This window comes from Toxorhynchites rutilus, chromosome 3 (genome assembly GCF_029784135.1).
Source record: "Toxorhynchites rutilus septentrionalis strain SRP chromosome 3, ASM2978413v1, whole genome shotgun sequence".
Lineage (NCBI taxonomy): Eukaryota > Metazoa > Arthropoda > Insecta > Diptera > Culicidae > Toxorhynchites > Toxorhynchites rutilus.
The window spans coordinates 282,277,811-283,420,669 of record NC_073746.1 but is presented as its reverse complement, the minus strand read 5'-3'; the positions used below and the strand labels follow the sequence as shown (position 1 = coordinate 283,420,669).

Here is a 1,142,859-nt window from a genome sequence, read left to right as displayed (position 1 = left end):
ACTTGGATGGTTTTTGGTAAACAAGTATTACGAGTCTGGGATCATGCCAGCTGTAAAGACAAGGAAAAATGTCAATAGTGTTGTAATGTATAAAATATAACTGATGTTTATCCTTGGCGAGAATATGAAAATAGTTTCCCGACCGACGTGACTGATGTAATGATGTAAAAAAAACGAAAACTTATCTCCGATTTGTTTATGACGAATGATTGTACTGCATATAATTTTAAGGCCAACTAAAAAAGAAAAAAATGGTATTAGGTCAATTATGTTAATATGGATCAAAATTTCTTGTGATATTTTCCCCGCCGAAAATATGAAAACAAATTCTCGGGGGAGATGAATACATAATTGAATTCAATAAAAACAAAGTGCTTACCTCCGAATCGCTTCGTTTCCAAAAGACAAAAGACAAAGTGCGCACATCACAGTTGTTAGGTATGACAATAAAAACAAACTTACTAATGGTATGAAGTAAAATATACGAATTCCTGGTAGGAATATTCATTGCGTCTGACATCTTTTTTACGCAATTTTAGTAATATTTACAAAAAATGTGTATATTTAACCAATGTTTTTGCTACTAAAGATTTGGTAGCTGCTTTTACTAAACTATTTCTCCAGTGTAGGTCTTCGAAATAAGAACATGTCTTTGCATCTGGCATCTCTGCTGTGATGTCTCCAGCAAGGCGCCTAGAAGTATATCCTAAGGTGGGCCAACTTGCTAAAAGCACTCTGCAGCCATCTTGGAAGGCTACTGTGTTTTGTTTGTAAACAAAAAACAATACGCTAGTGCCGAAGCTCGATCCTGATCAGTCTGTCTCTTTCACGCTTCAAGGAAATAATTCCCCTTCTGCTTTCTTCCGTACTGTTTTCATATACCGCTCCCCTAACCAACTTAGTGACGAAACGGCCTCACCTAGTACCATAGACCCGTCTTGGTCTCCAGCAAGATAGCTCTACACTGAGAGAAATAATTAGTAAATATAACGAATTTTTTGGTAAATACTACCAATCTATAGTCATTTTCGACCGTACTAATAAACACATATGTCAAGCAGAACCATGATTCGGAAGCCCAATATCGGCTACATTTTCTCGCCGAAAATGCACGTATCAGAATTATATCCTTATTATACCTCCGTATTGCCTTATGGGAACAATGAAAATGGTTAATACGCGCTTTTTTCACCAATTTTCAGATATGACAATATCCAAGCTTACTAATGTTATCGACTACAATATACTAATCTCTGGTAGGGATGCGGGTTTGTTGACAATTTGTACAAAAAATTTGTACATTCTACTAATTTTGCATTACCAAATGTATTTAGTAGTTTTCGACCGAGGATTTTTCTAAGGGTATGTTTAAAGGTTCAGCCGTTTGCGCACTGTATTAGTAGAGCGACATATGACCAGCGTTGCCAATGTTCCAGTTTAAACTGAATTTTTCCAGTTTTTTTCTCTCGATCCAGTCATCCAGTTGAACCCTAAAATCTTCCAGTTTTTTGGAATATCATCCAGTTTTATCCAGTTTTTTCATATGGGTGCCCTAGTTTTATCCATTTTATGTAAAATAAATTTACAATGATAAATATTAGGCTGTCAAAAAAGTCCTGCGGTATTTTTTTTGAATTTTCATTTGTTCATAAAATTAGTTACAATCATCTGTTTTAAGTCAAATATGCGCCGTTTTGTTCGATGACTTGTTCCCAACGATCCAGTCATCCAGTTGAACCCTAAAATCTTCCAGTTTTTTGGAATATCATCCAGTTTTATCCAGTTTTTTCATATGGGTGCCCTAGTTTTATCCATTTTATGTAAAATAAATTTACAATGATAAATATTAGGCTGTCAAAAAAGTCCTGCGGTATTTTTTTTGAATTTTCATTTGTTCATAAAATTAGTTACAATCATCTGTTTTAAGTCAAATATGCGCCGTTTTGTTCGATGACTTGTTCCCAACGAGATGCCAACTTCATAATACCCCTGTTATAAAAGCTCGCTTCCTTATTGGCAAAAAACTCAGATAGCCAATTTTCACCGGCCTCTTTTGTGGCTTCTTTTTTTTTGGCCTTTCTTTGTGACTTCTGACTACCTAGCTCGTTCGCCATGGACAAAAACAGGTGGTAGTCACTTGGTGCAAGGTCCGGACTATACGGCGGATGCAAAAGAACCTCCCATCCGAGCTCCCTGAGCTTCTGGCGCGTCACCAAAGGAGTGGGTGGCCTGGCGTTGTCCTGATGGAAGACAATGCGGCCTCTGTTTATCAAAGATGGCCTCTTCTTCATGAGTGCTACCTTCAAGCTGCCCAGTTGTAGGCAGTTCAGGTCCGAATTGAGCGTTTGGCCATAGGGAAGCAGCTCATACTAGATTATTCCTTGACAATCCCACCAAACACACAGCAGAACCTTCCTGGCCGTTAATGAGGGCTTGGCCACCGTCTGAGCCGCTTCAGCGGGCATCGACCACGACCGTTTGCGCTTCACGTTGTCGTAAGTGACCCACTTTTCATCGCCAGTCACCATCAGCTTCAGAAACAGGTCGATTTTGTTGCGATTCAGCAGCGATTCACATGCGTCGATACGGTCAAAGATGTTTTTTTTTGCGTCAACGTGTGTGGCACCCATACATCGAGCTTCTTTGTGAATCCAAGCATCTTCAAATGGTTAATAACGGTTTGATGACTTATCCCCAGCTCTTGGCCGATGCTACGGCTGCTACTATGCCGGTCTTTCTCGGCTAATTCAGCGATTTTGTCGCAATTTTCGACGACAGGCCTTCCGGAGCGTGGCGCATCTTCGACGACCTCTACACCAGAACGAAAACGTTGAAACCATCGTTGTGCGGTGGAAATGGAAACTGTATCGGGTCCATAAACTGCACAAATTTTATTGACAGCTTGAGATGCTTTTTTGCCTTTGTCATAATAGTACAGTGAAATATGTCGGATTTTCTCTTTATTTTGCTCCATATTTGCGACACTATAACTCACGAACGACTTAACCAACCAAAACACTGTCAAGGACTATATTATAGCGCGCAAGACCTTTCCAACAAGCTATAGTATGACTCGATACAATGAATACAACTAGAATTACGCGCTTACAACGACACCTCGCGGAAATACCGCAGGACTTTTTTGACAGCCTAATATTATCTGTCCCTCCCTCTTCCTATCCCTTATGTAATTTTATTTTCTTACATTTATCATTCGACCTTAGATCGATCTCTCTTAACTACGACAGGCGATGGTGTAATTCGGGTTTTCCCATTTTGTTCAATCGCTCGGTGTTTTGTCGAAAATTCCAAAACGAAGAGCTTTCCCGAATGGTGGAAACTTATCAAACTAATTTAAAAACAGGGTATCACTCAATTGTTAATTTTATTTAACAGCCTACCCAAGAATCAATGTGCTACACTGTGTTTCAATTTATATAAATATCGGATGTTCCAAACCATTCTGAAGTTCAGACCAATTGATCTACCATTCCACTCGCGACTGGTACAATGTCCATAGAAAGAAAACTTACCCAAAATAGTTCATGGAATCCGCGAGCTATGCAGGAGTTTATATAAACATCAGATGTTATAGATCCTCAAAAACATTCTGAAGTTCAGAAGGTCATAGAGAAAATGGTTTCCACTGACTTGAATTGATATAAATATATAACCTAAGTATCCTTGCTTTCGTTTACAACAAATGTATATTAGTTTCTCATAGTCACTCAAAGGAGTTTTAGTTCTAAATATAATTAATTTAATTAATGCAAACAAACTCCCCTAAATAGCTGATAGCTAACATGCATAAAATGCATGTGAACCATAGTGTAAAATATACACAAGGAAGCAAGGAAGCAAGGAAGCATACTATGCATATTTTTTCAAAAGTACTTTCTCGAGCTAGAGGAAATATTTAAGGGTCCCTCATATTGATCTTGATACCGAAATTAGGTTTGTACAACCCAAATATGAGATGTAAATTAGCAATGAATAATACAAAAAAAAAATGAGAAAGATAGCTTCTTAATACCAAAATTTGATAATTTCAATACCAAAGTAATACTTGAGCAACGTTGTTTGTGGTTTGATTTTTGACACAACATTATGAGAAGTTGTTTATGGTATTTTTTTTGGTATTTTACCACGTATCTCATGCTGATCCGTGCCTTTTTGAGGTATCGAACTATACGCTACGCTCTTCTATCAGCGATTTTATGGATTTTATGAAGCGATAAATACGAAACTCTTCAAGTTTTGCCGAAATAAAACCATCCCTCAATTATTGTTTCACAGTAATTACAGTTGCAGTTTTATGAACTACATATAAACACTATCTACTTGAATGGCTTAACCGTTCCCTGTGGAACTTTTGCCGTCTCAACGTATGCATTAACTAGCGTAATTTATGCGGTTTTATTCTAGTCTAAAAATTTCGAAAAAAAATCGAATTATCCATATTTCTGAAGTTTGGAAGGACGTTCAAGTTAAGCACGTTCAATTTCTAATTCACAATTCATCTATTTGACTACACTACTACACTAACTACATTTTTAAATAAGATAATTTAATATAAATGATGGCAAGATGAGTGACAGCTGCACTGCTGCTAAAAACCAAACAAAACAATATAGAGTCAACTACACTGCACATCTACACTGATCCCTTTTATATTGGAAGGGGGGGGGGGAGGTGGTTGGTGCCGGAAATCAGATTTGCGGCAAACATCGATACGGTGTAACTGTGCATTCAATGCCCAGCACAGTAAGCATTCTGTTTACTGCCTTTACTACAGTTGAATACGGTTGATGCTTGAATTATTCATTCGTCGTACACGAACAGCATGGATTATACTTTTTGACGTAGAACTACGTCTTCCAGGAAGGGTGCCAAATCAGAAAACAGGTCACGTTTTTATGAAATAAAGTTAACGTTAAGAACTATTTCCACTGTGGACAAATTCTAAAAATTTGCATACTAATCGAATCGAAAATTCTCTAAGATTTGTTTGATATGCTATACATTACAATTAACTAATCTCTAAACGGTTTAAATTCATGAAAACTGGAGGAACTTTCTTTTAACAGATCGGAAAGATGTTTGCATCAATTGATAGGAATTATTTGTACGCGTCTATCACAATTAATAAAATGTTATTTTTCATGAGATGAACAATTGAATAACTGTAAAATGTCAAGCGTTTCCTAAAAGCCCTAACTGCCAAGTTTTGATTGGCCCGATTCACGGTTTCCCCAACACAGACTTCAAAATCGATGTACCTGTGGAAATTCGCTTTGCAAATATACATGCAAGTAAGGGGTCTTTTTTTGTTCTCACCGAGCTGTGTTTCCCCAACATGGACTTCAAAATCAATGTGCCTGGGTGATTCCGCTTTGTCAAAACATGCAAGTCGGAGGTATTTTTGTTCTCACCGAGCTGTGCTTCCCTAACACAGACTTCAAAATCAATGTGCCTGAGGCAATCCGCTTTGTCAAAACATGCAAGTCGAGGGTATTTTTTGGTGTTTAGTACTTTTGTACTCGTAAACACAATTTTCAATTTCAAGCGGCCGTTATTTAGTTTAAAAATTTAGTTTGTTTTTTTTTGTTACGGGTAACCAGAAGGCAATTAGCAATCCAAGCTTCAACATACAAAAAAACTTTTTTATAACATGAACATCAACATGAAACTAATATCGATTCTTATTTATATCACTGCTGCGAAGTTCGTCTTTGTTTGGAAAATTTCAATACTGTTAACTATTACCGGAGCCCTTGATTTCATTGTCAATTTCTTTGGAAACTCAAACAACTAACATCGTTTTCTTATGAAAATATCTAAGAGTGAATCTAATACAGCCTCATTAGTTGAGTGGGAAGCATCAATACAAAGTGAATGGAATCTAGAAGAAACCAAAGAATTTAGAATTAACCGTTACTATGAAGCTAACATTTTTATCAATAAAACCATATAATAGAAAATAGAATCAAACATAAAATGGAATTTAAGCGCAAATCAATTGTTTTCTTTTTTTTCCAACAAATGGAGAATATTCACATGGACAACAAGGGGAGGGGTATAAGAAACATCCACGTTTTTTCTGTCCAAGTGATATGTGGACAGCCCCTTAGGAGAATATTATACATACAGCCATTCCATGACCGAAAATGACTTTTTAAAAAAAATCATAACTTTTGAAATACTGAACTGATTTTGATGATCGACATATCAAATTGGAGCCAATGAGCAACGATTCTCTTATTATAACCCTATTGAAAAAATAAGAATACGGGTCTATTGCAGGGTGGCCAACTATAATTTTGAAAAATCAGGAAGAATGATAATAAAAATCAGGAAGCAATCAGGATACCTGATATTGGATTGTCTGGAAAGTTCATGATGATTTTTGAGCAAACAAAGGCATAATTCATATAGGCAGACCTACATTTATTCAATTTTATATGCACAGTTTTATTTCACAATCTTTTGCCATCTTTCAGGCAGCTTGAAAATTATATCCTCTCAGAACACGTTTGCCTTCTCGTCGAAAACTATCGAAATATCCTGTTAGTTTAGCTGATGGGATAGCACATCCCAGCCATACTCCAGAAATTTGAAAAGTCGTTCCATAGACGCAATGGGGGTGCAATCCATTGAAGTTTTTTCGGTCAAATTGTGACACTGCCACAATTACAAATGAAACACAAAATGCCATACATGCCATACAAATGAAACACAAATTTCTGCTTTACACGAGAATTAATCAAGCAAATGAAACCAAATTAGGCATATAGAGGTTTTAGGGTGCAATAAATGTTTCTATGATGGTTAGACTCTTCACCCCCCTTTCTAAGGGTGAGCTGCCATACAAATGAAATTCAAATTTCTGCATTACTCGAGAATTAATCAAGCAAATGAAACCAAATTAGGCATATGGAGGTTTTAGGGTGCAATATATCTTTCTATGGTAGTTAAACTCTCCACCCCCCCTCTCTAAGGCGGGGCTACCATACAAATGAAACACAAATTTCTGCTTTACACGAGAATTAATCAAGCAAATGGAACCAAATTTTGCATGTGGAGGTTTTAGGGTGCAATAAGTGATTCTATGATGGTTAGATACTCCTCCTCCTCTCTTAGGTGGGGCTGCCATAAAAATGAAACACAAATTTCTGCATAACTCGAGAATTAATCAAGCAAATGAAACCAAATTTGGCATATGGAGGTTTTAGGGTACAATCAATATTTTTATGGTGGTTTGACACCAGTAGTGAGGAATTAGGGAGATTCCTGCCGTGAAGCACGTGACCGACTGTTGCTTATCGGTCCTCCCCCAACAGCTCCCGCAGATCAGTGTGTACACGATTCGGCCGATAGTGGTCTGGCTGACACAATGTAGTTATGAAAACTCTGAAGGAAAAAGGGAAAATTCGGAAAATTAAATTCCCATATGTTTTATAATTACATAGTGACAAGTGCTGTTAGTCCATTTCATGTTTGCGCTAGCGAAATTGATTCGAAACTGGAAATGGATTTTAATGTGATGAAACGCACTCCAATATCTTCTTCTGACTATACCACTAAAAAGTATCGCCGAATAACAGAACTCGAGGAAGTAATTATCCGATTTAGGGCTGTCTTTATTATATCATATTTTCTGTATAAAACATTTATTCCATGTAACGGAGAAACATGTTATTTGCAAGTGGTTGAGAAATCTTGAACGAGAATTGTGTCTGAAAATAATCCGATATTCATTACAATAGCAAATGGAATCAATAAATAAACAGTTCTGCGATTGGACCCATGAATTTGCTCATAGTAAGAAAACGTGAATGTTTGAAGGTATTGATAACAAAAAAAAAATTGGGCGGGACGAAGTTTGCCGGGTCAGCTAGTGCATTATAAACTTGATTGTTTCTATCAACAAAATTGAAGCTCTTCAACCATTCTACAATTTATCCCTTTGAAACCACAATGTTGTTCCTATTGTTATCTTCCCCTATTTAAAATGTTTCACAACAGAATGTTGTTGCTTTCTTTCAAATGAATGCAATTGAATCATACTAGAAGCGCACTTTTGAATTGGGGTCAACTTAAGGCAAAAAAATCAGTGCTCCCTTGGCCGAGTGGTTAGCGTCATAACTAACATGCCGGGTGTTCGGGTTCGATTCCCGTTCTGGTCGGGGGATTTTTTCGTCAAAGAAATTTCCTCCGACTTGCACTGTGATCACGCGTATTCTAGAGCTTGCCACTCAGAATGCATTCAAGGCGTGTTATTTGGCATAGAAATCTCAACTAAGTACTAATAAAAATGACGCAAGTAATACTACGTTGAGACGGCGAAGGTCCTCTAGGAACGTTAGTGCCATTGAAGAAGAAGAAGAAGAAGAAGAAGGCAAAAAATAGGTCTCAAGAAATGTTCAATAATTCTTTCATAGTTGTGATTTGAGATTGATTTCATAGTTAGGAATCAATGAATCGTGAGTTGTCTGATGTAATTTTTCCCCGTTAGTTCTTTGAAAGTCATCTAGACACTCAATGCAGAATAATCGATAAGGATTTGAAAAAATTAAATATTTTAATACGCTTTTAATACCCTCTGAAAATTCTCCGAACTATCGCGGAAAAGGTTTCGTATTGCGCTACTGACGAAAGGTGAATCGGAAATCCAGGGTGAAGATGAATCGGCATTTGCTGTGATCGATCATATTCCAAGCAATAAAGCAATATAGCAAGAAATGGATCTTGTATAGAACATTTTAAAGTTTTCACAACTTGCTGCGTGATCGTTATGTCATGAAATCATAATCATAATCCAATAATCCAAATAATCATAATCCAAAATGAAGGGATATTTTTTCATTCGATCGAGAATATCTCTGTAAAACAGATCCTAGTCGAATTTCATATAAATCAAATGGAAACGAATTAATCAGGTTGATTGGATTATTACGGGCGAGGAAGTCAATGGATTTTCAGATGGAATAAGTACACTTTTAAGTACACTTTTGAAACAAAGCTGTGAACTTAATTTAACATTATCGTATCAAATATGTATTTTATGTGATATCAGCACATTTTTTTGCAACTGTTTGAAAAATCGTGAATTAAAATTGTAATTGTAATTATAAATTCATTCATTTTTCTTCGATTAGCAAACGCCAACAATTAGTAAAGCTCAAGATTAATCTTTAAAGTAGTGTAATTTATATTCAGAGACGGATTGTTCCTCAACTGGTCAACTGTACTTTACTTGTTTTTAAACCAGATAGCCTTTATAACTTCGCTGATAATGGGAAAACAAAAAAATATATATTATATTTGTGTGCATATAATATATATATTTTCAAAATTAAACAAAAATGGGCCACAGTATAGCTGATACAGCAGGGTACAGCAATTATTTTAATTAAAAAAGTAAAAATGTCCAAGTGGACAAAGGGGGGTAGGGGCATGAAAATGTCCACGCTTGTCTACGAAGTGGGAGGAGGGAGTCTAAAATCGTGCTTTTTCTGTCCACGTGGTATGTGGCCAGCCCCTTAGGAATAGATAGATAATAAGCGAAAGAAAGATTGAAGATTATTCAAGTGTGGACCAGAGAGTTTTTCTTATGAAGCCTATTATGACTGTTGTCATTTCCAACCAGAAAAACTTTGTATATTTATAAAAGATAGTATTTATTCAGATAAAGTGAAATATACAAAAATCAGGAAAAATCTGGAACATTTCAGAAAAATTAGGAAACATTGAATGTTTGTCAGGATATTAGAGAACGTGCCGAAAAGTCTGGGAAGGTCCGAAAAATCCGGAAAGTGGATGCAGTGGTTCAAATGGTATAAGGAAATTTCAATGATTGCACGTGTCTGCAGATTGAAAAAAAAATGATATAGCATCCTGCATTTAAACCAAGCACAAGAATATAAAACAATCGAGTATTTGAGGTAATATTTTTTCCATCACTGTATATTGGTCATTCTTACCCCTCACTAATAATATTGATTCGATCATGGTGCTTCATCGTTTCGTTTTTCATCGTTTGGGCAGCCATATTTGCTTCTCTCTGTTTACCAACAAGTGTTCCCCAACGCTCACCAATACTGAGCCAATAATACCTTGCATTTGTTTGGGGTCATCTGTTTTCAGATGATGGGAATTCTTCGTTTACAAAAACTTTCTCGAATGATTACTGAATAATATTTCAGGATTTCTTATTCTCCGACAGCAATGATATGTTAGAATGGTTTTTTCTATCTCCCAGTTGCGTTACCTCGGAAACATCTAACACGTGAACTCTTGGCACTGAGATCACTATGCCACCCTTGCCGTTCTCGCTTCTCCCCAGATGGGGATCCCAACGCAAAACAGATGTCGCTCACGAGAGGCAAAGGCAGAACTCAGTAGCGGGAGCGAAAGAATACTGGTCCGCATATAGGCGGCCACTTTAGTCGCGATGGTGAACGCATTCGAGGTACATTCGTATTTCCGTTGCTAGTAGCGTTGAGTGAATCGCAGTTCGTCGGCATCTCTTTTGTCGCGCGTTCCAGTGTCACGCGTAATCACGCCGCCCCGACTGTGTGGTATTTTTGCGGTTACATGCGGTGACGCGGTGTCCTCTATTGTGTCGCTATTAGCCGCCAATCGGCGGCTGCTAAAGCTCGGTAGTAGTGTACGAGGGGTGTGTTGACAGTGACGGCACCGCGGTGCTTTCCGGTGCGAGTGAACGACCAAGTATCAGATAGTGCGAATTTTCCGCGAAGTTTTATTCCCGTACGGTACCGATTGTTATGCAAATGCGCAAAAGTGTGTCTTCTTGAGTACTGGCGGCCGCTTACAGCTTCTTTCGTCCTCGCTCCTTCTTCGTCACGACCCTCGTGCGAGGGGGCAATCAAGTGGTGAAGTGTGAATATTTTATTTATTTTCCCTGTGTGTGCAGTCTTTCGTCACGACATTCTACGAGCGTTGTGAGTGATTTTGGAGCCCCCTTGGCAGAATGTGAGAGGTGATAATCGCTTAACAAATCGTAGCTAATCGGGCTGTGTTTCACTTTATTGCAAAATGAGGCGCACATTTGTGGTGTTGTGGTCGGCATGATCGCTTGCGTCTATTGTTCTAATACGTGAATGTGTGCGTGCTACAAGTGGACGTCGAGAGGCAAACTAAAGTAAGTTTTGATACTTTCTTATTTGGTGAGGTAGGACACAGACTCCCATTTTCCCCTCAATTAGTTGCTTAGTTTGTGTATTGTGGTTTTGATCTTTCCACACGATATGCTTTTGGTGTGAACTTTGGCATTTCACCAAATCGAATAATTGATTGATCTGAGCAGCGTGAAATGTGCATCTGACAGAAAACAGCCAGTTGAAAAAAGAAGAAAAATCGCCGAGGCGTCAAACCAGCTATTTCGTTTTCATTTCTGAAATTCTTCTCGATCGACGAGTGGGGAGAAGTGAAAAAATAATCCACATGTTTTGGCGGTGGTTTGCGGAACGGAGGATGCCAACGAGTGATGGAAGGATTCGGCACACTTGAGTGTGAAACGAAACATGACTTCTCGAAAGTACACACCACTAGGAGAGTTTGGACGTTGTGGGGGAGGAATTAGAAACGAGCGGCACTCAGATGCTCTGTGTTAAATGAACTGGCGCTAAGTGAGTAAGTGTTATGGCGGTTTTAAGTGGGCGAGAGGGAGATAGCAAGGTGATCGTTGTGGTTCTCGAGAAGAGGGTGGGAGCAGTTACGCCTTTATCTTTGCAACTATGGTGAATCTAATTGATTGATTGAACGATACCGGAAAACATGTTTATTATTGTAGGAGATACGTTGAAAGTTATTTATCGGTATTAATTAAGAGTGGGAAACTGAAAAAGTGAAAAACGATTTATAGAATTGTTCGATCATCAACCCATTTCTGTCTGACATTCGATAATTTGCGACGTAGAACTACATCTTTCAGTAATGGTGTCAAATCTGAAAACATGTCACGTTTTTGTGGAACAGTATCCGCGTTGACGACATTGAGTTTCGTATTACGAAATGAGGGAGTAGGCTAATCAGAACTATATGTAAATGAAAATCACTTTTGATTGCAAGTAGTGCAAAAATATTATATAATGTCTAAAGATAATTCTATATTATAATGGTATGTTTTGGTGAGAATATCTAATAATTCATAAAAAATAGTTTAAATTGGGGACAGACCCCCCCCCCCGGCAAATTATGAAAATGGCGCCTCAAACAAATATCATATTATTGGGGATGTCGACTACCTTGAAAAACTTTGAAAATGAAAATTAATTTCAACAAACTTCTTGTGTCCGCGAGCTGCAACTGGACTTTCCAAATAGAGAAGAAAATCTCTTGAATTTTTGTAGCTTCGGATTGCACATTCGCACGGTTCATCGAAGGATTTGTTTATTCCATTTGTTTATTTATTTAGGCTCGTTAGCGTTTCAGATGCTACAGAACCGGATTTAATCGTGTACATGTTACATATTTATCGTATCTATTAATTGTAGATACACAATAGCAATTAAGGCATAAGAGTATTCCTTCTGATTCATTGTTCAGTTAGACCGGACAACGGAGACAGTTTGTATGGTCATTGTTGCGTTAATAGCCCGATCTCCATCGCTGATGATAGTTGGATGGGCGTAGTTACAAAGGATTGATGGAATAAAAAAAACTCGTCAAAGTTTTACAAAAATTTAAAAATATTGAAATTTTGTCAGGGATGCGAAGCACTGGTTTTAAATCTTATGAAGCATTGATGTATCATCTTTCCGTCATTGATTCCGATAAAAAAAATGGCTGGAAAACGATCAGAGAAGTATTTGACTATTGAATATTTTGATGTTTGACGAATTTTGGAGGTATCAGTGGAGTTCCAGCAAACACTGGCACTGGAACAATATTGCTAGAAACAAAAGCAACAAGTTTGCTCACTATGATCCGAAAAAATGAACGACTGGAGCATTTTTAGGAAGGATAGGTTTACAGAACTATTTACCAAAAATGGTCTTCTGTCTGTCGTGTGGAAACCCTAACGTTGGGAGGGTTTTTCCAATAACACCGGATGTTTATATGAAAACCTAGGTGAGGAAACGGTTGTGCTATGTGACAAGTTTATCAGCTATGCTTCACTTTGTGTGGATTGCATCAATAAAAATGTTGATAATACTTTTAATATTAATATTGTAGACTATTAACATTGTATATAAGGATTGTACCGCTCATAACAACTCTACACGAGCTGATGATTGAGCCGGCTAGTGACCATTCTATCCTGGATTCCTCGAGTCGAGAAAGACGCACTACGCTAGATATGGGGTACAGACTAGGGGGAGCATGGCTGATTAATGGTCAGCTGGATCCCAATAAGAAGTATCCAGTGTCGGGCACACGTACAGATCATTCCAAACTGCAACTTTCTAATTATGAGAACACTTGTAATACTAACCTCGAGCCAACCGCGAGCAATCGGTTACATATTACTAATATAGTTGGAAGGCAAACATTGCCGAAATATTGAACTCCCGGCCCTGTCAGGCTGACGCCATATGAGCCTTAATAAAAATATATATTTTGAAAAAAAAACATTGTATACAGTTAGGGTGCGGACAGCCCCCAGGTGCACTGTTTTAGGGGTACATAGTGAACCGAACTCATATGAAGAAATTGGATGAATATGAGTTATTTCATTTCTGGCGGGGGTGGGGGTGCAAATCAACTCTTCCGTCAACTCGACGCCACTGTTCAGAAGACAAAGAAATTTGAAAACCATTCATTTCTATTCGATTCAGTAGAACTTCAGCCCCGTACACGGTGGCACTGTTGTGTTTGTTTGAATTTGTTGAATCAGTGAGAACAAAAAAGACGGAACAAATTAATTTCAACGCTAATGCCGCTCGCCGTTTGAAATAGGGGACGTGGGGGTATAGTGGTCACCCTGAGGAATATGCCGATTTCCAGCGCCCACATACTGATTTAATTCCCGTTTCTCGAAGAATATTATAGTTCAACTTATTGTTCTTCAAGATAGCAAACGGCTTTTACTATAAAAATTCAAAATAGTACAGTTTTCATCATTAGAAAAAAGGTGAAAAATCGAACTTTTTTTTTTGTTTGGTGGTAAAGTGGTCACCCGCCCATATCAAGCTAAATGGGATAGATTTATGCGTTTTTTCGTCCAAATTTGTTATTCACCTAGAGTCTCAATTTAGATTTTCTCTTGCATTTTTTTTTATTTATTTTGTCTTAACGTCTTTACAACATGGCCTGATTCACAATTTTTCTTGTGTTTCGTTCGTTGCTTGGTGTTTTAGTGGTGCGGCTTGCAAGGCCTGCGACCAACCCCACTATCTCGCAGGAGAACCATCGTGATACTGCTGCTTTACGTCCCGAGTACCACCAGGACTGAGTGTAGACGCTTATAGCGACGTCAATTCGCTTTTAGGAGCTGTTTCCGGGTTTTTGTGGCTTTTCTTGGGGACTGGCAATGCCCAATGCTCATCCCAACACGTCTGTTCCCCTTTACCAGTGCAAGCCAGAAAAACTATGACGATAGAGTTTAGATAAAAAAATATTAATAATTTTTATTTTATTTAGATAAAAAAATATTTCTAATTTATTGTCTTTTTTATAGTAAATAATCCCTTTTAAAATGTTTGTCGTGTTATACCGTCATGTTCATGAAATTTTATGAATCTGCTTATAATTTCCAACAACTTTTCCAAATACATCATCATGGTTCATTTTTTGACTCAAGCGTAACTTTTGAAAAGGTCGTATCGATTTGAGTAAGAGAAATCTTTGATAATTTATATCTCAAAAAATATGAGTATAATATTTTTTTAAATATTTCGAGAATGGCTACATTTAGAAGGAGATTGATAATAACCTTTTTTGTTTTAAATCACATCAGGATTCATAATTTGTGGCTTAAAATGATTGTTAACAAACAAAAATTGGATGTTTCGAAAATTTCTAAAAATTCGATGTTCCACAAAGTTCGTCAAAAATAGTGTTATCATCTTGGGCCCATTTTTTTAATTTTCTGCATGACTTCTATTTTGTATGAAAACATTAAAAAATAAAATAAAAAAATATGTATTTTGGATATTGCAAATTGAATTTTTATTTTGTAATTAAAAAAGAATACTATTTTTTTTCTCAGTGTACATTTTTTTCATTTTCAACAATCAATACTCTATAACTCTTTCTAAGACACTATTTCGGTACGACTCATAGTTTTTGAGATATAAATTATCAAAGATTTCTCTTAATAAAATCGATACGCCCTTTTCAAAAGTTACGCTTGAGTCAAAAAATTCTCAATTTCTGTGGAAAGCTCTTATTTCCTCTAACCCAAACAGAATACACACTTTCATTCGAATCAAAAATACTCATGTTTTGTCATTTGTCGATTTCATTTGGAATTACTCTTATGTATTGAATTTTCTCGTCTTTCAAATGGAAGCAACAGAATCCCCTTTAAGGTGAATAGAGCCCGAAACAAAAAAAAACATGAGGGGTTGTATCCGAGACACGACCGCGTAGGACTATGCAATCTTGTTTTTGGAATTTGTTGGTTTATCATTTCGGATATTATTTGCGAATACGTTGAAATTTCATAAATAACTCTTTAGTAGAAAGCCCCGGGACCTTGAAAAGGTTTGATGGCTTGCGATGAATTTCATGCCAACTCGACTGGCCATTGGCAGCACCATCTCAAATAGCAGTGAAACGTTGTGGGTGTAAAGACATGGGTCATTTAAACAACTTTGCATACTTGAAATATTCGAAAAATAATTAGACTACTTTTTGGAAAAAGACAAATTTTTTTCTTAAATTTTTACAAAAATTTATAACTTAAAAACTATGATACCTATAAAATACTTGTCAAAGGATGAAAAGTAGGAAATTTTTTAAATTTTCACAAAAAAAATCTTGCATGGTTTTGTAGAATCCAGTGTTGTAAACGGTCGACATTTCTCTCAACCATCACATACTGCCCTTGCTCAAGAGTTACGGCTCAATATGTATTGCGAATGTAACCAAGAATGCATTGCTCGGTTCTAACAGTCACATCAGAAACAAACGCACAGCCGAAAACACGACTATAAATTGAACGTTTATATGTTTTGTCTTTCTGTCGACCGTACCCAGAAGAGCGATGAAAATATGCTATTTACATTCTACCATTCGTGCTCATAACCATCCCTCAATTCCGGCTAATATGACTGTAGTTTTAATGTCATTTGACATTAAAACTGCAGTGGTGTGCATTCTTTTTCTACCTTTATTCTGCATTCAAGCGTAGCTGCACATATACATCCACCTGCTCACTCACACATCCATACACGATGGATGGTATTCAGACGGATTGCTATATCAAAGCAACCGTCGAACTCTCCCCTATCAAGTGCGAATATGTTGAATGAACGTTTTCAGTGGTGAGCGTTCCCCGTGAACACTGTTGTTTAATTACGGGGCGATGGATATCTAATGTATAGGACGAAAAAAAGCCGAAATGTCATATGACATTTTTAGTTCGACGGTTGTTTGACTGTTCATTTTATGATGTTCATTAATGACACAGCACATACGTCTCCATGAACAGTCATACGATGGTGACCATTAGCAACACTGGTAGAATCATTTCGAGAAGAAACGATTCTTTCTTGCCTTTGCGAGAACAGTACACTAATTGGTCATATGTCTCAATTTGTTTCTTTATATCAATACATTCATCGCAGTGAGTATTTAACGAGAGGCATCTTCGGTGCATCGTCATTCCAAAAGCATCAAACACGTGTCTTACAGATGTACACAGATGCCTCGATAAAAATGAAACATCGCGAGGATGACCGTTTATGAAAAATCTCGACTCTCGGTCAAAACCGTCAACAAAGATAGGAGCTTGTTGCATCTGAACAGAGCCGATGCGCACGAGAGCAAATACTTATGGCAACTAAAAGTATCGAAGGTGTGGTATTCACTTGTACAGGAAATCAACAAGCTCTAAGTTTCACGCAACGAAAAGAAGCAACACACACAAAACCAAACAATGATGGCTTGATGCGACCTATAATCATAAGCACTCTTTTCTTTTGTCGCCTGCTTTGCCATGGCTGAAATGATTGTGTTAATTCCAATGCCAGAATCTTTCACATGAAGTGCCATGTAAAAGATTCGCTAGCGTTCACAGCTCGAGGGAAAACATAAAACACAAAACGAGCAGAATAAGCGACCTTTGTTGTTTCGGACACAGAAAGATTCTGAGAATTTTCCTCAGAGGAGATGCAACACTTATACGCTAGCGACAGCTTACTTACTATGCAAGGGTGGAGTTTACTTTGTAAATATTCTCTTTTCGCTATCTCCCTTCGTTATTTCTATTCTAGCGACTGCATAAGTTGCTCGTTATTGACAGCTCTGTTCGGGAGAGCACACAAATGGACAGAACAAATGTATGGGAAAATGGGAATGCTTCCAATTTTTATCAATTCAAACCATATACAGACTATGGGATTGTAATGTATCAATGCATACCGAACAAATCTTAGAAAATTTCCCATTCGATTGGTATGCAAGTCGTTAAAGTCGTTAGTTATTAACATGAACTTTATTTCATAAAAACGTGACCTGTTTTCTGATTTCGCACCGTAGTCCTACGTCAAAAAAGAAAACACAAAATATTCATTCTCTTAAAAACACTTTATTCCACATACGACAAAAACTACAAACACTTGACACTAAATACACAACACGAAATTAACATAAACAGGCCTGGATCCGCACCTGGAAATGGAGAATTGTTAGTATAGATATAGATCAAATAAATCAGGTGCACCGTCCTTTTGCTATCAAAAAAATCATAAAATGTTTTGAACCAAATTTTGAACGGGACCCACAAGAATAAAATTAATTTGAAGAAATGCACTTTAGGAATGCTCGAAATGGCCCGACAGAGGCTTCAGGAGGGAGTCTTGAAGCGTTGGATTGCGGCAGTCCTCAGTGTTTCTGACAGGCAGGAAATCATTGGGCTTCTAGCTTCATGAGACAACATCGTATGTCTCTTCGAACCCCACAACAGCGCTCCAGGGCAAAGCGTCGAATTTCTCAGAACCGAAATCCAAGATGAGAAAAAAAAAACAAATGCCTAAAATTAATTGAATAATAAATGAAAAATGTTTTTATTTTCAATTCAATAACGGTTATGTTTCGTTTATGTTCATGTTTTCACAAAGAACTTCAAATAAATATTTTTTTTTAACAATGAGTTTCAAATAAATCAGGTGAAAGTAACTATGTATTTATAAACTTGATTTGGTAATAAAAAGAATTCTGTTTCAAATGTTAGACATCTTCAGATATATTATATTGTCAGTCCCTTCCGAAAATCCACGTGGTATGTGGATGGCCCGTTATCAGATTTCTTGGTGCCAAGCATCAATCAACACATATCAAAATCATGTTCGACCATAACAACCACCCTTCTCCACCCCTCTGGATGGTGCCTACACACTCTAGTAATGATGCTTCTCCCGCTAATGATAAGGCATTCATTTTTGTTACAAGTTATCTCAGAAGTTCAATTCAACAAGTGCGCACTTTTGCCCCGTACGGTGCGAACTTTTGCTCCCACTATAGGGCAAAAGTTCGCATTTGTCATTTTGTATTAAAATAGGTATTTGTCCAACTACAAACAAAACTCGAGAGATTCTTGTACTACATTTCAAAGGTAATATAGTAATATAGGGGTAATATATTAAGTAATATAGATAATAGAGTAATAATAAGGAGTAATATACGAGTACCGGTAAGTTTCTTACTTTTTTTCCAAAAATTAATGCTTTATTCTGCAAAAATGATTAAATTTAATATTCAAAGTATAGCCTATCGCTAGTCACAACTTTTTTTTGGCAATTCACAGATCCATTTGTGGGAATAATCGGCCGGTTTGTTGGCTAACCACGAATCGATCCAATTTTTTTATTTCATCAAAATTGGAGAAGTGCTGGTCAACCAGGCCATGTTGCATCGATCGAAAAAGGTAGTAATCGGACGGAGCAATGTCTGGAGAATACGGCGGGTGGGATAGGACCTCCCATTTCAGTGTTTCCAAGTATGTTTTGACCGATTTCGCGACATGCGGCCGGGCATTGTCGTGCTGCCAAATAACTTCATCGTGTTTTTGCTCGTATTGTGGCCGTTTTTCCTTCAGTGCACGGCTCAAACTCATCAATTGTCATTGGTAGAGGTCTCCCGTAATGGTTTCATTCGGTTCTAGCAGCTCATAGTACACCACACCCAGCTGGTCCTGCCAAATAGACAGCAGAACCTTCTGGCCCTGAATATTCCGCGCGGTCATCGATCTCGATGCATGGCCGCGGTATCCATACGTTGCCCGACGTTTAGGATTGTCGTGATGGACCCACTTTTCATCGCCAGTAACGATTCGATGCAAAAAATCCTTTCTTTTATGCCGTTGGAGCAGTTGTTCGCACGTGAAAAAACGGCGTTCGACGTCTCGTGGCTTCAATTCATACGGCACCCAATGTCCTATCTTTCGGACCATTCCCATTGCTTTCAAACGATTGGATATGGTTTGCTGAGCTACTCCAAGTGTATCTGAAAGTTCTTGTTGCGTTTGTGATGGATCTTGATCGAGTAAAGTCTCCAATTTTTCATCTTCGATTTTTTTGGCGGTTCGGAATGTTCTTCGTCTTCCAAGTCAAAATTAACACTTTTAAACCGTGCAAACCACGTCTGACACGTTCGCTCAGTTGGAGCATGGTCACGGTCATAATCTTCCACCAAATCGCGATGAATTTCCGCAGCTTTTTTCTTCATATTGAAGTGATGAAGTAACACTCCCCGCAAAAACACTCTCGTTGGTACGAAATTCGACATTCGAAGTGGCAAAAAACTATGTTGTTTACGCTTCAACTTTTTGACATCTACTGAAAAAGACGCGCAATGAGAGTACCTTTCCAACGAGTTTCTGGAAATTTGATTCACTGGAATAATAATCAAGTTACGCCATCTGTTGTAAAACCGAAGGAAACTAACCGGTCCACCTAATATATAGTTACAATTTGATAAGCAAACTGAATTTTATTTGCTTTTATTTCAAGAATTATTGGACGACAACAGTTAGGTGCGCACCTTTGCCCCGCACTAATCTAAATTTTGCACTCACAAATGAATTTATTTTTCCGTACATACCTAATATCGCTTCTCTGTTAACTTACAAACCGAAATATAACCATCATCGGCGAATTGAATTTTGAAATTAAACCACTCAAAATGCTCAATATCGAAGCCGCAAAAATTACTGTATGTTTCCAGTTGGTGTTTCGGCTTTTCCACTTTTGATCAGTATCATTGTCATGGCGTTTAAATATCAGAGAATTACATGTAGAAGAGGTTCTCATTAATTTGAAATTAGGTACATTATAAATTTCAAATTAATGAGAAATCAACACCCCGTCCATATTACCCCTACTGTCCTTCTTACCCGCACCTCCTCTATGTGGTATGTTTTAGGATCCCATGATCACATAATTCGGTCCTCTGTGCCCTCACAGTTTGTTTGAGATCACAGTTGAGATGGAATAACTATTTTAAAAATCATACATAATCAACCCGAAATTAGCAGAAACCCAATCAATCTAATGTCTCTTTTTTGGCTTCTCTAATTTCAGATTGCACCAGCTGTATCATCTGCTCAACATCAACATAAACATCCGGGCGACCGAATCACGCCGTCATCGGAAGTCGATAGTGTGCACGAAATTAGCTTCGATCTCATAAACCTCGTCTTCTCCTCTTCACCATACATCCTCTCATCCTCAAGCCTCTTGTTTCCTCGCCACGTCCGTAGGTCCAGAATAGCCACCATTTGACAGTGATCAGAGCTATCCGCCGGTTCGTCGTGAAACAGCGTGTGTTCGTAATTAATTGGCCAGCTTCCGTCATCCTCCAGCCCTCGTTTCAGCAAAAAGCAAGCGCGCGCGCTCTCTGGTTGGAGTGTCAACGGATAAAAAGTCATAATAAATTATTAATTAATTCGGTGCCACTTCTGCTGCAACTACTGTTGGTGCTGCTTAATTTGCACTTGCGTCGCCTGTCGTTCGTTGGGGCGGAAATCGAGTGGAATCGGGTTGTGTGAATGTGTTTTTGTTGCTCTCGAAAGCCCAGATAGGAGAATAATATCAATTATACGCGAATCTGCCAGTGTTACATGAAGAAGAAAAAGAGGTAGGAAAGTGAAGCGCAGTTATACTACCTTGCAAGGGAATGTGTAGAAGAAAAAAATGGTCGGAGACAGACTAAATAAGTGGCTTGAATAGAGGAGAGCGAAGACGAAGAAGATACGGAGCAAGAAAAGGAGTAGTAAACGAAGAGATTCGAGCAGCTAGCGGGGAACCGGTGAACAAAAGGGAGTGGAAATTGTCCGTTTTACGTTTAGTTCTGCTCGTATTCTCGTGGCCAGTTTCTGCGTTTCTTCTTGTGCTATTGAAACCTTGGAAAAACGGGAATCGGTTTGGTGGGGGAAGAAATCCCCATTTGTTATTGAAATTTAGTTGAACGTAATTTTGAAAGAAAGCAGAAAAAGTGGCACGCAAAAGTCGAATGCGCCTAATAAGAAATAATCGATGTATTCACTAGCAATGCTGAACCAAAAAAAGGTAAAAATCGAATTGAAAAATTGAAAAAAAAGTTATCGGTGAACTGTAAGTGGAAAGCTTTTCATTAATAAATTGATTTATAGTGAAGTGGTTTATGATGCGAATGGGTTTTCATCGTGAAGTAATTAATTGCTACACAATAATCGATAAATGAGGTGACGGTGGGGGAACGGAGGTTTTCCAGAAGGTGCAGAAATTATCTTTCAATTTGCTTCGGCAGATTGTTGTTTTCGGATTCGTTTCTTCTGGAAGAGTATGATGCTGTGAAACCGGTTCCTAGTGCGAGAGAAAGTGGGTGGGGAGAAGTTCACAGGAGTGAAGTAGAAAGCCATTTGGTAGTGTTTGGTACTGAGCTAAGCAACGTTACGTCGTGAAGGAAAGGAATATAAATCTGAAGAAGTGGAGGAACGAAGAGACGTTGACATCAGTGGCGCAACTATACTGTCATATTTTAGAAGGAGTAATATAGTTTCCGCACAATGTATCCTGCCCCGGCAAGACATCCTTCTGTTGCGGTAAGTTAAACTAACATAGTTAAATAATTAGATAACGTATGGGTAGATATAAGGCTCCGATTAGCGTAAATATTCGGGGGATTTTAGTTTTCGTTTAATTTGTCATTTCATCATGAATAGACTGACATTTGAACAGCACCTGCGAGTTGCACAGATTTTGTAGGAAACCATGGTTTAGCTCGAAAAACTTATCGCGGTCTTTGTCCGTTTCACGGTCAACATAATTGCCCAACAGACCAATTAATTCGAACAACTATGGATTGTTTGCGCACTACCTTTACTCTAAATTACTAATTGATAAATTCCGCATCTTCAGAGATGTCAATGGGCGGTGCGCTATATGGGCCGGTTGAATCATTTGTTCATTTCTCGTCAATAATTATGCAGGTTTGAACGTAGCAGTTAATGATGACCGATACAGGACCATGGTCACAGGCTTTTTTGTTCCACAATTGAGTGCCTCTAATGCGGCAGAGCTGTGGATTTAAAAAGTTGGTGCGGCATGCCACAATTGATTCATTGAAAGTAGCGTTCAGCTTCTTATTCCATGAATTGGTCTTATGCGATTGTGTTACCGTCGGACTGAGGCTATGTAAAGTCACGCAGACGATTGACGCCTTTGGAGACAACATTCTCCACGTTGTCACTGATATGCGGTCACCATTGCTGTAAAAAGCAATTGAAACTTGGACTTTCTCCGAGTCAGCCGTTGTTCTAACGAAAAACAGTGAAAAATCCGAGACATGACCGCATATTTGACGTAGGATTACTTTACGATATTTGTTGCATGATGATTCGCGCGACGCGACAGTCGCAGTCGACTATGTGACAGCAAAACGCATTGCGGTCAATACAAATGTATAGGAAATTAGAAGCTCTCATTTCGACCCCATTTTAACATAATTGCAATAAGTTGTTAGGGAGTGTTAAAATCGAATTGGACAATAATCTCGTAAATCCATCAAGTAACAACTGAGTAATAAACGCTCTCCCGATTTTTTGATATGTGTATAATGGGTGATTCTCCCATAAGCTGATGCAGTTAATGGTTCGTTCACCTACTCCACGTCCCATCGTCTATTCACAATCCATTATAGATGGCACGCAACACCTTTACGTGCAATGATGTCAATGTCATCGCTGTAGCCAGGAAAAAGTTGATAAAGCGAGGTATTTACACTCGAAAATTGACCTTCCCGTACAGCTTGTGTATATTCCGCCTACTTCAAGCAAGTGTCCCATTTTGTTATCGATGCTTATATTTAATCATGACACAAATACAAGCAACGGCATACTCCGACGAATAACATTATCAAAATGAAGCAAACTTTTTCGTTCTCATGCTATGTTCACTCCATTCAACAGTTTGTTCTATTTAGTTGTTTTTAATTTCGACAAAATTTCCAATTTCTTAATGAAAAAATAAAGAACAAAACCGGTATAAATATATTTTTGTAGGTTTTTATTAAGCTGTAGGTGAAACATATTCCGCTTTAATTTTCCGGTGAATATCTGTCATCATGTTTTGAACTGTGTTTTTTCACAACAACAAAAATCGAGAAAACAGTGGATCTCGACGTTTCTTGCAATTTGAAGACATTTTGCATTTTTTTAAATCCCAATTGTCAAAACGCGATTATTATTTCAACTTTTGTTTTTGGTTTTTCATGAAGATGAGTAGTGGTTGTGCATTTCTTGGATGCTGTTGTCCATTTTTTTCCAGAATCCCTCCATGGTTTGGGAAACTGTTCCCTCCTTCTTGAAGATATTTTTCACAATCGCCCAGTAACGTTCAATTGTTCGGAGCTCTGGACAATTTGGTGGATTGATGTTTTTTCTCAACGAAGTGGATATGATTGTCTGAGAGCCACTGTAATACTGGCTTAGTGTAATATGCAAATGCCAAATCCGGCCAAAAGTGAGGGGGAGACTGATGTTTTTTTAAAGAAGGCCATTCTGTGAGAGCCTTCTGTGAAGAAAATACAAGACCGCAGACCACAAGTTCAAAAAGCTTGCTATATTAGAACCCTCTCTCCAATTTTTTCCAGCGCAATCGTGCATTCAGCATCGTCCACCTCCTCCTCCGCCGATCTCGTGTAGAATTGTGTCCCTGGAAGCGTTCTTGAATTCTGTTTGTCGGATATTTTGTCGTCCATCAGGATGGACTGATTGCTGGTGTCCAGTAGCCGGTTATACAGTTTTCGTACCCTTGTTTTGGCTCGAGATTGTTGTTCTGCGGTGTTCCGCTTTTTTGCGCTTTTTGTATGTCTTCAAGGAGTTTCTCTGTTCGCTTACTAAGCGATCGATCGTGAGTTCAAACTCAGGGCCCTCAATTGACCATCTTTGTGTTATTATAGAATAACTACGTCCACGCAACCATCATCAGCGATGGAGATCGATCCACGGTCGAAATAAGATCGATTCATCCATACAACTGCTCTGCTCTGCAAGAAACATCGGGCTGCTGTTCTATAAATAACCCAACAATGATCAATACCAACTGTCTCCGCTGTCCGGTCTGCTGAACAATGGAAGAACAGATAGAATACCCTTACGCCTAAATGGCAGTGTAATTTACCATAATGTAATGGAACAGAAAAACCTAACGCCTAAATGGCTACTACTACTACTGTGTAATTTACAATTTATAGAAACATTAACATGTACATGTACACGATAAAAACTCGGCTCTGTTACAGATAAAATGCTAATGAGCCTAATAAATAAATAAAAGGGATAAAAAAAGGAGTTTCTGGCCTTGATTCTTTGAATCATTCCAATGCTGGCTTTAAACTTTTTGGCCAAACCACGCGTTGATACCGATCGGTGTCGTTTGATGTTAGTCACTACTGTACGATCCATCAGGGCTGACTGGAACTAGTTTTTCTACCGGATCTAGGCATATCATTCACGGAGAACTCGTTGTCATACTTGTGGATGATATTCTTCACAACTTGTGTTGTGCACTTTAAACCGTTTTGCGATTTGGTTGAAGGTAGCACCAAGTGTGCAAAATTTTGTCTCTTGTCACAAGATCAATTCTAGTCATAGCGAAAACGAACACCTTAAACGGAATGAATCGATTGCACAAACTTTTGTTGACATGCAAACAAACTTTTGCTGCATGCACACTAAAACAAGTTCACCTCTTTTTGAGTAGAATCATTATAAAAGTTGCTAATAACTTTTCGATGCAGTTCTAAGTATTTTCCGTTCGCAATTTGTAGCGGTTTAAGGTATGTTACTGTAGTTTATTGTAAAGCGATGGAAGATCTTAATTATTCGATAAAGCATTGTTAGTATTATGACCAGCGGCGTCGAGTGGAGCGCTTGCACCCGATGCAGAAGTTGTTATGAATCCAAAAAAGGATTTAAAAAAATCAGTATCATTAAAAACATTACAAATTATTTCAAATTTACCCAAATTAATTACAAGCATATGAGAAATGTAAATGTGTGATTGAAGCAAAATAATTATTAACTTCTTCAGAATCGATAGCTTTTGTTGATTCATTTTCAACTAACACAATCGACAAACTGTTCAGATTGCGACATCTCAAATCACGAATAGTTCTTAATGAGCTCAACCTTCAAAAAGCTCCTTTTATTAGATGCAAACGATATACATATCGTTAGAAACAGTTTTAGAGAAAGAGAGAGAGAGAGACCCACTCCACGATTAAATCAAGTCCTTTGCTGTTATTCCTGTAGCGATCACATGTTTTCGGACCTATTGCGAATCGTTGGAATTTTATAGACCTTCCCAAAACAAAAGTGGCTATTGCTATTTTGCTTTGATCATGGCTTTCACATTATCTGATCACTAGTGTACACGACCTTACGGGGGTATAGTTTAATGTTTTTTCATTTATAACATATATTTTTCGGGCTTGAATATTTTTTTGGTGTTTGTATCTCATGTTCGGTATTTTATTGAGTAATTCATTTCAACGGATAGCTCTTAGTATTTCTAACAGAGGGAAAGACCCAAAAGCGTCGTCGTAGAATGAACACAGTTTTCGAGCTAATTGTTCCAGTTGTTGTTCATCCACCAGAATTAGATTTTTTCTTTGAATAGCTGTAAAAAGTCTCATAACCGCATCGATGCCTTCCTCACCAGTGATAAGTTCTGAGAATTAAATAAATAAGATACAGGGCCCGAAATCTTCGAAGATGAGAAATGAAAATCGACTCTCCTATCTGCAGCTTCGCTTCGACTAGGACTACTTCGGCATTAGCCGTCAACATAATTAAAATTGACTAGAAAATGAATTGACGAACGTTGAGAGCGAGGGTGAGAGATGAATTATTCTAGTCAATGGTTATTCTAATTGACGTGACTAATGAATACAAATCTGCCTCTTCATCCAACCTAAATTCAACCCGCACTTCTATTCCCCCTGACATGAATCTTGTTACACGCGTACTCAATCTTATTTTTACGTCCATATAAAGTGAAACAAAACATGATTTCTGTTGCAAAAAAGTAGTTAGAGTAGAATTATGGACGGTTTATTGTCTATCCACCGTGAACTCAAACCAACGAACTTAGACAGTTGTCAGGAATGCTATAAAGGTTTTCGCGTTAGTATAAATAAATAGCGTTCAAAATGGTGTGCAGTCTAGGAAGAATTCTAAACAAAACTTTAGTTCAGTTTGTCTCCGAGTTCAATTTTCTGAAAAAAGACATACAGAAAAACGGGTTTATATCAACAAAAATCTCAAATTTGTCAGGGTTTCTGAACACAACCCTGCACGCTATTTTATATGTGTGAGTAGTTTTCTTGTACGATACAAAAAAATCTAGCTCACCTTTAGTATATGTCAAGCCCCGGTGAACTCCAACATCGATACATACATACGTAATACATGAGAGAGAGGAACGAATTCAATTCTGGGGGAGTCACGTCAATATGCATTGAAGTCCATTTGACGGGGATGAATGAAATGCAATAGTAGAAATGCAATAATAAGTCATCTATCAATTTAAGGCTGTTTTTATCTAGGAAGAGTTCAGAGCTGTGGATGAGTCCTTGGGCGGTAACTCATATTCTCTGTTAGATCACAAAGAAGCAGTAGAGCTTCAATCGTGCCATCAAAGCTATCTGTATATGATGTATGCCGAATGGTGAAGTATTTTTCAATGTAGAGGTGTTTCAGAAAATTTTCGATTGACTTTTTTGGATCCTTTTGCACTTCCTCAAACTAGAATTTACAGATTTCCTTAAAATTACTTTCCAATTTTAGTCATGACTTAATGACTTATGTCTTTGATTTCTATATAGGGGGGTCACTCTACGAAAAATGTAACGATTTATTAAGAGTTTTCAAACCCATATTACTCAAAATGGTTATTGCGACATATGTTGTGTTATATATCATTAGACGGAAAATTTATCCAGATTTTTTTTGCTTGAAACATGAAACAACAGTGAATATAGTAAAAAAAGTTAACAATTTGAAGATTTAATTGGGTATGTTTTCTTTCGATTGCACTATCCACTCGCTTCCTCCCCGACGTAATGAGCAATCTTTTTGCCTAAATTCGGGCGTTATCTCATAATGTGAGTTGCTTAAAATGAATTATTCTCCATTTACCGACAATAGGCATTAATTTTATATTATACTAGCTGACCCGGCAAACTTCGTCCCGCCCAAAATTTATTTTTCGTTATCACATTCACGTTTTTTTTACTGAGCGCACGTTCATAGGTCCAATCGCAGAACTGTTCATTGATTGATTTTCTAATCTACCCTTTAAAATTGCCTTTTACTATAAAATTCCTAGTACTTCTATCAAAACTCGAAAACTTATATAGATAGAAGAAGATATAGGAGTGCGTAAAATCATTTGTCATGTTTGGTTGAAATATGTGTATTATTTTTACGGGACCCCCTCTCCATTTCAGAGGAGGGAGGGATGTCATACCATCATAGAAACATTTCTCATATTCAAAAACTTCCACATGCCAAATTTGGCTCCATTTGATTGATTAGTTTTTGAGTTATGCAGAAATTTGCGTTTCATTTGTATGGTAGTCTCCGCTTAGAGAGGAGGGAGGAGTGTCGAACCACCATAGAAACATTTACCGATCCCTAAAACCTCTATATGCTAAGTTCAATTCCATTTGTTTGATTAGTTCTCGAGTTGTTCAGCACCCTCCCCTCCTCCTCTTAAGAGAGGAAAAAGGAGTGTCAAACCACCATAGAAACATTTATTGCTCCCTAAAATCTCCATATGCCAAATTTGGTTCCATTTGCTTTATTAGTTCTCGAGTTATGCAGAATTTTATGTTCCATTTCTATGGCAGCCCTCCCTTAGAGAGGTGGGAGGAGTGTTAAAACACCTTAGAAATGTTTCTTGCTCCCTTAAAACCTCCACGTGCCAAATTCGGCTTCGCTCACTTGATTAGTTTTCGAGTTAGGCAGAAATTTGTGTTTCATTTGTATGGCAGCCCCCCCCCCTTAGAGAGAGGAGAAGTGTCGATTCACTATAGAAACGTTTCGTGTCCCCTAAAACCTCCATATGCCTAATTTGGTTTTACTTGCTTGACTAATTCTCGAGTAATGCAGAAATTTGTGTTTCGTTTGTATGGCAGCTCCCCCTCAAAGAGGGGGGTGGAGTGTCTAACCACCGGAAAACATTTATTGCGTTCTAAAATCTCCACATGCCAAAATTGGTTTCATTTACTTGAATAATTCTCGAGTAATGCAGAAATTTGTGTTTCATTTGTATGATTGAATAAACAAATAAAAAGGGTAGTAATGGCTGCAATGGTATTTTTGTGTACATTTTTGAATAGAATGCGGTACCGAATTCTACCACGTTATGTCATCTAACCCGTTTGAAGGATACAAGTACATACAGGAAACGGTTTTTCCATCTATTTGATGTATCAAAAGAGAAAAAAATACAGATTTTGAACAATGAAAAACTCAATTTAAATGCAATTACTACACACAATCACAGTCCTATGTCAAGATCCCGTCAGACTCATCAACTTTTTTTAGTGCGGTTTCCATTCATTCTAGCGTTCGAGTTAATTCGAATTCAGACATTTTTTCAAAAGAAGACGAGATTTTTAAAAAGTTACTCTTACCCTGAAGAGATTATTTCATAGCAATTTTGTTTACCTAATTCATGCGTTAACAGCTATCCATAACCTGGTGACAGTATAAACTTCCATGGCAATTAAATTAAGCAGATTATTTATTTATTTTGCAAGTGCAAGAACAAACTCAAGAATCAACAAATAAACACAGATATAAACCCGGTATGGATTGGATAAAACATATGAATGGTTCGACGAGTCTATCAAAAAACTTTTTCATGTTGTGGATTGTAATGTTGCTGAGGATGATCTTCAGTTGATGTAAAGCTAGGCTGACCAATTAGTTCCGGGCAAAAAATGGGACAAATAAGCAAAAAAAAACCAAACCCCTTTTTTTGAAGAATTTTATTGAGTGAATGAAACCGAGACTAATGTGCTCCCGTGGCCGAGTGTTTAGCGTCTCACATTATAATACCGGGACTTCGGGTTCAATTCCCGTTCTGGCCGGGGGATTTTTCGTCAAAGAAATTTCTTCCGACTTGCACTGTGGAAATCTCAACAAAGTGCTACTAATAATGTGCCATCCAAGAAGAAGAAGCGAGAATAAAACCAAACAATTGAACGTTCTTATGCAACTATTCCATGCCAAACCGTTATAGTGGTTCTCAGATTTTCGTTAAAATTTGTTGTTTTGTTCCTTATCGCAAAATATTAGCTTACTGGAATGGCTGCATATGTACCCGCTTTGTTCTCTACCAGAAAAAAATATTTAGATAATTATGATTTTCGGAAATTTTCACATAAATTTTATCACAATCCAGATAGAAGATTTATTTGACAATTATTTAGGATTTCAATATTGAGTCATGACTTTTCCGTTGTTCACATAATGTTCATCATGGAAAAATCATTCCAACTGATGCGGTATTACTAGACATACATAAAGTATAATAAGTGAACTAAGTTACACTATAGAAATTCATTTTCCATGTCTGAGAATATATGCACCCAGCGATCTCCAACTGGCAAGGATTATTAGTTCCACCAATACCTTAACTCATCAATTTCAATTACTTTAGTTATTGTGTACTCATCAAACAACATGTTCCAATTTATCTGAATAAGAAGATTTTTACTAATGCTACTTTGAATGGGCAGTTAGGAATGGACTTTAAGAAAATACATGTATACTGTTGTTTTAATTTTCAAAGTTTTGATTTTTTGATCCTCGAAAATCTTCCCAGGGGGGAGTAAAGGAAGTTTGGAAAATCGATTTTTTTTTGATGTCAAATGACTTCCAAATGCATGAAACGTCGAGATCTGGTGTCATTTCGAAGAAAAAAAATTTTGGCCGAAAATCGACCTTTTGGGACTCTGAGAGGCAATGAAAGTATGAAAAAATATAATTATTAAATTTAAAGAATCAACCATGTATATTTTGTTCATTGCCCAAAAAAAAGGATCTGTGCAAAATTTCAGCTCAATCGGAGATGATTTAGGGGTGCCTCAAAGCTCTCAATATTTTGATTTTCAACTTTTCTACACGAATCGGGCAAATATGAAGATATTCATGAGGTTTTACAACGGAACTTTCAATATCGGTTGCATTTTGAAGCAAATGCAACAATGTAAATCCCAATTCATTCATCAGATGTTTATTCGAATAAAATTATGGAAAATAATTATAGAGGAATATTAAGGAATATAAGACTTTTCTGTATACTCAAAATACGGTACAAATTGATAAAAAGACGAGACAATCAAAATCGGCCGAAAAAACGGTACGTTTGGTCAGCCTATGTGAAGCGAGTTTCTTTCATAGACAAATGACTCCATTTCTCCAAGAGAAAATATCGGAAGACACTCTGTAGAGCAAATTCCGGATTAAATTTCCCGTTAAAATGCAATAAATTGTTGTTTTTGTAGTGTCTTTTGTTGCACAAAAGCTACTGTCGGGTTCTATTTCGACTACCGTGTTCTATTCCAAAAACAACCGGAATAACAGAAGAAAACAACACAAAGTGGTTTTCCTTGATGACAATGTCCCGTCACACCAAGCACGATCGGCCAGAGAAACTCCTCGAGCTACTCAATTAGAATCAACTACTGCATGCGGCTAATTCGCCAGACTTGGCTCCTTCCGATGATTTGTTTCCATCGATGGGACATGCACTCGCGAAAGAGCACTTAAATTCTTGCAAAAATCGCAAAAAGCGGACATTGTTGAATTGCCTGAAAGAAAGGAGAAATGAGTAGTTTCCAATGGCTATTAGTTTGAATAAAATATTTTGAACCACTCAGGAATAATAAACGAGCATTTTGAAAGGAATAAGAAATCATATGCAAACATCTGGTATGTATCCGAATGCAGGAAATAACATGCAACGTAGAGCAAGAAATTTTCCCCTCAGGAATGTAGAGTCGTAGTAGATGCTCAATTCATGAGGGTATTGAAAACTACACAAATAATTGTTTTGCCCATCTGGCGACATGATTGGTACTTGGGAAACAACGAATTCCAAAGGACACTTGAATCAAATAAGGTACTCCCTTGATGCCTCATGTACCCTGGTGACTATCATTAAGGGAACGTTAGGGCTCATTAAAACTCCAGCTTGGGTGGTGGTCATCCATACATAGAGTACAGACTCCCGACTCGAACAGAATATACCAGGAATGAACACAGCGTAGGTATTTCTCTAATTATCATTGCCTCTAATTGCTGCAGCAGTGACGACAAATTGTGTTCGATCTGTATCAAGCAGCAAAAATGTCGACATTTCAATCCATCCTACTTCGACTAATTTGGCGTGTTTTGACAACAGTAAGTGGTGTAATTAATTACCGTTGATAACCTGCATTTTGATTGGTACAAGTTGCCGTGACTTTCAATTTCATTTTTGACATATAGAAAACAATGCGCCGACATAGAGAGATTCCATCCAGTCGCAATCTGTGATTCGTTTTCTATCAGTTGGACGCTGATAGCGCTGGAAATGCTTTTTATTGTTTCACTTATCACCCCTCTCACGCACGCAAATTGAACCGCAATAAATTTAAATCTCTTTTCGGTTGTGTTCTCGAAGATTGCTAATTTATAACGACAAACTCTCAGATAGACCCTGGTTCGTCCGTGGGCTGCAAAGAACTCAGTGGTTTTCCCATGTTCGTTTTGTACCGGCCGAGCACAACAAAAAAAAAAAACGCAAAAAAACGGGACATGTCCAACATCTCGTAAATTCATATAAATTAATTTAAATCGCTGCGCCTCTCGGCACAACCGACAATTAAGTAATTTGCATGTATGTGGAATGCCGGGTCGGAGTCGGGCACCGAGTTGAATCTAGTGCGCTCGTGGGACCAGACCATCGACACGGGCATGAAAATACACACGAGCAAGCTCGGCGAGGACACACGATCGGAAGAAGGGAATATTTCAGTAATGATGATGCGATGAATAATCAACTCTGGCAGTCAAGCGGCACCATCGTTGGTGTGGTGACTTTCGATGGGGGAGCACTAGGGTGGTTCTTCATTTGCCACCAACAGAGTTCCTACGGCCAAAGGATGCACGAACCATTCCGGTGCGATGTGAAAAACGAATATAATACGCAATCTTGGTATGATACGACGCTCCTCGTCGTTGTCGTCTTCGTTTAATGACTCAATGGTAGTAAGTTATTTTGGCGATCCGCTTGGTTAGGTTTTATGGTGGCAACAGCAGTAATGGCGCTGAGCAAACAAATGGCTTTGAATTTCGTACATTCGCAAAGGTGTTAGGTGGCGCTGCTCACTATCGTTTGTCAGTGAACGCGTCCGCTGCGGTCGGCAAGCGGAAAATAACATCGATATCTTGTTTGACGTGTGCACTGAGGTGGGGCGGGAGAGTGAGTAAAACCGGTGGAACTGACGCCACTACCTGATGCGGCGACAATCGTGAACTGTTATCGCTGATGTACACGTTATTATAGATACTGCCGTTGAAAGTGACAATCATCGCGAGTGGTTGACTCTCCGGCATGCCCTCCCCCCACAATTTGTCGCTTCAACGTAATGTGTCCGCTCAACAGGCCCTCGCCGTCCAGATTTTGTGATTGATAACGTGCTTACGCTCGCTCTAGCATCGAGTGTCTAATTAAGTTGATTTTATCTGGTTGGTTTTACATTTCTGTTTCATTTGGGGTACAGTTTACGGACAAATGCATGGGAAAGCGATTGTGCAATTTTGTAGGGACTAGTGACTCGCTTAAAATGTTGAGCTTCATTACTGTTATCATCGGTAGCAATTGTTCAGTAGATTTTCGACTCAATTACTTAAATTCACCTTTCTATATTTTTTTTTTACATTTGAGCTCTATCTTTGATATACTTTTTTGGCACATATACAAAATGTGGAGGGGATATTCAAAAGAAATGTTTTAATGCCAATAACGTCATAGAAAGTTGAGCGTTCGCTTACTAAGCGATCGACCGTGAGTTCAAAACTCAGGGCCCTCGATAGAGCATCTTTGTGATGTTATAGAAAATAAAAAAAAGTAAAAAAAAACTTTTTTAATTTAACGGTTTAATGTACTAAAAGCTAAAAACTAATTAGGCAAGTTGCAGTTAGTAGTTATCACATCCCTTCCTTCATTAATCTAGGGCAATGATGAGACTAAAACAAAATCGTGGGGCATATGATGAAACAACTAACTGTGGATAATGCAAATCCGACAAAAAAATACATACACATTTTTGAATTTATGTTGTTCATAATGTAGTGTGTTCTTCAAGTCAAGCCATTCAGCCATTTTTTAGCGGCGACCAAATTGAATTTCTAATTTTGACGTAGGACTACGTCTAACCGGAAGATATAGGGGGTGAAATGGAAATCTAGGCACTGAACAAATAGGAAAAAATGCAAGATTTGGAACGCTTATAACTCGAGCATTTCTCAATAGATCGCAAAGGTTTTTGCATCAATTGATAGGAAATATATCTACGCATCTATCATAACGAATAACATTTCATTTTTCTTTAGATAAATAATTGAATAATTGTCAAATATCAAGCATTGTCAAAATGCACTATGTGCCCATTTTTGATTGGTCCATTTTGTGCTCCTCATATCGTACCGACCAAAACGGGCAACCAGAGCAGCAGCGAAATAGAATGAAGCACGATTGGAAAGGAAAAAGAAAAAAAAAGAACGAAACATTGGTCGCAGTCTCACACATGCGTAATTCTCGAGCCAGCCAGTCAGCTTAAAAATCCCCGCTCCGCTGCCGTAACGATCATTCTCATTCAAACCGTACACCACATCAGTTCGCATCACAACACATCAACAAACCAAACCAAGCAGCCAAATCTGGACATGGCAAAGGAGGAAAAATTAAGGGAAAGGCAAACCCGCTCGAATCGTGTCGGTCTGGAGTTCCCCGCAAGGGTAGCTAGGCCGAGCGCATTAGTACCAGTGCACCAGTCCACCAAGCCGGCGTTATATAGTTTCGGCCGCCGAAGTGATCGAGTTAGCTGCCAAAGCTGCTCGCGCCGAAAACAAAACCCGCATTCGGAACAGAACACATTTGGTTCGGTGGACATCAAGTCAACTGGCAGTTGCAGCGAGTGGTGAGTGGCAAACGCAATCGCAAAACGGCAGCTGGTAGCAGAAGAAAATAGTTTGTTCTTTATACAATCTGCTTCGGTGGCAAATCCAGAACAAGGCGGCATCGAGGGCGTTCGAAATGGTTTTTTTCAAAACCACGAGTACAAAGTTTTCTAAATTGGAACCATTCCATAAAACAAGGCGCTTATCAGGGCCATTAAACCTTTCAAAAAAGAGTTTACGAAATATAGTTCAATGCTTTCTAAAATAATATCCAAAATAATAATAAAAAACAATTTGATTTTTTCATAATTTGTTTGCCAGGATCTGCTGAGTATGTGAATTTGGCAGTTGTTCTGAGCTTATTGATAGTTGGGGACTTTCCTGATTATTCAATTTACACCAATTCTTAAATTGTTTCCAGATTGAAAGTACAGTAATTAACAATTAGTTCGACATTTAGCTAATTGGACGGACATGTAATGCGACATAATTAGTTGGACATTTTTGTAAACATAGAGATCCAAATTATGACCCCACATTGAAAGTCGACACTGTACCACTGTCATCGCAAATGTTCAATTACAGGTTAAAATCGCCTCCAATGCGACACTGAGTGGTGCTTCGGCACGTCGCATTGAATGTAATTTACTGTACAACATGTCACAAAGCTGGATGGGAAGAAATTTTCCAACTGTGAAAGCTGTGGCGAGTGGCAACAAATCGCTAAACAGGAAGGTTTAGCCGAACAAGATGGGGATATCGAGTGATAACAAAACAATAAACTCTTTAGAATGAAGATAATTTTGTGATCCTGAAAAGGACCCTTTTTAGCCTGCATGTGAATCCAACGAGCGAACAAATCGTAATGAATGTATTTTTTTGCCATCGCTGCCTTTTAACGCTCATTCGTTCGTCTCGTTGGACTCGTCCCTTTGGCTGAGTCTGCCGATTTGTCTCTATCCTGTGAGCGTGTACCGCTAGAGTATAAAGTGCGTGGATCCAAAAAAATATCTCATTTTCTTTCAAACCGTAAACCAGTGTGGTTGTACGGCATCGTTTAGCATCGCATCGCATCACATCATAAAAAGAAAACAAGCAGCAACGTGGACGTGTTGACGTAACAAAGGAGGACAAGTTAAGGGAAAGGCAAAGTCTCACTCGAACCGTGCATGTTTCCAGTTCCCTGTTGGTCGCATTCATTGATTGCTCCGCAAGGGTAACTAGGCCGAACGGATTGGTGCCGGAGCACCAGTATACCTAACAGCGGTTATAGAGTTTCGACCGTCGGAGTGCTCGAGTTGGCTTGCAAAGCTGCTCACGACAATCAGAAAACATGATCAAGAACAGAGCAGCTTCGGTTCGGCGCTCGTCAAGGCAACAACTAGTTTCAGCGAGTGGCAAACGCAATCGCAAAACGGCAGCAGGTAGAAGAAAGACAAAGTTTGTTTATACAGACCGCTTTGGTGGCAAAACCAGCCACCGTAAAACACGGCGCTTTACAGGGCCATTAAACCATTCAAAAAAGAGTTATTAAAAGTTTTTCACAATACCAATGCATTCTAAAGTGACATAATATGACATATAATATAAACTGTTTTGTTTTGTTTATGCTTGTTCTTGAACAGGTTGGGGTTTTTTAAATTGATTATTCAGTTTTCACAAACCCATGTATAGTTTCCGAATTAAAAGTGGCTTCAAATTACAACACATTGTATGCAGGATGGCATTAACGAATTTTCTCGGTAGCAAGAACTGCTTTCTTTGGTTGACTGACTGACGTTACATCTGCATTGTATAGGAAAATAACTAAGGAGCAACATGATGAGCTATGTATTTCCTGCTGCTCTGTTCTTATTTTAAGTTCTTATAGTTCGTTTATTTTTCAACAGATCGTCTCCAAAACCTCAGTTCTTTTTTATTTTTATTTACTTTGTTTACGGATACTACAAATCTTACAATTCATTCGTCTCCGAAACCACAGTTTAAGGTACGGTAATGTGCTCAATAATGAAATATATGATAGTGAATGAGTTGATGACTACCTATGCATTCCCTATCACAGCCATCATTTTGATTGTACGATATATGCATACGCCGAAAGATGCCCGGCGTTGAGCATTTAATAAGTACAAAGCCTTTAGAAAAAAATCAAGAATCAAGTTTGTAAAAAAAACGCAAAAACACAACACCAAAGGTTCTTTTCAGAACCCCCAACATGTTCATAAAAAGTAAACAGTAAAGTAATTCATTTTTCAGGTAGATAGGTAGGTAGAAGAAAATAAAACAATATAATTAAAATATATATTTAGCAAAAGCTGTCCCCTTTGTATAGTCCTACGTCACTCCGGTTATGTCCCCGACATTACCCACCCGTCTTTTTATTAATGTGGGACAACCTTACAAACACACAAACAGGTCAAGTTGCATGAAACCGTTTAAAAAAGTTATTGGCTATTTTGTTACAGCGGCCATTTTGGATGTGAATTTTTCATAAATATGCAACGTACCGAGCGGACCAAGGCACTTTTCAAATTTTCTAAGAATACCTTCTTACTTTGGGCTATGAATCAAGACTTCTTTTTATTTTTCGAGCGTCTCTTCTTGAAACTTTAATCTATCTTATTTTCTACCAACTGAGCCCCGGAGGCGGAGCTTACCAATTGTATTATCTACTCTCTATTTTTTCTTCTACCTTCTCCATTCCTTCCCTTCCTCCTTTCATTCGTATTGGAAAATCCTTGGTTGGATTTTCCCCTATCTCTAGTAGGAGTCTTTCCCATTAAAATCATAAATTCTTATTGAAACGATTTCCTAAGGCACGCTTCGTCCGTAAAAATTGAGGTCACTACAAATAGCTGTGATCTACTAGTCAATCCCTTTCATTTGATACCCATATGGATGGGGTTTTAATAAATCATGTAATTCCCCATTTTGTGGTGGCGGCCATTTTGGATTTGCATTCCTCATGAATATCTGTGTTCTACTAGCCCTTTCATTTGATACCCATATTGATTGAGTTTTGGAAAAAAAAATATCGCCATCTTGGATTTGCTTTTTTCACGTATAACTGTGTTCTACTAGTCAAGTCCTTTCATTCGATACCCATATTGATGGGGTTTTGAGAAAATATGTAATCCGCCATTTTGTAGTAGGGGCCATTTTGGATTTACATTTTTCATAAATAACTGTGTTCTACTAATCAATCCCTTTCATTTGATACCCATATTGATGGGGTTTTGAGAAAATATGTAATTCGCCATTTTGTAGCGGCCGCTATCTTGGATTTTTAAAATCAAGAAATACGCAGTTTTATAATGACTTCCAATTTCGGTCAACAAAAGGGGTTCAATTTTCTATTAATTTGGTAGAGCGGTACAGACAAACATACAAATTACAGGGCAAGTTAACTAAAACCGTTTGAAAAACTACGTCCACGCAACAATCATCAGTAATGGCGATCGATTCACGGTCGGAGTTCTGGCCTCTCTCCATCCATACAAGCTCTGCTTGCAACAAGGAACATCGGTCTGTTATGCTATCAATAACATAACAATGATCATATAAACTGTCTCCGCTGTCTAGTTAGCTGAACAATGCAACAGAAGGAATACTCTTACGCCTAAATGGCTACTGTGTAATTTACCATATGGTAAATTAGAATCGGTTGAAAATGAATATAGTACTAGATGATGAAACAAAGTTTAAAGTAAAAGAAAAACATAGATAATACTAATGAATATTTTATGAAAATCATTTTATCAAACGAAATTAACTAATTGACATAATTAAAGAAAACATTGTTTAAATAATTTTTTGATTTAAAGAAATTTGTGTTTCATTTGTATAACAGCCCCCCTTAGAGAGGGGGGTGGAGAGTCTACCCATCATAGAATCATTTATTGCATCTTAAAACCTCCATATGCCAAATGTCGTTTCATTTGCTTGATTAATTCCAGAGTAATGTAGAATTTTGTGTTTAATTTGTATGGCAGCCCCTTCTTAAAGAGGGGAGAGGGGAACCAAACTATCACGAAAACCTTCCCCGGGCCTAAAACCCCTACATACCAATTTTCATGTTGATCGGTACAGTAGTTTCCAAGTCCATAAGAATCAGACAGACAGACAGACAGAAATCCATTTATATATATATATATATATATATATATATATATATATATATATATATATATATATATATATATATATAGATATGCATAGTCAATTTTTTCGAATTTTTCTAATAATCTCAAATATTTTCCAAAAAATGTAATTTGGGTGAAGATAAACTCGCAAAATATACGAATGACGCAGATCTGATCAGCCGTTCTCCCGTGATGATATTTTACATGTACGTGAGAAAATCCTTCTTTTATATATAAAGATCTTACGGAAAAACACAAAAAAACATATAGTTTGTACCCAGCTTTTGAAAAAAAACATCGAGCTCAATCGGCCCATGTTGATATTCTATTTATAACTGTCCCACCATGTATTTTTTGTATAGCCATATCGAATAAATCGGTTCAGGTACAAGAATTTCATGTCACACTTTCAGCATGACTAATGCACTCATTTCTGGTTTGGAAGAACGAACTAATTCTCAAACAAATAAGAAAAAGTTTAACAGAATACGTGTACACCTTGCTAGCGGATGTCTAATAACAATGAGATTCATATTCTGCGAAGGTGTTGCAGATCACTCATTTCTTCATAAAACGGTGTTTCTATGCATAATCTTTCGGAAAAATATTGTTTGTTCCCAGTATATCAAAAAACAACATCAAGTTCAATTGTCCCATGTTGATATTCTAGGCATAACAGTCTCACTATGAATTTTTAAACCCTTTATCAAGCTTGATTGATTCAGTGAGGGGATCTCATCACATTTCATTAAATAATAGTATAGTGCTTATAAAAAACTCAGTTTATTGCTAAATTGAGATGCTTAAAGGTTTTGGTAGACAAATATGCGAGAAAACTTTGATTGCGTTTTTCTCAGTTGCTGATTTTGGATTTTGGAACATGGGACAACTATGCGTAGAACGGCAGTATACACAGTCACAGATCGGGTCAGACGAAATGTTGTCAATGTTACAATAGTCAGAACTCTTCGAAGAATAAACCTATTCATGTTCAATTTGTTGCATTTGGTAGGTAAATTTATATAGTCTTAATAACCTATTTCTGATTTTGGCGTGGTCATTGAAGACCGGAGATGTTCCAAATTTGAAGCTGCATTTTTTTATCGCCCTTATTTTTCACTAGTTTAAGATGTGATTGACATTTCTAATTTTTTCCAGAATATTGAACTAATTATGAGTTTGAAGCTAGCTGGAGAGACATGCTCCCCAAAAAATAATGAAGAATAGTACATTTGCATTTCCATACGATTAAACTAGAGCGGGAGTAAAAGAGAGATGACAGTATGTAATAACTAAATTTTAAGTTTTTTACTTCTGAAATCATACCTAATTTCACAAATTTATTTTTTCTTAACTGCATTCTGTATGAAATCACATTTCTCGCGTAACTTTTGAAAAGGTCCTATGTAACAAATGTAAACAAATCGAGTTAATGGATGCACGCTATTAGTTTTCAATCATTGAATGTATTACAAAAACAACCGTTCACGTATCTATCTTCTTCATCTTTTTATCGCCGATACAAAAAATATCCAATGTACAGATTCGGATTTTATGCGCCCGGCTGTTACTTCGGACGCCTCTTTTCTCCGACGCCCGAAACGTCCGAAGTAACAAAGCAGTCAAAACAATACGAAGTCGTACTTCGGTCGTTTTGAGTTTTTGTTTCTTACATGTGTTGTTACCGATTTTAGTGCAATTCGACGAGTGATAACAATAATAATCTGCCTTTAGAATGAAAAGCTGTTATTTGGATTGTTGTTTAGTAATTAGTTTCAAATTCTTATCGTGCAACGTAATATATCCAATGTGCAAATGCGGGCAGCCAAAAGGTCCAATGTAACATTCTTCGCTCCTAGTCTTCAACTTTAATCTCAAATCACGGAACAACAGATACGATTGGTTTTTCAGAGTTATTCTTGACTGCTAGTGGTGAAAGTAGCGATAAAGATCGAAAGCTTTTAAGACAATTCGCGGGATAATGTATAGGTATTCAACTTCGTTTTTCTCGAGTTGACGAAAATGTTACATTGGACCTTTTCAAAAGTTACGCGAGATTTCATCTTCCAAAAGACAGTTTAGACAGTTTTAACTCTATCATGGTTGAGATTTGACTATATGCGTAGAATGTGTTTTTTTTTCGTTAAATATGATCCTGTATCACCTCCTGAAATATTCCGGGTCAGCTACATCACACCCCGTATATTGATCGTGTTTAACGGATCTTTCTGTGGTGGCCAGATGACTCGTTATGAGGGTTGCCATAACTACAGAATAATTCTTATTTCTACAGATTTTTCAGACTTCTCAAAACCAAGAATCTTCAGGTACATTAGGGTGGCAGCGAAAATGGCCATGTCAAATTTCAAAAACCGACCATGTACATTTTGTTTATTGGCCCAAAAAAATGACCTGTGCAAATTTCAGCTCAATCGGACATGAATTAGGGGTGCCTCAAGGCGCTCAAAGTTTAGATTTTTTGATCCTCCAAAATCTTCGAAAGGAAATTTGGAAAATCGAAATTTAGTTTTCGATCCCAAATGACTCAAAAATGCATGAAACGTCGAGATCTGGTGTCATCTCGAAAAAAACTTTTTTGGCCGAAAATCGACCTTTTGGAAATTTTGAGAGCTTTGAAGCACCCCTAAATCATGTCCAATTGAGCTGGCATTTTGCACAGTTAAATTTTTTGGGTCAATAAACAAAATGTACATGGTCGATTCTTTAATGTCAATAATTATTTTTTTCCATACCTCCATGCCTCTCAGTCCTAAAATTTTTTTTAGATTTTCGGTCAAAATTTTTTTTCGAGATGACACCAGATCTCGACGTTTAATGCATTTTTAAATCATTTGGCATCGAAAACAAAATTTCGATTTTTCGAATTTCCTTTAGACTTTCGATAAGATTTTCGAGGATCAAAAAATCTAAACTTTGACCGCTTTGAGGCACCCCTAAATCATGTCCGATTGAGCTGAAATTGTGCACAGGTCATTTTTTTTGGGCCAATAAACAAAATGTACATGGTCGGTTTTTGAAATACGATGATGAATTTTTTCCCATACATCCATTGCCACCCTAAGGTACATATTACAGTTACATATTTGTTGTTTTACACAGAATTCACATATTTTTTTAGATGCTTAAAATGAATTAATGATATTATTTTCAGTTTTTTCCAGCTCCAGTTTTCTCGTTATTTTAGTTCCCGTTTTCTCGCTTATTTAACTCGTCTGTTCAAACGCATAACTCACCAGTTTATTCATTAGAATGTCGATCAGCACAATTTATCTGATTCAGAATTAAGACCAGAAAGAAACATTTCTATCGGAAACTATCCATACCCCGCCAATGACTTCAGAGCAATTTCATCTTATATTTTTTTCACCAGAAATATATCACGATAAAAGCACTCAAGTAGAGATCAACAAAAAAAAATGCACAAAGAACACACTGAATGGCGCTTGGGAGTAGCAAACCATTCTCATTGTGCAAGTATCGGTGATTCGAACTTTAAATAGTCAATCACGACGCAGGCCACGTCCTTATAGTCACCAGGGGGAAGGGAAGGAATGTTAGTATGATATTCGCGGCCAGAAGGTTCGCCCCTATAACGTGGTTCCCTTGTGATTATCATAGAAGGGATAGTTGTTAGTGGTAAGAGGTAAGCATCAGGATTAGCTGAGGCAAGTGATGTGAAACGCGAACTATCTACCGGACGACGAATCCAAAAACTGTACAATTAATTGGACCGGCTATATATCCAATTATTTATCGCATCTTTTATTTATTCAAATCCAATCGCAACGGCGAAGATTTAACTGTAAGAAACCTGAGAAGCTAACCGAGTAAACTGCGCCTCAATCAATCGAACCGACGATATATTTTGTTATTCAATGTGCGCCAACTTTACTCAACCCCAAATCGCACTGACGTAGGGTTAATTTTGAGAAAAATGAGAAGGTGACTGAAAGAACTGTTCTAAAGCCAATCGGATCTGTGATGTATTCCGTTATTTATCGCGCGTACACTTTCTAAAACTTCAATCGCGACGGCGAAGATCTTTGGGAATCCTGAAGGTTGGAAAACGCCCTTTCAAAAAATCAGTCCTAATTCAAATTGGTCGTATGATAATGAAAATTGTGATTTTAGGTAGTTTCCATCATAAGTACCATATACCAAGAAAAAAATGGAGAGGGTTGGGTCAGCGGCCGGCTGATTTGGCGTGGAATTGCTCCATAGCGTTATGAAATGGAAAGTAAACTTTCTGAAAATCAACGTTATTGCGGAAAACATCTTAAAGATCGATGCTGACATAATGAAATGTTTCAATTTTGTATACATGGTATTTGCTTGTACTCCATGCTTAGGATAGCCGTCTAACCCCATCGTCCCATACAATATGCGACCACTGAAGTACGACTTCACGATCAATGGTATTGATAAATAATTTATCTGAATCTAAACTCAATTATATCTAATGCTCTGTAACGGTTTTTGAAATAAATTTTAATTTTGATGAAAATTAAGAGTTTATTTTAAAAATTTTCCGAAAATGTGGCTTTCATTTGTTCATTTTTGATAGGAGCGAAATTGAGCATAATAAACAGGTCTTTTTCACAGATAATTAATTATTGCTATGCTAGCTGCCAAGTCCAACAAGACTACTCTGCGAATAGTTTGTCCGTTCGTATGTACAAATACATAGTTTCGGGTTTCGTTCATCAATCAGCAATCTTTCTGCTGGCAAAACAAACTCCAAATCAAATCTTTATTCGTTTTCTACCCGATTTACAGATAATTACAGCTCAGTTTAAAAGTAGATACTTTATATATAATTTTACTTAGCATCGCCCCGGGCGCACCATGGCAACCGTAACAACATCTGAGCTGAGTCGACTCCTCGAATTCACCCATCACAAGCAGAAGGTGTTTGTGGAAGCCTCAATCAGAAGGTAATGACAAATAAACAGCGTAACATCCTAAGAACAGCATGCACAGTGTTGGTTGGGGGAGCTTTTGCGAAATAGGTATATAGTTCAAGTCTAGTGACAATTCCGAAGTGTGCACTTGGCTATTATTTCACAGTTAACAGCCCTTGTGAATAGCTTCGCTCGTAAATGATATAAGACGTACCATCACTTCATCGCACCAGAGTAACCGAGGCTTCGGTTTGTATCAGAGTACTCTTCGTTTGAAACAAGACATGATTGGTAGGCATTCCTCCAGGGTCGGCGCGTAGGACCTAATGCCATAATTGCTTGATGATACAGTGAGAGAGCGTACGCCGATATACATCCCTGGCCACGGCTAATGATGGTCACTGCCACGACTGAAAGACAACAGTCATCATCATTGGCTGCTGCGAGTCGGTCTCTGCTGAGCGGGGCTGGCCAAGTGATATTTACGCTCCTCACTGTTTATCCAAGCTATTTACATTCCCTGGTTCTAACAAAATAATCATAAAGATGTGTCAATATTTGCACACTCGGCAAAGGCAGGCAGTTGGGAGGTCGAGACGTGTTTTCTTCACACACTCCTCCACATCAACGGAACGAGCTCTGTGAAGATGATGACGCCGTGTTTGGTTTGATACACTTGTTGTGAGAGACCCTCGATTGGGTAATATCACTGAAACCTGCAGCACATCTGAATCATTCGAAATCATCTTGCTATTTCGCCACAGACGAATAAACTAATCAATTGATTTTTTCTTTTTTTTTTTTGCAACAAAGTCACGCGCGTTCATCTTCTTGTTCTGACAGTTCAGCAAACCACTCTGGCAAAGAAGCAATGCTCTGAGATTCCGAATGTTTTCTTCATACGTCAACGCTTATTTGCTTCTACGCTGTGTAGGGAAGGTCGTTGACGGGAAGTTGTGGGATGTAGTAGGATGTCGCCTCGAGTTCTATTTATCGTGTGGATTAGGACAATGGATTCGTTTCTGCATATATAAACTTTTTGTTGAGTCGTTTCCGTACATCATCATAATTGTCATTTGATCAAGTCTAGTTTGTTCGCTGTTGAGCCAGCAAATTAGTGTGATTCTACATCATTTGCCCGAGTTCTATTGATTTAATTCCATTTACCTCAAAATAACATTCACCCGAATGTAACATTGGTAGTCTTCATAAAACATAGGTAAAGTGGTGGGGGTAAGACGGACAGGTTAAGAAGAACTCAAAAAGATTGAAGATTGTATCTTATCTTATGTTTCGCAAAACGTAAACGCAGGTTATTGATGTTCAATAAACTATACTATTTTTCGATTTAATTGGTCAAATGTTTCACAAAATGTGTTTGTCGATGTTTTTACTGAAATTAAAACCCATTAACGATCAGTTCGAAATTATCATAGGATTGTGATATTGTGCATTTCTCATGCCACAGAACATGTTTATCCCATATCTTCAAACCTGTCAAGTGATTTTTCCTTTTGGCGATTTGATTTCCGCTTATAGACGTGAGAAATTCTATATAAATCGAAAAAAACAGATGTTTCAAGATGCTTAGTATCGAAGCCGCAAACATTACACTCGCACTTAAAATCAATTATGATTTTCTGTTTCCCACTTCTAACAGATAATCAAATATCATAGAATAAAGTATAGGAGGTGTATACTTTAACATTAATATAACATTCAAAATGTAACTATTCAAGCCAACCGCATATTTCTTTGACCTCTACTGTCCGTTTTATCCGTACTTCCCTCACAGTGTTGCTCCTGAGATCGGATTTCATCAGCGTGCGTGTCATAAATAACCTGAGAGATGTAAGACTACACTAAGGGTTGTTCATTTAAATAACCTATGAAACGTCATTTCTGAAGAAATAATCCACAAATTACCATGCAGCTCCTTCCACAGAACGACAGCGAATCCTTCCTATGGAGGCGGTGGCGCCGACAGCAACCGATGCGGAACGAATTTTCTTCAGTTTTAAAACGAAGAACACAGCTATCACGGCAGTAAAACACCATTCTCCGCATCCGGCATAAAACGTGTTGCACATTGAGCAATTTCAAGCTAAATCGGCAAAAAAACAGTCAATTTAGACACGACTCTCTCCAATTTTTCCGAATCTTCGTACTTACGATGAAAGCTACTTAAAATACCATTTTTTATTGTAATACGACCAATTTAAATTACGATTGATTTTTGAAGAGAGCGTAACCAAAAATCATTGATATTTCTTTCAAAAAATCGTTACTCAAAATCCAGATGTCTGATCAAAATAAAATGTTTGACAAAGTTATTGAAAATTCGATTAGCTATTCAGGAAAAATAACATTTAAAACACCCTCTTAAAAATCTTACTCAAAAATTGAATATACTTTTAAAAACTTTTGTATCCCAAAGCACCCCTCTTCCATATTTTTTTTGTATATTTTTATTGACAAACTTTTGGAGATATGAATTTTTGAAAATTTCGTTCATGCTAAGTGTGTTTTCGTTCGCTTACGATGAAGGTTGCGGAGTTTACAGAGTTGCAGAGATTTCTCCGAGAAGGCGTCTTTCGGATGCTTGGTCAGCATACGAAATCGGAGATTGATATACGAAGAACTGTTTGCCAAAAATGGTTGCTTTTTTAAAAAGCTCGATAATAATGAAGATATTGTGGTCCGAACCTAGCTTCGTACCATTACAAAAAGTTCGCTCTGGATTGGTTGACTGTCCATAACATACCGTTTGTACATGAAAGAGACTGAATAATGAAAAGCTTTATCATAATGGTTGGCAGAAGGAAAACTGAATAATGAAACATTTGTTCTTATTAGAATTTACTAGCTGACCCGGTAAACGTTGTTCTGCCATATTTCTAGTGAATATTTTGGGTGTTGAATGAAACATATATAATGTATTGTAAACGTGTTTGAATGTTTCAACGATCTATACAATTAATCGAATGTGGTCAAAAAAACAGAACGAATGAAAACGGAAAACGGAAATGTGTATAATGTTTCTTGACTCAATGTATTTCATTAATGTAACTGTTATGTTTCATCTCTTAAAAGTTAAACATGAGGTGAAAAAAGTAATATATTTTTGTCGTAAAGTAGAAAAATGAAATGAAGGAAAACAATATCAATTTCGTTCTATTGTTGTCTTGGTTGAAAACACGCGCTTTCCGTTTTCAAGATGGACTGTTCATGAAATGGGAACAACAATACGTCAGACAACTTTAATGTGTACAGTTCCGACGTTATCATTGCTGCTTCCGTGTACTCTGACGAGATTCAAACTATGGGCAGCACAGGGAACGGAACGAGCTAGATTGTTAACCAGGAGTATAAGATTGAGTAAGATTGCCCACGACAGTCTGTTATATTCAATCCATTTTCTTTCAGCTTTTGTAGAACATCATTAGCTAATCCTGAGTCAGTTTTTCCGTCGTGTCTATAAAACATTCCCTGACCTGACACTTGCCTTTAGACCTTTGGACAAATCTAAGAAACTGGTTACCTGTGTGAAGAATTGAAGAAACATTAGCTAGTGCTATAACAGTTCGGCTGAAAAGTTTATAAGGTTGACGTCTAGATGGCGCCTGTTGCAAAAATGTACTTGACTATCACAAAGCTCCATCTTTCAATGGATACGTGTCAAAATTTGACAGCAATCGGTCGATTGGTTCGTATGTTACAGCATTGGGAGTGAAGCAACTTTTGTTATTGTGCAAAAAATGGAAAAATCCGAATTTCGTGTATTGATTGTAAAATTGCATGAATTGGACTTCGAATTGCTTCCACATCCACCGTATTCTCCAGATCTGACCCCCATCGACTATTTGCTGTTCGCAGACCTGAAGAGAATGCTCGCTGGCAAGAAATTTAATACCGATGATGAAGTGATTACCTAAACTGAGGTCTATTTTGAGGAAACCCCGAAAGAGTACTATAAAAATGGTACCGAAAAGTTGCAAGATCGCTATAATCACTGTATCGTCCTCGAAGGCAATTATGTTGAATAATAAAATTGAATTTTGCAAAAAAAATAGTCTTGCTGTGTTACCTTATAAACTTTTCAGCCGAACTGTTGTATTCGTTTTTGGCGAATTACCTGACTCAATTGTTCGATGGATAACTACTTGGCTTACTTTACTTTTGGCAAGATCCTACTTTTGAGGGAGGTATCCTTTATCTTGATAAACTCGTATTGAATATCGGGCGAAAAATAACTCTTATGCTCTCGAACATACGACATATGAGCATCCAGTTGGGGATGATAATGACTGATCAATTCCAATGTGCTCATAAAAACACCTCCGCCGGCGTCTTTGCCCCACAACGACAAATTATTGCGACCTCAAAACAGAATAACGTCGACATCAATTTTCAAGATTGCACGTTATTTTTATGTATCTTTTTGTAACCCACCCAAAAAGTCAGCATCGATCGTTTTTCCTGAGAACATCGTCTTCTCATAATCTTTGCACATAACGTAACATTCTCTGCGATTTGATTAATTTTCGTGAGTTCGAATAGCTGGATCCGAAAAAAATGGTTCTAAGCATTTTTTGCGCCAAGAAGCAAACAGGGGTGCGTTTAATGGCACACTTTATAACATCCACTATGATTTTAGCAACGCTTGCACATTGAATTTACACACGTGCTCTCAAGCAGGTGTTTTACCAGGATTGATGACAATACAGGTAAACTTCGATATAACGCACATTTCACTTTCAAAATTGTACGTTGTATCGAATTGTACGTTATATCGAAGCATAATAAAGTACTCACAAACGTAGTCTATAATACATTATTGTGTTGCTGCTTTAGTAAAGTTAATGAATAACTTCAATCAGAAGACGAAGCCAGCCTTTCTCATGATGTTTTCCTTCGTACTGTTGATTAAAGTAATTTAGAATCCGGAATCACAAAACCAACTGTACTTCGGGATTTATTGAAAGTACAAAACTTGTTTTAGCATCACAATACAGGTAATTCATTGTTCTATCAGAAAAAAAATATTGAAAAAAAATTCCTTTACACTTTGGAAATGTGTACGTTATATCGAGGTAAAATGTACGTTATATCGTGTGACGTTATATAGAGGGTACGTTATATCGAAGTTTCCATGTATTGTGATTGTCATTTTGTGAACAGAGCAATCATGATTTGGAGTATTTAAATAATTCGTTGTGCTCATTCAAAAAACACTTCCAGCTCACCGGCGATATGCCTGGCTCCAAACGAAGTGAGGTTACTTGCGAATGTGTGAATGAAAGCTCGATGTAGCGGGCATAGCGCCATCTGTCATTCAACAACATAAATAAATTCGTTCTGTTTGAAAAATGAAGGACGGTTAAATTATTTGAATATTGTTTATACAAAAATACTAAAATCACAATTAAAAATAGAGTATGGGGGTTTAAATTTGTGATTATATAAATTATTTAAAGCCAAATTTAAAAGAAAAAAATGTAAGGGGTTGTACCTAGGACACGGCCGCATTTTCGACGTAGAACTACGCAATTATATTATGCAATCCACTTGTTTACCACATCGAATATTATTTTCAAATGCATCGAAATTTTTGTAATAGATTATGTTTTTCGTTCCAAGTAAATTTGATGAACATCCTTTTACGTTTGATATGATGCCAACGACTACCAAAATATGTGAACGGAATAATTGTCAAACGATCATTGTATTTTACATCTCCCTCTGAAATTATTGCACATCTCATGTTTACGTAGTTCTCGAATCGCGAAAGTTCATTCACCTCTAGTATCTGGAGTCACTATTTTCCAAGGCTTCTCAGTTTAAAAGTACGTTTAAGGGAAACATATTCCGGTCTGCACAATGGCAAACGAGTTCAAAAGTACTCAACACAAAAAAATACCCCCGACTTGCATGTATTTGCAAAGCGGCTTCTCTCAGGCACATTGATTTTGAAGTTCGTGTTAGGGAAACACAGCTCGGTGGGAACAAAAATACCTCCGACTTGCATGTAGGGTAACACGGGGTGATTTGGACATATGGGGTGATTTGGACCACCCCTTTATCTCAAAGATTACGGCTCAACTTGGATTTTCTATAATGTCATTTCCTTCTATTGTTGAACCGTATGTACCTAAAGTAAAAAAACTTTGGTAAAACTTCACAAGTAGAGGGAAACGGTATATTTATATACAGCAAGTACTTTGAGCGTCAAAAAATGTGAGTTTTCCGATCGGTTTTTCCAGCTGATTGAACAAACTTTTCGTGTATTGTGCAGTAAAGTTTTGTTCGCCTACAGAAGAGGAACAATTTGATGTAGCGAAACTGTAAGTTTGATAACAATAAAGGAAATTAACTGCATTTTAATTTTTGCATGTTGTGTGGGGTGACATGGACACGTTTCTGTGGGGTGAATTGGTCCTACAGGTTTGAGACTTTTCTTTGGTCTAATTGATTCCAGATGCCGCTGAATTACAAGAAGAGGATGGACAGACAAATAATAAAATTTTAGTTTTTATTATTTGAACAATTGAATAACTGTAAAATGTCAATCGTTATCTGAACGCCCTAACTGGCAAGTTTTGATTGGCCCGATTCACGGTTTCCCCAACACAGACTTCCGAATCGATGTACCTTTGGAAATCCGCTTTGCGCAATTCCAACGTTGGAAGAAGGAGGAGCTTGAAAGAGCAACGCAGGCCATCGAGAACGGATTTTCTTTGACCAAGCATCAAAAGTGTTTGAAAATGCTCGACCAACAGTGAAAAGATTCATGCAGAATTCGAGATGGTGCCAATCCAACTTTTCTGGTCTGGAATCTGACCAAGACACCTGGTATCGATCCCAAAACATTGTTACTGATTGTAACATTATCCCAAAATACTTAACATAAACATAAGTATATTTTTTTCGATGAAACACACTGGACCAAATCACCCCACAAACGGTCCAAATCACCCCGCATCAAATTTTAATGTCCAAAAATCATCTCTTTTATTTTATGATATATTTGGTAGATTGAAGCTTTATATAATGATTAAACATTATTTATTGAGAGAAAACAAGTGTAGCTCAGTATACAATGTGACATTTTTTATTTAGACCGTATTGGTTTGAAAATATTAGGCGATTTGCTTAGGTGGTCCAAATTCCCCCCTTTTCCCCTATATGCGCAAAGCGGATTTCCAAAGGTACATCGATTCGGAAGTCTGTGTTGGGGAAACCGTGAATCGGGCCAATCAAAACTTGCCAGTTAGGGCGTTCAGATAACGATTGACATTTTACAGTTATTCAATTGTTCAAATAATAAAAACTAAAATTTTATTATTTGTGATAGACGCGTAAAAATATTTCCTATTAATTGATGCAAACATCTTTCCGATCTGTTAAGAAATGTTCGAGTTATAAGCATTCGAAATACGGGTAGGTTTAGCAAACCTATATCGGGAGAACAAATGTATGGGAAAAATGAAATTCTTCCAGTTTTCATGAATTTAAACCTTTTAGAGATTAGTGAATTGTAATGTATAGCATATCAAACAAATCTTAGGGAATTTCCGACTCGATTGGTATGCAAATCATGTGAATTCGTCCACAGTGAAAATAGTAATTAACGTTAACTTTATTTCATAAAAACGTGACCTGTTTTCTGATTTGGCACCTTTCCTGAAAGACGTAGTTCTACGTCAAAAAATATTCAGTTTTTTTTTCTGCATAGAATTGAATATATAGTAATCGGTATCCTAGCGATGTCGTATATAGTCTACAACCTATTCTTAAGCCTACCAAGTTTTTTTGGGCATAATTTCATCAAAACCGGTCGAGCCGTTTTGGAGGAGTTCGACCACGAACATCGTGACGCTAGATTTTAATATATTAACCCTTTGCGGTCGGAATTAATTTCCCTTGTGATAGATCCTGTTATCTTTCTATGCTAATGATCTTTTGTTTACATCGAGTACCGTTATCCACTATCCATAGAAATCGCGTATCAATTTTTGAGCAAGTTCACTAGACATTAGAATTTTTAATGTTTAAAACGTGTAAACTACTACATATGGTTGGATAAAGTATTTAGTATGATTCTTTCCTGTGGTGGCTGAGAGCAGACATACGACCGCAAAGGGTTATAGGTTGGGGAAAAAGTTATCCATTATTTGCTTGGTCCTATAAGTTTGAGGCTTTTCTTTGGTCTAATTGATTCCAGATGCCGCTGAATTATAAAAAGAAAATAAGCAGGCAACGTTGGAAGAAGGAGGAGCTTGAAAGAACAACGCAGGCCATCAAGAGCGGATTTTCTTTGACCAAGCATCGAAAGTGTTTGAAAATGCTCGAACAACAGAGAAAATATCCATATAAAATTCGAGATGGTCGCAATCCAATTTTTCTGGTCTGTAATCTGGCCAACACACCTGGTATCGATCCCAGAACACTGTTACTGATTTAAACATTTTCCCAAATTACTTTACATAAACATAAGTATTTTTTTTCGATGAAACACACAGTGGTCCAAAACACCCCGCATCAAGTTTTAATGTCCAAAAATCATCTCTTTTATATTATGATATATTTGGTAGTTTGAAGCTTGGTGAAACATTATTGATTGAGATAAAACAAGTGTAGCTCAGAGTTCAAGGTGTTTTTTTTATTTAGACCGTATTGGTTTGGAAATATTAGGCGATTTGCTTAGGTGGTCCAAATTCCCCCCTTTTCCCCTATATGGTGGCGATACTGCAACAGTAAAATATGTGTCCTAAGTCCTAAATTGAGATCTCTACTGTCAACAAATGGACCGTTTGAAGCTAGCGATTGACCAGAAACGTTCAAAACTGACTAACAGAAGAGGTTTTGTGTTCTATTAGGACAACGCAAGGCCACAGATTTCCGAGAGCTTGATTGGGATGTTTTTATGCATCCACCATATAGTCCGGATCCGGCATCAAGCGATTACCACCTTTTCCTTGCATTGTAAAATTTCCAGAGTGATAAGAAATTGGGATGAAGAGAAGATTGTAAAAATCTATTGCTAGAGTTTATTGCCAACAAGGACCAAGACCTCATTGATAGAAGCATTATAAAGCTACCTTTATCGGACAATTCGAAGCATATTAAAAATAGTTTTGAATTTCAAGCAGAAATAATGGATTACTTTTTCCACAACCTAATATATAGATGTTGGTGCTATTCAAGCAATAATTATATGTGAAAGAAAATAAAAGAAAATACCGCTTGTTTATTACGCTTTGTTTCATGACAATACCTTCGCTCTTCACTTGACTCCACATCAAATCACGCCCCACATCATCCAATCTTAACGAATTCCATCTTACCTAAATCCGTTCATAGTCCGCTCAATGGCCTCATCATAAGCAATCGTTGGCCGTTGCTCATTTTTCATGTTGTATTCTTTTGAATTTATTTTCTACTGCTCTCCCCGCAGTTTGCAGCCTCTTCCACAACAAAAACCAGTGGCGAAATGGTGTCGAAATCCCTTAACGCCGTCGTAAGTCAAACGGGGAGCTGCATTTTTTTCCGCTTGGGAAACCTCTAGAGCGCTTTAAAGAACACCACCCGCATTCCTGCTGCTTTTCCTCCCAACCATTCAAACTCATCGTGTGTATCCTAATTGGGCGTGAGAGGCGGAGATTCCGCTGCACGCAATGGTGGGTGCTCGAATGATTATCATTAACTGCAATATGCAATGCAATGCTGCAATTTCATGAGTGGTGTAGCTCTGTCTGACTGGTTCTATAAATCAGCGGTCAGTGAGCAATATTTTCTTTATTGATTTCGATAATCATTTCAAAACAGATTGTCATAAAATGTGAATGTAATAATTTTCGCTGTCGATTGCTTGTCCACAAATCACATTTTATGAAATTTTTCTCACCATCGAATAACACCGAAATATCCGTAAACATTATCATCCTCAATAAATTATCCAACATAATACAATAGGGCTCGAAAAATGAATCAGCCAATCCGAAAAAGGAAACCGAGAAGTTACATCAAAGATACGCCGCTGAAATGCGTGGTGAGGAAAAAAAAACAGCCACTGATCACTGTCCAGTCCGTTGTATGGCCCCAGGCTCGGCCGTGGATGTTGGCTGGAAACAGGCCGTAAAAAGCGTCGCTTTTGCATAACTTACGAGCAGCAGCCACTGATCTTTCAACATCTTAATGTTTTCTTTTGCATCGCTCGGCCGTTTCTCCCCTTGTAAACTTTTGACCGACTGGAAAACTGACTCGACTCAGGCAGAATTAATTATTTAGTTTGGTTGTAGATATTTGTGTTTTTATGGTCTAACCTCGTGAATGTGGGCTAATTTGCTGTGGTGTTCAGTATTTGCACTGATCTCGTTTGGTTCGCTGTCCGCCCCCACCACCGCCTAATCGGTACCACTTTATGAATCATCCCAGGCGGTGTAATATACAGACACCAGACATTCCGGCGCAGCGCCCAAGTGGCTGCTAAGAGGAGGAAAACCTGTGTCAGTATGCAAATAAAATTACCACCGGAATTTATCTTTTCCGCTTCTGCCACTATCAACATCCGTCGTCTGAATCCGGAAAAACATCACCCAAAGCCAGCATCCCGGAGAATCAAACGTACCCCATGGCGAAGAAAGTTTCTCCATTCTCTGAGCGTGACCTGTTTCCCCTTCAGGTCGTACCCCTGCTCCCACGTCAATTCCGTACCATCGCCACAAGAACGAACAGGACAGAAGCTCGAGCACGTCAATATGGCTGGCAGTTTCCTCCCGGCATGCCGAATCTCATCTCCTCACGTCACGACGCCCTGTCTTTCGTGTACTTTTAGAGAAAACTCAATTTTACTCAATACATCATCGCTTAACTTTTTGCCACATCACACTTTCTCTCACTTTGGCCCAGTCTACTGGCTACAGCTGCTCACCATCATCGCACCCCCGTCATCCGTGTTAGTTTTATTTAAACGCCTCTCGGTTTCCGACCCAACGCGATAGGCGCTTTCCGCCAACCAATTCACCATCCTTCCCAGGCGCTATGTTTCGAAAAACGTTAAGTGACTATCGGTACTTGTCGACTCGATATGAATAACTGTTCTGCTTGTTGGCTTCTGTGGCTTTGCGGGACGCAGCAGTTGGCGCGGGGATTCTTCTAACGTTTACACGGGTTTCGGCCGGGTTGCCAATCTACATAAAGTAGCGACAACATCAAAGTTTTTAGTTTTTTATGAAATGTTTCTTCTGCTTCAGATTTTGAGCGTTAATACCTCTTTGCCAGTTGAACGGAGAGGTATGATAATCACTGCATTCGAAATATCCAGAACTAGAAACTTGTTTCGATAGCTAAAAAAATGCTTTCTTTTACGAAATATTTCTCGACTTGAACATGTATCGAATCCGAAGCCCCCTACAAGATATGTGTGACGATGACGACAGGTTGTAATTTATCGAAGAATGTGAACTCTAATCTGCCGGTGACATCTCCTTCTTCCGAGGCTAGATAGAAAATTTGACTAGAAAGCTGTTCCGACACGCTGCATGGGAAGCGGCCACCACCGGGAGAGGACAATTTTATACACAACCTGCTGTCGAAAAATCCTAACAATTCTCGCGTTAGATCAGACCAAAACAAAGTTAAGTATTTCTGTTTCTTTAGAAAATTTCTTTCGATTCGAAGCTTCTTAGCAATTAATCGATAAGAAGCTTCCGGATTCTCAAGTAAGTGCTCAACTTTCTTTGCTGGTGATATGCTACTTCGACGATATGATTGTAAGCAGGGATGCCAGCCTTCCTGATTTTTCAGGATTTCCCAGACTTTTTGGCTCGTATCCTGACATCCTGACAAACACTCGATTTTGCCTGATTTTTCTAAAGTGATCCTGATTTTCCTGATTTTTTAGTCTTTTATTTTATCACAATAAAAAGGATCCTGCTTGGACATGAGAACTACCTACCTAGCCTACATAAAAAGGTCTCCGCTCTTTGCTCTTTCTTTTTATTATTCATTAATTTGAGGATAATTTTGCGAGATCTTTTTCTCTCTCTCTGTCTCTCTTTCTCTCTCTCTGTCTCTCTTTCTCTCTCTCTGTCTCTCTGTCTCTCTTTCTCTCTCTCTGTCTCTCTTTCTTTCTCTCTCTGTCTCTCTTTCTCTCTCTCTGTCTCTCTTTCTCTCTCTCTGTCTCTCTGTCTCTCTGTCTCTCTTTCTCTCTCTCTGTCTCTCTGTCTCTCTTTCTCTCTCTCTGTCTCTCTTTCTCTCTCTGTCTCTCTTTCTCTCTCTCTGTCTCTCTTTCTCTCTTTCTCTCTCTCTGTCTCTCTTTCTCTCTTTCTCTCTCTCTCTGTCTGTCTCTCTTTCTCTCTCTCTCTCTGTCTGTCTCTCTTTCTCTCTCTGTCTGTCTCCCTTTCTCTCTCTCTGTCTGTCTCTCTTTCTCTCTCTCTATGTCTGTCTCTCTTTCTCTCTCTGTCTCTCTGTCTCTCTCTCTGTCTCTCTGTCTCTCTCTGTCTCTCTGTCTCTCTCTCTGTCTCTCTGTCTCTCTTTCTCTCTCTGTTTCTCTCTGTCTCTCTTTCTCTCTCTTTCTTTTTCTCTCACTCTCTCTCTTTCTCTCTCTGCAGAATCCTATGTCAAGGATTTGAGAGTTAAGGATATTTAGTAGTTTTTTTGTAAAGTATATAATTATAAATTATTCAAAAACTGTAAAAATGTACGACTTTTATTGTCGTAGTCATAGTATCACGAACCACAATACTAATAACGCATTGTTGTGGAAATGCCTAAAAAAGACAAGTGGAAGTTCGCTCAAGTAAGGCTCAGGTCTCTACAAAATTCATTCAAGGACAAGAACTTCGATTCTATGGGCAGCATAAAAAATAACTTGAACAGTTTTCGACGAGAAAGCGAACATGATCTGATAGGATAGAATTTTAAGGCTGTATGAAACATGGCGAAAGATTGTGTAACAAAACTGTGCACATAAAATTGAACAAAAGTATGTCTGCCTATAAAGATGATGCCTTCGTTCTCCTAAAAATCGGCACGAACTTTTCGGACATCCCAAAATGAGCTATCCTGATTTATGCTGATTTTTATTTTCATTTTCCCTGATTTTTGAAAATTATAGTTGGCAACCCTGATTGTAAGTTCATCAAGATCAATGAATCATGGCAACAGCGGCTTGAGATTGGCAGCACGTTCACCAAATCAGAACCCAATCGATAACTTTGGGGATTTATCGTACGAAAAGTTTTGCAGGCAGACGCTGAATAGGTCTTTGAAATTATTGAGAACAATTAAGCACGTATGTATCATAACATGCTGTAATTCGTGCGAAACTTATGTAAATAAATCTCCATCTGCTATTTGACGCAGGATTACGTCTTTTGGGAACATATTGGAGTACAAATTGAAAAACGAAAATCGATCGAATCGTGAAAAATGTCCAATTACAAACGCTTATTCCTCAGTCATTTCATGATGGATTGATGAGATTTTTGCGTCAATTGATTTCGGCACTCCATAACAATTTTTTACATTGAATATAACAATATATGTGATTGAACTAATAATCGAACAATTTAAAAATCTCAACTTTTATCCAAACGGAAATACCGCGTTCTGAATAGTCGAAATCGAAGATGCGAGCTACATGTTGTACTTACAATTATTGCTCAGTCATTTCCTGATAGATTTAAGGGACTTTTGCATCAATCGATTTGGGCACTCCATAACAATTCATTAACCCTCCTATACTCGCGCATACAGTCTGATAGACCGAGAATCAATGAGTTGGCTGAATTGGTTAAATTAAATGAATTTAAACTGAATGAAGTCAAAGAAAAAATATTTCCTGGAGTTTTTTTCATTCAATTATATATTTTTCTTTGAATAAATGCCACTAAAGCCTAAAATACACAATAGCAATATTACAGAGACGCGCACAGTCTGTGAGTACACGAGTTACGACTTTTCGCTCGAGTACAGGAGTGTTTAAGTAAAAATGAATAAAAAAAATTCTATGAAACCAAGGTGCCACTAATCACCATTCTTCTGTCACAAATAATACTCAACAACCAAACAAAACAGCTTTTTTCAGGTTCGCCATATCATTATCAAGAGATTCACGATGTAATTTTTCAAACATATCCAAAATCTGCATACAATAGATAGCCCAATGGAATCCTACGTCAACTATAGAGTTTCAAGATGGCTGCAGAGCGGTTTTGTGGTATTGACCTTCTTGACAGTTTACTTCCAAGCGCCATGGTTATTTAGCTTTGCAAGGTTGTTAAGGCTGTAACAAATAGTATCGATTTTTTTGTGGAACTACTCTTTGAATAAATTGAGAGAACAAATTGTTCTCAGACATATGAATAAAAACTCTTTGGAATTGATTCCTATGAATTTCTTCGATTATAATTTCTGAAAAACGAAACTAAATTTGGTTTGTTTGATTGGGATAACTTCCTTTTGCTCAAGACACAGTTAAATAAGTCGTGCGAGGTAGCTGCTGCTTGATAATCCAAACAACATGAGTTTGAATCCCATCGGAACAAATTTTCTTTTCCAACACCACCATTCATTCTAAATATTTATACCCCTCTCCCACTAAAAGTTAATTGAATAATTCTTATTTCTAGAAACATAACTGTTGTCATATATACAAATGGCGGTTCGCGAGGTTAAAAAAATAATTATGACCTCACGAACATTTTCCGCCATTGTTTTTTTTTGTTTGCCTGTAGTAAATCGTATATGCGTATGACAATAGTCGTACTAGATACGTGCGTAAGTCGTATGTTAATCCAATTCGCAAGCAATTGTCATGTATGTATAGTTACACGATTTAATGTTTGCTGGGTTGTGAGATTAAAATTTTATTTTCCAATTCACCTATAACCACTGCTGCACTCGAAGCTGGCATCACTGTGCCCCGTTTGGGTGTTAAGCACTCCCTGTGGTATACAATGCGAACATCGTTCACCTCTTCTTAACCTCAATGGATGATATTTTCCCCGTCTTGTGTCATGCGACTGATATTTTTATTGGCCCATCTCATTCTTGTCGTCTCTCAAGGGGCGAAGCTTCACAGCGGCAATCCAGCCCGCCTTTGTCACAATAGTGGAGCCGTGTGAGCCATTTCGAGTGGAGCGCCGTTTGCGCCCTATTCCCAATCTCGGAGCGCCGCAAACATGGCAGACAATATTAATACAGACATATTTGCAAACGAGCGAAAAACATACTACGTGATTGCTCTCTTGATCCTGCTAGCTTTTTCTGTTGAACACAACAGACCTTTGCCGCAACCATCGCCGCTACCCTCCGCAATCTCTATTGTACATGCTGACTTAGCTCCGGAGATTTAGGGGGTGACGATTGTGTCGTCTTGCCTCGCTGTGATGCACGCGTCTACCTCGCCCTTGTGATGGGCCTCTCTTTCTCTCGCTGTCTCTTTGTAACTGGTTTCGGTTCAGGGTCAGCCCTACGATGATTCGGATGCCGATTGTATACACCAGAGTGCGAGAGATAGAGAGGGCTTGTAGATCCATGGTGTGAGACATGCGCCTTAAGGTTATAAGCAATGGTTGCACGTAGTAATGGAACCGTCTGAATTTTCACGGAGTACGATGGTGGCGTTCAAAATCAGTGGATGCCCGAGCTTCGGTTGGCTCGCATCGAGTTATATCTTCAAGGCATCGCAAGTGACAGCGTAATAATATTATTGGTTTCTGGAGTCAGTACCACCGATACGTGTCATTGCTGGAGAACTAAGATTAATATAGACTCCATCTATAATGGTAGAATTTCAGACGGAGGGGCCAAGGCGCGGGCTATCTCAGTTATCACCCCCGACAATCGTGATTTTCGAATGGTGCTTGATTGATTAACAGCCATAAAAAATAAATTCTCCACCGCCGGGTGCAATAAAATAGCGAAGAACAAATTGGATCACCGCAAATTTTCCGACGGCAACGAGCATAGTGACGGTGACGATGAAGATGATGACGATGATGGGGCAAAAACTTGAATGACCCGATGATGTGATGAGAGGACGGATGAAATCGATACATTAGGGTCTATTATTTCAGCTCATTGATGGCAAAAATATGGTGTAGGGTTAAGAATGGAACGCTTGAGGAAGAAAAAGAAAAAAAAACTAGTCGATAGGGTAGCATCACAATTCGTGTTGATGACATTGACGGTCCGTCTCCCAATTTGTGAGGCGAAAAAAATTATGGCCTTTCTGGTAGAATAAACGCACTTTTAATATAAAAATTATGAATGACTATGAATTAACTTTTCCGTATCAAATTTGTATTCTATATGATAGAGCAATAGATTTTTTTTTGCAAACTCTGACAAAATATCAAATTTGGATGTATCTGATAACGACTTCATATTATAATGATGTGTTTTAGGGGAAATATCGGAAAATGTATATACACATGGTTAAGCAAGAGTCAGGCCACCAGTAATCGATTAGCATGAAATGAAAGATTCCATTCAAATTTTAACATTTGAAAACTGCTTTTGGGCCTGTTAGTCTGATAATGATTAATTTGCCGTACTAAACGGATATCGCCTTCAGATGGCGATACTGTAACGTTGTCATCTTGGGTTGGGGATAGGCTGCGATGGAGAAAACATTTCATTTTGATAATTTGAAAGATACTTTAAAGACAGATTCAATGGTTTATATATTTGAGAATATTTCGTGGTACACTATCCGTTCGATTTCGGCAAGATTCCCTAAAATTTGAGGTTCTTAAAAATTCCGAGGCACCGAAAACTCCCCGTGTCTATGCTTTGGAGGGTCATCCCATGGTTCGTTGGAGGCCATATTGGGGTAAAAAAATGAGTTTAAGAATTGCACGTTTAATTATGGCGCTGTTCGAAAATTTCAAGTTGCCAAAAACGAACTGTGCCACATTTTAGGAACGTTTTAAACGTGCGATAAAAGAGAGGTTCAAGACTGTTTAGAAACTGTGACAGTTAAACGGTCGTATGATCAACTCTGATTACATGTTTATAAGCCATGTATCATTAAAGTAAATATCAATAATTTGATGCACTAGAGCCTATGAATGAGGGATAAACAGTAAATAAAAGATGGATCAGGAACAACTTGGACCTTCAATTCGTTTAAAAGAAGTGAAGACGTGTCTGGTAAATTCAATAGGGAGTTCGATATTGAAGAGAATTCGTTTTGTTTATATTCAAACAAAAAATAATGATATTGCACTACGGTGGGTTAGTTTTGAGTCCAATCTAAAATTTTAACTACATTTTAAGTATTTTTGGTGAACCAGAATCCATGACACGTAAATATTTTATTTACATTTCTCTCGTGATGTGTCATTGAATCTTGTAATAGTCATTACATCTTGTTTGTGCTAATTTTTAGCTAATATCAGTGTGATACATATAAGGGAGTGTGTAGGCGAAGTATTCAGGTCGGATTTGATTATATACAGACCCGAATATATACGGTTTGAATAGTTTTGTTTTTACATTTAAAATTTGTCTTATTTAAAAAATATATTTCAATGTTAACCCTTTCATCTACAAAAATAGAGTTATTATGTATTTTTGTAAACAAAATTCGAGGGGTTGTATCCGAGACACGACCGCTTAGGACGTAGGACTACGCAATATTTTTTTTTCAAATTTTTTGGTTTATCATTTCGGAGATTATTTGCGAATACGTCGAAATTTCATAAATAACTTTTTAGTGAAAAGTTTCGGGGACCCTGAAAAGGTTTAATGGCTTGCGTGGTTTTGTAGAATCACTTCGAGAAGTAACGATTCTTTCTTGCCTTTGCGAGAACAATACACTTATTGGTCATATGTCTCAATTTGTTTCTTTATATCAATGCACACATTGCACTGAATATTTAACACTAGATTGCCCAAGCAAGTCACTTCGACTGCTTTTCAATTTCAATTGGAAAAATAAATAAGACACAATTTCTTAAAAAATTGTAACTTTTTGTGCAACTTATTAATAAACGTATTACAAAAAGTCACAACCTTTCAAGAAATTGTGTCATAAAGTGCCATAATTATTGTCCTAATTGAAATTTAAAAGCGACCTTTGTTGTTTCGAGGAGATGCAATACTTATATGCTAGCGACAGCTTAATTACTATGCAAGGGTGGAGTTTACTTCGGAATTATTCTCTGTTCGCCATCCCCCTTCGTTGTTTCTTTTCTAGCGACTACATAAGTTGCCCGTTATTGACAGCTATGTTCGGGAAAGCACACGATTGGACAGAACGAACGTTTCGAGAAATGGGATGCTTCCAATTTTCATCAATTCAAACCATATACAGACTATGGGTTTGTAATGTATAGCATATCAAACAACAAATCCTTGAAAATTTCCTATTCGATTGGTATGCAAATCGATAAAAACCGTTCGCAGCAAAAATAGTTATTAACGTTAACTTTATTTCATAAAAACGTGACCTGTTTTCTGATTTGGCACCCTTAATGTAGGGCGTAGTCCTACGTCAAATATTTAAAAAAACGCTTTAGAAACCACTAACTTTCAAGTTTTTCACTTCTAAAATTTTCCGTAAATCCACGAATTTCAATGCTTCACAACTATGTTCTGTGCCAAATTGCAAATTTTGACACGACCCGTTTCGATTTTATTGAAACTTGGTACATACGATGGAAGCTACCCAAAATTATATTTTTTTTACAATTTTGTTACAATACGTGGTCATTACGACTATTTTTAAAAAGAACGTATTCCAAATCATTGATCTTCCTTTCAAAAAATCGTAACTAAAAATCCAGATGTCTCATTGAAATCTGAGGGAGAGAGGAGCGAGCTCGAATTTAATGTGATCAGCCTTATGTCAGCGCGAACCAGTCACGGTGAACCAAGGGGACATGACATGTTTTTTCAAGACTTTTTATGTAAAAATAATGTTGACGTCGGACTACGTCTTTCATTTCTATACTGGGGTGTAAGTTCAAAGTTTCGAGAACGAGAGAGTTACATTGGAAAAACAAGATTTTGAGCATTAATACCTTTTTGCCGGTTGAAACAGATGATATGATAACCGCTTCACTCGAATGATGAAATTTCTACACGTTATATGTTTGTTACTTATTGATCCAAAAACATGTTTCAATAGCTCAAAAATAGCTTTGAAAGCAAGCTATTGAAATCACAAAAATCTGTATATAAGCAGGTGTCAGGTCGAAAATGCATTGGAGCATGTTATCGCTGCTCAAGATTAATGTGGCGAAACTAACTTCGTTCATCAAGAAAGCGCTGATGAACAGAGTCACCACCAAGATCTTGTTTGTGGGAACGAAGGGCACTGGTGCGGTGTGTTTGTTCAAGCTCCCCCCTAAGGCCGAAAAGGAGTCCACCGGAGAGAAGAATGGTACCGCTAAGAAGGCGACCAAGAAAGCGCCAGCATCGAAAAAGACCATCGTTTCCGGGAATAAGAGCAGGGCACAGAAGACATCCGCCGAGAAGAATCCGAAAAATATCATCGCTGCTGGCAAATAATCTGTCGCTGCTACCGGGGGAGATAAAACAGCAACAGCTGCAAAAAAAACCCAAACTTGCTGCTGTGAAGAAGGCAACCAGCAAGAAGAAAACTGCTGCTACTGCTGGTGCGGCTGCCTGAAAGCAAAAGTCAAATAAATCCTCAAAAATCGCTGCATTCGACAACGCCGTAGCTAGAAATCAGCAGCAGTTTTGAAAAAAGTTACCGTCGCCACACATCACGCACTACACGATAGATATTGTTGTGTTTTCAGCAAATCAAATCCAGTTCTTTTCAGAACTCCAAATTGCCTGGAAGCGAAGGAGTTTATCAAATACTGCGATCAAATGCATTATTTTTGTAATTTCTTCGATCAAGTGCGATCAACGTAAGATTACATCTTTCGAAAACTTATTAGGAGTACAATGAATCTTGAGAAAGATAATTAATTCCCACTCGATACTCACAAAAACGATGTTCACTAAACAATTTCTCAAACGGGAAATGGGAGTTGTGGGGAAGGGCAGAGTGAGCGCAACATTTATGTAGACTGATTGGAAGCGACATATATTTTTTTCTATTGCATCTGTGAGAAACCAATGTTGACTCTTCTCATTAGGGGATTAGCTCTTATTTTATGTATTCCACATAAGCTGCATATTCACTTTGCATCGGAGAGCATCCAATCATCGCCATTATTGCAAGAATCGATACACTTAGTTTGCAAAAATAAATCAACCTGGAACCGGTGAAATTATATATTGGGGTGAGTTTTCTTGATCCTGCCATATCGCCTCACCTGGCACCTCATCTTCGCTGTACCGAATCGCGAAAGGCAAACACTAATCGAAACTGCCTAATCAATACATGAAAAGATGGTTAATGTCGGGAACATAACCGAAGAAACGTTGGACTACGACAAAGGTTGTCAAAAATATGAATATTGCTTAATTTTCATTCGTTCGAATTTTGGTCAAGTTATTCCACTTCAGAAAAACAAGATGAAAATACATATTTCATTGTTTGACTTCTTATTCATATTAAAATACAGTGTAGATGTAGTGTAGACAAACTTAATGCGCAAGTAGTCTACAAAAGTTTGATCGTTGCGAGCCTGGCATAGATATATATATATATATATATAACTTACGTTTTTAAATTAAAGGAGAGCGTTTTTAAAAAAAGAACTACACTTGTTCACTGTAAGATTAAGACTAACTTTATTATCGCTTCCAGTTTACTTGACTTATGATTTATGCCTACTCAATGAGCCGAAGGGAATTTGATACCTACATTCTCGAGTTGCGTACCGTTGCCTGTTATGCTGATTCGTGTTGTGGTGTCTACGTTGAATATGTTATTTCAGTGAAGATGAGACGTTTGGCCAAAAGTGATGATGCCGCTGTTTAGGTTGTTCGAGCTGGTGCATGGCTGGTGTTGCCGTTTGGAATTGACGGTAACTGCTCCCTCATGAAGTTCGAACCGTCCCGGTTCGATTTTAGCGGATGTTGGTTTCTCTGAATTTTCCTTCTTCTCTGGTAATGTTCTGCGGGGTTCTGGGAATGGATGCTGGCCAATTTTAAATACGTTACTAGTGCGTTTGTTGATTTTCGTTATGGCTATTACTATTCCAGAAATTATAATTATCGAAAATATTCCGATATTTGTTGAGATATGGATTGCAAATGATTCTTCTATTGAATCCATTCGTTCACGGTTGCGGATGTTTAATTCTTGTAGTTTTTCTATAGTTATATTCTCCTCGAGAGCGCCTTTTTCTATTTGTAGACCATCTAGCGATATTGCCAGTGGTGTTTGTTTGTTGTGTCTTTCTCGATTGTCAAACTTTGTGCCATTGATGATTACTGCACAGTTTGAGAAGTATATTAGAAAACTACCTGATAGTGTTCTGTTTGTCAGTTTGCAATCCGTTTGTATGAATACTTTTTGAACGTCCTTCAGCACGATATGGAAATCAGTTAGCCGCTTGACGCCTGAATTGGCATCGTGATCCACGAAGCTGCACTTTCCGGAAAATCCTCGTAGGATTTTGGAATAACATGCGTCGTTGGAAACGTCTATCAGATTGTTCTGATCGCACATGGTATTTTGTCCCACAGGTTGGCATCGCCCGTTGAGAAGATAAGTTGATTGGCTTCCTACTATTGCTGTCCTTGATGGTAGTTTTAGAGATGTTCCGTTGATTGGTAATGGTTCCAGCAGCAACTCGTTAAATATTTCCGTTTTAACAAATGGCACTGAGATAACAAAATATAATTTGCTGTTCTTAAAGACTATTTTTATACTTATAAATTCATAAGCCTGTTCTGAATTAAGCAATGTAATGTTCTGTTTTTCTAACTGATGCACTATGACTTTTAATTCCTCCGGTTCTAGGAAGTTCCTCGAAATCACATTTACGCGAGCTAATTGAATGGTTTCGAATACGGTGTCTAGGTGGTTTCGTATTTGGTCTAGGTGAAATGAAACTCTGATTACTTTGCTGAGGGCCGTGAAATTTTGGTTTACATTGTTGGGATCTAATATAGCTTGTCTATTTGAAATAATTTGTTTTACCAACTTACTTTGTTGGTCATTAATGGATTGGATTATTTTATTTATTCTATTTTGTAGTTTTTCATTGATTGTTGCTTGTAAATTGTTTTCATTAATTAACTGTCGATTTCCTGCCTTGAGATGTTCAATCTCCGTGTTAATTCTGTCTAAATCTTCTTGGTCTAGGTTTCCTGTAATTAATTTTATTGTAGACCCTAAAAAATTGAAGGCTCCTCTTCTGTGTCTCTCCTTAGGGGAAAGGATTCTGTATAAGTTTGTAATTTCATGCATTTTACTACGCAACATTCTTGTGATTTCTCTGATGTTAGGAAAGGTTTCTAATCCGGTGATTATGGTGTTGAGTTGGTTAAGTATAGGTTGGTATAGGTCGAGGTCTACTTCGTGATAAACGTGAATATGTCCGTTTTTGATGAATGTTGATTCCATTCGTATGGTCAATAGTCCGGGGTTTGTTGAAATGTCTTGAATTTGAATGATTTGTCCAAAATAAAGTTGCATTTGCAGAACAAGAAGGATCAACAGACAAAGTGCCATCTGAAAGAAAAAATATTATTAGTTATTATTTATTCTTTTTATATTATTTTTGTGTAATCTACGATTCGAGTCGTCAATAAAGCTTTTCAATCTGTCTTCGACAACTTGAACCGTTGAATATCGTTTTCTCGTTTTATTCCGAATTCCCTGCACTTTATGTAACACTTGCTGATCTGGGACCAATTTTGGTTCGTCTTCCAGATGCCGGTTGTGTTGTTTATGTGTGTTCCTTTGTGTTTTGGTCAGTGTTAATACGACTTCGTCATATAATTTATCTCTTTTTGCCAATATTTCTTCGGCGTCCAGAGGTCTTTCATCTTGGTCCTTGATACCTAAAAAGATTTCTCGGGGTTTCATGTTAGTTGCAGAATGTATGGTTTCATTATATAAAGTGCAAGAAATTCTGTATAATTCTTTGTTGGATAGTGATTCATACTTATGCCTATTACAACGATAAATCTCGGCGAGTGTACTGTGGAATCTTTCCACTATTCCGTTGGTCTCGCTATGATTTGTCGGTGTAAAATATATTTGTATGCATAGGTCATCGAGGAGTCCTCGAACCTCAATAGATCTCATGGATGGCACGTTATCGCATACAATAAGTTGAGGTTTCCCATGAGTGCTAAAGAACTTCAGAAGGGCTCTTCTTATATCTTGTATTGTTCTGGACTTGATACTTACTAAAACTCCGAACCTAGAGAATTTATCTACAATGGATAAGAACATATCCGGTTGAGATATGAATATGTCCACATGGATAATCTCTAGTGGCCGTTTTGGGATGGGGGTCTGTCCTAGTTTGATTTTGTAAGGTGCTCTATCATATTTGGCTTTATTGCATTGATCGCATAATCTTATGTACGTTCTGATTTTTCTTTTCATGCTAGGGAAATAGTATGTTCGAGAGATTTGCTGAAGATTTTCCTGAATACCTCTGTGGGCGAAATCGTGTTGTCCTCGTATGATTTCGTTCTGGCGTTCTTCGGTAGTGACGTCTTCTAAGGTGATTTGGGATATTCTCATTCTAAAAGTTTTATTTCGGCTAAAATAGTTTTTGTAGACTATTTGAAGAGAAGGTAGGACGGTCTCTGGACAATTGATGCAATTTAATTTTTTTGGATTTGTGTAATCACGTAGTATTCTTAGAAGGGTCGGAACTCCGAAATGTAATTTTGTTATCGTTTTTCTGAACACGCGTGGAAAAATCTCTTCGACTTCTTCACTGTCTGTCTGTCCAATTTTTAAAACTATTTGATTTGAAAATGCATTCAGTGGTTTTAGTGTCATAGGTATGAATTCCGAGTCATCCGTGTCTGCCGAATGAACGGTTGCGTCGTCGGTATCGTTTTCGTCTTCGTTATTATCTGTGTCTTCGTTGAGATTGATCTCTAGGGGAATCCGAGATAGGGAGTCGGCAACAGTGTTTTGTTTGCCTGGTCGGTATTTAATGTCATAGTCGTATTCTTCAAGATCTAATCTCCAGCGGATCAATTTACTGTTGGAGGTTTTCAAATTTAAACCGTAAGTCAAGGGCTGGTGGTCAGTGTATAGTGTGAATTTGCGGCCAAATAAATATGGTCGAAAGTATTTACAGCCCCACCAAATGGCTAGTAATTCCTTTTCGATCGTTGAGAGATTTTCTTCGGATTTGGTTAGAGTTCTCGAGGCGAACGCTACTGGTTTGTCTCGACCTATTATGCCTTGGGATAATACGGCTCCAATCGCGTGGTTAGAGGCGTCTGTGGTTAAGATGAAGTCTCGTGTAAAGTCGGGGTATTGCAGTATGTCGCTACTTGTTAATATATTTTTACATTTGTGAAAAGCTTCAATAAATTCCTCTGAATGATGGACTTCCTCACCTTTCCTCAAACAGTTTGTTAGGGGCTTTGCGATTTTCGCAAAGTCTCTAATGAACTTCCTATAATATCCTAACACGCCGAGGAACCCACGGAGTTGTTTCTCATTCTTAGGTAAAGGCCACTCTTTTAAGTCTATCGAAAATTTTACAAAGGCTTTCAATGTGTTCTTGAAGACTGGTGGAGAAAATTATAATGTCATCCATATACACAAGGCATATGGTGCCAATATAATCTCTAAGGACATTATCTATCACGCGTTGAAACGTGGATGGAGCATTCCGAAGACCAAATGGCATCCTAAGGAATTCATAGTGCCCATGCTCCACGCTGAAGGCGGTTTTTGGTATGTCCCGATCTTGAATTTCAATTTGGTGAAACCCACTAGCTAAGTCCAATGTAGAGAAATAGTGACAACGTCCCAGTTTGTCCAATATTTCATTTATATTGGGTATAGGGTACTTGTCTTCGATAGTCTTTTGGTTCAATTTTCTATAGTCTATCACTAGACGCCATTTTCGCTTCCCTGATGCGTCCTCTTTCTTGGGGACAATCCACACCGGGGAAGACCAAGGGCTGCTCGAGTGACGAATAATACCCTGATCGAGCATTTTGCTTATTTGCTGTTGCACTTCAGCTTTATGGCAATAAGGGTATCTATAGGATTTCGAGTGTACCGGTATTTCATCTTTGGTGTTAATTTCGTGTTTAATAGCACTTGTGAAGGTCAAGTTTAGTCCTTCTTGATGAAATATATCGCTGTATTTCTTTATTATTTTGAACAGATTTTGGCGTTCTTCTGAGTTTAGGTGGTCTGAGCGGATTTGTTTCAGCAGTTCTTGAGGGTTATTATTCATTGAATCAGGAGGTGAGACTTCGTCAAAATTGTTTAATTCGGAAAAAATAGGTCTGTTTGAATTAACTTTCACCGGACAATGGCTAGTATTTCTAATCATGACAGTAGCTTTATTATCGGTTGATCGATAGAGTCCTGGAAGGATATTCACGTCGTTTGTTAAGGAGTAAAGTTCTGGAATATAGAAGTCACCGTTCTGTATGTCTATTGGAAGTTTTATAGGAACCTCTTCATTTGCATTCAAGTTGATGTCGTAGGAATTAGGATATTTCCTACTCATCTGGATGGTATAGTCTGGAAATTTAAGTGTGTTAGAAGAAGTGATTATGTCGGCTTCAAGTTCAGTCAATGTTTGATAGCCAATAAGTCCGTCAAAGTAGGGATGAAATTTGAACAAAAAGAATGTGATAGGAGGTTTTCCATCGAAGGGAGAAAATTCAACGGATTCGCTAATGGAATGGGTGCCGTTGATATTTCTGACGAAAGAATGATTTAGTTTGGAAATTTTTAGATTTGCAATTTTCGCAGGATTGATGTAATTTTTGTTAGCGCCACTGTCTATCAAAAATTTCATCTCTCCTATTTTCGTGTTTAATTTTACATATGGGATAAAATTTGTTATCTCCCGTTTGAACTGTCTGAATCCGGTTGAAAATTTAAATCATCTACATTTCCTTCTGTGTTCTCAGATGTCTCATTGGTTTCGATGTTTCCTCCGAAAATGTTTGGATCATTTTCTGAATAGATGTTGTTATGGGGGTCATAGTCTGGGTAATTTCCCTCAACCTTCGCTAAGGCATAATTGTCATTTTCAGCATGTCCATAATCGGGCAAATATGTTTCTTCACAATGTTCGAAATGATAGTTGGGACTTGGGTGAAAAGGATTTAAATTCTGGCGTGGTTTAAAATGGTTATTATTGTTTCTATTCATGTAATTTACGTTCCTACTTCGGATCGAGTGATCCACCTCCATAGGGACTGGTTTGGGAAAATTATTTTGATGGTTTTGTCCAAACTGATTGCGGGGAAAATTAGGATTTGGTTGCTGGGTGAAATTATTTCTGAAAATTGGGGGTCTCTGAATTGGGTTTGGAGAGAAATTAGGTTGCCAATTGATTGGTTTGGGGTTCGGTGGAAAACGGGGTACGTTCACAGGACCATTGTATGGTGCTGAAAATTTAAAAGGATTCACTGGCCGGGTAGGTATGTTTGGAGGAATAGGAGCTCTTGGATGATTAAATGGTTTCGGTGGTAGCATTGGTTTATATGATTTTACATAATTATAGTTTTGCTCCTCCATACAAAGTCGGAGAGCGTCTTTCATTGTAGTGGGGCATTGGGCTCTAATGATTGGTCCTAGCGGCTCTCTTAAGCCAGCGAGGAAAACTTTTAGCCCTATGTCCTGGAAAAATTCTTTCTTTGCTTGTTTCACGGCTGCATTTTGTTCTGTTATGCTCAGATTATTTGTGAGCAGTGAAACGATGTGCGATACCTTGGAGTAAAATTCTTCCACGTTTCCGATTTGGTTCAATTTGAAGAGGTCTCTGGTGAGGGAGACCTCGTCACGCCTGTCGCTGTAATGTGTGATTAGGGTTTGTTTTATCTCGGCCCACGTTAGGTTGGTGCCGTATAGTTCGAGTACGTTGTCAGCGTCCCCAATTACTTTTGTGCGGATCGCTTGAATCCACACTCTATAGACGTTAGTATTCTGTGCCTCATTCAGCAGAGGGATTATATTATCAATCCCCTTTAAAAATGAGTTTAATTTTAACGGGTTTCCGTCGAAACACGGAAGATCCCGAATAATTTGGGGCGTCTGTAACGATTTTAGTATCGATTCCGTTCTTTGCTCCGGCACTTGAATCACCTGCACGGGGTTCGCTTGCCTGTTGGCAGCCAGTTGGGCGGCAAGTGATTGAGCATTTCGCTCACCTTGCGCTGCTTGGATTTGTAATTGAGCGATCTGCTCATCCTTCTCGGCCAGACGGCTGGCCAGTTGTTCCAAACTCGCTTGGAGAAGTTCGAGCTGGTTCTCTGCCATGTCTCGGCCTCGATTGAAATTTCTAAATCGCTTAATTTTGGAAATTAAAATTTCCTTGTTTAAAAAAGTATTTTACTTGGTACCGGTTATAAAAATTCACCTTTTTATTCGTTATTAAATCACTAAATATTAAATCACTACACCTAGTCTCTAGGAAATTAAAATATCTTTTTATAAAGTTTTTCACTTGGTACCGGTTATAAAAAAAATCACCTTTTTATTCGTTATTAAATCACTAAATATTAAATCACTATACCTAGTCTCTTTTTGCTTACCTTAATTTTTGCGATATTCCTTCGCTGGTTCTGATCGCTTGGTTTTGTTAGTTGTCCTTGGGGTGCCACTACAATCGATAAGCCGTCGATTCGGTCACACACGCGAACTTCTAACTAAAACCGCAATCCGCACGACTGCGCCACTTACGTTTTTAAATTAAAGGAGAGAGTTTTTAAAAAAAGAACTACACTTGTTCACTGTAAGATTAAGACTAACTTTATTATCGCTTCCAGTTTACATGACTTATGATTTATGCCTACTCAATGAGCCGAAGGGAATTTGATACCTACATTCTCGAGTTGCGTACCGTTGCCTGTTATGCTGATTCGTGTTGTGGTGTCTACGTTGAATATGTTATTTCAGTGAAGATGAGACGTTTGGCCAAAAGTGATGATGCCGCTGTTTAGGTTGTTCGAGCTGGTGCATGGCTGGTGTTGCCGTTTGGAATTGACGGTAACTTATATATATATATATATATATATATATATATATATATATATATATATATATATATATATATATATATATATATATATATATATATAAAGGATATTAAATTGAAAGTTTTTTAAGTGCCGGTCTAGGAATTTTTCGTAAAGGAAATTTTCTCGATTTCTCTGAATGAGGATATTCATAGTCAATCCAAAACAAGACAGGCGGTCTTGTGCTCTGGAGGACCACTTGGATGCAAGAGCCTCGTCGGGACCGTATCGGCTCTGCGGCGGACATGACTGAGTATTGACTTGTCTTATGACATTGCAACTTTTTTGAACTTATATCTGAGAATAAAATCAGTGCGTTTTTTTTGTGTTAGCTAAACTGATGTCAATGCTGAGAAAAATAAATTATCTTTTAGATAACTCGTTTTACTGAAACCTCTGTAGGGAAAGGAGGCGGGGCCATCATCATCATAATATAGCCGATCGGTACTTTTAGCTGATTGAAACATTTCAGGAGATATGTTTATCGATTCGTGTTTCTTGTACCTGAATTCATTTAATTATTTTTTAATAAAAAGGTACATGTGGAAAAGAAATGTACGGATTGTTTTGTATTACAGTTCACAACAATTTCCTTTGTGAAATACGCCTACCTTCAACCTTAAACTTCCAGCGTATCTTTGCGTATCTTTGAACAAGAACACAATTCAGAGAAAATTCCATTTGGAGATAAAGTAAGTCAAACATAGAAATCATAAAATAAATATTGATACTAGCGATGAAAAGGATATCCGGTCTGTCCGACCAACATTTGCTAGCGGCCGGATTCCGTATATTGGAATAAATCAACACAACATGAATCATAACAAAATAGCTCATTAGCTAGCTAGCATAGCATAGCAAAATAATATTTCCATAACTAAAAATAAGGTTTGATTACTGGAATGCCAGATTTTTTTAAAATTAAATTAATTATTACTCATAACATTAATTTATGGAAAGTATTAAATTATGATGAATAAATAATACATTTTCAGAAGTTGACGATGACAACCACTTACGCTATGTTTTCGCTGTAATACTACTGCAAGGAGCTCTAGCAATACTTGCCCTCGATGAACAGCTTAGATTTTTTCGCTCCGAACATCAAATGTAAGGAGCGTGATTGCGATCGATTCTAAATCATAAGCTCAGAATGAAAGGGGTGTAAGTGACTTGATCGAATTCTCTTCATCAACTTTTTCTCAACTTTTTCTTTAGTTAATAAGTCAACTGCAGAAACGTTCCAATTTATGTTTGCTATAGACTCCGATAGATGTGGCTCTGACATGTGTTCCACATTGTCATATACAGCTGGGAATGTGTTTGCAGCTAAGTTATGACCTAAAGAGAGTGTCGATGTCGAGAAATCGATGATGTCACTTACACCCCTTTCATTTTACCCCCTCAAATGTTTTCACATTTCGTCGATTACGTTAGCAACGGAATTTTTTTTCCCCAACACGATGCTAACTATTATTTTCGTTTGTCACTTCGTTGAAACAGTCCCAATGGTGTGTCGTGTGTTTCGTGTATAAGGTTTGATTCAGTTTCGTCTCTTTTGTTTCATTTACAGGTCTTGAAGATGACGTTGATCGATTAATCGAATACTTACTACAGAAATCGAATATTAATCGAACGAATACTGCGCAACCAATAATCGAAGCGAACGAATAATTTACGACGATTAATCGATCCAAACCCAGAGAAAAAAAACGTACGGCCGCTGCAGTTTTATCCTGAAAATCAATCATCATCTTAATGCCGTCAACGCGAATTGAGCTTAATTAAGATAATAATTGATTTTCAGGCGGGATGAACGCTTTTTTGATTCTAGATGACTTTCTAGCAAATGAGAAATATTAGTCTAACGAATAATTTCTCTCAATGTGACGTTTAATCAATAAATCGATTGTTTGGGGCGATTAATCGTATCGAATAACAAACTGCTGTAAAGTATTCGATTAGCTGATGAACGATTAATTTCAAAAATTGGGGATCACTAGTTGAAACTTTATCAGAAAAAAAAACCCGTTGAAGATTCCTTGCAGAAAACATGATACTCAATTAAGGGATATCCATTCGAAATGGAAAATTTATTCATGGTTCAATATTTTTATGTAAAAATGTGTTTATTTCTTCTAAAATGTAATCCTTCATTCGCTTCATGCACACATTCAGTGTCTTCCAGTTTTGTATTCGCAACTAAAAAGCCGAATATTCGGCTGCCGGATATCCGGCTATCCGCCCTTGAAACTTGTCGGATATCCTACTATCTACTATCCTTTTCATCACTAAATGATACAAATTTGACTTCAATTTTTTCAAACTTTTTCCTCTACTTGAAACTGATCACGTTTGTCTACAAACATTATCTCAAATGGGTATAAGAAAGGTTCATTAATACTGCAGGGTGATAGAAAATTAGCTTTTGCGCATTTTTGAATAATCATGAACAGCTTCGCAGCAATCAAAAAAAGTTTTTTTTTGCTTAGATATAACGTAACGAGAAAAGAAAGTTGCCTTATATCGAGGTATAACTGTATTTGAACTTTATTGTTGTGTTCTGGCGCGAAGCATTCAAAAAATTAAAATTCCACTGTTTCATAACTATAGAACCAGATGGAAAAACTCTCACTCTTCTACAAAATTAACGTCAATTGCACATGATTTACAATTAGTTTCTAATTCAGCTTGTTTACCACATCAAAGCAGTATGAGTGATCCGAAGAGCTTAAACGAGCAGTATCCTCTGCGTAGAACGAGATACACACTACAACATGGCGCAGTTTGGGTGAAACCACCCTGAATGGGTTATTTGAACTGATTGAGAACTAAAGATGACCTATGAATTTGAAAGTTAATTCATGTGAAATTGACGTGAATTTTTGAAAGGAGTGAGAGTTTTTCCATCTGGTTTTATAGTTACGAAACACTGGAATTTTAGTTTTTTTGAATTTTTCGCGCTTAGACGCAACAATAAAGTTCAAATGGCCAATCTTATAAATGAAGATAGTTATTGTATCCTACACTATATATTTTAATTCAATCGACTTCTTACATATCTCTGAAAACTCAGAAAAAAATGAGTGGTTCTATAGTTGTGAAACGCAATGTATAAGCATTTTTTTAGTGAAAATAATGCTAGTGAAATTTCTATACGATGTCGAAATCCATGCAACTTAAAAAAAGTGCTTTATCGGTTATATTAAAAGATAGAAAAAAAAATTTGTTCTACAAAGTTGATTAAAATAACTTGGGCCACATCATTGTCGACCCATGTAAACCTCTTCAAAGTTAAGTAAGTAAAGTTAAGAGATTTTGATTTTCGATTCCACCTAGAATGTTGGTCACCCTATTTTTGACAGCATGAAAATGAGCGGTCCATCATATGAACATTGCGTGCGAGAGACCACCGCTTCCGACGGCGGGTCGAGGGTCGATCTGGATTGCGTCATCTTGGCGGCTTGGGCCGCCTAGATTTCTTTCTCAAGATTAATTGTACTCCTAATAAGTTCTCGAAAGATGCAATCTTGCAAAAATAATGCATTTGATCGCAGTATTTGATAAACTCCTTCGCTTCCAGGCAATTTGGAGTTCTGAAAAGAACTAGATTTGATTTTTTGAAAACACAACAAAATCTATCGTGTAGTGCGTGATGTGTGGCGACGGTAGCTTTTTTCGAAACTGCCACTTGCCAGGAAAAAAAGACCTATTTTACAGGTTACGCGGACCGCCATCTTGGTGACGAAAGATTTCTACGATCAGTACGCACCAAGCTGTGGCGGTGGAGTCCTTATTTCTCTTACTTTTCTCACTATCACTAGTTAAAATGTGCGCTGCTCTAGAAAATCCCACCACTTGTGGAATACGTTCAATGATTAAGCAATCGTCGGAAGTTTCAAAATCAATGCATTGTTCATTGATATTCAAATGACTGTAGCAAACCGCATTTTAATCAGATAGCTGTATTCTTCGTTAAGATTTATAGAAAAAAGGTCGTTGATTGTGGATACGTCCTTATAACAAATCAGAATAAAATTGGTCATATGATAATGAAAATTGTAAATTTAAAGTTAAAGAAATATGGAAAGGATCGGAACAGTGGTCGGTTGATTTGGCGTGTAATTGCCCCATAATAGTGAAAATACTAGTATATTGTTTGCAAATAGTTGAGTGAGGCTCGGAACCACGTGTTTTATCGTGTAACTCGTGTTGTTTCATTCAAATATTTACAATTTAAAACTGTCTTCAGGTGGGCTAATCTGAAAAAGGGTATTTTGCTCCACTGCAACTTCCTTCTTTTGTAGATGTCGTTACGCCCAGCACATTCGTTGTGTGGTTGTGTGTGTGTGTATTTATAGTCTCATTCGCTCCCGATTCGATCCCCAATTATCACCGCTGTTGAATAATTGGTGGGAAGAGGATATGAGACAGCTTGCCAAGCTCCACGTTCGGTGGGCGAAAAACGAACGGCGAATACAAAAACGTGAATGAGTGAGAAAAACAAATAGCTCTCGCTGATAATAATCATTATCATCGTCGGTTGCCTCAGCGCCATATCCTAGTGAAGGTGTAGGTGAAGATGAAGGTGGGAGAATACTGGAAAGTGGTCGAGGGCGAACGTGAGCAATTCGCCGGGCAGCGCCATAACACGAAAAGCAAACCAATCAACGGAATATATTAGCTCGAAAATCATCGAATTAATTTATCAATAAAGGCTTATTAAAACGGTAGGTGGCCAGGGATGTGGGAGCGTTGGATGAAATGTATCGGGAAGGCTGGTGCTGATAATCGTCCCTCGCTGAGTGAGCGGCTATGGGTTGAGCGTATTGGTCGATTATCGCGGGTCGGTCTGTTGGAATGCACTCTCAAGCGGTGAATGTGTTCGTGGTGACCAGGATGGTCGGATGTTTCGGTGGGTAGAGTGGCAACGCGTTATAAAAAAGGGAATCATGATTTTATGTGAGAGATAAAAACGAGAACGAAATATTAGGTTGAGGAGTAATACCGTTCTGAATCATATTTCGGACACTTTGTTCTAATATCTTGATATGCCTTATGCACTGATGATATAACTATCAAATTAATATCACAATTGCTTTATTAGAGTTATTTCTTGGTTTCACTATCATTTCACATGAGAACTACACTTAAATTATAACATAATCGACAGAAATCTTACAGCACAACTCATTATCGTTTGTTTTTGACGTTTCCTTAGCGTATGCACGTAGAATTTACCCGTTCATCAATATTTAAATTTCTCCCGTGTTTCATCAGTTCACATAATTGTTAACAGTTTACTGTGATTGCTTGGTAAGTGTTTCGCAGTTGACTTTAAAATATAATCAAGTGTAATGTAATTTTCGTCCAAAAAAATACAAAATAAAGTGTCCGAAATTTGAATTCAATCTGTTTGATTTAGTGTCCGAAGTTTGATTCTTATTCGCTTCATTTGAAAAGCATTTTATTCGATGATTTTTTTATGTTTTCAATCAAATGGGTACCGAAGTAGAAAGCCTAAAAGCATATTGAACTAATTTATTAAAAATATCAACCAAATAATACCTGTGCATAAAGTTTAGATCTGTTTTCTGCATCATATGCCTTAAGCGTCCGAAATATGATTCAGAACGGTACATTATTTCCTCCGGTAGATGGCTGAAAATGTAAAACTTTTTTTTTCTGTTTTGACGTAGGATTCCGTATTTTGGGAAGATATTGAGGGCACGAATTGAAATACTAAACGTCGGTCGCGTCACGAAAATTGTCCAATTTAGACCACTTGGTATGAGCGCATTCGATTTGGACACTACACCTAAACTAGCATTGCTATAAAGCATTTCATTTTCGGCAGATACCATGTCTTTTCAGTTTTGTAGCGTGAAATCCATATATATAAAAATAAAGTGATGTCTGTCTGTCTTTCTGTCTGTCTGATTCTTATGGACTCGGAAACTACTGAACCGATCGACATGAAAATTGGTATGTAGGGGTTTTTGGGGTCGGGGAAGGTTCTTATGATGGTTCTAGATATCTCCCCCCCCTCTATAAGGGGGTTGGGGGGAGAGGGTTGCTGCCATAGAAATGAAACACATTAAACAAACGAAACCAGATTTCGCATGTGGAGGTTTTAAGGGGGCAATAAATGCTTCTATGGTAGTTAGACACCAAATGAAACACAAAATATCTGCACTACTCGGAAATTAGTCAAGCAAACGAAACCAAAGTTGGCAGTTATGGTAGTTAGATACCAAATGAAACACAAAATATTTGCACTACTCGGAAATTAGTCAAGCAAACGAAACCAAAGTTGGCATGTGAAGGTTATAGGGTGCATCAAATGTTTCTATGGTGGTTAGAAATTCCTCACCCCTCTCAAAGGGGGGCTGCCGAACTAATGAAGCAAAAATATCTGCGTAACTCAATAACTAATCAAGCGAACAAAACCAGAGTAAGCATGTGAAGGTTTTAGGGTACATAGAATATTTCTATGGTGGATAGACACTCTTCCCCCTTTTCAAGGGGGGGGGGGTCTGCCATACAAATAAAACACAAATTTCCGTATAACTCGAAAACTAATCAAGTAAATGGAACCGAATTTGGCATGAGAAGGTTTTAGGGGGCACGAAATGCTTCTATGGTGAATAGACACTCCTCCCCTCTCTCTAAGGGGTGGCTGCTATACAAATAAAACACAAACTTCTGCATAACTCGAGATATAATCAAGCAAATTGAGCCAAATTTGGGATATGAGGGTTTTTGGGTACGAGAAATGTTTCTATGATGGTATGACACCCCTCCCTCCTTTTGGAATGAAGAGGGGGTCCCATAAAAAATAAAAATAATACACATATTTCAACCAAACATGACAATTGAAAATTTTCGGAAAACTCTGTAAAACAAATTGGAAAAGTTCGAAAAATTCAATTCGCATATGTTCTACAATTACATATTGACGAGCGTTATTAGTCCATTTGATGTTTGCGCTAACGAAATTGATCTTTGTTCGAGAAAACGTGGATGTGATAACGAAAAATAAATTTTGGGCGAGACGAAATTTGTCGGGTCAGCTAGTGAGTAAATAAATTCATCTCTTCCATAACGGTTTCCAATGTTTGTATGTATGATTCTTTTTTCTTTTTTGAGATTGCACCAAAAAAAAGGTCCAAACGATGTCAACGGAGATCGAACCAAGGCCGGCTGGAATGCAAGACTGTTTTACACGACCACGCTATCCACATAGCTAATGATGCTATTGCGTAAATGCGTGATAATATTACATCTCATATTACATAAATTTATGTTGGGAAATGTTTTCTAATTTTACTCTCAGAAAACACTTTCCACAGATCACAGATCTATATCCATCTCGGTCTGGTGAGAGTACATGTGTGGCAAAGTAATGCGTGCTTATTTGAAACGTGTCTCTTGTTTCGCTCGCTCGTATTAATCTAATATTGCGTACCATATATATCATACCAATGCTTACCAGTATTTGAGAGTCATGACATTTTCTGTTATTCTTACGCTCATTTAATGTAATAAATCGGGATGACAAAAACATGAGCTAAAAATCAATTTTGTGTGTACCTTGCATTCTATTGCAGCACAGATAATTATAAAATTTTCAATAGTAAATATGTTAAAATAGGGTTGGTTCCAATTTCCCATATTTTTGCATAGACCGCTAGGCGTATCCATAACATGTGGTTGACTGTAATTGTGATTTATTTATCCATAACTTAATATATATTATTAATTCATGAGGGCCGACACAGCGATGAATTGTAGTGAGAGATGGAGGAATTCTACGAGGATGTAACCTAAAAATCCCGAAAATTAGGAAACGGTAAGACAGAACTATTCACCCGCGCAAATTGGAGCAAAGCATTCGCTCCAAGGATTGACGATTCTCCATTCACTCCACGCCACTGGTGTTAACGAGATTTGAGCAGATTTTTGTTCAATGTGAGAAATGATGAAACATGACCAACAATAAATTACCTTCCGTGGGCATACAAAAGCTTGCCAACCACGTCTGTTTCATGCTCGGGTAAATGGCGATTAACTGCTCGCTGCTTGCAACAATGTAACTGTTGCTGTTGTCGATGTTGGCGGTTGGAAGACAGGAGAGAGGCGTTGTTCGTAATTGGTACGACATGAACGGTAAGCTTTTCAACGCTCGATCAAAAGAAGCGCTTCATTGCTTTGTGGTTTCTCCATATACTACCGTAGATGAATAGTATGTTATTTCTGTACATTGAGGCGGATATGAATCATACAATGAAGAATGATTAATATAAGATTTCATATGTGAAGAAAAGAATGAATATGAGAGAATGTAATGGTAAATTCTTTGAGCTTACCGAAACACCACTATTTTCCATAAAACATTAACGTCCCGTGGGTTCAGATATGCATACACCATGGTTTTTTACGCGGTTTTTTGCGGGGTTTTTTTACGAGGTTTTTTTTATGCGGATTTTCCAATTAACGCTTTTTTTTTACGCGAATTTCCCAGTTAACGCGTTTTTTACGCGGATTTTCGAATTAACGAGTTTTTTTTACGCGGATTTTCCAATTAACGCGGTTTTTTTACGAGATACATATCCCCCGTATAAAAAAACCTGGGTGTATTTGCACGATTTGTTCTATATTCGATTAGTTCAATAGGATACGACGTAACCACTGATATTTATAATCATCATAAACTTGTTCAGAGCTTTTTATAATTCGAATACGAATGATTTATTATGATTTTTGGTAAGCATTATCAAGACACCAGCTTAGGGGAGGATGACTCTCACCCGATCCCCTAAATTGCAACGGCCATTCATCACAAAAAAATCTTGTAGTTTATCAGTTTCGGCATTGAAATGTATACTATAACTCTTTAACTATGTTTTCTACTAGTCAGTGTGGTTCATATCGTGCGCTCCCATGCTCGTACTAACCTTGCCAGCGACGAGAGAAACTGTGTTTGTTTGTTTATGTCGTATTATGTTATTGTATGTTCAGAAAATTTTGTTAAGATTGTATAGATTATTGTTCAAATCCTACGGTGAAGTTCGTTGTCGATAGTAATTTAGTTAAAATAAGCAAAGAAAGTTCTGATTTAATTATATACAGAAAGGTGAGATTGAAATGAAGTCTGAAACAAATCAGCGATAAAAGTAAATAATTTCAGATATTTTCAAATTCAAAATTGCGATAGTTCAAGTGCGTTGCTAGTATCACGGTTTAGCGTAGGGAGGTATTACGATTCGCTGAAGTAACCACACATTCCTTATTCATTAGTAAATATTAATGAGATGGTTACGTAAATAGCTCAGGGTGATCATCTTGCTACGATTGGCCGAAAGGTGCACAGGAAAAAAAGGAGAACACTATACGTGAGTTCTGTGAAATTAGTAAAATATATAACGCTTATGTATGTTTCATCCGTAGGTTTTAAAAATTGCTAATCAAATAAAGCTATTGAAAAAAACAGGGAAGCTTCGATATAACGTACATTTTACTTTCAAAATTGTACGTTGTATTGAATTGTACGTTATATCGAATCATAATAAAGAACTCTGAAACTTAGCTTATATTACTTTATTGTGTTGCTGTTTGAGTAAGGTTAATGAATAAATTCAATTGGAAGACGAAGCCAACCATTCTCATGTTGTATTGTTGATTAAAGATTGATTCATTTAGAATCCGAAATCAGAAAACAGTTGTATTTCGGGATTGGCAAAATGTACAAAACAAGCTTTAGTATAAAAAAAAAAGAATATTCAAAAATTATTTCTTTGGATCTTGAAAATGAGTACCATATATCGAGGTAAAATGTACGTTATAACGAGGGTACGTTATATCAAATTTCCCCTGTACCGTGCAAATTGGAGGAATTGCCTTGGGAAATTGGAGAATGGGACATTGGCCAGATTAAGACAACCTCATGTAACCTCCATAAAAGTGCCGCTTGTGGTGGATCAGGTAGATAAAATAAACAAAAATGTGAGTTATGAATGAAGCAGTTCTAGTCTAGTTCTCACAGCACAAACATCGTTTTATTCATATTCCAGCGCCTTGAGCTCTTAACTTACTACCTTTATATTTTATACTCGACCATCTCTTGATAGATCTCAAAGATGTTTTCGTCAATTGATTGGAAATATTTTACGAATCTATCAACAAACAATTGAATAATTGTAATGGAACAAGCAGAATAAAATTTCAATACATCAATATCACTGCAAAAACAATCGTAGCTAACCACCGGGCATATCATTCTACCCAAGGAAAATGAGAAAGATAAGAAAATGAAGCCTTCATATAAATATTGACCTCACTGTATCTATTATACCTCAGTTTCGTACCAGCTAACGAGCAGACAGTGGTCCACTGTTCATTTCTTGAAGAGAAGCGAAATATTCCGTCATAAGTCCCACATCCTGATTCTCCTGCCAGTCAGTATACATAAAAAAATCTGTCACAATGCGATGTTATCTGTCATTTTTCAACCGTGACGTCATCAACATCATCTTTTGGAAGAACCCAAAAAGAAGCGGGATAAGAACCCAAAAAGAAGCGGGAGAACCCAAAAAGAAGCGGGAACCCAAAAAGAAGCGGGAGAAACAACCTCAGCAGCAACAACATCGTCAGCTGCAGCAATACTAGCAACAGCGAACGAGCTTCAAAACGTGCTCTATTCCACCATTTATCAAGAAGAAGAAGCTAATTTATTAGTTCTTTTCAGAACTATTTTTCCAAAAAAGTTTCCGCTCCGGACTCGCAAATTCAATGAACCGTCCAGAGGCACGTTACCATCGGAGAACCGTTTTCGTGCTATCGATTCAGCACACAGTAATGTAATTTTGTACAGTTGGGGCACCGCATCGATTTTGGTTCCGTCTGGTAGAGAGTGATTCTATATTTTTGCATCATGCGGACACATTAATGTTCTTTTCATGCGTTACCAAAGATAGATTGAGGTGGCCCAAAAATGTGGAATGATGCTGGTGCCGGTGGAACAAAATATTATTGCCTCATTCACGATTCATTAGTCATCCAGCTAGCGAACGGATAATAGATCATATTTCGTCATATAACCTGCTTGCGTATTGTTCTAGCGAGAACAGGAAAGAATCGTGAAATATCCACCTTCAGCTGATTAAAACCCTTCACTGGGTCATCAATACTTTCACTATAGGGTTATTTTGAAAAGTTCGATGCATTTTTAAGTAATATCCGAAATAATAAAAACCAAATTCATTTTTATATATTTTTATTTGGATTTAGGAGTTTTTTTTGGACTTATTGGTGATTTTTTCCGATAAATCATTCAATTTTCGGGAACTCGTGCATTGTTTCCGTGTTAAAAATGACGTCCAAGTGTAGCACATTTCAAGCGGTATGTAAAGAATCCGGCGAGAGTCGTGTTCTTCGGTAGAAAACAGAAAGTGAAAATTGTTCCGCTACGGTTGTCATCGTCACACAACCGATTCTGTACGGGTTTTCTGTTGCCGTTTTGCGAAAGTATGATTTGTGGATTATTTCATTGAGTATGATGCTTTTGAGAGCGTTGGATATGTGATAGAGAGAAGAGATGCTGTTGCTAAAAGATACAGAAAAACAACATGGGTATTCTATAAGTGAGTAATCCCAAATGAAATCGACAAATGACAAAACATGAGTATTTTTGATTCGAATGAAAGTGTGTATTCTGTTTGGGTTAGAGGAAATATGAGTTTTCCATAGCAATTGGGAATTTTTTGACTCAAGCGTAACTTTTGAAAAGGACATATCGATTTGAATAAGAGAAATCTTTGGTAATTTATGTCTCAAAAACTATGAGTCGTACCGAAATAGTGTCTTAGAAAGAGTTAGATAGAGATAGAGTATTGATGGTTGAATATGAAAAAAATGTACACTGAGAAAAAATTTTTTTTTCTTTACAAAATAAAAATTTAATTAGCAATATCCAAAATATTTATTTTTTAATTTTATGAATTTTATGAATTTGCTTAAAGTTCTTGAAAATTATAAGCGAATTCATAAAATCTCATGAACATGATGGTATAACACGATAAACAAGGGCCTATTTACTATTAAAAAGAAAATAAATTACAAATAATTTTTTAAATATCTCGAGAATGGCTACATTCAAAAGGAGATTTATAATAACCTTTTTTGTTTTAAATAACATCAGGATTCATAATTTGTGATTAAAAATGACTGCCAACATACAAAAACTCGAAGTTTCGAAAATTCCTAAAAATTCGATGTTGCACAAAGTTCGTCAAAAATAGTTTTACCATCTTGGGCCCATTTTTTAAATTTTCTACATGACTTCTATTTTATATGAAAAAATTAAAAAAAATATAAAAAAATACATATTTTTTGATATCGCAAATTAAAATTTTATTTTGTAAATTAAAAAAAGAGTACTAATTTTTCTTCTCAATGTATATTTTTTTCAAATTAAGCCATCAATACTCTATAACTTTTTCTAACACACTATTTCGGTACGACTCATATTTTTTGAGATATAAATTATCAAAGATTTCTCTTATTCAATTCGATACGCCCTTTTCAAAAGTTACGCTTGAGTCAAAAAATGAACCATGATGATGTATTTGGAAAAGTTGTTGGAAATTATAAGCAAATTCATAAAATTTCATGAACATGACGGTATAACACGACAAACATATTAAAAGGGATTGTTTACTATAAAAAAGACAATAAATTAGAAATATTTTTTTAAATATTTCGAGAATGGCTACATTTAGAAGGAGATTGATAATAACTTTTTTTGTTTTAAATCACATCAGGATTCATAATTTGTGGCTAAAAATGATTGTTAGCATACAAAAATTCGATGTTTCGAAAATTCCTAAAAATTCGATGTTCCACAAAGTTCGTCAAAAATAGTTTTACCATCTTGGGTCCATTTTTAAAATTTTCTGCATGGCTTCTATTTTGTATGAAAAAAAATGTATTTTGAATATTGCAAATTGAATTTTTATTTTGTAAAAAAAAAGAAGAGTACTATTTTTTTTCTCAGTGTACATTTTTTTCATATTCAACCATAGAGTATTGACTCTTTCTAAGACACTATTTCGGTGTAACTCATTGTTTTTAAGATATAAATTATCAAAGATTTCTCTTATTCAAATCGATACGCCCTTTCCAAAAGTTACGCTTACGTCAAAAAATTCCCAATTGCTGTGACAAACTCATATTTCCTCCTACCCAAACGGAATACACACTTTCATTGGAATCGAAAATACAAGTTTTTAAAATCTGCATTTTTAGGACGATTTCATTTGGAATTGTCAGAATTTGGTATAGTCCTACGCTTCGACTTTATCCCCTACCTTACCTACCCGTCGAAACGGGTTCTCGAAGGCCTTCTCAGGATACTATTTGATATCCTTCATCGCCGTCTATTGAACAATATCCGATTATCGGGTTTCGTTCCGTGGTTAAAAGTCCTCGTGAATTCCGCGTGAAAGTGAATTTCAGTTTGAGTTGCCATTTCAAATCGAAGATCTAGATTGTGATTCTCGTTTTCAGAATCCGTATACCAGATTTTCCATAAAACGCAGTAAAATCCCTAATTCACCCGACACGAGTCAATTCGAAACCGCCTGAAACACTATTCCGATGTCTTCTCGCACATTAGTGTCTACACCGGATGGGTAAGCCTGCGAGCACCCGATTACAACAAATCGTTGTCTGTAATTTTATGGTCCGACCTGTTTCGTCTTGGAAAACGCTGAGAAGGTCTCAAATTAGGCGTGGAATGCGAGGAAGAGTGAAAAAGAGCGCGAGCTCTTCATTGCCGCCTGTCGGGAAGGGTCGTAAATGTTAATGGCTTTTTAATGCTTAATACTATAATATCCAATTTTCCTGTGGCGTATCATGGATTCCTCCAAGTCAATGTTCCTTGGTCAATGTTCCATGGCTTGTATTTAAGGGATATATTGTTTTGGCATAAAAACAAGAGGGTGATTCAATTAGTACTCGAAGTGTAAACTCTTTAATTGCTTATGATTAAAGTGAATATGAATTGAAAATTTGACTAGGTTATTTTATTTTGCGCCTTTTTATAACTTCCGAGTGATCCATGCGAAGTCATCCATGGAACATCAAACCTGCGAAGCATACATTATCGTTCATCGTATGTGGCACACAGCAATTTTCGATAATAATGACTCTCGAAACCGCACTCTCTGACCGACATCACAGGAAAGCATGCCTCAGCAAAGAGAGACAAGAGCCTTGTGCCACAAGGGGCAACCCCTTCTACCTCAGTCGGGGAGTGGACACAGCCACCACAAAAAATGAAGCGCACATACGACAACGCTACACATAAAGTCGTCGCCCGTTGGGTTCGGGTTGTCCGGTATTGCTAAAACATCTCAGTCTCAGGCCACCTTTCCGCTATCGTCGCATCCTCAATGTATGAAAATACGGACCAACAATGCAAAGATGCTGGAATTCTACTGGATCTGTTGTGAGTTCACTTTGCCGCCTCGAGTGAGCAAGAAGTAGGGTGGCCCATGCAACTTCAAGGCACCATTTGCCATCCAATTGCCTCAATAAACCCACCCGAACCACCGGGCGCAGATGCTATGTGTGCGCGTTGACTTCAATATCTGAACTCCACGTGGAGTCGTTGGAGTCTCTGAATCACTCGTACTGGTTTGTGGTGGTCATTTTTGCCGTGCGGTGCCCAAGCGGGTGACCCGTCGGGCAGAATTACACACATTTCTCTCCGCTTATCCGCTCTTTGCCATTTAGACACGGCCATGTCTTGGGTACAGTTTTGCTTGAGTTCTTCTCTGAGTTCTGTTTGTGTTGTATGCGGGGCAGTTTTTTTTTTGTTGCTGCTCTTCTCCGCTTTCGCCCCGTGGTCAGTTGTTGTTGATGAGTGTTATTATCACTATTTTGTTTTGGTCAACTATAAAGGCGAGCGCTCTTGATGAGTTCCCTGCATTCGTCAGCACCGTCCAGTAGTCAGCTTCGGGAAGTTAGTCGGAATGCGAGGGAAGTGATTATTGATTATAGTTAATTTGTTTTTTTTTTCTTGTATACTTCCAGGTAAGTTATTCACCAAACCGCAGTGACCAGCCCCTGGTTGTTAATTAAAATTTGAATTACAACTGTACTGTGGAGCTATCGCTAACATTCCAACAGTCAATAAACACCCAACCACTCAGCGTGACGTATCTGCAATTGGGGTGGTCTAGCGGAAGCAGGGCGATCCCGGTGGTCAGAATAGTGCTATACAAGACAATAATGTATGTAAATTGAATGTTAATTGATATTGATATGACACACCAGATATAGTTAATTGGGCGTAGAAAATTGCACCACTCAATCGCCATTGAGCTACAGGCGCACACAAAACGATGGCTTTGTATATTTGATCGCTCTGTGGTTCATCGTAAATGGTTGTTATTTTTTGTTGTCCGTCTGCCGGGTTAGCATGAGTCGCGAATGAGCTGTTTAGAATCGATTGTTTGGATGTGTGGTAATGTCACAATCGGGTGGAGTAGAATAATTTATACTTTATATTAGCCTTCTAGCCTTTCTTCCTCCATCACAATTTTTGCGTTTTTATTTACTGCTAATTACGTCCCTTTTATTTGACAACTCATGGCGTTTGATTTCAGGTATCTGAAATATACAGTAGAACCTGAATTATCCGCGAGCGGATGATCCGCGGTTCGGGTCATTAACGAAATCGCAAATCGATTCTTCCGCCCCGGGTGTGAATATTGCGACTTTTCTCGCGTGGGGTGCAAATCAACTTTTCCGCCCCGGGTGCGAAAGCTTCACTCAGCGCCACTGTCTATAAGCTTTATTGAAACTTGTCAGTGAGTGGTAGGCTCTTGCATTGTTGTCTTGGTCATGGCTTCCTCATTGTCTAACCACTGGTGTACACGACTTTACGGATGGATACTTGGTTGATTTCTATATTCAACCATTCCATGTCACACCCATAAGAGGTTCTCAGATTTTCGTGAAAAGTTGTAGTTTTTTTCCTTATCGCAGAATATTAGACCCGTATTTTCTAATTCTTTCATAAGGATGCCCATTTCCATTAAGGGTGGTGTTACGGACGGAAATGTCAAATCAGGGCCGGTGGTAAAATTTGTTTACGATCTAGGGATAATAAAAGAAATATGTGTTTCCCTATCTCGAGCAACGGCGAGAATAGGAGAAACTGAATTATGAAACACATGTTTTCCCCGTATCTCGTATAGGAGCGAGAAAGGGAGAAAACAACTAGAAAATAGGTACTGAGAATGACGTAGGCAAAAAGAGTTTGGCACCAAGGCAAAAGAGAAGTAATGAATACCCTTGCGCACCAACAGGCAGTTATTATTGTGATAAGATGTTCAGGTAGCTTATCGCTATGTGTGGTGAGGGTAGAATTAAGAACTGGGGAGATAGTTTTAGTATAAAAACTGTAGAAATCACAGAAATAAATTACTCTCGATTCGTCCACGGAAGAAGCGTTTTCTTTGTGAGTAGAATCCGAACCAGCTAGTCAAATTACTAGCATCTAGGGAATTTTGACATTCCCTAGATTAACAATGGTGGCTCCAGAGAGGAACAATTGAACTCACGCAACTTACTCACATTGAAGATGAACTTTTCTGAACGAATCTGAGCAGTCCTGTTTAAATTTGATTTGCGCCCATCGGAGTACGGAGTGGTTCGGTATTGTAAAGACGAACAAGGTGAGGCTGTCATGAGGACACCACCTAAAAGCCAAGAGGCATAATAGCGCATATCTCAGAAAACAGTAGATCGGTCCTGCAAGACGGACAGATCGCCAGGAAAGGCAACACATAAAAGTAATTGGTCCTGCAAGACGGACAAATACCAAGTTGAGCAATAAAATCATATAGCGGCGGAGACAACCAGGCGTCTCGCCAATAATTAAAAACCCGGCACCAGGGCCGGTCAGATAGGCGTAGGCAACTAGGTGCCACGCTCGAAGGGGACGAAGGCATCCAGGCGCCTCATCAAGAATTAAGGTAACAAAAATGGCATCCAATGAAATTAAAATATGTTTATCCGTTGAACTAGCTCGTTCATCCATCGAACTCCTGAGACTTCTGGATAACGAGTGTCAAGCCGAAAAAGTCGCTCTGTATGCCAGCTGGGAACTGCATGACAAAGAGTTTGCGGCAAGAATTGAGCGAGGATGGACGGCCGAAGATGATAAGTGGGAAGCCGAAGTGGAAACACGAGAGATCGCAAAGCTGGAAGAACTCGAAGAACGAAGCTCCAGATACAAGGCTTCCATCAACAACATAGCAGCGGCCCATGGTATACAGCTTCCTCAGATCAGAATGTATTGAGTGAAGGAACCATTACAACCCGCCAGGAATGCATTAGCTACTGAGACAGCTGAGTGCAAAGATCCAGAATCTGCTGTTAAGTGCGATACAGTGAAGGCACCGAGCGAATCATCTGGTAATGGAATTGTGGTAAAAGAAAATCGCGCATGTGGGGAAAGTGAGCAAACAGAACCGGATCTCCCAGTCGAAAATTCGGTTGCTGAAAACAAAAGCTCTATTGCAACACCAATCGCTGCACAGAAAGCTGAAGTTGAACAAATGCCACTGACTGAATCAAATGAAGAAATTTCCGAGCAGCTTAATAAAGCAGATAATAAAAGAAATATGTGTTTCCCTATCTCGAGCAACGGCGAGAATAGGAGAAACTGAATTATGAAACACATGTTTTCCCCGTATCTCGTATAGGAGCGAGAAAGGGAGAAAACAACTAGAAAATAGGTACTTAGAATGACGTAGGCAAAAAGAGTTTGGCACCAAGGCAAAAGAGAAGTAATGAATACCCTTGCGCACCAACAGGCAGTTATTATTGTGATAAGATGTTCAGGTAGCTTATCGCTATGTGTGGTGAGGGTAGAATTAAGAACTGGGGAGATAGTTTTAGTATAAAAACTGTAGAAATCACAGAAATAAATTACTTTCGATTCGTCCACGGAAGAAGCGTTTTCTTTGTCAGTAGAATCCGAACCAGCTAGTCAAATTACTAGCATCTAGGGAATTTTGACATTCCCTAGATTAACAGGTGGTTCAAAAATCAATTTTTTCCCCTTTTTTACAAAAATTACTTTTTTTTAAATATAATATTAGAACCATCGTCTCAGATGATCGACATATCAAATTGAAGCCAATAATTCTTGTTTGAATAGGGTAAATTATGTTGGTTTGTCCGATTGTGGATGTGTTCATGCAACTAGAACAGGCAAACCTTTTTTTGTGCGGGGGATAAAGACCGCACAAAAAAAATCGTGCAAAACTTCACCAGCAGCTTTAAAAAATCGTATTCGGTACACATTTTGAAAAAAACTTTTTTTTGTGCGGTAGATAGGGACCGCATAAAAAAAATTTTCCCCAAGAAAATAACTGAAATCCACGCCATTCACCGTTCAATTTCCTTTTGTTTCCCTGCTTCGCGATGGGACACTTTGCCTTTTCGGTTGCGCGTGGCTGTTTTGTGCTTTTAGTTGCATGTCGAAACGTATTGCTGTTAGAAATTATGTCATGCAAAAACATAGGAAAACTTAGAGCATTTGATGAGAGGAGGGGAATGATTTCAGTAGTGGATAATTGAGACGCAAATATGCTTTTTTTTCGCACTGAAATGCATATAAACCATCGAAAAAAAGTAAATGGACGATAACTTCGTCAAACATGCTTCTTTTCATACACCGCACAAAAACAGGTTCAATTGTAAATGCAGATCGAATTTTCTTCATGGAAATCACATGTTATCAAGACGAGTTTGAGTTTGTTGAAAGAGATGCATTAATTTCATGATTTAGATACGTAAATCTGATACAAATGGTGTGCAAACGTGATGTTTACAATATTTGTAAGTAAATGGACGATAACTTCGTCAAATATGCTTCTTTTCATACACCGCATAAAAAAATCAGCAAAAAACGCACAAGAACAGAAAACCGCACAAAAAAAAACGCATAAAAAACTTCTCACAAAAAACCGCACAAAAACAGGTTTTATTGTAAATGCAGATCGATTTTTCTTCATGGGAATCACATGTAATCAAGACGAGTTTGAGTTTGTTGAAAGAGATGCATTAATTTCATGATTTAGATACGTAAATATGATACAAATGGTGTGCAAACGTGATGTTTACAATATTTGTAAGTAAATGGACGATAACTTCGTCAAATATGTTTCTTTTCATACACCGCATAAAAAAATCGCAAAAAACGCACGAGAACAGAAAACCGCACAAAAAAAATTCGAACAAAAACAGGTTTTATTGTAAATGCAGATCGATTTTTCTTCATGAAAATCACATGTAATCAAGACGAGTTTTAGTTTGTTGAAAGAGATGCATTAATTTCATGATTTAGATACGTAAATCTGATACAAATGGTGTGCAAACGTGATGTTTACAATATTTGTAAGTGTTATAATCCAGAAAAGGTCTGAATACGTACCAAATAATCATCTGTTATATAAAAAAAAGTAAGAAATGTAAAGCACCTTTACAAAATGTTTCAAAATTAGGGGCGCTTAATCCCTTCTCACTTACAGATCTTGAAATAATCTTGAAGAGATTATTCTCAAGCATTAGTTCCGTTTTATCATGTATTTATTTTACTGTGATGTATTAATTTTGTACTTTTATTATTATTATTTTTTATCTGCATTGCGTTACTTAAGACTGATACCGTTTTTAATGTTACAATGATTATATCCTAGTGCGACGGACAAATGGTACAATGACAAAACATTACGAAATACTATTTAATTAAAATGCTCTATACATCATCTCTTAAATGTCGTGAATGAATTTACATTTGATAGATTAAAAGAAAAAAAAAAGAATTCCAATGAACTACACCTCGAACGAAAAATGAGCTTCCGTACTTTTATGTGCGATGCAATATGAACATAAGGAACCGATTACTTTGCATAGTTTGTAATTTCGTGTAAAAATAACTAGGCTGGCAGCAACGTAATTTGCTAAAATTCTCCAAAGGACATCCTATTAGGCGGTTCTGCATGTTAAAGACATGGGAACATCAGTGTAAGTTGAACACGTAGCGCACAAACGGATTCAAAGCAACCTTCAACTTATGAAAAGTGAAAGCAAATATATCATCCGGTATGAAATCGCAAGAAAATCAAGTAAATAAGGGGCACGCGCGGACAACAATATAATTTTATAAACCTTTAAAACATGTGAATCCGTAAAAATATCCTATAAAACTACTATCAATCTTAAAAAGGACAATTTTATTTATATGATTGGAAACATTTGACTATCTCATTTGACAAAAGTGCACTAAACTAGAGCATTTGAAAAAGTGAACAAACCAAGATTTTTATACATCATTTACCTTATTACTTATTAGATTTTTTTCTCGTTATTATCGGTTATATTTGTTTTCTATATATTTCTACTATATATTTCTAGTATACAATAGAGTTACAATGGATGTATGGGAAAAAAATTAAAGCGAACTTGATTAATAATGTTGATTCCCATGAAAAACTAAGGTAAAGATGTTGGTTGGTCCAGTTGAAAATACGATCACGGTTTGTCCACTTATTTGAAAGCTCTAATTCAGCGCACCTGTGTCAAATCTGATATTCAAATATTTCAAAAAATATAAATAAAATTGTCTTTTTCATGATTCACAGACGTTTTATAGGATACTAGCTGACCCGGCAAACGATGTTCTGCCATATACAGTAGAACCCCGATTATCCGCGAAATAGTCGTGCCAGGTCATCGCGTGTGGCGAAAATCGCGGATAACGCAATATAGGACTAAAAACGAGGTACAAACACGAAAAAAAGATATTTTAGCATGGAAACTATGTTTCATCAATACAGAAATAATTGATCTATCAATCTGTAAGGTCGTGTACATCAGTGATCAGATAATGTGAAAGCCATGACCAAAACAAATAAGTAAGACTCTAGCACTCACTGACAAATTTCGGGAAGGTTTATAGAATTACTAGGAAACTCACTTTCGCGGATAATCCGCTCCGTGGATCAATCGCTCGCGGATAATCGAGGTTCTACTGTAATTTATTTCTAGAGAATATTTTGATTGGTAAACTTAACGAATACATTTCAAGAGAGTTTGTATGTTATCGTTCAGATCTGTAAAATTAATCTAAATGATGTCTTTAACAGTAAAACATAAATATGTGCACTTCTTTTTTTTTAATTTTCCCTTTTTTTAAATATCGTTATTCTATATATAAGATATGCATAATCCTTCATTCGAATTTCCCTATTCATCTCAAATATCCTCCAAAGTATTCTATCATCCTAACTTGGGTGAAGACAAACTCAAAAAATATATGCAATGCCACACAGTTCTGATCGGCCGTTCTCCCGTGATGAGGAGTTATACGTGCGTGGGAAAAACTCACTTGTAATATATAAAGATGTGCATAGTCAATTTTTTCGATTTTTTCTAATAATCTCAAATATTTTCCAAAGTACTCTATCATTCTAATTTGGGTGAAGACAAACTCACAAAATATATGGACGACGTAGATCTGATCAGCAGTTCTTCCGTGATGATGAGTTATACGTACGTGGGAAAAACTCTCTTTTACATATAAAGATTTTTACGGATTCACATGTTTTAAAGGTTTATAAACTTCACCTTCTGTTGGTGTAAATACGCCACTCATTTGAGCTAATTTTTCATTAACCACCAGATGATTATTTGGTACGTATTCAGACCGTTTCTGGATTATAACACTTACAAATATTGTAAACATCATGCTTGCACACCATTTGTATCAAATTTGTATATCTAAACCATGTTATTAATGGATCTCGATGATCCCAATTCTGATCATGGATTGTACGACTCGCTGATGTCGGTTTGTCCACATGATTGCCATGGCAACTGCTTGACGCGCTGTTGTTTGTTTGTTTTGTTATCCATCGCGCGAAGCAGCAATAAAGTTTCTCTGTGTTGAGTTCTGTTCACCTTTAAAATGCCCAAGAAAACGCAATATTCTGAGGAAAACCTGAATCATTGATGGTTCAATATGATGACAGTAAACTCAAGCAATGAGAAATGCAACATCTACTTGAAAATTCCAATTTCTTCATTCAAAAATAGTGATTTCTAAAACCAGACAAATCATGCTCATTTTTTGGACAAACCATGATCTTGATTTCTTTTTGAAGAAAGTCGTTAAAAAACATAAAAAGTTGAATAATTTGAACGTCTAATGGTATTATCAGCAAGTAGAGATCTTGGACTTTTTAACAAATCCAAACTCGTCTTGATTATATGTGATTTTCATGAAGAAAAATTGATTTGCATTTCCTAGTTGCGTGAAAACACCCTAAATCGGACAAACCAAAATCATTCACCCTACTGCAAAATATCAGCTCAATCGGACTTCATTTACTAGGGCCGCACAACCGTCAAAGTTTGAGTTTTTTGAAAAACGAAAAATCACCCAAGGGGAAGTAGAGAAAACCGGGGTTTTTGAAATAAAAAAAATGATGCCAAATGTCTTGTCAAACTGTTAAATGTCTTCAATTTTGTTTTGTCAAAAATCGACACTCTGGGACTCTCCGAATACGAGGCAAAACGCAGGTTTAGAGTGCCAATGAAAATCGTCATATCGATTTTTCATACGGTACTCCCTGTGAAATGTTGATTTGCACGATAAAATACCCTATGCAAAATATTAGTTCATTCGGACTTCATTTACTACTGTCGTAAATTTCAAAATTTAAGTTTTCTGAAAAAATCTCAGAATTTGTTTTTTATTTTTTCGTTAGGGTGTATTTCCACTTTTTCCCAAAAAATCCTTTTTTCAAAAATTCATAACTTTTGAACCACTGAACCGACTAAGATGATCGACATATCAAATTGAAGCCAATGCGCTAACCTTTTATTAAAAAGTATTGAACTTGCAAAAGAAATCGATTTCATATCGTAATTATTGATTGTAGTCGTTTTTTATTGTTTTCATGGCTTTGGATTAGAGGGCGCTATATGTTTCTATATTTTTTCTTGAAAGCTGAGGATTTTTCACATAAGTTAAATAAGTTATCCGAAAATAATTTTTCCCTTCTTATATAAAAATGACTTTTTGCAAAAATTCATAACATTTGAATTAGTGAACCTGTTTAGATGATCGACATATTAAATTAAAGCTAATAAACTAACCTTCCTTGAAAAAATATTACACTTGCGGGAAGATTGGATTCTAGTCGCATATGTCTAGTCTAGTCACATAGGAATATTGATCATGTTCAATTTGCAAAATAATAACTCAAAAACAAAAAATAAGACCACTCTGATTTTTTGATATATTGTGTACAAAAATCTGAGCTTTCAAAAAAATATATATATAAAAATATAGCGCCCTCTATCTTTAACTGAGAAAACTATGAAAAACTAATTCAATCAATTTTTCGCAATAGTAATATTTTTTCAAAGAAAATTTAATTCAAATTGAAATTAATTAAAATTTATTTTTCGGACCATCCTAAAGCACCCTAATAAAAAAGAAACAAAATTAGGATTTAATGTTTTTGTGTAAAAAAATCTGAGCTTTCAAAAAAATATATATAAAAATATAGCGCCCTCTATCTTTAACTGAGAAAACTATAAAAAACTAATTCAATCAATGATTACAGAAACAAAAATCCAATTGTTTCGCAATAGTAATATTGTTTCAAAGAAAATTTAATTTAAATTAAAATCAATTAAAATTTATTTTTCAGACCATCCTAAGGCACCCTAATAAAAAAAAATTACGGATCTAATGTTTTGCGATAAAGAACTAAATTACCACTTTTGACGGAAATATGAGAACCACTATATCGGTTTGGCATGGAATGGCTGTATAGTTACATGGTTTCGGGAGTGAGGGCGCTATATATTTTTTATATTTTTTCTTTTTTTTTTTATTAAATCGTTTATTTTTACAGGCTCAGTTACATAAGTTTAAAGGAGCCAAACTCCTATCTGTATTGTTACAAGTATATATAAACATTTTTCATTAATTCTAGTGTTAATGAAGTAGAGAACCGATTACTCGCGGTTTGCTCGAGTTTAGAAGGGTGACATTTTTTTCAGGAAAAGGAAGGCATATAAGGATATGTTGACAATGTTCACACTCACATTCGCACTCACATTCATCATACTCAATTCTTAAGCCTATCTTATATCTAATACGTATTTACATTTCACCTTATTCTATTGTTAGTAAGAAGGGATTTGCTTTCTCGCGAAGGAAAAGGAAAAGGAGAATATAAGGATATAAGGACAATCACACACGAAGATCGATAACTTTTAGGAAGACATATATTTGGGACATGTAATCAAGGTCTAACCGAGCCAACACAACTCTCACCGGCACATTGGGCTGTCTTCCTCTGGCCCGAAGAGAGTTTTCTAAATTCGATCTGGCAACAAGATACACCTCGCACGACCAAACAACGTGTTCGATGTCGTGGTAACCTTGGCCACAAGCACAGATATTGCCATCGGCAAGATTAAAACGAAAGAGTAGCGCGTCTAACGAACAGTGATTGGACATGAGTCGAGAGAAGGTGCGAATAAAGTCCCGACTCAAGTCCAGACTTTTGAACCATGGTTTGAGGCTAACCTTAGGGATAATCGAGTGAAGCCACCGACCCAATTCATTTTCGTTCCACTTACGTTGCCAGTTAGCGATGGTATTTTTACGGACTAAAGAATAAAATTCATTGAAGGCGATTTGACGCTGATAAATATCGCCTTCAATTGCACCTACCTTTGCCAATGAGTAAGCCCTCTCATTACCCGGAATTGAGCAATGTGAAGGGACCCAGACAAAGGTAATGACATAACAGCGTCTGGATAAAGCACTCAAAATTTCTCGTATTCTCTCAAGGAAGTACGGCGAGTGCTCTTCCGGCCTCACTGAACGGATAGCTTCGACAGAGCTAAGACTATCCGTTATAATGTAATAGTGTTCAACAGGTCGTGAGGCGACGCTGTCCAGCGCCCAGTGTATTGCTGCCAATTCAGCAATATACACTGAGTAAGGATTCTGAAGACTGTGGGAGGTGCTAAAAATTTCGTTGAACACTCCAAATCCTGTGGACTCATTCATAGAGGACCCATCAGTAAAGTACATATTATCTCAATTGATACCCCCATACTTTTCATCGAAGATCGTTGGAGCGATCCTCGATCGTTGGTAATCTGAATATCCATGAATATCTTGCTTCATGGACAGATCAAAATGCACAGAGGAATTGATGTAGTCAGGAAAACAACCACGGTTGGGAATATACGAAGAAGGATCAACCTGCATGGAGATGAATTCATGATATGAAGTCATGAATCCAGAATGAAAATTTAGCCCGATCAGCTGCTCAAAATTTCCGATCACCAATGGGTTCATAACCTTACACCGAATGAAGAACCGAAGAGATAATAAATTGAAGCGATCTTTTAGTGGGAGTACGCCTGCCAAAACCTCGAGACTCATGGTATGCGTTGAGGGCATACATCCCAACGCAATACGGAGACAAAGATACTGAATTCGCTCGAGTTTAATGAGATGTGTTTTGGCAGCTGATTGAAAACAGAAACTGCCATACTCCATCACTGAGAGAATAGTTGTTCGATACAACATTATAAGATCTTCGGGATGGGCTAGCCACCAGGTGCCGGTAATTGTACGGAGAAAGTTTATTCTTTGTTGGCATTTTTTACTCAGATACCTTATATGGACCCCCCAAGTACATTTGGAGTCGAACCATACCCCAAGATACTTGAATGACATAGCATGAGTGATCGGTTTACCCAAAAGTTGAAGCTTTGGTTTTGCTGGTCTATGCTTCCTAGAAAAAACCACCATCTCTGTTTTCTCCGTGGAGAATTCGATCCCTAGCCCAATGGCCCAGGTTGAAAAATTGTTCAATGTATCTTGTAAGGGTTCTTGCAGGTCGGATTCGTTTGATCCTACGACAGACACTACTCCATCATCTGCAAGTTGTCTTAAGCTGCAATTTTGTGTAAGGCAATTGTCAATGTCGCTTACATAGAAGTTGTACAAAAGAGGGCTTAAACAGGAGCCCTGAGGGAGGCCCATGTAAGAGACCCGACTCACTGCCGAATCTCCGTGAGAAAAATTCAAATGTTTCTCACAAAGCAAGTTATATAACATATTATTCAATAGAGGCGGTAGACCCCGAGAGTGTAATTTGTCTGACAAAACCTCTATTGAAACAGAATCGAAGGTCCCCTTTATGTCCAAGAATACTGAAGCCATTTGTTTTTTTTCGGCGTAAGCCATTTGAATTTCTGAAGAAAGCAACGCAAGACAATCATTCGTCCCCTTGCCCCTGCGGAACCCATATTGTGTATCTGAGAGTAAGCCATTCGTTTCAACCCAACGATCAAGGCGAAACAAGATCATTTTCTCCAACAATTTCCGTATACAAGACAGCATTGCTATTGGGCGGTACGAATTGAAGTCGGACGCGGGTTTTCCGGGTTTTTGAATAGCTATAATTCTCACTTGTCTCCAATCATCTGAAACAATATTATGCTCCAGAATCCGATTGAATAAATTCAACAAGCGATGTTTCGCCACATCAGGGAGGTGTTTCAACAAGTTGAACTTAATTCTATCCGTTCCTGGAGCCGAATTGTTACAAGAAAGGAGAGCAAGAGAAATTCTACCATCGAAAACTCGGAATCAAGATCGCACCTATCTTGTGGTATATCTCGAACAATTTTTTGCACAGGAACGGAATCGGGACAAACCTTCCGTGCAAAATTAAAAATCCATCGATGTGAATATTCTTCGCTTTCATTCGATGAAGAGCGATTTCTCATGTTTCGAGCCACTTTCCATAATTTTTTCATTGACGTTTCTCGTGACAAACCTCCCACGAAAGTTCGCCAATAAGCACGTTTTCTCCCTTTGATCAAGTTTTTAAATTGATTTTCAAGGTCCAAATACGTTTGAAAATTCTCAATGGTTCCACGTTTTCGAAAAGCTTTAAATGCGTTCGATTTATCCTGATAAAGCTTGGAACATTGGCTATCCCACCATGGATTGGGAGGCCTTCGACGAATAGTGGAACCTGGGATGGGTTTCGTTTGAGCGCGAACCGCGCTGTCATAGATCAAACGAGAAATGAAGTTATACTCCTCCAATGGAGGCAAACCATCTCTGGAATTGATGGCTAGAGCAATCGCGTCCGCATATTTTTTCCAGTCAATGTGTCTTGTGAGGTCATATGCCATATTATAGATTCAGAAGAATTCGACCCAATGGTGATGGAAATTTTGATTGGCAAGTGATCACTACCGTTGGGGTCCTGGATTACAGGTCAAGAGCACTTGGGTTAGCAGGAGGTTTAGGTACACGTGTTGTTTCCCCAGTATTCAAAACGGTCATATTGAAGCTGTTACAAAGGTCATATATCAACGATAAACGATTGTCGTCGTACTGTTCCCCCCAGGCAGTTCCGTGAGAGTTGAAGTCTCCCAAGATCAATCGTGGCTCAGAAAGGAGTGAGCACATGTCAACAAGTTGATTGCGGCTAACCGCAGCTCTCGGAGGCCAATACAAGCTGACAATACAGAGGTCTTTGCCTCTGATGGTTGCATGACAAGCAACAGCTTCGATCCCTCCAATAGGTGGAAGTTCAATTCTAAAAAATGGGTGGCACTTATTAATCCCCAATAGTACCCCCTCCGTATCTGTCATCGCGGTCCAAGCGTATTATATTAAAATCGTGGAAAGAGAGATCATTTTGAGAATAGAGCCAGGTTTCGGACAGAGCAAAAACATCACAATTGAATTTATGAATTAGAAATTTGAAAGTATCCAATTTAGGGATAAGACTACGACAATTCCACTGTAAAACAGTGATATCTCCAACCTCTCTATTTAAATTAGACATCAAGAGAGATAATCATTGCAAGGAAGGGCCATGTTTGCATCAATTGCTGCAAAATTGTCTTTAACACTGGAAGCATTGAAACGACAATGGTTCTGATGGAGTCGGAAACGTTAAAACACGTGAAGATTTGATCCACAAGGTCAGTCAACTTTATAAATCTCGATTGGGAAGTTGAACTGGACGGAAAAACAAGGGTTGGGCCAGGGGATCCCCCGCAGTATGGACACTTATGCTCAGTCGCACTACAGGATTCCCCCACATATTGCTCTGCGCAAGTTGCACAGCGCTCCTTGTTGGCACAGTAATCTGAAGTGTGACCAACTGACTTGCATTTGTTGCAAGTCATGGGCTTTGGCACGAAGAGTCGCACAGGCAGTCTCAATTTGTCCACCATAACGTAGTCAGGGAGGGCCGAACCAGCAAAAGTTACACGAAACGAGTCTGACGGCGTGAATTTCGTTTTCCCTCTTCTTGGGATACTTTACCTAGTTGGTGACTGTCCAAAATTTTAACGCCCACCAAAGGGAGTCTTTTGAATTTACCAACTCCTTCTTTTATCAATTGGCACGTCAGACCCGTTTCAGTTACCACCCCTGAGATTTCTACGTCATGGGAGGGCACGTAGACACGATACTCTAGGGTGAACCTCTCGTCGATCACAATTGCATTTGCGTGTTTCCGATCACTCACGACAACACGCAGTTTGTTCGGCCTAACCTTAGAGATTTCGACCACGGAGGAATTTTTTTTTCCCTTGTTGGGTGTGAACCACTGCGTCCATTAGTTTGAACTATTAGTTTGAACAAACCATTTTTTGTAATACGCTTCAAGCTTCTCTACTGCTTATTGATGAAGAAGTAGACTGAAAGCTATAGCGAGATAGGTGCCAATCAGGAATAATCTGTTTGATAAAAACTTCATTGTTCTCATTTCAGTTTGGTAGATTTTATGATTGGATGGGAGCCCACATTTGACCACGGAGGAATAATATCTTGCCAGATCTTTCGAAACCTGAATTACATTAATAGACTTTCCTTTTGGTTTGGGCTGGAAAAAAACAACCCATGGACCAGCTCCAGATGCGCCGAGCGGGAGCGGGAGATTGAGGGGGCGAAGAGGAAAAGTTTGCCAATTTTCTTGAGGGGGGGCTTGTTGAGGTTAATCAACTCTTTCTCTGAAGAAACATCTTCTGAGGGGGGAACGCGTTTTGAGCGACTTCCCAGCCCCCGTTGTAGCTAGTGAGGAGGAAACAGTAGTTTCAATCTCCATTTCAACATGACCTTCTGCCATTACGGCAGATATTAAATAATACAATTTTGAATTCTTCTATCTTCCTAGACCTAATATATATATATATATATATATATATATATATATATATATATATATATATATATATATATATATATATATATATATATATATATATTATATATATATATATATATATATATATATATATATATATATATATATATATATATATATATATATATATATATATATATATATTATATATATATCTATATATATATATATATATATATATATATATATATATATATATATATATAATATAAATATATGTATATATATATATATATATATATATATATATATATATATATATATATATATATATATATATATATATATAATATATATATATATATATATATATATATATATATATATATATATATATATATATACATATATATATATAATCTAAATCGCACACCAATGCGAATGAAATGAAACGGTGTCCCAATCGAACCGCGTGGCAATCGCTCGGTACAGCTGCAACGGTAAATCGCACCACGACACGATGATGGAATCGATGACGATGATAAAGCACACACAGCGATGATACGGCACACGTACCGCGCCCGCTGTGGAGGACTTCTTCCTCACGCTGGTTGTGATTGCTCTTCTCACTCGCGCAATAAAGAGAACCCCGTTAGGGCGAAATAACTTCACCAGCCACGAACTGATAACGGTATAATCTCCACTATATGATAGACGCGAACAAATTTGCGACCGATGTCTTCGGACTGCGCGAGCTGAATGAATGATATTTTTTCTTGAAAGCTGAGAATTGCCTTCAGTTCACGCGGCGAATTCGTTTTTATGTCTTCAATGCTGTCAAAACTGGTCCCACGAGGCGGTATATTGAGTTCTGAAACGTTGGATGAATGTGGGATCAAAATTTGATCGATCAAGCATATCTTCAGCCACTTGATTGCGATGATTTTTTTTTAAAGAAAATTGAGCTTTTTTTTGTAGTGCTGCGACTTTTCTCATGGCCAAATATCAACCAAAATATGACGAACGGCCTCGTGAGAGATATTTAATTCACGGGCTAGCTCTCTCAAACATTCTTAGCATTCTTTTTATTTTGTCGATGTTTTCACCAGTTGAAGAGGATGATGGTCGTCCCTGACGTGGCAAATCGTTCATCTCATCTCGGCAATCTTTGAATGCCTTATACCATCCATGCATCCGTGTTTTCGACATAGTTGAGTCATCAAATGTGTTCTGCAATATTTGCAATATTTCGGCTCAACAAATTTTGTTTGCAACACAAAATTTCACACAGAATACAATACAATATCAAAAATCATCGAGTAGAAAAAAGTGAACTTCTTCTTAATGACGCTGTAAACAAACTAAATGGCAGATCGTATTCAAAATTGACATGAAGACCACTAACAGCTAAAAAAAAAATGAAAAATGTTCAGCGGGAAGATTACAACTTATGGCGGCCATCCATGATTTCAGGTATTTAAAATATAATGTCAGAGAATGAACCTTGAGTAATGACATTGGGCGGGAGTCTTGGTGTACTTGCATATCAAAGGGTGCACAAACATTCAGCAAAGAAGTAAGATACAGTCAACTCTCCCTAACTCGATGTTCTGTATCTCGATATTTTCCCTAACTCGATGGGTTTCATGGCACCTTCGATTTTACAAGCGTTCTTCTCTCCATAACACGATACCTCCCTAACTCGATGCCTCTCTTACTCGATGTGTTTTGATTCATTTTTCTATGGATTTTCACCTCCCTAACTCGATTGATTTTCGCGTACATGTTTTTGTGCGTTATTACCTCAGATTTCAATTGCCCTTGAAAGTGAAGACGGAGTGTTCGTGTCATCAAACAATTTCTTTTCAAGTATGGAAAACCACGAGAAACCTTTCAAGCGAACAATCAAAACGCTAACCATTGCGCAAGGTTTGAGCATCATCGAGCAGGTCGAAAAATATGGACGGAAGGGGTCTGAAGCTGCAAATAATTTCAGTATTGCACAAAGTGCGGTATCAACACTACTCAAACTAAAGTAAAAATGGAATCGGAATGGAAAATTGTATCTAGACCAAAAGCATATAAGGTTGGTCAGAATCGAGAAGCTGGAGCGGTCAATGAATTTTTGTCTTGTCAATCTAGACAGAATAATTTACCCCTCTTCTATTCTTCGGGATATGGCTTGAGAATTTGTCCAGAAACTGAGAAAAACGCCGATGATAGTAGTTCTATTGAGATGTTAATTCGAACGTTTAATCAAACCTGAAGAATATGTCCGGAATATTGAAATCAACTGAAAATGTTCCTGTGAAACTATTCGAACATTTCTTTGTGATTGAACAGTTCCTGCGTGATCGTTACAATTCAGTTTGAATAACATACTTAATCAATATTTTCTTTGTTAACCTAGTGCCTCATGCAAGTTGGACTCGATTATATACAAACTCGATTATATATGATTCGATTATGTAAAATTTAGGACTCGATTGTATACAGTTTAAAAAAAAAGTTTATTTTTATAATTCAAATATGAATAATTTCAAGAAAAAAAAAACCTTTCAGCATTAAGGTGAAATTTAAGTGGCTTTCATAAGTACAGTGGGTTAAAAATCGCGATTTTTGAAGATTTTGATTGAATCTTCATCAGGAATTGTTTATATCGATATTGCAGCGAAATTAAGAGAGATAGAAGTTGGGCGTCAAAGAACAAATTGTAGAGAGGTTAGAGAGCTTTAATTTAATTGATAGAAACAATCAAGTTTAGTATGAATTTTTAGGATAAAATTAATAATTACAAATAAAAAAAAACTTTTAAATTTTCCACTTCAAAAATGTTTAATCCACTAATTTAGATGTTCCACTACTATATCATGTACTAAATTTTCTCATCTTTCAAATGAAAGCAACAAAATCGGATTACGTAGCATACTTTTCAATGTAGAGTCAGTTTGAGCCAACAGAATCCGAAACAAAGAAAAAGTTCTATAAGTCTGTCATCGTTGAAATTCTAACATATGTGTAGAAGGATTTTTTTCGTGAAATATAACCGTCTATCACCTCCTGAAAGATTCTGGAAAAAATATTTTTTTTATATGAGAAAGGTGTCTTTTCACTTTAAGGGAATGAATCAAAGATTCGAATTCATACCATAATTGGGACACTTACCCTAATATATGACAATTTGAGACATAAAAAAAATTAGAAAAAAATGTTCTGTATCTCGATACCTCCCTAACTCGATGGTCCCTTTGGATATCGAGTTAGGGAGAGTTGACTGTAGTAAGATTGTAGGATTTGAATGATGTTGTGTTTCACATGAGTAATTCCGAATGAAATCGACAAATGACAAAACATGAGTATTTTTTATTCGTATGAAAGTGTGTATTCCGTTTGGGTTAGAGGAAATATGAGTTTTCCACAGCAATTGGGAATTTTTTTGACTCAAGCGTAACTTTTGAAAAGAGCGTATCGATTTGAATAAAAAAAATCTTTGATAATTTATATCTCAAAAACTATGAGTCATATCGAAATAGTGTCTTAGAAAGAGTTATAGAGTATTGATGGATGAATATGAAAAAAATGTACACTGAGAAAAAAAATAGTACTCTTTTTTTTTATTTACAAAACAAAAATTCAATTTGCAATATCCTAAATTCCTAAAAATTCGATGTTCCACAAAGTTCGTCAAAAATAGTTTTACCATCTTGGGCCCATTTTTTAAATTTTCTGCATAACTTCTATTTTGTATGAAAAAATTAAAAAAAAAATTAAAAAATGTGTATTTTGGATATTGCAAATTGAATTTTTATTTTGTAAATAAAAAAATAGTACTAATTTTTTTGTACATTGTACATTTGTACATTTTTTTTCATTTTCAACCGTCAATACTCTATAACTCTTTCTAAGACACTATTTCGGTACGACTCATAGTTTTTGAGATATAAATTACCAAAGATTTCTCTTACTAAAATCGATACGCCCTTTTCAAAAGTTACGCTTGAATCAAAAAATTCTCAATTGCTGTGAAAAACTCATATTTCCTCCAACCCAAACGGAATACACACTTTCATTGGAATCAAAAATACAAGTTTTTAAAATCTGCATTTTTAGGACAATTTCATTTGGAATTGCTGACATGTCAACAATAAGATTGTCACATGCCATATGCAAAAAACATCTTAATTGCACTGAAAAAGCTTCAAACAGCTTTCCGAGTCGTTGACGCTTGGTGCTGATGGAATTCAAAAAGGATAATGAAATGAGAAAAACTACCCCAGCAAATACCTCCAGTTACATCTAGGTAAGTCGAATTTTTCGAATAATTATAATCATTCAGACATTTACAAAATCCTACTGTTTCTACTGATTAAAATATATTTTTTATTCAATGTCGAAAATGCACAGACATATTTCAGAAGGATGTTTATAGAAAGCACTATATTTATATCTTTATCTATACCATCTACATCACTTTGTCTATATTGTCGTTTTCAACCTTCGCTTACAAGATACATACATAATCGTTATCAGAATAGATGGAACCATAAATTTCGCTCGCGTGACAGTTATACATAAAAAGCGAACTCCCCCTTGTCAAACACACGACGACTCGTTTATCGTCGTTACGATATAATAATAATCTTCCACAGCAAGGCAGCGCATCAAATGCCGTAACGCCTTCGCACTGATGTTGAACATCTTTTTCGCCGGCACAATGGGAGGAAGAGCAGAGGTAATTCCGTGGCATTTCCGAGGCACCCCGCCAACATGCTCCCTAACCCTCTTCCGATCGTCGGGCGTTGCGTCACCACTACAATGCCCACGAGTCATTCTACGGGCTCTGTCTTCAATCGACACAACTGTATTTAGGGGAACTGTGGGTAAGACAAACAGGCAGTTGATTTGAATAGTATAAAAATAGTAGATGTAGAATAAAATAGTATATTGAATTAAAAATGTTTGTTGATGAACGAGAACATGAATTTCCAATGATACTATAGAAGTTTTTTATAGCCTGTTCGGCTTACACCCCTGTTCCCCTACCGGGGATGTGAGTAGAGGAAACCGCGTGTGACTCGACAAATGTTTTGATGCCTCGCCAACGCCACCACAATAGTGCCCGTTGGTCTTCCTCTCCCCCGGACATGCACATTTCCCGCGAAACTGTTCTCGTTTACTGGAAATGGCTAATGGCTGGCTGGTGGAGAAAATGAATTAATTTTATTGGGTATTGTTCGAGCGGTTCGCCCCGGTTTTTCTCCCCGGCAACATTTGTTCCAGTGGTAATTGGCTAGTCGACGGAGCGAATCGAATCTCCGATCGATACGGAAGATTGCGTAGAATTTCTTATTTTGTTATGTCGATTGGTGCGTATAAAAGATTCCATAAAGAAAACCAGCTCATTGCCTCTTATTGCTTGTGTGTTTTACGGGGATCATTGAAACATAACGAACCTAATCAAATTTACGATAACGAATTACGCTTCCCTCGAAACGGAATCCGTACGCTCGATATGTTTGCTCGATAATCGCACATGGCAGTGCAAATATTTCATGATTACACCCATCGCCATCATCATCACCGTTATCAAATAATGTACATCGAGAATTCGTTAGCATGTAGAGCTCACAAATGATACATTATGGTGAAATTGTACACCGGCTGTTTACCTCACCGGCCGGCAGCAAACAATATCATCAGAGGCATCCGACTTAACGTCACTCGTCGATAAGTGTTTATTTCGCTAATTTGTATCATTATCGACTGTTTACACTTGCCGGACCCAGTCAATAGATAACGTGAGTTTGTGTTAGATTTATTGGTGTGTATCTTTTTTGAGCGTATTTTTAATAGAGAATGGAAGATTTATATGTAGATAAAAATAGAAGTTGAAAAGGTGATGCAAATATTGTTTCATATGCCTTCTACATAAGAGAGAGGACTCTGTCTCATCAGATAACCTTTATGATGAAAATGATGGTATACCTGTTTTTAGGACTTGAATATGGATAAACAGCATTTCAAAATAAAATCTGTCGAAAAATCAAAAATCTTGCATGACTTTCTCCACTCTGAATGAAGTTTCCAACATGCCAACATGTTTTTTTCTAAAAGAAAATCATTACTCGTTAACTGTTGACTTTAGCGGAATAATGTTAGGGAGAAAGTGTTGAAGAATCGATCGTATATATATTTTTCCCAAAATATCCTAAACAAAGATTTAAAATGAAATTCAATATTTTCTTCAAGTGCGCTGACCCGGCAAGCTTCGTCCCGTCCAAAATTTATTTTTCGTTATCACATTCACGTTTTCTTACTAAGCGCTCGATCATGAATCCAATCGCAGAACTGTTCATTGATTAATCTTCTAATCCACCCTTTAGAATTACCTTTCACAATAAAACTCCTAATACTTCTACATCAGAAATCAAGTTTTCGTTTCACTTTACATGGACGTTAAAATAAGATCGTGTACGCGAATAACGAGATTCATGTCAGGGGGAGTAGTAGTGTGGATTGAAGTCAGGTTGAATGAAAAAGCAGATTTGTATTTATTAGTTACGTCAAGTAGAATAAAAAAAAATAATGATGGTCCTACCTTATTCCCCTACAAAGGTTTGAGCTGGACGAGTTATCTTAAAGATAATTAAATGTTAGAATTTTCCTTTGTAGCATCAAACTGAACCAGTAAGCAAGATAATAAAAATATAAAAGAACGGACTGGTTTTGTCACAGACATAGAAATTTTACCAAATGAACATTTTGAGGCATTGCGTGAGCGCATTTCATCCATGGCATGTCAAGAAAATTCCGGTTGGGCTATCCCCAGCGAGTATTCCGGTTGGGCTATCCCCAGCATCATCCCAGCTTCTTCATTAGACCCTTCAAATGAGTTTTACTAACGCTTCAGGTTCTACATAATTTAGGGACAAACGTGTTTATCGGAATCTGCAATCAGATCTGCCACAACCTTGAAAAATCTCGATGTAACCCTCTACTACACAGAAGAGTTTACGAGTATTCAGGTTTGGCTATCCCCAGCTTGATTCCAATTTTCACATTGGACCCTTCTAAATGAAGTTCATTACTCTTGGAAGTTAATTTTCTTTTGCATTTGTTCAATCTCAATTTTCTATGCCTGTCAACGCGCGCGATGCTCAAACTTTTGTAGACTTCACAATATTTTCAAATTAACTAATAACTAAAAAAAACTAAAAGTAAACTAAATATCATCATTATTTTAGTCAGACAAAAAAACAAAAACACATGCACAAACAAATACAAAAGTAAGATTCTATCCGTCATTACTTCGTCAATTTACACAATAACACTGACTATCGAACAGGCCACAATTCCAAATCATTCTTTAAAAACTCCTTACAAATATTTCGGAATATTCTGAGGTTTGTTGTTATTTTTGCTTCACGGGGCAGTGTATTATACAATCGGTACCCTTTATAAAAATTTGAGTTTTGGGTGCAAGACATCCGGAAGTTCATAGTACTGAGGTCACTAGCTTGTCTTGTATTGCATTGGTGTATATCTCTTCCGATTGTGTCACATTTACCCGAAACCCACACACCCGAATGACAGTTACACATTAGTATTTTTCGTGGGAAGTACAATTCGAGAAATACTGGCATTCAATAAAATCCTTTTCAAAATAATTAAAAGTGAAAGAATGCAGTTTTATAACGTATTATTCGGTCCATCCATTCTTATGGATGACGCGGCCCGTTTACGAGCGTCGGACGCCATACGTTTATCTGGTGCATGCAACCAGGCAATCAAAATGCATGACATGCATAATTAACCGGGCAAACGTAATGCACCAGGTAAACGTATGCAGTCCTGACTAAAGGATCGTCTCCTATGTTTCAAACAAACCGGGCAATCGGTGGAACACAGGTTTGCTTGCGAGAGGCTGCCGCCTCCGACGGCGGGTCGGCGGCCTACTCGGATTGCGTCACCTCGGCGGCTTGGTGCCGCCTTGATTCCTTATCCTCGTTAAATGGGGACTTCGCCCTCATTACATTGATTTCAAAATAAATTTCATCACGAAATAATAAACTCATGATAAAAATTGCGCTGCGGCGGCAAATACGTAAGTACCATTTTTTCTATTCTTTTCACATTTTCATTAAAAAAAATTATGTTAAAGTTTTTTTCGGAATATTTCATAACCCATGCTCATTTCTGAATGATCTCTTGGTCTTGAAGAGCAATACGGAAAGGAAAGAAGACAGCATGTCAATTGTGCCTACACTAATTCCTAAAAATAACACAGCGAAGTCTTCAACATCTTTTTCGAATTTCCTCATTACAATTTCTCAGTTTACTTCGTAACTTCCTAACAGCAGATTCGACAAAACTCATAAACTGATTTGTCGGAATTTTTCCTTCTTCATTCGGGTAAACATCCCATTCGGGTAAATGTCGCATTCGGGTAAACGTTGCATTCGAGTAAATGTTCATTCGGGTATATGTTGCATTCGGGTATTTGTTACATTCGGGTATGCGTTACATTCGGGCACAATGTGCTTCGGGTAAACGTGTTTTGGGTGAATGGGACAAAACCATCTCTTCCATATGTTATAGTGTTCTGTAAATAAATTCGTCATTTTAAATATAAACGTAGATGTGCAATATTTTATTCTCTAACCTATTGACATCCATTGTAGGCATTCTAACATAATTCTCCGTGGAGTTCGCCGATCACATTTTAATATCAAGCGCATAGCTTTGTTTTGTAGCATTTGCATTCGTTGCATTTGTCTCTTGTTTGCAAGGAACAAACCGATGCACAATAATCAAAATGCGGAGCAATCAATGCTTTGTAGATCGTCATCGTCATAACTATTTACTAGAATAGTTCATCAGTCATCCTTGCTCTAGTCAATTCAAGTCATGTTGACTCATAAGGCAGAAAATATTCTCTGGATCAAATGACTGAGGTAGAATGTGAGCTCTGGGATATGAATGAAACGACGTTTGTACTGTGAGAACTAGACTGGAATTGTCTTATTTCGATTCACAACGGCTTTTCCGTGTTTATTTCCTATCATGCTGGTGAGGCACATTGACTGCAAAAGTTCTATACCTGTTGCACGGTGGACCTGGATGTAGGGATCATAACTGCAATATTCGCGCGAATGAATCATGTAAAACTAATAATATGTATTGGATATAAAAAATATTCGCAGTTTACAGCTTGTAATTTGACTAGTTATCGTAAATCATAAGCTGAAATAAACTAAATTGTATGAAAACTTTCTGATCGCATGCTATAAAAATCCGTTTTCTATCATTCTTTTACAGCTTTTTAATTTGAATAGAATCTTTTATCCTGAAGTAACCTTTTACACTTGATAAACTGATAAAATTCAGAACCTTACACACTAATTAGCGTTGGCAGAAAAGATATCGATCTTGCCTGAAGAGAAACTTTTTCTTGTGTTACAAATGAAACACAAATTTCTACATTACTCGTGAATTAATCAAGCAAACTTAACCAAATTAGGTATATGGGGGTTTTAGGGCGCAATTAATGTTTTCACGGTGATTCGACACTCCTCCCCCCTCTCTAAGGGGGTCTCCCATACAAATGAAACACAAATTTCTGTATAACTCGAGAACTAATCAAGTAAACGAAACCAAATTTGGCATGTGGAGGTTTAAGGATGCAATAAATGTTAGATACTCCTCCATCTCTCTTAGAGTAGGCTCTCATACAACTGAAAAACAAATTTCTGCATAACTCGAAAACTATTCAAGCAAATGGAGCCAAATTTGGCATGTGAAGATTTTAGGAGGCACGAAACGTTTCTATGGTAAATAGACACTCCTCTCTAAGGGGTGAAGAGGGGAGGGGTCTGTCTTTATTCTATCGGATTTTCTGTATCAAACATTTATTCCATGTAACGGAGAAACATGTTATTTGCATATGGTTGAACAATCTTGAATGAGAATTGTGTCTGAAAATAATCTGATATTATAATGATGAGTTTTGGTAGAAGTACTAGGAATTTTATAGTAAAAGGTAAATTCAACGGGGTCGATTAGAAGATCAATCAATGAACAGTTCTGCGATTGGATTCATGAACTTGCGCTTAGTAAGAAAACGTTTGAAGGTATTGATAACAAAAAACTAATTTTGGGCGGAACGAAGTTTGCCGGGCTAGTATTGAATAAAACTTTTAAGTTCATTTGAAGTAATGTAAGAGGATGTCAAAAAATGTGCTAATTTTTATTTTGGGTGTAGTTCAGAAAAACTTAGTAGTTTACCTAGAATCGTCCGTGAGAACGTTTAAAATTCCCAAGAAAGTAAAATAATATTTTTTCCAGTTATTTGTTAATTTTGACAACACTTCCAAAAACTTCTCGTAGTCAAAATCGCCCGGTGATAACATGAAAACTGTTTCGTTTTATCTGTTTCAAATGTAACGGGTAGTGTAGCTATGAATGAAGCAAAATTACTCGACTCAATAATGAAGAAGCTCGACCTATATTTCGGATCCAAAGACCAGATCAGAAAAACCAACTCTTACGGCCTGAGCTCGTGAACAAAAACAGACTCCGTGATGATTAATTTATTTGACTAGACAGTGATGCGACTAACTGGACGGTTTCAGGTAAGATAGCAGTGGACTCCTCGCATAAACTCGCACAGCATTTGAGTAGAAGCCGAAACCACAAAAAAATAATTACCAATTATACAGATTTTGCCTTTCGCGAGACTGCCTGCGGTTGGCACAGAAATCATCGAGAACGTCCGATGTCATCATCATCATTATCTGATGAAGCAAAATATACGTCGGGCTGAATGAGGGTGGTCCTACTTCACCATGACTTACTTATGCAGGGCATTTTACAATGTTTTGAGTGGCGTTCAACTTCAGTTTCGAGGTACACAACGCAGTGAATAAATAAATAATTCATTTAAAACGAGAACGAACAACCCGCTTTAATATGAGATCCACACGACCATCTAAACGAAGTGGAGTGTTCTGACAGGTCCCAGCTGACCAAATGGGCAGATTAATTAAGGGCGAAAAGAAGCGAATGATTGTTTTTTGCCGAATGGAAATTATATTCAATTTATTATGTAAACGGTAGCGCTGCGATAATTATAAGGCAAATTTTGCGTCACAGCTGAAACGGAAATTGCAACTGGGGTATTAGAATTTCAACGATCGGCCGGATCGCGATTAGTGCTGCCACATCCGGCGTATCCAGCGCGGGTCCAAATATGTGTTTCGGACTTATGTTCATATCATTTATACGCCCCGAAAAACTCACCTAACAAGCGGAACGGCTTTCGACGCGTTCCACTACCAATGTTTACATGAAAGTTAATTAGGGATTCATAAAGCAAATTTTCACTATAACCAATTTCACCCACACACGACTACTCCCTGAGTCTCGCTACTGACGTGACCCCCCTATTTGTGTACTCGTATTCCTAACAACTTCGTAATGATTCCCTACTCCCTTCTCTGTCAGTACCAAACTGACGCAACCATCCTAATTTGTATGGTTAATTTCACCTCGATCGCTTCACTGGTCGTCGTCGAATTTTGCATAACAACAGCAATGTCGTCGAATGTTGTTTCGCTGCTTGCGAAAGCGTAGTGCAATAGCGACCTCCCCCCTCTAGAACACCGTAGAAACTCACCGGAGGAATACAAAAACCATCCAAGTACCCCGCACCGGAACCGCACCGTCATCACATTCACCCACTTACTCCCCCTTCATGTTTAGAAGGAGGATTTCGAGGGAGGAAATATGCCACGGTTTCAGCAACATTTAGACACATCACCCAACCTTTTGCCAAAGCTAATAGGCAGCGCTGCGCTATGCATACCGTTGATCGCCCCACTTGGAACTCCCGCCCCTCAGAACAACCACATTTTCCACATTATCCGAACTGACGACGTCGACTTTCGGCAGTTTTAATGGGAGGAGTTAAAGGAGCTTGCATTTATACAGGAACTGAACTCGGTTGGCTTTGCTCCCACGGAAAACGATTAAATATTCAAAGCTTGTTGTTTGGTTTCGTTTCACGCTTTAAATTCTTTCGACCTTGTGTGGTGATGGGTCAACTTCAGCGACCTCGTCTGCGAGAAGGGATTGATTAAATTGGGATGATTTTAATTTAAAAATCCCCATTCTTCGTGAGGACACCGACTGGACAACATCGTTGCTGAACGAGCTGGACGGCGAGGGATCGAGTGCCTTTCTCAAGGCAATTAGGGTGGAGGAGTAATGCAGGAAAAGTAAAGTTTTTCAAAGGCCTTTCTCAAGGCTAGAGACGAATGAACTGAAAAAGTTTAGAGTCTCTATAATACAAAACCTGAACATGAACCCCTAAAATCCCCGTTGTTTCGACTATAACTTTTGTTGAAGGAAGAACAATAAAGTGGCAATAGAGTAGAGCAGCGCTCCGAGTTGCCCGCTTTTTATTGTTTTGCCAACAATATTTTCCAAAGTACTCCTCTTTCAATGGCGATAATTTAGTTACTAACCATTTTGTATTCAAAAAGTTTTGGACACCTACTATGAATAGCTGCCAAGCATAGTGAAATTGTTAAAATTTCCAAATCTATTTTGTACAAATCTTTGTACTCGGAAGAATCGTCAAAATCTGTTTTTTAACCCTTCCACTACGGCAGTGTGCGCTGGTGTAATCGATGTACAGTATCATCCTGATGTCGTCTATAAACGACGCTCATTCACACAGAGCATCGCGCGGATGACGTCTATAGACGACGCTCGTAGCGAGAGGGGTTAAATATAAAAATCCCTGAGCCATGGTATGCAATTCTAACCGACACTTCCCGAAACCCCATTGAGCCATTGAAAAACGCTGTAGAAATTCGCCCAGTAGACCGATCCTTTTGAAAATTTTAGACAGTAAAATAAAAACTATTAAACAACTTTTGGCATTTTCTTTTTATTCGACTTCGAGCCCAAGCCCGTATGCTCGCACCTTCCTCTTTACCCCGTCCATAAGGTTCTGTACAACGTTAGGTTGTAGTTTTTTTTGAACAGAAATCCATTTTCTCTTGAAGTCCGCCTCCGATTTGACAACTTTTGGGTTCTTCCGGAGGGTCTGCTTCATAATCGCCCAATATTTCTCTTTTGGGCGAAGCTCCGGCGCGTTGGGCGGGTTCATTTCCTTTGGCACGAAGGTGACCCCGTTGGCTTCGTACCACTCCAACACGTCCTTTGAATAGTGGCACGAAGCGAGATCCGGCCAGAAGATGGTCGGGCCCTCGTGCTGCTTCAATAGTGGTAGTAAGCGCTTCTGTAGGCACTCCTTAAGGTAAACCTGCCCGTTTACCGTGCCGGTCATCACGAAGGGGGCGCTCCGCTTTCCGCAAGAGCAGATCGCTTGCCACACCATGTACTTTTTGGCAAACTTGGATAGTTTCTGCTTGTGAATCTCCTCCGGAACGCTGAATTTGTCCTCTGCGGAGAAGAACAACAGGCCCGGCAGCTGACGAAAGTCCGCTTTGACGTAGGTTTCGTCGTCCATTACCAGGCAATGCGGCTTCGTCAGCATTTCGGTGTACAGCTTCCGGGCTCGCGTCTTCCTCACCATGTTTTGCCTTTCGTCGCGGTTAGGAGCCTTCTGAACCTTGTATGTACGCAGGCCCTCCCGCTGCTTGGTCCGCTGGACGAATAAACTTGACAAATTCAGCTTATTGGCGACATCCCGGACCGAACTTCTCGGATCACGTCTAAACTGCTTAACTACGCGCTTGTGATCTTTTTCACTGACGGAGCATCCATTTTTGCCGTTCTTCACCTTCCGGTCGATGGTTAGGTTCTCGAAGTATCGTTTTAGTACTCTGCTGACCGTGGATTGGACGATTCCCAGCATCTTACCGATGTCCCGATGTGACAACTCCGGATTCTCGAAATGAGTGCGCAGGATTAATTCACGACGCTCTTTTTCGTTCGACGACATTTTTCCAAATTTACGAAAAATTGACAGTGGAGCATGGCCAACGTGATCTATACACTCTTATCTGATTATAAGCGAAAGCTGAAGATATAATTCCTAAAAATTTAATTTCTACAGCGTTTTTTCCGTGATGCAATTTGATGTGACACACCCTTTATGAAGCTAATCGGTCGGCGATTGCGACACAAAGAACCATCCGTCGACATTTTAACAATTCACGCCTAGATTCTGAAACGATTCGAATATCGTTAACCTGTGTGACTGCCACAGGTAGCACATTACTAAGGTGCACGACGACATAGGAGTTTTGTTCCATAATCTACCATCTCTACAAAATAATGTCGGCTCAAGAATTTCATAGACGTGATCATGCAAGTCATAAGAGGCTTTGTAAAGAAATGCTTCAGACAATCGTTCCACACCCAAGAGTAGCGATCAGATTTACTTTCTCCTGAGCGGGGATGAAGAGAAGCAGTATTGACCGGCTGCGAATTCAAGAGACTCCAATGAACGACTTCACACACTCCTAAGCTTAGAGTATACTGATTTTGAAGGCGCGAACATTAAATCAAAGTGAAGAATTTCGTTTTCATAAATGGCCATTTGACCAAACCATTATAACCACTGAAAAAGGGGTAGCAAAATAAATACAGCGGCATGGTAGACCGTTTTGAACCACCCTGTGTAAAGGATTGTGTATCATTTACCCGAAAGACATTCACCCGTGTGTAAGATTTACTCAAACGCAACATTTACCCCAATACGACATTTACCAGAAAAACATTAACTCTGATAAGTGTAACACTCACTGGATTGTACTGTTATATTCGGACTTCGTAATCACAAGTCTATACTCAATGAAGGTTGAAAACATTTTGTCTTTGTTGCATTCTTTTAAAAGTTACAGTCTCCTACTGGAGACACTTGAAGCACCGATATATAAATTTCTATGTACCTGATCACCAATCAGCGATCGTTGTACATGCGAAAGAGAGAGAGATAGCATATCCCTAAAAATCCATGACTGTACTCTTGGCACGGCTTACAGAGACAAGGCTAGTTCTTTAGCCGGAGTAGCTAGCCTTGTCTCTGTAAGCCGTGTACTCTTGGTAACCGTCATGGTTCATTAAATCAGTAATGCGACACTTCTGTTTGTCGCCATAAATGCCAGGCATTCAACTGAAGGTTCGATGTCGCGTAGAAATATCCTTCTCAGCATGTTCCCACTGGTGTGGTCTGCTAGAAGTGCATTATTAAAAGAATGAGGAGAATGACATGTGAGATGCACATGTCACAGTACTAATTGTAACTATCTTGATAAGAAGGTTTTCTATATTTAATTTTGTTAAGCGCTATTAAAGTTATCGCATTTGTATTTTAACTACTATCCAAAAACTTCTCCTATATTGCGTAGATAGAACAGAAACGAGACATTCATATTAATTAAATTGATAGTTTTATATAAATAATTGACTTTCAAATTCGATCAAAAACTTTATCCAGTCATTTGGACCACGTAGCCCATACACATAAAAGAAAGCTATCGTCATACTATTCATAGAATGATATATTGAAATCTGGTTGAAATACATCCTGAAAGACAGATAATATAGTGGAAGGATGATATTTCGAACGATAAAGCACGCAACCGGTACTATTACTTCTGTAAATTAGAGTGACTTACATTCTCAAATTTCAATAGTCGACACAGCGAGATTTTTGAGCATTTACAAGTTCACTCGAATACTATTTATCCAAATAGAACATTTACACCAACTCTAAATAATCCCGAATGAGAAAGAGTGGAATATTCAAGAAACATGACAATTTCGTTAATTAATTCTGATTATAAATAAAAAGTTGAACACCACGTGACAGAGAAGCTTTGTAATTATTTAATTTGGACATTTATATTTGGTAAATTCAATTAAAATATTTGGAAGCAAAAAATAAACATGAAATAACAGCTCATGTTTAAAGAAGGAAAAAAATCTATGAAGGTGATATACTTTTGTTTTCGTGCCAATTAATTACGCATTTTCCAGAAATTTGTGCTTTATATGTTTTTTTATCTTGAAATTACATGCTACATTTCAGAAAAAATGTTCCAATGCCTGCGTAATTTATAAGTGATCACTCAACCTCAACAAGTAATACGAAAGGTGAAGGAGAAGGAATATTGATACTACCTACACTAACTTCTAAAAATGAATCAGAGAAGTCTCCCGCATCATTTTCAAATTCCTCATTAGAAGTTTCTATTTTACTTCGTATTTTTGTTGCTCTCTCATGTTGTATTGATTCAATCAGGAGATTCTAAACCGCATAACCATAACTTGATTTGTCGTTTTTTTCCTTCTTCATTCGAGTAAACGTTACATTCGGGCAAATGTCGGATTCAGTGCTATGTTCCTTACTAGTACAGCGTTTACTCAAGCGAGAGATCGGTGTTGGTGTTAAGTCAGACCAGACTTAGTAAGAAAACAAGAAAAAATGAGTGATAGTGGCAAACAACCAAGACTTACACTATTGTTGCAAATAGCCAGGTTTATGGCATAATTTTATTTTGAATGACCAGCGAAAACTGGTAATAGTATGCTGTCAGAGTGGACCAAGTGCTTACGACCATAGCGACTAGAGAGAAGCCACGTTCCTCTGACAACCAGAAAATAGAAAAAAAAATCAAAGGAAATATTCGATTTCTCCGCATTGGAAGATTCTTCCCTTCGTTCTTTAATGAACACGGAGAAGTAACACGTATTGAAATACAATGTATACGCTTTTCAGACAATTCATAATTATTGAAAAGTTGATCGAATATATTAGGCTGTCAAAAAAGTCCTGCGGTATTTCCGCGAGGTGTCGTTGTAAGCGCGTAGTTCTAGTTGTATTCATTGTATCGAGTCATACTATAGCTTGTTGGAACAGTATTGACAGTATTTTGTTTGGTTAAGTCGTTCGTGAGTTATAGTGTCGCAAATATGGAGCAAAATAAAGAGAAAATCCGACATATTTTACAGTACTACTATGACAAAGGCAAAAATGCATCTCAAGCTGCCAATAAAATTTGTGCAGTTTATGGACCCGATACAGTTTCCATGTCCACCGCACAACAATGGTTTCAACGTTTTCGTTCTGGTGTAGAGGTCCTCGAAGATGCGCCACGCTCCGGAAGGCCTGTCGTCGAAAATTGCGACAAAATCGCTGAATTAGCCGAGAAAGACCGGCATAGTAGCAGCCGTAGCATCGGCCAAGAGCTGGGGATAAGTCATCAAACCGTTATTAACCATTTGAAGAAGCTTGGATTCACAAAGAAGCGCGATGTATGGGTGCCACACACGTTGACGCAAAAAAACATCTTTGACCGTATCGACGCATGTGAATCGCTGCTGAATCGCAACAAAATCGACCCGTTTCTGAAGCGGATGGTGACTGGCGATGAAACGTGGGTCACTTACGACAACGTGAAGCGCAAACGGTCGTGGTCGAAGCCCGCTGAAGCGGCTCAGACGGTGGCCAAGCCCTCATTAACTGCCAGGAAGGTTCTGCTGTGTGTTTGGTGGGATTGTCAAGGAATAATCTATTATGAGCTGCTTCCCTATAGCCAAACGCTCAATTCGGACCTGTACTGCCAACAACTGGACCGCTTGAAGGTAGCACTCATGAAGAAGAGGCCATCTTTGATAAACAGAGGCCGCATTGTCTTCCATCAGGACAACGCCAGGCCACACACTTCTTTGGTGACGCGCCAGAAGCTCCGGGAGCTCGGATGAGAGGTTCTTTTGCATCCACCGTATAGTCCGGACCATGCACCAAGTGACTACCACCTGTTTTTGTCCATGGCGAACGAGCTAGGTAGTCAGAAGTTAGCCACAAAAGAAGCCTGTGAAAATTGGCTATCCGAGTTTTTTGCCAATAAGGAAGCGAGCTTCTATAACAGGGGTATTATGAAGTTGGCTTCTCGTTGGGAACAAGTCATCGAACAAAACGGCGCATATTTGACTTAAAACAGATGATTGTAACTAATTTTATGAACAAATGGAAATTCAAAAAAAAATACCGCAGGACTTTTTTGACTGCCTAATATTATTAGATCTTGTTCAGGCAGAGTGAATCAAGTGTCAGAAACTAGAAAACTGTAATTACTAAGTTTTTCATGATCGATTTTAAACCCAACCGTGGTCTTTCATTGACTGCAAGTACTCTTTTTCAAAATCACCCTAACCCGTTTGTCGTTGAAATATTTTTCTCTCAGAAAATCAAGAATAGTACTTGGTTCACTCTAACTGAACGCATTATAGAAAATTGTTAATCTTCGAAATCATAACTGTCACTGTCAAAATTATGTTACTTAGTCCGGTCTGACTGAACACCGACCATATCTCATAGCAATATAAGAGCAATATGAGATTGCAAAATGAGAGACACTTTGCAAAAAAAGCACGCATCAAAGGTAAAGAAAAGTTGTTTGCGCTCTCCGTTTTACTCTCAGCACAGAAACTCTCTTCCATGTATACTTATAAGATCCAATATCATTTCATAATATGGTGGAATATACTCTTGCACTAGTATACAGCACCAGTGGTTATGTGGAGAGCGTGGTTGTGTAGAACAGGATTTTTCCATTGTATATATGGGAAGTGGGGGCATAGTGGTCACCCTAAGGAATATGTCCATTTTCAGCGTCCACAAACCGCTGCAATTACCGTTTTACTAAGATTATTATAGTTCAACTCATTGTTGTTCAAGATAGCATACGGCTTTTACTATAAAAATTCAAAATAGTACATTTCCCATCATTAGAAAAAAAAGTGAAAATCGACCTTTTTTTTTGCTTGGAGGTAAAGTGGTCACCTAGTGGGGGCAAAGTGGCCACTCGTACATATCGAGCTAAATGGGATAGATTCATGCGTTTTTTTCGTTGAAATCATATTCGGTTCAGTAGGTAAATGAGTATGAAATGAGCTTGGTCTATTCACCTAGAATCTCAAATTAAATTTTCTCATGCATACAAAAACGTTGTAAGAAACACATAACGTTCCGCATAATGAGGCATGGTTTAATTGGAGTGGCATATTTTTCCAGAGTCAAAGCCACAAAAGGCACCACTTCAAGAGCAAAATGTGATGAGGTATATTAGCTTTAGTAAACAGAACATTGTAAGTCGTTATGCTCCTATCACCACTTTGCCCCCAAACATCAAAGTAATTTCTATGCTAATTAATCAAATATCTGTTCACCTCTCCTAGAATATGTGAACAGTTGTTCAAACTGATGATTTGTCCAATATATCAGTTTGAGTAAACTAAATTTCACGAGAAATTCCTTATATACCATGCGCACAGAACTACGGCCGAATGGCTATCGAGAGAGCAATTTCTGTTTTTATTTATATTTCGACAAGCGAAAGTGGTACTGAAGTTGTTGCCCCACTACCCCTAAGTCTATATCAGAAAACTATCTAACACCTTATTTTTACTTATTATTATTTTCAACTTGGACACCTCCCTCTTCCGACAACGTTCCATGCCTATCTTCCATTGTTGGAATCTTTGTTGAAATTCCCTTTTGTCATCTCCCTCAAGATGCTTCTATTTTTGGTGACAGTGTAACGACTCTAAAAAGCCATCTTGGATTTGCATTTTTCATAAATAACTGTGTTGTACTAGTCAAGCCCTGTAATTTGATACCCATATTAATGGGGTTTTGACATAATATGGAGTCCGCCATTTGGTAGGATTTTGATGGATTTGAATTTTTCATAATTAACGGTGTTCTACTAGTCAAGCCCTTTCATTTTATACCCATATTGATGGGGTTTTGGAAAACTCACATCGATGAGTTTTTGAGAAAATATGTGATCCGCCATTTTGTAGCGGACGCCATCTTGGATTTTAAAGATCATGAAATACGCAGTTTTATAATGACTACAGAGATAAAGGTGTGTTCCTAAGTTCAGATCAATCGGTCAACAGAAAGGGGGTCAAACTTCTATTAATGTGGGTCAGCGCTACAGACAAAAATGTTACAATAATACAAACATACAATAGGGAATATAGGGATTAGGGATTCGGAAAAATTACTTAATTTTTCTAATTTGATAATTTGATAATTTGATACCTTATACAAATTTTCCACAGTGCTGGTCACAAGATTTGGAGGCACTTTTCATGAACATGTGAATACAATCTATAGAAATCTCGTGTCACGGTGTTTGTTACCGAACTCCTCCGAAACGGCTCGACCGATTTTGATGAAATTATACTCAAAATACTTGGTAGGTATGAGAATAAATTGTAAACTATATATGATACCGGTAGGATACCGATAACCATACATTTAATACCGAATAGGGTGGCTCTATGCAGAAAAAAGATCTGGATATTTTTTTTTTTCGAAAATTTGACTTCATACCATACATATAACCTTAAATTTTGACCCCGATTCCCTATTTTTAATTGCGATTTTATTATTTTTGTGTCAAAAATATTCTAATAATTTAACCGTTGTTGGTTTTTTCAACAGAACGAATTCATTTAAGTTGTTCAATGACTGATGGCGTAACGCCCCCTTCATTGAACATCCATCTAAAAATACACAAGGAACATCAATTCATCTAAAGCAGGGAGCATCTCCGACGCGCTGGAAGCCTTTTTGAATGAGCACAATGAGTTATCGAAATTCTTCAAATCACATTTGCTCGGATTACAAAATGACAATCACGCTATTGCCATCAACCCTAATAAAACATCAGCTGGAGAGCACGTGTGTAGATCCAAAGCACAAGCGCTGCTGGAATCATGATAGCACGGTGACACGAGAAATTTAATGCGAAGAAAAAACAATAATCTGGAATTCATCGTTGACACACACCGTTCATACGACCCTCGCTATGTTCTTCTTCAATGGCACTAACGTTCCCAAGGTTTGCCTTCTCAACGTAGTACTACTTGCGTCATTTTTATTAGCAAATAGTTGAGATTTCTATGACGAACAATACGCCTTGAATGTATTCTGGAGTGGCAAGCTCAAGAATACGCGTGACTACAGTGCAAGTCAGAAGGGTTTCTTTAACGAAAAATCTCTTGCATAAACATTAGACCAACGAGACCCCGTCACAGATACTTAATTCATTATGAACATCATTTCTCATTTTGATTTAATATTTATGAACATGCGACGAAACAAACAGAGGGCGCGCTCGAAGGATTTTTATGTTTATCATATGGTGATTTGACATGGTCAAGAAACGCCAATTCAAGATATCGTAACCAACTGTGCCAACAATTTATGGTCGACATATACGCGAAGGTACTTACTACACAATCAACAAAAGCGGTGCGAGGAATAATACATTCACTTGCGAGACACTATCATGAGCAATGCCGACACAGCTTTAGTTATAGCCAGGCCAAAGCGCAATGCATTGTCATGACATTGCGCGTGTGTTCAAACACAAAATGAAGTTCGATCGTTTTCGTCCCCACATATTGTTGGTTGTAGTCTGTTGAATGGAAAAAGTGCAATTTTTGCATTCTGTTCAAGCTCAAGTTCAATCGAGTTGAGCAAATGTGACAACCTTGCCACGCAATTCGACGTAAACTACATTGGTCTCCATGTTCCATTTCTATGAAGCAAAAGTAGTAATGGTTTTTCGGGTGGAATAAACTCGCAAAATTTAGCATTCAAACACATTCAAAACAAATTTAGCATCCAAACGAAATCGAATAATAATTTTCATTCAAATTTCAACAATTTAGAATTATTTCCGGAATTATGCCGATCAGATAGAGAGTAAATTGAACCACAAATACGGATGACTTATTTTGACCATTGTTTCGCGACAAGGCGAACGAATTTAAGAGTGTAAAAGTCGATTTCGATTGAATTGTAAAATCCGATCACTCATATGCATATATGAATATTGAGTTCTACAAATCGGTGAAGAGTAATAAAAACATCCATGAATAAAGGAAGCAATATGGCTGTGTTTCAAACTTAGATTACCGATGTGAATGCTCCTCGATTGAATGACAACGATAAAATAACGCGATTCCAAACAGGCCGATTAATCAGCTCCCTTGAAGTTAGCTGGCGTATCGCTGTTTTCCAATTTATGAACGAGACCAAGCTGTTATAAACTAAGCCATGTTGAAAATCACATGCACGTATTTTCTAACAAGGAGACAGCAATAAATATTGATTTTCTATATTTCATTTTTTCTACTTTACGATGAACTTATATTACTTTTTTCAGTTGACGTTTAACTTTTAAGAAATGAAACATGTCAGTTACGTTAATGAAATACACCAAGAAACATCATATAACCTTTCGTTCAAATCATTTAATTCGTATTTTTATCGGTCACATTCGATTTATTTTAAAGATCGTTAAAATATTCAAACACACTTACAATACATTAGTGTGTTTTATTCAACACCCAAAATATTCACTAGAAATAATTTATTTGGCAAAACAACGTTTGCCTGGTCAGCTAGTACAGTTATAAATTTTACGATAATAACAAAATATTAGAAAATGAACAAAATATCGAGCCCGAAACCGGTCGACTAAAAAGGTAAATTTACCAATCTTTTAAAATGTTCCTAGAACCATAATTGATGCGTCCGCGCAGTTATCAACATTTTCTGAAAAAAAATCACGAATATCAAAAAACGCTTACGAACTTATTTAAATAAAAAATTAAACCAGTACTAATTCTTAAAATTAAACAAAATATATCAAAATTTTATAAATATATATTTTTTGTATCGTGCAACACTGTTAAAATTCTGAAAAAAAACACACATATCTAGAAAAGACGTAGAAATAGATTCAAATACGAATTAAAGTAGTAGTGAATATCTAAATCTTCCGAACAATTTTTAAATATTTCAAAATTTTTTTCTGTACTTTAATTTTTGATGAACATTTTTTTTAAATATATCTCGATACGCCGTAGTAAGATGCACTTTCAGTATTTTTCAAAATTTTTATCTCGAAGCTTTTAAAAATGGCGTGCAAAAAATTGAAAAGTCCGTTTTTTACCATAGATCCTATGTTGAACCTCATAGGGGTCAACATTTCTTATTTAGTACCCTATACAATATTTTCCATAGAGCGGGTGATTTGGTTTGGGGGCCTTTTTTACTTCCATACTCGGCCAGGCCCTTTGTAGATAGTTTTCGTATTCAGCGTTCCAATGTGACTCTTTGGTTGCACCTGGACATAATCCACAATTGTAGTCTCGGCGAGGGGTTACATTTTTGGAGACAGTTAATTTTGAATATGAGTTTTTTTTACGAATTCCTTGTTTTTATGAACAGTTTTAATTATCGTGTAAGTCCCACATTCTTCAACTTGAATTTGTGCTGGTGTGCAGCTAGTTACATCATACTGAGTTATGGTTGTGCATGTTTTTTTTCTGACGGATCTCCTCGAAATTATAATGAAAACCGCTCCATGGATCCGTGGAACCATCCCATCCATCGAATGCCATCTCCCGGACGCCAAACAAACCTTTTCACAAATTTTCCGCATATTCTGGGTTTTTTCTATTTAGACGCAGCATTTCAACCTCTTATTGCCTATCAATCCGTATTTCTCCGCATGATTGGAACCTAATCATTAGCCCTACATCCAATCGCGTCATGAGTGCATATATAACGGTTTCTCTGGTCCTCATCCAAACGTCTCTCTCCATCCGGATACTCGTGCTCTGGTGATTAATTGGAATTTTCCTGCGAATATTTACGCACCCTGACGATCATCATCATCATCGTTCACTCACTCACAACGCCCGACCAAATTACCTTCCAAATTTCCGTGGCTGGCGAACCGAATAAAAAAGAACCTAGCACTCATCGCGTGTGTGTGTCTGCTAGCTGTGCGATGATAATTTCCAGCGGAATATTTATAATCCCAAATAAACATGCTTCAATTGTTGTTGGTCAGGCCGTCTGTGTGATGCGCCCGGGAGTGAAATGAGTAGGGTCATTTGTCTCGCCAAGTGGCAAACCCATTCCTCCTCGAAGCACCGATCGCGTGTCCAATCTGTATGCGCTTGCCACAATCACACACACACATGAACATTTGCTCCTCTTCCCTGCGGCTGGATGAGGCAAATGCACATTTCTGGTTTTGTCTGTTTGTTTATTTCCAATTTTGTTCCCACCAACCCCTCCCACTCACTCCGTTCGACGAATTCTCCAGTTCGCAATCGTTGCTTGTTTGTTGATTCGGGATCAAGCGAAAGGGGTGGTGGAAAGTCGGTGGAAACACATGCTCGAATTTTCATGTATAGCTACTCGTTTCATGCCTCGGCGCGCAATCATAAATTCATTTATTTTTGTTGCTTTCGCATACTCACACTTCAGGGGCTTCTGGATTTACGCTCGCTCCTCTGTTCCTGTCATCCGGAGGGCCGGAGGGCCGGAGGGGTGGTTCAGATTAGTGATGATGTCGTTCGAGCGCTGGTGTTGTTGTTCCGCAAGGGGAGATTTTCCACCATTTGAACAAATTCTGCGGCTGCCATTGGTATGTGCGTTCCGATTCAATCAGCTTCTTAGCAAGTGCAGGCGATCATATTTATTTGTTCGGATTCTATCAGATTTTATCGTACAATCGGGTTGAACAGATTGGAGTGATATAGAATATTTTTGGTAATTCAACAGACATACATCCAACCGATCATAGTTATGGAGAATCAGAAACAATGTCGCTGACAAACAAATGAAAACATCTGTCATTCCCGCGGGCCAATCCTTGCTATAATTAGCCGAAAACGAAGACACCCCCGCCCTCGGACGCTCAGAAAAAAGTCAAACAGGCAAAACGAGAGCCACTCAACCGACAAACGAACAGCACTGAACCATAAATACATTCACCCGGACCAAAGCCAGTCCGTAAACACCATCCGCAAAAAAATATTCCCACCCACTCTCGACCCACGGCGTGCTTCGGCACACTCCCATTAGCAGCAAGTTTCCCCTGCAGCAAATCATTCCAAATTTGCTCCACTGTTCCGATTCTGTTTCTACGTTTTTTTTATTATCCCACTTCCAACAGCTTATCTTAATGCCAAAGATTTCCGCACAATTTTCCCCTTGTCGGGACTCGCTTTTCTCGGGCTCGGAAATCCTTCGTCATCATCATCATCGTCAGGAAAATTTCTCTCACCCTCTGGACGCCCACCGCCCCATCATCATCAGTGGACGCCGCTCCACAACTCTCTCTCTCTCTCGACCCTAAACCCCTGGAAAAAGTCCGATGCCAACAGCAAAAGAGGAAGGCAACGTCATTGAAACTCTACTGAAGTCCTTGATGAGAGCCGATGTGGAAGCCAACAGAAGTAGAAAACTGAAAAATAATAAACGAATTTTTTTTCCCACCAAAACTAAAATAAAATCAAAGCTAATAATTTTAATAAATGAGGCTCATATTATCATATTATTAAATTTTTGAAATGGTTTGACATGCGAAAACCAACCGAACATTTTTCTTGGTGCAGTAATGTTCCCCACGTTCCACCCTGGCGGTCTGATTTCCGAGCCGCAGACTTTACGAGAGTGATTTTCCACTTCCAGCCAGGCGTCGGTTGAATGTGAAAATGTTTGCTTTATTGCTTAAGTATCTTGGCTTGTTATTTGGGGATCATTTTCTCCTTGCTCTGGTAATGATGGTGCTGGTGGTGGTGGAGCTGCCGTTGGAATGCTCTGGCTGGCTTTGTATTAGGAGATGTTGAATGTTGGTAATGAAGAACGGTGCGCGGAGAGAGGGAAATGCGGTGTCGACAACATTTTGTGGGATTTAGCTTGGGTTAGCTCCCGTAGCGATTAGGAAGCGTAATAAGAAAAATGCACAGGCACAAGCATTCATACATACCCACACAAAAACGAATTCACGGAATCAACTGGACGTAGGAATTGCGATCGAGCCGAATCTTTTAAACAAATTCATTCGATTATTCTGGTTCCAACGATAATATGCAATGGAAAATCTGAAGAAACAAATAAACAAGTACATGGGAGGCAACATGATGAGATAAGGACATAAACGAGCAGTTTCATAAAAAGATAAAATAGAATAGAGTAGTATATTCACCAACAAACCTTTAATCGCCGATCCGATAACTGGTGAAATTAACCCATGTTTCTCCCTTTATTTACTTGATTTGGACCAAGAAAGCCTTAATCAATATCTACAAATGTGTGACGCAATTTGCCTTATATTAGGTTAAGGAAAAATAAAATAATGAGAATGGTCCGATTCAAGTCAAATGGGTACCGTTTAGTTCTTGATTCTGTTTTGAACATTATCGGGAACATATTGGAGTGAAAAATGGACAGTCGTTCGCATCGCGAAAATTGGTCAATTTCGAACGGTTCTTGCTCAGTCTGATGAATTTACGAGTTTTTTTGCATCAATCGATTTGTGCTCTCCAGAACAGTTAATTCTACGAAAAAAGTTATATATTTCATGAAACCAACTATCGAACAATTGAAAAATGTTAAGCTTTATCTAAACGAAAATCCTACGTTTTGATTGGTCGATTAGTACAAGCAATCTCTGTTCTGCTCTGCCCAGTTGCTCATTCAATAAGAGTACGGGCTTGTGCAATGAAATATGCGTTTGTTATTGATTTTCTGCTGAAGTGCCACACGCACATCACATGTTTCTGGAGGCCGAGAGTTTAGTTTACATTGTTGTTTTTTGACGTATAACTACGTCTTTCAGGAAGCGATTTGAAACCAAACCTACACCCAAACTAGCGTTGTCAGAAAGCATTTCATTTTCGACAGAAAACATGTCATTTCGTGGCTTGAAGCGTCCAATAAGCAAATAATGTCATATGTCCCCCAACGCTTTAAAATGCTTGTATGTATGGAAGCAAAAATTTCTTTCTTTTTTCTTCTTTCATCTTTTTTGGGATTGCACCCAAAAAAAAAGTCCAAACGACGTCAACGGTAACCGAACCAAGACCGGCTGGAATGCAAGACTGTTTTACATGATCACGCTATCCACGTAGCTAAAGATACTGTTGGGAGGAGCGTGATAATATTACATCTCACTACAAATTGAAGTTGGAAAGTGTTTTCTAATTTTACTCCTAGAAAACACTTACCAGCATAAAGAAGATCTATATCCATCTCGGTCTGGGCCGTGGCCAAGTAATGCATGCTTATTTGAAACGTGTCTCTTGTTTCATTCGCTCGTATTAATCTTATATTGCCGTACCATATATATTATACAAATACTTACTAGTACTTGTCATTTTTACGCTCATTTAATGTAATAAATCGGGATGACAAAACATGAGATAAAAATTTTGGGTGTAGGGACGAATTACCTTCGGGTTAAAGTCCCTCAAAAACAAGAACTGAACTGAACTGAACTAAAACCACACCAATTCTCTTTTGGTGGTCATTGAAGCAACATCTTTGCCGGCGAGCGTCGAGCGGAAATGGATTGTTTTTATTAGGACAGGTGAGCGAGGAGTATGGAGTAGAGTTTCTTTCCACGAGGGCACTTCTCAGGGCTGGATGTGAATGAACTGAAGAAGTTTAAAACCAAATATGTAATGGAATGGAATGAAACAACAGTTGTGAACAGGCTAGCAAGCACAACACAACGAGCGGACATCATGCATGCCTAATGTTGATTTCCACAATCACTACACAACCTTGAAGAAGAGAAAGCTCTCTGTATGTATGCGGATATGGAAAAATATACACGGCAGAGTTGCCAAGAGTTCTTCAGTATAGTCTGGATGCGGGTGAATGAAAAGTCTGAATTTGTCTGGATATTTATAAAATAGATGTTTTTTATTTTTTTATGGTGTGAATTGCGGTTTTTAATGATTTTTAATATTTTGTATATACATACACTGAAACATTGTATTTGAAAACATCTGTTACCGTTCGAGAATGTCGTGAAATGCCACACCCAAAGTTTATTTTTAGCACATGTTATGGCATCCCGATTTATTACATTAAGAGGGTATTCTAGTGTAGAGACATGAATTTTCAACGTTCTATCCATTATATCAGTTTTTGATCATCTTTCTTTTAACAATGAAACAAAAATTTTACGGAGAAAACTTATTCATAACTAGAATAGTTAAGAGCTGATGAAGTGAGAGAATTCAAAAAAAAAGTTGTGCCATGGCGTACACGATCCCGGTCTTTCTGGTTATCTAAAACAAAAAAATTGAACAGATTCTGAATCAATAAAGTTGCCTCTATCGCATGAACCTCGGACAAGTCAAAAACATCTTTTTTGACAAAATGGCGGCCGTTTGAAAAACAAAATGCGGTTTAACACGTTTTTTCACTTTTTCTGATTTAAAAAATATATTTTTTCAGAGGTTCATGCGTAAGAGAGATGTCTGCAGATTGTATCCATATAAATTCGACATGATCGGTTCAGAAGATCTTGAGATATCGTGAACGCCAGTTTGAAAAAACTAGTTTCGAGGAAAACGCGTTTAAAGTTCATTGTTATGGCCGTATCAGTTTAGATACCGCATAACTGAAATGGCTCTAATTCGGTAAAAAATAGGATTTTCGATAAGTCCTCTCTAGGGTATATTCTTGAATGCCTAATCTACAGTAATATGAAGGAAAAAAATTTATTTGTTTTCAAATTTCTAGACTAGAATACTGCACGAATGAGCCGAAAAATAACAGAAAATGTATATCATTTGTATAATATATATGCTAGAGCCAATATGCGCGAGCGAAACAGGAGACACATTCAAATGAAAGCATATGAAAGCTTTTCGTATAGTTTGCCAAATACATGGCCAAAACAGAGAAAGATATATTCTCGTTCATGTTCTATCCTCACTTTATCACACTTTCCAACTTCATTTCATGATGAGGTGTAATATTATCACGCTTTTTTATAACAGCACTGGCAGGTATATGGATAGCGTGATCGTGTGAAATAGCTTTGCATTCCAGCCGGCCCTGGTTCGATCCCCATTGACGTCGTATGGAATTTTTTTTTGGCATAATCCCAAAAGAAATGAGAAGAAAACAGAAAGAGATGTCTGCTCGCATACATACAAACCTATTTTTAAGCTTTTAAAACAGCTCATTATTTGCGCATTTGACCCTGCAGCACACGCAATGGCATTATTTCTGCCAAAGATGAAATGTTTTCAGCCAACGCTAGTTTAGGTGTAGAATGTAGAGCTTGTAACTTCAAAGGCCTACCTTGCAAGAGCTTGTTCGTTTTATACACCAGTTTGAGGATATATGACATATAAGTCTGAAGGAGCTAATAAAAGTTGAAGCCAGCCAGAAGAGTGACGTTAGATTATTGCGATTAATCTGGAGAAATCTGGACGGATCATAAAAAGTTTGGACTGGACAAAGGACAATCTGGATGTCTGGATAATCCGTAATTTCTCGATAGTTCGTAGAGATATTTGGGAATATTCGATTGAATATGAAATATTTCTACTCGCGCAGCTCAGTGCAAACATTCTGTGCAAAAGTTGATAGTTGCTGAATGGTTTACTATGAATTATGTTGTACACAGAGAACAAACACGATTTTATCATCAGACGCGTACCGGTTCGAGCTGTCAAATGACAAAGCGGATTTTCAGTACGGATCTGCAACACAGACAGAGCGGTGATATTTGTTTTTGGAGCGAGAATTAAATTCGCGTTGATGACATTGGCCTTCGTATCACAAGTTTGGGAAGCGACAATGACTGTAATAGAATGAACACACTTTCAAGATCAAAAATAATGAATGAAACATAAATTTTCTAAATCTAATACGTAATATTTTATATAACCAATATGTTCTATACCTGATATGTCTATATCTAAAAAGTAGATCTAGAGTGTCGACATCCGGTAGCGATATACATTTTGGGAGGCATGTTATTCTCTATTAATTTACCAGACCCGGAGGCAGTCTTAAAAATGACTAAATAACTAAAAAGATATTTTAACAAGCGCGGTTCAATCGAGAGAATTTTGAAATACATTTGCGTATATCGCTAGGTGTTCATTTCCTGAAGTGAAGCGAGACCCCACTCGTGATCGTCGTAAGAGTGAATCATCTTCTGCAGATTTTACAAAGCCATACCTCTTTCCACACCACCGAAACTTACTGCCCAAGACCTTTTTAAAAAAATCGATCCAATCTGAAAAATTTCAAATTGTGCAACGTAAATTATTGAAAGTTACTCGTGAAGTTTCGAACGATTTTTTCATGCGAAGGATAGAGCTCGCCCAAAAATAGGTTATAATATACACGAAACATTCATAGAACTGGGCTTGCATTGACCGGCAGTAGTAAAATAGAGAAATAATGTTTTGCTAGAAAAATATTAAATAGCACATACCGCGTCGGTTCTCATACCGTTAGATGGAGAGTATTCGTGTATGGTTGAACAACGCATAAGCATAGCAGATTTCTGGCGTTGTCAAATGTAGATGATGGTGGTGGTGAAAAAAATATAGAAACGTATATGGCGGTTATGGGTGTCTAGAAGAAGCGATGTATACTGGCAATAATGACACAATTCTCGTGTATTATTGTCTCGAGAACAAGAATGAATCATGTACCATTTTCAGTTGGTTTTTCAAAACCACGTAGACCCCATCGAACCTTTTCAGGACTATTCAAAAAGCTACTACTGAAGAGTTGTTTAAAAAAAGTGCATTCTAAAATAATATCCTAGGTAATAAATGACGAATTGATGTTTTTAATTTTAATGCTTATGTTTATTTAGGTGTGTGTTCGGACTTATTGGTGATGATGATGTTTTGGATTATAGTGGTTTTAAACTTTCTCAGTTCAATTTTTAAACTAAACTAAACTGTAGGCTTTGTGAAATGCCATTTCGAATGACATTCGTGAATGACTTACTGGTTATTACTTTTTTTCGTTCGATCATTCAATTTTCATGAACTCCAGCATTGCTTCCGGATAAAAGTGTTCTCGTTGTGCGAAAGGCGCTGCTAAGCATATTTTGTAGTTCATATCTTTTGAGAAATGGTGTTTTAGGAACTTGAAAGATGTAATTTTGCTAAACTACTTAGACAACTGAATATGTCTTGTTGATAAGAGTGGCACGGAGACGGAGGAGTAGCTAGCGGTCGGAAAATGTTTATTCAATTTAGTCCATTGTTTTAGTGTTGATCTAGATCAAGGGTTCTCAAACTATTTTGAGCAAGAGACCCATTTTCCAGAATAATGTCATGCCTCAGACCCTTATAGACAAATTTCTTTGAAAATCCTATTGACGTAGGACTACGTCTTACATTAAGGGTGCCAAATCAGAAAACAGGTCACGTTTTCATGAAATAAAGTTAACGTTAATAACTATTTTCGTTGCGAACGGATTTTAACGATTTGCATACCAATCGAATCGGAAATTTTCTAAGATTTGTTTAATATGCTATACATTACAATCCCATAGTCTGTATATCCGGTGGATTTCCGGTCTCTAATTTTCGCAGCAGTTTTGTTTGTAACAGCTCAAAACTGTAAATAGTTTTATTTTAAATAAATCGATTCAGTACAAATAGAATGTCACTTACATTTTTTGGTATAGTAACTCGAAAATCAAACAAATTTCTAGCTCAACTAATTCAAATCGTTTAGCTCCTTTCCACTAATTCTAATTTAAATTTTATTTCTTTTTCAATTTCCTATTATAGTTTCTACTCCCTATAACTTTAGTCCTTTTGATTCAACTGTAGTTTAACTTCCTTTCGCTTTCAGATCTCAACCAACTATAGTTTCCTGCTCAATGCACTGTATAGACCCTTTTCTTCTATAATTCAAATACTTTTTATCTCCTCCTTCATTCGATTATTCTTCAGTTTTTCATCTGTCTCTATCTATGTGCTATAAACAGTTTCCTATTGCTTCACGCGCAGCATCTTGGTCCATTCTAACTCCGACAACTCCGATAAGGGGAATCGGTGCATGGCGGGCTAACAGCTTAAATTGATGAAAATTGGAAGCATTCCCATTTCCCCATACATTTGTTCTGTTCATTTGTGTGCTTTCCCGAACAGAGCTGTCTACTTATGCAGCCGCTAAAGTAGAAACAACGAAGGGGGATAGCGAAAAGAGTATATTTGAAAGGCGATGCACGGAAGATGCATATCGCTAAATACTTAGTGCAATATGTGCATTGATAAAAAGAAACAAATTGCGACAAATGACCAATTAGTGTATTGTTCTCGCAAAGGCAAGAAATAATCGTTGCTTCTCGAAATGATTCTACAAAACCACGCAAACCATTAAACCTTTTCAGGGTCCCCGAAAATTTTTACTAAAGAGTTATGTATGAAATTTCGACGTATTCGCAAATAATATCCGAAATGATAAAGTAACTAATTAAAAAAAAAAAAAGATTGCGTAGTCCTTCGTCCTAAGCGGTCGTGTCTCGGATACAACCCCTCGAATTTTTTTCTTATTAAATCATCAATATAGAAACATTGCAGTTATTTCAATGAGTAAACTTGACATTATTTTCTCATCAAATTTAACAAAATAAATAGACATAAAATTGAGTATATATCAAGTGCAATTAACACGTTGAGTGCCACGTTTTGATAGCGATTGGATGGACATTTTTAACCCTTTTTTGAGCTTATATGCCTATATTATTTACATTTATTATCATATGTTATACTGTCAGTCACCGGTAACTGACGCGGCCTGATCCAAAACTCAGTGTCAGTCACCGGTGACAGACGTGGCAGTCAACGTGATAATAATTATTTATACAAATTTCTCACAAACTGTAAAACATTTAAATCGCAAACCAATCCGTCCGCAACTATCAAAATATCAAAAAAATACGGTTCAATATGCGGTTTCGGGTTGTTTGTAACCACACTGAAGCCTTTTTCGACAGGATACCGAGAAGATATTTTTCAGCAAATGTGTTTCAAAGCTGCGTTGTAACCAGAAATTATGACAACTTTGGTTGTACTCCTGCTTGAGCTCCTCATCTGTGCTGATGATAAACAACTTTTCTTGCATTATCACCTTGGCTCATTCCATGGCTGTGATATAGTACGGATTAATTATCCATTGAAGAATTTGAAAATATTGAATAACTTGAATCATCTTAGCAAAATCTTGAAGCTTTTGTGATAATTCTGACAAACGCGGAAGCTATGATTATCCTTTTCTGCTTAAATTTTGTTTTTAAAGTTTTGCCAGAAAGACCGATATTATTGATATAGTTCTAATCAAGTTGGAATCGTGCCCTGCACCTGAAACACAAATTCAAAAAAACTGAAAATCTTGCTAAGCAAGAACCTCTTGATGATCAACGAGCTCCAGCGTGTAGAAGTAACCAAGTAAAGATTTCGTCGTTTTTCTAATAAAGCTGAACAAATAATCGAGAGTTCAAAGAATTGTTTCGAAGCATATTGATAGCACTTATAACATATTGTAAAGACTGATGCGATCTAGGGCCAAGATTTTTTACTACTGAATGCTGTCTGTGAATCACGCAGTGAATGACCAGTACCTCACGCAGTTGTAACTTTGAATAAGCCGTAAAACCACGATGACGACCAACCATAGATGGTGCACCGTCAGTCATAATGTTCTTCCATGGAATAGCTTTGTCGGTAAAAGAAAACCATTCCACGGCCTGAAAGATCGATTCTCCTCTGGCATCAGTCTTCATATACAGTGATGTCTCGATTATATCACTGTGTGTTTTTATCACGTCTCGTTTATATCACTCTCGAATTTATCATTGATTTTTTTCGCTTGAATCACATATCTCGAAACATAAGAGATAATATGAAAAGTTCGATTCCTTGTCAAATTATTGAACAAAACATGAGAACTAAGCAGAAAAAATATGTTTAAGCATTCGTGCCAATTGTAGCCGTATCCACGGTGATTACAGAAAATTTTCTTACTGCGTAATTTATAGTGTATAACACCTATTTAAATTGAAAGGTTCGAATATTACTTTCATATGTTTTGAATCAACAAATATGGGTTATTCCGAGCGACTTTCTTTTTCATTGTGTGAAATTATATGCCAAATATACCTGAAATTTGGAGATAATTGCTTTAATTATAAGAATTCTAATTTGTTAGCATTACGAAAAATCATTTTCAAGAAACTAAAATACAGTGACTTATTGAAAGCTCGAAGAAAATCGCAAAAATGCTAAAGGCGATGATAAAAATTGCGAACACTATAAATACAAAATATGCTGATTTAGGTAGAATTCTATATTTTACTTTAAAGGAAAATACAGTCAGCTGTATAAATCGCCTCTTTTTTTGTATCTGTGTCGTTTAAGTTAAGTTAATTTTCAAAAAGAGGTTAGATCTTCAAAAACGTGAGATATAATTCGTGGAGAGAAGTCGGTAGACTTTCGAACAATGGATAGTTTCAAGATCTGAAAATTATGATTTGAGCATTAATCAAGTATTTTAAAACATGTAAACCTGAAAGATGTAGTATCTTCCTGACAGCACATTTTTTTAACCACAATCATCAAATTTTGAAGGCAAATAGGTGTGGTGCCGAACAATTGTTTAGTTTAAGCATGTAAAATTTCTCTGTCAACCTTGTTTATGATTCCGAACTCGAACCCCCGGTATGATAATGTGTGACGTTAACCAATCGGCCACGGGAGCACATTATGTGGTCATGTGATAAACAATTTAATAAATATTGTTCAATACATTTTGCATGCCGCATGAAAAATAATGTTGAAAGAATAAATATTGGAGGAGAAAAACAGAATTTTCCTTAGAAGAGAAGATCTATTTCGAATATACCACGTTTCAATTATATCACGCAAATTTTTTTATTTGAGCGTTATATAATCGAGACGTTATTGTTTGCATCAAAAATCATTTTTTGGTACATGTTTTTATCTTTAATATTTCGAACATACCCTAACAACAAAGCTTCATTGCTGGTTAATGTAGACTCGTTCTGAGTCTACAGAAAATCTGTTGGTTTGAAAATAATTGAATAACATTTTTCCCTATTAGCCACCCATCTCAAGTTTCCTGAAATTATTTAATTTTATTTTGAATTTGAATTTAGTGATGACTTCCTACGTGAACCTGTCATCGTGATCTTATTTCGTGAAATCGAGAACCTTTTTTTTACTTGCCGAATTTTTCGCATCTTTTAATCTTGCGTACACGCTCATCGTGTTGTTTAGTTTTTAAAATGTACAGTAATAATATTTTCCAATAAAATATTAGTCATTCTTATAATAGGGTGCTTCACACAACTTATGCAGCATTTTGAAAGTTTCAAATAAGAATTTGTGTTATTTGATAGGGGTCGATTTTCAGACTTCGTCAACCCCCAAAATCAATTTTCGTTCATATCGAACTGAAATCGACCCCAGGGGTCGAAACCCTGATCTAGATACTGTTCAATCAATATTACATGGTAATGCAGAGAGCTACAAAAATTGTTTTTTTTATCGCTTTGAAAATCGTTCGCTCCCCTCACTCAGTGCAAGCATTCATTCATCGGTTGTTCCTTGTCAGTGCTACAAAATATTTACTGAAATTATAAAGTTCTATAATTTTTGTTCTCGTCGGCAATATCTTCGTAGCCCTACGTTAACAGTGCGTTTGTGTCTTGGACACTACCCACCACTTCTTTTTTTAAGGTTTGTTATGGTGATGCAGAATTTTACGCATCGATTTTGCTACTGATTCCGAATGATACGTCAATAAGTACTAACATATCCAAATCCATCCATTCCTCGGGAAGCTCGTTATCTATCCGATCCACTCGAACGCAACACTGAAAATACACACCAAATAAAACAGAACGGCGAATCAGGGAGAGATACAGAGAGGGAGCCTGAATTTCTCTTCCAAAAAGATAGGAAAACGTGATTCGGAAAGCAACCTAAAATCGAGAGTCACCACTTCCATATCCACCCGCCATCACATTGTTTAGCGTTATCCATGACAGTGAGAGGAAAATAGAAACAACACAAGAATACAAATATATGCATAATGTAGGGAACAAAATGTTGGGGAAAATAAAGAAATCAAGAGCAAAGGAAGAGGCATCAAGTGAAATCACTGACGCTCAATCACCCTGCCTCCTTACATTCGGAACGACGAACAGTTTTGTGTGTGGGATGGAATGTCCCCCATTCCGGAAATCAAATCGACGTTGCATATTGAGTGGAAAAGAGCAAAGCAAACCAGCAGACTTTGGTCGGGTTGGGGGAGGATGAGCGTATGTATAAGGCGCTTTGTTATGCTCCGTTGAATGGTTGGAGAAAAGATCCACATTTTCTCCCGACAATGGTGGCCCGATTTCCGTCTATCGGAAAACATGATCCTCCAGCGTTGCTGTTCGCCAGTTGTCTTGTTGATAAGAGTGGCACGGAGACGGAGGGGTAGCTAGCGGTCGGAAAATTCTCATTCAATTTAGCTTTTTTCTCATTTTTCTTTTCCACCTCAGTGATTGAGGATTCTACTGGAACCGTGAAGCTCAATACAGATCCATTTTTTATAATATGATAATGTAAGCCGAATATTTTGTAATGGCAAGTTGTGCGAGAAGAGATTGCTTCTTTCTCGGGAAGTGACGCACGCCCGGTTAGAACTTGCGGGTAGGAGTAGTTTACACTCGAACGAATCGCCTTAAGAAGCCAGCTCTGTCGTCATTGATTGGGATTTTCATTGCTGCAGTGTTTATTATGAAAATATTGTGATGATTATAAAAGCAGAGGGATGGAATGTCGGAACGTTAATATGTTTGATTTTATATTGAGAAATTCATGATGATAACTGATGCAATCATGATGAGCAAAATGCAAACATAATGGTTGGTACCTGTCAAAACGATCGATTACACAGATAATAATGTTAGCTTGGAGTAGAATCTGAAAAAAAACACCCCAATTTGAACGTCACTTTTCAAAGCTCTCACACCAATTTTGCTCACATGGATAATTACTTTTCTGATTACATTTCCGACGAATTTATATTCATTAAGGCCACCTCCCCTTACCGAGAAGTCTCGTAAATATTGCTATCGTGGTGTTATAAATGATTACGAAACTTTCCATCTTTTGATCATTTTCACACCCGCTTCCACTTTCTTCGTCTCGGTATTTCGAATTTATTCTCCAATCCCAACTTAACAGAAGCAAATTTCCTGTCCCCCCCGCACGAGTTGCTTTCATGATCCCGACCTTGCGAACTTGCGGAGCATTTCATCTCTCAATTATAAAATCATTAAAGCGAAGAAAATCTTATTCCAACTCCGCTGATTTTCCACAGTAATAAACCGAGAAAATAAGCGCACAGGGTTGTATCGCTGGCAATGATAGATACACACACCGCTATGGAAACTTTTCAACAACTCCAAGAGACATATAATCGTATACTTAGACACCCCTTTTCCCGGCTTCGCTCGGGAAATACCATTGAATACGCGCTCCGGGAAATGCTCCCATCTCCGTCTCGAAAGAAGGGAATCACAAAACGGAAAGCAAACACACCGAGAAACAAGTTTGAGTCAACATAGGAAAACGGCACTTTACGCTCTTCCGTCCCACCAACGTTCCACGTTCCATAGAAGGGATCAAATCGTTTCAAAGCCCCATCCCCACCCACAGACATACTTTTCAAATCGCTCGCTATGCTATGTTGGCGACTCGTGTTGGGAAGAGAAAAAGCAGCAACTGGATCATCGAAATCCTGAGACATTTTCAATGTGGGAATGCTGCAAGGATTGCTTTTTTTTTCTTTGTTTTTGGGTGGCAGTGGGGTTTTGGCTTTTTTGAAGGAAATTTTTATGTTATGGAAAATCAGAAGTCAATTCCCTGTGGGAGAAACATCCTATCATATATTGGGTAGAACAGAGAAACGGAGCAAAAAGTTTAAGAGATGGTGAGAATCTTCTGGCTTGACTGCTTGACTCATTTTACTGTTCTGATTCATATATGAATGGAGATTTATTTGGGTTATTATTTTTATACCATTGGTGGTTTGACATTTGTCTTGGTATGTTTCATTCATTTCTATTGCAGATCCTCGGAAATTAATTGAAAGGAGAAGGTAGATTTTCTAATCCACCATTGCTAGTATGTCCACCAATGATTCTCTACTTCAAGTTTTGAACTGAAAAGAATCATTTGCTGTCGATTTTAAATCATTGCTTTAGTCAAAAAAATAAAATCCCACTGTTGGATTCATATGTTGGCCGCAAAATCATCAAAAGTTGCTTGCCTACTAGCATAAACCACACCGAACCGTGAGTTTTTGTGGGTATAATGGTGGTTCATGAATTACATGAAAGAAAACTCCAGTGCACTTTTCACGATAACGCTCGTTATTCACGGTCATTCTCAGCTTTAAAAAAATATGGCCAGACGATACCGCCATACAAAACATATAAAAGGATTAATGGATTTGGACTCGTTAGTTTTTGTACGTGTAATGGTGATTTATTTATCACAATCGGTTTTACTCACAACAGTAACGCCAATGCCCCTTATCCGAGAACACGATTTTCGAATAAAATCGGAATCGCTTTCCATCTTTTCCAAAGTCTAGAGCTATAAATTCATACAAGCTCTCTTCCGGCAGAAAATTATCACTTCGGATATTACTTCAGAATGCATCGACATTTATGAAATAAATCCTTAGTCGAATCTTTTGGTAATCCTGAAAAGGGCCGTTTTATGGAAGCAACTGAAGATGGTTGATTCAAAATTCATTCTTGTTCTCGCGAGAACAATACACAAGCTGACCACATGTCGAGATTTGTATCCTTATGTCATCGCATTGTATTGAGTATTCATCGCGAAAACGGTGAACATGGAATATGGAAAAGAAAAGAATTTGATATTGGGCAAATCAGTCATGCGGCACATCAAACCATCCCACAATTCAATTACTAGTTCGATGGAATCTAGGTCCTAGTTTCGAGCTTGCCACCTTCAACAAAACGTGATCATGTAATGTGGACCTGGGGATTCCAATGGCTTGGAACTGTGTTTTACAGAAACTCCACCAAGGATAGCCTCTTTTACAAGGGTGAGGTTCTCCTGAGATACACTCTTACAATTGGATTTCCTTAGGAGCGGTTAGGCATCTGAAATAGATGGAAAATATGTCCCAATAACTTTCAACTATCTGGAAATTCACTCCCCTCAAAGAGTGACGGTCTTACCCCAACAGCACAAATTTTTTAAGGAGACTATTTGTATTATTTTTTACTTTAACTTAACTCGACTCGAATCCCAGAGATAGTTGACAATCCAGGGTACAAACTTATAACAACGAAAAAGGATTTGAAACCTCGTTCAAGAATGAAAGCTCAAATCCCACTACCGAAAAATTATATCCGGTTGCACATAATCGGCACTCAGGTTTTTTTTTATTAATATTTCAACATTTGATGAACCACGGTGGGTTGGATTTGATTTAAAAAGTCTAAAATAATAAATACTAACATGTGTAGTGTTCAAAAACATAGTTAATTAGAGTTTTCTAGTAAAACTCAAGGGGTACCGGTCTTACCCTCAGATCCCCTACATAGTACATCCATTGCATGATCTTCCAGTCGCCAGTAGCCCACTTCCACCCAAACTCTTATATATATCAGGTTGTCAAAAAAGTACTGCGGTATTTCCGCGAGGTGTCGTTGTAAGCGCGTAGTTCTAGTTGTATTCATTGTATCGAGTCATACTATAGCTTGTTGGAAAGGTATTTTTGTGCGCTATAATATAGCCCTTGACAGTATTTTGTTTGGTTAAGTCGTTCGTGAGTTATAGTGTCGCAAATATGGAGCAAAATAAAGAGAAAATCCGACATATTTTACAGTACTACTGTGACAAAGGCAAAAATGCATCTCAAGCTGCCAATAAAATTTGTGCAGTTTATAGACCCGATACAGTTTCCATTTCCATCGCACAACGATGGTTGCAACGTTTTCATTCTGGTGTAAAGGTCGTCGAAGATGCGCCACGCTCCGGAAGGCCTGTCGTCGAAAATTGCGACAAAATCGCTGAATTAGCCGAGAAAGACCGGCATAGTAGCAGCCGTAGCATCGGCCAAGAGCTGGGGATAAGTCATAAAACCGTTATTAACCATTTGAAGAAGCTTGGATTCACAAAGAAGCTCGATGTATGGGTGCCACACACGTTGACGCAAAAAAACATCTTAGACCGTATCGACGCATGTGAATCGCTGCTGAATCGCAACAAAATCGACCCGTTTCTGAAGCGGATGATGACTGGCGATGAAAAGTGGGTCACTTACGACAACGTGAAGCGCAAACGGTCGTGGTCGAAGCCCGCTGAAGCGGCTCAGACGGTGGCCAAGCCCTCATTAACGGCCAGGAAGGTTCTGCTGTGTGTTTGGTGGGATTGTCAAGGAATAATCTATTATGAGCTGCTTCCCTATGGCCAAACGCTCAATTCGGACCTGTACTGCCAACAACTGGACCGCTTGAAGGTAGCACTCATGAAGAAGAGGCCATCTTTGATAAACAGAGGCCGCATTGTCTTCCATCAGGACAACGCCAGGCCACACACTTCTTTGGTGACGCGCCAGAAACTCCGGGAGCTCGGATGGGAGGTTATTTTGCATCCGCCGTATAGTCCGGACCTTGCACCAAGTGACTACCACCTGTTTTTGTCCATGACGAACGAGCTAGGTAGTCAGAAGTTAGCCACAAAAGAGGCCTGTGAAAATTGGCTATCCGAGTTTTTTGCCAATAAGGAAGCGAGCTTCTATAACAGGGGTATTATGAAGTTGGCATCTCGTTGGGAACAAGTCATCGAACAAAACGGCGCATATTTGACTTAAAACAGATGATTGTAACTAATTTTATAAACAAATGAAAATTCAAAAAAAATACCGCAGGACTTTTTTTGACAGCCTAATATATTATGGACTTGGAAACTACTGAACCGATCGGCGGCCATATAAATGAAACACAAATTTCTGCATAACTCAAGAATTCATCAAGCAAACGGAACCAAATTTGACATGTGGAAGTTTCAGGGAGCAAAAAATGTTTTTATTGTGGTTCGAGACCCCTCCATTCTTTCTTTTTTGCCATCTGGGGGTTCTAGGGGACAAGAAATGTTTTCATACTCTCCCGCCTCTCTAAGGGGGGCTGCGATACAAATGAAACACAAATTTGATGCATAACTCGAGAACTGATCAAGCAAAGGGGTAGGGTAAAACTTGAGAAAGGAATCGTCCGATTTCAGACGTCATCATTTTATTATATTTTCTGTATCAAACCAAGTCCTAGAAAAAAAGGTAATGAAGATGGTCGAGTTTCGAGCGACATAGCATGCGCTGCCATAACTATTTCGCAAATAGTGACGTCAGTCGTTGTGTTTATCTTTGATTGTCCACCGCATTCATGCAAAAATGCTATTTTCAGGAAGTAATTTATCAATTAAAAACGTACATTTTTGTAGAGCTCCCGCTGAATGTGAGCCTAATGTGACAGCGTGGAGTGAAAATTTGTGAAACCCCGTCGAAAAAGACGGATAAAAGTGATATTTCCATGTGACATTTTCACTCCCCCACGTTCATAGAAACAAACGAAGTTTCATTATTTTACCGTTATGAAGTTAATGTTTCGAAGGCTCTCAGTGTCGGTGTGTATGTTGTGAGATAATAATCGCTAATTAATCAAAATTTCACCGAAAATATTACTGCTTTCGAGAACTAAGCATACGACTGCTCTCTGGACCTTTTTACCCCATGAATATTCGAAATATGCCAAGATACCATTGTCATCTGTTAAAAAAACAACCAGTTGAATGATTTCTTGAGAATTTTGGCTCAAATTAGCATGCAACCGTGAGTGCTCTCAACATTGTTTGTTTCTTTCATATACATTCCATATTGAATGCAAATAATTACGACACGTTATTTTGCCTGCCAATACAGCAGAGATCGAAATTCTCGCTCGGCTGCGCGATAAATATTCATTCAATTAATCTAGTTTTCGATGAACCGTGTATTGTTGATATTTTCGTCTCTTCCTTTTCACCGAAAATTATTTTTCAGAGAGAAAGAGATGTTGAAAATCTCTATCTCGGAAGTTTAACGAGAATGCTTTTTCGTCTCTCAATTGGTACTGAAAATATGGAGCGAAAAATCAAAGCTAACTTTACCAACATTAGTCTGTTAGAGCAGCGTCCAAACCATCTGCATTTGGACAGCGTATGAATTGTACAAATATTAATTCATCTCATGTTCACTTCACGATGAAACCCAATATTGCCGCATGTTTTCAGCTGTGCTGAAGAAGTGAAAAACTATTATCGGCATCGAGGAGTCACTGAAAACGAAACCATTTTTCGGCAATCATAACTCACCGAAAAATAAAAATCGGCTTTGCGTTTCTCGCGAGAATCGAAGTGAGCGTATAATATTCTCTCGCCTCCTATATTTTTAGCTATGTTTCTATGTGGGTGAAAATGGATGTTTTTCGTCTCAAATCGGCGAGAATTTCGATCTCTGCAATACAGATACACTTCGCCTACTGCTCCACCTCATTGGTATCAAACATGTATCCCATGTAAGGGAGAAACATGTTATTTGCAAGTAATTGAAAAATCTTGAACGAGAATTGGGTCTGAAAATAATTTGATATTATAATGACGAGTTCTGGTAGAAGAACTAGGAAATTTATAGTAAAAGGAATTCTTAAAGGGTCAAAATTAATCAATGAACAGTTCTGCGATTGAACCCATGAACTTCGCTTAGTAAGAAAACGTGAATGTTTGAAAGTTTTTATAACAAAAAACCATTTTGGGCGAGACAAAGTTTGCAGGTCAGTTAGTACTGAATATAATGACGCAACTAATACTATGTTGAGATGGCGAAGTTTCTCTAGGAACTTTAGTGCCAAGGATGAGGAAGAAGATGATGATGAACATTCAAAAAGAGGTTTAGTTCGTAAAATTGGATAGTATTGAAAATAACCCAGTACGAGGGTCACTATTTATATTTCGGGAATAGGAACAAAAACAAATAGTTAAGCTGCGAATATATTTTTATTGTTTTTCAAAGTACTCGCCACGATGATCGATACACTTTTGCATGCGCTTAAACCAATTTTCAAAGCATTTATTCCAATCGACACGAGCCTTTTTTTTTTGAGCGATTGTCAAATTATGTGGGATCCAACGTGAACATAATTTTTGCACAACTAAGTGTTCATGTAAAATCGCATATATGCTGGTGGAACTAATGCTTAGGGATGCCTCAATCTCACAATAGGTTACATGACGATCTTGCTTAATCATTTCGTGCACAACATCGATGTTTTCTGGCACTACAGTCGATTTTGGACGACCTTCACGAAACTCGTCAGACAGCGAACTACGACCACGATTGAATTCACTATACCAGCGATACACAGTGGTTTTTGATGGAGCTTCATCGCCAAAAGTCAAATTAAGTTGATTGACGCACTCTTGTTGTGATAATCCACGTCGAAAGTCGTAAAAAATCATCGCACGAAAATATTCACGATTCAGTTCCATTTTTTTGCCGAGACCAAACTTTCAACTAAATATAAAATAAACAAATAGCGTCAGTATGACAAAATGTTCTGAGTACGTATATCGTCAAAAATGTCAAACTTTACGATGGAACCGTCAGATGGACTCACATGACATCAGTGTTGCCAATTCCCGAAATATAAATAGTGACCCTCGTACCAACTATACTATATTAACTAATATTAACTATACCAACAATGTGCACAATCCTAATACTACTCCCTATACTATACTAAATTATTATATTACTCAATTACATTTCCTTCACAGGTGAGTTCAAATGCTAGAATAGCATTCCACCCGATCCCCTCTTTATATTGATCCTGGTAAGTTGTTGAATCATTCATCAGTCCAGTTTGGCACAAACAAACATTTCGACACCACAAATAATTTAAAAAAATGATCTCCAGAGCTTCAATTTAATATTGATATCAAATCAGCAACGAGTTTGCCTAAGCCGCAGCCAATGCCAATGCAAACAAACCGCAGAGGAGATTAGATTCGATAGAAAAACAACTCGAAACAAACTTCCCCCAAACTATCGCCGCCAGCATCAAGTATCAATTTCCTCCGGCAGCTGTGTCATCTCACCCTTCCTCCCGTGTGCTGCTTCTCTCCGCATCACGTCCGGATAAACCCAATGTACAACCCCATCAGTTCTGCTAATCAATAAATGTTTTAATCGCATCGGATGAATCTTTGAATAATATTTGCATTCTGTGTGCTCCGCTTCTCACTTCTCGGTCGAAGTCGTTCCCTGTCTCAAACACACACCCACATCCATAAATACACATTTGTATCACTTTCCGGGGAAAAGGATCGTTTCGAAACCATACCAATCCAGAGATGCAGGAAATGCATCGTATCACCTCTCGCCTCGCTCTATCGGAAGCCAATGGCTTAGCCGCCGTAGCCGGTGGGGGAGGATGAAGTTTTACACTCGAATCCATAGGCACCATCTGGCAGAGGTTGAATCTATTCCAGCCCTGGCAACCACTCCGCTCTCCGTAGTAGCGTTCATGGACGGCACTAGAGATAGAAGGAGAGCGGCAGCGTATCGGAACTCTGTTGCCGATGATGATGGTTTCATCCATATGCGCCTCATGTCTTATTCATTGTATGTTTAACTAACTTTTCATTCGATCAAATAATCGTTCCTTGCCAACAGCAGCTTCATGTATCCCCGCTCTTATCCCCAATCAACTAAGTCGGGCTACAGCTCTGAGGTTACTTTCCGGTTGACTCGTTTCGAAACGGTATGTAAAGAGTTGAATATCGGCTTCTTCACAGACGGTGACTAAGATTTCTCGTCTCGGTCGATGAAATTATTTCTGATGTTGTGTTTCCGAGGCAATCTTCCTTCGGGAAGACGGCAGTTGGAAGGTATATAGGTAACCTTTTCGTGTCCCGTAAACAAATTTGTGGTAATTATCGGAGGATCGACAGAATTTGATTGTTGCATGTGCTTTATTGAAGTAGCCTTCATATTACAAATGCACCATTTTAGCTTCTTTAATTTTTTTCATGTGTATAATATTTCGAAGAAGTCTCTAGCTTCTTTGGGCCCCTCGTCCTAACTTATTCACTTTTATGTGCCGATTATAAACTTTAACACACTGCCACCCTCTTCCCTGAGCCCTGGTCCACTGAATATCCTCTGCAAATTGCTTCAAATCTCTCTACTCTATCTGTGGAAACTGAACACCTCGGTTCAAGGGATAGAGCTAGGGGATCTTTTAAATGATGGCAGCACTTGTATCTGCTTTAATAGAATACTGTTCCCAGCCGACAGATATCATCATTGCCCATAACCCACCCAAAGCATGTGTCTCATATACTCCACTTGTGTTCGGTTGTGTCTTTCTCATGTTTGCAAACCTCTGGCACCTGTTTTTACGACGATGGAGAAGGTGCAGTTGGCCATCGGGATTACGGCAGGGTGGAGTGAAAACAGGATAGAGCTGTATATATTAGAAGCGACTTGGAAATTAGTTAGAAGATTAAGTAACTCTGTTGCCCTGGGAAGGACGAAATTAGGAAGACCAACTTTGCCTTACTTAGCTCTCCGGCTATCCGGCGTTTGATAGTTTCCTTTTCTGTGCCGGTTCGGTGTGGGTTTCAGCTTTTGGTTCAGAAGAGCAAAAGTTGCATCCTTCGGAATGTGCTCAGGGGCACTCTCGTGTGTTATAACGATATGTTGTAAGTGATTGTTGATGTTGATGCTTCATTATCGAGGGTGTTTCCCAACGATATCGGCTTGGCCCCCACAGTGCAGTCTTGGGCTGGACAATATTGTGTGTAATTTAATTCAATTCAGGGTTTACGTTTCGGATGGGTTGGTTTTCGTATCGACAACTTAGCACACAACCATTCGAAGATACGCCTCTATTGTGAGTTTAAATGAAGTTGCTCTTCACTCCTTATTAGGCAAATAACTACTCAGTGCATCAGGATGAGTATAGAACCTTTTGCGTATGCATTGTAACGAAATTACGGTTTTTACTTGACCTCCGTAAAAAACTATTTTGATGGATTGGATTTTTTCTTGAAAAAATCATCCTCTTTCCCACCACAACTGTTCTCACGCTGTTGCCGGCGGTACGTTTGGTAGCGCTTAGCATCCAACAAAAAACGACAGTTCTGATCCGAGCACAAATCGCATTTGGTTCATGTTTTGAAACTGTGCTTCGATCGTATCCATGGAAATGTTAAAGGACAACATTTTTATGCACATGCATTCGTTCCCATGTGTTATTATTCGCATTTACCTGCTCGTCACCTAGCTGCACTATGTGTTGGCGTCGTCGGTGGGTTTTTCCCATTTGAATCAACGTCAGCCGCTCTTCTGGGACCGCCGGATGATGGCTGCAGCTTGTGGAGAACACAAAGCGCACGAGCGTCATGGAGCGAAAAAAGTTGATACGTTTCCCTCTGATGGAAGGATGCCGTGGGACTTGCCGAGGATCAACCATGGTTGAAAAGTGTGATCGTGATTCACTTTCCAAATAGAGCTCCCCTATAATACAGTAGCAAGCATTCGTTAAGCCGCACTTTATTTTTCCTCTTTTCTTTATGAAAAATTAAAATAACCTATTGCTAATTTTCGCCTTTTCTGTCATTACCTATGTTCCTTCAAATTCCAATGAAAGAAACGAATTTTGTTCTTAAAATTTCGAAACCAACCCAAAGCTGATAGCTAGTATGATTGCCTCCCTTTTTGGATAAGTTTGGAAACTCAATGAAGCATAAATGCTGAACACGAAAAAATCCGGACTTAATAACAAGAAATTTTTGAAATATATTTTTTTTTTCAAATTTTCACTGAATCAAACTAAGAGTGAACAACAGGTATTGTTCATCAGGATACGTTCATTTGTTTACATTATGGCTTCACCGGAGCAAGCGCGTCGCGATTCGATCCTGCGCGCTTGAAACGAAAATTCCGATCTATCCACCCGAGAGTTAGCAAAACTGTTTCGCAATAATTTCCGAAAAACACCAAAAAACTTATTGTTTGTTCCCAGTATTTCAGAAAACAACATTAAGTTCAATTGTCCCATGTTGTTATTCTAGGCATAACTGTCCCACCATGTATTTTAAAATCGTAATCAAGCTTGATTGATTGAAGTGAGGCAATCTTTTCACATTTCGTTAAACTATAGTTTACTGTTCATAAAAAAAAACCCGGTGTATTGCCAAACTAAAATGCTTGAAGCTTCTGGTTGCTATTATAAAATATTTGTATAACGCTTAACGCTGTATAACGCTCTCAACTACTAGTCAAAAGGAGTATGTTTATAGAATCATTGACCACTAGTATGGTAGATCTGCCGTGGTACTTTGAATTTTTAATGGCGAAATCCTCAATGACATAAAAATAATTATTATTCCAGAGAGTCGTGCAAACAGTCGATCAAAAATTCTCAGTGGCATGTTTGTGCGAGAAACAAATAACCTTAGAGAATATTACAGCCATCGCGTGACTGTGGATCGCGTTTGCGCTTTCAGAAGCGGCGGTCTCTCGCACGGAAACCTGTGTTCCACTGATTGCCCGGTTAGTTTGAAACATAGAATATATCGCAGATATCGCAATAAAGGACTAAAATGAGATGCAAACACAAAAAAAATTAAATTTCAACAAAAAAATCTATGTTATAACAATACAGAAATAAATATGTGAGGTATAAATTAGTGTGGCAGCGAAAATGGTCATGTCAAATTTCAAAAACCGACCATGTACATTTTGTTTACTGGCCCAAAAAAATGATCTGTGCAAAGATTCAGCTCAATCGGACATGATATGAGGGTGCCTCAAAGCGTTCAAAGTTTTGATTTTTTGTCCTCGCAAATCTTCCAAGGAAATTTGGAAAATCGATATTTTTTTCGATGCCAAATTACTTAAAAATGCATGAAACGTCAAGATCTGGTGTCATCTCAAAAAAAAAATGTTGGCCGAAAATCGACCTTTTGGGACTGAGGGGCCAAAAAATCAAAACTTTGAGTGCTTTGAGGCACCCCTAAATCATGACCGATTGAGCTGAAATTTTACACAGGTAATTTTTTTGGACCAATGAACAAAATGTTCATGGTCGGTTCTTTAAATTCGACATTTTTTTTATACCTTCATTGCCTCTCAGGCCTCTCAGTCCGAAAAGGTTGATTTTCGAAAAAAAAAATTTTTCGAGATAACACAAGATCTCGACGTTTCATTTTTTTTCCATTTAATTTTTAAGTCATTTGGCATCGAAAAAAAATTTCGATTTTTAAATTTCCTTTACTCCTCCCTTGGAAGATTTTCAAGAATCAATAAATCAAAGTTTTGAGCGCTTTGAGGCTCCCCTAAATCATGTCCGATTGAGTTGAAATTTTGCACAGATCACTTTTTTGGACCAATAAACGAAATGTACATGGTCGGTTTTTGAAATTCTATGATGAAATTTTTCCCATACATCCATTGTCACCTACTATATCAAATATGATTTGAACAAATTAGGACGAAAAAAAACGCATAAATCTATCTCATTTAGCTTGATATGTGCGAGTGACCACTTTACCCCCAAGTAGAAATAAAGTTCGATTTTTCTTCTTTTTTTTGGTAATGATGAAAAGTGTACTATTTTAAATTTTTATAGTAAAAGCCGTTCGCTATCTTGAGCAACAATGAGTTGAACTATAACATTCTTCGAGAAACGGGAACTCGGGAACTTCCCCTACATGCGATAAATAATAGAATATGTAATCGGTCCAATTCATTTTACAGGTTTTCCTTCTCAGGATACCTAAATATAATTTCGTTTCGTTCCGTCGAGTGGTCGATAGTTCGCGTTTTGTAATCACATCATTTACCGCAATGAATCCCGATACCGATAACCATTCCCACTAACAACTATCCCTTCTATAATACACGCTAGGGAACCACGCTTTAGAGGCGACCCTTCTGGCCTTCGTGCGGCGAATATCATATACGTAATACTAACATTCCTTTCCTTCCCCTGGTGACTGTAAGGACGTGGCCGACGTCGTTATTGACTATTTAAAGCTCGAATTACCGAAAATTGCACAACGAGAATGATTTGCTAGTCCCAAGCGTCATTATGTGTGTTCCTTGTGCAATTTGGTTGGTTCAGGTCAATCACGGAGAGCAACTACGAATTGTACAGTCTACCCAAGCTCAAGCAAGCCCATGCTTAATCAATGCATCCTTCGTTGTACAGAACGCTTTTACAGAGCGAGGTGAGTAATGGATACGGCAACATTCCCAAATAAACTCTCAATGTCAACACATCAAGCTGATCGGAGCGTGAATGAATATTGTATTTCCACTCTTCTCTTATATATGCATCTCGTAACGTGATTCTCTATATGGGAATATTATTGATATGCCCGCTCAGAGAATCATGTTGCATCGAAGAGCGATGCATATATAAGAAAAGAGCGGAAGATACAACATTCAGTCACACCCCGACCATCTTGATGTGTTGACGTTGAGAGTTTATTTGGGAATGTTGTTGTTGTGTCCGTTTTCGCGCCGCGCAACTCCCAACACTCATCATGCTGGTCGGGATTTGACTGAATGTTGTATCTTTCGCCCATCACTTATATACAGGTAAACTTCGATAAAACGTACATTTCACTTTCAAAATTGTACGTTGTATCGAATTGTACGTTATATCGAAGCATAATAAAGTACTCACAAACGTAGTCTATAATACATTCTTGTGTTGCTGTTTTAGTAAAGTTTATGAATAACTTCAATCAAAAGACAAAACCAGCCTTTCTCATGATGTTTTCCTTCGTACTGTTGATGGAAGCTTGATTTATTTAGAATCCGGAATCACAAAACCAGCTGTATTTCGGGATTGATTTAAGGTACAAAACTTGTTTTAGCATCACAATACAGATAATTCATTGTTCTATCAGGAAAAAAATGTTGAAAAAAAATTTCCTTTACACTTTGGAAATGTGTACGTTATATCGAGGTAAAATGTACGTTATATCGAGTGACGTTATATCGAGGGTACGTTATAACGAGGGTACGTTATATCGAAGTTTCCCTGTATGAATCGCGCTTCGATGAAACGAGATTCTCCGAGCGGCGCATAGCAACAATATTCCCAGATGCCATGCCATGCAAGCTTACTCTTGAATTGAAAGGAATGGAGGAATGCTGCTTGTTGCAATAGAAAGCATATACGAGTAAAATACACCTCTTTTATCATTACATTGTTCACTTGTTTTACTATATCCTCTTAATTCGTGTGTTCGGAATCAAAATTCATCCGTCAATTGAAGAGATATTAACGTTCAAAATATTTCACTTTTTCCACCCGAAACTTTAAAATAGGCCCCTATATTGAAAGGTTATACGTAGTCCCACGTCAAAATCACAGAGTTTTTTTTTTCGATTTTGAGTTATGGTTTTTCAAAGTTACCATGTTTCGGTTGCCCAGATTGCTTAACAGATGAAATCATTTTATTCCAAAATTGAGTCAAGTCTCTACGTATAACATGTTAGTCTAGAATTGGAAATTATAATGAGTATCGATAATATAACCATGTTAGAATCGCTATAGATCATTGTAGGCGCTTGTCAGTCTAATCGCATAGGAATATTGAACGAAGACTGAAAACATGTTAACTTCCAAAAATCATAACTCAAAAATGAAAAAAACGCCTCTCTGATTTTTCGATATGTTATGTAAAAACCTCACCTTCAAAAAAAATATACACAAATATAACTCTAGTCTAAAGTCATGTAGACAAATCAATAATTTCGAAACCAAATCCATTTTTTTTTCGCAAGTGTAATATTTTTTCAAAGAAGGCTATCTCATTATAGTTTTATATGTCGATCATCTGAATCGGTCCACTAGTTCAAAAGTTATGAAATTTAAAAAAAAAAAGTTATTTTTAGAAATAGGAGGAAAAATTTGTTTTTCGGACCACCCTATGGCATCCTAATAAAAAAATTAAAAAATGAGGGTCTCATGTTTTGTGATAAGGATCAAAACTACCACTTTTCACGAAATTCAAGAACCACTATATCGGTTTGGGATGGAATGGCTGATATGTAGAGTTTCATATATACCCTTAACCGTTTGACTACAGAGGGAGCGCGATGGCGCTCCTCTTGTTGTATGCGAAAAGTGCGGGGAGCGCGATAGCGCTCTTCTTGTTCTATGTTATTATTTTTGACTTAGCACATCTTAACGTAGGATTTCGTCTTTCGGGGACATTTTTTAAAGGGAACTTCACGCGCTTTGTGCAGCAAACCATAATTTTGATTGAAATTGTTTAAATATTATTTTTCATTATTAAAAAAAAAAATTATGTATAAATAAGGGAGTTTATGTTAGTAAATTTTATAAACCTCACTTTTTATGTGTTTTTTCCTATTAATACAACTTTTGTAACCTAATCAGTTATCTAAGCTCATCTAAGCTAAGTATTTTTTTAAATATACCCAAACTCATCCGCATTTTTGGCATATGCTAACAAAATTTGCTCCGCACTCAAACGGTTAAAGTTTTAGGTTTTTAGTTACTTGAAACCTTTGGTTGCATTAAAAGGACATTTTTCATTACGGGTCATTCGAGTGGCTTCAACGTTGAATTCCATTACTGAAAATGACAAATAGCATTCAACCCGCCGTATTCTCCAGATCTGGTCCGGTCACCTTATAATTTCAATGGGACATGTATTTGGAGAGCAGCGCTTCGCCGAATATAAAGATGTCGAAAAATTGGCCGACGAAGGGTTTTTGTCGAAACAAAATAGTTCTATTGGAAAGAAATCCACAATTTGTCTGAGACAAAATGTGTTGACTCAAACGGGGATTACTGCGAATTAAAATATTTTGGGTTTTTTTTTGAAAATTAGGTGTTGTCTTCGTTCGGAAAAACCGGACAATTTCCACTTGCGCACCTGGTAAAGCAGAAACGGTCGTTGCATTATATGTTTTTATAAGAATTTTTCAATAGTAGTACCAGTATGTGTTGAAACACTGTTTAATAATCAGCGAGCACAATATTATTTTCAAAATACAATGAGTTTTGCTATTTTCCCCATCGATTATCGCTTGTTGCTGCCGTGGCATACAAATATCAATTCAAATACTCTGCAAATGTCAAAAAAGCGTTTCTTCAAAACGTTCATTGATGACGAGATACTGTCAGCTGGAACAAAATTACTGACTGTCTTTTATAACGGTGTAGGACAAATCACATATTCAGTTGCTCAGATTCGTCCAGCATTTCAAGATACTTAAGAAGTGCAGTGAAACGATAGCAGATCTTCAAAAGTTTCAAATAGTCCGTATCCGTCACACTCGTTTCTACATACACACACACATACCGCGAAAATGTGCACATAAGCCAAATATGCTTCGTCATAACAACCGCAGAAGAGCAGCAGCACTTGGTAGAATTCACATCTCTGCTGCTGCGGTGGAAACTGCAAACCCAAGAATAGTCTCTTTTCCTCTCGTCCTCGGCTCAATTTGCTGCGAAATGCTTGGAGCTATTTGTTGGATGCCAGAATGAGCGGAAGGGGGTGTTGTTTGTGGGTTGCAGAGACGGTGGCGGTGAGTGTTTTTCAAGAAACTTCCATTCAACAGCCGTTTTCTGAAACGGCAGCAGACTGTGACGGGGTGGCAGTGCAGCGGGGGAGAAGAAACAGAGGGCTCCACAAGGGTTGTTATGTGTGTTGAGAATACAAGCACGATATCCGCTGCCGGAAAGCAGCTTCATAGGGGTGTGAGGACCCATCATATGGAATGGGAAACAGTTCTCGAGAAGAGTGAGGGACTTCCGTATCGTCAACATCACTTACCAAGTTTTCCCGCTTTGTTGCCGGCTTTCGGGATACTGTCTGTAGAGAAATCGTTGAAAAGTGGCGAGCAGCGCACGGAAAACTCAGACAACAATGATGATAGTGACGGTTGAGGATTTTCCCTGTTTCTTAACAAGCACTGCCCACTCCCCTTTTGGGACATAGACTGTATTATTTTATTATAGTCCTATTGTAGTGCGGGAAAACGATGCTTTTCAAAGGCTTGAACTTGATACGGAGTAGAAAGTGACATGCTGTCCGTCCTGTAGGAGCAACGTTCGCACTAGAGAGTAGGTCGAATGCCGGAATGGGGCGAACAAAGGGTTATTATTCATGTAGAGTAATTCCACGCCATATTAGCCCAAGTGCAGCCGATTCTTGCGCGACCCTTCCCGATTTTTTTGAACCTCGTACATATGGTAGAGGTGACAAAAAAATTAGCATTATCATGTAGCCAATTTCAATTATGATTGATTTTATTATGAAATTTTTTTTTCAAAAAATCTTTGCTTGAAATTATCCTGTATGATTGAAATTTGAAAAATAAAAAAAAACTATTTAGGAAAAATATCATATACAGTTAAAAATATTACTCAAGACTTTAATATTAAAACATTTTGTATCACATAGAATTTCATGTCAACTCGACTGGCCATTGGCAGCACCATCTCATTTAAGCAACTTTGCATGCTTAAAATCTACAAAGGATTAGACTAATTTTTCAAAAGGGCCAATGTTTTTTCCTTATTTTTGTCCGAAAATTTCCAACATAATTTTTTTTTTATTTTGGACGAAAATTTAAATGTAGGAAATAAAAAAAAAATCATAAAAAAATGCAAAAAAAACATTTAAAACATTTAAAAAGAACAAAGAAAAAGAACTAGAACATTTAAAAATATGTAATTCTTTTTTTCTCGAACATTTTTTTTCAATTTTCATAAAAATTCAACTAATTCCTAATTTTTTTTAAAGTCCAGATAACGATTTAGTGTATCCGACAAAGTTTAAAACTTTATTAAAATATGAACTTTTGTCGAAGACATGAACTTTTTACCTTCTATAGTTTCAGGAATATATTTCTAGTAATATTTCAAAGAAAACATGAAAATGTTAGATAAACGTTTTACCTGTATCTGTGCTCTTCTTCCGATGCATGGAGCATGGAGTAATTTTAAGGACTATTCATATAACTTTTTTAAGAATTCAATACATTTTTGAGAAAAACGAATTTAATTTTTGTCAAATATTTTTTTTCAGTGCAATTTTTTTAATGTTCGGTATTTTTTTATGAAAATTTAAGCAAATTCTTACATTGAATTTTTTCACCAATGTTTTGCGATATTATAATTTTTAGTTAGATTTTTTTTGTAAAAAATTAAGAAAAGCTTTGGCCCTTTTCAAAAAGTAGTCTAATTTTTTTTTTAAGATTTCAAGTATGCAAAGTTCCTCGAATGACCAATGCCTTTACATTCACAACGCTCACTGCTATCTGAGATGGTGCTCCCAACTCCTAAGATGAGTTGGCATGAAATTTGTCATTTGTACATTATCCCGCAAAAAGTCGGTCCATCGCCAACATTCGGCATTCCTGACCTTTTTTGATATTCATAACTTTTGAACTGCTAGGAGGCGTAAACAATACGTTATGCTAAAAATATGGATATTTTAAATTCCATTCAAATTCAGACAATCTAGTAAAACTAATGCAAGACCTGTGATATGTGATATGCATTAGGGCGGCAATGGATGTATGCAAAAAAATTCATCATCGAATTTCAAAAACCGACCATGTACAATTTGTTTATTGGCCCAAAAAATGACCTATGCAAAATTTCAGCTCAATCGGACATGATTCAGGGGTGCCGCAAAGCGCTCAAAGTTTTGATTTTTTGAACCTCGAAAATATAAAGGAAATTTGGAAAATCTATTTTTTTTCGATGCCAAATGACCTAAAATGCATGAAATGTCGAGATCTGGTGTCATACCGAAAAAAATTTTTGGCCGAAAATCGACCTTTTGGGACTGAGCCTGAGAGGCAATGAAGGTATGGAAAAAAATAATTATCGAATTTAAAGAACCGACCATGTACTTTTTGTTTATTGGCCCAAAAAAATTACCTGTGCAAAATTTCAGCTCAATCGGACAGGATGCTTCAAAGCAAAGTCCCAAAAGGTCGGTTTCAGCCAAAAGTTTTTTTTCTAGATGACACCAGATCTCAACGTTTCATACATTTTTAAGTCATTTGGCCTCGAAAAAAAAAACGATTTTCCAAATTTCCTTTACTTTCCCCTCGGATGATTTTCGAGGCTCAAAAAATCAAAACTTTGAGCGCTTTGAGGCACCCCTAAATCATGTCCGATTGAGCTGAAACTTTGCACGGGTCATTTTTTTGGGCCAATAAACAAAATTGTACATGGTCGGTTTTTGAAATTTGACATGACCATTTTCGCTGCCACCCTAATATACATATTTCAGAAACTGCATTAGTACCTTTATCGTCCGTACAAGAGTTGAGCTAATTTATAAAATAAAATGAAAATCAGATGCAGAGAGAATGTGAGAATGTATTGTGAGAACCATAATATGTATTATGTCGATTCCGGTTGGATAGTTTTCATGGCTGTTCGTAACAAAAAATTATAAAAGTCACTTTTTCAAAGAAAATCATTCTTCCAACAGGATTGTCCTGCGACAAAATGATAAATATGAGATAATATTCAATATAATTTACGATAGTTCTTCTTATTCAATGTTTTATAGATTTCTTTTGTACACTTATCTCAGAGACTTCAGTGAACGAAGACAAAAAAAAGTTTCAATTGTGGAAAAAGTCACACGGGAATATTCTCTTAAGGGAGTATTCTAGTCTAGAAATTTAAAAAAAGAAAACAATTTTTTTCCTTCATATTTCTGTACTTCAGGCACTCAAGAATATACTCTAGAAAGGACTTATCGAAAATCCTATTACTAACCGAATTACAGCCATTTTAGTGATGCGATATCTAACCTAATACGGCCATAACAATGAACGTCAAACGCGTTTTTCTCGAAACTAGTTTTTTCAAACTGGTGTACACGATATGTCAAATTTCAGGGCCCTCATTGACCATCTTTGTGTTGTTACAGAATAGCTACGTCCACGCAACAATCATCAGCGATGGAGATCGATCCACGGTCGAAATAAGATCGATTCATCCATACAACTGCTCTGCTCTGCCAGACACATCGGGCTATTGTTCTATAAATAACTCAACAATGATCAAACAACTGTCTCCGCTGTCCGGTGGTCCAACTGGATAATGGAAGAACAGAAAGAATACCCTTACGCCTAAATGGCTACTGTGTGAATGTACCATATGTAATGGTATAGAACGAATACTGGCGAATGGCAACTGTGTAATGTGCTAATTATAGATATGATAACCATGTGACATGTACACGATTAAAATTCGGCTCTGTTACAGCTAAAATGCTAATGAGCCTTAAATAAATAAATGGGATAAAAAAAAAATATGTCAAATTCTACTGAACCGATTCATGACGAATATATATGGATACAGACTGCAGACATCTCTCTATCGCATGAACCTCTAAAAAATGATATTTTTGAAATTTTACTATTTTAAAAAAATCGGGTAACGTAAGAAAAAACGATTTAAATCGCATTTTGTCATTTTTTTTTCAAAAAACATATTTTTGTCTTGTCCGAGGTTCATGCGATAGCGGCATCCTTACTGATTCAGAATCTGTTTGATTTTTTTTTGTATAATGATATAATGGATAGTAAAAATAGTCTTACTTTTATTTTTGCGAAGCTCGACAAAAAGGCCCGAAATTCGTTTCTCTACACTAGAATACCCCCTTAAGTGAAATAAACAATAACAAAAAAATGGAAACGTTACTGAATAAATTTATTATTCCTTTCCAATAAACCACATAGCCATTATTTGAGTGTACAAAACAAAATAAATTCAGAATGAATATAAAGCGATCCCACGCCAATATAGCATAAAAAAAGTCGATTTAGACCTGTTTTTTTTCAATCTTCATACACACGGTGGCAATTACCCAAAATTGCAATTTTCATTACCATATGTGAAATTTTAATTACGACGACGTAACCTTAATCAATAACATGATACCACTATATGTCTAATTTTGTTGAATTGAAACTCTATTCTAATAAAAATACATTCAACAACAAAAAATTCAGAGGAACAAAGTGCGAAATTGAATTTTTGAGTGATTTTTGAAATGTTGTAACATCCATCATTGCGAAGCTTCAACTTTCATGTTTTGGAATATTCTACGGAAAAAAATCATTTTGATGTGTGTAGATGTAGCGGGCAAACATACCGGGAAGTCATAAAAAATTTATTTCTTCCTGTTTTGTCAAACTTTTTTGTAGACTAACACAAATTTTTACTAACTATGTCAATAGCGTACCCAATTAACCTTATGAAAGCTGTTTATTTCATTTCATTCCTAGAACGTTCCTGTAGGACCTTTGCATACAGAGATGTTTCTGTTTGAATGAAAAATTACCTCTTCGTTTTGTTGAAGACTAATTTAATAAATAATGTTCGCAGCGCAAACCGAAAAAAAGGAAAGGTAGTTTTGAAAAACTCAATAAATTCTGTACAAGGATAATGTGTTGCTTTGACGAAAAAAAAAATTATTTTTTTTGCATCGGTTTTAAAAAAGGACCAAAAACAGTTTTAGAAGGTTTTGCAGTAGGTTGCAGTAGGTTCAAATATTTCAAACTTAAGGTGCTATCAAAGTTGAAGCTTCAGAATGATACATATCTCATTTTCATGCGTTCATTTTTTACGAAGTTACAGTCAAAAATCAGTTACAAATTTCAACTTCACACTCTGTTCTTCTATATATTTTTTGTCAATTGTATGTAGAATTATCTATGGGTGGATATTCTTCTTGAATAGCGTGAACGTTCCCTGTGGAACTTTTCCTGTCTCAAAGTATGTTATTTTTCCCATAAAGTTAATAGACTTTCCAACAATTTTGTAAAACTCCATATTTATAGATGGATTTAGAGTTATGATTTTTTTAAATGAAAGTAGAAAGATATGTGGATAGAGATACGGACGGGCACTAGACTCTGAAGACAATTGCTTTTGTAACTTTTTTAGAAATCCGTAAATTCACTCATTCAAAACTCCACATGGTGGCTCTAGAAAAACTTTTTGTTTTATGAACTGAACTCCAAATGTTGAGACTCTACCTAGATTCCACCAAAGTTCATATTTAATAATTGTTCAATCAGAGAAAAAAATCCGTATCGACGAACCGAACTTTTGATTTTCAGGAAAACGATAAAACGTACACAAAAAAGGTCATACAATGGTTTCAAAGCAACTAAAAAACATTTTTTGAATTTGATTTCCCACAATAAGATTATTTGTTTATCCAATTGTTATAGCTTTTGTTTATTTGTTTATCCATGAATTGTTACAGCTTCCTTCAGATTTTTATGGTAAACAGAATGTATATAAATATTACAAAAGAATTGCCGAGAATCAAATTTAATTGCAATGATGAAACCAATCCTACTTTCAAATTCAAAATTTAGCATACATTAACAAAATAAGTCACGTTACATACATTTTGCCTTTGAATGACAATGTCTTAATCTTTTTTAGTTTTACCCAAGTGTTTTTTTTATCTTCATCCGATCCGTTCTACGCACTCGGATTTCCACATGTATTCAGTTCAGCTGCACATCATTCGTTCCCAAACAGTTCGCTCGCAATTCGCTTTTTTAAAGAGCGTTCGTTCGTTCGTTCAACTTTTTTGCGAACTAGTCCTTCCGTATCTTTCGTGAACGGTTTGCCCATCTTCACCATGGAGTCTAACGCCCGAATTGTATGCGATCATGTTGTTTGTTTCTCTTCCCCCACAGCGCAAGCAGCGAGTAAAATCTAAAATACGTACCTACTTCATTCGTTTGTTTGTTTACGTTTTCGTGTTCACCGTTTATGTTATAATTGATTAAAAAATTGGTGAATAAGTTTCCTATATAATGGTACATAGCATAAAATATATCGCAATAACGATTTTGCGTAATATGCATTTGAAATCTTTCAATTTTCCGTTACTTTTTTCGTAGATTGACCTTCCCTATATAGAAATCAAAGACGTAGTCCCTCGTCAAAAAACGTCGAATTGGTCATAGGATAATGAACATTGTAATTCCGGGTAATGACCACCTTATGCACTATGTTTAGAAAACAACTAGATGGTCGGTTTTGAAAACAAATACAGTTTTTCTGGTGTTGATCAAATCTGTTCTTCGCATAATAACTATGGGCATAAGCAACTTTTCGCAACTGTGGTTCTGATTGTACATTCTAGCTATCATTGCTTCCACCTTTGACATCCTTCCCGTTCTTGTCTCCAAAATCACAACTCGCTGGTGAGGTGAATACTGATGGCGGTGTTTCGTTCTACTTGCCGCGACTCCTGTGGAATAAATAAATGGTGATGAATGTGTGTACTCACGGCTCATCCCCATCCGAAGGCCCAAATACGAGTCAGAAAAGCAAAAAATAAAACCGTTGCGAAACTCTGATATACATCACCAACTCAGCGCTTCGTCGTGTCTTTTCCGCTACCATCAGGTTGTGGTGGGTGGAGATTAATCCATAGTGATGCTGTACTTGCTCTATTCCTCCTCTCGTAGATAGAAAATGAATACGCCGCCGCTGAGGCTGAAATGAGCACCAGAAAAAAAATATATCACAGGTCCTCCCGGAGGTGAGCGTTTCTTTATATGGGTGGGAAAATAATTTTCTCCAACGGAGGAAGTCAACAAAGTAACTGGTGCAGCATCATCGTGTGCCACAGTGAGCGCTATTAATTTTGATCGACAAGTAGGGGTAATTCTGTGGAAAATCTCCCCAAAAAAGACATCCTATTATTCAACAAACTTTTCTCTGTCACCATCCTACTAATTACAATTTTCCCGACTAACGTTTGCCCATTTTTAACATAAATTATACCACTATCAGGACGAGCGACGACGCTTCTACCCATCGCTTCAACAGTCAGCGAATAACCTGTTTTCCACCCCCACTCTCGCGTTATACCCTTGCCGCATGCGTTCCGTCAGTGGTGTGGATAACCGCACTGAGAGACCCTTTTTCCACGCTAATTCTGTTCCTTTCCTGTGTCCCCCTCACAGATATTTCTCCGTGGTGATGACGGAGGAGGAGGACATCGGAGGTTTCTGTGTTAATTTTGTGTTTTCGTGATAAATAAAAAATGTGGAAAGGATTCGAGTTGGGTGGAAGGTGGTGGCGGTAAATCGCCTCCCTCTCCCCTGTGCTTTTCTTTTTTTGTTTGCTGAAATCCGGAGGTACCATTAAACAGTGGAGAAAGTGAAACGGGTGGGTGGAATTGAACAGGGAAAAGGAGGTGTGTGGTGAAAGCCCGTTTTTTTTTCGGCGGAACTGTTAGTACTCTCATCTGGTTGGCATTTTTACTGTTGTTGAACCTGAAACCAGCTCTCTACTTCTACTCCCGCATGGGAGAGAATTTGACAGGAAACAAGCGCGGCAGCAGAGGGAGTAGAAAAAAGTTTATGTACATTTATAAGGGACTTTTTTGCTGCTGCTGGTAAGCTTTCGCCATCAAAGAGCGAGTTCCGTTGGAGGTGGGTTGGGATGGGTTCGAAGCCGATGGTGTGGTACATAAAAAGGAAATAATACGACAACATTTCAAGGGGATTGATTTACAAAATTCCGTCGGCTCTTTTTTTCTGCCCTTCGAGGTGGTTTGTTTTTGCTAACTTATTGTCTTCTCTCTGGTTGAGGGAACTTTCCTTAGTCTTTAATAAGTGTAGCAATTTGATTTTTATTACAATTGTTGACTTGCAGACAGAAAAAATGTTCTCAAGTACGCCCCCCTACATGGCGTTTTGTTAACATAGAAAAATCCTCTCTAGCCGTAGGTTCAACCATTATGCCTCGTGCCAAAGTTTTCACATATTATAACGCTAACAACCGTTGGATGGTGTGAGTTTCTACTACTGATGTGCATTTGAGAAAAGGTGAATGTGTTGATGCTATGTTTTCTACGATTTTTTTATAAAACTAAAATCCAAATTCAAGCAAACGAAGTACGGAAAATCCAGGAGAATCATGGGTCTCGATAGATGAATGTCTAGATTACGAACAACAATTTGAAATGTTGAATGAATTGTGTGAAATGTTGTACTAAAACATTTTTGAATCGATAAACTAAACTATGGATGAAACGAATAACAGTTTGGCCAGAATCTGGGTATCAAATATTCTGTAGCTTTTCACAAGGCTATCACAAATCTCTTACTTCTTTTCAAATCATCGTGTGTAGAACAATGGATAACCGCTGTAAACTATATCCTGTTTTGGATGACTCCCTTTTTCACACTTATCATTATCATTATCTCTCTATTGTACATACAATCAAAGCTCTCCATAGCGCCAGATCTCTCCGTAACGATCGTAGATTCAAACCAAATTTTCGAAAAAGCTGGACAAATTCGAGAAAAAAAATGGAAAATGCTGGGAGAATCGTCAATTTCAATTTTGTCCAAATCTACACATATAAAAATGGAGTGATGTCTGTCTGTCTCTCTGTCTTTCTGCCTGTCTGATTCTTATGGACTCCGAAGCTACTGAACCAATCGACATGAAAATTGGTATGTAGGGGGTTTTGGGGCCGGGGAAGGTTTTCATGATAGTTTGAGACCCTTCCCCTCTCTCTAAGGGGGGGGGGGGGGGCTGCCATATAAATGAAACACAAATTTCTGCATTACTCGAGAATTAATCAAGCAAATAAAACCAAATGTGGCATATGGAGGTTTTTTTTTATTATCTGTATTAAAGTGACTTTCAACTCATTTGGCTGGTTCGTCACTTTTACTTCCATTTTTGGAAGAATGTCGGGAGTGAGAATTAAACTCGTGACCTTTAGCGTGAGAGGCATGGATGTTACCACTACGCCAGATCGCCTCCTATGTGGAGGTTTTAGGGTGCAATAAATGTTAAATGTAGTTAGACACTCTACTCCCCTCTTTAAGGGGGAGCTGCTTACAAACGAAACACAAATTTCTCCATTACTCGAGAATTAATCAAGCAAGTACAACCAAATCAGGCATATGGAGTTTTTAGGGGACACGAAACGTTTCTATGGCGAATCGACACTTCTCCTCCCTCTCTAAGGGGGGCTGCCATACAAATGAAAAACAAATTTCTGCCTAACTCGAATGGAGCCGAATTTGGCATATGGAGATTTTAGGGAGCAATAAATTTTTATAGACACAGGGTACTGAACAACTCGAGAACTGATTAAACAAATGAAATTGAACTTAGCATATAGAGGTTTTAGGGATCGATAAACGTTTCTATGATGGTTCGACACTCCTCCCTCCTCTCTAAGGGGAGGCTACCATACAAGAAACGCAAATTGCATATCTCTAAAACTAATCAATCAAATGGAGCCAAATTTGACATGTGAAGGTTTTTGAATAAGAGGAATGTTTCTATGATGGTATGACAACCCTCCCTCCTCGGAAATGGAGAGAGGGTCCCTTAAAAATAAAACACATATTCCAACCAAACATGACCATTGAATTTTTTTTTAATGTGATCAAATGCACTCCTATATCTTCTTCTATCTATATAAATAAAAATGGAATTGTCCGATTCAGGGCTGCCTTTATTCTATCATATTTTCTGTATCAAATATGTATTCCACGTAACGGAGAAACATGTTATTTGCAAGTGGTTGAAAAATCTTGAACGAGGATTGTGTCTGAAAATAATTTGATATTATAATGACGAGTTTTGGAAGAAGTACTAGAAATTTTATAGTAAAAGGTAATTTTGAAGGGCAGATTTTCTAATCAATAAACAGCGATTGGACCTATGAACGTGCGCTTAGTAAAAAAAACGTGAATGTGATAACGAAAAATAAATTTTGGGCGGAACGAAGTTTGCCGGGTCAGCCAGTTAGCTATAAAAACTACGATATGCAGTGACTGGGTCAGCGAGTAGAATTTTTCATTTTACTGTTTGTGATCATACAATTGAACATTATAGTTCTGTTTTACATTTAGTGTCATTCTATTTGATACTGACATTGCTTTATTTCTCTCCATTTCTACATAATTTTTGAAAACTAGAATTCCTCGCATAATTCTTGTTCCTGTTGTACTTCCTAGTTTTGATTTGTTCAAATTGTATACTGAAAATTGAGAAATGCGGCGGAATCAAGAATGTTGAAATAATTTGTTGTCCCAAAATACAGTATCGATTTCCTGGATATAATTTCAAAACGCATAGAGATTCTTTTCTCTATTACGACATTTCTCTACATCGACTTTTCCCTGTAACGATACAATATCGCTATGACAATTGTCAAAATTACTCCATTCACAGTGTCTATGTGTCAGTGTCAGAGACTATGTTTGAAAGAAGTCTATGTTGTGTATCGGGAACATTAACCAACGGTGAACATCTGTTCGTGCGCAACTGATTTAAATTTTCGGTTACCACAAAATATAAATTTTAAGGAACATAAATTTAAATATGAAACCCGGTACACAACGTGTTGATACTGGCAGCTCTGCTGGTAACGATCCTGTGACGAGTGGATCGGTCTGACATGTAGGTTGTCAAGGTGACAGTCCAGTCGGGAAAAAGCAATGCATTTTACAAGATCCGCTCATTACCATTCGAAAACCCATAAGCACATATAGTGAATTCGAACAGTGAATTATATTAAAACATTAATTTCTAAAACAAATAGAATTAAGGCTTATAGCTAGTAAAACTTAAGTCTAAAAACATAGCTAAAATTATATAGGCATAATATTTTGTAAGTAATTCCTTCATTTGTAAAAACTTAACCTAATAAAAATATGAATGCAGATTCCGCGTTTGAATGCCTATAAAAAGGTTAGAATCGTGTGCTGTTCCATCCATGCAACCGATTTTTGTGAGTACAGAATATAAAATATGTGAATTAAAATTAACTGTAATAAAATTTGCAGCAAAAGCTACATTACAACTAAATCGTATTTTGTAATTTGCTCGACGAAATCGAGCAAAGGATCGCGCCTAACCTAACTATCGCAACATAACGTGAATACATATTCAGATGCGAAAGTGTAGAGTAGAGTAGAGTAGAGTAGAGATGAAATGTATATCCGGTATCCGGCAGTCACCAGGAGAAGCGAAATAATGTTAGTATAATAAATAATGTTAGTATAATACAACCATCCTCCTTAGGCGCTTTGGGCCCACTGCCCTGGTTCTCAATAGTTTCCGGTTCTTTTTTGGACACGGTTCTAGATCCGTCATTCACAGGTGAAGTTCTAAACGTTCTCATCAATCGATTGCAGAAACAAAACCATGTCTAAGTTAGAACTGAGCAATCAGTTTCTTTGTTCAGTCACGATCTGCCTTGCTTTTGAAATAGAACTTCTGAAGAACGGATGTAGGACTATGAAATTATTATTTCACTCAATAAGGTTGTTTATCATTTCAGAAGTTATTTTAGAATGCATCGAAATGTTTAAATACATAACTCTTAGTTACTAAAAGCAATTAGTTTTTTTATATTTCTTTCCAACTAGGATTGCGTCTTTCGGGAACATATTGAGGGTACAAATTGGAAGACTAACTATCGATCGCGCTCGGTAATAGGTCAATTTTTGAGCAATTTTGGGCGCTTAAAGTTCTTGCAAAACAGCGCGGACTCGATTATATACAGTCTCCGATTTCTTTTCACTGTATATAATCGAGTCAAAAAATAAATTTTATTTGACGTAGGACTACATCTTACATTAAGGGTGCCAAATCAGAAAACAGGTCACATTTTTATGAAATAAAGTTAACTTTAATAGATATTTTTGCTGCGAACGGATTTTAACGATTTGCATACCAATCGAAACGGAAATTTTCTAAGATTTGTTTAATATGCTATACATTACAATCCCGTAATCTGTATATGGTTTTAATTGGTGAAAATTAAAACATTCCCATTTTCCATACATTTGTTCTATCCATTTGTGTGCTTTCCCGAACAGGACTGTCAATAACGGCAAACTTATGCAGCCGCTAGAATAGAAACAACGAAGGGGGAAATCGAAAAGAGAATAAGCTGTCGCTCTGAGGAAAATTCTCAGAATCTTTCTGTGCCCGAAACAACGAAGGTCGCTTATTCTGCTCGTTTTGTGTTTTATGTTTCCCCTCGAGATGTGAACGCTAGCGAATATTGCACTTGAAGTGCATCTGGCATTGCAATTAACTCAACCAACCGAGCCATGGCAAAACAGGCGAAAAAAGAGAAGAGCTCAAATGATTATAGGTCGCTTCTAGCCATCAGTGTTTGGCTTTGTTTGTGTTGCTTGTTTCTTAGAACTTGTTCAATTCCTGTACATTTGAATAGCACATCTTCAATACTTTTAGTTGCCATTCGTATTATCTCGCATCGGCTCTTTTCTGATGCAACAAGCTCCTAGCTTTGTTGACGGTTTTGACCGAGAGTCGAGAAACGATTTTTCATAAACGGTCATTCTCGCGATGTTTCATTTTTATCGCTGCAACTGTGTGCACAATCGCTGTACCTGTACCGACCTATTTTACCGCTGTACATGGCTACAGTTGTACTGTGCGCAGCGCCATAGACGGTTAGTGGTGGGTAGCATGAACAAAACGAATCAAAACATTTGGTATACATTCTTTTCATTGACTTTCTCTTGAGTTAATAACTTAGATTGGAAGCATATTTGTTGTGTTCGATAGTTTAGACGCTAAATAAAAACCTTTTTCATTGAAATATTGGTGAAAATACAATGCAATAAATTCAAACTTCTGATTGTCAGTCTGACATGCGGTACAATGTATAACCAAAGTATGTGTGTCATGCTATCGTGGTACTTGTACAACGCTGTACACGTACAGCGCTAGTACAGTTGTATGTCTGTCCATGGTATTAGCTTAGCAATCATTCGTTTGTATTGATTAAATTCTTGATTGAATGAAACAGTTTCCAAATTCAATTGAGTTCAATATATTTGCTCTGTGAGTGAAAAAAATGAAGAAATGCCATGTAAAGTCAATTCATTTATTGTGATTGATTGTTCTTCGTTACAAGTAAATTTAATGACGGACCTTTTACGTGTGGTATGATGACTAGAACAAAATATATGTACGGAAGAATTATCAAACGTTTGATGAACCAGCCTAAGGCTGAAAATCTTTCCAATAAAGACAAAAAAAAATTATCAAACGATTATTTTATTTTACATTTCCCTCTGAAGTTTACATCCCAAAAGTGTACATACTTCTCGAATCTCAAATTTGCTTGAAACTGGGAAGTTCATTCGCTTCTAGTGTCTGCACGATTTTCCCAGGTTCCTAAGTTCAGAAGATCATGTTAGGACAGACATATTCCACTCTGCACAAAGGCAAGCGAGGACAAAAGTACTCGCAGTTTGCATTTATTTGCAGAGCCGATTTCCCCAGAAACCTCGGTTTTGAAGTCTGTGTTAGGGAAACACATTTCAATCGGAACAAAAATACCCCCGATTTGTATGAATTCGCAATGCCGATTTCCCCACGCTCCATGGATTTGAAGTCTGTGTTAGGGAAACACATTCCAGTCGGAACAAAAATACCCCCGACTTGCATGAATTTGAAATACCGATCTCCAGGCACCTTGGTTTAGAAATCTCTATTAGGGAACACATTTTGGTGGGAACAAAAGCCCCTACTTTCGTGTGTTCTTCTTCTTCTTTTTGGCTTTAAGAGGGTTTAAACTTTTCAGTTCATTCGCCTCTAGGCTCTTTCGTGTGTTTGCAATGCCGATTTCGCTGCTTGGTTTTAAAGTCTGTGTTAGGGAACATTTTTCGATGAGAACAAAAGTCCCCCTACTTTCATGTATTTGCAATGCCGATTTCCTCAAGGCTGCTTGGTTTTGATGGCTGTGTTAGGGAAACCGTAAATCGGGCCAATCAAAACGATGCAGTTAGGGCGTTTAGATAACGCCTAATATTTTACAGTTATTCAATTGTTTATCTAATGAAAAACAACATTTTGTTAGTTGTGATAGATGCGTAGAAATATTCCCTATCAAGTGATGCAAACATCTCTCCTATCCAGTACGAAATGTTCGAGCTATAAGCATTCGAAATCTTTCATTTTTCCTGAATGTTCTGTGTTTAGGTTTTCATTTTACCCTCCATATATTCCGGTTAGACGTAGTCCCACGTCAAAAAGGAATTTAATTTTTGATTCATCCCCTTAAAGTCAGAAAACACCTTTCTCACACGAAAGAAAAATTTTACTAGAATATCTCAGGAGGTGATAGATGATCATATCTGATGAAAAATCCTTCTACGTATACGTTTCGGGCTCTGTTGTCGCAAACTGTCTCTACACTAATAAGTATGCTACATAAGCCAATTCTGTTGCTTCCATTTGAAAGATGAGAAAATTTAGTACAGTATATAGTAGTGGAACATCTAAATAAGTGCATTTAAATAACATTTTGGAAGTGAAAAACCTAAAAGTTAGTAATTTTTAATGCGTAATTATTAATCTTATCCCAAAAATTTATATTAAACTTGATTGTTTCTATCAATCAAATCTCTCAAGCCACTCTTCAATTTGTTCTTTGAAGCCCAACTTCTATCTTTCTTAATTTCGCTGCTATATCGATATAAACGATTCAAGCAAAATCTTCTAAAATTGCGATTTTTACCCCACTCTACTTATAATAGCCACTTGAATTTCACCTTAACGTTGAAAGGTTTCATTTTTTCTTGAAATAAGTCATATTTGAACTATAAAAAAATATTTTTTTTTTCAAACTGTATATAATCGAGTCCAAAATTGTATATAATCGAATCACATATAATCGAGCCTGTATATAACCGAGTCCGACCTGTATAGATAATTGAAAATGCTACTTGAAATAGAATGACTTTAAAAGTATTTATGAAGAACACGTTCTGTATTCATGTTTTTTAGACCTATTGTATAAGCGATAAAGGGAAAACACATCTCTAATCTATGTATTTACAGCACAGTCTTCATTAGATAAAACCAAGATAAAGCAAAGTGAGAGAATTCCAAACCTCCGCCACTGAACGGTACTTGCATTTTTCTACGTTGGGTTCTCTGTCATGCGAGGAGCATATTTGGAGAAGCAGAATCATTTAGTCCCTATTCTACTAGGACGATAAAAAAGAGCACCAACAGCAGCAGCACAGCAAGGACCACAAGGACCACAAGGACGATGCGAGTGAAAGCAACGAGTATTGCACGCACCAACATCGTCATCATCGCTTCACTTTTTGGTTCGTTTCTCTTCCAAAAAAAGACTTAGCGAAAAAAAAAGAAAAAAAAGTGTTATGGTGCTAATTTTTTGCCCTCCAGGATTTTCTGTTTGTATATGGTCCTTCCACTGAGGCTAGTGCTACTGCTGATGATACCCTTGTGCCACGCCACGACTCAATGATGATGATGATTGTGCCCTTTTTGCCATGCTTCTTCGTGACTTCCATTCATCCCGTATCATGCTCTGCACAAGATTGACTGACTCGTTAATGCTGGTCTGCATGGCTGTGTGTGTATGTGTATACTCTAGCCATGTTTGTACAGCAATCAGCAGTCAGAGGAAAGATACACACATTCCCTGGTATCCCATTTGCTTGGCTGCCTCTCTCACGTGTTTCTTCCTCACCCGGAGAGTTACCAGTTGGAGGGAACCTCAAACCACACTATTTTGTCCTTTGCTGAACGCGACACAGCAAAAACATGCACAAACACACGCATGACTAAAAACCGCGTGAGCGAGAGTTGTTCGGTTGTGCTGAACGGAGACGAAAGGACATAGCGCGGGAGTGTATACATTTCAACAACTTTCATTCATGAGCAGCGAATTTGCTACTGATTTTGACTCGTGAGATGGCAGGCAAGGAAGAGGCATTCGAGGCTTCAAGAGAGATGCCAGAGAGAACGGTTGTTTGCGCAAGGAGGCTCTCTAAGTGTTGCCAAACTTTGACTTTGTGTGTTCTGGGCTACTGAAAGTGTCTATTTATTTACAATTATATTATGCTATGTGAAAAAAGCATAAAGTGATAAAGTGTTTCAATTTCGATGGCTGAAAAAATTGAACACCAGGGTTTCCCCTTTCAGGAGTACATTTCTACGTTACTAACAGTTTAGGACGCCATTTGTATCCAGCCGATGTTAGTTCTGTTCTGTTCTGACGTAGACGACATCTGTGAAGTGCCTATCATCGAACAGAACGTAGTTAATTTTCTTCCCGTTTGTTGTGTGTGTAAAAATATTGGAGATTTTGCTGGGAAAATGTTCAGTTAATTTTTGACAACCGCTTTGTTGCACGTGAGATGATTGAGCTTTGGTTACCACGCCGTAACCATAAACCCATGATCCATTATCAGTTATGACTCTCTGAAGAAAATTTGGGTCGTCGCGAACAGAGTCCAACAGCTCCTTGGCCATGTTAATCCGATGATGTTTTTGGTCGACATTGAGCAATTTTGGTACAAATTTTACCGCAACTCGTCTCATGCCCAAATAATTGGTAATAATTGAATGGCACGTGCCAATCGATATATTTAGGTTCATAGAAACCTCTCTAACAGTGATTCGACGGTTCGCTAATATTGGCCAAAACTTTCGCCATTGCTGTCGAAAACATATTGTTAGCATGTTTTTCAGTTCTTTCTTGAATTTATTTATTAATACCTCCTCCGTTTTAGCTACGAAATTGTTGGAGTAGACCCTCCGCTCCAGGTTTGCCCAGAAGTTCTCGATGAGACGCAGCTGGGGGACGTTTGGAGGCTTGGTGGACTCCAGACACCCCTTTTCAAGCGGTTCATCTTCTCCAGCGGCTTCGCGTAATGGGTGTAGGTCCGGCCAAAACATCACATCTTCGACCGGATGATATTTTTGGATGAAGGAAGAAACTTCCGACAGGCACTATATGCTGTAGATCTTTCCGTTTGCTAAAAGTCTCGAATGGGAGAGGAGCGGTCTTTTCGCTTCCGCAGTTCAACCGCAGTTCCGCAGTTCAACTGATAGTGCTGTCGAATTTAGTCTGAATACTTATAGGTTATTGTGATTGACGATGGATAAATGGTCTATTAACCAGTTGTTAACGTGAACGGATGAAAAAATGGTAAAATTTGTTCATTTTGTTCAATGCAAACGGTACGATCTTCGTCACTTCATTAATGTTTTCGTCTTTTGTTGACGTGCTCAGGCATCCAAAACGTTTTTCGTCGTTCATATCTTCTCGGCCCTGTGAGAGCATTTTGAACCACAGATAAACGTTGCTTCAGTCCAAGATAGCTTTATCGTATGACACAGTCAACATTCGGAGTGCGTCCGCGCACTTAATTTTGTTTTTCACACAAAATTTGATATCGATTTTTTGATCCATTCTTTGGATCAGGTAAAAATGGAAGACGAACAAAAACACGTGGATGCAAAGCAGCTGTTCAAAATTTATTGAACAGACATGGATACCAAAATAACACAACAAAAAGAACTCGAATATACGTGACACGCGGAAATTGAAAATTCGATACAGACCACTTTTTACTCTTTTAACAAACCTCGTATTAACCTCGATCAATGAACGATTTCACTTTTTCTTGTATGTTTGAGGATTATGTCTAATCTTTCAATATATGGAACCATTTCAATGTTTCGGATGGAAAAGGTATATAGCTTTTGAACGTGCATAGCTCTTCAGTTAACCCTTTCAGGACCATGAGATGTCCAAGACTAAATATGCCAATACATACTTTTTTTACACACTTATCTCACTTCTTAACTAGGCGAACCTAGCCAGAATTTTCACCTGCCCCCGGGCTTCTGAATGCCAAAGGGGGACTAGGCTCTGCGGAATGCACGTTTCTGCATGCTCGTGCTGTTTCAGTCCTGACCGAGAAATTGTCGGACAATCGCGCAGGTGCTAAGGATGACCGACTTTTGGATGCCGGCCAATTCCTTCTCCATGTTCAACACCTTTAGCGCTTCCAGAAGTGTCTTCGGGACAATTCCAGTTCCAGAGAGAACGACTGGAACAATTCTTGGGACCTCCCTTAGCCCCCACAGTTCCTTGAGCTCCACGGCCAATGGTCGGTACTTGCAGATTTTGCGACCGTGGGTCTCCTCCAGATTCTGGTTCAGTGGAATAGCGACATCGATGATGGTGACTTTGCGGTCGCTCTTGTCGTAAACCATTATATCTGGCCGGTTGTGGTGGATCGAGAGGTCGGTCAGAACAGTGCGATCCCAGTACAGCTTGAAACGGTCATTTTCCAGGACAGGTGCAGGCAGGTACCGGTAGTTTGGTACATACTTTTTTTTGCTTCATACTTCATACTTTTTTTTTGGCAGACTTATCTCACTTCTTAACTAGGCGAACCTAGCCAGAATTTTCACCTGCCCCCGGGCTTCTGAATGCCAAAGGGGGACTAGGCTCTGCGGAATGCACGTATCTGCATGCTCGTGCTGTTTTAGTCCTGACCGAGGAATTGTCGGACAATCGCGCAGGTGCTAAGGATGACCGACTTTTGGATGCCGGCCAATTCCTTCTCGATGTTCAACACCTTTAGCGCTTCCAGAAGTGTCTTCGGGATAATTCCAGTTCCAGAGAGAACGACTGGAACAATTCTTGGGACCTCCCTTAGCCCCCACAGTTCCTTGAGCTCCACGGCCAATGGTCGGTACTTGCAGATTTTGCGACCGTGGGTCTCCTCCAGATTCTGGTTCAGTGGAATAGCGACATCGATGATGGTGACTTTGCGGTCGCTCTTGTCGTAAACCATTATATCTGGCCGGTTGTGGTGGATCGAGAGGTCGGTCAGAACAGTGCGATCCCAGTACAGCTTGAAACGGTCATTTTCCAGGACAGGTGCAGGCAGGTACCGGTAGTTTGGTACGTTGTCTTCCAGTAGAACACATTGGAGCGCCAGTTGTCGATGAACAATACGGGCCACGTTGTTGTGGCGCTCGGTGTAGGCTGCGTTGGCCAAAACGGGACAGCCTCCCATAATGTGCTCTATGTTTTCACCTGGTTGATGGCACATCCGGCAAATGTCATCAACGTCTTGATGCCAGACGTACCGCCTGCAGTTTCTCGTCGGCATTATCCTGTCCTGGATGGCTATCATGTCGGCTTCTACTACTGAAGAGAGTTCACCACGCGTTAGCCACAGATTAGATGCGGCCTTGTCGACGTGTGGCCGGTCCAGTTGATGGGGGTGGGCACCATGCACTGCCTTCTGCTTCCAAGCTGCAATCTTCTCCTCCACTGTCTGCAGATTGCAGTTGAGTTACTTTTAGTTACATACTTTTAGCAGACTTATCTCACTTCTTAACTAGGCGAACCTAGCCAGAATTTTCACCTGCCCCCGGGCTTCTGAATGCCAAAGGGGGACTAGGCTCTGCGGAATGCACGTATCTGCATGCTCGTGCTGTTTTAGTCCTGACCGAGGAATTGTCGGACAATCGCGCAGGTGCTAAGGATGACCGACTTTTGGATGCCGGCCAATTCCTTCTCGATGTTCAACACCTTTAGCGCTTCCAGAAGTGTCTTCGGGATAATTCCAGTTCCAGAGAGAACGACTGGAACAATTCTTGGGACCTCCCTTAGCCCCCACAGTTCCTTGAGCTCCACGGCCAATGGTCGGTACTTGCAGATTTTGCGACCGTGGGTCTCCTCCAGATTCTGGTTCAGTGGAATAGCGACATCGATGATGGTGACTTTGCGGTCGCTCTTGTCGTAAACCATTATATCTGGGCGGTTGTGGTGGATCGAGAGGTCGGTCAGAACAGTGCGATCCCAGTACAGCTTGAAACGGTCATTTTCCAGGACAGGTGCAGGCAGGTACCGGTAGTTTGGTACGTTGTCTTCCAGTAGAGCACATTGGAGCGCCAGTTGTCGATGAACAATACGGGCCACGTTGTTGTGGCGCTCGGTGTAGGCTGCGTTGGCCAAAACGGGACAGCCTCCCATAATGTGCTCTATGTTTTCACCTGGTTGATGGCACATCCGGCAAATGTCATCAACGTCTTGATGCCAGACGTACCGCCTGCAGTTTCTCGTCGGCATTATCCTGTCCTGGATGGCTATCATGTCGGCTTCTACTACTGAAGAGAGTTCACCACGCGTTAGCCACAGATTAGATGCGGCCTTGTCGACGTGTGGCCGGTCCAGTTGATGGGGGTGGGCACCATGCACTGCCTTCTGCTTCCAAGCTGCAATCTTCTCCTCCACTGTCTGCAGATTGCAGTTGAGTTGGTACTCCGCTTGCGCCAAGTGCAGAGCGCTGTATCCTCTGTCGGCGGCGCAGACAGCCCGGTATAGCGCGTTTTGGTTGGCGCGTTCTGCGAAGTACTCGCGCAGTTGTCGTACCTGGGCAACACACAGTGCAGAAATGTCGACGATTCCAAGTCCCCCTTCTTTGCGTGGTAGTGAAACTCTCTCCAGTGCCGATTGAGGATGGTGCATTCCGGCCTCTTTGAATGCTTTCCTCATCCTCCTCTCAAGGTCCTCTAGGTTAGTTTTGCTCCATTTGACTACACCAAAACTGAAGGTCAGCAGGGGAACCGCGAATGTGTTGATCGCGCGTACCTTGTTCCCCGCGTTGAGGAAAGTCCTCAGGACACAGTTCACTCGACTCAAGAACTTGTCTCGCAGCTCCGTCTTGATGTCGGAGTGGCGAATCCCGGTGAGCTGTCGGAATCCAAGATATTTATAGGATTCGCCACGAACCATGTCTCTTATAAACTCGCCGTCATAGACCTCGTAGCCTCCGGATTCGGTAAGTTGTCCTTTCAGCAGGTGGACACAGCGACACTTGTCGAGGCCGAACTCCATACAGATGTCCCTGCTTATGTCTTCGACAACCCGGATAGCTACACCTAGACGCTGACGTGAATCAGCGTAGACCTTGAGATCGTCCATGTAAAAGGTATGGGTCACTTCTTCGTGGGCGCCGTCGCCATACCTTATTTTATAGCCATGACCTCCAGATTCAGTGGAATAGCGACATCGATGATGGTGACTTTGCGGTCGCTCTTGTCGTAAACCATTATATCTGGCCGGTTGTGGTGGATCGAGAGGTCGGTCAGAACAGTGCGATCCCAGTACAGCTTGAAACGGTCATTTTCCAGGACAGGTGCAGGCAGGTACCGGTAGTTTGGTACGTTGTCTTCCAGTAGAACACATTGGAGCGCCAGTTGTCGATGAACAATACGGGCCACGTTGTTGTGGCGCTCGGTGTAGGCTGCGTTGGCCAAAACGGGACAGCCTCCCATAATGTGCTCTATGTTTTCACCTGGTTGATGGCACATCCGGCAAATGTCATCAACGTCTTGATGCCAGACGTACCGCCTGCAGTTTCTCGTCGGCATTATCCTGTCCTGGATGGCTATCATGTCGGCTTCTACTACTGAAGAGAGTTCACCACGCGTTAGCCACAGATTAGATGCGGCCTTGTCGACGTGTGGCCGGTCCAGTTGATGGGGGTGGGCACCATGCACTGCCTTCTGCTTCCAAGCTGCAATCTTCTCCTCCACTGTCTGCAGATTGCAGTTGAGTTACTTTTAGTTACATACTTTTAGCAGACTTATCTCACTTCTTAACTAGGCGAACCTAGCCAGAATTTTCATACATACTTTTTTTAGTATGTAGAATTTTAGTAGAATTTTAGTTTTTTAGTTTAGAACTAAAAACTAGACTTTTTTTTTTTTTTTTTTTTTTTTCTGTATTATAGTGGCTTTCAACGCTTCTGGCTGGTTCGTCACTTTTACCTTCCATTTTGGAAGAATGTCGGGAGTGAGAATTGAACTCGTGATCTTGAGCGTGAGAAGTATGGATGTTACCTCCACGCCAGATCGGCTCCCATACAATACACTATTTTAGCTATTGTGGGTGTAAAGTGAGAGAATATCACCATAAAAACAAAGCAGAGTGTATAGGATTCCCATAATTTCATGGGAAATATTTTTCCCTATGTACCATAAAAGTTAACAAACGAAGAGTTTGGTATTTGAACATTGGTATTTTATTTGTTGCTTTGTAATAGATAAAAAAATAATAAAAAATATCAGAAAAGTAAAATGAATAGTTAGTTATGATATTCTATGATACAATTTCGTTCACTTGTGAAGCACAAGTGGACATTGTACTTACCGCATTTATTATGTGGTCGGTGTTAAGTCAGACCGGACCATGTTTGACAGTTCTTTTTTTATTCGTACAGAAACACATTTACTGCCTTGGACATACGTTTTATTTTGACATTCAGTTAAAAAATATCGATTCAATAATAATTGAACTATCGGTAACGGTTTTTGTAGAAGGGAAAAATATTTCCCTTGTGCGTGAAAGGGTTAATGAATGGATTTTGAATTCAAATATATAAGTAAAATATGACATGCTCTCACAATACAAGTAACAAGTACATTTAGCATGTAATTCGGGCGTTAGCTTTCATGGCTTCATGGTCATAGTTTTCTACGATGTCACGTTATATCCAGCGAAAGGTATATATTTTGCTCTGTAGTTAGAAGTACAGATTTTTAGTTTCACTCTAGACAGCGATCAGCCGCACCATGTGTGACAATTGAGAGTTGATTTAAAAACATTGTTGCTATGTCGATTGCTCATGCCACACTGTGAAAATATTTTGTGCAATGAAATATGTGCTTCGAACGAACAAAATCAAGGACTGTGCTATGGAATATGTGTGTTGTTCCTTTTACTGATTTGAGATTCGATTCCGCACATGTCTCATTGCATCGAGCGAGAGGTATTAATTTTGCTGCCCTGTGATTTCAATTGTTAGTTTCACTCTAGACAGCGATCAGCCAACACTATGTTTTAAAGCTGAAAGTTAATTTGGAAATATTGCTGCTGTCCAGTTGATTAATTATTTAATCAATTAATAGTTATTTTATATGTGCTTCAGTTTTACCAATTTTCTGTAAACTAAATTTACAACGTATGAATATTATCCGTCATTTCACCATTCTATTCCTTGACCAATTTTGTTTTTTGACATCTATCGTTCGATCGATCCAAGGCGTGGATCGATCTTTTGTTCTCCTGCACACTCAACTCAGTGTTATTCTTTTTCTGGTTACATTTCCGATTTAAATACGGCTAGCGCATTGTGTGTGATGAAAATATACTGTTTTTCAGTCGTGTTTCATCTGCCTCATGGACTTTTGTGACAAACGAGGCGAGTTGTTATTTATTCCCATTTATTCCAATTAATCGAAAATGCCAGCTATCATAAAAAATAAAAAAAATTAATGGTTTTTTTTAGCCAATTACAACATCCCCAACTCTACTTGTTCGTTCCCCTTTCCCTTCCCTATAGATAAGCGGCACCCGTTGGGATCAGTTTACTACAGGAGGCACACAAACTTCATGGTCATAGCTATCCAGGTCATAGGATATCACCTGGTGATATCATTATTGCGACCAGAGGCAAGCTATCTATTTAAACTTAAGTTTGATGATGATGACGTCTTATCATATCGAGCTAAATTAAATAAACAAAAGAAATCAAGCGAACGATCAGTATGTTTTTTTTGTAGGGATGATTTAATTAACAGTGATTTTCATTTATACAACCATTCCATTCCAAACCGATGTAGTGGTTCTCAGATTTTCGTCAAAAGTGGTTATTTAGTTCTTTATTGCAAAACATCTGACCCGAATTTTTGTATTTTTCTTTATTAGGGTACCCTATTTTTTATATTTTAAAAAGATTTCAAGAAAAAACATAACAAAATATAGCGCACTCTAGTCCAATGCCATTAAAACAATAAAAAACGACTACAACAATAATTACGTTGACGGCGCCAGTGGTTGTGTGGTTATCGTAACAGCCTCACAATCCGATCGGCCTGGGTTCAGTCCCAGCTGGCGTCGTTGGGATTTTCTGAGGTGAAAAATCTCTGGTTACATTTATTGCACCCTAAAACCTTCACATGCCAAATTTGGTTTCATTTGCTTGATTAATTCTCGAGTAATGCAGAAATTTGTGTTTCATTTGTATGGCAGCCCCCCCTTATAGAGAGGGGTGGATAGTCTAACGATCGTAAAAACATTTATTGCACCCTAAAGCCTTCACATGCCAAATTTGGTTTCATTTGCTTTATTAATTCAGAAAGAAATTTGTGTTTCATTTGTACGACAGCAACCAAACCCCCCCACCCCCCAAATGAAGAGACAAAACTTGATCAAACCTTGTACACGAATCTCACGGCATCTTTTGGGGCTGTTTCAACAAAGTGGCAAATGAAAATAATAGTTAGCGTCGCGTTCAGGAAAAAATTGAGTACTGTTCATAAATTAATGTTATGAGTAAATAATAATTTCATTTTGACAAAAAATAGCATTTCAGTAATCAATCATCAAATATCCGGTATTCGACCGGATAGTTGCCGGATATCCGTTTCATCTCTAATATTTATTAACTTTGGTATAAGAAAACCTGAGAATATCTGTAATGTTTTAGGTAATTGTGAAATCTATCTGATTTTGTTCAGTTCACTTCATATAATAAAAGATTTTTCCAATGCCACCATTTAGAGTATTGAATGAACTAAAAAAAGAGTTGAAAATAAAATTCAAAAGTTCTACGTCAAGCTTCCGTCCGTGCTTCTAGACATACACCATTCAACTTCTTTTTAACCAGAATCAATTCTGAATGGATCGATGGACATAAATCTGTAGATCTCTCTTCCTACTTGGTAGTATGCCATACAATTTTTTATGGTGAACTACAACATAGAAAGAGAGTCGAACTCACTGATAACGATCCATTATCGCGATTGCGATTGTCAACCTAGTCCGAAAATCTAAGCCTTTGAGTTTTGCGAAGATGATTTTTTCAACACTGAACAGGATCCAATTTTTTTTAAAGGATTTCTTGATAAATATTATTGGCAACCCTGATCACAGCTGTATCGCGCAAATCGAAGAGAGAGCAAAGCACGATACTGACGTTTGTGAGAGTGTGAATGGAAGAAAGTGAGAAACATTTAGGAGAGAGCGTTATCCTTTTGCATGCGACTTGCAATACGTCATTTGTGTACCATCTGCCGTGCTAAACGGTTCCCTGAGTTGCCTAGCTCCCGATTATTGCCATGCCGTGTGGCACAACCAATAATAGCGATATCAATAACAATAGCAGCAGTAGTAACCGCGGCTGTATTGTTTAGCTTTGCGAACCGAGATATTTTTTCCGTGTGTGCTATCCGCAAATTGCGCGCGTACTTGTGTTTGTGTCAGTGTTCCAACGAATAGTGTGTGTAGAGAAGGACGACGCGCTACAGCCAAACGAGAAGAAGAAAAAGAAACAGAACGAAGGGGTGCCGCAAGCAGAAGGATACGCATGCAAACGTCACTTGCAGGATTTGTGGATTATGGTCAAACTTTGCGGCGGTGTAATTTGACGGAAAAATTGTTTCCCAAATTGGATTAATATCGTTCGTAATTGAATTGGTGGAGTGCCACTGTTCCAACGTGCGCGCCCTGAGGGAGAAGTTGTGTTCCAGTGGGGCCGGATGTGTGCGGTAACGGCGCAGGAGGAATTCACGTCAATAAAAAGCAAGAGTGTGAAAAGTGCCAATTGTTGACGAACCGATCTTCTGCGTTCCCATTCCGCCGGAAACAGGGACGGATTGTGGTTGTGGCGTGGTGTGCTTTGGGCGGCGATTGCCAATCGTTACCGAGAGTGAGAGTATTTTACTCCATTCGACCGCACGTCGCTAACCTCTCTTTGTGCTCCCTGGGAGGGAAATCCGAGGATACATAATAATTTAATCATTTATTAAACATATTAAATAATCACATTAAAAACAGTTACCATCGGTTCATCGTGTTTTCGCGCGCGTGTTGTTGTGTACGTGTGTTTGTGCGTGCGCCCGTGTGTTTGTTTCGGTGAGTCCCGCCGTGCGTGTGACCGAGTGGCACGGACGAGCCATCTGCCATCGTTTTGCGCTGGACCCCCCGACGGGCAGCGGGGACATGAATAAACCATCAATATTACGATAATAAAATAAAGCACTTTTTCCGTCGAATGAATTAATCAGTTTAATTATACTCCATGGGTAGACGGGCAATGATGAAGTTGGTGGCGGCGATTCAGTGATTCAAAGTGTCAACTAGTGGAAACAATCGAACAGAGAGCATATCTATGCTTCGAGGGGTGCTTTTTGGGGTGGAAAGTGATTAATTTTAATTGCGAACCGTCATCGTTCTCGAGCAAAGTTCCACCTGTTTCAACCACCTATCCACAGCAGGACGGGGAAGGTTTACACCCACTCCCTCTCCCAACCACCGTATACAGTGTTAGACAAACAAAGTGTTAATATGACTGCCAATCTGAAGGTGCTTTGCCATTTCATGCTTGTATTTAATTTGGGCTCGTGAATGTTTCATACCGATTGCGGGTGTGAACAAAAAAAAAGGACCAATTGATTGCACGAGAGTGAGAGAAATGATATGATGATGAGGAAGAGTGATCGAGAGAGCGTGAGCATGGAAAAGAGAGTGGGAGGGAAACGTGTCACGATGATCATCTCCCGTGAAATCGACACCAACCCTCCCCCGCTTGTTGTTTCAATGAATATCATTATAATTAGTTCGATAAACTATAATTTACATTTGAATAGCGACGGGAATCGATGGATTAGGGGAGCAGCAAAACAAATACATTTGATTCTGGGCTGGGCTGCTTGCTAATCATCATCTGATTGATCGCTAATTAGTGATTTATATAAACTAACCTTGTTTTCTTCTCTTTCTCTCTTTGTTTTTGTTCTTCCAAACATCGCAGGGCCCACCCCCACAGGGACGACAATTCACAATTGCGGAAACGCTCGAGCGTATAAAGGAGGAGTTCAACTTTCTCCAGGCACAGTATCATTCGTGAGTATTGGCATTACTTGGTTTCTCATGCGGATGTTCTTTTGGTTGAGTTTAGACTGGCGAAGAATGCGTTGAGCGGAAAAATGAGTCAGTTGCATATATGTGTGTGTGTAAATTGCATTTGGAGAGATTCGAACACCGGGTTACGAATCAAGCAGTCACTACATTTTTTTAGTGGATAAGTTGTTCCATCAATCATCAATTTTCAGGTTTTTCTAATATGTTGTTCCAAAAACATTATACTTTGTTTCAGAAAATTTATTATGAAATATATTTCTATTCTATTTTAACTCAGCTATAATCGGTATGATCTCCAACTATTTATACCAAGACTCGTCACGATAACTAAAACCATTAAAGCGGAATTTACGGGTTCCGAATAGGACTATTAGTACAGATCTAAGAGCTGTAACTAGTGAATACCATCGAAGCGCAATCAGTATGAAATCTATTTGTAATGTAATAAGGCGAAAAATGCAACTTGTGCAAAGTACAATCTGAGAAAACAAAATGAAGATATTTGTACGGAGTGATAAACCTACTACTATAAACCTACGTCCTTTCTTTACAGTACAGCAATTCGGCATACGAACGGTGCATGAATCGGTTGTTCGCGACCGAACTGAAATTGTATGAGTCAGTACAAAAGTTAATCCTGGAACACTATATCGGTCGGTGTCAATTACTGTCCAAGATTTTCATTTATGTTTACCCTTGAAATTTATTTTTACCCTGAAATTACTTTTACGCGGATCATTTCCGGTGTCCGCTAGTCACCCTAATGTCAGAAGCGGGCTGTAACTAAATGAAAATATATTTTTCGAAATTTTTGCACGTATAGGGTATTTTATGTAATGCAAAAATCAAAAAGTGAGTTTCCCACATTCTTCCAGATGCTCCTGAAATTAAAAACTATTGGAATCTATAAGCCGAATTAGTTTCGGGATGGTATCGCAACTGGCACGGACGACGTCTAGTGGCATTGTTTCCAAATGACTTTTTTTTATCCCTTTTGTTTATTTTAGGCTCATTATCATTTTAGCTGTAACAGAGCCAAATTTCAATCGTGTACATGTCACATGTTCTTTCGTCAAATAAATTTCCTTCGACTTGCACTGTTGTCACGCGTATTCTAGAGCTTGCCCCTCGGAATACATTCAAGGCGTGTTATTAGGCTAAAGAAATCTCAACTAAGTATTACTAAATGACGCTACTTAATGCATACGTTGAGACGGCAAAAGTCCCACAGGTAACGTGAACGCCATTCAAGAAGATGTCACATGTTTATCATATCTATAATTAGCACATTTCACAGTTGCCATTTTTCGGCGTTAGAGTATTCCCTTCTATACCATTGCATATGGTACATTTTACACAGTAGCCATTTAGGCGTAAGAGTTTTCCTTCTGTTCTTTCATTATCCAGTTAGACCGGACAGCGGAGACAGTTGATTGATAATAGTTGAGTTATTTATAGAATAGCAGCCCGATGTGTCTTGCAGTGCAGAGCAGTTGTATGAATGAATTGAACTTATTTCGACCGTGGATCGATCTCCATCGCTGATGATTGTTGCGTGGACGTAGTTATTCTGTAACCAAACTAAGATGGTCAATGAGGGCCCTGAGTTTTGAGCTCACGATCGACTGCTTACTAAGCGGACGTGCAACCAATGTGGCTACGGAGACCCCCTCCAAATGATTTAAAAACGCATAAAACGTCGTGATCTAGTGTTATCTCGAAAAACATTTTTTGATGGAAACAATTTGGATAATTTTTGGCCAAAAAATCAAAACTTTGAGTGCTTTGGGGCACCCCTAAACCATGTCCGATTGAGAGCGGTCGGTCGGTTCTTTAACACTTTAACGGCCATGGTGTTTCGGCCAAAAAGTTCATAAAAAACTGGAGCGTCCAATGGTTGATTCTTATACTAGATGGTGCCAGGAACCCATCTAGCATAAAATTTCATCCCCATCTGCCATATAAGGGTAAAAACTACCCGTGTGTAGTACTGCACACGCGGCCTCAACTCAAGGTAAACGAGATCATTATAAACCAAGTTATTTTTTCGAAATTACATTTTTTATAACATTATTTCAAACTCGTAAAAAGCCTTCTATTAAAACAATTCAGACTTAAAATTTTTTTCGGAGCATTTCAGGCAGTGATAAATTGTAATTGGTAGAAGAATACAAGCAGTGATGCCAGACTATGAAATCGAAATGTCCTACTGTGTATTGAGGCCAGTAGAAAACGAAAAGCGCATTAGTTCTAACATAAAACGTGTCCTGTAGCGCACACGTTTGAAATTTTGAAAGATTTCGCGTGTGCAGTGCTGCACTCATGGCCCCAGCGGAATAATTTTTGACTGCAGTACGGCACTCATGGCCGCCAAAGTGTTAAATTCGATAATTATTTTTTTCCATACCTTCATTGCCAGTCAGGCAGTTACGAAAGTTACGAATTGTTCTTCAGAGAGTCGCTTAAGTCGCGGCTAGATAAAACGCCTGAACGTATCAATATGAAACGTTCACAGATGTTTAGGGAATATACTAGGCTAAAAATTTGTCTGCAAACATTAGAACTTACTGCGATATTTGCAGAATTACAGTGGATTTTGTAAAACAGTATAGAAATCTTGTTTTTGACACCTTTCGAAATCTATGCGAAAAATTTGTATATTTTTTTCCCGTCAAAGTAACAAATTATCCTTGTGCAGAATTTATTGGAGTTTCGAAAACTACCTTTCGATTTGCGGTGCGATGGTTGTTCATCGAATTATTCATCATCAAAGATGAAGGGATAATTTTTCATTCAAACTGGAATATCTCTGTATTGGAAGGTTTCTAGGAACCAAATGAAAGCTGGTTGATTAGGTTATTTGAATTTACTGTTGAGTTGGTTAGAAAAAATTGTGTTAGTCCAGAAAATCTTTGAAAAAACAGAGGAAAATCGATTTTTCATTTCATCCCGGTATAGTTGCCCACTACACCTACACACACACACCAAGATAAAAATATGTACGTGAAATATTATAACACCTGAAAGTTATAGCTTCAAAATGATGTGCATCTCATCGATATGCGTTGATTTTTCACGAACTTACAGCATGTCGAAAATCACTCCAAATTCCCGACTTTGCACCATTTTGATTCGTGCACAGGTTCACTGGACATTGATATTCGTCTAAAAAACTGTATCAGTTTACATTGTTCAATAAAGTATAAGTATAAGAATATCTTTGTCGGTACGGTAAAAAAAGTTTGATGGCTGAGAGCAGACATACGACCGCAAATAGTTAACATAGAACTTCGTGATTTTAACATTGGGTTCAATGAATAGGAGCGGTAGTTTCCAATTTTTGAAAAACATCCAAAAACAATCACTTGGTAGACATTTGAAGTCTTGGAGAGCCAAATTAGTCCGGGGAAACTTTCAAAGCTGTGCTGCATACACTCGATTATTCTGCTGGTTATGTTGATCTTGTAGCGAAAACATTTTCTGTTTGTTTAAACTGGCTTCCATTCAAGAAGTGCGCAAATTAGAACGACTATGTTGCTTCCATTTGAAAGAAACATTTAAATTAGTTGAGTTAAGTAACATTTTAGAAGTGAAAAAATCGAAGGTTAGTGTTTTCTTAATCGTTTTTGTCAATTTTATCCCAAACAATAGTTTTTAACGTAGGACTTTTACAGGAAGGTAAAGGGGTCAAATAAAAAAACTAAATCTAATTATACATGTAACTAAACAATGAAAGAGTTTGAATGCTTATAACTCCACCATTTCTCGATAGATCGCAAAGATGTTTGGATCAATCGGCTGGACATATTTTAACGCATCTATTACAGTAAAGGCAGTCTTCAGAATGCAACACGGTGCTGATGTGTAACAATTTTCCTGTACTCAGTTGAGCTCTCATTTCTTGTATACGCCTGCGCTATGACGAATGAGCACGCTCCGAAATACAGATCAAATGTTTTGTTGTCAGCACCGTTTCTGCACCGAGTTTTGCACTGTGTTTTGCGCCGTATTTCACACCGTTTTTTTATGCCTGATTTACACCGCGCTTGAATCTGGTTTGCGTTCTCTGTTGAGTTATTTTTCTTCACACAAGAGTATACGGTTGGTATGGAGGCGCGCTGTTTTTTTTTGCTTTGCTTAGAACGAGCGAAGACAAAATAGGCGCTTGAATTTGATGTGTGTATGTGTATAGATGAGGCACGCATCACACAAGTGAGAAGCGATGTTAAGTGTCTGAATTCTTCGCTGTGTTCATTCGGCGCTCTCGTGTTTGAGAATTTGGCACATTTCGTACCACGAGAGAATATGTGTTTGTTATGAACTCGCGCTGATGAAAATTAAACTGTATGTTTTGGAAACAAACTATTGCATAGTTGAAAGTATTATCAAAACGAAAATCCCACGTTTTGATTGGTCCATTGGTATCAAATTAAATAAGGTTGCCACGATATTTTGTGCGCGATAGTTGGATTGGCAGAAATTTAAGGGTCTGTAATACGTAATAACACCAAAAATCTCACCCCACTTCAGACGAACGGACTATCAACTTGAACGATAATTTATTTTCAGTCAGCACTGCTCTGGCAGACGATTGATTTTTCTTAGTTTTAAGAGAAGGGATTTCCCTCATTCTTTTAGCCATAGTAATTATTATTTAGCCATGGAGTAATTCCAAATGAAATCAACAAATGACAAAACATGAGTATTTTTGATTCGAATCAAAGTGTGTATTCCGTTTGGGTTAGAGGAAATATGAGTTTTCCACAGCAATTGGAAATTTTTTGACTCAAGCGTAACTTCTGAAAAGGGCGTATCGATTTGAGTAAGAGAAATCTTTGATAATTTATATCTCCAAAACTATGAGTCGTACCGAAATAGTGCCTTAGAAAGAGTTATAGAGTATTGATGGTTGAATATGAAAAAAAAGTACACTGAGAAAAAAAATTAGTACTCTTTGTTTTATTTACAAAATAAAAAAATACATATTTTTTATTTTTTTTATTTTTTCATACAAAAGCCATGCAGAAAATTTAAAAAATGGGCCCAAGATGGTAAAACTATTTTTGACGAACTTTGTGGAACATTGAATTTTTAGGAATTTTCGAAACTTCGAATTTTTGTATGTTAACAATGATTTTTAGCCACAAATTATGAATCCTGGTGTGATTTAAAACAAAAAAAGTTATTATCAATCTCCTTCTAAATGTAGCCATTCTCGAAATATTTAAAAAAATATTTCTAATTTATTGTCTTTTTTATAGTAAATAATCCCTTTTAATATGTTTGTCGTGTTATACCGTCATGTTAATGAAATTTTATGAATTTGATTATAATTTCCAACAACTTTTAATAAGGTTGCCTACTTCAGTTTTTGACTCAAGCGTAACTTTTGAAAAGGTCGTATCGATTTGAGTAAGAGAAATCTTTGATAATTTATATCTCAAAAAATATGAGTCGTACCGAAATTGTGTGTTAGATAGAGTTATAGAATATTGTTGGCTTAATTTGAAAAAAAATATACACTGAGAAGAAAAATTAGTAATCTTTTTTTATTTACAAAATAAAATTTTGATTTGCGATATCAAAAAATATGTATTTTTTTATATTTTTTTCATTTTTTTCATATAAAATAGAAGTCATGTAGAAAATTTAAAAAATGGGCCCAAGATGGTAAAACTATTTTTGACGAAATTTGTGAAAATTACCGATAGCATTCAAATATTCTGTCATAGCCCGGGTTGATGGCGGTATAACTGCCCGAATATGCATGATTGACGTAAGCGCCAACTATGTTTTTTCAAATGAATCAGAATAGCAAAATCATAAAACTCTTCCAGCACACAATCACCGTTAATATTTATAAAATAGAGACATGATACTCTATATAAAATGTTCACAGGCATGATTCTTCATCTGAAAACAAGAAAAAAAAATCTTGCCACAGAGTGGTGTTGGTGGTTGTGTCAACCATGCATTTTTAGGTAGATACGTTCAGATTGAATAATTTGATATGCTGAAGCTTTAATGTGGTGTGGAATAATTGATCTGACCTCGATATTCATGCCAGAGTTCATTTATTATCAGCATCGTTTTCGCTTCAAATTCTTTTTTCCCAGTGTCTTAATTGTAGTAATTGACAGTAGTGTTTAAGAACGGTGTCACAAAGCTGACAATTTGGTTGAATGGTAACATTTTTGCTGACCCCTACATTCTACAGCTATAGCATCATATGGTCCAGTTTCAGCATGGTCGGATCAAGCTCTTCCTCCCCTATTTATAATGAATATAGCGATAATTGATTCGAAGTGTTCATTTCGTGCATTATTTTTTCCTCAACCAATACTCGATGTCGTTTGTACGCTAGTTCAATTGCCCTCAACTATCCCAATAATCGGGGAATGGTAACATGCAATCCAAAAGAACCCTTCTTTTCGCACAGCATATTTCCTCAATTCGCTTCATCATCACCACCATCATTCCACAAGGGCCGACCAAAATAAAGTCACGTTCCGTCTTGAGTGCTAAGACTTAATCCAATGGAAAGAAATCAACAAACAATAATACCGTTGAACCTAGCGCAGACTCGATATCAATCCTATTCATCCGTCCCTTCACTGGTGAACCAACTGCGTTAGCCGGCGAGGACGAGACCCAGCTAGTCATCAGAGGAAATGGAACGAGTCGGAAAGTCCACATTAAAGAGCACATCCACATCCGAACACAGGATGACGGGGCTCGTTTCAACAACGACAAAGAAGACAAGGGTGAGATATGATTATCGAGGACTAAATGAGTGGAATTTGGTTTAATAGAATAGAATCTTGGTGCGAGTGGCGGAAACGGTGCAAGACGAACGAGGAAAATTAGGCACTGGATCTCTACAGTCGTTTCGATTTCATCAGCGCGAAACGGAGGATGAAAAACACGCGCGCATCGATGACTTCAGGGTTCAAGTCCTGCGATTAGGGTATTGCTATTGCCGGCTCTTCGGCGTCATTTCGCGTTTAATATCGTCCCTCTTCCGATTTGTTTTATTCGTTCTTCAGCGAAGACGGAATGATACCAATCAGCTTGTTGTGCGTTTAGGATGATGATGATGGTGAAACGATAAGGGATAAGCAGATCTGCTGCTGAATCGAGTGTGTGATGTATTTATTGACCAAATAACGCCAACAATGCCTGAGAAAAATGGGAATTAAAAATATGGATGAGAAACAATCAATTTTCCAGTGCACATACAGAAAGAAAAACACCAACACATACGTATCCGCAATTCGTTTGATCCGAAAGAGAAATCTGTAGAGGGGTGCAAAATCACGCGAGTTAATAGGGGTTGCTGCTTTGCTTTTATGAATAAGTTTGCTGTGAATAAGGATAACCACCGCCACCGGTGGCAGACGAGGGAAAATAAAATGGAAAACAATAATGGTTTCGAGCTTGACGAAGTACAACACGCGACGAAGGCTATGGACTGGAAGGAAGACAAAAAAAAGGTAACAATTTTGAGCGCCAATGTTACCAAATAATAGATTCTTGTCCGTAGTCGTCGCAGTTTTGTTGATTCGCTGGCAATGGCTATTAAATGGTGTGAAATAAAACCTGAAGGGTGGCGAATGCGTCGAGGAGGGAGCGGCGAGGAATTTGTAATTGAAATATAAATAGTGAGCGTGGAAGCAGGTAAACATAGATCACAATTAGGCGATTAAGGATGATTTGGATATTCGTTTTTTGTCCCTTCTCATCCTGCTTTTTGAAGGCTTTGTGTTGCCGTAATTCCAGTTTGTAACATTTGATTTCCTGTTTTGCTTCGTTTGCTTCCATATCGGCTTATTCGATTGTTTGCATGTCTATACCCGGGCGAATATAGCAATAACTGTAGCAACAGATGGTACAAATTGATGACGAGGGTGATGAAAGCAATGCCATAATTAGGTTCGGTGCATCTGTTTGCTCTTTCCTGAGGACTCTGGATGATTTTATTGTAATCAAACACATTTCATTTTACACTTTACCTCGCTGATACTTTTCTTGAAAAACAAAATGAGTAGATGCGGATTACGAAGCTAATCCGTCGATAAAGTGGTCGACAAGTTTATTGCCTCTCATCCTGTGAACGCATACGAACAATTTTCGTCAAGAGCAGTAAGCACGCGTTTATATTTTGTATACACGCACAGCATGTAGTCGTTAATTTCATCATTATTATGAGCCAGTTTCCGGAACTTTCCGCACCTTAACCCCAATTACTGTACCGAAAATGAAGGGCCGCCGCTAGTCGACGAGAGAGCGGGGAGTCAATTGAAAATGAAAACGTGGGATGAAATGGCGATAAAATTGATATGGGCTCGGAAACCCCGAATGCTGCCGAATGTGTGCATGCATGCTTATTATATGGATGTATAAACACATACGCACGCCCACACACGAACAACCATGTTCGCTTACGCACAGACAGTACGTATCTCACCACTTAATACCGTAATGATCATGATGAGCAGTGATGATGTCCTGGAGTGTGAATTATGGCGCACAGCAAACATGCACATATACATTCACCGAGGGCAAACAATAATGGGGCAGAGATTTCAATAAACTTCAGTTTATTATACTGATTGAGGGCTAATTAAAATTACGTTCATACTAGAAATGGGAAACGGTGGTGAAAGATTGCGGTACTTTCTTTGGGAACGGCGTAGAACTTATTCACCACACAGTTTGATTTTTTCTGTCTATAAAATCGAATTACAATAAATTGAACACTGGTTCAATTGATTGTATTCGTTTTTTCTGTTTTCATAGTCTCGGGACCGAAGGCGCTACAGTTTTTTCTATTTTTTCTGGAAAGCTGAGGATTTTTCACACCACATATCTCGGAACCAGGGAAGCGTTTTTTTCGTTTTTGAGTTATGATTTTTCAAAGTTAGCCGATGGTCCAAAAAATAATTTTTTCCCATTTTTTCCACTACAAAAAAAATCATAACTTTTGATCTATTGGACCGATTCAGATAATCGACATATCAAATAAAAGCCAATGAGCTAGTCTTGTTTGAAAAATATTACACTCTAAATAAAAATGGATTTTATTTTCGTAATTATTGATTATATTTTTTTTTTATTACTTACATAATTTCGGGACCAAGGGCGCCATATTTTTTATATTTTTTCCTGAAAGCTTAGTTTTTTCACATAATATATCCGAATACCAGAGAGGTGTTATTTTTCGTTTTGACGTAGGACTACGTCTAACCGGAAGATATAGGGGGTGAAATGGAAATCTAGGCACTGAACAAGTAGGAAAAAATGCAAGATTTGGAACGCTTATAACTCGAGCATTTCTCAATAGATCGCAAAGGTTTTTGCATCAATTGATAGGAAATATATCTACGCATCTATCATAACGAATAACATTTCATTTTTCTTGAGATAAATGATTGAATAATTGTGAAATATCAAGCATTGTCCAAATACACTATGTGCCCATTTTTGATTGGTCCATTTTGTGCTCCTCAAATCGTACCGACCAAAACGGGCAACCAGAGCAGCAGCGAAATAGAATGAAGCACGATTGGAAAGGAAAAAGAAAAAAATGAGGGAAACATTGGTCGCAGTCTCACACATGCGTAATTCTCGAGCCAGCCAGTCAGCTTAAAAATCCCCTCTCCGCTTCCGTAACGATCATTCTCATCCGAACCGTACACCACATCGTTTCGCATCACCTCACATCAACAAACCAACACAAGCAGCCATGGTTGGATATGGCAACGGAGGAAAAGTGAAGGGAAAGGCAAAATCCCGCTCGAACCTTGATCTGGAGTTCCCGCTCGTGTTGATCTGGAGTTCCCCGCAAGGGTAGCTAGGTAGCTAGGTGCACCAGTCCACCTAGCCGGCGTTATATAGCTTCGGCCGCCGAAGTGATCGAGTTAGCTGGCAAAGCTGCTCGCGACGATAAGAAAACCTGCATTCGGAACAGAACACATTCGGTTCGGCGGACATCAAGACAACAGGCAGTTGCAGCGAATGGCGAGTGGCAAACGCAATCGCAAAACGGCATCAGGTAGCAGAAGAAAAAAGTTTGTTCTTTATACAAACTGCTTTGGCGGCAAATCCAGAACAAGGCGGCATCGAGGGCGTTCGAAATGGTTTTTTTCAAAACCACGAGTACTAAGTTTTCTAAATTGGAACCATTCCATAAAACAAGGCGCTTTTCAGGGCCATTAAACCTTCCAAAAAAGAGTTTAGGAAATAAAGTTCAATGCTTTCTAAAACATTATCCAAAATAATAATAAAACACAAATTGATGTTTTCATAATTTGTTTGCCAGGATTTGATGAGTATGTGAATTTGGCAGTTGTTCTGAGCTTATTGATAGTTAGGGACTTTCCTGATTATTCAATTTTCACCAATTCTTAAATTGTTTCCAGATTTAAAGTACAGTAATCTATAATTAGTTCGACAATTAGCTAATTGGACGGACATGTAATGCGACTTATTTAGTTGGACATTTTTGTAAACATAGAGATCCAAATTATGACCCCACATTGAAAGTCGACACTGTACCACTGTCATCGCAAATGTTCAATTACAGGTTAAAATTACCTCCAATCCGGCACTGAGTGGTGGTAATGCGACGTGCCATTGAATGTAATTTACTGTAAAATATGTCACAAGCTGGATGGGAAGAAATTTTCCAACTGTGAAAGCTGTGGCGAGTGACAACAAATCGCTAAACAGGAAGGTTTAGCCGAACAAGATGGGGATATCGAGTGATAACAAAACAATAAACTCTTTAGACTTTTTGTGATCCTGAAAAGGACCCTTTTTAGTCTGTATGTGAATCCAACGAGCGAACAAATCGTAATGAATGTATTTTTTTGCCATCGCTCCCTTTTAACGCTCATTCGTTCGTCTCGTTGGACCCGCCCCTTTGGCTGAGTCTGCCGATTTGTCTCTATCCTGTGAGTGTGTACCGCTAGAGTATAAAACACGCGGACCCCAAAAAAATATCTTATTTTCTTTCAAACCGTAAACCGGTGTGGTTGTACGGCATCGGCATCGTGTACTCAACAAAGGAGGAAAAGAGAAGGGAAAGGCAAAATCCCGCTCGAACCGTGGTGGTCTGCAATTTCCCGTAGTTGTATCCGCCAATTGCACCGGAAAAGGTTGCTAGGTCGAGCGCGTTAGTACCTGTGTACCAGTCCACCTAGCCGGCGTTATATAGTTTCGGCCGCCGGAGTGATCGAGTTAGCTGGCTTAGGTGCTCGCGACGATAAGAAAACCTGCATTCGGAACAGAACACATTCGGTTCGGCGGACATCAAGACAACAGGCAGTTGCAGCGAATGGCGAGTGGCAAACGCAATCGCAAAACGGCATCAGGTAGCAGAAGAAAAAAGTTTGTTCTTTATACAAACTGCTTTGGCGGCAAATCCAGAACAAGGCGGCATCGAGGGCGTTCGAAATGGTTTTTTTCAAAACCACGAGTACTAAGTTTTCTAAATTGGAACCATTCCATAAAACAAGGCGCTTTTCAGGGCCATTAAACCTTCCAAAAAAGAGTTTAGGAAATAAAGTTCAATGCTTTCTAAAACATTATCCAAAATAATAATAAAACACAAATTGATGTTTTCATAATTTGTTTGCCAGGATTTGATGAGTATGTGAATTTGGCAGTTGTTCTGAGCTTATTGATAGTTAGGGACTTTCCTGATTATTCAATTTTCACCAATTCTTAAATTGTTTCAAGATTTTAAGTACAGTAATCTATAATTAGTTCGACATTTAGCTAATTGGACGGACATGTAATGCGACTTATTTAGTTGGACATTTTTGTAAACATAGAGATCCAAATTATGACCCCACATTGAAAGTCGACACTGTACCACTGTCATCGCAAATGTTCAATTACAGGTTAAAATTACCTCCAATCCGGCACTGAGTGGTGGTAATGCGACGTGCCATTGAATGTAATTTACTGTAAAATATGTCACAAGCTGGATGGGAAGAAATTTTCCAACTGTGAAAGCTGTGGCGAGTGACAACAAATCGCTAAACAGGAAGGTTTAGCCGAACAAGATGGGGATATCGAGTGATAACAAAACAATAAACTCTTTAGACTTTTTGTGATCCTGAAAAGGACCCTTTTTAGTCTGTATGTGAATCCAACGAGCGAACAAATCGTAATGAATGTATTTTTTTGCCATCGCTCCCTTTTAACGCTCATTCGTTCGTCTCGTTGGACCCGCCCCTTTGGCTGAGTCTGCCGATTTGTCTCTATCCTGTGAGTGTGTACTGCTAGAGTATAAAAGCTGTCCCCTTTGTATAGTCCTACGTCACTCCGGTTATGTCCCCGACATTACCCACCCGTCTTTTTTTGAGTTAAGATTTTTCAAAGTTAACATGTTTTCAGTTCTCTTTCAACATTTCTATGCGATTAGACTGGATGTATGTGATTATAATTCAATTAATTGGCAAATGTGTTATTTTTCCAAAAAAAGCTAGCTAGCACTTTAATTTGATATGTCGATCATCTGAATCGGTCCAGTAGTTCAAAAGAAATAAATTTATGAAGAAAGTCATTTTTGGGAAAAAAGAGTAAAATGATTTTTTGGACCATCGGGTAACTTTGAAAAATCATAACTCAAAAACGAAAACAAAAACGACTCCCTGGTTTCGAGATATGTTATGTGAAAAATCCTCAGCTTTCCAGAAAAAATATAAAAAACTATAGCGCCTTTGGTCCCGAGACCATCAAAACAATATAAACGAATACAATCAATAATAACGAGAGCAGAATTCAAATTTTCTGCAGGTATAGTATTTGAAGACCAGGTGATTGGCTTTAATTTGATATGTCGATCATCTGAATCGGTCTAATACTTCAAAATTTATGAATTTTTGAAAAAAGTCATTTTTGGCAAAAATGCGAAAAAATGGTTTTTTTTGGACCACCCTAAAATGGAAATGGTCACCCTAACAAAAAAAAAAAAAATACAGCTCTCATAATTTGCGATAAAGAACAAAACTACCACTTTTGACGAAAATCTGAGAACCACTATATCGGTTTGGCATGGAATGGCTGTATAATTCTAAAGAGATCTTTTCAAATCATTCTGTGAATGATTTTTTGATTCTTTCATAATTTTGCGTTAATTTTATTTTAAAAAAACCTTTTTGTTCCTTTCCCTATTATTTAATTCGGTCTCGCATCGGAACAGGAACATTTTTCTCAAATAGGTAATCAATCCAGCATTTAGGTTCAGAGAGTTTCCAGAGATTTAACACTAAACCTACCGATGTTTCATGTATACCTATTCCTATCACAGCGGGTCAATTGACCCTTTATGAATAGTTAGTGAATAACGACTCGATTTATATAGTTTTGTTGAGATTCGTGGCATACCATATTCCTCCTGTATATTTCGACATTTTTAGGATAAAAATTATTAGCAAAATAATGAAATTACAATTTTTGACACACAAAATAGCACTGTCGCTTGGAATGGTTACTGTTAGCTCGCTTGGATAGTCAGCAATACAAATAATTCTAATCATTCACTATTCATTCACAAATACAACAAAATATATAAAGTAATAGCGAAAATGTGTAATGCAATGGTTTTGTATCACAACCACACATACAAATCTTTCTAATATTACATGAATGTTTGCTAGGGTCAAATGACCCGTTGTAGGCAAATCATGTTGTGACAATGTAATTTGCAAGAAAATTTTGACTAAAACTTGAAAATGAGTCATTTGACCACTCGTGGTAGGTTTAGTGTTAAAACACTTAAAACAAGTAGTTTAACGCATACTTTAAAAAAACACTAACAACATGAACCATATTAGATTGAAATGATTCTATAGTATTTATCCCAATTGCATTCACTCGAATTCCACTCACTAAAATGTAACATTTACTCGAATGTACTATTTACTACCTTTTTTCCATGAGAAAGCTATAGAGGAAATATATATATTTCTATATTTTGGATTGGAATTGTTGACAAGATAAAGCAATTTCATGAAAGAAACATGCACCAAAAAAAAAATTACCTCTGATATTGCTTAAACCTCTCACATTTGCACTCTATCGAGAAATTTTAGACGCGTATTTGTTTTTTGTTTTGCCCTTAGGGTATATAATATAGAATTAGGATCATCTGAAAAATTGGCTATTTTGTCAATACGCGCATTTTTGATAGTTTATATCTTTTGAACCACTCAACCGATCTACGATTTTTTAAATGTAAATTGAATGTACTTTAGTAGACTTTTCCGAAAAAATAGTCTATGGCGAATCAAATGCTTACTATTAAACGAAAAAGCTTCTAATTTTCGAAAAAAGTCACTTGTTCTTAATGACGCTGTAAACAAACTAAATTACGGATTGCGCTCAAAATTGACATTAATGCCACTGACAGTAGTACCAACTTAAAACAAATAAATTGGAGAATGTTCAGCGAGATGTTCTTCTTCTTCTTGAATGGCGTTAACGTTCCGTGTGGAACTTTTGCCGTCTCAACGTATGCATTACTTAGCGCCATTTATTAATACTCAGTTGAGATTTCTTAAGCCAAATAACACGTCTTGAATGTATTCCGAGGGGCAAGCTCTTGAATACGCGTGACCACAGTGCAAGTCGAAGGAAATTTCTTTGACGAAAAATCCTCCGGCCAGAACGGGAATCGAACCCGAACACTCGGCATGACAATGTGAGACGCTAACCACTCGACCACGGGTGCACTCAGCGAGATGTTAAAAATTACAAATTTCCGATATATATTCGACTTATTGCGGTTGATTTTCATTCTGATAAAGTAGAAACCAGCAAAAATCATGCAAAAACGAGTGCTTGTCAGGATATCAGGGATCATGCCAAATAGTCTGGAAAATCTTAAGAAATCAGGGAGGTTGGCATTACTGGTCGTAATTTAGAATGGTTATATGGTAATGAAAAATGTGATTTTGGAAAGCTGCCACCCTAATCGCGGCGCCTCGGTCGCCTCAAAATCAGCTCTTTCGAACCTGATTTGCTGTGGAATCGATCCATTATCAAGTATAACGATTAGTACGAAGTAGCATTTTCAACGAGTTCAACTGTGTTGTTGTCTAAGATTAGTGATGGTTTCAAATGATTATGAGAAATACTATTCGATATATAAATTGCATTTGCTTTCGAGAAATTTAAAGGGATATTTTTAGTGGACCAATCTAAAACCTTCTTCAAATCATCATTATTTTTCCTAGATATTTGGACAACAGAGGAACTATTTCAATCAAAATATAATTGTACATCGTCAGCAAAAATATGAATCTTGCCACAAAATAGATCCCAGAATAGACACCAGATGGTACAGGAAGAAACTAAAATTCCACCGCTAAATACAGCCTGTGTTCGCGTGATATTATTAGGTTGGGGAAAAAGTAATCCATCGTTTTCTCGGTAGCTGGCTTTAGTGATCAATATCTCGCGTAATATCCATCATACAATGTCAAATTTAGGCTCGTCATAAAGGTGACATTTCACACCAATAAAAATGATTTTGCTGCTATTTTTTTGTTCCATTCAGTTATGAGTTACAGGATGTTAACAATAGAAGTCAACACAGAGAAAATTTGGTACATTTCAAACTTTTTCTTTCATAAAGGCGAAAATGCAAGCCAGTTCGCTGAATTGTGAGTAGCGTTTATGGTACCGATACTGTTACAGTAAAATACGAGCAGTTTTTCGATTTAATTTTTTTTCTAATTTGAATTTTTTGTGCAATACAATAAATTCGAATCTTTACTGTCAAAAAATGGACCGTTTGAAGCTAACGATTGACCAGAAACGTTCAGAAATGGCCAACAGAAAAAGTGTTGTGTTCCTTCAGGACAACGCATGGCCACACAACTCCGGAAGCTTGATTGGGATGTTTTAATTCATTCACCATATAGTCCGGACCTGACACCAAGCGATTACTACCTTTTTCTCGCCAAGATTTCTATGAGAGAGGAATTATGAAGCTACCTTTAGAATGGTAGCAATACGGTGCATATTTGACCCAAATCGGACCACTCGAAGCATATTAGAAAAAGGTTTGAACTTAACCCAATAGGAGGAGAGCGTAATCGTGAATCTATATGCTTTTTTGTCTGGGCCGTGTATGTGACAAAGTATGCGAAAAGCTCGAAAGTGTGTTTATTTGCAATTTGTCTCTTGTTTCGCTCGCGTATGTTGCTCTTCTATTGCTATAGCATATATATTATATAATAGCTATACCAGTATGGGAGAGTATCACATTTTCCGTTATTTTTAAGCTCATTTAATGTAATAAATCGAAATAATAAGTAAGGTTTATTTTCGTTTTTTAAAATAAGAATCGGAGCGTGAGTGTTTAATCTGAATAACTCTGTATTTCAAAAGTTATTATTTTTCATGTTATGGAAAAAGGGGAAAATGACTTTTTGGACCATCGGTGAATTTGAAAAATCATAACTCAAAAACAAAAAAAAACACCTCTCAAATTTTTGGATATCTTATGTAAGGTAAGGTTTAGGGTTTAGTGAGGATTTTACCTCAGCTTTCAAAAAAACATATAAAAAAATATGGCGCTCTTGGTCCCGAGACTATGTGAACTGTAAAAAACAAATAAAATCCATAATTATGGAAACAAAATCTATTTTTATTGCAGGCACAGGTCGGACTCGATTATATACAGACTAGATTATATATGATTCGATTATATACAATTTTGGACTCGATTATATACAGTTTGGAAAAGAAATATTCCTTTAATATGTCAAATATGACTTATTTCGAGAAAAATGTAATTTTTCATCGTTAAAGTTAAATTTAAATGGCTATTATAAAGTATAGTTGGGTAAAAATCGCGATTTTTGTAGATTTTGCTTGAATTTTCACCAGGAATTGTTTATATCGATATTTCAGCGAAGTTAAGAAAGATAGAAGTTGGGTGTCAAAGAACAAATTGTAGAGTAGTTTGAGAGCTTTAATGTGGTTGATAGAAACAATCAAGTTTAAAATGATGAAAAAAAACTACACATTAAAAATTACTTATAAATTTTTCACTTCCAAAATGTTATTTGAATCCTCTAATTCAGATGTCCCACTACTATATTCTGCACTAAATTTTCTCATTTTTCAAATTAAATCAACAGAATTGGCTTACGTAGCGTACTTTTTAATGAAGAGCCAGTCTGAAACGATCCCAAAAAAAAGTTCTATAACTTTGTCATTGTTGAAATTCGAACATATGCGTAAAAGGATTTTTTAATCAAATATGATCATCTATTCTTGAGAAAAATATTTTTTTCATGTGAAAAAAGTGTTTTCTGACTCTAATGGGATGAATCAAAAATTGAATTCTTCTTTTATTTTCAATAAACGAAAAATATATGCATAAAAAACGAATAAAAGAAAATTTTTTTTTGACTCGATTATATACAGGATTCGATCACATACAGAGAAAAGAAATCGGAGACTGTGTATAAACGAGTGCGCGCTGTATGATATGTGAGGGGCTTAGAAGGAAAGAGGTGTAAGTGACTTGATCGATTTCTCTTCATCAACTTTTGACGTAGAACTACGTCTTTCATTAATGGTGCCAAATCAGAAAACAGGTCACGTTTTTATGAAATAAAGTTAACGTTAAAAACTATTTTTGCCGCGAACGGATTTTGGTGATTTACATACCAAACGAATCTGAAATTCCCTAAGATTTGTTTGATATGCCTATACATTACAATCCCATAGTCTGTATATGGTTTAAATTGATGAAAATTGGAAGCATTCCCATTTCCTCATACATTTGTTCTGTCCATTTGTGTGCTTTCCCGAACAAAGCTGTCTATAACGAGCAACTTATCGACGAGCAATGAAGGGGAAATCGTAAGATGTTAAGTCTCCGCGAACAAGCGAAAAGAAGAAGAACGAAGGGGAATATTTGCCTAGAGTATAAACAGTGGATCTCGCTGAGGCAAACTTTCATTCTTCGTGAGGAAATCGACTGAACAACATCGTTACTGGGCAAACTGGACGGCGAGGGATCGAATGCCTTTCTCAAGGCAATGGGGTGGAGGAGTAATATTATGGATAAAGTAAAGTGTTTTTTTTCCAAGGGCCTGAGATTAAAGACGAATGAACTGAAGAAGTTTAAAGTCTCAAGCAAGGTAGGAAGGCAAACATTCAGTATCGTTCTAGATACGAAACAATGAACATCGCTTGCTCTTCCTTGTTTTGCGTCATCACATTTCTTCCTTTCGAATTGAGCTGTGGGCGCGACCAAATTACTCACTCGCTGATGTCTCTGGCATTGAAATCATTACATCAAACTGACGACATTGCATTAAGGTTCACAATTGTGTGGGGAGTCATCAAGCTAGGCTATTGTCAGCTCACCAAGAAAATAAATGTTCTGGAATTTGGTCAGTGATTTGGTTTCGCATGACGATAGAAAAACTCTCTCCACAAAGGATGACAGCTAAGCTAATCTAGACTGACAATATTAACAGAAAGGGCTTAAGAGATAAGTGTGTATATATTTAGTTTCTTCAATCCAACGATATATGAATATTTGTGTGCATCTTCGCTACGCTGAAACCCCATTTGTATCTGCTCTCGTGCGCATTGGTCCTGTAACGATGCAACAATCGCCTAATTTTTTATGCTATGATTGACGATTGTTTGGTGTTGCAAATTATGCAGTCGTAATGATAAGAAAAACAAGGAGGGGAGATAGCGGGAGGGAAATATTTACACTATGAATCTCTGCTGAGGCAAATATTCAGCCTTTTTCCAAGCAGTTAACATTGTTTGTTTTCTGTCATCATTTCTGTTGGTGCCTTTGACATTGCATCAATGCATTGAACTGACGCTATGGTGAAGCAGGTGTTAAGGTTGTGCACCAAAAAATATTTGGGGAATACCAAATTATCAAATAAGTTATATTAAGTTATTAATTTATTTGGGCTCGCTTGCCAGTCGCAAAACTGCTTTCAACGATCATAATTAAGCAGTGCTACTCTTTTCGAGGTTGTTGAGATTAACAAGAAAAGTTTAATTCGATTATTTAGTCACCAAGAAAGTAAATGTCGTTCTGGAATTTTGTATGTGATTTGGTTTCGCTTGCCAGTAGCAAAACTTTCTCCACTAAGGATGACAGCTGCGCTTATCTCGAGTATGTATTGTTCTGCGAGCACAAGAATGAATCATCAAACATTTATCGTCAAATAATTCTACAATAAAAAAAAACATTTCAGGGCGACCAAACTGGTAGAATGGTTATTTCAAAGTTTTCGTAGCATTATGAAATAATATCCGTAGTTGTAAACAAGCGACTTGAATTAAACTACAACGTAGTTCTACGTCAACAATACGGTCGTGTCTTGAACACAACCTCCTATAATTTTTTCTTTCGCGAAAAACTCGGCACACAAAAACGTTCCAATTCGATTTTGCTATAGAAACCGATAATTGAAGTTCTGACATATCGTCCACATTGTCAAATAAGCTAGGAATGTGTTTGCGGTTAATTTATGATCAAAAGAGAAAGCCGATGAAGAGAAATCGATCAAGTCACTTACATCCCTTGCATACTAAGCCCCTCATGTATATTTTTCAAAAAAGAATAGTCCATTGCCATAGTCTATAGTCCATATGTCGATCATTTGAATCGGTTCACTAGTTCGAAAGTTATAAATTTTTGAAAAAAGTGGAAAAAAATATTTTTTGCGACCATCCTAAAATGGAAATGGTCATCCTAATAAAAAAAAACCTGTCTAATGTTTTGCAATAAACAAAATTACATCTTTTCACGAAAGTCTGAGAAGCACTATATCGGTTTGGCATGAAATGGCTGGTACAGTAAATCACGATTTATGATAGCTCTGCTAGAAATATAGCTCTGATAGAAAAAGTACGGGTAGGAACAGATTTAGCATGAAGAAAAGTTAAAACATTAATGAGGAATTCTAGTTGCAGATTTCATTCATTCACACTAGAAAAAGTACTCCAATCAACAGGATTCAAACAAATCAATTTGCTTGGCTTTGTTATCACGATATTTGATTGACTTTGAAGGAAACTGAAACCAAGGGACATAGAGCTGCGTAACAAATTTGAAAACCAGGATGTCTTGGATTTCTACTCCAAATTTGTTCCAGAAGCGCGATTTCCAGAACTAATAAAACATGCTCATTTTATTATTTCTTTGTTTGAATGAGCAATTGTTTCAGTTATGAAGAAGGGAAATCAAAGTCAAGGTACAAAATCACTGACAGTCATTTGGAAAAAACGCTTCGGATCGCTATCTCTCACATTCAAGCTGATTTAGATAAAATGGCTCAATAAAGGTAGTTCGAGTGTGTTGGTATTTAAGGATTTTCCATATTGAAACAAAAATATTGTAGAAAATTTTTGATGCTTAAAAGTACGTCCAATTTAATCGTGATACCGTATTCACATTATCAAGTATAGCCATAACTCTGTCAGTGAAATCACGACTTCTCTCAGCAGAGAAATTTGGAGCGAAGAAAAGTGGTAACACTGCAGTCGTGTAGTTCGATGCAACTCTCCACTCTCACCGCGTTGCGTGGTCCCATCAGTACTTGTTCGTTTTCCAAGTAACAATAAAGTTCGGTCTGTACGAAAAGCGTGTGGAAACTGTCACGTTATTTAAGTGCGGGAAAACGGCGAAACTGATCTACGAGCTGCTCAAACCGTTTTCTATCAATGAACGGCTGCACAATGTTATCTATGCTGTTCATGAACGCGTTCGACGCAATCCTCTTCGGAAACAAAAGCGTTCATCAGTTGAAATGAATTGGATAAATTAATTGGTGCGTACATTGATGTGTGAGTCATTTATTGACGCCCATATTGAAGCGAATGTATTTGACACAAAAAACTTCTAGAATGGTTAAAAAACGAGACAAGCAACAAATGATTGCCCATCTGCCAATTCATCGGATTATTCACTTTGGGTCAAGTTGTAGGAGCGTACCTGTGGACGTTCTCATTGGAATTACCCGTCGTTAAAGAATTCTATCGAGAAACTGCAGCGATTGACGATTAGCCTTAGCGTTTTTGACTCTGCGTGAAGAAGAGATTAATATATAAATAATTTTGTCATAAATATTAATTCTGGATACTTTTATACCTTGAATAATAGTTTTGGGTTTATATTTCATCTTGTTCTCGAGTTATGAATTTTACAGGTATAGATGAATGCTTTCTAATTCGAAATAAAAAGTGAGTCAAAAAAGTACCAGTTAAAAACGTATATTTTACATTTCATCATGAAAAGTAGTGAGAAAAAAATCTTTGCGGCTCGCGGCTATAATGAAAATTCTAATCCATGTCTATACCTGGCCACCACTGACCTACACAATATAAGGAATGAGTATTAGGGTGCCAATGAAAATGGTCATCTCTGATTTCAAAAAGTTACCTCATAAAAAATGTTCACCATCTCGAGAAAACACCCTATGCCAAATATCAGCTCAATCGGACTTAAGGGAGAGTGGCGTAAAGCGGTTAAAGTTTCAGTTTTTTGAAAACCGAAAAATCACCCAAGGGGATTAAAGAAAATCGGGGTTTTCGAAAATTTATTTTGATGCCAGATATCTTAAAATTGCATGAAACGTCGAGATTTAGTGTCATCTCGAAGAAAAAAAAATTGTCAACAATTGACACGCTGTGACTTAGTTTTTTCTCGGGATACAAGACGAAAGTATGGTTTTGGGTACCAATAAAAATAGTTATCTCGATTTTTCATTCGGAACTTTTATCAGTGTCATAGACGTTAAAATTTGAGTTTTTTTGAAAACAAAATTTTTTTTTGAGATAATTGTAAATCTCTACGTGTCATACAATTTTAAAACATTTGGCATAAAACTTTTTTTTTTGAAACCCTGATTTTCGGTGATATTGCAGTTTTCAAAAAACGCAAATTTTAACGTCTGCAACACTAATAAATGAAGTTCGAATGAGCTAATATTTTGCCTAGGGTATATTATCGTGCAAATCAAAATTTCGCAACATGTTCCGAATGAAGAATCGAGATAACTATAAGTCCCAGAGTCCCATTCCCAGAGTGTCGATTTTTGACAAAAACAATTCTAGATGACACTAGATCTCGACGTTTCATGCAATTTTAAGACATTTGGCATCAATTTTTTTTTCGAAAACCCCGATTTCCTTTACTCCTTCCCCCTTGGGTGATTTTTCGGTTTTCAAAAAACTCAAACTTTGACCGCTTTGCGCCACTCTCCCTTAAGTCCGATTGAGCTGATATTTGGCATAGGATGTTTTTTTCGAGGTGTAAACATTTTTTATGAGGTAACTTTTTGAAATTTTAGGGTCGATTTTTTCACATATATTCATTGGCACCCTAATGAGTATCCATGCGACTGCAAAGCCTAGCACATTTGGGTGCACCGGTGTTCAACATATTAGTGCTGAACAAAGCACAAGAAAAAATGTTTGTAAGTAAAACCATACGAAGAGAATAAATTTTCTACAGGACGTGGCCGGTGTCGTTATTGACCATTTAAAACTCGAATCACCGAAAATTGCACAACGAGAATGATTTGCTAGTCCCAAGCGTCATTCTGTGTGTTCTTTGTGCAATTTGGTTGGTTCAGGTCAATCACGGAGAGCAACTACGAATTGTACAGTCTATCCAAGCTCAAGCTCACGAAGAGAAAAAAAAAATTCTACTGTATCTGAACAGTCCATTCCTGGAGGGTTATACAAAGCTGTAATCATAAGTTTTTCATTTTGTACAATATTGTCATGAATTCTGTACTAGTTACTCCTGTATCATTATTCGACTTTGAAATAACATTGAAGACGAAATCATTCTTCAAATAAAAACATGCACCTCATTTAGTCGTCCAACACATTTTACGTTTTGTTCGATAACTCGTTACTATATTATTTCTTCTATAAAAACCGAAGCGAAAGTGAATATTATGCCCGTAATCTTAACTTACGACTAATATTCTTTCAATCTACGCCCCCTACACACTCACTTAACATTAATCGATTTTTTCTGGTCTTCGTCCCCTTTTTTCCACCCCCGTTTTATCTCCCACCCTCATCGTGCGGTGCGCTTTGTTTTATCGCTTCCATCCATCCACCCACCCCCTCAACTCATCCTTCTGTGCGCTGCCTGCCATTTTACGCCGCCAGTGTCTGTAGAGCAGCAAGCTGCCGACGGTCGAGATTTTTCACCGCATGACTCGTGAGGCTCGCTCGCTCGCGTAGTCTAGTAGCCCTCGGGGGTTGTTGGCTTTCACGGTTCCAGCAGAGTACCAGGGCGCGGCAGGGACGGTGGCGAATCATCGGCAAATATTTGCTCAAATGTGCTAAATTAAATATTCAACAGATTTTATACGTTTCGTTTGGCGCATTTTTGCCCCCGAATGGGGTGTGAATTTTTCCATTTTCATTTTCGTGCTACTGGCGCTGGTGTGGGGAGGTGGAGGCTGACTGCTATTCATTTTTATTTTATTTTGATTCACTGAGCGGAATAGGAGGGGGTGGTATAGGTTTCAGTTATTTAGCGCAGATAATCGAGTGAAACAGTGTATTTGAAAGATTCTGCTTTTTTCGTTTCGCTTTTTTTCGTGCAAATGATGCTTTAAGCGGATTAAACTTTCGACTAAAATGTTGTTTTGCAAGTTTGGGATTTAATTAAATTTGGAATGGTCGACACCGACGAGCTCATTTTTTTGGTGCCTTTTCTCATCGTGTGTTTGTAAACTTGTTCCGTTTGGGTGGGTTGGCACAATCTCATTTCGAGTTCTCGGCATCGAGGACTGTGAATGCTCGCTCGTTCGTGACATCCGTTCTATCTATTTTATCATCAAACAATGACTGCCTAGAGGGCACTATCTCACGGGTTGGCCTTCGCACCACTAGAGCATCGTTATCCTTTCATTACAATTTGATCCGCTGCTCTGGTGTCCATGACGACATCGGCAGAAGCATCATCGTCTGATATGACCATTTTCCGAGCTCCGATCTTGCAGAACGCACAAACTCTCTGGCGGCTTCATTCGCAGCGTTTCACCACTGCCAACCAACTACTCACTTATTCTATTACAGCTGAGCAGCGGCAACAACAGCGATAGCGGTGGTAGCGATGATACAATGGACATTATGATATCGGAGATGGGGGAGCTATAGCGGATAGCCACTATTTCGGTTCGTCGGAACGGGACTCCAAGTTGTCTTGCCACAGAACACTGCATTAGGTATCATCATAATTCAACGCGAAAGGACAAACGGCTGCGCTTACCCACACTGCGACACGTTGGAAACAATCGTCCTCCCGACGGAGTCAAGCTACGGTCATCAGCAGCAGAACGTCGTCATCGTCCGGCGTTGAGCTGCGCTTGGTTCGTGCAGAACGTTCGAGTTTACGGAAGGCGGCTGTGTAAATACATATTACGGAAGTAATAACAAGAAAAGGTTCTCGCGATGCGTCCGTCCGGACAGTGGAGTTGAAGTCTTTGTCAAATTCAGAGCGACCTGTCCGTGTGCAGCTGATAGTTTAAGCTTCGATCGATATGCAAATCGATTTCTCAACTGAACTTAACGAACTGCTAATGGAACGAACCGTCCCACAACCAAACAAACAAACTGAAATCAAGAAAACCATTCACGTTCACGAAGGGGAGTCTGAGGAACAACCGAGCACTACCCACACCTTTGTCAGTCATTTTCACAGCCGCGGGAAGGGCGAAACAAAAGAGCAAATTCAATAAATTACTTATTTCTTTATCGCTTCATTGAGCCCGGAACGAGCCAGCGAATGCTTCCGAACGACAGCGACCGCAAGCACCGTTTCTGTATCAATTTTTGTTGTATTTACGTGAGTTGTTCGGTGTCGCCGTCCTCCCTTCTCTCGTCTCCCCTAGTGAACAGGAAGCACACAGTCCGGAGGTGAAATAACTGCAGAAACAGTCTCTCCCCTCCAGGCAATCTAAACGAGAATCGCCAGAATCGATTCCCTCCCACCGAAAGCACCAATTTCCCTGGGAGCTATTTTTCCGACACACCGCAGTGGGTGCGCCGAAGAGAGGAATGAAATAGATGGAACGTATCCGAAACGAAACAAACGTCTGTCGTTTCGGTACCAAGAGCATTGGGGAGGGGTGATGGAGCTTAGCAAACTGCTAGTACTAAACTCAAACAATCAACTCCTACCAGCCGAGTGTGCCAACCGAGGGTTCCAAGTATAGCCGGCCACCTCCGCATCCTCACCCAGACAATGGTTTCTCTGTTCAAACATGCCGCTCGGGTGTCTCTAGCAAAACCACCAGCCCACCCAAGCCGCCGCTATCCTCTGCCATCACTCACCCAGGGATGGAAAATTTACACCGAAAACAGTTTTAAATACGAAAATGCGGTAAACGGTTGCGGTCAGGAGATTGGGTGTACATTTTCACATTATTGTTATTGGCCTGGTCCTGCCGGCTCCTGTGAGGGTGACTGTTTCAGGTGGAAGATGAGTCCTCGATCGGTACTGCACGAGCGGCAAACAATAAAGTTGTGGGTGATGGCGACAGGAGGGGGCGAATGGAAGTGCGAGAGGTTGTTTAGGAACTTTGGCAAGTTTCGATTGAAAGGAGGCAGGATTAAAACTGTACGCTATAATTGAGACAAAATTGCGACACGATTGGGAACAAGGCTGTGTCGGCGTGTTCGGTGTGGATCACAGTGGGTAAAAAGAGCTGAGCATATACACATTGGATAGTACGAAAATTTGCAAATTTGCGCTAACGATGAATGAAGAATTTTTATTTGAAGTATAGTTCAACTACACCCAAAATTAACTTTTAGCACAAGTTTTGACATCCCGATTTATTACACTACATGAGCCTCAAAATAACAGAAAAAGTGATACTTTCAAATACTGGTATAGCATCTTTATATATAAAAGAAAGTTTTTCCCACGTACGTATAACTCATTATCACGGGAGAACGGATGATCAGATCTACGTCGTCCATATATTTTGTGAGTTTGTCTTCACCCAAATTAGAATTAAAGCTTGATCGATTTTAATGAAATTTTACTCAAAAAACTTGGTATACATGAGAATAGGTCGTAAACTATATATGATCCCGCTAAGATACCGATTACTTTATATTTAATACCGATTAGGGTGTTCCTATGAAAAAAATATGAATAATTCAGTTTTTTTATTTTTTGAATAAATTTGCCTTGAAGAACTACATACCCAAAATATATAACCAATTTTCACCCCTATGTCCTTTTTTTAATCGCGATATTTGTATTTTTTTTATAAACAATACCAAATAATTGATCCGTCGTTCGTTTTTCAAACAGGTCGAAATTATTTACGTTGTTAAATGCCGGAGGGCACTTTGTCCTCTCTAACGAACCCTCACCCCACACATACGCAAGCAACCTCAGTCCGACTAAAGCTAGGCGCCTGGCCGGCGAGCTGGAAGTCTTTTTGGATGAGCACGATGATTTATTGAAATTATTCTAATCACAAACATGCTCGAAATGCAAAATTACAATCACGCTATTGTCGTCAATCCTGATTAAAAAAAAAAGGCTGGAGAAATTGTGCGTAAATCCAATGCCCTACAGTTATTTCAATCATTGAGAGCATCATTACTCATTTTGAATTAATATTTTTGAACACGTTGTTGGAGGAGACGAAACAATCATGAGAGTGTGCTCGAAGGATACTTATGTGTGTCGTTTGATTAATTGACAACGTCATTCTACGATGTCTTGACCTGTGCCAATAACCCATGATCAACATATACGCAAAGGTAGAGAGCGACCAACTGCGATTCCTATAACACAATCAACAGAAGCGGTTTGAGGAAGAATACATTCCCTTGCGAGATGCTATCATGAGCTACACCGACACACCCTTTGTTCAGACAACAGCCCGTGTATACGAATAAAAAATGAAGAGCTCCATTACAAAATTACACGTATTCCGTCCAACATGTAGCTGGATGTATTCGGATGAATGACAAAAGTGAATTGAACAGCCAAAATATTCACTAGAAATAATTTATATGGCAGAACAACGTTTGCCGGGTCAGCATAAATAGTCTTTATATATAAAAGAGAGTTTTTCCCACGTATACTCATCATCACGGAAGAACGGCTGATCAGCTCCACGTCGTCCATATATTTTGTGAGTTTGTCTTAACCCAAATTAGAATGATAGAGTACTTTGGAAAACACTTGAGATGATTTGAAAAATTCGAAAAAAAAGGCTATGTATATCTTTATATATAAGCAGGATATTTAAAATAAAAAGGGAAAATTCGAAAATAAGAGGTACGCATATGTATGTTTCGCTGTGAAAATCGACATTTAGATCAATTTTACAGATCTGAACGATAACATACAAACTCTCTTGAAATATATTCGTTATTTTTACCAACCAAAATATTCTCTAGAAATACATTACATGGCAGAACAACGTTTGCCGGGTCAGCTAGTTTGTATAATATATATGCTATAGCGATATGAGCGAGCGAAACAAGAGACACATTGCAAATAAGCGCTCATTAAAGCTTTTCGCATACTTTGCCACATATCCATTCCAACATTCCAATTTTTTTTCCAAGACCTGACACAGACCAAAACACATAAAACGGTGAAAGAATCATTAAAATCCGTTGACCCATTCTCGAGTAAAATCGTGACATACGGGCACCAAGTAATTTTTATTTATATAGATAAAAAGTAAATTTAACTTTCTTCGGTACAAGTTTATGACCAGTACCTTGTTATTGGAACTATACCTGTTGTTTCAAGAAAACAGTGAGAGCTTTTGGAGACACACTTTAAGATGAATGCCTGGTTGTGCCGCTACTAGAGATCGCTTGCCGAATCAAATATTTTTTCGGAAAATCAACATTTTTCTATGACATCGAACCTACCTCGTTAAAAGTCAAGTCAACTTTGACATACAAGGTCTTTCAGAATCAACGCTCACGCAAAAACAGGAAGTGGGTTATATCTATGGTATAACCGCAAGGGCGACGTAGGACTATCGTTGATTTAGAGATCATTTGTATGAAGTTGAATCTGAATTCATTCTGAATGAATGAATATTTGGAGAACTTCGAAAACGAGAGCGTTACGTTGGAGGCACAAGGTTTTATGCATCCAATATTGGATACGGAAATATCCTACTGATGGGGAAGAATAATCTTCAGAAGCTATCCTGTTGATTGCGATTGATTGAAAAATCACAAAACCTAATGTATTTGGTCACAGTTTTACATGGATAGAAAACATTAAAATAAACTCTTTCATATGAATGTAATTTTAAATTCCCAGAGGAACTGGCAGATTATTTTCAGTAACGATTAGATATTTCCACATTTTCCTCGATACTGGAAGCCCACCAGTGGTTAATGCTAACTCGATAACCATCTGTTAATAGCACTTGATTGAAACATATTTGGTCACAGTGTTACATGGATAGAAAACATTCAAATAAACTCTTTCACATGAATGTATTTTTAAATTCCTAGAGGAACTGGCAGATTATTTTCCGGATCTTTCTCGATGCTGAACGGCATCCAAACGGAAAGAATTCCGTGCGTGTATGTGTGTGTGTGTGTGTAGCGGCTGCTTCGAGATCTTCCCGGGGAACCGTTTGTAGCATCACTCTCCTCCTGATGGATTCCCTTCTGGCCTAAGGTGCACAAACAGGCTCTTGGTGACACCGTTCATCCGCGCTTTCATGATAAATGAAGAGCTTCACCACAACAGCGACAACATGCTCCAATCGCTGTTCAATTAGAACTGAGTGGATTTCCGAGCGGCGCTCGCTTATATACCGATTGGTGATTTCAATAGCCTATTTTGAAAGCAAATTTAAGACTATTGAAACAAGTTTTTGGATCAGAAAGTAACAAGTATAGAACGCGTTGACATTTTATCTTTCGAATGAAGTGTTTATCATACCATTTCGTTCAGTTGTTTAGGAACTATTAACACTCAAAATCTCGGTCTCCGGCGTAACGCTTTCGTTTTCGAAACTTTGATTTTACACCCCGGTATAGAAATGAAAGACGTAGTCCTACGTCAAAAAAACGAATAGCTCCTTATAATTTTTTTTTCGCTCCGTCGATGGGAACACTGCATTCCCCACCTCGGGACGATAATATTCGGCTACTCATTCAGTCTAATCGGATGGTTTTTAGTGTCACGATGTACAATTTACAAGAACGTGTATTTTTAGTGAAATCGTATTACTCGAGCAACCGAAGCCTTAATGAAACTTTGTCCTTTTATGCTAAGAAATTCAACATTTCTTGTCGTCGATTACTTCCTCTTGAGACACGTGAAGGACCGTTGCTATGTTAATAAGCCACAAAATTTTGAGGAACTTAAAGAAGAAATAACTCGGATTTTCAACAGCATCGAAGTCGTAATGTTAGATTTGTGCATGAAGAATGTTGTTATCGAAGAATATTGCATTATTCAAAAAAGGGGTGGTCACATCGAAAATGTCCTAAAGTAAGCTTTATTTTAGTTTTTTATAAATAAAAATCGGTTCACTTTTGTAGAAGTTATTAAAATTTGTTGAGTGAGCGTTTAATCTGAAAGACGTTTCGACATTCATTACAAACTATTACGATTTCGTCAGAATCTCAATTACAAGTGAAAAAGCATTGTATGAATCTGCCATATGTTCAACCAACACCCTTCTCCATACATACTGTTGCACCGTTCCGAACCATATTGCAGAAACTCTGTAATAATAACTTGAAATGCTTAATGCCCTGATGATATAACTAAAGGGTTACTCTAAAGAATCAATTGGGATATTAATTTTATAGTTATATCATCAGGGCATTAAGCATTTCAAGTTATTATTAGAGAGTGTCCGAAATATGATTCTGAACGGTGCAATCATGATCCGTTCCAGAGATACCTTTAACCCTTTGCGGTCGTTTGTCTGCTCTCAGCCACCACAGCAAGGAATCTTCCTAAAAACCTTATTCAATGATGTAATAGCTTACATTTTTTCTAAACGAATTTAAATGTCTAGTGTCCTTTTCACGCATGCATACGAAGTTTCTGTGAACAATAGGTAACGGTCAGTAACGATAACAGTTTGGACTGGATTCAGAGCCGAACTGCGGACTGGCCACCAAAGTATTCAAACTTTCCGAGATTTTAACTAATATTTCGTAATTGATTTGATGTGGATATTAGCGTTGTCATGTTGGTTTTTTTTTCAATAATTATGGCGTCGATATTTCGCTTTGAATGACCCCAAAGTGTTAAAAACTTCAATGTAATCCTCCTCCGAAAATTCGAGTAGAGACGTACTCTTGATCTTTTCATAGATCTCGCCAATAGTCTCGTCAATATCTCGTCGATAGTAAATAAATCGGGGTCTCCAAATTAAACTTTTGTTTCTCAATAAGAAAAGATTAATGTATCGCGGAAAAACAAACATTAAATTGATTGAAAAATGAATATAATTTCATTGCGATAGTTTGTAAGGAAAAACCTTCAAAGCCTTAAATATTTTACCGTGTTCCACAGCCATGTTATGTTGAGCTTGGCGAAATCCAAGCGTTTTTTTTTTGTTGTACTTAGGACACGTGTTAGTCATGATGTCGCGAGGCGCAAAAAATAAAATAAAGGAGGATGGTGTTCAAGACACGATCACATTATTAAGGTAGGATTACGGAATTATAACTGGCGAAAAACAAACATTATAGAAATTTAAGGATGGAACTCTTTAGAAAAATATACTTGGTAGCACTGATAAGGACCGATGAATGAATAGTTTCACTAAGTTAGAGGCGCGAACGTTTCGCGAAGCAATATAATCTTTTAATTAGTGCTGATTTCCTAATTAACATTTATACCCAAATAAACGTTGGCAGAAAACATCATATTCGGCAGAAAAATGCTCTTTCGTGTGCTGAAGTTGAAATAAACAATTAAATGCACCCTTTTCAAAAGTTTTAAAATGTTTGTATGTATGGGAGGGGACATCTTTTTCTGAAGGTCAGCTTGTGATTGTATCGAAAAAAAGTCTAAACGATATCAAGGGGGAGATCGAACCAGAGCTGGCTTGAATGCAGGGCTGTTTACACGACCACGGGTTTTTTAAGAGCAAAAAAGAGAGCATAAACGTGAACCTATATCCTTTTCGGTCTGATCCCAGTATGTGGCAAAGTATGCGAAAAGGTTTGATGCGTGCTGATTTGCAATGTGGCTCTTGTTTTGCTCGCTCATATTGCTCTTATATTGTTGTACTAGTATGGGAGAGTAGCACATTTTCTGTTATTTTAAGCTCATTTAATTCAATTTAATTTAATCATTAAAGCAATCAGTATACCAAAACATGTGCTAAAATTATAGATCCACATGCTAATTATAGATATGATAAACATGTGACATGTACACAATTAAAATTCGGCTCTGTTGGAGCTAAAATGCTAATGAGCCTAAAATAAACCAAAGGGGATACAAAAAGAACACTTAGAACGGCAACAGAAAATTCGAACCATTCTGGCTATGTGATGGGGTGGCGGAGTCGACAGCAGACGCTACGGAACAAATTTTTCACCTTCAGTTTTCCAGCGAAGGATGCAGCTTTCATCGCTGAAAAATACCATCTTCACATCTGGTTTGAAATTGGCTACTCTTTGATTCCACTTTCAACCCGGAAACAATGCTCGAATTCACGAAAATCAATTGATCGATCGTCGAAAGTCGACAATAAGTCATTTACGATTTATGAATCATTCCACTAGCGACCAGGTGGCAGCGGCAACGAGGCTTTCCGAACGTTTAGTTTTCCTAATTAGCCTTTTTTAAGGCTAGAAGCGAAGCAGGGCAAGCACAATATTTATAGTGTTTCATTAGATTTTTGTGATTTCAATAGTTCGCTTTCAAAGCAGTTTTTGAGCAATGAAAAAATGTTTTTGGGTCTGGTCGCTGATTGGATTATTGAAGAATGCATTCGCGATTGTGGAATCGCGAATAGCTTGTTTATACTCAATAAATTAAAAACCGGCTTGTTTAGAATATATGAAAAATTGAAAACTTTATCCACATTGTCCGTAGAACAAACGTTGCATTCGCTATTTCTGATTGATTAATTGATTTTTGATATTTTAGGTTAAACCCCCTTCAAAGTTCATTCGCCTGTAGTCTTGAAAAAGGCCAATAGAAGATATTTTGATGAAACTCGAACTCAATTTCATAATGAATCGTTTAGTTTTCGTTGGAAACTTCGATTTTTTGTCCATTCCATAGTTTTCTGGATCCTCCAAGTAGTTTCTTAACTTTTATTCAATCTCATGAACCTACATTCGATTTCCCGGTTTGATACATTTTTCTTCTTATAGGCTTCAGTCATTCCCTTTTATCCCACTCGATACATTTAATTTTTTGCTTTTGAAGCTGTTTGAATGAGTAAAATTTCAAAAATCAACTTAACCGAATAAAATGTGACAAAACACTCCGTACGGCTATGGCAAATGTACATCCGATTCATTTAAAACAAATGTTTCTGACAGACGCAACGAATACACGATCACAGTTACTCCTGGAAAACCTATGTTGCACTAATACTGACGTTTACACATTGGTTATGTATATTCATTTTACAGTAAACAAATCGTTACGAATGTGATAACGAGGTACGACTATTGAAACTAGCCACGGTGTATATTGCACTGGATTCACAACAATTCGCGATGATTCGCAGAATATATTGGAGATAATTGTTTTTCTTAATATCCCTATTTTCTTCCAAAATGTTCAATTTTCTCTCGACCATCAATTTTTCTATGGCCGGAGACGGGCGCAACAGAATAGGAAAATATATTTACGAAACGTTCGTAACTTTGTTCAATATATTTAAAAATTACTGAAATGATATTACAGTATTGAACACTCTTAACCCTTTCACGCCCAAGGGAAATATTTTTTCTTTCTACAGAAATTGTTATCGATTGTTCAATTAATATTGAATCGATATCGATATAAAATACCGATATAATAAACCTTACTCTTTATTTATTTACTTTTTTGTTCCATAGGGAAACATATTTCCTATGAAACTATAGGAAACCTATACACTCTGCTTCGTTTTTCTTGTGATATTCTCTTACTTTACACCCACAATAGCTAAAATATTGTGTTGTATTGGCATATTTAGTTTTGGACATCTTATGGTCCTGAAAGGGTTGAAGAACCCTGGAATGTATGAATATAAAATACGGTGAAACGTTACATTTGACCGATTGTCACAGTCGACCAAACATCACATTCGACCAAGCGAGCTAATATACGAAGCTAATATACATGCTAGGGGGAAGTTTCTCATTTGTTTTAATTAGCAGGAATAATTAATAACAGAAGCGTTATTCCCCCATGTTCGTATCATCCCTGAAGCCGAATTGGAGACCCTGGCGAACTGTTCACTTAATTCGCCACCCTAACAACGTCGAACAAATTAAATTTCAAATCATTCCTGCCAAAGTTTCCAACTTTGCAACCCTTCTCGAAAACAAGCACATAAATCTTAATTAATTCGCCCCATTTTCCGCTTCTATGCCATGCCATTTGCCTCGTATTTTTTGCTCACTCTCTCTCTCACTCACTCACATCCTTTTCTCTCTTCCACAGATTGAAACTAGAATGTGATAAACTCGCCAGCGAGAAAACTGAAATGCAGCGACATTATGTCATGGTAAGTCTAAGTTTGTAATTGTTCTTCTTCGCAAAATCCACCGTCGGAAGTTGGGCGGACTGAGTCGTGCTGGGCGGCAAAAAAATACCTCTACTCCTTCGTCTCCGGCCGTTGATTGCCAGTTCAGTTTCATTTCTAGCGACCACCCACGAGACCGCCCGACATCACCCACCGTTCAGCCCTGTGGAAAACGAACGGTCCTAATACCGAAACATTTATACGACTCATTCTTCTCAATTGCTTTATTTTATTAGTCTCCTCTTTTGCCGCCTTTCAACAACAACAATGGAACATCCGAAAGGACCCGACCGCAATCGCTCACCCCTTGCCATTGCGTTGGCAGCTGCCTGCCTGCCAGCCAGCCAGCTTGTTCAAGTTCCTCTGCCACATTTCCAATCTCAACACAGAATCCAACCCGATAAACTCCCATCGCCACCCACACTCATACCCTGCATAGCATTAACTGACTGACTGCTGCTGACGATGACAATGATGACGATCCGACTTAAGAGTGATTGGAGAGCAGGATAAAACTCTCTGTCTGTTTGCTCGCCATCATCCCTCGTTTCGACCGAAACCATTACCATCGGCAAGCGACCACCGTTTCCATATCCTCGTCCTCTCCAGCCTCATCCCCATAAAAGCTGTTCTTTGACAAACTCAATTAGATCAAGTTTGCTCCTTCCTCCTCACTCATCCCGGTTGTTGATGTTGTTGCTGCTGCTCGGCTTCTTGCATTTCCATCGCAATCTTGTACGACGGCAGTCAGTGTGCGTTGGCATTCTCAATCAACAGACTCTCAGTCGATCTGCTCTCTCGTTTTCTCCGCCATTCATCTATCCCTTTCTCAGTCTCGCACACTGCCAAACACAGAAATTGACACAAATAGTTATACAGCACTGCTACGAGTTTTCTTCCCACCCTTTAATCGCTCCCTCGCCCACCCCATGCTCACACCGTAAAACGCGCGCGGTAATTGGTATTCCAATCTTTCGCTTTCCCTTTTCCGCTGCGTCGTCTGTTAGGGCAAACAATTTCGTTTTATTATTTTATATTTATTATCAATTAGGAAGCACATCCATATCATCAAGTGCGATCGGCAAGAGCAGGAGGAGAAAGCTGACGGCCATTTCCGATGGAAGGAAGTGGTTGCTTGTTACAATTGAAATTCGAACTGCGACAAATGGCTTTTTTTCTGATTTTGGTGCTGCTGTGGTTGTCGGGGACCATTTGAGGGAACACAAGAGATCGATATCTCTCGTAATATCAATCATACAATTCCAAGTTTATGCTCGTTGTAAAGGTGACATTTCACACTTAAAAAAGTGTTTAATGTTTTTTGTCATTAGCCAGACCGCTGAAATTGTGGATGGTGTTTATGGCGCCGGTACTGTGACAGCTAAATACGAGAAATCTGTTTTTTTTATTTTAATTATTTTTTTTTTAGTACAATACACTAAATTCGGGTCTCTACTGTCAAAAACGTTTGAAGCTAGCGATTGACCAGAAACGGCCAGAATTGGCCAACAGAAGAAGTGTTGTGTTCATCATGACAATGCAAGGCCATACATGTCTATAGTGACTCGTCGGAAACTCCAGGAGCTCGATAAATATTTGGTAGCACTGGCAAGGCCCGATAAACGAACGCTTGCACTGAAGAGCGCAAACGAGATCGAAGACCAATGAAATATCAATTAGAGCAAATTGTGAAATTAACTCTAAGCATTAACATGTACCGTTGGTCACTACACTTATTGACATCAGAGTAGTTTTTCAGTATATCTTAGCGAAATTCTTCTTCTTCTTGGATGGCAATAACGTTCCCAGTGGAACTTTTGCCTCCTCAACGTAGATAATAGTTGCGTCATTTCAATGAGTAGTACCTTGTTGAGATTTCTATGCCGGATAACACGCCTTGAATGATCACAGTGCAAGTCGGAGGAAATTTCTTTGACGAAAAATCCCCCGGCCAGAACGGAAATCGAACCCGAACCCTCGGCATGATAATGTGGGACGCTAACCACTCGACCACGGGAGCACAAGTGAAATAACATTTGAAAAATTCTCACTAGAAAATTTTTGAAACTTAAATAACTGCTTCGCATCCGGCTTGAAATGCGCTGCACTTTGAGACTACTTTTAACACGGGAGAAATGCGCGATTTCACGAAAACGAATAGAAAGTTAAAGTTACCAATAAGCCCAAACGTACTCCAAAATTTACACAAGCACTTTCCCAGCGAAAAAAAATAAGAATCAATTCGCTTTTTATTACTTTGGATATTATAATGCTTTTAGAATGCAACAAATTTTGTTACATAACTTTTTAGTACGGCCATCAAGACCTTGAAAAGGGCCGATGGTTTACGTGGTTTCATGGAAGCGAGTTAAGTATGATTAATCCATGGTTCAATCTTGTCCTCGCAAGAACAATACACAAGCTAGCCATACGTTGCATTAGAAAAAATAGTTATTAACCCTATCAATCTATATAAATGAAAATGAATCGCCAATTGTGTTGCTAAGCGCGAAACCCGAGGAAGGAATCGTCAGATTTAAGCCTGGAGAAGTTTGGAAAATTGAATTCTCATACGATATCGTTGTTAGTCAAATTGGATTTCGCGTTTGTAGCGCTATAGCGCTAAGCTTCGTGTTCCGTTAGTTTGAAGCGAAAATGGTATGGATTCTAAATTGGAATGAAGCGCTTTGAAAATCAAAATTATGAAAGCAAATCTATCTGTATGAAAAATATGTATTTTTCTGTATGAAATATATGTATTCCATGTATTCCATATGTGTAACAGAGTAACATATTTTTTTATATTTCTATAGAAGGTTAATCAATAAAGAGTTCTGCGATTGACCCACAAACGTTCGCTTAGAAAGTATTCATATCAAAAAATCGATTTTGGGCGCCGGGTCAGCTAGTATTTTATAAAAACGTGACCTGTTTTCTGATTTAGTATCATCAGTGAAGGACGAAACTCGTATAAAAAATGGATCTCAACATCTGAAGCAGTTTTCAATTTTTCATAGAAAGAATTCAACCTTTTTCTTTCAAGAATTCAAATACCTGTCATTTATCGTGAAAAGATGAAAAATCGGTCAAGCGGTTACATTTTTTTAATGAGTATATTTCGCGAAATCAGTAATAGAAAATAGAAAAACAGAAAAAAATGCATCTAAAAAACGAAAAAACCAAATGTGAAACATAATAGAGGATTATTTCCGAGACACGACTGCATTGTTGGCACAGGACTACGAAATAATGATATCCAATTCGCTTGTTTATCGCTTCGGGTGTGAGAATGCATCGAAATTTTATAAATATTTTTTAGAGGAAAGTGTTACTGACGGAGGATCCGATGTTATGCATGGTTTAGTATAAGCAGTTGGAGACGGTTGATTTATGATTCATTTTCGCTCTCGCGAGAACAATAAATAAGCTGACGATTTGTGTCGTATGTTGTGTCATGCCTCAATTTTTTCTTATGTCAATATACACATTGCACTGAGTATTCATGGCGAGTGCTATTGCGGCTGTCTTTTTCGCAGTTGAAACACTTGGACAAGGTATAAAAACAGCAACAATGTGTGTGTGTGATGCAAAAATACAGAAGTAATCTCCACCAGACGGCTCATGGAAATCGACGCGGTGCCTCAGCGACAACATTTTTATATATCCCATTACCATCTTATCCCCCACCGTATATCCGTTTCACCTGCATCATAAACTTTTCGGTCTGTCTCAATTTCAGTTAAACAACATTGGGAAAACACTGTTTTTGTGAAACATTTCACCGATCAATTTGAAAAACAGTATGATAAGCTGCAAAAAACTGCAATACATTACAATTGAAGTTCTTCCTAGCATGTCCGTCTTACCACCAATTTACCTACGTGGTATTACTCCTGACTATTGACGAATTTCATGACAACTCGTCTTAGGAGCTGCCACTAGAACTTCGTATTGCAGTGAAACGTTGTGGACAGTGTTGCCACATTTTCATCTGTACCGGAAGGGGTAAACATCTTTTTCATTTGCACTTTTTCTTCAAAAAATCTGTACCATCGAAAATATTCTTTATGAAGAAAAATCTATTTTATTAGCATGGAAAAATATTCATTTATTTTGTACAAAATATTACATTTTACTTACTAACTTCATATATTCATTTACTCACTACATATACTATATTTGCTGTAAATGTACATTATCATTTGCAAGCCTCGAATCACTCGTGCGTTTGATGATGCTCGTACATAGTACAGGGCGGACTCGATTATAACAGTTTCTGATTTCTTTTCACTGTATATAATCGAGTCAAAAAAAATTTTTTTTTCCTTTTTTTGCATGTATTTTTCGTTTTTTTGAATATAAAAGAGGAATTTGATTTTTGATTCATCTCCTTAAAGTCAGAAATCACTTTTCTCACATCAAAAAAAATTATCCAGATTCTCTCAGGAGGTGATAGACGATAATATTTGATGAAAAGAATCCTTCTACGCATATGCTCGAATTTCAACAATGACAGAGTTATAGAACTTTTTTTTTTTTTGTTTCGGGGTCTGTTGCCTCAAAGTAGCTCTATATCAAAAAGTACGCTACGGAAGACGATTCTGATGCTTTCATTTAAAAGATGAGAAAATTTAGTACAGGATATAGTAGTGGAACAACTCAATTAGTGGGTTTTAATAACATTTTGGAGGTGAAAAACTTAAAAGTTAATAATTTTTGATGTGTTATTATTAATTTTACCCTAAAAATTTGTTTCTATCAATTAAATTGAAGCTCACTAACCGCTCTACAATTTCTTCTTTGGCAGCCAACTTCTATCCTTCTTAATTTGGCTGCAATATCGATATTAACAATTCCTGGTGAAAATTCAAGCAAAATCTTCAAAAATCACGATTTTTACCCTACTGTACATTTGTCACCTAAATTTCACCTTAACGTTGAAAGGTTACATTTCTCCTTGAAATAAGTCACATTTGAAATATTAAAAAAAAAATTTTTTTTCAAACTGCATATAATCGAGTCCAAAATTGTATATAATCGAATCACATATAATCAAGGCTGTATATAATCGAATCTGTATATAATCGAGTCCGACCTGTATTTTTAAATTTAAATCACATACAGTCATTCAATAAAATTTTTGATCGGCAATTCAAACCTTTTGATCTTGAAATAGCATCTTATCGATGCTGAACCGATTTCGAAGCTTATTCATGTTACGATTATATTCAGAAAAAACGTATGCCGAGAAGTGAGGCATAGTGAGATCGTTAGAAACAAGGCATCGAAGCGCCGGAAATGTGAACGAACCTTTAATTCTTTCAGACATTCAATTTTTGTCCACCAATTCCGCAAATGTTGGTTTTCTAACACGGAAAATTGTTTGGAAAATCTGTTGGAAAAATGGTACTCAAGACTCAAATTACTAAGTTGGATGATTGGCGTTCACACTCTTACTAAACATTGAGTTATTAAAAGTTTCAAGTTTCCCTATGTTGCTTGATCAAATGTTTAGAATTCCAGATTTTTATCATCGTATCGTTGCTTTGTCGATTTAGATGTTTAGTTTGGTTATTTTTAAATTAGGAAAAAAAATCAATCGACAGTTTATGCATAGTAAAAATTTTAAAACGCAAACGAACTGTCATTTCTTTTCAGGCAACCGATTTTTGCCCAACAAAGATTTCTTTACGGAACAATCTCACATTGAGGCACGGTATTCACTCCCCATCACAAAAACCTGAAAACGCTTCTAATACTTTTTTGATGCTTGTCAGATTGGAAATGTTTCTGGGATTAAACACTGCAGAAGCCTTTAGGGTCCAATCATCAAAATTAAATTTTTGCCTCGCCAGATTTACCAACTTCACGTGTTATCTGTACCAAAAAATCGAAAAAATCTGTACCTTTCCAGATAAATCTGTACGTGTGGCAACACTGGTTGCGGATGTAAAGACATCTGATCATCTGAGCAACTTTGGAAATCTCAGTACAAAATTAGACTACTTTCTTTTTTTCTTTAATTTTTACAAAAAATTCTAACTCAAAAACTAAAAGACCTACAAAATTTTCAAAGAAGGATATGTAGTATATTTTTGAATTGTCTTGAAAAATATTTCAAAAAATTCGAATTTACACCTATAAAAATGTTACTAAAAATTTAAATTAATTTTTCTCCAAAAATATGAATATTCCACGAAATATACAACAAGTCATCCATACATCAAAATATGGGCACTTCTACAGCGGAGAAGTTTTGATATTATTGATAATTTAATCTGATTTTTTTCACCTGAATTCGATGAAATATCATTTGCGTGATTGTAATTCGACATCTTTAACTTCTAAAATATTTATTTGCTTGAGAATAATTTTTTGTTCAAGAATCTTTGAAGAAAGACTGTAAATGCTCTGATTTTACTCCGCACACACGTTTCACGAACGATGGAGAATCTTGTTCGGTGTCCTCCCACGCGAGAAGTGAGATATACAGCCATTTTTCTTCACGCAAACTTCCGCTAAACATTGCCAGATCTCAACTAGAGTTGTGTTGAGTGATACACATACTTTGGCTCGTTTCCGCTGGCTTCCTGTCACTACCGACTCCTGGGAAACTTATCTGCGACGAGTTGGAAAAGAGTAACGCCATACCGTGACTTTGTGCGGAACAAAAGCCGCGAACAGTGATTTGCCTTTCCGGATCATTGAATACTGGCGGTTGGTTCTTGATGGAACGAGAAGACATCCCACTGGAACGGAGTAAAATCTTGTTTCATTGAAGTTTTTGCCGATCCGTAGGACTTCGGTAATCTAAAATAATTGCGGTCTCTCCTTCGTTTTGTTTTTCATGAGGCGAGGATAAGATGGCACAAGTGTATCCGATTTTTTATCCGCATCGGAAAATCATCGCTCTGGAGCACGTTGTACTTTAGCTTTCATTTGTTCAGCGTATTCCATAACTTCGTTCGTTCCCATCAAGAGAGTGTATCCACTCTGCCATAGATCTAGATATACGAATGGAGGTTGCGAGAAAAAAATATACTTTACAGCTCTACAGCGCTACTCTTCGTAAAGTTCACTTCTCAGTCCATCGCGTCAGCAGCCGGTAACGGCCCAGCTCAGGAACATAACTCATAGTTGTACTCTGAAAATTCGTTTTTTCCTCTCTTTCTGCTTCTTTGCTTTGCCTGCTCGACTTGTATTTGTTCAGCACTTTCCATGCGTTGAACATTCCCACGTCGATACCAGCGCTGTTATTATTCCTCATGCACTATAGTTTGCATCTATGTGCAACACTAGACCCACTCAGCCTCTTTGGGGCCTTATGGGTGTGAGCAACTGCGAAAGGATGAAAAATGTAAGTACCATTCCAAAAGGGGCTTTCGATTGTGCACCGCACACATCCTGGCATGCATCATCATCGCCGCCACCATCGTCAGCATCATGATCATCATCAACGTCATCATGGAGTGATCATCGCGTTGTACGCCGTGTTGAAAGAGAAAGAGGCACCCATCAGCTTCGTTTGAAACCCACTAAAAAGTGGCACTATAACAGTTGCCCCCGTAGCACTTCACCGCTGCTCCGCACACTGTTCAACGAACCGCAAAAATCCGTTACGGGCCGCCGTTACTCGATGATAGTTGTGTGGAAGTGCTGTGTTGGGCTGTGTCCTGTCAGTTGGATATAGGGGAGCATCAAGAGCAAAAAAATGGCACACCGGCGAGGAAGCTAGCTAGTGAATATTTACCAAGTTATATACTACTTCTACTGCTGGGAGCTGCTGTTGCTGTTGCGACATCATATGTTCCATGAACTGGTTGAAAATAATCGGAAAGGGGACTGACGTGACCGCCGCCAGTTCACTCTTACAACGACACCAGACTCCCACTGTGGGTCCCCTTCCGACTGTTTGGAGAAGTGGGAAGAGAACGCTCTTCCATGGGCTCGCCGTACAGAGAGCGTTCGTGGGAATAGAAACTATACGGTGCGAGAAAAAAAAAATCTTAGTCGGGCATATCGACGGACTCTCGTTCTGATATTAAATGCAACAAATTTATTATTATGAATGTGAATATTTATGGCAAGCGTACCGCGTGCGTGCACCAAGTAATGTTTTATGTCCCTGTGAGCGTGATGTAGTGCGGTGTACCGAAACTCACTGCTGTGTATCTGCCGGAGAGAACTTACCCAGTGGATCGTTTTAAGCGTAGAGGATGATGCGTCTCCATGGAAAAAACATGTTACTGTGCGTCTCCATTAGAGTGTATCAAGTTATCATGAAAATATTCCTTTTTTTCTTACCACCTTCTAACCTGTTGGACCTATATTATCACAGCAAACATAAATTCATTGTTTGACTGCTTATTTGACAAAAATATTGTGTGCCTTTGTTCGTCATTTTCTATTGAGTGCCTTAAGGCAGTATTCTAGTCTAGAAATTTGAAAAAAATATTTTTTTTCGTTCATATTTCTGTAGTTTAGGCATTCCAGAATATACCCTAGAAAGGACTTTTCGAAAATCCTTCTATTTACCGAGTTAGAGCCATTTTAGTGATGCGGTATTTAACCTGGTACGGCCATAACAACTAACCTTAAACGCGTTTTTCTCGAAACTAGTTTTTTCAAACTGGCGTACACGATATCTCAAGTTCTACTAAACCGATTCTTGTCGAATTTATATGGATACAGTCTACAGGCATCTCTTTATCGGATGAACCTCGAAAAAATGATATTATTAAAATGTTGCTATTTTAAAAAAATCGGGAAACGTAAGAAAAAACGCATATTGCTTTCAAACGGCCGCCATTCTCTCAAAAAAGATGTTTTTGACTTGTCCGAGGTTCATGCGATAGCGGCATCTTTACTGATTTAGAATCTGTTCGTTTTTGTTTGTTTCAGATAACCAGACAAGCTGGAATCGTGTACGCCATGGCACAACTTTTTTTTTTAATGAACCCTCTCTCTTCATCAGCTCTTAACGCTTTCATTACGGCAGTGTGCTCCGCCGAAGTGCTACCCCTATACGGAGCACTGCGCCGATAAGTGTGCACATCGCGCGGGTGTGATCGAAGAGCAGTATGAATTTCATGTCGTCTAAAGACGACGCTCGTACACACAGCTCGTCGCGCGGATGTCGTCTATAGACGACGCTCGTAACGAAAGGGTTAACTATTCTAGTTATGCATATATTTTCTCCGATCAATTTTTGTTTTATTGTTGAATGATAGATGAACAAATAATGATATAACGGATAGTAAAAATATTCTTTGTTTTATTTTGACGGAGCTCGAAAAAACGTCCGAAATTCGTTACTCTACACTAGAATACCCTCTTAATGGATAAAGATCGTCGAAAATAGCACTTTCGGTAACAAGTCTCCGGAGACAATCTGAGAACTCAAATTGAATGTTTCTCATAGATTTCCTTTTCATGGAGGAATTCCACACCAAATTAGTCGAAAAACAAAAATTGATTTTAATATTAAAAACTTATAAATCAAAACACTCATTTTTCGATCTATTTAATCTATTTTTATTTGAATACTGTTTCACTTTATCAACTTTGTCTTATTTGTTTTTCAACATTTTTTTCAATCATCTCAATATCTTCATTGTGCATCATATTTCAATCGGACATCTGGTTTTCGGGTTACAATTTTTGGTAAAAAAGGTCAATGATTGTGGATACGTTCTTATGAAAAACAGTCGTAATTAAAATTGGTCATCTGATAATGACAATTGTTGGTTTAACTGCCCCCATATGAACAAAGTTTCAAAAAAACGGAGAGGGTCAGCAGATTTGGCATGGAATCGCTCCATAGTGAAAAATTGACAAATAGAGTACCCGCCAAATATTTCTTTGTTTTTTTTTTGCTAAACGCAAAAGTCTTATACCGTTTTGTCTCATATTCCGAACACTTAAGCTTTGATAGGCATTGAACAGTGTCTCATTACTCAAAATGGTACTTTTTTCCCGAATTGTTGGGTACAATAGAGCCTTCTTTTTCACTTGACTGCAATAAAATTCATTTACAAATACATATTCATGGTAGAAAACTAAAAAATGTTCAACCACATTTGTTTCAAATTCCGAACACCTCTTTTGCCTCTGACTCATATTTCGAACACTTTTGTTTCAAATTCCGAACAGCGAAAATGCCTTTAAAAAAAATCATAACTTTTGAACTACTGAACGGATTCATTTGATCGATATATCAAATTCAAGCCAATTAACTAGCCTTTTGCTATGCTATACTCACAAAAATTTGCATTTTGTTTTTGTAATTATTGATTTTACTTGCTTTTTTTTGAGAAAATAACGATGCTAATTTTTTCGGAATCTACTAACGCAAACATTTTAGTCACATTTTTTTGCAAATGCTTAGTATCATGAATTATACGCTGTATCGATACCTGTAATTGATGTTAAAATGAAGGCTATAACCCAAAGAATGTCGGTATTTTGATTATTCAATGATTTATAACATTAAAGTTCAGTAAATTTACATTTGAAAATGAAGTGTTCGGAATTCGAATCAAGCGTAGAAACTTGATTCATATTCCGAACAATACTTCAATACTAATTTTAATGAAGATTTCTGCATAAAATATCATTTTTTTCATCTATTTATTGTAGATTCTTACATTCTCTAGCACTTAACATGAAAACAGCAAACAAAATAATTGAAACGACTACGAAAACTGAAATATGAATTATGCTTGTTTTTTACGGAATTTGCTAACGCAAACATTTTATCTTTGGTTTAGACTGTCACTTTTTTGCAAATGTTTAATATTATACATTATAGGCTGTATCGATACCTGTAAATGATGTCAAAATCTAGCCTATATCCCAAAGAATGTCTGTGTTTTTATTATTCAATTATTTATAACATAAAAGTTTAGTAAATTTACATTTAAAAATGAAGTGTTCGGAATTTGAGACTGTTCGGAATATGAGACAAAACAGTAACACCAAACGCAATAATTCATCGAACACTACTTTATTCCAACCTATGACGATCGAACATAGTATTCTTTTTAAATGAGAAACAAACTTTTTTTCTTGTATGCAATCGTTGTGGAGATGTAACGAGTGATGTCTCGTCATGTTCACACCTGTTAAGGTCGAAATGAATAAGTACCTCGCAATTGGATGATTCATCTGATAATTTTGATGTCAGGCCTGACGAATGAGAGTGGGGAAAGTACGCGAATTTGATAGCGCTTATATGCTTTAACAAATAATAAAATGAATATCCGTTATTTTGTGTTTGTAGTAAAGAAAATCTCACAATTGATCGATGGCATTTGCGTTCAGATTTAAAAGCTTCAAGTCATCACGATTAATTTTGTTTCAAAGTAGTTGTACTTGAGGGAATCCGCGAACCGAAAATTAATTTTGGACACACCCACCTCGAAAATTCGACGTCTGGTCCAGGTTTAAAAAGCGGTTGTCGTTGTCATTCAAAGGCGAATTCGTTGAAATTGGCTAAACCGTGTGCAGCGTTCTCAAACAATTCCGTGAACGGCATACTATCAATCGGTAGGACCGTAGCAATCGTTTTAGTGAAACTAAGGATCAAAAGTCGCATTTGAAGTTGTTATCAACGATAAGGGTGAACCTAGGGCTGTCGAATTATGATATCGACAAGAAATTCAATGCCAGTGGAAGCACCGTCACAAGGATTCGTCTGCGAGAATGATTTCGTTCTTTTCGGGCCTGTAAGCAACCAAACAGACCACTGAAGAATCTAGTGGCCAGAAGACGTGCCCGGAAGTTGTACCATCGGGTTCTTACGATACGTGCGAAGTACGAAGGATGCATTCTCATGGACGACGAAAGACGAAAGACGAAATACTGATTATGGGTATCTTCCCGGACAAAAGTTTCCGGTCGTGTTGATGTCCCTAACAAGTTCGAATTCGTTTTTGCCGATAAATTCGCAAGAAAGCCTATGATCTGTCAAGGTATTTGCAGCTGCGGACAAACATCCCAGGTTTCGACTATGGATTCTTAAATGTACAAGCAGAAGTGCTTGAAAAAACATATTAATCCGTACATCAAAGCTCACAATGGGCCTGTAATGTTTTGGCCTGATTTGGCAAGCTGCCATTACAGCGAAAAAGTGCTACGAGAAAACGGGATGGATTTCATCGCCAACAGAGCCAACAACCAATGATGAATGGTTTTCGAAGAAAAGTTCGAGATTTCTTCAAAACCAAGTCGAAATAATTTTTTTGCTATTTTTCCTTCAAAGTGCAATAAGTGACCTTTATTTTGAGTACTCAACATTTTTATTTCATTTACATGGTTTCGAGACAGATCCGTTTTTTCCGTACAGATATTAAATGACTCGAGCTTAAGAATTAGCATCAAACAAGTTGCACAATATTGTAAAATAAGTAGAATTTCTTAGATAAAGGCATACTCTCTCCAAAAGTTCAATTGTCACGTCCTTCCAACTGCTTAGGAAAGAGAAGTAATGCTAGTTATACATTTACTCAAGAGAGGTGTAGATAACTCTATTGTGTTGGTAGGGAAGTTAAGCCATAGGATAAACTCAATCGGTTTATTGACGTAGATAAAACAATTTTACTTAGTGCAAACGGTATCTGCTGAGAGAAATGATTAGTGAAAATTACATGATACTAAATCGAAGAATGTTATAAGTGCATTCCGGCCTTCCGATCGTTGTCACATCACCAGCTGTATGAAAATAATTGGTTTGTTGAATTTTGGTTTTATTTTTACTGATGATGGGGAAATCCTGCGGGAGTAAAAGTGCTTTACCTATCTCTCCTAACACGCAAACACAAATACTCTATATCTCTTTATCATAACAATTGGTGTTCAAATCTAGACTTATCTCGACTTGGTGTTCAAAAGGTTTTTATATCCTCTAAAATCAGACAAAAATCAGTCAGTTCAATTAAATGATTTTTTTCACAGTGCTATACGAATAATTCAAGACAAGTGTGAAGTTGGATATGAAGAAATAGGGTTGCAGCTAGAGGTAGGCAAAGCGGTTCATTTCAGTGAGCGGCTCAGAGCCGTTCATTTATTAAATTTGAGCCGTTCATTTATTTTTTGAGCCGAGACTCTTTTGAATCGCGGCTTTTTTTTTGGCCGAGAATCTTTCAAAAAGTGGCTCTTTTTGAGCCGAGACTCTTTCAAAGAGCGGCTCTTTTTTTAACCGCGGCTTACTTGAACCGCGACATTTTTTGAGCCGAGACTCTCTCGAAAAGCGGCTCTTTTTTGAACCGCGGCTCATTTCTAAAGAACCGTGGATCGTACGCTCGTTCAGTCGAACCGGCTCAAATGAGCGGCTCGTGAGCGCTCGCCCATCTCTAGTTGCAGCTGATAAAACCAGAATCTCATTTCTTTTCAGATCGTTACTTAAGGTTCAACATAAAAGCTAATATACACCCAAACTAGTGTAGGCAGAAAAGTTGTTTTTTCTTATGTTAAAGCGTCAAATGCACAAATAAGCACCTCTTCATAGAGTGTTAAAATATTTATATGTATGGAGCAGACCTCTCATTCTCTCAGACTGAATGTCAGCTTGGAATTGTACCCAAAAAATCTCCAATCGATGCCAAGCTAGGATCTAACCAAGGTGAGCTCAGTTTGTAAAGCTATTCCCCACAACCAAGCTATCCACATAACCACTGGTGCTGTTACTCCAATGCACAAAAATATTACACCACATTATAAAATGGAATTAGATCTTACAAGTAAACACAAAAAGAGCTTTTTTGCTAAGAGTAAAACGAAGAGCGTGAACAACGTGATACCTTTAACCCTTTCGCGACGGCACACCTGTGTCATACTTTGCCACTTTCCACGATGGCATTATTAACCATTCTGTGTCATCTCACTTACAATAAACCCTGCCGATGCAAACCGTTAGGTGACTGCGGTATCGAGACGGCATTAACCGCTGGAAACTGATGAATAACTGCCGTGTATAAGCGAAGTCAACCTCTGTGGACCAAAAAATGGATGTCGTATATAGACGGCGTCAGCCGCTGTGATGCACCAAGTGACTGCCATAGAGTAGTGCGGGGTAAAGGTGGGCACCTAATTGTTGTCGCTCAATAACTGTTAGAATAAAAGCATATAAAATGCAGTTTGCTTACCAAACTGTAACTATATATATATTACCTTCGAAACGTAGTACAAGAATTTCTCGAGTTTTGTTTGTAGTTGGACAAATACCAATTTTGATACAAATGACAAATACGAACTTTTGCCCCATAGTGAGGGCAAACTGCTGGTGTAATAATGTGTCAAACATATACTCTGTTGCCGAATTTTTATGCTCGTTTGTTTCAAAAAGGCCAATGCGCACTTTTGCCCCTGCGCACCTTCGCCCCGCAATGTGGCATATATATTATACACAAACTCGCCTCTCTCTTAAATAAATGCTGTATCATTATGGGCGGAAAGCACATTTTTGTAATTTTCAAGCTAATTGAATGTAATGTATAAGGATGTCAAAAAATGTGCAGAAAATTTATTTTGGGTGTATATTTCTGTGATAAGTTGTTCAGTTACAGCAGAGAAGTTTATTCATATCTGTTCAATTCAAGCAGAATATTTCAGAATATCTCGAATTTTCAAATGGAATTTTCTTAAAAACGTTGATATCCTCGAAAAACTATCCTTTGCAAAATATTAGCTCAATCGGACTTCATTTACTAGTGTCGCAGACGCCAAAATTTGAGTTTTTTGAAAACCGAAAAATCACCCAAACGAGAAGGAGTACATGGAATCGCGGTGTTTCAAAAAACTTTTTTTTCGATGCCAAATGTCCTAAAATTACATAAAACGTCGAGATTTGCAGTTATCTCGAGTTATTTCTCCGTCAAAAATTACCTTTTTGTCATGATTTGACTAGGTCAGGACAACGTCTTTCTAAGATGTCGTGAGCTGTGCCAACAATTCATGGTCGACATTTATGCAAAGGTCCATCGACCATAATTCCTACGACACAATCAACAGAAGCGGCGTGAGGAGAATACATTCACCTGCGAGACGCTATCATGAGCAACACCGACACAGCCTTTGCTATTGACAGACCAAAACGCATGCATTGTCATGAGATTACAGCACGTGCGTTCAAACCTCATTTTGTCTTTAACCCGTTGAGCCTCGACCTAAATAGGGGTCTGACAATGAACTTTTCGCGTCGGTCCCAGCGAATCGATAGTAGACTTTTCTAAACATCATTTTGTAACTTTGTTGTTGTCGTTCCCAATGCCGACACTATCCGAACGAAAGGTCTACTCTCGGCCCGGTGAGATCGGCGCAAAACGGACGGAAAATTCAGTGTCAGTCCCCAGGGACCGATGCGACATATTATCTACAATTGACATATCTACAATCTTGAACGAAAATTGTCTCTGATAATGATTTTATGTTATGGATTAAGTTTTGACAGAAATACAAGGAGATTTATAGAAAACGAGCTAAGTTAGGGTCAGGGCTATGTCTTCTAAGTATTTAAACAACATTCCGAAACGTATTGAAGGTTCCATAACCTGGAAAACGCTATGTTCAGATCGTTGAGTATGTAAATATAGTAGCGTTCCATAGAGGCAATATTCGCTTTCCAAGCGTGCTGATACTTGTAGGGGAAATGGGGGTAAGACGGACATGTTAAGAAGAACTTCAATTGTAACTTTGGAAACTCATGTTTTCCAAAACATAAAAGCAGTTTCTTACAGTTCAATATACTGGTTCTAGAAATAATTGGTCAAATGTTCCATAATAATGTGTTTTTCCATGTTTTTTACTGAAATTAAAACAAGCCGAAAAGTAGAACATTTTTATCGATGCCGGTATAATGGACATGTAGTGGGGGGGAATATGGATGGGTTAATAATACACGAAGCGTAAAAGTTTATCGCTCGCGAGAGGAATAATTTCACTCTCTCTCTCTCGGTGTTTGTGTGTCCAGTAACTGAAATAGAACAAACAGAGAAAGCAATAGAAAAAAGAGTTGAATATTCTTCCCTTCACTTTCCCTCATGCGTTGGATGTGACTGTCCATTTCAACCCCACCAGCGCAATTATTTCAATAATTTAAATTTATCACTTACGAATAAATTTGCTTATCCGTACATTCCTAATATCGCTTCTCTGTCAACTCACAAACCGAAATATAACCATCAGCGAATTCATATTTGCAATTAAACCACTCAAAATGTTCAATATCGAAGCCGCCAAAATTACATCCTCACGCGGAATCATGTTTGATTTTCAGTTTTTGTTTCCCTATTCCACTTTTGATCAGTATTCATTGTCATAGGATGGTTTAAATATTATAGAATAGCATGTAGAAGAGTTTCCCATCAACAGAAATTTGAAATTCACAATGCAACTATACAAATCAACCACCTGTCCATTATACCCCCACTGTCCGTCCTACCTGCGGTTCCCCTATTACTTTACATTTTTGTTAATGTTGTGCTTTTGAATGGAAACCATTCTCAAAGAGAATCTTGAATATAATGCGAGTAGTAGCAGTATAAAATCTTTTCGATTCCTGAGCTCAGATATATGAGTGTCGCACTTCCCAAAATTACTCATGATTGTATTCTTTGTTAACTAGAAGGGAAATAGAATTATGAAAAAACACCTCAAACACTGATATAAATGAAATTTTTACGAGGCAATCTCTAGAGGAAAGCCGTATGTATATTTTCCCTCGAGTTTGAAAGCGATTTTTTGTCTCCACCGCAGATAGTACTTCGCACTGTAGTATGCTCGCATACCATATATCGATAGCGGTATTTTTTTGCTTCCTACTGCTGTTGTTGGCACACTGCTAACAATGTTGCACCACACCATCCCTAAAAACGTGTAACGCATTCATGACACCGTCGAAACCCGCGCAAAAACCCATCTCGATGTGGGAGTGGGGAAGTAGTGGGGCTGAGCCGTGTATATAGTTCATCCATCTGTTCAATCTGGTGCGGTCCTCTGTCCCATTTTATGAACACAGCTATGGGATTTTCTAACAGAACCACCAAAAGGATAGATGGTAGAATTTCCATTTTTTTGTCAGACCTGACCAACCAAACGCTGCCGCTGCTGTTGCTCCGTTAAGGCCGGTCAGCAAACATCATCCTTCCACTTGCGAAACATGTATTGAAAACCTTTTTTTTCTGTTTTGCTATCAGTGAGTTTTTTTTCGCGCAGTTCCGTAGCAATGGGAGACTTCCTATCGAACATGGCCAGTCACCGTCAGCTCAGCCAACGATGACTGGGGACCGAATGGACAATGTGTTTCGGAAACGAGTCAAGCAGTCTCCTGTCATGCGACAAAAATAAAATAAAGGGCAGAGGTTTCGAACGTTGAAAAGTATTTTTTCTTGACGGGGTTGGATCGAAGTTTTGATTCCACCTGTTTTGTATTGATGTTTTGCAACATCTGCCGCACATTTATGGAGAAATGAAAGCTCATTTCTGTTCCTGATCTTTGGAATGAAAGAACTCATGAACTACTTCAGGATTGATTGGGTTAATCTCTGAAAACTATCAGTTAACCATCGTATTTTGGCACGGTGTCGTCTTGGTCCTTGCCACCATTTCCCAAGTGCGCGCATATTAATATTTATGAGTCTACGTGGCCTATTCATTGTATTGAAAAATGGGGACCCTTTATCTGCTTCATGCTTTTTGTTTTTTTCCGCCCAATTTTCAAGATGACGGCATTTTCCCCCATAAAAGATGAGGGAAAGTATGTCTTTCACTTGTTTTATTTTGGTGAATCTTTTTACATGCGAGTCCATGTTACGGGAATTTTTCAAGCTGTCATGGAAATCGCGCATTGGTGGAGACGCATGGTTAATTCAGAATTTAAAGAACTTATTAAGATGATGTGTGAAATTCATATATTTCTATGGCTTTTTTAAACCAAATTTCATCTCGATTTGAATTTGGGATGACTCAAAATTAACACACAGAACACACTTAATTCCGCACAAACTTCCATAATAACACACCCACAGTCCCCGGGGATATTCTTAAGTGTGCGACTTTACGCTTTCCAACGCGAAGGCACATTCCCGTCGACCCAGTCGGCAATAAAACGCAAACCGGCGGCACAGGGTAACCGACGACACGGGAAAATAGCTATGTCAGAAAACGACTCACCCTCTCTACTGCAAAGTTGTCCTTCTGGTAGCTAGAAATTGGCGACCGCTTTGGCAGAAGCACCACGACACGACTTCGGCCACGATTTTTTTTTGCGTCTTTGGTTGGGAGGAAAAAAAAAGGGAGGGAAAATCACATAAAATAATAATAACTTTATATGAGCTCGGAATCCGAGTACTTTTTTGCTTGAAAAGCCGCCCCTCTCCATGTTTCCAGCGACAGTTGGTGAATATTTTCGCAATCATTCTCGCATGAAGCGCCAAAGTTGGTGAAAATGAGTGTTCTTCGGGTGTACGATGCGGCGGAGCGCTTAAATTTGCATAAAATATAAAAAAACTGAAATTTCCAAGTGCCAAGTGTTGAGCAGTAATGAAGTTTATGAGGCACACTTCGTGCTAAAGTTGAAAACTGCGGGAAGCGGAAATCTTCTAAAGCTGACTGGCATTTGAATTCCGGAAGAACGGATGGTTTGGAAACTATACTTCGTACTCGTGTCAGAACAGCGGCGTATGAATATCGATTCCAGTTAGATCCCTTACAGTTCGCCCGGTTTATACAACAATTTTCAAACATCGTTCCACCTGCGAAACGAAAACAGCAATTCAATCCGAAGCGATAAAAGCGGAAACTTCTCGTGTCCTCTTCCATCCCTCTACCAGCACGTCTCAACAGCTAGATCTGTCAATTCGATTTCCATCCTTACTCACATTTTCACTAACTCTCCTACACCCGGTATGCGCTCGGTTGAAGCTTAACCAACACGAAAAAAAGAACACCGGAGATCCAATCGATTCTGAAGCGAATCATGTAACAAAAACTGGAATCAACAAAACCATCCATCATGTCATCCACCTAACCACCACCGCTGCCCGGTCATCTCCCTCAGGGGAGTAAAATCAGCTACTTTCGTGTCTCCCCGCAACTCTCTGTCATCGTGTTCCCCGGAACAGTCACTCAGTGAAAGGATTTATCGCCTTTCACACCCCTCCCTCGCACTCACAGGAGTGAGGGGAAACAGGGCAGGATCATTTCCACCAACTTTTGGGGGTGTATCGATGTATCTCCATTGAACTCAATTTACACCGGTTTTAGCCGAATTTCTCTCTCACACACACACCCTTTCCTACATCCCTTCCGTTTCTCAATTTTCCACGAGTTTATTTTATTGTTGTCGGTGAAATTGGTTCGATGTGCAAAATCAACAACCACGTCACGAGTTGTTAGAGCAGCGGAAGGCAATTCATCCATCGTGGAGTAACTCAATTAAAATAAAATGATAAAGAAGAAAGGATGAAAACCTGAGGCGACAATCGATCTTTTCTCGCGCAAATTAAGGGAAGCGATGTGTGGATTTTTTGAACTTCATTCGTGTTTCCAACTACTTGCCTTTTTGTACTCTCTGAACTGATGTGTTAGGAAGTGTCTTGGTATGCAATGTTTTACTACTGGAATATAGAATCAAATATTTGGCAACTAAAGTTTGCGATCTGAAATTTGGAATTGAAAAATTGGAAAATTGTCCGAGTGACGAACCAGTAAATAATGCTGAAAAACACAATAATACAGCAAAGAAAATAGAGTCGAATGAACTTTGTAGTTCATTGGTTCAAAGCCTCTATATTAGAGAAAATCAATCAATCAACAATTAATTCAAAGCCTCTTCAATACGAAAAAGCAAAGCGAAAGCGAAAGAGCAAAAATAAGTTTAATTTACACGCGCCCTAATATTTTGTACCAACAAAAGGGCCTTACAAATTCTCTTTCTACCTTTTCAATTTGCAGCTTACTCACGCGTATTGATTTATTGAGCAAATTTCTGCTCTCTTTTCACGCTCTATAAAGTATCTATCCTTTCTCTCTGTGCACGCTTCTTCCGCTTCACATTCATTCGTTTCATTCTTCACACTGAGGTTTACATTCGTCAGCTTCAAAGTACATCGAAACAGTAATTTATTTGAGCAGTTTACATTCAAATGAAAGTTTTGTTATTGTGTCTACTCATTGGAACTAATGGAAGCGGCGAAAGGTTTTACAGTAGGCCAGCATGAGTAATCAGTTGCCGACGCCGGTAGTGTAATGGTAAGCGTGACTGCATTGTCGTCGTATGCCTCTTTCAATACTACTTTTTGGGCTTTATTTTTTTCCATCTTGGTATAATAAAACGGGTGAAACTTTCAATTGAAAGCTGCGAGCGTTCTTTTCGCATGTGAAATGAAACTTTTTGAAACTTTTGAAAATTCATCAATGATAGCTTCTGCTTTCCAAGTTCAAACGAAAAGAAAAAAAAATTAACGAAATAGCAAAGTAAATGTTTCAGTATGTGTAGTAAATATAAGAACACAGCTGTCCTTCTTCACATACGGCTGGGAATGCGCTGCACTTACACGCTCGCAATACACCAATCATCGAAAATTGAATGATCGATCGGGAAAAGTCACCAATAATCCCAAAAACACAATTTACACAAACTGTTTCCCGACAAAAAAAAATAATACTAAAATCAATTTGTTTTTTATTATTTCGGATATTACTTGAAAACTTTTTGAAATAATATTAGGCTGTCAAAAAAGTCCTGCGGTATTTTTTTTTTGAATTTTCATTTGTTCATAAAATTAGTTACAATCATCTGTTTTAAGTCAAATAAGCGCTGTTTTGTTCGATGACTTGTTCCCAACGAGATGCCAACTTCATAATACCCCTGTTATAGAAGCTCGCTTCCTTATTGGCAAAAAACTCGGATAGCCAATTTTCACATGCCTCTTTTGTGGCTAACTTCTGACTACCTAGCTCGTTCGCCATGGACAAAAACAGGTGGTAGTCACTTGGTGCAAGGTCCGGACTATACGGCGGATGCAAAAGAACCTCCCATCCGAGCTCCCGGAACTTCTGGCGCGTCGCCAAAGAAGTGTGTGGCCTGGCGTTGTCCTGATGGAAGACAATGCGGCCTCTGTTTATCAAAGATGGCCTCTTCTTCAAGCGGTCCAGTTGTTGGCAGTACAGGTCCGAATTGAGCGTTTGGCCATAGGGAAGCAGCTCATAATAGATTATTCCTTGACAATCCCACCAAACACACATCAGAACCTTCCTGGCCGTTAATGAGGGCTTGGCCACCGTCTGAGCCGCTTTAGCGGGCTTCGACCACGACCGTTTGCGCTTCACGTTGTCGTAAGTGACCCACTTTTCATCGCCAGTCACCATCCGCTTCAGAAACGGGTCGATTTTGTTGCGATTCAGCAGCGATTCACATGCGTCGATACGGTCAAAAATGTTTTTTGCGTCAACGTGTGTGGCACCCATACATCGAGCTTCTTTGTGAATCCAAGCTTCTTCAAATGGTTAATAACGGTTTGATTCTCGGCTAATTCAGCGATTTTGTCGCAATTTTCGACGACAGGCCTTCCGGAGCGTGGCGCATCTTCGACGACCTCTACACCAGAACGAAAACGTTGAAACCATCGTTGTGCGGTGGAAATGGAAACTGTATCGGGTCCATAAACTGCACAAAATTTATGGTTTTTGCTAAAATTTCAGTTGGGCCCCTATGATTTTGAACGCTAGCATTGATTTAAGAAAAAATACTAATTTGTTCATTTCATCTGCTTATTTTTACTTTTAATAACAACACTTTTCCTATGTAGTGGACTATTATAAGAAAAGTAACATACATAAACAAATCTGTGACGTCACAGATTTCAAAAATCTTCCCACCTTTCATTTTCCATCTCGCTATATTTGTACCACCAACACCATTGACAGCTGATAAAATCGAAAAATACTTCCGATGGAAAAACCGACGCGAGGTATCTTTTCATCGAGTTTGAGAACAAAAATTAAAATAAGAATTGCAATGTTGTTCGAAATCTTCCATTCACCACTCTTCCTTCGAAGCGATTCCGGGTCGAGAAAAACCTCGCAAATTATTTTTATAACTCTTTTCTGCTTTAAAGGGTGTGTCACATCAAATTGCATCACGGAAAACGCTGTAGAAATTCGCCCAGTAGACCGATCCTTTTGAAAATTTTAGACAGTAAAATAAAAACTATTAAACAACTTTTGGCATTTTCTTTTTATTCATACTTCGAGCCCAAGCCCGTCAGCTCGCACCGTCCTCTTTACCCCGTCTATAAGGTTCTGTACAACGTCAGGTTGTAGTTTTTTTTAACAGAAATCCATTTTCTCTTGAAGTCCGCCTCCTATTTGACAACTTTTGGGTTCTTCCGGAGGGCCTGCTTCATAATCGCCCAATATTTCTCTATTGGGCGAAGCTCCGGCGCGTTGGGCGGGTTCATTTCCTTTGGCACGAAGGTGACCCCGTTGGCTTCGTACCACTCCAACACGTCCTTTGAATAGTGGCACGAAGCGAGATCCGGTCAGAAGATGGTCGGGCCCTCGTGCTGCTTCAATAGTGGTAGTAATCGCTTCTGTAGGTACTCCTTAAGGTAAACCTGCCCGTTTACCGTGCCGGTCATCACGAAGGGGTCGCTTCGCTTTCCGCAAGAGCAGATCGCTTGCCACACCATGTGCTTTTTGGCAAACTTGGATAGTTTCTGCTTGCGAATCTCCTCCGGAACGCTGAATTTGTCCTCTGCGGAAAAGAACAACAGGCCCGGCAGCTGACGAAAGTCCGCTTTGACGTAGGTTTCGTCGTCCATTACCAGGCAATGCGGCTTCGTCAGCATTTCGGTGTACAGCTTCCGGGCTCGCGTCTTCCCCAACATGTTTTGCCTTTCGTCGCGGTTAGGAGCCTTCTGAACCTTGTATGTACGCAGGCCCTCCCGCTGCTTGGTCCGCTGGACGAATGAACTTGACAAATTCAGCTTATTGGCGCGTCCCGGACCGAACTTCTCGGATCACGTCTAAACTGCTTAACTACGCGCTTGTGATCTTTTTCACTGACGGAGCATCCATTTTAGCCGTTCTTCACCTTCCGGTCGATGGTTAGGTTCTCGAAGTATCGTTTTAGTACTCTGCTGACCGTGGATTGGACGATTCCCAGCATCTTACCGATGTCCCGATGTGACAACTCCGGATTCTCGAAATGAGTGCACAGGATTAATTCACGACGCTCTTTTTCGTTCGACGACATTTTTCCAAATTTACGAAAAATTGACAGTGAAGCATGGCCAACGTGATCTATACACTCTTATCTGATTATAAGCGAAAGCTGAAGATATAATTCCTAAAAATTCAATTTCTACAGCGTTTTTTCCGTGATGCAATTTGATGTGACACACCCTTTACTTCTGCGCGTCATTATGCATGCTTCTGATTGCATTATGCATATTCTGAGTATGCTATCTGAAGCAACAATAAAACATTCACGTCCGTTCCACACGGAAACAATACAGAAACTAAGCATGACTTTTTTTTTTTTTATTAAATCGTTTATTTTTACAGGCTCAGTTACATAAGTTTAAAGGAGCCAAACTCCTATTTGTATAGTTACAAGTATATATAAACATTTTTTATTAATTCTAATGTTAATGAAGTAGAGAACCGATTACTCGCGGCTTGCTCGAGTTTAGAAGGGTGACATTTTGTTTCAGGAAAAGGATGGGATATAAGGATATGTTGACACTGTTCACACTCACATTCGCACTCACATTCATCATACTCAATTCTTAAGCCTATCTTATATCTAACATGTATTTACATTTCACCTTATTCTATTGTTAGTAAGAAGGGATTTGATTTCTCGCGAAGGGAAAGAAAAGGAGAATATAAGGATATAAGGACAATCACACACGAAGATTGATAGCTTTTAGGAAGACATATATTTGGGACATGTAATCAAGGTCTAAACCAGCTAACACATCTCTCACCGGCACATTGGGCTGCCTTCCTCTAGCCCGAAGAGAGTTTTCTAAATTCGATCTGGCAACAAGATACTCCTCGCACGACCAAACAACGTGTTCGATGTCGTGGTAACCTTGGCCACAAGCACAGATATTGCCATCGGCAAGATTAAAACGAAAGAGTAGCGCGTCTAACGAACAGTGATTGGACATGAGTCGAGAGAAGGTGCGAATAAAGTCCCGACTTAAGTCCAGACTTTTGAACCATGGTTTGAGGCTAACCTTAGGGATAATCGAGTGAAACCACCGGCCCAATTCATCTTCGTTCCATTTACGTTGCCAGTTAGCGATGGTATTTTTACGGACTAAAGAATAAAATTCATTGAAAGCGATTTGACGCTGATAAATATCGCCTTCAATTGCACCTACCTTTGCCAATGAGTCAGCCCTCTCGTTACCCGGAATTGAACAATGTGAAGGGACCCAGACAAAGGTAATGACATAACAGCGTCTGGATAAAGCACTCAAAATTTCTCGTATTCTCTCAAGGAAGTACGGCGAGTGCTTTTCCGGCCTCACTGAACGGATAGCTTCGACAGAGCTAAGACTATCCGTTACAATGTAATAGTGTTCAACAGGTCGTGAGGCGACGCTGTCCAGCGCCCAATGTATTGCTGCCAATTCAGCAATATACACAGAGCAAGGATTCTGAAGACTGTGGGAGGTGCTAAAAATTTCGTTGAACACTCCAAATCCTGTGGACTCATTCATAGAGGACCCATCAGTAAAGTACATATTATCACAATTGACACGCCCATACTTTGCATTGAAGATCGTAGGAATGATCCCCGATCGATGATAATCTGGAATTCCATGGATTTTCTCCTTCATGAACAGATCAAAATGTACAGAGGAATTGATGTAGTCAGGAAAACAAACACGGTTGGGAGTATACGAAGAAGGATCAACCTGCATGGAGATGAATTCATGATATGAACTCATGAATCCTGAATGAAAATTTAGCTCGATAAGCTGCTCAAAATTTCCGATCACCAATGGGTTCATAACCTTACACCGGATGAGGAACCGAAGAGATAATAAATTGAAGCGATCTTTTAGTGGGAGTACGCCTGCCAAAACCTCGAGACTCATGGTATGCGTTGAGGGCATACATCCCAACGCAATACGGAGACAAAGATACTGAATTCGCTCGAGTTTAATGAGATGTGTTTTGGCAGCTGATTGAAAACAGAAACTGCCATACTCCATCACTGAGAGAATAGTTGTTCGATACAACATTATAAGATCTTCGGGATGGGCTCCCCACCATGTGCCGGTAATTGTACGGAGAAAGTTTATTCTTTGTTGGCATTTTTTACTCAGATACCTAATATGGGCCCCCCAAGTACATTTGGAGTCGAACCAGACCCCAAGATACTTGAATGACATAGCATGAGTGATCGGTTTACCCAAAAGTTGAAGCTTTGGTTTTGCTGGTCTATGCTTCCTAGAAAAAACCATCATCTCTGTTTTCTCCGTGGAGAATTCGATCCCTAGACCAATGGCCCAGGCTGAAAAATTGTTCAAAGTATCTTGTAAGGATTCTTGCAGGTCGGATTCGTTTGATCCTACGACAGACACCACTCCATCATCTGCAAGTTGTCTTAGGCTGCAATTTTGTGTAAGGCAATTGTCAATGTCGCTTACGTAGAAGTTGTACAAAAGGGGGCTTAAACATGAGCCCTGGGGGAGTCCCATGTAAGAGACCCGACTTACTGCCGAATCTCCGTGAGAAAAGTTCAAATGTTTCTCACAAAGCAAGTTATATAACATATTATTCAACAGAGGCGGCAGACCCCGAGAGTGTAATTTGTCTGACAAAACCTCTATTGAAACAGAATCAAAGGCCCCCTTTATGTCCAAGAATACTGAAGGCATTTGTTTTTTTTCGGCGTAAGCCATTTGAATTTCTGAAGAAAGCAACGCAAGACAATCATTCGTCCCCTTGCCCCTGCGGAACCCATATTGTGTATCTGAGAGTAAGCCATTCGTTTCAACCCAATGATCAAGGCGAAACAAGATCATTTTCTCCAACAATTTCCGTATACAAGACAGCATTGCTATTGGGCGGTACGAATTGAAGTCGGACGCGGGTTTTCCGGGTTTTTGAATAGCTATAATTCGCACTTGTCTCCAATCATCTGGAACAATATTATGCTCCAGAAACCGATTGAATAAATTCAACAAGCGATGTTTCGCCACATCAGGGAGGTTTTTTAACAAGTTGAACTTAATTCTATCCGTTCCTGGAGCAGAATTGTTACATGAAAGGAGAGCAAGAGAGAATTCTACCATCGAAAACTCAGAATCAAGATCGCACCTATCTTGTGGTATATCTCGAACAATTTTCTGCACGGGAGCGGAATCGGGACAAACCTTCCGTGCAAAATTAAAAATCCATCGATGTGAATATTCTTCGCTTTCATTCGTTGAAGAGCGATTTCTCATGTTTCGAGCCACTTTCCATAATTTTTTCATTGACGTTTCTCGTGACAAACCTCCCACGAAATTTCGCCAATAAGCACGTTTTTTCCCTTTGATTAAGTTTTTAAATTGATCTTCAAGGGCTAAATACGTTTGAAAATTTTCAGGGGTTCCACGTTTCCGAAAAGCTTTAAATGCATTCGATTTTTCTACATAAAGCTTGGAACATTGGCTATCCCACCATAGATTGGGAGGCCTTCGGGAAATGGTGGAACCTGGGATGGGTTTCGTTTGAGCGCGAACCGCGCTGTCATAGATCAAACGAGAAAGGAAGTTATACTCCTCCAATGGAGGTAAACCATCTCTGGAATTGATGGCTAGAGCAATCGCGTCCGCATATTTTTTCCAGTCAATGTGTCTTGTGAGGTCATATGCCATGTTTATAGATTCGGAAGAATTCGACCCAATGGTGATGGAAATTTTGATTGGCAAGTGATCACTACCGTTGGGGTTCTGGATTACATTCCACTTGCAATCTAACGATAGTGAATTCGAGCAAAGCGAGAGGTCAAGAGCACTTGGGTTAGCAGGAGGTTTAGGTACACGTGTTGTTTCCCCAGTGTTCAAAACGGTCATATTGAAGCTGTTACAAAGGTCATATATCAACAATGAACGATTGTCGTCGTACTGTTCCCCCCAGGCAGTTCCGTGAGAGTTGAAGTCTCCCAAGATCAATCGTGGCTCAGGAAGGAGTGAGCACATGTCATCAAGTTGTTTGCGGCTAACCGCAGCTCTCGGAGGCCAATACAAGCTGACAATACAGAGGTCTTTGCCTCTGATGTTTGCATGACAAGCAACAGCTTCGATCCCTCCAATAGGTGGAAGTTCAATTCTAAAAAATGGGTGGCACTTATTAATCCCCAATAGTACCCCTCCGTATCTGTCATCACGGTCCAAGCGTATGATATTAAAATTGTGGAAAGAGAGATCATCTCGCGAAGAAAGCCAAGTTTCGGACAGAGCAAAAACATCACAATTGAACTTATGAATTAAAAATTTTAATGTATCCAATTTAGGGATAAGACTACGACAATTCCACTGTAAAACAGTGATATCTCCGACCTCTCTATTTAAATTAGACATCAAGAGAGATAATCATTGCAAGGAGGGGCCATGTTTGCATCAATTGTTGCAAAATTGTCTTTAATACTGGAAGCATTGAAATGACAATGGTTCTGATGGAGTCGGAAACATTAAAACACTTGAAGATTTGGTCCAAAAGGTCAGACAACTTTATAAATCCCGATTGGGAAGTTGAACTGGACGGAAAAACAGGGACAGTTGGGGTTTTTGATGTCCCCTCGAGTGCTGGGTCGTTCGAAGGTGAACTATTCCCACGGAAGCCAGGAGGAACCTGATTTTGCTTGTCCGCGGCACTCGATTTTTTAGGCATGCTAACAGGGGGTATCACCGGAGGGGCTTGTCCTTGAACTTTGGGAGTGGTCACATTTTTGCGCCGGGGATTCCCTTGGAAAATGAACGGTGTGCCCCCGTTAGCTGTGTCCGCTTCTATTTCGTCAACGGGCAACGTGGCGAAGACATTTTGTGTGTTGATTGGTTGTTGTTGTTGGGCCAGTGGCGAAGCGCCCTTTAAAATATCCGCAAAAGTGCGTTTCGAGCGTTCCTTCGAAGAGCGCTTCTGTTTCTCCCAGCGACTCTTGTAAGTTTCACAAACTGAGAGCTCGTGTGGGGATCCCCCGCAATATGGACATTTATGCTCAGTCGCACTGCAGGATTTCCCCTCATGTTGCTCTCCGCAAGTGGCACAGCGCTCCTTGTTGGCACAATAATCTGAAGTGTGACCAACAGACTTGCATTTTTGGCAAGTCATGGGCTTTGGCACGAAGAGTCGCACAGGCAATCTCAATTTGCCCACCATGACGTAGTCAGGTAGAGCGGAACCAGCAAAAGTTACTCGAAACGAGTCTGACGGCGTGAATTTAGTTTTTCCCTCTTCTTGGGATACTTTTCCTAGTTGGCGGCTGTCCAAAATTTTAACACCCAGCAACGGGAGTCTTTTAAATTTACCAACTCCTTCTTTTATCATTTCGCACGTCAGACCAGTTTCAGTTACCACCCCCGAGATTTCTACGTCATGGGAGGGCACGTAGACGCGATACTCTAGGGAGAATCTCTCGTCGATCACAATTGCATTCGCGTGTTTCCGATCACTCACGACAACACGCAGTTTGTTCGGTCTAACCTTAGAGATTTCGACCACGGAGGAATATAATCTTGCCAGATCTTTCGAAACCTGAATGACATTAATTGCCTTTCCTTTTGGTTTAGGCCGGAAAAAAACAACCCATGGACCAGCTCCAAGTGCATCGTCTGGATAGACCTTGACACGAGGAGAGGAAACAACTGAGGGGGAGGACGAGGTCGATTGTTGAACGGGAGCGGTATCAGTAGGGCTGGGAGGCAAGTTCGGTAGTAGAGCGGAAGCGGGAGCGGGAGATTGAGGGGGCGAAGAGGAAAAGTTTGCCAATTTTCTTGAGGGGGGCTTGTTAAGGTAGATTACCTCTTTCTCTGAAGAGACATCTTCTGAGGGGGGAACGCGTTTAAGCGACTTCCCAGCCCCCGTTGTAGCTAGTGAGGAGGAAACAGTAGTTTCAATCTCCATGTCAACATGACCTTCTGCCATTACGGCAGATATAAAATAATATAATTCTTATTTTTTTTGTATTTCTAAACCTAATATATATTATACCTAAATCGCCCACCAATGCGAATGAAATGAAGCGGTGTCTCAATCGAACCGCGTGGCAATCGCTCGGCACAGATGCAACGGTATATCGCACCAAAACACGATGATGGAATCGATGACGATGCTAAAGCACACACAGCGATGATACGGCACACGCACCGCGTCCGCCGTGGAGGACTTCTTCCTCACGCTGGTAGTGATTGCTGCTCTCCTCACTCGCGCAATAAAGAGAACCCCGTTAGGGCGAAATAACTTCACCAGCCACGAACTGATAACGGTATAATCTCCACTTTATAATAGACGCGAACAAATTTGCGACCGATGTCTTCGGACTGCGCGAGCTGAATGAGCATGACTTTTGTTTATTTCTTTTATCTCTATAAACATTCTGAGTTCATTCACCTCTAGCCTTGAGAAAGGCCAATTTGAAAAACTTAAACTAAACATTTGGCCTTGAGAAAGGATAACCTAGGAAAGCCTCTGAAAGACTGAAAACACCTAGAAAAGTCTCGATGCCGTTGCCGCCTGGTCGCTAGCTGGTGACTGATGAATCATGAATGAGCGAAGCAGAAACAAACGTGTTGTTTTTTTTTGTCGATATTGTTACTACTGCTGATGTTGTTGCTACTTTGTTACCGCTCCATTTGCTGATGTTGGATTTGATTACTGTGCTTCTCTATTTCCTTTTCGTTGACGGTGATAGCTACTTTACGGATAGAAAATGACTGATCAGTTCGCTGCGAGGCAGCTATTTTTCTACATACTGGCTAGCAGGCTAATAGCATAGGGTGGGAATAGCACTGCAATGTTTTACTTTCCTTCTTGAGATGCAATGTTTCGCTTTGCCACTACTCCTTCCATTCTTTCTTTGTATCGAACAGAACCGTAGTGTAATATCAGCATTGCAAAAGACTGTTTACTGCTTACAAGACAACTGACGTGCAACGTTAATGGCTGATCTTGTTCAAATGGCGATTGACGAAGTACTATCCAACACGATGCCTGTTGCTGAGCTTCGTCAATATGCTTTGACCGATGATTTTTAGTCGATCGTTCAAAGCTTAGAGTAAATTAGAGGAGCACTTAATCGATAAATGTACCAGTAGTATAAAATTCTTCGGGTACTCGCGGAATGAACGAATCGTAACTATCGTTTTCATGCGTTCCTGGGTAAGGTTGTTGGTATATTGACTAAAGTGAGCACAATTTTTGTAAGGTGGTTTCTTTTTCGTATTTCCCTTGGATAAAATGATATACACGGTGGATAGCTATGCTTGTTTTCGCAGTGATATTGATGTATATAAATTGTATATCATACTTCAGTCGCTCCTTATGGTCGCTACAAATCGAGGAGCACAAATTCGACCAATCAAAACGTAGGTTGACGATTTACAACGATTTTTTTTCAAAAAAGTATAATTTTCTATATTGATACGTAGATACGTAGAAATATTAGCAATCAATTGATGCTATTGCTATGTAATTGATATTTATTTCTTTTTGAATAACATTAGACAAGTTTTTTTCATATTTTGCGCTTAGAGAACATAATTGAGAATTAGAGTGGTCTGAAAAATCGGCTGTTTTGCTAATACGCACATTTTTGAAAATTTTTAGCTTTCGAACTGATTTACGATTTCTGAAGTGCAAATGAGAGGTCCTTTAGTAGAATTTTCAGAAAACAAAAATTATTCAACAATCCAATTGCCTACTTTCAGGTAGACCCTACCAAGAAGATTTGGTTTCATCATGATCATAGTGAAGCAATGCAACTCTTCTCGAGGTTATTGAGATTAACAAACAGAATTTATTTCAGTTATTTAGTCACCAAGAAAGTAAATGTTGTCTAGAATTTTGCATGTGATTGGGCTTCGCTTACTAGTAGCAAAACTTTCTCCACTAAGGATAACAGCTGCGCTTATCTCGAACATGAGGAAATAATGCAACGTTTTCGAGGCCAGTAATATTAGCAGAAGCTTTTCTTTTGAGAATAGCGCAAAATACTGAGAATTGTTCATATTCCTAGTCGCTTCGAGCCGTCAACGTATGGCTTTGTATGTATGCTATGTATGACGCTTGTTTGGTGTTGGTTGGTTTACGTTGTACGAACGATGTCTAGAGGTACGATTCGACTGAGGCAATACCAAATATCATGTGGCATGATATTTTAGGGGCTTAGAATAAAAGGGGTGTAAGTGATTTGATCGATTTCTCTACAGCGACTCTCTCTTCTGGTCATAACTTAGCTGCAAATACATTCCCAGTTGTATTTGACAATGTGGAAGATAGGTCAGAACCTCATCTATCGGATTCTATAGCGAACCTAAATTGGAACTTTTTTCAGTTGAGTTATTAACTAAAGAAAAAGTTGATGAAGAGAAATCGATCAAGTCACTTACACCCCTTGCATTCTGATCCCCTCATTTATATTAAATCAATGGAGATTCCTTTTTTCCTGCCTAAACTTCGTTCGTAGACACTTTTACTGTACAACAAATGATTTCCGATCTTTAAGGGGGGACCCCTGTCTGGAAGGTCGAAAAATAATGAACTTTCGTGATTTTTTTCGGATGTTAGGAATAAATTGAAGTCTACGGGTAGTTTGGTTATTGTTTAAGGTATATTGGAAGATGTATTTTCCATTTTTTGAGTGTACGAAAAATGATTATTAGGCTGTTGACAGCTTGATGCGTAGAAACTTTCTGGAAATTGGTACCTAGCTAGTGGTATCGGTTCTGAAGCAACGGGGTGGTGAATATTTCGAAACTTTAGGAAAATACCTAAACCGTTACATAGGGGTTTTCGAAAATTCGAAAAAATGCCACAATGGCGGCCATTTCTGTAAAAAATTAGTTATTTTTCGTGAAAAATCGCCGTTTTAAAGCTCATAAAAAATCGAAAAAAATGAGATATCAAAAAACGGATATGTAACGTAATAATTCATTTTAACATGCTGATAAACAATTTCAGCCAAATCGGTCGAGTAGATCCTGAGGTATCGATAACACCAGTTGAAAAAAATGTTTTCGAGGAAATTGCGTTTGAAAATTCGTACAGCAATATATATCCCTTGAGGTGACTTTATACTTTTGGTAACCTTTCAACGAAATCAAATATCGAAAAATGATTTTAGGACAACATTTCTGAGGGTATAAGCTTCCCAAAAATGTAAAAAACAAAAATTCGATTTTTTCGATTTTCCAGACCGGTGTTATTTGGGTTATTTGGATTGGTTATTGGTTTAGTTAGGAAACCGTTTTCTTCATCTTGAAAGAAGCTTTGAAAAGTTGAAAAACCACTTTATTTCCCGGTATTTATATACAATTTGCCCTTTGCATTTGTTTAAGCATAATACATAACAGTTCATTTTGCGGTTCAAGCAAATGTGGTTATTCCTTTCCAGATAAGTCTCAATATCGTTCAGGGCCGTCATTTCGCACTGAATGCTGAAACCCACACAAGTCTACAAGAACTTAAAGATGCAGATCCCTTATACACATCCCATCTTTGCTACCTAAATGAGTAAGTGATATGAAAATATCATGTAATCCAGACAAATTTCGCTTCATTTTTTCCTTTCCACTCGTAAGGTTGTATCAAACGAGTATCTCCCAGAGCGTCCTTATTTCCCCCCATGTTTCCACTCTCTAATTCTATCCGCTCTTATACCTTCCCGTAATGCGATGATTGACATCCCAAGAGTTCAGGGTATAAAAAATGATTATCGACAAGCTCGGATACAACACCACACCATTCACAAACCCACCCACAACCGGAGGAAGTGGGCGAACAGCCCTATCTTCATCATGATCAGCTTCGTTTGCCTGCCGGTGGTGGATCTTTGTCATCTCGTAAATACATTCATCTTTCTTTATTTTCCCCATCTCCCGACTCTTTACCTCCCTGAGCTGCAAAGAGCCTGCAGGGATCGGCTTCCGATGCGAAAGGGGGATGCGCTCAAATATTTATTCAATCTGTACGTCCCCGCCGCCCTTACCTCTTCCATTCGGGGAAATGTGTTTCGGGTTTTCGCCCAACCTGGTTCCACCACTTTCGCGCACACACAAACATCTTCCGACACATGCAGCCCCTTGTTTCCTCCTCTACGCCACCATCTTTCGACATGAGAACGATGATGAAGAGCTACCCGAGCAGAAGGAAGAATGTTACCTATTTTCCCTCGAGCATAACGAACACGATTGGTTCCGGGCGCGGGGGTGGACGGTCCCGAGGAAAGTTCAAGAACAGCCAGAGAGAGAGGGACGTAATTCTTGTGAACAGACTCGACTTTTGTGTTGCAGTATGTGAAAACATACCATTTCCATCCCAAACATCATTCCTCCCTAAACCGAAATGATATATGTAAATAGAGATAAGTTGTAAATTCATATAAAATTCATAAACTCACACCGCCTTCCTTTCCGTCCCCCGCTTTCCACTATTCAGCGCCTCCTCCCCCCCATCAATGCATTGCTTCCGTCCAGTCCAATATACTGCTTCCGCTCGACGCGTACGAGCTTGATGAAGAAAAATGGAAGAAACGATTCTTACATTTTCATTTCTACCAAAGCCGCCTTCCCCCGTCGTGCTCTTGGCAGCAATTTCACCGCTCTCTGGTTGCCGCCGCCGTCGCCACCCCTTCGAGGCAATTTGCTGTTTCCCTTTTTAAATAAAATAAATTGTATTTGCTCTTTCGTCTTTTCCGCCTTGGAAATTGTCCCTAGAACCGCATTCCGAGGAAGTTTTCATTCTTGCAGCACTCACTGCTCCCCACTGCTCCGGGGGGTGATCAAATCCTTCCATCTTTTCGCACTTGAAACATGGTAATGGAGGAACGGTTGGCATCCGGTATGAGGGGAGCAGCAAGTTGGGCGAACGGAATCCTCATGGGATAACTTTTCGGTTTTGCAACTGTTTGAAAAAAAAACGAAGGAACGGAGATTTGCGCTGGACGTGATACACATATGTGAAAAAGGTCTTCGCGTTTGTGAGAGGGCAAAAAGACCCGACCAGATTTCTGCCCGGATAGTGAACTTTGTTGTTTATTTTCCGCTTTTTCGATAGACGATTGTTTCATTTGCTTTGCCAAAATCGAAACCCTGACCCAGGTTGATCTCTAGGGATAAATGTGTTTGGAGAATTATTTCACTGCGGAATTTTTGCATAGCAAAACTAAAATAGAAAAATCTAGGTTGACATTGATATACTCTTGAATGGGGGATTTCTGCTCATCTCGCGCTAGAATACAATTTCTGAATACATTCAATCAAACGACGTTTTTTATTCCTATATGGAAACGAATCCTAGTACAGACTCAGGAGCTTTCCCAGAATTTTGTCGGTGTTGCTTTGTTTGCGATTGCCAGATGTAGAGCGAAACGTTCGTGCACTGCAATAGTTGGAGAAGACTCTAAACACTACCCCAACCAAACGCATCCATGGCGTACATAAATTCCCCAACTTCGCTCGCTGTGATATTGATTGTGAGGAGCGTTTTGTTTTTTTTTTACGGCGACACATTCAACAACGGCAAGTTTGAAAAATAAGCAAAAAAAAAAGGAACGGTATAACGAAACTCAACGCTGGAAATAACTCCCGCAGAATATCCCATGATGGACAACGACATGAAGTCATCGGTGTATAGATGAACAGCAGCAAGTGTACGAATCGGATTCGCACGAGAGAACAGCGCAGAACACCCGCATATCAAAACAATTGAATTCTACAATTCTACTATTTCAAATCCAAATAATTCTTTGCTCCGGTGGATTCCCCATTTCTATCAAATGCGTGCACACACATTCACGCTCGCTTGCCTGCAGAGGAAAATCTCCCGAAAACCACAGCACTTCGAACAAAATTGAAATTCAGCCAAATTTTTCCAATCGTTCGAATAGTTTTGCAAATTTGCATTCGGTGCGTTCGCATTCGGTGGGAAGCGCGCCGTGCGTGACCTCAATTTGAATAATAATAACAATAATAATTTCCGCTCCCGAAAGGCCTCTTATATTTATCGTATGCCGTGAACGCTTCTGAGATTTCATCCCGAAAACTGCAACTTGGTTTGTATCACCCCGTGCACCACCGACATCCTTTTGGTTTGTCTTTCTCGCGGGCTCTCCGTTCGATAAATATTATTCGCAATTATTCAAGCCTGCGGTTGTGGAGAGTGCAACTGATTGGATTCTGCCTACCACCTCCGGCCGCCGCGCTGGTGGCTCGAAATTTCGCTGCTAGCTCTCAAACTGAGCGTTGACGTTGATTTCTAATATTGGCAGCATTGACTGTACGTGTTTCAGTAGCTTACACTTTTTCCGGGAAGTAACAGGCTGGGACACTTGCAGCTTCAGAGCCTCTGCCATCGATCGAACCGCGGTTTGTCCATGTGTAATGATCATCGTCTGGAGTGGTTATTCGCAATGATTCCGCAAGATATCAAGCAGACGAATTGTATGCTTGTGACATTACCGCTAATAAACCCAGAACCTAATTCGTTACCAACTGCTTGACTGAGACGGGAAAGTTATTGTGTGCTGGGTGTACTGTGCAATGCCATTCAACCTCAGCCAGGCTCTGTCCAGTATGCGTGGTATAAATTTATAATTAATATTGTATAAATGAATAAATGGCGCTACATCATCGCCGCATCGTCAGAACCATGGATGTGTTGCGGTGAGTCTGGTGTTAAACAGTGAGTCTAGCCATTAGAAAGGCAGGGATGTCATATTATGTGACGAGCGGTAAATGATGTGTCGGGGAAGAGAGTTTTGTCATAACTTGAATTGTACTATTGTAACCGTCCAAGTTTTCGAACAACGAACCAACTTATATAATCTGGGTTTTAAAAAAAAATTTTTTGATGCCAAATGTCTCAAAATTGCATGAAACGAGATCGAGGTTTACTGTTATCTCGAGAAAAAAAATTTCGTCAAAAATCGATTTTTCAGACAAAAACGACGAAAGTGCCGAAAAGTAAATTTTTGACAAAAAAAACTATTCAAGGTAACATTAAATCTCAACGTTTCATGCAATTCTAAGACATTTGGCATCAAAAAACTTTTTTTGAAAACCCAGATTTCCTTTACTCCCCTCTTGGGTGATTTTTCAATTTTCAGAAAACTAAAATTTTGAGATCTGCGACAATAGTAAATGAAGTCCGTATAAGATATTATTTTGCAGAGGGTATTTCATCGTGCAAACAAACATTTTGAAGGGAGTCCCGTATGAAAAATCCATATGACGATTTTCATTGGCACCCTAAACCATACATTTTACCTCGTATTCTGGAAAAACAGTCCCAGAGTGTCGATTTTTGACAAAAAAAAATTTCACGATGACAGTAGAACTTGACGTTTCATGCAATTTGAAGACATTTGACATAAAAAAAAAATTCGAAAGCCGCAATTTCTTTTACTCCCCCCTTGGGTGATTTTTCGGTTATCAAAATGAAGTCCGATCGAGCTGATATTTTGCATAGGGTAGTTTTTCATGGGAAACAACATTTTTAGTCAAATTCGCTTTGAAAATTCGAGGGTCACTTTTTTCCCATACATCCATTGGCACTCTAAATATACAGCTATTCCATGCCAAACCGATACACTGGTTCTCAGATTTCCGTGAAAAGTGGTAATTTTGTTTATTACCGCAAAACAGAGCCGTATTTTTCTATTTTTTCTTTGGGGTGACCATTTCCAGTTTAGGGTGGTCCGAAAAATCAACTTTTTCCCCTTTTTTCCAAAAATGACTTTTTTTTCAAAAATTCATAACTTTTGAAGTACTGGACCGATTCTGATGTTCGACATATCAGCCCTAAGCCCCCTCTTGTACAGTTTTTACGTCAATGATATAGATGATTGTCCAACTAGAGACTGCACGCTGAGACAACTTGCAGACGATGGAGTTATTTCCATCACGGGTACTAATCCCGCCGTTCTGCAAAAATCCTTGCAAGATACCCTGAACAATCTGTTCACGTGGGCTCTCAAGCTGGGTATCGAATTCTCTACGGAGAAAACCGAAATGGTCGTTTTTTCTAGGAAGCACGAACCCGCCCAATTCCAGCTTCACTTATCCGGCAAAACGATCAAGCACTCGATGTTTTTCAAATACCTTGGAGTATATTTTGACTCTAAATGTACCTGGGGAATACACATTGCGTATTTGAAACAGAAATGCCAGCAAAGAATCAATTTTCTCCAAACAATAACCGGAACATGGTGGGGTGCCCATCCAGGAGACCTCATTCAGTTATACAAAACAACGATATTATCAGTGTTAGAATATGGCAGTTTTTGCTTCCGATCAGCTGCCAGGATTCATATTCTCAAGCTGGAGAGAATACAATATCGTTGCTTGCGTATAGCCATGGGGTGTTTGCATTCGACACATACGATGAGTCTCGAAGTTTTGGCAGGAGTACCCCCGCTTACTCTTCGGTCACAGAATTATCCTACAGATTTCTCATCCGTTGCAAGATCATGAATCCATTGGTGATTGATAACTTCGAAAATCTACTCCAGCTGACTCCTCAGTCAAGTTTAATGTCTTTATACCATGAGTACCTTACCCACGACGTGCACCCTTCACCAGGCATCTCCAACCAAGTTTGCTTCCCATACTTTTGCAATTCCTCTGTCATTTTTGATCTGTCCATGCGACAAAAAATCCATGGAATCCCAGATCATCTACGCTCAGATTCTATTCCGCCGATATTTTCGGCAGAATATGGGGGCATAGTTAGATCTGATAAAATGTTCTTTACTGACGGTTCATTCATAAACGGGTCCACTGGTTTTGGCATCTTCAATGAAAATTCCAGTGCCTCTTTCAAACTCAAAGATCCTTGTTCCGTGTATGTTGCTGAACTGGGTGCGATATACTACGCACTGGGGATCATTGAAACATTGCCCATCGACCACTATTTTATTTTTTCAGACAGTCTCAGCTCATTAGAGGCAATCCGCTCAATGAAGGTTGATAAACGCTCATCTTATTTCCTAACAAGAATAAGACAACTATTGAGTGTTTTGGTCGAAAAATTATTCAAGATTACCTTAGCATGAGTTCCCTCTCATTGCTCGATTCCGGGGAATGAGAAAGCGGACTCGCTAGCTAAGGGGGGCGCTTTAGAAGGCACTCTTTTTGAAAGGCAAATTGCTTATAATGAATTTTTCCACATTCCTCGTCAGTATACGCTCGTAAGTTGGCAGTGCATGTGGAGTGGTGATGAGTTCGGTCGTTGGTTACACACGATTATCCCTAAGGTCTCGACGAGGGCATGGTTCAAGGGATTGAATGTAGGTCGTGATTTCATTCGCGTGATATCTCGGCTTATGTCCAATCACTACAACCTAAACGCGCATCTCTATCGCATTGGGCTCGCAGCAAACAATCTTTGTGATTGTGGCGATGGCTACCGCGACATCGAGCATATTGTCTGGTCGTGTATCCGGTTCCATGCTGCTCGCTCTCAGCTCTCTAGAGCACTAAGAGCACAAGGCAGACAATCGGATATCCCCGTCCGGGATATCTTAGGTAGCCGTGATCCTGATCTTCTGCTTCATCTATACCTGTTCCTCAGAAACGCCGATGTCAACGTTTAATGATGTTTCCTTCGTTGTGTCCCCGTTTCATATCCCTCCTATCCGATCGATAAACTTTTACTTAGTCGCGGCAATACATACACACACTCTTTACAGACACACGGGCCAAAGGTTGTGCAGTCCACTGATCATTCAACAAGAGCCAAAGGTTGTACCGCTCATGACAACTCTACACGAACTGATGATTGCGCCGGCTAGTGACCATTCTATCCTGGATTCCTCGAGTCGAGAAAGACGCACCACGCTAGATATGAGGTACAGACTAGGGGGGCGTTGCTGATTAATGGTCAGCTGCATCCCAATAGGAAGTATCCCGTGTCGGGCACACGTACAGAGCATTGGAGACAGCAACATCCCAATTACGAAAACACTTGTAATACTAACCTCGAGCCAACCGCGAGTAATCGGTTACATATTACTAACATAGATAATAAGAAAAATTGTATTGAACTCCCGGCCCCGTGAGGCTAACGCCATATGAGCCTTTATAAAAATATATATTTTGGAAAAAAAAAAATCAAATTAAAGGCAATGAATTCGGATGTTGTTTTCATAATTATTGATTGCGTTTATTTTTTTATTGCTTACATGGTCTCGTGACCAAGGGCGCTATATTCATTTATATTTTTTCTTGAATGCTAAGTTTTTTTTTACATAACATATCCAAAAATCAGAGAGGCGTTATTTTTTGTTCTTAAGTTATGATTTTTAAAATTAACCGATGGCCAGAAAAATTTTAACCCTTTTTTCACTACAAAAATTCATAACTTTTGAGCGACTGGCACTTGGTCGTTTTTTCGCCTGAAAAATCGATTTTTGACAAAAATTGTTTTTGAGATAATCTCGACGTGTCATGTAATTTTAAGAAATTTGGCATAATTTTTTTTTAAAACCTCGATTTCCGGTGATTTTTGGTTTTCAAAAAAACTCAAATTTTAACGTCAGCGACACAAAAAAATGAAGTCCGATTGAGCTAATATTTTGCATTGGGTATGTTATCGTGCAAATCAACATTTCGCAGCAAGTTCTGAATGAAAAATCGAGATAACTATTTTTATTGGCACCCAAAACCATACTTTTCGTTTCGTACTCCAAAAAAAAAAACCAAAAAAAATTCCCAGAGTGTCGATTTTTGACAAAAAAAATTTAGAGACGACACTAAATCTCGACGTTTCATGCAATTTGAAGACATTTGGCATCAAAAATTTTTTTTCGAAAACATCGGTTTCCCCCCTTGGCTGATTTTTCGGTTTTCAAAAAACTCGAACTTTTACCGCTGTGCGACAATAGTAAATGAAGTCCGATTGAGATAATATTTTGCATAGGGTAGTTTTTCGTGGGAATCAATATTTTTAAGCAAGTTCGCTTTGAAAATTCGAGGGTCACTTTTTTCTCATATATTCATTGGCAGACCAACTCATTTGTTTCAAATTATATAGATCATTTGAATCGGCCCAATAGTTGAAAAGTTATGATTTTTTGTCATTTCTGGAGAAAGGGGGAAGAATGATTTTTCGTACCATCGGTTAATTTGAAAAAAAAAACAAAACTCAAGAACAAAAAAACGTCTCTCTGAATTTTGGATATGTTATGTAAAAAAAATCTCAGCTTCCAGGGAAAATTATAAAAAAATATAGCGCTCTTGGTCCCGAGACCATGTAAACAAGGAAAAACAAAAACAATCAATAATAACAAAAATAATATCCAATTTTTTCGCAGGTATTATATTTTTCCAAAGAAGACTAGAAGACTAATTGGCTTCAATTTGATATGTTGGTCATCGGAATCGGTCCAGTTATGAATTTTTGAAAAAAATGATTTCCGGAAAGAGGAGAAATACCGATCTTTTTGGACCACAATAAAATGGAAATGGACACCCTAATAAAAAAAATAGAAAAATATGGGTCTAACATTTTGCGATAAGGAACAAAAGTACCGCTTTTCAAGAAAATCTGACAACCACTAGATCGGTTTGGCATGGAATGGCTGTATAGGTAGGCACAAAAATGCACAAAACAAAAGCATTTCTGTGCTTTCTGGGCTATACTTATTGTCGATAACGAGCAACAAATATATCAACGAGGTAAAATGTTTATATACCACTGCGAAATAAATGCAAATGCATTTAATGCAAATGTTCGTCCTACGGATAATGTAAAGAGAGGAAATATTGCAATTTATGCGCTGTTCGCTTTCAACTTATTAGTGGGCACATATAACTAAGCCTCTCGCGATTTCATCAAAAAGTAAGAGTAATCAAATCCAACATCAGGAATAGTACCAACATCAGTGGCAACAACAACATCGGCAGCATCAGCACTAAATGAGTTTCAATTTTGCTGTCACCACCAGGGTTGCCAACTATATTTTCAAAAATCAGGGTGAATGAAATTAAAAATCAGGAGAAATCAGGATGCTCATATTGTGTTGTGTGTAAAGTTCGAACCAATTTTTGGAAACACAAATGCATGATTTTTATAGGCAGACATACATTTATTCATATTTATGTGCACAGTTTTGTTCCACGATTTTTCGCCATCGTTCACACAACTTGAACATTTTATCCTCCCAGAATATGTTTGCTTTCTCGTTGAAAACTGTTTTATATATAAAAGAAAGATATTTTCTATTCTGTCCATAGTGTCCAAGCTCGTGTGTTTGAGAGAATTTCGCAGGGACCTTAACCTGTGATGATCTGAAGGTGCGATATCCGAAAAGTTTGGCTGGTGGGATAGCACAGTCCAGCCAGATTCCAAAATAAATTGTCATGTTGTCAAAGAGACATGAAGTTTGGCGTTGCTCTGATGGAACACGATGACGGCTATTGCATTGACTAATTTCGGAAGATCCTTTAGCTTGTTGCGAGCAGTAGTTGTTGGAATTTTTCGAATGTTTGATTCTACTAACTCATAATGGAACTTCGAGAATAATGAATAAGTTCAGCTTCGAGATCAATTTAGAAAGATTATGCTACTGATGTTGAGTTTTTTGTGAAAATATCAGGAAATTTATTGACACAGTTGTGAAGTAACAATGAGAACTACGTGATTTAAGTATTCAAATAACAACAAGTATTTACTTTCATTCAATAATCTGATTGAGTATCTTTTTTTCACGTCAATTTCAACTTCAAGCAATGTCGACAGGGCATCTTCGATAAAGCGAATCGCTTCGGAACATATAGATAATAAACAAAAAAAATAAAACCATATACAAGTGCGAACTTGAGCCCTTTTTTATATAGGCTATTATGACAATTCTCATTTCCAACTAGGAAAACTTCTAATATAATTCTTATAAAGTAAAAACACAAAATCAGGGAAAATCAGGATCATTTCAGAAAAATCAGGCAAAATTTAATGTTTGTCAGGATATCAGGGAACGTGTCCAAAAGTCTGGGAAATCCTAAAAAATCAGGAAGGTTGGCATCTCTAGTCACAACCTGAACAACAATACAACGTATATGTTTATACTTTGCTCCTGTCGGAATGAGTTTCATTAAACCGTTTATCAAGCAGAAGGAGTTCATTTACCCGACCAAAGCCTCTGTTCTCGTGCTATCCATCCAACACACATGGTGATGTAATTTTGTTCGGTGGACGTGGACAGATTTTTATTACGTCTAACGAAGAGTGCTTCTGTGTTTTTGCATCATACGCACACATTGTTGTTTTCATGATTGTGTCACATTTACCCGAAACCCACACACCCGAAAGACATTCACCCGAATGTAACAAATACCCGAATGCGACAGCTACTCTCGAATGTAACATCTACCGAACCGACACTTTACCCGAATGCAACAATCACCCGAATGTAACAGAATGCGAAAGTTGCCACAATGTGACAGTTACCCGAATGTAACATCTACCCGAATGTGACAATTACCCGAATGTAACATCTACCCGAATTTTACACTTACCCGAAAGAAAGATATATTCGAATAATACACAAATTTTATTATTAGGAAGTATTTGTATGCATATTTCTGATGAGTGTTATATGAAGAATATTTCCATTCAAAAATTATTTTTCGTGGGTAGTGCAATCGTGCACCCGTGGCCGAGTGGTTAGCGTCTCACATTATCATGCCGGGTATTCGAGTTCGATTCCCGTTCCGGCCGGGGGATTTTTCGTCAAAGAAATTTCCTTCGACTTGCACTGTGGTCACGCGTATTCAAGAGCTTGCCCCTCGGAATACATTCAAGGCGTGTTATTTGGCTTAAGAAATCTCAACCAAGTGTTAATAAATGACGCTAGTTAATACATACGTTGAGACGGCAAAAGTTCCACAAGGGAACGTTAACGCCATTCAAGAAGAAGGGTAGTGCAATTTGAAAAATAGCAGCGTTTGATAAAATCCTTTTCAAAATAAAGAAAAGTGAAAGAATGCAGGTTTATAACGTATAACGTGACCCGTTTACTTAAAAGATAACTGACAATATTCGTACATACGTATTATGGCACTGAAGTGCAATTTCGACTATGAATTTCTTTTTTCGTAATAAAATTTATTCTGAGATCACTATAATGAGGGCGAATTCTCCGCGGTTAGTTTGAAACATAGGAGACGACCCTCTAGAGAGGTGCATCACGTTTGTAACCAGACAATCAAAATGCATGACATGCATAATTAATCGGGCAAATGTAATGCACCAGGTAAACGTATGCCGAACCTATCTAAAGGATCGTCTCCTATGCTTCAAACAAACCGCACATCCTCGTTAAATGGGGACTTCGCCCACATTACATTGACCTCAGAATAAATTTCATCGTGAAATAATAAATTCATGATAAAATCTGCGCTGCGGTGGTAAATATGTAAATACTATTTTTTTTTCTTATCAATTCTTTTCACAATTTCCAAAGCATTTATGCTTTATATTTTCTATGTTAAAATAAATTATTGAATTTTTATATTGAGTTTTTCTTTCTTCATTTGGGTAAACATTCCATTCGGGTATTGTTACATTCGGGTAAATGTAACATTCGGATGTTTGTTGAATTGGGGTAAATGTCCATCTTTTTTATGTTGTTTGCATGCTTAAAACACGTCGAAACACGCGTTCTACCTTAATCAATTTCATTTCAATTTCCACTTTTGAACAAAGATCAGTTTCGTTAGCGCAAACATCGAATGGACTAACAACGCTTAGCATGATGTAATTGTAGAACATATGGGAATTCAACTTTCCGAATTTTCCAACCTTTCTTCAGAGTTTTTCGAAAATTTTCCGATTTTTCTATTCGCTATATTGATCTACGAGAAGGGACGAATACAACAAGATAAAAACGGCTCAAATCGAACCATTCTTTCCTCGAGTTTTGCGCTTACCAACCCATTTGACCTTCCATTTGGCTTTTTATTTATATAGATTCTTGTTCAATCTTCAAGCTTTGCAAACAATCTGAAAAAATTATTTCAAAGTAAAGATCCAGACGTTACTATCTTGCATTCGAAAATTTCTAGATTATTGAAAATCATTTTCGATAGTCTTTTTAAAGGTTGTTCAGCCTTCAAAAAGACTATCGAAAATTATTCAACTAGTTCAAACAACGTTCAGTTCGTTCAGGAAAACTATTATGGGATGGATAAGATTTATATTGGAGAATCTGAAAAAATGTTGATCAATGATTACTCACAGCCCCGGTGAACTTCGTTCCGATCACAATCGATTTCTTTTATGAATCAGTAGACCGAAAAATCCAATCTGAACAAAATTCGCTAAATAAATAACGCTTTTTTTCGCTAGAATTTTTAAATATTGGTACCTTTTTTCCGATCTGATAAAAAGATAAAAAATTGGCTTGATATTTGGATCAACTCAAACACTCCCAGCGAGGAATTCGTGTATTGTCTTTATCGAGTAAACTTGACGAAACGAGGGAAAAATTAGAAGTGTCAGAATACACGTATACCAATGTAAGTCGGAATATATTTTCTATGGCAAAAAATCTCCCGACCACTGACTTTTTAATTATTATGTATACTACTTCAGGAGAAGTTCCAGCAGAAGAAGGCCAAACTTGCCAAGAAGTTCTTGGTGTGGCAAGGGTGCGGAAAATTCAGTAAGCCACACACAACGACCGGCACCATCTACGGTCAAATATATAAAGACCGCCCTCTCTAAGCACTCCTTATTTCATCCTGATTTGTATTTTCATTCTTCCTGATTTCTAGAAATTATAGTTTGCAACTCTGGTTACAATAGATTCGACCTCAAAGTCAATGTCTTTGTCATTTTGTTTCTTTCTAATGTATCAATTGTCATAAGACATGATTTGAAATAATTGATCTTCTGAAGTGTTTGAACCAATTTGAATCGTTTCTGCGTCTTCTGTGAAGCTCTCATATATTTTTCCGTGATCAAATTACAAAGTCTAATATTTAATTCACAGACCCATGTGGCAATCGTCGTGTCAAATGTTACCATTATTGATTTTGCGATAAACCTCCCGTTTGCACGTTTCCACTGATCCCATTACTCGTCAATCAATAATAATCTCACAAACACCCAACCCTCCCTCTCTCGTGGTTATCGGAATTTGATGCTAGGCCCCATCATTATTGATGCGATTATCATAAATTCTTTTGATGCTTGTTTTCCCCCTTTTGCCCCATATCCAATATCAATCACAATCCTCTCCGCCCCTATCTCAGCGCACAGCATTCCAAAAGAAACGTGCGCTAAAAAAAAACTCGACCAGATGAAGGGACCATAATTTACGGTTCAACGAATTACGAACCGAAATCTAAGCGGATCGCAGAGTGATTTTTACGTCGCTATCTAAATTCCACCATCTCTTTACCGGGTTTCATATTACCACCCACTACAGAGAGCGCGAGCAGCTTCATCGTTTTCGTCATCGTCATCATCATTTTGCTTTCGCTGCCGCTTTGGTTGGGATTACCAGCTTCGATTCGGTGGGATGTGATTTATTGATTTTTTTTTGTTTCGACTGCTGCCAATTCTTTTTTTTTTCGTGGCAGATTGAAATTATTCGAGAAAAAAAAGACGATGAGGGTGACGTGTGTCAGCATTCAAAGCGGCAAAAGCCTTTCATCTCAATGAAAATTATGATGAGCGAGGAGACAGATTTCGATATTTTGTTTTTATCATGGCGTAATGGAGAATTTGGATTGTTTTTGTATCAGAATGATGGTTCTAATTAAAATAACTTTTATCTAATTCACCGTATCAGTATTCATTGTATCACAACGCCTCCTCCCCGTTCCTTCGTCGTATTTCCTTATTAAGCCTCATCAGGGCAATTACCGCGACAATTATTACTCTGCTCTGGAGCACTCAGAGCCACGGGTAGAATGGTAATCACGTTCTCCAGCATTTAATACGCTTGGGTTCACTGGTTTTGGTATTCATACATGCCATCGTTGCGCCGTAATGGAACAATTTGTTCTCGACACGATAGAAGAGACATTTTCCGCCCCGTCGCCCAGGGCTGTCTTGCTCGCTTACACCAAAAGGGGCGGAACAATGGGTCTGTGATGGGAAAATGCTACGCGGAAGTAACCCACAAACATAAATCATGTTTTGTCACCTCAAATAACCAACTCAATATTGAATGTCTTTTATACTATATCAGTCATGAAAATCTTACTATTGTCTTTCTTATTTCATTGCAGTATTACGAAATGTCGTACGGTTTGAACGTGGAAATGCACAAACAGGTAGGTCAGATCCAAAACATCGATGTAACAATCAATCGTCTAATTCGATAAGTCGTTAACCACCCTTGTCGAAGGATTTAATCAACGACCCACGAATCACAAACTGCCAAAATGGTTTCGTCATTATTCTGTTATAAATAAGTTAATCACCCAAAATTAAATAAATGTCAGGGCAAAATACTATGATTCTCGTGAAAAGCGGTGCCAGCAAACCGCCCAAAAACTACTCACCCGCACGTTCTCCCCTTTTTGGATTTAGTATGTAACTCCAAGGAATCCTAGAAAAAAAGGAACCAAGCCCGGTGGTCAGTGCTTGAGAGTGCCTTTTGAGTGAATTAAATTCACCATATCAATGCAGCTGGAACCACTGGCTTGAACCGGAAGCCGGAGGCGAAGAACAGCTATGAAACTGGGACCCATTCAATGACACTCTGGTGTGAGCGCTGGGTAGAAGATAGAGCTCTTTTTGCTGCCACCAAAGCGTCGAAAGCTCTTCCGCTGCTCTGCTTAAGTGGGTGAGAGAGAGAGAGAGTGAAGAGACGTCGATGAGCGCCCGGAACGGGAAAGAAAGCAAACCTTGGTGGTGGTGGTGGGTGTGTACGGTGAGGGTTATTAAATTAAAATAACAGTAATAGCTGTGAAAGCATGAAAAGTGGGAAAATCATGAACTCGTTGGAGTTTGTCTCGACCCAACAGCAGCCACCCACCATCCTTCCCCGGACCGTTGATCCCGGCATGGTAAGTGAACCATGAGTCCTGTTTGTCTTTTCTCTCTTCTTCTCTCGGGGCCGAACGCTATACCGACGGTGCGGAAAAATGAGTATAACGAGGTTGGTCCGGGTTTGAGGTTGGTGTGGAATGTATTTTCTTAATTGCGCTCGTTTCGACGACGATGACGATGGCATGATGCTCCGGAACCGACTGCAAATTTTCCCTTACTGAATTGTGTGTGGCTATTGAAGAAGCGACGGGAGAAGAAGAAACGGCGGAAGGAAAATTAGTGTTTGTGCGCAACAAAACCGATTTCCCGAGAAGTTGTGTACTTTCTCGCTTCTCGATGCTAGTTCTAGCCGGGTGGTAATCTTCCGGTGTTGTTTCCACTTTTCGACTCTGTGGAACGCCGGCTGCCAAGTGGTGGTCGGATGAGTCACGTTGGGTCTGCTAGACGGATATTATACGTAAATTAATCGGAACTGGGAAAGGCGGTTTATGCGACGTCAGGTTAGAGTTGTACTGATACTATTTTAAATATCTCAAAGCTTAAACTTTGAATTTTCAGATTTTCTAGAACAAGTCATTATTGACACAGGTACATTAAGAGTAGAAATACATACCAGGTTATTTGAGAAGTTGAATGAAACTGTCCTGAAACATTTACAAATTTTCACATTTGTAGATGCCCATAGAAGGCGACATGATATCCATCCAGAACAGGATAATGCCGACTGCAGGTGGTCGGCTCAACACGCGTTAGCCACAGATTAGATGCGGCCTTGTCGACGTGTGGCCGGTCCAGTTGATGGGGGTGGCCACCATGCACTGTCTTCTGCTTCCAAGCTGCAATCTTCTCCTCCACTGTCTGCAGATCGCAGTTGAGTTGATGCTCCGCTTGCGTCGAGTGCAGAGCGCTGTATTGTCTGTCAGCGGCGCAGACAGGTTGACGCGTTCTGCGAACTCGCGCAGTTATCGTACTGTGTGTTACCCCACTGTCCAGAAATCCAAGTTCCCTTCTTTGCGTGGTAGTGTTACTCTCTCCAGTGCCGATTGAGTGCATTCCAGTCTCTCTGAATGCTTTCTTCATCTCAAGGTTTTCTAGGTCTGTATTGAACCATTGGACTACTCCAAAACTGAGGGTCAGCAGGAGAACCGCAAATGTGTCGATCGCGCGGACTCTGTTCCCCGCGTTCAGGAAAGTCTTTAGGACATAGTTTACTCGACTCAAAAATTTTTCCTCCTAACTGGCTTTTTATTGCTTAACGCTTCATTTGTTCGAATTCCACGAATGAGATCGTTTCCTTCGATGTGGATGAGACGAAGGCGAGTCATCGGTAGACCTTGTTAGATTTTTGGCAAACCAAGGATTTAACCATGAAGTGTAGAAAACACGGGTTATTTTGTGATCCATCCGTACCGGACGAAACGCAAAACACGAGAACACTCGTGAGCGGTTCTTAATGTGTTAATTCGCCAAGGGTATCGAATTTAGGCGGGTTGTGTGGATCACGTAGAATCACTCAGTTATCTTTTGATGTAGTACGGTCAGCTTCTTGTGCCAGAAGCTCTGAACACCATAGGGGCCCGGTGCTGCCCAAATCCTCAGGAGGTACCTCGAGGCTACGCAGACATCGTTCTATCCAACGATGATGGTTGTCATCTCTCTAATTTCACCACACCTCTTCTCCCGTCCTAATCACATTTGCCTGTTGCTATGTCGTAGTAGGATCTCCCAAACATCGGCCCAGAAGTTCGTCACATTGCTGATATCTGGCAAACCTTCGCTGTAGTTGGCTTTCTCCTCGGTGGTCGAAGAACTTTTTCTCGTTTTCCTGAACGTCCGATTTTGTTCTTGGTGCTTTGCGGAGTCAACCGTTTTGATAGTTTACATTTTCATTTTTCGTTTTTCATTTTTAAATTTTTCATTTTTTATTTTTCATTTTTCATTTTTCATTTTTCATTTTTCATTTTAATCAACTTTCAAAATGTTCACAGTTCCGTAAACCGGTACTCCGGATTACGATTTTCGGAAAAACGTAAATATTTCCAAAATTTTCCGAAGTTCCGTTTTTTACCCACTTATTTTTAAAACCAGTACTGGTTCTAAGGTGATACAACATCATGAAATGTTTTGTTTAGAAAAATCCTTAAACGTTAGTTAAGAAATTTATCAGCTTTGGGGTGAAATTGATCAATCTATTTTTTCATTATTTTCTAAGGTAATATAATAATGAAAATAAGGTAATCTAAGGTAATTTCGGGTAATATGCCCGAAAATTTGATTCATTTGCGTATGGTAATTTAAATGATAACTAAAGGGTTTAAGGATACAAAATCTTATTGAAAGCACTTGGAGGTATAATCGTGCCATCTAATCTAATATTTGATCTACTGGTCATCCGGAGACTATTCGGGTTATCAGTGGCCAAAAACTTCTGGAATGATCACCAATGTGCTAGTTTTGACGAGTCATGAAGTTCGATATGTCGCATGATGGGGTTTGTTTCTAGTCATACAGTAGTCACTTCCCTCGGAAACCAGATCCGAAACATATCCGGGTTACATCAATGAGGTCATATAGGCTTGAAGTCGTCACAAATAAGCTATCTTTGAAAAAGTTTTAAGTATGATACCCCAAAAACGCATCATGTTTTGTGTTGTTGTTTTTGGTTCTGGAATCTATGGTCCCTACTAGGGATTGCATTACCGTGCCAAAATTTCAATAACCGGTTATTCGGTAATGAAAATTTCTTTACCGGTAAAACCGGTAAATTACCGGTGAAAAAATACTTTGAAATAAACCATTTTCTTGAACAAATGATAATATTTAGTTTACAAGAAAACATTCTTCAAGTTTTTGCTACTTAGTAGCTACTTTGCTACTACTTAGGGACACAAATAATGTTAATTTTGTCGTTTTCTGATTTTAATCGGATCTCATGAACGAAATTTCCAGGGGAGAAAAACGCATGTTCATAGTTCGATGATGTTGGGCGTACAGTACGAAAAGCATCGAATATCATTGTCATGTGTTTGCCTCTGATGCCCTCTGTTAATACCTTTGATTGCTGCAATCGTCGTTCAAGTTTTCTCTTGATGCTCAACTATACTGCAGGTTCTGCATCGTCCAGTGGTTTTTTCCCTCTTGTTGTCCAGCTACTGCAGTCTGAAGTCACGAACGATATCAAATGCCTGTTTGATCAATGCATTCCATGACGTTTGATAGAAGACGCCGAAGTCAGCGTAGGGATCGATCCACTGATTAAATCGGTACCAAAAGTCGATCTTTGAAAAACCAAATTATTTTTTACAATTTCTTTATTTACTCTATATGAGAGCCGTTTCACGTCAATTAATCAAATAAATTAATTGAAAATTATTACTACAACTTCAACAAATGATATTTGTTCAGAACCCAGCTAGCAAACATCCCATGAAATCCGTCCGTGCTACACTGAAAAACAAATCTATAAAAAGTTTTTCTAAAATCGAAAAAATCGGAAGAAAAAGTTCGATTTTCGCGATTTTTTCGAGTACAAAGAATCGATCCAAAAAATCGAAATGGAAAAGATCGATCTTCTATAAATCGATCCAAGATCGGCCAATCCTAGTCACGACCACGAACAGAATTATGATGATGATGGCTCACTTTATACCCCTACAAGGGTTTGAGCAGGACGATTTATCTTATAGATAATACTTATTTTCAAACATATCAAGAAGCCAGTATTTTGAAAACAAAAACAAAGCGAACTGGCTCTGTTGCAGGCATAAATATCTATCAATAGAACATTAGAAATAGGCATGAACTGCGAAAAAAAAACAAACAATGTTCCTATCCATATTGACATAGTCATAGTCTCAATTTCAGGCCCAAAGTTTTTTCCGAGGCATGTCAAGAAAATTTCCAACTCGGGAAGATCCTTGACTGATTGGGAATTGAACCCAATATCCAAAAGATTCAACGTAGAACATAAAAGAGATCTGCTACAATCAGAAATAATCGATATAACCATCTGATGAAAGATAGTTTACGACAATTCTGAATGAGCTATAATTCCAGTTTCCACTTCGGACCCTACATAAAATTTCATTGTGTGTCAGTTTTCTGCCAGTGTTCATTATTAACATCAGTCCAGGCCCACCAAACGCGCGCGAGGCTCAAACTGCCGTAGACAACGCTCGTTTTTCTTTTTCTTTTTTAATAATCTACAATACAATAAAAAAACATCATCTCCATCAGTACGAACATGGCAGTTTGAGACATCTGTAACATTTCAGCATACCGTTTAAAATTTTAAAGATGAACACCATTGTCAAATAATAAATTCTTTGCTTCGCAGATAGCCACCTTAGTGCGTCCAACATCAAATTAGAGGAAGTGTATCTATTACATCTTAAAATCAAACGCATGACCTTATTTTGTAAACGCTGCAATCTCGTTAATTGTGTATTGTTTGCAAGGAACAGGATCGACGAGCAAAAGTCTATAAGTGGTTAGATCAATGATTTATATAATTTAATTTTACTATTTATTGCCAACTCTTTCTTCAAACGACACAAAACGCCGTACTTTTTGGCAATCTTCTTGATAACATTATTAAAATGAGACTTGAAAGTTAAATTGTCATCAATGATTATTTCTTAAGTATTTGATTTCTTTCACGCGTTCTAGTGTCTCACCATCTATTTTAAAATTAATGTCAACACTGGAGTTTGCTGAAGAAATTAGCATGTATTTTGTTTTGCCAACATTCAATTACAATGGTTTGAATTTAAGCCAATGAGCCAGAGCAAATCTTCGCTTATGTGTTCCTTGGTTTCTTTTATATCCTTAGCTACGATGAACAGGACAGTATCATCCGTGAACAAATTAATGTCACGATTTCGTAAAAACCGTCGTAGATCATTTATATATCTATCTATCTATCTATATATATATATATATATATATATATATATATATATATATATATATATATATATATATATATATATATATATATATATATATATATATATATATATATATATATATATATATATATATATATATATATATATATATATATATATATATATATATATATATATATATATATATATATATATATATATATATATATATATATATATATATATATATATATATATATATATATATATATATATATATATATATATATATATATATATATATAAATGAAGTGATGTCTGTCTGTCTGTCTGATTCTTATAGACTCGGAAACTACTGAACCGATCGACATGAAAATTGGTATGTAGGGGTTTTTGGGGCCGGGGAAGGTTTTCGTGATATTTTGAGACCCCTCCCCCTTCTCTAAGGGGGGGCTGCCATACAAATGAAACACAAATTTCTGCATTACTCGGAAATTAACCAAGCAAACGAAACCAAAGTTGGCATATGAAAGTTTTAGGGTGCAATAAATGTTTCTATGATGGTTAGACAGTCCTTCCCCCACTCAAAGGGGGGGCTGCCATACAAATGAAACACAAATTTCTGCATTACTCGAGAATTAATCAAGCAAATGAAACCAAATTTGGCATGTGGAGGTTTTAGGATGCAATAAATGTTTCTATGGTGATAAGATACTCCTTCCCCCTCTCTTAGAGGGGGCTGCCATACAAATGAAACACAATTTTTTGCATTACTCGGAAATTAATCAATCAAACGAAACCAAAGTTGGCATGTGAAAGTTTTAGGGTGCAATAAATGTTTCTATGATAGTTAGACAGTCCTTCCCCCACTCAAAGGGGGGGCTGCCATACAAATGAAACACAAATTTCTGCATTACTCGAGAATTAATCAAGCAAATGAAACCAAATTTGGCATGTGGAGGTTTTAGGATGCAATAAATGTTTCTATGGTGTTAAGATACTCCTTCCCCCTCTCTTAGAGGGGGCTGCCGTACAAATGAAACACAAATTTTTGCATTACCCGAGAATTAATCAAGCAAATTAAACCAAATTAGGCATATGGAAACTTTAGGGTGCAATGAATGTTTCTATGGTGGTTAGATACCCCTCCCCCCTCTCTTAGGGGTGGCTGCCATACAAATAAAACACAAATTTCTGCATTACTCGATAATTAATCAAGTAAATGGGCGGGACGAAGTTTGCCGGGTTAGCTAGTAAAATATATAAAAACAAAATGGGCCCTAAGACATTCCCCTGCGGCACCCCGAGTGAGTTGCCGATGGGATCGGAAAAAGAATCATTAAAACGAGTGTTTTGAGTTCTGTCGCACAAATAGCTTTCGAACGAATTGTACGACATTCATACAATTCCACTGCGCTCCAATGTTTGTAACAATAAGGGCCTAGAAATTGCTTCAAAAGCGCGTTCAAGATCCAGAAATTTCGCCTCGATATTCTCTTTCCATTTTGCTAACACCAGATTCAGAGTGATTTCACAAGAGTGTCCCTCTCGATATCCCGACTGCTCCGGTATAAGCAAATTGTTGTTATCAGCTGGACTTCACAACAAGTTCTAACATTTTTTCTAATCTGTGCAACATGTTAATAGGGCGGTACTCTTCGGCTTTATCCGTCCCATTAACTTTGGGGATCAGAATCATAAGAGATTCCTTCCAAACCAGCTTCAGATCGAGCAGCTCTGAAGCTGAAGCTCGGAGGTCCTAAAATCGGCGCAACACTACCAGTTGTGTTTTTTCGATCTTATTTTGATTCTCGAGTAATATTTCGAAGCAGCATGAAGGCAAATATTGTTGTAAAAATTATATTACCGAAATTACCGGTTATTGATTGTAAAATTACCGGTGATTCGGTAATTGAAAATGACTCAGTATTACCGGTAAAACCGGTTAACAATCCCTAATCCCTACACTTGTTCCTGCCATTTTTGCGGAACCCGTGGAACGACTTTAAAAGATTCCTCCAAATGGAAATTTTTGTGTCCAATTCGGTTCAGTTTAATGAGATAATAGCTTAAAAATTTGATCATATAAATTATACCGTTGTCTTACGACAACAAAAAATGCGCTCGAATTATACTATAAAGAATACGAGGGTGACGAGCGAGACAAAATCGCATTGTTAACGTAGGACTACGGAATTATTGCCGACGAGAACAAACATTATAGAAATTCATGAATGAAAAAAAAGGTTTGGTAGCACTGACAAGGGCCGATGAATGAATGCTTGCTCTGAGTGAGGCTCGCGAACGTTTCGCAAAGCAATAAAAAAAAACAAATTAACTCTCAGCATCAACATGTACTGTTGATTGCTCGCTCTCTAGACTGACACTGAAAAACTGAATTGAATGGATGAATGTCCAAGTAGCGTTTCAGTCTCCGGTAGTGGTTGCGGCAGCGACAGCAACTGATGCAAATACATTTTCATCTTCAACATCGAAGAACACAGCTTCCACCGATGGAAAAAAAAAACTTTCTTCACATCCGGCTTGAAATGTGCTTTTTGCACTTATAAGCCATTTTTTAACCCGGAATCAATACATAATTCACGAAAATTGAATGATCGATCGGAGAAAAGTCAACAATAGGTTATTCACGATTCATGAGCCATCCAGCTAGCAAACAGGCGGCAGCAGCAGCAGCGAAGCTTTCTAAATTGTCTTTCCGAAGGCCGGGAATACTTTCTAGGTTCATTTGCCGCCTTCAATTAATTGAAAACATCAGCATAACCAATTAGTCCGAACACATCTAAATTACCACTCTTCTGACGAAAAAAACTTATGAAAAACAATTCGTTTTGTATCAGTTAAGATATTTCATAATGCATCGATATTTTTAAAATAACTCTTTAGTAGAATACAGGTCGGACTCGATTATATATAATCGCAATTTCACTTTCAACGTTAATTTTCGAATCCAATACATAATCGAATCACAAAAAAGATATTTTTTCTATTAATGTTTGACATTCATATATTAATGAAAAAATTGTTTTCTTGAGATTCGATTATGTATAGGATTTGAAAATAATTATTGAAAAAAAATGGTCGACTATATATAATCGATTCCGACCTCTATTTTGGTGGGACTGAAAAGGACCGATGGGTTTTGCGTGGTATTGTAGACGCAGATGTTCTGTTCTTGTTTCGGTGTTCATTCTTGTTCTCGGGAAAACAAGACACGAAATTTGTGTTGTTATTGCCAGGATCCCTTCTTTTGAACACTTACTGCAGCCACAAGCGCTTCAATATTTGTCCCACCATCACCATTACCTACCTTTGCTTCCTCTGTTGAAGCAACACGAGGGTCCTACGATCCTCTCTGGATTTAGCTTCGTGCCACTATCAAAGGATGTCCTGGAGTGGTACGAAGCCAACAGGGTCACTTTCGTACCCAAGGACATGAAAAAAATTATATTTAAAAACAAATTTGAAAATTAAAATCCATTTTTTAAAAAACGTATTTTTTAAAAATTTCATTTCAATGGCCCATCCAATAACCTACAGGTCATCCATACATCGGAAGATGGGTACTTCCACACAGAAAACATTTTTTGAACAATAACTTTTTTATGTTTTCCCATCTTTCGATGACTTGTTGGTTTTTGTATGGGCTATTCATATATTTTTTTGATAATTTAAAAAAAAATCAGTTCAAGTTCTGGAATATTTTTTATTGCAGTGTATTTTTTTTAATTTTATAAGAAATGAAACTCTTTCCTGCATTTCTCTCTTTGATCAAAAGTGTAGGTCTTATAGTTTTCGAGTAAGAAAATTTTGTAAAAGTTTGAGAAAAAAAAATTTGACCCTTTTCAAAAAGTAGTCTAATGGTTTTTTTGATATTTCAAGTATGAAAAGTATGAAAAGACCAATGCCATTCAGGCTACGGAGACCCACAGTGCATGCAAATACATGCGGGTACAAAAGTGCCCCCGGCTTCAATTTACTTGCAATGGTGATTTTCCCAGGCTCCTCGGTATTGTAGTCCATGTTAGGGAAACACATTCCGGTCCGCACAAAAGCAGCAGTTTGCATGTGACATTGTACCTTAACGATGCGTAATTTGAACTTGATTGACAGCACGAGTAGGAAAGCACACAAATAGTCGAAACAAATGTATGGGAAAATGAGAATGCCTTCTATTTCCATTATCTTAAACGGATTGGGGAATCATAATGTATAACATATCAAACAGATCTTAGAGAATTGCGAATTCGATTGATATGCAAATCATCAAAATTCGATCGTAGCGAAAATAGTTATTAACGCTATCATTATTTCATTAAATCGTGAACTGTGAATCCTGTTTTCTCATTCAGCGTCCTCACTGAAAGACGTAATCCTACGTCAATAAGAAATGAACAATCAATGATCGATAGATTATTCAAAATATGCGATGATCATTATAAAAATTAACGACGACATATAAAAATAGTTTGGGAATACTATACAAAACATAAACGCAGTGAACATTGATGATAGAATAGTGCAATTTTACAATTAATGTCATTTTGGCATGAAAATGGTGAAATATCTTTTACATTTGTAATTGTTCACACAAATGTAAAAGATATTTCACCATATTTTTTGAATGTCCTAAATCTCAATTCGAAGTTTTCAAGATATAATCTTCCAAGGACAAATGTCACTAATAACTTTCAGTATGCCTTCATAAGAAATGTGCCATCTACAACGAGCAATATCGAAATAAAAAAATAAATTTAGACAGCCGACAATATCGTGAATGCTCCAAGCGAAATCGACAAAACATAAATTTGAATCAGTTTCCAAACAAAAAATGTTTCAATTAATTTATCACAAAGATTTCCACCCCATAAACCCACCGTCATCACTTAAGAGCTCCCACTTCAGCCACTGAGGAAAGATCCCTAACTTGATTATAATTTTCGTAGCATTCTCGCTTTCACAAAACACTCTCGGTTATTTCACTCGCCGTACGACGTGTTCCGCCTTTCATCGTTTCCGCGTTTCTCAACATATAACCCCACCAGCCTTCTCTCCGCCACCGCTATCCATCACCGCTTCATTTCGGAATCTGGTGCCAGGACGACAAAACCCCCTTCCTCCTTCCCGAGAAACGATGATGGCTAAAGTTGGCGATAAGAGGGCATGGGGTGAAAACCCTTGATTCTCTTTTTCGAACCCCCAGACCACAAGATGACAACGAGGAACGACGAGGAACGCGCGGCAGTCAACCATCAACGACCGCACCGGCGAAGCGTTTGATGGGTTGGTGACGACGACGACGACGACGACGACGATGACGATGATGATACTCCGATGCGGCGAAGAAGTGTGCTCGAGCGAAGTGAGTTGAAAGTTGGAATAATCAACTCGAGGAAGTTATTTGCCGCGTGTACAGACTGACACACACACTAACACATTCTTATGTCATTCGACAAGGAAGCAGAACAAGACGGAATACATTATCCTGTTGCCACCACCGAGATCCCCCGCTCCATCCGTGTCTTCGCAGTGAATATTTACTGCTGCTGCTAACCAATGTTGTTTTTCAAGCCGCAAGGATTCACAGTCTGTTAAGGGTGGCGGCGTGGTAATGGCGTGCGGTTTCTGGATATGGGTTGTACGTGAGATTGTGTCACTCTGAGAAGACTGCTTTCGTATGGACTTAGAAAGCTAGAGAGAAAGAGAGAGAGAGAGAGAGAGAGAGAGAGAGACAGCGTGTGGGTGTGTGTATTAAGCAATAATAATCGTATTAGACAGAGAATCAGATTAATGTGAGAAGGAACCGAGAAATTGAGCTCTATTCCGTTGGGAGTTCGAGGTTCGTTCGAGGGGAAGAGGTAGCGTTAATGTTGTGGCTGTATGTCAATGGGAGGAGGCAACGAAACTTGTAAATAATTTGATTAGAATGTTGTACGTTAAATTGCTAACTCGAAATTATGCAATCTTACTGGTGGCAGCATGCAAATTGGGGTTGTGAGCACGGGATGCTAATTGGTATGATGGAATGCTTGGGTGAGAATTGATTATTAAAAGGGTGCCATGCATGTTATTCGGATACCTTTCCTAGCTGAAATGGGTTGATATCTTTGTTCATTTTAATTTATGATTTTGAAATCAGGATTTCAATTTTTAATTTTCAATTTTCAATTTTCAGTTTTAAATTTTCAATTTTCAAGTTTCAATTTGCTATTTTTAATTATCAATTTTTGAATTCTCAGTTTTTGATTTTATATTTTCTATCATTCTGTTTTTAAATCAGTTTCCAAAAACATCTGAATGAATAGTCCGCTGAAATATGCCAACTTTTTCCAAACTCGTTTCCTCAGCAACAGTTGTTCTGCGTTCAAAAATATGCGCGCACATTCCGTTATGTATCCCACCTACATCGGATATGGAGCAACTTTCTCTGCAACTCACGTTCCACACCCAGGATTAGGCCGTTTTAACAAGCATAAAATCGTGCACAACGTGGTGGAACTGCAAAATGATTTTGATCCTGCCACCTAGGGAGAATGAGAGCACGTAGAAGGAGCAGGATGAGGGAGAAAAACTCATCCTTGTGCTGCTATCACTGTCGTTGTCGATGGCGTATCACAAGTGGCTTGTGCCTTCAGCCGCTGGAGACAACACCGGAGATGGGCGGCACACAAGACTCTATTCATTTCCCGTTTTGTCTGTTCTCGTGCGCTATGCCCCTGCATACATTCAATGGTACTTATTCACACTTCTTCCACACCCTGCGTTCCCACTCTTGAGGTCACAATGCCGGATGTTTCGCGAAGTACTTTCTTTTTCTTTTTTCTTCCACCGTGAAAAGCTGAATGACGCACTCCGGCTAGCCGCGCGCGACTTTGATTCTGCACTTCGTGAAGCATCAACGACCCGGAGGGGGAATCACAAACAAGTCCTTCCCGAGCGGCTTCCGAGAGTTTCTCCCACCGGGTTGTATGAGTTGCGCGAGGATGAGTGCTATAAAAATTCATACATTTTTTTTGTGCTCGCTTCGAGGGTCGCCACATTCACAACAAACTCCGTGCCTTGGCGTAGGATGGAGTGGGGTGACACAAGGTTCTCTAGCTTTGCCGCTATGTTTACTGTTTCTCGTCACTCACCACGACGAGAAGCGCTTCTTCAGGGACAGTAAGGAGGCATTATTCATGGCGAGAGTTTTGATGGGGAGGTATTCGTTATAATAAAGCATATTTATTGCAATCATTGTCGTCCAAACAATGATAAATTATAAATTTGCGAATACGGAGTTTGATCTTTGATCAGGAATAGAGATATCGGGGAGGTACGAAACTTCAAATGTGTGTACAAACAATGAAATTAGGAAGAACTCAAAATAATGCGATGGAAAACATAAAATAAAACACAATGCTCGAATGCAAAAGTGACTACAATAATAAAATTTTTATTTTTTTCCATATTATAAAATTTTTCTATTTCCAAATCTTCGTAATTCCATTATCATTTCTCATACTTTAAACGTAAACATATTTACATAGTTACGACTTTGATAGTTTTTGTTCCAACAGTTTTCAGTGTCAGTGTCATTACTACTATCACTGCTATCAATATTCGATCTACAACACTTTGTCAAATGGCAGTATAGGATGCCAGTTCTCACTTTTTCATAACACGAAATTTCAATCTTTTGGTAAATTTGGAATTTTTTTAATATTTTCAAATTTTGATTTCTTCGACCAATAGACATTTGAATTGAATACGAATTAGAAAATGAATAAACCAATTACAGCGCGGACTCGATTATATACAGTCTCCGATGTCTTAAAAAAAATTTTTTTATTCGTTTTCTATGCATATATTTTTCGTTTATTAAAAATGAAACATGAAAAAAAATTAAATATTTTTTTCCATAATCTCTCAGAAGGTGATAGATGGATGGATAGATGGTGATCATATTTGATGAAAAATCCTTCTACACATATGTTCGAATTTCAACAATGACATAGTTATTGAACTTTTTTTTTGTTTCGGACTCTGTTGCCTCAAACTGGCTCTACGCAAAAAAGTGTGCTGCCTAAGCCAATTCTGTTGCCTTCATTTGAAAGATGAGAAAATTTAGTACAGAATATAGTAGTGGAACATCCAAATTAGTGGATTTAAATAACTGGAAGTGAAAATTGCAATGTTAATAATTTTTATTGTGTGGTTAATTATTTTATCCCAAAAATTCATATTGAACTTCATTGTTTCTATCAATCAAATTATTGTTCTTAAACCACTCTCCAATTTGTTCTTTGACACCCAACTTCTTGCTTGATTTCGCTGCAATATCGATATGAACAATTCCTGGTGAAAATTCAAGCAAAATCTTCAAAAATCACGATTTTAAACCCACTTTACATATGAAAGTCACTTAAATTCCACCTTAACGTTCAAATGTTACGTTTTTTCTTGAAACAAGTCATATTCGAAATGTAAAAAAATAATTTTTTTTCAAACTGTATATAATCGAGTCCAAAATTGTATATAATAATCACATATAATCGCGTCCGCCCTGTATATTGTTGAACTACATAAATAATAAAAAGTATACAAAAAAAAATATTGAAAAAAATATATAAAAAAAGGGTTGAAGGACGAAAAAACACAAAAACGAAGAACCAGCTAGACGTAAACAGAAGAAAAGTGATTAAAAGGAAAATGCTATTGAAAGTCCCTCAAAAGTGATGCCCATCCTTCGTTGTTGTCCTCATGAGAATGCCACATGTTATCGAAAAAGACGAGTGATTTTCGGAAGGGGCAATAACTGCTGTATCTAGGAGCAAAGAGGCGTAGATAGACTCAAAAGGAACGATCGAAAAATACTAGACATACTACAGTTCAAACCGAAAAATAGATAAAAGTCGAGATAAAAACACTAAAACACATATAAACGACAGATGAAAAACAAACAAAACAATACAGAAACGATGAATTGGTTAGAAGAAAACAATGAAAAGGGAAATAGCGTTCAGAATAAAGGATGGAATGATCAATAGTAAAGTGAGGAAACGTCAAAAAACGAGAACATAGGAATATAAAAAATGAAGAGATAAAAACAAGAATAACGAACACAAGATGACAACAATATAGAAAAACATATAGGGTATAGCTGCGTTAGTATAGAAAACATTAGGAAAAAGAAAAATACATAACGACAGTAATACATATCAAAATACGATACAATACAGAGATAAACGAATAAAAATGGAAAGAAAGAATAACGTGAAGATAAAGAAAAAGGCAATATAATATTGAGAGCCTCGTGAAAAATGATGTCTGTTCTCCGTCATTCTCATAGGAAGATCATATGTTTTCAATAGGGATGAATGATTTTTGAAAAGGGCGGATGAATATGGCGAACAGATAGTTCTCCTCGTCTAAGAGTTTCCAAGTAGGTTTTGTCGGCTTTCCAATATGTTACCGAAATTTGTCACGAGACTGTGACAGAGAAATTACATACATTAAAATTTAAGGTTGCGTCTAGTAGTCCTGTAACGCCACTTGCTTGGAGACAGCAGAAACTTGTTCAAGGTAACAATACAAAAAGACAACAACACACAAGGAATGATAAAAAAATGGAATTGAATAACGATTGGTAGTTGAAGCAGATACATATAAAAAATGAAATGAAAAAATGATCAAGAGAAGGAATGGTAAATATAGGGAATACTAAAAAGGTCAAACATTGCTCACACATTTGATTTACGCGACTAAGTATTTTTCACGAGTGGAACGTTATTGTTTTCGAATGAAAGGAAAATTTAAAAAATATTTTCTAAGCATTATCCTAGAAATGTGATCAAAATTTCGGCTATGGCTTCGAGTTTTGACACACCCCTTATGAAGGAAATGAAAAGAATGGTTTTTGAATTATTCAAAATTTAGTGTTATTTTTCAATTTTTTACGTAGGAATACGTCTTTCAGTAAGTTTATTTGCCGACTAATTTACTAATTTACAAAAATTGAAACGTCGCGTTTCTACGAAACGGTTTTAACAGGAACAACTATTTTTGATGCGAACGGTTGAGATTTGTTTGATATACTATAAATTACAACTCTCAAATCCGCAAATAGTTTAAATTGATGGAATTTAGAAGCATTTTCCCATACATTTTATCTGCTCAGTAATTCGCAGTTTTTTTTCATTATGTTTTCACGCGTTCTACGATCAACGTCGAGAGTAAATAAACAACTTGATTTTGTTTGCAACTTAAAATCCAAGGAGAAACTCGATGAGATGATACAAAGCGTCGGTTTTCACGCCGTCCGATGGAGAGTGCTCGTGTATCTTTGCATCACACGCACACGTTGTTTTTGTTTTTATGCGAAAAGTTGTTTGAAGTTGTTGTAACAGTTTTGTTGATCGGAAATGTGCAGTAATGGTGGTGGTGGTGGATCCAAAATAATCGCCTGTGACCGAGTATATGTCAACTGAGAAAACGGCAGTCACAATAGTTATTATTGATACACCACAACAAAACCTTCAATGAATTATGCATCAACCATCCTCTGCTGATACTACTGAACCACACAATCCATCGGTCCTTCTTAGGACCACCAAAATATTCTACTTAAGAGCTATTCTGCTATTTCAAGGCATTCTAAAATAATTTCGTGGTCTTACGTCAACAATGCGGCCGTGTATTTACACAACTCTCTAGAAGAATTTTTCTCAGTGTTTTCAGTTTCAGATAGCCCCATTAGATCCCCACAACTCATTCTTAGACACTTTTTCATTTGAAGTTTACGTTAAAATGCATACGTCCTTTTCAAAAACTGCTCTTGAGTGGAAAAAAAATACCTCTACTCAATACCGTGAGCAAAGCGTGTACAACGTTAGATTCAGGGAAGGATGCTGATTGAAATTTGGTACATTCTCAGGTTATTCCATAAGGACGAAATTCCTTCCAAGGATCGTCTGAATGGATTCGCGTCGGACGGTGCGATGAATGTTTTGCCCCAGCTGAAAGATTTTTATTTGATCATTCTCACTAATATCTGCGAGGAATCTTACGTTGTTTCAATGTCCAATGCTATTAAATATGAAACTCATTTGAAAAGCGACAAGAATTTTAGGTTGGAATAGCAGCAGAAGAAATTATCAGAACAATGGACAGCGGAAGGCAGATCATTTCAAAGGATATTTGCCGCAGTTTTTTCGTGCAGCTGATCAAACAAATGAGAAAAAGATTCGATTTTGATGATTGGACGCTCAAGTTAACGGTAATGTTAAATCCCAGAAAATTTTCCAATTTGACTACCATTAACGTTGTTTTAGAATCGTTTCCAGGATTCTACAATGCGAATATACAAGTTGTGGAGAATTGATTTTGTAGTCTAAAGATAAAATTACTCCGCAAAGAAATCACAATTTAAGAAAACGAACGTGTGCAGGATTGGTGGACAAAAAATGGATGCCTGACGGTTCGATGCCTTGTTTGGCTGTCGAGCTTTTTTCTGAATATAATCAGAACAAAATAAGCTTTGAAATCGGCTCAGCAACGATACTATGAACGCTGTGGGGGGTCAAAGGATTTGGTCAAACATCGTGGTGGCAGCTCGAAAATTATAAAAAATGATAGTATGCAATCTAGATTCAAAAAAGCTATGTATAAACATCATCAAACACACGAATGTCTAGCAAATGTAAATGTAGTATTTGAGTAAATAAATGATAATCATGAAAAAATTGTCATAAATATTTTTTTTTCTCTACAACGAATATTCTCGATGGTACAGATTTTTGGAAAAAAAAGTACATATGAAGATTTTTGACCCCTCTGGTACCGATTCAAATGTGGCAACACTGATACCGACTATTAAACATAAATAATTTGTACGTCCTCAAAATTTCAATTTCACAATAATTATGTCCTTCTACGGGTTTCGGTGATTTCGTCATCTCCTAAATAAAGCTGCGCAATGAGAGGGTGCGTGAGAGCTTGTGGTAATCGAGCGGTCGAAAAAACTTTGATTGAGTGGGGAAGGTGGGTGATGCATTTTTGCCACTGGCGGGTGGAAATAAAAATTCCACTGCTCCATATTAGAGGCAAATGTTCCGCTCCCATCCCATCTTCTCACACCTACGGTGCCGAAGGAGAAGGTTCAAGTGGATGGTTGTTGGGAGCTGAGATCCCTAGCTTTGGGGCAGCTTCCTTGTGGCTCTTGAAAAGAAGATGAAAGTGGATTCTTTTGTGCTATAAACACTGTGGATCGTTAGCAGCAGTGGCGGGACGAAGCTAAATAATCCGAGCAGTGAAATTTTCCCATTCCTGGCACCTTATTTTTTCTCGCTGCGGTGGATGATGCTCGACCTAGCTCATCAACCAGCACTAGCCACTTTCGGCTGATGTAGAATGCACAAAGTGAAAGTCATCCTGAGTTTACTCTTCTGAAGCGTCCTCTTTGTGTGCGCCTTTCAATGACAGAATGTGACGACAAAAGCGGGAAGGCTGCGTTTGCAATTTGTCGCTTTTGTCATTGAAGTCAAACTTTTTCTTTTGGATGGTTTCCACATTTTTAACCTCAAGCGGCCAGTCGAATCATTTTCAGAATATATTTTTCAACGATTGTACGATTCGATAATTATGGTACAATTCTCTATTGAATTTAGAAGGGGGTTGATGGTAGACATGAATCTTTTACTGAAGAAAATCACGTCCGTCGGACATGGAAAATTAATAAAAATTAACTCTGCTTGCCGCCCTAACCTTGATAATTTGTTGACCGGGAAAAAAGGCAAACTTCGCCCTTCGGGCCGCACAAGAAGATATTAATCTCAATCAACTGTTTTACCCTTTTCTCATTATTCCTTCGCTCACCCTCGATGACTCTGTTTTTCTTTGCGTCGATTCTTAGGTAGGATTAAAGTAAATGAATTCATCATCCGAGACATTTTAGAGGGAAAAACACAGGGAGACATGTACCATGGGAAGGAGACCGCATTTTGTTTCTAATGATTAAACAAAGGCTAGAGTTATGATAAACCATTTGAATTTGCTCTATTTCGTTAGTTGTTCACAAGAAATAAATTCAAGAATTTAGAGTTTAAATTACAACCCTGTGTCCTTCCTATCCACAGCAGTAAATATACAACAAAGTTTAGTCAACCAACTGGCAATAAGGTGAGCTAATAAATCGAAGAACGGATAAAGAAAAGTTAATCCCTTTCGCTTCGCACTTCGCACAACCATCTTTACCCCCTGGAGACCATCGTTCGCCCACAAAAGAGGACAAAACAACTTTCGTTCCTGTGGCTGTAATGATTTTTTTCCTTACCTCCCGTCAATATTTCTTTCCGCCAGTAACCTGTCCTCGCCTTTTTCGGTCTCCTTTATGCATCCTTTCCTCCCTCGCTCATCCACCCTTCAGCCAACAACTTTTGTATTTACTTACTTTCGCTTGGATCGCTCCAACAAATAAGCATCGCTTCTCAACCCCTAATTGTACACACCTTTCCACAGAACCTACCCAGCACCACCCACCGCTGGCCAGGGAGAACAAAACGAGTGCGAAAAAGTGGCGCTTCCTTGTATTTGTGGGGTTTCCACCGACCTCAAGCCTTCACTCGGAAGCACGGTAGTTTATCGTTTTAGTTCTTACTTCTCTGGAACTCGAAGCCCAGAAGACGGAAGATGACAGGCACTGTGAAAAAAAAAACCTGAAAACACGCTGCATAATTTCCCGAAATTAAACATTCAAAATTGGCGTGGGCAGATTTCCCATTCGAAGGTTTTCCGCCCTGAACAAATTTTATTGGTGCAATTGTGTGTGTGTTCTTCTATTCGGAGAGGGGGAGATGTAACGAACAGGGAGAGTGAAGTAGCGCTTGTGTTTGTGTTCGCAGCGAGCTGTTTGTGTGATTTCACTTTACTATTTCTGCCACCCACTTTCTCGAGCGATGGGAGGCTGTCGGCACTGTTTATGATGTTGTGTGTAATGTTAAGTGAAAGCAAACCGAAAAGACGGATAAAAGTTGGTGTTGAAATTGTTATGGCCTTGCTCCCCGGTCTCTTTGCCACTGTTTTGTCCCCGACCGTCACCACTGCTTGTATTTGCGCGCCCGAGTGGATGGCGTTGGTGGGATAGGACCCCCACTGGGACAGTGGGTTCGGTATTTACTGATTGGGTCGTTTAGTTGAACTTACGGATGGCCAGAGGAATTAGATGTTATCAGCTAATTGAGTTTGGTACTAAATAGATTTGAGATTGAGGCTTTACGCAGTCGTTGCTCTATTGCTTCTCTTTTCATGTTTTATTTTTATTTTGAAGAGAAAGCACATGTCTTCGATCAAACATTTTGTTAATATCGAATGTCCAGGTTCCAAAAACCGCTGATGAAAACTTTATTTGTTCATTACTAGTAACTGCTTAGATAACGAATCCCTAATTAACAATACTACAAGCTACCTCTAAGTATCCGCCGAATAGTAGCCGTTTTTTTTATTTCTCAAATATCTGAATCTAATACGATATGAAAAATTTTTAAATATCACTAGCTGACCCGGTAAACTTCGTCCCGCCCAGCTTTTGTTTTTTTAATATCAATACCATCAAACATTACGTTTTCTTACTATGAAAAAGTTCATGGGTCCAATCGCAGAACTGGTCATTGATTGATCTTTTAATTGACCCCGTTGAATTTACCTTTTACTATAAAATTCCTATATAAATTATATATCAGATTATTTTCAGACTATTTTCGTTCAAGATTTTTCAACCACTAGGAAACAACATGTTTCTCCGTTACATGGAATAAATGTTTTATACAGAAAATATGATAGAATAAAGACAGCCCTAAAACGGACAATTTCTTCCTCGAGTTTTGCTCATATCAACACATCCGGCGATCCTTTTTTCGGTATAGATAGAAGAAGATATAGGAGTGCGTTTCATCACATTAAAATTCATTTCCAGTTTCGAACAAAGATCTATTTCGCTAGCGCAAACATCAAATGGACTAACAGCACTTGTCATTATGTAATTGTAGAACATATGGGAATAAAAATTTTCCGAATTTTCCCTTTTTCCTTCAGAGTTTTCCTAAAATTTTCAATTGTGATGTTTGGGGGGGTGTCATACCATCATAGAAACATTTCTCAGACCCAAAAACCCTCACATCCCAAATTGTGCTTGATTAGTTCTCGAGTTATGCAGAAATTTGTGTTTCATTTGTATGGCAGCCCCCCCTTAGAAAGGGGGGCGAATACTCCAACCACCATAGAATCATTTATTGCACCCTAAAACCTCCATAAAACCTCCAAACCTCCAAGGCCGGAAGGCCTGTCGTCGAAAATTGCGACAAAATCGCTGAATTAGCAGAGAAAGATCGGCATAGTAACAGCCGTAGCATCGGCCAAGAGCTGGGGATAAGTCATCAAACCGTTATTAACCATTTGAAGAAGCTTGGATTCACAAAGAAGCTCAATGTATGGGTGCCACACACGTTGACGCAAAAAAACATCTTTGACCGTATCGACGCATGTGAATCGCAACAAAATCGACCCGTTTCTGAAGCGGATGGTGACTGGCGATGAAAAGTGGGTCACTTACAACAACGTGAAGCGCAAACGGACGTGGTCGAAGCCCTCTGAAGCGGCTCAGACGGTGGCCAAGCCCTCATTAACGGCCAGGAAGGTCCTGCTGTGTGTTTGGTGGGATTGTCAAGGAATAATCTATTATGAGCTGCTTCCCTATGGCCAAACGCTCAATTCGGACCTGTACTGCCAACAACTGGACCGCTTGAAGGTAGCACTCATGAAGAAGAGGCCATCTGGTGACGCGCCAGAAGCTCCGGGAGCTCGGATGGGAGGTTCTTTTGCATCCGCCGTATAGTCCGGACCTTGCACCAAGTGACTACCACCTGTTTTTGTCCATGGTGAACGAGCTAGGTAGTCAGAAGTTAGCAACAAAAGAGGCCTGTGAAAATTGGCTATCCGAGTTTTTTGCCAATAAGGAAGCGAGCTTCTATAACAGGGGTATTATGAAGTTGGCATCTCGTTGGGAACAAGTCATCGAACAAAACGGCGCATATTTGACTTAAAACAGATGATTGTAACTAATTTTATGAACAAATGAAAGTTCAAAAAAAATACCGCAGGACTTTTTTGACAGCCTAATATATAAATGTGTGAGTGTTGGGAAATATTAGTTGTTAATGGTGACTTTAGCCGATAAGCTGGTAGAGGCTTTCGCTAGTAAACAGGATAAATTGATAGGCTCGAATGTTTGTCTTTCATTTGATTTGAATGCTGTTTGCAATATAGTGTGAAATGTGACAGACATTCGGTCGCAGAAACAAAAAACTTTTACAAACTGTCGTCCATCACTGTAAACTGTAGGGTCGCCATGGCCCCCAGATATTTCCAATATTCATGTTCAGCCCAGAATACCATGACATCGACTTTTTTTAGCTACCGTATGCATTTGCACCAAAACGAAAAGGTTCCCGTTTCACCTGTGCATGCAATGCTTTGGTTTTCTTTGCATGCACGTAAGCTATTGGGAGTACAAGTTTCAAGCGTTTTTTTGAAAAGTTCAACGTTTTATCATAAAAAGAAGAGTAGTCACAGATTATTCAAAGTACTGTCCATCGCTAGCTGCAACCTTCTCCCATATTTCTGGTAGCATACGAATTCCACGCTGAAAGAAGGACTGGTCTTTTGATGCAATCCAATCATCGACCCATTTTTTGGTATCATCATAGGAGGAAAGTCGCTGCTCAGCCAGGCCATGTGTCATCGACAAATACAAATGGTAATCGGTGGGAGCGATGTGAATATGGCGGGTGGGGAAGATTTCCCATTTGATGGTTTGAGTTTTTGCAACATGGGGCCGAGCGTTGTCATGTTGCAGAATCACCTTGTAGTGTCTATCGGCGTATTGCGACCTCTTGTCCTTCAGGGCTCGGCTCAAACGCATCAATTGTTGTCGGTAACGCTCTCCTGTGACAGTTTCATTTGTTTTGAGTAGCTCATAATAAATGACTCCGAGCTGATCCCACCAGATACACAGCATAAGCTTGGAACCATTAATATTCGGTTTTGCGGTTGATGTTGATAGCTGGCTGGGCTTAACCCAAGCTTTTTTCCACTTACGACTGTCGTATCGTATCCACGAAGAAACCGAACTCTGCATGTTGGTTCCGATAGAGCATGCTTGCCGTAACTTTTCACAAGAATCTGATGTGTCTCAGCTGTTGTCTTCTTTTGTTTGCAGTAATGCAAAAGAATTCCCGCAAAAACAGCTTTGTTGGAACGAAAAGTGATGGGAAAAATATTGTTTTGAATTTGAGGATTCAATACGCACTGATACTTCAAGCCTCAACCCTTATCTTCATAATAAAGATTTGTTCAGTGCTGTCCGATTTGTATGTTTGAAATGGTAAACCTATTGAGTCAAACGATTGGGACTTAATTGTACACCCAATATAATTCGTATCATAATAGGTTGTGGGTGAAAGAAGCTGATTTGCAACAAAGTGGCAGCGTATTCATGAATTGTCCCACACGCAAATATCGCAAAAAGACATTTCAACGGCCGTGGGAGTGTCCCGGTGGACTGTGAAAAGGGTCTTAGACCGAGGGGGCCACAGGTCGTCCGAGGTCAGCTCGGATTCCGTGGGTTATCGCTGCCATTAAACTGAAGATTCGGGCGAATCCAATGCGTCCAATGAGGAAAATGGCGAAGGAACACGGGATCAGCGACTTAACGGTACAAAAGATGGTAAAAGATAATTGCGGGGTGAAGTCGTGCGCATGGAAAAAAAACTCACATGATTATTAACCGCATCCGCGAGCCACGAGTCGAGCGATGTAAGAAAACCTTAAACTACCTAATGCGAAAAAATCCGGTGATCCTGTTCACCGACGAAAGCATGTTTACCGTCGATACCGTATCATATTCCAGAACCGATCACCATATTAGTTCCCTTCTTGTTCTTCTTCGATGGCACAAACGTTTCTAGAGGAACTTCGCCGTCTCAACGTAGTATTACTTGCGTCATTTTTATTAGTACTTAGTTTAGATTTCTATGCCAAATAACACGCCTTGAATGCATTATGAGTGGCAAGCTCTAGAATACGCGTGACCACAGTGCAAGTCGGAGGCAATTTCTTTGACGAAAAATCCCCGACCAGAACGGGAATCTAACCCGAATACCCGGCATGTTAGTTGTGACGCTAACCACTCGGCCACGGGAGCACAATATTAGTTTCCTATATTAGACAATTACCTTCGAAGAGCAAATTCTTGCTGCTCATTTCTACCATTTAAATTGAATCTATCGATTGACATTGGTCCTCCCAGAGTATCCAACAGAACATCATTTTGTTAGGAAGAGAGAGGATTCATTGTTTGACAAAGTTTCTAGCAGTTCGCCATCTGTTCAGTACATGATGAATCACGTTCGCTTAATTTCCATCTCTGATTTGAATGGCTTTTGGTAATTGTATCAACTCTTGTTTCCTAAGATTCGAAAAGTTCCACTTGTTTATCATGATTCTAGTGTATTGATCAACATTATTGTACTGTTTTCGGTGAAAGAAAATTTTTAGGTAAACCCAAAATACATATTTATCATAGTTCTTGACATCTTCATACATTACTTTAAATGAGCCTCAAAATATCATTGAAAGTGTTATTCACCCATATTGATACAGCATATACTCAAACGGGAGGCGATTTTGTGTACAATATAAGGTCTCAGGTGTTCACGCTCTCTATTTTACTCTTAGCAAACACTTTCCGTGTATACTTCTATGATTCAATTCCATTTTATAATGTGGTGAACTATTCTCGTGCATTGGTACGGCGGCACCAATGGTCGCATTGGTTCAATCCCTGTTTGACATTGTTTGTGATTTTTTTGGGTACAATTCCAAGCTTGACATTCAGTCTAAGAGAATGAGAAGTCTGCTCCACACAGGTGCTTTTATTTGTGCATTTCACGCCAATGATTATATCTTTTCTGCCAACGCTAGTTTGAGTGTAATTTAAAATGGTGTAAATTTATGCCAGAAAACTGTGATGCTCATGCTGGGTCTTCGATAAACTGTACACTTCGTGGTTACTCTCCGTGATTGAGTCGGATCAGCGAAGTCTTGAGCTTGGGCTTGAGCTTGGGTAGACTGTACAATTCGTAGTTGCTCTCCGTGATTGACCTGAACCAACCAAATTGCGCAAAGAACACACAGAATGACGCTTGGGACTAGCAAATCATTCTCGTTGTGCAATTTTCGGTGATTCGAGCTTTAAATGGTCAATAACGACGCCACGTCCTTACAGTCACCAGGGGAAGGGAAGGAATGTTAGTATGATATTCGCCGCCCGAAGGCCAGAAGCGTCGCCTCTATAGCGTGGTTCCCTAGCGTTTATCATGGAAGGTATAGTTGTTAGTAGGGAGAGGTAAGAATTAGGATTCACTGTGGTAAGTGATGTGATTATATATAGGCGAACTATCGACCACTCGACGAACCAAAATTCTGAAAATCATAACACGCGGCAGAGATTATCTTTAGGTATTCTAAAAAGGAAAACCTGTTAGTATGATTGGACTGGCTATATATTTTGTTATTTTATCGTACGTACGTATCTAAATTCAATCATGACGACGAAGAGTCTCTTTGGGGTACCTGAAAAGGTAACCGAGGGAATTCCTATGGAACCAATAAGACGGGCGATATATTTCGTTATTCATCCCGCGTATTCTGTATCGAACTCTAATAACGATGGCAGGGAGTTATGTTTCGGAGTCGGATCAGCGAAGTCTCTCAAAAAACAAATTGAATGGCGCAAGCGGCTAGTTTTAAATACTCATTATACAAGCTCTAAATAATCAATAATGACGTCCGGTCACGTCCTTACATTCACTATATAAAGGGAAGAAATGTTAGTATGGAATTCGCGCCCTGAGAGGTCGCCTCTGAAGCGTGGTTCCACCGGAAATATCATGAAAGATAGGAGTGGGTTAATCAGGATTCACTGAGACCAGTAAGGTATTTCAGTAAACACGGACTCTTAAATACTCGACGAAACGAAATCCCCAAAATGGAATATATTTCAAAAGGGGGAGGAGAGAATTCCTCTACAGAGAATCGGACGGACGGAAACCATAACAAGCTCGAAAAGCTTCACGCCCGCAGAAATTATATTGGCCCGCAGGATTGAACAAAAATAATACAATGCAGAACGCTATTTTGATGCTATAAATGAACAGGCAAGCATAAACTTACTGTGTGTTAGAGATTGGAATAGCGTTTTTTAAAGATACGTAATTTGTGCACCACGCCTTTTAGTTGGCGAAAAATTATGAAAAAAAACCTTTTTTGGGGGTCTGTTCATGAAAAAAGCTATATGAATAGAATTCACCTCTGTAGTAAACGGGGTGCCGTTATTTGAAAAAAAATATAGTGGCCCTAAACTGATTCTCTGTTTTTGCATCGTAATTATTTAACACGTTCCCCTCAGACGCTTGTCATCAATGGCTCGCACGAGCCTGGCTTATCGAGCGGCGTTCACTGCCGGGAAACGCATTTGATTGTGTTATAATTCTCGTATTTTCGTCTGTGTGTGTGCATGTGCAGGTACCTGTGCGTGCGCATTTGAGTTTGCGTGTTGAGTGTTTAGCGTTGACCAATGACCGTTAACCGGGGTGTATGTCATTTCCGGCCAATTGGGAGTAGATTCTCTACAAAAAAATAGAGGGTCGGTTTAGAACCTATCATTCTCCCCTTTCCCATTTTCCCCTTCCCCATTTTCCCCATGAGTGATAACATGAACCACACTGACCAGTAGAAAACATAGTTAAGAATTATAGTATATATTTCAATGTCGAATTCGCTAAAAAGTGCAAAAGTCTGTGCGAACGGGAACATGGCGTAGGACTTTGAGGACAATTGCTTTTGAATTGAGTTTTCAATAACTGTTCAGAAATCCATGAATTTAACTCATTCAGTAAACCAAATGAAATTGAAATTATTCAGAAATCCTAGAAAACCCGTCTTTTATAAGAACTGAACTGAACTTTAAACGGGTTGTAGTATTCGGAACCCGAAACCATTGATTATAAATACCTATTTTCCTATTTTTAATATATTCCTATTTTCAGTAGTAAACTGTTGAAAAAAATTAAATGGATATTCCAACATTAACGGGAAATACACGACATTCTCTGGTTTTCTTGTATCGATGCTCATGAATGTACATAAAAATCTTTATTCATAAAACAGTCCCTGCGCAAACATCAATCGATCGGAGATTTTTTGTTTATTCAGTTAATGATTTTTTTCTGCTTCCTCCGGGTTACTTCTGATGAACAGAAAGTATATAAATATTATACATGAAAAAAAAAACAACGCATTAAATTAAAAATGTACAGCTTTGCAGAGAGTAATATCTAGAAGAAAAAAAAACTAATTAATTTACTCCTTTAATTGTTTGCTTGTTTTACTATTTTCACTGTTTGTATTTTATAGAAAAAAGATGCTGAGTAAATTTCCCATCTAAAGGTATGACCTGCACAAAGTTTTGGCTCAATCGGACATGATTAAGGGATGCCTCAAAGCGCTCATAGTTTCGATTTTTTTATCCTTGAAAATCTTCCAAGGGGGGAGTAAAGAAAATTTGGAAAATCGAAATGTTTTTTGATGCCAAATGACATAAAAATGCACAAAACGTCGAGATTTCTGGCAGACCTTCTGGGACTTAGTCTGAGTGGCCAAAAAATCAAAACTTTGAATGATTTGAGGCACCCCTAAATCATATCCGATTAAGCTGAAACATTGCACAGGTCATATTTTTGGGCCAATATACAAAATGTACATGGTCGGTTCTTCAAATTCGACTTTTTTTTTTCCATACCTTCATTGTTACTCAGGCTAAGTCCCAAAAGGTCGATTTTTTTTCTTCGATTTTCCAAATTTCCTTTAATCCCCCATCCATACATCCATTGCCACTCTAATGACCCCCATATATAGAAATCGAAGTAATAGTCCTACGTCAAAAACTTTTAAGTGATGAATGGGCGTTACAATTTTGGGAGGCGGTTCAAGGCCACCATCCTCTACATACAAACGAAATTCTTCGATCCATTTCTTTTAACAAACGCACCATTATTTCGCCACTGATAATGTAAATATAGTGAATAATGGTTTTTTTCATGTTATCATTACGTTAATTTTCAAAGTTTAACAAAGCACATCAGAAACGAGTATGCAAAATAAAACGGACTGGTTCTGTTGCAGACATAAATTGCTATCATAAGAACATTAAACAAAAGACGGAAACCGAAAAATAAAAATATAATCCCAAGGCATGTCAAGCAAATTTCCAACCCGTGAAGATCCTTGACTGATCGGGAATCGAACCCGATATCCTCAAGTTTCCACTAGATATTTACACTGATATGAGATGATTGAAGAATTTTAATCCTTTATACAATAGTGAATTTTGGGACCTACCAAATAAAAAATTTGGAGTTCGTGCTTCATCGCGTTCCTTGTATTATATCTATGCAACTCACTTCCTCTTTCAATTCGATCACACAAATAGCGAGGCAGCATGTCATTCAAAATTTTAAAGATGAACACAGTTGTCAAGTAATAAATCCTTTGCTTCACAGATAACCACTGTAGCGCGTCCAACATTATGACAACATTATCGCATGATTTTATTTTGTAACCGCTGCAATCGCAATAGCAATAACTACCCCCAGATATTTCATTTCTTTAACCCGCTTAATAGTCTCACCATTGATTTCAAAATTACCGTTATGTCTGGAGTTTGCTGAAGAATAAGCATGTATATTGTCTTATTAACATTTAACTTTAATCTTCGTTCAAGTGCTCCGCGATTACATTTAACTCCTTAGCTGCGATGAACAGAACAGTGTCATCCGCGAACAAGTTGATATCACAAAAACGTAAAACCCGCCGCATATCATTAATATATAAAATGAATAAAATGGGCCCTAACACACCTCCCTGTGGTACACCAAGTATGTTATCAATGGGAGTAGAAAGAAAATCGTTGAAACGAGTCTTTCGAGTTCTATCACACAAGTAGCTTTCAAACCATGATGTCCCTACAATTCCAAAGCGCTTCAATGTTTGCAACAATAAGGCCCTATAAATTGTTTCAAATCCAATAACACCGCAAAAAATAGTTTCTTAAGCCTCGATATTCTGTTTCCATTTTGCCAACACCAGATTCAGTGCGGTCTCACAAGAGTGTCCCTCTCGATATCCCGACTGTTCCGGTATCAGCAAACTGTTATTGTCAATAAATTTCATCAACTGGCCTTTCACAACAAGTTCTATTTTTTTTTCTAATTTGTGCAACATGTTAATAGGGCGGAACTCCTCGGCTTTATCCGTCCCATTAACTTTGGGGATGGGAACCACAACATAATCCTTCCAAACCTCAGGCACGTGCCCAGTTTGCAATGCAAGTACTTAGGGAAACACCAAACTGTCGTCTCATAATCAGTAAACTTGAACTCGCGGTGTGTAAAACAGTTTTTGATCAAGTTTTGAACAGTATACTGAACATCAAATGAATGAAAATAATTAGTTTGTTGGAGGAACGATTATGGTCTAGAGAGGATTTTCTTTAAATGAGTAACTTTGTATTTCCTGGACCTACACCATGAACAATTTCGAGAACTTCTGCGAGCTTCAGGAGACGTTTTGGTTGTCTATTTAGAGGACCCACGTTTCGCGACAGAATCTCATTTGCTGAAGTGAACATCAAAAATCAGATTCATTTTAAAGGAAACCCTATAAATGAAGATAGTGCGTTGGTGGGTCCATCCCAAAGCGGAATTGCGAATGTAACAACAAGGGATTCATTCGTTAGTGAAAAATTGTTGTTTGTTGAAAAAGTTGTTCTGATGGGTTGAAATGGACAGCTGCTAGGCTGGGTAAGACGGACAGCGAAAAATTGTGATGGATTGGTTTATTTTATTGCAATAGTTTTAATTTTAAAAATTAATTTGTCTCATGCGGTTCTCACGACTCTAACCACTTGGGCATGAGAATGAATTTGATCAAAATTGGTTCATGGGCTTCGGAGATATATGGTAGAAACAAGCTCCGTGTCGTGGTATGAGAAATGCACTATTACTCAATTGTTAGATCCGGGAAATATAAAAACTGAAGAAAAAGTACGATACCAAAAACAAAAGCCAGAAGAAAATTGTTGCCAAAACAACAATGTGGACATATATAAATACATACATACATATTACACTAAGTAATTTGACTTAATAATGCTATCGATCTATCTTCGAATAATCTCATTTCACCCACAAATTCCTCAACGACAACCCACAGTGTATGTGCGCGCTTGTGGGACACCCCTCAATCACCAGGGCCCGACAGAGCAAGAAGAGAATGTAGAAAACCTCCCAGGCGAAGAGCCAACACAAAGTCATGCATAGGTAGCACAATAATCCTCGCCCCATCTTGTCGGCATTCCATGCTGCCGTTGTCGTGCTTGATGTTTTCCAGTCCTCCCCCACTTGCCGAGTGCGCGTTATTGTGCGGTTGTTGACGAGGTAAGGTAAGCGGAAGTGCCACGTGCTCACCGTGTTCTACCTGGTCTACCTTCTCCCCTAGCATTGCCCGCAAACTTCGGAGCAGCGTTGGGATTTGGTTAGTTCCGACAGTTATATGTGGGCGCGGAAGGCTGACAGTGGGCGGCTGAGGCGGGGATCATGTTTATGAAATTAAATATAAAAGAAGAGAAAATGATATGAAAAGGATGGAGAGGGACCGCTTCTGAGCTCGACCGGAGTGGAATAAAGCGAAGTGAGGGCTGTGTGTGTGTTATTGTGTTGTATTATCAGATGGTGGAAAGCGCAAGCAGCACTAAGTGGGCGGTGGGTGGTTTTGGTGTGAGTAGCTCCGAGTGTTTACGCTGTTGGAGGTTTATCCTAAGCGGAAAACAGAAGGTCCTTCTTCCTCGCTCTCGTGAGCGTCAACCTCGATGCGCTGTGGTGGCTGTGCTGGCGCTACTGATGATGACGACGATGATGCCGATGATTGTGGGCGGCAGGATGAGGTTTATTTGCTGAAGACGAGGGACTCTGAATTTCAACGATGTCAGATTGAGTCGAGATAGGAATGTGTACGGCGGTTTTACTCTCTCCTCCATCCACATCGTCAGGCTGGCTTCCCTGGAGTCGAACCATAGACTTATAGAGCTAACGCTTCCAACTCATCCGCCCGACGGTTGGGCGCACCATTTCGGGTCGGTCGGCATGGCTCTGCGGCTTTTCGGTCTTATGTAGGTGAACTTGGTTGGAATAGGAAATGTATATTATCTAATCTTCATCACAATTTGACACTGTTTTATTTACACAGCGATTCGCAACTTTCTCGCTTTTCTCGCTGTGGCAGGCAGGGGCGGGATGAGATCTGCCGCCCGCTCGGACGGGGGAATACATTAAATTAGTAAGGGGAGAAAAGATAAGGCTCAGGTCAGGTTCTCGGGTCCGTGCCTGCCGGGACCGAGGTGAAAGTAAATTATATAAAATTTATGCTGCTCGTCCCGTGTCTGGCCATTTTGGTTTTTTTTGTTGTACAAGCAAACGACTTGGGGCGGGATAAGGTGGAAAAGAGGGTGGCATAGATTTTCAACGCTTTTTTACCGCTGCTGGCAGCAGCAGAAGCACAGCAATGTGCTTGATGCTGTGAACAGAGGGAGTCCCCTCGGTGTTATCGCTGCCTAAGTGAGTGAACTCAGGAAACGTGAAAAGTGGGAAATTTAATTTGTTTTTGTTGGTCGTTCCTCTGTGCCCCCGGGGCGAACCCCCGGATCGGGAGGAGGATAATTTAATGCGTTTTCCGCTGGAATTATAAACTTGTTTGTAGTTTTCTTTCTCCCACCGAAGGGATGCGCTGTTCTTGATTAATTGATGGAAACGCTTTGTACATATTTGTTGAATTTTTAATTCGGCGCGCGTTACCGGGAACAATTGGGATTCCCAGATTAGTTTGAGCGGTTGAATATTCATGAGTTATGAATGATTATCCGTCCCGGGGTGATGAATTATTGAGAAAGTTTATTGAAGTCTAGTGGCGATGGGGTAATGATATTGTGGTGATGTGATGAACGTTTCGCGTCAAGTGTTCTAAGCTCGATAAGACAAACTCAGAGCTATATACAAATGTTGGATCTCTTCAACGTTTCTCTCTGCTATATTCTCATCTAGCAATGAATGAACAAGGAGTTTTTTTACACATGCACAATTTGAGAATGAAACTCTCCCTAAAGCGTTTATGAATGACATAAAAGTTTCTCGAAGGTTACCGAAGAAAATATCCGTTAAGAAAGAGAGCTTTAAGAGGAAGACAGACACCTAATCGCACCATAGATGGACGATTTATTGTTTTATTAGAATCAAGTCTCGACTGCATGCTGATCACTCCAAAACAAAATATTGTAGTTTCCAAGGAACTGTTCAGCAGAACACTGTACATTGTACCCTGCAAGGAAAATCCTACTGAAACAGTACTATTATTTCATTTCGTAGTTTGCAATATGTAGTCAGTTTCAATACAAGAAAATAAAATGCAAGGGAGTATTTCTGGTGTCATAAAACTAGCGTCATTGTTGTTCACATTAGTACAACATCCCATTCGAATAGTGTTTCTCAACTAGCTCAGTCTATAGCTGCAGCTCCCGATCCGTTCTCTAATTCTCGCCAAGCCCGCCTGATCAATTCTCCTCGCTCTCCTTCTCATGGCTATCGGTATCAAGAACACCAAGCGCCTGTGAGGGGTATCAGTTGTGACCCAAAATAATGCATATGAGAATCTAGTGCCCTTCCAGCCTCCAAAGATGCTGAAAAATCGCTTGAGATTCGCTCATCGTTCACCGCTTTCTGGATAACACTTTCGTAAACTGGTAAACTTTCGTGCAAAATCGTGGTGAACTTATTGCAAAGTTGTACTCGTCTATGAGTATTTATCGTTTGCCATACCGTGCTCAGTATTGCAGTTGATGAGCTGTACAAACCAGCTGTACATCATTTTTTCATACATTCGCTTTGTCCATTTATGTACTTACCTACCCGTACCGTCAAAAACGAGCAACTTATGCATCGGCGAGAGACATTTTCTATGATCGCAAAATCGCAAAGAAAATAATAGCAACGAAAACAACCGCAGAGAAAAAAGCATAATGTTACAAAAGCCCACTAGAAATATGCTCACGTGAAAAAAATCTTCCCTGATTTTTCAGGATTTCCCAGACTTTTTGGCACTTTACCTGATATCTTGACAAACACTCAATTTTGCGTGATTTTCTAAAAATTATCCTGGTTTTTATCGATTTTTGTGCGTTTCACTTCAACTGATTGAAAATTATCTGTAATAATTATACAAAGTTTTCCTGGTTGGAAATGACAACTGTTATAACAGCCTTCATGAGAAAAACTCTCCGGTCCGCACTTGAATAATATTTCATATTTCTTTCACTTAGTGTCTATCTATTCCGAAGCAATTCGAGATTTTGAAGATACACTGCCGACATTTAAAACAGCTTTAATTTGGCGTGAAAGAAAAATACTCTATCAGATTGGAGGCAATCTGGCGTAGTAGATCACGAGTTCTATTCTCACTCCCGACATTCTTCCAAAAATGAAAATGAGAATGAGAAAAAAAAACTCTATCAGATTACAACGCCCGAAGGCAGTTTCTAGTCGTTATATTAGGTTAGGTAATCCATTATTTTTGGGTGAAATTCAAAACTATTTTTAATATGCTTCGTATCAGAGATGGCAACCTTTCGGATTTTTCAGGATTTCCCAGACTTTTTGGCACGCTTCCTGATATCCTGATGAACATTTGATTTTTTTACTTCATTTAAATAAATCCGTTATATATATCCGTTACAAATACAGTGGGATACCTGTAAAAAGGTGTCATCCTCGAAGTAAGAAGTGATAGAAAAAAATCTCGCGACACTATCTTTGGTATATTTCATATGCATAAAACATAAGCCTTGATTTCAAAACTGGGTCCCTACAAAGTTCTCTCAAGGGAAAAAAAAACTTCGATCCTATGGACAGCATAAAAAACCTTCGACGAAATAGCAATTATCCTTTGGGATGAAAAAAAATATATGCTGAGTGGAAGATGGCGAATGATTGTAGAATAAAACTGTGCACAAAAATTGGAAACAAAAACAAAAATATTGCTTTTGTTTTCCCAAAAATCCGCACGAACATTCCGGACAACCCAATAATAATTATCCTGATTTCTTCTGATTTTTATTTTCATTCTTCCTGATTTTTAAAAAATTTAGTTGGCAACTCTGCTTCGCATTGTCCGATTTGGGTCAAATATACACCGTTTTGTTGGAAATTTTGTTGCCATTCTAAAGGTAGCTTCATAATGTCTCTATCATAGACGTCTTGGTCCTTATCAAGGATGGAAAACAAGGGAGCATGATGTGATTTACGATTAATCGCAAACTGCACAGATCGCAATCTGTGCAAACTGCGACTAACTATTAATCCTCACCCATCATAACCAAATGATTTTCTCTTGGTAACTCTGAGTTGACCAAAGCATTGCTAGACTGAAACTAGTTCGAATAATTGAGTTACTCTCCGTCCCCGTTTTCTTTACAACTCCTAACAAGAATTTGCTCCATGGGAATGAGTGTCTCTATGACGTACGCTTTACGATTCTCGCTCTCTCGTCCGGGCGTTCAATTTTCCTTTCCGAGTGCGTTTACTTCGATGAAACTGGGTAAAATAAAAAAAATGCGCTACAGCAGATAGGACGACTTTCATGTTTAATGTTTCACAGAGGATTTCTCAGATGGTGTTTGAATTAATCTACAAGAGACTACAAACTCATACAACTCAAATTGATAATGATTCTCTGCTATCACAAAGCTGAGAATTTTTTTGTGTTTTACTATTGATTCATTCAAAAAAAAGCTTTATTTTTAAATGTTTTCTTATCCTGAGACTGGCTCACCATATTGCACTGCTACTAAAACCGTAGGCTAGCTTCAAGGATATTTTTTATTCATTTTCGGCGAATAATCAATAGAGTGCCGTGTTATGAAACATAATAGCAAAAACAATATTACGATCATAAGATGTTGGACAGGTTATTCCAGACGACATTGGAATATATTCCATCTGATCATCTTTAGAAAGGTTAATGACCTTCAAAGGATAAATTTATCTTGGGCACATTGAATTGATGTTCATGACTTCCAGTCGGATGTTTATCAGCTCTGATAATAATTGTGTGGTCCTCACAAAGCATATATCCCAATGCCGTCAGTTCACTGAAATTCTTCGCATACCGTTTGATGATAAGGTAGGATGTTGATAATCATTTGCTGCGATACCTATTGTTCCAACAGTATTCATTCGACAAAATGAAGACTGAATACCTGAAATTAACCAGATTTAACCATGCAAATCTGCGGTCAAAGCAGTATGTACACTTGAGAGATGCAACATGTTTGAAGGGATATAAAAAAACATTAGTCGTTCGATAAATCTACTGCCAGATATGTCGGAAGTCCACGATATATGAATAAAATACGTCCATACTAATTCATTACATTTATTCGCAACGAAGAACGTAACCACACAGAATTGAATTAATCAAATATGTGATCCGTTTTATCTACAAAATAAAAAAGGGTCTGAAATTCAATCGATTTCGAAAGGTGTTTCGTGAAGTCACTAATTGAATTACTATTGGAAAAATTATTTGGAGAAAACTGTGAATGTTCAGAATTATTGGTATATAAAAAACGATTTTGGGCGGGATGAGATTCGCCCAAATCTGCTGGTAATAAAATTAATAAATTGCATCCATTACCCGTCTGCTGTTTATCGGGCGGGAGACCACAGCAAAATAAAATCGACACGAGACTGAGTCAGCCACTCACTGCGGACAATGCAAAGAGAATTAAAAATCCCTCGACGAGTGTCGTAAGATTTCAGTTGATCGTCTCTTGTAACACTTTCCGATCAAGAACTCATCATCCGCTCTATGGATTGGGATTAACCGTTTGTGGCTTGCACTCACGATAAAACTTGAGTAGTAGAAGTAATGCTTCGAGAGTGCAAGCAGTGGGGATTCCGCTTTCATATTGCTTTTTTGAGATCTTGGTAGCTCACCGTTCCAAGTATTCTCTCTGTGTACATATGATGAATAAAAGAGCATCGCCTGCTGGGGGTGATTTAAAAATATCTGACTAGAGGGATATACTTATTCATTGATCGTTGAATGTGATTTTTTACCATCCCTGGTCCTTATTGGCGAAAAACCATAGCAATAGATTTTTACAATCTTCTCTTGATTCCAATTTCTTATCACTCTGGAAATTTTACAATGCGAGAAAAAAGTGATAATCGTTTGATGGCAGGTCCGAACTATATGGTGGATGCTTTAAAACATCCCTAGCAAGTTCTCGGAATTGTGTGGCCTTGCGTTGTCCTGATGGAACACAACACCTCTTCTGTTGCCCAGCTCTGAACGTTTCTGGTCAATCGCTATCTTAAAACGGTCCATTTGTTGACAGTAGAGATCATAATTTAGTGTATTGCACTGAAAAAACTATATCTAAAAAAAAATTTAAAAAAAATTGAAAAAATTTAGTGAAAAAAACTTTGAAAATTTTTGAAAATATATTAAATTGCACGTATTTTACTGTTGCAGTATCGGCACCATAAACATCAATCACAATTTCAGCAGCCTGACTTGCATTTTCGCATTTATAAAATAAAAAGTGTAAAATGTATCGATTTTTTTCTTCGTTGACCTCAATTGTTGACAGTTGTGTAACTCACAATTGAATAGAACAAACGAAACACAGCAAAACATTTTTTTCAGTGTGAAATGTCACCTTTACAACGAGCATAAACTTGAAATTGTATGGTCGATATTACGCGAGATATTAATCACTAAAGCCAGTTACCGAGAAAATAATGGATTACTTTTTCCCCAACCTAATATATTAGGCTGTCAAAAAAGTCCTGCGGTATTTCCGCGAGGTGTCATTGTAAGCGCGTAGTTCTAGTTGTATTCATTGTATCGAGTCATACTATAGCTTGTTGGAAAGGTATTTTTGCTATAATATAGTCCTTGACAGTGTTTTGTTTGGTTAAGTCGTTCGTGAGTTATAGTGTTGCAAATATGGAGCAAAATAAAGAGAAAATCCGACTTATTTTACAATACTACTATGACAAAGGCAAAAATGCATATCAAGCTGCCAATAAAATTTGTGCAGTTTATGGACCCGATACAGTTTCCATTTCCACCGCACAACGATGGTTTCAACGTTTTCGTTCTGGTGTAGAGGTCGTCGAAGATGCGCCACGCTCCGGAAGGCCTGTCGTCGAAAATTGCGACAAAATCGCTGAATTAGCCGAGAAAGACCGGCATAGTAGCAGCCGTAGCATCGGCCAAGAGCTGGGGATAAGTCATCAAACCGTTATTAACCATTTGAAGAAGCTTGGATTCACAAAGAAGCTCGATGTATGGGTGCCACACACGTTGACGCAAAAAAACATCTTTGACCGTATCGACGCATGTTAATCGCTGCTGAATCGCAACAAAATCGACCCGTTTCTGAAGCGGATGGTGACTAGCGATGAAAAGTGGGTCACTTACGACAACGTGAAGCGCAAACGGTCGTGGTCGAAGCCCGCTGAAGCGGCTCAGACGGTGGCCAAGCCCTCATTAACGGCCAGGAAGGTTCTGCTGTGTGTTTGGTGGGATTGTCAAGGAATAATCTATTATGAGCTGCTTCCCTATGGCCAAACGCTCAATTCGGACCTGTACTGCCAACAACTGGACCGCTTGAAGGTAGCACTTATGAAGAAGAGGCCATCTTTGATAAACAGAGGCCGCATTGTCTTCCATCAGGACAACGCCAGGCACACACTTCTTTGGTGACGCGCCAGAAGCTCCGGGAGCTCGGATGGGAGGTTCTTTTGCATCCGCCGTATAGTCCGGACCTTGCACCAAGTGACTACCACCTGTTTTTGTCCATGGCGAACGAGCTAGGTAGTCAGAAGTTAGCCACAAAAGAGGCCTGTGAAAATTGGCTATCCGAGTTTTTTGCCAATAAGGAAGCGAGCTTCTATAACAGGGGTATTATGAAGTTGGCATCTCGTTGGGAACAAATCATCGAACAAAACGGCGCATATTTGACTTAAAACAGATGATTGTAACTAATTTTATGAACAAATGAAAATTCAAAAAAAAAATACCGGAAGACTTTTTTGACAGCCTAATATATATGATATTTATTCTCGCCGGCAAAAATTTCGTAATCCTACGTTAACAATGCGATCGTGGACACCATCCTTCTTGTTAATGAAGTTGGACAACGTCTTTCAGTAAGGGTTCCAAATCTAAAAACAGGTCACATTTTTATGAAATAATGTTAGGATTTGTTTGACAACCTACACGATTCCCTACGCTGTGAATGATTCAAAGTAACGAAAATTTGAAGATAAGGATTGAGGAATCAGAAAATCCTAGTCTTAACTCTGAAGTTGGAATTAGAAATCTGTTCGATAACAGGACAGTCTCTGTGTTGATCATTGGGTTTTGAAAATGAAACAAAACATTATACTAAAGAGTTATTTGAAAAATTTCGATGCATTCTAAAATAATATCCGAAGCGATAAACAAACGAACTGAGTAAAATGATCTCGTATTCCTACGTCAACAATGCGGTCATGTCTTGGACATAACCTATTATAATTTTTAACTTTTTTTTCTCTCTCTCTATTATAGTGACTTTCAACACATTTCGGCTGGTTCGTCACTTTTACTTCCATTTTTGGAAGAATGTCGGGAGTAAGAATTGAACTCGTGGTCTCTGCGTGAGAGGTATGAGTGTTACCACAACGCCAGATCGCCTCCACATTTTTAACTTTTTGTATACACTAGAGAATACCGAAAATTTCAATATACAATATCATATGACCAATTTTCATAGAATTTTAGAAAGGACATATGCATAATCATTGATCATTTTTCAGATAATCAACCAACAGTTGGATTTAAATATGATGTTCAACAAAGTTGTTGGGAAATCAATTAACATTCTTAGGAACATAAAACAATATTTACGCTATTCGTTTCTCTCTCTTATTTACAAATTGTAGATGAGTTCACGGTAAGTAAACGATGAAGCCATCCATTATGGGTGTACTTCCTTTTTTGCATCAGAAATCATGTTTTCGTTTCACTTTATATGGACGTTAAAATACGGTTATATACACCTAAGACAAGACGTGACAACTGGCTTCTTACTCTTACTCTTTGACCAAGTGTGAGCAACAGGGATGCCGAACCACTCGAGATGCAAGTTTCCTACTACTTTTTCACGTCCCCAACATATTTTTTCGTATCATATATGAAACACATTTGGATGATGTAAAGCAAAATTGTTGCGTAGTTCACAACAAATTGTATTTTTCTGTTATACTTTATCATGAAAACTAGTGTGAGAGTACATACCATGAGTACATTATGTAGAAGTGTATTTTGAAAGATTGAAAGATTGGCAACCCTTTAGAATTGATCAATCAACAGCTGGTCTGAAAACTGGTCCGAAATCGACCCCCTATTGTCTGGTCTTGTCTTAGATATACACAGGCAACAAAGTTTATTGTCGAGTTGAAGTAGTAGTCAAATTGAATGAAGAAGCAGATTTATACACATTCGCCAAACAACTATTTGCTTCAAATAAAACAAATTGACGAACGTTACTAATGGACTGATGAACGAGTCATGTTTGGAAGCGAATGCATTAATTGTGACTCAATAACAAGTGAGAGGAAGACGTTAATGGAAATGAACCTGCTCGAAACGAAGCGACTGAGAGAAAAGTTAATTTTCATGTTTCGGTTTCGAAAATGTTGGACTCTGATTGTAGCTAACAAGCAGTATGAGAGTTTTAAAGAGCTTAAACGAGCAGTATTCCCTGCGTGGAACGAGACTTAGACTTCAACCTGTCGCAGCTTTGTTTAAACCACGTGAATAGGTTGTTTTAGGAATTGATTAAGAACTTAGATGACCTACGAGTTAGAAACTTATTGTTATTAATTCTAAATTGATATTAATTTTGTAAAGGATGGATAGTTTTCTATCTGGATCTATAGTTATAAAAAACTGGTGGTTTGGCATTTTGAATGGTTCGTGTCCGAACAAAATAATAAAGTTTAGATGACCAATCTTGTGAACCAAGTTGTTATACCTACTAACAACATTAAAAAAACATTTAATAATTTTAACGTTATGAACATAGTGTATTATACTCAACAATTCGCAAGGATTCGCGTTCGATTTGAATGAAAGCATGCTAATATCGGTCAAACTTCAATCGCAAAAAACACGATTCCAAACATGCAAATTCCCGGGAAAAAATATAATCCAAACAAAAACAACACGTGCGAAGTTAAAACGGAATCAAACTACCAATCACCCCATATATAGATCGGTATTAACTCAACCGGCGGCGGTTTTCATTTTATTCCAAAACTCCTGCTCCAATTTTTGCGCTCAATTTCAATCCACGGCTTACCACCCACCGAACCAATCATGCCTTGTTGAGCGCGAAATAAAAACAAATTATTGCAAGTGAAACAAATTAATATAAAAATTGAAAATCAATGTTCAGTCAGCCGACGGACGGGGTGACGCTTTCAAACGTCGAACACCGGCCTTCCAATCCCTTCCGCCGCTGGACATACAAACAGGTACATCAACCGGAGGGAAGTCGAGAATGTGGAGGGATAAGAACATAGCGCAAAAAATGGATGATAAATAAACGTGGAACGTTTGTTTGCATGCTGGCTGAAATTAATAACAATGGAATAATTGAAATATTAAAACAATATCGAATGACTGGCAGCATAGGTACGGCGCGGGGAAAAGATGAATGTAATGAAATGAAATGAAAAATTGATTCATGAAAAAACAGTACTAATGGATTCAACTGGGAGAGACTAGGGCGGTTTGCAAATGGTGGTTCTTGTCAATGGTGAAGCTATTTGAATACAATAAGCCAATGGCCAAACGAACCGCCGAACCTGTTGAACCCGCAATAGTTAGCACAAGAAACGGGGATTGCTTTTCAATGAAGTGAGAGACACGAATGCCACCGCAACATATTATTTATTAGGTGGAATGTAAATCGACTGGTGGAGCACTAGTCCCACAGTTGGTTGCGCAGTCCATGCCAGGGATGAGGGGGGCTATCGTATGACACGGCACTGAATGCACGAACAATTCGCGTCCCATTACCCATAAACCAACCTCATTACATTACATATGTATGGGGAGATTTGCACCGCTCAACCCCGGTTGGTATGGTTCTGTGACCGAGTGCAATCAGTCATCAGCCCGGAACTGGCGCAGCTTAGAATAATAACCACTCGCCGCAGGTGGAAGTTCGTTCTGTCATAGATGTGTTTGCATACCAACAAACTCTCACACCACACATTTGCTCCCCCTCTTTCAACACGGGAGACTTCATGTTGAACATTAACATAACATGTAATTACCAATTAATTAAAATAAACCGTGTGACAACATAAAACAAACACGCGAAATAGCGACATCCCACCGAAAGTACACATAAAGCGCCACCCTCCCATATTGGGCCACAAACAGCGCAGCGGAGGGTCGGCCGGTAATCAGTGATTATAAATCAAATTGGTGGAAATTGGTCACGCCGAACTCCAGCCGCCATGCAAATGGCGAAAATTTCACGTGGGTAAAAAAAAGCGACACGCAACAAAATGTGCCAAATTTACCACACTGTTTCCTTCATTGCCAGCCAGGGTAAGGCACAACACCATTCTCTCCGCTGATCTTCCATTGAACCACATTTCTCAGTTTTCCACTGGGACTGGAAACCGGGCGTTAATCGATTTCAGTGAAGCACGTGGAATGGGATGGAATTAATTCCATCAGCGATAAGTACACAACAAACCCGCGGACGACAATCACGTAACCGTTCTTTCCACTCACCAGCGCCGGCAATCAAGCAAAACGGATGTCCTGAGATGGCCGCAGATGTGTGCAGCGAAAATTTATACAAGCGAAACCAACCCTCGCGGGGATTCCCTCCGCATTCCACTTACCATGAATGGCAGCTGATAATTGTTAATGATAATAAATAGTTGTATCAATTAAATTCGGTTTGATTTATAATTATTCCTGTGGCGCTGGTGGATGACGTTGTGACCGCTGCTCCCCCTGCTGGGACCAAAAGGAAATTGGAAGCTAATGAGGTGGTTTTATTTATTTTTAATTTTTACCGCTTCACACTTTGCTTGCGCCTGTCTCTCCTCCGCCGGCTGTTTTCAAATTGCGGTTAGCGAATTACTGACTCTCGGCGTTGTGGGGTCGATTTAATCAATTGAGTGTGTGGCACATTTCGACGGAGTTTAATTTATTTTCGCCGATTAAACGCGTTACAAAGCGGCTGCGGGTGGTTTGTCACCGCATGTGTGAATTTTTCGTTTTAATTAACTTTTTCCTTCGTTAAGTGATCGGTTTATTTGTTGTTCGAAATTCGACGCTCGGTTTGAGGGACTGGATCTATATTGGATCGAACTTAATAAGCACCAAGCATAGAAACAGGTCCTGACGAGTAGTTGTCTTCGATTAACCTCCGCTTTGTGTCGAAATCAATACTAATTTGCTAACAACTGCAACTTGATTATCTTCTAAGTGCCATGAACCAGCGGACCAAAATAGCAACAAAAAACGCCTCTAAAATATTTTTTCTTTATTTTATCTAAAATCCATCATCGTGGCTTGGAGTATATCTATATAAGAGTGTTGAAAATGTTTGCAAACCGTGAAAAATGTCAAACTTATTAATTTTTTTCAACATCGTTAAAAGATCCAGAATATAGAAGAGATATTCGCTATCTAAGATTTCTTGTATATTATCATATTCATAAACATATTATCCGATCAAACACGTTTTCGTTGGAAGAATACTCAGAGTCATATTTTGCCGCCGAAACGAAATTCTGTTTAGAAACGAATGTTCGTTAACGTTATACATAATTATTATTCACGTTGGCGACGGAAGGTTACCTTCGCATGATCGCATCACTCACCGCATTGATTACTGACATTTACCATTTCCTCAACAACTATGTTCCACCTCATATTTTTCAAAACTTTGTGCACACGGTGACAGCTACTCCAAATTCCTATTTCAACATATGTTATCATACGACCAATATGTACTTATCATGAGAGCGTATAAAAAATCATCGACCTTTCATTCAAAAAATCATCATGCAAAAACGATAAAAATTACATTCCTGATTCTTGGATATTATGTAAAAAATCTCAACTTTCAAGAAAAAAATATCAAAAAATACAGCGGAGATGATCCCGAAACCATGTAAATTATAAAAAACAAATACAATCAATAATTACGAGAACAAAATAATTGTTTGACGTAGGATTACCTATTTCGGAAACATATCGGGGTACAAATTGAAAATCGAAAATACATCGTGAAAATTGTCCAATTTCAATCGTTTATTGCTCAATCATTTCATGATGGATTGATGAAACTTTTGCGTCAATCGATTTCGGCATTCCATAACATTTTTTTATATTAAAGAAAATAATGTATGTCATGAAACTAACTATCGAACAATTGAAAAATCTCATACCCTATCCTAACGGAAATAACCACTTCTGATTGGTCGAAATTGACGACACATGCGGCGGGTCCCTAACAGAGACGTCAAAACCAAGCTGCCTGGGGGAAATTGGCATTGCAAATACATGAAAGCAGGGGGAACTTTTGTTCCTACCGAAATGTATTCCCTAACGGAGACATCTAAACCAAGCTGCCTGGGGTAAACTGGCATTGCAAATATATGTAAGTCGAGGGTTGCTTCGTGGAATTTCATATCAATGACCGATCGTTTATTGTGAAAAATTTAGCACAAGTGTAAGTGTAAAATTGTATATGGTAGCAGTTGTGTTAAAAATGACTTGATATATGAAACGATTTAATTTAATTTCCTAAAATTAAAAACCAAGGTGTGTTCCCGCTCGAGAACAGGTCGTTTGGTTTAAGCTGTCTTGTTGTGTTCATTTTCACATAAGGGAAGTTTATACGGCGAGAAAAATTGGAAAAGTGAAGAAATATTAGAAAAAGTGATTTCCCATATCCTCTACATGTAGTATTAGGTGTTGTTAGTCCAACTAAAATTCGCATTGAGTTGAATAAACACTCAGAAAGTAAAAATTATAAAACTAAATTACCTGTTCCATTTCAAATATGTTTTCTCTATATTAAAGTAACATGTTTTTACTGATGAGAAAAAAACACAATCGAACACAATCGGTATTGGTAATTATCTTATATTACATTGGTGAGTTTGTTTTCTTTATTTCATCCATGCATATCACAGGAGGCATCTCGTCTAGGATCACAAAGGGCGATTTTCATCATATCTCGTTCGATACCGAATCTTTTATCTGATACGCACCATCCAACGACTGTTTACCATCCTTCTGTAATCATCACTCGGTAATCACTGGTGGAGTTAACATACAATACCCAACAACCAAACAAAACGTCTCTTTTCAGGGCCACTAAATCATTATCAAAGAGTTTAACGATGTAATTCTTCAAACAAATTCAAAATCAACAGATAGTCTAACGGAATCCTACGTCAACTATGCGGTCGTGTCTCGGACACAACCCTCCTGTGACTTTTTACCTATTTTTTATATATCTCAGTACGACATGATTTTTTTCCCGTTATTCTTATCGGAAACCATTTTCAGAAGTTGGTACACTGGAGCACCGGAAAATGGGTGGGATCAAGAAACGAAACATATTCAACCGAAAAATTATGATTCTTTTCGCTTTTCCAACTTTTTTTTTTTGTTCAGAGTCGATAGGAGACAACGGATGAAAACTCATCATCCCACTCCATCTCTCACCTGTCTGAATTGCTTTTCACAATCCAGTTGTCCTGCCGTGCTTCCACGGCCATTTTAACCCTTCCTCCACCCACTGCCAGAAAAAACAATCCGGTCACCACTTTTCGTTTTATTATTTTTCAATCAAGCTTACCCCCGGCCACGGGGAGTTCCCACTTAATTTCACTCGGAATCGTGAGACGAGGACATAAAAAATAAAAAAAAACATCGAACAGAAAATCTGTCCTTCCAATAAAAGCCAAACAGTTGCCCACCCTGGGAGGGGTTGGGTGGTGAAGGATGGCGTTTTCGAATCAGTACACAAACAAGAGAAAACAAGCTGTGTGAGGGAAGCGACGAAAAAAAAGTAAATAAAGGAACGAAAAAAAGCAACCGGAAAATCTTTTCGACTCAACCCCCGAAACGAAAACAGTACGACGCAGGGAAGCAGAAGGAAGCATCCTTCCCCGAACTGGCGGCGGAAGCATGCAGAAGCGAGTAAATAAAATAAGAATCGATTTTAAGGACTATAAAGTTGCTGCTAAGAGTCAGCTCCTCGCTTCGTTCCACCACCTCGGAAGGAATTCAACTGTTACATGCTGGCGGGAAGAAGGGACTGTCGAGGAGACAGTGCGGAGAAGTCTGGAGGGGAATAATTTTTTTCTCATCTCGTTGCTCCCGGGTGAGACCAAACATGGTCTCCTTTCCTGTTCTTTTCGACTTCTTTATGTACAGTGTGTCAAAGTGATGGAGGAGGGGTTTTCTTTGAGCACATTGTGAACACATTTTTATATTATCCTTTCCTGTGGACCACTTGTGGGTTGCAGATTTTTAACACTAGCTGAATAGAACTGTGAAAGTGTGCTTGGGATCGAATGGTTGCGCTTTCAGAAAAATGAAAATGGATATTCCGGGAAGGGATGGACGAGGAAAGTTTTCGGAACAGATTATTCACATTTCACATTCAGTGGTTCAGGCTGTTTGGAGATTCAAAATTACGTTCAATGTCCGTTTTGACTCGTTTCTTTGCTGATCGCGAAAGTCGAGCGGACAAATCCGCTTGTCATATTCGAATGCCCGTTGCTCTGGGAATACAGCAAATCTCACAGGGGCAATTTGTCAGGATGCAAGAACGATGGTGGGTAAATTTGCACGGCTAGCCAAAATAGCAGCGATGTTTTGATATGCTTTATTCTCGTTTCGGGGCATGGCACTGATATAGCATCGCTGTCTGAACATAACTGTGTTTTCCAGCTTCAGCTGGGAAAGCGAAAAGAAAGATTTTTCACCCCTAAATGCAATGCACTATCATTATCATCATCGTCATCGTGACCATCATCACACATTCTGGTGCCTAAATGACATCGGTTAGTTTCACAACCGGACCAAGAAACCGCATCATCATTACCGTGATGATGACCTCGGTTTTGTGTTCACTATCTGCGTTGCTCCGGGAACTAAGGCAACACATACACAACCCATATGAGGGGAAGGTTCTCATCCCCCACCTTCTCGCCATCACAATCGAAAGTGCAGTTTGCGGTTTGGCAACAAGAACCCACTCCAAAAAGCGAACTTTCATAAAAGGATTTCAAGTCTGCCATCGATGCCTGCGAACGATAAAATCGAATGATGGAGTGTGTGCTGAGGTTTGGGCAGATCTTTACTCCGCCGGACTCTGCTCGGACAAGTGGCTGTATCTGCTGCGATATTGCCGAATCGATTGCCTGGTAGCCATTTGGACGCTAAATTGGTCTCCCAGTGTGCCCTGGCTTCCCCTGCACCCATCCTGGGCCAAAAATTGTGAAGTGGTGGAAGTGCAAAGCGGCCCCAATCTATGTGCACATATTCGATATTAGCCCAGGCTCTCATCCAGAATCAACACGAAGGACGGATAAACGATCCAACGAGAACGGGAAGCCAAACATGAATCCAATCAAGTGGGGAAAGGGGGGCTTTCGGGGTTAAACAGAACAACGAACCAGTCGAGAACGAGCCGCTTCAGCTGCTACCGATGTCTGGGGTTCGGGGACCAAAAGGGCAGGAATTTTTGCCAATTAGAAGATACTTGTAAAGTCATGATCTATGACGGCAGGCAGCAATTTTCGGGAGGACCAAAGTGGACCCTGGTTCTCGAATGTGAAAGCATTCTTGTAGGACAATTCAGATTGCAGTTTCGAAGTTCGCATTTCATTCAGCACAACTTACAATATGTACAAAAACCTTATCTACTCTTTATGAAATAATCTACCAAATTAATAAAATATATTCTATTGATGTTAAGTTTATTTCTTTATCGATTAAAAAAGAATAATAATAAGTGCTCTGACGTTTCCTATCGCAATTCCAAATCGGGATTTAATGCATCCATAAAAAAAGAACTAATTGTAGCGATTTTTCATGCTACCCCTGCCACCTGGTAAAATTGGTGAGATTAACTCTCTCTTCTAGTTTTCAGTACACTTCCTGAGGGTCTACGTCGCTAATTATGTTGCGAGTCCACCCACTATGCGAACAATCGTGGGTTTAATCCCAGAAATCACCATTGCCAATATTCCAAATGATCTTTTCAAGGTTAGAAGTGAATGAACTTGAAAATTTAAAGATAGAAAGAAAAATCGCCAACTCGAGCATAGGAGGAACACGTCTAAATACACTTCAAAATAGTGCACCCAAATTAACATTGGACGAATTTCATGCCAACTCGACTGACCGTTGGCAGCATCATCTCAGATAGCAGCGAAACGTTGTGGGTGTAAACACATAGGTCTTTTAAACAGCTTTGCATACTTGAAATATTCAAAAACAAACTAGACTACTTTTTGAAAGAGCCAAAAAAATTTTGTTGATTTTTTACAAAAAAAATATAACTCAAAAACTGTAATACCTACAAAATTCAAATCAAAGGATGAAATGTAGGAAATTGTTTAAATTTTCATAAAAAAATACCAAAATTTGAAAAAAAAATTGCTAAAAATATTTTTAAAAATCAAATTCATTTTTCTCAAAAACGTTTTTTTTATTTCTCAAAAAAAATATATATGAATAGCCCTCACAATTTCCACCAAGTCGTCCATACATCGGAAGATGGGCACTTTTACAGGGAAAAAGTTTTTCTAACAACAACTTTTTCATATTTTTCTTTGAAAAATTACTATTAATGTATAAATCATTGCGATTTACATGTTTCTATTTAGAAAGATGTCAAGAACATGTTAAACGCGAGAATTTACACACAAAAATGTAACGAGTAAAACATTATTTTTTCAGGGGTTTCCATACAAAAATGCCCTATATTCTAGAAACTATAAAAGATATAAAGCTGACGTCTTCGACAAAAGTTCATATTTTAATAAGTTCTAAAGCTTCGTCGAATACACTATATTGCTATTGCTATGAATTATTAGTTGTAATTTAAAAAAAACATTAGAAAAACTTTTCCCCTGTAAAAGTGTCCATCTTCCGATGTATGGACAACTTGTTGGAACTTGTAAGAGCTATTCATATAATTTTTTTGAGAATTTAAAAAAATACGTTTTTGAGAAAAAAATACTTTAATTTTTCAAATAATTTTTTTAGGGAAATTTTTTTTAGAAAAAATTTTGGTATTTTTTATGAAAATATAAATAATTTCCTACATTTCATCCTTTAACCATTATTTTGTAGATATTGTAAAATATCAAGAAAATTTTTTGATTTTGTTTTTTTTTGAATATTTCATGTATGCAAAGTTGCTTAAAAGACCCATGTGTTTACACCCACAACGTTTCGCTGCCAACTCCTAAGACGAGTTGGCATGAAATTCGTCATTGGCAGAAAAGATGATTTTTTTTTTGTGTTAAGGCGTCAAACGCACAAATAAAAGCATTTTTTTAAGAGTGAAAAATTGTTGTTATGTATGGAGCAGACCGCTCATTCTCTCAGACTGAATATCAGCTTAGAATTGTACCCAAAAAACTAGGGGTGAATTATATCTTAAAAAAGTATCGCGACTTTCGAATTTACGTGGGTTACGTTTATTCGATTCTAGATTTTTTTGTGGAATTATACTAGTACACCCATACCTCGCTATACGGCCGCTCTTTATACGGCATTTCGCCATAACGGCCCTTTTCAATTAGGGCACGTTTTCGATTTACGACCTAAAATGTTTCGCCATAACGGCAAAAAAAAATTTCGATGTCGATATTAATACATAATTCATGGAACATGGAGTTGTTTCATTTTTGTTTATAGATTATTGTTGATTTTTGGAACAGAAGAGAGCCTTTTTGTCGGGAGTAAGACGGAGAGCGTAAACAACTTTTTTTTTACCTTTGATGCGTGCTTATTTGCAAAGTGTCTCTTATTTTGCTCTCTTATTGCTATGACATATATATTAGGTACAAACTCGCCTCTCGCTTGGGTAAATGCTGTTCCAGTATGGGTGGATAGCACATTCAATGGAACTTTTAGGCTCATTCAATGTGATGAATGAGCATGTCAAAAAATACGCTCAATATTTATTTTGGGTGTATTAACACTTTGACAGAATTATTTAAACTTTTCGTCGACGTATATTGATGAAAGCTTCATTAAATGTAATTGATGTGGCAGATTATTATTTTTATTTCTTTATTGGTGAAATAAATGAAGGTCCAGACACGATCAACTTAAAGTGAACTTGTTCTTTTATATAATTTTTGGGCATTCAATGTTAAGATAATGAGTTATGGTGGAAATTTCCACAATTATACAAAGAATAATCGAAAATTCGTAAATAATGTAGCACAACATTTTTCAAGTGAAAAAACGAGACTCCGGTTGACAACCACTAGCAGATTGAAATCACAAAAATGTGCCTCCAGCCGTCAAAGTATTAAGGAGGTATTCTAGTGTAGAGACACGAATTTCGGACGTTTTTTCGAATTCCGTAAAAATAAAACAAAAAGTATTTTTGCGATCCATTATATCATTATTCGTTCATTCTATCTTTTGACAATAAAACAAAAATTGAACGGAGAAAAAATATTTATAACTAGAATAGTTACAAGCTAATGAAGTGAGAGGGTTCAAAAAAAGTTGTGCCATGGCTTACACGATTCCAGCCCTTCTGGTTATCTAAAACAAAAAAATCGAACAGATTCTAAATCAGTAAAGATGCTGCTATCGCATGAACCTCGGACTAGTCCAAAACTTCTTTTTTGACAAAATTGAAAAACAAAATACGGCTTAAAATTTTTTTTCTTACATTTCCCGATTTTAAAAAAAAGTAAAATTTCAAAAATATAATTTCTTAGAGGTTCATGCTATAGAGAGATACATGCAGATTATATTCACATAATTTCGACATGAATCGGTTCAGTAGAACTTGAGATATCGTGTACGCCAGTTTAAAAAAAAACTAGTTTCGAGAAAAACGCGTTTGAAATTCATTGTTATGACCTCACCCGTTTAGATACCGCATCACTAAAATGGCTCTAACTCGGTAAATAAAAAGATTTCCGATAAGTCCTTTCTAGGGTATATTCTTCAATGCCTAAACTACAGAAACATGAAGAAAAAAAAATTGATTTTTTCCAAATTTCTAGACTAGAATACTGCCTTAAGCATATTTGAGTGGCAATGTTTATTTTTCCTTCTCGCCTTTTTCCAAACTCCCAATAATTTTGTTAATTATAATGACATAAAAATTAGCTTCTCTCAAACGTGATAACGATACGCATCGTCGCTTCCAGGACTAATGAGCATTTCCATGTTACCTTACATTTCCCCCAAGATTATTTCCCGAAAGAACACCCCTGCAACTGTTGCTGTTCGCGTTTGAATGAATAATTGTTCAATTAGAGTGGATATTTACTGGGGATTGATAGGAATGGATCTTTCACCACAACTCTCTAGATAGTGAAGGCCCAGTTACGACTGCAATTCGTCTTCAAAGCGTCAAACGCGGTGAACTCACTGTGTTGTGGTCGCCAAGAAAAAAAAAGTCCTGCAACAAAAAAAACGGACGCGCATCCCTTACCCAACCCTCCAATCAATTTACTTCACGTTTCCACTCGGAGAAACGAGAGAAATTCAAACAATTATCCCAAACACACCCTCCTCCATTTAACCACCCACTAGCGGCGGGGACCTTTTTCCGACATTGCTGTTGAAATTACAACAGGGAGCGAGAATGAATTGGAGAGCACAATAACAGGAAAAAAAAACGAAGTGCGAGGAAGAATTGCGCTTTTCTATGTGCTCCCCCTTCCCACCAGGTCGCCATTTCATTTCACGCTTCGTCGGTGTGAGTGTGTTCGGGGGAAGGGGAGAAGAACATTGTATTTAACAAACCACCCTCCCCGTTTACATTGGCCCCTTCCACTTAACCAATCTGCTTGTGCGCTTGCAAAAGTTGTACTGGAAAACAACGAATTAGGCACTGCTACTCCAACTTCCGACCCGAACCCAAGCTAGAATGTGTTCGAGCAAATCGAGGGAAAAACACGGACACGGACCTAGCCAACAGCGAAACGCGAAAGAAACCAGGCAATTGGAAATGAAATTGAGTTTATTAGTAAATTAATTAAGATAAAAACAGAAATCGTTAAGTTGTTAGGTACGTGCCTGGCGGGGTTTGATGATGGGGAGGCGGTCACAACAACGGTGGGATGGATGCCTACCATGGATTTCCACCGTTTCAGGTTTTTTCTCCGATGTTTTATTTTTGCCATGGCAATTGGCGGGAAATGCTAAAACAGAGCTTCAGTAACAGCGGAAGATACAGACACGGGTTTGAGCAGAGGTGTATCGCGAAGGTGAATCATTTACTTGTAGTATGGTAGACAGTGAGAATGAAATTAGAGGAAAACGTGAGGATGGCTTAATTGGACTGTAATGATATGTGGGATCGTAACTGCTGGGCTGATGCGCGTCGGATGAAGTGCGGAGAATTTGTCGTGGGATGGAAAGATTAATTAAATGTGTTTTCCTTCGTTCGTACTGAAATGTTTTCTAGGTGGCAGTAATCTTTCGGTGTTTTACGGATCATTTCAATGAGAGACTTCAACTTCATTGTTAGATTCTTTTTCCGTAATCATCTTTAGATAAACATTCCTACCTTTATGAAATATGATCGACTCCATACTGAATATGACTATTCATCAGAGATGAAAGAAAAAAAACTAGAACAAGCGCCCGGTAATGGAAAAGGAAATTATGATAACAATATCGATTACAGATGGTTTCTATTCATCAGAGAAGGCACGTATGATGTTCAGTAGTCGCCATGAAGCCTCTGTTATTATCATGGAAGAGATAATTGATAATGAGGAATAGATATAAGGATCCACAGCGGTTAGTTATGAGATCTTGAAAACTCGAACGTTGAACGAAACGAAATTCTTAAAACCCCGTAAAAATTACGAACCAGTAGTGTATGTACGTTGTGGCTAATTGCATGAAATTATTTCAAAATCTATTATTTATTTCAATAATAGATCCAGCGTGAATGGTCCTTAGGTAATCTGGAAAAGATACCGAGAAAGCCGATACACTTTTACGCAGAGTTGTCGAGTCGAACAGCCCTCGGTACAAGATACGTAAATTAGCAGACTTACTACAGATATCTAAAACCATTATTCATGAGCATCTGGTGAAGCTTGGTTACGTAAATTGGTTTAACGCACATTTGGATGACATCTCCATCTGCGACTCGCTCTATGAACGCAACGAAAACCGCCGTTTTGAATCAATTGTCGAAACGGGTAATGAAAACTGGTCATTGTGTAAATTGAGTGAAAATAATCTTAGGATAAGCAAAATCAATCACCGTCAGTTACCTCCAAAGCCCATTTTCATCCGAAAAAAGTTTAGTTAAGTTGATTAGTTAGCGATTAATCATAAAAGGGGCTGTCCACATACGACGTGGACAATTTTAGGGGGGTAGGGGGTATGAAAATGTCCACGCTTATCTACGGATAGGAGGGAGGAGGTATAGACTATGTCCACGTGGACACGAAAAATAAATATTTTTTCAAATATAGACCGATACATTCTACATTAAATAAAAACTGATCCATATTCAAGAATTTTAAAACTTTCCACCCATCCTGAGTATTCCATATTTATTAATAAACGGATTGAGCTGTCTGAGAGTGCTTCATATATTTTTACTAATATCATTGAACTTGTTCACTGAAATCTATATTCTGAAAATAACTCATGTAAACTGCGAGCGACTGAACCTATTTTGTATGATCCTATAATTTCATAGTTTCGGGCTATGCATAGACGTACATAGCCCAAACCTATAATAAATAAACGATTCCATAATGGTTAAGTTTTCATGATATTACACATATGGTTTTTTCATCAAATATAATTTTCTATAGATTTTGTTCTATCTCGAGAACAGTTATTATTATTATTATTATTTATTCATCATTTAACATCAAGGTCTTTATGAAACTTACTACATAAATTAAAATGGACACGCGGAAAATAAACGTTGACGAAATGTACAAGTAGACACATTAAAATCAAACAAATTGTATGCTACATGAAGACGTCTACAAACAAAATTAATTGGATCGTGTGAGCCATATCGGGTATTCCTGCGTGTAGCTTGGATAATTTGCCTAGATCGCAGAACTCGTTCAGGTGCATATATGCGCATGCGACCCAGTAGCTCAGAACTGTCAATTTCAGCCCGTAGGATCTTCGCTCCGAATACAGCTTGATTGATAGCACGCCGAATTTGAAGGGGTTCAATATGCAACAGCGCGCATCGATCCTCATAAGGTGGGAGATTCATCGGGTCACGCCAAGGCAGGTTATTCAGTGCCCGCCTCACAAATCTCCTTTGAACGGACTCAATTCTCGCAATCCACACTGCTTCAAATGGACACCAAACGACAGATGCATACTCCAGAATTGGCCTGACTAGCGAACAGTAGAGAGCACGCAAACACAAGGGATCAACAAAACCTTCGGCGACTTTTAAGGTAAACCCCTTATTGACGATTGGCTTTATCAATTATAGCTGTGTATTGCAGTTTGAAAGAGAGTCGATAATCCAATAACACTCCAAGATCCTTAACTTTCTCGATGCGTTCAAGTAGTTCTCCACGAATGGTGTAGTTGTATATGATAGGCCTTTTACATCTCCGGAAGGTTATAATCGAACATTTAGCGACACTCACTTCGAGAAAGTTTATAGTGCACCAATACACAAAACGATCCAAGAGCTCCTGCAGCTCTCTGCAGTCAGCTTCATTTTGAACAATTAGTCTTAGTCTTAGGATAATAATGTCTGTATAATTTTTCATGCAGAATTTCGTGTAAAATTATTTTCTCGCATTACTTTTCTCGAAAAGGTAGAATTTTTCAAAGTATTGGAATTCCGTCAATTTCTAGGAATCAATATTTACATTTGCGTGAAATGATCCATGCACCACTAGTCTTCAAACTTGAATCAGTTGACCCAACATTCTTTTTTTTCAAAAAATTTCGCATAAAATACAGTTGTAAAACATTTGAATTGATGGATTGAAGTACCTTTTAGAAGTTAAAAAATACTTAAAATTTATCGTATTTCAAGTTTTTTTTTTATTTTTTATAAATATTATAAAAATAAACTTGATTGTTTCTATCAATAAAATTAAAGCTCTCCAACCCTTCTACAATTCCTTCCTCGACACCACAATGTTATTCCTATTGTTATCTTTCTCTATTTGAAATGTTCCACAACAGAAAATTTCTCATCTTTCAAATGAAGGCAATTAAATTCTTCTAGGTAGGGTAATTTTGAATTGGGGTCAATTTAGAGCAAAAAATGAGTCTCAAGAAAAAATCAACTTTCATAGTTGAGATTTGAGCTTCATTCCATAGTTGGGAATCAATGTATCGTGAGTTGTCTGATGTCATTATTTCCCGCAAGCACTTTGAAAGTCATCTAGACACTCAATGCAGAATGGCCCATAAGGATTTAAAAAAATATAAATTATTTTAAAACGCCTTCAATACCCTCTGAAAATTCTCCGAACTATGGCGGAAAAGGTTTTGACTTGCGCTACCGACTAAAGGTGAATCGGAAATCCAGATTGAATATGAATCGGCATTTACTGTGATCGATCATATTCCGGAGTGGGCAAAGATTTGTTTCATCTAAAATTTCAAGTAACACTGTAACACTGTAACTCTGTTATAAAACAATGCATTTGTCAAAGCAATAACTGGATCTTGTATAGAACATTTTCAAGTTTCCATAATTGCCCTTCGATTTGCTGTGCGATCGTTATGTCATTAAATATTCATAATCCAAAATGAAAGGGGAACTTTTCATTCGATCGAGAATATCTCTGTAGTAAAAGTTCTACTGGAATTCCATATGAATCAAATGAAAGCGAAATAATCAAGTTGACTAGATTATTACTAGATATCAATCTATAAACAAGTGATAACTCATAAGTGTTTCAAAATTGAACTCACAAGAAGCATATGCTTTGTTATGCCACTCATTTCATTACCATACAAGAACAATGGGCCACAACAAAGCAGGTACAGGGTACAGCAAGTAAAATTTGAAATAAAAACAACTTAAATGGAATTAAAATGAAATTTAGGTGCAAATCAGTTATTTCCTTAATTATTTCAATTTGAAAAGGAAAAATGTCCACGTGGACAAAGGGGGGGGGGGGGGTGGTGGTATGAAAATGTCCATGCTTGTCCACGGAGGGGGAGGGGGGAGTCTAAAATCGTGCTTTTTCTGTCCACGTTGTATGTGGACAGCCCCAAAGATATCGTCGGTCCGATTTATTGGAGAGGAGTTCTCTCGGTCGCCTATTCAGGTTACCCGACGATATTCTTCGTAGGTATTGAAATAAAGTAAATTTTCTGTCACCGCGTATTGAATTGAAAGAAAACTACGTCCGATAAGACACAAAAGATATCGTCGGTTTATTGGGTGCGGTGCGACCATTGTTTTTCGACTCATTCATCATTGAAAACGACAGAAATGTAAAATGTATATCTGTATAGAAAGGTCCTATAGGATCGTTCTAAGATCCAAATGAAAGCTGGTTGATAAGGTTAATTGGATTTGCTATCGGGTTGGTTAGCGAAAAGTTATGTTAGTCCACAAAATCTTTGAAAAACAGAAAGAAATCGATTTTTTATTTCTTCCCGATATTGTTGTCCTCTACGCCTGTACACCAAAATAAAAATGTGTTCGTGAAATATTCTAGTACTTGAAAGAAAGCTTTAAAATGTCACATATCCCATCTAAAGGGTGTGTTACATCAAATTGCATCACGGAAAAAACGCTGTAGAAATTCAATTTTTAGGAATTATATCTTCAGCTTTCGCTTATAATCAGATAAGAGTGTATAGATCACGTTGGCCATGCTTCACTGTCAATTTTTCGTAAATTTGGAAAAACGTCGTCGAACGAAAAAGAGCGTCGTGAATTAATCCTGTGCACTCATTTCGAGAATCCGGAGTTGTCACATCGGGACATCAGTAAGATGCTGGGAATCGTCCAATCCACGGTCAGCAGAGTACTAAAACGATACTTCGAGAACCTAACCATCGACCGGAAGGTGAAGAACGGCAAAAATTGATGCTCCGTCAGTGAAAAAGATCACAAGCGCGTAGTTAAGCAGTTTAGACGTGATCCGAGAAGTTCGGTCGGGGATGTCGCCAATAAGCTGAATTTGTTAAGTTCATTCGTCCAGCGGACCAAGCAGCGAGAGGGCCTGCGTACATACAAAGTTCAGAATGCTCCTAACCGCGACGAAAGGCAAAACATGGTGGGGAAGACGCGAGCCTGGAAGCTGTACACCGAAATGCTGACGAAGCCGCATTGTCTGGTAAAGGACGACGAAACCTACGTCAAAGCGGACTTTCGTCAGCTGCCGGGCCTGTTGTTCTTTTCCGCGGAGGACAAATTCAGCGTTCCGGAGGAGATTCGCAAGCAGAAACTATCCAAGTTTGCCAAAAAGTACATGGTGTGGCAAGCGATCTGCTCTTGCGGAAAGCGGAGCGCCCCCTTCGTGATGACCGACACGGTAAACGGGCAGGTTTACCTCAAGGAGTGCCTACAGAAGCGCTTACTACCACTATTGAAGCAGCACGAGGGCCCGACCATCTTCTGGACGGATCTCGCTTCGTGCCACTATTCAAAGGACGTGTTGGAGTGGTACGAAGCCAACGGGGTCACCTTCGTGCCAAAGGAAATGAAACCGCCCAACGCGCCGGAGCTTCGCCCAATAGAGAAATATTGGGCGATTATGAAGCAGGCCCTCCGGAAGAACCCAAAAGTTGTCAAATCGGAGGCGGACTTCAAGAGAAAATGGATTTCTGTTCAAAAAAAACTACAACCTGACGTTGTACAGAACCTTATGGACGGGGTAAAGAGGAAGGTGCGAGCATACGGGCTTGGGCTCGAAGTATGAATAAAAAGAAAATGCCAAAAGTTGTTTAATAGTTTTTATTTTACTGTCTAAAATTTTCAAAAGGATCGGTATACTGGGCGAATTTCTACAGCGTTTTTTCCGTGATGCAATTTGATGTGACACACCCTTTATGTGTGTTGATTTTTTTCCGAAGTAACAGTATGTTAAAAATCAATTAAAAAAGTCGACCTCAACTCTTTACCTCTATTTTTTGTTGAGTGTATATCATTATACGGATCTATCAGAAATGAGTTATCTCGGTTCATGTCTTAGTTAACTTCCGATATCCTCCGTCACCGCGTGTTGAAATAAATGAATACTACTAGCGATTAGTCTCAAAATATACCGTCGCTCCGATTTATTGGAGAGGATTTCCCTCGGTTTCATTCTCAGGATACCAGTTATTTCACCATTCATTTAAATTTGAATGATCGAACCGTGAAACAGTTCGGTTTCTCTGAAACACACAAAATATATCATTGGCCAAATCCATTGGTGATGAATTTTCTCGGTTGTGTTCTTAGGCTTACCTTTTCCATGGGTTACTGTGATCGTGTGTTCGTTGCATCTGTCAAAAATACGTGTTTCAAATAGAATTAGGATAAGATCAGACAATAGGGGGTCTTTTACGGACCAAATTTCTGTCAGTCGCTCATTGGCTGATTTCAATCAATTTTGTAAACAAAGTCGATTTTTTCAGTGTTGCCAATAAAAATAAATAGCGTTGGATATGTATTGAATTTAGAAATAGTGAATTTAATGAATATTACGATATCTAGTTTATAAAAAATGTGAAGGAATTATATACAAGTTTATGTATGTGTTTTTTTCAGAATGGAATAAAATGACGGTAAAACACTCATTTGTCAATTTAGCTTCGTTAGGTCCCTAATGAGATTTCATATTTCGGAATATAATTTCCATTGCCAAGAAGAAATGGAAAGTCTCATCATTCACTATGACGATGGGATAGTTGTTAGCTCTAGCTCGTAAATATGAAAAAAGAGATGGTTGATACAACTGTTTTGCTGACTACCAATCTCTTGTTACACCGCTGACATGTTCTTTCCCGCTGACTTATTTTGATGATGTAACCAGCTTATATAGAACAACTAATTTTGTTCTGTTCTGTCAAGGAAAGTTTTCGCTTCATCGACGGTGTACTCAAAGTCGAATTCAATATTCATGTCATCCACATTCTCACTAAAATTAGATGAAGCTGAAATTCGATATGATGTCGATGCTGCTTCACTGTCCGTCAATTTCTGGGCTGAACATTCTTCTCGTCGTTTTGATAGCAAGTCCATCAATCCAACAAGATGTTCTTGTGTATCGACTGTATGCGAAGCATTCGGTACTACGGTCATGTTTTATGAAATAATCACAATTTTCAAGTTGTTCCTGAATTGCAATGAAGTTGAGCGCCGTTGTTTTGCACGAATCAACGAGAAAGGACTCTCCAGACAATCGTGGACGAGTTTCTATGGATATCATTATTATATTATAGATATGGGTATTTAAAAGACTTATTTTATCCTTTTAAAACATATTTTTGAGATTGCCTAATTGAAAATATGCCAAATCATTATATTCGCACCAACCAAATGTTACGATTCATAAAAACAGAAATTAGAAAAATCCGAAGTTTTATAATATTTGCAACTCTCGCTTCTTCATGTAGTGGCTTCATTTTTGGACGACAAAGAAGAGTAAGAAGCCAGTTGTCTGATCTTAGCAATAGCCGCACGGAGTGTTTTTCCGCGTTGTTGGTTGGATTTTGAAATTTTACTGGATCAAACAGCTTAAAATGCCTAATAGAAGAGTTCTGAGTGATGGGGGAAAAGGAATGGATGATGGCTATAAGAAGAAAGGTGTATCAATTGGAAGGATGCAGAACTATGCAACACTCGAACGAAAGTCAAAGAAAAATCGAATTTGTCAGCGAAAGGGAAACGATCCATTGTGAAAAAATCCCACCATCTCTCTATCGAAGACTAAAGCTACACTGAAAGATTGTGTAACATTCTTCGCAGATGTCGCATTCCAGTATTTGTTACATTCGGGTGAATTTTGCATTCGGGTAATTTTTGCATTTAGGTATTTGTTACCCTCGCGTAGATGTTACATTTTGGTATTTGTTACATTCGGGTAAACTTCATGCTTCGGGTAAACGTGTTTCGGCTGGATGGTATTCGGGTAAATGGTACAGAACCCACTGAAACTACCAGTTAGTAAGGAAACATTACTTAAGATTTTTCACACCAGCCCCAATATTGTTCGATCTAAAATGATAAACGTATGAAATCCATGGAGCTTATCATGACACGCCAGTGGGATATGGTAAAGTGTTTGTGATGAGTTTTCAAACCGTACTTCACGAGTGCTCCGCGCACATGACAAAATCATAGATCATAGACCCATAGACAAACGTATGTTTTCCTTTAAGGGGGTAGTACACTATGGAAACTTGAAAAGAAATAAATAAAAAATTTGGCCTAGAATGTTCTCTGGGATGTCACTTTACTGTAATTTTTGCTCCAAGTTTGTCCTATACTCCGTTCCGAAGTTACAAGCCAATTAGTGGACCTAAGTCTTCGCGTAAGTAGCGTGGATCCCAAATTTAAAACGCGTTTTTCGTGTTTTGCAAACTGGTGGGAGTTCTACCTCCGGAACGGTCCATCCGATTTTGATGCAATTGTTTTTCCCAAATTCTCCACTAAATTTCCTGTCATCGTACGTAGGATTTTTTTGGTACTTCGAAAAATAAAATTTTGGTGAATGTTTTTGTCTAGATTTTTGAGGTAAAAACGCAATTTTTTTACAAATTTCGTCAAAAATCAATATTTTGAAAAAGTCCTACGTACGATGACAGGAAATATATCCAAGATAAAATGAAAAAATCATTGCTTGAAATCGGTGCACTAGAAAAACTTGTAGAACTCCCACCAGTTTACATGATTTTGGCTGCAAGGGTTCAACAAACCGGTTAAGGCTTTTCAGGGGACAGTCCAATTGACACAAATTTTTTGTTTATTTGTTAAGTAATATACCTAATAAAACTGTGATATCAGATTAATCATAGTAATTCATTCTTTCGTTGATAAAAATCGCGAAAATCTCTTACTTTTTATGGTGTTCATAGTGTACTACCCTCTTAAGTGTATATTCTTCCATATACTGACGGAATTTTGATAAAAAATAACTCGATGTATAATTTTTTTCTGTATTGACATTAAAAAGAGCTCCACTCAAAGATCAGAAAACTCCTGATCTAATCAGTTTCTTTCTAAATTTTCTAATCAGTTTCCAATAATTTTGATGTTTGTTTCTCCACTATAGATTATCTTTTCTGATGAAAAAAATTAGTTTAGATGGACCTAATGGATTTACGGGCTATTGGAGAGATCTACGAACTGGGATATTGAAGTCATTCTCCGATGAATTTACGAGATTTTTGCATCAATCGATTTGGGCACTCCATTACAATTAATTGCACTGACGAAAATGATATATTTTATGAAACTAACTATCGAACAATTGAAAAATGTCATGCATTATCTAAACGAAAATCCCGCGTTCTGATTGGTCGTTTGCAAACTCCACTCTCCCAGTTGCTCATTCAATATGAATACGGGCATGAGCAATGAAATATGCGCATGTGATTGATTTTCTGCTGATATGCATCACGCATGTCACATGTTTCTGAAGGCCGAGAATTTAGTTACAGTTGTTGTTTTTGTTTGATTTCTGGAGGCTTCGAACTCGGAGAGTTCATTCGCCTCTCAGCAGATCCAATTTCATGGAAATGCAGATTTTAGAAACATACTTTTTCGATTTGTATGAGAGTTTGTACTTGCTTTGGACTAGAGGAAATATCAATTTTCTACAGGAATTGGGACCATTTTGACTCAAGAGTAACTTTTCAAAATGGTCTTAATAAGTAAGGTAAGGTAATTCTTTAATAAATTCTATCTCTATTAGTCGTACCGAAACGGTGTCTTAGAAGAAGTTGTAGAGAATCAACGTTTAAACGTGGAAAAAATATGCACTAAGAAGAACAATTAGTAGAAAATGAAAAAAAAATCTTTTTTTTTATTTGCGAAAGAAAAATTGATTTGCAATATCTGCAATACATGGTTTGATTTTTTTTATTTTTCCATGGAAAATAAAAGTGTTTTTTGAAAGTTTTACCAAAAATGTGAGATGGTAAAATTATTTTTTAAAATTATTTTTGAAACTTTGTAAAACAAAGATTTTTTATGAACTTCTGAAACTTTGGCATACTAACAATAAGTTTTGACCGCAAAGTAAAGTTTAAATGCAGTAATTCTCAAGATATTTAAATGGCAATGGCAAATGAGGCATGTAACGAATGTTTAAGAGATTTTAAAAACATATTACGCGGCATTGTTGCTGTGATGTTTGACATACAATATACCATTAGACGTGGATTTTATCTAGCAATTTGTTTTTGTCCAAGGCACAAATAATGATCATAGTTGAACAATAAAACAATTTGACGAATGAAATTGTTTTAATTTTTATTTTTACTTGTGACTCGAATAATCGCATAAGGTAATATTTTTGCATACAATTCTGGCGTTATGATATGTCTTTTTTCTTCGTTTGATTATTTTTATTTTTTTGACAAAGCAAATCAATGCGTATTACGAATTTTTGTTCGTTTGACGATAGCAGGTTTTTATCAAACGACATGATCGATCGAACGGAAATGATCTTAGAAGATGGTTATAACCTAATAACCAAAGTGTCGACGTGAGCATTGTTTAACTCTATCGTATATTTGTTCACAAATCAAAACGGTGCTCCTATGATTTACAGATGACGGTACTCAGTATAAACAAAAGTTGTCACTCTTGTTTGAGAAAAGGATGGAGTTTTTTTGTATTGCGGCACTGTGTAGATGAAAAAGCAAGGATTGTTTTGTATTTCAAACAGAAAGATGAAAGTCAACTAAACTAATTATTTTTGCGATACATGTAGTTGAAAACCGGAACTGAACAGTTTCAAAAGATGTTACACGAAGGAAAATTATGAATTTATTAAGTTTTTTTCTCATAAAATCATCATATTAGAACCGGTGCTTGGAAATATCTGTTTCACATCAATCTTTTCAGTTTAATTTCATGACCACATTCTATCATGACACCATTGCAATCGGGATATTGAAAATAAACCAACGCACGGTATCACAATCACAGCAAGCCACTCACAGATGATTCATTCAGTTTCGTTCATTCTCTCTTTCGTTCTTCTCTGCGTTCACGGAATGAAAGCAAAAGGAAAAATCCATAGTTTTCACATTCATTGACATTAATATACCAGCTCTTTCAATATCAACATCGTTCTCGGACAGTGATGGAACGGTGAAATTCGTTAAAGAAGATTAGGAAGTACAGAAAATTCATAATAGTGGCAACAAATTAGGCTAGCGTTGCGAAGTGTGATGAAGGCGACAATGTAAGCCGTGGACGAGGCGTTTTTAAATTGTTCAAGCAAGCAAGGTTTCCGTCTCAATAAAAATGCATTCATTTTACACAGTGAATATGAAATTCCGATTTCACTTATCAGAAATGCTTCAAAAGACTTCAATTTCGATGTGAAAAAGTAACGTTTTGACTCAAATTTCGAACACTTCATTTTTTACTCAAATTCCGAACACTACATTTTAAAAAGTAAGTTTACTGAACATCAATGTTCTTTCGATACCTGTAAATGTTATTAATCTGAAGGGTATATCCTAAAGAGTATCGGGGTTTTCATTATTCAATTATTTATAGCATTAATGTTCAATAAATTTAGTTTTTGAAATGAAGTGTTCGGAATTTGATTCTGTTCGGAATATGAGTCAAAACGGTATAGGTATGTTTTGCCGTCAACCAAATTAATGCTTTCTAGCCGTCCAAGCCTATGGAATCCTTAACCCTTAGTAAATCTTTTGTTTGCATTTTCGCTTGCACCACTGATATGAGTTGCCATTTCGGAGTAACTTAAAAAATAACTGAATAAGCAAGGCACTGTCTCAATGAGAAAATCACACACTTATCGAGATATTGAAAATGAACAGTCACAACATTCCTGACAATTCAATGGTAATGAATAAATGTGAATTGATTCTCATGACTCGATCTTTAACGAAAGCTCAGATAGCACAGAATGAATATGAATGAACATAGTTGTGAATCTGTTGGACGACGAATGAATGACAGCAACATCGACAAGTAGAATAAACGCGTTACACTGATAAAAATCAATTTTCAAGATTACTTAAAAAGCTCAATGTGTTCAAGCCCTGATTAGAACACATTGTTCAGTTCACAAAAAAAAACAAATAAATCTTGTTTCAATTTCATGATCTTACAAGTTATGCTTCACTGTTTTATCAAGGAAAATAGTTCCGAGTTTTTTTTTACAAAAAAATACCGAAATTTTTTTTTCCAAAAAATTCGCTGACATAAAAGTTATTTTAAAAATGAAAATCAATTTTTCCCAGAAACGTACTTTTTTTAAAACTCCCAAAAAAAAATATATATATATATGAATAGCCCTCAAAATTTCCAACAAGTCGTCCATACATCGGAAGATAGACAATTTTACAGGGAAAATTTTTTTCTAACAATAACTTCTCATATTTTCTTTGAAAAAAATACAACTAATCCTAATTTTGTTTAAAGTCAAGATAGCGGTATAGTGTATTCGACAAAGTTTTAGATCTTATTGAAATGTGAACTTTTGTTGAATACGTTAACTTTCTATCTGTTATAGTTTTTGGAATATAAGTCATTTTTGTATGAAGACTCCTAAAAAAAAAAATGTTTTGCTCGTAACATTTTTGTGTGTAAATTCTAACGTTTGACATGTTTCCAAACAGAGAAAAGTTAGCAGAGCATGTAAATTGCGATAATTTATTCATACAAATGTTACGAATTAAACATTAATAGTATTTTTTCAAAGAAATAAATGAAAAAGTTGTTGTTCGAAAAACTTTTTCCATGTAAATGTGTCCATCGTCCGATGTATGGAAAACATGTTGGAAATTTTAAGGGCTATTTATATCTATTTCTTAGAATTTTGAAAGCATATGTTTTCAAGAAAAATGAATTTTAATTTTCAAAATATAAAATATTTGTAAAATTTTTATGTATGAATTATCGGAATTTACATGCTCTGCTAACTTTTCTCTATTTAGAAACATGTCAAACGTGAGAATTTACACACAAAAATGTTTCGAGCAAAACATTTTTTTTTTTCAGGAGTCTTCATACAAAAATGGCTTATATTCCAAAAACTATAAAAGATGGAAAGTTGATGTCTTCGACAAAAGTTTATATTTTAACAAAATCTAAAACTATGTCGAATACAGTATATCACTAACTTGACTTTGAACAAAATTAGGATAAGCTGTATTTTTTCAAAGAAAACATGAAAAAGTTGTTGTTCGAAAAACTTTTTCCCTGTAAAATTGTCCATCTTCCGATGTATAAATAACTTGTTGGAAATTGTAAGGGTTATTCATATATATATTTTTGAGAATTTCTAAAAAATACGTTTTTGAGAAAATGAATTTTAAATTTTAAAATAACTTTTTTGTCAGCGAAATTTTTGTGAAAATTTAAATATTTTCCTACATTTCATCCTTTGACAAGAATTTTGTAGGTATCATAGTTGTTAAGTTATACATTTTTGTAAAAAATTAAGAAACAAAATTTGGCTTTCCAAAAAGTAGTCTGATTATTTTTCGAATATTTCAAGTATGCAAAGTTGCTTAAATGACCCATGCCTTACACCCACAACGTTTCACTGCTATCTGAGATGGTGCTGCCAACGGCTAGTCGAGTTAGCATGAAATTCGTCTTATATAATAATGCGAACAGATAATAATGGCGATGATAGTAGATGATGATGTGTTATGGCTGCGAAGAAATGTTGACGATAGATGGGTGTGGTTTTACGATCTGTTCTTTCGAGTATTTCTGATGTATTTCAAAATTATTGTTCTGCTATATATTCATAACATTTCTGTTTTGTATCTCTCCTTTCAGACGGAAATCGCCAAACGCTTAAATGCCCTCATCGGGCAGCTGCTCCCCTTTCTGGCTACGGAACATCAGCAGCAAGTCGCACAGGCCGTGGAACGGGCGAAACAAGTCACAATGCCAGAGCTGAATGCCATCATCGGGGTAAGCGCAAGCGCCGCACTGGTTTAGTTCTCTAGTGTTCATTTTCGTTTCCTGGAATGTTAGGCTCGTTTGATTTAGTTTTCCGTTGTGAATTCCGTAGTTTGAGTTTCGAAGCTTTCGGTTTCTCCACCATGAAAAACGTCACCGCCTCAGAAAATCCTGTTCTTTTCGATGCGTTAAACGGAAACCTTTTCTTTCTCTTCTCCATGATCATTTGAAATAACCCCCGCCAAAAACGAACGACCCCGTGTTTCTTCAACCAAGCAGCAACATCAACAGCAGGGAATTCAGCAACTCCTAGTAAGTGTTGGAATCAACTTTTTGGAACCCATCAAAGCACCATTCATTGTTTCGTTGTTGCCGCATTTTAACCACACCCAAGCTCGCAAGTTTTGTTAATCGTTGTTGTTTTTTGTCACCAATTTATAACTGTCATATTTATCCATCAAGATTTTTCCCAGTTTTGCTCGCGTGTTCCTACAACACTCCGTGAAGCATAAAAGCTGGTCAAAGGTTTCGTTTCAAATTAATCAGCCAAGTGCTTTCACTTTCCGGCTTACACATGCGCTGTCTCGGGCCTGGTACCTATTTTATACTCATTATTTTCATTAATTGATCGTATCGCTGCCGCCCTCTGGGGTTTATTTTGGTTATCGCCCTCCGGAAACACTCCCTCTTATGCCACTCACACTTTAAACGGATTATTTCACGCTCCACACAAAACGACAATCAACATTGTGTGTATCAGCGCACACCATCCATCGCCCCACACAATCAAAGGCGAAAAACATTTCCATTCTCCCCAGCCGCCACCATCGTTCGCCCAAAATTCCAACAACAACCGGCTCACCGAGGATTAAATTGTATCAATAGTACAACGTCGGTATCAACCGCAGGCTCGACGAAACCGCTAAATACATAATGAAGTGGAACGAGGGGCGCGAAACGCGTTTATAAGCGAACAATCGACTCATCAGCGGGGCTTCTCATTATCAATCAACACGTGGCTTATTGGAGTTTAATTAACCATCTGACATTCAACTGGCTCGTGCCTTCTCGCCCACCCCCACACGAGTTGGTGGGAAGGCAGCAATTCACCCCATCGGTAATGAGACGGCAATATCATGCTTCTCGATGTCACGCTTCGGCGGTTTCCCAATCAGTTCGATATTAAACTCGTTTCGCCCCAAAGTACCATGTCACGGAATCGGTAAAGTAATTTGCTTATGGTTATCGCCCCAGAGCTGCTGATCCCTATCTCGGTTCGACCATTCCCTTCCACCCATCTGGCACAATTTTCTTAACCCCAATAAAAGCACCCCCATTTCAGTCTGGTCCGCATTCAACATTTAATTAACAACATCATCACGTTTCATAAGTTTCTCTATTATGCTTCCCGCGCTATGTTTGCAAACCATCCCAAATCCCTTTCTTTCATCGTGGAAAACCACCACCACCATGGTAACGAACGAGCTCCGTCCGAAAAACACATAATCATTCGCTTCCACTCTCGTGTCCTCCACGCCCGCCCGGATCCACATCCGTATGTTTCGAAACACCATGACGGCGGCAGCTTCTACTCGACACTCAAGAACATGAAACGGTTCGCTTTTATGGCTCACTTCAGCAGCCGGATCACCACCAGGCAAAAGTCTTGAAATCACTTTATCCTCATCAGAAGCAGAAATCGTAGCACACAATGTTTGCACGATAGCTCCTCTGGCGGTTAGTGGGCAGCTTACACTCTAATGATGAGGATGGTGTAGTCTCCTCTCATTCTATCTCTTTTTCTTTCTCTTTTCGTCTCTCTCTTGGGCTCCATTGACTTACTGCCGGAGAGTTGTAACCACTTTTGCGCCAGGAAGACACTGATTCTCGGGCGTCTATCAGCGATCCTTGTACGGAGAGTGGTGTTTCCTTTGAGCTTTCACCAGCAGCAGGGCTGGGATGGTCAAAGATAAAGTGGGCAACCACATCAAAAAGAAGCTCTCCCAGTCTAACAGTGGAACATTTTCCAATGAGCGGCGGCGTTCTCCTAGACAAATTCAGCACGGCCTTCACAGATTGGAAGACTCGAATTGTAATACCTAATTGTAGGGGAAATGCGAATGAAATGAACGTGGGTGGTAAAATGAACCGGTGCTTAAATTTCGATAATTTAACTAAAAAACAATTGATACTTCTTGACCACCCTAATTTTAAAACATATTAAACTATTCGAAGCATCCTGTTATGCTCAAAACTGTACAATGTAGAAATTAACACGTTGAACCCAAAATTTTGCATGCTCCACTTTCCATTCAGCCCGCATCAAGGGCGTTTGCATAGTATCAGTGTCGGTTCCGACTCCCAAATAAACTAATTGTATAAGTGCAATTCCAAATGAAATCGTCAAAAAAATGCAGATTTTAAAAACATGTATTTTTTATTCGAATGAAAGTTTGTATTCCGTTTGTGTTGGAGGAAATATGAGTTTTCCACAGCAATTGGGATTTTTTTGACTCAAGCGTAACTTTTGAAAAGAGCGTATCGATTTTAGTAGAAGAAGTCTTTGATAATTTATATCTAAAAAACTATGAGTCGTACCGAAATAGTGTCTTAGAAAGAGTTATAGACTATTGATGTCTAAACATGAAAAAAGTATACACTGAGAAAAAAATTAGTACTCTTTGTTTTATATTTACAAAAAAAACTTTAATTTGCAATATCCAAAATACATACTTTTTAATTTTTTTTTTAAATTTTTTCATATAAAATAGAAGTCATGTAGAAAATTAAAAAAATGGGTCCAAGATGGTAAAACTATTTTTGACGAACTTTGTGGAACATCTAATTTTTATGGATTTCCGAAACTTCAAATTTTTGTATGTTAACAATCATTTTTAGCCACAAATTATGATTTCTGATGTGATTTAAAACAAAAAAAAGCTCATTATAAATCTCCTTCTAAATGTAGCCATTCTCGAGATATTTAAAAAAATATTTTTAATTTATTGTCTTTTTTATAGTAAATATTCCCTTTTAATATGTTTGTCGTGTTATACCGTCATCTTCATGAAATTTTATGAATTTGCTTATAATTTCCAACAACTTTTCCAAATTCATCATTATGGTAAAAATATATGTTTAGGAGTTACGTTGAAAAACATTTGAAGATATGTAGGTTAACACGAAACGTAGCGATATTAAAAAATCTTTTTTTATCTTTTAACTTTTAACATATTATTCGTGTTACACAATCAAAACACGAACAGTACAATCGAAATCCCAACAACAAATACACCTTGTTGATTCAACCGGACGTTATGGGTACAGATATAATTAACTTGTTTACGTTATGCCTAGATTATACCTGAAGTCAGGTATCTCTAAGCTACCTCTGTATAGGTATATAAAATCAGGTACCTTTTAGGTACCTCTATAATGTATATAAAGTTACTCATATTCAAACATCGTTCATCAGTCGAACAATCTTCCTTATAAAGTGAATAACAGTATACCACAATGGACTACAAAAATTTTTTTCGTGTTGTAGACCGTTTCCTGAAAACGGTAAGAAATGTTCATCTGAATAACGTTTCTTAACCGTGTCAATGATTGAGAAACTTAAGTCAATGGGATGCAATATCCTTTTAGATACATCTTAAAAAAAAATTGCGAATCATGCCGTTTATCTGTATACTCTTCCAAACCAAAGCAGTGTAATACTGTAATACTTTAGGAGAAGTACCATCAATAGTTTCAGTCGTTTCAGCATCTTCGCAAGATTTCCAAAACAGCAATATACCAGAGTGTTCCCGAGCGTACAACATTGAGCTATTCAACAAGGGAATCGCTGGTATTAACGTTTCACCAATAATGACGAACAGACTTGGACAGGCTAGTTACCCCGAACAAAAATTCAAAGAATTTTCTAAAGGTATTAAAAAAATCTATTTTCCTTTTCACATGAAGAAGACGAAGAGTCGAACTTTAAACAAAAGGCAAAAGAGTTGATGAGATTATCAATCAGCTCATCATAAATCATAAATACAGATGGCAACTAAAAGTAGCGAAGATGTGCTATACATACAAATAGGAACATATTAAAATATGAACAAATATATGATATGAACAAATTGAAAATTTCACACAACGAAAACAAGTAAAAAACACAAAACCAAACACTGGTGGCTTGAAGCGACTTAATATAAACACTCATTTTGCACTCTTCTCCAAAAAAAAGGCTTTTGTTAGTATTATTGGCCTCGAAAAGAGACGATTGCTTGGTGAGGCGCAGTTGCAGTTGTATTGCGTAGATGTCATCCTTGACTTGTTTTTTCCCTACATATTGTACCGAAAACATGATTACGCCTACTTTGCCATGACTCGGTTCGATGTGTTGATTGCAATGCCAGATGTACAGCGAGTGAAATAGTCGCGTCCACAGCAGGAAGGGAAATGAAAATGACAGAAAACAAGCAGAATAAGTCATGTTCGTTGTTTTGAGTATAGAAAGAGACAAAAAATGGCTGCATAAGTTGCCCGTTATTGGCAACACGGTTAGGTGAGCACACAAATGAATTTAAACCATTTACAGACTATGGGATTGTATTGTATAGCATAGAAAATAAATGTTAGAGAATTTCCGGTTCGATTGGTATGAAAATCGTCAAAATCTGTCGGCAGCAAAAATAGTCATTAACGTTAACTTAACTTCATAGAAAAATGACCAGTTTTCTTATTTGGCACCCTTAATGAAAGACGTAATCCCACGTGAAAAAAAAAACAAACCATTTAATGTATTTCGACTGCAAACAAAAGCTTTTCAAGGTTTTTTGAACCCCACAGGTCTCGCTGCTGATGTAGGTTCGCGGAACGAATGGAGTTTCGCAATTTCGGTCTAGAAATTTCGGCCAGCACTTATCTGTTTCATATTGAAAGGGTGTTTCAAGTTGTGTTTTGGCCAATTCAAAAGCCAGACGACGGATATCGATAATAAGGGGTTCATTTTTTTGGACCAATAAACAAATGTACATGGTCGGTTCTTTAAACTCGATAATTTTTTTCCATACCTTCATTGCCTCTCAGGCAAAGTCCCAAAAGGTCGATTTTCGGCAAAAAATTTTTTTTCGAGATGACACCAGATATCGACGTTTCCATGCGTTTTTAAGTCATTTGGCATCGAAAAAAATCGATTTTTTCAAATTCCCTTTACTCCCCCCCTTGGAGGATTTTCGAGGATCAAAAAATCAAAACATAGAACGCTTTGAGGTACACCTAAATCATGTACGATCGAGCTGAAACTTTGCACAGATTATTTTTTGGGCCAATAAACAAAATGTACATGGTCGGTTTTTGAATTTTGATATGAACATTTTCTTTGCCACCCTAGTGAGCATCCACCGGAGAAGTGGCCGATGAGCGTTGATTGAAGGGATATCTGGCATGACTGCCTTTTTTGTTGACATGCTCTACTCCACGTTGGCTTTGAATGTTTTCATCTGTATCGCATATGTCCGGCTCTGCCGTTTTGTAACATGAAAAACATAAACATGAGGCATCTACAAAAAATAAGAACACATTTTTCCAGTCAGAGAGACCTGCGCGTTGGTTTTACCCTGACTGAAGGTGTCGATTTTACTCCAAATGGACCTGAAATTTCAAAACGAAACTTTTGGGCATCTACAGGCAACTTAACACCCCGCTGTCTCATATAAAACACTGAATAATGATCTAAGATGAATTACGCTCACAAAAAGTATCGAGTTTTACCAAATCTTCCGACTTTAACACTAAAATTCACTAGCGAAATTTTACAAGGACTGTTTCCAGTTTACCGATCGGTTTTGTTTTGTTGCTTGTTTTGACAGAAACGCGACTTCAACAGCTGTAGGGTGACTCAAAACGTAAGAAATAGCAAGTGTTTATATAGGGCATCGGGAAATTCACAAAAAAATAGCATTGAAATGAAAATCAGAGGGTGTCGGTTTTGGCCACAATGTCGGTTTTACCCTGATTTCCCCTATGTCAAATCGGAGGAATGCATACAACCCTGCTATCATCAACCGGACAAAATTTCAACTCACACACCTGGTATAATATGAAAATTGACTTTTACAAACCGAAAAAAAAGGGATTAATTTATGTTCTCACAATTCTCTCCGGTATTTTCGTAAATGTGGATACTCAAACCAAATTTTATCTGTATCAAATGTCTAAGCTTGAGAATCTGCTGTCATCTTTAACACGTTGAGCCCCGTAACGTTGAATTTTCATTAGAAACTGGAATCTTCAGTTACAAAATAAGTAAATATGAAAAAAAATGTTTGTGTTCAGATGTTTTTCAAATCGCATTAAGAAAGCGAGAGTGCACTGAACGGGGAGCGCTTGCACAATATCTAAGACTGCTACAAGATGAAAAAAATATAGTAGGTTGTATCCAAGACACGACCGCATTGTTGACGTACAACTACGCTGTAGTTTAATTTAAGTCGCTTGTTTATAATTGCGAATATTATTTTATAGTGCAAATTTGCAAATTTAAGAAATAACCATTCTACCAGTTTGATAGTTATGAAATATTTTTTTTCTTGTGAGATCATTTGACGATTATTGTTTGATGATTCATTCTTGTTCTCGCAGAACAATACATGCTCGAGATTAGTGCAGTTACCATCCTTAGTGGAGAAAGTTTTGCTACTGACAAGCGAAACCAAATCACACAAAAAATCCCAAATGCCCTTTTTGTTAATATTGCCAGTCTAGATTAACTTAGCTGTCATCCTTTGTGAAGAGAGTTTTACTACCGTCATGCGACACCAAATCACAGACAAAATTCCAGAACATTTATTTTCTTGGTGAACTGACGATAGCTTAGCTTGATGATTCCCCATACAATTGTGTAGCTCAGAACCTTAATACAATGGCGTCAGTTTGATGCAATGATTGCAATGCTAGAGACAGTAATTTTATCGCGTCCACAGCTCAATCCGAAACTAAGACATGTGAGACTTTAAACTTTTCCAGTTCATTCGTCTCTAACCTTCAAAACGGCCCTTGAAAAACTTTACTTTTTCCTCGTATTACTCCATTGGATCCCTCACCGTCCAGCTCGCCCAGCAACGATGTTGTTCAGTCGGTTTCCTCGCGAATAATGAAAGTTTGCCTCAGCGAAATCGACTGTTTATACTCTAGGCAAATATTCCCCTTCATTCTTCTTCTTTTCCTTTGTTCACGGAGACTTTAAATCTTTCGATTTCGCCTTCGTTGCACGTCGATAAGTTGCTCGTTGTTGACAGCTCTGTTCGGGAAAGCACACAAATGGACAGAACAAATTTATGAGAAAAAGGAAACGCTTATAGTTTGCATAAATTTTCACCATTTACACACCATGGGATTGTAATGTAAAGCATATCAAACAAATCATAGGAAATTTCTGATTCGTTTGGTATGTAAATCGCAAAAATTCGTTCGCGGCAAAAATAGTTATTAACGTTAATTTTATTTCATAAAAACGTGACCTGTTTTCTGATTTGGCACCCTTAATGAAAGACGTAGTTCTACGTCAAAAATTAGATAGTCCGAAACTTGACAAAAAAAGTAGAAAAGTTTTGTAATGCATCCGAATATAAACCATTTGTATATATATTTTTTTCTTACTTCATAACTGTCGGTCCCAGTGACCAACGCTCTTCTAACACACAGTACAAAAAGTTTCAGATGTTGTTAGGTATATTTGATGGTTTTAGTTCAGGCCACAATGCGAGAAATTCTTATTAATGCATATATTCTTTAACAGCTGGGACTCGATTCAAAAAGATACCTATAGCATTTGGTAGATGATTTCAATATAATGTTTATTTTATTATAAGACACCCCAATCCCATTCTCAATAACTACACCCAAAATAGATTTTTAGCTCATGTTTTGTCGTCCCGATCTATTACATTAAATGAGACATAACAAAACAGAAAATGTCATGGCTCTCAAATACTGGTAAGCATTTGTATAATATTCATGGTACAGCAATATGAGATTAATACGAGCGAGAGAAACAAAAGACAAATAAGCTTTCTGCATACTTTGCCGCATGCACGGCCCAGACCGAGATAGATATTGCTCTTCTTCATGCGCTCCTTTTTTATTCTTAGAAAACATTTTCCAACTTCATTTTATAATCAGGTGCAATATTATTACGCATTTGCTGAACAGTATCATTAGCCATGTGGATAGCGTGGTCGTGTAAAACAGCCTTGCGTCCTAGCCGGCTTTGGTTCGATCCCCGTTGTTGTCGTTTGAACTTTTTATTGAGTGCAATCCCAAAAAAGATGAAAAAAGAAAAAAAACAAAGAGATGTCTGCTTCCGTAATACAAACATCTTAATGCGCTAGGGACAGATGACATTATTTGCCTATGCCATAGAGATAAACCAGCCTTTGGCTGAAAATCTCTTTAATAAAGAAAGAAAAAAAAATTGACGCTTCAAGGCACGAAATTATATGTTTTCTGTCGAAAATTAAATGCTTTCTGACAACGCTAATTTGGGTGTATGTTAAATAACGAAAATACATTTTTCAGGTATAAATTCCTGTTAACCCCCCTTTTTCGATGTAACGATTATAACGATTCAAACAAGCAAACTGTAAAAGTTGATATTTGGTAGGTTCACCAAATAGGAGAATCTCAAAAAATCGGTTCGGCACTGAACTAATCGAGTCATCCAAGATTGTTTGTGTAATTTTGTTTCATTTGTCCCTTTGCTGAACTGATCCAAACTATCAGCCGCCACTGTAGACACACAATTTTCTTTCGACATCGTGCGTTAACGACACACCGTCATGCTGATTGTGGTACATCCTCGTACTTTAACAGCCGCATCACAGTGTTATGACAGAAAGTCACGATGTCCGTTACATGGGTGGATTTGTTATTGAGATTCCAGCTGCGCAGCTGCGAATTTCGCACCAAAAAATGAAAATCTCATGCTAAAAATTAGTAAGAACTCTAATACCATTGGACCATTGAAAAAAAAACATGAATATGGTAAACAAAAACGTCACCAATGATTAAATCTAACTTAGTTCGGCTGTTTCGAAAGTATTCCGGAAGAGAACTGTGCGCTTATAAAATCATATAAGACTGCAAGCGATTCCTCAGATTTCTAGTAAACACATTCAATGTTTTGTGTTTTCAAGTCTTGTAAAAATTTAAAACCAAAACTATTTGTGAGATTATTAGGGTTTAATGGCATTTGCTCTTCAGATTCTCAGAAATATTTTTCTGAAACTGAATAAATTATGATAGCGATTGTCTAATGAACTGACGAATCGGAAGCTAAGCGATGCCGAGCCTGATCCGCATAGCACAGAAAAACATCCACGCTCGAGAAACCGGTATATGAAAAATCCATACAAAACCACTCCAAGAACGAATTAATGAGTGCATCTTTCTAGACGAGGACGATGTTTTTAGGGTGCGAAGTCGAACATAAGCTTGCTTGTTTTTCGCCCAAGATGTCGTTCAACCGCTCATTTTTCCTCGCGAGCACCTAAACCCACGGCTTATTTTTCTTGATTTCCACAATTGACCGAGCCATCAGAATCATGAGACAATCCACAACGAAATACGTTCACGCTACCGTGTCCCCAGAATGAAGACGGCGCACAGGTGGAAGCGCAGGGTGTGCTAAAAATGCATGAATGACCAAGCGTCTCCGCTTATAAATTGTTAAGTTTTACTAATCTCATCGTTTGTATTCATAAGTTCTCAACTCTGTTCCCCTACTTTCATGATATTTCGAAGATATACATACGTAAATATTACAAACCTGTCCATATTCCGCCCACTATAAGGCCATGCGGGTAATTATCGAAAAAAGTTCAACTTTTCGGTCTGTTTTAATTTCAGTATAAACATTGAAATATATTCGGCCGATCGATTCGAAAAAAGTACATTGAAATGCAAGAAACTGCATTTAACCCTTTGCGATCGTTTGTCTGCTGTCAGCCACCACAGCAAGGAATCATACTAAATATTTTTAAATACGAATGCTAAAGTGCTGGTGCCGGCCATTGAGATACTATGCGCACGTAACCAATGTGGTGTCGCCGGACGCCAAAGTGTTAATAGATCTATTTCTGAAGAGACATTGACAAATTTTGGCCTATTCCTTCTTTCCTAACCACTGTTAACTTGTTAAGTTATGCCAAAAGATTCGCCGATCTACAATTACAAGTAACAAAATAAATCGTTAGTTTGAATCTTTTGACCAAGCACGCGTCCGTTCCATCACTGCGGTTTCCAAATCGTCAGTGTCACACTTCAACAAACGAATACAAGAAGCTTCGCAGTTCAGCTATACAATGCCCGAATTGATATAACGCCCACGCCTCCTGATGGTGAAGGAAAAAAATACATCGACGATGTGTTTGTGAATAAGAAACCATCAACAGGCTCTCCTCCTCCGGGCTCGCAAAAGTGTCATAAACGGAAGCAAGTGCTATTAGTTGCTGCCAACGTCTACTCTCTCCCTCTCCTTGTGCCCGGAAGCTCTGGCAAGTGGGGGACCATGGGCTATAAACTAAATTGCTGGCATAATTATAATCGTATAACCACATTTTAATATAATCATCCAATTTAATTTCACTCACCCGGCTTTTTGCCCTCCTCTCTCTCGGTTCACTCAGCCAGCGGTTGTTATGTATTTACTTGCATACACACATCCACACTCATGTAACTCACTCGAACGAATTACCGCCGGGTTTGAGGTTCCTCCAGGGATCCCTTCTCACCCCATTATGGCAGCAAAGGATTGTGTCTCCCATTCCGCCATGCCCGTAGAGAGAATAGCGCGCGTTTGTTTTGCTTCGCTTGTATGAACGATTTGCTTTCTTGTTTGTGTTTTTTATTTACGCAATGTCCCCTCTCTCTCTTGCATAATTTCCTAGTGTGAATGAATGTATGTGGCATGTGTTGTGTGTTACCATCCCCTCCCACTAATTCACTATCCAATTTAACTGAAACATTACGAGGATTATGTGTGTGTGGTTTTGTTTGTGTTGTTCTATACGTGTTTTGTTTTTTGTGTGTTTCATTGTCTAGTCTCATTATATTGTTTATTGAATTTAATATAGCACACATGGTTTAATACACTCATCGTTACTTTTTATGTATTTTATTGTTTTTAAGACTTTGAACTACCGTCGATGGGGGTGAAATTAGGTCAAAAATGGAGAAAGTTACTATTAGTAATATCTTGACAAATATTGCGAATATTTTTGAAAGCTGTGAGCCGTTTAATAAAGGGTGTGTCACATCAAATTGCATCACGGAAAAAACGCTGTAGAAATTCGCCCAGTAGACCGATCCTTTTGAAAATTTTAGACAGTAAAATAAAAACTATTAAACAACTTTTGGCATTTTCTTTTTATTCATACTTCGAGCCCAAGCCCGTATGCTCGCACCTTCCTCTTTACCCCGTCCATAAGGTACTGTACAACGTCAGGTTGTAGTTTTTTTTTGAACAGAAATCCATTTTCTCTTGAAGTGCGCCTCCGATTTGACAACTTTTGGGTTCTTCCGGAGGGCCTGCTACATAATCGCCCAATATTTCTCTATTGGGCGAAGCTCCGGCGCGTTGGGCGGGTTCATTTCCTTTGGCACGAAGGTGACCCCGTTGGCTTCATACCACTCCAACACGTCCTTTGAATAGTGGCCCGAAGCGAGATCCGGCTTCAATAGTGGTAGTAAGCGCTTCTGTAGGCACTCCTTAAGGTAAACCTGCCCGTTTACCGTGCCGGTCATCACGAAGGGGGCGCTCCGCTTTCCGCAAGAGCAGATCGCTTGCCACACCATGTACTTTTTGGCAAACTTGGATAGTTTCTGCTTGCGAATCTCCTCCGGAACGCTGAATGTGTCCTCTGCGGAGAAGAACAACAGGCCCGGCAGCTAACGAAAGTCCGCTTTGGTTTCGTCGTCCATTACCAGGCAATGCGGCTTTGTCAGCATTTCGGTGTACAGCTTCCGGGCTCGCGTCTTCCCCACCATGTTTTGCCTTTCGTCGCGGTTAGGAGCCTTCTGAACCTTGTATGTACGCAGGCCCTCCCGCTGCTTGGTCCGCTAGACGAATGAACTTGACAAATTCAGCTTATTGGCGACATCCCGGACCGAACTTCTCGGATCACGTCTAAACTTCTTAACTACGCGCTTGTGATCTTTTTCACTGACGGAGCATCCATTTTTGCCGTTCTTCACCTTCCGGTCAATGGTTAGGTTCTCGAAGTATCGTTTTAGTACTCTGCTGACCGTGGATTGGACGATTCCCAGCATCTTACCGATGTCCCGATGTGACAACTCCGGATTCGCGAAATGAGTGCACAGGATTAATTCACGACGCTCTTTTTCGTTCGACGACATTTTTCCAAATTTACGAAAAATTGACAGTGAAGCATGGCTAACGTGATCTATACACTCTTATCTGATTATAAGCGAAAGCTGAAGATATAATTCCTAAAAATTAAATTTCTACAGCCTTTTTTCCGTGATGCAATTTGATGTGACACACCCTTTATTCGGTTAATCGAGCGAATATTTTTTTCTTGTAATAATCACGTATCATGTTGTCATTCTGGTCGCGTGGTCTATCAGGTTGTCGATGTTCCATTATTGGATAAAAAAATTATATAGCCTAATTCTTAACCTAAAAATGCATTAATCTTGAGAAAAATGCCTTCTTTCATTAATCGCGATTACAGTGACAATTATTCGTTGTATTCATAATTTGATTTGAAATTATTCGATACAAAATTACTCGAATTAATCGAACGATTAACCGACGCCTCTATTTGTGTTTCGGTGAATTGTTTTAGGTGAATTAAATTCGCGGAAGAAACCAGTCCAGTTCTGTCTTAGGAAGCCATGTGCCTTTCAATTGTCCTGTTCCTGTATATTATTAGTGTCATCTGTACTGGGGAAGGCACCAGAAGGAAACCTTCCCCAGCCCAGATGGCACTTCTCTGGGGTTTCCACGCATTGTCGCACATCTTGAGTCATTGAAAAACTATCCAGTGTTTTTTTTTTTGTTTAATTTGGTAATGTTTTTTTCTTTATTGAGAATCTATTTTATTGAAGTATATATTACCTAGATTAAAGATAACAACTTTTGCAATTTTTCGGATAATTTTCAATTCCATCCGTATAGAACTTCTGTGGTTTACCGGTGAATCAAGTGAGTTTCGTCAGCTCATACGTCAGTAAATTTTTTTTTCATCGAGTGAGTTCGATATTTATAGAGAGTCACTCTGTTGATTCTTAGTGCATAGGCATGCATGCCGATCTCGTTCGACCAGTTACAAAATTTCATCGTCTTTTTCATCGCCTCTGCATGTTTCTGTAGGTATAATTTTATAGGGAAAGGGTGATGTAATTATGTAAAGGAAGACTCCAAATCATTTGATGAAACGAGATTCCGAATACCGAATGTAGTTCGATTCGCGACGGTGGAGGATACCCAAGGAGAACTTGAGAAGGACACCGGGGGTCCTACTTACATAAAATCGGACCGATACCAAATTTTGTGCAATTATGTGGTTCTGACAGAACTGACTCAAAAATATACAAATAGTCTCATGAAACCTGTGCGGCGCATCATTTCATCGAGTTGGTGCCGCGGCTTCGAAGCCGATGTGTATGACATTTCTCTTGCTTATCACACTATCGAGGAGACGCTGCGGGTTTTTTTCGTGGTTACCCGCATGAACAAAACCGCTAAGTCTATCATGGGTTAAAATCAAATATGCCAGAGGAGGTAATATGTCTTCATCTTGAAGACATTTTTGTTTGGTTGTTTGGTTGCGGACCTTTGTGAGCTTGAATAAACGGAAGAAGACGTTTCTGTAGGCGCTCTTCCCTATACATTTTCGGGTCCATTGTCTCGTTGGTGACGAGAACCTTGATTTTCTGTCCACAAATCCTCTGCCAAATCAAGAACTTTCTGGCAAATTTATCAGCGAAAACGTACTTAGATTTCCTGGGAACATCTTTCTCTTCCGCAATGGTCTTATAGAATATCAGGCCTGGGAGCCATCCAAAATCCATCTTCACGTACGTTTCTTCATCTATCAGCATGCATCCTTCGTACTTCGTCAAAACCTTGTTGTACAACTTTCGAGCGTCTTTTTTGCGTGTTGTAGTCCGAGAGTCCTGGATTTGCGTTAATTGTTCTCAACACCGATCGTAAGTCCCATTACGACGCATCCTCTGATCTATCCGAACAAAAGCTGTACGATCACGGAAATGTTTCAGCACATCATCTACGCTCGATTTAACCACTTTCAGCGATTTCGCGATTTTTAATGTGAGGGTCCAAACCAAATTTCTTCTCTCGACTTCCATTCTACACAACATTTGCAAAACAAAACGGATCAACGTGAATTTTCTACCGTCAAAAGATACGAGTTTTCCAACCAATTTACTGTCAAAAAATTTCAGATACGCCTACTACGACCGCTGCTTCAAAATAAACAGTGATTCCGAATTATAAATGTTTCAAGCTTTACAATATACCATTAGACGGAGAATTCATCCAGCATTTTTGTCCAAGATACAAAATATGGTAATAGATGAACAAAAAAACAATTTAACGAATGAAATAGGTATGTATTTCAATTTTATTTGCCACTCGCATTTGCCCGGATAATCGATGCATATTACGAATTATTCTCCGTCTGCCGACAGCAGACTCCTACCAGATCGCAGAGACGAAAATACCAGTTCGTGATATCTCAGCGAGTTGCGATCCTAATCTTATTTTCCCCATATATGTCTTCCTTAAAAATACAATGTGAAGATTTGCATAAAACCTAGGTTTTTGTATGATTGCTGTCGTTGTTATGAATTGCACTACGAATTGGGAATATATCCTTTCTCTTCGTAAATGGCACTAACTTTCCTAGAGGAACTTCTTCGTCTCTTCGTAATAAGAATTGCGTCATTTTTATTAGTAGTTTAGTACCAAGCTCTAGAACACGCGGGACCACCCGATGTGCACCAGAAGAACTGCGATTCGCGTTATTGTGAAACATTTTCCCATGCCGCGTGAAGAATTTGAATGTGACAAAAATTTTGACAATTCAGTAGATTATTGCCAGAATATAGAATTGTCGTTGCTCCCAGAACAACATATAATATCAAATAAATTGAAGTGCCTAATGCCGTCTCCAAATCACTTTACACCGACAGCAGTAAATCACCGAAGCATTCCGCCAAAATTACGCCGGACAAATATATATTGTCTCGTGGTCAAAGCGACTAATAAAATCGTTCCAAATTTTCGACCAAATTTGCGTAAAACAACCGAAAACATTTCATCACTCATAAGCGTCCAATGTGCGCTCCTGGTTTTCGTCGCGGCCTGTCGTAAAATTATCAGTCTCATTCGACTTTTACGAGCCACCCCGCGGGAGTTTCCTCGTCCTTTTCCGATGATTATGATGGCGCTATTGTGAGTGCAAATGTTCAAACATATACACAAAACCATAAAAATATACACGATCCCCTTCCTCCTACTCTCCCAAATTGCTTCCAATTCCCCGACCAATGCTCGAAATAATGGAAAATATTTTCTGTAACCAATCGTCCGCAAAAGTGTAGCAAACAACGCGAAACACCGAAAGCACCAACATCTAACCAACAACCCCTCTCCCACCAAAACAAACCCTGGGAGCGAGCATCCTCCACCACCGAAACTATTATAGCTGTGAATAACCGATCCCGGGTACAGCTTGTATTAGGCGGAGATGGAGTGGTAAATCCCCAAAACTGGAAGCATCCGGCGCACAATCATGTGAGTGATTCTCGCAACAAATGCAGTGTTGCCAGTAAAGAGGATGAGGATCCATTGTGACATCACTATAAATGATTCTTGGTGAAGACGACGCCCACAAACTCCCTTCTTTCCAATAACACTTCTCCCAGTGGGGCGACAACGAAACTTTCCTGGGAGCAAATGTAGTGAATGTGTGCGGTTCGGTTCGGTTCGGTTGACTGGCAGCCGGCTGACCGACCGGAGCGAGATTGGTTTGGGGAGCGAAACTTTTGTTTTATGATTACCTCCAATAACCTCCAATACCTCCAATAACCCGCCCAAAATACCACAATCACCAACAACAGCAGCAGCGGAAAGACCAAAACTCGAACCCGTCAACCGATAAATAGTGGAGAGCTGCCGGTTGGCGTGTTTTATATTGCTTTATCACCGCCACCAGAGGCGGCGTAAGCGTGGATGGAGCAGGGGGTGACAGTGGTGACACCCCAACCCACTGCTGGAGGGATCAAACTCGCCCACTCTCCTCCCCCAGACACACACACACATATATATTTAGAAATAGTGGCGCACGGGTCGCAAAGGTCGGAGAAATATGTGTGGCAGTAAAATATAATGTAATGAAATAAAACCTCGTTTATAACATTTTCCGTGATGGGTTTTTCCCGAACTGTTGGCTGCGACCGTTCCCTCTGCCCTAACCGTACCGACGTCAGTCCCGCGGCGTCTTTGGGTAGTGGGTGGGCTAAGTTTTGCGAGAGTAAAGGGTGGATAAAATGGGGATGGGTGGAAAGGAAACTGTTTGACTCAGTCGGATCCGAAATTGCTGTATAGATTATGATACGTTGGATGTGACGAGCATTATTATCGAGCCGGAGGGTTGAAAAATTTCAGACTGATGTGTTTGCCTTTGAGTGAATTTCCGATTTTTCGTTGGTTCTGTTGGTTTATTTTTGTGTGGTTGTTGGCGTTCTGCTGGTTTTGTATTGACAAGTGTAATCAATAAAGGCAATAACTGTATTTCATACGGAATTATCCAAAGAATTTTTATTTCATTGAATGAGGTCTACCCGGGGGTTATTTATGGTTGAATCCAGGGTGATTGTAACGTCGATTGTAGCACCAGAATGTGAGAGAGGCTTTAGCATGTTAAACATGAGTTTCAATGTCGTAAAACTAAAAATCGGATGTAATAATTTCCGAACCGCGGATGTAACCACCAACACAATTCCATTCGAGGGCGGCGGGGGTGGTGTGGTGAAAATGAATTATGAACTTTCTTGAAAAGCTCACTTCGGTAGGGGTTGTTGTTACGATATGAAGCCGCACACCGGTGCCACTGTTGTAAACCGTCGCGTTTATCGCGCACGAGAAAATGGTAACCCATTTCCGAATGGTGCTTTGGTTGTGCTCATATTTCCGCTCAGTTATACAACGTTTCAAAAGGGGGCGAGGGTGTGTTCGATACAGCTGTAGGGTTTGTTTATTTGTTTAGGCATTAGTTGAATTGATCAGAATAAATTGCTAGCGCAATTGTGTTTTCGAGAGAGATCGAGAAGGATTTCAATTGAAATTATGTCACATTTGCGTCGATCAGAACATTAGCCCCCGACGAAAGAAGTGAAGCTCATTTCAAATGGAACGCATTTTATGATTTTTCTACACATCCTAAATTTATAATTTGGTGCCGTTTCGATCAAATTCGGTTTGAACATCCTATTCAGTTTGAGCGAGGAAAGTGTCACCTATATCTGGGTGACGAGGCGACGAACGTGTTAATGAATAAATTTCCTGAAAGTGTTCAATTCCAGCCATCACATAACAACTAGCTAACCAATGCAATTAACTCACCACAATAACGAGTGAAAAATTCAAACCTGGCAAACGAGCCACAATGGTTACCCCCCTCAAACCACTTGAAATGAATAAGTGTCTCGCTGTGTCATACTCATCATCAATCAATTAACCACCCATCGTCAGCGAGAGGGTGAGAGCACCGTTTAATCAAATCACCATATTCATGTGGGCGGAAAACCACTGGCAAAACCACCCACCGCCTCCAAACTCCGCCGTATTTATTTGTATACGCGTTAAATTGTCTGAATATATGTGTGTAAAGTGTGTTTAAGCGTACTATTTGTATTTATGAGTCATTATTTAAATGAACAATTTAATCGCTGCCATCCATATTTAACATGTCACACCCTTTGATGTAGCGTTCACCAAACATTTCCCCCTAGGATCCCGCACGGGTGGTCTACTCCACTCGATCCTGCATGGCTAGTTTGTGTGTGATAAAGACACGCACGCTTTTGCTCCTCTCTCCTCCCGTTAATGTGGATAGCATCCATAAGCGCATAATAATTGTCACAACAATGCAATTAAATCATTTATACATTATAATTATCCGTTACCGTCCACTTGCACTCTATTATTTCCACGCTATTGCTGCTGCTGCTGCTTCCGGAGCCGTCTCGAGCCAAAACGATGGCCGCGGTGGCGGTGCAGTATCAACATCAACAGCAGTGTGACACAATATTACTAATTAATTTCCGATTACCAATTGTGTTTCGTTTGTTTGTTCTCTTTTTTCTCTTCCCTTCCTACCCTCTTGCTTTGCGCTCTTTCACACGTAGCAACAGATTCACGCACAACAGATTCCCGGAGGACCACCCCAACCGATCCCAGGGCTGGGAGCGCTCGCTGGCCCTCTGACAGCGTTCGGTGGCCCCATGGGACTGCCACACGGGGCGCCCCAAAGTCTACTCAAAGCACCGCCCGACCTGCACCGGGAGGACCTCAAGGTGCCCCTCGGAGGACCGTCCGTCGAGGAACGAATGGTGAGTGTGTTAATGCGTTTATTTATTTTTCAACAGTCTATGTTAAGAAAGGTTGCTTTAAAATCAAGAAAAGAGTTTGGAATAAAGTGACCAGATGGTCAGAGGTCTAACGCGGGACACAAAAAACAAAACGTTATGTATATACGTTATGTTAATATAAACCATAGTTTAGCGAGTCTAAACTGATCTTTCTTTTCTATGTATCGGCACTCAGTTGCAAGCACGATTCAAATTCTACAATTTTCTTCAAATTACCGAACGGAATGCTCGAAAATTCCAATTCATTTTTCATCGATTTTAGTGTTAACGTATGCGTTCAAAAAAATAGACCAATTTCGGATGGCGATGGAAGATAATTTAATGGAACAACTTTTCCTCAAATCTTACGTTTATAAGGCCTACAACAAAAATGATTCAAGGCTGTTGTTTCGCAGGTGCAGCACTGTCAAGCAACTTTATGAGTTTTGACGTAGAACTACGTCTTTCAGGAAGGGTGACAGGTCACGTTTTTATGAAATAAAGTTAACGTTAATAATTATTTTCACTATGAACAGATTCTCATGATTTGCATACCAATCGGAATCGGAAATTCTCTAAGATTTGTTTGATATGCAATACATTACAATTCGCTAATCTCTCAACGGTTTAAATTCATGAAAACTGGAAGAACTTCCTTATTTCCCATACATTTGTTCTGCCGATTTGTGCCTACCCGTATTTCGAATGCTTATAACTCGAACAACTCGAAGCTTATAGCGGAGAATCCAAATATTCAGTTTATATGCGATGAATGTTTGTCGAACCAAAAGTGTGGCGTGCAAGATGGTGTTTTGGACGTTAGTGGAATGCAAAGGGAGATGGAAAAAATCTCCCTTTCTTTCACAAATATGCGTGAAAACATCAACGAGCAAATAAACATTGCGCTGGAAAAGGAAAGAGAAAAGCTTATCAAATGTTTCAACGAGCTTCTAGAAGAGAAGATGGCAAGCTTAGAAAACAGTGTGGCCAAAAAGTTGGAAAATTTGAAAAGCTTGTTTAGTGAAAAAAATTATTTAGATAAGGAAACAGCTATTATGAACAGGAAGCGTCATGTTAGTCCAAGCACAATAAGTGTTAACTTGGACACTCCAAGTAAAAAAATGATGCTAATAAATAAACATAATGAATCGATGCAGGGATATTTGTCAAGAAATTTTTTTATGAATAATTACAATAATAATAATATTGAAAGTTACGCGAATGTCGTGGCTCGTAAGGCTCGCCCAGTCATTGTGGTGAAACCAGTCGAGTCTAATGAAAAAAGTGATGATACTAGAAAAATTTTAAAAACTAAATTGGATCCAAAAATACACAAAATAGCCAATTTTAGAAACGGTGAAGATGGCTCGATTATTGTTGAGTGTGCGGCAGGGGATGATATTGAAAACGTAAAAAATGGAATTGAAAACAATCTTGGAGAAAGTTTTAGCACATTCGTACCAAAACCAATGAAGCTAAGATTGAAAATTATTGGGATGAGTGATCGATATTCCTCTGATGTTTTCATTGATTATTTGAAGAGTCAAAATGAAAACATTTCGATGAAAGATGTTAGAGTTGTTGTAGAATATGAAAATCCACGCTTGAAGTATAACAAATATAATACAATCATTGAAGTTGACCATGATACTTACGTCAACCTGATGACTGCTCAAAAAGTATGCATCGGGTGGGATAGATGTAACGTGGTTGAGGCCTTTCATATTTTACGTTGTTTCAAATGTGGGGAATACGGACATAAAAGTAAAGTTTGCAACAAAGAACAAATATGTTCTAGATGTACTGAGAAACATAAAACATCTGAGTGCTCATCAACCGAATGGAAATGCATCAACTGTTGTAAAGTAAATAAAGAACAAAAATTGAATTTGGATGAAAATCATCCAGCTTACAGTACACAGTGTCCTGTGTATCGGAGACTTTTGGAGAAGAAAAAAAGCAACATTTTTCAAACAACTAAAAAGCAATTTAGGAAAAGTACACGTGAAGGTAAGTTAACAATAATCAATTTGAGCATAGCTGGGCTTTCTACAAATTACGCAGAAATGCGATTACTTGTAGGAAACATGCGACCTCAAATGGTATTTCTTGCTGAAACTCACATAGTTAATGAAGATTCATTTGACCAGTACATACCGGGTTATAAAGTTGCTTTTTGCTTGTCCACTCCAAACACACTGGATGTGTTGCAATTTATGCAAAAGAATCAGTTAAATTCAATATCCGGTTAAACGAATCTGTTGTAAATAATTGGTTCTTGGCTGTTTCAGTTGAAAGAGGCATGCAGATGGGAAATTATGGAATTGTATACCATTCCCCTAGTTCCAGTGACCAGCGTTTTATTGAAATTTTGGAGAACTGGTGGAAAAATGTCGTTGATTGCAGTAAATTAAATGTAATTGCTGGTGATTTTAACATTGATTGGCTTAATGTACGAAATTCGAATCAGTTGAAACAATTATCGCATTATTTTAACTTAAAACAAACGGTTATCGAAGCTACTAGAATTTCTAAACATAGTAGAACTTTAATTGATCACGTCTTTTCAAATTTTGCTACTGTTCATTCTTCGACAGAGGCCAAATTCAAAATAACTGACCATGAGACAACTTTTGTTAACATTGAGAATGGACAGAAGGACTGTGATAGAAACAAAGTAAAGATCAAATGCTGGAAACAATATTCTCGGGAAGCTATGTCTCAACTTGTGTCGGCAAGCCTGGATTTTGAAGCAACTACTGGACATCTGGATGATAAAGCAGCTGTTCTAACTAATACTTTGAAAGAGTGTACGAACAAATTAGTAATTGAAAAATATATTGATTTAAGTAATTCGAACAGCTGGTACTCTTTGGATCTGCTGCGCCTCAATTGCAAAAGAGACAAAAAGTACAGAAAGTTTGTAAGAACTAATTTAGAAAATGACTGGAATATGTACACTTTGGCGCGAAACATATATTCACAGGCCTTGAAAAAGACTAGATGTGAATATATACAGAAACAGATAATCGATGAACATCAAAATAATAGCAAAGGACTATGGAGAATATTGAAAACGTTATTAAATTCTAAAAATAGTATACCGCGTTCCATAGTTTTCGGAGGGTCAGAAAAACAGTCAGACCAAATTATTGCAGATAAATTTAACAGTTATTTCGTTAATAGTGTTCTACTGATCAACCAAAGCATTGAGTTGGTGAGTGAACCTGTCGAAATAATACAGCCGACTATTATCAATTGCAGACTAGACAATTTGCTAATACCAGAACAGTCGGGATATCGAGAGGGACACTCTTGTGAAACCGCACTGAACCTGGTGTTAGCAAAATGGAAAGAGATCATCGAGGCGAAAGAGACTTTATGTGCGGTATTTCTGGATCTTAAACGCGCTTTTGAAACAATTTCTAGGCCCTTGTTGTTACAAACATTGAAGCGCATTGGAATTGTAGGAATGTCGTACAAATGGTTTGAAAGCTATTTGTGCGACAGAACTCAAAAGACTCGTTTCAACGATTCTGTTTCCGATCCCATTGGTAACTCACTCGGGGTGCCACAGGGAAGTGTTTAGGGCCCATTTTGTTCATTGTATATTAGGCTGTCAAAAAAGTCCTGCGGTATTTCCGCGAAGTGTCGTTGTAAGCGCGTAGTTCTAGTTGTATTCATTGTATCGAGTCATACTATAGCTTGTTGGAAAGGTATTTTTGCGCGCTATAATATAGTCCTTGACAGTTTTGTTTGGTTAAGTCGTTCGTGGGTTATAGTGTCGCAAATATGGAGCAAAATAAAGAGAAAATCCGACACTACTATGACAAAGGCAAAAATGCATTTCAAGGTGCCAATAAAATTTGTGCAGTTTATGGACCCGATACAGTTTCCATTTCCACCGCACAACGATGGTTTCAACGTTTTCGTTCTGGTGTAGAGGTCGTCGAAGATGCGCCACGCTCCGGAAGGCCTGTCGTCGAAAATTGCGACAAAATCGCTGAATTAGCCGAGAAAGACCGGCATAGTAGCAGCCGTAACATCGGCCAAGAGCTGGGGATAAGTCATCAAACCGTTATTAACCATTTGAAGAAGCTTGGATTCACAAAGAAGCTCGATGTATGAGTGCCACACACGTTGACGCAAAAAAACATCTTTGACCGTATCGACGCATGTGAATCGCTGCTGAATCGCAACAAAATCGACCCGTTTCTGAAGCGGATGGTGACTGGCGATGAAAAGTGGGTCACTTACGACAACGTGAAGCGCAAACGGTCGTGGTCGAAGCCCGCTGAAGCGGCTCAGACGGTGGCCAAGCCCTCATTAACGGCCAGGAAGGTTCTGCTGTGTGTTTGCTGGGATTGTCAAGGAATAATCTATTATGAGCTGCTTCCCTATGACCAAACGCTCAATTCGGACCTGTACTGCCAACAACTGGACCGCTTGAAGGTAGCACTCATGAAGATGAGGCTATCTTTGATAAACAGAGGCCGCATTGTCTTCCATCAGGACAACGCTAGGCCACACACTTCTTTGGTGACGCGCCAGAAGCTCCGGGAGCTCGGATGGGAGGTTCTTTTGCATCCGCCGTATAGTCCGGACCTTGCACCAAGTGACTACCGCCTGTTTTTGTCCATGGCGAACGAGCTAGGTAGTCAGAAGTTAGCCACAAAAGGGGCCTGTGAAAATTGGTTATCCGAGTTTTTTGCCAATAACAGGGGTATTATGAAGTTGGCATCTCGTTGGGAACAAGTCATCGAACAAAACGGCGCATATTTGACTTAAAACAGTAGTCAAATGATTGTAACTAATTTTATGAACAAATGAAAATTCAAAAAAATACCGCAGGACTTTTCTGACAGCCTGATATATAAATGATATGCGACGGGTTTTACGATATTGTGACATTAATTTGTTCGCGGATGATACTGTCCTCTTCATCGCAGCTAAGGAGATAAAAGAAACCACGGAGCACATAGACGAAGATTTGCATTCTCTGGCTAAATGGCTCAAATTTAAGCAATTGAAGTTAAATGTTGGCAAAACTAAATACATGCTCATTTCTGCAGCAAACTCCAGTATTGACGTAATTTTTTAATTAGACGGTGAGACATTAGAACGCGTGAAAGATATAAAATACTTAATAGTTATCATTGATGACAATTTAAGTTTTAAGTCTCACATTAACAATGTCATCAAGAAGGTTGCCAAGAAGTACGGCGTTTTGTGTCGTTTGAAGAAAGAGCTGACAGTAAGCAGTAAAATTAATTTGTAAAAATCTTTGATTTCACCGCATATAGATTTTTGCTCGTCGATCCTATTCCTTGCAAACAATACACAATTAACGAGATTGCAGCGTTTGCAAAATAAGGTAATGCGTTTGATTTTAAGATGTAGTAGATACACTTCCTCTAGTTTGATGTTGGACGCGCTACAGTGGCTATCTGTGAAGCAAAGAATTTATTATTTGACAATGGTGTTCATCTTTAAAAATTTAAATGGTATGCTGCCTCGATATTTGTGTGATCGAATTGAAAGAGCAAGTGATGTTCATAGGTACAATACAAGAAACGCGAATGATGCAAGAACACCAAACTTTATGTTTAGTAGGTCACAGAATTCGTTGTTGTATAAAGGTATAAATGTTTTCAATTCGATGCCCAGAGAAGTAAAACGTGCGGCAACAATGGCAGAGTTTAAGAAAATGTGTATTTCACACGTAAAATCTCTTTTGTAAACAGGTTTCCATAAAATTTTTGCTTAATAACTTATTTATGTTTATAATTGATTGACATTTACAAAATTCATTTACAGGTAAAACTACCATGTTCGTACTGATGATGATGATGTTTTTTTTTCTTTGTTGTTAATGTATATTGTAAAAAATAATAACGAGCGTTGTCTACGAAAGTTTGAGCCTCGCGCGCGTTTGGTAGGTCTGGACTATGTTAATAGTGAACACTGGCAGAATACTGATACACAATGAAATTTTATATGGGGTCTGAAGTGGAAACTGGAATGGGGATACCTCATTCAGAATTGTCGTAAGCTATCTTATCATAAGATGGTTATATCGAGTATTTCTGAATAGTGGCAGATCTCTAATATGTTCTTAGTTGACACTTTTAGATATTTGGTTAAATTCCCAATCAGTCAAGGATCTTCCCGGGTTGGAAATTTTATTGACAGGCCTTATGAAAGCTTTGGATCTGAAGTTGAGACTATGATTATGTCAATGTCGATACGGATAGAAACATTGTTTTTTTTACAGTTTTCGCCAATTTATAATGTTCGATTAATAGAAATTCATGCCTGCAACAGAGTCAGTTCGTTTTTGTTTTTGCTCTATAATGCTGGTCTCTTAAATATTATGCAAACATACATACTATCTATAAGATATATCGACCTGTTCAAACCTTTGTAGGGGTATGAGGTGGGTCATCATCATCATTTATCATTTAACATTTCTTAACAGATCGGAAAGAAGTTTGCATCAATTGATAGGAAATATTTCTACGCGTCTATCACAATTAATAAAATGTTATTTTTCATGAGATGAACAATTGAATAACTGTAAAATGTCAAGCGTTATCTAAACGCCCTAACTGTCAAGTTTTGATTAGCCCGATTTACGGTTTCCCCAACACAGACTTCAAAATCGGTGTACCTGTGGAAATCCGCTTTGCAAATATACATGCAAGTCGGGGGTGTTTTTGTTCCCATCGAGCTGTGTTTCCCTAACACGGACTTCTAAATCAATATGCCTGGGGAATCCGCTTCGTCAAAACAAACAAGTCGGGGGTATCTTTTTCCCACTGAGCTGTGTTTCCCTAAAACGGACTCCTAAATAAACGTACCTGGGGGAATCCGCTTTGTAAATACATACAAGTCGGGGGTAATTTTTGATGTGGAGTACTTTTGTACTCGCTTTGTACTGAGAAGCTTGGGAAAATCGTCATTTCAGATACTAGAGGTGAATGAACTCTCGCGATTCGAGAACTACGTAAACATGAGGTGTGCAATATTTTCAGAGGGAAATGTAACTCAATGATCGTTTGACAATTTTTCCGCTCAAATATTTTGGTAGTCCTAGGCATCATATCAGACGTAAAAGGACGTTCATCAAATTGATTTGTAACGAAGAACATAACCTATTACTGAAATTTCTATGTATTCTAAAATAATATTCGATGTGGTAAACAAGTGGATTCCATAATATAATTTCGTAGTTCTATGTTGAAAATATGCGATCGTGTCCAAGATACAACCCCTTACAATTTTTTCATACTGCAAGCTCCACCCCACAGTGAAGGAGTTGGACATCCTGAGGCACTTTGTGTCCGCCAGATTTAGCCGATCTGGTATTTACAACATCATCTCCCTGCCGCTCCTTATGCCGGGAGATCGAAGCAACCGGCCAAATGGTTAAGGAGAATCTTGCCAAAATAGACATTGGGCCTGATCACGAACGTCACTTCACGGTGAAAACGAAATGAAGGGCATACAAATTGCAAACAAATCATCTCGTTTTCACCGTGAAGTGACGTTCGTGATCAGGCCCATTTTATGCGGAAGCGTCAGACGAGACCGGCCGTATCTGAGCAGCAGGCAATCACCCAGAAGGAGTAGCTTGAGGTGCTGGTGAAAAACTTCTTTCCGGCGAAAGAAACGAAAAACTTGTGAAAAACTTCTTTTTCACTGGTGAAAAACTTCTATTCGTGCTCATAATGAAAGACGAGACGTACTTGATGCTAGAGTTCAACTAATGGCAGGGGATGGGGACTTTACGTTCCTTAGGTAAGCGATGATGTCGAATATATCATCCACATCAAGTTTTCGAAGAAGGTCCTTCTCTGACAGGCGTGAAGAGAATGTCCGAGCCGCTTTTCTTTCGAGTCCTATGGTGAACGGGGAGATATATAGAACAAAGTGCTTGCCGGAAGTTGCGAAGGTGATGCGATCTTTATGCCGAACCTGGGATAAGCCCATTATGCCAGAAGATCACTGGAGGATGGATCGGCTGGAGATAAACATTGTCGCGAGGCCACCAACCTTCCCAACATTCCCCAGCTGCGCCCGATAGAAAACTTTGGGCGAATTGCCAAAATAGAGAGACATACGACCCACTAAGCCACAAAAGGTAAAATAACACACCGATATACATCTTTTCATCGGTCATGGTTCAGGTTCCGGCTAACTTCCGTAAGACCGCCCAGCGCTTCATTTACGATACTTCATCAAACAATTCTGCCTCTTCCTTTCGAGTATACACTAGTTCTTCCGGATTATTTAAAACGTTAAGCCCTGACCGAGCTAGGGGACCAAAGATGAACTTTTCGTCTGACTCACGTTGGTCCCTGTGGATCAATAGGGGACTTTTATAAAAATCATTTTCCAATTTTGTTGCTGTCGCTTCCAGTTGACACTCTCTAAACAAAAAGCCCAATGTCGGTGCGATGAAACCAGCTCAACGTAATTATATTTGGATGCATTAGAAGTGCTCTTGAACAGTCTGCCAAATAAAAGTTTTTTTTGAGGTTCATCAATTTAAGAAAATCAACATGATCAAATTGTGATATTGAAATATATTGATATCGCGGGACATTTACGTGCCAAATGCGGGACGTTTCGCGGGACGGAATCTTACGCGGGACATTTTGTTGAAATGCGGAACTGTGCCGCGTAACGCGGGACGTCTGGTCAGTTTAGTTATGTATCAAAAATAGATGTTATCTTCAATTTGAAGTATTGCTTTTGCTGTTTTGCAGTTCAGCAGCGAGTAAAATTCGATAATTGTATTGATTGTCCGGCCCAATTGACGAACGATCACTGTATGGGTGACACTTTCCTCGTTGCTATGATGAAATCGTGCATGAAATTTGAGTGATGTATGAAATCTTGCATCTGATTACTTCAACATGTTTACATTCGAAAAAGGTCTTGCTAATTGGTTTGGTAGAACGAATTATTGCAAACAATTTTGTGTTGCATACAACGTTCATGGGAACGAAGTTGAAAGAAAGAATGCATAATACATGATTTACCTTCGCATCCGCTCGCAAAACATACCTCTTTTATTTGTTATATTGCTCACTTGTTTTTATTATTTCCACTGTTGATGTCTCAGACGAAAAAAATGCTGGATAAATTTGCCGTCTAATGGTATATGTTATAACATATATCGTTAGAACGATTATACGTAATATGCTTTTGAAAACGCTTAATAAACGGTATATTTTTCGTAGAGTGAGCCCCCTATATAGAAATCAAAGACGTAGACCTACGTCAAAAGTTTCTAATGATAGATTCAACTTTCGAGTAAGATTTTTCAACAAAACATTTGAAATGTTATTTTTCCTAAATGGTTCATATTTTTTTCGGTTGATTTGGCGTGGAATTGTTCTATACCAAAACGACAGTGTAATAAGGACTGAAGCCGAAAGGATGTATAACTTTAAACAGCTGTAACTCCTAAACCAATGGAGTTCTAAACAAAATCTAAACGAAAATGGAAAAGGAAATTTAATTTCTGATTAAACTGATAGTGATAGAATTTACACATTTTATTTTTTGCAAAACTCTTCTATCTTCAGAGGTATGCCTTCCATTAGGGACTTCACTGTAGTTTCGGATACCTTCCTTGTCATGATGACATGAAGCCAAATCTGTCTTTCCCTATGAATGCCAATAGCAGCTTTTGTAGGCACTCTCAATATCAATTTCAAATTTACTTCCGGTGGTCACAACTACAAACCAGAAATGTCTTTGAGAACTTCGACTTCTTTTTTGTTTTAAATTTTTCGTTGACATCTTCTCGTTTCATCGCCGAATAAGATTCCTGGCCAGGGAGTTGAGCGAAGTCACACAATGCATAAGTTTCGTCGCCCATAATACAACTTTTTTTTCTAAAAAAATCTGATTTTAACTTTCTTGTCCGTTGTTTAGCGTTGTAACGTTTCGATCAGGAGCTGTCTGAACTTTGAATGTCTTCAGGCACTGCCTTTCATACATTTCAGTTTTACCGCTATTTTACAACTAGGGTACATGATTTCTCTGTATACAAGCTTCTACTTTCTTCACAGTTTCAGGATATTTAAATCCTTTTTTGTGACCGGAACCAGCTATCCTGTTAACATATAAGTTGTGTTTGGACGTTTTAATCACTCTTGATACAGTACTTTGGTTCACTTCAGTTTTATTGGCGATTGTTTGTTGGGACCACCACTGATTTTGTTGAAATAATCGAATTATAAATTCGCCATTTTTCACTTCTAATGAGATTTTGCTACTAACTGCTCACATATTGACATATGAGAGATTATTAGAAATTCTCTAAAGAACAAATCTCTTCTATCCGCTCTCAATTCGTTCTCATATTTTTCGAGAGAAAGGCTTTGAAGTTATGCTTTTTTTCTACCTCAGTCCTTAGTTGTGCACGGGCAGAGTGTAAATCGCAAATATTCTCTTCTCATTATCTTCCTTCGCTGTTTACATTATCATCGCGACATTAGTTGCTAGTTGTCGATGGCATGGGTAACTAAACAAAGAAACGAATATGTGAAAAAATGGGAATTCTTCATGTTCGTCCATTCAAACCATATTTGGACTTCCGATTCGATTGCGAAAATAGTTAAACACCAACTTTTTTTTCATGAACATGTGACAAGTTTTCTGATTTCAAACCCTTACTGAAAGACGTAGTTTTTCTTCAATAATCATGAATATATGAAGTTTATCGTGTCTTAAAATGCTAATCCTTGCATTGTATTACAGCGCAGCTCCGTGTCCCCTGCTGAACGAGAAAAATACCGGGCTAGGTCACCCCTCGATCTGGACAATGAAGTCAAGCGACGGAAAGAGGAGAAACTTAACCATGTAAGTTGTGAAATTTTTATCTACTCGAACTCGGCCCCTTTTCTGAATCCCTAGAAAGCATCCGCACTTTCTGGATGTTGACCACTATCCTGTCCTCTCCTGTACCGATGCGCTATATGAGCTTTTCCATCAAACTACCATTTCGGGCGGGATGCTTACATTCTCTAGAGTCTAGACACCGTCTCAACACACACTACTACTACACCCACCAGTCAGTTTTGTGTTTGCTGTCTTGTTTGATTTAAAAATTTCTCTCGTACAATTTTATAGTGACATCTGATGAGCACCTCTGCCACCAACGGCGTTAGTACTATAGGCAAAACTCTCGAAATAGAGAACACGAAACAATACAATTTCGCGCTAGCAACCGACAGAGCGAGCGTCTATACCAAAAAAAAAATGAATAGAAATGAACAGTTGTAGTGTGTGGCGTTGGAAGGGTTCAGGTCGAAGTTAAAGTTTAATAAAAACAAAAAGTTGAAAAACTGACAGATTACAAACACGGCCGCTTGTTTTTTCGATGAAGATGATGACGAAATGATGACAACTTGAACAACTGTTCCTCTCCGTAGGAGTCCTTTTCTCCACAATCCTCTATCTTCCAGCTAAAACACGGTGAAACCCTCCTAGTGTTATTCTCAGTTTTTTTTATATTTTAGTATTTTGAAACTGTGCACGAAAAATCAGATCACTTGGCAATAGATTCAGATTGATTAGACGACAACGACGACGACTTTCTGCGATTGGACGTAAGATTGAGCGACAGTATTCCGCTTCTGATGTTTTCGTGTGCAGCCTTTAAAGTACGGTATATCCGTTTATTATTTTTGCAGGAAAATGATGGCGACAAGGGTGAGCAGGATTTAATAGTGGACGTCGCGAACGAAACGGTAAGGGTTGCCCTTAAAAACCAACGAATACATGACCTCTCATAGTTGATAGTTTGGTATGGTTCCCTCTTTTCGTTGCTCTTACGTTCCATTCCTAGCGTAATTGGGTTTCGGTTGTTCTTCCTGAACCCTTCCTCAGTTCACTAGCCACCACTATCGGCCAAAGTAAGCTCGCTCTGTTGTTGTGTATGCGCACTTCTAGATGAGTTAGCCTAGAGAAGTCTGTAGTTTTCGCGCCAGTAAAGCTCTGGTAGTAAATCAAGCAATAACGATTCTTAAAAATGGATATCATTTTGTCACCAGGGAACCCCATCACCACGACCAAACGGCGATCATGCGTCGTTGGAAAGCAGAGATCGGGATAGTGTTGGTTTAAACGGTGATAAAGCCGGGTCCAGTAGTCTGAAAGGTGCAAATGATCGACCTCCTTCGCGATCCGGTTCCAGCTCCTCCCGCTCGACACCAAGCCTTAAAACGAAAGATGTAAGTAATCGAAAATGGGATAAGCTTAGAGGAAAGTACTGATCGTTCGATGTGTTGTGTGTCCTTTAGCTCGATAAACCAGGAACTCCCGGTGCGAAAGCACGAGTTCCAACGCCTAACTCATCGACCCCAGGCGTACCCAAAGCAGTAGTACCTCCGACAGCGGCCGGCTATCCGGCGTCACCATATCAGCGACCGTCAGATCCATACGCGCGACCACCACCGGATCCCTATGGCCGGGGTCCGATGTCATTCGATCCTCACGCCCAGCTGCGAACTAACGGAATCCCTTTACCCGTCTCGAGTGGTAAACCGTGAGTAGCTTTCGCCAACGATCCTTACTTTCAAATCCTGCGAGCAATTCCAAACTAACCTCTAATTTTTCCATTCCGTGTTCTTTTTTGTAGTGCATATTCGTTTCACGTGAACGGTGAAGGAGGGCCCCAACCTGTGCCGTTTCCTGCGGATGCTTTAACCGGTCCAGGTATCCCACGCCACGCTCGCCAAATCAATACCCTCTCGCATGGTGAAGTGGTTTGTGCTGTCACCATTTCCAACCCAACCAAATACGTGTACACCGGTGGTAAGGGATGCGTCAAAGTTTGGGATATTTCCCAGCCGGGGAGCAAGAGTCCCGTCAGTCAGCTGGATTGCTTGGTAAGTTTACGAACATATTTCCCATAAAACCATACTTTTCCAACATCGCACTTGTAGCAACGTGACAACTACATCCGCTCGGTAAAACTTCTACCCGACGGACGGACACTGATCGTGGGCGGAGAAGCATCGAATCTCTCCATCTGGGATTTGGCGAGTCCGACGCCAAGAATCAAGGCTGAACTAACCTCGGCGGCGCCGGCCTGCTACGCCTTAGCCATCAGTCCCGACTCCAAGGTGTGTTTCTCGTGCTGCAGCGATGGACACATTGCCGTATGGGATTTGCACAACCAAACGCTGGTGAGGCAGTTCCAAGGTCACACCGACGGTGCGTCCTGCATCGACATCAGTCCCGATGGGGTGCGCTTGTGGACCGGTGGGCTGGATAATACTGTCCGGTCGTGGGATCTGCGCGAGGGACGACAGCTGCAGCAACATGACTTCAGCTCGCAGATCTTCTCACTGGGATATTGTCCGACAGGTGGGTTACTGTACTCAGATTGTGTCAAATTTTGGAAATCTAACGTAATAACCATTCATCCATCCCATAGGTGATTGGCTCGCCGTCGGAATGGAGAACTCACAGGTGGAGGTGCTACATGCAACCAAGCAGGATAAGTACCAGCTGCATCTACACGAAAGCTGCGTGTTGTCGCTACGGTTTGCCGCCTGCGGAAAATGGTTCGTTTCGACGGGCAAAGATAACCTGCTCAATGCTTGGCGTACACCGTACGGCGCTAGCATATTTCAGGTAGGTTTCAGCTTTAGGACCATTTGATTCGAATTTTAGTATTGGATGGTTAAACTTCTGTTAATACTGAAAAGTCCCGAAATTCTGCAACTCATAGTGCATGAAGTTATGTTCATTCGCAAATCCTCTAACTCAAAATCATCACTCATGATTGAGGTTCACTATGGAACCTTTCCGGCTATATATGTTCTGGTAGCTGGTTCCCTGCCAGTCGTTGCCATCCAGTTCATGCAGTTTTGCAATACGAACTAGATTTCTAGTTCGTTTCTGTGAAAAAGTACGTCTACAAAGTCTACAAAAAACTGTCTGTACACAAAGTCAAAGTCGTTAGAAAAATTTTCAGCTTTTCAAGTACAGGTCGGACTCGATTATATATAGTCAACCATTTTTTTTCAATAATTATTTTCAAGTCCTATACATAATCGAATCTCAAGAAAACAATTTTTTCATTAATGTATGAATGTCAAACATTGATAGAAAAATAGCTTTTTTGTGATTCGATTATGTGTTGGATTTGAAAATTAACGTTGAAAGTGGAATTGCGATTATATATAATCGAGTCCGACCTGTAATGAGAATATCAACGTAATAAAATCAAATATCTGCCCAGGTCGGAGTCAAATGTTCATACAGAAGTTTCTCATATGCAAATAGTGACTTCGCAAGAACTTTCGGCAAGTTCATAGAATCTGGACAAACAGAGACGGAAAATTAATGCTCACATACAGTCAACTATAATTTTCAAAAATCAAGAAGGATGAAAAGAATAATCAAAAAGAAATCAGGATGACCCATATTGGGTTGTCGCGCCGATTTTTGGGAAAACAAAATCATCATTCTTATAGGCAGACTTACTATTTTTCAAAATTCCATTCTACATTCTTCTTGTTTCGTTCTACAGCCTTACGTCATCTTTCGTACAGCTCAGAAATTCTATCCTCGTATTTTTTATGCTGACCAGTTGTAGTTCTTGCCATTGAGCGAATTTTGTAGAGATCCTTTGATTGTTTATATTTTTTTCCTAAAACCTACAGCATCAGCACAGTGATTTTCTGAGAAATCAATATTCAGAATTTCTTTGAATTCATCGTCCATACTTTGGAATGAATCTTTATTCATTAAAAGAAAAAATCCGATCGACAGTGGATGAATTTTTTTAAAACTTTGATGTTATTTAACTCAATTGCACACACTTAAAGTTGATTCTACTTTGAATCTGCCGAGCGAATGTTATAAAAAATCTTATTACACTGACTATAAATTCAATTCATATCTACACATCTTACAAGGTAATGTTGTTCCTCGAACATAATCTCATTATCATTTCTTAGATTTCTCAAATATTCTGGTTATATGAAATTATATAGCACGGTTTTGAAAAGCCTTGAAATATTTGTGCGTTGTGAAAATAATTCGGAACTTCCATTCTGAAAAATCTGAAATGTAACCGACTGAATAGATTTGCAACGATCATACATATTAATAAATAAGTATGGTAGAGTTTTGGTGCTCCCGTGGCCGAGTGGTTAGCGTCATAACTAACATGCCGGGTGTTCGGGTTCGATTCCCGTTCTGGTCGGGGGAATTTTTCGTCAAAGAAATTTCCTCCGACTTGCACTGTGATCACGCGTATTCTAGAGCTTGCCGTTCAGAATGCATTCAAGGCGTGTTATTTGGCATAGAAATCTCAACTAAGTACTAATAAAAAATGACGCAAGTAATACTACGCTTTTAGAGGCGAATGAACTGAAAAGTTTAAAGCCTCTTTAATCCAATCATCATCATCATCTAATACTACGCTGAGACGGCGAAGTTCCTCTAGGAACGTTAGTGCCATTGAAGAAGAAGAAGAAGAGTTTTGTATTAGTAGAATTTAATTTAATGTAAGCAATATACATGTGCAGTTGACAGTTCTCATTTCGAACCGGGAAAACTTTTTTTATTCTGATAAAGTAAAAAGTACAAAAATCAGGAGAAATCAAGATCATTTCTTAAAAATCAGGCAAAATTTAGTATTTATCAGGATATCAGGAAACGTGCCAAAGAGTCTTGAAAATCCAGAAAAATCAGAAAGGTTGCATATCTGCTCACATCTGTTGGAATTGGTGCTTCCAAAACATCTAGTGTTTAACTGAAGGAAACATGGGCTGGTTTGAATTGATGTTGATTTACACAATAGTAACTAATCCTTCGTTCAATGCCGCAGTTCCTGTCGTTACATTCCACCACTTGCAAAGGGTCTGGGGATGTCCTTACGTGACGAGCAAACCACTCGTCTTAATATCGGATCAATATAATCTGCTTTGACGGGATATCCGTCGATTGCTAGGTTATTCCACTAATCAGCTAACTATTCCCCTGCATACTCAAAATGTTTTGTTTCCAGTTCTGGGTCCCTTGTTTTGAGTTTTTAATTCAAGTGAGATCCCTTATGATTATGGGGAAGTATTGAACCTGTTAACTCCCGGGAAAGAGAGGCAATCTGACGTTCAACTCAGTTGAAAGCACTGCGTGCTCGAGCATCTGTAGGAACTAATATTGCATCAAGATTCAACAGATTAAAATGATAAATCTAGAAATTCTATGACCTTTTCAAGGGTTTTCGTCTGGTCCTCCATCTAGATTAATTCTGATTACTGGCTTGATTATTCCTTGATACCGAATAACCTGACAATTGACGGATCACGGTGGGTTCGATGTGATTGAAGATGTCTAAAATAATAAGTACTAACATGTAGAGTATTCAAAAACGTAGTTAACCAGAGTTTTCTAGTAAAAATCAGGGGGTGTCGGTCTTATCCTCAGTGGCGGGCTTACCCTCCCTTCCCCTAACAACTATCTTCATTTAAAAGACTCTAGATTAATTCTGATTACTGGCTTGATTATTCCTTGATACCGGATAACCTCGAATTCAGAAAGGTTGCACTCCTTGTCAATCTTTTTAAAAATAAATCCATGAGAAAATGCGTTCGGAGAACAGTGCCTTCCCGAACGAATCGCAACGTACATTGGACCACTGTATTGAACTGCTTCAGCATTACCGAGATGCCCTAGCTTTATGTTTAGCTACCAAGACAAAATCATGATTCGGTAGATTAAGGCGATATTCGAAATGCATTAATCGGAGCCTGCATACTGCCCATTACAACACGTACTTAATCATTTTGGCTCAGCTGCTCAAGCATATAGGAGCGCGTGAATTTATTTAGGAATAAAAAAAATGGAATTTTGTTACGTAACGATCATGGCTACCCCCTCCCCCCTATGTCACATTAAGTAACGAAATCTCGTTACTTAACTTACTTAACTTAACCTTCCCCCCCCCCCTACTCGCGTTACGTAATTTGTGCACGACGCCTTAGAAGGAATTATTTTTTTCTCTGCATTAAAAGCAACGAAGAGCAATGAAATACTGCGACAACGGGTGGTATGTTTTGTACATGATGTATTTGAATTATAAACACCATGTTTGTTTATGACGCGAGAAACGCGTGTAACTCAAACATGTTTGTGTTTGTGTATCATTGGACGTGTTTGGAGTAAACATTGAACACTAGCGAAAAGTATGTTCGTGTTTAAACACAAACATGTAATTTGAACATCCACGGCATGTGTAAAACTAGCTATAGGTTTAGGAAGAAATCCATTATTTTGAATGTCGATAAAATCACAGAAATAATAAGAAATAAGAAATAGTAGTCGTAGCATCGCCCAGGAGCTAAAGATCGACCATAAAACAGTTTAAAAACCATTTGCATAAAGCTGGATTTAAAAAAAAAAGATGTTTTGGGTGCAACACCAATTAATACCAAAAAAACACGATTGATCGAATTTCCATCGGCGAAGCATTGGCCAAACGGAATGAAATCGACTCATTTCTTGAACGGATGGTGAGTCGGAATAAGAAATGGGTCACATACGACAATATTAAAAATTTCATAAAACGAAACGCTTTTCCCAATAGGTACTTTAGGATTATCGCCTACGATTTTTATAAACTCGTACAGCGAATATCAAATCAAATGGATTTTCATGCTTCCAGATGGCAGCTGGCCAAAAAGCTCTCGCGAGAGACACTTCAATATAATTTTGCAGCCTATGCGAAAACATATCTTTGTTGTTGACCTAATCGAGGTATACACTGCGTTTCACAATTATAGAACCACTCATTTTTGTGAGTCTCCAGAGATATGTAAGAAGTCGGTTGAATTGAAGTATATAGTGTAGGATATACGGGAATGGGGAGTATGCCCGACCCCCTAAGGAAAAGTATTGTTTTGTTAGATCTGCGGGCACATATTGATATGTTTCCTCCACAGAATCATTGTTTAATTTATTTGCCATGAGATATAAGGAATATCAGTACATTTAAACGGTAATTTTCTCAAGTAATAGTCAATTTAAAAAACTGCCATAAAAATAAAGATCATCAACCAGTGCGGGTGAAACCGGCACCTCATGGAGGTAACACCGGTACCCTATGGGGTAAGACCGTCATCTCAATTTCTCAATATATATACTTGGCAACAGATGAACCAGTTTGAATGTGACAGTCGGAAAATAGAAGGTATTCTAATTCTAAATGTCGCTGTCGAGTATGGTTCGAATCGCTCAACCGATTCCGGAGATATGGTCGGAACAAGTTCCGATGAACATGGAATATGGACAAGAAATCACCAGACCACACTACAATTCAATTATAAGTTTAATGGAATCTAGGACCACATTGAACACTTACCGGTGGTCAGTTTTTCTTCTTACTTGAATCAATATCCGTCATACGACGCTTTTAATCACACTAGGATTCGCCTTGAAATCACAGAGAAGAATGAGTTCATGACTGTAGGTAAATTTTTTCAGGTTTTTGTGATTATGATGGCAATGAAACTAATTAAATTATGTTTAGTTGTAATTAGTTTATTATTTTCGTTAAGACCATACAGCCATTATTTTTCGTTCAATGATGAAGTTCATTTAATTTTATCGAACAGCTTAAATCCAACATTAAATTTACATCAGTAGTTCAAAAGTCGTGGAAGCACGTTTGATAGAAACTCCACTAACAATAGCCTCTTTTGCAAGGGTGAGGTTCTCCTGGGACCAACTCCCTCGATTCGTTTTCCTTTGGTAGCTGCGAGGCATCTGAAATTGATGGAAATCAGATGCCTCGCAGCCTTCAGCCGGGATCCCCCACTGAAAGGGTGACGGACTTACCCCGACAGCACACATTTTTCAAGAAGACTATTTCTATTAACTTACTGCTTTAACTTACCTCAACTCGAATCCCAGTGATTGCTAACAATCCAGGGGACAAACTGTAGAGCAACGGAAAAGAATTTTAAACCGCGTTCAACAATAAAAGCTTAAACTTCACTGACGGAAAATTACATCCGGCTACATATCATCGGCACTCGAGTTTGTTTTGATTTATATTTTGACAATTGACGGATCACGGTGGGTTCGATGTGATTGAAGATGTCTAAAATAATAAGTACTAACATGTAGAGTATTCAAAAACGTAGTTAACCAGAGTTTTCTAGTAAAACTCAGGGGGTGCCGGTCTTATCCTCAGTGGCGGGCTTACCCTCCCTTCCCCTAACAACTATCTTCATTTAAAAGACTGGCCATTTGAACTTTATTGCTGTGTTCAGGCGCGAAACAGTTAAAAAACAAAAATTCCAGTGTTTCATAACTATAGAACCAGATGGAGAAACTCTAAACTAGTTGTGAAACGCAGTGTACTATTTGCATTCCACCGAATATTTCCGCGAATTATTTACCTTCCGCTAGTTCGTATCAATTCTGAGTTACGAAAAAGTTAACAAATCTAACCTTGATATATGACTGACGATGTAGAATTGACTTTTATGAAATCAACGTAACTGATATTTAAATATGACAAACTTTTCTGTTGAAATCGATACATTTGTAGCAAATGTTTTTGGAGCTGTAAATCACTTCCCCACGACTCTTAGAACTTTTTATTGTTGCGATGAACAGTGGTGGCAGATTTTAGAAGGCAGCCTATGCAAAATGGTGCCAACGGTATTGTTGCGATAGCAATCGAAGGCTATTTATGTCTATTTATGTACGTATAATCCAAACTAAAATGGAATTGAATTCAAATCTATGGGATCCTATTATCATACCCATGCCACATTTCAGTTACCTCACCTATACTAGCCTTTTCAATCAGCCTGTCCATCTTCGGTTTAGGTTATGCGCTAAATATTTGGAAGATATCGTTTAGTTTCCCTCAGTCTTCAGAATGCAACCCGGTGCTGATGTGTAACAGGATTTTTGTACCCAGTTGAGCTCCCACTCCTTGTGTACACATGCGCTCTGGCGAATGAGCACACTCCAAAACACAGATGAAATGTTTTGTTGTCAGCGCCGTTTTTGCACCCAGTTTTGCGCCGTATTTTTATACTGCGCGCTTGAATCTGAATAGCTCTCTCTGTTGAGATATTTTTCTTCACGCAAGCGTATACGATTCGCATGAAGGCGCGCTGTTGTTTTTATGCTTTGCTTAGAGCGAGTGAAGACAAAGCGGGCGCTAGAATTTGGTGTGTGTGTGTTTTTTTTTTTAAAGAGGTGAGGAACGCTCTACCAGCCTTACCTGGGAAGGGTTAACCCAGACGTCGAGTGGGGATCGCACCCACAAAAACCAAGCCCTCTACTCGTTGCCTTATTCCCCCTGGGACCACATCTAGGCGACTACTTCAGGGGGCGGCTGTGCTCATGCACTTCTCGAGTTTTCAACGCTAACTAGCGTTGTCCTTCCCTTTTTCTCAATATTTTTTCCTTTCTATTCGTTATTAATTCCACTGCGCTGATGTCCTCTTCGCAGGCATCCATTTACCCGTCGAGACGTGAACCGATTAGGAATTGCCCTCCAACTTGACGCGCAACCCGTCACAGCCACCCTCGCGGGGTTTCTCACCTGTCGAGACGTGAACCGATTAGGAAGCGCCCTCCAACTTGACACGCGCCCCGTCACAGTCACCCTCGCAGGATTTCTCTTCCCAACGGAGCGCCGATTAGGCAGTGCCCTCCAACCTGACGCGCACTCCGTCACAGCTACTCTCGTGGGGTATTCACCATTTTTATCGTGGCTTCATCCTTGATACTCGTTCCTTCGAATTGTTCGCGGTGTTCCTCCATCCAGGTGTGTGTGTGTGTGTGTGTATAGAATGAGGCGCGCTTCACACAAGTGAGAAGAGATGTTTAGTATCTGAATTCTGCGCCGGGTACATTTTGCGCTGTCGTGTTTATGAATTTTGTGCACTTCGCACCAAGAGAGAACACATGTTTAATTTGAACGAGCGCAGATGAAAATTAAACTCAAGCGCAGCGCTGCGTTTGTTTTCTGAAGACTGGTTTCCCTTTCAAATTTTGATTAACATATCGTTTTTCTTACCTTCGCTAATCAGTAAGTCTAAAATTAAATTTTGTATCACGTGAAAAAGTCTTCCGCACGTGAAAGACGACGCATTTCCCAAAAAAAATTTTAATCCAGTTTGTTGCGATCGAACGCAACCGATTGCAAAAGGATAACAAGCTCGATGATACCGTAACAGGTATTATATTATAAAAATGTCTAAGATATTATATAAATTCAAAAAATATTTCTGTTAGAAAACACTGAAAAACTAAAGTATTCAAAGAAGCTCTGCAGAAGCCTCACACGACGGTATTGGTGGTTTGTTGCAGACAAAATTATTGCAAAATTAACCCAATTCTTAAGGTTCTTGGTATCAATCATGATGTAGAGAAGGTCACATGCATTAATATATATCATGTTGGATTTCTTCTGGTCGACTGATTGCGTTACTGTCATAGTCCCGAAAGTTTACGAAAAGTTCCGAATATGTTCCGAATATTAATTGTTCTCAATACCTTCAACCTCAGCTTCCGAGCATAAGTTCCACTACGGCACGTCATCTGATCCATTCGAACAACAGTTCTACGTCCACAGAAATGTTTCATCACACGGTCGATTGAACCAGGAAGGAAGGTTTTGTATTATAGAGACTTTACACTTTTTCAGTTCATTCGTCTCTAGCCTTGAGAAAGGCCCTTGGAAAACTTTACTTTACTCCAGCATTACACCTCCACCCTCTTGCCTTGAGAAAGGCACTCGATCCCTCGCCGTCCAGCAACGATGTTGTCCAGTCGGTGTCCACGCAACGAATGCTGATTGAACCACTTTCAGCGATTTCGCGATTTTAGTACATGACACGCTGGATTTTTAATGTGGCGTGGTTTTTGTTTGAGAATCAGAAAGAAAGAAAAAAAACCTCTTCGAACAAGTCACTCGCAGATAAGATAAAATAGGTATCAAGTGTCTCAAGAAGGCCTAAAAATAAATTTTCGACGACCAATATTTCATCCATTCTCGTATCTCCAACAAATTAAGTCACATAATTCCTAGTTTTTGATTGAACTAACAAAACGATACATGCTTTCATTTCAGTCCAAGGAGACCTCGTCAGTTCTCAGTTGTGATATTTCCACAGACGATAAATACATTGTCACCGGCTCCGGCGATAAAAAAGCCACTGTCTACGAAGTCATCTACTAAACTGCAACCCTCGTTCCTCAGTGCAAAATCGATCATCATTAGCATTTACACTCCTCGCAGCAGCATCATCGAAATCGTGATGATCGTCATTTGGTTCGTACTTTTGAAGTTGTTTTTAAAGATTAGTTTCAACCCAGAGTTTCTCCCAAATTTCACAATTAATTACTCCGTTTCAATTCGCATTCAAGAAACCGTCAGTAGGCAGTCTGGTTCATTATGTCCTTTCCTCTATTCGGATCCTCTGCGTGAAATATGAATTTGAAGCTGGAAAGTGCTAACCGAAATACGATTTCCACCAGCTGATGCTTTTTATTTATTTTATTTTTCAAGAGGGCGCAAACAGATTGTAAAAAAATATCCAAAACAACACCTCTCTCATATGTTGTTCAATGTTTACACCCAACAAATCGGTAAACAACATGCTAATTGTAAAATAAGGTAGCAACACACACAGAGATACACATAGATAAATGCTACAAATGTTAAACGATAATTTAAATAAGTTAAAACAATTTAAGGGTAACTGTAATGAAGCAAAGCACCCTTTAAATGGAGAAAATCAAAGAATTAGTTATAGTATTTAGAAAAAAAGGAAAAATCTGCAGGAAAAAAAAAGAAAAAAAAACCAAAAAAAGCATAAACCTAATTGTCAAATCTTAGTGATTCCCGTAAATAAATGCAGAGTATTGTACAGTATTTGAGAAGCTCCTAATGTTAATTATGATTAAGCTCAGAAAGCACGAAAACGAAAATCGGACGAGAAAAAAAACACATGAAAATCGTAGAGATCCCTCGAGGTTTCAAATGGAAATTGAACTAAACTAAAAACACACAAACAATTGCGTATAAATTTCGAAGTTTATCTGTAAAGAAGATCACGAACACGTCTAATTGTTTCTCACATCTTTGACCCAGTCAATGTTTGTTTCGATTATTGGGGGTGGAAAAAGGTACTCATACCGCATTCTCCCCCTAAGACAAAACAAACACGCTTAGACAACCCTTACTCGATTCTTAAGATGAACCAAAATTTTCGTCGTAACTATTATTGCTTACATTCTACCCAAATAAAAATAAACAGAGCAGCAATTACGCGTGCGACAAATTGACTCACGCGAAAGTCGGACTCTCGCGGATCACAGCCGTGAGGACGACTTTCTGCCGAAACGAGAATAGTTCACTCGATGAATGGGAATCTGATGCACTGGAATGAAAAAAAACACATTGACACTCTAGCCACACTGGAAAGTTCAATATAAACATTATAATAAATATTTTTAGACAGGAAAATATTAAAATCGAAACGCCGGCTTTTCATTCATCCGAAACTTTCCCAGACCGATACACTATAGAACCACTCGATTTGTTTGAGTTTAGAGAGATTCTATCAGGGCGTCAACCCAAAAGCCGAATAAAATTCCCTGATATTTTCTCCCTTTTCCAGTAGTTTTTCGGAAAAATTCAAGATGTAAAATAGTAATCAAATTTACTACTAATTCTGTGGTTTATTGGCAACTGGAAAATATCTGTAAATAACAAATTTCATGCCAACTCGACTGGCTGTTGTCAGCACCATATCAGATTGCAGTGAAATTGCAGATTCCAGTTGTTGATGTGAAAAGATCGGTCATTCTAGCAACTCTGCATACTTGAAATATTTGAAAAAAAACTTTTTGAAAAGAACCAAATGAACTCAAAAACTATAATACCTACAAAATCCTGATCAAAGAATGAAATTGATAAAATTTTCATTAAAAAAATATCCAAAGAAAAAAAAATACAAAACATACAACGGCTATTAATGAGCTTTACAAGATCATTCAAATATTCAAATATTACGTAACGCACTCAGGAAGGGAGAAGCGGATGCTTTGTCGAATCTTGTTTAAAAAATAGTAACAGGAGGGTTGTGTCCGAGGCACGACCGCATAGTTGACGTAGGATTCCGTTATGCTATCTGTTGATTTCGGATATGTTTAAAGAACTACATCGTTAAACTCTTTGATAATGATTTGGTGGTCCTGAAAAGGACCGTTTTGTTTGGTTGTTGGGTATTGTTTGTTCACTCCACTTCACTGTTTACCGAGTGGTGATGACAGAAGGATAGTAAACAGTCGTTAGAAGATACGTATCAGATAAAACATGCCGAAGTTGAACGAGATATGATGAAAACCGCCCTCTGTGATCCTAAACGAGATGCATGATGTTATGTATGGATGTATGGATGTATGGATGAAATAAAGAAAAAAAACTCGCCAATGTAATATAAGATAATTACCAATACCGAACACAATTATCATTTTTTCTCATCAGTAAAAACATGTTACTTTTATGTAGAGAAAACACATTAGAAATGGAAAAGGTAATTTTGACGTGGGACTACGTCTAACCGGAATATATGGAGTGTAAAATGAAAACCTAAACACAGAACATGCAGGAAAAAATGAAAGATTTCGAATGCTTATAGCTCGAACATTTCGTACTGGATAGGAGAGATGTTTGCATCACTTTTTTTTTTATCTTCGCTTATTTTTCGTCGGCCTATTTCCGCCACTTTAGTGCCAATCACCGACATCAGGGAGGCGACTCCACCTGTTCCTACCTATCAGACTCAACTTCTTTTACTTCCGCTCCGAAGGAAGACGTAACCAGAGATTTTTCGCCTCAGAAAATCCCAACGACGCCAGCTGGGATTGAACCCAGGCCGATCGGATTGTGAGGCTGTTACGCTAACCATACAACCACTGGCGCCGTCATTTGCATCACTTGATAGGGAATATTTCTACGCATCTATCGCAACTAACAAAATGTTGTTTTGTGTAATAATTTTTACTTTCTGAGTGTTTATTCAACCCAATGCGAATTTTCATTGAACTAACAACAACTAATACTATATGTAGAGCATATGGGAAATCGCTTTTTCTAATACTTCTTCACTTTGCCATTTTTGCTCGTCGTATGAACTTCCCTTGGGTGAAAATGAACACAACAAAACAGATAGCTTGAACCAAACGACCTGTTCTCGAGTGGGAACACATCTAGGTTTTTATTTATGAAAATAGAAATAAATCGTTTCATATATCAAGTCATTTTTAACACAACTGCTACCATATACAATTTTACACTTACACTTGTGCTAAATTCTTCACAATGCACGATCGGTTATTGATATGAAATTCCACGAAGCAAACAACATTAAATTTCCAAATCTAAATTTTATTTGCTGGAATTAATCGTATCAATCACCTTACTTGCAATATAAAAATGCCCCCGACTTGCATATATTTGTAATCCCGATTTCCCCCGGGCACCTTGGTTTTGATATCTCTGTTAGGGAATACTACAAAAGCTCCCCCTACTTTTATGTATTTGCAATGACGATTCCCCCAGGCAGCTTGATCTGATGTCTCTGTTAGGGAACACATTTCGGTAGGAACAAAAGCTCCCCGCCCTACTTTCATGTATTTGCAACACCGATTAGCCCCAGGCAGCTTGGTTTTGATGTCACTGTTAAGGACCCGCCGCATGTGTCGTCAATTTCGACCATTTAGAAGTGGGTATTTCCGTTAGGATAGGGGTTGAGATTTTTCATTATCCGATAATTAGTTTAATGACATATATTATTTTGTTCAATATAAAAAATTGCTATGGAGTACCGTAATCTATTGATGCAAAAATTTCATCAATCCATCATGAAATGACTGAGCAATAAGCGTTTGAAATTGTTCCCGAAAAACGTAATCCTACGTCAAAAAATCCAAATAAGTCTTAACAGTTTTATGCAAATAACCATTTGTTACGTTTTCGCGTTATGCAATGTTTGAATGACCCCTAATTGAAAAATTAACAAATTTGATTTGTCTGACATACTGAGGAACGAAATAAAAATGTTTCTTATTTTTCGAGTTTATCATCATTCATTCATACAGAAATCACCGGTGAATAACATTCTGCACCAGTGCATACATTAAAACCAGCTGCTAAGCGTAAAAAATAGGGAATAGGGATTCTTTAACTTACCCCATGGAACGACGTTTTCAAAATCACTAATCAAAATCACTTAATTATCACTATTTAATTGCCTAACGTGTAATTCTGAAGATATTTTCAACAAAGTATTTTCGGACCGATTGAGTAAGCAAAAATGTTTGTTCTGATTTCACGAACGACGAAAAGTAGACAAAGGCAAATAGATCTAGCGCAAAGAATACAAAATCGCATCGAAATTCGTTCAACAACACTCGTTCACAGATAAAACTCACTCTTTTATTCTCCGTTTATTCCTCACTTTATTTGAGACAGAAAACATTCACCTATCATCTTCGCAAAGTTCATTCTCGATTGAACAGAACGATGAGCGGAAAAATACTGTCTCGATTACGCTCATCTATTCCCAGAGAATTTTGCATTCCCTCATTTGCCTCTCGGAAAGACGTTAGATGGTGATAGAATCAAATTGGAGACTTTTGTTTGAGCCAGCGAGTGTCTCTGTAAAAACATTCGTTTTTCAATCAAATAGCAATCATTGAGTCCCGATCGCAGCAATATTATATAGGTAGATAGGTGGAATCGAGTTGTTTCCGGTGCACTATTGCAATGACATTTTTTTTGTTTCTAGTATGAAACAATCTAAGCCAACGCAAAAGACCATATTAACGCAAGTTTTTGGTAAGCGGGAAGGTGAATTATACCAGGGACAGACATACAGCTGTACTTGCGTTGTACGTGTACAGCGTTGTACAGGTACCATCGTACCATGACAGACATACTTTGGTTGTACATTGCACCGTATGTCAAACTGACAATCAGATATTTTTCCAAATTCCACCACATATTTCAATGAAAAAGGTTTTTATTTAGTATCTAAACTATCAAACACAACAAAAAAGTTTCCAATCTGAGTTATTAACTTAAAAGAAAGTCAATGAAAAGAACGTTTATCAAGTGATTTGATTCTGCTTGTTCATGCTACCCACCACTAACCGTCTATGGCGCTGCGCACAGTGCAACTGTAGCCATGTACAGCGGTAAAACAGGTCGGTACAGGTACAGCGATTGTACCGAGTTGCTTGCATGGTTCTAGCGCTGTACATGGTGACAGACATACAATTTTCGAAGTACAACGCAAGTACAGCTGTATGTCTGTCATAAGTATTACGTGCACTTGAATGCTGACAAGGAAAAGAGTACAAGGGAAAATAAAATCATACATACACGTAGATTCAGTCTATTTTGACTCACTCGTTATTTTGTTTCGTGTGATCTTTCCAAAGGAGTATTCATTCATTGAATGTTGTTTTCCACTCTTTGTTTTGTTATGTTCACTATCAGTCCCGAATGAAGATGGTCGGGGAGTGTAAAATGATTCATCGTGCAATCTCACGATTGCTTGCTGCATTTTTTTCGCCATAATTATTCCAAGCAAATACAAGAGTGATTTATAATTAAGTGTGGAGAAATGAGCGAATGAACTTTTCCATATTTGGACATAAGGTGGGTTGTAAGGTGAGGTTTACTGAAAAAAATATATCATGTCAATCCATCATGTCTAGTAAAAGTTATGGCCTCCATTACCGGTAACCGGTTATTACTTATGGTGCGGAACATGCGCGACAGCGTGTTCCATAGTAAATCCATAGGCCTTCCTGGAATTTGTCAGTGAGTAATAGGCTCATGCCCTTCTGTTTTGGTCATGGCTTTCACATTATCTGACAACTGGTGCACACGACCTTGTAGATGGATAGTTTAATGATTTCTGTATTGATAGAACATAATTTTCTTGCTGAAATATGTATTTTTCGAGCTTGGAACTCATTTTTAGTCCTTTATTGCGTTATATGCGATTTTCGTTATTCGCGGTGAGCTAGCCAGACTATTCCGCGGATAATCGGGGTTATACTGTATTCAAATCTTCATAAATAGCGATGGCTTCTTGAAATTTCATTTCAGTCTCCATTGGTTTGCGGTTGACGCAGGATGCATCGACTGGCCAACCTCTGCCCGTTTCTCTTTTGCTGCCGTGATGAACGGACATGCATAATCGTTCGCGTGTGAATGCACTCATGACGTAAATTATGATTTCGCACACATTTCAGCAGTTAACTAGGTGTTCCAGTGTTTTTTATATCGAGGAAAAGAAATTTCGGATGTATGAAGGATTCAATAAGCCTGTCTTGATGATTTGAGTGTCGTACGTTAAAAAGAGACCACAAGCGAAAGGATATTATTTCGTATATATTTGAACAAACCATTCATCCATTTATTGAGAATTGATGCAGGTGTAACTTCAAACATCAATGTCTTCAAGACATCAATGATTACTAAGCCAATGGTAGTCTTACGTTAACCTTGCGGATATATCCCACTCCTACTTTTTTTCGTTTTGAGTTGGAAAAGCTGCGGATTTGAATAACAACATCCTTCAATAACTGGAAAGTTAGTTTCATTGAAGCCTTGTTCGCAGGCTATCGATAGGTCCAACCATGCCAGGATCAAATGAAGGAGCTCAGGATTTGTTGAGAAAACAAAACAAAGGAGCCGTATCCATAAGGTTTTTAGACAATTCTTTGAGCTTATTTTTTCGCAGTTTTTCGCAGTTTCAACTGATCGCTGAGAAATGTTTCTGAGCCACACAGGTGTGTTGTTAAAAGACTGTCGCAAACTCGATGGAGTGCTATTTGTGCTGTGAAATCAATTTATGGGCGGATTACAAGTATTGTGCGACTCAAATACTGGATCAAGTGCACGGTCCCTCCTATGATTTATGATTTAATACTTCTATATTGTTTGTTCTTCTGTTGCGTTGTACTACATGAAGTAGATCTAGCGCAAAGAATATTTGCAAACCAAAGGACCATCTCTGAGTAATGTTGTGATCAGACTCAATGCACTGGTAATTTTTTTCGCTGTTGGAAGGAACATTTTAGACAAAATGGTCGTTAAGAAGGTTTAATTAAAATCTATAGATCAAAAATTTGCTACTGAAAGGAGAATTCCTCATAAGATGAGTAAACCAGGCGAAAGACTTCCCTGACTCAGTCCACCGATGAAAGAGGGAATATGACCATTCTATAAGGTTTAATGGGGTCGGGCGGAAGAATGCTTGTGTTTTTTCGTCATATATTTTGGATCGTTATCCTGCTGGAAAGTGCAACCAGTGTTGCCACATTTAAATCGGTACCAGAGTGATCAAAAATCTTTCTCTTCTGTACTTTTTTTTCCAAAAATCTGTACCATCGAAAATATTCGTTTGATGATGCACTTACATAGTTTTTCTGAATCTAAATTGCATACTATCATTTTTTAAAATTTTCGAGCTGCCGCCACGATGTGTGACCAAATCTTTTGATCTCAAATTAGGGTTCATCGTATCGTTGCTGAGCCGATTTCGAAGCTTATTTTTTCTGATTATATTCACATATTGGACATTGAAACAACGTAATATTTCTCGCAGATACCGTTTTGTCTCAAATTCCGAATACTTCATTTTTAAACGTAAATTTACTGAACTTCAATGTTATAAATAATTGAATAATGAAAACTCTGACATTCGTTGTGGTATAGGCTTCATTTTAACATCATTTACAGTTATCTATACTGCCTATAACTTAAAATACTAAGCATTTGCAAAAAAGTGATTGTCAAAACCAGCGATAAAATGTTTGCGTTAACAAATTCAGAATTTGAATCAAGTATCGAAGCACAAAATCCAAATTTTTGGGATTATAATAGAAGAATAGCTAATTGTCTTTAATTTAAATATACAGGGTTTTCCATTTCGGGCTTCCGAAAGTATACAGCCCTGCACTGACAACCGTTTGACATAGCTGTCAACCAAAGCGTCATATCCTTAGTTGAATGTCTGCCATTTTACAATATGGATCGTTTTAGCATCGCACAATGTGTTAATTTTGTTATACTATAAAAATGATGAAAAACCGGCAAATGTTTTTCGAGCATTACGGACGGATTTTGGTCGTCATGGACGACCTACAGAGCACACAATCGCTAATGTAGTGCGTAAATTCGAACAAACTGGATCCGTAGTGGATATTGTGAAACCTGTGCATCATCGTAATGTGCGTTCGGTCGAAAATATTGCTGCTGTTGCTGCCAGTGTGGAGGATGACCCGAATGTTTCAATTCCACGGCGTGCTCAGCAATTGGGCTTGTCAAACACATCATTGTGGCGAATTTTGCATTTGGACTTGCACCTACATCCATATTACGTCCAACTGGTACAAAAATTAGAGCGTGGTGACCATGGAATGCGTCGGGCATACGTCGATTGGGTGAATGAACAACAGCAGCAAAATGCTGAATTTTCGCATCAAATTTTCTTCAGCGATGAGGCACATTTCGAGCTCGGTGGCTATGTGAACACCCAAAATTTCCGTATATGGGGCTCAGAAAATCCACACGTGATTGCATCCGCCAGAAGTCACTGTTTGGTGCGATTTTTTTTTGCCACAAATTGAAGATATGGATACGGATGACATGTGGTTTCAGCAGGACGGCGCCACGTGCCACAAAACACGACCGAACATGGCCATATTGCGAACGAAATTTGAGGGACGCATAATTTCGCGTTTTGGTGATGTCAATTGGCCGTCCAGATCATTCGATTTGAACCCGCTAGACTTTTTTTTGTGGGGTTATGCGAAAGACCGTGTCTATGCCAACTCTCCGCAAACTCTTGAACATTTGAAAGACAACATTCGTGAAGTTATGACCGAGATACCGCCCCATATGTGCCGAAAAGTTATCGAAAATTACCTGTTCCGGATCAAGGTGTGCGAGGAAGCCCTAGGTGGACATTTGAATGATGTTGTATTTCACACATAATGGCATAAACCAAACTTAAATTTGAAATAAAAGTTTCATCGAAATTCGAATTCTAAGTGTGTGTTAATTCAATTTACTTTCGGAATTTAAAGTTTGAAAACCCTGTATATATATCGTCTGAATCGGTCTAGTAGCTCAAAAGTTATGATTTTTAAATTGCATTTTTGCTGTACGGAATTTGAGACAAATGTAATCAAACTTATTTTTAGCTTTTCATCATGGATATGTATTTGTAAATCAATTTTATGGTGGACAAATGAAATAAAAAGGCTCTATTGTATCCAAAAATCACATTAAATTCGCGAAAATGTACCATTTCGAGTGATGAGACACTGTTTAATAGCCAACAAAGCTTAAATGTTCGGAATTTGAAACAAAACGGTATTAGTGAGAATGATCAAATAAAAATCTTTCACCTCTTCATGTAGCATCGAGAGTTTTTCAGTCAGGAACAAACGATTCAATCTGTTGATCTGGGGCAAAACACACGTCACACCGTCCGACGCGAATCCTTTCAGACGATCCTTGTAAGGATTTTCGTCCTTATGAAACTGATCAATCATTGCATTGTACATGATTGGTGCTGCTGATCATAAAAACAAGACTGCGGCGTAAAAGTCGTCAGGTACCTCAATGTTGCTTTGTTCAAATGTAAGAAATTTCACAAGTGGAAAAAAAATCTGTACCAATCTGTACTTTTTGACGAAAATCTGTACTCTGTACCGTACGGAATCTGTACCAAAAATAACGAAAAAATCTGTACCATTCCAGAAAAATCTGTTCGTGTGGCAACACTGGGTGCAGCTATCTTCCCGACCCATTTTCAGCATCGACTCTTCTAGGTTATCCACTAGACGATATACTAATCTGCGCGCATAGCCCCATCGATTTGGGCCAAACCATGAGAAACAGCTCAAGACCATGATGTTCCTACCGCCGTATTTCATGATTGATTGGAGATGTCCCTCCATCAGCGCTCCATTCGCCAAACTTCTAACCATCAATTGCTATTGAACAGCTCGAACCTTGACTCATCCGACCAGATGACACGCTTCCAGAATGTCAGCGGTTTGTTGATTCCTTGCGAAGAGAAGTCGTTCTTGTTTTGACGTAGGATTACGTCTTTCGGGAACATATTGGGGTACAAATTGAAAATCGAAAATCGAGCACATCGTGAAAATTGTCCAGTTTCAAACGCTTATTGTTCAGTCATTTCATGATGGATTGATGAAATTTTTGCGTCAATCGATTTCGGCGCTCCATAACATTTTTTTAAATTGAAGAAAATAAAAAATGTCATGAAACTAACTATCGAACAATTGATAAATCTCAACCCCTATCCTAACGGAAATACCCACTTCTGATAGGTCGAAATTGACCACAAATGCGGCGGATCCCTAACAGAGACATCAAAACCAAGCTGCCTGGGGAAAATCGGTATTGCAAATACATGAAAGTAGGGAGGGCTTTTGTTCCTACCGAAATGGATTCCCTAACAGAGACATCCAAGGTCCCTAGGGGAAATTGGCATTGCAAATATATGCAAGTCGGGAGCATTTTTATATTGCAAGTAAGGTGAGTGATACGATTAATTGTAACAAATAAAATTTAAATTTGGAACTTTAATGTTGGTTGCTTCGTGAAATTTAATATTAATGACGGATCGAGTATTGTGAAAAATTTAGCATAAGTGTAAGTGTAAAATTGTATATGGTAGCAGATGTTTTAAAAATGACTTGATATATTGGGTTGGGAAAAAAGAAATGTCGTATATTGTCAATATATGGCAACACTTAAACATATCTTGTGTTGTACTTATCGCATCGGGTCACAATCACAAAGACGACAATCTGTGCTACGAATGTCGTTTTGCCAGTGTTGTGATTGTCCTTTTCAGTCTCAAGTTATATCGCGTCAAAGATGGAGTCCACCAAGCAAGAAATTCGCCGTATTTTACGTTTTTACTACCTGCGAGGTGAAACTGCAACGAAGGCGGCCGAAAAAATTCGTGTAGTTTATGGACTCAATACTGTAACGATTCGCACAGCACATCGTTGTTTTGATCGATTTCGTTCTGGTGTAGTGGCTGTCGAAGATACACCCCGTACTGGTAGGTGGCCAATCGTCGTGGAAACCGATAAAATCGTTGAAATCATCCCAGTAGACCGGCATGTGAGCACTCGTTCGATTGGCCAGGAACTGCATATAGACCATAAAACCGTTTGGAACCATTTGCAGAAGATTGGATTCCAAAAAAAAGTTGGATGTGTGGGTGCCACACGAGTTGACGCAAAAAAATCTTTTAGACCGAATCAACGCATGCGATGCACTGCTGAAAAGGAACGAACTCGACCCATTTTTGAAGAAGATGGTGACTGGTAATGAAAAGTGGATCTCGTACGACAACCTGAAGCGAAAAAAGTCGTGGTCGAAGCACGGTAAGCCAGCCCAAACCATTGCCAAGCCCGGATTGACGACCAGGAAGGTTTTGCTGTGTGTTTGGTGGGATTGGAAGGGAATCATCCACTATGAGCTGCTCAACTATGGCCAGACCCTCAACTCGGTTCTCTACTGTGAGCAGCTTGACCGTTTGAAGCAGGTGATTGACCAGAAGCGGCCAGAAATGATCAATAGGAATGGTGTTGTTTTCCATCAGGACAACACTCGGCCTCACACATCTTTGATGACCCGCCAGAAGTTACGGAAGCTCGGATGGGATGTCCTATTGCAACCATCGTATAGTCCGGACCTGGCTCCAAGTGATTATCATCTCTTCCGGTCCATGCAAAACGCTCTTGGAAAACTGACTGTCTGAGTTTTTTGCAAATAAGGAGGGGAGGTTTTATAAGGGGGGATAATGAAGTTGTCTTCTAAATGGCAACAAGTTTGCGAACAAAACGGCGCATATTTGACTTGAATTGAATAATTTTAAGTATGTTAAATAAAGTGTCAAATTTCGATCATAAATACGACATTTCTTTTTATCCAACCCTATATGAAACGATTTATTTCAATTTTTATAAATAAAAACCAAGGTGTGTTCCCTCTCGAGCACGGGTCGTTTGATTAAAGCTGTCCGTTTTGTTGTGCTCATTTTCACCCAAGGAAAGTTTATATGGCGAGAAAAATTGGAAAAGTGAAGATATATTAGAAAAGGTGATATCCATATGCTCTACATATAGTATTAGTTGTTGTTAGTCCAATTAATTTCTCAATGGGTTGAATAAACACTCAGAAAGTAAAAGTTATAAAAGAAAATTACCTTTTCCATTTCTAATATGTTTTCTCTATATTAAAGTAACACGTTTTTACTAATGAGAAAAAATGTTAATTGTGTTCGGTATTGGTAATTATCTTATATTACATTGGTGAGTTTTTTTTTTCTTTATTTCATCATATCTCGTTCCACTTCGGTATATTTTATCTGATACGCACCATCCAACAACTGTTTACCATCCTTCTGTCACCATCACTCGGTAAACACTTGTGGAGTGAACAAACAATACCCAACAACCAAACAAAACGGCCCTTTTCAGGGCCACCAAATCATTATCAAAGAGTTTAACGATGTAATTCTTCATACATATTCAAAATCAACAAATCGGAATCTTACGTCAACTATGCGGTCGTGTCTCGGACACAACCCTCCTGTGGCTTTTTTTAGATAAATTTTAAGTTTGAATATTTTTTTTTATTCGTCAAAGAAACAAATTCCCCTCGTACAGAATATCATTATTATTATTCATCATTATTTATTAAATTATGCATCGTCAAACACGAAAAAGAAATTTAACGTCCAAATAAAAATATCTCTGTATTGAAAGATCCTACAGAAACGTTATAGGGATCAAATGATAACTCGTTGATAAGGTTAAATAGATTTGCTATTGACATAATTGGCAACTTAATTTGTTATTTCACAACATTTTTAGAAAAACAGAAAAAAAAACGTTTTTTTATTTCTTCCCGATATTTTTCTCCACTACATCTACACACACCAAGATAACAATATATTCATAAAATATTCCAAAAGCTGAAGGTTTAAGCTTTAGAATGATGTACATGTCATTATCTAGATTGAATGTTCGAAAGTTTGTTTTCGACCTGCAATAGTAGTGAAAAGAGTCTGCTTGGTGGTGTACGAATTCGAGCTTGAGTCACTGTATTGTAACTATTTTTGTTTATAAGATTAGCTTTATAAAATTAACTATATTGATCAGACGCGAACCATTAATTGATTGATATTCTCTATTACCTCGGATTTAAACAACGAAAAACAAAATAAGGGTTTTTTTTTAACTAAAGAACGAAATATAATTAATTACCCATTTACAGAATTACAATGAATTGAAACAGGTTAATGAAGCTTGATCCTTCTTCACTCTCAATTAGTTCAAACAATATATTCGGTACATTGATGTATTTCAGAATCATTTGCTATCATTTCAGCCATTATGATATTGAGTTTTCCAAAAGAATAACCCATAAATCCAAAAAAGTAGGGCATTCTTGGCATTATTGGAGAGGAACTTCAGATTTTGAACCGACCATCTTGTTCAATCGAGAAGTTATAGAGATTAATCGCATGGTAAGCACATGCTGACAACAAGACAAGACTAGAAGTGTCGAAGAGCTCAACGGACTGTTTTATCCGCGTGGATCGAGATACAAATTTAAACCTGCTGCACTTTGCTTCAAAAGCACATTCTTTGTGTGGACACCGACTGGACAACATCGTTGCTGGACGAGCTGGACGGCGAGGGATCGAGTGCCTTTCTCAAGGCAAGAGGGTGGAGGTGGTAGCGCTGGAGTAAAGTAGAGTAGAGTTTTCAAAGGGCCTTTCTCAAGGCTAGAGACGAATGAACTGCAAAAGTTTAAAGTCTCTATAATACAAGACCTTCCTTCCTTCAAAAGCATGCCGAATAGGTTGTTTGAACTGTTCACGAACAAAATATGGCCTACGCATTATTAACTTGCTGTAATTCATGTGAAATCTATGTTAACCTAGTTCTAGGACACACAAAAACGAAACACGCATTAAAAGTATCTACTACACTAGTTTATTTGTATTTAACATATTTAACAGTAACAGATGCTGTGGTTTCACGTTTCGAAACAGCCCCGGCTATGATTCTCCTTGACCGCGTTCTTTGGTTTCCGACCGGGTTTGCCCCGCGGCAAGCTGACCCAGACGCCTTTGGACTTCCCGGCGGCAAACTTCCGCTCGTGTACTTTCCGATGTTTCGCCAAATGGTCCGAACGCGAAAAACTCTTCGGGCAAAAATCGCACTTGTACGGCCGTACTCCCGAGTGAGACCGAAAGTGACGGGCGAGTTCATCGGAACGGGAAAAGCGCCACTTGCATCCGACCCATTTGCACTGGTACGGTTTGTCTCCCACGTGGCGCCTGAGGTGGGCTTTAAGGTGAACTGATTTGGCATACACTTTCCGACAGGTATCGACAGGACAAATGAAGCTCGTGGGCTGCTCATCGGAGCAAGGCTTGTTCGTCCCTTCAGCGGGCGCAACATTACTATGGATGTCACTTTTGCGTAGAAACGCGTCGCACGAATCGTCGCAGAGAAATGTACGCTCCGGAAGTCGAAAATCACTCTCCCAGATTTGATTAAAATTGGTACAACTGTATTCGAGAATAAAGTTTTCAACGTTCGCTTCCAGATCTAGATCAACACTGGGACTGCGTGGAGACTCGTCGCACTTCGAGACGACGCTCTCCAATAAATTATCCTCTTGTTGAAATACATCAAACAGATCCTGATGAAACTCCGTGTAAAACTGATGAAACCCATTGGCAAGGAAGTCCTCTGTGGAAACGTCAAAATCATCCATCCCTTGAATGTTGATGCTACCAAACACGAATCACGACTAATCTCCCGTTACAGACAATCGCATCCAAATGTGCGCAGACGGATTCTCAGATGACCCAGACGTGTCGCCGAGCGAAACCGATACATGAGGGCATACCGAAAGTACGTCGACCGACCGACTGATAAAAGCTGATAAAATGCACAAATGCGTGGTTCTGGAAATTTTACTGACTAGCCAATGACACACGAGTTATAAACCAGAAGCCTCCACAACCGATCAATTGGATGCAAAGATCATCGTCGTCGCCGTTGTCATCGGCAGGAGAAAGAAGAAAGGACACTACTAATGACCATTATCTGTCTCTGCTGTAGCAGAACATATTATCTGCCTTATTTTGACGCGCTGTTCAACCGTGACGCGCGTGATGATGCTAGGCGGAAGTACAAACCAGATGTACCTTTGCCACTAATTATTCACTGGTGGAAAGCCCAGCTCAGGAGTAGGAAGAATAATCGATTACAAGTCCCACGGGAGAAATCAGTATTATTGTGGATTTTCGTGTGTCTCAAAACTAATTGTTGGATGAAGCTGTCGATCAGTGATATTTTCTTCTGCTGCATTTTGGACACTTTCGTTGGACCTCAGAATCATATTAAAATGTGAGACTTTGAAAAGAATGGGGAATAGACTCTTTATAACAACAGAAGTAACTTGAGGTAGAACCCTTTCGAAACGAGCGTCGCCTATAGACGACATCAGGGTGATATTGCACATCGATCACACCAGCGTGACATGCACACTTTTCGGCGCAGTGCTCCGTTCAGCGGTATCACTCCGACGGAGCACACTGCCGTAGCGAAAGGGTTAACTCTCATATGTTGCAGTCGTTAAGGCATCTAACAATATATTTCTATCTATCTTGAAATCTTAGAAACATTGTTTTATTTGTAGTTCATTTATAAACATGGTCATGTTGTTTCATGATTTTGTTATCCGGAAGATCCAGCATCTCAGACTATGATTGGATATATGCGTATGCTGATCGCATTTAGAGGAAACTATCCCCGAGGAGGCCACAAATCTCATCGAGCGAGTGAAAAACATGAAACCTCAAACATAACAAGGGCCAGGTTCTGAAAATAAAGCTCGAACACGAAAATTTCGGAAACATTCAAAACGAAGGTATTTCTCGATTTTTTTCATGTCACCGGATCGCTTGATTCAATATATAATCACAGTAGGCTTTGGTTGTTTGGGTTAGTCCTTTTGTCATACATCATGCATTCACCGGAGCAAGCAGGTCGTGATTAGATCCTGCACGTTCAAAACGAAAATCCAGGCCTTTCTGCAAGCAAAACTTTCAAAATTTTCGAAAACCACTTTCTGAAACGGTTCAAAGAAATCGCTCGAAGACTCGGATGCAGAATTGCCAACCTCCCAGTTTTTCCTGTATATTGCCAGTTTTTTTAAGCATGTCAGCGAAACAGCCAAAGCAAAAAGTCTACAGTTTTTCATAATTTTCAGTTTTATCCAGCTTTTTATTCTTTCGACATTTTAAAGTATTTTACTCCCCAAAATTGTATTTTTTTTTCTTCCATTTGTGAGAATTCTACTCCACTTTACTCACATCGAAAACTTGTATGACGTTTATCGTCTTTCTATATCTATATCTATGTATCTAGTACCGTTCTGAATCATATTTCGGACACTTTGTTCTAATATCTTGAAATGCTTCATGCACTGATGATATAACTATAAATTTAATATCACAATTGCTTCTTTAGAGTGATCCATTGGTTTCACTATCACTTCATTTGAGAATAACATTTGAATTAACACATGGTAGGAAAAAAAATAACAGCACCACTCATTATCGTTTGTGTTTGACGTTTGTTTTGCGTGAGCACGTAGAATTTACCCGTTTATAAATATTTAAATTTCTCCCGTGTTTCATCAGTTCTCATCATCGTTAACAGTTTACTGTGATTGCTTGGTAAGTGTTTCGCATATTCAGGAAATCGATAATGAATTTAGGGAGATCCGAAACCTGGATTTTATAAACTTCAGTGTAAACGAACACCAAAATGCTTCTTTCTTGTGAAGTAAAATTCTATCCCAAAAAGATATGTTTATTTTGCCAAATTGGAAATACTATTACAACATTCTTGATTCTGACGCACTCTTCAGCAACCGTTGAGCGATTGTTTTCAGTATACAACTTGAACGAATCAAAACTGGGAAGTAGAACAGTAGCAAAAACTACGCGAGGAATTCTAGCTTCCACAAATTATGTAAAAATAAAAAATAATAAAAAGCAATTCCACGACAAATCAGCCGGTCACTGACCAGACCCTCTCCGTTTTTTTCGAAACTTGCCCAAAATTTCAATTCTCATCATCATATCATATTCAAATCACGACTGATTTTCGAAAAGGCTGTATTAAAAATCATTAACTTTTTTTTTACACTTAAATCATACCATTTACTTAATTACTACAAACTGTTGTTATTATTTTAAAAAAAACAAATTCTTCATCAAAGTATTCGAAAGTTGAGTTCATTTTACTAGATTATGTATTTTACACTCTGTTCTAATGATTATTTGATAGATTTTCAACGATTTTCCTGTTTTAACTTGTTTTCCACATTGTTTTTTTTTCGTTTGTGTTGTATTTGTTGATGTGTTCAATTATAGGTCACAATCGCCTCTAATGTCCAATTAGAGGCGAATCGCTGTATTACGTTGGATATATCTCGAGAATATATCGTATAAACTGCATTTAAAATGTTATTTTTATGATTGATTTTCTAGCAACTTTGTGAAACATCATATTTTTACATCTGGGTTTAAAAAAAATTGATGATTTTTAATACGCCCTTTTAAAATTAGTCGTAATTTAAATTAGTCATAATGAAAATTATAACTTTTTGTAGTTTCCATCATAAGTACCAAAATTCAATAAAATCAAAGAGGCGTCAAAATTTGCTGTTTTCGGGCTGATTTCGCGTGGAAGTTCTCTAAAATAAGATCAGGATTAGAGGCGAATGAACTGCAAAGTTTAAAGCCTCTTAAAAACAAAGAAAGAAAGAAGATCAGGATTAGTTAGAATTAAAACAACATGTGTAACAAAAGTATAATGTTAATATGTATGGTAACAGGTAAATTAAAAATGCTAATTACTTATACACTGCGTTTCACAACTATAGAACCACTCAACTTTTCTGAGTTTCCAGAGATACGTAAGAAGTCGATTGAATTGTAGTATATGGTGTAGGATATAACAACTATCTTCATTTATATTGCTGGCTATTTGAGCTTTATTTTTGTGTTCAGGCGCGAAACATTCAAAAAACTAAAATTCCAGTGTTTCATAACTATAGAACCAGATGGAAAAACTCTCACTCCTATACAAAATTAACGTAAATTCCACATAAATTACAATAAGTTTCTAATTCGTAGATCATCTTTAGCTATCAATCAGTTCAAATAACCCATCGGGGTGGTTTCGAACCAGCTGCGCCATGTTGTAGTGTGTATCTCGTTCTACGCAGAGAATACTGCTCGTTTAAGCTCTTCAAATCACTCATACTGCTTGTAAGCTGCATCTACTATTCGTACGATCACTCCTCATAAGTTCTTGATAGAGTTTTGATCCGGTAAACAAGCTGACCCGCCCAGAATCTGAAGCCCCTATTCATGAAACCATGCGCTGACCTTCTGGATTTCATGAATTTATGCCAAATTACCCAATTATCACATTGTTTTTGATGCAAAAACAGCACTAAATGATTCTGAAGTACTTCGTTGCACTTCTGACTGTTCATTCGTGTTGATGGTAAGCTGTCTGAACCAGGCATTTTTGAGAAAATTCTCCCCAAACCATAAAAATCCCTTCTCCAAAACTGTGGGTCCAAAAACTAATGTGGAAGCTAGTCCCATGAGTTTCACTATTTCAGGAGACCTTTTCTGATAAAAAGAAATTCAACTTAGATAGAATTAAAATAAAGCTCAAATGGCCAGGCTTATAAATGAAGATAGTTATTATTTACTACATCTATACTTCAATTCAGCCGACGACAGCCGATATCTCTGGAAACTCAGGAAAAAAGAGTGGTTCTATAGTTGTCAAACGCAGTGAATTTTCACTGTATTGCAAGTATAAACCAAATTGAGAAAAAAAATCGATTCTTCCAGTTTTTTTCAAATTGTTCCAGCTTTTTCCAGTTTTTTTTAAATTTTTTCAGCCTTTTCAAAACTTTGGTTGACAACTCTGCTCGGGTGTAACAGACCAGCAAAGCTATCGGATTCTAAAATACATTCAAAAATAGTGGATCTTTTCAAGCGAAACCCGAAGCTTTCAACTAGGAAACCCATTGTAGAAGTATAGGTAAAACAACATGTTTTAATGGGGTAATAGTGTTTGTGCGAGAAGAGCAAAACACACCGTTTGTTTTTGTTTTGCTACGTAAATAGATCAATTCACTTATCAGACTGTGTGGCACTTCAATGACACAAGTCCTAGGATATATTTGGGAAAATAACAAATCAATACTGAAGTAAAATGTATGAACGATGTATTCCGATGAACAATGAATATATATACTAGGTGTATTTGCATATGAAGTAAAATTCTGATCATACGCTAGCGTAACATAAGCAAATTTATAACACATGCGAATTGGATCTCTTCTGGAAGTGTATTCCCACTTATACTTTAGCCATTGATGAAGCTGAAAGAATGGTCCAGAGAATAAAAATAGCAAGGAAAGAATTGCGATCTTACCTTGTAGCAACGCCACGGGAAGTCACAAATTTAAACTTATTGTAATCAGTAAACTCAAAAACCAAGGTGTTTGAGGAGACCAAAGCAGACCATCTAACAGTTGATTATAGTTGATAATACCTTAATATTTTCCTTCGTTGATCGTATTTTTTGCACATATTAACGTTGGAGAGCTTTAACCCTTCTATTCGTTGGCCGAGGCCATGTAATACTTTGTAATACTTTTCCGTTTCCTATTTTTGACAGCAGAGGCAGCCATGGAAGTATTCCGAGCTCTGCAGTACAATTTCCTTAACCAATATTAAATTTGCTAAAATTTACATTAAAGACCCAATCAACGTAAAAATTATAATCGTGTTGATATCAACACAATTTTATTTAATTTTTTTTTTATCACATGAAACGCTATATCTCAGGAATAACATTTTATTGAGTGGTTTTCATAGCTGTTTGCATGATGTTGTATGCCAGCAGTGTCGAAAAAATAACGATGCTTTCACCAATCCAAACAAAACCATTGCGGAAATCAAGTGTCGTTTTGACAGTGTTGTGATTGTCCTTTTCAGTCTCAAGTTATAGCGCGTCAAAGATGGAGTCCGCCAAGCAAGAAATTCGCCATATTTTACGTTTTTACTACCTGCGAGGTAAAACTGCAACGAAAGCGGCCGAAAAAATTATGGGTAATTTATGGACCCGATACTGTAACGATTCGCACAGCACAGCGTTGGTTTGCTCGATTTCGTTCTGGTGTGTTGGCTGTCGGAGATACACCCCGTACTGGTAGGCCAATCGTCGTGGAAACCGATAAAATCGTTGAAATCATCCAAGTAGACCGGCATGTGAGCACTCGTTCGATTGGCCAGGAACTGGGTATAGACCATAAAACCGTTTGGAACCATTTGCAGAAGATTGGATTCCAAAAAAATCTGGATGTATGGGTGCCACACGAGTTGACGCAAAAAAAATCTTTTAGACCGAATCAACTCCTGCGATGCACTGCTGAAACGGAACGAACTCGACCCATTTCTGAAGAAGATGGTGACTGGTGATGAAAAGTATCACGTACGACAACCTAAAGCGAAAAAGTCGTGGACGAGCCGCGCTGTGAGCCGGTCCAAACCATCGCCAAGCCCGGATTGACGACCAGGAAGGTTTTGCTGTGTGTTTGGTGGGATTGGAAGGGAATCATCCACTATGAGCTGCTCAACTATGGCCAGACCCTCTACTCGGTTCTCTACTGTGAGCAGCTTGACCGTTTGAAGCAGGCGATTGACCAGAAGCGGCCAGAAATGATCAATAGGAATGGTGTTGTTTTCCACCAGGACAACACTCGGCCTCACACATCTTTTATGACCCGCCAGAAGTTACGGGAGCTCGGATGGGATGTCCTATTGCAACCATCGTATAGTCCTGACCTGGCTCCAAGTGATTATCATCTCTTCCGGTCCATGCAAAACGCACTTGGTGATACTAAGTTGGCCTCAAAAGAGGTTTGCGAAAACTGGCTGTCTGAGTTTTTTGCAAATAAGGAGGGGGGGATAATGAAGTTGTCTTCTAAATGGCAACTAGTTTGCGAACAAAACGGCGCATATTTGACTTAAATTGGATAATTTTAAGTATGTTAAATAAAGCGTCAAATTTCGATCAGAAATACGACATTTCTTTTCCCCCAACCTTTATATATGCAGTATAGTGACCTACTATCCGGCCGGATACCGGATATTAGAAAAAAATCAATAATTTCTCATTAACCCAAGATCTTTTTTTAAAATTAAGTTAGTATTAACTCATAGCATTATATTATTAACACTATTATTTTTATTATAACTTTTTTATCGACCCATTTGACTTGCTTCGTACATCAGGCCAGCCTCAGAGAACCGTCTTTCACTGTAAACACTACTGCAAGGAGTAGAAAGATAAACTCTAGCAAACCAATTGGGGGTACTGCTTAGAGTTTAATAACCACCAAACGTGATTGCGATCGATTCAAAATGTTTTCGTTAGTAATAGATTTTGTCGTGGATGCGACGCAAACTATCTAACAAACTATATTTTCATTTGCCACTTCGTTGAAACAGTCACAAAAAGTGTCATGAGCTTCGCGTGCCTTAATTCAGTTTCGTCGTTTAACTTGATTTGTGGTGAAGTAAGTATACCCTCTCTCAGATTATCATCCCTGAAGACAGTTCCAATTATTTCAATCTTGAATGTAAAAATAATTTATTGATGGTCTTTGCTTATTTGGTTTCGTAGTACTTACTACAACTCGACTAGTATTAAAATCATTTCAATATATTCAAAAAAAAATTCATCATTGTAATAGAAAATACTTAACAGAAAAAAAATCTGTTCAATATTCCTTGCAGAAAACTTGATACTTAGGGAATATTTTATTAGGGAATATTCTATACGGTAAATTTCATCATAATTTATTATGTGAACCTTTATTTGCTTCATGCACACATGTAGTTTCTCCCAACTTCGCATTCGCAATTATCTGGGCATGTGACCTCGAGGCTTGCCGGATATCTGGTATCTAGTATCCGACAACACTATTATCCGTTTCATCTCTAATAAGAAATAACTATCAAAAATATTGGCCCCCGATTGTGTGAATTGGATCGATTCGAGCCCTATAGCTATCACACCGGGCGATTTTTCGCATTTTGTAAATCGATAGAATCTAATCGAATTGAGGTCTTTCTCGAACGTCATGTGTTGCGAATTCCATGTTTCGATGCGTTGTCGAAATGTTTCCCAGAGCAAAATATCATGAATGCAACAAGCAAACCAAGCAGCTCGAAAAATTATGCCGACAGCTTTCAATCGACTGTATCTATAAAAGCAAAATTTAGCTAAGGAGCAAAATTCAACTAGAAATACATAATAGGGTCCAATATTTAATTTTGGATATTTCTAATGGACTGAAAGATAATATTAAAACGGAAACATTAATGAAGAAATATATCTACTCGTGCGACTAATATGTTTTATTGGGGTTAGCTTAAACACCGTATAAAATAATCACGTCAAAAGGTGGAGGGACATTTAATCATTTGTGTTTAAAGGTGACACTACCCTAAACCAGCTGGCGGGCGCCTAGGAATACCTACGCGGGCGACCGGTAGACCGCGAACCACCGTTTGGCCATCTCTAGTATATATAAAATCTATGTTTTATCAATACGGAAATCATTAAACTATTCATTTGTACGGTCGTTTACACCAGTGGTCAGATAATGTGAAAGCCATGACCAAAACAAGAGAGCACGAGCCTGACACTCACTAATAATTTTCACGAAGGCCTATAGTTTTACTATGGAACTCACTTCCGCGAAAAATCCGCATCGCGAATCATCCGCTCGCAGATAGTCGGGGTTCTACTGTAGTTTTCTAAATTATTGTTTGCGGTTTTTATTTTCAACTAGCTGACTCGGCAAGCGTCGTCCCTCCCAAAATTTATTTTTCGTTATCACATCCACGTTTTCTTACTAAGCGCACATTCATGGGTCCAATCGCAGAACTGTTCATTGATTGATCTTTTAATCTACCCGTTAAAATTATTTTTTACTATAAAATTTCAGTACATCTACCAAAACTCGACATTATAATATCAGATTATTTTCAAACACAATTCTCGTGCGAGATTTTTCATCCACTTGCAAATAACATGTTTCTCCGTTACACGGAATAAATGTTTGATACAGAAAATATGATAGAATGAAGACAGCCCTGAATCGAACAGTTTCTTTCTCGAGTTTTGCTCTTATCAACACATTCGGCGATTCATTTTTATTTATATAGATAGAAGACGATATAGGAGTGCGTTATCACATTAACCCTTAAATGCATGATTTTTGAATACCTATTAAAAGTAAAAAAAATACTGTGTTTGAATTACAGAAACACAAGAAAACACTGATGTACATATACATCATCATGCATTTAAGGGTTAAAATCCATTTCCACTTTCGAACGAAGTTCAATTCCGTTTCCACAAACATCAAATGGACTATCAAAGCTTGTCAATATGTAATTGTAGAACACATGCGAATTGAATTATTCGAATTTTCCCATTTTCATTCAGAGTTTTCCGAAAATTTTCAATTGTCATGTTTGGTTGAAATATGTGCATTATTTTTATGGGACACCCTCTCCTTTCCAGAGGAGGAAGGGGTGTCATACCATCATAGAAACATTTCTCGTACCCAAAAACCCTCACATCACAAATTTGGCTATATTTGCTTGATTAGTTCTCGAGTTATGCAGAAGTTTGTGTTTCATTTGTATGGGAGCCTCCCTTTAGAGAGAGGGGAGGAGTGTCAAACTACCCTAGAAACGTTTATCGATCCCTAAAACCTCTATATGCTAAGTTTGATTCCATTTGTTTGATTAGTTCTTGAGTTGTTCAGCACCCTTCCTTCATCTTTAGAGAGGAGAAATGATTGTCAAACCACCATAAAAGCATTTATTGCTCCCTAAAACCTCCATATGCCGAATTTGGTTCCATTTGCTTGATTAGGTCTCGAGTTATGCAGAAATTTGTGTTTCATTTGTATGGCAGCCCCCCTCAGAAGATGGGAGAAGTGTTGAACCACCTTAGAAATGTTTCTTGCCCCTAAAACCTCCACATGCCAAATTTGGTTCCGTTTGCTTGATTAGTTCTTGAATTATGCAGAAATGTATGCTTCATTTGTATGGCAGCTCCCCCTTAGAAAGGGGGTGGAGTGTCTAACCACTGTAAAAACATTTATTGCACCCTAAAATCTACACATGCACATACACATTTGGTTTCATTCGCTTGATAAATTCTCGAGTACTGCAGAAATTTGTGTTTCATTTGTATGGCAGCCCCCCTTAGAGAGGGGTGTGTGTCTAACCACCATAGAAATATTTATTGCACCCTAAAACCTCCATATGCCTAATTTGACAACAGCTGACAACAGCTTCAAAACAAAAATTCTGTGTAGCAAAACGATATTGCATTCAACCAAAGCGAACCATAAACCCACAATATGGCATCGTACGATAGTGATCGTTTTCTCCAAGAAGGCAGATCCAAATCTTCAACAGATTTTTGTGCTTCAGACAGCTCCTGGAATCAAATGTCGTCGGGATCTGGTAAGTAAGACAGCCTACAGGCTGCGATGAAGTGTAGAAGCGCTGATCTGCATTTTTCAAAATTCCGTTGAACCACAACGAACCAAGTGTAATGCAATCTTAAATCAATTTATTATCATTTATTAGGATATTATTTTGTCAAAAACAGCAAAAATGAGTCAATATATATACCATTCATGAGATTAGTCAAGAGCCGTTACAAAATACTAATGTGTTATGTAATGATATTATGTTAATACAGGAAAACTTGTTTTTGTGCGGTTGCTTTTTGTGCGATTTCTCATTTGTGTAACTGTTTAGGTGCGATATTATTATTTATGCGATTAGTTTGTGTGATTCAAGACCCGATGTCATAATAAAATCGCACGAAGAGTCGCACAAACGAGCAATCACGCGAAAAGGGACTGCACAAAAACAGGTTTGCCTGTAGCTAGCATGGACTTGGTTCGCTCTGGCTGCAAAGAAAACGAAGCGTGTCTAGGCGAAACATAATTTTGATTTTTCCATATTTCTAAAGGTTCTCAATCAGAAATTGATGAAAATGTGTGCTTACAGCATGAAAGGGAGTATTATGTTTGACATCCTGTTTGTAACGCGATAAAATGATAGATTTGATCCGACACAGTCAATTAGTGGGTCGTCGTTTTTGGTCGTCAAAAATCATCATAATTGCAATCATCCAACAAAACATCCAGGAAAGTGATGTTTGACAAAGTAAAAACTATGTTCGAAATTCAAACGTGAAATGAAATGAAATTAGTAAAGTAACTTTGATTCATACGGATTCAAGTAAATACTAGGAAAATTTACATTACTTGGAAGCATATATTTTGTTACAGAATGGTTTAAACTTTGAAAAGTCTTGACTGCGCAGAATATGGTGGAGTCACGATAATAGTATAGTTTATTTCATGTGTTTTCTGTTTTTGTACAGGAATTGCTTCAAACTTAGTATATTACTCGTTCACACTTAGATGAAAATTCAACACATTTACATCGATGTTACTGTCAGTGCTATTTACAAAACTTATATAATTAACTATTGTTTTTAGGAACTTTTGGTGTACTCGCATCAACTGCTCGAATGTTAGTCTCTGCCAGGCGCCAAGTACCGCGGTGATGGAATAAATTTCACGCAACTAGCATTTTCAAGAGCATCAAATACGCACAAGCAGTAATTTTAAGTGTAGTCAAACGTTATATATTAATCCCTATTCTGTATTCCGACGGATTTGTATTTCGTTCGAATCCGTTATTTCGTTCGAATCCGTTATTTCGTTCGAGTTATAATTTCGCCTTCTCTATTAGGCGTCGTGCATAAATTACGTAACGCTAGAATCCGGATTTTGGACCTCCTCTCCCCCCTACGTAAGGCAATTTTATATCTCTAATGGCGGGTTTACACTAGGGAGATCTATAGCTATAGATGGATTTATTCACCTGAAAATAGGTGTAAACGGGTGAGAATAAATATGATACACTTATTCGAGGTATATATAACTTGAATAAATTCAGCATATGTAAACGCTTGTGAATTTCTCACTGGTGAGAAATCACTAAAGTTGGATGCAGTTCTACTTCAGGTGAATAAATTCACCGCAAATATGAATATATTCATTATAGAAGTTCACGCTAGTGTAAACGATTGATGCGATTTCTATAAATCTCATCATATTTCTTCACATGAATATATCCCTAGTCTAAACCCACCCTAATACACAGTAAGTAACGCAACCTCGATCTCCCTCTCCGCTTCTCGCGTTTGGTCATTTGTGCACGACCCCTTACGAACGTTTTGCCCATTTAATGATTGAAAAGAAACAAATCGAACGAAATGCAAAAACAACTCGAACGGAATACAGAATGAAATTTTATCAAGTGGCTCGAAATATTTCGAATCGAAATCAAAATACAGTATAAAGGTGATTGTCTTTGATGGACGAAATCAGGGTACATTACGATACATCATTTCAACCGAGCTTCTACATGTCTATAATAATTGAGTGAAGTTCCCGGGATCTTAGCCCGCGCCTTCTATCAGCTTAGATATTGGCTAGCTGAACTAAATAGCCACACTAATTCGCCGACAGAACTAATTGAAGCAAATATTTTTTTCAGCAGTTCATCTTCGCAGCATCAGATGAATCACGATTACTCCGCTGAAAATATTAATTACAGTCTATCCACAATTACTCATTACAAGTGTAATTATGATATAGGAATTAATGGTGCAGAAATAAGGTAAACACAAGTCGGTGCAATATGTAAAAAGCATGGAAGATAAAAATACTCATCGTACTCTTCGCTATGCCTAAATGATGGACTTTCGAATTATCGTTGATGCAATCTTTTACTTCCTCGAACTGCTCGTCGCTGCGCACATCAGATTGGTTCAATAAAGCACAACACAAACATATAACAAATATCTGTTCAAACATTAACAATTTCAAAATAGGGATGCGTTCGGATATAATCGAAAAAAAAAGGAACACAGAAACTAAAAGCGGAAATAAATTTATTATGACAGGACGAACAATAAAATCCACACCTAAATATTATACTAGATAAATGTAATCTTTCGCAGAGAACGATGTGTGCCACAAGTATTCACTGTCTCAGCGGAAGGCAGGTTGCATTGTTCAGAAACTCACCAGTATCCAGCAGCACACCACCTGGTAAACAACGGAACGGATCATCCGTCTGCTCCTGCCACCTGAGCAGTTTGGTTTTCAGCTTTTCGAACACTTCCTTTCCCACTGATTTTCTGACCAAATTTTTCCGCTCCGCTGGATCCAACTTCAGGTCGAAAAGTTCCCATTCGGGTCGGTAGTAATACTGACGTAGGGTTTTGTACCAGCGTAGGTCCTGCTTGGAGGCTGTACGATTGAGCATATCCTGGAAGGTTGGCGAGATGTAGAAGTCCTGATCAATTGGGAACGGCAATCGGTAGTTGAGGTTGTGGATCAACTTGTAACGCTTGGTGCGCACCGCTCGCATTGGATAGCTCATCGTTATCTCATGATAAGATTGAGACGCAAAGACAGCCTGATCCGGATCGACCGGAGGTTCTGCGTAAAGCAATGGCAGAAGAGATTTTCCCGTTAGAGTAGGTTTGACGGGTTTCTGATCGATAGCGTTGGTTTCAACGTCAACAAGGATCTCGGGCAGCTCTTCGGGATAGGTTACGTTGAACCAGTCGAGGAACGTTGGCATGAGATCCAAGTGACTGGTCATTGAATAGGTTACTGCATTTCTGCGGCACTTTGGATCTGGAGATCGAATAAACATTGGTTCAGCCATCCCTGGGTCGTACAGATTAGTTCTGGCAGCCGGGAGCGGTGGCCCATTGTCGGAGGTGTAGACCACCAGTGTATCTTGATCCAGGCCAGCCTCTTTCAGTTCTTGCAAAACTAGACCTACTCCTTGGTCCAATCGCGAAATTGTCGTGTATTGCGCAGCAACGTCTCTCCTGGCAGGTTCTGTATCCGGGACATAATACGGTAAAATCAACTCATCCCAAACATAGTATATCGGATGCCAATCTGGTATCAGACCCATTCCCTCTTCGCCGGAGCCCCAGCGTTCACAGAATGGTCCATACTGAGGAGTGATGTGACCACAACGATGCGGATCGTGGAACGAAACCATTAGGAAAAACGGCTGATCCTTTTCTTTGTTATCCTTCAGGAACTCTCTCACAAACAATTTGATGTTGGTGATATTTCTTCCCACCTGATTGATCGGATATTCTTCCTCTGTACGCTCGTAATCAAACTTGAAAACTTCAGCTGGCCCAACGTGCTTTTTTCCTATCAAACCAGTTCTCACGCCAGCTGTACTGAGGATGCTGGATATGCTTTTGACCTTGTTGAGAGCATTGAAATTATGTACCCCATTGTGGAGTCCATACATTCCGTTTTGATGCTCCGGTGTTCCGGTCAAAATAGATGCCCTCGAGGGTGAACAACTGCTGGCAGAGGCATACGCATTGTTGAATATCAGACTTTCTTTCGCGAGAGCATCGAGAGCAGGAGTTTGAACGATTCGATTTCGATACGCTCCGATTTCGAATCCACCATCGTCGGCTGCCGGGGAATTAAATTAATCAAACATTGCCTAAATTGTAGCAAATGAACTTATTCTTAAAGCGATACTCACCTAGCAGTAAAAGAACGTTATTGTGAGCAAACACGGTAAATATCTTGAGGAGACAAATCGAGACAACTCGAAGCCACGACATCTTCTCCGAGAAAGAAATGATCAAACTGTGGGCTTTCTCTTTTGTATGCCTTTCACTGGCTCAATTATCTGCGCGATCTCTGGCGATCGGCTGAAAACATTGCGATGATGGGAGAAACACAACATCTCAGAAGACAGCGAAGCTGAACGGTAAAATTAAACCGCGGATCAAGAACGAAAACAAAAGGCCTTTGCCGGCATTAATCTGCACATTCAGAACAGAACGAATGGAGTGGTCAAAATGTAGGATGGACGCAAACAAGCACATTCGCCCAGATTCTGAAACGAAACGGCTTCCGTAGTTTTTTTCCCCCAAAAGTAGGATTATTTGCACCTATAAAACGAATGAAATTATTAATCAAATACAAGTTATGAACACAACTCAGTTCGCGCCCCATCATGTCCTGACATGTCTGCTTACCGAGCTAAGCGGAAAGTTTTGAAAACGTGACGCGAAAAAGCAGAATCGCATGCCCGCCCAATCGACACCACTGACAGTGGGAGTGAGAGAGAGGAAATATCTTCCAACGTCGTATGTGTATATAGAGAAAGTGTGTAAATATATCCTTTAATTTAAATCTGACTCCATTTTTAACCACCAACAAAACCTTTCACTAGTTTTTTTTATCAGTAGATCATTATTCTGAATTACTTTACTGGAATTATTATTACGATCAACCATCACCTGAGAAAATGATGCTCGGTAGATCCCCCGGAGTGGTCCATCGCTTCGTGGTTGCGTATCACTATAGACCATTCTGGAGCGCGTTGGTCATCGAGAGAGAAGCTCGGCCCCATGTGTGTCGCAGGCTACACGCGACCATACTCCAGCACGGTGATCTCTGGACGGGGAAGTCCACCAACACCAGCGCGATTTACAGGGACCCATGTCACGAAAATCACCACGCTGCTCCACCAATTTGGAGAACCTCACAGTTGCTGCACGGGTGAGCCCATACCGGTATAGCAGTCATTTGCTAACTGGACTTATTAACAGGGCGTACGTCAACTGGGAATCAAAGCAGTTATGTATCAATAATAGACGATAACTTCAATTTGAAGTATTGATTTTGCTGTTTTGCAGCCCGGTTAGGAAGTAAAATGTGATAAACGGATTGGTTTTCTGGCCCAGTTAACGAACGATCACTGTATAGAAATTAATGAGGGTGTCTGAGAGTGAGAGAGAGATTGTTTCCCTTAGACCACTTTTCCACTTTTCAACATTTTTCACTATTCCTGATACTACGAAGATCTGATTCGGTTGAAATTACCTTTTCGGCATACGCTCCGGCTTTTCTAGGACATTTTTTTCTTCTGTAACGAGAGCTAATCGCGACCAGGGCTTATGCGCCACTCCCGTAGAGGAGACCAATCACCGCGGTTAAATTTTGCCCAGCTTCTGAGACCCAACCATAGGGCGGGTTTATTTTTATTTCCAAATTTCTGGCTCGAGAAACGACTGTGCAAGTACCTGGAAAGCAATCAGCCAACACCAGAGGAAAAACCATCAACAAATACCCGGTCTCAAGCTTCAAAAAACTCCAGCGACACTTAAGAACAGCTTGATGCTGTAAAAATCATCACTGAATCAACGCCAATGTTTCCCACAACACTTTCCAACCACTTCGGAAGCGAAAACGGGGACTGAAAAAAAAAGAAGTCAACCCGACTCGTGACAAAAAACTACAGAAAAACCAGTGATAACACCTGAAGATGCTAGTTGATGGGCCTGATCACTTCACGATGAAAACGAAGTGAATTGTATACAACCTTATTACGGCGTGTGTGTAGAATCCAGAAGAGTGACAACTTTGTTATTATGAGTATCACGATACTGTCACGTCACGGAGAAAAACCGGTATATTTGTCACTTGTGTTTTAGATGGTGAAAGCTAGTCACGCGGAATGGAGTAAGTTTAATTTCGTATTTATTTAGCTTTTTTGCTAACATTTTGCATATTGTCTTGTCTTGTTTAACAAACAAAAGATAAACAAACAGCAATTTACCTGCCTGGTAACGAAACCTGCCTTTTTAGAACGAAATTCTGACGTATCCAGAGGACGTAAGTTTGTTTATTTGGATTCCGTAAATGCGCTATGGGATGTAAATAAGGATTAAAAATGTAGCTCCCGTAGGCCCATTGAAACATGGCGAAGGTCTACTTCCGATTGTCCTGAATGAACAGAAATTATTTGTTTCTATTTTTAAGATTAGACTAAGAGAGAGTTGCACTACCATAAAATGACAATGGAGGCCACTGGCCCAAATACGGACCAAATATGATTGATTATGTATAACATTGATTTGTTGATATTTTGAATATAAAATAATAACTGTAAAGGTTTTCCCACATTGTAGAGTTAGTTTTTGTAATTCAAACATTCACAATTGGCGGACCAGACCAGAATCAGGACGATAGTTATAACTTTTTTCGTTATAGATAATTTCAATGGTATTGTTTTGAAGACATACTTTGAATGAAAGAATATCGAAAAAGTGCTAACCAGTTTCTGTTTAAATAATTAAATCAAACCTTATGTCCCGTGTATTACACGAGGATGGGAAGGATAAGAGGGTTTAACTTCAGAATCCCATATGGGAGTAGCTCAGATAATACTGATCGTGAGGTGGATAAATTCGGGTTTGTTCTGAGATATAGAAGATATTATTATTATTCATCAGAATTGTAGAAACGGTTCTTAAAAAATGATTCTAAATATTTCTCACTATTAAAACGAGTAAGACAGAGCTAAGTACAAGAGTATGCGAGATTTCGATTATTAAACATAATAGTCATGTTTTATCTCTAGCGTAAAATTACATTCCTATCTGTTCTGTTGTGCTCCCGTGGCCGAGTGGTTAGCGTCATAACTAACATGCCGGGTGTTCGGGTTCGATTCCCGTTCTAGTCGGGGGAATTTTTCGTCAAAGAAATTTCCTCCGACTTGCACTGTGATCACGCGTATTCTAGAGCTTGCCACTCAGAATGCATTCAAGGCGTGTTATTTGGCATAGAAATCTCAACTAAGTACTAATAAAAATGACGCAAGTAATACTACGTTGAGACGGCGAAGTTCCTCTAGGAACGTTAGTGCCATTGAAGAAGAAGAAGAAGAATCTGTTCAACAACTACATTATTCCCGAGCAACCAAGTATTCCTCCTCATCTTTGAGCCAGCATTTGATTCAGCAAACTTATCATCGAAGTATAATCGCAAACTTGTCATTCTAAAACATACGATTAATTAAATGGAATATTATCTCATACGCTGTATTGATTTTACCTGCATAACGTTTAAACGTCCGAAATTATGCAACCGACAGAACGTTCAAACACCCTACATTATGCAACCAACATGACTCTTATAAACGGGAATGAACACTTTCACTTCACGGAGTTCATTTTTACACGGAACAGTCCGTGACAATGATGATAGACACAAAAAGATTAAGTGAAGTGTACGTGACGTGCCAGCGTAGGTGGCAGTGATGTTCGTGATCAGGCCCGATGCCATCTCGTAGCATTCGGGGATTATGACTAAAAAAAAAATTATTCGTGATAATAAAAATTTAACCATTTGATTTTTTATTCATTCCGGAAATTTTGTATTATTCTAGAGTTTCGTTTGTTATTTTTCAATTTGGTATTTCCATCTTCTTTCATAAGGAGTTCTTCTCTCTCGTTCCCTAAATCTATTTTGTCTAAATTGTTATCATTTTAACAAATTATGTATAAAGTTCTATCTTGAGTTTAGATTCTACCTACTCTTTTCCCGATTTCTCGCTTTCCTTACTTTTAAAACCCTTTAAGAATGCGTCTCAATCGCCTCCTTACCGCTCGTCAGCGGGAGATCTGTTTGTGTGGCTGTAGCCAGCCGTATGGCACCCGCCATGTTTTTGATGCCAACATCTCACACGTCAGAAGTATTTGTTTTCTTCAAAACAGCGATCCGCGTTGACGGCAGTGAGCTTCGTTTACTAGTTTAGGGGAGCGTCAAAGAACAGCTGATTTTCAGTCGGAGTGAACGTTTTCAAAATTAAAATTATGAATGAAAATAAGCTTTCCCATATCGAATTAGTATTCTGTTTAAATTAAAAACATTTTTGTATGCAGGTGGGGAAAAAGTCTCATACGAAAAATGTTTATGAAGACAACTTTATATTATAAAGAAAAAAATCAGCAACAATGTTGGAATTGTATGACCATATGGTTGAATGAAAGTCAGAAATACGTGTTTCTAATAATTAAATAACATAATGTGAAAATTTTCATTCAAATTTTAAAATTTGAAAACCGGCTTCGTGTCTTCTGATCTGGTAGAGATTACACTAACGATTTTGGGACCCAAATTATGACTCAAACTTGAAGTCGCCACCAGACGTCGACGTTATCGCCAATTACCAATTTACCACCATCTGACATATCGTGATGTCGATGATGAACTTTTACAGCAGAGGGATAGTGAGATAGGTGGTGACGGTAGGTAGAGTGAGATAGCGATAATCGTGTCATACACCTGGCTGTAGCTATTTGTGGCTTTTCATCGAGTGTCGGTATCGACTACTCGGTCATTGTCCCCGACATGCGCATGTAACTTTAAGGGGTACTCACTCTTTAAAATTAAGTTCGGTGGTGCTGTATTATACCTGGGTTCCGTTGCTGTTTACTTAACGTGCACTGCCCTGGTGCACGCTTTTGTTCGCTGCAGTTGCGTATCGCTTTCGCAACCGATGTAGACGGGTGCCAAGCTTCCGGGACGCTTTGGGTCAACGTTCTCGGGAGCTTTGTAGCAGCCGTCAGCTAGCACAAGCTATCCGAGTCCGCGGCACTCATTCATATTATAAAATAAAAAAATAGAGGAAACGGCATCTCATTCTACACACTCAAAGATAAAGTCACCCAAAATCGAATTGTACGAGGTGCCCTCAAATGAAATATGTGGTACACGCTACACTTCAAAGCACGAAACTTGGCTTTCCATGACAACGCTTCCTTCTTCCACTTAATTGCAACTCCTTTCCACTTCCTCGCATATCTGATGAAAAATTTGTAAGTGGGTTATGCAGAACATTGGATCGCACTACAGGTCTGTTCAATTATCTGAATGTCGCATATATTACAAATATTACTTTATGTATATATAAACAATATTTATTCCCAGATGTTTTACACATCTCATACAAATTGACAATATCATTCGCGTTGACGGCGGAAAGGTGTCGACATCTGCATAAGACATTACTTTGTATAAGGCCAACTATTCTCTATAAGATTAGTCGACCCTAATGCAGTTTTCAATTGCTAAAATTTGTATGAAAATTTTTTCTTGGCATTATTTACCTACTAGAAGTATGTTGTTCTGACCCTAATTTAAAAAAACTTTTTTCTAAGAATTTTCCAAAACTTACCATTTTAATATAAAACTATCTTTAGGCACAATTTTTGCATGATATTTTTTCACAACTTGCAAGCAAAAGTGATTTTCATTTATATAGGGTACTAGTTTGATTTGGAAAAAAATAATTTTCATTCATAATTTTTATTTTAGAAGTGTGTTCATTTCTTCTGTAAACCCATATTGTCATGCCTACTCCCCCATTTCGTAATATGAAGCTCAGTGCCGTCAACGCGGATTCAGTTGTCAGTGCAAGTCGGTGCAATTTTTAGAGTGTAAAAAAGTTCACTGTTTACATAAAAGCAATCTCGAATCGGTCCCCACTTTTTGCTTGAAGTTACTATCTCCTAATTGGGTGTACAAATTAAATAAATCTTGATACTATCGTTTATTGCTCATACATTTTTCGATGGGTTTATGAAAATTTTTGCACCATTCCATCAATTCATATAACTACGACCAAGCTCATCTGCATGCTCACAAAAGTTGCCCCGAACCCAGACGGTTAATGACGAAACCATTTTTTGTTTACTAACACAAATATACATCGTCATCTACTCCACCCAGGTATGTTACACTGTGTTCGACCATAAACAGTAAAAAGCTGACAGTGTTCGATCCGTTCGATCCGTGTACAATCCCTGTACCAGGGTTCTGTCCTAAGTGTTTTTTTTTGTTTTTAATCGAATATCCGCCCCCGAAATGCCCGAATCAGTCTTAGCAGTTTTTGAGAAGGACAATTTCAACGCTGAAAAATGTAAGTGCCGATAACGTGTGTACATATTTGAAAAGATAGTTTATTTATTCGAATTTGCTCAGATGTCAAAGAACTCGTCCAAGATTGTGTCGGTGGACCGGAACTGCAGCAAACCAAGGCGAAAATCCAAAACCATAGCGACACAGTCTCATCCACGCTCAAAAAACATGTTTACGAGAATTACATGCAGTTCATCGAGACGGCAAAGGAAATTTCCCGTTGGTTTCCGTTTTATTGTGTTCCCGAATTCATAATGAATATTTTCAATGGTGTTTCAGATTTAGAATCCGAAATGTATCAATTATCGCACATACTCATTGAACAGCGAAATTTGTTGTCCACGCTGCGGGATGAATCACTTCTGGACGATCAGAAATATATTATTGAGGACGAAGGCACATATCCCAACGTAAACGAAGAGCAGCAGAACAAGAAGGCTATCCAACTTATCAAGGAATCGCTGATTGGCTATAAGGTCGGTCGATTGGAGCATTGTCTGAGTGTATTAAAAAAAAATTGTCTTGCAGGGCAACTTGGATGATAAAGTGTTCATTCACGAAGGCGGATTGATTGAGCTCGATTCGAACGATTACCGGCCGATCTGTCGAATTCATCTGTTTCTGTTCAACGAAATACTTGTTCTGGCCAAAGTGAAACATGCCAAGTAGTTTGAACAAAAAAAGTTTTCAGATTGATGACTAATTTCTATTTCATTCAGGAAACTTGAATTCCTCTCCGAGTACGACACCAAAAAGATTGCCGTAATCAATATCAAGGATCTGGACGGGATCAACAAGAACGCGATTAACGTTATAACGAGTGATGGCGCTCGGATTTTCCAGTGTGTAAATTCTGCCTCCAAGCTGGAGTGGATAGATAAATTTGAGGTGGCAGTAAAGTTCAATCAGTTGAAACACAAGAAGGGCCCCGCTCCGAAGCCGCCAACAACGTTGAAATTCAATCACCAAAGATCGGTCGATAGCGACCTGTTGAGTCCGACTGCGTCGGAGATGGCCGCTGTCGTGGAGAACTTGGCCCCCGATTGGTTGGCTTCTGCCCCGGAAGAGATTCAGGCGGAGATTGCTCAACGCCATTTCGAGGATTGTCTTACGCTGGTGCAAAAATGCGAGGAGTATCTTGTGAAAGATAGTTCCTTCCATGGGGCGGCCGAAGTGAGCGAAAAGATCCAAGCGTTGAAAAACTCTCTGTCCTCGGTGCTCATGCAGGAGTTATCTGGTTTGCAGAGTAGAAGTTTACAGGCCGCTCTGAGATCAAGTCGGCGCCCTCTGAAGCTGCTGGTCGAGATGGGAAAGGCTCGGGAAGCTTGTGGGATTCTGCTGAGGGTATGCAGCAGTGCAATCAGGAGTTCACAGCGCCAAGCCAGGAGAAACAATTTGGCCGTTTCGGAGCTGTTCTTCTGTGATGTAGCGCAAGTAGCGAGTGAATTTTTGCGTGCTTTCAGTAGCAAAGCTTCGTGCACGAGTGGTGGGTTAATAGTATTTATTTGATGATTTGGACGGTATTATTGTGGATTTTCAGCTTTAATCGTGTGGTGTAACATGGAATTGCAACATTTCACTTCTCAATTGATCAAACATTACCTAACCAAGGACACCCAACTGGAAATGGTGGCCAAAGTGGTGGAAGGCGTGCGACAGCCTTGCTCCAAACTAACTGTGATTGGTTTGGATTTGTCCTATCACATGGAAGGCTTGCTGAGGAACACTTTGGAGCAGTTGCTCGAGGAAGCCAAATTTCGGTTGGTTGATTCGATTGGACGCACAGAGGATGTGTGGCAGCCTTACAATTTGCAAACCAAAACCAATCTGCGAGCTATTGTCAAGGAGCTCGACTCGCTTGGAGTGGATATGAAACCACTGGTAACCGGAGATACCTGGATCAATCTGACCCAAGCCACGGTCAACTTTTGTCGGCACTTTCTTGCCACAACTGAAAGCTGCGCTTATCTAGCGATATACGACTCGTTGAAACTGGACACGGAAATGCTGTTGAAAGAACTGTTTGTTGCCCAACATACGCTTAAACCGCCTCCTACTATGGTTGTTGACGTAAGTGTGGAAATTGGTTTATTTTTTTAAAATTCATATATTTCGTAAGTCTCATCCGTACTCGCAGCTTAATTTTGTATCGAAGAACAAAAACTATATGGGTGAGGTACTGCTTCCCATCGCAATCGCCCGCTTCGAAAAGATTTGTAACAAAAAACCAGAGCTCCTGATAGAGCTCCAGGTGCAGCTGAGAGGTCCACCGAAGCCGAAACCCCGCAGTGTTTACAAGACCGATGTTATATAGGTTTGCTTGATTTATTTACTCAACAGGTAGTAATGTTATATTTATTCCAACTCTGGTTACTAGTATGGGCGCAAAACGGTGCGAATAAAACAGACCGAATGGAAAAAAAACTACAGCTAAATGTTTATTGCTCTGAATGCTTTGACCGTGTGAAATACAGGTCGGACTCGGTTATATACTGGCTCGAGTATACACAGGCAATCCTTTTTTTGTGCGAGAGATAGGGACCGCACAACAAAAATTGCACTAAACTTCACCAGTAGCTTTAAACATTTGAAAATTTGAAATCTATCGCTTGTACTGATGAGAAAAATGAGCAGTCCCGTCTTTACAATCTGCGTTCGGCGCGGGAATATTGTAGACCGATATGAGAACGAAATAAGCTACGCGGGTGCAGTTGAAGGAGTGAAAAAAAGAAAATGATAGAACACGCAAAGAAAAATAATGCCAAGTCTGATTCAGTAGTAATAATTGATCCAAAAGACGCACAGGTGAAAGACGCGAAAGCTGAGGTGAGAAAAAATGTGAATGCCAAAAACCTAAATGTGAAACGAGTCAGAACTGGCAGAGATGGAGCAGTTGTAGGGCCTTATTATAGAAATCGAATCGAGGATTCGATACAATCACTATCACTATCACACCGAGTAAAATCTGGAATTATAGAAATCGAGGAAAACTGCTCGATTCGTTAGCAAGCTCGAATGTCAGCGGTTGTGATGAAATATTTTGAAACAAGTTTGAAAAGTTTCATGAAGCACTATAAAAAGGATGCCAAATCTTTTTTTGAGGCATCTGCTATGAAAATGTATTTCCAAAAGTGTTAATATGGTTATGTTTTGGAGTAAATTGATATTCCCTCAACGAATGAAGCTTAGTAGTGGATGTGTAATAAAAACGACATCATGGAACAATTTGCTTTACAAAAAATACAGTTATTAGAAAATGAACTTTCTCATGTATTCTCACAACTGCAATCTATGGAATTCCGTAAGGAGTCACGCATGAATTCCACTTTTTTAGCAAAACAATTTTTTTGCATGTAATTCTCTTTTAGCGTCGATTTCTTGTTGTAGCGGCGTCAATAGCTTTATTGTATTGGGCCACCACCTGTGGCCCTAAATTCTCGCTTATTGTGTGCTAGTGTTTCCTTTACCCTTCACATCATGTCAATCCAAATCTGTAAAAAAAAAATATTATTGTTTTGCAAGACATTTCAGCTTTAGCATATGGTATAGAAAGTTTGGTATAGTATAGCAATAAAAAAGAAAATTTCTGACAGAAGTAACCCGTAATAATGTACGCTAGCAGGAATAAGCATTTTTAGGTAGGAAATTCGGTTGATAGTAATTCAAAGAATATGATAAAATTTGCTTATGAAGTTATATGTATCGTAGAAGAAACACTTACTTTCTGCCATTCTGAACCAAGAGGCATTGATGGTCTCAGTGCATTAAGCTCCTCACTGAATTTCTCCCACTTCTCCCATTCTATTTGAACTGCCTCCACAAAAAACTCGAGCAATGTTTACATTCGCTTTTATTGGTTCAACGAGTCGTTCAAACTGCTGGTGATTTGTGTGTCCATTCGTTTTCAGCCACTGAAATATACGCTGGAAGTAGTTTCTGCATTATAAATTGTAACATGATTTATATAAATAATGCTGGATTGTACACTTACCTTGTATAGGGCCCTATTATAGAAATCGAATCGAGGATTCGATACAATCACTATCACTATCACACAGAGTAAAATCTGGAATTATAGAAATCGAGGAAAACTGCTCGATTCGTTAGCAAGCTCGACTGTCAACGGTTGTGATGAAATATTTTGAAACAAGTTTGAAATGTTTCATGAAGCACTATAAAAAGGATGCCAAATATTTTTTTGAGGCATCTGCTATGAAAATGTATTTCCAAAAGTGTTAATATGGTTATGTTTTGGAGTAAATTGATATTCCCTCAAAGAATAAAGCTTAATAGGCGTAAGGCACGCATGCATGTGTTATAAAAACGACAGCATGGAACAATTTGCTGTACAAAAAATATAATTATTAAAAAATCTATGGAATTCCGTGAAGAGTCATGCATAGCAAAACAATTTTTGTTATTCATGTAATGCAACATGTAATTCTCTTTTAGCGTCGATAGCTTTATTGTATTGGGGCCACCACCTGTTGCTCTAAATTCTCGCTTGTTGTGTGCTAGTGTTTTCTTTACCTTTCCACTCATGTCAATCCAAATCTGTAATTTGAATAAAATCATTATTGTTTTGCAGGATAGCTTTAGCATATGGTATAGAACATTATACCACTCCGACCATTAGTTTGATCTATTGTAGTAAAAGTGGTATAGTTTGGCATAGTATAGAAATAAAAAAGAAAATTGTTGCCAAAAATAATGTACTAATGTATGCTAGCAGAAGTAAGCAATTTTTAGGTAGGAAATTCGGTTGAAAGAAATTCAAAGAGTATGATAAAATTTACTTATGAAAGTTATGTGTATCGTAAAAGAAATACTTACTTTCTGCCATTCTGAACCTAGATGCATTGGTGGTCTCAGTGCATTAAGTTCCTCTCTGGATTCCTCCAACTTTTCCTACACCGGGATTATATTAGAACTGCCTCCACAAAGATCTCGAGCAATATCTACGTTCGCTTCCATTGTTTCAAGGAGTCGTTCAAACCTAAGTGGTGCGGACTCAATCCACTTCATTCTCAAGCAAATTCTTGCATGTTTTCAAGCGATTTCTTGCAATAAATTCTCAGACCACCAGAGATGCCAGATTTACAAATATGTTTGTAAATTTACAGACATATCTGTAAAACATTCATCACATCTATTCATCACATCAAAAATATTTGACTCACCATATGACATTTTTCCATAGTTTTAATACAGAAAAGTTATTATATTTAGTATATATCAATACACATGACGTTAGACCAGCGATATTCAACCTGCGGCCCGGCAGTCCTTCTTGTTGGCCCATCTGGTGTGTATGATGTTTGGAACTCATACACATAAGTACTTTTGCCTTGACATCATTGCAGACGAAAAAGAGGATACGGTTATTCACAATTAATGAACAATTGCATTCTCTGCAGGTAAGGAAAAATCTTGAACGAAAATTGTCTCTGATAATTATTTTCTGTTCTAGACAAGATTGTTTTGCTGAAATGCAAGGAGATTTATTGAAAAATAGTGAAGTTAGGGTCAGGACTATGCAACCTATGTATTTAAACAACATCGAATAAAAATTTTCATTCTATTTTCAACAACTTACATTTGCTTTCGTGTCTGCTTATGACGAAATATGGGTTACTGTTCGATATTGTTACGACAGACATGGTTCATGGCCGTGTGGTGGTCTAAAACTTGTATAGCCTTGCATGGCGGATGGAAAATATACACTGCATTTTTTTTAAAATAAAAACGACAAGACCGCAAGCCTTGGTGAATGTCCAATATATCAACGGAGAAATACTGTGTTTTATAAAAATTAACAACGCGTATGTTTGTGTATGTATGTGTATGTATGTATGTGTAGATCGTTGAAACATTTAAACACACTTACAGCACATAAGTTATTAAGTGGTCCGAAAAATATTTTTTTTTCCACTTTTTCCCAAAAATGACAAATGAAAATTAATAACATTTGAATCACTGAATCGATTTAGATGATCGACATATAAAATTGACCTAGCCTTTTATAAAAAAATATTTAACTTGCGAAAAACATAATTATATTTTAGTAATTATTGATTGTAGTCGTTTTTTATTTTTTTTATGACTTTGGACTAGAGGGCGCTATATATTTTTATATTTTTTCTTGAAAGCTGAGGATTTTTTACACAACATATCTCGATATCAGGGTTGCTATTTTTTCGTTTTTTAGATATGATTTTAAAAAAAATCATTTTTCCTCATTTGTCCAAAAATAACTTTCTGCAAAAAATCATAACATTTGAACTACTGAACCGATTTAGATGATCGATATATTAAATTGAAGCCAATAAGCAAAACTCACACTTGCGGGAAGATTGGATTCTAGTAGCATAGGTCTAGTTTAGTCACATATGAATATTGATCGAAGACTTAAAACATGTTAAATTTACAAAATTCTAACTTAAAAACAATAATTATAGCATCTCTGATATCGAGATATGTTAAGTAAATACTCCTCAGCTTTCCATAAAAAAATATAAAAAAATATAGCGCTCCTATCTTTAACCGAGAAAACTATGAAAAACTAACTCAATCCATAATTACAAAAACAAAATTCAATTTTTTCGCAAAAGTAATATTTTTTAAAAAAATATATCTCGTAAGCTTCAATTTGATATGTCGATGATATGAATCGGTCCAATAGTTCGAAAGTTATGACTTTTTGTAGTGGGAAAAATGGGGAAAAATTGTTTTTCGAACCATCGATTAGTTTTGCAAAATCATATTTCAAAAACGAAAAAAATAGCATCTCTGATATCGAGATATTTTATGCAAAAGTTCTCAGCTTTCAATCCATATTAAAAATAGGATCCATATTATATGCAAGTTAAATATTTCTCAATTAAAGCTCATTGGCTTAAATTTGATATGTCGATCATCTAAATCGGTTGAGTGGTTCGAAAGTTATAAATTTTTGAAAAAAGTCATTTTGGGAAAAAGTGGAAAAAATGATTTTTGGGATCACCCTAAAATGGAAATGGGCACCCTAATGACAAATTAAAAAAATACGAGTTTAATGTTTTGCGATAAAGAACAAAATTACCACTTTTGACGAAGAGCTGAGAACCACTATATTAGTTTGGCATGGAATGGCTGTATATATATATATACAGAATACAATCTTACGTGCATCGTGATGTACAAAGTATTAATGAATAAGTGAAAATTAACGTTAAAAGACATTTCTATAGATCTGCACACTTTTACAGACTTTTCCACATTTTTAACAGACATTCACATGTTTTTACAGACTTTTTTTAAAAATCATCTGGCAGCTCTTCCTTCCACTTTTTATCGAATATTTCCAAATCGCAGGAGTAAACATTTACGTGACTCTGACTTTGTTTGTTTTTATTACGTTCGGAAAAACGTTATGACAAAGAGAGGGGACATTAAAAATGCGTTGCTCAGTGAAAGGCTGAGATGGTCTTTTAGAGATGCAATGGTTAATTAAACAATTGACGGAAAAATGTAGTTCGTTCATTTTATAATTTTACTTATTTTTGCCCTTGACAACAATACCTCTTTTATAGTGTTGATTATCATAAGAAAAATAACTCTCCTGATCGTTGGATCTCTTTTGACATTTCAATTGGATCTTTTTTGACAGCCGTTTTGATTCAGTCCGCACTACCTAGGTTCAAACTGGTGGTGATTTGGTTTTTTTTCCACCACTCATTTTCAGCCACTGAAATATGCGCTGGAAGTAAATTCTGCATTGTAAGTTATAACATGATTAATGTAAATAATGCTGGATTGAACACTTACCTTGTATAGACTATTCTGGCAGCACCGTAAAACAAATGTTGATCAAAACAAACGAACATGTGTTGCAAATTGCATATATTGAAGCGTTTCTGAAATGTTTCCCAAAGGGATGCAAGCCAAAACAAAATAATTCTCTGAAGATATGCAACAAGTGAACCAAACAACTCGAAAAGTTCTGACACATGCATCGATAGTTATCACTCGCTCGGTGCTATCGAATTGCTCGATTTCTATAATAGTAAAATAGAGCCAACGAGCAAAATTCTTATCGCCTCGATTTCTATAATAGGGTATAAATCCTCGCATAGGTGGAAATGCTAGTGTTTCGCCTGACTTTTTGAACGTTTATATTTTTTCCGAAAAACCTACAGCATCACTACAGTCAAACAGTGAGAGAAACCAATATTCAAATTTTCACTGAATTCATCATCCATGCTTTGGAATAAATCAACAAATGAGGAAAGCATATCAGCAGAGGAAGACTTGTTGATTTTTTCCTAATTTTTATGATATTTAATACGGTTAAAGATATAATTACCATAGTCCCATCATTAAAGTTCATTCTACTTTGAATCAGACGAACCAATTACATATAAAATATTTTTATATTGACTGTGTATTCAAAAATTTTCGCTTGAGTAATTTTACACTCTGAAACGTATTCCTACATTAATAACTCTGGAGATACATCTACATACACATTATCTTCAATAAAGCAATGTTGTTCCTCAAACTTAATCTCGTTGTAATTTCATAAATTCGTCAGACAATCTGGTATCATGAAATTTTTAAGCAGCTTTGGGAAGCCCCGAAACAATTGAGGGTAGAGATAAAAAAAAGTTAAGTACACAGTTTAACTTAATGTAAGTTATGTACAAGTGTGAACCGGAGAAGTATCATGACAGAAAACTTTGGCATGGAAACCGGTATATTTATTACGAATAATGTAAAGAGTACAAAAATCAGGATAAATTGAGTGTTCGTCAGGTTATCAGGGAGCGTGCTAAATAGTCTGGGAAATCCTGAAAAATCAGGAAGGTTGGCATCTCTGGTTTCACCTAGAGATCACCACACTAAATAGAAACACAAAATGACCACGTTTTGATCGACGGTCGGCATTTCTTGGATATCATCGACTCAGAACCTACCGTTGCGCTAACATCGATTCAGATCACTACCTGGTGATGGTCAAACCGCGTTCTAAACTGTCAGTCGTCAATAACATAAGACACCAGCGCTCACCACGGTACCACCTACGACGACTACAGGAGCCGAACATTGCTGCAACATACTCGCAGCGTCTTGAAGCTGCGTTACCGGGGGTAAACGAACCGGATTCTGCCCCCCTCGATGAATGCTGTAAAACATTGAAAGCAGCAATTTGCAGCACAGCAGAGACCGTTATCGGATATGAACAACGAGGACAACGGAACGAATGATTTAACGACGAGTGCCGAGCGCTCCTGAACGAGAAGGACCCGACAAAACGTGGAACGATACAGGCTGAAGCGAAGGCAGTAAACACATCTCTTTCGGGAAAAAAGCGCCGCCTGGAAGAGAAAGAGTGTGAGGAGCTGCTTTATTGTTCTCGAGAATCGCGGAAGTTCTTCCACGAGCCGAAATGTGCAGGAACAAGGAAGGAGGCATCTTGACGAAAGAACGCTAGGCGATCGAAAGGTGGAGGCAACACTACGATGAACACCTGAACAGTGCGCAGACAGGAGAGCGAGACGGGGTTGAGTAGGACTACACCGGTGCAGTGAACAACGACGACGTACCAACCTCGACGATGGGGGAAGTTAAGAAGGCCATTAATCAGCTAAAGAACCACAAAGCAGCTGGTAAGGATGGCCTTGTAGCGGAGTTATTCAAGGGAGATCCGGGAAAACTTGTAGAGTGTATGCACCGGTTGATAGTCAGAATCTTGGACACAGAACAGTTACCGGAGAAGTGGAAGGACGAGTTAATCTGTCCCATCTATAAAAAAAAAGACGGCAAGTTGGATTGTGAGAACTACCATGCAATCACGATCCTGAATAGTGCCTTCAAAATTCTGTCTCGAATCCTCTTTCGCCGTCTATTACCAATAGTAAATTGATTTGTGGGGGGTAGTTATAAGGCCGGATTCATATCCGGTTGCTCGACGACGGACCAGATTTTTAAATTGCGGCTAAAAAAATGCCGCGAGTATCAGCTCCCTGCGCACCACGTCTTCGTCGATTTCAAGGCCGCATATAATACAATCGACTGACGACAGCTAGGGAAAATCATGGTCGAACACGGCTTTCCCCGAAAGCTGACAAGACTGATCCAGACAACGATGAACGTTGTGCGTATCTCAGGTGATCTGTCCGGATCGTTTGAGACTCACAGGGGACAGGAGACGTTTGAGAGTGTGCGCTCCCGTGGCCGAGTGGTTAGCGTCACACATCATGCCGGGGGTTCGGGTTCGATTGTCGTTCTGGTCGGCGGAATTTTTCGTCGAAGAAATCTTCTCCGACTTGCACTGTGGTCACGCGTATTCTAGAGCTTGCCACTCAGAATGCATTCAAGAAATCTCAACTAAGTACTAATAAAAATGACGCAAGTAATACTACGTTGAGACGGCGAAGTTCTTCTAGGAACGTTAGAGCCATTTAAGAAGAAGAAAAAGAGAGAGATTGAGATTGAACAAGTCTAGTCAGTTTATCTGCTTCGCCGACGACATGGACATAATCGGAAGAATGCATGTGACGGTAGCCGACTAGTGTACCCGACTGAAACACGAAGCAGGGGTGATTGGTCTTGGGATCAATGCGTTCTATATTAAATATATGCTAACAGGATGGACTGATTGCAACAGAATTCGTCTTGGTACTAGTGTTGTAATCGACGGCGACGAGCTCGAGGTGGTAGAGGAATTTGTCTACGTTGGCTCATTGAAAATGATAACAACTGACAAATTCTAAAACGCATAGTCAATATAAGTCGCGCCTACTATGGGCTCCGCAAATCCTTAAGGTCCAACAAACCCCGACCCCGTACGGAGTGGAACATGTACCAATTTCTTATTCGACCGATTGTTCTCTATCGGCACGACGCATGGACACCTGGTGTTTTCGAACGCCAAGTGCTCAGGAAAATATACGGTGGTGTACTGGAAAACGGAATATGGAGAAAGAGCATGAATCACGAGCTGGTGCAACTCTACGGCAAACCCAGCATTCAGAAAGTTGCCAAGGCTGGACGAGTGCGATTGGCAGGGCATGTTGCAAGATTACCGGACAGCAGCCCTGCAAAGATGGTGTTCGCATCGAATACAATTGTGAATCAGACATTTATCGCAATGAATAACATTTTATTTTTCTTGAGAAATAAAATTGAACATTTGTAAAATGTCAAGCATGATCCAAACGGGCTATGTCCAAGTTTTATCCCCGACATTACCCACCCATGTTTTGTGATATAATGCATCTATTTTGGTTACAGAGTGGTTCAAACTTTGAAAAGTTTCAACTGCGCAGAATATGGTGGAGTTATGGTAGTCATGTTACATTTATTCCAACTCTAGTTACTAGTGAAACAAAATATTTTACAGAGTTAATACACTTCCAACACCATCCAGAACTAGTCATTGAATGTAATCTTTTTTCCTTGAAAAGCCTTAATGCCTTTTTCCTTCTGTTTCGCCGCCCAGGAAGGATGGAGATCAGACTCTGACATTTTTTGTGATTCCGACTGGGCCCCAGCGGTTGTCGAATCAAATATCGTTTTCTTACCCTGGAACGGTTTCAATCCTCTCTGCTTTTGCTTCGCACTCCATGAAGGATGAAAATCATTCGCCGGAGTATTTTCTCTGGCTGGCTGTTCATTGGGATCGAATACAGTTTTCCTGCCAACCAATGGATTGATGTCTCTTTGTTTTTGCTTTGTAGTCCACGAAGAATTCTCCGGAGCTTCCGTAGGCTCTGTATTATCGAAAGTAATTCGCTTACCCGCAGGTGGTAGTATAATTTTTTGTCTTTGTTTCGCAGCCCACGATGGATGTAGATCAGTGCTCCGATCACTGGTATCACCGTTGAAGCATTTTCGTTGACCCTGGAACCGTTTGATTTCTGAAATCAAGAATGATTATCAACTTTTCATGATTAATTTCCTATAATATACCATTTTGTTGTTGTTTCGCCTTCCAAGAAGGTTGAATGCAATTTGCATCTGTATTATCCGGCCTCTTTGAAGGCTTTTGATCATTGTTATTCGTTAATTCCTTTCTTTTGTTGGTGCGCTTCCAACTGAAGTCCGCTTCTTTATTTTGCAATTTCTCATCTACTTTCGGAGCCGTCGCCACATAACTCTGACCCGTGCTCGTCACAAAGAAACTATCTTGAATTTGTACGCACTCATCTTCGGCATCTTCAATAGCTCCTTTATCTGTCTTTACGATTCTGGCAAGCTTTTCTGTGGAGCCTTTTCCTTTGATTGTTTGCTCCGCCACTTTCTTAGCTGTCTCCGAATTAGTCTTTATCAATTTTACAAATTTACCAGCTTTCTCTTCATCACTACCGTCACCAAATACTTCCGAATCAGTAATTGATATATCATCGATCAACGATTCATTATCATCCGGTTCAGATTCATCATTTGGATTACCTTCGACCACTTCGCGGAATCCTTCATCCTCGGACTGGCCGACTTCAGATTTCTTTCTCTTCTTGGATATATTCTTTTTAACTTTTCGTTCCATTCCATCTCTTTTTTTACGTTTTTCTTTATCCTTGACACCGTTGTCTGGATTCTTCAAGTACTTATCCAGCAATTTCATTTTACCGTTTAACCGTTCTCTCATCGCTACAATCTCCGACTGCAGCCTCTTGTGCTCGTGGAATCGCACAATCATTTTCTGCTCTACGCTAGAGCTCCCCTGATTGGTACTTTCATCCGGTGGTGATTTGAATGTAACTATCTGCTTCACTAGAACCGCGACAGGTTGCGCCCTGGTGTGACTGATTAACGATTCAAGCGATAGGATCTTTTTACTGGCTCGTACGTTGTTCGAGTTGGCTGCCAACTTCTGTTTCCAAAATTTGATGTGCCGCACCAGTTTGTGGATTATATTCTCTCGGGCAATCTTCACGTGGTTTCGAAAGATTTGAATCTGAAAACAATGTAAAATGATACAAGACTGCTACATTTTTATCGCAACAGACTTACCTCGCGGTTCAATTCATCTGAATCCATTTTTTGGGTTATTCATTTACTAATAGATCCAGTTCAAAGTTATAAGCCGATTGATTCGATTAAATGTTTACATGCATTTACTGGAGCTCACGTTTGTTTTGCAGTTGTCGAATACAAACCAAGATTTCACAAGCAAAAGGTAATATATTCCGAAATAATGACGTCATCAAAAACACGACGATTACTACACACAGATTGTACAGTTAGTTACCTCTAATTCGACATCTAGCTAATTGTACGGACTTGTAATGCGACACGAATAAGGGTGCGCATACACTGTTTGACCGAAGCCAAATATTTGACTCTTTTTGACAGATAAAATTTGGTCAACGTGTACTGATCAAATATATTCTACACAAAACACGACAAGCAAATATTCAATTATTGGATGTCTAAAATATTTTTTCAGATTGTTCTTCGAACCTGTCGGTACATGGTTAGGTTACCTTGAATATTTCAGCGGATTTTTTCCATGTTCGGTGTTTGAAATTGTTTACCACTGTTGAAAATTGAAGAGTGGCAAACAAAATAGTGTTTGTACAAATATCAAATCAAACCTTATCTGTCAAAAAATATCAAATATTTGACCTCCGGGCAAACAGGCAAACGGCCACCTTAAGAGTCCCCGCACACTGCAGACTTTTGTTGGCCGATAGATAGGTCGGACGACTTGATCACCCAGCAAACATTAAATCGTATAATTTTGCACGTGCCAAGTCTTACAAGAAATCCGAATAAATCATAATCGCATATAATATCAATCAAAGTATGTATCGTGTATATTTGAAATCGCATAAAATGTAAAAACTCGATTTTATATACCATTATCAAATTAAGTCGCCATTCGGTATAATAAACATCAATTTTATGATGTACATTGTCGTAAAATATATTTAATCCGCATCATATACGTATATTACGCTGATGCAGTTTGTGTGTCGTATAAGCGTATAATTTAAATCGATTCAGTACTGTAGTAAATCGTGTTGCATTCTGAAGTATATCATGAAACAGTAAATCATATTAGATCCTAATAAAGAACATATTACATCATATTGAAATGTCGATGAAATGCTGATGCACTCGAAAGTTTTAACTGCTGTTGAATTAAATTTCAGGTAGCCGCGCGAGATAGCTGGTGGATGATAATCCAGACGACCGGGGTTCGAACCCACATCGCAGCAGTTTTCACCAAATATCAATCTGTGCCATTTTAAACATTCATATTCCACTCCCAACACAAGTCAATCAAACAATTATTATTTCTACAAACATAAATATTCATATATAAAAATGGCGGTTCGTGAGGCTATAATAAACATTTCACGAAAATATTTTGCGCTATTTGTTTTTTTCTATGTCTGTAATAAATCGTATATGAGTATGGCAAAAGTCGTATTTGGTGCTTTGACAATTCATGAATATATTCATATTAGATCGCAATTCAATTCAACATAATCGCTATTATAGCCGGTCAAAGTTGCATATTCATCCAAACAAATTCGGTGAGCATTTGCCATGTATGTATATAGCCTCCACTTTTGCATGCATACGCCAGTTAGGCGCATTATATGCCAATCAAATTTTAGGGCATATGATATATGCTTGTTATGCGATTTAATGTTTGCTGGGCAGTATGGAGCGATATGCATATGCGCACACTACACCGATTCAGTTTGGGCTAGACTTTCCGAGATCTCGCACAGCACGCAAAAGAGACAGTGTGCTTTGCGTTAAACAGTCTCGCATCTCACAAAGTCATTGGGAGCTGTCTGCAACAAATGAGCGAGGTAGAAGGCAGCCGAGCGAGCAGACTTCCTGTGCGCGCTGAAATTACGAGAGACGAGTATCGATTTTCTCTTCCTCACAGCCCTTCCATGTGCAAGCGATGAGACCGGGCTTTAGCACGCGGACTTGGGATTGGCTCTTTCTCTTCTCTTACGTAAAATTTTGTGATGTGTGCAGGAAATGCCGCGTCGCGTTTCGATGCGAACGATGCACATGTGTTGGGTACACAAAGAGATGCTCGTGTATTAGTGCTCGCGAGACTTTCTCGTGTACCTGCCTCAAAGTGACATTTGGTTAGGCCTTCTGAGATCTCGCACAGCGCGTAGAAGAGACAATGTGATTTGCCCTATTCAGCCTCATATCTCACACAATCATTGTGAGCTGGGTGCAACAAATGAATGAATTGATTGGATGACTTTAGCAGCGATATTTATGTGAAACAGTTCTTCATCACTAATTGTTCTACGTGCCATATTACGAAGATTAAAATTTTAACACCAGAAGCACAACTTCCCCCGACAGCACCAAATGTCACTTTGAGGCAGGCACACGAGAAAGTCTCGCGTGCACCAAAACATGTGCATCACTCATGTTGAGGTGCAACGAAGTATTCTTGAGCACATCTCAATATTTTACGAGAGAGAAGAGAAGGAGACGAACCCAGGCTCGTGTGCTAAAGCCCGGTCTCGTCGCTTGCACGTGAAGGAGTTGTGAGGAGGAGAAAATCAATACTCGTCTCTCGAAATTTAGCCGCGCGCGCACAGGAAGTCTGGAAACCTCTCAATATTTTACGAAAGAAAAGAGAAAGAGTCAATCCCAAGCTCGCGTGCTAAAGCCCGATCTCATCGCTTGCACATGGAAGGGTTGTGAGGAAGAGAAAATCGATACTCGTCTCTCGAAAATAAAGCGCGTGCACAGGAAGTCTGCTCCCGTTCATACCCCTAGGAGCAGACTCTACTTTTATCTCTTTCTGCGAGATTCGTTGGGTATTTGAACAAAATTTCATTACAAATTTCGACTGCAAAAGCTTTATTTTCGTTTTCAGTCTAGCGAAGAAATCGTATCCCAAGCAACACTGCTTGCCCCTGCTTAACCAGAGAAGGCCTTTTCGGCCGCCTATGACCGCAGCAACTGTCATTTTTTGTTCATAGATTGCATTTTGTCGAACGCCAGAGGAGACGAGCAAAAATTTTAAAAACATTGCCAGGAGTAAAAGTCGTAGTGTGCTAATAAATGCAAAATAAATCGAAATAAGTGCATTTTGTATGTTACTTCTGTTTACGTTGCAGATTATTCAGTTTGTTCAATTGATTTTTACTGTGTTGTGTGTAGTGGACTAGCGAAGCTGCTGAAATTTTCACCAGAAAATGTCAGAATCGTACGGTACGCAGTCATTTCCGCAGATTTCGGTAGTGATAATTTACAGCTCAATTAGCATATCCAACGGGATTCTAATTTCTGAGTAATTCTGCTGAGGATGATGATCGTATGCTAACATCGTCGACAGTTCGATATAATTGAAATAACGTCCATTTCTACATGCGCTTTCGAGGATATTCATCACGATTTCTCTCTTGTTTATCTCTTTGTTTCCCCCGCAGATTATCTTTTCAAGTTTCTCATCATTGGCCGGGCTGGAAGTGGAAAATCGTGCCTGCTGCATCACTTCATCGAGAACAAATGTAGGTTCTTTTCCCTGTATGGGGGGCTGCAAATAGCAGTGGGTAGTAGATTGGGGGTAGTTGGTCATCTAGTATACAACGATGAAGTAGGTATTACTGCTTCTTCGTCGATTACAGTGCCCTCGGCCTTCCATCGAAACTTGTTGCGGCTCGTGAAATCGATAAACGCATTCGTAATAATTAGCTTGTTTATGTTTGCCGTATTGATCAAACGGTGATTGGGTTAGGGATGCAGAATTTTTCATTGGAATTATCTCGGATTCTCTGATTAAATGTAATTGGAATTTTTGAGCAATGTGTTTTACCATTAGTACATTTTGATAATAATTTTGATACTTAGAAATCAATACTTCTTTTCATGTGGGAAACTTCTGACGTAGGAAATTAAGTTCGATTTGTAATATTTTTTTGTTTTTTTGAATTTCACCGGAGATTGGTTTGCATTCTCAAGATGTGGGTCTTGTACAAAGCTGAATTCAGTTTACGATACCCATTATACCCACACCCAAGTATTTTACCTTTGTACAAAGCTAAATGCAGCTTACGATACCCATTACTAACGCATTGAGTTCTGAGTTTACTGTCAGACGACTGTAGAACACGAAATATCCGCTGACAAGCGTTTTTTTTTGCGCTTCAGTTGTCGGAGTAATGCTGTACTTCACGAAGGCGAAACCGGACGTCTTCTGGGGGGTACATTCTCCCGCAACCAACGTTGAATGGTGGAATAGAATTCGGAGGCCATTTTATTAATATTTTGCCAGGCATTCGAGTATGTCCAGTCAAGAGTGGGGAGGTAATAACAAAGTGCATTGTAGTTGATTTTTCCAAAACGACAACACGAAGCCTGTCGTTGTACTGGCACGTACGAGATACTGGAAGAGATTTCCAACGGTGGATGGTGTGAATCTGCGGGTAACAGTGCAATCGCAGCTGTATTGACGATTACATTACAATCGGTTGAGCAAAGTCCATTCCATCGATCAGAACAGCACTAGACGCAGATACTGTGGAAGTTCCTGTTGGTGAAACTTCGCCGCCAGCGTAAGCACCACATAACAGCATCTGGTCTACATATGAGCTTTGTCACAGAGATCACGAACGGAGGCCACATGTTCATCTATCACAGGGTGTCGACTACCTTGAAAATCAGGGAATATCAGGGAATTCAATCAATGTCAGGGAATATCATGGAATTTCGCCACCAATCTGGAAAAAATTAAATTACGTCAATTAGAATTTTGATTATTGCAGTAATTAAAATTAAATACAAAAAAAATTGCATTTGACTAGTTTGGCTCTCTGTAGGTACTTCAGTCTATATTGTTTGCTTTTGCCTGTAGGTAAACTAAGTCCTTCCGATAGGATAAACAGCGCAAAAGCTGTCTATTACATTCGCGCTGTTTTTACCAATTCACCCAATTTTCAACCAATTCTCTCTTCCCTTTTTTTTCTTCGAAAACTATCGATAAATTCATGCTTGAAAATCATAATATCAAAGATGAGATCACAGATCATCACAAATGTCACAAATCACTTCGCACTGCTGAAAAAGACATGGTTGTATTAAGAAAAATGACAGCCATACAGCCAGAAGCCGAGAAAGACTAACTAGGTGTGATAAAATGAGCTTTATGATGATGTTTGGCTTTATGAAACTTTTTAAGCTATACATTGTCGTTGGTTTCGACGAGTCTTTGAAGAACAAGACTACAAATAGGCTACAGATGGATCTGAATGTCAGATTTTAGGAGGAAGAAGAGAAGGAGTTGGTAAGTCGTTACTTGACGTTAATATTCTTGGGACGTTCTCAAGCATCAGAGATACACTTGCAGCTTTTTAAGAAGGCCTGGAAAATATATATTTGAACAACGACGAACGGTATAAACGTGAATTGATCCTATTACGCGAGCTGCAACTGGTCGTTCAAGATGGAGAAGAAAAACTCTTGTATACGGGTAGTATCGGATTGCATATTTCACACGGTTCACCAAAGGATTGATGGATTCAAACAGACAAATCTTGAAATTTCATCTGAGATGCGAAGCACTGGTTTTAAAGTTTATGAGGCGTTGATGTATCCGATAAAAAGAAATGGAGGGAAAACAATTCGAGAATATTTGACGGATTTTGGACGTATCAACGGAGCAGATCTATCACTGAAACAATATTGTTAGCAAATGTACGACTGGAGCATTTTTGTAAAGGACAGATTTTTCGGAACATTTCATCAAGAATGGTCCTCTGTTTCTTGTGTGGAAACTATTCTTCACTTTGGAAGAACAGCATCAATACAAATGTTCAGCTAGTTAATTCAACTAGTTCGAAACTCTCATTCTCTTTATCGCCATATAAATCGAAGTTAATGAAATGGTTACGGGAAGCAGAAGCAAAACTCTGGAGGTAAAACGGAGAAAATTTTGGACAACGCATAGAAGGGAGTCGAAAGATTGCAAGATAAAGCATTTCGTTAAAATCGTATAAGTTTCATGAAATTGATCCGAATCGAAAGGAAAATGTCTCATTCTGTACTAGTATTTAAGACATCTTCAAAATAACATTGAACTGTATTTGTAAATCCATTTTTTGAAATCTTTTACGACAATTCTCAGTCTTCGTTTAACTCAATTGAAAATCGCAAACAATTCATTTTAGCATCTATTGTTTATTCATTACTATCAACAGGCCTGAACATGAGTGCCCTAATGATACCTAATAAATAAATAACTTAAAATACTTAATTTACTTAAAACTATGCCTATCTGGAAAGAGCGGTCAAGAATGCCTTTCCTAAATTTGCGCGAGATAAGTGAAAGTCATAAGATAAGTAGCAGCGGTTAAATACACGAGACATATTCGATACGGATTCGTTGTAACCGTAGTTTGTGCGAGAGTGAGGAAGGCAGAGAAATGTATGTGAACGCAGGTTACGAGGGCGTATATTAAAATCGATCGACTGAAGATCAGCACAATCGATTTTCGAGGAAATTAGATCGGATATAAAAGTTGCCTTCACTACATCTCTACGTAAGCTCAACAAATCGAGTCCGATCAATTTACAACGATCCTCATAGCTGGGTAAATTCGAAGGATCGCTCCAGGGCAAGTTGCGTAGGGCGAAACGGACGAATTTCCGCTGTTTCACCTCAATTCGCTGGACACTATTTTGATAGTAGGGAGACCATACTATGCACGAATATTCAAGATGAGAGCGCACTAAAGCACAATAAAGAGCTTTGATACAATGTGGGTCTTTGAATTGCTTTGAGATGCGAAAAATGAAACCTAACATCCTAGATGCCTTGGTGATAATGTATGAGATATGGTCGCTAAAGGTTAGCTTTGAGTCTAAGACGATACCAAGATCTTTGATAGTCACAACACGTTTCAAAGAGATATTGCGTATTTTATACGAAAATGTTACAGGCGATCGTTTCCGCGTGAACGATATGACTGAACAGCAAAGGATTAAAAACCATTCTAATGGTTTCGCACCAATCAGAGAAAATATCGAGTTGTTGCTGTAGAAATATCGCATCATCGATACTACTCACAGTGTAGAACAATTTTAAATCGTCCGTATATGCAAGTTTGGGACACTTTAGACAAAGATTAATATCATTGAGGTAAAGCAGGAATATATATGGACCTAGATGACATCCTTGAGGTACGCCCGATGTCACCCGAAAAAGAGATGAAACGGTATCGCCGATTTTCACTGACATCACACGATCAGTCAGTGATATGAGTGTTACCAGTTCAAAAGAAAACTAAGGAAGAACGCTGGACGCTGGAGAATCTCGACTGTGGTAGGGAAATTAGGAGCTTCCATGTAGCCAATTTCGTTGCGTCCTGGAGATGAAGTTAGTTATGTAGTGAACTCATTATGGAAGATGAACACATTGAAAGATGGCGACACCTTATTATCCCCACAGTTTCGATGAGAGCCTGGTTTGAAGGGTTAAAAGTTGATAGGGATTTGATTAGAAAGGGTGTTGTCCAATCATATCATGCTCAATGCACGTTTCCATCATGTAGGATATAACATTGAGTTCGTTGGTAAAAGCAATCGTTCTCGAAGCCCTACGTCAAGTTTCCTTCCGTGCCTTCCAGACCTCTACTTTTTTGCTTTAAACAAACCTTTTAGTTTGACTTGTACAGCTTGATACTTTCGAAACCATTCCATTAATCCAGTTTATCTGATTTTCTTGAAAACGGATAATTTTTCAAGGATTTTACCTTTGAGCACTCCTTGTCCCACCAAAGTTATGGAAGACGACGTCGGAAAGTGGTAGCAGGTACAGATTTTTTTAGCTTGAAGTGCGCTATCGTAGATCAAGCCTGATATAGAATTATACTCTTCGAAGGGAGGATGTTCATGCATCGAAACGATTGCTTCAGATATTATTTCCGCAAATTTTTTTCAGTTAATGTTTTTCGTGAGATCATACGTCATATCGACTGACTCACGAGAACTTGATTCATTGGCGATCGATTAAATTATTGGTAGGTTATCACTACCGTGGGGATCTTGGATTGCCTTCCACGAGCAATCCAGAGATAACGAAGAAGATCTCAGAGATATGTCGAGCATGCTTGTGCAGGAGGGTTGGCTATCCCAGCTGCTTCCCCAGTATTCAAAACTATGATTTTAAAGTTGTCGCTCAGATCATAAATGAAAGCGGCAGTGACCCCCATCGAGATGGAAAATGAAAGGTGGGAACATTTTTAAATCTATGACGTCACAGATTTTGTTTATGTATGTTACTTTTCTTATAATACTCCACTACATAGGAAAAGTGTTGTATTAAAAGTAAAATTAAGCAGATGAAATGAATGAACTAGTTGTTTTTCTTAAATCAATGCTAGCGTTCAAAATCATAAGGGTCCAACTGACATTTTAGTAGAAACTGAAATTTCAGTATTTTTGAGGTGTTCTAAACTTAATTTCAATTCAATTTTACTTCTCGTTACGTCGGCCAAGAACGTATGAACAATGAACAATGTCTGAGTCACAGAATTTTTTGTTCATTTGACGGATAAACATTTGACAGTGCATGGGAAAAAAGGTTCGAGCTTTTTTCATGTAAAATGCACTTGAAAATTAAATTTATTTGACTCCGTATGATCTAGATTGAGACGAACAATTTTCCGCTTGCGTCTTAGTTTTAGACGAATTAAGTTTTCAGCACCCTAATTGTGAAAAAAGTAATTACAATTGCTGACAAGAGACAAACTTCCATGAAGCTGCTCTGAAAACCAAATATAGTAGACATTAGAATAGAATACTATTTCTGATATAAGAAGAAATCAGGGGGGACTGTATATAATAGATTCCGCCCTGTAGGAAAAACCGACACCATCTGATTTTTTTCAGTTATAAGCAATTTATACTATACTTTTATGAGCTCAATTCATAGTAGATCATTGTTCAATGTAGTTCGTGAGACGGTCGGTGCAACAACACCAATGCTTATCAATGCTCGAAAACATTGTTTTGAGACCTGGTTTGTGTTTTACAGACAGGAAAAATTACTTACTCTACCTCGTGTTTATATTCGAAAGACAAAACGGTTGAGCTGATCTGATAAAACAGCCAAAACCAACGTTGAATCGGGCATGTCAACAAAAAAGGCAGAGGCAGAGCTCATGGTATTCCTTCGTTCAACATTCATCGGCAAAATTTCACGTGGATGTTCACCTAAGCTGGGATCTTGAAGTGTCCACATAGTATATAGATAACCTCTTAATAATTTGAAATTATTGTAACAAGTTTTCATTCATGTCGATTTTACCCGACAGGGTGTTGACCTCACCAACACTCCCATTTATTTCACCTGAAAACATCATTTTTTGTATCCTATCAAAATTTAAATCATGATCAACAGATACTATAGAATGGTTCATAAATAGTTGAAGAGAGGTTCTGTAACGATTTGAAGTCGAAGACACATGGTAGATCTTGGGAATATGTGGAAATCCTTAGGGTGTCGGTTTTACCCTGATTTCCCCTACTATGATTCTAAGAGGGTCATTGATACATTATGCATTTAAAATATTGTCCACCAGGTCGGAAAGCGCAAACATGCCAAGTTATGACTGTTGCTTTGACGGCGAAAATGGAACAGACGTGTTGGGTGTTGTTCCAAGAGGTGCTGAGAACCCCTGAGTGGGTTTTCGGAATATGTTGTATTACCTCAATGTACAGTATTTATAATGCTACCTAACCTGAACCATTTATTTTTCGATTTAACTCGATATTGTAGATCACTGAATTAAATTATTCATCTTTATATTTTCAATTTGCCTAATCAGTTTTCCTTATCCGTCGCTCACTTATTTCAGATAAGGAGGACAGTTCACACACCATTGGCGTTGAATTTGGTTCCCGCATAGTGAATGTTGGCGGTAAAACGATCAAGCTTCAGATTTGGGACACTGCAGGTCAGGAGCGGTTCCGCTCGGTTACTCGCTCTTATTACCGCGGGGCGGCCGGTGCACTGCTAGTTTATGACACTACCTCCCGCGACAGCTTCAATGTGCTTGCAAACTGGTTGAACGACGCTCGGACGCTCGCCTCGCCGAACATCTGCATCCTGCTGGTAGGCAACAAGAAGGATCTGGAGGAGGAACGTGAGGTCACCTTTCTGGAGGCGAGCAATTTTGCGCAGGAGAATGAGCTGATATTCCTGGAGACCAGCGCCAAGACAGGTGAGAATGTGGAGGAGGCTTTTCTGAAGTGTTCGAAAACGATTTTGGCGAAGATTGAATCCGGCGAACTGGATCCGGAACGGATTGGCAGTGGAATACAATATGGGGACACATCGATGCGTGGTGGAGGAACCGCATTGTCCGGGAGTCGGCAACAAAGCATTGGAAGACGTCGTGCATCCGATTGCGCTGGTAGTTGTCGTCCCTAGAGCATGATTCAGATGCGTCATTTGTTTTGTTCCGGAAGATCTCTCGATAAATTGAGGAAAAAAATAAATGAGTTTGGTGGATCGAATCGATTGGAAAATTGAAAGTGAGCCTGTTAGCTGGATGAGGATAAAGAGTTTAGAACATAATATTGTAAAGCGATAAATGGTTTTGTTTATGCGTGCTTTACCCAAAGTTCAGAAGAAAGATATAATAAAGGATCAAGAGAAACTTGCTCCAAAATAATGACCGAATTATATATATTCTACTTTTGCGCTTTTATTTACTGCATTAAATCAGGATTCACACATTTCTTATTATGTTGGATCTACAAAAAGTGAAATATCAAATTTATCACGTTTCAAATCTCGAACTCTTGTGATTTTGTATTCTCTGATTATTCATATACATATATATTTTTACACCAATAACATTACATCACCATTGATTCTTTTTAAAGGGTTTTTAGTAGTATTTATTTGAGTTACAGTGATAAAGTGAATCGGAATATTTTTTGAAATAGCAGCTAAAGGGTCGATATGGATTGATAAAACTTAAACAATACAGCTAAGATATGTTGAACGTTTTGTGTAAATGATGATAATTATCGGAAAACACAAACCAATTGTGGTGAATTTGTTCGACACCATGGAACCATGATAGTGTAATAAAATCAAATATTCCATTCTTCTGATCGTTATTTTCAACCATAACGATCGATAATAGAGAACTATATATTAATTATAATGTAAAATTGTTCCCAAATTGGTTTATATTCGAAATGAAGAAAAAGAAAGCCCTTTAGTTGTTTTATCTAAGTTGGTTGGGTTTTAGGAAGAACTTTCTTTCTATTTTTTTCCTATCCCTAGAATTAGTAACGCAGCCATAACGTTTGCATTCAAAAACTTCCCATAAAACATAATTTTATTGACCATGTTACAAAAATATTTCGACACCCTATCGGGCAGCCTTCCGACAGTTAACCGAAATTTTCGCCATTGCTGTCGAAAACATACTTCTTGGCATGTTTTTCAGTTCTTTCTTAATTTTATTTAATAGTACTCCAACAATTTCGTGGCGAAAACGGAGAACTTTTTTGCCACGAAATTGTTCGAGTACACCCTTCGCTTCAGGTTTGCCCAGAAATTATCGATGGGACGCAGCGTAGGGTTGACGAACTTCGGAACAATCTCTAGTGGTACATCTCTTCCAGTGACTTCTTTGCGTGATGCACCAACCATGCTCGTCCAGATGATATTTTTGGATGAAGGAGGCAACTTCCGGCAGACAACTTTGTGCTGTAAATCTCTCCGTTCACCGCAAGTCCCGAACGGAAGAAGAGTAGCTTCGACATCCCCTTTCCGCTGATGGTTAGCCTTCACCTTCTTTGGGAACTTGGTGTGGGAGATGTACTTCATGTCCGAACTTACCTCCTTGCTAGGGTACGTAAAGTAGCTAGTCCCCTGCCAATCGTTGCCATCCAGCATTAAATACGTCTCGTCGTCCATGACGACCGCGAGGTTCCAACCTAGGTTCACACGAGCTCCAACCTAACTACAGGCAAAACGTTTTTTTATTCACTTATAGCGAATTCGTTCTTGAAAGTGGCTCAGTGCCGAACTGACTTTGTAATAAAAAACTAGAAGTGGGTTATATGTTTGATATAACCGCAAAGTGGACGTAGGACTAACGTTGACTTAGCAATAAATAAGTAACAAGCATATAAATCTTAGACATTTAATCTTTCGAATAAAGTGATTATCATACCACTTCGTTTAGCCGGAAAAAAATATTAACGCTCAAAGGGGGAATCGATTCCTCCTCGGAAATACCCAGCGCAAATAGTACTCACTCCCCAATCCCCTACAATTGGAATCATCGTTGATCTGGGGCAGGATTATTAACTCTTGAGAAGGAATGGATTCCTCCTCGGAATTATACAGTGAAAATAAGAGCCCCTTCCCAACAATTCTAACTCCCCAATAACGACGATCGATTGCAGCATTCGTAAACAAATATTGATATGTAATATAATATCCACTTCGATAATATCCACTACACCATATCATATCGTGTTCTTCACTATCAAATCCATAGTCAATGGCACCCATCGGTATCGAATTATCTTCGATACCTCGGTTTTCGCCAAATGCTTTAGATCCGACTGCTGAGGAGAAATGGAATTGAAATATCAGCATTTGATCGTTCGAATAATGTGATTATCATACCACTTCGTTTTGCTAGAAAGAGATTATTAATGCTCTAAGGAGGAATCGAGTACTCCGAGGAAATACTCATCGTAAATTAAAATGCGGCATTTGTACACAAATAATTTTATAACGCAGCTTTCATCAAAGTGATTTCTTCGATATGGTGAAATATCCTCGTATTCGCCAAATGCTTTAGATCCGACTGCTGAGGAGAAATGGAATTGAAATATCAGCATTTGATCGTTCGAATAATGTGATTATCATACCACTTCGTTTTGCTAGAAAGAGATTATTAATGCTCTAAGGAGGAATCGAGTACTCCGAGGAAATACTCATCGTAAATTAAAATGCGGCATTTGTACACAAATAATTTTATAACGCAGCTTTCATCAAAGTGATTTCTTCGATATGGTGAAATATCCACTATCATATATTTCGTATTCGTCATTATCAAATTCATAGTCAATGGCATCTATCGGTATCGATATCACGATTTTCGCTAAATGCTTCTTTCAGTTCGGCCTACAAAAACTTTTCTGAACTGTAATCCATCAAATTTGATGTCCCTGAAAAGGGCCGTTGATCATATGCTAAGGTACTAAGATAATAATGCTCTCCTCGTATACGATGGGCCAGCTGGATGTCCTTGGGCATGATGTGACGTGTTTTGCGTGGATAGCACACAAATTGGTATCTTCGAATAGGCCTTTTGCAGTGCCATAACCGCGAAACTTTGGAAGCGCAAGTCGGTTTTGAAGTCCTGGGCAATTCCAAAAACCAAACGCTGCAAAGGTAGTGGATCAGCAATTCGGTCGACTTCTAATAGCGACGAAGTTCACGCAAAGCGACGGTTCTCGGTCGGTAGCGATGTGGCTCCTTCACACCTCCTGCGGCTGGTGCGCTTTTTCGAGCTGTTTTCGTGGTGCCTTACCACCGGTAGATTTACGAGCTGTCTGCTTAGTCCCAATGAAACGAGTCCTCACGGTGCGAGAGTAAAGATACAAATGAACGAAAGCAAAGGAAGCGTCATGTTTTCTAGCCATCCGTTCGGTCCAACTGCAGAAGAAAAATGAAATTGGAAAAGAAGACCGTAATGCATAGGCGTCTGATTGCGACCGTCCTCCTCTCACATCGTCGCATCAACTGTTTGGATTTCCAGAACGTATGCGAGTTTACATACGGTTTCAATAACCTGTTTTCTAAGCAACTTTAAAGCTATTGAAACAAGTTTTCAGATCAATAATTAACAATCATATAACTCGTGGTCTTTCGAATGAAATGATTATCATTCCATTCCGTTCAGCCTGAAAAGAGGTATTAACGTTCAAAACCTTGCAGTCCAGCGTCACTTTTTCGTTCTCGAAACATTGAACTTACACCCCGGTACAGAAATGAAAGACGTAGTCCTACGTCAAAAACGTTTTCAGGTTCACGAATGAGGAGATTTGGTGGTGTGCGTTATATAGTCTGATTTGTTTATATTTTCGACGACAAATGTACAGTGTCGACGTCTGGTGGCGATATTAGTGCTTGGGAGGTCAATTATTTTCTATCAGATCAGAAAGGCCAAGTACGGTCTAAAAATATAAAAGTTCAAATGAAAATTTCTACTTCATATTGTTTGATTACCTAACACATGTAGTCCTGATACTCACTTAACCATTTGTCGATGCATTTCCTGTTTGCTTCACAAATAATTACTATTATAATATAAAATCATCATCAGACACAGTTTTCGTTCTATATATTCTTGCAATTTCGGAAAAAAACCTCTCATTTCATCACATAAAATAAATATTCGACAAGCTAAAGTAAATTTTCATTCATAATATTTATTTTGAAAGCATGTTTATTCCACCTAAATATTCATCTTTATTTCCGCCTCCCAATAAAAGCACACGAAGCTTAATGCCGTCTACACTAATATACTCCTCAACAGAATCCGAATTGGAATACAGCAGCAGCAGCAGCAGGTTATCCATTTTCATAGTCTTTATTTTTAGATTTTCCAAAAAAATACTCGGAATTTGACAGTTCAGTATAGTTGGATTGGTGAAACCGAGTGCCAACCCGTGAAACATCTCAGTGCCGAACTAACAGCTTTCGGGTTGAACCTAGTGCGAAACTAGGTTGAAACTGAGTAAATAAAAAAACGTTTTGACAGCAGTTAGTTTGGCACTGGGGTTGAAACTGAACAAAAGTGAATTCGCTATTAGGTTGAATCCAGTTCCGCACTAGTTCCAACCCGAAAACCGACGGGTGTTTTATGAGTTGACACTCGGGTTCATCAATACAACTATACTGAACTGTCAAGTTTCAAGTATTGTTTTGGAAAATCGAAAAATAAAGACTAAGAAAATGGAAAACTTGCTGCTTATACTGTCGTATTATTGGAATCAGAATCCAATTCGGATTCTAATTTTGGAGAGTATATTCGCGTTGACGGCTTTAAGCTTCGTGTGCTTTCATTGGGTGGCGAAAATGATCATGGATTTTCAGCAGAAATAATCATGTTTTAAAAATGAAAATTATGAATGGAAATTTATTTTTACGTATCGAATATGTATTCTATGTAATATATTAATACGTTTTTTCGCAAATCGCGAAATCATTCTAAACGAAAACTGTGGAAATAACAAGAAAAGTATGAACTAGTAGTTAAGTGAGTGTCACGACAACATATGTCAAGTAATCAAATAACATGAAGTATAAATTTTCATTTAAATTTTAACAATTTACCTAAGTATCTCTTCGGTTAACCTTATCCCATCGCTTGTATTTGACTACTGGAGGATGGGATGAAGAGATAGCAGTAGTTCAGAGGAGCGAGAAGTGTACATTTGTTTTTACTTAAGTATCTTAAAACTGCCTTCGGTCCTGCTAATCTGATATGCTGCCCGTACACTGTTTGTCCGGAGGTCTTCAATTATCAACAGTAGCAAACAATGTCAAACATCGAACATGGACAAAATTCGACTGAAATATTTAAGGTAGACTAACCATGTACCGACAGGTTCGAAGAATAGACCGAAAAAATAATTCAGGCATCCAATAACTGAATATTTACTTGTCGTGTTTTGTGTCGAATATGTCAGTACACGTTGATCAAATTTTATCTGTCAAAAAGAGTCTGACTTCGGTCAAACAGTGTATGAGCACCTATAGAGAGTAATTTTCTTCACAAGCGCGAATGTCGCCTCCAGACGTCGACACTGTACATTTGCCATCACGATGAAACGAATAAAAAAACTCGGTGCAAGTTGAACGTGAAACGAACCGAAGAATGAAGAATGTATCAATACCCCGAGATTTGACATTTGATTTCTATATATGGGGCTACTCGCAAACAAGTTACTTCAAAGTTTTGACGTTGGGACTACGTTTAACCGGAATATATGGGAGGTAAAATGAAAACCTAAACACAGAACATTCAACAAAAAATGGAAGATTTCGAATGCTTATAATTCGAACATTTCTTCAAAAACGGAAAGATGTTTGCATCAATTGATAGGAAATATTTCTACGCATCTATCACAATTAATAAAATGTTACTTTTCAAGAGATAAATGATCGATAAACTTTGAAATGGTCAGTGTTATCAAAACGCCCTAACTGCCACGTTTTGATTCGCCTGATTTACGGTTTCTCCAACACAGACTTCAAAACCAAGCAACGGGGAAAACCGGCATTGCACATACATGCAAGTTTGGGGAATTTTTGTTCTCAACGAAATGTGTTCCCTAATATAGACATAAAAACCAGGTTCTTGAGGTAATCAAAAAATCAAAAAACTTGAGAAAATGTGTTTCTTTAACACGGACTTCGAAACAAAGGTGCCTGGGGAAATCGGCATTGCAAACAAATGCAAGTCAGAGATATTTTTGGCATTTGTTCAAATTCATTACTTATAAAGCAAACATGTTGATTTCAATTGAATTCGAAAATTGTTTCAATCAATCAATAATTCAATCAATACAAAATGATCGACAATGCACAAGTGGTTTCATCACCAGGTGTTAAGGTAAACGCATGAAGAATTGGTACAATTTGTCCATTTTTTGGTGCATTTTTTGGCGTTAGTATGAATGCTTGCAAAAAAAAAACTACGAAAATTCCAGATTTATCGCGTCATTTTCCATGGAAGGTTATTTTTCCCATGGAAGGTATTAGCTTACTTGGAAAAACATTCTACGCCCTTGCGAGTGGCCTTCCGGCAGCTAACTGGAACATTCGCCATGAAGGACGAAAACATGCGTGTAGGCATGACCGCGTCTTCGCCCTTCTGGTATTTCTTGATGAACGACGCAACTTCCGGCAGGCACTTTGTACTATAAATTTCCCCGTTCACGGCCAGTCCGGAGCTAAAGAAGAGCGGTTTTGACATCCCCTTCTCGCTGATTGTCAGCCATAGCAGCACCTTCTTGGGGAACTTGGCGTTTGAAAAAAACTTCACTTAGGAGCTAACTTCTTCGTGGAGGAAGTAAAAAACGAAGTGCCCTGCCAATCGTTGCTATCCAGGGTGAGATAGATCTGGTCGTCCATCACCACCGCCACGTCGCGATTCGCCAGGAAAATCGACTTGATCATCTTATTCAACCGCTGCCGCTGCGTCATTGTCTGCAGCTCAGAAACCAGTGGACGGGACTTCCGCTTTCTGACATGTATGTCCATGTTCCCCAGGTATTTTTTCACTGTTTGCCGGTTACACCGACCTCCCGGACTATTTTTTCTCGGTTGGGCTGAGAATCATTGCGTCTGAAACCAAATACATGCTGGCTTCCATGCAAAAACGCATGTATTGGTCTTTGCTCGATTTTTCGAACAGTAATATCCCGGAAAACGGAAAATTGGAAAAAAATAATCCATGAATATTGGATATTTTTTTCAAGTCAATAATCAAAATAACACTAATGGCTATTCTTGAAAGAGCAGTGATGCATAGCATGTCAGATTATGAAATATAATCAAGATCAATTTGTTTTTTCGTGAACTTTTGATATGTATTTTCTGAACTATGTGTTTTAATGTGATTTTTTGTTTATCCTATTTGTTTATTTTAGGCTCATTATCATTTTGGCTGTAGCAGAGCCGAATTTTCATCGTGTACATACCACATATGTTTATCATATCTATAATTAGCACATTACACAGTTGCTATTTTTCGGCGTAATAGTATTCCTTCTATACCATTGCATATGGTACATTACATTACACAGTAGCCATTTAGGCGTAAGAGTATTCCTTCTATTCTTCCGTTGTCCAGTAAATCGATCTCCAACGCTGATGATTGTTGCGTGGATGTACAGGGTTTTCCAACTTTAAATTCTGAAAGTAAATTGAAATAAAACACACTTAGAATTCGAATTTCGATGAAACTTTTATTTCAAATTAAAGTTTGGTTTATGCCATTATGTGTGAAATACAACATCATTTAAATGTCCACCTAGGGACACCTTGATCCGGAACAGGTAATTTTCGATGACTTTTCGGCACATATGGGGCGGTATCTCGGTCATAACTTCACGAATGTTGTCTTTCAAATGTTCAAGAGTTTGCGGAGAGTTGGCATATACACGGTCTTTCGCATAACCCCACAAAAAAAAAAGGCTAGCGGGTTCAATTCGCATGATCTGGACGGCCAATTGGCATCACCAAAACGCGAAATTATGCGTCCCTCAAATTTCTTTCGCAATATGGCCATGTTCGGTCGTGTTGTGTGGCACGTGGCGCCGTCCTGCTGAAACCACATGTCATCCGTGTCATCTTCAATTTGTGGCAAAAAAAATCGGTTAACATGCGGCCATAGCGCTCACTATTCACAGTTACCGTCTCCCCGTCCTCATTTTCAAAGAAATACGGCCCGATGACTCCACCAGACCATAGTGCGCACCAAACAGTGACTCTTGGCGGATGCAATGGCCTCTTAACAATCACGTGTGGATTTTCTGAGCCCCATATATGGAAATTTTGGGTGTTCACATAGCCACCGAGCTCGAAATGTGCCTCATCGCAGAAGAAAATTTGATGCGAAAATTCAGCATTTTGCTGCTGTTGTTCGTTCACCCAATCGACGTATGTCCGACGCATTTCATGGTCACCACGCTCTAATTTTTGTACCAGTTGGACTTTATATGGATGTAGGTGCAAGACCAAATGCAAAATTCGCCACAATGATGTGTTTGACAAGCCCAATTGCTGAGCACGCCGTGGAATCGAAACATTTGGGTCATCCTCCACACTGGCAGCAACAGCAGCAATATTTTCGACCGAACGCACATTACGATGATGCACAGGTTTCACAATATCCGCTACGGATCCAGTTTGTTCGAATTTACGCACTACATTAGCGATTGTGTGCTCTGTAGGCCGTCCATGACGACCAAAATCCGTCCGTAATGCTCGAAAAACATTTGCAACATCATTTTTATAGTATAATTTAACAAAATTAACACGTTGTGCGATGCTAAAACGATCCATATTGTAAAATGGCAGACATTCAACTAACGATATGACGATTTGGTTGACAGCTATGTCAAACGGGTGTCAGCGCAGGGCTGTATACTTTCGGAAGCCCGAAATGGAAAACCCTGTAGTTATTCTGTAATAATTCAAAGTTGGTCAATGAGGGCGCGCAACCAATATGGCTACGGAAACCCCCTAATTTTTTGATGTAATGTGCTATATAAAAATGATATTTTATGATTCACGGAGGAGAATATCCTTCATCGTGATTATTCTCTTTTCTACTCAAATTGGAACTCAAATGTAAGATGTATTCTAGAATAAGGTGAATAAAGTGACATTACTATCTCGCCGTGCTGAATAAAGGGGAATTAGGTTGGGGAAAAAGAAATCCATCATTTTCTCGGTAGATGGCTGTAGTGATCGATATCTCGTCGATCAAAAAATTTCAAGTCTATGCTCATTGTCAAGGTGACATTTCACTCTAAAAAAAAATCTTATGCTGTTTTTGTTTGTTCTATTCATTTGTGAGTTACAGGGTTTTAACAGTGGAAGTCAACAAAGAGAAAATTTCGATACATTTAGAAGTTTTTCTTTGATGGCCAAACGGAATAAAAACGACTCATTTCTTAAACAGATGGTGACTGTGGATGAGAAATGGGTTACATACGACAATATTGTGCTAAACCGATCGTGGTCAAACGGTGGTGAAGCAGCTCAAATGGTGGCCAAACCAGAACTAACGGCCAGGAAGGTTCTACTGTGTATTTGGTGGAACATTGTGCAAGTTTCGGTGATTCGAGCAACAAATAGTCAATAACGACGCCGGCCACGTTCTTACAGTCACCAGAGGAAAGGAAAGGAATGTTAGTATGATATTCGCAGCCAGAAGAGTTGCCTCTGTCATTATCATGGAAGGAAAAATTGTTAGTGGGAATGAGTAAGAATCAGGATTCACTGTGGTGAGTGATGTGACTCTGAAAACGCGAATTCTTAATTATTCGACAAAACGAGATTTCGAAAATAATATCCATTCTGATTGTACCGGTCATACACGTTGATATTCATCGTGCGTAGTTCGTAGGTATTTTTCCTTATCTGAGTCACCATGAGTAGTTGCTTCTGTCCGTACATGAAACCAATAACCTCTCTTTGATTTTCGCAAAATTGCAACACCCTGATTGTCTTTGAAACAGGTAAGTATTATGTTATGTGATAAAGTTGAATGAAAGTTGATGAAAAGGTAAGTGGCAATATTTATTGATATTTATATGATAAACTAATTGCTCCTGTATTTCAGGTGCAGCTTTAGGTTCTTGGCTGGAGATTTTCAGTGTTTTGATGTATGGTTTTTGTGCTGCTAATAAAGTGTTTCATGAAAAATATCATGTGTTATTTTATTTCATATTGGCCGTGACAGATGTTATACAGTGTCTCATTAAACGCTGTTTTACCTTCCCCTGTAGGTCCCAGTTTATGTCCGTGAGAACACGATGTCAAGCCTGATCAAGCGCATACGAAAGGGTCAGATAGTTCGTCAAAAACGAGTATATATCACTAGCTAATGTTTCTTCAATACTTTACAGAGGTAATCCGTTTCTTATATTTGTTCGAAGGCAAGTGCCAGGTCAGGGAATATTTTATAGATCTTAAAAACACGATGGAGAAACCTGATTCAGGATTAGTTAACGATATTCTGCAAAAGCTGGAAGAAGATGAATTAAATAAAACTGACTGTCGTGGGCAATCTTATAACGATGGTGCCAAATAGGTCATGCGGAGTCAATCAAATTTATGTTTAAAGTGCATTTGGCTTGAAAAAAAAATCTTGCCACTTATTTCACCATGCTGTCCCTTTGTTGTCAAATGTTTCTTCTATGAAAGGAGCAAACATTTTCGTGAGTCGGGCTTTGTTCATTTATATTTTTGACCTAACTAGAATTTCACTCAAGCAAAATGATCTTTCTGCAGAAATCTTTGTGATGTGATTCCTGCTACACACAGCTGAGAGACGAAGATTTTGAAAATTTAGGAAACGTTTATTCGAAATATTGAAATTTTTGGCGTTTTCAATAGTTTCAAGTTTAGAGAAGTTTAGAAGTCAATAGTACTAAAATTTTTGTATCTGGAAAACTGTCGGTTGGGCTCTTTCAATATAGTGAATTTTTAAAGAAAAGTAACACTTTTTTCCCCTCCTGATTATTGGATTTTTTTTTGACATTTCTATTGGATTCATTTTGATTCTATCCGCATGACCGAGGTGCCAATATGGCGGGTAGAAAAAAATTGTAAGGGATTGTATTTAGGACACGACCGCATTTTCGACGTAGAACTACGGAATTATATTATTCAATCCGTTTGTTTGTCACTTCGGATATTATTTTAGAAAGCATCGAGATTAATTTAACTTTTTTTTTTGTTATTTAGTTATTTTTACTACTTTTGAAAGCATACTTCCATGAAAGATATGTTGTATTTAAATAAATGCAGTGTATGTCCATATTCCAAAATTCGGGATATTCTTCCATATCCGCATTAGCACAAAAATTTCCCATATGCTGCTGACGCCTTCATTGTCGAAGCACACTTTGATACAGAGGGCTTCCTCTTCTTCGAGGATGTGTAGTGAATGCGAATGAAATTGCACTGCACTGCGAACGGAAGTATTCTTCAGCCGTTGATACATAGGAATTCGTATCAGAGGTGGAAGTGTTCAAGACGTAGATGAAGGACCTATTCCCTGACCTGAAATCTTCGACACCTTTAGGTATCTTGAACATTATTCTCAGATATTCTTTCGAAGCAGTTTATCCTAACATCGAGACGATTCCGATGCTTCCAATTACAGTGGCATCGTGCGAACGCAGTTTCTGCGAGCCTGAATTGATTAAAAATTATCTGCGCTCTAAAACCAACCAAGACCGACTCAATGGCTTGGAATTGTTTGCGATCGAAAAAGAATCGCTAACAGACCTTGATTTAGATGCAATTGTGGATCATTTTGCTTCAGCTAAAGCACGCAAGGCAAAGATTTGACTAGAGAAGCGAATCTGGTATAGAAAATTTCCAACCTTCTAAATACGAATAAACTGCTCAGAGTGAAAATTGGTATAAGTGAGTAGTTTTATCAAAAGATCGCAATTTCAAAATTTGAAAAAAAAGTAAAAAAGGATTTTTTTAGGGCGCTATTTTCATAGGTTGTCAGGGGCGCTGTGTACCTTTACTACGCCGCTGGTTTCAGGTTCTTTTTCGGACATGTTTCATAGAGATCTGTCATTCGCAGGCGGAGTTCTTAAACAAAGTTTTGAATTTCAAAATTATGGATTTCTTTTTCCCCAACCTAATACGTTACCGAACGATTTCCGGGTTTATGTTTTATGTGCATCAATGGATTCACGGTATGCAGTTTTTTTTATCCCATCTGTTTATTTTTATTACTAGGCTCATCTAGCAATTCAGCAGTAACAGAGCCGAATTTATCGTGTACATTTTTATCATGTTGTATATTACTTCTTCTTCTTGAATGGCGTTAACGTTCCCTGTGGAACTTTTACCGTCTCAACATATGCATTAACTAGCGTCATTCATTAATACTTAGTTGAGATTTCTTAAGCCAAATAACACGCCTTGAATGTATTCCGAGGGGCAAGCTCTAGAATACGCGTGACCACAGTGCAAGTCGAAGGAAATTTCTTTGACGAAAAATCCTCCGGCCAGAACGAGAATCGAACCCGAACACCCGGCATGATAATGTGAGACGCTAACCACTCGGCCACGGGTGCACCCAGGTGTTGTATATTACACAATAGCCATATTGGCGTAAAAGTATTCTTATATCATCGATACATATTTTTATCTATTAGACATTAGCCATTTAGGCGTAAGAGTATTCATTCCTATTCTGTCGATACACAACACATTTTTCGGCGTAAGAATATTTCTATTGTTCGAATGTTAACAGTTGGACACAGCGGGACTGTTGATATGAGGCTTCCATTGTTGTGTTTATAAATAGCACCAATTACCGATGCAGCAGATCGATCGTATGTGGAGTGAGAGGCTAGGATCACCATCACATGATGATTGATGCATGGACGTAGTAGCTAGAATAACACACATAGGTGGTCAGTTGAGGGCCCTGAGTTATAAGCTCATGATTGTTCGCTTAGTAGCGGACACGTAACCAATTAGGCTACGAAGACCCCCTAGTCGGTATGCAGTTGTCTAATATTCGTTTTACCCGTGAGTTCTACTGAATAATTAATTCTCAAATTTCATTCCATCTTAAAATAATGCCCAAAGTGATAACAAGAGAGTTGAATGAAATAGTTTTGTAGTCCCACGCCAATAATGCGGTTGTGTCTTGAATGTTATAACCAATATCATTTACTACTCTGCCACTGTGCTGTAGTACGAACAGTCTGCGACACTGCAACATCACATGAACCCCAATCTGTTGTATCGCACTCCAGCAACACTTGAGGTGATCTTCTGAACGCGACGTTGCGCCTGCGATCATCTGATCCCCATTAGAGAATGGGGGAGCGAAATTTAACTCCCATTGCGTGTCTGCCTTTCTCTCTTGTTCTGCATGGATGCACTCGCGTGTGCTTCCTGTTGTGTCTCGGACCAATTCTCGGCCACTCCGTGGCTTATTTTCTCTCCGTACCGGCAAGTCTGAGGATGATAGATAGTGCGTTCTGCAGAAGCGGCAGCAGCAGCAGGGGCAGCAATCGCGCGTTTTTTCATCTTCCTCCCCGGATAGCATACAGAACATATGCGTGGTGCAGCAGCCGTGGCAGTGAGTGAGTGGAGCATGTGGGAGAGTGCTCCAAGCGGATGGAGAGTGTGAGAGCGCGTGAGTAAACTGTGGTTTGCGCTTTGCTTAGCTACTAACCCTCCGATGCATGGTTCGACCACAGCTCATGGCACCACATCGCACGCAGAAAGGATCAGTTTCAAATCGTACGTTGACGGCGGCGGTGGCAGCTCCTTTCGCTGAAGGCAAAGGCCCGAAACAGTTTCTACACTTTGAAACTTTGCGACCGACTATACACGTCTCGTGCAGTTGAAAACGTGTACAAATTCGGTGTGTTTCGCGAAATTTGCTGTATCAGTTGTTATTTTTTTCTATTCTCAATGTGTTGTTGTTGCCGTTTGTGGAGATATGAATTTTGATGTTGTTGTCGTTTTTGGAAAATTGTAGCATTTGTGAAACTGAAATCCGCGCAACAAGCCGGTAAGGACACTTGATAGGATCGGACTCGATTGGACAGGTAGAGAAGCGAACGAGTACTGTGGGGGCAAAATCGCACAGAGCTTCGCTGGAAGTACTATCGGGGTTCTCCGGTTTCATTCATTGAATTCGAATTCATTCAGCTGTTGGTGGCAGTGGAGAAGAAATAAAGTTGCGCAGGTCCCACCATAAAGTCGCCGGAGTGATACTGATGATTCGGTTGTTCCTCTTCGACCTGGCCTGTGTGTGCCCAGAAGAACTCGATGGAATTGCTACGATAGGCAAGGTTCCGATTTCAGCACTAGATCGGGTGTGTTTGAGAAGAATTTAAGCAACGGTGCTTTAGAGCACAACGCTTCGTTGCACCATTGCCGAATAGCTGGTAGATCCGCATGATACTGGAGCACCCGCGGGAATGATCATCGTGCCATATGAAGCTACCTTGGTTTGTGGTTCAGTGGGGACTCTTCCGGGGAGCAAGAATGTATATATTTGATCAGAATGTGTTGAATATTCATGAAAATTGATTTTTTATGTCTCTCCAACCTGTTCTTTCCTCTTATGATTCTTTCATCGTTCGAATCCGACTCCGGCGCGATTGTGTAAGAAAGAAGCGAGATAAAGAAGGTTCTTTCGAGGATTATGCTTATAAGTACTCTTTTAAGACTATCCCATAAATCGTTTTGTTAAGACGACCACAAAGCAAGTGCGCACACGGAGATAAGCTTTCGTCGAATCAGAATGAGATCAAGTGAGTGGACATTTTCCGAATTTTTTCGTCGTGTGAAAATAAACCGACACCACGCGTAAAAGTTACAAATTATTCTGTGAAGTGTCGGTATCGTTTGCAAAAAGGTAGAAGAAGCAAAAATAAAATAAAAATAAAAACCGCTGAGAAAAAAGCAAAAAGCGGGAGCCCTCGTTGTTGTGTGTCTTTTTTATTCGCGAAGAGAGTGAAGAACAGAGGTAAATTGGTGCAGTTGTGTGAACCGGCGAAAAGATTTAGCAAATTTACCCGAATCGATCGCGTATCGAGAAGTGGATATGCAAAACGTAGTGAATCAGTGAATTTGTGGCCTTCATATTTTTAATCGCGCGTTTCTTTTCCTCGCTGATTGGCTTTTCGCTTTGTACCGATCTTTACCGCCGTGTCCTTTCGCGCAATCCGGAACCAAGAGCGTGGCGGGAACCGAAGCGGTGAACTGTGTAGCTGGTGCTGACACGGCGCAAGCCGAGAAGTGGCGTGGAGGAATCGTAATTCTTGACGCTACTGTTTTGTGAGGTAAGTGTGGCGCTTATTTCCGCCACTTCCGTATTTCGTGGATCTTCTTCGGTGTTTTTCATTGCTAGTGCTATAGTCTGCTTCATTAATTGATGGGTGTTTTCCCCCATTTCTTTCTGTTTGCGATTCACACGGTTTGGTGGGTTTGCAGTTTTTTTTAAATTCTCTTTTGCCCCATATGTGTAAAAAGTAGCAGGGAGGGGTTGAGCCTCTGCATTATCTGTATTGGGGGTATAATTTTTGTAATGGATAGGATAGTTCGCGCTGAAGGTTTCTAACGGATGGGAGGAAGTTTCATAGCTGCTGATTTGGAGGCGCCTCATAGTGTGGTTTCATGACCTTATTGGTGATGTGCGGAATATTGGTTCCATTCGGGATGATGGTTGAGTACTAATGATATCTCATTGGTCGTTTCTAGTAGTTGGTAGACGAATACAGTATGCTTTCGATTATGTCACGTTCGAAGACAATTTACATAATTGTATTTAGAAAAAACTGTAACATTTATTTTCTTTGTATTCTCGAGCTAATATCTGTATACCGGCGAATAAATAGATAAATACATTGCACGTTCGATTTCAGCATTGCACCCAGAAATTTTTTGTTGCCAATATCGAATCGAGGCAACATTGAAAACTGTTCACTTTTATCACCCAGAAGGTCATCCCATGATTATCACGATCCCATCATACTCGAGTAAAAACTCTGAACTCACAAATGACACCATTCGATTTTGACTCTGTATCAATATTCTATGTTGTCAAAACAAACCGTGCCAAAAACGAAAGCGAACGGAATGCAGACCATAAAAATCCGTTTACTTTTGAATTTGAATGGAAAACTGGCGTTTGAAGAAATTTTTTAATGAAAATTAACATAACATTTCAGAAGTAAATTCGCTCATTTTCAAACACGTCGTGCCTTCTAATTTGCAGTGGAAGTAAAGAGATAGCAATTTGGTGTCAAAAAACGAATTATAGAGCAGTTTGATTGATCGAAACTATGATGTTCATTATAAACTCCTAGAAACCTATGAAAAATAACTAACTTTGCATTTTTTTTACTTCTGAACGTTACTTAATTTCATCTTTATTTAGAACGAGCTTCAGATATGTACAGTCACGTCTCGATTATATCATGCTAACAAAAATTTCGCGTCATAAAATGGAAACGTGATATATTTGAAACATATATTTTTATTAAACGAAAAATCTTTTTTTCCCTCCAATATGTATGATGTAAACATTATTTTCCATGCAACATGCAAAATTTATAGTAAAACAGTTTTTACAATATTTATCATATGGACACGTAAAACAACACAGTATAACATGATATAACGAAATTATAGTTGCATTGCTTTTCGCATAGAAATTTCTTTTGTTTTCTCGAAGACATTGTGTGAAAGACATTGTAGCTAAATTTAAGTTATTTTGTTCTTCCCATTCAATCGTATTATTCAAATTTTGAACTGAAGTTTTGTAAGATTTGCATTCTGTTTTTCAGAGCTGCTTTTTCCGGTTGGTTACTGTAACTATTCTTCTTTTTTTCTTCGTCTTCATCTTTCCCAACATCGGTATCTTCATCCTTTTCTGATGGATCATTCACGATAAATTGGCTGTCGGAAAGTTGTGTGTTAAATATTCTTCCTTCTTCCAGGTCCGGTACCACTATTTGATTACCAGTATCAGTAATCATAAATAAGGTGGATACAGAAATTCTTTCTTCATTACCCAAATACATATTTGTTTTGGACCACATAAAATTACTTCCAAGATTTTGTGATTGTGGTTAACGTGCTACCAATATTCATATTGCAAGATCGTTGAATGTATTTTTTTTCAGTGCCTTGGCCAGTATTTCTGAATTTACCATGATTGACATTTCCAATTTTTCTCGACATATTACTTTCATGTTTTGAATTTGTCCCTGATTCATCATTCTGTTGGCGTTGGACAATCTTTAATCAGTCCATCGCCAGAGGGAATTTCATCCCCACAAACAATGATGCGCAATGCAGTTATCTATTATCGGAACGCTTCTAGGTTGTAGTCTTTTCCGGGAACTTCCAGAACAACCTGATTTTAGAAGCATTCAAGAAATAGTTTCTGCTTTGAAACATCGCGGGTTCTTGGATTTTCCAATTATCATCAATGGTTGTTTATGAGTACCCGAATAATTGTAACATTAAAATTATCCGGTTTTTGTCAGATTTGAATCATGCGACGCCTTTTTTCGTTCAATTGAGTTAACATTTATCTGGTAATCATTTTGAAAAATAAGACAGATTCGTTGCAATTATATACCTGCTCAACGGTCAAATCATAAGTCTTCTTTGATATTATCCATTGCACAAACTTTAAAATAAAGACGAGAATCGCTGATCTTAAACGACGCAGATACTACCAACCACCACAGCCCTTTCTAGCTTGCTGTATTATTAAAGTATGTGTAGAATATCTACCATCAATTAATTTAAACATCAAAACGATTCTACCTTCAGCAGCATATTTAATTTTTCTTATTGTGCTTATAGGCAAAACATACAGTTTCACAAATTAATCCTTCTACTTTAGCATTCATTTTCATAATGAGGTTAGAGAGCTTCAATTTAATTGATAGAAACAATCTAGTTTAATATTAATTTTTAGGATAACATTAATAATAACACATTAAAAATTATTAGCTTTTAAGTTTTTCACTTCCAAAATGTTATTTAAATCCACTAATTTTGATGTTCCACTACAATATCCTGTACTGAATTTTCACCACTTTCAAATGGAAGCAACAGAATCGTCTTCCGTAGCGTACTTTTTAATGTAGAGCCAGTTTGAGGCAACAGAGTCCGAAACGAAGAAAAAAGTTCTATAACTCTGTCATTGTTGAAATTTGAACATATACGTAGAAGGATTTCCTCCATCAAATACCACCTACCTGGGAGAATCCGGATAAATTTATTTTCTTCATGTGAGAAAGGTGTTTTCTGACTTTAAGGGGATGAATCACAACTCAAATTCCTCTTTTTTATTCAAGAAACGGAAAATACATGCAAAAGAAAAACGAATAAAATTTTTTTTTGACTCGATTATATACAGGATCCGATTATATACATTGAAAAGAAATCCGAGACTGTATAAATATAATCGAGTCCGCGCTGTATTTCATTCTGTGACTAAAGTTTTGAAGGTCTTCAAGTTTTTAAGTTAATTTTTTTCGATAAAAGTTTTAAAAACTTAAAATTTCCAACTCTAAAACTATTATGACAGATAATAAGAATTTTGGTCAAACTATTTTGTTTTATCCCATTTATTTATTTATTAGGCTCATTAGCATTTTAGCTGTAACAGAGCCGGGTTTTAATCGTGTACATGTACATATGTTTATGTTTCTATAAACTGTAAATTACACAGTTGTTAGTAGTAGCCATTTAGGCGTTAAGTTTTCTGTTCCATTACATTATGGTAAATTACACAATAGTAGCCATTTCGGTGTAAGGGTATTCTTTCTGTTCTTCCATTGTTAAGCAGACCGGACAGCGGAGACAGTTGATATTGATCATTGTTGGGTTATTTATAGAACAGCAGCTCGATGTTTCTTGCAGAGCAGAGCAGTTGTATGGATGAATTGATCTAATTTCGACCGTGGATCGATCTCCATCGCTGATGATGTTTGTGTGGACGTAGTTATTCTATAACAACACAAAGATGGTCAATTGAGGGCCCTGAGTTTGAACTCACGACCGATCGCTTAGTAAGCGAACGCGTAACCAAGTGGCTATGAAGACCCCCTTTGGTCAAACAATGAAATATAGGAAATTGACCAAGGTTTTATTGAAAAATGGCAAACAAGTTTTCAAATAAATACATATTTTGAAAAATGACATTCGTTTTTCCCGAAAACATATTTTTTAAAACATATTATATGTTTTAAAAAATATAATTATATGAATAGTCCACACAACTACTAGCATGTCTCCTATACACTGTTACTTTTGGTAATTTTTTTGAGAACAAAAAAAAAAGCTTTTGAGCAAAATGACGAGTACACTCATGATCGATAATAGATGACTCGAATTCTAATTAGTGAATGAATAAGATGCTTCCCGAATTCAGTTGAATTCAACACCTTCTGTCAAATATATACCGAAAATTTGTGTCTTTAAAGAAAATGCTTCATTTGTCATATGAATTCATATTATCGCCTTCAAAATAGGTACCTTTTGAAGCAATACACTTTTTCCAACGAACAATCCTGTTTTGTTGTACCTGTATTCAGAAATCGGTTTTTATGTCTTTAATGCTGTCAAAACGAGTCCCACGAAGCGGTAATTTGAGTTGAGGAAATAGGAAAAGGTCCATTTGGTTCGTCTCGTGTTCAGTAAATATGCGTTGGATGAACGTGGGATTAAAATTTAATCGTACAAGTATGTCTTTAGCCACTTGATCGCGATGAAAATTTTGAAGAAAATTAAATTCTTTTGACACTAGTTGTGTTGCGACTTTTTAGTAAGGAGTGTATCGAAAAGAAGTCTTAAACATTTAACTCGTTTTTACACATAAACGGGTGAACTTTATTTTGTCGTGTAATCAGAGCACGCTTTGTTAACATGTTAAACATCGAAATACAAGACATTTAGTCGCGGTCATAAAGTTGTTTTCGAAATGTCGCGGATTGATTCGGAAACTATAAAGAAAATTCTGCACAATTGGTGCACTGAAAAGTGTGATTTATACAACAAAATAGCAAAAAAATTCAAAGTTTGTCCAGAAAGTGTTACACGAATCGTCGCAAAGTTCGCTAATGAGTGTTCTTTCGAGGATCTCTGCAGAAGTGGACGAAAACCCGGACCAAGTAATCTCGAATTGGACCGAAAAGTTTTAAATTATATGCAGAAGAACAGGTATACATCTATTCGTGATTTGGCCAAGAAGTTCAAAACCAGTGTTGGGATGATTCAGTGTATTAAACAGAGACATGGTCTAAAGACCTATAAAAAACAAAAAGTGGCTAAACAAACACCGGAGCAGCAAGATCGCGTTAAAACACGAGCTCGAAAGCTATATGAGCGTATTTTGAACAATCCCAACCAGTGTATTCTCATGGATGACGAAACATACGTCATAGAAGATTCCAGAGCGCTGCCGGGACCTCAATTTTATACCAAATCGATTGGAGAGAGTGTACCATTTGCGGATACGACTGGTGCGATGGAAAAATTCAGCCAAAAAGTGCTCATCTCACAAGCCATTTGCACGTGTGGCATGCGATCGTCATCTTTTTTTCCACAAAAGGGACTATAAATGCTCAAATTTATGTGGAAGAATGCTTGAAGAAGAGATTACTTCCACTTTATAGAAATCACGGGGTTCCTCCTCTATTCTGGCCGGATTTGGCATCGGCACATTATTCCAAACTCTACTCTCACTCACTCTACCCTACAATGGTTTTCGGAAAACAACATCATGTTCGTCGAAAAAGACCTCAACCCACCTAACTGCCAGCTGCGACCAATTGAACGTTACTAGGCAATTGTCAAGGCTAAGTTCAAGAAGGAAGGTATAGTGTCTAAAAATATGTCAGAGTTCAAGAAGAATTGGCCTGCAGCGTCCAGAAAGTGCACATAGACTACTATGCAGATTTTGATGAGTGGAGTGAAGTCAAGGTTCGATAGTTTTTTAGAGATCAACAATAAGCTTGATTTTTTCATTTCATTGTTATGTAAACTTAATATTTTTAAATGAAATTCACTTTTGTTAACACTTTCTGAATGTTTTCAGTTTTATTTTGATGTTTGAAAGTTTAAGACCACTTTTCGAAACACTCCTTAGTACAAACTTAACCCCTTCCCGTATTATTTAATACGTCACACATCATGTGATTTCACTAGCCTGCTGAGCGTTCTAGCGCCCTATGTTATTCAAGTACCCACGAGTGAGACTCGATGTTGTACTGAAAAGGGTTAAAATAAAAAAAAATAAAAATGTTCAACGGGAGGATTTAAAATTACAAACTCCCGATAATATTTTATAGAATGTATATTGTTCTTCGTATATTGAAAATTTTTGGTAAGTTTTCCCAATAGTGTATTTTTTTCAATTTTTTTAAATGTTCATTGATTTTTCAAAAACTTCGTCATACTACATGGGCAGGAAAGCCCCAGAATTTTCAATAAAAACAATCGTTTTTTGGGCAAAGCTGTATTAATTCCTTAACATAGTTTTCTTCGAGCGCAATACACTTGGTATAGCGAGTTTCCAACAAAGTAGTACGAAACGTCTAAGTCTTCGGAATATGCCTCAGTGCCACTCTGCAGACTACCTATTGGGCTAAGGAGTGTGGTAAAAGATCCACGTTTCATTCGTTGTCACAAAACGTCCAAAGAAGTCTATTCGATTACGCTTCGATAGCGCCAAACCGGCTGTTGAAGCATCAACGTGCCGCTGTTTTTGGTCGATGGTCAGCAAACGCAGCACCCATTGCGCGGATAGCTTTTTCTTGTCCAAAATGTCGTGCAAAATGTATCTCCCTCGTGGTGAAAAAATCTAATAATTGGTTTCCACAATCTTCTCTTGATCCCAATTTTTTATCACTCAAGATCACTCACTTATCACTCAATGCGAGAAAAGGTGGTAATCCCTATCATACTATCATACTATACGAGATATCGAACACCACAGCAATTTACCGAGAATATAATGGATTTCTTTTTTTTCTTGGGATGAAATTAGCAGTTAGTCTCGTGAGTATAGCTGGCTACCAGAATTGCAATTAATTTCTCTCTGCTAGATTCAGATGTTCCATTTAATAATTGAAATGATTAATAACATTTTTGTATATTATTTCTCACATTTCTAAAACGTGAATGGTTAGCTTTCCGTGATAAAACCGAAACATCTCTGTGGAAAGATAAATAAAACACTAAGAAAATCAACAAACAATTCAGTATACTCGTTAACTTTTCGTATGTTATTGATGTTATTCTCTCTACATTTTTTAATTGATTGTTGAAAAGCTTGTTGTTGGCACACGAATCAGCGTGGTTGACTTCATTTATGCCACGAGTGGTGGCAGTAATCTACGTCAACGTTCAACGCAAGTTTCGTGATTTGAATCAGACACTGCACATTTGCACATTGATATGCTAAGCTAGAGGAAATAGCAATAGATGCACGGTAATATGAGCAATCCTTCAAGAGTTATTTGCGTGATTCGAACTATTATAATTTTTTAAGCGTAGTTCATATCGCTATGAATAACACTAATTTCACTCATCGCTTGATTTACACGGTGGATACATTGGATAGAAAATTGTTGAAATAATGTACCGTTATGAAATATATTTCGGACAACATCATATTTCGGACACTTTGTTCTAATATCTTGATATGCTCAATGCACTGATGATATAACTATAAAATTAATATCACAATTGCTTCTTTAGCGTAATCCCTTGGTTTCACTATCACTTCATTTGAGAATTACATTTCAATTATTACACAGTAGGAAAAAACCATCCAAAATTCACTCATTATCGTTTGTGTTTGAAATTTGCTTAGCGTGAGCACGTAGAATTTACCCCTTCATAAATTTTTAAATTTCTCTCGTGTTTCATCAGTTCTTATCATCGTTATCAGGTTACTGTGATTGCTTGGTAATTGTTTCGCAGTTAACTATAAAACATAATCAAGTGTAATGCAATTTTCGTTCAAAAGTGTCCGAAATTTGAACTCAATCTGTCCGAAATTTGATTTTTTTTATAAATGGTGTCCGAAGTTTGATTCTTATTCGCTTGATTTGAAAAGCATTTTATTCGATGATTTTTATGTTTTCAATCAAATAGATACCAAAGTAGAAAGCTTAAAAGCATATTGAACGAATTTATTAAAAATATCAACCAAATAATAAAAGTTGAGACCTGTTTTCTGCATTATATGCCTTAAGCGTCCGAAATATGATTCAGAACGGTAGAACGGTATAGATTCTGAGTGTTGGGAGGAAGACTACATACTACCAGTATAGGTGTGTACAAATGAAATGCATTTTTTCATAGATTTTGCCACACACAGCATTTGATAGGTGTAGCTAGTGTTGCCACATTTAAATCTGTATCAGAGGGGTTAAAAATCTTACTCATCTGTACTTTTTCTTCCAAAAATCTGTACCCTCGAAAATATTCGTTGTAGAGAAAAATACATATTATTAGCATAAACATTACTCATTTATTTACTACAAATATCACATTTACATTTTGTTCCTCATTTGTGTATTTGATGATGCTCATACATAGTTTTTCTGAATCTATAGTTCATAGTATCATTAATGAAGAGTTTAAAGCTGCCTCATCAAGCGATATTGCGGCATAAAAGTAATCATGTACCTTAATGTTGCTTTGTTCAAATGTAAGGAATTTCACCCACGGAAAAAATCTGTGTCAATCTGTACTTTTGACGAACATTTGTACTCTGTACCGTACATAATCTGTACCAAAAATAACGAAAAAATCTGTACCTTTCCAGATAAATGTGTACGCGTGACAACACTGGGTGTCGTATTTTGTTTGATTATTTCTTACCAACAAAATCATAGAAGTGGGAAATTGTGAGAGTGTAAGATTAATTATTTCCGAAAAAAATGCGAAGGAAATAAGAGCAACGGAAAAAAGCATAATGTCGCAAAAGTCTACAAGAAATATTCTCACGTGGGAAAAACCGCATGGGTATAAATATCTCACGAAAAAATGCATCGTTATTAATAACCTAAAATTTCCGATAAAAAGCTAGATGTCCAAACCTATAAGTGATTTGGATTTTTTTTCAGATCATGGTACAATAGTTTTGAATTGTAATGCAAACAACGTTGACCTCAGAATTAAATTTATTACGAAAAAATTACATTATAAGTAAAATTGCTCTTTTTCCGTGTTGCTTTTATATCCATGATGGTTTCTGTGTGAGATAATATTTCTAGTAGGTTTTTGTGACATTACGTTTTTTCTCTGCGGTTATTTTTGTCACGCTTATTCCCTTAGCCATTTTCGTCCTGCACTCGATGAGAACTTCTTCTTCCTAAATAGCATCACTATCATTCCTAGAAGAAGTGAGCCTTTTCAGCTTAGGAGTCAATTTTTGTCCAGGGGGGCGGTTGGTCCCATGCGGCCATCTTTTTGTAGCCAGCATAGAAAATCATAACCTGAAACTAAAAATGAAGTGCTATCCTGCAGCAAAATTTTAATTGCCAAGAAAGCTTCCAAACATCGCTTGCCAAAGGAAACTATTCAACGTAATTAAATGTTTTTTTTAAATCGTTTATTTTTACAGGATCACAGGATTTACATAAGTTTAAAGGAGTCAAACTCCTCACTGTATTGTTACAAGTACACCCAGGTTTTTTTTTTCGCGGTTTTTTTTACGCGGTTTTTTTTATGCGGATTTTCGAATTAACGCGGATTTTCCAATTAACGCGGTTTTTTTAACGCGGTCACCGCGTAAAAAAAACTGAGCAATATCAAATCTGTCCCTCATGCTTCCTGAGACCATATGACGGAACTTAGTGCTATTGACGGATATTAGTGCCGCACCTATGTGCCAGGTTCGATGCATCTGTAGCGAACACAGATTCAATTTGCCCGCGTTGCTCACCACCGCCTATGCCAGTTTCGATGGGAACGACCACGTCAAGTCGGAGGACAGATTTTGCAACGCAAATGCCTGACCGAACAGAAAGAATTAGACCAGAAGCAGTTAGAGTTGGAACAGAGGCAATTAGCGCTGCAGAGAAAGCATTTCCAGGAGAAATACAAGCTGGGTCGCTAGCTGATGAATCTGCAAGTGCAAGAAGAAGTATCTCGAGATAGCATAAAGCTTGTGCAAGAATGGGTTGATGAGCACACCACTGCGAAGCAGAAATCCTCCGTACGACCTTCGTGTGCAACGAAGTTTCATCCAACTCCACATAACGGCTGGGGGAAGAAAGATTCATGTACATGTATTTAAGTCCGCTCGTCGAGAGCCACACACAATGAAATTCATGCATAGCATCAATCCCATTTAGGAATGAAATAAGCGCGCGGGACGTTTCCTTTTCATTCAACCTCCGAGGAACTAAAAACAACCGAACCCGAAATAACTTTACACACACGAGCCACACACGAACCACATAGAGCAAAAAAGGATTTTCCGGTTTTTTTCTCGGATTTTCCGATTTTTGCGCGTAAACCTGAGCAACATCACTTCTCTCTCTCAGTTCATATCTCTCCCTTTCAAGCTCCCTCAGAGCGTATGCCGCACCCCATCACGATTCTCAAGAGGATTTTTATGTGACTTTTTTTTCTTTACGGGGAGTTTCCAATTAACGCGGATTTTCCAATTAACACGGTTTTTTTTACGCGGATTTTCGAATTAACGCGGTTTTTTTTTACGCGGATTTTCGAATTAACGCGGTTTTTTTTTACGCGGATTTTCCAATTAACGCGGTTTTTTTTACGCGGATTTTCCAATTAACGCGGTTTTTTTACGAGGTACGTATCCCCCGCGTAAAAAAAAACCTGGGTGTATATATAAACACTTTTTCTTTAATTCTAATGTTAGTGATGTAGAAAACCGATTACTCGCGGTCTACTCGAGTTTAGAAGGGTGACATATTTTCTTCAGGAATAGGAAGAGATATAAGGATATGTTGACAATGTTCACACTCACATTCATCACACTCAATCCTCAAGCCTATATTATATCTAATATGTATTTACATTTCGCCTTATTCTATTGTTAGCAAGAAGGGATTTGATTTCTCGCGAAGGAAAAGGAAAAGGAGAATATAAGGATATAAGGACAATCAGACACGAAGATCGATAACTTTTAGGAAGACATATATTTGGGACATGTGATCAAGGTCTAACCTAGCCAACACATCTCTCACCGGCACATTGGGCTGCCTTCCTCTGGCCCGAAGAGAGTTTTCTAAATTCGATCTGGCAACAAGATATTCCTGGCACGACCAAACAACGTGTTCGATGTCGTGGTAACCTTGGCCACAAGCACAGATATTGCTGTCGGCATGATTAAAACGAAAGGGTAGCGCGTCTAACAAACAGTGATTGGACGTGAGTCGGGAGAAGGTGCGAATAAAGTCTCGACTCAAGTCCAGACTTTTGAACCATGGTTGAGGTTAACCTTAGGGATAATCGAGTGAAGCCACCGACCCAATTCATCTTCGTTCCACTTACGTTGCCAGTTAACGATGGTATTTTTACGAACTAAAGAATAAAATTCATTGAAGGCGATTTGACGCTGATAAATATCGCCTTCAATTGCACCTACCTTTGCTAATAAGTTAGCCCTCTCATTACCCGGAATTGAGCAATGTGAAGGGACCCATACAAAAGTGATGACATAACAGCGTCTGGATAAAGCACTCAAAATTTCTCGTTTTCTCTCAAGGAAGTACGGCGAATGCATTTCCGGCCTCACTGAACGGATAGCTTTGACAGAGCTTAGACTATCCGTTACAATGTAATAGTGTTCAACAGGTCGTGAGGCGACGCTGTCCAGTGCCCAATGAATTGCTGCCAATTCAGCAATATACACTGGGAAAGGAAACTGAAGACTGTGGAAGGTGCTGAAAATTTCGATGAACACTCCAAATCCTGTGGACTCATTTATAGAGGACCCATCGGTAAAGTACATAAAGGGTGTGTCACATCAAATTGCATCACGGAAAAAACGATGTAGAAATTTAATTTTTTGGAATTTTATCTTCAGCTTTCGCTTATAATCAGATAAGAGTGTATAGATCACGTTGGCCATGCTTCACTGTCAATTTTTCGTAAATTTGGAAAAATGTCGTCGAACGAAAAAGAGCGTCGTGAATTAATCCTGTGCACTCATTTCGAGAATCCGGAGTTGTCACATCGGGTCATCGGTAAGATGCTGGGAATCGTCCAATCCACGGTCAGCAGAGTACTAAAACGATACTTCGAGAACCTAACCATCGACCGGAAGGTGAAGAACGGCAAAAATTGATGCTCCGTCAGTGAAAAAGATCACAAGCGCGTAGTTAAGCAGTTTAGACGTGATCCGAGAAGTTCGGTCCGGGATGTCGCCAATAAGCTGAATTTGTCAAGTTCATTCGTCCAGCGGACCAAGCAGCGGGAGGGCCTGCGTACATACAAGGTTCAGAAGGCTCCTAACCGCGACGAAAGGCAAAACATGGTGGGGAAGACGCGAGCCCAGAAGCTGTACACCGAAATGCTGACGAAGCCGCATTGCCTGGTAATGGACGACGAAACATACGTCAAAGCGGACTTTCGTCAGCTGCCGGGCCTGTTGTTCTTCTCCGCAGAGGACAAATTCAGCGTTCCGGAGGAGATTCGCAAGCAGAAACTATCCAAGTTTGCCAAAAAGTATATGGTGTGGCAAGCGATCTGCTCTTGCGGAAAGCGGAGCGCCCCCTTCGTGATGACCGGCACGGTAAACGGGCAGGTTTACCTTAAGGAGTGCCTACAGAAGCACTTACCATCACTATTGAAGCAGCACGAGGGCCCGACCATCTTCTGGCCGGATATCGCTTCGTGCCACTATTCAAAGGACGTGTTGGAGTGGTACGAAGCCAACAGAGTCACCTTCGTGCCAAAGGAAATGAATCCGCCCAACGCGCCGGAGCTTCGCCCAATAGAGAAATATTGGGCGATTATGAAGCAGGCCCTCCGGAAGAACCCAAAAGTTGTCAAATCGGAGGCGGACTTCAAGAGAAAATGGATTTCTGTTCAAAAAAAACTACAACCTGACGTTGTACAGAACCTTGTGGACGGGGTAAAGAGGAAGGGGCGAGCATACGGGCTTGGGCTCGAAGTATGAATAAAAAGAAAATGCCAAAAGTTGTTTAATAGTTTTTATTTTACTGTCTAAAATTTTCAAAAGGATCGGTCTACTGGGCGAATTTCTACAGCGTTTTTTCCGTGATGCAATTTGATGTGACACACCCTTTATAAACACAATTGATACGCCCATATAATCAAATGTTGAACATATGTGACTCCAAACAGTAAACAATACATGATCCCTGCGCTCAAGCACTGCTTTATGCTGCCTACGCTCAATTTGTGATGGTTGGGATAGGGTTGCTAGAGCCCCGATCTTAGTAAGTACTTAGTTTACATTTCTACGCTAAATAACCACGCCATGATTGTATCCCGGTGGCAAGTTCGAGAATCGAACTCGAAGCTTCCAATCTGATATGCGTGACAAGATACTCTGCCACAAAAACCATGCGTGGTTATGTGGATTTTAATCGTTGAAACTGTCATAATAGGTTATAGAATTATTATTCGAGGTCGGAGATTACTTTGAATATTTTACACCTCAACGCCAAAGGCATACCACAAGTGCTGATTTATCATTGTACCTCACACGAATTATTTCATAAAGCACTGATTCCTCAACTTACACACAATAGAAACATAAACACGAAAATGGCATACTGTATTTGGTGTGGTTTTTTTCTGAAAGCGTCTTCAAAACAATGGGTTGTTAAGAGTGTGCATTACAACAAGCACCCCTTCTACATAACGTTGGCACTAAATTATTCATGAATCAAGTTATGATAAAATATAATACGATGGAGCACATCGGAAGTGATCGCTGTATTGAAGGTTAATGTATTCGGGATGGAAACATGTTGTGTTTTTGTAACGTCGCTCGACGCTCACTTTCAGCTCTGCATTACGAAATAAAACTTCCAAAAATAAGCTGTTTATTTACGTCAAAATTAAAATGTAGGTTAAACAGGCAAGCTACAAAAAAAACTAGTGCATTTTTTATTCATTCTTCCGGAAGGACGACCCAAAAACGTTTTTTCTTTGAACCAGACAGAGCTAGAAAGACGACGAGAACAAAAAAAAAGAGAGAGAAAGAGGCAGAGAATCACCCACCCAATATGAGAATATATAAACAGTTGCATTTATTTATACAGTCAATGTGCTAGAGAAGTAGTCATAAAACAAACGGACGATTCTATTCTTGTGCGAAACGCGTACGTACAAACGTATAAAAAACCTTTCACTTCTATTTATTTTCGTCCAACGTCTCAGGTTGTGTCTATCGCTACTACTACTACTATGACTATGACTACTACAACGAGTTGGGTGGTTTCCGTGTCCATTATCCGGTCAGCACCGCATCTGTTCCGACGGGTAAATTTCCCAAGGAACACTAACCGTTAGAGGGGTGTGTAGAGAGGTTTAGGAAGAATCGGCGTGACCTCGGATTAGTTTACCCTTCGATGGACTCGGCGTGTGCATGTGACCAAAGCGAACCGCCACAAATTGCGGGTGCAAAAACAAAGCGACCGAAAAAAAACCGCAAACCATGCTTTGGCGCTTAAGCGAAATATAAATGTAATATTACTTTTTTATTATTATTTGTTTGGCTGTGGTTTGGATTATACTTGATACGATGGCAGCTCACTTGGAAGACAAGATGTGCTAAAATGTCGGCTCGGGGCGTGGAGGATCGGGTTGTCTATCGAAAGTATAGCGGCGATATCCTGTCCGTTTGTTTAAATTCAAAGGCATAAACAAATTTGGATTATCGACATCGGTTTATGAGTTTTCAAGGTAATGTTTTGGAGGAAACACATTTGTTGAGATGATGTTCTACATGGAATAGAGAGATGGAGCAGCAGTTGTCAGAAAGTAAATGGAATGAAAAGGTTCAGAAATATGTCAACATTTGTCTTTCTGTAACTAGATTATGTTATAGATGTATGATGATTACGATGTTTTGATTATATACAATTTTAGACCCGATAATATACAGAAATAATATATAGAAAACTCAAATAACTACGAATAAAAATGACATAAGTTATATTACGTTGAAATAGCGAAATTCCACTAGGAACGTTAGTGTCAATAACAGTTAAGAATTTTTTTTTGAATATTTCGAATATTACTAATTGTAAGTGAAAATTCAATTAAAAAAATCGGTCATAAGATGAGATGTAATTATCTTATTTCGCCACTAAAAGTGTTTTTCGTTATATTGAAGTCTTATTCGTCAATGACTTCATTGAACAGCCCACAAGCAGCAATACGGGGTACTGAGTTTGATGGGCAGGAACCCACAAAAATACTCGATTCCGAAGATTTTGCACAGAAGTATGAACGAGGCTTGCGTAATGTCTCTAAATTCATTAATCTGCAGCGATCTTCATATGTCCGTAGTATTACACTATCAGTCAATGGTATGATTAGGCGATCCTAGAACGATATTTAGAAGATCGATTTTTTCCATTCCGATTTCCGATTTTTTGGAACGATTCTTTGTTCTCGGAAAAATCGATTTTTTTTCTTTCGATTTTTGTGGTCTTAGAAAACTTTTTTGTAGATTTGATTTTCAGTGTACATCGATTTTAATTTCACCAAAGACCACCTAACTAATATTATACACATACTGTCAACATTTGGATCATTTCATTAACACTCCTATACTCGCGCATTGGTCTGTCAGAACAAAAAATAATAATTCGTTCATTTCTCAGAAAATATCAACACTACGACTTTGCGATTCTCTCTAGCTTCGTTATTCGTCGTTCGTCATCGTTTAGCGTATCGCATGTGTTGGTACAAATGGGACGTGTGTCACTTTTTTAACACTTTCGGTCTGACACACCGACGCGAGTATAGGAGTAACTATTTTGGACAAGTGCCTTTTTTCATATTCTAGAATATTGTTGAATGAAATGTATAAATTAATGTTAGTGGCGTGGAATATTTATTAAATATAATGTATAAGATCACTACCGGACTATTTTTATTTGATTTCAGTCCCTTTTGTAACTGGATTGAACGGATCCATATATTAATTATTCGTCAACATATTCGTCGTTAGATTCACGTTCAAAAGGAAAATATAAATGTTTGACTTTCGTATAGTTATTTGCTAAATATAATGGTCATACATATACGCACTTGTGGAAGAATTGTAAACTATAAACTAATCGGTAGCTAATGTTAATTTTTAACAGTTACAGTTTCGTGGATATTTTTTTTATAATGGACAATATCGACAAGAAAACAAGAAAAAGAAAAGGAACTTCCTAGAAATCCTTTTACATCATATTTTAATGCCCCATCTAAAAAAGGCATTAATTCTTAGTTTACCAAGAAAATAGAGACAAAGAATGTCAGAAATATGTAAATTTTATATTCCAGAACCTATATCATCTGGTAATTATCTAGAAGGTCGTTATACATTCTTCTCTTCTATAAACTGAGACGAACCAGCCCAGGAGGCTGAAAGTCTCAAAAATAAAGAAAAAAAAAATTCTCTTCTATAAAGGATCCGAAAAACCCGCAACAATTGCATGAAATGTAAAAAAAAAAGTTTGTTTCGAGCATGCAGTTATGCTATGTTCTGATTCTTACTCCAATGAAACCACAATCGATTAATACATTTTTATGTTATTTTATAGCTCTTTATACTTCCATGAATTATATTAGGTTGCTTACTTTTAATTAATAACAGTGAAAAATTCGAATTTCGTTATGTGTATCAAAAATTATGAGTATCAAAAATTACTTTATTTTGAGGAGGCCGAATTAGATGACTAATAAAACATAATAAAGACGAAGAAAACATATGTTTTGGAGTTTTTTCATTCAAGCATACCCTTTTCTTCAAATAAAATACCAATAAAGCCTGAAAAATACACAATGGCAACATTACCGAGAAGTTCAATTTTCGGTCTGTGACACCGTGCGCGAGTATACGTGTTATGATTTTGCACGCGAGTACAGGAGGGTTAAGCTTGCTGACAAAGTCAGTCTGATCCTTCTACGATTTACTTCCTTACAAATGCTGTCAGGATCAGAACTAGCGGCAATTACTGTGGGGCGCAATGTACTATGTAATCAGTTCCTCAAACGATCACTGAACTGGGTGGTGACATCAGTTCCAGCCAAAAGGTTGTTTTGTAGAACTGGCGCTAAAACCAAGAAAAGGCTTCGACTAAAAGCCATACGTTTGGCACGATTGGCTTTTAAGGGATGTTAAGGGACGGATGCCCTGGAAAATGCTTTTTTTCTGGATTGCAAAGTATCGTTTGGCCGTCATGTTGAGGAACAAAACAAGAAGTTTTTGATGTTTGAGTAGAAATACGAGTATGAATGTTTTATTCCCTGTTTAAATAAAGGTGACATTTATATACAATAAGCTTGAGCTTGAGCTTGGGTAGACTGTACAATTCGTAGTTGCTCTTCGTGATTGACCTGAATCAACCAAATTGCACAAAGAACACACAGAATGACACTTTGGACTAGCAAATAATTCTCGTTGTGCAATTTTCGGTGATTCGAGCTTTAAATGGTCAATAACGACGCCGGCCACGTCCTTACAGCCACCAGGGGAAGGGAAGGAATGTTTGTATGATATTCGCCGCCCGAAGGCCAGAAGGGTCGCCTCTATAGTGTGGTTCCCTAGCGTTTATCATGGAAGGGATAGTTGTTAGTGGGAATGGTTATGAAAAATCAGGATTCACTGCGGTAAGTGATGTGATTACAAAACGCGAACTATCGACCACTCCACGAAAGGAACACCTTAAAATCTCGTGTTACGACAAGCGGCAGAAATGATATTTAGGTATCCTGAGAAAGAAAACCTGTAAAATGAATTGGACCGATTACATATTCGATTATTTATCGCATGTATCCCTTATCGAAATCTATTCGCGACAGCGAAGAGTTATCCTTGGGAAACCTGAGAAGGGAACCGATAGAAATGTATATACATATATATATATATATATATTATTTATGTTATGTACTTTTCATCGAAATGACCCTTGAGTTTGAGCTTGAGCTTGGGTAGACTGTACAATTCGTAGTTGCTCTCCGTGATTGACCTGAACCAACCAAATTGCACAAAGAACACACAGAATGACGCTTGGGACTAGCAAATCATTCTCGTTGTGCAATTTTCGGTGATTCAAGCTTTAAATGGTCAATAACGACGCCGGCCACGTCCTTACAGTCACCAGGGGAAGGGAAGGAATGTTAGTATGATATTCGCCGCCCGAAGGCCAGAAGGGTCGCCTCTATAGCGTGGTTCCCTAGCGTTTATCATGGAAGGGTTGTTAGTGGGAATGGTTGAGAAAAATCAGGATTCATTGCGGTAAGTCATGTGATTCTAAAAACGTGAACTCTTAACTATTCGGCGAAATGAGATTTAAAGAAAATATACATTCTTATAAAACCGGTCATGCATTTCGTTATTTTTCGTGCGTAGTACATATATATTTTTCTGACCTGAGAATGTCATAGAAAAAACTCCTTTAAAAACTCTACCGGAGAGTTTTTGGATGATTGAAGAATGAATAATTAAACAATTAAAGAATTAGGAAGGAAAAAATACAAAATTACAACGTACATTTCAATGTCACATGTCTACACACAAACTTCCTGTCCTCAATTTTGTTCAAATGAGCAAACCTATATAGCATAGCAACAAATTATTCAAAACCTCTGATCTAAAAATTAAAAATTAAAAAAAAAATACTCCGGGTAATCGAGTCCGACCTGTCATAAAAAAAATCCTTTAAAAACTTATTCATTGTCTATAAAGCGTACTCCAAACGGACGGCGAAGAATTATCTTTGGGAAACCTGAGAAGGTAAACTTGAGAACCTATCTAGAAACAATCGTCCTCCATGCTTATTAACATACTAATGCTATTATATTCATACTAGTTCCGTAATGGTTCCATTTTGGTTTGATTTGATGCATCTCTTTGCGACAATACGGCCGCACAAATCGTATGCATTCGCAAGAAGTACACAGCCACACAGAACTGCACCGGTACGGCTGCCAGTGTCCCCCCGCTCCATCCGAAATCGACTACCCCAAGCGAACAAAATAGCCTGCATCCCCTCGTCAGTCATTGCACAATCAAACTTTCCTATGATTCGTAGCTCTCACGAAAATGTGATTGCTCAACTGACTAAATGAAATAAATCAAGCGAGTGAAAGCAATGCACCCACACCAATACAATTCCATGTAGCCGCAATCCCACGACCGTATACGACTCGCAAGGTCACACTCTCGCACACAACCGCATCCAGCACCATACCACACCAATCCACCACCACAGTACACGAGAGTATGTGTGAACAGTGAATCTAATTCCAAAAACTGAGTTCCGCGAGCCTTAAGCTGAACACAATAAAAAATCAAGTGGGACCAGCAAAACGACGTAAAAGTGAGTGAGCTACAAAGCCTAATAAAGACAGTGAGAGGAAAAAAAATATATATCTGAAATAAATATACAATTTGAAACCCTAGTATGGATTTCATCATTTGTTGCATACTCCCACATTGCGATATTAAACTTGTAAACACCATTAAGAAAATGTCCTCTCGTGATGTCCGATTGCAGGCAACCTCAGCAAACAGAAGAGTAGCCTGATCACATCCCTCTCTATAATCCCTCGGATAAAGCACTCTGCAAAACACGATCGAATCAGCCACGAAAGCTAAAAAACAAAACAAGTAAAACGTTTTCGCACCGTGCAACTGTAAATCAACACTTCAAGCGAGAATTCTCTGGAGACAGAGAGATATAAGAGATATAAAAAAAAGAGTAAAGTGAGGGAACTTAGCCTAGTCGCTGTGCCCGTCGCTAGCGTAAGAGCGGGTCTCACGCTCCGATGCACCTATCGATTTTTCTCCGCTCCGATTGCTTCGCTCTACATACACAACCCCGTGTATCAGTATACACAACAGGAAAGAAACGAGCACCACCAAACACCGATTCGCTTGATCAAACTACTGCATCAATTTTCTTTAATTTATTCGCAACTATTCACAAAAATCTCCATCAAAACTATAAATCCTTCCGAACAAGTGTTTCGGATTGTTCTGGAAACACATCTCTTTTACCCTCACACCATTGCCACTTTTGTGGAAAACTCGAAATAGAATTAAACACGGAGCGGACGAAAAATACGTCTACACTCGCTCACTGCTCGCGCGAGACTCTGTACTTTTCATCGAAATGACCCTACGCTTTATCTTCGGGGAACCTGAGAAGGTAACCGAGAGAAATCAACATATTCTATTATTTATCGAAAGTACTGTGTATATAAATCCAATCGCGAGAACGGAGTATTATATATGAGAAAAAGTGTTATATATGATTGATTTTCCAAAGTGAATCGATTCCTATGCCGTCTAGAAAATCAATTCGTCAAGATCGATCTTTCCATAAAGATCGCCCAGTCCGAGTCCAGGGCAAGCAGCCTAACGCATATCCTATCCTTCCAATATGAATAATTTGCTCTCTTTGATATGGGACTATATCTTGAACTGCCCATTCTAGTAGTCACATAAAATCTAGTAAAGCGTGCGCTTTGGCGATAACCGTGGAAATGCTTTCGTTGAATGTCATTTTGTCACAGACCGTGTCGACCTTTCTCCGCTTTTCGAACCTTCCAATCATGCTCGAACGACATGAGGTTTGTGGTAGTAAAACGACTTTTTATGAATCTATGCTGCCCTATCAAAAACTATAACACCCTCTGATTTTTTCAGTTGAAATCTAGTTTTTGGCATATTTCCGATGATCGTGTAACATTTACCCGAAAGACATTCACCCTGATTCCAATCACCCGAATGTACCCAAATAGAACTTGTACCCGAATGAACATTTATCCGAATGCAACATTTATTTAAATGTACTATTTTCAGGAATATTTTATTAGAATGTATCTGTATATTCAATTCTGAAATGCATTGTTAAAATGATCACATTAATATATTAACTGGAATCCAAAAACTCGTATATTTCATGGGTAGAGCAAAAAAGAATAAAAGCAGCGTTTTTTCGAAGGTTTGAAAAAGTGATATAGTTTGACTTTTATATTAATTAAATTATTAATTTTGTATAAATGATGGTCTTCCGAATTCGATCATAAACATTATCCAGGTATTTGGATCACGTTGACTTTAAACGTATTAGAAAGCTGTCAGTTTTTCCGTCATAAAATTCATGGAATGAGACTGTTAAAAATTAAATAATAAATTAAAATCAGTTGAACACTACCTTATTTGTCAGAGAACGAATAATTATCTCTAACTAATGAATTACGATATTTACTTTTTTTAAATCCAAATCACGTATTAAGAACAAAAAAACAACAGCTCATATTTAAGAAGGGAAAAATTTTATGAAATATTTTTTTTATATTTACGTGTTGACGCCACCGCACCCCAATTTTTAATATATTTTTATTTTTGACGTAGGATTACGTCTTTCGGGAACATATTGGGGTACAAATTGAAAATCGAAAATTGTCCAATTTCAAACGCTTATTGCTCAGTCATTTCATGATGGATTGATGAAATTTTTGCATCAATCGATTTCGGCACTCCATAACAATTTTTTAAATTGAAGAAAATAATATATGTGATGAAACTAACTATCGAATAATTTAAAAATCTCAACCCCTATACTAACGGAAATACCCATTTCTGATTAGTTGAAATTGACGACACACGCGGCGGGTCCCTAACAGAGACATCAAAACCAAGCTGCCTGGGGGAAATCGGCATTGCAAATACATGAAAGTATGGGGAACTTTTGTTCCTACCGATATGCGTTCCCTAACAGAGACATCAAAATCAAGTTGCCTGGGGGAAATCGGCATTGCAAATACATGAAAGTAGGGGAAACTTTTGTTCTTACCGAAATGAGTTTCCTAACAAAGACATTAAAACCAAATCATTATCAAAGATTTTAACGATGTAACTCTTCAAACATATCCAAAATCAACAGATCGCCTAACGTAATCCTACGTCAACTATGCGGTCGTGTCTCGGACAGAACCCTCCTGTGACTTTTTCGTGCTGAAACCGGAAGCGGCGGTCTCTCGCAAGCAACCCTGTTTTCCACCAATGAATGATATATTTCAAAGCAAAAATTAACCGGGCAAATGTAATACGCCAGTTCTTTATCCTTAGATGGAGACTTAGCCTCCATTACATTGACCTCAGAATAGACTACAGCAGGAAAAAATAAATTTAGAATGAATAATTCTGAAAATGAATCAGCAAATTATTCCGCATCATTTTCATATTTCTTCATTACAATTTTTCATTTTACTGAGTATTTTTGTTGCTCGCTCATGTTGTATCGATTCATTCTTATTTATTATCAGGAGATTTGACAGAACTCATACTCTGATTTGTCGGACTTTTTCCTTCTTCATTCGGGTAAACGTTACGCTCTGGTAAATGTTGTATTCAGATAAATGTCGCATTCGAGTATTTGTTACATTCGGGTGAATGTGCTTCGGGTAAACGTGTTTCTTGTAAATGGCAGGGCTTAGCAAAGTCATATTCAACTGCGGATAGTTAGGGGACTATGAAGCCATCGGCCTTCGCATTTCTCTCGCAGTTTCTCTGTCAACATGAATCAAAAGTCATCCGGGTCCTTTAGTGGCGAACTGCTCTATGACGCTCCGTGTTCGTTCAATTTTTCACCGTCAAATGATCTTCACGGCATATTGGAGTGACTCTCCCAGACTGAATTCGTTCCTCTTTCACTCATGCACCATGTATGTATGTATCGATGTTTGAGTTAACTGTGGGAGCCGTCCATTAGTGGTATAACTAATTTTTTGCATCAGAAATCATGTTTTCGTTTCACTTTATATGGATGTTAAAATAAGATTGTTTACGAGGGCAACAACCCATCAAACATTAAATCGTATAATTTTGCACGTGCCAAGTCTTACAAGAAATCTGAATAAATCATAATCGCATATAATATCAATCAAAGTATGTATCGTGTATATTTGAAATCGCATAAAATGTAAAAACTCGATTTTATATACCATTATCAAATTAAGTCGCAATTCGGTATAATAAACATCAGTTTTATGATGTACATTGTCGTAAAATATATTTAATCCGCATCATATGCGTATATTACGCCGATGCAGTTTGTGTGTCGTATAAGAGTATAATTTAAATCGATTCAGTACTGTAGTAAATCGTGTTGCATGCTGAAGAAAATCATGAAACAGTAAATCATATTAGATCCTAATAAAGAACATATTACATCATATTGAAATGTCAATGATGCACTCGAAAGTTTTAACCGCTGTTGAATTAAATTTCAGATAGCCGCGCGAGATAGCTGGTGGATGATAATCCATACGACCGGAGTTCGAACCCACATCGGAGCAGTTTTCACCAAACATCAATCTATGGCATTTTAAATATTCATATTCCACTCCCAACACAAGTCAATCAAACAATTATTATTTCTACGAACATAAATACTCATATATTAACATGGCGATTCGTGAGGTTGTAATAAACATTTAACGAAAATATTTTGCGCCATTTGTTTTGTCTATGTCTGTAATAAATCGTATATAAGTATGGCAAAAGTCGTATTTGGTGCTTTGACAATTCATGAATATATTCATATTAGATCGCAATTCAATTCCAACATAATCGCTATTATAGCCGGTCAAAGTTGCATATTCATCCAAACAAATTCGGTAAGCATTTGCCATGTATGTATATGACCTCCACTTTTGCATGCATATGCCAGTTAGGCGCATTATATGCCAACCAAATTTTAGGGCATATGATGTTATATATACGCTTGTTATGCGATTTAATGTTTGCTGGGAAGGTACATGTTAGTGTGGAGTAGTAGTAGTGGATTGAAGACAGGCTGAACGGAGATTTGTATTCATTCGCCACGCCAATTAGCACAACAATTTGCTTCAACTAGAAATGAACGAGCGTTAAGAGCGAGGATGACTGGTAATTGTCATGTTGACGGCGAATGTCGAAGTAGGTCTACTCGAAGTGGAGTGACTGAGAGGAGAGTCGCTTTTAATGTTTCGTCTTCGAAAATGTTGGACCCTGGTGAATGATACTGGGGTAAATGATACACAACCGTTTCTGATGCCTTCTGTACACACTTGTCATTTGGTACGTTTCTGAGCTGAGGAAGTCGCGTTGCTATCAACACAAACAACCGGTCAGGAAACAGTTTATAAAATTTTGTAAAATTCAATACTTTTCGTGAGCCCAATTCAACTTAGTTTTTAGAGTGCATTTTGGGTAAAACCGACACCTTTGTTTATTTATTTAGACTCATTAGCATGTAATAGCTGTACATGTTACATGTCCATGGTATCTATACATACGGTAAACTACCCTATTTCCATCACTAATTATTGTTGCGTGGACGTAGCTAACACTCCTGTACTCTCGTGAAAAATCATAACTCGTATACTCGCGCACGGTGTCACAGACCGAAAGTTGAGTTTCTCTGTAATATTGCTATTGTGTGTTTTTTAGGCTTTATTGGTATTCATTCGAAGAAGAGGGTGTTATTGAAGAAAAAAACTCCAGAAAATATGTTTTCTCTTCTGTGTGCTTGATTTCTGATTCGTTTGGCGGGTAAATGCTGGCCACAGTAATAGAACGCGTATTTTGATGTTAATTCAGCGTCTGAAATAATGTCACAAAGCCAGGTCTCCGTGAAAGCGATGATGTAGTAGTCATAAGAGCTCAGGGTGGGATGAAGTACAGTAAAACCTCGATTGTCCGCGAAATAATCTGTCAATGTGATTTCGGATAATAAAAAAAACGCGAATAACGCAATAAAGCCATTTCGCGTTTCACTCACTGACATATTTCGATATAATTACTACAGAACTCGCAAAACTTGTATCTTCAAAATAAGGCATATCCCATATTTATTCGTTGATTTTTCGCGAAGTTACAGCATTTAAAAATTGCCTAAAAATTTCGACTTCGCACTCTGATCCTTTAATTATTTTTCTTCAGCTGATCTACATGAGAAGTAAGAACACGTTCAGCACTATTGTATCGCGGGAAAGAAATTATTTCAGTGGTTGAACCATCGGGAGAAACTATTCCAAAATAACAAATCCCGGAGGAAATATTTTGATTGCAAATTATTGATCACTTATGATATATATAGCAATTATGTTTCAACAGTAACGTTGAGGTATTAATAAAGCGAAAATATTGAAAAGAATGTAAAACAATCGAACAACTGAATACAGTAATAAAACATTTCGTGACATAAGCTAACAGTCATTACACGAATTAGTATTACCGAAATACGAAAAGAGACTCGAAATGAATAGAACGTCACAACAAGTCTTTTTAAACATCTCGATGCCCCAACAATATCACCTCCAAGTGGAGATTATCAGGCAGCGCTGGCAGTTATTTGCTGACATTGGCCTTATTTTTGGCCAGCGTTTGGCGATGTGCGAAATTTGGCATCGCATAAGGAACTCGTTTGGCTCTGATATCACTTGCTAATCTGGAGCGAATCATTTCAAAACCATTGTCATTTCATCGACTCTATATTCTGTGGCTTCTGCGAACGCAACGCTGTTGTGATATTGGAGCCGGCGTGATTTAGAACAACAAAATTCCCGCCACATGTACTCCGATGAGTGAACGAATACGCTTCCAGTAAATTGTCATCTCATTCTCATTTTTGTTTTTTGCGGACTGCTCCTCAACTTCCACCAAGGCCACCGATGGTATCCCCCTGGTGGTGAATTATGACTAACAGGCGGTTTTTTCGTCGTGACCACGGCGACTATATGGGCCATTATGATAGAGAGAGGCTACTAACCAGCGCAAGATTAAATTACAAGATAATATTATATGACCTGAGCTAGATAATTTAGCTGGGAAGGCAACAGAGGGCCGTAATGGAGAGGGTGAGGGTAAATTGTGTGACGACGAAATTTACGTACTCTCACATGACAACTGGTGGCCGCCTTTTTCGGGATCGGTTTCGCAGTACAGCGGCAGAGATTAATGGTGCACTTCTCTGTGAGCAGAAGTGGGATGTCATTTGGATTGTAATCAACATGACACTGTCGTGCAAAACTAGATTGGGTCTGCATTGCTTTCGAATTTCGGCTAATTTGTAATATAACTGACCGAAACAAACCAAAGGAATGCTGTATTTCAAATTTTGCCTTTTTTTTTGTCTCGGAAGCGACAAACAGACACAAACAAATCAAATCAAAAACATTAGTTCCAATGAAACTTAAAACTGCGATAATATTGACTACACAACGAATCGGTATATACCAACACAACAAACAGCAGCAAAATATAAACATTGATTGTAGGCTAGTTTGTAGAGTTTTGTTTTCAATGAAAAACGATAATTTGAATGGGCATGTGGAAATCGTTTGGCGAAGTCAATCGCATATAGTATAAACATTCTATTCACGATTGTGATGAAATTTCTTTTCGAAAACACAGAAAGTATTGTTCAAACTTCACTATGAACATATTTTTCAGAACATCTAAACCGATCTCTGCGTGTTGTTTTCGACCGAAAACGAATAAATTATAGCAAGGATTCTGGATGCTACTTTCGTCTTAGGAAGTTTTCCAAATAGTATAGTTTTGTTGGTCATCGTGCTTTTATCCATTTTTTGATCAAGAATTGACCACAAATTACTATAATTTTTTTGAACAATCCATTCGCGCATCCAAGATGTCTTCTCTGTATTTCCAATGTTTTTAAATTTTACGCCCACTTTGAGTACCGTTTTGTCTCATATTCAGAACAGTCTCAAATTCCGAACACTTCATTTTTAAATGTAAATTTACTAAACTTTTATGTTATAAATAATTGAATAATGGAAACACAGACATTCTTTGGGATATAGGCTTGATTTTGACATCATTTACAGGTTTCGATACAACATATAATGTATAATATTAAACATTTGCAAAAAAGTGACAGTCAAAATCAAAGATAAAATGTTTGCGTTAGCAAATTCCGTAAAAAACAAGCATAATTCATATTTCAGTTTTCGTAGTTGTTTCAACTTTTTTGTTTGCTGTTTTCATGTTATGTGCTAGAGAATGTAAGAATCTCTAGTGAATGGATGAAAAAAATGATATTTTATGCAGAAATCTTCATTAAAGTAGATTAAAGTAGTATTGAAGTAGTGTTCGGAATATGAATGAAGTTTCTACGCATGATTCCGAACATTTCATTTTAAAATGTAAATTTACTGAACTTTAATGTTATAAATCATTGAATAATAAAAACCCTGACATTCTTTGGGTTATAGCCTTCGTTTTAACATCAATTACAAGTATAGATACAGCGTTTCAGTCATGATACTAAGCATATGCAAAAAATGTGACTGTCAAAACCAGTGATAGAATGTTTGCGTTAGTAGATTCCGTAAAAAACGAGCATCGTTATTTTTTCAATAAAAAGTAGGTACAATCAACAATTACAAAAACAAAATAGGGCTAACTCACCGCGGATCACGAAAATCGCGGATAACACAACAAATGACTAAAAATTAGGTGCAAACACAAAATAAAAACAAATATTTCAGTATGAAAACAATGTTTTATCAATACAGGAATCATTGAACTATCCATCTGTAAGGTCGTGTACACCAGTAGTCAAATAATGTGAAAATCATGACCAAAACAGAAGAACAAAAACCTACCACTCATTGTCAAATTTAGGGTAGGTTCATAGAATAACTCGCTTTCGCGGATAAACCGCACCGCGGATCATCAAAAGTTATGATTTTTAAAAAAAAGGCATTTTCGCTGTTCGGAATTTGAGACAAAAGTGTTCGGAATATGAGTCAGAGGCAAAAGAGGTGTTCGGAATTTGAGACAAATGTTGTTAAACATTTTTTTTAGTTTTTTACCATTAATATGTATTTGTAAATCATTTTTATTGCAGTCAAGTGAAAAAGAAGGCTCTATTGTACCCAACAATTAAATTAATTTCGCGAAAAAGTACCATTTTGAGTAATGAGACACTGTTCAATGGCCATCAAAGCTTAAGTGTTCGGAATATGAGACAAAACGGTACTCTATATTTATCAATAAAAGGATTGAGCTGCTTAATAGCTGAACATTTTCCTTCGAATGTACATGAGTCTGTCTGTAAGTAATGTACATGAGTTGAGCGCGATCAATTTATTCCCGTTGATAATAGAGATTCATTCTCTCAGGGTGAAGAAACCATCAACAAATTTAGAATTTTGTGGTATTAAAAATCACATGATATCAATTAGATAAAGAAATTCATTAATTTGTAAGATTAAAAAGTTAGCTTTCTAAGGTGCGGATTTCGGTTCAGCTTTCGCTCTTGCTTGTTTCTTGCCGAAACAGTGACATTTAATCTAATCGAGACACTGACAGATAATAATCCTTGGTACACGACACATGAATCAGCAAATTCAATACAGATATTCTGCCGACCATATGCACCTGGTGAAGCTACGTTTTGTAAAAAACTATAGTGTATGGGATTACATACTACTTGACCAAAAAACATTTGAAGAAACGCATCTCTATCCGCAATACGTTTCCTAAACATAACGAAAACACGTATTTGTAGCACATCGTGACGGGAGATGAAAAATCAACTCACCTTGTCTAATTTATGACGAGAAACCAAAGAGGTTCTGGGTGAGTAGAAGCTTTCAAATTGCGTGAAATGTGATAAAATATTGTGAAACAAAATGGTGATATATAATCGAATAAATGTATGTCTATAAATTTGATGCTTATGATTTTTTCCTTAGAATCAGCACGAGTTTTCCGAACAACCTAATATTTCTCAAGATTTACGTAGTTGACAAAAAGATTGGTATAATAATGGTAGATGAAATCATCAATTACGACGATACTGCAGGTGCTTCGTTTTGATTAGATTTCTTGAAGCCGCCAGGCACTACCGAACCTAGTTTTGTATTCTTAGACGAGAAAATATTTTGCAGTAGGAGCTTATGATTTAATGATTTAAAACATTTATAAACAAACACGATCGCATACAAATAGTAAAATTCAACTAGTTTATTTATTAATTTGTCGAAAACACCAAACGTCGATAAAAGTTACACCTTATAAATAATTTACACTTTAAATCAGTTGGGCGCCATACTGATGCTGCTCGAGTTGACATTTCAAATCGGCCGGGCGCCGCAGCAGCACCGCTCGAGTGCAAAGGTTTAGAGATAAAGCTAACATTTTTAGCAATAAAAACATACAATAGAAAATAGGAACAAACTTAAAATGGAATTTAAGCGCAAATCAATTATTTTCTTGATTTTATTTTCAAAATATGGAGGAATGTCCACGTGGACAACAGGATGGAATCCACTTGTTTACCACATCGAATATTATTTTATAATGTATCGATTTTTTTGTAATAGATTATGTTCTTCGTTACAAATAAATTTGATGAACGTCCTTTTACGTTTGATATGATGCCTGGGACTACCAAAATATTTGAATAGAAAAATTGTCGAACGATCATTGTATTTTACATTTCTCACTGAAATTATTGCACATCTCATGTTTACGTAGTTTGTGTTGGGGAAACCATAAATCGGGCCAATCAAAACTTGGCAGTTAGGGCGTTTAGATAACGCTTGACATTTTACAGTTATTCAATTGTTCGTCTCATGAAAAATAACATTTTATTAATGGTGATAGACGCGTAGAAGCATTTACTATCAATTGATGCAAACATCTTTCCGATCTGTTAGGAAATGTTCGAGTTATAAGCATTCGAAATACGGGTAGTGTTAGCACACAAATCGGCAGAACAAATGTATGGGAAAAAAGGAAGTGATTCCACTTTTCATGAATTTGAACCGTTTTGAGATAAGCGAATTGTAATGTATAGCATATCAAACAAATCTTAGAGAATTTCGGATAGGTATGCAAATCATGAGAATTCGTTCACTGTGAACATAGTTATTAACGTTAACTTTATTTCATAAAAATGTGACCTGTTTTCTGATTTGGCACCCTTCCTGAAAGACGTACATAGTTCTACGTCAAAAAATATTCAATTTTTCAAGATTTTTTCACTTAAATATTTACTTAAATTTTTAATAGGTAAAAACTTAAATAGTACTTAAATTTTTGATGAAAAAATGTTTTGATAATATTTCTCGATACACCATAGTAACATATACTTGTTTTTATTTCGAAGCATTCGAGAATGACGTGCAAAAAAAATTAAAAGTACGTTTTTTACCATAGATCTTATGGTGAACCTCATAGGGGTTAAAAAATAATCAAAATTTCTTGTTTGGTACCCTGTACAATATTTTCCATAGATCAGTCAGGACCTTTCCAGAAAAACGCATGAAAATTGTAATAAGCATCACGTTTATTATCGAGGGTTAAAAGCCGATCCTTGTCATTTATTTTTCAAAGATTATTTCATTTGAATCTTGGCCACGACTATTGTTTAGGTGAAGTCCATGTTTTCATGTTGGTGGTATCGATATCTCAGGATCAATCACGAAAATTCATTACTTTTCGACCTTCCAGACAAGGGTCCCCCCATAGAGGCCCTGAGCTTTGAACTCACGATCGATCGCTTAGTAAGCGAACGCGCAACCAATAGAGCACTGTTTTCGGTAATAAAATTCAACCATTTGTTGGCGTTGTTCGGTTGTAAGTCTTCGCATAATTAAATGGCAAAGAAAACTACAATATTTTAATCTTGATACATGTCGAGAACATAGCCGTATGTATACACATCCATCTTCATTTTTTGGATGAATTATTGCCGAAATTTATTTCGTTCTTTGGGATGTTTCTGAGCGTTCGTCCATTGCCATGTTTCTGAGCGTTGCCTTGAGCATCCCTACAGTAACGCATCAAAACGTTCACAAATTTCGAATATATTTACGTTAGGGAGCCACGCGAAAATTTGCTCTTTTTGATAAGCCAAAAATTGAAGCGCCAGGATTAGGGCTGGAAGAAAGTGTGCTGAATGAAGAAAAAAAATGCTGAGCCACGTTACACAGAATTCGCCACGCTCTGCCAAATCGCCGCAATAGCGTGGAACACGAAATAGACCATAAATTTAACGTTTTGTTGATGTTTAGATATCTCCTGTTCCCGTTAAAGCGTATTCCCAACTTTAGACCAGATCCAGATATGAAGGTGGGTGAGGGAACGTGGCGCCTGTTATAAGTTCTGAGATAAAATGTTGCAGATAAACGTTGCATTTGGGGAGATAAAAATTACAACGCTTCGAAGCGTCTCCAGTGGGGATAATGTGAGGCAGCAATTGAAGCTGCTGACTGTAATTTCAGCCCATCGTCGAGGCTTCGACTGACCAATTTACCAATTTCGAAATATGCACAGCGTCGTCTGTGTCGACTTCAATTGACAGCTCAATGTGGTATTGATTACGCTTACGTAATTTTTATTGAGCACACATTCAATGGCAGACGGTGGTCAGATTTCAATAAATTAGTATTATCCTTAATTTCTCATCCAGTGTCCTCTTTCTCTCTCTGCATTTAGTTCAACCGTCTGGGACAGGACATATGGTATCCCTGAACTCTTTCGAAACTGACAGCGGCAGCAGCAGAAGCGACATTTAGAACCATTAGTCATTCGTTTAACCTCTCTCTAGATTCATATTTTCTCATCAGCGTGTATTGTCAGCTGGTGCAGCATTATTGAGCCGTAAAGCGAGTGACATGTACATTTGGCTGTTGAGGTGGGTTAACAATATTCTTTTTTTTTACTCCACTGTAGCACGAAATATCACCGCTTCAAAATGTAAATATTGTTCATATCTGTCTCGTTTATCACTAGAATTTGGCATTCACGCTATAAAAACAATAAAAGCCTTCATTACCACGTCTGCAATATCTCGTTTCACTTTTCCATTAATCTGATTCACTTCGGTACGATGGGGAACATAAATCGAATGCAGGCATTGTCTTTAGCCTTTTTTGTCTTTTGTTGTTTTCTTCTTTGTTCTTTGGTGATGTCGAGTTCTTGGGTGACAATCCGAATGAGTCCTTCCCGCAGTGGGAAACAGTGTACGGTGTCAGTGTCTAATTGAAATTTATCTTCCGTAATCCAACTCATCCCCCACGGGTGAAATGGCTTCATCGGGTCAACCGGGTGACCATCAACATCAATCCCGCAACTTCTCCATACTACAGATTACACATAATAATTGTAGAAGCTAGTTACACGGCGGGATCGATCGGGCAGAGTTACGAAACTCATCACCACCATCGTGGGATTCGACTTTTTTTCACTTTCCATTCCAAAGCGGGAAATGAGGCCGAAGTCTGATTGTGCCGCCGAAAAGGATGCCATTTTTCACGAGTCACTCCTCTTTCAGCCGCCCATTTTCAGGGTACCGGCTCGCATTCGTAGGGGGCGAGCGAAAAAAAGTTGTTTAAACAATCGAACGTTGGCCTGAGTGGAACTCATTTCGCAGCCGCTGTGGCATTGCAATATTTCCATCTTTCGTTTTTATTTCTTATTATTTCTTTAAGTTCAGGGCAGCAAAAATTGTGAAATACAACATAACAACGGCAGTGAAGTGCAAGAATCAATCATGGTATAAATATTATCGAACTATACAATTGTTTTCCGATCAGAGTCAGTGTGCTGTTTTTCTTTTGTTTCGATTGGTGATCGGTTAGCTGCGGGCGTGGGGATGAAGTGATCCCTACCGCAACTAGGTTGCGGTTGGCCGTCATACTTCAAGAAAGGACTACTCGCTGAGAATGGAAAGCTTTACCAGCCCTACTCCGGCGAGGAATGACGCGGAATGAAACGTTATTACAGAATCTTGATGGTTTATTTCAATATCGTTTGTGAAGGCGAATTCACTGCAGGTTCTCTTATTAGCGCATATAAAATTGGCCCTTATCTTATTGGTTACATGGATCACGCCATTGTATAGTATATTGATGCCGTCTAGGCCCGGTTCACCGGTTTATTCTTTAGTTATTACAGTTGTAATTTATTTCGGCCAGCTCATTTGCATCAATACCACATACAACTTGAACCTCTGTTTATCGATTTGCAGCGCCGTTTGATCACTGTTATGTTTATTATTTCAGTTTTTCGAACCGGACGAAGTCATAGTGAAAATATAGAGAGATTGTAAACTACAATTCTGATGGAACATGAATGATTCCACTGCGCTGTTCGCAAACTTTTGACTGATAATTTTTTGATAAAACAGACTGGAAGTAAGAAAAAGTTTATTTTGAATTTTCCAGAAAATTAAAAAATATTGTTTTCATGCACTCGCCCGGTGCAACGGGCATTGTGTGCGACCGACCGGAGCAAAATTGCGCAGAGTGTCTATACTGACCGCTCGCTGGCTAGAGCGATACTGGAACCCGCGATTACGACGGTACGGTGTTGACAACTGAATATGACATTAGTTTTTACAAGGCAATCTAGTTTAAAATTGCTGAAATTTTAAAGAACATTTTTACTTTGTGTTATTTAATAATTCCAAGCATGTTTTCCTGTCCCTAACTTAACTTATTTTTTCATAAATTTATCAAAGTTAATAAAAATTAATAAAAATTATCTTAGGTGGTGATTTGTACGACATTTTTTCACCACCTGAAAAGAAAAGTGTTATTCACTCACATTGAATAATTGAATAATTGAATAATTTGATACGGAGAAGTTAATTTTCATTAATATTTTTTAGTTTAAAAGTGTGTTCATTCCGCTTGGAATTCCATTATTATCTTTGGAGCTTCACTAATTCGTAAAACGAAGCTCAATGCCGAAATGGAAAATGAAAGGTGGGAAGATTTTTAAATCTATGACGTCACAGATTTTGTTTATGTATGTTACTTTTCTTATAATAGTCCACTTTATAGAAAAAGTGTTGTTATTAGAAGTAAAAATAAGCAGATGAAATGAACGAACTAGTGTTTTTTTTTCTAAAATTAATACTAGAGTTCTAAATGTTTTTGACATTTTAGCAGAAACGGAAATTTAAGAATTATTGAGGTGTTCTAAACTTAAGTTCAATTCAATTTTTCTTCTCGTTACGTCGACCAAAAACGTAAATGAACATAGTCAAAGTCACAGAATCTTTCGTTCCTTTGACGAAGAAACATTAACAGTGCATGGGAAAAAAGGTTGCTAGTTTTTTCATGTAAATGCATTTGAAAAATAAATTTAATTGACTCCGTATGACCTAGAATGAGACGAAAAGTTTTCCGATTGTGTCTTAGTTTTAGATGAATGAAGTATTCAGCACCCTAATTGTGAAAAAAGTAATTACAATTGATGACAAGAGATAAACTTCCATGAAAACCAAACATAGTAAAAATTTGAATACTATTTCTGATATAAGAAGAAATCAAAGAAAAAATTAAACATTTTAGTTCGTGAAATGTTCTGTTGTTTTTCATAATGCGAAAAATATTTTTTGGAAATATGTTATTAGTTTCTATACATCCTCTTTCAACGTTGTTCGTTGACACATTCAATTTTGTACCATTTGAGTAACTGACTGGTATGCCTGATATGTGAACTCCCTATCTTCCTGGCTACTAATACAATCAAAGTTCAACACAGCCGAAACCCGTGAATCTTCCCACCTTCTATTCTTCATCTCGGCTCAATGCCATCCACGCGAATGGAAATTCCAAATGACATCTTTCATACCCTCACCCGTAGAATTCGCGTTGGCGGAATTGAGCTTCGTTCTACGTGTTCGGGGAGCGCCAATGATAATAATTGAATTTGAGATGGCATGAAAAAGCTTTCATAACAATAATTATGAATGAAAATTAATTACTCCGTGTCATATTAGCATTCTATGTAAATGAAAAACACATACGAAAGTGGTGTCTGAAGACAATTTGAAATTATGATGAAGAGTTTCAGCAAATATATCGGAAAAGACAAATGGCTAAATAAGAGAATAAATTTCATTCAAATATGAACATTTTAAAACTGGCTTCGTGTCTAGTAATTTGGGCTCCTAACTCGATGTTTACAAAAATGTCCAATTAGAGGTAAAAATGTTCAATTATACGCATTACAGATTTGTTCAATGTAGCGTTAAATGTACATTACTGTATTACTAATTTTAAATTATGATGAAGAGTTTCAGCAAAAATATCGGAAAAGACAAATGGCTAAATAAGAGAATAAATTTCATTCAAATATGAACATTTTAAAACTGGTATTACTAATTTTAAATTATGATGAAGAGTTTCAGCAAAAATATCGGAAAAGACAAATGGCTAAATAAGAGAATAAATTTCATTCAAATATGAACATTTTAAAACTGGCATCGTGTCTACTAATTTGGGCTCCTAACTCGATGTTTACAAAAATGTCCAATTAGAGGTAAAAATGTTCAATTATACGCGTTACAGATTTGTCCAATGTAGCGTTAAATGTACATTACTGTATTACTAATTTTATCGTTAATTCTCATAAGTTATCAACTCTGTTCCCATCTATATTTTAAATAAAACTGGAGTGATGTCTGTCTGTTTGATTCTTATGGACTCGGAAACTACTGAACCGATCGACATGAAAATTGGTATGTAGGGGTTTTTGGGGTCGGGGAAAGTTCTTATGATAGTTCGAGACCTCTCCCCTCTCTTTAGGGGGGGGGGGGGTACTGTTCTGCCGTACGAATGAAACACAAATTTCTGCATTAAATCGGCAATTAATCAAACAAACGAAACCAGATTTGGCATATGGAGGTTTTAGGGGGCAATAAATGTTTCTATGGTAGTTAGACACTCTTTCCCATCTCTAAGGGGGGGCTGCCACACAAATGAAACACAAATTTCTGCATTACTTGGGAATTAATCAAGCAAACGAAACCAAAGTTGCCATGTGAAGGTTTTAAGGTACAATGAATGTTTCTATGGTAGTTAGACACTCCTCCCCTCTTAAAGGGGGAGGGGGGTGGTCTGCCATAAAAAAGAAACACAAATTTCCGCATTACACAGAAATTATTCAAGCAAACGAAATCAAAGTTGGCATGAAACACACAAATGAAACACAAATTTCTGTATAACTCGAAAACTAAACAAGTAAATGGAGCCAAATTTGGCATGTGAAGGTTTTAGGGTGCACGAAATGTTTCTATGGTGAATAGAAACTATAGACTCTCTCTAAGGGGTGGTCGCCATACAAATAAAACACAAACTACTGCATAACTCGAGAAATAATCAAGCACATTGAGCCAAATTTGGGATGTGAGGGTTTTTTGGTACAAGAAATGTTTCTATGATGGTATGACACCCCTCCCTCCTCTGGAATGAAGAGGGGGTTCCAGTAAGAAAACGTGGATGTGATAACGAAAATAAATTTTGGGCGGGACGAAGTTTGCCGGATCAGCTAGTACTTTCATAAAATTTCGAAGATATACATACGTAAATATTACAAAACTGTCCATATTCCCCCACTATATGTCCATGCGGGTAATCATCGCGAAAAATTTGCTGCTTTTCGGTCTGTTTGAATTTCAATAAAAAAAAACATGAAAAGCCCTTCTTTGTAGAATATTTGGGCGAATAATTCCAAAAACAATATATTGAATTGCAAGAAACTGCATTTAAGTTTGGGGAAACATGAGTTTCGAAAGATATTGAAGTCCTTCTGAACATTTTCGTTTATGCTCTCCTTTTCACTCTTGGAAAACACTTACCAACTTCATTTTATAATGTGATGTAATATTATCACGCATTCATGCAACAGCACCAGTGGCTATGTGGATAGCGTAGTCGTTTCAAACAGCCTTGCATTCCAGCCGACCTTAGTTCGATCCCCGCTTGACATCGTTTGGACTTCTTTTTCCGGTACAATACCAAGCTGACGTTCTGTTTGAGAGAAAGAGATATCTGCTCCCTGGCCTGGCGTTGTCCTGATGGAAGACAATGCGGCCTCTGTTTATCAAAGATGGCCTCTTCTTCATGAGTGCTACCTTCAAGCGGTCCAGTTGTTGGTAGTACATGTCCGAATTGAGCGTTTGGCCATAGGGAAGCAGCTCATAATAGATTATTCCTTGACAATCCCACCAAACACACAGCAGAACCTTCCGGGCCGGTCATGAGGGCTTTGCCACCGTCTGAGCCGCTTCAGCGGGCTTCGACCACAACCGTTTGCGCTTCACGTTGTCGTAAGTGACCCACTTTTCATCGCCAGTCACCATACGCTTCAGAAACGGGTCGATTTTGTTGCGATTCAGCAGCGATTCACATGCGTCGATACGGTCAAAGATGTTTTTTTGCGTCAACGTGTGTGGCACCCATGCATCGAGCTTCTTTGTGAATCCAAGCTTCTTCAAATGGTTAATAACGGTTTGATGACTTATCCCCAGCTCTTGGCCGATGCTACGGCTGCTACTATGCCGGTCTTTCTCGGCTAATTCAGCGATTTTGTCGCAATTTTCGACGACGGGCCTTCCGGAGCGTGGCGCATCTTCGACGACCTCTACACCAGAACGAAAACGTTGAAACCATCGTTGTGCGTTGGAAATGGAAACTGTATCGGGTCCATAAACTGCACAAATTTTATTGGCAGCTTGAGATGCATTTTTGCCTTTGTCATAGTAGTACTGTAAAATATGTCGGATTTACTCTTTATTTTGCTCCATATTTGCGACACTATAACTCATGAACGACTTAACCAAACAAAACACTGTCCAACGCACCTGTACCTTTCCAACAAGCTATAGTATGACTCGATACAATGAATACAACTAGAACTACGCGCTTACAACGACACCTCGCGGAAATACTGCAGGACTTTTTTGATAGCCTAATACAAATATTTTAAACTTTTGAAAAAGGTGCTTTTATTTGATAATTCCACCCTATCGAGTCATACTATAGCTTGCACGCGAAGCCAAGCTAAGACACGCTCCGGCACGTAACAGGTCCAGCAAAATATTCTTTTCGAGAATTCCATCATGCATTTGCCTGGAACGTGTTGTGTATGACAGGATCAGATCCACTATATTTTCGCATACAAATTTAATACACACGCAATAGTGTTTGTATTGCAATAATATTTGTATAGTATAAAACCCGTATAGATGGCAGTGTGAACACAGATTGCATCTGCCAATGAGCCTAGACATTTTACAATTAGGCAATAGCTTGTTAAAAAAAAAGTCGGATGGGTAACGTCAAGGACATAACCGGAGTGAACTAGGACTACATCAAGGGCTGTCGATTTTTATATATTGTTTTATTTTCGTTTGTTGTCATTTCGGATATTACCATAGAATGCATCAAACTTTTTGAAATAACTCTTTAGTGAAAGTTCTGGTGGCTCTGAAATAGGGCCGTGGTTTCATAGCAACAGCTGAAGATGGTTGATTGATGATTCAATCTTGTTCTCGCGAGAATACTACACAAGCAGACCATATGTCGAAATTTCTGACCTTGACGTTTGAACTTGCTATTCTTTGAGGAAAATAGTTCCGAAAAGAACTGATAACTTTGACTGATTGGTTGGTTATGTTAACAACTTCTCGGTTAGAAAATGACTGATCGTTTCGCAACGGAGCAATTAATTCTATGCATACTGACTGGCAAGAGAATCACACAAGGGTGGGGCATGCAAAGCAATGTTTCGCTTCTCTTCAGCCTTCCATTGTATCGAGCAATACCGTTGTATGTGATATCAGCATTAGGAAAGACTGTGATATGCTCGCTAGCTGGTGCGAGACTCAGGATGACTAGAGTGAGGCCAATATTTATATGGTGGCTTCGTTTTCTTATTACCCTTGGATAGAATGATATGCACGGTGGATAGATACGATTTTTTTTTTCGCAATAGTCTTTATGTATTCAAATTGTATTTTGTTGCTAGTCTAGTCGCTGCTTTTGGTCGGCACATGTTATATACGAGTTGAGTTGTAAACATTTAAAATCGTTAGTTTCAAGCCACATTTCCACTTTTTATATATTTTTAGCATCATATACATTCCTATTCAACGTAGTTTTAAGTTAAAAGATAAAAAAAAACAAACATATTTTGATGTGCTCATAAAAAAGTTGCGAACTTTTTTTTCGAATACCACGCATCATATATGTCGTCGATGGTAACGCCAAAACGCCAAGGTAGATAACTTCTTTCGACCAGTTGATAGGGCAATTCAGCCGACCTTAATCTTAAAGCTAGAGAAGCATGTGACTATTTGCGATTATTGCATTATCACCTGTCATCGTTACCAACGAGACCCAACATACTGTCTTGTAGCACACCGCTTCAAGCTTTGAGGTGGCCTCCGAAAGATGAAATTCAAAAGACAAGGTAAAAAGATAGTTTCCAGACAAAGTCATGAGATATCCTGGGAAGTTCACCTGCATCAGCCTATCGCTAGCTTATCGCGTAGGATTTACTTCGTTGAAGACCTTCCACAAGAACCATGTCAGTGTTCGTGCTGAGAGATTTGTTCCATTGAATTCACGCGAATCGGTTGATGAATGGTTAAGGGCCTCTTGCTGAGGCTGAATTGCTTCGGCGCAATGATGTTCTTCTAAATTAGTCAGTTAAATATCACTTGAAAATCAATTTTCGAAAAGTTTGATAACTGTCGGAAGTAGCGCGGTTGGCTTGTACAGTGCTTTTCAGAACGATAGAACCATCCATATATTTGAAGATTCATGGAAGATGTATCATTTTCGTGCTTTTTCTTCAATGGTATATTAAATTTACTTCTAAAGTATGCGTTTAATTTTTGACGTAGAACTACGTCTTTCAGGAAGGGTGCCAAATCAGAAAACAGGTCACGTTTTTATGAAATAATGTTAACGTTAATAACTATTTTCAATGTGAACGAATTCTCATGATTTGCATACCAATCGTATCGGAAATTCTCTAAGATTTGTTGGATATGCCATACATTACAATTCGCTAATCTCTAAATGGTTTAAATTCATGAAAACTGGAAGAACTTCCTTTTTTTCCATACATTTGTTCTGTCGATTTGTGTGCTAACCCTATCCGTATTTTGAGTGCTTATAACTCGAACATTTCTTAACAGATCGGAAAGAAGTTTGCATCAATTGATAGGAAATATTTCTACGCGTCTATCACGATTAATAAAATGTTATTTTTCATGAGATGAACAATTGAATAACTGAAAAATGTCAAGCGTTATCTAAACGCCCTAACTGCCAAGGGTTGATTGGCCCGATTTACAATTTCCCCAACACAGACTTCAAAATCGATGTACCTGTGGAAATCCGTTTTGCAAATATACATACAAGTTGGGGGTATTTTGTTCTCACCGAGCTATGTTCCCCTAACATTAATGTGCCTGGGAGAATCCGCTTTGCAAAAATGTGTAAGTCGGAGGTATTTTTTGGTGTTTAGCACTTTTGTTTAGCACTCGTTGTGCAGACCGGAATATGTTTTCCTAAAACGTACTTTTAAACTGAGAAGCCTGGGAAAATCGTCATTTCAGATACTAGAGGTGAATGAACTTTCGCGGTTCGAGAACTACGTAAACATGAGATGTACAATATTTAAATGCAAAATACAATGATCTTTGACAATTCTTCTGTTCACATATTTTGGTAGTCCTAGGCATCATATCAAACGTAAAAGGACGTTCATTAAATTTATTTGTAATGAAGAACATAGTCTATTACAAAAATTTCGATGCATTCTAAAATAATATTCGAAGTGGTAAACAAGTGGATTGCATAATATAATTGCGTAGTTCTACGTCGAAAATATGCGGTCGTATCCTAGATACAACCCCTTGCAATTTTTTTTTCAATTAATCCAACTTTATTTTTCTATTGTAAGGTTTTTGCAATTTAAGTAATTCCGCAGTGCTTTGCTTTTCATGCTTTTGTCAAAATTAGTTATTGTATGTAGAATTGGCTTTGATTTTACTGGGACTGACAGTTACAAAGTGAGAAAATAAAAAATATACGGCTTTGTTGATGACTTTCTAGTGGAATTTCTTACTATTTTCTTTTTGTACATTAAATATTTTTGGGAGATGGGGCCGACACTGATATTGGGCAAGCGCTCTTGATGCGAGCTGAATGAAACGCGCAGCAAGAACTTTTCGGGACTCAACGTGTTAATGATAGACGTAGTCCTACCTGAACACGTTGAGCCCCAATCGAGCTCAGGGACCAACCATGAGCTTTCCGTCTGGCCCACAAATTATTTTATAGCTTCGTCACTGACGTTCCCAGTGCAGACACTCCCAAAACGAAAAGTCCACTGTCGGCCAGATGAGACCGCGCCAAAAAGGCGGAAAATTTAGTGTCAGACCCCAGGGATCGGCGTGAGGCTCAACGTGTTAAAAATTCCAGATTTGATGATGGGTCAATATGGATACTGTTTATTCTCGAGTGTATCCAGAGGTCACCAGACTGAAGAACAACAAATAATCTAGCGAGGGAAAATATTTGTACGCCATTTATCTGTTTTTGTATTTCCAAACAAAGTATGATTCTTCACAATACGCATCGAGCAACTGGATAAACATGTAAGCCCATTTGCATGAATGAAAGACATCGCGAACAAATAAAACGTCGTCAGCGTTTGGTCGGGTTTTTTTCTGTTGTTGCTGTTGCAGTTTTCATAAACTTGAGCGGACTTCTCACTGTGAAATACTCAAAGCAAAAGAACGCAAATAGAGAGTGTGGTCCACTTTATTACGAGCGCCGAGCGGAAAGAAAGAAAACAGTCGGATGCTCCCCTTTGGACTATGACTGGCTGCGATCGCACACTGTGCGGTTTGGGACATCTTTCACGTGGTGTTTGCCCCGCGGAAACGGCAGATATTGACAAGGAAATACTGTCACAACATTCTCTCTCCCTGGGCCGATTAAGTGACACTGTCGAAAATATTATTTATGACTGCAAGATCAATTTGCAAATGGAAATAAGTTGGAATTCCATTTCAGAACAAAGAATGTATCATATGGATGCACCTTCGGACGCTAAAGGAGTTATTTTATAGCTTCCAACCTTAACCACGCTGGACAATGGTCTCTAGGATAGCTCGCGAAACCATAAGGGATGCAAGTTTAACAATGCGCGTCGAGTCTCGTGTGACGTAAGGACCAATCTCGTTGCCTCCGGTTGAGTTTCGATGACAACGCATTTATTTGTTTTCCAGTTTTGTTGCTGTTATGTTCTCCCATCAACGGTTGATAAATGGCATTATCATCATCATAAGGGAGAAAGGGCGTCTCGTGGGTTTTTCAATACGTGGGCAAAGAGACGAAAACGAAATTGCATAATTCTACACATAATGTCTTTTTGTTCGATGCAGCTACGCAATTTGCTCTCCCTTATTTGGAGCACACACTCCCTGGGCTCGAGGAGGTCATCTGGAAGGGAAGCTGAAAGTGCAGCCGCCGCCGCCGTATTGTGATTGACAGTGATAAATGGAGAACCGGGTGGGGCCTTCCTTTGGGGGGAGGGTTTTCCGCTGATGGTCAGCAACGGAGATAACTGCACACTAGTCGTGATCTTTCTTGGGCAGATGCCACCAGACGAAAGATGCAAATTTTTGTTCCCCTTATCTCCTGGGTGCGCCCTTCCTCCGCCAACTGTGAATGGTCACATTTCTGTGCGAGAATTGAGCCAATTGATGGGACGGTAGCCTTCGGTTCCGATATTAATGACTTCCAATAATTGGTGATGAAATATCTACCTTTTTCAGTTCGGTGGTTTAAAATATCAGAGTCTCGAATGCGTTTGTATCGTTTGTTCGTGTGGTTTTAGGTACCTCAGTTGTTGAGGCCATTATTGAAGGCATAAGTGAGGTTTGTTCAGGATCGTTCAATCATAAACATAGCAAATTAATGCAAATGTGGAGTCGTCAAATGCGAAGCATGAGATACATGATACTCTAAATCAGCTAAGAAGGCAACACAGAAGCAGAGATGAGAGTCCACTAATTGGCTGCAATGTGAGACTTCAACAGATACAGTGTTTTGAGCGATCGATTACCTCCGCATTCTTTGTTTGCTTCTTTAATGACGTACGAAATCAAGGCTCCTTAAGGCCAAAGATTTTGTTTCAATAACTCATTATCCCATTATTCGTTTTATGTCTTCTGCCTCTGATATGGCCGTTTCAAGATCCCGCTCTAGTCATTCAAAATCCGATTCTACTCATTTCACGGTATCTGTTTAACAGCTTGATTTCAATTTCTACCACCAGAATCGGTGCTTTGTTTATATGGTCGAAAGGGTTCTGAATCGACTTGCTCAAACCTAGCTATGTTAATGCCCATCACTCTAAAAATTCGACAGCGGTATCTTTCTGTCAAATATATACCGGGAATTTGTAAGTTAAAATCTTCCTGCTGAACCTTTTTCAAATTTTTATTTTTTAAAATTGGTACTACTGTCAGTGGTCTTTATGTCAATTTCGAGCGTGAAATCTTTGAAAAAATCCGATGGGTGGCTTTTATTCCTTTCGTTGTAATACAGAAACATCTCGCCAAATATGGCCAAAATTTCATAGGGTATTTGTACTTCCTCTTTGTGTTTGAATTCATAATATTTTTTGTAATGAATTTGTCTTCAAATTCATACACATTTGTCTTGAAACATTTAGAATCCGGAATCACAAAACCAGTTGTTTCTCAGGATTGGATGAAAGTACCAAAAATGTGTTTATTGTTGATTCTCGGAAAAATATTGCTATAAAAATATTATTGAATTCAATCCACAGCTACAAATCTATTGCCAAATCATGAACTTCCCGGCAAATCTATAAGCGAAAACGGACTTAAATTTACTGGGGACATCGCCTCTGGCAGTGGCCTTTAGAATTTCAGGCCTGGAAGCTGTCCATCAGCATCCTCCGTAATTCGTCAAAACCTCGTTTCACAACTTTCGAGCGCGTTTTTTCTTCAGCATCGTGTTTGCTTGCTTGTAGGCACGGGAATTACGATAACCTTCTCGCATACGGATTCTCCAAATGGTACTTTTGTTAGAGTTGTCTTTTTTGGCGATGTTGTAGTCCATGAGTCCCGTGTTTACCTTAATCGTTCTCAATACCTTCAACCTCAGCTTCCGATCGTAAGTTCCACTACGATGCGTCCTCCGATCCATCCGAACAACAGTTATACGTTCACGGAAGCGTTTCAGCACATCATACACAGTCGATCTAGCCAGTTTCATCGATTTTGCGATTTAAGCATCTGACCGGATTTTCAATGTGGGTGTCCAATATCAAATTTCTTTTCTCGGCTCCCATCCTGCATAACTTTTTCAAAACTAGGCGGATCGACGTGATTTTTCACCATCGAAAGATACAGGTTCTCCAAAAAATTTCAGATACGCCTACTACGACCGCTGCTATAAATAAACAGTGATTTCGGACTCTTCATGCTTCAAGTTTTTTTTTTACCGGCAACTGTAAATCTCTGGGCATTTAAACAGTGACGATATACCAAATTCAGACTGAGAGACACCCAAAATCTCCACATTTTGTTGTTCATGAGGAAGCATCCGTACTACTTCTCTAAAACCTTGCTGTACAAAATTTTGAGCGAACATTTTGATCACCAGACTCTTCATCATCTTCATCTGGCCCGGTTGTTTGTTGGTACGAATGATAACCATTTCGCAAAGCGATTCTCCTGACGGTAGTATTGCTGGCTTTTTATATTAGATGATATCAAAGTTTCAAGGGTCCTAGGTTTGCCCTACAGTTATCTATCGTAAGTTCCTCTACAACATTTACGGAAAGGGAAAACCTTCATTCGAATGAAAGAATGATATCTTACACTACAATATGAGCCAACTTTAAAAAAAACGCGTTGTTTGTGTCTGTCTGGGTTGGATATTGGAGTGTATGCTCAACATTGATTTTCTTCTCTCGGTTTCCAAGAGGCATAATGTTTAACTCGCGAGGACAAAAATGATTCATGAATCAACCGATTTCAGCTACTTCTACGAAACGACGTAAACCATCGGCCTTTTTGAGAACCATCAAAATTTTCTACCAATAAGTTATTTCTAAAATTTCGATGCATTCTAAAATAATACCCGAAGTGATACACAAGATTAACACAATTTCGTAGTCCTACGTAATCAATGCGGTCGTGTTCTGAACACTACCCTCACGGTGTACATAAATAATTGATTTTGATGAAATCTCGAACATTTCTTCGAATACTTCTCATCATATTTTGGACACTCTCGCCATTTCTTCATCACTGTCGCAACGAGTTAGTCACTGTTGAAACTCATCGCGATCTGCGTTCATTAGACGATCGTCTATCAGTGACACGTCGATAAGCAAACTGACGTTTTTGGAGTGAAGAAAATCCTTCAATGACAATGTCAAAACACCATTGTATCGCTAAGGAATAAACGTTACGGGTTGGTGGAATCATTGGTCCGTTTTTCTCTTGGAAAATGATGACCGTTACAGGGCCATGATAACCGAATTTTCGGTATCACAATTGTGTGTCCTTAAGGAGCGGCGTATGATGCAACAACACGGTGCGACATGTCACACCGCGCGTACCACGAATGATTGATTTTTTTAAAAGCAGTGTTTGGCGAACGGATTATTTGGCGTAATATTTTGTAATTTTTCCGTGGGGCTATGTGTCTCTGGTCCACGCTGATAAGCCGCATATGATTGAGGCATTGAAAAAAAATTCCCTTCGTTTTTTTACATAAGCTTACAAAAGTTTTAAGGAGCCGAACATTTTTTTAAACATTTTAATTAACATTTTTAACATTTTTTAAAAACTATATATAAACAATTTTCTTAACTCTATGGTTAGTAAGGTGGAAAACCGATTACTCGCGGTAGACTCGAGTTTAGAAGGGTGACATATTTTTCAGGAATAGGATGGGATATAAGGAAACTGTTACAATGTTGATGATCACGCTAAATTCTTAAATCTATTGGTGTATCTATTGTGTATTAACATTTCAATGTATTTTACTGTTTATAGCAAGGGAACTAATTGCTTGCGAAGGCATAAAAGGAGGGTATAATGAGATAGGGACAATCACACTCGAAGATCGATATTTCTAAGGAAAACATATATTTGAAACATGTAATCAAGGTCTAACCGAACCAACACATGTCTTACCGGTACATTACGCTGTCTTGCTTGGACCCGTAGATATATCCCCCAATTATCATTGATATTCTGCATCCATTGCTGCAAGAAGTGATTGAAGATAAAACTCTCCGATTGAACTTACTCCGAAACAGCCATTATCGGTGTTTTATTTCAATTTTAAGTTCTATGACTCTGAAAAACACCATTTACATCTTCGAGTACACAGTTTAGTTTGAAACGAACACTTCGATTTTCCTACCGCACTTGCAAATTCCTTCTTAGACCAGACATTGTATATTTAAAAAAAATTGTTAGCGAAAAACAAACTTAAGCTTGTTGGGGTACACTTTGAGTCGTAGAAACTTTTATCCTGGGTATTGACCGGGGTCCATTCTCAGGCATGTCTCGTTGTTCACGGGTTAAATATGGTCGGAGAAAAATATCAAATCCAGAAAAAAAAGATAAAAAGAAAAGAAGCAGTTTCAAGCTGTACTGGGATCGCACTGTTCTGACCGACCTCTCGATCCACCACAACCGCCCAGATATAATGGTTTACGACAAGAGCGACCGCAAAGTCACCATCATCGATGTCGCTATTCCACTGAACCAGAATCTGGAGGAGACCCACGGTCGCAAAATCTGCAAGTACCGACCATTGGCCGTGGAGCTCAAGGAACTGTGGGGGCTAAGGGAGGTCCCAAGAATTGTTCCAGTCGTTCTCTCTGGAACTGGAATTATCCCGAAGACACTTCTGGAAGCGCTAAAGGTGTTGAACATCGAGAAGGAATTGGCCGGCATCCAAAAGTCGGTCATCCTTAGCACCTGCGCGATTGTCCGACAATTCCTCGGTCAGGACTAAAACAGCACGAGCATGCAGATACGTGCATTCCGCAGAGCCTAGTCCCCCTTTGGCATTCAGAAGCCCGGGGGCAGGTGAAAATTCTGGCTAGGTTCGCCTAGTTAAGAAGTGAGATAAGTCTGCTAAAAAAGAAAAAAAAACTGCTTAAAGGGTGTGTCACATCAAATTGCATCACGGAAAAAACGCTGTAGAAATTCGCCCAGTAGACCGATCCTTTTGAAAATTTTAGACAGTAAAATAAAAACTATTAAACAACTTTTGGCATTTTCTTTTTATTCATACTTCGAGCCCAAGCCCGTATGCTCGCACCTTCCTCTTTACCCCGTCCATAAGGTTCTGTACAACGTCAGGTTGTAGTTTTTTTTGAACAAAAATCCATTTTCTCTTGAAGTCCGCCTCCGATTTGACAACTTTTGGGTTCTTCCGGAGGGCCTGCTACATAATCGCCCAATATTTCTCTATTGGGCGAAGCTCCGGCGCGTTGGGCGGGTTTATTTCCTTTGGCACGAAGGTGACCCAGTTGGCTTCGTACCACTCCAACACGTCCTTTGAATAGTGGCACGAAGCGAGATCCGGCCAGAAGATGGTCGGGCCCTCGTGCTGCTTCAATAGTGATAGTGAGCGCTTCTGTAGGCACTCCTTAAGGTAAACCTGCCCGTTTAACGTGCCGGTCATCACGAAGGGGGCGCTCCGCTTTCCGCAAGAGCAGATCGCTTGCCACACCATGTACTTTTTGGCAAACTTGGATAGTTTCTGCTTGCGAATCTCCTCCGGAACGCTGAATTTGTCCTCTGCGGAGAAGAACAACAGGCCCGGCAGCTGACGAAAGTCCGCTTTGACGAAGGTTTCGTCGTCCATTACCAGGCAATGCGGCTTCGTCAGCATTTCGGTGTACAGCTTCCGGGCTCGCGTCTTCCCCACCATGTTTGCCTTTCGTCACGGTTAGGAGCCTTCTGAACCTTGTATGTACGCAGGCCCTCCCGCTGCTTGGTCCGCTGGACGAATGAACTTGACAAATTCAGCTTATTGGCGACATCCCGGTCCGAACTTCTCGGATCACGTCTAAACTGCTTAACTACGCGCTTGTGATCTTTTTCACTGACGGAGCATCCATTTTTGCCGTTCTTCACCTTCCGGTCGATGGTTAGGTTCTCGAAGTATCGTTTTAGTACTCTGCTGACCGTGGATTGGACGATTCCCAGCATCTTACCGATGTCCCGATGTGACAACTCCGGATTCTCGAAATGAGTGCACAGGATTAATTCACGACGCTCTTTTTCGTTCGATTTTTCCAAATTTACGAAAAATTTACAGTTAAGCATGGCCAACGTGATCTATACACTCTTATCTGATTATAAGCGAAAGCTGAAGATATAATTCCTAAAAATTAAATTTCTACAGCGTTTTTTCCGTGATGCAATTTGCTGTGACACACCCTTTAAAAGGATTTTTTTACGTTTCCCGATTTTTTTAAAATAGTGAAATTTAAAAAAATATTATTTTCGCGATAGAGAGATCGGTTCAGTAGATATCGTGTACCCCAGTTTGAAAAAAACAAGGTTCGAGAAAATCGCGTTTGAAGTTGATTGTTGTGGCCGTACTTGTTTAGATACCGCACCATTAAAATGGCTATAATTCGGGAGTTAATGGAATTTTCGAGGGTATATTCTTGAATGTCTAAACTTCATAAGTATGAAGAATTTTTTTTAATTTTTTTTTCTAGACTAGAATACTGCGTTCAGTTTATCAAATTTTGATTGTTTACGCTTTATTATTGTATATCAGATGGGGCTGATGATGTCAGAATGAGCAGAATGAGATTCGCTTGCTTTTTTTCTTTAACAGATGTTCTATAAAATGTTCGCAGGAGATACTACTGCTTCCTTTAAACTACTAGATGTATATTGTGGGCGATTGGATACATAGCTGTTGACAAAGTGATACGGAAGTTAGTTCAATCTATGTGTTTTGTGCACAGAAAACATTTCTTTTTTGACAATCTGCTTTATGTAAAATTTGTGTGTGATGTCCGAATATTGGTCCTTGTTGACGGACCGATTTTACGTTGAAAATTCATGATGTACAATATTTTCGGCAGTGAGGCTGGTTGGGGTCATAAGGGTCAGTTTACCATATACCCGATGTATGCACATGAAACTGGAATTCATAAATTAATGACGTACTAATGTGGAAGGTTGAAAGTCATATCGATCGATATTTTTACCATCTGTCCAATGTCCAATGTCCAAATATTGGAAAAGTCATGCAGCCAAAAAAATGTTGTGTGTTCAAAACAGTTGGTTTTGAATCTACGAACTAAGATCTGCATACATCCATGATTTTTGTTATGAACTGACTGGCCTTTTTACTGGACTTGGCTTCTTCCGACAACCATTTGTTTTCATCGATAAGACACGCACTCGCTCTGCAGCACTTCACTTCTTATGAAACTAGGTCGATGATGGGTTGGCTTAAAAAACGAAGAATTTTCTCGGCGAGGCATTCAATAATAGCCTGAACGAGAGAAGAATGTGCAGCTTCCAATGGCCCTTACTTTGAATAAAATATGTAGAACCTTTGAATAAAGGGTGTGTCACATCAAATTGCATCACGGAAAAACGCTGTAGAAATTTAATTTTTAGGAATTATATCTTCAGCTTTCGTTTATAATCAGATAAGAGTGTATAAATCACGTTGGCCATGCTTCACTGTCAATTTTTCTTAAATTTGGAAAAATGTCGAACGAAAAAGAGCGTCGTAAATTAATCCTGTGCACTCATTTCGAGAATCCGGAGTTGTCACATCGGGACATCGGTAAGATGCTGGGAATCGTCCAATCCACGGTCAGCAGAGTACTAAAACGATACTTCGAGAACCTAACCATCGACCGGAAGGTGAAGAACGGCAAAAATGGATGCTCCGTCAGTGAAAAAGATCACAAGCGCGTAGTTAAGCAGTTTAGACGTGATCCGAGAAGTTCGGTCCGGGATGTCGCCAATAAGCTGAATTTGTCAAGTTCATTCGTCCAGCGGACCAGGCAGCGGGAGGCCCTGCGTACATACAAGGTTCAGAAGGCTCCTAACCGCGACGAAAGGCAAAACATGGTGGGGAAGACGCGATCCCGGAAGCTGTACACCAAAATGCTGACGAAGCCGCATTGCCTGGTAATGGACGACGAAACCTACGTCAAAGCGGACTTTCGTCAGCTGCCGGGCCTGTTGTTCTTCTCCGCAGAGGACAAATTCAGCGTTCCGGAGGAGATTCGCAAGCAGAAATTATCCAAGTTTGCCAAAAAGTACATGGTGTGGCAAGCGATCTGCTCTTGCGGAAAGCGGAGCGCCCCCTTCGTGATGACCGGCACGGTAAACGTGCAGGTTTACCTTAAGGAGTGCCTACAGAAGTGCTTACTACCACTATTGAAGCAGCACGAGGGCCCGACCATCTTCTGGCCGGATCTCGCTTCATGCCACTATTCAAAGGACGTGTTGGAGTGGTACGAAGCCAACGGGGTCACCTTCGTGCCAAAGGAAATGAACCCGCCCAACGCGCCGGAGCTTCGCCCAATAGAGAAATATTGGGCGATTATGAAGCAGGCCCTCCGGAAGAACCCAAAAGTAGTCAAATCGGAGGCGGACTTCAAGAGAAAATGGATTACTGTTAAAAAAAAACTACAACCTGACGTTGTACTTATGGACGGGGTAAAGAGGAAGGTGCCAGCATACGGGCTTGGGCTCGAAGTATGAATAAAAAGAAAATGCCAAAAGTTGTTTAATAGTTTTTATTTTACTGTCTAAAATTTTCAAAAGGATCGGTCTACTGGGCGAATTTCTACAGCGTTTTTTCCGTGATGCAATTTGATGTGACACACCCTTTAATAATGAATAATTCAAGTGTATTTTTGATGAAAAAAAAAACTGTTTCATATTCACACTTTTGGTAAAACATGTTTAAAAGAGGAATAAGGTTGTCGAGTAGCTATTGCAGCATTGGAGTTGAAGGGCTTTTTTATTTGTTGTACTTATGTTGTCCACAGTTTATCAGTAGTATTCTACATCACCAGTGCTTCCTCAAAATTACGAGATGTATATTGTGGCCGATTGGATACATAGCTGTTGATAAAGTGATACTAGGTCGATGATGGGTTTGGCTTGGAAAACAAATAATTTTCTTGGCATTCATAAATAACCTGAATAAGAGAAAAATAGGGCTTTCTTTATTTATTGTACTTATGTTATCCACAGTTTATCAGTAGTGTTTTACATTGCTTATTTGTTACATCCAAAACCATTATAGCGTCTGAGTATAACCGATTTTCAGTGTGAAGGTGTGAAGGCAGTTTCAGAAATGTATACTTCATAGTGCGTTGTACGTTAAACTTTATGTGGCACTGACAAAACCAGAAAAAAACTGTAGTTTTCATCCAGTCTCACTATGGTATAAACATTTCACCGATGCACTTCTCGTAGTGCACACACTTCACTAGTCGACGCTCGAAATTGTTTCACATAAATCATTGCGTTCCCGGGGGCAGTAGTGGGCCCGCGGTTGCGTGCATTGCCTACCGATGCCGTTGCTGTTCCATCATATCAATCGCCACGGCGTTAATGAACGCACCGCCGACACATGAAATGGAGCCGGTTATGCTAAGAAGTCTGCATCAGATAAAGGATGGGAAACCGAGAAGTGCATGCTGCTAGGGTTACGGCGGCGTCGGAGTATGCGGGGGAAATAGCTCCAAACACGTGACCGATACTGGCCAACGTGTGGTCGTCATGTACGAATCGAACCGAACGGGGCGAGAGAGTGATGTGATGAAAACATGTCAACCAAGAGTTGCTAAAATTGATTGGCATGGACGTATTGCGTAATTCGTTGAATGCATCGCGACTTTTTTATTGCGAATGACCTGCGTGACAAAACATCGTCAAACTGTGATAATGATGGACTTCTACTTTCGCCTTATCTCAACGGAGAGTCTAGGTTAAAAAGAATGTCAGTCTTCCTTCTCTGCTTCAGCTTCCAGCTGAATTTGGAACTTGAAATATGAATCGAGCATCGCACTGTTGAACATATAACATTTTTCTCTAAATTTCTTCACGGACACAATGGCCAAACAGCAACGACTAAAAAGTGCACAATGCAACTTGTAACTGCAACGTGTGCTGCGTGAGTAAGTATTTGTAAATTCTGTGAGAACGGTATTTATTACAAACCCAAATGGAACATGTCATGAGCATAATGAATTGACTTGTCAGAGACAATAAAAAAATTGGCATATCTGATCGGTGGTGGATTTTTGGTTAGCCGCAGGGTAACCCAAGCGGAAAAGTGGAATTGTCAGCAGATTACATTTTTGTTTCGCTTCTTCTCTGTGCTGATGGTATCGGCTGTGGCGGCATTTCTAGTAAAGTGGTAAAGCAACGGATGTTCGGGTTCTATCCGGTCGTAAAACAATCAATAAAATTCAGCTCGAGATGAGGTCGGTTTTGGGATCTCTCACAGCCCGCTTATCAGCATCTCAACAACCGTCCTTCTCCGGCTGAAGGAGTGATGTGTAGGAAACTGATGGAGAACAGAGAGCGGGACCATTAAATTTCAATCATCACAGCTTCAAAACATAAAATTTATGATGGCGCACTTCGGTAGCCCGAGGTCAACGGGAGATTGATGGCCTACGCAAAGTGGTTATGATGAGGGATGGGCACTTCCGCTGACGTGCCCACCGTGTTAATCAGCCGTGACCGGAATGCTAGCTAGCAGGGGCCCAATTTTTATTTTGTTCGGGAATTTTCAATTTCATTCGTGACACGTGCCACCAGCTGTCAGCAAGAAAAGGTCGTTATATTTTTACGCTATCGGAAGGAAAGTGCTAGTGATGACAGTTCAAGTTCAGACTCAGATGTAAATGAATGCAGATCCCATCTTAGATAGAAGTTGCAATGCGCAATGATCAGACAATAAGGGAGATGGTCTAACACTACGATGCTTGGCTGTTAATGGTATTTGGATTTTAATTACAGCTCAAACGTATTTTTAATACTTTTAGGAGAAACATTTGATTTTTTTTTATTATTTTAAGGTGTTCAGACCGAAGAGACCATGGGTATTTTATAAATTTTTTAATTTGAGGTGTTGAAACCGAAGAGACCGTGGGTATTTTATTATTTTTTTAATTTGATGAACGGTTTTGCTGTTTGTGGCGAAATGGCGTCTGAAAAGAAGTTGTTGGGGAAATCAGGGTAAAACTGACACCCTAAGGATTTTCCAATATTTCCAAAACTTCCCATGTTTACTTGACTCCAAATCGAGAAAAAATCTCTCTTTAACTCTTCATAAATCATTCTACAGATTTCTGTTGATAATTTATTTAGCAAAACTCGAATTTTGATAGAATACAAAAATGTGTGTTTTTGGTTGAAATAAATGGTAGGGCGGGAAAAATCGACACCCTATTAGGGTGAAACCGACACTTCATAAATATCATGCAAAACCTTCAATCTCCTTGAATATTTTATCACGCTTATGGGTCGTTTATTTAAGGACGATTCAACATCGCCTACCCCCACCTTTTCATCCCTGTGTGGAGGGTGAGTGTGATCCTCCTATTACATCCAATGTATTTTGTTTGAAATGTGTAGTGATGTACATTTTTTGTTTGGATTGTGTAATGATGCACATTGTGGATGTGGGATCGGAATCGTGGTAAATAAAAGCGAAATACATTGGATGTAATAGGAGGATCACACTCACCCTCCATACAATCCCTTTACCTACATCTTGAACCATACACACCTACGTTGTTTTTTGGCTGCTTTGGACGGGAAAAATACGAAAAGTACCAGAATAAGTTGCTTTTTGTAGCCTTTTATTGCCTATCCTCTACATGGGGTGAGACATACTGAATGGATGACCTCTGATTGTGTCTAATCACATGAAAAAGTGTTTAAGTATTTATCATTTTAGAAAAGAAACAAAACAAACTAATTTATGTATTTCCATTGGATAGAGCTATTACATTACAAGTTTTTTAAGTAATGCAAGTTATGAGCAAAAACGACAACCTGAATCACTCATATCGTAACAAAGAACGTGATACCACATCGCACAGGTCTTTAAAGGGACCATGAACGCTACTTCGAGTGGCTGAAGCTTGTTGCTACAGTGAGGTGGTAGCACTAAAATAGTCTTTTCTGTCACAGCCAAATTTTATGTGTGCGAGGAATGCCCGTCCAGGATCAGCAGCACTGGATATTCTGCCGTTGGATGGATATCTGCAAAAAGTGATCGAACCAGATAGCGAATAGATCAGCAGTCATATACCCTGATGGGTTACACGCAAATCCGGCCCCAAAGGGAGCTCCGTTTTTCATAGATGCGTGTAGTCTTGTTCTGGGAAAAATCAAGAACGGTGGGATATGGTGACCAGCAGCGGACATGCACATAACTGCCGTCAATGCTTCTTGCTTTATCTGCAGAGCTGATACTGCCCACCTGCTTTTTGCCTTTCGTTGCAGCAATTTTAGTTTTTTTTTATGGGTACCTAAAAGCGGTATGAATGTTTAAAAACCATACTATTTTATAAAACGCACTTACCGTTGATACCGATGTCTCATCAACATTGTATATACTAGAGGCTTCAAATTGTTTGGATTCTAAAATAGACTCTAACAAGTCAAAAAAACTATTGATCGTAGGCCTGTTGAAGCTTCTGGCTCTGGCTGCTGATGTAGCCTCGGGTTTACGGAACGTAAGTTTCGGATTTCGGTCTAGAAAACCTTTTATCCAATCCCAGCCAGCAGCCTTCCTCTTCTTATTAAACCGATGTTGAATGTTGTTTTTTTCGGCCAATTCCAATGCCAAACGACGAACATCTATCATGCTAATTCCGTGGAAGCGACTCTCAAGGTCAAGCAGATGACGGACCAGCTCTTGCTCCTGGTTCGGGTTAAACACGCAGGTTTTCGATCCAAGCTTAGAGGAGCATTTGCCGGAGATGTGTCCAATGAGTGTTGAGCGAGGAATACCATAACCCTTTGCAGCCTTCTTCTTAGACATTCCACCATCAATAGCTCTTTTGGCATTCCTAAATTGTTCTTCGGTCCAGCTCTGCCGTTTCGTTTTACGAACATAAACACGAGGCATCTACAAAACATAAATATTAAAGGTAATTAAACATAAGATTAAAGGTAATTAAACATTCTCGCACGGAAGTCAGTGTCGGTTATACCCTGACTGAAAGTGTCGATTTCACCCCGAATAAACTCGAAATTTCAATTGATGATCGCCTCATAATCGTAAATTATTGAACTGAAAGTTTAGTTTAGAAGTCGGAAGAACAAGTGAGGATTAGAAATCATATCTTACATAGAGCATTTTTTTTAAATTTTAATCATATAAAACATAGTAGCATATAAACCTAAAGATCCATAAGCATATAAATCTAAAATACCATTTTTCATATAATATGGTTTTAGTTAATCCTATTTTTAAGGCATATTATTCAATGCAATGTTACGTTATCTTTTTACAATTTACATTTCCACATCAAGAAGGTTGGACAACCTGTCGTCAATAATTTATACCAATGTTTATACCTGAAAAAATAATTTTTCGTTTGGGTCGTTCGTGGATAATCGGTGTTCTAATGTAAGGGCGTATGTAGAAGTAGTCTTGTACAGTACATGGCGATGGCTATACTTGGCGTATAATATCTTTACTGTGTGGCTTAAATAGATCAATCGAATGGCTGTTGTAGGGAAAACATGGCGCCAACTTTCGGGATACTGTCATGAGGCATTGCTTTTGGTACTCCATTTTGATAATTGAAGAGCAAACGCCAAAATAAAAATGGGAATCATTCTACACGCATACACCTACAATATGAGGGGTGTCCAGGTTTTTGAAATTCACACTCAAAAGAAATACGTTAAATTAAAGTTGACCAAATTTTGAACGTTCTACCCTCTAAAACGTCGTCCATACTTCGACGAGACGCATTTTTTCTTAAAATACCTGAAAAAATAATTTTTCGTTTTCCTAATCATCAGTTATTACAAGTTATGTGGATACGAACGTAAACTGAAACACAAATTAGCTTCACAAGATTATATTTTCAGTGAAAACCAACTTGAACTCAATCGGGACATCTGCCTTATGAAACTTTGCTTTGGAAGCTGCTCTAAATCCGTCCTCAGAATCAGTGATGACATTTTCACTAAAATGATACACCAGTTTCATGCCTAATCTGAAGATACAGTCATCACTCACCAAAGAGAAACCATGCGCTTTTTCCAGCGGCGAATATACAAAGAGTCAGTGTGCGCTAGTTGGGAGAAATCATGGTGCGAGTGAGTCACACTCTCTTTAGTTTAGCGCTTGGGAGTTCGAGTATGCGAAAACCTGTGGTCAGCACTGAAGCGCGCTGATCCGCACTTTGCCACACTGAGGAGCATCCTGAAGAGTAAACAGAAGAGTGCAATCTCGTTCGACATATAATCCACACGCATGTTTCACCTTGGTTCACTTTTTTTCAGCGAACCACAGCGCTAAGTCAATTGAAAGTCACTTCTGTTCTTTTACCTGTACGCATCCGCCAGAGCGCACAGGTAAAGGTTCATCAGAGTGTACTCTCCAGTGAATTTATCCACTACACTGTCGAGAGTTTGTATGCTCTCTACACTCTAGCACGATCGAGTGTTGCAAATAATTTGTTTGACCACAAATACTACAATACTGTGGATTGTATTCCATGTATTTGGCCTAAATTTCAAATTTCATTAGTTCTATATCGTCGAGATTATTCTATGCAAGTTGCTTGCTGTAAATATTCGCAAACAATAATTAGTTTTTGCTGCACTTTTCTTCACAACAATGTAGTCTTGAACATCTTCCGCATTTGAAGTTTATTTGAAACAACATTGGACATTTGCAATGCGTAAAGATTAAGTTGTAGTTACGGTTACTGCTCTCAACAAAACAATTAGAGGTACAAATGTAACAGTTCACTTTTTTGGAACTCTTGAAAGGCCGTAACTTCAATACAAAAAAACATCGGGGATGATATACATTCTATCAAATACAACATGGGCTGAAAAGTCCCAGGATTTTTAATGAAAACAATCGTTTTTTGGGCAAAGCTTTATTTTTTCCTCAACATAGTTTTCTTTGATGCCAATACACTTGGTACAGCGAGTAACCGACATTTCGATTCACTTTCTGTAGTAAGAAATGTCTAAGTCTTCGAAATATGCCTCAGTGCCCCTCTGCAGACTTCCTATTGGCCTCAGGAGTGTGGTAATGGATCCAAATTCCACCCATTGTCAAAAACGTCGAAAAAAGTTCACTCGATTACACTCTAATAACGCCAAACCGAATCATTAACGCGCCGGTGTTTTTGGTTGACTGTCAGCAAACGCGGTACCCATCGCGCAGGTAGCTTTTAATGCCCAAATGTCGTGCAAAATGTACCCACTCGTTATTTTGAAATACCTACGGCCTAAGCTGACTCGCGTAACTTCGCTTTACGATCGTTCGAAACGAATCGATACACTTGTTTTCCGATTTCTGGAGTCGTAGCCTCTTTTGGCGTTTCAGAGCGAGGTGCATCTGCGGTGTTTGTACGGCCATTTTTAAATATGCTAAATTACCGACAAATTGTTGTTCTCGAAGGAGCAGAAGTAGAATAAAATTTCGTGAACCACTGCATTGATTGTTCAGGAGTTTTCCCATCTAACACCAATGTTTGATAAAAATACGATATTCCCCTTTTTCCATTTTCTATACGAATGCTCAGGTAGTGACACTTAAACAACTGTAGTTTGAGAGCAAATAGACAAAATGTCACATAAGCTAGTAATAGATGAACATCTCGAAATATATCTTGTTCATTTTTAGTGGCGCCATCTGTTCAAAAGTCTTGGAACGTTTCAGCCCATGTAGTATATACTGCGAATTTGTAATTTTAAATCATTCCGCTGAACATTTTCAAGGTTTTTAAGCTAGTGGTTTAGTCATTTAGTTTGGTTCACGCTGGAACGACTAAACGTTTTTTTGCTCAGCTATTTTTGATATGGATAATTCTATCGATCCGTTCGTGGATAATCGGTGTTCTACTGTAAGGGCGTATGTAGAAGTAGTCTTCTACAGTACATGGCGATGGCTATACTTGGCGTATAATATCTTTACTGTGTGGCTTAAATAGATCAATCGAATGGCTTTTGTAGGGAAAACATGGCGCCAACTTTCGGGATACGGTCATGAGGCATTGCTTTTGGTACTCCATTTTGATAATTGAAGAGCAAACGCCAAAATAAAAATGGGAATCATTCTACACGCATACACCTACAATATGAGGGGTGTCCAGGTTTTTGAAATTCACACTCAAAAGAAATACGTTAAATTAAAGTTGACCAAATTTTGAATATTCTACCCTCTAAAACGTCGTCCATACTTCGACGAGACGCATTTTTTCTTCAAAGAATCACTTGTATGGTAGACCCTGAATACATGAATATTTTCGGTACATTGATTACAAGTCCAATTTGACCATATTCAGCGTTTAACAGGTGTGTTGAATTTGTCTGGGTTTTTCGATGAAAAAAAAGTTATTTTCAGGATAATCTCAAAAAAAAAAAATCGAAGTCCCGCGAGGAAATTCATTTGACAAGTTGAGACAAGTCAAGTCAAAAAATTAGTTCTACGAGGATTCCGGGGGTCTATTATACGGACATGGAATTGATGATTAATCAGTAAGCAGCTATTGAATTTTTATTGGCATGAATGACAACACAAAAAGGTTTTCGGTTAATTGTACTGGAATTTTGTGTACATTTTTTCAATCATGTTTATTTCTACGTAGAACCAATTTGCTTTAAAAAACTGTAGAAAATTCGATATGAACAAATATGAAAAATGTTGTTAAAAATTCATGATTTTTAATAAAATATTTCAATATGAGATTTTAGCTTCAGCTACAAACTGATCAATAATTTTCAAACACATTTAACGAAAATAATCGAAATCAAGTAAAATTCACAATCTCCCCCCTTGAGAACTTTTCAACAGTGCATTAATTTCTCTTTTTTTCTCATTATTTTCAGGTAGTTTTTTGATACTTCAGAGGAATGGAATGTGGCCATGGAGTAACTTTTCTACGAATTGAAAAGATGCAGGTGCAGCGCTATCATCAGAAACGATAAATTTCCAGACATTATTTATGATACTATTTTGAATGTTTAGTTCAAATATGGGCGCTGCTTAATGTATGTCGGATGATTTTTTTCGAACCTGAAACGGGGAATAGAATTTCGAGGTCCACCCACTGTATTTGTGGGTATTAAAATAAAGAGAGCAAAGCGTTGGTGGCGTGGGTAACTCAGCTTATAGTGTTGATAAGAGAGATTATTCAGAAATGGACCGAAATTATAATCTAAAATCACGCAGTTTTTAACAACATAAAGGGTATCCCACATCAAATTGCGTCACGAAAAAACGCTTTAGAAAATTACCTTGTTGACCTTTTCAAACTTTCAGACAACCCATTAGTAACCTATTAGCATATTTATTTCATTCAAATTCAATACCATAACCGTATGCTCGTACCATACACTTAACTCCACTCATAAGGTTCTGTACAACATCTAGTACAGAAACCCACTTTTACTTCATGTCTTCCTCAGATTTCATCTCCTTGGGATGCTCCCGTAGTGCCTGCTTCATAATAGCCCAGTATTTTTCGATGGGCCTTAGTTGCGGTGCGTTGGGGGCGTTCATGTTCTTGGGTACGAAAGTGACCCCGTTGACTTCGTACCACTCCATGACATCATTTGAAAAGTGGCACGAAGCTAGATCCGACCAGACCATACTTTCGTTAATAACGATGATTTTGTCAAGTTAAAGTGCTGGAGGAAATATTCGAAACATGCCGTCTCGAATCTTGTATTGAGAAGCCTGAATTTTCCATTCGGGACGAGTAATTTAGATGAATCAGCAGCTGTTCTAACTGATGTCTTGAAAACGTGTACCAATCGATTAGTTACGCAAAAGTTTGTATGTGTGAAAAACTCGAACAGCTGGTACAATTTGGATCTTTTGCGTCTCAAACGTAAGAGAGACAAATGGTACAATAAATTTCGTAGAACTTATAATGAAAATCATTGGAATATGCACACGAACGCGCGTAATAGATATTCACAATCTATTGAGAAAACTCGTTGTGAATTTATTCAGAGGAAGATTGATCAGAATCAAAGCAACAGTAAAGAGTTATGGGAAATTTTGATACCCCTATTGAAACCTAATAATAGCAAACCACGGTCCATAACTTTTAATGGCACACTTGAACAGTCTGAACAGACAATAGCAAGTTTAACGATTATTTTGTCAATAGTGTTTCATTGATCAATCAATCTATTGAATTGGTCGATGAACCTGATAAAATAAAACAGCCGGTTAATAGTAATTGTAGTTTTGAAAGTTTTCACCCAATTACATTAGATGAACTTTGAGCTATTTGCTTTTCTTTAGGAAACGGCTGGAGTGGATAGTGTTAATGTTAGAGTTATTCGAGATTGCTTTCATGCTATTGACTACATCTTGCTGGACCTTATTAATGAATCTTTACTAAATGGGCATGTACCTCAGGTGAGGAAGGAATCCCTGATAGTCCCTATGAAACTGGAACGATTAAAGCCGAAGAGTTTCGTCTCATCGACATGTTGCATACATTAGAGGAAATATTGGGATTAGTCGATAGATGCCAGCTGTTGGAATATTTAAATCATAACACTTTGCTAATACCAGAACAATCGAGATATCGGGAAGGTCATTCCTGTGAAACCATCATTGCTGTTTTCTTGGATCTAAAACGCGCTTTCGAGACAATTTCTAGGCCCTTGTTGTTGAACACGATTAAGCGCTTTGGAATTATGAGTACTGTATATAATTTTTTTTTATCCCATCCGTTTATTAGGCACATTTAGCAATTCAGCTGTCACAGAGCCGAATTTATTCGTATACATTTTTATGTTAAGATAACTATTGTTGTATATTATTTAGGCTTAAGATTCCTATCCATCGATAAACATTTTTTTTAATGTATAACACAGTAGCTGTTTAGGCCTAAGAATATTCCAATTCTATCGATACACAACATATGCCGAGTATTCCATTTCTATCGATACACAACACATGCCTTTTTCGGCGTTAGAATATTCCTATTGTTCGAATGTTCACAGTTGGACTGTTCACAACGGGACTGCTGATATGAGGCTTCCATTGCTGTGTTAGAATTAGCACCAATTACCGATGCAGCAGATCGTAATGTGAGCGGTAAGGGACTGGGATTACCGACACATGATGATTGTTGCGTGGACGTAGTAGCTAGAATAACACACAAAGATGGTCAGTTGAGGGGCCCTGAGTTATTAGCTCATGATCGTTCGCTTAGTAGTGGACACGCCACCAATTAGGCTACGAAGACCCCCCTACTGTATATAAATGTATATCAATGTTTTGAAAGTTATTTGTATGACAGAACTCAACGGACCATTTTTAACGATTTTATTTCCAGTCCCGTAGGGAATAATCTTGGAGTACCTCAGGGAAGTGTATTAGGGCCCATTTTATTTATTATGTACATTAAGAACATGCGACGAGTTTTACGATTTTATGATATCAACCTTTTTGCAGATGATACTGTGTTGTTTATTGCAGCTAATGATTTAAATCAGGTCGCGTCACATTTAATTGGAGATTTGCATTCTTTAAGTAGATGGTTGAAATATAAGCAATTGGAATTGAACATAAGTAAAACTAAATATATGGTAATCCCGCGAAATCGTTCAAATGAAAACATCTCTATTGTTATTGATGATGAGACTATTGATCACGTTCGGAAAATTCAATATCTTGGCGTGATTATTGATGACAAAGTCAAGTTCAACACTCACATTGACAATGTCATCAAGAAAAATGCCAAAATGTATGGAATCGTATGCCGATTGAAAAACGATTTAACTATTTGCACCAAAATACAGCTATACGAATCAATCGTCTCTCCTCATTTAGACTTTTGCTCTTCCATTTTATTCCTGGTCAATGAAACTCAAATATCGAGATTACAGCGTTTGAAAAATAAAATAATGCGGTTAATAATAAAATGTAACAGATTCACTTTCTCATCTTTAATGTTGGACGCTCTGTAATGGATATCCGTGAAGCAAAGAATTGTTTATTCAACTATGGTGTTCATTTTCAAAGTAGTTAACTGTTTGCTGCCTTGATAGTTGTGTGATAGAGTTGAAAGAGGATGTGACTTTCACAGTTTCAACACAAGAAACGCGCATAAATTGAGAACATCCAATTTCTTGACATGTGCTTCACAAAATTCGTTGTATTTCAAAGGTATAAATGTGTTCAACTCGATGCCAAGATATATTAAACGTGCAACAACACTTACAAAATTTAAGAGGCACTGCATTTCACACGTAAAAGCTGTGTTTCATTAGCAGCCGACCGATATATTTTTTAAATTTTATGGCGAAGATTGTTACTGAAGTTTTATACGAACGGATAATTTAATGTGGGAATTTTTTCGCAGTTTGTTTTAATATTTTCAATTAACCTGACGAAGGTTTTTTGAACGGATATATTTTATAAATTATCTTTTTTATTTTCATTTTGTTGTTTTTATATTATATTAGTTAAAAAAAATTAAAGTAGTTTACACAAGTTTGAGCGTCGCGTGCGTAACACAGATATCTTCTTCTTCTTCAATGGCACTAACGTTCCTAGAGGAACTTCGCCGTCTCAACGTAGTATTACTTGCGTCATTTTTATTAATATTTAGTTGAAATTTCTATGCCAAATAACACGCCTTGAATGCATTCTGAGTGGCAAGCTCTAGAATACGCGCGATCACAGTGCAAGTCGGAGGAAATTTCTTTGACGAAAAATTCCCCCGACCAGAACGGGAATCGAACCCGAACACCCGGCATGTTAGTTATGACACTAACCACTCGGCTAAGGGAGCACCTTTCCTTTATATCTGCGTAACACAGATATAAAGGATATTAATTTGAAAGTTTTCTAAATGTCGGTCTAGAAATTTTTCGTTAAGGAAATTTTCTCGATTTCTCTGGATGAGGATATTCATAGTCCAATACAAGGCTGGCGGTTGGGCTTGTGCTCTGGTGGACCACTTGACTGCAAGGGCCTCGTCGGGACCGTATCGGCTCTGTGGCGGATATGACTGAGTATTGGCTTGTCATTTGACATTGTAATTTTTTTTAAACTTACATCTTTAAAAAAAATCAGTTCGTTGTTTTTTTTTTGTTTTCCTAACTGATTTCAATGCAGAAAAAATAACTAAATTATCTTTTAGATAATTCGCCTTGCTCAAACCCCTGTAGGGGAAGGAGGTGGAACCATCATCATTATCATTAAGATCGTAGGGCCCTGATGATGTCAACTGATGTTTTGATGTTCCGGAGGAAGTAGGGAAGTGTAATTTTACCGACGAATTGCGCCATAAGTACCATTGTTTCACAGAAGGACGTAATGATTAGGGGGCTAATGCTACTTATGTGATTTATACTTGTTGATGGCTAATAGTAGTATGTGCGTTTGGTCATTTTGCTAAAACAGAAGTTCGAAATCAACAATGAACCATTGCATGAAAATCTGATTTGGAAAAGCATATCCAAACACCGAAAGAATATTTAATTGGTATCACTTCCGAATCCGTACTAAATTATGTGGTGTCAAAATTAGAAGGACTGTAGAAGGACCTTGTTTCATACTGTGATACATCATAACACCTTCAAATCCATGGATTGTATTCCGGCACTATTGCACATTATGTTTGAAGACTCTAAAACTGTCGAAATATCTCTTGTGCTCGTAAAACAAAAACCATAATCTCCGGAATATATTCACCGCATGGATCGTCCAAGAAATATGTTATACAAATAAATTTGAGAGTTTGGTTTCTTGCAGTGCAAAACACATACAACGTATTTTTATTTACTTATATCTGAAAGATTTATAATGGTTTGGTCATAATCGTAGCTGTGACAGGTGTCCTGATTTTGAATTCCGACCAGATGGTATCTCTATCTTTGGCGTTCTGAACGAAAGACATGTGTCCTGATTTTGAATTCCGACCAGATGGTATATCTATCTTTGTCGCTCTGAACGAAAGACTTGGATAGATTCACTTTTTTGGCCACATCCCTGACCAAAGCATTGGGATTCCGCTTAAACGCTTTCACGACACGCTTGTGATCCTGATCACTAATAGAACATCCATTCTGTCCGCATTTCTCCTTCTGTTTGATGCTCACAGTTTCGTAGTGACGTTTGATCACACGACTCACCGTTGAATGCACGATTCCGAGTTGTTTTCCGATGTCCCGATGAGAGAGTTAGGGATTTTCCTGGTACTGGCGCAAAATCAATTCGCGACGTTGCTTTTCGGGTGATGCCATTTTTTTTCCAATTTTCGAAAAAACTGACAGCGATAACAATACAGTATAAACAATATACTCTAAACTACCTGTACTCAAATTTTTATGAGAAAATACCCAATGGGTTATTTTCTACAGCATTTCTTCCGTGATGCAATTTGATGTGGGACGCCCTTTATTCGCTCTTTATTCGAAGGTAAGTCGGTGTTCATGTGCCTTAACAAACTTCTGTCCTTGTTCAATAACGTGACGTTTTTCTTCCAGAGTGGTGTAAAGCTATTGGTCGGGTATCATCTGTCATCAGTGCCCTAAATATAGATTGATGAAGGATACACGAATTAAAAGGACATACGTCAAACACATAACATAATTTATTATGACCCACCCATTGAAATAGTTCACCACCACGTATTATTATTTGTGTTTAGGTATATTAGAAAATAATTTGTAACATCATTCGAAAAAATAAACTTTTCAATATCGCACCCATCAATCATACAATATTGTCCAGCTGATTGATTTTTTATATTCTACTAGTTGACCCGGCAAACTTCGTCCCGCCCAAAATTTGTTTTTTGTTTTCAATACCTTCAAACATTCATGTTTTTTTATTATGAGCAAGTTCATGGGTCCAATCGCAGAACTGTTAATTGATTGATCTTCTAATCGACCCCGTTGAATTTACCTTTTACTATAAAATTTTTAGTAATTCTAACAAAACTCATCATTATAAATACCAGATTATTTTCAGACACAATTCTCGTTCTAGATTTTTCAACCACTTGCAAAAAACATGGTTCTCCGTTACCCGTTACCCGTGCCCCGTAAAACCTTCATATGCCAAATTTGGCTCCATTTGCTTGATTAATTTTCGAGTTATGCAGCAATTTGTGTTTCATTTGTATGACAGCCCACGCTTAGAGAGCGGGTGGAGTGTCTAACCACCATAGAAACATTTATTGCATCCTAAAACCTCAATATGCCTAATTTGGTTTCATTTGCTTGATTAATTCTCGAGTAATGCAGAAATTTGTGTTTGATTGGTATGGCAGCACCCCCCCCTCTCTTAGAGAGGGGGTGGAGTGTCTAACCACCATTTGTTGCACCCTAAAACCTTTTTTTCATCCCATTTATTTATTTATTAGGATCATTAGCATTTTAGCTGTAACAGAGCCGGGTTTTAATCGTGTACATGTACATATGTTTATGTTTCTATAAACTGTAAATTACACAGTAGTCAGTAGTAGCCATTTAGGCGTTAAGTTTTCTGTTCTATTACATTATGGTAAATTACACAGTAGTAGCCATTTCGGCGTAAGGGTATACTTTCTGTTCTTCCATTGTTCAGTCAACTCGATCATTTCCTTCAAGAAACTATCGAAAAGGGCCAACATAGCGAAATCGCTTCACTCGATCTAGCCAAAGCCTACGATACCACATGGCGTCATAACATTATCGTTCAACTCCACCGATGGGGTTTTGAAGGCTCCCTCTTCAACATTCTTCGCTGTTTCCTCACCAATCGAGGTTTTCAAGTTTACTTCGGAGGAGTACTTTCGGATCACCGTTGCCTAGAAAACGGAGTACCACAAGGTTCGGTTCTATCAGTTTCCCTCTTCCTCGTTGCTATGCAGTCGGTTCTAGAGGTTATCCCTAAAAACACCGAGGTACTGGCCTATGCAGACGATCTACTGCTGATGGCAAGAAATGCTTTCCCAGAAATGGCCCGCAGAAGACTGCAGGAAGGAATCTCGGCGGTTAGTAACTGGGCAAATTCCATCGGGTTTAAGTTTTCGGCAGAGAAGTCTAATATAATGCACTGCTGCAAACGTAAAGGTCATAGGAAAAGGTTTAGAACATGTCTAATCAATGGCAGGCCTATTAAGAGAGTCAGCTCTGTCCGAATTCTCGGAGTGCTAGTTGACAGTAAACTATCTTTCGGACAACACCTCAGAAATGCTAAAGCTAGTATGAAGTGCCGCCTGCGGCTGGTGAAAGCTCTAGGTGGCCGATGCCGCTTGAGTTCTCGTAAAACCATCTACAACATAGGCAAAAGCATTATCTTCTCTAAAATTTGTTACGGCATCGAACTTTTCAGCCGTGCCTCTTGGGATCACTTGAATTACTTAAAGCCTGTCTACCATAATGTGATTAGATATGCATCAGGAGCCCTTCAGACCAGCCCAATAAACGCTCTGCTTGTGGAGGCCGGCGTAGTTCCTTTCGAACACTTCCTCACAAATATCCTAGCCACTAAAGCCATCCGGACGTCCGAGAAATACCCGGATCTTCTATCCATTTACTACAGAGCCAACATTTGGCTGCAAAATATTAGCCAAGTCACCCTCCCGACTATTGCCCCATTAAGCAGAGTCGGTCAACGCCCATGGCATGCACATCCGCCAAAGATAGACTGGTCAATCAAAAATGCTGTCAGGGCTGGGGAAGCCAGCAGCATCGTTACGGCCTGTTTTAATAACCACCTTCATAACAAGTATCACACCCACCACAAAATCTTCACAGATGGGTCTTTTGATGGAAACCTAACAGGGTTTGGAGTTTTTGCCAATAACACGGAGCTAAAATTCCAACTGCCTTCCATATGTTCGGTATACTCCGCCGAAATTGCCGCTCTCCTTGTCGCGACATCACTCTGTGATAACGACAGTAAAGTGGTGATCTTCTCGGATTCCTATAGTGCATTACGGGCGCTACAAAGCGACGATAGTAAACACCCTTGGATACAAAGCATTGAGGAAAAAATTACGGGGAAGGACATCACTTTCTGCTGGGTCCCAGGGCACTGCGGAATCCAGGGTAATGAACAGGCTGATCGTCTCGCCAAGGAGGGTAGGCTCTCCGAACTATGGACCACCTCCCACCCAGCAAATGACACCATCAAATGGGTCATGCAATCCCTCAGATTGAGCTGGGAGAACAGTTGGTTTTTTTCCCGTGACCTCTTCTTAAGAAGGATCAAGAATACTACCCTTCCCTGGAAGGATAGTATTCTCCGATCTACTCAAGTATGTCTGACACGTTTACGTATCGGGCATACATCTTTAACACACAAATTTATCATGCGTAGATTGGAACCAACACTATGTGAGTCGTGCAATGTAAGACTCACGGTGGAACACATATTAATCACATGCCCTAAATTTAATGCTTCAAGAATAAAGTTTCAGGTTGCAGACACCATAAGGACAGCACTATCGGACGACGCCGACGAGCAAAAAAGGACCATCGATTTCCTAAAGGATACATGTTTATTCGATCAGATCTAATGTCAAATTACTAAATTTACCTATACTGATAAAATTACGTTTGTTTTCTCTTCTAATTTCAGCAAAAGATGAGCAGGTTTTTTACGCCCCTTTTAGAAGCGAGCTCCTCAAGCACACTAAAAGGGGCTTTTTCCCTGCTCCAATTGTTTGGTTGTGTTTTTGGCCCCAGAACCGTGTAGGGTGCGGCGATACGACATACATCCATAGCGGTTACTAGGACTGAGTCGAGCGAGAATAACGAATTTTGCAATAGTTTTCTTAGTTTTCCTTCAGTTAAATTTCCCGCCCTCAAGGGCAAGAGACGAATGAACTCTCAGAGTTTAAAGTCTCTCTAATTCATTACCATTACCATTACCATTGTTCAGCAGACCGGACAGCGGAGACAGTTGATATTGATCATTGTTGTGTTATTTATAGAACAGCAGCCCGATGTTTCTTGCAGAGCAGAGCAGTTGTATGGATGAATCGATCTAATTTCGACCGTGGATCGATCTCCATCGCTGATGATGTTTTCGTGGACGTAGTTATTCGATAACAACACAAAGATGGTCAATTGAGGGTCCTGAGTTTGAACTCACGACCGATCGCTTAGTAAGCGAACGCGCAACCAAGTGGCTACGAAGACCCCCAAACCTAAAACCTTCACATGCCTAATTTGGTTTCTTTTGTTTGATTAATTCTCGAGTAATGCAGAAATGTGTGTTTCATTTGTATGGCAGTCCCCCCTTAGAGAGGGGGTGGAGAGTCTAACCATCATAGAAACATTCATTGCACCCTAAAACCTCAATATGCCTAATTTGGTTTCATTTGCTTGATTAATTCTTGTGTAATGCAGAAATTTGTGTTTCATTTGTATGGCAGACCCCCCCCCCCTAAGAGATGGAGGAGGGGTATCTAACTACCGTAAAAACATTTATTGCATCCTAAAGCCTTCGCATGCCAAATTTGCAGCAGTTGTATGGATGAATCGATCTAATTTCGACCGTGGATCGATCTCCATCGCTGATGATGTTTTCGTGGACGTAGTTATTCGATAACAACACAAAGATGGTCAATTGAGGGTCCTGAGTTTGAACTCACGACCGATCGCTTAGTAAGCGAACGCGCAACCAAGTGGCTACGAAGACCCCCAAACCTAAAACCTTCACATGCCTAATTTGGTTTCTTTTGTTTGATTAATTCTCGAGTAATGCAGAAATGTGTGTTCCATTTGTATGGCAGTCCCCCCCCTTAGAGAGGGGGTGGAGAGTCTAACCATCATAGAAACATTCATTGCACCCTAAAACCTCAATATGCCTAATTTGGTTTCATTTGCTTGATTAATTCTTGTGTAATGCAGAAATTTGTGTTTCATTTGTATGGCAGACCCCCTAAGAGATGGAGGAGGAGTATCTAACTACCGTAAAAACATTTATTGCATCCTAAAGCCTTCACATGCCAAATTTGGTTTCATTTGCTTGATTAATTCTTGTGTAATGCAGAAATTTGTGTTTCATTTGTATGGCAGCCCCCCCCCCCTAAGAGATGGAGGAGGAGTATCTAACTACCGTAAAAACATTTATTGCATCCTAAAACCTTCACATGCCTAATTTGGTTTCTTTTGTTTGATTAATTCTCGAGTAATGCAGAAATGTGTGTTTCATTTGTATGGCAGTCCCCCCTTAGAGAGGGGGTGGAGAGTCTAACCATCATAGAAACATTCATTGCACCCTAAAACCTCAATATGCCTAATTTGGTTTCATTTGCTTGATTAATTCTTGTGTAATGCAGAAATTTGTGTTTCATTTGTATGGCAGCCCCCCTTTATAGAGGGGGGCGGAGTGTCTAACCATCATAGAAATATTTATTGCACCCTTAAACCTCAATATGCCTAATTTGATTTCATTTGCTTGATTAATTCTCGTGTAACATTCATTGCACCCTAAAACCTCAATATGCCTAATTAGGTTTCATTTATTTGATTAATTCTCGAGTAATGCAGAAATTTGTGTTTCATTTGTATGGCAGCCCCCAACCACCCCTTAGAGAGGGGGGAGGGGTCTTAAACTATCACGAAAACCTTCCCCGGCCCCAAAAACCCCTACATATCAATTTTCATGTTGATCGGTTCAGTAGTTTCCGAGTCCATAAGAATCAGACAGACAGACAGACAGAAATCCATTTTTATATATATAGATATGCTTAAACTACAGAATGAAAAGAATAATGAAGCGGCGAGACAAAACAAAAGAGCTTGAATTTGAGTCCGCGATGAAAATGTCTTTCTTGTACCGAGAAACAACTCGAATCGTCCTCTCTTTTAAGTCGTCTTTGTCTATATACACAAGTGGACAAGACAAACAAAATCCACCGACAATTGCTTGGTCAGACGAGGGATCCGCAACACGGATAGTAAGAAAAAAGAAACGCCACCAGAAACAAGATATGATAATTATTGTTATGAATCGAACACAGAACTTTGCGAAACGGCCTGGCCTCAGGTCTCTGAGAGAACACGTTCTCAATTGAGCAGATCCCACTCTCTTCCTTCGCTCGCGCTCTCATTCTTTATCAAAAGCAAGAAGTTCAGGTTATGCCAGAGGTGATCCAAGAGCAGAATGTAGGAGTTATTCAACTTTAAACCTGATCGATCGCAGTTAAATTCAAGTTGATGCGAAACACACCCCGAGAAATGGGTCGACCATTTTAGTGACCCCTATCTACTAGGAACGTTAACATTTTGGCCAGCACTTTTCCCTGCGGTCAGTCACCACGTACTGGTTCATGGTGCAAAACCTATAAAAAGCAACTTTGCTATTATTTGCCCATGTGTTTTATGTGCCTCACGGCAAACCTGACTGAGTGCTGCCAGCAGGGAACTTGTCCATGAGGCGACGATGGGAAGCAGCGTGTTGCTTGGCTCAGCTGTTGCGTCCAGACGTGGTGCGATGAACTACGTTGTCCGCTGAGGTAGGTCCAGGCAGCTCACAATATGTCAACACAGATAATCGCTGAACTGCTGCTAAGGAAGCGAGAAACGATCTTCAAGGCGAAAATGTTATCGATTCCGGGCGCATGTCTTTTTATATCGGTATCAATAAAACGAATTCATGCATTTATGACCATGGAGTCAATATTTGGGAATCGTGGTCACACACATGCACCACATGCAATTATTAACTTTGATGGTCAATTAGCGATAATCTTTCGTACGTGGTCGGCCTATTAAAGCGACCGCTAATAAACCCTATTTTTTGTGGTAATTTTTACCCTTGCTTTCAATGCAGTCCGAAAATTTGCCAAAAAGCGCACCTTGTGTGTATAATTAGACACGTCCGATCGCATACGCATATGTCAACATCGATTACTGTCAATTTCGGCCGGCAATTGTCGGCGTTTGATAAATCAGTCACAAGTGGCGGCAAAATGAGATTACGAGGCGTCAGCGTGTTAAGGTCGCTCGAGAAATCAATTCCCTTTTACATCTCCCGGTCACCGGAATGCTCCCGTCAATCAGTTGACAGATAAGGTCTGCCTGTGCGTTGATTGTGAGACGTGAGACGTTTGCAACGCAAAGGGTCGCGATGAATAAAGTTCACGATTGTGATTTATTTACAAACAAAAACAGTAGACTTTCTGTAGATGGGCGCAGAGCAGTTTCGAATAATTCGTATTCAAGATGCCGTGGGTCAAGCTTCGTACGGATGGCCACACGGATTTGCTCTGAAATAATCTGGTGCGGATGAACGACAATTGATTATCAGCATGATTGAGCGCCTTTTTTGGTGTCGGACTGAGAATGGTGTAGATTGGTAATCCGCATGAGGGGAGCCGTTAAGGTTCCGAAATGGAATTCCGTTAATTGCCCGAGCGTTTGCAGTTTCAATGTTTTGATAGCCTCCATTGTTTGATGTGCCAGAATTGAGTAAACTTTTAAAGAGGTACTTTTAGCATATTTAATCGAACCTTCGATTTTTCTGTGGTCGTGTTTTTCAAAAAAAAAATGGTTGATGCCAAATGCCCAAAATTGCACGGAACGTCTAAAAGTTACTGTTATTTTGAAAAGTAATCTTGTCAAAAATTTGTCAAAACAAGTTGTGTTTTCGCCTGAGAAATTGATTTTTGACAAAAAATTTTTGAGGTAAATGCAAATCTCGACGTTTCATGCAATAGTAAGACATTTGGCATCGATTTATTTGGAGACCCCCGATTGGGTGATGTTTCGGTTTTCAAAAAACTCAGATTTCAACGTCTGCGCCCGTCCGCGTAGGGGCCCGAAATCTTCGAAGATGAATGGAACTGAAAATCGACTCTCCTCTTAGTAGCTCCGCTTCGATATAACATAATTTAAATTGAGTAGAAAATAAATTGATGAACGTTGAGAGCGAGGATGGCTGATGAACCATTCTAGTCAATGGTTTTTTTTCTAATTGACGTGACTAATGAATACAAATCTGCCTCTTCATTCAACCTGACTTCAATCCACACTTCTATTCCGCCTGACATGAATATCCTTACCCGCGTACACAATCTTATTTTTACGTCCATATAAAGTGAAACAAAATGCAAAAAGGTAGTTACACCATCAATGGATAGTTTATTGTCTCCGCGCCGTGAACTCAAACTAACGAACTTAGACAGTTATCAGGTATGCTATGAAGGTCCTCGCGTTAGTATTAGTAAATAGCGTGCAAAATTGCATGCAGTTTGGGAGGAATTCTAAACAAAATTTTAGTTTACTTTATCTGCAAGTTCCATTTTGTAAAAAAAAAAAAATACAGAAACAGGTTAATATCAACAAAATTCACAAATTTGTCAGTGTTTCTAAATGCAACACTGCACGCTATTTTAAATTTGTGAGTAATTTTTGTGTACGATACAAAAAAATCCTGTAGTATATGTCAAACCAAGTTGAACTCAAAAATCGATACATGCATATGTGATACATGAGAAAGAGAACCGAATTCATTTTGGGGGTGTCACTTCTATTTGCGTTGAAGTCCATTTGACGGGGAAGATTGAAATGCTATCGTCTGCGACCCTAGTAAATGAAGTCCGGTTGAGCTAATGTTTTGCATTGGATATAATATTACGAATAAATAAATTAAAATGAGCATCTCTGTGTGAAATGACGGATCGGTCACATTTAAGTGGCTCCGATTTGGATGAAATTTTTCGCGTTCATTCGACGTAGAAAGCTGAGTATTTTTCACGAGATGACCCCTCTGTTTATTTTTATTTTTCGGCTCATCTAGTGATTCAGCTGTAACAGAGCCGAATTTATTTTTCATGTTGTATATTACACAGTAGCCATTTAGGCATAAGAGTATTCCTATCTCATCGATATACATTTTTATGTATTACACATTAGCCATTAAGGCGTAAGAGTATTCCTATTCTTTCGATACACAACACATGACGCATTTTTCGGCGTGAGAATATTTCTATTGTTCGAATGTTCACAGTTGGACACAGCAAGACTGTTGATATGAGGCTTCCATTGTTGTGCAGATCGATTGTATGTGGAGTGAGAGGCTGGGATCACCATCACATGATGATTGATGCATGGACGTAGTAGCGAGGATAACACACAAAGATGGTCAGTTGATTTTCGACACTTCAATTTTTGACAAACAAAAAAAAGTTCGAGATGACAGTAGATCTCGACGTTTAATGCAATTTTAAGATATTTGGCACCACTTTTTTTTCGAAAACACCTTTTTCTTGTACTCCCCCCTTGAGTGATTTTTCGATTTTCAAAAAACTCAAACTTTGATCGCTTCACTCCACTCTCCCGTTATCCCGATTGAGCTGAAATTTTGCATAGGGTGTTGGGTGTGAACATTTTGTATGGTGTAACTTTATGAAATTCTAACAAATTACGGACCGCTCACGAGTTTTCTCGTGTTTCGCGTTCCATCTGTTACGAATAGAACAGATGGAATAACCCGTGTTTTCTACAATTGATGGTTAAATCCTTGGTCTGCCATGAATCTAACAAGGCCTACCGATGGCTCGCCTTCGTCTCATTCACACCAAAGGAAACGATCTCATTTGTGGAATCCGAACAAATGAAGCAAACAAGGTTGCCCCAAAACGTGAGGTCCCAGGCGCATGTCTTACAGATTTCTTTGCGGTCCTTAATGTGTTAAGGTCTATTTTCCCCATACATTCATTGGCACTATAATGTCGATATAGGAATAGATAGATTAACTATCATTGTTAGGCACAATAAATGATGAATCATTTTTAGGCACAATTTAAGTTCACGTTTATGTTTTAAACACAATACAGAACACAAATTCATTACGGAAAAAATAATGATCATTCGCAGCTTTATTTCAAAAGTACGCTTATTCAATCTGAAAATCCATTAACATATTCGCTTTACTGTGCATGCGCTATGATCATATGGAAAATAAATATTCCAAAAACAAACGAACATAACATTAGAGGATTACCGGCGAATTAGGGATTGTTACATGGTACACTTCGTATGGGGTCGGAGTTTGTTGGACCTTGGGGGTTTGTGGTGCCCATAGTAGGCACGACGTAGGTAATTTCACGGCTTTTGTTGTTGTCAGTCAACGAGTCAAGGTAGACCAACTCGTTGACCACCTCGAGCTCGTCACCGTCGATCACAACACTAGCTCCAAGAAGGATTCTGTTACGATCAGCCCCCCCTGCTAGCATGCATTAGGTCTTAGAGGCAATTTTGTTGCTGAACAATAAATACACCATGAGGCGTTCTTATTCATTTTCACAAAGAAATATTTCGTTGCCACTAAATTAACCAGAATTATTTTATTGGAAGCATCATTTGGAAGCTCTTAATACAGAATTGCAATCAAGTCCATCCAAACAAAGAATATGACCTTATTTGGGTGAAGATCGGCTTTGGGTAGGAAATATGGATCATTTCCCTTACCCTAAGTTTATTATCTCTTTAAAAGGCTAGTCATATTGCGTTTATTTGTTGATGATTTCTACTCTTCTTGATTATTCTTGATCAGCGTCTCAATTAGGCCATTATCAGTTGCGGCATGAACTTTCCGGACGGCTTAACACAAATGTTGTTCAAGAAAAATGACACATATCAGGAATAAAGTGTATGCAAGTCTTGTGAAACACCAACATTGATTTGCATATTTTTTCACTTCTTTAAAAAATGTAGTGGTTATTTGTATTTAATCTAATATGCGTAAAACTAGCATAGTTATAACGCAATACACATAATAAGGTTACTATTTTCAAAGGTATGCTCGTTTCTTTTCTCATCATTGTACGCTACCTATGTGAAATTCCAGATGAAATCGAACTAAAAATGCAGATTTAAAAAAATTGTATTTTTGATTCGAACAAAAGTTTGTATTCCGTTTAGGTTGGAGGAAATTTGAGTTTTGTACAGCATTCGGGATTTTTTTTTGGATTCAAGTGTTACTTTTGAAAAGGTTGATAATTTATATCTCAAAAACTATGAGTCGTACCGAAATAGTGTCTTAAAAAGAGTAATAGAGTATTGATGATGTTTTTTTATAGAAAATAGGCTCTTTTAATATGTTTGTCGTGTTATACCGCCAATGTAACTCCTAAACATATATTTTTACCAATATGATGTATTTGGGAAAGTTTTTGAAAATTATAAGCAAATTCATAAAGTTTCATGAACATGGTGGTATAGCACGGCATACATATTAAATGACCCTATCTATATATATAAATATAAATGAAACACAAATTTCTGCATTACTCGGAAATTAACCAAGCAAACGAAACCAAAGTTGGCATGTGAAAGTTTTAGGGTGCAATAAATGTTTCTATGATGGTTAGACAGTCCTTCCCCCACTCAAAGGAGGGGCTGCCATACAAATGAAACACAAATTTCTACATTACTCGAGAATTAATCAAGCAAATGAAACCAAATTTGGCATGTGGAGGTTTTAGGATGCAATAAATGTTTCTATGGTGATAAGATACTCCTTCCCCCTCTCTTAGAGGGGGCTGCCATACAAATGAAACATAATTTTTTGCATTACTCGGAAATTAATCAATCAAACGAAACCAAAGTTGGCATGTGAAAGTTTTAGGGTGCAATAAATGTTTCTATGATGGTTAGACAGTCCTTCCCCCACTCAAGTGTATGCATTTAGAAGGAAATTGAAAAAGAGCTTTTATGTTTTAAATCACATCAGGATTCATAATTTGTGGATAAACTGATTGTTAAAATAAAAAAAAATTCGAAGTTTCGGAAATTCATAAAAATTCGATCCTCACAAAGTTCGTCAAAAACAGTTTTACTATCTTGTACCCATTTTTAAATTTTCTACATGACTTCTATTTTATGTGAAAAAAATTAGAAAATATATATTTAGATATTGCAATTTGTAAATTCAAAAGTACATCAGTACTTCAGTGTAAATTTTTTCACGTTTGGGCATCAATACTCAATAACTCTTTCTATGCCACTGTTTCGGTAGGACTCGTAGATTTTGAGATAGAAATTATCAAAGATTTCTCTTACTAAAATCGATATGCCCTTTTCAAAAGTTGCACTTGAGTCAAAAATTCCCAAATGCTGTGGAAATTCATATTTCTTCCAACCCGAACGGAATAAAAACTTTCATTCGAATCAAAAATACTCATGTTTCGTCATTTGTCGAATTTATTTGGAATTGTTCCTACTGTAAAACACTCGACCGTATTGAATCGTTTCATTTTTTCTTTTTGTAGCTTTCCAACTCACTGAAGAGTCACGTTAGATAAATAACTTGTCAGAAAATGAACACCACACTTACTTTGTCTTAACTATGTCTTCAATTTGCACAATCAGTCTAAAAGGGAAGTAGAGAAATTATTGCAAATTGCACTCATTCCACATAGCTATTCAACAAGTGCATCAATGGAGGAAGCTATTTCCAACGAACGAGTTGCCTGCACGGATCGTGCTTTCTTATGATTAAATTTATTGAAATGAGCATCTCTGTGTGAAATGACGGATCGGCCACATTCGAGTGGCTCCAATTCGGTTGAAACTTTACACATTTATTTGACTTAGAAACTGAGTTTTTTTTCACGAGGTGAAAGATACTCAAGAGTCATTTTTATTAACATATTTTGGTGTCTATTGCCTATGCTACTTGTTTAATGAGGATAAGTTTAGAGAACTTTGTTTGACCTTCACAGTTTCAGTTCTGTTTTATTCTTTGATATAGGAACGAAAGAAACACGTTTAACATCGCAAAAAGTTCAAGATTGAGAAAACTATACTGAAGCAAAACACATTTATCTTTCCTTAATATCTCCATTCTAGAAATGTGATCAAAATTTCGGCTGTGACCTAAGTTTTTATACACCAAATATGAAAGAAAAAAAAAAGTTCTTCAGATATTCAAATATTGGTGTTGATTACTATGTTCATTTTTCAACATTTTTACTATGTGTCTTTTGACGCAGGATTCCCAGTAAGGGTTTATTTTCAGGCACAATTTTCGCTTAAGATTCTTGATTCACTCGCAAATAACATTGTTCGCGCGCAACCGTTATGATTTTCGGATACTTTACAGACAAAACAGATATTTAAATTTGAACACAGAACTTAACGCGAATACATATATTTTACCGATTTCCGACCGTATCTTTCTGTCTATTATTCTGTTCTCTGTCCTATCCTGTTCACCATCAGCTGTTCTATCACATAAGAATAGAGCGATCAAAGCAATATCTGCTAAAGCTCTATTCTCCCAAGAGAAATGATCTCTCTTTGTATGTTGTGTGAAACAGACCAAGCGTTGTTGTGTTAGTAAAGAAACACACAATATTGCTGGGACGTTGTGGACTACGTTTGGGATGTTCAAATCATTCCGACACGAACAAACATATTTCTCCGTAAAAATACATAAATATTCATTCATAATTTTTATTTTCAAAGCGCATTATTCCACCTGAGAATCTCCTGCCATTTTCGCTTCACACCAACAGAACTCGAAGTTCAATTCCGCAAACGCGAAATTCAATTGGACTAACAACGATTTTTTTTTCTTTATCCAAAATATATATTTTATTAAGGCTCATATGGCGTCAGCCTAACGGGGCCGGGAGTTCAATATTTTGACAATGTTTGCTTAGACTATGTTAGTAATATGTAACCGATTACTCGCGGTTGACTCGAGGTTAGTATTACAAGTGTTCTCATAATTGGTATGTCGCAGTCTTCGATGCTCTGTACGTGTGCCCGACACGGGATACTTCCTATTGGGATGCAGCTGACCATTAATCAGCAACGCCCCCCTAGTCTGTACCCCATATCTAGCGTGGTGCGTCTTTCTCGACTCGAGGAATCCAGGATAGAATGGCGGCGCAATCATCAGCTCGTGTAGAGTTGTCATGAGCGGTACAACCTTTGGCTCTTGTTGAATAATCAGTGGACTGCACAACCTTCGGCCCGTGCATCTGTAAAGAGTGTGTGTATGTATTGCCGCGACTAAGTAAAAGTTTATCGATCGGATAGGAGGGATATGAAACGGGGACACAACGAAGGAAACATCATTAAACGTTGACATCGGCGTTTCTGAGGAACAGGTATAGATGAAGCAGAAGATCAGGATCCCGGCTACCTAAGATATCCCGGACGGGGATATCCGATTGTCTGCCTTGTGCTCTCAGTGCTCTAGAGAGCTGAGAGCGAGCAGCATGGAACCGGATACACGACCAGACAACATGCTCGATGTCGTGGTAGCCATCGCCACAATCACAAAGATTGTTTGCTGCGAGCCCAATGCGATAGAGATGCGCGTTTAGGTTGTAGTGATTGGACATAAGCCGAGATATCACGCGAATGAAATCACGACCTACATTCAATCCCTTGAACCATGCACTCGTCGAGACCTTAGGGATAATCGTGTGTAACCACCGACCGAACTCATCTCCACTCCACATGCGCTGCCAACTTACGAGCGTATACTGACGAGGAATGTGGAAAAATTCATTATAAGCAATTTGCCTTTCAAAAAGTGTGCCTTCTGAAGCGCCCACCTTAGCTAGCGAGTCCGCTTTCTCATTCCCCGGAATCGAGCAATGAGAGGGAACCCATACTAAGGTAATCTTGAATAATTTTTCGACCAAAACACTCAATAGTTGTCTTATTCTAGTTAGGAAATAAGATGAGCGTTTATCAACCTTCATTGAGCAGATTGCCTCTATTGAGCTGAGACTGTCTGAAAAAATAAAATAATGGTCGATGGGCAATGTTTCAATGATCCCTAATGCGTAATATATCGCACCCAGTTCAGCGACATACACGGAACAAGGATCTTTGAGTTTGAAAGAGGCACTGGAATTTTCATTGAAGATGCCGAAGCCAGTGGACTCGTTTATGAATGAACCGTCAGTAAAGAACATTTTATCAGATCCAACTTTCCCATATTCTGCCGAAAATATCGGCGGAATAGAATCGGAGCGTAGGTGATCTGGGATTCCATGGATTTTTTGTCGCATGGACAGATAAAAAATGACAGAGGAATTGCAGAAGTATGGGAAGCAAACTTGGTTGGAGATGCCTGGTGAAGGGTGCACGTCGTGGGTAAGGTACTCATGGTATATAGACATAAAACTTGACTGAGGAGTCAGTTGGAGTAGATTTTCGAAGTTATCAATCACCAATGGATTCATGATCTTGCAACGGATGAGAAATCTGTAGGATAATTCTGTGAACCGAAGAGTAAGCGGGGGTACTCCTGCCAAAACTTCGAGACTCATCGTATGTGTCGAATGCAAACACCCCATGGCTATACGCAAGCAACGATATTGTATTCTCTCCAGCTTGAGAATATGAATCCTGGCAGCTGATCGGAAGCAAAAACTGCCATATTCTAACACTGATAATATCGTTGTTTTGTACAACTGAATGAGGTCTCCTGGATGGGCACCCCACCATGTTCCGGTAATTGTTTGGAGAAAATTGATTCTTTGCTGGCATTTCTGTTTCAAATACGCAATGTGTCTCCCCCAGGTACACTTAGAATCAAAATATACACCCAGGTATTTGAAAAACATAGAGTGTTGGATCGTTTTGCCGGATAGGTGAAGCTGGAATTGGGCGGGTTCGTGCTTCCTAGAAAAAACGACCATTTCAGTTTTCTCCGTAGAGAATTCGATACCCAGCTTGAGGGCCCACGTGAACAGATTGTTCAGGGTATCTTGCAACGACTTTTGCAGAACGACGGGATTAGTACCCGTGATGGAAATAACTCCATCGTCTGCAAGTTGTCTCAGCGTGCAGTCTCTAGTTAGACAATCATCCATATCATTGACGTAAAAACTGTACAAGAGGGGGCTTAGGCAGGAGCCTTGTGGTAGGCCCATAAAACTGTAACGAGAAGATTTCGAGCTGCCATGAGAGAAAATCATGTGCTTTTCTGACAGTAAATTGTACAGGAAATTGTTAAGAATTGGTGAAAGTCCACGATTATGAAGCTTCTCTGAGAGAATTTCCATGGAAACTGAATCAAATGCCCCTTTGATATCGAGAAAAACGGAAGCCATTTGTTCTTTGCGAGCAAATGCGATTTGGATTTCAGAAGATAGCAGCGCGAGACAATCATTTGTCCCTTTACCTCGGCGGAAGCCAAACTGCGTATTTGACAGCAAATTGTTTGTTTCGACCCACTTGTCCAAACAAAGTAGAATCATTTTCTCTAACAATTTACGAATACAGGATAACATTGCAATCGGCCTATACGAGTTGTGATCGCAAGCCGGCTTGTTGGGTTTTCGTATGGCTATCACTCTCACTTGTCTCCAGTCATGCGGGACAATATTCAGCTCCAGAAACTTGTTGAACAAGTTCAGCAAACGCTGTTTTGCCAAGTCGGGAAGATTCTTCAACAAGTTGAATTTAATCTTGTCCGACCCCGGAGCTGAATTGTTACATGAGAGAAGGGCAATTGAGAATTCCACCATCGAAAAATTCTCATAATCGCTTTGAAGTGGAATGTCGCGTACGACGTTTTGTGCAGGAACGGTGTCGGGGCAAACCTTCCTTGCAAAGTTAAAAATCCAACGGTCAGAGTATTCCTCACTTTCGTTTGTATGGTTCCAGCCACGCATTTTCCTAGCCGTATTCCAAAGAGTGCTCATAGCGGTCTCCCTTGACAAACCATTGACGAACTTCCGCCAATATCCACGCTTTTTTGCTTTAATCAAACCTTTTAGTTTGGCTTCTAGAGCTTGGTACTTTCGAAACCATTCCACTAGTCCAGTTTTCCGGAATTTTTTGAAAGCGGATGATTTTTCAAGGTAGACCTTTGAACACTCCTTGTCCCACCAAAGTGATGGAGGACGACGTCGGAAGGTGGTAGCCGGTACACGTTTCTTTTGAGCTTGAAGTGCGCTTTCGTAAATCAAACTCGATATAAAGTTATACTCTTCGAGTGGGGGAAGTTCATGCATTGAAACAATTGCTTCAGATATTATTTCCGCAAATGTTCTCCAGTCAATATTCTTCGTGAGGTCATACGAAATATTGACTGACTCACGAGAGCTTGATTCATTAGCGATCGATAAAATTATTGGTAGGTGATCACTACCGTGGGGATCTTGGATTACCTTCCACATGCAATCCAGGGATAGCGAAGAAGAGCATAGAGATAAGTCTAGCATGCTTGCCCGTGCAGGAGGGTTGGCTATTCTGGTTGCTTCCCCAGTATTCAAAACTGTGAATTTGAAGTTGTCGCACAGATCATAAATCAAAGTGGCACGGTTGTCATCGTAGAGTGATCCCCATGCTGTTCCATGGGAGTTAAAATCACCTAAGATTACCCGCGGCTCCGGCATTGCCTCGATAGTATCAAAGAACTGATGGCGGCCTACCGTAGTTCTGGGAGGGATATATATCGAAGCAATGCAGAGGTCTTTGCCATTGATTTGTGTCTGGCAAGCAACAACTTCAATGCCTGTCATCGATGGGAGAGTGACTCTATAGAAGGAGTGACATTTTTTAATCCCCAATAGTACGCCACCAAACGAGTCATTTCGATCGAGGCGAATAATGTTGAAATCGTGGAAATTCAGCTCATCGGCTGAAGAAAGCCATGTTTCACAGAGAGAAAATACATCACAGTTAGAGCTGTGAACTAAAAATTTAAACTGATCTAGTTTAGGAATAATGCTTCTGCAATTCCACTGTATTACAGTGGTCAAATCCTTGACCTCTTGCACTGAATCAGGCATCGAGGGAAATGAACGCTGCCAAAAAACCACATTTTTCTTTCAAAAATGTTCTCACAATCGGAAGCAAACATAAAACTATGCTTTTAAGAGGGTCGTTTATATTTAAAGCATTTAAAATGTTGTCCACCAGGTCAGAAAGCGCAAGCAAGCCAGATTGTGGCTGTTGCCTCGACCGCGAAAAAGGAGCAGACGTGTTGGGTGCTGCTCCGGGAAGTGCTGAGGACCCCTGGTGCGTAGAAGAACCGCTTAAACCAGGAGGTACTTGCTTCGGTCTATTCTCAGCACGTTCGATTCGAGTTTTCATTCCAACTTGGGAAGTTTCGGTTTTCTTTCTGGGGAGTGAAGGAAAAGAAGTAATTTTTCTTTTCCTGATGGCACCCTGCGATGTACCGGAACTTCCTGCATTGGGAGCGTCAGCAACAGGCTCGTCGTTCTGCAGAATGGAGTAGGGATTGTCCTGAGTCGTTGGAACGGGACTCTTAAGCATTTCTGCATAAGTCCGCTTGGAACGTTCTTTTAAGGAACGCTTGATTTTTTCCCCTCGTTGTATGTACACCGGGCATTGAGTAAGATCATGAGGAGTCCCGCCGCAATGAAGACACTTGCGCTCTTTCGGGCAAGGATTCTCATCATGGCTCTCTCCACAATCTGCGCAACGTTTTTTGTTGCAACAATAGGCGGCCGTGTGACCGAGTTGCATACATTTGTAGCATTTCATTACCCGGGGTACAAACAACCGAACAGGTAAACGAAGTGCACCTATTGCAACGTAGTTAGGAAGGGCGGAACCCTCAAATGTCACACGAAAAGAGTTTGTCCGATTGAGGACTCGTTTGTCATTTTTAAGTGACACAGATTTCAGTCGATCGCATGCAAGAATCTTCACACTTTTAAGTGAAGAGTTCTTGAAGCGACCGACACCATCGAGTATCTCTTTTCGAGTCAAACCCTTTTCGTTTATTACACCGTCTATTTCAACGTTGCAACAGGGTACGTATACGCGATACTCGATCGCAAAGAGATCACAGCGCGTTATTTCATTCGCTTGGGTTCTGCTGGAGACGACAACTCGTAATTTGTCTGGCCCCATCCGAGTAATCTCGGTAACTTCGGAAAATTTCTGTGTCAACTCTTTTGAGATGCGAATGACGTTAAGAGGTTTGGATTTTCGTCTAAAGTATACGATAAATGGGCCTTTGGCGCCATCAGGGTATTCTTTTAGACGAAAATCCTGCTTCTCGTCTTTTTCCTCATCTTCAGAGCTTTCTATCTCGTAAACAGAATTTTCCTCCTCATCTTCTGTTTCATCCTCCTGCTCTTCAGGAGGAGGTTCATTATCTGATATATTCTTTGGCGTGGATGGGGGATCCTCCCCGCCCTCTGCCATATTAATAAAAACGAAGAAGTAGACAACTGTTCGATATGAACAGAATATAATAATTTGGAAAATATAAATTAGTAAAAGAAATTATATTACTATATTAGTTGTTGTTGAAAATTTTATTTATTTCAATTTTTGTTATTATGTGTAATTTGAAAATGAAAAAAGTTCCAATAATAGTTCAACGGTGATGTATCAAAATGGACACCCCTAATGCCAACGCTTGCCGATTTGGTAAACACAAAGTTTAAACAATGGTGTAAATCGTGCACAGAAGCTATTCAGAATGATGGAAGAAGAAAGAGGAAAATAAACTTCTACTTGCCGCCGCTGTGTAGCGTGTGTGATGATGTGTCTTGCTGCCGGATTGTCTCGATAGCGCACCACTTTTTATGAGCTTTACTTCGCTCGCAGCGCACCAGATGAAAAAATACACACTAGAAACGGATGTAAAAAAAACACCTGTATCGGATCAAATATAGGTTCGACCGATCTGCTTGCGAGTTGTCGAAGCAATGAACAACTAACAACGATGTCATTGTAGAACATATGAGAATATTTTTTTTCGAACTTAACCTCGAAGCTTTTCAAAAAAAAAAAAAAAAATCTCATCACTACATCAATCTACGGGCAGATGCAAATAGAACATATTATTATGTTCTATTTGCATCACAAATTGCTCAAATTGGACCATTCCATTCTTGGATTTGCGCCTGCCAACACAATTTGGCGAGCCATTTTTATTTATATAGATAGAAAATATAGGAGTACCTTATTTCGCCTGAAAATTCATTCCCACTTCCGAACAAAGACCAGTTTCGTCAGCGCAAACATCGAATGGACTGACAACGCTTATCTCGATGTAATCGTAGAACATATGGGAAATCAATTCGCCAAATTTTCCGACTTTATTTCAGAGTTTTCCGAAAATTTTCTGATTTTTCTCTCCGTGTCATTGATCTACGGGCGGAGACGAATACAACAAAGTAAAGCCAGTCTCAGGTTTTGCGCTTAACAACACATTCGGCGTTCCATTTTTATTTATATAGATGTTAACGTCAATAACTATGAACATGCTGATTGAACGGATTCTGATGAATTGCCTTCTTAGAATCGGAAATTCTTGCTTGATATGCTATACTTTACAATCCTCTATTCTGTAAATGGTTTAAATTGATGCAAATTAGAAGCATTCTCACTTTCCCATACATTTGTTTTGTTCATGGTGGTGTTTGCAACAGTGGTGATGGAACAAACATATATTGATATGTGACCGTGAGTATGTCAACTGAAAAAAGACCGCCGCGAAAACTGTTACAGTCACAACACCAAATTGAAACAATAACGCTTGGAATGTATGTTCGTTGCATCGCCAGCTTGTGTATTATTCCCGAGAGTGAAAGAATGAATCATGAATCAACCAGCTGATTCTACAAAACCAAGGCTCTTTCCACGCCACTGAAAAAAAATCTCTATGAAAGAATCATTTTAAAAACGTCGATGTATTGGAAAATAATTTTCGAAGTAATAAACAAGCGGAATGAATAAAATAATGTTGTAGTTGTACGTCAAAAAAGCGGTCGTGTCCTAGACACAACCCGTTACATGTTTATATTTCTTTCATGAAGTCTTATTAATTCCCTACAATTCGTTCTCGTTCTACCGTTTTTAATCGAATTTTTATGTTCTTTTCCAAAACTTTCCTAAGTCAAATCGTTTTGTTTCACATGTTTCCCAGATGGAAATACCCAAATATCTTAACCTGTCGTGAAATAAAAATCATTATCAATGGTATTAGGATACTATGGTCAACGTTCAATGAATTATGAATTCATCACTTTTTGATGCAACACGATTTAACTCTATTTTCTATTTTTCTGCTATCTTTTCTTTCTCACCAACGAAAAAAAAAATCCATTTCTCACAAGAACGGTGCTAAGAAACGATCTTCAACTTGACCTTTTTTCGCTTCTCTGATTTGTGCGCTCATGACAGCCGGCTTGGTGATGGTGTTCGCGCTGGTCAGGTTTTTGGTTTCTTCGGATGATAGGAGAGGAAAATAGGATTCCTGGGGCGTACGCAGAGATATACAAAAATTATTATCTAATTTCAGTCACACCCTGACCACCGTTCTAACACATTCACAGTTTTCTCTACCAGCAGCATCATCGCGCGAGATGGGTTTTTAAATTACGGTCAATTAATTATGTAAGACGACGAAAAGAACTTCGACCGTGATTGACTGGAGGTGTATATGTGCATGGGTAAGTGCCCAATGGAAGTTTCCAAAAACCTACAAACTAAACTTACTTCCGTTCGTTCAAAGAACTGCCGGATATTAGTCATTCCGGCCAAGAGAAACAGGTGAGACCCACTGCGTCAGTTTGTTCATTTTATTGTTCTGATGCACACACATAAGTTTTAAATGATGCTACGAATGAGTTTTTATTGCTCTGACGATTGCTCTCATTATGTAACTCTTCCCGATTAGAGACCAACTAGGAGATAAGGTCACAATCTTATCTGAGCCGTTTGCGTAACAGCCTTAAAGATTACTCAATGTCATTAGGTCCATGAATCGTTCAAAAGATCAAAATTGTTAAAATAAAAAATAAAATTATTACTCATAAAAATCATGAAACCAAACTTTAAGTACCCCACACATTCACAGAAAGCGAAACGAAGTGAGAGGAAATTAATCGTCTTTAATTGAAGAATGAATTAATGCTTGTTTGAACAAAAAGGACTGCTATCTTCATTGCGATTGTCCTTCGTTGAAACTGTTAGGGCAGTTCAGCTTTACAAGCTTATTGCACCAGTGGGCAGCAAGAGAAAGTAAATAATCATTAATATCAATTAAAAACTCATTTTTACAGTTTTTCAATTTCTTCCTTCGGTTTTCGTGCGCTGACTGAATTCCTTAGACCTTGGAGTCCACAACCGCGGCAGCCTGTTTTTCTCACCATCGGCTAGCGCCTGGGAATGGCTACGGCTTAAGATTCACATTATTGACGGATTTACGATGCCCAACGCATTGCGCAGTACTGTAATAAAGTTGTCTGCTACTTCGCGCCATCACGAAGGTTTCAACTTCTTTATGTGCGTTCTTACCCGTTCGATAGTTGCAGCCATACATCCTCGAACGAGAGGGAAGAAGAACCTTGGTGACCTCGGTCGGGTTGTAATAAATTAATTTATCGACTAAAAAAATGTTACTTTGCGAAGATGAGTGGTCCAATCTCTAAACCACTCTGAAACGGAAGGGGGTTGATGGTGGAGGAGGGTGGACGTTTGCTGCTGACGCGCACGGTGACGATGATTTTATAAATAGTAGGAATTGTGTTGGATGCGGAAATGTTTCGTCCGTAATAGTTTCTATGGAGAGTGTCCACAAGCGTGATGCTTTGGCTCTCGTGCCATCGTTTCAAATGCAAATGAGCAAATTAGTTGCTCTCGGGGTAGTTCTGAATAAACGTAATATCTTCCTTAGGAAATTATGCATGCTGGGCGTTTTAGAATGCACTTCAGTAGCTGATTTGGTAGTATTTTAACAGCTTAGTGTTCTCGCGTTGACCGTTTTCAAGACAATATTGAGCCATTCCATGCCAAACCGATATAGTGGTTCTCAGATTTTCATTAAAAATTGTAGTTTTGTTGCTCTTTACATAATATTAGGGTGCCATATCTCTTTTAGGGTAGTACGAAAAATCAATTTTTCCCCTTTTTTCAAAAAATTACATTTTTCAAAATTTCATAGCTTTTGAATTACTCGACCGATTCAGATGATCGACGTATCTAATAAAAGGTAATCAGCAATCTGGCTTCAATGATATTACACTTGTAAAGATTTGGATTTTGTTCATGTAATTTTTGATTGTTTGATTGTATATGTGTCCTTATTGCCACTGCATCAAATCAACAGTGCTTACGTGCCATTAAATCATACACAAACACTCTTTACCTGACCGGAAACCGACGCGATACGTCTAATATTTCTCTGCTGATTTGCTTCTGCGCATCAGAGCAAACTTTGCATTATGCTTGCTTTGTGCACATTCTTAGGCGAACAATTTTGCACTTCCGTTCAACACGATAGGAAAATAGATACTGAGTTTGGCCAAGGCGACCACAGTAATTATAATTACTTTGTTACCAGCCGCTGACCAATCATGACTGAGAATGATTTTCTAGCAGAGTCCCATACCTATAGATTAATGTGGTTTTATTAGTTTCTTTTGAAAACCGTTTTTGAGCCATTGAAACAATATTTTGGGTCAACAAGTAACAAACATCACTGCTAGACCTTGTATGATTCGAATGAAGTGATTATCATACCTCCTCGTTCAGCCGCCAAAAAGGAATTAACGGTCAAAATCTTGCACCCCAAACGTAACGCTCTCGTTTTTAAAATTTTAAATTTACATCCTAGTACAGAAACGGAAGACGTAGTTCTAAGTCCGAAGAGGTGATGCACGAGTTGCATAGTATCAGAAGCTAGAGCCGCGAAAATTCTAAATCCTTTCATAAATAATAAGTTGCATATAATTTGATTGCATTAATTGTGAAATTCGGCCTAACAATTTTTCAGCTCACAATACAACCATTCCATACCAAACCGATATAGTGGTTCTCAGATTTTCATGAAAAGTGGTGATTTTGTTCTTTATCACAAAACACTGGACCTTTATTTTTTGTTTCATTAGGGTGACCATTTCAATTTTAGGGTGGTTCGTAAAATCCCTATTATTCCCCTTTTTCCGGAAAATTACTTTTTTTCAAAAATTAATAACTTTTGAACTATGGTACCGATTCAGACGATCGACATATAAAATTAAAGCCAATGAGCTAGGGTTTAAAATAATATGCTTGCGAAAAATAGATTTCCCATATTTTTATTAAGTCCATTAGGCTATTGCAACCAAAACATAGAAACTTCAAAAAATCATAACTTAAAAACAAAAAAATCACCAATCTGATTTTTGAAAATGTTTTGTAAAAAAACATCAGCTTCCAAGAAAAAATATAAAAAAAATATAGCAACCTTGGTCCTGAGAGCATGAAAACCATAAAAAATAATTTTTCAACGTAGATTATTTAATTGCCTTTGATTTGATATACCGATCTTCGAAATCGGTGTAGTAGTTCAAAAGTAATGAATTTTTGAAAAAAAAAATCATTTTGGAAAAAAAAGAGAAAAGTTGGTTTTCGGATCACACTAAAATGGAAATGGTCTCCCTAGTAAAAAAAAATGAAAAACACGAGTCTAATGTTTTGCAATAAAGAACAAAATTGTCACTTTCCACGAAAATCTGAGAACCACTATATCGGCTTGGCATGGAATGGCTGTATTATTATATTGAAGCCTCTAAATCCTCAAGATCTAGGTTCAACACTCGCTCTACTTGCGAAAAATCGAATCCACGCATTAGGAATCCGAATGTATTAATAGGAAGTAGAGTTATCAAGAATAATTTGTAAAAATCAGGAAGCATGAAAATAAAAACCAGAACGGAATCAGGCTTGCTTGGAGAAGGTGGTTCGAAACCGACCTCCTCAATTGTAGAAGCCCTTAATTATTTAAAATATTTGTTTTTTTTTGCGATTTTTGCATTGAATTGAATTGTATAGTAAAACTCTTTCACAATGGTTTCTACTACTTGATGTGGTTCAGGAGATTCATAAACAAACTTGTTACCAATGCATGCAAAGTCCTAAAGTCAGTTTCGATAACTTCAAACAAATTGCATAGTAAAAAAGTCAGTGCCCTGGGGATTTTTCGTCATAGAAAATTCATTCCAGCTTGTTGCACTAATATACACTTATTCCCGAACTTGCCACTGAAAATACAGTCACGGCGTAGTACTCGGCATGAAAATCTCAATACAATTGCTTACAAAAACGAACAATTTTTGCAATACCATCTGAATTTTTAGTTAGTTTCTGTGAAAAAGTATTCTACAAAGAAATGTTTTAGAAGGAATAATTTTTCTCCGTGCATGAAAGGAAAAAAAGAGCAATGAATACTGCGACAACGGGTGGTATGTGGTATGTGGTATGTTTTGATGTACTGGTATTATAAAAATCATGTTTGTTGATGATGTGAGAAACGCGTGTCATCTCTACATGTTAATATTTGTGTTTCATTGGGCGTTTTTTGGATAAACATTGAACAATAGCGAAAAGCATGTTCGTGTGCAATAAAACAAGGAATTTAACATCGGGTACACACGTGTAAGTGTTTTTCGGAAGACTGTACGTTGCTATCATCGAGACGTACTTTTTCGAAAACGCCGAGAGTCGCAAAGCTACCGTCAATGGCGAACCACATCTTGCACTGTAGACTGATTTTTCTTTTCGAAAATGAATTGAAGGTGATGACATCCTTTTTCAACCAGGCGATTCAACATACCACACAGCCACAGTTTCGAAGTATTTATTGCACAGACATTTCGGTGATAATATCGTGAAATGGTGACTAACCACCGATATCGTGCCATTATGACTTTGGGTCTATGTTAAGTCTAAGGAGTATGCCAACAAACCAGCATCACTTGAGGTCAATTTACACGCCAGCATTGCTGACCTTTTTTGCAAAAATAGTGCACTGGGTAATCGAAACCGGAGGATGCGTATTTAATGCAAAAAAAAATCGTGATGGTCTTCCGTTCTATTCATAATTGACAAGAAAGATATTGCGCATCAATTTTCGCTGAAATTATTTTTATTTCAATTGGAAATCCCATTGGTCATATCATGAAACCTAACGGCTCACCGCCAGCAAAATTATGTCTTCAATACATTTGAGAATCTGTTGAAATGTTTTTCTCGTTTCACCAGGAAATTGGAAGCAACGATTATCTTTGCAATTGCTTCACATGAGGTGTAATTTTCAGGTAACCGACTATGTGCCCAAGTATTCCATTATTTTCCAGGTTTTCAGTTGATACCATGGAAAACCATCCTTTGAAAACAACAGTAGGGAATTCGCGTTCCACGAGCGGAGAAATACTTCACGAAGGTTGATTGCAAATGACAATGGACGTGACAAGCAAGATGCAACACAGGGTTTCGATTGATGAGGGGTCGTGGAATTATAGAAATGGAACGTGCTTTCTTGGGAATTTACATAGCTCTATCCGCCTGTAACATTCGGCTTGCTTCATTAACCATTTCCGACCGTGTGTGTATCTTTTGTTTGTTTTATGAATCCATAAAAACTCTTTATCGTGAATTCCACACCATCAGATCGATACCCTGGTGGGTTTATGATAGTCACACGATAAAACGCATTAAAAATGTAAATCCTCCAATGAACAAACAAAAAAAAAATCATTGTATCGTGTACGTGGGAATCGGTATCGATGCAATAATTCAAAATTCTATAAACGGCTAAACGCCCATCTAATGCGTCCATGTCCCCAATCCATCATTGTAAACCAATAAACGGGCGTTTGATTTTTATTTCCCTCCCAAATCCGACGACGGTCGGTTGCTGGTCATGGTGGGCAAAAGATTAGGCAACAATTTCACCGATTATGTTCGGCCTGCAGCAATACTCTTATTTGCCTTCTCCGGCATCGCCGGAATGTGGTGTGACACAGCCAGCAGTTTTTATCACTTTGGATGCTGGTGCGATTAATAAAGGGAAAGCTATTTTCGAATTTAGATTTTTCCTTATCATTCATTTTTTATCTTTTTATCTAAATGTTTACATGTGGTATTGCATGGATTTTTGGGCCCCATGACTGATGCACGAGTGGTGTTAATGTGTTATGTGTGGACATTGCCAGTTTCATGACGATTAATGAGGGAACATGCTGGAATCGTTAAACCAACAAAGTTTCGGTTGGGTTTGAATAAAATTAAAAAAATAATTTCAAGAAATGTTGTAATGTTGGGAACATAATCGGATACATCGGAGACGAAGGACTACACCAAGGGCTGTCAATTTATATAGGATGTTTTGGGGATATATATATATATATATATATATATATATATATATATATATATATATATATATATACATATATATATATATATATGTATATTATTTTACTATACTCGGTTACTTCAAATGGTAACGTGACTTGTGTGTGAAGTAATCTTATCTTGTTATGAACCTTTTGGGGGTTCTGAAAAGAATCTTCGGAGTTAACATTGGCGTTGGTGCTGCTGGATTCGATTTTCGTAGGAGTCTCAACTCCTTCTCACTTCCTTTTGTTTTCTTTTTTTTCTTGGTTTATTTTGTTGAGGTTTTGTAATTCGTTGGGGATGTTTTGGGGACGACGATTATGTTGTCTTCAATTATGGAGGCTTTCTACTTTTCCAATTCATTTGTATTTAGTTTCGAAAAAGACTAAGTTGGAAAACTAAAACTAAACTTTCAGCCTTGAGAAAGGCCATTTCGGACATTCGCTGCCGACCGGTTGCTAGCTGGGTTATTACCGAATCGTAGAAACAATCTCTATGATAGGGAACGATCATGGTTATCAGCTCATTCTCTATCATAGATTTCATTATCGATCACATTACAGTACCTTAACATGAGGTTTATTCAACAAGATGAGTAAATGGCGCAGAGGTAGGAAATTTGAAAAATGAACTTTTTTTATTTCAAAATTATTTAATATTTTCTTTCAAAAAATATATTTCTTTGTTGTAATAAATGCGTGGAAATGTGCTCAAACGCTTGACCTAGGAATTTTTTGAGAAATGGAATGAATTAAATGGAATTATAAGCGTTCCGAAGAACAACCATTAAATACATAATTAATTTTTCTGCTACTTATTCATATTTCTATACGGTGAGATGTAATGTAAGCAAACTAGTTGCCTGCACTGAGTGGTGCTAACCATTCTAGAAGCAATAAATTTTTCAAATCAACTCTCAGCCTCAGCATTGACTTGTACATGTCAGTGGCTCGCTGTTATTTAATATACAAGAAGCTTTTCTGTATCTCATAGCAAAATTACATCTCAAACGCTCTCAAATACATTTTTTCCACAGAAGTAATGCACAAATTAAACAATGGAGTATCTTTCGCAGAATGACAACAGGAAATCCGTTCCGAATCAGTTGTATGGTGGCGGCGGGGAGGATAGCAATCACAACAGAAAAAAAACATTTACTGTCTTCCGGAAATTCCTTTCACTTTTAGGGTACGGAATGCGTTTTCCGAATTTTGTATATCCCTATCATAGAAAACCTGAAAACTCATCTAATACTACATTGAAGCGTTGGAAATGTTCTGAGGCTTACACTCGAAAAATCTGTACCTATCTGACCTTCATGATAGAAATCCGTAAAGAATCCGTAAAGAATCTGTACCAAGAAACGAAAAAAAATGTACCTATCCAGATAAATCTGTACATGTGGCAACACTGGCTTGAACATGCAAGTCCACAACGGAAACTCTGATGGTAAAATAGTTCTGAAAAAAAAACCCTGACAAATTAGCCCTTTTCCTTGGTGCAACTAAACACGTTGCGATAGGAACGAAGCATAAACAAATTTTCACCTTGTATTTTAGTTCAGGTTGTGACAGCAGAATTGAAACTCGTTTGCTGCTGCTGTCGATGTTACTGCGTATGCTAAGATTGTTGGTGTTGATTTTGCTGCTTGGAAGCCGCTCCTGTTACCGATATTGAATTTTCGGATTCTTCTTCGTTCTGCTTGTTGGTGTCGACTACTTCATGGTTAGAAAATGATTGATCGCTTTGCGAGGCTATTTTTATGAATACTGACTGGCAGGAGAATAAAACCAAGGTAGGACTTGCGACGCAATGTTTCGCTTCTTGTCATGACGTGCACAATGTACGATATCTTCCATTGTATCGAACAAAACCGTTGTATGTAATATCAGTATTAGGAAAGACTGTTGTCTGCTCGCTAGCTGGTGCGAGAATGAGGACTAGAGCGAAACCGATATTTATATGGTGGCCTCGTTCTCTTTTTCTTCTTATTTCCCTTGGATGGAATGATTTGCACGATGGAAAGCTACGATTGTTTGCGCAGTGGTAGTTTCGCTGCTATTTTAGTCGCTCCTTATGGCCGGTACAATTTGAAAGGCAGATCGGACTAATCGAAACGTGTGATTCAGCGCGTCTAGAAAATGCTTAATATTTTAAAACTATTCAAATGTTTGTTTAAAAAAATTTTACACCCCATATCTTCCTGTCAAAAAGAAAATTGTTTCACGTCGAGAGAAAAGCATTTTTTAAAATTAATAGTAATTATTCTCAGGTTTTTTTACGCGGTTTTTTTGTGTGGTTTTTATGAGGTTTTTTTTACGCGGATTTTCCAATTAACGCGGATTTTCCAATTAACGCGGTTTGTTACGCGGTACCCGCGTAAAAAAAAGACAGTGCAATATCATATCTCCCCCTCAGCTTACATTATGTTATGTCACTCTTATGTTTCCTCAGAGCATATTACGGTAATTAGTGCTTGTAACGGAGTTAGCGCATAGAAATTAGTGCTGCACCTTATCACGATTCTTACGTGGATTTTAGGTGTTAGGTAACAGGTAGCTCAGCGGGTTGTACAACGGGGCGGGGTTTTGATGGGCAGCGATTCGTGAATGGATTCCCCTGTTTTTTTTAAATAGTTCATCTATTTTTATAATAGTTCATTTATTGTTATTGGCTCAGTTACATAGGTTTTCAGAAGCTAAACTCTTGACTATATTTTTAATAATATTATATGTTATCACATTCACCTAATTCTATGGTGAATATAGTAGGAAACCGATTTATCACGGTCGACCCGAGCATGGAAGAATGTCATATCTTCTTTAGGAAAAAGATTGACAATCACACGCGAAGATCGATAACTTGAAGCAAAAAACATAGATTTGGGACATGTAATCAAGATCTAACCGAGCCAATATATATCTTACAGGCACATTGGGTTGCCTTCCTCGTTTTTTAGTGACATCGTTATCCGAAAACCCTGTGTTACCATCATTGTTCTCAATATCTCCGATCAAAGATGCCAACTTTCCTGATTTTTCAGGATTTTCCAGACAATTTAGCATGTTTCCTGATATCCTGACAGACAATAAATTTTGCCTTATTTTTCAGAAATTATCCTGCTTTTTCCTGATTTTTTACTTTTTACTTTATCAGAATGAAAATTATCCGTAAAAAATATACGGGATTACCTGTTAAAGTTTTCCTGGTTGGAAATGAGAACTGTCATAAAGGTTCTCCGGTCCGCGTATGTACAGGGTTTTCCATTTCGGGCTTCCGAAAGTATACAGTCCTGCGCTGACAACCGTTTGACATAGCTGTCAACCAAAGCGTCATATCGTTAGTTGAATGTCTGCCATTTTACAATATGGATCGTTTTAGCATCGCACAACGTGTTAGTTTTGTTAAATTATACTATAAAAATGATGAAAAACCGGCAAATGTTTTTCGAGCATTACGGACGGATTTGGTCGTCATGGACGGCCTACAGAGCACACAATCGCTAATGTAGTGCGTAAATTCGAACAAACTGGATCCGTAGCGGATATTGTGAAACCTGTGCATCATTGTAATGTGCGTTCGGCCGAAAATATTGCTGCTGTTGCTTCCAGTGTGGAGGATGACCCAAATGTTTCGATTCCACGGCGTGCTCAGCAATTGGGCTTGTCAAACACATCATTGTGGCGAATTTTTCATTTGGACTTGCATCTACATCCATATAAAGTCCAACTGGTACAAAAATTAGAGCGTGGTGACCATGGAATGCGTCGGGCATACGTCGATTGGGTGAACGAACAACAGCAGCAAAATGCTGAATTTTCGCATCAAATTTTCTTCAGCGATGAGGCACATTTCGAGCTCGGTGGCTATGTGAACACCCAAAATTTCCGTATATGGGGCTCAGAAAATCCACACGTGATTGTTGAGAGGCCATTGTATCCGCAAAAAGTCACTGTTTGGTGCGCATTATGGTATGGTGGAGTCATCGGGTCCGTATTTCTTTGAAAATGAGGACGGCGAGACGGTAACTGTGAATGGTGAGCGCTATGGCCGCATGTTAACCGATTTTTTTTTTACCACAAATTGAAGATATGGATACGGATGACATGTGGTTTCAGCAGGACGGCGCCACGTGCCACACAACACGACCGAACATGGCCATATTGCGAACGAAATTTGAGGGACGCATAATTTCGCGTTTTGGTGATGCCAATTAGCCGTCCAGATCATGCGATTTGAACCCGCTAGACTTTTGACGTAGGACTACGTCTTTCATTTCTATACCGGGGTGTAAAATCAAAGTTTCGAAAACGAAAGCGTTACGCCGGAGACCGAGATTTTGAGCGTTAATAGCTCCTAAACAACTGAACAAAATGGTATGATAAACACTTCATTCGAAAGATAAAATGTCTACGCGTTATATACTTGTTACTTTTTGATCCAAAAACTTGTTTCAATAGTCTTAAAATTGCTTTCAAAACAGGCTATTGAAATCACCAATCGGTATATAAGCGAGCGGCGCTCGGAAATCCACTCAGTTCTAATTGAACAGCGATTGGAGCATGTTGTCGCTGTTGCGGTGAAGCTCTTTATTTATCATGAAAGCGCGGATGAACGGTGTCACCAAGAGCCTGTTTGTGCACCCTAGGCCAGAAGGGAATCTATCAGGAGGAGAGTGATGCCACAAACGGTTCCCTGGGAAGATATCGCTACACACACATACACGCGCTATTAACAGGTGGCATTAACCACTGGTGGGCTTCCAGTATCGAGGAAAATGTGGAAATATCTAATCGTTACTGAAAATAATCTGCCAGTTCCTTTGGGAATTTTCAAAATATATTCATGTGAAAGAGTTTAATTGAATGTTTTCTATCCATGTAACATTGTGACCAAATACATTTGGTTTTGTGGTTTTTCAATCAATCGCAATTAAAAGGATAGCTTCAGAAGATTATTCTTCCCCATCAGTAGGATATTTCCGTATCCAATATTGTATGCGCCCGCAATCGATTATTGCTCAGTCGCCGAAAGTTCCGAGCTCAGAGAGTTCATTCCCCTCTAGTTTGCCTTCCAAATTGCCATCGTAAACCACACCTTCTCTCGATTCAATCACACACAAAAAGCATACTTAAGCGATATTCTGGTGGTGAGACACATTCATTTTTCGTGAGGACATCGACTAGACAACATCGTTGCCTAACGTGCTGGAGGAGGTGGACGGCGAAGGATCGACACATACACGCGCAGAACTCTTTCCGTTAGGATGCCATTCAGCATCGAGAAAGTTCCGGAAAGATCTAATCATTGCTGGAAAATAATCTGCCAGTTCCTTTGGGAATTTTCAAAATATATTCATGTGAAAGAGTTTAATTGAATGTTTTCTATCCATCTAACACTGTGACCAAATATGTTTCAATCAAGTGCTATTAACAGGTGGTTATCGAGTTGGCATTAACCACTGGTGGGCTTCCAGTATCGAGGAAAATGTGGAAATATCTAATCGTTACTGAAAATAATCTGCCAGTTCCTTTGGGAATTTTCAAAATATATTCATGTGAAAGAGTTTAATTGAATGTTTTCTATCCATGTAACATTGTGACCAAATACATTTGGTTTTGTGGTTTTTCAATCAATCGCAATTAAAAGGATAGCTTCAGAAGATTATTCTTCCCCATCAGTAGGATATTTCCGTATCCAATATTGTATGCGCCCGCAATCGATTATTGCTCAGTCGCCGAAAGTTCCGAGCTCAGAGAGTTCATTCCCCTCTAGTTTGCCTTCCAAATTGCCATCGTAAACCACACCTTCTCTCGATTCAATCACACACAAAAAGCATACTTAAGCGATATTCTGGTGGTGAGACACATTCATTTTTCGTGAGGACATCGACTAGACAACATCGTTGCCTAACGTGCTGGAGGAGGTGGACGGCGAAGGATCGACACATACACGCGCAGAACTCTTTCCGTTAGGATGCCATTCAGCATCGAGAAAGTTCCGGAAAGATCTAATCATTGCTGGAAAATAATCTGCCAGTTCCTTTGGGAATTTTCAAAATATATTCATGTGAAAGAGTTTAATTGAATGTTTTCTATCCATCTAACACTGTGACCAAATATGTTTCAATCAAGTGCTATTAACAGGTGGTTATCGAGTTGGCATTAACCACTGGTGGGCTTCCAGTATCGAGGAAAATGTGGAAATATCTAATCGTTACTGAAAATAATCTGCCAGTTCCTTTGGGAATTTTCAAAATATATTCATGTGAAAGAGTTTAATTGAATGTTTTCTATCCATGTAACATTGTGACCAAATACATTTGGTTTTGTGGTTTTTCAATCAATCGCAATTAACAGGATAGCTTCAGAAGATTATTCTTCCCCATCAGTAGGATATTTCCGTATCCAATATTGGATGCATAAAACCTTGTGCCTCCAACGTAACGCTCTCGTTTTCGAAGTTCTCCAAATATTCATTCATTCAGAATGAATTCAGATTCAACTTCATACAAATGATCTCTAAATCAACGATAGTCCTACGTCACCCTTGCGGTTATACCATAGATATAACCCACTTCCTGTTTTTTTTGTGGGGTTATGCGAAAGACCGTGTCTATGCCAACTCTCCGCAAACTCTTGAACATTTGAAAGACAACATTCGTGAAGTTATGACCGAGATACCGCCCCATATGTGCCGAAAAGTTATCGAAAATTACCTGTTCCGGATCAAGGTGTGCGAGGAAGCCCTAGGTGGACATTTGAATGATGTTGTATTTCACACATAAATGCATAAACCAAACTTTAATTTGAAATAAAAGTTTCATCGAAATTCGAATTCTAAGTGTGTTTTATTTCAATTTACTTTCGGAATTAAAAGTTGGAAAACCCTGTATAATGCTTACATTAAATTAAATTCTCCTGATGCTACCTCTTTTTTCATCAATATCTATTATCGTTGCAAATCACCTGAATAAGCTCTTCCAGAACGAAAACACCAAATTATTTACACTACGCACAAATGTTTCGAGGCTTTTCAAAACAGTGCTTTATAATTTCATGAAACCAGAATATCTGACGGATTGAAAAAATAATAACGAGATTGAGTTTGAAGAATAACATTACCTTGTTTGATGTGTATGCACGAGTAATCGCAAAGTTATAGGTGAAGGATTACGTTTCAGAGTGTAGTAATATTACTTAGAAACTTAAAAAAAATTGATTTCAAAATCAATATAATATTTTTATATATAACATTTGCTCGTCAGATTCAAAGTAGATTTAGTTTTAATTGTGAAATTATAGTAAATATATCTATAATTGAAACAAATAACATCAAAACTTTAAAAAAATCAAGAATTTATACACTGCTGATATGCTTTCCTCATTTAGTGAGTATAGATTCATTCCATGATATGAATGACGAATTCAAAGAAATTCTGAATATTTATTTCTCTGCAGTGAATTGCAGCAGGTTTTTAAAAAAGGAACAATCAAAAGATCCCTGCAAAGTTCTCTCAATGGCAACAATTTCAATTCTTGCAAGCATGAAAAGTACGAGAAAACAAACATGATCAAGGTGGATAGAATTTCTAGGCGGCGTGAAAGATTGCGAAAGATTGTAGCATAAAATTAAGAGAATGTAGAATACAGAATAAAATTTGAATTTTTGACCGAAAATGGCATGAATTTGATTGAACAGGCTCAGTACTCTCCAGATATGGCTCTGTGTGTCTTTGTCGCATTTCTAAAACTCAAATCACCGCATTGTGGGACCCGCTTTGACAGCACATAAAAACGAATTCGCTGCGTGATCTGAAGGCAATTCCATTGATGCCATTTAGTGTGCTGTTGAGTCAAATGCGCAAATAATGAGCTATTTTGAAAGCTTAAAAATGGTGTGTATGTATGCGTGCAGACATCTCTTTCTGTTTTCTTTTCTCATTTCATTTGGGATTGTGCCAAAAAAAAGTTCATACGACGTCAATGGGGATCGAACCTAGGCCGGCTGGAATGCAAAGTTAATTTACACGACCACGCTATCCACATGGCTAATGATGCTCAAGAAGTTTTTCAGCAAATATGTGATAATATTGCACCTGATTATAAAATGAAGTTGGGAAGTGTTTTCTAAGAGTAAAAAAGGAGCGCATGAAGGAGAACAATATCTATCTCGGTTTGGGTCGTGTATGTGGCAAAGCATGCGGAAAGCTTATTTGTCTTTTGTTTCGCTCGCTCGTATTAATCTTATATTGCTGTACCATGTATATTATACAAATGCTTAGGCGTCGTGCACAAATTACGTAACGCGATAAGGGGGGAAGGGGGGTCAAGGTTACGTTACTTTCTGTGTATTAGAGATAGGAAATTGCGTTACGTAGGGGGGTGGGGGTCAAAAATCCGTATTTTTAGCGTTACGTAATTTGTGCACGACGCCTTACTAGTATTTGTGAGTCATGACATTTTCTGTTATGTTATGTCTCATTTAATATCATAAATTGGGATGACAAAACATGAGCTAAAAATCAATTTTGGGTGTACAAAAAGTATTTCCGATGACTGGATTATTTGTTGGAAAAAGTGTATTACTTCAGGAGGGGCCTATTTGGAAGGCGGTAATATAAATTTAGATTATAAATAAAGCTTTTTTCTAAAGAACACAAACCTGGTATACATTCGATAGGCTGTAAACATCGTGCTTTTGTTTTCCCAAACATTGGTACGAACTTTCCGAACAACCTTATCTGAGCTATCCTGATTTTTATTTTTCCTGATTTTCGAGAATTATAGTTGGCAATCCTGCCTCCGATTGTTAGTTCCACTAGACGCGTACACTGATCCATTTTCACGGAGGTTTTTCCTTAATGAAAATGCCTAGGAATGTCGTACACAGCAGATTTAGACAAATTCAACAATTCAATTCAAACTTAAAAACTTTTTGAATTCAAAGTCAATATAATATTTTTTTATATAACATTTGCTCGTCAGAATCAAAGTAGATTTAACTTTATTTATGAAGTTATAGTAAATATATCTATAATCGAATCAAATAACATCAAAATTAAAAAAAAAATCAACAATTCATCCACTGCCGATTGACCTTCCTTATTTGGTGAGTATAGTTCATTCCAAAATATGGACGATGAATTGAAGAAAATTCTGAATATTGATTTCTCTGAAATTCACTGCAGTGAATTTGCAGGTTTTTGGAAACAAAATATAAACGGTCAAAAGATCGTCTCAATGGCAAAAATTTAAACTTTGGCTAGCATGAAAAATACAAGAAAACAAAAATATTCTGGGAGAACAGAATTTTTAAGCTGCGTGAAAGATGACGAAAGATTTTAGAACAAAATAATGAGAATTTAGAATGTAGAATAAATTTGAATATATGAAAGTCTGCCTCTACATTCCGGAAATTTGTAATTGAACTGATGCTGAACATTTTTCATTTTTTTATGTTGGTATTACTGTCAGAGATCCTAAAGTCAATTTTGAGTACGATTTGTCATTTAGTTTGTTTACAGCGTCATCAAGAAGTTAACTATCTTGCTCGGCGATTTTTTTCGGTCGGATTTTCGACGTGGATGTCCAAAATCAGTTTTTTTTTCTCATGGCTTTAATCACGCACAACTTTTGAAAAACAGAACAGATTGTAACGAAATTTTCATCACTGAATCCAAGACCCTTTTTATTACAATGGTGTAAATAAATCCTAGAACCGACAACTAGGACGCTACTATAGAATTGTGGATTCTATGAGACTAGAGTTTCATATTTATATTATATAAGGAAGATCCAAATATTCCTGTTCCCCTTTACGCTCATTGTCCAAGCTCCTACGAAATCCCCAGCGGACATCGAATTCGGTGTGACGATGACCACACTCCAATTCACGACGGTTTGGCTATCGGATGGCGGTCATCGCACGATTGATGGATTCGTCCAGGGCCAGTGACGGAGCATAGACACGTTAAAGAAGTCACGGTCAAAGCCATACCTACATCGGACCTCCGCCGGTTTGAACCGATTCAAATCACAAATACACAAACACAAGTCCCTCTTTAGCGCAATTTCGGATATTGGATGAATACATATATCGGGCAATGCAAATCGACACTCTTAGCATTTCGCCGACATCGCAACCGCTGCCGGCACCGGCCCGAGTGTCCAAATAAAGTTCGCACATGGAAACACGTTTTACCAATTTGAATTGCTAAATCACTACCCCGGGCTGTTATATAAACAGCGCGTGGAGGTTTGTGGTGTTTGACGAAAAATTTTCGCTACTCTATGCGGGATGTGACTCACAGAGAGCGCGAGGTGCGCGCGAATACTGGCCAATTTCGGGGGAAGTTGAAACATATGGGTGAATTCCGGGGTGGTCATGTTTTGGCTAGGAGAGCAAAGTATTCGGCTTCAAGCGGAGGCCAAGAACTAAACTAAACTGTGGAAGTTTGTCGTTTACTCTGGCGAAATTATAAATAATTGTGAGCATCTTTTTTTCGGGATAACCCAAGATCGTTTTTCTAATTGTGTGAGGGGCTTTTCAGAGTTCGCCGAATACTTGTAATGAATATCAATTGAGTCTGCACGAATTGTGAAATAATGAAGTAAATTAATGATTCACTTGAACTATGCAATCGTGGGATTTTGATAGATCCTAAAAATTCTTAATCATCTCATAGCTTCTCATAGATTTCTTCCCGTTTTCAGAATTTACTTCTTTTTATTTATCGCTGAGTCACATCAAGTTCGCACATAATTAATGACGGCTATTTTCTCCACTCTTCCAGGTACATTACAATTGCCGCACGGGTGCGAGCGACGCCATAAATTAAGGTAACACATCATTGCCATATTTCATCGAAAGTCGTAAGACCAACAATTACAATCGTCGTGTTCGAAACCCGGCAATTACGCGCCACTCTTCCTTCCCATTTCAAAAAAAATCGCTTGTAGACGACACGACGAGCGATTCCATGTGTTAGCCGGTTGCCTTGTTGATTTTGAGCGCTGTGAGGACCCATGGCGGGGACAAATCTCCGGCTTCCACAGCGCCATAGTCCACACTCACAACCCATCTGCCAAATTCTGGCATAATTCTCTCGTATATCAACGATAGACCGATTCTGTCGGGGTCATGTCGGTGGGTGTGGGTGCAACAAAGCGAATAAAAAATGGTCAAATGGGATTCCTCGGGACATGTTCGTTTTTTTGCTGCACCCTTCTGCTTTAGTTTGCGATCATCGAATTCAATCTCGCAGCAGGAACTCTCGGTGGCTTGGTTTCCTGGCGGGAATCCATCCGATGCAGTTGTTCTGCCGATGCTTCCATTGTCTTATCTCCGTGCCGGCGGCATTCGCATTCCACACGTCCCGAGAGTTTCTGTGGTCAATATTTTTGCTTCACGTCTCGCATTATTTTATGGTCAGTCCGAGGATTGTTTCCTAAATTCCAGCTTAAACTCGATAGGTGTTTTCAAACATACAGTGTGGTTACTATATCGGCTCACTGTATCGATTCCCATTCGTGTCAGTAATGAAGCAATTGCCGGAATTCCACACGAATGCTTTGTCCTTATCGAGATTAAACTTTTTCCCCAACTAAACTAAGGAAATTGTTTCGCCCAGCCTTGCGGGGAATGTTTTCCGTGGGGGACACCTTCCAAACAGTGTGCACGGGAGATAAGCGTACGGCTTCGGACGTTGACAGTTTCGCCGTTGCATAGCTTTTCACGGCAAGACGGCGAATATCAATTTATTTCATCTTTAAGAAAGCGCTGATCACACCACAGTTCCCACCGTCACCGCAACACGTCGCCCATCGGTTTGTTTTTGTTTGGAGGTAGGCTGTCACATTGTTTCTCCCAACACACGTCAGTGCTGCTATTGCCGCTGGTGCTGAGAACTTGCTCTTTTATTTTCCGCCTTCTCGAGCGATAGTTTGAAACAGATGACAGATTGAAAAGACTGACTACCAGGCTTTGTTCGATGAAGGGTTTTTCGCTGTTCCGCTTAGCTTTCCTCGTGAACTGCTACTGATCGGAGAAGTGGCGGTTTTGCAGATCTCTGATATTTGTGGAGGCGATCTGGCGTAGTGGTAACATCCATACTAGGGATTGCATTACCGTGCCAAAATTTCAATAACCGGTTATTCGGTAATGAAAATTTCACTACCGGTAATACCGGCAAATTACCGGTTGAACAATACTTTGAACAAAACCATTTTCATGAAGAAACGGTTAGAGACATTAGTTTACAAGAAAACATTTTGCACGATTTTGCAACTTAGTTTGTTGTTTAAATTAATACTTAAGAACACAAATAATGTTAATATTGTCATCTTCTAATCTAAATCGGATCTCATTTGGGGGAATCAGGGTAAAACCGACACCCTAAGGATTTCCACACATTTCCACAAGACTTCCCATATTCTACAGTATCTGTTAATCATTTTTTGAGTAGAACTCGAATTTTGATAGAATACAAAAACTGATGTTTTTAGGTGAAATAAATGAGGGTGCGGGTGAAATCGACACCCTGTCGGGTTAAAACCTTTAAAGACTTGTTAAACTTGTTAAACTTGTTACAATAAGCAGGTGATGGACAAATTCCTACTCCTGGTCCGGAGTAAACACGAGAGTTTTGATTCCAGCTTAGGTGAGCAACCAAGGGGGTTGTGCCGATGAGTGTTGAAGCTCTTCCAGGCTTTTTGGTTGGTTTTGGCTGTTTTATCAATCCAGTTCTGTCATTTTGTCTTCCAAATATAAACACAAGACATCTACAAAAAGTAAGGACGCATTTTTCCTGTCAGTGGAACACAAACCAGGTGTCGGTTTTACCCTGACTGAAGGTGTCGGTGTTACCCCGAATGGGTTCGAAATTTCAAAACATCGTTTTCCATTATCGATAATCAAAAAAAACCACCTACCGTCTCACGAAATTCACTGAACAATGATCAAAGATGAATTAGGCTCACGGAAGTATCGAATTTTCCAAAATTTTCCCTACAAAAACACTTAAATTCCACTAGCAAAATTTTACACGGACCTGTTTACTGACCGGTCCTGTTGTATGGTTGGTTTTGACAGTAAAGCGACTTCCGCATCTGTAGGGTGAATCGGAACGTAAAAAATGGCAAAAAAAGTCTTCTAATTGGAAAAACCAGGAGGTGTCGGGTTTACCCTGATTTCCCTCTACCGAAATTTCCAGAAGAGGAAAACGGACGTTCAGAGTCCAATGATGTTGGGCGAACAGTACGAAGAGCATCGAATACCGTTGCCATGTATTTGCCTCTGATGCCCTCTGTACCAAAAAATGTCTGAGGATTTTCATCAATCCGTTTATAGACATTGAACTTGGGCTGGACGTTGATACCTTTGATTGCTGCAATCGTCAAGCTTTTCCTTGATGCTCAACAGATTCTGGATCTTCCAGTGGGTTTTTTCCCTCTTGTTATCCAGCTACTGAACCAATACCATAATCGTCAAATTTAATCAAATCACGAACGATTTTAAATGCCTGCTTGTTCAATGCAGTCCGTGAAGTTCGATAGAAGACGCCGAAGTCATCATTAATTGTGCCTCGACCACGAGCAGAATGCAGATAGCCGTTCTAGCATAAATTGCAATCCGACGCCAGTTTCATAAAGGGTGCAGATCTTCCGGCATAGCAGTTCAACAGCATCTAGAATTGGTTCGAGAGCATCGAGTATCGAGATCGAGCAGCTATCTTTGAACAGAAGGTCGGAGGTCGTAGAATCGGCGCAACACTGCCAGTTGGTTTTCTCGAACTTATTTAGATTCTAGAGTAATATTTCAAAGTGGCATAAAGGCGAATATTATTCATGGTGTAAAAATTAAAATTACCGAAATTACCGGTTATCGATTGTAAAATTACCGGTGATTCGATAATGGAAAATGACCCGGTATTACCGGTAATAACGGTAACGGTAAAACCGGTTAACCTAATTCATACCTCTCATGCTAAGGTCACGAGTTCAATTCTCACTCCCGACATTCTTCCAAAAGTGGGAGTAAAAAGTGACGAACCAGCCAAAAGCGTTGAAAGTTACTAAAATAAAGATAAAAAAAAAAGAAGAAAAAACTTTCTATTATAGTGCTTTTCATAGAATTTCGTTGTATTCTAAATGTATTCTGAAATAATATTTGAAGTAAATTGAAAAAAAAGTAGTCCAACGACAACAATTCGGGTCTAGGGTGTATAACATAATCGGTTCCGTTTCCACAAGACGGCTATAAATAGTTGGCGGCGACAATTGATTTTTGCTGAATCTTGAAGCGTTGACATCTGTCAACCAAATATTGTTTACAAGTCTTTGAGATTTGCACAAGTTCAATTTTTACTGCGTTGAAAATGTCGAGTTTCGTTGCAAATATGCACCAAGAGATATGCGGGAAGTTTTGATTTTATGTTTCCATGGAAGAAAAGCGAAGCTGAAACGCATCGAAAGCTTGTGGAAGTTCGTGATGACTCTGCACCATCGGATAGATTTTTTAGGGAATGGTTTGGACGATTTTTTGACGTAGGACTAAGATTTGTTTGATATGCTATACATTACAATCCCATAGTCTGTATATGGTATAAATTGATGAAAGTTGGAAACATTCCCATTTCCCCATATATTTGTTCTGTCCATTTATTAAATTTCCCGAACAGAGCTGCCAATAACGGGCAACTTATGCAGCCGCTAGAATAGAAACAACGAAGGGGGATAGCGAAAATAGAATATTTACGAAGTAAACTCCACCTTTGCATAGTAAGTAAGCTGTCGCTAGCGTATAAGTATTGCATATCCTCTGAGGAAAATTCTCAGAATCTTTCTATGCCCGAAACAACAAAAGTTCTGTTCGTTTTGTGTTTTGCGTTTCCCCTCGAGCTGTGAACGCTAGCGAATGTTTCACTTGAAGTTCATCTGGAATTGCAATTAATCCTTTCCCGTATTATTTAATACGTCACATATCAAGTGATTTCACTACTCTGCTGAGCGTTCTAGCGCCCTATGTTATGCAAGTACACCACGAGTGAGACTCGACGTTGTACGGGAAAGGGTTAATACAACCATCCGAGCCATGGCAAAGGCGAAAAAAGAGAAGAGATCATAGGTCACTTCTATCCATCAGTGTTTGGCTTTGAGTGTGTTGCTTGTTTTCGTTGCGCGAAACATAGAAGTCGTTCATTTCCTATACATGTGAATAGCACACCTTCGATACTTTCAGCTGCCATTCGTATTTGCTCTCGTGTGCATCGGCTCTGTTCTGATGCAACAAGCTCATTCTCGCGATGTTTCATTTTTATCGCTGCAACTGTGTGCATCTGTTAGACGCGTGTTTGATGCTTATTGAATGACGATGCACGAAAGATGCCTCTCGTTAAATACTAAGTGCAATGTGTGCATTGTTATAAAGAAACAAATTGCGACATGTGATCAATAAGCGTATTGTTCTCGCAAAGGCAAGGAAGTACAGGTAAACTTCGATATAACGTACCCTCGTTATAACGTACCCTCGATATAACGTCGCTCGATGTAACGTACATTTTACCTCGATATAACGTACACATTCCTAAAATGCAAAGGAATTTTTTTTGAATATTTTTTTTCTGAAAGAACAATGAACTATCTGTGTTGTGATGCAAAAACATGGTTTGTACCTTTAATCAATCCCGAAATACAGCTGGTTTTGTGATTCCGGATTCTAAATGAATCAAGTTTTAATCAACAGTACAAAGGGAAACATCATGAGAAAGTCTGGCTTCGTCTTCTAATTGAATTTATTCATTAATTTAACCAAAATAGCAACACAATAATGTATTTAAGGCTACGTTTGTGAGTCCATTATTATGCTTCGATATAACGTACAATTCGATACAATGTACAATTTGAAAGTGAAATGTACGTTATATCGAAGTTACCCTGTATCGTTGCTTCTCGAAATGATTCTACAAAACCAGACAAACCATTAAACCTTTTCAGGGTCCCCGGAACATTTTACTATAAAGTTATTTATGAAATTTCGACATATTCGCAAATAATATCCGAAATGATAAACCAACAAATTTCAATAAAAATATTACGTAATCCTACGCCCTAAGCGGTCGCGTCTCGGATACAACCCCTCGATTTTTTATCCCATTTGTTTATTTATTTAGGATCATTAGCATTTTAGCTGTAACAGAGCCGAATTTCAATCGTGTACATGTTGCATGTTTAATAGTATCTCAGAGGCGAATGCCACATTAGGCAAAGTCTCTTTAAAAAAAAAAAAAAAAAAAAAAAAAAATTATAAATTGGTTCTCAAATGGGGATCAACACTAGGGTAGGAGCCTGCCCGTTGGTCTCAAATGTTCCTATCTCACGCCTCCACGAAGATCATATGACGACATTTTTAGATCGGGCGTGAACTGGAAACACACACCTGGTCTTGGCTCCGAGAACGGGTGTCGAAAGTGGCTAAGTGAGGGGGTGCGAGCGAGTCAGAGCGCTATATCTCTCCCGGGGAAGGCCTCCCGGGTCATGGAGGCCTTGCCAACCCGCTGTCTCCCGGGCAAAGGAGATACACCCAGAAAATGGAGCTACGTTCACGAAGAATACTTAGAATGCGATCGCCCGAGGAGGGTCCCCGAACTGGAGCTGGTCCTGGAACGGGAGTAAGAGCGAGCGGCCAGCGGCTGGAGGGCGATGTGCAAGAGCGGGCCACCAGCCGGGTTCAACCCGAAGAGCTACCGCCACACGGAAACAGCAGCCATCGACATCACCAACGAAACGCTGCGCCTACGAGGCGTGTTGCGACTGTCAGACGACAGTCGTCCACACTTGTGGGTACTACTAGGCGACGGATCATGTGGACACACGAAATGAACGAATTCGTGATCCGCGCCTATTACATCTGCACTGCTTTGGAGACGGACATGAGCGGTCGCCCTCGAATACTCGCAATGTTCGAGGAAGCGTATCCAGAGTTCGTCGGGAGGCTTGACCAAAACGCGATGAACGCGAGGCGTAGAGCGATTGTACGCAACAATATGCTCTCCCAAACGCAAGTCGACGAGATCAAGCAGCAGGTGCAGAGAGAACTAAGCTCCAGAACAAGCAGAGCAAGCGATGTGTCGAGACGAAGTTCAGTACGGCTGAGCAATTCATTCGCGAGTGGGGCACGCGAATCAGCACCAGTGGAGGCCACAGTACAACAACCCCCTGAGCCGGAAGACCCACAGCCAGATCAACAACTACTACGCGATCTGGTCTTCCATTACGACGAGGCGATCTCACAGTTCCGCGACACGGACCCTTTGTCGCGCCCCAGGATCCCGAAGTTACAGCATTCCCGCAGGCTGACAAGTGCAGTAAAGCTCATGAACGAGCACGTTCTTCTGCTGCACTTGGTTGATGCTGAGAACATGGAGGAGCTGCAACTGAAAGTTTACTGTGCTGCTGTGGCGACCGCCAAAAGTTTAGGATACCGTATTAGGCCAAGAGGCAGACTGCTCCAACAAAAAGTGAAAGGCGTGAGCCTCCATGGCGAAGGAGATTGGAGCAACGGATCCTAAACAAGCGCGCCGCAATTGGAAGACTGATGGCGTACAAAAGAGGCAGCAGATCGGCGAAATTATGTCGCCAAGTTGCTGTGATCGTGCGGCCTACTGAACTTCGCCAGCTGGGAGCTCACCAGCTGACGGAAAAACTCGACACACTGGTACAGCAATTGAGCGTCCTTACAAAACGGCTGAAACGTTACTCTGACTCTGCAAAGCGCCAGGAACAAAATCGGATGTTCAGAGATAACGAGAAAGCGTTCTACGACCACATTAGCGACGAGAAGCCCGACTACCGCGAAGGTTTGCCAGATATTAGCGATGTGACGAACTTCTGGGCTGGTATCTGGGAGACCCCAGTAGAACATCGCGACGGGCAAATGTGGTTAAGACGGGAGGAGGAGAGTTGTGGTGAAATTGGAGAGATGCCAGCTATCATCGTCGGAGAGAACGATGTCCGCGAAGCCTCGCGGTACCTGAGGAACTGGGCAGCACCGGGCCCCGATGGTGTCCAGAACTTTTGGCACAAGAAGCTGACCGTCGCACATCCAAAGATAGCTGAGTGCTTCAACAAGGTGCTACGTGACCCACACAACCTTCCTGAATTCGCCACCCGTGGCGTCACCTTCCTCCTCCCGAAAGACAGCAACACATTGAACCCATCAAAGTACAGACCGATAACGTGCCTATCGAGTCTGTACAAAATACTGAGCAGCATAATTACCGCCAAAGTTTCTGCTCACTGCGAACAGCATCACATCATCGCAGAAGAGCAGAAAGGATGCAGGAAAAATACGCATGGCTGCAAAGACCAGGCCATCATCGACGCAGCCATAGTCGGCCAGGCGGTATATAACCAGCGGAACCTAAGTATGGCCTACATCGATTACAGGAAGGCTTATGACTCCATACCTCACTCGTTTCTCGTCCGGGTATTGGAGCTCTACAAGATTGATCCCGTCGTCGTTAGGTTCCTGCAGCATGCGATGAGGCAGTGGAGCACGTCTCTGCACCTCAGTGATGGGGAAAATGTGTTACAGTCTAGAACGCTGCAGATAAAGAGGGGGATATTCCAAGGCGACTCTTTCAGCCCGCTTTGGTTTTGTCTGGCACTGAACCCCCTCAGTAGGACGCTCAATAGAAAAGGTCATGGCTATAAAATAAGGTATGGCGACGGCGCCCACGAAGAAGTGACCCATACCTTCTACATGGATGATCTCAAGGTCTACGCTGATTCACGTCAGCGTCTAGGTGTAGCTATCCGGGTTGTCGAAGACATAAGCAGGGACATCTGCATGGAGTTCGGCCTCGACAAGTGCCGCTGTGTCCATCTGCTGAAAGGGCAGCTTACCGAATCCGGAGGTTACGAGGTCTATGACGGCGAGTTCATAAGAGACATGGTTTGTGGCGAATCCTATAATTGGATTCCGACAGCTCACCGGGATTCGCCACTCCGACATCAAGACGGAACTGCGAGACAAGTTCTTGAGTCGAGTGAACTGTGTCCTGAGGACTTTCCTCAACGCGGGGAACAAGGTACGCGCGATCAACACATTCGCGGTTCCCCTGCTGACCTTCAGTTTTGGTGTAGTCAAATGGAGCAAAACTGACCTAGAGGACCTTGAGAGGAGGATGAGGAAAGCATTTAAAGAGGCCGGAATGCACCATCCTCAATCGGCACTGGAGAGAGTTGCACTGCCACGCAAAGAAGGGGGACTTGGAATAGTCGACATATCTGCACTGTGTGTTGCCCAGGTACGACAACTGCGCGAGTACTTCGCAGAACGCGCCAACCAAAACGCGCTATACCGGGCTATCTGCGCCGCCGACAGAGGATACAGCGCTCTGCACTTGGCGCAAGCGGAGTACCAACTCAACTGTAATCTGCAGACAGTGGAGGAGAAGATTGCAGCTTGGAAGCAGAAGGCAGTGCCCACCCCCATCAACTGGACCGGCCACACGTCGACAAGGCCGCATCTAATCTGTGGCTAACGCGTGGTGAACTCTCTTCAGTAGTGGAAGCCGACATGATAGCCATCCAGGACAGGATAATGCCGACGAGAAACTGCAGGCGGTATGTCTGGCATCAAGACGTTGATGACATTTGCCGGATGTGCCATCAACCAGGTGAAAACATAGAGCACATTATGGGAGGCTGTCCCGTTTTGGCCAACGCAGCCTACACCGAGCGCCACAACAACGTGGCCCGTATTGTTCATCGACAACTGGCGCTCCAATGTGCTCTACTGGAAGACAACGTACCAAGCTACCGGTACCTGCCTGCACCTGTCCTGGAAAATGACCGTTCCAAGCTGTACTGGGATCGCACTGTTCTGACCGACCTCTCGATCCACCACAACCGCCCAGATATAATGGTTTACGACAAGAGCGACCGCAAAGTCACCATCATCGATGTCGCTATTCCACTGAATCAGAATCTGGAGGAGACCCACGGTCGCAAAATCTGCAAGTACCGACCATTGGCCGTGGAGCTCAAGGAACTGTGGGGGCTAAGGGAGGTCCCAAGAATTGTTCCAGTCGTTCTCTCTGGAACTGGAATTATCCCGAAGACACTTCTGGAAGCGCTAAAGGTGTTGAACATGGAGAAGGAATTGGCCGGCATCCAAAAGTCGGTCATCCTTAGCACCTACGCGATTGTCCGACAATTTCTCGGTCAGGACTGAAACAGCACGAGCATGCAGATACGTGCATTCCGCAGAACCTAGTCCCCCTTTGGCATTCAGAAGCCCGGGGGTAGGTGAAAATTCTGGCTAGGTTCGCCTAGTTAAGAAGTGAGATAAGTCTGTCTATAAATTGTACATTACACAGTAGCCATTCAGGAGTAAGAGTGTTCCGCCTGTTTTTCCATTGTTCAGTTAGACCGGACGGTGGAGACAGTTTATATGATCATTATTGTGCTATCCATAGCACAACAGTCCAATGTTTGTTGCAGAGCAGAGCAGTTTCAAGCAGAAGCTTGTATGAAAGAGAGGCCAGGACTCCGACCGTGAATCGATCTTCATCGCTAATGATTTGTTGCGTGGACGTAGTTATTCTATAACAACACAAAGATGGCCAATCGTGGTCCCTGAGTTTTGAACTCACGATCGATCACTTCATAAGCGAACGTGCAATCAATGTGACTACGAAGATCTACCATTTTGGACGATTTAAATGTGGTGATTTTAGTGTTGAAGACAGAAAGCGTCCGAGTCAACCAAAAAAGTTTGAAGACGAAGAATTAGAGACATTACTCGATCAAGATCCGTGCCAAGCGCAAACAGAGCTTGCAGCATCATTGGGAGTGACTAGACAAGCTATTTCCAAACGACTCAAAGCCGCAGAATATATCCAAAAGCAAGGAAATTGTACGAATTGAAATGCTGCATGAACGGTACAAAAGAAAGTCTTTCCAAAACGTAAAAGATCGCGTGTAAAGCCCGACCAATCAGGAACATCAACGTCGAATCGGAATATCCACAGTGCCAAAGTAATGTTCTGTATTTGGTGGGATCAAAAGGTTGTGATCCACTATGAGCTGCTGTTGGTCAAACGATCAATGGACTTCTACAGGTAACAATTGATCCGTTTAAAGTGAGATATTGTCGAAAAACGCACAACACACAAACTGGAAGAAGTGGACTAATATCAGAGCTTTGCGCGAGTCCCGAATTTACTTTTTTTTATTTGAGAAGATGTTTTGAAAATGAAATAGTTCATTTTCAAAACATCTTCTTAGATGTTAGACGATTGTTAGATAAAAGTTGGGTCAGTTTAAACGTCTTTGTTCCATTCTAATTTTCTGCGTCTGCGTCCAAATTTTATTATACATGGTATGTTTCTTGTTGTGAAAGATAGTTCATCAACATGTTATTGGATATTCCGGGGATTTTATTTGAAAAATGTGATATAGATTTCCTTGGCAAAGAGATAGCAAATTTCGCTTGAAGAATTATTTACAGTTTTGTTTACTTTTATGTATAAACTAACTTTATCCACTTTTATTATTTACATTTTCACTTTCAAGCCATATAGTTCCCAGCATACATCTAGGTTTTCACATCGGTTATACAATTGTCGCGGGGTTTTTACGTGTATTTTCTAATTATAGCTGGTTTTTTACGCGGTTTTTCGAATTAACGCGGTTTTTTTTGGCGCGAATATTTTTACTTGCGCAGAAATATTGAGTAATTAAATCAAAAATTAAAACCTGAGAACAAAATAAGTATTAAAAGGATAAAAAGTTCATCGGTTTCAATGCAATTGAAACAAATAATGGTCCTAAAGTTGTAAATAATTGGGCATGTGATCAGACGAGGACTATTAGGAAAAACGGACAAACTATTCAAAATTTGAACTATTATTTGGATTAATAATGTGCGAACCCAATTATGGACTAAAGGGTGTGTCACATCAAATTGCATCACGGAAAAAACGCTGTAGAAATTTAATTTTTAGGAATTATATCTTCAGCTTTCGCTTATAATCAGATAAGAGTGTATAGATCACGTTGGCCATGCTTCACTGTAAATTTTTCGTAAATTTGGAAAAATGTCGTCGAACGAAAAAGAGCGTCGTGAATTAATCCTGTGCACTCATTTCGAGAATCCGGAGTTGTCACATCGGGACATCGGTAAGATGCTGGGAATCGTCCAATCCACGGTCAGCAGAGTACTAAAACGATACTTCGAGAACCTAACCATCGACCGGAAGGTGAGAACGGCAAAAATGGATGCTCCGTCAGTGAAAAAGATCACAAGCGCGTAGTTAAGCAGTTTAGACGTGATCCGAGAAGTTCGGTCCGGGATGTCGCCAATAAACTGAATTTGTCAAGTTCATTCATCCAGCGGACAAAGCAGCGGGAGGGCCTGCGTACATACAAGGTTCAGAAGGATCCTAACCGCGACGAAAGCCAAAACATGGTGGGGAAGACGCGAGCCCGGAAGCTGTACACCGAAATGCTGACGAAGCCGCATTGCCTGGTAATGGACGACGAAACCTACGTCAAAGCAGACTTTCGTCAGCTGCCGGGCCTGTTGTTTTTCTCCGCAGAGGACAAATTCAGCGTTCCGGAGGAGATTCGCAAACAGAAACTATCCAAGTTTGCCAAAAAGTACATGGTGTGGCAATCGATCTGCTCTTGCGGAAAGCGGAGCACCCCCTTCGTGATGACCGGCACGGTAAACGGGCAGGTTTACCTTAAGGAATGCCTACAGAAGCGCTTACTACCACTATTGAAGCAGCACGAGGGCCCGACCATCTTCTGGCCGGATCTCGCTTCGTGCCACTATTCAAAGGACGTGTTGGAGTGGTACGAAGCCAACGGGGTCACCTTCGTGCCAAAGGAAATGAACCCGCCCAACGCGCCGGAGCTTCGCCCAATAGAGAAATATTGGGCGATTATGAAGCAGGCCCTCCGGAAGAACCCAAAAGTTGTGACATCGGAGGCGGACTTCAAGAGAAAATGGATTTCTGTTGAAAAAAAAACTACAACCTGACGTTGTACAGAACCTTATGGACGGGGTAAAGAGGAAGGTGCGAGTATACGGGCTTGGGCTCGAAGTATGAATAAAAAGAAAATGCCAAAAGTTGTTTAATAGTTTTTATTTTACTGTCTAAAATTTTCAAAAGGATCGGTCTACTGGGCGAATTTCTACAGTGTTTTTTCCGTGATGCAATTTGATGTGACACACCCTTTAGATAAGGAGTAAATGAGGCTGTGCCATATTATGCGGCTTCTTTCCTAGTCAAATGGATCTGCTAATGCGAGAATGCGAGAAGTTATCATTAATTTCGGGCCAGTAAACAACCAAAACTGGACACTGGGGCAGAATACTGTGGCCAACACACGTGCTTGATAGTTGTACAACGAGGTTCTAACGAAGAATCTTATTTATGTACGTGAACATGGATTATGGGCAACTTCTCTGCAGCTTTGAAGCAACGGAAATAAGTTTAAGTATGTTTTCGAAGACAAACTTGTTAGTAAATTCATGATCTGGCTGAGAAACAACGAAAGCTGTCACTACGGTGTATAGGTACTTCATTTTATGTACAAAGCTTAAGAAAAGAAACTTGGAAATTTCAACTCAACTCAACATAAGACACTTTTGTGTCGAACAGTGGTAAAATTGCATTATTCATCAGCCTATCGATGCAATCGTCCGTCATGGAAAACACCATAACGAGTGAAAACACAATACATACGGTAAAACTACCGGGCTGCCCCTCGTCCTCACCCCCTGGGAATATCGACTGACTGACTCTTTTTCTCTTGTGGCCATTTATCCCATTGATCCGGCAGCGATAATCACTCACAACGAAAATGGAAAAGAGTGGTGCATTTTCCGAGTCCCATAAAACGTCGATTAACATAGTTTTCCCTGTTCGCCCTGGCGCTGTAACCACTGTTTTTCTCAGTTTATTTATTTTCTTTCCGCACATCAGCACTCCCACAAAACCGCGCGCCGACACCATTTGAGACATACACATACACACACTCCCCCGCACAAGCGGGGATCAAAACAAAAGCTAGTTGACGCGACGTGATTTGTGGAATACATTTTTTAATGGTACTTTACGCTCGAAATTACGGCGCTGCACGATTTATGGGGTGTGCACTGTTATGTATGTCGGTCTTTTTTGGGCTCCTGCTGGTGTTCGGTCGAAGTGTCATCCATTGTGTCTTGTGGGAAATTGTTCATTTTCACCGATTTTCTCTTCAATGCAACAATATTGATGCAGCCGATGTTCGTTTTTTGTTTATCTCAGAAGTGTTGCGCGGCAATGTAGAAATCGTGAATGGGCTTAAGATCAAACCGGCGGGTAATCCACACAAAGAACACTGTTCACAGTGAAACTTCGGTTAGGGTATCTGTCAACAGAGTAAAGGCGCTGGCGCTGTTTTTGTTTTGATTGGCTTGTTTATATGTCTGGCGAAGGGTCATTCAAAGGAGGTTATGGTTAGGTCCCATTTATCATCGGAACAAGTTGGAGTTGCTTCATTGTATACATACCGTATCTTATTCTCGATTGTTGCTCCCATTGACATAGGGAATCTACATAAACAAACAATTCTGCAATGGATAGAGATCGTGATCGTGTTGGGTGTAACGGAAGTGTCGATTGAAAGAAATCGGAAGAGTGCATGCGGCGCGTATCGATGTGACATGATTTACTAAACATTAACTTCATCTGCGTTGGATTGTTTATGATGATTGGTGTCTGGCTTTTCATTCCCTGTGGCGCAACTGGCCGTCTTTTACTGTCAGCATGTCTTTTATCAACTTTGTTTCCCATCAGTTCATTTTGGTTTGTTGACCGATTCTAGAAAATAAATTCGAATATTGAAGATTTTATGCAACATTTGTCATATGATCGTTCATTTGACTGTCTCTTTTGTTCGGAACCACCGATGGCTACTCGTTCGTATTATCGTCATGCAGGGATACGGTCATAAGGAAATTCTGTTTTATCGTTTTATCGATTGATCATGTTTTAGATTTTATTTCAAATGAGTAAATTATTTTGCTTGATTAAATCTCTAAACATGATGTTGATACATCATGTTTAGAGCTAAACAATAGTGAAAGCCCAGAACATGATAAGCCACACTGCAAGGAAAACCGTACCTCTGTTATCGTTGTTTGAATTTTTATTAAATAAGTTATGACCAATAAATAAATAATAAATTAGATAAAAATTGATTCTAAAAAGTGTCAAAAGTATCATCAGAACTAGTACAATTGCTGCAGAATCACATTGAATACTTATCAATGCTTCATCATTTCTAAAATTCTATCACAATAATAATAAAATATTTCCTCTGTATTTTATCTAATAATTGAGAACGTCTTATTACAAAAACTTATGTCCATTGCCTTTTACACACCATATCATTTTTCAAATAGTAGTTCAATCAACTATACACTTTCGCACTGTTTTTATATAGGGGGAGTGCGGGTAAATTGGTTCATTGGGGGTAATTGGGGGTTTAACTCCGCCTGCGAATGACGGATCTCTATAGTAGCATGTCCGAAAAAGAACCTGAAACTATTGAGAACTAGAGCAGTGGGTCCAAAGTCCCAAAAAAAGGAGGATGGTTGTAATAGCTGTTATCCATGGTTATTATAGGAAAAAAAGTAATGGATAAACCCCTAAGCCAAGGTGTCACGCGACTCGTGCCGAGGGTTGAATGGTATGGGGGGTTTCATCAAATACCTTGCCTATAACGGAGCCTGTGCAGCACCGGGGCGCCCTCCACAGTATTTGCCTTCGTCGCGGTTAGGAGCCTTCTGAACCTTGTATGTACGCAGGTCCTCCCGCTGCTTGGTCCGCTGGACGAATGAACTTGACAAATTCAGCTTATTGGCGACATCCCGGACCGAACTTCTCGGATCACGTCTAAACTGCTTAACTACGCGTTTGTGATTTTTTTCACTGACGGAACATCCATTTTTGCCGTTCTTCACCGTTCGGTCGATGGTTAGGTTCTCGAAGTATCGTTTTAGTACTCTGCTGACCGTGAATTGGACGATTCCCAGCATCTTACCGATGTCCCGATGTGACAACTCCGGATTCTCGAAATGAGTGCACAGGATTAATTCACGACGCTCTTTTTCGTTCGACTACATTTTTCCAAATTTACGAAAAATTGACAGTGAAGCATGGCCAACGTGATCTATACACTCTTATCTGATTATAAGCGAAAGCTGAAGATATAATTCCTAAAAATTAAATTTCTACAGCGTTTTTTCCGTGATGCAATTTGATGTGACACACCCTTTATGCAGAAGGTTCATTCACGAACCCAAGAAAACTGCCCCAAGAGCAGCAATTCTTATACGGGCTAAGATAAAAAATTGGCATGTGTCAAATGAAGAATCTCTATCTGATCATAAACATATAATGTTGATTTATAATTCTGGTGATCTTTTGATCGAACAATTCTGAGATCCGAGAAAAACAAATTGGGATAGTTATCATTCCAAACTTCAGGAGAAAATGTTGATATCAGAGGAAAGTATTTCTTCCACCGAACAGCTTGAAATAGTTTCATCAGAATTTGAAACCAATATTAAATCCACATTCGAAGAAAACTGTCCACTGAAACAAAAAACTTCAAGTAAGGATGCATCTTGGTGGAACAAAAAACTTGAAAGACTTAGAAAATTGTCTAGAAAACTTTTCAACAAAGCAAAAATTACCTCTAATTGGACAGATTACAAAAACTGTCTAACAGAATATAACAAAAAAATCCGCAAATCTAAGAGAAGGGATTGGAAGTTCACCTGTGAACAGGCAGAAAGTTTACCTGTTGTAGCAAGACTTCATAAAGCCCTTTCTAAGGATCATACCAACGGACTTGGTAGTCTGAAAAAAGGAAAATGGTCAATATACAACCGATTCCCAGGAAACACTTAGTATCATGATGGAAACACACTTCCCAGGCTCAATCCAATTGATTTCCGGACACGCACAGGTCTTCAACACAGCTCAATCTTGTCTAATCAGAGACGAGAATAGAGCTAATGAATTGGCTTGGGCGGTCTTCACGAAGTCAAGGGTTGAATGGGCAGTGGATTCCTTGAAGCCCTTTACATCTCCAGGACCAGACGGGATTTATCCGGTGCTGTTACAAAAAAGCAAGGATATCACATATCACGGAGATGTTTAGAGCTAGTATGGTACTAAGCTACATTCCTAGTAAATGACGAGAAGTCCGGGTTATATTTATTCCCAAGGCTGGCAAACGTGACATGACGACTCCCAAAGCGTATAGACCAATTAGTCTAACATCATCTTAAAAATGATAGAAAAGGTCATTGATCTCCATATAAAATCATCATATTTGAACAGGAGACCATTGAGCCAACTTCAATTTGCCTACCAAGCAAATAAATCAACTGAAACAGCGCTTCACACGTAAATTTCAAAAATAGAGAAGTCTTTTGATGCTAAAGAAATCACTTACAGCTTTTCTTGTTATTGAGGGAGCATTTGACAATGCATCCTACAACTCTATAAATAAAGCTATGAAAAAATGTAGTTTTGACATGTGCATCTCCTACTGGATAGATGCCGACTAATAACAGCTAGATTAGGAGGATCTACTCTAACAACGAAACCAACTAGAGGTTGCCCTCAAGCAGAAGTTCTGTTTCCTCTGTTGTGGTCCCTAGTTGTCGACGATCTTCTTAATAACCTAGCTAATTTAGGATACGAATTCATTGGTTTTGCTGATGACATAATCATCTTAGTGAGGGGTAAATGTGAGTATACTATTTCCAATGGAATGCAAACAGCCCTTAACTACACACTCAAATGGTGCAACTTGGAAGGACTTAGTGTTAATCCTTCAAAAACAGTCATAATTCCATTTACCAGAAAAAGAAAGTATAAGATTCCACCTCTTAGATTGGGAGGTGTACAATTGTAGCTTTCAAAACGAACCAAATATTTAGGTGTCATGCTTGACCAAAAACTAAATTGGAACGACCAACTGGAGTATGCAATATCTAAAGCCCAGACTGCTCTCTGGAGTTGCAGTAGTATATTCGGGTAAAAGTGTGTGCTAAAACCGAGAATAATTCACTGGATTTACTCGGCAATTGTGAGACCCAGACTAACATATGCTTCGCTAGTGTGGTGGTCTCAAACTACACAAATATCAGCTCAGAAAAAGCTCGATAAACTACAACGTCTGGCATGCTTATCAATAACTGGAGCAATGCCTAGCGCACCTTCCAAAGCCCTAGATGCTCTTTTATACCTTCTACCCTTGTACCTATATGTGCAACTTGAAGCGGAAAAAGGTGCTCTTAGGCTGAAACGTATAAAACATTTTCTAGAAGGAGATCTCACAGGGTATTTACAAATCCTGAAAGATTTTCAACTGAACACTATAGTAAGCATGAATGAAGACTGGATGGAAACAAAGACTAACGTCAGTGTTCCCTTCAAAATGATTGAATTCAATCGCAACGAATGGGAAGAAGGTGGTCGCAAAACTCGTCCAGGATCACTCTTGTTTTATACCGATGTATCTAAAATCGGTAAATCTACGGAGCTGGTAAAGGGTTTGTCACATCAAATTGCATCACGGTAAAAACGCTGTAGAAATTCGCCCAGTAGACCGATCCTTTTGAAAATTTTAGACAGTAAAATAAAAACTATTAAACAACTTTTGGCATTTTCTTTTTATTCATACTTCGAGCCCAAGCCCGTATGCTCGCACCTTCCTCTTTACCCCGTCCATAAGGTTCTGTACAACGTCAGGTTGTAGTTTTTTTTGAACAGAAATCCATTTTCTCTTGAAGTCCGCCTCCAATTTGACAAATTTTGGGTTCTTCCGGAGGGCCTGCTTCATAATCGCCCAATATTTCTCTATTGGGCGAAGCTCCGGCGCGTTGGGCGGGTTCATTTACTTTGGCACGAAGGTGACCCCGTTGGCTTCGTACCACTCCAACACGTCCTTTGAATAGTGGCACGAAGCAAGATCCGGTCAGAAGATGGTCGGACCCTCGTGCTGCTTCAATAGTGGTAGTAAGCGCTTCTGTAGGCACTCCTTAAGATAAACCTGCGTGCCGGTCATCACGAAGGGGGCGCTCCGCTTTCCGCAAGAGCAGATCGCTTGCCACACCATGTACTTTTTGGCAAACTTGGATAGTTTCTGCTTGCGAATCTCCTCCGGAACGCTGAATTTGTCCTCTGCGGAGAAGAACAACAGGCCCGGCAGCTGACGAAAGTCCGCTTTGACGTAGGTTTCGTCGTCCTTTGCCAGGCAATGCGGCTTCGTCAGCATTTCGGTGTACAGCTTCCGGGCTCGCGTCTTCCCCACCATGTTTTGCCTTTCGTCGCGGTTAGGAGTCTTCTGAACCTTGTATGTACGCAGGCCCTCCCGCTGCTTGGTCCGCTGGACGAATGAACTTGACAAATTCAGCTTATTGGCGACATCCCGGACCGAACTTCTCGGATCACGTCTAAACTGCTTAACTACGCGCTTGTGATCTTTTTCACTGACGGAGCATCCATTTTTGCCGTTCTCACCTTCCGGTCGATGGTTAGGTTCTCGAAGTATCGTTTTAGTACTCTGCTGACCGTGGATTGGATGATTCCCAGCATCTTACCGATGTCCCGATGTGACAACTCCGGATTCTCGAAATGAGTACACAGGATGAATTCACGACGCTCTTTTTCGTTCGACGACATTTTTCCAAATTTACGAAAAATTGACAGTGAAGCATGGCCAACGTGATCTATACACTCTTATCTGATTATAAGCGAAAGCTGAAGATATAATTCCTAAAAATTAAATTTCTACAGCGTTTTTTCCGTGATGCAATTTGATGTGACACACCCTTTATTACTGTACCAGGAATCGACATGTCAATTCCAATGGGACAGTGGTCTACAGTTTTTCATGCAGAAATACAAGCTATTCTAACATGTACAAATATTTGTTTGACTAGAAAATACAGGTATGCCAATATCTGTATCTTCTCAGATAGCCAAACAGCGCTTAATGCAGTCATTAAGTCAGTCAAAGGTAGTTTGGGAATGTATTTTATCCTTGAAGCAACTAGCTGCTACTAACGAAGTTAACCTATACTGGGTGCCTGGTCACTGCGGCATAGAAGGTAATGAAAAAAACGATCTCTTAGCAAGATTAGGATCTTCAACTAAATTCGTCGGGCCTGAGCCATTTTGTGGATTATCTACATCATGCATGAAATCGGAGCTCAAAATCTGGGATATATCAATGATTGAAGCCAACTGGAGGGCTCTATCAACGCCAAGACAATCCAAATTATTCATTACACCTTGTAACAGAATAACATGCAACCTACTCAGCTTGAATAAGGCAGATTTGAGTACATTAACCATTTAACATTTAATTATTGACCGGACACTGTCCGAGCAGGTATCACCTTTAAAAAATCTGGAAACTGGCAGATGATAACTGTCGTTTCAGCAATTTCGAAGCTGATACTTCGGAACATTTACTGTGTCAATGCAGTACACTAATTCAGCGAAGACTGCGAATTCTTGGAAAGGGCATTCTTATGCCTAACGAGATTTGGTCTGCTGAACCAAAACAGGTAAGGAACTTCATAAAGGAACTCATACCTTCGTGGGGGGATGTGCAAAGTCCTGGTGCGACTATCACTTATTCCCTGAGTGATGGAACGAACTGACACTGCATACATAGCAAACTGGAGTGCACTACAGCAGATCAAATTAATGGTCGCAGTGGTACAATGCTCCTACAGAAGAAGAAGGGGGTAAGATAGTCAGTTGCTTGTATGGTAGTATTACTATTGACTATTGATCCCGTATTGATAATCACCTTATACTAGAAGAGAAACGGGTAGTGGTATGTGTTTGTGTGAGGCGGCAGTCTTCTATGCACAACCCTTATCCACGGAAGTGGTAACCTTTTACGGAGCTGACGCTTTTTTGTTCGCCTTCTGAGCGGTACCACTCCCTTTTTCCGGTGGGCTCCTTGTTGGCCCTAGGGAGAATCTTGAACGAACGCTATGCACCAGTGCCCTTTGTTTGCACAAACCGTTGTGTTACTTTGGCGTCTTGATTGTGGTCACTATCATCTCGTTAATCAGTGGATTTTTAGCTTTTTCTATATTGCCTCATGTCGATCATTACATACTACCTTGATCAAAAAGTTCCCGGAATCACCACCGTCTGGCGCCCTCAGTCACCCGTTTTTATTTTTCATTGTTTTTAGGTTGGCACATCTGTCATTGGCATTCTATAAAATTTGTAGTGTGATAGTTTCACTTTTCTAAAAATTAGGCTGTATTGAGTACATCTGTTATCTTGCGTGCCTCGATTTTGTATAAATTTGCAAAACGTGAGCATTTGGCTGAAAACGAAGCGAACATCATTCAGTAACCACCGAATTCACCGGATTTGGTTCCCTGCGTCTTTTTCCTATTCGATCGACTCAAGAAACCACGCTTCAGCACCCGAGATGAGATAATGGGAAAATCGAAGATGACACTGATGCCCATACTGCAAATCGAATATAATGAATGTTTCGAGGACTAGATCAAGCGCTGGAATAAGTGCATTGCAATCTATGGGGAGTACTTTGAAGGGGACGATATTGATGTATAATCTTGTTTTTTTTTCATTTCCTGAATAAATTCCGGGAACTTGTGCTCAAGGTGGTATTCAAACGACTACAAAAATACTCGCAGAACATATTCCGATCATCACAAGTGCAAGCATCGTCAATGAGATGGATTGGTATGATTTCAATAGTTTGCCTTCAAAACATTTTTTGAGCTTTTGAAACAATTTTAAGGATCAATAAGTAACAATCATGTCTACGAGTTTCAGTTTATCATTTTATCCTTTGAATGAAGTGATTTACAATTTAGATTAGCCGACAAAGAGATATTAACGCTAAAAATCTTGTTCTTCCAATGTAACGCTCTCTTTTTCGATACTGTGAACTAACACCTCACTATAGAAATGAAAGACATAGTCCTACGTCAAAAAAGAAATCGCTCTCTCGGTAGTCATTCATATGTGTTGTGGATGCATCGTAGGAATTTCTCGTGATATTTAGTTTATTCCTCGATAAATAATCAGTTTAGACAACTGTTTACATGTAGGCGAACAGAACGTTGATTAATTTCAGCGATTAATTCGCCAAGAAATCATATTGTAAAATGGTCAGTGGTGGAAAACGACTTACAATGTTCTGTTTACTAAAGGTGATAAACTTTATCACATGCTGATTCTGAAGGGGTCCTGAAAGGACTACTTTACCCCTACTTCCCCTTCTTTGGTATTATCTTTCTAATGATGCCAACTTTGTGGAAATTCACACCTTTTCCGGACGCTTGCTTTCATAATGTATCGCTTTGGAACTGAATGAAGTGTATTATTTCATCCTTATTTTTTCTTCTCTTTATTCACGAGTCTCGTAGACTATAATACAAGATGTGTTTGAGAGGTTCTTGAAGCACTTGTGCGTTTTAAAAAAAGGTACATCTCAGCAAAATATGTTTTTTAAATGCACGAAATGTTTTGTCGAAAACTTCGGAAAACGTTGACCACGCAAATCATTTTTGATGTGCGGGAGTTGAAAAGACGCCATTTAATCTTCAATCTAACTTTCACCACGATAATCTCCGAACCCCCAATTCCCGAACATTGGGCTACGGAGCCACCAAGTTTATTATCTGTCAATCTAGTATTCGCTAGAATGCGAACAAGAAACAAAATGATCGAAATGATCTACCGGATATGTTTGGGATAAATTTAAAAAATCAGATTTCTCACTAATTTTTGCGCTATCTTGATGCGCCCAATCGATTCGCTGATAGAAAATCGCTCGTCCCGGACAGTAAGCAGATTTACAGCACCCGGCACCTGGTAGCACCAACAGCGATAATCTGCGGTGATAAATGCGAGTTCGAGCCTCTTAGCTAGGACCATCGTTCGGCCCCGTGTCTACTCGATCCATGAATTTATGAGTCTTATGATAGTGAGGGAGTCCCCCGCGATGGGGCAGTTGGTCGTTGGTAATTAATTGGACGAAAGTCTTCATCACATCTTCTCCAGGTGTTTACGTGCGCTTGTTTTGTAGTATTCGCCTCGGCGATCCTGGTACGCGTCACTCGCGTCACGGTGGCTGCGGCAGCCGGTGGAATGGTGTGGTAAAAACAAGTGGCTTAGAGTTAAGCTTTAAGCATGGCAATAACTTATTGGCTCAAACTGTGAACGGCGGTGAGCAGATTTGAACACAATTTCTACGCTTTTTGAACTATCCGAGGTGAACCTACTGGATTGGCATTAGATGATCGCGTTTCGTGCTGCCCTCTCCACACCACGAGAAGCGTTTGATAAATTCGTGTGATGATGTAATTCGGTCACACGCACACAACTTTGTCCAATTTTGCGAAAGATAGATTGGTGTGTTGAAATTCCAACGTATTTGCAAATCGTATGTATATCTTGTCGTAAATATCTGATAATACGCTTTGTCAGGATTTTGCTAGAATTATATGATAGGAATAATAATATTAAACGAGAACATTAGAGATTCTTTTATGGGTGCGGAGGACCTATGCGGATATTGATTCTTCGCTATTACCATCCTGAATAGTGGCGGACCTCACACGACGATGATTTGAGCAATAGAGCAACTTTGTCTTATTAACATGTTCAACGAGTCTTTATTGACGTTAAGTGATAAGTTCAGAAATATGATTAAAACGCAACACTGTGGTATTGCTATGAAACGATATTGAACTCGAAACTTCTATTGCGACTCGTATTATTACTAACCGCTTGATCACGGGGACTTCAAAAAGATTCCTCTAATTTTGCTCAAAATATAGTTAAAATATATATGAAAAAGGTGTTTCATTCATAAATTTATAGTTCGCTGTACAGTAAAACCTGTTTTTGTGCGATTTTTTTGTGCGATTTTCTGTTCTATTGCGGGTTTTTTTATGTGATTTTTTTTGTGCGGTGTATGAAAAGAAGCATATTTGACGAAGTTATCGTCCATTCAGTTTTTTTCGATGGTTTATATGCATTTCAGTGCGAAAAAAACATATTTGCGTCTCAATTATCCAGTTCTGAAATCATTCCCCTCCTCTCATCAAATGCTCTAAGTATTTCAAAGTTTTTGCATGACATGATTTCTAACAGCAACACGTTTTGACATGCAACTAAAAGCACAAAACAGCCACGCGCAACCTAAAATGCAAAGTGTCCCATCGCAAAGCAGGGAAACAATAGGAAATTGAACGGTGAATGGCGTGGATTTGAGTTATTTTCCTTGGGGGACCTTTTTTTATGCGGTCCCTATCTACCGCACAATAAAAGTTTTTTTCAAAATATATACCGAACACGATTTTTTAAAGCTGCTGGTGAAGTTTCGCACGATTTTTTTATGCGATTTTTTTTGTGCGGTCCCTATCCCCCGCACAAAAAGAGGTTTGCCTGTATACGTAAGTAAGATAAGTTTCTAGTTCACCGAATATACCGGCTGATGTCCAACTTATATCGATTTTTTAAACTTTATACATACTGTAACGGCTACCTAAAATTTAAATTTTCACTATATTATGACACATTTTAATTGCCTCTTTTTCATTTGCTATTATTGATTTGTTTTTCTTAGAAAACAAAATTGCTGTCTGATTTAAATATGATATTTAATGATTTTATTGGAAAACCACTAGATTTGATTCAATATTGATAATTTTTGTATTTCGATTTATTTTGTATTTTGATTTTTTTTTCATTCGTTTTTGGCATGTTGCGATCGAAATACCTTCGCATACAGCTTCGTCGACCTATACTGTGCGTCACAGTGAATCTGTTACCAGGATTATTTCGGACTGTACTGATGATCTTCGCTCGTAGTATCCGGTCATATGTCCCACTTCTACGTTTGGTCAGCTTTGCGCGATCCAACGTCAATGTTTTCCGGTATCGTTTGAGCACGGTATTTACAGTCGATTTTAGAAATTTGGGAGCCTTAGCGATCATTCCTCCTGACCCCGTTGTGTTTGAAACGTGGGTGTGAAGAAATTTTTCAAGTCTCTCGTGTTCCATCTTTTCTTTCATAATTTTCCAACGCGTGTATCAATTCTGATGAAATTTTTACTATTAAGTAAAGAATCCTTCCAGATCAGCACGCTGTCATTAGTTCCTTGGCATGACAACTGGATGCACTGCAGTAACTAGAAAGAAGCAGCCAAATGGTAACTAGAATCAGCATTTGCATCAGTCTGAATGAGAATCTTCTCATTATTATGGCGAGAAGAGGCAAAAGTTGCGTCACCGACTAGTAAATGAATAGCACTGTTCATCTTTTTCATACTAAAGTACAGTGAATGTGAATTTTAAAATGTCGTGAAAATCCATTTTGCTTTGAAAGCTTTTGTTTAAGGGATTGAAAATATCTAAAAGAACCAAACCATACGTTTTGACGTAGGATTCTAGTTTCGGGAACATTTTTGAGCGCTTTTTGCCCATGATGAATTCATAATAATTTTGCACCAATCGATTTAGACCCTCTCCAACAATCTATTGCAATATTAGATAATTTTCAATAAAGAGTATGTTGAAACAGCGTTGAAAATTGAATTTCCAATTTCCCGTTTATTTCTTTAGACCGCAAGTAACTTCCCTAACTCGGATCATAAATTCGGCATATGAAAGCACAAACAATTCAAAATGCTGAATATGTCTGCAAAAAGTTCGCTAGCTGGGATCCGTCGTAAATCGTAACCTAGAGAGGTTCAATTACGATCGACACTAAACAATGGAATTAACTTTGAATCATTTGTACGATTCGACGACCAAACCTATCTATCTGTTTTTTGAACTACGTTTTGCTACTGATTGTTGAGTTACATAAATTACAAATTAATTCGAAACCAAAACATTTAATCTTACTCCCTTCTACAATATATCCCCAGAATAATACTAATAAACTTCTAGGACTATCGGCTGAATCGTCAAACGGTTGAATGAGGGAAATTCGAACTATAATTTTGTATAACAGAGCACACTATCATACGCTACTCTTATCACTTACTCAGAAGATCAAGCTAGCGGAAGAGTAGGAATAGGCTTTCCTGTGAGTTCGGGTTAGTGATCGGATCCTGTGCGTACTATATAATGCGTATACAGTAGCCAGCTCAGCCTCACTAAAATAAAGATCATCTAGCAGAATACATCTGAGGGGCTTAGAATGAAAGGGGTGTAAGTGATTTGATCGATTTCTCTACATCGACTCTCTTTTTTGGTCATAGCTTAGCCTCAAATACATTCCCAGCTGTATTTGACAATGTGGAAGATAGGTCAGAACCTTACCTATCAGATTCTATAGCAAACTTAAATTGGAACGTTTTTGCAATTGAGTTTTTAACTAAAGAAAAAGTTGATGAAGAGAAATCGATCAAGTCACTTACACCCCTTGCATTCTAAGCCTCTCATCTGATCTCAAATAAAATCATACCTTTTCTAAAAGGCCAATTCGAACACCGAGCCAATTTTGAGTTATTTCTTGCAACAATCTTAATGCGTTGTTATTTTTAGTAGGAATTGAGTAATGTTGATACGAGTTTAGCGCCCAAATCATTGGTAAAAATCCAGTGGCACGAGCCAATCGATATGGTTAAGTCCTCAGCAACTTCTCTAACGGTGATTCGACAATTAGCGAATACTATTTTCTTCACTTCATCAATGTTTTCGCCTGTTGTTGATGTGCTTGGGCATCTGGCATGATCTTCGTCGTTTACATCTTCTCAGTTTCGTGATTTCATCTTTTGATAAAAGTCAAAACGTTTAACATCAACCGAATCTCAAAGGAGTGCACGAAATTTTTTTTCGAATGGTATTGAGATTATTTGTATGGTTCCATACAAGTTGCGAGTCGTCCTCTCTCGACGGATCCAAGCGAAGTAGTCCTCTTTACGATAGAGTATCGCGAGTACGTACCTTGTGGGCATAGACAGCGTTATCACTGAGCAGAATTTCCCACTTTGAATTGTCAAGATTCTTGCATGCGATTGCTTCTAATCTTCTAGAATGGTACTAACGTTCCTAGAGGAACTTCTTAACGGAGGTATTAACTGGCGTCATATTTATAAGTACTTAGTTGAGAATTCTTATGCACACAATTTGAATGTTTTCTGATTGCTAATTTTTGGACGATGGCTAAAAGTTTACGTTGCTGAAGCCATACAAAAGAGAGGAACACTGACCGTGTCGCACGAAGCGTCGTTCGCGGCAAACCACCTCAAAGTGTTCCTTTCGAGTGTAGAAATCTTAATTGCCCTCCCGTCATGTATCTATTTGGTTCATGGCTCGGATCGGATCAACTCCAATTTGTTGAATAACCTAGATATGGCGAGTCGGCGTGTGTTGAACTTATTCAACAGTTTTCTGAAGCTTAACATTGTCTTGCACGACTGGAGACAAGTGAGAGTGATAGCCATACGGAAACCCATCAAGGTAACTTGCGATCACAAATCCAATTATGCCGGTTGCAATGGAAATTGTGGAAGAAGATGATGCCACGTTGTTTGGACAAGCGGGTCAAAACGAACATTTTGCTGTTAGATACACAATCCGGTTTCCAAAATAAGGGAACAAATAACTGTCTAGCGCTGTTTTTTTCCGAAATCCAAATCGCATTTGTTCACAAAAAAAGGATTTTTATCTTTCTTGGGGCGTTTAATTCCGTTTCCATGGAAGTGCTCTCAGAGATGCTTCATAACGGTTGACTTTGTTCAATTTTAAATAATTTTCTGTATCATTTACTGCTAGAAAACCCATGATTTGTAATCACGGTAGTTTGGAAACTTCACCATTGATATAGATATATAGGCCTTCCACAAAACAATTGCCTGAGTCCTTTCTTCTATACACTAAAGTCGCTTTTTACGAGTCTTTTTCACGCCCTTTTTTTACGTGGTTTTAGGAATTTACGCGGTTTAGTTTTACATGGATTTCGGAATTTACGCTGTTTTATACGCGGTTTTTTTACGCGGCACGTACCAACCGCATAAAAATGACAGTGAAGTGTAAACAGATTTAATCTGCTAAGTGGTGTGACTTTTCACGAAATAAGTTCGTATTGTATCACTGATTAGAAACTGAGAAATAAAAGGAGAAACAGATATCATGATTGTAGTGAGTAAAAAAAATCAGGTCAATTCAATTGTTAGAACATGGGTTGCATTTTAAACTAATAATTCACTGTTTGTTAGATATTATAACTATTTTGAGTTTTATCCGGTTTATTTTCAATCATTTTGCCAGACAGATGAGACTGGAATTGGGCAAGTTCCGGTCTCCCAGAAAAATCGACTAATTCAGTTTTATCCGTAAAAAACGATACCCAGCATGAGAACCCATGTAAACAGGTTATCCAGAGTAACAGTTCGGCTGAAAAATTCATAAGGTTGACGTCTAGATGGCGTCTCTTGCAAAAATTTACTTGACTATCACGAAGCATCATCGTTCAATGGATACGTGTCAAAATTTGACAGCAATCGGTCGATTGGCTCGTGAGTTACAGCATTGAGAGTGAAGTAACTTTTGTTATTGTGAAAAAAATGGAAAAAACCGAATTTCGTGTCTAGACGTCAACCTTATGAACTTTTCAGCCGAACTGTTACCTTGTAATGGTTTCTGCAGAGCAACTGGACTAGTTCATGACGGAACGGTTCCCGCAATAACTTCATCATCTGCAAGTAGTCTCAGCGTAGAAACTTCTGATAAGGATTCATTAATTTTTCATTTTTCGAAAATTCTGAAATCCGTGTAAAAATAAACCGCGTAAATTCCTAAAACCGCGACTTTAGTGTATATGGTTTTTCAAGAACCTGGAAGTGTATTTTGATTCTGGATGCATCTGGGGAGAAAGGCTAGCAAAAAATCAACCTTTTCTAAACAGTAATCGGAACAGAGCGGAACGTACATCCAAAAGACTTCATTAAGTTGTATGTAACCACAACATTATCTGTCTTGGAACATGGTAGCTTTAGCTTCAGTCCGCTGCCGGGTCCCATATTCTTAAGTTAGAGAAGATACAATATGTTGCGCATGGTCATTGATTGACTTGTTTCAATAGTTCAATAGGGACTATCTGGTCAATTAAGTTTGATAAGAACTCATATTATTTCTTAACAAGAATGTTACAACTGCCGAGTGTTTTGGTAGGAAAATTATTCAATATTTCCTTAGCATAGATTCCCATTTATTGTTCGATTCCGCTGGTTCAGGAACGGATTCGTAGGCTAAAGTGGGCTCTTCGGAAGACATATTGCTATGATGACTTTCTCCATAAACTTTGTGAGCAGTCACTCGTTAGTTGACAAAGCACGTGGAGCGAAGATGAGCTTTGTCTTTGGTTACACATGATTAACCCTGAGGGTGAAGATTGGACAATTTTTTTTTCTGAAGAAAATATCTTCACAATCGAAGAAAAATTCAGTCGACAAAACGATCGTGTGTATTACAGGAATTTTTATGATACTAATGAGAGAGCCCCTGTGTTACTTGGGCCCATCAGCGCTCCCGCAGTTGCAGCGAAGTTGAGCCTTTGAATGATTCTCTATTCGAAGACGTCCATAATTGAATCGTTTGTTTGAGAAACCCCATAAGCCCATTTAAGTGGCTGGATTCGAACCCCCCAACCTTCGGCTCGGTAAACCGACGCGCTTACCATCTGCGCTATTGTCAGATTTTGCCAGATTTTACAGTCAAGCAATACTTAAAATAGTTGTTTTTTGCAGCTGCTCAAAAAATGGTTATGAGGCATGTTGATATTGTATATTCATTAAATGAAATAAATTTCGTTTGCAAGCAAACTTTCAAATGGTTTTATTGGACAATTCATTTCATCAACCTTATTACTTGAATTGGATAATAGGCCATGTACATCCCGGGTTTCGTGTTAACCGTCTCTACATCCGGAATACAGGTCTTCAACTTCCTGATGCCCTCGATTTTCTCTATGTCGATCGGAACTTTTCCATCTGGTTATGCAGGATTGGCAGGGAGACTCAATTAACCTGATTTCGATTTCAGAAGCCAAAAAGTGTTGCTGTTTTTTTCCACCGCCTTGTCCTTAAAGTCTATCGAGTGAGAAAACTGATTGAACTGCGAAAACTTGAAGTGGATTTCTTGGCCATTGGGGGTTTTACGGCCATTCTTTTCCAACGAGATAGTTGTTTTCTCGCGTAGTTTTTCGTAGTTTTTTCGACGGTGGTTAGGTGGGATGCCTTTACGAGAAACAATGAAATGTGATGTCTAACAAGGTTAATTACATTTCTCAGCTTGGGATTCCCGGGATATGATTTGCCTCTCAAATTGTTAGAGTAATATCGGAACATTTTACCCACAATGGTTTGCCTAATCCATCCGAGATATTTTTCTTCCGATGGCGTTTGATATCGATCAAGTTTTGCAAGTATCAGTCCTATTCGCATGTATTTTCAACCAAGGAAACCTATCTGCAGGTGTAATCCACTCCTACTTTCACAGCTAGAACATCCTTTCTCTTCCTATTTTGTATACCGTTTCATTGATTCTTGCCCTTTTTATGGCTTCCGCTTTGTATTCCGCTATCCGCCGAACACCACGCTTAAAATTCGTGGTCATGTTCGGGTCCCAATTCGAATCAGACGACATTCCGATAAAATTGAGTAGTGCAAGGCTGTTTTACACGACTACGGTGTCCATATAGTCACTGGTGCTATTGCATAAATGCGTGATAATATTACAGCATGTGATAAAATGGAAAGTCGGAAAGTGTTTCCTAAGAATTAAAAGCGAAGAATAAACGTGAACCTATATGACGAATTTCATGCCAACTCGACTGGCCGTTGGCAACATCATCTCAGACAGCAGTGAAACGTTGTGGGTGTGAACACATGGTTTTCTTTAAGCAACTTTGCATGCTTGAAATATCAAAAAAGAAATTAGACTACTTTTTGAAAAGGGGCAAAACAATTTTCTTGACATTTCACAAAAAAAATATGACTCAAAAACTATAATACCTACAAAATTTTAGTCAAAGGGTGAAATTTAGGAAATAGTTTAAATTTCCATAAAAAAAACAACTTTCTATCTTTTATAGTTTCTGAAATATGAGGTATTTTTGTATGGAGACTTCTGAAAAAACAAAATTTTACTCGCAACATTTTTGCGTGTAAATTCTCGCGTTTGACATGTTCTTGACATGTTTCTAAATGGAAAAAAAAGTTTGGAGAGCATGTAAACCGCGATAATTCATACGTAAAATTGTTGCGAATTAAACATGATTAGTAATTTTTCAAAGAAAAGCAAAAAAAAAGTTATTGTTCGAAAAACTTTTTCCCTATAAAGTGCTTCTGATGTATGAGTGACTTGTTAATGAAATTTAATTTTTCAAAAATTTGTTTCATATTTTTTAATGAAAACCCTAATAACCCTACATTTCATTCCTTGACTAAAATTTTATAGGTCTGATAGATTTTGTGTGAGATTTTCTTAAAAAAATTTTTTTCCAAAAATCTTAATTCAAAAACTATTAGATCTACAAAATGTTGGTTAGAGAATGAAATGTAAGAAATTAGTTAGGTTTTTCATTAAAAAATATCAAACAATTTTTTGAAAAAAAATTAATGAAACAAAATATTTAGAAAATTTAAATTCATTTTTCTTGGAAACAAGTTTTTTTTCAGTTCTTAACAAAAAATATACACAATTTCCAACAAGTCAACCATACATCGGAATATGGGCACTTTTATAGGGAAAAAGTTTTCCGAACAACAACTTTTTCATGTTTTTCTTTGAAAAATTACTATTAATATTAATTTGTAACATTTTTATGTATAAACTAGCTAACCCGGCAAACTTCGTCCCGCCCATTTACTTGATTAATTCTCGAGTAATGCAGAAATTTGTGTTTCATTTGTATGGCAGCGCCCCCTTTGAGTGGGGGAAGGACTGTCTAACCATCATAGAAACGTTTATTGCACCCTAAAACTTTCACATGCCAACTTTGGTTTCGTTTGATTGATTAATTTCCGAGTAATGCAAAAAATTGTGTTTCATTTGTATGGCAGCCCCCTCTAAGAGAGGGGGAAGGAGTATCTTATCACCATAGAAACATTTATTGCATCCTAAAACCTCCACATGCCAAATTTGGTTTCATTTGCTTGATTAATTCTCGAGTAATGCAGAAATTTGTGTTTCATTTGTATGGCAGCCCCCCTTTGAGTGGGGGAAGGACTGTCTAACCATCATAGAAACATTTATTGCACCCTAAAACTTTCACATGCCAACTTTGGTTTCGTTTGCTTGGTTAATTTCCGAGTAATGCAGAAATTTGTGTTTCATTTGTATGGCAGCCCCCCCTTAGAGAGGGGGGAGGGGTCTCAAAATATCACGAAAACCTTCCCCGGCCCCAAAAACCCCTACATACCAATTTTCATGTCGATCGGTTCAGTAGTTTCCGAGTCTATAAGAATCAGACAGACAGACAGACATCACTCCATTTTTATATATATAGATTATCGAAGTCTCCATACAAAAATGCCTCATATTCCAGAAACTATAAAAGGATGCCAAAACATGTGCTAAAAATTAATTTTGGGTGTAGTTACAAGACTGTTCTTGAGACTATCACTTGCTCGGGACGATGCAGTCAGACCTTACGGTAAATCGATAGCATCAACATTCAGATCGCTTATGGGATGCAGTTCGTAATTTTCTGCTCAAATTCTCTTCTATAAACGAATGAAAGTATTTGATCTACACACAAAGAATAATTTTCTAACACCCAATAGTTTTTAAATAGATAAGAAATTAAGACTATTTTTCGTTTTGTGCTCGATATTTTCTTTAGCTTACAATAAACAAAGCGATATGTGTATTGAAGTGTCAATCACTTTTTAATCTTTCATACAACACATAATTCGTAAATTCTTTCCCAAACCATTTAAACCAGCTGCAAAAAAATTGCAAATTGTAAGTCTGTCTCAAGCTCAAATCATACTTCTTCCCGTTGGGGACGCGGCTCAGATGCCACAAAATCTCGTAGTCATAAAATGCTCTCTGCATACCTAACGATCGCGGTGCAACACACCACACCATGCTTCCACGAAGCTTACTCATAAACCAATCCAGCATTGACTTATTACCAACTGTTATTCAATGTCCACTTCGTGTTACGCTGTCTGGAGCGGGGAAAACGGGTGTAGTCTAACAATTCCGAGCGCGCGACGAGTCATAATAAAAACCGGAGACTAACTACCCGTGTTGAAAATGCCGCCACAGCGCATACCTAGGTTGCTAGCGGCTTCTGGCTGTTGTTCCTAGTTTGGTGTCGAGGAGTTGAGTTCAAGTCAAGTTATTGTCTCGTGTTTCACACGCTCGACACAAACCGTGGCGTGGAGCGATCGTAAAATACCTTCGCTTTTCCTTGATTCTGAGTGAAATGGTTCATGCACTCCCTGTAGGCGGAGAGGGATTCGCTGGAATCGGTTGCAAATGAAAACTAATTTAAATCAAACCACATTCTGCGCAGGGCCCAATCGTCGCTGGACCGATCGATGTTACCTGTTGCGTGCTCCGCCACCATGTCAAAATGGACGGTTTTCGTGGAAGTGTCTGTTTTGATGGTTGGTGAAAAGAGAAATGACGTTTTGATTGTTGCACCCGAGTGGGGTTTGACATGAAGTAATCAAAATATGGGCGGGGTCCGAGATGGGCTCTGTCAGCTGACATGAGAGTATCGTGGGAAGCGTGATGTGAACACATGGCGCTCTGATACGACGCAGGCCATCTATGGCAGACGCTTATTTGAATTAGCAAAACAAAATTAAAACTATTCAGTCCAAGCCTGATCGCCACCAGATGCAGCGCACTATCGGAGCGTAGATCTTGCGTGCGGAGCATATCTATCATTCCGTTATGCATACAAGCCCAGCAACACGCACGTTTGCTGCCGTAGTCCTTGTCGTTGTCATAGCAAAACATGCAAAAAAAAAACAACTTCTATTTGTCTATCTGCCATTTATCTTCAAAACAATTAATATTCATCTCATTCGTGGTTTTTGTGCTGCACGAAAAGGAACGACTCGGAAGGGGCGACAGCGGGTAACCGGAACGACGCGATGCAGGCAAGAGGTTTGCGGTTAATCTTGCCGCAGAGCACTCAGCATCCTTCTGGACCCGTCATGTTAAAGCTCGCTTACCGATATGATACAAGATCACATCGATCACACGCACTTGGTGCCTTTGCACGATCAGAAAGTAGCTCCGACAAGTTCAAACAGAGTAGATGTAGGAGAAGAAGACAGAGAAACAAAAAAAAAAACATTTCCTTGTTCGTTTTGCTAACGCCAAGTTCGCTTACATGTGATGTCATCGCCTACTCGGGCGAAAAGATCCCATCCCGTCTGAAGACTCGCTGGAGTCTGCGTGTTCTGAAGCTAGGTCCATTCGCCGACTATCGGATTGCGTGCGGTGAATCGAAAATAAGATCATGTTCGAGAACTTGACCGTGCAGAAATGATACTAATGGATGTGGAAACGCTGCGCACTCCTATGCCATGCCGCCTCACCGCTGGAAGTCTGCGGGGTTGGACGTTGATCCGAGTCGTAGTTTGCATGGTGAATGCACTGGATGTTGAAGGTCGCCAAAGCGTTCGGTAATCTGAGTACTCCGGAGCGAAATTCGGTAATTCCGGGAATGAATGGGTACGAAGTGAGAGTCGATATAAAATTAATCGTTCCTGATCTTAGGCTATTAACATTGAATCGTATAACTATCGTATATACAATATAATGTATCCCATATTTTGGAGGGTATATGATGCACCTAACTAGCATATACATGTAAAAATGGAGGCGATGTGCATACCTTATACGTTGTCATACATATATACGATTCATCACAGACATAAAAAAAAACAAATGGCGGAAGATATTCATAGATTATAATAGTTATAGTATAACCTCACGAATCGCTGTTTGTATATACGAAAAGATTTATGTTTGTAAAAATAGAAGTTATTCAATCAGGGTGTCGACTCAAAATCCGAAATAAATTTCGCTGATTTTCCAGTAATTTTCCAGTAAAATTCCAGACGTATGCAACCGGAAAATATATGTAAATGCTTCGAAAATTCAATAAGCTCGAACAAGAAAATCTATCATGGTGTACCACGACAAATTATTAAAAAAATGTAATAGAAAATATATTTTTTTAAATTAAAGTAATTTTTTTGTATTTCGAAATTTCGGATATTTTTCTATTTTTAGATCCATTAAAACATAATTTTCAAATTAAATGTATCTATTTCTGATATGCGATTTTTTTACAATTTCGGAGCGTTTTAATTTGAAATTTTGGAATTATTAAATTGAGTTTCGAGCCACAGTACTGTTTTGAAGTGTGTTCGTGCCTGCTTTTTTATATTAATGATTTTTTCATAATTTATCGATGATACTGTTTTAAGGCAATTTCTGAACACAGCTATAAAAAATGTTTCGATGGTTGGATTTCGCGCTGGAAAAAGCACATTGATTCAAAAGGAACATATTTTGAAGGCGAGAATATAAATTTAGATAATAAATAAATCAAAAACGCAAATTCCAGGTATGAATTTGACAGAATGTATTACATATTTAGTGAACATAGAGTTATGAAATCAAAACTCGAAACATAGAATATTTCCAATTGTGATAGTAGAGCGGTGAAAATTGTGTGACAATAAACATTTAAAAAACTGTTATACTAAATGTCATAAAACACGGACGAATGTAACAAAATTTGTAAAAAAATACTTAATTGATTTCCACAATCTGACCAACTGATCCACTTGAAGTCAGACCCGGACTGCATGAGCATCCTCCAACAAAGCTTCCGCATCCTCGCCAAAAGACAGAAAGAAGTAACAGCAGCTTGCATTGAATCAATTATTTTAAAATGTGTTCCTTATAATGAATAATTATGAAATAGAAAAAATGCAGACGATGAAGCATTTTTTTATTTTTATGGAATCGGTGATTAATAATACCATAAATTTAAATTCATAAAACTAAACATATAAAAATCTGATCTATTTATAGAATTATCCAGTTTCGTATGAAAAACACGTCGAAATGCAAAAAAAAAAACTTTTCGATTGTAATTTTATCATATTAAGATACACTATGACTATTTTTCCTATATTTTCTCTTCCAAGCTATTGAGAGTGTCGTGAAAAATGGAAAATATAGCTCTTATAGTGAACCATATAGGGATTCAGAAAAAAATATCAAATTTTCTAATTTGCAGCAATTCTTTTCATAGCGCTGGTTATAAGGTTTGGGGTTCTTTTCACGAATACACGAATACAATACAATAATAGATTTTAGGAAAATGATAAAAAAAAATTAAAAATTTATTAGATGTTTTCGTACCGCGCAGTCTATTCTAAAAAAAGATCATCAATATCAAAAAAAACACATACACATACAAATAAAAATACATATTTCAATATAAACTATACCTGTAATGGGTCTCAAAATTCAAAAAAATAAAATAAAATTTAGAAATACATTTTTTGTACCGCGCAACACTGTTAAAATTCTCAAAAAAAAAAACACATATCTAGAAAAGGTGCAGAAACACATTTGAATACAAATTAAAGTAGTACTGAATCTCTAAATCTCCAATTTTTTGTTGTTGAATATTTCAAGATTTTTTTTAGTACTTTCATTTTTGATGATTTTTTTTTAATAATCGAAACTAATATTTGAGGGGATCAATATGGAAGGGGTGTAAGTAACATCATCGATTTCTCTACATCGACTTTCTCTTTTGGTCAAAACTTAGCTGCAAACACATTCCCAGCTGTATTTGACAATGCGGATGACGTCAGAACCTGATCTATCGGATTGTATAGCAAACTCAAATTGGAACGTTTTTGCAGTTGAGTTATTAACTAAAGAAAAAGTTGAGAGGGGTGGGGTAAGATTGGGTCAACTTTCAGGTTTTCCCATTTTTTTTTTCCAAAAATGACTTTTTTTTAAATTCATAACTTTGAAACTACTGGGCCGATTCAGATTATCGATATACCGATTTGAAGCCACATAAAATTGGATTCTAGTCGCATAGGAATATTGAACGAAAACTGAAAACATGTTCATTTTGAAAAATCATAACTCAAAAACAAAAAAAAACACCTATCTGATATTTGAATGTGTTATGTAGAAACCCCCAGCTTACAAGAAAAAATACAAAAAATATGGCGCCCTTGATCCCGAGACCATGTAAGCTATGAAAAACAACTACAATCAATAATTACAAGAACAAAATCCGTTTTTTTAGTGTAATATTTTTTCAAACAAGAGTAGCTTATTGGCTTTCATTTCATGTGTCGATCATCTGAATCGGTCCAGTAGTTCAAAAGTTATGAATGTTTGAAAAAGATCTTTTTTGGAAAAAGGAGAGAGAGTTAATTTTTTGGACCACCATAAAATGGAAATGGCCACCCTGAAGAAAAAATAAAATAATTCGGATTTAATATTTTGCGATGAGGAATAAAATTACTAATTTTCATGAAAATCTGACAATCACCATATCGGTTTGGTATGGAATTCAATATTACGCTTGACCCGTTTTTACCCCCACTCAGCGTAAATAAGAGATTAGTTCGAAAATATTGAAATTCGAATGGAATTTTTTTTGATGTTCAAAATCAACAATGACTCATCTGTCAAGACTTGAAAAAATCATTCTATCCAATATTTACCATTTTAGTAGTTCTGTATAATGCTGGGCATGAGAATTTTTCTGGGGTATTATTTGATGACAAACATAAACTATCTACACATCAAACTTTGATGAATTTTTAAATAATAACTATTTGTACTACACTTAAGTATTATGCATTGGAAGTAAAGGGTGTGTCACATCAAATTGCATCACGGAAAAAACGCTGTAGAAATTCGCCCAGTAGACCGATCCTTTTGAAAATTTTAGACAGTAAAATAAAAACTATTAAACAACTTTTGGCATTTTCTTTTTATTCATACTCCGAGCCCAAGCCCGTATGCTCGCACCTTCCTCTTTACCCCGTCCATAAGGTTCTGTACAACGTCAGGTTGTAGTTTTTTTTGAACAGAAATCCATTTTCTCTTGAAGTCCGCCTCCGATTTGACAACTTCATAATCATAATCGCCCAGTATTTCTCTATTGGGCGAAGCTCCGGCGCGTTGGGCGGATTCATTTCCTTTGGCACGAAGGTGACCCCGTTGGCTTCGTACCACTCCAACACGTCCTTTGAATAGTGGCACGAAGCGAGATCCGGCCAGAAGATGGTCGGGCCCTCGTGCTGCTTCAATAGTGGTAGTAAGCGCTTCTGTAGGCACTCCTTAAGGTAAACCTGCCCGTTTACCGTGCCAGTTATCACGAAGGGGGTGCTCTGCTTTCCGCAAGAGCAGATCGCTTGCCACACCATGTACTTTTTGGCAAACTTGGATAGTTTCTGCTTGCGAATCTCCTCCGGAACGCTGAATTTGTCCTCCGCGGAGAAGAACAACAGGCCCGGCAGCTGACGAAAGTCCGCTTTGCGGTAGGTTTCGTCGTCCATTACCAGGCAATGCGGCTTCGTCAGCATTTCGGTGTACAGCTTCCGGGCTCGCGTCTTCCCCACCATGTTTTGCCTTTCGTCGCGGTTAGGAGCCTTCTGAACCTTGTGTGTACGCAGGCCCTCCCGCTGCTTGGTCCGCTGGACGAACAAACTTGACAAATTCAGCTTATTGGCGACATCCCGGACCGAACTTCTCGGATCACGTCTAAACTGCTTAACTACGCGCTTGTGATCTTTTTCACTGACGGAGCATCCATTTTTGCCGTTCTTCACCTTCCGGTCGATGGTTAGGTTCTCGAAGTATCGTTTTAGTACTCTGCTGACCGTGGATTGGACGATTCCCAGCATCTTACCGATGTCCCGATGTGACAACTCCGGATTCTCGAAATGAGTGCACAGGATTAATTCACGACGCTCTTTTTCGTTCGACGACATTTTTCCAAATTTACGAAAAATTGACAGTGAAGCATGGCCAACGTGATCTATACACTCTTATCTGATTATAAGCGAAAGCTGAAGATATAATTCCTAAAAATTAAATTTCTACAGCGTTTTTTCCGTGATGCAATTTGATGTGACACACCCTTTAGTAAAAATATGTCTCCTATAAAATGGTTAACAGCTTTCAAAAATGTTGGCAATATTGTCAAGATATTACTAATAGTAACTTTCTCCATTTTTGACCCAATCGCACCCATATAACCCATTCTCACCCCCATCGACGGTACTTCAATTGTGATAGTAGAGATAGTGATAGCAATATACATTGAAGTCCGTTTGAAGGGTAACCATGAAATGATAGTCGGGTCGTAGAGTGAGATAGCGACTAAACGCCCGAATAACTGTTGAGTCAGACTGTTGACGGGGGAACTGCTGGAAGAAGCCAAAACTCATTTCCTATTGAATACGTAGGCGAATTTATCCTCAGTTGAATATGACTTTGCCGAGCCCTGGTTCTGATACTACAAAAAACAATTGCAGGTCGGACTCGATAATAAACAAACTCGATTATAAACCGACTCGATTATATGTGACTCGATTACATACAATTTTTCACTCGATTCTATACAGTTTGGAAAAAAAACATTTTTTTTATAATTCAAATAAGACTTATTTCAAGAAGAAATGTAGCCTTTCAACGTTAAGGATAAGTTTAGGTGGCTATTACATGTACAGTGGGGTAAAAATCGTTATTTTTGAGGATTTTGCTTGAATTTTCACCAGGAATTGTTTATATAGATATTACAGCCAAATTGAGAAAGATAAAAGTTGGGCGTCAAAGAACAAATTGTAGAGCGGTTACAGAGCTTCAATTTAATTGATAGAAACAATCTAGTTTAATATTAATTTTTAGGATAAAATTAATAATAACACATTAAAAATTATCAACTTTTAAGTTTTCCACTTCCAAAATATTATAAAAATACACTAGTTTAGTTGTTCCACTACTATATCTTGTACTACACTTTCTCATCTTTCAAATGAAAGCATCAGACTCGTCTTCCGTAGCGTACTTTTTAATGTAGAGCCAGTTGAGGCAACAGAGTCCGAAACAAAAAAAAGGTTATATAACTCTGTCATTGTTGAAATTCGATATGCGTAGGAGGATTTTTTTCAACGAATATGATCGTCTATCACCTCCTGAGAGTTTCTGGATAAAAATTTTTTTTTTATGTGAGAAAGGTGTTTTCTTACTTTAAGGGGATGAATCAAAAATCAAATTCCTGTTTTATTTTCAAAGAACGAAAAATACATACAAAAAACAAATAATTTTTTTTTCACTCGATTGTATACAGGATTCGATTATATACAGTGAAAAGAAATCAAAAACTGTATATAATCGAGTCCGCACTGTATGCGGAATTTCAGTATAATAGATGTCAAAGATGTACCACGCACTGGTCAGCCAATTGTCGAAAATGTTGACAAAATAATAGAAATCTTCGAGTGAGACCGTCATGTAAGCACTGCTTCGATTGATCAGAGATTAAATATTGCACCAAAAATCTGTGGGACCACTGGAATACAATTGGATACAAAAAGAAGCTCGATGTATGATGGTAGCATGATTGGGAGGGTGTTCTTTATCCATTGCGGTTTAGTTTGGAACATGCATTTTTGCTAAGCAATACGACCATTACTGTTGATATTTGCTGCTGCTATCTACTGAGTCACAAAGTGAGCATGCTAATGGTAGGGAAATAATCAAGGTCATATTCCGATTGTGTAAGAAGACGAAGAAGTTGTCACAACATTCAGTAGAATTCCATTTTAGTCAGACATCGTTTTTTGAAATAAATCAAATAATTGTATCACAAAATTTACACCTGGCTTGGCACTGTAACATCTAGAAAGTTTTCCCATGTTTTTCTCTAGATTTGGATATCAGAACATAGCATCAGAACGTTGTTATGTAACCGATCAACTTCTGCTACTCTTTCTTCTCAAATCAAAGTAGTACAAAACCATTCTTTGAAAAAAATGGGTGGGTTATATCTATGAAGTATCCCGGCTTACATGAATCAATAACTTCAACTTCTTATACTATAGAGGTTTTAAGCTTGAAACTTAATTCTTCTCTAGTATCTATAATTACGATTTTACCATGCTCTTCGGTTTTGTAGTTCGTGTTGGGGAAACACATTCCGGTTTGCACAAATGCAAGCGAGTACAAAAGTAGTCGTAACTTGCATGTATTTGCAATGCCAGTTTCCCCAGGCTCCTTGGTTTTGAAGTCAGTGTTGGGGAAACCGTATCTCGCTGCTACTTTGATTGCTTCTTTTGGTCGGTACAATTTGAGGGGCACAAATCGAGCCAATCAAATTTTGGGAGTTTAGATAATGCTTACATTTCACGATTATTTATTTATTTACTTTTTACTTTTCATTGCATCATTGGTGACAAACATCCAAGGGATTATTTTGTCCGTATTGAGTACGATGCGCTGCCGGAAGAAAAATTGCCTAGTTGATCTACCTAAAGCGTTGATTCGAAGCTTGTCCAATATTTCGCCACAGTCAAGATTGTTGGTAAGAAGGTTGAAAATCAGCACACTTTGGAGAAAACGGAGAAATTGTTTATCTCAAGAGAAATAAAATTTAATTTTTTTGATAGATGCGTAGAAATACTTCCTACCAGTTGATGCAAATATCATTGCGATCTATTTCTTAATAGCTCGAGTTATAAGCATTCGTAATCTTTCATTTTTTCCTACATGTTCAGTGATTACGTTTTCATTTGAAACCTCATGTATTCCTGTTAGACATAGTCCTACGTCAAAAACATTTTATCGCGTTCCATGGATATGTATTAATACCTATTGTCTGGTCTGAGTCAAATGATCTGTTTTGACGAAGAAACCTTTCTGGTTGTAGCTAATCTTGGTCAAAAATATCGTTCATATACTGTTGCTTTTGCTTCTGTCAGAAGTTCCAATGAATAATGTCATTGCACCGCGCAATCAGTACGAATCCAGCCACGAATCTGGGCAATGAACTTCCAATTGGTAGATGCATCTGTGCAGCTTTAATAACAAGCCATTCAATCGCGTGAATGAACCCAAACAAAACGACTACCTCTCATATTAAGATTGACGCATGCGAACGTAATGTACGGTTCGATTCGAAATACCGTGAATTCGAAGCTCCATAGCTTGAGACAACACATCGCTGCTTCGTTATTTGGTTTTATTTCCCATCGTCAACTGCAGGAAGCACAGTAATAGATTGCTTCCTCCAGATAGCCACAATCAGAGGTGGCTCGATGATGGCGATTTTTATTGGCGCGTGACCAATAAAAAAAGCGCTAAACAATTATTGCCGATGTGTGGTGTCTCGATTTGTGGACTGTCCATCATTTGGCTAGTTGAGATCAAACGATCGTCGTTCGAGAGATAACTTGCACGGCGATTTTTGTACCGCGTCCATTCGCGGTTATTCAATTAATGCTCATCTAATGCTTCCCACAGTGTCGGTGATCATCTAGCGAGCACAACGGACCTGCCGAGACGTTGTAGGTTTTGCGCCATGAGTCACCATCAGTGATGTTGAATGTAGAAAGAGGCTGTAATCGTCTACAAAAGCGTCCATTTTCGTCCTCTCGCAATGAATTCAATCAATACGATCCACGGGGAACCCACGATAGACAGGCACATCGATTTTAATTCAGCAATCCTCTCGTCAGCGCGCTGGTCTTTGGCTTACGACTTCACTACGTCCTATGCGCCGGGAGTGCAGAAATGTTCCATTTAAAACTGATTCCTCTCTTGGCTCACATCACGGATGCAGTCCCCGGGAAACGCAGTGAACAACCGAGAAAAGGTGCACCGTAAGCTCTAGGACGGGCCGCCGCACACTGACAGAATGAATGGACTTTGTTAATAGGGGAATTTATCGACTTTTAACATAATTTATTCATTTACGAGCTCCGTAGAAGAGGCGTCGGAGAGAATGGGTGGGACGGGATGCAATTTGCATAATTGGAACGAGTGGAATTGATGATCTAGTGATAGTGGAATCCACCATCGTGGATGGCTGTTGTTGCTATTTTTAGGAGCTATTTCACAATCCTTTGCTGGTATCGTAACGGTTGAAGTAGTGTTGTAGATGCTTGAAGTTCCGCTCACATCATGCGCTTACCACTCATTGACATTTGTTCTGAGAGTGAAATTGGAAATATAGTTGGCTTTTAATTACCTGCTTTATATTCATTGCTCTTTCTTGCATGATGGGGTCCGTGGAAGCGGCTAGATACGGGTAAGACTGATGATGTAATGATGCTAGGATCTGCTGTTCGTGTGATCATAATAGTTAGTAGCCACAGGCGGTTCTGGATTTATTTACATCCTGAACAGGAGAATTAATGAAAATCGCATATCATGACACTGATAAATAGCAATAATAGATAAATAGTAATGTCTCGCCCTCTCTTATTTTAAACTTTGTACATACAGTGGCTTCTACCCATAACTCTGATTATCATTACTACATGACCAATTTTATTTGCGAAAATTTTTTTTAAGGCGTATCCGCGTATGTATAATGATAATCCTTTTATCGTAAGCTAGAATGACCCGATTAAGTTTTGTTCTTCAACTTTTTGTCATTTTGATAGTAATTTCATGATTCTTCGTTCATTGTACCTCACGCCCCTATTGGCAAAAACTGAGACAGTCGATTTCTACAATCTTCGCTTGATGTTAATCTACTCTCTATAATTCACGAAAAATGTGGCAATCGATCCATGCCTGGTTCTAACTGTTTGGTGCTTAAATGAAATGAATATGAAATTTGTATGAAAGAAAACAAAATGTCATAATGTTATCGCAGAAACAATAGAAATTTGTTTGATTCAAAGAGGATAAACAAGTTATGAGAGATTAAAAAGTAAAAGAAAACTCGCACTACTGTCCGCAACGTGCATGCCATCGAAAAAATTCATTGATTACCAACTGCGGTTGAAGGTCATTCAAGAAGTCAAGGCTGATCGCAACATCTCAACATAGTTTGACTTTTGACACTGTGTTGTGCAGTAAATTCGTCCCCGGGAAGGCTACAAGTGTTGCCGAACAAGTAGACAACCTAACCGATGATGGAACTTATTCGAAGGCCGATTACAACCAAATCCTTGTGTTCAATTCTACAAGGCTCAAGTTTGTTTTAACCATTAAGTCAGACCTTTTTCAAATAAAGACATATTTTCAAAATATAAAACAAGTAAATTGAAAAGGTTGCAATGCATGCTTTGAGTTTTTTGTAAAATCTTGTAAACGAATTTCCAACCTGAACAATACTTTAGCCAGTGGCGGGATTCGAACTCCTCCACCTTCGGCTGAGAAAACCGACGCGCTTACCATCTGCGCTAACGTTGGCATTTAAAAAAATTAACTTTTTTCGGATGGTGATAAAAAAACTAAGACATATAATTGAGTTTGATAAATTTCCCATTGAAGGTCATTATATTAGCTTACTTGCAAAAAAAAAGTACGCCCTTGCGAGCGGCCTTCCGGCAGTTAACCTGAACACTCGCTATGGCGAACGAGAACATGCGTGCAAGCATGTTTTTGAGTTCTTCCTTCGTTTTATTTAACAGTTCCTTCTTAGTTTTCACGAAAAAATTGTTGGAGTAGATTTTATGCTTCGGGTTTGCCAAGAAATTCTCGATGGGATGCAGCTAGGGGACTTGAGTACCACATCTATATTCAGCCGCTCCATCTTCCCTCACAATCGCTTCGAGTAGCGGGCCAACGCCAGATCCGGCCAGAACACCGCGTCTTCGCCCTTATTGTATTTCTTGATGAACGACGCAACTTCCGGCAGGCACTTCGTACTTCCTTCGTGGGGGAAGTAAAATATGAAGTGCCCTGCCAGTCATTGCCATCCAGGGTGAGATAAGTCTCGTCGTCCATCATCACCGCCACGTCGCTATTCGCCGGGAAATCGGCTTGACAATCTTATTCAGTCGCTGCCGCTGCGTCATTGCCTGCAGCTCAGAAACCAGTGGACGGGAATTCCGCTTCCTGGCATGTATGTCCATGTTCGCCAGGTACTTTTCCACTGTTTGGCCAGTCGCACCGACCTCCCGGCCAAGTGCACGCAGCGATGTAGCCACTTTTCCTTCGATCTTCCTCTTCAGCATCCTTTGGAGCTTCTTGTCGCTCAGGGTCGTCGGGCGTCCTGAATCTCGCTTTCTTTCGATGCTCTGATTGTTGTCCAATAGTGTCAAAATGTTGTAGATGCCGGAACGGGCGTATCCGGCGTCCACAAAGTGGCGCACGATGTCCGTTTTCGACACGGCGGAGGACCGTAAACCGGGGGGAAATTGATCACTATTTTCAGAAAAATGTGAATATTTCCGAGTATTTTTGTTAAATTTACACCCAATTATTTCTAAAACCAGTACTGGTGCTAAGGCCACAAAACGTAACGGAAAGTTTTGTTCAAAAATTAATTTGTAATATTTTAATTTCAACATGTAGCTTTGGAATGAAATTGATCAATCTATGTTTTTCGGGACTTTCTAGTGGCATATGCACAAAAATGTAAAGAAAATCAATAATTTCTTCTCCTAAGGTCATTTAAATGATAATTCAAGGGTTTGAGGATACAATAACCTGATTTAATCCACCTAAAGGTGTGGTCATACCTTTCCATAACTCGGTTTAAACACTGATCTGCAGGTCATCCGGAGACCATTTGGATTATCCTAATGTGGTCAAAAATCCTTGAAATGGTCATCAATGAGTTAGTTTTAACAAACCAAGATATGTCGCATGTTGGGATTCGGTTCTGGTCATTCGTGGTGTTTTTTTGTAAAATAGTTTTTTTCTCACTTGTTTGGATAGTGATTATAAGTATTTGATTACAAATTCAACTCATCAAGTATCAGCTAGAAGTGAATTGATATGTTGAGCGTTCATAATTGAATTGCATAATACCTCTGAAAATTCATGTTTGTTTTACGTAATATGTTTGATCAATTTCACCCCGGTGATCAATTTTCCCCCGGATGACGGTACCGTTCTTTGAACGCGCGCACTTCTGAGCAGAGTAGCTTCACTGTTTTCGCCATCACGGTTAGAGTTCGACTGATAGAGCTGTCAATTTTTTCCTGCTGACTCATGGGCTACAAATGATTTTATTGGACAATTCATATCATGAACCTTGTCACTTGAATTGGATTATTGGTCATGTTCATCTTAGGGTTTCTGTGTTAATAATTTGCTACCGGAATACATGCTTTCAACTTCCTGATGTCCTAGATTTGCTATATGTTAACCGAATTTCTTCCATATGGTTATGCAGAATTGGAAGGAAGACTCAGTTGACCTGGTTTCGATTTGAGTAGCCAAAAAGTACTTTGCAGCTGCTGAAAAAAATTGTAATGGGTTGTATCTAGGACACGACCGCAGTTTTCGACGTAGAACTACGGAATTATATTATTCAATCCACTTAATTATTACTTCGGATATTATTTTAGAATGATTTTTTTTTTGTAATATCTTTTTATCTATTTAATTTTTTTATTACTTCAGTAAACTCGAAAGAGTCGAGTAGAGTCGAAAGGTATCAGCACTCCTCGTTTATTTGGTTCAACTCGCATCAGACTTTCTCCTTCCCACTCAGATATCGATAACAAACTATGAACCCTTTTGCTCACATATTCTGCCTGAGAAGAGATCGAACCCCACAACACGCAACAGTAACCCTGTTGGAATTTGAAAGCATACATCCTTGGAATATACATTTATATAAATAAATGCAGTGTATATCTATATTCCAAAATTCTCGTTGTATTATGCTAGCTCACTCGCATCTTTGTTTTCATTCTATTCTATTTTTGGTTTCCGTCTCTAGCCCTGAGTAGGGCCCTTGTGGAAATTCCATACTTCTCCTTCACCCGACAAGAAAACAATCCTCTCCCGCTCGACGCTCTGAGGCGACCATGTTGCTTCGATGACCGCCAAACGAGAAGTGGTGTGGCTTCAAATCGCGGATGGCTGATTTATACCAAATAGGTTGAAAACGGGCAGAAACGAATGTATCAGTTGCTCGTTATTGACAGCTCTGTTCGGGAATGCACACAAATCGGCAGAACAAATGTATGGGGAAATGAAAATGCTTCCAGTTTTCATTAAATTAAACTGTGTAGGCATTAGTGGATTGTACTGTACAGTATATTAAACGAATCTTAAAGAATTTCTAATTCCATTGGTGTGCAAAGTATCCGAATTTGTTCGCTGTGAAAATAGTTATTAACGTTAACGTTTTCTGATTTGGCACCCTTCCTGAAAGACGTAGTTCTACGTCAAAAACTGTTAAAAGGCATGTGGATATTGTATATTCATTGAATTAAATAAATTTTATTTGCAAGCTTTCAAATGATTTTATTGGACAGTTCATATCATGAACCATGTTACTAGATTTGGATTCTTGGTCATGTTCATCTTAGGGTTTCTGTGTTATATAATCTACATCCGGAATGCATGCTTTCAACTTCCTGATGTCCTCGATTTGCTATATGTTGACCGATTTTTTCCATGTGGTTATGCAGGATTGGAAGGGAGACTCAATTAACCTGGTTTCGATTTCAGTAGCCAAAAAGTACTGCTCTGGCGTCACGTACGTGATTTATTTTCCCCGCCATGTCCTTGAAGTCTTTCGTGTGAGAGAACTGATTGAACTGCGAAAACTTGAAGTGGATTTTTCACCCATTGACCCCAATTTTTTCCGGCCACTGCTTTTCAACCAAATAGTTGTTTATCGCGTAGTTTCTCGTAGTTTTCTCAACGATGGTAGTGGGATACTTTTACGAGTAACGAGTTCTCAGCTTGGGGTTTCCCGGAAAGGATTTGCCTCTCAAATCGTTAGAGTAATGTCGGAACATTTTACCCATAATGGTTTGCCTAATCCATCCGAGATATTTCTTTTCCGTTTGACGTTTGATATCGATCAAATTAAGTATTAGTTCTGTTTGCTTGTATTTTCAGCTAAGCAAACCCATCTGCAGATGCAATCTGCTCCTACTTTCACAGCTGAAATATCCTTTCCCTTCCTATTTTTGTAAACTGTTCCATTGTCTCTTACCTTTTTTTTTGACTTTTTATGAATCGATTGAACTACTAAAAGAAATATAATATTATTTTTTATTTAAAAAAAATAATCAAGTTACACCCTTTTTTGACGTAGGACTACGTCTTTCAGAAAGAGTGCCAAATCGAGAAACAAGTCACGTTTTCATGAAATAAAATCATACGATCACCACGGACCCGTTTTCAGCAATCGATCCGTTGGGCCCAATTTTCCACTATTCGACCAAACATTTCAACCAGAATGTTGCGAATTTCCTATTGAAAATTGTCTCTGAGCTCTTCTAAAGTAGCTGGCTTGTTGGCATAGACCATGTTTCTTGACATAGCTCCATAAAAAAACCCAATGGCGTCAAATCGTCAAATTAAAAACAAATTAAGACAAAGAACAGGATATTTTTTTTAAATGTAAATATTACGTATTCATGAATGAGTTTCGATGCACGAAAGAGCACATAACCTATTCAATATCTATTGAAGAGAAGGTTAGTGCTTTCTAGAATTTCTAAAATTAAAATCATCAACACACATATTGTAAGATGTGCTCCCTTTTGTGTCAATTGATATCAACACTTTATTGGATGTGGCGTACGAAGCATCAGCTTCAGGGTACAAGTCGTGCATGTAATGTTGATTGAACAATTTTTCTAAACATATTTGAACGTTCAACTCCCAAATTACACCTCTTAATTCCATTCGAATCAGACAACATGTCCGAAACTAGTTCGCCTCATTAGTTCGCATTTATCGCATGCACTTGTTTGGTCGTTGTCGATTACAAATTTAAAAGAAAGCCCATATACACACACACAAACAAGTGGGCAATTAAAATTAACTCCATCTTAGACCGCACATGGTTTCCAGCGGTCTCATTTCTATAGTTGCATTAAACCAGGTAACATGTTCGGATAGAGAAAGATAAGTTCCGTGCTACGGACGACATGCCCCAGCGATTAGCCATTGAATCTCCCGGTTCGAATCGAATCGATAGAAAGTGAAAATGGGGTTTCAATTGGAGTAATACATTCCTGGTCACGAACGATAAACTGGACTAAGTACTGATCTCGTTCAGCGTCGGCGTCGCCTTTTGCATTCAAACTTAATTGAAATCCGTTTCCGACGACACAATCAAGCGCCACCCATGTTCGGAGGCAAACTAGTCCGATCAATTAGAGCGTAAACGCATAAATATTTCGTTCAATAGTAACGATCCGCCATCTGGTTGAACCATCTAGTTTCATTATTCGAGTGAACAGCTCCCGTCACAGTTCATTTGATAATCCAAATAGTGATCGATTAATGGGACAATCGCTAACTATTGCCTGCGTCAACTGAAAGCAATCGTTTCCTACCTATATCACGCACTTGGCATTTCTTCGGCCACGAAGCGCGCAGATACACTCGCGGAAAGCGTGACCTTGACCGAAACATTATTAACATTATTAAGTCCTATCCGGGATTGAAATCCACTTTCCATACCGGTGGTGGTGAGTGATTGGCAACCAATCTGCAAGTATCCAATCGTGCGGCGCTTCATTTAATTCTATCGGCATAATGACTTATTCCATTTTTGGACACAACCATCGGTAGCCTGGCACTCGGCGTGTTGCCTGACCTTGACTCGGCTAGAGGGTACTTTTTGACAATGGTTGCAGACTGGCGGTTTCGAGAGACGTGAGATCACTGGAGGCAGCAGTCGTGCTTCGGTTGGGCGGGCTATGGCCGAACAGGGAACGGAAATCGGTCCTTGGGTGAATGTAAAGTAGCATCCCAGACGTCGTTCGAAGCGGTGGGAGACTAATTGTATGCTATTATAATACATCGCTGAAGGAGGCACAGCAAACTGAATCAAATTTTTGGTAACACTTCATGATAATTATTCTATTCTGGAATCGGTAATGCGATTTCGCGACACTCCTCCACTCGATCACCGCGACAATTGAAGTGTTCGGTGGATTTGTGTATGAAATAAATGTAACAAAAACGACCTCGCGTTTGAAGTGACTTTGCGACGTTCATCTCATTCTCTCCATCTCCACCTCCGAATTCAAGATTTTTTGAGACAGAAGAAGGACAATTAAAGAAAGTACCCCCTCCTTCTCGTAGAGATCTCGGAATCTTCGCCACCATGTGACTCTCAGTTATCCTATCATTGGCAGCCTGATGCTTGTAAAAGCTACGAAAGCTAGTGATAAGGTGATAAGTGATAAGTGATAAGTTCTGAGCTTGAGTTACTTTCAGTTGTCTTCAATTCGACGACCATAGGATCAGTGCTTGTCGTTGGCCTCTTCCGTGTGACAGACGACATGAAGCTTTTCGCGGAAATTGGGAATGATAACGACATCGAAACATTCCAAAGCGAAATACTTTATTGCATACTTGAGCTTGAGCTTGAGCTTGGGTAGACTGTACAATTCGTAGTTGCTCTCCGTGATTGACCTGAACCAACCAAATTGCACAAAGAACACACAGAATGACGCTTGGGACTAGCAAATCATTCTCGTTGTACAATTTTCGGTGATTCGAGCTTCAAATGGTCAATAACGACGCCGCCCACTTACAGTCACCAGGGGAAGGGAAGGAATGTTAGTATGATATTCGCCGCCCGAAAGCCAGAAGGGTCGCCTCTATAGCGTGGTTCCCTAGCGTTAATCATGGAAGGGATAGTTGTTAGTGGGAATGGTTAAGAAAAATCAGGATTCACTGTGGTAAGTGATGTGATTCTAAAACCTGAACTCTCAACTAGTCGGCGAAATGAGATTTGAAGAAAATATCGGGCCGGTCATGCATTTCGTTATTCATCGTGCCTAGTACATAGATGTTTTTCTTGACCTGAGAAGGTAATAAAAAACTCCTTTATAAACCCTCGATCTATATATTTATTCAATCGCGGAGACCAAGGTTATTTGTGGCAACCTGAAAAGGTCGCTAAGAAACCCTTTTAGTTTTAGTAACCTGAGAATGTCACAGAGAAAATTCTTTTAAACTCGCTAAAACTGACTATGTATTTCGATGTTCGTCACATGTATTATTTTTCGAAATATTATTCAATTGTGACAACCAAGGTTATTTTTTTAACCTAAGAAGGACGCCGAGACACTGCTTCAACATTACTCAAATCGACGATATATTTTTCACTCGGTCACCTAAGAAATTCCTTTAAAATCAACTGAACCTACGATATGTTTTAATATCATCACTTGTATTATATTTAAAAAAAAATCAATCACGACGGCAGCGGTTTTCCTCGAGAAACCTAAGAAGGTCACAGATAAACTTCCTTCAGAATCTGTCGAACCGATTATATATTTTGTTATCCATCACGCGTATTACATTTTATATTTCACATGTTAACATATTTTTGAATCGCCACAACTAAGGTAATTTTGGGCAACCTGAGAAGATCGACCGAAATACTTTATTGCATAAATAAAGTAATAAAAATCTACTTGAACTAAATGTAAAGGAAGGCAATTCTATAATAGTTCGCTAAATGTTATAACGGAAACGGAATAAAAATAGTGGCTAACGATTGACAAGTTCTCTTCGACACTATTCAACCAAACATTTTTTTTTCACAAAAAACTAAATCATGAGATTATCATGAAAGTGATCATCGTAGCAACTAGGGGAAACTCGAACTGAGCTGATTCTGTTTATAGAATCGCCTTTCAACCTTGAACTTCATGCCTGCCTCGTAACGACAGTCACGTAATCTCTCACTGCCGAATCTTCCTCGGGATTAAATAATCGACAACGAAAGTGTTGCTAATTATCTCCTCATTAGGAAACCTCAATGACCTAGGCAATCCAACTGCTTGCGATAACGGGGAGGGGGAAATTCGCTTCAATGGGTCTATTTCGACAATCACTCAGCGGTATTTAAATCCCGTTGAGTTGCAATGCTGGTACCAATCGCTAAAAATAAATACCGCCGTATTTAGCGATACGAAGCATCGTCACAAGCGCTGTCGTTCAACTCTGAGTGAGTCTACTGGTGATAGAGGAAAGAGGGTTGTCCACTTTTTATAAAACTGTTGATTTATTGATTTGTTGAATAGTGTTTGAAAAATTATCACAAAATCCAATTCGTGTGTTGATTATACAATATCTAAATTTTTCGGGAATAAAGAAATGTATCAACGAAACATTCGCGATCCCACTAGCGAACCCCATCGGATCGCACGATCGCGCAAATCGTCTTCCAATCACGCGCTTTTATTTATGACAGGACGCTGCGCCTCACAAATTGACCGACGGCTGACGAGCGCGCGGACGGAAGCCAGCGCAGTGCTTGCGCATGGGCGCCAGCGATCTTCTGGTCAGCGCGGGCGGTAAAGGGGTACGCAATCAGCGATGGCGCTCGCGCATCGGTAAATTTAATAGAAACTAATTCACTCGACCCCCGTTCGGTCGTGGTCAATTTGTTTCCCTTTCGGGAAAACTTAACCAGCCGGCCAGCCAGCCAGTCAGTCAGCCATCGCTGGGATCGACCATGTCGTATGTACTGTTTATAAAGTCTTCAACGTAGACGATTGTTATGTACTATACCTCGTAATGATGGTGGCTAGTCATTTAGCGAATGCATCGGGCCAGTTCCGTTGGGTGAGAGGGGAAAGCTTCGCGTGCATTTACATGTCCAGTTTCTGGAGAGACAAGAAGTCGATGAATGGAGAAGTCTCGTCCCGTTGTGGGGCTTGTGAGCAGCATAAACAAATAGTGTACCCGCTCATATGCATACTGTGGCCATTCGGTCGGAGCGGATTGGCGTCTAGTGTGAAAATCTCGTTGCCAGTGGTCGCTTAGCACGAGGGCAAGAAACTATTCCACGATTGCGCGGTCATAATTTAAAAGGGAGCAGGGCGGGTGCAAGTGTCATGCATTTTTATTATGATAAATGACCGAGCGAGCCATAAAACGCAACGCATCGATTATCCTTCTCGTTGTGAAGTGGCTTCAAAACTCTGAAACCAATGGCGTCGAACTCGCAGTGTGTTATTAATCAAATGGATCAACGGGATGCGTATATTACTCTAGTGTTCCTTAATGCTACAGTGGCAGACAGAAAAGAAATTTACTCTAATGTTTACCATTTGTTAACGAAGGACTACGTCTAACAGGAGGATATTAGGGGTAAAATGAAAATCTTAAACTGAACAAAGAAAAAGAATAAAAAGAAACCACCATATAAATATTGGCTTCGATCTAGTCAACCCCAGTCTCGCACCAGCTAGCGAGCAGACAACAGTGTTTCTTAATGTTGATATCACATGATTTTGCTGGTTTTGCTCGATGCAGAGAAATATATCGGACATTGTTCAGTTCCTTGAAGAGCAGTGAAAGTCCCATCTCTGTGTGATTCTCCTTCCAGCAAGTATGCATAATAAAAAAAGTTGTCCCACTGTGAAGTGTTCAGTCATTTTGAACGTAGGACTACGTCTTCCATTTTTGTACTGGGGTGTAAGTTCAAAGTTTCGGAAACGAAAGCAGTATGCTTTGAGTGCAAGATTTTGAGCGTTAATACCCCTTAGCAGGCTGAATCTTCATAGTACGAAAATCACTTCGTTCGAAAGATAAAAGGTCAGAGTGTGATGTTTGTTACTTATTGATTCCAACAAAACGTTTAAATAGCTTAAAACCTGCTTTGAAAGTCAACTATTGATATCAATATAAATATAGTTACATAGGTATGAGACATGATGCATGAATCTGCCAGCACTGCTTTGTGTAAACAAATGCTTTTTCTCCGGTCGCATTTTTTCACGATATTTTTGATGTTTTTTTATTTCGTTTAATGTTGTCTTCATATCGATATTGTTCAGAAGTGCTCTGTGTCTGAAAATAACCGTTTGTGAATTTATCCGATGTACCGTTATTATACATTTTTGGTTTTCGCGAGTTCTGTGCTTTATTAGTGAAACAATATATCAAAAGCACACTATTCTCCACGCCAATTTTTTTTCCTGAAGCGACATCTACTGGATAGTAGATCAACTTTCGCTCCTAAGCTTCTCATCTTATCGAGTTTGCATCTACTCGAATCATCGGAAGCTCTTTCGTCGTGAGCATTGCATAACCGTAGGCGCTTCTAAAACCTGTCATCACTGTCGTCTAGCGTGACTCTATAACACAGCTGAAATCGTGAGCTTCTATCTTGGAAATATGGATTCTTGCCAAGCCTGTTCACAATCCTTGAGTGCTGGCAAGACGATTTCGTGTAGTGGCTCCTGCGGTCTTATTTTCCATCACACCTGTGTTGGACTAACAAAGCACCATTACTCAGCATGGACAGCATGAATTGGAGTGCTCTGGTTTTGAGATTCCTGTCGACTGAGTTTCAATCCCGCTACACACAATCGAGAGAGCATCATTATGAAAGCGTTACGAGAACTAGTGATACGTACGGATTCTATAGATACACGCTTAGGCAACTACGGCGATAACCTTCGCACCATCAACAAGACGCTCTATGGCTCACAGCAGCAATGCAAACAAACCATCCAATTATCCGATAAGTCGTCATTTCTCCAAAACATCGATCAGCTAAACCTCGATGATACCATCGGTCCCATCAATCGCTCGAGGTCTTGCGATGAGTCATCATTTTTTGAAGTGTTGGATGAAATCAACAGCTCTGTTGCGCAACAACAACCTGACAGACTCATGGTTGGAAACCGACGCGTGCAAATATGAGCAAAGCAACAGTTTAGGACCACTTCTAACACGATTGCATCTACGCCGGCTGTACCAATTGAAAACTCGGATAAACAATCAGTGAACGAGTCTTCATCTCTTGTTCATGCTGTTGGTAACAGTAATAGGCCGCACTCTAGCATCTCCGGTCATCACACCTCACCCACTAACAGAAACCAATCTGGTGGTAACGTTATCCGGCGTAGCACAGGGACTTTGAACGTTGCTAAGATTGGACAGGCTACTGACGACATGGCAGCGTTCTATGTGACCCCGTTTACCCCAGATCAAAGGGAGGACGATGTTAAACAACATATACATGACATTGTAAATGTGGACTCGTCTCTGGTCAAAGTTGTGAAGCTAGTTCCTCGTGGGAAAAGCCTGGATGACTTGTCATTCGTTTCATTTAAAGTGACAGTCAGTAAAGCTGTTTCAAACGTGGTCGGCGATCGTTGGTACTGGCCTGAAGGAGTCACCATCCGAGCTTTCGAACACAACCCAAAAAACGATTCTGCTTCAACTCGTCCGAATTTGTCATAGTGTTAGCAAAAAACGACCTACCATCATTAACATTCAGCATCGAGGACAACTCGGGACGCACACAAACAGGTTATATGGGCAGCCCTTATCCCCTCGGCACAGTCGAGCCATATCACTTCAGTCACTGCCGCAGTCGTCCCGTCCCTGTGTTCGATGGTGGAGACAGGGTAGCCCAGCCTGTTCTGCCAGGCAAGTTTTTTCCGATACTGAATCGTCGTTCTCTCACAAAATTTGGGCTTTTAGCAATTCCTCGCAAAACGTTCGCTACCATCAAGCTTCTCATCATATTGAGAGTACTGGAGGTGTTAAGCGGTTACCGGGATGCACGTTAATAAGCACTATGGGAGCCTCTTTTATGTGCAGACCAGTCGTGACCGATCAAGCAACCAGTTCATCCCTGCAATCAAATCGATTTGGTTCCAATCATCGCAGTCGTCCCGGTCCTGTGTCTGTAGCTTTAGAAGAGGTCTCCCAGCCTGCTTTTCCAGGCAAGAACACATCCACTTCGACCAATACGCTTCCTGATTCATTCACCATTCACAGATCTCCTCAGCCAACAGCCATAGACCAGCGGGTCGTCAACCCTGTTAATGGCAGAATGGAGTCGTGGATGGCATCGATGGCTCTAGCGAGGCGCGTTCAACGTCTGACAACGATTCGTGCTCTCCGATCCGCTTCTACTACCAGAACGTTCGTGGTCTGAAATCCAAAATTGATGACTTTTTTCTGGCTTGTTTGGAAGTGGAATACGATGTCATAGTGCTAGTTGAGACATGGTTGGACGAAAGAATCAACTCTGTTCAACTGTTCGGCAATAGTTTCAACGTGTTCAGGATGGATCGCAATCATAAAAATAGCTTGCGTAAAGTAGGAGGAGGCGTTTTAATTGCTGTCAGGAAAGTCTTCGATTCTTGTTTATGCACCGAAGGAATGGTTGATAGTCTTGAGCAAGTGTTCGTACAGATATCGGTTACAGACTGCAAAATTTTTGTTGGATCTTTCTACCTACCCTGCGAAAAACGTGGTGATAGGAATCTTATGGCGAGCCACGTAAGCTGTGTAGAAAAAGTACGTAAACGTGCCGGAATCGACGACAACATTGTTGTCACGGGTGACTACAATCAGCCAAACTTGGTTTGGTCATGCACTACCAACGGAAACAATTTCGCGTATCCTATGTCGGTGCGATCTGGACTCGGACAACAATATTCTGCTATCGAGGTGTTATTGGACGGTGTAGCACGATGTAATCTGATCCAATGCAGTACGATTCGAAACTATAACCAGCGTCAGTTGGACCTGATTTTTGTCAGTGATAGAACGGCTTGTTCAGTAACCACAACTGTCGACCCACTTGTGCCGTTGGACAGCCATCATCCAGCCCTTATATTTACACTTGAAAACATTGAGCACTTGAAATACGAAGATGTTGTCGACCCCGGGTCACTGAACTACAGACGGATGAACTTCACTGGATTGACTGAAGGTTTGGAATTGACTGACTGGTCTGCTGTTCTTAGCTGTACAGATGTTGATGAGTCGATTAATCAGTTTGGCCTCATCGTGAACAACTTTCTCATGAGCCATACTCCCCGATTCAAACCATCACCTAAGCCACCATGGTCGAACGGCAGGCTTCGAAACTTAAAAACCAAACGCTCGACGGCGCTTCGGAGATATTCATCGAAACGGCGTATGTATTCGAAGACTCAATTCAAGGAAGCATGCTCTGCTTACCGTGCATAGAATCGCCAAAGATATGCTGGTTATATGAGGAGAATCCAGGAGCAATTGCGTCGCAATCCAAGGATGTTTTGGTCGTATGTAAAATCAAAGCACACGGAAGATGGTTTACCCCTGACTATGTCACTCGGAACCTCTACGGCCTCGACGAACGAAACGAAATGTAAATTGTTTGTGGAACATTTTGCGTCAGCTTTTGGCAAAGCTGGTCCGGAAAATCCATCCAATGAATTTCTCGATACTGTTCCTGCTGATCTTGTCGATGTTGACTGCTTCGTTGTATCCGAAGAAATGCTTTTTAGAGCGGCGCACAAGCTTAAGTCTTCGTATACTCCTGATCCCGACGGTCTACCAGCAATTGTTCTGAAACGATGCATTCAACCACTATCAACGCCACTCCTGAAGATCTTCAGACTTTCAATGGAACAAGCAAAATTTCCTGCAGAATGGAAAAAATCATACATGTTTCCAGTTTTCAAAAAAGGTGAAAAGCGGTCTGTAAGTAACTACAGAGGCATCACTTCGCTGTGCGCTGGCTCTAAGCTGCTGGAAATAATTGTGAGTGAAGTAATTCGCTTCAGCTGCAGGAGTTACATTGCTCAAGAACAACATGGGTTCGTACAAGGCAGGTCCGTTCATACAAATCTGATGGAGTTCATCACGTTTTGCATTGACAATACTGGATCCGGTAACCAAGTTGATGCTATTTACACTGATCTGAAATCAGCTTTTGATAGGATTGACCACGACATTGCCTTGAAGAAGTTTGCTAAACTCGGATTTTCTAGTAGCCTCTGCCGCTGGTTGGAATCGTACCTCAAGGATAGAATACTGCAAGTCAAAGTAGGTTCTTCGTTGTCGAATGTTTTCGTGAATGAAACTGGAGTTCCCCAGGGCAGCAATCTCGGTCCCTTGCTATTTGTACTATTTTTTAACGATGTCACTGTACTGCTCGATGGAAGGTGCAAACTGGTATATGCCGATGACCTGAAAATATACATCGTTGTGGAAAGTTTGGACGATCACTACGTTCTACAATCACTGCTGAACAAATTCTACGACTGGTGTAAAGAGAACAGAATGACTATTAGCATTGAGAAATGTGTCGTTATTTCATTCCATCGAAAACTAAGCCGTGAGATCTTCTATTTTGACTATCGTATCAATGATCAAAAGCTTGAGCGTGTGGAGTGCGTCAAGGATTTAGGCGTCCTGATTGATTCCAGATTGACATTTCGAAACCATCAGTCTGCCGTAATCGGCAAAGCGAATAGACAACTTGGATTTATGTTCAAGATTGCGAGAGAGTTTGATAATCCGCATTGCCTTCGCTCTTTATATTGCGCGCACGTTTGTTCTCATTTGGAAAATGCTTCAATCGTTTGGTCACCGTACCACAGCAACTGGACGAATCGAATAGAAGCCATTCAACGTAAATTCATTCGGTACGCCCTTAGAGAGTTACCTTGGAATAATCCGCAGAATCTACCGCCTTACGAAGCCCGCTGTCAGTTACTTGGACTGACTACTCTCGAGAAAAGGAGAAAACTAGCAAAAGCTGTTTTGGCAGCTAAAATAAATTTACATCTGAAGTGGACAGCCCAATATTACTGGAATCGTTGCAAGCAAACGTGTTACCCCATAATCTTCGCCAGCGCAGCAGATTTCTGCGTATGCCACGGAACCGTTCGGATTTCACAAAAAATTCACCGTTTCAATCCATGTGTTCAGCATTTAATGAGTTTTACCATTTATTTGATTTCAATGAGTCCTCATCTGTCTTCAAACTGAAAGTGCTCCAGCTGCTCAGCTCAACTCGATAATTTAAGCGGCTTAAAAAAGATGAATCTCTTAATTGTTTATGTTTCAACGTAGTGTTTGTTGCCCACATGTATATTTGTAGTTTTTCTTTCATGTAGACCATGTTAAGTCCGATGAATGTATATATAAATAAAATAAAATAAAAAATAAAAATCTAGCAAATGACTGGTTCGGAAAGTATTCGCTTTGCAATCCTGATCGTATCCCATGTACATCACTCTCAGGCATTTGAATATATATTTTATATATTTTTATCTTGGTGTGTGTTGTCCACTACAATATCGGGAAGAAATAAAATATCGATTTCTCTCTATTTTTTCAAAGATTTTCTGGACTAACACAATTTTTTGCTAACCAACTCAATAGCAAATCCAATTAACCTTATCATCCAGCTTTCATTTGGTTCCTAGAACGTTCCAGTAGGACCTATCCATGTAGAAGTATTTCAGTTTCAATAATAAATTGCCCCTTCCTCTTTGATGATGAATTATTCAATAAAGAACCATCGCACCGTAAATCGAAAGGTAGTTTTGAAAACTCAAATAAATTCTACACAAAGATATTTTATTACTTTGACAAAAAAAAATTAAATTTCTGCATCGATTTCAAAAAAGTGCCAAGAACAAAATCCACTGTAATTCTGCTGCAAATATCGCAATAAGTTCTAATGTTTGCAGACAAATTTTTAACCTAGTGTATTCTCTAAACATCTGTGAACGTTTCATATTGATACGTTCAGCCGTTTTTTCTAAGTTTTTTCTATGTTTGTAACGATTCATAACTTTCGTTTTCATGCGTCTGTAGGTACGAGGATTGTAAGGATTGATGATACTCACATACGCATTTCCACTCATACACGCCTTCCTCACCCACAACCTCATGAAGACGAAAGTTACGGATCGCTAATTCTTAGAGTCGCGTAGAATTTTGTACTTCTCGTACGATTTGCGATTAAATGATCCTCTAATTTACTCCAAACTTTGAAAGAGGGCGTTCAAAATGGCTCTTTTCAAGGTCAAATGCTTAAGGGGGGGCCTCCGTAGCCACATTGGTTGCGCGTTCGCTTAGTAAGCGATCGATCGTGAGTTCGAAACTCAGGGCCCTCATTGACCATCTTTGTGTTGTTACAGAATAGCTACGTCCACGCAACAATCATCAGCGATGGAGATCGATCCACGGTCGAAATATGATCGATTCATCCATACAACTGCTCTGCTCTGCAAGACACATCGGGCTGCTGTTCTATAAATAACTCAACAATGATCAATCAACTGTCTCCGCTGTCCGGTCTAACTGGATAATGGAAGAACAGATAGAAAACTCTTACGCCTAAATGGCTGCTACTGTGTAAATGTGTGTACCATATGGAATGGTATAGAAGGGAATACTCTAACGCCGAAAAATGGCAATTGTGTAATGTGCTAATTATAGATATGATAAATATGTGACATGTACACGATTAAAATTCGGCTCTGTTACAGCTAAAATGCCAATGAGCCTGAAATAAATAAATGGGACAAAAAAAAAAGGTCAAATGCTTAGGATAAGTTTTCTAACTTTTTTCAAGCCTTGAGGCGAATGAACTGAGAGGCTTTGAAGCTTCTAGAATACAACACTATTTCTCCCCCAAAACATGATTAAAGTGCTTCTAAACGAATTCTTTTTTTTTTCTTTTCTTCCTGTACTATAGTGACTTCCTACACTTTTTGGCTGGTTCGTCACTTTTGCTTCCGTTTTTGGAAGAATGTCGGGAGTGGGAATGTCGGGGGAAGTCCAAACGGATTTTGTCAAGGCTGGGAGAAGAGGACGGAGCTTTTTTTTCTAAATTGACATTTTTAAAGACTAGCACGAATGAACTGAGTAAAGTTTAAAACACTATAATTCAAGACAACTTCTTCTTCTTCTTCTTCTTCTTCAATGGCACTAACGTTCCTAGAGGAACTTCGCCGTCTCAACGTAGTATTACTTGCGTAATTTTTATTAGTACTTAGTTGAGATTTCTATGCCAAATAACACGCCTTGAATGCATTTTGAGTGGCAAGCTCTAGAATACGCGTGATCACAGTGCAAGTCGGAGGAAATTTCTTTGACGAAAAATTCCCCCGACCAGAACGGGAATCGAACCCGAACACCCGGCATGTTAGTTATGACGCTAACCACTCGGCCAAGGGAGCAATTCAAGACAACCCAATCACCAAAACTTCCCCAGCGAATGAACGTTCAGTACAAAGCATCAATAAAACAAACCAAGAAGAAGAAGTCAAAATAATAAAGTGAGAATGAATTTGAAATTGTGGAGAAATAAAATAAAAGCTCATCAGAATCCAACGAAAATCAAATACAGTAACACCAACGCCAGCGCAAAAGCCATCATCAAGCAACACCATCGAAAGCACCAAAGTTATGATCGAACAGCGCCAACGCAAATGGCAACACCAAATGTTCTCGTCAGAACCATCAAAATTTTTTTAAATAGTTAATTTTTCGAGTCAACTAAATCATTATTCAAGTAGATTACTTCACGCACAAGTCACATTATCATTTGAAAAATTCGAATAAATAAAAACAAAACAGTATATTTGGATTGACAGCCCTCGGTGTAGTTCTACGTCTCTCCGGTTATGTCCTCGACATAACCCACCCGTCTTTTTCTCTTTTTTTTTCAACGTGCGTTTGCATAAACAAGGTGCTACAGTATTCTTAGAAGGTTTTAGGAGACTTGTAGATTGATGAAATAAATAAGTTAATAAATAAATAGATAAATAAACATATAAATAACTAAATAAATAAACAAAAAATAAATAAATAAACAAGTGAAGTGAATGAATAAATAAAAATGAATGTCCAATCCACAAAATGCGTCTACCTTTTTTTAAGTAAGCTTTTATTTATTTCGTTTTTGTTTTTTTTTTCTAAAAAAAATTAACCTATAATATCAAACAGGCGAAGCATAGTATTATAAAAACCATTTTAAAAACAAGCAATAAATTGTTGGGACAATGTTAAGTCATTAGAGCAGTATTTTTTTGAATCGCGGCTTATGCCGATCATTTCATCACATTTTGCTCGTTTAACTCTCTTTTCTTATTGTAAATAGTGTCCGTTTATCACGTTTTTCGAAACATTAGAAAATTATATAAAAATTTTGATTCTATATCAACACTTTGCGGTAGTATTAAATTTTTATATGTGTGTCGTACTGGATCCCTTATTTCCCTTCATTTCTCTTGAAAGAGCAGTGATGTAAAATTATGAAAGATACAAAAGATTTATTTTTTTGTGAACTTTGGATATTTATTTACTGAACAACGTTTCTTTAATATGAAGTGCAAAATGATATTTTATAAATTATGAAGGTGAATACCCTACATTGTTGAGGGTCTTTGTTGCCACATTGGTTGCGCGTTCGCTTACTAAGCGATTGATGGTGAGTTCAAAACTCAGGGTCCTCAATTGACAATCTTTGTGTTGTTATAGAATAACTACGACAACGCAACAATCATCAGCGATGGAGATCGATTCACGGTCGAATAATAAGGTCGATTCATCCATACAACTGCTCTGCTCTGCAAGAAACATCGGGCTGTTGTGCTATTAATAACCCAACAATGATCAATATAAACTGTCTCCGCCGTCCGGTCTGCTGAATAATAGTTGAAAAGAAGGAATACTCATACGCCTAAATGGCTACTAACTATTGTGTAATTTGCAATTCATAAGGATCTAAACATGTAATATGTACACGATTAAAACCCGGCTCTGTTACACCTAAAATGCTAATGAGCCTATATGAATAAACTAAAGGGATGAAAAAACCCTGTATTGTGACTATTCTCTAACGCTAAAATCTTTTGATTGTACCGAATACTGTTATCTAGTATTCATAGGACCTCCGTATTAAGTCGTGGACTGGTTCATTAGACATTTAGGTCCTTTCAGAAAAAAAAGTGTGCTGATACATGGTTTAATAAAGTATAAGATTGCCAAGAACTGTGGTGGTTGAAAGCAGATATTCGACTCGAACTTTTAAAAAAAATTGATGGCTGAGAGCATACGACCGAAAATGGTTAAGTTGTTCGAACTGATTACGCGGTTTTTTTTCTTAAAGAAACGGTGTTCGCTACTTCCTGTAACTAGATTTATCTAACCGTAAATGTGTATTGCTATTTTATAAACAATACACGAAGGAGTATTGATCTTTTCGTGGTCCATACATTATCTCCCTATATCGATTTTGATGCTTCAAAGTTGTGCCCCAATACATGCAGTCTATACCATAATCAACGGTACAGCCTTCTTCTGCTGGCGTTCTTATCCCAAACTGTTATGATACCATCATTAAAAAATCCTCTGAAAACTACCTGATACGAACCGATAGGTTATTGCTACTTTTGGTTGTCAAACTATTTTCGGCATCGGTTCCATTTGCATAAAAAATTGCTGTAAAATATTGAGTTTACCTTGCCCGATTGGCGTGACAACGTGACATACTAAGTCACTGAAGGTAACCCCTTTATCACGTTCAACATTCCATGGGTTTATTTATTGCAACGAATTTAGATAATGCTAATGGCACATTTCCGCTTTTTGGGGATGATCGGTTGTTATCGAAGCAATTAATTAAGATTAAAAAAATAACAAAACTAGAGAATTGATCGCTACTCTAGATGATGTTAGATGAGTTTATTAAACGAAACTTAGCTGTCCGTGCTCTAAGGCCATAATCTGTACAATGAGTGTACTCTAATAATATCTTTCCTCCTAAACTGTTTACCCGCAATCGCTCCCAGATCTAAACAATTCAGTTCTAGTTGCCAACGTCCAAAGATAAACAATAAGCTAAGCGTTGCTTCGCATCGTAACGCTTGGTTGCGATGAGCTCCCGCGCCCACCCGGGGAGCACCTTGAAAGAGGCACTCGGCACGAGAATTGGAGCGAAACATAATTCAGCGGTGTGGTTTCATCTGAATATTATTATATGTGCTGATGGTGTGGTCATTTTGAGCCGGTGTTTAACACAGGAATACTATTCTCCCGTGGCCGCTCAGCTGGCGAGGCGCACCAACACAGTGAATGGATTAGCATACTAAAATGGAGAATAGCATGCTCCTGGATGTGAAATAAAACAGATGCCCTTTCAACAGGAACAGAACTTTCTCTGGGACTAGAACAAAATTCCAGACATAAGTAGGTGTAGACAGTCGGGCTTGAATCGACACAATATACGCTATACGCTATGCGCTGTTTATATCTCAGCTGAACTCCCTAGATTTCCCCCGAAATGAAGGTGTTGCATTACGATGAGGAGGCGTGCTTGATATCTGTTGCACACACGACTTCCACCTCAGCCGTTTGGCGTGTTACATTCGAAGTGATCGTTGTTATTCTGATTACATGATACACTGTATATCGTAGAATATATGGAATGTGAATCGAATGAACTTCTCTATAACAAATATTTCATTAATACAACTTATTTTTAATATTTTCATGGAACTAGTTGTTTACAAGTAGAAACTGGAATATTTTTTCTTGTACGATCTTCTCACAAGTTTCGGTTAACGGAAAACTATCATTAGAACAATTAACTTTACACGTGGTAGTGGAACTTGCCATCGGAAGCTGCATTGAAAAATATCAACAACTCTCTGGGAAAATCCAGGAATGCAGGGTCTGGGTTTGCCTCAAATACAAACCGAGCAAAAATATCGTACAAGAAGATCAATTTTTGGCTCGAAACGGCGTCCACAGCAAGAATAAACCATTGTTCACTATGAATCTTTACAAATGAAATTACTTATATCTCTGGGTTGAGGGTTGGGGACGAAAAAGTAACTAATTCCAACTCCGTCATTTTTTCTTTAAAATTAGTGAAAATTTGTGCATCTTGTGAGCGCTTTCAGATCGATTTCTCTGAAGAATTTATTGGAAAACTTCTGATCGGATCAGGATATTCAAACGTCGGATAACAAACTAAATATAAAATTACTGGTTCGTCATAAAATATACAAAATATATATTCTGATATTGGGTTGGGGAAAAAGAAATGTCGTATATTCTCAATATATGGCAACACTTAAACATATCTTGTGTTGTACTTATCGCATCGGGTCATACTATACGGCTTTTTAAAGACGACAATCTGTGCTACAAGTGTCGTTTTGACAGTGTTGTGATTGTCCTTTACAGTCTCAAGTTATAGCGCGTCAAAGATGGAGTCCACCATGCAAGAATTCGCCATACTTAACGTCGATAATGAAGTTGCCTTCTAAATGGCAACAAAGTTTGTGAACAAAACGGCGCATATTTGACTTAAATTGGATAATTTTAAGTATGTTAAATAAAGCGTCAAATTTCGATCAGAAATACGACATTTCTTTTTCCCCAACCCTATATTTTTAACGGCTCCCTATGCTACTAGACTACCATGCGCCTACATTGATGCAACTGTATCTGCAGCTCACCATACAATCGACCCTTTCAAGGCCAATTATATTAACAAAAAGAATCTCTTTTTCATTCTGCGTCGCGGCTGTCGTGAGATAACAAAGTTTCTCGTTTCATTATGGGAGCCTGTTTATTTTTTAGCTCCTGTTTGATACCTGGGTCGATAACATATGAGGACAGTTTTTCAATTCTCATCTATTGACAAACTATAGTCACACCATCTGCCTTCGGGAATATCGTGACTTGAGTCATCTTACGTCATTGCTGCGAATCGTCATTGCCGTGGTCGAGTGGTTAGCGTCTCACATTATCATGCCGGGTGTTCGGGTTTGATTCCCGTTCCGAACGGGGGATTTTTCTTCGTCAAAGAAATTTCCTTCGACTTGCACTGTGGTCACGCGTAATCTAGAGCTTGCCCCTCGGGATACATTCAAGGCGTGTTATTTGGCTTAAGAAATCTCAACTAAGTATAAATAAATGACGCTAGTTAATGCATACGTTGAGACGGCAAAAGTTCCACAGAGAACGTTAACGCCATTCAAGAAGAAAATAATATATTTAATGAAACTAACTATCACGCAATTGAAAAATCTCAACCGTTATCTTATTTTACATCCTTCTTCTTCTTCTTCTTATATGGCACTAACGTTCCTAGAGGAACTTCGCCGTCTCTACGTAATATTACTTGCGTCATTTTTATCAGTACTTAGTTGAGATTTGCCAAATAACACGTCTTCAATGTATTCTGAGTGGCAAGCTCTAGCATACGCGTGACCACAGTGCAAGACGGAGGAAATTTCTTTGACGAAAAATTCCCCCGACCAGAACGGGAATCAAACCCGAACCCCCGGCGTGTTAGGTTTGACGCTAACCACTCGGCCACGGGAGCACTCTTTTTACATCCAGTGCATCTGAATTCGGTAGAAATTAGAATAGATTTCTGCTGATGTGCGTCGCATATGTCACATGTTTCTGAAAACGGAGAACTCAGTTCCAGTTGTTGTATTTGTTTTGTTGTGCTTAATTATGGATTTTAAAACGTGCATTATGCATAGCTTAGAAACCAAGTGAAGAATATAATTTATCGTACAATTGTGCTAGCTAGCTGCGGGAGCATACATATGTTCAAACCACAAGGTGATTTCGAATCCTACGCTCGATTTGTTTTGGTTGGAATAGGTATGCTAGGGTCTTGGTTTTGACTGAGAATTCGAGAAACATTTTCTCATAAACCTTCTTTCACGTGATGTTTCATCTTTTGTCACTGCATCATTGTATGGCTCGGTGTGTGTGCTATGTTGGACATCTGTTTGGTTCTGGTTGGTTTTTGGTGCACCAAAATTGGAAACTGAGATGATTATAAAAAAAAACATGTAGTGTGCTACTTGTTTCCTATTATTGTCTGAATACTTGTTTCCTATTATTGTCTGAATATCTGCATATGACTGAAAATTTTATTAATGACACATGCAAAATTGGTTATTTCCATTGTGTTTTGTGTTTACAGCGTTTCGACTGCGTAATTTTTTATTTAGGCATGCTTTTTCTTGGTGTTAATTTTTGGTACATTTTCAATATCAATGTATGAAAACTTAGATTGCCTAGATTCTTGATTTAGGTTGTAATATCTACGACTTTGACATCTGATGCGCCTCAAGCGACAAAATAAATGTTTTACTGAAGAGTTTACTCTCAAAAGAATCAACAGGAACAGTTTCTTAGTCCTACGTCAACAATGCGGTTGTATCTAAGAAACAATCCTCTATAGTTTGTTTTTCGTTTTGGACCTTGACATGAGTGTAAATGTTTGGAATCAGCTGTTTAACACGTTGTGTGCCGCGGATTTATAGCGACTCTATGGAAATTTTTAAACGTATCACTGCGTTTCACAACTATAGAACCACTCATTTTTTCTGGGTTTCCAGAGATATGTAAGAAGTCGGTTGAATTTAAGTATATAGTATAGGATATAACAACTATCTTCATTTAAAAGACTGGCCAGGCATGGCCAAAACTTCATTGTTGTGTTCGGTGTTTCATAACTATAGAACCAGATGGAAAAACTCTCACTCCTATACAACATTACCGTAAATTCCACATAAATTACATTAAGTTTCTAATTTGTAGATCATCTTTAGTTATCAATCAGTTCAAATAACCCATTCAAGGGTCCAGCTGCGCCATGTTGTAGTGTGTATCTCGTTATACGCAGAGGATACTGCTCGTTTAAGCTCTTCAAATCACACATGCTACTTGTAAGCTGCATCTACTATTCGTACGATCACTCCTCATGAGTTATTGATAGGGTTTTGATCTGGTAAACAAGCTGATTAGTCCAGAATCTGAAGCCCCTATTCAATAAACCATGTCTTGACTTTCCAAATTTTATGAATTGATGCCAAATTACCCAATTATCACATTATTTTCTATGTAAAAACAGCAGTAAATGATTCGGAAGTACTTCGTTATACATCGTTGCACTTCTAACTGTTCATTCGGGTTGATGGTAAGCTACATAAACCAGGCCTTTTTGAGAAAATTCTCCCCAAACCATAAAAGTCCCATCTCCAAAGCTGCGGGTCCAAAAACTAATGTGGACGATTATATTTTGGGTTTCACTATTTCAGGAGAACTTCTCTGATAAAATGAAATTTAACTTGAATTGAATTTCTTCATACTGGAAGGATTTACGAAACGTGTCATTTATTTTTTTCAATTCGTAACTTTGCCGGCGGCAGTTTGATGGTTTGAGGAGACTATTTTCTAAACGGCCTGAATCAAATAACTTTTCATCAACTCTAATGTATAGTCAGAAGTGCGATGAAGTATTTCAGAATCATTTACTTCTGTTTGTGCAGCAAAACACCGTGACAATTAGCTAATTTGGTATCAATTCATAACATCCGGAAAGTCGAGGCAGGGTTAATGAATATGGGCTTCAGATTCTTGGCTGGTCAGCTTGTTTACCATATCAAAACCCTGTCAGGAACTTATGAGGAGTGATTGTACGAATAGTATATGCAGCATACAATCAGTATCAGTGATTTGAAGAGCTTGAACGAGTAGTATACTCTGCGTAGAACGAGATACATACTACAACATGGCGTAACTTGTTCAAAACCACCCCGAATGGGTTATTTGAACTGATTGAGAACTAAAGATGACCTACGAATTAGAAACTTATTGTAATTCATGTGAAATTGACTTTTATTTTGAAAAGGAGTGAGAGTTTTTCAATCTGGTTCTATAGTTATGAAACACTGGAATTATGGTTTTTTGAATTTTACGCACCTGAACACAACAATAAAGTTCAAATGACCAGTCTTTTAAATGAAGATAGTTCTAGTATTCTTCATTATATACTTTAATTCAACCGACTTCCTAAATATCTCTGGAAAATCAGAAAAATGAGTGGTTCTATAGTTGTGAAACGCAGTGTACTGTCAGTCTCCGGTTATTGACGCAGCCTGAGTGAAAACTCGATGTGAGTCACCGGTGACTGACGTGGCAGTCAACGTGTTTAAAAACTTCTAGTTCGTTTCTAAACCTGCAGTTTGCAGCTTTAGTTCACAGATTCAAATTCTGGATTAACCAGATTGAGATTAAAGATAGGGATTTTTTGTTTGAATTTCATCTTGCTTATTCAGATTTTAGAAATCAAGTTTTAATAGATGCTAGACTTTTGATTCAAACGCACCATCGAAGGAAAAAAGTAGCCTGGCGAGCGAGGTGGTTGGATTTGCTGAAGCAGTACTTGGTACGAATCGGTGAATTGTCAACAAGAAAAATATGCATTGTTGGTCAGATGCAAACCCACATGTGCTTCAAGAAACACCATTGCATCCGCAAAAAATTACTGTTTGGTGTGGTTTTCATACCTGAGAAGTGATTGGGCCGTATTTCTTTGTCTATTAGAACGACCGTTATGTTACCGTCAATCGCGACATGTTGGAAGACTATTTTTGGCCAGAATTAAACAAATTTAACATCAATGATATGTAGTTTCATCAAGACGGTGCCACTTGCCACACAGCGCACGTTACAATGGGTTCATTGAAAAGTAATTTTGGATGGACCTATCGATTGGCCGCTTCGTTCATGCGATTTGACGCCATTGGATTTCTTTTTATAGGGCTATGTCAAGTCACTGGTAAATGCCAACAAGCCAGCAACCTTAGAAGAGCTCAGAGACAACGTCCAACGCGAAATTCGCCAAATGCGGGAAAATTGGGTCCAACGGATCGATCGCTGTAAACGGGCCTGTGGTGGTCATATGACTGAAATAGAATTTCATTCTTAAAAGTTGAGTTGATCTACAACCAAATTAAAATTGAACTCAATATCTCAAAAAACCTGTGTTTTATTAGAAAAAAGTTGACAAGTCCTCAATGAAAGACCCGTTATTACAAAAAGGATTGTTTGCTACCCCATATTTAGTGTATAATATGGCTAGTTTAGACCATCTTCATATCAAATTCAAAACTGACTAAAAGGGCAAGAATCCATATTTTCGTAAATGTACGAACATTCATTGAGATACAAATAGTATTATGTGGTTCAAGTTTTACTTTTATGACCCTTTCTCGTATGTCCCGTCTTTAGTCTCGCCTTCTCGTCAATTTAGCTCTATTTGGAAACCGTTTCCGTAATCATGAATCGTTTTGTTTGTTTTGTTTAATATGTTTACATCAGCAGTGAGCTCTATTTACATTCATTCGTTAATAACTGTTTACATGCTTAATTACAAATCGTTAGCCTGCATATACGGGCTAGCTGCTTTGCATCGCTCGCCGATGAAGATTTATGCCCCGGGACTGTTAGCTTTTATGATCTGCCCTCCGGTTTCTAGCGGTTGCCCAACAGGCATTGTTTTTCGAGTCATTTGTGTTTCCCGCATTCGATAGACTCCACCCGGTTCGTCGCCGAGCGTGTGATGTGGAGGCCGTCGAACTTGATGGTGTGAATTATGGTCCCCGGAGTCTGCCGGTCAGCTAGACCATGTTTCCCATCGCTGATGATCGGGCGCTGGGGCGTGAAATCATGATGTAATTGATACTCGTACAACTATTTTATCGCATTGCGAGAGACACGAAACGTTTACAAGTCGTTTGACAGTGGATGGGTCGTCATGATTTACAGCCAATTTGGAATGGGCGGGCGATGGCAATTTGATATTAGATCAACTTGTGCGAATTTAGAGCGGGAGATTTATGGGCAATATTTTGTTGGCTGGTCCACCTTACAGGGGTCATTTGCTCTGCGTAGGATAACATGTTCTAACATAGTTTGGCCGATCGGATAGATACAAGATAAACAACGGCAGTGAAAAATGTTAAGTGATTTCGACGTATTGATATTTATGGGATGTGACAATCAACTGCTTTTTGAACAGCGCGGCAATTCGCCCAATGTATTTGACAGAATCGAACGAATAGAACAGCGGCAAACATCAAACACGTCGTTTGCCTTGCCGCCCAATCTTGTTGATTGCGATTATTGATATACTTTCGAAGTAACCTTCGTAACGGTTCGATCATAATCGAGTGATGATATGAAATACTTATTCTTTTCTTTCTTCTCATTTCAGGTATGTTCATGTTAAAAAAACATAATTTCATCCCAACATTGGGATCAATGGTGAGTTCGAAACACTTTGCATATGAAAATCGTTCCAAGTTTAGGCTGCTCAAACATTGTAAGTTGATCACTTGTTGCACAACGGTAAAACGGCAATGCTTACGCGAATCTGACCAACTGGACGAATGTACGTGTGTTTGCTCATTCCCCTCCCGCTCATTGCCAAAGTCAGCCGCAGCCGTAGCTACAAATCATCGCAAATCAATAATCCTGTCGTGCGCTGCAGGCATTACAAATGCGCGAAATCACAACATTACACCGCTTGCAATCAGTCTATCTGTCTGTCGTCCGACTTTTTGTGGTTCTCGAAGCAATCGAGCGCGCAAGTGCGCGATCCGCACAATTATCGACTCCTAATTGACTGGTAACCCTAGCACTCCACCGGGGGCAGCCGCCACAGCAACAGCTGCGGCTGCGGCTGGGAAAAAAATTGCACAAATTTTGGCGTGGGCCTGCTCCACAGCAGAACTGCCCGGCCATACATTTAATTTCACTTTCGTTCGGACCAGTTCGTGTAAGCAAGACTCTGCGTCTCGGCCAGGTACCAACGGGCCGCGTCGGGGTCGTAAAATCGATAAATTTATTTATTTATGTATTTATTGCTTTTTCGCGCGCTGATTACCTTTCCGCGGGATGCATATCATGGCGGGAGAAAGAGGACATGTCCAGAAGAGGCAGGCGATCCGCGTTCTACGGTGGACGCAGTTGCGGTTGTCATCCTGCTGGAGAATCGTCGGATGACCTGCTTCGTATTTTGGCGTGCGAAGATAGTTCAGGTTTCACAGACCTACCACAATAACAGGGCCGAGCTCGAACCAGACAGTCGCGTGGGACGAGACGCGTCCCATAAAACTAAATGTATGGGAGTCCTTGGGAGTCGCTGTGATGGTTGGAAATTTGCCGATGATATACGAGCATTCAAGATTTATGTCATTTAGCAATGTGCTGCTGCTGAAATTTGTTGCTGTCGGGTGTGTGTATTGACATGGGTTAAAAAAAGTGATTTCCGTGGGATGAATTGATTCAATGGTACAAATCCTGAATTTTCGTCTGTTTAACTTTGTGGTTCAATCATTGATTTCATTGCGATTACTCTGCTGAAAAAAATTTTGTACAGTGATGGACGCAAAAAATAAATTCATCCCCCTTTTTATTAACAATCAACTCTCAAAACCGGTCATACCCCGAAAGTACCCATTTAGGAACAAGTATTAGGTGTAACGGTAAGATTCTTCGGTTTTACAACAGATGGCTTAACTTGATTATTATTCCAGTTAATCAAATTTCCAGACTTTCGTTGGAAAGCTACTGTCATTGCGCGTCTTTTTCAGTATATGTCCAAAAGTTGGAGCGTAAAAAATATAGTTTTTTGCCACTTCGAATATGTCGAATTTCGTACCAACGAAAGTGTTTTTGCGGGGAGTGTTACTTCATTACTTCAAATTGAAGAATCGCAGCTGCGGAAAGTCATCGCATTTTGGTGGATGTTTATTGTGACCACGCTCCAACTGAGCGAACGTATCAGACGTGGTTTGCACGGTTTAAAGGTGGTAGTTTTGACTTGGAAGACGAAGAACGTTCCGGACCGCCAAAAAAGTTTGCAGACGAAGAATTGGAGGCTTTACGCGATCAAGTTCCGTCACCGACGCAACAAGAACTTGCCGATACACTTGGAGTAGCTCAGCAAACCATATCCCATCGTTTAAAAGGAATGGGATTGATCCGAAAGATAGGACATCGGGTGCCGTATGAATTGAAGCCACGGTATGTCGAACGCTGTTTTTCAACGTGCGAACAACTGCTCCAAATGCATAAAAGAAAGGGTTTTTTTTTGCATCGAATCGTTACTGGCGATGAAAAGTGGGTCCATTATGACAATCCTAAACGTCGGGCAACGTATGGATACCCCGGCCAAGCATCAACATCGACGACCGCACGGAATATTTCTCCAATTTTGATAAATAGGATCGATTCGTGGTTGCCGACAAACCGGCCGATTATTTTCGCAAAGGGATTCGTGATTTGCCAGAAAGATGGAAAAAAGTGGTGACTAGCGATGGGCAATACTTTGAAAATTAAATTTGTAACCATTTTTGCAGAATAAAGCATTAATTTTTGAAAAGAAAAAAAAACCAAGAAACATACCGGTACTCCTATTGATTTTTTTGTTTTCTCAAAAATAAATCAACGATCTAAAATGGCAAAATGGTCTACTAATTACCTACTTTTACGTAGTATTGACTGGAATACCGAAAAGTTCGAAAAAACTTTAAATATTGGAACACTTTGATTTCAAATGGTAGTGAATTTTTCTTTTGTGCCCATCACGGTGTGTCTAGGAAAACATTGGAATCGTTGTTGCGACGGAGATGGGAGATGGATCTCGCGTCGGGTAAAACCGTAAATTGCGAAAATTGGCTGCTCGTTGGCTGGGGCTTGGGGACGAAATAATTATTTTACTCTTTGCTTATATATAGATTTTTGTTAGCTATTGAAACAAAAATGAACAAAATCGACTTTTTCGCCGTTTCGCATTCTTCGCAATGTAATACGTTTGATCAACATGCAAACAAACATTTTTTGTTTGAAAACATTTGAGCAATTTTGAAAAAATGTTTCCGAAAAATCACTGTTTGTCCGCATAGCAGACGTAGTTCCATACAGCTTTCATACATCGATCGAAAATCAACAATCATAAGTATTATGTGCTATAAGCTAAATCTACATTTGAATCACATTCTTTGCAGAGTCCTAAGATGCCTGTCACGATAGTGTCTTATTGCTTAGAGTTTCCTAATAGATGAATATAAGAAACCATTGAAACACTGCTCATCTAATTACTATTTTCTGTACACTGCACTGCGATGAACAAAGAGAAGCCATTGTGTTTTTAATGTTATAATTACCTAAATTTCTGCATTTGAATCTTCAAGTAGATTATGAAAAAATCAGATCAGTAGTAAAATTAAAATAATATTGGTTCATAGCATTATCACTCCTCGGATTCGATATCGAATTATTCCACATACATAAAGTGACCAGATGTTCAGAGGTCTAACGCGGGACACAAAAAACAAAACGTTATGTATGTGGCTTCAATTATTTTAATTGAGACTTTCGTGCGATCGGAAATCGATTGTAATAACACGCGTAAATGTTCGAGATAAAAAGAACTGGTTTATTTTCTACACGCTCTCTTCTTATAGAGAAATTGGAACAATCATGGAATTCTCGTCTATAGTCCTGACCATCAAAAGGGTTATAGTAAGGCAGAACAATTGTATATTCAATTTGAACAAATTGATTCGCATTCGTATGGAACCTAAAGCACTTTCGTGTGCGACAAAAAGTGTTGCACTTCGGATGTCACACAGGGGCTGCAACGGTATCTCAGATGGCACTACAGTATCCCCCTCCAAGAGAAGGCAACGATCATTTGTAGCGTTGTGGAATCTTGACGTGTCGTCCAGATCGGGTGATCTTTACTGGCTGCTCTGATGATGTAGTTATAGCCGAAGTGGTTGGTTGAGATAGTTGTTGGTCTTCTGTTGTATATGCAGGCTTCAATCTGTCGATGGAAATATTAGTCTCCCGGCCGTTTACCCTGATTTTGTAGTATTTGTCGCTTCGTTCCAAAACTGGATATGGCCCGGCATATGGCGGTGATAACGAAGGCCTTATTGAATCGTTACGAACGAAGACCGTCTTACATGTGCTGAGATTCTGGTGAATGAATACATCACTTTTTTTGTGCCAAGCTGTATCAGGAGGACGAAGCTTGCGCATTGCGTTTCGAAGATTGTTCGCAAAATCTGTGCTGGTACTGTTTTGAAGATTGTCAGAGAAAAATTCAGACGGAATCCGAAGTATTGTTCCATAAACCATTTCTGCAGGCGATGCTCCAATGTCCTCCTTATGGATTGTACGCAGGCCAAGAAGAATCATCGGTAGGTGATCGGTCCAACGGTCGGGATCATGGCAAAGAATGGCGGCTTTCAATGTTCTGTGCCATCTCTCGATCATACCATTGGACTGCGGATGATATGGTGTTGTTCGAAAATGACTTATCCCAAAGGTGCGAACCAACTCTGCAAAAAGCGATGATTGGAATTGTCGTCCTTGATCAGAGGTGATGTGTGTTGGTACACCAAAACGTGATATCCACCCAGAAACTAGTGCTTGAGCAATGGTAGGGGCTGTCATATCTGGAATTGGTATTGCCTCCGGCCAGCGCGAAAATCTGTCGATAATGGTAAAACAGTACCGGTTTCCATTACTTGGTGGAAATGGACCTACAATGTCGACGTTGAGGTGACAAAATCTACCATCCGGTGTAGGGTACCGACGAAAAGGTGATTGTGTGTGACGAGCAACTTTCGAGCGTTGACATTCTAAGCATCTTCGGGTGTAATTGATGCTGTCCTTCCGTATGTTGGGCCAGATAAACCGCTGAGTCATCAATTTAACTGTCGCACGAGTGCCTGGATGCGCAAGGTTGTGTGTTGCTCGAAGAAATTGTTCACGGAATTTTTTCGTGATGAATGGTCGGACCCGGTCTCCAGAGCAGTCGCAATACAACTGTTGTGAACTACCTGGAACAGTAAATTCCTTCAGTTTTAACGACGTTTTCAATTTACCTTCCAGTATCGCTCGTAATTCATCATCGGTTTCTTGATCGGCAGCGAGAGTTTCGAAGTTCATCGATGGGATAGCACGAATAGTTGCAATACGAGAGAGTAAATCGGCAACAATATTTTCCTGACCGCTGACATGACGGATATCAGTGGTTAATTGGCCGATGAAATCGAGTTGACGAGCTTGACGGTTCGAGGCTTTGTCGGGGTTTTGCTGGAATGCAAACACGATCGGCTTGTGGTCGGTGTATATGTGGCAGTTCCGTCCTTCCAACATGAATTTAAAGTGTCGAACTGCCATGAATATCGCGGTGAGCTCTCGATCGTATGTGCTGTATTTCAGTTGAGTCTTGTCGAATTTCTTCGAGAAAAAACCCAAAGGCTGCACGTCATTATTAATTACCTGATGTAGCACCGCTCCGGCTGCTACATCAGAAGCGTCAACCCACAATGAAAGCTCCGCATTTTGCGCTGGGTGTGCAAGTAGAGCTGCGTTTGCGAGTTGTTGTTTGCACTCCTCGAATGCTGACATCGTATCATTTGTCCATAGTAAGGCAGATTGGTCGTTGCGCTTGTTTCCAGGAACCATGTTGAGTAATGGTATTTGTGCCTCTATTGCATTAGGGATGAATCTTCGATAAAAATTGATAACAGCTAGAAAACTTTTGAGTTCCTTCACTGTAGTTGGGCGTTGGTAATTTTGTACTGCTTCTACTCGCTCAGGCAGAGGACGAATACCGGCGGCTGAGACTGAGTGACCAACGAAAACGATTTCTTTCCGACCGAATTCACATTTGGCTACGTTGATCGCTAGATGATATTCATGTAATCGGATGAACAGATGCCGAAGATGATCTCGGTGTTCCTCTGGTGACGATGAAGCGATAAAAATGTCGTCTATGTATGGGAATACGAAGTACTTCGTGAATCAGACGTTGGAAAGTTTGAGCAGCGTTGCGAAGTCCAAATGTCATATGGGTAAATTCGAATAATCCAAACGGTGTGGTGATCGCAGTCTTCGAGATGTCGTCGGGATGAATAGGTACCTGATGGAATGCCTTCTGCAAATCCACCTTTGAAAAAATCGTTTTACCTTGAAGAATGGCGGTAAAATCTTGCAGGTAAGGCAAAGGGTATCGATCAGGGATTGTTTGAGCATTTAGTGATCGATAATCTCCGCAGGGGCGCCATGTTCCATCAGCTTTCCTTACCATGTGTAACGGACTAGCCCAGCTACTAGATGATGGTCGACAAATTCCCAGCTTCATGAGATTCTCAAACTCTTTTCGAGCTGCCACGAGTTTTTCTGGTGCTAGTCGTCGCGGACGAGCGTATGTTGGTTGACCAATTGTCTCGATGCGATGAAGTGTAGAAGTTTTGCTTAACGTACCGGGTGGTGCTAGTATTGAGATGGATGGGAACTCGGTCAGCAACTCGGAGTACGGAGATGTCGTGCTGAAAGTATTGATCGAAAACTCACTGGTTTGTGTTAAAACAGCCATTGACTCGAGTTTCGTTGTGTTGTCGATTAGACGATGACGTTTCAAATCGATCAGAAGGTCGTGATAGCAGATGAAATCGGCGCCAATAATGCCTGTTATAACATCTGCAATAAGAAAATGCCACAAAAATTCTCGTCGGAGTCCGAGGCTGACTTTTAACAGAGTTTCTCCATAAACTTTAATTGGCGTTCCATTTGCTGCGAACAACTTGATACTGGTAGGTTTCATACGGGTTAATCGTGAATCTCTTGGTATGACGGATACATCGGCCCCGGTGTCAATGAGGAAATTTCTATTCGTAATAGTATCCGCAATTTTCAGGCGAAAAATCATTGCTGTGTCGGAAAGATCACCAATTTCTAACACAGGTGCAACATGGCATCATTGCTGATTGGGATTTGATAATTGCCCCGATTGACTGAAAGAACACGGCTTTCGGCATGTGTGTGCTTCTCTTCCGAATGTACGATGGTACCAGCACATGTCATACGGCGGTCCGCTACGGAAACGTTGATCGGTTCTGCTTCGGTTACGCGAGCGTGATCGGTCCCGCGAGTTTCTTTGAGAACGGAACATCTGCTCAAACTTGCTAGTCAGTTGGGCAATTTCTCGTTGAAGGTCGTCCATGCAGCTTGACGCCGGTGTTTCTGGTGCGATCACTGGTATCGTTGGGGAGAGTGTTTCCATGGAGTTGATGCTACGGAGTCCCATGGAATCGACGATGGCATCCGCGATGCTCGCTTTTTCTAATGGATTTCCTTATGAAGCAATCACTGCTGCCTGCGCTTGAGCTGGAAGTCTGGAGGCCCATAAGTCCAAAAGTGCAAGCTCACTTAATGAATTTCCTGCTACTCGTCTCATCTCGCTATATAGCTGGCTGGGCTTCATATCACCAAGAGGCATATCGGAAAGTACCCGCTGCAATCGTTTCTGCTGACTGTCGGCGAAATGATCAGTAAGCATTCTCTTGATGTATGGATACTTGTCTGCGACTGGTGTGGCGTCTATTATGGACCGTAGTTCCGTGAGCTTATTCGGGGGTACCTGCGCCATCACGATGTTATACTTTCTGGCGTCGTGTTGATTCCCTAATCCAGATGCGGCGAACCAGAACTCCAATGATAAGAAGTATGATTCTATGTTCGATGCAGTCATTATCGGCGGATTCAGACGAGGCAAGCTAATGGAATCGATGTTACCAATCTCTTGGTCGTTCTCAACTTCCCTTTTGTCCAATGACATTTTGCGCGAACTCGGGTCACCAATTGTGGCTTCAATTATTTTAATTGAGACTTTCGTGGGATCGGAAATCGATTGTAATAACACGCGTAAATGTTCGAGATAAAAAGAACTGGTTTATTTTCTACACGCTCTCTTCTTATATAGAAATTGGAACAATCATGGAATTCTCGTCTATAGTCCTGACCATCAAAAGGGTTATAGTAAGGCAGAACAATTGTATATTCAATTTGAACAAATTTATTCGCATTCGTATGGAACCTAAAGCACTTTCGTGTGCGACAAAAAGTGTTGCACTTCGGATGTCACACAGGGGCTGCAACGGTATCTCAGATGGCACTACATGTATATACGTTATGTGAAAATAAACCATAGTGTCTTAGAGGCGAATGAACTGCAAAGTTTAAAGCCTCTTAAAAACAAAGAAAGAAAAGAAACCATAGTTTAGCGAGTCTCATTTATTCGTGAAACACTTAACATGTGTCCTGGCAATTAAACCTGATCTGTATTATTTCTTTCTAAGTATCGTCATTCAGTTATGATTTTTCGGTGGTTTAGATTTTGTTTACGCCTGAAAATCACTGGCTCAGTTAGAGCATTAAAGCCTGGCAAGCACGGTTCAAATTCAACAATTTTCTTCAAATTACCGAATGGAATGCTCGAAAATTTCAAACCATTTTTCATCCGATTTAGTGTGAACGCATGCATTAAAAAATGGACTATTTTCGGATGGCGATGAAAAAAACGACAAAAAATAATTTAATGGAACAAATTTTCCTTAAATATTACCTGAAGCTAAAATTATTCAAGGCTGTTGATAAGCAGCAGCAGCATTGTCAAGCAACTTAATGATTTTTTTATACTATCAGCTTCACCCCACAGCAAAGGAGTTGGACATCCTGAGACACTTTGTGTCCGCCAGACATAGCCGATCTGGTGTTTACAACATCCTCTTAAGCCGGGATATCGAAACAACCGGCCAAACGGTGAAAGAGAATCTGGCCAAAATGGACATTTTTATGCGGAAGCGTCAGACGAGACCGGCAGTATCTGAGCAGCAGGCAATCACCCAGAAGGAGTAGCTTCAGGTGCTGATGAAAAACTTCTTTCCGGCGAAAGAAGTGAAAAACTTGTTTTCGTGCTCATAATGGAAGACGAGACGTGCTTGATGCGGGAATTCAACGAATGGCAGGGGACCGGGTACTTTACGTTCCCCAGGTAAGCGATGACGTCGAATATATCATCCACATCAAGTTCTCGAAGAAGGTCCTTCTCTGACAGACGAGAAGGGAATGTCCAAGCCGCTCTTCTTTCGAGTCATATGGTGAACGGAACCGAGTACGAAGTGCTTGCCAAAACTTGCGAAGGTGATGTGGTCTTTATGCCGAAACCGGGATCAGCCCATTATGCCAAAAGATCACTGGAGAATGGATAATGGATCGGCTGGAGATAAACATTGTCATTGTCGCGTAGACCGCCAACCTTCCCAACATACCCCAGCTGTGGCCTATGGAAAACTTTTAAGCGAATGGCCAAAATGGAGAGAAAGCTAACTACCATAGCCACGAAAAGGTTAAAAGAACATGTCAACATACATCTTTTCATCAGCCATGATTGAGGTTCCGGCCAACATTTGCTTCATTTGCGATACTTCATCAAACAACCCTTCCTCTTCCTGTCCAGCATACACTAGTTCTTCCGGCTTGATAAACACGTTAAGGCCTAACCAAAGAAGAACTTTTCGTTTGACTCACGTTGGTCCCTGCGATTCAATAGGGGACTTTTATAAAAATCATTATAAATCTTTATAAAAATCTTTAACAAAAATCTTTATAGAAATCAATTTTGCGATTTTGTTGCTGTCGTTTCCTGTTGATACTCTCTAAACAAAAAGTCCACTGTCGGTGCGATGAAACAAGCTCAACGTATTAATCGTTCAATGCATTGGAAGCGCTCTTGAACAGTCTGACAAATAAAAGTTTTAGTTTGAGGTTCATCCATTAAAGAAAAACAACATGATCAAATTGTAATACTGAAATATATTGATATCGCGGGACATTTTCGTTCCCAAATGCGGGAAATTTCGCGGGACGTAATCCTACGCGGGACATTTTGTTGAAATGCGGGACTGTCCCGCGTAACGCGGGACGTCTGGTCAGTTTACACATACGCAGCATTTAAACATACCGTCGGTGTAAGTCACTCCACCATCTTTATGCGATTGATCGTGATATCGGTAAATCATGTTGCTAAAATTACCAACATTGCGGATTGCCTTTACAAAATTAAACTAATTGAAAAAATACGAACCTGCTGTTCTTATCATATCCCAGAGTATTCAGGGAAAAACTACTATTCTAGACTCGTAACAAATCCAGAGCACCTTTTCCAGACATTTCACTAAATTTCTTTCAAACCTTTTTGATTTTATCCGATAACATCTGAATCTGTCGACGGAGACGTTTTGACTATTATCGGAAATGTAAATACTAATGCTAAAGACAGACCAACCTGCTGATTACGTCTAGCTATGCGAACAAATGTTCATTGAAACGATTGATTGTCCGCATAAATAGACGTAAGCGTTTTCCAAATGGAAAAATATGCTTTAATCCACAAAATCTCCTAGGCCCTCTTTTTATCGATAATATCCTTAAACTGGACAGATTATTTAATTGGAAATTTGCATGGTTACGCTTGTAGGCAAAATGGTGTTGGTGATTACGTCTCCTATGCAAACATGGGCAGCATAGGATGTGTAGAAAAATAATAAAATTATAACCATATCATTATAATGTTTATACTATACTTTTTATTAATTTATAGTACGGATGGTTTGTACCGCTGCTTTTTGCGAAGCCCATATAATATGACTTTGGCATCTGTTATTGTTGTCAATTCATCTTCAAATTAAATAAAATATTGCTAGATCATGTAAAAGTTGTCTACAAACCAAGTTTGATATTCACTTAATAATTTATCCGCAATCTGGGCTCCGCTAGAAACTCAGAAAAGTCACTTTGGGCGACGAACGTGTTAAAAGAGCCCCTTTTTCTGAACTCATCACACAGCATGTCAAATTCATAGGTTATTCGCTGGTCCCGTTCTCCGGTGGTCTAATCCAACAGCGGAAGAAAATTTACGAGATGCTCTGTAGTCGCGCTGGGTAAACCACTCTAATGAGCGCTATTAAACGACTCTCGCGGGGCTCACGGGGACATTTCTCCTACACGCTTCCTAAGCGTTCGAACCGTGTGATCGAAATTAATTGCGTGTTCAGTCGGTTCGGTTACGCGCTGCGTGACGTGGTGTGCAGTTCATTAGCTCCAAAAATGGGCTGTCATAAAACGATTCGATGCTCGGTAGTAACAAGTTTAATCTCATGTGACGCAGCTTGGATTTATCTCGTGCCTTCCGGCGAGGAGTGCGAATCTAAGATAAGGAGTAGCTGCTAAACATTATCCAAACAGTGCGTGGTGTGCTGTGAAATGGCCATGACTTCTCGACTCTCCTGTGGCTTGAATATTAACTGATGTGTGCTTCTGAAAGTAATCAATAAAACACATGTTGAGGTAGACGCGAATACGAATTAGGGCACTACGCGCAAGCGAAAGTCCCTGTGCGGATAAACTGCCCCATCAACCAACTGCCCTAGTTTGTGGAATTGCTAATGAAGATCATCACACGATTCATTTGCCAGTGGTTTCGCTGACTGTTTGCATTTTGATCAATCATTTTATTGCTTTTATTTTTCACGTCGCCAGCCAAAAGCCAATGCCCTCTCGTATGCGATACAGAACAATAAGCGAGTGAGATTCTTCGGGTTCCTTCGAAGAGTCTGTACAGGTAATTTGCCGGTGCGCAAGTGCTTTTTAGTATGTTTTTTTTTGTATGAAAACAACGGTGCGAAAGAATCGATTCTGACGGCTAATCGGTCGGGCTTGTGCTATAAGCTAATATATGACGCACGCTTCGGCTGAATACGTAATGGACTTTCTTTAGGTCAGGTGTTTTAAATTGTACACCCGCTCACGTCTTGCGTTCACTCGCGCATGGTTTATGTTTATCTAGACCTGCTCGAAGTAAATAACGCTCTACGAAGCAATGTTTGAAAGTGACTCAATTGTTTCATGCATAAATCGGACAGCATAATCGATGGAGAAGTTAACTGAAGGATTTTTTATGGCGCCTGCTTATCTATAGAACCGAGCAACCATTCGAAATATTTGCATCTGGATTAGATCACTGAGGATTGTTATGTTTCTCACAAGACTGAAGTAATATGTTGTAAACAAGCCGTTCGGAGCGATAAATATTTATGCCTTCGCCTTCGATACATAGAAATACAAGTTTTGATATCGATTTCGAGCGGTTGGAAGTACCCTTTCGATGACTGAGAGTAGCTGTGATTAGAATTTAACATTTTGAGAGGAGGAATATTTTCTACCAGCAAATAGCCAACCGAGTAAAGCTTTTTTTTTGCTGTTTTAGTGTAATGAAAAATATTAAACAATTATTGAAATAGTGTGTAAACTCATCGAACATTTTGAACACGCTGCAAAATGACACTAACGTATTTTTGATGTTTAATTTAAAATGAAAAAAAGTCACATACAGTATGCAAAAAAAGTTTATCTACCCCTCCTACCAAGTTACACTTTTTTTCTGGTGAAAATCACGTTAATTTGATGAGTGTTCTCCCATGATTTATCAATTTATGTTTAATCACATTACCATTGAAAGTACGGCGTTTATATCTTTTCTTGAGATTTCATGTGATCAATCATAAAAAAGGGTAAAAAATAACGCAAAAAAGTTTATCCACCCCCAAACGGATACTACGATTTAAGAGTGTGTGTACAGAGTTTTATTGTATATTCTGCTAATTTTTTGAGGGTCCCGTGCGTTCCCTGGCAATCGATGAAAGTTCCCGATCACTTGAATCAGATTTGTCACAGTCAATTGATACGGTTACATTTGTACTGTAACGGTACTTACAGATTAACGCCACCGGCACGCTATTTTTACTATGAAAAATTTTCTGAGGTCAATGTAATGGGGGTGAGATCCCCATCTAATCAGCAAAAGAAACCGAGGCGGCCCCAAGCCGATGAGATGACGCAATCCGAGTCGGTCATTTCGGAAGCGGCGTTCCCTCGCAAGCAAACCTCAGAATAAATTTCATTACGAAAAAATAAATAAATAATAAATAATGTTGCGACTGTCAGACGACAGTCGTCCACACTTGTGGGTACTACTAGGCGACGGATCATGTGGACACACGAAATGAACGAATTCGTGATCCGCGCCTATTACATCTGCACTGCTTTGGAGACGGACATGAGCGGTCGCCCTCGAATACTAACAAAGTTCGAGGAAGCGTATCCAGAGTTCGTCGGGAGGCTTGACCAAAACGCGATGAACGCGAGGCGTAGAGCGATTGTACGCAACAATATGCTCTCCCAAACGCAAGTCGACGAGATCAAGCAGCAGGTGCAGAGAGAACTAAGCTCCAGAACAAGCAGAGCAAGCGATGTGTCGAGACGAAGTTCAGTACGGCTGAGCAATTCATTCGCGAGTGGGGCACGCGAATCAGCACCAGTGGAGGCCACAGTACAACAACCCCCTGAGCCGGAAGACCCACAGCCAGATCAACAACTACTACGCGATCTGGTCTTCCATTACGACGAGGCGATCTCACAGTTCCGCGACACGGACCCTTTGTCGCGCCCCAGGATCCCGAAGTTACAGCATTCCCGCAGGCTGACAAGTGCAGTAAAGCTCATGAACGAGCACGTTCTTCCGCTGCACTTGGTTGATGCTGAGAACATGGAGGAGCTGCAACTGAAAGTTTACTGTGCTGCTGTGGCGACCGCCAAAAGTTTAGGATACCGTATTAGGCCAGAAGGCAGACTGCTCCAACATCTCCGTGAAAGGCGTGAGCCTCCATGGCGAAGGAGATTGGAGCAACGGATCCTAAACAAGCGCGCCGCAATTGGAAGACTGATGGCGTACAAAAGAGGCAGCAGATCGGCGAAATTATGTCGCCAAGTTGCTGTGATCGTGCGGCCTACTGAACTTCGCCAGCTGGGAGCTCACCAGCTGACGGAAAAACTCGACACACTGGTACAGCAATTGAGCGTCCTTACAAAACGGCTGAAACGTTACTCTGACTCTGCAAAGCGCCAGGAACAAAATCGGATGTTCAGAGATAACGAGAAAGCGTTCTACGACCACATTAGCGACGAGAAGCCCGACTACCGCGAAGGTTTGCCAGATATTAGCGATGTGACGAACTTCTGGGCTGGTATCTGGGAGACCCCAGTGGAACATCGCGACGGGCAAATGTGGTTAAGACGGGAGGAGGAGAGTTGTGGTGAAATTGGAGAGATGCCAGCTATCATCGTCGGAGAGAACGATGTCCGCGAAGCCTCGCGGTACCTGAGGAACTGGGCAGCACCGGGCCCCGATGGTGTCCAGAACTTTTGGCACAAGAAGCTGACCGTCGCACATCCAAAGATAGCTGAGTGCTTCAACAAGGTGCTACGTGACCCACACAACCTTCCTGAATTCGCCACCCGTGGCGTCACCTTCCTCCTCCCGAAAGACAGCAACACATTGAACCCATCAAAGTACAGACCGATAACGTGCCTATCGAGTCTGTACAAAATACTGAGCAGCATAATTACCGCCAAAGTTTCTGCTCACTGCGAACAGCATCACATCATCGCAGAAGAGCAGAAAGGATGCAGGAAAAATACGCATGGCTGCAAAGACCAGGCCATCATCGACGCAGCCATAGTCGGCCAGGCGGTATATAACCAGCGGAACCTAAGTATGGCCTACATCGATTACAGGAAGGCTTATGACTCCATACCTCACTCGTTTCTCGTCCGGGTATTGGAGCTATACAAGATTGATCCCGTCGTCGTTAGGTTCCTGCAGCATGCGATGAGGCAGTGGAGCACGTCTCTGCACCTCAGTGATGGGGAAAATGTGTTGCAGTCTAGAACGCTGCAGATAAAGAGGGGGATATTCCAAGGCGACTCTTTCAGCCCGCTTTGGTTTTGTCTGGCACTGAACCCCCTCAGTAGGACGCTCAATAGAAACGGTCATGGCTATAAAATAAGGTATGGCGACGGCGCCCACGAAGAAGTGACCCATACCTTTTACATGGACGATCTCAAGGTCTACGCTGATTCACGTCAGCGTCTAGGTGTAGCTATCCGGGTTGTCGAAGACATAAGCAGGGACATCTGTATGGAGTTCGGCCTCGACAAGTGTCGCTGTGTCCACCTGCTGAAAGGACAACTTACCGAATCCGGAGGCTACGAGGTCTATGACGGCGAGTTTATAAGAGACATGGTTCGTGGCGAATCCTATAAATATCTTGGATTCCGACAGCTCACCGGGATTCGCCACTCCGACATCAAGACGGAGCTGCGAGACAAGTTCTTGAGTCGAGTGAACTGTGTCCTGAGGACTTTCCTCAACGCGGGGAACAAGGTACGCGCGATCAACACATTCGCGGTTCCCCTGCTGACCTTCAGTTTTGGTGTAGTCAAATGGAGCAAAACTGACCTAGAGGACCTTGAGAGGAGGATGAGGAAAGCATTCAAAGAGGCCGGAATGCACCATCCTCAATCGGCACTGGAGAGAGTTTCACTGCCACGCAAAGAAGGGGGACTTGGAATAGTCGACATATCTGCACTGTGTGTTGCCCAGGTACGACAACTGCGCGAGTACTTCGCAGAACGCGCCAACCAAAACGCGCTATACCGGGCTGTCTGCGCCGCCGACAGAGGATACAGCGCTCTGCACTTGGCGCAAGCGGAGTACCAACTCAACTGCAATCTGCAGACAGTGGAGGAGAAGATTGCAGCTTGGAAGCAGAAGGCAGTGCATGGTGCCCACCCCCATCAACTGGACCGGCCACACGTCGACAAGGCCGCATCTAATCTGTGGCTAACGCGTGGTGAACTCTCTTCAGTAGTAGAAGCCGACATGATAGCCATCCAGGACAGGATAATGCCGACGAGAAACTGCAGGCGGTACGTCTGGCATCAAGACGTTGATGACATTTGCCGGATGTGCCATCAACCAGGTGAAAACATAGAGCACATTATGGGAGGCTGTCCCGTTTTGGCCAACGCAGCCTACACCGAGCGCCACAACAACGTGGCCCGTATTGTTCATCGACAACTGGCGCTCCAATGTGCTCTACTGGAAGACAACGTACCAAACTACCGGTACCTGCCTGCACCTGTCCTGGAAAATGACCGTTTCAAGCTGTACTGGGATCGCACTGTTCTGACCGACCTCTCGATCCACCACAACCGCCCAGATATAATGGTTTACGACAAGAGCGACCGCAAAGTCACCATCATCGATGTCGCTATTCCACTGAACCAGAATCTGGAGGAGACCCACGGTCGCAAAATCTGCAAGTACCGACCATTGGCCGTGGAGCTCAAGGAACTGTGGGGGCTAAGGGAGGTCCCAAGAATTGTTCCAGTCGTTCTCTCTGGAACTGGAATTGTCCCGAAGACACTTCTGGAAGCGCTAAAGGTGTTGAACATGGAGAAGGAATTGGCCGGCATCCAAAAGTCGGTCATCCTTAGCACCTGCGCGATTGTCCGACAATTTCTCGGTCAGGACTGAAACAGCACGAGCATGCAGATACGTGCATTCCGCAGAGCCTAGTCCCCCTTTGGCATTCAGACGCCCGGGGGCAGGTGAAAATTCTGGCTAGGTTCGCCTAGTTAAGAAGTGAGATAAGTCTGCCAAAAAAAAAATTGCGTTTTGATGCCGTTAATCTTTAACCATTTTGCCAACATCACGAGTGATAAGCTTGTATGTTGTACGAGCATAGCGTTGTTCACCCTGCTTGTATGCTATTTTGAAAACTGTCAAAATCAAAATAGAGGATTCTATTCTACATGCACACACCTACCTAATGAGTGGCGTTCAGGTTTTCTAGGTGCACATCCGAGAGAAATACGTCAAATTTATGAGGTGTGCTACTTAATTCGTTCCGTTTCCACAAGATGGTTCAAGGTTCTATAAAAACTCGGCGCCGACAGTTGATTTTCGCGGAATCGTGAAGTGTCGACAACTGTCAACCAAACATTGTATACAAGTCTTTGAGTTTTGCACAACAAGTTCAATTTTTAATGCGCTGAAAATGTTGAATTTCGTTGCAAATAAGCATCATTTGTAAAAAAAGGTGCAGCTGAAGCGCATCGAATGCTTGTGGAAGTTTACCATCGCACCAAGCACCATCGGATAGAATTTGTAGGGAATGGTTGGGCGATTTAAAAGTGGTGATTGCAGTGTTAAAGACAAAAAGCGTCTAGGGTCAACCGTAAAAGTTTGAAAAGGAAGAATTAGAGACATTAATCGATCTAGATTCTTGTCAAAGGCAAATAGAGCTTGCAGAATCATTGAGAGTAACTCGACAAGCTATTTCTAAACGACTCAAAGCCGTACGATACATTCAAAGCAAGGGTATTATGTTCCATGCGAATTGAAAGCGAGAAATACACGAGAAATACAAATACAGTATTTTGCATGTCCGAAATGTTTATTTGTTTATTTATTCATCGTGTTCGAGAGTATCGTATAGACTGGTTATACTTATGATATATTCTTAATCCTAGCTTTAAAACAATCTTTAGACATGTTGAAATCCAAAATTTGGCAGACATTGTTGAAGGCTCGAAGGCAGGAACTGAATGAGTTGTTGTAGCCATAGCATGTTCTATGTCCGGGAACAGCAATTAATGTGAAGAAACGCAGTTGACGTTGAGGAACGTTTATTGGAACAGGCAGAAGAAGATCTGCACAATCGATGTTTTCACTGACGATGTCGAATACAATCAGTCGTTGCATCTTCAGTCGCCTTGCCGTGAGCAATTCGAAGTCGATTAGACGACAACATTCCGAATAATGGGGAATATGGGCGGGGTCATTCCACAGGAGACGCTCAATACGTACAATCTCGGAAACGTGGTATGGGGCTCGGACCGGTGCAGCGTACTCTAAGTTGCTCCTCACTAAACTACAGTACAAAGCTTTTAGTGCATATACGTCGGTGAACTGTGACGCATTCCGACGTATAAATCCCACAATAGAGAATGCTTTGGAGGTGATAGCAGAGATGTGATCGTTGAAACGTAGCTTAGAGTCCATGATAACACCCAAGTCACGGATATAATGTACACGATCCAAGAAAAAAGTATCGATGTTGTATTGGTAGTTTATCAGCTCGTAGCAACGACTAAAAGTGATCACCTTGCACTTACTTGTATTCACACACATGCCGTTGTCTTTGCACCACTGCGCTATAGAATCGATATCTGCCTGCAAGCTGCAGCAGTCCATAGCTGATTTGATGACTCGGAAAATTTTAAGGTCGTCGGCAAACAATAGTTTTCCAGAAGAAGGCACAAGTCATTAATGAAGATTACAAATAACAATGGCCCCAGCACACTCCCTTGGGGGAATCCGAACGCTATATCGAATGTTGTGGATCGTGCTGAGTTCACCTCAACAAAAGCTTTCCCACCGGTCAGGTAAGACATCAACCAATCGGATATCCAATCAGGAAAACCCATGTGCCTCAGTTTCATCACCGTAAGAATATGCGGAACAGTATCGAAAGCCTTTGAGAAATCAATACGAGGGTCACTATTCATATTTCGGGAATAGGAACAAAAACAAATAGTTTTTTTTTCCAAAATATATATTTTTATAAAGGCTCATATGGCGTTAGCCTCACGGGGCCGGGAGTTCAATACTTTGACAATTTTTCTTATTATCTATGTTAGTAATATGTAACCGATTACTCGCGGTTGGCTCGAGGTTAGTATTACAAGTGTTCTCATAATTGGGATGTTGCTGTCTCCAATGCTCTCTACGTGTGCCCGGCACGGGATACTTCCTATTGGGATGCAGCTGACCATTAATCAGCAACGCCCCCCTAGTCTGTACCTCATATCTGGCGTGGTGCGTCTTTCTCGACTCGAGGAATCCAGGATAGAATGGTCACTAGCCGGCGCAATCATCAGTTCGTGTAGAGTTGTCATGAGCGGTACAACCTTTGGCTCTTGTTGAATGATCAGTGGACTGCACAACCTTTGGCCCGTGTGTCTGTAAAGAGTGTGTGTATGTATTGTCGCGACTAAGTAAAAGTTTATCGATCGGATAGGAGGGATATGAAACGGGGACACAACGAAGGAAACATCATTAAACGTTGAAATCGGCGTTTCTGAGAAACAGGTATAGATGAAGCAGAAGATCAGGATTACGGCTACCTAAGATATCTCGGACGGGGATCTCCGATTGTCTGCCTTGTGCTCTCAGTACTCTAGAGAGCTGAGAGAGAGCAGTATGGAACCGGATACACGACCAGACAACATGCTCGATGTCGTGGTAGCCATCGCCACAATCACAAATAGTTAAGCTGCGAATATATTTTTATTGTTTTTCAAAGTACTCGCCACGATGATCGATAACCAATTTTCAAAGCATTTATTCCAATCGACACGAGCCTTTTTTTTCAGCGATTGTCAAATTATGTGGGATCCAACGTGAACATAATTTTCGCACAACTAAGTGTTCATGTAAAATCGCATATATGCTGGTGGAACTAATGCATGCGCTTAAACCAATTTTCAAAGCATTTATTCCAATCGACACGAGCCTTTTTTTTCAGCGATTGTCAAATTATGTGGGATCCAACGTGAACATAATTTTCGCACAACTAAGTGTTCATGTGAAATCGCATATATGCTGGTGGAACTAATGCTTAGGGATGCCTCAAACTCACAATAGGTTACATGACGATCTTGCTTAATCATTTCGTGCACAGCATCGATGTTTTCTGGCACTACAGTCGATTTTGGACGACCTTCACGAAACTCGTCGGACAGCGAACTACGACCACGATTGAATTCACTATACCAGCGAAACACAGTGGTTTTTGATGGAGCTTCATCGCCAAAAGTCAAATTAAGTTGATTGACGCACTCTTGTTGTGATAATCCACGTCGAAAGTCGTAAAAAATCATCGCACGAAAATGTTCACGATTCAGTTCCATTTTTTGCCGAGATCTAACTTTCAACTAAATATAAAATAAACAAATAGCGTCCGTATGACAAAATGTTCTGAGTACGTATATCGTCAAAAATGTCAAATGGAACCGTCAGATGGACTCACATGACATCAGTGTTGCCAATTCCCGAAATATAAATAGTGACCCTCGTATAAACAGAGTCCACTTGGTGTTCAACTTCACGAAAGAGCACGCTGGTGTAGCATAATGAATTGGACGTTGTGGAACGATGGGGTACAAATCCATGCTGGAACTCAGATATCATCGGTTTCGCTGCGGACAGTAGCACTGTGTGGATCAGTGATTCGAGTAGCTTCCCTAGGCAACGCGCCGCAAACTGCCTGATTTGTAGATAGTAATCATCTTCGTAGTTTTCCATAGGCTACGAAATGCTGTTTCCTCGAGCGACTTGTTGAAGAGTATTGCCAGAGGAAGGGCCAATGATGAAGCGCAGTTCTTCAACAGGATAGGTGCTAAGTCGTCCACTCCGACTCCTTTCGTCGCGTCTAGTCTTTGCAATGATTCTAATACTTCATCATGGGTAAAATAGAAGAAAGGTAGGCGGATATGATGCGACGGTAAGTTGCGAAAACATCCAGATCCTGGTTGAGGCAGCTCAGTCTTGAACACGCTTTGGAAGAATCGTCGAAAAAAGATCAGCAACCTCATCAGGTAGGTTCGTGTATTCGACAACTTGTGGTACTCTTTGTTCTCTAACGAATTTCCAGAACGCCGAAGGGTTCCGTTGCATATTAGATTGAAGCCTCTGCGGGTAGGCCCTGTAGCTGTTCTCTTCGAGATCCTTATAACATGTTTCCACAATGCGAAGAGATTCACGGTTTTCGTTTGATTTATTGATGAAGAATCGTTTGCGTACTTTACGCAGTTTGTTTCGCAGCCTTCGAAGCTCTGCAGTCCACCAAGGCTTCCTGGTGTTCCTATTAATAGAACGGTGGCGGCGGGGTGCATTCGAATATATGATCTCAAACAGGGTATCATAAAACATATAGGTGGCGGAATCAAATGTACGATCTTGAAGAAGTTCCTCCCAGTCGACCAATGAAAATACTCTATTTAAAGAGTTGAAGTCACATCGTCTAAAATCCAGGTCAAAGGAATCAGTCATGCCTGAAATATACACACAGCTATGCATGTTAATTTGTAGTTCGAATGGTGGGTTGTGCGGATCTACGGGTAGAAGTGGTGATATCGGCGACTGGTCAAAGATCAATGGAGGCTTCTACAGGCAACAGTTGTTCCGTTTAAATGTGAGGTTTTATCGAAAATCGTCCAGATTATGCGACCAGACACGACTCGATAATATTCCATCATGACATCGCTCGGCCTCATGTTGCTGTTCGAGTTAAAAACAATTTGAATAAAAGAGGATGGAAAATTATTGTTCACCCGTCTTGTTACCCAGACCTTGCCCCTTCCGACTACCATTTGTTTCGATCGATGCAGAACGCTTTGAGTGAAATACGCTCCACTTCAGAACAGGGTATCAAAAATTGGATGGGTTCATTCTTGCCTTCAAAAGATAAACGCTTCTTTGGCGATGGAATCCGTAAATTGCCAGAAAAGTTGTGACCAATACTTCGAATAATGTATTAATTCATTTTATTATTCAAATAAATGTATGTTTCTTTAAAAAAAAAGATTGGATTAAGTGGCATACCCGATAAGTTGACCCATTTTTCGATCGCTCCACCCTTTAACGATAGTACAGTAAAACTTGTCTTTGTGCAACTTTTTTTTGTCATTTTGTCAATGAATTCATCGGTCATTTTTTTTTCTATATTTGATATGTATTTCATCGCCCTCATTCTCATGTTTTGTTTTGTTTATTTTAAGGTGTCAATAGGAGCTCATTGAAAGGAGCAAAGAGTTGATTTTATGACCTGCGCAAGTGAATAGGCCGCTCATGAAAGTGAAAAAAAAAATCGAATGTTGATCACGAATGGAATCATTAGAATTTTGGTTATTCTCTTAATGAAACTTTTTTTTACAAATTGTGTAGCGAACACTAATAAAGCTACTGGTGAAGTTTAGTACGATTTTTTAGTGTACATTCCAGCAGGATAGTGCATCGATCCACATAATAGATATCGGTTTCATCTGCAGATTGAAGAATATTTCACATTTCCAGACTTCGATAATGAGGAAACTCCTCTTCGATAGATATTTACACTCTAGACCCCTTAAAATACACTGGAATCGAGGTTAGAGTAGACTAGCGGAAACTGATCTACATATTTACAACTTAATTGCTCCAATCTGGTGCAGCACATAAAACAAAGGCACACATGCTCACATAATCCGAGATAAAATGAACCGACATCATCAGATCATCGTTGATGCAATCTGCTGTCTGCTAACTCATGTGGTGGAGAAAAATTAGAACTTGTTTAGTCTGAGTCAGAGCGCAAGACAGAGACGAAGAGAGGAAAAAGTGCCCAAAGTAAAAAAAAAGAATCACCGAAACGCGAACGGGTTTTAGAAAGCATGTATCTTCTGGTGGAACAGCTAATTAGGACGATTTCTTTTTGGGGTGGTTTTGTTTTCGCTCGCTCCGACAAATCTATAAATACCTACACATATAAAAAGTTTACCAAATGGCAGGCCGTATGCGCTATTAAATTTTGCCAAAACGGCAGTTCCCGCGGGTCTGCAAAATTCGGCGCTTGTCAAGGTCACGTTGAGCTCGAGCAGCTCAGTATATTTGCGCGTAAATAAAGGACGGTTGGGGGGGAGGGGGGCATCGACATGAAGATGATTTGTTTGAAAGAGGAACAGACAAAGCGAGTGATTAAACGTATTTTGCATCAAAAGACAATATTTTCTTTTGACATTCTTATGATATGCATTAGTTCTATTTGTATTTCCGTGTAAGAAGATTGTGAACATGTTCCCAAAACCAACTTTTAGTAACTGGTTACAGATCTTTTGAACTTTGTGTTAATGATTTTTCATAGTATCTAGTTTTCCTTTGACCTATTTTTCCTCATCTATCACCTCCCGAATCGAGCTTGTTAACGTTTGTAAACGGAAAAATAGAAGACCTCTGTTGTATAACATGGTCACTTGAAGTGAAGTGGGACGCGTATGTTTTTCCGCCATGCTCGCGCGTCGGTCGTCATTTTTCCAAGTTCGTTATGATTCGAGTTTACTCCGAGTGTTCCCATCATTCGGAGCCGAGAACGACTGTTTAGATTTAATATTTCAATGTCATCCGTCATAGTGATTTTCGTTTTGTTTCCCCTTTTCAGAACCGGCGGTCGTAGAGTCCGGGCCGGTTGTTTTGGCCAGCGTTTTGGCTCTCGGCTATCGGTCCACACAACAGCCGCTTGATGTATTGAGACGCACGCGTTCGCTTGCACGCACGCACACGGACACTCGCACGTGAGCGGTGAATCGGGGCTGTGAAAATTCGCCGGTCAACATCCTCCGTTCGAGCTTCGAGTTTGAAGACCCTGGCAGTGGCCGTGGTGGCCAGGGCGGTGTACGGCGCACAGCTACAGAACAGGACGACGAATCGCTCCCCAGCGGTGAGTGGCGGTGCGACGCGATGACGACCCGTTGGTTCTCGCCCAAGTGTTTGATCTACACCACCTCCGGGGTGCTGGTGTTGATTATAGTGACGTTGATAGTGAGCTTGGTGCATCAGGGGAGCTCCAGTCCACAGCCCCATCCGGGGACGCCTCCCTCGTCCAGTATCGAAGCAGTGATTGGGGCTGGTGATAGTGCTAGTGATGTTTTCGGTAGGACAAGTGGGACAGCTAGTGGGAGTGATGCTAGGACAACCGTTATTTCCGCTGGGGTTGACTATCCGGGGGAGGAGACGACCATTGGCAGGGTTCCAGGTGAGTGCAAGCGAACAATCGCCAAATATATATTATAACAGGCATGTTCATACTATTATGATTTCTTCACAATTGCTCGCAAAATTGTTGAGAAACAAAATTCTAAAGCCCATTAAAGATTCTAATTTGAGAAAAAATAGGTTGGTTTATAATAATTTGTTCAAACGTTTAAGAATATCAGAGTTTTGTGAGCAGATTCTGAAATCAACTCTCAGCATTAACATGTACTGTTTATTGCTCGCTGTCTAGAGCGGTACTGAACCAATGAAGTTATTGAATATCCATGTAGCTTCTTAATGTTTCTTAGCAACATAACATCTCCAACGCTCCTAATATTTTATCAAGGAAATAATCCACAGATTATGCAAAGATTATTTTGTCAACTAGTAGCAAACATCACTCGTATATCTTTTATCTTCCGAATAAAATGATTATCATACCTTTTCGTTCAGCTGTCACAAGGGTATGATATTCAAAACTTTGCTCCCCAAACGTAATGCTATCGTTTTCGAAATTTTAAACTAGCACAGTACAGAAATGAAATACGTAGTCCTGCGTCAAAGTTGTGGAAGAAGCTCAATGATTGCTTTAAGAAGGTCATGTTGATCAAGCTCCATCGCATACAGCATGTCAAAATTGGTATAGACGATTGAAAAGTTATAATTTTAGTGTTAATGATAAACCACGTTAAGAACAGCAGAAAAAATAGAAAAAAAATTATTTTTTGCAGTTTAATGTGTTTCCATTTCTGCTTAAAATCCTTCTGTTCAATTGAAGTTTCACCGTTTTTCTTCAGTATCAGCTTCACAATTGACCAACATTTATTTATTTATTTACAATTCACTAGCTGACCCGGCGAACTTCGATCCGCTCAAAATTGATTTTTCCATATGAATACTTTCTTCTTTCTTCTTTCTTCTTTCTTCTTTCTTCTTTCTTCTTTCTTCTTTCTTCTTTCTTCTTTCTTCTTTCTTCTTTCTTCTTTCTTCTTTCTTCTTTCTTCTTTCTTCTTTCTTCTTTCTTCTTTCTTCTTTCTTCTTTCTTCTTTCTTCTTTCTTCTTTCTTCTTTCTTCTTTCTTCTTTCTTCTTTCTTCTTTCTTCTTTCTTCTTTCTTCTTTCTTCTTTCTTCTTTCTTCTTTCTTCTTTCTTCTTTCTTCTTTCTTCTTTCTTCTTTCTTCTTTCTTCTTTCTTCTTTCTTCTTTCTTCTTTCTTCTTTCTTCTTTCTTCTTTCTTCTTCTTTCTTCTTTCTTCTTTCTTCTTTCTTCTTTCTTCTTTCTTCTTTCTTCTTTCTTCTTTCTTCTTTCTTCATTCTTCTTTCTTCTTTCTTCTTCTTTCTTCTTTCTTCTTCTTTCTTCTTTCTTCTTTCTTCTTTCTTCTTTCTTCTTTCTTCTTTCTTCTTTCTTTTTCGGCGGTTTAAGGGGGTATACACAATTTTTTTTTAAGTTTTGAAAAAATAAAAAAAAGTATATTTTTACTATCCATGATATCATTATTTGTTTATATATAAAAATTTAACGAAAAAAAACATAATTAAAATGGTTACAAGCTGATGACCAATATGACCAGATTATTTCAATGTGAACATCTGGAACTATTCACTTCGCATTCGACAGAAGGACAAAAGGCAACCGTAGCAACCAGCGCGATCGATCGATCGTGAGTTCAAACTCAGGGGCGTCAGGGCCCTCAATTGATCATCTTTGTGTTGTTATTGAATAATTACGTCCACGCAACAATCATTAGCGATGAAGATCGACCCACAGTGGAAAGAAGATCGATTCATCCACATAACTGTTCTGCTCTGCAACAAACATCGGGATGTTGTGCTATAAATAACACAACAATGCTCATATCAACTGTCTCCGCTGTCCGGTCTGCTGAACAATGGAAGAATAGAAAGAATACCCTTCCGCCTAAATGATTACTACTGCGAAAAAATACTCTTACGCCTTAATGGCTATTACTACTGTGTGATTTATAATTCATAGAACCATGTATGGTTAAAACCCGGCGCTGTTACAGCTAAAATGCTAATGAGCCCAAATAAATAAACAACTGAGATAAAAAGGGTTGGCGGACAACGTCTATCCTCAGCCGCTCTTTCTGGGTGATTGCCTGCTGCTCAGACACGGCTGGCATAGACAGACGCTTCCGCATAAAAATTCCACTTTAGCCATGTACTTATTCACAGTTTGTTCGGTTGCCCCAAAGTGCGGGTGATGAGACTTCCTTGCTCTCGGTCTCCCTTTTCAGCTTCTGCTGCACTTTACGGTTGCGCAGCCCTGCCAGGCTTCCTTTCGACGCCCTCTCCGTTTTTTTTTTTTTTTCCAAAATATATTTTTTATTAAGGCACATGTGGCGTTAGCCTGACGGGGCCGGGAGTCCAATATTTTGACAATTTTTGTCTTACAACTATGTTAGTAATATGTAACCGATTACTCGCGGTTGGCTCGAGGTTAGTATTACAAGTGTTCTCATAATTGATATGTTGCAGTCTTCGATGCTCTATACGTGTGCCCGACACGGGCTACTTCCTATTGGGATGCAGCTGACCATTAATCAGCAACGCTCCCTAGTCTGTACCCCATATCTAGCGTGGTGCGTCTTTCTCGACTCGAGGAATCCAGGATAGAATGGTCACTAGCCGGCGCAATCATCAGTTCGTGTAGAGTTGTCATGAGCGGTACAACCTTTGGCTCTTGTTGAATGATCAGTGGACTGCACAACCTTTGGCCCGTGCATCTGTAAAGAGTGTGTGTATGTATTGCCGCGACTAAGTAAAAGTTTATCGATCGGGTAGGAGGGTTATGAAACGGGGACACAACGAAGGAAACATCATTAAACGTTGACATCGGCGTTTCTGAGGAACAGGTATAGATGAAGCAGAAGATCAGGATCCCGGCTACCTAAGATATCCCGGACGGGGATATCCGATTGTCTGCCTTTTGCTCTCAGTGCTCTAGAGAGCTGAGAGCGAGCAGCATGGAACCGGATACACGACCAGACAACATGCTCGATGTCGTGGTAGCCATCGCCACAATCACAAAGATTGTTTGCTGCGAGCCCAATGCGATAGAGATGCGCGTTTAGGTTGTAGTGATTGGACATAAGCCGAGATATCACGCGAATGAAATCACGACCTACATTCAATCCCTTGAACCATGCACTCGTCGAGACCTTAGGGATAATCGTGTGTAACCAACGACCGAACTCATCTTCACTCCACATGCGCTGCCAACTAACGAGTGTGTCCTGACGAGGAATGTTAAAAAATTCGTTATAAGCAATTTGCCTTTCAAAAAGTGTGCCTTCTGAAGCGCCCACCTTAGCTAGCGAGTCCGCTTTCTCATTCCCCGGAATCGAGCAATGAGAGGGAACCCATGCTAAGGTAATCTTGAATAATTTTTCGACCAAAACACTCAATAGATGTCTTATTCTTGTTAGGAAATAAGATGAGCGTTTATCAACTTTCATTGAGCGGATTGCCTCTATTGAGCTGAGACTGTCTGAAAAAATAAAATAATGGTCGATGGGCAGTGTTTCAATGATCCCTAGAGCATAGTATATCGCACCCATTTCTGCGACATACACGGAACAAGGATCTTTGAGTTTGAAAGAGGCACTGGAATTTTCATTGAAGATGCCGAAGCCAGTGGACCCGTTTATGAATGAACCGTCAGTAAAGAACATTTTATCAGATCCAACTTTCCCATATTTTTCCGAAAATATCGACGGAATAACATTGGAGCGTAAGTGATCTGGTATTCCATGGATTTTTTGTCGCATGGACAGATCAAAAATGACAGAGGAATTGCAAAAGTATGGGAAGCAAACTTGGTTGGAGATGCCTGGTGAAGGGTGCACGTCGTGTGTAAGGTACTCATGGTATAAAGACATTAAACTTGACTGAGGAGTCAGCTGGAGTAGATTTTCGAAGTTATCAATCACCAATGGATTCATAATCTTGCAACGGATGAGAAATCTGTAGGATAATTCTGTGAACCGAAGAGTAAGCGGGGGTACTCCTGCCAAAACTTCGAGACTCATCGTATGTGTCGAATGCAAACACCCCATGGCTATACGCAAGCAACGATATTGTATCCTCTCCAGCTTGAGAATATGAATCCTGGCAGCTGATCGGAAGCAAAAACTGCCATATTCTAACACTGACAATATCGTTGTTTTGTACAACTGAATGAGGTCTCCTGGATGGGCACCCCACCATGTTCCGGTTATTGTTTGGAGAAAATTGATTCTTTGCTGGCATTTCTGTTTCAAATACGCAATGTGTCTCCCCCAGGTACATTTAGAATCAAAATATACACCCAGGTATTTGAAAAACATAGAGTGTTGGATCGTTTTGCCGGATAGGTAAAGCTGGAATTGGGCGGGTTCGTGCTTCCTAGAAAAAACGACCATTTCAGTTTTCTCCGTAGAGAATTCGATACCCAGCTTGAGGGCCCACGTGAACAGATTGTTCAGGGTATCTTGCAACGACTTTTGCAGAGCGACGGGATTAGTACCCGTGATGGAAATAACTCCATCGTCTGCAAGTTGTCTCAGCGAGCAGTCTCTAGTTAGACAATCATCCATATCATTGACGTTCTCTTGAAGAAAGCCATTGAAGAAAAAAGTACATTTGAACGATATCACCAATCTACGGCCTATTAGCATACTTTGTGCGTTGTCAAAGGCTTTCGAGAAACTCCTCAAACACCAGATGACCAACTACATAGAAGGAAATGATTTACTGGCTGACTGCCAGGCCGGTTTTCGTAAAGGACAAAGCATCAAAACCGCAGTTCTTCGAGTGTAAGACGACTTAGGAACCATCTTTGATAAAAAAGGTGCTCATATACTGTTACTGCTCGACTTTTTTAAGGCTTTCGATACTATTCCACACAGCAAACTGCTTCTTGAATTAATTTCCCAGTTTAACTTCTCGTCTACTGCCGTAAACCTGGTGGAATCATACTTGCGTGGAAGAAGACAGACAGTTTTCTGTGGTGAACGCTGCTCGAGCAGTGTCGAAGTGTCGTCCGGAGTACCTCAGGGCTCAGTTATCGGTCCTCTGCTTTTCTGCTGCCATATTAATGACCTACCGACGGTGCTTGCATACTGCTCCATCCAGATTTACGCTGACGACGTGCAATTATACGTTGGTAGAATTGGTCCATGTTCTCGTGATTTAATCAGGATGGTGAATGCTGATCTTAAACGAGTTGAACTCCAAGTGAACTTCAAGTGAATCCACCTAAGAGCAAAGCACTTTTCATAACAAGCCGACGTCGCAGAGCCTCCACCGAGACTTGACTAAAAATGGATGGTCAGAGTATCGAATTCTCGGAAAGTTCCAAAAATCTAGGGTTCATCTTTCAAAGCGATTTTCAATGGGACGGCCTCAAAATTCAGCAATGTGGAATGATCTATGCTAGTCTCCGAATGCTTTACTGTTGTACCCACACTGTACCGACCGCCACCGGACTGAAACTTTTTTGTTTGGCGATATCCTTGATGTCCGTCACAGCGCAACCTCTTTCGACCGGCTACGTGTTGCACTAAATTGCCGTGTGAGATATGTTTATGGACTGAGCCGCTTTGATCACGTGAGTCATCTGCAACAGAACCTCATTGGGTGTTCTCTACCAAACTTTTACGCGCACCTTATGTCCTTTTGTCGTTGTCCTAAAAGGATTTTTGAATATTTGATTTCGTTGAAAAATAACAGCCAAAAGTATGAAGTCACCTCAAGGGATATAGTATTGCTGCTCGAATTTTGAAAAGCGTTTTTTTGGTATCGATATCTCAGGATCTATTCGACCGATTTTTTACCAGCATGTAAAAATGAATTATCTAAGGCGTTACATAACCGTTTTTTGATAACTCATTTTTTCAATGTTTTAAAAATCGCTATTTAAAGATTTTTCATGAAAAATATCTTATTTTTAACAAAAATGACCGACGTTTTGGCAATTTTTCGAATTTTCAAAAACCCCTATGTAACGCTTTAGGTATTGTCCTACAGTTTCAAAATATTCCCCATTGCTTCAGAACCCATACCACCAGCAAGGTACCGATTTTCAGACAGCATCTACGCATCCAGCTGCCAACAGCGTCATAATCATTATTCGTGCACTCTAAAAATGGAAAATACATCTTCAAATATACCTTAAACAATAACCAAAATACATGAACACTTCACTTTATTCTTAACATCCGAAAAAAATCCACGAAAATTCATTATTTTCCGACCATCAAGACAGAGGTCCTACGTTAAGCTACTGGACAATAAACAAACAAACAAACAAAGAAGATGTTGTAAATGCCGGATCGACTATATCCGGCGTATACGAAGTGCCTCAAGATGTCCAACTTCTTCGTGCTCTGGGGAGAAACTGTTCCTCTCAGTTTTCGCCATGGCTGCTGCAAATCAACTGAAAAGAGCGTCGATGCATTTTTGTAGAAGGCCCAATAAACGTAGGATTTTAGGAAATTTTGACCCATTGAATTATTTTTTGTATTTTTTTCTTTATCGCCAATCGTAATTAGTTCATTTTTAAAAATGCATACGTTATCGCATTAATTTGATAATGTGATTGTAGAGCCCGAGCTATAAATGAGGTGTAAACGACCAAATTTGTAGATGTAGATCTTTTGGAAAAGAATCCACATTACTGCTCGGCAGTGTATATTTTGCTCGACAATTGTATATTTTGTAGGTTTGCAGAATGATGATGATTCGATAGTTTTTCTTTTGTTTTCTTGAATACCAGAAAGGAATTATCCTTTATTTTCGGGAAGATTCGACACTATATGGACTGACGGAATATAAGAGTCAGCGGTTGAGACAGGCAGGTAGTGTACTTTTTCAGGAAAGTAGAAGGAATACCATCAGGTTCAGGAAGAATATCTCAATTCATGGCACGCATTCTCCACAACCTCAGAGTTTATTCAGAGTACTTCTGAATTGGTCTTTGTTCTGGAGTATTGGCCGGATTCATTTCCTTGAAAACCTGATGAATTTGTTAGTTAATGATCCCAGAGGTAACAACACCACTGCAGACTGCTTGCTAAACAAGGTCCTTTTTTGGGAATTTCGACTTTTACTCCATAACCGTGCAGTCATATTCTGCTAATAAATCTTCGTACAGTTCCCGGGCAATGGTCAGTTTTTCCTTGAACCGTTCCAGAACATCACACACGTGTATTTCGGAAATTTTGGAAGTTTTGTCAACTCTCGAGCGGATGATGAGGATAAGTGAACTTATCCTGACAAATTATACCTACTGTGATTCTATCACGCTTAACTTGATGCAGTTAGAATTTTAAGAAATTTACTAAAAAAAATGCTCCAATGTATTCGTTTTTAATGTATTTTTCAACTTTTAAGCTAAAAAATGCGTGATAAGTTTGAGAACACGCGTGTGCCAGTGCGAGTCGGAAAAAATTGAAATGTCTTCTTTGTAATATGTTAACATTAGTTTGGAGTATTTGCGGGTGGAAGATAAGTTACTGTACTAATAATGGTTTTTTTTACTCTAGATTACAGGATGACGTTCAGATCTCTGGCTATTTTACATTTTTGTACAGCTTAACTTGGATCATATATTACAATGTGTAGAGCTGTATTTCTTCTGCTAAATGTTATAGAATTTTATTTTTTTTGTATTCAGGTGAAGCGGAGTCTATTTTGAAATTGAAGCTCCGACTTCACTTATCGGTCTCATTTCCAATTTCCGCGAAGAGCTTCACCTCGTCCGCATGCACAATTACGTTTTTACGCTTGAGAACCAACAAAATCTAATTTGAGTACAAAATGAAATGAGAGAGATCATTAAGGTCCTTTGTTGGTTTCAAGTGAGATTATTTTGAAAACGATATATTTTCCAAAATCAATATAAGCCAATTGAGGCCGATTCAAAAGTTTATGATCCATTGATTCGCGTATTCGGGTGGGAAATACTATGTGTAAATATGAGTATTTCACCCTCTATGGGTTAATGAAGGTGAGTATTGTGTGTCATTCAAATTTCGGCATTGACATTTTGGAAACGACTACCCTAAAATGAGATCCACATAAACACAAACAAAATATGCTCTGTCCAAAACATTTCACTGTTCTATGAGCTAGTCGTATAATTATCAGTAATGAAAACTTAACTAGAATGATTAGAATGAAATTATTTAGAATGATCTATAGGCACGTTTTGACTAATAATAATCTCTAGTTTTAATAACCCTTGTCCCGCACGATTCACCGCTATCCGACCGAAACTGAAGCAATTATCATATCAAGGATTACCGTTTTTGCCTGACGCTAAGCAAGAAGTCCAAAAAAGGAACCCCGCACCATGACGAGGAAAAAATAAAGACAAAAAAAAACCTCTAATAGATTAACAGCTTCAATCATCAAGTTGTCAAGCTTCCGAGATAAAATTTTTCGCAGCTCCCCAGCGATGACCTCCTCTTTTTGCTAATACTATTGCTGCATTCCGTTCGTGTAGCTAACACTGCTTCTCCCCAATGGACTTGTACCACGAGTCAACGAACCTAGCTAGTCAAGTTCCCGGCAAGGAAGTAATCATTTATGAAATTCGATAGCCCCCGATAGCAATCGACGGGTTCGGTTTCTACTCAGCTGGGCCTGCTGAAGGGGAGACCAAGACGGCGGATGCAAGGAAGCACGATTTAATTGGAGCTTGACGAACACGACATGCATCCAATTGGAAGTGATGTTTAATTTTTGCCGCCCATTTTATTGCGTCCATAAAAGTCCTTCCGAGTAATAACCGTAAATTGCATCTCGCGGTCACGGTCTAGCCGAAACCCGTCGAGCACTCTTTGTTGTCGGAGAATCCAGTGGAGAAATTTAGGACATTCACCATACAAAAGTGGATCCACCTCGAAACGCAAGTGCTAATTGGGCCTAATGATGGCCATTTTCGGCCCGTCATATTCTGCAGATATTCCGGTCTGTGTTATCGTTTTGCAAGCCCAAAAATCGTACCTCTCATGAAGGGTGCAGCAAATCGAATCGAGCACGCAACCATATGTCCGCTTAGGTGACTCAGTTGCGCAGCAGCGGCGGCGGTGCCCAGCCCGTGTCGCAGGATGATGTTGATTGGGTCAGGAATTTCGACGGCAGGGCAATTAAGAGATTGCAGTTTCTCCAATCGAGAAAGTGCGTTTCAATTCAGCGGCATTCCACCATCAATCACGACACCATTAGTGTCAGCCCACGACAAAAAACATTGCTTCGGTTAGTGGTCAGGATATATTATTCAATTATCTCGCAAGAATCGGGGCCACTGCGGATCTCGGTTTGTTATGACAGTTTAGGCTCCTCGAGAGGGCAACGTTCTCGCAAAATAAATATGAAGTTAATGGAAGCGTTGAACCGTGAGCGATAAAATCTTGCTTTGGCGCGTTGATCTTAGAGGCTTGAAGAATCATACTTTTTCTCGGCAGCGTGGCACAACCATAAGTCACCGGCAGACGACTTTTGTGTGTCCGGAAAGCCACGGAATTGAAAGGTGAAACCGCAAGGGAAGATTGTTTCGCCAGCGGAAGAAATATGATGCCCGTGAATGCGAGGGTCATGCATATTATCTAGCCAATTTGCACCTACAATGTTTCGTACCGGTAGACGATGCAAGCGTGAGCTATGGGAACGTGGATGAATGTAATTCCTGTTTTCTTCACAATAATATAATATATTATTCTGATCATATTTTTTTTTCAATATTTGTGTTGTTTATTGTACTTTAAAACATTTAAATTTTTCTCGTCACAATTCCAGGAAATATGAGTTTATGTGCATTAAGAAATTATTCAAGAATTCTCTCAAGGTGGATTCTCAGAAAGTCGTTCCATTATCAGGTGTATGAATAAGAAATCCGTTTTTTCATTAAAAATACATGTTCGTTGCTCTAAAATGTTCTGATGCATGAATGATGCATAAATTAGGTTAGGAAAAACGAAATCCATTTAATGCCTCTGCCAGGAAAGTCTTGGTCCTTATTTGCGAAAAAACTCTAGTAATAAACGTTCATAATCTTCTCTTGATCCCAATTTCGAATCATTAAGGAAGTTTTGCAATGTGAGAAAAAAAATGGTAATCTCTTGGTGCCAGGTCCGGACTATATGGTGGATGCATCCAAGCCTCCTAACCAAATTCCCGAAGTTTTTGGCGACAAGTGTGGGCTTGCGTTGTCCTGATGGAACACAACATCTTTTCTGGTGGTAAATTCTGGTACTTTCTGGTCAATCGTTAGTTTCAAACGGTCCAGTTATTGACAGTAGATATGTGAATTTAGTGTTTGGCCATACGGGAGCAACTGATAATTAATGATTCTACCATATACACAGTGGAGCCTTGCTGGCCATTAGTCCTGGTGTGGTCACCGCAAATGCGCAAATGATTCAAAACAGTTTTATAGTTGTGGGGATAGATTTTCGCCAACTCTCGATAGCAAACACGATATTTGTTTCTGTGTGCTTCAAGCTACAATAATTCATTTATTTAGAATTCAAATTTAATCTTCATAACGAATAAACTTACAAATTTGGTGTACTATCATTTGAGAAAAAATGGAAAGAATTTTAATTGATGCACTGCTTTTAACGATGATTCGATTATTCGCTTTTTGTCTTTAGAAAGATCTCTGTTTGTCAACAATATGTCACAATAGTCGAACTTGAGCTTCTGGGCGATGCTACGACTACTACCATGCTGGTCAACTTCGATTTTTTCTGCGATTCTATCAACATTTTCGACGACGGGTCTGCCTGTGCGAGGTGCATCTTCAACATCAAAAATGTCTGAATGGAATCGACGAAACCAAAATTGCACGTAATCGTATCACAGTATCGGTGCCATAAACAGCATTCACAATTTCAAGCGGCTTGCAATTTCGCCTTTATCAAAGAAAAACTGTTAAATGTACCGATTTTTTTCTTTGTTGACTTCCATTATTGATACCTAGTAACTCTCAACTGAATGGAACAAACAAAATACATCAATATTTGATTCGAAAAGACCAACTAACTGGTTTTTTGATATTTGATATATAAATCATCTGAATCGGTCCAGTAGTTCAAAAGTTAGAAATTTTTGAAGAGTCATTTTTGGAAAAAAAATTGAAAAAAAAAAATATTTTTCGGACCATCCTAAAATGAAAATGGGCATACTAATGAAAAAATGAAGAAATACGGGTCCAATATTTTGCGAGAAGGAAACTACCGCTTTTCCCGGAAATCTGAGAACCACTATATCGGTTTGTGTAAAATTGTAGCGTATTTTGCAACAAAATATATTTTTCTTTTATTCTTTGTTATGAAAGCTAGTTCGAGAATATGTACCGTGAGTATATTATGTCGAAGTGTATTTTCAAAATTTATTGGCAACCCTTTATAATTGACCAACCAGCAGCTGGTTGGTCAATTATATTAGGAATTTTATGGACCCCTCTGTTGTATTAAATTGAATTAAGTTATGTCATCGAACAAATTGAAAATCTCGAAGTAATATTGCGGTGATAAGATTTATTCGAAAGCCTAGGTGTGCTAGTGATATGAATGCTTCAAAAGGCTCGTGAGACTGTTGATGTCATTGCTCGTTCTGAACATCTAAACTCTCTCTCCCTCTCTCTCTCACTCCGGAATGTGTGTCTAACACGGACTACAAAAGTGGGTACGAACATAACACAACAGAAACCATTAAACTATCCATCTGTAAAGTCGTGTATATCAGTGCACAATGGTCCAGGAGATGTATTTGAGTGGAAATTAGCATTCAGAGATCGAAAGTTATTCTCTAGACAAAAACGGTCTTCGACGAAGTTGTATGATAGAGCGCTCATTTTCATGTTGCCAAAATAGGGTGACCAACATTTTCGATGAAATAAGAAATCTAACTTTCTTATCTTCATAGATAGAGGTAAACATAGTTCGACAATGTTGTAGTCCCAGTTATTTAAAACATCTTTGTAGAAAGCTTTTTTCTATCTCTTGAAATAACCGATATAGCGCCTTTTTGACGTAGGACTACGTCTTTCATTTCTATACTGGAGTGTAAGTTCAAACTTTCGAAAACGAAAGCGTAACGCCGGAGAACGAGATTTTGAGCGTTAATAGCTCCTAAACAACTGAACGAAATACTATGACAAACACTTCATTCGAAAGATAAAATGTCTACTTGTTACTTTTTGATCCAAAAATTTGTTTCAATAGCCCTAAAATTGCTTTGAAAACAGGCTATTGAAATCACACCAATCGGTATATAAGAAAGTGCCGCTCGGAAATCCACTCAGTTATAATTGCGCAACGATTGAGCTACGATCGCTGGAATGGATGGATGTTTCCCTAACACAGACATCAAAACCATGGAGCCAGGGGATATCGGCATTGCAAAATAGATGTAAGTAGTGGGTACTTTTGTACTCGCTTGCGTATCTGGAAATTGGAATGTTTTCCTAACACAGACTTCGAAACCATGGAGCCTGGGGAAATTGGCAAAGCAAATTAGATGCAAGTAGCGGGTACTTTTGTATTCGTTTGCGTTTCTGGAAATCGGAATACTTCCCTAACACACTAACTAACTCATTCGGAAGATGAAACGTCTAAGATTTATATGCTTGTTACTTATTGATTACTAATTCAACATTAGTCCTACATCCACCTCGCGGTTATATCAAATATATAACCCACTTCTAGTTTTCCTAATTTGCGTTGGGGTCACCATTAAAACAACTGTTTTTATGCTCTAACTTTTATATTTCAAATTTTACATACAAATTGTTTTCGAAAGACTTTTAGAACATACTGATACAAACATTTTGCGATGTAGAAGTTGTCAATATCACAACTTCACTCAAAGTTATTGATTAAGTCATTATTGTCATTCTGGGGCAAACACAATAAAAGTTTGTTGGTGGCATTTAAAGAACAGAGTTAACTCTACATAATATTAGGCTGAAGCAAAAAAACATCTTTGACCGTATCGACGCATGTGAATCGCTGCTGAATCGCAACAAAATCGACCCGTTTCTGAAGCGGATAGTGACTGGCGATGAAAAGTAGATCACTTACGTTACGAAGTTAGCCACAAAAGAGGCCTGTGAAAATTGACTATCCGAGTTTTTTTTGCCAATAAGGAAGCGAGCTTCTATAACAGGGGTATTATGAAGTTGGCATCTCGTTGGGAACAAGTCATCGAACAAAACGGCGCATATTTGACTTAAAACAGATGATTGTAACTAATTTTATGAACAAATGAAAATTCAAAAAAATAACGCAGGACTTTTTTGACAGCCTAATATTTGATTTTCAAAACTATGTTATTTTTCGTGTTTGAGTACATTAAAATTAAAATCATTAGTTTTTGGGTGAAAAACCGTCAATAACTTTGATCAGGATTAAGCTATTGACAAGTTCTGTACCGCAAAATATTGGTCTAGACAAGTTCTGAAAGTCGTACGAAGCTTTGATGTAGAATTTGAAATATAAAAGTTAGAGCAAAAAAAACCCGCTTTTCCATGGTCACCCTAATGCAACTTAGGAAAAAAGCGCTAAATCGATTATATTAAAAGATAGAAAAAAACTTGGTTCTACAAAGTTAATTAAAATAATTAGGGCTACAATATTGTCGAACTTTGTTTATCTCTATCTATAAAGATAAGAAAGTTAGATTTTTTATTTCATCAACAATTTTGGTTACCCTATTTTTGTTAACATAAAAATGAGCACTCTATCATATGTTACAATTTTGTCGAAGACAGTTTTTTTCTAAAGAATAAAAATCTCCCACAAAGCTGTTTTTTAACTAAGTTGCATTAGGGTAACCATGAAAAAACCGGTTATTTCACTCTAACTTTTATATTCCAAATTCTACATCAAAATTGTCTTCGTACGACTTTTAGAGCTTGTCAATACCAACATTTTGCGATGCAGAATTCGTCAATATCTCAATCCTACTCAAAGTTATTGATGGGTTTTCACCCAAAACCTCATGATTTCAATTTTAATTTTACTCAAATACAAAAAATAACATATCTTTGAAAATCACATATTATATAGACTGAAATTTGTTCTTTCAAATTCCGTCAACAAACATTTTTTATGTTTGCCCCAGAAAGAATGGCAAGCAATTGCAGAGAGTGTATTTTTTGAAAAGAAATATCAATAAATTTCAGTGAAGTTTAGATATTGACAACTTCTGCATCGCAAAATGTTTGTATTAGTATGTTCTAAAAGTCTTTCGAAGACAGTTTGTATGTAGAATTTGAAACACAATAGTTAGAGCAAAAAAAAAAGTTGTTTTAATAGTGACCCCAACGCAAATTAGGAAAAATGCGCTATATCGGTTATTTCAAGAGATAGAAAAAAACTTTGTTCTACAAAGATGTTTTGAATAACTGAGACTACAATATTGTTGAACTATGTTTACCTCTATCTATAGAGATAAGAAAGTTAGATTTTTCATTTCATCGAAAATGTTGGTTACCCTATTTTTGGCAACATGAAAATGAGCGCTCTATCATACGTAACAACTTCGTCGAAGACAGTTTTCATCTAGAGAGTAACTGTCGAGCTCTAAATGCTAATTTCCACTTAAATGCATCTCCTGGACCATTGTGCAGTGGTCAGATAATATGAAAGCCACGACCAAAACAAAAGAGCAAGTGCCTACCTCTCACTGAAAAATTTCAGGAAACTATATCTGTAGAATTACTAACGGAACTCACTTTCACGGATAATTGGGGTTCTACTGTATGTTGAATTCAATTGAATTCGAAAATTGTTTCATTCGACCAATAATTTAATCAATACAAACAAATTGTTACTAAGCCAACGGTAGTCCCACGTCAACCTTGCGGTTATATCATAGATATTTTTTTCATATTTTCCACCCATTTTTATCTTTAAATGAAAGAAATTTGAATTAACTTTCTAGGAAGGGTTGTAAACTGCATTCTAAAGGTTTACTTTTTGACGAAAAAAAAAGTAGAAGGGTGATTACGTCAAACCTACGACCGTGAGCCTAGGAGGACGGATGTAAGTTAGACGTAGGACTGTGATTGTTCAATTGGTTTTCTTGAATGTGATTCTTTTCATTGTTCATTAATCTGTTATTTCAACATTTCAACTCTTTTATAAGCTAATATAGTGGCCCTAAAAAGGGCTGTTTGTTATATGTATAAATATAAATGGCGTCATTGATTACATTGAATATGAAGTTTATGAGGAAAATTAAACAAATGTTGAAAATACTCACGGTTTCGTGATATTTTGGGGCAAAATTCACATGAAATCTTAAAGCTGCTTGATTTTTGATGGATAGTTATGTCATTGTGATTTCTTTCCATTGTCTTATTATCTGTCTCATTCTAAAGCTCGGGAATAGTAGCTGTATCGGTGAAATAATGTTCTTTTGCAGACTATATTTCACGTCACCTACACTGGCACTGTGGGCCATGACAATATCACCTTAGTATCGTTAAAATAATGGATTTATCTCTATGAAATTGCAGCCATCTCACTAACCCACTGCAGCATCTACATTACCTTTATTCCTACACATTGACTGGATGTCTAATTTATTTGATAGAATGAATTATTGCACACAATTTTTGTTGCATACAACATTCACGGGATCCAAGCTGAAGGATAGAATGCATAATACATGAATTAGCCTAGCATTTGCTCGAAAAAAGGCTTCGTTTATTCGTTAAATTGTTCACTTGTTTTACTATATCCACTGTTGATGTCTCAGGCGAAAACATTGCTGAATAAATTTGCCGTCTAACGGTACATATTATTAGATGTACTGGTAAATTTCGTCGGTTTTACAACAGATGGCGTAACTTGATTATTATTCCAGTGAATCAAATTTCCAGACATTCGTTGGAAAGCTACTGTCATTGCGAGTCTTTTCCAGTATATGTCAAAAAGTTGATGCGTAAACAACATAGTTTTTTGCCACATCGAATATGTCGAATTTCGTACCAACGAGAGTATTTTTGCGGGGAGTGTTACTTCATTATTTCAATATGAAGAAAAAAGCTGCGGAAAGTCATCGCATTTTGGTAGAAGTTTATGGTGACCATGCTCCAACTGAGCGAACATGTCAGACGTGGTTCGCACGGCTCAAAAGTGGTAATTTTGACTTGGAAGACGAAGAACGTTCCGGACCGCCAAAAAAGTTTGAACATGAAGAATTGGCTTTACTCGATTAAGATCCGTCACAAACGCAACAAGAACTTGCCGATACACTTGAAGTAGTTCAGCAAACCATATCCGATCGTTTAAAAAGCAATGGGAATGATCCGAAAGATAGAATATTGGGTGCCGTATGAATTGAAGCCACGAGACGTCGAATGCCGTTTTTTCACGTGCGAACAACTGCTCCAACGGCATAGAAGAAAGGGTTTTTTTTTGCATCGAATCGTTACTGGGGAGTAAAAGTGGGTCCATTATGACAATCCTAACCGCCGGGCAACTTACGGCCAGAAGGTTATGCTGTCTGGGACCAGCTGGGTGTGGTGTACTATGAGCTGCTAAAAACAAATGAAACCATTACGGGGGACCTCTATCGACGACAATTGATGCGTTTGAGCCGTGCACTGAATGAGAAATAGCCACAATACGAGCAACGACACGATACAGTTATTTTGCAGCACGACAGTGCTTGGTCGCATGTCGCGAAACCGGTTAAAACATACTTGGAAACGCTGAAATGTGAGGTCCTATCCCACCAGCCGTATTCTCCAGACATTGCGCCGTCCGATTACTATCTTTTTCGATCGATGCAACATGGACTGGTTGACCAGCACTTCTCCAATTTTGATGAAGTCAAAAATTGGATCGATTCGTGGTTAGCCGACAAACCGATCGATTATTTCCGCAAAGAATCCGTGAGTTGCCAGAAAGATGCGAAAAAGTTGTGACTAGCGATGAGCAATACTTTGAATATGAAATTTGTAACCATTGTTGCAGAATATAGCATTAATTTTTGAAAAAAAACCAAGAAACTTACCGGTACTCCTATTATAATATATACGAGGTCTGTTCAAAAAGTATCGCGACGTTCGAATTTACGCGGGTTACGTATATTCGATTCTAGATTTTTTGTGGCATTATGTTGGTACTCATGTCTCTCACTTATGCTGACAAGTACGGCTATTTTGAATGTTCAGTTAATTTTTGACAACTGCTTTTCTTACACGTGTTTTGGTTCATCTTCGATTTTGCGATTACCACTTTTGACCACTTATCTTTAACCCATATTGATTATTATTTGGAAAGTTATAGAATTAAATCTTCGATAGAACCAAACACGGATGTAATATTTTCTAGCCAAATTATAATTTGTTTTGCAACCAGTTGGATCGGACCGAATACAGAATACAATCAAACCTGTTTTATGCTATATATTTTGTCTGAAATACCGGAATAGCATAAAAATAGATCAAATTTATGAACCTGAACCAAATGAATTCATCGATCTGAACATCATATATTAAAATTCATGTTTTTTGTAGAATTATCAATCGTTTAGTTAATTGTAGAGTCATTAATCCTAAGCGCTAAACTGCGCCAAATCCATCTCCTATTTAAATCGGAACAATAAATGAGACTTTCGGTGTTACGAATAGCTTTAGAAAATATCAAACTGATACAGTGTTATGGCCGACCACTACCCCAAATCCGCTTTCTACAGTGTTCGCTGTGCAGTCGCGATCCGTGGTCGCCGACTAGCTCCTAGCAAATAGTTACACACTTTATCTTGCCTATCGGCAGCTTCAATCTGACACCCAGGGTTAATCTTCTGCCTGGAAACATGCAAAATTTATCGATTCGCCTAGTGGAATAATAATTTATGCAAACTACATCCAGCCGCATCCAGCTCATTGAATTCACGGATTTACGGCGATCGAAGTCTCCCGTCGAATGTCGCACGTCTATCCGCGTACCTCGGTCTCTCTTCCCGTCCTTTGCTGCTTCCCTGGGCGAGAGTATCTGTACTTTTCCCTATCTCTGGCAGGAGATTATTTATGGCAGCTACACGCAGCGTTATCCTGGGCCATGATCTTGTTGTACTCAGCGGCCAAAAAGCGGTACCGGACGACAAGAACGTTAATTGCATACTTTTCCCGCCGGAACGGGTGGACACATTTCTTTCCCCGCAAACAAATCGAATCCGATCTCGATAAAAGCGGGAAATTGAGTTTGGAAGTGCTGCGGGCGGATTATGCATGCATGTATGTAGTTTTCACGCCCTCCTGTACCCTTTGGTCGGGGAATTGGCTTTTCTTGCTGCGCGGCAGTAGCACTTGCAACCCAATCGATCCGGTTGTGCTCGGCTGATGGAAAATCTAAGTTTTGATTAGTGCGCTTAGATTCTGCTGCAAAAACATGGTGCTGGAAGGAATTTAAATTCGAATGCGTATGCACTCCGGTGCGCTGGGAGCGGCCAGTGAGGACGGAACAGTTTCCTAATTAAGATAAAATGTTGCACTGCTAATGGTTTTGCTGCCATTGGTCTTTAATGTAAAACACATTGTGTAGCTCTCGAATGTGCCAATCGGAGTAAGTTATCAAAACGCGCGAACGAGTTTCAGAGTGCGGCGGAGGGAATTTATTGGGCAATTAAAGCCATGCATTCGGCATAAATTAGCCAACCATTCTTCGCTAGCGTGCCCCCAAAGTGTAACGTATGTTATCGATGAGATCAGCTAACTGTGCAGCGATCAGTTATAATTTATGGGAGTTAGATTATCTAACTGGTTCATGGATTGCAAACGACATTGTTAGCGCTGCGATTGTTGAATTAGTCTAGCGTTCACATTGTTTCTACCCTATTTTTGCCTAGAACTTGTGCTTGTGCGAACAGTTACACGAAACTGTTTCGAAAGTCGAAAACCGTTCTCAGAAACAAAACCTCGCTTTATTTTCGCTACTAATGATCGAGATTTCTGCTGGCCAAAATTTTCATCTGCAATAAAACAAGAAAATCATCAAAACATTTTGCTCTCGTTTTTATTTGGGGATTTTCGTATGTATTCCGATGGTGGAAGCGTTTCGCGCAGTATATTTATGGATTTATGGAAGATGAGATCACGAGTTGTAAATCACTGCTCGAGACGTGCGACCATGTTGATGCTGCTGCTTGTAGCTAGAGACGCGATCGTCGATCGATGGCCTCCGGGGGAAATTGCAAACACATTTCGGGACCAAGCAGAGATTTTTCCGCCGGTACACCGATAGAACCTGCGGAACGAGCAGACAGTGGAGCAGTTCGAATTTGGGGAAGTGTCAACAAAAGATCGGTCGATTTCATCCATTTCAGCAGTTGTGAATTCCCGGCCTAAGTGCAATACCCACACAACGTAACGTCAACATGAAATCATCGTAACGTTGACGTTAAAGTTACGTTACTGTCTATGTGAATCGCCCTTTACGGTCGTTGTCAAACTTGGATTACTCGCGAAACGCAATGATCCAGGGTGAACCGATGCTGAGTCAACTTATGTCGTGTTATTTTTGTTTATTCGTTCGATGATAAAAACAAGTTTTTTACCCCTGTCCTTCTTGCTCCACGGGTTCAAGTCAGGCACGAGAGTCTGAGGAGTAACGAAATGTTTCGCTGGAGACCGCATGTCTGACATCAGATTTCTGATCGGCTGCGAATGGATCACCAGCCGACACATTGGAGTTTGAACTAAGAGTGAAATCGGGAAGTAAATTTTGGTCGTTGTTCTAAATTCAGCTCGAGACCGCGGCACATGTTCTGTTTTTGTTACTGTTGCTGTTGATGATTTGTGAATTCAACCAACGGTTCTGGCTTTGGGAACATTTGCATTCATTTTTTGATCCATTGCTAGTTGAAGAAGAACGAACATTATCGAGTCAATTGTCGAACTGAATTAGCCGCTTAGCTATTCTCCAAGCAATTGCTCCATAAATTAGCATTGAAGAACGGACATGTGTTTATGCGTCGTGATAATTTTCGGTAAATGCGTTGTTTCCATACTCCAAAATGAAGCAAAAGTCAATGTTCATAATATGATTTTGAATAGATATTTGTATGTTTTCAAATTGCTCTCATGACCGAGTGGTGTCAGCGCTAATTACATCCCATTTCAGTAAAAACGGGACTGTGACGAATGAAATATCAAAAAAAGAAATATGTGTATGCAATTTAATCAATGCGTGATCACTAAAACACTAATACGATACTACATAAAGCGCTCTTTTATCATTGGTCCCTATTCCGCACCTTGAGTAATGTATTAGTTCAAGTAAATTGAATGCTTTCCTCGATCGATTTCAGGAACAACCATGAAAACAGGACAACCGATGTTTTTTTTATTAATCATGAACGGGACTGCTTTTGAAAAGGTTCAGAGATAACCATGATTAACTGCTAAACCCTTTGTGGTCGTATTATATTTGGACATGAGTGCCGTTCTGTTCGGAATTATTTTCATTCGAAATAGCAGTGATACATAATTTATGAGAGTATGAAGGATAAACAAGGTTTCTTTAATTTTTTGTGAACTTTACATATGAATCTACTGAAGAATGTGTTTTAATGTGTTTTTTTCTGTGTTATAGTGACTTTCAACACTTTTTGGCTGGTTCATCACTTTTACTTCCATTTTTGGAAGAATGTCGAGAGTGAGAATTGAACTCGTGACCTCAATCGTGAGAAGTATTGATGTTACCATTACTGTAAAATAAAAGAAGAATTTAATTTTTGATTCATCCTCTTAAAGTCAACTTTCTCATATGAAAAAAATAAATTTATCCAGAATCTCTCAGGAGGTGACAGACGATCATATTTGATGAAAAAAAAATCCTTCTACGCATATGTTCGAATTTCAACAATGACAGAGTTATAGAACTTTTTTATCTGTTTTGGACTCTGTTGCCTCAAATGGACTCTACATTAAAAAGTATACTACGGAAGACGATTCTGTTGCTTCCATTTGAAAGATGAGAAAATTTAGTACAGGATATAGTAGTGTAACCTCTAAGTTAATGGATTCAAATAACATTTCGAAAGTGAAAACTTGAAAGTTAGTAATTTTTCAATGTGTTATTATTAATTTTATTATGAAAATTCATATTTTATCAAAATTCATATATTGTTCCTATCAATTAAATTAGAGCTCTCTAACCGCTCTACAGTTTGTTCTTTGACACCTAACTTCTATCTTTCTTAATTTCACTGCAATATCGATTTAAACAATTCCTGGTGAAAATTAAAGCAAAATCATCAAAAATCTCGATTTTTACCCCACTGTACATATAAGAGCCACTTAAATTTCACTTTAACGTTGAAAGGTTACATTTTTGCTTGAAATAAGTTATATTTCAAATGTGAGAATTTTTTTTTTCAAACTGTACGAGGGCGGCGTACTTAGCGTACTTAGCCTCATCGCCCGATGGTGCCAGTATCGCAAGAGAGATTAGGGTAACACGGGGTGATTTGATCATACGGGGTGATTTGGACCACCCTTTTATCTCAAAAAGTACGGCTAAACTTGGATTTTTTATAACGTCATTTCCTTCTATTGTTGAACCGCATGTTCCTAACGTAAAAAAAATTGGTAAAATTTCACAAGTAGAGGGAAACGGTAGCATGAACAAAGCAAGCACTTTGATTGTCAGAAAATGTGGATTTTTCGATCGTTGTTTTAAGGTTTTTTTTCCGCTGATTAAACAAACTTTTCGTGTATTATGCAGTAATGTTCTGTTCGCCTACAGAGGAGGAACAATTTGATGCAACGAAACTGTATGTTTGATAACAATGAATGAAATTAATTGCATTTTAATTTTTGCATGTTGTGTTGGGTGATTTGGTCATGTTTCTGTGGAGTGATTTGGTCCTACAGGTTTGAAGCTTTTCTTTAGTCTAATTGATTCCAGATGTTGCGGAATTAAAAAAAAAAGGATGGACAAGCAACGTCGGAAGAAGGAAGAGCTTGAAAGAGCAACACAGGCCATCAAGAACGGTTTTTTTGACCAAGCATCGAAAGTATTTGAAAATGCTCGAACAACAGTAAAAAGATCCATGCAGAATTCGAGATGGCCTCAATCCAATTTTTCCGGTCTGGAATCTGGCTAAGACACCTGGTATCGATTCCAAAACACTGTTACAGATTGTAACATTATCCCAAAATACTTTACATAAACATAAGTTTGTTTTTTTTCGATGAAACACACACTGGACCAAATCACCCCAAAGACGGTCCAAATCACCCCGCATCAAATTTTAATGTCCAAAAATCATCTCTTTTATTTTATGATATATTTGGTAGATTGAAGCTTCATATAATGATTAAACATTATTTATTGAGAGAAAACAAGTGTAGCTCAGTGTACGATGTGACATTTTTTATTTAGGCCGTATTGGTTTGGAAACATTAGGCGATTTGCTTAGGTGGTTCAAATTCCCCCCATTTCCCCTACTTATCGTGTACAGTCATACCTCGATATAAGGCAACGGAAATAGGCGGAACGGAAAAATAAGTGAAGATAAAAAAAACAACATAAATAACATCAAAATAACTCATTACCTAGCTAACGTAGCATAGCAAGAACATATTTTCATAATTAAAAATAAGATTAGTGAAATGTCAGATTGTTTTTTAATTAAATAATTATTCATTCATAACATTAATTTATGAACAGTACTCAAAATTACTCAGTGGTTATTATTATGACTAATAAATAATAAATTTTCGGGAGTTGATGATGGCAACCGATTACGCTTAGCTTCGTAAACCAGGCTAACTTCAGAGAATAGTCTTCGCTGTAATACTACTGCAAGAGCTGAAAGATAAACTCTAGCAATCCTTGCCCTCGATTGACTGGTTCGATTTTAATGATCACCAAATTCAGAATCGATCGCAAACGTGATGCACATTTCGTCGATTTCGTTAGCAACGGGATTTTTTTCCCTGAACGCGACTCTTATTTTCATTTGCCACTTCGTCCTAAAAGTCCTAAAAGGTGTGTCGTGAGTTTCGTGTATAAGGTTTGATTCAGTTTAGTCTCTTTTGTGTCATTTACAGGTCTTGAAGACGACGACGAGCTGTTACTCTCAGAAAAATCGTCGCAGGATATTCTATATACTCCAATAACATCGCCAGCAAGACTGTTTACGTTTCAAGAACTCCTAAATAGTCTGACTTGATCCTCGAGTCTGAAAAGGTTGCAATGAAGTAATTCTGATCTTCTCCTAAGTAGTTGAATCTTTAAAACCCTGTTGAAGATTACTTGCAGAAAATTTGAATCTCTATTAAAGGATATCCACGGAAACTGAAAATTTATCCATAGTTCATTATTTTTATGTAAAAATTTGTTTATTTCTTTTAAAGTGTAATCCTTTATTCGCTCCATGCACAAATACAGTGTCATCCAGTTTCGTATTTGCAAATAAAAAGCCGAAAATCCGACTGCCGGATATCCGGCTATCAGGCCTTGAAGCTATCCGGTATCCAGCCAAACTACTATCCGTTTCATCACTAATTGATACCAATTTCACTTAATGTTTTTCAGACCTTTTCCCCTACTTAAAACTGATCATATTTGTCTACGAAAATTATCTTAAATAGGCATAAGAAATGTTTATAAATACTACCGGGTGATAGAAAATTAGTTTTTGCGCATTTTTGAGTAATCATGAACAGTTTTGCATCAATCAAAAAAAAAATTCTTTTGCTTCGACGTAACTCGATATAACGTAACGAGAAAAAAAAATAAAGTTGCCTTATATCGAGGTATAACTGTGGTACATTCTCGTAAACGGCTACTGTTAAAATTTCAGCCGAATCGGACTCGTAGTTTTGTTTTGACCGTGTGTGGAAGCGGGCGTGTCCGCGGATTTTAGAAAAATGGAAAAAATGGAAATTCCGCCGTCGCCACCGTATTCTCCAGATTTGGCCCGGTGCTACTTTTTTTGTTTCCAAACTTGAAAAGGTCACTCGCCGCGCAGAAATTTGAGTCGAATGAGGAGGTCATAGCCGTCACGGAGGCAGCTACAAATTTGCCGGCAAACATTAGAACTTTCAGCGATATTTGCAGAATTGCAGTGGATTTTGAAAAGCACTATGAAAATCCTGTTTTTGGCACTTTTTTGAAATTGATGCAAAAAATTTAACAAATTATCCTTGAACTTATTGATGTTTTCAGAACTGCCTTTCGATTTGCGGTGCGATGGTTGGTTATTGAATAATTCATCATCAACGACGAAGAGGTCATTTCAAACTGAAATATCTTACAGGAACGTTCTAGCATCCAAATGAAAGTTTGTTGATAAGGTTAATTGAATTTGCTGTTGAGTTGATCTGCAAAAAAAAATGTGTTAGTCCAGAAAATTCTTCGAAAAACAGAGAAAAATCGATAGTGTTGCCCACTGCACCTACACACACACACACCAAAATAAAAATGTGTACTCAACTTATTCTAATACCTGTAGCTTTAAAATGATGTACATTCCATCGATATGCGTTGATTTTTCGCAAAGTTACATCATGTCAAAAATTACTTAAATTTTCCGACTTCGCACTCTGTTTCTCTCTTTTTTTTTGTCGAGTGTAATTCTTCATGATTTCTTAAAACGATTTTCCCGCAAAACCAGCGATAAATTACTCATGTACTTATTACATCTTTTGAGTCTAAAAATCCCAAAGAAGTGTTGCATTGAAGATTTCATTCCATGTTGAAATAAGTGCACTGCTCGATTTCGCTTACATGACCGTTTACAAATGAGTTCAATCGCATCAATAAAACTAGGTCGATGCGCTGTATACAGAACTTGATCGCAGCGACAGCAAATCGTATGTTAATGCACTTCCGGTGGAGCAACATTCAGTCTTCCCCAGCCGCTATCAACCGCGTTGTCGTTTTGCCAAACTTTCTACGATGCAAAAATCGCTATATTTATTTACGCTGTAAAAAGCTATATCGCACTAGTTAATTTGGTAAATATAATTCCGTGAGCTTCAGTTACTTGACAAATCACGCCACCGGAGGTAATATAACACACCATTGTGTGGTGTCATTTTTTCCAATCCCAGATGCGGTTACAACACTGAAGAACCAATTAAATTCTAAATATTGTGGCGATATAAACACGTTGATTGATGCGAAGAAACGTTTTTAAATGAATGTACTGTTATGTTGCTGCCGCTCGTACTAAAATTCGCACTCATTAGCGTCCCCTACAGCGCATGTTGATGCTTTTTATATCTTCCTAAATTATATCGTTTCCTGTGCCATATAGCCTAAATTTTTCTGACCGTTGAATTTCTGACAAAAAAAAGTGCTACACCTAGCAAAGAGCACAGCCGGTGTGTCGGCAAAAATAAATATCATTATACAACTTCCCGGGTACTAATTAACACCGCAGTTTGCCGTTTGGTATCGGTATCTGGAATCAGTGCTAAGTCAGATACCCTCCTAGAGATCAACAACAGCAGCAACGATTTTTGATATGCAGATGAGCTGACCAGAGACTCCACGATTGCAAACCTCTAATAGAGACTTCGAATTGGGCCGCCGGTCGATCCAGAAGCCAGACACACCGACAAAGTAAAAGCAAACATAATTAACCGATTTCCGGGAGATGGCCACGGCTGCTCGCATCGCGGGACTGATGCTGCAGATCCTCCCCATGACGTCGACAACGGCCGACGACGACGATGATGACGAGTGGAGGGATGGCCTCCATATGTTCCGATGAGCAGCAGCAGCAGCGGCAAGTCCTACTGTGCATACGCCCATCGGATCGCCCCTTGCATCAGTGCCTGGCTTGAGTGAGCTCAAGTTTTCTCTGCGTTAGTTTCGGCTGCTATTTCTGTTTGACCTTACCAGGCTAATGAGCCGATTGTGAACGAGATGAAGTGCTGTGGTAGGAGGTTTGATAGATCCCGACTTTGATCTAATCGCGCCTAATTAGGCAAATCAATGGTTTCAAACAACGAGCGGCCGAGCAGTAGCTGGACAATCGACGACTGTGAACGTGGTTGAGAAAGTGGTGCTCGTTCTTCTGCTGGATTTTAAATCCAGAAAGTGGAACATTCCTCCAGCAGATGGACAACATGTAGGGCGGCTTAATTAATTCTACATATCCCGAATTTACGAGCTGGTTAGTTGTCGTAACATTTGTATCCCGTAGACAATGACTTGAGTTTGATTAATGGTTTTTACACAATTACCTTATAAACACAGCTCAGTCAGTTAATCAATCATCACCACCATTTAAGAAACAAGCTCAAATCATCCGTTCACGCTGCACTCGAAGATCTTCCTCCTTCTCTCTGAGATGAGTGATCATTCCATACAATTATCATGATGACGTGCTAATGCAACCACTCTTACACGAACCCAGTAATGAATTACAGTTCTATTACGGTCCATCGCCGATGCACGCGATTTGGAAATCGCTCCAGCCAATTGAAATATAACGATTTAATGGGAACCCGGTCCTTAAGCAAATATTATTCCGTTGGTGGTACGGCTCGCAATTGGGGAAATTTTCCGAGCCGCCACCAGATACAACTTTTTTTTCTCGGAAACAACAAGACTTCGTAAAAGTCGTAAAGCAGTAAACACAAAATTACGGTGAAAAGTGTCGGTCTCGACTATTGACGCTTCCGAACGTGAATTGTGGGAGTACTGTTTTTCCCTCACACGAGAAAATGACTAACTTAATTGTCCATTCACAAATGGGTGGTTCGATTGTTTAACCTCAACGATGCTTCATAATTGCTTCGAAACGAAAGGAACCAAACTGTCCTGCTCTCAGTAATATTTCTGCCATTGCTCTATGGATGGTTGAAAATCCTAAATGGATTGCAATTTCACTATTAGCGAAAGAATGTGCCGCTGTCATTAGCAATCCCGAGTTCATACAGCGGCCGGGGAGGGAAAGTATGTAAGTTACTGATCGATGGAGAGAATGTCTCGATTGGCCGTTCCGTACGCATACATTTGTGTCTGACAATTGCCGGTGAAAAAAAAAACGCCAGAAAAGCAACGCTCTGAAGCACTTAGCGCAAACCCATCGCTCATCTGATTGTGATGGAAAAGACCGGGATTGTGTCGGCATAAAGAAGTCCCGAACAGAGATTAGCGAAAGTGCCTAGTGCAAATACTGTCCTCTAAGTGAATGTTCAATTAGGTTTACGGCTGATTTTTTTTCACTTAACTTCACCATCTCGTAGCGGAGGATGCTTTGAAAAGTATGGTGCTCCGTCACTTCATTATTAGACTAATTTCAATTACCTTTTATATTTGTTCGGTATTCTGGAATGCTGTTTTACATAAAATGTGTAATTACATTTTACATTTGATAGTAATTTCACAAGGTTTATTGATTCCGGTCAACCGTTGTCATCTCGCCTTATTCCCCTACACACTTCACGCTGAAAACGAAATAAACGGCACATCAGTGGGTTTTCAGGCAGAATGAACTATTTTCAAATAGAAATTATGAGTGGCAATAAACTTTTCCGTATAAAATAAGTGTTCAATTAGAATGAAAAAATTGTAAGGGGTTGTATCTAGGACACGACCGCATATTTTCGACGTAGAACCACGCAACTATGTTATGCAATCAACTTGTTTACCACTTCGAATATTATTTTAGAATGCATCGAAATTTTTGTAATAAAGTCTGCTTCATTTAATATTGGAACACAAACAATTGCGTGTAGTTCAGTCATTGATTAACGAATTCATAATTTGTTTTTCATACAAATGTAGCATTTTCTTTACTCATTGCTGTTTTGAAGAAATTCTCGTACTTTTCCCGTAATACGGCACATTAGGCGGCGCACACCCTTTTCGTCCACCGTTTTGGCGATTTGATAGCACCAGTTCTTCATTTGAGTCATGTTCCTAACAAGTTTTCCCTTTGCCTTATGCCTCCGCTTCGTGATTGCCCAGTATTTCTCTATCGGCCGGAACTGGGGGCAGTTTGGGGGGTTGAGGTCCTTCGGTATTACGCTGACCCCGTTCGTTGCGTACCATTCCATAACCGTTTTGCTGTAATGGCAGCTTGCGAGGTCCGGCCAAAACATTACTGGACGGTCGTGGGCACGAATAAACGGCAGAATCCGTTTCTGTAGGCACTCTTTTTTGTAGACTTCTGATGTCATTGTCTTGTCAGTGAGAAAGACTTTGGTTTTCTGTCCACAACTGCATATCCCCTGCCAAATCATGTACTTGCGGGCGAATTTATCCGCAAACACAAACTTAAATTTTGCAGGTACATCCCCCCGAGCCGTCGCCAAATAAAATTTTTGACCTGGGATTTGCCCAAAGTACGCCTTCACGTAGGTCTCATCGTCCATCAGAATACATCCGTCGAACTTGGTCAGCACTTGGTCGTACAGCTTTCGAGCACGGATTCTGGCCACATTGTTCTGCTTCAGCGTCCGATTTGGCTGTTTGCTGGTTCGGAATGACCTTATTCCTTCCCGGAGACGAATTCGTCGCACCGTACTGTGAGCGGCCTGGAACTTATTGGCCAAATCGCGGTCTGAAAGATTGGGATTCCTCTTGACGGCCTTGATGACTTTCCCACGCAGTTTCCGGTCGACAGTTCCACTCCGACGCTTCGAATGCGGCTTCCGAGCCGTCGTCAATGTTTCCTTGTACTGCTTGATAACACGCCATACGGTATTTCTGGGCATTTTAAGCTGTTTAGCTAGCTTAGATGCCGACAACAATGGATTTTCAAGAAAACTGTGCACAATTTTATCTCTCCGTTCGGCTTCCATGGCGGTTGTTTACAAAATGCTATCGTTTGGTGTTATGACATAAATACATGGTGAAAGGTAATGAATTTCCCGACACGTGGGTGAAAAAAGTTTCCAAATCCGTCCACTAGGAGCGCCACAATGAGCAAAAGAATTTGTTCCAATATTAAATGAAGCAGACTTTAGATTATGTTCTTTGTTGCAAATAAATTAGATGAACGTCCTTTTACGTTTGATATGATGACTAGGACTTCCAAAATATGTAAACGGAAGAATTGTCAAACGATCGTTGTATTTTACATTTCCCTCTTAAAATATTGCACATCTCATGTTTACGTAGTTCTCGAACCGCGAAAGTTCATTCACCTCTAGTATCTGAAATGACGATTTTCGTAGGCTTCGCAGTTTAAAATTACGTTTTAGGGAAACATATTCCGGTCTGCACAACGACAAGCGGGTACAAAAGTACTCAACACTAAAAAATACCCCCGACTTGCATGTTTTGACAAAGCGGATTCGCCCAGGTACATTGATTTTGAAGTCCGTGTTAGGGAAACGCAGCTCGGTGGGAACAAAAATACCCCCGACTTGCATGTAAAGGGTGTGTCACATCAAATTGCATCACGGAAAAAACGCTGTAGAAATTCGCCCAGTAGACCGATCTTTTTGAAAATTTTAGACAGTAAAAAAAACTATTAAACAACTTTTGGCATTTTCCTTTTATTCATACTTCGAGCCCAAGCCCGTATGCTCGCACCTTCCTCTTTACCCCGTCCATAAGGTTCTGTACAACGTCAGGTTGTAGTTTTTTTGGAACAGAAATCCATTTTCTCTTGAAGTCCGCCTCCAATTTGACAACTTTTGGGTTCTTCCGGAGGGCCTGCTTCATAATCGCCCAATATTTCTCTATTGGGCGAAGCTCCGGCGCGTTGGGCGAGTTCATTTCCTTAGGCACGAAGGTGACCCCGTTGGCTTCGTACCACTCCAACACGTCCTTTGAATAGTGGCACGAAGCGAGATCCGGCCAGAAGATGGTCGGGCCCTCGTGCTGCTTCAATAGTGGTAGTAAGCGCTTCCTTAAGGTAAACCTGCCCGTTTACCGTGCCAGTCATCACGAAGGGGGTGCTCCGCTTTCCGCAAGAGCAGATCGCTTGCCACACCATGTACTTTTTGGCAAACTTGGATAGTTTCTGCTTGCGAATCTCCTCCGGAACGCTGAATTTGTCCTCTGCGGAGAAGAACAACAGGCTCGGCAGCTGACGAAAGTCCGCTTTGACGTAGGTTTCGTCGTCCATTACCAGGCAATGCGGCTTCGTCAGCATTTCGGTGTACAGCTTCCGGGCTCGCGTCTTCCCCACCATGTTTTGCCTTTCGTCGCGGTTAGGAGCCTTCTGAACCTTCTATGTACGCAGGCCCTCCCGCTGCTTGGTCCGCTGGACGAATGAACTCGACAATTTCAGCTTATTGGTGACATCTCGGACCGAACTTCTCGGATCACGTCTAAACTGCTTAACTACGCGCTTGTGATCTTTTTCACTGACGGAGCATCCCTTTTTGGTCGATGGTTAGGTTCTCGAAGTATCGTTTTAGTACTCTGCTGACCGTGGATTGGACGATTCCCAGCATCTTACCGATGTCCCGATGTGACAACTCCGGATTCTCGAAATGAGTGCGCAGGATTAATTCACGATGCTCTTTTTCGTTCGACGACATTTTTCCAAATTTACGAAAAATTGACAGTGAAGCATGGCCAACGTGATCTATACACTCTTATCTGATTATAAGCGAAAGTTGAAGATATAATTCCTAAAAATTAAATTTCTACAGCGTTTTTTCCGTGATACAATTTGATGTGACACACCCTTTACTGTACTTTATAAGGAAATTTTTTGTGGTACCCAAGAGGTGCTGCAACCTATCATTTATCATGGAGCTGTAGCTGTTGTACTGACGTTAGGAATGCGTAACTTTTATTAACGAGATGACAGAGAGAACCGCGTACTCTAAAAAAAACAAAACCTAACGGCTACCTAGAAGCTTGCTCCAAATCAGCAATTCCAAATGAAATCGACAAATGACAAAACATGAGTATTTTTGATTCGAATGAAAGTGTGTATTCCGTTTCGGTTAGAGGAAATATGAGTTTTCCTCAGCAATTAGAATTTTTTGACTCAAGCGTAACTTTTGAAAAGGGCGTATCGATTTGAGTAAGAGAAATCTTTGATAATTTATATCTCAAAAACTATTAGTCGCACCGAAATAGTGTCTTAGAAAGAGTTATAGAGTATTGATGGTTGAATATGGAAAAAAAGTACACTGAGAAAAAAAAAATAGTACTTTTTTTTATTTAGAAAATAAAAATTCAATTTACAATAACCAAAACACATATTTTTTATTTTTTCATACAAAATAGAAGTCATGCAAAAAATTTAAAAAATGGGCTCAAGATGGTAAAACTATTTTTGACGAACTTTGTGGAACATCGAATTTTTAGGAACAAGAGCCAAAGGTTGTACCGCTCATGACAACTCTACACGAGCTGATGATTGCGCCGGCTAGTGACCATTCTATCCTGGATTCCTCGAGTCGAGAAAGACGCACCACGCCAGATATGAGGTACAGACTAGGGGGGCGTTGCTGATTAATGGTCAGCTGCATCCCAATAGGAAGTATCCCGTGTCGGGCACATGTACAGAGCATTGGAGACAGCAACATCCCAATTACGAGAACACTTGTAATACTAACCTCGAGCCGACCGCGAGTAATCGGTTACATATTACTAACATAGATAATAAGAATTTTTTTAAGATTTAATTCTATAACTTTCCAAATAATAATCAATATGGGTTAAAGATAAGTGGTCAAAAGTGGTAATCGCAAAATCGAAGATGAACCAAAACACGTGTAAGAAAAGCAGTTGTCAAAAATTAACTGAACATACGAAATAGCCGTACTTGTCAGCATAAGTGAGAGACATGAGTACCAACATAATGCCACAAAAAATCTAGAATCGAATATACGTAACCCGCGTGAATTCGAAAGTCGCGATACTTTTTGAACAGACCTCGTATATATTATAATAGGAGTACCGGTAAGTTTCTTGGTTTTTTTCAAAAATTAATGCTTTATTCTGCAACAATGGTTACAAATTTCATATTCAAAGTATTGCTCATCGCTAGTCACAACTTTTTCCCATCTTTCTGGCAACTCACGGATTCTTTGCGGAAATAATCGATCGGTTTGTCGGCTAACGCCATATGAGCCTTGATAAAAATATATATTTTGGAAAAAAAAAATGTTTGTCGTGTTATACCGTCATGTTCATGAAATTTTATGAATTTGCTTATAATTTCCAACAACTTTTCCAAATACATCATCATGGTTAATTTTTTGACTCAAGCGTAACTATTGAAAAGGGCGTATCGATTCGAGTAAGAGAAATCTTTGATAATTTATATCTCAAAAAATATGACTCGTACCGGAATAGTGTGCTAGAAAGAGTTATAGAGTATTGATGGCTTAAATGAAAAAAAAATACACTGAGAAGAAAAATTAGTACTCTTTTTTTATTTACGAAATAAAATTTTAATTTGCGATATCAAAAAATATGTATTTTTTATATTTTTTTCTATTTTTTCATATAAAATAGAAGTCATGTAGAAAATTTAAAAAATGGGACCAAGATGGTAAAACTATTTTTGACTAAATTTGTGGAACATCGAATTTTTAGAAATTTTCGAAACTTCGAATTTTTGTATGTAAGCAATCATTCTTAGCCACAAATTATGAATTTTGATGTGATTTAAAACAAAAAAGGTTATTATCAATCTCCTTCTAAATGCAACCATTCTCGAGATATTTAAAAAAATATTTCTAATTTATAACCTTTTTTATAGTAAATAATCTCTTTTAATATGTTTGTCGTGTTATACCGTCATGTTCATGAAACTTCATGAATTTTCTTATAATTTCCAACAATTTTTTTGATTGATTGAAGTTTGTATTAAGATAAAAAAGATTTTTTAGTTTCGCTACGTTATACATATGTCTTTACCATAACGATGTATTTGGAAAAATTGTTGGAAATTATAAGCGAATTCATAAAATCTCATGAGCATGATGGTATAGACAATTTCCTCCAACCCAAACGGAATACACACTTTCATTGGAATCGAAAATACAAGTTTTTAAAATCTGCATTTTTAGGATGATTTCATTTGGAATTGCTGAAATGCTCTGAATGGAAATCTTTAATTGCAGAGTTCTAAAAAATGGGAACTGTTTCCGTTTTCCACGTTATCACAATTTCAATAAGAGCAGAGCGGGTACCACCCGGGGCATCGATAACCACTGATTTGGTCTCCGGCACACACCTGTTATGTCGAGTTGAACGTATGGATACCGAAACCGCACGATAGGAACGTATAAAGAGTACAGAAGTACTATGGTGCTACAATGCTGCCTACAGCTGTGTATATGAAAAACGCGTAGGTCTCATGCGGAACGCTGTTATTTCTCCTGCAGTAGTGTTGGAATGATAATTACCGCATGTTGCACTTATCTTCATTATTGTTATTTGCAGTCATGATTTTTCACCCATAGGGAGAAGCACCTTGAGACGAGAGGTGCAAAACTGAAAGCACACATCTCGTTAACATTCTTTCTGAAATACGGCTTCTGTCAAATATAATATGTGTCGAAAAAAGTTACCGAAAAGATCAACGCACTGGAACGTGTTTTTTTTTCATGAGTCCGGGTATGATTCAAGTACACAAGTATCCTGATCCTCTTTCCTCTAAGTTTCGTCTTCAATTTGAAACCGAAACAGCTGAAGTCACGATTCATTTAATCTACTCATCATTTATTTATCCACACCGACAATCGAAACATGTCATTTGCACCTCCCCATATACAACGATCGCCTTCGTCTTCAACGACGTTGGGGGAGTTACTTCTTCTGTGCAATCAGTAGTTTACAAGAGCGGATAAAAGTTGACATTGATATCATACTTAATACACACATCGCACACTTCGGAGACAACGCTCACGTTTCGCATCAATTTGAATGCAACCGAGAGGTGGAGGATGAAGTGCCGCTAGTTGATGATGAACACTCCCTGTCTGAACTCTTTTTCTGTCCGTGTTTCTTGTTGCTCCTCCTCCTCCTCCTCCTCCTTCCCGTCATTCCGTTGACAACGGGTGGACGAACGGAAGCTGCCACAATTGCCACAATTAATAGCTCAAGGAGATACGAACCGATTTGGTGCGTGGAAACCTGAACTGGAGATTATCTGTTTGTCGTGCTGCATGGCCGTTAGGCTGCTATTGCATAACACTTGTGAAAACGTCCCACCCCCGGGCATATGCGTTTCCAAATCGGCAGAACAGTAGTCAGGCCAGGGGATTACATGTGCGGGACTAGTTTTTTTTTCACTTAATCTCCTTCGAAATAGTTCACACGTTATGGTCTGGTTATGTATTCATTTCGGTATCTGCTTTTATCCGCTGTTCGGGTGGTTATCGCGCAGTGTGTTTCTAATGGTTTACTCTGGATTATAAATACGCTTAATTTTTTATCATATTATCGGTGATGCTATCTAGTGCTGCGCGATTTTATTGAACGCGTGATGTCAGTTCACTTTTATAGACCGTGGACTTAAATTATATAGAGTGCATAGGCATTCACATTTAACGGAACGTCATCGTTCCGAAAATAAACGACAGATCATTATCAACGTTGCTAGTTACACTTGTATAGACGGTTTTGAATATTATAAAAACAATTTCTTGTTGAAAGTGTTTTATTCTAAAATCTGATGCATAATGATATTTTTGTCTCAATTTCTGTTATGTTTGTTTAGATTGTTCGAAAGGTAGACAAGTCCTCTACTTTTTATGAGCTACTCATGAGCTTCTGCAGGGTGCGTTCTCTGAATATTTTTATCTCTTTCGGTCGACCTTTCTTATATTTTCCAACAATTTCATAGGTTAATGTGTATCAGCTTTGTCCTCGCCTAGGCCCAGAAAGATTATCTCTGGGCGGTTTGGTGGTTTCATCCGCTTTGAAGCAAATTTCACATTGTTGCATTTGTACTACTTTTTATTTCTTTTATTTCTCCAAACCATCTGACGCACACTTGGTCTTAATGATTTTCTTAAAACTGAACGACACTACCAAATCCAAATACAAAATAAAACAATACAAAAAAATTTCATCCACGAGTGAGTCGTATGTAAAAGGTATCCGAAGAGATATTAAAGTCAAATAGGTCGAACATATCATTGAAACGGACTGACATAAAACGAACAGGATTGTGCAACGCATAGTTCAAGCTGCGTCTTTCAAGATACAAGAAGTTTCTGGTACGAAGAATACGTTCGGGCGCATACATATTAATTTGCGCCAACAGAATTCTCCGGTCAAAAGGTTGGCGGCAAACATGGGCTGAGCGTTGAAACGTCTTCTTTCCAGCGTCTCCAGTCCCGCTGGATAGACTCAATCCTAAACTCCAGTTAGTTTGAAACTCTAGTACCTCTCACTGTTCTCCATAATTCCGTAATGCGGGCTCACATCTTATTTCTTTGTCAGTTTTCTGATCGAAAAACCGCTCATGGTACATCAACCTTTTGCTTCCTCCGGTTGTTTACATCCAAATGGAACAGATACTGTCAACTTTCAGTATTTCACTCGGAAGTAGTCTGGGTATAAATTTGCACTTTGCAGAGAAGTAAGACTATCGCCAAATGTCGAGATACGGTACATACGAACGTTCAGGAACCTTATCTTTCAAATAATATTTTGCAGGTGGTATATTTTAACAGTAGTCTATTTATCAATGCAGAGGGCATAACGTGTACTTTCGCATGGCGCTTCGTAAGATCGTAAGCTTGTTTCTGTTTTTGTAGTTTTTGTATTCTATCACCTTCATCAATTGCAGAAAGTTTAAATTTTCACTTTATATTGGAGATCCAATGCACGAACCTCCTCGAGTAAATCAAGGTTGACATTCGGCGGTTTCACATTCTAATTCCTTTCCATGACCATCGAATGTACACATATATCGGGAAGATCCTGATTAGTGTGTTCATTGAATCGAACTTTGCCCAAGTGGAACATCTTGGTCGAGGTCAGAAAGTGAAAGGTAACGGATAGCTCTATTAGTTGCAATCTTCGTAACGGGTCGATCTAATGGTAGTTGCCCACTCTCCACCATAACAGTGATGGTAAGACTTATAGCAAAAGCACCGATGGCTATTTCTATTACCTTATTATATACCAGTTCAATAGTTTTTAGCGGTTCTTCGTCACCTCGGCTTACTTCGTAGAGGACCTTTGGAATTAACCAAGTGTATACTATCCGTAATAGAGACTTCTTATGTCCGGAAACTGAGTTGCCAGAAATTGACTTTAATAGATTTATTCTATTGCGGGCATCTTTTTTGACCGTCTGAGCAGGTGGTATGAAATTAAGTTTCTTATCAATAGTTACTGCAAGTATAAGAGTTCGAGCAGCTTATCAGACTCTAAGAAGGTCTTTAAACGTCGATTCACTATCATTTCTAGAATTTTTCCGAAACAACTCAAACGAGTCGTCGTCGGAAAATTATCTAGAAGTTGGTTCTTGTTTGATTTTGGGAGTGAAAATATTAAACCTTCTTTCCAGCAATTGGGAATGGTCCCGCAGATCCACACCTCATTATAAAGTTTCAAAAAAACTTTTCTCCAAGGTAGGTCAGTTTTCTCAACACAGGATAACTAATCTCGTCTGGTCCTATAGCGCCTTGGTTAGCTCTACTAAGAGCCCACTCGAGATCAATAATGGAAAAGTCCCTGTTGAAATCGTACTCCGAGTCGCAGCTGAAGTCAATCGGTTCACTGTCGCATTCGGCTTTTCTGGTTCGGAAAAAAAAATGTATACTTATGGTTGGGCGAGGCTTTAGAAAAATGTTTTCCAAGAGCTTTAGATATTATTTTTTGGTCAATAGTGTATTGACCATTAATTAGGAGATTGTATTGATTTCTTCTCTTTCTACCATTTCTCCTTCCAATTTTACTCCATAATTCTTTTAATGACATTTGAGGATTGATGTCCTCAAATAACTCGGCCCAATGGTCCTGCTTGGCTTCAACTATGGCTAACCTAGTGTCACCACGAGCCTTCTGGAATTCCTTCAACAGAAAGTGCTTGAGCGGACTATCAGAGTTGGTGTTCCTCAATTTACGTAAAGCCTTTCTTCTGCATTTTATATAAGTTTCCTATGATTTCGACTGTTTCTTGGCAGGTGCAATAAAGCGATTTCGAGGCTTGTTTAAGAAAAGTTCTCTGCAGATCAATCCTGTCTGGCTAAGAGGGGGTTTTCAGTATCCAACTGATACCTAGTCCAATCTGCATGTTCAAATTTCCACCTTGGTCTGGTGGGGACTTCCGGGGAAGTCTAGCCAAGGGAAATAATAATGGGAAAGTGGGTGGAGGCGATCTGGGAATTGAATCATATATCATATGGGAATTGAATTTTCCATATGGGAATTGAATTTTCCGAATTTTCTCTTTTTCCTTCAGAGTTTTCCGAAAATGTTCAATTGTCATGTTTGGTTGGAATATTTTTGGTTGAAATATGTGTAATATTTTTATGGGACCCCCTCTCCATTCTAGAGAAGGGAGGGGTATCATACCATCATAGAAACATTTTTCATACCCAAAAACCCTCACATCCCGAATTGTACTTGATTAGTTTTCGAGTTATGCTGAAATTCGTGTTTCATTTGTATGACAGCCCAATCTTAGAGAGCGGGAGAAGTGTCTAACCACCATAGAACTACTTATTGCATCCTAAAACCTCCACATGCCAAATTTGGTTTCGTTTGCTTGATTAATTCTCGAGTAATTCAGAAATTTGTGTTTCTTTTGTATGGGCGGTGGAGAGTCTAACCATCATAGAAACATTTATTGCACCCTAAACCCTCAATATGCCCAATTTGGTTTCATTTGCTTGATTAATTCTCGAGTAATGCAGAAATTTGTATTTCATTTGTATGGCAGCCCCCCCTTAGAGAGGGGGTGGAGAGTCTAACTACCATAGAAATATTTATTGCATCCTAAAACCTTAATTTGCCTAATTTAGTTTCATCTGCTTGAAAAATTCTCGAGTAATGCAGAAATTTGTGCAGAATATATTATCTATAGATACGATGAATTTTGGTAACCTTTTGGTCGCTTAGGCCATGACGTTCAGGTTCAACTTTTAAAACGTAACGTGTACGATTTTCTTCGGTGTGGGCGTTTCGGATATTACCCTCAAACGCATCTTTAACAGATTGAAGAAGGAGGTGCTAGGCACCGCTAGAATCCATCCATATTTATTTCTGTCTGGTGGTAGAGCTCCACCACTACTCTTAGCCGCCTTTATGACGGCTGGACTAATTAACTCACCGAGTTATTGATAATAATTGGTATTTGGTAAAAAAAGTAGTGAGGAAAATTTCACTTACCGGTTACTTGTCGGACCAGTCTTACTAAGATGACCGATTACTCATAACTGAAACACTAGAAATTTCATTAAAGTTTTTCGGAAAGCCTCAGCGAAGGCCCCACTTGTACCGGAATAACCTGTAAATTTTTTTTTATTTTTCACTACAATATTTCTTTCTTTTTTATTCCTTCGTTATTATTTCAAATTAACTTTTATTTAGTATTTCTACAGACTATTTCGACACATTTCTCATGCTCACGGCACAACACAACACAGCGCTGAATTTGGAGAGAAAAAACGGCCTCTGAAAATAGGAAGTAAGAAGAAAACGCCAATGGTTAGGGCTTGAAGCAAAAATTACCCGTGTATTGTACTTCATTGATACTTTGCACAGTGGGGAATAGCTGGCCATCAGACAAAAAACGAAATTGGCGTCAGCTGTTTCGTAATATTTTTCCTTCCTTGCTATAATATTCAAGTGCTTAAATCCCACATTTGAGCGCAATATCACCAAATCTGATTTTTTATGACTTTTCAAAGCTTTAGATATTGATGTTTTTCGACAATTTTTGGAAAAAAAGTAAAAAAGTAAAAAAGTGCTTTGAAACGCTCTGCAGATTCAATGATAGCTTGGATTTCGTTGGCGTCAAAGGAAAAGTTGTTTTAAAAACTATACAAAACAAATGTTTTTCATAAGATATTGTAGAGTTTGATCATAGTAGGCCTGAACAAAAAAAAATCATGAAAAACTGTGATTTTTTGCACAAAACCAGCTTAAAAGTTTTGTTGCCGCAGTTTGCCGCGGTCGTGACTACATTCAAAATTTAGGTAAAAATATAAGCTTTCAATTGAATACTGTCCGACGCTGCACAAAACTGCGCGAATTGTCGTTTTAGTGAGAAAAGCGATAGCGAAAGTTTTTTTGCACTATATATTTTTTTAATTTAAATTTTATCTAGGATCCAATTAAAACAAAATCATAATAATCAATTGATGAAAATGTTCGTATCACAGTAATCTGTAGGGGATGAAATATAAATTTGAGCTAAACATCACAAAATTTATCATTAAAAAGTTATAAAAAAGAAAGTTATTAAAAAAGTAATAAAAGTAGGATAAAGTAATAAAATATTTATAAAATCGAAATCATCTTGAACCAATTTATCACTCAGAGCATATTAAAACAATATCTATTGAAAACATTCAGTCCTTTTCAATTGTTGAACAAGATTTGCTATCACACAAACTGATTGAACAATAGCACGCTTGCAAGTTGATTTTATTTCATACAGGTCGGACTCGATTATATACAGACTCGATTATATGTGATTCGATTATATACAATCATATACGATTATATACGATCATATACAGTTTGGAGAAAAATATTTTTTTTAATATTTCAAATACGACTTATTTTAATAAGAAATGTAACCTTTCAACGATAAGGTGAAATATAAGTGGATATTACATGTACAGAGGGGTAAAAATCGTGATTTTTGAAGATTGTACTTGAATTTTCCCCAGGAATTGTTTATATCGATATTGCAGCTAAATTAAGTAAAATATAAGTTGGGTGTCAAAGACCAAATTGTAGAGCAGTTAAAGAGCTTCAATTTACTTGATAGAAACAATCTAGTTCAATATATTTTTTTAGGATAAAATTGATAATAACACTTCAAAAATTATTGACTTTTAAGTGTTTCACTTCCAGAATGTTATTAAAATCCACTAATTTAGATGTTCCACTACTATATCCTGTGCTAAATTTTCTCATCTTCCAAATGAAAGCAACAGAATCGTCTTCCGTAGTATACTTTTTAATGTAGAGCCAGTTTAAGACAACAGAGTCCGAAACAAAAAAAAAGTTCTATAACTCTGTCATTGTTGAAATTCGAACCTGTGCGTAGAAGGATTTTTTTTCAGATATGATCGTCTATCGCCTCCTGTGAGAATCTGAGTAAAATATTTTTTTTATGTGAAGAGGTGTTTTCTGACTTTAAGGGGATGAATCAAAAATGAAATTCTTCTGTTTTTGTTTAAAAAAACAAAAATACATGCAAAAAAAAACAATAACTTTTTTATTTGACTCGTTTATATACAGTGAAAAGAAAACAGAAACTGTATATAATCGAGTCCGCCCTGTACTTCTTTGCAAACAAAAGTAAAGCACCCATTTCTTCAATTTCGGTTTCGTTTGCAACGTTGTGTGATTCCAGTGTCAATGTGTTTACGATTCGTTTAAAACAAAATCAGCTATATTTAGAAAATCAAATTCCTAATTTCGTTGAGTTTTATTATGGAGCCTTCAACTTCAGCGATACCAAACATTTCAAGGTCGAGTAAGTTGTTTATTCATGGTTTGATACATGTATTCTAATATCCTCTTTCAACCAAGGAACCGGACAAGACAACCAATCTGTGAAACAATGAAGTATTGAAAGTCACAAGACGAAATGAAAAAGCAGCGAAAGAGATTTTTCCTGCTGATAAGTATAATGAATTCCAAATTTCACTCATAAAAATAGTCGGGAAAATACTAATCATGATAAAGACAATCATCCTTCAACCTCCACAGATCAAATAGTAAACACATATTTTGAAAAGGAGAAAAGTAATTGTAAAAAACTTCTCGATGAGGGAATATTTCTATTGAAGGGCACAATTGTTGAATCAGGTAAAGATGATTATGAATCTGATGTCAGTTATGAAGAAGAAAAAGATATTGTTTTAATTTGTTTTTTTTTAACCGTATTGTATTAATTTGTAATCTAAAATTTGTTTGATTTGGGGGGTCGTCCAGAAACTACGTGATCTTTTTTAACGCCCAGTGAGTTTGCTTGTGCTCAAAGATCATAAAATTATATAGAAATGTATGTAAAAAATACTGCGTAGAAGAGGGGGCCATAAAATCTCAAAAAAAAAAAATGGATAACGTGCTTTATGGGCTTACCCAAATGAAAAAAAAAAATGATTCCAAATTCGTGTTCGGCATTCCGAAATTATGTGAATACAGTAGAACCCCGATTATCCGCGAAATAGTCGCGGGCAACTCGAATAACGAAAATCGCGGATAACGCGATATGCGAGTAAAAATGAGGTGTAAACGCAAAATAAAGATTTTTCAGCACGCAAACTATATTTTATCAATGCAGAAATCATGAACCTATCAATCTGAAACGTCGTGTGCACCAGTGGTTAGATAATATAAAAGCTGTGACCAAAACAAAAGAGCAAGCGCCATCGTCTCACTGACAAATTTTGGGAAGCTCTATAGAATTACTATAGAACTCACTTTCGCGGATAATCGGGGTTCCGCTGTACCATGTTTGTCGCATTGGAGGCGATTTTAACCTGTCATTGAACATTTGCGATGACAGTGGTACAGTGTCGACTTTCAATGTGGGGTCATAATTTGGATCTCTATGTTTACAAAAATGTCCAACTAAATAAGTCGCATTACATGTTCGTCCAATTAGCTAAATGTCGAACTAATTGTAAATTACTGTACTTTAAATCTGGAAACAATTTAAGAATTGGTGAATATTGAATAATCAGGAAAGTCCCCAACTATCAATAAGCTCAGAACAACTGCCAAATTCACATACTCATCAGATCCTGGCAAACAAATTATGAAAAAATCAATTTGTGTTTTATTGTTATTTTGGATAATGTTTTAGAAAGCATTGAACTGTATTTCCTAAACTCTTTTTTGGAAGGTTTAATGGCCCTGAAAAGCGCCTTGTTTTATGGAATGGTTCCAATTTAGAAAACTTAGTACTCGTGGTTTTGAAAAAAACCATTTCGAACGCCCTCGATGCCGCCTTGTTCTGGATTTGCCACCAAAGCAGTTTGTATAAAGAACAAACTTTTTTCTTTTGCTACCTGATGCCGTTTTGCGATTGCGTTTGCCACTCGCCACTCGCTGCAACTGCCTGTTGTCTTGATGTCCACCGAACCGAATGTGTTCTGTTCCGAATGCTGGTTTTCTTATCGTCGCGAGCAGCTTTGCCAGATGACTCGATCACTTCGGCGGCCGAAACTATATAACGCCGGCTAGGTGGACTGGTGCACTGGTACTAACGCGCTCGGCCTAGCTACCCTTGCGGGGAACTCCAGATCAACACGGTTCAAGGGGAATTTTGCCTTTCCCTTCACTTTTCCTCCTTTACCATGTCCAGACATGGCTGCTTGGGTTGGTTTGTTGATGTGTTGTGATGCGAACCGAAGTGGTGTACGGTTTGAATGAGAATGATCGTTACGGCAGCGGAGCGGGGATTTTTAAGCTGACTGGCTGGCTCGAGAATTACGCATGTGTGAGACTGCGACCAATGTTTCGTTAATTTTTTTTTCTTTTTCCTTTCCAATCGTGCTTCATTCTATTTCGCTGCTGCTCTGGTTGCCCGTTTTGGTCGGTACGATTTGAGGAGCACAAAATGGACCAATCAAAAATGGACACATAGTGCATTTTGACAATGCTTGATATTTCACAATTATTCAATTATTTATCTCAAGAAAAATGAAATGTTATTCGTTATGATAGATGCGTAGACATATTTCCTATCAATTGATGCAAAAACCTTTGCGATCTATTGAGAAATGCTCGAGTTATAAGCGTTCCAAATCTTGCAATTTTTCCTACTTGTTCAGTGCCTAGATTTCCATTTCATCCCCTATATCTTCCGGTTAGACGTAGTCCTACGTCAAAACTACGGGTTTTCGGAGCGAGCAACAATCAACTTTTTACTTCCGTTCTACGTAAAGATAGTCCCGTTCGATATCTATGATTAGGTGATATGGTATTTTTTTACGCGGATTTTCCAATCAACGCGCGGTTTTTCTTACGTGGATTTTCCAATTAACGTTTTTTAGACGTTTTTTACGAGGTACGTATTCCCGCGTAAAAAAACCTGAGTGTACTTAAAACACATAGTCCTGAACCTTACTCAATTATTTTTTCTATGAATTTGCTAGTACTTCCGCTAATTTTTCAATTACGGAAAAGTTCATTTTCATTGTTTTTATTTAAGGTTGTGTTTTTCGCTTCTCAAATACGGGATGCTGTCAACTCGAATAGATATTACCATATGAAAATGATTTGTTCACTGAAGGGTCTATGGCTGATGATGGTTGTGTATTTTTTTTATATTAGAAGTATATTTACAAATCTAAAGCATTTAGGTTCGAATACCTCCGGTAATACAGGTCGGACTCGATTATCCGGAGACTCGATTATCCGGGATTTGATTATCCGGAATTTTAGACTCGATTATCCGGAGTATTTTATTTTTGATTTTCGGAAATTTTGAATAATTTGTATGATAATTCTATATTGAATAGCTAATATGAATACCAAAAGAAAGGGCTTGACTAATAGAATGCAGTTATTTATGAAAAAATCAAATCCAAGATGGCGGCCACTACAAAATGGCGGATTGCATATTTTCTCAGAACTCCATCAATATGGGTAACGAATGAAAGGGCTTAACTAGTAGAACACAGTTATTTATGAAAAATGCAAATCTGAAATGGCCGCCACCGCAAGATGGCGCCATATATATTTTTTTCTCAACCCCATTAATATGGGTATCAAATGAAAGGGTTTGACTAGTAGAATTGTAAATAAGACAGCACGAGCCACCACGGCTCTCAACTGATTATGTATGTATGTTGACTAGTAGAATACAGTTATTTATGAAAAATGCAAATCTAAGATGGCGGTCTCTACAAAATGGCGGATTACCTATTTTCTCAGAACCCCATCAATATGGGTATCAAATGAAAAAGCTTGACTAGTAGAACACAGTTATTTATGAAAAATGTCCAAAAATGAATCAAAAGAAAGTTCTCGACTAGTAGAACATAGCAGATAATGAAAAATCCTATTTCAATATGGTCGCAGTCCCCAAACAACTAATTATTTTTTGAATGGTTTCATTCAGCTTGACCTGTTTCTATGTATGTTTGAATGTTTGTTAGGTTGTCTCACATTAATAGAAAGTTGACCCCGTTCCTGTTGAATGATTGGAACATACATTTAATTCTACTGTCATTATAAAACTGCGTATTCCATGATCTTGAAAAATTCAATTTATCCGCCGCAAAAAAAAAATGGCTGAATGGCTTGATTTGGAGAATACACCCACATACGCCACAAAATGGTCGACTATGTATTTTTTGCAATCCCCTCAATATTGGTATCAAATGATTTGACTAATAGAATACAGTACAGGTCGGACACGATTATATACAGACTCGATTATATGTGATTCGATTATATACAATTTTGGACTCGATTATGTTCAGTTTGGGAAAAATATTTTTTTTATATTTCAAATATGGCTTATTTCATGAAGAAAGGTAACCTTAAGGTAACGTTAAGGTGAAGTTTAAGTGGCTTTTACATGTACAGTGGGGTAAAAATCGTGATTTTTGAAGATTTTGCTTGAATTTTCACCAGGAACCAGCCAAATTAAGAAAGATAGAAGTTGTGCGTCATAGAACAAATTGTGGAGCGGTTAAAGAATTTGAATTGATAGAAATAATCTAGTTTAATATAAATTTTTAGGATAAAATTAATAATAAAATGTTATTAAAATTCACTAATTTAGTTGTTCCACTACTATATCCTGTACTAAATTTTCTCATCTTTCAAATGAAAGCATCAGAATCGTCTTCCGTAGCGTACTTTTTAATGTAGGGCCAGTTTGAAGTACGAAACAAAAAAAAAGTTCAGTAACTCTGTCATTGTTGAAATTCGAACATACGCGTAGCAGGATTTTTTTAATCAAATATGATCGTCTATCACCTCCTGAGATAAACTGGATAATTTTTTTTTCATATGAGAAAGGTGTTTTCTAACTTTAAGGGGATGAATCAAAAATCAAATTCCTCTTTTATTTTCAAAAAACGAAAAATACATGCACAAAAAAAAAAACAAATAAAGAAAAAACATTGTTTTGAATCGATTATCCGGAGTGGAAAAAAAAATCAATACTCCGGATAATCGAGTCCGACCTGTATTATTTATTATTAAATATTATCATAATAAAACATGGTCTTCAAGATTTCTCTTGAAGTTTGAATACCTCCCATGTCTACAGCAAGATCACTCAGGATTTTGGTAGTCATCGTATGTCTATTCTGCTGATTTGTCTTTGTAAGAACTCGTCTTTGCTCGTCCTCGATCTCCTTTCCTTTGCGCACCGTTTCAATGACGCTCTCGAAAAAACCTGCCAACCCAACACTGAGATGAACGTAAAGCTCATGATCATGCACTGTGACCGGCATTCCAGCATAGCTGGTGATGCTGGTGAAGAGTACGTTAATCATACGCTGTTTCGAGGGATCCAATTGGGATAAATTGGTAATATCCACATCAAGTGTGAGTGCCGGGAGCTTCCGAAAAATGGTGTCTGCAAGACGATCGAAAGCTGCACGCTTGCAGTCGTCTTTAAATTTAGGTGGATTTTCATTTGATTTGGATTTGCTCGGTTGGGTTCGAAGCCCCGTGGGTGTTGGCTCTGATTTAGTTTGGCATTTTTTCGCATGTCCGTCTTTTGGCGTAACACTGTATAAGAGACGATTTGATAAGTCTGATTATCAACAACGAGATATGGAAGTCTTCGTGTACTCACCTTCGGGCTTGTTGGTCTCGGAGCTGCAGTTGTAGGTTAGTCAAACTACGCTTCGGCAATAGTTCGCCGAATTGTTTAATATTGTCCTCGAGACAATGCACTTTTGGTCGTGCCAACGATTGAATTCGCAAAGATGTGGCGGACCGTGTGAAATCGCGGTCGGAAGAACTAATGTTTTGTTTAGATACTGGAGTGGTTGGAGCTGGATAGAACGCCGTACCCTCGGGAAGTTCTGGGATACTTTTTTCACCCACGTCTTCTAATTTATCCATAGATTTATTTCGTGGTAGGTCGGTTGCAGTTATAATGAGTGGCGATTCCGAGATCTGCAAATCAGGTACTGTCGTTTCCGGACTTGACTGTTGCACTTCCATTTGAGATAATTTTTTCGGAACGTCCGTTTGAGATCGATTTTTTACTACTTCGGACGAACGTGGGGTTTGATCGGCAGGGTTCATGTCAATTTTTTCTATGTTGGCGTTGGATAATTTAGAAACACGTCCGAATGTGGAGTTCATAAAAAAGATTTGAAGTTGTTGATGCAAACGACTGCTGCGATTATTATAAGGAAACAACATGGGGAAAAAACTATTCTGAAAAGTAGCAGACATAAAATTAGGATGCATTAAAATAATTTTCGAATATAAGCAAAAGGAAACACGTAAACTTGAGTGCAATTCAGGACGGACTAGGTTATACAGGGTAGCGCATAAGTCACGCAACGCTCTCTGAAGGAAAAAAAATACGATCACGCTGCTATCGAGTGTGTTGGTTCCTAAGCGGTTCAGTTGTCGACTTTGTATCGTTTTTTATTCGAGAATACATTTTTTTTGTGCAAATCGGTTGCGTGACTTATGCACCACCCTGTATACAGTCTCCAATTACTCTTCACTGTGTATAATCGAGTCAAAATTTATTTTTAATTTCTTTTTTATACATATACTAGCTGACCCGGCAAACGTTGTTTTGCCATAAACATTATTTGGTGAAAAATATACGTTTGCTGTTTTCAAGATGGACGGTTAAATTTATCGGAAAACAAAATACACGCGAGACAATTTCATTGTGAATGTCAATGCCTGCGTTGTGGTTGAGTGGTTGTCCGAAATTATCATTACATTTTCCATCTGCCATGCATGATGATAAAAATTTTAGATCAACACCGGGTCATAAATCATGTTTGTGGCTATAATATCGTACAGTCACGCATATTACGTCATTTTCAGACCCGAAAGTAACTTTAAACTATTAAACATTTAATGATAATTATTACTCGAAGTTTTTTGCATACTATAGGGACATAGTCCTGACTCTAACTCAATTATTTTTCTATAAATCTCCTTGCATTTCCGCCAAAACTTTATTCATAATATGAAATAATCATCAAAGACAATTCGCGATCAAGATTTTTCCCCACCTACAGAGAATGCGTTATCCTTTTACACAGAACTCATATTTGAGCCCATTTTTTCGGTAGGGCCTTTTTTAATTTTTAATTTTCGGATCAATAGCGTGTTCATCTCACATCTTTTTCGCACGGAACACGAAACACGAAGCTCACTGATGTCTACACAGTGCATTCAAAAAGTTCCGGGACTATTTTTTAAAACAAAGAAAAAAATTGTAAGGGGTTGTATCTAGGATACTATCGCATATTTTCGACGTAGAACTACGCAGTTATATAATGCAATCCACTTGTTTACTACTACGAATATTATTTTAGAATGCATCGAAATTTGGTTAATAGATTATGTTCTTCGTTGCAAATAAATTTGATGAACGTTCTTTTACGTTTGTTACGTTTACGTATGGTGCCTAGGACTACCAAAATATTTGAACGAAAGAATTGTCAAACGATCATTGTATTTTACATTTCCCTCTGAAATTATTGAATCTCTCTTGTTTACGTAGTTCTCGAATCGCGAAAGTTCGTTCACCTCTAGTATCTGAAATGACGATTTTTCCTGGATTCTTAGCTTAAAAGTACGTTTTAGGGAAATATATTTCGGTCTGCACAATGACAAGTGAGTACAAAAGTACTCAACACTGAAAAATATCCTTCCGACTTGCATGTATTTGCGAAGCAAATTCCCCAAAAGGCACATTAATTTTGATGTCCGTGTTAGAGGAACACAGCTCAGTGGGAAAAAATACTTGCATGTTTTGACAAAACGGTTTCCCCCAGGTACATCGATTTTGAAGTCCGTGTTAGGGAAACACAGCTCGGTGGGAACAAAAATACCCCCGACTTACATGTATATTTGCAGAGCGGATTTCCACAGGTACATCGATTTTGAAGTCTGTGTTGGGGAAACCGTGGATAGGGCCAATCAAAACTTGGCAGTTAGGGCGTTTAGATAATCCTTGACATTTTACAGTTATTCTTCTAACCATGCTGTTGAAAATTATCGAGGCAATTCCATCCTATGTTGCGTGGCGAAAGTATTTGAGGGACTAGTTCACAATGTGCTGTTTGCTGCATGTCAACCAATGATATCGGAGTATCAACATGGTTTCGTCAGTAAACGATCGACAACGACTAATCTCATGACGTTCACTAGTTTTTTGTCAACGCAAATCGAGCTCAGACACCAGGTAGATGCAATTTATTTAGGTTTCTCGAAAGCGTTCGACAAGGTTCCCCACGAACTCGCAGTAGCAAAGTTTAGTCACCTGGGTCTACCGTATTGGATAACTGAGTGGCTGCGTTGTTATTTATCTGGGCGGAAGGGATACGCTAACATCAATGGTTCGCAATCTCGATTTTTTCCCATCACATCTGGAGTACCGCAAGGAAACGTTCTCGGACCGCTTATCTTCGTTTTGACGTAGGATTACGTCTTTCGGGAACATATTGGGGTACAAATTGAAAAACGAATATCGATCGCATCGTGAAGAATGTCCAATTTCAAACGCGTATTGCTCAGTCATTTCATGACGGATTGATGAGATTTTTACATCAAAACATTGCGGCACTCTATAACAATTCTTCAGCATTTAACGACACTTTTTTTTGTTTGGCCAGCCTTTGTATGGAGTCGCCCCAATGTACATTGGATGCTCGTTTTTGACAGCATGGATAGGATAGCATAGAAATGCACAGAACAAATGTATGGGGAAATGGAAATGCTACCAGATTTCGTTAATTTAAACCGTTCATCGAGAAATCGTAATGTGCAGTTGAAATGCAAATCATCAAACTTCGTTTGTTGCGAAAATGGTTATTAACGTAAACAATATTTCATAAAAAGGTGACGTGTTTTTTGATTTGGCACCCTTACTGAAAGACGTGTCCCAGTGTCAAGAACAAATACTAGTTGCTAATCACATTTGATATACCTCCAGGCCCCAAGATAAGCCAGGAATACTCGTCAAAAGGATTAGAACCAAACGAAAGAAAATTCCTGGAATCCGGCTCGCGTTAATCACAAATCACAGCATCCTCTTCAATTATATGCGCCCGACAAAGCACCGGCTAACAAATGCATTTCGCGCAGACGCAAACAAACAGACAGATGGACATTAAAGCGCTCCAGCGAGTCGCAGATACGAAATCCTGACAGCCCGGAACCAAAACAAAACCGGCGAACAAGGTGATTGATCACCTTAGCGCTTCTGTGATCAATTTCACAGCCATACTTGTGCGATATACATTTTTTTCCAGTCGAGTCCAGTTTCGCGAGCGTTCACTGACTGGCAGATAAATCACGCAGGGTCAATTAGTGTGTGATATTTGCGAGGCAAAGGCAAACAGAAGAATAAGCATCCGACGAACCTTTCAGTGTTTTGACAGATTCCATTCGAGTTGTCATTATGCTGTGTTTATGGGTTCCATCCCGAAGGAAGATTTATTTCTTCACCTTCTCAGAATCACGAATTCCGAAGCGAGGTCTGATAGAGGGGAAATATTTTCTCACCTTTCGCAGAAGGCAGAACTTTTCTTCTCGCCATGAAAATCGCTTAGCGTGATGGATGGTTTGTTATGATGCGGAGCTGTCAATTTTCGTTTGAACTTGAAACGAACAACATACCGTTTCTCTCGAGTGCAATGGAACAATTTATTACAATGAAGGGAAGGCTAAACGGGAATTGTGTTTATAATATGCACCGAACGTTCAAGACATGATCAAAACAGATTTGCGAATGTTTTCTTCTAACTTTGTTGTCGATATTTATTGTTGCGGGGAAGACTCCACCAAACCCATTTTGCATGATAAAACCCCATTAGCGCAGAAAGTGCCTCCAACCCGACCCGACGAGAAGAGTAATCTGATAAACAGACATTTTATGTTGTTCTTTATTTTCCCGTCTTGCTTAACTGCTACAGTCGATCGGTTTCTTTAATTAATTCATCTCTTTTTTAAACCCAGCTAAGAGGCCTTTCAACAGATACTCTGCTTAACATAAACATCATCTTCGGTTATGATAAAGCATGTTCCGTTGCGGAATTGAAATTGTTGAGTGCACTGTCAGTTGATGGCGGTCAGAAATGGGCAACAAATTCCGGCAGTGGAATTACAATTTGCGTCACACCTGGGCAGAAAATGTGTTCCGTACCTCCCAAAGAAGTTAATTCGCGATTCTTTTTCTGCGTACGCTCGGCATATTTATCAAAAAACCTGATTTTCCCGCCGCCGCTGTCGTGTTCGATAACGGGCACGCATTAAATATTCTGGTGCCATTGAGTTATGCTTCTTGTGTTCCGGCATGTTTTTCGCGGAAACCGTGGGTTCACCAGGCAAAAGAAAACATTGCCGAAAATACATCCTTTCCGTAACGCGAAGCAATGCCGGACGAATATTAATCTCTCGACGAACGTTGAAGAATTTGGTGTGGTTCTCGGAGCGTTCTGTTTGGATACCTCGTAACTGTGTTAAAACAATGCGCGCGAGATCATCGGAAGGCCACTCTGACCCTCCCGAAGAAAGGAAGCATGCATGAATTGGGAATTAATTTTATTCAAATTTGGTTTCTCGCCAGCAAGAAAATTAAGATAACAAAATAGCGGATGGTGTGCCTGGTTATGTGCTGGGGAGATGCGGAGCCAATGATATCAATCGGGCTGGACTGGTGAGGTTTTTTTTCTGAGCACATTACTGATTCGCAGGCGTCTACGGGCTACGATCGTGTGCGGACAAGTACAGGGTGTAGGCCCGAATTTCCCGTCGGGTTTCCTTTTCGGGAATCATTTTTAATTCCGGCCGTTTTTGTTTTGTCTTATGTGTTCAACTCTTAGATAATAATTTGGTGGCCCTGAAAAGGACCGTTTAGTTTAGACCGTTGATTGTTGGGTATTGTTTGTTCACACTACCAGTGGTACAATCGAGCGATGATGATAGAAGTATGGGCGGTGGATATCACGATAAAAGATGCCGAAGTGGAATGAAATATGTTGAAAACTGTCCTCTGTACCCTGGACGAGATGGCTCCTGTGTTCTGTATGGATAAAATAATTTTAAAAAATAGAAGGGTGATGTGCAAGGTACGACCGCATTGTCAACGTAGGACTGCAAAATTATTGCCAGCAAAAATAAACATTATATATCAGGAGTACCGGTAAGTTCCTTCGTTTTTTTCCAAAAATTAATGCTTTATTCTGCAAAAATGGTTACAAATTTAATATGCAAAGTATTGCCCATCGCTAGCCACAACTTTTTCCCATCTTTCTGGCAATTCACGGATCACTTTGCGGAAATAATCGACCGGTTTGTCGGCTAACCACGAATCGATCACTTCCACTATTCGACTCCATCAAAATTGGAGAAGTGCTGGTCAACCAGGCCATGTTGCATCGATCGAAAAAGGTAGTAATCGGACGGATCAATGTCTGGAATACGGCGGGTGGAATAGGACCTCCCATTTCAGTATTTCCAAGTATGTTTTGACCGGTTTCGCGACATGCGGCCGAGCATTGTCGTGCTGCAAAATAACTTAATCGTGTCTGTGCTCGTATTGTGGCTGTTTTTCCTTCATTGCACGGCTCAAACGCATCAACAGTCGTCGGTACAGGTCTCCCGTAATGGTTTCATTCAGTTTTATCAGCCAGTTGTACAATCGAGCGATGATAAAGATGCCGAAGTGGAATGAAATATGTTAAAAACGGTCCTGTGTTTTCATTCAGTGCACGGCTCAAACGCATCAACTGTCGTCGATAGAGGTCCCCCGTAATGGTTTCATTTGTTTTTAGCAGCTCATAGTACACCACTCCCAGCTGGTCCCAGATAGCGGCCCTCTGGCCGTGAATATTCCGCGCGGCCGTCGATAATCATGCATGGCCAGGGTATCCATTCGTTGCCCGACGTTTAGGATTGTCGTAATGGACCCACTTTTCATCGCCAGTAACGATTCGATGCAAAAAACCCTTTTTTTATGCCATTGGAGCAGTTGTGTTCTATGTGCACCCAATGTTCTATCTTTCGGATCATTCCCATTGCTTTTAAACGATCGGATATGGTTTGTTGAGCTACTCCAAGTGTCAAGCGGATCTTGATCGAGTAAAGCCTCCAATTCTTCATCTTCAAACTTTTTTGGCGGTTCGGAACGTTCTTCGTCTTCCAAGTCAATATTATCAGTTTTAAACCGTGCAAACCACATCTGACACGTTCGCTCAGTTGGAGCATGGTCACCATAAACTCCCACCAAAATGCGATGACTTTCCGTAGCTTTTTTTCTTTATATTGAAGTAATGAAGTAACACTCCCCGTAAAAACACTCTCGTTGGTACGAAATTCGACATATTCGAACTGGCAAAAAACTATGTTGTTTACGCTTCAACTTTTTGACATATACTGAAAAAGACGAGCAAAAACAGTAGCTTTCCAACGAATGTCTGGAAATTTGATTCACTGGAATAATAATCAAGTTACGCTATCTGTTGTAAAACCGAAGAAACGTACCGGTACACCGGTTAAATTTAAGAATGAACGTTTCAGTACCAATATTTGATGGCACTGACAAGGTCCGATGAATGCATGCTTGCACTGAGGGGCGCAAACGATTCGCAAAGTAATAAGAAGACAATTTGAACAAATTGTTAAATTAACTCAAAGCATTAAGATGTATTGTTGATTGCTCGCTGTCAAGAGCGACACTAAAACACTGAACTTAATGAACATCCAATACTTTTTTCTGCTTTTATTAACAACATTGTGTCTTCCACGCTTCCAAAAACTATTTTTCGAAGAAATAATACACAAATTATAATATGCGACACCTTTCAAAGAACAGAAAATTCGAAACCAATTGGTTATCCACACTTTGCGATGGAACTGCGTTGTCTACTCACACCAGATTTGTTTTCTCCCTATATTCCTTCCTTCTCAGATATATACTAAAAACTATAAACATTTTTGCTCCTATATTTCGTTTGAGGTGGGATCGATCCTCAGCACCTGCAACAGTAATGCTTCCCACTGGGATTTGAATGGATACTTCCTCGGAACGTACGTTGTATCTAAATGAAAGAAGTGTATGTCCATATTCCAAAATTACGGATACTCTTCCATATTCGCAATGGCAAGAAAATCGTCCGTATATAAAACAATAATCTCGTTTGTTAACTGAAAAAGAAATATGGTTCCCCCAGGGCAACTGAAATGCTTATGTTTGAGAAAAGATCATTCTATTCTCTCACATTCAACGCCATAATACGACTGAAAGATTGTTCACATATTCTAGAAGAGGTGAACAGATATTTTGTTTGATTTCAGTGATTGGTTCGCATTCGAAATTACTTTGTTGTTTGGGGGTTAAAATGAGCCACCACTGGATAAAGACTTTCAATGCTATGTTTTCTAAAGCTGATATACCTTATCACATGTTGCTCTTCAAGGGGTTCCTTCTGTGGCTTTGACCCTGGTAGAATACTATATGCTACCCCAACCAAAAGCCTCTTCATGCGAAACATTGCGTTTCTTACTACGTTTCTGTACGTATTAGACAATTTCATTTACGACTCATGGCCAATAAGCCTAGCTTATTTCACGCATGTACCTACCATTTCAATAATGATTTAAACAAATTTAGATAAGAAACGACGCATAAATCCCACGGGGATTGTAGCGCTATGTGGACGCAGAAAAAATGCATGTTGCTTAGGGTGTTATAACCTCTTCCCCTAGTAGCGCTCGCAAAAACGTTTGACGACCTTAGTCAAAACTTACGATGAAAATCCTTTGTTCTGTCCGATATGGCATCATGCCACTATGTTAAAAACACGATGGAGTGGTATGAAGCCAATAAGATCAATGCTGTACAAAAACTTGCCAATCATTTCATGTTAATTTGAATCTTTATGGCTGTTTTATTAAAAATTGTGAGTGTCCAGTTTAATGCGAATACAGACCTTAAGCGATATTCGGAGTTCTTTTTCGTCGAGTGGTTAAGAATCTGCGTTAATAAAGATTCATCACATAGCGCTGTGAATCCTCATTCTAAACCACTCATCATCAACCACAAACATTTATTCATTCCACGATAATCATTGGAAGGCCACGTTATAGAGAATACAATTTCATAGCATTCACGATTCACCAATCATCGAGCTATTGACCAGACGGCAGCGAGGCTTCCCAAACGGCCTTTCTCAAGGCCGAGAGTTTAGTTCTCCGAATCGGACTTTTTCAAGGCTAGAGGTGAATGAACTGTGAATTTTTAAAGCTTCTATAATACAAACCCTGATCATCATTCTTCAAGTCACAGTTTCGCTGCAGTCAGAAGACTCTCTCAATGCTGATATCACAAACACTCATACTAAGCCATTCTTCATAATATACATATCACATTGTAAAATGATGATTTTCTAACCTTTTCAGCGTAGAAAGAATACTTGAATCCGGGAAATTTGAAGGAAAATTCGGATTTTTCCAAATTTGAACGAATTTCATATCAAAAAAACAAAACATCAACACTTTACTCGCTGCGCATTCTGGTTGTAAATCTAACGAAAATTCGTCAATACCTCTTTGCCAGCTGACAGAATTGGGATGAAAACCACTTGACTCGAACAATAAACGGTACAGTAAAACCTGTTTTTGTGTGTTTTTTTTTTGTGTGCAAATTTTTTTTGTGCGATTTTTTTTGTGTGGTTTTCTGTTCTTGTGCGGTTTTTTTTGTGCGATTTTTTTTGTTCGGTATATGAAAAGAAGCATTTTTGACGAAGTTATCGTCCATTTAGTTTTTTTCGATGGTTTACATGCATTTCAGTGCGAAAAAAATCATATTTGCGTCTCAATTATCTATCCACTTCTAAAATCATTCCCTTCCTCCCATCAAATGCTCTAAGTTTTTCTAAGTGTTTGCATGACATGATTTCTAACAGCAACACGTTTCGACATGCAACTAAAAGCACAAAACAGCCACGCGCAACCGAAAAGGCAAAGTGTTCCATCGCAAAGCAGGGAAACAAAAACAAATTGAACGGTAAATGGCGTGGATTTGAGTTATTTTCTTGGGAGAAAACTTTTTTTATGCGGTCCCTATCTACCGCACAAAAAAGTATTTTCCAAAATGTGTACCGAACACGAGTTTTTAAAGCTACTGGTGTAGTTTTGCACGATTTTTTGATGCGATTTTTTTTATGCGGTCTCTATCCCCCGCACAAAAAAAGGTTTACCTGTATATGATTGATGTTTGTTACTTATTTACTCACGTTTCTATAGCTCAGAAAGTGCCTTAAAAGAAATCAGGTATGAGTACCTGGTTGAAAGTCCAAATCCATGTTAACATACAGAGTCTTTCAGATTTGACTCTCACGCAAAAAAAAATCGAATAGCTCCTTATATTTTTTTTTTCGTTTCGTCGATGATAACAATGCATTCCCCACTTCGGGATGATAATATTCGGCTACTAGTTCAGTCTGATCGGATAGTTTTTAGTGTCAAGATGTACAATTTACATGAACGAGTGTTGTTCGTAAAATCGTATTACTCGAGCAACCGAAGCCTTAATGAAGAACTTTGTTCACCGTTTAAAACACGTTATCGAAAAAAGTGGTGGTCACATTTTTTTTTTTATATTAAATCGTTCATTTTTACAGGCTCAGTTACATAAGTTTAAAGGAGCCAAACTCCTATTTGTATAGTTACAAGTATATATAAACATTTTTTATTAATTCTAATGTTAATGAAGTAGAGAACCGATTACTCGCGGCTTGCTCGAGTTTAGAAGGGTGACATTTTGTTTCAGGAAAAGGATGGGATATAAGGATATGTTGACAATGTTCACACTCACATTCGCACTCACATTCATCATACTCAATTCTTAAGCCTATCTTATATCTAACATGTATTTACATTTCACCTTATTCTATTGTTAGTAAGAAGGGATTTGATTTCTCGCGAAGGGAAAGGAAAAGGAGAATATAAGGATATAAGGAGAATCACACACGAAGATTGATAGCTTTTAGGAAGACATATATTTGGGACATGTAATCAAGGTCTAACCGAGCCAACACATCTCTCACCGGCACATTGGGCTGTCTTCCTCTGGCCCGAAGAAAGTTTTCTAAATTCGATCTGGCAACAAGATACACCTCGCACGACCAAACAACGTGTTCGATGTCGTGGTAACCTTGGCCACAAGCACAGATATTGCCATCGGCAAGATTAAAACGAAAGAGTAGCGCGTCTAACGAACAGTGATTGGACATGAGTCGAGAGAAGGTGCGAATAAAGTCCCGAATTAAGTCCAGACTTTTGAACCATGGTTTGAGGCTAACCTTAGGGATAATCGAGTGAAACCACCGGCCCAATTCATCTTCGTTCCATTTACGTTGCCAGTTAGCGATGGTATTTTTACGGACTAAAGAATAAAATTCATTGAAAGCGATTTGACGCTGATAAATATCGCCTTCAATTGCACCTACCTTTGCCAATGAGTCAGCCCTCTCGTTACCCGGAATTGAGCAATGTGAAGGGACCCAGACAAAGGTAATGACATAACAGCGTCTGGATAAAGCACTCAAAATTTCTCGTATTCTCTCAAGGAAGTACGGCGAGTGCTTTTCCAGCCTCACTGAACGGATAGCTTCGACAGAGCTAAGACTATCCGTTACAATGTAATAGTGTTCAACAGGTCGTGAGGCGACGCTGTCCAGCGCCCAATGTATTGCTGCCAATTCAGCAATATACACAGAGCAAGGATTCTGAAGACTGTGGGAGGTGCTAAAAATTTCGTTGAACACTCCAAATCCTGTGGACTCATTCATAGAGGACCCATCAGTAAAGTACATATTATCACAATTGACACGCCCATACTTTGCATTGAAGATCGTAGGAATGATCCCCGATCGATGATAATCTGGAATTCCATGGATTTTCTCCTTCATGAACAGATCAAAATGTACAGAGGAATTGATGTAGTCAGGAAAACAAACACGGTTGGGAGTATACGAAGAAGGATCAACCTGCATGGAGATGAATTCATGATATGAGCTCATGAATCCTGAATGAAAATTTAGCTCGATAAGCTGCTCAAAATTTCCGATCACCAATGGGTTCATAACCTTACACCGGATGAGGAACCGAAGAGATAATAAATTGAAGCGATCTTTTAGTGGGAGTACGCCTGCCAAAACCTCGAGACTCATGGTATGCGTTGAGGGCATACATCCCAACGCAATACGGAGACAAAGATACTGAATTCGCTCGAGTTTAATGAGATGTGTTTTGGCAGCTGATTGAAAACAGAAACTGCCATACTCCATCACTGAGAGAATAGTTGTTCGATACAACATTATAAGATCTTCGGGATGGGCTCCCCACCATGTGCCGGTAATTGTACGGAGAAAGTTTATTCTTTGTTGGCATTTTTTACTCAGATACCTAATATGGGCCCCCAAGTACATTTGGAGTCGAACCAGACCCCAAGATACTTGAATGACATAGCATGAGTGATCGGTTTACCCAAAAGTTGAAGCTTTGGTTTTGCTGGTCTATGCTTCCTAGAAAAAACCACCATCTCTGTTTTCTCCGTGGAGAATTCGATCCCTAGCCCAATGGCCCAGGTTGAAAAATTGTTCAATGTATCTTGTAAGGGTCCTTGCAGGTCGGATTCGTTTGATCCTACGACAGACACCACTCCGTCATCTGCAAGTTGTCTTAGGCTGCAATTTTGTGTAAGACAATTGTCGATGTCGCTTACATAGAAGTTGTACAAAAGGGGGCTTAAGTGGTCACATGGAACATGTCCTAAAATAAGCTTTATTTTCGTTTTTTTCCAAATTAAAATCGGTTCACTTTTGTAGAAGTTATTAAAATTTGTTGCGTGAGCGTTTAATCATTCTTGTGTTTCGCATCTCATTTGTTGCGGATGGATCACGAAATAACCCGTGTTTTCTACACTTGATGGTTAAATCCTTGGTCTGCCATAAATCTAACAAGGCCTATCGATGGCTCGCCTTCGTCTCATCCACACCGAAGCTTTCTTTGCGGTCCTCAATATGTTAAAATTGGTCATCGGTTGATGAGTGTCGTCGGCTGGTCGTGATAGCACTATAAATATTGCTGTCGCACTGGTCAACCTCAGCATCTATTCGCTACCATGTTGAATGGACGTGCATTTCTTTTGCCTCAGAATATGCGCAAAGCAAGAATAGTGCGGAGCTTGCACGGATGGGCGTTTAATCGATCCTTTTTAGGGCGATCAAAACTTTGAACTAGAGATTTATTATACATTCTAAAATCATACATTTATTTTTATATTATTTTGCTGGAAGGGTGCTGGAATTTATAGTTTTAATGATGATGATGTTTTGAATTATGGAGGCTTTTTCAGATTCCCAAATTTTTCCAATTCATTCACATTCAGCCTTAAAAAAGACTAATTTGGAAAACTAAACTCAACACTCGGTCATGAGAATGGTCATTTGGAGAGCCCTGTCAGTGCTGTCATCTGGTCGCTAACTGGATCAATATTGGTGACTTTTTTTCGATCTATCATTAAATTTTGTTGAATCCGATTATTGCTTCCGACTGAGAAGTGGCTTCAGAGTGCAGCACATTTCAAGCCGGATGTGAAGACGGTATTTTTCAGCGGTGAGCGGTGATTTTGAGAGCGTTGGAAATATAATTTTGCTGAGAGATACTCAAAAACTACTTGAATATTTTCTAAATTTCAGTATCGCTCTAGGCAGCGATCTATCAATAGTCTAATTTTATTCTGGGAGTTAATTTAAAAATCTGCTATGATTAGCGTATTATTGCTTCGTGCAATGTTCGCGCCCTCATTCAGTACAATCATTCATTCATCGGCCCTTTTCAGCACTAAAAAATATTTGTACTAAAAATGTCATTCTTAAATTTCTATAATGTTAATGTCTATAATGTTTGTCGTGTCTTGTGCACCACCCTTATTGTTCAATGGTCCGCGATACCATGACTGTCACGTATATGTTGCCCCTATGAAAAAAGGTTGAGTACTGCTGTCCTACAACATGTCAATTATGTACTTAAAACCGGAACATAAATGAAAATTAGAAATACAGCGGATAGAAGATACCCTGTTCTGCTCCGGTTCTCGACTAATGGCTTTTGTGTGAGCAATATTTATTCTGCCCGGAATCAGAAGCCGCTGGCAGTCACCCGGAATGAAGAGCACGATCTGATTTCCCGTTTGACGGCTGCTGTTGCAGTATTTCACTTTTCTTCATTTCTTGTCCAAAATTCAACAAGTTGCACTTAATGGCTCACGAAGTACAAATCTTTAAGTGACCCCTTCGTGTTCCTCAATCTCGATATTTTTGTGCCTTACATTGAGCATATTAACGAAATTATGGTCATGCATTTCCAATTGCACCCTGCCGTGGTTCTCTCTTCGTTTTCCCCCTCACCACATTTTTTTGGCTTTATCTTATACGAGTCATGTATCGATTGCTCGGTCGGAAGGATTGAGAAATCGTTCGCCATCACAACTGATTGGTTGAAAATCACCATTAACCAGTGTTTTCAATGATTTACAAAATCATCGGCTGCATTTAACCGAAAATCAAAGCCGTTAGGTGAATTGGTTTATCGACCCATTTGTTTCGCTCCGTTGAGTAATTATACTTCGTATGCTCGTTTTCTGCCAAACTCACAAACGATTGTACCCCCTGCAAGTGATCCATTGAAGCCACTACTCCCCGATCGTGAGAAACCTCTTCTGTTTAATTCTTCTTCGCTTTTTGCCGAACGCCAAAACGAATCCTGTGGTGCATTTCGGGGAATCGACAACGACAAATTAAATCAAGAGAATCGTTCGTTCGCTTCCGGGTGCAAAACCAGAACCAAACCAGAGAAGATTTGAACCCCGTTTCTTTTGTTTCGATTTTTTTGCGCTAATTAAGGCCACTCTCGGCTGCAATCGGTTGATTAGCGAGCGAATTGATTGAGATTGATGAGATCCAATCGAGTGCAGTAAACAAAATGACATGCAAAAGCTTTGCGTTTGCAGCCGGATTGGGATTAATGAAATTCGTTGTCGGTGTCGATACGATTCCGGGGGAATAGTAATTGTGTTCATTACGGCCCCCATTTTTGTATCATGTTTTCTGATATATTTTGTTATTCAAATGAGACTTAGAATTAGGTGAATGCTGTTGTGCGAACCTTGTCTCGACGCTTTTTATTCTGAGTTTCGACGTAAGCCTAGATCTTTAACTACTATAGTAGGTAATTTTGTAGGCTATAGTAGGTAATTGAAAATACGACACGTAATAAACATTGAGAAGACTTGAAACGCATATTACAAAAAATCGTTCTTGCGATATACACTCGACAGATAAAAATATAAGAGCAAGGTGCATCTTGCCTGATTATTAGAGATTTTAGAAACGTGATGACTTCGTGATGAATGGACACTTGGAGATGAAATATACGTAATATAAAACAACACTGTTTTGGAGTTTCAAAACAACACAAACACAAACAGTAGTATTGGAACTTACTACATACATATTTTAACTTTAACGTCATTGAACAATTTACCGAATGAAATAAGAATGCTTTTTTTATTTTACTTGCCGCTCGCAATCCTTCACAACGCCACAAAACTCGGGGTTTAATATGTGCTATAACTATTGTTACGGAATTTACGGGTACTCTCTGTGTGAACAATTTTATAATGAGAAGATGTATTAGTAGGGAAAAAATAGATAGACGTGATTAAAAGTCAGTCGATTGTGGAATAGTAAACGAAGCTACACGTGTTTTACTCCATCGCAAGAGGATCAATAAAACGTGGTATTATCCCAACTTCAGTATTCGGTTCTGTCTGTGGACACACAGGTTATTTAAACCTGTTATTGGAGATACCAAACGCCAATAAATTCTATAACACTATTTTCTCGTTGTTGCATGTTTCTTAATGGAGGATAAGTGAAAATATTCTTTACTATTTCGATAGAGATAATTTAATGAGGTCAACTTTAGTTTCATTTGGTTCGATAACTCGCAAGTAGATCGGACAGGTTTTCGAAACGATCCAACAAAGGTGTTTTTTTCCACATCGAATCAGACTGTGTTTTTTTTTCATCGGTTGCGCTTGCGAGTAGAGCGAAGCTCAAAGTGGTGCGCGACCGAGACGCAGAGGATACAATTCAGACAGATTCATCACACACGCCACACAGCAGCGGCAAGTATAAGTTTATTTTTCTTTTGTCCTCCTATCATTCCTTCTACCATCTGTGCTCGATTTACACCATTGTTCATCTGTGTGTTTACCAAATCGGCAAACGTTGGCATTAGGGGTGTCTATTTTTTCTTGGTTACATTACCGTTGAAATTTTATTGGAACTTTTTTTCATTTTAGAATTTTATATAAATAAAATAAATTAATATAAATATTATCCGCAGCATAACCTTATAATATTTTTTTTTACTTATTTATTTTGATAATTATTATATTCTGTTCATATCGAACAGTTGGCCGATTTTTCTAATATGGCTGAGGGCGGAAAGGACCCCCCGTTGACGCAATTGAATATTTCTGATACCGAACCTCCTCCTGAAGAGCAGGAGGATGAAGCAGAAATTGAGGTAGAAAATTCTGTTTACGAAGTTGATAGTTCCGAAGATGAGGAAATCGACGAGAAACAGGATTTTCGTCCTAAAGAATACCTTGAAGGCTCCAAAGGCCCATTCATTGTGTACTTTAGACGAGAATCCAAACCTCTCAATGTCATTCGCATCTCGAAGGAGCTAACTCAACATTTTTCTGACGTTACCGAAATTACACGGATGGGGCCAGACAAACTACGAGTTGTCGTCTCAAGCAGGACCCAAGCGAACAAAATAACGCGCTGCGACCTCTTTGCGATTGAGTATCGTGTATACGTACCCTGTTGCAACGTCGAAATAGACGGCGTAATAACCGAAAAGGGTTTGACCCGAAAAGAGATAATCGATGGTGTCGGTCGCTTCAAGAACTCCACACTAAAAACTGTGAAGATTCTTGCATGCGATCGACTGAAATCTGTGTCACATAAAAATGACAAAAGAATTCTCAATCGGACAAACTCTTTTCGTGTGACTTTTGAGGGTTCCGCCCTTCCAAATTACGTTGCAATAGGTGCACTTCGTTTACCTGTTCGATTGTTTGTACCCCGGGTAATGAAATGCAACAAATGTTTGCAACTCGGTCACACGGCCGCCTATTGTTGCAATAAAAAACGTTGCGCAGATTGTGGAGAGAGCCATGATGAGAATCCTTGCGCGAAAGAGCACAAGTGTCTTCATTACGGCGGGACTCCTCATGATCTTATTCAATGCCCGGTGTACAAACAACGAGGGGAAAAACTCAAGCGTTCCTTAAAGGAACGTTCCAAGCGGACTTTTGCAGAAATGCTTAAGAGTTCCGTGCCAACGACACAGGACAATCCCTACTCCATTCTGCAGAACGACGAGCCTGTTGCAGACGCTCCCAATGCCGGATGTTCCGGTACATCGCAGGGTGCCATCAGGAAAAGAAAAATTACTTCTTTTCCATCACTCCCCAGAAAGAATACCGAAACTTCCCAAGTTGGAATGAAGCCTCGAACTGAACGTGCTGAGAATAGGCCGAAGCAAGTACCTCCCGGTTTACGTGGTCATGCTACCAACCAGGGGTCCTCAGCACTTTCCGGAACAACAACGAACACGTCTGTTCCATTTTCGCGGTCGAAGCAACAGCCACTACCTGGCCTGCTTGCGCTTTCAGACCTTGTGGATAACATTTTAAATGCTTTAAATATAAATGATCCTCTTAAAAGCATAGTATTATGTTTGCTTCCGGTTGTGAGAACATTTTTGAAAGAAAAATGTGGCTTTTTAGCAGCGTTCATTTCCCTCGATGCCTAATTCAGCGCAAGAGGTCAAGGATTTGACCACTGTCATACAGTGGAATTGCAGAAGCATCATCCCTAAACTAGACCAATTTAAATTTTTAGTTCACAGTTCTAACTGTGATGTATTTTCTCTCTGTGAAACATGGCTTTGTTCAGCCGACGAGCTGAATTTTCACGATTTCAACATTATTCGCCTAGATCGTAACGACTCGTTTGGTGGCGTACTATTGGGGATCAAAAAACGTCACTCCTTCTATAGAGTCACTATCCCATCGATTACAGGCATTGAAGTTGTCGCTTGCCAGATACAAATCAATGGCAAAGAACTCTGCATTGCTTCGATATATATCCCTCCCAGGACTACGGTAGGCCGCCATCAGTTCTTTGCTATTATCGAGGCATTGCCGGAGCCGCGGTTAATCTTAGGTGACTTCAACTCCCATGGAACAGCATGGGGGTCACTCTACGATGACAACCGTGCCACGTTGATTTATGATCTGTGCGACAACTTAAAATTGACAGTTTTGAATACTGGGGAAGCAACCAGAATAGCCAACCCTCCTGCACGGGCAAGCATGCTAGACATATCTCTCTGCTCTTCTTCATTATCCCTGGATTGCACATGGAAGGTAATCCAAGATCCCCACGGTAGTGATCACCTACCAATAATTTTATCGATCGCCAATGAATCAAAATCTAGTGAGTCAGTCGATATTGCGTATGACCTCACGAAGAATATTGACTGGAGAAAATTTGCAGAATTAATATCTGAAGCAATCATTTCGATGCATGAACTTCCTCCCCTTGAAGAGTATAATTTTATATCAAGTTTGATTTACGATAGCGCACTTCAAGCTCAAAAGAAACGTGTACCGGCTACCACTTTCCGACGTCGTCCTCCATCACTTTGGTGGGACAGGGAGTGTTCAAAGGTCTACCTTGAAAAATCATCCGCTTTCAAAAAATTCAGGAAAACTGGATTAGTGGAATGGTTTCGAAAGTACCAAGCTCTAGAAGCCAAACTAAAAGGTCTGATTAAAGCAAAAAAGCGTTGATATTGGCGGAAATTCGTCAATGGTTTGTCAAGGGAGACCGCTATGAGTACTCTTTGGAATACGGCTAGGAGAATGCGTGGCTGGAACCATACCAATGAAAGTGAGGAATACTCTGACCGTTGGATTTTCAAATTTGCAAGGAAGGTTTGTCCCGATTCTGTTCCTGCACAAAGCGTCGTACGCGATATTCCGCTCCAATGCGATTATGAGAATTTTTCGATGGTAGAATTCTCAATTGCCCTCCTCTCATGTAGCAATTCAGCTCCTGGGTCGGACAAGATTAAATTCAACTTGTTGAAGAATCTTCCCGACTTGGCAAAACAGCGTTTGCTGAACTTGTTCAACAAGTTTCTGGAGCTGAATATTGTCCCGCATGACTGGAGACAAGTGAGAGTGATAGCCATACGAAAACCCAACAAGCCGGCTTGCGATCATAACGATCATAATTTCCTGTACAATTTACTGTCAGAAAAGCACATGAATTTCTCTCATGGCAACTCAAAATCTTCTCGTTACAGTTTTATGGGCCTACCGCAAGGCTCCTGCCTAAGCCCCCTCTTGTACAGTTTTTACGTCAATGATATGTATGATTGTCTAACTAGAGACTGCACACTGAGACAACTTGCAGACGATGGAGTTATTTCCATCACGGGTACTAATCCCGTCGTTCTGCAAAAGTCGTTGCAAGATACCCTGAACAATCTGTTCACGTGGGCCCTCAAGCTGGGTATCGAATTCTCTACGGAGAAAACTGAAATGGTCGTTTTTTCTAGGAAGCACGAACCCGCCCAATTCCAGCTTCACCTATCCGGCAAAACGATCCAACACTCTATGTTTTTCAAATACCTGGGTGTATTTTTTGATTCTAAGTGTACCTGGGGGAGACACATTGCGTATTTGAAACAGAAATGCCAGCAAAGAATAAATTTTCTACAAACAATAACCGGAACATGGTGGGGTGCCCATCCAGGAGACCTCATTCAGTTGTACAAAACAACGATATTGTCAGTGTTAGAATATGGCAGTTTTTGCTTCCTATCAGCTGCCAGGATTCATATTCTCAAGCTGGAGAGAATACAATATCGTTGCTTGCGTATAGCCATGGGGTGTTTGCATTCGACACATACGATGAGTCTCGAAGTTTTGGCAGGAGTACCCCCGCTTACTCTTCGGTTCACAGAATTATCCTACAGATTTCTCATCCGTTGCAAGATCATGAATCCATTGGTGATTGATGACTTCGAAAATCTACTACAACTGACTCCTCAGTCAAGTTTTATGTCTTTATACCATGAGTACCTTACCCACGACGTGCACCCTTCACCAGGCATCTCCAACCAAGTTTGCTTCCCATACTTTTGCAATTCCTCTGTCATTTTTTATCTGTCCATGCGACAAAAAATCCATGGAATACCAGATCGCCTACGCTCCAATGTTATTCCGTCGATATTTTCGGAAAAATATGGGAATGTTGGATTTGATAAAATGTTCTTTACTGACGGTTCATTCATAAACGGGTCCACTGGCTTCGGCATCTTCAATGAAAATTACAGTGCCTCTTTCAAACTCAAAGATCCTTGTTCCGTGTATGTCGCAGAAATGGGTGCGATATACTATGCTCTAGGGATCATTGAAACACTGCCCATCGACCATTATTTTATTTTTTCAGACAGTCTCAGCTCAATAGAGGCAATCCGCTCAATGAAAGTTGATAAACGCTCATCTTATTTCCTAACAAGAATAAGACATCTATTGAGTGTTTTGGTCGAAAAATTATTCAAGATTACCTCAGCATGGGTTCCCTCTCATTGCTCGATTCCGGGGAATGAGAAAGCGGACTCGCTAGCTAAGGTGGGCGCTTTAGAAGGCACACTTTTTGAAAGGCAAATTGCCTATAATGAATTTTTTCACATTCCTCGTCAGGACACACTCGTTAGTTGGCAGCGCATGTGGAGTGAAGATGAGTTCGGTCGTTGGTTACACACGATTATCCCTAAGGTCTCGACGAGTGCATGGTTCAAGGGATTGAATGTAGGTCGTGATTTCATTCGCGTGATATCTCGGCTTATGTCCAATCACTACAACCTAAACGCGCATCTCTATCGCATTGGGCTCGCAGCAAACAATCTTTGTGATTGTGGCGATGGCTACCACGACATCGAGCATGTTGTCTGGTCGTGTATCCGGTTCCATACTGCTCGCTCTCAGCTCTCTAGAGCACTGAGAGCACAAGGCAGACAATCTGAGATCCCCCTCCGGGATATCTTAGGTAGCCGTGATCCTGATCTTCTGCTTCATCTATACCTGTTCCTCAGGAACGCCGATGTCAACGTTTAATGATGTTTCCTTCGTTGTGTCCCCGTTTCATATCCCTCCTATCCGATCGGTAAACTTTTACTTAGTCGCGGCAATACATACACACACTCTTTACAGATGCACGGGCCGAAGGTTGTGCAGTCCACTGATGATTCAACAAGAGCCAAAGGTTGTACCGCTCATGACAACTCTACACGAGCTGATGATTGCGCCGGCTAGTGACCATTCTATCCTGGATTCCTCGAGTCGAGAAAGACGCACCACGCTAGATATGGGGTACAGACTAGGGGGGCGTTGCTGATTAATGGTCAGCTGCATCCTAATAGGAAGTATCCCGTGTCGGGCACACGTACAGAGCATCGAAGACTGCAACATACCAATTATGAGAACACTTGTAATACTAACCTCGAGCCAACCGCGAGTAATCGGTTACATATTACTAACATAGTTGTAAGACAAAAATTGTCAAAATATTGGACTCCCGGCCCCGTCAGGCTAACGCCACATGTGCCTTAATAAAAAATATATTTTGGGAAAAAAAAAAAACTTTAGTTTACATTTGTTGACAGCGATGCGTGGAAGCTGGAGAATCATTTCGATTCCAATGCGTCACAAGCAACAAAATCACACAAAACCATCGGCCTAACGGCCATAGCTTCAGTCGTTCCAGTTCCCGCTATCTAAAATCCAATCGCGTTGAACATCCCTGCCTTGGCAACATCGGGCCTAGCAACAACATCTGCGGATCGGAATAGATGGAAGTTTCCAGGAGCGTCGAGGGTTCTGATGGAATGATCGTCCGTCGAGTGAAAACTCCGGTAACGTAAAACAGCACATCGAAAGTATCCTCAGGTCAACCATCTGAAGGGCTGAAGGGTATCCGCTGTAACACGGATACAATTCCGGAAATCATCATCCATGTTGAGTATATCCAACTACTTGCTGCGTTGCGAACACGAGAGGGGAGAGATAAAATAAATAAGCAATAAAAACCCGTCTTGGTGGGTGTATCTTCGAGAAAAATTCCGACAGTGGAACTACGATGGAGCAGCTCGATTTAGCTGGGGAAGTTAAGAATCGTGAACAGTATAAGTGGACGAAGCAATTCTTTGACGTAATGGTGAAACCAGAACCAAAGGAAGCTAAACAAGCGCGGCAACTAATGGAAACTACCAATCGACATGTCCCAGGTAGCTTTGAGACAGGGATGCTATGGATATTCCACGACATCTGCTTACGAACAGTACCCTACGGTATTTTGGCGGTTGCGCGCGTTGGAGAAACGGGTAAGTTGAGAAATTCGCCAATTCTTAAGCAGGATCCAATATCCGTAGTTTCTGATTTAATTCAGTTGAAGTTCTAGTGAGAATCGGTACTTCGGAAGAACGTATACATGTAAATCAACAAGAAGTAACAGAAGGTGTCTTCAGCTTTAACATAACCAATATGAAGAAGCAGATTAAGACTTGCAAACGGCAGGTTCTGCGAGCAGTCATGCCCCTATTTGACCCATTGCGACTACTTTCACACTTCGTGGTGCATGGCAAGGTTCTCATGGGATAGATTTGGAGAATCGGAACGAACAGGGACGAATTCATTGTGGATAAATGGTGGGATAAACGGAAGAAGTGTTTTCAATACATGCGGATAAGGTGAGAGTTCCACGCTGCCACGCTCCTCAAAGGGATGAACATCTTTGCATTCAAAGAAGCGGAAGCTCATCTATTTGTGGATGCGAGCAAAATAGCATGCGCCGCGATCCTGTATCCTCGAGACCTCGACAACGGCGAGTTCAGGTGCACCCTGGTAGCCACAAAAACCACAGGCCCCCACTGAAACTTCTCTCTATTTCCCGACTTGAGCTACATGCAGCGATGATCGAGGTTGATGGACTTCGTTCCGAAATCCCTGAATGTCCAAATCAAGAAACTTTTTTTTTCGTGGACAGATTACTCAGCAGTTTTCTGCTGGTTGATATTTTTATAGCTGGCGATATCGTCAGTTTGTTTCGTTTGAGAGATCCTCACATCAACTAGCGTGGATGAGTCACATTATGTGACATCTAAAATGAACATGACCGACACAACAGCAACAGCACATATCATTCATGATCAATAAAGCGTCCATAACTCTTGGGGGCATCCTCAGGATCGCCAAAAATTTTACAGACATCTACTGCCTTAAATCCCTCTACTATTTTCGCTCTGTTTTGGAGTATGGTTCAGCAGTTTCGACTCTCACTACAACAATGGCGTCGAAAGAGTTGAATCAGCTCAACGACGGTTCGTGAGATATGCACTCAGTAGATTACCGTGGATGGACCCCTCCCGATTACCGAGTTACGAGGGTCGTTGTCAGCTGATCATCTTGGAACAGCCAGAGCTCTGCTGATAGCTGATGTTCTGCAAGGACGCATCGACTGTCCCGCTCTCTTAGAGAAAATCAACATCAACGTTCGACCTCGAGCTCTCCTGAATAATGCGATGCTACGATTGCCTGTACAATGTACGAATTACAGTATGTTCGGTGAATTCAATGGTTTGCAAAGACTATTGAACAGAGTGGCCATGCTGAACGACTTTCGTTTATCCCGAACGTTTCTTCGCCGGAGAATTAGTTATTTTTTAAAACTTTATTAAACTTTAACAATTATTTTGAATAATAAAATTGAATTTTGCAAGAAAAAAAAATTTACTGTGTTACCTTATAAACTTTTCAGCCGAACTGTTATGATTGTTGTACTTTTCAAAAACTCTACAAATATATGAGCGCGCATAAGTTCGTATTAGATGAAAAATTTGGCAAATGCATTTGGCATTTGCGTTCTGAAATTTGCTGGAACTTGAACACACTCATTTACTAATTTAATTCAAGAGATTACATTAGTAGAAATAGAAAGAAAGTCACCAGGTTCATCTCATAACACTGATTTTGTCAAATTTGTTTTCATTTGTCATCATTAACGTGCGATGTTTATATTTTTTTTCAAAAATTAATTGCCTACTCCAGTATTTGAGAGTAATTTGTATTAACATATTTACAATTAAATTAATATTTATAGGATTTTAAATCTATTTATTTTGTTGAATTTTGATAAGAAAATGATGTCTTCCAGACTTCCAGATTTGTATGGAATCTTCCAGATTTTGGTAAAGCATCCAGATATTCAGACCATCCTTTGTCTAGTCCAGAATGTTCACACTTTGCCCAGATTTTTCCAGATTTAAAAAATTCTGCAATCACATTTGACTTTATTGAGTTGATTTGGTAAGCTAATTTGTGCTAGTTTTATTGAAACAGTTATTTAAAATGTCATCACTGATTTTACCGAAAGGATTGAAAGGCCAGACTGAGCTGGCTTTCCCAGTGCACCGATAAGTATGCTGGTTTCTACAAAGTATTTAGTAAAGACATTAAGTGTCTTGTAGGATTGAAGGATTTCTTAAAGCATGGTGCCACTGAGAAGCACAGAAGTTCTCGTTCTCGGAGATGACCAACACGAGGTACCCATTAGTTATCTGCGAAGCCATCCGTTCAGTTTTAATACTGACGAATCGACGGATCTGTCGAAGAAATAGTCACTTAAGGTATCCGTAGACTGCTTGTCCGGAGGTCAAATAATTGACACTTTTTGACAGATAAAGTTGGTTTGAAATTTGTACAAACACTATTTTGTTTGCGACTCTTCAATCATCAACAGTGGCAAATAATGTCAAACATCGAACATGGATAAAAATCGACTGAAATATTTAAGGTAACCTGACCATGTACCGACAGGTTCGAAAATCAGCTCAAAAAATATGTTGGGTATTGAAGTTCTGCCTTATGCTCTTCGTATGCGTGTAAACATATTCCAGATGAAGTTGAACAAACCAATAGCTGTCTTAGCTACATTCCCTTGCGAACTAGTTAGTGTGATGAGATTCAGGAAATTCTTGATTCAAAACCCTTGAAATTGCCGCATCCATGCGCGACTAAATGGCAGTGGTGCGAAGAGTGCTTGACAGACATGAACCACTCCGAATCTACTTTGGATTTGTGAAACATATTAATCGTGTTGAGAACTTCAAAGTGGCAGACTAACATTTATTTGACATTTTTGTCATACATACTCAAAGTGATTAACAACATGAGCAAGCTATTTTAAAGCGAGAGTCCTACCGATTCTTCATTCGAGCATTACACGACTTTTACGCACAGTATTGGATATTTTTTCACAAATGAGTTCATGCAAACGCTAAAAGATCTGAATAAAGTTGCGTTTGATCAATAAAGTTGCGAGAGCTTAGAATGTGTTGTGGTTGGGACAACGGCTGAACAACTCATTAGGGAGTACGTAAACGATGGAAAAATATCTGTTGATCGGCTCAACGAATTTAAGGCTAATGTAATGTATCAACTTCGATTTCAACTACTCTGACCATGCTGGACTAGTCCAATGTCATCAGAAAAAAACACTAAATCATTCAACCGCTTATTGAAAATTTTCTTTGTCTAGTTCCCAGAGAAATCATTCAGCCAATTGATGCGAAATTCAGAGAGCTGCGCAATGTTGATTTTTCAGGCTATTCTCCAGATGAACCAATGTAGTCATATTTTGGGGTAAAGTTCTAGCCACAACTATTCGTGGTGGTGAAATGGCATACCCTCAATTAAGAAAATTTATCCCAAAAATTTACTGAACACCGAAGAAAGTGTAAGTTGTAAGCTTATTTTATTGTGTCTTTGGTTATAGAAAAATTAAAAAAATATCTCTAGTGCAGCGAAAAAAAAATTTTCACATACTTACAAAGAAAAACATAAAATTTGAATTTTTCATCAAATACACCATTTTTACTTGAAAAAACTGCATAGCAAACTGCATAGAATAGAATAGAACTTCTCAGGCTCAATGCGCCGACCTTATTTCAAAACATATTGCACTCGACTGAGTGTTGAATACACAACATGCGATTTTGTTTAAATAATAAATGGAATGAAATTTTCTTCCAAATATTTTTAGTAGTAGCTATATAAAGTCTAAAAATCGCTGTATAATAATGGAATTGCTCTAACCGATTTTGTTTTTATGTTTATCAACTAACCGTAATTTTTGAATCGTGAGTACACAACCAAGAGCCAAGAGCCTTGCAGTAGTGATTTTCGGTTTCATCAGTAAAAAATATTTTTGACGCCGAAAATCACTTCCGCAAGGCTCTTGACTCTTTTTCTAATTTCGACAAGCAATGACAACGGATTAAGAAACAGTTTACGATCTTTGCAAAATGAACAAATTTTGTTGATTCTATAATTTCGCCAATGTCACTCACTAATAATTTTCCATTTTCCCATTTATTTACAGGTAATGCATTCAACTGGTCACTATTTAAGCTAGTTGGTATGTATATATTACGCGAGTGGGATGGATGTTTACACATCCATATCTGTAATATACGAGACACGCATTACTGCCTTTACAAAAATATTGTTTTCTAATAGAAGCTTCGACCAAATACCCGCATGTGTACTCGCCCGCCGTGTGCCAGAAACCATGCGGAAACAATTAGACACGCGAAGGCACTTGCACTGTGATTTATCACTCAACAGATCGTGATACATCTGTCCAAACGGCATGATTCACATTGATCAAATAAACACTTCCTCACCGCACCGCGGTCTGTTCGTGTGGAACAAATTCTATCACCGGAGGCAAGGTCGATCCGTGGCTGCAATCGGCTGCTCAAGCATCCATATCCTATCGATTGTTAGTGATGGTGGTTACGGTCATGATGCTCCCGCGTAAGGTGTCTCCGCCGACAAGCGCTAATGTGGGTATATAGTAGAAGCAAATATATGTGCAGTTATTACAACAAGCCTCTGGGGAAAAAAGAATCAATCCGTGTATTACCAACGCGATGCGGTGAAGTTTTTATCGACTGTAGGCAAGCTGAACGTCCTTCAACGTTCACGACTCCTTCAGGTATCGCATGTTTAGCGGAAAAGCGTGCGACAAATGGGCAAATTACTATCAATTGCAGAAAAAGCCAATTTGTTGTCTCAGTGTGAGTCTGGTTAGCAGTAATAATGATAGTTATTATCACCGTCGACCGGTGATGGAGAGATAATAAGAATCTGGTTAGAAGTAGTCGGTATAATCACACCTCGTAAATAATGAACTGCGATTTGCTGCGCTGATGTGATCGGAAATCACTTTGGCAGATCAAGCATGAGATCTTTTTGGAGGTCCACATTGCTGAAAAAAACACCCATTATTCATTCATTTTCCCACATTCTTTACCCTACGGACAGGGCCGTAAAACGCAGCTTCAAATCACCCCTTAAACATATCAATCAACCATCAATGGGGCGAGCCCGGTAAGCTGGCCGAGATGATCCGTTCCAATCCTAGGGCAACTTGGTGCGAATAGCGGCAGTACTGCCCGGGGTGGGTTGGTTCAGACATAAATATGACATAATTATAGACGGCAGGCGCGGATTTGATTTGAGAAACGTGACTTACACCTTCTCAGTCTATGCACTGTGGACGGAGACTGCGTTGGGGCGGGGCCGTGGAGGGCGCTGGTTCTGTATTTTGGCCCACGTCAAACATATGCTGCTGAATCTTTTCACTGCGGGTCTTGTGAACTCATGAATGGATCCGGCGAAACGTGTGTCTAAGAGCTACGGCACTTAGTCTCGCTCGTATTGATGCGTGTATCTGCCACGGATGCTCGGCGAATGTGGGAGAAGTTCGGTGCAGATTTTAATGACATTTGCCTATTCTGGAGAGCGATCGGAGCGCACGGATTGATGGGTTAATAATATGCCAGCGCGTTGGAGGTGTGCTGATTCGCGGAAATTTTGTGGAGGATTCACGGCTCACACAAATCTGCGGACTCAGGTAGAGCGTGTTGAGTGTTGGATGGTGTTACCGTTGAATACGAAGGTGAACCGATTACAATGTACAAGCGGGGGAATTGAAGATAATTCGCTCTTCTCGCAGTGTCAGTAACAGATGTTGGGAATTTTGTGATATTTGGTGAGTTTAGCAATTCAATTTGTATATCTTCGGGTCGGATCTGCAATTCACGTGATGAAACGAATAGCCCGAATTCTTCACAATAATTAAACTTTCAAGTTTCGAGTGCATGCTTATTTCCGCGCGTTGTTAATCAATGGAACCTTCAAGACTATCAACATTATTTAGTATGTGTGTTCGAGAAAAATCAATGGTTCAAATAAATACAGTAATGTCAAGAAATAAATACACGCTTCACGGGTTCGGTTTATTTTTTTCCCACAAAACTACACCCAAATTACCGTGGTCAGAAAACATTTAATTTTCGGCAAAAACCATGCCATTTCGTGCCTTGAAGCGTCAAATTGGCAAATAAAATCATGTGGCCCCCACCGCTTTAAAATGTTTTTATGTATGGAAGCACGCATCTCTTTTTTTTTTTCTTTTTTCATCTTTTTTGGGATTGCATCCAAAAAAAAGACCAAACGACATCAGCGAGGATCGAAACAAGGCCGACTGGAATGCAAAGCTGTTTTACACGACCACGCTATCCACATAGCTAATGATGCTGTTGAGTAAATGCGTGATAATATGGCACCTGATTATAAAATGAGGTTGAAAAGTGTTTTCTATGAGTAGAAAGAAGAACATGAAGAAGAGCAATATCTATCTCGGTCTGGGTCCTGTATGTGGCAAAGTATGCGGAAAGTTTATTTGTCTTTTGTTTCGCTCGCTCGTATTAATCTTATATTGCTGTACCATATATATTATACAAATGCTTACCAGTATTTGTGAGTCATGACATTTTCTGTTATGTTTACACTCATTTAATGTAATAAATCGGGATGACATAACATGAGCTAAAAATCAGTTTTGGGTGTACGTTGTGGAACCACTTATATAAGCTGCCTTCCTTTTTTCCTCATCTGTTTTATTTTTTATTTTTATTTATGTTCATTAGCACTTCAGCTGTGACAGAGCCGGATTTTTTCGTGTAATTTTTTTATCTCATCGATAACATGTGGTAAGCTACAATGTCGCATTTTCGGCGTAAGAGTATTCCTATTATGCCACTGTTTACAGTTGGACCGTATGGCGGTCCTTGGGCATGGTACAAAATTCTTTGAAGCATTATTTAAGGTAGTGAACAGAGGAAGAAAGCGTGTGACACCTTCACGAGAGAATAAACACATAAAAAAATTCGTCTATAAATCCGATCCAATCTGCAGATGAATATTATTGCTTGAATCATCTAGTTAACCAAGCTAATATCCATAGTGCGGTTAAAATAAATGGATCAACTTTTTCGGGACGGGAAACAGTTAGGAAGATGATAGAAAATTACTTGGTGTGATACTTCTACCCACTGTTTCTTCAAAGCCTGCTCGTTCTCTAACACTTTAGGTGTTTTACGAAGTCTGGCCTTCGTGATGGCCCAACTCTTCTCAATCGGGCGAAGTTCTAGTGAGTTTTGATAGGTAGAATTTTCTAGAACAAAAAAATATGCTATCTCTGAGCACCAGTAGGGTGCCAAAACTGGCCAAAACAACATCTCGCCTCCGTGAGACTACAGGAAGGACAGCAAGCACTTCTGATGTCACTCCTCCCGGTAGATGGTACCCTCCATGATGTACGGCTGGTGCATCTTTTCGCAACCACAGATGACCTTCCGAACCAAAAATTTCTTTGCTAATTTTTCCATCTTCTTTTTTTCCTACCTCCTCAGGAACGGCCAATCGTGATGTGGTAACGTAAAACTCGTATCCTGGCAACTGGTTTTCGTTAGCCTTGATGTAAAAGTCGTTGTCTAACACGACCTCGATTATCACCTCTGTTTCGTCATCGTCGGTATAACTTACTAGCGCAGGTTTGGCTTCCGATTCTGTGTCTTTCGGACCTTGTACTCGCGCAGGCCAACACGTTTCATTGTTTTTTATTTTTGACAAACCACATGAAAACATCCGCCTTCTTCGACGCATTTCGAATCGAAAAATTCAGCCGACGCTTGAGCAGGCATAACACTCCTCTAATTTACTTGAAACTTTGAAAAATCGGCTGAACATATCAATATGAAACGTTCACAGATGTTCAGGGAATACACTAAGCTGAAAATTTGCCTGCAAACATTAGAACTTCCTGCTATGTTTGCAAAATTACAGTGGATTTTGTGAAGCACTAAAAAAATCCTGGTTTTGGCACTTTTTTGAAATCGATGCAAAAATTTTAAATAATTTTTTTTCGTCAAAGTAAAAAATTATCCTTGTGCAGAATTTATTGGAGTTTACAAAACTGCCTCTCGATTTGCGGTGCGATGTTTTTTCATTGAATTATACATCATCAAAGACAAAGGGATAATTTTTCATTTAAACTGATATATCTCTTTGTGGGAAGGTTTTACAGGAACGTTCTAGGAACCTCGTTTATAAGGTCAATTGGATTTGCTATTGAGTTGGTTAGCAAAAATTGTGTTAGTCCAAAATATTCTTGAAAAAACAAAAGAAAATCGGTTTTTAAATTTTTCCCGATATTGTTACCCAATATACCTATTCAAACCAAGATAAAAATATGTCCGTAAAATATTCTAATACCTGAAAGTTGTAGCTTCAAAATGAGACGCATCTCATCGATATGCGTTGATTTTTCACGAAGTTGCAGCATGTCAAAAATCACTTCGCGCTCTGTTCCTCTATTTTTTTTGTCGAGTGTATATACCAGGAATTTGTGTTTGAAGAAAATACTTTATCTATCATCTATATTTATATTGTTCCCTTCAAAATAGGCCCTTCTGAAGCTGTCACGGGTTCCACGAAGGGATACTTTGAGTTTCGGAAATAGGAAAAAGTCACACGGGGCCACATCGCCAGTAATTATTCGTTGGGTGAACATGTGATCTGATCCTTCAAGCATATCTTCAGCCACTTGATTGTGATGAAATTTTTGGAAAAAATTACCTCTTTCGGCATTAATCGATGATTTATCTAAATCGGTACAGTAGTTAAAAATTATGAATTTTTGGGAAAAGTAAATTTGGAAAAATTGTTGAAAAATGTTTTTTTCGGACCACCGAAAAATCATAACTCAAAAACGAAACAAAAACACATTTCCGATTTTTGGATATGTTATGTAAAAAATTCAAATTCATCAAATTTCAAGAAAAACACAAAACAATATAGCGACCCTGGTCTCGAAACAATGTAAGCTATAAAAAAACAAATATAATCAAAAATTATGAGAACAAAATCCAGTTTTTTCGCAGGTGAAATATTTTTTCGAAGAATAATAACTGATTAGCTTCAGTTTTATATGTCGACTATCTGAATCGGTCCAGTAGTTCAAAAGTAATGAGTTTTTGAAATAAGTCATTTTTGGAAAAGTTGATTTTTCAGACCACCCTAAAATGGAAATGGGCACCCTCATAAAAAAATAAAAAAATACAGGTCTAATATTTTGCGGTAAGGAACAAAACTAGAAACTTTCGGGAAAATCTGAGAATCACTATAGAGGAGCTGGTACAAATTCGGTACCCCATTTTGTTTTTTGGACTTAGCTCTTGGCCAATGCTCGGAATTTCTTCATATTACGTCAGCTTATGAAGGGATCTATTGCGGACATTTCCCCGCAAACCGATTTCAAAAATCTTGATTTGGCTCGCAGCTTTGAGCATAGAAGTGAAACAACTCAAATTCGAGTACCCGAGATGCCTGGGTATAAATTTGGCACCCCATTTTTTTATTTCTTCAAATTAAAAGAATCGTCCTGAAATCACTGAAAAGTGTATTTTTTGACATTTTCATACCAAATAGAAATGAAGTACACTATCTTACGTAAACTCAAATAATTTGAAACAGAAATGCCAGCAAAGAATCAATTTTCTCCAAACAATTACCGGAACATGGTGGGGTGCCCATCCAGGAGACCTCATTCAGTTGTACAAAACAACGATATTATCAGTGTTAGAATATGGCAGTTTTTGCTTCCGATCAGCTGCAAGGATTCATATTCTCAACCTGGAGAGAATACAGTATCGTTGCTTGCGTATAGCCATGGGGTGTTTGCATTCGACACATACGATGAGTCTCGAAGTTTTGGCAGGAGTACCCCCGCTTACTCTTCGGTTCACAGAATTATCCTACAGATTTCTCATCCGTTGCAAGATCATGAATCCATTGGTAATTGATAACTTCGAAAATCTACTCCAACTGACTCCTCAGTCAAGTTTTATGTCTTTATACCATGAGTACCTTACCCACGACGTGCACCCTTCACCAGGCATCTCCAACCAAGTTTGCTTCCCATACTTTTGCAATTCCTCTGTCATTTTTGATCTGTCCATGCGACAAAAAATCCATGGAATACCAGATCACCTACGCTCCAATGTTATTCCGTCGATATTTTCGGAAAAATATGGGAAAGTTGGATCTGATAAAATGTTCTTTACTGACGGTTCATGCATAAACGGGTCCACTGGCTTCGGCATCTTTAATGAAAATTCCAGTGCCTCTTTCAAACTCAAAGATCCTTGTTCCGTGTATGTCGCTGAACTGGGTGCGATATATTACGCATTAGGGATCATTGAAACATTGCCCATCGACCACTATTTTATTTTTTCAGACAGTCTCAGCTCAATAGAGGCAATCCGCTCAATGAAAGTTGATAAACGCTCATCTTATTTCCTAACAAGAATAAGACAACTATTGAGTGTTTTGGTCGAAAAATTATTCAAGATTACCTTAGCATGGGTTCCCTCTCATTGCTCGATTCCGGGGAGCACAAGGCAGACAATCGGATATCCCCGTCCGGGATATCTTAGGTAGCCGGGATCCTGATCTTCTGCTTCATCTATACCTGTTCCTCAGAAACGCCGATGTCAACGTTTAATGATGTTTCCTTCGTTGTGTCCCCGTTTCATATCCCTCCTATCCGATCGATAAACTTTTACTTAGTCGCGGCAATACATACACACACTCTTTACAGATGCACGGGCCGAAGGTTGTGCAGTCCACTGATGATTCAACAAGAGCCAAAGGTTGTACCGCTCATGACAACTCTACACGAGCTGATGATTGCGCCGGCTAGTGACCATTCTATCCTGGATTCCTCGAGTCGAGAAAGACGCACCACGCTAGATATGGGGTACAGACTAGGGGGGCGTTGCGGATTAATGGTCAGCTGCATCCCAATAGGAAGTATCCCGTGTCGGGCACACGTACAGAGCATCGAAGACTGCGACATACCAATTATGAGAACACTTGTAATACTAACCTCGAGTCAACCGCGAGTAATCGGGTTACATATTACTAACATAGTCTAAGCAAACATTGTCAAAATATTGAACTCCCGGCCCCGTTAGGCTGACGCCATATGAGCCTTAATAAATTATATTTTTTGGATAAAAAAAAAAAAAAAAACTCAAAAATAACTTAACTCTTGATCCAAATCAGGTTTAATATTTAAAATCGGCTCACTATTCGAATGTCGAAAGACGCACATGAAAATTTTTCGAGATTTCAAAAACAACAAAACTTGAATTTTTTTTAAACCCAGATATTTTGGGTTTTTGGCATCTGACGTTTGTTACTGCATTACTAGAACACTTTTTTTATTCACCAGAGTGCGCTCATTACCGCCGGAGATCCGGGTACGTACCAAATTACTCACGGAGTACCGAATTTGTACCAGTTCCTCTATCGGTGTGGCATGGAATGGCTGCATTTGAATATGATGAATGTATTGTGTCGAACGAAAACAAAATCAGTCTCCGATTCATTTTCCCTGTATATAATCGAAGAAAAAAAAATTCATACACATATTTTTTTTGGTTTTATGAATATAAAAGAAGATTTAATTTTTGATTCATCCCCTTGATGTCAGAAAACACCTTTCTCATTTGAAAAAAAAAATTAACCATAATCTCTCAGGATATGATAGACAATCATATTTGATGAAAAAATGCTCCTTCACATATTGTCGAATTTCAACAATAACAGAGTAGTTGTGTTTGTTAGCTCCCATTTTATTTTACGCATTTTTGCACTACGTGTTACCGCACCAAATATCGTATGCTGCATGACGCGGGAAACCAATCTCAATCACGCAACGCATTAAAATTTGCTTTCTCTATTCGTACTGAACCCGGAAATAAATCTGAAATAAAAGATCTTTAAATGCGACTCAAATACTTGAAATAAAAATGTCTGTATCTGAAATCTGGAACTTGTAATCCTAAGCTTCACTATCATATAAGAAAATCATGAATCGCCTGCTTTGATGGGAGAGCAGTTTTTAGTGCCCCCTTAATTATGTGTTTGCGTCACACTCTCAGAGTAATGCGAGAATCGTTAGAATGAAAGAAACAAAAAAATCACTCTCCACAAACCTGGTGTTTCTCTCTGAAAACGAACCAAAGCATCGTCGGGTGTCAATTGAGTCATACTGACCGGGAGTCAATTGATAGGCAAAAATGTAAATCTCAAATAACGACATGACGAGCGGCTTGAATGAAGGTGCTGTTATTAAATTGAATGGACGGGATACAGTGAGAGAGATCCGTAAGAATGAAACATACCCATTCGTCAAATCAGCAATTGCAATTGCAGTTGAGGGTCTCAGAATGCAAGGGGTGTAAGTGACTTGATCGATTTCTGTTCATCAACTTTTTATTTAGTTAATAACTCAACTGCAAAAACGTTCCAATTTAAGTTTGCTATAGAATCCGATAAATGAGGTTCTGATCTATCTTCCACATTGTCAAATACAGCTGGGAATGTATTTGCAGCTAAGTTATGACCAAAAGAGAGAGTCGATGTAGAGAAATCGATCAAATCACTTACACCCCTTTCATTCTAAGCCCCTCAGTTATAATTGCAATAACAATTGCAGTTTCACAACGAAGTTTTCGTTCGGCTCCATTGTTGACGTTAGTCAGAAACAAACAAAATCACTTATTGATCTTCAGCGATGACACTTCGTTCACTTGCACATGCACATTCTGTCAAACCTCAATGTAACCACTGTAATTATTCTAAAATGTAGCAATTTGTCAGAATCAACCGTGGGAACTCAAACTGCCCAAGATATTTTCGAATTAATTTGTCCACCTCGATTCAAGGCAATACTTACGATTCATAACTTACCTTTCGTGTGCGGCTTGGAAAATTGCCCCGAACAGAAAGTACTCCATACCGCTGTGCTATCGACTCATTCATATTTATGAATTATCCAGCAACTGTGGACCACCATGATTACTTGCCCAACGGACTTGTGATTCTCTTCCGCGGTCTCAATTTCGCACGCTCACCCGGTGTCTTGTCTCTGCGTGGTCACAGCGCGCGCAGTCATCATTTCTACAAATTAATACCCCTGTTTGAGTCGTTCAGTTCTGTAATTGAGGAGAATTAAAAACGGAAATTTATCGACACCGACCGCGCTCGCGGTCTGTTGCTATTGCGCCGGGGTTCGGTTGGACTTGGCGGGGATGATGGCGGTGGTCTGTGGTGATTTATAAACCACGAGTTCACGCCAGGGCTGTGATTTATCGGCCGGGAAAAGGATTACAGACAGCTTGACGGAACAAGTGTGTTGGGTTTTATTTATTCGCAGTCTTATTCGGTGGGCTTACTTTGTCGAACTGGACTGCGCGCCTGCCTGCTCTTGGCTTGGAGTTCTGGGCAGCATCTTCTTGAGGAAGCTGATGGGAGCCTCAAAAGATTTGCTGCTCAGGAGGGACGAGGTCGGCTTCGGTTGGGCCTGGCTGAGATCCCTAATTGCTTTGTCGTGATACTGCCGGAGGTAGTTGAACTTGTGACCGACGGTGGGTGGTCGAATAGCGAGTCGAATCATCAAAGCGTCCTTCTTAACGTAATCCCCTTGAGAGAAGTCCTCCCGGGCGACGAAATTTTTCCAACCAAAGGGCATCCATGGTTGGAAGTTGTGTTCCAGAGATTTCTTTATGGTTTTCTTAGACATCTCACTAATTAGGCTCACCGAGAACTCGTATCTATCAGAACAGTAGGAAACGATTAGGATAAAGAGTGAATGTGAACTCGACAGTCGACAGAACTCACATATTCGGAATTCCTTCCACGAGCTCGAGGAATATACAAATGAACATCCCCTTAACATCGCCATTACCTCCCGGAAAAATCTGCAGTCTCCACGAGCCACCCAAATCATCTCGAATGGTATCGGAATACAAGCAGCCAAATGTGTTCACTGCATCTGCAACATTCCTTATGCAGCACACTTCGTTGATGCAATCCACCGAGCATTCCCTACAAATGAAATATCCCACATGAAAAAATATATCCTCAGTTGACGCACGTTAATACACACTCCCGAAGGGTGGAATTGTCCCGCTCCAACTTCTCGTTGTACTTCCGGAGGCAGTTATATTTCTCGATCAAATGCGGCGGACGTACGGAAAAGCGAATTTCGAAGGAATCGTTCTCAAGGAAAATATCTTCCAGCGCCTTCCGGTCAATGAAGTGGTTCTGACCCCAGCCCTTGCGCAGCTGGAACTGGTCTTCATCCTCGTACGAGTGTGGCTGGGAGCGATGTGGAAGCTCGATAGTGTAACGGTATCTGGGGGAGATAGGGATGAAGATTCGTGATGAGCCATGCGCCTCCATGTGTGTCGCTAGATGATGTGGAACGAATGGCACAAATGATAAATGCACTGTAGAGTGCCAATGAAAATGGTCATCTCAAATTTTCAAACGGGACTTTCTTTAAAATATTGATTCCCACGAAAAACTACCCTATGTAAAATTACAGCTCAATCGGACTTTTAGGGGTCGCATAGCCGTCGAAGTTTGAGTTTTTTGAAAATTGAAAAATCAGGGGAGTACGTGGAATCGTGGTTCTAAACAAAAATTCTGATGCCAAATGTCTTCAAATTGCATGAAACGCCGAGATCTACTATCACCTCAAAAGTTTTGTTGTCAAAAATCGACTCTCTGGGAATCTGGGTTTTTTTTCGGAATACCAGGCAAAACGTATGGATTAGGGTGCCAATAAAAATGGTCATCTCGATTTTGCATACAGGACTTCCTGCGAAATGTTGATTTGCATGATGAAATACCCTATGCAAATTATTAACCCAATCGAACTTAATTTACTATTGTTGCAAACGTCAAAATTTGAGTTTCTTGAAAACCGAAAACTGAAAATAATTTGGCATCAATTCATAAAATCCAGAAAGTCATGGCATGTTTTGATGAATAAGGGCTTCAAATTCTGGACTGGTTTAATAGATCAAAACCCTATCAAGAACTTACGAGAAGTGATCGTACGAATAGTACAAGCAGCTTACAAGCAGTATGAGTGATTTGAAGAGCTTAAACGAGCAGTATCCTCTGCGTAAAACGAGATACACACTACAACATGGCGCGACTTGGTCAAAACCACCCCGAATGGTTTATTTGATCTAATTGATAAAAAGATCTAAAGATGACCTACGAATTAGAAATTTATTGTAATTCATGTGAAATTGACGTTAATTTTGTAAAGGAGTGAAAGTTTTTCCATCTGGATCTATAGTTATAAAACACTGGAATTTTGGTTTTTTGATTCTTTCGCACCTGAACACAACAATAAAGTTCAAATGGCCAGTTTTTTAAATGAAGATAGTTATTATATCCTACTTCAATTCAACCGACTTCTTACATATCTCTGGAAACTCAGAAAAAATGAGTGGTTCTATAGTTGTGAAACGCAGTGTAGTAAATGAAGTCAGGTTGAGCTGATATTTTGCGTAGGGTCACAGGAATCAACAATTTTTAGGAAGTTCCGTTTGACATCACCGCGGGATTGATTCTTCAAGCTTAGCTGTAGTTTCTGGTGCAGTTGTGTTGCACTCAGTTGCAATTATTTTTCGAAGTTGTTGAAGGCTTGTTGGATTATTTTCTTGAACCTCAGCTTTTTAAATAGACCACAATTGTTCTATTGGGTCAGGAGATTTTACTTGTCACTTTGATTGTGCTGGTGATTTGAATCCTTGAATTAATTCGATACCAGCTTCGAGGTATGCTTGGATCTTCATCTTGTTGGAATATGTACCAACGATCAAGCTTTAGGTACTAAGCATACCGTTTTGTCTCAAATTCTGAACACTTAAGATTTGTTGACCATTAAACAGTGTCTCATTACTCAAAATGGTACTTCTTCGCGAATTTAATGTGACATTTGGATACAATAGAGCCTTTTCCTTCATTTGTCCACCATAAAATTGATTCACAAATGCATATTCATTGTGAACAACTAAAAAATATGTTTGATTACATTTGTCTCAAGTTCCAAACAGCAAGAATGCTATTATTTAAAAAAAAAATCATAACTTTTGAGCTACTAGATCGATTCAGATGATCGACATATCGAATAAAAACCAATTAGCTATCGTTTTTTTGTAAAAAAAATATTATGCTCACAAAAATTTGGAATTTTGTGATTCGAAACTTGATTCAAATTAAGAATTTGCTAGCGCAAACATTTTATCGCTAGTTTTGACCGTCACTTTTTTGCAAATGCTTATTATTATAAATTATTGGCAGTATCGATACCTGTAAATGAAGTTAAAATGAAGCCTATACCATAAAGAATATCAGGGTTTTCATCGTTTAATTATTTATAAAATTAAAGTTCAGTAAATTTACATCTAAAAATTAAGTGTTCGGAATTCGGAATATGAGACAAAACGACATTTGGGTGTATTCGGGTGGATGAAATGTTTTTCCATTCGCTTCAGGTTTCCACGGCACAATTCCTTAAGGTAAGGATAATTTGAAGCGCACTTGATTAGAAAATGAATACTAAAAAAAATTAAAACAACTACGAATAGCCAAAAAAGTATTCCAGTTTTCAAACAGAAACAGAACTTGTGTAAATTAAGAACAGGAGTGGATAAACTTTTATTTACATGCACTGCATGTCGTAAAAAGAAAATAATGTATTTGACAGCATCAGAAGTCGAGGCCAACTTATCCAATGAGAAATGCAATAAACATCCAGTGAACTTGTGTGCCAGGTATACAAGTTGAAATTATCCGGTTAATGTTTCAGTTGTTTCTAGCAGGGTTGTATCAATTTCTTTATTTTGACATATATGTATTTTTTCCATTTGACATTAAACATCAAAAATATGTTAGTGTCATTCTGCCTTAAACTAAAGAATCTTGATGTTTCAGCATGTAAGAAATATCGAGTTATGTTCCGAATTCCGCGCCATTCGCAACTTTTGTTTTTTTTTTTTTCATTTGAAAAAATAAGTGATCGGAGCACATTGTTTGATTCTTATAACGCTATTTCGAGAACCCCAAGCGCAAAAGCTCATGACTTTCATCTGGGCCATCCACTGCAAAGGCATATCGTTTCGGCTAAAAGACGATGCTCTGTGTGTGGTCTAACCAGGAGAATACACCGGCACACACCACCGAAGCTGCAATAAAACCCTTAACTGGGAAACGTTATCTCACCCGCCGTATTCTCCAGTCCTTGCCCTGTAGATTACACCATTTTTGCTTCAATGGGACAGCCACTTGCAGAGCAGCACTTCGTCAAATATAAATATGTCGAGAATTGATCGGCGAATGGTTTTTGTCAAAACAAAAAGCAGTTTTATTGGAAACGAATTCACAATTTGCCTGAAAGATGAGCAAAATGTGTAGAATCTAACGAGAATTACTTCGAATAAAAATATTGTGAGGTTCTCCTGAAAATTATAAGTTATCTTCATCGAAAAAAAAACTATAAATTTCAACTCGCACATCTGATATTTGCTCATCGACGTAATTCGTATATGATTCGTTGATGTGTTGATGTTTCACTGATGTGCAGAAGCGAAACAGAAAAAAAAATGCTAAGAGGAATAAATATTGAGGTTCTGCCTTCATTTGCGCTTTTAATTCTAGTCTCTCTTCGGCCAACGAGCAGCGAACAACATTTGTTGAGACAAAAGCCGAGATTACACTGTGGCAACACTGAACGACAAGTACGGCTTGGTTGGCTGTCGGATAAAAAACCGACATTTTTTGATCGAGAGCTCGCGAAAGCACATGAAGCATAAACCGAAGTTTGAACTCGTGTTTATTTTCAGCCATCCGTGAACAAAAAAAAAGATTCGTAGCGGATTGAATGAAATAATTCCGTCGTCCTACGTCAACGGTGCGGTCGATTCTCGAACATCACCCTCTATGATATTATTTAATTTTGTACATAAGATGGTGATTACTGAAAATTACAAATACTAATTTTATTAACCAATTTTATTTGAACTGATTTTTCATTAGAACATATCCAAAACTTTTTTTTTTCAAAAATAAAAATCTCTCTTTTCATTTGGCTCACTGTAAAGTATGATTCAGTTAGCATCAGGAATCACTGTTCAGTTTATAGCAGCGGTCGTAGTAGGCGTATCTGAAATATTTTGACAGCAAATTCCGTCCAATCGGAAAATATTGGGCAATTGTCAAGCGGAAATCGAAGAAGGGTGCCAAAGTGACTTGGGTTGCAGCAGACATGAAGAGATCGGGAAATAAAAAGGTCGCTGAAGTTGACCAACAGAGAGTCTGAATTTTGATAGGGAGTATCCGAAGAAAAGTACTTACGTTCAACAAGACTTTAACGGAATATTTTTTTCAATATTTTATTCCGCGTTTTTTTGCATTTTAATATAAAATCATTTTCGTACCATTAATCAATCTCGAGATACAACTGGTTTTGTGATTCCGGATTCTAAATGAATTTTCAATTCTATTTATGGTAGTGTACATAATGCTTTTATTATGTAAGATCAATCCTAAGACAGAACTGATTTCGTAGTTCTGAAATTTAGAGGCTGAGTATATAATTCAAAATATATAATTAACGCAACCATTCCAATAGTTTTATGTGATAAATATGAGGTTTGATATTCGTCAAACTTCTAAAATCTGAAACATGAATGTACGGATCAGATTGTGATTGATCGATCGTTATAGCTGTTGTTCAATTTACCTTCCCTCAACTCCCTCGTACAGCTGCAGGAACACACTGACGCACTTATTTCGCGCGTCGTCAAATCCATTCGGATGGATCTCCAATCGCCACGTATTACCCAAATCATCCCTCACCAGATCGGAATACTGCACCTGGTTTGCTGCGCGAGCCTGGCTGAAATTTCTCACTGTGAATCGCCACGAAACCGGTGCCGGCAGAAGTTTGCAGTAAAACTTGTGCTCCTGCACATTGGGCGCGAGTAGTTCTAGTTTTTTTGTGAGCACCTGACACTGAAGCTCCAACTGCTGCTGTGTATCCGGCGATGTTTCCTTGGTAATTCCTTCCTGGAGCGCATACAGCGAGACTTCCGTTTTGTTCAATTCCTTGGTCAAAATTTCGCTCCAAGCGTCCACTTCGGCAAGCTTACCGTGATACTGCTGATTCACGTCTCGAAATTCTTGCTGCACTAGAATATTAATCGATTTAATCAAACTATCCCGGGATTGCTTCAGTGCCTCTCTCCGATCGGCTAGCGTTTGTGTAATCTGTTCCGAAACCACCGCGAAAGTATCCTGCGCCTTCTGCAAAGCCTCCGCCGCATTCCTACCGGTCACCACCGGTTCCTGTTTGGTGACTAAACTCCTGAGCGTTTCGATTCCGCTGCCCCACCGGAATTTCACAAACTCCGCCAGCTTAACCGTGCCCACACAATTGGGACAGGCATCCTTGCCGGATTTTTGTAACCAATCCCGGATACACCCGTAGCAGAAAAACTTCGAACACTTTGGACACAGATGTGGATCATCCGTTGTCTTCAAACAGATCTGACACTCTAAACTCTCACTCAACTCTTGAAGCAGCTGCTGTTGCTGATGTTGTCTGACTTCTTCCGCCATTTTGCGATCTCAGCATCAGAACAGGGAAATCGTGATCACACAGCCGTTGAAATATAACACATCCAGCGCAGATTAAAACCGGCTGATTACACTGGACTATTTTTCGATTGATAAGGGATAACTTTTATATTTTTAGCTGACACACACCGAATCCATAGAGTGCACCTTTTTCGCATACGATCCTCGGAAAAACTGACTCAGCAGTTAGGCGTTTTCTCTCTTTCTCCTCCTAATTCTCCCTCTCTCTCGGGCTCTATTTTTACTTGCAATGTAAACGTTGAAACGGATCCACGCAAGCGCCGCAGTGAGGATCACATCGTAGAAAGGTTCAAAAATAGCTGGCGGTGGAAAAACTAACGATGCTACATTCGATCAGAGCACGAGCAGCGTACCGGCATGATCAATCCAGGGTCAATGGATTGTTAAAATAAAACATATTAAATGTTTCACAAATACGATGGTTTATTATCAGATCGAACAGCCGACAACCGGTGCCCTTATCTCCGTGCTCATTGACCAGATCGTATGATTAAGGTACAATGAATGAATGAAACAACTAGTTGGACGCAATCATTGTTTCGTATAAAAACGAAGCTCTACCTTCCAATCAAGTGCATTCTGGCTTTAACTTTCCATCAATAACTGAGCTCTTTCTGTTTAAAACCTAACGGAATATGATAGTGAAGATGATCTTCCTATCCCTGGGTGAGTGGTTTTATTTCATTTCTGTGATTGCAAGAATTTATCAAATCTAAATAAATATCTACAGTGGGGTTTTGTACTGCTAATCAGTAAAAATATCGGAATGAACTATGACAGACCGGAGAATTCGGCGCTTGGGAACTTAACCACGAATATGTTTTTAATGTACACTCCACGATCATGGTCGATCTAATCATATGAGAAGCGACCGTACGGTCCCGCTGATGATCACCAGGTGCTTGTTAATTTAGTCCACAGCTATAACATGCCCAGTGATACGGAGATTGGAGTTCGTTCGAGCCATATGAGACAATATGTACAATTTTTGAATCATCCTCCAGCTCGTGTGATTCTTCTCTACTTCCCGCCCCGTCGAACAAATCCAACAGCATCTCAAAAGAACCCGAAAAATGTAGGAGCCGTAACCGGTCGTGATCTCAATGAGCAGAAAGGAAGGGTACCATCAGCCTTTCCCTGACAACTTCGAAATTGCTTTCAGCACACTGGTTCAAAAAATCCCCGACAACCTGCAAAATCCTTCTAGTCTCCTCCAGGCCATCATATTGAGCAAGTTCTACCTCTTGTCTTGTATCTTCTGCATGTTAGGAATTGTACGATGCTGCTTGAAAGTTCTTTGCATCAACATAGTTGAACCCATAGAAGGAGACAGTTACAGTAACAAAATTTGTCCGAAATATCGTAGTGCATCGAAATCCGGACACTTAAACGCTTACGATGATGACTTTAACTTAACCATTCACTAACGCATCATTACCCAAATATGAACCGCGTCTCCAAACCTGCGGGTCCAAAAACAAATGTGGAACCCAGTGGCGTAGCGTGACTGAGTGACACCCCGAGCGGGTCACTAGGATGTCACCCCTCTATAATACAGGTCGGACTCGATTATCCGGGATTCGATTATCCGGAATTTTAGACTCGATTATCCGGAGTATTTTATTTTTGATTTTCGGAAATTTTGAATAATTTGTATAATAATTCTATATTGAAAAGCTAATATGGGTATCAAAAGAAAGGGCTTGACTTGTAGAACACAATTGTTTATGAAAAATGCAAATCCAAGATGGCGGCCACTACAAAATGGCGGATTGCATATTTTCTCAGAACTCCATCAATATGGGTATCAAATGAAAGGACTTGACTAGTAGAACACAGTTATTTATGGAAAATGAAAATCCAAAATAGCCGCCACCGCAAGATGGCGCCATATATATTTTTTTCACAACCCCATCAATATGGGTATCAAATGAAAGGGCTAGGCTAGTAGAATATAGTTATTTATGAAAAATTCAAATCCAAAACAGACACCACCACAAAAATTTTTCACAACCCCATCAATATGGGTATCAAATGAAAAGGCTTGACTAGTAGAACACAGTTATATATGAAAAATGTCCAAAAATGTATCAAAAGAAAGTTCTCGACTAGTAGAACATAGCAGATACTGATAAATCCAATTTCAAGATGGTTGCAGTCCCTGAACAACTAATTACTTTTTAAATGGTTTCATTCAGCTTGACCTGTTTCTATGTATGTTTGAGTGTTTCTTGGGTTGCCCTCATTAATAGAAAATTTACCCCGTTCCTGTTGAATGATTGATCTGAAATTTGGAACATACATTTAATTCTACTGTCATTATAAAACTGCGTATTCCATGATCTTGAAAAATTCAATTTGGTCGCCGCAAAAAAATGGCTGAATGGCTTGATTTGGAGAATACACTACACTAATAACAACATAAATTCGAAAAGGTCGCCGCCACAAAATGGTCGACTATGTATTTTTTGCAATCCCCTCAATATTGGTATCAAATGAAATGATTTGACTAATAGAACACAGTACAGGTCGGACTCGATTATATACAGACTCGATTATATGTTTTTCGATTATATACAATTTGGGTCTCGATTATATTCAGCTTGGAAAAAAATATTTTTTTTTATATTTCAAATATAGCTTATTTCATGAAGAAATGTAACCTTTCAACGTTAAGTGGCTATTACATGTACAGTGGGGAAAAATCGTGATTTTTGAAGATTTTGCTTGAATTTTCACCAGGAATTGTTTATATCGATATTGCAGGCAAATTAAGAAAGAAGTTGTGCGTTAAAGAACAAATTGTGAAGCGGTTAAAGAACTTCATTTTAATTGATAGAAACAATCTAGTTTAATATAAATTTTTAGGATAAAATTAATAATAACACATTAAAAATTATTAACTTTTAAGTGTTTCACTTTCTAAATGTTATTAAATTCACTAATTTAGTTGTTCCACTAGTATATCCTGTACTAAATTTTCTCATCTTTCAAATGAAACCATCAGAAGCGTCTTCCGTAGCGTACTTTTTAATGTAGCCCCAGTTTGAAGCAACAGAGTCCGGAACAAAAAAAAGTTCTGTAACTCTGTCATTGTTGAAATTCGAACAAATGCGTAGGAGGATTTTTTCATCAAATATGATCGTCTATCACCTCCTGCGAGAATCTGGATAAATTATTTTTTTTCATGTGAGAAAGGTGTTTTCTGACATTAAGGGGATGAATCAAAAATAAAATTCCTCTTTTGATTTCAAAAAACGATAAATACATGCAAAAAAAAACAAATGAAGAAAAAAATTTGTTTTGACTCGATTATCCGGAGGATTCGATTATCTGGAGTGAAAAAAAATCAATACTCCGGATAATCGAGTCCGATCTATACTTAGTTTTCGTTTTCGATTGAAAAATCAAACAGTTACAAAATAAGGAAATTTGAATATTTGTGGATGTCGAAATGTGACTCAAATAAATATCTTTGGGAGCTGAGACCGATCCTGATATTGTACAAATGCTTCTCGTTAAGTGTCTCCACAAGATGCCACAGAAAAGTACACGGTTAGAAACAGCTTCACTGTACGATTTGGAACTGATTCTTGGATGTCCGAACCGATTCTTCGTGATGAGCTGTAACACATTCAATGCATTCACTAGCAAAATCTGCCTTTCCGAAACTTCATAACAACATTTTCATGTCGCTGTCAGGTACTCATAACATGTGTCGAACTTGAATTGCTTCCAAAATTTCGGCTTCTTTTTTAGACGATTTTCCCGATAAAAATGACTAATGCACTCAACATTCCCTCTTCCAACGTTGGACCGGGCCCGGAAGGTCATACAAATGAAACACAAATTTCTGCATAACTCGAGAATTAATCAACCAAATGAAACCAAATTTGGTATGTGGAGGTTTTAGGGTGCAATAAATGTTTTTACGGTGGTTACACACTCCACCCCCTTCTCTAAGGGGGGGCCGCCAAACAAATGAAACACAAATTTCTGCATAACTCGACAATTTATCAACCAAATGGAACCAAATTTGGCATTTGGAGGTTTTAGGATGCAATAAATGTGTTTACGGTGGTTCGACACTCCACCCCCCTCTCTAAGGGATAGCTGCCATACAAATAAAAGACAAATTTCAGCATAACTCGTAAACTAATCAAGCAAATGGAGCCAAATTTGGCAGGTTTCAGCGAAGATTTCAGAGGACACGAAACGTTTTCCTCTCTCTGAACAACTCGAGAACTAATCAAACAAATGGAATCAAACTTAGCATATTTTTAGCATATTTTTGTGCGATCGATAAAATTTGGGATGTGATGGTTTTTGGGTACGAGGAATGTTTCTATGATGGTATGACACCCCTTCCTCCTCTGGAAGGGAGAGGGGGTCCCATAAAAATAATGCGCATATTTCAACCAAACATGACAATTAAAAATTTTCGAATAACTCTGAAGGAAAATGTGAAAATTCGAACAATTCAATTCGCATGTGTTCTACAATTACATGTTGACAAACGTTGTTAGTTCATTTCATGTTTGCGCTAGCGAAATGATCTTCGTTCGAAAGTGGAAATGAATTTTAATGTGATAAAACGCACTCCTGTATCGTTATCTATCTATATAAATAAAAATGGATCTCCGAATTTGTTGATAAAACTCGAGAAAGGAATTGTCCGATTTAGGGCTGTCTTTATTCTATCATATTTTCTGTATAAAACATTTATTCCATGCAACGGAGAAACATGTTATTTGTAAGTGGATGAAAATTCTTGCACGAGAATGTGTCCGAAAATAATCTGATATTATAATGTCGAGTTTTGGAAGAAGTACTGAAATTTTATAGTAAAAAGAATTTTTGAGTGTACATGAGAAGATCAATCAATGAACAGTTCTGCGATTAGACCCATGAACGTGTGATTAGTAATAAAACGTGAATGTGATAACGAAAAAAAAATTTTGGGCGGAACGAAGTTTGCCGTGTCAGTTAGTCTGTGATATAACCGCAAGATTAACGCAAGGCTACCGTTGGCTTAGTAATCATTTGTTTAAAGTTACATCTGAATCAATCCCCCATAAATGGATGAATGGATATTTTGTTTTCCCCTTCCCTTCTGCACGGCAGCAAAAGAGAAACAGTTAGAGGTTGTCCAGTTGACGCATGATGCATCATGCATCAACCGAAGACCAATCGAGACTGAAATGAAATTTCAAGAAGCTGTCGATTCAATTCAATTCTTTGTTTTTGAGAGGCTTTAAACTTTGCAGTTCATTCGCCTCTAACGAAGCTGTCGCTATTTATAATTATTTAAATAGTTTTCTTTCGAAGCAGTTTTGAGCAATTGAACAATTTTTTATGGCCAATAAGTAAAACTCTCGCAGATCTTATATCTTTCAAATAATGTTATTTTCATACCATCCAATTGTACGAATATTAGAATATTAGAGTTATTATAACCTACACTATATACTACAAATCAGCCGACTACTTACATATCTCAGGAAACTTAGAAAAATGTAGTGGTTCTATAGTTATGAGACGCAGTGTATAGCATCCAAATCCAGAGGGAATTCAGCCTGGACATAATTTCCAGAACGGTGTCCAAGGCTGTCAAGTACAGTATTCCAAAGAGATGCGTCCACTCCATCTAAGCCCAAGATCACTGAAAGAATGAGGGGAAAATTATTGTATCAAAAAAATTAAACAAAATTTGGTAATTTATCAAATCCCTCTCATCTCTTTCTTTTATTCTCCTTCGCGTGTATCAAAACCTCGTTACAAAGGTGATCACGAACCGAGCAAACAGCTCGGCTCCATGCGCTCATTATATTCGATGAGTATACAGATAAATCACCCCCTCTAATCCCTGGTGCCCGCCGGACAGAATTGGAAAATTATTCTAATGAGAACGTCTTAATTAAGCCTTAATACTTCCTGCGGTGATGTCTGAATCGATCGGTAGAAAGCAAGAGCCACGTTTGGAGCGTAACAATGTACCGGGAGCCGGGGCTTCGGTTGGGAGTGGCGAATAAGGTCAGGCTCGCAAATTGATTAGCCGCCTCGTAGCCACAGCAGCAGTTCTTTATGATCGTCGACATCGAAAGGAGCAATTTCCTTTGCTCGGTTGGTCTTTGTGGGGGAAAACTCCAGCAGTGTAATGGTTCAGTGTTGGCGGTGAATATCCTATTCGAAGCGGGTCGATTCATAGGCAAATGTACATGCATTCGCGTTGCGTGATCCAAACAGTAACGAGCGGTGGATTTATCGATACCGAGCTACTTGACAGCTATAAGCTCGCTAAGTGAAGATCAGATCTGTAAATATACTTGTTTTGATCCGTAGAAGGCGATTGCATGCCCGCGAGTAATGAGTTTATTAATTTAAATATGCGCTCAAGTGAACAGGATAAGATTGACGCTGATATGGTAGAACATTACTTTGCGGACTTAAACAAAGTCGGGGTTCCCTTAGTGGTCAGACATGTGCTGTCATACCAAATCAATGGCGAATCCGACATCGATCCGTTACGATTCGAACGGCCTTCGACTATTTTTTGTTCAGGCAAACTGCAGAAGAATGCAATATCGATAGGAGTTTTTTTTTCCTCTGATTGATTATTCTCCGGTGAACACGTTGCACTTTTCAGACGAATTATGAGCGCCACAAGTCATACGGCCCGAGCTGACGTGTGTCTTCCGTGTTTATGCAAAACGTGCAGTCGAACGAAATATTTACTCGATGTATCGTGACAGTTCGCAGCCGGATCGCTTGTCTTGCTCGATCGGCACCGTAATCGCCGCTGCCCAGTTCGCAGAAATGATAATCAATAAGACATTCTGCGGCCTGCGTTAAACGGGAAGGAACATTTCCTGATGGTAAGGTGTAGAGGTGTAACTTCATATAATCTACTTAACTTGTTCATTTATATTTTGATATCAATTTTGCTATCTGTGGAGATTTTCTCTGAATCTACACAATTCTGCCAGAAACTTGCTCAATTTTCGGAGCTCGTTTTTGGGGATAGAATCCAGCTGACAGTGCTTTTACGAATACAATGGATGTGGTATTACAACCATATACAATGAATGCATGGTGCAGGTATCTTGTCATGTTTCTGGGTGCATTCAAAAGAATACTTCATCCAAACTTCCAATCATCTAAACAAAATTTAAATATGGTGTTCGATGAAGTTGTTGGGTAGTCAATCCACTATAGAGCAACTGCACGCCAAATCAGCCGGGCGCTGACTCGACCTTCTCCGATTTTTTTTAAACTTGGTACTTATGATGGAAGGGTGCACCCGTGGCCGAGTGGTTTGCGTCTCACATTATCATGCCGGGTGTTCGGGTTCGATTCCCGTTCTTGTCGGAAGATTTTTCGTCAGAGAAATTTCCTTCGACATGCACTGTGGTCACGCGTATTCAAGAGCTTGCCCCTCGGAATACATCCAAGGCGTGTTATTTGGCTTGAGATATCTCAACTAAGTATTAATAAATGACGCTAGTTAATGCATACGTTGAGACGGCAAAAGTTCCACAGGGAACGTTAACGCCATTCAAGAAGACTTATGATGGAAGTTTCCAATTTCCATCATCATATGACCAATTTAAATTACGACTGATTTTTGAAAATTGCGTAATCGAAATCATCGATCTTTCTTTCAAAAAATCGTACTGTGGTATATCCACCAAAATGGAGATATGAATTTTTGAAAATATATGAAATTTCAATACTTTGTAAAATCGTAACAATTTAAGAAAAGTTATAGAAACAAATGAAATGTACATACGATTCAACAAGAAAACCTACATATAACTATTTGTTTTGGGACCATCCGTTCTCGAGATATAACCATTTTTTTATAGTGAAAACAATGTCAGTGAAATTTGTATACGATGTCGGAACATTTATATGTTGTTATTTCATTTATTGTTATTTCCATCGAAAATTCTTTCACATACTATTTATATCTGTGATGAAAAAAGAAATAGATACAAAAGAATAATATTTTTCGACTTTTATTTATTTCAACTATGATTATTTATATACAGGAAATATTTCAGGTTCTTCTTTGGAATTAGATTGTATCTTAGCTGCTATCTAGTCACCAGAAATAGGTATGAATGAATGATATTAATGAGTACCAGGAATTGATTTCGTTTCTCTAATCTAAATCATCTTTAGAAACAGAACAGAAGGATTTTTTAGTTTTAAAATTCTGTTTACAATCATTGGCCCAATCACAAAGTTCTTTTGAATATTTCAGCGAATGCTCATGCTGCCTTGCGAAACTAGCTCTTCTTGCTATTCGTTTCAAAGTTCCTCCTATTGTATCAGATGCACCTTTCCAAGTGGAGTTGCAAAAAAATGCCATCCAACTTCCAAACCATAGCTTCTCATAAATTCACATAGACTAACAAAGTTTTTTCTATTCCTATACTGAGAAGCCGCACCATCTGACATAAAGATACACTTTTTTAATAGATACAGTCGATTTTAAATACCCCAATAATTTCGATATAAACAGATGTACTGCAACGGCATCATGTTTCAAAACCTTGCCTGTTCATTTTAAATGAAATCGTGATGTATAAATTTATCAATTTTCTTCACAAAACATGAGCAAAATTCTTCTGAAGACATTTTATTCAATTCGATTTTACACCTATCAGTTGACACCCACTGCTCAAAAGCCACCTCTATAACATTTTCTTTATTCAATTGAACTTGAAAGATTTTTTTTTTCAAATGATGATACATCACTACAACTCACACAAATACTATGTCCTTGTTGGAATTTTCAAAACTGCCTCTTGATTTGCGGTGCGATGATTGTTTATTGAATGACTAGTTGACCCGACAAACTTCGTCTCGCCCAAAATTTATTTTTCGTTATCATATCCACGTTTTTTTCCACTTTCGAACGAAGATCAATTTCGTTAGCGCAACATCAAATGAACTGATAGCGCTTGTCAATATGTAATTGTAGAACATATGCGAATTGAATTTTTCGAACTTTTCCATTTTTTTCAGAGTTTTCCGAAAATTTTCAATTATCATGTTCGATTGAAATAAGTGTATAATTTTTTGGGAACCCCTCCCAAATTTGGCTCAATTTGCTTGATTATTTCTCGAGAAATACAGTTAAGTTAAGTTAAGTTTGTGTTTTATTTGTATGGCAGCCACTCCTTAGAGAGAGGGGAGCCCCTAAAACTCTCACATGCTAACTTTGGCTCTGTTTGCTTGATTAGTTCTTGAGTTATGCAGATATTTATGCATCATTAGTTTGGCAGCGCCCCCCTTAGAGAGGAGGGAGGAGTGTCTAACTACCATAAAAACATTTATTGCACCCTAAAACCTCAACATGCTTTAGTTTCGTTTGCTTGAAAAAAAGAGAATAATCGATTTTTCATTTCATCCCGTTATTGTTGCCCACTACACCGACACACACCAAAATAAAAAAAAATATGTACGTAACATATTCTAATACCTGAAAGTTGTAGCTTCAAAATTATGTATATCCCATTAATATGCGTTGATTTTTCACGAAGTTACAGCATTTCAAAAATCACTTAAAATTTCCTACTTCGCACTCTGTTCCTCTATTATTTTTGTCGAGTGTATATCGAAAATGGCCAGTCTTAGGACAATAGTTTTTCATGCAAAATTGTGTGTAGAATCGGTTTATTGTGTTACTTTTCTTGTAAAGCTAAAATTTCACAAAGTACTGAAATTTAACATTTTTTCAAAAATTCGTATCTCTATTTAGAAGACTTCACCACGGCACCACTGCTTTCTAGTAAAAATTTACAAAAGAATATCGAAGGGGGGGGGGGGTGTTCTTCAATGCGGATCCTTCAGTGTAACGTAGGGGTAGTGGGGGCAAATTGGTCAGGGGGGGAGGGGGCAAAGTGGTCACCTGCTTGTTTGGTGGTATAACTATTGACTATAGATGCCGTATTGATAATCACCTTATGTTTGAAGAATTAAATGACTTTTGAGTCACCCTGTACTTCAGTAGAGCTCTCGCATGTTAAAATATGAATCAAAACTGAAATTACTCTCTCGATAGTCGTAGTTCTGTGCGCATGGTATCTAAGGAATTTTTCATGAAATTTAGTTTATTCAATCTGATATGTTGGACATATCATCAGTTTGGACAACTGTTCACATATTCTAGGAGAGGTGAACATATATTTTGTTTATTCTCAGAGATTAATTAACATAGAAATTATGTTCATGTTTGGGGGCAAAGTGGTCATAGGTGAATAACAACTTACAATGTTCTGTTTACTAAAGTTGATACACATTCTGCTCTTGAAGAAGATCCTTGTGTGGCTTTTACCCTGGATAAATATGCCACTCCAACTAAACCATGCCTCATTATGCGGAACGTTATGTGTTTCTTACTGCGTTTTTGTATGCAAGAGAAAATTTAAATTGAGACTCTAGGTGAATAGGCCAAGCTTATTTCATACATGTACCTAGAGATGGGCGAGCGCTCACGAGCCGCTCATTTGAGCCGGTACGTCAGAAAGAGCGTACGATCCACGGTTCTTTAAAAATGAGCCGCGGCTCTCAAATGAACGGCTCTTATATGTACGGCTCTTGAATGAACCACGGTTCAAAAAAGACCCACGGATCTTTTATGAGCCGTGGCTCTTTTTGAACCGCGGTTCATTTAAGAGCCGTTCATTTGAGAACCACGGTTCAAAAAAGAACTGCGGTTCATTAAAGAACCGTGTTTCTTTTGAGAGCTGGCTTATTGATAAAAAACCGTGAATCGTACGCTTGTTCTGTCGAACCGTGGCTTGCGGCAGTGCGGAAGAAATATATGTGTCCCATGCTGCTTTTCAAGCGGTTTCATTTATCTGTTTGTATGTTTGTAAATTTTGGCGGAATACATATTTTCTCGAAGCCCTATCAATATGAGTATCTAATGAAAGGACTAGACTAGTAGGACACAGTTATTTATGTAAAATGGAGATCCAAGATGGCGGACGTTACAAAATGGCAGACAGTTAGTTTCGTCAAAACCCCATCAATATGGGTATCAAATGAAAGGGTTTGCCTAGTAGATCACAGTTATTTATGAAAAATGTAAATCCAAAATGGTCGCCACCCCAAAATGGCGAAATATGATTTTTTTCCAAAACCCCCTCAATATGGGTATCTAATGAAAGGACTTGACTAGTAGAACACAGTAATTCATGAAAAATGGAAATCTAAAATGGCGACCGTTACGAAATGCCAGACTACATTTCTTCTGAAAACCCCATCATATGGGCATCAGATGAACGATGTTGACTAGTAAATCACAGTTATTTATGATAAATCCAACCCGCATATGGGTATCGAATGAAATGATTCGACTAATATAATACAGTTAATCATGAAAATATTCCATTCGAAATAATTTAAAAACGTTTGGGATATAAAACGGGGAGAAAACTGCGTTGTTATTGAAAACTGCTTTATTCTCCCGACTGATAATTCAACATGATCAACATTATATGGATCAAGTGAAATCAATTCTAGTGATTATAAAAAAGCTCTGTATAAATAGATTCCGGAGCTGGTAAAGCGATCTACAAATCTTGAGTCAGACGAATTAGTAGCCTAACAAATACTGCTAGATCCTCGCTTCAAGGAGCAAGGTTTTGGGGATAACAGAAAGTACAACTATGCACACCAGTCGTTGATAAGGATGCTAAAAATGACATCCATAGAACACACCTACGAAACTACCACAAATCGTTGGTGATGAAGCGCTGTCATCTGTATGGGAGGAGTTTAATGCATTGGTTGGCAATCTTCGATCCTCACATGATCCAAAAGCTGTTGCAATATCTATTGTAGATAAACATTTAGCGGAACCACATTTGCTGAGACTAAGCGACCCTTCGTTTTGGTGGAATGAAAGGAAATTTATCTCTCCGCGGCTCTATGTTTTGTTTTTTTTGAAAATATTATGTATTCCGGCGACTTCAGTACCATATGAGCGAGTTTTTCCGAAAGCAAGACAAGTTTGCAGTGGAAGATGTAGTAGACTTCCATCATATAACATTGGAAAGATAATGTTTATAAATAAAAAAAAAGAATATCATTGTGATGGAAATATTTCAGAGAAAACCTTTAGTAAAGTAATATTTTTACTTTTCTCTGCACTGATTATTGTTTTAAACCTTATTTTTTACGTCTTCCATTCTTTACATATCCGAATAAACCAGTTCTTGAAAAGAGCCGTCGAGCCGCTCAAATGATCCGGCTCTTTTCATTGAGCGCACGGCTCTGAGCCGCTCACTGAAATGAACCGTTTTGCCCATCTCTACATGTACCTACTGTAACTAATATGATTTAAACAAATTTGGACGAAAAAACGCATAAATCTATCCCATTTAACTTGATATGGGCGGGTGACCACTTTGCCTCCACAAGGTGACACCTTTACCTCCAAGCAAAAAAAAAGGTCGATTTTTCACCTTTTTTTCTAATGATGAAAAGTGCACTATTTTGAATAATATATCGGTATGTGAGCGCTGGAATTGGACATATTCCTTAGGACCACCATGCCTCCACTTCCCCTACTAGTATTTATCGATGCGAATTACATGTAGAAGTGCAATACATAATAAATAAAAAATAAATAATAAAAATTTTCATTCATTTCTGCGCTGAAATCAGCATTTTTGCTAGCAAGACAGGGAGTGTCACCTCCGATGCACTTCTTCATTCAATTTAGTGGCATCTACCATTGTATTGAACTATAGATGTTACGCAAAAAATACTCGTTAGCTTCATTCTGTTAGATAGAATATGATTTACTGTAACCATCCCCAGTTCGCGTTTCCAATAATAAAAGATGGAAAGGCCCGTTCCGAGCTACCACCATATAGATTCCACTACATCTATCCATTCGTGAAAGGAGAACTTACAACTTACGAGCGGCCATCAATTTCCAGATGCATGTTAAAGTGTCAATATAAACAACACCATAGCGCAGTTAGCTTCCACCGGATTCAAGGCCGAAACCTCAGAGGCAAGTAACAGCGATGACCTGGCAGGCCTTTAGTCAGTTCTGCTATCAATCGTTTGAGAAGCGGTTTTAAAACGCATACACAAGCGGCATCCCCCGAAGCCACGGAGCTAGTAATCTCCCTAGAGTAATAATAATGACCAGTTAAATTCTTTCCATCTATCATATTCCACCGCTCTCGTCTCTAAGGCTCTGATACGGTGGGGTGATATAAAAAACGACAGTGACAGCAGGAAGAAAATGAATGTGTAATTAACATTCATGATTCCGAGGTGCCCGCGCGCGCCTTGTGTTACCTACACGACAACTCGGTGGCATCTTCTCGGCGTGGTTCCCACCGATTTGTTCGCACACGGGGCGCACTTTACGCCCCATGCACCAAGCGCAAGCCGTGCGACAGCAGGGCAGCGTTAATGATAGGCAAACAACGTGAACGTGCCGCGAATTTTTAATTTGCGAAATGTGAATCGTTAATTGTTTCGATTGCACACCCGTGTCTCGGCATGTTGCAGCCCTGGCGCGATTAATTACAGTTGAGAAGTCAGAGCTTTCTGGGAACCCGAGTAATAAATGGAACGCTGGTTCCCACAGCGACCCGTCAGATACAATTAGGAATTTTAACACCGATTTGGAAATACTTCAAGTTTTTTTTTTTTTGCTCGTTTCGTCGGGATCTGGAGACCGATGAAGCGAATTCAAGCAATACGCTTCGAGGACAATCAGAAATGAGTGTCGGTTTAACCTCACTTGACATCGCCGGAACACCACAGGAGTCAAAATGGGGAACGATTGCATCGAGGCCTGAAGCGAACCTCAGCTGGTGCACGGAGAGGTATCGAAAATCAATAATGATTATGCTAATTGCATTAATGGGTTATCTGTTGGTGTTTTCAATTGATACTGACTTCATTTATTGTTTTGTATCATTTATTCGATCACCACTCCCGCTTGTACGCTGACTTGTTTATACGGATTCAATTTGTTTTGGATAATTGGAGATGATTTCTCTGCTCCATGCATTGGTTTTCAATACGGATTAATTGGTTAAACGTTTTATAGCAGCACGACTACATATGGCTTATCAATATCGTATGGTTAATGTATATATTAAAATTAGTCAACTGTTCCTGTTGAGTGTTAAAATAACGGTTCGAATACCGTTATGGGTTACACCTACAATATTTTACTTATGTCATTGCAGTGAGTAAATATGTTAGTATGTAAGAAGCGACTTGCTTGAACATCTTCTTGGGGATGGTAGTGTTTTACATGAAATTTGGCAAATCGAAATGCCAAATGACTTCAAAATGCATAGACCGTCCAGATCTAGTGTCATTTCAAAAAAGAATTTTTGGCCGAAAATCGATTTTCTGGGACTTGAGTGGCCAAAAAATCAAAACTTTGAGTGCTTTGAAGCGCCCCTAAATCATGCTCGATTGAGCTGACATTTTGCACAGGTTATTTTTTTTTGAGCCAATAAACAAAATGTACATGGTCGGTTCTTTAAATTCTATAATTATTCCTACGTTGCCACTCAGGCTAAGTTCCAGAAGGTCAATTTCCGCGGAATTTTTTTCTCGAAATGACCAAGTCTCGACGTTTTATGCATTTTTTGTCATTTGGCATCGAAAAAAAATTTCCAAATTTCATTTAAACCATCCCCCCCCCCCTCCTTTGAAAGATTTTCGAGGATCAAAAAATTAAAACTTCAAGCGCTTGGGACACCCCCAAATCACGTCCGATTGAGCTGAAACTTTGCATAGGTCATTTTTTGGACCAATAAACAAAAAGTACATGGAAATTCGACGATGATTTTTTTTTCCATACATCCATACATACAAGGTTGCCCAAATCCGATCGGTGGCCCTGAACCGACCACCCCTTGGTTTTCGGGAATGCCACTACCTACCGAATTTTTAGTAGTGACAAATGAAAGGTGTCACTACGCTGACAATTTGGTTGTATAGTGCTTCCTTCGTTCTTGCATTTTTGGCGCCGTTTTGTGTCTTCAATGCGATAAAAAGGAAAAGTTAGATTTTTTTACCTGTACATAAAATCAGTTAAATATTCTTGTAGATGTCGAATTATAAAACTAGGCAATTTTGATTGCTTATGGTCTGCTCCTTGAAATAAGCTATAGCAATAGAATTTACCTATATTCTGTCCCACTTCTATAAGACCAGGGTATGATCTTGCTGCTTTGTGTCATTGTAAACAAACAACGCTTCAATTTATATTCTAAGGTATTTGTATTGGTAACTATCATACACTGAATGATTTTCATATGTGTGTGTGCAAGCGTTGAGCGTAAACAAATGTTTTTGTATTTTTAAGTGTCAAGTTTATATAAGACCAGTTACGTTTTCCGTTGTTTTTAGTTAGTTTGATTAATAAATCTAGAAAACGCCGAAAGGAAAAGTGCTCTCGGATAGAGAAAAAGGACAAATCAATGCATTTCACCAAGAAAATGTTGGAATTAGAGAAATTGCTTGTCGGATTGGACGTTCCCATCAAGTAGTTCTCAATCATTTGACGAATGCTCAAGGATACGGTAAAAAGAATAAAGCTCCACGTAAATCGAAGCTCTCTGACCGGGATAAGCGGGAAATAATTAGAACAGCTTCGAATGCTTCAAAATCGCTTATGCAAATGGAGCAATCTTTGCAATTAAATGTTTCATGGGAGACAATTCGTCAAATTCCTTACATAAATAGGGCTAAACTGGTTAAAGCTCCTAATCTTACACCATCACACATCGAAAAACGTCCGAGTTTTGCCAAAGCTCACATGAATCAACAGTAGGGCATGGTATATCATGACAAAGAACGTTTTCAAAAGAACACATTTAGCTATATACCATAACGAAAAGTTCCTCAATTTTAACTTCGCTAGGTTATCTTCAGTGACGAAGAAAAGTTCAATTTGGATGGCCCTGATAGTTTTAACGGTTAGCGTTGGGCGTTAAGTGTTGTCGTATCATTTGTTTCCGTTTCCGTTTGTGCATGTGTTCTATTATTACCACCATTTCGCTCTAAAACGTTCTTTGTCTCGCTTTAACACTTGTATAACTCAAATTCTTCAGCTTCATTTCCGTTCTATTGGTGCCGTTCTCAACACCAACCAGTATAAAACTTAGTTTAAGAGCTATAGTATTCATTTCAATGCAAAAGTTGCCAAAAAACGAGAATTTTATGCGATGAATGGCCGTTGAAATTTGAGGGTCGGATCTGGGCCACCTTTCCCTACATATATCATAAGAATATACACTCGACAAAAAAAAACAGAGTGTGAAGTCGAAAATTTTGAGTTATTTTTGACATGCGTTAATTTCGTGAAAAATTAACGCATGCAGATGGGATGTACATAATTTTAAAGCTCCAACTTACAGATATTAAAATATTTTACGTTCTTTTTTTTCTTGGTGTGTGTAGGTGTAGTACCATTTTTAACGGGAAAATACGGGTCGAGTTTTTTTGTTGTCCCGTCTTTTTATCGATTCGTACCGTATTTTGAGTACAAACAGAAAATATTTATTTCTTAGCCCTTTTTACCCGGATGTTTTAGGGTTTTCGGTCGCCATTTTTTTTGCAAGATATCAAAAAACTGAAAAGGGTACCATGTAGCCATAGGTTTCACCAATGCATAGCTACAAATAGAATCAAGAATTGCGCCCAAAACAGTGCTCGAGGTCATTTCAGTGTGATCTTTCTAGGTCTTTTCAGATATATTCAGAAATCGTCAAAAAGATGGTGAGCAAAGCCGGTGGATAACTGTGAGTACATTGTATATTAGGGTGCCAATGAATGTATGGGAAAAAATCGATCCTAAAATTTCAAAAAGTTACCCTATACAAAATGTTCACCACCTCGAAAAAACACCCTATGCCGAATTTCAGCTCAATCGGAAGGGAGAGTGGCACAAAGCGGTCAAAGTTTCAGTATTTTGGAAATCGATGTCTTAAAATTGCATGAAACGTCACTAAAATTGCATGAAATTTTTTTTGAGATAAATGTAAATCTCGACGTGTCATGCAATTTTAAGACATTTGGCATCAATTTTTTTTTGAAAACCTCGATTTTCGGTGATTTTTCGTTTGAATCCGAATGAATCCGAATGAGCTAATATTTTGAATCCCAGAGTGCCGATTTTTGACAAAAAAATTTTTCGAGATGACACCAGATCTCGAAGTTTTATGCAATTTTAAGACATTTGGCATCAATTTTTTTTTTCGAAAACCCCGATTTCCTCCCTTGGGTGATTTTTCGATTTCCAAAAAACTCAAACTTTGAACGCTTTGCGCCACTCTCCCTTAAGTCCGATTGAGCTGATATTTTGAATAGGGTATATTATAGTGCAAATCAACATTTCGTAGCAAGTTCCGAATGAAAAATCGAGATAACTATTTTTATTGGCACCCAAAACCATACTTTTCATTTCGTACTCCAAAAAAGTCCCAGAGTGCCGATTTTTGACAAAATTTTTTTTTTCGAGATGACACCAGATCTCGACGTTTCATGCAATTTTAAGACCATAAGGCACCAAATTTTTTTTTCGATAACCTCGATTTCCTCCCTTGGGTGATTTTTCTATTTTCAAAAAACTCAAACTTTGACCGCTTTGCGCCACTCTCCCTTAAGTCCGATTGAGCTGATATTTCGCATAGAGTGTTTTTTCGAGGTGGTGAACATTTTTTATGGGGTAACTTTTTGAAATTCGAGATAACCATTTTCATTGGCACCCTAGTGTATATGTATATGAAAGCCATCCAAGAATAGACTTCGAAAAGCAGTTTCAAACGCAATTCTCTATATATTTCGGATCTATATACAGCAATGCATTGGTAAAACCAGTGTCTTCATGGTATCCTATTTAGTTTTTTTGATTTCAAATAGGAACAATGGCTACCGAAAATCCTGCAAAAAAAATCAGGTTTTTCAAAAATTCTAAATAGCGCTTCTCTCTTTCCAATTAAGTTGACAGGGGTTAAAACTCGGCGAATTTAATTTTGAGCCGAACACAAACAAAAAATCATAAAAAGAACCAAGAGATGAATTTAATACGACTTGTAGAATTATATTCATAGTTGGATTTAAATTTAACTCATTGTATTCGAAGAGATTTTACACAGTTGTCATCGACACAAAATCGATTTTTTTTTTGCAATCGATATTGAAAGTTTAGCCATGAATGTTTACAAACATTTTCATATCTACACGGTTCTTTAAAACAATTGAAGGGTTTTTTTATTTCGTCGGTGGACTGTATGCTAAATTGCTTGAGCATGGTAACACATGATTGCATTCTCTTGGGTCTTTTACCAAGATGTTTTGACGAATTGCGCTCCTGTTTTCTTTCATAGAAAAAGTGTCCTGTTGTACTACGCGATTAATTGGAAACCCCACGCCTAAGACTATGGTTGCTTTTTTCCAGATAGCATATGGTTGCCTTCCAACCATTTATTGCCTTGTTGAAAAAGACGATATATCTGCCACTCAATTTGTTGTTATGTTTGATCAATTCATTAGTGTAGATAGTCTAGTTGATTCAGACTAAATACAGAAGGCTCAATCTTTTTAAAAGTGGAAGGCTAGCCTACGAGAAACACAACAGCTCATTGTAAAATGAACTCTTGTAGAGATAGCTGAAAACATATAGTTTGATTAGTGGACAATAATCGAAGGAATTATAATTAATGAGATAAAAAGTTGGAACAAAGAATCCGTGTTAGTTGCAAATCGTTAAGTGCATATATTTTCATAAATGGGGAAAAAACATAAAGTGTAAGGAATTCATGAAGCTAATTAATTATTATACTAATTATACCAATTACATTATTATTATACTAATTCTATTTTTATCTGCATGGTATTGCCGGACCAGTTGAAAGGGTTTATATACGATGAACATTATGTGGACAACGAAAAAGTCGCGACTCAATAATGGTGAAATACTTCGATCTGAAATGTGATAAATTTTATAATAAAATTTCCAAACATCATAATCTGCTTCGCAGAGTCTATCCATCATATGAATATGAACGAATGAAATTCGTTGTAAGGAACAAAACAGTTAAATCTAAAAATATTTGATAGTTTGGCTTTATTCTCAGTTTTATTCACTCATTCATAAAATGCTTCAAAACATGGCATTTAGTTTTTTTCGACTTACCCTTCCCGTTTTTGTTCCTGAACTATTTGGTCATCCTAAGTGGCCAACAATATCGGGAAGAAATGAAAAATTATTTTTTTTCTATTTTTTCAAAGATTTTGTGGATTAACACATTTTTTTTTTGCTAACCAACTTAATAGCAAATCCAATCAACCTTACCAACCAGGTTTCATTTGGTTCCTTGAACGTTAGGAACGGTCTGTATTTCTGTAATCCTCTGAGAAAAGATACAAGTCCTCGTCTTTCATGAAACGTGTATCGTCAAAAAAAATTAAATCTTACAGAAGTACTGTGCGTGTACCTTGAATGTTTTGATTCAAAACTTCAGAATGTCGATCTGCACAATTTGTTAATTAATTAATCAAGACACATGGCTTCTTAGTAATAATATCTTTCTTTTTTTTTTTGGTAACAGAACTATTGTTGCGACGCATAAGTGATGGTGTTTCGATTTGTACCGGATTTCGTGACGGTCCCCTTTTACTAGCAGCTTTCGTTCACTTCGTGATTTGTTCCCCCAGAGCATGGGGTATTTTCGATGTCGGGTTTATGTATTAAAAACACTATTAGAATAACTGACAACACGTTTTACTAACTCTTCAGACTATTCACTAACAGCTAACAATTATATTTAATACAACTCAATACATAAACTACATAAATTTATACATTTAATATTCGGTGGCCGAACTGAACACCAACGGAAACAAAAAAGGAGTGAATTTGAAAAGCAGCTTTAACCCATTTTAGGCCAAGTGTTCGAAAAATCGAACAGCAACTTTGATAATTTTTCATGTTTTTGGACAGGAACCATATGGTAATGTTTTTGCACCAAAGATAGCTCAATTTATTAGCTACCACTTATATCGATTTCATTCAATTTTGAGTAACTTTATTGGATAATAAATTCGATTTAAAGCAAGTATGTTTGGAAGGTGTTTTCTATTTCAATTAAAAACCCCATTAAAATACAAAAATATGTGAAATTTTCTACAGTATTGCTTTGATAAAAGAACATACATTGTGATATAGAGCGAAAATCATTCGATTGAGCCGCATATAGGAAAATAACAGCCGGGGAAATTGAGTGTTCGAAAAATCGAACGTTGGCCACAACGAACATTTTTTTTTCTGCTGAATAAACATCAACACATCTAACCTCCGCTGCGCATTTTGATTTGTTTGCTTTAGAAGATGGACGGTTTTCATTTATTCTTGCAATTTCAGTTGTGAATGTTTGCAAATATCGATTAATTTAGCAAATATTATTGAAAATCTGTATGATTTGCTGTCCGTAACAACCTTAGGTGATGGCGGCCCGTAGAATGTCTTTGTGGAGTATCTGGAGGAAATGATCAGTACGTGTAACGAGGAATCTAATGAGATTCTTTGTGTGAATATTCTTCCGCCGGACCGATTAATTATGACCCAACCCTCTATGCCATTGTTTTTTAGCAGTACTCTGGTACTTTGCAGGTTTTTGAAAATGTTCGATTTTTTCGGGAAATGGATAATTGGAGAGACTTCCGGGAATCCAAAATTGATGCATTTATGAATACCGTATATTTGCTAATTGAAGTGACTTTTAGTTCACAGTATGTTTGTACTTGCAAAAAAAAGTGCGGGTTTTGGTCAATGTTCGATTTTTTGAACAGTCATTTCCCGGAAAATGAAAGATGTGAAAAAAATAATTTCTTGAACATTGGAGTTCCTTTAGCGTTAATAATCGAAAATACAACAATGGCTTTCGTCAAAAAAATATTTTTTTACAGCTTGGTCGTTAATGGGTTAAGCTCTTGTATAGCACAAAGCATTATTTTCCCCTATTGTACGCAATTACCAACACATATAAAATACAGATAATATAAAATATACTGTTGAGCTTTTATAGAAGCAAATCGAGTCTACAGTAGATTTCAACTAACTCTAATATTCCTGCTCACATCTCTTAGCGAACACTAGAAACGTCAACAACTATATTACAATAAAAGCTTCCAAGTAACCCAACGAAAACAAGAAACCCCTTCTTGTTTGAATAAAATATTCTTTCCCGCCAACCATTTCTTCGGATTGGGAAACAAATAGTAGACCAAGGATTTCATGTCTGGAGAATAGGGGAGATGTGAAACGAATTGGAACCCTACTTCCATTAATTTTGCGACCACAACTGCTGAGACATAACCGACAGTCGTGATGTCGTGATGGGAAAAATTCACTCGACTTCTTCGATTTCGAAGTGGAGCAGTTCTTCTTCTTCCTTGAGGAACCTTGCCTTCTCGACCTAATGTTACTTGTGTCATTTAAATTAGTACTTAGTTGAGATTTCTGTGCCAAGTATTACTCCTTGTTTTCATTCAGGGTGGCTCTAGCTCTAGAATACGCATGTACCAGTGCAAGTTGAAGAAAGGCGCTGGCAAGATCGAATCCTAAACCACCTGATCGATAGGCGGGACGCTAACCACTCGGCCATGTGTTTTTTCGTCAACGAAAGGCCTACCCATGCGAGGTGCATTTTTGAAATAAAAAAGCTGGACGGACTCGACGAAACCGAAATTGTACATTGTTGAAGTATCGTGACCATAAACACCATTCACAATTTCAATCTTTCATTTTCGCCTTCTTCTGTGAAAAACTGAAAAATTTATTGCATTTTTCACTTCGTTGACTCCCAACACTGTAGTACTATAGGCTGTAGTACCCACTTAACACTAGAACTACCGACCGGGCAAAATGACCGGTTGTATTGTTTGTTCACAAGACATTGCCATGAAATTTTATTTTATTTTTCCTTAGTTTATTAGTTTCATTAGTTTTTCTCCTTTGAAACTTTTATTTTTTAGACAACAAAATACCATATTGGTCACAATGATCGGTTCGGTTGGAATAGGTAAAGAAAAATTGTCGGTAGTTCTAGTGTTAATGAATGAAAATTTGAAAATTCGATATTTTGGGCGATTTTGAAATGGTATCCATATGTGCAACTTTGCATCGATGCCAATTCCTCCCTTAAAATTTACCACAAAAGTTGGGTTTATTATCTACAATAAATTACATCTTTCCTTTTTTTCTACTAGGCGCTTCTCACCGTGAGGATGGCAATGACGATAGGGAAGCATAAACACTGGATTGAACTTTTGACACTCTAAATGGGCTGCAGGGCATTCTCGTTATTTCTATTCGCCATTGTTTACACAACGCCCGCACACTTTGGCAGTTTGCGATGGGCTATTGAAATGTGTTGGCTAGTCGCTATTTTTTATTGGTGCAAGCACGCATTTACAACGCTCAAGCGCACTCGTATTTTCGCAACTAACAACTTATTGGGTCATAAATTTCCGCTACAATGTGAGACCACTGGATTTATTTCCGCTTACTTGTAGTGCATGTTATGCATTTTTTCGCACACAACTGTATGTGTTTTTGAGGATAAATTTTACTACCAAATCATTTAGTGAGTGTTGCAATGAAGCCTAATTGTGCCCTGAAAGTAGCACGCACGTATCTCGCACCAGGTCGGGGGTGTTAATTCCATTTAGAGAGATCGTTCATCATTAAACTCGATTTACATACGAAACCGATTTGCCCCCCACGAGGGCATACCTCGGATGGTTCTGCAATAGATGCAATGGGTTGCTCTGCCCGAAGCTGCGGTATGATCTAATGTTTGCGTGGGGGTCTTCCTAGGTAGAGGCGAAGTGAATGCGAGAGAACGAAAACGTGAACCACGCATGGTTCTGCTTACGACTTTGTCATTCTAATCGAGCGACGCGGAGTGGGTTCTAGGCAATGCGAAAACACAAAACCGCTGATTTAACCAGCGTGTGGTGGCACACGCTGTTGGCAGTCATTAAGCGCCCCTAATTGACGGAATCGCCGAGGTCAATAACGGTGTGTGAAGTGGGCCATCAAAATTAGGCCAAGGTGGCATGGCAGTGTCGAACTTGGCTCAATCCTTCGCTCTAGTAACAAACGTGCATATGCATCCCACATATACCGATACACCAGACAGCGGGACTGTGAATGAACTTGGTTCGATCGACTGTCATACGAGAATGCATCGAATGTCATCGTCTGCATTCGAGCAGCTACATGTTCCTTGTGCGCCGTACGAAGCGCACTTGTCTGGCTGTCGATTATTGAGCGGTTTGGCACGCGAGCACCGGCTAAACTCACGGTGCACCAAACCAGACAACAATCAGACATTGAAATGAATGTAATTGAAGTGAAAAATTAGTCTTTCGAGGAGAGTTACATCTGTTGACGAGTGATTCCACGAATGATTTCTCATTGCATCGGAACGCTCTGAAATAATTGTGGAGGAATATCAATATCTTTTGAGTAATTGTAATGTAACCATGTGGGAACTTCATATGTCTTGAGCTCTGGGTCATTGTCTTGGCAAAACTTGAATTCTCGATTCCATCTCATTTTGTTCACACTTTGCTACATACTACACCTTTAGGATGTTCAAGTAAACATTCTGATTCTTGACATCATCAATAAAAACCAAATTGAGCAAACAAAAAGTTTGTAATGTGCCTAGGAAGGGCAGCTTGAATGCCCGAGCACAGAGGAACAAACCGGTAATTCCAATTTGATTATTCCAAACAGCATGAAACACATCAATGTCTTACTGGTAAGATGTTATTTCCATAGATGTGTCCTAATTTGATATTTTTGACTCCGATGGTTGTCGTTTCGTATGGAAGAAGCTAACGATGAATTAAAGGTAAAAAAAATAATCTAAAAGCAATGTTTAAACATGGTGGTGATGGAGGGATGATATGAGGGTGCATGTATGAGGAATTTGGTTTTCATCGATGGTGTATTGGGTTAGGATGTTTACTCAATCATCCTGAAGGAAAATATGAAGCAAAGTGTCAACAAAATGGGATGAAATTGAGGATTCAAGTTTTGCCAAGACAATGACCCAGAGCTCAAGACATATGAAATTCGCACATGGTTCTCATTACAATTACTCAAAAGTTACTGAAGTTCCTCCACAATCTTCCGACAGTAAAAAAAAACTAAGGAAGTTATCTGTGTATGAAATTTAGAAACCATGGAATTTCTAAAAATAACGATTTTAAAAACCAACTTATGAAAAAATTGATAAATATACCTTCTGAATACATACAAAACTCGTAGATAAGGCTAAAGACACCTAAAGATAGTTGCAATGAACAAGGGATATCATAATAATGATGGAATAAGGAAATTGGCGAAATCGAGTAGAGATTTCAACCAGCGTACGATTATGAGTTTGAGTCAATTTTCATTACATTAAGAGAAATAAAAACCATTATTCTGAAAACAAATCTCTTGCTACACATACATGCAGAGCATCTGTTGGGCAAACATCATTTGTTTACATTCGTAGCTTCTATGCAGCAGAAGCGGATTCATTATCAATCGACGTTCTTGTAGATGATTTAAATATAGTTGCGATCTTGCTATTAGCGAGAAATATTTCATGAAGCTAACATGAACTTTGTGGAACAGCTATTTACAAACAAGCTATTTATCGAACAAGAGCTTTTGTGTGACGCATATTGCTTAACATACTAGCACCTATTTCGCGATGTTCATTGAGCGACTTTCCCACTAGCTTTGAATCGAAAAAATAACAGGAAAGGATTATCAGCATGTTCGGACCTAGATTCAAGACACAGAGGCTCGAGCTCACGTTCGAATGCTTCCTTGTATTTTCCATGAATTAGCCAACTGATGGATTTTCTTCGTTTCCGATCAATTTTCTTATAACCATATTTCACTTCTCCGCAGAGCATTCAGGTACCTGGAAATCATATCTGAGGATTGGATGATCTTTCTGGCCATTAATACAATAAATGTATAACTGATGCCAGCAATGTGTATCCGAGAAGATCAGCACTTTTCAATTTTAACAACAATTCATTTTTATTTATTTTTTTGTTCATTTTACAGATTATTCAGATGGCATAAGAAACTTTGCGAACAATTATTCTGCTCTTTAAAAACAACTACTTCAACATAATTCAAACCAGTTACTCAAATAATGATTTCAGCGTATCCGAAATGATCCAAAGTTTTCATTTTAGATGAACAAAGATTTTGTCGCTTGAGACACTTATACGATTATTCAAATAACATGAGACATTTATGCAAACAGTAGTTCTGATATTTATGAACAATCTTTTCCATCACACCAAAGTGTTATAATGGCTAAATTCTGCTGTAATGATTTTTTGTTTTGTTTTTTGTGTTATGCATTCAACGCCCTGTGCGTTATTTTGTGCGGTTGACCACTTTGTTTGATACTTAGTACCGTTATCTATTACTCATAGGAGCGCCGTATTGATTCGTGAACAGGTTTATTAGACATCAAGCTTCGTTTAGGAAAAGCATAAACTCATCCATACATCCATCCATACATTGAAAGATAAGCACTTTTACAGGGTGTAAATGTGTTTCTAACAACAATTGTATCTGGGAAAACTCTTTCCCTGTAGCACAGCTCATCTTCCGATGTATTTATAACTTGTTGGGCTTTCATTTACTCAGAATTTAAAGAAACATATTTAAAATAAACGGATTTCAATTTTCAAATATTTTTTTTATTTTAATTTTCAAATTTGTATTTCCTACATTTCATTCATTAACAAACATTTTCTAGTTCTTATAGCTTTTGAGGGGGAATGTTTTTGAAATCTTGAAATTTTTTTCTTTTCAAGTTTTCAATCAAAACTATCTATCAAATTTCATAAAAATAAATTTAATCGAAAAATCAAAATTATTTTTTCTCAAAAATATGTTTTTTTTAATTCTCGACAATGAATAGCCCATATAATTACCAACACGCTACAGGAAAAAGTGTTCCTTACAACTTTTTTATATTTCATTTGAAAAAGTACTATAAATGTTTAACTCGTAACATTTTTGTGTGTAAATTATTGCGATTGACATATTATACAAATTGTTTTTCTAGTTATTAACACGTCAAGAATTTACACACAAAAATGTTACGAGGAGTTTTTCAGGAGCCTCCATACAAAAATGCCATTTATTCAAGAAACTATAAAAGATGGAAAGTTTTTTTCTCTATTGTAGTGACTTTCAACACTGGTTCGACACTTTTTACTTTAATTTTTTAGAAGAATGTCGGGAGTGAGAATTGAATTCGTGACCATTGCGTGAGAGGTATGGATGTTACCAGATCGCCTCCACAGATAGAAAGTTGATGTCTTCGACAAAACTTCATATTTATAAATTTTCTCGTGTACACCATATAGCTATCTTAATTTTGAACAAAATTAGAATTAGTTGCAGTTTCTCAAAAGAAAAAATGAAGAAGTTGTTGCTAGAAAAACTTTTCCTCTGTAAAAGTGCTCATCTTCCGGTATATGGATGACTTGTTGGAAATTGTAAAGGCTATTCATATAATTATTTTGGGGATTTAAAAAAAATACATTGTTGCAAAAAATGAATTTCAATTTCCAAAATAATTCTTTTTTCAGTGTATTTTCTTATTCTTGTTTTTGTATTTCAATTTCTTACATTTTATTTCTTAATCAAAATTTTGTAGGTATTTCAGTTTTTGAGCTATGAATTTTTGTAAAAAAATAAGAAACAAAACTTTGGCTCTCTCAAAAAGTAATCTAATTCTTTTTTGAATATTTGAAGTATGCAAAGTTGCTTAAATGACCAATGTCTTTACACCCACATCGTTTCACTGCTATCTGAGATGGTACTTCTAAGACGAGTTAGCATGAAATTCGTCTATATACAAAATTTTACTCGCAATATTGTATTGTTGACATATATACTGATATTGACAACCGTAGGTTCTTGTTGGTTGATTCGTAGGTTCTTGTTGGCAACGATGTCAAAACATAAATACAATTATCGTTTCAACCGTTCTCATTCAGTTCCCATTCAAAACAATCGATTCAAGAGAGGGTTGAACTTCTCCAACATCCCAGTGTGTTTGCTGTCATTGTTGAACTCCACGCTGTTCTTAATCAATCGATTTGTACCAACAAACAATACAACAAGAAAGGAGAACATAACCATTTGCATAATATAATTTTTTCTCGGTGTGATTCCCTCTCCCCTCCTGCTGCGCCAAGATTGGCATAACAACGACTTCATCACTCAATTCTGTCGGATACCCCGCATCTACACTTGGTGGTACACTTCAGTTAATGTTAATGATGCATTCAAAGCAAATTGTCTCCTAGACCGACGTCGCAGATGATGAAAACGATGGCGACGATGGTTTGAGCCTAAGTACCTCCAAGCTCGCTCCGTCGCGCAGTGCGTAAAGAAGGTTTGAATGGGACTCGATTTTCAATAATACTGGTTGGATGGGCGTCCAGTGTGGTAATGGGCTCAGTCTGTTAATGAAATTGTAGCCGATAGGGGATGACCATCGTACATGCAAAAGAGTAGAAAATCGAGGCAAACTTTCATAGCTCACAAACCAACGAAAGGTCCCGTCCCGTCCGGTGAAGATCTAAACTACAGCAGCTGCACATTAATAATAAGCTGACCTCATCGCTTCAAATAGTGTTAAAGCTAGGAAATAAAACATTCATAAATCAATTTATTCGTTCGGTTCATTTAAGTTTTTTTTTGTTGTTGCCCAGATCGTGTCGCTTCACAGTTCTACACTCAGTTATTTATTAGCTCGTGAACCCCGTTGAATTGTCCCGCCCGGCGCGTCTAACGTGCATGAAAGCCTTTGACGATTCTCTTTGCGCCTGCAGAGGGATTAGTGCCTCACGACATCGAATACTAATGACTTTGCGCCAGAACCATCGTTGGGAATCTTTTTCCGGGGTCGAGCTCAGCCCGCTATCTTTCCCAGACGAACGGCAGCGAATTAGAAATCTGATAGTTTATTCGCGCGTTTTTTTTTTTCTCTGTACGAAATCGTTCCTAGATTTTCAGCAGCTTCTAAACTGCAGCACCATCATTTGCATTGCGCCCCTTCTCGGAAGGTATTTCTCATTCGCGGCGGAACACCATTGATTTACTGTCCACAACTTATCGTGTTTATGGTCGTTAAAAGGTGTCACGCCCAAGACGCACCACAGGGATCGACTTTACCGTCGACGCAAACAAAGCGGCCACGAGGAAGTTGGAAGCGCTTTGTCAATCGTAACAAAGAACCGGCCCTTTCGGTCCGGCCTGGCATGGACAGCTGGGAACCTTGGATGACTTATCTGCCCACGGAAAATAGGTCTGTCACGATTCTAATTACTGTTTGCTAGTGGCGCTTGGATGCTGTAAAACTTAATGTCTCACAAATAGCGCTGAATTTCCCGCGAGGTGGAAACTCGCCATTAGAAGGACAATAATTCCCCTGCAATCTTGTTGGCCATAAATTCGAGCACTACTTCCAGGGTGGCGTGCAAATATAAGAAGACACTGTAAGCAACTCTGAAATCGATGAGAAGCGAGACATGTTTCCTGAGTAGTTCTGGGTAAAAAAAAAAGTTTTGGGCGAATGTTATGCAGTAATTAAAATGTTTTTAATTTTTCCGTGACAGCCGACCGGCTGGGCTGTCTGCTCCGATCAGACGGAACTTGTTGTCGAAATTCATTTTGAGTGGAGAATCAAAACGAATAAAAAAAGAAACAATCAGCTGCAGACAGAGAACGAAATCCGAGAAAAAAAGATGCATCAAATCACTCGCTGCAACTCCTGGTCGGATGAGAAGAGAGGAGGATATTTTGCATATGCTCGGAGCTTTGACTCTTAATGTCGGATCGGAGCCGCGAGACGGCGACCTACATCAAAATGATAAAACTGGACAGTAAATTTTCGACGGGATCGGGATGAATCACGCTGCGAATTATTTATTGGAGTCCTTCCTTGAAGATTATGCTGTGTTTCAAATTCGCTTTAAATTTGCTGGAATTGATTTACTGCATCATATTTATCAAAGTTATTTCACTTTTCTTTGTTGCAGATGATCTGAATGTTCCGCGAAGACCGCTAGACGGTAACGCATCCGCGCCAACTAACGATACCAACATTAGCTTTGACGACGGGATCCCTCGTCTACACGATCCGTCAAAGTCGGATGTGGTCTACATCAAACCAACGAAAATTCTTGTCCAACCCTTACACGCGGATGATTTGCTGTATGATTCCAAAACGGCCGACACCGGTAAGTCGCATGAAAAAAGATTTTTGAATTAAACATTAATAAGTGAATTTTTCCATGTTGTTTTTTACTTTGCATTCATAATTACTCCATTCATATCATAAATATTAGCTGCATACATCTTAAAACCTTAAAATTTCAAAAAGTTACCCTGTACAAAATGTTTACCACCTCGAAAAAATACCCTATGCCAAATATCAGCTCAATCGGACTTAAGGGAGACTGGTGCAAAGCGGTCAAAGTTTAAGTTTTTTGAAAATCGAAAAATCAACCAAGGGAGTAAAGGAAATCGGGGCTTTAGAAAAAAAACCGTTTGATGCCAAATGTCTCAAAATTGCGTGAAACTTCGAGATTTAGTGTCATCTCGAAAAAAAATTTTTTATCAAAAATCCACACTCTGAGACTCTGAGGTTTTTTTTCGGAGTACAAGACAAAACATATGGTTTTAAGTGCCAATAAAAATAATTATCTCGATTTTTTATTCGGAACTTGTTGCGAAATGTTGATTTGAACGATAATATACCCTATGCAAAATATTAGCTCATTCGAACTTCATTTATTAGTGTTGCAGACGTTAAAATTTGAGTTTTTTGAAAACCGAAAAATCACCGGAAATCGGGGTTTTCAAAAAAAATTGTTGATGCCAAATGTCTTAAATGTCAGCTTTTTTTACGTGGGGGATACGTACCTCTTAAAAAAACGCGTAAAAATCAGCGTTAATTGGAATATCCGCGTAAATTCCAAAATCCGCGTAAAAAAACCATGTCCGATGTCGATGCTGCTCTTCGTCCTATACCTCCACCCGTTTCTAAAACAACTAGAGCGACAACTCGGTTCCGATCTTGTTGTGGCCTATGCAGATGACATATCTGTGATTGTAACCAATACAAATACAATAGAGAGTATCAATGATCTATTTAATGATTTCGAGCACGCTGCGGGAGCAAAACTCAACAGGCTAAAAACTGTTGCAATAAACGTCGGGCTCATAGATGAGAATCCATTGAATGTCCCGTGGCTGGTCACAGCAGAAAAGGTGAAGATCCTGGGTGTGATTTTTACCAACTCGATCCGGGAAATGGTATACATAAATTGGAACGCACTTGTATCGAAATTTGCTCAGCAGGTGTGGTTACACTCGTTGAGAAATCTAAATTTACAACAAAAAATTATTTTACTGAACACCTTCATTACCGCAAAGATATGGTATGTGGCATCAATCCTGCCAACGTATTGTATCCACACAGCGAAATTAGCGGCGATCATGGGCTCCTTCCTGTGGCGCGGAATACCGGCGCGAGTTCCAATGGAGCAACTGGCGCGTGACAAAGAAGCTGGTGGATTGAAACTGCATCTACCAGGCATAAAATGCAAAGCGCTATTGGTAAATCGTCACATGCAAGCAAGTGGTTCCCTTCCCTATTATCAATCCCTTCTGAACCAAGCTACTCCTCCTCCCGCAGACCTTCCCTGCCTCAAAATCCTTTCCCAACAAATCCCCCTTCTCCCCCCACTTGTTAGAGTACATCCCACGAGCGATCTAATACACCGCTTTTTCTTGGAGCGAACTGAAACGCCTCGTATTGAAAGGAGAAATCCGGAAGCGAATTGGAAACGAATATGGAAGAACATTGCGACGAAACAGCTATCATCATGCCAGCGGAGCAACTTATATTTGTTTATAAACGAAAAGATAGAGCACAGAAAACTGATGAGAACCATTCAACGAGCAGACGGTGAAGGCTGCTTACATTGTAATGCTGCAGTAGAAACACTACAACATAAATTCAGTAGCTGCCCCCGCGTAGTAGGTGCATGGGCTTACGTACAACGGAAGATAACTGACATACTAGAAGGATGGCAACTCCTGTCTTTCGAAGAATTGATTAAACCAGCGCTGCCAAACATCGGACCTACCAAACGAAGTCAAATACTGAAAATATTTATATTATACATCTCCTATGTAAATTCAATGAACGATAGAATCGATGTAGGCGAACTTGCATTCTTTTTAAGATGCGAAAATTAATTTAAATGTAAATAATATTTTAAAATAGAATGGAATAAACGATATATTAAATTAAAAAAAAAAAAAAATCCTTACGTAGAACGGAAGTAAAAATTTGAGTGTTACTCGCTTCCGAAAACCCTTAGTTTTTTTCTGCAATTTCGTTGACTAGTGGTAGCTATAATTCGGTTTTCCTCACGAAACAGGTTATCTGCTGTTGCTAGAAGATTCCCACGTGATTTGTGTTGTGATTTGTCACTCTACTGCCGATGCACGTGCAGTACCACTGTTGGACCGTCCAGAGCTAAGTAGACAGGGAAATCCATCCACGAATCGCTGCTCGTAAAAACCCCGCCCCGTTGTACAGCCCGGTGAGCTACCCGTTACCTAACACCTAAAATCCACGTAAGAATCGTGATAATGTGCGGCACTAATTTCCTTCATAAGCGCTAAGCTCCGTTACAAGCACTAATTACCGTAATATGCTCTGAGGGAACATAAGAGAAAAATGTGAGCTGAGGGGGGGATGTGATATTGCACAGGTCTTTACGTGGGTACAGCGTAAAAGAAACCGCGTTAATTGGAAAATCCGCGTAAAAAAAGCCGCGTTAATTGCAAAATCAGCGTGAAAAAAACCGCGTTAATTGGAAGATCCACGCAAAAAAGCCGCGTTAATTGGAAAATCCGCGAAAAAAACCTCGCAAAAAAACCGCGCAAAAAAAACCGCGTAAAAAAACCTGGGTGTATATTACACAGTAGCCATTTTTGGCGTAAGAGTATTCCTATCTTATCGATACACATTTGTATCTATCACACAGTAGTAATTTAGGCGTGAGAGTATTCTTATTCTGGTGGCCGAGTGATTAGCGTCACACATTACCTGGTGTTCGGGTTCGATTCCCGTTCTGGCCGGGGGATTTTTCGTCAGAGAAATTTCCTTAGACATGCACTGTGATCACGCGTATTCTAGAGCTTGCCCCTCGGAATACATTCAAGGCGTGTTATTTGGCTTAAGAAATCTCAATTAAGTATTCATAAATGATGCTAGTTAATGCATACAATGAGACAAAAGTTCCACAGGGAACACAACGGGACTGTTGATATGAGACTTCCATTGGTGTGTTATATATAGTACCAATAACCGATGCAGCATACCGAAAATGTGAGCGGTAAGGGACTGGGATTACCGTCACATGGTGATTGTTGCGTGGACGTATTACCTAGAATGACACACAAAAATGGTCAGTTGAGGGCCCTGAGCTATGATCTCATGATCGTTCGCTTAGTAGCGGACACCCAACCAATTAGGCTACGAAGACGCAACATGACGAGATGTCCGAGTTATATTTTTTCCTAAGGCTGGAAAAGTGACAGAACGACTTGTTGTAGGAGGCCAATAAGTCTAGCATCTGTTAATCCTTTGCGGTCGTATTACATTTGAACATGAGCATCGTACTGGTATTTTTTTTTTGTAAGCTTCAGATAAGTACTTACTAAACATGTGTTTCTATGTGTTACTTTCATATAAAGAATATGTGTAAAAAATTTTCTTCGTGTGATATCTTTAGAAACAGCCCCTAAAATGTAGCTCTGGGTTTTTGCAAATATCACAAAAACAATAAGTTTTTGTTTGAACATACAGAACAGTGCTCTTTACATCTACACATTGCCGCAATGCATGAAATTTTGCATTAAGCTTTTCCTCAAGCATGGGTAACAACTTTTGTTTATACTGCGTACCGTTATTTATTATTCATAGAAGCACTGTTTTGATTTGTGAACAAGTTCCCTAGATATTAGAATTCGTTTATAAAAATGTGAACACATAAATTGTTACGTGAAGAATGAGATTAGTATAGTTCCTCGCTGTGGTAGCTGAGAGCAGACAAACGACCCCAAAGAGTTAATTTGGAAATTATGGAAAAAACATTGATTTCCATAACAAATTAGCGTATTTGAACACGAGACCACTGAACTAATTCCAATTTGCCTACCATTTGCAGGTAAATCAACCGCGATGTTGATTTCTAGAATGGCTGTGTCACATTCACCCCAATACCATTCATCCGAAACACGTTTACCCGAATCAACATTCACCCGTATGCAACAAATACCCAAATGTGACAGTTACCCGAATGAAGAAGCAAAAATTCCAAATCAGATTATGAGTTCTATCGAATATTCTGTTGATAAATAACATTAAATCAAAACAAAACGAGAAAGCAGCAAAAAGATGAAGTAAAACCAAAAATTGAAATGAGGAAATTTAAAAATGGGAAATTTGAAAATGGGAAATTTGAAAATGGAGATTTTTCGTTGTGTCATTTTTAGAAATAAGTGTAGGCACAACTAACATACCGTTTTCTTTCCTTTTCGTATTGTTTTATGAGGCTAAGGGATCATTTAGAAATGAACACAGGCTATTGAGTATTTCGAAAGTTATGTAGGTAATTTTAACATAAAAATTACGAAGTATAAATGCCTTGAATATGTAAAAAGAATTGGTAAGAAAAAAAATGGTACTTACGTATTAATGCCACAGCAGCGCAATTACTATTATGAATTTATTTTTTCATAATGAAAATTATAATGGAGGCGAGAAGTTGGCCGCTGACCCGCCCTCGGAGGCGGGTTAGCAGAAGCAAGTTAGCGGAAGCGTTAGCGAGTGTTGGACGGCATACGTTGGCGTGGTGCATTACGTATACCCGGGTTATTTTTGCTTTGAGATATTTCATTCATATTTCAAAGCAAAAAATAACCAGAAAAAAGTATGCCGTCAGATCCTTGGTCGGACCTAACTAAAGGATCGTCTCCTATTTGGGCAATCAGTGTAACATAGTTTTGCTTGCGAGAGGCCGCCGCTTCCGACGGCTGGTTGGCGGCCGACTCGAATTGCGTCACCTCGGTGATGAGACCACATCCATTGTACATCGTCAATCATAGTAACCCATGAGTTTTCTAACAAAAGTTGACAACTAAATGGGGGTCTCCGTAGCCACATTGGTTGCGCATTCGCTTAGTTAGCGATTGATCGTGAGTTCAAAACTCAGGACCCCCATTGACCATCTTTGTGTTGTTACATAATAAGTACGTCCACGCAACAATCATCAGCGATGGAGATCAATCCACGGTCGAAATAAGATCGATTCATCCATACAACTGCTCTGCTCTGCAAGACACATCGGGCTGCTGTTCTATAAATAACTCAACAATGATCAATTAACTGTCTCCGCTGTCCGGTCTAACTGAATAATGGAAGAACAGAAGGAAAACTCTTACGCCTGAATGGCTACTGTGTAAATGGGTACCATATGCAATGTTATAGAAAGGAATAATCTAACGCCGAAAAATGGCAACTGTGTAATGTGCTAATTATAGATATGATAAACATGTGACATGTACACGTACATGTACACATTAAAATTCCGCTCTGTTACAGCTGAAAGCTAATGAGCCTAAAATAAACAAAAGGAATAAAAAAACAGTTGACAACGCTATCAGTTTAACTGCGGAAGTTATGACGAAAACAGTAAAGTGTACTGCGCTTCCCTTGGCCGAGTGGTTAGCGTCACACCTAACATGCCGGGGATTCTGGTTCGATTCCCGTTCTGATCGGGGGAATTTTTCGTCAATTTCTGAGCAAACCTGAAACGAGCGACTACTCCAACAATTTCGTGGCGATAACGGAGGAGGAACTAAAAAATAAAAGAAAGAAGAACTAATAAATAACAACTGTCGGAAGGCCGCCTAATCAGTACGGAGAGGTACGCATATGCGCATATTACACTGATTCAGTTGGGTCGGTTTATGCCCTAGTAGGCCAACCCAACCGAACTATCGACCGATAAAAAGTCTGCAGCTAGTGGGGGCTCTAAGGCAACTTTGAAGCAAAATAATCTGCTGCATTTACGTATTTTATATAACTGACGTGTGTTGTGTTCGTCAGCGACTTTCCGTTCGATGCAAATACTTAAATGATACCAATTTAATTCTACAGAAACAGAAGATTTTATCAAGGCGCGTAGAAGTATATCCTAAGGTGGGCCAACTTGCTAAAACCACTCTTCAGCCATCTTGGAAGTCTACTGTGTTTTGTTTGTAAACAAAACACAATACGCTTGTGCCCAAGCTCGCTCGTGATCAGTCTGTCTCTTTCACACTTCAAGGAAAAAAATCCCCTTCTGCTTTCTTCCGTACTGTTTTCATATACCGCTCCCCTAACCAACTTAGTGACGAAACGGCCTCACCTAGTACCATAGACCTGTCTTGGATTTTATGTGGTAGAATTACGATTGTTCCGACACACCCTTGCAATCTGTTTCCTATTACGTAGAACACATACGTTGCACGTGTCACCTGCAAAACGAGCATCTACTTAAAGCATTGACCCCCCAAAATTCCGTGTTCGCTACCGCAACTCACGCCGATCCCATCTTCAGGCGATCATGTTATTGCCAATCTGGCTAGTTTTAGCACCTCCTGCAGCTGTGCATCCATTCCGGCTGTCGGCCGAATTGCCTCAAATGACACGTAAACGCGTTGGATGGATACATGCTTCCAGACAGCTCCCAAATGCAATTCATGCGGTTTTACTTAAGAGAGTCTGTGTCCCAGCAAAGCAATAACAGCTTATACATGCGGTGAACTGGCTTATTTTATCCTCCGCTAGGGCAGTGATGATGCACACATTCCGAGTTGCTGTCGAGGGGTACCCAAAAGGTGACTCAAACGAAAGACACACCATAATTAACTGAACAATAAAACAACAATTGACGATTGAATTAGGTAATACTACTTAACAATATGTTATCCTTTTTTAAATTAGTTCGAAAGTTTTATCAATAAATTACTTTAAAATAGACAATGTGGTGAAAATATATTGGAAGAAACGACGAATGGTTGGGCTGTTTTGTTCAACATAGAACTACATTCAACAGAAAGGTATGAGGATAAAATGAAGATATCTAAACCGAATGTATTCTGAGTGGCAAGTTCAAGAATATACGTGACCACAGCGCATGCCAGAAGTAATTTCTTTGATGAAAAATCTCATTCAGAACGAGCCCCCGGTAATAGCGAAATATAATTTGAATAAATCGTAGCTATCCACCGTGCATATTATTTTATCCAATAGAAATAAGAAAAATAAAAAAAACAAAGCCATTATGTAAGTAATGGCATCACTCTAGCGAAATCGAGACATGCAAGCACCACTCCTATGTGTTTCTTCTACTGGTCAGTATGGATAAAATTAACTGGCCGCTGCGAAACAATAAGTAAACGGTCAAGCTGCTCACAGTAGAGAACCGAGTTGAGGGTCTGGCCATAGTTGAGCAGCTCATAGTGGATGATTGCCTTCCAATCCCACCAAACACACAGCAAAACCTTCCTGGTCGTCAATCCGAGCTTGGCGATGGTTTGGGCCGGCTCACCGCGCTTCGACCACGACTTTTTTCGCTTTAGGTTGTCGTACGTGATCCTCTTTTCATCACCAGTCACCATCTTCTTCAAAAATAGGCTTCTTCAAAAATCGATTTCCACGACGATTGGCCTACCAGAACGGGGTGTATCTTCGACAGCCACTACACCAGAACGAAATCGATCAAACCAACGCTGTGCTGTGCGAATCGTTACAGTATCGGGTCTATAAACTACACGAATTTTTTCGGCCGCCTTCGTTGCAGTTTGACCTCGCAGGTAGTAGAAACGTAAAATATGGCGAATTTCTTGCTTGGTGGACTCCATCTTTGACGCGCTATAACTTGAGACTGAAAAGAACAACTGTCAGAACGACACTTGTAGCACAGATTGTCTTTAAATAGCCGTATAGTATGACCCGATGCGATAAGTACAACACAAGATATGTTTAAGTGTTGCCATATATTGACAATATACGACATTTCTTTTTTCCCAACCCAATATAAGGGTTTAGCACTAGTATCGTGAAGGTTCTAAAACAATTCCACTGTAAACATTTTATAGTACCTATTAAACTGAATTAAAATGTTTCTATACAGTAAAAACTGTTACAGCAAGTTGAGACTTCCATTGCATATGGAAATTGACATGCAATCACATCTCATTGGGTTATGAAAAACCTAATATTGAAAGCAAACTTGGGACCAGTATCGCTGTTTGCCTGATACGTCCTGGATAGTATAAAATCGCCTTAACGCGTAGGTTTTCATTCCGTTGGGTTGAGAGTGGTTGTATATGATTGAATCAGACACAAACATTTTGAATTGTATGTATTGTTAATGGCGGTGGTGGTACATTTATCATATCATATATTATTTTATCATTTATCAACAGATGATTAACAGATCGACAGATGTTTGCATCCATCGATTGAAGATTTCTCTATACACCTATTACAATAAATCACAATAAAAATTATACACTGAAACAAACTATTCGCTAATTGTAAAATAAAAAAAAGCTGATTTTTCGAATTTCGCATCCTTTTCCGTTTACTCATTCGTGCTCGATAACGAAATATTTGATGAGGTATAACCAGATGACCACGCTATGCATTCCCTATCACAGACATAATTCTAATAGCACATTCACGATTCAATAATCATCCTGCTAGCAACCAGTCAGCAGCGGGGGAGCATCAAAAACAGCCTTTCTCAAGGCTAAGTTAAGGTTAAGTTTAGATGAAGTTTTCCCAATTGGGTTTTTTCAAAGCGATAGACGAAAAAACTAAACCGATTTCAAACATTGTCAGCATCGTCGTGTACAGCTTCTGGGTTCTTGTTTCGTTTATCGTCACGGTTTGGAGTCACTACGTTCTGAATAATCAACAGTCCGGTCGGATATTTAAGTCATTGCACAGTTGTAGACGGAGCTCCCAGCTTGTTTGAGACATCTCGGACGGTGATGTTGGGATCGCTGCGGCTTCCGGCTTTAAATTTCGTCCCGATTCAGGCTGTTGCAGGCTGGCTGTCGTCAAATGTTCCCAAATTTACTTTGTTTTACAGTTCTTGACCAGGGTTGCCACATATACAGAATATTTTGTATTTTACAGATTTTTCGCCAAATTTTAGATACAGAATTTGTATATACAGAATTACAGATTTTCAGCAAAAATACAGAATTTTTTTTAAATTCTATTTTAAATATTAAATTTATTACAGTGTATATATAGATACCTTTTTTATAAAAAAAAAAGTTGAACGCAACCAGATGGCTTATCGTTGGAGGCAGTTATTAGGCGAAATCTTGAGCGTTCCTAGTTATGTATGATCATAATCAATCCACCAATCGATTGACTCATTTAAATGATCCTATGACTAAACCGATTATACTGTTCCTAAACTTTCTTCTACCACTCATCAATAACGTCAATCGCAACTTTCAATCAGAAAGTTCTCAGTTTTGCGAACGACGTGAAAATGTTTCTTCCCATGAAAGACATCTTTGACTGCCATCTGCTTCAGCAGGATTTGCACCATTTTGGGAGGTTCGTCGAGAGCAACGGATTGAGTGTGAACCCCAACAAATGCTCCGTCATGATCTACACAAGGAGAGTTCAGCCGATAATAGCGTTCGCGATTTAGGTGTGACGATGGATCGATCCCTTTCTTTTAACTGTCACATAGAACGAATAGTAAAAAATGTACTGAAATTATTTGCACTAACTCGTCGCTTCGGGCAATAATTCTCCGATCCACATGTTATTCTAAAAATTTTCACCACTCTTGTACGGTCCAAACTCGACTTTGCGAGAGTGATGTGGCGACCGCAATATCATTTGCACATCCAAAGACTTGAAAATGTCCAGAAAAGATTCCTGAAGTTTGCGCTGAGAAATCTTGGATGGGGAGGAGAACACCTGCTAGCATATGAATATCTCTGCTGTTTGGTAGACCTGGATACTGTCAGCAGCAGACACAAGATCGCGGATATAACATTCTTTTGCAATGTATTGAGCGGACGGATCAGAAGTCCGTGTCTCTACGACCGGATCTGCTTTAATACCAGCCCCATTCACTTCGTCGCCGGAGGGTGTTCAATCCACCCCTAAGACACAGGAACTACACACAGCACGAACCGACAACTAGATTCATGCGTTAGTTTAACGTGCTACAAGATGTGGTTTCTGTGGTTTTTAAGAAGGGTAACGGGATTACAGCCTATAATCCAATAATAAACAAACAAACAAGTAGATCTTCAAATCGATTTGTCGTGACTTCTATATACTGGTGAACATTGCTGCAGCCTTGATAAATCCTCGAAACCCTCGAAGCTACCAAATCTTAATAATTTGATGCGACAATTTCTTCAATTCGTTGAAACAAGTAATAGACAAGGCTTGAATTACGAATTCAGGCTACTCATGTCGAATATTATGGGGCGAAAATTGAGTGACTCGGATACAACTTGGCCCCAGCTGTTGGATTTCAAAAGAGGTGATGGGAAATTTTTGTAATCATTGCTAAGGTCGTTTGTAAGACAGACATTTATTTTCATTTTTGACGTAGAACTACGTCTTTCATTAAGGGTGCCAAATCAGAAAACAGGTCACGTTTTTTATGAAATAAAGTTAACGTTAATAACTATTTTTGCCGCGAGCGGATTTTGGCGATTCACATACTAAACGAATCGGAAATTCCGTAAGATTTGTTTAATTTGCTATACATTAGAATCCCCTGGTTTGTAAATGGTTAAAATTCATGAAAACTTGAGGCGTTTCCATTTTCCCATACATTTGTTCTGTCCATTTGTGTGCTTTCCCGAACAGACCTGTCTATAACGAGCAACTTATCGACGACCAACGGAGGGGAAATCGTAGGATTCAAAGTCCCCATGAACAAAGGAAAAGTTGAAGAATGAAGGGGAATACTTGCCTAGAGTATAAACAATGGATCTCGCTGAGGCAAACTTTCATTCGGCATCGGACTGTTGAGCAATCCAGTTCACTTTGGTTTCGCTGCGCTTCGATCTAAGATTGGACCCCACCAGTGGTAATCCAACTTGGATATCGTTGTTGGTTTTTCTGTTCGTTTTTCGCGTTATTCGTATCGTGTGTTTTTCTTCCCGCGTCATAAATTGGACGCTTCGCGTAGTGTGTGATGAGTAAGAAGAAGAGGAAGGCAGACTCTAGCCCTGCAAAAAACGAACGCATTGCCAGGGGCAATAATATTTCGAGGCAAGCGTCATCCAACGATGCACGCGATGTTGGTGCAGTGAAAAGCGCTCGCACTGAACCGAGCCTTCGCGAGTGTGACACCGCATCGCACAACAGGAAGTAGGCGATTTCGGCGCGTCAGTCGAAAATGTAAACGCCGTTACCCAGGCAGCAACCAAAATCAAGCTTCCCCCGCTGGTGGTGAAGGCGGTCGCTCTTGACAAACTCATCAGCAAATTCGCATCGATGGGTGTTACAGCAGAGTACAAGCTGTGTGGCATAATTCAGTCCCAAGCAGTTAACATTGTTTGTTTTCCGTCATCATAGGGGCTTTGTTGGTGCCTTTGAGAATGCATCAATGCATTAAACTGACGTTATGGCGAAGCAGGCGTTAAGGTTGTGCGTCAAAAAAATATTTGGGGAATACCAAGCATCTTGAATGTCTTACTGGAATGTCATAAATTATTTGGGTTCGCGTGCCAGTTGCAAAACTGCCTTCAGCTAGGATTGCATTAGCGCTATGAAACATTGCTACTGTTTTCGAGGTTGTTATTAACAAAAAGAGTTTATATCGCTTGCTTAGTCACCGAGAAAGTAAATGTCGTTCTGGAATTTTGTATGTGGTTTCGCTTGCCAGTAGCAAAACTTCCTCCACTAAGGGTGATAGCTGCGCTTCTCTCGAGCATGAGAAAGAAATACAACTTTTTTTCGAGGCCAGTAATATTAACAGAAGCGTTTCTTTTGAGAATAGCGGAAAATGATGAGAAGTGTGTTATATTCCTAGTAGTTTCAAGCCACCAATGTATGGCTCTGTATGCATGCTATGGCGAAGGTTGGTTGGCGCTTGGTTTACGTTGTACGAACGATGCCTAGAGGTGCGATTCCTTTAAGGAAATACTAAACAACATGTAGCATGATATTTGATACTTACAAGTGTTGTCATTGTTGTTGTTTCCATGCGGTGCCAAAGATATATTGATGTAGTTATGAGATGTGGAATAATGGTGCTGATGCAACATGTATATAATCGACTCTAGCCGAGTCTATGTCAATTTCGAAAAAGGCCAAAAAAAAAAGAAAAGCGTTCGAGGTAAATTTTCATTGTATTGACATGAAATAAATTGCGACTTACGATCAGCTAGTGTATTGTTTTGCGAGGGCAAGAATGAATCATCAATCAATTATCGTCAACAAATTCTACAATGGAAAAACCATTTCAGAGATTATTCTACTAAGCAGTTGTTTCTAAAATTTCACAGCATTATAGAATAATATCCGAAGGTATAAATAAGCGACTTATATAGAATAACAGCGTAGTTCTACGTCAACAATGCGGTCGTATCTTAGACACAACCTCCTATATTTTTTTCTCTTAACTTTCCGATACAGATTTTTTGACTAAAAATACAGATGTACAGATTTTTTCTGAAAATTTTACAGAATTAAATGTGGCAACCCTGTTTTTTTATCCCAACAGTTTATTTTATTAGGCTCATTTAGCAATTCAGCTGTAACAGTGCCGAATTCATTCGTGTACATTTTTTTATCTTAAGATAACTTGTTGTATATTACACTGTTACCATTTTGAGGCGTAAGACTATCGCTATCTATCGATAAACATTTGTTTTGATCTGTAACACAGTAGTCGTTTAGGCACAAGAGAATTCCTATTCTATCGATGCACAACACAATTTTTTTCAGCGTAAGAATATTGCTATTGTTCGAATGTTCACAGTTGGGCTGTTCACAGCGGGACTGTTGATATCAGGCTTCCTTTGTTGCGTTATTAATAGTGCCGATGCAGCAGACCGAAAATGTGAGCGGTAAGGGACTGGGATTACCGACACATGATGATTGTTGCGTGGAAATAGTAGCTAGGATAACACACTAAGATGGCTACAAAGACCCCCGTGGCAACCCTGTTCTTGACAGTTAATTTCACTACTTCCAACAATTTCGGAAGAGTCAATGTAGGCAATTTCGATCGTAGCACCCTTTAATCAATCTCTATTGACTTCTAAGAGGCTGAACAGGTACGAGAGATTGCAATTGTTTCCTTCGTGACGTTGTTTGTAAAAAGAAAGGTCACGCAACATTTTATGTGGGACGTTACCATGACATAATTCTGGATTAGATTCAGCGAGCATATAATTTCTACCGCGATATTTCCATTCAACTCGGTGGACCCCTCCCTCCAGAGTTCACAACCAATTATTATGCAAACTCACTTCCCCGCCAATTTATTCCTACCTAAACGTGGCGAAATGAAGTGATTCACGCGTACTGTAGGTTGGGATTCGCTCGCACGCTGCACATCATACATAAAACATGTAAAGTGGCGGCAAGAAACGGCATAAAATCTGACCGCGAGATACCGTCGCGTTTTCATTAATACATTTCGAACGGAGCAGCATCCCGGCGCACGGTGCAACGATCGGAACTGCGTGGGAATCAGAATTTATTCAGTCATTATTTCCAGTCCGCTGTAGCCCGCTATCCTCATCGACAGCTTTGCGGATCGACACGAATATGAAATGCTGTCATTGCGGATGCGCAAAATGTCATCCAGACGGTTCTAGATCCAGAGTGGCTCGATGGGATTGGCAGTATGCCACATTGAGGTGTTGTCGCGATCGAGAAAAGACAACAACAACGTGATGTGGTTTCCTGCTTGTGAATATAATGTGGAGTAGTAACCCCAGGAGAAAGTGGAAGAGTTAGCGATACGGCCCCGTCATGAATCAATCGACATCTCCATCAACACCAACACGTATCCACCGGATGGAACTCCATTGTGGGGGCGGTTCGTGCAGCAGGAAAACAGGGATCGAAAGATGCTGCACGCCAATCTGCCGCCGTCCTGACATTCTTTTGTGCACTTGCACACCAATCGGCTTAAAGGAAAACAGCCTTTTTCCACGGGGGGCTTATTGCAGGATGATCATGTCTGAAATGGAACCGGTGACAGTAAGCCCTTATGGAGCATTCCAAACAGTGTGATTTCATTAAGCTGAAATACTTTGCTGATCCGAATACGACCAATTTGCTCGGAATGAAGATTTATTAAGTGATACTTAATTGAAAACGAACCACTTGGAGTTTACTTTGTTCGAATCTTATGGTTATTACCCCGAAAACGGACATTTATACAAATTTAAACACTCTCTTCTTCATTCGGAGGTGTTTGAAATTTCAAACAGTGAATTTTTTGCTGAAATGTTTTATTGCGGCTTGGAATCATGGTCGAAAATCCCTGTGGCATTAATGATCCGCGCTCGGCACAGTCTTGAATTGCGTTGCGTAAGCTTCAATCAATTTAACTCGAGGACGGGCAATGAAAAGCATCCATAAAAAGGGTCTTCCAGATAATTTACGACAAAAGGAGTGCGACTCCTTGCTACTTTCAGGCTGTTTATGATCTGTTAATGGCATTTTGCTGTTCGCACAGATTATCTCAGTTTATCGTCTCGCCAATATCTTGAATTCTTTGGAAACGTAACGAGCTGTGTCTTCAGGGTTATTTTTTTTTTGTTTCCAGCAATTACACTTCTAATGATCACATTTTTAACCATTTTCATTTTGTCCCATTTGCAGATATTCCCGGCGCGCAGATAGCACCAAAATTCCACAGGACCGGACTGTTCCGCAATCGATCCTCACGCATCTGGGACCCGCATCCGGAGTACAAAATTGACGCTTTCGGCATCACCATGCACGTTATCTTGTGGCACGATCGCAGTTTCATGCCCGAAGACGTTAAGGTAAGATTTGGGGGATGCTTTTGAGTAGTATTCGCCTTACGCGCTCCATAATCGTGCCTTTTGAAATAATGCGTTTTTATGAGATGGATAAATTGTTTCATGAATGCCTACTCGTGTAGGTTGTACATTTATTTGTGACAATTACGACGATTGAGCTCGTAAAGGATCATCTATCTCAACTCAGCCACATTTACCAGTTACATATTTTGAATTGAGGGAATGTTATTCTGATATTCGCACTCGGAGTAGTCGATCTTTTTTCGCAATATAGTCATTTATTTCATTTTATTTTTGTTTTTATTCACTTACTTTACTTTAATTTTGTAACAGTCTGTTTACGAAGGAATTAAAGATGTCAAGTATCGTCTGTCTTGGGCAGCCCAGACACCTCGAACACCGATGGCCCGTGTATCTTTCTCCAAAGCACATAGTTTTGGCGACTCTTTCATCCGATTGGTCACATGTCCAGCCCACTGTAACCTGCCACGTTGTATTACCTTTACCATAACAGAATATTAACACATTAAGGACCGCACGTTTTGGGGCAAACTTGTACGCTTCGTTTGTTCGGATACCACGAATGAGATCGTTTCCTTCGGCGTGGATGAGACGAAGGCGAGTTGGCCTTGTTAATTTCTTGACAGACCAAAGATTTAACCATCAAGTGTAGAAAACACGGGTTATTTCATTATCCATCCGTAATAGACGGAACGTGAAACACGAGAAAACTCGGGAGCGGTCCGCAATGTGTTAATAAACTTGATACAGCTCGCGATTCATGCGTCTGCGCTACATTCCGCACTTCATGCTCAACAACACCTATCGCTCGTCGATTGGTTTCCTTCAGCGTCCATGCTCCATGTCCGTAAAGGGCAACCGGGAGGATCAGCGTTCTATGCAGCGCTAGTTTCGTGCAAGTTTGCAGTCTACGAGTCTTCAGCTGGCTACGTAGTCTGCAGAAAGTCCTGCTAGCAGCTGCAATTCGTCTTTTGACTTCACGACTCACATCGTTGCCACATGTCTTTAGTGTACCAAGGCATACGAATACCTTGACCACCTCGAACCTTTCTCCATCCAACTCCACCTCAGCACTAACACCACTGGGACCACCACGCTCTCTTCCAGCTACTATATTCTTCGTTTTGGTAAAGTGGATGATGATCCCCAACTTCCCCACTTCTCTCTTAAAACGCCTAAAGACTTCTTCTACAGCCCTACGGTCGATCTCTCTAAAATCTATGTCATTCTCAAAACCAAGAAAAATGTGAGATTTTGTGATACTTGTATCGTTTCATTGCACATCTGCTCTTCAAACTGCACCTTGAATAGTAAGTTTGAGAACGCATCGCCTTGCTGCAATCTATCCATCCAAAGTGACTGAGGCCTGTTATTCATACGCATGATCCCTCCAGCGTCATTCAGAGCAGCTTTACTAGTTTCGTCGGAAAACCGTGTTCTAGCATTATTAGCCACATCTCGATCCGCTTGATTGAATCGTATGCCGCCTTGAAGTACACATATGATGAGATGATGAGATGATGAGTCTGCAGGTTGTATTCCCGGAACTTATCTAAGATCCGTCGCAAGGTAAACAATTGGTCTGTCATGGAGCGTCCTTCTCGGAAACCAGTTTGTTATTTGCCATCAAAGGGTTCCACAAACGTTCTTAATCTGAAGATCTGGATACGGGAGAGCACTTTGTAGCTTGAATCGAGCAACGTTGCTACAATCGAGTCAATGGCAAATGATAGGGCAAATGAGACCTTCTAATCAGTCATCTGACATTTGTTCATCCACCCAGTTTCTTAAAATCATTCAGAGGATTACATTGTGCAGCCTCATGCTTCCCACTTTTAGAAGTACGAGATTTGGTCCCCGAAAAGACCTCTCGTCCACAACATCCGAAAAGTGTCGACCATCGATCAGGACATGATCGATTTGGGAGCAGGCTTCTCCGTGTGGATATCTCCAGATGTGCTACCGAATGTTTAAACGTGGGAAATAGGTGCCACAGATAGCCATTGCTCTGGTAGTGGCAAAGTTGAATAACCTAACACTAACGCCGTGTTTTGGCACTCGCCATAGATTCGTTCAAGCTTCTCGCAGAACTCGTCCTTAGCACCATCGGGTTTATCGTTTGTCGGTGTGTAGATTTTGATTAAGCTGTATTTGAAGAATTTATCCTTAATCCTCAACACACATATACTCTATTCTTCTGTTTTCCTGACACTACGAAACCGACGCCTCGTTATGTTGCCTTGCTGCCACTGGGCAGAGTGTGCGATGAGTTCGAATACATCTTTTCATCGTTGTGTAGGTGCGCACCATGTACATTCTGTGTATTGGTATTGTTGTCGGTTTTAGCCTCATATATTGGTTGGTTAGTCTACCAACGCGCACAGTGTCAACTTGCTGTCATTTATTGTTTGTTTACCGCGCACGATGAAGAAGTACCGCGACGTCGTAGTAAAGTTGTGCGGTTGAAAGCCCACGGGGTGAAGCGACATAAAAATTGGTATGTAGGGGTTTTTGGGGTCGGGGAAGGTTTTTATGATAGTTCGAGATCCCTCCCCCCTCTCTAAGGGGGGGCTACCATACAAATGAAACACAAATTTATGCATTACTCGAGAATTAATCAAGCAAATAAAACCAAATTAGGCATATGAAGGTTTTAGGGTGCAAAAAATTTTTCTATGGTGGTTAGACACTCCTCCCCCCCCTCTAGGTGGGAGATTTGCCAAACAAATGAAACACAAATTTATGCATTACTCGAGAATCATTCAAGCATATGAAACAAAATTTGGCATGTGGAGGTTTTAGGGTGCAACAAATGTTGTTACGGTGGTTAGACTCTCCACTCCCTCTTTAAGGGGGAGTTGCCATACAAACGAAACCCAAATTTCTGCATTTCTCGAGAATTAATCAAGCAAGTAAAACCCAATTATGCATATGGAGGTTTTAGGGGCCACAAAACGTTCCTATGGTGAATCGACACTTCTCCTTCCTTTCTAAGAGAGGCTGCCATACAAATGAAACACAAATTTCTGCATAACTCGAAAACTAATCAAGCAATTGGAGCCGAATTTGGCATGTGAAGGTTTTAGGCACTAGAACCTAGGTAGATAGACACTCCTCCCCTCTCTCTGAAGGGAAGGTGAGCTGCCATACAAATGAAGCATACATTTCTGCATAACTCAAGAACTAATCAAGGAAACGGAACCAAATTTGGCATGTGGATGTTTTAGGGGGCAAGAAACATTTCTAAGGTGGTTCAACAGTCCTACCACCTCTCTAAGGGGGTGCTGCCATAGAAATGAAACATAAATTTCTGCATAACTCGAGAGCTAGTCGAGCAAATGGAACCAAAGTTGGCATATGGAGGTTTTAGGGAGCAATAAATGTTTTTATGGTGGTTTGACACTCCTTTCTTCTCTCTAAAGAGGAGAAGCGGAGGGTGCTGAACAACTCGAGAAATAATCAAACAAATGGAATTAAACTTAGCATATAGCGGTTTTAGGGATCGATAAACGTTTCTATGGTGGTTCGACACTCCTCCCTCCTCTCTAAGGGAAGGCTACCACACAAATGAAACACAAATTTCTGCATAACTCAAAAACTAATCAATCAAATGGAGCCAAATTTGGCATGTGAAGGTTTTTGAATATGAGAAATGTTTCTATGATGGTATGACACCCTACACCTTTTAAAATGGAGAGGGAGTCCCGTAAAAATAATACACATATTTCAACCAAACATATTCCAACCAAACTTGACAATTGAATTTTTTTTAAATGTGATAAAACGCACTCCTATATCTTCTTCTATCTATATTAATAAAAATGGATCACCGAATGTGTTGATAAGAGAAAAACTCGAGAAAGGAATTGTCTGATTCAGGGCTGTCTTTATTCTATCATATTTTCTGTATCAAACATTCATTTCAAGTAACAGAGAAACATGTTATTTGCAAGTGAATGAAAAATCTTGAACGAGAATTGTGTCTGAAAATAATCTGATATTATAATGACGAGTTTTGACGAGGTTTTACTAGGAATTCTATAGTAAAAGGGTAGATTAGAAAATCAATCAATGAACAGTTCTACGAACGTGCGCTTAGTAAAAAAAATGTGAATTAGATAACGAAAAATAAATTTTGGGCGGGACGAAATTTGTCGGGTCAGCTGGTTGCTCAATAAAAATTGACACATAAAAAATATATTGTATTTTAATTTTTTTAACACATTTTTAAAATGTATTCTTATTGAAAACCCTGTAATAGATGTGCTACGTGAAAGACGTGTTACTATAGGGCATTTTTATTCAGCCACTCTATTTGAGATTGACACTGAGTTCTTCTTCCGCGATATATTAAAGATAATTCAAGTAGATTGATATTCAAAAAAAAGAGTAAAGAGTGTGTAACATTTACCTAATAAACATAATGACTAAGTCGTCAACGATACTGTTATAGACGGAAATACAACTAATACACTTCACAGTTCACACGAGAAATCTAAGTCTACCTGAAGCCTTCTAAATAAAGACTGGAACGCGCAAAAATTGGTCGACTTCAAATTGGTATTTCTGTTGAAAATACATTTGAAAAAAAAACCTGAAATGCTTCATTTGGTAGATGAGTGTATATACGATGGTTGCTATAATGAGTTTTCACCATTTGCTCTCCAGTTTTCAAAATGACGTCCAAGTAAGAGGAGCAGCGTGCCAAAATTTTGCTCGCGCAGCAAAAGATTCGGACGATCTCGCACGCCAAGTTGACAAAATTGCTGGATGTGGCCAAATGATCTGTGACAAATGTTCGGGGAGCGTCTATCGACCGCCAGGAAGTCTGGAAGCAGCGGCAATCGTAATCCGGGCGTGGTAGCGACGACGAAAAAGTTTGCGGCGAAATTTAAGCGGAGTGCCTCCTAAAGGGTGTGTCACATCAAATTGCATCACGAAAAAAACGCTGTAGAAATTTAATTTTTAGGAATTATATCTTCAGTTTTCGCTTATAATCAGATAAGAGTGTATATATCACGTTGGCCATTCTTCACTGTCAATTTTTCGTAAATTTGGAAAAATGTCGTCGAACGAAAAAGAGCGTCGTGAATTAATCTTGTGCACTCATTTCGAGAATCCGGAGTTGTCACATCGGGACATCGGTAAGATGCTGGGAATCGTCCAATCCACGGTCAGCAGAGTACTAAAACGATACTTCGAGAACATAACCATCGACCGGAAGGTGAAGAACGGCAAAAATGGATGCTCCGTCAGTGAAAAAGATCACAAGCGCATAGTTAAGCAGTTTAGGCGTGATCCGAGAAGTTCGGTCCGGGATGTCGCCAATAAGCTGAATTTGTCAAGTTCATTCGTCCAGCGGACCAAGCAGCGGGAGGGCCTGCGTACATACAAGGTTCAGAAGGCTCCTAACCGCGACGAAAGGCAAAACATGGTGGGGAAGACGTGAGCCCGGAAGCTGTACACCGAGATGCTGACGAAGCCGCATTGCCTTGTAATGGACGACGAAACCTACGTCAAAGCGGACTTTCGTCAGCTGCCGGACCTGTTGTTCTTCTCCGCAGAGGACAAATTCAGCGTTCCGGAGGAGATTCGCAAGCAGAAACTATCCAAGTTTGCCAAAAAGTACATGGTGTGGCAAGCGATCTGCTCTTGCGGAAAGCGGAGCGCCCCCTTCGTGATGACCGGCACGGTAAACGGGCAGGTTTACCTTAAGGAGTGCCTACAGAAGCGCTTACTACCACTATTGAAGCAGCACGAGGGCCCGACCATCTTCTGGCCGGATCTCGCTTCGTGCCACTATTCAAAGGACGTGTTGGAGTGGTACGAGCCAACGGGGTCACCTTCGTGCCAAAGGAAATGAACCCGCCCAACGCGCTGGAGCTTCGCCCAATAGAGAAATATTGGGCGATTATGAAGCAGGCCCTCCGGAAGAACCCAAAAGTTGTCAAATCGGAGGCGGACTTCAAGAGAAAATGGATTTCTGTTCAAAAAAAACTACAACCTGACGTTGTACAGAACCTTATGGACTGGGTAAAGAGGAAGGTGCGAGCATACGGGCTTGGGCTCGAAGTATGAATAAAAAGAAAATGCCAAAAGTTGTTTAATAGTTTTTATTTTACTGTCTAAAATTTTCAAAAGGATCGGTCTACTGGGCGAATTTCTACAGCGTTTTTTCCGTGATGCAATTTGATGTGACACACCCTTTATTCTACTGTATAGCGGACCAAGAAACGAGCTGGATTGTCGACGTTTAGGAAGGTGAGCCGAACCAAGATTACAAACAAAACACGTCGGCAAAGCAACGGTCTCGAAAGCTGTATATGAATCTGCTCACAAAGTTCGACTGCGTCGTCATGGACACCAAAACTTTTGTGAAAGCAGATTTGAAGCATTTTAAAAATCCATCATAGTATCGAAATTCTCGAAAAAATGCTTCGTCTGGCAGGCCATATGCACGTGTGGTATAAAAAGCGGTATTTTTATCACTACGGGAACCATCAATCAAAAGATCTACGTCCAGTAGTGCCTGAAAAAGCGGCTGCTACCATTCCTAAAGCAACATAATAGACCTGTACTGTTCTAGCCAGACTTAGCGAGCTGCCACTATGGGAAAAATGCAATCGAGCGGTACGATGCGAACAACGCGGTTGTGGTACCCAAAGACCACAACCCTCCCAACAGTCCAGAAGTCCGCCCTAAGGAACGGTATTGGCCCCTGGTCAAACGGAATCTAAAAAAAAACTAATAAATTCATGAAAAACGAGCAGCAGTTTAAATCTAACTGGCACGGCAGTTCGGATTTGGCAAACCGTATTATGAATTTTGACTGAAAGAAACGATCTTTTTGTCGACCAATTGCTACGCGTTTCAGTCTTTAGAATTTCATCAAGGTTTACTTACATTGATTTAACATTCGACCCACTGAATTTTGAGCACACATCGGAAACAATTTTCGTTTCGTTTCGTTTGGTGCCGAAAACAGACACGGTTTGCTTGAAAATGCCGAAGGGAAAAGTGCTCACTGAGAGAAAATAAAGACACATCGATGCATTTCACCAATAAAATGTTGGTATCAGAGAAATTTCTCGTCGGATTGGACGATCTCATCAAGTAGTGCCCAATTATTTGACGAATGCTCAAGGATACCGTAAGAAGGAGAAAGTTCCACGTAAATCGAAGCTCTCTGACCGGGATAAGCGGGAAATAGCTAGAACAGATTCGAATACCTCAAAATCGCTTATGCAAATAAAACAATATTTCAATTTGAATGTTACTCGGGTGAAAATTCGTCAAGTATCGTTCAAGGATTACATACATGTTCTGGGATCCTCTCTCCTACCGTGTTTGCGTGGATATCGTCACAAAAAATTCACATTCCAGCAAAACAATGCGACTATTCATATCAGCAAGAAAACTAAGCAATGGATTAAGGACCAAAAACTTACTTTTTGGCCTGGTCGGCTCACTCTCCAGATTTGAATCCTGTTGAAAATCTTAGGGGGACCCTTGTACGCAGATTCTACACTGAAGGAAAACGGTACACCACGATTGAAGAGGTCGCAATTTCGGAAACATTCAAAAATATCGATAAATTCGTTCAGCAACATTTGGTAAATATTATTCCAACACGAATGTATATGCGTGTTACTTATTGATTGCTAAACCAACGGTAGTCTTACGTCAACCTTGCGGTTATATCATAGATATAATCCACTTCCAGTTTTTTCCAAATCAAAAGAGAATGAGCAGATGAATTAGTCGTAAGAATATTTTTTAAGTATTTGCCGAAGATTTATATCATGGAAAGATTCCCCATAATAAGAATATATCATAATTGAAACGATTTAAACCGGTCATACATATCTTCATTATCTTCAGTTACGAGATACTCCGATCAATTGGAGGATGTGCATGAATATGTTGACGACGTCCAGATAGAGAGTTAGGGCTGCAAAAACGTATTCTTCTGGGCTAATGCTGTACTTATGTTCTCCGCCCATTATCAACTGCGTGTCGTATACCAGGCAAATGCTGAACAAAAGCGCACCTGCACTCGAATATACGATAGTTAATATTCTATTCGGAAAAAACATCGCAATGATTCCGAACAAGACCAGAACGATCAATGCCACAACCAGAATACCTCCCATAACGGTGAAGTCCCACTTGGTTTGGAATGCGAAAAGTGTCAATCCAAGGCAGACAGCTGCTGTAATGGCCACTGCTAGCATAATCTACAACGAGAAAAAAATGTTAAATATCTGCCTCCCAATATTAGATAAACTGAACATTCACCTCCTGAAGGTTGAAACTTGCTGTCGTCACTCCCAGGACAAACGACATTGCCAATGTAAAAAGTAGCAGGAAGATGTAATTCATCGGAACCTTGCGACGGACCTGTCCGCAACATACTATAATAAGCAACGTGGCAAACGATGTTCCCAAAGCAACCCAAATCATATGTGGATGAGCTCGCACCCACTGTTTGATAGGGTCGCAATACATAAAAAGTGTTATGGCGCCGAGGGTGATGTTTAGTTGAATCTGAAACGAATTCATCAGATAAATTGACATTCGATCTCGTAGATTTTGGATACGCACAAACAATATCGCATAGACTTTCCGAATGAATGCTCTTCTTATAGTTTTATCATCAAACTCGAAGGTTTTGTCTGTTAGGTCTTCCGGGTCATAGGACCCATATCGTTGAGGCGATGACATTCTCAGTTGCATCGAATAACTAACGTTTTGTGGCTGATAGGCTAAGAAATAATTTCATGATTAACCATATAACTAAAATGTTATAAATGTTTAACCTCTGTATGTAAAGCTTTACCAGAACAGTTAATATTGTACTGATTATCTGGGTATTTCTCTCAATTGACACAAGCTTTCTTATTTTTTTTTCAAAGACTATACCGTCATAAGAAACGGCACCCTTTGATCATGTATCTCGATTTCCTGTTTTTTTTTTTCTATTTTAACGATATGGTATACAGCTTAATTCGTTCCGTTTTTTGCATGAAAAATACATTTATTTGGATAATTTTCAAAATATACGAGGGTCGTTCAAAAAATAAGTTTCAGTGCCTCAGAAATCGCGAAACGAACGCTCTCTTCATATTTCTCTTCAGTAAGGTTTGCCTTTAGTTATGGAAAGAGATACGATCCAACAACGAGTCGAGATTATTAACCCTTTGCTGTCGTTTGTCTGCTCTCAGCCACCACAGCAAGGGATCATACTAAATACTTTATTCAACGATGTGATAATTTACATTTTTTCTAAACGAATCCTTATGTCTAGTGAACATTTTCACGAATGTATACGGAGTTTCTATGAATAATAGGTAACGGTACTCGGAATAAACAAAATATTATGAGCTTGGAAAGATAAAAGGATCTCTCTCAAGAGAAAATAATTCCGACCGTAAGGGGTAAAAATTTACTATCGAAATTCGGAGTCAATGTCCTCAATTTTAAGAGCGCTTCGTCCAATTTATGGTCGTCATAATCATCCTGCCAGATCAACAATTGAGCGTCTAGTGGAAAAATTTGAATCCACAGGCACAGTACGAGATGTTCCCTTGCCAATGAGACAAAGAAGTGCCCGTAGTGTCGAGAATACTGCTGCCGCTAGCGCATCAATTGAGGAAGACCCAAATCAGTCTCTCAAGCGTTGGGCATCTCTGTGACGTCGTTGTGGTGAATTTTGCGAAAATATCTTGGCCTACATTCTTACAAGATCAAATTGACGCAAGAACTGAAGCTCCTTAACCACCAGTGTCGTATGTTCGTGAATTGGGCTAAGCAAGAACCTAAAAATGATCCGGATATTCATCGAAAAATCATATTCAGCAATGAGGCTCATTTCTGGCTGAATGGCTTCGTCAATAAGCAAAATATGCGTTATTGGTCAGGAACCAATCCACACGTACTCCTTGAGTCACCATGCATCCTGAAAAAAATACGTTTTGGTACGGTTAATGGTCCGGCGGCGTCATTGGTTCGTACTTCTTCCGTGATGATCAATAACGACACTTTACTGTGAATGGGAATCGCTACCGCTCAATGAGAACCGAATATTTTTGGCCCGAATTGGATGATATGGACTTGGACAATATGTGGTTTCAAAAGGACGGCGCTACAAGCCACACAGCGTATTTAACAATCGATTTATTGAAAACCAAGTTTGGTGAGAGTGTTATCTCACGAAATGGCCCAGTCAATTAGCCGCATCGGTCATGCGATTTGACACCGTTAGACTATTTCCCGTAGGGCTTCGTCAAGTGGATGGTCTATGCCAACAAGCCAGCGAAGAACCGCGAAAACCGTTTTTGTTTTATTTAAAAAAAAACTTTTGTAGCGCTCTTATTGAAAAACCCGATAATTACCCTTGAAAGAAATGATTTTCAAAATTGACATTCATTTTTCTCAAAAATATATTTATTTTCATATTCTGAACGGAAATCATATGAATAGCCCATACAACTACCAACAAGACTACCATGCATCGGAAAAAAACATTGTTAAAGGGAAAAAGTTTTTTTTATCAAGTAAGTGGTCATTTTATCAGTTTACCCTCAATCAACAGTATGAAGGGAAACATGATGAGAGAGGTTGAATTCACCTCATCATGTTTCCCTTTTTTGACGTAGGATTACGTCTTTCGGGAACATATTGGGGTACAAATTGAAAATCGAAAATCGAGCACATCGTGAACATTGTCCAATTTCAAACGCTTATTGCTCAGTCATTTCATGATGGATTGATGAAATTCTTGCGTCAATCGATTTCGGCACTCCATAACAATTTTTTATATTGAAGAAAATAATATATGTCATGAAACTAACTATCGAACAATTAATAAATCGCAACCCCTATACTAACGGAAATACCCACTTCTGATTGGTCGAAATTGACGACACATGCGGCGGATCCCTAACAGAAACATCAAAACCAAGCTGCCTGGGAGAAATCGGCATTGTTAATACATGAGAGTAGGGGGAACTTTTGCTCCCAACGAAATGTGTTCCCTAACAGAGACTTCTAACCCAATCTGCCTGGGAGAAATCGGCATTGCAAATACATGAAAGTAGGGGGAACTTTTGTTCCTACCGAAATGTGTTCCCTAACAGAGTTATTAAAACCATTATCATTATCAAAAAGTATAACGATGTAATTCTTCAAACATATCCAAAATCAACAGATAGCCTGACGGAATCCTACGTCAACTATGCGGTCGTGCCTCGGACACAACCCTCCTGTGACTTTTTGATTTTGTCATCATTATTTACTAACTCTACCTAAATAGCATCATAATAGAGTAATATGAGCTATGTTTCTTAGTTCTTTATTATGCTTCGATATAACGTACAATTCGATACAACGTACAATTTTGAAGGTAAAATGTACGTTACATCGAAATTGTCCTGTATAGCTATTTTCCAAATAGTTTTTAACTCGAACAGAAACATGAGGCCGAGCGTTGTCATGATGGAATATGCTCGACTCGTGTCTGGTCGCATAATCTGGACGTTTTTCGGCAATAGCTCGATTTAAAATTTAAACGGATCAGAAGCCTGTAGAAGTCTCGATTTATCGTTTAATCAGGTTTTAGCTGTTCATAGAGGATCACACCGTTTTGATCCCACCAAACAAATACAGAGCATTACTTTGGCACTGTGTATATTCGGCTTCGGCGTTGATGTTTCTGGTTGACCGGGCTTTACATACGATCGTATGCGTATTTAGAACCACTTTTAAAGCGTTTTGGATTGTCGTAGTTAATCCATTTTTCGTCCCCGGTTATGATTCGATGCAAGAAAGACATCCTTTCGTGCCGATCGAGCAACATTTCGGACATACAAAACCGCGGTTCGACATAGCTCACGCTCAATTTGTATGGAACATAATTTACTTGCTCTTCGTTGTATCCTGCTCCTTTGAGTCGTTTAGAAATAGCTTGCCGAGATACTCCCAATGATTCTACAAGCTACACCAATAATCGAACAATATCTTTTCAAAAATAAAGCCATTTAAAAATAATAAATAATTCAGAAAGTCCAGGTACATAATCGCAAAATCCTAAAATCTACCGTAGACGACGTTACTAACCGTTTTCGTGAACTGTAGTTAGATCTAAAATCAAAGTTAGTTTAACTACTATAACTTGTGATCGACAATGTATGTAGAACAATCAGAGAAACCCAGATCTCTCATATCCGCCCAGGGATTCGTTTGCGGGATTGACATTTTCATGCCAACAAACGACCGACCTGGACGATAAAGCAGAATCTAATGGAGAAAGCGTGTTTGGAATCTGTGTAGCAAGGTTCTGAGTAAGTACCAAGAATGCTTACTTATGGACGACGAAATGTACCAGAAAATGAATTTTGAGAAACTTACATGCAAAAGTTCTCTACGGCCCTACGGGATGCCCCATGGAAAGTTTAGGTTCTGTGTTTGGTTGGTTGTTCTTTGGTTGTAGGGTAGTCGGTTTTTGCTGACAAATTTGCTAAAAAGGCAAGAAATTTGCAATTGCGGATGAATACGTTTTCGAGGTTTTCATTACAAACGGAGCTACGAACTCGAAGATGTACAAGTAAGTATGCCTGAAAACCCCATTGTGTTTTGGCTAGATTTTGCGGTAACTGTCACTACAGTCGAGTGGTATCAATAGTATAGTGACGAGGGATTGATGTTAACCCATTAACGACCAAGCTGTAAAAATATTTTTTTTAACAAAAGCCATTGGTGTAATTTTTATTATTGGCGTTACAGAAACCCCAAACTTCAAGAATTATTTTTTTCCGTTCTTCTGTTACCCGGAAAATGACAAAAATCAAAAAAGCGCCAAACAAAAACATTGGCCAAAACCTACATTTTGTTCCTGTAGGAGGTCCAATCCAATCCAATTTTTTTTCTACATCACAATGTGTGATCTTTTATCAAAGTAATGTTTACAGTGATGTTACAGTAATGTAAAGTTTACATATTGTTAAATTTTGTAAGGTTTTATTTTTTGTTAGGTTATGTGAGGTTATGTACTTTTCGCACATAGTCTATTAGCTACCACCTACTGTCAATTTCATTCAAATTTGTATCGCATAACATAAAAATCGGTTTAAAGCAGCTAAGCTATCATTTGATAAAAAATGATGAAAAATTAATAATAAAAAACCAAGTTGCTGTTCGGTTTTTCGAACGCTTGACATAAAACGGGTTAATCGAAAAGATCCTCAACCTAGTTACCTCCAATTCTACACAATTTAGAAATTAGGGGAATAGTCAAACAAAAGCTACATTCGTTCACACATTCTCTCCCCTCTTTTTGCCTTGATAAGGATAAGGAATCGAGGCGGCCCATGCCGCCAAGATAGCGCGATCCGAGTCTAGCGCTGATCCGCCGTCGGAAGCGGCGTTGTCTCGGATACAAACCTGTGTTCCACTGGTTGCCCGGTTAGTTTGAAACATAGAATACGATCCCTTAGCAAGGCCTGGTAGCGAGCTTGTGCATTACGTTTGCCCGGCGCAAAATAATAACTCTTAAACTCGTGCACGGTATCACAGACCGTCTTCTTTGATGATGTTTTTCTCGTGCCACAATATTTCTAGCCTACTACACTTTTTGTGATTGGTTGTTCCTGTCGCACTTGTTTTCTGGTGTGATATATTCCAGGATACTGATGTTTTTATGAGATGTGGAATAATGGTCCTGGTGCAACAAGTATATAATTGTCTTTAGGCAAGTGTGTGTCAAATTAAAAAAAGGCCATATGATCAGATTGTTTATTGCTACCGCAAGGGCAGGAATGAATCATCAATAATACATCTTCAACTGCTTCTACAAAAAACAAAACCTTTTCAACGCAACCAACACTTTTTACTGAAGCATCATTTCAAAAACTTCGGAGCATTCTAAATTAATATCCGAAGATATAAACAAGCGTATCGGATAAAATAATGGCATAGTCCTACGTCAACAATGTGGTCGTGTTTTGAACACAACCCCCTATAATTTTTCGTGTTCAACCTTCAACGAGTGTAAGGTAAGCTCGCATAAACTAAAAAAGGCAATTGACTTGATTATTCGATCACAAAAAATTGGGTTAGTGATCTAATGAAAATGTACAAAAAAAAATTGGAAGGGAGTGGTTTTCAATATTGAACTAAATTTTTAGGTAATTTTTTTAAAGTGTTCATATTCCTCATTCGAAATTTTATTCACTGGTAATTATATTCTGGTAGGTAATTATCATTATCAGTATGATCAAGGAGTTGCTAGGAATGTGCCGAATAGGTGAATTCATTTGTGAGGAAAATATTGTGAATAGTTCATGTTGTCGGACTGATGAGATAAAGAAGACAGTTTCTAATTGGGGTAAGACGGATAGTGGAAAGTTTGTGATGGAGAGAGCATCCATCTCACGCTTTCTATTCGTCTGTTCGTAGGATATGTTCGTTCCACAAAAAAAATTTAACCTGTCGGTCTGTTTTTATTTAAATATTAGGAATTTTTTTAAAAATTGACTGATTCATTCGAAAAACAGTAACCTAAATGCAGTTTATTAAATAAACTGCATTTAAGTTTCGAAAACATAAGTTTTCACAGATTAAATCGAAGTTCATTTTACATGTTTATCTTACTCCCAGATCCTCTATACTCGTGAGCAGTGTCTTAGAATATCAACAAATATTCACGAGAAACGAGTATGATTTTGTTCCCGTGTAAATGACTTTTTTTCAACTTGAAACACACCGCCCTCATTATATTGATGACAATAACAAACGAGTTCATTTTGTTCATATCGCTGTTGCATGAGCAAATTTGCTATAATGAATGAATGCGACATTGAATGGGGTCCATAACTTCGCTGTTATTTATACTTTGGATATCAAAAGCAACAAATTGATATTCATCACATCCGAAACGATATTTGTTCTGGCAGTGAATTTAAGTTCAAAATAAATTTTATTTGGCGAGACGGTAGCAACGGCATACGCAGAATGGATACAACGAGTGGTTTTAGCTACCGTCAAGTCATTTGCGACATCGGGAATTTCATAAGGTATTTCCGATCACGGCATCCGGCAACTGCAAAACCCAACCGCACACAGCAGCCTCAGGTTAGAAGTTAACAACAGCTGATATTCATTTGGCTGAAATGAAATTCAGTTCTGACGTTTCCGATAATCAAGATGAAAGTGACACTGGGTGGAAAAAATAAACATCAAAACAAAGTTCATTTGCTCATATTCAATGGTTGCCTGGATCTGTCTTTTTGATTTTCGTTTGGAATATATAGGTTTTCGATGCAACCTAGCCCGAAAATCTATGCATTTGATCTTAGCGAAGATGATTTTTTCCAACACTGCTCGTGAGGAGATAAACAGATTTGCTCATGCGAGTGCGCTGTTCGTTCTGCAGTAAATAATTCACCGCCTCGTACAAATCAATGCTCTTACTGGAAGTGGCGGATGCTCTCCTTAGTCTCATGTCATTTTGCAACGATGGTTTCGACGACTGCTGGCTGCTTCAGAAATTATGAACATTTCTCCTTGGGTGATGTTTCTTTTTTTTTCTGTCTATGTTTCTGTCGATTGCTGACTGCAAATTTGCATGTTTCCTTCCCTCCGTCAACGCTCGCTACATTGGTCGACTCGTGGCATGAAGACAGCATAATTACTCTGTAAATTATTGAATTTCTTATTAGAGGTAACCGCACTAACTGTAATTTGCAATGTTTGGAGCGTGTGCACGCTTCAGCGATTACGCCAAGGGGTGTTACATTGTCGTAGCGAGGGGCACTGGAAATACACAGCTCGTGTAGGTTTCCTCGCTCGCACTACCGAGGAATAAATTTTGAATCTAGGCCGAACTCTAGTTTCGAGTAGACTAAATTGTGACTGTTTTTTTTTTGCAGGTGACACATGTTTGGCCAAATGAGACGCTCCGGAAGCCGGATGACCACTGGGACCACGCCGGATTGCAGGGCTGTTTCTACAAGGGACGGGTGGTGGGTGACGAGAAGTCTACCGTGGCTGTCTCTCTGTGCGAAGGAATGGTGAGTATTTGATAATCTCGCTAACCGATGATTGAGCGTCAGTGCGTGAACGATGTGATTCTTAAATCGGCCACTGGGTTGTAAACCGATTTGGTCTAAAATATATCTGCAAAAATTTCATCGAACACTGAGACCAAATCGATTTATTGTTTTGCGCCATAAGATGGCAATTACGCGTGTTTAGCGGAACATAAATCTTTCGAACTCGAAGCGGCAAACACGAAATGTTTCCACACGAGCTGCCAACGACACGGAATGCTGCTAAGTTTGGTTATTTTGGTCATCTCTCGCTGGCGAACTTTGTGTCACCACGACTGCAAATCGCTACGAACCATGCATTTGGAAGGAATTAAATTTAATAGATCGGTATGGAACGTGCGCTGGATTAGTCGTAGAGAAATGTAAATGTAAACGAAATTATAGCGCCTTTCGCATCATTTAAATGCAGCTGAAGTTTTGACTGGTTGGGGTGATGGTTCGTTTTCATTGTGGTAATGACAAGTAAAGTATTCTAGTCTAAAAATGTGAAAAAAATATTTTTTTCTTCTAGAAAGAACTTATCGAAAATCCCATTATTTACCGAGTTAGAGCCATCTTAGTGATGCGGTATCTAACCTGGTACGGCCATAATAATGAACTTCAAACGCGTTTTTCTGACTGGCGTACACGATATCTCAAGTACTACTGAACTGATTCATGTCAAATTTATATGAATACAATCTGTATGCATCTCCTCTCTATCGTATGAACCTCTAAAAAATCACATTTTTTAGATTTTACTCTTTTTAAAAAATTGGGAAACGTAGGAAAAAGCGTTTCAAACCGCATTTTGTTTTTAAACGGTCGCCATTTTGTCAAAAAAGATGTTTTTGACTTGTCCGAGGCTCATGCGATAGCGGCATCTTTACTGATTTCGAATCTGTTCGATTTTTTCAGATAACCAGAAGGGTTGGAATCGTGTACGCCATGACACAACTTTTTTTTGAACCCCCTCACTTCATCAGTTTGTCACTATTCTAGTTATGAATATTTTTCTCCGTTCAACTTTTGTTTTATTGTTAAAAGATAGATGGACAAACAATGATATAATGGATCGTAAAACCACTCTTTGTTTTATTTTTACGGAACTCGAAAAAAACGTTCGAAATTCGTGTCTCTATACTTGAATACCCCCTTAAATTGCCGAGACGTGAAATATACGAGAATTGCTTCGCAGAATGAAACGATATCATTATTTTTTTTTATCCCATTTATTTATTTAAGGCTCATTAGCATTTTAGCTGTAACAGAGCCGAATTTTAATCGTGTACATGTCACATGGTTATCATATCTATAATTAGCAAATTACACAGTTGCCATTCGCCAGTATTCCTTCTATACCATTACATATGGTACATTCCCACAGTAGCCATTTAGGCGTAAGGGTATTCTTTCTGTTCTTCCATTATCCAGTTGGACCACCGGACAGCGGAGACAGTTGATTGATCATTGTTGAGTTATTTATAGAACAGTAGCCCGATGTGTCTGGCAGAGCAGAGCAGTTGTATGGATGAATCGATCTTATTTCGACCGTGGATCGATCTCCATCGCTGATGATTGTTGCGTGGACGTAGCTATTCTGTAACAACACAAAGATGGTCAATGAGGGCCCTGAAAAACGATATCATTATAAACTTAACGAAATTGTTGAAAACAAAACTAAACAGGGAAAGAATATGTTCATTCACTCACCTGGTAGAAAATTACTCAGAAATGGAACACAAATTTCTGCATAACTCGAGGACTAATCAAGCAAATGGAACCAAATAAGGCATGTTGAGGTTTTAGAATGTAATAAATGTTTCTATGATGGTAAGACTCTCCATCCCCCCCCCCCCTCTAAGGGGGGCCGCCATACAAAGGAAACACAAATTTTTGCATTACTCGAGAATTAATCAAGCAAATGAAACCAAATTGGGCATATTGAGGTTTAGGGTGCAATAAATGATTCTATGATGGTTGGACTCTCCACCCCCCTCTCTAAGGGTGGGCTTACATACAAATGAAACACAAATTTCTGCATAACTCGAAAACTAGTCAAGCAAATGGAGCCATACTTGGCATGTGAAGATTTTACGGGGCACGAAACGTTTCTATGGTGAACACACTCCTTCCCCCTCTCTAAGGGGGGCTGCCATACAAACGAAACACAAACTTCTGCATAACTCGAGAACTAATCAAGCACAATTTGGGATGTGAGGGTTTTTGGGTATGAGAAATGTTTCTATAATAGTATGACACCTCTCCCTCCTCTGGAATGGATAGGAAATCCCATAAAAATATTACACATATTTCAACCAAAAATATTCCAACCAAACATGCCAATTGGAAATTTTCGGAAAACTCTGAAGGAAAAAGGTAAAATTCGGAAAATTAAATTCCCATATGTTCTACAATCTCATAGTGACAAGTGCTGTTGGTCCATTTGATGTTTGCGCTAGCGAAATTGATCTTTTTTCGAAACTGGAAATGGATTTTAATGTGATGAAACGCACTCCTATATCTTTTTCTATCTATACCAATGAAAAAGTATCGCCGAATATGTTGATAAGAGCAGAACTCGAGGAAGTAATTGTCCGATTTAGTGCTGTCTTTATTCTATCATATTGGTTGAAAAATCTTGAACGAGAATTGTGTCTGAAAATAATTTGATATTATAATGATGAGTTTTGTTTGAAATACTAGTAATTTTATAGTAAATGGTAAATTCAACGGGGTCGATTAGAAGATCAATCAATGAACAGTTCTGCGATAAGAAAACGTGAATGTTTGAAGGTATTGATTACAAAAAACAAATTTGGGCGGGACGAAGTTTGCCGAGTCAGCTAGTTTAAAATAAAAAAATCGCAGAAAAGCCAATTCCGCTACTTTGGAAGTGCTGTGCGAACTGTCCACATTGAGCAATTTCTCAAATTCCAAATGACATCTTCCAGCCGGCGGAAATATTCATTTCACATCACCCACACGAAAGTCAAATTTCCTTTTTATGGAAGCTGAAATGCAAATGAATCTCAAAAACGGAGATCGGCCCGATCAGACTCAATTTGTTCCGCCTAGAATTCATCTGGATAATCTAATCGCTGTTCTCACTTCTGGAAGTTGCGGGGAAGCAAAATCGCATCGCAGATTGCGTGGGAAGAGTTAGGTTGTAAATCAGCTAGAGACTGTTCGCGCGAGGTTTGAACACGAACAGTCGAGCAGGTGTAATCGATTCGTAAATTCGGAATAAAGTGGCAATAAATTTGTAAATATATATTTTTTTCTTACTCGCATTATCTTGACATCTTGTTCGGAACCAGTCAAATCAAAACGTTCACGATTGTGTGGGTATTCTTAGCTCTGCTCAGATGTGATTCATTATGTGCACTCCATTCTTTGTATGATTTCCCTACGATTCTAGGTTACGAGGTCAATCGCATTGAATTTGGGTCCTATCAACATATCTGCAAAATGTTCAACTGGAGATATTATCAACAAACGCAGCTGCTGATTTGCGATTTACATTATCCAGATTCGGTGGCTGCCATGGCCGAATGGGCAGGGTTGTCTATTGCATGTATTGTGTCGGGAGTTTCGAGTTCAATTTCAGTCAGAATTAGAGATGTTGGGAACAAAATTCTACATCAGCGATCAAACCAATACGGTTGAGATAACGAGGTACATCTATTGAACGTAAGTACCGTTTAGGAAAAAGAATATAATCCAGACTACACTGGTCGAATCATCGATTCTGTTGCCCCGTGATGATAAATAAACAAAATTTTGAGTATTTCACTTTTCAATTCGCGAAAATTCTTCAAGCACCACTTGTTCGTGCGGTTTCTTAGACTTTCGATCTGAAAATAAACCGCATGGATATTATTTTGCCTGCGGAAAGTGAATAATAGAGGATTTAATCCAAACATTGTTAAATCTGAAAATCGTAAACACAACTGAAGGATGTGACAAATAAGGCGAGCGACTTGAACATACACACGTTTTGAACATCATTTATTTTTCTTGGACGTAAGATAGCTCCGTGTGAACAGTGGCACACCGCCAATGGATTATATAATCTAGCTAAAAATATCGGACATAGGAGGAACCACACCTCGAAGTCTACCTCTAATACTCCCGCCACCGACAGATGATTTGTTTACACAGCACAGCTAATCGTACCAATCGGGCAACCTTTGAGTTTTCGAAAAGCATCAGTTAATCGAATCTTAGAGGGATAAACCATTTCTGGTGTTCGTCTGTTAAACATGGGTCAATCAACCCGACCAAACCTTGAAGTTTTCTTCATGGCGACCGGAATGCGAATGTGGATAATCTTGACATCTTAACCTTGACCGAAGAGGAATTTGATTCACCGCGTTTCAGATTACCGGACCGATTCTCGCCAATTCTCGAAAGAATGCGATGCACTCGCTACCCGAAAAAAATGAGATACGCGGGGTATGGTTTTGATTTGGGAAGTGATTAATCTTCACGTTTGCGGCGATGCATTCACGAACAGCGGCGTGTGGTGCCTCGAGTCTCGCACCAAAACACCACACTCGTAACACGGAGATCGCTCATATGAGTATTGTTGAAATTTCTTCATCTGAACACAACGCGTCGCGACGACAGCCTCAAAGCCGCCGAAATTGAGTTCTCGCTTGTCACATTAAGTAGTTCGTGGACGTGAAGATGGTTTCGGCTGATGATGTGACGGATTGTGAAAACAGCACGGGATGGGATTACTGGTAGTGGATTGCGATCTGTTCAGGGCCCTTGAAGCAGATGGTTGGAGCGAGATAGCGAACACGAACGCCCTTCCAATCTCGCCCATGAGTCAAGATGGCTGCTGATTTCAGTATATTTAGGATGCCACCATTGCCGACGTTCCGACAGCAGCGGGAGCCGAATAGGATTATGCTGAAATGTTTTAGTGAAATGTTGACAGGGATTAGCCGAAGTCAGTAGCGATGCAGTTTATTTTACAAGAGTTATTTGCGCGGCAGTTTCACTGAATCACTCAAAGTATGTTGGCAAATGTCAAACAAATGCATTGCCTTACGGAATGTGTGTTTGTCAAGAATTGAATTTAATAATTTATTTTTCACCAAAAACAAGGGTATTGTAAGAAAACGTTTTGTGTAACTATCAAAACTTAAAACTGTAGAATCGGCCTTTTACTGCAATTTAATACTGTATCCAGTAAAGTTATCAAAGGATGATATCATTCAAAATATTATCCATCGCTTATCATTTTTTCCATATTTCTGTCAATTTATGAATTTTCTAGCGATTGTACTGCGCATTGTCGGAAGTCAGGAATTAATCAAGTATATATCTGGAATACTGTTTTGTCCTTTTGAGAGCGCTCTGCTTGAGACGGGAAAATGTCTAGGCTAGCAAATTCTGAGTGAAGTGACTCATATGTTGTCTTCAAAATTCAACTAGTTTCAGTGGCCCATTCTGATCATATCGAATTCAGAACATTACATTGGTGGCCTGGATATACGGAAGAACTTTTTTTTTCTTTTCTATGACAAGAACCACAACCAGAACGTCAATCGAACTCGAAACTATGGCGCTCTCGGTATGTTTGGCGCTAGCTATTCGGCCATGAGCTTCAGTATCTGTGGCATCCATTTCTTTTTGCTTTCGAATGAATCCCAATGATTTAAGATGCTTGGAAATTGATACTAGAATCAAGGATGATGGATGTCTGAATGGCCGCTTGCTTAATACACTAACGATGAGCAAACTCAGCGAAAGCATTTTCAGCAGGTTTCTTTATCTATCATCTATATCATGATATATCATGACCCTTTGGCCAGGTAGTCCGCGGTCTACCGGTCGCCCGCATAGCTTTTCCTAGGCGCTCGCCAGCTGATATAGGATAGTGTCACTTTGAAAGGCAACGGAATGAATAACCCTTTGCCGTTTGCCGTGATTGATCACAATGATCCAGGTTAGTAGTGAGAGCAGATCTTTGTTCGTGTTAGTTAGTGTTTAAATATTTTGGATTTAGAACTTTCTGTTAATTATTATTAATTAAATTCCACATGCAATAAAAAAATAAAATATAAATGTTTAGGGAAAACTTCGCCTTTGAAGATTGATGAATGAAGCTCTGCTATTTATATTTCTGAAATTTAATATTAATTGCGAGCTTCTATCTTTACAATTCAACATAGTCAAATATATGTTAGTGATAGCGTATACTTATATGAATTTATTTTCAAAATATACCCTGGAGAAAATTTATATAAAATTTTACCCATGACGGTTCGATCGCAAAGGGCCTGGCCGGGTAAAGGAGTAAAAAGTGCCCCCAAACCAAATCACTAGCTGTATGGCAAATATTGTAAAGGATATTAAATAAGAAATTTTGGTGGTTTCTTTGAACCCCTATGTGGTTTGACGTAGGATCTATAGTGAAAAACGTACTTTTTCGTTTATTTCACGCCATCCTCAATAGATCCGAGATAAAAATTTGGAAAAAATACTGAATGTACATCTTACCACGATGTATCAAGAAAAATTATCAAAAAAAATTTCATCCAAAATTTTAGTACTAAAAAAAATATTTAAATTCTGAAAAAATTTTTTTTGAGATTTAGTGATTCAGTACTACTCTAATTCATATTTAAATGTGCTCTTACGGCTTTTTTAGATTGATAAATATCTTCAAACTGTTTTTTTTTCAAATATCTAATAATAAAAATAAAATTAAAAAAAATACACAGTACAAAAAAATGTTATAGATTTTCTGGCATTTCAAAATTTTTTAAAAAAATATAACTTTGAGACCCACTCCTGCTATAATTTTTATTTGAATGCGTTGGTATGTGTCTTTTTTCTACATGCGGCATAATTTTTTCTGAATTTTTAGAAGCATTGTGTGACACAAAAATAATTTTCTTCATCGTCTGCATTATTATTTTTATTTTTTTGAAATCGATTATTTTATTGTATTCGTGGTTTTCAATTGAAAGATTAAAATAAAAAAAAAATCGGATTTGTGGTCTCAAAGTTATATTTTTTTTCAAAATTTCGAAATGCTGTAACATTTTTTTGTAATGTGTATTATTTTTTTTATTATTTTATTTTTATTATTAGATATTTGAACAAAAAACAGCTTGAAGATAATTATCAATCTAGAAAAGCCGTAAGAGTACATTTAAATATGAATTAGAGTAGTACTGAATCTCTAAATCCCAAAAAAAAAAATTCAAAATTTAAATATTTTTTTTAGTACTAAAATTTTTGATGAAATATTTTTTTCAAATTTTTATCTCGGATCTATTGAGGATGGCGTGAAATAAACGAAAAAGTACGTTTTTCACTATAGATCCTACGTCAAACCACATAGGGATTCAAATAAACTACCAAAATTTCTTATTTAATATCCTTTACAATATTTGCCATACAGCTAGTGATTTGGTTTGGGGGCACTTTTTACTCCCTTACCCGGCCAGGCCCTTTGAGATATATCAATTCCCCATCATTTTTATGATAGTTTTGTTCAGCTCTATGCTTAATAATGCCTGAACAATTTGTCAACAAAATCTTTATTCAACCCTTTTTTTTTTATCCAAAATATATATTTTCTTAAGGCTCATATGGCGTCAGCCTAACGGGGCCGGGAGTTCAATATTTTGACAATGTTTGCTTAGACTATGTTAGTAATATGTAACCGATTACTCGCGGTTGATTCGAGGTTAGTATTACAAGTGTTCTCATAATTGGTATGTCGCAGTCTTCGATGCTCTGTACCTGTGCCCGACACGGGATACTTCCTATTGGGATGCAGCTGACCATTAATTAGCAACGCCCCCCTAGTCTGTACCCCATATCTAGCGTGATGCGTCTTCTCGACTCGAGGAATCCAGAATAGAATGGTCACTAGCCGGCGCAATCATCAGCTCGTGTAGAGTTGTCATGAGCGGTACAACCTTTGGCTCTTGTTGAATCATCAGTGGACTGCACAACCTTCGGCCCGTGCATCTGTAAAGAGTGTGTGTATGTATTGCCGCGACTAAGTAAAAGTGTATCGATCGGATAGGAGGGATATGAAACGGGGACACAACGAAGGAAATCATTAAACGTTGACATCGGCGTTTCTGAGGAACAGGTATAAATGAAGCAGAAGATCAGGATCCCGGCTACCTAAGATATCCCGGACGGGGATATCCGATTGTCTGCCTTGTGCTCTCAGTGCTCTAGAGAGCTGAGGGCGAGCAGCATGGAACCGGATACACGACCAGACAACATGCTCGATGTCGCCATCGCCACAATCACAAAGATTGTTTGCTGCGAGCCCAATGCGATAGAGATGCGCGTTTAGGTTGTAGTGATTGGACATAAGCCGAGATATCACGCGAATGAAATCACGACCTACATTCAATCCCTTGAACCATGCCCTCGTCGAGACCTTAGGGATAATCGTGTGTAACCAACGACCGAACTCATCACCACTCCACATGCGCTGCCAACTTACTGACGAGGAATGTGGAAAAATTCATTATAAGCAATTTGCCTTTCAAAAAGTGTGCCTTCTAAAGCGCCCACCTTAGCTAGCGAGTCCGCTTTCTCATTCCCCGGAATCGAGCAATGAGAGGGAACCCATGCTAAGGTAATCTTGAATAATTTTTCGACCAAAACACTCAATAGTTGTCTTATTCTTGTTAGGAAATAAGGTGAGCGTTTATCAACCTTCATTGAACGGATTGCCTCTAATGAGCTGAGACTGTCTGAAAAAATTAAATAGTGGTCGATAGGCAATGTTTCAATGATCCCTAATGCGTAATATATCGCACCCAGTTCAGCGACATACACGGAACAAGGATCTTTGAGTTTGAAAGAGGCACTGGAATTTTCATTGAAGATGCCGAAGCCAGTGGACCCGTTTATGAATGAACCGTCAGTAAAGAACATTTTATCAGATATAACTTTCCCATATTCTGCCGAAAATATCGGCGGAATAGAATCGGAGCGTAGGTGATCTGGAATTCCATGGATTTTTTGTCGCATGGACAGATAAAAAATGACAGAGGAATTGCAGAAGTATGGGAAGCAAACTTGGTTGGAGATGCCTGGTGAAGGGTGCACGTCGTGTGTAAGGTACTCATGGTATAAAGACATTAAACTTGACTGAGGAGTCAGCTGGAGTAGATTTTCGAAGTTATCAATCACCAATGGATTCATAATCTTGCAACGGATGAGAAATCTGTAGGATAATTCTGTGAACCGAAGAGTAAGCGGGGGTACTCCTGCCAAAACTTCGAGACTCATCGTATGTGTCGAATGCAAACTCCCCATGGCTATACGCAAGCAACGATACTGTATTCTCTCCAGGTTGAGAATATGAATCCTGGCAGCTGATCGGAAGCGAAAACTGCCATATTCTAACACTGATAATATCGTTGTTTTGTACAACTGAATGAGGTCTCCTGGATGGGCACCCCACCATGTTTCGGTAATTGTTTGGAGAAAATTGATTCTTTGCTGGCATTTCTGTTTCAAATACGCAATGTATCTCCCCCAGGTACACTTAGAATCAAAAAATACACCCAGGTATTTGAAAAACATAGAGTGTTGGATCGTTTTGCCGGATAGGTGAAGCTGGAATTGGGCGGGTTCGTGCTTCATAGAAAAAACGACCATTTCAGTTTTCTCCGTAGAGAATTCGATACCCAGCTTGAGGGCCCACGTGAACAGATTGTTCAGGGTATCTTGCAACGACTTTTGCAGAACGACGGGATTAGTACCCGTGATGGAAATAACTCCATCGTCTGCAAGTTGTCTCAGCGTGCAGTCTCTAGTTAAACAATCAGCCATTTGTTCTTTGCGAGCAAATGCGATTTGGATTTCAGAAGATAGCAGCGCGAGACAATCATTTGTCCCTCTACCTCGGCAGAAGCCAAACTGCGTATTTGACAGCAAATTGTTCGTTTCGACCCACTTGTCCAAACGAAGTAGAATCATTTTCTCTTACAATTTACGAATACAGGATAACATTGCAATCGGCCTATACGAGTTGTGATCGCAAGCCGGCTTGTTGAGTTTCCGTATGGCTACCACTCTCACTTGTCTCCAGTCATGCGGGACAATATTCAGCTCCAGAAACTTGTTGAACAAGTTCAGCAAACGCTGTTTTGCCAAGTCGGGAAGATTCTTCAACAAGTTGAATTTAATCTTGTCCGACCCCGGAGCTGAATTGTTTCATGAGAGAATGGCAATTGAGAATTCCACCATTGAAAAATTCTCATAATCGCTTTGAAGTGGAATGTCACGTACGACGTTTTGTGCAGGAACGGTGTCGGGGCAAACCTTCCTTGCAAAGTTAAAAATCCAACGGTCAGAGTATTCCTCACTTTCGTTTGTATGGTTCCAGCCATGCATTTTCCTAGCCGTATTCCAAAGAGTGCTCATAGCGGTCTCCCTTGACAAACCATTGACGAACTTCCGCCAATATCCACGCTTTTTAGCTTTAATCAAACCTTTTAGTTTAGCTCTAGAGCTTGGTACTTTAGAAACCATTCCACTAATCCAGTTTTCCTGAATTTTTTGAAAGCGGATGATTTTTCAAGGTAGACCTTTGAACATTCCTTGTCCCACCAAAGTGATGGAGGACGACGTCGGAAAGTGGTAGCCGGTACACTTTTTTTTTTTCTGCGCTTTCGTAAATCAAACTCGATATAAAGTTATACTCTTCGAGTGGAGGAAGTTCATGCATTGAAACAATTGCTTCAGATATTATTTCCGCAAATGTTCTCCAGTCAATATTCTTCGTGAGGTCATACGAAATATTGACTGACTCACGAGAGCTTGATTCATTAGCGATCGATAAAATTATTGGTAGGTGATCACTACCGTGGGGATCTTGGATTACCTTCCACATGCAATCCAGGGATAACGAAGAAGAGCATAGAGATATGTCTAGCATGCTTGCCCGTGCAGGAGGGTTGGCTATTCTGGTTGCTTCCCCAGTATTCAAAACTGTCAATTTGAAGTTGTCGCACAGATCATAAATCAAAGTGGCACGGTTGTCATCGTAGAGTGATCCCCATGCTGTTCCATGGGAGTTAAAATCACCTAAGATTACCCGCGGCTCCGGCATTGCCTCGATAGTATCAAAGAACTGATGGCGGCCTACCGTAGTTCTGGGAGGGATATATATCGAAGCAATGCAGAGGTCTTTGCCATTGATTTGTGTCTGGCAAGCAACAACTTCAATGCCTGTCATCGATGGGAGAGTGACTCTATAGAAGGAGTGACATTTTTTAATCCCCAATAGTACGCCACCAAACGAGTCATTTCGATCGAGGCGAATAATGTTGAAATCGTGGAAATTCAGCTCATCGGCTGAAGAAAGCCATGTTTCACAGAGAGAAAATACATCACAGTTAGAGCTGTGAACTAAAAATTTAAACTGATCTAGTTTAGGAATAATGCTTCTGCAATTCCACTGTATTACAGTGGTCAAATCCTTGACCTCTTGCACTGAATCAGGCATCGAGGGAAATGAACGCTGCCAAAAAACCACATTTTTCTTTCAAAAATGTTCTCACAATCGGAAGCAAACATAATACTATGCTTTTAAGAGGGTCGTTTATATTTAAAGCATTTAAAATGTTGTCCACCAGGTCAGAAAGCGCAAGCAAGCCAGATTGTGGCTGTTGCCTCGACCGCGAAAAAGGAGCAGACGTGTTGGGTGCTGCTCCGGGAAGTGCTGAGGACCCCTGGTGCGTAGAAGAACTGCTTAAACCAGGAGGTACTTGCTCCGGTCTATTCTCAGCACGTTCGATTCGAGTTTTCATTCCAACTTGGGAAGTTTCGGTTTTCTTTCTGGGGAGTGATGGAAAAGAAGTAATTTTTCTTTTCCTGATGGCACCCTGCGATGTACCGGAACTTCCTGCATTGGGAGCGTCAGCAACAGGCTCGTCGTTCTGCAGAATGGAGTAGGGATTGTCCTGAGTCGTTGGAACGGGACTCTTAAGCATTTCTGCATAAAAGCACATTCAACCCTTATTTACACAAATTAGGAGATATTATTGAGCTATAGAAAATATTGTTCGTTAAATGAAGTTTCTTCTTGGATGGCACCAACGTTCCCAGTGGAACTTCTGCCCTCTCTACGTAGATATTACTTGCGTCATTTCTATTAGCAGTACTTATTTGAGATTTCTATGCCGGATTACACGCCTCGAATGCATTATGGAGTAGCAAGTTCTAGAATACGCGTGACCACAGAGTAAATCGGAAGAAATTTCTTTGACGATAAATCCCCCGGCCAGGACGGGAATCGAAACGAAAAAAAAACTTGCAACAAGTTGGAAGAAATGTGTAATAATTAATAGTCACTATGTTGAAGAATAAATACCAATCTTGCTATTTGGTTTTGGTTCGTCTTCTTTTTTTTTAGTGATTATTTCATTCAATTGTTGGAAGTAACTATGGTAACCATGTTAATCCTGAAATCACAATGATTCGAAAATATTGGCTTCAAATTCCTCAATCGTAGCGACCTCATCCATGTATATTAGGGTGCCAATGAAAATCGTCATCTCGAATTACTAGTGTCACAGACGTTGAGTTTTTAAAAACCGGTAAATCACCAAAGTGGGGAAATACAGGAAATCAGGGTTTTCAAAAAAAAAAAGTTGATGCCAAATGTTTTATAATTGCACAAAACGTCGAGATTTGTTGTTATAACGAATTTTTTTGCCAAAAATGACTTTTTACAAAAAAATTCCAATGTCTAGCTTCCAACAAAACTTGAAAAAATCATGCATAACGTTTCGAACATAATATACATAGTTACTATTTGGTAAACAGACTGAACAACATGAGCACATTTACCCCGCTCTACATTTTAAATCTTATCTCTCCTATCGTCCTGTTCGTCGGTGTTTTGTCGAAAATGCCAAAAGGAACGAATTCTGGAAACTTATTAAAGTGCTTCAAAAATAGGGTATCGGTCCACTTTTGCCCTTTTGAACAGCCTACCCAAGCAACAACATTCTGAAGTTCAGACCAATTGATGTACCATTTCATCCACGATTGGTACAATATTCATAGCAAGAAAACTTATCCAAAACAGTTCATAGAGTCCACGTGCTACACTGACTTTCTTCCGACTTGCACTGTGGTCACGCGTATTCTAGAGCTTTGAGAAGACAAAAGATCCACTGGGAACGTTAGTGACATCCAAGAATTTTTTTTTATAGTGACTTTCAACTCATTTGGCTGGTTCGTCACATTTACTTCCATTTTTGGAAGAATGTCGGGAGTGAGAATTGAGCTCGTGACCTTTAGCGTGAGAGGCGTGGATGTTACCACTACGCCAGATCGCCTCCTACACATCCAAGAAGAAGAAGACAAAGAAGATGTAAAACAAACTCAGTTTTCAAGAAAAAATATAAAAATATAGAGTGCCCACTATCTCTAAATTATGTGAACCATAAAAAACAAATACAATCAAAAATATTACACTGACAAGAACCCACATTTTTTGCAAGTTCAATATTTTTTCCATATAAGACTAGCTAATTGGCTTTGATTCGATATGTCGGTCATCTGAATCGTTCCAGTAGTTCAAAAGTTATGAGTTTTTGAATGAAGTCATCTTTGGAAAAGAGGAAAAAAAGATTTTTCGGACCACCCTGAAATGGAAATCGCCATTTGACGATCTTTTACGACCAGTATTCAACAACATCGCACCAGCAAGTGAAATTGAAATAGTGAGATTGTTCATACTCTATACAAACTATATAAATAATAATAACAATGTGATCGCAAAATTGAATGTACAAATGCTACTTGACGATACTTTCCATTTATTTGGTATTAAATATTGTGAATAAGGGGCGAACACGAAATTATTGCGACACCGAAAATGTCATGCCAATTTTCTTATAATGTTTAGAATCAAACCAAAATTTTAGGGTAGTTTTATACATATATTTACTTCAAAAATCAAAAGAAAAGTTCGATGGAGCCTTGAGTGTAAAATTGAACGCATTTTCGCTTGATGCCCTCCATCAAAGTATTTACAGTGTCATCCGGTACCAGTTTCTCAGCTTTTTTCCATTTTTTTAACATGTTCTTCTCGTCTTTGACTGTCTTCTTGCTCTTCCGAAGTTCCCGTTTCATTATTGCCCAGTACTGCTCCACCGGGCACAGCTCCGGACAGTTTGGCTGGTTCATGTCCTTTGGAACAAAATGGACAGAATTGGCCTCATACCACTCCAGGACACTTTTAGAATAGTGGCATGATGCCAAATCTGGCCAAAATAGCGGAGCTTCGTCGTGCTGCTGCAAGAACGGCAAAAGGCGCTTCTCGAGGCACTCAGATTTGTACACAGCACCTTCACACAGCAGCCATATTTTGTCAGCATCTTCTCGTAGAGCTTCCGTGCCCACGTTTTAGCCGTCGATTGTTGCCGCTCATCGCGGTTTGGGAAGTTCTGTACCTTGTATGTATGTAGTCCAGCTCTCTTCTTTGCATTCTGGACGTAGCTCTGCGACATGCCGATCTTTTTAGCCAAATCACGGAATTTGCTTTAATCATTCGCTTCACCTTTCCCTCCGTCTTTTTGTTCTCCGGTCCCGGTTTTCTTCCAGCTCCTTTGCCGTGGTTCAACGTCAACCGCTCCTGGAACCGCTTCAACACTCTGGAGACGGTTGAATGGTGAATATTCAACATTTTTCCCAACTGCCGGTGCGACAGGTCAGGAAATTCCAGGTGTTTGGAAAGAATTTGTTCTCTCGACTCGCGTTGGCTCACCTCCATTTTCGTTGAATCGAAAAACACGACTTCGAGTTTGACAGCATGTAGACAATACACATCAATGAGAAAGTGTGCAAAATTTGGTTGATTTTTACCCAATGGTAAAAAAGTTATGCCCTGTTGAATGTGTCGCAATAATTTCGTGTTCGTCCTTTTTATCCCATTTATTTATTTATTTATTTAAGGCTCATTAGCATTTTAGCTGTAACAGAGCCGAATTTTAATCGTGTACATGTCACATGGTTATCATATCTATAATTAGCACATTACACAGTTGCCATTCGCCAGTATTCCTTCTATACCATTACATATAGTACATTCACACAGTAGCCATTTAGGCGTAAGGGTATTCTTTCTGTTCTTCCATTATCCAGTTGGACCACCGGACAGCGCAGACAGTTGATTGATCATTGTTGAGTTATTTATAGAACAGTAGCCCGATGTGTCTGGCAGAGCAGAGCAGTTGTATGGATGAATCGATCTTATTTCGACCGTGGATCGATCTCCATCGCTTGGACAGTGTTGGTTTTGACAGTGTTGGTTTTTGTTTTTAATTAATGTTTGAAAAAGTTTTTTATCATTATGGCAAGTTATAGGAAAGAAAGAGATATTTTTACACATACAATGATAATAAATATGAATTTTCGTGAAAAGATATTGCATGAAATAGCAGATATAGTCGGAAGAACCCACTATACAGCAAATAAAATCATAGCAAGTGGAAATACGAAGGAACCTTGGAAAATCTCCCGAGTAGAAGACACAAACGTATCCCGTCTTCTGATGAAGAATGAGTAATTGTGCGAACATTCCAAAGGAACTCTAAAACAAACATTCCTAAATTGACTACCGAAGTAGTCGGCATCATTGGAAGACCTGTCAGCACAGATACTGTCCGGAGAGCAGCATACTGGAACAATCTGAGAGGTCTTGTTGGCCGTGAAAATTTTTTCATCTCAAAGGTGAATATGAAAAAAACGACTACAGTTTGCTAAGGCATATGTAAACTGACCTGAGGAGTTCTTGAACAAGGTCCTTTATACGGAATAGATGGAAACCAATCTCTTTGAATCAGATGAAGCACAGATAGTGTGAAGGAAACCAGGATTAGTGCTTCAGATTCAGCATTTGGTTCTCACAGTAAAGCACGGCGGCGGTAGTCAGATGGTGTATGGTAAGATGGCGGCTTCTGGAACTGGAACCATGGAGTATATCGATTCGGCGATGGACAAGATAGCTTCATTGAACATCCTGAAACGTAACCTTCAGTGTCCCGTGCAGAAACAGGCTCTCAACTCAAAACACTTCCGAAATTACCGGACTTCAACTCTATTGAGTATCTTTGGTGGGAAATCAAGAACCATCTGAAGAATAAAAATCCAGGGAACAAAGTGGAACTCGAAAAGACGATTACGGATCTGGGAGGCACTTCCGTCTACAGTAACCAGAAATCTCTTAACATTTATGAACTGATTTCAATTTTTTTTAACGAACCAACACGGGGTGTATACTTAATTTTGCGATTGACTGTATAATGGCTGTAGATATATCAGACTGCAACTTAAACACTGTTCTTTATTTTGCGAACCAATTATATGGAGGAACCGTTTACCGAAAAAAAGGCCAAGCATATTCTCAAAACTATGAACATTACTTTAATATGCTTACCAATGTTGGCGGTCAGTGCTGTTCGTCCCACTATTAACAAAGAAGAGAGTGAGTGTTCGCGCAAGTTGGGAATTGCCAAAGTGGGCGTTGGAAGAATTTTGATGAATCTCCGACGAATGTGGGGTTCCGCGATAAGGTGAGACATTTAATTCAATGAAGCCAACATTTAATAGCACCAAGCCTGAACTTAATTTGTGCGTCGGTGCGTCAGTGGGGGTACACTGTGCCTTCGGACCCGTCTGATTGGGTAATTATTCTGACAATCTTTTTAATGACTTCTTTAATTGCGTGTCATACTTAACGACACGTCGTGTAGCCGACGTTCAGTTCAAATCATGAATGCTAAACGAGGCGCAGATTGGATTTTAAACGTAGGTGGCATTCGGGCTGTCGTAAGATGTTTCTGCGGGGAGTGATAAAATCGTAATCGTTGCATGAAGGTTGGAGATTCTCTTTTCTATTCAGGTTATATGTCCGTAGTAGTCTGTCGTCGAGACTTCTTTGGAAACAACAATACTGATGTCTATACACAACTACTCAATAACCACGGAACAAAACAGAACATAATATCAAATTACATAATTGAGCAAAATGTTCAAATTGAATTATTAAACTCAACGCACTGGTTTTAATTTGATGCCACCATCGTAGTCATCAACGCGTGTTCGCACCCGTCTAGCCGACCCAACCCAAGTTGATGGTGAAAATCGCAAAGATTTGTTAATTCAATTTACTCGGCGATTTTATTTTTTTGCCCACAGCATCCACCAACGGTCGGTTTGTGGGTTCTCCTTCACCCTGAGGCTTCGGGACTAACTCGCCGAACTCTTCACGGTTGGTTTCGTGGTCATCGGAGCGTGGCGGTTTCGGAAATTGAAAGTGTTAAAAATACGAGAGAACACCACGGCTTGCGGTTGTCTGCTATTTGCATTTGGTCTAATTGGCGCGGTAAACGCAAATGAACACAGTTTAACACCTATTGATTCAGACAAGGGGGTTAGATGAATTGGAGAAAAAGTGGAAACAATTGGAGATTTATGCCTCCCTTGGTGCAGTTTGTTGTAGGTGGGCAAATAGAGCAATGCTGACGGTGTTTCGCTCGGTACGTCAATGCAAACGCCTAGCCGTTTTTGATTTTTCTCAGCACGCCCTAAACACCAAATGACATTTGTCGCTCGCAACTTATTTCGGAACAAACACATATTCACATGAATTCTAGACAATCGACTTTACTTGGCTCGCTTTATTCGTTTTATTGGGTCGCTAGAAGATCCTGCAACAATTCCAATTTCACCGGAGAACCACAATCACAACATCTCAAGTGCTCATATCGCCAGCATAAAATTGTTTCAATCACTAGTCAATCAGACGAAAGAAAAGAAGCACACATGAACAATGTACAATGTAAAATAAAAACATACTATGTGAAGCATAAAGAATCAATTGCTTAAATTACGAACTTTCGAGCATACTATTCAAATGGCCATATGGAAGAATCGCATAAATAGCGTACGAAATGACAATGATATAAATCACGCTGGATTGAATACACATTCGATTACAAAATTTCATATTATATTTACCGTGTGATAAGCCATCTCTTGGGACTCTACATAGAAGCTTATCTGCGCATATACATTTTTGGTTCTGTTGACATGATTAACCTTGTGGTCCCGAGGAACATAAACCGAAATCGTTAGATAAATCCCCTTCGCTTAAGAAATTTATATCGGAACGACGAATGCAAAACATCACTGCAAGAGTTGACAGCCTAATATCAAGAATTTGTGTTTTTAAAATAAGCTCCTTCTGAAGCAACACAATTTTTTCAACGAACACCGAAACACTTTTCATAGCTGTATTCAGGAATTGATTTCAGTTCACGCAGCGAATTCGTTTTTATGTCTTCAATGCTGTCAAAACGTATCCCACTAAGACGTAATCTGAGTTTCGGAAAAAGAAAAAAGTCGCAAGGGGCCATATCTGGAGAGTACGGTGCTCGTTCATTCACATTGTGCCATTTTGGATAAAAATTCGTTCACAATGATCGGTCAATGAGCTGATGCATTATCGTTGTTGCAAAATCCATGTGTTATCCTTCCGAAAATCTGGTCGTTTGCAACGAATTTTCTTCCTTAAACGCCTCATCTCAACGTGACGGCACAAGAAATTTTGTTTGCATCACCAAACTTCATACTATTTCTTCGACAATTTGTGCTAAATTACGGCATCAGTGGCTGGTTTAACATCGCCGTTTCTTGAAACTCTTGGAAAATCAAATCTCTGTCGGAATCCGAGACTCGTTTATAGCATTTTCTGGTGCACCTGGGCAAACACACATGAGGGGCTTAGAATGCAAGGGGTGTAAGTGACTTGATCGATTTCTCTTCATCAACTTTTTCTTTAGTTAATAACTCAATTGCGAAAACGTTCCAATTTAAGTTTGCTATAGAATCTGATAGGTGAGGTTCTGACCTATCTGCCACATTGTGGAATACAGCTAAGAATGTATTTGAGGCTGAGCTATGACCAAAAGAGAGAGTCGATGTAAAGAAATCGATCAAATCACTTACACCCCATTCATTCTAAGCCCCTCACATTTAAAGCGAAGGTATATTACAAGTTTAGAAGAATGGTACGTTCAAAAAGCATGCTTACTTGCAAATCGCTCCTGAGGAAGCACCGGGAACATCTTTTCCTTTCCTGTTTTTATAAGCTGTTTATTGTAGTCGCGCTATTTTTACCACGATCGAAGGCCTCCCGGCCGATAACAGAAGTAAGGATTAATGCTGTTACTCAAACAAATGATTATTTTGGGCCCTTAATTGAAACCATTCCTTTCATTATTTTTTGCTGACACTCATAGGGAATATGTATTTAGGTATGTGGATTCAAAATCTGTTGAAATGTGTTGATTATGCTGTTTCTCAAACAATTGATTCATCCCGTATCTATAATACAAATCCGGAATCCAAAACCAAACAAAAATCTGAATCTTTTATATATATTCTGAAAAATCTGAATCTTTTATATATTTATATAAAATCTGAATTCTTTTATATTGAATTCCAAAACTTTAGTTGCCACCCGTTATTCTAGATTCGGATTGAGATTCCAGACAACATGAAATGGACTCTGATTTGTAGTACAGGGATTCGGGGTCATGCTTTTATTTAAGATTCTATTCCCTTATCCATATTTCTGATTCAAGATATATATATATATATATATATATATATATATATATATATATATATATATATATATATATATATATATATGTTTATGCTTGCTCAGTTTTGCTTCAAATGCCGTCGAAACAATAAGCATTTCGCGAGCGCATTCTGCAGTTCTACGAATTGCACAGAAATCTCGAAAAAAAAGTATACGGTACAACATTTTAAAAACGAAAATTTTATTACGGATGCAAAACGACTTCGTTCTCTTTCTCGTGCCTTCAACAACAAGGATTCACGGGTTGCCGCAAAAAATTTCAACTGTTCTCGTCAGTTCATCTGCAAAACATTGAAAAGAATCAGAATAAGGTGCAGCAAGAAGACAAGAGCACCGGAAAACAGAAATCAATTTCGACGCTGAAATCCTAATGCCGCTGGTTGATAAAAAGAAACGACGACGAAAGTTACTTCCCTCTTTCATAGAAGCACGTTACCAGGTGCGATCGACACTAGTCCATGGATAGTTCTATTGCAACTGTTTTGGGCGAGAGACCCCTTTTCCAGAATGCAGTGATACCAAAGACCTCCATAGCAAAATTTCTTTAAAAATCTCTAGTTTTTTTCTTATTCATACATAATACTTACCAATTTAAAAACATTGCGGTTGGTGAAATGAGAAAATTTGACCTTATTTTCTTATTAAAATTCGAAAAAATCAAAGCACTGGAGGTGGTGTATTGATCGCCGTTTGCTCGAGTTCAAATCCCGACAGTCGATTCCTTCTGTAAGCTCATCGAAGGTGGAGCAATTATGGATCACGATTCTCACGACTGACGCTATTCTCTACCTATGTGTAGTATATATTCCTCCCGATCGAGTGAATGACGCGGATCTGATTGAGAATCATCTTGACTCGCTCTACTGGGTGATTTCGCAGATGGGACCTAGAGATAAGATTATAATTATTGGCGACTACAACATGGGAACGATATCGTGGCCGCAGAATTCGGCTAGATCGCTTTATCCGATCAACTCACGATCCTCGGTTGGATTAACATCGTGAAAATTGCTTGATGCATACTACACTGCTGGACTCAAACAGATGAGTGGAATCGGAAACGAAAACAATCGTTTGCTCGATTTATGTTTCGTTAGTCAAGAGCTGTGCCAGGACGTTAGGGTTATCCAATCTGTCCTCTTGAAGTCCAAACGCGAGCCGTTGAAACCAGCATGGACAAATGCCGATCTCAAATTTCTTAAGAAGATGAAGCGAGCTGCACTCAGACGGTTCACCAAATACCGTACGGATTCTACGAGGAATAGATACTTGAAGTTAAATAACGAATACAAACAGCTTAACAATCGTCTGTACAACGCTTATCAGGATAATTTGCAAAGACGCCTCAAGAATAACCCCAAAAGTTTCTGGCGCTACGTAAATGAACAACAAAAGGAAACTGAACTGCCCTCAACGATGTTCAACGGTTTGATTGAGGCTAATACGATCTCTGACATTGCCGATATGTTTCGTTTTCAATTCAGCAACGTCTTTACTGACGAACAACTCGACCCGCCGGATGTGGCAGCTGCCGCCCTAAACGTTCCTCGGTTTTCTACTTCTTTGCTACAGTTTTTAATCACCGATGATATGTTTAGCACAGTAGGAAAGAAATTGAAGTCCTCCACGGGATATGGCCCTGAAGGTATTCCATCACTTGTGCTCAAACGTTGCATGCATTCGCTGGCTAAACCACTCGCAACAGTGTTTAATCTTTCACTGAACACTGTCGTATTTCCAAACTGTTGGAAACAGTCGTATGTTTTCAAGAAGTTTTTTATGTGTTCAAGAAAGGGTGCAAAAGGGTCGTTTCGAATTACCGCGGTATAGCTGCGTTAAGTGCCACGTCCAAGCTATTTGAATTGATCATTCTTAACGAGTTAGTGCACATATACGCGCATTATATATCGGAGGACCAACACGGATTCATGCCAAAACGTTCCTCGACGACTAAACTAACTTGCTTCACTTCCTATGTAGTTCGTCAAATAGAAAATCGTCAGCAAGTGGATGTTATATACACGGATTTATCTGCAGCATTCGATAACATGAACCATCAAATCGCAATAGCTAAACTTGACAAACTAGTCATGGATGGCGATCTGTTACTCTGGCTGTAATCTTACCTATGTGGTCGTAGCATGTCTGTCAAAATTGGAGACCATGTTTCGAAACCCTTTCCAGCTTGCTCCGGTGTTCCCCAAGGAAGTTACCTCGGACCGTTTCTATTCCTACTACACATGAATGATGTTAACTTCGTACTAAACTGCCTCAAACTCTCGTATGCTGATGACCTGAAGCTGTTATATAAGATTGAGCAGCCACAAGACGCGGATTTTCTACAACAACAGCTACAAACATTCGCTAAATGGTGTCATAGTAATAGAATGTCACTGAACGTGTTCAAATGCGCGGTAATTCCGTTTGGACGTAAACGCTCTCTTTTTCACTTCGGTTACAGTCTGGAAGGTGTAAAATTACAGCGAGAATCGACTATCATGACTTGGGCATCCTGATTGATACGAAAGTTACCTTCAAGGATCACATTGCACTCGTCGTATCTAAAGTCTCTTCGCAGCTGGGTTTTTTCTTTCGTTTTCCCAAAAAGTTTAGGGATATCTACTGCCTGAAAGATCTGTACTGTTCAATTGTGCGCCCCATCCTGGAATATTCATCGGTCATCTGGTCTCCTTAATACCAAAATGAAAACCAACGGATTGAGGCAGTACAGCGAAAATTCGTCTGCTTTGCTCTACGTCATCTTAGGTGGACGGGTCCATTTAATCTGCCTAGTTACAAGAGCCGTTGCTTACTTATTAAACTGGAGTTGTTGGATGACAGACGCAACGTAGCAAAGGCTTGCTTCATTGCAGACCTGCTGCAGAACAACACTGATTGTTCTACTTTGCTCGGCACTTTAGACATTAATATACATCGTCGCAGCCTTCGTACACACACGTTCTTTAGTACCCCTTCTGCTGGAACGAATTATGGTTTGCATGAACCAATGCGGAATATGTCTCGTCTCTTCAGTAGGTGTTACCACGTTTTTAATTTTAATAAGACGCGTGAAACAAATAAGTGTAACTTTAGAAGTGTTCTGTGTTAATTTATATTATTTTTTCATTGGGGTACAATTCTACCTGTTGACCAAATAAACAAATGACAATAATTTTTAATTTTTAATTTTTAAATACACATTACTTACAAATACTTAAGTAGGCAATTAATTTTTGAAACTAACTTTAAAATCGCAAAGTAAAACTAAAAATATGTTCTGTGAAAACGTAATCCTACGTCAAAAACTATGAGTGGGTTATACCTAAAATACAACCGCAAGGTTGACGTAGGACTACCGTTGGCTTAGTAGACATTTGAGTGTATTGATTAAATTATTGATTAAACCAGTGATTAAATGAAACAATTTCCGAATTCAGATGCGAACAAATCCTAATTTAGGTCAATTCATGTATTGTGAAAAGATTACGTTCTTTGTTGCAAGTCGTATGGCATGATGCCATCCGACCTAATTTCATACATTTCTTGTGGACTTCCAAAATATGTGAACGAAAGAATGGCTAACCGATCAATGTATCTTACATTCCCTCTGAATTTGTTGCATCTCCCATAGGTACGTACTTCTTGAACCGCAAATTTGCTTGATTTGTTGAACTTCAAGCACTAAGTTTTGATTCTGACATGTAAGTTGAACGCACATTGTTCAATCGACGTTATCGACGTTATCGCAGCAAAATGTTATCAGAATTTTGCCGAACGGTATACGTAGAAGTTCAATAAGCTGAAGACATCAAGGAATGGCTTCCAATGCAGTCTTGAAACCAAAGCATTGTGTTCATACCGCTTTTGAAGTCTGCACATATTCCCGAGTGTATGCATGCGGGTACAAAAGTACCCGCACATTGCATATATTTGCAATGCCGATTTCTCCAGATTCCTTGGTTTTGAAGTCTGTGTTGGGGAACCCATTCCGGTCTGCAGAAACACATGCGAGTACAAAAGTACCGAACATTCATAATTTTCGTCGTGCTTGTACAGCCTGTTTGAGAACGTTCCGTTAAAGTGTGCGGAGTGTTCTTGAACTATTGGATCGGCTGAAGTTTTGTGGAGTAAAATGGATCGAAAATCAGTGGTATGAAAAGCCCTTGACATGCTGCCATACCTTAAAACCTACGTAGCCTCAGTCTAAGCACAAACAATCTTACGTTCCTAAGTACGAATATACACATCCAGATTTCCGTATGAGCTTTGCTGCTGTTTTCACAGCCAGTACTTTTAGAGTAGTTGCAGAGGCTTTTGAGGATAAATTGTTGGGGATTTTTCTTAACATCAACTGCTGCAGTTCAACCATTTATGATGAGCTTTCAAAGTGACGAACCTATAGCACCTTTTCTATTCGAACTGACGAACCCTTTTAAACCAGTAATGGATAAATTGATCAAGCCAGCACTTTTGAGAGGGAATCTGAAGTCGCTTATAAACATCGATCTTTCCGATGATTCGTTTCTGCTAAGCAGCGGCTAAAATTGAATTAGGATTCACTGTAAAAGTTGCGAATCAACAGTGTTGTGGAAACAATCAAGTTTATGAGATAAATATCTTGATTTTTGACAGAACTGTAAAGAGTAAAGGGTGTGTCACATCAAATTGCATCACGGAAAAAACGCTGTAGAAATTCGCCTAGTAGACCGATCCTTTTGAAAATTTTAGACAGTAAAATAAAAACTATTAAACAACTTTGGGCATTTTCTTTTTATTCATACTTCGAGCCCAAGCCCGTATGCTCGCACCTTTCTCTTTACCCCGTCCATAAGGTTCTGTACAACGTCAGGTTGTAGTTTTTTTTGAACAGAAATCCATTTTCTCTTGAAGTCCGCCTCCGATTTGACAACTTTTGGGTTCTTCCGGAGGGCCTGCTTCATAATCGCCCAATATTTCTCTATTGGGCGAAGCTCCGGCGCGTTGGGCGGGTTCATTTCCTTTGGCACGAAGGTGACCCCGTTGGCTTCGTACCACTCCAACACGTCCTTTGAATAGTGGCACGAAGCGAGATCCGGCCAGAAGATGGTCGGACCCTCGTGCTGCTTCAATAGTGGTAGTAAGCGCTTCTGTAGGCACTCCTTAAGGTAAACCTGCCCGTTTACCGTGCCGGTCATCACGAAGGGGGCGCTCCGCTTTCCGCAAGAGCAGATCGCTTGCCACACCATGTACTTTTTGGCAAACTTGGATAGTTTCTGCTTGCGAATCTCCTCCGGAACGCTGAATTTGTCCTCTGCGGAGAGGAACATCAGGCCCGGCAGCTGACGAAAATCCGCTTTGACGTAGGTTTCGTCGTCCATTACCAGGCAATGCGGCTTCGTCAGCATTCCGGTGTACAGCTTCCGGGCTCGCGTCTTCCCCACCATGTTTTGCCTTTCGTCGCGGTTAGGAGCCTTCTGAGCCTTGTATGTACGCAGGCCCTCCCGCTGCTTGGTCTGCTGGACGAATGAACTTGACAAATTCAGCTTATTGGCGACATCCCGGACCGAACTTCTCGGATCACGTCTAAACTGCTTAACTACGCGCTTGTGATCTTTTTCACTGACGGAGCATCCATTTTTGCCGTTCTTCACCTTCCGGTCGATGGTTAGGTTCTCGAAGTATCGTTTTAGTCCTCTGCTGACCGTGGATTGGACGATTCCCAGCATCTTACCGATGTCCCGATGTGACAACTCCGGATTCTCGAAATGAGTGCACAGGATTAATTCACGACGCTCTTTTTCGTTCGACGACATTTTTCCAAATTTACGAAAAATTGACAGTGAAGCATGGCCAACGTGATCTATACACTCTTATCTGATTATAAGCGAAAACTGAAGATATAATTCCTAAAAATTAAATTTCTACAGCGTTTTTTTCGTGATGCAATTTGATGTGACACACCCTTTAGTACATTTAATTTCTTCGAAAAATGAAAAAACGATTCCCTTTGTCGTATCCACGACAAAGACACGACACGATATATTTCTTGTATCCAGCGTTTATAATTTGCAAAAAAGCGCATGAATTTCGCTCTTGAACATTTCGTCGAGAAAAAAGACGGGTGGGTAATGTGTTTTGCTAAATATATATTTTAAATATATTGTTTTATTTTCTTCTCCTACGTGAATACCTACCTATCTACCTGAAAAATGGATTAGTTTACTGTTTACTCTTTATGAACATGTTGGGGGTTCTGAAAAGAACCTTTGGTGTTGTGTTTTTGCGTTTTTTTTTACAAACTTGATTCTTGATTTTTTTTATGAAGGCTTTGAACATTTCGTCGAGAAAAAAGACGGGTGGGTAATGTCGGTGACATAACCGGAGTGACGTAGGACTATTCAAAGGGGACAACTTTTGCTAAATATATATTTTAAATATATTGTTTTATTTTCTTCTCCTACGTGAATACCTACCTATCTACCTGAAAAATGGATTAGTTTACTGTTTACTCTTTATGAACATGTTGAGGGTTCTGAAAAGAACCTTTGGTGTTGTGTTTTTGCGTTTTTTTTACAAACTTGATTCTTGATTTTTTTTATGAAAGCTTTGTACTTATTAAATGTTCAACGTCGGGCATCTTTCGGCGTATACACATATCGTACAATCAAAATGATGGCTGTGATAGGGAATGCATAGGTGGTCATCAGCTCGTTCACTATCATATATTTCACTATTGAGCACATTATTATGTCGAATGAATTGTAAGATTTGTAGTCTCCGCAAACAAAGTAAATAAAAATGAAAAAGAACTGAGGTTTTGGAGACGAACTCTACGATCTGTCGAGAAATAAACGAGCTATAAGCGTTCTGAAAAACCAAAAGTTAATACAGGGACGGATGACCTTCGGATTGAAGTCCTTTAAAATAAGAACAGAGCAGCAGGAAATACATAGCTCATCGTGTTGCTCCTTAGTTACTTCTCTATGCAATGCAGATGTAACGTCAGTCAATTTTCAACATCAGTTATCAACCAAAGAAAGCAGTTCTTGCTACCAAGAAAATTCGTTAATGCCATCCTGCATACAATGTATTGTAATTTGAAGCCACTTTTAATTCGGACACCATACATGGGTTTGTGAAAACTGAATGATCAATTTAAAAGACCCCAACCACCAATAAGTTGCAAGCCAACTCGAGCACTCCGACGGCCGAAACTCTATAATCGCTGTTAGGTATACTGGTGCTCCGGCACCAATCCGTTCGGCCTAGTTACCCTTGCGGAGCAATCAGTGAATGCGACCAACAGGGAACTGGAGACCTGTACGGTTCGAGGGAGCCTTTCCCTTAACTTGTCCTCCTTTGTTACGTCCACACGTCCACGTTGCTGCCTGTTTTCTTTTTATGATGTGATGCGATGCGATGTTAAACGATGCCGTACAACCACACGGGTTTACGGTTTGAAAGAAAATGAGATATTTTTTGAGGTCCGCGCGTTTTGTACTCTAGCGGTACACACTCACAGGATAGAGACAAATCGGCAGACTCAGCCAAAGGGGCGAGTCCAACGAGACGAACGAATGAGCGTTAAAAGGCAGCGATGGCAAAAAAATACATTCATTACGATTTGTTCGCTCGCTGGATTCACATGCAGGCTAAAAAGGGTCCTATTCAGGATCACAAAATTAATAGGATCAAATAAATTATCAATCTAAAGAGTTTATTGTTTTGTTATCACTCGATATCCCCATCTTGTTCGGCTAAACCTTCCTGTTTAGCGATTTGTTGCCACTCGCCACAGCTTTCACAGTTGGAAAATTTCATCCCATCCAGCTTTGTGACATGTTGTACAGTACATTACATTCCATGCGACGTGCCGAAGCACCACTCAGTGTCGCATTGGAGGCGATTTTAACCTGTAATTGAACATTTGCGATGACAGTGGTACAGTGTCGACTTTCAAAAATGTCCAACTAATTATTTTTTTTTTTCTTTATTATAGTGACTTTCAACACATTTCGGCTGGTTCGTCACTTTTACTTCCATTTTTGGAAGAATGTCGGGAGTGAGAATTGAACTCGTGATCTCTGCGTGAGAGGTATGGATGTTACCACTACGCCAGATCGCCTCCCGTATCCAACTAAATATGTCGCATTACATGTCCGTCCAGTTAGCTAAATGTCGAACTAATTGTAAATTACTGTACATTCAATCTGGAAACAATTTAAGAATTGGTGAAAATTGAATAATCAGGAAAGTCCCCAACTATCAATAAGCTCAGAACAACTGCCAAATTCACATACTCATCATATCCTGGCAAACAAATTATGAAAAAATCAATTTGCGTTTTATTATTATTTTGGATTTTGTTTTATAAAGCATTGAACTGTATTTCCTAAACTCTTTTTTGGAATGTTTAATGGCCCTGAAAAGCGCCTTGTTTTTTGGAATGGTTCCAATTTAGAAAACTTAGTACTCGTGGTTTTGGAAAAAACCATTTCGAACGCCCTCGATGCCGCCTTGTTCTGGTTTTGCCACCAAAGCAGTTTGTATAAAGAACAAACTTTTTTCTTCTGCTACTAGCTGCCGTTTTGCGATTGCGTTTGCCACTCGCCACTCGCTGCTACTGCCTGTTGTCTTGATGTCCACCGAACCGAATGTGTTCTGTTCCAAATGCGGGTTTTCTTATCATCGCGAGCAGCTTTGCCAGCTAACTTGATCACTTCGGCGGCCGAAACTATATAACGCCGGCTAGGTGGACTGGTGCACTGGTAATAACGCGTTCGGCCTAGCTACCCTTGCGGGGAACTCCAGACCAACACGGTTCGAGCGGGATTTTGCCTTTCCCTTCACTTTTCCTCATTTTCCATGTCCAGACATGGCTGCTTGGGTTGGTTTGTTGATGTGTTGTGATGCGAACTGATGTGGTGTACGGTTTGAATAAAAATGATCGTTACGGAAGGAAGGAAGGTATTGTATTATAGAGACTTTAAACTTTTGCAGTTCATTCGTCTCTAGCCTTGAGAAAGGCCCTTTGAAAACTCTACTCTACTCTATTACTCTACTCCAGCGCTACCACCTCCACCCTCTTGCCTTGAGAAAGGCACTCGATCCCTCGCCGTCCAGCCCGTCCAGCAACGATGTTGTCCAGTCCTTGTCCACACAAAGAATGATGATCGTTACGGCAGCGGAGCGGGGATTTTTAAGCTGACTGGCTGGCTCGAGAATTACGCATGTGTGAGACTGCGACCAATGTTTCGTTCATATTTTTTTCTTTTTCCTTTCCAATCGTGCTTCATTCTATTTCGCTGCTGCTCTGGTTGCCCATTATGGTCGGTACGATTTGAGGAGCACAAAATGGACCAATCAAAAATGGGCACATAGTGCATTTAGACAATGCTTGATATTCCACAATTATTCAATTATTTATCTCAAGAAAAATGAAATTTTATTCGTTATCATAGATGCGTAGATATATTTCCTATCAATTGATGCAAAAACCTTTGCGATCTATTGAGAAATACTCGAGTTATAAGCGTTCCAAATCTTGCATTTTTTTCCTACTTGTTCAATGCCTAGATTTCCATTTCACCCCCTATTGTAACTACTTCGTCTACTTCCTCCAGATTCCCGTTCATCCGGGTCTCAAGCGTCTCGTTGTACTTCTTTGTTCCACTCGTTATATCCACTTATTTTAACCCACTCGTTATACGCGTCCTCGCACTCTCGAACGTTCACACTCGTCTCTCATCCCATTTCTTCTTTTCTTTGTCCTCAGGTCAATTCAATTCAAAGGTCAAAGTTATTTATATTCCAGGCACGCTTTATTGGATATAGAACCCTACACCCCTACCCTTCATTAGATCAACAGAAGATCATTTAACCCTAGGCTCAATCTCAATACTTAATAAAGTCCTTCAGACGACTTGGCTCAACTCTATTTCTCTTTGATCCTGTTATTACGTTATTCTATCCACTACATTCTGTAACTGACTCTTCCACGTTCACCGGTTCCTTATTTATGCCTGATTCCGGCACTGGTATTTGTTCATCCTCATTTGATTTTTTACCCAGTTCCTCAGAACCACCTGTATCCCTCAGTAAAACCTTCAAATGCGCAGCATTTCTGTTTCTACACCTTTCCAGTTAAACTTGAGCGAATGGTTACATCCATTCCTTTCTTCTTAACAACGATGAACTCCTCTGGAGAAAACTCTAAACCAAGCTTGTTCTCCTTTCTCATCCGCTTAGCCATCTCTATGCCGATCTCTATGCTGCTGGGTCTTGCTCTTTGCCGGCTATCAGCATAGTTCTTCCCCCTTTTCACATCTAGCGATCTCTCACTGCCTCATCGGAACCAGTAACAGAAGGGACAGTAGGCAGTTTAGTACGAGTACGGCGACCAAACATTAATTCTGATGGTGCTCTGCCGGTAGTTGAATGTTTATGGTTATATGCAAGGCACTAGTCGTATTTCATTAACTCACGCTCTATGAGCATCAATTCATCGCAGGTCTCTCACTCAATTTTCTTCCTAGACCCTCACACACATACTAGACTCTCAAATATTCATCGGCCCCTCTAGCCAGGGTCATAATTTTAGGCTCTACCGCACTAAAATCTCGAATTTAATCCAGGCCTCCTAACCACGATCATCATTCTAGGCCCTCACACACTAGAATGTCATGTTTACACCGGGCCCCCTAGCCACGGTCATCATTCTAGGCCCTCACACATTAGAATATCATGTTTACACCGGGCCCCCTAGCCACGGTCATCATTCTAGGCCCTCACACATTAGAATGTCATGTTTACACCGGGCCCCCTAACCACGGTCATTCTAGGCCCTCACACATTAGAATGTCATGTTTACACCGGGCCCCCTAGCCACGGTCATCATTCTAGGCCCTCACACATTAGAATGTCATGTTTACACCGGGCCCCCTAGCCACGGTCATCATTCTAGGCCCTCACACACTAGAGTGTCATGTTTAAACCGGGCCCCCTAGCCACGGTCATCATTCTAGGCCCTCACACATTAGAATGTCATGTTTACACCGGGCCCCCTAGCCACGGTCATCATTCTAGGCCCTCACACACTAGAGTGTCATGTTTAAACCGGGCCCCCTAGCCACGGTCATCATTCTAGGCCCTCACACATTAGAATATCATGTTTACACCGGGCCCCCTAACCACGGTCATTCTAGGCCCTCACACACTAGAATGTCATGTTTACACCGGGCCCCCTAGCCACGGTCATCATTCTAGGCCCTCACACATTAGAATGTCATGTTTACACCGGGCCCCCTAGCCACGGTCATCATTCTAGGCCCTCACACACTAGAATGTCATGTTTACACCGGACCCCCTAGCCACGGTCATCATTCTAGGCCCTCACACATTAGAATGTCATGTTTACACCGGGCCCCCTAGCCACGGTCATCATTCTAGGCCCTCACACACTAGAATGTCATGTTTACACCGGACCCCCTAGCCACGGTCATCATTCTAGGCCCTCACACATTAGAATGTCATGTTTACACCGGGCCCCCTAGCAACGGTCATCATTCTAGGCCCTCACACACTAGAGTGTCATGTTTAAACCGGGCCCCCTAGCCACGGTCATCATTCTAGGCCCTCACACACTAGAATGTCATGTTTACACCGGACCCCCTAGCCACGGTCATAATTCTAGGCCGTCACACATTACAATATCATGTTTACACCGGGCCTCCTAGCCACGGTCATTCTAGGCGCTCACACATTAGAATGTCATGTTTACACCGGGCCCCCTAGCCACGGTCATCATTCTAGGCCCTCACACACTAGAATCTCAAATTACTTCTCTTTCCAACAATACCACATTTACCAGAGTCTAATTTTTCAGCTCTACATCTGCTAAGATATTATAATTCAAAGCTCTCTTCAAAACATTGATTCGATTTCATTATAACTCCGAATATCCGCGAACTTGTCACTCAATTCCGAGCTTCTACTGTAAAGCTTGTCACTCCATTTCAGACTTCACCTATACATAAATGAGTTGTCACTAGTCGCCGGTTGGTGACGTAGATGTCGCATAATGAAAATTATTATGTATTAGTGACGTACGAATGTTTTTCTTTGCCATTCTGTTTCATTTCACATAAACTTAAAACCGAATTCCTTTTTCTTCAATCTGGTTCGGCCTACATTTTATTCATATGGCAAATGATTGTTTTGTGTACGCCATTTAAAAAAAAAGAAATACCATTAATCCTCGTCGCCAGGTGTAACTACTTCGTCTACTTCCTCCAGATTCCCGTTCATCCGGGTCTCAAGCGTCTCGTTTAACTTCTTTGTTCCACTCGTTATATCCACTTATTTTAATACGCGTCCTCGCACTCTCGAACTAGAGATGGGCAAACCGTTCATGAACTGTTCAAAAGAACTAGTTCACCAAAAAGAGTGAACGAACGGTCGTTCTTTTTTACTGGGCAACAGTTCACATGAACTGCTTACCCAGTTCAGAACGAACTGTGTACGAAGACCGCTGGCTGAACTGTGTATACACAGTTCAGTTCAGAACGAACTGAACGGTGAACGATGAACTGTGTATGCAGTTCAGAACGAACTGTTTACGATGACCGCTGGCGGAACTGTGTATACAGTTCAGAACGAACTGACCGCTGGCTGAACTGTGCGTACAGTTCAGAACGAACTGTGTATTGTGATCGGTGTATAAGAGCAAGGCGAGCGAACGAGCTATGCACGAATGCTGCTGCAAGGTAAATAGTCCTCAAATTAACGAATGGAAAAAAACGAAAGCCCCATGAAATAACAAAAATAAGATGTCGGTATTATCGTTTTCATAATAAAACGCAATATTTCAGGACACGATGGTTCTTAAACTGAATTGTTCGATTATTTATCAAATAAAGTTTTAATTTCATATTTTTAAGTTGAGGGTAAATATTTCAGTAAGATATGCAATCACAAAAAAAAACAGTTGAAAGCGAAACGATTCAAACAGTATTTTTCAACAGTAAATAAAAATTTGTGTCGCTGATATGAAATGAAAACTTCCAAAATTCATAGCTCAATCTGAAATTAGAGCCAGAAAACATAGGTAGGAGATCTGAGATTTAGAATAGATGTGTAAAATCCGAAATCTCAAATCTGAAAATCTGAGAACCTGCATCCTGACCCTGCGCGGCCCAAGAACTCGACTATGTTAACTTCAAATTCCGAATATACCCATGGCCTCGAGACGCAACGAATTTTGAGTCCCTTCCTAAGTTTCACCGAGTTCATCTTAAAGTTGACATGAAATATGGTCCAATAGCGCCACAACTCAAAGCGTTTTCGAACTCGAAGCCAGCTTTCCTTCGAGTTTCTTCGCGTCGGATACAGAGTACCTACATGATTTCTTCGATGGAACATATGCTTCAAACAGCAATCGATGTCAATTAGCTGCATGTTCAACGTAAGAAGGAAAACTTCGTTTATTTAACTTAGAACGAAGGATTGTGTACTCCTCGCAAATTGTATTTTGTTGACGCAGAGACATGGATAGAAATGACAAATATTAATTCAAAAATGATAAATGATTACACTTTACCATGAATGCAGTTCCAAGAAGCCCAATTGGATTTAATGCCTGTTACAAAATCCGAAAAGATGCTGGTCGATTGGTACAAAAAATTGATTAAAAAAAATATAAAAATATGCGTTCAAATTTGTAACAAGTTGCGAATCACTGTGCGAATCGTTCGCACTCGAAGCATTTCAAAATACATAGTTATCTGTTTCTTCACAAAAATAACATGCAGCGAATTTGCCAATGGATAAATTTGAAACAATGAATTCAGAAGGGTACACAACCTAACGAATAAACAAGCACTAATACCTAACATAACGGAAAATAGAAGAAAAACTGGTTGGCATACTTTAACCCTTTTCTCCATCGTATTCAACGGTTAAACAATGTGTTTTTAAATTTAAGAAAGAGCGCACGAGCACTTCTTATGATGGTATGACTGCATTGAGGAACCGTTATGAAAATAAGTAATACATTTGAAAAATATATTTTCCTATGGTCGGTGTTCAGTCAGATCGGTCTAATCAACATAATTACGATTTGGAATAAATCGTACTCAAAGTTTGAAGCTGTGTTCAGTCAGAGCTCAGAGTCCAGTACGTCATAAACTTTCCTGAACAAACTGACAATGACGAGCTGATATTTGGCCAAAACTTCGCCACTCTTTAATCGTGATTTTAGAACAGAATAGTGTGAATAAAAGGCTCACTAAAGTCAACCAGAATGCATTTCATTGCTGATATCCGATGTTCCACCGCAAGCTTTTTAACGGAATCCCTCTCAATGTCTCAGGGGGCTGTTCACTCTCCTGTGTCCGCACGAGTTCAAGTTCAACTGACCAAAAGCATCAAATCAAAACAACATCAATTTGTTTGTTTTATGTGTTGCTCTCTCACTCTCTCTGTCTGTCTCTTTCGGTCACACTTGTTAAATCGAATAAAAACCCCATTTCCCTCAATCACTCCGCTTGCACTGTGAACGAGAAAGCAAATATATGGCTTGTGGCAAGAAGCGGCAAACAAATGGAACTCGTCTAATGAATGCATACAATTGTTCTCGTAATACACCCCCACGCCCACCTTTTCTCGCGCTTCTCCCCTGTCAACCCATTGTGACTGGACGACCACAGGGCAATTAGGAACACTCAAGCCATTGGAAGATGATTAATGGCTGTGGCGAAGTGTTGCACCAACGATTGCGGCTGGAGGAGCACCGGCCTCGAAAGCATTCATCGAACTTGACCTTGCCGGTTAGTTAAGGGGAATTTACGAGCGAAATTCGCGAAATTCAATTCCACTACTAGGGTACGATTTGGTTGATGTTTTGGCGGTTTGTTGTTAGACATTGGGGTGACCAGTATAACACGGATAGGTGAATAATAAATATGTTCTTTTATTCGCTGTCCTCTTACTGCAGCATTTTTTTTACATTTTCCCGATGCTCTTATAAATATGTAGATTTCATCGTTTCATTGCTTCCGTTTATGGTAAATTAGACTCAGGCAGAACTGTGGACGCAGCTCTTGGGCAAGTTGAATCTAATGGTCTTCGTTACCGACTTGGCGCTGAGGTCAACGTTCACTCCTCGGCTGATCTGCTTCTTGTACATCTGAGCCACACTATCGCTAGCGTCACGGCAATGAACGTCAACATACTTGGTGTACTTCTCGGTGTGCTTGCAGCTTGATGTACAGGCCGGTAGTGGACGCAGGGTGAAACAAATCTGGTCGGACTGTTCGATCATCTGATGCTGGTGTTTGATTTGACACTCCTTCAGGGTCTGCATCTGCTTGTGCGGATGGTATTCCTTGTGTTCGGCTGAGCTCGAGTTCGATTCAGAGCTGGAACTGGAAGAGCTTGAAGATGAGCTGGAGGAGTCAGAGCTAGACGATGAACTGTCGTTGTTGTCGATATTATGGTTATAGCGATAACGCATGCGTCCGGCCTCCTGTTCACTGATTACGTTTCCATAGAACACCTCGTGTTTGACACATCTAGCCTTTACCTGCTGTTGGTAGGCAATGTTGTAGGCTTTAGCTGGACCAGAGCAGTTCTGGCCGGTAATGGCATACGAGGCAGCGAAGTATTCAGGTTTGCTCACGTAGCAATGGTTTGGCGTGACGAAGTCATCGTTATATTCTCCGTTATTGGTACCACACATACCAACAAAGTCGTTGAAGTAGGATTGATCAGCATAAATGCGAGCACGGTATCCATCGTACACAATCGTCAAATCACCGTCACGGTAGCTAAGCTCAATTTCCTGACCAGGTAGAGCGTAGGCGCGGAACAGTGGTTGCTCACCATCATCGTTGGATTCGATCTCAACGGCATACTTCTCGTGGATCTGCTGAGGTTGACCATTGATGTATACTTGTGGCAGATTCGCTCCATTGGGGACAACGTCAACAATATAGTCATTCTCATTCGCTTGACCAAGCACAAACTTCAGATAAACTTCATTCTGAGGTCCATTGCGGGCTAGCAAGCTGAACTGCTCATATTCTTCGAAACCATTCTTGTACTTGTACTCACTATCGGAGTTCCGGAAGTGGGACTGCTGGGCGTAGTATTGGTAATCTGGTTTAACGGTGTGCACAAGGGCGTGCCAGCAGTCGCCAAACTCGTAATTGTAGGTCCTCCCATCGAATGTATCCACATACTTGCTAGAGATGGCGCAGGAAGCTGCAATACAGTATCATGAAAAAAAACATATTTCAACCCCACTAATGCTAGCGAGTACTTACGATAGTAATCCCCGCGATACGCATACGTAGCCAATCGTTCGTACCAATCCATATCTGGATGAACACTAGCAAAGTATCTCAGATAGTAGTCCTCAATCGGATGGTTGTCAACCTCGAAAGCATATTCCGGTCCGTAAAATGAAGCATTGAAGTAATCAAAGTTGGGTGCCACCTCGAAAGCAAATCTGAACTGGTTGTCCTTGCCCTTGTAGAGATAGTTGGACTCATAGTATGGGTAGGTGATGAACTTGAACATATCGTTCAGCTTATACGAGAAATTCTTCGCAACCTGTCCCACATCCTTGTACTCAAAGTTGAAGTAATATTGATCCATATAGCTAGCCTGCCGAGTAGCGTTCTGGCACTCTGCGAACTGATAATAACCTTGATCCATTTGCTGTTTACAGGCCTGACCGATATGCGATTCACGCAAATAATGACGGTAATAGTCGGTCTGTTTTAACTGGCCCTTCATCGACACCTGTGCTCCACCCTGGCATTTTTCACCGTACGACAACTCCCAGTTGAGCGAGCCATTGGCGCCATAATTCAAAGCATTCAAGAAGTTCAGCTTCGGAACATTTGGGAATTGATTGTTACCGGACAGACACACCTGGAATTGTTTGCCAGGGAATGGGAAGTCCTTGAAAAATGAATTTGCAGCATTCCATGGGCTGGCGGAGAAGAAGAACAAAAATCGGGATGTCTCATCAACTGGACTGTCGGCGATAGAAGTGGTCAGCACAAATTCACTCTTCTGTTCGTGACCTTCAAAAACGAAACCAAAATCAAACAAATCGACATCGCTGTTTCTAATTCCAGCAGCGGCATTCTTTATGAACTGTTCCTGACGACGGTGGCTTCCGGCAGAGAATACGTAGGGCTGGGCGAAATTCTTCTCGTTGTAGTATCCAGCGTACGAATGACGGCTCTTCGGATGTTTCATATCGGTCGCCTCGTAATCCGGATGCCCATCATTATTCCTGTAATGGGCGATGAATTTCATAGTTTTAGCCGCACTACGTTGCGCGTCATAGTAAACGTTGAATTGATGATAATGGTAGGTCTGGGCAGCGAATGGGTAGATGAATGCCGACACATAATCCTGCTCCTGGAAGAACTTTGCAAAGCGTCCAATATCAATGAAATCGGTATCATATTTGCCGTAGAAGCGTAGTGCAAAACCAGTCAAATGCTGTCCGAAGGTATGCTCAATAGTTTTAGTGGTTTGATCTTCGTTGTGTACAATTTTAGCGTTTGGATTCTCGGCAATTGGTCGAACATCAGTAATGTCCTTGTAACCAGTATACGGCCACGAGCTGATGTGAATCAACAACTGATCCTCCTTCGGTTGGAGAGGTTCAAACTCAAATTGGTATTCATCGTTCTTAAAGTCGAAGGAGAACTCAAAGCTAGCGGGGATGTAGCCTTGGAATTTCTTCTGGTAACCAGCAATGTATCGATGATGATCGAACGGTGTTATGAAGCCCACCTTGGTGTCCACCAGACTATGATAAAGCAGGTTCACGTCAACTGATCCATTGACAATTTCTGGCCAGTGAATGAAGTCATCGTTTTCGGTCTCAGGGTGTCCAGCGGGCTGGTTAGCAATATTTGGATAAGTCTGGAAGGTAGCTTCAGTCTCAAACTTGACTACCGTTGGAGTTTTCAGAGAGTACACAAACGGTAAACCAGATGCCAATGGAAAGGCAAGAGTGACAGCCTGCTTCTGGTAGAACTTGGTGAAGTTCATGCTCATACCATCTTCCAGATCAGAGAAGAACTGTCTGGCTCGGCGAGGGATATCTTCAACGGTTTGATTGTTGAAGGCATAGAAGTATTCTCCGTTGAAAAACGGCATCAAAAACTGTCCCTCCAACTCTTGGGCTTCCTCCGGGTCGATGTTCAACAAGCTGGCAATGCGGGTGGTCGACCATTTCTGTGGTTCTTTGTCACTGTATTCGCTCTTCGAAGATCCGTGGTATGTATTGTGTTTGCTCTTCATATGCATATGGTTTTTGTCATATTTGGCCGAGTTACTGGCATTGCGAAGGTTTCTAGTATCGAATTGATTCTCAATCAAGTCGAAGAAACTTTCCATGCTTGAAAACAGGTAGTAGAAGGTCGAGTAACGTTTCAAACCTCCCAGGTTCTTACGCAACTGGTAGAAGAAACCGTTGGGAACAAAATGATCATCAGCGGCCAGCTGTGCGTAGTAAATACGATAGGAGAGTTCCATCTGTTCCAAGTAGTAATCACGAACATAGGAAGAGGAATACTGAAGACTGAATTCCTCTGGATTAAGGAACTTCAAGGCAGCTTTTGCGTTTTCGGCTAGTTCGCTTTCGTTATCATATTCATCGGCTTCAGCAGCGGATTCGATAGCGGATTTGACGGCAGCCCGAACGTACTCGCTTGGGTCGTTGTGGGTGTGTTCGGCCATACGCTGGAACATCTCCGCGGGTGGTTCTGTGCGCATCAAGAGATGAACCGCAGCGCAGCGTACATGGTGAATATCTCCGGTGTTCTGGTACACTTTGAAGAGCACAGAGCGGGCTAATTTGGGATAATTATCGGCAAGTTTATCCAAAGCGACAACCATGGCCAGTCGCTGGAAATCACTAACTCGTATTTTGCCTTCCATGTATGGTTCAAATACGTTCAATATTTCCGGATGACCGAGATTTCCAAGAGCACGCACGTAGACCTGGATGTCGATGCTGTTTTCTGCATCAACAGCTTCACGCAGCTGATGAGCAAACCATGGGACGATTTTATGTGCTACAATCGGATAGTCGGCATCGGCTAAACGTCCAAAGCTGTGAACAGGATAGTAGTTATACGCGGAGCGGTTATTGACATGAGCTTGATTAACAAAGCTTGTGAACGATATCAGTGCGGTGGCGTTAAGATGTTGTTGACGCTGAACGACATCGGAGGTGACCAAAAGGAAGAACTCATGTATCAGAGATTCGGTTGGATAGCGGATGGATTGGGGCAGCATTGCAATAACACTAGCGGCCTCGAAACCTTGAAGTTTCTTCTGTCCAATGAATTCCTTGACAACCTGGAAGGCTGGTGGAGTTCCTGCCTCAGCTATAGCATCACGGAAGGTGTTCCAAGCGTCGACTCGCTTGGCGAATTTTTCGCTATGGTTGTCTCCTTCTTTGCGTTCATTATAGGACACGAAGAATTTCTGGGCGACGTCATACAGTTCTTGGTAGGACATGGTGCGAATTATACTTGCCAAAATATTGAACTTGTTCAGGGTATTAGACTGTGGCAGGGCGGATGGATTCTGCAGCTCATCGGCGATTTCTTGCACTAATTTACTGATGACACGTGGTCCATCGATATTGCGGGCATACTGGATGCTATATCCCTTATAACCGGTGTGGAACGGCAAGAATGGAGTCTGAGGGGCTTCCTTGAAACTTTTCGGAGATGGCTGATAATGAGCTTCCTCACTGCTCAAAGAATCAGACGCGGATTCTGACGAACTTGAAGACGACGAATCTGAACTGCTCGAATCGGACGAGGTATCATTATTCCGACTTAGACGGTGTTGGTCCATTTTGTATGCTTCGTAGTACTTTTTCTCCTTGTAACTGTCGATAGAACGTCGACTACGGCTTCCACGTTTTTCGGTTTCGCTCATTTGTTTCTGGTGCTGCTTGGTTGGGCTGACTTTCGGATTGTCATTGTTCTCCTCGCTGGAGGAAGAAGATGAAGAGGAGGACGAAGAAGAGGAGCTGGAGGATGAATCAGAGTTGGAGTCGGTTTCGTTTCCTGGGCGCACACTATTCTTCTTATCACTGGGTATGTTGTAGCCATACACCAAATCGACAAAAACTTCGCGGTCGTCCGCTGGACCAACAGGTTCTTTGTTGTAGGGATAGATGTTATTAAGGGTCACATTAACCTGTGAGTAAACCAGAGCCTTCTGTTCGTTGACCAGCGATGGAGCGACAACCACCTTGTTAACGGTGCTGGCCGATTGAATGGTGTAGTTGAACCAGTCTCCTGTAAGGAACAGGTGACCCACCACGGACTTCGAGGCCACATTTCCTACATGGTTGGTGTTTGGTTTGAAGTCGCTATTACCGCTAAATCCAAAGTGATATTCCAGACTCTTTTCGCAACGGCTAAAGTTTTGGGTTTTTGAAATTTCCAAGAAGTACTGGCCTTCTTCCCGGAACTGAGGCTGAGGGACCCACTGTTTGTTAGCCTGAACCAAATACTCCGGAACAACTTTGACATCGTACATTGTCTCACAGTGACCAGTGACCTGAGGTTCCATCACTTTGTAAACACCAGTGAAAGTGTTGTTTTCCGGGAACTGATTATACTTAGACTTGATTGCGTTCGTTCCATAAGTATCCAATTGGAACTGGCTAGCCCAAGCTTTCAGCATGTTAACCTCGTTGTTTGGGACAGTTTGTTCAACCATGAGGCCCTTGATGGCGCCCTTATGATACACGATTCCAAAAGGCTTTGAGCTCAACGGCATCGGTTGCCACTTCAGGTTATGATTCTGGAACTCGGTGTTGTATCCATAATGCAAGTGCTCGTTGAACACGGCATACTCTGGCTGTTTGACGTACGCAACTACGTAGTTCGGGTTCTTCGGACGAATAACCAGATAAGCACGGGAAACAATACCGGTCCACTGGTCGGCGAGATCAGCCAGAGCGGTCATCGTTTTCGAGGTTACATTGTACACATATTCGCGGTTCGGCTCCCAAGCGCCAAATTCGTACCCGGTACGATTCTCCGGTCGACTGTAGGGGAATTCATGGTGGTACTGGTACTGGGTGGCAGTACTGATACCCACTGTAAAAAAATAGATATTGAACATGAGTCTGTAATTGATTGGATTATGCGCAAATCAATGTTACTTACCCAGACCTAGGAGGAGTACTTTCACCAACATACTGGATTCAACTGTTCAGATGACTCCGATCGTTACACCTCTGCTGCCAGAGGATCAAGTATACCGTTTAGGATGATCGGGAGGATTTTATACTAGATTTATTGCTGATTTAGTGAATTTTCATTATCAATGAAACAGCTGTTACTGCTAGAAACGATAATGCTACAATGTAGCTTATCAGTTGCCATTGCATGAAGGAAAAAAAATCAATCAAGTTTAATGTGGAATGTAATTCTTGTCGTTTAGCTATTTTGCAGGGCCGAACATTTAATTAGCCTTTATGGTTTGCATTTTACACGGTGTAATTGCAAGCAGGACACACACGAGATAAATCTCGTTAAACATGCTCAACAAGCGAGGGGAGGTACCGCAAAATCCCATTTCACCCATAATTTATGGCACCATTCTCGGTCCGAACATAATTTTCCATTCATTGCCCTCACCGTGGAAGTACCGTAGGCCACACGTGACCAAAAACGCGTCTTCATTGTGTATGTAAAGATTCGGTGTGCCTCCCTCGTGGGCCGTGGAGCTATTTTGATAGCCTCCCACGCTAGTTCTGGAACCACTCATTGGCTCGCATCGAGGCGTGAAAACATTACATACGTACACCTTCGATCGCTGAGATCTTAACATTTTTTTTCCTTTGTTTCATTCTTTTCTCCTACAGAGAGGACATATTCGCACGTCACGAGGCTCGTTCTTCATCGAACCGGTGGAAAAGTACTCCAACGAGGACACAAACATCTGGCACGCGCTGTCAAGGGAACGCACGCCTGAGGAGGGTGGTGAAGTGGACGCGATAGACGCGATCGGAGACGTCAAGCAGGACGGTAAGTCGATGAACTCGTTTACTGAGCTAAGGGCAGTCCGGTGATTAATGTAGTTTTGATTAGCAATTCCTAACCCTGCGTGACCCGTAGCATCTTCGACTTACATGTGCAACTTTACAGTTTTACAGTACAGAGTCTTCTGGAATGAATTAAATTAATGTTCTAAATCAGGAGTTTTCAAATGATGCTCCGCGGGAAATAAGTATTCCGCGTAGTTATAGCAAATGCTCCCACTTGAAAAGCCTCCTTGAAAAAAACATTCTTTAATTTAATTTCACTGGGCGTATAGCGATTCATCTTGTCCAATCTGGGTCAGATGTTATGTAACTGCGATGTGTAACTGAAATAGAGTTGTTTCCAGTTGGGTATAGTCAATGCAAATAGGATTTGTTTTATTGATTAAAAAATGCAGGTGATCGATTAAATATTTTTGCTATAAAAAGTGCTCTGGCATAAAAACAATCTGAAAACCACTGTTCTAAATGAATTGAATCGGAATACTCCAGACATTTCCTCCTACATATATTACAGGCAGGGTTGTCAACTATAATTTTCGAAAATCAGGGAAAATAAAAATAAAAATCAGGATAAATCAGGATAGCTCATTTTGGGATGTCCGGAAAATTCGTGCCGATTTTTAGGAGAACAAAAGCATCATTTTTATAGGCAGACATACATTTATTCAATTTTATATGGACATTTTTGTTCCATAATCTTTTGCCATGTTTCATACAGCTTTAAAATTCTATTCTAACAGATCATGTTCGCTTTCTCGTCGAAAACTGTTCAAGCTATTGTTATGCTGTCCATAGAATCGAGGTTCTTGCCCTTGCATGAATTTTGTAGAGACCTGAACCTGTGATAATCTGAGGATGTAATAACCGGTTAGTTTGAGAAATTGTGATATACGATCTACTACCATGACTCCAAAATAATTTATTGTGTAATTTATCGAGACATGGAGTTTAGCGTTGGCCTGATGGAAAGGCGACAAAAAAAAGGCGAATTACAATCCATTGAAGGCATTTCATTCAAATTGTGTGGAACCCACATATCGTCTCGAAATACGTAACCAAGCTTCAGCAGATACTCACCTACGGTGCATTTAGATATCTGTATTAAATTCGCTAATTCATTTGGCGTATACTGAGGATTACTCTTGATCAACGTCTCGATATATTCATCATCAATGACGGCACAAAATTGCTGCGAAAACATAAAGGAACCTTTATCTACTTTTTCAGTTCTGCATAATTCTTAGTGGCTAATATTCTTTCCATTATTCCCGTACCTAGTCTATTAATAATCTTTGTTTTATTATTTTTATTATTTTGTTCTATACTTGAGCAAACTTTCACTTGTCCTTTTTAGGCATTTCCACAACTAGGCATTAATAGTATTGTGGTTCGTGATACTATGACTACGATAATAAATGTCATACATTTTTTACGGGTTTTGAATAATTAATAATTTTATGCTTTACAAAGAAAATCTACTAAATATCTACAACTCTGTAATCCTTGACATAGGAGAGAGAAAAAAAAATCTCGCAAGATTATCCCCAATGTTCATTCATTCAATTGGCGTTGACGGTTTCATTTTCTGTCATTGTGAAGCGAAAAAACATAATGGATTTTCAGGTGGAATAAACGCACTACGTGTTTTGAGCGTTCAAATAAATATTGATACGTAATAATAAATAACAAACGAAAGAAAGAGTAATAACTATACAATGGAGAACCGGAGAGCTTTTTATGTAGGCTATTCTAACAGTTCTCATTTCCAACCAGTAAAACTTTGACAGGAATCCCAGTATACATAGTACGGATCCTTTTTATTGTGATGAAATAATAAACTAAAAAATCAGGAAAAATCAGGATCACTTCAGAAAAATCAGGCAAAATCGAGTATTTGTCAGGATGTCAGGATACTAGCCAAAAAGTCTGGGAAATCAGGAAGGTTCGCTTCTCTGCTTACAGGCTTTTTCAAGATGGTCATCTCAGCAATACTTGTTATTTAGGAATAAACATGCACTAATGGAACCGAAATTTAGATGTTCGAAGGAAGTTTTATGTATTCTCAAGTTCCGCTTAGGGCTTTCATTTTTAAATAATCGGTTCCATGGCTTTTTAACGGAATGATGGTATGTTGAATACGTATGCGCTATGCTTCGAGCATACGGATTCTCCAGATGGTATTTTAATAGTATAATATATTCATTCATTCCGAGAGCATTCTGTATTTCTGGTACAACTTGCGATGAAGTGCTCTTTAAATTGACTCCAAATTTGGCACTTTTTTAAAAATCGATGCAAATAATTAACCTTGCGCAGCTTTTATCGAAGTTTGAAAAACTGCCTTTCGATTTGCGGTGCGATGGTTGTTTATTGAATAATTCAAAACTAAAATATCCTTGTATGGAGAGGAACTTTCTAGAAACTGAATGAAAGCTTAATTGGATTTGCTGTTGAGGTAGCAAAAAAATTGTGCTAGTCCACAAAATCTTTGAAAAAAAAGGAAAAAATCGATTTTTTATTTCTTCCCGGCATTGTTGTCCACTACACCTACACACATCAAGATAAAAATATCTACGTAAAATATTTCTAATACCTGAAAGTGGTACATTTAGAATGATCTCTTCGATATGCGTTCATTTTTCACGAAGTTACAGCATGTCAAAAATCGCTTGAAATTTCCGACTTCGTATTATGTTCCTCAATTTTTTTTGTCGAGTGTATTTAGGAAAAATAACATTTTAAATGCACCGTTAAAAAATCTTATTCAAAAATTGATTTTAATATTGAAACTGTTATATTGCATAACACTCCTGATATTTTTTCGTATATTTTTATTGGAAACCCCTTCCAATTTAACATAGTTTGACTTCCAGTGCGGCCGTGGTAAACTCTCCCAAATGGAGATATGAATTTTTGAAAATTTATGAAATTTCAATACATTGTGTAATCGTAACCATTTAAAAAAATAACATTACAAATGGAATCTACATGCGATTCTACATGGAAAAGTCTTTATAACGTTTTATCCTAGGACTAACCGTTCTCTATAACTATTTTTTTTATAGTGAAAATAAAGTTTACGAAATATCTATACGGCGTCGAAACCTTAGTCGTAATCTCCATCAGCAGTATGTATTTTCTAATATTTCATGAACATGATTTTAATTATAATAAATTTTAATTTTACTTTGGGGTGGGGTGGCTGCCATACAAATGAAACACAAATTTCTGCATTACTCGGAAATTAATCAAGCAAACGAAACCAAAGTTGACATGTGAAGGTTTTAGGGTGCAATAAATTTTTCTATGATGGTTAGACACTCCTCCCCCCACTCAAAGGGGGGGCTGCCATACAAATGGAACACAAATCTTTCCATTACTCGAAAATTAATCAATCTAACGAAACCAAAGTTGGCATGTGAAGGTTTTAGGGTGTAATAAATGTTTCTATGACAGTTAGACACTCCTCCCCCCACTCAAAAGGAGGGGCTGCCATACAAATGAAACATTAATTTCTGCATTACTCGGAAATTGATCAAGCAAACGAAACCAAATTTGGCATGTGAAGGTTTTAGGGTACAATAAATGTTTCTATGATGGTTAGACACTCCTCCCCCCACTCAAAGAGGAGGCTGCCATACAAATGAAACACTAATTTCTGCATTACTCTGAAATTAATCAAACATTCGAAAACAAATTTGGCATGTGGAGGTTTTAGAATGCAATAAATGGTTCTATGGTGAATAGACACTCCTCCCCTCTCTTGAGCCAAATTTGGGATGTGAGGATTTTTGGGTAAGAGAAATGTTTCTATGATGATATGACACCCCTCCCTCCTCTGGAATGGGGAGGGGTCTCATAAAAATAACACACATATTTCAACCAAACATATTCCCACCAAACATAACAATTGAAAATTTTCGGGAATCTCTGAAAAAAAAAATGGAAAAGTTCGAAAAATTCAATTCGCATATGTTCTACAGTTACATATTGACAAGCGTTATTAGTCCATTTGGTGTTTGCGCTAACGAAATTGATCTTCCTTCGAAAGTGGAAATGGATTGTAATGTGATAAAACGCAAACGCATCATCTTCTATTTATATAAATAAATATGGATCGCCGAATGTGTTGATAAAAGCAAAACTCGAGAAAGGAATTATCCGATTTAGAGCTCTTTTTTATTCTATCATATTTTCTGTATCAAACATTTATTCCATGTAACGAAGAAACATATTATTTGCAAGGGGTTGAAAAATCTTGAACGAGAATTGTGTCTGAAAATAATTTTATTTTATAACGATGAGTTTTGCTAGAAGTACTAGAAATTTTTTAGTAAAATGTATTTTATAATTTGAAGATCAATCAATGAACAGTTTTGCGATTGGAACCACAATCGAGGGCTTAATAAGAAAACGTGGAAGTGGTAACGAAAAATAAATTTTAGGCGAGACGAAGTTTGCCGGGTCAGCTAGTGCCTAATAAAACTGTGATATCAGATTAATCATAGTAGTTTATTTTATGTTCATAGTGTACTACCTCCTTATATTAGTAATAATATTACTGAGAATAATGAGAATTGTGACTTTAGGTAGTTTCCATTAAGCAACAAGTTAAAAAAAATCCAAGAGTGTCGAGTCATATCATTTTTTTCTCAGTTAGGTGTTATTCGGGCTAGCAGACGCAACTGGAACTATTACTTAAACTGAAGTATCTAATTTCCTTACACTTCAATAACCGACCAATGAAACAATACATTTTTTTGCAATATAATTCTAATTGATGTTGTTTGTTAAATATATGCATTCTTTGGGTTATAACTTCACGATAACAATTAACTATTGAATTATAGAAGGATAAGAATAAATTGGTCTACAATTCCAATAGATTGAACGCAATCGATCGAACATAATAATAAAATAATAGAACAATGCAACACAGCAAAATTTTAGACCCTTTACATGAAACACGGTCCCTCGAATACCATTTACCCGGATAGAATATTTACCCCAATGTACATTAATCCCAAATGAAAAAGAAAGAAATAAATATTCAAAGATGATCACAGTTTTCTTTAATAGTCCTGTTAATAAATTGAAATCAGTTGAACATCACGTGAAAGAGCTCATTTGTAAAAGAAGGAATAATTTCAATAAATTTTTGAATTTTTATATTAACATTTGGTAGATCCCACTAGAACAAAACAAACAAACTCGAAAGAACAGCTCGTGTTCAAAAAAAATATATGAAATATTATATTTTGTTTTCTTACCAATTCTTTTGACAGGTAAATGTTCGGGAATTTGTTTCAATCGGGTGAACGGCATCCGAATATTGGTTACCCTCGGGTAAAAGTTATTTCCTTGTTTGTAAAGTTTCGTGAACAAAGTAGGTGTTATTGCTTCAAAAAGCCCACAAAAAAAACACAAATTGATCTAAGTATCCGAAATCTGATAATAGAACCCCATGTCATCGGCAATCTACCGTCAAATTAATGAAATCGTCTGACTAATCAAAGATACGATTGCTAAACTGCCGTTCTACGCATAGTTGTCCCGTATTCCAAAATCAGTAACTGAAAAAAAAACGCAATCAAAGTTTTCTCGCAATTTGTCTACCAAAAGCTTTAAGCATTTCAATTTAGCAATATACCGGGTTTTTTATAAGCACTATACTATTGTTTAATGAAATGTGATGAGATCCCCTCACTGAATCAATCAAGCTTGATTACGGGTTTAAAAATTCATGGTGGAACTGTTATGCCTAGAATATCAACATGGGACAATTGAACTTGATGTGGTTTTTTGATATACTGGAAACAAACAATATTTTTTTTACGAAAGATTATGCATAGAAACATCGTTTTATGAAGAAATGAGTGATCTGCAACACCTTCGCAGAATATAAATGTCATTGTTATTAGACATTCGCTAACAAGGTGTACACATGTTCTGTTAAACTTTTTCTTGTTTGTTTGGGAATTAGTTCGTTCTTCTAAACCAGAATAGAGCGCATTAGACCTGCTGAAAGTGTGACATGAAATTCTTGTACTTGAACCGACTTATTCGATATGGATCTACAAAAAATACATGGTGGGACAGTTAGAGGAACTGGTACAAATTCGGTACCCCATTTTGTTTTTTTGGACTTGCTCGGAATTTCGGAATTTCTTCATATTACGTCAGCTTATGAAGGGATCTATTGCAGACATTTCCCCGCAAACCGATTTCAAAAATCTTGATTTGGCTGGGAGCTTTGAGCATAGAAGTGAAACAACTCAAATTCGAGTACCCGAGATGCCTGGGTATAATTTTTTTTATTTTTTCAAATTAAAAAAATCGTTCTGAAATCACTGAAAAATGTATTTTTTGACATTTTCATACAAAATAGAAGTGAAGTACACTATTTTAAGTAAATTAACTTAAATTTAAGGAAAAAGCAGGCAATTTTGCAAAACAAAGAGGAACAAAAAAACGATTTTTCCAAGAAAAAGTGAACAAATTTCATCTCGATTTATTTCTAACTAAAAAAGTAAAACGAATCAAAAGCCTTTACAAAAGTCGCAAGCGTAGTTGCTGCATGCAATACTTAGCATAGTGTATCATCAACACTATGTTTACAATGGGGTGCCAAATTACCCACACACCGAAATTTCACTTTGAAATGAAATCTATGAAATTTGTGATTGAAATCTCGATACACTTACTCGAATTCGTTTAAGAACATCAATTTCTTGATCCAAATCTGCTTTAATATTTAAAATCGGCTCACTATTCGATTTTCAATGATTTTTCAAAAGACGTACATGAAAAATTTTCGAGATTTCAAAAACAACAAAACTTGATTTTTTTTAAAAGCACAAGTTTTTTTGGGTTTTTGGCATCTGACGTTTGTTACTACATTACTAGAACACTTTTTTTTATTCACCACCAGAGTGCGCTCATTACCGCCGGAGATCCGGGTGGGTATCAAATTACCCACGGGGTACCGAAATTGTACCAGTTCCTCTATGAATAGAATATCAATATCAATATCATGGGACAATTGAGCTTGATGTTGTTCTTTTAAAAGTTGGGAATAAACTGTATGTTTTTTTGTATTTTTCCGTAAGATTATGCATAAAAACATCGTTTTAAGATGAAAAGTGAAAATCGTCAAAAAGTAACATGGGACAACTATGCGTAGAACGGCAGTAAAGTAGTTCAAACATTTAAAAGGTGTGGTTTTTTTATACCAACAACGCGGCCAGGGTGTTTCTTCTCAAATTGACAATCCTATCGTATCACAAATTACAATTAATGGACAATTGATATCTAAAGAAGGTAGCTTGGTCAGATGAGACTAAAATAATGCTATTTGGGTCTGATGGTATAGCACGAAAATTGCGACGAACCAACGAAGTTCTAAAAAGGAGGTATTTTAATCCAACAGCCAAAAATAGAGAAGGTGAATTATTGCAGCATCATAATTTGTCAAGTGACTATTTTCGCAAAAACTGACATACCTCGGAGCTGGCATCAAATTGGTTTACGGAAAGAAAAATCAAAGCTTTGGAGTGGCCAGCAGAATGTCCTGACCTCAACCCAATGGAACATTTGTGGACTAATTTGAAAATAAAGCTTCAATAAAATAATCCAGCAAGCCTTCAACAATTACGACAAGTAATTGCAATTGAGCGGAACAAAATCGCATCAGAAAATACAGTTAAACTTGTTGAATCAATACTTCTGCGATGCCAATCTGTCATTCATACCATATAAAATATCAAGTAGTTTTCCGGGATAAAGTGAATAGACTATTTTGCCCATTACTGTTATTTCAATCATCTGATCTCAAAAATTGGCCAAATTTTACCTTCATTTCACATGACTATGCTTCGAATTTATCTATACCGATAGAAGAAAAAATATTTTGATAAAGTGTATTGCATTATTTTGGGTGGATTATTTGTAGGAAATTTTAAAACTGTACAGGAGTGAATAAATTGCTTTACACACCGTAAAACCAAACTGTGCACATGATTGTTACTTCGGAAAACAGTGAAAAAAAGTTTTTGGTGCGGCAAAAAATATGAAAATACATGCAGATTTTATTTCATTACATTGAAAATCACGCGGACACCGTTTCATTACAACACCCTTAAACTTCATGAATTCGTTTATTTTTATTCCCCATTGCCGAGCCATTGAACCTCCCTCCAGAGTAGCCCAAACGGTTGTTTGGCCTGACACGTTACCACCGTCAGAAATGTTTTGAATTGTTCAATTACCACCTCAATCAATCATTTACCGGAAGCCCACAACTCTGTTGGAATCTTTCGAGAATCAATCGATCGAATCGATCGATCGACCGCACGGTCCGGCACACGGTGGATTATTCCAAAAATGGGCACAATAATTCCCCCCCTCACCCGATTCAAATCTCAATCAACCGCGGGGGGTGGGTAATGCTATGTTGCTGCTGCCGAACGGTATGTTATCTGTCATCGATAAATTTACGTGATAATTTACATAATTGAATTCCATTTTGTGTGTTACGTTTGCCATACCCCGGAAGACCTTCTACCGATCGCTTTGATCGGGCTCTGACGGTGGCGGTGGAAAGGGCGGATTGAATTTATCGGACGATAGCATGCGCGGGAATGTGTTAAATCCGCTGTAAAGTTAATACGGAATAGCGACAACATTTGGCACGTTGAGAGACGCGTGCGTTAAACTTGGTCGTCACCAAATACCCCTGAATGGCCGATTGACCTTCACTGATTCGGTCAAAATATACAACGTCACGCAAGGTAGTCGATCGATTACTGGACGCTCCGTTTGTGTATGTCAATTAGCACTGTTTGCGAATCGACACTTTTGGCGCTAACTTAAAATTTTTGGTCGAAAGGTTGACGGACGGCGTTGGCTTTCGTGTTATTCTGGAGAGAAAAAAACGGCTGCTCAAGACGGTTCAAGTATCAAATGATCGATCACGGCTTTAGTTGGCAGCGGAAACAGCTGATTATTTATCTTGACACGTAATCATTGGTATCTTGTCGTAATATTTACAGATTGTGTGACTCAATTCAACACTTTCATATAACGGATAATCAAATTGTCGGCTCAGAAAGCTTGGCTTCTATAGGAAGTCGATGTTTTTTGTTTCAATTTTTCTACAGTTTGTTTGTATTTGCTATGCATCAATATATTTCAATGTTGCGATAATCTATAGATGTACATCTGTTGTTATTTGAATGAATTTGAATGAAAATTGATGATGAGATCGATGATAACGAATGCCCTCATTTCCAGAAACATCCAGCTGTCCAATGTTTATATTTGTCGTAGAAAAATCATCCATATCAAGCCAGTTCAACAAATTTATAAAACAACATTTATGTTTAAAGTTCAAATGTCTGAGCGAGTCTCAGGAACGACTCGACTCATCAACTAAACAACGGTAACATCTCGCCTCAATGGGCGAGTAAAATCGTTGAAACAACGAATTGATTTATGTGTCCGATTCCACACGCTCCGCCCTGACAGTTCTCCTCTTATCACTCAATTGGTCCAGATGTGCACCCTCGACTACAGCTGAGGGCAGTCGTTGACCACAAATCAATCCGCGCGATCATCAATTAATCGTCATTCTGTCAAAATAGTTATACCATGGCTCATCACCTTAAATTTGTTGCCAGGTGAAGTTGTCACCATCCGCCTTTTTCGTTCACAATTGACTGAGCTAGATATCCACGTAAATATTTTGATAGTGCTGAACCGCAGCGACAGATTCTTTTGACGCCACAGCGATCAACCGCCCGACGGTTTGTCCACTCCGCGGTGTCACACTGATTCAACCTCATAATGGAAAAGGTCGACTAAAATGGGAACCTCCGGGGTGGGCCAGTGAGTCGGAATGTATACGATTTGCAGCTGATCTGGCGCACCGCGGTTTGACCATTTGTTTACCACGTGTGATCCGTACAGGGGGTTCGATAGCCAACAACATAAATTTGCTGTCCAAATAGGTGATTGAAATATTGGAGAGGTACAACCACTCCGAGTGTTGCCGAGGGTTTTGCTGTGCGCAATTTTCTCACACAGTTGTCCCGAGTTGTTCGTTGGGAAATTCCGAACCATTCTCGGTATGCTCAAGTCGAGCAGGGTGGAAAGCGAGCGGTCAGGCGGGACGGCAATCGCTTGCGATTTGTGACTGGCTAATAAATATGTTATTAAAATGTTCAACAGCTTTGTTCGCTTTGCGCCGCAGCTGAGTATCTACTTAAAGACAAAATGCCGACGCAGGCAGATATAAGCCGATAAAGTTTTTTTTTATATACTCAGCCGTTGACAACAATTCCGTCGATCGAGCATGGTTCCAATTTTCAATTCGTATGATGAAGTTGTGAAAAATATATTCTCCTGAAACCAAGATATGCGAACACCAAATTGATATGCAAGGGATTCGACCCAATAAGGGCACACGTGGATGGTATAGAGTATTTCCAGCCAGTAGATTGAACCTATGCGAAATTCGTATCAATATTTTTTATACATGCATTGGGCCTAGGATGCTGAGATTTTTCACGAGTGGAATGATTTTCTTCACTCCAAGAGTAAAGGGTGTGTCACATCAAATTGCATCACGGAAAAAAACGCTGAAGAAATTCGCCCAGTAGACCGATCCTTTTGAAAATTTTAGACAGTAAAATAAAAACTATTAAACAACTTTTGGCATTTTCTTTTTATTCATACTTCGAGCCCAAGCCCGTATGCTCGCACCTTCTTCTTTACTCCGTCCATAAGGTTCTGTACAACGTCAGGTTGTAGTTTTTTTTTAACAGAAATCCATTTTCTCTTGAAGTCCGCCTCCGATTTGACAACTTTTGGGTTCTTCCGGAGGGCCTGCTTCATAATCGCTCAATATTTCTCTATTGGGCGAAGCTCCGGCGCGTTGGGCAGGTTCATTTCCTTTGGCACGAAGGTGACCCCGTTGGCTTCGTACCACTCCAACACGTCCTTTGAATAGTGGCACGAAGCGAGATCCGGCCAGAAGATGGTCGGGCCCTCGTGCTGCTTCAATAGTGGTAGTAAGCGCTTCTGTAGGCACTCCTTAAGGTAAACCTGCCCGTTTACCGTGCCGGTCATCACGAAGGGGGCGCTCCGCTTTCCGCAAGAGCAGATCGCTTGCCACACCATGTACTTTTTGGCAAACTTGGATAGTTTCTGCTTGCGAATCTCCTCCGGAACGCTGAATTTGTCCTCCGCGGAGAAGAACAACAGGCCCGGCAGCTGACGAAAGTCCGCTTTGACTTAGGTTTCGTCGTCCATTACCAGGCAATGCGGCTTCGTCAGTATTTCGGTGTACAGCTTCCGGGCTCGCGTCTTCCCCACCATGTTTTGCCTTTCGTCGCGGTTAGGAGCCTTCTGAACCTTGTATGTACGCAGGCCCTCCCGCTGCTTGGTCCGCTAGACGAATGAAATTGACAAATTCAGCTTATTGGCGACATCCCGGACCGAACTTCTCGGATCACGTCTAAACTGCTTAACTACGCGCTTGTGATCTTTTTCACTGACGGAGCATCCATTTTTGCCGTTATTCACCTTCCGGTCGATGGTTAGGTTCTCGAAGAATCGTTTTAGTACTCTGCTGACCGTGGATTGGACGATTCCCAGCATCTTACCGATGTCTCGATGTGACAACTCCGGATTTTCGAAATGAGTGCGCAGGATTAATTCACGACCCTCTTTTTCGTTCGACGACATTTTTCCAAATTTACGAAAAATTGACAGTGAAGCATGGTCAACGTGATCTATACACTCTTATCTGATTATAAGCGAAAGCTGAAGATATAATTCCTAAAAATTAAATTTCTACAGCGTTTTTTCCGTGATGCAATTTGATGTGACACACCCTTTAAGTTCTAGAAAGGTCATATGCATTTTAGCACAAAACATCAATGAAAAATTGTTGCTCGGAAGCTTTTTTTTTTTTTTTTTTATTTAAATCGTTTATTTTTACAGGCTCAGTTACATAGGTTTAAAGGAGCCGAACTCCTTACTGTATTGTTACTAGTATATATACATTTTTCCTTAATTCTAATGTTAATAATATAGGAAACCGATTACTCGCGGTCAACTCGAGTTTAGAAGGGTGACATATTTTCTTCAGGAAAAGGAGGGGATATGAGGATATGTTGACAATGATCACACTCACACTCTCAATCACACTCTCAATCACACTCATCACACTCAATTCTTAAACCTATCTTATATCTAACATGTATTTACATTTCATCTTATTCTTAAGAAGGGATCCGATCTCTCACAAAGGAAAAGGAAAAGAAAAACTAAGGGTATAAGGACAATCACACACGAAGATCTATAGCTTTAAGGAAAACATATATATGGGACATGTAATCAAGGTCTAACCGAGCCAACACGTCTCTCACCGGCACATTGGGCTGCCTTCCTCGGGCCCGAAGGGTGACTACTAAATTCGATCTGGCGACAAGATACAGCTCGCACGACCAAACAACGTGCTCGATGTCGTGGTAACCTTGGCCACAAACACAAAGATTGTTGTCGGCAAGATTAATACGAAAGAGTAGCGCATCTAACGAACAGTGATTGGACATGAGTCGGGAGAAGGTGCGAATAAAGTCCCGGCTCAAGTCCAGACTTTTGAACCATGGTTTGAGGCTAACCTTAGGGATAATCGAGTGGAGCCACCGGCCCAATTCATCTTCGTTCCATTTGCGTTGCCAGTTAACTATGGTATTTTTGCGGACTAAAGAATAAAATTCATTGAAGGCGATTTGACGCTGATAAATATCGCCTTCAATTGCACCTACCTTTGCTAATGAGTCAGCCCTCTCATTACCCAGAATTGAGCAATGTGAAGGGACCCAGACAAAGGTAATGACATAACAGCGTCTGGATAAAGCACTCAAAATTTCTCGTATTCTCTCAAGGAAGTACGGCGAGTGCTTTTCCGGCCTCACTGAACGGATAGCTTCGACAGAGCTAAGACTATCCGTTACAATGTAATAGTGTTCAACAGGTCGTGAGGCGACGCTGTCCAGCGCCCAGTGTATCGCTGCCAATTCAGCAATATACACTGAGCAAGGATTCTGAAGACTGTGTGAGGTGCTAAAAAATTCGTTGAACACTCCAAATCCTGTGGACTCATTCATAGAGGACCCATCAGTAAAGTACATATTATCACAATTGATATCCCCATACTTTGCATCGAAGATCGTTGGAACGATCCTCGATCGAAGATAATCTGATGTTCCATGGATATCCTGCTTCATGGACAGATCAAAATGCACAGAGGAATTGATGTAGTCAGGAAAACAAACACGGTTGGGAATATACGAAGAAGGATCAACCTGCATGGAGACGAATTCATGATATGAGCTCATGAATCCAGAATGAAAATTTAGCTCGATCAGCTGCTCAAAATTTCCGATCACCAATGGGTTCATAACCTTACACCGGATGAGGAACCGAAGAGATAATAAATTGAAGCGATCTTTTAGTGGGAGTAGGCCTGCCAAAACCTCGAGACTCATGGTATGCGTTGAGGGCATACATCCCAACGCGATACGGAGACAAAGATACTGAATTCGCTCGAGTTTAATGAGGTGTGTTTTGGCAGCTGATTGAAAACAGAAACTGCCATACTCCATCACTGAGAGAATAGTTGTTCGATACAACATTATAAGATCTTCGGGATGGGCTCCCCACCAGGTGCCGGTAATTGTACGGAGAAAGTTTATTCTTTGTTGACATTTTTTACTCAGATACCTAATATGGGCCCCCCAAGTACATTTAGAGTCGAACCAGACCCCAAGATACTTGAATGACATAGCATGAGTGATCGGTTTACCCAAAAGTTGAAGCTTTGGTTTTGCTGGTTTATGCTTCCTAGAAAAAACCACCATCTCTGTTTTCTCCGTGGAGAATTCGATCCCTAGCCCAATGGCCCAGGTTGAAAAATTGTTCAAAGTATCTTGTAAGGATTCTTGCAGGTCGGATTCGTTTGATCCTACGACAGACACCACTCCATCATCTGCAAGTTGTCTTAGGCTGCAATTTTGTGTAAGGCAATTGTCAATGTCGCTTACGTAGAAGTTGTACAAAAGGGGGCTTAAACATGAGCCCTGGGGGAGTCCCATGTAAGAGACCCGACTTACTGCCGAATCTCCGTGAGAAAAGTTCAAATGTTTCTCACAAAGCAAGTTATATAACATATTATTCAATAGAGGCGGCAGACCCCGAGATTGTAATTTGTCTGACAAAACCTCTATTGAAACAGAATCAAAGGCCCCCTTTATGTCCAAGAACTCGGAAGCTTTTGATTGTATAGAAAAATGATCTAAGAACTTGTTGTAGGGGCCTGATAGTAAAGCTCTGTGAAGCAACTTTTTGGAAATAAATTGAAAGTTAACATTAAATTTTGAATAAATTGAAAACTACAGTTTTCTTTTTATTTTGGATGTGTGTAAAATTAAAGCCATAACCGAAATTTCAATCACATTTCTAGGGTGGACAAATTAAAAAAAAAGTTTAATGTCAACTTCCAGTGCATTTTTCGTATATTAAAATATCGAATAAATGCATCCTTCGAAATACATTTATTCTTGCTGATGTTGAAAATTTTGATTTTTGACGTAGAACTACGTCTTTCATTAAGGGTGCCAAATCAGAAAACAGGTCACGTTTTTATGAAATAATGTTAACATTATTAACTATTTTTGCCGCGAATGGATTTTGGCGATTTACATACCAAACAAATCGGAAATTCCCTAAGATTTGTTTGATATGCTATACATTACAATCCCATAGTCTGTATATGGTTTAAATTGATTAAAATTGGAAGCATTCCCATTTTCTCATACATTGTTTTGTCCATTTGTGTGCTTTTCCAAACAGAGCTGTCAATAACGAGCAACTTATCGACGAGCAACGAAGAGGAAATCGTAAGATGTAGAGTCTCCGTGAACAAAGGAAAGAAAGAAGAACGAAGGGGAATATAGTGTATAAACAGTGGATTTCGCTGAGGCAAACTTTCATTCTTCGTGAGGAGATCGACTGAACAATGAATGCCTTTCTCAAAGTAATAGGCTGGATGAATAATATTATGGATAAAGTAAAGTTTTCCAAGGGCCTTTTTGAAGGTTAGAGACAAATCAACTGAAGAAGTTTAAAGTCTCAAGCAAGGAAGGAAAGAAACTTTCAGTATCGTTCTGTATTCAAAGCAATGAATATCGCTTGCCTTCCTTGTTTTGCGTCATCGTTTCGGATTGAGCTGTGGACGCGACCAAATTGCTCACTCGCTGATGTCTCGGACATTGCAATCATTGCATCAAACTGACGCCATTGCATTAAGGTTCTGAGCTACACAATTGTGTGGGGAATCATCAAGCTACGCTATCGTCAGCTCACCAAGAAAATAAATGTTCTGGAATTTTGTCAGTGATTTGGTTTCGCATGACGGTAGGAAATTTCTCTCCACGAAGGATGACAGCTAAGCTAATCTAGGCTGGTAATATTAACAGAAAGGGCTTCTGTTGAGAAAAGTGCGAAACGGAGATAAGTGTGTGTGTATTTAGTTGCTTCAAGCCATCGATATATGGATATTTTTATGCGTACGTGCGTATCTTCGCTACGCTGAAACCCCATTTGTATCAGATCCCGTGTGCATTGGCCCGATGCAACAATCGCCTAATTGTTTTATGCTATGATTGACGATTGTTTAGTGTTGCAAATTATGCAGTCATAATGATAAATATAAACGAGGAAGGGAGATAGCGGGAAGGAAATATTTACGCTAGGGTATTGGTAATAAATCTCTACTGAGGCAAATATTCAGCCTTTTTCCAAGCAGTTAACATTGTTTGTGTTCTGCCACCAATGCATTGAACTGATGCTATGGTGAAGCAGGTGTTAAGGTTGTGCACCAAAAAACTACTTGGGGAATACCAAGTTTTAAATATATTATATTAAGTTATTAACTTATTTGGGCTCGCGTGCCAGTCACAAAACTGCTTTCAACTGGAATTGCATTTGCGCTAATCTTGATCATAATGAAGCAGTGCTACTCTTTTCGAGATTGTTGAGATTAACAGATAGAGTTTATTTCGTTTATTTAGCCGCCAAGAAAGTAAATGTCGTTCTGAAATTTTGTTTGTGATTTGGTTTCGCTTGCCAGTAGCAAAACTTTCTCCACTTAGGATGACAGCTGAGCTCATCTCGAGCATGTATTGTTCTGCGAGCACAAGAATGAATCATCAAACAATTATCGTCAAATGATTCTACAATAAAATAAAAAAACATTTCAGGGCGACCAAACTGGTAGAATGGTTATTTCAAAATTCCAAATAAAATAATATCCGCAGTTATAAACAAGCGACTTGAATTAAACTACAGCGTAGTTCTACGTCAACAATGAGGTCGTGTCTTGAACACAACATCCTATTATTTTTTTTCATCCTTGAAATGAATAAGTTTAAGTTTTCACAAACAAAATATGAAGAAAAAAATGAATAATTTTCAAATTATTCAAAATTTAGTGCCAAATTTATTTTTTGTCACTTCAACAAAAATTCAATTCCAACAACTCGATTTAGAATATTTTTTCTCATACAACAAAATGTTTCGTGTAGCGTTTTGACATATGAGTACGTCTTTCAGTAAGGGTGCCAAATAAAAAAAACAGGTCCCGTTTTTAAGGAATGTAAACGTTCATAATTTTCCTCGCTACTAACGAATTCTGATAGTTTGCATACGAATCGAATCGGAAATTTTCTTAAATTTATTTGATTTAAACATTTTGATTCCCTAATCTGGAAACGGTTCAAATCAAGGAAACTGGAAGCATTGCCGAATCAGGCTCACTCGAAATGCAAATGTAGCGTTCGTTCTACGGACAGTGTGAAGAGAGGAAAATAATGCGGTTTAAGCTACATCCGTTTTCAATCTACCGCGTAAAAAAGCTATTTGTAATTTCAAAACATAAGGGTCTCCATAGCCATAACGGTTGCGCGTCCGTTTATTCATCAAATGACCGCGGGTTCAATTCCAGGACCATTCGTTGACTTCTATTCTATTGACTTCTAATAGTCCTTTTTCAAAGCGAGGGGCAAATGAACTTCCAACTTTGAAACCTCTATAATAGCATAAATCAATCAAATTTAAAACATAGTCTCGAACTAGTCAGCGAGTAGAAGATAGTCGTTCCTAATGCAGAGATTTTGCTCGATATAAAGGATGAATCGAAAATATCGTAAACAGTTATGCAATTTTGTTCGGTGGAAGCACCGTGTCGGTTTCCATACCGTCTGGTGGAGAATTCTTCTGTATGTTTACATAACACGCACATATTGTTGGTGTTTTTTCATGCGTCGCCAAAGGTGGATTGAAGTGATTGAGAAATATGGAACAATGGTGCTGGTGAAATAACGATAGCGTTCGCGTTGGATACTCAATACAATGCGTACATTGGCATATGGAAACAAAGTGCGACATATGGTCAGCTTGTTTATTGTTCTCGCGAGGGCAAGATGGAATCATCAATTATCTTCAACTGCTTCTACAAAACAACACAAACCATCGGCGCTTTCGAACCGTTAGATGGAGAGTATGATGCATACTGAGTGCAGTACGTACATTGACAATGAGGACACAAACCTCGACATACGGCCAGATTCTTTCTTGTTTTCGTGAGGACAATAAAGAATCATGAATCATCTTTACCTGCTTCCATGAGACCACACAAACCATCAGTCCTCTGCAGCGTCATCAAAATTTATTATTCATTTATAAGTTATAAAAAGCGAAATTATATATTACAGTCATTCCATACGAACCCGATATAGTGATTTTTATATTTTCGTGAAAAGTGGTAGTTCCGTTCTTTATCGCAAAATATTAGACCCGTATTCTGTAATTTTTTTTTTTCATTTGGGTGCCCATTTCAATTTTAGTGTGGTCCGAAAACTCAGTTTTCCCAAAAATGATTTTTTTTTTGAAAATTCATCACGTTCGAACTACTAACCCGATTTAGGTGATCGACTTATCAAGTTGAAGCCATTTAGATAGTCTTTTTCCAAAAAAATATTATACTCGCAGAAAATTGTATTTTGTTTTTGTAGTTATTGATTGATTTTGCTGTATGTTTTTATATTTTTTCTTTAAGGCTTAGGTTTATTTACATAACATATCCAAAAATTAGAGATGTGATTTTCATCGTTTTTGAGTTATGATTTTTCAAAGTTAACATATTTTGGTTGTGCAGGTAGCTTTAATGAAAAATATAACAGATGAACTAAGATGAACATAAGATTGTCTCATCAAAATATTGAATCGTTTCAAAATAGATATCGATATGGATTTCCTTATAGTCTGGTAAATATGTATTACCTAAATTCAATCTAATTAATTTATGAGATACAAAAGCAATAATCGGTATTAAATCAAGTCTCTACGTATAACATGATAGTCTAGGATTAGAAATCATAATGAGTATTGATAATATAATCATGTTACAGTCGCTATAAATCATTGCAGACGCATGGCAGTCTAGTCGCATAGGAATATTGAACGAAGACTGAAAACATGTCAACTTTGAAAAATCATAACTCAAAAATGGTAAAAATGACATCTAGGCTTTTGGATATGTTATGTTAGAAAACCTCAGTCTTCAAGAAAAAAAAATATAAAAAACATAGCCCCCTTGGTTCTGAATCCAAGGGAACCACGCTATAGAAGCAGACCTTCGGGTTGCGAATATCATACTAATATTCATTCCCTTCCCCTGGTGACTGTTAGAACGTGGCCGACGTCGTTATTGGATGTTTAACCCTTAAATGCATGATGATGTATATGTACATCAGTGTTTTCTTCCTTACATAATTTTTAAACGGTAATTCAAACTCATTATTTTTTACTTTTAATAGGTGCTAACAATATCTATCTTAGTTTTTGAACGCAAACTTTATGATATAACAGTTCACTTTTTTAACTGTCAAAATTTGACAGCTTGGCGTAACACTTTCAAATACACACTTTATATTTAAAAAGGAAAAATCATGCATTTAAGGGTTAAAGCTCGATTCACCGAAACATGCACAAAGAGAATGGTTTGCTATTCCCAAGCCTCATCCAGTGTGTTCTTTGTGCAATTTCGCTGGTTCAGGTCAATCACAGAGAGCAACTACGAAGTTACAGTCTATCCAAGCTCAAGCTCGCTTTAAAAAAAAGTGCCAAAAACAGGTGTTTGGTAGTGTTTTCGAAAATTATTTCTAATTTTAATTTGTAATTTTGCATTGCAAATTGTACCAGGAATACAGAACGCTATGCGTACTCTCAGAATGAAAGATTCGAAACTTTCGTTTTCATGAGTTTGTAAGTGCGAGGATTGCAAAGACTGATAATACTCACACGCATACATACGCATTCCCACATATACACGCACCCACTCACCCACTAACTGATAAAAACGAAAGTTACGAATATTTCATTCTGAGAGCACGCATAGCATTCTGTATTTCTGATACAAATTGCGACGAAGCGCTCCTCTAATTTACTCCAAATTTTGATCGATCGGCTAGACAAAAGGCTGAATGTATCAAATTGAAACGTTTACAGGTGTGTTGGATTTTTTTTATTTATTTATTTACAATGATTCAACATCCCATTGAGAGATTAGATTTGATTCACAACTTTTCGCCAATAAACACGATCCATGGCTACAGTTCTCCAACTCCCGGCTGCAACGATTCTTGCCAAGGGTATTTTGGAATACACTAGGCTAAAATGGCGGCCTGCTTACATTAGAACTGCAATATTTGCAAAATCTTTATATATAAAAGAAGGATTTTCCCACGTACGTGTAAAATATCATCACGGGAGAACGGCTGATCAGATCTACGCCATCCATATATTTTGTGAGTTTATCTTCACCCAAATTACAATGATGGATTACTTTGGAAAATGTTTGAGATGATTAGAAAAATTTGAAAAAATTGGCTATATATTTTGTGAGTTTGTCTTCACCCTAATTAGAACAATTGACTACTTTTAAAAATATTTAAAATGATTAGAAAAAATTGACTATGTGTTTCTTTATATATTTATAATATTTAAAATAAAAAGAAAAAATTCGGAAATGAGAGGTACGCATATGTATGTTACGCAGTGAAAATCCCGTATGCAAAGGTCCTACAGGAACGTTCTAAGTACCAAAAGAAAGCTGGTTAATTGGATTTGCTATTGATTGGCTGCTTGATATTGGGTAGAAAGAAATTGTATGAATTTTGGAGTGTGTTCCTCTAATTGGTGATTTTTTTCATTTAATTTTCGTAACCATTGTTTCCGGGTTGAAAGCCGCTTCAAAGTGCAGCACACATCTCAAGTCGGGTGTAAAGAATTTATTTTCCAGAGTTGCTGTGTTCTTCGGCAGAAAGCTGTAGGAGAAAATTTGATCAACAGTGGCTACTTTCACCGCTACTACCACCACACAAACAGTTTCTATTCGGATTTGATGTTTCACTACTGCGAAAGGTCTGTATAGTATATTTTGTGGATTATTTCTCAGAGAATTTGTGTTTTGGGAGCATTTAAGCGATGTTATCTTGCTAAGAGATATAGAAACTACTTGGATATTCAATAATTTCAGTGTCGCTGTATACAGCGAGCATTCAACAGTACATGTTAATACTGAAAGTTAATTTGATAATTTGCTCAAATTGGCTCAAACTTATTGCTTTGAGAATCGTTCGCGCCCCTCAGTGCAAACATCTTTTTATCGGCCTTTGACAGTGCTACTAAATATTAGTACTAATGAGTTCAATCTTAAATTTCTATAATATTTGTTCTCGCCAGCAATAATCTCGTAGTCCTTCGTTAACAATGCGATTGTGTCTTGAAAACCACCCTTTTAAATGTTGTTTCATTAATGTTGAATTGGAGTTTGTCGTAAACACTCATTCATTTCGTGAAAATTACTTAGTCCCCAAAGCCAAACACGTATGTGTTTGGAAAAAGTATTGGAAGTATTGGAAATTCCCAATACTCAATTCAACGCTGATAGACTGCTGGTTTAATTTTCATACTCTGTTAGGGTTTTTTTTTATCCAAAATATATATTTTTATTAAGGCTCATATTGCGTCAACCTGACGGGGCCGGGAGTTCAATATTTCGACAATGTTTGCCTTATAACTATGTTAGTAATATGTAATCGATTACTCGCGGTTGGCTCGAGGTTAGTATTACAAGTGTTTTCGTAATTGTGATGCTGCTGTCTCCAAAGCTCTGTACCTGTGCCCGACACGGGATACTTCCTATTGGGATGCAGCTGGCCATTAATCAGCAACGCCCCCCTAGTCTATACCCCATATCTAGCGTGGAGCGTCTTCTCGACTCGAGGGATCTAGGATAAAATGGTCACTAGCCGGCGCAAACATCAGCTCGTGTAGAGTTGTCACGAACGGTACAACCTTTGGCTCTTGTTGAATGATCAATGGACTGCACAACCTTTGGCCCGTGTATCTGTAAAGAGTGTGTGTATGTATTGCCGCGACTAAGTAAAAATTTATAGCGATTTATTCTCTTTTAGGGTTGAATCGACGAAAATCGCTAAATATCTCGTGCTCTCTTCAATCATAACCGCGTTGACTGATTTCATCAATCGAATATCGATGGGCTATAATTTATTTTATTTTTTTATTGCTTGACGATATGACCGAAGTTCCTCGTTCCCACCCGCTGATTTCCGTGAACTGTGTAACCATAGATTTATGAATCTTCATTAGCTGCGATCTATTCCGTAGGATGGGATTGGACTAATAATAATGTTCTTCCGGAAACTAGCAAATCGGCTTGTTGCTCGCTCCAATGTGCCCCTAATTAATCTGCCCAGTTGTGTACGATTGTGGGACGAGGGGAATAATAAGAATCCAATGAAAATTACTTCGTGTACTGTTAGAATCCAAAGGGATTATTGGGGCGAAGGTTGTTGAAGCACTCAACGCTGTTTCGTGCTAAGCTAAGATTTATCAAGTTCCTGATGCGAAGTGGTCCAGGTTGTAAAACAGCGAAATTGTTTCAAAATAGCCTTCCTTTGTGAACACTTTGAGAGCGCGAAGGAACGAGCGGAAGACGGAGCTATATTTGTGGTATGCAGCGGTTTAACATGATGCATGGTACAGCAATATCTGCAACATGTCCTCTTGCTTGTTTGTATCTAAAATAAATTAATTTATTTTAAAACAGGCAACCAGTGCCGCTCCTTGTTCGAGTCTAACCATGTCTGGCTCGGAAAAATGATGGTCACAACGCTGCAACCACTTGCCCTGAGCTGCACTCGATTCTGCTGATTTAAGCTTGGAGGCTTCTAGCAGAAGGAATTTAATTAATTTTAACATCAAACTATTGTTTCAGCAGGTAGGAGGGACTCGGCTATCCACTCATTCATATCTCAATTGGAAATCTTTAAATAGAGGTGTTTACAAGCAAGCAATAATGCTCTCGTGTGCCTGCTGCTCTTGTGCGAGACCTGTCTAGGCTGTCTAGCGCAAGTGGTTGTAAAACGTTTGGCAAGCGATTTATATGCAGGCGCTGTATTTTGCACACGATTCCCCCAGCTGACGGCTGTTGACCCACTGGTGACCCCTCTCAGGTGTGTTGTTAGCTCTGCGGTGCTCTTTGGGATCATTGGAGCATTCGGCTTACGAGCAGGACAACTCAGTGCCCTTCAGCCACAAACCATTCTACATATGTCCCAGTTGCCACTATCCGCGTGAGAAATTCTTATTACGTTCGTAGCCTTCGCATGACTTTGCTTGTTGGTATTATCTAGATGATTGTAAACTAATTGTTCATGAATTTGCACGTTTCTGTCCAAACTGTGAACGGTTGACACGCAAGGCTTGAAAATACCGCGATTATTCTACGCGACATTTTGCAAACAATCACGAATATGCCTCACGGTGATTTTCGCGGGGCGATAAAATCTCGTTCGACTGAAATAAACATAATCCGACCTGATAAACGCCAACATTTACCTTCACGTTCTACAGTTTTATTTATTTATTTTTTTTGAGTAATAATTGATTCGGATTCAACTTTTTGTGTCCAATAAATCGTGAAGTCGCTCGGAAGAATGACTTGATCATAATTTTGCTTGTAATACGAGCAATCTCAAAAAAATATTGCGAAAATGTTTATTTTGAGGATTTTAAACAGATTTTTTGGCTAAAATTTCCACGATTGAATCCAATATTTGTTGTGTTTTCAATATTATTCGGCAAATAGTTGAAAAAATCAAATGAATTAAATGAATATACAGCCATTCCATGCCAAACCAACATAGTGGTTCACGGAAATTTGTGAAAAGTAGTAGTTTTGTTCTGTATCGCAAAACATTAGACCGGTATTTTTTTATTAGGGTGACCATTTCTATTTTAGGGTTGTCCGAAAAATCAACTTTTACCCTTTTTTCCAAAAATGACTTTTTTCAAAAATTCTACTACTCACCGATTCAGATGATCCGCATATGAAATTAAATCCAATCAGCTGGTCTTTTTTGAAAGAAACACTACACTTGCAGAAAATTTGAATTCTGTTTTAGTTATTATTGATTGTATTCGTTTTTTATTGTTCTCGTAGTCTCGGGACCAAGAGCGCTATATTTTTCTATATTTTTTTCTGGAAAGCAGTGTTTGGATTTCGATCAATATCGAATGATATACAATGTGTCATGCAAGTAACCTCTAACGAATATATAAAACCAAACATGAGTGGATCGTTCAGATACTTATATGTAATCACTTTTGTTACACTAAATGACTAACAAAGAGAGGAACGAAGACTGTTTATTGCATATCCGAACTGTACCAAACATCGTACACCATTTCCGAAGCCTGCATACAAGTTTGAGCCGCATATATCGTCCCGTTCTACTATAGCGAAAACCACTGCACATACAAGTGCAGAGCGAAAAGAGATACCAGAAAAATCACGTCATCATTCGGTCACCATGTGCGGAGAGCAGCGGATGGGAAAAGAGCTAAAACAAGAGAGTTTTTGTTTCCCACTGGAGCGGTGTTGCTAGTAAAAATGTGCGGTCTATATGAATATATATATTTCAAGGGATAGCAGCGTTAAAAATGAAAAATATAATCTGACTACCCTTCCCCTAGCCTCTTTCTAGTTACATAATCATATAGTTTGCACTCTCTGTGACTTATCAATCAAGATCTGCTACATTAGTTGAATATGAATTATTCGCTTTACGTAGTCCGTATGATCCTGCTGTTTCATGATGCATGGAGAGGTTCGATATGTATATGTTAGAGGCAAAGAAGAAAATATAATTTCTGCAACGAAAGCGTACATGACGGTTTTGCTTGCGTGCTGGTGTATCATGAAGAGCGAACCGAAGCAGAGTTGTCTAGTTCTCTTTTGTGTCGTGATTTGTAGCACGTAACAACGGTAGAATACCGCTGGGGGAAATGATTTCTGTAAGATCATATTTGAACGAACCAAAGCGATTTATTCAGTGAATGGATCAATAGGCAAAAACTGCTGGAAAGCTAAGGGTTTTCACATAACATATGCCGAAACTATAGAGACGTTTTTGACGTAGGATTACGTCTTTCGGAAACATATTGGGGTACAAATTGAAAATCGAGCACATCGTGGAAATTGTCCAATTTCAAACGCTTATTGCTCAGTCATTTCATGATGGACTGATGAAATTTTTGCGTCAATCGATTTCGACACTTCATAACAATTTTTCATATTGAAGAAAATAATATATGTCATGAAACTCACTATCGAACACCTACCCCTATCCTAACGGTAATACCTTTTGTTGGTTGGTCGAAATTGACGAAACATGTGGCGGTTCCCTAACAGAGACATCATAACCAAGCAGCCTGGGGGAAATCGGCATTGCAAATACATGAAAGAAAATATGATATATGATATATGAAACGATTTATTTCAATTTTCATAAATAAAAACCAAGGTGTGTTCCCGCTCGAGAACGGGTCGTTCGATTTAAGCTGTCTGTTTTGTTATGTTCATTTTAACTCAAGGAAAGTTTATACGGCGAGAAAAAATTGGAAATGTTAAGAAATATTAGAAAAAGTGATTTCCCATGTGCTCTATATATAGTATAGTATAGGTGTAAGTCCAATTAAAATACACATTGGGTTGAATGAACACTCAGAAACTAAAAATTATAAAAGTAAATTACCATTTCCATTTCAAATATGTTTCTCTATATTAAAGTAACAAGTTTTTACTGATGTGAAAAATTGATAGTTGAGTTCGGTATTGGTAATTAATTATTATAAATTAGTGAGTTTTTTTTTCTTTATTTCGTCCATACATAACACAGGAGGCCTCTCGTCTAGAATCACAGAGGGCAGTTTTCATCATGTCTCGTTCCACTTCAGCATCTTTTATCTGATACGCACCATCCAACGACTGTTTACCATCCTTCTATCATCATCACTCGGTAAACACTGGCGGAGTGAACAAACAATACCGAACAACCAAACAAAATGACCCTTTTCTGGTCCAGCAAATCATTATCAAAGAGTTTACCGATGTTATTTTTCCAACAAATCAAAAATCAAGCGATGGCCAAACGGAATCCTACTCCAACTATGCGGTCGTGTTTCGGACACTACCCTCCTGTGACTTTTTTCGTTTTTGAGTTATGATGTTTCAAAGTTAACCGATGGTTCGAAAAATCATTTTTTTCATCTCTTTACAACACAAAAATTTATAACTTTCGATCTACTGGACCGATTCAGAGGATCGATACATAAGATTAAAGCCAATTAGATAGTCTTTTTTGAAAAATATTAGACTTGCGAAAAAAAAATGAATATTGATTTCGTAATTATTGATTGTATTAGTTTTTTATAGTTTACATGGTTTCGGGTGCAATGATGCTATGTTTTTTTTTATTTTTTCTCGAAAGCTGAGGTTTTTTTACATACCATATCAAAAAATCAGAGATGGGTTAGTTTTCGTTTTTAAGTTATGATTTTTCGAAGTTAGCATGTTTTTAGTCTTCGTTCAATATTTCTATGTGACTAGACTGAATGTATGCAACTAGAATCCAATTGATTGGCAAATGTGTTATTTTTTCAAAAAAGGCTAATTGGCTTTAATTAGATATATAGATATTAGATATCTGAATCGGTCCAGTAGTTCAAAAGTAATAATTTTTTTTATAAAGCCATTTTTGGAAAAAAAAAAGAAAGATATTTTGGACCATTTGATTAACTTTGAAAAGTCAAGACTCTAAAACAAAAAACACGCCTCTCTGGTTTCGATACTCTCAGCTTTCCAGAAAAAAATATCAAATAATATAGCGTCCTTGGTCCCGAGACAATGAAAACAACAAAAAACAATACAATCAATAATAACGAGAACAGAATTCGAATTTTGTTGCATGTGTAGTATTTTTCCAGAAAAGACATTAATATAATATGTCCATCATCTGAATCGGTCCAGTAGTTCAAAGGTTATAAATTTTTGAAAGAAAAAGGAAGAAGTTGATTTTCCGGACGACCCTAAAATGGAAATGGTCACCCTAATGAAAAAATTAAAAAACGGGTCTAATTTTTTGCGATAAAGAACAAAACTACAACTTTTCACGAAAATCCGAGAACCGCTATATCGATTTGGCATGGAATGGCTGTATATAAATATTTCTATTGTAAAAAGTTAAAATAACAATGGTATGCTTTAAAATAATTTGCGTTTAGACAAACGAAACGTGGGCAACGTAAAGTGTCGTATTGAATAGAGTTAACAAACCATGCAAAATCGTTTTGTTTATTTATTTACAAACAAAACTCAGTAGGCTTTCAAGATGACTGCAGAGTGGTTTTGATGTATTGGCCCTGATAGTATACTTCTAAACGCCTTGATGCCGATCTTGTCAAAATTTATGTGAATGAAACACTCGTGTTTCTTTTTAATTTTTTATGATAACATTTCATCTTCAAACAAAATTACATACATGCTATGTTTCAGTGTTATTAAAAAGTAAATATTTTCTGGTTGTCTTCTAAACTAGCTGCTGAATGATTCCTAGATTCATTTAAACATTAAAAAAAATGCGAATAGATAATTGAAATTGTTGTTTAACCAACGTTGTATTGCTACTGTTAATAGCGTCGACAGACAGTAGAACGAATAATTCTCGCAGATCGGTGATTTCTGTAGAATGATCGTGTTTAACACCTCCCATCAAATTTTGCACAGTAGCCTTCGTGCACTTCCTGGACGCTGCTGACCAATTATTCCTGAAGTTTAACTTGTTCCGAGACACTGTACTACCCTTCTCGAATATACCCTTGACAATCACCCAGGGATGCTCGATTGGTCGCAGTTAAAGATAATTTGGGAGGTCGATGTCTTTTTCGACGTACATGATGTCGTATCCCGTAAACCACTGGATAGTAGATTTGGAGTAATGAGCCATTGTCGAATCTGGTCAAAATATAAGAGGCAAATCATGCTTTCTATATAATGGAAACAATCTCTTATTCAAACATTTGTCCAAATAAATTTGAGTATTTATTGTTCCCCTAGAGTAGTAGAAGACTGCAAGCCACATGTACAAATGACTTGACAGAACAACACCTTTTAGTCAAATTTTTCCACCAGTCGTATCCGTAGTCACCCTCCCTAACTGATTTTGTGTAAAACTGAGGCCCCTGCTGAGTTGTAAAATTCTCTTTTACATATTTCTCGTAGTCGTAGACTCGTAGAATACCCTCATGAAGCTTTCAAGCCCTCGTTTTGGCACGACGTACTTCTTGTGAGTTTTCAAATAATGTCTCTTCTTAATCCGCTTGATCATTCTGATTCTAATACCAAATTTTTTGGCCTGGTCACGAATACAGGCAGATCGATCCTTACAAATGTTAATACACGACTTTCTGGTTCAAACCGGGGTTTAGTGACCGGGTTTAAGTCCACCTCTCCGGATCCTCCAGGGCACACACATTGCCAAACTTCTCAATCATTCGTTTCACACTCCCAGACAAATGTTGGTCCTTTTCGCGATTTGATTGTATATTACACCTTTCTTGGTGCACCAAAAGTGCGAAACTTTTTTTTTAGTTTCCAATTCGATTCTTGAAACCATCTTTGCAAACGTAAACAAGTGACCTGCTGTTGTTGTTTTTTTTTTTGACAAATACAATAGTCGACAATTTTGTTTGAAAATCAATTATCCTTCTAAGAAATATGAAAAAAAACAAAAATCTAAATTCAATTTTTGTTTATATCACCCTTCAAACAGTTGAACGGTACTAGAAGAAAGAGAGTCGAATAATATTCGACGCAATTCAAACTGATGGAAAACATGCCCTCTTTGACGTAATGTTTCGGGTGAAAAAATTGTATACGAGGGTCGTTCAAAAAATAAGTTTCAGTGCCTCAGAAATCGCGGAAAAATAAACTCGTGCCACGCTATGAAAAATACCTCGAACGCGTAGATTACGAAAATCACCTAGTTTTTTGTCCTGACTATATTTTTCCGCGATTCCTGAGGTACTGAATCTTATTTTTTGAACGACCCTCGCAGATTCCGAACGCCAAAATCTCTTCAATTAGTGGAAGTATTATAATTCCGAATATACAAATTATTAGAAAATATCTATTGCATTTTTTGCCAAAGACCTAGTCATAACGTAGAAGTAGTAGAGCCAGTAACCGACGTTAAAATAGTAAGCTTTCCGATTTTACCCGCCGCTTACCCTAATCGAACAATCCGAAACATCTTAAATAAAGTTTCGAATTTCACGCAAAAATAATGGATTTCATTTTCACCAACCTAAATTTTACCACAGTGAGGAGCTGTATTATTTGGTTGAAAACTGAAGGTGAAAAACTGTTCCACTGTTCCTCTGTATCCCCTCCACCGCCACCACACAACCAATTCGGTTCGGATTTTCTCTGGGAATAATGTTCATGGGAGCGTTGAAGATGAGATTTGGCTAAGAGGTATTGAAAACCCCTATGAAGTTAATTTAAAATCCGATCGACATCCGGAATAGGGGTGATTTTCTTACATTTGGGCTCTGATGTTTTGACCCACCGCTTGATGTTGTTTCATAATTCGTCATTGTATCATAATTCGATTAGAGAGTTTTGAACGTTACACAAAAACGTCCTCCAGAATAATCTAGAGCTTTATTCTGCAATATCTTTTAAACGCAATTCTTAACAGACTAAGAGAATGAAGGTTGCATTGTTCATCATTGATCCTATGACTCATTCACAATATCAAATTAGCGGAAGTATTCAGCCAAGCGTGAAACGTTCTCCATAGCTAGGATCCGATTTCCGATCCAGTCGAAACTTAATCCGGCTTTAATTTTGACTGCCACTGCCGTGACAATCGTCCGCTATTATTTACCTCCCAATGAAGAAAATAATTAAGCAAACAAAAAAGATAACAAAACCCGCACTCCTCAAATCTCGGCAACGACCTTGTGATCTTGCGTAATCCCCGCACGACCTGTTCGCTGATGATTAGCTGCGATACGGGCGGAACGTGAAAACAGGTTTTCAGGTGAGATTCATTTGCCATCCCGTTTCGGCTTACGTTTTATGTCAATGTGTTTTGTGTGCCGTAACCGATCGCCGAATGTTTGGATTAGCTGCTAACGTCCCCGTCAATCACCGTTCGACAACCACGGACGACAAAAACAACAACAGAGAACCAGAGACACATATCTACGGGAGACATACAGGCGGGTGTCGCGCCAAGTCGTCATCGCGGTTTCGAATGATTCCACTGCTTGATGTGTCATCGCATAGAACAAGTTCTCACGCAGTTCCTGACCTTGGCCGACTGTGCGTAGCTCAATGCGAGGGAGCTGGTGGGAAGTGTGCAGATGAAGACGACATGTTGGCTGCTGTCAATCAGTGAGATCTGCCAACTAATGTCGCACATTCATCATTGTTAGGAGACGGCGAATGGGAGAGTGTTGTCGTTTTATGGATTCGTTTTTGTTTCCATCATCCGCCATCATAATGACCGGCCTTGAAAATTTGCGTACCATGTTTCCGTTCCTCGTCTTCGCCAATCTGTCATCAGTGGGTGTATTATTTTCCATATGTCATTGATCGATGATTTGAGACTGCTCAAATTGGGCCACGAGCTTACACGCAATGCCCTTGTGGGGAATTGCGGCTTCTTGGCCTTGTTGATTAATATGTCTGTCGAAAAAGTAGGGTAACTTAAGTGCGCGGGAGGTTCCTTTTTGCCTTCACTTGCTCTCATAGAGTTGCCGTTTGTTTGCTAATTCGGTTTACACCCTTTTTTTTCGTGCGGAGGCAATGAGCTTTCAACCACGTTTCGAAATTACGTTAATCCCGTTGAAATATAATTTGCATTGTTGCTTCGTTAGTTTTCTTTCGCAAATCGATGGCAGCCTTTCCTACACAATCGCTGATGTTGTCTTCACTCACCGGGTGATGTCTCTAGCGGTACATCTTGTACTGTTGGAGAAAAAAGAATCAACTGAACAAATATTTTCCTACGCGTGCTCACCGCAGGCAACGAGCGAATGCGCTGTCAGTCATCGCTTTATTCGGTATGTTCAACATAACAACATTTACCACTATTTTTATTCTTCTATCGCTGCTGTTATGGCCACTGCCGAAGATGATGATGACGATGGAGAAGTTTGTTGACATTTATTTGTGTTGTGGTATGATGCGTTTAGTGCCCCATTCGGGGTTATGAAACGGTTGAAACTGACACATGTCAACATAAAAACAGGGTGCACGGATGAAGTACTGTGTGCCCGCTTGTAGGCGCCATTCCGAAATTGAGAATGAATGAAGAAAATGTCCCATTGTGAATTGCCTCCATGGTATACGCTCTAATGAACAAGACGGCTAAAATTGTGCAATGCCTACACTAAGTAGTTCATAAATCTAGACCCTACTGTGAAGAGTGGGTCCCTTCAATGCATTCAAGCACGTCTCCCCCATCGATGTAAGTGAAATGACGCAAGATCCGTCATCAAAGTCTCTCCGCATGGGTGTTTTCACTTTAAGTCACGTCCAGGCCAACAAGAGTCCAGCTAATGAAAGGCTTAATGGTCAGCTCCAATCCATAATTTCAATGGTAAATAACTGATTTGTTTGAGTAGAACTGTTTTTTGTTCAGTGTAACACGCGTTGTTCTATGAGCACAAGCATCATAATTGCGGTTCACTCGGACAAATCAAATATTTGGTAGCATCGAATTAGTTACAGATTCACAAAAACTGGGGCACAAGTTTTAGGTTTACGATATCAAAAATTCATTTGAAGCTGAATGTGAAGAATGACTGTTCCTTGAATTATTTCCTCAATCGTCTCTTTACAGTAGTATTTTGTTAACTAGGCGAGAAAGGCAGCACAGTTATCGTAATTCGCTTTTTAACTGGATGCTAACTAGAAAGGCGACAGGAAAATCGAAAAATTACATGTAAAATGCTGCTTTTCCCCAACGGATTGTCATCGGCGATGAAAAGTGGATTTATTTCGGGAATCCTAAGCGTCAAATATCTTGGGTAAGTCTAAGAGAACCATAAACATCGGTTGCACGATCAAATCTCTATGAATGTAAAACAATAATCTGTGTTCGGTGGAATCAAAAGGGTTTTATCTACTATGAGCTACTCAAATTTCGCGGAACCATTAATACTGAATCAATCAGTTTAAATCGAGATTTAGATGAAAAACGCACATAGTACCGAAAAGGCAACACAAAGTGATTATTTTGCATAATAATATTTCATCTTATAATGCAAAATCAGCCAAGAAAACGTTTGAGTTATTTGGTTGGGTAGTTCTTCACATGCGGTTTACTCACCGCAATCCTTCCGTGGTCCTTCCGAATACCACCTATTTCCATCGATAGAACACGCACTTGCAGAACAGCGCTTCAATTCTTTCGAAAATGTGGGAAAATAACTTGATGGATGCTTTACTTCTAAAGACGAATTTTTCATTTGCCCTGGCATGTAGAGGAGATGTGTCTAAAACGCGCCTACCGGGCAATTTGATCCACCTGATTTTATCGTAAACTACCAGGAATATAAATTTAATGGTTAAAGACAATCGTGTCTTGATTCAATGATAGAATCCTACCATGCAAGTTTTAAATTTGTAACATGCTTTAAAAGAATAAGAAAAATAATTTTCTTTGAAAGCGATTTTCGATTAAATTTTCAACATCATTTCTATGAGGTTTTTGTTGCTTGAAACCGATTCAGAGGGGATAACTGTGAGTCATATTTATTGAGTCGAGTTCCCAGTGGATATCTCAGATGAAGAAAACGATAAGAAAGGATTTATTTTCTTCTCAATTTGATATTTTCAGCATCAGGTTACCATCGGGCAGTACGGCATACCCTCGATCGGGGCAATTTGCTCGCTTTCGGCCGGATAATATTCTCACGAGAGAAATAACCTGTATGTGAGGGATGCTAAATGATTTTTTCAAATATCTCTGCATGACACGAACAAATGTCTTCAAAGGTCATAAATGAGCAAACCATCACGATATTCCTAAATCATGTTCGATAAATCACACATACGATTGTTTTTACATACTTTGAAATGACCTCAGTATGTTTTCACAAAATCATCAAAATTTCGTCAAAACGAAAACACACAATCACAAAATCACAAAATTTCGTCAAAACGAAAACATGTCTTGACATCTGGCATCTATATTATTTGCTCAGAGAATGTAGGAAAAAATAGCGCGGACTGGAGAATAAATGCACGAATACTGGGAGAACACGCTTATCGGAGAAGAGATCACGAGTTCAAATCTCACTCTCGACATTCTTCCAAAAATGGAAGTAAAAGTCGAACCAGACGAAATATATTGAAAGTCACTATAATACAGAAAAAAAAGTTTTCAGAGAGAAAAGAAAAAAATATAGCTATCAATGGGAACTACTTTGAATAAAGCAGGGTTTTGCAATTTTATTAAACACTAGCTGACCCGGCAAACTTCGTCCCGCCCAAAATTTGTTTTTTATTATCCATACCTTCAAACATTCACGTTTTCTTACTATGAGCAAGTTCATGGGTCCAATCGCAAAACTGTTCATTGATTGATCTTCTATTCGACCCCGTTGAATTTACCTTTTACTATAAAATTCCCAGTATTTCTAACAAAACTCATCATTATAATATCAGATTATTTTCAGACACAATTCTCGTTCAAGATTTCTCATCCACTTGCCAATAACATGTTTCTCCGTTACATGGAATAAATGGTTTATACAGAACATATAATAGAATAAAGACAGCCCTTAATCGGACAATTCCTTCCTCGAGTGCTGCTCTTATAAACACATCCGGCGATCCTTTTTTTGGTGTAGACAGAAGAAGATATAGGAGTGCGTTTCATCACATTAAAATCCATTTCCAGTTTCGAACAAAGATCGCTAGCGCAAACATCAAATGGACTAACAGCACTCGAGCAGCACTATGTAATTGTAGAACATATGGGGATTTAATTTTCCAAATCATCCCTTTTTCCTTCAGAGTTTTCCGAAAATTTTAAATTGTCATGTTTGGTTGCAATATTTTTGGTTGAAATATGTGTAATATTCATATGGGACCCCCTCTCCATTCCAGATGAGGGAGGGGTGTCATACCATTATAGAAACATTTCTCATACCCAAAAACCCTCACATCCCAAATTGTGCTTAATTAGTTCTCGAGTTATGAAGAAGTTTGTGTTTCGTTCGTATAGCAGCCCTCCTTAGAGATGGGGGAGGAGTGTATTCACCATAAAAACGTTTCGTGTACCGTAAAACCTCCACATGCCAAATGTGGCTCCATTTGCTTGATTAGTTTTCGAGTTATGCAGAAATTTGTGTTTCAATTGTATGACAGCCCACCCTTAGAGAGCGAGAGGAGGTGTCGAGAGGTGTCTAAGCACCATTGAAATATTTATTGCATCCTAAAACCTTCACATGCCAAATTTGGATTCGTTTGCTTGATTAATTCTTGAGTAATTCAGAAAATTGTGTTTAATGTGTATGACAGCCCCCCCCCCCCCTCGCTCACCGTAGAGAGGGGGGTGAAGAGTCTAACCTTCATAGAAACATTCATTGCACCCTAAAATTAGTTCTCGAGTAATGCAGAAATTTGTGTTCCATTTGTGTGGTAGCTCCCCCTTAGAAAAGAGGGAGGAGTATCTAACCACCGTTAAACATTTTTGCCACACTAAAACCTCCATATACCTATTTTGGTTTCATTTGCTTGATTAGTTCTCGAGTAATGCAGAAATTTGTGTTCCATTTGTATGGTAGCCCCCCCTTAGAAAAGAGGGAGGAGTATCTAATCACCGTAAAACATTTATGGCACCCTAAAACCTCCATATACTTATTTTGGTTTCATTTGCTTGATTAATTATCGAGTAATGCCGAAATTTATGTTTCATTTGTATGGCAACCCCCGCTTAGAGAGGAGAATGGAGAGTCTAACCACCATAGAAACATTTATTGCACCCTAAAACCTTAATATGTCTTGTTTTGTTTCATTCCCTCGACTAATTCCTGAGTAATGTAGAAATTTGTGTTTCATTTGTATGGCAGCCCACCTTTAGAGAGGGGGGAGGGGTCTCAAACTATCACGAAAACCTTCCCCGGCCCCAAAACCCCTACATACCAATTTTCATGGTGATCGGTTCAGTAGTTTCCGAGTCTATAAGAATCAGACAGACAGACAGACAGACAGACAGACAGACAGAAATCCATTTATATATATATATATATATATATATATATATATATATATATATATATATATATATATATATATATATATATATAGATAGTGTATTTGTTTATAAATTTCTGCGCTACTATCTCAATCGATCAACTGCTGCATATTCTTCTTTTTTTTTTTTTTTATCTTCGCTTATTTTTCGTCGGCCTATTTCCGCCACTTTAGTGCCAATCACCGACATCAGGGAGGCGACTCCACCTGTTCCTACCTATCAGACTCAACAACTCATGAGCCGGGCCAACTTCTTTTACTTCCGCTCCGGAGGAAGACGTAACCAGAGATTTTTCGCCTCAGAAAATCCCAACGACGCCAGCTGGGATTGAACCCAGGCCGATCGGATTGTGAGGCTGTTACGCTAACCATACAACCACTGGCGCCGTCATGCATATTCTTCTTGTTTCTCCTGCGTTCGTCGTGTATGATTTCGCGTCACATTTTCTCGGAGCTATTTACGGATTAGGATTACGTCTTTCTGGAACATATTTTATGAATCTAACTATCAAACAACTATCAAACAATGAAAATCTCGCGTTCTGATAGGTCGATTCACAAAAACAAACATCCAGTGCATCTGCACTTTATAAAAATAAGAATACGGGACTGTGCAATGAAATATGGGTTCGTGTTTGATTCTCTGCTAATGTTCGAATACGTGACTGTGCAATGAAATATGCGTATGTGCTTTATTTTCTGCTGATGTGCGGCACACATATCACAAGTTTCTGAAGGTCGAGAGTTTAGTTGAAGTTTTTCTTTTTGTTGATTCTAGAGACTTCAAACCCGGAGAGTTCTTTCGACTCTAGTTTCCCAAATTAGTCATTTCAAGCATCCATTATTCGACACATCGTCATTATTCATATTCATCATAATCATGCCACGGCGGCTCTTCCACTCATTCGAGAGAATTTTGCATACATTGGGGCAAATCGCTAGCTTTCAGTCCCTGCAAATAAGCGAAAACTGTATCGTGAGTCCCACCCCTTGCGAGTCATTAGGCAGTCAAACTGCATAAAAGGTGAGGTCCAGTAGCGTGGGACAGTCAGTCTATTTCGAGCCGTGGAGCAATTTACACCACAAATCAAATGTTTTTTACAAAAGCAACCATTTTGACAAACAGCTCTTCTACGACATCCACCATTTACGATTTTGGATGCCGTCCTTTCATTTAAACGACGCGCTCTCGGAGAAAACACTGTTCCTCGACCTTCATCGTGAACAAACGAAAACACATCTAGCAATAACAACGTCCACAAAGAGGAGAACAAAACCACACACAGCTGTGCGTATCTCTTTAGCGCATGTGGCGGAAAATGTGACATTAATTTTATCCCGCTACTATGACTGACCCGTTATACAGCCATTTCATGCCAAATCTCAGATTATCATGAAAAATTGGTGGTTTTGTGCCTTGGCTTAAGATATTAGATCCGTATTTTTTTATTTTTTCATTAGGGTGGCCATTTCCATTTTTGGGTGCTCTGAAAAATTAGTTTTTTCACAAATGACTTTTTCCAAAAATTCATTACTTTTGAACTACTGGACCGATTCAGTTATCGGCATATCGAATTAACGCACATTAGCTAGTCTTTTTTACGCTTGCAAATAATTTGGTTCTTGTTTTCGTAAATTGATTGTATTTGTTTTCTATAGCTTACATGGTTTAGAGATAGAGGGTACTATATTTTTTACATTTTTCTTGAAAGCTCAAGCCTTTTTACATAACATATCCAATAATCAGATATGTGTTTTTTACGTTTTTGAATTGAGGTTTTAACATATTAAGGACCGCTCGTTTTGGGGCAAACTTGTACGCTTCATTTGTTCGGACTCTACGAATGAGATCGTTTCCATCGGTATGAATGACACGAAGGCGAGCCATCGGTAGGCCTTGTTAGAATCTTGGTAGACCAAGGATTTAACCATCAAGTGTAGAAAACTCGGATTATTTTGTGATCCATCCGTAATAGACGGAACGTAAAACACGAGAAAACTCGTGAGCGGTCCGCAATGTTTTAAAAGTTAATGTATCCAGTCTTCGTTCGGCATTTCTATGCCACTAAACTACCATGCGCCTACATTCATTTATAGCACCTGTAACCAGTGCCATAAATTGTCAAAATTTATTCACGAATGAAGGAATTAGATTTTTCCCAGTATCGGATGAATTCTCCTCTGTTGAAACTCAACACCATATCTGTCATAATGAGTATAACACAAAAAGGGCGAGACGCGTGAACTTTGTCTGGTATATTGATCAAAAACAGCATGAACGAATTTCGAAGAGCATGCCTTCAGGCACTTTCATTACTGTCAATAATTTTAGGTGATTATAACGAACGTTAAGTTGATCTTCATCGCTTGCAGTGAATTTTTATTGAAAACATGTCACCCATTGCGCATATAAATGGTGGTGCATGCCATTTCCGGGCAATCGTGAGTAGATTAATAAAACGTAGCCAGAGTTATTATATACATTCTATTGCCTAAGTCGCCAAAAACAAGAATTTTGTGTGATGAATTGCCATCCTTTACCATTAATCGATTTCACTCTCAATTGGTGACGCTGAATTTTATGCTTTAATTTTCACTAACACGCAATTATCTTCATTTTCGACCTTACGAATATCATGACGAAAAGGAAGATGCAAATGAAAAATGAACTTCATGGCAATCTGATGTTGATGTTCATTCCACTGGGGTTCATTGATAGTGTTGTTTCATATTTATCGAGTCTCGCTTGAGCAGTAGGTTATCAATACAAGGAAGGCAGAAATTCGCCGAATTAGAATGTCGTGAACGTGAATACTTTCATCACTGCCTGTAACATGGTTATATTATCAAAATCTAAATTGAAAATCGGTTTCCGAAAAAAAAATTTTGATGCCAACTGTCATAAAATTGCATGAAACGTCGAGATCTAGTGTCATTTCGAAAATTTTTTTTTAGTCAAACATCGACACTATGGGACGTTTTTTTTCGGAGTACGAGACGAAACGTATGGTTTTAGGTGCCAAAAAAAATAATTATCTCGATTTTTTTTCGGAACATCTTGCGACATGTTGATTTGTATGATAATAAACCCTATGCAAAATATTAGCTCATTCGAACTTCATTTATTAGTGTTGCAGACGTTAAAATTAAAATTCACCGAAAATCGGGGTTTTCAAAAAAAAATTGATGCCAAATGTCTTAAAATTGCATGGCACATCGAGATTTGCAGTTATTATAAAAAAAATTTTGTTGAAAATCGGCTTTTCAGACGGAAAAACGACCAAGTGCCAAAAAAATTTTTTTTGACAAATTTTTTTTTCGAGATAACTGTAAATCTCGACGGGTAATGTAATTTTAAGACATTTGGCACCAACAATTTTTTTTTTGAAAACCCCGATTTTCGGTGATCTTTCGTTTTTCAAAAAATTCAAATTTTTACGTCTTTTTTTTTTATTAAATCGTTTATTTTTACAGGCTCAGTTACATAAGTTTAAAGGAGCCAAACTCCTATCTGTATAGTTACAAGTATACATAAACATTTTTTATTAATTCTAATGTTAATGAGGTAGAGAACCGATTACTCGCGGCTTGCTCGAGTTTAGAAGGGTGACATTTTGTTTCAGGAAAAGGATGGGATATAAGGATATGTTGACAATGTTCACACTCACATTCGCACTCACATTCATCATACTCAATTCTTAAGCCTATCTTATATCTAACATGTATTTACATTTCACCTTATTCTATTGTTAGTAAGAAGGGATTTGATTTCTCGCGAAAGAAAAGGAAAAGGATAATATAAGGATATAAGGACAATCACACACGAAGATCGATAGCTTTTAGGAAGACATATATTTGGGACATGTAATCAAGGTCTAACCGAGCCAACACATCTCTCACCGGCACATTGGGCTGCCTTCCTCTAGCCCGAAGAGAGTTTTCTAAATTCGATCTGGCAACAAGATACTCCTCGCACGACCAAACAACGTGTTCGATGTCGTGGTAACCTTGGCCACAAGCACAGATATTGCCATCGGCAAGATTAAAACAAAAGAGTAGCGCGTCTAACGAACAGTGATTGGACATGAGTCGAGAGAAGGTGCGAATAAAGTCCCGACTAAAGTCCAGACTTTTGAACCATGGTTTGAGGCTAACCTTAGGGATAATCGAGTGAAGCCACCGACCCAATTCATCTTCGTTCCACTTACGTTGCCAGTTAGCGATGGTATTTTTACGGACTGAAGAATAAAATTCATTGAAAGCGATTTGACGCTGATAAATATCGCCATCAATTGCACCTACCTTTGCCAATGAGTCAGCCCTCTCGTTACCCGGAATTGAGCAATGTGAAGGGACCCAGACAAAGGTAATGACATAACAGCGTCTGGTTAAAGCACTCAAATTTTCTCGTATTCTCTCAAGGAAGTACGGCGAGTGCTTTTCCGGCCTCACTGAACGGATAGCTTCGACAGAGCTAAGACTATCCGTTACAATGTAATAGTGTTCAACAGGTCGTGAGGCGACGCTGTCCAGCGCCCAATGTATTGCTGCCAATTCAGCAATATACACAGAGCAAGGATTCTGAAGACTGTGGGAGGTGCTAAAAATTTCGTTGAACACTCCAAATCCTGTATACTCATTCATAGAGGACCCATCAGTAAAGTACATATTATCACAATTGACACGCCCATACTTTGCATTGAAGATCGTAGGAACGATCCCCGATCGATGATAATCTGGAATTCCATGGATTTTCTCCTTCATGAACAGATCAAAATGTACAGAGGAATTGATGTAGTCAGGAAAACAAACACGGTTGGGAGTATACGAAGAAGGATCAACCTGCATGGAGATGAATTCATGATATGAGCTCATGAATCCTGAATGAAAATTTAGCTCGATAAGCTGCTCAAAATTTCCGATCACCAATGGGTTCATAACCTTACACCGGATGAGGAACCGAAGCGATAATAAATTGAAGCGATCTTTTAGTGGGAGTAGGCCTGCCAAAACCTCGAGACTCATGGTATGCGTTGAGGGCATACATCCCAACGCGATACGGAGACAAAGATACTGAATTCGCTCGAGTTTAATGAGATGTGTTTTGGCAGCTGATTGAAAACAGAAACTGCCATACTCCATCACTGAGAGAATAGTTGTTCGATACAACATTATAAGATCTTCGGGATGGGCTCCCCACCAGGTGCCGGTAATTGTACGGAGAAAGTTTATTCTTTGTTGGCATTTTTTACTCAGATACTTAATATGGGCCCCCCAAGTACATTTGGAGTCGAACCAGACCCCAAGATACTTGAATGACATAGCATGAGTGATCGGTTTACCCAAAAGTTGAAGCTTTGGTTTTGCTGGTCTATGCTTCCTAGAAAAAACCACCATCTCTGTTTTCTCCGTGGAGAATTCGATCCCTAGCCCAATGGCCCAGGTTGAAAAATTGTTCAAAGTATCTTGTAAGGGTCCTTGCAGGTCGGATTCGTTTGATCCTACGACAGACACCACTCCGTCATCTGCAAGTTGTCTTAGGCTGCAATTTTGTGTAAGACAATTGTCGATGTCTAAAATTTTTACGTCTGTAACACTAATAAATGAATGTCGAATGAGCTAATATTTTGCAAAGGGTATAGCATCGTGCAACATTTAGCAGCAAGTTCCGAATGAAAAATCGAGATAACTATTTTTATTGGTACCCAAAACCATACGTTTCGTTTCGTATTCCGAAAAAAACCCAGTCCCAGAGTGCCATTTTTTGACAAAAAAAAATTTCGAGATGGCACAAGATCTCGACGTTTCATGCAATTTTAAGACATTTGGCATAAAAAAAATCGAAAACCCCAATTTCCGTTACTCCCCCCTTGGGTGATTTTTCGATTTTCAAAAAAAACTCAAACTTTGACCGCTTTGCGCCACTCTTCCTTAAGTCCGATTGAGCTAATATTTGACATAGGGTGTTTTTTCGAGGTGAACATTTTTTATGAGGTAACTTTTTGAAATTTGAGATGACCATTTTCATTGGCACCCTAACATACACACATCAAAGCAAAAATATAACACTAATAGATTTTAAAACTATAAACTTGAAGCTTTAAAATGATGAATTTTCAGGTTCTCGTTTGTTACGGACTTTCAAGAATCACAAAAAAATATAGATGTTGTAAGGAGCTCCTGTGTTTTTTGTCGAGGTGTATGAAATTTATGACAATCCACCACGGCAACAACCTCACCCCCTCCTCATAAGTGATGGTGAGTTCAGCAGAAACATAGTAACATTCTAAGCTTCCTTTCTCTGCTCTACGTGATGTATTGCGTCCCGTAGATACCTTTGATTAAAATTATATGCCCTATACTTTAGAATCTACCGACACGCGACGAACTGTGATCCTCTTATGAATCGCTTTCATCCATACTCAACCACGACATTTATCTGTTCACCCGTAAATCCGACCGTTACTGCCGCAATCTCTTCAATATGCATTAAATCATCATCAATAATAATTAAAAACACACCAGTGTACATTGGTGATACAATCTCCGATCAATTATGCTCATGAGAAAGGATAAGGCCACATAAGGCCAATGCCGATTGGGTGTAAACCGATCCTCACCACGCACGCCTTATCGGGATTAATTTTATCGTTCCATTATTCCAACCGCCCCAAAGCAAACTTAGCTATGGAGTTGATCTTTCCACCCCTAATCGGTAATCGTTTATCGGGGCACAATCTTCTTCTGGTGGTACATCTTTATCGGCGTCATTCCGCGGCCCTCTCATCGGCAATTCCCCCAGAGCGAGCCGCACATCGGCTTTGGCCAGAATAACGGAATGAATCGCTTATTAACTCTGCCCCACTCGGAGCCAACTCTCTTCCGTCAAGGATTCAGTGCAATTTTTGTTCCCCGATGAATGCGATCGCTCAGCATGGGCGAAGGTATTTGCATAAGAAGATTAACTGCACCTTCGATCCCATTGTTAAGTAATCATCTCCCCACGCCACGAGCGTTTACTTTAGCGGGGCATCAACAGTCGTGTCCTCATCGCGTATGTTCATATGAGGCTGCGTCTGCGATTTGAGCAGCTTTCATCCGTCATGAACGACCGGCCACAAGCCGCCAGCTACCGCTAGCCAAGAGATCAGGGCGCGTGTGCATCCATGATGACATCGCTCATCGTGGCGTACACCCATTAGCGGCGAAAGAGCACCGTTGGAACCGGGAACCGAGAAGGTACTGTAATTTTTTTTATCTTCTTCCTTTCACGGAGTTTGTTTATGCCCGGAAAGACAAACTTTGGTCCTCCGTCGACGGGTTAGTAACATCCAGAATGAAGATCGTTGTGCATCGAGGGAGGAGATTGGCAGAATGTATGTTAAACTCAAACATTGCATAATTGCACTTGGCTCAGACTATAACCACGAGCACACGTAAAGCGCAAAACCGCAAGAAGCACATATAAATCTTAAATTTGCTACGGTCATAAAGAGCAGCTTTGCAACAGCGTCCCGTCCGTTCGATCTTTCTCCGCTATTTCTTATACTTCTCCCCACATCTGGAGACCGGAGATTCGATGCGTATCTACCAAGTGACCAGAAACGGTTGCCGCCTGCTCGAAAACACAGGAAGACTGGTCGGCTCAAAACATCGTTAGTGGTGGCGTGCGTAAGCGTACCGCTCAACACCTGAAACAATTTCGATTCGATGCGGTGTTTCGTTGCTGAAATCAATCTCGGATTTATGTGGTGTTGATTGAGAGGTTAATACACTTGCTACCATACAGTTCGGCAATTCCGAACTGCCATACATTTCGAATTGATTGTCAGATCTGAAGAAATAAAACAATGAATCGAAAGCTAGTCACATGGTGTGAAATTTTCTGCTGTGCAAAAAGTGATTTCAGTTTTTATGTACTACGAGATCTGTCAAATAAAGTTTGAAAAAAAATGTCCATTCTCCAGTCTTCATTGCGAATTCATCAATGGATAGCAGAGGTTATGATAAACAATATTATATCCAATTCACGTTTCCACTACATATACCAGGTGCACAAGTTGAACTTGTCTGGTTTCTCCGAGGAAGAAAACACATGATTTTCAAGAAAGCCTCAAAATATTTTTATTCTCAGTATCTCCGTTTGATTTTAAAAATTTCGCCCATCTCTCAGGTAAATTGTGGATGCCGTTCCAAAAAAAAAATGTTTAGGCAAAAAGCCATTCGCTGACCCATCGACATATTTTTATTTGGCGAATTGCTGCTCTACGAGTGTGTGTTACATTGATGCAAAAAGCTGATAATTGAACGGGGCCAATTCTTGAGAATACGGCACATGCGACAGCGCTGCCCAGAAAAATGCCAATGCAAAGTGTGTGCAATGCAAATTTTCAATTTATCACCATACACAGAGCATCATTTGAAATTGAAAAATTTTTGAAATTTCCGAAACCATCTCTCACATGCTTTCACTACTGGAGATAGCTATCAATGTATATGAAAATCTCGTGTTTGTGATCGAACGGCACAACCAATTTTAATGATATTCTACACAAAAAAAAACTTGGTAGCCGTGAGAATAGGTCGTAAAGTATACATCATAACGCTAGGGTAGCGATTACTGTATATTTAATACCGATTAGAGTGACCCTATGCAGAAACGAAAAAAAAATTGTATTTTTTTCAATTTGGCCTCAAAATATACATAAAAACTCAAATTTTCACCCTCTTGCACAACAACGAGAGAAATAGTGATTCGAATTTAAAATAATAATCTGATGTTCATGATCGACACACACCATCCATACGACCCTCTCCATCTTCTTCTTCAATGTCACTAACGTTTCTAATCCTCAACGTAGTATTACTTGCGTCATTTTTATCAGTACTTAGTTAAGATTTCTATGACAAGCAACACATTCAATACAAGGAATACAGAATACATTGGAGATTCTGCGTGACATGCTTTAGAATGTTTGTGACCACAGTGCAAATCAGAAGATATTTCTCAGATGAAAAATCCCCCGGCCTTTCTGAAGGAACGAGACGGATATTGCATAAACATTAAACAACGAGATCCCACCACAGGTACCTCATTCATTATGAACAACATTACTTATTTTGACCTAATATTTATGAACGTATGGTAAGAGGAGATGAAACAAACAAAACAGTACGCTCGGTAAATTTTTATGTGTATTGTATGATGATTCGACGTGGTCAGTACAACACCATTCTACGATATGTGTGCACATGTACACAAGGCTAGAGAACGATCGACTGTGATTCCTACCTCACAATTAACAAAAGCGGCGCGAGGAAGAATAAATTCACTTGTGAGACGCTATCGTGAGCAACACCGACACAGCCTTTGCTATTGCTAGGCCAAAACGCAATGCAAAATCCAACCTGCAATGAAAACCCGATATATTGTCATTGTCATCGTCATGTTTGTCGTCAGCTTTGCTTGAAATGTGATAGCGAAAAACATTGAAAAAACCTCACGACAAAGAACAAACCGAGATTTTTTTAACTATCCAGTTTGTATTGGAGAAAGTGTGTATCACACAGGCGATTTCACATACCTATTATTTTTTCGACTTTGAGCGATGTCTACGGACGACAACTGTTGCGATTGAAGCGAGATATTGGAAAAAACGACCAGTATTTTTTTAAATTTTTCAACACGACAACCTCAGACCCCATGTCGCGCCTGTTGAAACCTACTTGGGACGGCAGGACTGCGAAGCCCCATCCCGCTCGCCGTATTCACCAGATATAGCTTCTACAGATGATTGCTTGTTCCGGTCAAATTCTCGTGAAGATACCGAAAATTGACTTGCTAAATGGATAGCGTCAATAGAAGTGGATTTCTTCAAACAGGGAATCCGTAAATTTCTTAGAAGATGAGCGGAGTATGCAGCTGCAGATGAAGCATACTTTTCCTATGTTGCATGTTTTCAAATAAAAAAATTATTTTAACAGAAAAAAACTGGAAGGATTTATTCACACACCCAAAAAATGTGATCTTTTTGATTTTATTTATTCTAAGATCCTCTAGAATATAAAAAAAACCTTGGCCAAGCAATAAAGCTCGAGTCATTTAATATCTGAACGCACGGCTTATGTTACTGCAGCGCACGTAGTGGCCGAATCTAGAATGTTTTGAAAACTGTTTTGATATGCCTCCTCTTTCAGTGCTGAAACGTTTGTCATTATTCAATTAGTTTCAAAGAATTCGGGTTTACGCGTATTCTCGAACATGTCATTCTTCATACATTCAAGTCTTACCTTTTGATATAGAAATCTCCTCTACTAATTAAAAAAAAAACAAATATCTATATATTTAAAAATGGATTTCTGTCTGTCTGTCTTTCTTTCTGATTCTTATGGACTCGAAAATTACTGAACCGATCGACGTGGACGTTTGTATGTAGGGGTTTTTGGGGCTGCGAAAGGCTAATATGATTGTTCGAGATCCCTCCCTCTTCTCTGAGAGGGAACTGCCATACAAACAAAGCATAAATTTCTTCATAACTCAAGAACTAATCAAGAAAATGGAACCAAATTTTGCATGTGGAGGTTTATAGGGGGCAAGAAACGTCCCTAAGGTGGTTCAACATTCCTCACACCTCTCTAAGGGGGGGCTGCCATACGAATGAAACACAAATTTCTGCATAACTCGAGAACCTATCAAGCAAATGAAACCAAATTTGGCGTATGGAGGTTTTAGGGATTAATAAATGTTTTTATGGTGGTTCGACAATCCTCCCCCTCTCTAGAGGACTTTATAACTCGAAATCTAATCAAGCAAATGGAATTAAACTTGGTTTATTGAAATTTGAAATTTGAAAAAAAATTGGGATGTGAGGGATTTTGGGTACCCAAAATGTTTGTATGCTGGTATGACACCCCTAAATGAAGTCCGAATGAGTTAATATTTTGCATAGGGTATATTATCGTGCAAATCAACATTTCGTAGCAAGTTCCGAATAAAAAATCGAAATAACTATTTTTATTGGCACCCAAAACCATACTTTTCGTTTCGTATTCCTAAAAAAAACTAAGTCCCAGAGTTTCGATTTTTGACAAAAAATTTTTTTTTGAGATGACACTAGATCTCGACGTGAGGGTGATTTTTCGATTTTCAAAAAACTCAAACTTTGACCGCTTTGCGCCACTCTCCCATAAGTCCGATTGAGCAGATATTTGGCATAGGGTGTTTTTTCGAGGTGGTGAACATTTTTTTATGAGGTAACTTTTTGAAATTAGAGATGACCATTTTTATTGGCACCCTAATATTTCCGTAAGATGATGCGCAACCAGTATTTCCTTACAAAAAACGAACCTGACAGAATTAAACTACGCGAGATTGAGTTGGAGTATAAAGCCCTACTTACTGCAACTCATGACAATTATCTACTCAGGATAAAGACTTCCGTCAAATAAAATCCTTCTCGTTTCTGGGATTTCATAAAACAACGGAAAGATGGCAAAAGGATCCCTAGCACCGTTAACTTTAATGGTACTACTTCTCACTCTAGTTTGGAAGCAGCCGATCTGTTCAATACATTCTTTGAGAGCGTGTTTAGTAAAGCATCACCTGTTCAACGGCAAAGCCGCTTCGAGCATATAACTCCGTACAACTTCAATCTACCACGCTTTCAGTTTGCTCAGAGTGAAGTCCAAACAGCCCTCGAAGACATCGATTCGTCGAAGGGACCCGGAACAGATAACTTGTATCCTGTTATTTTGAAAAAAGGTGCCGTGTCACTCGCGAAGCCCATCGCTACTGTTTTCAATCGCTCACTCCGTGACAGAGTACTCCCATCTGCATGGAAAATGGCATCCATAGTACCGATCCATAAGTCCGGAAATTACAGCTGTGTCTTCAATTACCGTGGCGTCTCCATACTTTGCAGCCTCAGCAAAGTTTTTGAAAAACTTATTCATACGGTTTTGTATAGAGCTGCTTCACCGATCACCGATTCCACAACATCGAATCTTATGTGTAATGTATCGGAAATATCACGGGTTTTGGAATCAAAACGGCAAGTGGACTCGGTCTATGTGGATTTTGCCAAAGCTTTTGATACGGTATCGCACAATCTCATCATTGGCAAACTGAATCACATAGGATTCCCAGTATGGGTCATAGAATGGCTGTACTCGTACTTATCCGGTCGCGAGGCCTTTGCGGTGGTGAATTCCGTGCGTTCCAGGACATTTAACATTCCATCTGGTGTGCCTCAAGGAAGTGTTTTGGGCCCACTGATATTCATCATTTACGTCAATGACCTGTATGAGCTGCTTTCTTCATCAAAACTGAGTTTCGCCGATGATTTGAAATTCTTCCAAGTGATAACATCTATCAGCGATTGCGAGGCCGTACAAGAAGATAAAAATCGCGTGCTAATCTGGTGCGGCGACAACGGCATGCGCGTAAACAACAAGAAGTGCAAATCAATCACAGGGGACTGGATCCTCTGGAACGCTGAAATTCAACGAACATATAAGTATAGTAACCGCCAAAGCATACACTGTAATCGGTTTTATCCGTCGTCATGCCTTTGGTTTCACCGATGTGTATTGCCTCAAGACGCTGTACTGCTCACTAGTTCGAAGTATTTTTGAATATGCTTCTCCAGTTTGGTCTCCGTTCCAAGTTACGCAAATCCTTGCGATCGAGCGAATCCAGAGAAATTTCATGCGGTTTGCCTTGCGTCAGCTACCATGGAATGATCCAATCAATCTTCCCAGCTATCCTGATCGCTGCATGTTGATCGATTTAGAAACCCTCTCTGCTAGGCGCAAAAAACAACAGCGACTCTTCATCTTCGACCTTATAACCGACAACGTGGATTGCCCCGAATTGCTACAACACATTCCGTGGAATATTCCTCCTCGTCATTTCCGGAATTATACTCCATTATTCATAATTCCTTTCCACCGAACAATTTATGGCTTTAATAACTGTTTTAATCTATGTTTGCGATCGTTCAACAATGTTTGTGATGAGTTTGATTTTACTTTGTCCAAACATGTGTTTAGTTCTACAATAAGATGTTTAGACTAATTAGTTTATAAGAAAACAGTCTGTACGACATAGTCGAAGGTGGTGAAATGAATAAATAAATATACCTAGAAATGGATCGCCGAATGTGTTGACAAGAGCAAAACTCGAGGAAGGAATTGTCCGATTTAGAGCTGTCTTTATTCTATCATATTTTCTGTATCAAACATTTATCAAATGTAACGGAGAAACATGTTATTGCAAATAACATGTTTCTTGAAAAATTGAAAAATCTTGAACGAGAATTGTGTCTGAAAATAATCTGATATTATAATGACGAGTTTTGGTAGAAGTACTAGGAATTTTATGGTAAGGTAAGGTAAAAGGTAATTTCAACGGGTCGATTAGAACATCAATCAATGAACAGTTCTGCGATTGAACCCATGATCGTAAGTAAGAAGACGTGAATGGTTGAATAAGAAAAAATAATTTTTGGGCGGGACATAGTTTGTCGGGACAGCTAGTACTAATAAAAATGACGCAAGTAATACTACGTTGAGAATTCGGTGTCATTGTCACATATGAACTCTACACTCTTTTTCTTTGTTTTTTTTTGAAAATATAACGCAAACGGTTTGTATGATTGTAATTTGTATAAGATAAATGATTTTGGTTTGTCCAGTCGAAAATACTATCATGGTTTGTCCACTTTTTGAATGCTCTAATTCAGCGCACCTGTGTCAAATCAGGTAATCGAATGTTTCACAACATATAAAAAAGATTGTCTTTTTCATGACGGATTCACACGATTATAAAATCCACCTTCTATTGGTTTCAATGCGCCCCTCGTTTTACATTTGAGCTAACTTTTAATCAATCACCAGATGTATATTATATTACATTATAATCCAGAAGAGGCCTAAATACATACCATTCAGGCCTCTTCTGGATTATAATACTTACAAATATTGTAAACATCATTCAATTCTGATCATGAGTTGTCCGATTCACTAATGTTGTTTTGTCCACATGATTTCCATGGCAACCGCTTGGTGCGCTGCAGTTTGTTTATAGTGTCCTTCGTGCATAGCAGAAATAAAGTTTCTCTGTGTTAAGTGTGTTTAGGTGAACCCTTTTAAAATGCCCAAGAAAATGCAATATTCTGAAGAAAAGCTAAATTATGAATGGATCAATATGATGACAGTAAACTCGAACAATGACAAATGAAACATCTACTTTTTTTTTTTTTTTTTTATATAAATCGTTTATTTTTACAGGCTCAGTTACATTAGTTTAAAGGAGCCGAATTCTTAAGTATATGTTTTAAAACTATACATAAATAATTTTCCTAACACTATGGTTAGTAAGGTGGAAAACCGATTACTCGCGGTTTACTCGAGTTTAGAGGGTGACATCTTTCAGGAAAGGGATGGGATATAAGGGAATTGTTACAATGTTGATGATCACACTCGATTCTTAAATCTATTGTATATTTACATTTCAACTTATTTTACTGTTTATACCAAGGGGGCCAATCGCTCGCAATGGATGAAAAGGAGGGTATAAGGACATAGGTACAATCACACACGAAGATCGATAGCTTTAAGGAAAACATATATTTGGGTCATGTAATCAAGGTCTAACCGAGCCAACACATCTCTCACCGGCACATTGGGCTGTCTTCCTCGGGCCCGAAGGGAGTTTTCTAAATTCGATCTGGCGACAAGATACATCTCGCACGACCAAACAACATGCTCGATGTCGTGATAACCTTGACCACAGACGCAGAGATTGTTGCTGGAAAGATTGAAACGAAAGAGAAGCGCATCTAACGAACAGTGATTGGACATGAGTCGGGAGAAGGTGCGAATAAAGTCCCGACTCAAGTCCAGACTTTTGAACCACGGTTTGAGGCTAACCTTAGGGATAATCGAGTGAAACCACCGGCCCAATTCATCTTCGTTCCATTTGCGTTGCCAGTTAGCGATGGTATTTTTACGGACTAAAGAAAAAAATTCATTGAAGGCGATTTGACGCTGGTAAATGTCGCCTTCAATCGCACCTACCTTTGCTAATGAGTCAGCCCTCTCATTACCCGGAATTGAGCAATGTGAAGGGACCCAGACAAAGGTAATGACATAACAGCGTCTGGATAAAGCACTCAAAATTTCTCGTATTCTCTCAAGGAAGTACGGCGAGTGCTTTTCCGGCCTCACTGAACGGATAGCTTCGACAGAGCTAAGACTATCCGTTACAATGTAATAGTGTTCAACAGGTCGTGAGGCGACGCTGTCCAGCGCCCAGTATATCGCTGCCAATTCAGCAATATACACTGAGCAAGGATTCTGAAGACTGTGGGAGGTGCTAAAAATTTCGTTGAACACTCCAAATCCTGTGGACTCATTCATAGAGGACCCATCAGTAAAGTACATATTATCACAATTGATACCCCCATACTTTGAATCGAAGATCGTTGGAGCGATCCTCGATCGTTGATAATCTGAATATCCATGGATATCCTGTTTCATGGACAGATCAAAATGCACAGAGGAATTGATGTAGTCAGGAAAACAAACACGGTTGGGAATATACGAAGAAGGATCAACCTGCATGGAGATGAATTCATGATATGAACTCATGAATCCGGAGTGAAAATTTAGCTCGATCAGCTGCTCAAAATTCCCGATCACCAATGGGTTCATAACCTTACACCGGATGAGGAACCGAAGAGATAATAAATTGAAGCGATCTTTTAGTGGGAGTAGGCCTGCCAAAACCTCGAGACTCATGGTATGCGTTGAGGGCATACATCCCAACGCAATACGGAGACAAAGATACTGAATTCGCTCGAGTTTAATGAGGTGTGTTTTGGCAGCTGATTAAAAACAGAAACTGCCATACTCCATCACTGAGAGAATAGTTGTTCGATACAACATTATAAGATCTTCGGGATGGGCTCCCCACCAGGTGCCGGTAATTGTACGGAGAAAGTTTATTCTTTGTTGACATTTTTTACTCAGATACCTAATATGGACCCCCCAAGTACATTTGGAGTCGAACCAGACCCCAAGATACTTGAATGACATAGCATGAGTGATCGGTTTACCCAAAAGTTGAAGCTTTGGTTTTGCTGGTCTATGCTTCCTAGAAAAAAACACCATCTCTGTTTTCTCCGTGGAGAATTCGATCCCTAGCCCAATGGCCCTGGTTGAAAAATTGTTCAAAGTATCTTGTAAGGGTCCTTGCAGGTCGGATTCGTTTGATCCTACGACAGACACCACTCCATCATCTGCAAGTTGTCTTAGGCTGCAATTTTGTGTAAGGCAATTGTCGATGTCGCTTACATAGAAGTTGTACAAAAGGGGGCTTAAACATGAGCCCTGGGGGAGGCCCATGTAAGAGAACCGACTTACTGCCGAATCTCCGTGAGAAAAGTTCAAATGTTTCTCACAAAGCAAGTTATATAACATATTATTCAATAGAGGCGGCAGACCCCGAGAGTGTAATTTGTCTGACAAAACCTCTATTGAAACAGAATCAAAGGCCCCCTTTATGTCCAAGAATACTGAAGCCATTTGTTTTTTTTCGGCGTAAGCCATTTGAATTTCTGAAGAAAGCAACGCAAGACAATCATTCGTCCCCTTGCCCCTGCGGAACCCATATTGTGTATCTGAGAGTAAGGCATTCGTTTCAACCCAACGATCAAGGCGAAACAAGATCATTTTCTCCAACAATTTCCGTATACAAGACAGCATTGCTATTGGGCGGTACGAATTGAAGTCGGACGCGGGTTTTCCGGGTTTTTGAATAGCTATAACTCGTACTTGTCTCCAATCATCCGGAACAACATTATGCTCCAGAAACTTATTGAATAAATTCAACAAGCGATGTTTGGCCACATCGGGGAGGTTTTTCAACAAGTTGAACTTAATTCTATCCGATCCTGGAGCCGAATTGTTACTTGAAAGGAGAGCAAGAGAGAATTCTACCATCGAAAACTCGGAATCAAGATCGCACCTATCTTGTGGTATATCTCGAACAATTCTTTGCACGGGAGCGAAATCGGGACAAACCTTTCGCGCAAAATTAAAAATCCATCGATGTGAATGTTCCTCGCTTTCATTCGATGAAGAGCGATTTCTCATGTTTCGAGCCACTTTCCATAATTTTTTCATTGACGTTTCTCGTGACAAACCTCCCACGAAATTTCGCCAATAAGCACGTTTTTTACCTTTGATTAAGTTTTTAAATTGATTTTCAAGGTCTAAATACGTTTGAAAATTGTCAATGGTTCCTCGTTTCCGAAAAGCTTTAAATGCATTCGATTTTTCTACATAAAGCTTTGAACATTGGCTATCCCACCATGGATTGGGAGGCCTTCGGTGAATGGTGGAACCTGGGATGGGTTTCGTTTGAGCGCGAACGGCGCTGTCATGGATCAAACGAGAAAGGAAGTTATACTCCTCCAATGGAGGTAAACCATCTCTGGAATTGATGGCTAGAGTAATCGCGTCCGCATATTTTTTCCAGTCAATGTGTCTTGTGAGGTCATATGCCATGTTTATAGATTCAGAAGAATTCGACCCAATGGTGATGGAAATTTTGATTGGCAAGTGATCACTACCGTTGGGATCCTGGATTACATTCCACTTGCAATCTAACGATAGTGAATTCGAGCAAAGCGAGAGGTCAAGAGCACTTGGGTTAGCAGGAGGTTTAGGCACACGTGTTGTTTCCCCAGTGTTCAAAACGGTCATATTGAAGCTGTTACAAAGGTCATATATCAACAATGAACGATTGTCGTCGTACTGTTCCCCCCAGGCAGTTCCGTGAGAGTTGAAGTCTCCCAAGATCAATCGTGGCTCAGGAAGGAGTGAGCACATGTCAACAAGTTGTTTGCGGCTAACCGCAGCTCTCGGAGGACAATACAAGCTGACAATACAGAGGTCTTTGCCTTTAATGTTTGCATGACAAGCAACAGCTTCGATCCCTCCAATAGGTGGAAGGTCAATTCGGAAAAATGAGTGGCACTTATTGATCCCCAATAGCACCCCTCCGTATCTGTCATCACGGTCCAAGCGTATAATATTAAAATCGTGAACAGAGAGATCATCTCGCGAAGAAAGCCAAGTTTCGGACAGAGCAAAAACATCACAATTGAACTTATGAATTAAAAATTTGAATGCATCCAATTTAGGGATAAGACTACGACAATTCCACTGTAAAACAGTGATATCTCCGACCTCTCTATTCAAATTAGACATCAAGAGAGATAATCATTGCAAGGAGGGGCCATGTTTGCATCAATTGTTGCAAAATTGTCTTTAGTACTGGAAGCATTGAGATGACAATGGTTCTGATGGAATCGGAAACATTAAAACACGTGAAGATTTGATCCACAAGGTCAGTCAACTTTATAAATCCCGATTGGGAAGTTGAGCTGGACGCAAAAAAAGGGACAGTTGGGGTTTTTGATGCCCCCTCGAGTGCTGGGTCGTTCGAAGGTGAACTATTCCCACGGAAGCCAGGAGGAACCTGATTTTGCTTGTCCGCTGCACTCGATATTTTAGGCAAGCTAACATGGGGTACCACCGATGGGACTTGTCGTTGAACTTTGGGAGTGGACACATTTTTGCGCCGGGAATTCCCTTTGAAAATAAACGGTGTGCCCTCGTTAGCTGTATCCGCTTCCAATTCGTCAACTGGCAGTGAAGCAAAGACATTGTTTGTTGGTAATGGTTGTTGAGCCAGTGGGGAAGCGCCCTTTAAGATATCCGCGAAAGTGCGTTTCGAGCGTTCCTTCAAAGAGCGCTTTTGTTTATCCCAGCGACTCTTGTAAGTTTCACAAGCTGAGAGCACGTGTGGGGATCCCCCGCAATATGGACACTTATGCTCAGTCGCACTGCAGGATTTCCCCTCATGTTGCTCTCCGCAAGTGGCACAGCGCTCCTTGTTGGCGCAATAAGCTGCTGTATGACCAACTGACTTGCATTTGTTGCAAGTCATGGGCTTTGGCACGAAGAGTCGCACCGGCAGCCTCAATTTGTCCACCATAACGTAGTCAGGGAGGGCGGCACCAGCAAAAGTGACTCGAAACGAGTCGTACGGCGTAAATTTCTTTTCTACTCCTTCCTGGGTAACTTTTCCAAGTTGGCGACATTCCAAGATTTTGACTTCCATCGAAGGAAGCCTCTTGAACCTGCCAACTCCCATACTTTCTATAGTTTTGCACGTCAGACCCGTTTCAGATATAACGCCCCCAATTTCTACGTTATGGGAGGGAATAAAAACTCGATATTCGAGGATGAAATGCTTATCAGCAACAATATCGTTCGTGTCCTTTCGGTTAGTCACGACAACTCGCAGTTTGTTCGGTCTTACTTTGCAAATTTCCGAAACAGAGGTGTATCTTTTCAGATCTGTCATAATCTGTACGACCCTCAAGGCTTTACCATTAGGTTTGGGCCGGAAAAAAACAACCCAAGGACCAGCGTCAGGCGCATCGTCCGGATAAACCCTGACACGGGGAGCGGAAACAATAGGAGAGGAATTCGAGGACAAGGTTTGAGTGGGGACAGTAACATCAGAGGGGGGAAGGGATGTCGATGATTGGGTGGAAGTATTGGAGGAATCAGGGGAAAGGTTTGCAATCTTTTTTTTGGAGGGGGGCTTGGTAGTGTGAGTTGACTCGTCCCCAGAAGAAGAATCTTCGGGCATAGGAGTCCGTTTAAGGGACTTACTACACCCTGCTTGAGCAAGCGAGGGGGAGTCTGAAATGTCCATGTCTAGACCCCCACCCTCCTCCATTCTTAGAACGAACGATTATTATCTTTACAATTTTTTTATCTCACTTGTAAAAAAAAAAAAAAACTTAAATAAAATAAAAATAATCACATAAATTTGTTGTTCCGATATGCGCTCTGTTACCCTATTAAGGGAGACACAAAAGTCACGCGCTACGGAGACAACACAATAGCAGAAGTTATTGTTGTGCTCAACTGAGCGTCAACCACGTGTTGACGATGCCGTTATGGTTATTGATCCACTACAGACGCCGATCCAGACCACTGCAGAGGCGCTGCTTCCTCGGTTCTGGCTGCTTTGGGCACTTTGGGCACTAATTCACCACAGAACACACGAGAAAAAAAAACCAACTCGTTGGGGAGAAGAGAAAAAAAAACTTCGAGAACAATGCTTGAGGAGTGATGAATAGCACATCCAGCTCCATCAAGTTGTTAGCGAGGAATGAAAACATCTACTTGAAAATTATAATTTTTTCATTCAAAATTGGTGGTTTATAAAACCGGACAAACCATGATCATTTTTTGGACAGGACAAACCATGATCATAATTTCTCTACGAGAAAATTTTTTAAAATACATAAAAATATGAACTTTTTCAATTGTAGTATTAGCAGCTTTTCAACAAACCCAACCTCGTATTGATTATATGTGATTTTCATGAAGAAAAAGCGATTTGCAATTACTAGTTGCGTGAAAACACCCTATATCGGACAAACCAAGATCATTTACCCTAGTTGTTATCGAACCCTTTTTCAGTTTCAATAATTCAATTTAAATTACCCTCAAATTACATTCGTATGATTTGAATAGAAAAATAAATGAAAATGAATACTAGCGCTTGAAATGCGAAAGAAGCGCTCTCAACCGACAAACTATAACCGAAAGAACGATCTCAGGTAAGCAATGTGGCCACGCTACCCTGTGTCATTGACATTGAATAATTACGTAATATCGTGCAAACGATCGGATCACGAATCGCGGAGCAAGGAGAATGTAGTAAACAGTGATGAAAAACAGTTGAATTCCACCGAAACTCTCCTCCCGACAGAGAGAAAGAGGAATGAACGAACGGAAAACATCGGAATTGCGATCGTTTGAGTGACTGTGTATAGGTGGATGAATGGAAAAAAAGTCGTGGTCAGTATCGTCAGGTTGCCCGGAAAAACAAAAACACACGCCCCTCGGGGGTAATTGGAAGGTGGGATGAGGTCGTGTGTTGGGCATCCTCCGAGGGGCGCATTCTGATGTAATTTCGGTGGACTTGATGGGTTGAACGATTGTCACCTTTTTTTCTCGTTGCGCGCAGCATTCGAAGACCATCGTGGAAACGTGATCAACCGAAGCTGTGGCAGATGAAGCAGCAGCAACCGCAGTTCAAATGTGTGTTAACGACCTCATTCATTCGAGCGACGAGTTTGTTTTCCGTCGTTTGGTCCTGCTTTCGGTCGAGCTGAGGAGGTATTTACACTTTGGGTCTTGAGGATCGCACTTGCAGCACGTAAAGCCGATGCTTGGACGGTTCTTCTTCATCACGAAATCACCACATCACATAACAAGATCGAGAATGTCATTCAATTAATGGAAGAATGAACGCAGAGATTATTCTTAATGTGCAAGATTGACGTGAAATATTTCCAAAAAAAAGCATAATTAATTAGAACGATGTTCCTTTTCTGTAAATAACGATACCATATTTGTAAAGTTGTTGCCTTTTGGACGCCGAGAATGATCCAGGGGTCGGGCAGAAACGCTATTTTTCCTCATTCTAACATGAGGTGTGCCCCCGTTAATTACTAGTTTATGTGTTAAACGCGATTTCAAAGACTAGTTATTATGCAGTCTATCGTGAACTGGATGATACAATCATGAATAGCGCTTTCAGCTAATAACAATAATAGTAATTACACACCTAGGTGTATTATTAATTTACGTTCGTACGAGACTCCAGAGGTAATAAATTGTTTAATGCGCCAACGAACTCGGACCAACGGCTGGAGAATGGAGAATAATTTTTACAGCGAACATACTCACAGACGCTTCAAACCATGCGTCCATTTCTCGTTCGCCTGAGTATGCATATCACCTAGCTACAACCGCAGAGAGATCATTATTTTTTCCCGATAAATTTTGCTTACAAAAAGGCTCTCCCCTGTTCTTCCTACTGTGGAGAATTTTCCTCTGGGTACTGTCGGCTCACATTCTTGACCATAATCAACTCACAGATTATGTTCAAGTATACTTAGACCACAGAAAACATAGGTTATACAACTCCAAGAGTCATCAAATCATCTTCACGATATGTTTTTATTTACACACCTTTTGAGCACCTCGTTTTTTTCTTATGTAAGCAGATCAATTAGTTTGCATAAACGATCGCTACGCTTTCGTGAGCGGAGAACCACTTCCACAGTTTGTCCAACAGTAGTTATCAGTCTCGTAGTTTTATGCATGCATCTTAATTACCCTCTTCGCCTGTTTTTCTAGCTCTGTAAGGTATGTTTTCTTTCGAACACATCACAGATAGCTGCTGTTGACATCAAAACAATCCGCTTCAAGGTCTCATAGTTGAATTTAACCGGCCACTATCTGTCGCTGTTTCCTAATCCGCTGGTCCCTCTCCCTCTTGCGGACCGATCGGATTTTCCGCAGTGAATCCGCGCGTATAATAATTAACTGTCCGGCCTACAAAGCATATTTACTTTAGGCAGCATAGCAGTATTATTAACGAGGTACAACCTAACGCGCGAACGCCGTCATTCTCCGCCCGGTTCCTCAGAGGGTGCTGGAAGGTAAATTGTTAGGTGTTAACATTGGTTGCATGCACTAACCATTAAAATTTACGGCGGTCATCGCGGCTTCGGAGGTGGGCCATAAAATCGACATGTGATACTGAAAGACATTTAATTTGCAAACTATGGAAAATCAATACCGAGACAAACCACACCTGCTTCAAGATCAGTGAGCAATATTGTAATGAAAACGAAAGCTACTTGACGCAGAGTTCACCGGCCTTGGATCCATCACAGAGGAGCCTAATGCGAACTTTCCGTGTCAGAACGTAATAAGCTCGCCTTCTGAGCACTGCCACTCGAGCAACATTTTCATCATCATTATCGCATGCATCTATCCATTCATTCAGCAAACTCCTGGCTCCTGATGAGTTTCTTCTTCACTTCTAAGTCGTCGGCCTGCTGCAAACGTGCGACTAGTTAAATTTATCTTCACACATATCAGATGTCATCCTGCGCGAGATCTCCTACAGCGCACCACTCCGGGTCTCCACGCGAGTCAAGTGTGATCCTATAGACAGCCTAGACAGGCTCGGATGGGGCACTGCCCGAAGTATGTTTTTATGATAAACAGTCCTGCCGCGTAAATGTGATCAGCCCCCTTCCGACCAGTTGGTAAATCATAATTATCCGAGTCTACTGCAGTCTACTGCTGGTGCTAGGAGAATGTGATTAACGCAAAGCTGTAATTTGCTTGTTCTCGACAACTACATCCAAGTTAATATAATCGATAATTAAAACATAATTAAATTACACGATGTTCAGCGGCACAGAAGGTTCGAACTGGGACACCTTGGGCTGTATAACACTGATTCGAAGCAGCTCTAAAGATAGGCAACTGTCAACAAGCGAAATTTTGCTTAGCATGACACTCTGAGCCTTGTCGGCAGGTTTTCTGCTTGCCTATGACCCGTTCGGCTCGCTTCAGCAGGGCCACAAACGGGTTGTGGCATGTCAAAGTGACAAAATCAACACACAATCATGAAAAAAAAATTAACCGACCCAAACAATAATAAAAAAAATAAGAAAAGATCATGACAGCACGCGACCCGAACATTTCGTCGAGGTGTCCCTCTCGGTGGCACCTCACGCACGTAATCTTATCAATGTACAAATTGGTCAGCGAGAGCCAGTCCGGTGCCCTGCGGAGATCGCCAACAGGTTGTACCGCCACTCCTCCGACGAAACCACTGCTATCAGTGGAACATATCGATCCTTTCACTCTTCGAAATGTGTGCACAAACATCCACCAATTAGTCTTAGAGACGAAGTGTTGTGGAGACGAAATGGAAGGGGTGAAAGAGTAATAAAATTAACGGCATAAATAATGAACTTCAATCAAATCGACTAACATCATTCAGATGCGCACTGCGGAAGATGAAAAGAGGGACAAAACGTTTAAATATAAGAGTACTTAGTCTACAGCAAATGTAATTTGTAAATAATATTAATAATTATTTACATTCAGATTTTAAGCTTTCATAAGATGTGCTCCCGTGGCCAAGTGGTTAGCGTCCCACAGTATCATGCCGAGGGTTCGGGTTCGATTCCCGTTCTGGCCGGGATTTTTCGTCGAAGAAAATTCTTCCAACTTGCACTGTGGTCACGCGTATTCTAGAGCTTGCCACTCCAGAGTACATTCAAGGCGTGTTATTCGGCATAGAAATCTCAACCAAGTACTACTAATAATAATGACGCTAGTAGTAATGCTATGTTGAGCAGGCAAAAGTTCCATTGGAACGTTAGTGCCATCCAAGAAAAAGATGATGCTCAACAGCAGCCTTGATAATTAGGTAACATCCAGTTTCTTCATGCATTGTCACATCGAAATATGAAAAATGACTCCCTTCACTGTAAACCAATCAATAAAATTCCACGAAGACACATTAAATTAAAGGGTGGAACGATCAAAATTTGGTCGAATGAAAAAGCATCTATGCCAAAACCGAACAGCCGTGCCTTCCGCTCTCCACCCGCTATAAGGTTTTGTACAGCGGCCTCTTCGGCTTTGTTCATCTCCAAACGCCTATGAATTAGCAAAAACCCCTACGATTCCCAAACTATGTATCCGAGGGTCGTTTGAATAGTCCATTCAAAGCTAGAGAGATGGCACTACTGGCACGTATAGAGGTTTTATTCAGTAGCATCTCTTGAAAGAACACACACCCCGTTTCAGCCAGATCGGTCTGTATCTTAGTGTTTGGTTTTAGTTTGAATCGGGGAAGTTGAGTAATTCTCTTATCGATCGCAGCAACTTTCAACCGCAGTTGATCGCAAAATTACCGTCGTGCGGGGCTTCTTTTGACACTTTTTTTCATTTTCATCATTTAAAATTTTTTTAACTCCGATTATTGTGGGTGGATTTTAACAATCTTGACATATTATATATTTAACCTGGATGTATAGATGACATTTGTGCAAAATATGATCTGAATTAATTGAGAAATCAAACTTTTGTTCATAGAGCGATCAAAAATAGCTCCGTTGCACACGTTGGGGGCTACTTTTGACATAGTCATTTGAAAATTTAAAATCATCATCAATTACATCAATTACATAGAATAATGCTGAATTAACATTTTTTGGAACAAGGAGTTATGGATGGCTATACATATGTGCATTTGAACGAATTTTTCAAAATAAATTTATTACATCAATGTATTTTACAACGAGGTGATTTTGGGCTTTCGTCTCATTTAACCGGGTGTCTTAGATATGGGATTCGAATCACGTTTTGGAATTTCATCAAGAGAAACACTTTTTCCAGGAGAAACCTTCAGTTTTTTCTTCGGTTGAGGCCCAACTGGACAGCCGATCACGTCGTTACGATGTTCCTTTAGAAATTGTTTAAATGAGTCTCCAATCAACTCGGGCTTTAAGCTATCAGATGGCAGCTGGTTAATGAGTTCGTGGGGATTCCATGGTACGATACCGCATTTCCGGAAGCCCGATATTAGAATACGTCTAGTGTGTGGTGCTATTGCCTTCGAAAGTTCACTGATAAGGCTTCCGAGACGACCTTTGGGAATAGTTGCGTTCTTAGAACCCTCACAAGAGGCACGCCACCATCCTAAAATTTTCCGCCATTCACGCTTCATTGGAGAGAAAAATGCTACGTCGAGCGGTTGTGTCAGATGAGTTGCATTAGGTCACAAGCAGATAAATTTAATATATTTTTGACGGCAAATTTCAATAACTGTTGGATTCAAATGAGATGAAAGGTTGTCTCCGATCAGCGCAATTGGTCCGTTCAAATGCCTTATAGCTGGAAGAAAAAGTGTCTTGAACCAGTCCTCGAAAATTCTTTCGTCGAACCAGCCAGAAGCACTTCGATTGTAGCGTGTTCCTCGAGGGCCATTAAGTGTCCAAGAATCCCATAAATGTTCTGCCTTGAACACCACGTATGGTGGCAACAGTTCTCCAGTTGCACTTCCGCAAAACATAACGGAAGTAGCAGATTTACTGAAGTTCCTCACGTTTTCAAAATACTTTAAGCCACGCTTACAGACAGCAAGCTTCTTACCCGGATCTTCTGACAAATTCGTCTCGTCGTAATTAAAAATATTGGAAGCCGGAACACCTTCCAGAGATTCCTTTAAGTTGGCCATGTACTCTGCGATTGTTTCTCGTGTTATTGCTGCGCGTTTTAACTTTATATTTTGTGCAAAACGTTTGCTTAGTTGCTGGTGATCGCGTAGGAATCGTGCCACCCAGTGCCGTGAAGGTTTGTTATTTCCAAAAGTTGACACTTTTCTTTCCTGCTTCGTCAAATAAATTCGAACTATTTCCCGCAGATCATCGGTTCCAACGGGGAAGCCCCACTAGGACAAGCAGCTGAGATGGTCTGAAAACGATAATTCTTTCGCCTCAGTAAAAACTTTCTGATGTTCGGGCTGTTTCTGGTGCGATTCGCATAGCTTGTTGTATATTGTTTGTCGGCTGCAATGGAGTTGCCTTCTGCTTCTGCGTGGGACATTTCTCCGGATTTGACTTTTTCAAGGCACTGCATTGAATCTGCAGTGGAAACTACAGTATATTTCCGAGCATTCTTGTACCTACAAAAAAGTAAACAAACATAACCTTACAATATGGCTAACGGTGGAAAATTTATCGCTCTCAATTTTTTTTTCAAAAATAACTAATTTCAACGATAAAATAACGTTGCTGCTGCTGATATATGACAAACGAATAGTTCTCTGATAAATTTACACACTTACCAGTATTTAAAATTGTAAAAACAATTTATACGGAAACTATTTTTCTGGAGCTTCAAATCACTACCGCTCGACGTTTCGAGGTTTTTTAATTTTCTGAAAAGGAGTAGTTGCGTTTAAAAAAAACTGTCAACGTGAAATGGTAGAAAGGTATTGTATGAATGAATTATCACAGATAATACATTTTGAAAAAATGTAATTTTATAAGAAATTTGTGAAAACCTAAATTGTCCAAAGTAACCCCGCATTTCAAAAGTAGCCCCGCACGACGGTAATGGAAATAGGGTTTCAATCCCTATTCTCCAGACTTGGGTTTCCTCGGACCCCAATTTGTTCCCCAATTTGAAGAAATGACTAACTTTTTATTTTTGCATGGACTTTTCAAACGACCCTGTAACAGATTTTTCAGCAGGACTCTGCATAGTCATAGTCAACCGAGGATAGTCGGCTGACTATATGGCTGACTATATCCGTATTCAGTTAGTAATGACTTTTGACTTCTTCACGCAGTTTCTCCGCCAAAACGACTAATCAGTCAGTCGGGCGTTTAGTCGCTATCTCCCTCTACCGACTCGACTATATCATTTCATTCTTCCCAGTCAAATTGTCCTCATTGCATTTTGAAGTGACTTCCCCCAAAACAAATTCGTTCCTCTCTTTCTCTCTCCCATGTATGTGTGCATGCATCGATGTTTGAGTTCAACGTGATTTGACATACGCTACAGGTGAGTTAGATTTTTTTTGTATCGTACACGAAAATTACTCACACGTATAAAATAGCGTGCTGTGCGTGTGCGCTATTCTGCACGCAATTTACTAATATTAACGCGAGGACCTTTATAGCATACTTGATAAATGTCTAAGTTCGTTGGTTTGAGTTCACGATGGGTAGACAATAAACCGTCCATTGATGGGGTAACTTCTTTTTTGCATCAGAAATCATGTTTCCTCGCTAGTTAACGCTTGTCAATTCATTTTCTAATCAAGTCACTTTTTATTGCCGGCGACTGCCGAAGCAGTTCTAGTCGAAGCGAAGCTACTGAGATAAGAGTCAGTTCTCATTTTTCACCTTCGAAGATTTCGGGCCCTGCTCTTCAGTTAGGGCAAAAAACAAGGTGATTTTCATAATCTATGTTTTATTTTCTATTTTTCTACATAATCGCCGTAACGTTCGAGGCATTTTTCATAGCGTGGCACGAGTTTAGCGTTCAACTTTTTGAAGTACGATGTAACTGCGTCACGAATTTCTTTAGTGTTATCGAATCGTTGACCGCCGAACGCCTGTTTTATAACTTCTGTGCAGAATCAATTCATTTATGTTTTTCATCGCGGGGCAATTTAAGAAAATACCAACTTGTTTAATTTTTTTGCACAGGATTTCATGAAAAGACTTTATATTTCTTTCACGGAAAGCAATGTAGGGTAGGGCGGGGTCCTACGCCCCAAAGTTTATCGAAATAACCTCCAGGTATGCTACATTACTCGATGCATTGTTGTGAGTTCTGATATTCAATGTTAGCGTTTATTATATTTAATGAAAATTTTAATAAATATGACAATTATATTGCAAGTGGTTTGTGCGGTGGTTGGTATCAGGTTGTCTCGTTACAAAAACACTGGGCTCACGGTAAAACATATGCTTTCTATATTTGTTTATAGCTTGCGTAATGAAACGCGGCATAGCTGACAATTTTATATACGTTACTCTCAAACGAGAAATTTCTACAACGGTGCTATTCGTATGCCCAACTAATCTCGCTGTTGTGTGACCAACTAGGTCCTCTATATATGAAAATTATTCATGAAAATTCAATAAAAATAATTTTAAAAGCGATTTCCATTAACATTTATAATACATACCTTTCGTTTTACGTTAGAATTGTTTTTTTCAGAACCAATTTTATAATGCGCAAACAGTGAATGATTTTTGGAGAAATCGGCATCATGTTCGTATTTTTTAACCTACTTAATAAAAAGTTTTTCCAATTTCGTTATTTTATTGCATCAGCAATTCGCTATTTTTCATCCATAGATCGCTAATTTTTTTAACGCTCAGATTCCTAGATATCGTCACTGACCAACTTACCCCTATGACCAACTAGCCCCGCTCTACCCTAATATTTGGAATTTTGGAATGTTTTTGCTCGGGTTCCTGTGGCCTAGTGATTAGCGTCACATATTGGCATGCCAGGGGTTCGAGGTTCGATTTCTGTTATAGTCGGGGAATTTTTCGTCATAACTCAAGAACTAATTAAGCAAATGGAACTAAAATTGGCATGTGGAAGTTTTAGAGATCAATAAATGTTTCTATGGCGATTCGGCACTCTTCACTCCTCTCCAAGGAAGAGGGGGCTCGTGAGCGGTGTGATCTGCCATACAAATGAAACACAAATTTCTGTAAACTCGAGAAAAATCAAGCAAATGTAGCCAAATTTGGCATGTGAGGGTTTTTGGGTACGAGGAATGTTTCTATGATGGTTTGACGCCCCTAACTTCTCTGGAAAGGGGGAGGGGGTCCCATAGAAATAATACGCATATTTTAACCAATCATATGCCAACCAAACATGGCAACTGCAATTTTTCGGAAAACTTTGAAGAAAAATGGGAAAATTCGGAAAATTAAATTCCCATATGTTCTACTATTACATTGCACTATGGTCCAGGAGGTGCATTTAAGTGGAAATTAGCATCTAGAGCTCGACAGTGATTCGCTAGACAAAAACTGTCTTCGACAAAGTTGTTACATATAATAGAGCGCTCATTTTTATGTTATCAAAAATAGGGTGACCAAAATTGTCGATGAAATGAAAAATCTAACTTTCTTATCTTTATAGATAGAGGTAAACATAGTTCAACAATATTGTAGCCCTGGTTATTTTAAGTAACTTTGTGGAACAATATTTCTTTCTATCTCTTCAAATAACCGATATAGCGCTTTTTCTCTAGGTTGAGTTAGGGTTACCATGAAAAAAAAGCTTTTTTTGCTCTAACATTTATATGTAAAATTCTACATCAAAACTGTCTTCGAATGACTTTTAGAGCTTTCCAATCCACGCATTTTACGGTGCATAACTTGTATGTATCTTAATTCTACTCAAAGTTATTGATGTTTTTTCCCCGAAAGCACGACCTTTTCATTTGCTAGTCGTTCTTTTTGGGACAAACATAATAAAAAATTATTGATGGCATTTTAAAGAGCACATTTGATTCTACATAAGGTGTCACTTCCAAAAGAGTGTTATTTTTTATATTTGAGTAAATTAAATTTGAAATTATGAGTTTTTGCATATAAATGAACAAGTTGCAATATTTAAATGCATATAGTAAGCGTAGACTTTAAAGCAGCATCACTTCAGTTCAGTCTTATAGCCACTCAACATGGAGGTTCAAAGAAGACACATTTTTGTTTTTGTTTTCGGTGGACGAAATATAGAAGACGTTATATAATTATTACGAGAATTTTAAAGATATAAATGCTGAGCCAAAGGATGAAGCGTAACCGTGTTCCGGAAATTACAGAAAAAAATTCTGCTGAAGAACTGGGCTTCGCAACAGCTTCGGATACAGTATTATCTCAGTAATAGGCAAACACCAGAGTATTCCGATCTTCTGATTCCGGGAAATGCTAAGCATTTGATTTTGTAGTTTTTTAATTTGTCGGTCCCCGCTTTTCTTTTTATACAATAAATATATTTTATTGTAGAAAAAGAAAATAGTCAGAAATTTTTCTCGTAATAATTGTATAACGTCTTCTATAGTTCGTCCACCGAAAAAGGAAATCAACAATGTGTCTTCTTTGAACCTCCATGTTGAGTGGCTATAAGACTGAACTGAAGTGATGCTGCTTTAAAGTCTACGCTTACTATATGCATTTAAATATTGCAACTTGTTCATTTATATGCAAAAACTCATAATTTCAAATTTAATTTACTCAAATATAAAAAATAACACTCTTTTGAAAGTTTCACCTTATGTAGAGTCAAATGTGCTCTTTAAAATGCTATCTATAATTTTTTATTATGTTTGCCCCAAAAAGAACGACAAGCAAATGAAAAGGTCGTGTTTTCGGGGAAAAAACATCAATAACTTTGAGTAGCATTAAGATACATACAAGTTATGCACCGTAAAATGCGTAGATTGGAAAGCTCGAAAGATCATTCAAAGACAGTTTTGATGTAGAATTTTACATATAAAAGTTAGAGCAAAAAAACCTTTTTTTTTCATGGTAACCCTAACTCAATCTAGAGAAAAAGCGTTATATCTGTTATTTGAAGAGATAGAAAGAAATATTGTTCCACAAAGTTACTTAAAATAACCAGAGCTACAATATTGTCGAACTATGTTTACCTCTATCTATAAAGATAAGAAAGTTAGATTTTTTATTTCATCGTAAATTTTGGTCACCCTATTTTTGATAACATAGAAATGAGCGCTCTATTATATGTAACAACTTTGTCGAAGACAGTTTTTGTCTAGCGAATCACTGTCGAGCTCTAGATGCTAATTTCCACTTAAATGCACCTCCTGGACCATAGTGCATTGTAGCAAGCTTTGTTAGTTCATTTGATGTTTGCACCAACAAAATTGAACTTTGTTCGAAAATGGAAATGGATTTCAATGTGACAAAACGCACTCCTGTATCTTCTTCTATCTATATGAATAAAAATGGATTGCCGAATGTGTTGATGAGAGCAAAACTCGAGGAAGGAATTGTCCGATTTAGGGCTGTCTTCATTCTATCATATTTTCTGTATCATATTTTCTGTATTTATTCCATGTAACGGAGAAACATGTTATTTGCAAGTGTTTGATAAAATCTTGAAAGAGAATTGTGTCTGAAGATAATCTGATATTATAATGATGAGTTTTGGTAGAAGTACTAGGAATTTCATGGTAAAAGGTAATTTTAAAGGGTCGATTAGAAGATCAATCATAGAACAGTTGTGCGATTGGACCCATGAACGTGCGCTTAGTAAGAAAACGTGAATATTTGAAGGTATTGTTAACAAAAAAAAAAACATTTGGGCGGGACGAAGTTTGCCGGGTCAGCTGGTATACAATAAACTTGACAACACGGTAAATGCACGTATAATAATCGTTTTATGGAACTTTTACGACTAAATCCCCTACGTGCATTATGATATAGATGAGATATAGATATTTTCTTCGTAATACAATCGTAAAAACATTATTTGCAAGACATTTACACATCTACAGAATGCGATAAGAATATAATCTTCTAATCTTCTAATTAGTGCAATATTATACAAATAGTGGCATTCAAAATGACTGTTTTGTGTTGGATAACTTAAAGAAATAATATTTAAATAATATTAAAGGATTACCTCCTCACTGCAAATGTCGTCAATCAAGTGATTTTAAACATAGTTACTGTTAAAAAAATAATTACTACTTTTTTTATCGATAGGTTTTTGATAGTTACAACATTGTTCTGTCAGATTCCTAGGTATATAAACAATATTTCATCTACGAACCGGTTAGTTTATTTTAATTAGTATCTCTAGTAATCCCTCTCCCGCAACTGCCTTCAATCCCTTTTAAAATTTGTCTTTATGTATTCAATCGGAATTTTTGCTGATCGTCAATCAAGTAATTTTGAGGAAAGTTTCCAATTTTGATCATCATTGTGTTGCTCTAGAATAAGTACATCCACGCAACAATCATCAGCGATGGAGATCGATTCACGGTGGAACAAAGATCGATTCATCCATACAGCTGCTCTGCTCTGCAAGAAACATCGGGCTGTAGTGCTATAAATAACACAACAATGATCATATCAACTGTCTCCGCTGTTCCATTGCTGAACAATGGAAGAACAGAAAGAATTCCCTTACGCCTAAATGGCTATTACTGTGTAATTTACCGTAATGTGATGGAACAAAAAAAATACTATTACCCCTAAATGGCTAATACTACTGTGTAATTTACAATTTATAAAACCATAAACATGTACATGTACACGATTAAATCCCGGCTCTATTACAGCTAGAATACTAATAAGCCTAAATAAATAAACAAATGGCATAAAAAAACTTTTTCCTGTTCAGATTTCTAGGTGTATCAACTAGCTTCACTAGCTTCTCTTGAAGCAGTAAATCATTCGCCATAAGCAGGGACAGATGGTATTCACTTGGTTCAGGCTATAAGATGGATGCATATGAAACTCCCAACAAAGTTACTGGAGTGACTGGAGAATCATTGATGCATAATGGAACTGGACTGGATGTTGTCATAATGGAACACAATCATTTCCTATTGGTCAAAGGTGGCTGTTTTTGGGCGATTGCTTCCTTCAACTCTTAACAGTACTAGTCCGAACTATGATTTGTGTCCTGAGGGAGCAGCTCATAGTAGATAATTTACTGCAAATTACACTGATATTTAATAACAAGAAACATTTTCCAATTTCAATACCAGTGTCCATTTTTGCGAGAACCCGCAAATACAGGTTGTTTTTAAAAAAAGCGAACCTGAGGAATAAATTCCATTTATGCTAAGTGTTTTTTTTTTTTGCTACTCTTCTATAGCACGCTGGTAAATACCAACATCAAAACCTTCCTGACCGTCGATCCTGACTTGGCCACTTGGCTACTTCAGAAAAACCAAATAAACAACGTGTGGTGCATCTTTGTCATCAAAATTATCGAAAGCTGTGCGTAATTATTTACTACAGCATATTGAATGGCGTTAACGTTCCCTTTGGAACATTTGCCGTCTCAACCTATGTATTAACTAGCGTCATTTATTAATACTTAGTTTAGATTTCTTAAGCCAATTAACACGCCTTGAATATATTCCGAAGGGGCAAAGCTATAGAAAACGCGTGACCACAGTGCAAGTCGAAGGAAATTTCCCTGACGAAAAATCCCCCGGCCAGAACGGGAATCGAACTCGAACACCCGGCATGATAATGTGACACGTTAACCACTCGGCCACGAGTGCACTTTATTTACTACAGTATCAGAACCATTAACACTATACTAGTTTTCAAACGCGTGGCTTGCGTTCTTGCCTTTCTTGAAGTAAAACTGTAAAATATAACATATTATATTTTTGTTGGCGGCCATACTACTAACTCCGCCTATTGGAAAAAAAAGGAATTTAATTTTATTACACCTTATACGAGGGTCACTATTTATATTTCGGGAATTGGCAACACTGATGTCATGTGAGTCCATCTGACGGTAAAGTTTGACATTTTTGACGATATACGTACTCAGAACATTTTGTCATACGGACGCTATTTGTTTATTTTATATTTAGTTGAAAGTTTGGTCTCGGCAAAAAAATTGAACTGAATCGTGAACATTTTCGTGCGATGATTTTTTACGACTTTCGACGTGGATTATCACAACAAGAGTGCGTCAATCAACTTAATTTGACTTTTGGCGATGAAGCTCCATCAAAAACCACTGTGTATCGCTGGTATAGTGAATTCAATCGTGGTCGTAGTTCGCTGTCCGACGAGTTTCGTGAAGGTCGTCCAAAATCGACTGTAGTGCCAGAAAACATCGATGCTGTGCACGAAATGATTAAGCAAGATCGTCATGTAACCTATTGTGAGATTGAGGCATCCCTAAGCATTAGTTCCACCAGCATATATGCGATTTTACATGAACACTTAGTTGTGCGAAAATTATGTTCACGTTGGATCCCACATAATTTGACAATCGCTCAAAAAAATAAATGGAATAAATGCTTTGAAAATTGGTTCAAGCGCATGCAAAACAACAAAAATGAAAATTGAAAAACAATAAAAATATATTCGCAGCTTAACTATTTGTTTTTGTTCCTATTCCCGAAATATAAATAGTGACCCTCGTATTATACAGGAAGTTTAAGTGAGAGAGTTATGATTGAATTCATTAATGGTATACGTAGAAGAGTATTTTTAGATACGCTAACATCTTGAATTACAAACACGTAATCCACGTAATGTCATGTATTGTGAAACAGTGAGAACTTATTGATAGTTCCAATGAAACGAAAAACACTATAATCTGAGTCTCAAGATATGAAGTTTAATATGACCATGAGATGCTAGCCTGTTTTCGACCAAACATTTCACAGTTTATAGATGTTCACATGACTGCAATTCGTCACTAGCTACCATAGGATAGCATTCTCAATGCAGTTTAAATATGTTCAGCACCATGTCATGCCAGCTAGATAAATTTATTGGTACATTCCCGTTGACACCATCTAGAATCAATTTGTGTGCAACACTAAGTGCTAATGTAAAATACATTTTTCACACATTCCAAAGAAATAGAGAGAAAGATAAAGAGAGAGAGAGAGGGGAAATAATAAAACAATCAGCAGTAAAGTCTACGCTTACTATATGCATTTAAATATTGCAACTTGTTCATTTATATGTAAAAACTCATAATTTCAAATTTAATTTACTCAAATATAAAAAATAACACTCTTTTGAAAGTTTCACCTTATGTAGAGTCAAATGTGCTCTTTAAAATGCTATCTATAATTTTTTATTATGTTTGCCCCAAAAAGAACGACAAGCAAATGAAAAGGTCGTGTTTTCGGGGAAAAAACATCAATAACTTTGAGTAGCATTAAGATACATACAAGTTATGCACCGTAAAATGCGTAGATTGGAAAGCTCGAAAGATCATTCAAAGACAGTTTTGATGTAGAATTTTACATATAAAAATTAGAGCAAAAAAACCTTTTTTTTCATGGTAACCCTAACTCAATCTAGAGAAAAAGCGTTATATCTGTTATTTGAAGAGATAGAAAGAAATATTGTTCCACAAAGTTACTTAAAATAACCAGAGCTACAATATTGTCGAACTATGTTTACCTCTATCTATAAAGATAAGAAAGTTAGATTTTTTATTTCATCGTAAATTTTGGTCACCCTATTTTTGATAACATAGAAATGAGCGCTCTATTATATGTAACAACTTTGTCGAAGACAGTTTTTGTCTAGCGAATCACTGTCGAGCTCTAGATGCTAATTTCCACTTAAATGCACCTCCTGGACCATAGTGCATTGTAGCAAGCTTTGTTAGTTCATTTGATGTTTGCACCAACAAAATTGAACTTTGTTCGAAAATGGAAATGGATTTCAATGTGACAAAACGCACTCCTGTATCTTCTTCTATCTATATGAATAAAAATGGATTGCCGAATGTGTTGATGAGAGCAAAACTCGAGGAAGGAATTGTCCGATTTAGGGCTGTCTTCATTCTATCATATTTTCTGTATCATATTTTCTGTATTTATTCCATGTAACGGAGAAACATGTTATTTGCAAGTGTTTGATAAAATCTTGAAAGAGAATTGTGTCTGAAGATAATCTGATATTATAATGATGAGTTTTGGTAGAAGTACTAGGAATTTCATGGTAAAAGGTAATTTTAAAGGGTCGATTAGAAGATCAATCATAGAACAGTTGTGCGATTGGACCCATGAACGTGCGCTTAGTAAGAAAACGTGAATGTTTGAAGGTATTGTTAACAAAAAAAAAAACATTTGGGCGGGACGAAGTTTGCCGGGTCAGCTGGTATACAATAAACTTGACAACACGGTAAATGCACGTATAATAATCGTTTTATGGAACTTTTACGACTAAATCCCCTACGTGCATTATGATATAGATGAGATATAGATATTTTCTTCGTAATACAATCGTAAAAACATTATTTGCAAGACATTTACACATCTACAGAATGCGATAAGAATATAATCTTCTAATCTTCTAATTAGTGCAATATTATACAAATAGTGGCATTCAAAATGACTGTTTGTTTTGTGTTGGATAACTTAAAGAAATAATATTTAAATAATATTAAAGGATTACCTCCTCACTGCAAATGTCGTCAATCAAGTGATTTTAAACATAGTTACTGTTAAAAAAATGATTACTACTTTTTTTATCGATAGGTTTTTGATAGTTACAACATTGTTCTGTCAGATTCCTAGGTATATAAACAATATTTCATCTACGAACCGGTTAGTTTATTTTAATTAGTATCTCTAGTAATCCCTCTCCCGCAACTGCCTTCAATCCCTTTTAAAATTTGTCTTTATGTATTCAATCGGAATTTTTGCTGATCGTCAATCAAGTAATTTTGAGAAAAGTTTCCAATTTTGATCATCATTGTGTTGCTCTAGAATAAGTACATCCACGCAACAATCATCAGCGATGGAGATCGATTCACGGTGGAACAAAGATCGATTCATCCATACAGCTGCTCTGCTCTGCAAGAAACATCGGGCTGTAGTGCTATAAATAACACAACAATGATCATATCAACTGTCTCCGCTGTTCCATTGCTGAACAATGGAAGAACAGAAAGAATTCCCTTACGCCTAAATGGCTATTACTGTGTAATTTACCGTAATGTGATGGAACAAAAAAAATACTATTACCCCTAAATGGCTAATACTACTGTGTAATTTACAATTTATAAAACCATAAACATGTACATGTACACGATTAAATCCCGGCTCTATTACAGCTAGAATACTAATAAGCCTAAATAAATAAACAAATGGCATAAAAAAACTTTTTCCTGTTCAGATTTCTAGGTGTATCAACTAGCTTCACTAGCTTCTCTTGAAGCAGTAAATCATTCGCCATAAGCAGGGACAGATGGTATTCACTTGGTTCAGGCTATAAGATGGATGCATATGAAACTCCCAACAAAGTTACTGGAGTGACTGGAGAATCATTGATGCATAATGGAACTGGACTGGATGTTGTCATAATGGAACACAATCATTTCCTATTGGTCAAAGGTGGCTGTTTTTGGGCGATTGCTTCCTTCAACTCTTAACAGTACTAGTCCGAACTATGATTTGTGTCCTGAGGGAGCAGCTCATAGTAGATAATTTACTGCAAATTACACTGATATTTAATAACAAGAAACATTTTCCAATTTCAATACCAGTGTCCATTTTTGCGAGAACCCGCAAATACAGGTTGTTTTTAAAAAAAGCGAACCTGAGGAATAAATTCCATTTATGCTAAGTGTTTTTTTTTTTTTGCTACTCTTCTATAGCACGCTGGTAAATACCAACATCAAAACCTTCCTGACCGTCGATCCTGACTTGGCCACTTGGCTACTTCAGAAAAACCAAATAAACAACGTGTGGTGCATCTTTGTCATCAAAATTATCGAAAGCTGTGCGTAATTATTTACTACAGCATATTGAATGGCGTTAACGTTCCCTTTGGAACATTTGCCGTCTCAACCTATGTATTAACTAGCGTCATTTATTAATACTTAGTTTAGATTTCTTAAGCCAATTAACACGCCTTGAATATATTCCGAAGGGGCAAAGCTATAGAAAACGCGTGACCACAGTGCAAGTCGAAGGAAATTTCCCTGACGAAAAATCCCCCGGCCAGAACGGGAATCGAACTCGAACACCCGGCATGATAATGTGACACGTTAACCACTCGGCCACGAGTGCACTTTATTTACTACAGTATCAGAACCATTAACACTATACTAGTTTTCAAACGCGTGGCTTGCGTTCTTGCCTTTCTTGAAGTAAAACTGTAAAATATAACATATTATATTTTTGTTGGCGGCCATACTACTAACTCCGCCTATTGGAAAAAAAAGGAATTTAATTTTATTACACCTTATACGAGGGTCACTATTTATATTTCGGGAATTGGCAACACTGATGTCATGTGAGTCCATCTGACGGTAAAGTTTGACATTTTTGACGATATACGTACTCAGAACATTTTGTCATACGGACGCTATTTGTTTATTTTATATTTAGTTGAAAGTTTGGTCTCGGCAAAAAAATTGAACTGAATCGTGAACATTTTCGTGCGATGATTTTTTACGACTTTCGACGTGGATTATCACAACAAGAGTGCGTCAATCAACTTAATTTGACTTTTGGCGATGAAGCTCCATCAAAAACCACTGTGTATCGCTGGTATAGTGAATTCAATCGTGGTCGTAGTTCGCTGTCCGACGAGTTTCGTGAAGGTCGTCCAAAATCGACTGTAGTGCCAGAAAACATCGATGCTGTGCACGAAATGATTAAGCAAGATCGTCATGTAACCTATTGTGAGATTGAGGCATCCCTAAGCATTAGTTCCACCAGCATATATGCGATTTTACATGAACACTTAGTTGTGCGAAAATTATGTTCACGTTGGATCCCACATAATTTGACAATCGCTCAAAAAAATAAATGGAATAAATGCTTTGAAAATTGGTTCAAGCGCATGCAAAACAACAAAAATGAAAATTGAAAAACAATAAAAATATATTCGCAGCTTAACTATTTGTTTTTGTTCCTATTCCCGAAATATAAATAGTGACCCTCGTATTATACAGGAAGTTTAAGTGAGAGAGTTATGATTGAATTCATTAATGGTATACGTAGAAGAGTATTTTTAGATACGCTAACATCTTGAATTACAAACACGTAATCCACGTAATGTCATGTATTGTGAAACAGTGAGAACTTATTGATAGTTCCAATGAAACGAAAAACACTATAATCTGAGTCTCAAGATATGAAGTTTAATATGACCATGAGATGCTAGCCTGTTTTCGACCAAACATTTCACAGTTTATAGATGTTCACATGACTGCAATTCGTCACTAGCTACCATAGGATAGCATTCTCAATGCAGTTTAAATATGTTCAGCACCATGTCATGCCAGCTAGATAAATTTATTGGTACATTCCCGTTGACACCATCTAGAATCAATTTGTGTGCAACACTAAGTGCTAATGTAAAATACATTTTTCACACATTCCAAAGAAATAGAGAGAAAGATAAAGAGAGAGAGAGAGGGGAAATAATAAAACAATCAGCAGTAAAGTCTACGCTTACTATATGCATTTAAATATTGCAACTTGTTCATTTATATGTAAAAACTCATAATTTCAAATTTAATTTACTCAAATATAAAAAATAACACTCTTTTGAAAGTTTCACCTTATGTAGAGTCAAATGTGCTCTTTAAAATGCTATCTATAATTTTTTATTATGTTTGCCCCAAAAAGAACGACAAGCAAATGAAAAGGTCGTGTTTTCGGGGAAAAAACATCAATAACTTTGAGTAGCATTAAGATACATACAAGTTATGCACCGTAAAATGCGTAGATTGGAAAGCTCGAAAGATCATTCAAAGACAGTTTTGATGTAGAATTTTACATATAAAAATTAGAGCAAAAAAACCTTTTTTTTCATGGTAACCCTAACTCAATCTAGAGAAAAAGCGTTATATCTGTTATTTGAAGAGATAGAAAGAAATATTGTTCCACAAAGTTACTTAAAATAACCAGAGCTACAATATTGTCGAACTATGTTTACCTCTATCTATAAAGATAAGAAAGTTAGATTTTTTATTTCATCGTAAATTTTGGTCACCCTATTTTTGATAACATAGAAATGAGCGCTCTATTATATGTAACAACTTTGTCGAAGACAGTTTTTGTCTAGCGAATCACTGTCGAGCTCTAGATGCTAATTTCCACTTAAATGCACCTCCTGGACCATAGTGCATTGTAGCAAGCTTTGTTAGTTCATTTGATGTTTGCACCAACAAAATTGAACTTTGTTCGAAAATGGAAATGGATTTCAATGTGACAAAACGCACTCCTGTATCTTCTTCTATCTATATGAATAAAAATGGATTGCCGAATGTGTTGATGAGAGCAAAACTCGAGGAAGGAATTGTCCGATTTAGGGCTGTCTTCATTCTATCATATTTTCTGTATCATATTTTCTGTATTTATTCCATGTAACGGAGAAACATGTTATTTGCAAGTGTTTGATAAAATCTTGAAAGAGAATTGTGTCTGAAGATAATCTGATATTATAATGATGAGTTTTGGTAGAAGTACTAGGAATTTCATGGTAAAAGGTAATTTTAAAGGGTCGATTAGAAGATCAATCATAGAACAGTTGTGCGATTGGACCCATGAACGTGCGCTTAGTAAGAAAACGTGAATGTTTGAAGGTATTGTTAACAAAAAAAAAAACATTTGGGCGGGACGAAGTTTGCCGGGTCAGCTGGTATACAATAAACTTGACAACACGGTAAATGCACGTATAATAATCGTTTTATGGAACTTTTACGACTAAATCCCCTACGTGCATTATGATATAGATGAGATATAGATATTTTCTTCGTAATACAATCGTAAAAACATTATTTGCAAGACATTTACACATCTACAGAATGCGATAAGAATATAATCTTCTAATCTTCTAATTAGTGCAATATTATACAAATAGTGGCATTCAAAATGACTGTTTGTTTTGTGTTGGATAACTTAAAGAAATAATATTTAAATAATATTAAAGGATTACCTCCTCACTGCAAATGTCGTCAATCAAGTGATTTTAAACATAGTTACTGTTAAAAAAATGATTACTACTTTTTTTATCGATAGGTTTTTGATAGTTACAACATTGTTCTGTCAGATTCCTAGGTATATAAACAATATTTCATCTACGAACCGGTTAGTTTATTTTAATTAGTATCTCTAGTAATCCCTCTCCCGCAACTGCCTTCAATCCCTTTTAAAATTTGTCTTTATGTATTCAATCGGAATTTTTGCTGATCGTCAATCAAGTAATTTTGAGAAAAGTTTCCAATTTTGATCATCATTGTGTTGCTCTAGAATAAGTACATCCACGCAACAATCATCAGCGATGGAGATCGATTCACGGTGGAACAAAGATCGATTCATCCATACAGCTGCTCTGCTCTGCAAGAAACATCGGGCTGTAGTGCTATAAATAACACAACAATGATCATATCAACTGTCTCCGCTGTTCCATTGCTGAACAATGGAAGAACAGAAAGAATTCCCTTACGCCTAAATGGCTATTACTGTGTAATTTACCGTAATGTGATGGAACAAAAAAAATACTATTACCCCTAAATGGCTAATACTACTGTGTAATTTACAATTTATAAAACCATAAACATGTACATGTACACGATTAAATCCCGGCTCTATTACAGCTAGAATACTAATAAGCCTAAATAAATAAACAAATGGCATAAAAAAACTTTTTCCTGTTCAGATTTCTAGGTGTATCAACTAGCTTCACTAGCTTCTCTTGAAGCAGTAAATCATTCGCCATAAGCAGGGACAGATGGTATTCACTTGGTTCAGGCTATAAGATGGATGCATATGAAACTCCCAACAAAGTTACTGGAGTGACTGGAGAATCATTGATGCATAATGGAACTGGACTGGATGTTGTCATAATGGAACACAATCATTTCCTATTGGTCAAAGGTGGCTGTTTTTGGGCGATTGCTTCCTTCAACTCTTAACAGTACTAGTCCGAACTATGATTTGTGTCCTGAGGGAGCAGCTCATAGTAGATAATTTACTGCAAATTACACTGATATTTAATAACAAGAAACATTTTCCAATTTCAATACCAGTGTCCATTTTTGCGAGAACCCGCAAATACAGGTTGTTTTTAAAAAAAGCGAACCTGAGGAATAAATTCCATTTATGCTAAGTGTTTTTTTTTTGCTACTCTTCTATAGCACGCTGGTAAATACCAACATCAAAACCTTCCTGACCGTCGATCCTGACTTGGCCACTTGGCTACTTCAGAAAAACCAAATAAACAACGTGTGGTGCATCTTTGTCATCAAAATTATCGAAAGCTGTGCGTAATTATTTACTACAGCATATTGAATGGCGTTAACGTTCCCTTTGGAACATTTGCCGTCTCAACCTATGTATTAACTAGCGTCATTTATTAATACTTAGTTTAGATTTCTTAAGCCAATTAACACGCCTTGAATATATTCCGAAGGGGCAAAGCTATAGAAAACGCGTGACCACAGTGCAAGTCGAAGGAAATTTCCCTGACGAAAAATCCCCCGGCCAGAACGGGAATCGAACTCGAACACCCGGCATGATAATGTGACACGTTAACCACTCGGCCACGAGTGCACTTTATTTACTACAGTATCAGAACCATTAACACTATACTAGTTTTCAAACGCGTGGCTTGCGTTCTTGCCTTTCTTGAAGTAAAACTGTAAAATATAACATATTATATTTTTGTTGGCGGCCATACTACTAACTCCGCCTATTGGAAAAAAAAAGAATTTAATTTTATTACACCTTATACGAGGGTCACTATTTATATTTCGGGAATTGGCAACACTGATGTCATGTGAGTCCATCTGACGGTAAAGTTTGACATTTTTGACGATATACGTACTCAGAACATTTTGTCATACGGACGCTATTTGTTTATTTTATATTTAGTTGAAAGTTTGGTCTCGGCAAAAAAATTGAACTGAATCGTGAACATTTTCGTGCGATGATTTTTTACGACTTTCGACGTGGATTATCACAACAAGAGTGCGTCAATCAACTTAATTTGACTTTTGGCGATGAAGCTCCATCAAAAACCACTGTGTATCGCTGGTATAGTGAAATTCAATCGTGGTCGTAGCTCGCTGTCCGACGAGTTTCGTGAAGGTCGTCCAAAATCGACTGTAGTGCCAGAAAACATCGATGCTGTGCACGAAATGATTAAGCAAGATCGTCATGTAACCTATTGTGAGATTGAGGCATCCCTAAGCATTAGTTCCACCAGCATATATGCGATTTTACATGAACACTTAGTTGTGCGAAAATTATGTTCACGTTGGATCCCACATAATTTGACAATCGCTCAAAAAAATAAATGGAATAAATGCTTTGAAAATTGGTTCAAGCGCATGCAAAACAACAAAAATGAAAATTGAAAAACAATAAAAATATATTCGCAGCTTAACTATTTGTTTTTGTTCCTATTCCCGAAATATAAATAGTGACCCTCGTATTATACAGGAAGTTTAAGTGAGAGAGTTATGATTGAATTCATTAATGGTATACGTAGAAGAGTATTTTTAGATACGCTAACATCTTGAATTACAAACACGTAATCCACGTAATGTCATGTATTGTGAAACAGTGAGAACTTATTGATAGTTCCAATGAAACGAAAAACACTATAATCTGAGTCTCAAGATATGAAGTTTAATATGACCATGAGATGCTAGCCTGTTTTCGACCAAACATTTCACAGTTTATAGATGTTCACATGACTGCAATTCGTCACTAGCTACCATAGGATAGCATTCTCAATGCAGTTTAAATATGTTCAGCACCATGTCATGCCAGCTAGATAAATTTATTGGTACATTCCCGTTGACACCATCTAGAATCAATTTGTGTGCAACACTAAGTGCTAATGTAAAATACATTTTTCACACATTCCAAAGAAATAGAGAGAAAGATAAAGAGAGAGAGAGAGGGGAAATAATAAAACAATCAGCAGCAAAAACATACAAATATTCCAACTTCATTGGAATTCGCGCAATTCGAGAAACTCCACTCACCTCACTAAAAACAAGCTGGCCTGTTGTCATCAATCATTGCGAGTGCCAGGGGGGCCGACCCAGCGGTCGTCCCCTGTGATCGTGGCGACGATGACGAAGACAGAGCGAACAACAGGTTGAACCTGGCCCGTGCTCTAGTCCTCGAGCCACGACGATCGAGCTAGACCAAGTGTCTACTATTTATGTTAAACAGCCAGCTGGTGGCCAGGTACGGGCACAAACAAATTCAACAGCAACACCAACAAGGGAGTGGGATATTAGGGTATCGTTAATTTGATTAGCATAATATTTCAGCATCCACGGGTTGCGTCAGCCGTGTTCTCATACTACAGGGCGTCGACGCAACCCATCGGACATTGAAATTTGAGATGACACAGGGCGGTCGTTTCGTAAGCGGTTGTGATCATACCGGAGGAAAATACATGCCCTTTCCCAAATAGCTTCATAATCGATTAGCAATGGTCGACGATACAACGTTTTTTTCGTTTCTTTTTTTGCAGTGAATGATAGTTATATTGAAAGTGTTGGAGTGACCAGTAGAAGCCTTGTACCCACCAATGAGCGAGCACAGAGCCGGGTGAAACGAAGTACAGCCCACATCACGAACAACGAGTACACGATTGAGGTGCTGGTTGCAGTGGACAAGAAGATGCAAGAATATCACGGAGACACACTGAAGTCCTATGTCCTGACGCTGATGTCAATCGTAAGTGTTATTTCTAAATGCAAGGACTATTTTAGACAACTAAAAATATATGTCCCAACAATTTTCTTGTTCTCAACGAAAAGAAAACTAACCAAACGTTCTCACTCGTAGAAAACGAACATAGCTATTTAAGCACATAAAAAATCAAATGATCTGCTTTGCCCAACGTACGTTCAATCAGGTCTAGCTGAACACAACTAATATATGCCGCCTCCACCGTCGATCGTGTTGCAAACCAAAAACAGCATAACTCTCAAGCGGGTCCACTTTGCATCCGTCAAGCTTCGCGCAAAATCCAACCGATCGCAATCAATCAATTTTCACGCAGATGAGTGTGTTCAACAAGCACGTTCACTGCAGTGCTCCCACGGGCATGAGCAAAACAAAAACAAATCGTAGAAGTACTTCAAGCACCTCAAGTGGTAGCTGGAAAACAAAACAGGAAAATTCAATTATCCACGCAATTACCTTAGTTGACTCGACTTTAGGGCTCTTCAGAAGCACTTGCTACAGGTTCGCCAAGGCACTGCTTTTCGCTGATTAATCGCTGCTACTTCAGCGTGTAAAATAATCTTGATCCAATTGAAACGCTACCACCTCACAGGTCTCTCCGTTCGGTCCGTCGCGCGTTTAAGGTGCTACACTCTCCCTTGATCCTGCATTCGCCCGTCATAATTCATCTCGCGAGGCAAAGATCTCGAGCCACACTCAGATGGCAACACGGTGGCAGCGGCGGTCAAGCTGGACCGTTAGGGTACCTTTTTTCCCAGCTATCGCAATCTGTCGATCGATTGTACCATAAATTTCAAAAGCCCTGGGCCACGCTTAGACTTTCCCAATAGGTTATTTATTCCCACCCGAGTGAACTAATAATTCTCCTCTGCTTCTCGTTGTCCTTTATTTGCAACAGGTTTCCAGCATTTACGCCGACGCCAGCATTGGAAATTCAATTAAGATAGCAGTGGTGCATATTTTGTACCTCCACCAGGATTTGGCCGCTCACAGTACACTGGATCGGAACGGCAGCAAGGGTAAGACGATCGGCTAGAATAGCGCTTTTCTTTCTCAATTATTTATTGTTATCTCGGGGTAAATTTGTGATATTTATGTTTATTGTGATTGTCACGCGCCGCCCGACGGTATCGTGCTGTGCGCAGGAGTGATGCATTATGGAAAATTGGTTGATGGTTGATGTTGCAATAGTACATGAACCGAGTATCGGGAAATACTAAAGCCATAAAGCGTTCGCAATGAAAGTTTCTCGCCAAGTTTGTACACGTGACTTGCTGCAGTACATCACCGAAATAGAAATCTCTCACCGCTATCGTATTGGAATTCCGTCCTACTCGGTCTACTCTCAATCATTTAGAATAATTGAAATTTTATTGCTACCCGACTACCGTAAAAATGATTGCAATCTTAACTGAGGTCCCACTGGGCAAGACTGCAACACTACGAGGAAATTCCACCACCACCACTCAGTGAATGCGCTGCTGTCGCAACAAATGTGCAGGTCCACGTTTCTGATTTATCTAAACCTGAACCCTTGCTGCTGGAAGCTGCCGCCGAGTTGGATTGAAGCTTTTCTGTTTCTTTATCTGTCTGCCTATTTATCACGTGAAACAACTGTAGTGATCGATGCTGAAAAAAACCTAAAACAGTTGCATATATTAAAAAAGCTGAATATTTGCGAAGCAATTGCGATAAGTTACATCTTAAATGTGGAAATGGAAGAGTTATCAGCAACACCGTTTTAATCAGTTGGTGGATCATTTTTGTTTATGTCTTAATTTTATGCGCGGATCGGAGCAATTACGAGGGCGTTATGCACATATGTTGGGAGAGGGAGAAATAAAAGGGTTAGCAAAATCGGAAGAAAAAGATATCAAAGTACAACTCTTGAGTTTCACTTACAAGTAACGGACATAAATTTAAATCTTCTGGTTGGAGTTTGCTTGCGGATAAATATAGAACATAAATACCGTTCTGAATCATATTACGGACACTCTGTAATAATAACTTGAAATGCTTAGTATAAACCTTAACCCTTAACTAAATGGTTACTCTAAAGAATCATTTGTGATATTAATTTGATAGTTATATCATCAGGGCATTAAGCATTTCAAGTTATTATTACAGAGTGTTCGAAATATGAAGCTGTCCGAAATATTATTCAGAACGGTACATCTTCATCTGACTTCCATATTATGCCACAAGCCTTTTCATTCACTAGTCTTTATAATGTCTTATCAATTGTTTTTTTTTTTTGTTATATGGCGTGGTACACAAATTAAGTAACGCTAAAAATGCGATTTTGACCCCCTCCCCCGCCTATGTAACATAAGTAAAAGTGGAAGTCGTTTGGAAAATGTTCATTATATTTTTTTTAAGTAACGAAAATATCAACACGAAAAATCTGACATATGCCCAGGTCGGAATCAAATGTTCATACGGATGTTCCATGTATGCAGGTAGTGACTTCGGAAGAACTTTCGACAAGTTTCTAATAAACAGAGACGGAAAATTAATGCTCACATCTATTGTTATTAGTGCTTTCAAACCATCTGGCGTTCAGCAGAGAGGAACATGGTCCGGTAAAAATTGATGTTAATTTACACAAAAGTAACTACTCATTGGTTCAATGCAGCAGTTCATGTCGTTACAAATCACTACTTGCAAAAAGTACTGAGATGTCCTTACGTAACGAGCAAACCACTCGGTTTATTATCGTACTAATTCCGCTTCATCGATTTGGGAGTTTGCGAACTCAATCTGTTCTGCTTTGACGCGATATCCATCAATCGCTAGGTCATTCCACACACATCACCTAACGATTCCCCATGCTCAAAATGTTTTGTTTCCTGTTCCGAGTCCCTTGTTTTTAGTTTTTCATCCAAGTGAGAGTCCACATGATTATGAAGAAATATTGAACCTGCCAACTCCCGGGAAAGAGTAGCCATCCGACGTTCAATTCGGTTGAAAGCACTGCGTCCTGGAGCATTTGTAGCAACGAATATTGTATCAATATTCAATTGATTAACCCTTTCCCGTATTATTTAATACGTCACACATCAAGTGGTTTCACTACTCTGCTGAGCGTTCTAGCGCGCTATGTTATGCAAGTACACCACGAGTGAGACTCGATGTTGCACGGGAAAGGGTTAAAATGATAAATTGAGAATATCTATGATCTTCTTAAAACGAGGGTTCTTTTTTTCTGTATTATACAGGGTGGTGCATAAGCCACGCAACGCTCTCTGAAGGAAAAAAAAACGATCGCGCTGTAACTATCGAGCGTGTTGGTTCCTAAGCGGTTCAGTTGTCGACTTTGTATCGTTTTTTATTCGAGAATAATGATTTTGTATCGTGAGACATTCTTTTTATACGATTTTTTTTTTGTGCGAATCGGTTGGGTGACTTATGCGCCACCGTGTAGTGACTTTCAACACTTTCTGGCAGGTTCGTCACTTTTACTTCCATTTTCGGAAGACTGTCGGGAGTGAGAATTGAACTCGTGATCTTTAACGTGAGAGGTATGGATGTTACCACTACACCAGATCGCCTTCACGACGCACAGTGCGTTGATTATATGGGGATGCGGGACAAAAATCAAAACAACCCTTATAGTCATTTTTTCGGATAGGTATAATGGAAAAAGTGTTAGTTATGATGCAATCTATTATTTGCAATAAAGATTTATGTATTATACGTAATCACAAAAGTGTCTTAAGCGCCAAATTAATAGTGTATAGTATATTAATAGTGACATCAAATTAAATTGTTCTCTGGAATGCTTCTCCTGTTTAGATAAAAGGCTAATAACACACAATCTTTTATATCTCATCCGACGACACAGTGACCTAAACGCCACCGTGGTGATTTTTAATTTTTTTTTATACATTTTTTCGTCTAAGTTGCAAATGCTTCATTTTTAACAATTAAATACATTTTACTCTAGGGCAATGTTTAATTTATATATTCTTACTTTTTGCATAAAAGATTAATGCTTTATACGATTTTGTTTGCATTGTTTGCATAAAAGACAGGCCTATAATCTTTTATTTTTCATCCGATGGCAAAGTTTTCTATTCTAGGGTCACAATTAATTTTTACATTCCATACATGTATTGCATAGCAGGAGAAACTCTACACTATTTATTATTTATTTATTATTTTGGAATTTTACTTAAAGGTAATTTTCTCTATTTTGTAATATTTGTTAGTTTATGAATAAGTACACGTCTTTTAAATAGTGTGATGAGAAAGCTTATGTCTTATTTCTTTTCTTACATATTTCGATTATTTTGTAAATTATTCAGTTCCAAACAGAATCAAATTCAACTGTATTTCTACTGTATCAGCAAAAAAAGAAGAAATATCATTGACATCCGTGTGATGATTATTCGCTATTGTTTTTCTCTTCCCTGCTATGGATGGGTCAGAAGAAAGCAGCATATAGTTCATCAAGTCCTTATTACTGTAAATTCTTGATGCTTTCCTTGTATGCTTCAACCTGTTCTCCCTGATCAGCCTGTGTGTAGCTTCTAAAGCCTCTTCCGATAACTGTCCAATAGGCAGATCAAATGCTTCCATAATATCTGAACTGTGTACCAATAACTTATGCATAGTTACAGGCATAAAAAACCATCCGCACAGGCTTATGTAGAGATCTCTTGTATCCGACAATAGTTTCTGGTATTTGGACATTTCAATTTACGATATTATACGGAGAATTGTAGCAAAATTCGTTATCAGCTCCACACGTACCCCTGTTATCTCCGAGCTGGTTTGTGGATCCGAGAAAAAATTTCGTGCAGGGTTGCCGTCATTGCTCGAACCATACCCCCATTTCGGCTTGTCGATGACTAGACCCATCCTTGACATGAACGCCTCTTGAATTTCTCGCTTCCTGCTTTCGTACTCTTGCTTGCTGTTCAGCAGTTTTCACTTGCCAGGTTTTGAATGGCAATTTGTTGAAATGAATGATAGTTATTATTTATACACTATTAAACATTCTAGAATGCTAACCTGTAACCGATGTGAATTACGCATTCAAAACATTTTATCTTACAATGCAGTGGTGACAGGCCTAGCTTGTAAGTTTCGGTATTTGGTACTGTCTCAACAGCCTTCGATGTATTCATCTCTTTTGGAAAAGATCTACAAGTTAAGCATTTTGCAGAAGCTTTATTCCCGGAAAGCACATTTGCCACCTTTCCATCTATCATAGTAAGATGGAATTCAAAACTTACACCGATCTGAGCACTATCGTTGTTGATGATGAAAATCTGTAACGCTTTAATTTTCTTCTCCATATCTGACTGAATCCCAAGAATAGCTTGTGAGTCTTCCTTCATGAACACAAATTTAAGCGGTCTACAGTACGATGTTGAACTTGGCCGAGGATTCATCCAGATGATAGCATTATTTGAGCCAGTGCTTGTGACGCCGTCAGCGTTTTCTCCTGATTTCCACTCGAACAGTTTGATACATTAGCAGCGAATGCAAGCTCTTCAGTTGCATTGTTGTTAACAAGATCTTCAACACGTCGCCTTTTTGTCTTTTTCGAACATTCGTTAAACGATTTCTGAGGTCTCCCTTTACCAATTTGAGGAACAGACTGCAAATCGTCTTTAGTTTTACCTTTCTGATATGCCGGAAGCTTAATTGGTTTTGACAACCAGTCAGTCATCACCAGTCATCTCTGGTTAATTTTGTAGCAATAAACTTTGCAAATCTTCAAAAGCTCTTCTTTAAATTCTTTAGAGAAATCATCCGTATCATAAAAACTCAACAAAAAGGTGAACAAACGATCTTTTCTTTGGGAGGGGTCAACTGAGAGCCATTGTTCGAAAATTTGCTTATTCTTGATTGTAGAAATATCATCTAAAAAACGTAAACTGTGGTCAGAAGAGCAGACTTGAGCAACAAGAATCACTTGCAGAATATCAAGGGTATAATGACTGAAAATTTGAAAATTTTTGGAACGGAACTTTTTTGCCGAAGGATTTGAAATTTTAGTCCTTTTTTTCTTAAGGAACAAAACTACCTTAACAAAGAAGCGTTTATTTTCACAGTGATTGCGGCATGTCCCAATAATAGTTAAGGAAACGGATTATACTTACGTGTTGCTACCGTCGCCATATGGGGTTTCACTTTAAAAGATATCGAACGTAAACGAAAACTCAATGTAAAACTGTGATGAATCACTGAAAATTAATTTGCCACGTGCTTAGAAGACACTTCTTGACTGCACATGCTTGTTCTGACAAATTGGGTGGGCTTACAAGGCTACTGAGATCGACTGACAGCATGCCTGAAACATGTATAAAACACACCGCCTACTTAGTTTGGGTGAATATAAAAGTGAATTTTTTGACTTTTGTCTATGGGACGCCGCACTGTGCGACGTGGGTTCTCATCTTGTTCTCCATTCGCATAATTTATGATTACTGGCTTGATTATTCCTTGATACTAAATAATCTCGAATTCAGGCAGCTCACTCACCCTTTTTAAATCGAGCCTATGAGAAAATGTGTTCGAAGAACACTGCCTTCCTAAACGAACTGCATCGTACATTGAACCACTGTATTGAACTGCTTCAGTATGACCAAGGTCCCCTAGCTTATGTTTAACAACGATGGCAAAATCATAATCCGGTAGATTAACGCGATATTCGAGATGCATTAATTACAACATGTACTTTATCATCTTGGCTTAGGAAACACACCTCTGTCGATCCCAAAATCTAAGCAAGCTGCAAAAGCAAATAGGGGCGCTTGGGGATCTGGAATATTTGATAGCAGTTTGTTTGTAGTTTGTAGTTTGTAGTTCCTCTTTCAGTGCTGAAAAGTTCGTCGCGATTCATTTTGTTTCAAATAAGTTATACTTGATGGAAACCGCGAACCGAAGAGTCGGATTAGGATATCGCCGAGAAATTCCATGCCGGTCAAAAGACCGTCAGAAGGATTCGTCTTCAAGAAATACTTCGATCTTTTCGGGTCAGTAAGCAACCAAACAGGACACCGAAGCAGAGTCTAGTGGCCAAAAGTTGTGCCCGGAAATTGTACAATGAGGTTCTTACGACGTACGAGGGATACATCCTCATGAACGACGAAACGTAAGTGATGATGGATTACGTGCAGCTTCCCGGACAAAAGTTCTATAACGCCATTGGCCATTCGGGCGACAAATTCATAAAAAAAGCTTATAATCTGGCAAGGTTTTGCGGACAACAAACCCAGATTTTCTAGACAAACAAGACCATGGATTCCGAAATGTACAAGCATTAGTTCCTGAGAAAAAAACGTAGTTTTACGTACATCAAAGCTCACAGTGGACCTGTAATGTTCTGGGCTGATTTGGCAAGCTGCCACTACAGCGGAGATGTACTACAATGGTATCGAGACAACATGTTTCTTCGAAAAGGTCATCAATCCATCCGACTGCCCTCAATTCCGTCAAATTGAGAAATATGGGGCAATCGTCAAACAGAATAGGAAAACAGAAAGAAAATAGGAAGTGATGGAAAAAGTATTCAACACTTTTGTTCTCTCTTTCTCTATTTGTTCTATTTCAGTTGCTACAAAAATTAGCTCCAGCGGTATTGTCAGTCGGGATGGCTTCAGCAACGGTATGTTATCCAAATCTAGCTTCTGGATTTCTGCAATTAAATTGAGAAAACAAATATAGGCAAAAATTAGATCTATCCATACTTACAAAACTTGATTCTCAATTAATTCTCTGTAGAGTTATGTTTCACAGTTTAGAGGAAAGGTGGAAAATCAGCCGCTTCAATGGTGCTGTTTCGCTCAATACATGTAATGTTGTGCAATTATAGCTGAAATTATGGACAGCGCTGGCTGCGAGAGACAAAACGAGGTTTTGATTCCAGCAATTTCAATGTGGGTCACCACAGTTTGTCCCCGATCTATGCTGTATACCCAACACCGTTCCATAATGATCGGTTTCTATAAAATTTGGTCATTTTTCAAAAATGGAAATGATCATCTCAACACAACAAAAACGTTATCAAATGTTCCTCTTCCTTATATCTTCGTTTCAGTTTTTAATTGGCATCGCACGGGCTTCGAGGTCCTTCTTCAATATTTTTTATCATTAGAAACCCATAAATTCTGCGCTAATGATATAATATCACAACCGAACGGTAACGGCACTCGTCCTAGCAAAAACTCATAATTCCGATGCCCCGAAAAACAGATAACGGTCGCAAAAATTAGTTATGGAAATTGATTTTGGAGATCGTTTTTGTAAAAACTATTTTTAATCCCCGTTAAGTGTGATTCAACACAGATTCAAATTTCCGTGTTTTTTTTTGGAAAGAAGATTTGGAAAGTCTCTCAGTTCATGAAAACATATTCTGGTTACAATTGCGATTGCCGCTTGGCAAATGAAATCGACATTCAGAGCCACAGTCGTTGTCGGCCGATAGGAATGTGCGGACAGCTGTAGGGTATCTTTGTATTCGTAATATGTTCGGCACAACTCAGGCCTCCGATTTAATAACGCCTCAACCAAAACAAAACCTATGCTGCGGTTGAGAACTAACATGCTACAGGCCGGCTGCGTGAATTTATAGCCTCGTGAAAATACGCGACAAACATGAATTAGTAATGAAGCCGGTGATCGGACGGTGGTGCTGCCGAGTGATAATAAATCAAGAAATACGATTGCATATGTTAAATCAACCGATCGAAATTTGTTTAGGAATTAGTACCATAATGAATTGTTGTCCTGGCGGAACATAAATCAAATCGAATGAATTCCAACTTACTCATAGGGTTTTTTTTATTAAGCAAAACGTATCATTTTTGTTTTTTTTTTTTGTGTTTATTTTTCTCCAGGTGTTTCCGCATCCGAGATGCTGCAAGCTTTCTGTCGCAGTAAACAAGCTTCGAACTTTCACCATGACACAGCCCTGCTGCTGACTCGGGAGCAAATCTGTCGACATCGTATGAAATGCGATACGCTTGGACTGGCAGAGCTGGGAACCATGTGCAAACGGTCCTCGTGTGCGATCGTACAGGACAACGGATTATCGGCGGCGTTCACTATCGCGCATGAGCTGGGACATGTGTAAGTACGCTCAATATTTTTTTCAAAAGCCTGAATTCCCGTTCTTTGATGCCTCTACGAACCGTCCGCTGAATATCTGCATAAACAATCCTTCTGCACGCCTTCGGCTGAAGCATCAATAGTAAATATCGCAATGTAATAGAGTACATGAACCGATGCCATAATTCATTCTCTGCCTTCCGTTCTTCGCTACCACTAAGTGATACCGGTAAAAGAAATCACGTACCAAAGTTCCCTGCCTTCTGACAAAAAGATAAATGATTCATACCTCGCCGAACAGTGTGGAACATGATGAATAACAGCGGCAGTACTTCCCATATGATTAAGACAACAACAACAAAATATGCCTTTTGATGAATAGAGCTAGATAATAAAATTTATTTAGAAGCTCACTTGCTGTCCAGTGGCAACGATCGTCTATCATATATGTATATCTGCAGACTACGTAATCTCCGGGCGGAACCCATTCAATTAACGACCGAAGCGTGTTTGGCATAGAAAAAAACAATACCATTTCGTAGCCCTTGTCTCAAACGCACGGTGTGATGGAATGTGCGCCCTGCAATGTGTCATAACGATTGTGATGGGTCCATTAGACAGCTCACAGACAGCAAGTCAGATGTTCTTTTTTCCCCCGATTTAGCGCACGCTCACAATTTCCCGTATATATTTTTATAACGTTATTGTTGGCGACACGACAGACGCAACTTCAATAAACACCAATTAACGCCTAGCCTGACGAGAAGTCCCTTCGTGTCGTCGCCCATTTCAGAGGGCTTGGTCATGCAACAAGTGTTCACACTGTCTGTCATCGCAACTGACAGTAATGATAATCATTGATTAAATGGCGCCTTCCGATATGGACCAATAGGGCGAAGAAGGCCGTCTACTACTAATTACTGGTGATGCTATTCGAATGTGTAATCGCGCTCTGTTTGGGTCGTGGTTCTTCACCCTTCGACACGAACAAATGCTCATTCAAATTTGGTCAGCGAAAATAAATATGTGACACCTGTCCCAACACTGGAATACTAAATTGGGTGGTGAAAAATGCACTCGATGAGGTATGAGACCTGAATTAAATATAATGTTATTTAGTTGTGGGTGAAATATGGCGTGTTTCGGAAACTAAACGATTTTCAAACTACGACATATTCTTCTTCTGTTTGGATCGTCTTCATTGAAGGGTTTCCTGATTTGTTTTCATCAGCACTGGAAATCGTTCATCATTCATTATACTCTCACACTGTGTCAATAAAATATATCTATACATCTCTGCCAGATCAGGAGATTTTTAGAAAATTTATCAGCGAAAACAAAGTTGAACTTGCTGTGGATATCTGGTTTTGAGAACTTTCGCCCGTGAAGCTGTCCAAAATTCACCTTCATGCACGTTCATAAGTAAACATCCTAAATACCTCGTTCAAACCTTGCTGTACAACTTCCGAACTTGTGTTTAGGTTCCTAAGCTCTGCTTCAGCGTCCGATTCAGTAGCTTACTGGCGTGAAAATCTTCTGTTTAAATTGTGTTTCATGCCAGTGTCGCCTTCAGTAAATCCTAGGATGGCTCTTATTGATCTTAATGCCTTCCAATGGTGATGCCAATCGTATGTTCTTATATGTAGGGTCTTTGAAGCATTTGATAGAGACACGGAAATATTTGAGGACACTACGTACGGTTGTTTTAATCAACTTCTACGATTTTGCAAGTTTTCAAAATTCGACGTAAATTTTCAAAATTTAGTTCTTTATTTCGGCTTCCATCTGTCACATCTGATTGATGATTTTCTTTTATAAAGGCTTGAACTACATAATTAATTTGCATCTAGCCTTGAAAAAGGCATATTTGAAGATCAATCAATGAAGGCCATAGGCCATTGGTTGAACTTTTCATCGTACATGGTCCATCGTCTTTTGCACGAACTCTGTTCCCACTTATTTGGCTGCCATGGGCTTCATAATTGACCAGTATACCTTAATTGGACTTAGCTGATGACAACTAAAAGTTTAGAATTTCTTTCTAGCTGTGAAAAAAAAACAAATATACTTGAAGATCTGATTGATTAAAATTAAAGATACATTGTCCATTGCTGAAGAAAAATTAGTAAACATTTGAAAACGGTCCGTAATCGGCTGTTCGGTAAAGCTTTTGAAACTACAAATCAACTCTTTGCAATTCGAAGCTCACCAGTTATTTTTGTACACCAAGGAGCTCAAAATCCCGAAGAAATGTTCGATAGAGCGACACTGATTTGTCGGGTTGAGGTTTTCGGGTACAAATGGGATCGAATGGGTATTCAGGAACAAAATTTGAACTTTTTGGCGTAATGCGATGACGCTTTATCCGGCCAAAACACGATTTGTCCATCTACATTTTCTTCAAACATTCGTTCTGATACATATCTTGATTTTCGCTGAGAGCTTAAACCATGGCTTAAAAATATCTCTCTGAAATGGCAATGTACAGCATCACTCTCTGTTCAAACAAACAAACGAAAATGCAGAATTGATGAGACCGTATATGGAAATGTCATTTTTGTTCAGTACACTTTTACACTATCTAGAATTAGTTCAGTCGGCATTACACACTATCCATGGAATAGTATCGATCGATTCCGGGAAAGTGCGTCTTCGAAAAAGGAAAGTACGTCCAAAAGCGACATTAACCAACCAACATTCTTCCAAAAATGGAAGTAATAGTGACGAACAACCAGCCAAAAGTGTTGAAGGTCGCTATAATAGAGGAAAAGCGACATTAGGATTTCAATTGTCACAGTTCGTAGAACTGTACAACACGCTTACGAAATGCTTCTTATTTCGACGGCTTTTTGAGCAAAAAACTGAGCAAGCACAAACAAACAAAAAATACCCGCAGAAAGAGAAGGGAGAGAAAGATATACATTCTCATTTCTCTCTGAGTTCGTTTGTTGTTGAGCATAGGGGTCTCCAAAATTTAAGTTGCCACCTGTTAGTTCTGAGGAATTGGTCGAACTCATCTTTTTGGAAACCACAGTAATGTCAATTTCGCTGCACCACTGTTTGGTGAATTTCAGTAGCGGCAGCTTGTCGAGTCTGGCCAGAATAGTGGTCATTTCTGTAGGCACTCCTCCTGGTAAATTCGCTGCTTCATAGTCCCAGAAGTAACGGATGTTTCGCTTTGCAGTCTACAGCTGCAGATTGCTTGCCAGACAATCAACTTTTTGGGGATTTCGACTTGCTCTTGATTTTACATAATTCTGGGGCACTCTTTCCGTCAACTTCCGGGTTTCCGGGCCGTCAAACGTCAAACCGTTAATTTTGGAAATTTCAACCATTTTTTATAACTCCCAAGCGGACATAGGATCGATTCACAACGCGCTTGCTGCGATGTAGCCATGATATAAGAGGGGCTTAGAATGAAAGGGGTGTAAGTGATTTGATCGATTTCTCTACATCGACTCTTTTTTTTGGTCATAACTTAGCTGCAAACTCATTCCCAGCTGTATTTGACAATGTGGAAGGTTGGTCAGAACCTCATCTATCGGATTCTATAGCAAATTAACATTGGAACGTTTTTGCAGTTGAGTTATTAATGAAAGAAAAAGTTGAGGAAGAGAAATCGATCAAGTCACTTACACCCCTTGCATTCTAAGCCACTCATAAACAAATAAACATCTCCTGACAATCAATGCCTGCTGCGATTCTATACACACTTAGTTCAATAGAGTAAAATTTTGAAAGAAAAAATATCAACAAATGTCTTTATGACAGCGTTTTCGAGCCACATTCTGCTACAAATCCATTGATTGGGTTCAATAGTTTTTTGGAATTAGATCTATCTATGGTACTAGCATAAATAATGTGTAGCTCAAATTCTGATGCCGGTAGTTCTGATTGTTCTACATCTGTACTATTTCCTGGACGCTAAAAGTTAGCCTTAAGTCGTAATGGTCGATTGACATGTGGAAAAAAAAATATCTTCTTCACCGATGCCATACTGAAAAATCATTCAAATCGGAAAAAAGCGTTTCGTCATAAATTAAAAACATTTCCTCAGCGAGCCGCATTCAGGCTTGTCATTTTCGAAACTAAGAAATTAAAAATGTTTTTCGCCTTTGTTTTAATTCTTTAAAGTCTTTGAGGGTGATGTGAAATCGGTAAGGTACACCGGGTCAAGTTGAAACACGGGGTATGTTAAAACGGAAGCCATAACTTTAACTAGGAATGATGGATTGACGTAATGTATTTTTTCGGTATACAATACCTTTCAACCCACCTTATGACAGTCATTACCATAATATTGGAATGCCCTAACGCAATCCGTGCCTTTGTTTAATTTTCCCCGTTCGTGAAATCAAAACAAACATTTTTGTGCGCTTTTTTCGTTCAGTACAAAACAGAAAGTTTTATAACTCTGTCATTATTGAAATTCGAACATATGCGTAGGAGGATTTTTTTCATCAAATATGATCGTCCTACACTTGCTGAGAGATTCTGGATATTTTTTTTCTTCATGTGAGAAAGGTGTTTTCTGACTTTAAGAGGATGAATCAAAAATTAAATTCTTCTTCAATATTCCAAAAACGAAAAATATGCGCATATAAAACAAATTCAAAAAAAATATTTTTTTACTCGACTATATACAGAATTTGGATAGTAAAAATAAATCCAAGACTGTGTATAATCGAGTCCGCCCTGTAATCACCTGTGGTCACAGTATGTGTGAACGCCGTGTTGGTTTTGATCTTCTAGAAGAAGAAGAACTTTCGCGATGAATATTCAGCACAGTGCGCATTGACAAAAACGAAACCAAATTCGACATATTGCCAGCTTGTGTATTGTTCTCACAAAGCTAGAATGTATCATAAATCAAACAGCTTCAGCTGCTTCTACAAAACAACGCAAATCATTAGCAATTTTCAGGACCACCGAAACTCGCTGCTGAAGTGTTATGGTATTTCTAAAATTTCGATGCATTCTAGAATAACATTTGAAGTGAAAATCAAGCAAATTGAATGAAATGATTCTTCTGGACATCACCCCCTATAGTTTACATTTATTAAACATTAATTTTCATTCATTTAACACGAATTCTGTACGAAAGAATTAGTATTTTGAGACTTCAATATACTTATTTTACTGTCCACTTTCATTAAATCAATTTCAATTTTCATTAAGCAATTATCTTACCGTCTCGATTAATTTAATCCATAACTGTTTAAGATACGATAATCGATACTGTTTACGAAATTTTGCAAAACATATTCTTCCTTATTTTTTCAATATTTAGCATACCGTTTTCCCTAGACATCGATCCTGCGAACTACGATACTACAAAGGTTTTCCATATTTAGAAAAACGAGCTAGCCAGTATAGTAATTTATAGTCCTCAATTCAATAAATCTTGTCAATATCAGGAACGATCTGCCTCCAAAGTTCTCAACTGGGAAACATCGATCCTCCTTCCGCAAATCACGCCAGTATCCATTGATTCTATCTAGACCAGGGATTCCCAAAATATTTTGGGCAAGAGACCCCTTTTCCAGAATGAAATGATACCATCGACCCCTATAGCAATATTTATTTAAACAATTATATGTATTTTATTCATTCAAAATACTTGTCAACCCAACAAACAATTCGCCATCAGTGTGACGTTTTTATGATGGTTTTATTCAGCTCTACGCTTAATAATGACTGAATTAATTGTCAATTAAATCCTCTATTCAAGCCTTGTTCAAGCTAATTAGGAGGAATTATTAAGCTATAGCCAGTATTGTTCATTAAATGCAGTTTCAAGTCAATTAGAAAACGTTTATCCGACTCTAAGGTGTGGTAAAAACGTCTATTCGACCATATTCTGATTTGATTAGCTTTACTTAGACTGCGATATCGAAGAAGATCTTTGTCTGACTGTATTATTTTCATCAACCAAATTTCTATGAATAGAATTAGTTGTTTAAAATTAGTAGTTAACAGACGCTTGTTAGAGTCTTTCACAGCTACTAGATAAAACTTGTTCAGTTTCTGATGAACTTTTGAAAAAAAAAATAATTATAAATGGCTCAAACTCAAACTTACGACCTTCGCATCGATGATCATCCATCAAACCGTTTGCTCCTTTAGAACGCTTTAAAATTTAATGACAAGCAGCCGAACATGAGCTTAAAAACACTGGCAGCAAATGCTCATTTTGGTAGTCCGTATAGTTTAGCATATTTTCACATATTGAGCACTCAATACTATTGTTTGAGCATTATTAAACTGATTAATTTTATTACAGCTAATTTTTTTCTCTGTTATAGTAACTTTCAGCACATTTTGGCTGATTCATCACATTTACTTCCATTTTCTGGAAGAACGTCGGGAGTGAGAATTGAACTCGTGACCTTTAGCGAGAGAGTTTACAGCAAATGATCGGTTCGTGTTGGTAGGGTAGAGTGTAAATAGTCGAATGATGTGTATTTCAGGCTTAAATAGCATCTGTTCAGTTTTTTCATGAGTTGTTGAACAAATAAAGCCCCCTCAAAACTTTTCACTGGCGTATTATCCAGCTAAATATAAAAGATAGAACAATAGCTTTATTTTGGTCTGAATAAGCATATAGCCCAGCATATCGTCTTATTAAGCACTCAATACTATTGTTAGACCATTATTCAACTGACTAGTTTAATAACAGCTTATGATTGTTTGTTGGGAATTCCATAACTTTGCGGTTAGTTGAGTGAGTAAACTTGACATCTTTTTCTCATAAATAAATAGACATAATATTAAATAAATGTCAAGCGTAATTAACAGCTATTAATACAAATTACAACAGTAATATTTTCTACTAATATCTTCTTTATATCGAGTTGGTTCACGTAACACAACTTATACAGTATCTTAAAAGTTTCAGATGATAACTTGTTCTTATTAATAGGGGTCGATTTCTAGACCTCGTCGACCCCTAGGAAACCGAAATCGACCCCAAGGGGTCGATATCGACCACTTTGAGAACCCCTGATCTAGACCATCGAGGTTGAACTTATTTTCATCAAATAAACCTGAAATAGTTAGAAGAATTATTAGAATTTCATGATTTGCAGGATTTATAAATATTCACTGTTATAATACAGATTCAAGAAATTTAAGTTTATAAATATGTCATTGTCTTAAACTGGCTTCAATCAAAAAAATCACGTTACTTAGAGTTATGCCTCTGCTTCAGTTTAAAATATGGGAAAGTTTGGAACTGAATACAGTTGTAAAATTTTTAAATTGGGTATACTAAGTAAAATTTTAGAAGTAAAAAAAAAACTTAAAAGTTAGTATTTTCTTATGAATTTTTTTAAATTTTTTCCCCAAAAATGAATGATAGATTTCATTGTTTCTATCAACCAAATTGAAGCTCTCTAACCGCTCTACGGTTCGTTCTTGCCAAGTAAGTGCTATTCACTTATGTGTTTGGAATGAAATTCCAGCAAAAGTAAAAGAGATACCTATTAGTTTGATTCCTGAGAACGATTCTTAGAGCGGTTAGAGAGCTTCGATTGGTTGATAGAATCAATCAAGTTCATCATGCTTTTGCTCAAAAATATATGAAAAAAATATGAAAATAGAAAACACTTCAATTCAAAATGTTGCAGCTGGGTTCATCATGAATAGATTCTGACAGGCGTCTTGCTGCGATTTCCCAATGTTGCTTGAGCAAAAATTAGTTGTGCAGCGAATTATTTCCAGTAACGAAATAGTATAATTATGACAACCCGAAAATCCAAAGATCCACCAAGCATATTCACGCAAATGCAGAACATCCATGTCATCAATATAATTCTAGATATTTGGTGGGTTCACGAGTGCTTCATCCATTATGAACTACTGAAACCCCGGTCTCGTGTTTTATAGAAAGCAACTAATTCGTTGTTCCATCACCCAACTACAACTACTTGCTACATCGAAACTGATTAGGAGTTAAACCTAACTTGATCTACGAAGTTGTGACTCACCGGTTTTATTGCCCATAGGGTATCAATACTGACTCCATTTATTTCTGGCCGCAAAAAGAACAGTTTGTTTTGTATAAAATTCATTAATTTTTAGAAAATGGAAGAAATTCGTAGAAAGCGATTGAAAATGTTGTATGAAAATATTATTGAAAATATTTTAGTTCGATCGGCATCCAACATACACTTCATAGGCATAGAAAACGTTATTAGGGATAATGCATCGAAGATCTAATTATTGTTCATATCCTTAGAAAGCTCACTTTGAATTAAAAAAAATATTTTATCTATGACAATGCTACATTCGTCGTTCGATAATAGTCAACTTCTAGGTTTCCGGATTGGTGTTTCCAGACTATTGTCATTATAAAGAAAATGTTTAATGAACTAAACGTCTTTATACGTCTTCATAATATGCATATAAATTACGCTATCGATCATACCCAACATTATAATTGCATCCATCATTCTTTAAAATGAATGCATCAACAGAACAACAATAATTTTCCTATAGTTTCGCCATAACTCATCGAAACTTAATTCATCCCATCAATCCATAACCCGAAACATATCATTATCGATCTCAATTGACGTCGATTGAATTTGAAACACGACCATAACGCACCACTGTCTCCACCATTGGTAGTGACCCATTTCGTAGGATATCTTCGCCCGCTTCAGTCCAATTATTCCATGCAAATGCATATCGTAATTTCGCAGCAACCACTTCCATTCAATTTCCTCCAAGTCCACACCCATCCACTTTAGTCGACGATTGTAACCTGCCGATCAAATTATGTACGACCCTGCTAGACACAAACGAACCTGTTAATAGCCGGACCAACAAATTCCTTAACCACGCGGTGAGTCTAAAGGTTGACCTGCCAATATTTGACAGGGGTACGTATACCTATCTCCGTTGCAAGCACTACTTCGAAGCTAGCGTCGTTAATACACACCGAATCTAACGAATGCCGAGAGATGGATGATGATAATTACAGCAATACTCCATTCGCTTCCATTACCATCCGCCAGCATCGGTATCGTTGTTCGTATCGATTACAGTCGATAATTTTACACGATGATCAGTTTACCATTCCAAGCGTTCAGAGGTTACTTAATTTTTAATGATGATTTTCCTGGTTGTTTCTATTAAACGTGTACACGACTAATCGCATCGCCTGGCGAAGATCGTACAGCGATTCGTTGTTTCTTTGCGTAGCGATGAACTATAACCATAGCGAACCTTTCTATGTCAATACGGCAACAATTTCGTAATGATTCATACCTATCATCTTATTTTTCAGACTCAGCATGCCCCATGACGACGACGTTCGGTGTGGGCCGTTCCGAGGCGAAAACAGCGGCAAACAGAACATCATGTCCCGGATGCTGGACCATAATACGCATCCCTGGTCGTGGTCCAACTGCTCTCGGCACTTTGTCACCGAGTATCTAGAGTAAGTGAAACGCACAAATCAAATATATTTCGCCTTATTTTGATGGCTCAAAACTCCGCACACATACCCACAACATAAAACATTAAAGCGTTGATTAATGCTCCAATCCAAATAGTTCCACAAAGTAACTGGTGAAACACGTGTAGGAGAGAAATACCCACGTTATTAACGCTCCTCGGGTGTGTGTCTATTTACGAATCTCCGACCATAAGAGTTATGGCTTATGCATGGAACAACTAGGCATCGTTCGCATTACTTCCTGCGCCACAAAAAAACCTTCCAAATCCCCAGTGACGGACGGGAGAGAAGAAAAAAAACAATCCGCTTGATCGTATGTTGATAAATAATGATATCAAAACCATCCATCAAAGCGCAAGCCGATTACAAACCGTACTCTTGCCCGTAACGACTTATAATCCGACGCGGCGCACCGCTGTTCGATCAGTGCGTGTGTATGTTGTGATGAATCATAAATTCTCAATGTCTAGTCTCCAGAGCCGCGGACCAGCTGCCAATTTTCGATTGGAGATAATTAATAAAATTATTATGATTAGTTAGCAAATCCACACCAACGGCGGGGGTAATGGGGAAGGTGTAACGCTACCCAAATAGGCCAACCCAAATCAGAACGCCGAAAACCGAACGAGTGGGATGCCAATTTATCGTAATGTTCCTGCATGCTGTGCGAACGTGTGAGGTTCGACGGAAAATTGATCACAAATGTATGATTGTTTGATAGGACCACCAACCAGCAACAATTCTAGAGCACCGGAATGCCGCGGTGTTCCCTGACATAGCATTGTCAACGGTGTCAACATTGTATGTTATCAGCATGAGATGAAAATTGAATCATTCACGCTGCTGGAGTTGTAAAACATTTGGAGGTGTGATAAATATTGAAAGCGAGGCACACGATTATGTTTTTGGTGCCCAGTTAAAATTTGATAAATTTGTTTCCCCTCAGACATTTAAGAAACACTTTATCAAATTGCATAATTTTGTCATTAACCTCCCTTTCGTATGATATTTCTAACATACGTATATTTCTCTAATAAAACAAAATCAGAGATGTACTACATGTGGATGTTTCATGTATAAATCACACGATTTCCAAAAAGTAAACGATGTCAAAGTAAGATTAAGAAATTTTCCTACAAGAATCATCAGTTGGAGAAAATTGTTGCCAGTCCAATACTTTTGCGAATACTTTGTCCAATGGAAAATGAGTTCAACGTTATTTTGGATTGCTAAAGATTACAAAACAAAGCAATTCTAATTGCTTATGGTATGTTCATTAAAATAATCTACAGTCAATCGCAAAATTGCGTGTACAATTGCTTCTTCACGATACATTCCATTTATTTGGTATAAAATATTTTAAAACATTGATTCTTTTGATGTATATTAATTACTCACACATTTAACTAGCTGTGCGTGCAACAAAATTCCGCGAAAAATTTTCTGCTAATTGTTTACACCCATACCTCGCCATACGGCCGCACTTTATACGGCATTTCGCTACAACGTCCCTCCTCGATTAAGGCATGTTTACGGCCTAAAATGTTTCGCTATAACGGCCAAAAAATTTTTCATTCTATTCCTATCTATATCTAGGTAGGTTTATACCTAGATATAGATAGGAACTTTTTTTAAAAATGTTGATTTCCTCGAAAAACTACTCATTTTGAGGAAAATCCCGTTTGAAAATTCAAGATGACTATTTCATTGACACTCTAAGGGTGCTCATACACTGTTTGATCGAAGCAAAATATTTGACTCTTTTTGACAGATAAAATTTGGTCAACGTGTACTGGTCAAATATATTCTACACAAAACACGACAAGCAAATATTCAATTATTGGATGCCTAAAATATTTTTTCAGTCGATACATGGTTAGGTTACCTTGAATATTTCAGTCGATTTTTTCCATGTGTTTGACATTGTTTACTACTGTTGAAAATTGAAGAGTGGCATACAAAATAGTGTTTGTACAAATATCAAATCAAACCTTATCTGTCAAAAAATATCAAATATTTGACCTCCGGGCAAACAGTGTACGGCCACCTTAATATACATACACATATTTTACGTAACATTATATTTTATAACAGACTCTGTTATTATTTTATGGACAAATGTATGTACTTGTTATGTATGTATTTTTAATTTAAATGAAATAGAAAGATAAAATGCATTGTGAATGATAAACCATGTTACATATTTAACAAATTTGAAACCGATCCCATTGAATTTGTATGAATTTGTATTGGAATAATTGATTCCTTATACGGCTTTTCGCTTTGCGGTCAAGTTTCATGGAACGTATCTAGGCCGTAAAGCAAAGTATGGGTGTATTCCTAAAAATTGAAAACAATTTTTGTTCTAGGCAACGCAAAATTGAGCGTACACCTTAAATTTCTCCGAACAAATTAGTCTTGTAAGTACGTTTCTTTGCGAATAAGCGTACTTTTTTTATCAGTGATTGGTGTCAACACTTAACCATTGCTTGGGCAGTGTTGGTTTTTGTATTTTATTAATGTTTATTAGTGTTTGAATCAAAATGGCTAGTTAGAGAAAAGAAATAAATATTGTTACACTTACATTGATAATAAGTATGAATTATCGTGGAAAGACTTTGCAGGAATTAGCAGCTATACTCGGAAGAACCCAATAAAGGGTGTGTCACATCAAATTGCATCACGGAAAAAACGCTGTAGAAATTTAATTTTTAGGAATTATATCTTCAGCTTTGGTTTTATAATCAAATAAGAGTGTATAGATCACGTTGGCCATGCTTCACTGTCAATTTTTCGTAAATTTGGAAAAATGTCGTCGAACGAAAAAGAGCGTCGAGAATTAATCTTGTACACTCATTTCGAGAATCCGGAGTTGTCACATCGGGACATCGGTAAGATGCTGGGAATCGTCCAATCCACGGTCAACAGAGTACTAAAACGATACTTCGAGAACCTAACCATCGACCGGAAGGTGAAGAACGGCAAAAATGGATGCTCCGTCAGTGAAAAAGATCACAAGCGCGTAGTTAAGCAGTTTAGACGTGATCCGAGAAATTCGGTCCGGGATGTCGCCAATAAGCTGAATTTGTCACGTTCATTCGTCCAGCGGACCAAGCAGCGGGAGGGCCTGCGTACATAGAAGGTTCAGAAGGCTCCTAACCGCGACGAAAGGCAAAACATGGTGGGGAAGACGCGAGCCCGGAAGCTGTACACCGAAATGCTGACGAAGCCGCATTGCCTGGTAATGGACGACGAAACCTACGTCAAAGTGGACTTTCGTCAGCTGCCGGGCCTGTTGTTCTTCTCCGCAGAGGACAAATTCAGTGTTCCGGAGGAGATTCGCAAGCAGAAACTATCCAAGTTTGCCAAAAAGTACATGGTGTGGCAAGCGATCTGCTCTTGCGGAAAGCGGAGCGCCCCCTTCGTGATGACCGGCACGGTAAACGGGCAGGTTTACCTTAAGGAGTGCCTACAGAAGCGCTTACTACCACTATTGAAGCAGCACGAGGGCCCGACCATCTTCTAGCCGGATCTCGCTTCGTGCCACTATTCAAAGGACGTGTTGGAGTGGTACGAAGCCAACGGGGTTACCTTCGTGCCAAAGGAAATGAACCCGCCCAACGCGCCGGAGCTTCGCCCAATAGAGAAATATTGGGCGATTATGAAGCAGGCCCTCCGGAAGAACCCAAAAGTTGTCAAATCGGAGGCGGACTTCAAGAGAAAATGGATTTCTGTTCAAAAAAAAACTACAACCTGACGTTGTACAGAACCTTATGGACGGGGTAAAGAGGAAGGTGCGAGCATACGGGCTTGGGCTCGAAGTATGATTAAAAAGAAAATGCCAAAAGTTGTTTAATAGTTTTTATTTTACTGTCTAAAATTTTCAAAAGGATCGGTCTACTGGGCGAATTTCTACAGCGTTTTTTCCGTGATGCAATTTGATGTGACACACCCTTTATACAGCAAAGAAAATCATAAACAAGTGGAAATACGAAGAAACTATGGAAAATCTCCCAATGAAAAGACACAAACGTATCCTGTCTTCTGATGATTAACGAGTAATTGTGAAAACATTTCGAAAGAACCCTAAAACAAACATTCCTAAATTAACTACCGAGATAGCCGGCACCATTGGAAGACCTGTCAGCACAGACACTGTCCGGAAAGTAGCATACAGGAACAATCTGAGAGGTCGTGTTGGCCGTAAAAAATCTTTCATCTCAAAGGTGAATATGAAAAAACGACTACAGTTTGCTAAGGCATATGAAAGAACTAAGGAGTTCTGGAACAAGATCCTTCATACGGATGAGATGAAAACCAATCTCTTTCAATCGGATGGAGGACAGATGGTGTGAAGGAAACCAGGAGTTGTGCTCCAAATCCAGCATTTGGTTCTCACAGTAAAACACGGTGGCGGCAGTCAGATGATGTATGGTACGATGGCGGCTTCCGGAACTGGAACCATGAGGTTTATCGACTCGGCGATGGACAAGATGGCCTCATTGAACATCCTGGAAGTTAACTTTCAGTTCTCGTTCAGAAATTGGGTCTCTTTCGTGATTACTACTTCCAACAGGATTATGACCCGAAGCAAACTGATCTCATCATATGGTAGTGCCTACTCTATGATTTCCCAATCAACTCAAAATACCTCCGCAATCACCGGATTTGAACACTATTAAGCATCTATGGTAGGGAATCAAGGAATGTCTGATGAATAAAAATCCAGGAAACGAAGCAGAACTCGAAACGACGACGAAATCTCGCCTCGGCTCTTGCAGACTGTGCTGGACGCCAAAAGGAAGCCATACCAAATTACTAGGAGATTGATTTTTGTTATCTGTTGACATTTCTGAACTGATTTCAATTTTCTTTTTAAGAAAAACTTAAACTGTATACTCAATTTTGCAACGTCTGAATTGAAGATTGTTTTTTTTGTTTTTTAAACATGAAGTAGAAATGTGATCATTTTAATTTTTTTCTTATCACTACAAAACATGCCATCTTTGGCAGAAAAGATACCATTTCCTGGTCATGAGAGTCAAATGCGCAAATAATGCGCTATTTTTAAGCTTAAAAATGGTTTGTATGTATGCGAGCAGACATCTCTTTCTGTTTTCTTTTCTCTTTTCATTTGGGATTGTGCAAAAAAAAAAGTCCATACGACGTCAATGGGGATCGACCAAGGCCGGCTGGTATGTGAAGTTACTTTACACGACCACGCTATCCATATAGCTGCCAGCGCTATTATAAAGGAGTGTGATAATATTACACCTCATCATAAAATGAAGTTGGAAGGTGTTTTCTAAGCCGATAAAGAAGAACATGAACGAGAATATATCTTTCTCTGTCTGGGCCGTGTATTTGGCAAACTATACGAAAAGCTTTCATGTGCTTTCATTCAAATTTGTCTCCTGTTTCGCTCCCTCATATTGGCTCTAGCATATATGTTATACAAATGATATACATGTATTGGGGAGTAGAGCATGTTATGTTATCTTTCAGCTCATTTAATGTAATAAATCGGGATGCCAGAAAATGTGCTAAAAATTAACTTTGGGTGTACATGAGAGTGAAAAGGATCAATTTTACGATGAATATGAGTTTAATTATTTACTTTTTAACTCCGAAAAACTCAAAAATAACAAACCAACACTGAGTGTATACTTAATTTTGCGATTGACTGTATATAAATTGAATCTACTTGTTACCTTTAGTACACGGCATGTCGTTATTTGGAAAAAGTCGGGGTGGTCCTGAACCAACCTCCAAAAGGTGGCCCTAAACCGATCTCCAGTTTTTACTTCGTAATCATTTAACACGTTCACTTTGGGGCTTGCCATCAGTGGCTCGCACAAACCTGACTCATTGGGCGGTGCTTAATACCAGGGGATCGCATTTGATTTTGCTATCGAAAAATTTTGATTAAGGGGGTATTCTAGTGTAGAGACACGAATTTCGGACGTTTCTCCGAGCTCCGTAAAAATAAAAGAAAAAATATTTTTGCTGTCCATTATATCAATATTTGTTCATCTATCTTTTAACAAAAAAAAACAAAAATTGTACAGAGAAAAAATATTCATAACGAGAATAGTTATGAGCTGATGAAGTGAGAGGGTTAAAAAAAAGTTGTACCATGGTGTACACGATTCCAGCCCTTCTGATTATCTGAAACAAAAAAAAATCGAACAGATTCTGAATCAGTAAAGATGCCGCTATCGCATGAACTTCGGACATGTCAAAAACATCTTTTTTGACAAAATGGCGGCCGTTTTAAAAACAAAATGCGTTTTTTCTTACGTTTCCCGATTTTTGAAAAATATAAAATTTAAATAATATTATTTTTTTTTGAGGTTCATGCGATAGACAGATGCCTGTAGATTGTATCCGTATAAATACGACATGAATCGGTCCAGTAGAACTTGAGATATCGTGTACGCCAGTTAAAAAAAACTATTTTCGATAAAAACGCGTTTGAAGTTCATTGTTATGGCCGTACCAGGTTAGATATCGCATCACCAAAAAGGCTCTAACTCGGTGAATAATAGGTTTTTCGGGTTTCTAGGGTATATTCTTGGATACCTAGACTACAGAAATATGAAAAAAAATATTTTTTTCAAATTTCTAGACTAGAATACTCCCTTAATTCTATGTATGTATCTGTGTGTGTAAGTGCGTGTACCTGTGCAAGGGCGTTCAGGTTTGCGTGTTGACGATGACGTTGACGTTAACTTTGACCGTTGGCCGTTGACGTTTGCGTGTACATTTGTATGTGCACTTTTGACGTAGGACTACATCTTTCATTAAGGGTACCAAATCAGAAAACAGGTCACGTTATTAGGAAATAAAGTTAACGTTAATAATTATGTTTACTGCGAACGGTTTTCAACGATTTACATACTGATCGAATCTGAAATTCCATAAGATTTGTTTTATCTGCTGTATATTACGAACATCTCTGTTAAGACAAACTTTCAGTCTCGTTCTATATTCAAAGCGATGAACATCGCTTGTTCTGCCTTGTTTCGCATCATCACATGGTTTCGTTTTCAATTAAGCTGTAGGCGCGACACGCTAATGTTATTGGCGTTACAATCACTGCTCAAAACAATCATTGCTCAAATATTAAGGTTCTGAGCCACACAATTGTGTGGGGAATCATCAAGCTAGGCTATCGTCGGCTAACCAAGAAAATAAATGTATTGGAATTTTGTGTTTGATTTGGTTTCGCATGCCAGTTGCTAAACTCTCTCCACCAAGGATGACAGCTACGCTATTCGAGACTGGCAATATTAACAGAGCTTCTGTTTGGAAGAACGCGAAACGGCGGAAATTGCGGTGCCAGTCGCAAAACAGTCTCCAACAAGGATGACATCTGTGTTAATCTTGAGCATAATGAAGCAATGCAACTCTTTTCGAGGTTAATAAGTTTAACAGAAAGAGTTTATTTTGTTTTTTTAGTTACCAAGAAAATAAATGTCGTTCTGCATATTTGTATGTGTTTTGGATTCGCTTGACAGCCTCAAAACTTTCTCCACTTAGAATGACAGGTACGTTTATCTCGAGCATGAGGAAGTAATGGAACTCTTTTCGAGGCCAATAATATTAATAAAAAGCGTTTTTTTTTCGCAAGTCACCATCTTCGATTCCAAAATGACATCGTAATACGATATTCGACTTCCGCTACTTCCCTTTCACCCAATACCCATATCGTAAGGATTTTCCATATTTTTTTTGTCATTTAACTCTATTATCAGGAAACGAAAGATTATTTGCTATATCATGGAATCTACGTTCATCTATTGTTGACAAATCATAGAACAAAGTTTATTTGTATGTTTAGAAACTTAACTGTAATTTATGAAATTAATCATTAAATTTCAACAGTCCGAAACAGCAAAAAGTCAGATGTTGTAACGTCACAAAATTATTTGACTGACTGTATATCTCCAACTGATGATTCTTATAGGAAATTTTCGCAATTTAAAAAAAAATGTCTGTAGTGAATCAAAATGTTGTCACGTCAACAACTTCTTGATACAGTTGATACTCCTCTATTTGTGGATCGATCTTAACCAGATTTCGTGATTTATTGACCCCCCATTGTTTGCTAAGAGGAACCCAAGTATAAAATGTTTGAACTTGGGTGCATCTGATAAATTAAAAAAACGCTCTTTTTTGGGACGTGACAACGATCAAAAATACCTGTTTTTCAAATGCTTGTTTCTCATAAATTACAAAAAGAAACCTGGGATCACCCACGCTCTTCAAACAAGTATTTAATCATACATTCAATGGAATATAGGCATTGAAGTTTGGTTAAGCAAGTGCAGAGATATCTGAAAAAATATAAAAATAGTGAAAACCACAAATATTTTGAATAAAATTATATAGTTTTATAAACTCGTCCTTCTCAAAGATTGGTGTATGAAAATTAAATTCGCTTTAAAGAATTTATGCTATAACTAGTGCTTGTTCAGATATTTTTTTTCAATTCTCTCCTAAAACCTGTTTGAAATATGGGTTCTTGGAGCGCAACCTTTTGGAATGGGTCATAGACCGACAGTAAGCACTTATCAGTTGACAGAATGAAATGATAGGAGATAACATGAACGATGGCGACACACAATCATCTCCAAAGTTTCGAAACAAACCTCGTTCACGGGGATATTCGAGACTAGAAATTTGAAGAAAACCAATTTTTTTTAAATAATGCCAGCACAGCACTTTAAAAATAAATGGTTATGAACAGCACGCGACAAAAGCTGAGCAACTGTCAAGAGGGTAAACGGAGGGGTAGGTAGTTGTTATACTGCTACGTCATAATCTTGACTTAGGACTATGCCTAACAGGACTAAATGGGGGCTAAAATGAAAATTTAAACACTGAACATGTAAAAAATAATGAAAAATTTAGTTCTTGACCAGTTCTTCGTAGATCCCAAAGGTGTTTGCATCAAATGATTGGAAATTCTTCTAAGCATTTATCACAATAAAGAAAAAAAATTGTTTTTTTTAGATGAACAATTTATTTGTTGTAAAATATCAAGCATTATCTCAATGCTCAATCCCACGTTTTGATTGGTCTAATCTGTGCTGCTCAAGTGGTGCCGACCAAAACAGGCAACTAGAGTAACAACGGAATACAATTTGAATACATCAATACTACTGGAGGAAAACCGTCACCCATCGCTCTTGTGTCATCAATTCAAAAATTCAAAAATTCTCCAATAGTGAGAGCTGTATCATCGGTTGAAAACTGAAGGTAAAACACATTCCAATGCGATTGCTATAATTGCCGCCGACAATCGATTCCGGATTTGCTGTTGCCATTCTACGAAAGGTGCTGAAGGATATAATTTGAGGATTATTTATTTAGGAATATTGTTTTTGGGAGCGTTAAAGATGTAATCTTGCCAAGAGTAACATGGATCGACTAGTTATCGACGGATCTTCCTGTTCTGACGAACAATGTTTGCATCTTCGCGAAAAGATGTAAGCCACCTCCGCCCGCGTCATAGCTTACGAACCACCAGTCAATCCAGTTTCCTGAAACTTTTTCCATTCTTTGCGGACTCTTCCACCGTAGTTAGCTCCAATTTTATGCAAAGATACTACAAGTTTCCTCAGAAATTTGCTCGGTTTGCGTTTTGAAACCTTTGAATAAAATTAAATATGGATCTAAATCAACTGTAAACAACACCTCTTGATAGTCACCATCAGCCGTGCGCGCTATTGTATAGCGATAGTTCTCTAAAAATGCCGCAGTTTCCCCAAAAGCACCTCATATTTATTAAGGGTAATTATCACAAATTCAACTGAAAATTTAGCCTCGAGCATTTTTTTTTGCGGCACTCCATCAACGTTCAAAATCGATACACTTTTTCCACTCGAAACATTGAAGCGGGCTTATTGAAAGGTTAGATGTAGTCCTGCGGCAGAACAAAATATTATCATTCAACTATAATGTAATTCTTAAACTCCGTGGTACGAACGTTTGCTTCATATGAAAAACTCGAATTCGAATGCGTTACCACCCAGTGATGATAATATAGCAAGCAAAAGAATATCAATGAATACACCTAACAAGACACGCAAACCGATATCATCGCGGTTAATCGTATTTTTTTACAAGCGGACAATTTTACAACTTTGGCGATCGAAGAAGACGCGCGCTGTGTTAACGACTGACCGATATACCGAAACAAGACACACCGGTTGTTGTGGGGGAATCATTAAAAACTTAACGACACTTTCGATGTGGGGTACCGATTCCGGATCAGTGAAAAAATTATAACAACCTATTATGTAAATGATGAACACAACGTGAGTGTCATCGGAACAAAACGATCCACTTGACCGAATGAAATAGTTGATCAGTCATTCAATGATCTGTCAACATCCATCCAATTAGTGATTTCTTCAACTAGTTCCACTAGCTGAATCATCCATAATTCACCCCAAAATTGAGTACGCCTATAGACAGCACATTGACCCACAATGTGAGATGCTCTGCAGTATATATGACAGCGAAATTGATTTATGTTGATCGTGAAATAAAAAAAACTTAATATTCCTGTTATTAGGAAACCGTCCATAAAACTGCCCGACTAAACCATTTCAGTTCGTTGCTTTCGTTCGGCGTCTGTGATCAATTAACAGCACGGGTGAAATCTTTCGAATTCTAATGGCCATTATATATTCTTCGTACTGTTCAGTGTGTGCTTTTTTTTTGCAACATATGGCTACTGACCTGGTTTTGTTGACAAAGAAAGTGGTCAAGTATGAGTGTATGTAAATTTACCGAGCTTCAATATATATTTCGCTAAAATTATTTATGACACAGAATTTTTCATAGCTTATATGAAATACGCTCTGTTGCCTTTCAGGACTAAACTTATCATACACGGGTCTCATCAACATACAAAACAGATAAATTATGACCGAGTCTCATCAGCATATAATACATTCGTTTGTGGCCCTATTTATTGACATGTATCCCATGCTTCTGTAACGACTCCCGTTATATGTTTGTTGCCCCCAGGAACATTAAGTTTTCAGAGAAACTGGTTTGTCACGTAAATTATGTTTTTACCCAAATTTTATCAATCAATCGATGATTCAGTAGCGGGCAAAGATATAACTGATTGTAAAAAAAATAAAACCGTTCCTCTTCAATGAGATAATATCTTGACATAATCACTTTTTCAGTGATCATATTAAGCAGAATACCCCAATGGCTGATTTCCATTCAATACAGTCAATAAAATATTTTTGGACAATGTTATGACAGTGATGTAATCAAACATTCCGTTTTTTTTTTGTGCGTGATTAACGTGATCAACGACACAACAATTTGATTATTCGATTTCAATCACTCTGTTCACACTGCCAGTAATCGAAAGTTGTTTTAATACAACTCTTTTTATCTCAACTGAAATTCAACAATGTTATCTGTGAAAAACAAGAAGGGTCTGACAGGTGAACACGCAAAAAACAAACGAAAAACCAACGAACCAACTTCCTCTGAAGTGACTTACCGAACGCAGTGTTTCAACACCGCAAGCGCGACTTCTCTCCACCATACTCGGATTACGCTACATGATAAGGCAAAATTGATGCGGTCCATCTTACCGCCTTAAATAAAACAAGTGTAAATGGTAGAAGACACATCGACGGGAACGAGAGGTAGAGGTTAACCGTTGTTGATAAAAAGAACAACTTTTATCGAAATCAATTAAACCTGGGACGAAACCAGGCGGCAAGCTTTCTTGTTCTGTGACGCACTTTCTGATCATCTGGTTTGATTATTACTGTGTTAGCCCCAAAGCTATATCTTTTTCGCATTCGGAACGTCCGAGGGGCCCACAAAAAGGACACCTGATCACGCAACGACGAGAGGTGACGATCACATCGAGAAAGATGTGTGGAAGCAGGGAAATAACGCTTCAGCTTGTCAGAGAATAATTGAGAGGAAGAAAAAAAACAGCGGCTTCTTTTATGCCACTTTTGGACACACGTTCAATGTAACGGGATTCGATCGATGTTTTTTTATCCCGGCTTCTCATCGATTACCTGTCAGAAAACAGCGTGTACGAAATTTATGACAAATTCTGAATTACGGCATTCCTGAGAACAATTATCGTTGACATATTCCTTCAGCGACCGTTTCAAATGCGTCCGAAATATAAACCGTCTTTTTTGGCAGGGAGAATTCAGTTCCATGAAAATACCCATTTCATTTTTGTCAGTTTTATATTATTCTTTTTATGATAGACAAACGTATGTATTTTTTTGAACTAATGAACTGATTTGCCTTCCGACAGTTAAGAAAATCGTGCGTACCTCTCCAAAAATCGTGTATTCGACAAATAATGTTAACAGAGCGAACAGAAGTGGAAGTCAGTAGCGAGCTTAGATGGGACAGTTTTTATTTCGATTATATTCAAAATAATATCATTCTCGAATACTTTCACTTTCACTATTCGTAGCATTACAATCTCTACCAGTTTATTTAAATATGTTGCAGCATTCTTTCTGTGTAAATTACAATTGAGACCAGTGGATAGCGATTCTAAACTTTATATTTTCATTCGTATTGTTCATGATTTGTTCTCTGTTCATAGGTTTATGAATAAACAAACAATGGGATGAAAAATACAGTAATCCCCACCAAAAAGGTAACGCCTTCGAATAAAAATCAAACACCTACGTGTTTTACCTGTACAAAAGAAATCCCGGTCTATCCGTGCAAGAGTTCACAAACCATTTGTAATTGGCGAGATACACGGCCGTTGAACACCTGAAACGGATCGGGGGAAAACTGACCGTTGCCGGAATCCTAAAACACATGCAAAAGTAGTGGGTTTTATCAAGTGGAACCAGAAACTGTAATCGAAGGTGATGCGACAAAGGCAAATGTTTCGGAATTCGACAATAAAAAAGTCTTTTTCACTTTTTTATGATGATTTTTATGGTGAAAAACTCAAAATATGTTTACTCACATTTGTCTCAAGCTTATTGGACAGAAAATAAGAACATGGGAAATCAAATTTTGCTGCAAGTCTAAAATTTTCTCAAAGAAGATTTACTTCGGCTAATTGGCTTTAATTTGATATGTCAATCATCTGAATCGGTCCAGTAGTTCAAAAGTTATGAATTTTAGAAAAAAAGTCATTTTTGGAAAAAGGGGCAAAATTTTATTTTTCGGATCGACGGTTAAAATCATAACTCAGAACAATAGACCATCATCTCTGATGTGAAAAAAAAACTCAGCTTACAAGAAAACCATGTACCGTTTTGTCACAAATTCCGAACACTTAAGCTTCGTTGACCATTAACACCTTCGTCGTCCAGAGCGTTTCGGTCGAGTTTCTTGTGGGATTCAACTGTCGGTGCGCTAGAGAAATAAGCGGGCAACGATAATAATGAATTCGGGTTCGATTCAGGACTACTTTTCTGTTGAATCCGAGTGAAATCAACCGACTGCTGATAAAAAATGAAATTCAACCGAACGTACTTGCTTTATATACTATATTCGATGGCGATGAATAACTACAATTTTATTGGAGAATATGGAATATTCTGTTAAATCGATTGCGAAGATTCTGTGGATATATCATACTGAGAACATATGTCACATTTGTGGGAAAATAATCGTCATAAACTATATCACATTTGGCAACTCTATTTTTCACATTTTTCATTCGTTTTCATCGTTCTTTGCGCTTGGTAGTTAAAAATCTAAAAGAAGAAGCAAGTTGCAAGTTTTTTCTGAGAATGAGAATAATATTTGCGCAACGCGGAGAAGCCCCTGTTTATTCCAAAAAACAATATGTTTATTATGTGATTTTTTAGACACACATGTGTTTATTTTCGTCCATAAAATGTTCACCGGAGTAAACCTGGATGGAAAGATGGAAAGATATTTATTTTTCAACAGTACATTTAAAATGTGATTTTTCACAAATAAGTATGTTGTACTAGTCAAGCCATTTCGTTTGATACCCATATTGATGAATTGAAAAAAAGTCCCATTTTGTGATGGCGATCATTTTGGATTTACATTTTTCATAAATAACTGTGTTCTACTTGTCAAGCCCTTTCATTTAATACCCATATTGATGGGGTTTTGATAAAATATGTAGTCCGCCATTTTGTAGCGACCGCCATCTTGGATTTACAAGATCATAGAATACACCGTGTTATAACGACAGCAAAGATAAAGGCGTGCTCCAAGTTTCAGATCAATCGGTCAACAGGAAGAAGGTTAAATTTCTATTGATGTGGGACAACCCTGCAGATAAACGTACACACATATTATATTTACAGTAGGTAATGCTAAATAAAACCGTTCAAAAGTATAGTATAAAAACTATATATTTATGTTTTTGATTTTTTTATTATTTAACATAACCCATTTTTACATTTAAGTGCCTATTCTATCAAATTCCGTTTAAAAATCCTATTCAAATTGAACGAGAAAAGTGTCACCCACATTTGGGTGACGGAGCGATTAAGGTGTTAAATAGTGTCTCGTTACTCAAAATAGTACTTTTTCGCGAAATTAATTTGATTTTTGGGTACAATAGAGCTTTTTTTTGACTACAATAAAATTGATTTACAAATAAATATTGATGGTGAAAAACTAAAAACATGTCACTAACTACATTTAAACACTTTTGTCTGAAATTGCGAACAGCAAAAACGCAAATTATGTCTTCCTCGTATCTTTGGAAGCTACGGTACATAAAAAGAGCTGTCTACATATACCAGGTGACAGTCTAAGAGGGTGGAGGTTGAGGCCGATTATGTATTGGATTCGAAAATTAAAGCTGAAAGTGAAATTGCGATTATGTATAATCGAGTCCGACCTGTACTCAGAAACTAAGGACAATTGAGGAATACTGATCAATTGCGAAGCACAGAGTGCGTGCAGAAGATGATTAACCATGTTGGAAGAAAAGTTTAAGCAATGGCCTATGGTAAGAAGAAAGACTGAATTAATGGTCTTACAATAATCATAATACCTACTTATTTGCCTGTAAAATCATCGTAGCAGTCTAGATTAAACTTCTTTCCCTCGGAATCTGCATCATCTGTAGTTTGAACATGGAAAACAGAATGATCGCAAGCTTAACAGAAACGTGTCATGTTGATTCTGACGAATCCTAGACGTTTCATTTTGTGTGGTGGTGTAAGACTTCGTTAATTTTTTCATCGAAATCTATTGGCACATTGGTAGATATGGTGAAATTCGATGCATGTTTCTCAATATTCGGGCCGTCCCTTGCCGATAGCTTTTATTTTTTTCTATCTTCGCTGAACCCCGATCTCGTGAGTCTTCGTTCACTGTCTCTAATAGAAGCACCTACTTTCATATAAGCTTTAATCAACTCCTTATCTTTCTCACTTAGACGAACATTTCGACATTCCGAAAATGTCTGCTCAAGTAAATCTAAAAAAACAATAAAACGAAGCAACAGTCTCGTTGCGGCTATAGAAAATGGACGCGTAAAATGTTGAAAACATATGAGGGGCTCAAAATAAAAGGGGTGTAAGTGACATCATTGATTTCTCTACATCAACTCTCTCTTTTGGTCATAGCAAACTCAAATTGGAACATTTTTGCAGTTATTAACTAAAGAAACAGTTGATGAAGAGAAATCTATCAAGTCACTTACAACCAGGGATACCAGGTGATTTTTTCAAATGTCTTCACATAGAACGGAAAAATGTCTTCAAATGTCTTCCCAATCATATTGGAGGAAACTAAAATTCATAACATACTTGATTGATACATAACAAAGTTTGATAGCTTATTCAATGTTTATTGGAATTGGTATTGTCATATAGTGCATTTAATTAAACTTACCTTGAAGTTTTGAAATTTATTTTTAAAAAAAGTGAACAAATAGCGTAACTGCGAACTATATTTTATGGGTTTAGAAATGATAAATGGCTTGATAAACCATTGACTGAGTGAATATACCCCAGTTCTTCCACAAAGCGGAACCGAGATAACTCAGTTTGTTTGTTTCAGCTTCGATATTTTTGTTGTAACTTTGCTGTTGAATTCATTTTATATGCTTGTGGACTTTTTGCTTGGAAAAGTTTGAGAAAAAGCAAGCCCCGATACAAAAGTCTCCGTTGATTACTAAGAACAAAAGCAAACACTAGTAAAAAAGTGAGCAAACAGTGAGACAAAAGTCCTACTTCTTTTGATGTTATTTTCGGCCATTTGTTAAAATTCCATGGAAATAATGTCTCTCCAAAACCCACGTACGCTGTCATACTGAAATGTCTTCACATATTTCATAATGTCTTCAAAATGCCTTCACAAAACCAATTGTCTTCACAGTGAGGCAAATGTCTTCAAACCTGGCGTATATGCTTACACCCTTTTCCTTCTGAGCCCCACATATGTTTTTGACACGCATGTAGGGGAAATCAGGGAAAACCCGACATTTTAGCCTGATTTTTTCAGTTAGAAGCAATTGTTGTATCGTGAAATATTTCAGGGCTCCAAATTAGACGAGATTTTTCTTGTTAGTACTGCGCGATCCAATAGATCATTGTACTCGTCTTATTATAGGTTGTCTTTTAGTTGTAAGGAATAAAGCACTCTGTTAAGTTCGTCTTGTTATAAAAGCTCTGTTATGTCCATTGCTCGTTAATTGTGAAATAAAGTTTAAGTATGCGTTAGAAGTTTCGCTGTAATTTGAATGTTAAAACGTGCTTTGATTCGAAATCCACAACGATTCGACCGGGAAAGTGTCGGATGTCCTGTAAAATACAAAAATTAAGACACAACGTAGAGTTTGACCGATCAGCAATTTTTTGAAAATTTTCCGATGTCCCCTGTACACACATGTCATTTCTTACGTTTCGAGGTACCTCACATCTGCGGAAGTCGCTTTGCTGTCAAAATAAAAAACAAAACAGAACCGGCCAGTAAACATAGACAGTCCATGTAAAATTTCGCTCGTGGAATTTAAGTGTTTAAGTCGGAAAATTATGGAAAATTCGATACTTTTATGAGCTTAATTCATCGTGTTCAATGTAGTTTGTGAGACGGTAGGTGGTGTGTTGCTTATCAATTCTCGAAAACACTGTTTTGAAATTTCTAGTCCATTCTGGGTAATACAGACACCTTCGGTCAGGGTAAAACCGCCACCTGATTTGTGTTTCACAGACAGGAAAAGCGCGCTCTTACTTTTTGTAGATGTCTCGTGTTTATATTCGACAGACAAAACGACAGAGCTGAACTAATAAAACAGCTAAAACCAACGTTGAATCGGGCATGTCAACGCCCATCGGCACATTTCACGTGAATGCTCACCTAAACTGGGATTTCAAAGTGTCCACATAGCATATAGATAACCTCTTAATACTTTGAAATTATTGTAACGAGTTTTCATTCGTTTCTTCAAAGGTGTCGATTTTACCTGGCCCGCACTCCCATTAATTTCACCTGAAAACATAAATTTTTGTATTCTATCAAAAATCGAGTACTAATCAAAATATGATCAACAGATTCTGTAGAATTGCTCATGAACAGTTGAAGAGAGGTTCTGTAACGATTTGTAGTCGAAGACACATGGTAGATTTTGGAAATATGTGGAAATCCTTAGGGTGTCGGTTTTACCCTGATTCTCCCTATACGCGTTTGTTTGATGTTCATTTGAGTTTACATTATTAATAAGCTTTGATTGATGCATAAATTCGTTTTTAATTGTCGGTCCTTCCACTGATATTATTTTAAATACAACAACTATGAATGAAGCTCACCGACATAATACTCTATCGAGAGATAGCAGTTTAAAATTCAAGCTTGATATACTAGGCTGTCAAAAAAGTCCTGCGGTATTTCCGCGAGGTGTCGTTGTAAGCGCGTAGTTCTAGTTATATTCATTGTATCGAGTCATACTGTAGCTTGTTGGAAAGGTATTTAATATAGTCCTTGCTATAATACAGACCGCACAACGATGGTTTCAACGTTTTCGTTCTGGTGTAGAGGTCGTCGAAGATGCGCCACGCTCCGGAAGGCCTGTCGTCGAAAATTGCGACAAAATCGCTGAATTAGCCGAGAAAGACCGGCATAGTAGCAGCCGTAGCATCGGCCAAGAGCTGGGGATAAGTCATCAAACCGTTATTAACCATTTGAAAAAGCTTGGATTCACAAAGAAGCTCGATGTATGGGTGCCACACACGTTGACGCAAAAAAACATCTTTGACCGTATCAACGCATGTGAATCGCTGCTGAATCGCAACAAAATCGACCCGTTTCTGAAGCGGATGGTGACTGGCGATGAAAAGTGGGTGACTTACGACAACGTGAAGTGCAAACGGTCGTGGTCGAAGCCTGCTGAAGCGGCTTAGACGGTGGCCAAGCCCTCATTAACGGCCAGGAAGGTTCTGCTGTGTGTTTGGTGGGATTGTCAAGGAATAATCTATTATGAGCTGCTTCCCTATGGCCAAACGCTCAATTCGGACCTGTACTGCCAACAACTGGACCGCTTGAAGGTAGCACTCATGGAGAAGAGGCCATCTTTGATAAACAGAGGCCGCATTGTCTTCCATCAGGACAACGCTAGGCCACACACTTCTTTGGTGACGCGCCAGAAGCTCCGAGAGCTCGGATGGGAGGTTCTTTTGCATCCGCCGTATAGTCCGGACCTTGCACCAAGTGACTACCACCTGTTTTTGTCCATGGCGAACGAGCTAGGTAGTCAGAAGTTAGCCACAAAAGAGGCCTGTGAAAATTGGCTATCCGAGTTTTTTGCCAATAAGGAAGCGAGCTTCTATAACAGGGGTATTATGAAGTTTGCATCTCGTTGGGAACAAGTCATCGAACAAAACGGCGCATATTTGACTTAAAACAGATGATTGTAACTAATTTTATGAACAAATGAAAATTCAAAAAAAAAATACCACAGGACTTTTTTGACAGCCTAATATATACGAGGGTCGTTCAAAAAATAAGTTTCAGTACCTCAGAAATCGCGGAAGAATGAAGTTGGGACAAAAAACTAGGTGATTTTCGTAATATACGTTTTATTTTCTATTTTTCTACATAATCGCCGTAACGTTCGAGGCATTTTTCATAGCGTGGCACGAGTTTTTCTATTCCGAGCGCGAAGTGCGTTGCGTCCAACTTTTTGAAGTACGATGTAACTGCGTCACGAATTTCTTCAGTATTATCGAATCGTTGCCCGCCGTAGGTGGCAATGGATGTATTTTTGAATTTTTAAAAAATTTAATCATCGAATTCCAAAAACCGACCATTTCGTTTATTGGCCCATAAAAATGATCTGTGCAAAGATTCAGCTCAATCGGACATGATTTAGGGTTGCCTAAAAGCACTCAAACTTTTTTTCATCCTCGAAAATCTTCCAAGGGGGAAGTAAAGAAAATTTGGAAAATCGAAATTATTAACGATGCCAAATGGCTTATAAATGCATAAATCTCGAAAAATAAATTCTGGCCGAAAATCGACCTTTTAGGACTGAGAGGCAATGAAGGAATGAAAAAAAAAAATTATCGAATTTAAAGGACCGACCATGTACATTTTGTTTTTTGGCCCAAAAAATGGCCTGTGCAAAATTTCAGCTCAATCTGATATGATTTAGGGGTGCCTCAAGGCACTCAAAGTTTTGATTTTTTGGACATTCAGGCTAAGTCCCAAAAAGTCAATTTTCGACCAAAAATTTTTGACGTGGGACTACGTCTAACCGGAGTATATGTGGGGTAAAATGAAAACCTAAACACAAAACACGAAGGAAAAAATGAAAGATTCCGAATGCTTTTAACTCGATCATTTCTTAGTGGATCGGAAAGATGTTTGCATCAGTTGATAGGGAATATTTCTACGCTTCTATCGCAATTCATAAAATGTTATTTTTCATAAGATAAACAATTGAATAACTGTAAAATGTTAAGCGTTATCTAAACGCCCCAACTGCCTCGTTTTGATTGGTCCGATTTACGGTTTCCCTAACACAGCCATCAAAACCAAGCAGCCTTGGGGAAATCGGCATTGCAAATACATGAAAGTAGGGGGTATTATTGTTCCGACTGAAATGTGTTTCCCTAACACAGACTTTAAATTCAAGGAGCGTGAGGAAAGTGGTATTGCGAATACATGTAAGTCGGGGGACTTTTGTTCTTCCAAAAATGTGTTCCCCAACACAAACTTCAAAACCAAGCAGAGCTGAAGAAATCGGCATTGCAAATACATAAAGGTCGGAGGTATTTTTGTTCAGACTGAAGTGTGTTTCCCTAACACAGACTTCAAATCCATGGAGCGTGGGGAGATTGGCATTGCCAATTCATGCAGGTCGGGAGTATTTTTGTTCCGACTGAAGTGTGTTTACTTAATACAGACTTCTAAACCAAGAGGAAATGGGGAAATCAACATTCCAAATACATGTAAATCGGGGGCATTTTTGTTCCGACTGAAATGTGTTTTCCTAACACAGACTTCAAAACCAAGATGTCATCATACCAATCGTAAAAGGAGTGTCATTAAATTTACTTGTAACGAAGAACACAATCTATCACAATACATAAATTGACCTTACATGGCATTATACAATATTTTTACTCACAAATCAAATATATTAAATTCAATTGAATTCGGAAATTGTATCATTCAATCAAAACTTTAATCAATACAAACAAATGATTGCTGAGCCGAGGTAGTCTCACGTCAACCTTGCGGTTATATCTTAGATGTAACCCACCCATTTTTTTCCCGATATAACACCAGATCTCGACGTTTTATGCATTTTTAAGTCATTTGGCATCGAAAAAAAAAATTCGATTTTCTAAATTTCCTTTGGCTTTGGGGTTGGCTTTGCTACCATACAAATGAAAAACAAATTTCTGCATAGCTCGAGAATTAATCAAGCAAATGAAACCAAATTTGGCATGTGGAGGTTTTAGGATGCAATAAATGTTTCTCTGGTAGTTAGACACTCCACCACCCTCTCCAAGGGGGGCCTGCCTTACAAATGAAACACAAATTTCTGCATTACTCGAGAATTAATCAAGCAAATGGAACCAATGGTTTCAGGGTGCAATAAATGTTTTGACGGTGGTAAGACGCTCCACCCTCTCTCTAAGGGGGAGCAGTGATACAAATGAAAGACAATTTGCTGCATAACTCGAAAACTAATCAAGCAAATGGAGCCAGGGAAGGTTTTAGGGAACAAGAAACATTTCTAAGGTGATTCAACACTCCTACTTTTCTAAAGGGGGGCTCCCATACATATAAATTTTGGGCGGGATGAAGTTTGCCGGGTCAGCTAGTACTTGAATAAATTCAATACTATCACCATTATCCACAAAAACATTGTCTTTAAAGAATTATTCTATTTCTAATTATTTTTTTCCGCAGACAAAACCGCGCCAACTGCATGCTGGACAAACCGACAACCGACCTGATCGAGCCGTCCACATCGCACACAAAACTAGCCGGGGAGAAGTTCACCGACGATCAGCAGTGTGAGCTGGTGTTTGGAAACGGGTCCCGTATCTGCTCCTACATGCCCGTGTGCGAGCGGCTCTGGTGCAACAACGGTGACGAGCTGAAGGGTTGTCGGACGCAGCACATGCCTTGGGCCGACGGTACCAGCTGTGGTGACAACCAGTGGTGCCAGAAAGGCTTGTGCGTCGACGTGAATCGCCAGGCGCTGCAGCCACAAGATGGCGGCTGGGGTCAGTGGAGCTCGTGAGTATCGTTATTCGTTTATCGACGTTGGCAGAAAAAGATTCACAGCTCAAAACATTATCACGGATTCCAGGTTCAGTGAGTGCAGCCGAAGCTGCGGCGGGGGTGTACAAATATCTACGCGGATTTGCGATTCGCCTCCACCAGCGAACGGTGGCAAATATTGCACTGGAATGCGTATGCAGTATCGGTCTTGTAACGTCGATGAATGCGCAGAGGGCACGCTGGACTTCCGAGAGGAGCAGTGCCACGAACTGGATGGTAACAACTTCGAAATTCCTGGACTCGAGAAGAACGTCAAGTGGATACCGAAGTACGGTGTAAAGGCCGAGGACCAGTGCAAGTTGTACTGTCGGGTAAAAAACTCGAATAACTACTTCCTGCTTAGGGACAAAGTGAAAGACGGCACGCCTTGTACGCATCCTCACGAGGGGTATGATATGTGTATCAACGGCCAATGCAGGACGGCCGGTTGTGATTACGTGTTCGATTCGGACGCCAAGCTTGACAAATGCGGTCACTGTCGTGGGAATAACGATACGTGCAGTGACGTGAATGGTGTGTTCCCCTTCAGCAAAATACACCACATGAAGAAGCCTTACGTGCAGAAGATTGTGCGAATTCCTACAGGAGCAACCAATATCGAAATCATACAGCGTGGTTACAAGGACGATGGAAATTATTTGGGTAAGTAACAAACAGTAAAGTGACAACAACTTCACATCTTTTTTATTCGCAGCCCTCCGAGATGAGAACAATGAATACATTTTTAACTCCCCTAAAACTACTGTCGTATCTGGATTCAGGAAACGTCTCTTTGCTGGTGTCATGCTCGAATATAACGGACCAGACGAACCTATTGAGATTATTCGTTCGGACTTTGGTAAACCGCTGAGGCGAGATCTGATAGTGGAGATCTATTCGCACTCGAAGATGCGTGCCGTGAGCGAAAATTTTGTGGAGTATAGCTTCACCATTCCGACTGACCTGCAATCGATGGGTGTATCTAAGGTGAACTCGTCCTACGTCCAACACTATCCTAGCCAGAACAGTATTCCCAGCTACCAGTGGAAGATGTCCGATTGGAGTGAATGTGATCAGAGTTGCTCCGGCAAGCGACATCGGACCGCTGAATGTTACGACATTGAGACTGGTAAGGAAAAACCTATCTCCTACTGTCGCAACAGTGCCAAACCTAGGGAGGACTATGAACCGTGTAATACAGAATGTAAATTCGAGTAAGTATGATGAAATGTCGGTTTATGATGATAAAGACTATCATCCTTTTTTCTTCGGCTCAGATGGGAGGCAACGAGTTCGGAGTGTTCGAACTCATGCGGCGAAGGAGTAAAAAATGTGCAGTACCAATGTGTTCAACAGTATATCAAGTCTCACCAAACAAATCCGGTTGATCCGACGTATTGTTCCAACATTCGCAAGCCAAACAACTTAGAGAAATGTCACGGACCATGTCCGGATGCGACATGGTCCTACACCGACTGGGAGCCGGTAAATTATAACCGAAAAAAAATTACCGCCACATTTTTACATGATACTGATTTCATTCGTTTTTCTTCTTTTTTATCAAACCCATATCCGGGTGTTCAATCTACATGCGCTCTGTACTGCGTCCCGGCTTAAAAACCACATCTATGTTAATTGTTTGTGTACGTTTCGTTCTCTCCTGTCGGAATATATCGAACGCATCAGTGTTCGCGAACATGTGGTGGTGGCAAGCAAAACCGTACCGTGTCCTGTCTGTCGTCCCCGGATGGTTTTCGGATTAGTGACGGCTACTGTGCTAAGCAGCCCAAGGAGGAAACGTACCGTCGCTGTAATACCGACAGTTGCCCCGAGTGGGTCACAGGAGAACTGACACCGGTAGCTATATCTGCACAACTACCGTTGCTTTTCAGTGTTGTATCCATTTCCTTTCTCACCCTTAATCTTATCCCTCACATTTTCCTAATGGACTAGACTACGTTCTATCATTCTTCGTTCAAATAAAGAATCTATCTCGAAATGTATATATCATTAGTGTACATAGCATTAACGTGGAAATGACAACGAACTGGTAGTACAAGTCGTTGCGTGATACGGAGATAACCTGAATTGTAAGGGCAAACGTAATGTAGACGATACTCTACGAGTGTTGAACGGTGCTCACTTACTGCAATCTAGCAACTCAGTTTTATTATATGTCAACATAATCCCGTAGAAATATCAGTCAAATTGTGTCTGCCCCATAAAATTATTCTCGATTGAAAATGTCAGTGTACGAGCAATTTCCTACTTCAGTATTAACAAATTTCCGGATAAGCCTCATCGAATCCTCTCAATTATTTATGATGAGATTGCTTGAAATCAGTCTTCAGAATGCAACGCGGTGCTGATGTAAACTATCACTCCTTGTATTTATATGCGCTCGTTTTTGCACCGAGTTTTGCGCCGTGCTTTGCACCGTATTTCTTTACCTGTTTTACACCGTGCTTGAATCTGGTTTGCATTTGATGTATGTGTGTGTGTGTGTTTTTTTTTTTTTTGGCAAAGAGGTGGAGATCTTCAATAGACACCCAATCGCCATGTTGACTGGGTAGTGTGAGATTTCTACTCACTAAAACCACCTCCTTGTACTTCATACCAGACCTTCCCCGGAACCACCAATTGGTATTACTTCGGGGAGGAGGCTGTGCTTATGCACTCATTGCTCAATGTTTGTTCTGGTTACTCTTTGATCTTCTCTCCATCTTCGTTGAAGTTCTACCATAATTTTACATATTGCGCGGTTCACTGCATTCCACGTGTTCTCTTCTTTACACATTGCCTGTATTATATTTTCAGCATTCACATCGGGACCGCTCGCTAAGATCATTTCTTGTCTCTCTGTGAAGAATCGAGGACAGTCAAAAACCACATGCTCCGGTGTTTCTTCTATTTGATCGCACAAAGGACAGAACGGTGAACTTGCGTGTCCGAATCTGTGCAAGTACCGTCGGAAACATCCGTGGCCTGACAGAAATTGCGTCAGGTGGAAATTCACTTCACCATGTTTGCGATCAATCCAATTTGCGATGTTCGGTATCAATCGATGGGTCCATCGACCGTTGGATGTGTTGTTCCATTCCTGCTGCCACTTCTGAATCGAGTCTAATTTTGCTCTTTTCCGCACTTCTCTGTTTCTTTGCACATTCGTCGTTTTTTGTTTGTAGCATACGCTGTCTTCGACTAGAATGATGTCGATGGGAATCATTCCCGCTATGACGTATACTGCTTCCGCAGATATCGTCCGATATGCGCTCGCTACTCTCATCGCCATTACTCTAAGTGTTCTGTTTAGCAGAGTACGATTTTGTTTCACTCCGAGTGCTGCCACCCAGACCGGGCCGCCGTAACGGAGTATCGACGTGGATACACTGGCAAGAAGGCGCCTCTTACTGCTACATGGTCCTGCATTATTCGGCATAATTCTTGCCATCCCTGCCACGACCCTTGCTGCTTTCTCACATGCATATTTTACATGACTCTTGAATTTAAGTCGGTCATCGATGATAACACCCAAATATTTCAGCTCTCGTTTGGACGTAATTTTGTGATCCCCAACAATAATTTCTGCTTGATCCACCACTCTGCAATTGCTGATCAGCACCATTTCTGTTTTCTGGTGTGCTATGTGTAATTTTGCATTCTTCATCCATTCTTCAACAATTTGAATTGACTCTGTAGCCAACATTTCGACTTCCTCTCTTGTCTCGCCAATCACTGTCAGCGAAATATCATCTGCGAAGCCAGTTATCTTCACGCCCTGCGGAAGCTTCAGCGTTAACACTTCGTCGTACATCCCGTTCCACAGCGTTGGACCTAGGATGGATCCTTGTGGGACACCCGCTGTGATATTGTACGTTTTTCGTCCTGTCTCTGTGTCGTAGATAAGAACCCGGTTTTGGAAATAACTTTTCATGATCTTGCACACATAGTCGGGAACTAACAATCTATGCAACGCCTCGGCGATGGCTTCCCAGCTGGCACTGTTGAATGCATTCTTTACATCGATCGTTATCACTGCACAGTAGCGATCTCCACACCTTTTCTTCATCAGTGCTTTTCTGGCTGTCTCAGTGACTGACAGGATAGCATCCACTGTGGATCTATCTTTCCGAAACCCGAACTGCATCTTCGAGAGACCGTGCTCACTTTCTGTGCACCTTGTTATTCTATTGAGAATGATCCTCTCCAACAGTTTCCCTAGAGTGTCCAGAAGGCAAATGGGCCTATAAGAGGATGGCCCCCCAAGTGGCTTTCCTGGTTTTGGCAGTAGAACCAATTTCTGCCTCTTCCAGATATCTGGAAAGTTTCCTTCATTCAGGCATTTTTGCAGCGTTTCCCTAAACAATTCGGGGTATTCTTGCACCGCTGTTTTGAGTGCCACGTTGGGAATTCCATCTGGACCTGGGGCTTTGTTCACCTTCAGCTTCTTTGCTGCCGTTATCAGCTCGTCTATTGACACCCTCTCTACGTTTTCTTCATCATGATTGTACGGCGTAGGTGGCCAACTCACCGAATCGTGTTGCGGAAAGAGCACTTCTATGATACGCTTCAATTTATTTGGGCACCCTTCTCTGGGTATCGATGGACCTTTGAGTTTTGACAACACCACTCTATAAGCATTACCCCAGGGGTTCGCTTCTGCGTCCCGGCACAGCTCTTTGAAACAGTTCCGTCTACTGCGACTGATTTCATGCTTAAGTAAGATTCTTGCCTCTCTGAACGCTACCCTGCACTCTGCTCTGTCAGTTACAGTCTTAGCCCTTTGCATTCTTCTCCTGGCTCGGAGGCAGCTCGTCCGAAGAGAGTTAATTGTTTCATTCCACCAATAGACCGATCGTCGTTCGTTTTTTGGCGTTATTTTTCGTGGCATTGCGATGTCACATGCTCGGACAACACTCTCTGTCAATTCGCTTGCATTTAAATTGGTGACAGGTCGCTCCATTTGGAGTGCTTCCAGAAAGAGATTTTTGTCGAACATTTTTATCTTCCACTTTCGACCGTCTTCTATCATCCCTCGTCTTGTTGATGAATTCTTATTGCAGATTGTGTAGCGAACCGCTTGGTGATCACTGTGAGTATAGCTATCGCAGACTCTCCAGTTCATATTTGGTGCCAGTGTCGGGGTGCAAAATGTGACATCTATAATGGATTCCCGACCGTTTCTATGGAAGGTGCTGGTGGATCCTTCATTTACCAGTTTTACATTCAGCTTTGCCAAGGCCTCGAGCAAGCTAAATCCCCTTGCATTTGTAAGTCTGCTCCCCCACTCCACTGCCCAAGCATTAAAATCCCCACCGATAACAACGGGATTCCGTCCGATGAGCTGTTCTGTCAAATTAAAGAGCATCCTGTCAAATTGCTCAATCGTCCATCTCGGGGAACAATTCTTGGGACCTCCCTTAGCCCCCACGGCCAATGGTCGGTACTTGCAGATTTTGCGACCGTGGGTCTCCTCCAGATTCTGGTTCAGTGGAATAGCGACATCGATGATGGTGACTTTGCGGTCGCTCTTGTCGTAAACCATTATATCTGGGCGGTTGTGGTGGATCGAGAGGTCGGTCAGAACAGTGCGATCCCAGTACAACTTGAAACGGTCATTTTCCAGGACAGGTGCAGGCAGGTACCGGTAGTTTGGTACGTTGTCTTCCAGCAGAGCACATTGGAGCGCCAGTTGTCGATGAACAATACGGGCCACGTTGTTGTTGCGCTCGGTGTAGGCTGCGTTGGCCAAAACGGGACAGCCTCCCATAATGTGCTCTATGTTTTCACCTGGTTGATGGCACATCCGGCAAATGTCATCAACGTCTTGATGCCAGACGTACCGCCTGCAGTTTCTCGTCGGCATTATCCTGTCCTGGATGGCTATCATGTCGGCTTCTACTACTGAAGAGAGTTCACCACGCGTTAGCCACAGATTAGATGCGGCCTTGTCGACGTGTGGCCGGTCCAGTTGATGGGGGTGGGCACCATGCACTGCCTTCTGCTTCCAAGCTGCAATCTTCTCCTCCACTGTCTGCAGATTGCAGTTTAGTTGGTACTCCGCTTGCGCCAAGTGCAGAGCTCTGTATCCTCTGTCAGCGGCGCAGACAGCCCGGTATAGCGCGTTTTGGTTGGCGCGTTCTGCGAAGTACTCACGCAGTTGTCGTACCTGGGCAACACACAGTGCAGAAATGTCGACGATTCCAAGTCCCCCTTCTTTGCGTGGTAGTGAAACTCTCTCCAGTGCCGATTGAGGATGGTGCATTCCGGCCTCTTTGAATGCTTTCCTCATCCTCCTCTCAAGGTCCTCTAGGTCAGTTTTGCTCCATTTGACTACACCAAAACTGAAGGTCAGCAGGGGAACCGCGAATGTGTTGATAGCGCGTACCTTGTTCCCCGCGTTGAGGAAAGTCCTCAGGACACAGTTCACTCGGCTCAAGAACTTGTCTCGCAGCTCCGTCTTGATGTCGGAGTGGCGAATCCCGGTGAGCTGTCGGAATCCAAGATATTTATAGGATTCGCCACGAACCATGTCTCTTATAAACTCGCCGTCATAGACCTCGTAGCCTCCGGATTCGGTAAGTTGTCCTTTCAGCAGGTGGACACAGCGACACTTGTCGAGGCCGAACTCCATACAGATGTCCCTGCTTATTTCTTCGACAACCCGGATAGCTACACCTAGACGCTGACGTGAATCAGCGTAGACCTTGAGATCGTCCATGTAAAAGGTATGGGTAACTTCTTCGTGGGCGCCGTCGCCATACCTTATTTTATAGCCATGACCGTTTCTATTGAGCGTCCTACTGAGGGGGTTCAGTGCCAGACAAAACCAAAGCGGGCTGAAAGAGTCGCCTTGGAATATCCCCCTTTTTATCTGCAGCGTTCTAGACTGCAACACATTTTCCCCATCACTAAGGTGCAGAGACGTGCTCCACTGCCTCATCGCATGCTGCAGGAACCTAACGACGACGGGATCAATTTTGTAGAGCTCCAATACCCAGATGAGAAACGAGTGAGGTATGGAGTCATAAGCCTTCCTGTAATCGATATAGGCCATGCTTAGGTTCCGCTGGTTATAAACCGCCTGGCCGACTATGGCTGCGTCGATGATGACCTGGTCTTTGCAGCCATGCGTATTTTTTCTGCATCCTTTCTGCTCTTCTGTGATGATATGGTGTTGTTCGCAGTGGGCAGAAACTTTGGCGGTTATGATGCTGCTTAATATCTTGTACAGACTCGATAGGCACGTTATCGGTCTGTACTTTGATGGGTTCAATGTGTTGCTGTCTTTCGGGAGGAGGAATGTGACGCCACGGGTGGCGAATTCAGGGAGGTTGTGTGGGTCACGTAGCACCTTGTTGAAGCACTCAGCTATCTTTTGATGTGCGACGGTCAGCTTCTTGTGCCAGAAGTTCTGAACACCATCGGGGCCCGGTGCTGCCCAGTTCCTCAGGTACCGCGAGGCTTCGCGGACATCGTTCTCTTCGACGATGATAGCTGGCATCTCTCCAATTTCACCACAACTCTCCTCCTCCCGTCTTAACCACATTTGCCCGTCGCGATGTTGTACTGGGGTCTCCCAAATACCAGCCCAGAAGTTCGTCACATCGCTAATGTCTGGCAAACCTTCGCGGTAGTCGGGCTTCTCGTCGCTAATGTGGTCGTAGAACGCCTTTTCGTTATCTCTGAACATCCGATTTTGTTCCTGGCGCTTTGCAGAGTCAGAGTAACGTTTCAGCCGTTTAGTTAGGACGCTCAATTGCTGTACCAGTGTGTCGAGTTTTTCCGTCAGCTGGTGAGCTCCCAGCTGGCGAAGTTCAGTAGGCCGCACGATCACAGCAGCTTGGCGACATAATTTCGCCGATCTGCTGCCTCTTTTGTACGCCATCAGTCTTCCAATTGCGGCGCGCTTGTTTAGGATCCGTTGCTCCAATCTCCTTCGCCATGGAGGCTCACGCCTTTCACGGAGATGTTGGAGCAGTCTGCCTCTTGGCCTAATACGGTATCCTAAACTTTTGGCGGTCGCCACAGCAGCACAGTAAACTTTCAGTTGCAGCTCCTCCATGTTCTCAGCATCAACCAAGTGCAGCGGAAGAACGTGCTCGTTCATGAGCTTTACTGCACTTGTCAGCCTGCGGGAATGCTGCAACTTCGGGATCCTGGGGCGCGACAAAGGGTCCGTGTCGCGGAACTGTGAGATCGCCTCGTCGTAATGGAAGACCAGATCGCGTAGTAGTTGTTGATCTGGCTGTGGGTCTTCCGGCTCAGGGGGTTGTTGTACTGTGGCCTCCACTGGTGCTTATTCGCGTGCCCCACTCGCGAATGAATTGCTCAGCCGTACTGAACTTCGTCTCGACACATCGCTTGCTCTGCTTGTTCTGGAGCTTAGTTCTCTCTGCACCTGCTGCTTGATCTCGTCGACTTGCGTTTGGGAGAGCATATTGTTGCGTACAATCGCTCTACGCCTCGCGTTCATCGCGTTTTGGTCAAGCCTCCCGACGAACTCTGGATACGCTTCCTCGAACATCGTTAGTATTCGAGGGCGACCGCTCATGTCCGTCTCCAAAGCAGTGCAGATGTAATAGGTGCGGATCACGAATTCGTTCATTTCGTGTGTCCACATGATCCGTCGCCTAGTAGTACCCACAAGTGTGGACGACTGTCGTCTGACAGTCGCAACACGCCTCGTAGGCGCAGCGTTTCGTTGGTGATGTCGTAGGCTGCTGTTTCCGTGTGGCGGTAGCTCTTCGGGTTGAACCCGGCTGGTGGCCCGCTCTTGCACCTCGCCCTCCAGCCGCTGGCCGCTCGCTCTTACTCCCGTTCCAGGACCAGCTCCAGTTCGGGGACCCTCCTCGGGTGATCGCATTCTAAGTATTCTTCGTGAACGTAGCTCCATTTTCTGGGTGTATCTCCTTTGCCCGGGAGACAGCGGGTTGGCAAGGCCTCCATGACCCGGGAGGCCTTCCCCGGGAGAGATATAGCGCTCTGACTCGCTCGCACCCCCTCACTTAGCCACTTTCGACACCCGTTCTCGGAGCCAAGACCAGGTGTGTGTTTCCAGTTCACGCCCGATCTAAAAATGTCGTCATATGATCTTCGTGGAGGCGTGAGATAGGAACATTTGAGACCAACGGGCAGGCTCCTACCCTAGTGTTGATCCCCATTTGAGAACCAACAAATGGGGATCAACACTTTTTTTTTTTTTTATATATAGAGGTGAGGAACGCTCTTCCAGCCTTATCTGGGAAGGGATAACCCAGACGTCGAGTGGGGATCGCACCCACAAAAACCAAGCCCTCTACTCGTAGCCTCATTCCCCCCGGGACCACATCTAGGCGACTACTTCAGGGGGCGGCTGTGCTCATGCACTTCACGAGTTTTCAACGCTAACTAGCGTTGATCCTTCCCTTTTTCTCTATACATCTCATTTACGTTTCCGTTGTACTCCGCCACGCACATCTGCTGCACAGGCTTCCTTTTACCCGTCGAGACGTGTACCGATTAGGAATTGCCCTCCAACTTGACGCGCAACCCGTCACAGTCACCCTCGCGGGGTTTCTCACCTGTCGAGACGTGAACCGATTAGGAAGCGCCCTCCATCTTGACGCGCGCCCCGTCACAGCCACCCTCGCAGGATTTCTCTTCCCAACGGAGCGCCGATTAGGCAGTGCCCTCCAACATAACGCGCACTCCGTCACAGCAACTCTCGTGGGGTACCCGCCGATTTGATGATGCTCTCCTAGGCTTTCGCTCCGCCGAAACGATCCTCGCAATGTTCCTCTCTCCATCCACCAACAGGCATTGCCAGCATTTTCTTGACCCTGCTCTCCAGATTCCGCTTACCCGTCGAGACGTGTACCGATTAGGAATTGCCCTCCAGCTTGACGCGCAACCCGTCACAGCCACCCTCGCGGGGTTTCTCACCTGTCGAGACGTGAACCGATTAGGAAGCGCCCTCCAACTTGACGCGCGCCCCGTCACAGCCACCCTCGCAGGATTTCTCTTCCCAACGGAGCGCCGATTAGGCAGTGCCCTCCAACATAACGCGCACTCCGTCACAACGACTCTCGTGGGGTACTACACTTTGCAACAGCCCTCGCATTTGTTCCTCTTCTATGGTCAGGGGTTATTACTACGCTGGTCGGCCCTCCACTTCCGCTGTAGCTCGGACATGATGTGTATGATTACACTGTTCACAGCGTTCCAGGTGCCCTCATCGCGACACATTTTCTCTACTATGTTCCCGGCATGAAGGGCAGGCAGCCCCTCGCGTCTTGCGGTGAACCTGGGACACACAAATACCACGTGTTCTGGTGTTTCCTCCACATCTTCACACTCCGGACAGAGTGGCGACGTTGCGTGCCCGAACCGGTGCAAATATTGCCTGAAGCAGCCATGTCCAGACAGGAATTCACCTCCCCGTGCTTCCTGTTCAGCCAGTGTGTGTGTGTGTGTGTGTGTGTGTGTGGAACCAAATGGAACCAAAAACCATTTAGAGGTTTTAGGGAACAATAAATGTTTCATTGAAGTACAACACTTTTCACTCCTCTCTAAAGAAGGGCTGTCATGCAAATGAAACACAAATTTATACATAACTCGAGAAATAATCAATAAAATGGAACCAAATTTGGCATTCAGAGGATTTAGGGGGCAATAAATGTTTCTATGATGGTTCGACACTCCTCCCTCCTCTTTAAAAAAAATATTTTTATGGATCATAAATGTTTCTGTGGTGGTCCTCCTCCCTAGCGAAAGGAGATGGGCGAATCAGCTTATCATGGTGAACGGCTCAGAGCCGTTCAGCTCATATAAGTGAGCGGATCATTTGGATCAGCTCTTCAGCTCAGTTGATATTTGCGATATTTCGCGCGGCACCAACTGGCGGAACAACGTGTTGAGTGTATTGGGTCAAGCACTTTTGTTTCGGAATAAATTCAAAACAGCAGAATTGTTGTATAGCATTGTATACTTTTAACTAGGCTGACCAAATAGTTCCGAATTAAAAATGGGAAACGCAAGCAAAAATAAACAAAAAACCATTTTTTTAAGAATTCTACTGAGTAAATGAAACTAAGAATAAAACCAAACAATTAAACATTTTTAGACAGCCATTCCATGCCAAACAGATATAGTGGTTCTCAGATTTCGTTAGAATTGATAGTTTTGTTCTTTATCGCAAAATATGAGACCAGATTTTTTTGGATAAAAGGGAAAAAAATGATTTTACGAACCACCCTAATGGAAAAATAAAAAAATACAGGTCTATATTATTTTGCGATAAGGAACAAAAGTACCAATTTTAACGATAATCTGAGAACCGCTATATCGCTCTGCCTGACTGTGGCTCTGCTTTGTTCTCTACCGGGAAAAAATATTTAGATAATTATGATTTTTGGAAATTTCCTCATAATTTTTGTCACAATCCAGACAAAAGTTTTATTTGACAATTATTTATGATTTCAATATTGAGTCGTCAATTTTCCGTTGTCCACACAATGTTCACCATGGAAAAACCATTCCGACTTATGCTTAAAATATAATAAGTAAGCTAAGTTACACTATAAGAATTCATTTTTCATTTCTGAGAATATTTGCACCTAACGATTTGCAACTGGCAAGGATTATTAGTTCCCCCACCACCTTATCTCATCAATTTCAATTACTTTTGCTGTTGTGTACTCATCGAACAACATGTTTCCAATTATCTGACAAAGAAGACTTTTACTGGTCAGTTAGGAACGGACTTTAATAAAATCCATTCATACTGTTCCATGTTTACTAGACTTCTTCTGCAGGAGCATTGTACCACTGCGCCATTAGTTTGATCTATTGTAGTGTCTACTAGACTAACTTTTCATTTTTTAATATACTCCAAAGCAGTATCGTAAGATTATTCACAGTTTAAATAAATTTCGTTTTTTATCATTTTAGCTGAACACAGCCGGGGTTTAATCGTGTACATGTTTATGGTTTCTATGAGAGTTTTTTTTCTGTTCCATTACATTATGATAAACTGTACAGTAGTAGTCATTCAGGCGTAAGAGTAGTCTTTCTGTTCTTCCATTGTTCAGCAGACCAGACAGTGGAGACAGTTGATATTGATCATTGTTGGGTTATTAATAGCACAACAGCCCGATGTTTCTTGCAGAGCAGAGCAGTAGTTATTCTTTAACAACACAAAGATCGTCAATTCAGGGCCCTGGGTTTCGAATTCACGATCTATCGCTTAGTAAGCGAACGCGCAACCAATGTGGCTACGAAGACCCCCTAAATAGATTTAGTTTACTGTGTTTCATCTGAATCAACAAAACTTTCAAGACCACTTTGCTTCTCACTAGTCAGAAATTCCTTTCCTTTTATGTTGAAGAGTTCTATTTTTTCATAAATAGTTTATTCTTACAAGCTCAGTTATATAAATTTGATACAGCAAAATTTTGAATCTATTTTTGATTCTGAAGTATATTTACAATTTCCTTATTCTACGGTTAAAAGGATGGGACATCGATTAAACGCAGTAGACTCGAAGTTAGTAGATATGTTTATCATAGAGAGGAAGAGACGTAAGAAGATGTGGACAATTTTGATGTTTACACACGGAGATCGATAGTTTTGAGGAAAAGATAGATTTGGTCTAACTGAGACAACACATCCCGCACCGGGTTGTTTCTGTCGGGCCCGAAGAGTGTTTTCTAAATTCGATCTGGCTACTAGATACACCTCGCATGAGCAAACAACATGCTCAATGTCGTGATAACCTTGACCACAAACGCAGAGATTGTTGGTGGAACAGTGATATAAATCGGGAGAAGTTGCGAATGAAGTCCCAACTGAAGTACAGACTTTTGAACCATGGTTTGAGGCTAAACTTCGGGATAATCAAGTTGAAGACGATTTGACGCTAATAAGAATTTCTATAAAATTATCAAAATTAATGACATTATCGATGGCAGATACGTCGTCTCTTTCAACAAGACGAATAAATGTTTGAGAGATACCAACTGATGTCTCTGGTAGAAAGCAACCATAGTTTTAAGCATCGGGTTCCAATCAAATCTCGTAGTACAACAGGATACTTTTGTTGTGCAAGAAAATAAGAGCACAATCCTGTGTGCAGTGTGTGTGTTAGTGTGTTATCCTGTTCGAGCAATTTAGCATCATGTTTACCGACGAAATCACAAAAACTCTTCAATTTTCCTACACAAATCGCATACAAATATGGAGATATATAAAGTTTTACAACGTTGCTTTCAATCGGTTGCATGAGGAAGACAGTTGTGTGAAATCTCTGCGAATACAACAATGTAAATCCCAATTTATTTATCAGATGTTCATTCCAATAAAATTATTGATAATAATGATACTGGAAAATTAAGGAATATAAGATTTTTCTGTATACTCAAAATACAGTACAAATTGATGAAAAAACGGACAATCAAATTCGGTCGAAAAAACGGTACTGTCCCGTTAAAAACGGTACGTTTAATCAGTCTACTCTTAATGCCTTGTATATTGCCGTCACCGTTCAAAGTTTAAAGAACTCTTCTCCTCGAAATACTGAAAATGACTTTTCATATTCTCTGCAGGGTAGCTACTTTTATGCTTCGCTAAGATAATCATTTTTTTTATTGAGTACTTGAATTTCAGTTTTAATGTATTATAGTTTTAAGTACTATACTCCGCCATTTTATTTCGAAACCCATCTTGGATTTGATTTTTTCTTGAAGTACCCTATGATAGAGGTTTGAAAAAAATAAACAACTAATTAATAGCAGCGGCCATCTTGGATATCGTTTTTATAACATTGCACAATGTTCCAGGAGATGCATTTAAGTGGAAATTAGCATTTAGAGCTCGACAGTTATTTTCTAGACAAAAACTGTCTTAGAATAAGATGTTACTCATGATAGAGCGCTTGTTTTTATGTTGTCTATAATAGGGTGACCAAAATTGTCGATGAAATAAAAAATCTAACTTTCTTATCTTTATCTTTATAGAACGCAGATAGAAGTCGCTAAAAACAACTTTGTGGGAGATATTTATTGTTTAGACAGAAACTGTCTTAGAAAAAGTTGTTACATACGATAGAGCGCTCATTTTTATGTTATTAAAAATAGGGTGACCAAAATTGTCGATGAAAAATCTAACTTTCTAATCTTTTTAGATAGAATTAAACATAGTTCAACAATGTTGTAGCCCCAGTTATTTGAAACAACTTTGTAGAACAAAGCTTTATTCTATCTTTTAAAATAATCGATTTAACACTTTTTCCTTAGTTGCATGAGGGTGACCATGAATAAACGTGTTTTTTCTGCTTTAACTTTTATGGGCTCTGTTCAGTCGCAAGCGCACTGAAGGGAGAACCGATGCATGAGATGCGATCCCCCGAAGCCACACCATCAAGCGCAATCCTCTGCACTCCCGCAAACAGGATTGAACATGCTCCGCCAACGAATGGGAGGATAGTTTTGTGCTTTACAAGGACAGCACACAGTTCGATTGAAGACAGCGAAGCGTTAAGAGCAACAGCAAATTAAAGTAGAATCTGAAGGAAAACTGCAAAAGACAATTATGAATTATATTTCATGTATAGTAAAGTTAAGATAAATAGAATGTAAATAGTTTAAGTTTAAGTGTGTGTTGTGTCTTGTCTCCAAAACAACGTGTCCCTCAATCCGCCACAGTGAGGTTAAAGTTTCCATGCCAATGGAAAATCCCCGCTGCATCACTGCAATGAAGGCAGTTTACATCGCGCCCGCGGGGTGGATTTGGTTCTCTCACTGAGCTAGCTGCGTTGAGGCAGTTTTGGAATCGCGCAGCGGGTTTAAGCCAGCAGTTTACAGTCCACTGCATTTAAGACGCTACAGGCTCTATTATAGAAATCGAATCGAGGATTCGATACAATAAATATCACTATCACACCGAGTAAAATCTGGAATTATAGAAATCGAGGAAAACAGCTCGATTCGTTACTCTGCTCGAATGTCAGTGGCCAAGCTGAAATGTTTTGAAATGAGTTTGAAATGTTTCACAAAGCACTATAGAAAGGATGCCAAATCTTTTTTTGAGACATCTGCTATGAAAATGATAAATATATATATTTCCAAAAGTGTTAATTTCATTATGTTTTGGAGAAAACTGGTATTCCCTCAACGAATGAAGCTTAATAGGCGTAATGCATTCATGGATGTGTAATAACAACGACATCATGGAACAATTTGCTCTACAAAAAATATAATTATTAGAAAATGAACTTTTTCATGTATTTTTACAACTGCAATCTATGGAATTCCGTAAGGAGTCACGCATGAATCCCACTTTTCTTGACAATTTTTTTCTTGCATGTGATTCTCTTTTAGCGTCGATTTCTTGTTGTAGCGGCGTCAATAGCTTTATTGTATTGGGCCACCACCTGTGGCTCTAAATTCTCGCTTGTTGTGTGCTAGCGTTTTCTTTACCTTTCACCTCAAGTCAATCTAAATCTATAATTTAAAAAAAAAACATTATTGTTTTGCAAGACATTTCAGTTTTAGCATATGGTATAGAAAGTTCGGTATAGTATAGCAATAAAAAAGAAAGTTGCTGACAAAAGAGACACGTAGTAATGTACGCTAGCAGGAATAATCAATTTTTAGGTAGGAAATTAGATTGATAGTAATTCAAAGAATATGATAAAATTTACTTATATATTATATTTAGTTATATGGATCGTAGAAGAAACACTTACTTTCTACCATTCTGAACCAAGACACATTGATGATGTCAGTGCATTAAGCTCCTCAATAAAATCCTTCCACTTTTCCTTAACAGGGATTCTATTTGAATTGCCTCCACAAATACCTCGAGCAATGTTTACATTCGCTTTCATTGGTTCAACGAGTCGTTCAAACTGGTGGTGATTTGTCTGTCCACTCATTTTTAGCCACTGAAATATGCTCTGGAAGTAAGTACTGCATTCTAAATTATAACATGATTAATATAAATAATGCAGGATTGAACACTTACCTTGTACAGGTAAACTTCGATATAACGTACATTTCACTTTCAAAATTGTACGGTGTATCGAATTGTACGTTATATCGAAGCATAATAAAGTACTCACAAACGTAGTTTATAATACATTATTGTGTTGCTGTTTTAGTAAAGTTAATGGATAACTTCAATAAGAAAACGAAGTCAGCCTTTCTCATGATGTTTGCCTTCGTACTGTTGATTAAAACTTGATTCATTTAGAATCCGGAATCACAAAACCAACTGTATTTCAGGATTGATTGAAGGTACAAAACTCGATTTAGCATCACAATACAGATAGTTCATTGTTCTATCAGGAAAAAAAATATTAAATTTTTTTTCCTTTACACTTTGGAAATGTGTACGTTATATCGAAGTAAAATGTATATCGAGTGACGTTATATCGAGGGTACATTATAACGAGGGTACGTTATATCGAAGTTTCCCTGTATAGACTATTCTGGCAGCACCGTAAAACAAATACTGATCAAAACGAACGAACATGTGTTGAAATTTTTTTATATATTTATATATTTAAGCGTTTCTGAAATGTTTCCCAAAGGAAAATATCAAGGACTCAAACCAAAACAAAATAATTATCTGAAGTAGAGATGGGCGAGCACTCACGAACCGCTCTTTTGAGCCGGTTCGTCAGAGCGAGCGTATGATCCACGGCTCTCTATAAATGAACCACGGTTCAAAAAAGAGCCGCTTTTGAAAAGAGTCCCAGCTCAAAAAAAGCCGTGGTTCAAAAAATAGCCGCTCTTCGAAAAAGTATCGGCTAAAAAAAGCCGCAGTTAAAAAAAGAGTCGCTTCTGGAAAGAGTCTCAGCTTAAAAAAGAGGCGCGGTTTGAAAGAGTCTCGGCTCAAAAAGAGTCGCGGTTTAAAAAAGAGTCGCTCAAATGAGCCGGATCGTTTCAATGAACGAGCGGTTCTGAGCCGCTTACTGAAATGAACCGTTCTGCCCACCGCTAATCTGAAGATATGCAACAAACGAACCAAACAACTTGAAATAAAAAAAAAATTCTATAATAGTAAAATAGAGCTAACGAGCAAAATTCTTATCGCCTCGATTTCTATAATAAGGCCCTATATTTCAAATTCTACATCAAAACTGTCTTTGTACGACTTTTAGAGCTTTTTGATACCAACATTTTGCGATGCAGAACATGTCTATATCTTAATCCTACTCAAAGTTATTGATGGTTTTTTCCCCAAAAACTCATGATTTCAATTTCTATTTACTCAAACAGAAAAAATAACATAGTTTTGAAAATCACACATCATGTAGAGTAAAATATGCTCTTTCAATTGCCGCCAATAAACTTTGTTTACGTTTGCTCCAGAAAGAATGACAAACAAATGAAAAGAGCATGTTTTTTGGGAAGAAATATCAACAATTTTGAGTAAAGTTATTGACAAGTTCTGCATCGAGAAATGTTTGTATTAGTAAGCTCTAAAAGTCTTTCGATTACAGTTTCCATGTAAATTTTGAAACATAAAAGTTAGATCAAAAAACAGTTTTTTTTTATGGTGACCCTAACGTAACTTAGAAAAAAGGTGCTATGAACTTATTTCAAGAGATAGAGAAAAACTTCGTTCTACAAAGATGTCTCAAATAATTGGAGCTACAACATTGTTGAACTATGTTTACCTCTATCTATAAAAATAAGAAAGGTAGATTTTTTATTTCATCGAAAATTTTGGTCACCCTATTTTTGACAACATAAAAGCGAGCGCTCTATCATGAGTAACAACTTTGTCTAAGACAGTTTTTGTCTGTCTGTCTTGACTGTCGAGCTCTAAATGCTTATTTCCACTTAAATGCATCTCCTGGACCATTGTGCATTGTACTATGTTCTACAAGTCAAGCCGTACCATTTGGGCATTTCTGGGAAAATTGTGATCTGCTATTTTGTGGCGGTAGCTTGGAGTAACAATGATTGTGAACATCACATCATCACAACTTAAGACGTGTGTTACAAACAGTGTTTGATATAATAAAGTCTATTATTTTGTATAGCGCTGTATGAAGAATAAAAAGAACTAACAAACGATTTTATATCGTCAAAATAAAAACGTTTGCCCATCTGGCATCTCTGATCATTTTAATGAACGGAGAGGGACAAACTAAAACAAACTGACGTCATATCATGATGAGCGGGAGGTGGATAGTTTATTCGAATCTCGCTACTCATAACGCTTTGCAGCTACACAGCTCTTCAGCTTTTCAGCTCCTCAGCTTCGCAACTATTCATGTCCCTCAGCTCTTTAGCTCTTCTACTCCGCAGCTCTTCAGCTATTCAGCCCTTCAGCTAGCTATTCAGCTCTTCAGCTCATACTGCGTTTTTGACGTAGGACTACGTCTTTCATTTCTATACCGTGGTGTAAAATCAAAGTTTCGAAAACGAAAGCGTTACGCCGGAGACCGAGATTTTGAGTGTTAATAGCTCCTAAACAGCTGAACGAAATGGTATGATAAACACTTCATTCGAAAGATAAAATGTCTACGCGTTCTATACTTGTTACTTTCTGATCCAAAAACTTGTTTCAATAGTCTTAAATTTGCTTTCAATTTGCAATCACCAATCGGTATATAAGCGAGCGCCGCTCGGAAATCCACTCAGTTCTAATTGAACAGCGATTGGAGCATGTTGTCGCTGTTGTGGTGAAGCTCTTCATTTATCATGAAAGCGCGGATGAACGGTGTCACCAAGAGCCTGTTTGTGCACCTTAGGCCAGAAGGGAATCCATCAGGAGGAGAGTGATGCTACAAACGGTTCCCCGGGAAGATCTCGAAGCAGCCGCTACACACACACACACACATACATGCACGGAATTCTTTCCGTTTGGATCGAGAAAGATCCGGAAAATAATCTGCCAGTTCCTCTAGGAATTTAAAAATACATTCATGTGAAAGAGTTTATTTGAATGTTTTCTATCCATGTAACACTGTGACCAAATATGTTTCAATCAAGTGCTATTAACAGATGGTTATCGAGTTAGCATTAACCACTGGTGGGCTTCCAGTATCGAGGAAAATGTGGAAATATTTAATCGTTACTGAAAAGAATCTGCCAGTTCCTCTGGGAATTTAAAATTACATTCATGTGAAAGAGTTTATTTGAATGTTTTCTATCCATGTAACACTGTGACCAAATACATTAGGTTTTGTGATTTTTCAATCAATCGCAATCAACAGGATAGCTTCTGAAGATTATTCTTCCCCATCAGTAGGATATTTCCGTATCCAATATTGGATGCATAAAACCTTGTGCCTCCAACGTAACGCTCTCGTTTTCGAAGTTCTCCAAATATTCATTCATTCAGAATGAATTCAGATTCAACTTCATACAAATGATCTCTAAATCAACGATAGTCCTACGTCACCCTTGCGGTTATACCATAGATATAACCCACTTCCTGTTTTTTCAATTGCGATCTGATCCGAATCCGCTCATTATGATGAAGAGAGTCATTTTAACAGCTCATGAGCGGATGGTACATCTCTAAACGCAACTTGAGACATGATAAAGTTATTTCGTGCATGACAAATCTCGATTCCATGTTGCAAAACTTGCCGTTAACGGTGAAATGAGAAGTCCTACATCGCCCACTGCAGCTCTAATTTCAATCAACGGTATATGGTTTGACTCATCAGCAATTACCATTCTATGAAAACATATTGAAAATTATAGAGAGTGATGTATAAGTCACGACCCCATTGTTGACATAGTAGTCACTTCGCTTGTATATATTATTTGTAGTGCCGTAACTTTTCTTCTTGAAAACACTGTAATTTATTGATAACTAATAATATACTTGGCTAGAAAGTTGAATTTATCAACAACAACTGAAAGTTCCAAATCATTAGGTCACATAACTTATGTCCAACCATTTTCCTTAGTTGCACTTTCTTCCCTTCCTATGAGCAATAGCTATTGAACGATTATTTCATCATGTGTCATCATTCTCTTCCACTCATGTCTTCCCCTAATTTCAAAAACTCTCCCGCTTTCATATGTCGTTTCCACCGTCCAGTGTTCGGTGACCTGTGGAGAGGGCCAGCAACGGTATGCTATCCACTGTGTACTAAACAATGTTAGCGTTAACGCAGCTTTATGTGGCACCCGTCCGGTGGCAGTAATCGTCAACTGTACCATGCCACCTTGTGAGAAGAAGGTACTTTATTTTACTTGTTCGTTCAAACAAATTAGACATAACCCCTCAAAATCTTTACGCTTCATGTGCTACTTTTATTTGTGTTCGATTTCGGTACCATTCGGTTTATTTCGATGACTTTAGAAAAGCGTTGTACTTTTCCCCGACAGAATTGTCTAATTTTCCATCTACTTCTACGTACCACGTTTAGCAAGACCCTCCTGCCTACGCGTACTCGGGGGAGGAAACCAAGCCAATTTCTCGACTCGACAGCAACTATTATTCTGCCACACACATGGACGTGAGCTATCAAAATACCACCACCCAGCCATACAAATGGTGCACCAGTGTCTGGAGCATCTGCAACGCCAAGTGCAATGGAGGCGTTAAACAGCGGAAGGTTCAATGCTGCTTCAAGTACAACGAGTCTGTCGTTGTGGATGACCTGTACTGCCAACACGATAAGAAACCCTCGGCGCAAACCAACTGTGGCAACTTCCGTTGTCCCCAGTGGAACTTTGGTCAGTGGGGTGAGGTAGGTACCACAAACTGTCTTTCCATTGATCACTTTTGTGTGTATCTGTCGATATTCCTTGCTAATACAGCTAAAAGCGCTAAATATGTCTTTTGAACAAAACTACAATTGCTTGCAAATTTACTGTCATTTGCGGAGATATTCTACACATCTAACATATTCACTAGAAAAAAACGCACATACACACACATTAAATCTCTTGACCCGAATAAACAATTGGCTTCAAAGTTGATTCAATTGACTTGTATTGTTCCAAATTTCAAATTAGTTAAAAACTAGACCCGTATTAAACTTATAATTTGACAAAAATCACAAACAGTCTTCAAAATTGCGACACTCGTGTCCAAATGTTACCATACACGAATATTAATCCTGTCAATTCTATGGAATGTTAAGAAATTCCCCAACTTTTTTGTTTTTCTCTCGTTTTAGTGCAATGATGATTGCAAACGCTACCGTCAGGTGCTATGCCAAGATCATCGTGGCAAGGAAAGTAACGAATGCCCTTTGAACCAGAAACCGCCCGAGGTGGAGTCGTGTTGCCATTTCAAGTGGAGGATTACTAACTGGAAGCCTGTAATTATCCCTCTCGCGTTCCACTCACAGTTCCATATCACATACAATCAGTGCATTGATAACGCTTACCACTTTCTCTTACCACTCTCCTTGTTCTCGTATCTCTTTCTCTGTAACCGCTTTTCAGTGTAATGTGACGTGCGGTGGTGGTGATGGTTACCGTACCGGCGAGCGTGTCTGTATGCGTCTGTTTCCGAAATCTACCGAGAACCCGCATCCGGTGAAGACCGGTCGGAAGGTTGATGCCAAGCACTGTGCCCACGTGAAAACTCCACCGGCTAAAAAGCTGGTGCGCAAGTGCAAACCCTGCCAATTCCGATGGGAGGTATCTCCGTGGTCGAAGGTGGGCTACTCGTCAATGTCCTTTTTACATGTTTTGTTTCCCCATCGGTAAAACAATGAGCCCTGTTTTTAATGTATTTCTGTTTGTCTCTCGTATGTTTTTATGCTATCCGTAATCACCCGCTAACCACACGAACCAAATCATCTATCTTGTCACATACTCTATACCGCGTGTGCGTAAATGTCTTCATCCTGACCGTCCTGCTGATGCTACTGTACTGCGCTGGTGCTGCTATTGCTGTCTTCTACGTGTGTGATTGTATCTATCCCCACGATCCGGCTCAACCACTCCACAGTGTTCGGTTGGTTGTGGAACCGGATTGGCGACTCGCAATGTGACCTGTAGTAATGGTCGAACCATTGCCAGTGTTTGCGATGTCAAACACAAGCCGTCCAACGTGAAACCGTGCGAAACGCACAGTTTTTGCCGCTGGAGCACCGCCAGATGGAACAGAGTATGTTCAACTTTTATGTCACTTTAATTGCGTCCCATTGCGTCGAAATGCTCTACCGCGGAAAAGTTATCCAACATTCTTGAAAAGTGCTTCTTTTGTCAGCGACTAATGTAGTCTTTCACCTTCCAGTGCAAATGTGATGGCTTCCAACGCCGCAACGTGAAATGTTATGACGAGCTGACGAAGACGGAATCCAATCGGTGCCCGGAGCCGCGACCTATGCAGAAGAAGAAATGCACACCAGCTCCAGACTGTAGACCCCGGTACAGCAAGTCCATTAGCTACACCTGCCAGGATATACAGAGGAGCAGAAGAATCCGCCAGGACGGAGAGTATACGCTGAATATCAAGGGAAGACCCGTGAGCATCTACTGTCACAATATGACGTCCAACAACCCAACTGAATATCTAACGTTGAAATCGGGTGAGTAAATTTGCATTATAATGAGCCTATTTTGCGTCTTCTTCTAGTTACGCTTGATGAGGGTGAGTTATGATCTTTTGGACACCGCCACCTTATCGCCTTCTTCCCATAATGGAAGGTTGCCTAATCCGGCCAAAACAGAACGGGTTTGTTGTGTTTGTTGACGAAAGGGAGCAGACAACGTATATTTCAAACTAGGTATACATTTTTTCGGGAACATGAACAGTTTTATGGTCTTCAAGATGTCTGTCACCTTCCCCTTTTTCCGTCGCCATGTAAAAATCCTGACCCTGAATCTGCTTGAAGTCCGATATTACGTGCGTTTCGTCGTCCATAACGATGCAATCGAACTGAGTAGCTCCGTATACAACATCCGGGATCGTCGTTTGGTCAGCGTGTTTCTTTACTTTACTTCGTCTTAGACAGATCTCACAGACTGACAAATCATATAAACTACCTAATATTCCTAATTCCACGTTTAAAGACACATTTAGACATATTAAAATCGAAGTGATATCCAACTTCGTTGAATGCACGGAAGCAGCTGGCCACAGTTCTGCCCGTACGAGGTTCTATGTGGTCGTATCGCCAATAGGCCAAACGAGGTTCTATGTGGTCGTATCGCCAATAGTTGTCTTTCGCGCAGCTGTCTGGTGGGAGCATAGAAACGTATCTCATTGATTAACAGCGCACAGTCGATGTTTCCGAACAACATATCGAAGACAAACAAACGTTGAATTTTCGTCCTCCTTGCCGACAAAGTTTCCAAGTCGATGAGCATACAGCGAGTCTCGTAATCAGGAAGATGAGTGAGGTCATTCCATGGCAGTTGCCTTAAGACGTAGCGGATAAAACAGCGTTGCACTTTTTCAATCCTAGCGATATGCGTTGTATGGTAGGGAGCCCACACGCATGCTGCGTATTCAGAGACACTTAGTACCATTGAGGTGTACAAAGCCTTCAGCGTGTACGGGTCTCGGAAGGACTGCGAGTTCCGTCGGATAAACCCTAAGACAGCGTATCCTTTTCCGATGACGGTGTTCTTGTGTTCGGTAAACTTCAATAACGCCGAGATCTCTGATGGAGTTAACGCGATCGATAATAGCAGAGCAAATAACGTAGTCATGAGATACAAACGATTGACGCCTCGTAAAGGCTATTGTCTTGCACTTGCTGATGTTTAGCTACATGCCGTTATCAGCACACCATGCAATCAATTCACTCGCGTCGGCTTGTAAAGCACAGCAGTCCAGAATGGAAGTGATTTCTCTAAATATTTTTATGTCATCAGCGTACAAAAGCTCACCAGATTTCAGCAGGCTGGCGAGATCATTGACGAAGAGAATAAATATCAACGGCCCAAGAACGCTGCCTTGTGGGACGCCGGATGTAATACGGTATGAACGGGAACGAGCACTTCCAACTTTCACGAAAGCTTTTCTGTCGGTTAGGTACGATCTGAGCAACTCAGTTATCCAATCTGGAAGTCCAATATATTTAAGTTTCTCGATAGCCAGTTCGTGAGGAACTTTATCAAAAGCTTTAGAGAAATCAAAGTAGATAGTATCTACCTGACTGCGACTTTCTACGGTTTCTGACAAAACACTCATATAGCTCATCAGATTAGAAACGGTTTTCTTCGCGAAACCGTGTTGAGCATCAGTTATGAGTGGACGAACAGCATTGAATAGATTCCCGTGGACGAGTTCTTCAAAAACCTTGGCGATGCAGCATAGCATCGAAATTCCTCGGTAGTTGCTAATGGTGTGAACACTACCAGACTTATGGATTGGAGTGATCGATACCATCTTCCACATGCGCAGGTTGAAGGTTATGCTGATCGGAGTTTTTAACGTATCAGCACCTTCCTTGAGAAATGCTGGAGGTAGAAAACTTGTACCGGCACCTTTGAAAGCGTCAAGTTTTTTCAAAACGGCAGCTACGTCATTTGGTGAAGTCCAGATGTGGGCATGGATTCTGCAAACGCAATTTCTGATTCGGTGAAAGCGTTACCTGGCAGGTTACTGTTGCAGTCTTCGTCGAAACACCATGACAGATGTGGGAGATTGTAGCCAAGTGCAACAATGACATCGTATACTGAGGATAGGTCACAAATCTCTTGAACAGCAGCTGCGCGCGATTTATAAACGTCAGGATGAGAGGTCGGACGTATGTAAATACCGCAGACGTAAATAGTTGTCCCTGGAAAACGGATAGAAACGGTCATTTGTTCGAGAAGAGTACAGCTTGTTAACGTAACTGCACTACAACGAAGATCGAATTTAACAGCGACCAAAACACCGCCGCCGCGTTGTAGAGTGCTTGTGTTAGCATTGCGGTCACAACGACCGCAACTATCCGCAACCGCAACCGCAACTGACCGCAACGACTGCCTGTCGTCGAGATTCGGAGTTTTTCCTTCTTGTACGACAACAGTCTGGCGCGTTTTTTTGCTCGCCGCCAGTCTCCAGAGAACATACGCTGCGTTGCACTTGAGTGTAATTTTCATTAGCGCGCGTTCATAACAAACACGTATTCTCTCTTGGTATGGTACCAAATTCATAAACACGAGGGCGCCGAATGAACACAGCGCAGAATTCAGATACTAAACATCGCTTTTGTGATGCACGCCTTATTTTATACACACACACACACATCAAATTCTAGCGCCTGTTTTGTCTTCGCTCGTTCTAAGCAAGGCGCCTAGAAGTATATCGTAAGGTGAGGCCGTTTCGTCACTAAGTTGATTATGGGAGCGGTATATGAAAACAGTACGGAAGAAAGCAGAAGGGGAATTATTTGCTTGAAGCGTGAAAGAGACAGACTGATCACGAGCGAGCTTTTGCACAAGCGTATTGTGTTTTGTTTACAAACAAAACACAGTAGACTTCCAAGATGGCTGAAGAGTGGTTTTAGTAAGTTGGCCCACCTTAGGAAATTCTTCTAGGCGCCTTGGTTCTAAGCAAAGCATAAAAACAACAGCGCGCCTCCATACCAACCAAAAATAACTCAACAGAGAAAACAAACCAGATTCAAGCACAGTGTAAAACAGGTATAGAAATACGGTGCAAATCACGGAGCAAAAATCGTTGCAAAAACGGTGCTGACAACAAAACATTTAATCACTTCAATCGCGATCGTTAATTATTTATTTAACATTTTTCGTTATTTCTATATTTTCTATTTTTTTCTATATTAGTAAAAACTAATCTGAAGTTCACAAAAAATAAAGGAACCTTGTTCATCCTTCAGAATCTCACAAAGTTAAACATCACTGCTTTATCATGTAAACAAATTGCGTCCAGTACCACACACGTCGAAATTTAATACAACCGCAAAGGGATTTATAAGTTCAACCTTGAAACATAATCTCAACTTTAGTATCATTGATTGGAATAGTTATTATGAATTTGACGATGTTGATAGTATCCACCTTAAAAATTCGTATTCACTGTGCTTCAGTAGGAAGAAGATAAACAGTGTTATTTATTTATTCTAAAGCTGGCGGCTGACGCAGAATTTTGCATCTTTTCACCATAGATTGAAAATGAGAAAGCGGTACTACAATACACATACGAATGCCAAAATGACTCTCATTCAGACTGTTTCGTATGCTATATGAATAAAATTGGTAAGTTGGGAAAAATATTATTGAGATCAAGCCATAACTAATATTAGATCGTTATTTTGAAAAATCTGTAAATGTGTATGAAAACCAAAACAATCTGTATCTACAGATTCTTGATTTCAGAAAGTCTGAAAAATCTGTATAAATACAGATTATTCTGTAGATTTGGTAACCCTGGATACGTGTCAAAATTTGACAGCAATCGGTCGGTTGGTTCGTTAGTTACAGCATTGAGAGTGAAACGACTTTTGTTATAGTGAAAAAATGGAAAAATCACAAATCAATGAAAACGATGGCAAAACTGCATGAATTGGACTTCGAATTGCTTCCGCATCCACCATATTTTCCAGATCGCAGACCTGAAGAGAATGCTCACTGGCATGAAATTTAAGACCAATGATAAAGTGATTACCGAAAATGAGGGCTATTTTAAGGAAAAAACCGAAAGAGTACTATAAAAATTATATCAAGTTGCAAGATCGCTATAATCGCTGTATCGCCCTCGAAGACAATTATGTTGAACAATAGAATTGAATTTTGCAAAAAAAAAATAGTTTTACTGTGTTACCTTATAAACTTTTCAGCTGAACTGTTAAATAATCGTCCAAAATTTTTCTATTGGGCGAAGTTCTGGCGAGATTGACGGATTTGCCTCCTTCGATACAAAACAACATCGTTGGCTTCGTACCACTCCATCGCCGGTTTTGCATAATGCCACAATGCCAGATCCAGCCAAAATAGAGTGTCACCTTCGTGCGACCGGAGAAAGGGCAGCAGACGCTTCTGGAGGCATTCTTCTTTATACATTTGACCGTTAATGGTGCCGGTCGTTATGTACGGCTTGCTGAATTTGTCGCACCCACAGAACAGCTACCGCACCACTTCTTGTACTTACTTACATACTTGTACTTACTTCTTGTGCTTCTTGCCAAATTTGTCAACCTTCTCCCAGGAAAATCCAGATGGGACTTGCCAATGAAAAACTCCAGGCAGGGGATCTGCTTGGCGTCCGTTTGAATGTACGTCTCGTCGTCCATTGCGATGCGTTCCTGCTGCACCAACCACTCGCGGTACAGCTTCCTGGCGCTTGGGCCACCTTATTCTGTCTATCGGTTCGGTTAGGCGCCTTGCTTACCTTGAAGACATGAAGCCCGACCCGCTTCATTGTCTGCTGGACGAACCAGACGGATGAATTGGCCTGCTTGGTCACGTCTCGAAGCGAAGGATTTTAATTACGTTTGAAGTAATATCTTACCTTCCTTGCCTTCACGGAGTCGGTCGTTTTCGCTTTTCTTCCACTGCCAGCTCGCTGCTGGATCGTATGTGTCTCCTTGAACGAGTTTACCTCACGGGACATAATCGGTTTATTTACAACTGATCCTTCTGTGGGAATGGTCTGGATTTGAGTCCTGCTCCGTCGGGCTTCTTCTAACAAAATTTGGAAAAAAATAAAATTTGTTTAGCTTCATCCTAATATTGATTGTAAACGAATCAACAACATCTCACATTCCTCGTCCATAGGTATCGTGGAAAACTACGCTATCTATATCAACAAACGAGCAGCTAATGCTGGATTTTGCTCCCAATCGTCGGAGGACTGGGTTGATAACAGCATCATCTATGGGGCGACACACTATCGGAAGATTCGACTGAACATACATACGCTTAAGGTCATAGAGGATGACCATCGATTCACCGATCGTTCCGGAACACCGCAAGGGTACGGCTCAGCGGGTGACTGCTACAGCAACACCGGTAAGTGTCCACAGGGAGATTTTTCCATCAACCTTGAGAACACACCGTTCAGAATACGGCCACACACAGAATGGGAAACGAAGGGACAGAACGCGGTGATACATTTCCTAATACCGGTAAGCAGTGTGTTGTTTTCTTGAATTGCCAAATTGATCAAACCAAATGTTGTCTTATTTTCAGCTGGCTCCACCATACAAGAAGGTACGAGCTCGTTGTGGTGGATATTGTGGCTCCTGCTCCGTTTCCCGAAGCAACGGATTGTTCCTAGAGATGGCGTAAAATCCACCGATCGATAATACCCACAATGCTCGTGTGCCAGTTAATTGTTCTATTCTCAGTTATTTACATCATTTACTACTACAGTGACTTGACACATTACGAATGAGGGTTGTACACGTTTTCTGCAAAAATGCATTTGCTTTTCGAAACGATGTACATTACCTACTATCAGAGCTGCCACTGACAAACACAAAATACTATTTGGTGCCAACAAACAGATACATAAGTTTTTTTTAAACAAGAAAGAGTATTTATTGAATATTTCTCTGTAATCATATATAATCGTGCTTTAAGTGTAGGATCATACCTTTTTTTCAAAATAGATGATTTTGAAAAAAATAATATTCACTCAGAAAAGCGAAACCACGCTACGAACATTCAGAGCGTAGGAAACGTGGACCAAAATGGATCGAACTGAAAAGTGAAGGCAGTGTTGCCAGCCGTATAGCAACTAAAGACTGACAGAAGGTTGGGGCTTATTTAAAGAGTATTTTACTGCTATTGCAAAGGCAAACACTGTGTTTATGGTCCTTGGTCTCAAAGCTGGCTGTCTCATTGTTCTGTTTTATCGAGCAATTTGCGACAGTCCAGACGCTTTTGATATTGTTATCACAATAAGAGTTACTATAATTTTTCTAGGTTAATAATTATTTGTGTGCTTCCATGTTAATTAGTCGATCAGGTGCTCTACGCAATACTTTCAGTTCTTTTCATTTTTCTGTAAAATATAAATCTAGGCTGCCAACCAAAAATCACATCTAATCTCACGTTCACGAGTACAAAATTTTCGGAATCTCAACAGGAAGCAGTTAACTTCGACTGCGAAAAAAATACTCATCTATAGTATTATACTAAAGAACAAAAATATCCACAATACGCAGCTTATCTAATATCAATTTAGTGTCATAACAGCATTTCTTCAATGTCGTACCGTTTCAAATATTAAAGTATAACTGCATGAGGAAATTCGGAAGAACAGTACACAAAATACTTTGAGAAACGGCTGGAGAGTACAATTTGAGTACGAAATCGGTATTAGAATTAAGAAAGCCGACAAACTGCCACCACATTGAAGTCGAAATTGGAAAAACAACAAGGAAGCAACAAACTGCCATAAATAGATTTAATCTCACATCCTGTTCTGTTCCCTTTTCGTTTCCCTTGAAGTTAGTGTTGTAATATTGTATAGTGAATTGCCACCGCCGAAAAACAAATCGAACTCATGTTATTCTTATACATGAATTACACTGAAGCATTGAGTGTAAGCGAAACGGATAAAAGTATTACGAATATCATCCCACGCAGCGTGGGGGAAAACAAACTGCATTTGCTGCCAACACTGGAACAATTTTGATGGGATCAAAATCGCAAACCGCAGCTGAGCGTGTAGTCCAAATAGTTTGTTTAGCTAGGACACAACAACGTTGTTGTCTCTGAATTCAATTTTGTAAATATAAGAAACCCAGATGAGATGATAGGAGATGCGCTTAATATTTCTTGTATTTTGTTGAACCAATAAAAACTAGAGAAATCAAACTTGACGATAAACGGAAAATTTCCGATTTTGCGATAGGCAATCAAGAACTAAATTCGATCATCTCATTGAGATCGATTGGTATTTTTGTATTGAGTAAAAGTAAACAATGATTTAGGCGAAGTATTTATTTATTGAAACAATTGTTGATTATAGTATATGTAGAATGTCGCACACGAAAGTGCCTCTGTGTTTAATGCCATGAACTGAAATGCTATGCTACACCACTGCTATTATTGCATTACAAGAAGATATGTCTACAAATCTTACGCCTTGACTCGTGATTTTCACGACTTTAAAATTTCCATGATATTTCGAGAAAAAAAGAAATCAGAAATGATTGGCCTTAGCCCAAGCCTGTTTCGATTGACGATCCTTAAATAAAAAAAAATAAAAAAAGCATTGAAAGAACGATTTATTGCGAATAAATTTTGTCAGTAATTATAGATAATGTTTTTGATTTAACGTGATCCGAACACTTCTTCTTCTTGAATGGCGTTAACGTTCCCTTGTGGAACTTTTGCCGTCTCAACGTATGCATTAACTAGCGTCAATACTTGGTCGAGATTTCTTAAGCCAAATAACACGCCTTGAATGTATTCCGAGGGGCAAGCTCTTGAATACGCATGACCACAGTGCAAGTCGAAGGAAATTTCTTTGACGAAAAATCCCCCGGCCAGAACGGGAATCGAACCCGAACACCCGGCATGATAATGTGAGACGCTAACCATTCGGCCACGGGTGCACTGATCCGAACACCCGAACACCCAATTATTTTCGAGCAGTTAATCAGCCAATCCAAAAACAGTGAAATCAGAATGCCTCCATTGCATGTGAACATATTCCAAAGTTTTTCTCGAGAGAAGAGAAACCGAAGGTAGGTCTCAATGAATTTTTAATTCCAAAATTATAAAATCAATCACTTTGATGAATGTTTAGTTTAAATTTACTGCTATAATGATAGTGTTTGCTATGGAATAATATCAATGGATATTGGCGAGAACACAGGTTAACAGCACCCATCTAGGAAAAATCAAATCTTAATTGATGCATGTTATCGTACAGACGTGACACATAATCCGTAAACGTTATGGCTCTGTCTAACATCGAATCTTTCAATATTGGCATAATTTTGGTTCGTAATTGGTTATTGAATATGAAAGATAGGTCGATAATCCAATCGCAAAAAGGCACCATTGTCGACACCATTTACTGGCACAAAAATGTAGGGTGGGATTGTTTCAACTTTGTTTGGTTTATAGCACATGTTATATTTCATAGTCGTGATACCAACCACATACAGATTCGCGTTGACGGCATTCAGCTTCGTTCCGTGAAGCGTTAAAGATAATAATATATTTTCAGGCGAAATGAACAAAAACAATTAATTTCTCCGTATCAATTTAGTATTCTATGTAAATAAAAAAAACTTTTTTGAAGGTGGTGAAAAAATATTATACGAAAATTGTGTCTGAAGACAATTTTATATTATAAAAAAGAGTTTCAGTAATAACATCGCAAATGTATAGACAAATGGTTAAATAAGAGTCAGTACACGTATTACACGTTGAGCCTCGAACTTTTCTTGCTGCGCTTTCCATTCAGCCCACATCAAGATCGTTTGCACAATATCAGCGTCGGTCCCAGCTCCCAAAGATACTTGTTGCACAAAACATATATGTTTTTATTTTCAGAACTGTTCATTGATTGATCTTCCAATCTACCCTTTAAAATTATGTTTTACTATACAATTTCAGTACTTCTACCAAAACTCGACATTATAATATCAGATTATTTTCTGACACAATTCTCGTGCAAGGATTTTCATCCACTTGCAAATAAAATGTTTCTCCATTACATGAAATAAATGTTTGATACAGAAAATATGATAAATTTTGCTCTTATCAACGCATTCGGCGGTCCATTTGTATTTATATAGATAGAAAACGATATAGGAGTGCGTTTTATCACATTAAAATCCATTTCCACCCTCGAACGAAGATCAATTTCATTACCACAAACATCAAATGGACTAACAACGCTTGAAAATATGTAATTGTAGAACAAATGCGAATTGAATTTTTCGAATTTTCCCATTTTCCTTCAGAGTTTTCCGAAAATTTTCAATTTTTTTTTTTTATCCCATTTATTTATTTATCAGGCTCATTAGCATTTTATCTGTAACAGAGCCGGGTTTTTATCGTGTACATGTACATATGTTTATGTTTCTATAAATTGTAAATTACACAGTAGAAGTAGTTAGCCATTTAGGCGTTAGGTTTTCTGTTCCATTACATTATGGTAAATTACACTCTAGTAGCCATTTCGGCGTAAGGGTATTCTATCTGTTCTTCCATTGTTCAGCAGACCGGACAGCGGAGACAGTTGATATTGATCATTGTTGGGTTATTTATAGAACAGCAGCCCGATGTTTCTTGCAGAGCAGAGCAGTTGTATGGATGAATCGATCTTTGTTCCACCGTGGATCGATCTCCATAGCTGATGATGGTTGCGTGGACGTAATTATTCTATAACAACACAAAGATGGTCAATTGAGGGCCCTGAGTTTGAACTCACGATCGATCGCTTAGTAAGCGAACGCGTAACCAAGTGGCTACGAAGACCCCCAGAAAATTTTCAATTGTCATGTTTCATTGGAATAAGTTTGGTTGAAATATGTGCATTATTTTTATGGGACCCCCTCTCCTTTCCAGAGGTGTCATACCATCATAGAAACATTTCTCATACCCAAAAACCCTCACATCCCCAATTTTTCTAGAATAGTTCTCGAGTTATGCAGAAGTTTGTGTTTCATTTGTATGGCAGCCAACGTATTGTTACCGGCTATTTGTCCGAAATCCATTTTTACGTACGTGTCACAGTCGATTTTGGAAATTTCAGGAATTCTGCGATCTTCCCTCGTGATCACGTCGGGTTCTCAACGTGGGTGTGCAGAATTTTTCCCGCCTTTCGTATTCCATCGTCGATAACTTTTGAATGTGTCCTTCAATCTTGATGAAATTTTCACTACTGAACTAACAGACCATCCGAATCAAAACGCTGTCAAAAGTTTCTCGATGTGACAACTAGCGACCAAATACTAACTAAAACACACTTTATGTCCCCGAAGATTTGTCTATGTTATCAAATCATAAACTGAATCGCTAAACATGCATAAGACCCATTCCATTTGGTTATGCACCAGAGAACCGAGTTTCAAATCCAGTTTTAGGAGAAAATTGAAAACGTTATTTGAATAAGCACTAGTTATATCATAAATTTTTCGAAACGAATTTGATTTTTATGCACCAACCTTTCAGATGGGCGAATTTAAAAAACTACATAATTATGTTTGAAATATTTAGGGTTTTCACTATTTTTATGGTTCTTGAGATATCACTGCACTTGGTTAACCAAACTTCAATGTCGACATACCATTGTATGGATAATTAAACACTTGTTTGAAGTATAGGACCTAGGTTTCATTTTTTCATTTTGTAATTTATGCGAAACAAGGATTTGAAAAACAGGTATTTTGAAGTGTTGAAACGTCACAAAAATAGAGCATTTTTTTAGTTTATCATATAAACTTTAGTTCAATCATTTTCATTCTTGGGTTTCTCTGAGCAAACAAACAAGTCGAAAACCTACAAAATTTTATTAAGATCGGTCCACAAATAGACGAGTATCAACTGTCTCAAGAAGCTTATCACGTCACGCGAAGTATACGCACCATTCCAACGTGACGTAACAACATTCTGACTCACTAAAACACTTTTTTTAAGGTTTTCATTTATAAATCACACAAAATTAAATTTTTTATAGCGAAATTTAGAAACTTTCCTACAAGAATCATCAGTTGGAGATTGTTTTATAGTCAAATTGGCTTGTTATCAGTTAAATAATTTTGTGAAGTGACAACACTTGATTTTTTTCTGTTTCCGACTTTTGAACATCAATATCGTATTTTAAGTTCCGTTTCAAAACATACAAATTAACTTTTTCTATGTTTTGTCAACAATAGATGAACGTAGATTCCAGAATATAGAATTTAATCTTGATTCGACTTCCGGTTTGCTGATGATAGTATTGAATGACAAAAATGTGGAAAAAAAACCATGCGATATGGATATTGGGTACAGGTGTCTTACATAAAGAAGTCGAATATCGTATTCCGATGCCATTTTCGTTGGCATACATCCATGGGTTCGCGAAGAAGAATGAAAAAGTACAATAAAGTTTGATAGTAAGCAGATAGGACTTAAGCGAGAAGGAGATAATGTTTGGGCGGGAAGAACTTAGCCTTAGAGCGACACGTATGGAGTTAAACAAAGAAAGTGCACATACAAGTGCACACGCAGACGTCAACGGTCAACAGTTAAAGGCAACGGTCAAATCAACGTCAAAGTCATCCTCAACACGCAAACATTAACGCCTTTGCACAGGTACGCGCACATGCACACGGGTGCATACGATGAGTTCGTCAAAAGTTTCTAATAGCAAAATCAAATGTGTTCTCGCGGTAGTTAGTGCCACTCAATGAACCAGGCTTGTGTGAGCCATTGATGGCAAGTGCCAGAGAGAACGTGTTAAACAATCACGATGTAAAAACTGGGGTTGATTTAGGACCACCCTAACTATTCTCAAATAACGGCATGCTGTGTACTACAGGAAACAGGTAGATTCAATTTATATAACATACCATTGTTTTGATGGACATACCATTAGCAATTAAAGTTGCCTTGTTTCGCACTGTTTCACAATCTAGAAGAACATTGAACTGATTTTGCATACAGATCAAAAATATTTCTTCTCTGTTTTTGAAGCAATGAAAACACAAAATGGCGCTAAAACGCTAGAATGAAGAGATCCAGAAAAAAGTCACCATATTATCAAATTGTCTGCGTTATGACACCTTTTATTTGACATTACTGAAAATTCGGTAGAAAGCAGGTTCAGGGCCACCGGTCACGTTGGGACCACCTTCCCATACAGGATGAACTTTTGGAAGGGGAAGGGGAGATCTCAGAGGAAAATGAGAAGTATTCAGAGTAATAAAATACATAAAAAAACAGGAAGTGGGTTATATCTATGGTATAACCGCTAGGGTGACGTAGGACTATCGTTGATTTGGAGATCATTTGTTTGAAGTTGAATCTGAATTCATTCTGAATGAATGAATATTTGGAGAACTTCGAAAACGAGAGGGTTACGTTGGAGGCACAAGGTTTTATGCATCCAATATTGGATACGGAAATATCCTACTGATGGGGAAGAATAATCTTCAGAAGTTATACTGTTAATTGCGATTGATTGAAAAATCACAAAACCAAATGTATTTGGTCACAGTGTTACATGGATAGAAAACATTAAAATAAACTCTTTCACATTAATGTAATTTTAAATTCCCAGAGGAACTGGCAGATTCTTTTCAGTAACGATTAGATATTTCCACATTTTCCTCGATACTGGAAGCCCACCAGTGGTTAATGCTAACTCGATAACCATCTGTTAATAGCACTTGATTGAAACATATTTGGTCACAGTGTTACATGGATAGAAAACATTCAAATAAACTCTTTCACATGAATGTATTTTTAAATTCCTAGAGGAACTGGCAGATTATTTTCCAGATCTTTCTCGATGCTGAATGGCATCCAAACGGAAAGAATTCCGTGCGTGTATGTGTGTTCCGTGCGGCTGCTTCGATGGTCACCTTCTCTTCTCCTGAAGGATCGACTTCTCTGTGCTCCCTCACTGTTTCAAACAAACTGCTTGCGTTTCAGGGCAGATTTCGATCCTTCACCGTCCAGCACCCTCAGCAACGATGTTGTCTTGTCGATGTCCTCACGAAAAATGAATGCGTCTCACCACCAGAATATCGCTTAAGTATGCTTTTTGTGCGCGATTGAATCGAGAGAAGGCGTGGTTTACGATGGCAATTTGGAAGGCAAACTAGAGGGGAATGAACTCTCTGAGCTCGGAACTTTCGGCGACTGAGCATTAAGCATAATCGATTGCGGGCGCATACAATATTGGATACGGAAATATCCTACTGATGGAGAAGAATAATCTTCAGAAGCTATCCTGTTAATTGCGATTGATTGAAAAATCACAAAACCAAATGTATTTGATCACAGTGTTACATGGATAGAAAACATTCAAATAAACTCTTTCACATGAATGTATTTTTGAATTCCCAGAGGAATTGGCAGATTATTTTCCGGATCTTTCTCGATGCTGAATGGCATCCAAACGGAAAGAATTCCGCGCGTGTATGTGAGTGTGTGTGTGTAGCGGCTGCTTCGAGATCTTCCCGGGGAACCGTTTGTGGCATCACTCTCCTCCTGATGGATTCCCTTCTGGCCTAAGGTGCACAAACAGGCTCTTGGTGACACCGTTCATCCGCGCTTTCATGATAAACGAAGAGCTTCACCACAATGGCGACAACATGCTCCAACCGTTGTTCAATTATAACTAAGTGGACTTCCGAGCGGCGCTCGCTTATATACCGATTGATGATTTCAATAGCCTGATTTGAAAGCAATTTTAAGACTATTGAAACAAGTTTTTGGATCAAAAAGTAACAAGTATAGAACGCGTAGACATTTTATCTTTCGAATGAAGTGTTTATCATACCAGTTCGTTCAGTTGTTTAGGAGCTATTAACGTTCAAAATCTCGGTCTCCGGCGTAACGCTTTCGTTTTCGAAACTTTGATTTTACACCCCGGTATAGAAATGAAAGACGTAGTCCTACGTCAAAATAGTATATAGCTTGATACAGTACGATGAAATTCTTATTTAGAACAACTTATTGGCGATCTAACGCAAAACGTAAACGATCGGTGGATTCTGTTTTTGAGCTAAGAAAATGATGATAAGGTAACCTAAAATGGAAAACCAAATCACGTATGTTTTACTTCCGGACTTTCCAAGGTAGTTCTCACATGCAAGAACCATGCATTTTTCTACTTGTTTTTGATGATGCTCTCGAATTTCCGTCTTTGATTCAACCATTGTCAATATTTATACAATTTTCACTACTGAAAGAGATAAGAAAATAACATGTTATATATAAAAATGCGCAGATTTAAATTTCTTAAAAACTCATCGCAATCAAATAATCTTTTATGATTATAACATTGTAATTTATGGAAAGAACTACAAACCTTCCATAAGCTCACATGACAAAATTTAAAACCATCATCACTTTCACCGCAGCGCCGCCTAGGTGTAGATTTGTACGTTAGATCGCCAATTGATTGTATAACGTGACAACGCTTTGTTGTGACTACAGGTATTTTGATGTGTTGTCACGTCACAAAAATAGCACAGATTGCGTTAATGTTCAGAAGTTGGAAACCGCAAAAATACAGGAGTTGTCACGCCACAAAAGTATTGGGCTGGCAACAAGTGAATTCAACTGTAAAATATTCTCCAACTGAAGATTCTTGTAGGAAATTTTCTCAATTTTACTTTGATATCGTTTAATATTTGGAAATCGTGTGATTTATACATGAAAACGAGAAAAACCCTATTTTTAGTGAGTCAAAACGTTGTCACGTCACGCTGGATTGGGTCATAATCTAATGCAGGGATTTTCAGATTTTGTTTATGGCAGAGTACTTTTTATAGCAAAAACATTTGACGGAGCACCTGATTTATTTAATCAATAAAACAAATCCTATTTGCATTGATATTATCCAACTGGGAACAACTCTATTTCGATTGCGCGTCGCTGTTACACGATATCTGATCCGGAGTAAACAAGATAAATCACTATATGCCCAGTGAAATTGAATTAAAGAATGTTTTATTTCAAGGTGGGTTTTCAAGTGGGAGCATTTGCTATAACTCCGCGGAGCACCGTTTGAAAACCCCTGATCTAATGTATGCAAACATTCATCTACTTCAACGGTGAAATTTCAGGAACATAATTTGGAAAAAAAAAATGGTTGAAATTGTACCATTTCGCTTGTTGAGCGAAATTACTTTATTTAGGGAAGATAGCGGTACCATACGAATATTCATTGCCATTCGGGAAAAAACGATCTCTCCCAAACGACAATGAACCACATATTTTAGGCGAGAGTACGAGAGAATGAATTGTTCATCACAATGTAATCATTGCGTGTTACTCTCGAACTCATATCAGTCGCTGGCGCGCTCTCGTCGTGGCAGTATAAAATTCATTTGTTATTGCTTGCTTTTCAAAATACTAATGTGCCGAGTGTGAACGGATTGTGCAAAATTTTATTTTTGATTCCAGGCCGCTTACACTTTATTTCATACAATGTTTGGGAGAGTTCCGGCTAGCAAACTATAGGAATTTTAATTCGCTTCGTTATTTCACTTCAAGTCGATAAAAAAAATTGGCAGTCGCGTTCGTGTCTATGGTATGAGTGACCTGAGTGTCAGTGTGATTCTACCAAGAGAATGAATAATTCCACAAAGGTAGAAAGCATGAAGAAAATCACGACCACCATATGATTTGAAGTAACATCATCGGCACGTTAAAAACAGCGATGATAATTATCAACTAAAACGAGGAGAAAATGAAAATTAATTCTGTGCAACTAACCTCAAACTCACCAATGGAGCTATCAGCGATCGTTGTTTGATAGTGTGAATCGGTGCGGATGTGCGCGTGGTTTTTGTGTTTTCCTGGTTCTGCTGTTTTATTTTCGTCATTGCTGCGATTGCTTACCTCACGCATTTCGTCATTTCATCGTAGGGGCCAAAGTCGAAAGAGGCGCGATTAAGTGCTCCAAAAGTATACAAACTAAATTATATGACGAAGACGTATTCACATCCCCATCCAGTGGTAAGTTTGCGTATATTTTGAGATAGTTTGTGGAAGGCTTATTGATTTTCACGATGAGATGTGATACGCAAGGCCGAACACATGTGAACAAAAAGAGAGTGATAATGCAATTGAGAGGAGTTCGGAGCGATTGCGCGTAAAAGAATGAATGAATTCGAGCAACAATAACAACCAGTAAGGGAAGCCGGTTGGCCCGAGCGAAACACGAGACCCACGCGCGTGGTTTGACATCGGTCAAGTGCGCAAGAATGTTCTTCTGTAGTTTTCCTTTACGTGTGTACAGTAGAATCAGCTGATAGTGAGTGTCTTCGGTGGCATGTCACACATAGCATGCCATGTACATTACAATACGTAGCCTCAGACTAGCCATTCAGAATACAGTTAGGGTGTGTTATTTGGCATCAAAATCTCAATTGGGTACTAATAAATATGACGCAAGCAATACCGCGTTGAGATGGCGAAGTTCCACTAGGAATATTAGTGTCATCTAAGAAAAAGATGAAGCTGATAGTTCATTGTTAATAAATGTGTTACATGTGTTAATGGAAAAAAACGGATGGGTAATGTCGACTTGTAACTTGTGTGTGTAGTAATTTACCCAGAAATGAATTAGTTGATTGGAAAAATTACAGTAAATTACATTTAATGAGACATTTTGCTAATTGGACAGACCTGTAATGCGACACGTTCAATTGGACATTTTTGTAAACATCGAGTTCGGAAGCCAAATTATAACCCCACATTGAAAGTCACCACCAGACGCCGACGCCGATTATTTCATTAATCAATTCTTTCAACAGATATCACTTGCACTAAGTAATAGTAATAGTAGAGTAACATAATTATGAGGTCATTAGTAATTATTAGTACACCCATACCTCGCTATACGGCCGCTCTTCATACGGTTTTTCGTTGAACAAGCTTGGAACCGATCCGATAGAGTTTGTATGAATTTGTACTGGAATAAATGATTCGATATACGGCTTTTTTCTTAGCGACCCAGAAACGTATCTAGGCCGTAAAGCGAGGTATGGGTGTAATAATAAGCTACGCCAGTAACATCGACTGAGTGTATCCTGTGGTTTACCTTCCTTACTATCACATTCCTAAATTTCCAAGACATTTATGGGAGCTCGTAGAGTTCTCTGCATCTCTCTTATGTAAATGTCGAACTAACATTCCTTCCCTTTCTTCAACAGTTGCAAGGACGTGGCCAGTACAATTCGTAACTGTTGAAGAGATAATACTAATCAGCAACGGATGGAGGCTAGTTTTTAACTTTATAGTTCTGAATTCGTACCATCCGTACAATTCGTGTTTTGCAACTTGCTCGATGTTAATGCTAATAGAAAAATTAACTCTGTATAAAACTTTTGGTGTGGTTGGGTCATAACTTTGGTGCTGTCGATGGTGTTGCTGAATGATGACTTTTGCGCTGACGTTGGTGTTGCTAGATTCGATTTTCATTGGATTCCGATGAATTTTTATTCCATTTCTATTTCTCAAACCTTCCACTTCCTCTTGGCTTCTTCTTGGTTTGCTTCATTGTGACTTTGTACTTAAACGTTCTTTCGTCGGGGATGTTTTGGTGATGATGATGTTATCTTGAGTTTGATTGTTGTCTAGAGTGAAACTAAAATTTGAAAGCACAGAGCAGCTTGCTCGATCGAAAGAAGAAACCATACACGGCGAAGTATTTGTTAATGTCCCCAACATTCAGAATTTGTTACTGAATTTTTCGGATCATTCTGCACCCCAAAGCATCCAAAGTTTACAGTAAGACCCCGTGAATACTACTGAACACTAGAGTTCCCATGAATGCCTAAATATATTTTCTTATGTTTTGCTCCATAATTTTTCAACGAATTTAACTTTTTCAATCTAAACTTAACTGGCAATTATGTATAACGAACGCTTTATGAAGAAACATACGAAAAGATTAATGCCTTTCGTAGAAATTTTTGGAACAAAACGTATGTCGCCGACCACACAATTTTTCAAAACTGAGAGAAACTTTTTCACCTTTTTCACCAAGGCTCGTACGAGCAGCTTTGGTGGGCGAGTTTCTCAGGAATCATTCAGTGTCTTAGCAGCTTACAAAACGAATAGCGATGGATCTCGCTTAATGCCACGATCCCTGATCGGTAGCGGTGAACCTTTGTTATTTCTCTAGCATGCTGAAACGACAAATTTTGCACGTCCGCTCAACTCAGTAACAGGATAGAAACTGTGATACCGTTTTGTCTCAAATTCCGAGCACTTCAGTTTCAAATGTAAATTTGCAAAACTTTTATGTTGTAAACCCCAACAGTCTTTGGGGTATAGGCTTCATTTTAACATCATTTACAGGTATCGATACGTATAATTTATAATATTTATTTATAATATCAAACGTTTGCAAAATAATATCAAACGTTTGCAAAAAAGTGACAGTCAAAACCAATGATAAAATCTGTGTTATCAAATTTTTTTGCTGTTTTTATGTTAAGTGCTAGAAAAGGTAAGAACCTACAATCAGGGCCCGAAATCTTCGAAGGTGAAAAATGAGGACCGACTCTACGCTCAGCAGCTCCGCTTCGACTAGAATTGCTTCGGTAGTCGCCGCCAACAAAAAGTGACTTGACTAGAAAATGGATTGACTAGCGTTGACTAGCGAGGATGACTGGTGAACTAATCCAGTCAGAGGTTATTTTAATTGACTCGACTAATGAATACAAATCTGCCTCTTCATTCAACTGACTTCAATCCACACTTCAATTTCCGCCATGACATTAATTCATACCCGCGCACACAATATTATTTTTACGTCCATATAAAGAGGAACGATAACATGATTTCTGAAGAAAAAAAGACGGGTGGGTAATGTCAGGGACATAACCGGAGTGACGTAGGACTATACAAAGGGGACAGCTTTTGCTAAATATATATTTCGAATATATATTTTTATTTTCTTCTCCTACGTGAATACCTACCTATCTACCTGAAAAATGGATTAGTTTACTGTTTACTGTTCATGAACATGTTGGGGGTTCTGTGTTTTTGCGTTTTTTTTTACAAACTTTATTCTTGTTTTTTTCTGAAGGCTTTGTACTTATTAAATGTTCAACGCCGGACATCTTTCGGCGTATGCACATATCGTACAATCAAAATGATGGCTGTGATAGGAAATGCATCGGTGGTTATCAGCTCATTCACTATCATATATTTCACTATTGAGCATATTATCGTACCTTAAACTGTGGTTTCGGAGACAAATGAATTGTAAGATTTGTAGTCTCCGCAAACAGAGTAAATAAAAATGAAAAAGAACTGAGGTTTTGGAGACGAACTCTACGATCTGTCGAGAAATAAACGAGCTAGAAGCGTTCTGAAAAACCAACAGTAAATACAGGGACGGATGACCTTCGGATTAAAGTCCTTTAAAATAAGAACAGAGCAGCTGGAAAAACATAGCTCATCATGTTGATCCTTAGTTAATTTTCTATACAATACAGATGTAACGTCAGTCAATTTTCAACATCAGTTATCAACCAAAGAAAGCAGTTCTTGCTACCGAGAAAATTCGTTAATGCCATCCTGCATACAATGTGTTGTAATTTGAAGCCACTTTTAATTCGGAAACCAAGCATGGGTTTGTGAAAACTGAATGATCAATTTAAAAGACCCCAACCATCAATAAGTTCAAGAACAAGCATAAACAAAATAAATCAGTTTATATTATATGTTATATTATGTCACTTTAGAATGCATTGGTATTGTGAATAACTTTTAATAACTCTTCTTTGAATGGTTTAATGGCCCTGAAAAGCGCGGTGTTTTACGGTGGCTGGTTTTGCCACCAAAGCAGTCTGTATAAACAAACTTTTTCCTTCATCTACCTGCTGCCGTTTTGCGATTGCGTTTGCCACTCGCTGAAACTAGTTGTTGCCTCCGAACCGAATGTGCTCTGTTCTGTAGGCGGGTTTTCTTATTGTCGTGAGCAGCTTTGCAAGCCAACTCGAGCACTCCGGCGGCCGAAATTCTATAACCGCTATTAGGTATACTGGTGCTCCGGCACCAATCCGTTGATGCGATGTGATGTGAAACGATGCCATACAACCACACTGATTTACGGTTTGAAAGAGAATGATATATTTTTCAGCGGATTCGCGCCTTTTGTACTCTAGCGGTACACACTCACAGGATAGAGACAAATCGGCAGACTCAGCCAAAGGGGCGAGTCCAACCAGACGAACGAATGAGCGTTTAAAGGCAGCGATGGCATAAAAATACATTCATTACGATTTGTTCGCTCGTTGGATTCACATACAGGCTAAAAAGGGTCCTTTTCAGGATGACAAAATTATCTAAAGAGTTTATTGTTTTGTTATCACTCGATATCCCCATCTTGTTCGGCTAAACCTTCCTGTTTAGCGATTTGTTGCCACTCGCCACAGCTTTCACAGTTGGAAAATTTCTTCCAATCCAGCTTTGTGACTTGTTTTACAGTAAATTACATTCAATGCGACGTTCCGAAGCACCACTCAGTGTCGCATTGGAGGCGATTTTAACCTGTAATTGAACATTTGCGATGACTGTGATACAGTGTCGACTTTCAATGTGGGGTCATAATTTGGACCCCGAACTCTATGTTTACAAAAATGTTCAACTAAATATGTCGCATTACATGTCCGTCCAATTAGCTAAATGTCGAACTAATTGTAAATCGCTGTACTTTCAATCTGGAAACAATTTAAGAATTGGTGAAAATTGAATAATCAGGAAAGTCCCCAAGTATCAATAAGCTCAGAACAACTGCCAAATTCACATACGCATCAGATCCTGGCAAACAAATTATGAAAAAAATCAATTTGTGTTTTATTATTATTTTGGATATTATTTTAGAAAGCATTAAACTGTATTTCGTAAACTCTTTTTTGAAAGGTTTAATGGCCCTAATAAGCGCCTTGTTTTATGGAATGGTTCCAATTTAGAAAACTTTGTACTCGTGGTTTTGAAAAAAACCATTTCGAACGCCCTCGATGCCGCCTTGTTCTGGATTTGCCACCAAAGCAGATTGTAAAAAGAACAAACTTTTTTTTTCTGCTGCCAACTGCCTTTTTGCGATTGCGTTTGCCACTCGCCACTCGCTGCAACTGCCTGTTGTTGTCTTGATGTCCACCGAATGTGTTCTGATCCGAATGCAGTTTTTTTTATCGTCGCGAGCAGCTTTGCCAACTAACTCGATCACTTCGGCGGCCGAAACTAAACACGGTTCGAGCGGGATTTTGCCTTTCCCTTCACTTTTCCTCCTTTGCCATGTCCAGACATGGCTGCTTGGGTTGGTTTGTTGATGTGTTGTGATGCGAACCGATGTGGTGTACGGTTTGAATGAGAATGATCGTTACGGCAGCGGAGCGGGGATTTTTAAGCAGACTGGCTGGCTCGAGAATTATGCATGTGTGAGACTGCGACCAATGTTTCGTTCATTTTTTTTCTTTTTCCTTTCCAATCGTGCTTCATTCTATTTCGCTGCTGCTCTGGTTGCCCGTTTTATTCGGTACGATTTGAGGAGCACAAAATGGACCAATCAAAAATGGGCACATAGTGCATTTGGACAATGCTTGATATTTCACAATTATTCAATTATTTATCTCAAGAAAAATGAAATGTTATTCGTTATGATAGATGCGTAGATATATTTCCTATCAATTGATGCAAAAACCTTTGCGATCTATTGAGAAATGCTCGAGTTATTAGCGTTCCAAATCTTGCATTTTTTTCCTACTTGTTCAGTGCCTAGATTTCCATTTCACCCCCGATATCTTCCGGTTAGACGTAGTCCTACGTCAAAAGGAAGTTACCCCTTCAATGGACGGTTTATTGTCTACCCATCGTGAACTCAAACCAACGAACTTAGACATTTATCAAGTATGCTATAAAAGTCCTCGCGTTAGTATTAGTTTGTATTAGGCGTGCAAAATAGCGCACACACACTGCACGTTATTTTATACGTGTAAGTAATTTTGCTGACTATCCTCAGTTGACTATCACTACGCAGAGCCCTGCCTACAATAAATGGATGAAAAAATGATATTCCATGCAGAAATCTTCATTCAAATTAGTATTGAAATAGTGTTCTTCTACGCTTGATTCAAATTTCGAACGCTTCATTTTTAAATTTAAATTTACTGAATTTTAATGTTAAATAATTGAATAATGAAAACTCTGACATTCTTTGGGTTATGGGCTTCATTTTAACATAATTTACAGGTATCAATACGGCCTATAATTTCTAATACTGAGCATTTGCAAAAAAAAGTAACTGTCAAAACCAGTAATAAAATGTTTTCATTAGCAAATTCCGTAAAAATAAGCATCGTTAATTCTTCACTTTTTGTAGTTTTTTTTTTCCTTTATTACTTCTTGTAGTTGTTTTAACTATTTTATTTGCTGTTTTATGTCAAGTGCTAGAAAAAGGAAGAATCTACAATAAATGGTGAAATAAGATCTTTTATGTCTCACAGTAACAGACTTTCATTTCAGTGTCATGACTGTTTTGTGTGAATCAAATATCATTAAGTAGTATCAACAAACTTGCGTAGTCAACGTGAATTATATAGTTTTGACGTAGGACTACGTCTTTCATATCTGTACCGGGGTGTAAGTTCAAACCTTCGTAAACGAAAGCGTTACGTCGGAGGTACAAGGTATTTAGCGTTAATACCTCTGTCGGCTAAACGAAGTGGTATGATAATCACTTCATTAGAAACATAAACTATCTACGAGTGATGTTTTTTACTTATTTGCCTAAAACACTTGCTTCAATAGCTCAAAAACTGCTTTGAAAACAAACAATTGATACAACAAAAACCAATAAATATGGGTACCTGTTTGAATTCTCAGATATGATCGGTCAGCGGTTGGATGCATGTCGTCAGCTGGCTGCGAAGGCAAAGTTTGTCGTTTGATTCGTGTATTGTTTTGTCTCAAATTCCGAACACTTAAGTTTGATGGCCATTAAACAGTGTATCATTACTCAGAATAGTACTTTATCGCGAAATTGATAAGATTTTTGGATATAATAGAGCTTCTTTTTCATCGTTCTGTTTGATTTTCCTAATTTGAGTTATGATTTTCCAAATTTAACTCTTTGAATTTGGAAATCTTCTGAAATGAAATCTTCGATAAAATTAGTATTTAAGTAGTGTTCGGAATTTGATTCAAGTTTCGACGCATGATTCAAATTCCGAACAGAAGATCACATTTTTTCAGACAAATACAGCAATAATTCACAAATTGGGTACTAGGACAATCCAATTCTGGAGCAACAATATTAAAAGAACATTTTTTAACAAATGTTTGTGAGCTCTTTCTTTGCAAAACGAAGGTCGCATGTGCAAACCAACCAGAGTATAATTGATTTTCTTAGCTAAGGTTTCAACTAAAACCACAATAACAAAACCGGGTTCCTGAAGTAACAGGTCGGACTCGATTATATGTTGATTCCGTTATATATGATCCGATTATATACAATATTTAAATCGAATACATACAGTTTAAAAAAAAGTTTTATATTAAAATATGACTTCTTCAAAAAAATGTATTATTTCAACGTTATGGTAAAAGTTAATTGGCTGCTATAAGTACAAAGGAGTAAAATTCGTGATTTTTCAAGATTCTACTTGAAGGCTCACCATGAATTGTTTAAAATGATATTTCAGCAGAATTATACAATACTAGCTGACCCGGCAAACTTCGTCTCGCCCAAAATTTATTTTTCGTTATCAGATCCACGTTTTCTTACTAAGCTCTATTCATAGGTCCAATCGCAGCATTATTCATTGATTGATCTTCTAATCAACTCTTTAAAATTACTTTATACTATAAAATTCCTAGTACTTCAACCAAAACTCGACATTATAGATTTTTCAACCACGTTTTATTTGCTTGCTTAATTCTCGAGTAATGCAGAAATTTATGGTTCATTTGTATGGCGTTGAAAGAACTATTTTTGTTGTCCAACGGATCAAGAATTATTTGCGGTCGAGATCTGACAAGAAACGGTTATTTGGAATTATGATGATGACTGAGGAAAAAGATTTCCTTTATGAGATAATGCAGGTGCCTTTATTTTATGTGGAAATCATTGATAATTTTGCGCTCATAGTTGACTGTAGGATTCTTTTGTTATACAGGCAAACCTGTTTTTGTGCGGGAGATCAGCATTCGATTTCCTTTCTTCACTTTCATAAGCGGCCTACCCACTTACGCAGATCATAGAATCAACTCTTTGCTCCTGTCAATAAGCTCCTACTGCCACCTTAAAACAAACAAAACAAAACATGAGAATGGGAATTAGCTGAAACAGTCATTATATAGAGCTATGGAATACATATCAAAGATAGAAAAACAATGATTGATGACTTCATTTTTTCCTAATACCGCACAAAAAAAGTCGCACCAAAACAATCGCACAAAAAAAAACGCATAAAAACCACACAAAAGCTGGTTTTACTGTATAGATAAATGTTAAGAAATAAAAATTTGCAGATGAATTTGAACAGGTAGCTCAGTTGGCTTGAGACACATATGCGATCATTCATGAGACATGAGACATTTATTATCTTTTCCATCACACCAAAGTGTTACAATGGCTAAATTTTGCAGTTATGATTTTTTTTCCCACATTCCTATGCATTCGACGCATTGTGCGTTGTTTTGTGTGGATGAGTACCTGAGTACCGTTATCTATTACTTATAGGAGCACCGTATTGATTCGTGGACAGATTCACTAGACATGAAGCTTCGTTTAGGTAAAGCATAAACTGATACTTGGTTGAGTAAAATATAAGATTAGCATGGTTTCTTGCTGTGGTGGCTGAGAGCAGACAAGCCACCACAAAGAGTTAAATTTGGAAAATCATAACTCAAATTTAGAAAATCAAACATGAAAAAGAAGCTCTATTATATCCAAAAATCAAATCAATTTCGCGGTACAGTACTATTCTGAATAATGAGACACTGTTTAATGGCCATCAAACTTATGTGTTCGGAATTTTCAAAGCAGTTTTTGAGTTATTGAAGCAAGTTTTTTAGGTAAATAAGTAAAAAACATCACTCGTAGATATTTTATCTTTCTAATGAAGTGATTATCATACCACTTCGTTTAGCCGACAAAGAGGTATTAACGCTAAAAACCTTGTACCTCCGACGTAACGCTTTCGTTTATGAAGGTTTGAACTTACACCCCGGTACAGATATGAAAGACGTAGTCCTACGTCAAAACTATATAATTCACGTTGACTACGCAAGTTATTTGATTCACATAAAACAGACATAACACTGAAATGAAAGTCTGTTACTGTGGGACATTTCTCTAATAGCTGTGGCCATGGAGAACGAGTTAATGCTACATCATCCAATTTACAGCTCGTTCGTCTCAATCGCAACGCGTTAATATTGAATGCCAATTCAATCCAATTGATAGCATACGGCGTTTGACACGGGTGTTCTAACAATCGCCTCAGAACAATCGATATTATGTAAATTATTATTTTGATTCAACATTTCAACATGAATTTTGAAATTCGAGGCTCTACAGGTCAGCCAATAAATTGTGTTAAAATTTGTCGTTTGGACCCTTGAGACCAAACACAAAATGTAAAACACAATTAACTTTGTGCAAGTGCAATGAAACTACAAATCTGAACGTCTAAATTATCTTACAATTTAATGACAGTTTGTCTCAATGTACACATGATAACAGCGTACCTCGAGAAGGGCCTGATTAATTCAACCCAGCTGATAAGGTTTTATTGACTAATTATTTTCATTCCACAAATCGCACATGTTTGCAATGTAGTGGGGTTAAGCATTTCCCCGTTTTATTATAACCTCTCTGGAAGTGTATCGAATGTCTATGAATACAAGAACATTTAGATGCAGAACTGTATGTTTAACTTTTCAGAGAGGCGAGATGCGTGTATTTCGGTTGCAAAATAGCTAGCTAAGAAGTAGGATAAATATGAGTGCATTGAATGCATTCATTAGTTATTGTGAATGGCAGAACTTGTCGTATTTCATCAATGAATATTTTAAGCAATGACTTGCATGAACCTGTATCGTCACAGCAAAATTGTTATCATTGTGACAATTGTCTCATTCAATCCCATAATCATTTACTAGATAACGACACTCATCTTTAAGCAGTCGGAGCTATGACTTGCACCATCAATCGTACATTGATGAACGTTTCATTACCGTGTATAACATCAGTCTAATTTGAATCTAGTATTTCGCAAAGAAACGTCTTCGAACTCTCTGCTTTACAAAATTATCTTTCAACCAATTAAAATAGAGCGTTCGGTTCTCTCTAATTCCAATTGCAGACAGTGAGCAACAGCAGCAACAATAACCATGGCCTCGTTCAGCGTTTGGGACTATGTGGTGTTCGCCGCCATGCTGCTGGTTTCAGCCGGTATCGGCATATACTACAGGTTCTCCGGCGGCAAGCAGAAAACAACAACGGTGAGCAAAAATCGTACGACCCTTCTTCCGGTGGCACGAAACTTCCTTCACCCTAATCCATCCATATTAGTGATACGTTCGGTGGGAAGGGGCTGTAGCTTGAGGTAACTATTGAAGCGCGTGCTTCAGAAGCGGTTTTGTTTTGTTATATGTGTTCGTTTATCGCACCACACCTTCAGCTCACCTTAGTTTATCGCGTGATACTCAGCTGATTCTGCTGTTTGCTTTCGAATGAGACGGGAATACGAATCGAAAATCGGGAGAACGGGAATCGATTGTTTTCCAAACAATTTCATTGATTTTTCATGTACTAACGTTTCGGAAATGTGCATTATATAAACTATCTTGGATTGGAATTAGCATAATAATGGATCAAAGTGTAGATGACTGCGAATGGATTTGCTAATCCGTTTACCTTAATTTTTTTCTGAATGTAACACATTTTCTCAAAATGCATGAATGATACACTCCAACTTTGAAAACTAACTGAAGTGATTGGGGGATGAAATAAAGAAATAACGTGGCTTAATAATGAAACGATCAATCGCTAAATAAATACTGGTAAACTGCTCAGCACAAGAATTCTAAAATTATTCCGGCAGGACTGGTGAATTTCAAAAACGACCGCTTATAAATGATACGAAAATGATTGGGTTCAATAAAATTATAAGTGTAGCTGGAAGAGTCATCTATAGTCGCCGGACTATCTGATGAAAACGAAAGATGAAAATGACCTTTTGGCGTAGGACTACGTCCTGCACTTCTGTACTGGGGTGTTAGTTCAATGTTTCCAAATAGAGAGCGTTATATTGGAGGTACAAGGTTTTGAGCGTTAATACCTTTTTGCCGACTGAACGGAGTGGTAGAATCATCACTCTAGGAAAGGTCTACGAATGATGTTTGTAGTTTTGCAAACTATTCATTGGCCTCTTCCAGAGCTACCGAATCTTATTCTGAAGAGTACTTAATTCTCGTATTTATATAAAGTTCACTCTGGTTGGCAGTGATGGGATTTTCAATGGAATGACACACCCGCGCGCGGGTTTCATACCTAAACTGAGGTACCCTTTCCCTTTCCCTTTCACCGAATATATGAGTCAGTGTGCACTAGTTGGGATAAATCTTGGTGCAGTGGGTCACACTCTGTTTACTCTTGGGAGCTCGAGTGTACAGAAACCTGTGTCCAGCATTGAAGCGCGCTGATCCGCACTCTGCCACACTGAGGAGTACACTGAAGAGTACACTGAAGAGTGCAATATCATTAGACATATAATCCACACACATGTTTCACCTCGGCTCACTTTTTCCAGCGAACTACAGCGCTAAGTTAATTGAAAGCCAATTCTGTTTTACCTTTCACCTGTGCGCATCCACCAGAGCGCACAGTATGTTCTCCAGTGAATTTATCCGCTGCACTGTGGAGAGTTTGTGCACTCTCTGTCCACACGCTAGCGTAGCCGAGTGTTTAGTGAAAAAAACTTATCTTCCATCATCTTGCGCTCGCACATAGCTAGAACTATGGTGATTATAGACCAAAGATGGGCGCTAATTTTAGGGTAAATTTAAGTTTCTCTTCGCTACCAGAGTTGCAAAATCTCACACTCACTTTACTGACAGCGTAAGATATTGAGACAACATCAAAATCAACCACCAATGCCCCTGCAGTTCATGACAAGTGAACCAAACTTAATTACATGCAACCGACACTCCGTCACGTGGAACATTTGGTTTTTGCATTATTCCCCACACTCATTCGTTCCACTGTCTCACTGAGAATTTACGCCCGAAATTTTCATACGCATCTTCGATCAGCTGACAGTGGAAGGGAACAAAATTCCATACAAGGAAATATCATCTCACTGACACCGCGTCAGACGTTTAAACGCGTGTTCGTGTGTATGTTTTCCTGGTATGTTTCTAGCCCCGGTCCCATTTTTGTGCCGCTTATTGCACACACATCGATGGGCAACGGCACATTTGAGTGCTGAGTTTATGGGTGTATGACCAACGAAAATTTCACCAGGACACAATGAAAGGTGATATTTTCGGCTTGAGCATTCACTGACATCGAGAATGAACTGATATTTATGTTGATGGAACGAAAACTATATCAAAACAAACGAGATGGTGAGCCAGCGGTCATAGGCACAGCGGCACCGCGATAGAAAAATGTGAAGAGTGTCGGTGGAGATATTTTGCACTGATAAAAATTGCTTTTCGATTTCAACATGTTCTTTCGAAATTTTGCATCCTTGTTCGCTACACAGAGGATATGGACATCGCTGCTGGTCGGCAAAAAATTCTCTGTCCTACGTTAACAATGCGGTAGTGGCTTGGTCACCACCCTTCTCGTTTTTTTACTTGTTCAGTTCTCTTCAGTCAGAGATATTTTCGATTGATTCAATTTATCCTTTCGGGGTGATGTGAAATCGGTGTATTCAGTTCCACCCAAACTTCTTTTGTTTAGATCACATACATACATTTATGGCACTCACTATCGCTACCAATCCGTGATGACAGATGTACAGAAGGGTTCCAATGGAAATATTCATCTCGAACTTCGAAAAGTTAGCCCATACAAAATGTTCATCACCTCGAAAAAACATCCTGTGCAAAATTCGGCTCAATCGGACTTAAGGGGGTAGTACACTATGAACACCATAAAAATATGAGATTTTCGCGATTTTTTTCAACGAGGAAATAAATTACCATGATTAACCTGATATCACAGTTTTATTAGGTATAGGGTAAATGATCTTGGTTTGTCCGATTTAGGGAGTTTTCACGCCACTGCCTTTTCTTGGGCATTTTAAAAGTGTTCTCCTCAACACACTTAACACAGAGGAACTTTATTTCTGCTATGTGCTAAGAACACAATAAACAAAAGGGCAGCGAGCCAAGCGGTTGCCATAGAAATCATGTGAACAAAACAACATTAGTGAAACGGACACCTCATGATCAGAATTGAGGTCATCGAAATGCGTTAATTAATTGGTTTAGCTATGTAAATCTGATACAAATGGTGTGCAAGCATTATGTTTACAATATTTGTAAGTATCATAATCCAGAAAAGGTCTGAATACGTGCCAAATAATCATCTGGTGGTTGAATAAAAGTTAGCTCAAACGAGGGGTGCATTGAGATCAATAGAAGGTGGATTTTATAATCCTTTAAAACATGTGATTCCGTAAATATATACTTTAAAACTACTGTAAATCATGATGAAGACTATTTTATTTATATGTTCTGAAACATTCGAATACCTGATTTGACACAGGTGCACTGAATTCAAAAAAGTGAACAAACCATGATCATATTTCCGACTGGACAAACCAAAATCATTTACCTCATATTATTAAACAAACAAAAAATTCATTGGCGCCAATTGGACTGTCCCCTGAATAGCCGCAACCGGTTTGCTAAACCCTGGTGAGAGTTCTACAAGTTTTTCTAGTGGACCGATTTAAAACCAATTATTTTTTACGTGATCTTGGATAAATTTCCTGTCATCGTACGCCCATTTTTTTCGAAATATTGATTTTTGACGAAATGGCGACATTTTTTGTAAAAAAATTTCGATTTTGCATCATAAATCGAGACAAATGACAAATGCTTGATATGCGGCCTTATGTTGGTGCCTTCTACTTATAAATTTATAAAGTTTGGTTGTCAACCGTTATGTGTTCGAAAGTGTACCCGGGTACCTTTTCATAATTATACAATACCAAAATTTTATTTTTCAAAGTAGGATACCAGAATTCAGTGGCAAGTTCGAACAAGTTCAAATGAAACATTTATTGAAAGTGGGTGGATTCTATCCGTTGGCTTAGTAATCATTTGTTTTGTATTGACTAAATTATTGATTGAATGAAACAATTACCGACTTCAATTGAGTTCAACATATATATTTTGTATGTAAAGAGTCATACATGTTAGATCAATTAACGCATTGTGATAAATCACGTTCTTCAAATGCAAATAACTTTAATGAAAAGGTCTGACCGTCCGTTGTCCTTTTGAGTATGGCATGATGCTTTGGAATTCCAAAATATGTGAACAAAAAAATTAACAAACAATCATTGTTTTTCACATTTCCCTCTGAAGTGATTGCATCTCTCAAGTGTACATACTTCTGACACCACGAATTAGCTCCATTTTATGAATTTCGGTTCCTCAGTTTCGATTTTGACATGCACGTCGAACGCATATTGTTGAGCCAATCGACGTTATTGCAGCAGATGGTTATCATCATTCTTCCTAATCATCAAACGTATGGTAAAAGCTTGGCTTGTTTGTTGAACTTGAAAGTTCATTCGCCTCCAGTATATATAATTACCTTTTTCCCAGGATCCTTGGTTGGGGAAACATATTTCAGCTTGCATGTATTTGCAATGCCGATTTCCCCAAGCTCCTTGGTTGTGATGTTTGTGTTGGGGAAACCGTTTTCCGCTGTTACTCTGACTGTTCCTTTTGGTCGGTACAATTTGAGGAGCACAAATCGGGCCAATCAAAACGTAGGATTTGACACGTTTAGATAATGCTTAACGTTTCACAACTATTCAATTGTTTATTTCAAGAAAAATAATATTTTATTCATTGTGATAGATACGTAAAAATATTTCCTATCAATTGGTGCAAACATCTTTACGAACTATTAAGAAATGCTTGAGTTAAAAGCATTCGAAATCTTTCATTTTGTTCCTACATGTTCAGTGTATTTAAGATCAAAATCCGAAATCCCGAGAACTTTGTTCAAACTATTCTGAATGTAGATGAGTTCCTGCGTGAGTGCTAAAAAAAATTTGGAATCGGCGAAAAATAGGCCTAATTACAAACATAACAATTTAATTTTTAATTTACGTTCCGTGATGTTTCCAAGGCTTTTAGTTTCATATTTCGCATCGCTGAAAACTGACTCACTCAATTTATGAGTACCCTTCCGTAGTTTGGGCTTCTATTAGATAAACCAGGTCAGTCCAGTTCAAATTTGTTCAAGTCATCTTTTATTCAGCGATTCTTTAAGGATCTTTTCAGCGTTAAAGGGCTTTACAAGGCGTTGGGATCGAATATGTTATGCGAACGACGTACAATTATCTCACCTATCCAACTGATACCGAATCCTTTGCTTTTCCAGGAATATCTGCTAGCAGATCGGAACATGTCCATCTGGCCGGTTTCCTTCAGTCTTATGGCAAGCTTTATGTCCGCCATTACACTCCTAGGAGTGTCCAATGAGAACTACCAGTTCGGTACTCAATTCGTGGTGATTAACTTCTCGTACGGTTTAGCCACACCGATTGCGGCCTATCTGTTCCTACCAGTATTTTTCAAGCTACAAGCATGCAGTGCTTATGAGGTAAATATCGAATGATCATTTCATGTGGTACCATCGGAGTTTACTAATAATGGCTGCCGACAATAGTATTTAGAAATGCGTTTTGGCAAGAAAACGCGGCTTATAGCATCCCTAGCTTACACGATGCAAATGGTTCTCTACATGGGGATTGCAGTATATGCTCCTGCGCTGGCGCTCGAAGCTGTCACCGGACTGAACCAAAGCTACTCGATCCTGGTCATCGGAATCGTTTGTACTTTCTATTCGACAATTGGTGGAATGAAGGCTGTGCTTTTTACGGACGTTTTCCAATCGATTCTGATGTTTGCGGCCATCTACGCGGTCATTATCTGTGCAGCTGTTCAAGCCGGAGGGTTAGGTCCCATCTGGGAAGCTGCTCGAGATGGAGGTCGTCTTCAGTTATGGAAGTAAGTATTTTAGGGATTAGTTCAACGAAAAAAAGACTCTGACGCTTTTTATGCAAAGCTTTAATCCAGATCCAACGGAACGACACACCTGGTGGACACTGGTGATTGGTGGAATGTTCACGTATCTCTCGCTGTACGCCGTCAACCAGACCCAAGTTCAACGACTGCAAACCGTCAAAGATCTCAAATCGGCTCAGAGAGCACTCTGGCTCAATTGGCCAATCCTTTCTCTACTTAGTTTAAGCACATCGTTCAGCGGTCTTGCACTCTACTATTACTACAGCACCTGTGATCCTTTGAGGCAAGGCCGTATTAAGGTTCGCGATCAAATGATGCCTCTATTCGTGGTTGATGCCATGGGTGCCATGCCGGGTCTACCGGGACTCTTCGTTTCAGGCATCTTCTCAGCAAGTTTATCTTCGGTTTCTGCGGCACTCAACTCGTTGGCCGCCGTTACACTAGAGGACTACCTAAAACCACTGTATGCTATAATCAAGAAAAGGCCGCTACCCGATATGCAGTCCAGCTATCCCACGAAAATAATGGCATTTATCTATGGGATTATTTGTTTGGCAGTTGCCTTTCTAGCACAATTCATGGGAGGTGTGTTACAAGCTTCGCTAACAATTTTCGGAGTCGTTGGTGGTCCTCTATTCGCTCTGTTTTCGCTTGGAATGTTCACCGAAAGAGCAAATCAGAGGGTAAATATTAAAATAAAAACTCCATATGAAAATGTTTTATTTTCTTGTCTTACTTCTCATATTCTAGGGTGTCATAACCGGTCTTGTGACAGGCATCGCTTTCTCCCTCTGGATAGGCTTCGGACAGCCACGGCCACCGCTCAAGATGCTAGACTTTTCCGTTGAAGACTGTAGCCGGTTTGGCGGCTTCAACTCCACGATAAGCTCACCGTTTGTAATGGCTCATCAAATGGAACGACCGGACTCGGACTACTTCTACTTGTACCGCTTGTCCTATCTCTGGTCCGTTGTTCTTGGCTATGTAACCACCTTCATGATTGGATATGGCATAAGTCTAATACTACATTGCATCGGAAGGCAAGGAACGGAACGAATTTATCTAGACAATGACAAACGCTATATAAACACTGATCTTTTCTGCCCACCGGTAGCGAAACGCATGAAACGAACCCTTGCTAAACACATAGAAAATGGCGGCGATGTAATGACCACCAGACTGTACTCGCTATCTCAACGCATCGCATTAATTACATCTCTTTGCATTTCAGATCGAGATTACTAAACGTACCGTCATCAACAAATCAGACCATACGCATCTTTAATAACCAGTTGTCCTACAGCCTACCTTCATTGTAAATTCATACTGACCCGACTGATGTACCGTGTACCTTAGTCGGGAAAATCTGGACTGTTAAAAGTATTGATTGAGTGTATGATGAGAGAGTGCTTGACCCCATAACCGCCTATTAGCATGGTTTCATGCCGATTTTTTCTTGTTATTATGAGTGCACAGAGAAAATGAGTGCCCAAGTGAACGAACAAATGGGGAACAAACTGAAGTCTTCCAAAGTAATGTTTACAATAATAAACAGACACGAGTGCTAGTTTAAGGTTAATAGTTCGCGAAAGTAGGACCGGTTTACTTAATTGTTTAGAACGTTTTTTTTTTAAATTTATCGCTACAATAGTTGTACTTAAGCACAAACTTTTTTTGTTCGTTGTTTTCAGGTCTGTTCATTAATATGATGCATACAAAACTGCAAATAAATATTCTTAGTACTGTAGTAAAACTACAGCATAAAAGGTGAAATAAAGTATAACTAAATATGATGTGATCACCGTGTTCCAGTGTATATATATGAATGTAACATATGACAAAGTTTTACACTCATAAAATCATTGATAAAAGAAGATCTTTGGAGATGCAAACAGTAGAATATACATACAGTGACTCAAACTCGATTTCGTACCCCACATGCAGATCATAAAGCTTAAACCATCAACTTTTGAAATATTTTACGAACATAGAGCAATTCCATGTCAAATCAGCTGAAAAACAGCAAATTTTGACGCGACCCTCTCCGTTTTTTTAAACTTGATATTTATGATGGAAACTACCCAAAATTACAATTTTCATTGCAGTATTACCAATTTAAATTACGACTCATTTTTGAAAGGGAGTATTCAAAATCATCGATTATTTGTGAAACAGTTAAGCAAGCTATTTGCTGAACAAGTGTTTTTGTGTAATGCATATTACTTAACTTACTAGCACCTATTTCGCGAAGTTCAGTGAGGGATTGTCTGACTAAGTTTGGATCGAAAAATTGTTAGAAAAGGATTTTCAATATATTCTGATCAAGATCAAAGTCACAGAGACTCCAGTTCACGTTCGAATGCGTCCTTGTTTAGTAGAGATTTTCTCCGTTCCCGATCAATTTGCTTATAAACATATTTAACTTCTCCGCAGAGCACTCAGGTGCCCGGAAATCATAACTCAGGGTTGCTTGATCTTCCTGGCTGAATGTGTCCTTAATTTCAACATAATCAACCGCTTGTTTTACGGAACTAACCAACGATTAACAATATATGTACACTAATGTCATTATAAACTACTTCTCCACGAGACCAACATTTCAGGGCAAAAAGCACAGAGCCTACATGGAAACATAATTCACCGAATTCGTCTAAACAATCGCAATGTGCAGATTGTACTGTTCCTTTTGAAATTTTTGAATACTCATTCTGCTTCCTCTGATGTATGACCCACCCGGCCATAAAAGAAATTTCTTTTTTCCGCGTACCTGGCTCTGACGCTAAAAATATTTTTTATGTAAAGACACACATCTTCGTATGTTATGAATATAAGTTAACGCCTTTTTTAAACTATTACTCGAAAATAATTTTTTAAACAAAAGTCAATCTTCTCGATCCATATTAATCCGATGCAGCTATCACTTTTGTCTGTCCAACAGATCATTAAAGGGTCCCTCACACGATACATAATAATGACATTACTTCATTAGAATGACAATAACAATGATCGTGTAAGGTTGACTAAATTAATATGACGGGATTTTCTGATCTCGCATCATCATTATTGTAATAGGACAGAGACACTATCATTCGAGGTGTCTAGGATACTGTGTGATATCTTGTGTTAAAATCTATGTTTGGAAGGCAATTTAATATATCAGGTCAGTAGGCCCAAAGGTTATTTTAAATTCTTAAAATTTGAATGAAAGTTATTACTTGCTGTTACTTGAATGCATAAAACACGTAGCACTGAACCTTACTTAATCAATTTTCTATATTTTTTTCTGAAATCCCTTCCAAAACTCATTATTATGAAATAAAATTACCATCAGATATACTTTTAGTTCAAGATGTTACCATTTGCAAAAAAAAAATTATTGCGCCAACGCATCAACATATTTGATGCGGAGAAAATTTATTTCATTTATATTTTATGATTTTTCAAGTTTGTTCATTTCACCAGGAAATCCGTTATCATTTTCGCTTCACAACGATGGGGCACGATGCTTAAAGTGCGATTCACATACAACATATACGTCACGTTGCGTCAATTATTCTTCCAAGCAGTTCTTATGCAAACATTCACATACACCGACAACTTCGACTTGCCGTTGCTGGTGTATGTGAATGCTCCAATAGGAATTGCATGGAAGAATAATTGACGCAACGTGACGTGACGGTACGTGAACGTGACGTAGATGTTGTATGTGAATCGCGCTTAAAACTTTAATTTGCGATGGCGACGGAACAGTGTCGACAATTATTGCCCGAATACGTGGGTGAAGCATACGGATAAGATATGATGTCGACATCTACGAAAGTACTAAATTGTAATGAATCAAGCATAAGTTATTAACATTAGTACGAAAAAGTACAGCTTTAAATTGTTAATAGATCAATGAAAAGAATTTCAAACTGTTTTTCGAAGGCTCATAACATATTATTCTAAACATTCTTCATCCATTGCTGAAAGATTTTATAAGAACAGATTGCTGAAATTATAATTAAAATTCATCATTAGGAACAAGCTTCATTCAAGATTTTATCATTGTTTGAAGAAAACCTTTAAAATTTTTGATGGAGATGTTTATTTGATACCATAAAATTCATTTTCATTTCGAAAATGTGTTTATTTCTCTTGCGATTATGAAAGCTAGCATTCCTCCAAACAATAAAAATGGTCGTGTAGGGTAGAAGAATAATGATAATGACTGTTCGTGTTGCTCTTTTGGGAAGCAAAGCCGAATTCTTCCAATACCCAGGTTGGAACTTCAGACTGTAATGGGTGTCAGATTAATTGAACCGTATAAAAACTTCAGAGCATACCGGTAACGCGACGTGTATTTTGAAGTGCATCTAGTACAGGGTTTTCCAACTTTAAATTCCGAAAGTAAATTGAAATAAAACACACTTAGAATTCGAATTTCGATGAAACTTTTATTTCAAATTAAACTTTGGTTTATGCCATTATGTGTGAAATACAACATCATTGAAATGTGCACCTAGGGCTTCCTCGCACACCTTGATCCGGAACAGGTAATTTTCGATGACTTTTCGGCACATATGGGGCGGTATCTCGGTCATAACTTCACGAATGTTATCTTTCAAATGTTCAAGAGTTTGCGGAGAATTGGCATAGACACGGTCTTTGGTATAACCCCACAAAAAAAAGTCTAGCGCATGATCTGGACGGCCAATTGGCATCACCAAGACGCGAAATTATGCGTCCCTCAAATTTCGTTCGCAATATGGCCATGTTCGGTCGTGTTGTGTGGCACGTGGCGCCGTCCTGCTGAAACCACATGTCATCCGTATCCATATCTTCAATTTGTGGCCAAAAAAATCGGTTAACATGCGGCCATAGCGCTCACCATTCACAGTTACCGTCTCGCCGTCCTCATTTTCAAAGAAATACGGTCCGATGACTCCACCAGACCATAATGCGCACCAAACAGTGACTTTTGGCGAATGCAATGGCCTCTCAACAATCACGTGTGGATTTTCTGAGCCCCATATACGGAAATTTTGGGTGTTCACATAGTCACCGAGCTCGAAATGTGCCTCATCGCTGAAGAAAATTTGATGCGGAAATTCAGCATTTTGCTGCTGTTGTTCGTTCACCCAATCGACGTATGCCCGACGCATTCCATGGTCACCACGCTCTAATTTTTGTACCAGTTGGACTTTATATGGATGTAGGTGCAAGTCCAAATGCAAAATTCGCCACAATGATGTATTTGATAAGCCCAATTGCTGAGCACGCCGTGGAATCGAAACATTCGGGTCATCCTCCACACTGGCAGCAACAGCAGCAATATTTTCGGCCGAACGCACATTACGATGATGCACAGGTTTCACAATATCCGCTACGGATCCAGTTTGTTCGAATTTACGCACTACATTAGCGATTGTGTGCTCTGTCCATGACGACCAAAATCCAAAACCCTTATCAGTTCATTTGCAGCAGCATTGGCGAAAACTATGGAACAACTACGTCCGATACTTTGTTCGTACTGCCAGTTTCTCCCCAGGGCGCGAAGACGTTGGACATCGTGAGGCATATCGCGTCCGCCGGATATAGCCGATCCCACATTTACAACATCCTCTTTTTTCAGGAAAATGGCGAGAGCGTTTAGAGGAAGCCTGGCTCTGTTCGTTCGACAGTGCTACGCAGCCGTAAAATGCAGCAGAAGCTGGAGAGGGAGACCGAGAGCAAAGTAACCTCATCATCCGGCGCCTTGTGCCGACCGACCAAACTATAAACAAGTACATGGCTAAAATGAATATTTTTATGCGGAGGCGTCAGTCTAGACAGCCGTGTCTGAGCAGCAGGCAATCACCCAGAAAGAGCGGCTGGAGATAGAAATTATACTGAAGGCCGCCAACCCTCCTCTAACTGGGACTGATAGAAAATTGCTGGCGATGCACAAACGGAGGATCTACTCCAATAATTTTGTGGTCACACAGAGAGGCAACTGATCGCCAAGGCTACGAAAGATCTGAAGAACATGTTGACATTTATCTCCAGTTCCAGTCAACTACCGTAAGGCTGCCCGGTAGGACATCGAATCATTTTTTAGAAGGCCTCATAAATGTGAAAACCACAGAAAATTGAAGGAGAACAGCATCTGCAACTGGCAAATATCTGTCGATGCTTTGAAATATAATCAAATCTTCGAGTTTCGGGTGATGCGTAAAGACTGATGATTTTGGTTTGTCCAGTCGAAAATATGATCATGGTTTGTCCACTTTTTTGAATGCTCTAGTTCAGCGCACCTGAGTCAAATCAGGTATTCAAATGTATGAATGAAATTGTCTTTTTCATGATTTACAGTAGCTTTATAGTGTATTTTAACGGTTTCATATGTTTTGAAGGATTATAGAATCCACCTTCTATTGGTGTCAATGCGCCCCTCATGAGCTAACTTTTAATCTGAAGGCGATCTGCCGTAGTGGTAACATCCATACCTCTCACGCAGAGATCACGAGTTCCATTCTCACTCCCGACATTCCTCCAAAAATGGAAGTAAAAGTGATGAACCTGCCGAAATGTGTTGAAAGTTACTACACTCAGGTTTTTTTTACGCGGCTTTTTACGAGGTTTTTTTACGCGGATTTTCCAATCACCGCGTTTTTTTACGCGAATTTACCAATTAACGGTTATTTTTACACGGTACCCGCGTGGAAAAATACCAGTGCAATATCACATCTCTCCCTCAGCTCACATTTTTCTCTTGTACTCCCTCAAAGCATATTACGGTTATTAATGCTTGTAACGGAGCTTAGCGCTTATGAAGGAAATTAGTGCCGCAGCTAATCACGATTCTTACGTGGATTTTAGTTGTTGGGTAACAGGGAGCTCACCGGGCGGTACAACGGAACGGGGTTTTTACGGGCAGCAATTCGTGAATGTATCTCACCGTCTACTTAGCTCTGGAAGGACCAACAGTTGTACTGTACGTGCATCGGCAGTAGAGTGTACAAATCACGAGGAAGTCTTCTAGCAACAGTAGATGACCTCATCCGTGAGGAAAACCGAACTATAGCTACCAGTAACAAACGAAATATCAGGAAAAAACTACGGGCTTTCGAAAGCGTGAGGATAGTCTCATTTGATATCTATCATTAGGTGACACGGTTTTTTACGCGGATTTTCCAATTAACACGGTTTTTACGCGGATTTTCGAGTTAACGCGTTTTTTACGTAAAAAATACCTGGGTGTATAATAGAGAAAAAAAACTTTCAATCAATCACCAGATGATTATTTGGTACGTTTTCAGGCCTTTTCTGGATTATACTTACAAATATTGTAAACATCATGATTGCACACCATTTATATCAGATTTACATAGCTAAACCATGGAATTTGTGCATTTCGATGACCTCCATTCTGATCATGAGTTGTCCGATTCTCTAATGATGGTTTGTCCCCATGATTTCTATGGCAACCATTAAAATGCCCTAGAAAAGGGAACATTCTGGAGAAACCCTAAATTATGAATGGCTCAATTTGATGAGAGTAAACTCAAGCAATGAGAAATGCAACGTCTACTTGAAAATTCAAATTTCTTCATTCAAAAATGGTGATTTGTAAAACCAGACAAACCATGATAATTTTTCGGACAAACCATGATCGGAGATGGACAAACCATGATCATAATTTGTCTTCGAGGAAAATCATGAAACACATGAAAATAGGAACACTTTCAACGCTTTATGGTAGTATTAGCAACTAGAGACTTGGGGCTTTTCAAAAAACCCAAACTCGTCTTGATTATATGTGATTTTCATGAAGAAAAATCGATTTGAGAGGGGGGAGGGGGAGGAGTGTCTATTCACCATAGAAACGTTTCGTGCCCCCTAATATCTTCACATGCCAAATTTGGCTCCATTTGCTTGATTAGTTTTCGAGTTATGCAGAAATTCGTTTTTCATTTGTTTGACAGCCCACCCTAAGAGAGGGGGAGGAGTGTCGAACCACCATAGAAACATTTATTGCATTCTAAAACCTCCACATGCCAAGTTTGGTTTCGTTTGCTTGATTAGTTTTCGAGTTATGCAGAAATTTGTGTTTCATTTGTATGGGAGCCCCCCCTTAGAGAGGGGAGAGGGGTTTCAAACTATCATGAAAGCCTTCCCCGGCCCCAAAAACCCCTACATACCAGTTTTTATGTCGATCAGTACAGTAGTTTCCGAGTTCATAAGAATCAGACAGACAGACAGGCAGATAGAAATCCATTTCTATATATATAGATATCATGATAGAGTTCGATCGGTCGGTCATGATAACATTTTAATAATATCAAATTTTGTTTGTGCTTATTCCCGTTTTAAAACAATTTGCTTATCAAACATGTAACAACTATTCATACAATCAGAGATGCCAACCCTCCTGATTTTTCAGGATTTCCGAGACTTTTTACCACGCTCCCTGATATCCTGACGAACACTCAATTTATCCTGATTTTCCTGAAATGATTCTGATTTTCGTATACTTTACATATATACTGGTTTCCATGTCAAAGTTTTCTGTCATGATAGTTCTCCGGTTAGCACTTGTATATATCTTCCATTGAGTTAAATTCTCTAGACGAAAAGCTGTATTTATTTTTTTCATCTCTACCCTCAATTGTTTCGCTTATGCGAACATTTATACCATGTTCATTAATTCTTTTACACATCCGGATTTTGCCCGAAGAAAGATATACTCTGTTCCTGATGGGATTTGGAATGGATTCTGTATTATGAGTTACTACCAAGCAACTTGTTTCTCACATGTATGGCTCGAAGCATTTTTCGACGAGGAAGCAAACATGTTCTGGGCGGATAGAATTTTTAAGCTGTGTGAAAGCTGGCGAAAGATTGTGAAACAGAACTATGGATATAAAATTAAATTATAAATCTTTGATTGAAAATTATGTTTTTGTTTTTTCCAAAAATCGACATTAACTTTTCGGACAACCAATTATGAGCTATCCTGATTTATCCTGATTTTTATTTTCATTCTTCCTGATTTTTAAAAATTATAGTTGGCAACCCTGCATACAACCATTGATGAACGAGAATAAAAATTCCTGAATCAACTCACTCCGTTAAGAATGATAATGCTTTTGCACCTACTTATCACCCCAAGCCCCTAAGCGGGCATTACTATAGACAGGTGCCGTTTCATATGTCGATGAAGCATGTAGCTTCTACCGAATGAATGGTCCAGTATAGCGTGTCATTGTTCTTGCTGAAGCGGTAAGGAAAAAAACCATTAGCAAAACATCCACATAACTTTAAATTCATTGACTATCGATACGCTTCTCAATTTGCTCGTGTTTGCTACACACATTTTTCTCCTACTCAAAACACACAGGTGAAAACGACATGCAGCCGAGAAGTCCAACAGTAGGTTATGTAGAATGCGAATTGATTGAAAGGAACGCGATAATGGGTTTCCTCCCTTCGCAGTTCCAGAGACCAGACAAGAGCGTTTCTTTTTCTTATTTATCCAATACATGCTGAATTGCCTTCCATGAGACCCGCAGGTACGACATCGAGCTGCTTAGTAGTTTTTTCGTCGTCCCTACCCTCCATCCTCGCGAAAACGAAATCACAAAAGACAGATGAGTTTGCAGAACTGTGACCCGATAGCAGTGTTTAGCTCTAATCGATCGAAACAATCAATTTGAATACATATAGAGGAAGACTGGAAGAAACATGAATATTATAAAAGACTGCTCATCGATTTGGATCCAGTTAGTCAGTCGCGATTCGATGTCGGACTCGGTGCGGATTTATAAATAATATTCCACAAATTCGCGCGCTTTTTTGTTCTTCATTCATACACCGAAAGTGAGTGTTTCTGTGATGATCGACCATATCTTGCTGGCAGTGGTAGCTTGCTGCTGGCCGTTGGTCATTGGCCAATACTATAGCATAAATCTAGGAGGCGGAGATGAGCCGATTGTGGCACAGCCTGTTCCGCCGCCTTCCACGAGTAGTCCGGTTCAGGAGATTAGAGCGAAGATAACTCCGTTGGATGCGATGATCGACCGAACGAATCATCTTGGATTTCGTATTCTGTACCTGCACTCGAAAGGAAACAAGAATAACATAGCGTTTTCACCATGTGCACTTGCTAGTATCCTGGTGGCCTTGTACGAAGGCGCTGATGGGATGAGCGCTTCGGAAATTCATGAAACACTAGTGGTACCGTACGATAAGGATATTCTACGCGTCGGTTATCGTGATATTCATCGAAGATTGAGGAGCTACTTCTACAGTAAGGAGAATCTGCTCAGCGGTTTAAGTCTGAGCAGCGAGAATATCACTATACGGTGAGTGGTGAATTTAAATCGCCAGGAAAAATATATTGTATGAACGAGCATCGTCATTGCAAGTCGTTCGATTCCGAGTATATGCGTGGTACCAGCACAGGTCACGAGAACTTTCTTTAACAAAAAAATAAGCTTTTACTTATCCGACCCAATGCTCTCATCACGTCATATATGACGCTAATACCTCGGGCAGTGAGCCACATTACTAGATGTGACAGATGTGATAGTGACAATGTTTCATTTTATCAGATCAACAATATAACTCGATGCAAAACCGCCCAGCAAACATAAAATCGTATAATTTTGCACGTGCCAAGTCTTACAAGAAATCCGAATAAATCATAATCGCTTATAATATCAATCAAAGTATGTGTCGTGTATATTTGAAATCGCATAAAATGCAAAAACTCGATTTTATATACCATTATCAAATTAAGTCGCAATTCGGTATAATAAACATCAATTTTATGATGTACATTGTCGTAAAATATATTTAATCCGCATCATATGCGTATATTACGCTGATGCAGTTTGTGTGTCGTAAAAGCGTATAATTTAAATCGATTCAGTACTGTAGTAAATCGTGTTGCATGCTGAAGAAAATCATGAAACAGTAAATCATATTAGATCCTAATAAAGAACATATTACATCATATCGAAATGTCAATGAAATTCTGATGCACTCGAAAGTTTCAATCGCTGTTGAATTAATTTTCAGATAGCCGCGCGAGATAGCTGGTGGATGATAATCCAGACGACCTGAGTTCGAACACACATCGGAGCAGTTTTCACTAAACATTAATCTGTGCCATTTTAAACATTCATATTCCACGCCCAACACAAGTCAATCAAACAATTATTATTTCTACAAACATAAATACTTATATATAAAAATGGTGATTCGTGAGGCTATAATAAACATTTCACGAAAATATTTTGCGCCATTTGTTTTTTTTTCTATGTCTGTAATAAATCGTATATGAGTATGTCTATGGTGCTTTGACAATTCATGAATATATTCATATCAGATCGCAATTCAATTCAACATAATCGCTATTATAGCCGGTCAAAGTTGCATATTCATCCAAACAAATTCGGTAAGCATTTGCCATGTATGTATATGGCCTCCACTTTTGCATGCATATGCCAGTTAGGCGCATTATATACCAACCAAATTTTAGGGCATATGATGTTATATATACGCTTGTTATGCGATTTAATGTTTGCTGGGCGCTCACCGAGTAGACGTCCTGTTCATGACATTCACACAAACTTTTCAATCTCCTCAACTCAAAATAAATAATTTTTTAACATCCTCGTAATTACATAAAATGAGCTTAAAAGTTTTAATAAATGTGCCATCCATTCATACTGATACAGAATTTACTCAAGCGAGAGGCGAGTATGTGTATAATATATAGGGTAGGGTGCAATTGAATGTATGGGAAAAAATAGATCCAAAAAATTCAAATAGTTGCCCAATACAAAATGTTTACCACCTCGTAAAAACACCCTATGCCAAATATCAGCTCAATCGGACTTAAGGGATAGTGGCGCAAAGCGGTCAAAGTTCAAGTTTTTTGAAAATCGAAAAATCACCCAAGGGGGCAGTAAAGAAAATCGGGGTTTTCGAAAAAAAAATGTTGATGCCAAATGTCTTAAAATTGCATGAAACGTCGAGATCTACTGTCATCTCGAAAAAAATGTTTTGTCAAAAATCGACACTCTCGGACTTTGGGTTTTTTTTTCGGAGTACGAGACATTTTTGGATAAAGGGGGAAACAAGATTTTTCGGACCACCGGTTAGCTTCGAAAAATCATATCTCAAGAACGAAACAAAATTGCATCTCTGATATCGAGATATGTCATGTAAACAATCCTCAGCTTTCAAGAAAAAATAAGAAAAAATATAGCGCCCTCTAGTCCAAAGCCATGAAAACAATAAAAAATAGTTACAATTAATAATTACGAAAATAAAATCCATCTTTTTTGCAAGTTCAATATTTTTTAATAAAAGCTAGATATGTCGATCGTCTAAGGGGCTGTCCACATACCACGTGGACAACTTTAGGGGGGTAGGGGGTACGAAAATGTCCACGCTTGTCCACGGTGAGGGGGGTGGGGGTACATATAATGTCCACGTGGACACGTTAAACAGATTTTTTTTTTAAATACATTCAGATCTGTTCAAATAAATGCTATATTTTCTGCATTTTCCGCCTATTTTGGGTACTTCATATTTATCCATAAAATAGTTATGTCGAATATTCTTCCATATCATCGAATTTCTTCACTGAAATATGTATTCTGCATGGAAGTCACATAAACATTGTGGAGGATCTTTGTTTTCAACTTCTTAGCTACGTCATATTTGAGTATAAACTGAACTCTGTGTTCTAAATCCAGGTCTACGTGAGAATGAATTTGACATAGCGAACTGCTGATACATTTGTATCTGCAGAGTATATGTGGGATGTTAATAATATGATAAAATGACCGGAATATTATAGGATTTTTCAAATAATTTTAGAAGGACTTAGCGAAACTAGTGCGATCCAAATTTTATAATACCAGCTCAAAAACAGAGTTCATATGCAGAACTCTGTACTAAAAGAAGCAGATTCAGCCCACCTTTTCTGATGGGTTGTACCCCCGTTCCCAAATATTTCTCGAATTTTTAGCATCCATTTTGCGACGTTATTTGACGTTAATGACACATTGATACAGCTGCGTTAGGTATGCTCAGCACTGGGATCAGTTTTTTAAGGATCATTTTGTCCTACCGATCGAAAGATTGTGATGTTACAAATGAAACTTCGGTTAATAAGCACATGTTATTACGACATTCGTGTTTTTTAAAGAGGGGCTTTGAATCCGGGATTAGATTACATATTCTGCACAACAGCCAAGAGAAATCCCCTATCAACACGCTTTATGGAATAAAACATTCAAAATATTGTTTACTTTGTTCTAATTTTCGCTTCAATATATGAACTAGTATCTTGCAGTCAAAGTTTAGTAAAGAAGTATGCCTAAATCCATTGGTTGTTTCTTCATTTAAATGCTTTCGACACATTTTTTTAAATAGCAATTGCAGAAGTCTTCAGAAAAACTCTTTACGATGGACACTCGTTTCTCGGAGATTATCTGCAGGCGATAAAATCGTTCGTTGTCAAATAAGTTTCTTCAGATGTTATTTCATGCTTAATTGTAAAAATATTCGCTTGATTGTGCAGTTTTACTGTTGTACTGTCCTTTGAATTCACCGGAGAAATGTTTCTAATTTCAGTTTTTATTTTTGCTTTGGAAACAATTCTCTAGAATGTTCTCAAAAAGCGTTTTGAAGAAGTAGTAGTTTGGGCAGTTATCATAATGGGATTATTACACAAATCATTAAATAGATTTCCATAAGCATTCGAACAAATGGGATGAAAAAGAACGAATTTTCGGTTTTAGTAATTTTAACTCACCATTTCATACAATTAACAAAGTGTTTCCTGAAGCCAACGATTTCACATATTTTCAAACTCTCGAATATATTGGTAGGAAGTGGTAAATAAAGTGGCTAATAAAGCCCATTTGCATAATTTTTTTTTCAAAAAAGGTTATTTGATTTGATCAGATTATTATAATCAGAAAGTAAAGCAGTTTGCGTTGCATCGAAAGAAAGATGCACTGCCTCAGACGAGAATTGTCTAGTGTAATTTTGCCTCACGAGCACTCTGGAAGTAAATGCAGAATGGTCGCTGGGAATTCATCGATAACACATATTTTCATAGCGCCGATGTAGTCTTAGTCGATTTATGGAATGGAACGCGTCCTCTGTAAATTCTCCAAACGATGACGGGAAAGGCTTTGTGTTGCGCTGACAACAACAGTTAATTTGAGATACTGTAGTTGGATGAAGTACAGTTGAGAAGCTTTCGAACTATTGCCTACTTCATTTTTTGAATATGTGATTTGCGGAGACGAAAAAAATCATTTTTCTATTTCTATTCATTAGTTCACAAAAAAAGAACATGTTTTTCTCTTGAATTGTTTTTTTTATCATTAAAAAACACCAAATATAAAATAAGGCTAATTTAAAATTGAATATAGGCACAATGCAATTATTTCCTTTTTTCAATTACAATGTATGGAAGAATGTCCACGTGGACAACAGGGGAGGGGTATATTCAATGTCCACGCTTGTCCACGGAGGGGGAGGGGGAGTCTAAAAGCGTACTTTTTCTGTCCACGTGGTATGTGGACAGCCCCTAAATCGGTTCAATGGTTCAAAAGTTATGAATTTTCGAAGAAAGTCAATGGAAGTTTTTTTTATCCACCTAACGATCAGTATAATCTGAGCTATTCTCATATGGGATTCTGAATTTCAATCCTTTTATCCTTCCTATTCTCGGGTAATTTGATATACGGGATACAAGGTTTGATTTAATTATTTAAACAGAAACTAGTTAACAGGATAGGTCACAAACATAATCTTCATACAAAACATCAGATGGATTTCAAGGAATTTTCTAAAAGCGGAAAGTGATGCAGATTTTTTTAGACGGATATCAAAATTATGAGTATTTCAAAGCAGTATCTTGTGAATGCTTTGCAATGATAGACTCATTTTTTCCTTGTTTAAAACTTATTATCAGTTCAGTTCATGTTATTAAGAAAAATTAAACTTTGCAGTTCATTTAGCTCTTAAATCTTTTATCACCTTTTTAATATTTTTTATTCAAAGCATGTCTTCAAAACAATATCGTTGAAAATATTTATTACGTAGAAAGGTAAAAAATAATGGCCTTATTCTTTATAACTATCGTCCGTTATAACTATCGTGCGAATGTTTGAATTACAAAAATCTGCTCTACAATGTTGGAAAAACTTCACGGTTATTATTCAATACTCAAAATATCAACAAATCAATATCAACTATAGTGATCGTTACAACAGAAACAACAAATTCTTCATCTCTTTAGAAATAACTTATTTCTAAAGAGATGAAGAATTTGTTGTTTCTCTCACACTGTTACAACGTATTTGGACCAGTGGACTCAATTTACATTTTATGGTGTTACAACTTTCTGTTAATCTACTCCTAAAAATGGAAATAAAAAATTGCTATTCATTCAGGACAATCGGAAGTAGAGTTACTTAGCTTTTGCCATGTTTCAATGGGCCTGCCGGAGGTACATTTTTAGTTCTTAATTACTCCCCATATCGCAGTAACCTAGTCCAAATAAACAAATTGACGACCTCTGGATACGTCAGGATTTCATCTAAAAAAAAGTCACCAAGCGGGTAAAATGCTGTTTGTTTATGTTTTCTTTTCTAGACAAGAAAGGACAAATGTTAACAAAAAAAACTAAATAAATACGAAATTAAACTTATTTCATTCCGCGTGACTAGCTCTCACCATCTAAAACACAAGTGACAAATATACCTGGTTTTCTCCATGACATGACATTATCGTGGTATTCATAATAACACCGAGTTCATCAAAGTAGTCACGACCAGTGCCGAAAATATTCACATTCACGACATTCAAATACGGCGAATTTCAGTTGGCCTTGTATTGATAACCTACTGCTCAAGCGAGAGTCGATAAATATGGAACAACAATATCAATGAACACCAGTGGAATGAACAGCAAACATCAGCTTGCCATGAAGTTCATTTTTCATTTGCATCTTCATTTTGGTCATGATATTCGTAACGTCGAAATTGAAGATCATTGCGTGTTAGTGAAAATCGAAACATGAAATTCAACGTCAACCAATTGAGAGTAAAATCGATAACACAAAATTCTTGTTTTTGGCGACTTCGGCAATGGAATGTATAGTATAACTCTTGCTATGTTTTATTAATCTACTCCCGATTGGCCGAAAATGTCATACACCGCCTATTAGATGGGCAATGGGTGACAATAATAGACGAGCGGAAAACGAACATAATCTTGTTTTGATTTCCGGTTTGATGATACTGGCTCTAAATGACCAGCAATGATACAAAACCCCTACGGTATGGCTATTGGATAAAAGGGCTTCAACAGCCGAAGTCGAATATCGTATTCCGATGTCATTTTAGAAAATAAGATGATGGTTTCCGGTTCATTGGAAACATTGAACGAAATGGTAGTAGTTAAAAATCATAGAGAGCGGAAACAGAAACGGAAACGGACCGTCCCTCTCATGCTAAAGGTAACGAGATCAATTCTCACCCTCGATATTCTTCCAAAAATGGAAGTAAAGTGTTGAAAGTCACTACAATACAGTTTAAAAACTGAACGGAACGCTCAACGCCGTTCAACGCTAAACCTCACTCAGCCGCTCAACGCCGCACAACGGTCAACGCTCAACGAAAGTCAATGTTGCCTTTTCCGGATTCCTGGTTCTTACTTTTTTTTTAATAAACATAAAATACGATTTCAATAAAAATTCACTGCAAGTGATGAAGATCAACTTAATGTTCGTGATAATCACCTGAAATTATTGACAGTAATAAAAGTGCCTGAATGCAGGCTTTGCGAAATTCCCTCATACTGTTTTCGTTCATCATACCAGACAAAGTTCACGCGTCTCGACTCTTGTACTATACTCATTATAACAGATATGGTGTTGAGTGTCAACAGAAGAGAATTTATCCGACACCGAGAAAAAGCTAATTCATTCATTCGTGAATAAATTTTGATAATTTGTGGCACTGGTCACGACGGATGAACTCTTCCGGATTCTACACACACGGTGGCAGCCGGAATAAGGTTGTATACAATTCACTTGGTTTTCACCGTTCGTTCGTGACGTGCATGATCAGGCCCTTTGCCTCGTATTCCGAATAGTCCCAGAGTATCGATTTTTAACAAAAAAAAGTTGATGGGTCTGAGCCTAGGGGCACGGACGGGATCTTGACATAGGACTGTGATTGTGTGTAATAATTGCAAATTGAGTATTCCATTGTTCAAAATCTGTATTTTTTTTCTTCTGATACATCAAATTGACGCCCAGGAAAAACCGTTTCCTATATGTACTTGTATCCTTTAAACGGGTTAGATGACATAACGTGGTAGAATTCGGAACCGCATTCTGTTCCAAAATGTACACAAAAATACCATTAAGGTCATTACTACCCTTTTCTTCTATTTATTCAATCATGCAGAAGAAGACAAAAAGTAATCATGTATCATTTTTAAACACAAGTCTAAATAGTTAAAAAAAAAAAATAAATATTAGGCTGTCACATAATTTGTTCATAAAATTAGTTACAATCATCTGTTTTAAGTCAAATATGCGCCGTTTTGTTCGATGACTTGTTCCCAACGAGATGCCAACTCCATAATACCCCTGTTATAGAAGCTCGCTTCCTTATTGGCAAAAAACTCGCATAGACAATTTTCACAGGCCTCTTTTGTGGCTAACTTCTGACTACCTAGCTCGTTCGACATGGACAAAAACAGGTGGTAGTCACTTGGTGCAAGGTCCGGACTATACGGCGGATGCAAAAGAACCTCCCATCCGAGCTCCCGGAGCTTCTGGCGCGTCACCAAAGAAGTGTGTGGCCTGGCGTTGTCCTGATGGAGGACAATGCGGCCTCTGTTTATCAAAGATGGCCTCTCCTTCATGAGTGCTGCCTTCAAGCGGTCCAGTTGTTAGAAGTACAGGTCCGAATTGAGCGTTTGGCCATAGGGCTTGGCCACCGTCTGAGCCGCTTCAGCGGGCTTCGACCACGACCGTTTGCGCTTCACGTTGTCGTAAGTGACCCACTTTTCATCGCCAGTCACCATCCGCTTCAGAAACGGGTCGATTTTGTTGCGATTCAGCAGCGATTCACATGCGTCGATACGGTCAAAGATGTTTTTTTGCGTCAACGTGTGTGGCACCGATACATCGAGCTTCTTTGTGAATCCAAGCTTCTTCAAATAGTTAATAACGGTTTGATGACTTATCCCCAGCTCTTGGCCGATGCTACGGCTGCTACTATGCCGGTCTTTCTCGGCTAATTCAGCGTTTTTGTCGCAATTTTCGACGACAGGCCTTCCGGAGCGTGGCGCATCTTCGACGACCTCTACACCAGAACGAAAACGTTGAAACCATCGTTGTGCGGTGGAAATGGAAACTGTATCGAGTCCATAAACTGCACAAATTTTATTGGCAGCTTGAGATGCATTTTTGCCTTTGTCATAGTAGTACTGTAAAATATGTCGGATTTTCTCTTTATTTTGCTCCATATTTGCGACACTATAACTCACGAACGACTTAACCAAACAAAACACTGTCAAGGACTATATAATACCTTTCCAACAAGCTATAGTATGACTCGATACAATGAATACAACTAGAACTACGCGCTTACAACGACACCTCGCGGAAATACCGCAGGACTTTTTTGACAGCCTAATATAAGATCTATGACTACAAAAATATATTATAGATAAAAATAGCATTATCTTCTTCGTTACCACGTTGTCCGGAACATTGTTTGTAATAACTTTATAGCCCTATAAGATCGCGACTACTCAAGCTATCATAATCTGATTTACGTGGGTATACCCTTTCGATCTTCTAAATCAGCAACCATTTAAATTCATTTATTGCATTTTTACATAACCAAACAACATACTCGATATTATGATATCCTGGGTCACAATTACGCAAATTGTTAGTAGTGAGACCTACACATAAAAAAACATAAATTGAGCACAAATTGATTGGAGACCATACAATATAATATAAAATGAATGCCTATTATCGGTAAATGGAGAATAATTCATTTTACGCATCAACTCACATTATGAGCTAATGCCCGAATTTAGACAAAAAGATTGCTCGTTGCGTCGGGGAGGAAGCGAGTGGATAGTGCAATCGAAAGAAAACATACCCAATTAAATCGACAAATTGTTAAGGTTTTTTACTATATTCACTGTTCATGTTTCAAGCAAAAAAAATGTGGATAAATTTGCTGTCTAATGATATATAACACAACACATGTCACCATAACCATTTTGAGTAATATGCGTTTGAAAACTCTTAATAAATCGTAACATTTTTGTGGAGGCGATCTGGCGTAGTGGTAACATCCGTACCTCTCACGCTCAAGGTTACGAGTTCAATTCTCACTCCCGACATTCTTCCAAAAATGGAAGTTTAACTTAAGTGACGAACCAGCCAAATGTGTTGTCACTATAATACAGTAAAAAAAAGTTACATTTTTCGTATAGTGACCCCCTATATAGAAATCAAAGACATAGTCCTATTTCAAAATCTAGATTACAGCAGATCTCGACGTTTCATGCGGTTTTCCATACTTGCTTTGACATATCCCTCCATTGTCCGACAGAGTGAGTGAACTGCTCAAAAGAACTATTTCACTTAAGTGAACGGTTGGCCACTGAACGATGCATCAAAGTGAACCGTTTGCCGACCTCTACTTGTTGATGAACGAACTGCACAGAGGGCACATTCTCTGCGCTCGATGCATGCACCGATGTTTTTCCCAGGGGTTAGACATCAATTGAATATAGGCTACCCTAAATCAAAATCAATATGGCGTCATTTGTTTATCAACATATCATTTACGAGGATTGAAATAGAAAAATGCGCTGCTTTATTCTAACTGCATGAGCGATTTTCATATTTCGGTTTCACATGGAGGTGTTCACATTTAACATGGAGTTTAAAGTTAGCCACTATTCAACTATATAACCGGACCGAGTTGTAAACAACAGTAATTGATTGAACCAAAATGTCAGTAAACCGCAGCAATATTGGGTACACTGGCAATATGAGGGATTTGACGTTTTAGTCGTACCCCTGGTTTTTCCGGAGCGGTCGAATCGGGCGCGATCAAGTGAACATTCACTGTCATGCATATCAGCAGAAAATCAAACAACAAACCCAACTGCCCATATTATATTTTCTATAGAGTGCAGATGAATGTGAGAACTAAGATCTTCTGCGAATCGACCAATCAGAACGCGGGATTTCCGTTTAGGTAATGGTTGAAATTTATCAATTGTTCGATAGTTAATTTCATGATAGTAGAATCCTAAATTTCAATATGATGCGTACAGAGCTTATTTTGTTAACTGCTTTTCTTATATATTCTTCGTGATAATCAGTCAGTGTGAAATTTCCTTTAATACTCTACTGTAACTTGAATTAACACGTGCTGTTTTTTCACCTGTGATTTTCCCAGATCTTCTCATTCTTCAAATTTTATAGCGGAGTATGAAGAAACACACAACTTAGACTAAAGTGGCTGCCCCGCTCGCTAGCGCAAAGAATGGCCGAGTTCAATGTTAAAAAATTCCTAAGACGTTGTTAATTTTCATTCACTCTCTCACCATCACATTGGCAGTTTACTTTGAGGTTTTGATGTGTATCGCGAAAAGTACTGTAATTACATTTAATGCGACATTTTTCTAATTGGACAGACCTGTATGCGACACGTTTAGTTGGACATTTTTGTAAACATCGAGTTCGGGCCCTAATTATGGCCCCACATTGAAATTCGCCGCCAGACGTCGACGCTGTACCACTCTCATCTTCAATGTCCAATTACAGGTCAAATCGCCTCCAATGCGACACTGAGTGGTTCCTCGGAATGTCGCATTAAATGTAAATTACTGTATCAGTTTTCCAAACCAAAAGCTTTCATTTATGATTCCTACAATTTCAGAAGTTTATAAATTTTAATTGCAATCGCAAAAAAGACTAACAAACATTAAATGTCCGCTTGCAAATCTAGCAACTCAGTCTGGAAGTCCGTGAGGTAAAACGTCATCATCATGCATCCATATGAAATGTCAGGATATTGATGCCCGAAAATCAGAAAATCCGGATTTCTGCGTTGTCGGCCATGTTCAGCTGTCATTATGCTCTCAAATGTCATCATATTGTCAATAAATTTGACCGTGTAATGTCCGCTTATCAAACAATTGAATTTTAATACGATTTTCACGGAGATACTTAATAAGAGTATTTTTAACACAATTGTTGGAAAAAAGTCCAATACTCAATATTCAAAACTATTATATTCTGTCACCCCAGTTGCGGTGATAGGGATTTAATATGATTTTTGGTTCTCCAAGACCCAGGGCTCTGCATAGTCATAGTCAACTGAGGATAGTCAGCTGACTATCTGACTGACTATATCCGTATTCAGTTAGTAATGACTTTTGGCTTCTTCACGCAGTTTCTTCGCCAAAACGACTAAACAGTCAGTCGGGCGTTTAGTCGCTATCTCCCTCTACCGATTCGACTATATCATTTCATTATTGCCAGTCAAATTGTCCTCATCGCATTTTGAAGTGACTTCCCCCAGAACGAATTCGTTCCTCTCTTTCTCTCTCCCTAGATTCTTTTGTATCGTACACGAAAATTACTCACACGTATGAAATAGCGTGCAGTGTGTGTGCGCTATTTTGCACGCTATTTACTACTACTAACGCGAGGACCTTTATAGCATACTTGATAAATGTCTAGGTTCGTTGGTTTGAGCTCACGATGGGTAGACCATTGAAGGGGTAACTTCTTTTTTACATCAGAATCATGTTTTTCGTTCCTCTTTATATAGACGTAAATATAAGATTGCGTACGCGGGTATAAATTTTGTTCATAGGGGAGTAGAAATGTGGATTGAAGTCAGTTGAATGAAGAGGCAGATTCGTATTCATTAGTCGAGTCAGTTAAAATAACCACTGACTGAACTTGTTCACCAGTCATCCTCGCTAGTCAACGCTAGTCAATTCATTTTCTAGTCAAGTCACTTTTTGTTGTGGGCGACTGCCGAAGCAGTTCTAGTCGAAGCGAAGCTACTGAGGGTAGAGTCGGTCTTCATTTTTCACCTTCGAAGATTTCGGGTCCTGTCCAAGAATTCTAACGCCTTGAGCAGCTTCCGTCGTGGTTCCGGGATTGTGCTACACGGCAAAGTTTAGGGTAATCAGAGATAAGTCGACTAGACGACTACTTCAATGAGACCTTTTTCCTCCAGATGGCACTTTCTTCTATTCCCTTTCTTGAAAATCCGTCGCAATATTCAACAGTTCTCTAATTTCAAGTATTCAGAGACAAATTCTTTAGATAACTACCTCAATGGGGCAGTTTTGTCTATCTGTTCATGCAGTAGAAGAACTAACAAACACTATTGTTTCTCATTCTAGCCCAGAATACGAGTCTGTGTTGAAATTCTACGGTTATGACTTGGAAAATATTCCCGAGATGAAAATGCAAACTACAACCCTTGGGCCATCCTCATCCGAGTCAACGGAAACATCCACCATTACAATAGACTATGAAATGACATCTGTCGAGGAGGAGCAATTTACTACCGAATCGATCTCAACCATGCCGGACTGGACTATGAGATCATCGGAACAAGAGGATTATGAAACCACTACCACAGAGCCCGAACAGCAATCTGCAGAAAACGATACAACATCGATCATCGATGAAGTTGAACAGACAGAAACAACAACCACAGAGGGAGAAGTCTCGGCGACAACACCTGAGGAGCAAACGGTAGCCACTACGGAAGAGCCGGCCGAGGGCGGCGAAAAACGTCGACGGAACCTTAGAAAACGAGGTCAGAAGCAAAACCAACCTCAACGGCGTCAATCACAGGCGCTCCAGCGCCGACGCATCCTGCGTACTAAGCGAAACCCGGAGGAAATCGACATAGTTTCCCATCAGCGCTTTCTGCAGAGCTTCTTACTCCATGACGCAACAACGTCCTCTCCGTTCGTCACCTTTCCGCCTTTTCCAGAACGCTCAAACCAGTTTCAACAGGACCGTCTACTCGACGATACAATCGAGCACAATTTCTACCTGAGCGAGGTTGAAACGATTAAGGTACCATATAAAATCTACAACACTATCCTCAAGTATGCCTACATTGATCGATTGCAAACGACAATACTAGAACTGGAACTCGACTCTGAGGATTACAAGCTTGTCATTCTACTTCCGGATTACGAGTTCGGATTGCTCAATCTCATGAAGCTGCTCCAGACCGAAGAAAATGTTCCAAATATGCGGGATATCTTGAAGCAAATGGTTCCTTCATGGGTGAAAACCATTGTGCCTAAGTTTATGCTGAAAGGGAATATTATTCTTACCAGTGATCTTCAGAGTGTAAGTACGAACGAAATGACAGACCCTTATTTAGTTTTCCGTATTACATACCGTAGTGGATAAGAACATTTGAACAAGATATATAGGGTAGATAGGGGCAATATGGCTCCCCTAAAAACGTTTTCAACACTAGATTGCCCAAGTAAGTCATTTTGACTGCTTTTCAATTTCAATTAGAAAAATAATTATGACACAATTTTTTAAAAAGATGTGACTTTTTGTACAACTTATTAATAAACGTATTAACAACTTACAACTTATTATTAAACGTATTAATAAAATGTACAAAAAGTCACAACTTTTTAAGAAATTGCGTCATAATGTGTCATCATTATTTTTCCAATTAAAATTGAAAAGCAGTCAAGTATTCATAAATTATGTTAAAAACTTTTTTATAGATGGGACAGATAACCTCGTCCTTGCACTCCTTCGGTAGCTGTTCTGTGTCCCAGATCCTGACTATCAACCGGCGCACTCCACAAGCTTTCTAGGGCCTCCCTTGAAGAGCTCCGCTACGAGGCCATCCTTACCAGCTGCATTGTGGTTCTTTAGCTGATTAATGGCCTCCCACTTCACCCATAGTCGGGGGTGGTGTGTCGTCGTTGTTCACTGCACCGGTGTAGTCCTTATCAACGCCGTCTCGGTCTCCTGTCTGCGCGCTGTTCAGGTATTCATCGTAGTGATACCTCCACCTTTCGATCACCTCGCGTTCGTTCGTCGAGATGCCCCCTTCCTTGTTTCTACACATTTCGGCCACGGCATAAAGCCTTTGCGCGTTTAGTTTTTTGAAGAACTTCTGCGATTCTCGAGAACGATGAAGCAGCTCCATCTCCTCACACTCTTTCTCTCCCAGGCGACGTTTTTTTCCCGAAAGAGATGTGTTTTGTCGAATCGCTCGTTGCAACCAAGACGGGTCTATGGTACTAGGTGAGGCCGTTTCGTCACTAAGTTGGTTAGGGGAGCGGTATATGAAAACAGTACGGAAGAAAGCAGAAGGGGAATTATTTCCTTGAAGCGTGAAAGAGACAGACTGATCAGGATCGAGCTTCGGCACTAGCGTATTGTGTTTTGTTTACAAACAAAACACAGTAGCCTTCCAAGATGGCTGCAGAGTGCTTTTAGCAAGTTGGCCCACCTTAGAATATACTTCTAGGCGCCTTGGTTGCAACATGGCTGCGAGTGCTGCATCCTTCTCGCTCATAAACGCTCGGCACTCGTCGTCAACCATTAGCTCCGTTGTCCTCATTGTTCATACTTGATGACGGGCTGTGCTGTGCTGCTAATTACTGCTTTCAAGATGTTCCAGCATTCATCGAGGGGAACAGCATCCAGTTCGTCTATCCTCGTAACGCAGCTTCAAGACGCTACGAGTATTTTGCAGCAATGTTCCGCTCCTGTAGTCGTCGTAGGTGGTACCGTGGTGAACGCTGACGTTTTCTGTTATTGACGACTGAGGTAGTGGTCTGAATCGATATAAGCCCCACGATAGGTTCTGACGTTGATGATATCCGAGAAGTGCCGACCGTCGATCAAAACGTGATCAATTTGTGTTTCCGTTTACTGTGGTGATCTCCAGGCGTAACGGTATTGCAGGCTTTGCTGGAAGAAGGTGCTACGTACCCACTGTCTCGCTGGAGGACCGTCGTGCACAGCTCTTTTTAGAGTCCCCGCTGGCACGAAGACAGTGATCAGTCGCCCCTGTCATCGTGAGCAGACGATCGGATCGGAATAACGATCGAATGTTTTGGTATAATTCCGCTCCATGATGCCACATCTAACTATTTCCAACTATGTTTACAAATTGTAACAGCTGTATTTACGCAATGAATCAGTGTAAATGTTCAGAAGCAATACTAGTATGCATTGAGATAAAGAGCAGAATCATAAATTTCAGTGTGATGCGTACAGAGCTTATTTTGTTGGCTGATTTTCTTATACCATGAAGTACCCATATACTGCTCAGCTAAGACAATATTTAACGTTTGTGTACTCTGAAAATTACTCCTTACGCGTATATAAGGTTCTTTAATGTGCTTCTTGCTTGGTTTCCGTTCCACTACCGATAAACCTAGGGATGAGAGCGTTGCTATATTCATACCACCTATGATGACGGAAAACATTTTGCACCTTTTGGTTCTAATTCCAACCGACAAAAACATCATTTTCCTAATTCCGTTAATTGGCGGTTCTAATTCTAATAATCAAATTATTATAATAATGAATCGTTTATGTAGTAAACAAGTTAAATGAGTCGAAATCAATAATAGAATGAATTACAGTAGTAATGTCGTTTCTTTATTGGCAACACAGCTTGTGATGAAGATGCTTCACTGGATTTTCCAATGGGACCTGAGTAATTAGCAGCATCAGGATCTAACGGATACAATCCAAATCGCCGGAAACCGTTGATCAATGTCGATTGTAGGTTCGTCATACTATCCACAGCTTTTGAGTGGTTGGAAATAACTGACGTCCAACCAGGATTACGTTTTTTTTTTCGTGCGGAGCAGTATCGGTTCATATAAGACATATGACTTATGTCCATTTTGAAGGAGAATACAGTAAACATTCACTAACTGGGCGAAAAGGGAAGACTAGTTACCGACACCGATTACCGGTTACCGAGACTAGTTACCGACTGTGCTCTCTTGGCCGAGTGGTTAGCGTCATAACTAACATGCCGGGTGTTCGGGTTCGATTCCCGTTCTGGTCGGGGGAATTTTTCGTCAAAGAAATTTCCTCCGACTTGCACTGTGATCACGCGTATTCTAGAGCTTGCCACTCAGAATGCATTCAAGGCGTGTTATTTGGCATAGAGATCTCAACTAAGTACTAATAAAAATGACGCAAGTAATACTACGTTGAGACGGCGAAGTTCCTCTAGGAACGTTAGTGCCATTGAAGAAGAAGAAGAAGAAGTTACCGACATTCGCGTTTTAACTGGTCCGGCATGTTAAACGTCAAATGAAATCGAGGGGAACTTCAATGAATTGTTTGATTCGCGTTGGCCATGAAATTGGATAAGCAAAAGGATTCCAATGGATGTTTCGCATTGAGTGCGACAACAGGTATGAAATATAATTTGAGGAAATTATTGTTTTTTAATTTTTGTTCTGTTTTTGTCATGCGAAAATAATGTCAATTTTCATTACATGTCAAATTAAATTCGAATGCCCCTCACAGCAAATATTCCATTTGAATATGGCGTCGATTGTTTACGAAATTCTGCTTTTTAGCTGGTCCAAGGACCAGTTAACGTTCGCCCAGTTTAAAAGCAGACCAGTTGAACCAGCACCAGTTAACGAACGATAGGGAACGATATTTTCTACTGGACAAGCCAAGAGTAAAAACATCCTTGAGCAACAAGAACAATCCGGGTCATCCAACCCGATTCCGTTCTTGTTGAAGCCCAGCTTTTCGCAAATCTCTACCAGATCTCTTTTGCCATCTTTCTTTCTTTCTTTGTTTTTAAGAGGCTTTAAACTGTGCAGTTCATTCGCCTCTAACCTTTTGCCATCCTAGATTTGTACGGTTATAGCATCAACATTGCCACCAGTCTTCAGAATGCAACTCGGTGCTGATGCGCAGCAAGATTTTTGTACCCAATTGAGCTCCCACTCCTTGTGCACACATGCGCTCTGGCGGATGAGCACGCTCCGAAACACAGATGAAATGTTTGGTTGTTAGAGCCGTTTGCTGTTTGCTTAGAACGAACGAAGACAAAGCAGGCGCTAGAATTTGATGTGTATGTGTGTGTGTATAGAATGAGACGCGCATCACACAAGTGAGAAGAAATGTTCAGTATCTGAGTTCTGCGCCGGGTATATTTTGCGCTGTCGTGCTTATGAATTTTGTGCTCTTCGCACCAAGATAGAATACGAGTTTTTTTTTTTAGCGCGCGCTGATGAAAATTAAACTCAAGCGCAGCGCTGCGTTTGTTTTCTGAAGACTAGTTGCCACTAACTGCACGGCTGCGTTTCCACAAAACAGTGCAGTTTAAGATTCTCGATCGGTGTTAACTACTTTTGCCTGGACTTTTTTTTTTGCCAGAACCAGCTTAAACCAATTCTTTTGTAGATATTGTACGTACTGCTGTTTCGTCAAAATTGAACATCTGTTCCGGAAATTTCAACACATAGCGCTTCTTCCTCGTAATACTCATGGATTTCGTGAAACCAGCTTTAGATTTGTTGCTTGGAAACAGCTGCACAATGCTTTGACAATACGCTTGGCACCCGTTTCAATATTCCTGGATGCCGTTTGATGAACCCATTGATCGACTTATGAGCCGGCGTCCCGTTTTTAAATGGATTGGAACGAGCTGTTTTTCTCACTAATTGTGCTACGCATAACAGTAATCTCTTTGTGTTCACGGGGAATCCAGTTTTTGCTTCAGCTAACAGCCATTCAACTTTTTGTCCTTCTGTTTCATCGAGAACGGTTGCTTTTCCAGGATGTGGTCTGGAATACTTTCCCAAGACCTTCTCGCGCAGTGTTGAATACGGAATTCCATCAATTTGGCCGCCTTTTGAACGGGAAATCCGGTTCTCACCATTTCCATAGCGTCTGCTATTTTCGACCTATCATATCGCATTCGTTTCTGACCGGCATTTGTTTTTCTAATCGTAATATAGCAAATGGGATCTGTTGTGTGGAATAAAAAACAAATGCAAATAAGAGTGTCCTTTTTCCAGTCCTGTTTATTTTGGTGATAACCGAACGAATTTGCAATGAAAAGATGTGAAAAAACTATTAAATCAAAGCAACGTACCTGTATTGTTCAGTTTTTATTGCTTTCGGAGATTTTCAATCGCTTACGCTTTGTAAATTGATAACAACAGTGCACAATGCAGTTAGCCACTTTGCTAAGGAAATCAACAAATATGGCGAATGACAGAGCTACGAACGATATTGACAGAAATTTGTATAGTTAACCGTTTGAACACGGGGAGCGCGATAGCGCTCATCTTGTTGTATGCCAAAAGTGCAGGGAGCTTATTCTATGTTATTATTTTTGACGCAGGATTTCGTCTTTCTGGGATATTTTTTAAAGAGGACTTCACGCGCAGCAAACCGTAATGTTGAATGAAATTGTTTAAATATTACTTTAAATATTATATACCCAAACTCACCCGCATTTTTGGCATATGCTAACAAAATTTGCTCCGCACTCAAACGGTTAAGCGTAACTAATGGCGGGTTACATTAGGGAGATCTATAGCTATAGATGGATTTATTCACCTGATAATAGATGTAAACGGGTGAGAATATATATGATACACTTCTTCGAGGTATATATGCATAGAATATATAGAATAAATTCAGGCATATGAAAACGCTGGTGAATTTTTCACTGGTGAGAAATCGCTAAAGTTGGATGCAGTTCTACTTTAAGTAAATAAATTCACCGAAAGTATGAATATATGCATTATATTAGTTCGCGCTAGTGTAAACGGTTGATGCGATTTCTATAAATCTCATAATATTTCTTCACACGAATATATCACTAGTCTAAACCCACCCTAAAAGTACTTGGTTGCCAATTTTTAGAATAGTTATAGTTTTGCGAGCATACACAAATATAATTTATCAGAAGAAATAAGATAGCTAGTGAGAAAACAGTATTTTATGTCAAGTGAGCGGAATTATGCACTGGCTGGTATAAAGTGCGCTACACATACAACGTCCCGTCACCGTAAAGTCAACGTAAACGAATGAAATGTCAAATATTCCCCCATGGAAATCGTATGGTCGCATTCACATACACCAGCAACGGTAACTTCGACGTCGGCAAAATAAGTCCAAGAGAATAGTTGACGGAACGGTGACGGGACGTGACGTTGTATGTGTAGCGCTCTTAAGGAAGCTTCACGGTATATTCTTCGTGATAATCAGTCAGTGTGAAACTTATTTTAAAATCTTTATCAAACAGTTGAATTTGAATACGGTTTTCACGTAGATACTTAATGCGAGTATTTCCAACAAAATTGTTGGGAAAAAGTCACAAGAGGGTTGTGTTCGAGACACGACCGCATAGTTGACGTAGGATTCCGTTAGGCTATATGTTGATTTTATATATGTTTGAAGAATTACATCGTTAAACTCTTTGATAATGATTTGATGGTCCTGAAATGGGCAATTTTGTTTGATTGTTGGATATTGTTAGTTCACTCCACCAGTGTTTACCGAGTAGTGATGACAGAAAGATGGTAAACAGTCGTTGGATGGTGCGTATCAGATAAAAGATACCGAAGTGGAACGAGATATGATGAAAACCGCCCTCTGTGATCCTAGACGAGATGCCTCCTATATTATATATGAATGAAATATGAAAAAAACTCGCTAATGGAATATGAAATAGTTACCAATACTGAACACAATTAGAAAATTTTTCTCATCAGTAAAAACATGTTACTTCAATATAGAGAAAACATATTTGAAATGGGAAATGTAATTTTCTTTTATAACTTTCACCTTCTGAGTGTTTATTCAACCCAATGCGAATTTTAATTGGACTAACAGCACTTAATACTATATGTAGAGCATATGGGAAATCACTTTTTCTAATATTTTTTCACTTCTCAAATTTTTCTCGCCGTATAAACTTTCCTTGGGTGAAAATAAACACAACAAAACAGACAGCTTAAACCTAACGACCCGTTCTCGAGCGAGAACACACCTTGGTTTTTATTTATGATATATGAAATAAATCGTTCCATATATCAAGACATTTTTAACACAACTGCTACCATATACAATTTTACACTTACACTTGTGCTAAATTTTTCACAATACACGATCGGCCATTGAAATGAAATTTAACGAAGCAACCAACATTGAAGTTCCAAATTAAATTTTTTTTTGCTAGAATTAATCGTATCACTCACCTTACTTGCAATATAAAAATGCCCCCAATTTGCATATATTTGCAAAGCCGATTTCTTCTGGGCACCTTGGTTTTGATGTCTCTGTTAGGGAATACATTTAGGAAGGAACAAAATCACCCCCTACTTCCATGTATTTGCAATGCCGATTTTCCTAAGCTTGGTTTTAATGTCTCTGTTAGGGAACACATTTCGGTAGGAACAAAAGCTCCCCCTACTTTCATGTATTTACAATGTCGATTTAACCCAGGCAGCTTGGATTTGATGTCTCTGTTAGGGAACACATCTCGGTAGGAACAAAAGTTCCGCCTACTTTAATGTATTTGCAATGTGGATTTCCCCCAGGCAGCTTGATTTTGATGTCTCTGTTAGGGAACACATCTCGGTAGGAACAAAAGCCTCCCTACTTTCATGTATTTGCAATGCCAATTCCCCCAGGCAGCTTGGTTTTGATGTCTCTGTTAGGGACCCGCCGATAGTCAATAGTCAATTTCGACCAATCAGAAGTGGGTATTTCCGTTAGGATAAGGGTTGAGATTTTTCAATTGTTCGATAGTTAGTTACATGACATATATTATTTTCTTCAATATAAAAAATTGTATGGAGTACCGAAATCGATTGACGTAAAAATTTCACCAATCCATCATTAAATGACTGAGCAATAAGCGTTTGAAATTGGACAATTTTCACGATGTACTCGATTTTCGATTTTCAATTTGTACCCCAATATGTTCCCGAAAGACGTAATCCTACGTCAAAAAGTTTGTTTGGCTCAATAACAAGCACAAACGAATGATGGCTTATTTTGCCCCGCCTGGTCATATTACCCCCATCCGCCCTAGAGTTTCCAGAATTGAATGACTAGTCATAATTGTATGTTAAAAGCCAGATATAGTGCATTTTTAGTAATGTTGTGAATATAAATACACTCTGTTTAACTGATTAATGATAGAAAATACCATTGCAGATGGGCATCAACGACATTTTTGAACCGACGCGTGCCGATTTTACGCCAATGACGAACGACCCGCTGATCTATGCAAAACACATCGAACAGTCGATCAATATCAACATTCGAACACAATCACTGCAACAACTGAAAAGTAATTGTTCGATATATTGTTGCCGTAATGTAAAGCGATATTTCCTTTCATTGCAGGGTTCACATCATTATATAAAAACCCAATCGAGCTGGCTATCAATTACCCGTTCCTTTTCTGCATCATGGACAAAGAAATGGATTTAGCACTCGTCACCGGCCGGATACTCAATCCACTAAACTCGAGAATCCATTGAATAGTAGTGATTAAGGTCATATATTTCACATAATAAAAATCAATAACAAACTCACGAGCAGTTTTCACTACCGAGCTCACGTGAAACTAATCTGCCATCGTCCATATTTTCGTTTCGTCCGAATCCCTATACCTCAGAATCGTTGATAAAATGCAGGACAACCATAATATTCCGAATTGGTTCCTTCGAAGTGCTGAAAAGAATCAGTCGTTAATGTGTTTTGTATTATTAGCTATTCGCTAATCATACTTGAATATACTCTAGAATCGAGCGAGCTTTCAGAACAAATAATTCTAGCTGAATTCGGAGGAAATCTGCTTCCAGCATGTAATTGGACAGGGAAGTCTTCAAGAATCCCCATTCTTTGAATCCTTCATCAGCTGTCGAGCATTGTTGTAGTAAAGTTTTCTTGATCTCGACGAAGCGACCAACCGGTGTATTTACAATCAAATCTGTTTGGTTATTCCAGAAATCCAATGCATTTGGGTCACGATTGTTCGAAATTGCAAAATGATGCTGTTCATTGGGAGTGGTCGCGAAATCCAACGCTTCTCTATACTTTTCAATTACAGTTTGACTGGCATTTTCCATAGGAATTGAAACCATCGGTGGCACACCCGGACATCTGGGATTTTTCGGTCTGAGTATGCGAGCAACCTTCCGCTGGTCAGGTTCATCGATAGCCAATCCACTACTGGCGAGAATATCCGCTAAATGATAAAAAAAAATATTGTCTTTGAAAAATTACAATTCATATAATTTTTAATTATAATTTATATGAATTGTAATTTTTTACATACATAGTACTGTATATGCCACATCAGGAGTAATTTTTAGGTAACATGCCATTTTCGAAGGACAATCACATTTGAGATTTGTTATTAAATTTCGTCATATGCATTCTCAATCAATGAGTACATATAGAGGTGGAGCAGTAGGCGAAGTGTATCTGTATTGGCAAACAAAATATCGTGTCGTAATTATTTGCATTCAATATGGAATGTATATGGAATAAAACAAAACAATGTTGAAAGTACTCACGGTTGCATGATAATTTGAGCCAAAATTCTCATGAGATCTGGTTGTTTTTTAACAGATGACAATTATATCGTGGCTTATTTCGATTATTCACGTGGAAAAAGGTCCAGAGAGCAGTCGTGTGCTTAGTTCTCGAAAACAGTAACATTTTCAGTGAAATTTTGATTAATTGGCGATTATTATCTCACAACATACACACCGACACTGAGAGCCTTCGAAAAATAAACTTCATTACGGTAAAATAATGAAACTTCGTTTGTTGCTATGAACGTGGGGGAGTTAAAATGCCGCATGGAAATATCACTTTCATGCGTCTTTTTCGACGTGATTTCACTAATATTCACTCCACGATAACACTTTAACCTCATAGTCAGCGGGAGCTCTACAAAAATCAACGTTTTTAATTGATAAATTACTTCCTGAAAATAGCATTTTCACATGGATGAGGTGGGCAATCAAAGATAAACACAACGACTGACGTCACTATTTGCGAAACAGTTATGGCAGCGCATGCTATATCGCTCGAAACTCGACCATCTTCATTACCTTTTTTCCAGGACATTGATTCTCAATGACATGCATATGACGCGGAGTAGTAGCGAGCAAGGCGCCTATAAGTATATCCTAAGGTGGGCCAACTTGCTAAAACCACTCTTCAGCCATCTTGGAATACGCTTGTGCCAAAGCTCGCTCGGGATCAGTCTGTCTCTTTCACGCTTCAAGTAAATAATTCCCCTTCTACTTTTTTCCGTACTGTTTTCATAAAACGCTCCTCAAACCAACTTAGTGACGAAACGGCCTCACCATAGGATATACTTCTGGGCGCCTTGGTAGCGAGTGGAGGATAGAAGGTGGGAAGATTCACGGGTTTTGGCTGTAACAAACTTTGATTGTATTAGTAGCCAGGAAGATAGAAGAAGAAGAACCTAACTGCCACGATTTGAATCGTTTTTTTCTTTCTAAAAGAAATTGAATACGGAAAAACCTTGGAGAGTGAGAAAAACAAAGCGCGACAGCCGAAGTACAGTGGAACCCCGATTATCCGCGAGTGGATGATCCGCGGTGTGGATTATTCGTGACAGCGAGTTCCATAGTAAATCTATAGACCTTCCCGGAATTTGTCAGTAAGTGATAGACTCATGCACTTTTGTTTTGGTCATGGCTTTCACATTATCTGACTACTGGTGTACACGACCTTATAGCAGGATAGTTTAATGATTTATGTATTGATAAAACATAGTTTTCATGCTGAAATATCTTTTTTTGGAGTTTGGAACTCGTTCTAGTTCTTTGTTGCGCTATCCGCGAATTTGTTAATCCGCGGATAATCAGGGTTCTACTGTATGTTCATTTAATTCGTATGCATTGATCTTATTTTTTTGTCTTTTGAATGTACTTGAATGAAATAAATGCTGTAGTTTGTGTAATATGTATTTTTAGCTGTTTTAATGAAAGAAAAAGTTCAAATAATATAGTTCTAGAGTTATTTGACGAGATGTAAAATTGAATTTTAATTAAGTTTAGAACATCTCAATAAAACTGCAATTTCAATTTCTGCTAGAATGTCAGTTCAAAACCACGATAAATACAATACGGTACAGCGAGAAAGGTTTTTCAGCCATCTGAAATGAAATACATACCAGTTCTACACGTCGCACACACTGTGCGAATCCAAAGACTGACAGTAAAACACGCCTCGTTGATAATACATAAAACCACTAGACGCAACAAAACAACAATTGTAAATATAAACAAAAGAGACAGAGACAAAGAGACAGTATGCAAATAGAATCGAAATAGAAATTATTAGCGGAATGTGTTGAGTAATTTAAACGTTTTCGGGAATTTTGTGTTCACGTGCAGTTGAAGTGAAAAGAAGGTGCCGCAATTCATAAATCAGTACTGCGGCAATCAGTGCTTATACAGCCTTTAAAACAACGAAAATCTAATTTAATTTACAAACCAAAATTGAGTATACATCAACAAAATAAACCCTGCGTTACATGCATTTTGCTTGTAAATAACAATATCGTTTTATTTTTCGTACAAGCGCTCTCCCTATATTCACCTCTATTCCGGTACACGAACGGGTTTGAAATTAGCAAAATTATGCATTTTGTAACCCGTTTGACTTCGAATAAACACTTTTATCAATTCGTTCGACTTCTAATTATTTCGAAATTTGTTTTTCATCAATGCAAGGATGCCAAATTCGCAGATTTGTTCGCAATTTTACTGATATTTAATTTTCGACGCAAACTTTATTCTGTTGCAGACTTATATTTTCGGTTGCAGAGTGCAGGGATATGGTATTTCTCTACTTTATGGTTTGGTTCAGTTTCCTGCGCTAACAACCTCTTTTTTTAGACATCACTGTGCGATTCTAAAGCGCCCCATACACGCACAATACTATTGTATCAATTTATTGACATCATTATTGAAGGTTGTTCACAGACGTACAATATTATGGCGTCACAGCCATATTTGTGCAATGAAATTGAATCATTTGGGGATGATATTGAAGTCGGTCCTGAATATTGTGCAAGGCTGGCTACTGACGTTCAATATCTCATCGCAAGTACTCGACACTTGATATGCTATAATTTCGGAAGTGAACGATTAGTCTCAATAAACTCGATGATAAAATCCCCGTCGGCATTTTTAATGGGCATGGCGACACACGCGTTCTCGAAAAACAGTCTGTGATTTTGTGGATAACACTCACTTTACACCCGAGACGATGTAAATGTACACATGAGCTTTGACATAAACTGACACCATATTGCACAACGTCACACATAGATCATGCAATATTGTAAGCGTTGCAAAATAAATATCTAAATTTTTTGATATCATACAATTATTGTAAACATATTTCTCAATGGTTTTCATTAGCCGATAGTTCTAGGTGTTTGCAGTGCAGACTTTTCGATACTTGTATCGGTATGACCAAAACCGATCTGGTCAATAACCTTGGTACGATCGCCAAAACCGGAACGAAAACTTGGAAGATTGCTAGCAACTGTTTCCATTTACAGCATGCTATCTTTAAAGATTATTATAATAAAATTGACTATTTGATAGATGTAAGCGTTAATATTTTTTTTTTATTGTTTCTTCGCTTTTTTACTCTTCGGCTCATCTTCATAGACAGATATTGCCTGAGGTTTCATTTTAGAGTAGACTGGAACAAACCAATAAGGATTTTCTTCTACATCCTTAGCATATTTGAGAAGTGCCACACGAGGATCTTGATCATCTTCCACTCTCTTGTTCAGACCAAGATTCCTAATTACATACGACGTTAAGGTACCTCCGGAACTGGCGACATGCCCTCTAAATTCTTCACATGCCGAATTTGACTCCGTTTGCTTGATTAGTTTTCGATTTCGAGTATTTGTATGGCAGTTCTCAAACAGTTCGTTCCCAAACAGTTCACTCGCAAACAGTTCTTTCGGAATCAGTTCGTGGGACGAACTACCGTTCTTTAAAAAAGAACGAGCGTTCGTTCCAAAGTACGTAGAATAAGAAGGTAGTCTACTCCCTAATTTGTTCAAGTAGTGGTAGGCAAAGAAAAAAAGCTAAAAATAGTAATAAACCGTCGATCGAATCCATATAAATTCACGCATTTTTCATTTTTTTAAATTGTAACACAAGAGCTGTCTAAAAATATGTTTCGAAATGATGAAATAGCAATTTACTTAATCATTTTAAAATTATTACACCTGTATTATAAAAAATATTGCAAAATCGATAAATAAATGTGTGGAGAGGTTCCCAGCAAACATTAAGTCGTATGAATAGCTATAATTGGAGGCGATATACATACAACCAAGACACATTTGTATGATATATGATGCAGATAACTAGCATATACACACAAAAGTGGAGGCGATATACGTATATGCCATATTTTGTACGCATATAAAGCCGTATATAACGATATGCGATGCTTTTTGGACTGATATGCGATTTGATACGACAACGTTACCACTCAATCCATCGATGACATGGAAAATCGTGTTTTTGCATTTTATGCGATTTTAGATATATGATCGATATTTTGATTGATATTTTATGCGATTGTGATTTGATACGAAATTATATGTGACTTATCATGTGCAAAGTTATACGATTTAATGTTTGCTGGGTTATATCAAAGGAGTGTCATTCCCGTTTTCGATCCAAGGACTGAATGCATCGGATAGCTGAAAACGCCTCTGATTAGTTTATCTCGCAGTTCATTAGGCATCGCAGGACGTTGTACTTCAACATTGTGCTGAAGTAAACAAAAACTGTTCAGTATGAAATCGATAAAAAATCACATAAAACCTTACTTGCAGTAGATAATCGGTACACTATCGTGTTTACCGTCGGCTCGATTTGCGATTTTATCACTTTTTTATAATTTTTATAATTTTTAAAATAAAGAAATATTGAAAAAACTTCAGAACTTCGAACAAATTGAGGATTTTTTATTATTAACTTCGTTGTGTGTTATGCCCTCTCCGTGTGTAAACACAGGAAATATCCCTTACCTTCTATTCTACGTACTTTGCGTTCGTTCACTCTTTTTGGCGAACTAGTTCTTTCATACCAAGGAAAGTGAAGTGGAAGGTAAAACGTAATGTCAGAATTGCCGTTCGGACGTATCCCGTAAGTTTGAACTTATTTACATAGATGGTATCCAAACAACACTAAACATTGACTACAGTTTCGCCGGCACGGTTATGACTCAGCACAAAAAACAAAGCTGCAAATTATGCGCCAGTACCACGGTACCACGATCAAAGCATTCCCTGAATCACATTAGCCGAGCCAGCTGGCGGAAGCATATGCATAAAGGTTACTAGGTTACTATTTTCAACGACAACTGTTTATTTATTATACTGCTTCAAATACCTTCGACGAAATCAAATGTAACCATACCAACGTAAGTAATAACATAAACAAATCCAAACTTTTCGTCTTGCCATTCCTCATACGTCTTCTCTAAATAGTGTACATTACGAGCCACCTGTTAACTCCACCATCTTGTTTCGTACCGTTCGTGAACGGTTTGCCCATATCTAATTGGCTCACCGTGCTCAAGACACCGTGGTCAAATCGTTGTCAACTTGGATTGGCTGAAAAATTACTCAAATCTAAAGTTTTCACCCGTGAAAACAATTAGTTCTCTGAGATTTGTCGATATTATTTTTATTGTTATATGTGTTTTTACAAGGTGAATTTTTACGGTTATTAAGAGGTAACATTTTATTGGGAGTAGTTCCCTTTTCAATTTGCTCGGTTTTGAACTGATGACATCAATGATTTTTACAGTTCCTACTAGTGACTGAAACCAATAGAGGGACATCGAAGGACTCCTAGGAGGTTTTTTCTCCCTGTTTGCGTTTGCATAAAAGTGGTGATGAGCGAAAAGCTTTTGAAAGTTGGACAGCGAATCGAAGTATCCGGCAAGGATGTTCGTGGTTCGATTGCCTATATTGGGATGACATCATTTGCTGTCGGCAAATGGATCGGCGTTATACTTGATGAACCCAAAGGAAAAAACAATGGATCCATCAAGGGTCAAACTTATTTTACCGTAAGTGTTGAAACGAGAAGCTAATTTGTTAATTGTATTTTAAACAAGCAAATTTGTTTTAGTGCGAGGAAAACTATGGAATGTTCGTTCGGCCCACCCAGCTAATATATTTAGATGATGCAGGCAATCCAATTGAAAATTCCGATGTGCAAACACCAGAAGAAAAACCACGATCAAGGCTGAGCAGGTCAGTTATATCAATAGAGTCAAATTTGTATTGCTGAACATGAGATAACATTCGCCAAAAAAAATAAATAATTATCTCTCTCCATTTAGTACATTCTATCCATCCTCAATCTTTCCATCATTTTGCCAGTTGAAATATCTGCAACTTCAGCTAACCACACTTCGGTTGACTTGTTTCTATGTTTCCATTTTTCTTTACAATCCTTGTTGACGAATTGTTCAAAACTTGAACAAAATGAAATATATTAAAAATTAATACCGCAATTACCGTTTGTTTAAATGAGCTAGTGCCAAACGCGTGACTAAATCGAAGTAAGTGTTGAGCAGTTTTGTGTGCGTTCAAATCAATTTTCGCAAGCCTAAAAACGAAATAAAATACTCATGTTCATCCCGATTCATTCCATAGAGGGCGGATGCGTCCGTTTTGTTCTCACGAATAGCCCAGCGGTATAGTCCAGTATTTAGAATAGACTAGCCATTCTCATTCAATTGGTTGGCATTTTTGCACTCAACTCGCTTCAGTTCCGTTGATATCATGTTTGTCGCTTTAATTGATTATAGCTTTGCCGAATATCTGATTTTTGTAATATTCTCTGCCACGATTTTAAAATGAATCGTTTTTGTACTACGCTAATACATTCGCTGGATAGTGCCGGATCAGTTCGTTCGCTAGCGTCGGTCCCAGGTTCAACGTCGTCTTTCGCGGCGAAACCAACGGCGTAAGTCCTGCTGTTTATTTACAAGTAGTTTTCTAACTTTATTTTCAACCGTGTTACAATTTTTTCAGACTCCCTTTTTAGTATTTCCATTGCGTTTGTTACTATTATGATTATTTTACTCGCTCATAAATATGGATTATACACAATTTTAGACTCGATTATATACAATTTTTCATGTTTCAAAATAAAATGTAATGATTCAAAGTTCGGGTGAAAATTAATTTGTTATTATAAGTACAGTAGAGTAAAAATCTTGTTTTTTTTTCAGATTTTACTTGAAAATTTGCCACGAATTGTTTAAAATGATATTGCAGTGAAATTAAGAAAGATAGAAGTTTTATGCCAACGAACAAATGGTAGAGAGCTTTAATTTGGTTGATAGAAATAATCATGTTTATTACGCGTTTTTGGGATAAAATTAGTAATAACACTTTGAAAACCAATAACTTCTAAATTCTTCACTTCTTCTTTTTCTTCAATGGTGTTAATGTTCACTGTGGAACATTTGCCGTTTCAACGCATGCATTAACTAGCGTCATTTATTAAAATTTGCTGAGATTTCTTAAGCCACTTAACACGCCTTGGATGTATTCTGAGCGGCAAGCTCTAGAATACGCGTGACCACAGTGCAAGTCGAAGAAAATTTCTTTGACGAAAAAATCCCCAGGCCAGAACGGGAATCGAACCCAAACACCCGGCATGATAATGTGAGACGCTAACCACAAGGCCATGGGTCACTTCCAAAATGTTATTCAAATCCTCTAGTTAAGATGTTTCACAACGTTATCCTATACTAAATGTTCTCATCCTTCAAATGGAAGCAAGAGAATCGTCCTGCGTAGCCCAACTTTTGAAGAAGAGCCAGTTTAAACCAACAGAGCTCGAAACAGTAATTAAATTCAATGGGCTTGATCACGACCGTCACTTCACGGTGGAAACATAATGATGGGCCTGATTCTGGAATACACTTCACGGTGAAAACTAAAAAAACGGCACGCCATTGAACTACGTTTTACGAGTTAGTGAAGTGTCGAGGATAATGATGAGTTTTCAGGCAGAATGAGCACTTTTCAAATAAAAAATCATGAATGAAAATTAACTTCTTCGTATCAAACTGGTATTCAATGTGAGTGGAAAACTTTGTTTCGTTCATGTGATATAATAATCTCATACAAAAATTTCATCTGAAGATAATTTGATATTATAATGATAAATTTAGTGGGAAACTAATCTAGCATCCAGATGTCGACACCGTACCTTTGTCATCGCGAATACGTTTCATTCCGTTTCCCTCGTGAAGTGTATTCGTAGTGTATTCGAGAATCAGGCCCGATTTGTATGCAAAGTTATTTACACTTCATTCCGTTTTCACCGTGAAGTGACGGTCGTGATCAGGCCCAATAAGTCTGTCATTGGTGAAATTCGAACATATACGTAGAAGGATTTCTTTCATCAGATTTGATCCTCTCTCACCTCCTGAAAGAATTCGTATTTTTTGTGAGTGAGGTATTTTCTGACTTTATGGAATTGAATCAAAAATTTAATTCTTTTATATTAAAAAACAACAAATATGTGTATATAAAACAAATAGAACATATTTTGACTTTTATATACAGGGTTCGATTATACTTATATAAAAAAAGAATTTGGAAACTGTATATAATCGAGTCCGTCCTGTATTAAGTTTCTTGTTCGATATATATTTTATCAGCCCTTGCATGACAAACCGATATAATGGTTCTCAGATTTTTGTTTGAATTTATTGAATTTATAGTTTTGTTCCTTATCACAAAATATTAGACTCCTATTTTTGACTATGCTGTTCTTTTTACATTGGTTTTACATTGTATTTGCATTTTATTACAGATTCCTTATTGTTTCATAAGGGCTACAATTTTCTACTCTCATTACAGTTTGAAAATTGCCTAACTTCTATTTCATCTAAGCAAACTGGAATAAATGAATGGTATTTTTGCGGTCCTTGAATAGTAATCGCTTTCGAATATTGTTCATTAAGCTGTTGCTTGGTATTTTCATACTCTGTTGTAGTTGCATAGGAAAAGAAAATTTGGGTTAGCTGCTCCTCCTTTCGCTTTTGAGCCCAATCGAATAGTTTCTTTTAATTTTTGATGGGATGACGGGAAGACGAAACATGAAAATCGACTCTCCTCTTAGTCGCTTCGCTTCGGGTACGACTTCTTCGGCATTCGCCGTCAACATGACTAGTTCATCAGTCATCCTTGCTCTTAACGCTCGTCAATTCATTTCTAGCAAATGGTTATTCAGATTGGCGTGACGAATGAATACAAATCTGTCTCTTATTCTAACTGACTTCAATCCACCACTACTACTCCACCTTGACATGTACCTCGTACACAAATTTAATTTTAACGTCTATATAAAGTGAAACGAAAACATGGTTTCTGTTGCAAAAAGGTAGTTACACAAACAATGGACGGCTCCATAGTCCCCTGACTATCGTCAGTTGAATATGACATTGACGAGCCCTGCTTCTAAGGTATCGCAGGGTCCTTTGCCATGCGATGTTACAAAAAATGCCATCTATATCATAGTTAGTCTTAAATTGGCTTGACTTGAAATAGTTCCTTCTTTTCTTTCTTCGTTTCAAAGGAAATTGAGTTTTGAGTGTTATTTTTGAAATAAAATAAAAATAAAACATTTTTAAACATATATTCCCCATATAGCCCCAATAATTAAAAAAATACAAAAAAACGACCTCTGATTTCAAACGCTTGTGGTCACGACTGGGTCGCAACAACTAGTTTGCCATTCTACGCATAGTTGTCCCATATTCCAAAATCAGCAACTGGGAAAAACGCAGTCAAAACATCCTAGCATATTTGTCTACCAGAAGCTTGAGGCATTTCAAATTTTCATAAGCAGTAAACTATTGTTTATTGAAATGTGAAAAGTTCCCCTCACTGAATCAATCAAGCTTGATTAAGGGTTTACAAATCCAAGTCGGGACAGTTATGCCTAGAATATCAACATGGGATAATTGAACTTGATGTTGTTTTTTTTTTGAAATACTGAGAGCAAACAAAAAGTTGTTTGTGCTTTTTCCGAAAGATTGTGCATAAAAATATTGAGATTTGCCAAAAAGTAACATGTGAGAACTACGCGTAAAACTGTAGAAAAGTGAATACAATTGGTGCCATAGCAAGTAACATCGGAATATAGTATGTGGTAGTGATATCATTTGTGAATCGTACAGTGAACGTGAGCGTACAGCGCAGTGAGTGATTTGCAACACCTTTGCAGAATATGAATCTCATTTTTATAAGGCATTCGCTGACTAGGTGTACACGTGTTTTGTTAAACTTTATTTTTTATTTTTTTGAGAATTAGTTCGTTCTTCCAAACCAGAAAAGAGTGCATGTAAACTATAAAAAACTAATACAATCAATAATTACTGCAATTGCAATTTTTTTGAAGCTATAATATTTTTTCAAAAAATATATTTCGATAATATGAATCGGTCCAGTAGTTCAAAAGTTATTAATTGAAAAAGTCATTTCTGGAAAAAGGGGGAAACATTGATTTTTCGGACCACCCTAAAACGGAAATGGCTTATTGAAAAAAATGAAAAATACGGTTCTTATATTTTGCGATAAGGAACAAAACAATCAATTGTAACGAAAATCTGAGAATCGCTATATCGATTTGTCATGGAATGGCTGCTCTGATAATCACTTAATAATTAATTCTAAAAATAAATACATAAATATGTTTAAATGTTTTATAATGATTATATAGTAATTTTGTTGAAACAATAGACCTAACGTTTATAATTCTCTAAAGCATTATATAATGCTGAAAATGACATGTCTTCCAAATTCATTTTTCATATAATTTTTCATATGATTATTAGAATATTTTCGACAGCTTATTCTTTATGATTGAACATATTACGTAATACAGATATTGAAAATAATGTTGTATGGGATGAGATACCAGGCTGATACTACAGAATGATCTAGTACCGTTATGCTCAATTTACGTAGTATTTCCATCTATTTGTTTGGAGTTTCATTTGACAATTTTCTCCGTTGTTTCATTATTTATTGCATTTTGTTGCTTTTCGTTATATAAAAAACAGAACGAAGAAACCATTATATTGACTTTCTTTATTCGTCTACCTTAAAATACTTTTCATTTCCCTACTAATAACGGAACCCTACTAATCCCAATCATGCCACAACCGAACCAAAACATTCGTCGATTGCCCTCATCATGTCTCGCCGGGAATTGGCCAACCAACCGAAACAGTGTGCGCCGTAAGTCACCCGTCAAGCAGCCCCAATCGAAGCGTGCCTCCATGTCCATGACATTATCATCATCCAGGTTAATTTATTTGTATAAAATCAATCGAATGTGTTTCCTATATATTATTTTATATCTCAATGTGTTATCCCTGCAACAACATTCATAGTTATTGACATTTGTTTGCACATTGCTGCTTTGATGCATATCTGGGTCTTGTACAAATTCATTCATCCTCTGGATTCGCGCTTGCTCTTGCCATTATATGTTCCTCGCTTTAACCAGATCACGCGTGTTTCCCCAGAGCCCACTCATTGGGATCCACACTGTTCATTGTTTGCTTTTTAACCTCTAAGAAGCACCATTTTCACCATCTCCAAACGTTCCCCCTCCCAACAGTTCTCGGCTGTCGCTAAATCGTAGCACCAGTTCTCTGGGATCGAAGACTCATTTGGCATCGCCAGCAAATGAACGGCCTTCCGCTGGTTCTGGCCAGTCATCTATTCCCACGCCGGTTTCGTCAATACCAACGATGGTCAAAGCGAGCGATCGCTACGAATCGATCCAAAAATCTCACATAAGCCCACCCGAATCGCTCCAAACCTCCAAGCGCGCTTCGTTCGTTGAGACGGGTTTTGTAGAAACATTGAAACCCCAATTCACTCCGGGCCAATCGCTGACATCCCCATCGCCAGCACCATCCACCGAAGATCGTATCCATCTGTTGCAGTTGCAACAAGAGGTTGAAGATTTGAGGACACAAAACAAAGATCTGGTGGAGAAACTAGAGACGCTTAAGATTCGCCGAGCTGAGGATAAGGAGCGACTGCGCGAGTTCGACAAGCTGAAAACTCAGTTCGATCAGCTGGTGGAGTTCAAGAGCAAAATGATGGATGCCCATTCGCAACTGCAGCGGGACTATCAGCGAGCCAAGCAGGATGCAAAAGACGCCATCGAGGCACGTGATCTGCACATCGAAGAGATGGCTGAGCTATCGGAGAATGTGGAACTGATCACTCTCGATAAAGAAATGGCAGAGATGAAGGCCGACACGTTGGCTATGGAACTGGAAACCAGCAAGGAGAGGATCGAGGAGTTGACATTGGATCTGGAGATTTTGAAGACAGAGATGCAAGACAAACTCGGAAGTGGTGGGCCAATCGGTGACGGGAGTGTCGGTGGTGTATCGACCTATGAGTTTAAACAGTTGGAGCAGCAAAACGCAAGGTTGCGTGAAACTCTGGTTCGTTTGAGGGACTTATCTGCCCACGAAAAGCATGAAATCCAAAAATTGGAGAAAGAGTTGGATACGAAAAAATCGGAAGTTGCTGAATTGCAGCGTACTAAAGAAAAGCTTTCCACAAAAGTAGATGAAATGGAGGTTCAGCTTAACGATCTGCAAGAACAGGTCAATGCAGCATTAGGTGCGGAAGAAATGATTGAACAACTAGCTGAAAAGAAAATGGAACTCGAGGATAAGGTGAAGGCTCTAGAGGAAGAAGTAGCCGAGCTTGAGGCTCTGGAGGAAGTCCATGAACAACTGGTAGAAAGCAACCATGAGCTCGAGATGGATATGCGCGAGGAGTTAGATATGGCTCATGCTGGTAAACGTGAAGCGGTTCGTGAGAAAGAGGCTGCTCTCGAGACCATTATTGATCGCGATCAAACCATCCTCAAATTCCGGGAACTAGTTCAGCGTCTTAATGACCAGTGTCAAGAGTTACGGGAGAAACTCAATCAGGAATCAAATAAGGTGGTCAAGGACACAATTTCTGAAACAATCGACTTCAAACAAATGTTCGCTGAGTCCAAGGCGTTCACTAGAGCTATCGATCTTCAGCTACGTCAGATTGAATTGACCCAAGCGAACGAACACGTTAAATATCTCAGTGCGTTTATGCCGGAAGTGTTCATGGCCCGTGGTGGCGATCATGATGCCATACTCGTGATTCTTCTTGTGTCACGCATCGTTTTCAAATCCGGCATCATAGTCAGCCAGGCTAGAGAACGCTTCTCGGCTGTTCCGCAGATTGACCGAAACGCAATTGTTGGTGGTCATGAAATTTACCAGTTCCGATTCCGTTCAAGACTTCTTCACCACGTGCACAATCTACAGAGTGTAATGCATCAGTTCCTATACGGCCTGACCGCCTGTCAACCAGATACGCTGCTGAAGATTGGGTCATCGCTACCGGAAATGCAAGCTCAGGAGAAAATGGTCGATGAGATTGTGGATCTGTTGAAGGCTAATCAGCTCGATGAAAATTCATCTACCGATAGTATGTTTACAATGATGTATTGACCACACCTCTAGGGTTTCATTGCGTCCTTGTTTTTCAGATCTCGAAAAGTGTGTAACTTTCTTCAACGCTATGTACCTGGTGCTGCTGTCCGGGGAAGATCTACTCAACGAGGCTCAGATCGTGCGGGATTGTACAGCCTCAATTTCAGCGGCATGCGATTCAATCTTAACCGATGCAAACGTGATTAAAACATTGATCAAGGTGAGTACCACGATATGCGGTGCCGAATGTACCGACGAGCGCGGTTTAAAAAAAATCTTTAGAAAAGACGTTGTAGTGGAATACTATCCGGTCAATATCGTCCAGTCGTTTTCAAACCTGTCTTCTGTCCGTTTTCTGTGTTTAGTGTCCGCACACTCTATTTTTTAATCTTCTCCATCCGTTCCAGCTGTTTCCATTCCAGGTGTTGCTTCTCCTTCCAGTGGTTTTGCGAAAACCATTGTAGAGTGGATTTGGCATAATGTCCCGACGCCAAATCCGGCCAGAATAGAGGAGGAATCTCGTGTTTTCTATAAAGTGGAAGCAATATCTTCTTCAAGCATTCTCTCACAAAAATTTGAGCATTTATAGTCCCTTTTGTGGAAAAAGTTGACGATCGCATGCCACACGTGCAACTTGCTTGCCAGACGAGCACTTTTCGGCCGAATTTTTCCATCGCAACAGTCGTATCCACAAATGGTCTCCAATCGATTTGGTATAAAATTGAGGTCCCGGCAGCGTTCTGGAATCTTCTTTGGCGTATGTTTCGTCATCCATGAGAATGCACTGGTTGAATTGTTCAAAATACGCTCATATAGCTTACGAGCTCGTGCTATCTTAGCTCCGGTGTTTGGCCACTTTTTGCTTTTTATAGGTCTTTGGACCATGTCTCTCTTTAATCCGCTGAATCATCTCAACACTGGTTTTGAATTTCTTGGCTAAATCATGAATAGATGTAGACATGTTCTTCTGAATATAATTTACAACTTTTCGGTTCGGGTTTCGTCCACTTCTGCTGAGATCCTCGAAAGAACACTCATTATCGAATTTTGCGACGATTCGTTTAACACTTTTTGGACAAACTTTGTTTTTTTTTTGCTATTTTCGGTGCACCAATAGTGCAGAATTTTCTTTTCAGTTTGCAAATCAATCCGTGACATCTCGAAAACAACTTTATGACCGCGATTAAATGACTTGTATTTCGATTTTTGACATGTAAAAAAGCGTGCTCTGGTTACACGACAAGCTCACCCGTTTGTGTGTTATAACGTGTTAAATGTTTAAGACTATTTTTCGATACACTCCTTAATAGACTGTTGTGACATTAAGCTTTTTTCTCTGCGGTTATTTCTGTTGTTCTTATTTCCTTCGAAATTTTTTCCAGTGTCCAACTGTAAGCAAGAGAACTCATACCTAGGAGACTAAATGGGAGGTTGATTTTATATATATTTATTCCTAAATTACTATGGAGCAACTATTTTTAGGAATTTTATAAATATCCTGTAGAATAAAGAAAATTAATGAAATCAGAAAACCTGCATATGGTTTCGTTGGCATCATTTTGCTGGGCGCTTGCTGCAACAAGACTATGTGCTAGAAATCGAGAATCGTTCTTTCCATAACAAAAATGTTATCAACGGGAGGAGTTAAGGTGACAATATTTTCTCTCTCCACTGTGTTCATAGAACAAACGCTGAATTTAATTCGCAGTGCTATATAAATATTGTAACTCACAGATGGATAAGTAGAACCATATTCACAGCACGGCTTTGTGAGCATATAATTGCGCGCAACAAATGTATGGGAAAATGGGGATGTTTCCAATTTTCGTCAATTTTAACTATTTACGGATTAGAGAATCGTAATTTATAGTATACTAGCTAACTCAGCAAACGTTGTTCTGCCTTATAATTTATTTCTATTTTGGAGAATATTTTGGTTGGTCGAATACATTTCAAGAGATATTGTATGTTATCGTTCAGATCTGTAAAATTGATCTAAATTATGGTTTTCACTGCGAAACATACATATGCGTACCTCTTTTTTTTTAATTTTCCCTTTTTATTTTAAATATCCTTGTATATAGACATATATATATATATATATATATATATATATATATATATATATATATATATATATATATATATAGATATATAGACATGCATAGTATTTTTTTTCCATTTTTCCTATTTATTTCAAATATCCTCCAAAGTTCTATCATTCTTTTTTTTTATTTATTAAATCGTTTATTTTTACAGGCTCAGTTACATAAGTTTAAAGGAGCCAAACTCCTATCTGTATTGTTACAAGTATATATAAACATTTTTCATTAATTCTAATGTTAATGAAGTAGAGAACCGATTACTCGCGTTTTGCTCGAGTTTAGAAGGGTGACATTTTTCAGGAAAAGGAAGGGATATAAGGATATGTTGACAGTGTTCACACTCACATTCATCATACTCAATTCTTAAGCCTATCTTATATCTAATATGTATTTACATTTCACCTTATTCTATTGTTAGTAAGAAGGGATTTGATTTCTCGCGAAGGAAAAGGAAAAGGAGAATATAAGGATATAAGGACAATCACACACGAAGATCGATAACTTTTAAGAAGACATATATTTGGGACATGTAATCAAGGTCTAACCGAGCCAACACATCTCTCACCGGCACATTGGGCTGTCTTCCTCTGGCCCGAAGAAAGTTTTCTAAATTCGATCTGGCAACAAGATACACCTCGCACGACCAAACAACGTGTTCGATGTCGTGGTAACCTTGGCCACAAGCACAGATATTGCCATCGGCAAGATTAAAACGAAAGAGTAGCGCGTCTAACGAACAGTGATTGGACATGAGTCGAGAAAAGGTGCGAATAAAGTCCCGACTCAAGTCCAGACTTTTGAACCACGGTTTGAGGCTAACCTTAGGGATAATCGAGTGAAGCCACCGACCCAATTCATCTTCGTTCCACTTACGTTGCCAGTTAGCGATGGTATTTTTACAGACTAAAGAATAAAATTCATTGAAGGCGATTTGACGCTGATAAATATCGCCTTCAATTGCACCTACCTTTGCCAATGAGTCAGCCCTCTCATTATACGGAATTGAGCAATGTGAAGGGACCCAGACAAAGGTAATGACATAACAGCGTCTGGTTAAAGCACTCAAAATTTCTCGTATTCTCTCAAGGAAGTACGGCGAGTGCTTTTCCGGCCTCACTGAACGGATAGCTTCGACAGAGCTAAGACTATCCGTTACAATGTAATAGTGTTCAACAGGTCGTGAGGTGACGCTGTCCAGCGCCCAGTGTATTGCTGCCAATTCAGCAATATACACTGAGCAAGGATTCTGAAGACTGTGGGAGGTGCTAAAAATTCGTTGAACACTCCAAATCCTGTGGACTCATTCATAGAGGACCCATCAGTAAAGTACATATTATCACAATTGATACGCCCATAATTTGCATTGAAGATCGTAGGAACGATCCCCGATCGATGATAATCTGGAATTCCATGGATTTTCTCCTTCATGAACAGATCAAAATGTACAAAGGAATTGATGTAGTCAGGAAAACAAACACGGTTGGGAATATACGAAGAAGGATCAACCTGCATGGAGATGAATTCATGATATGAAGTCATGAATCCAGAATGAAAATTTAGCCCGATCAGCTGCTCAAAATTTCCGGTCACCAATGGGTTCATAACCTTACACCGGATGAGGAACCGAAGAGATAATAAATTGAAGCGATCTTTTAGGGGGAGTACGCCTGCCAAAACTTCGAGACTCATGGTATGCGTTGAGGGCATACATCCCAACGCAATACGGAGACAAAGATACTGAATTCGCTCGAGTTTAATGAGGTGTGTTTTGGCAGCTGATTGAAAACAGAAACTGCCATACTCCATCACTGAGAGAATAGTTGTTCGATACAACATTATAAGATCTTCGGGATGGGCTCCCCACCAGGTGCCGGTAATTGTACGGAGAAAGTTTATTCTTTGTTGGTATTTTTTACTCAGATATCTAATATGGGCCCCCCAAGTACCATTTGGAGTCGAACCATACCCCAAGATACTTGAATGACATAGCATGAATGATCGGTTTACCCAAAAGTTGAAGCTTTGGTTTTGCTGGTCTATGCTTCCTAGAAAAAACCACCATCTCTGTTTTCTTCATGGAGAATTCGATCCCTAGCCCAATGGTCCAGGTTGAAAAGTTGTTCAAAGTATCTTGTAAGGGTTCTTGCAGGTCGGATTCTTTTGATCCTACGACAGACACTACTCCATCATCTGCAAGTTGTCTTAAGCTGCAATTTTTTGTAAGGCAATTGTCAATGTCGCTTACATAGAAGTTGTATAAAAGGGGGCCTAAACAGGAGCCCTGAGGGAGGCCCATGTAAGGACCCGACTGCCGAATCTCCGTGAGAAAAATTCAAATGTTTCTCACAAAGCAAGTTATATAACATATTATTCAATAGAGGCGGTAGACCCCGAGAGTGTAATTTGTCTGACAAAACATCTATCATTCTAATTTGGGTCAAGAAAAATATATGGACGACGCAGATCTGATCAGCCGTTCTCCTGTTATGATGAGTTATATGTACGTGGAAAAAACTCTGTTAAAGATTTAACAGAGCTTAGGGTACTTCTGCTTCGATTGGTATGCAAATCATCAGAATTCGTTCGTAGCGAAAAAAGTTATTGACGTCAACTTTATTTAATAAAATCGTGACCAGTTTCCTGATTTGCTGTGATTAACATGTGCTATTGATAGCTCGCTATCTAAAGTGTTACTGAAGTAATGAACTTATTGAATATCCAAGTGGTTTTTCAGTAGCTCCTAGCAAAATCACATTTCCAACGCTCCAAAGAACACTCAGAATTACAACCGCCGTGGAACAAATTTTCACCTTCAATTTTCCACCGAAGAACTCAGACCTCACCGCTTAAAAATACCTGCTTCACACCCGGCTTGAAATGAGCTATACATCGACGCCACCTTTTTGATTTGTACCCGGAAACATTGCTCGGATTCACGAATATTAATTAATTTGTCGGAAAAATATTCACCAATAAATCATTCACAATTTATCAGTCATTCAACTAGCGACCAAATGGCAACGTCAGCGAAGCTTTCTAAATGGCCTTTCTGAAAGCCGAGTGAGAAAACAGTTTTTGGGGTCAATAAAACACAATAAATCAATTTTATCTTTCGAATGAAAGGTTTATCATATAACTTCGCTCAACCGGCGAAGAGATATGGCTCAAATCCTTGCACCCCAAACTTTTTATTTTTATTTATTTATGTTGGCTTAACGTCTTTACAACTGGGCCTGATACACAATTCTTCTCCAATTACCTCGGTTCGTGGCTATCCCTCTCCAATTTCGCGAAAACCCCTGCTCGCCTTGCTCGTTGCACTCCTTGTCGTCTCGTACCAGTCGGATTCCCGATCAGGGACACCAGGTAATTTCTTCAAATGTCTTCACATGGTACGAAAAAATGAAAAAAGCGAGAGAATGACCCCGAGACAAAAGTATCCGTTGATTTCTATGAACAAAAGTAAAAAAGTGGCACTGATGACAAAGTGAGCGAATGACACTGAGACAAAAGCCCTACTTACGATATTTTTCGATAGTTTAAAAGTTATGGAAATAATATCATTAAAAAATCCACGTACGCTACCATACTGCAATGTCTTCACATATTTCATAATGTCTTCATAAAAGTAAATGTCTTCATAGTAAGTCAAATATCTTCAAAATGAAGACATGTCTTCAAACCTGGCATCTCTCTTCCCGATGAACGCCATTTTTGCAGGAAAAGTTGTCCGACATTCTCGCAACATAATCATTAGCTTTGACCACTTTCTAGATACTGGGTTCGTCGGTGAGTTGCGTGAGCTCGTGGTTCGTGGATGGTTCTTAACCAGGGTGTCGACTATCTTGAAAATCCTTGAAAATCAGGGAATATCAGGGAATTCAAACAATGTCAGGGAAGATCAGGAAATATCAGGGAAGTTCGTCACCAATCTGGAAAAAATGAAATTCCGTCAATTAGAATTTTGATTATTGCAGTAATTAGAAAGTTAATGATACCAAAGAAGTTGTATTTGACTAGTTTGACTCTCTGTAGGTATGTATGTTCTTGGGACATTCTCAAGCATCAGGAATGAACTTGCAGCTTTTGAAGAAGGCATGGGAATTATATATTTTAACAAACTTCTTTTTGAGTCGATGGACGGTATAAACGTGAATTGGTCATATTACGCGAGCTGCAACTGGTTTTTCAAAATGAAGGATATTTTACACGGTTCATCAAAGGATTGAAAAAATTCGCCAAAATTTTACGACTGAGAAATCTTGAAATTTCGTCTGAGATGCGAAGCACTGCGTTGATGTATCATTCATCTTTCCATCATTGATTACGATAGAAAATGGAGGGAAAACGATTCGAGAAGCTTTTGACTATTGGCTTTTTTGATATTTGACGGATTTTGGTCGTTGATTACGGAAGTTTTTACCCAAAATGGTCTTCTGTCTCTCATTAGAAACCTCAACGTTGAGAGGCCTTTTCCATTAGCGAATGTTTTTATGAAAACATGTGGGAGGAAACGGTTGTGCTATGCGACAAGTTTATGGTGCTATACTTCACTTTGGAAGGATAGCATCAATAAAGATGTTGAGCTCTTTTTATCGTCATATGAATCAAAGTTAATAAAATGGCTACGGGAAACAGAAGTGAAATCTCTGGAGGTAAAACGGGGAAAATTTTGCAAAACGTACAAAAAGGAGCCGAAATATTACGAGATAAAGCGTTTTGTTAAAATCGTAACAGTTTCATGAAATTGATCCGAATCAAAATGAAAATGTCTCATTCTGTACTAGTATTCGAGACTCCTTTAAAATAACTTTGAACTGTATTAGTATATCCATTTTTTTAAATCTTTTACGACATTTATCAGTCGTCGTTAAACTCAATTAAAAATCACAAACAATTTATTTATTGGAAAATATTGACAGACGTTCTTAAATTTCATTGTTTAAGCTAACTAAATGTTTTAGGAGCTACAGCTAAAATACATTTAGAGATTTTAATTAAAATAAAAAAATTACTGGAAAATCAGGGAATACCAGGGAAATTATTTCCGGATTTTAAGTCGACACCCTGTTAACGCACATCATTCAAAGACTCCGAGTGCTCGCAGGTCCTATGTCTACTTCATCAGCGAAGCAGATGAACTGACTGCATCTATTGAAAATCGTACCACGCAAGTTAAACGCCGCTCGTCTCATAACACCCTCTAGCGCAATGTTGAATAGTAGGCGAGACTTCAAAATTTCCCGGTTGATCCGCTTCTAGCTTTTAAAAAGGCCAATTTAAAAAGCTAATATAGACTCTCGGCCTTCAGATAGGCCATTTGGGAAGTCTTGATCCGTATGATCACTAGCGTAAATCATGAATGCTGTGAAATCGCGAATAGCTTGTTTATACTCAATCATTTGAAAACGGGCGGAACTCAAATTGCAATATTTTTTTCTATCCACATTGTCCGTAGAACAACCGCTGCATTCGCTGTTTCTAAAAATGTAGACTGAAGGCCGTAGTTCTACCCTGAAAAAGTAAGGTAATTATTTTATTTGTTTTTCGAACAGCTGGTCGTAAGTGAGTTAAGTCGCTCCCAAATATTTGGCAAGTTGATCTTGAGACTGACATGGATATTAGTCCAATTTTACCTCCAAATAATTGTCTTCATCCGTCGCAGGACTTCAGTCGCACACTTTGTCGCTTGCGTCAGAAAAGCAGCATACAACATTCGATGGATTTCTGCTGCTTACTTCTTCAAATCAAAACAAAACAGTAAAGGCTACCCACTAGTGCATCTTTTTTAACACAAAAGATGACATGAAAAACATAACGTTGTTCAGACTTCCGAATTATACTCCACACATTTATACTTCCGTCTTACATTTCTCCACAGGGCGGTGACGAGACCAGTGATTCCGGGTTGCTGATGCAGTACATCATCCAGAACGTGGAATCGGTGAAGCAACAGCTGAAACTGATCAAACGCCGACTACCCCAGGATGTCACCATTACCAAGTGTAATCTTTCAATGAACACTTTACAGAACCTGAAGAAAACGACGGAGTCTTTGAACAAGTTCATGAGTGTGATGTTCTACAGTGCCAAACAGGTCGCCCAGATTGTAACCGCTGATCCCGAAACCGAGGTCTCGATTCCCCACGACAAACTGTGGGACATTATATCGAATGCTTGCGAAAAAGTCTACGAGCAGGACGATCTGGGTCCGTCGCAAAATATTCGCTCGGTACTCAGCAAAACTAGCACAGACATGAGCCAGCTGGCACAATATCTGCTGGATCACGAGTACGAAATCATGTCAGGAACAAACCTAAAAACCGAGGAGAAACCGATGGCACCAATCATTCTTCGAGCGCAGGCAGTTAAAAAGCAGCTGGAAGAAACCAAAACCCTTACAGCGACGCTCGAGAATCGGGAGGCGGAAATTCGTCAGCTCAAGATGGCCGCGAAACTCAAGCAAAGCGAACTTTCCGAAATGCAGATTCGGAAAGATTTGGCCGAGAAAAAATTGTCTGTATTGCAGCAAGACCATGAAACGAACACGGCACGGCTGCAAAAGCAATATGATGAATTATGCCAGCGACTCAAACAGTATACAAGCCACCACAGTTGGTTCTATCTAAACATTCTCTAATATGGATACACTTTCAGAAAAGAGAAAGAATTCGAGGAAACCATGGACCACTTACAAAGCGATATCGATTCACTGGAGAGTGAGAAGAGTAGTCTGCGTGATAAACTGAAAACGTACAGCTCCAAGAAGGGAGATTTGAAAACCACAACTGCTCTTGGTATTTTATTATTTTACAAACATTTTCTTTTACAGTGTTCAATGTTTTTCTTTTCTTCCAAAGATATTTCCGCTAGTTCGCCATACATCGCGCAGGAACTATCACTTCTGAAGAAGGCCTTTAAGGGTGAGCGCGCCGAACGACTGAAGGTACAGGCGAACGAGTACAAGAAGATCCTTTCCAATCTGGAACCACTGCACATTCCCCCGCCCAAGGATGAACGCATAGAAGCGTTGGAGAAGGAAATCACCAAGGTCAAGCACGACTGGATAATGTCACTCGTCAAGGGAGCGGAAATTCCGACCACTAGGACACAACACGGCAACGTCTCCAAGTCCATCATCGATTACGAAAACGAGCAGAGGCGCAACCAGCAACAGATAAAGTCCAAGGCGGAAAAGCTGGCCTATGAAGTGATGAATGAATATCTCAACAGAAAGCCACACCGAGCAACTCATGGAGATTTTGCTGTGTTTCCTTCGACCGAACTGGCGATGGCATTCAAAGCCAACGTTAAGGTTTAGAGCGAGGTAAGTCAGTAGACTCAGTTTTTGTGTTTTACCGACTACGAACAGATGATGACGATCCAAGCGATTGTTATTGTGAGACATGCTGTACTTAGTTTAAATAATAGAATAAGTACACGTTGTGATCGTGTTTCTTGATGACTTCGAAGTCGTTCCAGAAAAAAAGGCTAAGCTATTTATTATTCCCCCTGCAAATTAAGGTATCAAATACTATAACCATATACTCAATCATTTATTAAAATATAACACAAAATAACATATCTAAAAAGACTTTTTTTCAAAGTAGAGAAACTGCACGGGACAACTATTTGTGCCAGGGACGCAGATTAGATAGAGAGTCGAACCCGAACCTTGCGGTTGCGCAGATATCGCGAACAGTACAGACATTCCCCGTTATAGTGTAACAAAATTCGTTAGAATTCGTACTTATCGAAACATATGTTTTAAATACCGTCGATAGAGGTAAGAATGGGTCAAAAAATGATGTTTTCGAAATTTTTGAGGAATAACCATTTTAAATTAGAATGGAACGAACTTCTGATTATTTAGATATGTTCTCTAATAATTTACTAACAAGTGTTCAGAAAATTGTTGAAAAGTATTAATTTTTCACTGAACTGAACTGAACTATATCTCGTTTCGAGTTGAGAAACTCCTTGATTCCTCTGTTCTCAATTCTTTCTGGAAATTTTGGAACATGTGAAATGCTCTTAAGTAGCGGCTTCACAGTAATCGGATAAATGCCACATTCCTTGAATACCGAAATCAAGTTGCTCTTTTGATTGTCTTTAAGACTTTCTATTAGCGGCTTAGACAATAATGGAAAATAAGGTTTTTTCAAAGTTTTTGCTAAGGAAACGTTTTTCTCCTTATATTGGGTTGGGGAAAAAAATGTCGTATATTGTCAATATATGGCAACACTTAAACATATCTTGTGTTGTACTTATCGCATCGGGTCATACTATACGGCTATTTAAAGACGACAATCTGTGCTACAAGTGTCGTTTCGACAATGTTGTGATTGTCCTTTTCAGTCTCAAGTTATAGCGCGTCAAAGATGGAGTCCACCAAGCAAGAAATTCGCCATATTTTACGTTTTTACTACCTGCGAGGTAAAACTGCAACGAAGGCGGCCGAAAAAATTCGTGTAATTTATGGACCCGATACTGTAACGATTCGCACAGCACAGCGTTGGTTTCATCGATTTCGTTCTGGTGTAGTGGCTGTCGAAGATACACCCAGTACTGGTAGGCCACTCGTCGTGGAAACCGATAAAATCGTTGAAATCTTCCAAGTAGACCGGCATGTGAGCACTCGCTCGATTGGCCAGGAACTGGGTATAGATCATAAAACCGTTTGGAACCAGAAGCAGAAGATTGGATTCCAAAAAGAGCTGGATGTATGGGTGCCACACGAGTTGACGGAAAAAAATCTTTTAGACCGAATCAACGCGTGCGATGCACTGCTGAAACGGAACGAACTCGACCCATTTTTGAAGAAGATGGTGACTGGTGATGAAAAGTGGATCACGTACGACAACCTAAAGCGTAAAAAGTCGTGGTCGAAGCGCAGTGAGCCTGCCCAAACCATCGCCAAGCCCGGATTGACGGCCAGGACGGTTTTGATGTGTGTTCGGTGGGACTGGAAGGGAATCAATCACTATGAGCTGCTCAACTATGGCCAGACCCTCAACTCGGTTCTCTACTGTGAGCAGCTTGACCGTTTGAAGCAGGCGATTGACCAGAAGCGGCCAGAAATGATCAATAGGAATGGTGTTGTTTTCCACCAGGACAACGCTCGGTCTCACACATCTTTGATGACCCGCCAGAAGCTACGGGAGCTCGGATGGGATGTCCTATTGCACCCACCGTAGAGTCCGGACCTGGCTCTAAGTGATTATCATCTCTTCCGGTCTATGCAAAACGCTCTTGGTGATACTAAGTTGGCCTCAAAAGAGGCTTGCGAAAACTGACTGTCTGAGTTTTTCGCAAATAATGGGGGGGGGGGGGGATATAAGGGGGGGATAATGAAGTTGCCTTCTAAATGGCAACAAGTTTGCGAACAAAACGGCGCATATTTGACTTAAATTGAAAGTATGTTAAATAAAGCGTCAAATTTCGATAAGAAAAAGAAATACGACATTTCTTTTTCCCAAACTCTATATGTGCGAAGAATTTACCTCCATTTTCTCTTCAAAGGTCTGAAAAAAGTCACGTCTAGGGGCGATGTAATGAGTGTTGAAATTTTGCAGCAAATTTTGAAATTTTTGAATATGTTCAATTTTATGCTTGACTCATTCTCACCCCCACTCAACGTAAATAAGTGATTATTTCGAAAATGTTGAAATTCCACTGTAAAAACTTTTTTTCAGCAATGACTCATCTGGCAAGACTCAAAGAATCATTCTATCCAATATTTATAATTTTAGTAGTTCTGTATAATGCATGAGGCATGAGATTTTTCTAGGGTGTTTTTTTGATGACTATCTACGCTTCAAACTTCGATAAATTATTAAATAATAACTATTAGTAAGTACTACAGTTAAGTATCATGCATTGGAAGTAGTGAAAATATGTCTGTTATTAAACGGCACACAGCTTTCAAAAATATTCGCAATATTTGTCAATATATTACTAATACTAACTTTCTCCGTTTTTTACCTATTCTCACCTCCATCGACGGTATGTTTAAATATTAAATCGATGTATTCATTTTAATTTGGAATTTTCAACATATATAAATCTACTGCGGATAATCGAAACTAGTAGTATTCCAGCCTTCTCCTGTACCTAGCTACGTTCAATTTTGTTCAAATAATCATATTTATAACGTAACAGTTCGGCTGAAAAGTTCATAAGGTTGACGTCTAGATGATGCCTCTTGCAAAAATCTACTTGACTATCACAATGCACCAATGGGTACGTGTCAAAATTTGACAGCAATCTGTCGATTGGTTCGTAAGTTACAGCATTGAGAGTGAAGCAACTTTTGTTATTGTAAAAAAATTGCAATTGCATGGATTGGGCTTCGAATTGCTTTCGCATCCAACGTATTCTCCAGATCTGGCCCCCAGCGACTGTTTAAGACGAGTTTGGGTTTGTTGAAAGCCCCAAGTCTCTAGTTACTAATAATACCATAAGGCGTTTAAATTATCCAAATTTTTATGTTTTTGAACGATTTTCTTCAAAGCGAAATTATGATCATGGTTTGTCCAAAAATTGATCACGGTTTGTCCGATTCTAGAAATCACTATTTTTAAATGAATAATATATGAATAAATATCTAAGTAGATGTTGCATTTCTTATTGCTTGAGTTTACTGTCATCATATTGATCCGTTCATAATTTATGCTTTCTTTGAAATATTGCATACATACATACATACATACACACACTCTTTACAGATACACGGGCCAAAGGTTGTGCAGTCCACTGATCATTCAACAAGAGCCAAAGGTTGTACCGCTCATGACAACTCTACACGAGCTGATGTTTGCGCCGGCTAGTGACCATTCTATTCTGGATTCCTCGAGTCGAGAAGACGCATCACGCTAGATATGGGGTACAGACTAGGGGGGCGTTGCTAATTAATGGTCAGCTGCATCCCAATAGGAAGTATCCCGTGTCGGGCACAGGTACAGAGCACTGAAGACAGCAACATCACAATTACGAAAACACTTGTAATACTAACCTCGAGCCAACCGCGAGTAATCGGTTACATATTACTAGCATAGTTATAAGGCAAACATTGTCGAAATATTGAACTCCCGGCCCCGTCAGGTTGACGCCATATGAGCCTTAATAAAAATATATATTTTGGATAAAAAAAAATCACTCAACACAGAGAAACTTTGTTTTTGTTACGCACGTTACGTACGAAGGACAACATAAACAAACTGCAGCGCGCCAAGCGGCTGCCGTAGTAACAATATGGACGAACCAACATCAGTGCATTGGACATTATTAATTACATGAATTAAATGTAAGGTATATGGTCCCCCTAAGAACAAAACGTCCTAAACCAAGTAGAAACATTTATGAATTATACTACATGTTAAAACCTCACGATTTGAAACCTTATTGATCGATGTAAATTGTATGAATATGCTTTAGAAAAGATTTATGTGGAAAATCTACATTTTTTTAAATGTGTCCCATTTCCGTCAATCGAAAGCACTGCGGGGCAATATGACCATGTTAGTTGATTCAATCTTTTGAGCATGTTTTCGCTTGGAAATAACGTAACAAGTTCATAAAAGGAAAGTTTATTTTATTTTGCAACTATCACGTATATTTCATTGGGTTTCATTCAGTTAGCATGTACAAAATATAACAATGTGATCAAAGTGCAATTTTTAGTTACTCAAAGTAGGAACATGAAATATATCTGTGCCGTTATGTACCCACTAGTGGCATCGATAGCGTTGGATCCATCCACCGCCACCCGTAGAGGAACTGAATTGTGCCGACAGTAGCAACATGCCGTTTAATAGCCTATGTTGCTGTGGAAGATTCTATGATCTTTATTCCGTGTTCAGCACTCAGCGCTCAGCTAGAATTACAGCGCTCTTCTGCCTTTTTCCCCGTATTGCTAGAACTTTGGAATTTCTGGTCTGCACCTGAAAATGAAGATAATAATTTTCAATTTACTTGCTTCTCCTATTGACAAGAGATAGTTACTGGAATCATTGAATTCTCGTCGACGTTGAAGTTACTGGTGGAATGTTGTATTTCTGTTGTGCGTCCTCCAGTAAATCGTAGAATTTCCCGAGTGCAATGCGATCGAATCCTTGTGCCCTGGCTGTGGAGGTTGCTTCTGATGAAACGAAGAGAGAGTTGTGGGTGGTGCTTTCGAAAACCAGCCAACCAATCTATACCGGCTAATTTGGTTCGGGTTCGATTCCCGTTCTGGTCGGGGGAATTTTTCGTCAAAGAAATTTCCTCCGACTTGCACTGTGATCACGCGTATTCTAGAGCTTGCCACTCAGAATGCATTCAAGGCGTGTTATTTGGCTTAGAAATCTCAACTAAGTACTAATAAAAATTACGCAAGTAATACTACGTTGAGACGGCGAAGTTCCTCTAGGAACGTTAGTGCCATTGAAGAAGAAGAAGAAGAAGAAGAAGAAGGGCGAGAAATATAGGGCCCTATTCCAGAAAACAAGACGAGCAGACGAGTGCTCGTCTGCGTGTCAACCCAATCAAGATGGTGTAGTTAACGGGTGACTCGTAATTTACACTATTTAGAAAATACGTATGAGGAATGGCAAGACGAAAAGTTTGGATTTGTTTATGTTATTACTTACGTTGGTATGGTTACATTTGATTTCGTCGAAGGTATTTGAAGCAGTATAATAAAAAAAACAGTTGTTGAAAATAGTAACCTAGTAACCTTTATGCATATGCTTCCGCCAGCTGGCTCGGCTAATGTGATTCAGGGAGTGCTTTGATCGTGGTACCGCCACTAGCGCATAATTTGCAGCTTTTTTTTGTGCTGGTTCATAACCACAATCAACCGTGCCGGCGAAACTGTAGTCAATGTTTAGTGTTGTTTGGATACCATCTATGTAAATAAGTTCAAACTTACGGGATACGTCCGAACGGCAATTCTGACATTACGTTTTACCTTCCACTTCACTTTCCTTTGTGTCAACATTGTATAGTTGTCATCGCGGATACACTTCATTTCGTTTTCATCGTGAAGTGTATACGGAAATAAGGCTGTTACGAGTGGTAACAACGGAGAGGGGTTTTCTTCCGTGATTATAATCTCAGAACGATGTTTCAATGTTCATATAAGGATTATAATTTTCCTGCAAATTTTAAATACATGATAAATTGTATTGGTTTTAATTCATTTACATGTGTATCTTATTAATCTTTATGTGTTCTTAATATTTATTAAATTTGCATGCGAATTATGTTGAACTGCTAGTTGTGAGTTAAATTCATAGTTAAGATAGGTTTACTCACGTTTAGTCTCCTTATCGTTACTTCATAAATTTCATTTAGTTTTAAGAGCAATCTTTAGTTTTAGTCTTATGTGTAGGTTAACCTCACGATAATATGCTAGAATGATTTTAAATTAGGATTACTATAGTTTAAAGTTAATTTTCATTTGAAGTATACTCACTAAATAATGTAAGTTTTAATATAAGTTATTCGAGAATAGTATTTAGTCTTTTAAGTTAGAATTTAGTTGAAAATCGACTTAAATCGGTAGCACACGTTTTCTCCTTCCTATAGCTTTTGTTTGTCTATTGCTTGCCTGCCTGATGACAGACTTACCATTGTTGTTGATCTCGCTTGACAAACCGAGGGTTCTACTGGATAGTGAAGGTGCGCAGCCAGCTAGAGATGGCCAATTAAGGCCTTATAATTCAACTCTGACATCGTTCAAAAACTAACAGTACTATACAATGTTTCCCTCTCTTCGGGAACTGAACACAGGACGTAACAGAAACGAAAATATACAAAGAATCCGTAATAGAAATTTTCGCTAAATTGAAATATGAATGCAACTATTAGTCAATTTTGAATATATTTGGCAACACTGTGAAATTGTTGGAAATCCCATTTTAGTATATTTATCTTTGTCAACTGTTTTTCTCATCAACCAATCAGGAGTCGAGTTGCAAGTGGTCCGAGTTTGACAGAAAAAGTGGTCCGGAATCGGCCCCCTATTGTCATGTCTCGTCTCAGTTCACATATTGTACGAAAATGAGTAATTCAAAACAATTACTTTATTGGAAATGCATATATATATATATATATATATATATATATATATATATATATATATATATATATATATATATATATATATATATATATATATATATATATAAAATATCAATGAAACCAAAAGATATATGAAACTTATTCCTTTATGTTATGTTTTTTAATACTTTGGCACTGAGAAAAGAGTATCGATTGATCAATTTTAATTTTTTTTTTCTCAAAACAAAAACATGTCTTCTCATCTGACATCACTGATCATACCGAGAAAAACTGACTGAAGTCTCTCTCCAGTCTACCAAATAGAACATTTCAATGAAACTCGTGTACTGGAATGGGATATTTTGCTCGTCTCGACAGTGACTGAAGCCGAGACGAGACGAGTCGAATTGCTCATCTCGTTTTCTGGAATAGGGCCCATAATTTCTTTCGGCCAAATCATACGCCAGGTTCCGGATTTCCCTTGACGTAACACCGTAGGACCGCTGTTCCATAGCAAGAATATTGCTCCGTCGTAAAAACATTACCAATGATCCGAGCAGCTGGGGCTGCAAAGGATGTGCACAATGTAGGGGAAGTGGGGTAAAGTGGTCACCTGCTTGTTTGGTAGTATAACTATTTACTATTGACACCGTATCGATAGTCACCTTGTTTGAAGAAAGTCATGACTTTTGAGTCACCCTGTACTTTCGTGGAGCTCACATGTTAAAATATAAATAAGAATAAAAATTCGGCCGTAGTTTTGTGCGTTTCGAATTTAAGGAATTTCTAGTGAAATTTAGTTGCATTAACAGCTGTATTTACAGGTTATGTTGCAAGAAAACAGTGGAAATGTTCAGAAATAATACCAGTACGAGTTGATATGAAGAGCAGAGTCATAAATTTCAGTATGAAGCGTACAGAACTTATTTCGTTGACTGCTTTTCTTATATGGTTTTCGTCATAGTCAGTGTGAGATTTGTTCCAATTTATATTTTTTTTTATTTAAGTCATTTATTTTTACAGGCTCAGTTACATAGGTTTAAAGGAGCCAAACTCTTAGCTATACTTTTATTAGTATATATCAACATGATTCCTTAAATCTAGGGTTAATAAAGTAGGAAACCGATTACTCGCGGTCGACTCGAGATTAGAAGCGTGACTTAGTTTCTTTTGGAAAAGGAGGGGATATATCAATATATTTTTAAAACAATTGAATTTAAATATGGTTCTCACGGAAATACCTAATAAGAGTATTTCTAACACAATTGTTGAAAAATAAGTGTTATTGGTTCCATAACAAGCCCAAACGAAGGATGGCTCATTTCGCCCCGCCTGGTCATATTGCCCCAATCTACCCTATAAATCTGAGCATTCGAAAAAGTGGACAAACCAAGATTACATTTTCAACTGGACAAACCAACATCATTTAGCTTAGTTTAGTATTTGACAAGAATTGCGTTAGTATTTCCTTACTTACGACCGCATTTTAAGGGGAGACGAACAACAACTTTCAACAACTAATTTCTTTCGTAAACATGTATTTTATTTTTTTCGTTATAAAACTTTATTGATTCATCTAGTACGGTTTTGTTATCTTGTTTTCATTTTTGTTCTTGTTCTTTATTTAGAACGCGATTTGTATCCTAGATTTTCCTGCTACTTTGTTTGGAGATAAATCTTACACACTTACATACAATCAGTCAATGACGAGAAAAGCAAAGAACGAATATAAAGTACAAAGAGAACCCCCTGCAACAGGACTTCTCAATTCATGACCAAATATTGCTAAGATGAACAATAGCAAATCTTTTCTCTCTCAGATTACTTAAAGTATACAAACAAAAGTAATAAATTAGACGAATGGATGTCTTGTTTTTTTTATGTAACATTTAGTTTTCCTTTACGTTAAACTTGTGTTTATCTCATCTGAAAAATAAGATGAGAACCTAAGGATCTCACGAACACACGATCTACGCTCGCTCTCACTGTGCAACTGTCTTCTATTCTGTTATAGTACGTGAACTAGAACTTATCTCGATCCATCGCTCTTGTGTACCGAGTCGATCCACAAGGAAGCAATATAACTAGAACAGCAAGGGACAGTGGTTTTTGCCATGCTGAAACTCTTACAGCTCATCCTTGAGTTCGTCATCATCACCGCCTGCTGGTGGTGGAGTACCACCACTGCTGGCATACAGTTTAGCAATGATTGGTTGAACAACGTCCTCGAGTTCCTTTTTCTGCGTTTTGTACTTCTCCGCCTCAGCATCCTGATTCTCATCAAGCCACTTAATCTTCTCGTCGATGGCTTCCTCCATTTTGGTTTTGTCGTCCTCGGAAACCTTTGCGCCAAGCTTATCCTTGTCCGACAGTTGATTCTTCAGACTGTAGGCGTAGCTCTCCAGTTCGTTGCGAGCTTCAACGCGTTCTTTCAGTTTCTTGTCGTCATCGGCAAACCGCTCAGCATCCTTGATCATCCGATCGATGTCGTCTGGTGTAAGGCGGTTCTGATCGTTAGTAATGACGATCTTTTCACGGTTTCCAGTTCCCTTATCTTCGGCCGACACCTGCAGGATACCGTTGGCATCGATTTCGAACGATACTTCGATCTGCGGAATACCTCGCGGTGCTGGTGGAATGCCCGTCAGATCAAACTTGCCAAGCAAATGGTTATCTTTGGTCATTGGACGTTCACCTTCGTATACCTGAATCGTGACTGTATGCTGATTATCGGAAGCTGTGGAGAAGATCTGGGATTTCTTGGTTGGAATAACAGTATTACGTGGAATCAGTTTGGTCATGACACCTCCGACGGTTTCAATGCCCATGGTGAGAGGGTTAACGTCCAGTAAAACAATGGCTTCCGTGTCTTGTTCACCTGAAAGTACACCAGCCTGGACAGCGGCTCCGTAAGCAACAGCTTCATCCGGATTGATACCGCGAGATGGTTCCTTGCCGTTAAAGAACTCCTTCACTAGTTGCTGCACCTTCGGGATACGAGTCGATCCACCAACCAACACGATCTCATCAACATCCTTCTTATTCATGTCAGCATCCTCCAAGACTTTCTGCACTGGCTTCATGGTGGAACGGAACAAATCCATGTTCAACTCTTCGAACTTGGCGCGGGTGAGAGTCTCACTGAAGTCATCACCTTCGAAGAATGATTCGATTTCAATGCGAACCTGGTGGCTGGAAGATAGAGCACGCTTCGCCTTTTCGACTTCACGACGCAGCTTCTGGACAGCACGAACGTCTTTACGGATATCCTTGCCCTTCTTTTTCTTGTACAGTTTAATAAAGTGATCCATAACACGCTGATCAAAATCTTCACCACCCAAGTGAGTGTCTCCGTTGGTGGCAACGACCTCAAACACACCATTGTCAATTGTTAGCAGAGACACATCGAAGGTGCCACCGCCCAGATCAAACACCAGAACGTTCTTTTCACCATCCTTCTTGTCCAAGCCGTAAGCGATAGCAGCAGCGGTAGGTTCATTGATGATGCGCATCACGTTCAGTCCGGCTATAGTACCCGCATCCTTGGTAGCTTGACGTTGAGCGTCATTAAAGTACGCTGGTACTGTGACGACAGCATGAGTTACCTTCTTGCCCAGATATGACTCTGCAGTTTCCTTCATCTTGCCCAAAACCATAGCAGAGATTTCCTCCGGGGCGAATACTTTATCGCCCTGGCTAGTTGCCACCTTAATGTGTGGCTTGGAGTTCTTCTCTATCACCTTGAACGGGAACAGCTTCAGATCATGCTGAACGGTTGCGTCGGTAAATTCCCGACCAATCAAACGCTTAGCGTCGAAAACGGTGTTCTCCGGATTGGTTGTCAGCTGGTTCTTGGCGGCATCGCCAATCAGACGCTCGCCATCGGCAGTAAAGGCCACGTACGATGGAGTGATACGGTTACCCTGATCGTTAGCGATAATCTCCACACGACCGTTCTTGTACACACCCACACAAGAATAGGTGGTTCCCAGATCGATACCGACCACTGTTCCGTAGTCCTGTTCCTTCTTCTCCTCGGCAGTACAACTTAGTACGGCCAGTGCGGCCACCAGGGCCATTGGAATTAACAGCTTCATCGTGGCCACTCTGGAAGTTGATGAGAGAAAGTTTAAAGTGATGTTAGTGCCTTGTAGGAGCGAAAAATTGTATTTTTTCTAGGATTATGAATTTTAAAAACGGCGTCTTTAAGTTATAAATAGTTCAAAACTTCAGAACATTTTTTGTAGGCTGTAATACTAATCCATCATAGATCAAATATTGTAACAAAGACACACCAATGCGAGATGAAGCGTGAACAGAAATAGGCCACGTCACAAAAATTTCTCATAGTGATATGTGTCGGTTTCAATGAAATCCTGATAGTTTGGTATTGCGTACATGTAAAAACCCGGGAGACCATATCAAGAAAACCATGACTGGGCATTCTGCTAACCTATGTTTCACTAATTGCCGTTAGAAACATTGTACGTTGTGTACCAAACCGTTAGTTTCGATGACCCATTTTTATCACCAGGTGTGACTAGTGCGCCATTCACTATATAATTTGTTGAGAACACTGCGCTCTTTCACTTTTACTATGAATGGTGAAAAAGCACCCCAAAAAATGCGACAGCCTAATCTTCACGTGAAAAATGTCCATTTTGAGCTGTATATCAAATGGTTAGAAGTGAAAAATCCTGTTACCTCTTTGAAATCTCGATTGAAACAGACAATTGCTCTCCTCCGATCGAATAAACGATGCGGCGGCCGGGAGAAAAGAACACGTCAACTTTTCTCGCTCACTAAGCTGCGAGTGTAGTGGTGAAATCATGACCGCTAGGTTTGTTGTATTGTGGAACTGTTTGGTATGCTGACGATGATTCGTTCATAGAGGAGGTGGTTTACGGTACTATGGTCCACGTCGGTGTTCAGGTTTATGCAAATAACGTTTCGATACCTGTCGTCATGGGTGTTTGATGTATTTTTCATTACCCCAATATCGATTTAACGTAGTCTCATGTTGAACATTTCAAACCATTTCAAAAACAAAGTCAATGTATAAAAAATATCCATTATATTTCGAACATCTGGTTAATAATGATGGGTTGATTACTTAATAGGAACACATCAAACACCCATAACGTGAAAATTATTTTCCACAAAATGTGTATTGAGATCACAATTGGAAAAAACATCGAATTAACTAACCAATCACAGATTTGTTACTCGTTCAGTAATTATTCAAGCGAAAACTATTTAGATTACGCTGAGAAACAAAATAAAATACTTTTAACAGTTGATACTGTTGCGCAGATATTTATTCGATAACGTTATTTTGTCAGGCTGAATTTTGGAATCTACTGTTTGGATTGAGAAATAGTTTTCGCCTATTGTGTACATACATTCATTTTGTTAAACAATGTTTGACCACGTCAACCGGTAGTAATATTGTCAAAAATTAGCCGACAACAAATCCTCAGTAAAATCTTGATTTATAAAACCATTAAAACTTTTTGCGAGTCATGTAAATTTGTGAAACGTTTTACAACTCAACGAAACTTCCATAAATTACACAAGTGTTTGAGTTGACGGCATTGAGTTTTGTCTTCCGATTTTTGGAGCTTTTAAAAGATTTTCATTCAAATATTAATAACTTAGAACTGCCTGTGGGCCTGCAGTTCTGATAGAGATGTCGACACGGTAATTCCTGTTTGTCACACTGTGCGCGACTGGTCACTATTCCATATCTGACACTCAGTAGGATGTGTAACTGACGTAGCATAGTAATCACCGACACACTTACACCGATTTACACTTTCTCGCTTTCTCCCTCTCTCTAAAAGGAGATTTTTTGTAAAATAGAATCTACAGAGAAAAACCTGGAAACAAATTCCAGGTTTTCCGAAAAATCCTGAATCCCACTATCTTTTAGATACGACACCATGTTTGGTCGACTGTAACTATTAGGTCATCTCAGAGACGCGTTTCACTTAACAAAATGATTAAAACCAGATCACTTACTGCTATATCCAAATCGATTATTTCCTATTATCACAAACCACAGGTCACTCTTCCCTCGTGTACTTATTAAATCTACGTAAAACTAGTTAATCCTGGTTGATCTTGAAGTTTATCGCACTATATTCAACTTTTTTGTATCCGATTCCAGTGTGAGTAATGACTATGTTCTCTATTCCTTTGCTCAAATGATACTACGGGCGCTTACCGCCTGTCTGACCAATAAATCCTCCGGCCCGGGAGAAGAATCGAGAAGCCGGTATTCGTGGACCAATACGAACACACCACGATCTATCGACGGGCGAGAGGATATGCGTTTCTCTCTCACTGTCGAGTGAGAGGGAGTACGTGTTTCTTCAATCGACGAGAAAGCTGCGTTGGGAGAATCAACTGATGTCGTGTACATTATCGCACAACACCTTTTTTAATTTGACGAAAATTATAATTTTTCTTGTCATTATTTTTATGAAAAAAGAATCCTACATGGCTTTTATGATAGTTTTTTTTATCCCGTTTCCATTACACCAATATCGGCATTTCGATTGTTATGATAACGGTCTCTCAATTATCCCCAATGACGAATGTACAGTGTCGACGTCTGGCGGCAACATATGTGCTTGGGGGGCAAATTAATCTATCAGAACAATAAGCCCAAATACAGTTTTAATTTGTTTAAATTTGAATGAAAATGTTTACTTATTGTTTTTTGATTACTTAAAACGCGCAGTACTGTTCATTACTTAACCATTTGTCTATACATTTCTCGATGTTTCTACTCAAACAGATCATAGTAATATTAAATTTTTATCAGACTTAATTTTTGTTCAATATATTTTTACAGTTTCAGAGAAAATGTGTTACTCTATTGCACAGAATTTATATTCGATACATAAAAGTAAATTTTCATTCATAATTTTCATTTTGAAAGTGTGTTTATACAACCAGAAAATCCATTATCATTTTCGCCTCCCAATAACAGCATATGAAGTTCGATCCCATCAACACGAATACTCTTTTTCAGTCGAGAGAAAAGTCGTGAGGACCAAGGCGCCTCTGTATGTACCAGGTGAAACAATCATATGAAATGCACTTTCAGCCATATTGGAAATGCTGTCGGTATTGTTTACAAACATCATCAGAACGCTGCCGGCGGCTCTCTATAAACTGCTACGACGCTTATTCGAACGATGCCTACTATGTTCGGGTTTCGCGAATTTATGTGAAAAAGAAAGAATGATTTTGTAGAATTTCATTCTCATATCCACTACTCTTGCATGTGAAAATGCAAAAATGGCGTATCCTAGCAATAACAAAACAAACAACCCCCGCTCCACAAACCGTAATTCCCTTCTTATTGAAGTGATGATGTTGCTTCACCTGTTCTACATTTATGCAAGCGCCTTGGTGAGGACCAAGGCGCCTAGAAGTATATCCTAAGGTGGGCCAACTTGCTAAAACCACTCTTCAGCCATCTTGGAAGTCTACTGTGTTTTGTTTGTACACAAAACACAATACGCTATTGCCGCAGCTCGCTCCTGATCAGTCTGTCTCTTTCACGCTACAAGCAAATAATTCCCCTTCTACTTTCTTCCGTGCTGTTTTCATATACCGCTCCCCTAACCAACTTAGTGACGAAACGGCCTCACCTAGTACCATAGACCCGTCTTGGTGTATGACACGATTATCGCTATCTCACTCTACCTACCGTCACCGCCTATCTCACTATCCCTCTGCTGTAAAAGTTCATCATCGACATCACGATATGTCAGATGGTGGTAAATTGGTAATTCGCGATAACGTCGACGCCTGGTGGCGACTTCAAGTTTGAGTCATAATTTGGGTCCCAAAATCGTGTAATCTCTACCAGATTAGAAGACACGAAGCCGGTTTTCAAATTTTAAAATTTGAATGAAAATTTTCACATTATGTTATTTGATTATTAGAAACACGTATTTCTGACTTTCATTCAACCATATGGTCATACAATTCCAACATTGTTGCTGATTTTTTTCTTTATAATATAAAGTTGTCTTCATAAACATTTTTCGTATGAGACTTTTTCCCCACCTGCAAACAAAAATGTTTTTAATTTAAACAGAATACTAATTTGATATGGGAAAGCTAATTTTCATTCATAATTTTAATTTTGAAAACGTTCACTTCGACTGAAAATCAGCTGTTCTTTGACGCTCCCCTAAACTAGTAAACGAAGCTCACTGCCGTCAACGCGGATCGCTGTTTTGAAGAAAACAAATACTTCTGACGTGTGAGATGTTGGCATCAAAAACATGGCGGGTGCCATACGTCTGACCATTCTTCAGCCATCTTGGAAATCTACTGTGTTTTATTCATAAGCAAAACACAATACGCTTGTGCCCAAGCTCGCTCGTGATCAGTCTGCCTCTTTTACGCTTCAAGCACATAATTCCCCTTCTGCTTTTTTTCCGTACTGTTTTCATGTACCGATCCCCTAACCACCTTAGTGACGAAACGGCCTCACCTTAGGATATACTTCTAGGCGCATTGGTGAGGACGAAGGAAGATGGTGGAATTGACAGATGATTCGTAATTTAGGGTGCTCATACACTGTTTGACCGAAGTCAAATATTCTACTCTTTTTGAAAGATCAAATTTGCTCAACGTGTGTTGATCAAATACAGTATGTTACACCTAATTCGACATGCCGAGGCACCACCACAGCGAATTCGTTTTTGTTCAGTTCCAACCCCGGTCCACACTAACTGCTGTCAAAACGTGTTTTCATTCACTCATAGCGAATTTGTTTTTAAAACTGAGTTAGTGCCAAACTGACTGTAATAAAAAAACGTTTTCAGTTTCACGAACGCGGTAGTTTGTTGGTGTGTGTTATATAGTCTGATTTGTTTACATTTACGATGACAAATGTACAGTGTCGACGTCTGGTGACGATATTGATGCTTGGGAGGTAAGTTATTCTCTATCAGGTCAGAAGGGCCAAGTGCAGTGTAAAAATATAAAAGTTTGAAAGAAATTTTTTACTTCATATTGTGTGATTACCTAACATCAGAAAAAAAAACTCTTATATCATCACATAAAATAAATATTCGATACGTTTAAGTAAATTTTCATTCATTATTTTGATTGTGAAAGCATGTTTATTCCACCAGAATATCCATAATTATTTTCGCTTCCCAATGAAACCACACGAAGCTTAATGCCGTCTATGCGAATATAAAGGGTGTGTCACATCAAATTGCATCACGGAAAAAACGCTGTAGAAATTCGCCCAGTAGACCGATCCTTTATAAAATTTTAGACAGTAAAATAAAAACTATTAAACAACTTTTGGCATTTTCTTTTTATTCATACTTCGAGCCCAAGCCCGTATGCTCGCACCTTCCTCTTTACCCCGTCCATAAGGTTGTGTACAACGTCAGGTTGTAGTTTTTTTGGAACAGAAATCCATTTTCTCTTGAAGTCCGCCTCCGATTTGACAACTTTTGGGTTCTTCCGGAGGGCCTGCTTCATAATCGCCCAATATTTCTCTATTAGGCGAAGCTCCGGCGCGTTGGGCGGGTTCATTTCCTTTGGCACGAAGGTGACCCCGTTGGCTTCGTACCACTCCAACACGTCCTTTGAATAGTGGCACGAAGCGAGATCCGACCAGAAGATGGTCGGACCCTCGTGCTGCTTCAATAGTGATAGTAAGCGCTTCTGTAGGCACTCCTTAAGGTAAACCTGCCCGTTTACCGTGCCGGTCATCACGAAGGAGGCGCTCCGCTTTCCGCACGAGCAGATCGCTTGCCACACCATGTACTTTTTGGCAAACTTGGATAGTTTCTGCTTGCGAATCTCCTCCGGAACGCTGAATTTGTCCTCTGCGGAGAAGAACAGTAGGCCCGGTCCAACAAAGTCCGCTTTGACGTAGGTTTCGTCGTCCATTACCAGGCAATGCGGCTTCGTCAGCATTTCGGTGTACAGCTTCCGGGCTCGCGTCTTCCCCACCATGTTTTGCCTTTCGTGGCGGTTAGGAGCCTTCTGAACCTTGTATGTACGCAGGCCCTCCCGCTGCTTGGTCCGCTGGACGAATGAACTTGACAAATTCAGCTTATTGGCGACATCCCGGACCGAACTTCTCGGATCACGTCTAAACTGCTTAACTACACGCTTGTGATCTTTTTCACTGACGGAGCATCCATTTTGACGTAGGATTACGTCTTTCGGGAACATATTGGGGTACAAATTGAAAATCGAAAATCGAGCGCACCGTGAAAAATGTCCAATTTCAAATGCTTATTGCTCAGTCATTTCATGATGGATTGATGAGATTTTTGCGTCAATCAATTTCGGTACTCCATAACAATTTTTTACACTGAATTAAATAATAAATGTCATGAAACTAACTATCGAACAATTGAAAAATCTCACCCCTATACCTAACGGAAATACCCACTTCTGATTGGTCGAAATTGACAACACATGCGGCGGGTCCCTAACAGAGACATCAAAACCAAGCTGCCTGGGGGAAATCGGCATTGAAGATACATGAAAGTAGAGGGTGCTTTTTTTTCCCACCGACATGTATTCCCTAACAGAGATTTCAAATCCAAGGGGGAAATCAGCATGTAAATACCCTCATGGTCGATAGTTTGACTTTTTGCCGTTCTTCACCTTCCGGTTGATGGTTAGGTTCTCGAAGTATCGTTTTAGTACTCTGCTGACCGTGGATTGGACGATTCCCAGCATCTCACCGATGTCCCGATGAGACAACTCCGGATTCTCGAAACGAGTGTACAGGATTAATTCACGACGCTCTTTTTCGTTCGACGACATTTTTCCAAATTTACGAAAAATTTACAGTGAAGCATGGCCAACGTGATCTATACAATCTTATCTGATTATAAGCGAAAGCTGAAGATATAATTCCTAAAAATTAAATTTCTACACTGAGAGGAAAATTTAGTAAATATGACGAATTTTTTGGTACATGTTACCAATTCTCTAGTCATTTTCTACCCTACTAATCATTGGTACATGTTACAAAAAAAGAATGGTAGGCACATATGTCAAACAAACTACAAATTGTTGGTCCAACATTGGTGAAATAACAGTGAAAATGTTGCTTCATATTTGTGAGAGGTAATCATCAGGGATAATGACAATATTTTTTAATAATTACTTTTAATTTAAAAAATTGTATTTGATTGCGTTTAATTCTACATACTTAGAATACATTATACTAATAACTTATTCTATAAACAACATCAATAATTCTCCTTGAAATCATTCTATAAACTGCGTACAAGAGGCAAATTTTAATCGCAGCCTCAACCACCTCAGTTTCATGAGCATTTCCATGCAAGTTCCCGAGCAAGTTCCCGTTCCTCTTCCTGCTGCATCGCTCTGATTTGCATTAGCTGATTAGCAGCTGATTAGCAGATTGGCGGTAGAATTAACACGTTTCATCCGTATCTTGTTCTCTCGTGTCCCTATGAAGAAAAGAAATACATATGTTAATGATATTAAATATGCAATAAATTATGTATGTTCACCTTAATTTTTTTACGGTCGATGATGTGTTGAAGAAAGATTCCAACTCGCCGTTACCTTCAGTCCCATAGCTTGGATGGTTTTTGGTAAACAAGTATTACGAGTCTGGGATCATGCCAGCTGTAAAGACAAGGAAAAAGGTCAATAGTGTTGTAATGTATAGAATATAACTGATGTTTATCCTTGGCGGGAATAAAACAGTTTCCCGACCGAGGTGACTGGTGTAATGATGTAAAAAAACGAATACTTATCTCCGATTTGTTTATGATGAATGATTGTACTGCATATAATTTTGAGGCCAACTAAAAAAAACAAAATATGGTATTAGGTCAATTATGTTAATATGGATCAAAATTTCTTGTGATATTTTCCCCGCCGAAAATATGAAAACAAATTCTCGGGGGAGATGAATAATTTTTTTTTTTTTTTATCCAAAATATATATTTTATTAAGGCTCATATGGCGTCAGCCTAACGGGGCCGGGAGTTCAATATTTTGACAATGTTTGCTTAGACTATGTTAGTAATATGTAACCGATTACTCGCGGTTGACTCGAGGTTAGTATTACAAGTGTTCTCATAATTGGTATGTCGCAGTCTTCGATGCTCTGTACGTGTGCCCGACACGGGATACTTCCTATTGGGATGCAGCTGACCATTAATCAGCAACGCCCCCCTAGTCTGTACCCCATATCTAGCGTGGTGCGTCTTTCTCGACTCGAGGAATCCAGGATAGAATGGTCACTAGCCGGCCAAATCATCAGCTCGTGTAGAGTTGTCATGAGCGGTACAACCTTTGGCTCTTGTTGAATAATCAGTGGACTGCACAACCTTTGGCCCGTGTATCTGTAAAGAGTGTGTGTATGTATTGCCGCGACTAAGTAAAAGTTTATCGATCGGATAGGAGGGATATGAAACGGGGACACAACGAAGGAAACATCATTAAACGTTGACATCGGCGTTTCTGAGGAACATAGAGATGAATAAATAATTGAATTCAATAAAAACAAAGTCCAAAAGACAAATGGCGATTGCGAAGTGCGCACATCACAGTTGTTAGGTATGACAATAAAAACAAACTTACTAATGGTATGAAGTAAAATATACGAATTCCTTGTAGGAACATTCATTGCGTCTGACATCTTTTTTACGCAATTTTAGTAATATTTACAAAAAATGTGTATATTTTACCAATGTTTTTGCTACTAAAGATTTGGTAGCTGCTTTTACTAAACTATTTCTCCAGTGTACAGCGTTTTTTCCGTGATTTGATGTGACACACCCTTTACTCTTCAAAATCAGAATCCGAATTGAATTACGATTCCAATAATACAAAAGCAAAAGCAACAGGTTTTCCATTTTCATAGTCTTTTTTTAGAATTCCCAAAACCAAACTGACCAGACGTCCGTTACGCGGGATAGTCCCGCATTTCAACAAAATGTCCCGCGTAAGATTACGTCCAGCGAAACGTCCCGCGTTTGCCAAAAGAAACGAAAATATCCCGCGATATCAATATATTTCAATATTACATTTTGATCATGTTGATTTTATTAAATGCATGAACGTCAAAAAAAAACTCTTATTTGGCAGACTGTTCAAGAGAGCTTCCAATGCATCCAAAGACTAATACGTTGAGCTGGTTTCATCGCACCGACAATGGACTTTTTGTTTAGAGAGTGTCAAATGGAAACGACAGCAACAAAATTAGAAAATGATTTTTATAAAAGTTCCCTATTGATCCAAAGGGACCAACGTGAGTCAGATGAAAAGTTCATCTTTGGTCCCCTAGCTCGGTCAGGGCTTAACGTGTTGAATAAGCCGGAAGAACTGGTGTATACGGGACAGGAAGAGGCAGGGTTGTTTGATGAAGTATCGTAAATGATGCGCTTGGCGACCTTACGGAAGTTGGCCAAAACCTCAACCATGGCCGATGAAAAGATGTATGTCGGCGTGTTCTTTTACCTTTTCGTGGCTTTGGTGGTCGGCTATCTCTCCATTTTGGCCATTCGCTCAAAAGTTTTCTATCGGTCGCAGCTAGGGGATGTTGGGAAGGTTGGCGGTCTTCGCGACAATGTTTATCTTCAGCTGATCCATTCTCCAGTGATCTTTTGGCATAAAGGGCAGATCCCAGGTTCGGCATGAAGACCCCAACAGCTTCGCAACTTCCAGCAAGCACTTCGTACTGTATATCTCCCAGTTCACCATATAACTCGAAAGAAGAGCGGCTTGGACATTCCCTTCTTGTTACCTTCATCGAGAACTTCATGTGGGTGATATATTCGTCGCCATCGCTTACCTGGGGAACGTAAAGTATTCGGTCCCCTGCCATTCGTTGAATTCAAGCATCAAGTACGTCTTGAGCACGAAAAGAAGTTTTTCACCAGTGAAAAAGAAGTTTTTCACTTCTTTCACCGGATTTTATTATCTTTTGTAGTTTTTTTATCGCCATCCGCAATTAGTCCATTTTTTATTGCATACGTTAACGCTAAAATCGATGAAAAATGGATTGGAATTTTCGAGCATTCCATTCGATAATTGGAAGAAAATTGTAGAATTTGAATCGTGCCTGCAGATCTAAATGCTCTGACTGAGTGAGTGATTTTCAGGCGTAAACAAAATCTAAAACATCTTAAAATCACAACTGAGTGCAGATATTTGTAAGAAATAATACAGATCAGGTTTAATTGCAAGGACACAGGTTTAATTGCAAGGACACATGTTAAGAGTTTCACGAATAAATGAGACTCTCTAAACAATGGTTTATGTTCACATAACGTATATACATAACGTTTTGTTTTTTGTATCCCGCGTTAGACCTCTGACCATCTGGTCACTTTACCCAAAACATTACTCGGAACATGACAGTTCAGTATAGTTGTATTGGTGAACCCGAGTGCCAACCCGTGAAACATCTCAGTGCGAAACTAACAGCTTTCGGGGCGAACCTAGTGGAAAAAAACCAGAATATTCATAAACAAACTTTGACTTTTACAGATAAATGAGACTTTACTGATAAAACGAAGGCGCGTTGCTATTAAAACATGTACAAATATTATTAGTTCGATGTATGATTATTGTGCAACGCAAAATATTACAACTTGTAGCTTCTACACTTGTAACCTATATTATTAGGCTGATTATGCAACGGGGCCGATCAAACCATGATGGTTGTAAATCCAAAGTAAATTCGTCAATAGAGTTTTAATGTTTTGAGTAATCAAATAACATCAAAACAACATGTTTTGAGTAATAAATACATAGAGTTGTCTCTAATTCGACATACCGAGGCACCACTTAGTGTCGCCTCAAAGGCGATTGTGACCTGTAATTGAACATATCAACAAACACAACACAATGTAAAAAAAAACAAATTAAAATAGGAAAATCATTGAAATTCCAACAAATTACCATTAGAAAAGTGTGCAAAATACATTGTTCAAAATTGAAGTATTAGGCGGCTCGCACACCGGAGCAATGAGCAACTAGCAACTGTCAACATGCAATAAGCAATATTATCACCAATGGATTTTTCCATTTAATCTTTGTTGATCTCGCACACCGACGCAATACGATATCGCTGTCGCCTTTACAGAGCAACACATGTCGCTAGCAACACGGCGTGTCGGTTGAATAGCAACTTATCGCTCATATTTTGACAAGTTTCGTACATTAAGGCGATTGTTTGCATAATGTCAGGGGTTTTTATTGCTCTGGTATGCGAAGAACAACAAAATATGTTTCCTGTTGCATATTGTGTACTGCAGTTTGCTAGTTGCTTATTGCTGCGGTGTGCGAGCCGCCTTATAACGAATTCGCATTTCAACCACAGGCATAGTAGGCATAGGCAAAACCAATCAGTTGAAATAAAGCACCGTACTGTTACGCAGCTACTCTTATATCGGGTCGATATTATAGCGAATAAACCAAAACTCTGTCCTCTTACACATTAATCCGAGTTAATAGTTATTTCACGTACATAATTATTGGTCCTTCGAACCGGATAACTTAATAACGGATAACGTCGGTTAAAGTGTCGAAGTATAGTCGGGTCTCGCGGTAGCGTGTCACATAGTTCAGTTCACAAATAGTGCTACTTTTGTGAAATTCGATTCACGGTGAACATTAGAGGAAAGTTCTGTGAACAAAGCAAACCGCCTGCAGTGATAGCGCAAAATAGTTGAATTTAGCAGCAAATGAAAAGTGTATGCCGCTAAGTTCGGAAAAAGGCAAAATATCAGTGTGCCATCGAGGCAAACGAAATCTTTCACCAAGGGAGCGTTGGACGTGGCTTATCTTCTTCTTCTTTATTTTTTAAGAGGCTTCAAACTTTGCAGTTCATTCGCCTCTAACAACGTGGCTTAAATTCATCAGGCCGGACAAAGGGGTCAGTGCACTCGGACGCTCTATTCGCCGTACGCTATTGATTGTAGCCTTACCCAACACTGCTGCTTATTGTAAGGACAACGCATGAACAATACTAATCTTTTCGTCGGTCAGACTTTGCAATCTGTTTGGTCGATGAGCACAATTCGGCTTGGGTTTGATGATATGCGATATCCTTAAGCAAGGTGGTTACAAGCAAATATTTTGTGAATTTCAAATCGTCACTTATTGCGATCGAAGTTGATTGCCCGTCAGCAAAAAAACGGTATATTCGGATTTTTATCTGGTGTTGCGACATTGCTAGAATTTCATGCGATTTGGGTGATTTAAGATCGACATGGCATCGGCTTCGAAATCATTACGAAAGCAAGAGCAGTTCTGCTCTGATACCATGGAAAACGTGCTGCATTTCATGCACAATTATGATGAAGTGAGAGACAAATTTCAAATTGAAGGTTGGAAAACTCGTTTGAATGAGGTTTTTTCTAATTTCCAAACGATTCGGTTGAAGTTGGAATTGATCGACGAGGAAGAAGAAAGTGAAGAGAGAGAAGATGAATATCGAAGAGTTCGGGATTCGTTCGAGAAAAACTATGTGAAGGTGATTGGCTTTCTTGCAGCCGCTGATCGCAAGGCAAATCTTCCTGTTCCTCCAGCCGTTGCTTCCAGCTCGGTCAACCTGAATCCTAACCCAACTCTATCTAGAATAAAGCTTCCTGAAGTGAAGTTGCCTACCTTCGATGGTACATTCGCTGAGTGGTTATCATTTCGTGGCTCATTCAAGAGTCTTATCGATTCAAACCCTAATTTATGTGAAGTTGACAAGCTTTCCTATTTATAAGGATCTCTTACGAAAGATGCCAAACATATAGTGGAATCGATTGAGATTACGTCGGCAAATTATTCGGTTGCGTGGGAGTTACTACAAAATCGTTTCGACAACAAAAAAATCGTTGTAAAAACGTATTTAGACTCTTTTCTCGATAGAATCTATAAAGCGAGAATGCTATGACTCGCTAATGCATTTAATCGATGCTTTCGAACGCAACTTAAAAATGGTTCAAAAGATGGACATAAACACAGAAGGATGGAGTATCTTACTGGCGCACATGATCTACTCTCGCTGAAGCAGTGGGAGAATCATCATAAGTAGGGATTGCATTACCGTGCCAACATTTCAATAACCGGTTATTCGGTAATGAAAATTTTATAACCGGTAAAACCGGTAAATTACCGGTAAAAAATATACTTTAAAATAAATCATTTTCTTGAAGCAATGGCTTTTATTTGTAATAATTAATTTACAAAAAAACATTTTGCAAGTTTTTGCTGGTTAAAGTAATACTTAAGGACACAGAGAATGTTAATTTTGTCGTCTTCTAATCAAGATCGGATCTCATTAACGAAGTTTCCAGAAGAGGAAAACGTCTTTTCAGAGTTTTTTATGTTGGGTAGAAGAGTATCGAATACCATTGTCATTTGCCTCTGATGCCTTCTGTACGAAAACTCTTGTCCGAGGGTTTTCATCAATCCGTTTATAGACGTTGAGTTTGGGCTGGACGTTGATACCTTTTATTGTTGCAATCGTGCAATCGTTGCGCAGGTTTCGCATCGTCCAGTGGTTTTTTTCCTCCTGTTGTCCAGCTACTGAATCAATATCATAATCGTCAAATTTGATCAAGTCAAAAACAATTTCCAATGGCTGCTTAATCAATGCAGTCCGTGACGTCGATAGAAGACGCCAAAGTCATCATCAGTGTTGCCACACGTACAGATTTATCTGGAAAGGTACAGATTTTTCCGTTATTTTTAGTGCAGATTCTGTACGGTAAATAGTACAGATTTTCGTCAAAAAATACAGATTGGTACAGATTTTTTCCGCGGGTGAAATTTTTTTACATTTGAACAAAGCTACATTAAGGTACTTTTTTGAGCCTTAGTATCGCTTGGTGCGGTAGCCCGAAATTTTTAATAAATCATTGTATGCAATCTAGATTTAGAAAAAACAATGCATAAGCATCATCAAACACACGAATGGCGAATGAAATGTAAATCTGATATTTGTAGTAAATAAATGAGTTTTTTTACTATGAAATGGATTTTTTCTCTACAACGAATATTTTCGATGGTACAGATTTTTGGAAGAAAAAGTACAGATGAGTAAGATTTTAAACCCCTCTGGTACAGATTAAAATGTGGCAACACTGGTCATCTTCAATTGTGTCACGATCACGAGCAGAATGATTATTCATATACGGTAACAAATCTGCATATACGAAACGTCTTTCTGCAATCTTTCCAATCAGGACTTCAGCAGCTGTTTCGAAATTTCTGATGGTTGCTCCGATAGCTGTCTGTAGCAATCTGACGTGAGCTTCATAAAGGGTGCATTTCTTCCACAATAGCAGTTCAACAGCGACCAGAACTGGTACGAAGGCATCTACCAATTCTTTTATCGCTGTCAATTCTTCATCGCTGAAGCTTATCTTGTGTTTTATTTTTAGATCTAGCAGCGATTTTTGAACTGAAGTTCGTAGGTCGTAGAGTCGGCGCAACACTGCCAGTTGTGTTTTTTCGATCTTATTTGATTCTCGAGCAATATTTCAAAGCGGCACAAAGGCAAATACAGTGGAACCCCGATTATCCGCGAGCGGATAGCTCCATAGTAAATCTATAGGGTTTCCCCGAATTTGTCAGTGAATAATAGGCTCATGCACTTTTGTTTTGGGCATGGCTTTCACATTATCTGATCACCGGTGTACACGACCTGGTAGATTGATAGGTTAATGAATTCTGTATTGATAAAACATTGTTTTCATGCTGAAATACCTTTTTTTCGTGTTTGGAACTCATTTTTAGTCCTTTATAACGTTATCCGCGATTTTTGTTATTCGCGGTGAGATAGCCAGGCTTTTCCGCGGATAATCGGGGTTCTACTGTATTATTTATGGTGTAAGAATTAAAATTACTGAAATTTCCGGTTATTGATTGTAAAATTACCGGTAATTCGGTAATGGAAAATGATCCGGTATCACCGGTGAAACCGGTAACGGTAAAACCGGTTAACAATCCCTAATCATAAGTCGACGGAGGTTCCAGAATACCGAAATCTTATCGGATTCTTAAGAAATTATGCCATGGTCCTCCAGTCGATCTCGCCTGCTAAATCTCGTAATTCGGACACCCCATCTCCTGCTCGGACGAACAAACCGAAAATTAGTAACATCCACTCAATCGTAAGCGCTTCATCAAAACCATGCCCGTTCTGCAACCAGGCATTGCACTCCATCTTCAAGTGCGAGGCGTTTCGCAAGAATTCGGTGTCTGAAAGATACGATTTCGTAAAACGGAAGGCTCTTTGCATCAACTGTCTCTCTCCGGATCACCAGGTCAAAAGCTGCTCATCTAGTGCGTGTCGCGTTTGTGGCCAAAAACACCACACGATGCTCCATCAACAAAACAGCAATCGCAATTCAAACCAATCGCAACCCTCAAGGCCAAACCAAAGTCCACCTAATTCCGAACAAATGCAAGTCCAAAACCCCAAAAGGCACTCCAAATCAAACTTTGACATCAACCACTTCGGCCGGTCCATCAGTTCCCGTCATCGCTCCGTCGCTCAGCCACTGCTCCACCTCCTTGGTCGCAAACGTCCGCCCGATACCATCAACGGTTCTGCTACAGACAGCTCTTGTGAAGATTATCGACTCTAGCGGATACTCCATGTGGGCCAGAGCTCTTCTGGATCCAGCCTCGCAGATTAACGTCATCTCCGAACGATTGATTCAACGGCTGCATATTCGGAAGAATAAGAATTACCATACCATCGGGGGCATCGGAAGAACAACCACGATGTCTACTCATTCTATACTTCTGTGCATACGTTCTCATTGCACGGAGTTCAGTGCTGACTTGAAGTTTCACATTCTCGGCGAAATCACTCGCGATCTACCCTCGAACGCGGTGGATACGACTAACTGGAAATTGCCATCCGATATTGTCTTCGCAGATCCGAAATTCTACGAACCTGTCGGAATGAACCCCTGTCGACATGATTATCGGAATGGAGAGTTACTACGATCTCCTCTTGGAAGGCTTCATAAAGCTAGGTCCAGGCAAACCTGTTCTGCAGAAAACCCTACTAGGCTGGGTTGTCTCCGGAAAAGTTGGGATAAACCAACCATCAAGCTCAACGATCGTCGCACATGTATGCAGTACGCAAGCGTTAGAGGATCAGTTGGCCAGATTTTGGGAGATCGAATCTTGTCAGTCTACCAGTACGATGTCTGTCGAAGAATCGTCCTGCGAAGCCCATTTTGCTGCAACAACGACGAGAGATAATCTTGGCCGTTTCGTCGTTACTTTACCAAAAAGATTTGAAGTATTACAGCAGCTTGGAAACGCTTACCCAACAGCCAAACGTCGCCTCCTCTCGCTGAGCCGTCGCCTCGAAGCAAATCATTCGCTTAAATTAGCCTACTCGTTGTTCCTAGAAGAATACCTCCAGCTTGGACACATGGAAGAAGTATCTCCAGATTCGATGAACACCCAAATGCTTCCTACTACCTTCCGCATCATTGTATCGTACGTCCAGATAGCCTCACCACCAAACTCCGCGTAGTGTTCGACGCGTCATGTGCAACCGACACTGGAACCTCACTGAACGACGTTTTGATGGTGGGACCGGTAGTGCAACAGGACCTTGTCAGCATTACCATGCGTTTTCGGGTACCACGATATGCCATTATTTCGGATATCGAAAAAATGTACCGTCAAATTTGGGTACACCACCTTGACTGTCCTCCCCAGAGAATTTTGTGGATAGACAAACCAAGCGATCCGATTAGGGTCTTTCAGCTGAAAACAGTCACCTATGGAACTTCGGCTGCACCCTATCTTGCCACAAAATGTCTTCAAGAACTCGCAAAGCAGAGTAAATCGTCTCATCCAGCAGCTGCAAGTGTTCTGGCAAACGACTTCTACATGGATGACATGATAAGCGGGGTCGACGGTGTGTTAGAAGGAAAGGTTCTATACAGCCAGCTCCTACAGCTCCTTGAATCAGCTGGCTTCAGTCTGCGTAAATGGTCGTAGAACTCATCGGAAATTCTCGAATCCATTCCGGCACATCTTCGAGACGAACGCTTGGTACTCGACCTTGATTCAATGTCTTCAGTCAAAACGCTGGGACTCAAGTGGATCCCCGCATCAGACGAACTGGGGTTCCACGTACCAAAATGGAATACTGAGGAGGTCATCACGAAACGTATCGCCCTATCAGACTCAACCCGTCTCTACGATCCTCTTGGCCTAGTAGGGCCCGTCATCGTACTCGCTAATTGTTTCATACAGGAACTCTGGGCAATCCAGAAAACCTGGGACGAACCATTGGAGGAAGAACTCCAACTGCGCTGGTTGCAATTCCGAAAGGAATTAGCTGCAATCGAACCAATCGTTGTTCCACGTTGGGTAATCTCAATGCAACAACCAATTATCATCGAGGCACACGGTTTTAGCGATGCATCCCAACGAGCATACGGAGCTTGCATCTATCTTCGTGTGGTGTCATCTAATGCAGATATATCGGTCCATCTTCTCACCTCGAAGTCTAAAGTCGCTCCGCTTGGGAACAGCAAAAATCAAAAAAAGATTAGTCTTCCACGTCTGGAACTATCCGGTGCACTGCTTCTCAGTCATCTCTTCCAAAAGGTCCGACACAGCTTGAAACTGGACCTCAAATGTTTCTACTGGGTAGATTCCACCATAGTTCTACATTGGTTGGCTGGGACACCTTCACGATGGAAGACATTTGTAGCAAACAGGGTTTCCGAAATCCAGCATATCAGCGCCGGTGGTAACTGGGGACACGTGTCTGGACTGGAAAACCCTGCGGACATCATATCACGTGGAATGTTGCCAACACAACTGAAGGAGATGGATATCTGGTGGCACGGTCCCACTTGGCTTAAACAAGAAAATCATCTCCGGTCAAATGTTACGTGGCAATATTTGTGTGCCTTGCAACGAAAGCGGTCCACATCGAACTTGTAGCGGATCTTTCGACGAATGCATTCATCATGGCTCTAAAACGTTTCGTGGCACGTCGTGGAAGACCAGCCATCATTGAATGTGACAATGCAAAAAACTTTCTCGGCACCTCTCGAACTCTAGCGCAACTACAAGACCAATTTCGTTCTCAACAGCACAAGCACTCTGTCACTACTTACTGGGGTGAAGAAGGGATCTACTTCAAGTTTATTCCCCCAAGGTCGCCCAATTTTGGCGGACTTTGGGAAGCCGCGGTGAGATCCTTCAAGAAACATCTCAAGGCAACTATCGGTACAACAGTTCTTCTCAAGGATGACCTCGAAACGATCCTGACGCAGATTGAGAGCTGTCTAAATTCCCGTCCGCTGACTCAGTTGACATCCGATCCAGAGGACTTGGAAATTCTAACTCCAGGTCACTTTCTTATACATCGTCCGCTGGTCTCTATCCCGGAACCGTCATATGAACAATTGCCGAAAAATAGTCTGGACCGTTACCAGAAACTCAAGAATTCGTTCGACGCATCTGGAAGCGTTGGAGCATGGACTACCTGTCCGGACTACACCCCCGCACCAAATGGACCCGCCTACGGGAAAATATCAGCATCGGGACGATGGTGCTGTTAAAGGACGAAAATCTTCCTCCGCTCAAGTGGCGCTTGGGCCGCGTGACGCAGATCTTCCGTGGTGACGATGGGAACGTTCGGGTAGTCTCTGTCCGAACCCAGGATGGCGAATATCGACGCGCAATTACGAAGGTTTGCGTGCTTCCTGTGCAGCAACCAGCACCTGCTGCATCTAACGATATTCTCTCCGGCATGTAACAAGCAAGCCAAGCGCTGCGGCGCTTTTATGTTGTTAAATGTTCTAACCAAGGGATTGCTAAGATGGCCGCCTTTTAGTAGTCAGCATAGAAAATCATGAGCATAGAAATCGCGATTCTCCAGCTGTGATTTTAATTGTAAATCGTCAAGAATGCTTCCGGATGAGTAACCAAACATCGCTTGCCAAAGGAAACTATCTAACGTAATCAAATATTAACATATATGACTCCAAACAATAAACAATACGTGAGCCCGCTAAGCGCGAGCCCTGTTCTATGCTGCCTACGCTCAATTTGCATTGGATGTGTCGCCGCTAGCTGAAATCAGCTGTTAGCGTTCGTTCAATTTTCCTTCCACCAGCTGTAAAGCGACAATATGAGCGCGCTGCCGTGCCACTGACCGAGCGAGGGATCAGATTACAAAGAGCTGATTCATTACGCGCACGCGTTCGCGGGTATGGATATAGGTCAGTTGTGCTAGGATCAGCAATTAGATTTCGTCGCGGTTTAACCTAACCAGCGACTGGAAGAGAACATACTGTATAAAAAGTATAGCATGGACACATATTCCCGATTCGAAAGGGATACCGAATTTGAACGCCCTTTGCTTCCCGGGTGGCAAAATATTATTGAATGAAATTGTAACTCCTTTCACACTGGGAAGCAAGGGGCATCAAAATTGCTGACAATCCATTATCTTAGTATTTAAGAACCCACAAAGCATGTAAATAATCAGTATCAATAAAGTATCCAAAAAATATTCAAGTAGTACGTTCGGGTCCTCTACATCCGAAAAAGGTTTTCCTCCGGCGTGAGGAAGTTTACTAAGTTGCATCTTTCACTTCGCTACATATCCTGAGTTACTCTGTTTCACTTGTGCTGCAAGTGGAACATAGAAACTTACAACAAACTTGGAATTAGAATTAGCCTGTACTGCAGGACGGTTCTAACCAAACCCCTCCCTTGCAGGAAGTTATCATTGGAGTTCTCGTTACGCGGGATTTTCATTGTCTAACTTCTGGTTAAGTCTTGGACGGTCTGTTCAGCAGAACGTCGAATACTGACCGCCAACCCAACTCGCGTCGTAAGGTCGGCGTGTATCGATCGCCGACATATGGTGGCTCCAGAGAGGACTCGTTCGAATTAAAACGCGACGCGAAGTTAAAACTCGTAAACCGAATCACTAAAGTGAAGATACTCCGGGACCGGTAACAGTCTCGTTAACGCGAAGTGAAAGAACAGAACCACGTAATCCGAAGAAGCATGACGGAATACGTGAACAATCCAAATGGACACTGCCGTTTGTGTACGGCAGAGGACACTTCGGACCGGACTATGGCCGAGTGCTCCAAGTGTAAACACTGGTTCCACATCACTTGTGTGGGACTGGAACTTAAGCCCTCCAAGAAGGAAGCATGGAACTGTCCGCAATGCGTCAAAGAGATCAACGAGCTCCAGCAACTGAGAAAGGAGATCGAAGATTTAAAGGCGAAGCAACGCAGTCGTCCAAAGGAGCAACCAACAGTAGCAGATCCGCTCGAGCTAATTCGTCGCCAATTTGAGTCTCAAATGGAGAGTCAAAAGAAGAGGGACGAAGCTTACCAAAAGGCAATGCAGGATCTGGTATCGAGCCTGGGATCTGGAGGATCCAGGACAAAAACAGAGGTACCAGCGGGCACATTAGCCCCAACGTCGGTAACCCTACCGACAGAGTTAACCAACTTGCTGCGGAAACAAGCAGCAACATCTTTACCCATGTTTCATGGGTCATACAAGGAGTGGCCGAACTTCAAACGTTTGTATGACGAAAGCAAACAAACAGGAAACTTCAGCGATGCTGACAACGTGAGCCGTCTGATGGCTCAATTAGGAAAAAGGCCAAAATCATACGTCAGCGCCCTAATGATGGACCCTGGCAACGAAAGGCAGATCATCGAAATACTATCAAGTATATACGGCCAACCAATGGCGATATACAACGAACTGTGGGCAGACTTAACCAGGTTGAGGAACCCAAGAATGGAAAACCCACAAACAATGATCGAGTTTGTGGTCACACTAGGGAATTTAGTGTGCAACATGAGGATGATAAACCAAAGATCATACCTCAACAACCCACTCCATCTGGCAGAAATAGTAGGAAAGCTTCCCTTGAACATCAGAGAGCAGTGGGCCGATAAAGAAACTAACTGTCTTATGCCCATGGAAGGGCAAGAACCAATCAGATCAACATTGGAGGATCTGTACAACTTTTTGGTGCCACAACAAAGAAGGGCGACGCTACTTTTGGCCCAAAGAGTGAATTATGAAAAACCTTTGCTGAGAAACGAAAATCAAGGCAGTACGAATGTCCACAATGAAGGCACCAAGCAAAATTGCTCCCACTGCTCCCAACAGCATAGGATAAACATGTGCGAAGCTTTCAAAAAGCTCGATAGCAAGAAGAAACAGCAAATGGTCCAAGATAAACGGTTATGTTTCAACTGTCTTGGTAAAAACCATCAAAGTAAGGACTGCAAGTCCACCCGAACATGTGCAGTGGCGGGATGTAAACGTCGACATCACACGTTGCTGCATGAACGATCTACTTTGAAGGAGGAACCGGAAGCTAAGAAGGTTCAGAATCCAGCGGAAAGGAAACATCAGCCAAAAACACAAGACAAGAAGGAAAACCATCAACGTCAAAAGACATCGAAGTGGAAGAGGAAAGGACAAACATGCATGCCGTGAGGAAGAACAAAATATACTTCCAAGTCATTCCAGTAACATTATCAGCAAGAGGGAAATCCCTCGATACTTTCGCCTTTCTCGACCACGGTTCCTAGAACAGTTTGATTCTAAAAGATGCAGCTGAGGAACTTGAGTTACATGGACCATCCTCACCCCTTAAAATGTTGTGGACCAATGAATCGGAATATTCTGACCCAGAGAGTCAGCTGGTGTCGTTTGGTATCAAAGGTACTAATAATATAACCCATTCGATGAGAAACGTCCGCACAATCAGAAAACTCTCCTTGCCGAGACAAACACTGGATTACGATGAATTAAAGGAAAAATACCGTCATCTAAGAGGACTTCCAATCCACGGATATCAAAACGCTAAACCGACCTTGTTAATTCGGCTAGATCATCCCTTATTATTGACACCAACGAATCAGCGTGTCAGCAAAGAAGGTCCAGTAGCGGCTAAAACACCACTGGGATGGACCATATACGGGAACGACAAATTGGAAACAGACTCAATCTTCACGTGTATTCAAATGGAGACAGAATCTCTAAGAGAAGAAATTCAAAAATTCTTCTCTACGAAAGAATTTGGCGTGAAAGTAACGACGATAGACGAACGTAGTACCGAAGAAAAAGTAAAGCCAACAACAACCACGGAAGAGGTGAAAATATTCAAGATAGACCAAATACCCGATGTAAAATTGCAGCTAAATTGGTGTTCAAACTGGCAGAGGTTGCGGAAAGCCGTAGGATATTGGATCTTCTACGTCCGAAAACTCCAATCGAAAGTGCGAGGAAAACCATACCGAAACTTTGTAACGGTCAGCGACTACAGAAATGCCGAAATATTGCTCATAAAACAAACACAAAGAGAATCATATCCACAAGATTTAATCACGCTAGAAAACAACGGAAGGGTTGAAGTGAACAGCTCCATAGCTGAACTAGAACCAACACTTGACAGTGATGGGGTAATAAGAACTACCGGTAGATTGGACAAAGCAAGATCAGTACCATACGCGGTCCGACACCCAATAATAATTCCAAATAAGCACCACGTGACCGACCTCATTACGAAGGATCACCACGAGAGATTCCTCCATCGCCAATTGGAAGCAGTAATTGCAGCGATCAGACTAAACTTCTGGATAGTAAACACCCGCAGTGCAGTTAAACGCGCATTCGCGAAATGTCAGTGGTGTAAAAACCAAAAATCCACCCCGCAAGCACCTCAAATGGGATTACTACCCGAATGCAGGACTAGCCCTTCAACGAAGGCCTTCATTCACACTGGAATCGATTACTTCGGCCCCATGGAAATTACAGTCCGCCGGTCAACAGAAAAACGTTGGGGTGCATTATTTACTTGCATGGCTACCAGAGCTGTACACCTAGAACTAGCAGACGATCTTACCACAGACGCTCTTATTCGATGCATCCTCACTCTACAATACAGACGTGGCCAAATAAAAGCTATTTACAGCGACAACGGCACAAATATGCAAGGAGCGAGCAACCTCTTCAAGACATTGGAAAAAAGAACCGCAAGCAAAGGGATTGAATGGCATTTCATCCCACCCTCAGCACCACATTTTGGCGGTGCTTGGGAGAGAATGGTTCAAGAAACCAAAAAACTGCTCAAGCAAAAACTATGGGGAAATTCAAAACCCAATGAAAGTGAATTGAGGCTTGCACTCACGGAAATAGAGTACCTGTTAAACAGTCGCCCATTAACACATATACCGCTAAACGTGGACGACAACGAACCGCTGACCCCCAATCATTTCCTAATGGGTGCTGCTGATACACCGTACCCGTCATTAAGTGACGTTAATAAAGCAGAAGCGAGCAGGAGTCACTGGCTCAAAGTTCAGCATGCCACACAAAACTTCTGGGAACGTTGGACCACAGAATATTTACCAAAGCTAATGAAACGCGAAAAATGGAGAAAACCAATGGAACCTCTACAAAAGGATGACATAGTTGTAATGGCCGACGAACAAATTAAAGGAAAATTCCACAAGGGAATAATCACCGAAACATATCCATCATCAAGCGGACAATGCGATCGGTGACAGTTAAATTCGGAAAGAACCAATTAGTTAGGCCGGCCGTTAAACTTGCAAAACTCGATGTGAAGATGCCGAGTACAACCGTCTTCACAGGACATATCAACCTAACAACACTGCCCGATGAGCCTAAGAGAATTAAACGAATGCAAGAGATCGGCCAAGACAACTTCCAACATTGGGCAAAAAGGCAAAAAATTGATCTCGACAAAGTAAAGGAGCTAGCTAGTCGGATACCTAAGGCTAAACCAAAAAAGCCGATAAGAAAATCCAAACCTAACATACTGGCAAAATTCCTAACAGCGACTGCACTCCTCTCCGCAATTCAACCAAGTAATACGATAACCATCAACCCAATAAACGATCCAGGCATACTTTTTGACCATGATGGATCCTACATGTTAAAACGAGGCATCTGGTACACAAACGTCGATACAAATCTTTCGCCGATGGAGGACCTAACCACAATTAACAGAATTTATGAAAATATAACCAATGCTCTGACGAAATTCAGACAAACGGTTCGCGATGACTCCATATTAGAAATGAAAACTTCTATGGAACAACAGAAAATGGTAACCACGCAAGAATTGTTGGCCCTCAAGAGACATAAAAGAAGCAAAGGAATATTCGGTTTTCTTAAAGATATTCTATTCGGCGGAGACAATATGGAAGAAGAAATCGACGCAATCAAAAATCGCCAAAATTTAGAGATGCATGAAATATCGGACAAAATTATCAAAATGCACACCAAAAATCATCAGCTAAATGACTACATCAATAACAAAATACAACATATGAACCTGAAAATCCAAGGGCTGAAAAGAAAATATACAACACAGGCAGCTGAAGATACAGTACGCCGATTAACCGAGTCTATACTGCTGGCCAACCAGTTCATGGAGAATACGGTAATCAAATACAAGGCTATCCAATCGCACCCATTCAACTATACGGAGACAGAGAAAATTATGAAGGAAATAAGTAACCAACTGCCGAATGGATATGAAATTTTAAACGATCCCCTCGGCACACAATTCGGCTTAGAAGAAACAAATGGACATCTCCATATTACTATGCAAACAGTTATAATAAGCAGCGAAATATACGAATTATTCAGAATCATACCAGTACCCTCGCCAGCAAACCGAACCATCATCGTTTCCGATCATAACTTCATCGCAATGAGTCATACGCAGAAGTTCTTCTACCCAGCACCAGATAGAGAACGCTTCAACAAGAGCCATTACATTTCCGACCAACACACCATCAAAACTGAACCAGATTGCATCACAGCGGCACTTCTTAATACCATGGACAGACATACAACTGTACTAGCGCTGTACGTGTACAGCGTTGTACAGGTACCACGATAGCATGACACACATACTTTGGATGTACATTGTACCGCATATCAGACTGACAATCAGAAGTTTGAATTTATTGCATTGTATTTTCACCAATATTTCAATGAAAAAGGTTTTTATTTAGCGTCTAAACTATCGAACACAACAAATATGTTTCAATCTGAGTTATTAACTCAAGAGAAAGTCAATGAAAAGAATGTATACCAAATGTTTTGATTCGTTTTGTTCATGCTACCCACCACTAACCGTCTATGGCGCTGCGCACAGTACAACTGTAGCCATGTACAGCGGAAAAATAGGTCGGTACAGGTACAGCGATTGTACCGAGTTGCTTGCATGGTTCTAGCGCTGTACATGGTGACAGACATACAATTTTCGAAGTACAACGCAAGTACAGCTGTATGTCTGTCATAAGTATAAAATTCATACAAAGGAACAATGTAAACTCGAACAACTACCATACGATTATATGGAAATAATACCTCTGGCGAAAGTTAATCAATTTATCTACTACACACACAATCCAAACAGTATAAGAATACACTGTGACAAAACGATAACTCCCAGTTATTACGCGGCTTTAGTGAAACTAAACACGGATTGCGAGATACAATCAAAGAAAGGCGTAACATATGCAACCATACAAGAAGAAAGTAATACAACAAAATTGTATCATCGAACCAAAACCGACACTTTACACATGATATGGAACCAAGGAGACAAACCACTCACCAAACAAGATCCAACTGAAGAAGAAGAATCACCTACTATCAACACAAATTCAAACCACCATGGTTTGATCATAGTGATAATCACAATCATCTGTACCACGATATCGGCCGCAATAGTGGCATACTACTTCATCGGCCGAGAAAAGGAACACACAACAAATGGCCCGATAGCTATCTCCCGTGAGACGACCCCTAGAAGAAGCGAGAGAAGACCACCACCAAGATCAATACCCAGGATCATGATGACTAACGAAGCAGATAGTATAATATGAACAAATAACAAAAAACTGTACCTAGCACAATTGACAAATTTATCGTAATTCTGTCGAGCAGAATTACGGTGGGCCGGTATGTCGCCGCTAGCTGAAATCAGCTGTTAGCGTTCGTTCAATTTTCCTTCCACCAGCTGTAAAGCGACAATATGAGCGCGCTGCCGTGCCACTGACCGAGCGAGGGATCAGATTACAAAGAGCTGATTCATTACGCGCACGCGTTCGCGGGTATGGATATAGGTCAGTTGTGCTAGGATCAGCAATTAGATTTCGTCGCGGTTTAACCTAACCAGCGACTGGAAGAGAACATACTGTATAAAAAGTATAGCATGGACACATATTCCCGATTCGAAAGGGATACCGAATTTGAACGCCCTTTGCTTCCCGGGTGGCAAAATATTATTGAATGAAATTGTAACTTCTTTCACACTGGGAAGCAAGGGGCATCAAAATTGCTGACAATCCATTATCTTAGTATTTAAGAACCCACAAAGCATGTAAATAATCAGTATCAATAAAGTATCCAAAGAATATTCAAGTAGTACGTTCGGGTCCTCTACATCCGAAAAAGGTTTTCCTCCGGCGTGAGGAAGTTTACTACGTTGCATCTTTCACTTCGCTACAAATCCTGAGTTACTCTGTTTCACTTGTGCTGCAAGTGGAACATAGAAACTTACAAACAAACTTGGAATTAGAATTGGCCTGTACTGCAGGACGGTTCTAACCAAACCCCTCCCTTGCAAAGAAGTTATCATTGGAGTTCTCGTTACGCGGGATTTTCATTGTCTAACTTCTGGTTAAGTCTTGGACGGTCTGTTCAGCAGAACGTCGAATACTGACCGGCAACCCAACTCGCGTCGTAAGGTCGGCGTGTATCGATCGCCGACAGGATGGGATAGGGTTGCCAGAGTCCCGGTTCTAACTGATAAGATAAATTAATGCTCTTTTTTTCTCGAATAACCGTATCCACCTCAAACGAGACTGACTGCACTGGCATCTGTATTTGCGATGACATCTGGCTTTTCAAACAAACACCTGGCCTCGAGAATCGTTCAACGCATTGCAATCATTTGAATGGATCCCGGTCAGGCAACAAAAAGGAGTTACCCAGACCCAAGATACAACACACAGCACTTCACCACGTCAGAGGTCAGTCATCATCGCATCGATCATCGAACCAGACCATCCCGCGAAACCAGCAGATCGGCTAGTCGTTTATCAAGACATACTAGGCCCTCCCAACGGACGCCCACCAAACCATCTTGTGGGCGAAGACCAGTCAAATGAATAAAAAAAGTTAGGGTTAATAGCTTTGCTCAATCTGTCACCTGGTAATCGATAGGATATTTAAAATTATTTGAAAATTAACTTTTCAAAGGTGGCCGGCTATGTTCAAAATTGAAGTATTATAACGAATTCGCATTTCAACCACAGGCATAGTAGGCATAGGCAAAACCAATTAGTTGAAATAAAGCACCGTACTGTTACGCAGCTACTCTTATATCGGGTCGATATTATAGCGAATACACCAAAATTCTGTCCTCTTACACATTAATCCGAGTTAATAGTTATTTCACGTACATACATAATCTAGGTTGAACTTGCACAAAGGATGTTTACCAAAATGTCAAATTATTCGAGTCGCATTACAGGACTGTCCAATCAACTAGATGTCGAATTAGAGGCAAATCCCTGTAACATCGAAACTTTTTATCCAAATTTTCGGGTGCTCATACACTTTTTAACTCTTTTTGACATATACAATTTGATCAACGTGTACTGATCAAATATATTTGACACAAAACACGAAAAGCAAATATTTAGTTATTGGATGTCAAAAATATTTTTTTCTGTCTGTTCGTCAAACCTCTCGGTACATGGCAAGGCACTTATATAAATGCATAACAGGTGAAGCAACATCTTCACTTCATTAAGAAGGGTATTACGGTTTGTGGAGTGGGGGTTGTTTGTTTTGTTATTGCTAGGATACGCCATTTTTGCATTTTCACATGCGAGAGTAGTGGATGAACTGGATCAGAATGAAATTCTATAAAATCATCCTTTCTTTTTCACATAAATTCGCGAAAGCCGAACATAATAGGCATCGTTCGAATAAGCGTCGTGGCAGTTTGTAGAGAGCCGCCAGCAGCTGTTTGTAAACAATACCGACAGGTATTCTAATATGGCTGAAAGTGCATTTCATATGATTGTTTCACCTAGTATATATAGAGGCGACTTGGTACATGGTTAGGTTACTGTTCGATGTTTGACATTGATTGCTACAGGCTGATTTAGACGATGCCAGTCAGTGCTCTAGTTGAAGTCTCCAGTGAACAGAGAACAGACACTCTGTTCAAGTTACTTGTAACAGGATCAAACAAGTAATTGGCCTCTAACTTAAACAGAGTGTCTGTTCTCTATTCACTGGATACTTCAACTAGAGCGCTGACTGGCATCGTCTAAATCAGCCTTACCGTTGATAATTGAAGAGTGGCACAGTGCACGGCCATCTTTAATGATTTGGCAGATGGTAGTGGTAGCGACCGTTGTGTGCGTGATAGCATGCGCTACCATAGATACTTCTCGAATCGTGACTTCAATACTTGTGTTTGCATTCAATTGCCTTCCATATCCATGCAAAAACGCCATTTTCAGCAAGTTTCTCATCAATTAAAAACAGATATTTAAATGAAGTTCTCGCTGAATATGAGTATAATGAGGAATTGTACAATGTATATTTGTAGAATCACGTCGAAGAAGATGAATAAAAGTGATTTTTTCTGTGCATTTTTCACCCTCTCATCTTCATAGAAACAAACCAATTTTCATTACTTTTGCGATAACTTAATAATATTTTGAAGGCTCATAGTGTTGGTGTATGTGATTCGAGAAAAAAAAGTACAATTAAGCAACCTTCCATTGAAAATGTTGCTATTCCAAAGGTCTAAGTATACGACTGCTCTCTGGACCTTTTTACCCTTAAATGATGGAAATAAGTCACAATAAAATTGTCATCTCTTAAATAACAAACCTTTACAAGATTTTATGAGCAATTTGGGATCATAACCGTGAGTTATTTAAATATGTTTTGTTTCTTCCATATACGTGAAGAAACGTGAAACCGTGAGTTATTTAAATATGTTTTGTTTCTTCCATATACATTCCAAATTGAATGCAAATAATGACGACACCATATTTTGTTTACCAATACAAATATGCTTTGCCTACTGCTCCACCTCATATGTGCTTTTTAAGGCATTTTCATATTCTCAGATAACTGTCATTTGTTCCGTTTTCTGCAGCGTTTCACGTCAAGTCGATTGCCAACGGAAAAACAGTAATAATAGCATCAAGAATAATGTTTCGTGTGGCGTACAAATAAAAGAGAAATAGGCAGTAGGCGTTCGGAAAAAAGCCAAATTAATATGCGCAATCGATAAGTCAGTGTACCGTTTTGTAGCTTTTAAGTTATATCGACGCAGCGATTCATAGTTGCGATAGTTTGTAGTAGCATTTATCTGGCGAAATGAGTGAATTTAACCCGGGGTAAGTTGGCGGATGGATACTTTCTGCGATCGATCATTTGCTTCCCCTCTCGAAACGAATGTTTGTTTCAGATTTGTCAATATGGGAATTGTCGAATGGAATACAGCTTGGCCGGTGTTGCTTATTTTTGTTTTGTGCTTCGTAAAATCATGACAAGATTCTGTACAAACGAGTTAACGAGACTACGGAATTGTTCAAAAAATTCTGCAGTAGCCAGCTGGTTATCGACGGTATTCGTGTCGTACGACCGCAAATGCTCTAGTGCATGCTGTATGTGCAATACAGCTTTATTTTCAGCAATGAGTCGTTCAGTAGTGAAACATAGAACTGGAGTGCAAGCAGAGAAGGTTTATTTTCTGTTGTGGGTGATATTGCGGGGTCACTGCAATTTAGTGACCCCCAATGATGTTCTCATTACATGGAAATGGAATCGACTAGAGAATGGTATAGCAGAATACTAAGAGAGAGTAAGGCTAGCATAAGCAGTGTGTTGTGTGTTACCACTCGTATTTAGAAATTGCGAAAAACGTATAAACGATGGTGGAGATGTTTGAAGTGTTTTCCTCGAGATTCATTGATTTTGAGATTGGAATGGATCATTCAGTATCAAAGACATCTATTTTTGTTGGAAATGCCGTTTGTTGTGTCAGAATGTTGACATACATTTATTGTGTACTAGCTAACCCGGCAAACTTCGTCCCGCCCATTTACTTGATTAATTCTCGAGTAATGCAGAAATTTGTGTTTTATTTGTATGGCAGCCACCTCTAAGAGAGGGGGGAGGGGTATCTAACCACCATAGAAACATTAATTGCACCCTAAAGTTTCCATATGCCTAATTTGGTTTAATTTGCTTGATTAATTCTCGGGTAATGCAAAAATTTGTGTTTCATTTGTACGGCAGCCCCCTCTAAGAGAGGGGGAAGGAGTATCTTAACACCATAGAAACATTTATTGCATCCTAAAACCTCCACATGCCAAATTTGGTTTCATTTGCTTGATTAATTCTCGAGTAATGCAGAAATTTGTGTTTCATTTGTATGGCAGCCCCCCCTTTGAGTGGGGGAAGGACTGTCTAACCATCATAGAAACATTTATTGCACCCTAAAACTTTCACATGCCAACTTTGGTTTCGTTTGATTGATTAATTTCCGAGTAATGCAAAAAATTGTGTTTCATTTGTATGGCAGCCCCCTCTAAGAGAGGGGGAAGGAGTATCTTATCACCATAGAAACATTTATTGCATCCTGAAACCTCCACATGCCAAATTTGGTTTCATTTGCTTGATTAATTCTCGAGTAATGCAGAAATTTGTGTTTCATTTGTATGACAGCCCCCCCTTTGAGTGGGGGAAGGACTGACTAACCATCATAGAAACATTTATTGCACCCTAAAACTTTCACATGCCAACTTTGGTTTCGTTTGCTTGGTTAATTTCCGAGTAATGCAGAAATTTGTATTTCATTTGTATGGCAGCCCCCCCTTAGAGAGGGGGGAGGGGTCTCAAAATATCACGAAAACCTTCCCCGGCCCCAAAAACCCCTACATACCAATTTTCATGTCGATCGGTTCAGTAGTTTCCGAGTCTATAAGAATCAGACAGACAGACAGACATCACTCCATTTTTATATATATAGATAGGTTTCTGACGAAATGAAGTTTAATGCTAAAAGATAACTCTGAGTATCGCTATATAGACGAACCTCTTGTAAGTTTGATTGTAACTCTGATGCTATGGCCATTAGGGTACCAATGAAAATGGTCATCTCGAGTTTCAAAAAGTTACCCCATAAAAAATGTTTACCACCTCGAAAAAACATCCTATGCAAAATATCAGCTCAATCGGACTTAAGAGAGAGTGGCGCAAAGCGGTCAAATTTTGAGTTTTTTGAAAATTGAAAAATCACCCATGGGGGGAGTAAAGGAAACGGGGTATTCGAAAAAAAATTTTTGAGGCCAAGTATCTTAAAATGGCATGAAACGTCGAGATCTAGTATCTTCTCGAAAAAATTTTTTTAGCAAAAATCGACACTGGGACTTTTTTCGGCATGCGAAACGAAAAGTATGGTTTAGGGTCATAATAAAAATAGTTATCTCGATTTTTCATTCGGAACATGCTATGAAATGTTGATTTGCACAATAATATGCCCTATGCAAAATATTAGCTCATTCGGACTTCATTTACTAGTGTCAAAAAACGTTAAAATTTGAGTTTTTTTTAAAAAACGAAAAATCACCGAAAACCGAGATTTAAAAAAATTTTTTTTTGATGCCAAATGTCGTAAAATTGTATTACTCGTCGAGATTTACAGTTATCTCTAAAAAAAATTTTTTGTCAAAAAAATGTTTTTTTTTTGGCACTTGGTCGTTTTTCCGTCTGAAAAATTGATTTTTGAAAAAAAATTTGAGATAACTGTAAATCTCAACGTGTCATGCAATTTTAAGACTTTTGGCATTAAAATTTTGTTTTAAAAACCCCGATTTCCACTGATTTTTCGTTTTTCAAAAAACTCAAATTTTAACGTTTGCGACACCAGTAAATGAAGTCCGAATGAGCTTATATTTTGCATATGGTATATTATTGTGCAAATCAACATTTCGTAGCAAGTTTCGAAAGAAAAATCAAGATAACTATTTTTATTGGCACCCTAAACCATACTTTTCGTTTCGCATGCCCAAAAAAAACTAAGTGCCGATTTTTTACAATTTTTTTTTTCGAGATGACACTAGATCTCGGCGTTTCATGCCATTTTAAGACATTTGGCATCAAACGATTTTTTTCGAAAACCCCGATTCCTTTTACTCCCCCCTTGGGCCATTTTTCGATTTTCAAAAAACTCAAACTTTGACCGCTTTGCGCCACTCTTCCGTAAGTCCGATTGAGCTGGAATTTGGCATAGGGTGTTTTTTCGAGGTGGTGAACATTTTGTATAGGGTAACTTTTTTTAATTTTAGGGTCGATTTTTTCCCATACATTCATTGGCACCCTAATGGCCATAGACAGATTCGGTAATAATTTGTAATGCTGTTAATAATTTGGCAATTTACTGCTAGACATGGCTTGCGAACGAACTTGCTAGCTCCATGTAAGCGAATTTTTATCAAGTCTGTTTAGACCGTTGTAATGGATGTAAAACATACGAAAAATTGTCTCCAGGTTTTAGCTATAAATTTTCCAAACGTTAGCATATTTCATGGATTGATGTCGTAGGACGTTCAAACGTACAAGTTTTTTATTATACTACATCCACATGAGTCAATTACTGTGCAAAATCCCAACGTTTTGTTTAATTATTCTTGATATAAACGATGATCTGATATAAATATTTTATCTGGCTTTTTTCTCTTTTTCTTTCTCGATATTTCTCCACACTCTACTCTCAAAAGTAGGATAGAAATTCGTCTGTCCGACATTGACAATTTGCTGCAGGAGAGCATTTTTGAAACAACCAATGGCGACAAGCTGGTGGAATATATCAAGAAGAAGCGTGGTGGCGGCCGAGCAAGGTTACATGATATATTTGAAAGAGCCGCAGGAGCTGTTGTAAGTGGATCCTTTTTTTAATTTACAAAACGGGAAGCAGTATACAAACACTTCATGTGTTTCTTAAAATTTTCTGTAGCACAAATGAAATGTACATTTTATTTCGAAGTCATTCTGAACAGACAACCTGCTAAGCCCTACAACGAAATTTGGAGCAGGATAATCGAAATTAAATAAGAGATTGGATCATGGAGTTTGCGTGTTGATAACAAGATTCATCATGATAAGGAAGGTGTGTAGGTACGGGAGATTGATTGGTGCATGATCGACGAAAGGATGTGCAGCACAACAAATGTGAAGGAGATCAACAAACTCATTCTTTGAGATTAAAAAGAACGCCAGAGAAAGAATGAGTATGAGGAGAATTCTTTACGGTCAAAAGATGAAGACAGTACTAGGGTGAATACTTGAACTGAACGATATGCAGACGCTGAGGAGGATTTAAAGGGCATGGTAAACAGCGACGTTATCACCCGACGATTAAGCCTTATATTAGCATTCGCTGCGGAACTGGAGAACTGAAACTATAGTGGGTAGGATAGTAGCCTCATTGTCTCATTATGGATGTTAAGACGGACTTCCGGCAGCTCCCGAGGCTTCTGTTTTCACCGCCCAGCACAAGTTTGATGTTCGGGAGAAAATGAGGAAGCAGAAACATTCAAAGTTTGCCAAGAAATACATGATTTGGCAAGCGATGTGCTCATGTGGCGAACGGAGTACGCCGTTCGTGACTATCGGGACTGTAAACGGGCAGATCTACCTCAAGGAGTGTCTACAGAAGCATCTGCTTCCTATGTTAAGGCAACATGAGGACCCTTCGATCTTCTGACCGAATCTAGCTTCGTGCCACTATTCGAAGGATGTCCTGGAGTACGCAGTCAACGTGGTAAAAAACTCTGGTTTAGTGTATCGCAAGTTTCGGTACGCAGGTTACGTATGTAACTATTTTACCATAATCGGTCTGAGACACCGACGCTAGTATAGAAGAAACTTTTTTGAACAAGTTACGTTTTTCCTATCTTAGAATATTGTTCATTGAAATTTATAAATTAATGTTAGTGGGTAAAATATTTATTGAGTATAATGCATAACATTATTACAGGACTATTTTTACTTGATTTTTTGAAGCCAAATTTCTTCAAATTGCATGAAACGTCGAGATCTACAGTCATCTCGATTTTTTTTGTCAAAAATCGACTCTCTGGAACTCAGTCGCTTTGCGGAATACGAGGCAAAACGTATGGTTTAGGGTACCAATGAAAATGGTCATCTTGATTTGTCATACGAGACTTCCTGCGAAATGTTGATTTTCACGATAAAATGCCCAATGCAATATATTCGATCAATCGAACTTGCCGACGTCGAAATTTGAGGTTTTTATAAATCAAAAAATCACCCGAAGAGTACATGAAATCGGAGTTTAAAAAAATGATGCCAAATGTCTTAACATTGCATGAAACGTGCTTTTAACAAATCCTTATATATCATCTTATTATACACCATCAAAAAAACATGCATTAATTGTAAGTTTACCAAGAACACTGAGATAAAGAATATAAGAAATATGCAAACTTGATATTCCAGAACCTTGGTAACTATTAACCAGTGCTGAAAATATTCACGTTCACGACATTCAAATTCAGCGAATTGCTGCCTCCCTTGTATTGATAACCTACTGCTCAAGCGAGAGTCGATAAATATGAAACAACACTGTCAATGAACCCCAGTGGAATGAACATCAACATCAGCTTGCCATGAAGTTCATTTTTCATTTGCACCTTCCTTTTCGTCATGATATTCGTAAGGTCGAAAATGAAGATCATTGCGTGTTAGTGAAAATCAAAGCATAAAATTCAACGTCACCAATTGAGAGTAAAATCGATTAATGGTAAAGGATGGCAATCCATCACACAAAATTCTTGTTTTTGGCAATAGAATGTATAGAATAACTCTTGCTACGTTTTATGAATCTACTCACGATTGCCCGGAAATGACATACACCACCATTTATATGTGCAATGGGTGACACGTTTTCAATAAAAATTCACTGCAAGCGATGAAGATCAACTTAACGTTCGTGATAATCACCTGAAATTATTGACAGTAATGGAAGTGCCTGAATGCAGGCTTTTCGAAATTCGTTCATGCTGTTTTCGACCAATATACCAGACAAAGCTCATGCGTCCCGACTCTTGTGTTATACTCATTATGACAGATATGGTGTTGAGTTTCAACAGAAGAGAATTCATCCGATACTGGGAAAAATCTAATTCCTTCATTCGTGAATAAATTTTGATAATTTGTGGCACTGCTATTAACTATCTAGAAGGTCGTTATACAGGGTGTCGACTACCTGGAAATCCCTTGAAAATCACGGAATAGCAGGAAATTCTAACGTCAGGGAAAATCTGGGAATTTAGTACTGCAATCCGGGAAAAATAATCAATTTTTGGAAACTTTAACTAGTACTGTACTGAGGTTTCGTTGCTCAATATGACGTAGGGGAGATGGGAGACAGCCGTAATCGTTACTCAACAAAATTCCTGCAGCTAGCATCAATTCTGGGATCGAATGAGGTGTGTTTCCTGAGCCAAGATGATAAACCACGTGTTGTAATGGGCAGCCTGTAAACAGGCACCGATTAATGCATCTCGATCATCGCATTAATCTACCAGATCATGATTTTGTAATGCCTGCTACACATATGCTCATTTCGTTTGTTAAAGCAGGATTCAAAATAAAGCTAGGGTACCTTGGCCATGCTGAAGTAAACGACTTTGACTTTTTGCACCGATTATGTTAGCGTTACGATACTTAAGGGGGAAGGGAGTTTTTTCTTGGGTTTGTCTAGGGGAGGAGGGGGTCCAAAACCATATTTTTTGCGTTACGTAATTTTTGTAACACGCCTTTAAACTGCTGAAATGTAAAAAAATTATAGGAGGTTGTGTTCAAGACACGACCGCATTGTTGACATAGAACTACACTGTAGTTTAATTCAAGTCGCTTGTCTATAACTGCGGATATTATTTTATAATGCTACGAAAATTTTGATATAACCATTGTACCAGTTTGGTCGCCCTGAAATGTTTTTTTTTATTGTAGAATCATTTGACGATAATTGTTTGATGATTCATTCTTGTGCTCGTAGAACAATACATGCTCGAGATAAGCGCAGCTGTCATCCTTATTGGAGAAAGTTTTGCTACTTGGAAGCGAATGCAAATCACATAAAAAATTCCAGAACGACATTTACTTTCTTGGTGACTAAATAAACGGAATAAACTCTATCTGTTAATCCTAACAACCTCGAAAAGAGTAGCACTGCTTGATCAAGATTTGCGCAAATGCAATCCTTGTTGATAGCAGTTTTGCGACTGGCACGCGAGCCCAAATAAATTAATAACTTAATATAACTTATTGAATGACTTGGTGTTCCCCAAATAATTTTTTGGTGCACAACCTTAACACCTGCTTCACCATAGCATCAGTTCAATGCATTGGTGGCAGAACACAAACAATGTTAACTGCTTGGAAAAAGGCTGAATATTTGCCTCAGCAGAGATTCATTACCAATACCCTAGCGTAAATGTTTCCTTCCCGCTATCTTCCCTTTTTGTTTATATTTATCATTACGACTGCATAATTTGCAACACCAAACAATCGTCAATCATAGCATAAAAAATTAGGCGATTATTGCATCGTTACAGAGCCAATGCACACGGGAGCAGAATCAAATGGGGTTTCAGTGTAGCGAAGATGCACTATTTTTATGTACGGGTTATGAAGCACGCACGTACGCGCACAAATATCCATATATCGATGGCTTGAAGCAACTAAATATACACACACTTATCTCCGTTTTGCGCTCTTCTCAACAGAAGTCCTTTCAATATTGTCAATATTGCCAGTCTAGATTAGCTTAGCTGTCATCCTTTGTGGACAGAGTTTTCCTACCGTCATGCGAAATCAAATCACTAACAAAATTCTAGAACATTTGTTTTCTTGGTGAGCTGCAATGGTGGCAGTTTGATGCAATGATTGCAATGCCAGAGACATCAGCGAGTGAGTAATTTCGTCGCGTCCACAGCTCAATCCGAAACGATGACATGTGATGACGCAAAACAAGGAAGAACAAGCGATATTCATTGCTTTGAATACAGAATGGTACTGAAAGTTTGCCTTCCTTCCTTGCTTGAGACTTTAAACTACTTCAGTTCATTCGTATCTAATCTTTAAAAAGGCCCCTGAAAAAATTTAGTTTATCCATAATATTACTCTTCCACCCCCATTGCCTTGAGAAAGGCATTCGATACCTCGCCGTTTAGCTCGCCCAGCAACGATGTTGTTCGATCGATTTCCTCACGAAGAATGGAAAATTGCCTCAGCGAGATCCACTGTTTATGCTCTAGGCAAATATTCCCCTTTCGTTCTTCTTTTTTTCCTTCGTACACGGAGACTTTACATCTTACAGTTTCCCCTTCGTTACTCGTCGATAAGTTGCTCGTTATTGACAGCTCTGGTCGGGAAAGCACACAAATTGACAGAACAAATGTATGAGCAAATGGGAATGCTTCCAATTTTCATCAATTTAAACCATATACAGACTATGGGATTGTAATGTATAAAGGGTGTGTCACATCAAATTGCATCACGGAAAAAACGCTGTAGAAATTCGCCCAGTAGACCGATCCTTTTGAAAATTTTAGACAGTAAAATAAAAACTATTAAACAACTTTTGGCATTTTCTTTTTATTCATACTTCGAGCCCAAGCCCGTATGCTCGCACCTTCCTCTTTACCCCGTCCATAAGGCTCTGTACAACGTCAGGTTGTAGTTTTTTTTTAACAGAAATCCATTTTCTCTTGAAGTTCGCCTTCGATTTGACAACTTTTGGGTTCTTCCGGAGGGCCTGCTTCATAATCGCCCAATATTTCTCTATTGGGCGAAGCTCCGGCACGTTGGGCGGGTTCATTTCCTTTGGCACGAAGGTGACCCCGTTGGCTTCGTACCACTCCAACACGTCCTTTGAATAGTGGCACGAAGCGAGATCCGGCCAGAAGATGGTCGGGCCCTCGTGCTGCTTCAATAGTGGTAGTAAGCGCTTCTGTAGGTACTCCTTAAGGTAAACCTGCCCGTTTACCGTGCCGGTCATCACGAAGGGGGCTCTCCGCTTTCCGCAAGAGCAGATCACTTGCCACACCATGTACTTTTTGGCAAACTTGGATAGTTTCTGCTTGCGAATCTCCTCCGGAACGCTGAATTTGTCCTCTGCGGAGAAGAACAACAGGCCCGGCAGCTGACGAAAGTCCGCTTTGACGTAGGTTTCGTCGTCCATTACCAGGCAATGCGGCTTCGTCAGCATTTCGGTGTACAGCTTCCGGGCTCGCGTCTTCCCCACCATGTTTTGCCTTTCGTCGCGGTTAGGAGCCTTCTGAACCTTGTATGTACGCAGGCCCTCCCGCTGCTTGGTCTGCTGAACGAATGAACTTGACAAATTCAGCTTATTGGCGACATCCCGGACCGAACTTCTCGAATCACGTCTAAACTGCTTAACTACACGCTTGTGATCTTTTTCACTGACGGAACATCCATTTTTGCCGTTCTTCACCTTCCGTTCGATGGTTAGGTTCTCGAAGTATCGTTTTAGTACTCTGCTGACCGTGGATTGGATGATTCCCAGCATCTTACCGATGTCCCGATGTGACAACTCCGGATTCTCGAAATGAGTGCACAGGATTAATTCACGACGCTCTTTTTCGTTCGACGACATTTTTCCAAATTTACGAAAAATTGACAGTGAAGCATGGCCAACGTGATCTATACACTCTTATCTGATTATAGGCGAAAGCTGAAGATATAATTCCTTAAAATTAAATTTCTACAGCGTTTTTTCCGTGATGCAATTTGATGTCACACACCCTTTAGCATATCAAACAAGTCTAAGGGAATTTCCGTTTCGTTTGATATGTAAATCGCCAAAATCCGTTCGCGACAAAAATAGTTATTAACGTTAACTTTATTTCATAAAAACTTGACCTGTTTCCTGATTTGGCACCCTCAATGAAAGATGTAGTTCTACGTCCAAATATGTTTGTCTCGAGTATGCAGCTTTGTTGTGTTCTGATCCTACACCAATAAAACCTCAATCGATTAATTGATTTTTATGTTATTTCATAGCCCGTTATACTTTCATGAATTATATTCAGTTGCTTACTTTTAGTTAATAAAAGGAAAAAAGCCGAATTTCGTTATTTTTGTTGGAGTATCAAAAACTGCTCTGTTTCGAAACAGGGTGAATTAGAAGTCTATGAAAACTGAATGAAGCTGAAGAAAACATTTTTTTTTGGAGCTTTTACTAGAATACGAGTTTTGATTTTGCGCACGAGTAAAGAAGGGTTGAAAATCAAGGAAGAGTTGGTTTGAGAAATTCCAAGATAAAAGAGTTACCGGACCATAGAAAGAATCTCTATTAAAGTTTCCAGACGAAATACGATAGCGTCGATATGGATGATGAAACGTACAGCAAGATTGTTTGGGGTTTCAGGAGTAGTATGAAGTTGATCGCCAATTGTGGTCCAACATGGCTAGTTCGACCAAATAGTGGTACAATGACAATGGCGCCATTATGATTCCCGAGGAGTGGAATCCGACCAATACTCCAGAACTAATTGATCAATTGGGAAGGTCAAACTGAAAAAGAATGGAACAACTATGAGCAAGTTCGAACGAAAATGAAATTTGGCTGCCTAACAGGCGGAATCCCAAATGATGATGGGCCGTATTTGGGGCAAAGTTCGAGCAACGGGCTGTCGTAAGAAGTAAAGGTCTTTTAATAAAACGAAACCCAGTTACAACCAACAAAACTTTCGTGTTCGTTTTTTGTACTTAAAAAAGCGCTATCATTCCGCCAAAGCAGAACGGTTTGAGCCCCGAATCAATGCGGTGAAAGCCCCAAAAATAATAAACGGCACGGAACCATTGCGTCTAAAACTAAATGCATGGTAGCAGAAGGCCTTACCGAATTCCTGTTAATGATAACATTATAATCAATCGTGACGAGTTTGGCCTCCTCGATAAACTAATAACAACACACAACAACGATAGTCGAGAAAACTTGTCAGCGTACATCATGTTGCAGCAGGTTTTTGAGTTTAAAAAAAAGAAAGATTCCCTCGCTTTTGGGATGTAGTATTTTCATAAAAAAGGAAAAACTGTCAGCGGAAAACAAACGACAATCACCACAATAGATCAAACTAATGGTCGCAGTGGTTCAATGCTCCTACAGAAGAACAAGCGACAATGGAATGGAATGGGCCACCTCGCCAGGATTCCGACTAGCCAAAACTCGTAAAGACGTCCTTGTGATATCCATGAGCAAATTGTTGTTGTCGCTATTCGTAATCTAATTGAAAGTGATATAGCAGAATTTTTTCTTTTTAAATTATCTAAAAACAAAAAAATTTCCCAACGTTTTGGATGTCAATCTTATTACATTTCCTTCGCCATTCTAGCAACGGCCAAACTTCAATTTCGACATCGATGCGTCCGATCTGCATCCCCTGCCTCCATCCCCGGAAGAAAACGATGGGCACGTTCCTGCAGAGTCCTCACCACGACCGGTGGAATCACAGATACCGCCAGATGGTAAAACTGTGCACAATGGAAACGGTATGGTCGAAACCAGTTCAACCTCAGCGAAGAAAAACCCTATGGTGGTGCTTGCTAACAAATCATCCCTCAATATGGTGGCCAAATCTCCTGCCACCGTAAAAAATCTCAGTCGGCAGGTGTTGATAAATCAGTATCAAAGATCGAATTCAGCAAAATGTGAAATGCTTAGACAGTTGGCTACGAGTACCCCGATCCCGGGTGAAAGCAGCACATATAATCGTATTTCCACCTTCACAACGTCGATTTCGCCCATTTTAGAGGGGAATTCGCCCGAGGATGTACCGAACGCGGTGTCTACGGTGCCAGTCCATGTAAAGGAACCTGCGCAGCCATTGAACAATAAGGAAGACGTACCAGTCACTGATAAAATATTGGTTCCTTCGTCTCAAGCTATCTCTGCGCCAGAAAATACCCCTCAGAAAGTGATTGTGATACGGACACAAACAGTACCTCCTCCATCTTCGCCTGAAGTAATCGTTCCTGAGACACCAAGCCCGGCGAAGGAATCTCCGAAAGCGGCTAACCACACGCTCATTCAACCGCGGAGACTCTGCAACACATTTGATGCAATGGATCAAGTATCTTCCGATAGGACCGATGGGAACCTTACATCCGATGATGATGAGGCGCACCATATGTCTGGCGATGAAAATATGAGACTGAATGTATCGTATGCCCCAGCGTCTAAGCAATCACCTGACGACAGTTTGTTATTGAAGAGCATTCTTAAGGATCGAAACACATCCCAAAATCGGAGGAGTGAGTTCCGGGTTTCCTTTTCCCAACAATTGGTGCACGAACGAGAAATTTCCCCTGCCCCTTCCATACCTTCAGTGGATTCAAACTCAGATTCCGATTCTGAAGATAGCTCAAATGAAAGTGATTGCGATGAGGAGGAGTTTCAAGTCGTTGATGAAGTGTACAGTGACCACAGTGAAGAGAATGATGCAGTCGAGAGTCAAAAGGACTACGATGAATACAAAAAGATACATGACGAATTATTAGAATATCGGAATCAGCAACAAACTGCCAGACCGGAGTCTCCCCTAATAGACGTGGTCGAGGAGCAGCCGGTGCAATGGTATGAAACGAGAACTCCAAGACACGATGATGTTCATAGAGGTAAATCGTTAGTTCCTCCAACTACCGGAAAAAAGGACAACAAAACAAATCTTCAACTGGTGGACATCATAACTGATTGGGACGACGAGGAGGAAGAAGAAGTGGAACCGGAAGCAGCTGTTGTTTCATTTGAAATCCCAGAAACGCAAGTAGCGACACAGCGATCGAACGAAACAAATCGAGACGCGATGGATATCAGTTCTAGCAATATGGAAGAATCAGCAGAACGGATAGTGGAACTTCTCCCACCACCCCCGGGTTTCGGTGAGATCGAATCAGACGAAAATGCAATATCTCCGACGACATCGCCCACCAGTCCAGCAACACAGTTCAGTGATTCCGCAAAGCATCGTTTTCTTCGAGAAAACGAAGAAGCTCTTATATCACGAATACAGAATGAGCTACCCGTTTCTCAGCAGCCGCCATCTAGCTCCGCACCAATCAACAAGTCATACGAAAAAGTGCCCGAAACGCTAGTAGAAATCGCTCAATCATTTCGTGATCAACCTCCCCAATCAGTAGCTCCGCAGGAGCTGAGAATGAAACCGATGATGCATCCGAAGAAGAGGAAAGCCACAGTTCCCGATCCGGCGACGACTTCCTATTTCGAAACAGTGGCAAAAACGTTTGCCAAGCAGACGATGCCACCTCCCACAACTGCGACCAAGAGAAAATTATACGCTTCGAAAGTGTCCGATGAGGAAACGGCACCCGTGGCCAGCAGGTCAGCTGTGCTCAGTGTGCACCGTGAGACTACCCCAGCTATGCGCAATCTAAATGTAGTAATTCAAAAACTTACACTTGAAGATTGTCTGGAGGAAAAACAGATACCAAGCAATATTTTGGGTCTTCATAAAAACATTTTGAGTGAGAAACATACGGAAACTGCTGGAAAAACTGTTCCTCAGCTTAATAACCCATCGGTAAAAACATCACAAAGAACTGTTCGGCAACCAAAAGTGCTAAAAAGCAAAACTCGAACGGTGGCCGCTTCTTCAACAATCGAGAATACTCGAAAAGATCCGCACAGTTACAATCACGAATATTCTGTTCCAATGGATTGTTCGGATATAAACAGCCAAAGCTCGGAAAGCCAAGAGAGTGTCGGGCGTCAACCGTTGGACGTACCGAACTTGCGAAACCTGGAAGAAACTGCACCTTTGAAGCAGCGAGTGAACAATGCGTTGAACACACGAGACGTATCCGATAAAGGAGATGTTCATTCTGATAACTCTCAAAGCGATGATCCTAATCCTATGGTCCAAAAGAATACGATCAAGAAACAGAACACAAAGAGCACCTCACCCACCGAAAATGTAGACATAGATAACAACCAGAAGGAGATTCCCGAAAGCGCACGAGAAAGTTCTGGTTCGTCAATGGCATACACCACAAGGTCAGAAGATCAACACGTGCGTAGTTTAAAAATCTATCAGGGAAAAACGACGACGAACAGTGAAGATAACCAGAATGATTCATCAACAACTAATTCAAGGGACAGTTTGACCGTATCGAATGTTGATCGTGATCCTCTAGAACAGGGCAGAAGTAGCGCTGAGATGCAAGCAGAGAGAGCCACCAGAATGAGGTCGACTGCAAAGAAGAAAAACAGTAAACTTAAAGTGAGCCGAAACACTGAAAACACAGCAAGGAAAGAGGAGGAGAAACCACACGGTAAATCGATTCCCAAATCGAAAGAAGATTCGCAACGGAAAAGAATAATCAAATCGAATGGATTCTTAGAACCGCATTCAAAAGATTCACAATTGGACGTTGCTCCAATGAAACAAAAGAAAAAGGTAGGTTTTGTCGACAAAATTCACACATCAGAATCGTCTGATAAATTTTTGATTAACACTAATCAACAAACAAAAATTCAGGTGCCTACGAAGAAAAATAAAAAACTTCACCTCGTTCAAAATAACATAGTCGAGAGTGTCGAAGCCAATGGTTCACTACCAAAGAACAACAATAATCAACAGATTGTTCCTGAAGCCCCTAGTGACGAGATACTAGAAACAAGTGACATAGTTTTGGAAGATGAAGTTCCTAGAAATGAAATACTGGAAACAAGCGACATAGTTTTGGAAGATGAGCAGTTCAGTTCTTCCCGGTCACATAGCAGCGAAAAAACACCTGAAAATTATGAATCACCTTTCCAGGACGACGAAGGTGAAGATAATGATGCACCTCTTGCGATGGAACCCAAGCGGAATAAAACACGCGCGACGAGTCGAAAAAATGATCATTTCGAAAAATATACTACAGAAGAAACCGAGAAATCGAAGGGTTTGCCTCGTTATCTGCGGGAAGTAGAAGATAGTGCATGGCAACCGCCTAAACATTTGAAGGAAAAAGTGAACACCATGCGGAGGAAGCTTAACAGGGAGAAAAATCGTAGCTCGGAGGAAGAAGAAACAGTTCGGCGCAGTGGGCGAACCTGTCGAATAGCGAAGCAGATACTTATGACTAATCCACTCGTAAAATCTGCGTATGACAGACCCAACTATCGGCCACCAACGGTTGAAGAAATACTGGAAGCAGAGCGGCTGGCGCAGGAACTACGCAAGAAAAATCGCGGTACCCGTAAGCCCCCAGCGAAAGTAAACTCAAAATCGACTGAAACAACCGAGAGGGACAAAAGCAAACAGACAGCAAACCGGAAAAGAGTACAACATCTCACGCATGAGGAAGAGGGAAATATAGCCACAAAGAGAAATAGATTAGAAGAGGCCAGTACCAGCACCTCAAGCTTAAAGGTAAATATATCGAAAAGAGAAGCGTTTGTCATAACTAATAATAACATACAAAATTCTAGGAACAGCTCGGTACCAGTTCTGAAGGTAACAGTACTGCAAACGGTAGCGGGCTCATAAATTCCTCTGAAAGGCTGATTCAAGAAAAGCTTCAAGCTCAAAGCTGGATGTTAAAATTAATTGCGGACACTAATCAGCGGCCAGATCGATTGCCAGTTAATCCTGTGAATGGCAATCTCGTCCATTTCACTTTAGATCATATATCGTTTCAAGAACGCAATGGAATCCAGTATTCTTTCTTTGTTTACTCCGAAAGAGAAAACTATGGCTTCTTACGGTTTTCACCATTAGCAGTCAAGAAATTAACCAAAACGGCTGATTTTCAGCTTGTAAGTAGTCTCCACAAAAAAAATAATAATAATGAAAATTAGAATAATGAAATATTGCGTTTGTTCGTTTACAGAAATTTCTCATCCTTAATGGTAAGCTCATTTTCCAGATCAATGGGAAGGAAATTATCACTAAGGGAGGCGATTTTTTAATGCTTCCAGAAAGTAAGTCAATTTTCACATTTCAGTTCACAATTCAGTTGCTAAGTTTTATTTTTCAGATTCAAAATACAGCATCAAGAACTGTGAGGAAATATCCCTCCTTTTCATGGTCAAATTCGTGTCATCTTAGAAGTCCGTGACGTGAGTTGTAAATAATATTTTCGCTTAGTTTCTTTGTACGTGTGATTTTTTAATACAGCCATAAGAAGAACAATTTTCGTTCATGTAAAATGGGAAGTATTCAAAAACTGCTAGGAACCATTCTGTAAATAGCACTGATTATGTTATTGTTTTTAGTTGAGAGTTATTTAGAAATATGTGTGAGAGAAATAGAGGCAGACTCTGAGGGTTTGATGAAGCTACATTGTAATATATTTGATTTTATTTCAAGCTGCGTCCAAAAATGTGGAAAAATTAGAATGAAAGAACGCCCCTTTATTTTTTTTTATTTACAAATATGCGAGACCTAAGCGAGTTTCTGAATGCCGGGTTCGTCGTAGATTTGTTCCACTACGCGTTTCTTCCACCTTCTCCACACTCCGTTTTTATTTGTACACAGCCGTATATTGTTCAATTGTTGCATTCTAAAACACCAAGTGCTTCCGGTCGTAATTTATTTTTCTGGTTTTGGGGAGTCCACAGTAGACACGACTTTTGTTGATTATACTTCTTCGAATTTCTCTGTTGCTATTGTCATTTGTTATTAAGAAGCCAAGATAGATAAACTCGTCGATCACCGCGATCTCTTCGCCGTCGATTGCAAAACTACTACCAAGATCTTGTAACGATTAGCCCCTCCTGTTAGCATGTATTTAGTAGTAGACGAATTGGTCCCATTGGACCAATCATGTGTTCTTCTGATTATGTCAACGTCATTAATGAAGCAGGTAAATTAATTGGACTTGTTGGAAATCGCATGTTCCCCCCGCATGTTCACGTACTTTTTGACGTACGCCAAACGCTTGCGTCTGTTCTGGTCACTTATGAACGGCTTACCCTTTGGTGTGCAGCTCTTGATGTTCATTCAAGGCTCTGGAGATGGTAAACCGGATTATAGGCTCTCCGACGATTGATCCCATTTGTGCCGCTAACTTGTAGTCACTTATAAACGGGTCCTTCTTCTCAACTCGGGCCAGATGCCTTTTGTTTTGCTCCGACAAGATCGGTTTGCGCCTAGTTCTTCGCCGATTTTCGGTGCTACTGGCAATCTTTTGTCGGGAAATGATGTCCGATATCATCAATCTGGCCAGATTAAGTAATTCTGTGATTTTACGGATTGTATCACATCGTTAGGGAAGTAATATTACCTTACTTCGCTGAGTTTGCGTTGTTTCTTTTCTGTTTTTTTATCAGTACCTTCAAACATTCACGTTTTCTTATCAAACGCATCGTACGAAATTCTCAACATTGGAAGCTGCGGATTCCATACGGTTTATAATTCTTCCAAGGAGAAGCTGAGAAAAACCGAATGGAATTTGGATGACTTTTCGAGAGAATTGTACAGTCTGTTTAAAAACACTCCTCTGAGAAGGGCATATTACACGGCCGTAACGGGTTCAACTCCATTCGTTGAAGTTTTGTGATGTTCGATGGGTGGAGCTCAAATGCTACCACACTTCAGATGTTTTTTCGGCAAGGTGAGTAAACAAGAGGAGAATACGCTTCAGGAAAGCCACCCAAACTTTAAACGGAGTTTTGCATCAGTTTTTCGGTCAAAAGTATTCGAGCTTGTCGCCAATGCTGTGGATGATAGGCGGCTGGGACCTAAATTGACTTTTTGTATTACGACCTTTGACATATCCCATTACTCGTTACCTAACGTGTATCAACCCGGATGTGATTTCCATCTTTCCGGATATAGCGAAGAAACAGATGCAGTCATGCTTAGAGGTATTCGTCGATAAACAACATTTGCCTGGCGCTTGTGCAGATAAAATGAGAATGAGTATGGACAATTGTGTTCAACGTCTTCTGTTAAAATTACGAGAGCGGTCCGATAAGTACTTAGCCCGAAGGTGTCAGTATCGCAAGAGAGATTACTTATCTTCTTCTTTCTTTGTTTTTAAGAGGCTTTAAACTTTGCAGTTCATTCGCCTCTAAGTTACTTATCGCGTAGTATATTCTCTTAAACGGCTGCTGTCAAAATTTCAGCCGTAAAAATGGAAATTCCGCAGTCGCCACGGCCAAATTACTACGAACTGCTGCCCCATCCACCGTATTCTCAAGATTTGGCCCCGTGCGACCCGTGTTTTCATACAACTCCAGGAAACCCTTTGAATAGTGGCACGAAGCTATATCCGGCCAGAAGATCGTAGGACCCTCGTGTTGCTTCAACAAAGAATGCAGACCCTTCTGTAGCCACTCCTTGAGGTAGATCTGCCCGTTTACAGTCCCGGTAGTTAAGAACGGCGCACTCCGTTTGCCACATGAGCGTTTTCCAAATCATGTAGTTCTTGGCAAACTTTGAAAGTTTCTGCTTCCTTATTTCCTCCGGAACATCAGACTTGTGCTGGGCGATGAAGAACAGTTGCCCCGGAAGCTGTCGGAAGTCCGTCTTGACGTAAGTCTCATCATCCATGCAACCTCTCTCGGTCCTTGGCTCTCTGAACAGAAGACTTGAACAGATTTAACTTTTTGGCCAAATCGCCGACCGAAGCATTGGGATTTCATTTAAACGCTTTCATGATACGCTTGTGATCCTGATCACTAATAGAACATCCATTCTGAACGCATTTCTCATTCCGTTCAGAGTTTCGTAGTAACGTTTAATCATAGGACTTCATCGTTGACTGCACAATTCCGAGTTGTTTTCCGATGTCCCGATGAGTGTTGAGGATTTTTCAGGTGCTTGCGCAAAATAAATTAGCGACGTTTCTTTTCGGGTGACGCACTTTTTCCAATTTTCGAAAAAAAAATATTTTTTTCAAATTTCTAGAATAGAATACTGCTTTAATATCCGAATTTAATAGTCCGAAAATCATACATCTTCCAATGAAGCTTCAAATATATGGATGATCTTATCATTATGAAAAGCACTATACTACGCTGAGAAGGCGAAATTCCTCTAGGAACGTTAGTGCCATCGAAAAAGAGGAAGATATTCTCTCTGTACAGTCAATCCACTATCCCTTTCGTGGTCAGACAAAGACGCCTTTTCCGAAACGTGCCAGTAATGTATTTTTTCCAGAAATTACCGAACTGTACAGTGTGAGATTCAGGACTTTCTGTCTGATAACGTTTGTAAACGTTGGTTCATTGCTTGTATCTACATTGTTTCTGTTTTTTGATGAAGAAATTCTAAAACACATTCACCTCGATTGCCGGAACTTCCCCACATAGTGTGATGAGCGTTTGCATCACAACCGTTAATGAAGTTTTTGTTGATTTCTCTGCAGTATTTTACAAAACTTCATTATCGGATGTGATGCAAACGCTCACTGCTGTTTGTTCAAGTAGTAGCATGATGCACAATTCAGAATAAATATATGCATATGTAAACGGGTTGTACAATTATCATAACTTCAAATTGTATGAAGGAATTCGTGAATATATTCATTACACCCATACCTCGCTTTAAGGCCTAGATAGGTTCACGGATACGTTCACGTTTGTGTCTTCCACTCGGGAGATTTTCCATGGTTCCTTCTTATTTCCACTTGTTGATGAATTTCTTTGCTGTATGGTGTTATCATTGTACGTGTAACAATATCTTTCTTCTTGTCATTTTGACAAATACTTTTTCAAACATGAATAAAAAAAACAAAAACCAACACTGCCCAAGCACTGGTTAAGTGTTGACACCAATCACTGACGAAAAAAAGTGACTAATTATGTAATGCAAAAAAAATCCGGATTTTGGACCCGCGTAAGATTGTACTGCCACGGGCATCGATACCGATAGATAAGTTCGATAGGTTTGGACGCCAGTTATGCCGACCGTCTTGAGGAACATGGTCGATCTGAGATTCTGTTCGATTTTGTGACCCCCAGATGTATTGGTGGAGGAATTAAAGTTGGAAGAAGGTATTGCGTACGACCAAAATCTTAGAAGTGGAGATATCGATGAGTCTTAGGGTGGGTTTAGACTAGTGATATGTGAAGAAATATGATGAGATTTATAGAAATCGCATCAACTGTTTACACTAGCGTGAACTTCTATAATGAATATATTCATATTTTCGGTGAATTTATTCACCTGAAGAAGAACTGCATCCAACTTTAGTGATTTCTCACCGGTGAAAAAGTCACAAGCGTTTACATATGCTGAATTAATTCAAGTTATATATACCTCGAATAAGTGTATCATATTTATTCTCACCCGTTTACACCTATATTCACGTGAATAAATCCATCTATAGCTATAGATCTCCCTAATGTAAACCCGCCATTAGGCCGTTTTTCATTTGTTAGCTGGTGTGCGCTGTACATACCAATTACAGATTTGAACTCCTCTTTACCGATCTGAGCATTGAAATCGCCGATGATGATCTTGGTGTTATGTTTTGTGCAGCGTTCGTATTTGCGTTCCAACTGCGCGTAGAATTCGTCTTTGTCATCATCGGGAACAGCAAGGTGAGGGCTGAGCACGTTAATGATGCTGACGTTGAAAAATCGGGCCTTAATCCTCAGTCTGCACTCTTAGGTTGATTGGCCACCATCCAATCTCACGCTTCTGCATATTGCCCATCACAATGAAAACTCTATCTAGCTCGTTTGTTTTGCCGCAGCTCAGGCTGATGGTAGGACCATCGCTAAACGTACATACTGTAGATCCTCTTCAACACACTTCCTGCAGCGCTACGATGTCAAACTTGCGGTTCTTCAATAGTTTGAAAAGCACACGAGTACTTTCGATGAAATTGAGAGATTTAGAGGCGAATGAACTGAAAAGTTTAAAGCCTCTTAAAAACAAAGAAGAAGAAGATTGAGAGATCGACAATCGCTAGTCCGTTTTCATCGCCTTGGTCTATGTCGATTAGTTCGGTTCAAATCGTACATGTAGTGAATATCGAAAAAAAAAGATTATTATGAGGTATTTTATTTGTTAATTTGATATCACGGTTGCAATTCCGATATGAACTTTCGGATTAAAAATGTAAGTTCCACAACGTATATCACTCGCAAACTTACTTTATTGATTGCCACACCTTTCTGCCATGTTCTCTCCAAATCATTAGCTCTTCTCCAATTGCAAACATTTCGAGCTAGAGCCTAGTTTTCAACCCGTTTATGAATAATTCGATTTAAATGCCGACTAGCAATGTTGTTTATAATTACGAAAAAGAAGTATTTTTTCTGAGTCTACAAAAACATTCTATTTAACCGTACAATAAATATTTCTTCGATGATGAATGCTGTATTCATGGTGATGAATTAAGAAACATAAATTCGCATGGTATCGTGTGCACATAAATCAGGATGGTGGAAGCTAACGATGATCTGATTTCTAATTTGATGTTAATGTCTATTCAGTGCATTCAGTGCAGACTTTTTCATTCTGTTTAACTCAAAACACATTAGTGAAACTTAACCTTGTTTGTGGTCAATCGACACACAAAACTGTACATTTTGGGAAAGTGAAAGATGGCCAAGTAAATTACGGCCAGATACGCCACGATCAAGCACGTTAGGAATAGATCAAACACGGCGGGTTTTACGTTGTATATATTTAGCACCGCGTGCCGATCGTCGTATAACATAAAGTCCGGCTCGCGAGCATCAGGTTTCTCATAGGTGAGCTTGACGTTTTTAAGGTACTTTTCGAAGGCGTTCTTGAGGTCATTATTTTGCTGGGTCGAGCGCACCAGCAGCCAGGGCCGGATGCTATCTTTGGTTATGCCCATCGAGCCGGTGAATATCTCTCCGCTTGTTTGGATGCTTTCTACCGGCAGATTGGAAATATAGCTAGCCAACGATTCGGCTAATATTTTCACATTGGTTTCTAATTTGTTTAGCTGTTCTTCCTCCTCTTCGTCCTCAAAGATGGTGTTACGTAGAGGGTCCTTGTGAGACTAGAAGTAATTCAATTTCAATAAAGTTTATCGATTATTCCACACTAATTAGTACCTTTAAGTTTGACAGAGTAAACGCTGGCATTCGCTTCATACTGAAGCGCTCATGTTCCCACGCTAGCAGTGTGTCTGCCAGATTGATTTTTTTGTGGACTCCTTCCACAGTTCTATTTCCATAACGTTGCGCAACAGCTTTAAGGATCCTGTAGAAACTATTCATCGATGTGCCTTCCTTGGGTGGTTTTGATACATGCATGAACATATTTTCGTTTGCAGACGTCCTACCGATTGAATCTAGACATATCACAAACTCTGCCTGTTGCATTTGCACATTCTCGTCTAGATTAGTTTCCAGCCACTTTTTCATGCCTTGGAAGTTTAGCAAACTTCCTGATTCAGACAACAAAAACATCAACCGATATTTGGGAATGCTGGCATGGAGCTTACTGAACAGCTCCATCAGTGTCAGTAGCACAGCAGCATCAGCGTTCTTCAGTGGGCCATTGACCAAACCAAATGTGTTAAGATGAGCCGTCACAAGAATGAATGGAAGCTTGTTCTCGCTATCGCTGGACTTAGGTGTGTATTTGTTCGGCGTGAGTTCCCCTTGGACAATAGGAATTTTTGATTGCTTGTTGGGGCTATGACTTGTGCCGGAAACAACAATCTGATAGCCATTGGCAGAAACCGAACCCAGAATCTCGCTGATAGCCGATTCTCGTTGTTTGGAAGATTGTTGTTTAGTAGATGTGGTCGTCTTAGTGATATCGTCGATAATCACATTTAGCTTACTATCGTATCGGGAAAAATAGACTGGAATCGAGATTTCCTGCAGCATCATTGCCTGCTCTAACAGGTGGATGTGCTAAATTAGAAGAAATAAATGAAACATTATCTTTTGAGACTTCATGTTTGTATACATTCTTATGGCTCACTAATGTGATTTGGTTGAATCTTGTATGCTCTTGTATGTATGTGAGGCTAAAGTTCTTTTTGTACCCATCAAACCAAATATACATATTTTTTACTTTGCGTTTCGATAAAGATGAACAAAACATTGCTTCAAAAACATCAAAGTAACTACAGCATCAGAATTATCGTTGACTAAAACAAATTATAATTTAGGCGATCGAATGCAATTGTAGTACCTGTTTCTCCTCCAGACTAAGGGAAGAAGTATCAGCGGGAAGCAAAATTACTAAGCCGCCTGCTTTGGCACGTATCTCTCGGAATTGGTCGATGGTCATATCCTGAAAGCGGGCTACAACGCAGTGTCTAGATGTCTGCCAGGTGTAAAGCGATTTTGCTTCTAGATTCAACGCAGAAGCACGGCAACCTACAAGAGTAAGGGAAAACTATTGTGTAACTTGCTTCGAGAAATATTTAATCTAATTAACTCTTAATTAAGCGATTCCAACACTCATAACCTCAACGAATTCGACGAAAAAAACGGAAAACTAACATAAAAATCAATTTGGTAACTACACAACTGGTCACTTACCATATGGAACACCGTGTACATCGTACTGTGACATCCGCTGGACGCCAAACTCGCTTGCGGCTAGCACGGGATTCGAGGAGCAGATGATCAGAATTGGTAATGTGATGAGCAAATAGTAGGGCAATCCACCACGGAAGAAATCTGCGAAATTATCCGCATCCTCAAACATTTTCGACCGTTTGAGCGCTCCAGACACAACTGAATTAAGTGCGCTTACACTGCGTTTGCTTGGAGCAATCAATTGTTCCGGTAGGTGTACGGTTTATTGAAAAAAATAACCGGAATCAAAAGGCCATCAAATGTTCGACCCTTCATAAAGTTACGAAAGGAGAACTGTGACTGATGAGGAGTGCTAAAGAAAATGTTGGAAGAGATTGACATACCAATACGGAGCAAAGAGAGCGAAAACATGTGAGCGTAAAATTTCAACAGGGATTGTTGAATCCAAGGCGCCTAGTAGTATATCCTAAGGTGGGCCAATATGCTGAAATCTCTCCGCAGCCATCTTGGAAGTGTACTGTGTTTTGTTTATGAACAAAACACAATACGCTTGTGCACGAGCTCACTTGTGATCAGTTTGTCTCTTTCATGCTTCAAGCAAATAATTCCTCCTCTGCTACTTCCGTACTGTTTTTATCAGCCGGGTGCTATGATTGATGCTAGGATCGTTAGCAAAATCTCAAGCAGAACTGTCAGTGGGATACCCAATTCATATGAAAACAAAGGGAAAATGTCAGTGGGATACCCGATATGTTGGCTCCTGTCAGTTCAATGGGGGTTCTCTAAAGACGTCACCCGGCTGGTTTTTATATACCGCTCCCCTAACTTATAGCGAATTCGTTTTTGTTCAGTTTTAACCCCAGTGCCAAACTAACTGATGTCAAAACGTTTTTTATTCACTCAGTTTCAACTAGAGATGGGCAAAACAGTTCACTTTAATGACCCGTTCAGTGACCAACCGTTCACTTAAGTGAACTAGTTCTTTGAGCAGTTCACTCACTCTTTCGTACATTAGAGGGATATGCCAAATCATGTATAAAAAAGTGTGAAATGTTATGTAGGACTGTTCTTTTCATTCATAAAATGCTGTTTGTTAGCAATAACTCTGTGTCCGAATTTTGTTAAAAATATCTTAGCAAAATAGAAAATCAAACTATGATTTTGAAATTTTGATCTAGTTTGAGCTGTGATTTATTACTTTCAGCACAAACTAGCGTTGCGCTGCTTTTCTACAATGTTTTGCAATAACTGCTATAGCAAAACTGTACCAAAACGCGAAAGACTTTCTCGAAATTATCAAGAACAATATGATATAATATAAAAACATTTCATATCAGCGACACAAATTTTTATTTACTGTTGAAAAATACTGTTTGAATCGTTTCGCTTTCAACTGTATTTTTTTTGTGATTGCATATCTTATACCAGGGACAGACATACAGCTGTACTTGCGTTGTAAGAGTACAGCGTTGTACAGGTACTATCGTACCATGACAGACATACTTTGGTTGTACATTGTACCGTATGTCAAACTGACAATCAGAATTTTTCCAATTTTCACCACATATTTCAATGAAAAAGGTTTTTATTTAGCGTCTAAACTATCAAACACAACAAGCAAATTTCCATTCTGAGTTATTAACTCAAGAGAAAGTCAGTGAAAAGAATGTTTGCCAAGTGTTTTGAAACGATTTGTTCATGCTACCCACCACTAACCGTCTATGGCGCTGCGCACAGTACAACTGTAGCCATGCACAGCGGTAAAATAGGTCGGTACAGGTACAGCGATTGTACCGAGTTGCTTGCATGGTTCTAGCGCTGTACATGGTGACAGACATACAATTTTCGAAGTACAACGCAAGTACAGCTGTATCTCTGTCATAAGTATTACTGAAATATCTACCCTCAACTTGAAAATATGAAATTCAAACTTTATTTGATAAATAATCGAACAATCCAATTTAAGAACCATCGTGTCGTGAAATATTGCGTTTTATTATGAAAACGACAATACCGACATCTTATTTTTGTTATTTCATGGGGCTTTCGTTTGTTTCCATTCATTAATTTAAGAACTATTTACCTTGCAGCAGCATTCGTGCATAACTCGTTCGCTCGCCTTGCTCTTATACACCGATCACCATACACAGTTCGTTCTGAACTAAACGCACAGTTCAGTCAGCGGTCAGTTCGTTCTGAACTGTATACACAGTTCCGCCAGCGGTCATCGTAAACAGTTCGTTCTGAACTGCATACACAGTTCATCGTTCACCGTTCAGTTCGTTCTGAACAGAACTGTATACACAATTCAGCCAGCGGTCTTCGTACACAGTTCGTTCCGAACTGGGTAAGTTCATGTGAACTGTTGCCTAGTAAAAAAGGACGACCGTTCGTTCACTCTTTTTGGTGAACTAGTTCTTTTGATTAGTTCATGAACGGTTTGCCCATCTCTAGTTACTATTCAAGGCTTCTAGCCTCGAGTTTTAGCCGTTGCCAATTTATTAACTCGTCGATTTGCGCACCCGTCGTTGCTATCGCGGTTGCTATAGTATCGCTTCTTTTTCGCACCGAAGATTGCTAAATACGATTACTATTACTAGAAGAAATGACAAGTGTCAGTTAGTTCTCTTTTCGTCGCGTTCATTTTTTGCTCAATAAATGTAATATATACACTTCCGGAATAATGCTTGAGAGCAAAATCACAAAAACGAGTACAAGGCGAATGAAACCCACAACAGATGTTTGACGTTTGTTGAAAATAGCAACGCTTGGCTCGGTTGCTATCGCGTTGCCAAATTTGTTAGCTCACTATTCACCGGGAGGCAGATTGCTATTTCGCACACCTGAACCGCAATCACCAGTGGGGTTGCAGACTTTTTGAAAACCCTCACCATAACTCAGCAACCCCACTGGTGATTGCGGTTCAAGTGTGGGAAATAGCTAGGTAGTGCGGACTGAATCAAAACGGCTGTCAAAAAAGATCCAATTGAAATGTCAAAAGAGATCCAACGATCAGGAGTGTTATTTTTCTTATGATAATCAACACTATAAAAGAGGTATTGTTGTCAGGGGCAAAAATAATTCAAACAATAAAATGAACGAACTACATTTTTCCGTCAATTGTTTAATTAACCATTGCATCTCTGAAAGAGCATCTCAGCCTTTCACTGAGCTACGCCTTTTTAATGTCCCCTCTCTTTGACATAACGTTTTTCCGAACGAAATAAAAACAAACGAAGTCAGAGTCACGTAAATGTTTACTCCTGCGATTTGAAAATATTCGATAAAAAGTGGTAGGAAGAGATGCCAGATGATTTTGAAAAAAAGTCTGTAAAAACATGTGAATGTCTGTTAAAAATGTGGAAAAGTTTGTAAAAGTGTGCAGATCTATAGAAATGTCTTTTAACGTTAATTTTCACATATTCATTAATACTTTGTACATCGTGATGCACGTAAGATTGTATTTTGTATATATATACAGCCATTCCATGCCAAACCAATATAGTGGTTCTCAGATCTTCGTCAAAAGTGGTAATATTGTTCTTTATCGCTAAACATTAGACTCGTATTTTTTATTTTTTCATTGGGGTGCCCATTTCCATTTTAGGGTTACCCAAAAAATCATTTTTTTCCACTTTTTCCCAAAATGACTTTTTTCAAAAATTTATAACTTTCGAACCACTTAACCGATTTAGATGATCGACATATCAAATTGAAGCCAATGAGCTTTAATTGAGAAATATTGAACTTGCAGATAATATGGATCCTATTTTCGTAATTATTGAGTGTAGTCGTTTTTTAATGTTTTCATGGCTTTGGACTAGGGGGCGCTATAATTTTTTATATTTTTTCTTGAAAGGTGAGAATTTTTTACATAAAATATCTCGATATCAGAGATGCTATTTTTTCCGTTTTTGAAATATGATTTTTCAAAACTAATCGATGGTTCGAAAAACAAATTTTCCCCATTTTTCCCACTACAAAAGCATAACTCTTGAACTATTGGACCGACTCATATCATCGACATATCAAATTGAAGCTTACGAGCTATTGTTCTTTGAAAAAATGTTACTTTTGCGAAAAAATTGAATTCTTGTTTTTGTAATTATTGATTGAGTTATTTTTTCACAGTTTTCTCGTTTTAAGATAGGAGCGCTATATTTTTTTATATTTTTTATGGAAAGCTGAGGATTATTTACCTAACATATCTCGATATCAGAGATGTTATAATTATCGTTTTTAAGTTATAAAGTTGTAAATTTAACATGTTTTAAGTCTTCGATCAATATTCATATGTGACTAAACTAGAACTATGCTACTAGAATCCTTCCCGCAAGTGTGATATTTTTTTCAAATTTTGCTTCTTGGCTTCAATTTAATACATCGATCATCAAAACCGGTTCAGTAGTTCGAATGTTATGATTTTTTGCAGAAAGTTATTTTTGGACAAAGAGAGAAAAATGATTTTTCGAACCACCGGATTACTTTGAAACATCATATCCAAAAAAACAAAAAAATAGCATCTCTGATATCGAGATATGTTATGTAAAAAATCCTCTGCTTTCAAGAAAAAATATAAAAATATAGCGCCCTCTAGTCCAAAGTCATAAAAAAAATAAAAAATGACTACGATCAATAATTACTAAAATATAATGATTTTTTTCGCAAGTTAAATATTTTATAATAAAAGGCAAAGTCATTAGTTTCAATTCTATATGTCGATCATCTAAATCGATTCAGTGATTCAAAAGTTATTAATTTTCATTTGTCATTTATGGGAAAAAGGGGAAAAAATTGATTTTTTGGACCACTTAATAACTTATGTGTTGTAAGTGTGCTTAAATGTTTCAACGATCTACACATACATACATACACATACATACGCGTTGTTATTTTTTATAAAAATCAGTATTTCTTCGTTGATATATTGAACATCCACCAAGGCTTGCGGTCTTGTCGTTGGTGAAATTTATAAGAAAATACAGTGTATATTTTCCATCCGCCATGCAAGGCTATACAAGTTTTAGATCTCCACTTGGCCATGAACCATGTCTGTGGTAATAATATCGAACAGTAACCCATATTTCGCCATAAGCAGAGCCGAAAGCGAATGTAAATTGTTAGGAATAGAATGAAAATTTTTATTCGATTTGTTTTAATACTTAGAAGACATAGTCCTGACCCTAGCTTAACTATTTTTCAATAAATCTCCTTGCATTTCAGCAAAACAATCTTATCTAGAACAAAAAATAATTATCAGAGACAATTCAAGATTTTTCGTTACCTGCAGAGAATGCAATTTTTCATTAATTGTGAATTGTGAAAAACCGTATCCTCTCTTTCGTCTGCAATGATGTCAGGGCAAAAGTACTTATGTGTATGAGTTCCAAACTTCATACACACCAGATGGTCCAACCAGAAAGACTGCCGGGCCGCAGGTTGAGTATCGCTGGTCTAACGTCATGTGTATTGAAATATTGTTATATCCAAAAAGTCTACAACAACAAAAAAAAGTGTTTTACAGATATGTCTGTAAATTTACAAACATATTTGTAAATCTGGCATCTCTGGTGGTCTAAGAATTTATTGCAAGAAATCGCTTGAAAACATGCATGAATTTGCTTGAAAATGAAGTGGATTGAGTCCGCACCACTTAGGGAAATAGTAATCTGCCTGGTTGAATCCAAGGCGCCTAGAAGTACAGGGTTTTCCATTTCGGGCTTCCGAAAGTATACAGCCCTGCGCTGACAACCGTTTGACATAGCTGTCAACCAAAGCGTCATATCGTTAGTTGAATGGCTGCCATTTTACAATATGGATCGGTTTTAGCATCGCACAACGTGTTAATTTTGTTAAATTATACTATAAAAATGATGAAAAACCGGCAAATGTTTTTCGAGCATTACGGACGGATTTTGGTCGTCATGGACGGCCTACAGAGCACACAATCGCTAATGTAGTGCGTAAATTCGAACAAACTGGATCCGTAGCGGATATTGTGAGACCTGTGCATCATCTTAATGTGCGTTCGGCCGAAAATATTGCTGCTGTTGCTGCCAGTGTGGAGGATGACCCGAATGTTTCGATTCCACAGCGTGCTCAGCAATTGGGCTTGTCAAACACATCATTGTGGCGAATTTTGCATTTAGACCTACATCCATATAAAGTCCAACTGGTACAAAAATTAGAGCGTGGTGACCATGGAATGCGTCGGGCATACGTCGATTGGGTGAATGAACAACAGCAGCAAAATGCTGAATTTTCGCATCAAATTTTCTTCAGCGATGAGGCACATTTCGAGCTCGGTGGCTATGTGAACACCCAAAATTTCCGTATATGGGGCTCAGAAAATCCACACGTTATTGTTGAGAGGCCATTGCATCCGCCAAAAGTCACTGTTTGGTGCGCATTATGGTCTGGTGGAGTCATCGGGCCGTATTTCTTTGAAAATGAGGACGGCGAGACGGTAACTGTGAATGGTGAGCGCTATGGCCGCATGTTAACCTTTTTTTTTGCCACAAATTGAAGATTTGGATACGGATGACATGTGGTTTCAGCAGGACGGCGCCACGTGCCACACAACACGACCGAACATGGCCATATTGCGAACGAAATTTGAGGGACGCATAATTTCGCGTTTTGGTGTTGCCAATTGGCCGTCCAGATCATGCGATTTGAACCCGCTAGACTTTTTTTTGTGGGGTTATGCGAAAGATCTATGCCAACTCTCCGCCAACTCTTGAATATTTGAAAGACAACATTCGTGAAGTTATGAGATACCGCCCCATATGTGCCGAAAAGTCATCGAAAATTACCTGTTCCGGATCAAGGTGTGCGAGGAAGCCCTAGGTGGACATTTGAATGATGTTGTATTTCACACATAATGGCATAAACCGAACTTTAATTTGAAATAAAAGTTTCATCGAAATTCGAATCCTAAGTGTGTTTTATTTCAATTTACTTTCGGAATTAATAGTTGGAAAACCCTGTATATCCTAAGGTGGACCAATTTCCTTAAACCACTCTTCAGCCATCTTGAAAGTCTACTGTGTGAGGAAACGGCCTCACCTTAGAATATACTTCTAGGCGACTTGGTTGAATCGAGAGGCGCGAGTGAAATAAATGCACAATTTTCTGATTTAAATGATTGTTAAGGTGAAGGTGATTTCGACAGAAAAAATTTGGTCAAAATTTAGTACAAATTTCATATTTGACAAAAATATTTTACAACCATAATTACATCTATTTGATTTGTCAAAAAATTGACATGAATCTATTTGGCCAAATACAGCTATTTGGAGTGAATGCCAAACACGTTTATCACATAGTACACTGTTTGTCGAGTCGGATGTTTTTTTGATGCCAAATGTCTTAAAATGGCTACGAAATGTTGATTTGCACTGTAATATACCCTATGCAAAATACTAGCTCATTCGGACTTCATTTACTGGTGTCGCAGACATTAAAATTTGAGTTTTTTGAAAACCGAAAAATCACCGGAAGTCGGGGTTTTTTTTACAAAAATTTGGTCCCAAACGCCTTAAAATTACATGACACGTCAAGATTCACAGTTATCTCAAAAATTTGTTTTGACAAAAATCGATTTTTCAGGCAGAAAAACGTCCAAGCGCCTTCTAGGCGCCTTTTTTTTACAAAAAAAAATTCGAGATAACTGTAAATCTCGACGACTAATGCAAGTTTAATACACTTGGCATCAATCTTTTTTTTTTTTGAAAACCTCGATTTTCGGTGATTTCTCGTTTTTCAAAAAAACTTAAATTTGAACGTTTGTGACACCAGTAAATGAAGTCCGAATGTGCTAATATTTTGCATAGAGTATATTATCGTGCAAATCAACATTTCGTAGCAAGTTCAGAATGAAAAATCGAGATAACAATTTTTATTGGCACCCAAAACCATACTTTTCGTTTCGTACTTCGAAAAAAAAAATAAGTCCAAGAATGCCGATTTTTGACAAAAAAATGTTTGATTAGATGACACTAGATCTTCATGCATGAGTTTCATGCAATTTTAAGACATTTGGTATCCAATTTTTTTTTTAGAAAACCCCGTTTTCCTTTACTGATTTTTCGATTTTCAAAAAACTCAAACTTTGACCGCTTTGCGCCACTCTCCCTTAAGTCCGATTGAGCTGATATTTGGCATAGGGTGTTTTTTCGAGGTGGTGAACATTTTTTATGGAGTAACTTTTTGAAATTAGAGATAACCATTTTCATTGGCACCCTAATAGGGACTCTGTAGCATTCCGACGACTTTTTGGATCGTCGGGATACCAAATCCCCCGAGAGAACTAGCGTGATCATTAGAGTCGAAGCACTAAGAGCGCTGTGAAGGGCAGCAGCATCGGTGTTGGTACTGCTCAGTATGTTGTCACCCTTTGAGATAGCTGCCGGAGAAAATTCAGTCGAAGCTCTTCATCAGTGGCAGCAAGACTCCAATATCATCCGAACCAAGGAAATTAAACAAAACCAAAGCCATACAGCACTCGGCCCGGACGTCGTGCGAGGCGATGGTATCATGTGCGACCGCCAACAGAACCGGCTTCAGCACCTTGATCAGCTCCTTAATATCGTCGAATTCCTCGAACTGAATCACCTACAGCGGAATAATGCGTGCAGCCCACGCTTGTTCGGCTCCTTGCCCTTCTAGAAGGACTTCTCGATCACATCCACAAACGTCATCTTACGGCTTTCGATCTTATCGGGGTGTAGTGATGTACCGGCACATCGTTGATTGCCTGGAATGCGTTGATTCTGGTCTGTTGCGATTTGTCCGTGGTATTCACGATAGCCTGGAGGAGCTTTTCTTCGTATTTTTCGAAGCCGCCACCCTTTCCGCCACTTATTAGCCATGAAAATATCCAGACAATCAAGGCAATCCGTTACGTTATGATGCATTTGCGATGAAACCTTGAAATTAATATAAACCCTCCTGTACTCGCGTGCAAAATCATAACACGTATACTCGCGCACGGTGTCACAAACCGAAAATTGAACTTCTCTGTAATATTGCCATTGTGTATTTTTCAGGCTTTATTGGCATTTATTTGAAGAAGAGGGTATTTTTGAATGAAAAAACTTCCAAAAAAAATATGTTTTCTTCGTTTTTATTATGTTTTAATAGATCATCTAATTCAGCCTCCTCAAAACAGAGTAATTTTTGATACTCTAACACAAATAACGAAATTTGAATTTTTCTCTGTTATTAATTAAAAGTCAGCAACTGAATTTAATTCATGAAAGTATAAAGAGCTATAAAATAACATAAAGACGTATTAATCGATTGTGGTTTCATTGGAGTTAGAATCAGAACATAACATAACTGCATGCTCGAAACAAACATTTTTTTTACATTCCATGCAGTTGTTGCGTGTTTTTCGGGTATTTTATCGAAGAGAAGAATGTATAACGGCCTTCTAGATAATCACCAGATGATAAAGGTTCTGGAATATAAAGTTTGATATTTCTAATATTTTTTGTCTCTGTATTCTTGGTAAACTAAGAATTAATGCCTTTTTTAAGATGGGGCATAAAAAGATGATATAAAAGGATTTCTAGTAACTTCCTTTTCTTTTTCTTGTTTTCTTGTCGATATTTTTATTATAAAAAAAATATCCCCGAAACTGTAACTGTTAAAAATTACCATAAGCCACCGATTAGTTTATAGTTTACTGTTTACAATTCTTCCACAGGTGAAATTTTTTCAAAAGTGTGTATATGTATGACCATTATATTTAGCGAATAACTATACGAAAGTCAAACATTTATATTTTGCTTTTGAACGTATGAATCTAACGACGAATATATCGACGAATAGTTAGTATATGGATTCGTTCAATCCAGTTACAAAAGGGACTGAATTAAATAAGAGTAGTCCGGTAATGATCTTATGCATTATATTCAATAAAAATTCCACCCCACTAACATTTCATTCAACAATATTCTAGAATATGAAAAAAGTCATTTTTTGAATCACTCAGCAAACATTAAATCGTATAATTTTGCACGTGCCAAGTCTTACAAGAAATCCGAATAAATCATAATCGCATATAATATCAATCAAAGTATGTATCGTGTATATTTGAAATCGCATAAAATGTAAAAACACGATTTTATATATCATTATCAAATTAAGTCGCAATTCGGTATAGTAAACATAAATTTTATGATGTACATTGTCGTAAAATATATTTAATCCGCATCATATGCGTATATTACGCTGATGCAGTTTGCGTGTCGTATAAGCGTATAATTTAAATCGATTCAGTACTGTAGTAAATCGTGTTGCATGCTGAAGAAAATCATGAAACAGTAAATCATATTAGATCCTAATAAAGAACATATTACATCATATTGAAATGTCAATGAAATGCTGATGCACTCGAAAGTTTCAACCGCTGTTGAATTAAATTTCAGATAGCCGCGCGAGATAGCTGGTGGATGATAATCCAGACGACCGGAGTTCGAACCCACATCGGAGCAGTTTTCACCAAACGTCAATCTGTTTCATTTTAAACATTCATATTCCACTCCCAACATAAGTCAATCAATCAATTATTATTTCTACGAACATAAATACTCATATATAAAAATGGCGATTCGTGAGGTTATAATAAACATTTAACGAAAATATTTTGCGCCATTTGTTTTTTTCTATGTCTGTAATAAATCGTATATGAGTATGGCAAAAGTCGTATTTGGTGCTTTGACAATTCATGAATATATTCATATTCGATCGCAATTCAATTTCAACATAATCGCTATTATAGCCGGTCAAAGTTGCATATTCATCCAAACAAATTTGGTAAGCATTTGCCATGTATGTATATGGCCTCCACTTTTGCATGCATATGCCAGTTAGGCGCATTATATGCCAACCAAATTTTAGGGCATATGATGTTATATATACGCTTGTTATGCGATTTATGTTTGCTGGGTCAGGCCTAAAATTCATTTATGATTTTGTTGGGATTGATGAAATAAAAAGAATGACATACTCAGCTGAATAATTTGGATGAAAAATATATATTACACCGATTTTCAATGATTTGAAAATTAATGAATAAAAATTACAATAAAAAAGATCTGACATCTTTTTTGGCAGTTTTATTTGCCACTTGCCACTTTGTTTGCCACTCTTCAATTATCAACAGTGGCAAACAATGTCAAACATCGAACATGGAAAAAAATCGACTGAAATATTTAAGGTAACCTAACCATGTACCGACATGTTCGAAGAATAGACCAAAAAATTATTTTAGGCATCCAATAATCTTTTTTTTTTTTTCTCTATTATAGTGACTTTCAACACATTTTAGCTGGTTCGTCACTTTTACTTCTATTTTTGGAAGAATGTCGGGAGTGAGAATTGAACTCGTGATCTCTGCGTGAGAGGTATGGATGTTACCACTACGCCAGATCGCCTCCACATCCAATAATCTAATATTTGATTGTAGTGTTTTGTGTCGAATATATTTGATCAATACATTGATTAAATTTTATCTGTCAAAAAAAGTCAAATATTTGGCTTGGTCAAACAGTGTATGAGCACCCTTAGGGTATTGGAAATTTCATTAAAATACTTTTCATGTGTATTGCACATTGTGATACTTATAACAGACATACAACTGTACTAGCGTACTTTGAAAATTGTATGTCTCTCACCATGTACAGCGCTAGAACCATACAAGAAAAGCTTCAGAACAGCTTCTTTCGGGTAACTTTCCACAAGAGATATTTGTAGGGTTCCACTGAGTGCTTAGACGTCGATGGAACTGGGATGACAAAAATCAATACATTCTAGCGACGCGGCTCTCAGCATTTTCTTCCTTTTTTGATGGGAACATGTCTTTTTCGGGAATGTTGTACAATATTCTCACCCAAGGGGGAGTGAAAGAACTGTTCCTGCTTCAGGTTTGAAACTCTGCCGAAGAGCAGGTGCTTTGTCCCCAAATATGGGTTGGACTGAAGGTCCCGCAAGATCAGGCACTTGGGATTGAAGGTGGATGGCCTTAATGATTGAGGTAATTGTTGTACGCAATAATCGCCTTTACAAATAATATGTACTTGCGCACTTTTACGGCAATTACATAATTTAGATAAAATTGATCTCGGGCTTGGGCTGATCTGAGGATTTTGAAATTCTAATCGGTCACTTTGTCCTGGATCGTGGAAGAGGCTGGACCCGGCGGACATCGCCAAGAGCCTCGGTGTGTTAACGTAGGTCAGTGAGTCATGGCTTATTCTGGACAAGCCAGTTGCAGGATTTTCTATTTGAGTTGATGTTTTTTTCCCCAAGTAGAAATTTGAAAGCATTGGAGAAAATAGTGGCTAATAGTGGCTAGGAAGTGAAATCGTGTTCATCGTGGTAAAACCCTCAGGTAACATGTGCTTGCTTTGATACTGTGATGAAATATGTACTAACGTTCCACGTGGGTGGAAACATACATTTCTTAGTTGCGATATCCCGACACACCGTGCCACAGTTAGAGCCGTTCCAGACCCCACGACGCAGCGATAAGATGCCAGGAAACCACAGCCTGAAGAGCGTGAAGCGCTGGCAGGTAGCGGCAACAGCAACGACGACCGGCGTAAGCGGAGAAGCCCCGCTAATCCAAGCGACCGAAAAACCATCGACAAGCGGGAGGATGCCCCGCTGATCTAAGCAGCATAAGCAGCATCGAAATTAAAATTAGGACAACGCACTCAAAAGGTCGTGGTAACAACTATTATTCCATGCCCATGACGATATTTGAGCCGGTACAATCGTGAAAATCCAAGAGTAGCCACCGTAGCCGAGCGAGTTTATCGTCCGAACCCGCACGATATTCGGGTAGCCGGTTTGAATCCCAAATTGACAAATATGATTATATATGACGAATCACATTTTCCACATACGTGTTGAATTGAATGAAGTGAGATACCAAAACCCGTCGTAGGTCCCAGCGATGCATTTATTCCGCTGGTTTTGTGATTGAATATTGAATGAATTAAACGTTAGCACACACACAAATAAATACCAACACCCACTAATAAATGGAACACATTGAAAAATCATCACGGAAACAAGCACGCACGATTGAAACAGAACACCTGAGAAAATTATAGTTATGTGATGGAGATTATTAGTAGTGAATTTTAGAAAGTTTGGAAGAGCCGAATAAGTGTAGTGGAGTTTTTGGTTAGAAATTAAAAGGATCAAAGGATAGAGATAGAAAAGGGGAAGTAAATGAAGAAAGAAAAATGTAAAATAGCGTAAATAAATTAATTTTGAATATTAGGTTGACCCTGTAGAAGAACATATTACGTTTTTTTCTTTTTTTGAGGAAGTTAGAAATCACTTTTAGTTTTTTTTTTTGTTGTTTTCGGAGAAGGTAAAAGTGTTCTGGAACAGATTTTGTCAAGAAATTCCGATTCACGAGCCTTGCTTTCTTCGGTGGTCGTTTTAGAGATTTTATGCTGCTCTGGTTTCTCAAGCGAGAATGGAAAATTGATCGTTGAGAATATTACCTGTGATGATAACACAGACCGAATAGAGATCTTCTTTATCGATCTGAGGTCGATTGTTGCATACAACAATTGCCACAGCAATCAGTTGATTTCCCAACGTGCCTGGGACGGTCAAACCTGGAACATTTCTCTGATAAAACCTGCTCTTTGGCAGAGTCTCAAGCTGGGCACAGAAACCGTGGTAAACGGTTTCCTTCGGGAGTGGCATTTAAGCCGTTCACTAAACACACCCCATTCCTTCAGACCCGACCGTCTCGGGTTACAAGGTATATTTCAAATTTCAGATCAGTCGATCAACTGGAAGGGGTCTAATTTCTATTAATGTGGGATAACCCTACAGACAACATTTATTCTGAGGTCAAACTAATGGGGGCGAAGTCCCCATTTAACGAGGATAAGGAATCGAGGCGGCCCAAGCCACCAAGATGACGTGATCCAAGCCGACCCGCCTTCGGAAGCGATGTGGTCTGTCGCATGCAAACCTGTGTTCCACAGCATCATGCAGCACGTGCTTGTGCAAAGCATGAACACGCCACAACTGTTTTGCTTCCAGCATATGATTTTGGGCAAAACAAAATTTCTCCCCTTCGCCATCTACTATTATATCAAATAATACACTTGTCTGCACGATCACAAACTAATCCGATACGCATAGAATAACAATGCTCGATTTGTGGTGCATACACTTATGTACCAAATAACCATAGCAACATCAACAAAACAAATCATATTAGACCTACAATTTGTCACTGGCTTCCCAGTCGGAAAAAGCGATTCTTTGGTCTTGGCAGTATATCGGGATACTTTCGTAGGTGAAGACCAGGATTTTTCCGTAACAGATTTCCGAGAGGCAACTAGTGACATATTTTTAATATCTCATCAATTATATCATTCTTGCTGCCGAATACTAAACTGGAAGGGTTGATGTAAAATGTGTTGTACTCGGATCATTCTGCTGAAGGTTGTTCTGGTTCTGATGTTCGGTTCTCGTGTTTCTGTGAAAGCAAATGCAAACTTTTACAACGTTAATGAAGTGTTCCTTTACACAACGCCGACCAGCTGCAGAAGTAGTGAATATTTCGATACGTTTACGTTGAAGTGTAATATTTGTGATGAAGGATTGCTGCTGAAAGTGGCGGATGATCGTGAGTGTTTTTCCCGTTTTTCCATTAATTTATGCACGTAGGGGTGCTCATACACTGTTTGACCGAAGCCAAATATTTGACTCTTTTTGACAGATAAAATTTGGTCAACGTGTACTGATCAAATATATTCTACACAAAACACGACAAGCAAATATTCAATTATTGGATGCCTAAAATATTTCAGTCTGTTCTTCGAACCTGTCGGTACAGGTCGGTACATGGTTAGGTTACCTTGAATATTTCAGTCGATTTTTTCCATGTTCGGTGTTTGTTTACTACTGTTGAAAATTGAAGAGTGGCAAATAAAATAGTGTTCGTACAAATATCAAATCAAACCTTATCTGTCAAAAAATAACAAATATTTGACCTCCGGGCAAACAGTGTACGGGCACCTTAGGGGAAGTGAGGACATTGTGGTCACCCTAGAGAATATGCCCATTTCAAGCATCCACATACCGCTTCAATCCCCGGTTTTCGAAGAATATTGAAGCTCAACTTGTTATTGTTGTACAAGATAGCAAACGGCTTTTATTATAAAAAATTGAAATAGTATATTTTTCTTCATTAGAAAAATAGTTAAAAATCGAACATCTTTTGGCGTGAAGGTAAAGTGATCACCTGGTGGGGGCAAAGGTGTCACTCGCATATATCATGCTAAATGGGATAGATTTATTCCTTTTTTCCGAATTTGTTTCAATTATTATTAAAATAGTAGGTACATACATGAAATAAGCTTGGCGTATTCACTTAGAGTCGTAATTTAAATTTTCTCATACATACAACAACGTACAAACACAACGTTTCGCATAATAAAGGCTGATTTAGACGATGCCAGTCAGCGCGCTAGTTGAAGTATCCAGTGAATAGAGAACAGACACTCTGTTCAAGTTAGAGGCCAATTACTTGTTCGATACTGGTACAAGTAACTTGAACAGAGTGTCTGTTCTCTGTTCACTGGATACTTCAACTAGAGCGTTGACTGGCATCGTCTAAATCAGCCTTAAGGCTTGGTTGAGTTGTTGTAGCATATTTTTCCTGGGTCAAAGCCATAAAAGGGACCCCTTCAAGAGCTGAATGGGATAAGGTATATCAGATTTAGTAAACAGAACATTTTTTTTCCAAAATATATATTTTATTAAGTCACATGTGGCGTTAGCCTGACGGGGCCAGGAGTCCAATATTTTGACAATTTTTGTCTTACAACTATGTTAGTAATATGTAAACGATTACTCGTGGTTTGCTCGAGGTTAGTATTACAAAGATTGAAGATTGTAAGTCGTTATCCACCACTGACCACTTTGCCCCCAAATAGCAAAGTAATTTCTATGCGAATTAATGAATTGATATTTAGGTGAAGGTGGAAGCTAGCCACAAATGGCTGCCACAATGGCGCTCATTTCTTTCATCTCCCTCCCTCACCCCTCGCCTGAAAATCAATAGTTTTGCGAAACAGTGTGAAGAAAATGATCGTTTTCGCACACCCATCAAGTAATATCAACCAAACTCTAATCGATTACTCACAAGATATTTAATTTTCATCTGCTGTCGCACTGTATAGTGAAAAACGTCGGAAAACTCGAGAAAGTGCTCTGAAAGTTAAATTTTCATTTTTCAATCTTCGGCAATGATTTTGTTTGTATTGGTGAAAGCATCGTTATTTTTTCGACACTGATGCCAGACAACATCATCGAAACAGCTATAAAAACCACTCAATAAAATGTTATTCCTGAGTCATAGTCATGGAAATCAATAGTATAAAATTGTGTTGAAATCAATACAGTTATTATTTTTACGTTTAATGGGTTTATAATGTAAGTTTTAGCAACTTTAACATTGGGTAAGAAAATTGTATTGTAGAGCTCGGAACACTGCCACGGCTACCTATGCTTTCAAAAACAGTAAACGGAAAAGTATTACATTCAATTAAAATGCCTCGGTCAACGAAGAGAAGGGTTAAGGCTCTCCAACGTGAATATGTTAAAACAAAACGATCAACGAAGGAAAACATAAAAGAATTATCAACATCTAGTTACTATGCGGAAGAACTTGTTAATACCAAAAGAGCCCCCATTTCGCATGTGTTACAAATTTGCTCATGTTACGCTCGCGTAAAATCAGAATTTTACTTCATATGCAAATGCACATTTTATATATATTTATATTTGCAATTGTTCATCGAAACATTTACTTTAGTATTGAATTGTAATTTTTTTCAAATGTATTCAAAGACTCGTGTCAATGACGCGCCACACAGTCTGATAAATGAATTAATCTATTTACGTTTGCTTTGCTCTTCTCTCACAAACACTATTACCCCATTTTTACACGTGGGTTTACCTATACTACTACAATGGCTAGCTTTAACGCATTTAACATATTAACATATAGATCGAAAGAAATTTGAGATTTAACTCTTTAGTAGAGAAAGGCCGATGGCTGTCGTGGTTTTGTAGAATCAGCTTAAGATGGTTGATTCATGATTTATTTGTGCCATCACGAGATTAATAAACAAGTTGGTCGTATTTTGCAATTTGTTTCCTTATACAGTCATTTCATGCCAAACCGATATAATGATTCTCAGATTCAGAATTGGGAGTTTTATTCCTTATCGTAAAATAGTATACCCGAATGTTTTTGACTTTTTCATTTCTATTTTAGGGACTTAATGTAAAAATTCATAAGTTTTGAACTACTGGATTCAGGCTCAAACATATCAGAATTGAAGCCAATTAATTAAAAAAAATAGTTTTCACTTTCGTAGTTATTGATTGTTTTTGTTTTTTTACAGTTTATTAAATTGAAGCAATATCAAATTGAAGCAATATGAAGAAATATAGCGCCCTCGTTCCCTAAACCATGTAAACTATGAAAAACAAATATTATCAACAATTGCGAAAACAGAATCAATATTTTAAAGTGTAATATTTTTTCAAACAATACTAGCTTTTATTTGATATAACGATCATCAGAATCGGTTCAGTAGTTCAACAGTTATAAATTTTGAAAAAACAGGAAGTGGGTTATATCTATGGTATAACCGCAAGGGTGACGTAGGACTATCGTTGATTTAGAGATCATTTGTTTGAAGTTGAATCTGAATTCATTCTGAATGAATGAATATTTGGAGAACTTCGAAAACGAGAGCGTTACGTTGGAGGCACAAGGTTTTATGCATCCAATATTGGATACGGAAATATCCTACTGATGGGGAAGAATAATCTTCAGAAGCTATCCTGTTAATTGCGATTGATTGAAAAAGCACAAAATCAAATGTATTTGGTCACAGTGTTGTTACATGGATAGAAAACATCAAAATAAACTCTTTCACATGAATGTAATTTTAAATTCCCAGAGGAACTGGCAGATTATTATCAGTAACGATTAGATATTTCCACATTTTCCTCGATACTGGAAGCCCACCAGTGGTTAATGCTAACTCGATAACCACCTGTTAATAGCACTTGATTGAAACATATTTGGTCACAGTGTTACATGGATAGAAAACATTCAAATAAACTCTTTCACATGAATGTATTTTTAAATTCCTAGAGGAACTGGCAGATTATTTTCCGGATCTTTCTCGATGCTGAACGGCATCCAAACGGAAAGAATTCCGTGCGTGTATGTGTATGTGTAGCGGCTGCTTCGATGGTCACCTTCTATTCTCCTGAAGGATCGGCTTCTCTGTGCTCCCTCACAGTTTCAAACAAACTGCTTGCGTTTCAGGGCAGATCTCGATATTTCGCCGTCCAGCACCCTCAGGAACGATGTTGTCTGTCGCTGTCCTCACGAAAAATGAATGCGTCTCACCACCAGAATATCGCTTAAGTATGCTTTTTGTGCGTGATTGAATCGAGAGAAGGCGTGGTTTACGATGGCAATTTGGAAGGCAAACTAGAGGGGAATGAACTCTCTGAGCTCGGAACTTTCGGCGACTGAGCAATAATCGATTGCGGGCGCATACAATATTGGATACGGAAATATCCTACTGATGGAGAAGAATAATCTTCAGAAGCTATCCTGTTAATTGCGATTGATTGAAAAATCACAAAACCAAATGTATTTGATCACAGTGTTACATGGATAGAAAACATTCAAATAAACTCTTTCACATGAATGTATTTTTAAATTCCCAGAGGAACTGGCAGATTATTTTCCGGATCTTTCTCGATGCTGAACGGCATCCAAACGGAAAGAATTCCGTGCGTGTATGTGTATGTGTAGCGGCTGCTTCGATGGTCACCTTCTATTCTCCTGAAGGATCGGCTTCTCTGTGCTCCCTCACAGTTTCAAACAAACTGCTTGCGTTTCAGGGCAGATCTCGATATTTCGCCGTCCAGCACCCTCAGGAACGATGTTGTCTTGTCGATGTCCTCACGAAAAATGAATGCGTCTCACCACCAGAATATCGCTTAAGTATGCTTTTTGTGCGTGATTGAATCGAGAGAAGGCGTGGTTTACGATGGCAATTTGGAAGGCAAACTAGAGGGGAATGAACTCTCTGAGCTCGGAACTTTCGGCGACTGAGCAATAATCGATTGCGGGCGCATACAATATTGGATACGGAAATATCCTACTGATGGGGAAGAATAATCTTCAGAAGCTATCCATTTAATTGCAATTGATTGAAAAATCACAAAACCAAATGTATTTGGTCACATTGTTACATGGATAGAAAACATTAAAATAAACTCTTTCACATGAATGTATTTTTAAATTCCCAGAGGAACTGGCAGATTATTTTCCGGATCTTTCTCGATGCTTAATGGCATCCAAACGGAGAGAATTCCGCGCGTGTATGTGTGTGTAGCGGCTGCTTCGAGATCTTCCCGGGGAACCGTTTGTGGCATCACTCTCCTCCTGATGGATTCCCTACTGGCCTAAGGTGCACAAACAGGCTCTTGGTGACACCGTTCATCCGCGCTTTCATGATAAATGAAGAGCTTCACCACAACAGCGACAACATACTCCAATCGCTGTTCAACTAGAACTGAGTGGATTTCCGAGTGGCGCTCGCTTATATACCGATTGGTGATTTCAATAGCCTGTTTTGAAAGCAAATTTAAGACTATTGAAACAAGTTTTTGGATCAGAAAGTAACAAGTATAGAACGCGTAGACATTTTATCTTTCGAATGAAGTGTTTATCATACCATTTCGTTCAGTTGTTTAGGAGCTATTAACACTCAAAATCTCGGTCTCCGGCGTAACGCTTTCGTTTTCGAAACTTTGATTTTACACCCCGGTATAGAAATGAAAGACGTAGTCCTACGTCAAAAGTCGTTTTTGGAATAAAGGAGAAAATAATGATTCCTTGCAAACAGACGGAGCTCAAACTGCAATATTCCCTTTCTCCTTAGCGTCCGTAGCAGTGCGGTGAAAATACAAACTACCATTCGTCGTCAAAGAAAGCATTGCTTGATCGTTTTAAATTGGTTAACCTCGTCAATTGAGTTCCGAAATAGTTTATTGTCAAACGAGAGCTTTTTCTTCTCATTTGAATAGGCTAAGCATACACAGAGCAGACGGTGGGAGAGCTATTTCTATTGCCCTCTTACGCATGTGTTAGCGTCACTCTCGCCAAACCTGCTGTTTCTCTCAAACCAGCTGTTTTACTTTTAGGCGTCGTGCACAAATTACGTAACGGTAAAAATCCGGATTTTGGACCCCCTCCCCCCCTTTCGTTACGCAATTTCCTATCTCTAATACACAGAAAGTAACGCAACCTCGACCCCTCCCCCCCCTTATCGCGTTACGTAGTTTGTGCACGACGTCTTATCTCTGTAAACAAGTCAAAGCATCGTCGGGTGTCAATTGAGTCTCGGTCACTACTTCATTCGATAGGAGTAAAAGTATGACGAGCGGCTTGAATGAAGATGCGGTTGCTCAAACGACTGAAAGGGATACAGTAAGAAGAGATCCATATGAATGAAACATGCTCATTCATCAGAGCAGCTAATCAGCCCGCGATATGCGTATGAAGAGAAGTTTTGCGAATAAATGAATGAATTGTTTATTTTCAGCACTGGTCCGTAGAACGAGCACTGCATTTGCATTTCGAGTGAGGGATTCGCAATGACATAATAAAAATGTGCGCCGCCGCTACATTAGTTGCTTTTTATTGACGGCACGTGAATGCAAGCACAAAAGTTCACAAAACAAATGTAATTACAAAAAAAACTAAAAAAAAATAAATTGAAGAAATCATTATTGAAAAATCGTCTTATCTTTTCTTTGAGCAATTCAATTAATATTCTACCGAAAAATATTCATTTAAGCTCCTGCTTTGCCATGAAGGGAAGGAATGTATGTTTTTTAGTCGCAGAGACAGATGGCCAGGTTTTTTTGGGAACCTAGATAGTCATGGTTCCATGGCATTTTCACCCTCACCACCGACATGTAAAAATTGCTGTCCCGGAAACTGCTTTAAGTCCGATTTTACTTACGTTTCGTCGTCCATAGTGACGCAATTGAACTTCGTGAGCAACTTTGTAAACAACGTCCGGGATCATTGTACGAGCCTCGTGCTCTGCCTGTAGTTGCGATCCGGCCTTCTAATCTTCTTGTAGGACGACAGGTGCCTTCCTTGGCTAGCTGCACAGTTGTGTGCGAAACTCCTAAATTGTACCCGTTCTCTCGGATTGAGAGATAGGGGCCCCACTTAAGACCACTGTCCACTTTTTTGTCGTCAAAACATCGGTTGCGAGCATGGACAAAGTGGACTGGAATACAATCAAGGTACTAAAACAAAATTATAGCGGAAGTAAGAACGAATGGTGGAACGGTTTCAGGAGAGCTTTAATTTGGTTGATAGAAACAATCAAGTTTATTATGCATTTTTGGGAGAAAATTGATTGAAAAAACCGCTAAAAACAATGACTCCTGAGTTTTTACTTCTTAAACAGTACTTAGTTTTACTAATTGAAATGTTTCACAATTTCTTTCTATACCAAATTTTGTCATCGTTCAAATGAAAGCAATAGGATCGTTTTTAAACTTGAGTTAGTTTAAGGCAAACAGTTTGGACTCAAGAAATGTTCAATGACTCTGTCATAGCGCAAGTTTATGAGTCCAGTCGCGGAACTGTCCTTTGATTGATCTTTAATCGACCCCGTTGAATTTACCTTTTACTAGAAAATTCTTAGTACTTCTACCAAAACTCATCATTATAATATCAGATTATTTTCAGACGCAATTCTCGTTCAAGATTTTTCAACCACTTGCAAATAACATGTTTCTCCGTTACATAGAATAAGTGTTTGATACAGAAAATATGACAGAATAAAGACATACCCCTCCCCTCATCGCCACTTAGAGAGGGGGAGGAGTGTCTATTCACCATAGAAACGTTTCATGCCTCCTAAAATCTTCACATGCCAAATTTGGCTCCATTTGCTTTATTAGTTTTCGAGTTATGCAGAAATTTGTTTTTCATTTGTATGACAGTCCACCGTAAGAGGGTAACATTTATTGCATCCTAAAACCTCCATATGTCTAATTTTGTTTCATTTGCTTGATTAATTCTCGAGTAATGCAGAAATTTGAGTTTCATTTGTATGGTAGCCCGCCCTAAGAGAAGGGGGAAGAGTATCGTACCACAATAGAATCATTTATTGCATCCTAAAACCTCCACATGTCGAATTTCGTTTCATTTGCTCGAGTCTCGGGTCTCAAATTATCATGAAAACCTTCCCCTACATACCAATTTTCATGTCGATCGGTTCAGTAGTTTCCGAGTCCATAAGAACAGACAGACAGGCAGAAATCCATTTATATGTATATATATATATATATATATATATATATATATATATATATGTATATATATATATATATATATATATATATATATATATATATATATATATATATGTATATATATATATATATATATATATATATATATATATATATATATATATATATATATATATATATATATATATATATATATATATATATATAGAAAAAGATTAAACATTAAACGTTTTAAACATCCGAAACACCCCATATAATCTTGTTTGATTTTCAACTTCATCAAATATCTATTGCAGATCTTCGGTGTACGTGCGATGAACGCTCTGTTCCTTGGCGTGATTACGACAGCTCTCTGCAGTCTCCGATATGTCGTAACACGAGTGATTTTTTCGAGCAAATCGAACCGCGAGTAGAGGTGAAAAATTTCTGTAAACAGCGCCACATCATCATACTGAATTCGACAAAAACCAATGGCGTAATTGTTCAAATATACCGCAAGACGCATCCTCCTGGAAACGAAAGTACGATCTGTGGTTGCAATCAGCAAAACACCATCCCTTACGTAGACCGGATGGGGAAGGTCGAAGCGAAGC

At 38.9% G+C, this 1,142,859-nt stretch overlaps 18 protein-coding genes and 5 long non-coding RNA genes across 53 annotated transcripts in view; 9 read left to right on the top strand and 14 right to left on the bottom strand.

The window, feature by feature from the left end:
* The first annotated feature begins 10,436 nt into the window (after window positions 1-10,436).
* Window positions 10,437-367,798, top strand: LOC129775334 (protein groucho). 15 transcript variants are annotated; one of them, XM_055779976.1, is made up of 17 exons: window positions 10,437-11,164; window positions 20,712-21,267; window positions 21,679-22,213; window positions 181,119-181,210; window positions 214,914-214,977; window positions 261,456-261,500; window positions 326,620-326,757; window positions 327,022-327,057; window positions 345,196-345,399; window positions 356,194-356,295; window positions 357,129-357,185; window positions 357,489-357,668; window positions 357,738-357,982; window positions 358,076-358,325; window positions 358,383-358,806; window positions 358,877-359,076; window positions 367,553-367,798. In XM_055779976.1, the coding sequence occupies exons 3-17, from the start codon at window positions 22,178-22,180 to the stop codon at window positions 367,658-367,660; spliced, it is 2,181 nt and encodes a 726-aa protein (XP_055635951.1). In that variant the 5' UTR covers window positions 10,437-11,164; window positions 20,712-21,267; window positions 21,679-22,177; the 3' UTR covers window positions 367,661-367,798. The 15 variants fall into 15 exon arrangements, with proteins under 15 accessions (XP_055635951.1, XP_055635954.1, XP_055635953.1 ...); XM_055779979.1 differs by lacking the exon at window positions 20,712-21,267 and having other exon boundaries at window positions 10,437-10,770; XM_055779978.1 differs by lacking the exon at window positions 20,712-21,267 and having other exon boundaries at window positions 10,437-11,002.
* On the bottom strand, window positions 363,973-364,483 carry LOC129775336 (uncharacterized). Its single transcript, XR_008742931.1, has 2 exons — window positions 364,349-364,483; window positions 363,973-364,218 (listed from the first exon to the last, which is right to left on the bottom strand). It is a non-coding gene; the product is annotated as an uncharacterized LOC129775336 (long non-coding RNA).
* Window positions 367,799-381,605: 13,807 nt separating the features above from the next.
* LOC129779819 (Krueppel-like factor 9) lies at window positions 381,606-382,354 on the bottom strand. The gene has a single exon (XM_055787529.1). The coding sequence runs from the start codon at window positions 382,352-382,354 to the stop codon at window positions 381,608-381,610; it is 747 nt and encodes a 248-aa protein (XP_055643504.1). The 3' UTR covers window positions 381,606-381,607.
* A 12,384-nt stretch (window positions 382,355-394,738) lies between these two features.
* On the bottom strand, window positions 394,739-396,656 carry LOC129778205 (N-sulphoglucosamine sulphohydrolase). The gene is made up of 2 exons (XM_055784950.1): window positions 396,399-396,656; window positions 394,739-396,325 (listed from the first exon to the last, which is right to left on the bottom strand). The coding sequence occupies exons 1-2, from the start codon at window positions 396,478-396,480 to the stop codon at window positions 394,848-394,850; spliced, it is 1,560 nt and encodes a 519-aa protein (XP_055640925.1). The 5' UTR covers window positions 396,481-396,656; the 3' UTR covers window positions 394,739-394,847.
* A 5,807-nt stretch (window positions 396,657-402,463) lies between these two features.
* On the top strand, window positions 402,464-405,085 carry LOC129778204 (exocyst complex component 8). Its single transcript, XM_055784949.1, has 7 exons — window positions 402,464-402,632; window positions 402,695-402,850; window positions 402,911-403,107; window positions 403,160-403,296; window positions 403,351-404,117; window positions 404,172-404,701; window positions 404,769-405,085. The coding sequence occupies exons 1-7, from the start codon at window positions 402,578-402,580 to the stop codon at window positions 404,943-404,945; spliced, it is 2,019 nt and encodes a 672-aa protein (XP_055640924.1). The 5' UTR covers window positions 402,464-402,577; the 3' UTR covers window positions 404,946-405,085.
* A 1,414-nt stretch (window positions 405,086-406,499) lies between these two features.
* Window positions 406,500-410,222, bottom strand: LOC129778207 (uncharacterized). Its single transcript, XR_008743398.1, has 3 exons — window positions 407,465-410,222; window positions 406,623-407,185; window positions 406,500-406,554 (listed from the first exon to the last, which is right to left on the bottom strand). It is a non-coding gene; the product is annotated as an uncharacterized LOC129778207 (long non-coding RNA).
* Window positions 410,223-413,952: 3,730 nt separating this feature from the next.
* Window positions 413,953-415,761, bottom strand: LOC129777210 (uncharacterized). Its single transcript, XM_055783351.1, has 3 exons — window positions 415,628-415,761; window positions 414,584-415,571; window positions 413,953-414,531 (listed from the first exon to the last, which is right to left on the bottom strand). The coding sequence occupies exons 1-3, from the start codon at window positions 415,652-415,654 to the stop codon at window positions 414,044-414,046; spliced, it is 1,503 nt and encodes a 500-aa protein (XP_055639326.1). The 5' UTR covers window positions 415,655-415,761; the 3' UTR covers window positions 413,953-414,043.
* Window positions 415,762-418,595: 2,834 nt separating this feature from the next.
* On the top strand, window positions 418,596-426,807 carry LOC129776113 (ras-related protein Rab-4B). The gene is made up of 3 exons (XM_055781529.1): window positions 418,596-418,825; window positions 419,044-419,124; window positions 425,470-426,807. The coding sequence occupies exons 1-3, from the start codon at window positions 418,810-418,812 to the stop codon at window positions 426,042-426,044; spliced, it is 672 nt and encodes a 223-aa protein (XP_055637504.1). The 5' UTR covers window positions 418,596-418,809; the 3' UTR covers window positions 426,045-426,807.
* A 12,857-nt stretch (window positions 426,808-439,664) lies between these two features.
* Window positions 439,665-976,185, top strand: LOC129776108 (A disintegrin and metalloproteinase with thrombospondin motifs 20). 7 transcript variants are annotated; one of them, XM_055781517.1, is made up of 24 exons: window positions 439,666-439,953; window positions 440,562-441,232; window positions 636,251-636,844; window positions 753,459-753,659; window positions 768,392-768,558; window positions 784,503-784,643; window positions 826,256-826,418; window positions 905,987-906,192; window positions 907,103-907,223; window positions 915,057-915,288; window positions 924,560-924,712; window positions 946,130-946,462; window positions 946,536-947,149; window positions 947,202-947,700; window positions 947,764-947,971; window positions 948,173-948,343; window positions 966,536-966,676; window positions 966,867-967,190; window positions 967,623-967,766; window positions 967,894-968,109; window positions 968,405-968,563; window positions 968,693-968,987; window positions 974,137-974,486; window positions 974,551-976,185. In XM_055781517.1, exons 3-24 carry the CDS (start codon window positions 636,550-636,552, stop codon window positions 974,647-974,649), a joined length of 5,232 nt encoding a protein of 1,743 aa, XP_055637492.1. In that variant the 5' UTR covers window positions 439,666-439,953; window positions 440,562-441,232; window positions 636,251-636,549; the 3' UTR covers window positions 974,650-976,185. The 7 variants fall into 7 exon arrangements, with proteins under 7 accessions (XP_055637495.1, XP_055637496.1, XP_055637492.1 ...); XM_055781516.1 differs by adding an exon at window positions 543,129-543,174 and having other exon boundaries at window positions 439,666-441,232; XM_055781519.1 differs by having other exon boundaries at window positions 439,685-439,803.
* Window positions 717,963-724,528, bottom strand: LOC129776110 (E3 ubiquitin-protein ligase TRIM37-like). Its single transcript, XM_055781525.1, has 4 exons — window positions 723,382-724,528; window positions 718,726-718,974; window positions 718,458-718,664; window positions 717,963-718,390 (listed from the first exon to the last, which is right to left on the bottom strand). Exons 1-4 carry the CDS (start codon window positions 724,257-724,259, stop codon window positions 718,009-718,011), a joined length of 1,716 nt encoding a protein of 571 aa, XP_055637500.1. The 5' UTR covers window positions 724,260-724,528; the 3' UTR covers window positions 717,963-718,008.
* Window positions 776,400-777,484, bottom strand: LOC129776112 (protein lifeguard 2-like). The gene is made up of 4 exons (XM_055781528.1): window positions 777,396-777,484; window positions 777,181-777,341; window positions 776,875-777,123; window positions 776,400-776,813 (listed from the first exon to the last, which is right to left on the bottom strand). Exons 2-4 carry the CDS (start codon window positions 777,310-777,312, stop codon window positions 776,454-776,456), a joined length of 741 nt encoding a protein of 246 aa, XP_055637503.1. The 5' UTR covers window positions 777,313-777,341; window positions 777,396-777,484; the 3' UTR covers window positions 776,400-776,453.
* Window positions 819,279-825,660, bottom strand: LOC129776107 (vitellogenin-A1-like). The gene is made up of 3 exons (XM_055781514.1): window positions 825,555-825,660; window positions 820,653-825,485; window positions 819,279-820,590 (listed from the first exon to the last, which is right to left on the bottom strand). The coding sequence occupies exons 1-3, from the start codon at window positions 825,583-825,585 to the stop codon at window positions 819,404-819,406; spliced, it is 6,051 nt and encodes a 2,016-aa protein (XP_055637489.1). The 5' UTR covers window positions 825,586-825,660; the 3' UTR covers window positions 819,279-819,403.
* Window positions 961,717-974,827, bottom strand: LOC129776115 (uncharacterized). The gene is made up of 3 exons (XR_008743055.1): window positions 974,122-974,827; window positions 962,211-974,043; window positions 961,717-961,965 (listed from the first exon to the last, which is right to left on the bottom strand). It is a non-coding gene; the product is annotated as an uncharacterized LOC129776115 (long non-coding RNA).
* Window positions 976,186-984,350: 8,165 nt separating the features above from the next.
* Window positions 984,351-1,005,210, top strand: LOC129776109 (putative sodium-dependent multivitamin transporter). Of its 2 annotated transcripts, XM_055781523.1 has the most exons (7): window positions 984,351-985,008; window positions 995,379-995,517; window positions 1,000,652-1,000,873; window positions 1,000,940-1,001,280; window positions 1,001,339-1,001,981; window positions 1,002,049-1,002,462; window positions 1,002,530-1,005,208. In XM_055781523.1, the coding sequence occupies exons 2-7, from the start codon at window positions 995,407-995,409 to the stop codon at window positions 1,002,581-1,002,583; spliced, it is 1,785 nt and encodes a 594-aa protein (XP_055637498.1). In that variant the 5' UTR covers window positions 984,351-985,008; window positions 995,379-995,406; the 3' UTR covers window positions 1,002,584-1,005,208. The 2 variants fall into 2 exon arrangements, with proteins under 2 accessions (XP_055637498.1, XP_055637499.1); XM_055781524.1 differs by lacking the exon at window positions 995,379-995,517 and having other exon boundaries at window positions 1,002,530-1,005,210.
* Window positions 1,005,211-1,011,031: 5,821 nt separating this feature from the next.
* On the top strand, window positions 1,011,032-1,033,011 carry LOC129776111 (uncharacterized). Of its 2 annotated transcripts, none has more exons than XM_055781526.1 (4): window positions 1,011,032-1,011,623; window positions 1,023,772-1,024,741; window positions 1,032,593-1,032,728; window positions 1,032,785-1,033,011. In XM_055781526.1, exons 1-4 carry the CDS (start codon window positions 1,011,154-1,011,156, stop codon window positions 1,032,919-1,032,921), a joined length of 1,713 nt encoding a protein of 570 aa, XP_055637501.1. In that variant the 5' UTR covers window positions 1,011,032-1,011,153; the 3' UTR covers window positions 1,032,922-1,033,011. The 2 variants fall into 2 exon arrangements, with proteins under 2 accessions (XP_055637501.1, XP_055637502.1); XM_055781527.1 differs by lacking the exon at window positions 1,011,032-1,011,623 and adding an exon at window positions 1,020,492-1,021,601.
* On the bottom strand, window positions 1,032,923-1,033,826 carry LOC129776114 (uncharacterized). Its single transcript, XM_055781531.1, has 3 exons — window positions 1,033,722-1,033,826; window positions 1,033,171-1,033,631; window positions 1,032,923-1,033,114 (listed from the first exon to the last, which is right to left on the bottom strand). Exons 1-3 carry the CDS (start codon window positions 1,033,768-1,033,770, stop codon window positions 1,033,055-1,033,057), a joined length of 570 nt encoding a protein of 189 aa, XP_055637506.1. The 5' UTR covers window positions 1,033,771-1,033,826; the 3' UTR covers window positions 1,032,923-1,033,054.
* A 5,220-nt stretch (window positions 1,033,827-1,039,046) lies between these two features.
* LOC129776311 (dynactin subunit 1) lies at window positions 1,039,047-1,056,709 on the top strand. 6 transcript variants are annotated; one of them, XM_055781882.1, is made up of 11 exons: window positions 1,039,047-1,039,207; window positions 1,039,282-1,039,546; window positions 1,039,609-1,039,733; window positions 1,040,021-1,040,044; window positions 1,040,383-1,040,451; window positions 1,044,742-1,044,816; window positions 1,045,135-1,047,014; window positions 1,047,076-1,047,239; window positions 1,055,006-1,055,721; window positions 1,055,782-1,055,921; window positions 1,055,985-1,056,709. In XM_055781882.1, exons 2-11 carry the CDS (start codon window positions 1,039,370-1,039,372, stop codon window positions 1,056,443-1,056,445), a joined length of 3,831 nt encoding a protein of 1,276 aa, XP_055637857.1. In that variant the 5' UTR covers window positions 1,039,047-1,039,207; window positions 1,039,282-1,039,369; the 3' UTR covers window positions 1,056,446-1,056,709. The 6 variants fall into 6 exon arrangements, with proteins under 6 accessions (XP_055637857.1, XP_055637858.1, XP_055637859.1 ...); XM_055781883.1 differs by lacking the exon at window positions 1,040,021-1,040,044; XM_055781884.1 differs by lacking the exon at window positions 1,044,742-1,044,816.
* Window positions 1,056,710-1,060,755: 4,046 nt separating this feature from the next.
* Window positions 1,060,756-1,062,132, bottom strand: LOC129779777 (uncharacterized). The gene is made up of 3 exons (XR_008743766.1): window positions 1,062,035-1,062,132; window positions 1,061,128-1,061,976; window positions 1,060,756-1,061,066 (listed from the first exon to the last, which is right to left on the bottom strand). It is a non-coding gene; the product is annotated as an uncharacterized LOC129779777 (long non-coding RNA).
* A 2,556-nt stretch (window positions 1,062,133-1,064,688) lies between these two features.
* On the bottom strand, window positions 1,064,689-1,069,392 carry LOC129775204 (endoplasmic reticulum chaperone BiP). 2 transcript variants are annotated; one of them, XM_055779596.1, is made up of 2 exons: window positions 1,069,189-1,069,392; window positions 1,064,689-1,067,274 (listed from the first exon to the last, which is right to left on the bottom strand). In XM_055779596.1, exon 2 carries the CDS (start codon window positions 1,067,262-1,067,264, stop codon window positions 1,065,294-1,065,296), a length of 1,971 nt encoding a protein of 656 aa, XP_055635571.1. In that variant the 5' UTR covers window positions 1,067,265-1,067,274; window positions 1,069,189-1,069,392; the 3' UTR covers window positions 1,064,689-1,065,293. The 2 variants fall into 2 exon arrangements, with proteins under 2 accessions (XP_055635571.1, XP_055635572.1); XM_055779597.1 differs by lacking the exon at window positions 1,069,189-1,069,392 and adding an exon at window positions 1,067,872-1,068,029.
* A 5,053-nt stretch (window positions 1,069,393-1,074,445) lies between these two features.
* LOC129777829 (uncharacterized) lies at window positions 1,074,446-1,092,831 on the bottom strand. The gene is made up of 3 exons (XR_008743299.1): window positions 1,092,613-1,092,831; window positions 1,074,717-1,075,016; window positions 1,074,446-1,074,653 (listed from the first exon to the last, which is right to left on the bottom strand). It is a non-coding gene; the product is annotated as an uncharacterized LOC129777829 (long non-coding RNA).
* A 3,641-nt stretch (window positions 1,092,832-1,096,472) lies between these two features.
* Window positions 1,096,473-1,112,713, top strand: LOC129777517 (uncharacterized). 2 transcript variants are annotated; one of them, XM_055783825.1, is made up of 7 exons: window positions 1,096,473-1,096,679; window positions 1,100,070-1,100,223; window positions 1,107,735-1,110,815; window positions 1,110,897-1,111,775; window positions 1,111,835-1,112,161; window positions 1,112,236-1,112,326; window positions 1,112,383-1,112,713. In XM_055783825.1, the coding sequence occupies exons 1-7, from the start codon at window positions 1,096,660-1,096,662 to the stop codon at window positions 1,112,451-1,112,453; spliced, it is 4,623 nt and encodes a 1,540-aa protein (XP_055639800.1). In that variant the 5' UTR covers window positions 1,096,473-1,096,659; the 3' UTR covers window positions 1,112,454-1,112,713. The 2 variants fall into 2 exon arrangements, with proteins under 2 accessions (XP_055639800.1, XP_055639799.1); XM_055783824.1 differs by having other exon boundaries at window positions 1,100,067-1,100,223.
* A 4,720-nt stretch (window positions 1,112,714-1,117,433) lies between these two features.
* On the bottom strand, window positions 1,117,434-1,120,197 carry LOC129775989 (BOS complex subunit ncln). The gene is made up of 4 exons (XM_055781316.1): window positions 1,119,836-1,120,197; window positions 1,119,483-1,119,670; window positions 1,118,390-1,119,199; window positions 1,117,434-1,118,334 (listed from the first exon to the last, which is right to left on the bottom strand). Exons 1-4 carry the CDS (start codon window positions 1,120,002-1,120,004, stop codon window positions 1,117,840-1,117,842), a joined length of 1,662 nt encoding a protein of 553 aa, XP_055637291.1. The 5' UTR covers window positions 1,120,005-1,120,197; the 3' UTR covers window positions 1,117,434-1,117,839.
* Window positions 1,120,198-1,134,133: 13,936 nt separating this feature from the next.
* Window positions 1,134,134-1,142,859, top strand: part of LOC129779651 (meckelin) — a 15,541-nt gene continuing 6,815 nt past the window's right edge. Inside the window, exons 1-3 of one of the 2 annotated variants that reach the window (XM_055787243.1) lie at window positions 1,134,134-1,134,176; window positions 1,134,284-1,134,509; window positions 1,142,563-1,142,859. The exon at window positions 1,142,563-1,142,859 is cut by the window's right edge and continues 434 nt beyond it. In XM_055787243.1, the coding sequence (XP_055643218.1) occupies window positions 1,134,296-1,134,509; window positions 1,142,563-1,142,859 (511 nt within the window). In that variant the 5' untranslated portion in view covers window positions 1,134,134-1,134,176; window positions 1,134,284-1,134,295. Of the gene's footprint in view, window positions 1,134,510-1,142,562 lie in introns of both variants that reach the window. The other variant, XM_055787242.1, reaches the window with a different exon arrangement.

Coding starts and splice junctions, on each gene's coding strand:
- LOC129778204 (XM_055784949.1), top strand. CDS start 402,578: ATGCCCGAATCAGTCTTAGCAGTTTTTGAGAAGGACAATTTCAACGCT. Junction 402,633..402,694: donor CAATTTCAACGCTGAAAAAT/GTAAGTGCCGAT, acceptor GAATTTGCTCAG/ATGTCAAAGAACTCGTCCAA. Junction 403,108..403,159: donor AATCGCTGATTGGCTATAAG/GTCGGTCGATTG, acceptor ATTGTCTTGCAG/GGCAACTTGGATGATAAAGT.
- LOC129776109 (XM_055781523.1), top strand. CDS start 995,407: ATGGCCTCGTTCAGCGTTTGGGACTATGTGGTGTTCGCCGCCATGCTG. Junction 1,001,281..1,001,338: donor GGTCGTCTTCAGTTATGGAA/GTAAGTATTTTA, acceptor TTTTATGCAAAG/CTTTAATCCAGATCCAACGG. Junction 1,001,982..1,002,048: donor CCGAAAGAGCAAATCAGAGG/GTAAATATTAAA, acceptor CTCATATTCTAG/GGTGTCATAACCGGTCTTGT.
- LOC129776110 (XM_055781525.1), bottom strand. CDS start 724,259: ATGGCGGAAGAAGTCAGACAACATCAGCAACAGCAGCTGCTTCAAGAG. Junction 718,975..723,381: donor TACGAGGGAGTTGAGGGAAG/GTAAATTGAACA, acceptor TATCTCCCCCAG/ATACCGTTACACTATCGAGC. Junction 718,665..718,725: donor GACAATTCCACCCTTCGGGA/GTGTGTATTAAC, acceptor TTTCATTTGTAG/GGAATGCTCGGTGGATTGCA.
- LOC129776113 (XM_055781529.1), top strand. Junction 419,125..425,469: donor TCACTTCATCGAGAACAAAT/GTAGGTTCTTTT, acceptor CACTTATTTCAG/ATAAGGAGGACAGTTCACAC.
- LOC129776111 (XM_055781526.1), top strand. CDS start 1,011,154: ATGATCGACCATATCTTGCTGGCAGTGGTAGCTTGCTGCTGGCCGTTG. Junction 1,024,742..1,032,592: donor TTACCAGTGATCTTCAGAGT/GTAAGTACGAAC, acceptor ATACCATTGCAG/ATGGGCATCAACGACATTTT. Junction 1,032,729..1,032,784: donor ATCACTGCAACAACTGAAAA/GTAATTGTTCGA, acceptor CTTTCATTGCAG/GGTTCACATCATTATATAAA.
- LOC129776108 (XM_055781517.1), top strand. CDS start 636,550: ATGACGACCCGTTGGTTCTCGCCCAAGTGTTTGATCTACACCACCTCC. Junction 768,559..784,502: donor TCATGCCCGAAGACGTTAAG/GTAAGATTTGGG, acceptor TTTTTTTTGCAG/GTGACACATGTTTGGCCAAA. Junction 906,193..907,102: donor TCCTGACGCTGATGTCAATC/GTAAGTGTTATT, acceptor TATTTGCAACAG/GTTTCCAGCATTTACGCCGA.
- LOC129775204 (XM_055779596.1), bottom strand. CDS start 1,067,264: ATGAAGCTGTTAATTCCAATGGCCCTGGTGGCCGCACTGGCCGTACTA.
- LOC129775989 (XM_055781316.1), bottom strand. CDS start 1,120,004: ATGTTTGAGGATGCGGATAATTTCGCAGATTTCTTCCGTGGTGGATTG. Junction 1,119,671..1,119,835: donor TGTACACGGTGTTCCATATG/GTAAGTGACCAG, acceptor TTACTCTTGTAG/GTTGCCGTGCTTCTGCGTTG. Junction 1,118,335..1,118,389: donor TTACTCTGTCAAACTTAAAG/GTACTAATTAGT, acceptor AATTACTTCTAG/TCTCACAAGGACCCTCTACG.
- LOC129776114 (XM_055781531.1), bottom strand. CDS start 1,033,770: ATGGCATGTTACCTAAAAATTACTCCTGATGTGGCATATACAGTACTA. Junction 1,033,632..1,033,721: donor TGTGGCATATACAGTACTAT/GTATGTAAAAAA, acceptor TTTATCATTTAG/CGGATATTCTCGCCAGTAGT. Junction 1,033,115..1,033,170: donor CGATTCTAGAGTATATTCAA/GTATGATTAGCG, acceptor GATTCTTTTCAG/CACTTCGAAGGAACCAATTC.
- LOC129776112 (XM_055781528.1), bottom strand. CDS start 777,312: ATGCAACTGAGAATGTCATCGCCTCAACGATATGGGTCCTATGACCCG. Junction 777,124..777,180: donor AAGTCTATGCGATATTGTTT/GTGCGTATCCAA, acceptor AATTCGTTTCAG/ATTCAACTAAACATCACCCT. Junction 776,814..776,874: donor CAAGTTTCAACCTTCAGGAG/GTGAATGTTCAG, acceptor TTCTCGTTGTAG/ATTATGCTAGCAGTGGCCAT.
- LOC129775334 (XM_055779979.1), top strand. CDS start 22,178: ATGTATCCTGCCCCGGCAAGACATCCTTCTGTTGCG. Junction 345,400..356,193: donor CGTCCGTCGAGGAACGAATG/GTGAGTGTGTTA, acceptor ATTGTATTACAG/CGCAGCTCCGTGTCCCCTGC. Junction 359,077..367,552: donor ACGGCGCTAGCATATTTCAG/GTAGGTTTCAGC, acceptor CTTTCATTTCAG/TCCAAGGAGACCTCGTCAGT.
- LOC129779819 (XM_055787529.1), bottom strand. CDS start 382,354: ATGGATGATTTTGACGTTTCCACAGAGGACTTCCTTGCCAATGGGTTT.
- LOC129778205 (XM_055784950.1), bottom strand. CDS start 396,480: ATGTCGTGGCTTCGAGTTGTCTCGATTTGTCTCCTCAAGATATTTACC. Junction 396,326..396,398: donor TAACGTTCTTTTACTGCTAG/GTGAGTATCGCT, acceptor ATTCCCCGGCAG/CCGACGATGGTGGATTCGAA.
- LOC129776107 (XM_055781514.1), bottom strand. CDS start 825,585: ATGTTGGTGAAAGTACTCCTCCTAGGTCTGG. Junction 825,486..825,554: donor AGTACTCCTCCTAGGTCTGG/GTAAGTAACATT, acceptor ATTTTTTTACAG/TGGGTATCAGTACTGCCACC. Junction 820,591..820,652: donor GTATCGCGGGGATTACTATC/GTAAGTACTCGC, acceptor ACTGTATTGCAG/CTTCCTGCGCCATCTCTAGC.
- LOC129776311 (XM_055781882.1), top strand. CDS start 1,039,370: ATGAGCGAAAAGCTTTTGAAAGTTGGACAGCGAATCGAAGTATCCGGC. Junction 1,039,547..1,039,608: donor AGGGTCAAACTTATTTTACC/GTAAGTGTTGAA, acceptor AATTTGTTTTAG/TGCGAGGAAAACTATGGAAT. Junction 1,040,045..1,040,382: donor AAACGCGTGACTAAATCGAA/GTAAGTGTTGAG, acceptor TTCGCTGGATAG/TGCCGGATCAGTTCGTTCGC.
- LOC129777517 (XM_055783824.1), top strand. CDS start 1,096,660: ATGAGTGAATTTAACCCGGG. Junction 1,096,680..1,100,066: donor ATGAGTGAATTTAACCCGGG/GTAAGTTGGCGG, acceptor TACTCTCAAAAG/TAGGATAGAAATTCGTCTGT. Junction 1,111,776..1,111,834: donor CCAGCACCTCAAGCTTAAAG/GTAAATATATCG, acceptor ACAAAATTCTAG/GAACAGCTCGGTACCAGTTC.
- LOC129777210 (XM_055783351.1), bottom strand. CDS start 415,654: ATGGATTCAGATGAATTGAACCGCGAG. Junction 415,572..415,627: donor CAGATGAATTGAACCGCGAG/GTAAGTCTGTTG, acceptor CATTGTTTTCAG/ATTCAAATCTTTCGAAACCA. Junction 414,532..414,583: donor GGCGAAACAACAACAAAATG/GTATATTATAGG, acceptor TCTTGATTTCAG/AAATCAAACGGTTCCAGGGT.